The 1030865-nt window shown below is 37.2% G+C and overlaps 1 protein-coding gene and 2 pseudogenes across 9 annotated transcripts; all 3 read right to left on the bottom strand.

The window, feature by feature from the left end:
- Positions 1-29373: 29373 nt before the first annotated feature.
- LOC149126258 (U2 spliceosomal RNA) lies at positions 29374-29463 on the bottom strand (annotated as a pseudogene).
- A 37012-nt stretch (positions 29464-66475) lies between these two features.
- On the bottom strand, positions 66476-903747 carry RALYL (RALY RNA binding protein like). Of its 9 annotated transcripts, XM_089335473.1 has the most exons (11): positions 903190-903326; positions 902331-902423; positions 786311-786414; positions 524138-524416; positions 246023-246098; positions 210691-210723; positions 179880-179927; positions 166360-166520; positions 135164-135277; positions 119442-119614; positions 66476-67446 (listed from the first exon to the last, which is right to left on the bottom strand). In XM_089335473.1, the coding sequence occupies exons 4-11, from the start codon at positions 524391-524393 to the stop codon at positions 67429-67431; spliced, it is 879 nt and encodes a 292-aa protein (XP_089191599.1). In that variant the 5' UTR covers positions 524394-524416; positions 786311-786414; positions 902331-902423; positions 903190-903326; the 3' UTR covers positions 66476-67428. The 9 variants fall into 9 exon arrangements, with proteins under 9 accessions (XP_089191599.1, XP_017196907.1, XP_017196908.1 ...); XM_017341418.4 differs by lacking the exon at positions 786311-786414; XM_017341419.4 differs by lacking the exons at positions 786311-786414; positions 902331-902423 and having other exon boundaries at positions 903190-903747.
- On the bottom strand, positions 683947-684062 carry LOC127490811 (U2 spliceosomal RNA; annotated as a pseudogene).
- Positions 903748-1030865: the final 127118 nt, after the last annotated feature.

Raw genomic sequence — 1030865 nt, 5'->3', positions numbered from 1 at the left:
AATCATTATGTTTTGAAATATTTGTTTATTAATTCACTTAGGCGAAGTTACGGAGAGAGAGGGAGAGGGAGAGATAGACAGATATCTTACATGTGCTAGTTCACTCTCTAAATGATTTCAACAATCGTGGTTGGTCCAAGCTGAGGTGAGGAGCCCATAACTGCATCTGGATTTCCCATGTGGGTGACTGGGTTCCAGTCATCTTGGGTCATCTTCTGATTCTTTTTCAAGTGTAGTAGTAGGGAGCTGGGCCAGAAACAGAACATCCTGGTCTTGAACCAGGGCTTTCATACGCGATATTGGCATTGCAGGTGATGGCTTAGCTCACTACACTACAATGCCAGCCCCAAGATTAATTTCATTCTACTTTTTGAGTGGAAAGTCTAACATCAAAATAAATTCTAACCTTAGTTGCTAATGTAAGTTACAAAGGCAACGTTAATAAGAATGTTTTTACAGGGGTGAAGTCATTTAAAATTTTTGGGTAATCTTGTAGAATAAACAATGTGATAGCTACAGAGTCAAATTTACCAAAAATTTTAAATAAAAGAAGGAGCAGTTATTGAAAACCAGAGACAGGCAATATGGGACCACACATAGTTTGAAATGCTGTTTTTTTAAAATATCTATCTATTTATTTTGAAAGTCAGAGTTACAGAGAAAGAGGGAGAGATAGAGAGATATCTTCCATCTGCTTGTTCACCTTGCAAATGGCCACAACTGCTAGGGCTTGGCCAGGCCAAAGCCAAGAGCCGAGCATTTTATCCGGGTCTCCCACATGGGTACAATGGCTCAAGTGCTTGGGCCATCTTTTGCTGCTTCTCCAGGTGCATTAGCAGGGAACTGGATTAGAAGTGGAGCAGCCAGGACTCAAACTGGTGCCCATATAGGATGCCAGCATTGCAGGTGGCAGCTTAATTTGTTATGCCACAATGCTGGCCTTGAAATGCTGTTTTGATATCACCAGAAGTGCAGAGAACAATAACATGAGCAACAATTGAGAATTTATTAGTTGCAATCTGTATTTTATTTACTTCAAAAAGATTTATTTATTTATTTGAAAGTCAGAGTTAAAGAGAGAAAGAAAGAGAGAGAGAGATCTTCTACTGCTGGTTAATTTCCTAGATGGCCACAATGGCCAGTGCTGGACCAGGCCAAAGCCAGGAGTCTGGACCTCACCAGGTTTCACATGTGACTGGCAAGGACCCAGACACTTTAACCATTTTCCTCCACGTTTCCCAGGCTATTAGCGGGAAGTTGAATTGGGAAAGTGAAGCAGCTGGGGCATGAGCCGGTGCACATGTGGGATGCCAGTGTTGCAGGAGGTATTTTTACCTATGGCACCAAAATGCCTGCCGGTAATATATATTTTAACCAAAAAAATCCTTTAAAATGTGATACCAAGAAGTTCAGTTTCATGTAAGGCCTGATATGTGTGCTTAATGCATATAAGATTCTATTCCCCACACTCCTTCTCTCTCCTATTTCTCACCACCTCTACCTGTACTGCTTTCTCTACCTCTATCATCATGTTGCTGTTGATTTCATTTTCAGAGAGAGCATGAAGTTGGAAAATGGCCAACAGAGGCTTTAGCCTCACAAGATTGTCAATCCTTAAAATCAAAGAGAAAGGGAGCGTCATCTTGACACTCTTGGACAGTACCAGGGAGAACTCTGGTTACATCTGATGGAAGTAACTGCATCTCAACCAAGTGGAATGCATGAGGGATAGCTTCCCAAAGGGGCTGTTGGGAAAATCTTTTTCCTCTCTCTCTCTCAACATAGTGCACCAGGTCTCCTTACAAGCACGCTGCATTTTATTTTAGTTTGTGAGACAATATAAAACTCAAACTCAGCACTATTTTGTAATCATCAAGACAGAAGAGTATAATTAATATTAGATAGTAAATATTTCAATTACTTCTATATTAACTCACAAGTGAGTCAGAATTAAGAAAACAGTATTTTATATAATTTAGGAAAATTACTTTTTGTTAGGTTATTTTCTTTAATTTTTTTGTGTAATAAAATATTTACTTCAGGTCCTTAGAAGAGCTGGATGGGGGCCACCGCTGTGGTACAGTGAGTTAAGCTGCCACTTGCAGGACTGGCATCCCGGATGAATGCTAGTTCAGATCCTGGCTGCTCCACTTCAAATCCAGCGCTCTGCTAATGTGCCTGGGAGGGCAGCAGAGGATGGCCCAAGTCCTTGAGCCCCCACCACCCATGTGGGAGACCCAGAAGAAGCTCCTGGCTTCTGGCTTCAGCCTGGCCCAGTCCTGGCCATTGTGGCCATTTGAGAAGTGAACCAGTGGATGGAAGATCTCTCTCTGTCTCTCCTCAAATAAAATAAATAATAAAATCTTTAAAGGAAAAAAAATAAAAGCTGGATTAATATAAAATTTATTTCAATACTTCTAAAACCATAAAAATATTGCTGGAGTGTTTATTACAAGTTATGTATGCAGATTTCTTCTTAAACTGCCTCCCTTATGAGATATTATTTTGTGCTTGGAATATTTTATGTCCTTGATAAGTTGATTGATTTTTGAGAGAAAACTATAAAACAGATTCTTAAGTAAAATCCAATAAGAAGATTTTTATACAACATCGATCAAATTTTATTGAGGAATTGATATAATTTATTTCGATATGATATCTTATTTCAGTAATAATGAAAATAAGAGTAAACACTATATTCTGATATAAATTACAGTCAGAGCCATGAGTACTATTTCAGAACACATTCATGTGTCAAATTCACTTCACTTTAAACAAACCTGATAAATAATCATCCATAAAACATACACGAGTCCATATTCATTACCATGTTTTTTCCTGCTAACAACTCCAAGAAGTAGATAGAATCAAATCAGCATAAAACTTTCCATAACAAGGTTCTGTGCAGCAGTATGAGGCAGTTGAGAGTGGCAAAGCCTCCATAACGAGTGGGGCATGCATAGGAGGAGCAGGGAAGATTAGAGGGGGGAGCGTAGAAGGTAGTTTCGGAATCTGGAAAAACTCAAGTTTTTTTTTTTGTACAAATTATGGTATATAAAGGGTGAGTCTACTGATGATAGTACACTGTGTTCACTCAGTTCTCATGTGTTTGAAGGGAGTTTACCTGGCAGGAATGTAGGCCGTAGCACTAAGGACAGGAAACAGTGCATTGGAGTGACCTGGAGTACCATTACTGGAAGTGTGCATGAGAATCAGCGGCAGACTGAGGTAAACCATACTGCATGATTTTGTAGGATTGGGATGGGGCTCTGGCATGTTTATTTCAAAAGTTTCAGAAAAGATATCTCTGGCTTATGATGAAAACCACTCGGTAAATCAGTGTCAGGCTGGGTTAGCAGCATTCCTGACGTATCTGTGAGCCACTGCCAGACTATGGAAGAAAACGCAGAGTTCTCAAGTCAAGAAGATGAGGAATAGATCAGAGCATCTTTGCAAAAACTGATGAAAGGAATCAAGGGGAAGGAGAAAGATTGGAGTAGGGAGAGGGGAGTGAGGGAATTGCGGTTGCCTTCTTGGAACTGTACCTATGTAATGCATGAAATCTGTTCTCTTTATATTGATAAAAAAAAAAAAAAAACCTCAAGATAAATGTTGCAGAGCAATTACACTGACATAAATGTAAACAATAGGAAACAATGATGCTGGATGTATATAACAGTAAGGAATCTACCAGAATGTGGGCATAGGCTGAGACATGAAGACACAGCTGCTGTTGAAGAAGTGAGGATTAGTCTGTGGGTTTTATAGAAATACAGTGGTCAGCAATGGGCAATTTATAACCAGTGTCTCTCCATAGTGCAGACAAGTGGCTAGCTTTAGGGATGTTTATCATGAGTAATGGGGCTCAAACAACAAAGAAATGAGTCAAAACAGTTTGTTGAGAAATTGATGGAAAGACCAAATTAAGAAACATATTTCAGAGATAACATCCAATATAAAAATGGACAAAGAGTATGAATGGAATATTCATAGTAAAATACAAACATCAAAAAGATTAGAAAAGATGTCCAAATTTTCTGATAATAGCCAGATAATTAATAGCAAATAAATAATTTTTAAACTGTTAAATTGACAGAAATGAAAGTTATAGGATCCTCATAGGTTTTCTGTGGTGACTGTAATAAACCAGGTGGCTTAAAAAGCACACAGATTTACTTTCTTATCATTCTGGAGGTCACAAGTCCAAAATGAGCTTCACTAAACTGAAGTCATTGTATTATCAGTGCTGGTTCCTTCTGGAAGATCTAGGACACAAGAGAAGAATTTGTTTCTAGCTGAGACCATCTACTTTCCTTGGGTTGGGACTGCTTCCTCAAATTAGTTACTCCAATCTCTTACTCTCATCATCACATCTCCTACTAGATCAAACATCTGTCTTATAGAGACACTTGTATATTTGAGGCCCACATAATAAACATGGCTTTCTTCTTTTAACATGGAACTTTTTACTTGAGGCTACAATAATTTCATGGAAATATAGTACTCACTGTGTGGAATATTTCACAATTTAATCAATTTTACTATATATATATATATATTTTTTTTTTCTGACAGGCAGAGTGGATAGTGAGAGAGAGAGGCAGAGAGAAAGGTCTTCCTTTTGCCATTGGTTCACCCTCCAATGGCCGCCATGGCTGCCGTGCTGTGGCCGGCGCACCGCGCTGATCTGAAGGCAGGATCCAGGTGCTTCTCCTGGTCTCCCATGGGGTGCAGGGCCCAAGCACTTGGGCCATCCTCCACTGTACTCCCTGGCCACAGCAGAGAGCTGGCCTGGAAGAGGGGCAACCAGGACAGAATCCGGCGCCCTGACTGGGACTAGAACCCAGTGTGCCGGCGCCGCTAGGTGGAGGATTAGCCTATTGAGCCGCGGCGCCGGCCTTACTATATGTTTTTTAAGATTTCACTTATTTGAGAGGTAGAGTTATGGTCAGAGAGGGAGAGATAGAAAAGAAGGTCTTCCATCTTTTGGTTCAGTCCCAAATGGCCACAATGGTTGGAGTTGGGCCAAACAGAAGCCAAGAGCTGTCCCATGCAAGCTCAGGGGCCCAAGCACTTGGGGCATCTTCCACTGCCTTCCCAGACCACAGAGAGCTGGATCAGAATAGGAGCAACTAGGACATGAACTGTCACCCATATGGGATTCTGGCACCGCAGGTGGAGGCTTAGCTTACTGTACCACAGAGCCACCCCAATCAATTTTACTATTGAGACAAATGTTCATTGTTTTCATTGTCTGACTATTTTAGGAATCATCATGCTACACTTTCCTTCTAACTGGTGTTTTTACCCCTATTCCCCACCCCCAGTCAATCAAGAAATCCAAAGCACTCTGTATTTTCTCCTGTCTTCTACTCTATTTAAATTCATGTTTTCTTTTTATGTTGAGTCTCAAGACATTTAAAAATTTTTTATATAGACATTAATCATTTATGTACAATCACATGTTTACTATTTTTTTATCTCCTTTCATAGATGGTTATCTTTTTTCATCAAGAGTACCCTTTGAATTCATTTAAAGTGGATCTGCTGCTAAAAGATCATCTTTGTTTCTTCATTTCACTTTAATTCTTGAAGAATAAATGTGTATATATATATATCTTCATTTAATTTTATTTTATTACATGTATTTAAGTTTTACAGCATGATGGTATTTTAAAGTAGACTTCATGTTTTAGAGCAGTTTTAGGTTGAATCCAAAATTAAATAGAAGATGCAGAGATAAGCCATATACCCTCTGCTCCTTGTATCCATGCATAACTTCCCCAATTACAAACACCCCTCACCAGAGTGGTACATTTGTTACAACTGATGAGTTTACATTGACACATCATTATCTTTCAAAGTCCATAGTTTACCTTACGGTTTATTATATCTTGGTGTTCTGCATTTCATAGGTTAGGATAAGGGTATAATGACACATATCTACCTTATGGTATAATACAGAATTTTTTTATGGCTTTAAAAATCCTCTGTACTCTGCTTATCATGTCTCTCTTTCACCAGCCTCTAGCATCCACAGGTCTTTTTGTTGTCTGAATTTTTCAGAATGTCATAGAGTTTTCAAACAATATGTAACCTTTTTAGATTGGTTTCTTTCACATACAGTACCTTGTTATTAAACTATAGTCACCATGTACAACATGATTTTGATATACATAATGAAATGATTACTACAGTCAATTTAATTAATAACTGTTATCTTATATAATTGCTTTTTGTGTGTGTGGTAATAGTTCCAAAAATCTACTGTTTATGTTGATTCCCAGGACACAATATAATACAATTAACTATAATCCTTGTGTTATACATTAGGTCTTTGGAAACTTATTATAGACTTCTAGGACAACAGTTAACTGTCAGAACAATCAAATGTTATGTCCTTGTTTATTGACTTTCACTATTTTTGTTGTAGAAATTAGAAGTCAGTTTTATTTTTGTTCCTCTGAAGATAATCTACTTTTTCTAGATTTTAATAGTTTTTACCTTTTTGTTTGTTTTTGCTAGTCTTACTATGGTGGACTAGATGGAGAAGAAAATGTTGAACTAGATGGGGAAGTAAATTAAGAATAAATGAATTCTTAATTTAACATATTTTAACTCTTTCGGTATATGTGCTACCAAAGTGAGCACTATATTTTCTTGTTTTTTGATATATTTTCAGTCTTTGTTTTTGATTTTATTTATTTATTTGAGAAGCAGAGTTATAGAGAGAGGGAGAGACAGAGAGAAAGGTCTTCCTTCCACTGGTTCACTCCCCAAGTGTCTATAATGGCCGGAGCTGTGCCAAGCCGAAGCCAGGAGCCAGGTGCTTCTTTCTAGTCTCCCATGCGGATGCAGGGGCCCAAGCACTTGGGGCATCTTCTACTGTTTTCCCAGGCCACAGCAGAGAGCTGGATTGGAAGAAGAGCAGCCAGGACTAGAACTGGCACCCATATGGAATGCCGGTGCTGCACCATGGCACCAGCCCCATACTTTTTAAATTTTTTTTAAAATTTTTTATTTAATAAATATAAATTTTCAAAGTACAGTTAATGGATTACAATGGCTTCCCCCCCCATAATTTCCCTCCCACTCACACCCCTCCCATCTCCCGCTCCCTCTCCCATTCCATTCACATCAAGATTCATTTTCAATTCTCTTTATATACAGAAGATCAATTCAGTATATATTAAGTAAAGATTTCATCAGTTCGCACCCACACAGAAACACAAAGTGTAAAATACTGTTTCAGTACTAGTTATAGTATTACTTCACATTGGACAACACACTAAGGACAGATCCCACATGAGAAGTAAGTACACAGTGGCTCCTGTTGTTGACTTAACAATTTGACACTCTTGTTTATGGCGTCAGTAATCTCCCTAGGCTCTAGTCATGAGTTGCCAAGGCTATGGAAGCCTTTTGAGTTCGCCGACTTCGCTCTTATTCCGACAGGGTTATAGTCAAAGTGGAAGTTCTCTCCTCCCTTCAGAGAAAGGTACCTCCTTCTTTGATGGCCCCATTCTTTCCACTGATCTTACTCGCAGAGATCTTCCACATTTAGGTCTTCCTTTTTTTTTTTTTTTTTTTTTTTTTTTTTGCCAGAGTGTCTTGGCTTTCCATGCCTAAAATACTCTCATGACCATCCCCATATTTACAGTGTCTTTGAACATATTGTCCCCTTGAACCTCAGCATAAGTAGTTAAAAGCTTGTGCTTATAATTCCAATATTTGAAACACTTGTTCTCTTTCTATTATCTATGATTGATGCAGGATTTTCTTCATAAACTCTTAAAGCCAGTGTATATTATGTTTGATTATGAGTCAGGCATTATATTTGAAAAAAATATCCAGGAGCTCTGGAAACTATTTGTGTTACATAGTTTTGTTGTTAACCTACTTATAAAATAAGCCAGTCTCAGCAGTACTGAAAACCACCCCTTCCATGAAACTCTTTTCCCATATCACTGAGATATTTCAGGAGCAAATGTTAAATGCTGGTGGGTGGGTGAGGGGAGGAGGTAGAGAAAAGGGGAAAGCCTGCAGTGGTTATGCAGTTTCTATTTGGGGTGATGAGGATGGTTGCACAACTCTCAGAACAAGCTAAACATCACTGGATTGTACATTTTAAATGGTAATATTTTATGATTTGTGAATTATTTTTAAAAATTCTGTAATTTCCTGATCTGCAGAACTGCCTTGTCTGCAATTTTAGCATTTTTATGTGTACCTTCTTTTGAAACATACATGCTAACTAGCACTATCTGAGAAGAGTTTAACTTTTTCCTACATGACCATGCATTTCTTTAGCTTTCAGGGTCACAGCAGTGCTGTCCACTATGCATTCAAAGAATCGATTGCATGAATCTATAAATGTTGTCACTTTTCTGTATTTCCCATAGTTCTGATGCACTCTATGTGCTATGTTAGCACTTTCCTAACTGGCTCCAATGTAGTGCCTTTACCTGAATGAACTATCATGTTAATTCATTAATACTGACCTCACAGCCACCAGCACTAGCATTCTCATGAATAAGGCTTGTTTGATATAAGCATTTCCTCCTTAAGACACATCACAGCCCTTGCATTCTTGGGAAAATTGAAAAGCAATTCAGTACTACAGTTGGGGGTCATTTGAAGCAACAAAATCAACAACAAAAACCACAAAATGTGAAAAACATGTTACCAAATAGACTGAAAAGGGGCACTTCTTCACTGCTTCAGGGATGAAATGAGAAGAATGTTCAGCCTTATATGGGAAAATGCTTGTTGGTCGAATGTGCTTATCTGTGAATGCTTAGGGACACATGTTATTTGTTTTAGGGCTATAAAAGCATTTTCAAAAGGAGGCAAATTTGCAAATACAAAACCCTTGAACAAAGAGGACTCTCTGTATCTGGGATTTCATAAAACCATTTCAGGAATTGAGGTTTTTGGGAGTCACACAGATGGCTTACACTGGGATGTAGTCTTTTGAGGGCTATTACTTCAGGTGCACCCTTGTTCCAGGAATGCAGTCTTTGGAGTTCCAATCAGAAGTCTAGAGGGCCTCAGAATACAATCTCTGCCCCTCCCCTCACCACTCCTGGCTGCCAGTCAAGAACACTGCTTAGCTGGTTCAAGGCCCTGGGGCTGCTTCACTTCTGATCCAGCTCCCTGCTGATGTTCACAGTAGCAATGGAAGATGGCTCAAGTACTTGGACCCCTGCCTCTCATGAGGGAAATCTTCAAGGAATTCTGGGCTCCTGGCTATGGCCTGGCCCAGCCCCAGCCATTGCAGCCATTTGGGGAACAAATCAGCAGATGGAAGACCTTTCTCTCCCTCTCTAATCTCTCCCCCTGTCTCTGTAACTCTGCCTTTCGAATAAATAAATAAATCTTTAAAGAGAGAACACTGCTTGACTGCTCAGTCCATTTTTCTGGAATTGACCACTGACCCAAAGGTAAAAATTTCCAGATATTCTTCTCTTAACTTCTGACCTGTCTTGAATCTTGATTCAGTGATTTTTCACTAATAGCATGATTTTAAAATTTATTACATCATAGCGGTTTGTGAGACTAGATTCCACGGTATTTTTAACCTAATCTGAAAGATGTATGAATTTTTGTTAAGGATACAGAGATAAATGACCTGCTGGGAATGATGGGAATGTGGTTCCTTCCTAAGGGTACAGACATTTTGATTTTCATTCATCCTGGGAGGAGGCCAAAAGGAGGCTCTTCCTCCAAGACTGAAATGGGCTCATTTTGTCCCCAGAATGGACTGTTTCTGAGGACGTTGGTGGCTTAGTTGTAAACTGCTCAGGGTCATGTGAAGATCAAGACTTTGGAAAACATCAGCCTAGTGAGAATTCTGGGACAATTCTGCCCAGGGATTGGTTATAAATTACTCCAGTATTGACTTATCTTTTATTAAACCTTTAGCAAAGTATTATTAAATTCAATAGTGTAGAAACAATTTTGCCATGGGGAATTATGGATGCAATCTTTCCATTCCTAGTAGAAATGAACATAGTTCTCTTCTGAGGTAGAGGCAGTGCATACTGATAAAAATAACTACCCATTACAGGATTGACCTCACAGTAGCCATCTCCAATGAGGACTGCTCAAAAAATGTTTCCTAGGGCCTCCTTAATGAACTACCAAGAACAAAACAGCATAAAACAATAAATTGTTGTTTCTGGATGTTAGAAGTACTAAATCAAGGTGTTGTCTGGACCGTGCCTTCTCTGATGATTCTTAGGTAGAATCCTATGTTGCCATTTTTAGATTTTGGGCAATCCTTTGTGTCTCTTGGCTTGCAGATGCATCTCCTCAGTCCTATGGTGTTCTTTTTCCCTGTGTGTCTTCACATAGTCTTCCTTGTTTGTATATCTGTGTCCAAGTTTCTGCTTTTTGTAAAGGCATCAGAGGTCTTTGTTTAGGGGCCACTCCAACAACCTCATCATAACTTGATTAAATCTGTAAAGTCCTTAAGGTCGCATTTTGAGGTGTTGGGGAGTGAGACTTCAACATAGCTTTTGGGAGTGAATAAAATTCAATAAAGAATCTATGGAAGAAATGTTTCAGGGAACTGATGCTGGACATACAGGAAGCAGTGTCAAAGGAAGATTGTATCATTTATTTGGCTTTAAGACATCATTTTTGTTATTTATGCTGCATTCTAAAATATTGTATAAGATAGGAAGAGTGGATCAGGTATCTGTCAGATTTTGGTCAGGGCAATGGGATTTGTTTTTCAAACAGGATTAAGACCCATATGACAATGAAATGAGTTTGTGAAAAAAGAGCAGTTAGAGACTGAGGAAAAGTGTCACTAACAGGTCCATCTGAGAAAGCAACCAGGGTCTGCCACCAAGACACACTGGAAGGGAGATGCTTATGGAGAGATAAATGGGAAGCTCTTGCTTCTCTTTGGCTACCCCCAGAGTGTGTGTGTGTAGCCATATCTGTATTGGGCTGGAGCTACTGTCAAGCAACAAGGCAAATGAACCAAATGTGAGAAGAAAGATAAACTTGGATCTGCTGGGTCTATTTGCAAGTGTGTGTAAGCCTGTCTAATTATGAAGACTTTGCCTCCAATAGTCTAAAATTTGTCCAAATGCATCTTTTGGCCAGTTCCAACCTTTGACATACAGGAAGGGTTCATGGAAAGATAATTCTCATCTTTAAAAAAATTTTTTGGAAAGGCAGTTACAGAGAGAGAAAGAGAAAGAGATAGAGACGGAGAGAGGGAGAGAGAGAGATTTTATTATGAAGCTTATGGAATTATTAGGAGATATGGGAAAGGATTATAATATCATATTATTTCATAAATAAGAGAAGTTAATATAGCAGTCCATATTCATAAAAACCTTATAGATAGTAAGCATTGTTTGTACCCTTGGTATAAATATTAACATTATTTAGGGACTAAATGACTAACTCAATATAATTCAACATGTATTTGTGTACCAGAATTTTATGTCTGAACAAGGATGCTTAACCAATTCTTCACCTCCCACTCTCTCTCCTTTCAAGACCACTTGTGTTGGTCAAAGTTTTCCAAAGAAACAGAACCAATAGGAAACACACACACAAACATACACACACAGTTTCATTATATAGAATTGACATATTTAGTTATGAAGGCTGATAAGTTACAACATCTGCAGCTGAGTCTTCAAGCTAGGAACATGAGCTACTGATGGTATAGTTCTAATCTGAAGGCTGACAGGCTCAAGACTTAGGAAATTACAATGTTTTAATACTGATGTGAAGGCAGAAAAGGTCAGTATCCCAAACTGAAGGCAGTCTGACCAGAAAGAATTCTCTCTTGCTTGAGAGAGGGTCAGTGTTTTTGTTTCAGTTAGATCTTCAAGTGATTGTATGAAGCCCACCCATATTAGGGAGAACAATGTACTCTACTCAGTCATCTAATTTAAATGTTAATTTATCAATAAATACCCAGATATACACCCAAAATAATATTTGACCAAATATCTAGGCACTCCATGACATAGTCAAGTTGATATGAAATGAAGTATTGCATCACTGTTCTCAGAAGTTTTGCAAGCTGGAGCTTACTTATGCCCAAGGGAGAGCCTCTGCTAACTTCTATTATCAACCTGTTAAATAATTTAATTGTTTTTCTATTTATACATCTAATAGTCTTATTTTTCTTGGTCCACCATTATAAATGTGATTTTAAAAAAAGCAAAGAAAGCACATTGATCAAGGGATTCCCAATGAAAGGAGCCAATTTTGTCTCACAAGGACAGTTGGTGACCCCTGGAGTTGCTTTTGGTTGCTACATTTGCAGGGTTGGGAGTTAGGGGTTGGCCTTGGCATCTACAAGTAGAGGCCAGAGATGTATCTCTTAAAATTCACAAGACAGTCTCATATTAGGAAAGTTTATACAGCCCCAAATAACAAGAATTTCATTGTTGAGAAATCTTGAACTATAATCCAAAGAAGGAATTGATTAGTGAACAATAAAAAAAGAGTTGAGAGAAAATAAATGATTTAAGAGCTAAAAATTAAACAAAAAATTAGAGTGGGTAGGGCATTTTCACCAAGAAAGGATCCCTGTGGAGATGATCGGAGGCAGTCTAATTTTTTAGAGGTCATTTTTCCTTCAGTGTTGACTGACTTCTTTTTCAGGCCTTGTCTTCGCATTTGTTCAATATGAAAGCTGAAAGATATGTCAACCTTGAATAAGAGGTTCTACCAAGGCAGTGAATTCAAGGAAGACAATTCATTCATCAGTTATCAGGTAGCTGGAGAACATAGATGTAACTATTATGAGTGATGGTGCGTCATCTTTCAAGTGACGTTCAAATATCAAGCATGCTCTAGTGATGTTGTGTAACAACTCTGCTTTGTATTCTCTGAATGATTTCATGGGTGATTATATTAGAACAGTCATCACTTCAGAGGATGAAATGATTTTTCTGGTTATGTTTCATGGGGCAAGAATGAGAGGAAAATGTTTTTGGCGGGTGCTGCCACACTTCTCATCCCTATTCCTTCATTTCACCATCCCCTCCACCACCCCATGCATGCAAACACCAAGAGCAGCTATTCCACTGTGAATGTCTAGTTTAGAAACATAAAATAGAAAGGACATTAATTTGTATAGGGAATAGTGGTCATTTTAAAAATAAGATCTTTTAAAACCTTTCTATTCTGACAATGCAAACCAGCTACTCATTCCTCCTAATGCAAGGAACTAGCTTATTAGAAAAACTGAGCAACTTACTTTGTATAGCACAGATGTAATTTGCCCTTATCAATTTGGAGGCTCTAATTATCTAATTTGATACATTGGAAAACTGAAGGTTATCATGTAAGTATGTTATTTATGTGAATAAAGGATTTTTGCTTTTCACTTCATCTAAAATTTAAAGATTTTATACTTGTGTTTTGATAGAACAGTGTCATTTATTTCAGACTTCCTAGTTATGGAAATGTCTATGTAGTATATTTCTATTCTTGGAGTGGGAAATACAGATAGTCAAGTCATAAAAATAGCAAAGCACTTATTTCAGAAAATGCCATGAATACAGTAATTGGTCACTAAAAAGATAGGATTGTAATTATGGATTTTCCAAGAAATGATAACCTGAGTATTTTATAATGAGATCATTTCTTTTAATATCTGACAGGCCTCATTTTCACAAATTCCATTTTAATATACATATGGATTATTTCATTCTAGGTTATTTTATTTCTACTGTCTAGGGGACTATATCCTTTCTTTCATGTAGAAAACTGACTGTATATTATCCTGATAAATTTAATATACTCTTTATATTATGGTGTTAGCCATGCAGAAAAGCACATAAATAATTGAAATATCTACCTTTAAAAAGGAGACATTGTATTATAGTTAGATCATTACCTATGGTGAGCTGGTCATATTTATAGAAGGAAAAATAATAACCTGTTTTTTGTTATAAATCCATGGTTTATATCTAGACAAAAGAAATTGAGCTTCATAAAATCCTTCTGTCTTGGTGAATAGATTGGTCATTGTCTTTTTTCTTATACTGTGAATTGATTCCAATGAATAAATTTTAGTAATTAACTATTTTGTTTGGTTGGAACCTTGTCCCATTTTTCCTCACCCTCCTCTTATCAGTTTGAATCTAAGTTTCAATCTTTTTTACTCATAACTATATACTGATTTTATTACTTGATTTATCAACATCATATTTTTGATGCCTAAATTTGAGGCATTTCATTTTTTTACTCTTGTGTTATTTTTTAATTTCTGCTTTATCAGATCATATGGTATATATCTATCCCCATTTGCTAATTACCTTTTATTGTACAAAAAACTATCCTCAAAACTCAACAGTTTAGAAAAGCAGATATTTATTAACTCACACAGTTTTTAAGAAATAGGAGTCCATGTTAGCTGGGTGGTTTAAGTTTAGGATCCTTTATGAAGTAGCAATATAACTGTTGGTTGGGGTAACAGCTATTTAATAGCTGAACTGGAGCTGGAAGGTTTGTTTCTCAGATCTGGTGACTGGCAGTAGGTCTCAGTTCTTGATCACAGGGGCTTTTCTATAGGCCTGCTTGAGTGTCCTCATGACATGGCATCTGGGTTTTCCCAGAGTGAGTAATGCAAGACACAGACAGGAGCTACAGTGCCTTCTATAAACTAGTGTCTGGGGTCACATACCTTATCTTCTGTTCTTTTGTGTCTCTTTCTTAAAGTTAAACTTTTTTTACCATTTGATACTTTATGTTAGTGTAATATTAATACAAAGAAACTGATTCAATATAGTTCAGAGATAAAATTATAAAGATAGAATGATATTCCTTTCCTCTCTCCCATTCTCTCCCTCCCTCCCTCTCCCCTTCTTTCCTTCCTCTCTTCATCCCTCCCTCCTTCCCTGCCTCTCTCTCTTTCTCTCTCTCTCTCTTTCTTATTTTTGAGCCACCAAATAAAGAGTTCAACAAGCAAAATGTAAAAACACCCTATCAGCAGGAATATAGGCAAAGGCTATAGGCAATAATCAACAAAAAGCTGTCCATTTCACTCATGTACTATGAATTTTAAAGTAATCAAAAATCCTTAAAATTATAGTAGTATAGCACTTTTAATCATATAAAAGATATAAAACAAATATTGACAATACTATATTGAAGCAGCACTAATACATGTGGGCATCTTTTTATGTTTTTGATTTTTTACTTTTTAATTTCAGCTGCAACATATAAGGAAGAACAAGTGATATTTTTCTGTCACTCAAAATTTCATTGAAACTGGTAAAATTTCACTCTTTTTTAATAGTTGAATAGCATTCCTGTGTGTGTATGAGTGTAAGTGTGTGTGTGTGTGTGTGTGTGTGTGTGTCACATTTTCTTTATCTGTTCATCTGATTGTGGACAGCTTGGTTGATTCTGTATTTTGACTATTATGAACAGTGCTGCTATAAACGTGGTGGAATAGATATCTTTTTGATACAATGTGCTCCTGTCTTTTGGGAATATGCCCAGAAGAGGCATTGCTGAATATATGGCAGGTCTATTTCTTGTTTTCTTTTTTTCAGTCTCATACATTTTATTGTATTCATTAACTACTACATATCAGAGAAAATATATTTGTCTTTTTGGGGGTGACTTAGTACACTAAGCAAAATTGTCTCCAGTTGCATCCATATTGCAAAGAACAGGATTTCATTCTTTTTTATGGCTGGTATATATTTCTAGTTTTTGAGGAAATCTCCATAGTGTTTTTCACAGTAGCTGCACTAATTTATATTCAAGTCAACAATGTATAAGTGTTTCCTTTTCTCCATATCCTCACCAGCATTTGTTACTCTCTGCGTATTGGTTATTAGACATTCCAACATATTTGAGGTAATATCTCATTGTGATTTTGATTTGCATTTCTCTGATGGCTAGTGATGTTGAGAATTTTTTTTTATATATATTTACTGGCCATTCACATTTCTTCTTTTGAGAACTGTCTGCTGAAGTCCTTTGCCCACTTCTTAACTCAATTGACTGGTTGGCTGTGGTGGTTGGTTTTTTTAAATAGCTTATATATTCTATATGTTAATCCTTTGTCAGATAGGTAGCTCACAAATATTTATTTTGTTTCACTTAGAAGAAAGTTGCTATGTCTGTCTCACACTGAGGGGAGAATTAGGCTTTTGAAAAGCACAATGTCAGGCATTTTTAGACATATTTATATGAAAAAGTTAATCTTCTGACCACAGAATATTCCTTCCATATAAAATATTATCCCCTACACTCAGGGTTCTTAAATATTTTATACCATTGTAACATCAACTTGAAGTTCAGAATCCTGTACACAGTTTTTAGATTTATTTGAAACATAGAGAAACACACATCTACATGCATACATGGAGGGAGAGAGAGATCTTTCATATGCTGGTTCTCTTCCCAAATGGTGCAACAGCTAGGGCTTACTAGACCAGTTTGGCACTAGGATCTAGAAACCCCATCTGAATCTCCAACATGTGTGGCAGACTGTCCTTACTCCAGGAATTGGTTTTGGATCCTTGATCAAATATAAGTTGGCTGTAGATGTTTGGGTTGATTTCTGGTGTTTCTATTCTGTTCCATTGGTCTATCCATCTGTTTCTGTACCAGTACCATGCTGTTTTGATTACAACTGCCCTGTAGTATGTCCTGAAATCTGGTATTGTGATGCCTCCAGCTTTGTTTCAAGCAATTTATAGATTCAATGCAATACCAATCAAGATACCGAAGACCTTCTTCTCAGATCTAGAAAAAATGATGCTGAAATTTATATGGAGACACAGGAGACCTCGAATAGCTTAAGCAATCTTGTACAACAAAAACAAAGCTGGAGGCATCACAATACCAGATTTCAGGACATACTACAGGGCAGTTGTAATCAAAACAGCATGGTACTGGTACAGAAACAGATGGATAGACCAATGGAACAGAATTGAAACACCAGAAATCAACCCAAACATCTACAGCCAACTCATATTTGATCAAGGATCCAAAACCAATCCCTGGAGTAAGGACAGTCTATTCAATAAATGGTGCTGGGAAAATTGGATTTCCACGTGCAGAATCATGAAGCAAGACCCCCACCTTTCACCTTACACAAAAATTCACTCAACATGGATTAAAGACTTAAATCTACGGCCTGACACCATCAAATTATTAGAGAGCATTGGAAAAACCCTGCAAGATATAGGTACCGGCAATGACTTCTTGGAAAACACCCCAGAAGCACAGGCAGTCAAAGCCAAAATTAACATTTGGGATTTCATCAAATTGAGGTTTCTGTACTGCAAAAGAAACAGTCAGGAAAGTGAAGAGACAACCGACAGAATGGGAAAAAATATTTGCAAACTATGCAACTGATAAAGGGTTGATCACCAGAATCTACAAAGATTTTTATCTCTTGAACACCTCAGCCAACATTTAAGAAAGAATGGAGAAGCCTATTATGAGGAGATTCGTGGGCATGTCTTCTTCTGTCTAATGGAGTGAATCCTGAGTAAAAGAGGAAATCCACAGAGTTTTTAATTATCTCAACTTTGCACAAACACTTCTAACTTGGACTAAAAGGAACAGATGATACATAGTAAAAGGTAGCTATCATTGTGACATAGCAGGTAAAGCTGCTGCCTGTGACTCCAGCATCGCATACGGATGTCTGTTTGAGTCCAGGCTGCTTTACTTCCTATACAGCTCCCTGATGATGTGCCTTGGAAAGCAGAAGAAGTTTTCCCAGGTGCTTGGGCACCTGCCACATACATGGGAGATCTGGATGGAGTTTCTTGCTTCTGGTTTCAGCCTAGCCCAGTCCTAGCTCTTGCAGGCATTTAGAAAGTAAAGCAGTAGATGGAAGGTCTCTCTCCCTCTCTCTCTGTATCTCTGTATTCCAAATAAAATAAATTTAAAAAAAAGAAATACATGGTGAAAGATATCTAAGTTCCCAAAATTCTGGCATAAAACTATGTGAGAAACTATGCAACAGCAAAAATGGGTAACTAATCTTGGAAAAAGAGAATTCAAAGGATGCAACCGTGAGTCCAAGGGTGTTGCTAAGAATCATGGAGAATTATTCCTGAGCAGAAGTAGAAATGAATCCTGATCAAATACCTTGGAATAAAGTTAACCAAGGACGCTAAAGATCTCTACGATGAGAATTACAAAATCTTAAAGAAAGAAATAGAAGAGGATACCAAAAAATGGAAAAAATCTCCCATACTCATGGATTGGAAGAGGCAACATCATCAAAATGTCCATTCTCCCAAAAGCAATTTATAGATTCAATGCAAAACCAATCAAGATACCGAAGACCTTCTTCTCAGATCTGGAAAAAATGGTGCTGAAATTCATATGGAGACACAGGAGACCTCGAATAGCTAAAGCAATCTTGTACAACAAAAACAAAGCTGGAGGCATCACAATACCAGATTTCAGGACATACTACAGGGCATTTATAATCAAAACAGCATGGTACTGGTACAGAAACAGATGGATAGACCAATGGAACGGAATAGAAACACCAGAAATCAACCCAAATATCTACAGCCAACTTATATTTGATCAAGGATCCAAAACCAATTCCTGGAGTAAGGACAGTATATAAATTCTTTACAGGATATATTTTCTGTCTGTAAAATATTTTTGGCATCACCTTAATCTTTATGAGGTGCTGAAAAGAAATTCTAATAAATATTGAAATCATACCTGCTGAGGTATAATTTGAACATGATTTGGTGCCCCAACACATGTAGATGTTTAAATTTTCAATATCTTATGTTAATGGGTTAATATTAATAGTTGAGGGTTAAAGAACTCTTTTATTATGTATTATCTCCAAGTTGGAAGTGTGTATACACAAACATAATTTATTAAAATCTCTTGGGGTTTTCTGTGAATTTTACTTGGAATCCACTCCATTAGGTAGATGGAAAACATTTCCCACAAATAAGGAAAAGCCTCTTTCTTCTTTATGAGACTTCTTTTTCTAATAGTTGAGGGATCAAGGGTTGGGGTTTGATCCAGTTACAGTACCTGTGAGGTTAGACTACGAGAGGTCTTTAGGTTCTTATGGGTGTGCCTTTGGAAGGTAGGTCTTGGGAGAGGGCTCATTATATAAGCCAAATTCTACCCAGCCGTTCTCCTTCTGCTTTCTGGCTTCCTGTGTGATCACTCTTTCCACATGCTTTCTATTATTCACTGCCCTCATTAGAGTCCAGACTAATGGGGCCATTTGATCTCGTACTATGAATCTCCACAGTCATGAGTCAGAATAAAACTCTTTTCTTCCTAAGGAGTTGCCTCATGTTTTTGTTTTAGTAATGAAAAACTAACATACTCTGCTTCATCCCTAGACCAAGTTTTCCATCCAGGGCCCTGTGTTTCAACTTGGCTTGGAAGTCATTTCTTAATTTTTAGCATTCTTCAAGGAAGAGCTTTAAAACATTAATTGTTGGTTTCTTTTAAATTGTTAGCGTCTTTCATTCATTATTACCACTTTCTTGTAAGCAAGAAAGCAAGAAGAAACCAGATGGAGGTTTTAATATTATGGTTAAAAAATTACATTTGCTAGTTCATCCATATCATTAGATTTATTTCTATGTAAGTACAAGTCATAGCCATGCTAAACTTTCTGCCTCCACATGACAAGATTCCCCTTCCTCCAGTTTTCAAAAACATGTTTCTAATTTCTGTTTAAATTCTATCCAGAAATCTGCTTAAAATCTAGACTTCCATTGACAGTCTGTGCAAAGCACTTTAGGCATTCCCTAATGTTCTACTCAAAGTCCTTCCAGATTTTCCTACTGTCCAATCCACATTCCTACTCAGTTACTAGGAGGGCACTCCATTTACAGCTACCAAATTCTATATACATGATCCATTGCTATACATCAAATTACCACAAAAGTTAGCAATTATAATAAACAAAAGTGTATTATCTCATGTAGTTTTTGAAGCTCAGGAATGCCTGACTTGATAATTCTGGCTTGATGTGTCTTATAGGACCACAGTTAACAGGGCTGCAGTCATCTGAAGGCTTGAATGGAGCTCGAGGTTCTGCTTCCAAGGTGGCTCACTCACTTGGCTATTGGCAGGATTACTTAGTGCCTTACTCATTATTGGCAGAAGGCTCAGGTTCTAATTCCCTTTTTAAAGATTTATTTACTTATTTGGAAGGCAAATTTACAGATGGAGAGGGAGAGGCAAAGGAAGGGGGAGGAGGAGGCGGGGAGAGGGAAAGGGGGAGAGGAAGGAAGGGGAGAGAGGGAGAGAGAGAGGCTCGAGAGAGAATGAATCTTCATCTGTTGGCTCATTCCCCAAATGGCTGCAGTTGCTGGGACTAGGCCACGCAGAAACCAGGAGCTTCATCTGGATCTCCCACATGGGTATAGGGGCCTAAGCTCTTGGGCTGTCCTCGGCTGTTTTCCCAGGCACAGTTGCAGGGAACTGGATCTGAAGTGGAACAGCTGAGGTCTGGATAAACATGCTGCCTGTGACCTCAGCAATATGGCTTGTGGGTTTGAGTCCCAGCTGCTCCGCTTCTCTTCCTACTCCCTGCTAACGGCCTGGGAAAAGTATCAAAAGATGGCCCAAGTGCTTGGGTTCCTGTCACCCAAGTGGGAGATGTGGAAGAAGCTCTTGACTTATGTCTTCGGCCTGGTCCAGCCCCAGCTGTTGTGGTCATCTGGGGAGTAAACCAAACGATGGAAGATCTCTCTCTCTCTCTCTCCTTCTCCATCTCTCTCTCTATATCCCCTTCTCTCTCTGTAACTTTTTCAAATAAATACATAAATAAAAATGGAAGACCTGCAACTGGAACCGGCACCCACATGGGATGCTGGTGTTGCAGGTGGCAGCTTAACCAACTATACCACAATGTTGGCCCAAGTAGACTCAATTTTGTACCAGATAGGCCTCTCTCCAGAGATGCCTGGAAGACCTCATGGCATGACAGTTGGCTTCCCCAGAGCAAGTGCTGTGGGATGAATATTTGTGTTGCTCTGAAATACGTAAGTTGAAATCCTAATCTGATGGTACTAGGAAGCGGGGACTTTGAAAAATTAATTAGATGCTGAGGCTGGAGCTTTCATGAATGGAATCAGCCTTTATAAAAGAGACCCCAAAAGCTGTCTGTTCCATCCATGTGAAGATACAATGAGGATCTGGTGGTCTGACTTGGAATAACTATCTCCCAGAGCTATACCTTGTTAGTATTCAGATCCCTCCAGACCATGGGAACTAAACTTCTGCTATGATAAGCAAATAGCTTATCATGCTTTGTTGTAGTAACTCAAACTTATTTAGACTATGAGTGATCTGGAAAAGAGAAGGAAATAGAAGAAGGAGGTGGGGAGTAAGGCAGCATAAATCTTATATCCTTTTTTACTGCTTACTTTTCGAAGTCACACTTTTATTTTGTTCTATTTGGAAGGCATCACTGAGTCTAGCCCACTCTCAATGGGAGGTGTATTAAAAGGAGGTAGATCAAATATACAGACATCTTTAAAATCTACCTATCTCCAACTTTATTTTTATCTTACATTTACAATTATATAAACTAACTGTTTGGCTTTCATCTGTTTTCTGAAGTTTCCCCAGTCATGTGTTGGTTGAGTAGTTTTTCTCTGGTATGTTCTTTAAGAAGTGCTTATGGGGGCTGGTGCTGTGGTGCCAGTTCTAGTCCTGGCTGCTCCTCTTCCGATCCAGCTCTCTGCTAAGGCCTGGGAAAGCAGTAGAAGATGGCCCATGTCCTTGGGCCCCTGCACCAATGTGGGAGACCCGGAGGAAATTCCTGGCTCCCGGCTTCGGATTGGCACAGTTCTGGCTGTTGCAGCCATCTGGGGAGTGAATCAGTGGATGGAAGACCTCTCTCTGTCTCTACCTCTCTCTGTAACTCTATCTTTCAAATAAATAAAATAAATCTTTAAAAAAAAAGAAGTGCTTATGGACACGCCATTTCCTGCATCCTGCATTCGGCACATAGTTTTGATGCAGAGGTCAGCTGAAGAAGCAGAAATTCATGCCCACACTCACTACCATGCATACCTTGTAAATAGTGCTGGCTTACCTCTGGATTTTAATGTTTATGCACAAATTATGACAAGCTATTTTTCTATCCCTTGTGAGTAATGTGAGTTTTGTTTTGTTTTGACCTAGAGACCCAGAACATTTTTCTTCGTATTTAATAATTTTATCAACTTCTACTTCGTTGTTAGCATTCTTGTGTTGTCAGCTGTTCAGTATCAGTCTGCAATATCTATAGGGATCTCTTATTTTTCAAAGAATTATTTCTTTTTAAAAAAGATTTATTTATTTTAAAGTCAGAGTTAGAGAGACAGATAGAGAGAGAGAAAGGGAGAGGTGTTGGTCTTCCATTCTCTGTTTTACTCCCTAGATGGCTGCAATGAGCCAGGGCTGGTCCAGGCTGAAGCCAAGACCCAGGAGCTTCATTCGGGTCTCCCACATGGGTGGCAGGAGTCCATAAACTTGGGCCCACTGCTTCCACTGCTTTTCCCAGGCCATTAGAAGCGAGCTGAATGGGAAGTGGAGCAGCTGGGACACTAACTAGTACCCATATGAGATGCTGGTTTTGCAGCAGTATCTATCCACTATGCCACAATGCTGGCCCACAAAGTTTTATATTTTGAATTCTTCAATACTATTTTTAATATTTGCTGTGTTTTAGTTTTCTTCTTCAGGTGAAATATATATATATAAACATTTATACTTCAAGAAAATATATGTAATCATATTACACACACATGCACACACACATATCCTTGCTGTGTGTTAAACTGTGCTCTGCTACATGTAAAATTCTCTGGAAACCTCTGGAGCCAGCATTGTGGCACAGTTTAAGTCGCTGCCTATGATGCCAGCAACCCGTATGTGTATTGGTTCCAGTCCCAGCTGCTCCATTTCCTATCCAGCTCCCAGCTACTGTGACTTGGAAAGCAGCAGAAGATGGCTCAAGTGGGCCCCTTTTACCCACATGGGAGACCTGGATGGAGCTCCAGGTTCCTGGCTTTGGCCTGGCCCAGCCGTGGCCACTGTGACCATTTGGAGTCAGAAGGAAGACATTTGGAGAGAAGGAAGATTCTCTCTCTCTCTCTCTCTCTCTCTCTCCCCCACTCTCTCTGTAACTCTGCTTTCAAATATATATATATATATATATATATATATATATCTTTAAAAAATTCTAGCCCTTAAATACCTCAGAATATGAATGTGTTTGTATCTAGGGTCATTGAACATATAGTTAGTTAAGATGAAGTCATGTTGGAGTAGAATGGGCCCTTAATTCAACATGGCAGGTGTCCTTAAAAGAAGATGCCCATGTACAGATGAAAACACACTGGTAAAGAATGTCATATGATCACAAAGGTGGAGATTGGGGTTGTGCAGCTGCAAACTAAGGATCAATAAAGATCACTCACAAACCACCAGAAGGTATCTTGTTTCAGTATGACCATGCCATCATTTGCTTTCTTCCTTCTCTTTCCTGAATTAGTAGTTATTACCTCTCAACAGTACCACCCCTACCTTCACAGATTCACTTTCTGAGACCATTCATTATAACTCCCCTTTTCTACTTTATGAGGTATCTGGCATCAGACTCACTTTCAGAAGTGTCTTTTCAGTGTAGAGCTCTCTATTTCAGGAATTCAGCCTTAAGTGCCCTGCATTCCATTGTTGCAAATACTTCCCTATACTCCTTTGTGTATCTCCTGACTAACTCCCAAAACTTCCCTGGTCTGGTGTCTGGATGATATTCCCCCTGACATATAAACTAGGATGTGTGGGGCTTTACTTCCTATTCACACTGTGAGTTGTAGTTATAAAATTTTTATTTGGAAGTCTACTTATATGGAAGACTATAGTCTATTTACATGGAAGACTATATTATGCAGAAAGTTGAAGTAAAACTAAAACACTAGGCCTCCTAACTTAGAGGATATATGTCCTTATGTGCTGGGAGCTTGAAAAATAGCATGGTTTCTTGAAAATATGAATCCTTGATGATGATCTTTAATTTTCTTGTAGAGAATGTGACCTTCACTTCTGTTTCACCAGTTCACAAGTTTCGAATGCCTTAATGGGACTTACATCCTCTGAACAATATGCAGGTGATATGGATTCAGATAAACTTTTGTAGTTGACAGAGTGTAAGATGCTCAGCTTCTCTAAGCCTTCTTTCCGTTATTTATTAAGTTGTTCTTCTATTAGCCATCTTGCATTAATGGTCTCAGTTCTTCATTTGAGAGTTGATATAAACATAATATTTTCCACACAGAATCTGGTATGTTACAGGCATTCAAAAATTGGTAGATGCTATTACACAAAATAACATAGCATTAATATTAATATACTCAGTGAACCAATTAAATACAAGCTAATTTGACTTATTAGTCATTTTAATATATGAAATTGATTTAACCCCAAAAAGCCCTTATGAAACCCTGGGGTACATCCACCTGTCGAAGGAAACTGAGAAGGTGATTAAAAAGCATTGGCCAGTAAAATATACTTGCAAATTCCTTTTCTCACTTGGCTTTGAATGGCACATGCTGATATATTTTATACTTGGCAGTCTCTATTCTTACAAAGCCTTGGATTAAGTGAAAATAATTGAATTGAAAACTGCATCACCCACTTCAGGATTTATTACTACAACTCCTGCTGTGGACTCAAGCTCAGTTAAAGTGAATATATACCCAGATACCTTGTTCTACTTGGAAAATAATACTGTTTTATCCACATCTAGTGTCTAAGATCCACATTTAATTCTTTCATGAAAATTCAATGCTTACAATGAACACTCAGTATAGAAACTGAATGTTTTGTTCTGCAGTAAACAAACACAAGTTTTGTTACTATCCAAGTTCCATGTGAGAATTTGGGTATTCTCATATTTGTTTTGTCTGTAATTCAGGGTTAGTGGTTTCCAAACATACCTTGTCTTTAGAACCTCTGGTAAATATTGTAGACAAATAATTAAGTATCCCCTACATGTGCTGAAATATATTTCTCTGTTGTAAAACTCCTGAAGTCTCTGGCAGGGTCATAATTATAGCATTTCACCTTAAGTTCATATTTCTTAGGATTTAGGTTAAGATACCCAAAAGTAGTCTATGAAGTTCAGAGTGTTAGAAGAGCAACACAGACCCTTGTTATTCAAAGTGTGGTTCCTTGGGTCATTAGCAACAGTGTCATGCAGGAACTTAGGCAGAACATAAGTTTTTCTTCAGACTTGGTATATAAAACATGACTTTCAGCACAATCTCTAAGTGATTCATATGCATATCAAAGTTTGAAAAGCACTGACAAAGACCTTTTATAGAATAGATTTTGACTTTCTTATGCAAAAATTCATGTATCAAACAAAGAGTGAAGATGTAAGATCAAAAGAGACAGTATTTCGGTTTCATGTAGAACTCTTGAGAATACAGTGGTTGTTCTATATACAACATCAACACTTTAGTGAAATTACAAATATAAAAATCTAGTTCATTGTTTTATCTAAAGCTTTAAGAGTGCTCACACAGAACCTACTCATTTTTGTGTATTGTTTATTATACTTCTACAAACACACTAAAGAAATTAAGGTATATAACTCCCAAGACTAGTTGGTAGAAGGCCCTGTGACTTCTTTCTCTGTCTTGGATCACTCACTCTAGGAGAACCCACCTGCCATGACATCAGGATATTTAAGGAATCCTACAGAGTTGCCCCTATGAAGAACTGAGACCTACTGCCAAGTACCAAGAAAGTGAGGCATCCATAGAAAGTTGCCATATGGCTGCTACCCCAACCCACAGCTTGACTGCAAGTTCATGAAAATGATCACATGTTCAAATTTAACTGAAGCAGACCCAGAATATGGCAGTTGTCCCAGAGTAATTGGTAATAGCCTCTCTTTCAAATTAAAAAATGACCTGATCAGCCCTCACCCTGACTGTTGATGAGCAACTTGATATGTTATCCCTCTTAGTATTTTTTTTTTCGTTTGTTCTACTTAATACTTTTGGTTGAATACTGTAATCAATACACAATTCTTCTCAAGTGCTGAAACTTAACTGAAAAGTGATTGCTGTTAAATATAAGAGTGGGAATAACAGAGGGAAGAGATGTGCAATTCGGGACATGCTCAAGCTGACTTACCTCAAACGGTAGAGTTAGAAACATACCAGGGGATTCCAATTCAATCCCATCAAGGTGGCATGTACCAATGCCATCTCACTAGTCCCAGTGATCAATTTCTGTTCACAATTGATCATAATGATAGGACTAAGAACCAAAGGGATCACATAAACAAGACTAGTGTCTGCAAATACTAGCTGATAGAATAAAAAAGGGAGAGAACGATCCAACATGGGAAGTGAGATACACAGCAGACCCATAGAATGGTAGATGTCCTAAACAGCACTCTGGCCTCAGAATCAGCCCTTAAGGCATGCGGATCCGGCTGAAAAGCCCATGAGAGTATTTCAGGCATGGAAAGCCAAGACACTCTGGGGAAAAAAAAAAAAAACACACCTAAATGAAAGATCTCCACGAGTGAGATCCCAGTGGAAAGAACGGGTCATCAAAGAAGGAGGTACCTTTCTCTGAAGGGAGGAGAGAACTTCCACTTTGACCATGGCCTTGTCTAAAAATGATCAGAGTCAGTGAACTCAGGGGGCTTCCATAGCCTTGGCAGCTCATGACAAGAGCCTAGGGTGATTAATGAGGCCATAAACAAGAGTGTCAATTTGTTAAATCAACAACAGGAGTCACTGTGCTCTTACTCCTCATGTAGGATCTTTGTCCTTAATGTGCTGTACATTGAGATTTAACGCTATAACTAGTACTCAAACAGTATTTTTCACTTTATGTTTCTGTGTGGGAGCAAACTGTTGAAATCTTTACTTAATGTATGCTAAACTGATCTTCTGTATATAAAGAGAAATGAAAATGAATCTTGATGTGAATGGAAGGGGAGAGGGAGTAGGAAAGGGGAGGGTTGTGGGTGGGAGAGACGTTATGGGGGGAAGCCATTGTAATCCATAAGCTGTACTTTGGAAATTTATATTCATTAAATAAAAGTTTAAAAAAAATGACTTGACTTTTTCCTGAAGGGAAAATTTACTTCTGATCCAAACTTATACTATCATAGTAACATTGATAGACATTCTGCCTAGGCCTAATAGCATGGATTTTTACTGACCAAGCTCATCTAGGAATTGTCACCTCTCATTGTCCAACCTGTCTGAAACTGAGAACAAAGCTGAATGTCCTTCCCTGCACATGATATTATCTTTGAGGAGATCAACCAGTCACCTGATGGCAAGTTGACCACATTGGGCTCCTTCTACCTTCTTTTGAGTGTAATACCTTTACTTTCCTATCTCAGCCAGCACCATGTTGTGAGGGAGTACCTGATTCACAAGTGTGGAATTCCACACAGCATAGCATCTGATCAAGGGACCCACTTCACAGTGGAGAAAAGGGGTGTGCACACTTCTAGAAGGAGCTGGGCTCATAAAAGCTAACATGACCTTCAAAAGGCAAAGTTGTAGATCATACAATGTAGTTCCTTCCTTCAAGACGTTGTATATACACAAATCAGAAAGTTGAATATGGTAACTGTCCCCAGAGGGAAGGATGCTTGGTGTCCAGGAGATAAGGGCTGGAAGCTCAATGATAATGGGATTTCATGCTTCCTGTCTCTGTAATTCTTCACATTGTGGGTTGGATGTTCTGTTTCCCTAATGGGGCACTGTTGTCAGGGGACACAGCAATGGCTTAGCTGTTGCTGCCAGGCACTCCAGACTCTTGGTGTTGAGGAAGCAGAAGATAAGAAGAGAAGTCACCATTCTGGAAGGATAATTGATTCTAATCAGCAGGATCAGATTGCTTTTATAGAGTGAGTTCATGTGGAACCTCAGGCAATTCAGGTGGATTTCTCCTGGTGCATTTTCCCTCCTTTGCACCTGTGAACACACACACATAGCAATCTTGGACTGAAAGTAGAACTGTAACTCAGGATTAAAATCCTTCAGGGATCCAGGTTAAGCTCATACTTTAGGAAAGCCACCATGAGCCACCAAGGTGACAGCTACAGATGAGGGGAATTTTTTAAATTTTTTATTTTTTTGACAGGCAGAGTTAGTGAGAGAGAGACAGAGAGAAAGGTCTTCCTTTTTCCGTTGGTTCACCCCCCTCAAAATGGCCACCATGGCCAGCGCACTGTGGCCAGTGCACTGCGCTGATCTGAAGCCAGGAGCCAGATGCTTCCTCCTGGTCTCCCATGTGGGTGTAGGGCTCAAGCATTTGGGCCATCCTCCACTGCCTTCCTGGGCCACAGCAGAGACCTGGACAGGAAGAGGAGCAACCAGGACAGAATCCGGCACCCCAACTGGGACTAGAACCCAGGGTGCCAGCGCCATAGGGGGAGGATTAGCCAAGTGAGCTGTGGCGCCGGCCAATGAGGGGAATTTTTAGATGATAGAGGAATGAAGGGTTGGGTGACAGCTGTGGCCCTAAGATCAGCTCCAGTGATAGTGGCTGTAGCTTGTCCCATTGAATTTTCTTTCAAAAATTCCCATCTAGGAGAGAGACCGATGGGAATTATGGAAGGTGCAGAGTAGATTGTGGACTATGAAAATACTCTGCTTAAACTTTTACCTACTCCTCCAGTGCCTTTGCATGGAGGCCACACTTCCCACAGGCTCCTCTCCCCTGGTGACTGAACTGTCAGGAATTCTGAAGCAGTCTTCCTGTGGCACTCCTCTAATGGAAGACCTGGACTCCAGGATTCCTTACTGATCTTGTCAGAAGTTTCTTAGATCTGTGATTTGAGATTCTTACTGCCAGTGCTCCTTCTTTCTGTCTCCATACAGGGATCAGTTCTGCAGCACAGTTTGATGACTTCCTCACATTGTTTCCCACTTCTTTCCCAACATGTGTTTCCCTTGATGCATCTTTTGCATGGCTAACCTTGTCCTGGTGCTTGTTTCTCAGAGGAAGCTAATTAGTACAAATTTTAATTAAATATATTGTATTGAGATTGTTTGAACCCTCAGATGAAAGAGTTAGAAACTGGAGCAATGAGTTTTACTTTGGAGGTGTGGTTCAGCAGACAACAAACTCTCCACAGCAGAATCAGAAAGCATATACTCTTGTGTAACGTTTCTCAAACTATCTGCTATGGACAAGAGGATGCTGTGTTGGAACTAGAGAATTCCTGAGCTGAAATACACTGAAGAAATAGCAGTTTTTTGTTGTTGTGGATGCTCATGTTGCACATTAGTGTGAATGTAAAGTTTTTTAGCAAGACATTTTATTTTATACAGCAATTCCCTGAAGCATTTGTTCATGGGCCCTTCCCTCTTTCCAGTGGGGTATCGCTAATCTACTAGAGAAGAACACACTCTCTGGAAGCTACAGATCTTACACTTGATCTTAGCCAAAAGGCCGAGAAGCGATGCTAGCGACAGATCTTAAAAAATACAGTTTCAAAGCTAATCTTTGACCTTATGTCCTCAATCCAAATTCATACTATCTCTGTAAAGACCTTGCCTTCATAATTATCTTTATCTTGCAACTTTAAATTCCCACTTTCTATTGGTTATTTTTCATCAACAAGACTATCTCTGATTTTGGAAAAAAAAAAGTCCCTTATCCCTAGGATTTTATTTCACTGAAATCCATACATCAAGATTTTCAGAAAGTAGTGTTCACTGCACTTACTTTGTTTCTACTGTTATCTAGTCACTTTATTGGTAATACCCTAAATATCATGTATAATGTTCATTATCCTCTCTTTCCTTTTATGGTGTTATTTGTAGCATCTATGTAACCTGGGGTCAGTTGGACCTCAATCCACATCCTGATCCTACAGCTTGTTAACTGCTGACCTTGGGCAAGTTAGCCAATTTTATTCAACTATAACATAGGAAACAATTGCTTTACAGATTGGTTTTGACGATTATACAAAATAGCACAAAATAAGGCATAGAACATGCGGCTTAGTATACTAGTACTTCCTTATTTGTAGGGAATACATTCCAAGAAAACCCCTCTCTCCCATGGATGCCTGAAACTACAGATAGTGCCAAGTTTTATGTGTTTTATTTTCTTCCTATACATAGGAGTCTTCAGAAAGTTCATGGAAAATATTTATTATGAAAACACTGTATGTGAACTTCACATTTTTTTGCACAAAGAATAAATTAATCTTTTAATGCCATTTTTCGTGTTTTGAAGCATACTGGTACTTATATCATTAAGCTTAATCAAATCAGATTCAGCAGATCCCACAGACACATAGAACTCAACATCTTCAAACTGAGCACTCCATACATCCTCATAGATGACTCATTTTTACATTCCTTTATCTAGCAAATAGTGCCACTATCCACTCAGTGGAGGCTCACCCCACACTCCTCCGTCTCCTGTAACAAGTCACTAACTCTGGTCACCTCTGCCTTCTAAATAATTCTTAAGTTTCTGACAGTAGTAATTCAATTCTCACTTATTTCTTTATTGGTCTTTTCTCAACTTGTTTCTTCTATGACCTGGATAACTGCCACATTATGACCAGAATACTTATTTTTAAATGCAAACCACATCATACTATTCTCTTATGTGTAGGGTTAATTCCAAACTTTTTTGCACAGTAAACAAAGCCTTCAGTGACCTTGCCTTTGTTGACTGATTGAGCCCCATTTCCAGTTTCCGTTCTTACACAAAATCACATGAATGCAGTAACCTTTCTAAAGTCTTTCTCAGGAAGCCACAGAAAATGCATTGCTCTTTTTTTTTTCTGTCACCCTAGCTTTAACTTACCTCCTTCATTACCAAAATAAATGCTTGGGAGAATAAAAACATTCTTTCTGTAAGTTAAAAATGTCTCAAGGTGACTGTTTTGAACAGTGATTCACATTTGAATGCATCCATTCTGATATGCTTTTTAAAAAGTCCATTCTATTATCTCCTATTCACAATAAAAACTGTGAGCCTATTGTGGGATCTGAATATGGAAAATTAACTATTGCAACTTACAGATTTATACTATCTGTGGGAATATATTTGCACCATTAAATCAAAGATCTGAACACAGCAGGTAATTGTGTTTAGTATATAAACTTAATAATGTAGTGAGTACTCTAAAAAACAGAATTCTCTATTTTTTTTGAAAGGCAGAGTTACAGATAGGCAGAGGCAAAAAAGAGAGAAAGAGGTCATCCATATGCTGATTCACTTCCCAAATGGCCACAATGGCATGAGCTGGGCTGATCTGAAGCCAGGAGCCTGGAGCTTCTTCCAGGTATCCCATGTGCAAGGACTTATGCCATCCTCACTGCTCTCCCAGGCATATTAAAAGGGAGCTGGATCATGAGTGGAGCAGCCAGGATTCAAAAAGGTGCCTAGATGGGATGCCAGCACCACTGGCAGCAGCTTTACCTGCTACACCACCATGCTGATCCCTTTAGATTTTGATATCATACTGCCAATTCTAGTTTATGACTTTTTAAAACTTACTATGTGATAAAATGATTATAAAGTGATTAAAATTTGTTAACTTTTTTCTACAATTGCCTACTCAAAAGAATTGGGAGTTCCTGGGGCCGGCGCTGTGACTCAATAGGTTAATCCTCCACCTGTGGCGATGGCATCCCATATGGGCGCCGGTTCTAGTGCAGGTTGCTCCTCTTCCAGTCCAGTTCTCTGCCGTGGCCTGGGAAAGCAGTGGCCCAAGTGCTTGGGCCCCTACGCTCACATGCGAGACCAGGAAGAAGCACCTGGCTCCTGGCTCCTGGCTTTGGATCGGCGCAGCTCCGGCCTTAGCGGCCATTTGGGGAATGAACCAACAGAAGGAAGACCTTTCTCTCTGTCCCTCTTTCTCACTGTCTGTAACCCTATCTGTCAAATAAATAAAAAAATAAAAGAATTGGGAGTTCCAAAAGTGTCTCATAAACCAATTATTTTCTAGATTTCAGTGAAGCAAATGCAAAGAATAAAAAGTCAATGTGTATTATTCCTGTGAGAAATGTAAGTCTCACCAGTTCAGTTTGAAGCATAAGATGTATTTTATTTTTATCAGGCAAAGACATTCCTAAGAAAATGAAATGTATAACTGAAAAGGGATGGCACCTGACCCTTAATCTGGGAACCTTAAAACAACATTTGGTAAATATAAGTGAATGAATGAATGAACAGCCTTTTAATACTATATATGCTGTCAGATTTTTTATGAAATTTTAATATTATTCTAATTTTAATAAGTAATTAAAATGTTGTGGTACTTTGGCCCAAACATTTTTTTTCAGTCAGTTAGCTTCTTTTTTTTTTGCTTCTTAATGAGTTTTGTACTAGGATTCATGTTGAGGGTACATAAAGGAATAAATAAAATAAGATCACAATTATCCAGGAGTTAATGATCTGCTGTAGGAAACACAGCATATACAAATTATTGAAACACAAAATTATTGAAACAATAATATACAAATTATTTAAAAATAGTAATGTAGGAAATATGTTCAAGGAGTGGTGAGGACCCCGTGGACTGATGTTTGGTGCTAGATAAGAGAAGGAAAGGAATGGAGACTTGGAAGACAATTCAGATGACCATCAACCAAGGTTCATCGTGTTTAAGAAGAGATACTATACATATTTGGGTTTATGTTTTAAATTTTCAGATCTATTCCCAACACAAAGTATTGTCTAAAAAGATATATTCTCAATTTCAGAGAAATTAAACACGAAGGAAGCACACAATTTTTTGTGAATAGATGTTATCTAGTTGTTCACTGATTGGCCCCAGGAGCTCCCGTACAAGTTGTGTTATTGCTGTCTCTTCTGTTGTTGCTAGTTCCCCACACTCCAGTGTTGTCAGGGAGAACAGGAGTCTCAGATGTCTGCCACAGAGGCCAGAAGATCCTTTACACACACTCTGGTGGTTTCCTTTCTTCTGAAACTTTTGTGAACAATGAATCATTTTATCCTTAGTTTCTCCTTCAATTTAAAATATATTTAGATGCCTATACTTTGCAGCCAGACGTATTTTACCCATAAATTCTTTCATTTCCTTGCTACATACAGCATATTGGTATAACTGTATAATATAAACAACATATGGCTGAGCTGACTCTTTTCCTTTATTGAAGGTTGGAGAATATTGGAGAAAAGGCAGTTAGGTTTTTTTCCAAGATAATCTTTCCAAAGAACAACAAAAATAACAACAAAGACTAAAAAAAAGATGTCACTGCTAATAGAATAGAAGTTCACAGACAATTGTTATGATACAAAAAGGAAAAAGGAATTATAAGTGAAGTATGAAGAAAATAGTCTGGGAATAAGAAGGAGTGAGTACCAGGGAGAGAGCTTCAGGGACCAAGTGATCTTTGACCTAAGTTTAATGATACAGTTTCTACCTAACAATCTTTAAAATTTGATTTGAGGTCTTTTCACATATTGACTTGAAAAAAATGTATCAATGTAAGGCAATGCACCAGAAAATTTACTAGAAATTCAGATTTTGAAAAGGTTATTCTGCACCCTGACCTGTGTTTATTTAAAGTCTTAGTTCTTCTTGGATATGCTGAGTTGGCAGTTCTACAGAGTTTGGTTGCAGGTTTTATATCTTTCTTAACGGGAGAGTACATGTCTTGATTTGGGTTTAAACAATACAAGAGACATAGTGGTATAGTGGGTAAAAGCTGCCACCTTCAGTGCCTGCATTCCGTATGGGCCCGGTCCAAGTCCTGGCTGCTCTACTTCCAATCTAGCTCACTGCTATGGCCTGGGAAAGCAGCAGAAGATGGCCCAAGTCCTTGGGTTCCTGAACCTTTGTGGGAGACCTGGAAGAACCTCCTGGCTCCTGGCTTTGGATCAGCGCAGCTTGGGCTGTTGTGGTAAACTGGGGAGTGAACCAGCGGATGGAAGACCTCTCTCTCTCTGTCTCTCCTTCTGTCTCTGTGTAATCCTGCCTTTCAAATAAATAAATAAATCTTTAAAAAATAAACAAATAAACATTACAAAGGTAGGCATTGTGGCTCACAATGTTATGCCACTGCCTAGGATGTTTACATCCCAATTGGAATGCCTTGGATCTAGTTCTGTTTCTGCTTTCAATCTAGCTTCCTGCTAATGTTCACCCAGGGAAGCAAATGAGTCAGGCTCAGCTTTTTGGATTCTTGTCACCCATGTTGGGTGACTTGGAGTTCTTGGCTCCTGGCTTTGGCTTGGCCTAGTCTTCGCTGTTGCAAGCATTTGGAGAGTGAACCAGCAGTAGGAAGATGTCTCAGTCTCTGTCTCTCCATCCCTCTTTATTAATATGCCTTTCAAATAAATGAATAAATATTTAAAACAATAGAGATTTATGTGTGGCTATGAATCACACTGAAGATCAAATAATGTGTCATTGAAAATTGAAAAACATCTCTATTCCACTTCCACTCTCATTCTCCATTCAATGTTGTCTACATGCAGGGAGAGATAAACAGTGGGATCGTTAATCATTGTTCCTACAATACCCCTAAGACATAAAGCTCACTTCTTCTTAAGGTACAGTAGATGTTTCTTTAGCCATGATTAGAATCTGTTGAAAAGTCATTTTACCCGGGAGTCAGATACAGTATAAGAAATCTAAGTGTGTGGTTCATTTCTTTTTTTTTTAATTATTATTATTTTTTTTTTACAGGCAGAGTAGACAGTGTGAGAGAGAAAGAGAGAAAGGTCTTCCTTTGCCATTGGTTCACCCTCCAATGGCCGCCGCAGCATTGCGCTGATCCGAAGCCAGTAGCCAGGTGCTTATCCTGGTCTCCCAAGCGGGTGCAGGGCCCAAGCACTTGGGCCATCCTCCATTGCACTCCCGGGCCATAACAGAGGGCTGGCCTGGAAGAGGGGCAACCGGGACAGAATCCGGAGCCCCGACCAGGACTAGAACCCAGTGTGCCGCGCCACAAGGTGGAGGATTAGCTTAGTGAGCCATGGCGCCAGCCAATGTGTGGTTCATTTTCAAAGGTAAAGTATTTAAAGCAATGGGGAGTCATTGCCAAGAAGATGCTAGAAGTCTGAGCATCTCTGTAGTAGTTTTGGCTGCCTCCCTCTCTGGGTTTGGCCTACATTGGTCTTTTATCTCATGCATGCCAATAGGCTTTTTTGAGTTAATTTCTTTAAACTTTATTTTTGAATGAGTAATTTTAATATTATTTTAACTTTTTTCTTCTTTCTTAAAGAATAAAATGTTTAATTCTGAATAGAGAATCACTGACAGATAGCTTGCAAATGTGGTAACAAACACAAGGATCATGCACAAAATAGGATGTTAAAATGCAGCAACTTTGATGTATGCACCATTTCTGAGAAATAAAAATTTGAATGGTGGGAGTGGGGAGACTTAGTTTAACCTTGAGTGCTGCTTCTGCAACCCTGGTCACAGATCCTCTAGCTAGTAACAACTGCCACAGCAAAGACCAATCGTCTTTAGCCACATAAACCAGCCCCTCCTGCTTGCAAAAAAGGCTTTCACCATTCTTGGGAAATCGAAACTTAAAAAGGGAGGGGAAGGAACAAGATACAAAGGAAGTATCTGTCCCATGCCCATGAAATTAAAACAAAGCCCGCTGTCCTGTGCACCCAGAAAGGGAAACCAGGACAACCTTATGTGGTAGTAGGGAAGATTGTGACCTTCTGAGTACTCAGCCCAAGAAGAAAGGAGAGGAGGAACTCTATAAAGTAACAGCAGAAAACCATGAATACTAGGTGGAAGAGTTTGAACATTGATTTTATCCAATGAAAATTTCTTGAAAGCATAGAAAAAGTACAGGGTAGAGTATAATAAAAATGAAATTTTAAGAGGCTTTTGAAGTGCTACACTGTAAAAATTCTAAACATAGTTCCTAAGGAAATTAACAATTGGATTTAGAAAACCCCTGCTCCAAAGTAAAAAGTAGGTTTTAGCTATTCATTAATTCAAGGGGGGAAAATTTGAATTTCACTCTGCTAGCTTTATTTTTCTTTTTTTAAATATTGTGTTGTTTATTCTATATTTTTTGCTTTCCATATGAAAGGTAAAATAATTGTGTCAATAACTACTAAATAACTTCTTGAGATATTGATTGTAATTTTGGGGTTGGCAGTTGGTGCAGTGGTTAAAATGGCACTTGATATGCCAGCATCCCATATTGGAGCACCTGGGTTTTAGTCTTTTATCTCTTTCTACTTCCTGATTCCTATTAATGTCCACCCTGGAAGACAGCTTGTGATGGCTCAAATGATTGCATTCTTGCCATCCATATGAAACACTGGATTAAGTTCCTGGCTCTTGGCTTTGACTTGGCCCAGGACAGGTTGGAGTCGTTTGGGGACTAAATCAATGAATGAAAGATCTATCTGTTGGTCTTTGTCTCTCTCACTGTGTCTTCCTGCCTTGCAAGGAAGGTGGCTGGACAGCCAACACTTTACTGTACCTGGTAGGAGGAAAGAAAGAGTTCAGGTATTATGTTTGTGTTGCTAAAGCCAAGGGATATATTAAGTAGATTTAATAATAGCCACCTCACCTTGTATAGTAGTAAACTTTTTATGCTGCTGGTCAGAGGGGAATTGTCAATGTAACAATAGACAGGGAAAGGTAAGGGGAAATCTTGGGAAAAGATGACAATATAGCAATTCCAAGCTGTGTCACAGGAGGAATTAGTAAATTTTAATTTTCAAAAAGGGAACCTTGCATCTTTACAGTAAAACTTCTTCAAATTAAAAAAAAGTTATTTACTTAGACCTTTTGTGATCTATTTTGTCAGTTTTATAATTTTTCTTTATATATATATTGTTTATTTGTAATGTTCATTTATTTATTTTCATCTACTTGAAAAGAGAGAGAGATATCTTACATTAATGTGTTTCACTTTTTGGTGATAATATAAATAATCCTTTTTAAGAAAAAGAGTTACAGAGAGGGAGGAAGGGAGGGAGAGGGGGAGAGAGAGAGGGAGGGAGAGAGGAAGCTTCCATATGCTAATTTGCTTCCCAAATGGCCACAATGGCCAGGAGTCAGGAGCTTCATCAGGGTCTCTCATGTGGGTGGCAGGGACCCAAGCACTTGGACCATTCTCCACTGCCTTCCCAGGCACATTAGTAGAGAGCCAGATCAGAAGTTGGGCAGCTGGGACTCAAACCAGTAACCATATGGGATGTCGCTCCCCCTCTTCGTGGAGGAACGACACTAAACCCTGCGCTGTTCTTTTGTCTGCTCGGCCCTCCCCGGGTTTGCTGCTGGTTCTTCCCGGGTTGGCTACCGTCCCTTCCACCTCCGTGGAAGGGCAGCTCCCCCTGCCACTTTCCCCACTTCTGCGGGGGAGTGGCACACCACCGGCCGGCTCTCTCGGGGGCTGGTCAGATGTTCCTCAGGTGTTCCTGGTGCATGTTGTCTCTCTCCTCCTTTATAGTCCTCTTCCACCAATCCCAACTCTGCTACCCACACACCGAGTACGCTGCTCTCCTCCAATCAGGAGCAGGGTCAGCTCCTGCAGCTCAGTCAATCAAATTGGCGAGAGGCAGCTGTGTAGAAGCTGTTTGCTCCATTCTCAGCGCCATATTGTGGGAGAGCAGATGCATAGAATAAGTCTTAATTCCAGTAACTTAGTCTAGTCCGAGTTGCTCCCAGTTGGTCCCCACAATGGGACACCAAAGTCACATCCTTAACCTGCTATGCCACTGTACCTGGCCCTAATATTGTATTTTTAATTTAGGATTTTAATTGCTCACTATTGGTATAAGAAAAAAATTGAATAAGTTGTTTTTTTTTTTAAGAGCAGTTTTAGGTTCACAATGAACTTGAGAGGTAGGTAGGTGGCTTTCTCATATTTCAGATTGCTCTTGCCCCTAGGCATGCTTAGCCTCTCTCTTTGTCAAAATCCCCATCAGAGCATCGTATGTGTTACAGCTGACAAGCCTACATTGATGTATCATAACCACTCAAGTCTATAGCTTACTTACGTTGTGGTCCTTGCTAAGTATTATACATTCCACAGGTTTGGACAAATGGATAGCCATGTATCAATATATTACCATACAGAGCATCTTTATTGTCCTAAAAGCCCTCTGTCCTCCTCTACCTCATCACCCCTCCCTTCCCCCATCATTCTATTTACCAATTCCTAATAACTACTAATCTTTTATCTAAAGTTTTGTCTTTTCCAGAATGCCATATAGTTGGGATTATATAGTATGTAGCTTTTTCAGGTGTCTTCTTTCACTTAGTAATGTGTGTTTGAAGTTTTCTCCATATCTTTTCTTCTTTTTAAAATGTATACTTATTAATTTTCATTTTTTTTAAAGTCAGAGCAACAGAGAGAGAGGGAGAGGAATAGGGAGAGGGAGAGGGAGAGGGAGAGGGAAAAATTTGAGAAAGAGTGATATCTTTTTTTCCACTGGTTCATCCCCAAATATCTTCAACAGTTGGGTCTGGGCCAGCCTGAACCAGGAGACAGGAACTCCATCTAGGTCCCCTATGGGAGTAGCAGGGACCCAAATACTAGAGAGCTATCACCTGGCTTCCAGACCATTGGCAGGAAGCTGAATTGGAAGTGGAGACATGATTCGAACCATGTGTTACAATATGAAATGCAGGGATCCCAAGTGGAAGCTTAACTTGACATGCTGTATGTCTACCTGTCTCCTTTAACAATGTGTGTTTATTCAGTTTTACTTATTTTAAAGGGGGAGAGAAAGAGAGGGAGAGAGCTAGAGAGAGAGAGAGAGCAAGAAAGAGAGGATGAGAATTCACATCTTTTGGTAGCTTGATAACTCATCTATTGTCTGGATGCACCACAACTACCGAAGGACATACTGGTGGCTTCCAAGTTTGGGTAGTTATAAATAAGTCTGCTCTATAAACATCCATGTGCAGACATTTCTATGTGTTTAAATCTTCTACTTTGGGTAAATGCTAAGGAGTGTGATTGGAGACCTTTATGGTATCAAGGGTATTTAGATTTTTAAGCAACTGCCAAAGCAGTTCTTGATCTCAGTGGGAAACTTCACATCAAGCATGATGTTAAATGTAAGCTTTAGTAGAGATGCTGTATCAAGCTGAGGAAATTCTCCACAAAGAAACCTGTTGAAGTGAAAGGGACATTATGAGAAACAGTGACTTGATCAGCCCTTGTCCTGACTGCTGATGTACATTTAATACTTTTTCTTTTCTTTTCTTTCTTTTTTTTTTTTGGACAGGAAGAGTGGACAGTGAGAGAGAGAGACAGAGAGAAAGGTCTTCCTTTGCTGTTGGTTCACCCTCCAATGGCCGCGGCAGCCAGCGCACCGTGCTGATCCGATGGCAGGAGCCAGGTGCTTCTCCTGGTCTCCCATGGGGTGCAGGGCCTAAGCTCTTGGGCCATCGTCCACTGCACTCCCTGGCCACAGCAGAGAGCTGGCCTGGAAGAGGGGCAACCGGGACAGAATCTGGCGCCCCAACTGGGACTAGAACCCGGTGTGCCAGCACCGCAAGGTGGAGGATTAGCCTAGTGAGCCGCAGCGCCGGCTTAATACTTTTTCCTTTTTAGTATTTTTTGTTCTACTTAATACTATTGGTTGAACTCTGTAATTATAACATATTTATTCTTAGGTGTTGAAATTTAACTGAAAAGTGATCCCTGTTAAATACAAGAGTGGGACTAAGAGAGGGAGGAGATGTACAATTTGAGACATGCTCAAGCTGACTTGCCCCAAGTGGTGGAGTTAGAAATGTGCCAGGGGATTCCAATACAATACCATCAAGGTGGCATGTACCAATGCCATCTCACTAGTCCCAGTGATCAATTTCAGTTCACAATTGATCACACTGATAGGTCTAAGAGTCAAAGGGATCACACAAACATGACTAGTTTCTGCTAATACTAACTGATAGAATAAAAAAGGGAGAGAATGATCCACCATGGGAAGTGGGATACACAGCAGACTCATAGAATGGCAGATGTCCTAAACAGCACTCTGGCCTCAGAATCAGCCCTTAAGGCATTTGGATATGGCTAAAGAGCCCATGAGAGTATTTCAGGCATGGAAAGCCAAGACACTCTGGCAAAAAAAAACAAAAAAACAAAAAAAAAAACAAAAAACAAAAAAAACAAACAAACAAAAAAAAAAAACAAACACACACAAAAAACAAAAAACAAACAAACAAACAAACAAAAAAACCACCTAAATGAAAGATCTCTGCGAGTGAGATCCCCAGTAGAAAGAATGGGCCATCAAACATCAAAGGAGAAGGTACCTTTTTCTGAAGGGAGGAGAGAACTTCCACTTTGACTATGACCTTGTCTAAGTAAGATCAAAGTCAGTGAACTAAAGAGGCTTCCCTAGCCTTGGCAACTCATGACTAGAGCCTAGGGAGATTTCTGATGCCATAAACAAGAGTGTCAAATTGTTAAGTCAACAACAGGAGTCACTGTGTACTTCTCCTCATGTGGGATCTCTGTCCTTAATATGTTGTGCAATGTGAAGTAATGCTATAACTAGTACTGAAACAGTATTTTACACTTTATGTTCTGTGTGGGTGCAAATTGATGAAATCTTTACTTAATATATACTAAATCCATCTTCTGTATATAAAGAGAATGAAAATGAATCTTGATATGAATGGAATGGGAGAGGGAGCGGGAGATGGGAGGGGTGTGAGTGGGAGGGAAATTATGGGTGGGGGAAGCCATTGTAATCCATAAACTGTACTTTGGAAAATTATATTTACCAAATAAAAGTTAAAAAAAATAAAAATGAATACAGTGCAATGAAAAAAAAGCTGAGGAAATTTTCTTCTATTCCCAGTTTACAAAGAATTTTTGTCATGGATAGATAATGGATTTTATCTAGTGTGATTTTTGGATTTATTAGTATGATCAGATGATTTCAGATGGTGTTTTTCTTGCTTAACTGTTGGTATAATAGATTACTCATTCTTAAATGTTGAGACAGGCTTGCATATGTGAGACAAATCCCTGTTGGTTACGATGAATGATTCTTGTATACCCTATAGGATTTGATTTGCTAATTTAAGAATTAATAATTTTGTACTTAATATTTGTATATATTGGCCTGTAGTTTTAATATCTTTATCGGATTTTCATATTAGATATTTCTGGTCTCATAAAATGAGGAATTTCTCCCTGTTTCTGGGTCTTAAAAGTTTCTTTTCCTTACATGTTTGATAGTATTCACACTAAACCCATCTGAGCCTGGTGCTTTTTGCTTGGGAAGGTAATTAATTACTGGTTCCATTTCATTAATAGTCTTAGCCCATCCAGATTATCTTTTCTTTTTGTGTAAGTTTTGGCAGAATGTGTCCTAAAAAAAAAACTGTTCTATTACATGTAGAACATCAAATGAGTGAGCATGGGCTTTTTTCATACTATTATTATATTTTGCATGTCCATGACTTATGTAGTGATGTCTCCTCTTTTATTTATGATAGCAGTAATTGCAACTCTTTCTGTTTTTCTTTGTCAGGTTGATCTCACCAAAGAATCAGTTTTTGGTTTTATAAATTTTCTTTATTGATTTCCTGTTTTCAATTTCATTGTTTTATGCTCTAATTTTTAAATTTCCTTTCGTCTGTTTACTTTGAATTTTAATTTGCTCTTCTTGTTCTAAAAATAATCCACAACCATCAGCAGAAACTTAGATTATTGAGTTTAGATATTTCTTCCTTTCTGATACATACACTCAATGCTACTAATTTTTCTGTGGCATTGGTTTCCCTGTACCTCGCTAAGTTTTAGAAGTTACGTTTTTAGGCCAGCGCTGTGGCTCAATAGGCTAATCCTCTGCCTGCGGCGCTAGCACACCGGGTTCTAGTCCTAGTCGGGACGCCGGATTCTGTCCCAGTTGCTCCTCTTCCAGTCCAGCTCTCTGCTGTGGCCCGGGAGTGCAGTGGAGGATGGCCCAGGTCCTTGGGCCCTGCACCCGCGTGGGAGACCAGGAGAGGCACCTGGCTGCTGGCTTCGGATCGGTGCGGTCTACCGCAGCGGCCATTGGAGGGTGAACCAATGGTAAGGGAAGACCTTTCTCTGTCTCTCTCTCTCTCACTGTCCACTCTGCCTGTCAAAAATAAATAAAAATAAATAAAAAAAGAAGTTATGTTTTAAATTTTAGTTAAATATTTTTAAGTTTTTCTTGAGGTATCTTTGACATAAATGTTATTTAGAAGTGTGTTGCTTCATTTGCATGCATGTTGAGATTTTCCAGTTATATGTCTGTTATTGATCAAGATTAATTCCGTTGTCTTCTGAGGGCAGATATTGTATGATTTATATTCTTTCATGTTTGGTATGCTTTGCTTTATGGCTCATAATGTGACTTATTTTGGGGAATGCTTTATATGAGTTTGGGAAGACTATGTATCTCATTTTTGTTGGATGAAGTAGCATAAGGAGGCCTGTTATATCCAGGTGATTTTTGGTGTTCTTGAGTTCAACAGTGTCCTTACTGACTTTCTGCCACCTGTAATATAATCTTTTTGATAGAGGCTTGTTGAAGCCTCAAGTGTAATAGTAGATTCATGTATTTTTTACTATCCTATCAGTTTTGTCACATATAATTTGATGCTGTGTTGTTAGGTGCATATGCACTAAGGATTATTGTATGTTCTTAGAGAATTGATGCCTTTATTATTAGATAATGCCCTCCTTTAACCCTTTATGACTTTCCTTTTTTTGAATACTTCTCTGAAACTAATTAAGCTAATAAATCATTCTTCTGATTAATGGTATAATTTTCTCAATTTATTTACTTTTAGTCTACCTGTGCTTTTGTATTTAAAGTAGGTTTCTTTTAGACAACATATAGCTGCATTTTTTATTGATTACACAATGGTGTTTCAAAGTAATTCAATTATTGATATGGTTGGGTCCATATCTACTATTCTAGTATATTTGTTACAGCTTTCTGTTTGTTTTCCTGTTCTTTTTTCCTCCTATTTTTGGCTTTCACTGTTTTTATGCTTTTAGTGACTTGATTGAACATTATATATTATTCCAGTTTCTCTTCTTTTCTAAGGAGTTATACTTTCTTAAATATCAGTTATACTATTTTATTATTTTTATTCTTTTTAAGTGGCGTCCTTAGAGTTTGCATGTAGATTTACTACTAAATCAAGACCACTTTAAAGTAATACTACATTGCTTCAAGGGTAGTATGAGTAACTCATAAGAGCAAAATAATCCTACTTACTCCCTTACATCCCTCATATTATTGCTGTCATTCATTTCTGTTATATATTAGTATACATAAATATACTCACAGAGAAATTTGCCTATTGGTGCAATAAAATATAATTGAATAGATTTTTGCTTTTATTATTTTGAATAAATTGTTACATGTAAGTGTTTCTAGAAGCACGACTTGATGTATTAGGCATTAGGAACTGCAGTAAAGCAAAAAGTAACATGATGATGATGATAAAAATGATTGTTACCAAATACTGAACAATTGTTACACAACATTAATTGTTAATTGGTTGTTAATTAAATGGTGCTCATTGTTTTGCAAAAAATATATTTCTTCCTTGTGAAGTTCTCTGTTATTCCCTGTGGCTTGGAGATGGACTGCTTAATGTTGTCTGTAGTTGTAGGTGGCAGAAGCTTCAATGATCGCTTCCCAATTACCCTGCTGCTTTTCAGTATCTGTCTCAGTCTCTCAACTGGAATGCACTGTTATTCTCAAAGAGCTTGTGAGTCAGGGAAATTCTAGGATCTTGTCAGTAAATCTCAGATTCTTGGTGGGCTGAAGTCTCTCCACTCACATCAGAGCTGTTTATAGTGCTTTTATTTTTCTCCTCTTGAGCCACTGCTGAAGGGATTTTTCTTGGGATCTTCACATTAAGAACATTTTGAGGTTCTTGGAGGTCAATCCAAGAAGGACTGGTGGTCTCCTTAAGACTCAGTCATTGGGAGTTTTTCACTCTCATGCTCCTCTCTTTCAGCTTCCAGAAATTGCTCAAAGTTACCCAACAAGTGCTCCGACAGTTCATGGCCTCTGCAGCTTCTTCGTCACATAAGCTGCTCCTGGTGCGCTCACTTGTTTCTCTCTCTCTCTCTCTCTCCTCTCTCTCTCTGATTTTGGGGTAGTGACTTCCCCTTTGACTCCAGTTCTGTTATGAGGCTAAGAAAATTGATTTTCAGGTTGGTTAGCTGTTTTTCCATTGTAAAAGTGGGAGTGATGACTACTAAATGCTTCACCTTTTTGAGCTGAAACAGAAAGTCTTCAAAGCTCCTAAACTGAATGGTTGTGGATTCTTTTTTTTTTTTTTTTTTTTTGACAGGCAGAGTGGACAGTGAGAGAGAGACAGAGAGAAAGGTCTTCCTTTGCCATTGGTTCACCCTCCAATGGCCGCTGCGGCTGGCGCGCTGCGGCCGGCACACCGTGCTGATCCGATGGCAGGAGCCAGGTACTTATCCTGGTCTCGCATGGGGTGCAGGGCCCAAGGACTTGGGCCATCCTCCACTGCACTTCCTGGCCACAGCAGAGAGCTGGCCTGGAAGAAGGGCAACCGGGACAGAATCCGGCACCCCGACCGGGACTAGAACCTGGTGTGCTGGCGCCGCAAGGCGGAGGATTAGCCTGTTGAGCCATGGCGCCGGCCTGTGGATTCTTCTTAACAATAGGAATACTTGATCAGCCCTCACCCTGACTGTTGATGAGCAACTTGATATGTTATCCCTCTTAGTATTTTTTTTGTTTGTTCTACTTAATACTTTTGGTTGAATACTGTAACCAATACACAATTCTTCTTAAGTGCTGAAACTTAACTGAAAAGTGATCACTGTTAAATATAAGAGTGGGAATAACAGAGGGAAGAGATGTGCAATTCGGGACACGCTCAAGCTGACTTACCTCAAATGGTAGAGTTAGAAACATACCAGGGGATTCCAATTCAATCCCATCAAGGTGGCATGTACCAATGCCATCTCACTAGTCCCAGTGATCAATTTCTGTTCACAATTGATCATAATGATAGGACTAAGAACCAAAAGGATCACATAAACAAGACTAGTGTCTGCAAATACTAGCTGATAGAATAAAAAAGGGAGAGAATGGCCGGCGCCGCGGCTCAGTAGGCTAATCCTCCGCCTAGCGGCGCCGGCACACCGGGTTCTAGTCCCGGTCGGGGCGCCGGATTCTGTCCCGGTTGCCCCTCTTCCAGGCCAGCCCTCTGCTGTGGCCAGGGAGTGCAGTGGAGGATGGCCCAGGTGCTTGGGCCCTGCACCCCATGGGAGACCAGGAAAAGCACCTGGCTCCTGGCTCCTGCCATCGGATCAGCGCGGTGCGCCGGCCGCAGCGCGCCGGCCGCGGCGGCCATTGGAGGGTGAACCAACGGCAAAGGAAGACCTTTCTCTCTGTCTCTCTCTCTCACTGTCCACTCTGCCTGTCAAAAAAAAAAAAAAAAAAAAAAAAAAAAAAAAAAAAAAAAAAAAAAGGGAGAGAATGATCCAACATGGGAAGTGAGATACACAGCAGACCCATAGAATGGCAGATGTCCTAAACAGCACTCTGGCCTCAGAATCAGCCCTTAAGGCATGTGGATCCGGCTGAAAAGCCCATGAGAGTATTTCAGACATGGAAAGCCAAGACACTCTGGAAAAAAAAAAAAAAAACACACCTAAATGAAAGATCTCCGCGAGTGAGATCCCAGTGGAAAGAATGGGTCATCAAAGAAGGAGGTACCTTTCTCTGAAGGGAGGAGAGAACTTCCACTTTGACCATGGCCTTGTCTAAATATGATCAGAGTCAGTGAACTCAGGGGGCTTCCATAGCCTTGGCAGCTCATGACAAGAGCTAGGGTGATTACTGATGCCATAATCAAGAGTGTCAATTTGTTAAGTCAACAACAGGAGTCACTGTGCACTTACTCCTCATGTAGGATCTTTGTCCTTAATGTGCTGTACATTGAGATTTAATGCTATAACTAGTACTCAAACAGTATTTTTCACTTTATATTTCTGTGTGGGAGCAAACTGTTGAAATCTTTACTTAATGTATGCTAAACTGATCTTCTGTATATAAAGAGAACCGAAAATGAATCTTGATGTGAATGGAAGGGGAGAGGGAGTAGGAAAGGGGAGGGTTGTGGGTGGGAGGGACGTTATGGGGGGGAAGCCATTGTAATCCATATTCTGTACTTTGGAAATTTATATTCATTAAATAAATGTTTAAAAAAAAACAATAGGAATATCCTTTTCCAGTATGCCTCCGTGTGATTACTGTCATACATGGATTTTTGTGTAAGTCAGTACATACAGCATGTGTATTTGCATGTTTACTAGCTTCTAGCTTCTACATGCTAAATCATGCATGTCTCTTAACTCAGTAGTTCCAAAAAATGAGCATAAGTGTCCAAAAAAAAAAAAAAGGTGTGAAAGGATCTTCTTTACACAATTATAGTAATTCTTTTTTTTTGGTACTGAAATTGTTCAAACAAAGCCTAATGGCCATATGACAGGTATAGTACAGTGAGTTCATATTGCTTGCTGTGACCAAAATTAATAAAGTTCTTTGTCTCTGATGTAGAAGTCTTGTGTTTTCTGACAATATCAATAAAACAGTAACAAGTTAACTCCCTTCACAGTGCTTGACAAAAATAGCGTGTTTCTTTCCAAATAAATACTATAATAAATTATTTTCTTATTAACTGTAATTAACATTTTCCTTTAATGAAGTATGCTTTGAAGAGAGAGCATGTTAAAATGCAAAGTATACTTACCCCTTTATAGTTGAAATTAAAAAGGTAATATTAAATTTATTGCAAATTTATTAAGAACTTGACATGCACAAGTAAGTACTTGAGCTAGTGAAGCAGGTAGCAGCAACTTATTAGTATTCAGAAACTCTGGGGGTAATATAGTATTATAAATTAATCTGTCTCTTCTCTCTCCTTCTGCAGTCATCCAGAATATAGTAGATGATTCTAACTATAGTTAGTGATTTATAAAGAGATTTATTTTGTCCTGTATGGCTTTGCTTTCCCCAGTGAATTGTTCAATTTTCTTTCTTTATTTGTTCTGTGATATCTTCTATAATTCTGTTCTAAATGTATTTGCTTTTATATTATTTAAGATAAAAATAAGTATTCAATTTATTGAAACATCTATCAATTATCTGAGGCCTGTTGACATAAATTGCTTTTTAAAAATTGATGTTTATTCATAAGAGAATAACTATGTGAAAGTAAAAGGCTTGGAGATAAAATATTTTATTCACTGTAACATAGTTTTCCTTGTTTAATTCTTTTTTTGAATGCTGGTAAATATTTTAGCCAAATCTGAAGGATAATGTTATTAACCAATGAAATTAATAAAATCGAAATATTTTCTCAAGTCCCAATAAACCTGTGAAGAGAAATAAAATCAAATGAACATCACATAACACATGGTGTTTGTTATTTGCCAGAGTTTCTTATACTATAAGGAAGTTAAAATACAGAAAGGTCAAGCAGCTTGCTCAAGGTCACATAGCCAGGAAGTAGACATAGGAAGTCTGACTGTAGAGTTTATATTCATATCCCCTTCACTATATTGCCTTACAATTCATTCTGTCCCCTATCCCCAACAAAATCCAATTCTTTTCCAGCTTTCCTTTCCTTTATCTTAAATGATCATCTTGTTAGTAGATTGATCAGAGTCTACTTCTCCTCAAAATCCTGTGAATTTTCTTGCAACAACAGTTTCATGCAATTCCATAAAACCCATGCAATGTATATTCACTTAAGACTTTAGTAAAGAAAAATGGGCATGGCATATTAGAAGAAAACAACAGTACAGACAAATCTGAGGGGTCCAAAACTTCTGCATGTAACTCACAGAACTCTTTAAAACATTTTGAATTTACATATTTTAAAAATATAAAGCAATTGCCACATGTCTTATAGTGTTCTTATTGCTTCTTTTTGCCACCACTAAAGTATGAGATGCCCAAGAAGTGTTGACTATGTAGCTTTTCCACCCATATTTTAAATTGTTGCACACTTAAGATAAAGTTTTACTATTTTAACCAATTAAAGTATACAGTTCTGTGGTATTAAATACCATAATTCATAATATTGTCAAACGATCATAGGCATCTGTTTCCACAACTCTTTTCATCTTTCAGAAATGAAGTTCTATACCCATTAAAGAATAATTCTCTTCACTTTCTCCCTCTAGCCTCTGACAATTATATTATACTTTCGATATCTGTGAGTGAGTGTTCTAAGTATTTGATACAAGTGAAATCATGGGTGGTATGTGGTGCTGGCTATATATGGTGGATTCTGGAAAATCTACTAATTGTTGGTTCAGCATTTTGATATAAAAGATTCCTTTAAACTTTGGAACCTATTTAGCTCAGACACCAAATGAACTCCTCCCTTAGTGAGTTTGTCTCTTGACCATAAGTTGACTCATACTCACATGTAACATCTACAGCTTTCTCTGAATCTAAGGATGCTGTATTGGTACCTTTTCCATGGTAACAGGTAATCTTAAACCTCAGAGAGAAGACCTCATTGAGGACTATCCCAGTAAAGGGTCAGAGTTTGGCAAGAAAGGGAAAAGAACAAACTACTATGTTCTTATACTTTTTCAGAATCCCCATAAATTTTTACTCCAATTTGCCTTTCCCTTTTAGACTTCCCTTAGTATAAGTTCTATGAGGACACGCATCATTTCACATCTTTTTATTTTACATTTCAACCACATCTCAAACCTGTGTTGCTGTGTATCCACTGGAGAAGTTGTTTCTTTGAGGTAATAAGCAAAAAGAAGTAGTTGGGAACCAATAACTACTCCCAGGCCTAGGCTGAAACAATGATCATAGTTCATGTTGAGGTAGCTGTGAAGAAGGAAAACAAAATATTTTATGAGATGACTTCTGTTATTAATCTAAAAATAAGCACATCACATGTCAGGTTTGCTTCATACGTAGACCTCTCCTCAGTCAGGGCCTCAGAGACCATCTGCCTTTGAATCACCTGCCTCAATGTGCAGTCTCCCAAGAAGTATGTTGCAGCAATATTCCCCAACATTTCTTAAAACCATGTCACTCAAGAATCCCAAGAGGTAACCAAAATCACTTAAGATTATTTAATGAGCAATCCTAAAGCTTTCCAAACTGTGAGTTCTTTTATAGTAGATTTGTTTCTTTCCATAGTGAGGATTCAGACTTGGCCATATCCTTTTTGACTGCTGTTTTACTTTAAAGAAAGTAGGATTTCTTTTCCGACAGATTTATTTCAGGTTGTCAAACATTTATACTCTACTCAGATAGGAGGGGCAGCCCTTTCTCTAGAAGGAAAATAAGGAAAAATCCTTACTTTTTGTTGCTTGAGGCTATCCTTGAGTTATGCTTTGAATTATTATTTCCGTATTCTTTCATTAGCTAAGGATATGCTTGCAAAAGTCAGCTGGTAAATACTCATTGACCTAAGCATACTTGCTCTATTTAAATTACATTTAAAGTAAAAATGATGATTTGGTTCACATATGTGGGAGAAGAAATTCAATTTTTTATGGTTATCCAACCTTTTCTAAAAAGAACTTTGACTGATGATGTAATGAAATACTTGTCACTTTATTTGATCAATGAGCTTTACTAATGACATTAATAAGCCGAAAAATTTATAGTCTGACAGAGTATAGTACTGACAACATTTCTGATAATCACATATTAAGATTATTGAGAGATGTTTATGTATCTCTGCCTTATTCATTGAATATGTATCTTTTTAAGTTGTTTGAATCAGGCATAAAAGGTAACCTTCATCAGTATAGTTACCTATACAGGTTTTGTATAAACAAGGTGTAAATGAGGAAAGTAGAAATGGGCTCCTAATAGAAGAGTTGAAGCAGCATCTCTAGACGTGTTACAAGTCAGTGACTACACACAAAGCCCAGTGAGATGACTATTGATCTTGGGTACCAGGCTGTGTGCAATTTTCCCTCTTACTGATCATTCTGGTTTGTATGAGTTTCTTCTTAGAGTGAGGCCATGAGCTGGTGCAGCCATTTGGGATAAATGCAAAAGTATCATATAGTTTTTTCTTTCAGTAGTTGTTGTTTCTGTCAATTTCCTGAGATTGTGCAGTTTAAACAAACTTGTGTTTTATTTTATTCATCTTTAAGTTCACAGGATGTGTGAAATGAATGCATAGTGGATAAGTGAATGAATTAGCAATAACAGTCTGATAACAGTCTGCCTAAAGTCCCAAGGAAGTGGGTTGAACATAATGCATTAGTTTCATTTACAAATGAGAGAGAGAGGATATGAGCATTGATAGCTCCTGAGCAGGGAGAGATCCTCTTGACAGAATGGTGGATAAGCTATAATGGATATTCTATCAATATTTTAAATATCTGTCTAATTTCACTAAAATGAAAGAGATATAAAATTACTTGTTTTTGTTAACAACATTTTGCCTACATGGAAGGAAATAGGAAAAGAGAAGCCCAGATGTGTATATTAATTCCAGATTATTCTGGACTTTAAATGCTGCATTGAACATTTAGGTCATAACAGGACGTCCATATTATAAAACCTAATGTGTGTTAAGGTGTCTTTTCCCCCACATCCTCAGCAGCATTTATTATTTTTTTGGTTTCTGTATGATAACCATTCCTACTGGAGTGAGGTGAAACTCTGTTGTGGTTTTTATTTGCATTTCCCTGATAGCTAATGAGCCTAAACATTTTTATGTGTGTTTTGGCTATTTGGGGTTCATCTTTTGAAAAATGTCTGGGAATTTAAACTAGGACAGCCATAGTAGAAGACGGTATTGAGATTCCTCAGAAACCTGAAAACCGGTCTACCATATGACCCAGCCATCCCACTCCTGGGAATTTATCCAAACAAAACAAAATTGGCATATGAAAGAGAGTTATCTGTACCCCCATGTTTGCTGCAGCTCAATTCACAATAGCTAAGATATGGAATCAACCCAGATGTCCATCAGTTGATGACTGGTATATATATACACTTTGGAATACTATGCAACCATTAAAAAGAATGGTTTCTTGTCTTTTGCAACAAAATGGATGCAACAGGAAACAACTATACTCATGAAAAAAGTCAGTCTTAAAAAGACAAATACTGTATTTTTCCCCTGGTCTATACTAACTAATAGAGGACAAAAAATGTAATGTGTCAAATTGATATTTTGAGATTTGATTATTATTTACAGCACTTATCTTTACTGTTGAGGAACAGTGTTTTCTTTCTTTTTACTATTTGTTGAATTCTTTACTTAGTGGAAAGTTAAGCTTATGATTATAAAATCAACTGAAAGTATGTCATTGTAAAAATTAAAGAATAAGAAAGGAAGGAGGAGAGCATGAGCAGGAGGGAGGGTAAACTATGTTTCTACTCTGTATATGTGAAATAGATGAAATATGGTCACCTTACATGAGTAAAAAATATAAAAATGTATTTAACTTCAAAGATGGTTCTCAAATGACAAATATGTTTTCTGATATGTGGCAGCTAATGTAGAACACAAAAAATAACAGGACTGAATGGTCAATTTGAGATATGAGTGTCATTTTTAGCTTGTGTTTATACTCCTGTGGAACTGGGTCTTCCTACATTTTACTTGTTGAATATTATGATTAGTGGTGAATTAAACCTGTGAATATAGAGTGGATTAAAATTACATCTTCACAAAAATTGATGAAGAGAAGGGAGGAGAATTTGAGGGGAGCATGGGAGTGAGGGAAGTGTGGTTGTCTTCTGGAACTGTACCTATGGAAAGCATAAAATCTGTTTTCTATAGATTAACAAAATTTTAAAAATTCGAATGGGATTTTCTTAAATATGGAAAATTATGTGACTGAATATGTGTATAGGAGAGATTTACTTGCCAATAATCTGTATTGTACTAATGGAGACGGCCAAAGACAAATAAATTGAAGATGCTATACTGAAACTATAAAAAGTCTTCTTCAATGCCAGGATGCGGTACTTGCACTGTACTTCCAGTGAGTAGAGATAGTAAAAGAATAAAGGTCAGTAAAAATCCATTTTGTTTCCGGGAGTTTTTGAAAATAGTTTTGACACTTTTTAGGGGAAAATGCTCTTTGTATTAACCACAATGAACTAATCTCATTTGAATAGCCTTGAATACTTCAGTTGTCAGAATGAATTTAATGCAATGGCAAAAATAATTGAGAAAAGCTGAATAGAAAGTCAATTTTCTAGATAGACCTAGAATAAATTGTCAAAACACAATGATAATGGCTGCATAATGTTTTACTACATGTTTATAAAGAATAAATACTTTTGGGCTTGAAGGCTAACAGAAATCATAAAATTGTTAATAATACTTTCTCCCAAGCATAAGGCTAAAAGATAAATTTTAAGATATTTAAAAAATAACATAACTAGAACACAATGCAAAGGTGGAAATTATGACTCAGAGAGGATTTTTGCATCAAAGTTTATTTAGGGGCTGGCGCTGTGGCGTAGCGGGTAAAGCAGCCACCTGCAGTACCGGCATCCTATATGGGTGCTGGTTTGAGTCCTGGCTGCTCCACTTCTGATCCAGCTCTCTACTATGGCCTGTGAAAGCAGTGGAGGATGGCCCAAGTCCTTGGGCCCCTGCACCCACATGGGAAGACACGGAGGAAGCTCCTGGCTCTTCTGGCTTCGAATCGGCTCAGCTCTGGCCATTGCAGCCAATTGGAGAGTGAATCAGTGGATGGAAGACCTCTCTCTCTCAGCCGCTCCTCTCTCTGTGTAACTCTGACTTGCAAATAAGTAAAATAAATCTTTACAAAAAAGAGGTAATAAGAAAGGAAGTAAGTGAAAGTGCAGGAACATGGGTGGGAGGGACAGGAGAGTGGGAAGTACAACCATGTTCCCAAATCTGTATAATATGCAAGACATGAAATTTGTTTACCTTAAATGAAATAAAATAATTTTAAAAAAAGTTTATTTAACAGTGAAGCTAATTTCAGAGAGATGCTCTTTTTTATTTTTTTGAGTTGATCAGAGGCAGGTAAGGTTGAGAGAAATGAGGGTTTGTGAATAACACTACTATTCCTAAACTTTGAAAATTAGTATGGCTCAAAGAGTAGCAATAATCTACCACAGATGATTGAAATCCAAAGACTTTCTGCTGAAGGCTTCAGCCTCAACATAAGAATGAGCTATTCAGTAAACAGTGGGGCATGGGACAGACTTGTGGCATGATCATATTTAGAAGACATATATGGTGTAAATTTTGAGTTATATAGCATTTCATTAATGATCAAAACAGAGAGTGAAGGTACGTCTTTCATACTGTTATGAATACCCATAAAATTGATCCTCTAGGTGGTATAGGGTTATACCCTGGATAGGTTAATAGTTTTGGACATTTTCCAATAGATAACTATTAAAGATTTCTTTGGTATAATATGTAAATATGTGTATTTTAATGTGAAGGTGAATGAATAACAGTACCAAGGGCTATCTGGAGATTCAGTCTTTGTTTAAATACCCACAAGTGGAGCAGATTTGAATTAGGATGATTCCATCATGACCCGTCCTCCTTAATTATTGATGCTACTTGAGCCAAGTGGCAGAACTAAATAATCCTTCCAACTGTATACAATCTTCCTTCCAAGAGAAGCTAGGATAATCACAATTTTATCCATATTCTTCTGATTCCAAAATTCCAATTTCACACATTTAATGGATTTTCCTTATTCTCTTGACCTATTCTTCCACACCTTAATTGAGCCCTGATAAGCACTGAATATGATGTTCAGTTTTTCCCTACACATAGAATGGTGTCATCTGCAAATGGGTATAATTTAACTTCCTTCTTTCCAATTTGTATCCCTTTGATTTATTTTTCTTGCCTAATGCCTCAGACTAAAACTTCCAGGACTATATTGAGTAATAATGGTAAAAGTGGGCATCCTTATATGGTTCTGGATCTTAGTGGAAATTCTTCCAGCTTTTCCTCATTCAATATGATGCTGGCTGTGGGTTTGCCACATATTTTTGTGATTGTGTTGAGATGTTCCTTCTATGTACAATTTGCTTAAGGTTTTTATCCTGAAAAGATGTTGCATTTTATCAAATGCTTTCTCTGCATCTGTTGAGATAATATATGTTTTTATTATTCAGTTTGCTAATGTGATGTATCACACTGATTGTTTTTCATACATCAAAGCATCTCTGCCTACCAGGGATAAATTCTACTTGGTGTCTGGGTGAATGTTCTTTCTGATGTGTTGTTAGATTCGATTAGCTACTATTTTGTTGAGGATTTTTATATCTATGTTCATCAGGGTTATTGTTTATAGTTCTCTTTCTTTGTTGTATCCTTTTCTGGGTTTAGAATTAAGGTGATGCTGGCCTCATAGAAGGAGATTGGGAGGATTCCCTCATTTTTAATTTTCTTGATTAGTTTGAAGATAATTGGAATTAATTCTCCTTTAAAAGTGTCCATGAAGAGACTATTGAATTATTGGAAGCTCTTTACAGAGTTTGATAGAGTGACAGGATATAAAATTAACAAAATCAATAGCCTTTGTATACACAGACATTGCCATAGCTGATAATGTATGATCATTACCAATCACAATAGCTACAAAAAACATTTAAATACCTTGGAATAAATTTAACCATGGAGGTGAGTGATCTCTACTATGAAAATTATAAAACATTAAAGAAAGAAACAGAAGAGGGTATGAAAAAATGGAAAAATCTTCCATGTTCGTGGATTGAAAGAACTAATATCATCAAAATGTCCATATTACCAAAAGCAAATTACAGAGTCAAGGCAATCCCAACCAAAATATCAATGACATTTATCTCAGATCTAGAAAAAACAATGCTAAAATTCATATAAAAGCACAAGAGACACTGAATAATTAAAGCAATTTAAAACAACAAAAACAAAGCCAGAGTGCATGGTTTGTTTACCTTAAATAAAGGTTACAAAAAAAATTAAAAAGAAAAAAAACAAAAAGCCAGAGGCATCACAATACCAGATTTCAGGACATACTACATGGTAGTCATAATTAAAACAGCCTGATACTGCTACAAAAATAGACACGAAGGCCATTGGAACAGAATAGAAACTCCAGAAATCAATCCATGCATATATAAGCAACTAATCTTTGACAAGGAACTAAATTCAATCCCTGGAGTAAGAACAGTTTCTTCAACAAGCACTCCTAGGAAAATTGGATCTCCATGAGCAGTAGTATGAAACAAGACCCTTCCCTACATTAAATCTTATAGAAAAGTCAAATGAAAATGGATCAAGAATCTAAATCTATGACCTGATGCCAGCAAATTAGTAGAGGAGAACACTGAGGGAAACTCTGTAAGATATGAGCATAGGCAAACACTTCTTGAAAAGATCCCAGGACCACCAGCACTGTGGCTCACTTGGTTAATTCTCTGCCTGCGGCACTGGCATCCCATATGGGCACCAGATTCTAGTCCTGATTGCTCCTCTTCCAGTTCTGCTCTCTTCTGTAGCCTGGGAGGGCAGTGGAGGACGGCCCCATTGCTTGGGCCCCTGATCCCACATGGGAGACCAAGAAGAAGCATCAGGCTCCTGGCTTCGGATCAGTGTAGCTCCGGCTGTAGCGGCCATTTGGGAGGTGAACCAACGGAAGGGAGATATTTCTCTCTGTCTCTCTCTCTCTCACTGTCTAACTCTGTCAAATAAAAAAAGAGGATCCCAGAACCACACCCAATCAAATAAAAAATAGACAAATTGCATTACATCAAGAAACTCCTGCACTGCCAAGAAAACACTCATCAAAGTGAAGAAACAACTGGCAGAATGGGTTAAAATATTTGCAAATTATAAAAATGATAAAGAATTAATATACAGAATGTATAAAGAGCTCAGAAACTTAGCAACAACAACAAGAAAAACAATCCAGTTCAGAAATGGGCAGGTTTTTTTTCAAAAGAAGAAATTCAAATAGCAAACAGACACATGAAAAAATGCTCAGGATCACTAGCCATTAGGGAATTGAGATTCAAAACCACAGTGAGGTTTCACCTCACCCAAGTTAGAATGACTTTCATATAGAAATCTATAAACAATAAATGCTAAGGAGGTTTTGGAGAAAATAGTACCCTAATATACTGTTGGTGGGAATATAAGATAGCACAGCCACTGTGGAAGACAGAATGGAGATAACTCAGAAAACTGAAAATAGATATACCATATGACTGTTTCATCCCATTCCAAGGAATTTACCTAAATAAAAGGCAATCAGCATATGACAGAGCTAACTGCGCCGGCACACCGGGTTCTAGTCCCGGTCGGGGTGCCGGATTCTGTCCTGGTTGCCCCTCTTCCAGGCCAGCTCTCTGCTGTGGCCAGGGAGTGCAGTGGAGGATGGCCCAAGTGCTTGGGCCCTGCACCCCATGGGAGACCAGGAGAAGCACCTGGCTCCTGCCATCGGATCAGTGCGGTGCGCCAGCCGCGGCGGCCATTGGAGGGTGAACCAACCGAAGGAAGACCTTTCTCCCTGTCTCTCTCTCACTGTCCACTCTGCCTGTCAAAAAAAAAAAAAAAAAAAAAAAAAAAAGAAAGAGCTAACTGTACTTCCATGTTTGTAGCAGCTCAATTCACAACAGCTAAGATTTGGAATCAATCCAGATGTCCATCAACTGATGACAAATATAGACAAATATGCTGCTCTCTGGGTCCTGAGAGAAACTTATTAATAAGGTCATGTTCTTGGGGCTGGCGCCGTGGCTCACTTGGTTAATCCTATACCTTGTGGTGCCAGCATCCCATATGGACACCAGTTTCTAGTCCCGGTTGCTCCTCTTCCAGTCGAGCTCTCTGCTGTGGCCCGGGAGGGCAGTAGAGGATGGCCCAAGTGCTTGGGCCCCGCACCCATACGGGCGACCAGGAAGAAGCTCCTGACTCCTGGCTTCAGATCGGTGCAGTGCCGGCCATAGCAGCCATTTGGGGAGTGAACCAACGGAAGGAAGACCTTTCTCTCTATCTCTCCCACTCACTTTCTATAATTCTACCTCCAAATAAAAAAAAATATCATATTCTCTTCTGGACAGAATCAATGCCAAGTGATCTTAAGCAGTATTCCTGGCTGAAGCTAGTTGAAATTCAAGAAATACAAATCATCAGGCATTGTACATTGTCTATTCATGCCATTTTCACAGGTGTGCTGGAAGGATTTTTTAAATTAATTTTTAACTTTTCAGAAATTAAAGATATTAACCTTAAATTTTCAAAACATGAATCAGTCTGTTTAATATTATTGACTGGCATGTTTAAATTTTTTGTTTTTAAAATCCTTACCTCTTGAGGTGTTATTAATTTTATGCATGGAAAGTTCTCCACTCAGGAGGAGTAATGTTAGTTAAGAACTTAAAAGAAGGTATTTCAAAATTTTGATTAAAATATTAACATTAAAACTTTAATATATTGTGATGTAATTTATAATTAATGTCATGTTTTTCAAAGTGATCAAATTATACCGCAATAGTTATTTATTAAATATTACACAATTTTTGTTGGTCTTTCCAGAATAATCTATTATATTCAAAGACCTTTTGCAGTTTTTTCTTTCAGTATGAAATGAGATAGTGCTTTAAGATGCATATATGTATGAGAAAGAGAGAGAGGGAAAACTTTTTTTCTATATTCCTACCTGGTCATGATGAATATTTAATTTTTGTTATATTCTTATATATATATTATATATATTTTTAAGAGCCATGAACTCTACCTTGTTTTCCCAAATGGATGTTAGGTGTCCAAGTAGTTGGATCATCTTCTGCTGCCTTCCCAGGCGCAGTAGCAGGGAGCTAGATCAGAAGTGGAGTGGCTGGGACTAGAACTGGCACTCAAATATGGGATGCCAGCATCAAAGATTGTGGAATAATCTGTTGTGATGCAATTCCAGCTTCTATTTTGTTACTATATTGATTTATTTCAGAATTTAATATATGTGTTATTGAATTATCAATCTTTAGCTTTTGGATACTATTTTTATAGTCCAGTTTTTATGTGAGAACCATGGTAGTTCCCTGAAATGAGTGCAGAAATTAAAGCCTTTTTTGTGCTCTGAAACGGATAACATGGCAAGCAAATGAACTATTCTTGAATATTTAATATGTATTACATACAAACTTCTGACCATTAAGATTTTGTGAGGGTTCATTTCATGCCTTTTTTAACTTAAAAATTGTATTTATTTATTTGAAAGGCAGAGAGACAGGGAGGGAAAGCTCCCTAACTATCCAGTGGCTGAGTGGGGCTAGGCCAGACCTGAAGCCAGGAGCTAAGAGCCAGGAGGGCAGTTTAAATCATTTTTATTGCTACTTTTGCATTTTTAAATGTGTCTCTGCCTTCATTTCAGTTGTTTTTTAAATGGCTTTGTGTTCCAATTTTACTAAGGTCTCATTATTTTCTACTTTTCTTTGTTTTAATACAATTTTTAAAAATATTCTCCATTTTTGTGTACATATATTCTTATATATGTAATCATTCTCCAAATTTTTATGTCTGTTTTTCATTGATTGGATGTTGGTTGCTTTCCTAAGATTCAGGTCTCAATGTCATAGGTTAATTGCCATATCTTTTGGTTTAATTTCAAGTACATAGGAAAAAAATTGGTAATTTGGCTTTGCTGGTATTAACTGCTATATTTCTCCTGCTTTAATTACTTTGTTCTCTTCCCAGGATAGTTTATAAAATACTCTACAAATATTTTGAGGAGTATATTAATTAAAAAATAAAGCAAAGCATATCTTCTTCAGAATATACTACTTTTTTTCTAAGATTTATTTATTTTTGACAGGGAGAGGCAGAGAGAAATGTCTTCCATCGCTACTTCACTCTCTAAATGGCCACAATGGCTGTACCTGAGCCGATCCGAAACCAGGAACTAAGACCTTCTCCTGGGTCTCCCACACTGAGGCAGGCACCCAAGCACTTGGGCCATCTTCCACTGCTTTCCCAGGAGTCAGCAGCGAGCTGGAGCAGAAGACTAGCCACTGGGACACGAACTGGCACCATATGAGATGCCAGCACTGCAGGCAGAGGCTTAGCTTACTGCGCCACAGTGCCAATCCCATGCACTACTTCTAATTAAATTTACTTTTTTACTTAGGCAACTACAAGAATTACTCAAGATTTTTTTTCCAGTTGCTGTTAACAGAAAATAAACTAAAATACAAAAGTTATCTGAACAATAAGACTATTTGGTAACTCATATAATAAGAAGTCTCGAGGTAGAGTGTTTAAGGGCTTATTAACTTAATGGATAGAAATACTGTAAAAGTCCAGGTATTTTCTCAGTGTTTCCCCTTCCATTTCCAACATTTTGACTACTTTCCTCATTGTTACATGGTAGTTTCAGGAGCTTCAGCCTTAAATCTTCTCTCAGCTTCATCTGCAGGCAGAAAACGACCTAACCCTCAAGTGTGTCTACTTTCCAGAAGATACTCCCTCCTATCTTCTTGAACAGAATTATGTTACATGCTCATTCCCAAATTAGCCAGTTAGAAGAGATGAATTTCCAATAATTAGCTTAGATTACTATGGTCAACCCTGTCTACACATAAGTCACATAGGAAACTTAAAAAAAAAAAAAAAGCAAACAAATAAAAACAAACAAAAATACTCATCACAAAAACAGGCCAATTAAGTCAGAATATCTCAAAGTAGAGTACGGTTATCTGTATTTTGTATTTTTATTTTTTATTTTATTTTATTTTTTTTTGACAGGCAGAGTGGATAGTGAGAGATAGAGACAGAGAGAAAGGTCTTCCTTTGCCGTTGGTTCACTCTCCAATGGCCGCAGCGGCCGGCGCACCGCGCTGATCCGATGGCAGGAGCCAGGTACTTATCCTGGTCTCCCATGGGGTGCAGGGCCCAAGCACCTGGGCCATCCTCCACTGCACTCCCTGTCCATAGCAGAGAGCTGGCCTGGAAGAGGGGCAACTGGGACAGAATCCGGCGCCCCGACCGGGACTAGAACCGGGTGTGCCGGCGCCGCAAGGTGGAGGATTAGCCTAGTGAGCCACAGCGCCGGCCGGTTATCTGTATTATTTAAAGTTCCCACTTATTGTAGGGTAGATGTGGAGAATTATTGGCTTATATTCATCAGAATTCAGAATCTTGGCACTATGGCTAGGTAGGGTCCCAGGCATCTAGATATGTGAACAAAGCATGTTCTTCTAGTCAGAAAGACGAGTGATGAGCTATGAGTTTTGTTCCCTGCAGATGACTGTAGTTTTCTGTGTTGGAAGTTGAAGTCTCCCAGTGGCTGTACAGAAACAAGAGGTTGATGAGTATGCAGGTGTGTCATTGCTGCGGCTGACTCGGAAGAGACTTCTGTCCTGTTTGGGGAAAATCATTACAATTTCTTCAAGGTACAGCTAGTTTATGGAGTCCAGATCAAAAGTGTTGGCACATTCAAGATTTGCTCTTGAAACTTGAGGACACCTGTACGGCTCTGTTCCTGTCAATTGAGCAAAGGTAATTAAAAAAAATGCTTCTCAATCCATTTCCATTAGAGTATAAGATACATGAGTTTGGTATACCGAATTCTTTTCAATTTGCAATACCATTTTACTCTTTTTTACTTTTTGCCATCTTTGTTCAGCCATTTACCCAGATTGTTACCCAGAGTAAGCTGACTGAGAGAAGGATGTGTTTTTGTATTCAACACTGTCTGCCTGTAATTAAATACACACACTGAATAGAGTTAGGTCTCACCAAATATTTGGTGAATAAATGAAGAGGTATCTCTGCTCTGATCTCAACAGTCTAGTTTCGGGCCATTCTCACATAGTCAGTCCAGAATCTAGTGATTTCTAGATTCTTCTCATTCTTTCATCTATTTTTGACTTTGCAGCACCACTGATTGATTTAACCCTTAAGTGAGATCATATTATTCCTCTGCTCAAAATCTTCCATACTTTCTCCACCCAATACAAAGTAAAGGCCAATAAACTGAATCACTTTTCAGATCTGTGATCTGGAATCCTGATTCTGCATTGATCTCCTCTCTTACTTTTCTTCCCCTCATTTATTCCAATCTAAACACATTGCCCTTTTTGCTGTTCCTGAACACGCCAGGTGTATTCTTACCCTGGGACACTTGACATCTTTGGAAAAACATCAGCTTAACAGAGAAAAATCCCTGACCAATCTACTTTTGAGGTAAAATTATTTATAATTTGGTTTTTATTGACCCAACCAGTTCATTTTAAAACAGCATTAAAACCTCATCAATTCTTTTCTTCTCTGCTTTGTTTTCTTCTTTGTATTTATTGCTATTATCATCTGCAATAACATACATTTAGTTATCTGGTGTGTATTGTCCTCCAGAATGGGACAGACTTTTAATGTTATTTAATGTTGAATCCATATTGCCAGGAATACTGATTGCCAGAGTTGATATTCAACAAAGAACTGACTACTGAATCTATGTTTTTCTTTCTTTATCCATGAATTAACTGTAACAATTGCCTACCCTACAGGTTTCTAGTATCCATTAGTAATAAAACAAATAATTAACACAGTGCCCAGAACATAATAGTTGCTCAACAAATTACAGCTTTTGTGCTGTTTTTCATCATAAGGTAAAAGCCCAAAACAAAGCCTGCTTCATTTAATTCTGCAAACTTCTTTGGTGAAATTACCATTCATATACAAATGTAGCAAATAAATATAGGAATTATGTTTCACATTTACGTATCCCAAATTCTCTCACAAAACATATTGAAGGTCCTGGAGAGGTTATAACTATCTCAAGTGTTGTTTTCAAGAGCCAATGTAAATTCACTTGCAGATTCCTCCTCTGTAGGAATGGTTTTGGATGTTACAATACTGCATGTTCTCTTTCTCGAGTTCATGTTCTTTTCTAGGTTCCTGAAATTCTCTAGAAAGGTAGATTACAAACCTAGACTGTTGATGAGACTGAAGATCTAAGCTTCCACCTTCACATTATTGTATCACCCCTTCTGTATATTGTTCATATGTTTGTTTATATCTACCTGTGTATAATTGTTTAAATACAAATCATATACTTTTATTACTGCAAAGTATTTTATGCCTATGCAATCAACATAATGAAAATATGATGAACATCAGTGTAACCTATTGTTGAATTTATCAAATCAATATTTCCATATTTTATTATTTTCCTAATAAATTAAATATGAAAGATGTTGTGAATATCTTTATTTTCTTTCATATAGCTGATTCTCCCTTCTCTTTCTCACCAGAGATAATTCTGACACTGTTGTTTCTGTTTTTGTGAGTTCGTTTAAATTTGACAACTATTAAATCCTAGATATAAATCACAGCTTTACCTTGATTTCCTTATCTTAAGATTAATATTAGACTGAAAAGTGATCCCTGTTAAATATAAGAGTGGGAATAATAAAGGGAGGAGATGTACAATTTGGGACATACTCAATCAGACTTGCCCCAAATGGTAGAGTTAGAAATGTGCCAGGGGATTCCAATACAATCCCATCAAGATTGCATGTACCAATGCCATCTCACTAGTCCAAGTGATCAATTTCAGTTCACAATTGATCACACTGATAGGTCTAAGAGTCAAAGGGATCACATAAACAAGAGTAGTCTCTGCTAATACTAACTGATAGACTAAAAAAGGGAGAACACGATCCACCATGGGAAGTGGGATACACAGCAGACTCATAGAATGGCAGATGTCCTAAACAGCACTCTGGCCTCAGAATCAGCCCTTAAGGCATTTGGATATGGCTAAAGAGCCCATGAGAGTATTTCAGGCATGGAAAGCCAAGACACTCTGGCAAACAAACAAACAAACAAACACTAAATGAAAGATCTCTGGAGTGAGATCCCAGTAGCAAGAACGGGCCATCAAAGGAGAAGGTACTTTTCTCTGAAGGGAGGAGAGAATTTCCACTTTGACTATGACCTTGTCTACATAAGATCAAAGTTGACGAATTCAAAAGGCTTCCCTAGCCTTGGCAACTCATGACTAGAGCCTAGGGAGATTTCTGATGCCATAAACAAGAGTGTCAAATTGTTAAGTCAACAACAGGAGTCACTGTGTACTTACTCCTCATGTGGAATCTCTGTCCTTAATGTGTTGTTCAATGTAAAGTAATGCTATAACTAGTACCGCAACAGTATTTTACACTTTATGTTCTGTGTGGGTGCAAACTGATGAAATCTTTATTTAATATATAGTAAATTGATCTTCTGTATATAAAGAGAATTGAAAATGAATCTTGATGTGAATGGAAGAGGAGAGGGAGTGGGAAAGGGGAGGGTTGTGGGTGGGAAGGACGTTATGGGGGGGAGCCATTGTAATCCATAAACTGTACTTTGGAAATTTATATTTACTAAATAAAAGTTAAAAAACAAAGATTCATGTTAGAACAAAAGAAAGTATATATAATATCTCATTTAAGTCTCTAGATGTCCATTTCTTTTTGAAAAATAGGTCTGTGCTTCTGAATTCAGTGTTGAGCTGTCCCTGAGAGGTGGCTGTCTGCTCATCAGCTCAATTACATTTCTTTATTTATAAACTTACTTCAGGACAGATCCTTTATATTTTTAAGACAGGATTTTATAGACATTTGCATTTATGGCTCCTATTCTCTGACTTTTAATTCATTAAAATTTGGTTCCTCTTTCTCTACTTCCACGTCATTTCTTTCTTAGTTCCAGTGTACATGTCTGCCTTGACAACTCTTCTTTTGTGGAATAAGTACACAAATGTGGTACTTTACCCCTGCTCATGGCTGCCAGTGACTAGTTTCACTAACTTCAAGCATTGGGCTTAGTTTTTCATGTTTTCTTGAATTGTACATGGAGAGGAATATATCTTTGTATTTCTTTTAACATTTTGAAATGTGAGATTGACAGCATTTGAAATTGGAAGAAGTGTACACTCCTTTCTTTGGTCCTTAAAAACTTTCCTTTGATGTTAAGCTAAGCATCCAAGGATTACAATCCTAAGGCATCTACACTTTGTTGATTAGTATATATTTTATACCATATTTTTCACCAAAAATAATTTTTTTCTAATTTTTCCACTAGGAACAGGTAACAAACAAAGATAAAGACCTATATTATCATATTTCAAGGTCTATGTAAAGAAAAATAAGTCTAATTCAATTTCATTTATATTTTGATTATTCATCCTATTTTGAGAGTAATTAGTGATCATCAGGTAAATTATGATACTTGAAATAATTTATGATAATGCTAGGTTATAGATGCTGCATATTTACTGCATGCTTTTAGGGCAGATGAATAGCAGATTGGGAAAAATGTTCACATATGTAATTTGCTAATCCACCGTGCCTCTGACACCCTTTCTGGTGCATCAGATTATTCTCAGCAAATTTATCTATTAGGTAGAAAACAAAGTAATCACTCTGATGATTTTACCCCCTTATAGATCCATATAGATCCATTTTTCCAGTTTCGGAACCCAATCATGGGCAGCCAAACATTCCTCATAACCCATTATGGCTATCAAAAATAGTTTCTAGTGCACCACATTGTGAGTTCTCATTCCCTTAAAAAGGAACTGAATCCCTGATGCAGAACCTAGATTCTTGGTTTTTAAAATTAATTAATTAATTTATTCTTATTTGAAAGTCAGAGTTTAGAGAAGGTGAGGGAGAGAGAGAGAGAGAGAGAGAGAGTGGGAGGGAGGGAGAGAAAGAGATCTTCTTTCCACTGGTTGACTCCCCAGATGGCCATAATGATCAGGGCTGGCCCAGGTCAGAGCCAGGAGATTCCCCTGGGTCTCGCACATGGGTATAGGTACCCAAGGACTTGGGTCATCTTCCACTGCTTTTCCAGGCACATTAGCAAGGATCTGGATCAAAGAAGGAGAAGCTGGTACTTGAACCAGTGCCCAGATGGGATGCCAGCCCTATAGACAGTGGCTTTACTGCTAGGCCACAGTGCTGGCCCCCAAGTCTTAGGTTCTATTGTGCAACTTTCTAAAGACTTTAAGTAATAAAATGTAGAATATTTAATTTTTAATAGCAGAGTTTTAATTCCTGTATTTTGCCCCCAGAATTTGATACCCTTGTTGGATGAAATTGTATCATTTTTCATTTGCTTATATCCAAGTGATAGACCAAAGCTAAATTACCTTAAAATTATAGAAAATTAAGGAAAAACACATCATGGTAATTTTAGATTCTCTTCAGTTTCTTTGAGAAAAGAAGGCCTTCATTCCAGTAATTGTTTTGGTGATGTTTACATGTGGTCTTTCTCTTCTTTTGTGGAGACCTTGTAATCATTAAGCTATAGGCCTTTAGTCTGGCAGAGCTTAATACTTCTTCTTCTTCTTCTTTTTTTTTTTTCGACAGGCAGAGTGGATAGTGAGAGAGAGAGAGACAGAGAGAAAGGTCTTCCTCTGCCGTTGGTTCACCCTCCAATGGCCGCCGCGGCCAGCGTGCTGCGGCCAGCGCACCGCGCTGATCCGAAGGCAGGAGCCAGGTGCTTCTCTTGGTCTCCCATGCGGGTGCAGGGCCCAAGCACTTGGGCCATCCTCCACTGCACTCCCGGGCACAGCAGAGAGCTGGCATGGAAGAGGGGCAACTGGTACAGAATCCGGTGCCCTAACCAGGACTAGAACCCAGTGTGCTGGCGCCGCTAAGCGGAGGATTAGCCTGTTGAGCCGTGGCGCCGACCAGAGCTTAATATATCTTGATGAGATAGTTTTGTCTGATCCTGAAATATTTTTTAAATTCTGTATTTGGAGGAAAAATATAACTTCTTGAAATGTGAACCATAGTGTGGCTTTCTATCAAGGATTGAGAATCATATGATTTTCTTTTACATGGGAAATTAATATGTTCCAGAATGTAGGTCACTGTGGGGAGCAACTGGGAGCAACTCGGACTAGACTGTTACTGGAATTAAGACTTATTCTATGCATCTGCTCTCCCACAATATGGCGCTGGGAGAGGAGGAAACAGCTTCTACATAGCTGCCTCCAGTTCAACCAACAAGCTGCAGGACCTGCTCCTGATTGGAGGAGAGCAGCGTACTCGGCGTGTGGGTAGCAGAGTTGGGATTGGTGGAAGAGGACTATAAAGGAGGAGAAAGACAACATGCACCAGGAACATCTATCTGAAGGAACACCTGTGCAGCCCCCGAGAGAGCCGGCCGGCGGTGTGCTGCTCCCCTGCGGAAGTGGGGAAAGTGGCAGGGGGCCCACCCCTCCACGGAGGTGGAGGGACGGTAGCCAATCCGGGAAGAACCAGCAGCAAACCCGGGGAGGGCCGAGCAGACAAAAGAACAACGCAGGGTCCTGTGTCGTTCCTCCACGAAGACGGGGAGCGACAGGTCACTCAATGTGGAGGGGGCACATAGAACATGCAATATATACTGTAGTAAAGTTATGTGATTTCCATTATTGTGCTGATTCTTTTTTGCATTACAGTGACTGAAAAAAATTTACACTGTATAGTAAAACAAGGATACTGAAAGAAAGAAAACACACACTAGTTTCATTTTTAAAAGAAACAGTATTTATTAAGAAATTATATGCTGAGTTCTCCTAGGATCTGTGAAGATGGTTTCTCCATTTCCACAGCACAAGACAATAGCTAACAGCATCAGAAAACACTTGCAATGCTTGGGAATGGAAAGTTTCTGGAATAAGAGATGACATGAAGTGATGTATGCACTAATTGAGACTTTTGTATCTAAAGACAAGGCTATTTTTTTCCTTGTCAGTCTAGTTCTTTCCTGTATGAGCACTCAAACCTGTCCACGGAATCTTGTACGCAGACTGAAGTATTAGGTAATAACTGGGTCATTTCAGTTCATTAGACTGGAGCATGCTCAATTTAGTCACAGGTCAAACTAACAGTCCTTAACTATTGTATCACATCTGAATGTGCACATTCTTTGTTAATAAAAAGGGTGCTTATAGAAGGCAGAAATATAACTTTTCCAAGTACTTTATCCTTACGATCTGCATACTTTAAACTATAAATTAAAAATAAATTATAAAAACTAGCATACAATGTATTTTTTTTCTTACATGACATCATTGGAAATAAGCTTTTAACATAGAATTGCAGTATCACCTGAATTTGTATATGATCAACAGTGAAACATGCTAATCATAAAAATAGCTTTTACAAATATACATTTGTATACAGTGTCTCCCTTACCACTCATAAATGTCCTTCACACTTTAAGACTAAAAAAAATAATTAGCAAGAGGGAAAAACACATTTACAATTTAAACCATATAAACCTGACAGTTATATAGTGTGGACATAGAATACATGGATTTTCTAAAATTGAACAATACTGTCCATTTTATTAATTTGGGTATTTATATAAATTGAACAAAGATGCTGTCATCCAATAAGAAACCTCCTTTCACATTTCTGGGGGTTGTCACAGTTTCTCTTTTCTGCTTTTGTGTCATCATCCATCACTTCAGATCACTTTATCTGTAGAAACTGAGAAAAGAAAAAAATAGCTTAAAATATAGAAATTCATGTTTCATTATTTATAGTGTACAAACAAATAAGAGACAAAGGCTAAATCAGGAGAAGAGTAAAGGAATAATTAGATTTTCAGGATTAATATTTGTGATGACAGGTTGAATACTTTGTTTTGGATATACAATAACTTCCATTTGTGGCATGCTATTTTTTAAATTTTTATTTTATTTTTAAATTATTAAAATTTTATTTAAGATAAATAAGTTTAATTTGTATTTATCTATAAATATTTAGTAACATAGTGATACAATCCCCCCTCCATGGTCCAACCCTTCCTCCTCCTTTCTCTGTTATTCCTTCTCTTGACTTTTACAATGATTAACTTTCAGTTTACTTTATACTGAAAGGATTCCAGAAGAGCCTAGGGTGATTACTGATGCCATAAACAGAGTGTCAATTTGTTAAGTCAACAACAGGAGTCACTGAGCACTTACTCCTCATGTAGGATCTTTGTCCTTAGTGTGCTGTACATTGAGATTTAATGCTATAACGAGTACTCAAACAGTATATTTCACTTTGTGTTTCTATGGGGGTGCAAACTGTTGAAATCTTTACTTAATGTATACTAAAGTGATCTTCTGTAAAAAAAAATTATCAATTCCCAACTTGACTCTCGCTGGGATTAAACATGACAATAGGTCTGATCTGATTTCATCATCATTTAAAAAATCATCTATTATTTTTCACTTTATGTTTCTATGTGGGAGCAAACTGTTGAAATCTTTACTTAATGTATACTAAACTGATCTTCTGTATATTAAGAAAAAAAAAGAAAAGATTAACCTCACACTAAGTAGGGACTTAAACAAATAGTAGGAAGAAAAAACACTGTTCCTCCACAATTGAAACAATGGCTGTAAGCAATCATCAAATCTCAAAATGTCACTTTCACTCCTCTACATTACATTTTTGGTACTCATTAGTTACCACAGATCAGAGAAAACATATGACATTTGTCTTTTTGGAACTGACCTATTTCTCTAAGTATAATGGTTTCCAGTTACATCCATTTTGTTGCAAAAGACAGGATTTCATTCTTTTTTATGGCTGAGTAGTATTCTAGGAAAAATTATGCTAAAATTTATATGGAAAACAAGAGACCTCAAATAGCTAAAGCAATCTATTTCAATACATGATACATGATAGTTATAATCAAAACAGTCTGGTACTCACACAAAAATAGACATGTATACCAATGGGACAGAAGAGAAATACCAGAAATCAATTTGTACATCCACAACCATCTAATCTTTGACAAAGGAGCTAAAATCAATCCCTAGAGCAAGGACAGCCTCTTCAACAAATGGTGCTTTGTTAATCGAATCTCTGTGCAGAAGAATGAAACAAAATCCCTATCTTCCATCTTATCCAAAAATCAACTCAAAATGGATCAAGGATCTAAATCTATGACCTAATAATATCAAATTAGTAGAGGAGACCATTGGGTAAACTCTTAAAGACTTTGGCATAGGCAAAGACATTTGAGTAGCCCAGAAGCATGATCAAAAGCAATCAAAGCAAAAATAGTCCAATGGGATTACATCAAGCTGTACAAGAAGCTTCTGAACTGTCAAGGAAACACTTAGTAAAGTGAAGACCTGACAGAATGGGATAAAATATTTGAAATCTATAAAACTGATAATGAATTAATATCCAGAATCTATAAAGAGCTCAAGAAACTCACAACAACAAAACAAGCAATCCAGTTAAGAAATGGAGAAGTACTTTTCAAAGGGGGGAATTCAAATAGCAAACAGACACATGAAAAAATGCTCAGGATCACTAGCCATCAGGGAAATGAGAACCAAAACCACAATGAGGTTTCACCTCACCCAAGTTAGAATGGCTTTCATACAGAAATCAACAAACAGTAAATGCTGATGAAGATATGGGGAAAAATGTACCCTAATCCACTGTTGGTGGGACTATAAATTAGTACAGCCATTGTGGAAGGTAGTATGGAGACACCTCAGAAAACTGAAAGTAGATATACGAGATGATGCATCCACCCCATTCCTTGGAATTCACCCAAGGGAAATGAATTCAGCATATGAAAGAGTTATTTGTATCCACATGTTTATTGCAGCTCAATTCATAATAGCTAAAATATGGACTCAAACCAAATGTCCTTCAACTGATGATTGGATAAAGAAATTATGGTATAGACATAGTATGAAATACTACTCAAGTTTTTTTTTTCATCTAGCTAATTTACTGCCTGAGATCATAAATTTTTTTAAGATTTACTCATTTATTTGAAAGGCAGAGTTAAAGAGAGACAGAGGCAGGGAGAGAGAGAGAGGTCTTCCATCCATTGGTTCATTCCCCAAATGGCCGCAATGGCCAGAGCTGTGACAATCCAAAGCTAGGAGCCAGGAGCTTCTTACAGGTCTCCCACGTGTGTTCAGTAGCCCAAGCATTTTTCTATTGCTTTTCCAGGCCATATCAGAGAGCTAGATTGGAAGTGCAGCAGCCATATGGGATGCTGGCACTACAGGCAGTACCTTTAGCCACTATGTCACAGCGCTGGCCCCCAATTGTTTTTCAACATAAGCTTATACCCAGTTTACAAGGGAACTGCATGATGTCATAGGCCAATGAAAGACATTTGAGTAGCCCAAAAGCTCTGTCATTTTCTTTTTGTTTCTTTTTATTTATTTAAAGGGGAAATTTCATGTATTTCATATATAGTTTTAAGAGCATAATGATACTTCCCATTCTAGCCTCTCACTTCCTCATTCACACCCTTCCTTTTCCTTCATTAGTTTTCTTTTAATTTTTATAATGATATACTTTCATTTTACTTTAAAATCACAAGCTTAACCCTCCACTAAATAAAGAATTCAGCAAATACTGAGTAGAAAAAACACTGTTCCTTAAGAGAATAGACAAGGGGCATAAACAATAATCAAATCTCAAAATGTCCATTTCATTCATTACACATTACATTTTTTGTACTCTGTATATTGGTTACCACAAATCAGGAAAACATATCATTCATTACACAATGGGTTCAATTGGAGACCACCATGCTTAGTGAAATAAGCCAATTACTAAAAGACAAATATCAAATGATTTTCATTGTCTTTTTAAAGAATGACCATAAGATAATTTCACTTCTATGAAACTGAATAGTGCATTTCTAAGACTCATGCACCTGGGATGGGAGAGAAAGCACGTTCTGTTCTGTCATCTGAGTAACCCAGTCTTGGTTGCAAAAGAAAACAAGAACTAGGAAAGGCAATGAAAGTATTCATGGTGCTTTCATGAGTCAGAAATACATTATAAGAGAAAAATTTAATTTAGGAAACACTGAATTAAGAAATGTATATGAATATGAAGATAAAATAATGCCAAGATTCCATCACAGGGGAAGATATTTGCTTTTATTAGAATCTTATCAACTTCTAAGTCATTATATTTGGAAATAAAATATAATTACATCTCTTGTTGTCCCACCAATGTCAAAAGTCTTAGAATTAGATGGAGAAATCTATGGGTGGGGCTGGCACTGAGCCGTAGTGGGTAAAGCCGTTGCCTGTAGTGCTGGCATCCCGTATGGGCACCAATTCAAGTTCTGGCTGCTCCACTTCTTTATTATTATTATTATTATTATTATTATTATTATTTTGACAGGCAGAGTTAGTGAGAGAGAGAGAGAGACAGAGACAGAGAGAAAGGTCTTCCTTTTTCGTTTGGTTCACCCCCCAAATGGCTGCTATGGCCAGTGCACTGCGGCCTGTGTGCTGTGCCGATCCGAAGCCAGGAGCCAGGTGCTTCCTCCTGGTCTCCCATATGGGTGCGGGGCCCAAGCACTTGGGCCATCCTCCACTGCCTTCCCGGGCCACAGCAGAGAGCTGGACTGGAAGAGGAGCAACCGGGACAGAATCCGGCACCCCAACTGGGACTAGAACCTGAGGTGCCGGCACTGCAGGCGGAGGATTAGCCAAGTGACGCACCACTGGCTAGGCTGCTGCACTTCTGATCCAGCTGTCTGCTATGGCCTAGGACAGTAGTAGAAGATGGCCCAAGTCCTTGGGCTCCTGCACCCATGTGGGAGGCCAGAAGAAGCTCCTTGCTCCTGGCTTCGGACTGGCACAGCTCCAGCCACTGTGGCCAACTGCAAAGTGAACCAGTGGATGGAAGACCTCTCTTTCTCTCTCTGCCTCTCCTTCTCTCTGTGTGTAACTCTGCCTTTCAAATAAATAAATAAATAAATAAATTTTTTTAAAAAATAAAATCTATGGGTATATCTTAAGAATCAGACATATAATATCAAAGTATATATTTGGATGAGAGCTTCTGATACCTTATTAGTGACCTGGAAATTAGGTAATCTATCCTTGTATTGAAGTTTTCTCCTCAAGTTTCCCTTTAATTTAGCTTAGTTTTTTGAAGCCCATGGCATAGAGATTATTAAAACAATAAGTATGACAGTTGGATGGTGATAATTGCTCTGATGTCTGCAGCCCCAGACCTCATATCTGGCCTGGATCACTAGTGAAAACAAACAAAATCAGTGAAGCTGGGTGGTAATTTCTATTTCTCAGCCTGTGGTTCTTTCATCCTTATAAGTACATATATCTAAATAATTTCAGTATGTCAGTTTCCTGTCTCAGTTGATACATACCTTTTCATTATAGGAAAATTTAAAATTAAATGCAATATATACAAGAATATTGATAATAGAAATAGTATTTTAATAGTAAGAAGAAAAATTTGTGAACATTTGATGCCTTAAGTGTTTGTGTTATTTAAGAGAATTTAGTTTACTAGAGAGCCAGTCTTGTGATTTCTCTTTAGCAGATACAATTTAAAAATTGATTGACACACATTATTTCAAATTTGTAGGTTGAAATCTTATTATGTTTGTCACGATATTGGGAAGTCTTAAGAACGCTTTGCTAAAGCAGACTACTTTGTAAAACAGACAAATGAAACACTTAAAAACATGATATCAAATGTCTTAGTAAATTTGAAAATGCCATTTACAACACTTGAATGCATTTAATTATCTAATCTGAGGCAATCATTATTCAAAGGACTGATAGAAGTATTTTGTAAAACTTGCATATTTATAATCTTAAAAGTCCTAATAATTATGATTTTAAAACTTTAGTAAACCACATTTAAATAAAATTAAGCAAAATACATCCTGTTAATAATCCTTTTTACTGGGGCCTGCGCCAGCATCCCATATGCGTGCCAGTTCTGGTCCTGGCTGCTCCTCTTCCAATCCAGCTTTCTGCTGTGGCCTGGGAAAGCAGAAGATGGCCCAAGTGCTTGGGCCCCTGCACCCACATGGGAGACCATGAAGTAGCATCTGGCTCCTGGCTTTGGATCTGCACAACTCCAGCTGTTGAGAACATTTGGGGAGTGAACCAATAGAAGGAAGACCTTTCTCTCTGTCTCTCCATCTCAATGTCTGTAACTCTACCTCTCAAATAAACAAATCAAATCTTTAAAAACTATAGTCTTTTTTTACTGTTAAGAACATCAAAAACATACATCCGTAGGAAAGAAACTTCCAGAAGTAAGGCAAAGGTACCTTTGAATATTTTGAGACTCTCTGTTTCTCTCCCTTAGTTCTTCTTTCTTTTTCTCCTTCCTCTCTTTCTCTATATTAAATCTAAATATATATTGATTATTCATACATGCATTTTGAAAATTTATGTATTTATGTGTGTTTATTTATTTATCTATTTGAGAGGCAGAGAGACAGACAGACAGTGAACTCCCATGTGCCGGGTCACTCCCTAAATGCCTGCAACAAATGGGTTTAGGCCAAGATAAAGCCAGGAACCTGAAGCTTGATTAAGATCTCCCACATGGATGGCAGGAACTCAATTATTTGAGCCATCACTGCTGCCTCCCAAAGTGCACATCATCAAACAGTTGGATTCAGGGTTCAAACCCAGACACTCCAATATGGAATGTGGGTGTATCAACAGATGTTTTAACTGCAATGCGAAATGCCTACCCAATATGCACTTTTAAGAATGAAAACATTATTTAAATAGGTTCCTTATGCAGTTCTGGATGCACTTATGTGCACAAGAAGTGTCAATCAGCCTTTATACTTCTGGAGCAAAACTTTTTGTGTGTTGTAAAGAATATTTTGTACATAACCTTTATGAACATAAAAAAATTATCAATGAGAAACTCAATAAATAAATTAGCCTAAAGATTAACAGTGGTATGAGAAAATAAGGCACTGTAATTTTTGGGACTTGACTGATAGTACAAAGAAGGAAATAAAGTTATTTATGTGATTGTGATTGCACTGTTTCTGCAAGGCCTTCATTGATTGCCTTCCTTTTGCAAATGGAAAATGCTAAAAGTGCTGCAGAAGCTGTGTGTGCAGTTTACTAATCACTGCATTTCTCCAGGTTAAATCATGACAGATGACATTAATTTACTATATTCTAACCCCATTCTGCATATCTGAAAAGATGGAGTGGCTATTTAGCAATTATGCATTTTATTATAAAGAAAAATACCAAATTTTTGGTTCCTACTCCATCACCCCTGGTATGATTTATTCTTACTCTTTCTTTTGCTCCTCAATTGTAAATGATTACATTGAAATAATTATCTTGGGAAGAGGAAAAGTAGGCTTGGAAATAATTTATTGAAGTCTTACTTCTTGCTATAACGCTTCAAAGAATTTGCCCATCACTGGTATAAAACAAAAGAAGCTTCATTAACTCATTACTGTGAAGTAGGATTTTTAAACTATATTAATACAACAAGTCATGAATATAATTCTTTTTATCTGCAAACACTGTCAGAATATATTCAGAAAGCTTTCATAGAACTTCTAGTCTGAAAAGGGCTTGCTGCTGACTTATAAAGCCCAGGGAGGGAGGGGACAAGCTATGACATTCTCACTGCGTTTTTCTCAAAAAAGACAGTCACTTAAGGAGCTGATTGGTTTAGTATAATGTGAAACTAATTGTGCTCTCCTTGTGAATAGTGGGTAATTTATCTACTGGCTGTACAGCAGCTTGGATGCTTTTAAAACAAATTCTCCTGATGATGAATGCTTTCTCAATTCTCAATCTCTCTCATTTCCAAAATACAACAAAGAAAGCCACTCAGGTGGGACCGGATTGTATTGAACCAAGCAATTTACTTTTATTTGACATGGATGAAAGGATACTATTAATCTACAGAGCAAGCATACTTAATTTTAAACTTCTTGCATGAATATGTTTGAAATAGATACAGCAATATGTGGGATAAATATACCTTATTTACAGCTCTATCAAAAATATTTTAAAGAAGTCTGAAGACTTCATCAGTATCAGAAATGCTTGTTATATATTTTTCTAATAGATGTAACTGTAAAGGAGTAATAGAAATCTAGATATCCTACATTTTAAGGAGTCATCTATAAAAGCAAAAATGGTAAAATAAATTATGTTGCTAATATATGGCACTAAACATTTTATAAAAAATTAGAGTCCTATAAAAAGTTATCTATATTTGTTGTCAACATTGATCACACTCCTTGAATAATTGTTCATTTGTATTTGTATTCATTTGAAAGGTAGTGCAACATACAGATAGGTAGATAGATAGGTAGATCTTCCTTATACTGGTTCACTCCTCAAATGCCTGTAAAAACTAGAATTGGGTCAGGCTGAAGACAGAAACCAAAAACTTCATCCAGGTCTCCCATATGAGTGACAGGGATCCAAATACTTGAGCCATCATCTGCACTCTTCCAGGGTATGCATCGTTAAGAAGCTAGATTGCAAGTAGAGGTGAACTCAATCCTAGGTACTCTGATATGGCATGTGAGTATCCCATGTGGTAGCCTTACCAACTGTGCTATGATACCTGCTCCAGCCATTCACTTTTTACAGAAAATATGAAAATATTTGGCTTTCACAAATTTCTCATTCCAAATAGGATACAACTTTCTAAGCAGCAGAAGGTATTTCTAGCACCTCCTGTTTATGAGAAGTTAAAGTTTGCCTTACAGTAACATGCTCTTGCGGGGCAAAATCATACCCTAAAATACATTTTGATTAAAAGGATCATACTACAGAAAGTAATGGAGGCCGGCGCCGCAGCTCACTAGGCTAATCCTCCGCCTAGCGGCGCCGGCACACTGGGTTCTAGTCCTGGTCAGGGCGCCGGATTCTGTCCCAGTTGCCCCTCTTCCAGGCCAGCTCTCTGCTGTGGCCAGGGAGTGCAGTGGAGGATGGCCCAAGTGCTTGGGCCTTTGAGACTTGGCCAGAATATAACAGAAGCTTACTACATCAGCCAAAGAAAGAATATTCTGAAAGCAACTTGTTTGGCATGAAAGTACAGAAAAAGAGGAGTATCTTGGAGGACAACTTGATTGTGTTCACCCAAGAATTGTATACAGAAGAAAGTGTCTGAACTCTCAAAGTGAGCCTGGCTTGTGAAGGTAAGAATATTCCCAGGCAGCCGTAAATGCCTCAGCAGCTTCAGAACATTCCATCATACAGCCAACCTTATATCCTAAATCCACACTCCCCCTAAAACTTCTGATTAGAATTCCCAGCAGTTTGTTCATAGCAAGAAGATGATAAAGGCAGAAGTCACAGACCAGCCCTTTTTTGTGATAGGACTCACTGTAAGTTGATAAAACAGATCTGTACATTTGGAGTATGTGACTGGTCACTTTACATTTGTCTGAGGACACTTCTACTCTGAGCAGGCTGATAAGTAGCTTCTATGGACCTATAAGGTTAGCCTCAGATTCTGAGCTGTGAGAATCACAATGAATCTTTGCAAGCCTGCCCATTTGCTTACTGATTTCTTCTCGTTTTAGCAATCTACAAATCTCAAAATCATATATATATAGTGTGTGTATATATATATATATATATATGAAACACTTGAAAAGCTATCTGGCAACGCATATAGGATTTCATTGACTCTAAGCAATAAGGAACCAGAAGTCATGGAACTCTGTCCTGCTATAGATGAAGACCCTGAGATCCATACAAGTGGAGAGACAGGCCCCCGAAACTGCCAAAGCCCCAATCGAACCCAGAATCCTGCCTGCTGCCAAGAATCCTTACCATTTCACTGTTGGTTATCAACCTTCCGCAGGCCTCAAAATCACCAAGTAGGCTTCTTAAACTCAGACTGCAGGATTTTTGATTCACAAGATTGCATTTATGGTAAGTTCCCTAGGGATGCTGGGCACCCCACTCTTTGAGAAACGTCTTCATTGTACTATTGGGAGGCAGGCCTGTGGTGGGCTGCTTGTACTCTTATACATCTTGCTGAAGCTGCTAATGTCATAATACACTGACCTTTTCCTGATTCCACTTCTCAGGATTATTTATCTGGCTGGCAATCCTGAGAAATGAGGTTACTCATTTTAAGAATGTGCCACACATGTGGGGACTTCATGACGTTCATGGAAATGGAATTGCAACATATGTGTATTGTGGTTGAAGAAAAAATGAAATCCATGCCTAATTTTTTCACAATTGGCTTTTCTGTGAACATACTGAAGACCTCTGTTGTTTAAAATACATTTTGTCTTCCTGTTGACAAAACCAAACTTGGGACTGGTGTTGGGTACAGCATGTTACACTTCCACATACAACACAGTAATACATACTGTGAGAAAGACAGGGAGAAAGACAGAAGGTTAGTGAGAGAAAAAGAGCTCTTCTCCACACTTGTTCCCTCCCAAAATGCCCACATCAGCCAGGTTTGGGTCAGGCTGAATCCAGGAGCCAAGAACTCATTTCAAGTCTCTCATGTGGGTGGAGGAAACCCAAGTACTTGAGCTATCACCTGCTGCCTCCCAGAGTGTGCATTAGGAGAAAGCTGGATGGGAGGTGGAACAGCAAGGACATTAGCCAGGCAGAAACGGTGATATGGGGAAGACCTAACTGCTGTGTCATACACCCACCCCTAATCATCTGCTTTAGTTCTCCTAAATACTGCCAAGCTTATTTAAGTGAGTTAACTCTTGACATTAATTATAGTGATTCTTGGCAAGACATGAATCTACAGGGTAAACTGGTAGGACTGTAAACTGGTATAGTCACTGTGGAAGACAGTATGGAGATACCTCAGAAATCCAAATATAGACCTATCATATGATCCAGCCATCCCACTCCTGGGAAGTTACCCAAATTAACAGAAATCAGTATAAGAAAGAGTTATCTGTACCCCCATGTTTGCTGCACAATAGCTAAGGTATAGAATCAATCCAGATCAACGAAAGACTGGATAAAGAAATTATGGTATATATAAACCATGGGATACTAAAAAAAAGATGAAATCTTGTATTTTGCAACAAAATGGATGCAACTGGAAGCCATTACACTTAGTGAAATAAGCCTGTCCCCAAAAGACAATTACTATATGTTTTCCCTGATCTGTGCTAACTAACAGAGTACCATAAAGGGAATATATAGGAGTAAAATTGACACTTTGCAATTTGATGTTTCTTAACAGCCTTTATCTTGATGGTTAAGGAATAGTGTTTTTCTCCCTTTATACTATGTGTTGAACTCTTTACTTATTGTAGGGTTAATCTTACGAGTATAAAGTAAACTGAAAATAGATCTTTATAAAAAATAAGGATAGGAATAGGAGAGGGAGGAGGAAGAAGGGTTGGGATGATGGGGAGGAGGGAGGTTAGGGTGGGAAGTCTCACTGTGTTCCTGAATCTGTACATATGAAATATAAGAAATTTGTGCATACCTTAAATAAGAGTGATTGATATCATTTCCTTTAATTACTGATATCCCTAACAAAGACATTAGTGCAGTGATAACTTTTACATTTAGACACAGATCATTTGTATTTATAGAGTGTATTTCATTTGATTGAAATCACAGGAAACTTTCAAATGAGAATCAAATATGTCTTTTCTGTTGGATTTGTTAACAAGAATAACTTCTGTAGTGTGGTCAGATGTAATGATGTCAGGAATTATATATCTGTCATCATAACTTGAGAAGCATTACAGAAACTGAGTAGCAGCTTGGTTAGCATGTGACATAGGTTGTAAAGGGATCTTTTCTCGTCTCCTAGCCAGAGCAGCAGTGCTATGCACAGTATTCATGGCTGACTGGTATCAGCTTTGTCTCTTGCCTCAGGGATACAGGCATCTTACTCTATTTACAGTCAGTCAGGAAATAATTTATTAGGTTTAGTCTAACTCTGCTAAATGACTGAACTACATATTAATTAAAAACATTCAGAATGTGATGATATGCCGTAGTGCCAGGGGGAATTTCAGAGGTGTGGAAGTATCAGGAGGCTCCCAGCTATGGGATTCAGATCAGACATCCTATGATGGCAAGAGAAAACGGGAAAGAGACCATCTTCTGGGGAGCTGGATTGATATTAGAACATTAAAGCAAGAATCTGATGAATAAGTATTTGATTCATTTACTTTTGGGATTCTGTTCTCAGGAAAGAAACAGTATCTAGTTATTAGAATAAGCCTAGGATAATGACAATAAGTCTACAGCAAGAGAAACAGCAAGATATCTTAAAATCTGAGGCATCTGATTTACTTAATTCACTACTTAATTTACTCCAACTCGAGATGGGTTTGGATTCATAGAATTTGGAACTGGGCTAAGTCTGTGGGCATGGGTCATAAACATTTTAGCAGCTGTAATTTAAATAATGTATGGACATGTATAAAGTGTGTGAACATTCTTTTATTCTTATTTGAATTTCATTACAAACCACTGAGGTAAACTGCAGGGCAAGAATTATCCTAACATTAGTCATTAAACCTTCCATTGAGGAATAAGTACCTTGTTAAATCAATTCCCTAATATACTATTCTGTCTAATTGTGGGAATAATACAATGGAATGACAGATTGGGCACATCAATAATTTTAGGACAGGTGTTCTCACCTGGGATGTGAAAATACATGGGTGTCCTGATGACAAGTAGGAAAATGAGCAGAATTACTGGGGACATATGATTTGTACTTAAGCTGTCACCTGACATTCCATTTTTCTTTCAGCTCTGTCTTGAGGAAATTAAGAATCATTTTAATTAAAAACCTGCTTTTGTCTGAAGGAGACCTTTTATGTTGTAAAATACATGAATAAAAATACAATTAACTTTACAAAAAATTATCATACATGGGCTATGTAATTTTATTTTAAATTTGTGTGTAAAAATTAATTAATTTAACACTGAGAAAAAGGTAACCACATGGCTACATTAACTTATTTAACAACACTTTAGTGTTCTGTTACACATAGAAACACACTAATACAATATATTTCTTATTTTGTTTCAAGCTGTACTCTCATGATGCTTGTGATTTGAGTGTTATAGGATCATTGAAAATCATATCTAAGTAGTTGAATTGACAAAGTTATATGGCACATAGCTTTGATTTGATCATGCATTGATACTTGATTTCTAATGGAAAGTTTACAGTGTCTAACAACCAGTAGTTATTCCCAATGCCAGAAGTGATAATGAGAATTTTAGAGAATACTCTTAAGTTGCTTAATTCCAGTGCTAAAAACCAAGTGCCAATTAATGACAAGATTTTATGACCTTTGAAATTTTACATATTTGTTAAATTCCTTAAGGATTTAGTTTTGAGATGACAAACTACAAATATAAATGTTTAATAAATCATAGTTAAAGAAAAATGTGATTTATAATTTATCTATTTTAAAATATAATTTTAAAAGATGTTCAAAGTAGTATAGTTAACTCATTATCATCTCAAATACCTGGGGTGGGTGGGGGAAAGGTTGTCATTGCTATTTTACACATGCCCATTTAATTAAATTTTCTATACTCATTATTAAAAGATAAAAATATAAAAAAGCCTCAGCATTAAGTTGAGTAAACTTAGCTGAGACATCAATTGCAATATTAAAGTGAAGAAATAGTGTATACTATTTTTCTATTAATAAACTCTTGTTTTTTTCAGTATGCTTGTATTTGAGAAATATAGTTGATTTTTAAAAAAAATCTGAAATCTTTAAGCTTTGGAATATTTACAAAATATTTCTACTGGATATATAAATTCCTTGGTGATTCGGAGAATACATCAGTCCTGTAGTGCCTTGGATTATTACTATTACAAAAATTTCCAGGATTATAAAACCTATTATAACAGAATTGAATTATTCTTGTTTTGGTCACTCATAACATAATTTTTACTTGAGCCTCCTGTTTTTAGTATGGAACACATAACTTATTTGTATCAAATGTCTTCCATCCAGAGGTCCTCTTTTTTATATGACTTATTTGTTTATTTTAAAATTTTATTAAAGGTATAAAAATTTCATGCATTTCTCAGATTTAGAAACATAGGGATACTTCCACCCTATCCTCCCACCACCCACGATTCTACCCTCTTCCATCTTCCTTTCGTATTCCTTCTCTTAATTTTTACAATGATCTACTTCTTACTTTATACTCATAAGATTAATCTTACACTAAGTAAAGAGTTCAACAAATAGTAAGAAGAAGAAGAAAAAAACACACTGTTCCTCAACAGAAGAGACAAGGGCTTTTAACAATTATTAATGCTCAAAACGTGAATTTCACTTTTATACATTACATTTTTGGTACTCATTAGTTACAACAGATCAGGAAAAACTTATATTTGTCTTTTTGGGACTGGTTTATTTCACTAAGTATAATGGTTTCCAGTTGCTTCCATTTTGTTGCAAAAGACAAGATTTCATTCTTTTTTTTATGGCTGAGTAGTATTCCATGGTGTACCTGTACCATAGTTTCTTTATGCAGTCATCAGTTGATGGACATCTGGGTTGATTCCATGTCCTAGCTATTGTAAATTGAGCTGCAGTAAACATGGGGTACAGATAACTCTTTCATATGCTGATTTCATTTCCCTTATCATATATATGACTGTGTCATATACTGTGCAGATGACTTTTTGAAATAGATTTTATCAGCTAGCTTATGTGATTTTCTTTATTATTTTAATATATAAAGAGAACAGTTTTCATGTATTTGATAGACCCTATTCCCTTCCTCCCCCCTTCCCTTCCTCTTCTTTCCTTTCATTGATTTTTTCTTTTAATTTTTGGGAGTACATAATTTCAATTTATTTTATTATTATAGGCTTAATTATCAACTAAATATAGTGTTCAATAAGTGAAATGTAGAAAGACCACTGTTCCACAGGGATAAAGATAAGAGCTATAAATAATAATCAAATCATAGTGTGTCAATTTCTCTCTTCTACATTCCGGGTTTTTTTTTTTTTTTTTTTTTTTGACAGGCAGAGTGGACAGTGAGGGAGAGAGACAGAGAGAAAGGTCTTCCTTTTGCTATTGGTTCACCCTCCAGTGGCTGCCACGGCCGGTGCGCTGCGGCTGGCGAACCGCGCTGATCCGATGGCAGGAACCAGGTACTTATCCTGGTCTCCCATGGGGTGCAGGGCCCAAGGACTTGGGCCATCCTCCACTGCACTCCCTGGCCACAGCAGAGAGCTAGCCTGGAAGAGGGGCAACCGGGACAGATCCGGCGCCCCAACTGGTACTAGAACCCGGTGTGCCAGCGCCGCAAGGCAGAGGATTAGCCTATTGAGCTGCGGCGCCGGCCCAGGGTTGTTTTTGTACTCTATGTATTAGCTACTACAAACCAGAGAAAACATATGGTATTTATGTTTTTTGATCTGCTTACTTCACTAAGCATAATAGTCTCCAGTTGCAACCATTTTATTGTAAAAGACAGGATTTAATTCTTTTTTTATGGCTGAGTAACATTCCATCATATGTACAAACCATATTTTCTTTATCCATTCATCAGTTGATGGACATCTAGGTTGATTCCATGTCTTTGCTATTGTGAATTGAGCTGCGGTCAATATGTTGGTACAGATAATTCTTTCATAAGCTGATTTCATTTCCTTTAGGTAAAATTCCAGGAGTTGGATGGCTGTATCATATGGTAGATCTATTTTCAGATTTGTGATGAATCTCCATACTGTCTTCCATAATATTTGCACAAGTTTACATTCCAACCAGTAGTGTATTCTGATACCTTTTTCTCCACAACCTCACCAATTTTTTTTTTTTATTTTAATGATAGCCATTCTAACTGGGATGATTTCAAATATCATTGTATATATCAATTCTATATGGGTTTTCTTCCCTGATGGCTAGTGATCCTGAGTATTTTTTTATATGTTGGTATGCCATTTGTATTTTATCCCTTGAAAAGTTCCTATTCATCTTTTTGCCCATTTCTTAACTGGATTATTTGTTTTGTTTTTGTTGAGTTTCTTGACCTCCTTATATATTCTGGGGATTAATCCTTTAACAGATGCACAGTTTGCAAATATTTTTTCTCATTCCGTTGGTTGCCTCTTCACTTTTTGATTTCCTTTGCTGTTCAGAAGCTTTTTAGCTTGATGTAATCTCATTTGTCTGCTTTTTTTTTTTTAATTGCCTGTGCTTCAGGGATCTTTTTAAAGAAGTCTTTGCCTATGCCAATGTCTAGAATTCAGAAACAGTATAAATTAAACGATCATTCAAATATGGATCAAGATAAATTCAACCTTGGGGAGTTTTAATACATATAAGTTGAATTATCTCTTAGAAACTTTTTGTGGTCAAATCTATTCCCAAATCAGAAAACAATTATTTTATTTAAACAGATTTAACCTTTGTAATCAGATTCCTATAGTAAGTCACACTTTATGAACCTGGAAAGAAAGCTGAAACATCATCTGTTCACTTGGATTTAACCTCAGTAAGGTGAGATATTCGTGGTCACTGGGCTGTGTTGTGTATTAAAGAGGATAAGTACTATGTTTGCCTGGTTTTCTGTTGTATTATCTATACTTGTCATTCTTTGCTGACTGGAAAATGTATCACTTGGCAGAGCATGAATTATAAAAAATATATAATACTTCATCTGTATTATACATCTGTAACTAAAATTATTTCGACTGAACTTCTCAAGTACTCATCTTAAAGAAGAGAAATCCATTGCACAAGGAAACAAAATCACTTCTCCTGGGACTTACTGACAAAAAATCCAAACTGAAATAATATTATTCCGCCTCTACTTGAGGACCACAGTAAGTAAATACTTGACTTAAAAAAAAAAGGCACAGAATCGATACCCCACGTCTGAAGGTTGGCAACAATGTGCTCTTCCAACAATTATTCAGATCTACTAGGAAAATTAGTCGGATCTACTGGGAAAACGTCATCTAGGTGATGTGTTTGCTTGGGTTATGTTTTGATTATTTAATAGGTCTTAGTAGATGAGTTTTGGGAAGGTGATTGGGTAGTCACTTATGGGACTACTTTGGTGATTCTAATTTCTGCTGGCAGTGAATGCAAAGAAAAAAGCAGAAAGTATTAGCTTCTGGGTCACAAAGAGTTACAATGATTTACATATGCATACAACCTTAATAAACTCCTAATGGCACTCAACTTTAATAAACTTTAAATAAACATTATTATCCTTTCTTTGGCAGATGATGGACAATATCTTTTGGAACTAGATTTCTGTCTCATTTCCCCCTTCTGTGTAATAACTGGAAACCATTATACTTAGAGGAATAATCCAGTCCCAAAAAGAAAAATACCATATGTTTTCTCTGATCTGTGGTAACTGATAGAGTACAAAAAAAAGTAATGACTATGAGAAAAATTGATATTTTCAGATTTGATTATTGTTTTTTTCTTCTTCTTCTTACTATTTGTTGAACTCTTTACTTAGCATAGGGTTATCTTATGAGTATAAAGTAAACTGAAAGTAGATCATTGCAAAAATTAAGAGAAGGAATAGGAGAGGAAGGAGGAGGAAGGGTGGAAGCATGGGCAGGAGGGAGAGTGGGGTGGGAAGTATCACTATGTTCCTAAATCTATACACATTAAATACATGAAATTTGAATACCTTAAACAAAATTAAAAAACACATTTTTGCATTAGTCCAAGTTCCTTGCACACAGCCCACATATTGCCATATAATTTCCTGGGTGATAGAGGTGATAGGAACATTTTTTTGTTATAGTATGTTTTTAACAGAGCTCCCTAAAACTCATGGAATTTCCCATTTGTCAGAAGTGTGTTTACTTCTATCATGCTTGAGTACACACTGATAAGATGACTTAGAGTGAACAAAGATGACTTGGTTGCCTAGAGACAGGGCTGATCATTAGAAAGACCAGATGACTAGAGTATTCATCTATGTCCTTTACCACATGGATCAAAATAAATCAATAAATGTAAATAAAGTGTCTCTCTGAGTTCTGTGAGCCATCCTAGAGGAGAGGATATTACAGAGTGAGTCAGAAGCTCAGGTCCAAATCTGGGACCTGTGATTGGTGTCTAAAGTGAGGGCAGTTTTGTGGTACTAGTCCTTAACCCTGGGTTCTGACACTATGTCCAATGTGACTTCAACTGAATAATAGGGCACACAGCTGGTGTCCACTGGAGCACTGTGTGGTGTGTAGGGCCAAATCCACGTATTTCTGGTCACAGAACTGTTCTGTTATGTCTGACTGTCATCAGACATTTTTTATAACTCTACTAATACCTATAAGCCTATGAAACTAAGAGTCATTGAATACTTCAGTATATTTGTCTCATTGATTGAACTCAATGAGATATACAAAGGAATAACCAGTTTTGTCACTTTATACCATAAGAAAATACCACAGCTTATATAGGAAAGAAATTGATTATATGGCTCAATCTCTTCCTACCCAGTTTACTTTCAAATATACTTATACTCTTTATGTTTACAAAGATGGTTCAAAAAATAGAATGCCCTGGGCCAGCATTGTAGCATAGCCAGTAAATCCACCACCTGCAATGCTTGGCATCCATATGAAGACTAGTTTGAGACCTGACTACTCTACTTCTAGTCCAGCCCCCTGCTAATGTTAAGAAAATGTTTGAGTAAACAGCTGGTATTAAATATATTTTTAAAAAATAAATTTAATTTCCCTTGGCACATAATACATTTGAGAGGAATGAGATATAGTGTATTGAAGTGGGAAACTACAAATTTGTTTTTTAAGGGCATTTTAAAGTTATTTTTAGGCAAATCATTAATTTTGTGCAGAATTAATACATATTTCTCACAAAATTTTTGCTGCACAAACTTTCAAACCATTAAAATTTCAAATCATTGATGGTAACAGATATTTTTGTCATGAGATATGAATGGCACCAATAACCATAGTTAATGATGGCATATTTATGTGACTAATTGTGTTTTAGGTACTTTTGTTGATATTAGATGATTCCTCTTAAGCTATATTTACTTACAGCCTAAGAGTTTTACTAATAAAATAGAGAAGTAGATCTTCCTCTCAATAGTCATGTTGCTTATTCCTACTTTCTATTTAAAAATTATTTTTCTACTGTTACAGTAGAAATATGTGATTCCATATCCCATTCTCATTCATGTATGCAATTTCAAGTGTTACCAAAAATGGTTTTCTCTTGATCCAAGGCATTATGTTAATGTGGTAAGTGAATGGCTTGGGTCCCTCTCTCCTTTGTCTCTTCCTCTAAAAATCCTTCCCTACTCATCATTTTCTCACACATTTTAGCTAACTGTTGACTGAAAGAAAACAATGAGCATCTGATTCTGTTGTTTAGAATGAGAGATAAGTACATGTTGGTTAATTGAAGTTGGTTAACTGAAATTAATTAAAATTAGTTAACCAAAATTTTATTATTAATACTAGCTCCTTTAAGCATTTTTGTCACTGAGTTTTTTCTTGACAGTATTAGGTTTGACATCTTTGCTTAAAAACTAACACATATTAATAGCTTATTGTGTGTCAAGCACCCTTTCAATTACTTTAAATTTTTATTCTACTTAATATTCATACAACAACAAGAGGAAAGTGCCAATGCTATTCCCATTTTACAGATAAGAAAACTGAGGTACAGAAAAGCAGATTACTTGTCCAAGTTACATAAATCTTCATAAGTAGCTGATATTAACCTGCAGCTTTGTCTGTGTAGCCTTTATTCTTTAACACTGTGCTATGTACACTCTCCCATTTTATTAAAAGCAATTTAGATCATGCTTAAGCAGTCAATATCATTTTTCCTTAATAGTGATACCATAATATTTATCAGCTAATGTTCAACTACTTCTGTGCTATGCACAAAATACTTATGCACAATTAATCTTGTTATATCTTAATGTTAGCCATCACAAAGCACACCGGACACCGAAGTAAGGGAAAGGGTTTATTGGGGAACACCCTACAGACCGGAGTGAAGGGGCAGCGAAGGAAAAAGAGAGAAAGAGAGTATAAGAGAGAAACAGAGAGGAGAGGAGCTAGCAAGGAGAGAAGATAGAGCAGAGAAGAGGAGAGAGGAGAGCAGAGCCAAGAGACCAGAGGAGGAGGCTGGAGAGAGGAACCGAGAGAGAGCAGGACAGAAGGGTCAAGAGCCCAGATGAGGAGGCTAGAGAGAGGAACCGAGACAGAGCAGGGAGAAGGGGCCAAGAGAGCACGTGTGCAGGAACAGGCCCTTTTAAAACTTTGCCTGAGGGCGGGCAGGGAAGCAGGAGCAGCAAATCCCATTAGGATGGGGGTGGAGCCTGGCTCAGGTAGCTGGGCCATGCGGCCACCTGGCTACAACTGCGCCAGTTTCCTAACAAATCTTATATGAAGGCACTTCAAAACGTTAGTGGAAAAGTGGGATTAGGAGGTAAGTTTATAATGGTGCACTAAAGTTTTGAAATCCCTGCATGCTTTTATTAATAATATGCACTTCCCATGAACTTTTTAAAGGCCTCTTGTGTATTCCAGTATTTCTGGGGCAGTTTTCTCCCACTCCCTTTTGACACTTTTTTATGTTAACTAAAAATGTTGAGACTTTACATCTTTTGCAAGCCAACAGTAGGCCTCCATCGAGGTGTTTATTGAACATACAGAGCATTGGGGTCTTCCCTGTGGACAATCAGCTAGCTCTAGAGAGATGGATTTGTATAAAATATTTGTGTTTTTGAGTGTTCTCTTTGTTGTGTCATAAGTTTTCCCTTTTAAAAAAATTAGGAAGTTTAAGAAGACAATGTACTATTTTGATGGAACTTATTTGGCATATTGTAGAACCAAGCTGAGGACTTCCCAGTGATGGCAGTTGATAGTGATCCAGAGGGTCACTTGCTTCCTGAGATTCTCAGGGCTTTGGGAAAATGTTACCTCATTTTTATCAGTGTGAGATATCATATTCTGTAAAATGTAATGTCTTTTTCTAATGGGGTCTTACAAGTCAATATGCATGTAGACTTCGATCTCAAGTAGAAAACTGTGCAGAAATGATAACCAAAGGAGGTTGATGTCCAATTAGAATGTCATTCCGGGTCATCATCTCATCAGGCATAAAGTGCAGGCTAGCACAATTGAGCTCCATATTTTCTAGAGTGGTGCACAAACTGCTAGAGGTGCTGAAAGTTAGGCAGAAAGAAGCACTAAAAATATTGACTCATATATGAGATTTCTGCACTCCCATTTTCATTGCATGTGAAGTTTTGGGAGCAACCTGTATCCATCAGTGTATGAATGAAAACACATAGGGATGCCATCCAGCCTAAATAATAAGGAAAATTCTGTCTTTTGTGATAACATGGATGAAACTGAAGGACAATATTTCAACTGCACACACACTGCATTTTCTTACTTTAATGTGAAATCTAACACAGCTGAACAAGGACACAGAGTGTAGAATGGTGTTCACCAGAGGCTGCAGGATGGGGATAATGAGGATCTCTTTGTCAAAGAGTATGTAGGGGCCAGCTCTGTGGTGCAGTGGGTTAACGCCCTGACCTGAAGCACCGGCATCCCATATGGGCGCCGGTTCTAGTCCTGGCTGCTCCTCTTCCTATCCAGCTCTCTGCTGTGGCCTGGGAAAGCAGTAGAAGATGGCCCAAATCCTTGGGCCCCTGCACCCACATGGGAAACCTGGAAGAAGCTCCTGGCTCCTGGCTTCGCATCAGCGCAGCTCCGGTCGTTGTGGTCATCTGGGAAGTGAACCATCGGATGGAAGACCTCTCTCTCTCTCTGCCTCTCCTCTCTCTGTGTAACTCTGACTTTCAAATAAATAAATAAATCTTAAAAAAAAAAAAAACAAAGAGTATGTAATTTCAGTTAGACAAGAGAAATAAGTGTTTTGAAATCTCTCACACAGTATAGTGACTAAAGTTATTAACAGTGATATTGTATATTTGAAAATGGCTAAGAGTAAATTTCAAATGCTTTCATAATTAAAGTGGATAAATATTTGAGTTTATGAATATTTTAATTATCTTTATGAAATCATTCCACATTGTGTATAGATAACATAACATTTCTTTATCCCCTATAAATATATATAATTAGAACTTGTCAGTACACAATGAAATTAAAAAAAAAAAAAACCCTTTCGCTTGTAGAGTGAGGAAGGTACCTTCTCAGTTCTCTTTTAGTCCTGATTACATTAATCAGAAGTTTGTGCTGGTTATAACATTTCTCGTCTATTAGTTTTTAATGTGGGAGAGAAAAAGAGAGAGAGAGAGAGAGAGAGAGAGAGAGAGAGGTTTTTGTCACATAAAAGTGCCAATATAAATTTGAAAAATGTTCTCCTTTCATTGTATTTAATTTAAATATATTTTCTCCTTACAAAAAGGGAGCCTTAGTTTTTCATTTTTTGGAATGTACTCAAGCTTAATGTTAAAAACAAGTTTATTTCAATAAGAAACATAGTAAGCCACTTTAATAAAAAAATTAAGCAAAGGATAGTACCAATGTTGTATATATATGGCAAAATTCACAATGTAATACATGAATGGAAATTAATACAGTTTGTGAAATACCAATATAGTGAAAATATCTAGGGCACTGGAATTTACAGATCCTGGCTTAATCTTGAGCTTGCCTTTTATTAGCAGTATGATCTTGGGAAAGATACTTGACCTTTTTAAATTTAGTTATTTTAAAATACCTACTCCCCAAAGTTATTTTAGGCAATAAGTATGATAGCATATAAATATTTAGCATTGTTCTGGAAGGTAGTGAGAAGATAAAATTTATTGTTCCACTTTCCTCTGTTATTCTGAACTTGAATGAGAAAAATCCTTTCTTCTCCTTCCCTCCCACCCTCCCTCCTTCTGTATGTGTGTGTGTGTGTGGGGGGGTGAATATTCACATCCTATTTTCTCAGATTTCTGCATTTTTAAAGATAAGCTATTTTTTCACATTTTGTAATTACTAAAGCTCCAAATTTTTCCACAATATCTTCAATTCACGTAGCTTTAAACAGCAGAGATAAGTATTACTCCCAGCAGACCACAGGCTAGGAAGGGTTATTTTTAGGAAATATTTTTTAACATCATTAAAATGTATTCCTCCAAATGTGGCAAAACAGAAAATATCAAGCTAACATAAGGTACCCTGAATACTTATCAGGTTCCAATTGATAAGAATTCTTATCAGGTTTCTAAAGCCCTGAATTTTCATTTTATCTTAGGCTACCCTGGAGCTTGTGATTTTTCCATATTCAGAAGGATTCTAAAGTCAGAAAAGATTTATAAGGGAAGATCCTTAGGTACAGAAAGGCCAATAGTGCAGCAAGACTTTTAATGAGGAGGGAGTCAGCTGGGCATAGTCTGGTCCCTTTGCAATAAAGGCCAAGGGTGGCTGAACTGAGGGATGCTCCTTGACAACTCAAATTCTGCTTGGATAAAAACTTTGTGTTACTCCAAGTAAATGCATATTTTAGGCATTAACTTCTAAAATATGGGCCAGAATTTTGAAAGGTCAACACAATTTAGAAAAGTCTCTTTTCCACCATGATCTTGTCTTTTGAGCTAAGAATAAAATTGAGGAAAGTAAGTGCCATCTTTTCCTTTCTTTCAATTTCTGATATATGAAAAGCTTTCATACTTGTTCCCATTTCTTCTGTCATAGATTTTTAGATTCAGTGTAGTTTGAGTAGATATAATATTAGTTTCCATAAGAGATACTCTTTTTAATGACTTTCCTGGCTTGTTCAAGCACAAATTTCCTCTGATATATTTCAAAGGAACTTTGTCATTTTACTTTTTTTTTAAGTTTATCATACTCAATTAAAAAAAAACTGATAGAAAAAGCCAGTGAAGTCATATACAGATAATGCACTGAGAAATTGGCCACCTATATTTAAAGCATTACAAGATGAAACAAAAATTTAAATCATTTGACAATAAAATGCACAGGCCACTAAATTCAACAATCTCTGGAAAAACAAAATAATACAAAACAGAGATCAGTATGTATATTTAACTAATTCTTCACTGAAAAGGGTAGTAATATGTTCAACAAATACAATGTCAGAAAACTGGCTTGTGTAATTTGAATGTGCTTTATCTAAAACTTTACATGAATGAATTGCCAGATATACCCAAGAAATTTATTTATTTATTTGAAATGCAGAGTTACAGGGAGAGATAACTTTCTTTTTTTAATTTAAAAAAATTTTTTTTTATTTTTGACAGGCAGAGTGGACAGTGAGAGAGAGAGAGACAGAGAGAAAGGTCCTCCTTTTTGCCATTGGTTCACCCTCCAATGGCCACCGTGGCCGGCACATCATGCTGATCCGAAGCCAGGAGCCAGGTGCTTTCCTGGTCTCCCATGCAGGTGCAGGGCCCAAAGACTTGAGCCATCCTCCACTGCACTCCCAGGCCATAGCAGAGAGCTGGCCTGGAAGAGGGGCAACCGGGACAGAATCCGGCGCCCCAACCAGGACTAAAACCAGGTGTGCTGGCACGGCAAGGCGGAGGATTAGCCTATTGAGGCACAGTGCCGGCTTATCATAGGAAATATTAACATTTTCAGGTCTTGAAGAACAAAATAACAGTTTTTTTTTTTAAATCAGTATTTATATAATGCTAGTCCTAGAAAAAACTCTTGTCCTGACTGTTGATGTACAATGTAATACTTTATCCATTTTAGTATTTTTTTTTGTTCTAGTACTATTGGTTGAACTCAATAATTAAAACACAATTATTCTTAGGTGTTTAAATTTTAACTGAAAAGTCATCCCTGTTAAGAATTTGGAAAGCATTATGCTGAGTGAAATAAGCCAGTCCCAAAGGGACAAATACCATATGTTCTCCCTGATCGGTGACAACCAACTGAGCACCAAAAAGGAAACCTGTTAAAGTGAAATGAACACTATGAGAAACGGGGACTTGATCAGCCCTTACCCTGACTGTTGATGAACAACTTAATACGTTATCCCTCTTAGTATTTTTTTTATTTGTTCTACTTAATACTTTTGGTTGAATACTGTAATCAATACACAGTTATTCTCAAGTGTTGAAACTTAACTGAAAAGTGATTGCTGTTAAATATAAGAGTGGGAATAAGAGAGGGAAGAGATGTGCAATTCGGGACATGCTCAAGCTGACTAACCTCAAATGGTAGTTAGAAACATACCAGGGGATTCCAATTCAATCCCATCAAGGTGGCATGTACCAATGCCATCTCACTAGTCCCAGTGATTAATTTCGTTTCACAATTAATCATAATGATAGGACTAAGAGCCAAAGGGAGCACATAAACAAGAATAGTGTCTGCAAATACTAGCTGATAGAATAAAAAAGGGAGAGAACAATACAACATGGGAAGCGAGATACACAGCAGACCCATAGAATGGCAGATGTCCTAAACAGCACTCTGGCCTCAGAATCACCCCTTAAGGCACGTGGATCTGGCTGAAAAGCCCATGAGAGTATTTCAGGCATGGAAAGCCAAAACACTCTGGCAAACAAACAAACAAAACAAAAACAACAACAACAACAAACAAAACAAAACAAAACCTAAATGAAAGATCTCCGCCAGTGAGATCCCAGTGAAAAGAACAGGTCATCAAAGAAGGAGGTACCTTTCTCTGAAGGGAGGAGAGAACTTCCACTTTGACTACAACCTTGTCTCAATATGATCAGTCGGTGAACTCAAAAGGCTTCCATAGCCGTGGCAACTCGTGACAAGAGCCTAGGGTGATTACTGATGCCATAAACAAGAGTGTCAATTTGTTAAGTCAACAACAGGAGTCACTGTGCACTTACTCCTCATGTAGGATCTCTGTCTTTAATGTGCTGTACATTGAGACTTAATGCTATAACTAGTACTCAAACAGTATTTTTCACTTTGTGTTTCTATGTGGGAGCAAACTGTTGAAATCTTTACTTAATATATACTAAACTGATCTTCTGTATATAAAGAGAAACGAAAATGAATCTTGATGTGAATGGAAGGGGGGGAGGGAGAGGGAAAGGGGAGGGTTGCGGGTGGGAGGGAAGTTATGGGGGGGAAGCCATTGTAATCCATAAGCTGTACTTTGGAAATTTATATTCATTAAATAAAAGTTAAAAAAAAGAAAGCATGTATCATTGTTGTGGCAGGTGTCAAAATTACATTTTTTAATAAGATAAAAAAATTACTTTGTGTGTTTCCTTTGAATATAAAGATAGGATTCTTGCACATTGTTGTCAGGAATGGAAAATGGTGCAGTCACTATGAAATACAAAGATGGAGTTTCCTAAGAAATCACAACAGTACTGTCATAGGATCCAGTGTTCTTACTACTTGCTATTTATCTAGAAGAATTGAAATTTGAGTCTCAAAGAGATATTAGCATTCCAAATTTTCATTGCAGCATTACTCAAAATCTCTAGGACACAGAAACAACATAATTATCAACTATGGTGAACAGTTTAAAAATATGGTTATATACATTCAATAGAAAAATAATAAATTTTGTAATATGGAACAAAATGAATGAACCTTGAGGATATCATGTAACGTAAAATAAACCTGTGGGGAGCAATCCGGACTAGACTGAGTTACTGGAATTAAGACTTATTCTATGCATCTGCTCTCCCACAATATGGCGCTGGGAGAGAAGTAAACAGCTTCCGCACAGCTGCCTCCAGTTCAACCAATAAACTGTAGGACTTGCTCCTGATTGGAGAGCAGCGTACTCGGCGTGTGGGCAGCCGAGTTGGGATTGGCGGAGGAGGACTATAAAGGAGGAGAGAGACGGCATGCACCGGGGGAACATCTATGGGGAACATCTAGCTGAAGGAACACCTGTGCAGCCCCCGAGCGAGCCGGCCGGCGGTGTGCCGCTCCCCTGCGGAAGTGGGGAATGCGGCCAGGGGGAACTGCCCTTCCACGGAGGTGGAAGGGATAGTAGCCAACCCGGGAAGAACCAGCAGCAAACCCGGGGAGGGCCGAGCAGACGAAAGAACAGCGCAGGGTCCTGTGTCATTCCTTCACGAAGAGGGGGAGCGACATAATGGTGCCGTGACTCGGATATGAAGCCTAGGCAGGGTTTTGTGTCGTTCCTCCACGAAGAGGGGGAGCGACAAAACCAGTCACAGAGAGACTAATACTCCATGATTCCACTTGTATGAGATAGCTAAAATGGTCAATTTTGTAGAAAGAAAGTGTGGAATGATGATTGCTGTGGGGTAGTATGAGAAAGAAATGGTAAAATTGCTTGTCAATGTGCATAAAGTTTCAGTTGAAGATTAGTAAGTTCTAGAGATCTATTGTGAAGATGGTATAGTCAACAATACCATATTGCAAATTATTTTGCACAAAAATAAACTTCTATTAACTTGTTAGAAGATGTCGGAACAAGATTTAATTTGAGGCACTATGAAGACCTAAGACATCGGTTTGAAAAGTGCTCCTAACTGAGCAACATGCATTCTTGATAAAATTGAAGCAAGAACAAACATCAGTTGTGAGGAAGTTTGAAAAATGATTAAATCATTGATGTATTATGAAAAGTTCCTAGGGACAATGTCCTAAATAAAAAGGCAGATTACAAATGGATAACTCATCTTAAGAAGGGACAAGACAATGATAAAGCCTATAACAATCGCCAACCACATTAATTTGTGAGGGAAACTAATGTTCTATGTATCTTAACTAAATAGGACTGACAATTAACATCATAAATAACAGCCTCCCCAAAAATCTGAGTTGCTTCAGTATACACTATTCTGATTGAAAAATTAAAGTGGATAAAACTTCCTGCTCAGTTGGTGCCAAAACTATTGTGCCCAGGTTAGTTGCAGAAAATAGCAGATATCTCAATAGAAATTTTAAACAACTAGGATCAAGATCCTAAAGCATTTTATCAAAGAATTGTAGCAGGATATGAAATGTTGATTTACCAGCATGATTCTCAAGACAAAACACAGGAAAAGCAATGGCTAGGGAAAGTGGACTAGTCAAGAGCAAAGGTCACAGTAAGAGTTTTTTTGGATCCTCGAAGCTTTTTACTCTTTGGACTTTTAGAGGGCCAGAGTGAAGTTAATCTGTTTATTCTGAAAGTGTTTGAGCAATTGGCCAAAGCTTTAGGAGAGAAACGCCTGACAAATCTTCACCAAAGAGTCCTTCTCTAGCACGACAATGCTCCTACTCATTCATCTCATCCAACAAAGTTAATTTTCTGAGTTTCTATGGGACATCATTAGGAATCTACCTTCTAAACCTGATCTGACTGCTTTGGCCTTCTTTTTGTTTCCTAATCTTAAGAAGTCATTTAAAGGATGTCCATTTTTCCTTCAATTAATAATATGAAAAAAGAGAGTCCTCATTGTAGTGTAGCGCCTAAAGCCTCTGCCTGTGATGCTGGTATCCCATATAGGCATCAGTTCTGATACCAACTGCTCCACTTCTGATCCAATTCCCTGTTAATGCAAGTGGGAAAGCAATGGAAGATGGCCCAAGTCCTTGGATCCCTGCACCCATGTAGGAGACCCGGAGGAAACTCCTGGTTCCTGGTGTTAGTCTGGCCCAGCTCTATACGTTGCAGCCATTTGGGGAGTGAACCAGTGGATGGAAGATCTCTCTCTCTCTCTCCCCCCTTATGTCACTCTGCCTTTCAAAATAAATCTTTAAAAAAATGTAAAAAATACTGAACTGACATGGTTAAATTCTCAAATCCCTTAGTTCTTTAGGGATGGACCAAATGGCTATATCATTGCTTACTATTATGTTTTGAATTTGATGGAACTTATGTTGATAAATAAAGCTTATACTTTTAAGTCTTAGTTTTAAATTCCACTTTATATGAACTTTTTGAAGTTCATAATTTTACATACTTTCTTAGGTGTGTCTATGTGCTTGATCACTTGGATGGAAATCTCTGCTGACAAGTGACTCAATCTTTCTTTGTTCAGGTCAGTGTGAAGACACAACAGTGTCAAAGCTAAGGTTTGTAGGTGAAGTAAGATTCAAAAGACCAAAATACTTACATCTAGAATTTGTCAAGCCAGATTATGTATTCCTAAATTAGGAATGGACAAGTCCTCCGCCATAAATATGATGTGTCCTCTTTCATGTTCATTCTTTCATAGTGTCCCCACTGACATGAAAATAACTTGCTCTGAATTTGAAATAATTATACATTTTATGGGTTTTCAAAAAAATCTCTATTTCACCACAGCAGAGAATATCCCAGAATGTGTTGATATGAGAGGCAAAATGGTTAGTAAAATAGGCTGATTATTTTAACATGGAGAAAGTTACAAGAGGTGTTATTAACACTCTAACCAATTATTTTTTTTTGACAAGCAGAGTTAGTGAGAGAGAGAGACAGTGAGAAAGGTCTTCCTTCCATTGGTTCACCCCCGAAATGGCCGCTATGGCCAGCGCCCTGTGCTGATTGGAAGCTAGGAGTCAAGTACTTCCTCCTGGTCTCCCATGCATGCGCAAGGGCCTAAGCACCTGGGCCATCCTCCGATGCCTTCCTGGGCCATAGCAGAGCTGGACTAGAAAAGGAGCAACTGGGACTAGAACCCGGCACCCATATGGGATGCGGGCGCCACAGGCGGAGGATTAACTAAGTGAGCTACGGCACTGGCCTCCTAACCAATTATTTTGATTTATCTCCTTTCAACGTGTGGGGACTCCCACAAGAGTCCCAAGAGAGTTACAGAGCACTGCTAACCCAAAAAGAAAGAGAAAAAGCAAAACCAAAATGGAGTTACTTATGCTAAGGCTACGAAACAAAATCAAAGTGGAGATACATAAGCTAAGGCCACTAAGCACCAGGAACTGCCCAGACCATCTGTCAAAACAGACACAGGTGGTGAAGCCTGATAAGGACTGGGGGACATTACATCACAAGAAGAAGCCAACCAGGTAGCTACTGATTGGCCACACCCAAAAGACCCCTAACACACTATTGGTCACACCCAAACACCAACATCTGGTTGGTGACACCCAAAAAGATGAGTCTGTGATTGGTGACACCCTAGGACATACTCATCGCCCATGTACCCTAGAGCAGGGTTAAAAAGGCAAGCCTCACAACTGCTCTTGATCCCTTTGGGGAACATGGGTCAGTGAAAGTGAAAATCTGCCTGAGTCTTCGCTGAATGAAGCTTTGCTCGCCACTCTGCTGGAACCAACCTCACCTGGATGTCCCAGCAATTGCTGGAGCTGACATCAGAGCTGGACTCTACTTCTCATCAGTGATCTCTCCAACTCTTCACCTCACTGTCCGTCTTGGAACTTCGAGTCTATTACCCAGAGCCATAGTCATCCCACAACTCTTGCCTGTAAGTGACTGTTCTGAGATCCGTCTCTCTGAGTGGTCACGGAGACTTTGGACTCTGGATTTGAGACTTTGACTTTTCGTGACCATGATACAAACCTTGAGAGTGCAGCATTCATATTATACCCTTAGCCATGAGTGTTTAGACTGGTTATGCTTTTATGCTTTTTATGTGTTATACTTATTACTATTGCTGGATATTTTTAGAGATTGTCTTACTCCTAGATGTGTGTTAATGACCTGTGGACTAATGACATATTGAATGGTATTGATCTTTAGATGTGTGCATTGAATACATATACTGAGTGGTATTGAACAATAAATTATATTGAAAAGACTATCATGATTCTGTGTGATACTTCCCTGTGCTCTGACATGTTGCATTAGCCTTGTTGAGCTGCATGGCAAGTGGTGTTCATGACACAATGTTATTAAAATTTCCTACACTTGGCATTTCCAGTAAATTTTGTTACTTAAGAGAAGAGATTAAGTTTGCCATACAAGGATACACAGCAGACTCATAGAATGGCATATGTCCTAAACAGCACTCTGGCCTCAGAGTCAGCCCTTAAGGCATTTGGATCTGGCTAAAGAGCCCATGAGAGCTTCACAGGCATGGAAAGCCAAGACATTGTGGCAAAAAATGACTTAAATGAAATATCTCTGAGTGAGATCCCAGCAGAAAGAACAGGCCATCAAAGAAGGAGGTAACTTTCTCTGAAGGGAGGAGAGAACTTCCACTTTGTATATGGCCTTGTCTAAATAAGGTTAGAGTCTGTGAACTCAAGAGGCTTCCATAGCCTTGGCAGCTCATGACAAAAGCCTCGCGTGATTACTAACGTCATAAGTAGAGTGTTAATTGTTAAATCAACAACAGGAGTCACTGTGTACTTACTCCGCATGTAGGACCTCTTTCCTTAATGTTTTATACTATGCAAATTAACGGTTAAAACTAGTATTCAAACAGTACTTTATACTTTGTATGTCTGTGTGGGTGCAATCTATTGAAATCTTTATTTAGAATATACTAAGTTGATTTTCTGTATATAAGAATAATTGAAAATGAATCTTGATGAAGAATGGGATGGGAGAGGGAGTAGATAAGATAGTTCATGGGTGGGTGGGAGGTAATGGGGGAAAACGCTATAATCCAAAAGTTGTACTTTTGAAATTTATATTTATTAAATAAAAGTTTAAAAATTGCTACAACAGGGATTTTTTAAAAAATTGTAAATTTATTCTTTTTTTTTTTTTTTTGACAGGCAGAGTGGACAGTGAGAGAGAGAGACAAAGAGAAAGGTCTTCCTTTTGCCATTGGTTCACCCTCCAATGGCCGCCGCAGCTGGTGCGCTGCAGCCGGCGCATCCCGCTGATCCGATGGCAGGAGCCAGGTGCTTCTCCTGGTCTCCCATGGGGTGCAGGGCCCAAGGACTTGGGCCATCCTCCTCTGCACTCCCGGGCCATAGCAGGGAGCTGGCCTGGAAGAGGGGCAACCGGGACAGAATCCGGCGCCCCGACCAGGACTAGAACCCAGTGTGCTGGCACCACAAGGCGGAGGATTAGCCTAGTGAGCTGTGGCGCCGGCGTAAATTTATTCTTGAGAGAGAGAGAGAGAGAGAGAGAGAGGGAAGAAGAGAGATTTCTCATCCAAAGGCTAAGAGACAGGGCCTCAGTTTGTGTTTCCCATTTGGATGTCAAGGACTACCTGAAGCATCATCTGCTGCCTTCGAGGCTGCTCATTAGCAGGAAGCTCAAACTGGGATGTGAGCCAGGACTCAATTTTAGCCGCTCTGATATGGAGTGTAAACGTCTCAAGCAGTGTCTTTGTTGCTACACCAAAAGCCTACTCCATCTGCCATCGCAGGGATTTTATAAACATGGTTTTATTTAATCCTCTCAATTACTTTAAAAATCTTAGATAAATGAGAAAAGTGAGGTCCAAAGATTTAACTTTTAAGGTCCAATAGCTATTAAAAGTCAGGTAAATCTGAACCTAAAACCCAAATAACCTTCTTAGAAAACAAAATTGATAAACCTATAACTGCGTTTTTAAAGGCTAATGGAAATTATTTTCTTAATTCCTAAAAGGCAAAGAGTCTGATTTCCCCTTGTCCTTCTAGAGTGTCTATTTGCAGGCCTGCTGAATCTGTGTCCTTTCTCTTACTCTTGATGTAGGGATAATATTTATTATGGATTAAATCTATCTTCCAGTGTTTGTACATAGACACACCTCCAAGATTGTGAGCCAAATAACTTCTAGATATATGATAATGTTGGGATTTACTTCAGTCTTGTATCCTAGAAGACTATTAAGTAACGCTTTGTTTCGGGAAATGGGCTACTGCAAAGAACCACCCTCCCCCTTAACACTTAAATGTGACTCACACTTGCCTGTCTACCTTTGATGAGCCCACACACAGGTCCTCCAATCCTCATTCTTTCCCTCACAAATGACTCGCTAGACTATTTTGCTCTTATCAGTCAATGAAAACAAAATGTTTACTAATCGAAATTTGGGGTAGGCCTTTCCTTCCCCTGCGATGCTGAATCTAGCTCACCCTCAGCCTGAGCTGATCTACCTCTTCCTCAACAGCCCTCTTTAAGATAGGCCGGGTGTAGGGTTAAAACATTCTCTGAACCGCTATTCGATATGCCGCGTTTTCATCCCACCTCTCCACACCCTCTTCTTTTTAGTTTTGATTATACTCTTACAAAAGAAAACCCTTTTTGCCTAATTCTTCAGATACTTACAGGGCTTACGGTCAAAGCGTTCTCCCTGTAGCAATAGTCCCTTTCTCCCCTTGCAATAATCCTTTCTAATAAAACTCTCCTTACTAAGTCCGATTTGTTTTAATTTGACAAATGTAAAAGTGTAGCTCTGGAATTAGCTCTGAGGTCTCTTAAGTACTGCACAAGAGACTGACAGGAGCAAAAGCTTTGTTTCTCTTGGGAAGAAGTTGTCTTTTCTTCTGTTTTGCTGCATAAAATGTGAGATTTGTGTCCTAATGAACAAGATGAACTAACCATTTCCCTCACTTGACAAAATTTTAGGTAGGTTTCTTCCTGAGGTGGATCTCAACCGCCCTTATCTTAAAGCATTTACTTTAGAGAACTTGCATTTGTAAATTCCTTCCCTGTGTCCTTAAGTTGTAAATCTTCTCCCAGCTTCTTAACAATCTCAGTAATATCTTTTTAAACACCTGAGAGCCATTGCTTTGAAATGTAATCACCAGGAGAGGGCTTCTCCTTTGTCCCAGCCTCTCTGGGAGCGCAGGAGCCTAACTTAGGTAAGTGCCAATTAGCAGGCACTGATGGCCTCGGCACTCTGACTGACCTCCTCCTCACACTCTCCAGCGGGTTACCATGAGTTCACCTCAGTGCCTCACATCTCCTGCCTTTTGTAGCAGTGGAGTTGAGTTTGGTCTCTCTCCCTTATTGCAGTTGTTTTGACTCCTGTTGAATATAAATAAATCTTCTTTGGCTGTTTAATTTCGTTCTTGTAATTTTTCTTTGATACTTACATTGTCACTTTGGTGCTACCTTTTATTCATGCAAATCTGTTAATGTTTATTCAATTAAAAATTGCTTTTTCCCATATTGGTAAGAACTCTTTCTGTTGGCAAGATTATTTTATTTCTCCAACAGTTTCATAATTAGACTTTTGAAATCTGACCAAATTAATACTTTTGATTGTTCTATTTTCCTCCAGCATATTACATTTCTGGAAAAAAATAGCTATTTTTTCTTGCCTTTGAATATTTATGGCTTGCTTTCAGACTGCTTCTCATTTCCAAAGATCTGAATCTTTCTGTATTCTTTTCCTTGTACAGAAACTCAAGGTTGCCGAAAATATTTGATTTTGTTTGGAGCTGTAGTCTACATTTGAAAATGACATATCCACACAATATTCTTGAATTCTCAAAAACCATTAATGCTAATAACTACATTGTTCTCCTAGCTGCTATTGATATCAGACCATCTATCTCATGTATCTGGGCCTAGTTTAGCTTTGAATAGTTTGAAATTTATTTTCTTATTAACCTGTGATTTTCTGTTTTGTGTGTAGTTTTTGGTTTTGGACCTCCCAGATCAGGAGTGGAACAGGAGGAGTTATTTTTTTGGTTTGTTTATAGCCCAGTGTTCTACCTCTGTTAACAAAATTCAGGTTTGACCTCAAATTTGCATTTTTATCACTCCTGGGAAGTAATAATACTACACCATTGAAAACCAACACAACAGAGTCAATACTGCTGTGTTGACTTCGATGTGTTAGCTTTAAGCCTCCTTCTGCTTGTTCCTCTTCAGTGGCTTTAAGACCAAGGCTGCTGCCTGAAAGACCTAATGAAAAAGTTCTAATGAAAGCTGTTTGCATCTATGCTTTGTATAATAATCCTCTGAATCACAGAGGGAATGTATATAAGAGTAATATTTAGAACAGAATCTGATTACTACAAACAATAAAATATGCTTAAAATGTTCATAATGTGTGTAAGGTAATCTGAGGACATTGTTCCTTTCTCTTCCTTGATCAAATATTAGCATTCACATATGCTAAGCACTAAACTAAGGAACAATACAAAATAAAATAAGCCCCAAGAAATTTACAAATCAGTGATCCAGAAAGAAGGGAAATCATTAATTACAGTATAGTAAATTAAGTATGATGAGCTATCCACAGAGCAAGAGTTTCAGAGAGAAGCCAACCCAAATAAACGTGTCCTTGTTCAAGGAGAGAGTCATGGAAGAAGTCATGGCCTCAAAGAGAAGGATGCTCACCAGGTGGATAAAATAAAAGCAGATGCAGATTATTCAAGGTAGATGGAACACTATATGTAAATGTATGGAGATATGCTTTAGTGTGTCAAACAGTGTCAGCTAATCCAGTACCCTCCTACTTACTCATCCACTCATCCACCCCATACATATACTAGATCATGTGCTATGCATGAAGGCTCTGAAACAAAAAGAGAACACTCAACTATCACAGGTGTTTCTATCTTGTTCCTGACGTCATAAATAAGAGTTCAATTGTTAAATCAACAACAGGAGTCACTGTGCACTTACTCTCCATGTAGGATCTCTGTCCTTAATGTGTTGTACTATGTGAATTAACGGCATAACTAATACTCAAATAGTACTTTATACTTTGTGTTTCTGTGTGGGTGCAAACTGTTGAAATCTTTACTTAATATATACTAAATTGATCTTCTGAATATAAAGATAATTGAAAATGAATTTTGATGTAAATAGAATGGGAGAGGGAGCAGGAAATGGGAGGGTTGTGGGTGGGTGGAGGTTATGGGGGGAAAAAGCCGCTATAATTCAAAAGTTGTACTTTGGAAATTTAAATTTATTAAATAAAAGTTAAAAAAAAGAAAAGAGAGACATTTTTAAAAAGTGGCAACAGCACTGAAGTAAGTATCCAAATCAAGTTCTGTGTGGTTGAGGAGGGTGCCCTTAACTCTAACAGGGCAGAGAAGGAAGACACCCAGATGGTAGGGTCTTAGATCTGAATCATGAAGTAAAAATGTTTGTTCAACAGGGATGTCATTCCCCACCCCTAATCCTCACCCTTCAGGCAACCTCTGTTTGAATGTAATGATATGATTCCTTGACAACATTGTATTAGTCAAGTTTGGCCATTCTGAGGAGTGGAGTACAGTTACCCTATTGTGATTTTAATCTGTATTTTCTTAAAAACTAATGATTTTGAGTTTTTATGTGCTGATATTTTCTTTAATAAGGGATGAATATTTGTTCTTCCTTCTTCATGAACCACACATGTGTTTTTCAACCCTGACTCTATAATAAAAAATCGTCTGCCCTCATTCCCCACAAATCTGATTTAATCATTATGGCTTGTTGTTATGGCCCCTGTAATTTGTTTATTGTAATCATCATCATCATCATTATGAACACTATTGGTGATGCAGTGTGCACCCACATTTGAAAACTCTGCTGCTCTACTCCAGTAATCTCAAACATCTGTAGGCTTCAGAGTCACCTGGAAAACTCATTAATATACACAAAATTGACATTTTGAGATATGATTATTGTTTAAAGCTTTTGTCTATACTCTTGAGGAACAGTGACTTTTCTATTTACTGCTAGTTGAATTCTTTATTTGGTGGAGCTTGTGATTATAAAGAAAATTAAAAATATATCACCATAAAAATTGAAAGAAAAAGAAGAAATGAAGGAGGAGGAAGGTGGGAATGAGTGAGTTAGGAGCAGCATGGTGGGAAGTATCACTGTGTTCTTAAACTGTATATATGAAATGCAAAAAAGTTTTTTACAAAAATTAAAGGAGAAAAATAAAGGAATGATGGAAGGAGGCTTAAGGGAGGGAGGATAGGAAGCAACTATGGTTTCCTTCTTAGAATTGTTTCTATGAAATACATGAACTATGTTCTCTTTATATTAATAAAATTAAAAAAAGATTGTTGGAATCCACCTTCAAAACTTCTGATCAAGTGTGATTGTTACAGCCTGAGAATCTACATTTCTAAAAAGTTGCAACATAATTTGCTGCTGTTGGTCCTGGAACCATCCTCTTGAGTTCTATTGCTTCAGCCAAATTGAACTAGCAACTTCCCAATAGACATTCAAAATTCTCTTAAGCCTTTCTACTTCATGGATGAGGATACTTCTAAAAGCTTGTGGGGATAAACGGAATTAAAAGATAAGAGCAGAACTAAGATGGTGGCTGAGTAAGAAGCTCCAGTGATCACCTCCCCACAGAGACACCAACATGAACAGCTATACAGCTCACCTTCACAAGAGCTGCCAAATGAGACACCCAGTGGGCCTCATCTTGTTATAAGAGATATTGCACTGAAGAAAGGAAGAGAGTTCACCACATCGCCCCTCCTCCAGCTCCACCGAGTGGGGTGTGAGTGATGCCTTCCACTTGGGAGGGGCAGAATGAACTGAATCTTAAACAAAGCCCCGTGAGAAACAATTCAATCAGGCTGAGCCCATCAGCTCCAGTTCCAAAGGCCTTTGACCTGCAGAGTACATATCTGGAACTTCCACAGCCAGGTGGCCTCTGTCACCCCTCTCCCAACTGCTGTCAGAAAGTGAAACTCCATCCTCTTGGAAAGGCCAGGGAGAGGGAGATTATGACTGTGCTTTGGAGTTTAAAGCTGGGCCTTCCATGCTAAGGCCTGGCACCTGATAAAGTCCAAAAGTCTCCTTGAGTCACTGCTCGCAGACTAAGGCTCTAGATTTGCCTGGCATCAAATTATGACCCGGACTCTGGTGGATTGGTCTCATTTTGGTGTGTGTCACTTCCAGCTACTGGTGAGCATGGAGGGCAGTCCCAGGATTTTGGGAGAGCCAGGCACTGTGAGTCCTAGGCATGACCAGGCTGGTACCAATCCCGCTAGGTATGATGCTGCCCTTATCACACTACACCAACCTCAAACAAATATCAAGAGATCAACGGAATGAGTCATGTAAGCCAGAGCTGGACTGGTAAAGCCCAGTACTGACAGATCCTAATGGTGTCCATGCCTAAGCCAGTGCCTATGGACAGTCTCCAGACTTGTTCCAGTATTAGGCATAGACCTGTATCCTGGTAAGACAATTATTTTTTGGCACGTAGCACTGCTGGCTTCTTATGGGCCTAGTATATACATCCGAGATTGCACAGAACCCAGTGACTGTGAAACCCAGGAGTGACACCCTTAGGGCTTTCCTGAGAAGCTGAGAAGTTGTTTTGTTTCACCTCTCCTACAATTTTGAGCAGACTGCAAAGAATTACTGGATTGCTTTGGAACTCAGTGCCAGGAAGCTCATTATAAAATGACGAAGGGTTCAATCCAGCAAGAGGAAATAACAATTATAGGTATATATACACCCTTTACTGGAGTGCAAAAATAGATAAAGCAAATATTAATAGATCTAAATGGAAAGATAAACTCCAATACCATAAAAGTAGTAGATGTTAACTCCCTTATTTCAATAATGGACAGATCATCTAGACAGAAAATCAAAAAGCAGCAGCATAGTTAAATTGCATGTTAGATCAATTGGACCTAACAGACATCTACAGAAACTTCCACCCAACAGCTGCAGAATACACATTGTTCTCAACAGCACATGGAACATTTTCCAGGATAGATCATTTGGCAGATCACAAAACAAATCTCAATTAATTTAAAAGTTTTCATATTAAAAATAAATTGTATCTTTTCTGCCCACAATACAGTGAGACTGAAACTAAAAGAAGAAAAATGTTGTCAACTACACAAATACTTGGAAATTAAACAACTTATTCCTGAAAAATCAACGGATCAAGGAAGGAATCAGTGAAATTTCTTGAAACAACTGGAAATGGAAACACAGCATGTTCAAACCTATGGAATACATCAAAATCAGTACTCAGAGGGAATCTGATAACAATCAATGCCTGGATACAAAAACCAGAACAATCTTAAATAAATAAGTTCTTGCTTCACCTAAAGGAACAAGAAGGACAAGAACAAAGCAAGGGCTGGCACTGTGGCGTAGTGGGCTGGGCCTCTGTCTGTAGCACTGGAATCCTATATAGGCGTCAGTTTGTGTCCTGGCTGCTCTTCCTCCGATCCAGCTCTCTGCTTTGGCCTGGGAAAGCAGTAGAAGATGGCCCAAGTACTTAGGCCTCTACACCCACATGGGAGAATCTGAGGAAGCTCCTGGTTCCTGGCTTCAGATAGGCTCAGCTCTGGCCGCTGCAGCCATTTGGGGAGTGAACCAGTAGATGGAAATCCTTTCTCTCTGTCTCTCCCTCTCTGTGTCTATAACTCTACATCTCAAATAAATAAATAAAATATTTAAAAAAGCAAATCAAATCCAAAATTGGTAAAATGAAAGAAATAATAAAACTCAGAGCATACGTAAATGGCGTAGAAACCAAAACCAAATGAAGCATAGAGCTGGTTCTTGGAAAAGACAAAAATCATCTATTATTTTTCACTTTATGTTTCTGTGTGGGAGCAAACTGTTGAAATCCATACTTAATGTATACTAAGCTGATCTTCTGTATATTAAGATAATCGAAAATGAATCTTGATGTGAATGGAAGGGGAGAGGGAGTGGGAAAGGGGAGGGTTGTGGGTGGGAGGGACGGTATTGGGGGGAAGCCATTGTAATCCATAAGTCGTACTTTGGAAATTTATATGCATTAAATAAAAGTTAAAAAAAAAAAAGAAAAAAGAAAAAAAAATATAGTAAAAACTAAAAAAAAAAAAAATGCAAATGCAAGTTTTTGTGTGAAAATATATCTTCCTTCCTTTTGGTTTACACCCAGGAATGGAATTACTTGATTGTATGGTAGCTTTATGTTTAACTTAGGATTAACTATGTTTCCCAAAGCAGTTGTACCATTTTGACGACCTTGTGATGTGTAAGGTGTCCAATTCTTTCCAGATTGTCCCATCTATTTAATAAAAGAGCCCCAGTAGAGCAAAAAAAAAAAAAAAAAAAAAAAAAAAAAAAAAAAAAGACAAAATACATAAACTCTTAGCTAGATAAACCAAGAAAAAGAGTGATACTTCAAATGAACAGAATTAGAAATGAACATGGAGACACTACCACTGCCATCACAGAAATACACAGGATTGTTAGAGATTACTATGAACTTGATGGCAACAAATTTGATAATCCAGAGGAAATTCTTGGACACACACACGTTACTCAGATTGAATCATGAGGAAATAGAATATCTAAACAGTCCAATAATGCATAGTGAGATTTACTCAGTATTAAAAAAAATTCATAAAAGAAAAGCCCACAACCAGATAGCTACATTGTGAATTCTACCAAACACTTAAAGAGGAATTAGCACCAATCTTTCTTAGATTATTTCAAAACAGATGTGGAAATTCTTCCAAATTCATTCTGTGAGGCCAACATTACCTTAATACCAAAACCAGACAAGGAGGCCAATATTTTTGATGAATATAGATGCAAAAATACTCAACAACATACTAGCAAACTGAATACAACAACACATTAAAAAGACCATTCACCAAAATCAACTGATATTCAACCCTAGGATGCAAAGGTGGTTCAAAACATGCAATTCAGTAAATATAACACACTGCATTAAAAGAATGAAGGACAAAATTGTGTTATTATCCCAATAGATGAAGAAAGCATTGAATGAAAATTCAACATCCTATTATAATAAAAACTTTGAGCAATTAGCTATAGATGGATCATATCTCAATATAACAAAAGGCATATGTAACAAGTCAGCTGCTAGCATATTCTTGAATGGAGAAAAGTTGAAGGCTTCCTCACTAGGATATTGGAGAAGATAAGGATGCCCACTTTCACCATTTTTTATTCAACATAGTAGTGGAGATCCCAGCTAGAGAAAGAAATAAAGGACACATAAAATGGAAAGAAAAAAGTCAAATTGTCGCTGTTTCCAGATGACATGATCTTACATCTGTAAAACTCCAAAGATTCCACCAAAAATATGTTTGAATTAATAAACAAGTTCAGCAAAGTTGCAGGATATAAAATCAATGTACAAAAATGAGTAGTGATGTTATATGCCATAGTGAATTATCTGAAATATCAATCAAGAAAGCAGTCCCATTGCGGATAGGTATAACAAGTATCTGGGAATAAATTTAATCTAGGGAGTGAAGGATTTCTATAATGAAAACTATACATCACTAATGAAAGAAATTAAATAAAACACAAAGAAATGCAATTTATGGATTACAAGAATCACTATTATTAAAATGTGCATGCTGCCAAAAGGGATTTAGAATCATGTGATCTCTATCCAACTCCCAAAGACACTTTCACGGAACTAGAAAAAATATCACTAAAACTTGTATGGAAGCATGGAAGATCCCAAGTAGTTAAAGAGATCTTGAAAAAAAAAGACAAAGCAAGAGATATTATACTATCTGAGTTTAAAATGAATTTCAAAGCGAAAGTGATTAAAACAGCAAAGTGAGGGGCCGGCGCAGTTTAGTAGTGGGTAAAGCTGCCACCTACAGTGCTGGCATCCCATGTGGGTGCCGGTTTGAGTCCTGGCTGCTCCACTTCCAATCCAGCTTTCTGCTGTGGCCTGGGAAAGCAGTAGAAGATGGCCCAAGTGCTTGGGCCCCTGCACCTGCGTGGGAGACCCGGAAGAAGCTCCTGGTACCTGGCTTCGGATCAGCACAGCTCCAGCCATTGTGGCCAGTTGGGGAGTGAACCAGTGGATGGAAGATTTCTCTCTCTCTGCCTCTCCTTCTCTCTCTGTAACTCTAAGTTTCAAATAAATAAATAAATCATTAAAAATTTTTTTTAAAAAACAGCATAGTACTGGCATAGAAACAGATACACAGACCACCAGAACAGAATAGAGATCCTAGAAGTATGCTCATTTTTGAAGGTAACTGCTCTTTGAGATGGGTGCTAGCAACATATATTAGAAGGATAGTCTTGTTAATGAATGGTGCTGGAAAGACTGGATACATGCACACACACACACACACACACAGAATGAAACTAGATTCTGTCTCCAACTGTTTACAAAAAAATCAGCTATAAAAGGATTAAAGACCTAACTGTGAGACCTGAAACTTTGGGGCTGTTAGAAGAAAACATAATGAAAACACTTCAGGTTGTCAAAATGGGCAAAGATATTCTGGGTTAATCCCCAAAAGCATAAGGAATGAAAGCAAAAGTAGACAAATGGAATTTCATCAAACTAGAGTTTCTGCACAGCAAAGGAAATAATCAAAGAGCAGAGAAAACGCATAGAATGAGTGGAAACATTTGTAAGCTGTACATCTGACAAGGGGTTAATATCAAGAATATAATACATCAAGAAATCAAACAACTCAGTATCAAAAAGGATATAATACAATTAATAAATATGCCACAATCTAAACTACATTTATCAAAGGAAGACATATAAATAACCAATAGATGAATGGAAAAATTCTCAACTTCAGTAATCATCAGGGAAATGCAGATCAAAACCATAATGAGACTGGCTGTTATAAAAAAGACAGACTAAAGATAATAAGTTTTGATGAAGAGGAGGAGAAGAGAGAATCCTTGCACACAGTTGGTGGGAATGTAAATTAGTACAACCATTGTGAAAACAGTACAGAGAATCTTCATAAAGCTAAAAACAGAACTATCATTTGATTCAACAACACTACATACCCATGAGAGATGAAATCTATCTGTTGAAGCGACATTCGTACCCCCTTGTTTATTGCAGCACTATTCATAATAGGCATGAAATTAAAACAGCCTGTCCATCAACTGACGAAAGGGTACAGAAAATGTGGTCCGTATATTCAATGGAATATCATTCTGACATGAAAGGCTGAAATCTTATCATTTTTAAAAACATGGATAGAACTTGAGGTTATTAGTTAAGTGAAATAAGCCAAGTGCAGAAAGAAAAATATCATATGATTTCACTTAAATGGAGGATTTAATAAAAACAGAATCTTTTATAACTTAAAATGCAGGTGTGGTTATGAGAGACTGGAGAGGGAAGTGTAGAGGGTGAGACTTGGAAAAGTTGATTGACAAGTACTAAGTTAAAGCTAGATAGGAGAAAGTTCTGGGGTTCTATTTCACAGTAGGTTTAAGATAGATAATATTACTGTATATTTTTCTATAAAAAATAGAAGATAGGATTTTTCGATGTTTTCACTGTAAAGAAATGTTAAATGTTTGAAATGATAATTATATTTACCCCGATTGGACATTACACAATTTATACATGTAACAAAATATCACATAATGTCACATAAATATCTATAAGTTTTATGTTTATTAAAATATTTAAATAAAAAATTAAGAAGTTAATTTTGCATAAAAATTTTTAAATTCATGCTTAGCTTTTTCATAATAACCCTTCCCATGAAACTTAAAAATCTTCGCATTCACTTTTGATGTAATATTGTTTAATCTGTTGTTTATCTTGAACCCATTTTTTTAATTCTTCAAGAACCAGGTAAGATGTGACAACCTTAGTTAAATCTGTTCAGATTAATTTGCTCTGTCAACTTGTTCCCCACTAGTATTGCATAATTCATGCATAATGTCACATTCTCTCCTTATCTTTTTGTTCAAGTTATTGCATTCCTTCTTTTGTAGTGAGAGATGTATAATTCAGAAACTACAATTCCTTATTGTTGAATCTTTAGCAAATAAAATATGTGTAACAGCACTAGACTTAACGTATTTCATTAAAGTACATATTTTTGGCTGTTTTCATTAACAAGTGGCTGCATGGCAAAAGAAAATGTGATATATCAGGCTTCTCACATGCTCAGATTACCAAATTCATGACCAGATCACAAGTCAGAAAACAAATGACACTAAATAGACATTTTTCTAAAGAGGAAATCCAAAAGAAAACAGACACATGAAAAAGTGTTCAGGATCATTAGCCATCAGGGAAATGCAAATCAAAACCACAATGAGGTTTCACCTCACCCCGGGTAGAATGGCTCACATACAAAAATCTACCAACAACAGATGATGGCGAGGATGTGGGGAAAAAGGGACACTAACCCACTGTTGGTGGGAATGCAAACTGATAAAGCCACTATGGAACACAATTTGGAGATTCCTCAGAAACCTGAATATAGCCCTGCCATACAACCCAGCAACCCCACTCCTTGGAATTTACCCAAAGAAAATTAAATTGGCAAACACAAAAGCTGTCTGCACCTCAATGTTTATTGCAGCTCAGTTCACAATAGCTAAGATATGGAATCAACCTAAATGCCCATCAACAGTAGACTGGATAAAGAAATTATGGGATATGTACTCTTTAGAATACTATACCGCAGTAAAAATGAAACCCAGTCATTTGCAACAAAATGGAGGAATCTGGAACACATCATGCTGAGTGAAATAATCCAGTCCCAAAGGGCCAAATATCATATGTTCTCCCTGATCAGTGACAATTAACTGAGCACCTAAAAGAAAACCTGTCGAAGTGAAATGGACACTATGAGAAACAATGTCTTGATCAGCTCCTGTCCTGACTTTCAAGGAACAACTTACTATTTTATTTCTTTTAGTATTTTTTTTTTGTTCTACTTAACTACCATTGGCTGAACTCTTTAACTAACACACAATTATTCTTAAGTGTTTAAATTTAACTGAAAAGTGATCCCTGTTAAATATAAGAGTGGGAATAAAAGAGGGAGGAGATGTACAGTTTGGAACATGCTCACTCGGACTTACCCCAAATGGTAGAGTTAGAAACATGCCAGGGGATTCCAATTCAATCCCATAAAGGTTGCATGTACCGATGCCATCTTACTAGTCAAGGTGATCAATTTAAGTTCATAATTGATCATAATGATAGGATTAAGTGTCAAAGAGATTATATAAACAAGACCAGTGTCTGCAAATAATAATTGACAGAAAAGGAGAGATAGATCCTACATGGGAAGCAGGATACACAGCAGACTCATAGAACGGCAGATGTCCTAAACAGCACTCTGGCCTCAGAATCAGCCCTTAAGGCATTCGGATCTGGCTAAAAAGCCCATGAAAGTTTCACAGTGATGGAAAGCCAAGACACTGTTGTAAAAAAAATGACCTAAATGAAAGATCTCTGTGAGTGAGATCCCAGCAGAAAGAACGGGCCATCAATGAAGGAGGTACCTTTCTCTGAAGGGAGGAGAGAACTTCCACTTTGACTAAGACCTTGTCTAAATAAGGTTGGAGTCTGTGAATTCAAAAGGATTCCATAGCCTTGGCAGTTCATGACAAGAGCCTCAGGTGATTACTGATGTCATAAATAAGAGTGTCAATTGTTAAATCAACAACAGGAATCACTGTGCACCTGCTTCCCATTTAGGATTTCTGTCCTTAATGTGTTGTACTATGTGAATTAATGGTAAAACTACTACTCAAACAGTACTCTATACTTTGTATATGTCTGTGTGGGTGTATACTAAGTTGATTTTCTGTATATAAGAATAATTGAAAATGAATCTTGATGAAGAATGGGATGGGAGAGGGAGTGGGAGATGGATGGTTGTGGGTGGGAGGGAGGTTATGGGGGAAAAGCCACTATAATCCAAAAGTTATACTTTGGAAATTTATATTTATTAAATAAAAGTTGAAAAAAAAAGAAAACAAATGACAACAAATGACAGTAAAAACTATACTAGCATCACAGACTATGGTTGATGTTCTCCTTAAGAAGAGAAATTCCATAAAATGTAGAGTTAAAAAGAATTATTTTTGAATTGACAAAGCAAGCAATGACAAAATCAAAGAAAGATTTAAGAAGATGAAATCAAAGTATTCTCTTCAGAATATTACATTTGTTTCCTGAAGGGTTTCTTATCAAACAAGAAGTGCTTTTTTAAAAAATTGAATACTCTAAGGGCCTTGAAAGAACCTAGTTCCATTTGAAGATTACAATACCAGAAATGTAATGTTTTGTTAAAAGCATCACTTGCAAAATGAGATGATCACGAATACTATTGTTTGAAATTGTCACCCCAAATTTGAGTGTTTGAAATGTAATTCCCAAACTCATTATGTTAAGGGGTTGGAGGTGGGGCCTCTCCAGGCAACTGGAATTCTACTAGGCCATGATAATGGGCTCCTCATGATGGCGTTAGTGATTCTGTAAGAAGAGGAGGAGAGACCTGAAGCTTAAAAAAAAATTGCTCTAAAGGGCTAGGCAACGTCCTTTAATCCTTTAGCTACAATAAAGGTGATTTAATTAGAACAGATGTGAAGCGTGGCCGTCTAAAATGCATTATGAGGAGCGCTTGTTGAGGGATCAGTGATGCTGAAGAGGTGGGATTCCAGAGCAGAAAACCAGAAGCAAACATGTCTGCTTTTCAAGCCCTTTGCCTCACACGGAAAGGCTTAGCCATATCCCATTTATACTGAGAAGAGCTGGCCAATTGGCTGTCATGGCCCTGGCCATTCATGCTTCAGCTGCACATCGGTCTGGCCAGGTTACCTCCAGGACACATGGACTACATTTGTTCATTCTGCCCCTAACTCCATCCAGGTTACTAAATGTCTTTCTTTATGCTGTCTTCATTGTGTTCTCTGGAAGACAGGGAAGATAGTGTACGATGGGTTGATAGTGTTCATGCTGAAGGTCTTTGAACACTACGCTGAAAGTACTTGCCCCGAATAAAACATTAAATAACTACTTTCTTGCTTCCTGGTGATTTATACTTCTAACCAATTCAGTTGGCATTATCTTTGGGGAATTTGTCTCCAGAAAACTCTTGTTTGTTCTCTAGTTAACATTCATGCCAAATGACAATAAAAACAAATAGAAGCACAGTTGATAAGGGAAAGCTTCCACATGAAGGATCTCATTAGGAAAGGAACAAAAAGTTTCAAAAAGAGACAGTGTCAGTCTTGCCAATAAAGAAAATGGAGAATATTGATCTGAATGGTTTATGCGTCCCAGTTTTTCTGTGGTGTATCTGAATGCCTGCTATGAGTCCTCCTCAAAGGCAAGAATGGATTTGTGGTCTGAGAAATTCATAAGCCCATGTGATTTCCTGTTTAGTTGAACATTTTGTTAACTTCTGAAAGATGTATTACAACATAGAACTGAGTTTGCATGCCAAAATATTATATAATCCAGCTAGCTAATTCTATTATGGATTCTTACTAGATTTCCCTGATTTTATTGTGTATAGTAAGCAAAAGCAGAGTAATTACAAGTGGAATCCAAAGAACTCAAATTCTTAATCCATTTAAATGTTTTACCTGTCTGTAGTTTCCTCTGAGAATTGATGGGTTAGCTCTGTAGTTTCAAACCTCAGTCTGAAAAAAGTAAAGATTCCTGGGCTGCTTTCCCAGATAGTCTGTGTCAGCTTTTTTATGTTAACTGCCTTTAATAATAAAATAATATCAGCTGCTGTTTTGTAAAGGATGTTTAAAAACCATACTTAATGTAAAACTTAATATTGTTTATTCATATTTTCTTTTCTAAAATGTGAACCTATTAAATTTTATGGTTTTGAAGTATTACTTAAAATCTTTAACATAAAAACTGTACATATTTATGGAGTACCGTGTGATGTTTTCATATACATATATACAATGTCTAATGTCCAATAAGAGGAAATACATCTGTGTATTCAAACTTTAATGTTTCTTTATGGTGAAAACATTCAAAATCCTACTCTTCAGTTGTCTTTTAAAGAAAAATACAACATCGTCTATAATTGCCCTGCTGTACAATAGAATCCCAGAACTTCTTCTTCTTATCCAACTACAACTTAGGCAACTTCCACCTAACATTTCATTCCCATTTACCTCCCCAGCTTCTGGTATCTACCATTTAGCTTCTGTGAGAAGCTTTGTTTGAATCCACATGAGTGAGAATGTTATACTTGTCTTTCTGTGCTTAGCTTATTTTACATAACATAATGTCCCCCAGTTCCAAATGGCAAGACTAGATCTTTTTTTTTTTTTTTTATAGCTGAGTGGTAGTGTCTTGTGCAAATATACCATATTTTCTTTATACAATTATCAGCAGATGGACACATTGTTTCCATTGTTTGGCTATTGTGAATAGTGCTGCAATAAACATAAAAGTATACATGGCTCTTAGACTGATTTCATTCCCTCTGGAATGAAATGTTAGTTTTCTGAGGAATCTCCACACTGTTTTCCACAATGGTAGTACTAATTTGAATGTCCACCACCAGAGTATGGAGGTTCTCTTTTCTCCACATCCTCACCAACACTTTTAGCAAGCACCTTAGGTCTATGATGAACTTTGCTTTGGAAAATACTGCTTCAGCCTCCCTAAGGCTCCATAATGCAGTTGACAGCTTAGTAATGTCCAAGGTTGTGCACAGAAGCCTTTTCTCATTCACCTGGGAAGAAGAGTTCATTAGCTTTTTTAATTAGCAGAGTACTAAGCACGGACTTTTCCATAGTATTTTCATTACGGTGAGGCCACTTTTACTTTGGATGATGTTATTTTATATAAAGGAAAATGTATACTTGTTGGATATGAAGAGAATAAATGAACTTGAAGGGTAAATATCTCATTTGTGATGTTTCTAATAATTTTATTTAAAGAACTTACCTTTATATGCCTTGCTAGCTACCTACCTAGCACGTAGAATACCTACTGCATTTTGAATTTCAAATTCATTTTTCAAAAAATGAGCCAAGGACAATGAAGGATGATTTGCATATTCTTTCCTCGACTTTAGCATGTATTATTTCTTCAATCTGGCATCTTTCAAGGTAAACTTCCAATCCCACTGTTGCCAGGAAGACTTGATTGAATATGCTAGCCATGCATGATTCCCCACCTGTAAACAGTGCCTCTTATCATTGTATACAACTTTGTATTTTTGATCTATGACCTTTATTTTCAGTTAGTGCACATCCTTCTTAAGGGAAAGAATATGATCTTCCTTCTTTATTCCCATTGTGTAAATCTCAGTACAATTCAATCAGTGGCAATCAGTAAATACTTGCTAATAGATTTATGCAGAAACAGGAGTACAACCGTGGTTTAACAGTGCATGTATAGTGCCTGAAAATAAAATTCAGGGGCCGGTGCCATGCACAGTAGGTTAATTCTCTGCCTGTGGTGCTGGCATCCCATATGGGTGCCAGTTCTAGTCCCAGCTGCTCCTCTTCCAATCCAGCTCTCTCCTGTGGCTGGTGTCTTGCATGGGAGACCAAGAAGAGGCACCTGGAACCTGGCTTCAGATTGGCGCAGCTCTGGTTGTTGCAGTCATTTGGGGAGTGAACCAACAGAACCAACCTTTCTCTCTGTCTCTCCCTCTCATTATCTGTAACTCTACCTCTCAAATAAATACATAAAAATCTTTAAAAAATTCAATATAAAATAAAATAAAATCATGATTTCCATGCACTAACAAATCAAATAAGTACAGAATATTTTAGAATCACAGATTTTTATTTTTGACTAGATTCTTATAAATTATCAAGTCCAAGCCTGATTTTTTTAGACATGAGGAAATAAGTCATCTCTCTACAGGACACCAACTTTCTTGAGACAAGAATCCATTTTATTAAATTTCATTTTATGGGAAAAGCAATAATTTTTATTATTTTTGTATTTTTTGTAGCACTTGGTCATACATGATAGGTTCCTAAATGATAGTTGAATGGATTATTTTATAGAAATCAATTTTGCTAAGTGGAAATTTAGAAATAAATGTTCTATGGACAGCCTTGCTCATGTCTAGCTTCTCACTGTTCTCAAGTGGAGCCACTTGAGCTGTTCCATGAGCTCGTTTTGATGTTTTCCCCTTGCTTCAGACCCAATTTTTATTCCTTGTTCATTCTTTTTGAATATATTTCCACATTAGCCCTAAAGAGTCACCTAAGTATGTGGATAGCAGCTCTAATTTCTTTACTCCTATTGCACATGCTAAAATCTTAATTATACTGTATTCTTGTTCCAATCTATAATAATTCATTATTACAAAAAAATAAATGTTTGCTTTGACTTTTCTTTTTGGGAACCTAATATAATTTGATTCATGTGGCCTGTAAAGGAGAAAACAGCAGAAACTAGACTGGGGAATTCTCTCTTGTCTGATCGCTAGTTTCCATTTAAATTGCAAGATGTAAGTATTAAACTCCTTCTCATTCATTATTTTCCAAGTCATAGAAACCAAATGACATACTAGAGACAATATTTAATTCTTTAGTTTCCTGCAGCTGGTGTTGTGGCATAGCGAGTAACACTGCCACCTTTTTTTTTTTTTTTTGACAGGCAGAGTGGACAGTGAGAGAGACAGACAGAGAGAAAGGTCTTCCTTTGCCGTTGGTTCACCCTCCAATGACTGCTGCGGCTAGCGCGCTGCGGCAGGCACACCGCGCCGATCCGATGGCAGGAGCCAGGTGCTTAGCCTGGTCTCCCATGGGGTGCAGGGCCCAAGCACTTGGGCCATCCTCCACTGCACTCCCTGGCCACAGCAGAGAGCTGGCCTGGAAGAGGGGCAACCGGGACAGAATCCGGCGCCCCGACCGGGACTAGAACCTGGTGTGCTGGCGCCGCAAGGTGGAGGATTAACCTAGTGAGCTGTGGCGCCGGCCAACACTGCCATCTGTGACACTGCTTCACATATGGGTGCCAGTTCAAGTCCTGGCTGCTCCACTTCTGATACTGCTACCTGTTAATGTCCTGGTAAAAGCAGTAGAAGACAGCCCAATGTTTGAGCCCTACCACCTGCATGGGAGACTTGGATGAAGCTCCTGGCTCCTGGCTTCAGCCTGGCCTGGTATTGGCCCTTGGGGCCATCTGGGAAGTGAACCCAGGGATGGAAGATTCCCTATCTCTCTTTCTCAGTTTCTCCTTCCTTCTTTGTAACTCTGACTTTCCAAATAAAGAGATAAATCTTTTTAAAAATCTTTATCTCCTAAAGTCTCCAATTATAACACCAGGGTTGAAGGAGAATATCTGAGCACCTCTAGGCAGCAACAGTTCTAATTAATAAAGAGCTGAAACTGAAACAACAGTTTAGACACTGTCAAAAGTTTGAAAAGAGAAAGATGGTGGCTTCAGTTTGTCCACTTGTAGAGGAGATGCAGTGAGTACTGGACTATTATTTGTAAGTAGAATGAACAGAAGTAGGAATGGAGGTAAAATATAACCCATAATCTTATTTTTTGTGGGTTACTACTGATAGAAATGTTATTTATCAGAATGCACAAGACTTAGAAAGAATAAAAGAGCTAGAAAAAGCTCAAGAATGTTTCTAGAAATGGAAAGTTTCAGTTGTTTATTGGACATCTTTGGTTATAGGCAGCTGAATATTTGAGTCTAGAGATCAAGGGAAAGATTAGGAATAAAATGTCTGTTTAGCAACTCTTTGACTGTAGATAGTGTTTAAAATTCTGCTATTTGATGAAGACAGCTTCAGAAAATGTGGAGAAAGAGGAAGTGGATGATGACAAAGCTCTGAACTAGTCCAATATTAAATTAGGAGTACGGAAGGGAAATTTCTAGCATAGGAAACTGATGTAATCAATTGATAAGATAAGAGAATTTCTCAAAAGCAGGGAGAGGCTAGCTATGCAAAGTCCTGTTGAAGAGTAATTTAAAGTAAGTACAAAGAGGTACCCATGGGAAAAGACTATATGGAGCCCTACAGAAACCTCCACATGAGTAGACACAATGAAAAAGTGAAACAGAAGTCTGATTATAATGGATTCAGCACATCACGCTGTTGAATTAAAAGTCCTGCCTAAGGAAAAGCTGCGAAACATATTTGTCCTTTATTGTAGACCTTGATCAGTCGATTCCTGAAATCAATATATTTCTAAAAACAGATACTTAAGTCCTTCAAACAGCAGCAGAATTTTATAAAAATAGAGGTGGCTGTTAAAAGCTCATGTTTGAAAAGTTTAAATAAAAGTGCCAGGAAATTTAAACAGAGCTGTAATATTAAATGTCAATACAAAACTTTGTAAAAATAAGCTATCTTTAAAGCTAACAATAAAGTGGTTACCATACCGAAATAATAGCTACTACCATGTCAAAATTACTTAAGTAACAATAAGTATTTAAAAATTGTAATCTGATATTGCCTGGAATGAGCCAAGTTTAACAAGTTCAGTCTATAAATATTTAAGAGTTGGTCTCTCTTTCTCACACACACACAGACACACTACATGTCCTTGTACCTTGTTTTAGTAAGTTTTTTTTTTTGATACAGTGTATCTATTTTCATGGTTGATAAAATAAGAGAGATAACATCTTCTTCACTATGTATTTACCAAGTTCCTAGTGTGGTTATGTGGAAAAGAACATCTGGAAATGGGCAGTATAACGATTATATAATTGAGAAAATAAAACACAAATAATCAGGTCTTAGCTAAATTTTCAAATAATAAATACTGATTATCAATAGAACAGGCACTGAAAATGGTGAATTAGTCATACTCCAAGGAGTAATGCTATTTTAGTAAAAGCATGGAGAAAGGACTTTTGGCTGTGCAGTCAGTAATGATAATTACCATCAGTGACTAAAACTAGTAAATAAGAAGGAGAGGTATGTATCTTCTAGTAAATGGTCATTTAGTACTAGTATATTGTATTTATATACAATTATCTTGTACTTTCACAAATGCAAAATTCCTTCTACAATGAAGGATTTGCACAAGAGAATCTTTCATTTGGGACATTAGTTATTCCTACTCTCATATAGCTTATTTCTATGGTTCTTTCCCTTACATCCTGATATTTTGTTAACAAAAAGATTATTGAGCACTTACTATGTGCAAAGCACTAAATTAATGTTCCCTTTAATAGTGCAAATAAGAAAGTAATATTCCCCAAATGAGTTAATCATGTTAGAATGAATGTATTGCTGACACACTAGTGCTCTTACTCAATGGGTGTGGACACCAAATATTTAGTTCCTACCAGCTCATGACCCCCATCTTCATCGAAGTCCTCCTCTATCCCATCAGTCATCTCTTCTCCATCCGCTTCTGGCCCTCCTTCAGCAGGCTCCTCTGTAGAGTGATCTGCATTCTCTGACACACATTCGTCTTGGATCAGCTCTATACTCTCTTCCAATTGCTTCTTCTGAGCTTCTAGGGGGGAAAAAGCAAATGACTACTACCTTGGGTTTCCCACGAGTCATATGGATAAACCATGAAGAAACAGTCCATGATGGGTAAATTCTGTGTATCGTTAAAGGTATGCTAAGAATAGGTAATATTATGTTTTGGCTGAATTTATTCAATCATGTTTATATATATATGTGCATTTACATGAAAGCATATTAATTTTAAAATGGAATTATCAAAAATTAGGGAATTCAGATGGTAGTAGCCCATAAACAAAGCTTTATGTAAGTAGATTTATCTTTCTCATTACTATATTCTGTATGTAGTCCTTTCTTATAAAGATATTCTCTCTGATGAGAAAACAGAGCAAAAATAAAGGGCAAAAAATGAAATGAAACATAAATTGTTCATTCAATGAAGAAGAATGGAAAAAGCTCATTTACAAGTTCAAACCTAAATGAAAAAGACAAAGAAAAACTCAATAAGAAAGTACCAAAGTGAATATGCTTTCATTCAGATGATATATCTCTAAATACAATTCATTGATATTATAAAGTCTAAGTTCTCTTTGCAGATGTGGTTCACTACAGTGAAAAGAACATAAATTCTGGTGTCAGATAACCTAAATTCAAAGTCAAGTTTTATCATTTAGTAGCTATGCAATGCTATTCAAAGAGGAAAGGATCAATCTTCATTGTGCTTCAATTTTCTCCTCAACTCATTGGGATAACTACTTCTTAAACTTATTCATGGTTTGGATTAGTAAATCAAAGTATTAGTAGTGATTTGCAAGTAATAAGTGCTCAACAAATAAAGCTATAATTTACATTAGCAAAATATACTCTGATTGTTAGGGTGTATATATTCCATTTGCAGAAACTCACCAAAATAGAATTTATGCTAGTAGCATAATAGTTCTTTCTTCTAATGGTTGTTTTTCATCCTTGAAAATATCAAGAAGCATTAAATATTTAATAAATTAGGCCATCTTATGTTTCTCTTTCCCCAACTTATTTCCATGTGTTCATCACTTTTACAAAAAACTGAATTGTTTTCACTAATTCTGATTATTATTATTTACCTCTCAATTTTTTTTTTTTTGACAGGCAGAGTTAGACAGTGAGAGACAGAGAGACAGAGAGAAAGGTCTTCTTTCCATTGGTTCACCCCAACAATGGCCGCTACAGCAGGCATGCTGCACCAATCTGAAGCCAGGAGCCAGGTGTTTCTTCCTGGTCTACCATGTGGGGCAGGGCCCAAGCACTTGGGCTATCCTCCACTGCCTTCCTGGGCCACAACAGAGAGCTGGACTGGAAGAGGAGCAACCGGGACAGAATCCGGCGCCCCAACCCGCCCCAACTGGGACTAAAACCCAGGGTGCCAGCGCAGCAGGGAGAGGATTAGCCAAGTGAGCCATGGCGCCGGCCTACCACTCAATTTTTATTGCATCACTCTACTTGAGTTTTACAGGATGCTGCCTCTTGAGTTTATATGTCGATATTTTATGGCAATTAAGATAGTTCATAGAGCCAAAAAGAGTTTACAGTATTAAAAAGGAAATTAAGCATTGACATATTAAAAGGAAAATAAACATTGACATATTTCAACTCAGCATAAAACTTATGGCATTGCAAAAATTAGAAGAATAGGAAAAGGGGGATGGGAGAAAGAAAGAGGGAGTGCAGGTAGAGTGGGGAGTATCATTATGCTCTTAAAACTGTATTTGTGAAATACATGAAATTTGTTCCCTTTACATAAATAACATGCAGGCATTCCAATATGGGACACAGATGTTTCAGCTGCTAACCAAATGCTTGCTCTGAATTTTAAATCCCACCCACACATCTATGACCAGCATGCATTAAGAAAAATCTGTGATGGACAGGTCAGTTTGAGCTCTAAAGAGTATTGAATCCTCTGACATCAATCTCCCTCTTGCTTTTTCTTTTGCCTCTGCTATTGTTGATCTTTTGGCCTACAGAAAAGATTCTCTTACTCTGTTTCTTTTTATGATATATTTATTTATTTGAAAGTCAGAGTTATAGAGAGGGAGGGAGGGAAGGAGAGAGAGAGAGAGAAAGACCTTCCATCATTGGTTCACTCACCAGATGGCCACAGCAGCCGGGTCTAGGCCAGGCTATAGCCAGGAGCCAGGTCTTCCAGGTCTCCCACATGGGTAGCAGGGCCCAAGCACCTGGGTGATCCTCTGCTGCTTTTCCCAGGCCATTAGCAGGGAGCTGGATCAGAAGTGGAGCAGCCGAGACTCTAATGGGTGCCCATTTGGGATGTTGGCATTGCAGGGGGCAGCTTTACCAGCTACACCACAAGACTAGCCTCCTTTCTCTGTTTCTTTATACTTATCCTTCAACTTTTTCATTTCTTGCCACTCTAGGACATCATGCTTATTATTCAAAATGCCCATGATGTCAAGACCTGGTGTTGGTATTTCAAGAAATAGAGAGGACTTACGGCTTAGGATTGAACAATTATTTTCTATGCAGTGAAAAATGTTCTGAATTATTATTGCTTTTCTTGAAGCCAACATTTTCAACATTGGGTTATTGTATTTATCCTTTTGTTATAACACAGAAATGGACTTTTCCTTAAGACTGACATGGTATTGGGAATTTATTTGCTCTAGCATATTCATGTCTTGAATAATTTCAGAAATGCTTGTTCTCTAAGAACCCTTGTATTTTTGTGTTGGAAGTCATATTACTATTTTTTCCTCTAAAAAGATATCTGGCTTAGGAAGCATGGCAGATTTGCACAGAATCTGAGAAAGACTAGGCTTTAAAGATGGGCAGTCCTCACCTGGCTTTATATGTCAATTTATTTCAGTTATCTTTGGAAACATAGCTGACTTTCTTGATCTCCCTAGGTGAATGTGACCTCTCCTCCTCTGATGAACCAAAGCTCTGATAATCAAATGCTGTCTTATGGTTGGTTGTTCTACTAATGTCTTAACCATCTCTCAAATGTGTTTAAGTTTTCTAGAATTTTCAGTTGCCTATTCAGGGGATAATATGAATGTCCATCTTTTTTTTTTTTTTTTTTTTTTTGACAGGCAGAGTTAGACAGAGAGAGAGAGAGAGAGAGACAGAAAGGTCTTCCTTTTCCATTGGTTCAACCCCCAGATGGCTGCTATGGCCAGCACGCTGCACCAATCCGCAGCCAGGAGCCAGGTACTTCCTCCTGGTCTCACATGCAGGTGCAGGGCCCAAGCACTTGGGCCATCCTCCACTGCCTTCTCGGTCCACAGCAGAGAGCTAGCCTGGAAGAGGAGCAACCAGGACAGAATCCGGTGCCCCAAATGGGACTAGAACCCGGGGTGCCAGCACCGCAGGCAGAGGATTAGCCAAGTGAGCCGTGGTACCGGCCATGAGTGTCCATCTTTTGTAAACTAAAATCACAATACAAATTGGTTACCAAGAAACATTTTGATGTGCTCTATACCCTTCACTGAATACCTTACACATACAAAAGATAATAAAAGGTATTAAATAGGATAGAGGAAATGGGATCCATTCCTCTCCTAATTACTAGAGTTATTAACTGTAATTTTCTTCTCTGAAGCATGAACATAAAAGTAATATCTGTTTCAGAAAGCTGCTATGTGCTCATGTGAGGAAAATTATGAGGTGTCTTTAAAAAATTAACAGAAAATGCATACTATGAAAAAAACTGTCAATGGGCTTCAAAATTTTTTACATATAAATAAACTAATTCAGTTTTCCACAATTTTTTGAGATATACTCATAAGTGAATATGTTCTTACACGGAAAAAAAAACATTATAATTACAGGCTCTACAGTTATTAAGTTAAATCTATATTAATTAATTTCTACAGACAAATATCTGTACTAAAATCTCATTACTAGCAATCATGAAGAACCATAATTACAAAGATATTTTGGATTGGCTTTCATACAACCTCTTTATTTCTATGTTTAGACACACATTGTATATTAAATTATACTCTGTTTTTATATTAACATACAACATACATGCAATTTGAGCATATATTACAAAAGCAATGGTGTAATGATATAGTTCAATGCAAAAAACCTATAAATTGTCTTCATTTATTTGATAATTAATGTGAAAATTAAATGTGTAGAAAATATAATCTGGTTTGAGAAAGAAAGCTTTAATTATGATGGCAATTATTTCTTAGTAATCTAACAGAAATATAATCAGTCTGGGTTTTAGTGATAGACTATACTGTCATCACCTCAATAAGAAATGTAAAAATCACTGAACAATGATAGTTTCCTAAACAAAATCACAGAGGAAAGCACATCGTGTTTATTAAACAGCTGGTTCACAGTTTAGGAAATTTTGATCCAGTAATTATCTTACTGAAATAGAAAGAAAGCAAATTGCTGTATTTTTCTGAATAATCATCCAATTTTAATTATTTTAGAAATGAATATTATTCTATTTATTCTCTACTTCAAAATATTTCCTTTATCTGCACAGTTTTTTTCTACTTATCACTTTTGCTTTTTATGGTGAGTATATGTGAGTGAACCTGTATGGTCTCTAAAGCTTCTTCGGAGGTAGAAACATTTTTCTTCACTTTTGTGTCCCATGTGACTAACTGACCTTACAGTCAAATTAAATATTTGCTGAATATATCTACAAATGGTTCTAAAATCAAATAATGAAAATAAATTTCCGTATGCCAAATTCTTTTCATAGTCAAAGTGACAATTGAATTTGGTAACAAAAATATGACTCCGAACAGAAGCTGTACATGACAGCCCCTAAACAAGGAGTCAAAATAAAGTGTTGGTCTGAGATATTCTTGAAGATACTTGTTCTTATTTATAGTGATAAGTCTTCAAGAGAAAAATAAAATGTGAAGTGTTTGAGTGCTTATGGAAGGAGGGCAGCCTCTGGACTTTTGCCTTTTGGAGTCTGTTGGTGTCTCTAAGACAGAGTGATGGATGACCACAACATTTCTTTTGTGAGCAGGTAAGTGATTTAGTAATCTATTTTGCTTTGGAAAGCCAGCAACTTACATCTAACAGAGATCTCTAATACTATCCTCATCATCGATTACAATAGCAAAAAATGTTTATAATGGTTGCCAATTAATAAATGCTTATGAAATGTTAACTGTATAACATTAGTTAGTTTTAGTCTTTGAAATATAGAGCATTGTATCATTTATAGAGCATTTTTCATGTTACACATGAGAAAACAGAGGCATAAGTAAGTTAAATAAGATATCCATGGTCACGGAATAATAAATACCAGAGTTGGAATTTCAGTTTAAGGATTTATGACTCTTTTGACTGGGCTTTTTTAAATGTAACTCTTGAAAAAAAAAGGCCTAATTTGACACAGCAAGAAAATACTCTGAATGTTTTCAATAACCAGACAATCTCTAAATTCAGGAATGAATAAATCTGTTTAGTTAGGGGCAAATTTTCTGGCTAAAAAATGACTATCAAAGGAAAAGAATTAAAAATGACAGATCAGTATTTCTCTGTGAGATAAAAGGCCCAAGGATTTAAAAATCCATGAAATAAGATAATTTGATAGTAACTTTCAATCCTCATATTCAAATAATTTTTCTGCACTTATTTCTACTTCAAAAGCAATATATGATTCAGAACACAAGTTAGAATTGTTGGGATTTATGTTCAAAGCATTTTTATTAAATTGAGTTTGCTGCACAGCTATTATCATTAATATAACTCCGAAAATTAGTTGAGTTTGCAATTAAGTTTTTTGACATGCTGGCTTAATTGCTTGATAATTGCTAGTTGAATTGTGCTTAGCAGATGGTCGGAAATAATGTTGATACAAAAACAGTCACATTATTTATTACAGCCAACTAGTATCCTGGGATCATCGTGCTTGCATATCAGTTTAAATTGTACTTTTGAAAAATCTGCTACAACACCTGTATACAATATGAATTTAACTCAATGATTCCAATAAATGCCATTTAGAAAGATGAAACTCATTACTATCAACTGAACAAATGAACACCAGGAAAATTACATAGAAGGAATGCTTTTAGATTAAAGTATCAGTTACATAAGTATATTTATGGAGAAAATGAATTCAATTTTGTTTACATGAAATACCCTGGATTGTTGAGCTGACCACAAATTGGATAGAAATCATTTTTTTAAGTACTGACATCCTGTATTGGTTTGAACCCCACATTAATTTTAAGGGAGAGATTTATTTTTCCAATTTCATGAATTTTTAAAGTAATTTTCCTAGTTTCAGGCAGCTAGTAAGCTGAACTAGGTCTCCAGTGGGAAGCAAACCTAGTTTTGTTTCATTCCTGCCTGAAGTCTTCAATATTTTAGTAATAAATTTATTTATTGAAGAGGAAAATAGCAACAAGTGAAAGGATCAGCTACAAGGCAGTGTGTAGGGATATGAAAACGTTCTAATTCGTGATGATGGATGCTTCATTCAGTAAAAGTACTGTTATTGAATTACGCCATTGAGATAATTAAATTTTATTCCACATAAAATAGAACTCAAGAAAGTTGTTAAAAAATAAAGTAAGCACAACAGTACATGTGAGAAATGATGTGGGTTTGGGAATTGCAGGAGCCTTGGGGAAAATTAAAGAAGGGATGAAGTAAACAGATCCCAAAGGTAAGGCTTGGGGATACTGACTGTAATAAGAGTAGAAGAGATGCTGAAGTTGGCAATTTGATTGACAGGATCTATTAAATAGTGAGGTGACAGAGACAAGACACAGAGGGAAAAGTATATTTAGATGGGGGCAGTGAGGAGACAGAGTTCAATTTTGAAAGATGTAATTAGGTTATTAACAAAAGATGGCTTTAATGTTCTGCCTAGCTCAATTAAACCATAGACAAACTTCTTCCTGATAATAGGACCTGGCCCTCACTTTTCTTAGAATATTAACTTAGAAAACCTGCAGCTATACATTCTTCCTTGCATGAAAAAGCAGAAATGCTTTTATTAAGATCTGCAAGCAATCCCTTTGACATGTAATCATTAATAAAGATAGTGTCAGAGTGGATGTTTAGTCCAGCAGTTAAGGCACCTCTGTCTAGCACTGGAGGGCTTGTGTTCGATTCCTAGCTCCAGCTCTTGACTCTGGCTTTCTGTTAATATAGACCCTGGGAAGCAGAAGTGATGGCTCAAGTAATTTGGGTTTCTGCCACCTATCTGGGAGATATCTAGACAGCATTCCTCGTTCCTGGCTTTGGTCTTGGTCCCACCCTGGCTGTTTTGAGCATCTGGGAAGTGAACTAGTGGTTGAGGACCTTTTTGATTGTATAAATAAAGAATAAATAAATAAATAAACAAATAAGATAAGGCCACTTTCTCCCACCCTCTGGAGAGGGGAGAAGCCTATAAAATCTTACTAACCAACATCACTCACCACCCCCAGTGCCCTCCAATTCCTTTTCATTAACTCATGTGACATTCAAAAAACCTTCTGTCTTTTGAAAAAATAGGATTAATTTGAATTTCCATCTCTTATTGCAATAATCTTAAATAAAGACTTCTTTGTTATTTTTAACATGTGTCCAGTGCCATTTTACTTTGACTGTTTTCTGAGGAATAGGTACAGAAGCTTTCTAGTGAGTATCTAGGAAAGTTTTGATCCAGTGACAACTATCTTTTTTCACCTTACATTTAGCTTCTTTAAAAAATACTTTAATTTTCATAGTCAAACATTTCTGCAAAATTTGTTATGAAAAACAGCAGCCTTCTCTTTCTACCTACTCACCATTTCTAGCTCCTCAAGGGCTTTCCTCTCAGCTGATTACTTTAAATGTACGCCATGATATCTGTGAATGACATGTTTCTATTGCTGCTTCTAGATCAATTTTATGCATCATAATTGGCATTATTCTTAAGAAGTTGAAGACTTGGTTCTTGCTCATATCGTCTCCATGCGCTTTCTATTTCTCAAAAGAGTCATATTATAAATTTGATTAATTGATTTTCAGTTTTTACATAATTTTAACTATGTAAATACTTGGTGCAGCTAAGCTATTTGCACACAATAAATAATTTTTATGTCCTGAACAGTATTTTATTTTCTTTAGAAATAAAAGCTTTTTAGGTTTTTCTTTTGGAATTAAATTGTCAAATAAAAGAGCTGTTTGCACCTCAATGTTTATTGCAGTTCAGTTCACAATCGCTAAGACATGGAATCAACCTAAATGCCCAACAACAGAGGACTGGATAAAGAAATTATGGGATATGTACTCTTTAGAATACTATACCGCAGTAAAAAACAATGAAATCCGGTCATTTGCAACAAAATGGAGGAATCTGGAACACATCATGCTGAGTGAAATAATCCAGTCCCAAAGGTTCAAATATATGTTCTCCCTGATCAGTGACAATTAACTGAGCACCTAAAAGGAAACCTGTCGAAGTGAAATGGACACTATGAGAAACAACGTCTTGATCAGCCCTTGTCGTAACTGTCAAGGAAAAGCTTACTATTTTATTTCTTTTAGTATTTTTTTTTGTTCTACTTAATACCATTGGCTGAACTCTTTAACTAACACACAATTATTCTTAGGTGTTTAAATTTAATTGAAAAGTGATCCCTGTTAAATAAAGAGTAGGAATAAGAAAGGGAGAAGATGTACAGTTTGGCACATGCTCACTTGGACTTATCCCTAATGATAGAGCTAGAAACATGCCAGGGGATTCCAAATCAATTTCATTAAGGTTGCGTGTACCAATGCCATCTTACTAGTCAAGGTGATCAGTTTAAGTTCATAATTGATCATAATGATAGGATTAAGTGTCAAAGGGATCACATAAACAAGACTAGTGTCTGCTAACACTGATAGAATTAAAAAGGAGAGAAGGATCCAACATGGGAAGCGGGATACACAGCAGACTCATAGAATGGCAGATGTCTTAAACAGTGCTCTGGCCTCAGAATCAGCCCTTAATGCATTCAGATCTGGCTAAAAAGCCCATGAGAGTTTCGCAGGCATGGAAAACCAAGACACTGTGGCAAAAAAATGAACTTGTTAAATCAATAACGGGAGTCACTGTGCACTTACTCCCCATGTAGGATCTCTGTCCTTATTGTGTTGTACTATGTGAATTAACGGTAAAACTAGTACTTAAACAGAACTTTACACTTTATATATCTGTGTGGGTGCAAACTGTTGAAATCTACTTAGTATATACTAAGTTGACCTTCTGTATATAAAGATAATTGAAAATGAATCTTGATGTGAATGGGATGGGATATGGAGTGGGTGAAGGGATGGTTGCGGGTGGGATGCCGGTTATGGGCAGAAAAGCCATTATAATCTAAAAGTTCTACTTTGGAAATTTATATTTATTAAATAAAAGTTAAAAAAAAAAAAAGAAGTAAACCGAAACCCACCTCAGAGGGAATGGACATAGATTAGGAAAAGCAAAATTCAAGTTTAGTCAGAAGATCCCAAATAATTGGTAAGGGCACTTTCTATTTTAACCAATGAAACATTTTTTCTTACTTCTGAGAAAACCTTATAAAAGTTTTCCAGTTTTACCTCTTAATCGAGTGCTGAAACACTTTTTGATCTGGTGTTGCCTAATTTGTGAATTGCTAAATATGCAAATAAATTCATTGACATTTTAATGTTTCTAGGCTTATATTTTAACAAAATAATTTTGAAGGAAATTTTTTGAGACCTTGTACATTTGAGAATATCTTTAATCTATCCTCACATTTAACAATTTGGGAATTAGGTATAGAAGTTTAGATTGTAAATCATCTCCCTTTGCCTTTTTTAGGGCATGTTTTCATCACCTTCTAGGTTTCAGTGTAGCTACTGAGGGACCCTATGGCTTAGGGATTCTTGGTTTTATAAGAAAACATCATTTCCATTCTGTTTCCCTCTCTTTCACTGAGCATTTATAGACTCTTAACTTCATATTCTGAAGTATCAAAATGATATGGTTTTATGTGCATCTATTTTCAGATATTGTTCCAAGTATTTGGTGGATCTTCTCAATCTGGCTAACTACATCTTTCAGATGTGATATTTTTTTCCTGAGGAACACTTCAGATAATCTTTGTCCTCTTTCTTTTTGGAACCCTGTTATTCAGACATTAATCTTGTGATTTTCATACCCTTCCTCCTCTATTTTCCATCTCCATCTTCTCCTATATTTTTCTGGGAGAATTTCTCCAATTTTGCTTCCTATTATATTGACTCCCTTTTCTATACTATTATATGTTAATTTCTTTTTTTAAAGTTTACTTATTTATTTAAAAGAGCTACACAGAGAGAGAGGGACACACACACACACATACAAACATACACTACTGGTTCACTCCCCAGTTGGCTGCAATGGCCAGAGCTGAGCAAGGCTGAAGCCTTGAGTCAGGAGCTTCATCTGGATCTCCCACACGAGTACAGGGGCCCAAACATTTGGGCCATCTTCTGCTGCTTTTCTCAGGCCATTAGCAGGGAACTGGATTTGATGTGGTGCAGCCAGGACATGAACCAGCACCCATATGAGATGCCAGTGTCACAGCTGGCAGCTTTAACAGCTAAGCTTCAATGCAGGCCCCTACAGTTAGTTTCTAAAAGCTCTTTTATACGCCCTTACAACAATTGGTTCATAGTGTTTTTTTATATTTCATGACTACCACATCATCTCTGACCTCTGTGAGGGTATTAATCAGCATTTTTCTTTCTTTTTGAAATTTTATTTTTCTTGTACAATCTGTGTTTCCTGTGATTTCCTTTCCTTTCCTTTCCTTTTTTTGTGGGTGGGGCAATTATTTTTAATGTGAAATTCTTTCTTTTGTATGGTGGTTCATGAATGTTGGTATCAACAGAGAATATTAAAACACTGACTGGCAGCTTTGTAAGTGTAGATGATGTGGGGTGATCTGACTGACCATTTCCTTGGGAGTATCAGGGCAGTATCTTTCCATCTTCCCTCTTGGGTTGCTCATGTTCCCAGATAAACAGTCATACTGTCCTGCCAGTGTTGTGGCAGCTGAGGAGGAGAGGAACACTGTACAGTTTTGTAATGATTGTGTAAACATTTACTCCTCTTCCTGTTCTCAGGGACTCTCAAGCCCTGAGACTCATAGTTTTAGGATCTGTGGAGAAACCTTCTTCAGCCTCCTGCCAAAGCGTGGCAGGGGCAGTTGTGAATGAGGATACAGGACTATGTTTCCTAAGTGGACTTTAATCTATTTATATCCCCTTTTCCAGAGGAGATGACACCCTCAACTCTGAACCTGTAGTGTTACATGATTAAAATTATAATTAAATGTGTAGGATGTGCTAAGGTAGGTATGCTTATCCATTTGTTGTCTAGCTTCTAATTTTTTTTTCCTGTTTTCTTTATGCCTAGAGATTTTAATTATTTTTTAACCCCACCAATATTTTAATGCAGCTTCAGGAAGAGTAGAGCTCAATTCATATATTCAGTACATCTGTAACTAAAAGCATTACCAAATCAGTCCAAAATCTCAGTGATAACAGTGAAGTATTTAGAACAGAAACAGTAGTCACGTCAAATGCTGTAACAGTCAGGTCGTATCTGGAACAATGTTTTCCATTCTGAGTACCATAAACCATGGTTAACAGACTATATACAGACCAGAGAAGAGGTGACAGCAGTTCAAGATGCAAAGCCAAAGTTACATAAGAAGCATGTCTTGTTATTTCTCTAGGCAAAAGAAGGTTTCAAAGATGCTCTGACCAAAATCTGAATGCAATTCAAGTGAATATCCATGGGTCAATTATGTCAACTCTTTGTTCAAAGGTTTTGGAAGGGTGAGAATATTATAGCTCTCTTTAATATTTAATGGACTTTTGTATTCACAAGAAATTCAACATCAAGTTTGGTTTTAGATGGTATAACGAGGATAAATGAACCAAGTGAAAGTAAATTACATCCTGTCTCAGTGTAAGGATAATCTAACACAGGGATCTCAGATACCAACATGAATAGCAATGAAGTAGATGGTATAAATCAGCTGGCTGGAAAAGATATTAACAAACTGAAAATTGTGTGCCGCATAAGTAGAGGGAGTAATAGTATTGAAAAATTCATTTTTTCACAGGAATTCAGACATTTTTCTATTTATTTGTCTTATTACAAGTTTTGGACAATAATTTTTAAAAGTTGATGTCTTATCAGACAAATGGGCAGGGTGAATTTATTCTATGGGACTCCAGTTTGTGACCTTTGTAATGCCTGTGCCTAACATTTCAGTTATCATTGGAGGCATTCAAATAAGACTGGTTGTTAATGTGTCAGGCATGCTATTGGGAATAAAGCTGACAAAGAATGTATAGTTGTCTTTTTTACTTAAGAGAGTCTCTGTTGAGTGTTCACTGTGTGATACCCACTCCTTGCTTTTCCTTCTTAGTCTTTTATCTTTTTTGGTCATTTAATGTCATTGGGTAAACCACATAGTCTATGTTATCATATGTGACAACTTATGTTATCGTATATGACAATTTATATTTATATTATATAAATAATGGGGATATTTTAGAAGAATCATCAAGCATAAAGCACACTTATAAAACAAACTGATGTTAAGGGTTGTTTATTGTTTTCTATAATCTATATAGCTACTGCATCCCCCAAAGAAATTGTATTACTTGGAGTATTTATTGGAGAAAATTATATAGGTATAGTGGATTCACACATAAATTTAAAAAGCTGGGATTCACATTTTGAGCCAAAATTCATTCCTATAGTTCACATTTGAGGATCTTGAGACCTAAAGAAGTTCAATAACTCACCATGTCACTTCCTGTACATAGCATATGGTGTTGGACAGAATAGGAAAGAGAAGATATGACCTTATTCTTAGGAAGTTTACAAATTCAAATGATGAGAGGAAATCATAAAACATGTATTAGATGCAAATTCAGGAATAGGGATCTAATTTTATATCATTGTGATTACTCCTAAGAGATTGAGAATTCACTTCAAAGAATAGAGACAAAATGATACTATGACTATGTAACTCAGGACATGTTCCATGTTGGATGATGTTCCCCATATTTTGTTCCTGGTCTTCCTTCTCCTTCCTAAGCCACAAATTCTATGCTAGAAATCATTTTCATATGTGTAATAGTGAATTGGGAATGAGAGATGAACAACAGGTTAAAAATGAAGAGCGAATGCTAGTGATTAAACAATTAGCTTTCAACCAAGTAAGCATTAAAATGACTTTACCTTTAAATTTAATGAGGCATTAATACTTTTAATGAATTTGAATGCATTTTACCCTTTTACCATAACATAGTATTAATTTGTTCCATACAACTCCGACTTCTTTTCATAAAGAAAATATTAGAAAATAATCATCTTATCTTCATACATATGTATACTATTGAGGCGATAATTATTAAGAGAATGAAGCTACAAATTAAATTAATTCATTTTCTTCATAACATGTCAAAGTAAGAAAGACATAAATATCAAAAGACTAAATCTATCATTTTAAGAATAACTGTCTCATGACTGGGAAAGTTTAAACCGGTGCAAAAATAAGGTTGACAGTCGTTCATGAAAAGAAAATGCAAGCTTTGAGTTTTAGTGTTATGTTTATAGATGATTTTCCAAGAAGATATGTGCAAGGTATTATTCACTGCAGGAAACTGGAAGGTATAATATGATGAAATAAGGATCACATTTTTCTCTTTGAGGTGATTTATATTTAAATGAGTTCTCTATAATCCTTTAAACTGAAGCGCAAATTGGTTATCAAAGTCCTTTGCTGTAAGGGTTGCTTTACATAATAATGAATTTCACAGAAGTTCCTCAAAGCGAAATATTGATTTAGGCAACATCACAGGATATTTCAGTTATAGCAACACTTTAGATTGGTGTCTCAGACAGCATATAAAAACTTTCCAAAGTTTAAATTTCTTTATTAAGAATAGGCAGTGTTCCTTTCTCAGTAGAAAATACATTTGTAATCAAATTTTTAATAAAGAGATTCTACTTAGTCTATCATTTCTCATCTATATTAACTTAACAGTGGTAGGGAGATTGACCACACGCTAGGCACATGCATTTTGTTTCTTAAAAAAAAGCTAAATAAAAGTGGTAGGAAAGGTTCATTTGTCTGTACATATGAGTGCTGCCACTAACCCTTGATAGCTCCCGTTAATAAGACTATAACTTTGTGCTAGTTACCACGCTGTGTAATTTACATGTGCAGTTTTATCCTTTCCTTGCACTGTGAGGTAGCCGTAACTGTTCCTCATGCTGTAGTGAGAATAATTGAGGCTGAGTGATGTATCAGTTCTGGACCACTATGTATGTCTCTCATCCTGGACGCTATGCCACTCCCTCCCCCTCATAGGTGTTTTGTTCTTGAACTCCATGTGGCTCATCACCAGAAGGTAACTTTTAGCTGTCACCCCAGAGCTAACGATCAACAGACAGGTTCCTGTCTATAGTAGGACAGAGGTGCTAGGTCTCAACTGTTTCTTATCTGTGAGGAGTTACCTAGGTAGTCTCATTTCATTGAAATACTGGCACCAGCCCTGGGAAACACTTGAGATTGAGGCTATAAATTAGAAAGGACAGTGAATTCAGTCACAAGACCTAGGTTTGAGACTCAGGTCTATCATTAACTAGATATGTGGTTACAGAAAAATCAGTTTATCTCCTTGAACCTCTTAGTATTTCCATCTACAAAATGAGGTTCAGTTTACTAATAGCTTTCAAAACTTTATTGTTCATTTGCTATTTTTTAAAGTATAATTTTTTTCAGTAAATTAAGTCTTATGTTGAATCTCAATATGAAAAAGCAGATGCGGGTAGAGTTATACATGTTGGAATAAGTCTGGGTGTGCAGGGGACCTGAGTTTATCATTTACCTACTATGTCTCTTCCTAACCTCCAGCTCATCTCCAAGGAGGCCTCCAGGGCATCTAAGGCTTGCAGAACACAATTTCCAAACTATTGACCAGCTCTGAATTCATCTTAGTTCAAATCTTCCATGATTTAAAAAAAATATCTGTAGCCACATGAAAAAGGACATCAAACTTGTATTAGAATGGAGAGAAGCTATTAAATTCTAAAGAATATAATTAAATAACTTGGCCCATGAGTGCCAGGGGCATGCTGTTAGTGTCAAGGTTCTTGAAATTGAGTACAGATGTTTTGCAGACTGTCAGCAAAGGCTGGACTTGGGCATTGTAATAATGATTTTTGAAACTTTAAAAATTTTCCTCCAGCACTGTAACAAAATATGAATATCATTTTAGCTTAATATTAATATCCTATTCATTGATTTTATTTTCTTAAAACTTACTTGATATTAAGATGTAAAGTTTCAAATGTGATTCAACTATTTCTGATTATTTTATCAAAATACTTTTCCTTTTTTTAAAAAAATAAATCAGTAAAATTAGTAGATATTCTCCTAAAGTAATCATATTTCATCATTGCAAACTCTTGGTTTAAAGAATTTGCATATCTGCATACAACTCTAATACTCTGACAGTGTCTTCCTGGCCCTGCACCATTTCTGTGATTGACAGTGTTTTGCTGGTTTAATTCCAACCCTGTCTGTGGCCATAGACTCTTTTCACTTACCTGCTTCTGCCTTCTGCTGTTTTTCAATCTTCTCCAGGCGCCCTAGCAAGGAGTCAATTTTAGTTTTGATCTGGGTTAATTCTTTCTTGATTGTCTGTAACTCGTCTGATTTCACTGGAAGGGAGAAAGGGGAAAGAAAACAACAATATCCAATGCATCATGATTCACTCAGAACACAGCTCACAGATACTCCATGTCACCTCAAGACTGTGTCAAATTGCACAGGATACTTTGAGCAGCTTCTCATTACTTCTAGTGATCCTGGAATAGTAGATGACTGCCAATAACAGGAATGGTTCTCAGTGATATGAAAGTTGACACTACATCTTCTTTTTAGAAAAGATTTATCGATTTATTTACAAGAAACAGTGACTGAGACAGAGGCAGAGGGAAGAGAGAAAAGAGATCGTCTATCTGCTGGTTCACCCCCCAAATGCTAGAAACAGCCAGAGATTGGCCAAGTTGGGACCAGTAGCCTAAAACTCCATCTGGTCACACACATGGGTGGCAAGGGGCCAAGTACTTGGGCCATCATCAGCTGCCTTACCAAGCAGAATAGCAGACAGGTGGATTGGAAACAGAGCAACCAGCATTTGAATGGGCACACAAATGTGAGATGGCAGCACTGCAAGTAGCAGCTTAATGCACTGTGCTACAGCACTGGCCCTGATATGATGTTTTTGGACTGCAAGCTATGCAAAGAGATAAAGGAACCTGGAAATACTTAATTTTATAAAATAACTAACTGGTGTTGGATTTGGTTTCGCAAATAGTATGAGTGACTGTGTTGTAATATGTCCAAGTCAGTGATGTTTTTGGTGCAGCTCCTCGTGGACTGACTGAAAACACAATGCAACATCTTTCTTCTGAAGAAACTGTCTTAGCTTCTAGAGAACTTCCCCAACTTGCTACCTCCCTTTTCCTTTCTAAACAAAATAAGACAATGGGTGTGTAAGCCTCTCTTTAATCTATGGTACTTCAGGGAAAGGAACTCTCTGATATTTTCTACAGTAATGGTTCCCAATCTAGATTTTCATTGTTTAGCATAGCTTCAAGAAAAAGTACTGTGGATTAACAGGATTGACAGCTTTTCATTTTTCCAAGTATGGTAGTTAACAACAATAGACCGGTGCCGCAGCTCACTAGGCTAATCCTCCACCTTGCGGCGCCAGCACACCGGGTTCTAGTCCTGGTCGGGGCGCCGGGCCCTGCACCCCGTGGGAGACCAGGATAAGTACCTGGTTCCTGCCATCGGATCAGCGCGGTGCGCTGGCCGCAGTGCACTGGCCACAGCGGCCATTGGAGGGTGAACCAACGGCAAAGGAAGACCTTTCTCTCTGTCTCTTTCTCACTGTCCACTCTGCCTGTCAAAACAAAACAAAACAAAACAAAACAAAACAAAACAAAACAAAACAAAAAAACAATAATGTCCAATTGTCAACTGCAATAATAACAAACATTATATAATATTTATTTCATTTTAATTTTGCATTTTCTTTTTACACTTGGTCTTAGCCCTAAAAGGCCAAGAAACTATATATTTTTTATTTTATTTTTAAAAAGTTATCACACAGACACACACATACACAGAGTTCTCATCTACTGGGTCACCTCCCAGATATCTGCAAAAGCTAAAGTTGGACTGGGGTCCAAGCCAGGAGCCAGGTACACAATCCAGGTCTCCCATGTGGACAGCAGGAACATAATTACCAAGCCACCATTGCTGCCTCTATGGGTCTGCATTGGAGGGAAGCCAGAGCCAGGAACTAGAACTGCAAAATGAATGTAGGCACTCCAAAGTGGAATGCAGGCACCTTAATGGTTAAAAGCCTGCTCCTATAGTAATAGTTTTGTATAAAAACGGTCTTTTAATTATTTTATATAAAAATGTGGACAGCGTTTTAGTGCAGATGTTAAGTTGCCACTTTGAACACTGATAAGTTTGACGTATCAGTGTGCTGGTTCGAGTTCTGGATACTTCATTTTTCATCCATCTTTCTGCTAACACACCTGGGGATGCAGAAGAAAATGACTAAGGTATTTGTGTCCCTGCAATACATATGGGAAACCCGATGGAGTTCTTGGCTTCAGGCTTCAGTTGGTTCGGTTCTGGCTGTTCTGGTCATTTGGTGGTAAACCAGTGGATAGAAGATATCTCTATCTCTATATCTCTGTCTCTATCATCTCTATCTCTATCTCTATCTCTATCTCTATCTCTAACTCTATCTCTATCTCTATCTCTATCTCTATCTCTATCTCTATCATTTCTATCACTTCTCTCTCCAAATCCCTCCCTCTCTGATGCTTTCCCTCTAGAATAAATAAAATAAATGAGTCTTTTTTTTTTTTTTTAAATAGGCTTAATTGGGGTCGGCGTTGTGGTGCAGTAGGTTACTCCTCCACCTGCGGCACCAGCATCCCATATGGCCGCCGGTTCTCATCCCAGCTGCTCTTCTTATGATCCAACTCTCTGCTACGCCCTGGGAAAGCAGTAGAAGATAGCCCAAGTTCTTGGGCCCCTGCATTCATGTGGGAGACCTGGAAGAAGCTCTCTGGCTCCTGGCTTCAGATCAGCTCAGCTTCTGCCCTTGCAGACATCTGGAGAGTGAACCAGTGGATGGAAGACCTTTCTCTCTCTCTCTCTCTCGCTTTCTCTCTGTAACTCTACCTCTCAAGTAAATAAACAAAATCTTCTAAAGGAATAGGCTTATATTTATGCAAAATTAACTACATTGTTCTTGTTTTATTTTTTTAGAACTGTGAGAAATTTTTTTTGAATCTAAAATAACCAAAGATTAAAGATTTTAAAACTATCACTATATAGCAGCAACAGTTGCTTCTGAGTTTTCATTAAGTGAGCTTTTAGGGTTCCATGCTTTCTTTGGGGATTTCATGAAGCTGTGCATATACAAGATCTGGGGCATATACAAAGATCTTTTAAAAAGTTCATGGAAAATAAAATTAAAATATTATTTTGGTTCAAAACTATTTGAAATTTATGTATAGTTTTTCATATTATGTGCTTCACATAAATGTTTTGAAGACTTCTCTCATATGCATGGATTTAAATTTTTTGTATTCAAATAAATTTTATCAAATACATTTTTAATTTCACACATTTTCATGAAATTTTTTAAATAAACTTGTATCATATTCCAGCCTATTTCATTTCGTTGTTATTTTTCTTTCAACATCATCATGATTTCATGTTATATATTCTCAGAAATATCTGAAGGAATTAGTGTTCACATTGATTCTCTAGTGTTCAGGACTTTCAAAAAATAATAAAAACAGGTCATAAGCAGAGCGACCTCAGGTCTGCACCGGCCCTGAGCCTAGCAGAAAAACCTGACTCTGGGCGGGGCGAATTAACAGGAGATTAGGACCTAGTAAATTTGTGGTGCTACTGAACTGAGACTGTGAAAAAAGAGACGGTGGGGGAGAGAACTCACGGAATTCTCGTGAGCACTCTCCAGAGATGCTACAATTCCATAACTTTGGCAACCCAGTGGGAGACTGAAGGAGAATTTGAGCCCACTCTGAGGGCCGAACAGATTCCCTGTGTGGTTCTTGGGAAAGAGCTTCTGATCTCTGGCTCCTGTGGGTATATCATTTGCCTGCTAACTACCTCCAACTTCATTCAGCTGTGCAGAATAACTTCCCTTTTGAATCAAAAAAAAAAAAAAAAAAAAAAAGAAAGAGAGAGAGAGAGAGAGGTTTACAACGCCTAACCTGGGAGTGTCACCTTTGGCACACCAAACAGAGCTCTCAGGCCACACCCATCTCAAGCCCTAAGGCTCCATCAAAAACAGATAGTCAACTTAATCTAGAGTCATAGTATAACAAGAAAAAGCACCACAGTGAAGAAACCAAATATCTCCAATATGCCAAAAAACAAACGCAAAAACCAAGGTAATAAAAACAAGGAAGTCACCATGAAGCCCTCAAATGAAAAAGACACTCCAATTCAAGATTATGAGGATGATGACATAGAAGAAATGCAAGAAGCAGATCTCAAAAAATTGATAAGAACATTAAGATGTTCTCAAAAACAAATTCTTGAACTACAGAAATCCTTAATGGACAAGATAGAAAATCTTTCTCGTGAAAATGAAATATTAAGGAGGAATCAAAATGAAACGAAACAACTAGTACAACAGGAAACTGGGATAGTGACTGAAGTGAAGAATTCAATAGATCAAATGAAAAACACAATAGAGAGCCTTACAAACAGAATGGGTGAAGCAGAAGAGAGAATATCGGACTTAGAAGACAGAGAACAGGAAAGGATACAGTCAGACCAAAGAAAAGAAGAGGAAATTAGGAATCTAAAACATATTGTTGGGAATCTTCAGGATACTATTAAAAAACCCAACATTCGGGTTCTAGGAGTTCCTGAAGGCATGGAGAGGGAGAAAGGATTAGAAGGCCTTTTTAGTGAGATATTAGCAGAAAATTTCCCAGGTTTGGAGAAGGACAGAGAAATCCTAGTACAGGAAGCCCACAGAACCCCTAATAAACACGACCAAAAGAGATCCTCACCACGACACGTTGTAATTAAACTCTCCACAGTGAAACATAAAGAAAAGATCCTAAAATGTGCAAGAGAGAAACGTCAGATTACTCTCAGAGGATCTCCAATCAGACTCACAGCTGACTTCTCATCAGAAACTCTACAAGCTAGGAGGGAATGGCGAGATATAGCCCAGGTACTAAGAGAGAAAAACTGCCAGCCCAGAATATTATATCCTGCAAAGCTCTCATTTGTGAATGAAGGTGAAATAAAGACTTTTCATAGCAAACAGAAATTGAAAGAATTTGTTGCCACTCGTCCAGCCCTGCAAAAGATGCTTAAAGATGTGTTACACACAGAAACAAAGAAACACGGTAATCAATATGAAAGAAGGTAAAGGAAGGAAACCAAGGAAGGAAAGCTAACAGCAAAAGATCACAGGGAATTCAAATCATATATTAGAACTTATCTTTGGCAAATGGCAGGGCAAAGTTACCACTTATCATTAGTCACATTGAACGTGAATGGCCTGAACTGTCCAGTTAAAAGACACCGATTGGCTGACTGGGTTAAGGAACAAAACCCATCTATTTGCTGCTTACAAGAAACACATCTTTCCAACAAAGATCCATACAGATTGAAAGCGAAAGGCTGGAAAAAGATATACCATGCCAACAGAAATGAAAAAAGAGCGGGCGTAGCCATCTTAATTTCAGACAACATAAACTTTACCACAAAAACCGTTAAGAGAGACAAAGAGGGTCACTACATAATGATTAAGGGATCAATTCAACAGGAAGATATAACAATTATCAATGTATATGCACCTAACTACAGGGCACCGGTTTATCTAAAAGATTTGTTAACGGACTTAAAGGGAGACTTAGACCCCAATACAATAGTACTGGGGGACTTCAATACTCCACTCTCAGAAATAGACAGATCAATAGGACAGAAGATCAACAAGGATACAGTAGATTTAAATGACACTATAGCCCAAATGGATCTAACAGATATATACAGAACTTTCAATCCTACAGCTAAAGATTTTACATTCTTCTCAGCAGTACATGGAACCTTCTCTAGGATTGACCACATACTAGGCCATAAAGCAAGTCTCAGCAAATTCAAAAGAATTAGAATCATACCATGCAGCTTCTCAGACCATAAAGGAATGAAGTTGGAAATTAGCAACTCAGGAATCCCTAGAGCATACGCAAACACATGGAGATTGAACAACATGCTCCTGAATGAACAATGGGTCATAGAAAAAATCAAAAGAGAAATCAAAAACTTTCTGGAAGTAAATGAGGATAACAGCACAACATACCAAAACTTATGGGACGCAGCAAAAGCAGTGTTAAGAGGAAAGTTTATATCAATAGGTGCCTACATCAAGAAATTGGAAAGGCACCAAATAGATGAGCTTTCAATTCACCTCAAGGATCTAGAAAACCTACAGCAAACCAGACCCAAATCTAGTAGGAGAAGAGAAATAATTAAAATCAGAGAAGAAAACAACAGGATTGAATCAAGAAAAACATTCCAAAAAATCAGCCAAACGAGGAGCTGGTTTTTTGAAAAAATAAACAAAATTGACACCCCATTGGCCCAACTAACTAAAAAAAAGAAGAGAAAAGACCCAAATCAATAAAATCAGAGATGAAAAAGGAAACGTAACAACAGACACCACAGAAATAAAAAGAATCATCAGAAATTACTACAAGGACCTGTATGCCAGCAAACAGGGAAACCTATCAGAAATGGATAGATTCCTGGACACATGCAACCTACCTAAATTGAACCAGGAAGACATCGAAAACCTAAACAGACCCATAACTGAGAAAGAAATTGAAACAGTAATAAAGGCCCTCCCAACAAAGAAAAGCCCAGGACCAGATGGATTCACTGCTGAATTCTACCAGACATTTAAAGAAGAACTAACTCCAATTTTTCTCAAACTATTCAGAACAATCGAAGAAGAGGGAATCCTCCCAAATTCTTTCTATGAAGCCAGCATCACCTTAATTCCTAAGCCGGAAAAAGATGCAGCACTGAAAGAGAATTACAGACCAATATCCCTGATGAACATAGATGCAAAAATCCTCAACAAAATTCTCGCCAATAGAATGCAACAACACATCAGAAAGATCATCCACCCAGACCAAGTGGGATTTATCCCTGGTATGCAGGGATGGTTTAATGTGCACAAGACAATCAATGTGATACACCACATTAACAGACTGCAGAAGAAAAACCATATGATTATCTCAATAGATGCCGAGAAAGCATTTGATAAAATACAACATCCGTTCATGATGAAAACTCTAAGCAAACTGGGTTTGGAAGGAACATTCCTCAATACAATCAAAGCAATCTATGAAAAACCCACAGCCAACATCCTATTGAATGGGGAAAAGTTGGAAGCATTTCCACTGAGATCTGGTACCAGACAGGGATGTCCACTCTCACCACTGCTATTCAATATAGTTCTGGAGGTTCTAGCCAGAGCTATTAGGCAAGAAAAAGAAATTAAAGGGATACAAATTGGGAAGGAAGAACTCAAACTATCCCTCTTTGCAGATGACATGATTCTTTATTTAGGGGACCCAAAGAACTCTACTAAGAGACTATTGGAACTCATAGAAGATTTTGGCAAAGTAGCAGGGTATAAAATCAATGCACAAAAATCAACAGCCTTTGTATACACAGACAATGCCATGGCTGAGGAAGAACTTCTAAGATCAATCCCATTCACAATAGCTACAAAAACAATCAAATACCTTGGAATAAACTTAACCAAGGACGTTAAAGATCTCTACGATGAAAATTACAAAACCTTAAAGAAAGAAATAGAAGAGGATACCAAGAAATGGAAAAATCTTCCATGCTCATGGATTGGAAGAATCAATATCATCAAAATGTCCATTCTCCCAAAAGCAATTTATAAATTCAATGCAATACCAATCAAGATACCGAAGACCTTCTTCTCAGATCTGGAAAAATTGGTGCTGAAATTTATATGGAGGCACAAGAGACCTCGAATAGCTAAAGCAATCTTGTACAACAAAAACAAAGCCGGAGGCATCACAATACCAGATTTCAGGACATACTACAGGGCAGTTGTAATCAAAACAGCATGGTACTGGTACAGAAACAGATGGATAGACCAATGGAACTGAATTGAAACACCAGAAATCAACCCAAACATATACAGCCAACTTTTATTTGATCAAGGATCTAAAACTAATTCCTGGAGCAAGGACAGTCTATTCAATAAATGGTGCTGGGAAAACTGGATTTCCACGTGCAGAAGCATGAAGCAAGACCCCTACCTTACACCTTACACAAAAATCCACTCAACATGGATTAAAGACCTAAATCTACGACCTGACACCATCAAGTTACTAGAGAACATTGGAGAAACCCTTCAAGATATTGGCACAATATAGGCCGGCGCCGCGGCTCACTAGGCTAATCCTCCGCCTTGCGGCGCCGGCACACCGGGTTCTAGTCCCGGTCGGGGCGCCGGATTCTGTCCCGGTTGCCCCTCTTCCAGGCCAGCCCTCTGCTGTGGCCAGGGAGTGCAGTGGAGGATGGCCCAGGTGCTTGGGCCCTGCACCCCATGGGAGACCAGGAAAAGCACCTGGCTCCTGGCTCCTGCCATCGGATCAGCGCGGTGCGCCGGCCGCGGCGGCCATTGGAGGGTGAACCAACGGCAAAGGAAGACCTTTCTCTCTGTCTCTCTCTCTCACTGTCCACTCTGCCTGTCAAAAAAAAAAAAAAAAAAAAAAACAAAAAAAAAAAAAAAAAAAAAAAAAAAAAAAAAAAAAAAGATATTGGCACAGGCAAAGAGTTTCTGGAAAAGACCCGGGAGGCACAGGCAGTGAAAGCCACAATTAACTATTGGGATTGCATCAAATTAAGAAGTTTCTGTACTGCAAAAGAAACAGTCAGGAGAGTGAAGAGACAACCGACAGAATGGGAAAAAATATTTGCAAACTATGCAACAGATAAAGGGTTAATAACCAGAATCTACAAAGAGATCAAGAAACTCCACAAAAACAAAACCAACAACCCACTTAAGAGATGGGCCAAGGACCTCAATAGACATTTTTCAAAAGAGGAAATCCAAATGGCCAACAGGCACATGAAAAAATGTTCAAGGTCATTAGCAATCAGGGAAATGCAAATCAAAACCACAATGAGGTTTCACCTCACCCCGGTTAGAATGGCTCACATTCAGAAATCTACCAACAACAGATGCTGGCGAGGATGTGGGGAAAAAGGGACACTAACCCACTGTTGGTGGGAATGCAAACTGGTCAAGCCACTATGGAAGTCAGTCTGGAGATTCCTCAGAAACCTGAAGATAACCCTACCATACAACCCAGCCATACCACTCCTTGGAATTTACCCAAAAGAATTTAAATTGGCAAACAAAAAAGCGGTCTGCAGCCTAATGTTTATTGCAGCTCAATTCACAATAGCTAAGACCTGGAACCAACCTAAATGCCCATCAACGGTAGACTGGATAAAGAAATTATGGGATATGTACTCTTTTTTTTTTTTTAAATGAATCTTTTTTTTTATTTTTATTTATTTATTTTTTTTATTTTTGATAGGCAGAGTGGACAGTGAGAGAGAGAGACAGAGAGAGAAAGGTCTTCCTTTGCCGTTGGTTCACCCTCCAATGGCCGCCGCTGCAGCCGGCGCACCGCACTGATCCGATGGCAGGAGCCAGGATCCAGGTGCTTTTCCTGGTCTCCCATGGGGTGCAGGGCCCAAGCACCTGGGCCATCCTCCACTGCACTCCCTGGCCATAGCAGAGAGCTGGCCTGGAAGAGGGGCAACCGGGACAGAATCCGGCGCCCCGACCAGGACTAGAACCCGGTGTGCCGGCGCCGCAAGGTAGAGGATTAGCCTATTGAGCCACGGCGCCGGCTAGGGACATGTACTCTTTAGAATACTATACTGCAGTAAGAAAAAATGAAATCCAGTCATTTGCAACAAAATGGAGGAATCTGGAACACATCATGCTGAGTGAAATAAGCCAATCCCAAAGGGACAAATACCACTTGTTCTCCCTGATTGGTGACAACTGACTGAACACCAAAAAGGAAACCTCCTGAAGTGAAATGGACACTATGGGAAACGGTGACTTGATCAGCATAGCCCTGACTGTTAATGAACAACTTAATACATTATCCCTCTTAGTAGTTTTTTTTTTTTGTCTGTTCTACTTAATATGACTGGTTTAATTCTGTAATTAATACACAGTTATTCTTAAGTGTTAAAAATTAACTGAAATGTGATCCCTGTTAAACATAAGAGTGGGAATAAGAGAGGGAAGAGATGTATAATTTGGGACATATTCAAGCTGACTTGCCCCAAATGGTAGAGTTAAAAACATACCAGGGGATTCCAATTCAATCCCATCAAGGTGGCATGTACCAATGCCATCTCACTAGTCCAAGTGATCAATTTCAGTTCACAATTGATCATAATGAAAGGACTAAGAGTCAAAGGGAGCACATAAACAAGTCTAGTACCTGCTAACACTAACCGATGGAATAAATAAAGGGGAGAGTGATCCAACATGGGAAGTGAGATACTCAGCAGACTCATAGAATGGCAGATGTCCTAAATAGCACTCTGGCCTCAGAATCAGCCCTAAAGGCATTCGGATCTGGCTGAAAAGCCCATGAGAGTATTTCAGGCATGGAAAGCCAAGACACTCTGGCAAAAGATCTCTGCGAGTGAGATCCCAGTGGAAAGAACAGGTCTTCAAAGAAGGAGGTACCTTTCTCTGAAGGGAGGAGAGAACCTCCACTTTGACTATGACCTTGTCTAAACAATATACGAATCGGAGAACTCAGAGGGCTTCCATAGCCTTGGAAACTCATGACTGGAACATAGGGAGATTACTGATGCCATAGACAGGAGTGTCAATTGGTAAAGTCAACAACAGGAGTCACTGTGCACTTACTCCTCATGTAGGATCTCTGTCCTTAATGTGCTGTGTATTGAGATTTAATGTTATAACGAGTACCCAAACAATATATTTCACTTTGTGTTTCTATGGGGGTGCAAACTGTTGAAATCTTTACTTAATGTATACTAAACTGATCCTCTGTAAAAAAAAAAAAATTATCAACTCCCAACTTGACTCTCACTGGGATTAAACATGACAATAGGTCTGATCTGATTTCATCATCATTAAAAAAAATCATCTATTATTTTTCACTTTATGTTTCTGTGTGGGAGCAAACTGTTGAAATCCTTACTTAATGTATACTAAGCTGATCTTCTGTATATTAAGATAATCGAAAATGAATCTTGATGTGAATGGAAGGGGAGAGGGAGTGGGAAAGGGGAGGGTAGTGGGTGGGAGGGACGGTATGTGGGGGAAGCCATTGTAATCCATAAATCGTACTTTGGAAATTTATATTCATTAAATAAAAGTAAAAAAATAATATAAACAAAATGCAAACTGCTTGCAAAAGAACTATTTGTCAATTAAAATAATATATATATAACAAATAATGCATCACACACATTATATCTCATAGGAAGAACAGAGTTTTTCTCATAAAATAATAAATGCTTTGTATTGTAAAATCAGAATTTTTAAAAAGAACATTATTATCTATGATGTAAGGTTGTTTGCAAGATAAAAATTTCAGGAGCAAGGGCCCACTGGGGTATTCTTACTGTGAAGTCCTAAACTGAAAGTAGAATATAGTTTAAAATAGAGAATCAATCTTCATCTCCATTTGTTCAAAGACATCAAAGTACCATCGTTGAGATGCAGACGGATTTGAAAAACATCATCTGTCACAATTGCAAATTGATTCGGCCTTGAAGAATGATACCCATACCCTTTGATGGAAGCATATTATGTATTTTTACTTAAACCTATCAAATTTAATAGGAAATATGTTATTTTATGATCTTAGATTGCAATGCAGGAGAACTAGAAGTATGGCTGGAAACTGATAGAACATTAGTGAGTGGAACTACTCCTCGGTCCAGGAATGCAGTTAACTAATTTATCTCTTTAGAAAAAAACAAACCAACAAACCACCATGTAATGGGAACTACATTAGAAAATATCTAGAATTGTGGACTCACCTAGAGGGGATTTACAATGTCTAAGAAGTTAAGGTTTCCTTTAAGTCTGGAGTTATGTCTAGCACAGCAGACATGATTTGTAATACCAGAGCTATATTATTATAAAATTAGGGTCTACTTAGTTAATGTTAATCTACCTTAGATACAATGAAATGTGAAGAAGTTTGATTAGTTCTTTTCTGGTCCCTAGCAGAAAATATTGCCATGAGTCTGAAGCCCTGTGTACGTGGGTCCAGCTCTCCTGTTTGACCTGGGGAGCGGCACATGCTCTCCACATTCTGCAAAGTAGAACTTAAAATAGTCCTGGCTGTTGCCCAAGGAATTTTGGAAAGCATATACATGGTATTTCCATACTTTCATGTCATCCGTGCAAGAAAGCCTACCCGTTACATGGTTTAGTTGAGTGAAGTTGCCTTTCTAGTTTTCCTCAGTCAGTCTGAGTCACTATACTTGTACATGGGGTCTCATCTTGTACTGTTACACATGGTTTCTAGGTTGAATGCATGTAACAAATACCTCTATGTCTGTTTTGCTGCTATCTCCTTCTCTGCTTTAGCTATTTATTTATTTATTTTTTGACAGGCAGAGTGGACAGTGAGAAAGAGAGAGAGACAGAGAGAAAGGTCTTCCTTTTTCCGTTAGTTCACACCCCCCCCCCCAATGGCTGCTGCGGCTGGCGTGCTGCAGCCGGCGCACCACGCTGATCCGAAGCCAGGAGCCAGGTGTTTCCCCTGGTCTCCCATGTGGGTGCAGGGCCCAAGCACTTGGGCCATCCTCCACTGCAAGAGGAGCAACTGGGACAGAATCCGGCGCTCTGACTGGCATTAGAACCCGGTGTGCCGACCCCGCAGGCAGAGGATTAGCCTATTGAGCCACAGTGCTGGCCTGCTTTAGTTTTTAACTTGTGTTTTTCTCCTGTTAATAATACTGTGCAGTGGATTACATGAAGCACCAGTCTGTCTTTATTTACTGTGTCCAAATAGATGTATATTTTACAGCTATAAATTTCCAAACAAAATCTTAGAAATCTTTGCAACTTTGGTTTCTAATATTTTACTGGATCCAAAGGAAATGAAATCAGCATATGAAAAAGTTATCTGTACCCCCATATTTATTGTAACTCAATTCACAATAGCTAAGATGTGGAATCAATCCAGCTCTCCATGAATTGAAGACTGGATAAAGAAAATGAAGTATATGTACACTGTGGAATACTACTCAGCTGTAAAAAATGAAATCTTGCCTTCTGCAATAAGATGGATGTAAATGGAAACCATTATGCTGAGTGAAATAAGCCAGTCCCCAAAAGACAAATATCATGTTTTCCTTGATTTTTGAACATACAGAGCATATGAAGTATAATGTATATATGCAAAATTGACATGTTGATATTTGATTTTTTGTTTACAGTCCATGTCTATATTCTCAAGGTACAGTGGTTTTTCTACTTACTACATATTAAATTATTTGTTTAGAGGAGGGTTAAGCTTGTGATTATAAAATAAACTAGGGACTGGCATTGTGGCTTAATGGGGAAAGCTGACACTTTTGATGCCAGCATCTCATATGGGCACCAGTTCGAGACCAGGCTGCTCCACTTCCAATCCAGCTCCTGCCAATGGCCTGGGAAAAGCAGCAGAAGATGGCCCAAGTGCCTGGGCCCCTACTACTCATGTGGAAGACACAGAAGAATCTCCTGGCTCCTGACTTCAGTCTGGCCTAGCCCTAGCCTTTGCAGCCATCTGGGGAGTGAACCAGCAGATGGAAAATCTTTCTGTCTCTGTCTCTCTCTCTCTCTCTCTCTCACACACACACTCTGTAGCTCTGACTTTCAAATAAAAAAAAACCTGAAAGCATGTCAATATAAATTTTTTAAGATTAATTAATTTATTTATTCAAAAGGCAGAGTTACAGAGATGCAAAGAGAGAGAGAGAGAAAGAGAGAGAGAAGAGGTCTTCCATCTGCTGTTTCACTTCCCAGATGGCCGTAACAGCCGGCCTCATCTGTGCCAATCCAAAACTAGGAGCCAGGAGCCTCTTCTGAGTCTCCCATACAGGTGAAGGGGACCAAGGACTTGGGCCACTTCCTACTGCTTTTCCAGGCCATAGCAGAAAGCTGGATTGGAAATGGAGCAGCAGGAACTTGAACTGACACCCATATGGGTGCCTGTACTGCAGGTGGAGGCTTTACCCACTATGCCACAGAGCCGGCCCCCAATATAAAAATTAAAAAAAATAAGAAAGGAAGGAGTAGAGAGTGTAGGAGCATGGGTGGGAATGAAGATTGTGTAGGAAGTATCATTAGACTCTTCAATCTGTGTATATGAAATACATGAAATTTGTTCACCTTATATAAGCAAAAAATTTAAATTAAAATAAGAAAAAAGGTTGTTCAGAATTAAGGAGAGCACTAGGGTCAATGTATATCTCTATATTTTCATTGAGGATATTAGCTGGGGTTCTCCCTTCAGTTTGCCTGGCCTTTGGCACAGTGTTCTCAAAGTATTATTTCTAAGTTAATAAGGCTTCTTTACCAAAGACATCTAGAATGTCCCCATTTTGAAGACCAGAAATACACACATTTGCATAAACCAAAATCTTTGAACTGGTATTCAGGATCTGCTCAAAATAAGCTTTAATTTGTTCCATTTCTTCTCTCAATTTAATGGAACATCTCAGCACTTAATGAAATGGAATAAGGAATCAGTTGAGCTGCTGCTCACATCTGTATAATGCATTTCTTCTCAAAGAGAACTCTTCATTTGAACAGGGTAGCTTAGTATTGATCGAATGATTTATGGCACCAGATAGGCTGTAGCTCACATTTTTGTCCCTTGGAAAAAGTCAACTGCAATCAATAAGGTTTAGTTAAATTTCTTAATCTCTGTGACTTTCATTCTCTTTAGAGGATTATCACAATAATTTCATAAAACAATGAGCATAAAGCAGTTAGTGCCATGCCTAGAACATCTCAAACCCAATAAATGCTAGAAGCAATGCTACTATTGTTGTTGTTACTGTTACCTATTATTATATAAAGTGTCTGTCACAGCAAAGAGCCTTTGTTTCCCCAAATATGTCTATCAACATCATATACACAATTTAGGGTACAGTTTATGTCATCCTGCTTCTAAGAATTTTTCCTTGACTATCTCACTGAAAGATGCATCTCTCATTTGTAATCTTTTAATAGCATTTCAGTTTTCTCACATTTACTAGACACATGCTTTCTGTTGATTTCTCTTTTGTACATCTACTTTTTATTAACTTGTGAGTTCCTTGAGTGAAGGCATTCTGATTAGGCATTCAGGAATTTTAGCAGTCATGCTTCGGAGTATTTCCTGTGCATTTTGAATACCTCCTTCTCTTCTTTTGACTAATTAGATTCTTGATGCTTACCTTGGAGTTCTCTGCATGAAGCTCATCCTCCTTAATTTAAAATAGCACTAGCATGTTTAAGATGAGATGCTACATAAGATTAGGGCCTAACAAAAACCTTAACCGATAATGGGCTCTCTAGAATCAAACTCTCATGAATGGAGAAAGCACATCCAATTCTTTTTTTCCTTTTATTGATAGGAGTTAGTCTGAAGTCTTGAGCACAGAAAGCAATGAAAAAGTATAAGAAGATTTGCAGGTATATGCATGTGCAGGCATGGTCACTCAGGCTATTTTCAACTAGGGCAACATGTTTTACTACAAACTTCATCTGCCAGGCACAAAAAGTTACATAAAACTTCCTCCAAGATGTGAGTAACTAATGGGAATATAGATAAACAAACAGGAAACTTAAGCTAGAGTATGGTAGAAAATTAGGTCTAATAAATGAAGATTATGAGTTTCATAATTTAAAAATTATGAATGTGAGAAATTTTTTCTATTTCTCAGCTTCAAGCTACCTTCCCTTGTCATATATTCTGCTGTTCTTCTCAGTATTCTCAGGCTGGTCAGAACTGTTGATTCCTTAACTGTGCCTTGAGATTCCAGATATTCAATACCTTATTAGTTTGCACTATACTCTCATGTCTTCCTCCTGGTAAATATCACCTAGTCCTTAAATTTTCAGTTCAAGGTTTGCATGCACTGTATGGTCATAGTCAACCTTTGATCTTATGCTTCAACAAACCTCTTTTTAACCCATTCTTCTTTCAGATAATACTTTGAGATAGATTTCCTTAAATATCTCCATGTTACATCATAAACTACTCTTGATTTTTTTAAACTCAAGTGTCTAACATTTATTCCAGGGTCCCTTCTAGGAGCTGGAAGATACAGCACTGAACAAGAAAGAAAAATTTCCTGCATTTATGGGACTCCTGTCCAGGGACAGAAGAATATTGTACCCAAATATCTATGTTATATAAATAATGTAAACAAAGACTTGGGAAAGTCCTGTCTTGAGAGTGATACCTGTGACTTCATATAGGGAGGTCAGGGGAATTCCAGTAGTAAGGCGATATTTAAGCACAAGTCTCAATAAGTAGAGGAAGGAGTAATGGGATGGGAGAGTACGTGAAGCCAAGGAACAGTACAGCCAAGCATCTGCAACACCCCAAGTATGGACTGTTTCAGGCAACAGTGCCATGCCTGGAGTGTTTCAGGGACAGGAAGGAAGCCGCTGTGGCTGGGGAGCAAATGGGAGAAGAGCACAGGAAGTTACCAGGCAAGTTGGAAAAGCTTTCATGAAGTCTTGTTGGCCAAAGTAAATATTTTGGGCTTTACTCCTGAATATATGAAGAGCATCATTTTCACTGCGTTGTGAAAAGATGTGGGAGGAGTACAATCAGTGAGATCACTGAAACAGCTCAAGGGAGAGATGATGGTAGATTGGATTGAATTAGCAGCTGGAGTCAAGAGAAGTAGATAGATTCTGTATATATTTTAAAGATTGAAGGCACAAAATTTATGGAAATGCTGGATATAGAGTGCAGGTGAAAGAGAAGATTCAAAGTGAACTCCAAGGCTTTTGGTTCAGGTATCTGGAAGGATGGAATTGTCATTTGCTAACATGGGGGAGTACTAGAGGCTCAGGTTGTAGGGGGAAGATAAGAAGTTATGTTGATTTTAAGATGTCTATGTGTATCCAAGCACAAGTGAAAAAATGCAATTGCGTATGAGTATGACATTTATGGGAAAGGTCAGAGGCAGCAAAACAAATTTGGGAGTTGCTAGACAAAGATGGCATTACAAATTAATATACAGGATGAGTCTGCCCTAGTACTTTAGTGTGCATAAATTCATCAAAAGTATTTTAGAAGTTGAAAGTAATAGTGTCTTGAAAGAAATGTACCTTTTATGCTTTTTATCTAGATAAATTTTACAACAAAACTATTCTAAAATAGGCAAAAGCAAATGCACTGTCATAAGAAAAGCCTTTGGTTATCCTGTTGAGTGTAACTTATTTTTCTGTGAGTAATTATGGGGCTTCAATACAGAATTATCAAACAAGATAAATAATATTTTAAATAAAAATGCAAAGTACCTCAGATAAATTAATTTGTTTTTAGATAAGAACAAAAATAGAGAAACTTGGAGTCAGGTTGTGTCACAGATAATCTCAAATATTTTTCCTGAACTATCACTGTAGGGTTTTGTTTAAAGAAAGTCATATTAAATCATTTCAGATCTGCTCACTCTAAAGAGTTCATTGATTTGGTGATAAATGTTATTACATTCTGATACAGCCAACAAAATGATACAGCCTTGTGCTGAAACATGAGATGTAATCCGAAAAGGAAATTAAGCACATGGATGATATCATCTGCCTACATAAAAACAATGTGAGCTACTCTGATTTATGTTGCCAAAAATATTTCAATTTACTTTAATCACCTCTGGGTCAACTCTATTCAGGAACAAATAAAGAACCTTCAATTAACTGTCTAGATCAATGGTTCCTAACAGAGAGTGATTTTGCTCTGTGGGGGGCACTGTATAATATTTTGAGACAATTTTGTTTGTTATGTTTGGAGGGGGATCATGCTACTGTCACTGGAGGGTATTTGTTCTGTGGAACAATTTAGAATGCACTAGATAGCCCTCAACACCAAACAACACCATCAAGCTATAGAAACTCTGGCTTTTACAGGGTAGATATCCTCCCTTGCTAACATGATGTTTCCTATCAGCTATGTAGAAATTTTAAAAATGTTTATAACCATGTGGACTTCAATAATAATTCACTTCAATTTATGTTACTCATTTTTCTTAGCCTTTGCACATAATTTAAATATTAAAAATAAAAAATTTAAAAATAACTCATGGGGGCCAGCGCTGTGGTGTAGCAGGTAAAGCTGCCACCTGTGGTGCCGGCATCTCATGTGGGCATTGCTTTGAGACCTGGCTGCTCCAATTCCATTCCAGCTCTCTGCTATGGCCTGGGAAAGCAGTAAAAGGTGGCCAAGTGCTTAGGCCCCTGCACCTGTGTGGGAGACCTGGAAAAAGCTCCTGGCTCATAGCTTCAGATCGGCCCAGCACTGGCCATTGCAACCATTTGGGGAGTGAACCAGTGGACAGATTTCTTTGCCTCTGCCTCTGCCTCGCAAATAAGTAACTCAATAAAAAAAAAAAAAAAAACTCACATAGAACTTAGTTTATAATCATCTTTACATACTGTTGTTCAGTAAGGAATAGAAGAATGTGAAGCTTTACGTGATTTTTCCCAAATCACATAATTTGTATAGATAGAGTTCAGATTAAAATCTAGGTCTCCTGACTATATACTCTTCATTGTGTCATGCTGCTAAGGAAATATGATTGTCAGTTTTAGTTTTTTCTTCACTAAACATTAAGGAATCAAAATATTTAATTCAGTCATGCCCAGAGAACTGTTTATTTCTGTAATGTGAATTTCTGGAAATCTTTATCATTATGATTTCAATTCACAAGTTTCTGCTTTTGTCTTTATCCTGTTATTCACATATTTTAAGCTAAATTTAGGTAGAAATTAACTTAGTAGTTTAGTAAATAGTTTTCAAAAGCCAGACTTTAAAGGCTTTTGCAAAAATAAATTAAGCAATTGATTATTTCTACTTCCTTATGGATAGAATTTTGAGAAAAGGACTTATAGTTATATGCATCTATGTACATTCCTAATACCCCTGCCTACCTCTACTATATCCATTCTGTATGAACTTCCAGAAGCAGAAAAAGAAATGATATCTAACATTTCACCAGGAGTTGCACTTATACCATATCACTTAATCTTTAGGATAAGTACACAAAGCATGTGTTAACGTATTTGCTTTGTGGATTAGAATAGTGGATATTGGAGAAGTTAAGTAATAAGTTTAAGACTGCTTAGCAAAGAGGCAACATTAAGTTTAGGATGGGCTATCTGACTCCAAAAACCATATTTTAATTTTGTTTGTATAATTCTTCCCCCTTCCCCCATCATGACCTTATCGTCACAGTGAACTGTTTCAATGGCCTTATAGAATTTGTAATTAGTAGAGGGAATATATAAAGGAATATAAAATACATAAAATAATTGATGTGTAAGTGTAAATGTCTGTGTGTACTGGCACTGCTTCAAATAAACTTTTGTCAAACCAATGGTTAAGAATAATATACTACTATAGGTTTAATGATTTGTGATTATTTTAAAATTTACTGTACATGAATAAAATGGGCATATTTTAATTGGATTATTATTTATAGTCCATGCCTATATTCCTGCTGAACTATTTTTTTTTACATTTTTAACTTGTTATTTAGCAGAGAATTAAGCTTTTGGCTATAATGTAAATTAAAAAATATGTTATCTGAAAAATTATAAATGAAAGGAAGAAAGAATGGAAGGGGGCTAGCGTTGTGGTGTAGCAGGTAAAGCCACCACTTGCAGTACCAGCATCCCATATGGGCACTAGTTGAAGTCCTGGCTGCTCCACTTCTGATCCAGCTCTCTGCTATGGCCCTGGAAAGCAGTAGAAGATGGCCCAAGTCTTTGGCCCCCTGTACCCATGTGGGAGATCTGGAGGAAGCTCCTGGCTCCCGGCTTTGGATCAGCCCAGCTCCAGCCATTGCCGCCATCTGGGGAATGAACCATCGGATGGAGGTTCTCTCTCTCACTCTGCCTCTGCTTCTCTGTAATTCTACCTTTCAAATAAATAAACCTTTAAGAAAAAAGGAAGAATGGAAGAAATAAAAAAGTAAGGAAGGAAAGAAGGAAGGGAGGAAGAAAGGAAGGAAGGAAGGAAGGAAGGAAGGAAGGAAGGAAGGAAAAAAGCAGGAGGGATGATGTACAGAGGGAGAAAGAACTTCTCATTTATTCTTAGAATTGTATCTATGAACTACATGGAACCTGTTCTTTTTGTATTCATGTCACATTAACATGAAAAAATAAAGAAGATATTCAATGCACCTTGTATAACTGTAACACAAAGCAGAAGATCTGAAGTCTCACAAAAGGCAGATGAATAATGTGCCTGGAGTTAGAGTACAAATAGTGCTTTGTAGGGAAGAAGGGTCTAAGTTTGTTTCAAAAGAAAGGTATTACCTGAGCCAGACTGTGAAAGACAGGGAAAATTATTAATAATTTTTACTGTGTATGTAGAAGACAATGCATCTGATAAAACATTTCTTCAGGTAAAGGAAAAAGTTTTCAGAATAATGTGCATGAACGTGAGTTTGGAAACATAGAAATAATTATTCAAATAAGTTATAATACTAGCCAGGGAGGAACTAGAATTAGAAGTATCAGGTCAGATATGTATTCATAGGAGCAATGAAAAGCTTGGATTCTTATATGTAAATGCAAGTAATTTTGTCTTTTGAGTGAAGAATTGACAAGACATTTGGTTTATAATAGTCCTGCCACTGACAAGGAATAAATGGGACTGGGGCAGAGAAAAAAGTGAAACTAGTGAAGAGGCTCTTAGAATTGTTAAGATTCCACATGATTTAGGAAAAGTGCAAGAGAGAAAGAGACAGAGGTAAAAAATGTTATACTAAGGCTGCTGCCGTGGCTCAATAGGCTAATCCTCCGTCTGCAGCACTGGCCCCCCAAGTTCTAGTCCCAGTTGGGAGGCCGGATCTGTCCCAGTTGCTCCTCTTCCAGGCCAGCTCTCTGCTGTGGCCCGGGAGTGCAGTGGAGGATGGCCCAAGTGCTTGGGCCCTGCACCCACAGGGGAGACCAGGAGAAGCACCCGGTTCCTGGCTCCCGATCAGCGGGGTGCGCCGGCCGCAGCGGCCATTGCGGGGTGAACCAACGGAAAAGGAAGACCTTTCTTTTTTTTTTTTTTTTTTTTTTTTTTTTTTGACAGGCAGAGTGGACAGTGAGAGAGAGAGAGACAGAGAGAGAAAGGTCTTCCTTTGCCGTTGGTTCACCCTCCAATGGCCGCCGCTGCAGCCGGCGCACCGCGCTGATCCTGGCAGGAGCCAGGAGCCAGGTGCTTTTCCTGGTCTCCCATGGGGTGCAGGGCCCAAGCACCTGGGCCATCCTCCACTGCACTCCCTGGCCATAGCAGAGAGCTGGCCTGGAAGAGGGGCAACCGGGACAGAATCCGGCGCCCCGACCGGGACTAGAACCCGGTGTGCCGGCGCCGCAAGGTGGAGGATTAGCCTATTGAGCCACGGCGCCGGCTAGGAAGACCTTTCTTTCTGTCTCTCTCTCACTGTTCACTCTACCTGTCAAAAAAAACTAAAAAAAAAAAAAACAATGTTATACTAAAGTTTGTCAGTAGGATTTGTGCTTACGTGCCTCTATTATCCCACAGTGGAAAGATTGGCTCTTTTTGGAATTATTAGTGGAGCAGATAGAAAAAGTATAAATTCTATAGTAGAACAGAGAAAGCCATCTCAAATGCCTACAAGTCATATTGATATAATGATTTTATGAAAGATTTTGTGTCTTTTTTCTATCATTTATAAATCTGGTTACATTAATGAATCACATTAAGATTAGGGAAGAAAGTCAAGCCAAGACCCTACAAATGTGTTAATTTTTTTTAAACACACTGTCAATGTTTTCATTCGGTTAAATATTAAGTTGTAATTTTGGTGGGGTTTTATCAATTTATTCCTTGTGCTAACCAGTGTTCAGAGAATGAAACCATGTGAATCTAAGAAATGCAGCGTATTTACCAGGATGAGCTAAACGGCCAGAAATTCATCTGGATCAATTAACTGCTTACATAAATAATGGCTAAGAATTTGGCTTTTAAAATAAAATGAACTGAAAGATATGCAAAGTACTCTACACTTTCCATCTTACTTGCACTTGGAACCTCCATGTAAGGTTTGAATTTTATCCCTCATGAAAATTCATTATGCTAAAGGCTTAATCTCTAGTACCTACCAATATGACTGTATTTGAAGATGAGGTCTTTTAATAGGTAACTGAGGAACAATGAAATCATTGGGGGACCCTCATCTATTTGCTTGATGTTCTTAGAAGAACATCCACCTGTCTGTCTGTCTATCTATCTATCTATCTATCTAATCTCTGTCTCTCTGAAAGGCAGAGAAACAGAGAGGAAGACAGAGACAGATGGACAGAGAGAGAATCTCCCATCTGTTGGCTTACTCCCCAAAAGCCTGCAGCAGCCAGTGCTAGAGTCTCCCATGTGGATGGCAAGGAGTGAAGTACTTGAGCCACCACCTACTGTCTTCCAGAGTGTGCATTAGTGGGAAGCTAGAATCAGAAGTGAAGTCAGGACTCAAGCCCAGGCAAACAAATAGTGGCATCTTAATTGCTACACCAAATTCCTGCCCTAGCAGTTTCTTAACTTTCATTCTTAGCACTAAGCATTTGCTTCAGATAATAATCATAATAAAGATGATGACAATGATGATTGATATGATTTATATTTTTTAAAAAAGAGTTATTTATTTATTTATTTGAAATTCAGAGTTACACAGAGAGAGGGAAAGGCAGAGAGAGAGAGAGAAAGAAAGAAAGAGAGAGAGAGAGAGAGAGAGAGAGAGAAGAGAGGTCTTCAATCCGCTGGTTCACTCCTCAGTTGGCCACAACAGCTGGAGCTGCACCAATCCGGAGCCAGGATCCAGGAGCTTCCTCCGGGTCTCCTATGCAGGTGCAGGGGCCCAAGGTCTTGGGTCATCTTCTATTGCTTTCCCAGGCCATAGCAGAAAGCTGGATCAGAAGTGGAACAGCGAGGACTCAAACCGGTGTCCATATGAGATGCCAGCACTGGAGGTGGCGTCTTCACCTGCTCTGCCACAGTGCCAGCCAGAATGATTTATAGTCTTTTAAGACTTTCATAATCCAAATACTTTTCTAAGAACACTACCTGTGTTAACTCATTTAATCCTCACAATACTCTATGGAGAAGATAGTAAGATTATTGTTCTCATTTTACAGATAAGGAAATTAAATAACAGTGTGCAAAGTATCTTGCTCCAAAACACAGTTAATTTATGGTAGAGCCACTGTTGGACTTCAGGAGGGACAATCTCATACTCCATGTTCTTAATTGCCACATTCTGCTGTGGTAATAATAATAGTAATAATACTAATAATAGCCTCATTGAAAACTAAGAGCCTAAGCACTTTATATCTATAAGTAATTTAATTCTTGTTGTATGTTATTCCATTTTTTCAGGCACACAGAGGCTAAAGAATTTCTCAAGACCCTACTGGTGTACTATTGTACCCTGTAGAACACAGACTGCATCTCAGGCAACCTGACAGCAAAGCATTGCCTCCCTGAAATTAAGAGTCTCTCTGATTTCATCTTTCCAAATCTACCTTCTATTTGAAACTCAATTTAAAAGCTTCTATTAAACATTCTCTAACCCCTCTGGCCAGTAGGACTTTCCCTCTGCAAGGCCTCAAGAGCAACATTCAAATTTGCTTTGCCCATGAGTGAATGGATGGAAATGGTTAATGAATTTTTGCCAAATAGTAACATGGTTTGTCTTGTTGAGGGTTTATCTCCATATTTCAGTCACATGCTATTGGTGATGGAGGGAACCTGATACAACACTTTCAAAGTAGATTAAGCCACCGCCTGCAGTGCTGGCATTCCATATGGGCATTGGTTCAAGTCCCAGCTGCTCCACTTCTGTTCCAGCTCCCTGTGGATGGCCTGGGAAAGCAGTTGAAGATGGCTGAAGTCCTTGGACCCCTGCACCCACCTGAGAGACCTGGAATAAGCTTCTGGCTCCTGGCTCTTGGCTTCAGATCAGCCCAGCTCTGGCCATTGGGGCCATCTGGGGAGTGAACCAGCAAGTTGAAGACCTATCATCTCTCTCTCTCTCTGTCTGTAACTCTGCCTCTCCAGTAAATAAAATGAATCATTAAAGAAAAATTTAAAAACCCAAAATGTTGTGGATGAGTTCTCAATAACTATTTGTTAAACCTAACTGAACTGTCATTAATTTCCTGTTACATGCCTTAAGGCCTTCATATTAGTTGTGATCCATTTTTAAAGATTTTATTTATTTATTTGAGAGGTAGAGTTACAGAGAAAGAGAGAGAGGCAGAGAGAAAGGTCTTCCATCCACTGTTTCACTCCCCAAATGGCTGCAGCAGCGGGAGCTGGGCCGACCCAAAGCCAGGAGTCAGGAGCTTCCTCCAGGTCTTCCATGTAGGTGCAGGGCCCAAGGACGTGGGCCATCTTCTACTACATTCCCAGGCCATAGCAGAGAGCTGGATGGGAAGATGAGCAGCCGGGACTCAAACTGGGGCCCTTATGAGATTCTGACGCCACAGGCCACTACCCCACAGTGCCAGCCCAATTATCATCTATCTTGTCATCGATATTAAATTGACAGATCCCCAAAGGCAATCAAATGTACAAGGGTCTTTATTGTTAGAAATTATAATTTAAATGAATTGTTTGAAGAAACTTACTTGTAAAATATATTTTTTAGAAGGCAGCACTTTTGGCACTAAGAAACCACAATGATAGCATGCAAGTTTTCATGATTTTAGAGTGTTTATCTGCAATATTGTCTTATGATTTCATAATGTAGGACAAGACAAGCTGATTATCGTTTTAATTCAAGTCGATCTGAAAAAAGTCAGAAATAACTTGTGATAAACTAATACTTTTCTTTAAAAGTAATCTATTTTAAATGCTTACCATACTAATACACCTTTCTTTTAATGGCTTTTCCTTTCAGCAGAATTCAGCTATATTAAAATTTTGAAGTAAGAAAAGACAAATTATCCAAGTTATAACATTAAGTCCCTCTTTTGACTTGCCAAATCATTATAGTAGGAAATGGCCTTTAATAAAAGAGCAAGATATATATTTCAGTAAATATTCATTCAGATTATACCAATATTAACACAGCACATTTTACACTTCACTCAAATTTTTCATTGTGATTTGAATTTGGAAATTGTTATTTGCAGAAACCATGCTAATTTTAAAAATACTATCAAGGCTGGTGCCGCAACTCACTAGGCTAATCCTCCACCTACGGCACCGGCACCCCGGGTTCTAGTCCCAGTCAGGGCGCCGGATTCTGTCCCAGTTGCCCCTCTTCCAGGCCAGCTCTCTGCTGTGGCCGGGGAGGGCAGTGGAGGATGGCCCAAGTGCTTAGGACCTGCACCCACATGGGAGACCAGGAGGAAGCACCTGGCTCCTGGCTTTGGCTCGACGCAGCGCGCTGGCCATAGTGGCCATCTGGGGGGCGAACCAATGGAAAAGGAAGACCTTTCTCTCTGTCTCTCTCTATCTTACTGCCTAACTCTGCCTGTCAAAAAAAAAAAAAAAAACACCAAAACTATCAAATAATGAATATTTATAAGCAAATATTTTTGCATATGTAAAGCCTGCCAATATGCTCCTAGAGAGGATGTACAATGAGAACTCCACTTATTCTTGCCAGTGAATTATATATAAATCTTACTTACTTTTATGTTTCATTAAAATAATACTAATATGGAGTTAATTTTTGGAAATTGAGCTCTAACTGTGTAGAACTGCACAAAATATACTGCCTGTCTACACTGGACTTAATTAAAATTAATATAGTATGAATATTTATATACACAATAAATTTCAAACAACCATTCTTATGTTGTAATTTATTTTTCTGTTACTTTCCAGAGTAACAAGGGGATTCTGAGGATGCACAGCTCCAAAGAATGAGTGCTGCTGAAAAATAAAACACACCAATTTTTTCCAAAGCACCTCTGGTTTATATTAGTAGTACAATTTTCAGATTAGCCTTCTTTTGATTTTGTCATGTCTTTCACACATAAGCAGTAAGAGAGAGCAAATCAACTTCATATACTATTCACCACTAGACTTAGGATTCTTATGTGGACGTGTAGATCAGCTTGCTTGAAGTACTTCTCAAAGCAGCTGACTTTGGCTATTTGCCTGTCTTTAAAAACATTTCATTATTTATTTATTCCAATGTAAGAAAAAAGTCATCAATGTTTTCAATATTGGAAACATTGTTGAGTGAGGGAAACTCAGGTATACTCCATGTTGTGATTCAACCTACAAAAACTGTTGTAAAACAAAATAAGTTACAGTTGACATGGAAACCACTGGGAAGAGAATCATGTATAGCTGAGATGCAGTGTTCTCTGAAGGATGGTGTAGGTGTGGGGATACAGTTTTATGTGAGGGAGGAGAGAAGATGCACAAGGGCCAGAGGGCGATTCACTTGTGTGGGGACAGCTTGCTTCAATTTATACCTGAGGATAAAGAGGCCTTTTCACATGCCAAAAGCAAGGTCTATAATGATGCATTTTATTACTCAAGAGACAAAATGCAAGCAATTAACAGAGCACAGGTTTATTTTGCAGTAGAAAGATAAGACAAGTAGGATAGAGGGATACTGTGGAGGCACAACCACTGTTAGAGAAAGCTGATTAAAATGTCATAGCAAACTTTAAATGGAAGTAATGACAGATAAACCTGGAATAAGGATGGAAGGAATATGGTCCAATATACTAGTTAATTAGATATAAGTAAATTTGTTAAATTTCCCTAGAAAATTATTTTTGACATTTCCTAGCTATTTCAAAAACCAAATCCAGATGTTACTTGTTGTTTCTAGGAAATACAAAGAATAAAATGACAGAATTATATGAATTAAAATAGATTCCTCACGTACAAAAAAGATAGGTTGAATTCCTACCACCCAGAACCTCTGAATATGGACATATCTGGAAATGCACTTTTTCAGTTATAATCACAATGAAGTCATTAGGATGAGCCCTAATCAAACATGACTAATGTCCCTATAAGAGGAGAAGACACACAGACACAGAGAAGAACATCATGAGACCACGGAGGTCGAGACTGGAGCGATGTGTATATAATACAGAAAACTCCAATGCTTTCCAGCCTCCAAATCTTTGTTGTTGTAAAGCACATTCAGTTTGTGGTACTTTGTCATGGCAGCCCTAGTGAAGTAATACACAAAGAAAGGTGGAAAACAAGTGGATATATAAGAAAAACAGAAACTAAAGGAAAGTCATACCAGCAAAGGATCATAGTGTCAGACAAAAAATGTACAAGGTTAAAAAATGTAATGTATAGGAGTGAAATTGACATTTTGAGATTTGGTGATGTTTATAGCCCTTGTCTCTACTGTTGAGGAACAGTGTTTTTTTTCTTCTTACTATTTGTTGAACTCTTTACTTCGTGTAGGGTTAATCTTATGAGTATAAAGAAAACTGAGAGCAGAACATTGTAAAAATTAAGAGAGGGAATAAGAAAGGAAAAAGGAGGAAGTGTGGGAGCCTGGGTGGGAGGGATGGTAGCGTAGGAACTTTCACTATGTCCTAAATCTGCATATATGGAAAATATGAAATTTGTTTACCTTAAATTTTTTTTAAAAAAAGTTAAGCATAAGTGAGGGCAAGTGTTTAGCCTAGTAGCTAAGACCCAAGTCCCACCCCATAGTGCCAGGGTTCACAATTCGGCTCAGCTCCTTAATCTACTGTACTGCTAATATAAATCCTGGGAGGCAGCAATGATTTTTCAAGTAATTGGGTCCCTGCTGCATGTGTAGGAGACTTGGATTTCATTCTTGGATCCTGGTTTAGCCCTGGTCTAGCCTTGCACCAATCCTGGCTGTTCTGGGAATGTGGGGATTGGATGGGAGTTCTGTCTTTCTGCCTGTTTCCCTACCTCTCAACTAAGTCAAGAAATAATACTAAATGGAATGTTAAAACTGCAAATGTATAATTTCTCAAGAAGTTAGAGAGGCAGTACTGAAAGGTTACAGACACAAGAGCTTACACTCCAAACACAGACCGCCCTGCTGTAGTTCCTCACTCTGTTCTTTAATTGCTCTGTGATTCTAGGGCTATGACTTAACCTTCATATCTGTAAAATGAAAATCATAATAGTACTTCACTTATAGGTTATTTATGAGGACTACATGAATTATTATGTCAGCTTAAAATAACAGCTGCCACAGAGCAAATACTAAAATGGAGCCAGCTATGATTCCTTCTATCATCATCATCATGATCATCATGATTACAAACCTGGAAAAATGAAAGCATCATAGGATATAAAACACTCAAGAGAAAAAAACATAAAATCATGATCATGATACAGGATATCACTTTCAGAATCTGACATGTTAACTTGCCACCAAAGAATCAAGGGTAAAGAGGATTTGGATAATTTTACTGAAAAGCTAAAACAACTCCACAATTTTGTTGCAAAAGTGGACAGCATATTCTGCTTATGTGTCTATTTAGAAAATCGGATTATTACAGGCCCAAGAGAAATTTTTAAGATCCTAAACTGATATTGTTCATAGTCTCCATACTCTCTTCACTATACAACAGAAACAACAAAAACAAGAAATCAAAGAATAAAATGACTAAAACCAATATAGCCATTTAAATATTAGGATATTTACTTCAAAATAACCTCTGGAAATTATTGCTCTTCTTAGCAACACTGGGAAGTATGGCGATTAAGTGGCTGATTCCTATACAGTTGCACCTGCCAGAGGATAGCCACAAAGTAAGTCAAATATTTTTCTAAATCAGTGGTTCTAAGCTATTGTGTATCACCCCTTCAGGGGACATTAAGAAATGTGTAAGACTATGAAATAGTTGTCACAAATATTGAAGAGTGCTACTGGTATTTAGGGGTTGAGGGTCAGGAACACTAAATGCCCTGCAAAGCCCAGAATCTTCTTAAACAATGTAGAACTGTCCTGGCCAACACACCAACTTATCCATTGAGAAGGCCTGCTTAGAAATTGACCACAAAGCAACACAAAGCAAAGAATCCATGATGTTTTAGATATTTCTACTTGAAATTAAGTTTAAGTTGCTAACTACAGCAATAGGTGTTCTATAAACAAACCTAGCAGGCAATTAAATTTTCAGTTTTCCATAGCAATAAACAAATTCAAGAAACTTTGCTTTTCACAACAATCTGAGCATGTACAAGCACGTACAAGTAGAAAAATCATTGGCTTTTATTACTAAGATTAAATAGGGGATTATTTGTATCTATCATCTATCGAATCTTATATCTGTCATCTATTTTGTTAAATGAACATGTAAATAGCATTTAGTTTGCTATTGAGGCTGTATTTGCTAAGTTACATTCTCAGTGAAATTCTGAGCTCACTGAACTTTAGATTTCCAGAAGCATTAGTACCTTCTTGCTTTCATGCAAAACTTTCAAAATACTTCAATAGTTATTTTTTCCTAGTATTTCTGATGGTACAAAGGTAAAAGACATCATTCTATAGTAGATAGCATGTGAGTATGAGAATAAGAGACCTGGGTTCTAGTTCTGGCTCTACCATTTACCAATTGATCTGTGTTTGCTTACTGGTGAAGCTAGGATAACTATATTTGCCTTAGTTGTCTTTTCAAAAGAGTTTAATTTATTTATTTGAAAGGCAGAGCTACAGAGAAGAGAAAGAGAGAAAGAGATAGTCCATCTGCTGGTCCATCCCTGAAATGACAGCAACAGCAGGGGCTGGGCCAGACCTAAGCCACGAAACTGGAACTGTATTCAGGGCTCCCTTGAGGATGCAGGGGCCAAAACACTTGGGCTCTCTTCCACTGTCTTACCAGGCACATTAGCAGGAAGCTGGATAGGAAGTGCAGCAGCAGTCAGGACTCAAACCATCACCCATGTGGTATGTTGGTGTCATTGCTGGTGGCAGCTGAATCTGCTACACCATGACATCAGCTCTAGCCTTGTCTTTTTTTTTTTTTTTTTTTTTTTTTTTGACAGGCAGAGTGGATAGTGAGAGAGAGAGAGAGAGAGAGAAAGGTCTTCCTTTTGCCGTTGGTTCACCCTCCAATGGCCGCCACTGCTGGCGCGCTGCAGCCGGCACACCGCGCTGATCCGAAGGCAGGAGCCAGGTGCTTATCCTGGTCTCCCATGGGGTGCAGGGCCCAAGTACTTGGGCCATCCTCCACTGCCTTCCCGGGCCACAGCAGAGAGTTAGCCTGGAAGGGGGGCAACCGGGACAGAATCCAGCGCCCCGACCGGGACTAGAACCCGGTGTGCCGGCGCCGCTAGGTGGAGGATTAGCCTATTGAGCAGCGGCGCCGGCCTATCTCTAGCCTTGTCTTAAAAGTGTTGAGACAGACAGCAAAAATCAAATCCTGCACTGCTGTACCAACCTGCACTGGAGCTTGTCCTCCCTCTACACTCTTATCTAATGTCCAAGCATATGTACCCTTTCCTCATTTTGCTGCAGTCTTACTATCTTTCTTGTTCCTTGACTTCTCCAACTTAAAGTCTCTGTCCTGACTATTCTCTCCTGTCCAGAACACTCTGCCCCTGATACCTTCAGAGACCACTTCGCTATTCCTTCACTTCCTTCAGGGTTTGGCTCAACAATTGTCACACAGGCTATTATAGACCATACTTTGAAATAGAGTGCTCCCAAAAGTGTCTATTGCTTTATTCTTTAACATATCGATGAGACATCATTTTATTGTTTCTTTCCTCTTGGCTGGAATGTAATACCAAGAAATATAGGAAATTTTGTTGTCATTTCCTTAGGAACAATATTCCGGTAACAAATTGTAGACTTTTCTGAATATATTTGTATATAAAGCTGGCAATGAGTTTAGATGGAAGGTTGCATCTCTAATTTCTACTAATTAATGTGAAAATATGTAAATGTCATTTTATTTTCATGATATTAAATATCTTTTTCAGGCACATATTTCTCATAATGATTTGAATGGCATCTTAAATTATGCTTTTAACATCTCTACGGTGTAGTATGTCTATTTTAACTATCCTAATCCTCGAATATTTAAAAAGGGCACTAATTTCACATAACATTTTCCTCCTTTAATTGTGAAATTGTTTACTCATTTAAAGCAAAATATTCTACTTCAGGACTTTAACATGTTGCAACCTAAGTGACCCAAGAGCACAATGTTAGTTGTGAAAAAATATTTTCAGCATTGGTCTTGGGTTTTTGTTGGTCAAGTTTGTGTCTTTCTCCTCTTCTGCAATGTAGTATTTGGGAAAACAGAAATTTTTTTGTCCACTTTATGTTTCTGTAATACTTGTCAGTCCATAACTTTCTGGTCAATTGATTGAATACAGGCATTGATAGTTCTCCTCACCCTTCTTTAAAGGGAAGTAGCATAAAGAACATTACTTACACTTAGAGCCTGATGAAGACCCACTGACAGCAGATCTTGATCCTCCTTTCATGGAAAAGACTCCTTTTCCCCTGCGAGTTGAGGTGACAGCCACTCTGGGGCGCTTCAGGGGGATGACTGCACGAGGAGGGGGAGGCACACGCCCGTGGTAATCAAACAACCTTCACAAAACACAAAAGGCACAGAGAATTGGTTTGATGCCTAATTGTTTTATCAAATGATTTAAATTAATAAGCTAATGACATGGCAGAAAATTACCCTAAATGCTTTTTGTCACAGTTCTCTAATATTCAGACGCGTGAGTTTATTGGCAGATTGATTTTTTCACTAAGGAAACAGGATGCTTCGTATAGACTATGCTTTCTGATCATTAGAATCTTACCCCCCAATATGATCTCATTTCTAGAGTTTGGTCCAATAGTGCCATAGAATTGTAATTGGGGCCGTTATTGTAGCATAGGGGGTAAAGCTGCTAACTGTGACAGTGGCATCCCATCCGGCCACTGGTTTGTGTCCGAGCTGCTCTACTTCTGAATTAGCTCCTTTTTAATGTGCCCGAGAAAGCAACAGAAGATGCCCCCAGTGGTTTGGCCCTTGTCATCAATCTGGAAGATCCAGAGGAAGTTCCTGGCTCTTGGCTTTGGCCTGGCCCAGCGCTAGCCATTGTGGCCATCTAGGGAGTGAATCCGGTGGATGGAAAGTCTCTCTCTCTGTAATGCAGACTTTCAAATAAATAAATAAATAAATAAATCTTAAAAAAATCTTTTTAAATTGTGTTGACCTTTTCTACCAAATATATTTCTTTACCATTCTTATGAACAGAAATATTCCTCTTACACATCAAATACTTATTACCACACTAGCTTTAGAAAAGGAAAAGAATATGCAATATCAAAGCTAAAAAACTACCATCGAATCAGAAAACAAAGCCCCATGGGAAAGAAAGAAACTCAGCTGACTATAAAGTAAGTTGAAAGAATGTTATTGAAAAACTTCAGAAAAAGAAAGATAGGAGAACAGTGGGAGTGTCTTTGTGGGTTTAAAATTATATGTACGAAATATATGACATCTAGGCCGGTGCCGCGACTCACTAGGCTAATCCTCCACCTTGCGGTGCCGGCACACCGGGTTCTAGTCCCTGTCGGGGCGCCGGATTCTGTCCCGGTTGCCCCTCTTCCAGGCCAGCTCTCTGTTGTGGCCAGGGAGTGCAGTGGAGGATGGCCCAAGTGCTTGGGCCCTGCACCCCATGGGAGACCAGGATAAGCACCTGGCTCCTGCCATCGAATCAGCGCAGTGTGCAGGCTGCAGCGCGCCAGCTGTGGCGGCCATTGGAGGGTGAACCAACAGCAAAGGAAGACCTTTCTCTCTGTCTCTCTCTCTCACTATCCACCCTGCCTGTCAAAAAAAAAAAAAAAATAGAGAGAAAAAAAAGAAATATATGACATCTTTGTTTATATAAACAAATAAAGAAGTAAGTAAATAACAAAAAGAATTATAAAAGAGAAATCAATACAGTGTCTTCCCTCTGTAAGGACTTTTTAAGTAATCAAAAGCTCTGTGACTATAGAGTAAAGGAGACTGAGTTTGGATGCCATGGAGCTGGGATGAGGACAAAAGTTCGCTTATTAGAGTTCCGCCCATACATAATTGTCAGGATGCATTTTATTATTCTACTCACATGTTAGATATGTAAATTGAGACTAGAGAAATTTTATAGTCAGCTAGAGAAAATTTCTCTAACAAAAGAGAATATCAATCGAAGCCCTAAAAAGTGAAAAATGAGACTCACCAAAAGCAATGCATTTTCATTAAACAATGAAAGAAATAAACTGCAGCAGTGTTAGCTCCTTTATGTAATTCATAGGTTCAAACATTTTGTATTATTTATCTTGCATCCACATATATAGCAGACATTTTCATGACAGCCCATTTGAGAAACAAAAAGTCAGAGGAAAAATAATGGAATAATTTACTCATTTATTTCTAAAACTATTTGTCAGTGAACAAGATTGTGATTATGTTATCCACTATAAAGAGAAATTGCATTATTGACTTATAATTGTGATTGTTACGCATTTTGTGACACTGTTACATGAATTATAGCCTTGTAATTGCTTTAAAAGTTTGTAAAAAAAATCTAATGTGAAAGTCAGACATGAGAAAAGTCAAACAGGAAGAAAATAATTTTAAAAATCTATAATAGGCTATTTCATAACATTACATCTCTACACATTTAGAAGAAAATGTTATATTCTCTTTTTAGAAAGTAATATACAAAAATAATAAAATTAGGACAGACTTGCTTCTAAATATTTATTCAAAGACATTGGAGACTATCAAATTTTAGGGGAAAATGATATTTAAACCAAATTTAAAGTATTCTCTAGTACTGGGAATATTGTCTACTTTAGACAGTTAAAGTGCTCAAAAATGATTTAGAAACTTGCTGGGGGGAAACTAAAGATGTCTGGAAAGGAGAATAAATGAAATGAGACATAGTTCAAGAGAGGTGTCATCTGCTGCCAATAAGTGAAGTCTGTTAGAACTGAGGAACTATGGGCATTGAACAGGTCATGAGAGTCAACACATTGTAGTTTACTTCAAACAGCACAGGCAGGAGGAGGCTGGAAAGGGTTATGAATATCATCCTTACCACCAGGGACTTGAAAATCGAAAGGGTCAGCCAAACTTGCCCATCATTTCAATCACAAAACAAGGTCTTCATTAGTTATTTATAAGTTGAATTCACAGAGCACCTCAAGTCAGTGAGCCAAAATACTAAGGCACTTAGTAAGAGCTACAATGCCCAAAACCATCAACAAAAAAGAAAATGTGGCAATTGATCATCTCTTCCAGGGTGGAAGCTGCTGCTTGAGAGGAAAGGCAAGCTTTTCTAGAGGAACCATTTCCTCAGGCTATGACTGTTCAATGTAATAGGTTCATAATGCAAAATAGTATATAAGTTGGGTTAAAAGTATCTGAAGCATATCTGAGGTACAATGATGTAAGAATGCTATTGTGGAAATGCAGGCCTGGCAAAGTTACTGTTATCCATTGCTGCTTCAACTGCAATGTATTGCACTATATTTTATAGGAGACTGGAATTTTTATTAATATTTCTATTGCTTTTTGAAACCAAGGATCACAAAAGCTCCAATGTTGGCCTAGTGTGATCTTACTTCGAGACAAGAGATCTGCATTTGCTCATTATATTTGTGAGATGTTTTCAGCATGACATTTTAGTAATATACCTAGTATGTGTCCTGTCCTTTGGTATAAATATCTATGCAGAGTGTTCCTCATTCTCTGAAGAATTTACCAAAATGCTTCATCAAAGGGAGGTGATTTTTCTCACCAAGGAATCATAAAGTTTCACTAATTCTTTCTGTCACTCCAATGGGAAGAGAAGCATCAGAACTTAACTCTTTTAATGTGATACAGGTTGAGAATGCTTGACAGAAAATATGAAATTCTAGCAAATTTGAAATCTAATAAGCACAGTCATTATGTCACTAAAGGAAATTGCACATCTGACATTATATGATAGTCACAGTCAAAACCAGTTGTATTAAGTATAGATTATCTTCAGCCTTTATGTACAAGGTATACACAAAACATAAATGAATTTTGTGTTTACTCCTACATATCTCATTATGTATAATTAAATATTCCAAAATATGAAAAAAATTTGGAATCCAGAACACTTCTAGTCCCAAGAATTTCAGATAGGAGATATTCAACCAGTATGTAATTCGAGAATAAACAAAACTCAAGAAAGATATGAAAATTCAACATGAGAGCATAATCTAAATATTTACAACAATTAATGTTGATGTGGACTTTGTTAGTTCTCATTGGACACCCTTGAGTTTATCAGAAAATGGGCCAGGCTTTGTGGTACAGAGGGTTAAGCCCCTTGAAGTTTTTCCATCCCATATCGGAGTGCTGGGTCATAGCCGAGCTACTCCACCTCCATTCTGGCTTCCTACTGACGTACCCTGGTAGGATCATATACTTGGACTCCTGTTACCCATGTGAGTGACCCAGATGAACTTCGGATCTGCTCAGCTCTCCGTTGAGGCCAACTGGGGAGTGAATCACTGAATGGAAGACATTCTCTCTCTCTGCCTCTCTTTAACTTTGCCTTACAAATAAATTAAAATAAATCTTAAAAATAAAAGCTCTATAAAAAGGAAGATGAGGTATTGTTTTGATGCATAAAAAAATAAGACAAGGGTGACGAGTAAGGCAGATTTTAGGGATTGCAATATCAAACACGAGGGTACTTCAAACATTATTTGAAAATTGAATTCAAAGTTTATTTTGATGCAACTATTTTGAAATCCATGCATATGAGGGATCTTCAAAAGTTTACAGAAAATGCACATTATAAAAAACATGGATAATTTCATTTTTTTTGCACCAAAACATAAGTTTTCGTCTTTTAAATTCATTTTCCACAAACTTTCTGAAGTACCCTCATATAGGAGTTTTCCTAAACTCTGACAGTGGAAGTAGATGAATGGCAGCCAAGAAGGAAATCAGCATGTCTTTCTCATAAAGATTCTACAGCAAATCAATGAAATTTTTCCTCTGCAGAGTTTTAGATTGGTAAATAGTGTTAAGACTAAGGAAATGGCCCATTTGAAATTATAGGCTGACTATAATGATGGCAAGCCAATAGAACAAAGTGAAAACCAAAATTCAATGGCCCATTATTTTGCTCCCCAAATACCTCCAACTGCCCAGGCTCAGCTGAGGCTCTTCCAGGGCTGAAACTGGGAATCACAGGTCAATCCCTGCCACCCTCAAGGGAGGTATGACCCCAATCGCTTGAGTCATCACTTGTTGCTTCCCAAGATCTACACTAGCAGGAAGCTGCATCAGGAGTGGAAGCCAGAACTCACACCCAGGCATTCCAACTGGGATGTGGGTGTCTTAATCACTAAGCAAATGTTTACCTCTTTGTTTTCTATTTAAAACATTTCTCAAGTTGCTAGTGTTTATTTTAATTGTTATGTTGCATTTTCTGAAGCAGATACACCACATTGTAATGTCATTAACTGATAGCTGGACATTTTAATTTTATTTACATAAAGGGAACAGATTTCAAGTATTTCATTCATATATCTGGTTTTAAGAATGTAATGATTATGCCCCACCCTTCCTCCTGCTTCCTTTTTTATTTTTGTTAATTTTTGTGATGATATACTTTCTTTTTCTTTTTTAAAGATTTATTTATTTTATTTGAAAGTCAGAGTTACACAGAAGAGAAAATGAAAGGCAGGGAAAGAGAGGTCTTTGATCTGCTAGTTCACTTCCCAATTGGCTGCTACGGCCGAAGCTACGCCGGTCCAAAGCCAGGAACTAGGAGGAAGCAGGAGAAAGCACCTGGCTCCTGGCTTTGGATCAGCACAGCGCGCAGGCTGTAGCGACCTTTTCGGGGGTGAACCAACGGAAGGAAGACTTTTCTCTTTGTCTCTCTCTCACTGTCTAACTCTGCCTGTCAAGAAAAAATAGAAGTATATCTGTATCCTACACTGTTTGAACTACTTAAATTCTAAATTTCTACCCTGACTTCAAATAAATTGATAGTTACAGATGAATTATAAAATACTGCTAATGAATGAAGTGATCCCTGCTATGAAAACTTTTTACAAATAAAATTAAAAAGTGGCTGTACCAAAACATTGAGTACAAAGAAAAATGTTAGTACATTAAAGTTCTAATAGAAAAATAAAAAAGAATTCTGAAAAGCACATTTCACCTGAGAACAGTAAATGAATAATTCAGATTGCTCCTTTTGGTCATTAAATTTTTCCAAGGTTTTCTGTGAAGTTTTCCTCCTGGGTCATGTGCATATAGTTTTCAAAAATACATTTAAAGGCTAGTTTATTACAATCATAAATTATCTTTTTTGCAATATTTTGACTTTAACATAATCTTTACATTTTTCTCATCATTTCTGCTATATTTTGTGTGAAATGTTGTATGATTAGAATGTACACCTAGATGACCATTGTGAGGTTATAAATCACTAAAATAAATTTCTTATTTAATTATTCCAATTCTGTAAGAATGGCGTTTACTAAGCCCATTTGCCATAAAGAAAACTAGTAAAAGAGGAGAGGCATGACTTCCCCACTTTTAACCAGTTAACACAGCTGTAACTAGGCTTGACACTTGTGTCTTCTGAATGAAAACTATGCCCTTCGTCAGCCATAGCATGCTATCGCCAAACATTTTAACTGGAATATCATTAAACCTGATCATTATTTAAATTTGTAGGATGAAATAGACATTGCTTCTTTTTTAAAAAAAAATATTTTATTTATTTATTTATTTGAGAGGTAGAGTTACATACAGTGAGAAGGAGAAACAGAGAGAAAGGTCTCCCGTCCGTTGGTTCACTCCCCAATGACTGCAACAGTCAGAGCTGTGCTGATCCGAAGCCAGGAGCCAGGTGCTTTTTCCCGGTCTCCCATGCGGGTGCAGGAGCCCAAGGACTTGGGCCATTTTCTACTGCTTTACCAGCCCAAAGCAGAGAGCTGGATTGGAAGAGGAGCAGCCGGGACTAGAACCGGCGCCCATATGGGATGCCGGCTCCACAGGTGGAGGATTAACCTACTGCGCCACAGCGCTGGTCCCAGATATTGGTTCTTACTAACATATTTTCCAATGTTGTATATCCCATAAAGTATATTACATCCTGTATTTAGTAATCTGAAACACTTGTAACTTAGGGTTATTTTCATTTATTGCACCTCTACTAGGATCTCTTTACTTAACTGACACAAGGTCAAAATGGTTCTAGAATTTTAAAATGTCAACTTTGAATCACTTAAAATGTGTTTTTCTATATGTTAAACATCTCTGGCATTTCTTTTTCTCAATTAACCAAAGTTTATTCATCATTACAGATTATAAACTGCTCAGTGCTCTTCCTACTGAAAAAAAAAGAAGCCAGGTTTAAACTGCTAATATCTGATAAAATGAAAGAGGGTTTGCAGTACAGTTTTAGATATACTTTTCCTTTCATTTTACTTGAAATATATATATTATATATTATAATGTATATATACATTATATATGTGTATATATATATTATATATGCATATATATATAATATATGTAATAATGTTCAAGGCCCTGTATTTAGAGTCAAACTTCACTCTTTAAATGAAAATGTTTTTGAATGTTATAAATTATGGGGCAATGCTTTGTGTAATAAAGAAAAGATAAAAGCTTAGGTTGACCACTCATGTCTATATTTGGAGAGATTCTTTTGTGATCCCTGAAACCATAGATAGACACTTAGAGCATCATAATAAGCCAAAACTTTGTGTACACTGGTTTCTAAGCTAAAACTATCCAAGGGTTGAAAACCCTTAATTACAGTAGACTGCCCAAACTTAGCAGAAATAAGATGGCAATGTGCTGTGTGTGTATGTCAATTATTAAGCTATTATTTCTCAGCTTCAGGCCTTCTTTAGCTTCATAGGGCTGGGGGTGGGCGTGGTACAAAGGGCACAGGTGGTGGCGGTGGAGGTCTGAAGAGGCATGGAGGTAGCTGGCTTCCAGCCAGTCTTGGGCAATGAAGGATCTGAGAGGGAGATACAGGAAAAAGGAACTCGATCCTTCTGGTTGACTTCCTGTTGCTGTTTTTGTTTCTAATTCTTCTCAGCTTACCTCAATCTTTTTTCTGGGCAGCAGCAATTCATTCATTCCATGAGAAGTAGCAGAGCCCAGATTGAGAAATTTTACCAAACTTGCAAAATAGCCGCTTTACACTCAAAATCATCAGCCCTGCATGGTCAGAGTCCTGGCTTCACAGGTTCTCCCTGTGGATTCAGAGCACAACAGCTGAGCGGAACCCTATTCATAGTTTCTGCTCCGCAGGGCCCATTTTCTCCAGTAAATTTTGATAATCCCAATGTCATCCTTTGTTTCTCCAATCCTAGAGGTGGTTAACTCCTTTATACCATCCATAGTCTTTTCTTGTTGGCTTTTTCAGTTCCTTAATACCTAGTTAGAAAATTTTTACAGATAATCATCCTTATTAATCATGACTGTGATTTCTGTTCTCCTGAGCTAAGCAACTGGCATGGGACTAATGTTAGAATCTGACTGCCGTCTCTGCAGGTAAGTGTGTTCTGCTGCAGCTCGAAAGCTCTGGGTAACAGGAAAATGGAAAACAATAAAAACAGAATAATCCAGAGGTATCACTAGGGACAGCTGACCAATCAGTTTATTTCTGCCACATGGATTTTGCTATATGAATATCATATAAAAGACACCTTGCTCATCACTATTAATGGTTACTGTTAACTGTTTTTAGAAGCTAAATTGATTGAGCACTAAAAATATTTCACGCACAGTGGTGATCATTATACCTTTTGTAATTTTTTTTTATTTTTGACAGGCAGAGTGGACAGTGAGAGAGAGACAGAGAGAAAGGTCTTCCTTTTGCCGTTGGTTCACCCTCCAATGGCCGCCGCGGCTGGCGCGCTGCGGCCAGCGCATCCCGTTGATCCGAAGCCAGGAGCCAGGTGCTTCTCTTGGTCTCCCATGTGGGTGCAGGGCCCAAGCACTTGGGCCATCCTCCACTGCACTCCCTGGCCACAGCAGAGAGCTGGACTGGAGGAGGGGCAACCGGGAAAGAATCCGGTGCCCCGAACGGTACTAGAACCCAGTGTGCCAGCGCCGCAAGGTAGAGGATTAGCCTATTGAGCCACGGCGCCGGCCTATACCTTTTGATACCTCGTTTAATTCTCAGAACAACTTTATGAGTTAGGAATTAACTCCATGCTCACTTAACAAATGAGATAACAGGTTATGTAATTTTAAATAACTTAGGATGGTACTGCCAATAAGAAGAGAAAGAAAAACAGCCATAAATATAAGCAAAGTGTAACTTAGAAGGAATTACTATAGATAAGACTGATGGCAATGTCTCTAAGCTGTTTATCTTATCCAGACTCTCCACTCTGTTTTCCTTCAAGGAATCTTCTGTTTACAGGGAATTCTTGACTATATCCACTAGTGGCAGATGCTTAAGCCTTTCTTAGCCAAGTGCAAAAAAATGGAAAATGAACTAATGAGAACACAGACTGCTGAGACATTCTGTTAGCAATACAACCATAATAATCTGTTGCACATTTAGAAGTCAAGCAGATTGTATGTAAAACAAATAAATGGTTTTAAAAATTGTTCAGTTAGCTGTCTTATACAGTGGAGCATCATCTGCAAGCTTCAGACTCTATAATTACTTGACCCTTGGTAAAAGGTTTAGGACTTAACCCCTTGTCAGATAAAGTCTGTCTGTCTGTCCATCAAACTATCTTCTATTGATCTCTGGCTAACTAGCTATCATCTATCTTTCTGATGATTTTAACAAGCTGATTTTTTAAGATTTATTTATTTTTTTTATTTGAGGGGCAGAGTTACAGTCAGAAAGAGTGTGAGACATAGAAAGAGGTCTGCTGGTTCACTCCCCAAGTGGCCACAATGGCTAGAGCTGGGCCAATGGTAAACCAGGAGCCAGGAGCTTCTTCCAGGTCTCCCATATGGGTGCAGGGGTCCAAGCACTTGGGCCATTTTCCACTGCTTTCCCAGGCCAGTAGCAGGGAGCTGGATCGAAAATGGAGCAATGGGGACATGAACCAGCACCCATATGAGATGCTGGCACTGCAGACGGAGGCTCAACCTACTATGCCACAGCACTAGCCACATGAGCTAGCTTTTAAAGACAGTAAAATACAGGTCTTGATTTCCTTCTCAAGATGAGAATGTAAAAAAATTACCTAAACTTGGGTCTACTAATTTCTAGTAAATAATTCTACTACATATTTTTAAAGATTTATTTATTTATTTATTTGAAAGGCAGAGTTTCAGAGAGAGAGAAAGAGAGAATTTCCATCCACTGGTTCACTCCCAAGTAGCTACAACAGCCAGAACAGAGCCAGGCCAAAGACAGGAGCCAAGAGCTTCCTCTGGATCTCCCACGTGGTTGGCAGTGGCCCAAGCACTTGGGCCATCTTCTGCTGTTTTTCTCAGGCCATTAGCATGGAGCTGGATTGGAAGTGGAATAGCAGGAATGGGAACAGGTGCCCATATAGGTTGTCAGCACTGCAGGTGGTGACTTTACTTACTATGCCAAAACACCAGCCCTGATGATTCCATTTTAGATAGAAACTGTTTACATGTGTAAGGAAGCCACGTGATATTAAGCAGTTAAGAGAAGATGCTAAAACAGTTTCATATTTTATAAGATAATGCATATTAATTAATATCTGTTCTTAATAGAGATTTAGATTATTTCAATGCTGCCAAATATTCACATCAGTTTTAGAAAAAGTTATCACAGGGGCTGGCACTGTGACATAGTGGGCTAAGCCTCCGCCTGTAGCACTGGCATCCCATATGGACGCAGGTTCCTGTGCTGGCTGTTTTCCGATCCTATGGCCTGGGAAAGCAGTAGAAGGCCCAGGTGCTTTGGCCCCTTCACCCATGTGGGAGACCCAGAAGAAGCTTTTGGCTCATGGCTTCAGTTGGCCCAGCTCCAGCCTTTGTGGCCATTTGGGGAGAGACCCAGTGGATGGAAGACCTTTCTCTCTGCCTCTCCCTCTCTGTAACTCTACTTCTCAAGTAAATAAAGAAAAAATTATCACAAGGTATTTGATGTTTAAACTATTGTGTTTTATAGAAATTATAGAATGATGTGAGAAAAGCATTCTTAAAATGGATTTTCGTTGTAAAAGGGTAACTTGTGAGATAAGATGCTGAATGCAGTATGTTGAACATAGGATTTATGGAAGCATGGTTGTGAGTCCCATACAGGCAAGGGTGTGTCCTTTCTATGTCTTCAACTGATATTACTCCCTCTGTGTTACATATTCACACAGATGATTATGTAATCAAAATGATTGCCCAAGTTATGATTGTAGCTCTGACACTAATTAACCATATGACCTTGCAACAATGACTACATCTCTAACTCTAAGGAGATGAATTAATACAAACTGATTCTACACTATGTGGGAGGTATACTGTTGGTCCCTGAGGATGTAAACATAAACTAAACTGAACACAGTTTTGCCCTCATGGAGGAAGGAAGTTAGACATATATCAAATGCTACCATAACATAAAGAAATACAGCAATACAACTTAGGAGAAGTGTGGTGAAGGAACAGTGCTGGGTGCCAAGAAAGTGGAACAGGTGAACCTAATTTAGTATGGGAGTAGTGATGGTGCTGAAATCTGATAGATGAAGTCAAATGTATTAAGTGGTGGAGGGAGGAGAGAGGGAATGGAGCAACACTAAGAAAGGACCGAACACAGGAAAAACACGGTGTCTTTCTGGAATTGTAAAGGACCTGTGCTGCTGGAGCAGACAGAGCAAGACCGTTTCAAAGGATCAGAGTTTCCTCCCTCCATCAAGTGTCTACCGAGAACGTTTTTCCAAATTTGCATTTTTATTCTTTGAGGGTTTTTTATTTGACTATTACTTCAAATGATTAAAGGGTTAAGAGATATTTACCTATTTTTCCCCAGTTATCCTCCTATATACAGTAGGTCCTGTCTTTGCAAGTCTGTAATATGCATGTACTCAGGTGTTAGTTACCAATGTTTAGTTAAATTACAACATGAATTTCAGTTAGTGACATAATGAGGAAAGTGGATGTGATATGTTGAAAAGGGATGAAAATATGGCAAGGAAATGGTACAGACAAAAGAATTACACATGGAAAGAGCTCTTACAGATAGTTCACAACATGGATTAAAAGTTGAGGCTGATCCAGACTTAGACAAGGAAAATAACAATTCACCAAGGAAGAAAAAGATAGTTGCTCCGTATCCTAAGACATAAGATGAGAAGAGGGCATACATTGTCCAAGCTATTTATGAAAGTATTTTTTACAAATAAATAAAAAACCTTAATTTCCATTATTTTTATTATTTTAAGTTGTGCTAAACTGTACCAATGGTTGTGCTAAATAATCATTAACTTTACTATAGTTCTGTATGTATTCATAAAGAAGACAGTAAAAGTTTTTAATGTTTTGACAAAAAAAAAAATTTAAAAATCAGGTTACCATCCTCTTTTTTCCTCATTGAATATTGACAACATTTTGTATGATTTGGGTTTGCATGGCCACTCTATGGCCCTGTACTAATGTACAAAACAGGAAAAGTCTGTAAATATCATTAAATCTAAATTATACAGAATATGGATTAAGAAAGGGATATATGAAGAGTCTCAAAAAATGTACTGAAAATGGAAATTTTGAGCACTCAGCAGCCCGCGGTGGCCGGAGCCAGAGCCGGCGGCGTGCCTGCCAGCATGGATGGCCTGCATGGCATAGACAAAGCATCCTCCTCCCGAGAACCTCGACGACCCAGGACCATGTTGACCGCCGGTCAGAGGGACCTGCTGCGCGCTTCCTTTGACGGCAACCCTTATCCTGGCGTTGGGCTCAGAGAAGAGCTGGGCCGGGTGCAGGTGTGGTTTCAAAACAAGAGGAAGCAGCGAAGGCGCGCACAAGACCCACTGGACTTGGGCCCCTTGCGGCAGGAGAGCCGGTGGGACCGGGCGACCGGCGCCAGCGCACGCCCATCTCGGGGCCACAGCCGAGATCCTCCTGCAGGCCTTCGAGCGGAATCGCTTCCCAGGCATGGCGACCAGGGAAGAGCTGGCCAGACGCACGGGCCTCCCCGAGGGCCGAATCCAGTGTTCATGTCATTTGGAAGACCCATTTGGAAGAACATCAATGATAAAATCTGTTGCCTTGAGAGCTCTCCTTTAGTATGCATTGCTCCCTGCTAATGCATCTGGGAAAGAAGTACAAGAGGGCTTGAATGCTTGGCCCCTGCCACCTATGTGGGAAATCCAGGTGGATTTCCAGGTTCCTGGCTTCAGACTGTCCCAGAGATGTCCCTTGCAGCTATCTGAGTAGTGAACCAGCAGATCGAAGATCTTCGTCCCTCTGTCTTTAACGCTTTCAAGTAAATAAATAAATAAATAAAATATTTTATAAAGCAAAAAAAAGAAAATGGAAATTTTGAAAAACTATATATGAACTTCATTTTTTGCACCTAAATAAACCTCTGTTTTAATTCCATTTTCCATTAACTTTTTGGTATGCCCTCATATTTCAGGGATTCAGTTAGTCATTTCCTGAGTTTACAAACTGCTAGCTTTTGAAGAATTTAAGTCAACAACAGACCTGTATAATATTAGTTAGCAGAATCTTTATATTTTTTTCTAAATATTAGGAATATTAATTTTAGGCTTAAATCTATCCAAAGTTTTAAAACTTCACTATCCATTATATTTCATCAAGTATAATCAAAATGGGGAAATGTATCTATTTTTACATTTTATTAGGACTCAGTATTTTATTTTTAACTGCAAAATATCAGTTTGGATATCTCAATCAAGAATACTCAGAAATGAAATGCACAAAATAGTTAAAAGATAATTTAAATAAGAGGGAAACACAACAAGAAAATCACCTACCGATTGTAGAAATCATCTCTGTAGTAATCATAGTCAAAGACATACCCACTAAGGAAGAAAACAAAATAATTAGTTGGCATTTGTTTTAACCACATTAGTTTTGGTATTATTTTATGATGTTAACAGTAAGGAAATTATCTTATTGGTTAAATACTTATTTTTCTTTGTAATTATGTATCTGAAGAACTCCACAAAATAATGTACAATTTGATATAACATCCTGTCAAATTAGTGGTTTGTATGGTTTGGTATGGAAGATGAGAACAGGTAATGAAATAAACACTTTTTACAATTACAAGTATAATTGTTTAATTACAATTATAATTAAACACAAATGAAGACTATTTTTCCCAAGACAAAATACTATTTATAGTTGTCCCTTCTTTTTAAGACCATGGAGTTATCTGTTCTTAGTACAGTATGTACTATAAGACTAAACAAACAAACAAAAAAAGATATTAAAATAAGCTAATGACCCATCCACTACAGGAATGGTAAATAGGAACGTGATTTCATCAGATTTTCAGCATTCATTTTTCATTGCAAAACAGTAGATTCAGGGGACAGCATTGTGGCATAAGAGTTAAACTGCCACCTGTAGTGCCAGCATCCCAAATGAGTGCCAGTTCATGTCCCGGCTGTTCCACTTCTGATCCAGCTCCCTGCTAATGCACCTGGGAAAGCAGTAGAAGATGGTTCAAATTCTTGGGCCACTGCACTCACATGGAAGACCCAGATAAAATTCCTTCCTCCTGGCTTTGGACTGGCTCAGCCCAGGTCATTGTGGCCATTTGGGGAGTGAACCAGTGGATGGAAGACCTCTCTCTCTGTCTCCCCCGCCTCTCATCCCCCACCATGTAACTCTGCCTTTGCCTTTCAAATAAATAAAAAATAAAAAATCTTTTAAAAACACACAAAAACCAGTAGACACATACTTTAAATAGACAAAAAAAAAAAAAGCAACCAAACAAAACCTTTGGATTAGTTATATACACATAACAATATTTTAGGGAATTTAAATAGGAATTAATAAATGTATTTCACTGATAAGATTTTTATTACTAAGCTTCATAAAGGAATATATAACACAAATTGCTGCTGTGCACATACATATTTTTGGGGGCTTATAAAGCATTTTATATGCACTTTAATTCTAGACATTAAAACAATTTTGTTAGTATAACTAGAAAATATTAAGGTGCAAAAGACTTGAACTGATTTGCCAAAATTTGAATTACTAGTAAGTGACAAAGCTGAGATTTCAGGGAAATTTTCTTAATCCATATTCGGAGCTGTTTTCAAATACCTTTGCAAGCTCCCTCCAACCTGGAAGAAATTTCAGTCCTATGATCAATGCAGCATGCTACAAGAAAGTGATGATTTGCAAGTGTTTCTTCATTTTTTACTGTAGAAATAATGTCAAATATGCCATACTAACCATTGTTAAGGAGACTATTCAGTAACATTATGTACATTTAAAAGGTGTGCAAACATCATCACTGTACATTTCATGACCTTTTTGACATGTCAAACAGAAACTTATTCGATGGTACCTTCCCATTCCCCACCCACAGCTACTATAACACCATTCTATTTTTTGTCTCTAAGAACTTGCCTATTCTAGGTAACTTACAAATCATATAATTATTAGTAGAAATATGAATTTTTTTTTTGATAGGCAGAGTGGACAGTGAGAGAGAGAGACAGAAAGAAAGGTCTTCCTTTACCATTGGTTCACCCTCCAATGGCTGCTGCGGCCGGTGCGCTGTGGCCAGCGCACCGCGCTGATCCGAAGCCAGGAACCAGGTGCTCTCCTGTTCTCCCAAGCAAGCGGGTGCAGGGCCCAAGCACTTGGGCCATCCTCCACTGCCCTCCCAGGCCACAGCAGAGAGCTGGACTGGAAGAGAAGCAACTGGGACAGAATCCGGCGCCCCGACCGGGACTAGAACCCACGGTGCTGGCGCCGCAAGCAGAGGATTAGCCTATTGAGCCACAGCGCTGGCCAGAAATACGAATCTTACAATCATATAAATTTTGTCCTATTGTCTCTGGTTTACTTCATTTAACATTTCATCTATGTTGTAGCTCAAGTCAGAATTTCATTTCTTTTAAAGACAGCAAAATACTCTATGCTTGTCATTTAGCTTTGAATCTGTCAAGAGACTTTTGGGCTGTTTTCACACTCCAGCTATGGTAAATAATGATGGCATGAGCATTGGTGTGAAAGTATCTAAGACTGCTACATTAATCTCTTCCAGGTATATACTTGGAAATAAAACAGCTGGTCCATACATTTACCTCTTTTAAGGGAACACAAGATCACAGAGAAGAAATTTAAATTTACATTTCCTAATCAATTTAATAGTCCTTTTCTTTGTAACTACTCTGATATTAGAAAACCTGAAAGAACTGTATCAAGAAGGGCTTGTTAATTCAGTTTTAAGAATAAATATGCCTATAACTCTCCACAGTCATTATACACACGAAAGGATAAGCCTGATGTAGCACACATGGCTGATGCAGGTCAATTCTGCCTCCAGTATTGTCTATCCATCTTATGGGGTCTGGAATACAAAATTAGAACCTACTCCATAGATGTGTTTGGAAATGGAAGACTGAGCATTGTGTGACTATAGCAATGCTGCATCCATTCATGCAAACCAAGGAGGAAAATGAGACAATTGCCTCAAACATCAGACCCAGAATACCTACTTTTGACTGATACTCACAGTTTGTTTAAATAGTAATGGTTTATGTTTTAGTTTATAGTACTGGTATAAAACAACTATGATGTTGAGTTGAGAGATTTTTAAAGACATCCTAAGCATACTTTAGATCTTTGTTTCCCACTTCAATTTTCCTTAACAACAGTCACCATAATAATAGTATAAATTACATTGAACAGTTACTATTGTACTGAATACAGGAGGATACCTCAAAAACTTCATAGGAAGTGGAATTTAAAAGAATATTTTGGTGCAAACAATTTTGAAATCCAAACACAGGCTTTCATCATATGTATTTCCATGCAGTTTTCAAAGTTACTTCATATTTATTAGGTACTAACATGATACTAGACATATTGGGTACTTTGAATAGCTATAGGTAGATGGGACAATCACTTTCATACCATGAAAATTCTCAGTATTTTCAGACATAACTCATTAAGCTTAAAGAGAGAATATGTGTCTAAATTGTTTTCATATTTATTTTCTCAGGTTCTTTTTTACATTGTAATTTCAGATGGCAGAGATTCATTGCAAAAAGAAAATAAGGCATGCCGACCCATTAAATAAGGATGCTATTAATATGGATGACAGTAATGATTCCACTCATGTGTCTTAAACATTTAAGAACTACTTTAATATTCAATAGTCTTCTGGAAATGTAAAAGTTCGTGAGAAAAAAAGAATTCATTTTTATTTTTCTCAGTTGTTGCTTAAATTATCTTGTCCAACCTGCTTTTTTTTTGTTGTTCAATCCTGACTGCTCTGATGTATTTATAAGAGCCAGTTAAAGCTAAATATCCTGATTTCTTTGATCCCCAAATCCTACTGCCTGTCATCATGAACTCAATTTTATCTGTCAATGTTGAAAATGAAATGCACAAATAGACTTGTCTCAGTAATCAAGCCAACACTGCTTTTGTCTTAATGGTTTAGGCTTTTAGCAGAAGTACCATGGCAGTAGTTGGTTCAGGTCATAAGCTCTAAAATCAAGCTGGATTTCCAAGAAAGAAAAAATTACTCAAGGAGATGAAAGGTCACTCGGGGGTGAGTCTGATTCAAGTCTGCTATGCTTTCCTGGCATTCCTGCTGTTCTTCTCAGCACCTGTCCCTCCTTTTAATGTTTTTCCCTCTTCTTCAGATTCTGCAAAAAATACCTATTTTTTTCCCTCTGTGTAAACCTGTATTTGAAATTAACTGTGAAAAGCTGGCATTGCTGAGTCATATTCAGGTGTATAAGGCAGTTAATGTATTCTAGGATTATAAGGTTAGGAAAAAATAAACAATTTGTCTTGCAGTTGAAAAAGGACCACAACCCTCTTATTTGCATCATAAACTGAGAGTGATGCTGGTACGTTTAGGAGCTATTCTATTTTGGCTTTTAAGAGAGAAATCATAGAATTCTTCTTTTTAATAGTTATTTATTACAATCCAGTTGTTAGTTCACTGAAAACAAAATGGTAATGAATTACATGTTTAGGGCACTGTCAAGGAGCAGTCAGCCAGGAAATGGTAATTTCTGTTTTGACATATATTGAATTCTGCTTTGAATCACTGTCATATGGGTATATATCTAATCCTTTATATTTATACTGACATTCTTTGAGGTTAGAGCCATGTTCTACTGATATTGTTATCCACAGCTCCCAGTATTGCACCTGACTTAATAAGTACACAATAATTGATTATTCAATTTAATTTAAGAAGCCAGGTATAGTAATTGAGAAGGCTCTTGTAGTCATTATTATTGGCAGAGTGTCTGTTAAAAAACCATTAAAATCTTCACACTTGTGCTAGGGAATTTATTAATATTCTTCAAATTATATTTTAATGAAGTTCTGCAAAGGAAAGTAAAAGAAATACTTTGTGTATTAGTCTACTCATATGAAATGAGTTTATGAATTCAAAGGAATTAGATAAAATTGATTGCATATATTGTAAAAAACCAATGAGTTGTGATTTCTTCTTCTATAAATGAAAAAATTTAAATGAAATTCTATGAAAGTTACTTGATCTTCATTAAATCTTCAGTAATAAAAGCAAGCATGTGTGTACAACTGTGAACAATTAATCTAGCAATCTGATTTTTCATTACGTTTTGAGGGATTTTGAACAACTAAAATAAAGGTGTGTTGCAAAGCAAACCAAAAGTCATAAAAGTATGCCAGGATGCAAAATAAAATATAATAAATATTTATTTGTGTTAAATATTTAAAATGATGATTTTACTTTCCCAGAAAAGCTAACTGCCTGCTACAGGCCACCAAACAAAATTGAACAACAGTGAAATAATATTCTTAATCTGTTTCATTGAAAAACTCATAACTTGCTCCTGGACCTTTGGAATGGGAGAGAAGGTAAATTGGGGATTTAAAGGATTATGACACATCCATAGACTTCCTAGCTAATTGGGATCAGGACTTGTCATTTTTAGAAGAGAAAGTATATAATAAGTTGAAGACTGAAAGAATCTACTGAATCCATTAAATATTTTGATCTTCTATTTCCTATGATTCTGTCTTATTGTTCCACGCATTAAAAGATGATTATTTCAATTGAAAGATCAGAGATAGGATGTGTGAAGAGTGAATTTCATAAAGAAAGAAGAGAAAAAGAAATAATTATTTTTCTCTCTTCTGGCTAACACAAAGAATCTGATTCTGGAAGCAGCATCTTGAATGGGGCATGCTGATACCTTCTCTAGGCTGTGATCTGTTAGAAGGATATTTAACATGCATTCCAAAAGTTGTTTAGATTCCACGCTATATTCTGGTCTAGAATGAACAGAGATACATTTCCCTTCAACTCGTGATTGCTTTATGAGACTATAATTGGAATGAAGATTTTTATTTCAAGAACATCATGACATACCAGGTAAGAGAACTATAAACATGAAAGCAAGAGAAACAAAAATGCAGCTATGTTGCAGTTCTGGTCTAAAGACATCAATCTCACCTGGACCAGTAAAAATGTATCAAACCAATATTTCTGGTCCCAAATATTTCCACAACTTCTATAAATTATATATGCTGGTAATGGCTAAACAGTATTTCCTTTTACAAATTAATAACAATAATAATAATAATAAGTCAACAGTAAGAGCAACAAAAACCGTTCAGCTACTCCCCAAGGCTTAATAAGGTAATGCTCAGTCTCTTCAGCCCTCAGATCTCTCCCAAAGGTAGCTCCTTCCTGCAACTTTCTTTCTTTCAGTATTCACTCAAATACTCTTTTAATCTTTCTGCAGTTCTCTGCACCTACCCTTTCTCTGGCACTGTTCTGGGGCAGGAAACTTCATACTTTTTGGCCATCATATATCTCCACACAATCTTCGGCATTAGCTCAATTCATTGCTCAACAGCAAGGTTCCTATTTTGTTCTGGAATCATCAGCACATGTTGTATCTTCTTTCTGTTGGAAATGTATCCATTCTTTTTTTTTTTTTTTTTTTTTTTTTTTTTTTTGACAGGCAGAGTGGACAGTGAGAGAGACAGAAAGGTCTTCCTTTGCCGTTGGTTCACCCTCCAATGGCCACCATGGCTGGTGCACCGTGCTGATCCAATGGCAGGAGCCAGGTACTTATACTGGTCTCCCATGGGGTGCAGGGCCCAAGTACTCGGGCCATCCTCCACTGCACTCCCTGGACACAGCAGAGAGCTGGCCTGGAAGAGGGGCAACCGGGACAGAATCCGGCACCCCGACCGGGACTAGAACCTGGTGTGCCGGCGCCACAAGGCGGAGGATTAGCCTAGTGAGCTGCAGCGCCAGCCAGAAAGGTATCCATTCTTAAAGGCCTAACTCAAGCTCCAGATCTTTCCCAATTACGAAGTCTATTGAATTAAACCATATTCCATTTACTGTGCTGTTGTTTAATTATGGCCTTTTTGTATTTATATCTGACTCATGATGTCAACTGTCTGCTTTCCTTGTCTCCTAATCCATACAGATTTATTTCTGTTAGCCTTGTTCCTTCACAAGCCAATCTTTTCATTCCATTAAATATCCCCATCTTTCTTCTTTAAAATAAATCTGAAGTTTTCAAAGTAAAGCACTCATGGGGGACTCACTTCAAAATCTTACAGATTGTTATCTATCTCTTTGTTTTAACTGAATTTAGTGATTAATGTTCAGATCTCATTCTTAAACTGCTTATACATTCTTCTATTTTGACCCTTTATTTGATCATCTATGTGTCTATTTCATTAGATCATGGGGTCTAAGAAGATGGGGTTTTTGTAGCCACCCACTAGATATTTTGTGAATTTAATATAACATTTCTGTAGGAGGAAATTTTCTGTTATAATATTAATTTTTGTAAGAAAACAAAATACTTACATTAGAATTTTTGAATACTTGATTATCATTATCACAATATATAAAGGTATAGAACATTACAATTGCTGTGTTAGGTTAAATCTCTATACTATTTATCAACTTACTGCCTCTCAGTTCTAAATTCATCCTATTTTCCCCTTGCATTTTAATATTAAAGCTTAATCCTGAAAGTGATTCTTTTTTGCAAGTTGGTCCAATATCAAGGACAATCAACAGACAGTACTGGAGTACACCTGCAAGGAGATGTAATTATTAATAATAAGTACTGCTCTTGAATTAGAAGGCTTCCTACTTATCACCCTCAGTTCACAAAATCTCAACACACTTCCTTGCCATTGCATTAACAGTTAAATCTCAGTCTTCTGGTAGAAGGACTCCTCAAGTTTTTTTCCTTCCATAGGTACTTTCCTTACCATAGAGATAATAGTTGAATCCTACATTTTCTCTTCCAATATTCTTTTGCAGTCTCTGATGCTTTTAAAGCACTTAATCATCTTTTACTGGTTAATAATATTTCATATTAAATTTTTACTTCTAAAACTGCTGGTGTGATTTTTTTCTCTACTTTCTTCATTGGAACCTGACTGACACAACCCAACTTAGGCGTTTTTGTATTCTATATATTTGAAAATAGCTACATGTAACATAGAGTAAAAGGGTGTGGGTTGTTCACTCACAAATAAATCTTTTTCATAGCTCAGTTGATGCTTTTATTATTATAATTTATTCTATTATAATGATCTTTCTAAAATTTTTCTTCCAGGGAGAATATATCAATTACACATATTCTTTGTAAACCATGTTTAAGAATGCTGTCAAAAGGGATGACAGTAATAATTAATAATAATAATGTTAACAGTTAACACTTGCTGTTCCCTTAGCATTTATCAGCCACTGTTCTGTGTGCTTTACATAAATGAAATGAAATAATTTCATTATCTTAAACATTTTCTGAGGGGGCCGGTGCTGTGGTGTAGCAGGTAAAGCTGCCGCTTGCAGTACCAGCATCTCATATGTCCACCAGTTCAAGTCCCTGCTGCTCCACTTCCAATCCAGCTCTCTGCTATGGCATGGGAAAGCAGTAGAAGATGGTCCAGTTGTTTGGGCCCCTGCATCCATGTGGGAAATCCAGGAGAAGCTCCTGGCTCCTAGCTTCAGATCGGCCCCGAATCAGCCATTGTGGCCATTTGGGAAGTGAGCCAGTGGTTGAAAGACCTCTCTCTCTCTCTCCCCCTCCCTCTCCCTCCCTCCCTCTCATTTTTCTGTCTGCCTCTGCCTCTCTGTAACTGTCTTTCAAGTAAATAAATGAATCTTTAAAAATATTCTCCAAGTTAATATTTTTCTTGATTTTATAAATGAAACAATGAATGAAAAACATGCAGAACATAAACCACATTGTTAATGCCTACTAGATACTGGTGCAAGAAATACAGGTTTCTGTCAGTTACATGGTTAGTATAAGCCATGTGTGTGAAACAACATCGCAGAGCTAATGAATTCTTAGTTGACATTAACAGAAATGCAGTGTCTTTTCAATAAAGAGGTAATAATTCCAATATACTTTTATATTTGAGACGTCATTGAAAACATTTAGTTTGTGTCAGTGCAGTTTTAGAAGAATTTTGACCAATTGGAATGCATACAAATGAAGGAAATTAGGATGGTAAAAAGTCTCAATAAAATATCCCTATATGAAAAGTGGTTGGAATAAGTAAGGATGTTTGGTCTTGGGAAAAAATCCTTTGGGAAAAAAAGGCAGCTAATTGTTTAAATATTTGAAAGGCTGTCAAGTGAGAGCAGAGTTGAACTCATTCATATGGCTGTAGAAGGCAGAACTAGTACTAAAAGGTAGCAATTATAGGAAGAATGTTGCTAATGTTGCTATCAAATTTAACAAAAATAAAAGAGTGAATTCCAAATACTTTCAGCTTCCAGTAGTTTGGGGCAGTGACAGAATCATACAGTGGAATATACTAACACAAAACATTGTATATGATCTAAAATACCACAAAGCACATACAGTACAGGAGGAGCCTGAAAAATGATCTGTTAGAGATTCAGTAGAGAAGCTAATTAACTGTTACCTAGTTCTGAGATAACTTCAAAGTCCAAATTTCATAAAAATCAAAATATAACATTTAGATGTTCATGTACAGATTTTAGGAAGCTGGTGACTTGAGTCTATCTCCCTTTCTTTTAGTACCAAGTCCAGTTTCTTTGATACTTATCAATCAAATGGATGCAGGATAAAAGAAATGAAACCTGAACTCTCATATTATCTAGAAAAAATAAAAACAAGTCTTCTTCCAAAACCTATGGGGCACAATGAAAGCTTGAGTCAGAAAAATGTATAACTTTAGATGCCTTCATTCTTAAAAAAAGAAAGATGAAAATGAAAGAACTCTCTGTTTTAATCTCATAAGAAAAAGAGCAACTCGATAAACCAAAGTAAACCAGAAACAGGAAATTAATATCAGGTTCGAACCTGGAGCTCTGTCAATAGTTGTGCAGACAATTAAATGAAAGGTGAAAACATGATTTTATCAGTAGGTGCATTTAATAAAATTTTAGAAACATTCCCTACAACATTTTCTTTTTAAGAAAAAAGTTTAAAATTTCAGCAGACATTAAAATTGGGGTATCATATAGTATCTTTGGTATATGTATACATTGTATAATGAATCCACTGGGGAAAACTTACCTCCTCAAACACTGAACTTTCCTTCATAAATATCTAAACATTTTAAAAGTAAAATAGTAATAAAGAACTTATTAAATATGACAGATGGTGTAGCAAAAAGTGAGAAATTTTGTTTTAACATGAAATAATAAAACTATTTGAGTTAAAATTGATGAGAATAGTTTGCCATTATTATTAAAATATATTAAAAGTTTTAACAAACACTCACATACTAAACTTTATTATATCATTGCACTATGTACATGTGTTTGGTAGTTTTTAATCTCCCATTTTCTAAAAATACCTAGTTCTGAATGAATGTCCTCTTTATACTTTTTATTACAAACTCAAATTGTAGTAAACATATATTACTCAAGAAGAGAGATTTCTACAAATACCACAGAAGCAAAAATGGCATATTGAATACCAACTGACATGCTTTGCATTCTTTGACACAATCTTTCAAGTATAAACTTGGCTCACTGTTGTGGTTCTTATCTTGCTCCCCCAATTCAATATGCTGATCTGTATTCTCAAATTACCTATATGGAGAACAGATAGTCTATCTCACGTTATTACTTGTAGAATTTTTATATTTTCATCTTTATTCTGAACTTCAGTGATAAATTTTCCCTTTCATGAAGTTCTCAAAGAACATACCTAAATAATTATTAAATGTATGTTTATAGATTAAGTTAACCCTTAGGATGTTGGCATCCATAGCAACATCTACAAATATACCTTTTTTATAAAAATATATAATTATATCAAAATATACATTTGGAAATGTGTGTTCAGTGGAATATCAGTTTGAAATAAAAATAATTCAAGGCTGGCGCTGTGGCTCATTTAATTAATCCTCTGCCTGCGGCACCAGCATCCCATATGGGTGCCGGGTTCTAGTCCCAGTTGCTCCTCTTCCAGTCCAGCTCTCTGCTGTGGCCCAGGAGGACAGTGGAGGATGGCCCAAGTGCTTGGGCCCCTGAACCCCCATGGGAGATCAGGAAGAAGCACCTGGCTCCTGGCTTCGGATCTGCGCAGTGCCAGCTGTAGCGGCCATTTGAGGGGTGAACCAACGGAAGGAAGACCTTTCTCTCTGTCTCTCTCTCTCACTGTCTATAACTCTACCTGTCAAATAAATTAAAAAAAAATTCAGAGAACAGAGTAATTAGGCATCTTTGAAAATGAACAATTCAAAAAGCTAAGAATATGCGCATAGACAAAAGCAGGTTTATATTAACTCATAAAATTTTGTACAGGTTTGGTACATGGTGCAACATATTTTCTGTTGATGTCTTTCTATACTTAGACATGACTATAAATGGAAAATGACATAGATGAATATGGAATTCTTGTGTTATAATCCTTTCCCTTGAAAACTATCCATTATTAACTCTACACCACTACACATCACAAAGGAAACTGAGTCCAATTTTATTTTTTATGATGTTATTTGTTTTTGTGTGAATGCCTGTAGATTTCTTTACATTCCAAGTTTTATAAACTTTATTTGAAGAAATCAATGAATTCTATTTTGCTTTTTACATTGACGCTTTCTGTTCTGTAAAATTGTTCTCTTTGGGAATATTTACTATTTACAATTTAAAATCACTGATCATTCATCCATTTCTTTGTTCTCATATTTTCCACTTTACTTTTCCCCTATTTTTCTCTGGGAACATTTGTCAAGATTTCCCCTAATGTCACTTATTGACAATTTTTTTCCCCTTGAGCATCAAATCTTCTATTTTTCCTTCAAATGAGGCACTGTATTGATTCTGGGGGTTTTATTAAAGAGTCAACTGATATATTTTAAATTCATCTCTTGTCAGATTTTCTAACGTATTTTAGAGGTGCTTTCTGCCCAAGCATTGTTATGTTTCAGAAACACACATTTTCTGTAACAGTCTTCAGTTCCTATAGCTAAATCTTACTCTGAGGAATCCCCAGAATATTGTTCTGTTTTCTTGTACCAAATAATTTTTTTTCAAAACTTCATTTATTTTTTGCTTCCTAATTCTTTTCTGTTTTAGCTAAGCCAATAGTCAGTGTTTATATTGTTATGGCAGTTTAACTATAATTTACAGTTGAGTAAAATGCAGTGCAATGATTTCATTTCTTTTTTGTTCGAATTATTGTTTACTTGGCACTTATAATTGCCTCATTTGTTTTCATTGTTCCTAGAGCTCTCCTTTGTCTTACTGCCATCCAGGTTGCTCTCTCAAGGCTGCTACAAAGCCACCATTCTGATACCTTTCATCACCACACACCTGCATGTTTGCTTCTACTTTTTGTTAGACTTCTATTTGCTTCATTTAATGATTCTGGTTAAACAATCTGCATTAAATTTCTTTTTAAAAATATTCATCTATTTGAGAGTGAGAGCTACAGAGAGAGAGAGAGAGAGAGAGAGAGAGAGAGATCTTCCCTCTGCTGGCTTACCCCCCAGAAGGCCCCAGTGGCAGGGCAGGGTCAGGCCCAAACAGGGAGCCAAGGAGGTTCATCCGGGTCTCCCACATGGATGGCGCAGGCCCAAGTATTTGGCCATCTTTTGCAGTTTTCCAGGCTGGTTGCAGTGAGCTGAATTGGAAATGCAGCTGGAAGATGAACTGGCATCCATATGGGATGCTGGAGTCACAGGCACTGGCTTTATCTGCTACTTTATAACGTTGGCCCCCTGCCTTAGATGTCTTAGAATTGTTAGGTTTCTGAAAATACAGTTGATGCTTATTATTTGTAGATTCCATATTTGTAAATTTGCAACATTATTTGTAAGGCTAAAATCAATACAGGACTTTCTCAGTCATTCAAACACAAGTAAAGAATAAGAAAATCTTTGAATCATCTGATTTTCCCAGCTGAAGTTGAGCAAGTTAACACTCAGCTTGTTTGTTTTAGCTCTCACACTATAAACAGTGCCATGTTTTTCACACTGGGTGTTTCCTCCTTCCTTCCTTTCTTCCTCCCTCCCTCCCTCCCTTGCTCCCTTCCTTCCTTTCTACCGTTCTTCCTTCCTTCCTCAGGTCTTTTGCAATGTGAAAAGCTCACAAACACAGAGTGAAGTATTACTTAGGGTTCTTAAGTGCAAGAGGCCTGCAATGGGCTTGACAAACCAAATTATGTATTAGTTAAGCTTCATTCAGACATGAAGTACACTGCGGTTCGCTGCAGTTCAATGCTAATGAATCAACAATATTTGTTAGTTTTTTTTTTTTTTTTAAAGGCAAGGCTATGTACTGATTGGTTGGTAAAAATGTTCTGCCCAGAGGTTAACCGAAATCTATCCTTGCTTTCTCTGAAGAATAGTGGTTCAGTATGTGCTACTTCAATATTTGGAGTGATTTTATGGAACATAACTATTGCAAATGATATGAACCAACTGTATCTTTTTAAAAAATATTTATTGGGACTAGCGCCGTGGCACAGTGGGTTAATCCTCTGCCTGCAGTGCTGGCATCCCATGTGGCGCCGGATCTAGTCCTGGCTGCTTCTGTTCCAGTCCAGCTTTCTGCTATGGCCTGGGAAAGCAGTAGAAGATGGCCCAAATCCTTGGGCCCTTGCACCCATGTGGGAGACCAGGAAGAAGCTCCTGGCTCCTGGCTTTGGGTCGGCACAACTCCTACAATTGCAGCCATTTGAGGAGTGAACCAACCAAAGGAAGAACTTTCTCTGTCTCTCCCTCTCACTGTCTGTAACTCTAACTCTCAAATAAAATAAATAAAATCTTTTTAAAAATCATATAAAATATTTATTTATTTATTTGAAAGTCAGAGTTACAGAGAGAGAGAGAGAGAGAGCTTTCATCTGCTGGTCCACTCCCTCAATGGCCACAAAGGCCAGAGCTAAGCTGATCCGAAGCCAGGAGCCAGGGGCTTCTTCTGGGTCTCCCACATGGGTACAAGGGCCCAAGGACTTGGGCCATCTTCCACTGCTTTCTCACACCATAACAGAGAGCTGGATTAGAAGTGGAGTGGCCAGGACTTGAACCGGGTCCCATACTGGATGCTGGTACTGCAGGAGGCGGCTTTACCCCCTATGCCACAGTGCCACCCACCCGGCACATACCCTTTTAAAATATTTATTTATTTATTTATTTGAAAGTCAGAGTTACATAGAGAAAGAGAAGGAGAAAGAGACCAGCTGTATCTTTTCCCAACCTCATGCTTTTTGTAAAAAAAAAAAATAATTATTTATTTGAGAGGCAGAGTTAGAGAGAGAGAGAGAGAGAGAGAGAGAGAAACTCTCTGGTTCTCTCTTGGTTTGCTCCCCAAATGTCCATAAGTCAGGGCTGGGTCAGGATCCTGGAACTCAATCCAGGTCTCCCATGGGGTGTCAGGGATTCAAAGTACTAGAGCCATTACTGCTGCCTCCCATGATGTACAACAGCAAGACGCTGGATTGGGAGAGGAGCCAGGACTGGAACCAGGCATTCTGATATGGGATTTAGGTATGCTATGTGCCATCTTAACTAGTACGCCAAACACCAGCCCCTCTTATCTTTCTTTTAAGAGTCACCAAATAATCCCTTACGTTATAAATTTCTCTTCAATTTTTCCTTTCTATCAGATTAGAGTTTCCCACCAATGCCTTATATAATAGAAACCAGCATATTATATCCTCTTCATTACATTAACTTCCTTGAAGGCAAAGACTTTGTCTTGTCTAAGGATTCTGAATTTATTATGATGAGTGGCCAGACTTTTATTTTTTGTTTAAAGTACTCCCAGTTCCATCACAGTCTGATACTTTTATATAAAACCATACAGTATCAAAATTCTACAGAAATTTTAAAATTCTTACTCCTCAAATTTTGGTCCTCTTCCTAATAGCCAGGACTGAGTTGGGCTGAAGCCAGGAGTCAGGGGCTTTATCCAGATCGCCCATGTGGATGATAGGAACCTCTACTGCTTGAGTAAGAGATCACTGCTACCTCCCAGGGTTCCCATTAGCAGGGAGCTGGAATCAGAGCCAGAGCTGGGAACAGAACTCAATTACTTGGATGTGGGGTATGAACATCCCAATTACTAGGCCAAATGCTTGCCTCTAAATGCTTACTCTTACTTTTTATACTTGTAATGAATTAAAAAAAAAGAAGCATTGACTGGACCTGTTTTATTGAACTCATTATGAGAAGTACTGTTCTAGTACACCTTTGCATTTTGTTTTGTATCTAATATGACATAAACATTATTTAGTACTAAATAAATTCCATCTAATATATCTGAATTAATATCCAGAAATAAAAATAGAAATCCAAGTTAGAAATGTAACATTATGGCATTGTAACATCTACTTCTGGGTTTTAACTTCTGATTTAGATTTTAGAGGGTAAAATTTTAAGCAATTAATAGTACTCTCAAAAGTACTGTGACCTTCAGAGTTTTTTCAATATATTAGATATTTAAGTATAAATAATTTTGGCAACATCACTCATCTGACACTGTCAAAAGTAAATGCCTAAATTACTAAACTATCCAGGAATGATTTGATGCTGTGATCTTTGTAATATGGAAAGAAAGCTCGGTATTTAATAGGAAACTATCCCTGTCTAGTAGGCTAGTTGGGAACAGCAGTTGACATTATCACATAATATTTTACACATGCAGTGCCCTTCACATAATGAATTGATAAAGTTAATGAAATTGGACAGCTGCTCATTGTACAAAGGGCAGAAATACTATTAAATCCTTCCTCAATATCTTCAAATCAAAACACCCAACTTGGCCGGCGCCGCGGCTCACTAGGCTAATCTTCCACCTTGCGGCGCCGGCACACCGGGTTCTAGTCCCGGTCGGGGCGCTGAATTCTGTCCCGGTTGCCCCTCCTCCAGGCCAGCTCTCTGCTGTGGCCAGGGAGTGCAGTGGAGGATGGCCCAAGTGCTTGGGCCCTGCACCCCATGGGAGACCAGGATAAGTACCTGGCTCCTGCCATCGAATCAGCGCGGTGTGCCGGCCGCAGCACGCCAGCCGCGGTGGCCATTGGAGGGTGAACCAACGACAAAGGAAGACCTTTCTCTCTGTCTCTCTCTCTCTCACTGTCCACTCTGCCTGTCAAACACACACACACACACACACACACACACAACTTAAGAAAATGAAGAAAGGGGGCAGGGGTTTGGTCTAGTGTTTAACACACCAGTTGGGAGGTCCACATTCCATATCTATATTCCTGTGATTGATGCTTGCCTCTGGCTCCTGACTCCAGTTTCCTGTTAATGCACACTCTGGGAGGAAGCAGGTGATGGTTCAAGTACTTGAGTCCCTGCCAGCCACATGACTGACTTGGATTGAGTTCTCAGTTCCCAGTTTCTACCTGGCCCAGTCTTGATCACTGTGGGCATTTGGGGAGAGAACCAGTGGCCATGGATGTTCTCTATCTCTGTCTTGCAAATAAATCAATGAATAAAATTAGGAATGAATGTTTTAATTTGTTTGACAGCCCCCTAATAGGTGACCTGGCAGCCCTACATGGGAATTTGGAGTACTTAGCCTGCCACAGCCCACTGAGATTAATGTGGATAATCAAAGGCCTGTGATATACAGAACAAGTCTTTAAAATAGCTTCTCTAGACAGCCTCACTTTTTAAAAAGCTTTCAAAATTTTAGTATCCAATTGGGCTATAATGCACACTTCACTGAAATACTGCCTGCATGATATGATAATTTAGCCATGTCTGGAAGAAATGTCTCGTCAAGTGTTTCATCTTTTATATGCTTTTCATCGAAGCTAAAGGGAAACTGCAGTCGAGGGTTGTCTACCATTACATCAAACCACAGGCAGATTATTTCATTTTGAAGTTGATCGTGGGCTGCAGCTTCTGATGATACGTTTTGAATGGGATCTGGTAAAAATTTCACAGAGGTAAGCATAAGGTTTCTAAAAACATGAAACATTTGAGGGTTGACTTCTTTTAATATCTACCTTAGCTGGCATGCTAAAATAGTCACTTGATGCACTTTTTTCCCTGATAAGCATTTAATGTGTAAGTGATGCCCAGCATTTGCTGATGTTTGGCAGCTATTGATTATACTGTAATAACTGATTTGTTCTGCAGAGTTAAGTAGAAAATCCGTTTGAATAAAAAAGTATTTCTATACTTTGAAAATGTCATTAAGAGTGTTGAAAAGGTCACATTTTGAGATTGATGAAATAAAGATCAACCATTCTTCTCTGGATGAACAGAATGTAATTGGAACATAAGATTTAAAAACTTTTGCTAGCACGTTTATAATGCAAATGTGAGGTTCACAATGCCTCTAAAAGCAATAAATAACGTCTTACACATGTGATCATTTTCCTGAATAATTAATGCTATTGTTTAGATATTTGTGATGATTCATGTGACTATGAAACTGTGAAAAGAGTAAGAAGTGTTAGATGCAGGAAAATCCTGGTGTTTTAAGCAAAAGCCTCAGGGTGGGCTCTGTTCCACTACCAATATTCAGTGTGTTTTTATAGAGATGCCATCATATCTCTGAATCTCAGTTTCTCAGTATCAAAAGAGTGATGACATAGGTTTTGTCTACATGAGAATCAGTAATGGCTCACAAGCCAACACAAAAAAAGGATAATCAATACTTTGAACCCTTTAAGAGGAATGATTTTTATACTATTAGGAATTTATTCTCATAATCAGGTATGATTCATTTGGAAATTCAGCTTAAAGTATGAGAATACTCCAAAAAGTTCATGAAAAATCTGTATGATGAAAAAACTATGTATGGACATGAAAAATTTTTTGTACTAAAATAAATTGTTCTTTTAATTTCACTTTCCAGAAACATTCTGAAATGTGTGCATTATATATATATATATATATATATATATTTAAATATTTATTTATCTGAGAGGAAGAGTTACAGACAGAGAAAGGGAGAGACAGAGTTAGAGAGATCTTCCATTTGCTGGTTCATTCCCCAAGTGGCCACAATGGCTAGAGCTGGGCTGATCATAAGATAGGAACCAGGAGCTTCTTTGGGGTCTCCAAAGTGGATGCTGGGGCCCAAGCACTTAGGCCATCTTTATTGCTTTCCCAGGCCAACAGCAGGGAGCTGGATTGAAAGTGAAGCAGCCAGGACATGAACCCATGTCCATATGGGATGCCAGTGCCACAGACAGAAGCTTAACCTACTGTGCCACAGTACTGGCCACATGAGTTAACTCTTAAAGATAATAAAGAGAGAGAGAGAGAGAGAGAGAGGGAGAGAGAGAGAGAGAGAGAGAAGGAATTTAGGAATTTATTCTTGTTAAGTAAATGTAGACTTCTTTCCTTTGAGGTGAATTGAAGGTATTTAAATGAGTGAAATCGAAGTACTTTATTTTGCATCTTATTTCTTTCTAGTGAGCAAGTGTTTTCTGGACTGATTTCAAAAAACCTTATTTTAAATTGAATCTATAGCATTCTCTTCATGTAGTATTTCTACGTATGGCATTTGTAATTTTAGCCAGCATCTCTACTTTTTCATGTATACATTCAACAAATGTCTTTCATCAGTCAGACTATAGCCATGATTTATACCATGACATTTCAGTCAATGATACACCATATATACAACAATAATTCCATAGCATTACAATGGAACTGAAAAAAAATCCTATCATCTGGTGACATTTAGGCTTTTAATATCACAGTAAAATGCATTACTCACATATTTGTCATGATGTTGCTGTAAATCTATTGTGATGACAATCATATGAAAGTATAGCCTACATAATTAGGTACAGTGAATAATACTTGAAAATAATAAAGGATAGTTATTAGTCCATGTATTTATTATACTACAGCTTTTATCTACTTTTGAAGTTTTCTAATATTTTCCTTTTATTAAAGATTTTATTTATTTATTTATTTGACAGGTAGAGTTACAGACAGTGAGAAAGAGAGACAGAGAGAAAGGTCTTCCTTTGGTTGGTTCACTCCCCAAATGGCCGCAACTATGCCGATCTGAAGCCAGGAACCAGGTGCTTCCTCCTGGTCTCCCATGCAGGTGTAGGGGCCCAAGCACTTGGGCCATCCTCCATTGCCTTCCTGGGCCACAGCAGAGAGCTGGACTGGAAGAGGAGCAACTGGGGCTGGAACCCGCACCCATACAGGATGCCGGTGCTGCAGGCGGAGGATTAACCTAGTATGCCACAGTGCCGGCCCCTGAAGTTTTCCAACATTTTAAAAAGTTTAATGTGAAACAGTATGCTGTATTGCATAGGCAGCATTTACTATGTTCAATTTACAGGTCAAATTGAGTGACTGACCTATACCATTTTGGTTTATGTAAGCACATTCTATGATGTTTACACAGTGTCAACATAGCCTGAAGATGTATTCCATAGAATATGGAGGAGGAGGAGGAGGAGGAGTGTATGAAAGGGGCTTCAAAAGGTATATGAAAAGCACTATTTGTTTATTTGAAAGGCAGAGTGATTAGAGAGAGAAAGAGACAGAGATTTTTCCATCCTCTGGTTCACTCGACAAATTCCCTCAAAAATCCAGGGCTGGGTCAGCCTGAAGCCAGGGGCTGGAGTTGAATCTGGATCACCAATGTGCAAGTCATCCTCCACTGCTTTCCCAAGCGCATTAACAGGGAGCTAGATTGGCAGGAGAGCAGCTGGGACTTGAATCAGCACTGTAATATGGGATACCAGGGTTGCAGGTGACCGCTTAGCTCGCTGTAATACAATGCTGGCCCCAACACACATTATCTTTTAATTCCACTTTTCATGAACATTTTGAGGACTGCTACACATGATTATCTTTTTTTTTTTTTTTTTGACAGGCAGAGTGGACAGTGAGAGAGAGAGACAGAGAGAAAGGTCTTCTTTTTGCCGTTGGTTCACCCTCCAATGGCCGCCGCGGCCGGTGCGCTGTGGTCGGTGCACCATGCTGACCCGAAGGCAGGAGCCAGGTGCTTCTCCTGGTCTCCTATGCGGGTGCAGGGCCCAAGCACTTGGGCCATCCTCCACTGTACTCCCTGGCCACAGCAGAGAGCTGGCCTGGAAGAGGAGCAACCGGGACAGAATCCAGTGCCCCGCCCCAGACTAGAACCTGGTGTGCTGGCACCTCAGGCAGAGGATTAGCCTAGTGAGCCGCGGCGCTGGCCACCTTTTTCAATATAGCTTGACACTAAAGAAATCATGTTCCTTAAAAACATTGCTGGTACCATAAGCAAACAATGGTAGTTGTATAAGTTAATAACACCTCAGGGGCTGGTGCTGTGGCACAACGGGTTAACGCCCTGGCCTGAAGCACCAGCATCCCGTATGGGTGCCAGTTCTAGTCCTCACTGCTCCACTTCCCATCCAGCTCTCTGCTATGGCCCGGGGAAAGCAGTAGAAGATGGCCCAAGTCCTTGGGCCCCTGCATCCATGTGGGAGACCCCGAAGAAGCTCCTGGCTCTTGGCTTCGGATTGGCATAGCTCCGACCATTGCAGGCATCTGGGGAGTGAACCAGCAGATGGAAGACCTCTCTCTCTCTCTCTCTCTCTCTCTCTCTCTGTGTGTGTGTGTGTGTGTAACTCTTTCAAGTAAATTATTAAATAAATTAAAAAAATAAATTAATAACATCTCTAAAGTTTTGATAGTTTATATTTGATTCCATAATATTCTTTAAGGTTACTTCTTATCCTGAGTGAGACCTATATATATCAAATTAACTTATTTATTTATTTATGTCTGTGTGGAATCTTATATTTATAAATTAGTTTGGTTAATTGAGAATTGTGAGATATATAGTGGTCATAAATCATCCATATGTTTCAATTGTTTCTTATAAGAATTGCCTTCTTAAAATAATGAAGTGGTGAACATTGCCATAACCAAGAATTTAGAGAACACAGATTATTAGCTAATACTACTTAACAATGTTTTATCTTAAATAGATACATATTTTGTTTGATTGGATAAGGTCTCTCTCTCCATATGTAAAAATATATATTATATATATTTGTACATGCATAAACATATACATAATATGCTAGATTGATTTAAATGCTTTAAGTTATTATGATTAAAGATCTCATCCAAATTTTTGGGGGGTAAGGTTGCCTATGATATATAATGATACCAATTCTCAAAGTAAAACTGATATGAATTGAGACATTAGGCTTAATGTGACACTTTATTATATGAACAAACTAGATAGTGGTGGAAGTGCTGATAACACTCTTTTGAAATATCATCAGCTATAAAGTACTGCACCAATGCTTTCTTCATAAGCAGAACTTAAATAAATCTATTTAATGATCCTATGCATTTTCTTCCCTCCATGTAACACTATATTCCTGCTTGCTATAATCTGCAATTACTTCCTATTCCCTGAGGAGAACATTTCACTGAAGAAATAAAAGCCATTTTAGTCACAATCAGCTCCTCTATTTCCTAAGACATTTTTTATTTGTAAGGACTGAGGAAGACTCTTTCTGATGACTCCACTGTATTTTATTATTGAAGAGCAATGAGCTCCTGCATTTTAAAAATGCGTCCTGAAGCCCATATGCACTCAGTGGCACTGTCAAAATATGCACATACATGATTGATTACCCAATTTATTTGGTGATATTGTATATGCCATCATAGCACAGTTTAAATGATTTTGACAAGTACAGAAGACTGTCATTGACAGGTGCAGAAATAAATGATGGGTTTAAGCTTTCAAATGTTTTTACAGCATTTCACTGAGTGGCAGGTTGATAAATTAAAATTACAGTTGTAGCATCAGGCCTGAAGGCACAACTGCTTTAGATTACAAAAATAGTCCTGTGGAAACTTTGTATGCCCTCCAGAGATGTAGCTGAAGGGCCTTGGGAAAAAAATGAAGCAAACGTAGTTGTTAAAGAAGTCATTAATTTTGTATAGCATTGTTTGAGTCTAAAAATAATAATAAAAATGGATTTTTAAAAGAGGAAAACTGGTTCATCCCCTTATTGCTTTTTCCACGAGGAGATATAGAGAAAATTGAAACTACACCATCAAAAGGCCCTTACTGAATTGGCCACTAGTTATTCTATGACATCATATGATCATATGAAAAGCTTGGAGATAGTTTCTCATTAACCTTACAATAGTATCTATTCTGAACCTGGATTTTAGCTTGTCATACAGTCACCATGATCCTACTGGGTCCAGTCAACATATCTTTTAAGACATCACTCAATCACTTACTGGTTCTGATAAACCTAAAGAAAATCTATTTCACCAGGCATTTCCTATCCATTCTTATTCTTTCATGTCTTGCCCCTCTTCAAGTCACCTCTGAAGCATTGCAGCAGCTAAGTTGTTCTTCTATGACCTCACTTTGTATAACAACGCTCTTCAGTTGAAAACAAACAAAAAAAGACCACCAGCAGATAAGTATACACTGACCAATGGCTCCACTTCATCCATGAAAGGTAGAGTAAGTTCCTTGCATGAGCACAATTTCTTAATATGTACCTCACTTTGATTTGCCAACCTTGTCTCTCCCAGTCTTTTCAGGAACCTTTCATGCCTGCTGGACTAGGACATCTGATATGCTTGGTACAGTACTTTCTCTCTGCTTCCACTCACCCAACTCTTCAACCAGGAATGCCATTCTTAATACCTCTCTAGTGAAGTCTTAACTTATAGTGAGATGCACTCAGATTTTACTTTTGTCTTGAAAGTTTTTCAGACAATCTGGCCAATTTCTTTAAATTCTTAATTCCTAAATTAAAAGATTCTTTTACTTCCTAAATGAATGATAGACACAGATCACTTGAAAACATTCATATAATTATGCTTTTACCTTTTAAAACTCTATTGCCAGGACTGGCGTGTGGTATAGCAGGTTAAGCTGCTGACTGCAATGACTGCATCCCATATGGGTACCAGTTTTTGTCCCAGCTGCTCCACTTCCGATCCAGTTCCCTGCTAATGTGCCTAATAAGCAGTGGAAAATGGCACAAGTGCTTGGACCCTGCCATCCATGTATGAGACCTGTAAGAAGCTCTCGGCTGCAGCCAGTCCTAGCCCTGGTCTTTGTGCCATTTGGAGAGTGAACCAGTAGATGGAAGACCTCTATGTCTCTCTGAAATTCTGTATCTCACTCTCTCCGCTATTCTGCCTTTCAGCTAAAACAAACAAACAAACAAACAAACAAAAAAACCTACTGCCAACCACTGGTAAACTAGTATTGCTTTTTCTCATACTCCTGTTAATAAAGTTTTTTTGACAGGCAGAGTGGATAGTGAGAGAGAGAGACAGAGAGAAAGGTCTTCCTTTGCTGTTGGTTCACCCTCCAATGCCTGCCACGGACGGCACGCTGCAGTCTGCGCACTGCGCTGATCCGAAGGCAGGAGCCAGGTACTTCTCCTGGTCTCCCATGGGGTACAGGGCCCAAGCACTTGGGCCATCCTCCACTGCACTCCCTGGCCATAGCAGAGAGCTGGCCTGGAAGAGGGCCAACTGGGACAGAATCTGGCGCCCCGACCAGGACTAGAACCCGGTGTGCTGGCGCCTCAAGGCGGAGGATTAGCCTAGTGAGCCGTGGCGCCAGCCCGTTAATAAAGTTTTAATGTTAATCTCGCTATTTTAGTAAATCTGCCTTCATTCTGCTATTTATTTTTTGGGAGGATATTTTCTACAAAGATCTTCCCCAGAAATTCAGTTCTTAACTCCAGTGCTGAATTTCATGTTCTTCCGAAAATTTAATTCTCCTTTGTTTAATTCTATTACCAGCCTTCTAGGATATTTAGGATTTTGGATTCAATTAATTGGAATTTCTGTGTTTCAGTGGAATTTATCTGTTTAGAAAATATTTATAATGAAATTTAATAAATTAATAACTGATATCATATCCTTTTTTACTATGCAGTGGATACTACCATAAGTACTTTGTGATTTTTTTTTAAATTTATTTGACAGGTAGAGTTATGGACAGTGAGAGACAGAGAGAAAGGTCTTCCCTCCATTAGTTCACCCCACAAATGGCTGCCACAGCTGGTGCTGCGCTGATCCGAAGCCAGGAGCCAGGTGCTTCTTCCTGGTCTTCCATGCGGATTCAGGGATCCAAGCACCTGGGCCATCCTCCACTGCCTTCCCGGGCCACAGCAGAGAGCTGGACTGGAAGAGAAGCAACCAGGACTAGAACCCGGTACCCATATGGGATGCTGGTGCTGCAGGGGGAGGATTAACCAAGTGAGCCACAGCGCCGGCCCCACACTATAAGCACTTTGAGTATGATCTCAGCTGAGAAAAGGAAGGCTCAGAGAAAATACCTAAATCGTCCAAGCCACCTAGCTAGGAAGTGACAGAATGGGATTTAAACTAAGGAAATCAAATGATAGAATTTGGGTTCTTATAGCAGGTGGCTAATAGTATAACGTATATAGTATTTGTGTCTAAATATAAAGTCTCCTGATAAAACAGGATAAAAGAAAAGCAATGGGAATCTTAAACCTAATAAGAATTTCAAGATTGTATAAAGTTTCCTTACAGCAAAAATATGCTGAAGATCCAAATTCAGTTTCAATACTGGAAGCATAGGGGGAAAATATTCCCCCAAGAAATGATTTAACCAAATACAGCAGTGAGCTATTATGAGGGTCAGTTTGGAATACAGGGAGTACATTGCCTCCTCAACAGTGTTCACTCCTTCTTGATTGGACATAGAAGAATAAATCTCATTTATCTCAGGGGACTTAAGAGATCCTGGCTAGGCTGGGCTATGATCAGCTCACTTGTAGAGCCAATACCTCAATAAAAACAAACACAATATCAATAATTCCAGTACTTGTAAACCTTTGATATATTCTTGAAGCTCTCCCACCCAATAATGGGAAATAGCATATTCTGAGATTTACCAATATAACACTTAAATTGTTCTGGGCTAGAAACAGTGCTTAGTCTGTTTGTTAAGATGCCCCTATCCTACATCAGAGGGCCTGGGTCTGATTCTCGGCTCTGGCTCTTGACTCCACTTTATTGCCAGTGCAGATCATGGGAGGCAGTGGTGGTAGGTCAAGTGTTTGGATTCTGGTCACCTTCATGGTTATTGAAAAACCTCATATTTATTTATTTTATCTTATTTTCATTTTTAAAGTTTAGATGCTATATTTGTGTCATTTTTCTTTTTTATTTATTTTATATGTGTTACATGCTACAAAATGAGCCACATTGGCCTATCACAAGCTTAATGTCAAACTCAGTATATTATTTTGAAACTATAAGCCTCAATTTTACTGGAGCTAAGCAACACTTATCTAGTATGTGCAGTTATTTAGTGAAGTATGTTTAGTTAAATGTAACTGCTTTGTTAATGTCTGAGTTCTTCAAAATCTATCCACTTTAAAATATAACTGATTGTTGCACTGGCATTGTGTTCCTGGCTCTCAGCTTTGGCCCTAGCCATTGCTATCATTTGGGGAGCTCTCTCTGTGTCTGACTGTCTTTGACTCTCAAATGAATCTTTAAAAGTAAATTGTTCTGAATTATCTAAATTGTCCTGATATGATGAAAAAAACCTGAAAAACATAGCATATAATAATCATCCTTATATTAAAGCTACTCATGAAAAACCTTATCACAGAAAAATTAGTGTACATCAAAGTTTCAATTCTAAAATGCAAGTTTCTCTATGAAAACTCATCTCTTAAAAAAGGTCAAATTCATGCTGAAACACTCAGAAGAAATAAATCACAGGCAAATTTTCATTCCGTGTCTTGAGTGTATTTTGAAAGTGGCTCGGGGTCGGCAAAGTCAACACTCCCTGTGCCTGCCCTTGAGGGGAACTCATGCATTGTCTTGACATGTCCTTTTACAACGGGAATCTCAAACTTCAGATGAAAAGGATCTTCATTTCTCCCTCACTGTATTTTTTATTAAAAAGCCACAAAAGGTTATCCAAGGCAAGGCAAGTTTTAACTTAAGGTTTATATCTTAATTGAGATAAATCAGAATTTATCTGACATTACATAAAAGGAAGTATTTACCACCAGTTTTGTTAACTGTTCTAAGATGTAATGCATAGAGAATCAGAATATCCACCTCGTAGTATTCCTTTAGTGCACAATTCTAGGCCTCACTCTAAAAATTAAGGTGCTCAGCTTATTTTTAACATTTGGTGAGTGATCTAGGCAAGACTTTTAATTTAGTTTATAATATATAATTAATATTTTGACATATTAATAAAAATTTATGTACTTGAGTATATAAATAACATGCTTATATAGGAATACATTTATAACAATTTAAAACAAGATATCTTATTAACAGTGAATAAACAGACATTAAATATTTAATATTTATATTATTTCATATTTCAAATTTTATAATTTAATGTAGTTACAACCTTAGCTTTATGCAGGACATCAGAATGCATTTTTATGCAACTTAGCACAGGCAAATTTTTTACTTCTGTGGCTCACCTTTTGAAATTTTTGCATCTATCCTGGTCACTCACAGATAAACCCTAACAGGACTCTAGATCAATGTAGCCACCCCTGCCGTATGCAACCAAAACAGGAGAGGGCTGTCTGAAATTGCATTTCCAGGATTTTCTGAAGGTATTCTAGAGAACTTACGTGTCTCTGAGAACAATCTGTGTACGTATGCATGGGGAATATGGAGGAGGGAGAAAAAGCAATTTAGACGGTGGTTCCCAGGTCTGGGCAGCATTGGGAATACATTGCTTCTATTGATGTAGGTACATTGTAGGGAAATTACATTGTCAAGCAGAAAGAATTTAATAGTTTTTTAAAATTTTTCCTTATCACATAATTTTTAAATCATTCCCTGATGCAAATGAAGGAAAGTTTTTCTTGTATTATATATATCGCTGAAGATCTAAGATCTGACTTTCCATTCAATTTCTTTTATTATGCTCTTTCTCAGAAAGCAAATATTTTTATGTGATAATTCTGTTTGACAAATATTTGCTGCTGATATATTCTTATAGTGCTTATATTGTAATATTTAAAACATTTTATTTCATCATTAGTGTGGAACATTTTATGAAGTGGAAATTTGGATCCCTAATCATGTATTAAGAAGAAATGTAGGGGACCGGCGCTATGGCATAGTGGGTAAAGCTGCTGCCTGCAGTGCTGGCACCTAATATGAGCCTGGCTGCTCTGCTTCCTATCCAGCTCTCTGCTATGACCTGGAAAAGCAGTGGAAGATGGCCCAAGTCCTTGGACCTCTGCACCCGCGTGGGAGACCTGGAAGAAGCTCCTGGATCCTGGCTTCAGATTGGCTCAGCTCCGGCCATTGTGGCTAACTGTGGAGTGAACCAGCAGATAGAAGTTTCTCTCTGCCTCTCCTTCTCTCTCTGTGTAATTCTGACTTTCAAGTAAATAAATAAATCTTTCAAAAAAATGCACATTAAAATGTATCAATATTTCTATTTAAAAATTTAAATGACAATTATTAGTGTTCATAATTAAATCTAAAATAATATAGGTCTCGTTTTGTTTTATAGCTCTTTCCATCACAATTTTCATTTTTTCTTTCCATTATTATGAAATATTTCAGTTTCCATGTGTAACACATATTATTGCCTGTAAAAAGGCAGCTTTAGTCTCTAAGTGATTTCAGAGCTCTGTGATTGAGTTATTACAGAATTATACATGAATATATCTTTAGAACTTTAATAGTAGCTAATACTTATGAGCAATTCTTATATGCTGAGACAGAACTAAATCCTTGATCTATATAATTTCATATACTCTTTATTTCACAAATAAGAACCTGAAGTTTGGGAGTTTAAGTAATTGCTTAAACTAATAAAGCTAGCTTTTAAGTGCCAGAAGCTATGAGGGTGAACCAACTTATAGAAGCACATATTAACAAATTTTAATTTAAGACACTGGCAGGCAATGTACTGAAGAATGCAATATATAACAGTGACTTACTATGAATATAATTCACACTTTTTTATTGAACATAGAACTGGAATTAATGTAAGTGAGGTATGCAGTGGACAAATGCAATGCTATATATTCAAGTGCCAACTAAGACCAGAGATCATAGACCATGCATTGATTCCCGATGGCATGTTACTAGAAATTAAAAGTTGTAAATGCAAAGTACAGTTCCTTCCACGGAATTCAGTGGTGACTGATGGGCTTTTATGTGTCCACTATGTACACTTCCACCTATCATCTTACTTAACATGGTCAGGAGGCATATTCAGACACAACTTTGGATAATTTTTATTTAAAACAAATTTCTTGAAGGAGAATAGAGACAGCTATAAATTAAAATACCCAGTTAGCACAAACTATTTGAGAAGCATGATTCACCTCACTTTGCTTTTAAGACACATAGAAAGAACAGCAGTATTTTAGTGGTGCCATCCCAATTTTCCCACTTTGAGCATTTGCTGAGTTACACATGATGTTTTTTGATTTTCAGAAAGGTTTTCTCAGGGCTTTAATATTGAGTGCTAAATTCCTAATAGGTTTCAGACAAAGATTACTTGGGATCTGCTCTTGCACAACAGAGGTATGCAATAAAAAGTGGATTCCATAGCAGAGTCGTCTGGAGTACAGAAAAGGATGCAGAGAAACTGGACTAAGCGAGACATGAAAAGAAGCTATTTCAGCTCTTTTGACTCAAGGGCAGAAACATATGTATTGAAAATGAAGGATTATTTATGCTCTGCAAAGGTTTTTGGACCAGACCAACTTGACCTTTCTTTTTTTCATGAGTTCTCCTATGGAGGCATATACTCCATTTTTCTCTTCCACCTTTCCTAACAATTATCATGGTTATGATTCATATGACTTTCTGAAATGCTTTTATGAGGCACAGAAGGGAATTGGAAACCATGTGCTCAATGAGTGAAAGAAGTCTTCAAAGGTCATGGACAAAATAATAAAAGAAAATTGACCTTATCATTTAAAATCTGACCTCATCCCATATTTCTGGTCACGAAGCATGAGTGTGGTGGTTGCCTATATGATTATCTATTTCTCATCAAATGTAACATGATTTCCTCTAAGCTAAAGATCACATCTTTCAATGGTTTTGATTCTTGGTGATATCAACCGTAATGCTAAGAATGCTAAAATCCCTTCATGAAACATTTGAATGTTCGGTAATAGACTGTTTCACCGACCAGACAAAACAATTACTGCCGACTATTAGTTATTTCTGAATGCCTGAAAACAAGTACATAATGTATTGTTATTAGGGCATGAAGTACAATTCAGAACAATAGGCATCAGCAGAGTAATCTTTAGTCTTAGCTCAATATGCCTAGGGCTCCTCAATTTTCACATTCAGAAAAGCAGTTTGAGTGAACTGGAGGAATAAAAGTGAAATGAAAGAAAAGGAAAAGATACATGCAGATTTTGAAGACAACTTTAGAGAGGGAGAAGGAAGAAACACTGGAAAGAATATTTTAAAAAGAAAGAAAATAAAAAAAAAAAATGGGTGGCTGGGGGACAGCAGGGGTTCCCGCACGCTGCTGGGAGTGTGTAAATTGTTACAACCATTTGGAAGGCATTTTGGCCTTATCCAGCAAAGGTAAAGATTTCTGTACAGTAAGACTCAGAAATTCTACTTCTAAATTTATAGCCACCAGAAATATGGGCCCCTGTGCACCTAAAAACATGTACAAAAATATTTTAGCAGCATTTTGAGTCAAATTCGACTCATCTAAATATCCATTAACACAACTTAGACTGGCTGAATAAATTGTGGCTTGTATTCATACAAAGAAATAGTATTTCACAATAGAAGTGAACAAATCACCTCTACCTAAGCAACACGGACTGATTCTTAGAAATATGATTGTGAATGAAAAAGCCCAGGGAGAATATGTACTGTATCAATTCATTCAAAATGAGACCATAATAAACAATATTGCTTGGAGATACATACATAGGTATAATAAGCCTATAAAAATAACAAGTTCTGAGATGAGATTTTCATAAAAATTAAGCATTAGATTTCTATCTGTAAGTGAAGGGGTGGGTTGGAAGTGGTTGTGGGTGCTGACAGCATCAAGGTATACAGTGGCTATTTGTTCCCTTATCAATAAATTGTAAGTTGCTACAGTTACATTTAAGTAATTTATGTTTCTGGACTTGGATGACAGTTACATGTTCCTTTTGTAATAACTTGTTAGGTTCTATTTATGTACATTCCTTTATATGTGTCAAATTTCACAATAGGAGTTAAATTTAAAAAAATGGTTAGAGAGACTAGGAAAAGTGAAACTGTGGCTTAGAGCAATTTTGTAAAAATATTTATTTTGTTTATTTGAAAGGCAGAGTTACAGAGAGAGAGGGAGAAATAGAGAGACCTTTCATCTGCTGGTTCACTCCTCAAACAGCAGCCACAATGGCCAGGGCTAAGTCAGACTGAAGCCAGGAGCCAAGAGCTTCATCCAGATCTCTCATGTGCGTGTAAGGGTCGAAAGACTTGGGCCATCTTTTGATGCTTTCCCAGGATCATTAGCAAGGAGCTGGATTGGAAGCTGAGCAGCTGGGACATGAACCGGCACCCACATGGGATGCTGGCATCACAGGCAACAGCATCACCCATTATGCCACAACACCAGTCCCATCAGAGCAATTTTTAAATTTTTTTTAGGTGAACAAATTTTATGTATTTCATATATACAGATTTAAGAACTTAGTAATACTTTCCACCTTACCCACTTTCCCACCCATGCTCTCACCCTCTCTCCTCCTTCCTTTTCTATTCCTTCCTTTAGTTTTTACAATGATCTACTCTCAGGCTATTTTAGATTAATAAGATTAACTCTACACTAAGTAAAGAATTAAACAAACAGTAAGAAGAAAAAAGCATTTTTTAAAGTCAATTTGAGCATATTTTTACCTAATGAGAATATGGGTAATCATCATTTACCTTGCTTTGCTTTTATAGAAGATGCAAGATTTCATACACATTCATTAGCTGAATTAGAGAGGTGACAAAACACTCCAGAAGACACTTTATTTATAACTTTATAAAACGTAAGATAGCAACAGTGCATGCAATGATATGTTATGATTTTGAATATGGGATTAAATGACTGAAAATATGATCTCAAAGAACCTTCTTAACTTGAATTAAATAATTAATATTTAGAATATTTAGAAATATACTCACCCAACAGACAAGAAAGGCTCCTTTGATTCAAGTCTATAAAAAAATAAAAATTACTTTTAATATGAAAACATTCTATATATTCAAATATTGGCTTCATATAAATCTAAAGGAAGTGTTAAGCTTTTTGGACACAAATGCATAACTTAGCATCAATAAAAAGCTATAAATAATGTATTATAAATGATCTGGACTAATTCAAATTCTGTCTGGATTTATGCCTAGGATAAATAAAGTGAGAGAGCCTTAGGATGGGAATTTACATGATATATAAATATGATTATAGTGTAAATCTAATTCTAATTTGTACTTTCTATATCTACATATTTTAATTACTTATGGTACTTTATAGAAGTTTTGATGTATCGATTTGTGGTTGTTGGACTAGCGAAGACATTTATAATGCATTTGGTTACATATTGGCTGAATAACTGAATCCAAAAGTTGTACATATGAAATTTATATTTATTAAATAAAAGCTTTCTATAAAATAAAAAAAAAAAACTGGATATTTTTGTTTCTCCTAACATATCAAAGGGGAAGTCTGATCCTGAATGCTCTGGTTACTTGTGATATGTTGAGAACATTACTCAAATACACCTGTGGGTGTGAACATTTGGCCTAGATGTGAAGATACTAGCTAAGGGATCAGTGCCGTGGCATAGTAGATTAAGCCTCTGCCTGCAGTGCCTGCATCACATGTAGGTGCTGGTTTGTCTTGGCTTCTCCACTTCCAATACAGCTCCCTGCTAATGGCCTGAGAAAGAAATGGAAGATGGCCCAAGTACTCGGGTCTCTGCACCCATATTGGAGACCTAGAAGAAGCTCCTGGATCCTGACTTTGGATAGGTTCAGCTTCGGGGAGTGAAGCAGCGGATGGAAGATCGCTGTCTGCCTGTCTGCCGTCTCTCTATAATTCTGCCTCTCAAATAAATAAATCTTTTAAAAAATAAAAAAAAGACGCTAGCTAAGAAACCCACATCCCATAGGGGAGTGCCTGGATTCAACCCCAGGCTTTGTTGCAGTTTCCTGTTGATCCACACCCTGGAGTGGCAACAAGTAGAGACTGGGATTGAGTTCTAGGCTCCTGGCCTAAGTCTGGCCCAGGACTAGCTGTTGGGGATTTGGAAAGTGAACCAGTAGAATGAAGATATCTCTCTCTCTCCAACCCCCCACTTCAAATAAAATAAAGGAATTGATCTAGAATGGTTTTCAAAATTTTTAATTTCATAAAACAATTCTGTATTCTCTAGAAATTATACATAAATCATAAGGGATATCCTTAGACATTTTTCAGATATCCAAGAGAAATGTCAAGGTATGCAATAATTCTCCAGGTCAGAGAAGTCTGAGCTGAGAATATACATTGTAAGTCATCTACATATATATATATATATATGTATATATATATATACACACACATATATACATGGTAACTGAAGTCATAGCTGTGAATCTGATAAACTAGCAAGGAAAATATGCGGTAAGAAGAAAAGACAAAATGAGATCAAATGCTCTGTTGGATAGCTAAATGTAAGCTTAAATAGACAAAGATGTAACAGCCAGAAAAAGAAGAGGAAAATCAGAAATATTAAAATAAACAAACAAAAAATTAAGGTCAACACTGGTTGCATGGTACATATTGGCCATGCTATTTTCATTTTAGTGTTTTTAACCTACAATTATGGGTTTGAGGTTTGCAAATGTTGAATCATTTTAAATTAAATTCTGGTGTGTAAGAAGTTTAAGAAGCCTTTATGATTTAAAATATTTTCTTTTCATATAAATATTTGAAAGAAAATGACTGGAAATTCAATTCTGTAACATTACTAAAAAACAGCCAACTACTTTTACATATTAACTTAAACAACTGAAGTAGTTGTCTTAGAATTAGTATAGAAACTTGTTTTATGTGAATATAAACAGTGAACATATAAATGTTTTTTTCTGTTTTACTTTATATATATATAGCAGATAACTTATTGGAAATATGCATTGGTACATTATGGGTACATTATTAGTACTCCTGCGAGGGTTATTATAAAAGAACAGCACTGGCCCTTCCCTTTCTGTTCTCTGTCTGAAGTGATACCTCTCAATCCTGCAGGAGCTCCTGCCCTGGGATGTCATCATCTGTCATCATAATGTGATGCAGTCAAAGAGGGGTTCTTGCTAGGGTGGGAACAATGTTGCTTGGACTTCCACCTTCCAAAAAATGTGAGCTAAATAAACCTCTTCTCTTTACAATGTACCCAACTTCAATTATTTTGTTATAGAAATGGAAAAACAAACTAATACGTATTGTGCTTATTTTTCTTAGACATTTGTAGAAGGGACAAACCAACCAAAGGAAAAAAGTTGAGGATAAACAAGGAAAAATGCTTGGACATGCTTACTTTGTAAGACAAGACCCATGTCAAGTGTTCAAAAGAAAATCCTTTGGAGAAATGAAGGGACTTAAAAAATATAATATGAAATTCTGCTTAATTAGACCATCATGATGATTCTATATCTTTCTTATTTTCCATCCAATAACATTTGAAAAATAGATACCATGTGGGCATTATTGGAATCCCTTTTCTCTGCATTTACCAATCATTTCAGCTTGATGTTTATCAGCCTTTAGAATATGTATGCAAGCTGTCTCCGCAGCTCATTAGGCTAATCCTCCGCCTTGCAGCGCCGGCACACCAGGTTCTAGTCCCAGTCGGGTGCCGGATTCTATCCCGGTTGCCCCTCTTCCAGGCCAGCTCTCTGCTGTGGCCAGGGAGTGCAGTGGAGGATGGCCCAAGTGGGTCCTGCACCCCATGGGAGACCAGGATAAGTACCTGGCTCCTGCCATCGGATCAGCGCGGTGCTCTGGCCACAGCGCGCCGGCCGTGGTGGCCATTGGAGGGTGAACCAACAGCAAAAGGAAGACCTTTCTCTCTGTCTCTCTATCTCACTGTCTACTCTGCCTGTCAAAAAAAAAAAAAAAAGAATATGTATGTAGATTGCTTTTTTCTGTAGCCACTCACTTTATTTGTTTGAGTACTGCATCATACTGCTTTCCTTAAGGGTGTTGTAAACTTGAATAAAAACAGAGCCTACAATTTTTGCCTTTCCTTCTGCCACTATCCAAATGCTAGATTCAGAATATGCTTGGAGTGGTATTTCTTGATGGATTTTTCTTTTCTTGGAAGATTGCAGACAAGCAACTGTTGGGTTGGAGCACACAGGGATGTATGCTCTCTCACTGATCCTACTGTTTAATACGGTTAGTCTGACAAGCAGCTAGTTGTCCCCTTCTTGTAACATTTTATAAATCACTCTAACAATATCCATCCAAGTGCTAACTCAAAAGAAGATTGCAGAGAGGAATTCAAAGTTTTTGAAATGATGTTGAATCGAATGTTCTGTCTGGTGTTCTATAAGCCAGAGTCTTGCAATCCTATAGGCCAAATCTTGCTCACCATCTGAGACTGTATAATCAACAAGGTAAGAATTTTTTTTTACATTTTTAAGTAGTTAAGATGGCAGAATAGGGAGGGAACTCACTGATAGTCCAGGAAAAGATAGTTTAATAAAAGTGGAGATACTGCAGTCTCAGGGAAGGGTTAGGGAAAAAACTGTAGAGGAAACTCTTCCAGAATTAGTGGGACAGGGTAGACCTACGTGGAGGACATGGGCCCCACGGCTTGGGACCCCAGCTGCTGAGTCTATGCACCAGCGCTGGAAAATGCAGTGAGGCAAAACCGCAGTAGCCCAAGACACTGGCAGAAAAGTGGCAGGAAGAGCCTAGAGGGAATGAGGCTTGAAGCCTCGGGGAAAGTACACCAGCCTAACTAGAGGAGGCAAAAAATAAATAAAAGGGACCAGTACAGACATGATTCTCTCTCTCCACTCACCTTACAAAGGCGAGCAAGACAATAGAGCAAGCGCCATTTTGGACATACGTAACCGCTGCGCCAGCTCAGGGCTGTGCCTGCCCTCAGCCAAGCAGAAACCCTGACTCTGGTGAGGAGAAATAACAGGAGACTAAGACCTAGTGAATGTGTGGAGTTTATGAACCGAGACTGTGAAAAAAAAAAAAAAAAACTGAGGGTGTGTGGGAGAACTCACAGTGTGGCTGAGACGTGAGTAGTCTTGGTAGGAGATGCCACAAATTCGGGCAGCTTTGGCTACATGGTGAGAGACATTGCAGGGGAATCTGAGCTTACACTGAGGACTGGAAAGATCCTTTGTGTGGTCCTTGGGACAGAGCGGACAAATATTTTTATACCTACTGGGGCTAGCACTCAGGTACTGATTGCCATTAAGAAGAAGAGCTCAGCTGAGCAGAATTACTTCCCTTCTGAATAAAAGAAAAAAAAAGAGAGAGAGAGAGGGAAAATTTTCCACACCAAACCTAGGTGTGTCACCTTTGGCACACCCTTAACCCTGAAGAACTGAACAGAGCTCTCTGGCCACACCCACCACAAGCCTCTAGAGATTCACGAAACCAGACAGTCCACTTAATCTAGAGTCATAGTATAACTAGAAAAGCCACCACAGCAAGAAAAAAAGAGAAGAAACCAAAGAATATCTCCACAATGCTAAACAAGAAATGCAAAAACTGAGGAAACAAGAACAAGGAAGACATCATGATGCTCCCAAATGAACATGACACTCCAATACAAGATTAAGAAGATGATGAGATAGAAGAAATGCAAGATAAGATTTCAAAAAATTTATGATAAGAACATTTAGAAGTTAACAAAAACAAATGCATGAACTACAGAAATCCATACAGGACAGGACAGAAAATCTCTCTCGTGAAAATGAAATCTTAAGGAGGAATCAAAATGAAATGAGGAATTTAGTAGAACATGAAATTGAGATATTGAAGATTAACCAAAATGAAATGAAGAATTCAATAGAACAAATGAAAAACACATTTGAGAGCCTGAAAAACAGAATCAGTGCAGTAGAAGAAAGAATATCAGACTTAGAAGACAGAGCACAGGAAAGTATACAGTCAAACCAAAGAAAAGAAGAGGAAATTAGAAATCTAAAATATTGTTGGAAATCTGGATGCTGTTAAAAAAAATCCAACATTTGGGTTCTAGGAGTTCCTGAAGGCATGGAGAGAGAGAAAGGATTAGAAGGCCTTTTTAGTGAAATACTAGCAGAAAACTTATGGGGTATGGAGAAGGAAAGAGAAATCCAAGAACAGGAAGCACATAGAACCCCCAAAATCATGACCAAAGGAGATCCTCAGCATGACACATTGTAATTAAACTCAACGAAGTGAAACATAAAGAAAAGATTCTAAAATGTGCAAGAGAGAAATGTCAGATTACTCTCAGAGGATCTGAAATCAGAATCACAGCAGACTTCTCATCAGAAACCCTACAGACTAGGAGGCAATGGCAAGATTTAGCCCAAGTACTAAGAGAAAAAAACTGCCAGCCCAGAATATTATATCCTGCAAAGCTCTCATTTGAGAATGAAGGTGAAATAAAGACCTTTCATAGCAAACAGAAATTGGAAGAATTTGTCACCATTCATACAGCCCTGCAAAAGATGCTTAAAGATGTGTTACACACAGAAACACAGAAACATGGCCATCAATATGAAAAAAGGTAAGGAAGAAAATCTCCCAGTAAAAGATTACAGGAAGTTCAAAGCATATATTAGAAAATATATTTGGGAAAATGGCATGGCAAAATCATTAGTTATTAATAGTCACACTGAATATAAAAGGCCACAATTCTCCAGTTCAAAGGCACAGACTGGCTGAACGGATTAAGGAACAAAACCCATCTATTTGCTGCTTACAAGAAACACATCTTTCCAACAAAGATAAATGCAAACTGAAAGTGAAAAGTTGGAAAATTATATTCCATGCCTACAGAAATCAAAAAAGACCTGGTGTAGCCATCTTAATATCAGATAAAATAATCTTTAACACAAAAAATGTTAAGAGAGACAAAAAGGGGCACTATATAATGATTAAGGGTCCCATTCAATAGGAAAATGTAACTATTATAAACATATATGCAGCTAATTACAGGGCACCGGTTTATTTAAAAGATATGTTAAGGGACTTAAAGGGAGACTTAGACCCCAATACAATAGTACTGGGGGACTTCAATACTCCACTTTCAGAAATAGACAGATCAACTGGACAGAGATCAACAAGGAAACAGCAGATTTAATCGACACTTTAGCTCAAATGGATCTAACAGATATATACAGAACTTTTCATCCTACACTTGAAGAATTCAACTCTTCTCAGCAGTACATGGAACCTACTCTAGGATGGACCACATAATAGGCCATAAAGCAAGTCTAAGCAAATTCAAAAGATGTGAAATCATACCATGCATCTTCTCAGACCACAGTGGAATGAAGCTGGGAATTAGCAACTCAGGAATCCCTAGAATATATTCAAACACAGGGAGACTGAACAACATGCTCCTGAATGAAAAGTGGGTCACAGAAGAAATCAAAAGAGAAATAAAAAATTTTCTGGAAATAAATGAGGATAACAACACAACATATCAAAATTTATGGGAAACGACAAAAGCAGTGTTAAGAGGAAAGTTTTTAGCAATAGGTGCCTACATCAAGAAATTGGAAAGGCACCAAATAAATGAGCTTTCAAGGCATCTCAAGGATCTAGAAAAACTGTAGCAAACAAGAACCAAAAGTAGTAGGGGAAGAGAAATAATGAAAATTAGAGAAGAAATCAACAGAATTGAATCCAAAAACCCATTACAAAAGATAATCAAAAGGAACAGCTGGTTTTTTGAAAAAATAAACAAAATTGACACACAATTGGTCCAATTAACTAAAAAAAAAGAGAAAAGACCCAAATCAATAAAATCAGAGATGAAAAAGGGAATGTAACAAGACACCACAGAAATAAAGATTCATCAGGAATTATTACAAAGATTTGTATGCCAGAAAACAGGGAGATCTATCAGAAATGGATAGATTCCTGGACACATGCAACCTACCTAAATTGAACCATGAAGAAATAGAAAACCTAAACAGACCCATAACCAAGTCAGAAACTGCATCAGTAATAAAGGCCCTCCCAAAAAAGAAAAGCCCAGGACCAGATGGATTCGCTGCTCAATTCTACCAGACATTTAAAGAAGAACTAACTCCAATTCTTCTCAAACTATTCAGAACAATTGAAAAAGAGGGAATCCTCCCAAATTCTTTATCTGAGGCCAGCATCACCTTAATTCCTAAGCCGGAAAAAGATGCAGCATTGAAAGAGAATTACAGGCCAATATCCCTGATGAACATAGATGCAAAAATCCTCAACAAAATTCTCGCCAATAGAATGCAAGAACACATCAGAAAGATCATCCACTCAGACCTTGTGGAATTTATCCCTGGTATGCAGGGATGGTTCAACATTTGCAAATCAATCAATGTGATATACCACATTAACAAACTGCAGAAGAAAAACCATATGATTATCTCCATAGATGCAGAGAAAGCATTTGATAAAATACAACATCTTTCCATGATGAAAACTCTAAGCAAATTGGGTATGGAAGGAACATTCCTCAATACAATCAAAGCAATCTATGAAAAACCCACAGCCAACATCCTATTGAATGGGGAAAAGTTGGAAGCATTTCCACTGAGATCTGGTACCAGAGAGGGATACCCACTCTCACCACTGCTATTCAATATAGTACTGGCAGTTTTAGCCAGAGCTATTAGGCAAGAAAAAGAAATTAAAGGGATACAAATTGGGAAGGAAGAAGTCAAACTATCCCTCTTTGCAGGTGATATTATTCTTTATTTAAGGGATCCAAAGAACTCTACTAAGAGACTATTGGAATTCATAAAAGAGTTTGGCAAAGTAGCAGGATATAAAATCAATGCACAAAATTCAACAGCCTTTGTATACACAGGCAATGCCACGGCTGAGGAAGAACTTCTAAGATCAATCCCATTCACAATAGCTACAAAAACAATCAAATACCTTGGAATAAACTTACCTAGGACGTCAAAGATCTCTACAACGATAATTACTAAATCTTAAAGAAAGAAATAGAAGAAGATACCAAGAAATGGAAAAATCTTCCATGCTCATGGTTGGAAGAATCAACATCAACAAAATGTCCATTCTCCCAAAAGCAATTTATAGATTAAATGAGATACCAAACAAAATACCAAAAACATTCTTCTCAGATCTGAAAAAATGAAGCTGAAATTCATATGGATATGCAGGAGACCTCGAATAGCTAAAGCAATCTTGTACAACAAAAACAAAGTTGGAGGCATCACAATACAAGATTTCAGGACATACTACAGGGCAGTTATAATCAAAATAGCATGGTACTAGTACAGAAACAGATGGATAGACCAATGGAACGGAATAGAAACACCAGAAATCAACCCAAACATCTACAGCAACTTTTATTTGATCAAGGATCTAAAACCAGCTCCTGGAGCAGGGACAGTCTATTCAATAAATGGTGCTGGGAAAATTGGATTTCCACGTGCAGAATCATGAAGCAAGACCCCTACCTTTCACCTTACACATAAATCCACTCAACATGGATTAAGGATTTAAACCTATGACCTGACACCAAAAAGTAGTAAAGAACATTGGAGAAACCCTACAAGATATAAGCACAGGCAAAGACTTCTTGGAAAATACCCCAGAAGCACAGGCAGTCAAAGCCAAAATTAACATTTGGGATTGCATCAAATTGAGAAGTTTCTGTACTGCAAAAGAAACACTCAGGAAAGTGAAGAGGCAACCAACAGAATGGGAAAAAATATTTGCAAACTATGCAACAGATAAAGGGTTAATAACCAGAATCTACAAAGTGATCAAGAAACTTCACAACAACAAAACAAACAATCCACTTAAGAGATGGGCCAAGGACCTCAATAGACATTTTTCAAAAGAGGAAATCCAAATGGCCAACAGACACATGAAAAAATGTTCAGGATCACCAGCCATCAGGGAAATGCAAATCAAAAAGACAATGAGGTTTCACCTCACCCCAGTTAGAATGGCTCACATACAGAAATCTACTAATAACAGATGTGGCAAAGATGTGGGGAAAAAGGACACTAACCCACTGTTGGTGGGAATGCAAACTGGTAAAGGCACTATGGAAGTCAGTTTGGAGATTCCTCAGAAACCTGAATATAACCCTACCATACAACCCAGCCATACCACTCCTTGGAATTTACCCAAAGGAAATTAAATTGGCAAACACAAAAGCTGTCTGCACCTTAATGTTTATTGTAGCTCAATTCACAATAGGCAAGACATGGAATCAACCTACATGCATATCAACAGAAGACTGGATAAAGAAATTATAGGATATGTACTCTATAGAATACCATACAGCAGTAAAAAAACCATGAAATCCAGTAATTTGCAACAAAATGGAGGAATCTGGAACACATCATGCTGAGTGAAATAATCCAATCCCAAAGGGGCAAATATCATATGTTCTCCCTGATCGGCGACAACTTACTGAGCACCTAAAAGGAAAGCTGTAGAACTGAAATGGACACTATCAGAAACAATGACTTGATTAGCCCTTATCCTATTGAGGAACAATTTACTACTTCATTCCTTTTAGATTTTTTGTCCTACTTAATACCATTGGTTGAACTCTTTAATTAACACACAATTATTCTTAGGTGTTTAAATTTTACCTGAAAAGTGATCCCTGTTAAATATAAGAGTGGGAATAAGATAGGGATGAGAGGTACAGTTTGGCACATGCTCACTTGGACTTACCCCTAATGGTAGAGTTAGAAACGTGCCTGGGGATTCCAATTCAGTCCCATCAAGGTGGCATGTACCAATGCCATCTCACTAGTCAAAGTGATCAGTTTCAGTTCATAATTGATCATAATGATAGGAATAAGAGTCAAAGAGATCACATAAACAAGACTAGTTTCTGCTAATACTAACTGATAGAATTAAAAAGGAGGATACACAGCAGACTCAGAATGGCAGATGTCCTAAACAGCACTCTGGCCTCAGAATCAGCCCTTAAGGCATTCGGATCTGGCTAAAAAGCCCATGAGAGCTTCACAGGCATGGAAAGCCAAGACACTGTTGTAAAAAAAAAATGACCTAAATAAAAGATCTCTGTGACTGAGAGCCCAGGAGAAAGAATGGGTCATCAAAGAATGAGGTACCTTTCTCTGAAGGGAGGAGAGAACTTACACTTTGACTATGGCCTTGTCTAAATAAGGTCAGAGTTTGTGAACTCAAGAGGCTTCCATAGCCTTGGCAGCTCATGACAAGAGCCTCAAGTGATTACTGACATCATAAATAAGAGTGTCAATTGTTAAATCAAAAACAGGAGTTATTGTTTACTTACTCCCCATGTAGGATCTCTGTCCTTAATGTGTTGTACTATGTGAATTAATGGTATAACTAGTACTCAAATGGTATTTTCACTTTGTGTTTCTGTGTGGGTGCAAACTGTTGAAATCTTTACTTAGTATATACTAAATTGATATTCTGTATATAAAGATAATTGAAAATGAATCTTGATGTGAATGGGATGGGAGAGGGAGTAGGAGATGGGATGGTTGTGGGTGGGAGGGAGGTTATGGGGGAAAAAGCTGCTATAATCCAAAAGTTGTACTTTGGAAATTTATATTTATTGAATAAAAGTTAAAAAAAGAAAACATCAAAAATGGAATGTTATTTCTGTAACACATGAAAAGTATGCGAAATTTAAATATTATTGTGTATAAATAAAGCTTACTGGACTAGAGCCACACCATTTAATATGTGTGTGTGTGTGTATATATATATATATATATATATATATATGTTAAACTGCTTTTTTGCAATGTCAACAAGCTGAGTATAAGGCAGAGACTATATATCCATAATCCTAAAATATCTACTACATGAGATCTACAGAAAAATTGTATCAACACATAATGTAATTATCTTGTTGAGTGGCACTGGAAACTTCTTAAAATAGGTCCTTTCAACTTTAATACATACCAAGATGCTGCTTCATATTTAGAAATTCAGACTAATTTGAAATTCTTCTCTACACCAGCATTTCAGCTCTGATCCTATTGACAGATTCTCCTAAAATGTTACCTTCATGTCACCAGGTTTTTGACAATCCCAATAGTTATGGGATGATGTGAAAACTTCTCAGCTCTTCATCTTGGTTCCCTTTTATTCCTTATTCTTTCTCTTCCTAAATATCTTATTACAGGAAAATTGAATATTTATTGCCCAGATCTGTTTTAGTTTTGCTTTGATGTCTTTGAGCAACTTATTTCTAATTCCAGAATACTCATTTCCCCTTTCTTTTCCTATGCATGACCAATTATCTTTTAAGTTTATCTTAATATAACTTCTTCTAACACCTTTTTCTTTAGGGACAAGTACATCTCTGATCTTCTAATACTTAGTTTCTCCATCACTATGACGTATTCTTAGGACAATAATCTTGGACTTAAAAGTGAACTTTGAGTTTCATTAAAACTAGTAAGATTATTAAATCAGTATCTGTGCTTAGACAAGATACTCTCCACAGTGCTGGGTTAAACCTCCAATGCAGACGGGCCCAGATGACAGGTAGTTGCTCCATGAGCTAAGAAGAAAGAAAAGAGTATTGCTCTTTAATCACTTGGAGCCACAGAAGACAACTCTTAGGAACCAAGACTCCCAAACATATTCTGTGGTGAAAAGCCAACATCACACAACCACTACGTCTTATCATCAAAATGAAGATAAAAAGGAAAGTGAGAAGTGGCCATGTTGGATGATGCTGTGCTTTGTAACCAAGTGCTCAGTCATGGGTTCATCAACCAAGTCAACTTCCTTAGCCTTGAGATGACTCAGAGAATCTGATTTCATTTCCCTCACTTACTAGGAACTATTGTAGTCCACCCACAGGACTGTTGTGAAAAATAGGTAGAGAACCTAACACAGTTCCTGGCAGAGAGTGGGTCCTGAGGTCACGGCCATGCTAAAGACAATTTTTTAATTCTAAGGGCAGAAATTGCTGAAATGTATGAAAAGCTCATTTTAGTAACTTTAGTCCTGACAACCAAAAAACAATATAAAATAAAAAAATGATTAGGAGAAATAACCCTCTGGAGAAAATTGCTTATCAACTTAGTCCTTAGAAGCAGATGATTATCTCATGATAAGCCCAGAAACAACTTTCTTAAGATTTTTATAAGGTAATCATTTCATAAATAAAGAGGCTGATTTTATCTTTCATAAGATTTACTTTTCACATGAAATAGGTAGTGAATTTAATAACACTTCATTCAAGACCCTCTAGAATTAGGAATAGAATAAGATAAAGAGACCATAGCCTTCAAGAAAATGAGACATAGTAAAAATGAAATGGACTGCAAAATGACGATCAATATTTGGGGGATAAAGGAATTCTAACCTTTATGTTTAATAAAAAGCTAAACTCTGCTTACTAAAGGCAAAGTATACTCAGAATACTTTATAAACATCCTGACACCCTCTCAGCTGATTCCCAATTCACAGTTAAGGAAACTGAAACCACAAACACCTTGTCCAGGGTTACCCAGTTGTTAAAAGCTGAGCTAGGATTTGAACATAGGCATTCTGGCACCAGAGTTCATGCTCTCATGTCTCACATGGTATGTTGCATTTCAGCTCTCCTATTTTGTTTGCTTTGATTTGCTTACATGTGCCTTACAGCACTGTCACATTTTCTCTCTTTATATTTTTGTGTTCTACTAAGAAATTTTATCTGGTTGCAAATGTTGTCTACCTATGGGAGATTCTAAAACTTTCATCTCTATCATCTTTCCATTTATGATACATGACTATAGCTGCTCACCATGCAGATCTGCTTTTAGGTGCCTCTAGCTTAACATGTCTCAAACAAAATTTACTATCTTCCTCCCTTTTTCTGCTCTTTGTTTTTTCCATAACTTGAAACACTCAGCCATTCAAGTGGCCAAATTTATGAAGATTAGTCTTTTACTTAACTCCTTTCTGACAACACTCACTTTGAGGAGATACTCCTAGTTCTGTTGTTTCTGTTGCCAAAAGCCCTCTTCATTCTTTCCTTACTTCTCGGTTCTTCTTTTCACAGTTGAACTGATTAGCAGTTTTTAAACAGGTTTCAGAGTAATTTTCTCTTTGATCTCCCTGCTTCTGTGTTTTTGTTTTTGTTTAGGAACAGCTACTAAAATTATCTTTCTAAGACACAAATCAGAGAAGTCTTCAAAAAGTTTATGGAAATTCATGCTATGAAAAAACTATGCAAAACTCAATTTCTGTTGTATCACAAAAACTTACTTGTAAGCTTCATTTTCCATGAATCTTTTAAAATACATTCATATAACTCACTCACTACAAATCTGAGTGCTTCCTGGAAATAAATAAGACACCCTGGGTTGGTTAGCATTGCTTTATAACAATCCTTACAGCACTTTGTGATACTTAACTATGATGTATTAAAAATTGCAGTACAATTAATTGCTGAGTTACCCACTAAGACTTTGAACTCTCTGAAGATACAAATCCACTCATGCTTACTTCTTTGGGGGCTCTTAATAATGATTTTGTTAGTAAACTTTTCCCGTCTTGCTCCCCATTTGTTTCTCCTATTCCTTTCTTACAGAATAAACTCCAACCCCCTTCATCAACTAAGAGTTCATTCATTATCAGTTTTCTGGGTGTCTTCCCATCCTTTTAACACTTCAGCCCAGAAATTCTCCATTGAGAAAATTGCTCAATATCTTGGTGGCATGTTGGTTTCCAACCACTCCTGTGCATTGGCTTACACTATATTTTCTTTCCTTTCTTTTTTTTTTTTTTTTTTGAAAGGCAGAGTGGACAGTGAGAGAGAGAGACAGAGAGAAAGGTCTTCCTTTGCCGTTGGTTCACTCTCAAATGGCCGCCGTGGCCGGCGCGCTGCGGCTGGCGCACCGCGCTGATCCGATGGCAGGAGCCAGGTACTTACCCTGTTCTCCCATGGGGTGCAGGGCCCAAGGACTTGGGCCATCCTCCACTGTACTCCCTGGCCACAGCAGAGAGCTGGCCTGGAAGAGGGGCAACCAGGACAGAATCCGGCGCCCTGACCGGGACTAGAACCCGGTGTGCCGGCGCTGCAAGGCGGAGGATTAGCCTAGTGAGCCGTGGCACCGGCTGGCTTACACTATATTTTCACAACAGTAATTTCAAAACTTTTTGAAGGACTAGTGTTTTGTCACTATTTACTAATAATTGATCTATTTTTCAAGTAATAACAAGCCAGGCCCTGACATACATTTAAATTTTTATTTATTTATTTTGTACTTTTTGAAAGTCAGGGAAACAGAAGGGCAGAGACAGAGATTGTCTATCCGCTTGTTTGTCCCTTGAATGTCCATAACAGTCAGGGCTGGTCCAAACTGTCAGGAGAGTTAAACTCAATCTGGGTCTCCTAAATGGATGCAGGGACTCAAGTACTTGGGCCATCATCTGCATCCTCACGGATTGCATATTAGCAGGAATTTGAATTGGTGGTGAAGGGGCAGCCAGGACTTGAACCCAGGCACTTTGAAATGCATGTGAGTGTGCCAAGTGGCATCTTAACAGCTCTGCAGAAAATCTCCCTCTCTAATCGTCATTTAAGATGGATGTGCCAAAGGACATAAAGACACACATTTTAGATCACAATTGCTTTATTCTAATCCTGATGTTGTCCATGTGGCCTTAAGAAACCCTTTCATAAAAAAAAAGAAACCCTTTCTTTGTGTCTCAGTATTTCATCTGCAAAATGCAGGCAATAACAGGCCTAATTCATAGTATTTTGTGGGGAATACATACACTTATTCATATGTAATCCACACATTATATAACTGAATAACTTAAATAGTGAGTAAATGAATGATTAACAAATATTAAGTATTATGACTGTACTAACTTTTGTCTTTGAGTCTTTTTTTATAGCCATCTCTTTAATCCTTATTCCTGGGTTCATGGCCCATTAACAATAGCTGGCGCCGTGGCTCAATAGGCTAATCCTCCACCTGTGGCGCCAGCACACTGGGTTCTAGTCCTGGTCGGGGCACCGGATTCTGTCCCGGTGCTCCTCTTCCAGGCCAGCTCTCTGCTATGGCCTGGGAGGATGGCCCAAGTGCTTGGGCCCTGCACCCACAAGGGAGACCAGGAGAAACACCTGGCTCCTGGCTTGGGATCAGCACGGTGCACCGGCTGCAGCGCGCTGGCCGCAGTGGCCACTGTGGGGTGAACCAACGGCAAAAGGAAGACCTTTCTGTGTCTCTCTCTCTCTCTCACTGTCCACTCTGCCTGTAAAAAAAAAAAAAAAAAAACAACAGTAATAGTACAGATTTGGGAATATGTTGGGATAGTGGTAAGATACAAATAATTATGGGATGTATTGGAGAAGCTAAGCAGCAGCCAGCAGAGGTGGCTGGAAATCACAGGATACAGCTGGGTTGGAAATACATTTTCAGGAGTCCCATCATCAATCTAGAGTTAGTATATGAAATCATAGGAGAGAGAGAGGCACCAGAGAGAGAATAAAACAAGAGGAAAAGCATTGAGGAAAGACTACTGTGTATCACAAACAAGTCCCTAGGCACGTAGAAGCAAATTTCAGAAAGAAACTGGCCCTTTGATATGGGATACAGTGGATTAACATGTTGTGCCATAAGATTTTTTTTTTTAGAGATAGACTGAAAATCTTAATCTACCCATGGTCCTTAGTTTCTTGTTATTCTCTTCCTTGCATTGGAAGAAAAAACAACAACATCAGCTCAGGCTTTTGTGCTGCTGGGATGGGTAGATGACTAGGAGATACAATGTTTGGGCACTTGGTCTCGGATGCAAAAGGCTCTGTGGGAAGAAGAAGCATCCCTGGAGCATAGCATGGAAGAAGCACCATGCTGCACAGGCATTGGCATCCTCTGATCATGGCCAAGGATGGCAGAGTAGGCTTTGTCAGTCAGCATCTTTAGTCCGCAAGAAGTACAGGAAGCTGCTGCCCACTGACCATGGGCAGGCACACCCAGAGGGCTCTAGTGCCCTTCTCCATCTGTGACCACCTACAGGGGGTGGTGCTGCGATGAATACACAAGGATTGTCCCACATGCAGCCTTCTGTGGTGTGCTACAACAACATTGGCAAAGCAGGTCTCTGGATGAGCTGTGATGGGCTAGTCTGAGGTGGATGAGAGTGGAAACAGTCATTTCCCTAAAAGCTTGCATGCCGTAAAGCTGAGAGGTCAAGTAAGTTTTAAACTTCATGTCAGTTGTGACTAATTGATGGCGGCTGCTGGAAACAACACCCTGACAGGAATGCTCAAACGTCCTTAGCCTGATGGTTGAAGGCTGTAATTCACTGATGTCTGACACAGGAATTAAAAGGGAAAGGAAGAGTGATGTCCAAACATATATTTACCAACTTTGTGCTAATGGAAGGTACAGAAGTTCACTCAAGGCTACAAAAGGAAAGAAGTATCAAGTCCAAGTAGAACTTAGATTTCTAGATATTCATGTATCTATGTGTCCATATAGTAAAGTATATGGACATAGGATAGTCAATATTTTAAGTTTGATAAACCATTTTTAGCACTTTAAATATCTAATCCTTATAGTCTTCCTGTGGAGTTAGTATCATTATCTCTATTTTATACCTGACAAACCCGAGGCTGAAAGGAACTGATTAACTTCTCCAGGACCTTAAAGCTAGAAAGCCATATAATTTTCAGTGATACAATTCAGGCCATCTGACTAAGACATTGAGTCTTTTCAGTTTTTCCTTAAAGATTTATTTATTATTTGAAAGGCAAGAGTAACAGAGGGAGAGGAAGAGACAGATAAAGAGAACTTCCACTGCTGGTGCACTCCCCAAGTGGCTGCAACAGCCATGGCTGGGCTCGCCTGAAGCCAGGATCCTGGAGCTCTATACTATTTTCCCACATGGGTGGCAGAGGCTAAAGTATTTGGACCATCTTTGATGCTTTCCCATATATAGTAGCCTGGAACTGTATTGGGAGCAGAGCAGCAAGGACTTGAATCGGTCTCTGATGTGGAATACCCTCATTGTGAGCAGCAGTTAAAGCTTCTACACCATACCACCACGCCCCACCTTGAGTCTTAATATTACAGTGTGCTTGTATTATCTTCCTAGATATTACTTGTTGAGCGTTAGAAGAGTATCAAATTCACTTGTTGTACTCCTGTGATGGGATTTTCCTACAGTGGATTCAATCTTTCTGCAGTAAAAGGCGACTTTATCTTCTATTTCCTGTGACACCTTTTTCAAGGGCTTTCATGCCCAATTGAAATCTCTGCTTAGGGCAATCATCAGGCCCCTCAGTAAGTTCCATTTTCAGCTACCACCATCTGTGCTGCCAACTCCAGGGACAGGTTAATAGATGGCAGATATATCATCCAAGAATTTCAGTGCTGTTTTGACACTCATACTCAGGACCTTTGCCATATTGAAAATTGAGACTGCAGGGCTCATCTCTCTCAGACAGGCTGTAATGTTCTTTCATAATTCCACCAGGAGGATTCAACTACAATAAGAGGGATGAGGTGAGGATCAAGAAAACCCTCCTGAGGCCAGCGGTTGTGGCATGGTGGGTTAACGTCCTGGCCTGAAGCACTGGCATCCCATATGGGTGCCGGTTCTAGTCCTGGCTGCTCATCTTCTGATCTAGCTCTCTGCTGTGGCCTGGGATAGCAGTAAAAGATGGTCCAAGTCCTTGAGCTCCTGCACCCATGTGGGAGACCCAGGAGAAGCTCCTTGTTCCTGGCTTCAGATCGGCACAGCTCTGGCCATTGCGGCCATCTGGGGAATGAACCAGCAGATGGAAGACCTCTCTCTCTGTCTCTACCTCTCTCTGTAATTCTGTCTTTCAAATAAATAAAATAAATCCTAAAAAAAAAAAAAAAAAAAGGAATGAGACTCTCCTGTCAATAAAGACCATTGACCATGCAGATTTTCTTGGGAAACCTGAAAGATTTTCCCCAATAGCTTAAGGGCAAAACTGAGGATGTTGGCAGCGTTGACCTCCCGTGGAGTCTCCTCTTTTACACCAATATGATTCCCTCACACTGGGAGTGTGCACAAATCTGCGGATACTTCTATTAAATTATGAGTAATGATCTTCTAAAAGCAACCCTTTGAAACTCAATTTTAATATAGATTTGATCTTCTTAGTTCCAAAATTATATACTGGTGGCAATAAATTTAAGGTAAACCAGCAAGTGATTCTTCAACTGTCTCTTTCTTACTTAGCTGCTTGCTACTGGCTATTAAATCCAAATTCTGTCAAGGGTACAGGTGATGGAAACAGGTAATCAGTCATGGAGTCATGGGTTTGAGATCTTAATTCTCAGTCCTGTTAATCATAAAATTTTGATGCCTTCCTTTTTTTTTTATTCCACATGTAGACAAAGATACCAGGGTTGATACAATTCTGTGCAATATTTTGATTTCTAGTCATAAATTATACAGTGTAATTGACATAGTCAATTACACACCTCTCCCCTGCCTGCATGATAACCATTCTATGTACTTCACTGTGCCCCATACTCTCATATCCACTCATATCCCAGTTCAAGCTCACCCTCTCTCCTTGAAAGTAAGTTGTAGCTAGTGTCTGAAACAAATTAGGTAACAACAATTCATGTTTGCATGTGTTTTGTTAAACTGTGTTTCTGCCCTTGTACCACTGACATATTGGACTGATGGATTAGTCTGTCAGCGCTTCACTGATCCAGCTTCCACCGTTTCTACCTCCACAATTCTCTGAAGAAATTAACTCCTAGCATTTAATTTCAGAATTTGATAATCCTAACTGCCACAGGCTGAAAAAACTGTTTGATGCCAACCAACCCTGGATTATTCAATTTTACCTATTCTTGGATTATGCAGGGCTGTGTTTTGACTACATGATAAAGTCCCTTTTGCCCTGTAGCTGAAGCTATTTTATAAGTATGAGAGTTAATAATTCTAGATCTTGTTCTATTCTGGATGCTTCCTGAGTTAACTCTGCAGGATTAAGCCATAACACAAAATATAGATAAAAAATCGTATTTGTTTTTGTCAGTCTCTAATAGACTCTACCATGCTTAATCCATTGGCAAATTATTAATTAACATAAATTTTAAAGAGGGTTTGACTCAACTGATCACTTCCTATAGAGAATGTTTTCTTCCATGGGTTCCATAGTAAGCAGTCTAGCTACTTAACTAGTTTTATCTTTTCAGTTACATTTGTTCAAATACTAGAGTGTTCTAGAGCTCAGTCCTTGGAATTTTTCTCTTTTCTCTTTACTTACTCTCTTGCTGTTCTCATCTAATCCATGTCCTCGAATGCCTTCTTTCTACTGAAGAGTCAAAAATATGCACATCCTGTCCAGACTTCTCTGAACTCCAGATTTTATATTCAATGTTTGCTTGATATAATTAACATGTCGAATAGTCATCTCAATGCATTGCAAAGCTAAGCTAATCTCCACCATCCACCTTAACCTACTCCAATCTCAAGTATTTCCCGTATCTCTTATTTGCAACTTCATGTGTCCAGCCCTCAGTCCACAAACCCTGAGGACGGCTTTAATAAACAGATCTCAGTTTCTTCTCTCCACCCTGTAAGACGTGGAATCTATGTCTTTGTGACCGCTCTCAAAAAAAGAATGTGACAGATGTGACATTATGGAAATCAAAAGTCAAGTGTTAAGAGGACACAGGCAGCTGCTTCCTTCTTCTTGAACTCAGTCACTATGTTAAAACCCTGTCTACTTTGAAACCACCACAATGTGAAAAGCATAAGCTGACCATATGGAGGTACCAAATAGAAAAGACACTCAGCCTACACAACTCTTCTAGCCATCCCCGGCTGAGGTGCCAGATATGTAATTGAAGAAGTTGTATTGTGTTGGACACATGGGGAGAATATCTGTTCATCTGAACTCAGCCCAGAATTCTGGTATAAGTTAGATCCGTAAGTTTTGTTATCCAGTAGCATATGATGAAAACAACATCCATGATTCAATTTTTTCTCTCACCCCAATATGTCAGTAATCTTTCTGGCTCTATTCTTGTTAACATAACCATTTTCCCCATCTCAGCTGCTACCATGTTATCTGTGTCATTATAATCCCCTTCCTGATGTCCCACGTTCCAGCATTGCTCCTCTACAATCTGTTCTCAACATAAAGCTAATGCATCCTTCCAAAACTGAAGTGCTGCTATGGTAAAACCCTGTTTTAAGACATTCCAAAGGCTTTGTCTTTCACTCAGAGTAAAAGCCAAAGTACTTCAAAGGCCTATAAAGCTTTACATTATTTAGTAGCCACATTATATCTCTAACATCATCCCCTTAGCTTCTCCCGACTCTGCTCCAGAAACACTGGCCTTCTTGCTTTTTCTCCAACTCATGTGCATACTTCAGCTTTATGGCTTTTTGATAACTAGTTCCTCTACTGGAAATGCCTTTCTCCACAAATCACCTACCTGCTTACCACCCTATTCAAAATTGCACATCTTTCCATTTCTCCATCCCAATCCTTCTTCTTTAGCTTTATAAATAATATATATGTATATATACATATAATATACCTATATATATAAGACATGTATTACTTTCCAACATAATCTGTTTTCTTTAAATTTTCTGTTATCTCACTATTGAAGGCAACGTCAAGGATTTCTGTCCATTTTGTTAATTGATGTATTCTCAATGTCCAGTAGGTGCTTAATAATTAATGAACAGATGACTAAATCAGTAAATTTGCATTTTTCCTCTTTCATTTGATCCACTAAAATGTCTAACAGAAGCTAAATTTGGTCAGTCCCTGAGCAAGTCCTGCCAACAGAAGCTAAAAGATAAATGTCTGTTGCAGGCTTGAAATCATGTGTTCTGCTCAAAACTGTTGGGATCAGAAGTTCTGCAAGTCTCCATTGTTCCTAAATAGACTCTTAGGACTAACTCTATATGAAGGACTTATTTTTTCCTTCATCTATGTCTCTATCATTTTTTTAAGATTTATTTTTTTATTTTTTTATTTGAAAGTCAGAGGAGGGAGGGAAGAAGGGAGGGAGGGAAGGAGGAAGGGAGAAAGAGAAGAGAGAGAAGAGAGAGAGAGAGAAATATCTTCCATCCACTGGTTCACTCAAAGTAAGTCACTAAGCAGCTCAATTCACAGGACTATTTTGTGGGTTGTCCTCTAATTCCTTTTAAAATTCAGGTATTGTTTGGTGTATCATTCTTTAAAAGTGCCTTATGATATATTGCTATACTGATCCTCCTTTGGCTATCTCTTGTATTGGCAGATTCTGTTAAGAGTTTAGGACATATTGCCTACCTTCTCTTTTTCCTTCATGTCCCACATTCCACATAACAAGGCTACCACCTGGACTTATTCTGCTGCTACTTGGAGCTCACATACACTATGTTCTTCAATGCAGCAACAACACAGCTGAATTACAGCTTTACATACAATAAGGGGCAGTTATAGCCAGGCAGAAGTCATTGTTTTATTAAGGGCTCACTAATCTGTAGTAGGAAGTGCCATTACCATACATTACCAATTACATAGTGTGTTGCCTCACTTAAAGGACTCAACAATTTTGACTTTTCAGTTTTCAGGATTAGAATCTTTAGATGCTGTCTTTCACTGCATGCTGCTTCTTGCACTTCCCTCTGCATGCCAAGCTCCTCATTCTATCCTGGCATTAACTGGCTGTCAGGCCACTTCCAGCAGTTAGCCCTGGCAATAACTGTGTCTCTACAGGGCTGTTGGACTGTACTGAACTGTGAGACAAATGTTAATGAAGTTGCCCTTTTTAAAAGTAACTTTTCTAATAACCACGGTGATGAGAGGAGTCTAATTCTAAAGATGAAAGGTTGTATCCATTTAACTGGCTTTGCCTAACAACAAGCAAAGAAAAAAATTACATTTTTGCATGAATGAATATTTTGTATGATTTTTAAAAATATATATCTTTTTCTGTTATAAAGTTCTCTTTAAAAATTTCCATTAGGTATTAATGTTACTGGAGAAACATCCACACTCTCAATATTCAAAGGCAATGGCAGTTAATATTTTGCTCCATTCCTTTTGTCTTCATACGTTTTACTTATTAAATAACTTTGGACATAATGCACAGGTATTTTTTCTATAACAAAACACTAAATTTTTTCCATGGCTTTATGAACAACTTTTGAACATTTCATTTAATACATATTCCATAATACTTAGTATTTTGGTGAGTTCATATTATTTTCCATCATAAATAAAATTGAAAGGAACATCTTTTGGGAAGTAATTTCATATTCTTTACATGTTAAATATATGTAGGGGGTGGGCGTTTGCTTTGGTGATTAAGGCACACATATTCCATATTGGAATGTCTGGGTTTTGAGATCCTGTTCCACTTTCAATACAGCTTTCTGCTCATGTACACTGTGTGAGGCAACAGATGATGACTCAAGTACTCAAGTCCTGGCTATCCATGTGGGAGACCTAGATGGAGTTGCAGGCTGCCAACTTTGGTCTGGTCCACACCTAGCTATTGGAGGCATTTAAGGAGTAAAGCAGCAGTTGGAAGATTTCTGTATCTGTTTCTCTCTCTCTCTTTGGCCTTTCAAATGAAGATGTTTGAAAAAGTGACACCATTAAAGATATTTAGGATTATCTCCTTAGATACACTTTAAGAGATGGAATCACTTAGTGAATATATATGACTATTTTAAGATTTTACATAAAATTTGAAAGAAAAAAGGAATAAACTCAATACTGAAGCACAGGTGCTTGATTTCAACCTCTGGATTAGAAAGTAAACAGACGTTTTTCAGAATATTAGAAATGGAAATAAACTAAGAAATAGTTCATCCAACTCTTTCATTTTCCAATGAGAAAACTGGATTTAAAAGACATTGAATCAATTATAGTTACTTGGTGTGATCAGCAAGTAGTAGATAAATGATCTGGTTGCAGGTTTCCTGACTTCCAGTCTAGTGCTACTAACCAGTGAAATCTCTTTAAAATGTGAATAATCCTGACACATAAGGAGAGATTTTGCCAGAAGACAGGATATTTCAAACTATTAAAAACCAAACAATTTAACATGACAGTTTTTGCTTCCAATGTAATATTCTTAATAGAAACAATATCCTTGTCCTTCAATTCTCTCATATAGTAAACATAAACCAAATAGACATCAACACTGACTTGGAGGAAGATCCCTGAATATTCTGAGTGTAAACAATAGCAACAAAATAAATTCTCAATCATCCCACTACAAAGAAACTTGGAAAATGTTATAGTCAATTATTTTTCAAAAGAATAAATATTCATCTGAGGCATTCATCATCCATGGCCAACTGATAATCTAATGACACTATGCAGCTTTTTCACCTCCTTCTGTTTAGACATGGAAAAAGGAGGCTTTTCTAGCTTCATTTCTTGTATTTATAATCAATCAGATGATTACTTTCAGAATGACATCAAATGTTTTATCAGTCTGCCCAGTTTAAGTTTCTGCTTCCTCAGGAAAGCTACTAAACATATTAACACTGTGCTAGCTGGATTGATTCCAAGCCCTTCCAATTAGAACATGCCTTGTCAGTGTTTCCGCATACACCTTCCTCCTATCTAATCCATAATTTTCTTAAAGATTTTTATTTATTTATTTGACAGGTAGAGTTACAGATAGTGAGAGACAGAGACAGAGAGAAAGGTCTTTCTTCTGTTGGTTCACTCCCCAAATGGCCGCAACTACACTGATCTGAAGCCAGGAGCCAGGTGCTTCCTCCTGGTCTCCCACGTGGGTGCACAGTCCCAAGCACTTGGGCCATCTTCCACTGCCTTCCCAGGCCACAGCAGAGATCTGGACTGGAAGAGGAGCGACTGGAACTAGAACCAGGCACCCATATGGGATGCTGGTGCTGCAGGCGGAGGATTAACCCAGGAAACCATGGTGCCAGCCCCTAATCCATAATCTAATAATCTAATCTCTAAAGGTTTTCCCAAAGCCTCCAGGGTTGAGGATGCAAATTTGAGTCATTTTTCCAGTCTCCTTTCTGGTTAATAAGAAAAACTTTGTTCTCTCAAAATTCTGACATCAAAAAGATGAATGGGAGTAGGAGTTTATGTAATTTGAACAAGGAAATTGAGGTCTATTATATATATATAATATATTATTTTTATATATATACTATTTTATTATATATATTTGGCCGAGGAAAGCTAAGAAATTTGCATTTCATTTTTCAATTGTGCAAAATTTAAAAATCCTTTTTATAGTAATCTTTTCTAGCAACTTATAATTTGTGATAAGTATTTTAAGCTTTAATTGGCCAGAAGAAAAGACATTTTTTAAAGATAATAGAATTGGATAATTTCACAAAATGATTTTCTGTGGTTAAAAAAATTACCCACACAGTAAATATAAGACAAAAATGACAGATGGAAAGGGTTCTTCGATTTCTAGTAATCCAACTGCATTTACCTATGTTACAGATATTAATTTCTTCTTTTCTTTTCTCCTGATTTTGTGTGGGCTCATATATTCGTCTCCATTCTGACAAATTTGTTGTGACTACTTGTTTTGGTTGTTAGAAGGTAAATGTTTTGTCTGCTCTCAAAGCATCAGCAAACATGTTAGGAGTGCGTTACTGTCATGTTTACAGGCCAAAGAACAATTAGGACAGTAGGGCAGAGAGTTCAATTGCAGGGCAGAATAAGAGGGACTTTCCATCACCTCTTAAACAGTGCTCTCAATTGTGCTTAGGGGAAATGAGACAAAAGATAAAACTTCAATTTGGAAGAAGAAATATAGAATGATTTTAAGTTGGGAAGAAGGAAACTGGTTCTTAGCACAAGCTTGGAGCCAGGTTGTTCATTATCTCTGAACCTTGACATTCTCCCTTGCACTGCCATTAAGGACAAATACAAATACATAAGAGCTGATTTCTCCCTGTTGAAAATAAGGGAAGAGATTTCCCTCCTTTCTTTTTTCTTTGGACATTTGCTTTAGAAAACTGTTTCCTTAATACTTTCTCCTTCTTTTGAAATGTACATACACCCATTGAAGAGAAGATTGGCAATATGTCAGCTTTGTGTTGCAAGAGTCTTTCCCTGGCACCTGGGGACCATCCTTTTGCAATGCAATTCTCACTAGGAGGGAGGGGAGAGAGTGCATTTATCTCCAGGTTTGGGGGAGTGGAGTGCAGGGGAAAGTGCCTAACATCCTACTTCAGAGAACACCTAACTCCAAGTTGCAAAACTATTTCTGTTATGAGGCTAGGAGAAACTTGGTTTCCCTCTGTATAAAGTCAATTAGCTAACAGAAAGGGTGACAACAGTTACCAGGTGAGAATGAATTATTAGTGACAAATGATGCTGTCAAATCCTGATACATGAAGACTAGTTATTTACTTTGAAAAAAATTATGGAATGGGTAGTATCTGTTTGATTGCTTAGAAAGGTGAGATTTCTTTCTGTCCTCATTCAATCTTATAGCAGGCTGTATTGTGATGTATCCCACATCCACCTCTTTGGAGAGAACTTCTGGCTTGGTAACTGATTTTGTTTTATTTATATTTCTCCAACAATGACAGTAGCAACATAACATTAAAGACTTTTTAGTCATTAACAGGATTCACTTAGACATTGGTCTTGAAATTGGACATGACCTATTTCTAGCCTACCTGGCCTAGAGCACATAGCCCGAAGGCTACCCGCCCTGGAGGCATAGGGCTACAGCAAGCCCCTACAGGCAAGAGGCCAGGGAAAAGAGAAGGGCCAGGACACACCGAGTCCTGGGCTTTTAACCCACTTCCAAAGGGGAGTGGTTAATTAAACTGATTGGCTGGTGGGCACCCAGGTGTGGCGGGTGTGTGTGTGTGTGTGTGTGTGAGAAGTCACACAGCAGGGACGTGGTGAAGGTATCAGGTAGGGGGTGAAGTCACACAGGGGCGTGGCGAAGGCGTGGCCTTCCAGCTCACAAACCTAATTGATTTTAACCTATATGCCTACCTACTTCAGTCTTAGGGCACATTTAAATTTCTTTTATGCTCTCTTCTTTGTAGTCTTGTGATATGGGAAATATCTTGGGATCTTGAATCAATTGGGTAAACTGAGAAAGCAGAGATGATATGAGCCCTTGATGAAAAAAGAATCATGAGAGAACCCTTCAAGACAAAAAGGAACTTACTTGCTAATTTATTTTAGGTTGGAAATTCAAGGCCCTAAATCCTCTACTGAGGACTGTTCTAAAATAAGAAACAGGACACTGGATTTAAACAGAATAAAAAGCTCCAACCAAATGATGGAAGTAAATGAAGTCAGCACTAACAACAAAGACATGCCAACTTATGAGCAAAGCAAGCAAAGGCACTGCTGTTTGCAAGACAAAATTCACAAAATATCTTTATTCCAAATGGAGAGCAATATGAGATGCATACTTTCCTACTACTAAGCTCCAGGAGGGAGCAGTAGTGTGACTTTTTGTGTTGTAACTCCAACATGCTGTCAGGCAAACCAGGAAGAAAATGGAAGGAGATGCAAGGAATCTGTCAGGAAAGACCATAACACAAACCCTGCTGATGAGATCTTTGGGAGAGTAGAAAATCCTGTTTTCATAAATAAAAGACAAGGTACATTATCTAAAATGAAGGAAAATCAACACCTAGAGGAAATCAGCTGCGTGTCTTCATTTGCATCTGCCAACTGAATGAGATGAAATCCACAGGCCCTTCTATCCAATGTAGGTTTACTATTTACTTTCCAATTCTCCCCACCACAAAGGAGAAAAAGTATTAAACAGCAGGTCATATGTCACTGTATGAAATGTGGTAGACATATAAGCACAGTCTTTTCCTTCTAGTCCTTAAGGCTAAGTGTACAATCCAATCACATATTCAACCCATTTTTGCTTTCTGTCTCCTCCATGTGTGAAGTTTTGCAGGTAATTTAAGCAATTCTGTTCTGTAGATAAAGCTATCAGGAACACCACTTTCAAAATCTCATAGGAGGATGAACTTGTCACAAGATGTCACAGGATGGTAAATTGCCTTGGGAGAAGCAGGAAGAAATACAGTGTGGCTTATTCTATTGCAGTTAATCTTTGGCTTTCACCGAGAAGCTTCACAAGAGAAAGTCCATTAGCTTTAAAACATTGTGTGTGTGCATGTGTGTGTGTGTGTGTGTGTATGCTGCTTAAATGCACTTAGGGTGGTACCTGCCATGTATAATGTTCACTGATTTCATATGAAGGCCTACGTAATAAGTATCTGTCAGAGAAGAAAGAGAAAAAATAGTTTTTTTTCACATAGTACAGTACTGTCTTTTACTATATGGCTACATAAATTATCATGCTTGATTTGACTGCCAGGAATCTCATAGCTAAGTTTGTTGCTTACAACACTGTCATTGTTTAAGTATTATTAATATAATTAAACCTCTTTCTTCCCAAATTCTCATCCAGTTCTTGGCTCTTATTACATTCTTGTTCTTCAAATTGGTTATATGATTTTATTTTCTTTGGTTGTATTATAAATATCTCAAATCAAAAGTGTAATCTTCAAACAGCCTGAAGACTATTGACATAAATCACAAAAGCCCTGGAGATGGATTCTCTGCCTTAAGGAATTGCACTATCCAATTGTCCTGAATCCCTACCATGTTTTTTCTAGATGTAAGATGATATTCATGGCTATTTATGTGCTAAAATAATAACAGAAAACTGCAAATAGGCCATTCTTTAACTTTTGCCTGCAGCAGTGCTATTTTAATAGGCACTGTGTCAGCATTTATTTAAACATTTTAAATGTAAAGGTTTTTAAGTTATATGTGCTTAGTGTTACAATACGAGGGACATATAAGTAAAAGTAACTTTTTTATATAAATCTCTTCTTCTTTAGGGAGTCATGGGAAACATTAACCTGTTTACATAACTGCATACATTTTCATAGCTGAAGGCTCATTTAAAATGTCTCCTTAAAGTAGTTTGTTATAGACTTTTTTCTTCAAATAATCATAACAAGTAAAATTTTTAAAAGGTGAAAGATTTATATGATCTGAAGAGAAACCAGAGTACAAATAAAATTTGTAGAGTATCTAATAGTTCCATCTGATGGTTCACTCCCTAGATGGTCGCAACAGCAGGAGCTGTGCCAATCTGAAGCCAGGAGCCAGGAGCTTCTTCTGGGTCGCCCCCATGAGTGCAGGGTCCCAATCACCACATGAGTGCAGGGTCCCAATCACTTGGGCCATCTTTTTACTGCTTTCCCAGGCCATAGCAGAGAGCTGGATCAGAAGTGGAGCAGCCGGGTCTTGAACTGGCGCCCACAGGGGATGCCGACGCTTCAGGCCAGGGCATTAACTCACTGAGCCACAGTGCCGGCCCCTAACATACTATCTTTCAAGAAACTCCTTGATTAAGCCAGTGCTGCGGCTCACTTGGCTAATCTTCACTTGGCTAACCCTCAAGAAACTCCTTGATGTAGCCAACAATCTGAGAAACAGCAGATGAATTTCCAACCACTTGGAATGCTATAGTTGTTTCAGGAGTGAGGCTTATCTATCGCTATTTTCACTGAAGGTGGTAATGTACAACATTCACACAACTGACAATTATCAATAAAGTAAATCTTTGACCATGTCAACATTCATTTGGGAACTTTGAATTACAGAGAACTCAACTTTAATACCCAGATTCAGCGATATTCATTTTGGAGTTTTAGAAATACACATTCTTTTTTTTTTCTTTTTTCTTTTTCTTTCTTTCTTTCTTTTTTTTTTTTTTTTGACAGACAGAGTGGACAGTGAGAGAGAGAGAGAGAGAGAGAGAGAAAGGTCTTCCTTTTTGCCGTTGGTTCACCCTCCAATGGCCGCCGAGGCCAGCGCGCTGCGGCCAGCGCACCGTGCTGATCCGAAGCCAGGAGCCAGGTGCTTCTCCTGGTCTCCCATGCGGGTTCAGGGCCCAAGGACTTGGGCCATCCTCCACTGTACTCCCGGGCCATAGCAGAGGGCTGGCCTGGAAGAGGGGCAACTGGGACAGAATCTGGCGCCCTGACCAGGACTAGACCCAGCAATAACATACTTCCAAAATGAACTTGGTAACCATGATAATTCTTGCTTTTGTGTGCATTTTAGAAAAACAGGACATATTAGCAAGCAGGTAGGAGGGACTATTTCCTTCTATTCCTCACATGCCGTTGTGTAACCCAAGTCATCCATTCTTAGAGGCTTTCTGAGTGGACCCACCTAGCTATCTAGGTAGAAAAGAAGGAATCCTTTGTCAGTGCAAAGGTAGGCATTGCCCCTGGAAGTATTAAGTTTCTGTAAGTGAATATTTACGGCCCTTGATGTTATAAAATGAGATGGAAAATAAAGGCAATGATAATAGCTATAATTATTAAACATCTCAGCAAACTTGAGTAAGTCAATAGAGTGGAGATATCCAGGATGTTTTCTCTCCTTATTGATTCAATTACTTTCATTTCATTTATTTCATTCATTTATATTCAGGTTTTGAAAGAAGGAGTGACAGAGGGCTGGGCAGAGGAAGAGAGTCAGAGAGAGAAAGAGTGGGAGAGAGAGAGAGAGAGAAAGAGAGACTGAGACAGAGACATAGACAGAGACAGAGAGATAGAGAGAATCTTCCATCTTCTGATTTACTCTCCAAACACCCACAACAGCCAGAACTGGGCTAGGCAGGGCAGAAGATAGGAGCTCAAATTCAATCTGGGTCTCTTATATGGGTGGTCGAGAATCAAGTATTTGAGTCATCACCTGTTGCCTCCCAGAGTGTGAATTAGCAGGCAGCTACACTGGAAACAGGAGCAAGGAGTTGATTCAGCCTTAATTTAACCAGCACGGCTTAACTGCTGTGTCAGAAGTCTACCACTTCATTAATTGGATTTCTATTTTCAAGGTTATATGGGAAATTTGATCACTTTGAGGGTCACATTTCTTAGTGATGTGCCAGAGACACAATGAATAGAAGAGGATTATAGAACTCACATGGGCCCAGGGGAAAACAAATCACCAGAGATAATTTGCAGCAGTAATTTAACTTGGCCTGTGGTCTTAAAGTTTTTTTTTTTTTTTTTGAACACTGACATTTTCATGCTATAACTCATGTTTATGGGAACCACCACCAATCTTGGTGATCTCAAACTGGTGATGGTGACAGTTCTGGTTATCCTGTGACAGTCTTAAAAAGAATTGCAGTTATTTGTAGTGATGATCCTGATTCCTAGGGTCATATTTGTAGGGTGAAAAGGTTGCTATGAAAGGCATCTATATAACAATTACAGAACCATATTTGACAATCTCTAAGAAATCTACTAAGCTAGGAAATCAGTGAAATAAAATTTTATGTGTAACATGTCCTACTGAGCTGTGTTCCCTAAAACAAGGAGGGCTGCCCCTAGGTGAATGAAAATTTGTACTTGTTTTGCTATGATAAATGGTGTCTTTGTTCTTTCATGTCTTTGTTGCCTTTGCTCACATCAGAGAAGCGAGATCTGTCTACTTTATAAGCACAAGCAAAACCATCTAACAGTTATTCTCATTTAGCAATTAATTAGCATTAACTGGAACTTGGCATGTTGGAAAACTCAGATTGAATTATTTTAGAGCATTATATATATTATGTAGGGTACATAGCACATTTGGAGAAGTAATTTATTAAATGTTATAGTATTTTCCCAAGAGGATGGATTAGCTATTCACCATTAGGACAAGGTCCAATATTTATGAAATGTTCACAAATGATTAATTACATTTCATTTACAAATAGACTAGCAGGAGACATTTATTGCAAGTGCTATTTTAATGAATTGTCTGTGAATTCATGTCCAAGGTTGCAATAATTTATTTTCTGCTACCTTCACCCAACCTTACAGTTCAACCTGCTACTGCTTGTCAATGCCTCACAAATTGCATCTTGGAATCATTTGCTCATTGTTCCAGGTGCTTGAGCTAGAAAACTTGGGACATCCGTGACTCTTCTCTCACACCCCATTTCCAAACATTAGCAATATCCCAATAGCTCCTTGTTGCCTTTAGAATAAAGCTATCTCTAATCTGATATCCAGAGATAGTCACAGCTTGGGCCACCATAATGTTGTTACCCATTCTCTACCAAGTTGACTAGTGAGATGCTATTCTCCACCTCTGTGGCTTCATCCTTGCACATTTTTTCTTTGTCTGGCATGCCCCTGTTTCCCTTTGATGAATGAATGCCTGCTTGCTCAAAAACCAGCTCACGTATCATCTTCTCTTGTGAGTTCCCCAGACTTTTCACTTCCTCCCCCTTAGGCAGAATCAGTAACTCTGATTTATTTTCTTAATACAGGTGCTTGCATACTTCTGGGTTGTCCTTGTTTACTTATGCATCAAAGTCATGAGAAAGTAAGTTTCTTAAAGCCTCATTGTATTTATTTTTGTATCTTCTAACACATATTAAGCATGTAGTGAAGACTGGTTGGATAAATTGAAAGTCCTCTTAAAAGAGGAAATAAGGCAAAGTTATTCCTCAGTGGATACTCCAGGTGAAGACCCTTTTGTGGTTGGTGATGGAGATAAAGTGGACGTACATGAAGAAGAACTAACAGGAGATCATTTCCAAGCCTCAACAGAGAACAGCCATAAAGACAGAGTAGTTTAAAGCAGGAAGGTAAATTAGACATTACCTTTAATTATACTCTTATGTACAAATAACTTACTTTTATTACATTATACTCTCTTCTCAATCTGTAGCTTGGCATTTTTTGTGCCAGTTGCCTAGAAAAGTAGCTATTATAGTCCCTAGAACATAGTAAACAAACAATAAATGAACGAGTGAACAAATGGAAATATTCTAGTATTTTTTTTTTTTTAGGTAAGGAAACAGACTCAAAGATGCAAAGCATAGGAAAGCAGAAGCCACATCTTTTCTAAGGTGCTACCGTATTTTCTATGTTGAGCTAGATGCTTTCATTTCATTATGTAATTTATACTCTCAAGAAAATTATGCAACTATTATGTTAGATAAACAACTCAAGGCTCACATCTGTGTTCTATGATCACACAAATACTTTGTCATTTTGTTGTTCTTGTCTGGTGCTTGTCACCTGCTGGCATGGTATTCTTGGGCAGTGGTATATTGATAATTGGTTTTGGTGACTAACAAAACTCTGCTTTGAATATTCTGTATTATTAACATGGTAGCATGTGAGTAGATATAGGGAGCTGTGATCTAGTATCAAGATCACTAGACTTGAAGGCTGAAAACTAATGTTCAGTTCCTAATCCTGTTATCTTACTTTAAGCAAATCCTTTAACATCTTAGAAATTTAGTTCTCTCATGTGTAAAGCAAGGCATGTAATTCCAGCTTTGTGGAGTTCTATGATGAACAGAAGAAAGATGACCACAAAAACAGTTTTCCACCTAAAAATAAAGTTTCATTATTCTGAAGCTTATGTAAGAATAAGAATATGTGTATAAAAAGGCTTTCTCAACTCATGCTCATTCCCTTTTATTTCATTTGTTACTGTTTTGCAATTTCACTGTACGCTGGCTTGTATTCATATAAACAGATTAAAATAAAATAAATAAGCTTTTCCCGATTGATGTGATTTGTATTCAATATAGCATATTTAAATGAAATTCTGCTTTTAATTTTTTGAATTCATAATTCAACATGATTTAGTAATAGAGAATTAACAGCTAAAAGACAGTTGTTTCTTTTCATGAGCTTCCATTATCATAACGAAATCAAAAAAGTGCAAGAACAGGGAACATATGAAAATTAACAGCACTGCACAGCCATGACAACTTCATGATTTGATTGCCTGCCTGTTTTGTTAATAATTGAAAATATGACATTTCAAATTTCCATACTCTCTACAGCTCTATGCATCTATTTAAAAATGAATCTGCTAAAATAATTATTACTCAGTTTTGTTTCTTTTCTTTTCTTTTTTTTTTTTTTACAGGCAGAGTGGACAGTGAGAGAGAGACAGAGACAGACAGAAAGGTCTTCCTTTGCCGTTGGTTCACCCTCCAATGGCCACCGCGGCCAGTGTGCTGCGTCTGGCGCACCGTGCTGATCCGAAGGCAGGAGCCAGGTGCTTCTCCTGGTCTCCCGTGGGGTGCAGGGCCCAAGGACTTGGGCCATCCTCCACTGCACTCCCAGGCCACAGCAGAGAGCTGGCCTGGAAGAGGGGCAACCGGGACAGAATCCGGCTCCCCGACCGGGACTAGAACCTGGTGTGCCGGCGCCTCAAGGAGGAGGATTAGCCTAGTGAGCCGCAGCGCCGGCCCATTACTCAGTTTTATAAACATTGCATTTTACCTCAAAAAAGGCACAGAAAGTATTATTTTTCTTGTGTTGACTTCTCTGCTTTTTTTTTTTTTTTTTTTTTTAGAAAAAGATTTCTTTTATTGGAAAGGCAGAGTGGCAGAGAGAGAGGTTACAGACACAGAGAGAAAGAGATCTTCCATCTGCTAGCTCATTTCCTAAGTGGCTGCAATGGCCAGAGTTGGGCAAGAAGGAAGCCTGGAACTCCATTCAGGCTTCCACATGGGTGGCAAGTTTCCAAAAATTTCAGACATCCAAAATTGCTTTCCCATGAGCTTTGGCAGTTAGCGCATTAGAAAGAGAGCAGCTAGAACTCCAATCAGTGCTCCAATGTGGGATACTAGTGTTGCAAGTGGTGGCTTAATGCACTCCGGACGTTCATCTCTGCTCTTATTGCCAATACTAATTTATGACAAATTATCAAAATTTATTTTTTTGTTGCTTTACATTTTTATATAAATTTTTATTAAAACAAAAGAATTTCCAAGTAATAAGATAGTATGATATATTTTTCAATATAACTTTGAAAATCTCTGATGGTCACACAGAAAAAAGCTCTAGGGCCTTAGGCATGAATAGGATCTTAACAGCGATCTGATTCCAATCCTTATGCATATTTTAAGGTTTGAAAAATGAGGCTGTAAGTGGCTGAAAGGAGATATGCCAGTTTTCAGAGGCTAAAACAAAGAAATAGCTTGAGGCCTTCTTATAAGCACTCTTCTTATTCTACTCTATCAGAACATACTTCATTTTAACTTACGAAGGCTCTTCAAAAAGTTCATGAAAAATTCATGTTATAAAAATTATGCATGTATTTCAAAAATTTTTGCTCCAAAATAAAGTTATCTTTTGATTACCTTTTGAAGTTCCTTCATACATAATGTAATTGTCTTTTGTCCGAATTATATCAGGACAAAAGTTATTCTTGCTCAACACTTATGTTAGCTTTTTTGATGTGGATGCTGATTGAAGGATGATATGTATCTAGGTGAGGATCAAATAAATTGGATGATAGGAGATCTCAATAACCTGGAACAACTGGCTAAATCTATCACAAGGGAGCTTAACAGAGAGATGTAAAGTCAGCACTTACAGTACAAAAACCAATAGCAAAAGTGCATGAAGGAGGGCAGTTTAAAAGCAGAATGTGACTTTTTTTTTAATCAAAAGTGGTTGTGTTTAAAGAACTAACATTCATTCTTTGTTTATTCTTGTCCTCTTTTCCAAATCAACTGAATTTTACTTCACCTAATAGAAATATGTTCAGGACAACAAAGGCACTAACTCTAGTCTACTCTACCCACCTGCAATTCTGAATATAGGTAAGACACTGACAAACTAATGCAGTCAGAGTGAAAAGACCAAAAGGTTAAATTGACTCAGAGCAAAGTAATTTAAGTAAGGCCAAGATAATTGGATGTGCCTCTCTCAAAACAGAATAATTATTTTTGTTTGTTTTGGAGAAATAACCATGAAAAAAACATACTCATTGTGACAGAAGAAGCTGATTGAGTGGGAAAAATGTGGACTGTGGCATCAGAAGATGTGAGTTTGAGTACTGGTACCATCATTTACCTGTGGTGTGACCCTGATAATAAAATCCCTTAAGAAACTAAATCTCAGTTCTTAACCTGCAAGATGAGAACAGGAACAACTACATTGTAGTACTGTTATGAAAATTAAATTAAACCATATATGTAAAACACCTATAGTACATAGCATGCAGCTGATAGTCAAAAAACTTTTCCATCCACTTTTCAGGTAAAGTCATTAGAGATTTTCATTAGATTTGAGAGCTGTCATTAGAAAGGTTATATAAGCAGACATGACATGAGAAGGCATCTAAGATGCCTGCCAATGCTGCATGATATGTTTACATGTTGACTCATAGCATGTACTTTATATTCCAGTAAAGATTATTATTATTAAAAATTGTTGATGCCTTCCAAGTCATGGTGCCTTATAAAGTTGCAAGAAAATTTAGCTACCACATATAGTAAAACAATGCTTGTTTACCTGTAAAGCGCAGAAAGGGGCCTCTTGTTTCCAGGTTTTGGTCTGTATGGTTTGGGCTCACCTGCCATGTTGATATCTGAAAACACAAAACAAAATAGTAGTGATTAAGAAAATATTAAAGCATTTCAGAACGATTTTATTTTTCTTCCATTTGCTTATGGAAACTTGTATGCCATTCATTCGCATTCACTTAACACATACCTGTTAAGAACCTACTCCATGCCAGGCACAGTTTGTTGCCACACATAAAATAGATTACATCCCTGCCCTTATTGAACTTTCATTCTAATGGGAGGAGACGGAAACAAACAATAAAAATAAAAATAAGGACATATTAGAAAGTGGTAAGAATGATGAGAAGAGAAAATCTCAAGAAAGAGGAGAATTCAGAATGCTTAATAAAGAGTGAAGAAGCCTTCATATTTTCATTTTTTGAGAAGAATTTCTTAATATGTATAAACTTTGTATGGAATATTGCTTTGTTCATAAGAGGAATTATTAAATTTCCCATAACATTTTTCACCAATATGGACAAGTAAGCTAGAAGGGTATGATCACAAAACATACCATGTTTTTTTTTCTCAAGATTTATTTATTTGAAAGGCAAAATTACAGAGAGACAGAGAGGGAGAGACAGATAGAGAGAAATCTTCCATCTACTGGTTCACTCCCCAAAAGGCTGCAAAGGCTGGAGGAGGGCCAGTCCAAAGCCAGGAACCGGGAGCTTTATCTGGGTTTCCCATATGGGTGCATCAGCCTAAGCTTTTGGGTCATCCCCTGCTAATTTCCCAGGTGCATTATCAGAGAGATGGACTGAAAGTAGAGCTGCTGGTTCTTCAAAGACCCAATAAATAAATTTATGACCTAATATCACCAAATTACTAGAGAACATTGGGGAAACTCATCTTAAAACAGGAAAATACTTCTGGGAAAAGAACCCAGAAGCACAGGCAATCAAAGCCAAAATTGCCAAATGGGATTACATCAAGCTGAGAGCTTTTGCACTGCAAAAGGAACACTCAGCAAAATGAAGAAGCAACAGACAGAATGGGAGAAAACATTTGCAAACTTTGCAACTGATAAAGGGTTAACATCCAGAATCTATGAAGAGCTCAAGAAACTCGACAACAACAAAACAGATAATCCAGTTAAGAAGTGGGTAAAGGACTTGACAGCTATTTTTCAAGAGGAAATTCATATGGCCAGCAGACATTTGAAAAAATTTTCAGGATCACTAGCCATCAGGGAAATGCCAATCAAACGACATTGAGGTTTCACCACACTCCAGTTAGAATAGCTCACATATAGAAATCAACAAATGACAAATGTTGGCAAGAATGTGGGGGAAAAGATAACCTAGTGCACTGTTGGTGGGAATGTAAACTGGTGTAGCCACTGTGGAAGACAGTATGGAGATACCTCAGAAATCTGAATATGGACCTACCATATGACCCAGCCATCTCCACCTCACTTCTGAGAATTTACCCAAACCAAAAGAAATCAGCATCTGAAAGAGTTATCTGTACCCCTATTTTCACTGCAGCACAATTCACAACACCTAAGGTATGGAATCAACCTAAGGATGTCCCTCACCATTGACTGCATAAAGAAATTATGATATGCATACACTATGGAATACTACTCAGATGTAAAAAAAAAAAGTGAAATCCTGTCTCTTGCAAAAAGATGGGTGTAACCAGAAACCATCATACTCAGTGAAATAAGCCTGCCCTCAAACGACAGATATCATATTTTACCTGATCTGGGGTAACTAATACAGTATCAGAAATGTAATATTTAGGAGTTAAATGGACATTTTGAGATTTTATGATTATTTACAGTCTTTGTCTCATCTATAGAGGAACAGTGTTTTTTTTTTTCTTTCTTTATTCATACTATTTGTTGAACTATTTTACTTAGCATAGGGTTAACTTTATAATTATTAAGTAAATTGAAAATAGATATTTGTAAAAATTAAGAGTGTGAATGGGAGATGGAGGAGGAAGAAGTGTTGGGACTTGGGTGGGAAGGAAAGTAGGGAGAAAGTATCACTATATTCCTAAATCTGAATTTATAAAATACATGAAAGTTCTATAACTTAAATAAAATTTAAAAAAAGAAAGTGGAGCAGCTGGGACTGGAACCAGCAGTTGTAGGTGGTGGCTTTACCTGCTATGCCACTGTGCTGGCCACACTTTCCATATCCGAAAAGAGAAAATATGCACTCAGCAATCAGAATGTTAAGTTATAGAATTCAGGGATTATAGGATTCAGTTATAAAGTTCAGAGGGAGACGAATCATATCTTTTGCCTTCAAGAACTGAAAATATGACCAAGGCTACAGATAAACAAGAAGATGATTAAGTACATGACAAAACAATACGTGCATATACTCTGCAAACACCAATCCTAAGGAAACTCTTTTTAAGATTGACTTAAAAAAAAGGGAGAGAGAGAGGGAGAGGGAGAGGGAGAGGAGGTGGGAGGAGGGGAGGGGGAAGGGGAGGAAAGAGGAAGGAGAGGGGGAAGGGAGAGGGAGAGGGGAGGGGCAGGGAGGGGAGAGGGAGGGGGACAGGGAAGGGGCAGGGAAGGGGAGGGGGACAGGGAAGGGGCAGGGAAGGGGGATGGGGAGAGAAGGGAGAGGGGGAGGGAAAGGAAATGGGGAGGGGGAGGGAAGGGGGAGGGAGAGGGAGAGGTTCACTCCCCAAATGGCTGCAATGGCTGGAGCTGGGCCAATCTGAAGCCAGGATTCAGGAGCTTCTTTTGGGTTTCCCACGTGGGTCAGGGGCCCAAGGACTTGGACTATCTTCTACTGCTTTCCCAGGCCATAGCAGAGAATTGGATAAGCAGTGGAGCAGCCAGGACTGGAACTGGCGTCCATAGGGGATGCCGTCACTGCAAGTAGCAGCTTTACCTGATTTGCCACAGCACCGGCCCCTTAAACTTTTCTAACAGTTTATGATTATAAAGCAAATCAAAAATATGTTTTGAGAAAATTGAAAAAGAAAGAAAGTAGAATGGAAGAGGGAGGAGGAAAGTACCACTATATTCTTAGAACTGTATCTATGAATTACATGAAATCTGTTCTCTTTATATTAAATAACTAACTAATGAATGAATGAATAAAAATTAAAAAATAAATAAAAAGAGATTGGGAAGTTGGCTGGAGAAGATTTGAGAAGTGAAATACACAACTAGAGAGAATAAGGTTGAATTTTCCAAAGAATGTTACAAAAACATAAAGAACATAAACTTTATGAAAAGCTTTAAAGAGGTGAGGGACATTCTTTGATAGAAAAGAGAGGGAATACTTCTATTTCTTGCACAGTCAACTAAATACACTGAGCCATTCATGAATGAAAACACTAAAAGTTATTGCTTGGTAATTAGAAGTCCAGGAGTGATCAACATATAGAAAGTGTTGTCCCCTCCCACAAGAGGATACTGTAATTAGTATTATATAAGTAAAAAATTTAGAATGTGTAACTGTATATTTAGATGGTTCAGTGTTTAATAGGATTACTAGCAATTTGAATGACAGTTCATGCAATCAAATAGTAAGCTTATAAATAATCAGCTAAAATATGTTTTTAAGAGAAAGAAATGATAAATATTTAAGAAATAAAAATTTTATATATGATATATATATAAGAAATTCTCGTAAAGCTAGCAAGGAAATAAAAGCTCGAAAAACATTCTACACCTTAGTGAAAAGAAGTCAAATGGGAGTGCAACACTGAACCTAGCTTGTTCTTTCATCTTTCTTATCAAAGAAGAACTCAAGCGTTAGTGTCCACATCCTTGTGGGTTAGAAGGGACAGGAGATCATGCTCAGATTAAAGGATATGAAATATATAGCCATCTAATTCAACAACCTGATATGGTAGCATCCTTAATAACCAGGAGGAGAAGAAAATTCCCTTACTTGATATCTATAAAATATCTATAAGAAAAACTGTACCAAGTAGCAAGACATTGGATGCATGTGCTTTAAAATCCAGGATTTTAGGAGCTGGCACTGTGGCATAGAAGGTAAAGCCTCTGCCTGTGATGCTGCAACCTTATATGGGTACTGGTTTTAGTCCCGGGTGATTCATTTCTTATCCAGCTCCCTGCAATTGTACCTGGGAAAGCAGCAGAGGATCTCCCAAGTCCTTGAGAAACCTGGACGGAGCTCTTGGCATCTGGCTTCAGCCAGGCCCAGCCCTTGCCATTGCAGCCATTTTAGGAATGAACCAGCAAATGGAACATCCATTTCTCTTTCTCTCTCTCTCTCTCTCTCTCTCTCTCTCTCTGATCTTTCTCTTTCTCTAAGTCCAGTTTTGTTTTTTTTTTTTTTTTTTGTCTTCTAGAGAGGTAGAGATAGTGAGAGAGGTTTTCCATCCACTGGTTCACTCCCCAGATAGCCGCAACGACCAGAGCTGTGCTGATCCGAAGCCAGGAGCCAGGAGCTTCATTCGGGTCTCCCACAGGGGGGCAGGGGCCCAAGGACTTGGGCCATCTTCTACTGCTTTCCCAGGCCATAGCAGAGAGCTGGATCGGAAGAGAAGCAGCCAGGACTAGAACCCATATGGTATGCCGGCGCTTCAGGCCAGGGCATTAACCCACTGCACCACAGCACCAGCTCCTCTAACTCCAACTTTTAAGTAAACAAATAAAATCTTTTTAAAAAATCAGGGATTTTATAAAGACATCCATTGTAACCACACTTAATACCTCAGTCACCAAAGTAAGTCAGGAAATAATATTAAAAAACAAAGAAGAAATGAGGCATGATTAATTGTTGGTGATACATGGATTCACATAAAAATCTCCAAAGCACTCACAGACTATTACAAGTTTAGTAAATTTATTGGATGCAAAGTTAATAAATAAAATTCAATTGTATATGTCTACACAGCATTACATGTTTAAAATATAGTTTAAACTGTGTCATTAAATAGTATAAAATGTAAAGAAAGCACTAGTAAATCGATCATAAATTTTAGAAGACCTCAATGAAGAAAATTATAAAACTGTATTAAAAGATTTTACAGTAATTCTACATAAATACTGAGAAATTGGAAGATCCAAGTAATAAACATGTTAATGTTCCCTCAGTTGATCTATGTGTTCTATGTAATTCTAATAAAATCCTCAAAAATTCTTTTTTCCATGTGTATGGAGCCTGAGAAGTTGATTTTAGAATTTGACAGGACTAAAACTAATCATAGCCATGATATTCTTAAAAAAATACACGTAAAGTTTTCTTATCAAGAATTATTTTACAGCTGTGATAAATTTGTAAATTAGTAGAGAAAAGAAACAAATGGAATTGAATAGAGAAACCTCAAATTAACACATGCATGCACACATATACTCCTATGTACAAATTTGTATATGATACAACTAATATATGTGGACACTTGAATTATAGAACTTACATAACAGATCATTGAGGAAAACATGGACTTTTTAAAAAGATTTTTTATTTATTTATTTGAGAGGTAGAGTTATAGAGAGAGAGAGGGAGAGACAGAGAGAGCTCTTGCATTTGTTGGTTCGCTCCTCAGATGGCTGCAATAGCCAGAGCTGAGCCAATCTGAAACCAAGAGTCAGAAGTTTTTTCTAGGTCTCCCACATGGGTAAGAGTCCAAACACTTGGATCATCTTCCACTGCTTTCCCAGGTGCATTAGCAGGGAGCTGGATTGGAAGAAGAACAGCTGGGACATGAACCAGATCTCACATGGAATGCTGGTGCTGCAGGTGGTGGCTTAGCTTCTTGTGGGACAGTGTTGGCCCCAAGATAGAATATTAAATAAAGGGTGTAATAGCAATTAGTTATGCAAAATAACAAATATAAAATTGGACCCCTACCTTACACATACCAAGAAAAGAACTCAATTACAGGCCAAACTCCATAACTTCAAGGAAATAATAAAGTAGAAAATGCTCTCTGAGTATGGAAAGATAATGTCAAACCAGACATAACAATCAGTAGCCTTAAAGAGAAAAAAATGATGAAGTCTACTGCATTAAAATTAAAAATTTTTGCTCATCAAATACCACGTAAAATTTGCAAAAAGAACCACAAACTAGACAAAGAAATCTTTGACAAAGGATGTGAGCTTTTCTGATACTAGTAAACCTCATTCATATCAGAGGAAAAAGAGCCACAATACCAAACAAAAAATTAAGCAATAGCTAGTAAAATCAATTTGCAGAAGAGGTGACATGATTGCTGAAAATCCATATAAAAATATACCCCAAATCATTAATAATGGGAGATACAAATCAAGGCACCATGAGATACAATTGAATCTCACTGAATTTACAACAGTTTACAAAGTCTGACAATATCAATTTTTGGTGGATTTTTTAATCTTTTTATATTTATATAAATGGAACAAATTTCATGTATTTCAAATATACAGTTTTAAGAACATAATGATCTTCCCATCCTACCATCCCTCTTTCCCTCACTCCTACCTTCCCTTCTCTTTCCTATTTTTCTTTGAATTTTTACAGTGACATACTTTCAATTTATTTTATAATCACAAGCTTAACCCTCCAGTGAAAAATTCAAGAAGTACTAAGTAGAAAAAGCACTGTTCCTCGAGAGTATAGACAGGCAGATCTCCTCTACTGCCAGTAGCAGGAGGGGATGATCATGTTGGCTGGTGTGACCACAGCCTCAGCCTCTCTCTGCCAAGGTGAAACAATTGCCTGGGGTGAACCTACAGTGCCTACGCACTTTGGTGTGGATTTGGAGTAACTGGAATGTTTGCACATCACAGATGTAGGTCTAAATTAGTAAAACGGTCTTGGAAAATAGTTTGACAGTTTCTAATAAACTTAAATCTTTTAAAATGCATGACCCAAAAGCATGCACGTAAAGAAACTGTTGCATATGTGTGTCATAAGACATGCTCATTGTAATAAACTCACTTTGAAAATGTTCCTGGGAAAAAAACAGAACTATGTATTGGCGGGTAATGGCAAAAGTCAACTTTGGTATTTTTATAGAAAAGTGTATTATAAAACAGGAGAGGAGAGAGTGAGAAAGAGACAGCCAGCCATATGTAACAACACTGATTGTTTGATGAGCCTCAGAAAGGTAACACTGACCAAAAATATTATTGTGGAAAAACACTGACAGTATGAGTCTTTAATGAAAATTAAGTTTGAGAATTAAACAATATAATATATAGGAATAAACATACATGATAAGCATAATGAAAAGAAAGCAGAGATTATGAATTTAGTATGAAGGAAATGCCCAAAAGGGTAGAGATAGAAAAAAAAAAAAAAACATGAGACTTGTGTGCGACTTTAAAATAAATCATAATGAATCATTTCTTAACGTACTATGCCACTATGCCAGCCCAAAATAATGAGCTATTTCTTAAACTGGGTAATGACACCATGGATGTGCATTATAATATTAATCCTTATAATTGAAAAAAGGTTTTAAATTTTATTTTAAGTGATTAATAAATAATACATTTAAAAGGAACCTGAACTAAAAATGGCAAATGATGTGTTCATAAATACTCAGGTAAGAGGCAGTAGGTTTTGATAAAAATGTATTTATCTGAGATTGTGAGCTGGTTCAGAGTGAGAATGGAGAACAGGCAGGGAAGATTATTGGGTGTTAGAGGGTCATTAGAAACCACAATTGGAACTTCATGTCTGATCTAAGTGGGATATAATTATGGTTGTACTTAGAACACAGGCAAGAACCAAAGACAGTAATTCTTGTGTGATTTGGAATAAGGCACAGGCAAAAATCAAGGCTGTCTGAATATTTCAATGTGACGTAGTTGGCACAAAAAAAAGTAAATGAGGGGGCAGGCATTTGATGAGGGGGTTAAGACACCTGCATCCCATGTAAGAGTGCCTGAGTTTGAGCCCTCTTTTCACACAATAGTGATGACTCAAGTAGTTGAATCTCTACCACCCATACTGGAGACCTGGAGTGTTTATGGCTTCTGGCTTTGGCCTGGCCTAGCCTCGGCAGTTGTGGGCATTTGGATTGTCAACCAGCACATGGCTGATCTCTCTCTCTCTCTTGGTCTGCCTTTTGATTTTTTTTTTTAAAGAAAAGAAAGGGAAATGAAAACAGGTATATATTATTTTTTATCAGCTATATAATCATGATAGAGGGTGCCTGTCTGTGAAAATATTGTTAAGACATCAACTACATATTTCTTAGGCCCCTGACTTATAAAATGGAAATACAAAATGGTTTTCATAAATAAATAAAATGCTTGAGATTTAACATCTATCAACCAAAATAATGTAGCACTCTTTTCTTTTTATGATATAATGTCAGCGGTTCTGAAGGTACACCTAGGAGATTTATAGCACATTTAAACAATTGAAAACCTTTCATAAAAGGCTACTAAGCAGTTCTTCCAGATTCTAGGTACTCAAATGCAGAAGAAACCTCCTTTTTCTAGAAAACATTCAACATTTTAAAAAATGTTATTTATTTATTTTCTTTTATTTGAAGGACAGAAAGGTAGACAGAGGAGATCTTCCATCTGCTTGTTCACTCCCCAAATATCTGCAATGCAATCTTCGGACCAGACAGAAGTCTTGGAACTCCATCTGGGTCTCCCACCTTGGTGACATGGACTCAAGTACTTGAGACATTACTTGCAGCCTCCCATGGTGCACATTAGCAGGAAGCTGGAATCAGAAGCAAGACTGGAACCTGAAAGAGCAGGCACTCTAATGTAGGATGCAGATGTCTCAACAGAGTCTTAACTGCTGTCAAATGCTGGCACGTAAGGTGTTATTTCCCAAGTTCCGAAATTTACAGAGTCATACCAAACACTAAAATTTAGAATAGTTATACTACCCTTGAGAAAAGATATGGATTTAATTAGTTTCTTTCTTTTTTTTTTTTTTTTTTTTTGACAGGCAGAGTGGACAGTGAGAGAGAGAGACAGAGAGAAAGGTCTTCCTTTGCCATTGGTTCACCCTCCAATGGCCACCGCGGCCGGCGCACTGAGGCCGGCGCACGGCGCTGATCCGATGGCAGGAGCCAGGAGCCAGGTGCTTTTCCTGGTCTCCCATGGGGTGCAGGGCCCAAGCACCTGGGCCATCCTCCACTGCACTCCCGGGCCACAGCAGAGAGCTGGCCTGGAAGAGGGGCAACCGGGACAGAATCCGGCGCCCCGACCGGGACTAGAACCCGGTGTGCCGGCGCCGCTAGGCGGAGGATTAGCCTAGTGAGCCGCGGCGCCGGCCGGATTTAATTAGTTTCAACAAATGCTTTTTCAGATTCTACATTAGATAGAAAGAATAAGCACCTAGTGTTATATAGCACAGCGGGGTGATTGTAGTTCGCAATAACCTGTTACATATTGTGTAATAGAAGAGAGCAGTTCTAAGATTCCAGTCATAAAGTAACAGCAGGAGTTGGCATTGTGGTGTAGCAGGTAAAGTCATGGCACTGGTATATGATGGGTGCCTGTTGGAGTCTTGGCAGCTCCACTTCTTCTTCTTTTTTTTTTTTTTTAGAAAAATTTTATTTAATAAATATAAATTTCAAAAGTACAATTGGATTGTAGCAGTTTTTCCCCTGTAACCACCCTCCCACCCGCAAACCATCCCATCTCTTACTCTCTCTCCCATCCCATTCTTCATTAAGATTCATTTTTAATTATCTTTATATACAGAAGATCAACTTAGTATACACTAAGTAAAGATTTCAACAGGTTGCACCCACAGCTCCACTCTTGATCCAGCTCCTTGCTAATGTGCCTGGGAAAGCCATCAAAAATGGTCCAAATCCTTGGGCCCCTGAAGCCACATTGGAAACCCAGAAGAAGCTCTTGACTGCTGGCTTTGGTCTGGCCCAGCTTTGACCATTACGGCCATTTGGGGACTGAATCTGTGGATCTCTCTCTCTTTCTGTCTCTCCTTCTCTCTGTAACTATGCCTTTTAAGTAAATAAATGAATTTTTTTAAAAACAATACTTGCCTCAGAGATGAATTTAAAAAAATAAAATAATGGCGAAGAGAAGGGAAAGTTAGTTACTCTGATTTGATTGGTATAGATTGTATACCCAAATTGAAGTCACATTGTACTCCACAAATATATACAATTACAATTAATAAAAATGTAAATTTACATCAAATAAATAAAGTTTGAAAAAAACATAATCAAATGTCTAGTCAATGTGCATGAGGCTATGAGGCTAGTGGACCTTGTTTCTTGCTCTTAGGATCATACTCTTGTGGTGATGTTGGTAAAACCAGAGAATGACCTCTTTGAAGAAGTCTATTGATGAAGCCTCTTTTTGCCTAGGTGTGCTAGCCTCATATAACAGCTCTTTGGAGGACCTCTCCCCATCCCATCATCACACATATTCAGCCATAGCTTTCCTTGCTGCTGCGAGATGACAAGAACAATGTCTCCACCTAGAGGGAGGAGATGTATTTGCATTTTGTCCTAAAACATGAGCCTCCAGGAGAGCACCTACTGAAGGCATGTTGAACAGACTCAACTGTATTTTAAGGTTTCAGTATTTCAAACTAGCGCGAAAATACATATAAATATTTTAATTCTGCTCCAGAATTATTCTTCAAATATTAAAATTCAAACAATTAAATTTTTTTTGGGTGGGCTACTTTATCTTTTCACAATAAGTTAACTAAAAAGTTTTAACTATTCTTTAATATTTAGCTAATATTCTTTTATTCTTTATTTTAAAACTAAATGAATAAGTGATACTATTATACCATGACAGGAATTATGAAAATTTTACATGACTGAAAATAATCAATGAGCTGAACATATTTCCACCTGAGGCAATTGAGATGTGGCAAATGGAGATAGGTACTCTTCCATAGTGTCACCCCCAGAAATGGTAAACAGCACATGAAGATACATTTATTAGACCAGTCTTTCTAGGATACTACTCAAACTGATGGTAACAGCATTCTATTATTTCAAATTTTTGACACCTGGGAAGATACTCCAGTTCTGTACTCAAAGAGATGTAACTGTCCTCCTTTGCATGACTGTACTTTCATTTCATTTCCATGGCAGTGAAAATCAGTATTTGTGCCCTTTGACTTTGAGCTTTTAACTGGCAGCCATAATTTTACTCAACATCATATGTTTTTCAGTATCCTAGCCAGTGTTATTTATCTAGTAGCTGCTTAATGAGTCTGTTGTCAATTAAAGTCATACAGGCTACAAGGCTTATCCTTGAATGGATTCTAGAGTTTTTAACAAAATTCACTCTGTAAACATATTTCCTAAAGGGAATAATGTTTGGAAGATATTAGAGGTATGTTGCCAAAACATTCATCATAGTAAAATAGTTATATGAAAACGCTATCTGATATCTTATCTTCCATATTTGTCCTGCATAAAGAGAAAAGTATTCAATTGTGTTGAATTCAAATGTTCCGATAAAATTTGTATTTGAATACAGAATACTTTTGGTTATAGTGCAGCTGTTATATTAGAGCTCTGCCAGAACACTGGTTTATCACATTCTTTGAAATATTTAGGGAAATATTTTATATTTTTGACATGGATTCAATTTGGAGCATCCTTATTTTAAATGTTAATGTAATCTTTTTAATTATCTATTATCTACATTTCTACAATACATTATTAAATTATAACATTAAATGATAAAATTATTAATTATTAAATTGAATTATATATTATTTTATTTCTACAATAAACAGACACTTTCTGCTTAATTCCACTGCTAGTAAAACCTCTGGCTTCTGCCACTTTCTAGATAAATTTAACCATGATATGGAAGTAATGTCTAACTCCTAGTATAATAGAGCATTCAACTTATCAATGTTATCTTCAAGGTGAGAAAAAAATGACAAACAGTTTTTCTGAAGGAATTAGTTAAAAGGAAAATCCTTATTCTTTTTTTTTTTTTTTCTTCACCAGGTTTAAATAGAAGTAAATAATTTAGCCATGGCATTAGACTGCCAGGACATTCAAATCTTTTATTCATATTTGGAAGATTTAAGTATTCATTATTGCTCCATTGAATAAAAATTCAAGTGAGAAAGAAAACTGTCTGTTAGATTTGAGAAGTGAATGGATATACCCATCTCATTCCCCAAGGATAAACACCATACATTAAAAAAAGTGTTTTTGCAGTTATTATTAGTTTACATCATCAGAACCACCATGTGAAACAAACAGAGCAGGATCCCTTACTCCCACTTCATGTATGTAGATATTTGGGGGACTGACAAACTAAATGGCTTTCATGTTAATATCATTAGCTCAGTTCACTATAGCAATCTTTATATTGAGAGGGGTACATGTTCTAAGTATTGAGCTAATGGCAGAGCAAATACCTGCCCCTGCAAAGGCAGGGGACAGAGTCAGTCACAGATCTGGACTGGAGATGCATCCAACTACTACCCTAGAAATTTTCCTATTACATCTCATTGTTCTTTCCAGGTTTTGGATATCACACGATCTTGCCACTCAAACCCTTTATGGCTGTACAAATTAGCCTGTAAACAATGCTCTCTTAGTCACCAGGAGCTTTGTCATCATAAGGGAAGATGCAGGATTGAAAGAATGCTGTAGGCAACACTGGGAGAAGCACATTTGACTTCCAGTTGAGCTGCCTGAAGTTTTCTGGCTAGGCAGATTCACAAACTGGTAGTTTGTTGGATCTGTATTACAGTGCTTTTATTTAGGAGAAATGCACCTGACTTAAAAACTCAAGTACAGCCTACTCTGTAAATGTTCATTCTTAAACTGTGAACATTTGAAGCATTTTGAGCCACAGCTGAGAGTGAGGCGGATTTTTGCACTATAAAAGCAAATGGGCTTCTAATCTTGTTGTTTTTCCCTTCACAGACTCAGAGCTAGTTTTAACACTTGAAATATGTCCTTAATGGTATGTTAAAATATTCGCTGTTATGAGACTGAAACTGTAGTCTAATTTTACTGGGCAGTCACTGAGTTGTGACCACTTTAATGAGCCTTTGGACCCAGTTTCATAAATTAGTTCTGACACAACACTATGGCACGTTGGCCTCTGGTTATTAGAATGCTAATGCAAAGATCACTGGTTGGCCAGATTCCCATTTGTTACTAGAAAATACTGTATGCACCCAAACTCTGTTTGCAAGGGCAAATAAAAGTGGGAAATTGAAATTCTTAGGAATTTTCTGGTAAGTCTGTTACTTTTTTGTGACTTTTGTAGATTTAAAATGTTTTTCCCCCAATGGAAATTAAAGTGGAAAAAATGTAGACAAGTATGGTTGAATGTCATTTTATATTTATGGTCTATGTCATGCAAAGGATATAGTAAGAAGGAAATAAAAATGTCCTGGATTGTTCATTTTCATTGATCAAAAGTTACAGAACATACAAAATGTGCCAGGTACTGGGTAAGTGAATGTAAACAATGTGTGCTCCATGATATCACAGAAAAGAAAAATTTACCAAAAACTATAGAAAATGAATAGTGAGAATAAAAATGTAGACTTCATGATTTAAGAACATGGTGCCTGGGACCGGTGTTGTGGCTAGCAGTTTGAGCCACTGCCTGCTACTCTGTCATCCTGTATGGAAGCCAGTTCAAGTCCTGTGTGTTCACTTCTAAGTCAGCTCCCTGCTAATGCTCCTGGGAAAGCAGCAGAAGATGGCCTATCTACGTGGGCCCCTGCACCTAGATTGGAAACCAGAAGGAGTTCCAGGCTCCTGGCTTCAAGCTGGTCCATTCCCACCATTGTAATCATTTAAGGACTGAACCAGCGGAAGTAAGGTCTTGCTCTCTTTTTATCTCTCCTTCTCTTGGTAACTTTGACTTCCAAATAAATCTTAAAAGAAAATAAAGAAAAAAAGAAGACGGTGCCCATTTCTCTATCTCTGAGAATACCCACAAGAATGGTTTTGGTAAATGAGTTGGTTTCCTCCCAAGACAGCAACCTAATGTTAGATGTGTTTTTTTTTTTTTTTTTTAAACCACATCTACTAGAAAAATCTGCAAGTCTCAGCTCTATCAGTTGAGCCAGAGAGACTTGTTTCTGTACTTTTGTTTGATTTTCCTGTTCCCATCAAAATTCCCATTAGCTAATTGTCAAAATAGTTTTGATTTACCTCAAAGCATAAGTGGCATTAAACTTGATGAAATTTTGTGGCTTTAGTATACATTTAATCAATGTCTAGAGTGAAGTTATTAAGAAGAGAACACAAGTACATGCTCAGTTTACAAAGTGAATGCAAAATGGCAATCATTATAATTTGGGTTTACTTAATTCCTAAAACTTTCACCTTGGATCATTTTTCTGTTTTGCTATCTCGGGTTTTCTGAAGAGGTATTTTCTATATTCTGTGAATATATTTATTTCTATAAAGATTAAAAATGAAGGATAAAACATTTTATTAAGAGCTAAAGATTCCAGGAAACAAATTAATCAAACATAAAAATCAGATAACTGCTCACATGCAGTAACCTGAATATATTTAGAACGTTGTATAACAACTTTACAAATACACTGAGTGATCCATTAACATCAATAGTGGAAACAACTGTTATAATAATTAAGACTGAACTCATATGCTGAAAAATAATCTTAGTCATATATTCATCAATAATATCACTACTAATAACTTTGCTTTCCAAGAGCCTATGTAGTTTTATTGCTTGAGCAACTAAGAATTTTCCTTAAAGGACATCAACTACCCCAACAAAGAGTCAAGTTTCCCTGAGAATTCTTTATTTTTACATCAATGACGCAAAGGAGATCCAAAGATTTGGGTATTCCCTCTCTTTGTCCCTGCTTCCTTGTTTCTAACTTCTAAGTTTTCATGTATGTATTTCAGGACTTATTTTCTAAGGTCCTTCTTGTAATGACTTTGTAGTCAGTGTTTAAAATACCAAAGCTACTGCACTAGATATTTTAAGATTTTTAAGTATCATGAAATACCAGAGCCAATGTTAGGAAGCTAAAGGTATTTAAGTGGAGGGTAGCATACAACCCTGAGACTCAAAGCTTGTTTGTCAGACAAACCATAACTCTATCATCTTTCAGCCTGTTCAAAATGCAGACTGCAGGGGCCAGCTATGTATTACAGCATGTTAAGCAGTGGTCTGAGATGCTGCCATCCCTTATTGGAGCAGGTTTGTGTCCCGGATGCTCCATTTCTATCCAGCTCCCTGCTAATGCACCTGGGAAAGCAGTGGAAGATGGCCCAAATATTCAGATCCATGAACCCACATGGGAGACCTGGATAAAGCTCTAGGCTCCAGGCTTCAGCCTGGCCCACTCCTGGTCGTTGTGGCCATTTGGAGAAGAGAGCCAGTAGATGGAGTATTTCTCTCTGCTTCTACCTGGCTACCTCATCTCTGTAACTCTTCCTTTCAAAGAAACAAATAAATCTGAAGTTTGTGATTATAAAGTAAATTGAAAGCATGTTATTGTAAGACTTAAAAGAAAAATAAGAAAGGAAGGAGGAGGAAGGGTGAGAGCAAGGGAAAGAGGTAGGGCAATGTGAGAAGTATTAATATGGCCTTAAAACTGTGTCCAGGCTCCACTCCAGCCCCAGCTGAATCAGACTCTGCATTTTAACTCAACACTCAGGTGACTGCTATGCACACTCAGTGGAAAAGTACTGGAGTATAACACATTTAGCTTAAATCCCTCCCTTCAATGATCTTTTAAGAGTTATATTTTTAAGGTGTTTTGAAAAGGCAGTGTTAAGAATTCTGAGCAGAAATATGAACCTTTCAGGCAAGATATTTGAAAAATGCTTTTCTAAAGGCATAGAATGAAATAATACTATATGTCATCTCTGATAATAATAGTTTCTAGCATTTCTATATCATTTGAGTTGATTAAGTTTTTTCATACATTTAAAGAAATCTCAATAATCCTGTGCTGTGGGTCTAATTGTTGATTATCATTTATAGAAATTATGAACTGAAGTTCAGAAAATATAGTTATTTGCACAAGATAATGTAGCCAATAAGCAGTGGTGCCAAGATTCTGAGTTCAGGAAGTCACATTCCTAAGCCATGTTCTATAGATGACATTTGACTTTTTCATTAAAAATAAAAATCCATCACTATATCAAGCCCTATGTAACTTATTGACAAATAATCAAACTTTTATAATTTGATTTTTATTTATTTATTTATTTATTTTTTGACAGGCAGAGTGGACAGTGAGAGAGAGAGACAGAGAGAAAGGTCTTCCTTTGCTGTTGGTTCACCCTCCAATGGCCGCCGCGGCCAGCGCGCTGCGGCCGGCGCACCAAAGATCATTTTAAACTCCATGAGCAGTTATAATGTAAAATCTATATATTAAAACTCTATATGAGTGAAACAGACATCTTTTTATTTGATTATTTTCTAGCTGAACGAGAAGATTTCACCATCCACACTAATGAAATTTTAAGAAGTTCTTGATATCCAGTCTTTGCAGCAGATGTCCCTGGTCACCTGCTCATTTATAAGATAAATTTCATTTTTATACTTGCCTGCTTTAACTTTGGTTTTACAATTTACTTTGCCTATTTTCTAGCTGAACTATGATCATTTTACTTTTTATTTATTGAATTCTTTATTTAGTGAGGCATTAAATCTTTAACTAAATATAAATTAAAAGTGTTATCTCAAAAATAAAAATGAAGATTAAAAAAAAGAATTCCTTGAGGAAGCAAAATTTCAAAGAGCTGTTTTGACTGAGATTACAAACCTGAAAGTCATAGTCTGGAAGCAAGGGAATACACAAGAACAAGGATCTTTCACCAAAACCATGAGAGAAATGGAATATTTGATATTTAATAACAAAGCCATACTAAGACAAAGAAAAATATAAGCAATAACCAATCACATAAACATGTTGTTTGAGAATAAATGTTTAGAGGATTTTTAATTGCTTGTCCTCTATATACATTTTCTTTCTCACCTTTCCTATCTCAGATCCTACCATGCTCCATATTCTTCCCCTCCAGCTAAGCTGGTCCCTGTGTTGTTTTTTACATAAGTCAGGTTTGTCCCTGCTGCTCACTTTAGCTGACTATTGTTGCCCGGCTTGCTCTCTCCCTTGATATCGCTAACTCCTTCAATCCTTTCAAGTGCTGACTCAGTTAATACTCCCTCATTAAGTTACTATTGCAATATGTCATCTCCCTGTCACTCTTCATACTCATAACTGCCTCCTTTATGTTTTGCTCTGTTTTCTCCACATTCCAATCATTTGTCCATTAGCTTATATATGTGGCTTTCTGGAGACAGGACCATGGTCCTCTATATATCAACTGATCTTCAAATATACCATATTCAAGATTATTGATTGGTTGAAGAAGGAAGGAAGAAAGGATACCTAACTCATATCCATCAAAAACACGAAAAGCACATGTCTAATGATTAATTAAAATAAAATTAACCTGCAAATTGGCTGATAATATCAATAATATCAATAGCTCTATAAAGATTTATATTTATGCTAGTATCTGCCAACTGCAAATGTTTCTGAAGATGTAAAAACATGTAAGTTACAATTCCTGTCCTCAAACGAAGTGCATCCACTTACTAGAAAGAATACACGCACGGGGGTCAAATCACTTCTTGCCAGACACTGCACTGAAAACAACAGGGCACTTCAGTACTCATAATGCTGCTATTATTAGACCTTCTTATATAGGAATTCAAAGCCAGTAGAATATAGGAAATATACCCAAGGCCCCTCAACAGGCAAATGACACAGCTGCATTTATGTCCCAAGCCGGCTGGCTCCAGAGACTGCATGCTTTAATTACCACAAAATTGACATTTCAAAAATACTGTAGGTAGGTTTAAGGAAACAATGTCATTGATCTTTATGCACTGGTATGAAGGAAGAAGGTGTCAGAGCAGAAGCAATCTCCAAGGATGGGTAGAGTCAGATGGGCAAAGAAGAGGTGATGAATGAGAAAATTTGGAGTCAGAGGTGAACAGATATAGCCAAAGTAAAGGACTGAGGTTGCCATAGTGAAAGACAAGACTACCAAAGTAGAAGTGTGGAAGATTTCACCATCCACACTAATGAAATTTTCAGATGTTCTTTTTTTTAAAACTTTTATTTAATGAATATAAATTTCCAAAGTACAGCTTATGGATTACAATGGCTTCCCCCCCATAACGTCCCTCCCACCCGCAACCCTCCCCTTTCCCACTCCCTCTCCCCTTCCATTCACATCAAGATTCATTTTCGATTCTCTTTATATACAGAAGATCAGTTTAGCATACATTAAGTAAAGATTTCAACAGTTTGCTCCCACACAGAAACATAAAGTGAAAACATATGGTTTGAATACTAGTTATAGCAATAATCTCAATGTACAGCACACTAAGGACAAAGATCCTACATGAGGAGTAAGTGCACAGTGACTCCTGTTGTTGACTTAACAAATTGACACTCTTGTTTATGGGATCAGTAATCACCCTAGGCTCTTGTCATGAGCTTCCAAGGCTATGGAAGCCCCCTGAGTTCACCGACTCTGATCATATTTAGACAAGGCCATGGTCAAAGTGGAAGTTCTCTCCTCGCTTCAGAGAAAGGTACCTCCTTCTTTGATGACCCGTTCTTTCCACTGGGATCTCACTCGCGGAGATCTTTCATTTAGGTTTTTTTTTTTCCCCCCCAGAGTGTCTTGGCTTTCCATGTCTGAAATACTCTCATGGGCTTTTCAGCCGGATCCACATGCCTTAAGGGCTGATTCTGAGGCCAGAGTGCTGTTTATAACATTTGCCATGTTGGATCATTCTCTCCCTTTTTGATTCTATCAGCCAGTATTTGCAGACACTATCTTGTTTATGTGATCCCTTTGGTTCTTAGTCCTATCATTATGATCAGTTGTGAACAGAAATTGATCACCGGGACTAGTGAGATGGCATTGGTACATGCCACCTTGATGGGATTGAATTGGAATCCCCTGGTATGTTTCTAACTCTACCGTTTGAGGTAAGTCAGCTTGAGCATGTCCCGAATTGCACATCTCTTCCCTCTCTTATTCCCACTCTTATATTTAACAGTGATCACTTTTCAGTTAAGTTTCAGCACTTGAGAAGAATTGTGTATTGATTACAGTATTCAACCAGAAGTATTAAGTAGAACAAACAAAAAAAAATACTAAGAGGGATAACATATTAAGTTGCTCATCAACAGTAAGGGTGAGGGCTGATCAAGTCACCATTTCTCATAGTGTTCATTTCACTTTAACAGGTTTCCTTTTTGGTGCTCAGTTAGTTGTCACACATCCAGTCTTTGCAGCATATATTTCTGGTCACCTGCTCATTTATAAAATAAATTTCTTTTTTATACTTGCCTGCTTTAACTTGGGTTTTACAAAACATTTATCAGTTCTTAATAAATGCTTATTGCTAGATACCCGCTTCCACCAATATGAGGCCAGGAATCTGGATATATTTTGTTCACAAATACATTCAAAGAATCTAAATAGCATTTTATTCCCAGATGGGGCTGATTAAGAGTTTGTTGAATATGTGAATGAGTTAACCAATTTATAATGACTCTATTATATGAGCTTCTGTAGCTCAATATTGTTTTTGAAGGTAAAAAGTGGAGTCCTGAAAGGTGACCTTGCAATTCAATATCTAAATAGGTCATTTTAGATTGAAAAAGGGCATTAAAATTAGATAATTTTGAAAATTTATTCAACAAATTGAGTACATCACCAGTTCCACAAAATTTGCAATAAAAAAGACTTCCAAATATTGTTTGGGATGAATGGCATTGCAGTTAAGATGCCACTTGGGAGAACAGGACTGCGTTGTAATGGGCTAAGCCTCTGCAGGCAGTGCAGCATCCCATGTAGGCACCAGTTCTAGTCTTGGCTACTCCTCTTCCAATTCAGCTCTCTGTTATGGCCTGGGAATATATTGGAAGATGTCTCAAGTGCTTGGGACCCTGCACCCACAGGGGAGACCCAGGTGAAGCTCCTGGCTCCTGACTCCAGATTGGCCCAACTCAACCCCTTGAGGGCATTTGTGGAGTGAGCCAGCAGATGGAGGTTCACTCTCTGTATCCCCATCTCTGTAACTCTACATATCTAATAATAAATAAATCAAATCTTAAAAAGAAAAGATGCCATTTGGGATTCCTTCAACTTACTCCAGAATGCCTACGGTCAAGTTTAGCCCTGCTTTCTATCCCAGCTTCCTGCTGATGTAGGTACTGGGAAGCAGTGGGTGATGGCTCAAGCAGCTGGGTTCTTGACATTCATGGGGGGAACTTGTATTGAATTCCACTCTCCTGGCTTTGGCCTGTCCCATCCTTATACTTATGTGCATTTCTTTGTATGTATACTATATTTCAATAAGATGTTTAAAAAGGATTCAAAATTTAAAAAATCACTGTATTTGAAAGGCAGAGATCGACAGAGAGATAAAAGGAAAGAAATCTTCCATCTGCTGGTTCTCTCTGCAGGCTCTAACAGTCAGTCTGGGTCAAGCTGAAGACAGGAGCACAGACCTCAATCTGGGTCTCTCACACGAGTGGCAGGGACTCAAGTATTTGCACCTTTATCTGCTGCCACTCAGGAAGCTGTATCAGATCAGTGGAACAGCCCAGACTTTAACTTGGCACTCTGGAACCCAATGCTGGCACCCAAATGACAAAATAATCACTCTGCCATGTGTCTCCTCCCCTTAAAGATAAAATTTTTGAAGAGAAAGTTTTAGAGGTGCTGAGGAAAATGATATGCTCAGAGACAAGGTGGAAGAGAATGCCAATTCTATTTTCATACTAAAATGTGTAAATATTGCAGTCCAAATATTTTAAAGAATATTTATTTTATTTTATTTATATTCTCATCATTGTATTTTTATTTTAGTTTAAATTTTAATTATTTTAACAGATTCAATATAATTTGTAGATACAGGTCTGAGAACACAACGATATTCTCCTCCTCCCTCCATCCTTCCTAACCTCCCTCACATCCTCCTTCCTTCTACTCTACTTTTTGACTTTTTTTTAGTTTTGAGATAACATATTTTAAGTTTACATTACAGTAAAAAAGCTGTAATAAAATGTTTAACAATAAAATGTTTAACAAATAAGAAGTAAAATACCCTAGTTTAGAGGAAATTTTGACAATGACTATAAATACTAATTGAATGTATAAGTGACCATTTTATTCATATACTTTTTTTGGTCAATTAGTCATTCATAATTTCTTTCAATGAATACAACCAATGACAATGTAACATCTAAATATTTTCTATGTGCTTGTCAGATAATAATTAAGTTCATTTAGATGTTAAGTAATTTTCTCATTTCCTCTCAACAATTTATGAACAGGAATAATTTTATTTGAAAGGTAGAGTTACAGAGACAGAGAGAGAGGGAGAGACAGAGAGGTCTTCCATATGCTGGTTCACTCCCTAAATGTCCTGATGGCTGGGTTTAGGAGAGACTGAAGCCAGGTTAGGAGAGACTGGGGGCTTCTTCCAGGTCTCCCATGTGAGCACAGAGGCCCAAGAATCTGCTGCTGCTTTCCCAGATGCATAGCAGAGAGTGGGATCAGAAGTGGAGCAGCCTGGACTTGAACTGGCACCCACAGGGGATGATGGCGTTACAGAAAGCGGTGCAACTCACCACACCACATTGTCAGCCCACAATATTTTCATAGCGCTATCTCTTCTAGATACCTCCATTGACAGAGGACTTTTCTTTGACATATTTCTGTGAGTTAAACTGGTCAAAATGTCTGAATATTCTGAATGTTTCAGCAAATGTAGATGCCATACAATCACAGGCATTCTCAATGTCATTCCACTCTGATATAGAAGATAACTTTCTAACTATAAATAGGAATTCCATTAAAAGGCTTTCCCCTCAAACTGAGATATCTCATAGCATAGTAACAGGCATTAATTTAAAACATATATTTAAAGCTCTCTATGCTTATATAGTACCTCCCAGGTTTGTATAAGAAAAAAATTTGTTTCTATTTATGAGATTTGCTCTCGATAATTGAAATTCTTTTCATAATTCAAAATTATACAATTTTGTTGAACATTTTGATTGTATACTTCCAATTCATTTCTAAAGTAGTACAAATATTGGCCGGTGCCGCGGCTCAATAGGCTAAGCCTCTGCCTTGCAGCGCCGGCACACCGAGTTCTAGTCCCGGTCAGGGTGCCGGATTCTGTCCCGGTTGCCCCTCTTCCAGGCCAGCTCTCTGCTGTGGCCAGGGAGTGCAGTGGAGGATGGCTTGAGTACTTGGGCCCTGTACCCCATGGGAGACCAGGATAAGCACCTGGCTCCTGCCTTTGGATCAGAGTGGTACGCCAGCTGCAGCGCGCTGGCTGCAGCGGCCATTGGAGGGTGAACCAATGGCAAAGGAAGACCTTTCTCTCTCTCTCTCTCACTGTCCACTCTGCCTGTAAAAAAAAAAGTACAAATTAAATTTAAAGCATTTACAAGATAGTCATTTTAATGCTCAAACGACTGAATGTGTGGCAAAGAATCTTAATTTGCTGTTTGTGATACCGGCGTCTAATACCAGCGGAGTGTCTGGTTGAAGCTATGTCTGGTCACCTTCTGATTCAGCTTCTTGCTAATGCATATTCCTTTCCACCCACCCAGGACAGCCAAAGGGAGTTCGAATCCTGACTGCAGCTTGGCTCGGCCCCGGCTGTTGCAATATCTGGGGCATTGGACCAGTGATTGGAAAAAAATCTCTCTTTATCTGACACTCTCAATCTCTTTGTCTCTTTGCCTTTTAAATAAAATGAAAAGGAAAATAACTGCTGAAAAATGTCTAAAATCCATGTGTGATACTAAAGAGAGAGAGAGATTTTGTGTCTGTGTATATACATATATATGTATATATACACATGTTGATGTTTTCTTTTAATTCAATATCAGATTCATCACCAATATTTCTGTATATCTTGCTTCTAAGTGTGCACGCATAAGATATTTATAAATGTGATCTCAGCTTGTATAAATTGGTAGAACATCACAGCTTGCTAGATGCAGTTATGATTTATTTGTACACTGTGACCAACTCCAAGCACATTTCTGTTCCATAGGCTTCTTAATTTAGTAAGAATATTATTTTTACCACCCTGCTGTGCTCCACTGAAATTTGTATTCATATTGTCACTGCAAAAATCACATAATTTTACCTTCATTGTTGAAATTTTAACCTAATTAGTAATAGCATTCACAAACAATGTCATCAATTTCATAGTTTTTAATTTTAGGGTTAGTAACAATACAGGTTTTGGTTTCAAGAAAAATCCAGGGGCCAGGAAAAGCTGCTGAGTATGGCATCAGCATCCCATATGGGCACCAGTTAGAGACCTGGCTGCTCCACTTCCAATCCATCTCTCTGCTATGGCCTGGGAAAGCAGGGGAATTTGGCTCAAGTACTTGGGCCCTGCCACCCTCGTAGGAGACCCGGAGAAACTCTTGGCTCCTGGCTTTGACCTGGCCCAGCTCTCGCCACTGTAGCCATGGAAGTTCTCTCTCTATTTTTTTAAAAGAATTATTTATTTATTTGAAAGTCAGAGTTACACAGAGAGAGGAGAGGCAGAGAGAGGGAGGTCTTCCATCTGCTGGTTCACTCCCCAATTTGCCACAACGGCTGAAACTGCACCGATCTGAAGCCAGGATCCAGGAGCTTCTTCTAGGTCTCCCATGTGGGTTCAGGGGCCCAAGGACTTGGGCCATCTTCTACAGCTTTCCCAGGCCATAGCAGAGAGCTGGATGGGAAGTGGAGCATCCAGGTCTTGAACCGGTACCCATATGGGATGCCGGTGCTTCAGGCCAGGGCATTAGTTAATACACTGCACCACAGTGCTGACCCCAGGTCTCTCCCTTTCTAACTCTGCCTTTCAAATAAATAATCTTTAAAAAATATCTAAAGGTACATGTATAAATTAGCTTATAGGCTCCTAAACACTTATGAATAAGCAATTCATCACTGTTATAAAAGGTTTTGGAAGATTTTCATGGGAAGGAAGTGCCCACAAGATGGGAAAGCAGAAAACAAATCTAATTCCTTAAAAGTGATTCTTGGGGTCCATGGGGTGGACTAGTAGGCTAAGCCTCAGCCTGCGGTACCGGCATCCAATATGGGCACCCATTCGTGTCCAGGCTGCTCCTCTTTTGATCCACCTCTCTGCTAAGGCCTGGGAAAGCAGTAGATGGCCCACAGGCTTGGGCCCCTGCACCTGTGTGAGAGACCCAGAAGAAGCACCTGACTCCGGATTGGCTCAGCTCAGGCCATTGTGGCTATTTGGGAAGTGAACCAAGATGCCTGTCCTGTCACCAGGAACCCTGTGCAGAGTCCACTTGGTACAGAAGTAAGGCCTGCCATCAGCAACATGGCTCAATTTGGAAGAATATCCTCACAGAGTTGAATCTTTACAAGATTGTTGTCCCACTTAGTAACTTCATGGCCTCTTTTTGAGATTCTTCAAAACAGAACCCCTCAAACTACTCTCAGATTCCTGATTCAAAGGACTGATGAAATAATAAGTGTTTGCTGTCTTTAGCTTATGATGCTTTTGGATAAACAGTTATATAGCAACAGCTAACTATAAAAATTACTCCAAGATTTTCATTTGCAAAAAAAAAAAAAGAGAAATTAAGAAAAGGTAGAATTGCTAATTATAGTTCTTTTCTCTATATAAACTGATACAAATGGAAAGTTGTGAGAAAACCATCCAGTATTTTAGTATAACAATGCATACATATAAAATCTGACATTTCTATAAATATAACTTAGTTAGCTTTTTATTAAGTTTATAAATGGAATTAAAACCTCAATGCTGAGAATAAAATTTCTCAAAACATACAGTCTTACTAATAATACATTCATCCACTTTTACCCATATATTAATGGATCAGAGCTGTCAAAACCATGGTGAAATCAACTAAGGCAATTAATCCCTAATTTTTTCCTCTGTTCTTTCTTCTGTTTTGCTTTCCCCTTGAAGTCTATACTTGATTTAACAGAGCATGCTAGAAACAGATTAATTAATGGGGTTTCTAATTTTCCATAAAGAAATATTCTCAGGCTTCAATTTATAAAGTAATTACTTCCAACCTAATCCATTTAATAAAGAAAACAATTCACTCCATAGTACTTTTACATTGAGATTCAATGTTGAAATGCTTGGATTGAATATGACTATTGGAATAAACCATCTTTTTTTTAACTTTTCTGAGCATAATCTGTATTGGCTAATCAAATATATGTACCAGCCACACTATATTCCATGGCAGGCAGTCTACTCCTTTATACAGATCACAAAGTCAGTACTCACAACTTCATTTAAAAGAAGTGTTAGTTCATCAAATCTGCTCCTGCATAGCTAGAATATAATTCCTCAAATTTAGCTTATATTTGACAGGTATATAAATCATCTCCATGTATGAATATCAAGGAGATATACACACAACCTGCAAACTAGAGGTTTTTCCCATGAAATTAAATGAATTTTTGTTTCTAAATGTTGCTGAAAGGAAAACTATACATTATATACATTGGTCTCCATTACTATTTTCTTTTTGAAATCTCAACTAGTTTTGACCTTTTAAAACTAACTCCCTAAGAAATTCCACTGAACAGAGATTATGTACTTCTATTTAGTAATGCATATATTGCATTTGATCTGAGTTTAATTAATGGAAGATAATCCAATATTGACAAGTTATCAAAAACAGAGTAGGTCCATATTTCTACATGGAGGGATATGGGATTCTACTTCTTAGCAGCACTTTTCAAATTACTATCTCTAAGTGTATGTTATCACTTTTTAATTAAGAGAGGAAGCACCATGGGAAATTTAAAATATGGATGGTTGTGTTTAAACTCATAGTCCGCAACTCAAGTAAGACATTAGAGGAAAGAAATAATTTTCTATACCTTTACAAAAAGAACGATAATTGTGCTCATATTCACAGAGTACTCAAAATATGATTGTGTTATGTGATGGAAAATGTGCTCATCTACAAATCAATTAGGTCTGCTAATGAAAAAATAGAGCAGCCTTTTAAAATATGTATATTATAATGACTTGGTATCACATATGAAGTTTAGATAATAAATCATGACAAGAAATCAGCAGCAACAATGTGAATATTAAAATATGAATATGATTAACTATGCATAACTTCTATCCTCAGAGTGGGGCCCTGGATCAGCAGGAGATGCTGCATAGTTGAATAAATTGTTCTGTGAACAGCCCAATTGTTGGTAAGATGGGCTTGTGCTGCCAGTGGGTTCTAAAAATATGCATACAAAGTGGCATTACATCTTCAATATGGGAAAGGTGACAACTGAAAGCCAGCACAACAAACATTTTTCAATTGTGGGTGTGGTGTGTGACTGGGATTTAACTGCTATTAGAATGTTTTAATTTCTATTTATGGGAAAGGAAATAGGACCACCAGTGAGGAGCTGCTAAGCACCTTATATGATTCATTGAAATTTCCTCCAGGGTTTTGTGTGCTGATCCTGTAAATTCTTTCCCTTCATTTTGATTACTGATTTGCTTCAGTTTTTTTTTCTTGTTTAAATAGAAATTAGCATCTGAAAACTTGTTTCCTATTGTTTTTATGAAGTGGAGACAAGTGTAATGAGGCTATAAAATCCATGGTAGAGTATTCCATATATAGTGTGTCCCTCATGATTTTATGGATGTATTACTAATCTTAAAAATTCAGAGAATGTAAGTTGTATATATTTATTCATGGTAATAAATTATAACAAATTTTCCTAAGCCAGGCTTAGCCACAGTTTCACATGACTTAAAACTGTCTTTGCTACTTTTAGCTTAATGGCACTGTCAAATGTCAGGAACACTTGGTAGGAGGTTTTCTTTTTTTACAATATGCCATATTTTACCTTTTAAAATAATAGCTATCAAGTCACAAAATACAATGAAGAATGATTTAACTAAGCGGATTGCAAATTTAGTCATGATATTATAGAGCTAGAATCTTCTTGTCTTTCTACTGTGGCCATATACTTCTATTTCTCTTTCTTTCTTTCTTTCTTTCTTTCTTTCTTTCTTTCTTTCTTTCTTCCTTCCTTCCTTCCTTCCTTCCTTCCTTCCTTCCTTCCTTCCTTCCTTCCATCTAATCTACCTATCATCTATATCTCAACATTCAGAAATAACACAACCTTAACAGATGGTTTCTTGTGTCTTTTCAAAAAATTTTATTTACTTGTTTTCATTTTATTTGAAAGACAGAAGACACAGACATGGAGAGCTATTCCATATACTTATCAATTCATTTGACAGTTGGAGCTGGAGCAGGCTAAAACCAGGAACTGGAAATGCCATCCGGGTATCCCATGTAGGTGGCAGGGACCCAAGGCTGCCCAGGGTACGCATTAACAGGAAGCTGTATTGGAAGCAGAGGAACCAGGAGTTGCACAAGGCACCCAGAGATGGGATGCAGGCATCTCAGCTGGTAACCTAACCATTATGACAAATGCCCATCCTAGTTTCCTATCTCAGATACAACAATGATACACACACACATCAGTTTGATTATGTTGCAAAATCTACTAATTCAGTGAAAATAATTTTCTAATTCTAACTAAAAATGTTTAAACATTTTACTTGATGTCACAAGACTCACTTGAAGTGCAGTTTATTCACATTAACAGTGTTTGCCAGACATGCGGACACAGTGATACAGTAAATATAAATGGAAGGGACTGTTGAGATTTAAAGCACCTGCTATACATCAGCATCCTTGATGCCTTCAGAAAGTGCTTCTGTCTACAGCTTGTTATTCATGTGTTGAGCTGTGACCAAGAAAACTGATGAGGGTTAACAATGATTTTCACACCCATACAAAAGGACTGCTACTTGGTTTGTGAAACACAGCTTCTGTTTGTAGGACATATGACTGCTTCTTTATCCGATGATAGTTCACACAAACAATTTTTCTGACCTATATCCTTCTTGGTAGCTTTACACTATGTTGTTTTGCCATGTTGCAGCAGCTGTTTGAAACTGCACATCTGCACTGCGTCTGTTTTAGTGGCAGTTGCACTTCAATGTCCCATGACACTTAAGCATCAGTATACCCAGGCACAGGAATCATCGCCTGTGTACAAATCTATCTCCACTGCTCACCAGACGAGTAAATTTGGGCATGGTGGCTAACCACAGACCTCATGAAAATGTACTACTTCATAGTGCTTTGGAGAGGAATTAAATGGATTAACACTCCTATGTGTAAAACACTTGAAAGAGAGCCTGCCATGTTATCAGTACTCAGTGGCTAGCTATAATTATTACCATTATTATTGCTTTAAACCTCCTCACAGGACCAACTGGATAGTACCATATATCACTCTTTTGTCCTCAATAATAGAGAAGGAACTGGGATGTGGAGAGTTGCTGTTTTAAACTGTGGAGTAGTTGTAAAGTGTCCTTTCCATTCATCTTAATATTGAGGAAGAAGGGAGTGTGCTACTGAACTAACATATATCTTAGAAACCAAAGGCAGGATATTCCAAGAAAAGAACTGATAAAGTGTGATGATGTCAGCTTGACCGAAAGATTAATATTCAACTTCACAGCTGGGTGTCTGTTTAATTATTCAGCTTATGTGATGCTACTTAGAGAAGAGAAAGGAACTTGGGGAGTGGGTAAAGTAGACAGAGGCCAGAAATAATTCTTTGAGTTCCTAATTACAAAGAGGAATAGAAGGCAGATTCTTCCTAGGTCTACCTACAGAAAGTATGCATTACTTATAAAAGATAATTCTGGTTGGTGGATAATAGTTTGATTAAAATCACTTCAACATGAGGACAGAAAGTTTCACACATCAAAACATTTTTTAGAGATGCCACAAACTGAGTTATAGACCAAAGACCTGTCAAGAGAGCCTGCTGCGGTCATCACTCACATTTGTCATGGTTGTGTGAAATAGACTAAAATGCATAGTGATATTACCACACAAGGACATGTATATAAGAATACAGTGTCTATATGCCTATTTTATCTCCTCTCCTCCCAACAACAGCAAAGCACCTGTAAGAAGCAGAAGGGCATGAGTGACAGTGGCAAGAATGGCTGATTGGTAATCTCAGTGATGACCAAGAGTGCTCCAGTCTGTGATACAATAGGAGCAAGATGGTAAATGCCTGGGTCCCCCACAAGTTACACATCAATCCTAGACAGCTTGTGTTCAGACTACAAAGTGTGAAATTTGCTGTGATTGTATAACTTGTATCTAACAAATTCAGTATTGATCTAACATTTAAAATTGTGCTATTTCTGCTCTTTTAAAACATATTTATTTATTTTTGAAAGGCAGAGAGACAGAGACAGAGAGGCTCACAGAGAGATCTTCCATCCACTGATTCATTCCTCAAATGCCCACAACAGCTAGGGCTGGGCCAGGCTGCAGCCAAGAACCTAGAACTCAATCTGGGTCTCCCATGTAGGTGGTAGAGACCTAACCATCACCTGCTGCCTCTTAGAGTGCACACTAACAGGAAGGTAGAATAAGAAACATAGCTGGAATTTGAAATGAGGCAATCCAATCTGCAGTGAACATGGCAGAAGAGCCACCTATGCCTTTATCAAATGCTATTCCAAGTGCATCTTTTTTTTTTTTTTTTAATTTTTTGACAGGCAGAGTGGACAGTGAGAGAGAGAGACAGAGAGAAAGGTCTTCCTTTTGCTGTTGGTTCACCCTCCAATGGCCGCCACGGCTAGCGCACTGCGCTGATCCGAAGGCAGGAGCCAGGTGCTTCTCCTGGTCTCCCATGGGGTGCAGGGCCCAAGCACTTGGGCCATCCTCCACTGCACTCCCTGGCCATAGTAGAGAGCTGTCCTGGAAGAGGGGCAACCGGGACAGAATCCGGCACCCCGACCAGGACTAGAACCCGGTGTGCCGGCACCGCAAGCGGGAGGATTAGCCTGTTGAGCTGCGGCGCCGGCCCCAAGTGCATCCTTTTTAAAACCCAAATCTGGTCCTAATAAGACTTTACTGTACTGTTAACCCTGAATATAACATGTCCTTTCTCTTACCAAGTTATGCCCAGTGATTTTTTGTCTAGCTAGTTCACAACTCAGTTTAACTATTTCTTTTAGTGAGAAATCTTTTCTTTTTCTAATTCTTTGTCTTTGGCCCTTTTTCTATGCTGTTTGTGCTTACCTCTTTCATATTATATAGGATGTTATATTTATTGGTAACCTCCCCTAAGAGTCAATGTCAAACAGTTTCTCAGTGCATAGTAGGTACTCACAAAAGATTTGCTAAATAAAAAAATTCAAGATTCAAGAGAAGGTTGATATTTAAAATTATATTTAAGCCAAAATGATATGTTCAGAAGACTGTAGGAAAAGTGATATGAGCAAATACAGGGGTCTGCCAAAAATTCATGGAAAATGCATACCAAAAGAAAACTGCATTAATTTCATTTTTTTCACCAAAATAAATTCATTCAACTTTGTTATGACATTTCTGGTCAGGACCCAGTTTGAGACAGTAATACAATTAAGATGCCAGTTTGAATAAGCCCCTACCAGTTTGAATAAAGCCCATACCATACTTTCTGCTAAAGTTGAAGCAAGAACACACATCCAATTTATGGTGAAGTCTGGGTGGAAGAATCACTGCTTGTTAACAAAAAAAGTCTGTGGTGACAATGATCTAAAGAAATAAACAGTTACAAATGGATAACTCATTTTTAAGATGGGATAAGAGAAGGGGCCACGCGGTGGCTCAATGTGTTAAGCCCCTTTCTGTAGTGCCGGCATCTCAAATGGGTGCCTGTTTGAGTCCCGGCTGCTCCACTTCTGATCCAGCTCCCTGATAATGAACTTGGGAAAGCAGTAGAAGATGTCCCAAGTCCTTGGGCCCCTTCCAGCCATGTCGGAGACCGGGAAGAAGTTTTTCGCTCCTGGCTTTGACCTGGCCCAGCCCTGCCATTGTGGCCATTTGGTGAATGAACCAATGGATGGAAAATCTCTCTCTCTCTCTCTCCTTCTCTCTTTCTATCTAACTGCCTTTCAAATAAATCTTTAAAAAAAAAGAACATTAAAAGAAGATGTGATAAGAGGATGCTGAAGTCTTAAGAAGCAAGACCATCCGCATCAACTTGCAGGGAAAAAATCTTGTTTGTGCCCTAAATGAAGAGGGCCAACGATCAACAGCACAAGCAACAGCCAACAGCAGAGCCATCTCAGTTGGCTTAGGTTACATAATTCTTACTAGAAAATTCAAGTTTAGTAAACTTTGATGAGTCCCGACACTGTTGTGTTTAGATCAGCTGCAGAAAATAGCAGAGCTTGAATAAATGGGATCAAGATCCTGAAGCATCCCTTGGAAGAACTGGAAGACTGGACAAAATATGACTTTACCAGGATGATCCTAAAGGTAGATGACAACCAAAGGAATGGCCACCACCATGGGGAATTTGTCCAATCAAGCAAAAGTAGACTGATCAAGAGCAAAATCATGACTACAGGTGTTGTTTTATTTTGTTTTTTTCATAAGGTTTTGCTTGTTGACTTTCTAGAGGGTCAAATAATTATAATATCTGCTTATTTGAGATTGTTTTCAAAAAGTTAGTCAAAGTTTCAACAGAAAAATGACCAGGAAAGTCTCACCAGAAAGTTCTTCATCACCACGACAATGCTACTGCTCACTCCTCTCATCAAAAAGAGTTTCGAGGGGAAATTATTAGGCACCCACCTTACAGTTCTGATTTAACTCATCCTGGCTTATTTTTAAATTTTTTTTATTATTTATTTGAAAGATAGACCTATAGACTGAGAGGGAGAGACAGAGACAGAGACAAAGACAGAGAGAGATCCTCCATCTTCCGGTTCACTCCCCAGATGGCTGCCAGGCCGATGTCAGAAGCCCAGACCTTCTTTTGGATCTCTCACATGGGGCCAGGAGCTCAAGCACTTGGACCATCTTCCACTGCTTTCCCAAGAATATTAGCAGAGGGAAGGATCAGAAGTGGAGCAGCTGAGGCTCAAACCGGCACCCATTTAAGATGCGATTTGCAGGCGGTGGCTTAACCTGCTGTGCCACAACACTGGCCTCTTTTTTCTAATTTCAAAATATCTTTAAAGGGTTTTAATTTTTCCTCAGTTAATAATGTAAAAAAGAATGAAATGACAAGGTTAAATTCCCAGGACCTTAAGCTCCTTAAGGACAGTATAAATGATTGTTATTATCCTTTATAAAAATGTGTTGACCTGGATGGAGTTTATGTTGAGAAATAAAGTTTAGATATTACATTTTTGTCTTTTAATTTTATTTTCTGTGAACATCTTGAAGTCCCCTTGTATATCAGGAAGAGAGATTTAGCTATGATGCTATGAAAATAATGTAGATAAAAAAACAAAAGACTTTAGTCAATGGTTGTTTTAGTAGATTCTATTACTATATCAAACAATTCCTATGTCTAGACTTCAATCTGTATTTCTTTGAACATTTGGGAGACACTTTACTGCTTTACTTAGCTAGCTATGTGACAATGGGGAGGATAATTTATTGCACAATTCTATTTTCAGAGCAGTGCTGCTGCCATTACAGAGAATTCTCTTATTTAGAAAGCAGCAAAAGCAAAATGATCAAGTTAATTGCTTAGATATTAGGGCAACTGAAGACTTCCAAGGAAGTAGAAAGGAGACAAAGGACATAGCAAAAGGTTGGAGAAAATGCTTGGTTATGGATTTTTATTGGATCAAAATCTACATCAAATACAACCAATATGTTACACAGTAGTTTCTTGTGTTATTAACAATCCCCAGGAAATATTTATTATAGTTATTCAATTCTGTTATTAAAATTTTGTGTTCAACAGCATACAACTCCAACATTTTGGTCAAAGGGCTAAATATTAGCAATATCAACGTCAAGATGCAATATCATTCTATTGGAAGAGATCGTTTGAGGTAGAATGGTAACGTGAGAAAGAGCTATTTGGCTGTAAGATGCATCTTTTACTGTAGTAGTTACTGATTTCAAAACCTTTCCAGACAATATATGATTACTTTGTTTTTAAATAACTGAAAGAATTTCAGATTTAAGAAAATGGACAATCATAATAGATGACCTTGTCCTTAAGAGATTTTCCAAAGAAACAGGTCAAGAACTTCGTCTCTTTATAAGAGTAAGGCCAGATCGTGGTCTTTTCCTTTTTCATCTAGGCTTCTCTTTGCCTATCTTAACCATATTTTATCTTTGTTATCCAACTGTTATGATGAAAGAAAACTACATGTTTACCAATTAGATAAATTGTTCTTAATTTTCCACTCCAGACCTACAATTCCTACCCTTACATATGAGGTGTTTTCAAAATCTCATGGAAAATGTGTGTTATATTAAAAAAGGCATGGATTTCATTTTCTTGCCCCAAAAGAAATTTATCTTTTAAAAAATAGTTATTTACTTGAAAGGCAGAGTTTCAGAGAGAGACAGGGAGGTAGGGAGACAGAGAGGGGGGTGAGAGAGAGAGAGAGATATCTTCCATTGCTCGTTCACTTTCCAAATGGCTTTAGTAACCAGGTCTGGGCCAGGCCAAAGTCAGTATTCAGGAACTCCATCTGGGTCTCACACATGGGTGGTAGGGGTCCAGGCATTTGAGCCACTTTCGGCTGCCTTTACAGGTGCATTGGCAATGAGGATGGGAAGTGGAGCAGCCAGGACTCAGATTGGTGCACTGATACGGGATGTTGGTATTGTAAGCTTCAACTGGGGAGGCCTAAACTTCTGTGCCATAACGCCTGCTCTAATAAACTATCTTTTCATTCCATTTTTTGCACATATTTTAAAAGCATCTATGCATATGCTTCCACTAATAACTGAGTTGAATCATGACTAATAACCAGGAGAAAATAATGAGCAAATAATATAGACATTTCTGAGGCAATAATATTTAGTTGAATTCGTTCAGTTGGTGCTGGAAATTAGTTGTGACCTAATGTAGAGTTCTACCTTCCTATTCATTCAGATAACAGAAAAATTTAAAGGAATTAAGATAACAAGTTATAAAGAGTAAGTGGCTCACTAACTTGCAAAACTGATTCTTAGTTGAAATTTGTCGTCTTGGCTTCTGTTTTGACTAAGCAGACATAAATCAACTCTAAGAAAAGTCTAGGGTGCTTAGCTGTAATTTAGAATACAAAGTTTTTCCTTGGGATAAAATATGTGAATTATAATGGATGTCTGCTTCATGTCTTGGATTTTGTCTAAATGATAGTAACCCTGTTTTGCTTATCCTAGTATCTTTAAAACCATGTAAAGATTAAAAAGCAAAGAAGTGATAAGCTAAATTAAGAAATTATCATTTTTATATTAAATTTTAAGATATTTATTTAAATCTCTTTAATTTGTTATTTAGATAATTAAAAATAATATATTTAATTTAATAGTATTTAGAAAGTATTTAAATTCTAAGGAAGACTTTGTATGCTAGATTTATAAGTCTGGCCTTCAAGAAATATAAAATGTTGAAAGTATCAGGGGTACTAAAGTTATGCATATATAATCTCTTAATATTTAAATTAATAGAATTAATTATTTATAAATGGAATTAACAATATAGGAAGTTCAACCTCTTAAGATGGAATTAATTTGAGCATTAATCAAAGGATGCATAAAATTGTTTTTATTTTATCATAAAATTATTTAATACAATTATTAAATGAGTAAATTGATTTTTAAAGTGTGTGAGATGGGGTCACCATTTCTGGCCCCAGGTTTTGCCCTGGCTCCACCTTCACTGATGTGGCCGAGGAGTGAATCAGTGGACAGAGATTTTATCCTCTTTCTCTCTGTTACTCTTTCTCTCTCTCCTTCAAATTAAAAAAAAATTATGAGATGAATATAAAATCATAAAAATTAAATTAAGACCTGAATGTGTATCTCTAAGTCTTAGAGAAAAAAGCTGTGTAATTATCCTTATTTGCATGCAAAACTTACATCAGGCATATCTTATTAAATATTTGTTTATGCAGAGTTACACAGAGAGAGGAGATGCAGAGAGAGAGAGAGAGAGAGAGAGAGAGAGGTTTTTCATCCGATGGTTTACTCCCCAATTGGCCGCAACAGCTGGAGCTGTGCCAATCCAAAGCCAGGAGCCAGGAGCTTCTTCCGGGTCTCCCACGCGGGTACAGAGGCCCAAGGAATCGGGCCGTCCTCTGCTACTTTCTCAGGCCATAGCAGAGAGCTGGATTTTTGGAAGTGGAGCTGCCAGGTCTTGAACTGGAGGCCATATGGGATGCCGGCACTTCAGGCCAGGGCGTTAACCTGCTTTGCCATAGCACTGGCTCCAGGCATATCTTAAACAGTAGCTTCGTATTTGGTTATTAATTAATTTTTACTACTTGAAATGACTACATTGCTTTTGAATGTATGAAATTCAAGAACATTCGAATAAATTTCTCTGCATTTGTTCAACTACTCATGGAGGTAGATTCTTACAGAATACTCTTGGGGGAAGCAATAGATAATTTTTATGTAATTTTTATCAAGGGAATAAATGAAGTTTATTTATTCTTACTGAAAGCTGTGAAAAATGCCTTGAATTAATTGTGGAGGCAAAATTTAATAAAATAAAAAAGGCCACAAGACTGCTCTTCATGGACCAATGTTTCTGAATAAACATTAGAGTAGAATGGCTGCACTTCATGGCTTTAGCATTATCATTTATCCATCCTTTCATGTGGGGATGAAAAGGTGTGAATCAGGACCATTCTCCTAACAACAGTCCTAGATCTCTACTTCTCCATATGGAATTATTTGCTCTGGTATTGGAATCAGCAAAATGGAAGACAATTATGGACTGGAGTTAGTGACTCTCCATTAAAAATTTAGAATAGGAGCAGAGGTTAGGATGCTATTTGGGATGCTGGCATCCCATACTGGAGTGAGTGGATTTAAGTCCTGTCTCCACACTCAATTTTACTTTGCTATTAATGTGCACACCAGGAGGCAGCAGGTGATAGGTCAGGTACTTGGGTCCATTTTCTTGGCTTCATCCTGACTCAGCTCCATTTGTTGCCAGGATTTGGTGAGTGAACTAGAGGATAGAAGATTTCTCTGTTGATTTCTGTCTCTTTCTATCTGCCTTTAAAATAAATAAAAAACAAAACTTCTAAGATAATTTTAAATAATGATGCTTTTTTGTCTATAGTGTAGATTGCTGACTTTCTTTATTTTTTATTTTTTGACAGGCAGAGTGGACAGTGAGAGACACAGAGAGAAAGGTCTTCCTTTGCCGTTGGTTTACCCTCCAATGGCCGGCCCACCGCGCTGATCTGATGGCAGGAGCCAGGTACTTATCTTGGTCTCCCATGGGGTGCAGGGCCCAAGCACTTGGGCCATCCTCCACTGTACTCCCGGGCCACAGCAGAGAGCTGGCCTGGAAGAGGGGCAACGGGGACAGAATCCGGCACCCCGACCGGGACTAGAACCCAGTTTGCCGGCGCCGCAAGGCGGAGGATTAGCCTAGTGAGCTGCTGCGCCGGCCAGATTGCTGACTTTCAAAGTGTGTTCCATAGGCAGTACTTGACTAATACACATGTTGAAGGTTTTTTCTTTTATGAGACTGCTGAACACTTAAATAAATCTAGCTTCCTCCCACAGAGTTAAGTAGTTAGTTCCCTGAGTACACTGGGGTAAGGCTAAATTTCTTTGTCTCTTTATACTGTGGCTCCCTGACTTGCTTGTGTGGAACCAAAAGATAGAAAGGTAGTGACAGAAGAATGTTTGGCTCAACCTTGCAGCCTGTTTGAGGCAAAACAAAGAACTATCAAATTGTGCCTGGGTATCACCCAGTGTATCTCTTATATCAGTGAAAGTGGAGATCATAATTTGTGAGTTTTGTGGTAAATTTATAATTATGAAAATTCTGGAGTGATTAGTAGCTAAGGAAATATCTGCTTCCTATTTTCTATTCCATTACTCTCACAAGTACCCATATCTAGCTCCTCTCTTAATTTCCTTTAATTTTTATTGGAGTATATATATATAAGTGTGCAGCCCAGTATCATTAAGCACTTTCATGTTGTTGTGCAAACATCACCATCATCCACCTTTAGAATGTTTTCATCTTTTCAAACTACAATATCATCTCATTAAATGATACCTTCTCACCCATTCCCTATAAACTTCTATGAACCACTTGGTTCTAATTTCTGTCTCAATGAACTGCCTACTTAGGTGCCTCATATACATGGAATCATACAATGTTTGTTCCTTTGTGACTTGTTGATTTCCTTTAATAAAATGTCTTTAATGCCTATTCATGCATAGCCTTTATCAAAATTCCTTTGCTGCTTTACAGTTAGAGAATATAACTTTAAAATTTCCTTTTGATATTGACTAAAACAGTACACACCGATTTCTAGCATTGTGTCCAGTTTTCATTTACTGTAGCATATAGGAAAAAATGGTTTTAGAGGCTTGTAATTGCCCTGGTTGTCACATGGCTGCCTCGCTGATCTCATGACTGTCTTGGTTGTCTCTGGGTGCTTGGTTGTCTCGTGGATGATTGGTTGTCTCATAGTTTCCATAGTTATCTCATGGTTGCTTGGTTGTATTATGGTGGCCTTGGTTGTCTTATGGTTGCTGTGGTTATCTCTGGGTTGCTTGGTTGTTTCATGATAGCCTTGGTTGTCTTGTGTTTATCTGATTGTCTCACGGCTGTCTTGGTTGTCACATGGTCGCTTGGTGTTTCTCATGGTTGCTGTGGTTTGCTCATAGTTGCCTTAATTGTCTAGTGGTTGCCATGGTAACCTTATTTTTCTCATGGTTGCCTCAGCTGTGTCAACAGGCTTACAGTTACTCAGTTACTACTCGAATTCTCTTTCAAATGAAATAGTCCTATTCAATAACTTTCCAGCTATGAATAAAATTGGTGACCAAAATATGGGAACCTTTTCAAATATGGAGAAGAAATAGACAATATCTCCATCTGAGTCACTTTTAGCCTGGCAAAAATAAGACAATCAGCAAGAAGATTAAATGACATTTAATATTTAGTGTTATTCCCCACCCCCACCCCCACCCCCAGAAACTCATGGCATTCAAATACAGTTTCAAATGAAGGAATGATGAGCATAACTCAATGCAAAATGACCTTTATAGCAGAGGAAAGAACACAGAGCAAAGATATTTCATTTAGCTTCATCCTGCAATAGGGATTCACTATCTTATTTTAGAATATTGTCATTTAAATGCTTTGAAGTTCTTTCTATAGAAATGATTACATTAATCCTGTAGTTAATTTGTCTGAAGTTAGCAAGTGTTACATCTTTCAAAATCGCTACAAAAATAATTGAATCCATTTTAAAAACTAGTAGATACTGTGACTATAATTTATCTTCTTGAGACTGCCAGTGAATACAAGAATAAAAGTAACTCTATCAAACATTGGAAAAAGGATGGATAAATTGAATAATGCCAAGTTTAATGTTAGTCAATGATCTCCCATGGTCAATAAGTAACATTAACTTTTGCTTTCACTTACTGTTCTGCTTAGAAGCACAGAGAATTTAGGACGACTATCCATTCTTTCTTGATTTAAACTGTATGTGCAAAGTCAGTCTGATGGATAACCTAACAGGACTGCTGAAGGACAGCCTGATCCTCTGTAACACTTCACCAAGACCAACCTGCCATGCATTATCCAGGATAGATTTTATTTTCCCTTGGGGGATGTTCCATTAAACCTGCATTTCCTTGCTTTCAATTTCTGGTGCACATCAAAATCATTGACCTGTAGGGGTTAGTGTCCCTTCTCTCAATTTTTTTTACCTTTTTCTACTCCCTGGAGCCACAGCTATGACAAATATGACTAATGGTAGGGAACTGAGAAGATTGAAAATTATCTGGATATATTCCTTTTCTTTCTTGCTTTTTTTTTGTGAATATAGTTAACTTCTTCAGATGAACTTTTCAAAAAGAAATATTTTGACTATATTAACATTTAAAATTTTTTCTTTTACTATTTATTTATCACAGTCAAATTGTTTGCCAACTGTTAAGGACTTTATATCTAGAAAAATTTAACAAGTTTAAAATGCCATATATTTCTAAAAGCACTATTTTATCTGGACACTAACTTCTGTTGGCTGAAACCCTTACCATTATATATTAAAATGATAACCAATTGTCCATGAACATGTTTGATGTTATACTAGACATTTATCTGTTAAATTCCTAAGGCTATAATCTGATACCTATCTAGAACCTTGTCAATGTTTATTTGACTAAACTTATACAAGGTTATCAAAGAAATTAGATTTCCTTAAAAATTAATCCTCTATTTTGTATCTATTTTACATATAAATATTCCTTAATTTCAAACCACCCTTCTATATTCCTATTCCCAGGCCCAAAGGAAAGAGAACCAAAATGAAAAAAAACAAATGGTCCTATTTGGTTTCTAAATCTTGGGTGGTGTGACTTAAATTTTAATCAATTGACCACAAAATAACTTGGAATAAATTTAAGCAACCAGGTAAAAGATATTTGCAAGGAAATTGTAATACAGTTAATAGAGAAATAGAAGACACAAAAAATGGAAAAATTTTGGATTGGAAGAATTAACATCATAAAAATGTCCATACTACCAAGAGAAATATACAGATTCATTGCAATCCTAATCAGTAACAATGATATTTTTCTCAGACCTAGAAAAAATGACGCTAAAATTCATATGGAAACACAAGAGACCCCAAATAGCTAAAGCAATGTTATATAACAAAAACAAAGCCCAAGACACAACAATATCAAATTTCAAGACATACTACAGGGGGCTGGCACTGCAGCTCACTTTATTAATCCCCCACCTGCGGCGCCAGCATCCCATATGGGCGCCAGGTTCTAGTCCCAGTAGCTCCTCTTCCAGTCCAGCTCTCTGCTGTGGCCCAGGAGGACAGTGGAGGATGGCCCAAGTGCTTGGGCCCCTGAACCTGCACCAGGAAGAAGAACCTGGCTCCTGGCTTCAGATCGGCGTAGCTCCAGCTGTAGCAGCCATTTGGGGGGTGAACCAATGGAAGGAAGACCTTTCTCTCTGTCTCTCTTTCTCTCACTGTCTATCTGTCAAAAAAAAGAGACATACTACAGGGCAATTATAATTCAAATAGCCTGGTACTGGCACAAAAATAGACACATATACCAAAAGAACAGAATATAAACTCCAGAAATCAATCCACACATCCTAAAAACAACTAATCTTTGACAAAGGAGCTAAAATCATTCTCTGGAGCAAGGATAGTCTTTTCAATTAATGGTGCTGGGAAAATCGAATTTCTGCATACATAAGCATGAAACAAGAACCCTATTTTACACCTTATACAAAATATAACTGTTAAGAGAGATTACTAGAGGAGAACATTGGGGAAATTCTGCAAGACATTGGCATGGGCAAAGACATCTTGGAAAAGACCCCAGAAATACAGGCAATCAGAGCAAAGATAGACAAATGGGATTACATCAAGCTGAGAGGCTTCAGCGTTTCGAGAGAAACTCTCAGCAAAGTGAAGAGACAACCACAAGAATGGGAGAAAATATTTACAAACTATGGAACTGATAAAGGATTAATATCCAGAATCTACAAAAAGCTCAAGAAACTCAACAATAACAAAACAAACAGTCCAGCTAAGAAATGAGAAAAGGACTTGAACAGGTGTTTTTTGAAAGAGGAAATTCAAATGGCCAACAGGTGCATGAAAAATGCTCAGGATCACTAGCCATCAGGGAAATGCAAATAAAAGCCACAATGAGGTTTCACATCACTCCAGTTAGAATAGCTCTCATACAGAAATCAACAGACAATAAAAGCTGATGAGGATGTGGGAGAAAAGGTACCCTAACCGACTGTTGGCGGGAATGTAAACTAGTACAGCTATTGGGGAAGACAGTACAAAAATGCCTTAGAAAGCTGAAAATAGATATGTCATGTGATCCATCAATCCCATTCCCGCAAATTTAGTCAAATGAAATGACATAAGCAGATTAAGAATTATCTGTATTCCCATATTTACTGCAGCTTAATTCATACAAGCTAAGATATGGAGTCAACACAAATGTCCATCAACTGATGACTGGATAAATACATTGTGGTATATTTGTACAGTATGGAATACTACTCAGTCACAAGAAAGGATGAAATTCTGTCTTTGCAACAAAATAGATACAACTGGAAATTATTACACTCAGTGAAATAACCAGTCTCAGAAAGAGAAATACCATATATTTTCCCTGATCTGTAGTAACTAATAGAATCCCAAAAATAGCATATATATATATAGGAATAAAATTCACATTTTGATATTTGATGATTATTTATAGCTCTTGTTTATTATTGTTGAGGAACAGTGTTTTTTAATTTTTACTACCTGTGGAACTCTTCACTTACTGTTGAGTTAATCTTATGAGTATAAAGTGGATGGAAAGTAGATCATTGTAAAAATTAAGGGACGTTGGATGGTGCTGCGGCTCAATAGGCTAATCCTCTGCTTGCGGCGCCAGCACACCGGGTTCTAGTCCCGGTCGGGGTGCCAGATTCTGTCCCGGTTGCCCCTCTTCCAGGCCAGCTCTCTGCTGTGGCCAGGGCGTGTAGTGGAGGATGGCCCAAGTTCTTGGGCCCTGCACCTGCATGGGAGACCAGGAGAGGCACCTGGCTCCTGGCTTTGGATCAACACGGTGCACCGGCCACAGTGGCCATTGGAGGGTGAACCAACAGCAAAGGAAAACCTTTCTCTCTCTCTCTCTCTCACTGTCCACTCCGCCTGTCAAAAAAAAAATATATTACGGGATGAAATAAGAGTGGAAGAAGGAGAAAGGAGAGGAGAGTGTTTGGAGTGTAGGATGGGAAATATCATTATGTTCTTAAATCTGTCTATATGAATCACACAAAATTTGTTTACCTTAAATAAAATAATGTTAATAAAAAAGAGCAAAGGACTTGAACAGGTATTTTTCTTCCTTCCTTTCTTGTTTCTTTCTTTCTTTTTTTTTTTTTTTAAAGACAGAGTTACAGAGAGAGGTAGAGCCAGAGAGAAAGAGAGGTCTTCCACCTGCTGGTTCACTCCCCAGATGGCCACAACAGCCAGAGATGAGCTGATCCAAAGCCAGGAGCCAGGAGCTTCTTCTGGGACTCCCACATGGGTGCAGGGGCCCAAGGACTTGAGACATCCTCTACTGCTCTCCCAGGCCATAGCAGAGAGCTGGATCGGAAGTGGAACAGCCAGGACTTGAACCGGCGCCCATATGGGATGCCAGCATTGCATGCCGTGGCTTTAACCTGCTGCGCCACAGCGCAGGCCCCAGGTATTTTTTAATCTATGAAATTCAAATGGCCAACAGGCACATGAAACAATGCTCAGGACCATTAGGCTTCAGGAAAACGCAAATAAAAACTACAATGAGGTCTCAGCTCACCCCAGTTAGAATGGATACCCTAAAGAAATCAACAGACAATAAATGCTGGTGAGGATGTGGGAATAAAGGTTCCCTGATCCACTGCTGGTAAGAATAAAAACCAGTATAGCCATTGTGGAAGACAGTATGGAGATACCTCAGGAAGCAGAAAATAGGTATACTATATGACCCAAACATCACACTCCTGGGCATTTGCCCAAACAAAATGAAATCAGCACATGAAAGAGTTATCTGTACCCCCATGTTTATTGCAGCTCAATTCACAACAGCTAAGATATAGAATAAACCCAGAGGTCCATCAATCGATGAATGAATAAAGTGTGGTATATGTATTTTATGGAATATTACAAAGCCATAAAAAATGAAGTCCTGTCTTTCACAACAAGATGTATGCAACTGGAAACCATTATACTTAGTAAAATAAGCCAGTCCAAAAAGCAAATACCAAATTTTCCCTGATTTGTGGTAATTAACAGAGAACAAAAAATGTAATGCATAATTATTTGCATTACAATCTGATACAATTATTTTTGTGCATAAACTTTGAGAGGAAATGGCTTAAAGTCTAAATGAATTCAGTTATTTTATAATAACCACACAGGAACTATTTAGATGTTACATTGTCATTGGTTCTATTTCATTGAAAGAAATCATGAATGACTAATTGACCAAAATAACTATATGGGTGAAATGGTCATTTTTCCATTCAATTATTATTTATAGTCATTGTGTATATTTCCACTAAACTAGGGTCTTTCTGCTTTTTACCTTTAAACTTCATTTCTGGTGAAGTGTTAGGCCTTTTTACTGTAACATAAATTTTTAAATATGTTATCTCAAAAAACTAGTAAAAGGTGCCATCATTGTGCTATAGCGGGTAAAGCTGCCACCTGCAATGTCGGCATCCCATGTGGACACCGGTTCAAGACTCCTCTTTCAATCCAGCTCCCTGCTAATGTACCTGGTAAAAGAGCAGAAGATGGCCCAAGTTCTTGGGCCCCTGTACCCACATGGGAGACCCAGAAGAAGCTTCTGGCTCCTGGCTTCAGACCAGCTCAGCTCTAGCCATTGTAGCCATTTGGGGAGTGAACCAGCAGATGGAAGATCTCTCTCTCTCTTTCTCTCTCTCTCTCTCTTTCTGTCTATTCCTCTCTCTCTATGTAAACTTGCCTCTCAAATAAACAAATAAATATTTAAAAATAAAACTAAAAAAGACGGAAAGAAAGGTAGAAAAAAGGAGGGTAGGGTGAAGTGAGGGAGGAAGGGAATATCATTATGTTCTTAGACTTGTGTATATATAAATCATATTGTGTATGTTGAAGATTAATCAAAATGAAAATGAAATGGACTCTGTAATTAACACACAATTATTCTTAGGTGTTTAAATTTTAACTGAAAAGTGATCCCTGTTAGGAATTTGGAAAACATTCTGTTGAGTGAAATAAGCCAATCCCAAAGGGACAAATACCACTTGTTCTCCTTGATAGGTGACAACTAACTGAGCACCAAAAAGGAAACCTGTTAAAGTGAAATGAACACTATGAGAAATGGTGACTTGATCAGCCCTCACCCTATGAGCAGCTTAATATGTTATCCCTCTTAGTATTTTTTTTTGTTTGTTCTACTTAATACTTTTGGTTGAATACTGTAATCAATACACAGTTATTTTCAAGTGTTGAAACTTAACTGAAAAGTGTTTGCTGTTAAATATGAGTGGGAATAAGAGAGGGAAGAGATGTGCAATTCGGGACATGCTCAAGCTGACTTACCTCAAACAGTAGAGTTAGAAACATACCAGGGGATTCGAATTCAATCCCATCAAGGTGGCATGTACCAATGCCATCTCACTAGTCCCAGTGATCAATTTCTATTCACAATTGATCATAATGATAGGACTAAAAACCAAAGGGATCACATAAACAAGAATAGTGTCTGCAAATACTAGCTGATAGAATCAAAAAGGGAGAGAATGACCCAACATGGGAAGTGAGATACACAGCAGACCCATAGAATGGCAGATGTCCTAAGAGCACTCTGTCCTCAGAATCAGCCCTTAAGGCATGTGGATCCGGCTGAAATGCCCATGAGAGTATTTCAGGCATGGAAAGCCAAGACACTCTGGGGGAAAAAAAACCTAAATGAAAGATCTTCACGAGTGAGATCCCAGTGGAAAGAATGGGTCATCAAAGAAGGAGGTACCTGGCCGGCGCCGCAGCTCACTAGGCTAATCCTCTGCCTAGCGGCGCTGGCACGCCGGGTTCTAGTCCCGGTCGGGGCGCCGGATTCTGTCCCGGTTGCCCCTCTTCCAGGCCAGCTCTCTGCTGTGGCCAGGGAGTGCAGTGGAGGATGGCCCAGGTGCTTGGGCCCTGCACCCCATGGGAGACCAGGAAAAGCACCTGGCTCCTGGCTCCTGCCATCGGATCAGCGCGGTGCACCGGCCGCAGCGCGCCGGCCGTGGCGGCCATTGGAGGGTGAACCAACGGCAAAGGAAGACCTTTCTGTCTCTCTCTCTCACTGTCCACTCTGCCTGTCAAAAAAAATAAAAAAAAAATAAAAAAATAAAAAAAAAAGAAGGAGGTACCTTTCTCTGAAGGGAGGAGAGAACTTCCACTTTGACCATGGCCTTGTCTAAAAATGATCAGAGTCAGTGAACTCAGGGGGCTTCCATAGCCTTGGAAGCTCATGACAAGAGCCTAGGGTGATTACTGAGGCCATAAACAAGAGTGTCAATTTGTTAAGTCAACAACAGGAGTCACTGTGCACTTACTCCTCATGTAGGATCTTTGACCTTAGTGTGCTGTACATTGAGATTTAATGCTATAACTAGTACTCAAACAGTATTTTTCACTTTATGTTTCTGTGTGGGAGCAAACTGTTGAAATCTTTACTTAATGTATGCTAAACTGATCGTCTGTATAGTAAGATAATCGAAAATGAATCTTGATGTGAATGGAAGGGGAGAGGGAGTGAATAAGGGGAGGGTTGTTGGTTGGAGGGACGTTATGGGGGGGAAGCCATTGTAATCAATATTCTGTACTTTGGAAATTTATATTCATTAAATAAAAGTTAAAAAAAAAAACAACCTCTACATTAATACCTTGTTGGCCTGGGGGGGGGGGAGTTCCCTTACCCAAAAATAAGGATGAATATGCAATATGGCAAATTGTAAATACTAAACTAAATATTTTCTTCTATGACAAGGAATGACTATGGGAAGAGTTGTACGCTCTAGAACAAATTCTGTCTCTGTCTCTTTTCAAAATGACATTTTCTTCTATAATTTTGAGGAAATACTGGACAACAACAGTCTTTGAGGAAAACTCAAACAGACAGGGGCATAAAATAATGGGTAGTGATCTTGGAGGAAGTTACATCAAGCAGTGTCCCAGAAATGATGACAGTGTGGTCATCATCTTCTTTTCCATCTATTATATGAAGCCCAGTGCCATTTCTTTTCCATGACTTTTCTGAGTGGCATACAGGGTATGACCCTAAAGTTGTATGTAAGAGAAGAGTCATCTTCCCTTAAATCAATCATTTTGGGGCATGCACTGGTGTATCAATAAAGACTCCAATTAAGATGTTCACCTCTCACATCAGAGTACTTGGGTTTAATACCAGCTCCAGTTTGTTGATTCTAGCTTGTTGTTAATATAACCCTGGGAGGCAGCAGCAATGGCTCAACTGATTTGGTTTCTTCCATCCATGTATGGGTTTGTTTTTGGCCTGGGGTGGTTGTGGTTATTTAGGAAGTGACCTAGTGCATTGGGGATGACTCTCCCCACCTCTGAAGCAAATACATAAATAATTTAGAATATAGTTATTTATTCAAATTTACTCTGGGGACTACAGTTTGACAAACCTTAAATCCTTTTCTGATGGTCCATTAATGAAAGCAATGACAACATCTCCTCTTCTTACTTTCTCTGCTTTTTTCTCCCCTTTCTTCTTTCCTTTATTTTTTCTTGCGAGACTCTCAGGACTCTGAGTATGTAATATATGAAGGTGTATAACTATAATAGAAAAGTACTTTAATTACATTAAGAACACAACCCTCTTCATCACCGAATTGTCTAGCTAAGACTTTGATTTTTTTTTAAGATTTATTTATTTACTTGAAAGTCAGCATTACACAGAGGGAGAAGGAGAGGCAGTGAGAGAGAGAGAGAGAGAGAGGCAGAGAGCATTCTTCCATCCGCTGGTTCACTCCCCAGATGGCTGCATCAGCCGGAGCTGTGCCGACCCAAAGCCAGGAGCCAGGAGCTTCCGCTAGGTCTCCCTCACAGGTGCAGGGGCCCAAGCACTTGGGCCCTCTTCTACTGCTTTCCCAGGCCATAGCGGAGCTGGATCAGAAGTGGAACATCTGGGTCAAACTGATGCCCATATGGGATGCCGGCACTGTTGGTGGCGGCTTTACCCACTATGCCACAGTGCCTGTCCCAAGACCATGAAATCTTTAACTACTAAAAGCTTGTGCAAAAATAATACAGAAACTTCTCAACCATTTTTGAAAAGCCTTTGATCTTACCAACACTACAAAAATCAATTGATGTGATTCATTTTTAATCCCTGGAGTTATAATACAAGGTAAATAGTCTATTATTATGTTGTAAGCACATAAAAGTTGGTGTTCAGTGGGTTATGCAAGATGATTAAGTTCTAGAAATCTGCTGTACAACATCATGCTTATGCTTTTAAATATACTGTACTGTACATTTAAATAATTAAGACAGTAAATCTTATTTTAAGTGGTCTTACCTTAATAAAATGTTTCCTTTAAATTACTGACTTTCTTCTTAGAATAAACTATACTGTCATATAATCTACTCTCTTTTGTTAGTTGCTTTTATTCTGCTTTCTTTGTTCCTCTTTCTTCTCCTGATTGTCAACAAAAACCTTCAATGTTTAATCTGCTGCCTTCATTTCTTGGCATTTTACACTTCAGGGAGTAGCTGACTTGCTCCAAGCTTTGAAATTATCTCTCAATGGATGAATCTAGTATATCTAATTTTTCACACAGTTTGGGAAATCTTCTATTTCCAGAGGGACACATATTATGCTCACCTAAAGTATAATACAGAAAACTAAATTGGTTGTCTTCCCTACCTGAAGAAACCTTTTCCATATGCTACCAGGTCAGTAATAACTAGCACCATCATCTTCCCCAAATGCCTTCTTCATATCATTAGACTTTTTGATTCTTAGACAATCTGCTCTATTTATTTGCTCCATTACTTTGGAATGGATCCATAATGACATGAACCTTTACTATTACTACTCATTGCTGACAAAAAGCTGATCAAAAATATATATACCTGGGCTAATATTCTTGATTTACCCATTATTACCTCTTTGAGCTTCTTAACCACTTTACACAAGTTTTCTTATCTAGGATCACTAATTGCCTAGTACAGACCTATTAAACAAGAACTCAATAAATGTAGTGTTGTTTTAATAGCTCTATTAGGATTTCATTGTATTTCAAAATTTCTAAGTAGGATTTAAGAAGGAAAGCACAAAAGAAATATTTCTTTTAGAGATGTTTTAAAATAGGGATTGGTGAAGGGATAATATATCTATCCTGAAGTATATAACAATAAAGACAATGATTGTTCTAAACTTTGGGTAAACTAATTAAATTACACAGGGGAAGGCGATGTGGACAATGGCATGCAGTAGGAAGTAGTTGAATATTTTCTTAGGGAACATGAAATTCAGAATCAACAATCCAATTCAATTTTGAATTACCCAATAATAGACTTTTCTAAGCATTTCAAATGAAGAAATTCAGGTTAAATGTTCACTTAACATCATTCAGACATGAAAGTATAAAATAATACTTCACAAATCTGATGTTTCAAGTGTCAGACATTCATACATATATTCCATGTCCAATCAATATTTCATCTCTCTGATGAAACCTTTTAACCTTATGACTTTAAAATATAGTAGTGCTAAAGTTTCCCCTGGGTTATATTCTGTCTTATATTGTTTGTTTTTAGCATTTTTCCAATAGACCCCCAAATCATAGTTACTAGTGGAAGAAGGTTTTCTTTTCACTTTTAAAGGAATTTGTTAATACACTGGGTTCTCAGGGTCACAGCAAATACGTGATAATTAATATAACATGATTCTCATCAATGCTCATATTAATGTGATATTAATGCAAAGAAAATAGATTTCATGTAGTTCATAGATATAACACCAAGAATGTAACGATACTTCCTTTCCTCTTTCTCTCCCTCCTTCCCTTCTATCCCCTTGTATCTCCCCTTTACCCCACTTTCCATTCTTCCCTCCTTCCTTCCTCCCTTCCTTTCTTTTCTTTTGCTTCTAGAATTACATATGCATATTGGTTGATATAAACCTTTTGCTCTAGTAGTTGGATATCTCCTTCTGTAAGACCAAAAATGTAACTCCTTTATACTGTGCATTTTTAACAATAAAAACAGTAAATTAAAGACTTTAGAATGTGATATCTTAGATGGCTGCAATGACTGGGGCTGAGCCAGGCCAAAACCAGGAGCCCGGAGCCAGAAGCCTCATTGAGATATCCCACATGATTGGCAGGGGCCCAGCACTTGGGACATATTCCAGTGCTTTTTTCCAGGCATTAGCAGGGAGCTGGATTGGAAGTGAAGCAGCAGGGTTGTGACCCAGAGTCCATATTGGATGTCAGCATTCTTAGCTGCTATGAAACAAGTTGCTATGCCACAATGCTGCCCCACTTTAGCCATCTTCTGATGCCTTCCCAGCATATGAACAGGAAGCTGAATCAGAAGCAGTGCAGTCAGGATTCAAACCAGCACTCTGATATGGGATACTAGCATTGTAAGCCGTGGCTTAATCTGCTGCACCACAATGACTGGCCCCTAGATATTTGAAATTTTTGAAAATGGTAGGGAAAGTTATATCTTTATTCCAAGAATTCCATTTATGAAATTGGGTTGTCAAAGATGTTAATTAAGGGATGAAATGCACAATGTAACTAGAAAGAGGAATTAACAAAGGAGGCTATTCCAAGGTAAGCAGAGATAAATGTAACTGTCTGTGGGGAGCAACTGGGAGCAACTCGGACTAGACTAAGTTACTGGAATTAAGACTTATTCTATGCATCTGCTCTCCCACAATATGGCGCTGGGAGAGGAGGAAACAGCTTCCACGCAGGTGCCTCTTGCCAACTTGAGTGATGACCTCCAGGAGCTGATCCTGCTCCTGATTGGAGGAGAGCAGCGTACTCGGCGTGTGGGCAGCCGAGTTGGGATTGGCAGAAGAGGACTATAAAGGAGGAGAGAGACAACATGCACCAGGAACATCTAAGGGGAACGTCTATCTGAAGGAACACCTGTGCAGCCCCCGAGAGAGCCGGCCGGCGGTGTGCTGCTCCCCCGCGGAAGTGGGGAAAGTGGCAGGGGGAACCGCCCTTCCACGGAGGTGGAAGGGATGGTAGCCAACCCGGGAAGAACCAGCAGCAAACCCGGGGAGGGCCGAGCAGACAAAAGAACAGCGCAGGGTCCTGTGTCGTTCCTCCACAAAGACGGGGAGCGACAACTGTCCACTTGTTGATTCCAAATGGGCTCTGTAGAACAATTTGTAGAACTATTGCATACAAACAGTGAAAGACTTGTTAGCAGCAACAATTTTCCCAAATTAAAAGGTTTTATATATTTTCAAGCAATAGAAAATACTTTGCATACATACAGAACAGACTCATCAATTTTGCAGTAATAGCAAGTATTCTTTATTTTTGGTATCTTTTGTTAATTTCCTTTGAACATTCAACCCAGGAGCATGCATTTGGCCTAGTGGTTAAGCCACAAGTTGAGTCACTTACATTCAACATTGGAGTGCCTGGCTTCCTGATTCCTAGCTGTTTCCTGATTCCAGCTTCCTGGCAGTTCAGTCTTGGGAGGCAGCAGATGATGGCTTAAGCAGTTTGCTTGCTGTTACATATGTTCTCAGTTCCTGACTCCAACCTCAGCCCTGTCCTGGCCATTGCAGACATCTGGGGAGTGAATCAGTAGATAGGATCTCTCTCCCCCCACCTCTCTCTGCCTTAAGTAAGTAAGCAAGTAAGTAAGTAAGTAAATAAATAAATAAAAACTCAATCCAGACCTTTATGACATTTTATACTCATATAGATCATTAGTGTGTCTGGATTTGGCTGATAATGTCAAGTTGCTTCATAGGGTAATAATGCTGACTACCATTCATCAAGTTCTTACTGTGTCCCTTGAACAGGGAGGGGATTTCATGGATTTTTTTCATTTAAAGCTCTCAGTTACTTTCATTAATAGATGAGAAACATATTGGAAGAGGATCAATCTTTTTGTCCGCTTGATTCCTTTTTTTAAAAAAAAGATTTATTTATTTATTTATTTGAAAGGCAGAGTTACAGAGAGGCAAAGGCAGAGGGAGAGGGAGAGAGAGAGAGAGAGAGAGGTCTTCCCTCTGCTGGACCACTCCCTAAATGGCCACAATGGCCAGAACTGGTCTGTTCTGAAGCCAGGAGCCAGGAACTTCCTCTGGGTCTCTCACATGAGTGCAAGGGCCCAAGGACTTGGGCCATCTTCCACTGTTTTCCTAGGCCATAGCAGAGAGCTGGATTTGAAGTGCAGCAGTTGGAACTAGAATTGGCGCCCATATGTGGTGCTGGCACTGCAGGTGGCAGCTTTTCACGGCACCAGCCCCTGTCCATTTAATTCTGACTAGCATTTTAAAGTTCAAGCTCAATTTTAATTCACTTCTTATACATCATGTTATTTTCACCTATTCCCCATGTTTAGGACTTTAATTTCCTGTTTTCAGTATCAGTACTAAAACTATATAATTTTTAACTAAATTCTCTTACATAAAGCATTAACTCATCAACTTTGATGAGGTAGACTCATCAACTTTGATGAGGTAGATAGGTCTGGGGAAAGATTTTGTGCTTACACAATGGAAAGGATCCCTACTGTTCAGTTAGCTTAGTTTTGTGATTTAGTAGCATAATGAAAGTTGAGGAATGGTATCAGTGGATGAGGAACTATATCATAATGGTCTTTGAAACAGATGACAGACATTGTTGAGAGATAACAGATAACAGAACTCAACTAAAGCTGAACATAACAGCAGGCTTATTGTCCTATGTCTGCTTCCAACCATACAATAGTAGTTTATTAGAGTCCTTTACATAATTCCTACCTACTTGATTGCAGTAAATGCCAGCACAACAAGAAGATAATTTAGGAGCACAATTCCATTTTTACTGGCAATCATAACTTTCTCAAAAACTAAGATCTCATTCTGGGCCCAAAGAGAACCATGATAAAATTCATATTTACTTTAAAAATAAGTATTTAATAATCACTATTATATAATAAGTCTTATATAGTAAATTGCTTGTGTTATGTCCCTCTCAGGTACTACTAGAACATGAAAAATTCATTTTATGTTTATTTTACTTCTACTAAAAAGACATTTCTTCTATAAATGCTAGTTTTGTTCTTTGTGATCCTTCATGTTTAAATATCATAATAATAATGGACTTTTTTAGCACTTTCAAAATGTCAAGAACTAAATATGAGTAATTTTTTGACTAGATTGTGACTTTCTTATAGGATGAAAAAAGAAAAGTGCCTGGAATTTAAGAAAATTACTCAAGGTAATGAATTTAGTAAATGAAAGTTCTAGAATTGAAATATGGACAGGGCTAAAATCAATTGTGGTTGTACAGTGACAGTACAAAATATTGAAAAGACATGTAATTCCTTCCTTCAGATGTTTATAGACTAACTGGAGGAAGAGATGATAAGCAAAAATACACTGCAAATACATATTAATTAACCAAGGTAAGAATTACACAGGGAAAACCCAGAGCATAAAAGGAACCTACAAAAAAGATCCTCTTCTCTATTTTGAGTCAGGGCAGACTCTTGATGAGATTACATTTCATTTGAGGTCAAGAACAAGAAATGAGTGTTAAACAGACAAAAGGTGGAGAGTACGGTGGAGGCTAGAAAACATTTTTTTTAAAAAGGCAGAGCACGAATCAATTGCTAATTTGTTCAAGTTCCAGAACCGACAATCATCAGAGCTAAGGTGTAGTTTTGTACTGAGGTCTGTGGAGGACCATCTAGGTTGTTGAAAGGCTTAAAGACTTGGATTTTTTTTTTCAATGCAATAAAGCCCCAATTTTTTCAACATTACTGATTTATTTTTACTTTAGGGAGCAGAATATGAAGACTAGATTTCAGTATTAAAAACATCATCCAGACTAGAGTGTAAGAAACTATAAGCAGGGAAATAATGTATGCAGAGGGTACCATTTAGAAGGCTATTGCAGTGTCTCAGATAGAACATACTAATGCTTACAGCAGCAGGGTATCAGCGAAGGTCAAGAAAAGTGGATGGATTATAGAATAATTTAAGTGATAAAATCAACAATGTCTGGTTAGGGATTAAACATGGAGGGTAAAGGAGAAAATGGATTAAAAGACGATTACCAGATTTATTGCTTGCATAGGCATTATGTATGCTGCTTCATTTTATTCCAAATAGCAGAAGATATTTAAAGCAGAAAATCTTACTCTATGGTTCCTGTTAAAATACAAGAGTACCTCCAAAAGTTCATGGAAAAATGGAATTGTAAGTTAAATTTATTTTGGTGCATATTTTTAAAATATGTTTTTTCATAATAATCATTTCCTTGAATTTACTGAAGACTCCCCATATGCATAGATTAAAACATTGCATCAAGATAAAAATAATTTCTTAAATCATTTTATGTTCTTAGTATTTTAAAGATGTATTTATCTATTTGAAATGCAGAGTTACAGAGAAAGAGGGAGAGAAAGAGAAAGAGAGATCTTTCATCTACTGGTTCACTCCCCAAATGCAGCAACGGCCAGGGATGGGCTAGGCTGAATCCAGTAGTCTGGAGCTCCATCCAGGTTTCCCACGTGGATTTCAGGGGCCCAAGTACCTGGGCTATTTTGCTTTGCTTTCCCAGATGCATTAGTATGGAGCTGGATCCGAAGTAGAGCATCTGAGAATTGAAGCAGCAGCCATTTGTGATACTGGTACTGCATTCAGCAGCTTAATCTGTTGTTCCCCAACACAGGGTCCTGATTAGTTTGTATTTAGTTGAAAGGAAAGACAGCGAAAGAGAGAGAGAGAGAGAGAGAGCGAGAGCAAGAGAGCACAAGAGCACTTCCTTCTGCTAGCTCATCCTCCCAGCCACCAATCCCTGCAATGGCTGAAGCTGGACCAGGCTGAACCTTGGAACCAAGAACTCAATCTAGGTTTCCCACATGAGTGGCAGTGACTCAAGTACTTGAGCCATCACTTGCTGCCTCCCAGAATGCTCATTAGCACGAAGCTGGAATTGGCAGTATAGACAAGATACAAACCCAATCACTCTGATATGGGACCTGGGCACCCCAAACAGCATTTCAACTGCTGTGTCAAACACCAATCTTAGATAAACACCTTTCAGTTCTACTTTCCATGCACTTATTGAAACCCCCTTATGTTTCTCTGAGCCTTATCTTCAAGAGATGGATGGTAATCTCTGCTCATCTCACACAGTTACAGGGAGGGCCACAGGAGCATGGGCTCTGCTGCAATCCACCGGGATGGAGAGCTCAGCTTCTTATCCACAAGCTCTGCAGTCACAGGCAAAGGGGCCCTTCCAAGCCTTCATTTTGCCTTCTATAGATTGGAGATAGTGAGACATCTAACATAAAGGACTGTCAGAAAAAGGAAATAAAGTAATCCATGTGGTTTGATGTTTGCTTTGTCGAATGGAATTGTCAGTAAATCAGTGCTCCTGCTCCTCCTTCTCATGTTCTCTTCTCCAACCCTGGCTTCTTGTGCACCTTCTTGTCGTTCTGCACCATCTCAATCTTCTCCTCACTCTTCTCATTATTACTCATCCACACAAATCTTGATCTCAACATGATTTTCCTCATTCTCACATCTACATTGTCCTTCATGACTACTGACGTCAGTCCTTATTATTTTATTCTACTGAGATGAACTGTGTCATTGCTTCTTGTTGTGAGACTTTCCAAATCATGTGACACACTTCTGTCTGATTAAATCCCCAAACTATGAGTTTGATCATGTTCCACTGTTCAGCCCAGACAGAATCTTTTACAGCTCCTCACTGGTGATAAGTGGCATGAAAATCTGATGAAGGTTAGGCCTCTGGAATCAGAAAGGATTTGTTAATTTTGTTTTGATTCAGCACTCACCACTTTGAGTGTGGGAACTTACAAGCCTTGCTATCCTTTTGGATAAAATGGACATAATAACTCCTTATAGACTTGTTTTTTTTTTTTTTCTTTTTTTATCTTATGGAAAGCTTTTATTTAATGGATATAAATTTCATATGTACAACTTTAGGAATATAGCGGTTCCTCCCCCCATACCCGTACTCCCACCCTCACTCTCATCCCACCTCCTACTCCCTCCCCCATCCCATTCTTCATTAAGATTCATTTTTAAATAACTTATGTACAGAAGACCAACTCTATACAAAATGAAGACCAGTTGAGATACTAATTTCAGATGCTTAGAATCATGCCTCACACAGGGTAGGAGATATTTAATAGCTGATATCATTATTGTCACCAAATGAATCCCACTCACTTAAGTATATCATTGAAGATCTGGATGTGACATTTATTTGTATTACATCTCATAACCCTTTCTGTAGCAAGTCATTCAAGAGGAATTCTAAATTGGTGCTAACTTAAACATTCTTCATTCTCAATATTCTCCAAGCTTCATTTACTACTTCATCCTATACCCTGTTCCCATTTCCATGTATTGACTGCCTATCTACTCTTCAAGTTTTAAACACTTTAGCAGAAATAACCTCATTTTACTGAAGACCGATAGGGAATTTTGATCACTACATTTTCTTGTGTTTGTGTAAACTTCTTGAAGATACAGAACACCTTCATACACATTTACAACCCTCATAAGCCCTAGCAACATACATTTTTAATTAAACAAATGTTTGCTAAATAAGTGAGTAAATTTAATGCTTTTATCACTTAAACATTGAGAATAAATTGAGTTGGAGCCATAAAAAAAGACTTGATAAAACAGAGATCAGCTGGACAACTACAGTAAATTCTTAGAAAGTGACTCTCTTATAACAGGAATAATAAGCACTTTCTACCTTATGTATATGTGTATATATACATAGATATGAATTGTACATAAACATATAAATAATTTTATATTTTATATTTTATGTAGTTGCATGGTTTGTTTTCAGTTGTGAATTTAAGCCAATTCCTACTTTATAAATGTTGTTAGGAATGGTGCAGCACTATTTTATTTTGCCCTTTGGAAAGGCCAAATAGAATTTAAATCATATTAAATTACAGATTATCCTTTAGTTATAACCTACTAACATTAACTGAAGTTTTAGGTAGTAACTAAAATACTGCTTTTATACATTCTGTAAATTTTCAACCCTGAACTCAAAGGAAGATATTACACAGAGCTACACTTGCAAAAAGAAATTTATGAAAATGTAATTGAGTAATTATATTACCACTGAACAGGTTTGTTTTTGTATGGCTATTAAACATGATGACTTTATTTACAGTCATCCTTGATCTGCAGGGAATTGGTCTGAGTACCCCCACCACCACTTATCTCATTGATACAAACTCCAGGGGTACTCAAGTCCCTTCAAGATACTTCCAAAAGTTTGTGGAAAATGAAATTCAAAAACAAATTTATTTTGGTACAAAACAATCTTGGAATTTTCAAAAAGTTCATGAAAAAGTATATGTTGAAAAAAAGGCCCAGATTTAAAGCGATTTTTTTGCACCAAAATATCATTCAGTTCAATTTTGCATGAATTTTTTAAAAAAGTTTTATTTTTATTTATTAGAGGGAGAGGGAGAGAAAGCAAGCACTCTCGCCGATTCATTGGTTCACTCCCCAAATGCCCACAGTCACTCAGACTGGGCAACTGGGACTCAATCTAGGTCTACCATCTGAGGGTCAGGAACCCAGTTACTTCATTCATCATTGATCACTCCTTGGACTAACATTACTGGGAGGCTGTAATGGGGAGCTAGGTATTGAGATGAAGTACTCTGTCTCATCTGCTATGCTAAATGGCCACTCATCTATAAACACTTTGAAGTCTCTTCACACTAGCATAAAATTGTGTAGCTTTTGTAAATAACCTAACCATTTTCTCTTGCAAACTTTAAATCATCTATAGATTAATAATAACATTTAATACAATGTACATGCTATGCAAATAGTTGCTTTAATGATTTAAGAAATAATGACAAAGAAAAGAAAACCTATACACATTCATTACACATCATTGGTCTAACTACCTAAGTTCATGAGTTTTTTGAATTTGTGAGTGCAAAACTCAAGCATATGGAGGGCCAATAGTATTCAAATTGTTTTAATATTATTTCACATATCTGGATTTACTTTTATAATAAAAAATACTTCATTGCCTTAAACTTTTGTGAGGTGCTAATATTTTATTATTTTAGGCAATTAAAATGTAAACATAATTGCTTTAAAATATAATTATTTTCATAATCTTAATTTTAAATTCAAAGAAAACTAGGGATCTTAAACTTAGAGTGTGCAATATGATTAAATTAAATGTGTTTGCTACTCCAATATGCATCCAGGAAAAAACCTCATAAAACATATTTATGTAGGTTGTTTATCAACTAGATTAAGCTTTTAATTATTTTTGGTGTTTATGAGAAGAGTACATATTAATCTATCATTCATTGTGAGTTTTGTGCATCTGAGTTTTGTCAGTTTAATAATCTCTCATAGTAATTCATATTTCTAAACTTAGGGACTCATAGATAAATACTACATAGTATTCATACTCTACTAGAACATGATGAACATAAAATTATTGCTATTAAAGGAACTGAAAATTAAGTTTGTTAGCAAAACATCATTCTTTTGTAAGTGAACAGATATATTATCTCCTAGGATACACACACTGGTTTGATTAAAGCATGTATCAAAACAATTAATCTATTTTAGTAGTCTATTCCAATCTTATCAAAGTTCTTGTTTAATACTGTTCTTTTCTATGGTAAACTGTCTAGATTGATTTTATTCATTGTTCAAAATAATTAACTAACATTATCATAAGTCAAATTTCTACAGTAGTGGGAAAAGAAACAAGTCTGGCTTATATCTATTCCTGGTTGGTCTTTTGTTATAAAAATGTATTTTCATATATTATTGAATGACCTTAGCAATCACATTAAATCTACAAAGATGAGAAAAAATTTATGCTTAAATTATTTCCTGGAAGATAAATATGACAAGTTTTGAAACAATGTATTTCCATAACATTGATACACAATAATTTTTAAAAATAGCATTTATTTAGGTAGATCGTAGGCAGTAGGAAAATTACAAAATAATAATTATATAGAATTGAAGCATATAAAACCACTTACTTGCCATAAAATTTAAACCGGGATAAACAGCACATTGATTGTACCTAAAAAATGATTTAAGCTTTGCTTTATAATTAATAAGTAATAGCAATATAAAATATTTTTAGATCTCATAATTCTATTTCCATGATTAAGATAGCACTGAAGCATCCTGTTGGGAGGATTAATTAAGCATTGTGAAATACACAGAATACCTATATTTAGAGTTTAATTAAGGAATATTGATTTGATGGTTATCTGTTGAACTTCGAAGTACAAATTAGGATCAGTGAGAGACTTGCCTATAAAATCAACAATTTAATGTATATAGTGAATATGTACATAATGATGAAACAAAATTGAGTGAAAGAATTGAGATTTTTGGTTACTACATTGATATAATACGAGGAGAAACTTTTTGGCTCAGTTTTAAAATGACTTGGCAAGTAACAAAGTAGAGGTCAAAAGGAGTTGCTTTAGAATTCCTCAATCAAAGCCTGTGATTCCAGGCCAAAAGAGATCAAGGAGATGGATTGTGAATGAGTGTTAAAGATGGTACTTTCTAAGTTTGCCAGAAATTGGAATAGTAGGTCAAAAGCCTTGGACATATTTCCTCTAACATAGATAAATAGATTCCTTTCTGAATATCTAACAATTGTTCCTCTATGAATACTTTGCATCGTGTAATTTAGCACTCTAAAGGGGAAAATAAATGATGATGAATTATTTATAATTCAGATTTGAAAGCTTCCATTTATATTATTATCTAAAGAAAGGCAATCAACAACAAAGTTTTTACGTTATGAATTTAGAATAGTGATTAAGTTGCCAGCCATTAAGAGGAGCTCAGCATTCACCCTTTGTAGCTATGTATGTTTTAAAAACTTCCAATACAGAAGCAATTTTACTTTAGAAAACGTAAATATATGAATTGATTTCTCTGTTTCATTACTGAATGAACAGAAGTTTAAAATACAATAAAAATAGAAGATAAAAGCCAAAGACTGAACAATGTTATTGAACTCATTCGTTTTTTAATTCCTCGAATACTCATTGATATACTACCATGAATGAATTTCACAGAGAAGCAAGGTGAGGCAAATGGAATTTACCTATAGTATTACAGTTCACTTGAAAAAGCAATGCAAAGAAATATATATAATTAAAAGCATGATAAACACTTTAATGGAGGGTGTCATGGAAGCATATAGGGAGGTTTTGGTGGGGAAATGGTAAGTGTAGAAAATGTTACTATAAAAAGGAACATATAATGTTGCAATAACAAGACAACTCCTTGAAATTAGTGTTAATTATTTAAATAAGAATATTGTCATATGGATATCTATTAAATCTTAGCTTTTTAGTAAAAAATTCTTTTTTAAAAATTTATTTTCATTTTATTTGTAAGGCAGAGAGACTGTAAAAGAGATAGAGATAGTTCTTCCATCCACTGGTTTCTTCCCACATACCCACAACTGCCAGGAAGGGGCTAAGATGAAGTCAGGACCCTAGAACTGAATCCCAATTTCCACATGAGTGACAAGGACCAAGTATTTTAGCTATCATCAGTTGCCTTCAAGGATAGACATTAGCAGGATGCTATAATGGAAGCAGAGAGGCTGGAACTTGAACCAGATCCTCTGATGTGGGATTTGGGCATTCTAGGCAGTGTCTTGACCCATGTGCCTGAAAGAAGAAGATAGGTAGGCATCTTTTTTGGTCACCATTTCTGGGGTGTGATAACCAAATGCATTTCTCCACTAAAACTTTTTGAAGCACTATTTCTCTCTCACACATACACACATGTACACATACACACATAAGCTGATTCAAAAATAAACTGTTTATGACATTCTCAATATATTCATTTTGAAACACTGTAGCTATTCTTGCTGTGTATTTGCTCCGATCAGTCTCCCACCTTTCATCCATGGTTGTATTGGTACTGCTTACTATTTAAAAGTGCATCTGAGCCGGCGCCGTGGCTCAACAGGCTAATCCTTCGCCTAGCAGCGCTGGCACACCAGGTTCTAGTCCCGGTCGGGGCGCTGGATTCTGTCCCGGTTGCCCCTCTTCCAGGCCAGCTCTCTGCTGTGGCCAGGGAGTGCAGTGGAGGATGGCCCAGGTGCTTGGGCCCTGCACCCCATGGGAGACCAGGAAGAAGCACCTGGCTCCTGCCTTTGGATCAGTGCAGCGCGCCAGCCGCGGCGGCCACTGGAGGGTGAACCAACGGCAAAGGAAGACCTTTCTCTCTGTCTCTCTCTCTCTCTCTCTCTCTCTCACTGTCCACTCTGTCAAAAAAAAAAAAAAAGTGCATCTGGGCAGGATAACAGAAATGTTCTATGATCTAGGAAGAGGGTAATCTTACCTAGACCTCAGATGGCTCAAACCTGCGATCCTTCTACTTTAGCTTGGTGCTCTAACCAATACAGGTAATTCATTATTGAATAACTGATTGCTCCAATTTTCTTTTTAAAAATTACTAAATTGTGAGTTAAAATGACTCCTCAGTAAAGATTACTGGAAATATCTATTATACTTAGAGAAAAATGCATAGTAACCTGGAGATCTTTCCAGAGTCACTGCATTATTAGAATATCTTCTTTGAACTTTTATGTTCTATGGTTTTATGTCAGAAATTTGCCAATGCTGAGAATAAAATTTGTGCTGTAACCATTCAGGTCAATTTAATGTGCAGTATTCATTATTGACACAGATTGTATGTTACATATTTGAAACAATGAGAACCCTTGAGAAAACATCCACCTGCTTTAATTTTAAATGTTTTGGAAAGAGGTCACTTTTAGTTACAGAGAGTTTCCAGTTGATACTACTACTGAGTAGAAAGAATAAGAGAAAGGATAATCAAATAAATAAAGGACATCAATATAGGAAAAGAAGAAATAAAATTATCCATGTGTCCAGATGACATGACGTGTACATGGATAAACCTAAACCCTCTATGGAAAGCTGTCAGAACTGATAAACCGATTCAGCAAAGTTGCAGTTTATAAAATAAACATACAAAAAAGCAGCTATTTTGTATGCCAAGGATGAACACACAGAAAGAGAAATCAAAATCAAGAAAGAAATCCCATTAGTGATAGCAAGAAAAAATAAAATATTTAGGAGTAAATTTAACCAAAGAGGTGAAAGATCTCTGCAGTGAATATTATCAAAAACTGATGAAAGAAATCATGAAGGACACTAAAAATGGAAAGATATCCTTTGCTCAAGGATTGGAAGAATCAACATCTTTTGAATGTCTATCCTAACCAAAACAATCTACAGATTCAATGCAATCCCTAAAAATACCAATGACAGATTTTTTTTTACAGAATTAATTAAAAAAGCAATCTTAAAATTCACATATAATCACAAAAGACCCAGAAGAATCAATCCAATCTTCAACAAGAAAAGTCAAGCTGGAGGCATCATAATACCTGACTTCAAAGCATACTACAAAGCTATAGTAATTAAAATTGGCATAAAACTGATAGATCAATGGAACATAATAGAGAGCCCAGAAATTAATCCATAAACATACAACCAGTTGATTTTTGACAAAAGTGTTCTGAGCATACAATGGAGTAAGGATAATCTCTTCAACAAGTGGTGTTGGCAAAATTAGTTGTATACATTTTGAAGAATGAAATTAGATTCTTTACCTCTGACCAGATAAAAAAATCAACTCAAGACCTAAATGTTGCTGGAAGAATATGTAGCAGAAACACTCCAAGATATTCGTGTAGGGGACCACTTCTTGTATAAGTCCTCCCATAGCAAAGGAAATGATCAACTGAGTAAAGAGACATCCAAGAGATTGAGAAAAAAAATTTGCAAACCACCTATTGGACAAAGGGTTAGTATCCTGAATATACCAGCAACTTGAAAAATTCAACAACCAATCCAGTTGAGAAATGTGCAAAGGTCTTCAATGGATAGTTCTCAAAAGAGGAAATAAAATGGACAACCTATATGTGAAAAAAAAATGTTCTATCATTAGGCATCTGAGAAATGCAAATCAAAACCACAATGAAATATCACCTCACCCCTATCAGAATGGCTAAAATCCAAAAAAAAAAAAAAAAAAAAAAGAGAATAACAAATGCTGGGAGGGTGTGGATGACAGGGGACACTTACACACTTTTGGTGGGAATGTAAATTAGTGCAGCCATTATGGAAAATAGCATGGAGATTTCTTAAAAAGTTAGAAAAGACTTGCCATATGATCCAGCTCTGTCACTACTGGGTATATACCCAAAAGACTTGAACACAATGTATCAGAGATATCTACGCCACAATGTTTATATCAGTACTGTTCATTTTAGCCAAAATTTGGAATCAACTAAGGTATCTATCACCAGATGAATGGATAAAGGAAACATGGTATATAAACACAATGGAATAGTGTAGGTAGAATGAAATTTTACCAATTGCAGCAAATGGATGCAACTGGAGGACACCATGTTGAGTGAAATAAGCTGGACCAAGAAAGACAAATACCGCATGTTCTCTCTTATATGTGGGAGCTAAAATTTAAAAAAAAAAAAAAAACACACGTCTGTGTGTATCAGTATTGCATCAAATATAGTTTTGTAAAACTTTTTTAATACCTTTTTCAAATCAATTATTAAGAATGCTACACTTTGGGGAGGGCACTGTGGCGACTGTTTTTGCTCTTTATTTGTTAAACTATTGTAGTTAAAGTATTAAGCCCTTTTACTACAATGTCCATTTAAAATATGTTATCTCAAAAATCAAATCCCAGAGAGGGAGAAGGAAGTAGGGCTGGAGGCAGAGAGGAAGAGAGAAGGGAGAAAGGAATGGAATAGTATTGTGTTCTTAGAATCATATCTACATTTCACAGTGATATAAAATAAAAATTAACAAAAAATAGATTTTAAAAGGGAGGAAATTACCATGTGTGATCATTATATCCACTAATTTAAAAGGGACTAACATATTAGTAACAGATATTTATTATATATGACATGAAATCTTAACTTTCAGATTCACCCAAAATGTCTTTGGATTTGGCTCAAGTTATTCTTTCCCACTTGTATCTTTCTGATGGTGAGGTCTGAAAAAATCGATCACTGAGTTACTGCTGAGATTAATAGCTACAAATCTGTGGAGAAACAAACAATTTGTTCCTCTAACTGATGCAAAAATTGATTTAGGGAATAATGAAAGTTAGCAGCAGGGCCAGCCCTGGATATGTGAAAAAAAATGTAGAGAAACAAGGCTTAATTATGAATGTGTCATCATCCATGAGTTTGCAGCTGTAACACACAATAATACCAGAATCTGGAGACTTTAAATGAATTAGAAAGCAGCATAGTTACTGATTGATTAGCACAAGAAAAGTCCTTGGGAGAAAACTGCCATGTTTACTACATGTCACTTCCAAAGTTTTCTGTAACTTTGGGGTAAATGTTCAGGACATGATATAAGTATTTTTTAAATTTCGCTTAATGTCTCTCATGAAGTAAGGGAATTAGGGTTGTCAGCAGACAACATAATTACAAGAGTAAAAAAAATGGTTTTAGCAGATTGACATCATCCATGGACATTTCCAAATAGAAACGCAAAAGATATTTCATCAACAGATTATATTATAGTGAATTATCAGGGGCAAACAACCATAATATGTACTTGCTGAAACAGTATTTAAGGTTGGCAATATCTTTCATTTATTCTTCATCAAGAACTGATTGAGGGCTTCCTAGTAAAGACCATGCTGAAGACAGAGCAATGAACATAAGGAACTGGTCTCTGTGTTGTAGGGTCACGACAAAATAACTTAATAAATCATAACTTACACAAGACACATAGAGACTAAAAAGGGATACATTAAAAAGATCAACATTATTAGCCACTGCAAGCTTGAGAAAATTTATTCATAGAGGTTGTCTAAGCTGATACCTGAAGGATCAGTAGAAATTAGCTATGATTAGAGAATGTTCTATATAGAAGCAACCAAAGGAGCTAATGATGGAAAGAAGGCCTCAGAGAACAGAAACCATTTTCAGTATCATATATTAAACTGGAATATGCTAGGTGGGGTGGCAGAAAGTGAACCTGCAAAGTAAAATAATGTCAATCAAAAATGGCTTGCCCTTTTAAAGTCATAAAACTAGACAATGTTTCTTAACATATATTTTTACAGAGCAATTGAAAAATATGTTCACTATAACCAATAAGTAATAAAGATTAGATAGGTATATAACATTAAGGCTTTGAGCTAATGCTAATACATAAACTGAGCCAGAATACCTAAAAGAAGCAACTAATAAAATTTTTAATTGATTTCATAAAGTGATGATACTTTAACTGTCAAGTTAAAATGAACTCTACATTTATTTGGTTTTCCAAAAAAATTGATAGTTAAGGTTTATTCAAATTAGGACAGGTAATAGGATATATACATCTGTCCAATAAATATAACCAAATCTCAACAATTTGATAATAACCTAGTTGGAGTTCCTACTAATTTCCTGTTGTAGATGATAGATAATAAAATTTTTCAAGGCATAACAATCAAGGGAATTCTATTATTTTAAATCATTAAAAACAGGTATATGAAAGAATTTTATAATTTTCTTAAGTCATATCACTTTATAATAGTGATAAAAATTCAATAATGACTAAAAGTCATAACCGACTTTATAAAAAAGTACCTTAAACCAGCTTTATTACCACATAAATACAGTATTGGTAAGTATTTTTTCTAAAACTACATAAAATTATACAGTTGTACATAAAAAGCAATAGCAAGGTATAAAAAATGCCCAGCAATAAAACTCATATGAAAAAAAAAATTTAAGTATTTTTTTATTTGAAAGGCAGAGTTACAGGGTGTGGGGAAAAAGGAAAAAGAGAGAGAGAGAGAGAGAGAGAAATCTTCCAACCATTGGTTCACTCTCCAAATTGGTGCAATGGCCTGGGCTGGGATATGCCAAAGCCAGGAGCAAGAAGCCCAATCTGGGTGTCCTACGTGAGTGAAGGGACCTAAGGACTTGGTCATCATCCATTGCTTTCCAGGTGAATTAGCAAGGAGCTGGATCAGAAGCAGAGAATCCATGACAGGAACCGGTGCCCACATGGGTTGCCAACATTACAGGTGGCAGTTTAACCCATTATGCCACAACACTGGCTCCAGGACTAAAACTGTTTGGTAGTCATATTCATGTATCAGTCTGTACTAGTGATCATAATATTGTTACATAAAAAGAATAAAGGAATATTTTCATCACAACACATCATATTTCCAGATTTATTAGATTACCACAACTGATGTGATCACACTGAATTACAATATTTAGAATATATACAAGGGGATTTTCAATATTTTAAGAATGAAGCTGAAGGATAATAGGCCTTTGAAGTCTCTCATATCTGGAAAATTAGCATTACTACACAAATTCCTTACACTTTGCAACCTATTCCTAAATTAACATTGGGAAACAATAATGTGGGCAACTTTCGAAGAACTTCAGGCACCCAAATCCTGGTATCTAGATAAGTAAGGGGCAAGATTTAATGTAACTAGAAGTATATGGCAAATAAATATGAGTATGGATAACTGCTGAAAGTAGTTACTTTGGTGATATGGTATTACTAAAGATTTCTAGCTTTCTCAAAAACTGAACATTTGAGATGGTTGTTTCCATAAGATGTTTGTAGTATCTTTAACTTGATGAATGATTGTTTTTATTATAAGAGAATTGGTGAACTTACCATGCTTCTAATTGCCAGTGACTCATTTTTATAGACATACAGGAGAATCTTGGCAGCAAGCATATTAATGATCTTCATGTCATATTTCTTATTTCTTCTTGTGCTTGTTTATTAACCTCTTTCCAAAATACACAAGGATCAGACTGCTTTAAAAGTAGATTTTAGGTGATTTTTTTCAATATCCGATAAACACTGATGTCCTCTCAAATAAAATCTTCCAAACTTCTAATTTGGGTTCTGGAAAGCTAGTGAGGCAAATAGTCTGAAGGATATTTCTGTCTAGACAGTGAATAAATAAATTTAAAAAAAAACTCTAGAGACCGTCCTAGGGTATTTCTACAGCCTCCTTGGGAGAATCTGTATCCATTGATCAAATTGGAGTGTATCATCTGTCAGGATGCTCATCTGAAAAAAGTCTAGTTTTGTATTAATGCTTCTGGTAGGTCAAATTCAGTGCTGAGAAAAATGTTACAACCACTTAAAAAATACATTGACTAATTTTTCCTCCCTGCCTTGGCAAAGTCAGGTGTATGATAAGAAAACAATTTTCACTTAGACCACAATCAAAAATAAATGCTTTATGATTATGTGTAGGTTTAATTTTATTTCACTGTGGGTCAGCCTCTCATGGATTAGTGACCCTATAATTCAAATAGAATTAAATGCCCATGTGGTATATGTGCATCTATAGGTGTCATCTATTTTTAAAATCTTATGTCATATTAAATCACATGAATAAGATTTCAAAAACAAAATTAACTGATGCTACAGGTAAATGATAAGTTATGATCTATCCTCACATTAAAAAGAAGGTTGAGAGATACTGTTCAAATTTAGGAAGAAAAATGTATGAAATAACTAAACTTATCTATATGGACCCAGCAGAGGTGACTTCAAAGTCAAGATTCCCATTGCTGTGGAGTCTATTAAGAAGACAGATATCAGCAATTTGAAAAACAATGTGTGTTTATTTAAGGAAATATGTCCAGCTGTTCCTCTAAGACAGTTTCAAGTTCAGCAGGGGTCAAAAGAATCATCTAATATAAAGTAAATATATTGTCTGATGATAAGTATCCTAAGGCATGCAACATACTTTGTAAGACGTGTGAGGAAAAGATATGAATTTTATCTTTATTTTAAATATAAATGAAATTTAGAAACAACATATGTTCAGTGATAAAAAACCAATAAAGCCTGAATCAATATTAACACATATATAATGTAGGCATTTAAAACTAACAGTGTCAGAAATTCCATAGTCAGAATGAGTGCAATTCAGTAAATAATGCCAAGAAAATCAATAACTAGAAAAAGGAAAATGAATCAAAATGTTATGCCAAACAATTTAGCTGTTCCAGATGAAGAAGAGCATGACAACTCACAATGAATTACTAAAATCACTACAGGACACTTAACTGTTTTCATTTCTGGAAAGCTCATTCTTTGGCAAAACAAACAGGACTTGATGCGAACACACTGATGTGTGAATATACTGCTTTCAAATAAGCATGCATAACTCTGTTTAGAATTTTTATGCTTTTATATGACTCAAGGAATAAGAAAATGGATTAAATATATTTTCCTTTAACAATAATATTTTATTCCTTGAGGGACATAGAAGCTTGTGTTCTCATCCTAGTCAGTATTGCCATTTTAATTTAATGTGGGGTGTTCAATTTTTCCTAGAGATTAGTAAACAAAATATTTTCAAGTTGAAATGAAAATGAAGTGTCACAGATTACTGGATTTTTCCTCTGTTACATTGATGGTTATTATTTTTGCATAAATTATACTAGTCAAAAAAAAACAATGCATGCATGTGGTGAGAATTTAATATATGGCAAATATTTTGCATTTTTTATTAGTACCAATTCATTTACAATTGTCTCATTTTCCATTCGGTTGCAAAAGAGTTTAACAATAAAATAATGTAAAATTATAATTCAAATTCTTATAATAAACATTTTAAATTAGGGGGAGATAGCTTCTAGAAAAGTTATGAATCTCAAGGCATAGTCATATATGCCACTTGTCAAAAAAAAGTGATTCAATTAACCTATTGTGACAAGATCAGTCTTGTCTATTTTCTATTTCTTTGTAGAAGGGTTAAACTGAGAGGTCCTAAAGACCTGTCAATGTATATATTCCCTCATTTAATTATACTTGTGTTTCCATAACATCACACAATTATCCTCAGATTAACTATAAATGCCCTTGACTTTTTTTTTTATTTATTTGACAGATAGACAGTGAGAGAGACAGACAGAAAGGTCTTCCTTCTGTTGGTTCACCCCCCAAATGGCCTCTATAGCTGGAGCTACACGGATCCAAAGCCAGGAGCCAGGTGCTTCCTCCTGGTCTCCCATGCAGGTGCAGGGCCCAAGCACTTGGGCTATCCTCCACTGCCTTCCCGGGCCACAGCAGAGAGCTGGCCTGGAAGAGGAGCAACCAGGACTAGAACCTGGTGCCCATATGGGATGCCGGTGCCACAGACAGAGGATTAACAGAGTGGGCCTTGATGCCGGCCCCTGCCCTTGACATTTAAAGCTTTTCATATATTTGCTCCCTATTTTACTGCCCAGTTCTGTGACAGCAAGTATTTAGGTTGAACAATGTGAAACTGTCATTTTTCTAAGTCAAAAATGCCAATTTCAAGTGGTTCCACCAAATCTACAGACATTCTCATAGCATAATTACACCAGATAACGGTTTTTAAGAATGTCACTTTCTGACCTTCCAGAGATGAGGCATGTTCAACCATGAAAAGACTATTTACTCTCCATCAATGCACATGAAGGGTGATTTCTTTCATTATATTTTAAATGATTTATTTTATTTATTTGAAAGACAGTTACAGAGAGAAGTAGAGCCAGACAGACAGTGAGATAGAGATAGAGATGAGAGAGAGAGAGAGAAAGAAAGAGAGAGGTCTTCCATCTGCTGGTTTGCTCCCCAGATGACTGCAATGGCCAGAGCTGAGCTAATCCAAAGCTAGGAGCCAGGAACTTCTTCCAGGTCTCCCCAAGGACTTGGGCCATCTTCTACTGCTTTCCCAGGCCATAGCAGAGAGCTGGATTGAACGTGAAGCATCCAGGACTCAAACTGGCACCCATCTGGGATGCTTGTGCTGCAGGCTGGGGCTTTAACCTGCTGAGCTAGAGCACTGGTCCCTCTTTTTTTTATCTAAATGGAACATGGTATTCTCTAAAATCTTTTTTTTTTTTTTTTTTTTTTGGTTCAAGAGTGAGCAGAGAGAGAGAGAGACAGAGAGAGAGACAGAGACAGAGACAGAAAGATTGATTAAGTTTTCCTACAGGCAGACCAGTCATAGACAAGAGCCCACAAAAGTTTGTGATTAAGAATGTTAGGCAGATCAACATGTGTATTCCATTTAAGGCCAATTTGTATCAGGAGCGTTATCAGTCAGCCTTTGTCCATCTCTGCTCAAAAATTGGCATATATAGTTCCACTGTGCATGCTCAATCAGACCATCATGATTCTACCCACACAGGCATAATTCCATGGAGGAATGTACCAAGTTTCAACTTCTTAAACCATACTAGTTATATGTCATATTAGAAGTTGAGAGGAAAAAAAAAGAATTGAGAAATTTCAGATGTCAGACCATAATTCCCAACAATCATCAATATTAGAGAAATCAAAGATTGAATTTAATAGTGTACTTTGGAGAACGATTACCAAAAAAGCCTGAAATCTTTTTTTTTTAGCATTAAACAATAAGTATTTTAAAACCTAGCTTATATCTTCAATGGGTTATATAATAAATAATATCAATATTTGACATGAAATAATTTGGGAATTAGTAGTCAGGGCTTTCTTCTGTCTTCACAGCTACAAAAAGATCATAGTATGAGTACAAACAGTCGTGAATAGCATAATGATATTTTGATCAATGCTGAACCATATATACAATGGTTGTATCATAAGATGATATGAAGTAAAAAATTCTTATTGTTGGGGCTGGCGCTGTGGCACAGTGGGTTAATGCCCTGGCCTGAAGCGCTAGCATCCCATATGGGCACCGGTTCTGGTCCCGGCTGCTCCACTTCCCATCCAGCTTTCTGCTATGGCCTGGGAAAGCAGTAGAAGATGGCTCAAGCCCTTGGGCCCCTGCTCCTGCGTGGGAGAACTGGAAGAAGCTCCTGGCTCCTGGCTTCAGATCGGCGCAGTTCCGGCCATTGTGGCCAATTGGGGAGTGAACCATCGGATGGAAGACCTCTCTCTCTCTCTGCCTCTCCTTCTCTCTCTGTGTAACTCTGACTCAAATAAATAAATAAATCTTTTAAAAAGATCTAAAAAGTTCTTATTGTCTAGTGAAATAAAAAAAATTATTTCCTAGTTACATCACAGTTATGGCTATGTTGTAGTCCAACACATTCCTCACAGGCTTGTGGTGATGCTGGTGTAAACAACTGTGCTGCACTACCAGTTATGTAAAAGTACAGCATAAATACTTACGTATAGCACATAGAATTCTGGATCATAACAGATAACTATATATTGGTTTATATATTGACCATACTATATATTTTATTTTTGTTTTATAGTGGTTATTTAAAACGGTTTACTGTAAAACAGTTTTCTAGGTTAGGCTGACATCAGCCTCATAAATCTCGAGCTTTATTATGGCTCTTGATTACACTATTTTCGTGTGTGTTAGATTTAATCTCATGTTTAAAATGTGCTTTATGTTAGTACAGTGACCAAATGATATAACAACACCATTTTCAGAATATATATCTGCCATTCCTTAATGCACAACTCTATTTGTTTTGGATAATGATCTATCCTTTATCTTGCTATCTAATTTGTAATAAACAATTTCTGTAAGCATTTACAATGAAGCTTTGCATAAAACACAATGTAGTGATAAATTTGTAACTGACAGCTAAGAGAATTCATGTTCTAACAATGACAGGGTACCAACCTATTATCCATGGTGCCCACTAATGCACCAAGTCTGCACTGAAATTGGCAACATCCATGCTTCTCACTGACAATGCCTTAAGAAGCCTGACAACAACTCTATGAAACAATGAATGCATTTTTGCTAGAAAAATTTTAAATACAGTGTGTTATTATATCAAGAATGCAATGACATTTACAAGAAGATAAATCAGAAAGTATTCCTGTTTAAATAATATCTTTCCAACCTCTGAATGATTACTTTATGCTCTGTCAATTGATGATTTTGTTTTTTCAAAAACATGTATCTGTTTATTTGAAAGACAGAGTTATGTATATATATAGGGAGTTATGAATATATATATATATATATATATATATATATATGAGAGAGAGACAGATTCAGAGAGGGAGAGAAAGATCTTCCATCCACTGGTTCACTCTCCATATGGCCACAATGGCCAGAACTGGGCCAGGACAAAGTCAGGAGCTTCATCTGCATCTACCACATGGGCAGAAAGAGCCCAAATACTTGGGCCATCTTCTACTGATATCCCAGGCCATCAGCAGGGGGCTGGAGTGAGTGGAAATAGAGTAGTAGAGACATGGCACCCATATGGTTACAGGTGGCAGTTTAACTTGATCCAGCACAGTGCCAGTCCCAACTGTATTTGTAGACTGGAAGGAAGTGTAATGATTTAAAAAATCATTCTTATAATTGTAACTTATATTGTGTGAATCATAGTGATTATTAAAATTTATAGACATTTAATACATGAATTCAGTTACAAATGAAATTAACTGTTGAATTAAACTCTAGGTTATCCGTCCTACTCTGCCCTCCCAAGGCCCTTGATACTTTTTTTAACCTCATCCATTTTCATTTTTCTACCACCTGGACCCCTTTTTGGTCCTTCAATTATCCCAGGTTCTCCATGGACTTTTCATATATTTTTTCTACCTGAAAAGAAAAGATAAAGGATAATATAACATGGGAACTGGAGAGTCATTTATGAAGAATGTTGCCTTTCAGTGAAAACTTGAAGAGAGAGCATTTCTTTATGTGTGGACATATGTAAAGGTTGCTTATCAACAGATGTGTGGGAAAAAGTACGGATATGAGAGAGAATACAGTGAATTACAAAGACAATCCAATAATGTGATAAAGGCTAGCATTATAGGTGGTCCCAAGGAGGAAGGAGTGAGTGGATGACAATAGTGTCTTTTATAATGTCATGTTTGTAATCACTTTCTAGTTCAGTGATTCTCGATCTTTGGGAATATGAGGATTTTGTTTTAAAACACTGAATCATAATGAAATCTGTGAGTATTACACCATTTTTTGAAATAATATGTATTACATAAATATTCTAAATTTAGTAGCTTTTAGGTGCATTTTATTTTATCAAACATATATTAGAACACAAAATGCATAATTATATGTGTGTGCATATACACACATACATATTGTTCCTCATTATACAGCAGGGTGGAGAACATCTGGACTGTGGGTTATATAAAGCTCATGAAATCATTTGGTCTGATCCTGCCAAGGCAATCACAGGTAGGACGTGAAATTCAGCAAATCTATAGAAGACTAATTTTTCAAGTTGATAATTTTGTATAGCCTGTGAATTATATAAATATCGAAATGGAGTTTGGAAGAAAAAATGTTCTCCACCTCTGTATGGTACTGGTTACTATTAACATGGATTTTGGAGCCCCCTGAAGTAACTCCATGGTCAGCCTGAAACACACAAGCCTAGAGCAGCTTTCTAGTCAGACACCATCAAGTGTCTTTTAGTAGGAGAATGACGTGATGAGGACTCTGCTGTGGAAGCACATCTCAGCAAAGCTTGCTGAAGTTGTAAGAGATTGCATCCTACAGAGATGAGGATTATTGGTCAAGATTATAATAAGAGAACTACTATGGCTAGTACTTGGGTTCCTGAAGTGATTCCCATGATTTACATATATATTCAAAATATCATTAATAATAAAAATGTATACAATTCTAATTCAGCAAAAAAAAGTGAAATGGTATACATATAAAAGTAGATTCACATTGTTTATTAATTTTTTTTGCTGTGGTATGGAAATGGTAGTAATTTTCAAAATCCTGTACTTAATATCACATGTATCCTACTCTAGTTTCCTTATACATCTGTATTCAGGAGCATATTCATTTTAAAAAGGTATTTCTGTATGTCTCTCATGAAAACAAAAAAAAATGTTTTTCTCAAGGTCATCTGTAGTTTCAGCAAGGAAGAGACCAAATACCCTGATTTATACATATTATGAATTTTTGAAAATTTAAACATAAACTGAACATCTGAATGAATATCTTTGATATATATGAAAAGCTTAATGTTTAAATAAACTCAAAAGTAAAAACATTATTTATACTAATGATGATTCTAGAATCAACCTGGTCTATATAAATAGGTTTATATGTATTAGACTTTCTAAAAGTGATATATCTCTGGCTCTGGCAAAATCTACATGTATCATATGTAAACATTTTTCACTATCATTCAACAAATTCTGTATCTAATTGAAAGTCATTATGTAGTTACGAACAGGTAAGATCTCTTATCTGAATGAACAGTGACGCTGTTCATTTCTCAGAGCAATTGCTCTGTCAGAAGCAAGGAAAAAGGTACTTTTCTCTCCCTTTCATCTTTTTGTACTGGGAATTATAAATAACCAAACTAGACATGAGTGAGGAGTGGATTTCAAAGTCCCGCACAAATTTTCAAAGGTTTAGTGCAATTTATAATTTAAAATCTCTTTTACGAGTATTTTTATTCTCTCTTTCTCAAACCCCTCATATACCACATGCACGTTTCCCACTCCTCTTGCTGGGTACTCTATTGGGAAGTTGATTATTTTTAGTAAGGATATTAGGTTAAATCTTTAGGGAATGAGGAAATTAGAAAGTTGATTTATGTAGTGTTTCAATTTTAAAGAAAGTCATAATACTTCTTTGTCATAGTGCAATTTCGTTAAGTGTGCAATTATTGCCTTGATTAGATTACAGTTGTCTCTAGGTGAGTTTATGCCTTTTATATGATCAAAAATGTATGCATAAAAGGTATGTTTGAAAACGGAAATGCCTTGGATTTTGCTGATTGGATAAATTAGATATTTTTATATACCAGTTGGATGGCAAACAATTGTATTACATTCCACTTTTGCAAACCTTATATTGTAGGATAAAATTCATTTAAGGATTCTATTTGCTTTTACCGATAAGCTTCCTAGATACTTTAATTTTATTATTTTCTTGCTCTCTGATATCTTACATTATTAGAATATGGAAATAGTTAATGCAACATAATACGAATAATACAATTAAACGTAAGCAACACATTAGATTTTTTTTTTTAGCTAAGCAATTCCAGTACACCCTACTGTGTTCAAGCCCGTATAATTATACATTTTCTGACTTGTCTCATGTAATTCACAATTTCCTCCTGCTGCTTAATCGCAGACTTCAGCAAGCACATTTCAGTGGGAGAGACTCAGTACAATTTTTTTTTTTGTGAATCTTTTATTTGTCATGTGCATTAAGGCAATGATTACCCACAAGGAAAAAACTGAGGGGGTATATCCAAGATACAGGAGTAAAGGCACAAGATGGTTTTTCAAGTACATGCATAAATTACATTCCTTTTTGTAGGATGAAATTACAAGGAAATTAATCAGCAATATATTTACAGACTTCACATTAGTTGTTTTTATAAGAAAAAAGTAGCAGTTGTCATATGTTAGTTCTTGATTACCAGAAATACCTGGCATCAAAAGGCAACTAGGAAATCAAATCAAATTGGTCATCACAGCCCTTAAAGCTTTGTGTTGTGTATAAAACTTCTTTGAACACCAGAAATGTTAGTTTTTAGGTCTTGGGTGAAATTAGACCAGAGAAAAAAATTATCATGCTAAAAATTACACTCCCTTCACATCATGACTTTTTGTTAGAGTAATTGTTGCTGATGGTATCTATTTTGTCAAATGTTTGATAACATCTGAAAACATCAAAAGAAATAATGAAACAGTGCAGACCTTGGCTATAGAATAAGTTGTTATGTTTCTGTGACGGTAAACAGAGTCCCACAGTCTATTTTCAGCTAAGCACGTAATAATTACTTTAGACAATAGAAAAGATAAAGTGATAAAGAGTTGGACATGGTATAGAGAAAAGTGATTGGAAAGCTTTTCATGAGAAGCATATTGCTTTACCATAAAACAGTTTTACTGCAAGACTTTGATTTTTAGCTAAATCTTGATAGCTTTCAATTCTATAATCATCTTTGTTCTGGACTTTAGGCCAGGGTAATTGTGCTTCTCTTTTTCAGTCAGAATCAGTTTTTTTAGGGGTAGATTGTAAATGACTTCTTTTAACCCTTTGAAATGGTGCTCATAGTTAATTCTGTTACAAATATTCTCTGGACTAAGAAGTTTGGCAATGAATATCCTGCAAAACATTGAGTTTGTCATTCACAATTAACTCTCCCCCCTCTATTCTGAACTGTTCTATTTTCCCAGAGAGTTATAATTGAAATTGGATGAATAAATAGAAGTTTTAGGCTAGCTTCCCAAACCTCTCAGAAGACTTCCAGGAAAGAAAATCTATCACTCCTAGAAAAGCAAAAAAAAAGAACTGTCCAGTGATTATGCTTGAATGAAGATGCTGAGCTAGACTGAAAATGCATTTGATCTGTTTCTCTGTTGATTTTGTAAACCTTTCCAAGGGTTTCCATAGTAACAACAGAATTATCCTCTCTCCCCCCTCTACCCCTCAACATCTTTCAAGCATGTTACAGAGATAAAGATAAAGGTTAGGGTAAAAACACACACACACACACACACACAAAACTACAGTGTCCTTGCTACTTCCAGGGTCTATCTGAAGAACTCATGAATAGTCCTTTAAGAATCAAGTATGTTTTCCTCACCACAGTCATATGGAAAAGTTGGGTCAAGATTTACTTACATCGCTGATGTCTGCGTTTGCTTCTATACATGGTCATTGTGAAAAAATCCGACTTTCTAAGAAGTAATTGGTTTGACCACGGAGACAAAGAGACGGGTTGCGCTCCTGCTTTGCAGTAAGACTGTTGCTCACTGACAGAAGGTAACCAGCAATCACACAGTGAAAGCCAGGGTAATACCATTCTCATACAATTACAGGGGAGATGCGACAGCCTGTAACTACTCTATCTAATGCAAATCTTCCAGAGAAAATTGTATTTTCTTCACTTCCCCCTAACCGATATCAGTTAAGTTCTCTGTGATAAAATCAGCACTATTCAAGCACTGTGCTGGAAGCAATGTTGAATTAAGAAGGAATTCATATATTTAGCAAGATTAGTAAAACTGAAAATCTAAATATGAAATGTCAAAACCCTGCTTGGTATTTACAGAAATTAGAAACTATCATTTGGATTTAGATATCTTTTAGCTACTCTGGAATACTGATATTTCTATTTTATTCCGAAACTGCTAAATTCTTCCCTTCTCTGAGCCCACAATACACTTTGTATATTTGATTATTAAAGCAATTATCACTTTAATTTTGTCTATTTCTCCAAACCAACTGTGCTTCCCAGGCAAAACAGAGATTGCATATGTTCACATTTACATGCCCAGGAGTTAACACAAAAGGGGCACATGATAGGATGTCAGGCTCAGTGAGTGTTTCCATGTGCTAGGTGCTCCATACCTTCTTGCAAAAATCCGTTCCAAGACCTTCTGTGCACCCCAATTCCCTGTGGTCCCATCTTAGTCCCCAAAACTCTCCTTTCACTACAGTTAGAATGGACCATTATATGAAGACACTTTACAATATCACCCCAAGTGGGCAGGGAGAGGGGTGGCCTTCACACATCTGTGCTCAGCTCTGAGAGCAATGGCTGGCACCCAGAAGAAGCTCAGATACACCACCTCACCCAGGCATGGCAAAGAGTGTATGTTTATAAAATCTCCCTCATGTTCTCATTAAGGTGTCCAAAATTCAGTTTTATTTAAAATATTCATGGATCTACTCAAGAACATCTATGTGATGACTTCCTGATTATGTATTGTCACACAAACAGAAGTGATCATTTTCAGCTGTCAAGCCTGTTTTTATAGTGTAAACAAACAGGTTACTAATTAGCACCAGAAAATAGTATCTCCAAGACTCTTCTTAACAGGAGGATTATTTCAGTGTGAGGAATATTTTTATACCTAAATAATTACTATTTAATAATCACAGATCTCAAGAATAATATTTAACATGCATGTTTTAGCAGTTACATATGCGCGCACTTTAAAAAGTTCATGAAAAAATGGAATTGAAAGATAAATTTATTTGAGTGTAAAAATTTTTGAAATCCACGTACAGTTTTTAATAATGTGCCTTACCCATGAACTTTCAAATTTCTTAGGAAGTTGTCGTTTTTTTTTTTTTTTTTGATATCTGATGATTGTTTACAGTCCTTCTTTGTCTCTACTGTTGAGGAAGAGTGTTTATTTTTTTTCTTCATACTATTTGTTGAATTGCTTACTTAGTATAGGGTTAATCTTATGTGTATAAAGTAAACTGAAAATAGGTCTTTGTAAAAATTAAGAGTAGGAACAAGAGGGAGTAGGAGGAAGAAGGGTGGCAGCGTGGGCAGGAGGGAGGGTAGAGTGGGCAGTATCACTATGCTCCTGAATCTGTATATATAAAAGACATGAAATTTGTATACATTCAATAACATAATAAAAAATAAATATATTGTATTTTACCAAAAAATATTTTGTCACAGACTACTGGTGTTATATCTTAATTTAAACTGTGTTATCTGTATTACCCTACATACCCTAAAGGGACTTCCTAATTTTATTTTGCAGTGAATTTGATATATTTCAATAAATGTAATAGGCCTTTTATGAAAAACATAAAGTTCACCTTATATCTCACAATCACTTTATATGCTTACTTTTCGCCACAGGACATAATGACCTGGAATAATCTGTGTTTGCATGCTTGTTTTTCTGTAGTTTCTGGTCTCTGCTATTCTGTTTCTGCTCATTAGAACACAAGCTTTGGGCATAACAGGAAAAGTTGCCACCAGCAACACTGGCATCCTCCATGAGCACTGGTTCCTGTCTTGGCTGCTCTGCTTCTGATCCAGCTCCCTGCTAATGCGCCTGGAAAAGCAATGGAAAATGGCCTAAATGCTTGGGTCCCTGCCACTCCCATGGGAGATCTGGATGAAGCTCTGGGCTCTTAGCTTTAGCCTGGCCCAGCCTTAGCTGTTGTAGACATCTGGGAAGTGAACCAGGAGATGGAAGATCTCTCTCTGTCTCTCCCTCTCTCTCTCTCTCTCTGACTTTAAAATAAATAAAAATTAGCAATAAAATTATTTTTTTAAAAAAGAACATGTTTCTTCAACATAGAGCTTAGTTTTTTCAGAGATGTATTTCTAGAGATCAGATCAGTGACCTGCATGAAGTAGGCTCTCAATAACAATTTCAGAACAGAAAAGTAATAAGCAATTTTAAATTATAAACTTCTTAAAATCACAAATTCATTTTTCAGTGAATTCAGACAACATCAAAAATCATGTGTTCTGACTTAAGTTTGTTTCTTACTTTATGCAAATACTTCTCATTTCACATGTGTCCCCTGATTTGGTTAGAATTATTTATATTGTGAACACGTATTTAGATTTACTGAAACAAAGTTGTATCAATTCTTCTTTTAAAAGTTATTTGCTATTTTCTTAGAATCTAATACACCTGATGTTTTAAGAGTAACAAATTACTATTAGAAGTAGAGGACAAGAGATGAGAGAAAGAGAGAGATATCATACATCACGTCACATAATCTTTATAACAATTCTGGTACTTAGGAATTGCTATCTAAATTTTGGAAATGGGGAAATTTTAGTCAAATAACGACAAGCACAGGTAATGGTCATGGATACTGCACGACTTAAATAGCTATGCTGAGAAAACTTTATTGGGAATGAGGCCAAAATGATTTTGAGGCGGAATTAAGTGACTAGATACTGTGTAGCATCTATGGAGACTTATGTAAAAGGGCTGTTTAATGTCACCAGTTATGTACTAAAATCAAGGAAAGTACATTTGACGGAACTCAACAGGAAGTTAATGCTGTGGGATTTAACAGGAGCTAACATTTACAAAATTCTCACTGGGTGCTAGGCTCTTCTGCCTCATCAAACACTGCATGAGTGTGTATGTGTGTGTAGTACTATTGTCATTGTCTTTATTAATGTTATTGTCATCACTCTCACTTTATGTGTTAGTAAAGTGAAACTGAGAGGTTAATTGTTCAGACTAAAGTTTCATAGGGAGCAAGGGGTCGTACCTTGCTGCAAAGCTGGCTGACGTGTCTCCAGAGCCAGTGCAATAGAACATGCCATCTGAGGTTGAAGGGATGCTTCCTGTGTCTGTGTAGGAAACAACAGATGAGGCTACAGAAGGGACATGTTTCCATAACGATGAGTGATACTAACATACCTTCTAGGAAGGGTGAATGCAAATAATAGCAGGGCTTTTGCTTTGCTTGGTAGGGATGTTCAAGTTCGGAAATAGAACTGACTTGGTTGGGACACCAGTTCTACTCAGCTCTTAAAGAGATAGGAACTTTCCAATATTCCACCTGTCACCTCACCTATCTCTCCTCCCCATGCATTTATCCCAAATAAAACACTACAGAATACCAAAAGTATCAAATTATCACCCCTTCCAGAGTTCTGTCATTCTCATCTGGTTTTCAAATTAAAATACAAGTTGACTTTCATGCAACTTCAAGAATTATATTGAAACACAATATGCAGAGTGTATGGAAATAGTTTGAATTCTGTGGTACCTATTTCAGATAATTATCAGAATAATTAAACATTAGGGATTACTACCTATAGCAAGTCATGCTGTCCGAATTCCTCATTTATGAATGTCTGGTAGAAATGGACAGCTCTCACAAGTGTGCACAGAGCTCTATCACTTCAAGCAACTTGCACCATCTATGTCCAGTAGGGACTTTAATAGAGGAGTTCCTCAAATTAGCTGAGAGCTTTTCCCTATAAAAACAATCTCTCTTAAATTACTTCCTTGGGGCTGGTATTGTAGAGTAGTGAGCAAAGCCTCCATTTGGGATGTCAGTATCCATATGGGTGCCGGTTCGCATTCTGGCTATTCTACTTCCAGTCCAGCTCCTGGCTAATGGCCTGGGAAAGCAGCAGAAGATGGCCCAACTTCTTGGGCCCCTGGACCCACATGGAAGGCATGGATGAAATGCTTGGCTCCTTGCTTCAGTCTGTCCCAGCCCTGGCCATTGCGGCCATTTAGGAAGTAAGTCAGCAGACAGAAAATCTGTCTCTCCTCCTCCCACTGAAACTCTTTCAAATAAATAAATAAATCTTAAAAAGCAGTTACTTCCTTAAGTGATATGTATATCTCGGCTCTCTTTTGGTCAGTTTTTCTCAGGATGGTACAGACAGTTAACCTTTGTTTTATGTCATTTTTACAGTTAATAGTATGAAGTAAATTAGTTATGTGTATATACACAGTTTACCTCTCTTCAACATATTTTTAACAAATGTTGAGTATATTCCACACTAAAGATGTAAAACATTCTTACATTAATAAGAGAGGGAAGAGATGTACAATTTGGGACATGCTCAAGCTGACTTACCTCAAACGGTAGAGTTAGAAACATACCAGGGGATTCCAATTCAATCCCATCAAGGTGGCATGTACCAATGCCATCTCACTAGTCCAAGTGATCAATTTCAGTTCACAATTGATCATAATGAAAGTTCTAAGAGTCAAAGGGATCACATAAACAAGTCTAGTACCTGCTAATACTAACTGATAGAATAAATAAAGGAGAGAGTGATCCAACATGGGAAGTGAGATACTCAGCAGACTCATAGAATGGCGGATGTCCTAAACAGCACTCTGGCCTCAGAATCAGCCCTAAAGGCATTCAGATCTGGCTGAAAAGCCCATGAGAGTATTTCAGGCATGGAAAGCCAAGACACTCTGGCAAAAAAAAAAAAAACAGAAAACAAAACAAAACAAAAAAAACACACAACTAAATGAAAGATCTCTGTGAGTGAGATCTCAGTGGAAAGAACAGGTCTTCAAAGAAGGAGGTACCTTTCTCTGAAGGGAGGAGAGAACCTCCACTTTGACTATGACCTTGTCTGAACAAGATAAGAGTCAGAGAACTCAAGGGGCTTCCATAGCCTTGGAAACTCATGACTGGAGTATAGGGAGATTACTGATGCCATAAACAGGAGTGTCAATTTGTAAAGTCAACAACAGGAGTCACTGTGCACTTACTCCTCATGTAGGATCTCTGTCCTTAATGTGCTCTACATTGAGACTTAATGCTATAACGAGTACTCAAACAGTATATTTCACTTTGTGTTTCTATGGAGGTACAAACTGTTGAAATCTTTACTTAATGCATACTAAACTGATCTTCTGTAAAAAAAAAAAAAAAAAAAAAAAAAAAAAAAGAAGAAATTATCAACTCCCAACTTGACTCTCACTGGGATTAAACATGACAATAGGTCTGATCTGATTTCATCATCATTTAAAAAATCATCTATTATTTTTCACTTTATGTTTCTGTGTGGGAGCAAACTGTTGAAATCTTTACTTAATGTATGCTAAACTGATCTTCTGTATATAAAGAGAATCGAAAATGAATCCTCATGTGAATGGAAGGGGAGAGGGAGAGGGAGAGGGGAGGGTTGCGGGTGGGAGGGACGTTATGGGGGGGAAGCCATTGCAATCCATAAGCTATACTTTGGAAATTTATATTCATTAAATAAAAGTTAAAAAAAATAAAAAAGAAAAAAAAACATTCTTATACCTAAAGGAGCTTAAAGTCTCTTTGGGGTAATAGCCAAATACTAGGTACTAACATCTGTAACAAATTACTTCACAGACATATGAACACAATAATATACTTTATTAGAGATATGCATTGTTATAGTCTGAATGTTTCTGATTCCCACAATTCATGTGTTGAAACAATTCCCAATGTGATGGTCAACTCTCTGAGACATAATTGTGATGGAAGGATCTTCACACATGGCGTTAGGTTCTCTGATTAAAAAGATCCCAGAGAAATCCCTTCCCCTTTCCATCGCATAAATAAAGAGAGCAGGCCCTCACCAGACAGTGAATCTGCTATCACCTTGATCTTGAGCCTCTCAGTCTCTAGAACTCTGAAAAATAAACTCCTGTTGCTTATAAATCACCCATTCTACAGAATTTAGTTATAGCAGCCTGAACGGAGTAGAATGGCATGATACGAGGGAATTGCGGTACCATGTTCCTTGGAGGTATTTTTATTTATGAATAATACTTTTTCAATAGATCATGATTCTTGTTTCATAGATACCATCTCCACTGTGTCCTGAGGTGAAGAGAGAACACTGAGTTTACAGGTAATAATGGTGAGAAATAATATATCTTCAAAATGATATTCATTTTCTGTGATAACAAAAAAGTATATATTCGGGAAGGAGTTTGGCATAGCGGATAAGAACATAAAGTGAGACAACTGCACCACCACCACAGTCCCTGCGTTCCACTCAGTGAGTTTGTTTCCGAATCTTCTTCTGATGAACACTCTGGGAGGCATAAGGTATGGTGGAAATACTTGGATCCTTGCCACCCTTTTGGGAGGGCCAGATTGAGTTCTTGGCTGCTGGCTTCAGGTGTGTCTATTCCTGACTGCTCCAGGCATTTGGGGAGTGAACTAGTGGATTAACCCCCCCCCCCCGCGTGTCTATTCCATTCACATAAAGTAAAAAGAAAATTAAGATATTTTTTTCTTGGAGAGTGAAGTGAGGTAGGAGTCATCACCTAATTTCCTACTTAAGAGAGCAGGGATTCAAACGTAAAGTCCAAAGCTCCACAAAGCAAAGCTGCAGTATATAAACTTGTGAACTGCAAAGGTCACACCCAATGCCACCATCTCATATATTGAACAAATAAATGTCAATGAAACTAAATGCAGAAAACAGCAGTAAACAAAGAACACAATCTGATTTTACTGCAGTTTGAATTACTGAATTTACTGACATTATTTTGGCAGTGTCCATGCTTTTAAAGTGGAGAATAAATTTGATAAACAGGATTTCAACACAGGAAGTTTCTGATACCAGCCGGTCTTACTACTCCAGAGAAAGAACTGTAGAGGTACACATATTACATTTCTAGAGATAATCATGTAATGGCAGAATTGGAACCTAATCAATGTATAAAGTTGTGCTCTTGAGTTGATAATGCCATGATTTATTTGTACTAACTCAACGTCCAATAAGAAAAACCCAGAGAATGTTCTTTCGAGATAAGATCAGTTGGGTTGGGATAAGAATGATCCAGAGACAATTTCCAATAAAAAATATATAAAATTAGATCAGAAAGTTACACCCCTACACACACACACATTACTCATAAACACATACAACCTTGAAAATGTTGGGCTAGACATTATTTGTGTAGAGTTTCAAAACATGCCTGTGTCAGCACCGTGGCACAGTTGTTTAAAATGTCAAAATACAGGCATCCCATATCAGAGTGCCAACTGGAGTCCCAGCTGCTCTGCTTTCAATCCAGCTCCCTACTAATGTGCCCAGAAAAGCAGCAGAGTATAGTTCTAGTACTTGGACCCCTGACCCCCATGTGGGAGATGCAGAGGGAGTTCCTTATTCCTGGCTTCCGCCTGACCCAGTTTTAACTATTGTGACCATTTGGGGAGTGAATTGGTAGATGGAAGGTCTTTTTCTGTCTATGTATCTCCCTCTCTCTGTTACTTTGCCTTTCAAATAAATGCATAACTCTTAAAAAATAATACCCGAAGTATACAAAGAAGAAAACTAAAATGTGTGATTCCTTATGGACTTTAGAAAATACCAGCTAAGGGGCTGATGCTCTGGCATGGTAGGCTAAGCCTCTGCCTGTGGGACTGACATCCAATGTGGGTACCGGTTCGTGTACCAGCCACTTCTCTTCTGATCCAGCTCTCTGCTTATGGCCCGAGAAACAGTGGAAGATGGCCCAAATGCTTGGTCCCCTGCACCAACGTGGAAAATCAGCTCAGCTCCAGCCATTGCTGCCATTTGGGGAGTGAACCAGCGGGTGGAAGACCTTGCTCTCTGTCTCTCCCTCTATCTATCTGTGACTCTCAACTAAATAAATAAATCTTTAAATAATACTAGCTAAATACTAACTTCTTCTTAAAAAGATTTATTTATTTATTTGAAAGTCAAACTTACACAGAGAGAGGAAGAGACAGAGAGGGAGAGCAAGACAGAGATCTTCTGTCTGCTGGTTCACTCCCCAAAAGGCTGCAACAGCCAGGGTTGGGCCAGGCTGAAGGCAGGAGTCAGGAGCTTCTTTTGGGTCTCCCACATGGGTTCAGGGCTTGGGCTATATTCTGCTACTCTTCTAGGAGCATTGGCAAGGAGCTGAATTGGAAGTGACGCAGTCAGGGCGTGAATCAGTACCCATATGGGATGCCAGTGTCACAGGCAGCAGCTTTACACTCTACGTCACAAAGCCGGCCTGAAACATTAATTTCTATATTTGAATTATATTCAGCATATTTTTGTTTCTAATGGTAATGTCAAAAATTTTACTCTAAAATTACTAATCATTTTCAATAAAATGTGCATAAATATCTTAAGTTTATATTAATAGAATTCATTTTAGCATGTCTAAAAAATACAGCACTCCTATCCTCCTAATTCCTTTCCTGCTCATATTTAGTTATAATTATCACATTGATGAGCTACTTCAGCCTGCTGAGTTGAATAGAATGAATTTTCAGGTATAATTTAGCATAACATAGCCCAGAGGTATTTCAAGAATATATCTCCAGTCCTCACATTGTGTGTATTTGTGTCTGCTAAAGGGCTCAGAATCACCTGGATACACTCTGACCTCTCTCGCACAAGTGTTTCAAAGACAACTATTTGAATAAACTCTGCATTTGCCATTACCATCACAGCAGTATGTGAATAGTAAATATGGAAATGAAATCTGTGATTCTGCCACCATTATAAAAACTGTTTTCAGATATATACTTAAATGACTTTATTTTATTTTATTTTTTTGACAGGCAGAGTGGACAGTGAGAGAGAGAGATAGAGAGAAAGGTCTTCCTTTGCCGTTGGTTCACCCTCCAATGGCCGCCGTGGCCTGCGCACCGCGCTGATCCGATGGCAGGAGCCAGGTACTTATCCTGGTCTCCCATGGGGTGCAGGGCCCAAGCACTTGGGCCATCCTCCACTGCACTCCCTGGCCACAGCAGAGGGCTGGCCTGGAAGAGGGGCAACCGGGACAGAATCCGGCGCCCCGACCGGGACTAGAACCTGGTGTGCCGGCGCCGCAAGGTGGAGGATTAGCCTAGTGAGCTGAGGCGCTGGCTTTACTTAAATGAGTTTAGATACAGCAATAGGAACTTTGTGAGGAGGGGAGGGGAGCGAGTCTTACATTTTGTTCTCTAAACTGTCTCCTTAGTTTGGTGAATACTGAATCTCATGTTATATTTACATCAGGTCTTGGAAAGCTTTAGAAAGTCCACCTGGAGTGTGCAGTAAATATTTAAATGAGTCAGGGACTCACAAAATATGAACACAAATACTGAATGTGAAAAGCTGATTATTCAGTTTTTAAAACTTCCGGCTTCCAACTTCTAAGACCATTTAAAAAATGTTTGTGGGGGCTGGCACTGTGGCCCAGTGGGTTAACGCCCTGGCCTGAAGTGCTGGCATCCCATATGGGCGCCGGTTCTAGTCCCAACTGCTCCACTTCCCATCCAGCTCTCTGCTGAGGCCTGGGAATGCAGTAGAAGATGGCCCAAGTCCTTGGGCCCCTGCACCTGTGTGCAAGACCCGGAAGAAGCTCCTGGCTCAGATCTGCACAGCTCCAATCATTGCGGCCAATTTGGTAGTGAACCATTGGATGGAAGACCTCTCTCTCTCTCTCTCTCTCTCTCTCTCTCTCTTTCTCTGCCTTTCCTCTCTCTGTGTAACTCTCACTTGCAAATAAATAAATAAATCTTTAAAAAAAGTTTGTACGAAAATTACATAACAAAAAAGGAACCAGGATTTCAGCTTATAGCTACCTGATTTTGAATGAGAAAAATACTGGTTTTGCTATTGTCATTTTCTTGAATTGATGATGACATGTGTTTCCAGTAGCCTAAACGCCTATATTCCCTCCTGGATCGGATTAACATGCCTTTTTAGTATAAAATATAGGATTCCACAAATGAGTCCTCATTGAAAGATTAACTCATTTTTTTTTTCATATATTCAATATATTTACTTTGAGAACTTAAATTGTGGCATCTGGATAATTCTGTAGTAAGCAAAAACAGAGATGATTGTTCTTGGAGCTAATGGGTATATAGCTATTAATGAAGCCACCACATACCTGTGTGTATTTTGTAAGTTCAAAAGTAGGTACTCTGAAAGATTTGCTCTCCTATGACAATGTATAAAAACAGAGCCTCGACAATGAATGGTCCATTCTGCTCTGAGGCTGACTAGTTGAGTGCTGTGGAAGAAGTGTGGGAAGAACTGAGTCATCCATGATTATTATTACCAGGAGAATTACTGAGATTGCTGGAATGTTCAGAGGAATTTTTTAAGATAGGCTGGTATACAATCTACATTCAATAAGCAGTGCTGATAGAAGTCATTCTTATACTGTTACCAATTTATAATCAGGGTTCAAAGAATTGCTCATTTTCAAATTAGGGCAATAATAATTAGTTAATAGATTTCTATGCCTCATTACTTCATGTAACAAATACTTATATATATGACAACAGAACAGATAAAATAACCATGGTCTTAGTCTTAAAACTTTATTTATAACTGATATTATATGAATCCTAAGGTTTTATAAGAAAAATGTTTAAGAAAACTGCTAATTAAAATATGTTTATAATATAGATGAATGTGTTCAGTGTCTTAATACTTTAAATGACAGTTCTAGTTTCTGCAATTGTGACAGTCAGTGTTAATAGAAGGCCCTATATAAGTGAATAAACATCATGGCTTATTTTAATGTAGATCATTGGATACAAAATTTGGAGAAATTCCACAGAAAGAAGAATTAATTATTTCTAGCTTAGAAGACATTATAAAAATATGAATCAATACGTATTATGTGAATTGATACCTATAACATGGATGGGTTGGTTATTGCTGCCCAAATATGTTGAAATTATGGAGCGGAAATCCTGCTTAAAATATATGCATATTAGTGAGAAATAGTGGTTAATATATATGGCTTTAGGAAATTAGAATAAGAAAGCTTTTTCATAACAATATCACATCAAGGCATTTGTGGTTAATCCCTATTTTACTTGACAGTATAATACCTGACAGAATATTCCTGAATAATCTATCCCTTGGTTTTTCTGCCATTTTTTATTTACCTTTTCTATTAAAAAAATTATATTTACACATCAAGTATATGTTTAAGATTCCAGATACGAATTCTTAGCTGCTACAAAAATAGTGGTTTAACAACTCAGGTTCTGGAGCCAGACTATCTTAGCTTATTTGAACCCCAATTCTGCCACTTGTTAGATGTAAGGTGTTGGTAAAATTGCTTCATATTTCCATGTCACAGTTTCCTCATCTGTTACATACTCACAGGTCTTTTGTAGGAATTATATGTGTTAATTCATAGAAAGTACATAGAACAATTATAAATACACTAGATATTATTTCTAGATATACTCATGCAGATATTCAAAACACATATGAACTCAATATGTACAAAATATGTCTTTATTCCAGTATTTCTGGCTAGGTTAAGGCATGCTATAATAATCTATTGGTCAATGAGACCATTTTTATACCAGTACTATAATATTTTGATTATTAATGTATTGAATTACATTGGCAAAGTCCCCTTTGCTATATGTAACATTCCACATTTTGAGGTTAAGTTGTGAACTTCTTAGGATACCATTATTTCATCTGCATATTCAGCAATCTAGTTTCCAAATATTATTTGTATTCACTAAATACAAAATATATATTCCAAAATCTCAACCCATCAATATATTTCAATATATCAACTCAAAGGCCAAAATCAAATCTTATTTTATTACCTCAAAAGTCTGAAATATTATTATCTAAATAGTGTAAGTCAGATATTGGAGGACACTGAGTATGGTCCATCCTGGACTAAAATTCCTCTTTATATTTTAATCTGTGAAACTAAGAAAGTTATCAGTTTTCCAAATAAAGTAGTACAGAATATTGGTCAAGTACATTATCATCAAATGGGATAAACTGGGAGAAATAAAGACTAAGCATTTCAAAATCCAGCTGGGAACATTTCATGAGATTTTAAATCCAGGAATAACCATTTGTATCTGTTTCCAGGTTCACAGACCTACCTTCTGGACACAGAGTTCTGTCCTCTGAATCTTAGTCCCCACCCTCAGTCATCCTCCCCTTTCCATGAAGAATAGCACGTTTCCACTTATCAGATTATTGCTCTCTGTAGAGTTTTGTGAGTCCTGTAGCCTTCATGCATTTTGTCCTCTCTGACATTCTCATGACAAGCTCACAGCGCTTCTGCTTGTATATCATCCTCAAGAATACTGTGGGTCTGCTATGTAGGACATGTAGCTTTACTCTGTTAGAAGAGATGTCCCTAGATCTGGTGTAGATAGCCAAAGCTCTGTTTCTGGCTTCTGCTGAAACCTAGAGGATCCATGAAAAACATGGCTATCTCTTTAAAGCGCTCTTGATGTGTTGGAGCACTCAATTCTTGATCCGTCCAAGACACTAGAAATAGGTTGTCCGGTCACATAGTCTTCACTTGCAGAGAATACTTTCCTGATAGCAAATTTCCTTACTTTAGCATTTTATAAAATTTGGATAGTCTCTGAATCATCAAATACTGTTTTATTTTAGCTTAATAGTTCTTCCCTGAGTTCATGATTCTGTTATCACATTTTGTTACACGTAGCAAGAATAAACCAGGTAAAAGCTTTAATGCTTTGCTTGGAAATCTACCTATCTAAATATTCATGCTCATCACTTAAAATTTTTACTTTTCATATAACTATAGAACGCAGTTCAGCTAAGCTTTTTACCATCATTTGACAAGGATTCTTACTTGTCGCTCCCCCTCTTCGTGGAGGAACGACACAGGACCCTGCGCTGTTCTTTCGTCTGCTCGGCCCTCCCCGGGTTGGCTGCTGGTCCTTCCCGGGTTGGCTACCATCCCTTCCACCTCCGTGGAAGGGCGGTTCCCCCTGCCACATTCCCCACTTCCACGGGGGAGCGGCACACCGCCGGCCAGCTCTCTCGGGGGCTGCACAGGTGTTCCCCTTAGATGTTCCTCTTAGATGTTCCTGGTGCATGCCGTCTCTCTCCTCCTTTATAGTCCTCCTCCGCCAATCCCAACTCGGCTGCCCACACGCCGAGTACGCTGCTCTCCTCCAATCAGTAGCAAGTCCTACAGTTTATTGGTTGAACTGGAGGCAGCTGTGCGGAAGCTGTTTACTTCTCTCCCAGCGCCATATTGTGGGAGAGCAGATGCATAGAATAAGTCTTAATTCCAGTAACTCAGTCTAGTCCGGTTTGCTCCCCACACTTACTCTAATTTCCAATACCATGGTCCTCATTTTCTTTTGAGCAGTCACCAAAAGCCCTCAACTCAGAGTTAACATTCTTTTTTGCTAACAGTTTACTTATGATGAGTTAAGAATTCTCTGAGACAGAGAATGTTTTCTCTATCACATGCCTTACCTCCTGCTGAGTCCTGCCTAACATCATCTTTAACATCGATATTTTTACTAACAGTCTGTTCAATGCAATGTAGGTTTTATCTATTGTGCTCAAAATTCCTCAAGAATCTAAGCATTAGTCAATACTACAGCCAGCTCCAGATTTTGGGGCCTTTGTTACAGAATACCTCATATTTACCTACCAAAATCTGTCTTAATTTCATGAGGCTGCCATAACATATTACCATAATCTCAATGACATAAAACCCAAATTTATTGTCTTAAATCCTGGAGTTCAAAAAACTAAAGTAAGATTGTAGGCAACGCTTAATTCCATTTTAGTGTTTCAGAATAGAATCTGGAGGATCTACTTTCTTGCCTCTTTTTAGCACGTAGAAGTTATATGAATTCCTTGTCTCATAATCCTTTCCTCCATCTACAAAGTACATTACTCTAACTGCTGGTTCCATGCTATAACTCCTTTTTCTCATGTTACTCCTTCTAAGTCAACTTCATCAGAATTCTTGTGATTAAACTAGGCTCAAGCAGACAATTCAGGATAATAAACCTTATCTCTTTAATTTACTCATGTTTGCAAATTCCCTTTTCCATGTAATGGAAAGTATTATAGGCTCTAGACATAAGGATACACATAGTATAAGGTGGCTTGTATTTTCTGTTTCGAGTGGGTGTTATATAATTCATCAGGTTTTTCCACTTGATTATTTCCTGGAATTCCCCAGTTCTCTCATAACTAGTCTTGTTACTGCTAATTAACCAAAAATCCCTCTTACATGGTTTGCTCCACTTCATTCCTACTATTACTCTCTTTTATCCCTCAAACCTTTTCACTAACAATTACCATCTCTCTCAGCTCCAATCTTTCCATTGGTCAATCAATATGTCACATCATTATATATATAATATTCATAATATTGTTTCTAATATCTTCTCCTTATAGTACTTCTTACTTAAGTGGCTTCCAGATGACTAGAAAATAACATCGAAAATTCTTGTAATGACCCTATGATCTCATATGTTTGCAGCAACCTTTTTTCATAGCCATAGTTTCTCTAACCCTTCATAAACATGGTCATGGCATGCAGATCTAGGTTGTCACATAAATGTTAAATGTACATTAATAATATTTGTTCTGAATATTTCTAAACATAAATATTTCTTTATGCTGTCCCACAAGAGTATAGGTTCTTTAAGGACAGAGTCAATTTCTTAGGTAATGCTATATTCTCACAGTGCCCAACACATTTTGCACATAATAGATGCCCAATAGCATCCTGCATACATTGTGAATCAGTGAAACAATCCATTGAATAAAGAAATGTGAAATATATATATACATATATAAACTCAATGGAATACTATTCAGCTGTGACAAAAGAATGAAATCCTGTCATTTGCTGCAAAATGGATGTAAGTAGAAGATCCGATGTTAAGTGAAATCAACCAGACACAGAAGAACAAATATAGACTATTCTCCCTCTTATGTGGGAGCTAACAACAACAACAAACTCAAAATGCCCACAGAAGGGTGATCAATAGAGGCTGGGAGGACTAGGAAAGAAAGAGGGAGTTTAGGTAAAAATTAGTGGAAACTGGATGCGATTCATTAATTGTGAAAAACACACTAATGTAGAATCTTAATAATAGGGGAATCTGGGTGTGGGGCATATGAGAACTCTTTACACAACATCATAACTTTTTTAAAAAAAGATTGATTTTACTTATTTGAAAGGGAGAGTGACAGACAAATACACACACACACACACACACAGGGATGTTTACATCCACTGGTTCTGTTCCCATATGGTGGCAACCATATTACAAGGTTGTACTAGACAAAGCCAGGAGCCCAGAACTCTATTAGGTCTCCCATATGGGTGATAGCAGCCCAAGTACTTGAGCAATTTTTTTTTTAGTTTTTCCAGGCACATTAACATGACACTGGATTGGAAGCAGAGCAGCTGGGACTCAAACTGGCAATCTGATATGGGATGCCAGCATTGCAAGAAATAGCTTAACACAATGTGCCACAATGTGAGCCTCTAATTAACAACTTTTGGTTGGTAAAACTCTGAAATTAAGAAATTAAGTAAGAAAAGAAGCAATCTATTGAGATTGAACAGTAAAAATTGCTTCAAAGTGAGTGTATTGCAAAACTTGTGCTTTAGTAGGTTGGGCTATAGTTTTGGGTACCTGCCTCTCATATTCAAGTGCCGGTTCAGGTACTATCCTGTCCCTCTGCTTCTGGTTAAGTTTCCTATTAGTGCATCCTAGAAAGCATTGCATGGTGGCTCAAGTGCTTGAGCACTGAACATCTTAGTGGAGACTCAGATGTTTCCGTATGGTCAACCCTTGCTGTTTCAAGTATTTGGGGGGAGTGAACCAGAAAGTGAACTCTCTCTCTCTCTCTCTCTCTCTCTCGCTCTCTTTTTCTGGGTGTGTATGTGTGTACACATCTCTATTTTTAGGTAGATGAATATAAATCAATAAACTTTAAACAACAGTATTAGATGTGGTTTAATGTCATGAAGATAAACTAAGAATTCTGCTAGTGCTCCTTCATTTGAGTTTTAGAGAAAATGACTCTCTACTATTTTGATGAAGGAATCAGCCATGATATATAATACTTTATGCTTTGAATGGACCAGATTCTGTACATGTGTGTGTGTGTGTGTTAACTATTATAACTTTTCAAAGTCTATCCTCTACTTTTTAGAGATTAAATCAGTCTTTAACAAAATCTTTTCGGGACCTGTACCTGTTTATTAAATACAATGTCCTGGCTTCATCTACAAAAAAGATAGAAGATAAAACTACAACTTCAAAGACTAATTTTCAGTGGTACAATGACACATGATGGATGCTTTGTTCATGCAGACCCTGCTAGATGCATAGAAGCTTCTATTGACAATATAAAGGTAGAACATGTAATGTTTTTTAAAGATTTTATTTTATTTATTTGACAGGTAGAGTTACAGACAGTGAGAGAGAGAGACAGAGAGAAAGGTCTTCCTTCTGTTGGTTCACTCCCCAAATGGCCGCTACAGCCAGAGCTGTGCTAATCGGAAGCCAGGAGCCAGGTTCTTCTTCCAGGTCTCCCATGCAGGTGCAGGTGCAGGCGCCCAAGCACCCGGGCCATCCTCCACTGCCCTCCCGGGCCACAGCAGAGAGCTGGACTGGAAGAGGAGCAACTGGGAGCCCGGTACCGCAGGCGGAGGATTAACCTAGTGCGCCACGGTGCCGGCCCAGAATATGTAATTTTTATACTTATAAAAAGTAGTGATGGGATTGCATTGAAAAAATTATTTTCATTTAATTTTTCATGTGATTAGATGGCTAATATTACACTTTAATTATAGAATAGCATACAAGTTGTTCATTCTTTAGTCAAAACTCTTGGTGCTTGCACAGAATGCTGATCATTTTCTATTGTGATCAACTCAGAATTAGTTGCAGAGAACTGATTCACTTCTAGGTACTTTGTACTGAAAGGGATTTACTACAGGGAATTAAATAGCTTACGGGATCATTGAGAGGAATGAAAAAACAGATTTTAAATTAAGCTTTTATCAAAGGTTTTCTGAGCTACAAGTTCAGAATTAAGCAGCCAAATGATCTCCTGCCATTTTTAAGCCCAAGAAGCCACTTTTTGACTGTAAAGTAGACTCCACAAGTACAGCTGCCTATTTTAGGGTAATGCCACCACAGCCACTGCTACAATCAGCAAACTCAAGAATTAGGAAACAACAGTCAGCTCCTGAACCATGCCGCCCGTATTACAACGTCCACTAACAAAGCAGATGCCATATGCCTTGCATTTTCAGCATCTCACTTTCAGCAGCAGCAGAAGGAATAACAAAAGATGTTTAGAAGATGTTGGAATGGATGTTGCATGTGCATTATATTCAATTTACATGGTTCATCAGAAGATAAGAAGTGCTATAATAGATCCACTTAAATTCATTATTTTCCTCAAATTATATTAATCAAGGAAAGTAATGAAACATTTCCAAATAATAATGTTAAGATTTTAAACAAATCCTATCATGCTTCTCTCCATTTAAAAATACAACAACGTGCTGCATAACATTTAATTCCACAACAGACTTCATATAAATTGTGGTTCCATGGTATTAGAATGAACATAAAAAATTCTTATTGCCTGGTGATATCATAACCATTGAAATATCAAGTACAACACACTACAGATGTTTGTACTGCGGCTAGTTAAACAAACCTACAGTCCTGCAAGTTGTATAAAAGTGTAATCATATAATTATGTATAATACATTACACTTGATAACAAATGAATGTGTTACCAATTTATATATTTATAATGCCATGTCATGCTATACTATACTGTGTGATACTATACTATACTTCCTGGTCAAGTGTCATCCTTCTACTAATGAAAAAAGTTAATTGCTAAACAGCCTCATAAAAGTCCTTCAGGAAGTATTCCAAAAGAAGGCATTGCTATTGTAGATGACAGCTCCAAGCCTGTTAACGCCCCTGAACCTTTATAGTTTGGGACAAAATGACCTAGACATTAAGTAGACTTAGGCCAATATGTGTGACTGTATTTTAGGGTTTTTTTTTTAATTGTTTTTATTTAAAAGGCAAAAAGAAAGATTTCCTATATACTGGTTCATTCCTCAAACACCTGCAACAGCTGGTGTTGGCCAAATTGAAGTCAGGAGACAGAAACTCAATGGAGATCTCTCACATGGACTGCAGGGACCCCAGCTACTTAGGTCATTACCTGCTGTCTCCCAGGATCCAGCACTGTCATGAAACTGACATAGGGAATTGAGTGGATCCAGGAGCTTGCCTTATCATAGTTATATGACATTTTTCAAAGTGCCTATATAAATTTAATTTCCACTTCCAATGCATGAGAGTTCCAGCTATTCTACATCTTCAGTAATGATTGTCAGAATGCTTATTTTAATCATTGTGGTGTATGCACTTTTAAATTTGTATTTTTCTAGAGACCAATGAGGTTGAATATCATTATGGTTTTAGCCATTTGTGTTTCCTTTTCTTTAAAGTGTTATTTCCAAATTTTCCCCATTTCTTTGTTGAATTTGCATGTGCATGAAGGAAAGGGTGGGGAGGGAGAAATTTAAGTGGTTTTGTCAGAATTCTTGATAACAGTCCCTTACCAGACACACAGCATATATCTTCACCCATATGGAGATTTCATTTTTACTCTCTGAATGATGCATTGGTGAACAGAAGTTCTCATCTATGAGCTTCAATTTTTCACTTTTTACATCTTGTGATTATTGTTTTCTATGGTTATCTTTAAGAAAGTTTTGCCCTCTCCAAGATAATGAAAATATGTTCTTATCATTACTCTCAGAAGATTTATTATTTTCACAGTTTGATATCTAATCTAGTTGGGATGGATTTTTGTCTGGTGTATAGTGAGGAGTCAAGAGTAGTGCTTGCAGAGCTTCAACTGATCCCACACAGCTAGGAAGGACTATTCTTTTCCTTGCTGCACTGCAGTGCCAGCCTTGCTATCGTTCTGATGACCATATATGTATGGATCTATTTCTGAAACTAAAGAAACGTGTTGTTCCTTTAGTTTCTTGATTTATCCTCACATCATTCGCTGTGTTTTCTTTCTTTTTTTAAGATTTATTTTATTTTCATTTGAAAGAGTTACAAACAGAAGAGAGGAGACAGAGATATTTGATCCACTGATTCATTTCTCAAATGGCTGCAACAGCCAGGGCTGGTTCAGGCTGAAGCCAAGAGCCTGGGAATCTACCCATGTCTCTACCTGCTTTGCAGGGGCCCAATTACATGGACCATCTTCTACTGCTTCTCCAGAGACATTCATAGGGAGCTGGAATGGAAGTGAAACAGCTGAGTCTTGAATTGGCATACATATGGGATGCTGGTATCACAGGTGGCTGCTTAACCCACTGCAGCACACCGCTAACCCGGCCATGTTTTCTTGAGAGAGAGAGAGAGAGAGAGAGAGATCTTCCATCCACTGGTTCACTCCCCTCTAGATGGCCACATGTCCAGAGCTGTGCTGATCTGATCAGGAGCCAGGAGCTTCCTCTGGGTCTCCCACACGGGTGCAGGGGCCCAAGGCCTTGGGCCATCTTCTATTGCTTTCCCAGGCCATAGCAGAGAGCCTGATGGGAAGTGGAGCAGCCAGGTCTCCAACAGGCACCCATATGGAATGCTGACACTGTAGGCAGCAGCTATCTGCTACACCACAGCACTGGCTCCCCATTAGATTTATTTTTAAATATTAGAATTTTTAAAAATTATTAAAAAGTGTTTCATTAAAATTTGATTCCCTATGTTTTATTGATATTGATAATATATATAGAAAGAAGAATGATTTAGTATATTGACCTTTCAGAATTGCTAAATTAATTCAAATTTATTGTCAGTCTACATTATCTAATATATGCATATGTGTGTATATATTCAATCAAGTTATCTGTAATTATAGCTTTAATTCATTTCTATGATGGCTAGGACCTCCAGTATGATATTGGGTATAAGTGGTGAATTTAAACATGCTTTTAGTATTCTTGGTTTCAGGGAAAAGAATTTCCATAATTCATCACTACATTATGATATTGCTCATGTGCTTACATTTTTATTTTCAGAAAAGTCTTATTACATTAAAGACATTCCCTTCTTTTAGAGTTTTCTGAGTTTTTTTAAATCATAATTGGATATGGAAATTTGTCAAATGTACAAGTATTTCCTGCATCTACTGATGAATGATTTTTTCTTACATTGTGAAATATTTTGGTTAATTTTCAAATGTTTCATCAGTTCTTCATTTCTAGAATAAACTCAGTGTGATTAATATGTATAATGCTTTTAAAGGGTCACTGCATTTGGTATGCTAATATTTTGCTCTTGTTTATGCTTTTTGCATTCATGCACATGAGAAAGCTCAGAGTCTGTGTGCTCCAGTGATTTTAGCATCATTTCTGTGCATCACTTCTGTGCATGTGCTTTGTCTCTTTCTGGAATATATTTTGTCTTCTCTTCCTCCATGGGGTCAGACCCACGATTTGTATCCCCTTGTTATAGGCCTCACCACCACCACATAAAATTTTTGGGGAAAAATATTTTGCCATTGTAAATTAGAGGGTGCTCCATTGATCTCTCTTAGGTTAAATGGAACTGTGCTTAGTTTCTTAGAGATATACTCAGAAAAGGATTTATATGCCTGACTCATCATTTTTGAATCCTATTGTATCCTCTCTCAATCCACTCTTGCATCAACTACTTCATGAAGAAAATAAACTATTCTCATTATAATACACAGTGTAATTTGACTTAGAGAACTAAAACATAATCTGTACTTTCACTTTGCCAGAGATACCTAGAGTGTCCTAGATTCAGTCTCAAGAGATGTGTGGAGAAAGATAACCCTCCTTGTAATCAGAAAGCTACATTTTATCTCTGGCAGAAACCAGAGTCCCTTTGGATTTCTTTAGTAGCAGTTAATCACAAGCTCATTTATCATTTCTAGATTCCTTATGAAGTTATCCTGACAAACCATACAAAATATTTGTACTATAATAAAACTGAAGAAAGTAATTTTAACTTTTGGGTTTAACAAATACCAGCCATGTGGAAATTCTCCAAATAGTGCTTTGACTTGCCCATAAAATGTAACTGTAAAAATGCTTACTGATGCTAGATTTCTCTTCCTTTTAACCTCAGAAACCACTTTTACAAAGATAAGGATTTTAGCAATCACATCATTTTAAAGCAGTTATGCCATTTCCTCTCCTGTAGAATCACTTTTCCATGACTTTGCTTCAGTGATAAATCCATAAAAATATGAAATTACAGAGGCTATCTACAATATCTTTTTATTTTCCTAGGTTTAATTATGTTACATTGGACTAATATTGCTTGAAAGACTGATTTCTATGTCCATATTATTTTCATGTGAGAAAGACAGAAAATTTTAAAAATATTTGTACATTTATACTAGGTGTTTACTTTTTTCCTCATCTTTATTTTTTATATTTAAACTTTCCCACATTTATTGAAGTAATTGACAAATAAAAATATAGACAGTTAAGGTGTACAATGTAATTTTAATTATAAACGTAGATTGTGATATACTTACCAAGGTCAAGCAAATTACCATGTCTATCACCTCATAAAATTATCGTTTCTGTGTGGTGAGACTGTTTAAGATCTATTCTCCTGGCACATTTCAATTATACAATATGATTTTTCTTTTTACTTTTTTATTTCTATAAAGGGATCAAATCTCATGTATTTCTTATATATAGTTTTTAAGAGCATCATGATACTTCCTAATCTCCCTCTTCCTTCACTTCTTCTATCACTCTTAATTTTCACAATGACATACTTTAAAACAGTATGATATTATTAACTAGAATCACCATGTAGTGCCTTATTTCTCCATAATATCTCCATCCCACATAACTGAAACTTTGTACACTTTGACCGACATCGCCCATTTCTCCCACCACTCAATCTCTGAAAATCACTATTCTGTTTTTTTCCCATTTTTATTTCTTTTCATACACTTCAAAAAGGGAGATAAAGAGAAACAGAGAGAGAGGGAGAGAGGGAGAGAGAGAGAATCTTCCATTCTCTGGCTCACTCCCCAAATGCTGGCAACAACAAGGATGGGGCTAGGCCAACGCCAGGAAGCAGAAACTCTATCAGGGTCTCCTCTTTGGGTGGTAGAGTTTCACACACTAAGCCATCACCTGCTGCATTCCAGAATGCATTAGCATGAGGCCAGATCAAGGAACAGAACCAGTACTGAAACCAGACACCAAATGCTCTGAAATGGGATGAAGGCACTAAGTTGTGATTTAATACACAGCACCATAACCCCCACCTCTAGAAAACACTATTCTATTCTCTGCCCCTGTGAATGACATTTTTGATCCCATGTATAAGTGAGATCATGCATTTGTTCTTCTGTTCTTGGATTATTTCACATAGCATCATGACCTCTAGGTTCATCCATGCTTTAGCAAATTACAGCATATTTTTATAAGGCTGAATGATATGTTGTTATATGTATACCACATTCTCTTATCTCTCCATCCATCAGTGAACACTCAGGTTGATTCTGTATCTTGGAAACTATGAATAATACTACAACAGAGTAATCTCTTTGACATAGAAATATAATTTCCTTCTTTGCATATATACCAAGTAGTGGGACCACTGGAGCATCGTACAGTGTTCTATTTTTAATTGTTGGAAGAACTCTATACTGTTTTCTAAAATGGCTGTAGTAACAGTCTTCCTTTCCCACCACACTCACCAACATTTATTTTATTTTATCTTTTTGGTAACAGTGATTCTAATAGATATCAGGTGACATTGTGGCCTTTACTTGCATTTTCTTTTTTTTAACAGTGTTTTTTTATTTTTTTAGAAAACTTTTATTTAATAAATATAAATTTTGAAAGTACAACTTCTGGATTAAGGTGGTTTTCCACCCATAACCACCCTCCCACCTACAAACCATCTCCTCTGTACTCCCTCACCTGATTCTGTGAGAAGCAATGACTTGACCATCCCTTGTCCTGACTGTTGAGGAACAGCTTACTATTTTATTCTTTTTAGTATTTTCTTTTTCTACTGAATACCATTGGTTGAACTCTTCAATTAACACGCAATTATTCTTAAGTGTTTAAATTGACCTGCATTTTCGTGGTGATTAGTGATGTTGAAAATTTTCTTCATAAAATTGTTGGACACTTTTATGTCCTATCTTCAGAACTGTCTTTCCAAGTCCTTTGCCCCTATATAAATCAGGTTATTTGTTTTCTTGTTATAGAGTTGTTTGGATTCTTTAATACTTTGGATATTAACCCATTATCATATATATGACTTGCAAATATTTCTTTCCATTCCAAAGGTTGTCCCTTTACTCTGTTGACAGTTTATTCTGTTATACAGAGCTTCTTTGATATAATACCATTTTTTCTCTACATTTGTGATCTACACATTTTGGGTCATATCCCAAAAAGTTATTGTCCAGGTAATGTTAACAAGCTTCTTCTGTATATTTTCTTTCAGTACTGTAATAGTTTCAGGTCTTATATTTTAAGTCTTCAACCAAACTTTTAGTTGATTTTTATACATGGAGGGAAAACAGGACCCAAATTATGTCTTTTGCATGTGAGTTTGCAATTTTCCCAACACCATTTATTGATGAAATGTCCATTCCAATTGTGTGCTTGGCATACTACAATTGACAATATTTGTAGATTTATTTAAGGACTATTTTGCTCCTTTAAGTCTACATATTTGTTTTTTATATTAGTGTCAGGATGTTTTGATTACTCTAACTTCGTAGTACATTTTGAAATCATTCTTATCATTGGGTACTTTATTGCCTTATTTGTATTTTGCTGCCTAATATTCTTAGATGGTAAAATTCCAAAGTCTCTTCCAAAAAAATCTTACACTGATTCACATTACATATTATTTAAAATAGAAGGACAATTTTTATCCAAAACTTTTTATATACATGCAATCTAAATTTAAGAAAAAAAAACATCTATGAGGAACAATAGAGTAGCTCAGTTAACCAATGGCCATTTGATGGGGGAGTTAAAAAATGCAATATTTGAGTTCTCATTTATCCATTTCAATCCTTTTATTTTATTTATCCCAAGGAAGATTAGTAGAATCAACTGATGAGCATTCCCTTTCACACATTGTGCCTAGTTGCAACATACCAAAAACATGAACGAACAAAAAGAAAGATGGGAAAGTGGAAAATAAAAGTAAAAAGTTCAATCTTTTGGATAATAAGAGTCTCCCACGTGGGAGACTCAGAAGAAGCTCCTGGCTCCTGGCTTTGGATGTGGGCATTTGGCAAGTAAACCAGCACATGGACGATTTTTCTGTTTGTCCGTCTCTCTTGCTCTCTCTCTATAACTCTGCTTTCAAATAAATAAATAAATAAATAAATTTTTAAGAAGAATTCAAGATGTCTACTTTACTCATATACTTTTTCTTTTTTAGTACTCTATATATTAGTTACCACAAATCAGAGAAAACACATGGTATTTGTCTTTTGGGGATGTTGCGGAGAGTTCATATGCGATCACTTTTGTGATGCTTTTCACTTCACCTTTTTTTTTTTTTTTTTGACAGGCAGAGTTAGTGAGAGAGAGAGAGAGACGGAGAGAAAGGTCTTCCTTCCGTTGGTTCACCCCCTAAGTGGCTGCTACAGCCAGCATGCTGCGCCAATCCGAAGCCAGGAGCCAGGTGCTTCCTCCTGGTCTCCCATGCGGGTTCAGGGCCCAAGCACTTGGGCCATCCTCCACTGCCCTCCCAGGCCACAGTAGAGAGCTGGCCTGGAAGAGGAGAACTGGGACGGAATCTGGCGCCCTGACCAGGACTAGATCCCGGGGTGCCGGCGCTGCAGGCGGAGGATTAGTCATTCATTTCACCTTTATTCACAAATATGGTCAGTTCTGCTATAATGCTTGTTTCAAAAATGGGGATTTGTTCCAAAGAAATTGATGTCAAGGAAAATTTCAAAAGTGTTTATTCCTGATTTCTGCTGTAAGAAATGTGAGGTGAATATAAAAATCCCTCATCAAATGTATCCCAGCAGGAAGGGAGACATAAACAACTCAGTCTGCCCTGCACTTTACCTCAAACATGTACCAGCTACCTCGTTCACTAGGTGTATTATGAGACAATTGAAAAGAATATTGCTGCGAAAATTTTTTTGAAATCCATGTATAGTACTTTTTTTCATAATATACATTTTCCAGGAACCTTTTAAAGATGCCCTCTTTTTTTTTTTTTTTTTTTTTTTTTTTTTTTTTTTTGACAGGCAGAGTGGACAGTGAGAGAGAGACAGAGAGAAAGGTCTTCCTTTTGCCATTGGTTCACCCTCTAATGGCCGCCACGGCCGGCGCGCTGTGGCTGGCGCACCGCGCTGATCTGATGGCAGGAGCCAGGTACTTATCCTGGTCTCCCATGGGGTGCAGGGCCCAAGTACTTGGGCCATCCTCCACTGCACTCCCTGGCCACAGCAGAGAGCTGGCCTGGAAGAGGGGCAACCGGGACAGAATCCGGTGCCCCGACCGGGACTAGAACCTGGTGTGCCGGCGCCGCAAGGCAGAGGATTAGCCTAGTGAGCCGTGGCGCCAGCCAAAGATGCCTCTTATACATATAATGCTACCATTTTTTATTAAGCCCTTAATATTTAAAAAAAAGTCACTGATTATATTTATGAATGTTGAGCTCCAAGCTCACTTTCTCATTTAACTCTGTGTTGGTGTTTTTATAATTATTGCACAACTTTGTGTAGTGCAGTGATTCTTAGGAACACAGGTCATGGTTAACATAGATACAAATCTAGTCCCAATAGTTGCTTCCTCTATAGTACCCAGCACACTAAATTTCATTTATTTGTACATTTACCCATTTTCTCCATTAGTATTTATGAATGCCCCAAAATGGATGACAAGCATGTACTCGAATGGTGCTGAGGAAGACAGTGGGGTGAGGGGTACCATGCAGAAGATGGTGCAAGCTACTTGAACTGCAGGAAGGAAACCAGGATGAAGCCTGGTATCCTGGAGCAGCCTCACCTACTGGCATGGAATTGGTGTGTGACAAGAGGGCTTGAAAAGAGAGGATTGCTACTACTCCCTCAGCTCCAACCAATCAACTACACAAGCCCACCAATTTCACTTCATAGCTGACTTTCTATAACTTTTCTCTATACATCTAATCACCCCAAGCTGAAAGTCTCAATAAAGATGAGACTGCAGCCTCCTTATATTCTTCTGTGGACTGAATGCTAATGTTCCCCAGAATTCATGTTTAAGCTCCTACTCCCAAGGTTACTGTGTTTGGAGAGGGGGCATTTGACAAGAAATTAGGGGTAGGGGAAAGAATTCATGATAAAATCAGTGCCCCTTTAATTAGACACTCTGGAGAACTTGTTTTCTCTTTCTCACTCTCTCTTTCTCTCAAAGAAGAGGTAATGTCTGGCCAGCTGTGTAACATAATGGGCTAAGCCTCCACCTACATCACTGGCATCCCCTATGGGCGCTGGTTTGTGCTCTGGCTGCTCCTCTTCCTATCCAGCTCTCTGCAATGGCCTGGGAGAGCAGTGGAAGACGGCCCAAGCGCTTGGGCCCTTGTACCAACATAGAACACACAGAAGAACTTCTGGATCCTGGCTTCAGATCAGCCCAGATCTAGCCTGTGGTGGTCATTTGGGGAGTGAACCAGTGGATGGAAGACCTCTCTCTCTGTCTCTCCCTCTCTGTAATTCTACTTCTGAAAGAAATGAAATCTTAAAAAGAGAGAGAGAGAAAGTGAGCACACCATCAGAAAGTGGCTGCTACAGATAAGCGAAGAGGTCTAAAATCACACTACTTTGCTAGCTCCTTGATCTTGGACTTCTGTCTCCAGAGTTGGGTAAAAATAAATCTGCATTGCCTAAGCTCCCTAATCTAAGTCTGTAGTAGTGTTCCTTGGCAGCCCAAGATAATGAATCTCATAAATACAAACTCTGCCTTGGCATGTGTATATAAACCTTTGAAACTCTTGAATGACTTCCCACACATATAGGATAAAGTTCAAGTATCTTAAAATGTCATAAGTGTCACGATTTTAACTGTCTATCTCCCCAGTCAGCTCTTGCTAGTCTCAATCTTCTAAATGTCAAATTCTTTTGTAAAATTTTGTATTTTAACTGACATATAAAATTATAAATATTTATGTTACTATTTGATGTTTGGATATATGTACACATTGTTAAAATGTTAAAATAATGATAATCTTATCCAACTGCTCAAACACTTATCATTTCTGTATGGTTGGAAACAAAATCCTTTTTTCTAGCACTATTTTTAGTAAAAATACACAATACATTATCATTATCTATAGGAATCATACTATGTAATGGAACACTGAAATTCTTTATTATAGCTAATTAAAACTTAGTATTCATTAGTCAATCTTTTTCTATCTCTTCATTACTTCTTTTCTCCCCACTATCAGGTGATGAAACAAAGACATAAGCCTCAGCCATTCTTCCTCATTGCCCAAAGGATATATAAACATTGGAATGTATTCCTTGCCCTGGAATCTCAATTGGATCTCACACCCTATTGCCTTCATACCTCATCCACCATGGTCACCTGAAAGACATTGGGCCAGGAGCTGCCCTAATCCGAGGCCTCTCCCTGCCTCGTATCCCAAGTTTGGACAATGGAGTCACTGGAGTACAGACTTCCCCCAAGGAGGGAACCCCCTCCCCCCGTTTCTGAAACAGCCCTCTGCTCAAAACCCTCTGGCACCAGACATCTCACCTCTGTTAAACGTAACAGAATGAGGAGGCCCGGGTTCACAGCCCCCATCACAGATGAGTTCAGAGACCCCAGGGTAATAGGGACAGTGTCTGGCAAGAGAGTTTCTTTCTTGGTGGACACTGGGGCTAGTTTATCTGTTTTAAATGAATATTGTGGTCCAATCCTTCTTTCCTCAGTCTCTCTTGTTGGCATGAAAGGCCTAATAGAAAGGCCTAATAAGACCCCTTCCTTACATTGCTTCTTCAGGGATGTTACTCTCCTGCATTCCTTTCCTGTTCTTCCTAACTGCCCCACCCTCCTCTTTGGCAGGGACCTTCTCCACCACTTGTGGGCATCTAGCTTCATTCCCACTGGAGAATAAAACACAAACCTTTACACTTCACATTATGGGCCTTCTCCCCCTACGTCTCCACCCCAGACTCCCACCCTTCCCTTGGTTAATCCTGTAATGTGGGATACCTCCCACCCAGTAATTTCCACCTATCATACCCCCATTCATGTCTCTCTAAAAGACCCTACACAAACTATTATTGTTCCCCAATATCCTTTAAGCCCAGAAGGCCATTGAGGTCTAAGACCTATTACAGATTGCCTCCTCCAAGCTAACATACTAGTCCCACTCACTCCCCCCATAACACACCTAAACTTCGGGTTAAAAAACCAGATGGCTCTTATCATTTAGTACAGGACCTCTGATGCATTTATGCCACTGTCCATTCCCTATACCCAGTAGTGCCAAACCCCTACACACTCCTCTCCAAAATACCCTCTATGACTTCTTTCTTTTCTGTCCTGGATGTAAAGGATGCTTTCTTCACAATTCCTCTTGACACTTATTCCCAGCCACTCTTTTCCTTTACCTGGTCTGACCCTTATACTCACCTTACTTGACAGCTCACCTGAACCATATTACCCCAAGGTTTCTGGAACAGCAGGCACATCTTTTGGCAGGCCCTCCAGGCAGATCTAGCCTCTATTAACCTGTCACACAGCACTCTTCTTCCATATGTTGATGATCTTCTCCTTTCTGAGAGACCTGTCTCCAACATAACACTAGTCTTTTAAAATTTCTTGCTGAGAAAGGTTACAGGGTATCTCCAAAGAAGGGTCAACTAATTTCCACTTATGTCACCTTCTTAGGACTTCTTGTGATGCCCAACACTTGCGCAATTCCTCTAGCCCACAAGCAAGCAATACATTCTCTTCTTTTCCCACATACTAAGTGAGACCTCCTCTTTTTTTGGGACTCATGGGATATTTTCACATCTGGATTTCAAACTTCCCTCATATTGTTAAACTTCTCTATTGAAGCTACCAAGAGCAATCTAGATGAGCCATTGCAAGAGACTTCCTCTCTAGAGACCCCATTCCAAACCCTAAAGAAGGGTCTTTACCAGCACCTGCCTTGAGCCTTCCTAACACACTTAAACCATTCCTCATCTATATTAATAGCTTTAAGGAGCAAGCATTCAGTCTCTTGGCCCAAAAGGCTGGAGATTCTATTACACCTGTGGCTTATTTCGCCAAACAATTAAAGGAAGTTTATTAAGGCTGCCCCCAATGCCTAAGGGTCCTGGCCACAACAGCCCTTCTCATACATGAGGCCTGAAGCTAACCCTTTATCAATCCTTACAAATCTGGTCCTTTCATAGGTTGCAAGACCTCCTCAGCCACTGGGCTTTTCAATCTGTATTGCCATCTCATGTCCAAGTTCTTCACTCTACTCTTCTCCCACTGTTATCTTTCATCGCTCTCTTCTCTCAGCTCAGCTACTCTCCTCCCCACCACTGTCTCTGATCCCCTCAAACCCTATTCCTGTCCTGACTTCTTTTATTTTTCCCTGACTACATTTCATCACCTCACAGACACTCCTATTCCCAAAGCCCCGGATTGGTTCACTAATGGTAGTGCTTCTAAAACTTCCCCTTTCCCTGCTGGATACACAATAATTGAGGGGCATTGTGATGACACCTCCTCCTCTTCCCTGCATAGGGTCAGAGAGGCTAGACCCCTACTTCAAGGCACCACCTCCGAACAGGCTGAATCATTAGCCTTTTTTTGTTTGTTTGAAGAGTGCTTTATATTAAAATCGCTTTATGTTTTACATGACCAATGTCCTGATTGTTTTGCAAGGACCGAGGAGTGAGGTGCCCACAAGCGTGTTCTCAGACACGAATGCTGGGCCCTTCCTTCTTGAGCAGGGATGAATCATTAGCCTTGATTCGAGCCTTCACATTAGCCAAAGAAAAGACAGTCAATATATACAGAATCCTGATATGCCTATAATATCATCCATTCTAATGCCCAGATATGGCAAGAAAGGGGCTTTCTGACATTCTGAGGGACCCCTATAATAAATGGCAAGCTGATTAAAGCTCTTCTTGATGTTGCCCAGTTGCCAACAAAAGCTGCTATTTTTCATTGCAAAGGACACCAGAAAGGTAGACAATACCTAAAGCAGCAGTGGCTCATGGGAAGATTATCCCATTTTTTCTCTTCGGTATACTCAGAAATCTCTCAGTTCCAACAACAAGGGTGGTTTCTAGATGAAAAACTAATACTCCCTTCTTTTCTACAAACTACCTTTCTAAAAAAAAAAAACCCATTCTCTCTATCACTCAAACTCAAACTCTCTTCTTCACTTCCTGAGATCACACACATATCTAACTCCTGCCATGTGAGAAATTCTGCATAGCATATCTCAGATGTGTAGCATCTGTCAAACTGCTAACCTCAATTCTAATATCAGGGCCCCCATTCCCCACTCATCAGGCCCATGGATCACCCCCCAGGAGAGGACTGGCAGATTGACTTCACCCATATGCCACCAGTTAGGCGAGCACGTTACCTTCTGGTGATTGTGGACACCTACTCCTGGTGGGTGGAAGCTTTCCCCACTACTGACAAAAGAGTGTCCACCGTTTCCACTCTATTATTAAATGATATTATCCCAAGATTTGGATTAACTGCTTCCATTCAGTCAGACAATGGGCCAGAGTTTTCCTCTCAAATTACTCAACTAGTATCCGCCTCTCTTCATATCTCATGGCATTTTCACATTCCTTATCCTCCCCCTTCTTCAGGAAAAGTAGAAGGGGTGGAAGAATGGAATTTTAAAACAGGCTCTAACTAAACTCTCCACCTACGTCCACTTAGACTGGGTGAAACTCCTCCCTTTAGCTCTGTTAAGAAACAGATCTCTTCCCTGGAAGCCCTTAATGCTTAGCCCAATTGAAATTTTCTGTGGACGGCCTCTCCTTTCACCTAACTTCCCTCCCCTATAGAACTCTGAAGCTATCCCTCCTCCTCCTCCTTTCCCTCTTCTTACTGAAATGCACTCTCACTTATGGACCTATGCGGACACACACCTACCTAAATTGCTACCTCTGCCTCCCTACCTCAAGAACACAGAAAGTGAAAGCAAAAATATACAAATAGAATTTGTATGCAAATTAACGTATTCCAAAGGTTCTTGCAGGAATGAATAACTGCTATATCTCAAGCCATCTTGCAAGAGTAACATAAGACTGCCCTTCTTCTTCAATCTATTTTGAGTATAGATACCCTGCTAAAGTCCTGGCTCAATTTCTATGCCCAGTATCAGCAGGAAGTAGGCAAAAAGAAAATGACGCCTCATCTCCTTATCTATACTCGAGTCAGGATTGATGGAACGAAGACATAAGCCTCAGTCATTCTCACTCACTGCCTAAAAGATAGATAATCATTGGAATTTATTCCTTGTCCTTGAATCTCCGTTAGGTCTCACACCCTATTGCCTTCATACCTGGCCCCTTGGAGCCACTTGAAAGGCCAGTTCCATGAATTCACCTCCGCCTGCTGTCCCCTACCCTCACCCCCATCCAAAGCCCTCCTAAAATATAAAAATGTCCAGTCCCTGGGGGTTGGGCCTTCTTCCACGTGTTACATCATATGCATGCTGGCAGCTGGTCACCTACCTTTATGAATTTATTTTCTCTGAATAAATTCGGTATGGCTATAAATTCATACACTGCCTCCTCTCTATTCTGCACCTCTTTTCCTAACATTTCTGGTACCCCATGTGAGGAGGCACCAATCTGCAACTCTTCCTAACATCAGGTAACCACCATTCTAATCTCAACCTCCATAATGTTAACTGTTTTAGATCCCCCATGAAGGAGATCATGGGGTACTTGTTTACCCATGCTAGACTTATTTCCCTTAAAATATTGGTCTCCATTTTCATCTACGCTCTTGAAAATGACAAGATTTCACCTGTTATGGCTGAATAGTGTATATGAACATTTTCTGTATCCATTCCCCAGTTTAGGGGTACTTAAAATTGTATCCATTTCCTCAATATTATGAATGATACCACAATAAATATAAGAGTGTGGGTTTCTGTTTCAAAGAACCAAATTCATTTCCTTTGAATATATATCCAGTAGTGGGATTTCTGCATTTATTTATTTAATTTTGGTGGAACCTTTATATTGCTTTCAACAATGGCTGTACTAATTGACATTCACAGTTTACAATGTGAAACAACTGCCTTTTCTCCACATCTTCATTAGAACTTTCTGTCTTTTGACATTTTTGATAGTAGACTTCCTAACTTGAATGATGTGTTACTCATTGTGCTTTTGACTGGCATTTCCCTGATGATTACTGATGTTGAACTATTTTTCAGGTACCTGTTGGATATCTGTTTGTCATATTTTGAAAAATGTGTTTAGATATACTATTATTAAATTATCTGGTTTTATGATATATGTATAAATACATATATATGTATTTAGTTATTAGCCACTTTTTAGATGTATAGCTTGGAAATATTTTCTCCCATTATGTGGGCTATCTTTTCACTCTCTTTGTTGCTTCCTGTGCTATTCAGCAGCTTTTGCTTTTGATTCCATTTGCATACAAATTCCATTTGTATATTTTTGCTTTCATTTCCTGTGTTCTTGAGGTTTTATCCAAACAAACAAACAACAACAACAACAACAAAAAACTGTCCATTCTAAAGTCCTGAAGCATTGCTCTCAGTTTTCTTCTAGTAGTTCCATAGTTTCTGGTCTTACATTTAGGTTAGTCTATTTTTATTTGATTTTTACACATGATGGGGTCTACTTTCATTCTTTTCCATATGAATATTCAATTTTTCTCAGCACCATTTATGGAAAACTGTCTTTTTTCAGGCATGTTCTTACTACCCTTATAAAAAATCAATTGGCTTAGATAAGTGGGTTCACTTCTAGGCTATTTATTCTGTTCCATTGGTGTGTGTGTATATATATATATATATATATATATATATATATCTGTTTTAATGGTAACACCATTGTATTTTAATTACTATAACTTCCTAGTGTATTTTAAAATCAGGTAGTTTTATGTCTCTTGCTTTATTCTTTTTGCTCAAGACTGCTTCAGCTTTTTGTACTTTTGTAATTTTGTGCTTACATACAAATTTTTAAAAAGATTTATTTATTTTTTCAAAGGCAGAGTAACAGAGAAGCAGAAGCAGAGAGAGAGAGAGAGAGACAGGCCTTCTATCTGCTGATTCACTATCCAGATGGCCACAATGGCTGGACCTGCACCCACCTGAAGCCAGGAGCCAGGAGCTTCTTCCAGGTCTCGCACGCATGTGTAGAGGTGCAAGGATTGGGCCATTTCTACTGCTTTCCCAAGACATAACAGAGAGCGTGATCGGAAGTGGGGCAGCCGGGTCTCGAACCAGCACCCATATGGGATGCCAACACTGCAGGTAGCAGCTTTTCTTGCTACGCCACAGCACCAGCTCTGATATACAAATTTTATAATGTTTTCCATAATTCTGTGGAAAAAACCCTGTTATTTTAACAGGGATTGTGTGGAATCTGTGTATTGTTTTGGGTATTAAATATGTTTTAATGATACTAATTCTTCCACTACAAGAACATAGGATGGGTTTCCAAATTTTTTGTGTCCTCTTTAACTTCTTTCATCAGTATTTTGTAGTTTTATTGCAGAGATATAACACATTTTGGTGAAATGTATTCCTAGGTCTTATGTGTGTGTGTGTGTGTGTGTGTTTGGCTATTACAAATAGAATTGCTTTCTTGACTTCTTTTTTTTTTTTTTTTGGATAAACCACTATTGGTGTATAACAAATGCTAACTTATTTGTATTCCATTGAACAGATACTCTTTTTTTCCATTAATGCTTCTGTTCATGCAACTTCTTTGTTCAAATGTCACTTTAACTTCAAGTACAAATCTTTTAATTCCTTAAAATGGAGCTCAGCATTCAACTTATCCAGAAAATTTTCTTTCAAGCTAATGCTATGCTTTCAGAATTCTCACTGCATATCTTAATAATTGCCTTTGACACATCTCTTAATATTTGGTTAAATGGTCATTGAGGGTGGTAATCATCTTCCATTTTCAAATTCCTTAAATGCTAACAAATATATAATGGGTGCTCAATATTTAATGACTAAAGAAGCTAATTTTCCCAGCACAGTGAGTTGCACAAATATCATGTATTCAATAAATGACAATTAGATTATTTTTACACACCATTGCTAGTTCAGCATTTTTATTCTGAAGGATATGTGAAAGTTTGAAAGAGACTTAAGAAAGTTCTGCATGTTGAAATACACATAAACAATTTTTCTTATCTTTTGTGGCCTATTAAATTCTTTATGATAAATTAGTTGTTTGTATTAAAAAATGCTACATTGTGCAGGGGAGAGGAGGTCATTTGTAAAGGAAGTAATTCATGATGCTGACAATTTAGCATGCTAACCGAGAGTTGATTGATCTCTTCCAAACAAGGTAAAAAGAAAAGTGGAAAACAAAATTTTCTGGTAATTCATAATATGGTAGAATTCAAATTTGGAACTAATTTTTTTTTGTAGATGGCTGGTAACTTAAGAGAAAAGTGATATCACTTGACTTGACTCTGTGGCACACATCCTGAAAAATCTATAGCTTGAGCAGTCCAAAGATGTTCAATGTTATATAAACAAAGAAACACAAAGTGGCTTTATTTTATCCTTGTGTTATACATATTTATTTCTTGAAAAAGGTGATCCAGTTTGGGTAAGGGAAAATAGTCAAAGCTAATAATTTAGATCAGAAGTACATGTATTGAAGTTACATTGAAAATGTCATAAAAAGTCATCTAAGACAAGAGCTGGGTGACTCATGATTCCAGGTTTTCCTTAAAAACAGATTTTAACTGAGACAGTAGCTGAAGCAATTGCTTCTTTTATTACACAAAATACCAACAGAAACTGCTTGTCTTCAACATTTTCTATTCAGAAGCAATCTTTCTTCTTTTCTATTTCCAGGTTTATCAACAGTTTAAATTATTAGAAATATTGTGGGTAAGCTTTTGTGATTCAAAAAGTCTCTGAAAAGTACATTTAGTTGTGATCATTTGGGAATAAAGTGTTTATTCTTTATTTAATAACATTCAATTTCTTAGTATGCAATATATTCTTATTCTCACTTATCATACTTTCTATTATTTCCTTAAAATACAGTATATTGAGCAGTTTTGACTATTTTTATCATCTTCCATATATATTTGATGATGCCTGAAAATAACTTAGCCAGGTTATTCATAACACATTTTATAATAATAATTTTAATTATTTATTAATATTTTCATATTAAATAGAGAAGAAATAAGACCAAGTTTTATTATATCCAGGATATTGACAGCTGGAGAAAACTATTTCAGCCTTAAAGCAAATGGCTCTAACTTAATGAAATCTTTCTGCTTAATTCCTATATTCCTCATTTCACCCTCTAAAGTGTGAGTCTGCATTATACTTAACCATGTATATGTAATCAAGCCTAAGCAACTGAAAACATTTTCAGAGGATTATAATTTCTGCTTTAATTACTGTGTTTCCCCATAATTCTCACCATAGATGGCCCTCAACAATCATTTTCTAGCTCATAATGATAACATAACTAGGTATTATTTAGCTTTCTGGAGTGTACAATGCTTGCTATTTTAGGTTTGAGTGGGAACTTAAATGGTCATCTGCTTTTAAGAATAATCACACTGAATTCCATGGCAACAGATTTAGATATCTTATGTACTCGTCATAAAATCAGTTCACTCACCTGGTTGTGTGTTATTTGGGGTCATACTGGGAGTGTTAGGACATGGTTTTGCTTGCAGCATTTTCAAAAGAAACCACAGAAGATAAGATACTATACCTACAACCAAGCTTTGAATATTTGCAAGCAAGTCACAAACTCAGATCTATTTATGACATTCAGAATATTGGCTACAAAACCTCAGAGACTATTTGGAGGAATGAGTAAGCAATGTTTCTAGTATGTTGATAGTAAAAGCAATCCTCTATTTCTATAAGAGTGATTCTTATATTTTGGGATTTCTTGGATCAGAGAAATTCCAAAATATTCTCTCAAGTAACTTTAATCAGAACATTTTTAAAAAGAAGAACATGTAATACATACAAACTATGATAAAAATCTAAGATAGCATGGATAGAAAATGGAGTTCCAAAAAAGACAGACTTTTAAAAAGCTGGCATAAACATGAATTCAGAAATCCACTGAGAAGACAACATTGGCTTTCAGAGGAAAAGATACGTTTAAATTTGATAATTTTCTGTGTGTTTGGGTTTGTTTATTACTAGTGGTGAAGGTTTTGATTTATTCTGCTTGTATAATACATTTTTATTAAAGTTTATGTATAAGTCATTTATTGATAGAGTAATTCCAGAGTCATTTATCACAATGATAAGAATTGACATAATAAACAAAAATAGCTGATTATATTTCTTTTAAAAATTTTAAGACATATAAAATTGTACAAATAAATATTGAGTAACATGTGATTTTTTACATGTATAAATGTGTAATATGCAATTTGGGTAATATTCTTTCAACCATTTAGCATTTCCTTTAGTGAAAACATACAAAAATATTTTCTTTTTTTACATGATGTATGAATATCATCAGCTTAGTTCTTTTTTTTTTTTAAAGATTTATTTATTTATTTGAAAGTCAGAGTTACACAGAGAGAGGAGAGGCAGAGAGAGAGAGAGGTCTTTCATCTGATGGTTCACTCCCCAACTGGCCGCAATGGCCGGAGCTGCACCAGTCCGAAGCCAGGAGCCAGGAACCTCTTCCAGGTCTCCCACACGAGGGCAGGGACCCAAGGACTTGGGTAGTACAAAGAGTTTTATTTGTTACAGGTCTTATGTTTTAAAATCCTTCATTTAATTACTTAATTAAACACATTTACATTTTTAAGAATTCAGAATCATTTAAAAGTAGATTGTATTAAATTTAATGTATCCCTTCATTTTGCAAGTAAAATGTTAGCCTGTAACTTCTTATAATCAAATTTTAAATAAAAATAGGTAAGACTAAATATAAGAAACAAAATTCAAACTATGCATAATTTGTAGACAGATATTCTTTTAAAATAAACTTGAATTTCATGCACAAACTAATAAGCAAGCACTGACCATACTAACAGGCAATCAGAGGTCATTTTGTTTAACACAAATTTATTAACTACCTTGTACATGCTAAAGCATGCTGAAGATAAAAGAAAATTTGTCCTTCCCATCAGGATTATATGGCCTTGATGAGCTCAGCATAATAAGACTAGCTTTGCAGAAGTTAGAAAGCGCTGTGCAACCACCCAGACTGCAGGATTTGACCAAGACAAAGTAAGAAGAAGCAGACAGAGAGCTACCAGATAATATGGTATTTGGTGTGTTGCTGAAAATTGGGGAAGAGGAGTAAGAGTTCAGTAGGCAAGGAAATAGAAAATCCAGGCTGTACATCCAAGCCTCCATGGAAACCTTTATAATCTGCTAAGTCTTCACATTTCTGTAAGTCTCAGTTTAATCACCCAAAAAATGAATGAGATCTGAAATGTCAAGCCTCTAAATTCAAATTGTAAAAATGTTACCATTCCTTGTGGTATCTTCAGTAAACTTGGTAAGGCAAGGTCTATGCAAATTTTTCCAGTAGAATTACATGAAGACATTTTCAAAAACCAGAAATTCTTTATGTGAATACAATATAAAAATTCTCAATTTTTACTAATCATCACTATCAGAGAAAGATGAGAATTCTGACTTTCCTCTACTAACGCCCCTTTCCAAGGGACATCAACAGACACTACTAATTGGTATACCAGTATTGTGTTCAAAATGAGCTGAATATCAGGCAGAACGAGTTATGAATTATTCCTTACAGGGAAAAATGTAAAAATCAAATGAAAGAGCATTGAATACTTTCAGGTGTATTTTCAATTGAAAAATATTAAAATTTATTATAGGTAGAAAGTCGATGACCAGGCTAATAGTAACAGTGGGAAATCACTGCAAGAGGAGGCAGATGGTTTATTTATTTATTTATTTTTTGCCAGCAGAATGTTGCCAGAGAACTTGCTTTAAAGTGAAAAAACAAAAACAAAAAACAATTAAACCCTTCTATGGAGGAACAAGCTCTCAGGAATTTTGATGAAAATAAGCAAGGTTCAGTGCAAACTATCTTTGGATGTTTTGAAACTAAGTTAATAGTGAAGAACATAAAACAGTGTGAAAGGACTAAGATATAATTTCAATGCTCATTTCTGGTCTATGAACTGTCTTATTTACAGAGTCATTTTAGAGGGTAAAACATTTGTTATTGTTTGATGAAAAGTAAAATTATACTTATTTAATGAGTAGATAATATTTCTGCAAATTTATCATTCACTGATCCGTGGTACAAAGTTGACATACATTTAAATAATGCTTGAAACACACCCTCTACTTGAGGACTGGACTATGAACGATGACCTGTCATATTAGATGAAAATACTTCAAAAATCCAAGAAAAAATAAAACTAAAAGTTTGCTTTGGCACAAAATTATTTTATTTGTTTGAAAGAAAGAGGAAGAACAAGGAGAGAGAGAGAGAGAAAGGGGGAGAGAGAGAGAGAGTTCGTTCTTATTCTCTGTTTTATTTCTAAAGGCATGTAGCAGCTAGGGCTGGGCTGAATTTGAGCCTGGAGCCAGAAATTCAATCCAAATATCCCATGTGGGTGGCAAGAACTCAACTGCTTGAGCCATCACCTACTGTCTCTCAGGGTCTACATTGGCAGTAAACTGGAACTGTGAGCGGGAACCAGGGCCAGGAATAGAATACAGGCACTCCAATATGAATGAGGAGATTTTAACTGGCATCTTAACTGCTAAGCCAAATCTTGTTCTTAAAAAAAAAAAGTTTTGACATCCATATATAGTGTTTTCATAGTGCTCATTTCCTTGAGCTTTTTGAAGACCTCTTGTATTGAAAGGGTATCATGAATCCTTGGCTTCTGACTTAGAAAGACTTGATCAGAAATATGCTCAGAAGCACAAAGAATATTCCTGTTCAACTATACTGTCAAAGAGGGCAAATGCTGGAATATTTTTGGTTTAGCATTTAAAGTAGACCTAGAGAGATGAAATAGAACAGGGATATTGTGAGCAAAAACAACAGCAACCATAAAACACCAATGCTAGACTGGAAGGTCTGACTTAGCACCCCAGTTTTCTGTCACCATCTTGTAACATCTCAAAGTGACCGATTTTTTGTTGTGTATTTGCATGTGTATTTCTTGGGAGTAACTTAGTGTCATGAACACAATAGGCTTCAATAATCAGAAAGTGGACAATGAATAAAAAAATGAACAAATGAATGTAATGGTGAACAAGTCACTTAATCCCAATCAGCTCTCCACTAAATAACTGCTACTTGTTGGTGAATTTCTCTGATTCTTGACAGTCTACTGCTATGGATTGAACATATAGATTTGATACCACAAACTAATACAGATGTTTAAACCTGAAGTCTTAGTTCAACACTTAATAGATTAATGCTAATGATTGATTGACAGATTACAGTGGAGGCTTGATGAAATCATGAGGCCTGAATGTTGGACCTTTGGGAAGTGGTTAGCATATAACTTTGAGATCAAAGCATGATGGTTTCATATAGATACTTGAAGGTATAGGAGCATGTTCCCTGTGTCTCTCTGCTTCCTGGCTCACCATGTGCTCCTCCCTCTGCATTCATTTCGCCTACATCCAACACACAGACTAATGAGGCTGCCTTATGTTGGGCTGTGAACCTCCAAAACTGTGAGCCAAGATAAACTTTCTTCTTCCCTAAGTGGATACTCTTAGGTATTTTAGTTAAAGTAATGAAAAGCTGAGTAACACACACACACATTTTTTATTTCCATATGTTATTTAATTCTGTAAGTTCTTTAATATCCTATGTATCTTATCATACTATTTGTAAATTATAATCACCCCAGATTGATCTCAGTTCACTATCAATCATGCTGCAACATCAATCATCATAAGTAAAATTACTTTGTCATCTTTAAACTCAACCTCCCATACAGTAACCAAGATGACTGTTTCATCTCTACAGTGTCTCAGCAATCTGCTTCTCTAATTACTCCCTGCTGTAATTACTAGATTTTAGATGATAACTTTATCAGTGACTCACTGCCTTAATAAACTGACCTAATATGCTTTATAAACATAATACTGACATTTACACATAGACACTCTATACTCTAATCCATGGATCAAACACCCTTCAAACTTTCAAATCATTGAGTCTGCTTCTATCACTCTATCTGTTTCAAATAATGCAGTGTACCCTCTTGCCATCAGACACACGCAAGTTTACTCCTTCAAGATCTTTTGTCAAAATTTTCTCCATGAGTGCCTCTCTCTTTCTTTCAAGTAGGATTTAGTAATTTCTTCCTCTTGGTTCTTCCAATAGCAATTATTACTCTATGGAAATGAGCTGAGGAACAGTTTGAAAATAAAGTCTGAATTATATTGAAACCTTATTCTCAGCATGGTGACTATTTAGTAAACATTATTTTATTATCATATAGATAGTCCCCAACTTACAATGATTTCACTTAATGTTTTTTTTCCACTTTAATGTGGTGTTAAAGTGATATACATTCAGTGGAAATGATACTCTGAATTTGAAGTTCTGGTCTTTACCTGGGCTAGAGATATGGGGTACAGTACTCTCTTGTGATGCTGGGCAGTGGCCTGAGCAGCAGTTCATAGTCAGCCATGCATTCACAAGGGTGAGCAACAAATAATCTACAGTGTATTATGTTGCCAGCAATTTTATGAACTTGATGTTTTGTGTTTTTGCATTTCATCATTTCTGCAAAACATCCATCTGTGTTTGTGAGATATTCTGCATATTATTATAAAGCAGACTCCCCCCAACTCTAGTCTAATGTTAAACGTCCTAAACACATTTAAGGTAGGCTTTAGGAAACCATGATGTTTGAAATAATACTAGGAGGGAGGTCATGAGGGGGGTAAAGCCACTATAATTAAAAAGTTGTACTTTGGAAATTTATATTTATTAAATAAGTTAAAAAAAGAAAAAAAAGAAAGTACTCAACACTAACTATGATGTATTTCTGCTAAAATTGTAACCTGAATTTGATCAAGACTCCAGACTTAACTGACAGTTCAGAGAAAACACAGGAAGGAAAACAAATACATATGTGTATATATATATACACATATATATATGTGTGTGTATATATATGTATATATGTGTATATATGTATATATGTGTGTGTATATATATATAAAGAACAGAGAATGAAGTCAACAAAATCCATTTTCAATGTTTTTCTGTCCCACTCAATTTCTGAAACTATCACCTTGCATAATAACATGGTTCCTTAGAATAGCCTCAAATCCTTGTATTCTAGTTATAGTGTTTAAATTTGTCTCTTTGTCAAGTACACACAGTAATGTGCACATGTGTGGCCATTTTCATATGTATATTCTGTTATCTTGAATTCCTATGAAAACCCTGACTGAATAGAGTCTTCACTGTGCTCTCCACAGTAGTGAAACAAGCCATGAAGACACAAGAAAGAAAAATAGGCAAGGATATCGTAGCAATGCCAAACTATGTTATAGTGGTTGGATATATGAGTTAAAACTAATCTCTTGGGGTTGGCACTGTGGCACACTAGGTTAATCCTCCGCCTATGGTGCCAGCATCCCATATGGGTACCAGTTCTAGTCCCAGTTGCTCCTCTTCCAGTCCAGCTCTCTGCTATGGCCTGGGAAAGCAGTAGAAGATGGCCCAAGTACATGGGCCCCTGCACCCGCATGGGAGACCAGGAAGAAGCACCTGGCTCCCACGGCGTAACTCTGGGCATAGCTCTGGATCAGTGTAGCTCCAGCCATTGCGGCCATTTGGGGAGTGAATCAACGGAAGGAAGACCTTTTTCTCTGTCTCTCCCTCTCACTGTCTGTAACTCTACCTGTCAAATAAATTTAAAAAAAGAAAATTAATTTCTCATGCAAGAACAGAACTAGTCGTGGTTGGCAGATCCAAAGGTCTGTTATCTTTGCTTTGCTGCCAACACACATAGAGATCCATAAATCTATCAATGAAGATGCCATTATAGTGATTATTGGCTCTCACTTTGACAAGACAAACACATGTACATTCCATAAAGTGCTAGATTAAGCAAAAGTTCATTCAGTATTGCATTCCATTCTTTGTTGCCAGACGGTTCCTTTCAGTATGATCTCTCAAAAGAGAACTTAAGAAAGCTTAAACCAATGACATAGACAATATCAATGTTTGTCTTTGGTTTTTTTTCCCCTATGGAAAATTTCCAATATAATAATGACAATGTATCCATCATCCAGTTTAAATAATTATCACTCACCGAAACTATGTTTCATTTAGTTTCCAACTATAGATTATTTTGAACCAAATTTTGTACATCACATCATATTTTTCTGGAAGAATGTTATCAAATATGTCTAAAGGATAAAATTTCTTTGTTTAAAAGAACCATAATACTGTCATCACTTCAAAAATATTAACAACTATATTTTATCATTAAAATAGTTAATAGTAAAATTATTAAATTTTGCTTTTATAGGTTGTTCAAATATAGACCCATACATGATCCATAAACTGATTAATGATCTAGCATGCATATTAGCATGGAAGAAAGAAAGTTCTCAGAAGCCAGGTAGGCAGTCAAAACATATTCCTATCACAAAGACCATGAAAAACTCTGTGAAGAGGCTTGGCCATTTTTCTGAGAGCTATGAAAATTCTCTGAATATTTTAAGAATTGAAATATATGAACAAATTTAAGAGACAAAGAAGTTGAATACATGTTTAAGGAAGTAGGAAAAAGATTACATGTAGATTTGCAGGTTTCACAACTAGAAAAATTCTCTTCTGGACTTTTTTTTTATTTTCTAAGAGAACCTATAAGATCACAAAGAATTTGGGTTACTAGAAGGAGTATGTTTTTACAAGAAAAAACAGACAAAAGTAATAGATTGAAATATGATTAAGAAGAATTGATTCTAACTCAAGGTAGAGAGATTTAAAAAATATATTTTGTTGGCTGGCGCTGCAGCTTACTGGGTTAATCTTCTGCCTACAGCGCTGGCACCCCGGGTTCTAGTCCTGGTTGGGGCGCCAGTTCTGTCCTGGTTGTGCCTCTTCCAGTCCAGCTCTCTGCTGTGGCCCGGGAAGGCAGTGGAGGATGGCCCAAGTGCTTGGGTCCTGCATGTGCATGGGAGACCAGGAGGAAGCACCTGGCTCCTGGCTTCGGACCGGCACACTGCGCTGGCCATGGCAGCCATTTGCGGGGGTAAACCAATGGAAGGAAGACTTTTCTCTCTGTCTCTCTCTCACTGTCTAACTCTGCCTGTCAAAAAATATACATATACATAGAGAGCAGAGTTCCTTCTACATAGCCAGGCCAGTTTATCTCTCAGGAAAGAAAAGGATGAAAATCAATGAATAAGTGGTCAAACACTTAGGTGAAGCTCCCATTTGTTTATCAAAAACATGTATATAATGAAAAAAACAAATATTCTGAAGATCTTGACCAAAACCAACTGCATAATAAAGTAATGAAAATAGGAGAAACCACAAAATTAGTAATATTAATGAAATAATCAAATGGCAAATTAAAATAATTCTCCATTTTATGTACATATGTTTAAAAATTTAGAACAAATTTCCTTTCTCCAGAAACAATATTAAGCCTAGGGCTGGTGCTGTGGCATAGTGGGTAAAGCTACTGGCTGCAATGCCGGCATCCAATATGGTTGCAGGTTCATATCTCAGTTGCTCCACTTGTGATACAGCTCCCTGGTAATGTGCCTAGAAAACCAGTGCAAAATGGCCTATGTGCTTGGGTCCCTACACCCAAATGGAAGACTCAGAAGAAGCTCCTCACTCCTGGCTTCAGATCAGCCCAGTTCCAGCCATTGCAGCCATTTGGGGAGTGAACTAGTGGATGGAATATTCTCTTTCTCTCTCTCTCTTTCTCTCTCTCTCCTCTTTCTATGACACTGCCTTTCAAATTTTTTTTTTTTTTGAAGTGGGAGGTAAAATAGCAAAGTTTATTAGGGAAGGGACATCCGTAAGGATGGATGGGCACCTCTCCAGACAGAGCCTGAGATACTGGGGTGGTGGGTGAAGGAGCGTGGTTACATGGTTGAGTGCAGACATTACACCTGGCCAGACCAGGCGGGCGACTCAGCAGAGAGGCAGAGGGCTGAGTGCGCAGTCCGGTTGAGGCCGGGGGGGGGGGGGGGGGGGGGGGGGGGGGGGGGGTTAAGGAGATGGGTCTCACTTCCCCAAGGGCTTTTTGGATGCGATTGTTAAGAAACTTCTCCCTGAGTTTTGCAAATGTTAAGAAGCTTCTCCCTGAGTTTTCTCTTGAAGGTCTGAAACAAAGGACTTTATGGATGCAAATGTTATCAGACAGGAAGAAGGGAGCAGGGTGTTTGAGATGCAGATACTGGGCTGCACCTGGGAGATTGTGGAAGATTTGTCAGGCAGAAGGGGTGGGGACCCCCCTACCTGGCAGGTTATCAGGTGGAAGGGGGCAGGGCAGGGCAGGATGTGAATACCGGGCTGCCCCGAAACACCATCAGGATGACCTTGAGATGCAGCATATGCTGGACATAGATGTCTTCTCTTTAGGCCTTTATGTCGCACACACATAAGCTCATAACTGACTTCCTACCTAACATTCCCCCCTCAAGAGGTAATACCCAAAATTCTTCTTTGGGATTATGGATGGAGTTCCGTTTTCTGTAACTTCTTTAAAGCTCGCATGTGGGTTTGGGTATTTCCTCTTGCTATCTGTCTTATGGTGTGCCAGTGGCCTTGGAAAGACTGTGCTGCTTGGTCCAGAGGGCTGCTCAGGTCATCCAGTGGAATGGGCTGGAAGCCTTGTCTGACCATTTGGAGTTCGACAGCTCTTAGTCTGTTAGAGACAAAACGGAACAAGGGCATTAAAAACACTCGGTGCAAAGAGAAGCATCAAAATTACAGAAGTTATTGGGCCAGAGGCCATCAGGCCAAGTCTGACTAAGGGATAGTACTGAGAACAGGATCCCAAAAGGGAGAGATTTAGAGACGTTTTGAGGCGGTTATGTGGCAGATACCAGATTACTGGGTTCCAGGAACCCCAAGAGTGTTTGCAGGTTACACGGTAATACTAGTTAAGCCCGGCAACCCAGGCCCATAGTCCACTGGCTACACAGCGAGCCAAGGAGTGATTTGGAGGTTTGTGGGGATGCCTACTCCCTCCCTAGCACGGCAGATACCTCTGCCATGATTTCTCCTCTATTCTCTTTCAGATGGGAAACCAGCTCTCCTTACCACCACGTGACTCACCAATAGGAAATCCCTTATGTGCAGGTCTTTATGGCACTCAGGAAAGATCATGAGTTCTGTCAAAGTTGCAAACTGGACTCAGTAATGCTAACTTCATTTGAGTTATTATCAGGAGTCAACTGCAAAGCTAAGCCAAAGGAGCCGCCATCTAGCGCTCCCCTAGATGCCCCAGAGCCACCCTGCCCTCAGCCTCCTGTGGAGCCAACCGCCCCACCTTGCCCAGAGGTTCCGCAGAGCACCAGCCAGAACCCGAGCCCAAGCCCGAGCCTGAGCCCCAGCCTGAGCCCGAGCCCAAGCCTGAGCCCCAGCCCGAGGCCAAGGCCGAGCCAGAGCCCCAGCCCAAGGCCCAGCACTAGCGGGAGCCCGAGCACAGGCGTGAGCTCGGGTGCTAGGGCGGAGGGTGCAGGAATGCTTCCCTTACAGGAAGTGATAGGACCCAATGGCCCCACAAAAATACGGGTCCCCTTTAAAATGTAGGATTTAAATGAGATGAAAGCAACAATGGGAAGCTTCACTGAGGACCCCAACAGGTGGCTAGAGGGATGGTATAAGATTACCGGCATGTTTGAGCTTACTTGGAAGGACTTAGTATTCCTTCTAAACATTACCCTAACTCATGGGGAAAAGCAAAGGATGTCGCAACATGCCAATGATTATGCAAACGCCTTGCATAGGCAGGATGAGGGACACCCAATTTCAGAGGCAGCAATCCCAATTAAAGAACCTTCATGGAACTATAATACCCCTGAGGGAAGAAAAAAGTAGGGACCACATGCTGGCTTGTCTTTTAGCAGGTCTAAGGGCAGCCAGTAAGGCAAGACCAAAGAACTTTAATAAGCTATCAATGATAGAACAGGGACCACAGGAAAATCCAGCTGCCTTTCTAGAAAGGCTCAAAGAGGGTCTTGATAAGTATACTGATTTAGATCCTGATTCAAATAAATTTTTTTAAAAAATGTAAAGGATATTAAACCCAAGCAGACTTATTGTAGTAGAAGAAACGCTATTTTAAAGTGTTATGATTATGAGAATTCTTCAAAATGTTGTTGGAATTTATCTTGCTGCAAAAATTAAATCAGTGAATAGTTTTTTTATAACACATTTTTTATGAATTTTCTGTTAATCTCTATGCCAGTTCCTAATGAATGTCCTGTAAACTAATTTCCACCTCAGTGTCTCCTTCCTGGAGAACGCAATCTGCAGCAATGCTGTTTTTTTCTGATTAGCACCTTGGCTAGTAACCTGGAAATAAGTAAACAGAGCCTGAAACCACCAGCATAAAATAAAAATCCACTGGGTGTGTTTTCTCCCACCACCCTGCTTGTAATAAACTATCGTTCCTGAAAAAAATCAGTTAAGCAAACAATACCTGCATTGACTTTTATTCTAGGAAGCCTTTGTTAACAAAAACCATACCCAGCTGCAAACCAAGACAAACTGCCAATAGGAGAATCTAGTTTAAAATGGATCAGAATGTCCCTCACCAACTCTTCTTTTGAACTTCCCTTCTTCACATCAGGTCTGAAAATCTTAGCCACAGAATATTCGCCAACCTGTTTTCTGTTGACTTCACTCTTACTTCTTATATCTCTTTAGAATTGCTAGGTTAATACATGAAACTTTATCTCCCAGCAGGCGAGACAGTAGCTTGGAGTTATTACTTTCTCTTTAGGCTATCTGTCTGCCCATCACATTACAGCCAACTGTTGGAACCACTTTCTGAGTGATTCTGTGTACTAATGACTCTGTCAATCACTGACATACTTCCTGTTCTTTCTAAAGCTGTAGGCTTATCCACAATTTCTGGTGTACACACCTCCCAAATTATCAATAGTGAGAGAGAGAAGTAATGAAAGAACCATATGCTTTAAAAGAGAAATATAATTCAAAAAAGTAAAAATAGATGTATGCTTAATAAAGTACAGAGAACAGAAATTCTGTCAAACCATGGAATCCATCCCTTTATGAGACATTCTGGTGCTGAAATCCTTCCTCTCCATCTACTCACCTACTTGGTGGTATCTACTCTAACCTCGAGTGGCAGCTTTCTCTCTAGCCCTGTTGCACAATCTCACCTCGAGTCAAGTTGGAGTTAGAATTTCCTGAATGTCATGTCCTGTTTCTTGGAAAGAAGCATCCTCAAGTGAGCCATTGTTCTATTACAGTGTTCTCAGCCTGGGACTCTTTCTGATCTGTTTCTTCACTCAACTTCCTTCCATCCAAGTTGTGTCTTCTAAAAAATGTTTTGAAGACACATGAATGACAGATGCTTTCATATTTTCGTTTAACTTGCTCATGTAAACATTTTAAGCCCTGTTACTAATGCAGCATTGTGAGGAGAAGGATATGCACCTGAGTATCATCTTTCAACTGATAAAGGAGCCATAACCAGATTATTCTGGTCTGAGAAGTAGGCTTGCATGAAGGAGAGACACTCCCCTCTAATTGAAATTCTTTTGAGTTGTTGGAAATATTTACTATAAGAGTATATTCTTTCATTTTAAATAAAATAAAACTAATTTGATAAACAAATATTTAACAAGAAACAATTCCTTGCTTAGACTGTTCCTCAGTGTATAAGAGATTAATGAAAACCTGACACTGATTATACAGTGTGAAAAAGAAACTGCCACTGAAACAGCACAGCAGTTTCTGGATTTGTCACTATTTTCTAAGAAGCCTATAGATTTTTAATCAGCTTTTACAGCACAGTAAAAACCAATTTCTCTACAGCTGAAATTTCGTGAGCTCTCATAATATGGGTTTTGAAATAATTTTAACATTATGTATTATCTGCATCAGCAGCTTAAAATGAGCTCATATTTGCCATTTCAAACATTTTTCTATTGACTCATGCATTTTAGGATGATTTGAGCTATAAAATTAGAATCAGAATCAAGAAAAGTGGAAGAAACAAAAACTTCTAGGCTTCTTTATGTATTTAAAATACTCAACTAATGCATCTCATATGGCTTCTTAACAGGAGGGATGGAGGGTGGAAAGTATTGTTATGTTCCTAAAATTGTATATATGAAATCTGTTCCATTTACATAAATAAATGAAAAGACAAATTTCAGCTTATTATATACATTTAAGTTGTAGTTTAGAAAATATTTAGGTAGGGGCTGGTGCCGTGTTGTAGCAGGTTAAGCTGCTGCTTGCAGCATTAGCATCCCATATGGGGACTGGTTCCCTGCTGCCCTACTATAATTTAGGTCCCTGTTAACGTGGCTGGGAGAGCAGCACAAAATGGCCCCACTGCTTGGGGCCATGCACCCATGTGGGAGACCTGAGGGAAGCTCCCGGCTCTTGGCTTTGGCTTGGCCCAGCTAGGGCCTTTGCAGCCATCTGGGGAGTGAATCAGTGGGTGAAAGATATCTCTCTTGTGCACGTGCTCTCTCTCCCCCTCTCCCTCTGTGTGTGTGTGTGTGTGCGTGTGTGTATGTTTCTCCCTGCCTCTCAAAAATATATAAGCAATACTTTCTTCAATTTTCTTACTTGCACTAATTATAAGAAATTCACAATCCGTTTTGAACGTCTGCATTGCTCATTTTCAAGTGTAATAATAAAATACTGGAGCTGCAGCAGATGCAGAGGAAATAAAGGCAATAATGCTTTTTGAATACTTACTTTTTCCCACCTATTATAATGTTGCTTTCTAGAACTTTGGCTTTCTTGCTTTAAAGTCAAAATATTAATATCACATAAGGTTTGAATGAGGACAGGGTGTGCTTAACACATAATGAATAATTTAATATTATTCTCTTCATATTTCCCTACACTATGATTTTGGTATGGTTTAAATGTATCCACCAAAGGTTCATGTGTTAAAGCTTGATGTTCAGAGTGGTCAAGATACAAGGAGGTGGGACCTTTCAAAATTGGAACTCAGTAGGAGGCCATTAGAACATAGGGGCCGTTGCCCCTGGAAGGAATAAGGTAGTTCTTCCGGGACACCAACTGAGTTTTCCTGAGATAGCTACTATGAAAAGAGCAAGGCAGGACACTCCCCTTTCTCTAGTTTCCTGTCTTATCATGTGAGCTTTCCCTCACCAATGCATCTCTGCCATTGCGACACCATCCATGGTGAGGTCCTTACCAATGCTGAGCTGATGTTCTGGCCACACCTTTGAGTTGCTAAAACCGTAACCCAATAAATCTTTTTTTCCAGCCTCAGCAATTTCTTATACTAACTTAAAACAAGCAAGTACAGCATATTTAAAGATTAATTTAAATAAGTATAGTCATTCCCCTGAGTGGGAAGAACTATTTCAAGACTGCCAGTGGAGATGATAATCAATAATTGCCTATTAAGTAAGAACTTCAATAATATTACTAGGGAAGCTGTTTCGGGCCCTTCAGAATCATCTCTACAAATGCAGTATAACTAAAAGGAAATCAAGCCATGTCCACTATCAAGGGTGAAAACCAGTCTTATACAAACAGTCTTACACAGCTGGAGTCACATTGAAATTATATCCTATTGCATATGAGAAAAACCAAACACACAAAAAATTGAGTTTGGTTAAAACTTGGCCGCCTTTACACTTTTGTAATTGTAAGAAAGGCAAACTATTTTACATCCAATTGTAGCATTATTTGGAAAGATACATATAAATGATGTGTTGACTATTTCTGGTCTCCAGCAATGGCTAGTATCATTAAACTAATCAATACAAGGTCGCTGATCTGGTGGATAAAACTGTAATTTCTGAAACACACTTCAAAGAAATGAGTCAAAGAATCAACTATAAGCTGAAATTCAGAATATTCATAATTTATTTCTTCATTCTGTTGGTCAAAATATGTATTATGTGTTTACAGTCTGCCAGACATCATGCTATACAGTGCTAGAATATCAGTAAAAAATGGATCCAAAACATCTGCCACCAAATCAAAACAAAGTGTACAAACTCTGCTTGTAAAGGCCTTACCATTTAGAGGGACAGAGAGAACAAATAAAATGCATCAAGTAAATGATACTGCATATTAGAAAGTGTAAGTTGTGTGGAGAAGGTTAAAGTAGGGGAAGAAAAATAAGGTGTGTGGTTAATGAAGTATTGCTGTTTTAATTCAATTAATGAAAGGGCTCTCCAATATTGAATAGCGTCCCAGCCAGCAAAGACATGGAAAGGGAAGCTAGCCTTGCAAACATCAGAGGGAAGAGCAGTTCAAGTAGAGCCAAGGAAAAAACCAGAAAGCAAGAAGCTGCTATGGCTGAACAGAGTGAGTAAAAAGATAAAAAAAAAAGAAGTCCAGTGTGTGTGTGTGTGTGTGTGTGTGTGTGTATCTATTGACCATTTAGGAATTTTGCCTTCATCCCCAACTTATGTTTATTTATGTACATAGATAACTGAGCTGATAATATTTTTAGAAATCTGTCGGTGAAAAATCCCATTTTGGGGCTGGCGCTGAGGTATAGTAGGTTAAGCGTCCACCTGTGATGCCAGCATCCCATATAGGTGCAAGTTCCAGTACCAGATGCTCCACCTCCAACCCGGCTCCCTCCTAACAGCCGGGCAAAGCAGCAGAAGATAGCCTGAATGCCTGGGTCCCTGCACCCACATGGGAGAGCAGAAAACAAATAAATAAGTAAATCTTTATGAAAGAACCTATTTTGTTGCATTTCAGTTTTTAAAAAAGTGGCAGGGAATTAAAAGCAAGAGGAGTATACATCCATTTTAAAGGAAGCATGCTAAAAGAAGCATACCAAAACTTCTAACATTAAACTCTGTTACTCACCACTAAGCTTCAAATCTTGTCTGCTTTTAACATGAGACTCATTGTAAACAATGACATTCATGCAAAAGTCCTGTCCATGTCCTCTTTCCATTTTTGTTTCTGCATAAAGTAGATATTACTTGGTAGGTTTTCCAGCGAAACAATGCAATGTCTGAATCTTGATTAAATAATCCTGGTTTTTTATTGTGATCTACAGTGTCCCTGTCACTTACCAAACAGAATAATACAATGTAGTAGAAGACAAATGTTGAACTGGAGGACCTAAATTAGAACTTTTCCAGACAACCAGAATATGTGAGCCCCAGACACAGATCAAACAAAAGTTTTGGAGTAAAGCAGACCTATAATTGAATCATAGCTTTACCTCTTACTCCCTAATGGACTTAAAACATTACACAAGGCTGTGTTAGATCCAAATGTGGAGTTACAAAACACAACTCAAGAGTTGAATCAGTGGATTTATTCAAGTGAAAACACATTCATTTCTAGCACAGAGCCACTTTAGGAATAGGATTCAAGGATGAGGTGAGGAGAATTATGCTCAATTATTGTAGAAGTTATTGAAAGGTCCAAGTTACTCTAAGACTCTAATTATTCAGTGAGTATCCGAATAACTAGTAGGGGTTCTGAGGATACTCTGGGATTAATAATAGTATATATTCCTTATTTCTTTACCTGAAACAATATAAATCAAAGTGATGTAGTTAAAAATGCAATATCCACCACTCTTAAATTTAGAAAATAGAAACTTCTCATATTAAAATAATTCTATGCTTTTAGATATCCAACTGATTGATTTAACATGATACTTTTTATGTTTCATATAAGAAACCTACTTTTAATATTAAAAACTCAAGTTAGAAAAATAAGTATCATGATAATACTAACAAAAAAGGAAGCTAGAGTAATCATATTAATTTCAGAAAAAAGTAGAGCTCAGAACAAGGAAAAGTATCAGGGATAAAGAGGATATTGCATAGTGGTAGATAATTTAACTCTCCAAGAAAACATCACAATCTTTAACATCAATATGCCTTACAATACAGTAAGAAAATACATAAAGCAAAATCTGATAGAACTCCAAAGAGAAATAAACTAATCTACTGTTACAGATGGAGATGTTAATATTCTTCCATCAATAATTGATAGATTGGGTCGGTGCTGTGGCGCAGTAGATTAATCCTCTGCCTGCGGTGCCTGTATCCCATATGGGCGCTGGTTCTGGTCCTGGCTGCTCCTCTTCCAACCCAGCTCTCTGCTATGGCCTGGGAGAGCAGTAGAAGATGGCCCAAGTCCTTGGGCCCCTGCACCCACGTGGGAGACCAGGAAGAAGCCCCTGGCTCCTGGCCTCAGATCAGTGTAGTTCCGGCCACAGTGGTCATTTGGGGAGTAAACCAATGGAAGGAAGACCTTTCTCTCTGTCTCTCCCTCTCACTGTCTGTAACTCTATCTCTCAAATAAAGTAAATAAAATCTTTAAAAGATATAATTGATAGATCAAGGAACCAGAATATAAGGGTATAGTTGACTTGGATAGTGATCATCAATTTGATTGTAATGAACATTTGTAGACTAGTTGAATATCTTATCTTGTTAAAATTGTTGCAATACTTTAGACTGAGTGACTCATAAACAATGGAAATTGAGTTCTGCAGGTTGAGCAATCAAAAATGACTGAAGGTGTTTCCTGGGTTACAGATAGCTGTCTTTTTCAGCGTCCTTACATGGTAAGAAGCGGCAAATGAGCTCATTGGGATCTCTTTTTTTATTTTTTTCAAAACACCAGCTCCTTTTTTGCTGATTTTTGTATTGTTTTTCTTTCCTTTTATTTGTTTAAATTTTGTTTAGTTTAGTTTCTCTAATTTTAATTATTTATTTTCTCCTACTACTTTTGGGTTTTGTTTGTTTTTCTAGGTCTTTGAGATGCATTGATAGTTCATTTATTTGGTGCCTTTCCAATTTCTTGATGTAGGCATGACTTGCTATAAGCTTTCCTCTTAACAATGATGTTGTTGTATTCCAAAATTTTGATATGTGGTATTGTCATTTTCATTCTTTTCCAGAAATTTTTTTATTTCCCTTTTGATTTTTTTTCTACGATCCACTATTCATTCAGGAGCATGTTGTTCAGTCTCCCTATGTTTGAGTTGTTGTTTTCCAGCTTCCTTCCATTGTGGACAGAGAAGATGCATTGTATGATTTTGATTTTTTTTTTATTTTGCTGATGTTTGCTTTATGGCCTAGCATGTGGTCTGTCCATTAGGTCCATTTTGTCTATAATGTCTGTTAACTCTGTTGTTTCCTTGGTAATTTTCTGTCTGGTTGATCTGTCCACTGATGAAAGTGGAGTATTGAAGTCCCCCATTAATATTATAATGTAGTTTATGTCTCCTTTTTGATCCATCAATATTTCTCTTAAATAGCTAGGTGCCCTGTAATTGGGTGCATATATGTTTATTATAGTCACATCTTCCTGTTAAATTGATTCCTTAATCATTACATAGTGCCCTTCTTGGTCTCCTTTAACAATTTTTGTGTTAAAGTCTATTTCTCTGATATTAGGATGGGCTAAACCAGTTTTTTATTTGTTTCTGTTAGCATGGACTATCTTTTTCCATCCTTTCACTTTCAGTCTGTGTGTATTTTTGTTGGTGCTTAGTGATGACCATGTTTCTGTGTTTCTGTGTGTAGCACATCCTGATGCATATTTTGTAAGCTGGACAAGAGGTGACAAATTCTTTCAATTTCTGATTGTTATAGAAGTTCTTTATTTCATCTTCATTCATAAATGAAAGCTTTTCAGGGTTGACAGTTTAATTTTCTTAAGACTTGAAAAATATCTCACCTTTCTCTCCTAGTGTGTAGGATTTCTGATGTGAAGTCAGCTCTGAGTTTAATTGGAGATCCTCTAAAAGTAATCTGGCATTTCTCTCCTGCACATTTTAGAAAATTTTCTATATGTTTTACTGTGGAGAGTGTGACTACTGTGTGTCATGGTAAAGATTTTCTGGTCATTTCTATTAGGAGTTCTATATGATTCCTATAATAGGACGTCCTTTCTTATTCCAAATTGGAAAAGTTTTCTATTATTATTTCACTAAAAAGGCCTTCTAATCCATTCTCTCTTCCCATGCCTTCAGGAAATCCTACCACCTGTATATTGGGTCATTTGATAGTATCCCATAAAACTCCAACACTGCTGTTAAGTCTTCTAATTTCTCGTTCTTCTTCTTCTTCCTCTTCTTCTCTCTCTCTCACTTTTTTTTTTTGGGGGGGGGCTGACTGAAAAATTCCAGAGATTTGTCTTTTAACTCGGATATTCTTTCTTCTGTCTCACCAAGTCTGGTGTTAAGGCTTTCTACCACATTTTTATTTGATCTTTTGAATTCTTCATTTCTAATATTTCATTTTAATTTCTCTCTAAAATCTCAACTTCATAGGAAAAATTTTCATTCATGTCATGTAAGATCTCTTTAGTTCATGGATTTGCTTCTGCCCACTACTAATAACTCTATAATTCTTTTGAATTCCTCTCCTGGCATCTCTTCACTCTCTTCATCTTCACATTCTAGTATTGAAATGTTGTTGTGTTCCTTTAGGGGTGTCATGTTGTCTTCCTTATTCTTGTTACTTGAATTTCTGCATTGATTTTTAGGCATCTTTGGAGATACTTGTTTTTCTCCCCTCTGATGGCTTTTATCTTCGGAGTATTCCTCTGTGGCTTAGTGGAGTATCTGCTCTCTCAGTAAATAACCAGAAGTCTGAACGGGGTGTGCCCTGGGAGCTCTGTTGAATGCTCCAGGGTGAGGGGAATGCCCAAGATGATACCAAAGTTGGACATGGTAAATATTTCATTTTTTTTAATCAGAGGGAAGGGTTTGATCAGCTTTGTTGGCATAGTCTCACACTCATCTCCTCTCCTCCAAGGAGATCAATGCTGTCCTCTGTGGGTGCAATATTCATCCTGGCTACCACAGTAACCACACCAAGTTCTGTGCAGTCCGCACTGTGAGCATGGATCCTGCAGCAACGACCCTCACCAGGCAATCAGGGAGCTCTGAGTGTGTGAAGCTGCTCACAGTGACTGTCCAGAGATCCATCTACACCTATGCCTTCCCATGCAGCCACAGTGTTTTCAAAGTCCCAGCACACAAGGCTTCCACTGTCACAAGCACCCAGCCTCCATCAATTCTCCCAGCGAGACTCAGCATCTCCTCTCAGCTGGTTGCTGGGGTGTGTATACAAACTGGCACAGCTGTTGCATATGTCCAAAGTGGCAGCTGCCCTCTCTACTTGTTACTGGACTCTGGTGCCAGGTTTTGAGGAGAGAGAAATGACCCTCCTTTATTTGTTCCTTTAGGTTGGCAGGTACACTGTCCACCACTGGGTTCCAAGCCAGACTCAGACCAGGCTCTTCCCACATTTTTATCACCAGTGCCCTGGGCTTCTGCAGCCTAGTCTCATCTTACTCTCCAAAGCTGGTTCTGAGGCTCTCAGCTGCTGACATTCTTAGTTGTGCACATCCATACCCTCCATGTAGATCCACAGTGTCCTTCTAATTTGCATGGAGTTTCATATGCACTTTTCTCCTTAACTATTCCCTAACTATTCTCTCCACTTTTTTTAGTATATCTACTGCTGAAGCGAGCACTGTACTTTTTTAAAAACTATCTTCCCTTAGACTAGAGAGGTAAGCTCCCTCCCTATTCCACTATTTTGCAATGTCTTCAACATGATACATTTGATAGGAAAAGTTACTTTGGAAGAAACATTTTAAAATATCCGTTCCTAACAATACTTTATACTTTGTGTGTCTATGTGGGTGCAATCTGTTGAAGTCTTTACTTAGCATATACTAAGTCAATCTTCTATATATAAAGATAATTAAAAATGAATCTTAATGAAGAATGGGATGGGAGAGGGAGTAGGAGATGGGATGGTTTGCAGGTGGGAGGCAGGTTATGGGGGAAAAATTGCTATAAACCAAAAGTTGTACTTTTGAAATTTATTAAATAAAAGTTTTCTAAAAAAAATCCATTCCTTTACAACTATATTCCAATGCTATATATCGACTTGTAAAAACACATTTGACACTAAATTGCCTTACACTTCAGGTTCTTATGGATAATTACAAGAATTCTCATAAGATACTCTAGCCTGTTGGATTTAATATCATGCTCAATTTTCATGTCAAATATAAATTTGAGGATTCTGGCAAAAATTGTCAGACCTATTTTATGTAAAGTTCTACATATTATCATTTTCTGCAGTTCAAGATATTCAAACTCCCCCTTTTTAAAACTTCCTAAACCAATCAACTTGCTTTTCCTTCCCTGATTTAATCTATAGAATTTTCCATTCTGCTCCATTAGCTAATTATATAACCTATTATGTTTTCGAAATACGTTTCAATGATCATCTATATTTCTTCCTCTTTCTCCAAAAAAGGTTTATTTCTGTTTTAACCATTTTCATAAAATACATTATGCTTTATGTAATTATAATTTTTGATAGTTATCTTCATTTTGTCAGTTAATATAGTTAGTAAGCTTTACTAAATAGCAATTTTATGTATTATGTTGCTAATTTTGACACTAAACATTTTCAGATGAAATATTTTCATTCTATTATTGGAAAGAATTTGTTCCTATCGCTAAGTTTAACTGTTACAAAAACCTGGAATTTGAAGTACATTTCAGTGATTCAATAATCATAATTCAGACTTAATTTAATAAAATAAATATTTCACCATTACTATGTCTACAAATAAGTAATCTGGCAGTGTTATGCATGTGTTATTAATCGTATTATTAACATTGATTGTATTAATATTAACTATATCAATACTAGTAATGCCAACATTTATATTATGTTGTCCTTATTTCCAGACATTGTTTTAAATGAATTTTATTGTTTTAAAATTAATATAGTCAATGATCTGAAGGGACTATGTAACAGTGTGTCAGAGACAACATATGTGATGATTAAGTAGATCTAAGGAAAATTAAATGTTGTTATTAAGTTTTTATAAAAATAAGAAATATGATGGGAAGTCTTGAAGACAACTATTTACTGAATGAATGAGCACTGTGTAGTGTAGTGTTCTTAAAGGAGTGATGGATCAATACTTTTGGAGCCTTCTTTCTGTCACCGCAATGAGAAAGGATTTGATGAGGAAGTCTCAGGCAGATGGAATTACCATGTATCATCTGTATAATTTTGGTTAAGATATTCTGATATTGTCAAAATTGCCTGTGTGTATGAATAGTTATAAATACACCTATATATTTGTAATTCATTCAACACATTTAATGATTCATTGAATTCAAAATTCAAATAATATATGTATTCTTTTTTACCAAATTGTCCAAAATGTCATTCTTATGATTATAAAAAATTATAATGAAATACTCCCCCTCTATAATTTGAAGTGTAACGAGTAAATTCTTTCAGAAAAGATTTGTATGTATTACTCTATATATGTAATGTGAATCTAATATAAAGTCTTAGATTTTTCTTATGTTAATCTTACACCAAGTGTGAGAAATATTTCACATGATTAGAGAAAAGAAATCAGAATCTTTGCATAAAAGATCATCCTCACAGAGTAATTTTTGCAGCAAGAAGCAACACTCTGGCACCATCTATTGACTGCATTTTTTTGCTGTTTAATCAAACCACTTGCAAAATACTACTGAATGAATAAAACATAAAATTTTTCCTCCGTTTTTCATTAATGATGGAAAACCTGGGCCATCAATTCTGACAGCAATTGATGCATTCAGATACACTCTTGAAATCTGATTGTGCTAATTACTAATGAAAACGTGCTTTAATGTATCTGTAGGAGGCCACCTCCATCGGTGCAGTCATGCTGAAATGTCTAATCAGAGGAAAAAATAATCTTTACCAGGATTCACTGGCTCTGTCATGTGTCTTTTTTTTTTTTTAAGCATTTAACCTGATGGAAACTCAATGATACAATCTCCTGTGGTACTGACTTTAAACCTGGCCAAAAAGCACCAGACAGATGCCATTACTAAATGTTATACTTTGATATAGACTATTCAATTTAATCATTCCCCAAATTACAGATGAGGAGATTAAGTACACAATCATTGAACACCATGTACTAGGCCCTCACATCTTTAAGGCTTTAAATTCAAATGTTACCTTTTCAATAAGCTCTCTCCTAGCTATACCTCAAGAGATTTTAACATTTCCACAATATTTCTTATCCCCTCCTATGCTCTACTACCATCACACCTATTATATATTTTACTTAAGTATGTTGTTTCTTATCTTTTTCCATGGAATGAAAACTTCATGACACTAGGAGTTTCATCAGTTTTGTTCATGACAGTCATCCTCCCACCAGCATACTCCTGGCACATCGTAGATACTTTATATGTATTTGTTAATGAGTATAAGAGTAAATTAATGAATATTTAGTGAATGGAAAAGCTGGAGTTTGAATCGAGGACTCCTTCAGTGCCCTTTCTACTGCCACAATCCATGGTGCTTTAATCCTGTTCACAAAAACACATGTCCCTGATACCTCCTGTTAAGTCACTGAACAGAACAATGTCTTTTCTTTCAATTTCTTTGAATTAACGAGTAAAGAGCTGCATAAAGTGCTCATTTGTGACACTCATTTCTTAAATATTCAATGCATTTTTGCTGAATGACCTCTGTGTATCAGGCGCACGTGGTAAACACTCCTGCCTGCTCTATGCTTCAGCATTTATGTACATGTGCCACTGGTAAATCCTAGATCCTCAACTGTAACCCATTAAGCCATCTTGGAGAATACATGGAAGGAGATCCACAGACTGATTCCACTAATAGAACAGGAAAAGGACAAGGATCAGTGCTTGCCGGCTGGTCCTCTATGAGCTGAAAAACATGGATCTTCTTGGAGCTCTTTTTACATTCATTTATGACTCACACTACCTATGCTTTACTTACGTCTGTAAATGTATTCATCTATGTAACTCAAATAAATCATTCATTTATTTTAGTTTGTTGCCTAGCTTTGGAAGTGGCCACATTATATAGTGTTTAACAGTGAGGACTTACATGGGGTTCTATATATGGAAAAGTTTCTTTTCTTTCCATTTTAGGTGCTCCTCAAGGCTCCTGATGATAGGACAAATGAGGAGAATTCAAAATGTCTGTGGAGGGGTGAGCATTTGGATGTAGTGGTAAAATGCCACTCAGAGTGCTGTATCTCCTTTGAAGTATCTGGATTTAAGTCCTGGCTCCTCTTCTGATTTCAATTTCTGGGGAACCTGGATTGAGATCCTGGCTTTCAGCATCAGTTTGACTCATACCCAATCACTATGGGCATTTTGGAAATGAACCAGCAGGTGGAAGCTCTCTGTCTGATACATTCTCATTCTCTCATTCTCTCTCTCTCTCCCCCCCACCATCTTCCTCTCTTTCTCTGACTCTCAAGGAAATAGGTAAAACATCTTTTAAATGCTCATAGAAAAATGAAATGAAAAATGTTTATTTTGGTACAAAATTTAAAATTCATCATATTTTTATCATAACATGCATTTTTCATGAACTCTGCAAAGACCCTCTGTATATCTGCTGAACTACATGGCAAAAAAATTATTTTCTGTGAACTTACTGAAGACCCCTTGTATTAAAAAAAGAAAAGAAAAGAAATTCCGAAAACATGAAAGAGAATGTAATTTCCACTAAGTCATTTTAAGGAAACTTACATACTAACCAAAGTTTATCAGTTTATTTCTAAGTAGAAATTATTTCTTTGGGAAGCAAGGAATAGATCCTGTTACTAAGAGTTCGAATCTATGAGGAAGAAGATTGTATCCTTTTGTCAATTGTAAGAGAATGGTGTTAATAGAGTAATAGGAAGCAGGCTGCTGGAAAAGGAGTTCCAGCTCCCTCTAATGGTCCAAGTTTGAAGAGAGAAAATATTTACACTTTCATTTTGATGGAGGTCTGGATTTATGAAGAAGAATCCTGAGTACTGGCAATCTTTTTTTTTTTTTTTTTTTTTTTTTTTTTTTTTTTTTTTGACAGGCAGAGTGGACAGTGAGAGAGAGAGACAGGGAGAAAGGTCTTCCTTTTTTGCCATTGGTTCACCCTCCAATGGCCGCTGCGGCCAGCGCACCGCGCTGATCCGAAGCCAGGAGCCAGGGGCTTCTTCCTGGTCTCCCATGCGGGTGCAGGGCCCAAGCACTTGGGCCATCCTCCACTGAACTCCCGGGCCACAGCAGAGAGCTAGACTGGAAGAGGGGCAACCGGGACAGAATCCGGTGCCCCGACCGGGACTAGAACTCGGTGTGCCGGCGCCGCAAGGCAGAGAATTAGCCTATTGATCCGCGGCGCCAGCCCTGGCAATCTTCATCCTATAAAAAATTATCTAAATTCCTGGGTGGCCTTGGGGAAGCTGCTCAACTGTGCCTCCTTTTCTTATCTGCAAAATGATATTGATATTACATATTGATATGGAACCTAGTTCTTAGGGATGCTGATTTAGTACGTGCAAAACAATTGTAAAACCTCCTAGGACACAATGAGCACTATATAATGTTAGTATTATGTGTTTTTTTTTTTTTATTAATAGTAGAAGTATTTATTTCAACCTATTTCATTTTTACTTATAATACAGCTTTACTGCATTATTCTAGTCACATTCACTACCTTCTAAGAGATATAAAGATATAAGGTCAGGCTGGCGCCGTGGCTCACTTGGTTAGTCCTCTGCCTGCGGCACTGGCATCCCATTTGGGGACCGAGTTCTAGTCCCGGTTGCTCCTCTTCCAGGCCAGCTCTCTGCTGTGGCCCGGGAGGGCAGTGGAGGATGGCCCAGGTGCTTGGGCTCCTGCACCCGCATGGGAGACCAGGAGGAAGCACCTGGCTTCTGGCTTTGGATTGGTGCAGCGGCCATTTTGGGGTTGAACTAGTGGAAAGAATACCTTTCTCTCTCTCTCTCTCTCTCTCTCTCTCTCTCTCGCTCTCACTAACTCTGTCAAATAAAATTTTAAAAAAATTAAAAAAAATTTTAAAAAAGATATAAGGTAAAAGATTGCTTACTTGTTTTGAATTCCATCCTAAGATGGTTCAGTTATTCCCTGGATATTCATATGGGGATGATAGTAGACATGTGTGATAGGCTAGAGAAAAAGATGAATACCAGGGATAAGAAGCACCTACAAATATCCTGACATGCTTTCACACTAGAAGACACTTTGGCAACACCAAAACTGTGAATTCTGAGTTATAGTTCTATTGTGGGTGAATTTAATAAAAAAGTTCTTTATGAATAGAAACAACATTGCACTAAAAACACGAGATCTGACGACATTTATTTTGAAGATCAGCTCCACCAATTGTTATACTCAAGCATGCTGTTCAGTCTTTACAAATACTTCTCTGACTTAAGATTCTACTCTTTTTTCCCCCCTCATATCCACAGCCATATCCATTATCTACTGTAGTCTCTCTCATTTCTGTTCATTCAACATGCTGGACATAGTCACATATCAGGACCTTCATGCTGCTTCCTCTACCTGAATTACTTTTACCATAAGATTCTTCTACATAACTTCCTAATTTCCTTCATGTCTTTGCTATTCCCCGCTCATTGCTATAGCCCTTGCTGAGCCTACTTTGGTTTTAAGTCCAGTGGGTTTGGAAGATAATTGTGGCGGCCTGCATTCGAACGGCCGTGTGAATCTTCTCTCCTAAAAAATATAAAACCAACCAGGAAAGCAAATAAAGTTAAAGCTGACCACACCTTTATCAGTACAAAGAAGCAGAAAATACAATCACCTTAAAATTATCTCTAGGTGGAAGAAATATGTTCCAAAAGGTTTTCTACTGCTTGTCCTAAAAGCTTGTAGGTAGAAGATGGAGGTAAAGGAGGCTAAGCATTCACAACATACAGGGTGGCGTTGTGGTGCAGCGGGTTGAGCCACCACAGTTTCAAATCCTGGGTGTTCCACTTCCAACCCAGCTCCCTGCTAACATGCTTGGGAAAGCAGCAGTAGATGGCCCTAGTGCTTGGGCCCCTGCCTCCCACATGGAAGATCCTGATGGAGTTCCAAGATCCTAGTTTTGGTCTGGCTCAGCCCTGGCCATTGCAGCCATTTGGGCAGTGAACCAGAGATTTCTCTCTCTGTTTCTCTTCCTCTCTCTCAATAACTCTGCCCTTCAAATAAGTAAATAAATCTTTAAAATTAATTTAAGAAGAGTGGATTTATGGAGGTGACTTACATAAAAAAAAAAAAAATCACCAAAGAGAGAAAGCTCAGTACTCAGTGTGGAAATACTGAACACAGGTTTGGACTCCGTAATTTGCAGCCCTGGATTTAGGAAAAGTGGGGCAACTACAGTCACACTTCTTTGCCATAGACAATGCAGAGGTGGGGAGGGACAACTTGGGCTGTGACTGAAAAGGAAAGAAATAAGCCAAAAAGACCAAGAAGACCAAACACACACACACACACACACACACAAAACCCTCCAACACATCCATCCACCACTCTGCCATCAAGACATGTCATAAAAGAAATTGTACAGATTGGGGCAAAACTAAATAAATGAACACTCTCAAACTATGAAATGTGTAGCAACAAAGAAAGGCAGACTACATTCACACAAAGCTACCATGAAAAATCAGTAAAAGTGAATCAAAGTGTCTCAGCTGATGAAAATCTTCCCCATAAAACCAATTGAAGAATTGAATAGAGCTGTAACAAAATACACCAAACTGGATTAAATATCTTCCAGTAAGCACTTGGAAACACTTTAAAATAGACTGAATTGGAAGTATTAAAAATGAGAGCAGCCATGGGCAAAAAGAAGAAATAAAACGAGAAATAACTGAACACAGAAAAGAAATAGAAGAAAAATATTTTTAAAAGATTTATTAATTTGAATGGCAGAGTTACAAAAAGAGAGGGAGAGGCAGACAGAGATCTTCCATCTGCTGGTTCACTCCATAGATGGACGTAACTGCCATGGCTGGGGCAGGTGGAAGCCAGGAGCCTTGAACTCCATCCAGGTCTCCCAAGTGGGATGCCGGGGTCCAAGTACTTGGGCTACACTCCACTACTTTCCCAGATGTGTTAGAAAGGTGCTGGGCCGGTGCTGCGGCTCACTTCGCTAATCTTCTGCCTGTGGTGCCGGCACCCCGGGTTCTAGTCCCGGTTGGGGTGCCGGATTCTGTCCTGGTTGCTCCTCTTCCAGTCCAGCCCGGGAAGGCAGTGGAGGATGGCCCAACTGTTTGGGCCCTGCACCCGCATGGGAGACCAGGAGGAAGCACCTGGCTCCTGGCTTTGGATCGGCACAGCACTGGCTGTAGCGGCCATTTGTGGGGCTGAACCAATGGAAAAGCAAGACCTTTCTCTCTGTCTCTCTCTCTGTGTCTAACTCTGCCTGTCAAAAAAAGGGGGGGGGGCTGGATCAGAAGTGAAGTATATGGGACTCTAACCAGTGCTCTTATGGGATGCAAGGATTTCAGACAGAGTTTTAACCTGCAGAGCTATAATGTTATCCCCAGAAGAAAAATATTAAATATCAAAAATGAAAAAATCTACAAGATGAGCATCATCCAAACAAGTGTGGCAAAGTTATCGAGGTCATTTCATATTTTTTTATCAGTAGGGCTATGTATGACTAAGAATCTTTATCATGATATAAGAACAATATGTAAATGCAGTATATTCTGACAAAAGATGAGAAAAGAAAATGTGGAGGAGAGCAGTAGAATTAGTTTACTGACTACTCCTACACATTTATTAGATAGAACTCAAAAGATGCCAATTAAAAAGTAGAAATAATAAAGGCTTGAAAGTGTAGTAGACATGGAACCAGTATTGTGGTGTAGCATGTTGGGCCACCACCTGAGATGCCAACATCCCACACGAGTACCGGTTCAAATCTCAGCAGCTCCACTTCTCATCCATCTCCTTGCTAACGTACCTGAGAAGACAGCTTGTGCCCCTGCACCCACGTGGAAAACCTGGATGAAGTTCATGGCTACTGGCTTAGGTCTGCCCCAGCCTTGGCTGTGGTGACCATTTGGGCAGTGAACCAGCAAATGGAAGAGTTCCTTTTTTCTGTCTTTTCCTCTCTCTCTCTGTAACTCTGCCTTTCAAATAAAAAAATTTTAAGGGGAAGAGGATAATAAAATTATTACTAATGTTTCTATAAAACTATTAAAAGTATGATGTCAAAAATAGAAATTTTTGTATCAAAGCATGGTAACAAGTGACACAGAATAAAAATAACAAAGAGGACATACAAAGCAGGATAAAACATAATAAAACAAGATAATAAACATAGTAATTCCAAGATAGACCATTATGACAGAAACAAGACCTATAAGTAACAGCAGTAATGTAGGATATATTGATTTAATAAAATATGAATTTTAAAATTTGTTTTATAAAGGAAAAATCGAACTCTGTGTTATGTACGAAAGAAGATTTGGAATACAGTGATCTGGAAGGGTAAAACAAGGGAGTGGGCAAATATTTAACCAACGACATGAATCACAAGAAAGGGGGGACTGGAATCCCAGTATCAGATAAAGAATAATTTAATCCAAAAACAGTAAATGCATATAGAATGCCACTTCATAGTTCTCAGCTTCTTCGGCTACCACTCCAGTGATAAATATATTCCTTTTTACTGAAACATGTATCAATTTCTAATATATAATTACTCATTTATTACATTCAATAATAAATAAGCTTATTATTTGTATGTCAGTTCATGAGCAGAAGTATTTTATCTGTTTCGAAAATTATAGTGAACAAATATTGAGATTAAAATTAGGACATAATAAATAGATGTTCAATAAATATTTGTTAAATGAATGAATAATAAGTTTAATCTGTTTTCTTATCTGTGGAAACGGGAATGATAATGGCTTTGCAAGCTTGATGTTTCTACAGGAGAAAATACCTAAAAATCTATCCAATTTCACCTGACCCTGGGTTGCAGTGAATATTATTACCATTAGGAACTACAGATTTTCCAACCTAACTCCTGATGTTCTTAAATATCTGACAAAGTAAGTTTGAAAGAGAAAATACACCCCAGAAAAGATAAAGATTGAATTGATGAAGATTTTTCCAGTTGATATTGTTTAGAATATATAAATAATATTTTCTGCTCACATGTGAACTTTAAGGATAGTAACTTCTAATATGGTATTCAAGTTTTACCAAGCATCTCTATCCTATATATTTTCTTAAAGGTAAAGAAATTTGACTATATTCCTCATTAATTTCCAGATATGACCTAGAGGTCAAGCTTCCCTAGGTAAATACCAGCCACTGTAAAACAGTTATAACATCAGCATAAGCTGTCATTTTGTTTGAGTGAAGTGGCGAGACATAGGCTGTGAAAGGTTTTTATTCAACGAATATATTACCATATTATCCTTAAATAGACTTGGAAATATACTTTACTACTATTATGCATTCCCCTCCCCCAATATTCAACAAATATACACCACTTCCAGCCATAAATTTTATGGCAATAAAAAGAAACCAATTTGAAAGCAAGAGTGAAATAGCACTGTTTGTCAGCAAGATAAATGCTTGCAAAAGATTCAAAAAGCAGTAGGTAGAAGAGAAGAATATTTGGATGACACGAAAAGAAGGAAGCAAACTATGAGTAGTGTAAGAGTGCATTACAGGCTCTGCAGCTAGACAGAGGGTACAGCGATATTGCCTTAATAATTACCTCCCAGCTGGGGCAATTGAGATGTAGCAAAGAAAGAGCTGGATACTTCTTGTTCGGCTCACATTCTGTGTCTCAAAGGGAGACCTCTTCATGATACTAAAGCCAATTGTTTCTACATAACAAACTCCAGGAGGAAAATATATATTTTTCTATTTTGAATTTATATTATCCTGAAAGGTGTCATTAAGAAGTGCCATAGGGGCCGGCGCTGTGGTGCAGTGAGTTAATGCCCTGGCTGGAAGCACCAGCATTTCATATGGGTGCTGGATCTAGTCCCAGCTATTCCTCTTCTGATCCAGCTCTCTGCTATGGCCTGGGATAGCAGTAGAAGATGGCCCAAGTCTTTGGGCCCCTGCACCCATGTGGGAGACCCGGAAGAAGCTCCTGGCTCCTGGCTTTGGATCAGCTCTGCTCCAGCCATTGTGGCCATTTGGGTACTGAACCAGCAGATAGGAGACCTCTGTCTCTCTCTCTGTCTCTCCTCTCTCTGACTTTTAAATAAATAAATCTTTTTTTTTTTTAAAGAAGCACCATAATTCCAAGTTGCAGGAGAAGAGATTCAAGAAATTTCAGAACAAATGTAAGAATTACAGATTTAGATAGTATTATTTTAGAAGAATGTGGCTTTTTGTGGATGTCTGCAAAACTTATTTCTGGTAATATAATGAAATGTTCCTAATAAGAAAGAAACAGACATTGTAAAGAAAGTGTCTAGAACCACAGGAAATTCAAATGGACCCTTTGTTGGAAGATTGCTTATAAAGTTCTACATTATAGAAGCAGAACAAGGGGCTGGTGTTAAAGCATACTGGGTAAAGTCACTGCCTGCAACACTGGCATTCCAGCTGCTCTACTTCCTATTCAGCTCCCTGCTAATGTCCTGGAAAAAGTAGTGGAATATGGCCCAAATTCTTGGACTCCCGATATCTTTTTGGGATAACCAGATGAAGCTTCTGGCTCCTGGCTTTGGCCTGGCTCAGCCGTGGCTGCTGCAGCCACTTGGCCAGTGAATCTCTGTGTTTCCTTCTCTCAGTAACTCAGACTTTTAAATACATAAATATATCTTTTTTTAAGGAAAGATAGAAAATAAGCAAGAAATCTTGGGAGAAGATGGAAGAGCTGAATAAATGATGTTGGGAGTGCCTCAAGTTAGGAACAGGCAGGGGTTCAAAGAGACAAGCTGGTTTAGAAAACCAAAGATAAAACATATTGGACTAGAAAGCAGAAAGTTATGTGTTGAACATGAAAAAGCTAAAATGTTGTTTCCTTATCTATTTAACAAGAAGCTAGTATTAGGAGGTCACGATACTGAATGAACCCTTACATTCCAGGCACCATTCAAAAAAACTTGTGTAGAATAAGGTCCTTCCTAGATATGTACTTTCACTGTCATTTTATTATATCACCTGGACACAAATAATTAACTCGAAATTACTTATATCTGATAAAAAGTGATGATTTCACTTCACATAAAAAGGACTGGGAGTTTTTGTCACTTTTTTTGTGACTCAACAGCATATGTAACTGCTAAAACATTGAATATAATGTCAGGAGAACTGAAGTTTCCACAATAAGAAATGTAAATACTATATGGCACTTAGAAGATTATATACAAAAATGTCTTTAAAAAGATAGCAATACACATATAGCATGTCCTGGTAAATTCACCCAGCGGTGGTAAAAGCCTGAAAACTCCGCCATAGGGTAAAGGTTAAAGAATCTGTGAGTATCTATTCTGTAGAAGACAGTACTGAGAGGCATTATATCTGTTATAAAAAAAATTGGAAAGGATATAAAGCAGAAGATATTGGGCTTATTCTGTCTTCTCCCAGCATAGTATAGCAATTAAGTATGAGTATTGTTTCATTTTTTCAAGCTTCCATTTTATATTACAAAATGGGAATGATAATAGAACAACCTCCTTATAGAGAATTACATGAGAAATGGGAGAATTAATGAGAAAACCTCAAAGTCCTTAGCATGTTACTAAACTCTTTGTAAATACTCAATAAACACTACTCTCAGTTAGTAGGATATTCATTTCCTAATGACAGGAATTGGGGCCGGCGCCGCGGCTCACTAGGCTAATCCTCCACCTAGCGGTGCCGGCACACCAGGTTCTAGTCCCAGTCAGGGCGCCGGATTCTTTCCCGGTTGCCTCTTTTCCAGGCCAGCTCTCTGCTGTGGCCCGGGAAGGCAGTGGAGGATGGCCCAAGTGCTTGGGCCCTGCACCCCATGGGAGACCAGGCGAAGCACCTGGCTCCTGCCTTCGGATCAGCGCAGTGCGCTGGCAGTGGTGGCCATTGGAGGGTGAACCAACGGCAAAAGGAGGACCTTTCTCTCCATCTCTCTCTCTCACTATCCACTCTGCCTGTCAAAAGAAAAAAAAAAAAGACAGGAATTGGGATTAATAACTATATCACATATTCTTTTACCCCTATTATCTGGCAAACAGCAGGTATCCCCTAACTACATAATGAATACATGTATTGGAATCATGAATGTAATTTACAAGGCTAAGATATCAGCTCAGTAAATGCAATACAGCCAACATAAATGAAACCATTGGCTTGATATCTCCCCATTACTTGAGCATCAATAAAAGGAGTTCAAGAAAGTTGAAGTGATCGTCAATAGAACATGTTGACCTTTCCCAACTCATTAGAGTTCTCTCCTCTCTCTCCGAAATCTGCCATACTATGGTTTCCCTTTCTGTTTGACTTCTTCTCAATTTTCTATTAAGTATTTACCATTTTTTAAACTTGATCCTAGAAAATACCTCATCTTCTCACTCTATCTTTCTATTAGGTGATGTGTACAACTCAATAGTTTAACTGTAATTTATTTATTTTTTAAAGATGTATTTATTTATTTGAAAGTCAGAGTTACACACAGAGAGGAGAGGCAGAAAGAGAGACAGAGAGTCCTTCCATCCGCTGGTTCACTCCACAATTGGTTGCAGTGGCCAGAGCTGCACCAATCTGAAGCCAGGAGCCAGAAGCTTCTTTCAGGTCTTCCACATGAGTGTAAGGGCCTAAGGACTTTGGTCATCTTCTACTGCTTTCCCAGGCCATAGCAGAGAGCTGGATTGGAAGTGGAGTAGTCGGGACTAGGACCAGTGCTCATATGGGATGCTGGCACTGCAGGTGGCGGCTTTACCTGCTACACCATAGCACTGGCCCCTAACTATAATTTATATACTGGCTCCAAAACCTACATGTCAAGTTGCGTTCTAGTTGGTAAGTCCAACAATCTAGTCAAATATGTACTAAATTTACTGAGTAGAATGTCAGTTCTGTCCATTACTAACAAAGTTAATATCCTTTGGGTACTCTAGGCATTTGCATGAAGCTAGGCACATGGCAATTTTCTTCTCATTTAATGTCAAAAATCCAAACTCTAGGCTCAACAATGAATATATATAATCTTGAATTGGACAGAAAATATTTTAGAACTATTATACATGAGTAATGCTTTTCACACTATTCTTGTTAAATGCATGACTGATTTCTATCCATTAGTAATCCAAGTGCTAATTCAATCAGCCTGGATGTTGATTGGCTACATTTTCCTATATGTGGAATATACCTATAAAATCAGCAAAGCTTTTTTTTCATTTACAAATGTCGCTCCCCCTCTTCGTGGAGGAACGACACAGGACCCTGCGCTGTTCTTTTGTCTGCTCGGCCCTCCCCGGGTTTGCTGCTGGTTCTTCCCGGGTTGGCTACCATCCCTTCCACCTCCGTGGAAAGGCGGTTCCCCCTGGCCACATTCCCCACTTCCGCAGGGGAGCGGCACACCGCCGGCCGGCTCTCTCGGGGGCTGCACAAGTGTTCCCCTTAGATGTTCCCCTTAGATGTTCCTGGTGCATGCCGTCTCTCTCCTCCTTTATAGTCCTCCTCCGCCAATCCCAACTCGGCTGCCCACACGCCGAGTACGCTGCTCTCCTCCAATCAGGAGCAAGTCCTACAGTTTATTGGTTGAACTGGAGGCAGCTGTGCAGAAGCTGTTTACTTCTCTCCCAGCGCCATATTGTGGGAGAGCAGATGCACAGAATAAGTCTTAATTCCAGTAACTCAGTCTAGTCCGGATTGCTCCCCACAGATCCCCCTTTCTTTTTATTTTTGGCATTGATACGCGCCTGTCTTTGGTGCCCCGTGGCACACACTCTGCTCTGCTTGCTAGAGTTGCCACAGGTTCTTACAAGTCCTATCAATCAGGCAAACCGAATCCGGGTCCTCTCTTCACCATGTTGTGAAGAGGTTTTTAGGCGCTGATGCGTGCCTGTGTTCGGTGACCTGCGGCTCATACTCTGGTCGAGCCGCCTGCTGGCGCTTACCGCCTTAATCAGGCAGACCGAATCCAAGCTTTCTCATTGCCGTATTGTGGGGGAGACTTATTAGTGTTGGTTCGTGCCTATCTTCGGTGACCTGCAGCTCATACTCTGGTCGAGCTGCTTGCTGGTGCTTACCGCCTTAATCAGGCAGACCGAATCCAAGCTCTCTCATTGCTGTGTTATGGGGAGGCCTTTTTGATGTTAATTCGTGCCTGTCTTCCGTGACCTGTGGCGCATAAGCTGCTAGCTGCCGCAGGTGCTCATCGCCTCACTTAATCGGGGCAGACTGAATCCAAGCTCTCACATTACTGTGTTGTGGGGAGGCCTTTCTCTTTCTCTATTTCTCTATCTCCGGGCATTCCTATTTCTCCCATTTTACTTCTGTCTGCCAACATTCCTATTTCTCTTTTACTTCTAAACTTCTGTTTCTCTTATCCCTGCGGCTTCCCGGCGCCTCGCCCTGCCGGCAGGCTCCGCCCCGAGGCTATTTCTCGGTGGCTTTCCGGCTGAGCCGCTTCAGCCCGCGTCTCTCTCATCTGCGCGGCTCGGCTTTGCGCGCACACTCCGCGGTCTCGCACTTAACCCTTTCGCGTCTGAACCACGGCCTCGCGCCAGCCCCGCGTTCCCTATGTACTTGAGCCCCGCACGCTCTGTCTGCGCGCGGCAGCCTCCGCGAGTCACACAGCGTAGCTTACGTGTCCGCCACTAGCATTCAATCTAAGTTCCCCGGGCTAGCCTGGCGAATTCAACCCAGCTCACGTTTCCGCCCCACGGTTTGGCTTCCCGTCCTTTGCTCCCCGGGCTAATCAGACGGATCCCAACCAGGCTTACGTTTCAGCTTCTGGTTTCAACTTTTCGCCCCTTATTCCCAGGCTAACTTGAGAATCCCAAAGTGGCTTTCGTTTCCGCCTTGGCCTGCCCCCCGCGGCTTCAATTTCCCTAACATTTTTCTCTACCCGGTATGTTTCCCCAAGCTTTCCTCCAACAATACTCCTCCCTCATTTCTCCTGGCCTCTCCCCACAGTCCGCGTCCGAGTCTGTTTGTTCTAGCTTTCACTTTCGCTTTCGACCTTAGAGATTTCTCCCAGCTTCCCCCCGTAGTCCGTATCCGAGTCTATGCCTAGGCTTTCAATAGCTTCTTCCGGCACCTTTTTCGTTCGGCTTTTCCCTAGGCTGTTTGCTAGTCTCTCTCTCCGGTAATTTCCCTAGGCTGTTTGCTAGTCTCTCTCTCCGATATTTTCCCAGTTCTTCCCGTTTCTTCCCTCCTAAGTTTCCTATCCGTCCTAAGTTTCCTATCCGAGTCACGGCACCATTATGTCACTCCCCCTCTTCGTGGAGGAACGACACAGGACCCTGCGCTGTTCTTTTGTCTGCTCGGCCCTCCCCGGGTTTGCTGCTGGTTCTTCCCGGGTTGGCTACCATCCCTTCCACCTCCGTGGAAGGGCGGTTCCCCCTGGCCACATTCCCCACTTCCGCAGGGGAGCGGCACACCGCCGGCCGGCTCTCTCGGGGGCTGCACAAGTGTTCCCCTTAGATGTTCCTGGTGCATGCCGTCTCTCTCCTCCTTTATAGTCCTCCTCCGCCAATCCCAACTCGGCTGCCCACACGCCGAGTACGCTGCTCTCCTCCAATCAGGAGCAAGTCCTACAGTTTATTGGTTGAACTGGAGGCAGCTGTGCAGAAGCTGTTTACTTCTCTCCCAGCGCCATATTGTGGGAGAGCAGATGCATAGAATAAGTCTTAATTCCAGTAACTCAGTCTAGTCCGGATTGCTCCCCACAACAAATAAGTTCTTTCTATATAGTTATAGAATTATGACTTTAGTAAAGTATTATTACTTTATAAAGAATTATTACTTTGGTAAAGATTCCTTGATGTCAGTGACCACCGGAGGCTCTTAAAATGAGCTGCCTAGGCTATGGAAGCCTTTTTAGTCCACAACCTCCATCAGTATTTGGACAAAGCCATAGAAAAGTGGAAGTTCTCTTCCCTTTAGAGAAAAGGACATACTTCTTTGATAGCCACTTCTTTCCACTGGGGTCTCTCTCACAGAGATCCTTCATGTAGAACATTTTTTGCCACAGTGTCTTGGATTTCCATGCATGAAATGCTCTTATGGGCCAATCAGCCAGACCAGGGGGCTTTAAGGGCTGATTCTGAGGTCAGAGTGTTACTTAAAGCGATTGCCATTCTATGAGTTTGCTGTGTGGACTGCTTCCCATGTTGGACATTCTCTCTTTTTTAATTCTATCTATTATTATTGCTGGGTACTTGATCCTATTTATATGATCTCTTTAACACTTAATCCTATCTATATGTTCACTTTAACACTTACTATGATCACTTTAACAATTAAGATGACATTTTTACCACAAATTTTAATGGGATTTGGAGTCTCATGACAAGTTTTTAAACTGTACCTTTAGAAATGAGTCTGTAAGAATATATATAAGAAGTGAGTCTGTAAGAACTATACAGCTTTACAAATTTCCTCCTCCCTGTCATGTTCCCACTCTTATTTTCACTGAGATCTATTTTCAATTGATTTTATACATATATGATTAACTCTATGTTAAGTAAAGAGTTCAACAAATAGTATGAAGAAAATAAAATAGATGAAAAAAACAAAGAAAACAAAACTGCTCCTCGACAGTCAAGACAAGTGCAGCTCAAGTCATCCCTCCTTGAAATGTGATTAACTTTGAGGCCCTGCTATGATTATCAAACCTGTCGATCAATGGCATCATCTGTAGCCTATGGGGTTTGCAAGGCTACTTGCTATGCTAACAGTCAATCTAGCTGCTGCTGAGTAATCTTGTAGCAACAAGGCACCACTGTTTGTGGGTGGCTGGCTCATCCCTTGTGGTATTTATTTTGACTGTGCAGAACTTTCCGAGTATACTGATATCAGTGAAATTGGTTGCTTTCCCACAAAAGGCCCAGATGGCCAGTTTTATTGTTATTTATTTCTGTATCATCCTTAACTACCATCACTTTACAATCTTGTCTTTGATCCTGCTTCTGGTGATTCCCAATCACTCCTGATTATAGGCTATAGTCCCTAGACTTAAGAAAAAAAAATAGCTGCCAATGGAAACTAGGTGATTGATTTATTAAACTCTCTTTTTTTTTTTTTGGACAGGCAGAGTTAGACAGTGAGAGAGAGAGAGAGACAGAGAGAAAGGTCTTCCTTCCATTGGTTCACCCCCAAATGGCCACTACGGCCGGCGTGCTGCACTGATCCAAAGCCAGGAGCCAGGTGCTTCTTTTGGTCTCCCATGGGGTGCAGGGCCCAAGCACTTAGGCCATCCTCCACTGTCCTCCTGGGCCACAGCAGAGAGCTGGCCTGGAAGAGGGGCAACCGGGACAGAACCGGTGCCCTAACCGGAACTAGAACCTGGAGTACTGGCGCCACAGGCGGAGGATTAGCCTAGTGAGCTGTGGCCAGCCAATTTATTAAACTCTTAACATAGGTGTATGCATATACACACAAACACACATATGTACATATACACATCTAAGTCAGCCCACTCTGAATGGAGTACTGAACCTACTACAGAGTCAGGCATTGTCTTTATGATAATTGTTTTTATTAGTATTTAGAGGCATTTTTTTTTTCAGATTCACAGCTGTATTCTTGATAATAGAGATTACTAACAATTTGATTATTAGATAGGTAAAATCTTTAGATTAAATAGGCATTTATTTATTATTATAATTACCCATATTTATTGTTGCATGCTCAATGACTTGCAGAGGGAAAGGGCTAGATCATTTTGTGAAATGAGTGAATATAATGGTTCAGTTGAGTTTCCAACATGCATAAGCCTTTGAAACACAGATAGCAAACAGGGGAAGGATACTGTTGGCAGATGAAGGATGTTCGTCAAAAATAGGAAGGAAAGAAAGAAGCAAAAATAAAGAGATGTTTAGGGTCAACACACAAATCTGTGACAGTAGAACACCTTTATTATGAGTACCCTTATTTGGATATGAAATCATGTACAAAATAGATTTATTAAATTCCAACACAGCATAATATGAAAGTTAACATTATCTGACTATGCTGTTTCACTTTCAGTCCTTCCAATTGCAGCTATAATATCATCTTGTAAATAGTGAAGTATTTTGTTGACAGGAGCTATGCTAAGTTATTTAAAATCATTACAATATTTTATCATTAGTCAGCCTCTCTTAAGGTACAGACCTACAATTCATTTTAAACACAAGGTCTTATAAAGTGAAGCACATTTTGCCAAACTGAAACAATTCTGAGTGGGGGTAGTCTTCAAATCTAGGTTTGGATGACATCAAAGTCTTTGATGGCAGGATGCATGTTCAGTCTCAGTAGTGAAAACATGTGATGCAGACATACCCATTTCATTTTCCCCAATTTAAAAATGCTATGACAAGAAAAGCTTGCATACACCCAAAAACAAAGTAGTTTCAGTTCCCAAATGCTATATGTAATTTAATCTTTAGTTAGTATTCACTCATAGCCTCTTTTTAAATTGTTCTTGTTGGCTTGAGAGCTTGTTTTAAATATGCATTATTTAAAGTTATTCTTACTTAAATGAAAAATAAATAGTTGCTAAAAGAAATTTTTATTTATGAAATTAATCTGCACCTTGATTTGTAAAAAATTTCTCTATTTCAATCAGATAACAAATAAATACAAAAAATGTGATTTTTATGGGAACAGCTATCCTTTGCTATTTCAAACTTGCAAGCAAAAATTTAAAAAAGAAAAAGGAGTCAGGGAGATTCAGTTTCAATTTTACTTACCTGATGTGGTAAGTAGTTATCTTTTACTTTATAAACTCTGTCTGGGTACTATCAGGATGTAATCTCATCCAGCTATAAAGTTGATTGCTTAAACAGGACATTTTGAAATAATAGACATATCATTTATAGCAGTTACTTAGGAAAGTACATTAACTGGAGATTCACTAAAGATGGAGTTTCTACACTCAATGCTAGAAAAAGTCCAATACCATCAGTAAAAAAATTATTTTATGATATATCTAAATCTATGGCTAAACCCTCCAATTTTACGGCCAGAAAAAGTGCGACAAATTGTAGTTGCTTTCACAGATATTTCTGAGATTCTGAGATACGGATTTGAATTAAAATTTATTCCTTTCTGAATAGAAATGTGATACACATGGCATGAAGACATTATAGAGATGTGCTCTGAAAATATAATCATACTGAGTCAGTTACTTACTCAAAGACACAGGAATGTGTGTGTGTGTGCATGTGTGTGTGTGTGTTGTTTGAATTCAATGTTGTTGAAATGAAAATACTGCATGCTTATTTGGGATAAGATATCTTAATTTCCTATTCAAAATAAAGTTGCTAGAAGATATTCATAAGGCTTTCCTAAAACAAACTTCCAAATAGTTCCTATGAGGTACTTTATGAAATAATAAAATTTAGTATTGCTCTCAGCTAGAGTAAGTCAAGGTCACCAATGTACTGTAACATAGCAAATGTAAAGTATACACTCCTCCACCACACACACACACACACACACACACACCTACCTGTCAATATAAAGTTACAACTGGATTTTGGAATTGACAACTGCTTTTTAAAAATTTTTCTCTTGGAATGTGACAAACCAGTTTCCAGATTTCTGATACCTACCACTAATAGAGACGTACTTAATGGGCCGTGGGGCAACATGGCTGTTTCTGGTGCACTCATTTACTCAGAATTTCCAGAATGTACTTCGAATGACATGATTCACTTTTGATATGGTAAGAATGTAGCCTACAAAAATTTCCTTCCCATTTTAAAGATGCAGAAAACAAAAGCTGAAGATATGCAACTCAGTTTGTTTGGATTGCTATAAAAAATCTGTAGACCAGGTAGCTTAAACACAACATAGATTTGTCTCTCACAGCTTTGGATGCTGAAAGTCCATGATCAAGCCAATAGCTGGAGTTGTGGTCTAAATCCAGGTGCTTCACACGTGTTGTAGGAATTCAGTTACTAAAGTCATTACTGGTGCCCCAGCCTTGTCCCCCCAGCCACAGGTTCTGTGTTAGCAGAAAGCCGCCATTAGGACCTGGAGCCGGGCACTGAATCTAGGTTCTCCAGTGTGCGACACAAGTGACTTACCCACTAAGCCCAATGCCCACTCCCAGAAGTTTGCTATTTGAGGTTTCTGCAAGCTTGTGGGCCTCCCCAGCAGTGTTCATGCGTGTGTCTTGGATTATGAGCCCATCTTGTCACACAGTCCAGTTCCATTTCTGACAGGAGTGCTTGGTGCAGCACAGTGGCCATGCTCAGGATGGCTGTCCTCTTACTAATTGGTAGGACGTATGAGTACACAGTTTCTAATTTTTCATTTTCAGAGTTTCTACCCATTCTGAATTCTATTTCCCGTTAGCATTCTTTTTTATTGATAGTTTTTTTTTTTTTTTTGGGAATTTTTGTGCTAATCTTAGCCAGAAACATTCGACATATAATTGTCCCTTTCTCTTACAGTTCTCTTCAAGTAAACAGAGAATTAATCATAATTAAATTCAGAGTACTGTTTCTCAAAGATAATACTCTACAAAGAAAGTTAAGATATTGTATGATATTTACCATTTAACTTTTCTGAACCTCAGCATAATAATTTATAAAATTTCAAAGTTAAAGTTTGTTTCAAAAGTATACATGCTTTTATCTTTCATCCCAAATTCATATTCATTGTAGAACAATAAGACAATGCAGAAAATGGGGAAATTATTACACATAATTCACATAATACTTTCAATACTGTAGTGCAACCTATTAAGCTTTGGGCCTGTGAAATTCTGTGTGTATACACATACAAGCACTATTTGCTTATTTCATATATATGAAATAAATTATTAAATTAATTAAATTAAAAAATCTGTATCATGTTTGCCACTTTCCAAGATGATTATTCAAAATTTAATTATTGTGTGCACTGACATAAAATATACTTATTCACTCTTTCAGTGAATGTTATTAATCATCTAGTATGTAGAAGATAAATACTATGATGAGCCAAAGCAGATCTGTCTGCCTTCAAAGGCAATTGTAGTCAACAAGAAATACACGTAAAATAAATGCCTCCAAATTAGGAAGTATTACTAAGACAACAGACAACGATGACTACTGGGGATCATAATGGATGATCATAATGGCTGTTTAAATGAAATGTTAAGCCGGCGCCGTGGCTCAATAGGCTAATCCTCCACCTTGCGGCGCCGGCACACCGGGTTCTAGTCCCGGTCGGGGCACCAGATTCTGTCCCGGTTGCCCCTCTTCCAGGCCAGCTCTCTGCTATGGCCAGGGAGTGCAGTGGAGGATGGCCCAGGTGCTTGGGCCCTGCACCCCATGGGAGACCAGGAAAAAGCACCTGGATCCTGGCTCCTGCCATCGGATCAGCGCGGTGCGCCGGCTGCAGCGGCAGCCATTGGAGGGTGAACCAACGGCAAAGGAAGACCTTTCTCTCTGTCTCTCTCTCTCTCACTGTCCACTCTGCCTGTAAAAAAAAAATAAATAAATAAATAAAAAATAAATAAATAAATAAATGAAATGTTACTTAACCTGCAACTTGAAAGATGAGACAGAGAGGCAGTCATTTGCTGACTGGTTAGGTTGTCACTTGGAATATCCACATCCCATCTTGGAGGGCTTGGGCTCAAGTCTGGCCTCAAAACCCCATTCCACCTTCTTGCTAATGTGCGCCCTGGGAGGCAGCCAGTTATGGGTCAAGTAATTGGTTCCCTGCCACCAGTGAGAAACCTGGGTTGCATTCCTGACTCCTGGTTTTAATCTGGCCCAGCTCCAGGTATAGACATTTGGGAAATGAATCAGCAGATGAGAGTTTTCTATGTTTGTATGCTTCTCTGCCTCTCAAATTAAAACACATACATAAATAAATAGGTGAGAAGCAGTCACAGGAATTAAGAACTGTTTAGAGAAGATGCACAGAGTTGATGGCTGGGGAACAGAGAGAAGAAGGCAGAGCTACTTGAGAAGAAGGAGAACCATGTCAGTTTGCAATTAGCATTTTTCTGTACCCAATAGTAGGTCACTGAAGAAAATTGCACAATGAGTGATATTATTGTTATTCATATTTTTATAAATTAATTTGAGACTCCTCAGAATGGATTGGAAGGGGGCAGGGACAAGAGAGAAAGAAACAGCACCAATTAGGATAACAGTCCAAATGGGAAATTTATACAGAGGATCAACTTAGATTGTTGGGGATAAAAATAAGTGAACTTAATGGATGTATAATCTGAGGTAGACTTTGTAAGATATGTTGAAGGACTAGGTTTAGATAAGGGAGAGAGAGGGAGAGAGAGGGAGAGAGAGAGAGAGAGATTATGGATGGGTATCAGGTTTCTAACTTGCACAAGTGAGACATTAAGTATGGTAAGAAAGTGGACAACATCAATAATTCTATTTTAGATTTCCTATTTGAACTCATAGAAGAGTTGTGAGCTACAGAAATGATCTTGTATTTACAAGAATTCAAAGTGAGAGGTGAAAAAGATAGGGGAAAGGAAACTGAGAAAGAGTAACCAGAAATGTAGAAAGAAATATAGGGAACACAGTGCTAGAAGAAAGGAATGCTGTGTGTGTCAATGAGAGACCTGGGAGAATATGGAAAACCGTCTATTACTCTGGCAGGCTAGACATGTTGGTGAACTTCAGGTATTTTCCCAGAGAGCCTGGAAAGGGACAGTGGCTAACACTGAGACAAGAATAAATGCATTCCCGTGAGGCTTCCTCCATACAGCACCTTAACATCAAGATGTCATGTCTGCAGGTTCCCAGCTTCTAAACAGAGAACTGGAAACATCCATAGCCTGGGGAGGAATCATTCCACAAGGATTGCAGCTTGTAATGAGAATACTGGGAGGGATCCTTTTATGTGGGGAGAGGAATACTAATTTTTAAGATTTTAGAAGCCCTTCAGTTCTTTCAACAAGGCTCAGAAATGTCAATAATCTTTTTTTATTGTTCCAGTGATTTAAAAACATTGTAACAGATTTAGGATATCAAACTGAAGATTCGTTGTTAAACTTCAAAGATGTACCAAAAGCAGGATAAGCTGTAGGGTGAAGGGAGGAAATGACAGCTGATTTCTCTTTCCCCAATTCTGTCAGTTCTTTATACTTTTCTGTAAACAAGGACTTATTTGATCTTTCAGCATCATATGAAATAAAGTGATAGCACAAGAAACCAAGATGCATCAATGATACCAGTTTTCAGCATTATAATTTTATTGTAAAACATTATCTATCAATAGTTAAAGACAAGCTTTGGTCATATATATATAAAACCGTGGCAGAATCATGCACAACTGAGTGAAATATACAGAAACATAGACTGTGGCTTGATAATGAACTTGCAATTATTCACCTATGTAGATGAATTAGAAACTTGACACAGATTTATGAAATTTATATGAAATCTATCACTGTGATACAACATACTGCTCTCAAGATTTTATATACTTATGCTTTTTCAGTGTTTCTTTTTAAATTGTTAAAAAATTAGTCTTCCTGGTTAATTAACATTTTCCAGCACTCAAAATTCATGTGAAATAATTTGCAGTTCGTCATCAACACACATCAGATTAACTTGTGTGCTCTTCTTAAAGCAGACACTAAATTTTATAGAAGAATATTCTAATAGTGTAAATGTTTTATTTCATCTAATATTTACCTGGATTTTTTTAACCAAGAAAAAAAAAAGTATGAGGAAATGTGAAGAAATGCTGCCATCGTGTGGTCAGAAGCTAATAGTACAACAGAAATCGAGACTGTTCTTTGTGGACTTTAAGGATTTAACTGACCAATCATTCATGCCAGGGCAAAGCTAGGCAGAATCAGCTCAGTGCAGGCACTGGAAGGCAGCCACCCTGTGGTAAGACTAAATTACAGCATGTTCAATATTAGCTCATTTTGTACCCCCCCGGGGTGTTTTGTAACTAAAGAGATTTACAACAGTGAAAAGTCATGCAAACTGTTATCATTTAGGGCTATTGCTTTTTACCTGTCCATTCTAGCACACCTTTATGTATAAAACTCTCATCTCATCCTGTTATTTTAATTCCTAAATATCTCATTTTCAGCACTATTCTACTAACCCTGATTGATCCTGTTGCCATGTCTTATCTGGATCAGTGCCCCCATCAGTGATTTAGCTCCTTGCCTATCTCCTTTGTCATCACTGTGCTCTCCACATTACTACACAAGTGAAATGTAAGGCAGCTTAGCCATTAATGTTCTTCAATTTGACTCCATTAAGGGAACTCCATCTACTGGTTAATGTTTAAGCTCTTTAACACAAGTTCATGTGGATATTTATTGACTTGTCACCCATCAGTCTTCAACACGCACTCTATTCTGTTCAGTGTAATGTTTCTGAATAGAATCTCTGAGCTCAGACTTCCACAATTTCAAATATTGGACTTTCTGTGCACTCTCAGTTGCATAATCTCCTGATGCCTCAGTTTCCTAAACCATCAAATTTGAGTAATATGGTACCTGCTCCACCAGATGACTGTAATGGTTAAAATAATAACACTTAGAACAGCTAGTGGTTAAGTAGTTAACATTAATCTGAATCAAAAACAACAATTACTACTAGTGCTCACATGAGCATTTATCAAATACAGTCTGTACTGTTTAGTACTATAGTGCTCCTTCGTCTCCTGTTACTACTACTTGTAATACTTTCCAATGATTTCACTTTCTTAACTTCTCATTCATTAAAATGTGGCTTAGGTGACTATTCTAGGAACTACTTTCGACTTTGTAAAACTACTCTTACATAGCACCCTATGATTACTCTATCGTTTCATTTACTTTAGTAATTTCATTTCTATTAATATGTGCCCTTCTTTTCAGTTAGCCCCAAATCCTGTAAAGATTGTTTCACAAGGTATTATTAATGATCAATGATGGTGGGATTGAATCAAACTTATATCAACTTACTTGAAAGAGTTTAATCCATTCTCTTTCAACAATTTTCTGTCTGAAATTTTTTTTGCATTTTGAAAAGCATATTTCATGGAATTCTAAGGCTGTAGTATATATTCATTGAAACTGACTTTAATTTCTGTATATACTATGATTTCCAGATGATATCTGAATGCATTCCTCTCTTTAAAATATATATTTTAGTTATTTTCATTTTTTATTAACAGAGGCAAAGAGATAGAGAGGCAGGCAGAGAAATTTACTATCTCCACATAATGCCCATAAAAGCTAGGATGGGGCCAGGTTAAAGACAGGAGCCTGCAACTTAATTCGGCTTTCTCGAATGGGTGGCAGGGATCCAGCCACTTGAGACATCACCTATTGTGTCCCAGGTACACATTAGCATGAAGCGTTTCTCTATACTCATATGTACAAAGAGGTTGGTGTCAAGGATATATGTGTGAATGTGTCTCATGTATGCTTATGGGCACTACATTTAAGAGAAATTTTGGAAAACCTGGCAGATCTCGATAAGTGGTTAGTTTGGGACTACAATTATGGAGAAACAGAGAGATTACAAAATGAGGAAGCAACAAGGCACTTTGAAGGCTGTATTGATACAGGATAACATTATTCTATGGGAAAGGGAAAGATGATTCTTGTATGTGTCACAATTGCAGACAGTAACTTAAGAGTCAACTGCACAAAAGATTTAAACCTAAAGATGTCCACAACCCAATCCCTGGGGCCTGTGATTAAGGTAGCCTACATGCAAAAGGGACCTATGCAGATATGATTAAGATCATGCACAGTGATGGAGAGATTATCTTGGAATATACACAAATGCACTTGTGTATATGGAGAGTATAGTCAGGCAGAGGGAGATGTGACTGCAGAAGAACAGAGCAGGAAGATGCAAGGTTGCTGGCATGGTCAGTGGAAAAGGGGGCTGTGAGTGAGGGAATGCGAGTGGCTTTTAGAAGCTGGAGAAGGGAGGCCGGCGCCGCGGCTCACTAGGCTAATCCTCCGCCTTGCGGCACCGGCACACCGGGTTCTAGTCCCAGTTGGGGCGCCGGATTCTGTCCCGGTTGCTCCTCTTCCAGGCCAGCTCTCTGCTGCAGCCAGGGAGTGCAGTGGAGGATGGCCCAGATGCTTGGGCCCTGCACCCCATGGGAGACCAGGAGAAGCACCTGGCTCCTGCCTTCGGATCAATGCCGTGCACTGGCCGCGGCGGCCATTGGAGGGTGAACCAACAGCAAAGGAAGACCTTTCTCTCTGTCTCTCTCTCTCACTGTCCACTCTGCCTGTCAAAAAAAAAAAAAAAAAAAAAAAAAAAAAGCTGGAGAAGGCAAGGAAAGGCATTCCTTCCTTCTTAGAACCTCCAAGAAGGAACACAGCCCTGCGGGAATCTTGATTTTAGTTCAGTACAGCCAACACTGGACTTCAGACCTACATAACTGCAAGTTAATGCATTTGGGTTGTTTCTAGCCACTAAATGTGTGACAGTAACAGTTTAAAAAGAAAAGAAAATAGCACAATAAGAAGGAATTTCCCGAAAGTTAGTGATGTGTAAACCTGGAAAAGGCTGCTCCTGAAAGGAGCGCTGCTCACTGTTTGATGGCCATACGTAAAACACGCGACTCCACACAACAGACTGCGGTACCAGGGAGGTACAAACATGAGGACAAGGAACACTAACAGCAGCAATGACAGCAACAACAACAAAAATCTTTACATCTTTTCTATGAGGCTTTTATTTCTAATTATGATTTCACACAGAAAAGGAGAGTATTCAAAACAGAAGTACCTCATCTCCCACCAGCACATCTTTCCCTCTAGTGTGTCTAGCACTTGCTCTGCCTTCCCTCCTTTAGGATGGAACCATTGTGTTGAAACAAAACCTTCTCTGCTGGTGCTGTGGCTCACTAGGCTAATCCTCCACCTGTAGCACCGGCACACTGGGTTCTAGTCCCGGTCGGGGCACTGGTTCTGTCCTGGTTGCTCCTCTTCCAGGCCAGCTCTCTGCTGTGGCCCAGGAAGGCAGTGGAGGATGGCCCAAGTCCTTGGGCCCTGCACCCGCATGGGAGACTAGGAGGAAGTACCTGGTTCCTGGCTTCGGATCAGCGCAGCGCCGGCCCTGGAGGCCATTTGGAGGGTGAATCAATGGAAGGAAGACCTTTCTCTCTCTCTCTCTCTTTCTCTCTCCCTCACTGTCTCACTCTGCTTGTCAAAAAAGAAAAAAAAAAAGAAAAAAAAAAGAAAGAAACATAACCTTCTACTTAGGAAGAGAGTCGGTGTTTTAACTTCAGTGTTTTCTTCCATCTCACTATATTTCCCAGAAGCCTATTCATGATGCCCACTGGAGAAAAGCAATCATCACTATTGTGTAGGATAACTATTTGTGCCAAAATTCTTCTCCATTATCAAATCTCCACATGATTTTTTCTGCTCCTACTTAGACTAAATGCTTTTTAAAGAGCTATCTGTAATCCTTGACTCCATGTTTTCATCTCATGCTCTTTGTTAATGCACTCAAATTCAGAATTTACCCTCCTTATTTCTCTAGAATTCTCCTGAGGGCCAGCAATGATCTCAATATTAAGAGGATATAAATTTGATTGTAATTATTGTTGATGACTTACCACTAGAAAATAGGGAGACCTAACAGGTGATTTTTCGTTTTTAAAGATTTATTTATTTATTTTGAAAGTCAGAGTTACACAGAGAAAGGATAGGCAGAGAGAGAGGTCTTCCATCTGCTGGTTCACTCTCCAGGTGGCTGCAAAGACTGGAGCTGCGCTGATCCAAAGTCAGGAGCCAGGAGCCTCTTCTGGGTTTCCCACACGGGTGCAGGGGTCCAAGGACTTGGGCCATCTTCTACTGCTTTTCCAGGCCATGGCAGAGAGCTTGGATCAGAAATGGAGTAGCTGGGACTAGAACCGGTGGCCATATGGAATGCTGGCACTTCAGGCCAGGGCAATAACTCGCTGAGCCACAGCGCTGGCCCCAGGTGATGTTTTTTAGAATACAAATTTTAGACTTATTAATTTTTTTTGACAGGCAGAGTGGACAGTGTGAGAGAGAGAGAGAGAGACAGAGAGAAAGGTCTTCCTTTGCTGTTGGTTCACCCTCCAATGGCCACCGCGGACGGCACGCTGTGGCCAGCGCACCGCGCTGATCCGATGGCAGGAGCCAGGTGCTTCTCCTGGTCTCCCATGTGGGTGCAGGGCCCAAGCACTTGGGCCATCCTCCACTGCACTCCCTGGCCACAGCAGAGAGCTGGCCTGGAAGAGGGGCAGCTGGGACAGAATTCGGCGCCCCGACCGGGACTAGAACCCAGTGTGCCAGTGCCGCAGGCGGAGGATTAGCCTAGTGAGCCATGGCATTGGCTTAGACTTATTAATTTCATAAACATAATTATCCTCTCCATTAACCTTCCTATACTTATCAGTGAAAGTATTTTAAAATGAAAATGAGTTTCAATTATTATTTCACATGGTGAGCTGGATCAAAATAATATTTCATGCTTTTAGAGCTATATGATAATATGACTCATTAATTCTTTATTTAATGAAAAACCTATATAAATAATACAATGAAAGTAGAAATCTAACATCATGCTGTAGCTTTTTTTTTTTTTTTTTTTTTTTTTTTTTGACAGGCAGAGTGGACAGTGAGAGAGAGAGACAGAGAGAGAAAGGTCTTCCTTTGCCGTTGGTTCACCCTCCAATGGCCGCCGCTGCAGCCGGCGCACCGCGCTGATCCTGGCAGGAGCCAGGAGCCAGGTGCTTTTCCTGGTCTCCCATGGGGTGCAGGGCCCAAGCACCTGGGCCATCCTCCACTGCACTCCCTGGCCATAGCAGAGAGCTGGCCTGGAAGAGGGGCAACCGGGACAGAATCCGGCGCCCCAACCGGGACTAGAACCCGGTGTGCCGGCGCCGCAAGGTGGAGGATTAGCCTATTGAGCCACGGCGCCGGCTCAATGCTGTAGCTTTTGAATGGAGAAAAACTTAGAGCAAATTCTTTATTCAGGTCCATAATTAAAATCTATCAGAATTATTAACATAGGAGAAAATTGTACAAGTTAACAACCTTTAGTTAGTCATAAGTAACCTACATTGTAAACTTATATGCACAATATCTTAAGAAGAATCTGGAAAACACCATACTTAATGAAGTAAGCTGGTTTCAAAGGGACAAATATCATATGTTCTCTCTGATCTGTGACAACTGAGCACTTAAAAAGGAAACCTGTAGAAGTGAAATTGACACTATGAAAAACAATGACTTCATCAGCCCTTGTCTTGACTGTGGAGGAACAGTTTATTGTTTTATTTTTTTAAACTATTTTACTTTTCTACTTAATATAATTGGTTGAACTCTTAACACACAATTATTCATAGGAGTTTAAATCCAATTGAAAATTAATCCCAGTAAAAAATAAGAGTGGGAATAAGAGAGGGAGGACATGCACAGTTCAGCACACATTCCCACAGACTTAGCCCCTAAGGGTAAAACTAAAAACTTGCCATGGGACACCAAATCCAATTAAGTTGGGTGGTATTAATACCATCTTACTAAAGTGATCATTTTAAGTGTGTAAGTGATCATATAGATAGGAATAAGTGTCAAATGGATCACATAAATAAGACTTAAGTGTGTGCTAATAACAATAGATAGAATTAAAGAGAAGAGAATGACCTAACATGGGAAGCAGGCCACACAGCAGACTCATAGTGACAAACTCCCTAAACAGCACTGTGACCTCAGAATCATCCCTTAAGGTATTCAGATCTGGCTAAAAAGCCCATGAGAGCATTTCAGGCATGGAAAGCCAAGACACTGTGGCAAAAACTGATCTACATGAAAGATCTCTGTGAGTGAGACCCAAGTGGAAAGAAGGAGCCATCAAAGGAGGTATTTTTCTCTAAAGGGAAGGGAGAACTTCCACTTCGCTTATGGCCTTGTCTAAATAAGATCAGAGTTTGTGGACTCGAGCCTTGAGTGATCATTGACATAAATGAGTGTCACTGTGCACTTACTCCCCATGTAGGACCTCTGTTCTTTTTTTTTTTTTTAAATATATATATTTTTTTTACAGGCAGAGTGTACAGTGAGAGAGAGAGACAGAGAGAAAGGTCTTCCTTTGCCGTTGGTTCACCCTCCAACAGCTGCCATGGCCGGCGCACTGCACTGATCCAAAGGCAGGAGCCAGGTGCTTCTCCTGGTCTCCCATGTGGGTGCAGGGCCCAAGCACTTGGGCCATCCTCCACTGCACTCCCTGGCCACAGCAGAGAGCTGGCCTGGAAGAGGGGCAACCGGGACAGAATCCGGCACCCCGACTGGGACTAGAACCCGGTATGCCGGCGCCGCAAGGTGGAGGATTAGCCTAGTGAGCTGCGGCGCTGGCCAGGACCTCTGTGCTTAATGAGTTGTACTAGGAGAATTAACTGCAAAACTTCTTCTCAAACAGTACTTTATATGTTGTGTGTCTGTGTGGGTGCAAACTGTTGAAATCTTTACTTAGTATAGAGTTGATCTTCCATATACAAAGATAATTAAAAAATGAATCTTAAGAATGGATGGGAGCCGGCACCCGCAGCTCAACAGGCTAATCCTCCGCCTAGCGGTGCCGGCACACCGGGTTCTAGTCCCGGTCGGGGCGCTGGATTCTGTCCCGGTTGCCCTTCTTCTAGGCCAGCTCTCTGCTATGGCCTGGGAGTGCAGTGGAGGATGGCCCAAGTACTTGGGCCCTGTACCCCGAGGGAGACCAGGAGAAGCACCTGGCTCCTGCCTTCGGATCAGCGCGGCGCGCCGGCCACGGCAGCCATTGGAGGGTGAACCAATGGCAAAGGAAGACCTTTCTCTCTGTCTCTCTCTCTCACTGTCCACTCTGTCTGTCAAAAAAAAAAAAAAAAAAATGGATGGGAGGCCAGCGCCGTGGCTCAATAGGCTAATCCTCCACCTTGTGGTGCCAGCACTAGTCCTGGTCGGGCTGCTGGATTCTGTCCCGGTTGCCCCTCTTCCAGGCCAGCTCTCTGCTGTGGCCCAGGAAGGCAGTGGAGGATGGCCCAAGTGCTTGGGCCCTGCACCCCATGGGAGACCAGGAGAAGCACCTGGCTCCTGCCTTTGGATTGGTGTGGTGCGCCGGCCGCTGCGCACCGGCCGCGGCGACCATTGGAGGGTGACCCAATGGCAAAAGGAGGACCTTTCTCTCTGTCTCTCTCTCTCACTGTCCACTCTGCCTGTCAAAAAAAAAAAAAAAAAAAAAAAGAAAGAAAGAATGGGATGGAGAGGGAGTAGGAGAATGGATAGGAGTGGGAGTGGGAGGGTGGGTATGGGCAGAAGAATCACTATATTCCTAAAATTGTTCCTATGAATTTTGTATTTATTTATTTATTATTTTTTGTTTGACAGACAGAGTTAGTGAGAGAGAGACAGAGAGAAAGGTCTTCCTTCTCCGTTGGTTCACCCTCCAAACGGCCTTTACGGCTGGCGCGCTGTGCTAATCCGAAGCCAGGAGCCAGGTGCTTCCTCCTGGCGCTGCAGACAGAGGATTAGCCTAGTGAGCCATGGCACTGGCCTGAAATTTGTATTTATTAAATAAAAGCTTTCAAAGAAAAGAAGTATCCATTTAAAATTTTACATGACTCTCTTAGAAAGGTATAGTCTTTAGTCTTTCCTTAATTTATCACAAAAACACTTCAGGTCTTGTAGTAATACATGTGTCTATCCAAAGTTTTATTTTCCCCATTAAAGCAACAGCTTAGCATATACACTTCAATTCTTGCAAACTAAAAATTAGTTTTCAAATTATAAAGTATTTTTGCAGCCTTTGTTTCCCATTGTTTCATACATGGGTTTTCCATGACCCACAAGACTTTGTGTTGGCAGTCTTTACCCCCTGATGCTTCCTGTTTATAGTAAGGAAATTAGACCAGGGTTAGTTTGACAGCCTCTGAGAGAGATTTCTGAAGAATAATTAGGCTGCCTCCCATGGGACTCTCCTGGGCACCCTAATACTGTAGGCATTCCTTTTGTCTTCACATTTGTTACTGCAAGTTTTCTAGGAAACACCATCACACTGTAAGACCCATCCAAAATTCAATGATCCAGATTAGTTTCTAAAATTTTTAAATGACTGAAACAAAGCCTGGTCAAATAAATAATGAATATTCATGTCTGAGACTGACCTGAGCTCAAAGAAAACCACAGAAGGGATTTCTTTGACTTTCGCAAATAAAGCAAAAGCTACTGTACTCTTTCTTGAGTAAATTTGCAGAAGCCCTTCATGCTGAAATATACAGTGGGATGAGCTTCTCCCTGGCTCCGCTGGTTCATAACCACCCACAACTCTGTCTGCCTTGTGTTGGCAAACACTTCCTTTCTCTTGTTCCCACAGTGATAAAGCCCCAATTTTCTTTTTTTGTTTTAATTTTATTTCAGGTATAAACACTTCTTGCATTTTATATATAGAAATTTAAGAACATAGTGACTCTTTCCACCCTTTCCTCCCTCTCACCCACATTTCCACTATTCTTCATCTTCTCTCTCCTATTCCCATTCTTATTTTTTACAAATATCTATTTTTAGTTAACTGCATACTCTTAAGATTAACCCTACATTAAGTATAAAGTTCAACAAAAGGTATGAAGAAATTAAAAAAAAAAAAGACACTGCTCCTTAACAGCTGAGGTAAGGGCTATTCAAAATCATCACAACTCAAAGTCTTAATCATTATACTTAGTAAAAAAAAAAAAAAAAAAAAAAAGCCAGTCCCCAAAAGACAAATACCATATATTCTCTCTGATCAGCAGTAACTAATAGAGTACCTAACATGTAATCTATGGAAGTGAAATTGACACTTTGAAAGCCCCTGTTTTCACCTAGTACTTCTTTTGTCTCAAATCATTTCCTTTACAGTTCTCTTACTGATGCAATTTTAATTTCCTATGATTTCTCCTGATGAATTCCACATATTTACTGTTTTAATCCAAACATTTAAATTTTTATATTACTATTAGTAATTTTTCAGGTGCAACATCATGTTTAGTAAATACTATGACTAAAGAAGCCTTTATCAGAGGGACATGATTGATTAGTTTACTGGAATGAGTTGAAATTGATGGATACAACTGGAGAATATCATGTTGAAATAAGCCAGACACAGAAAGACAAAAACCAAATTTTATCACTTATATGTGGGAGCTATGCTTAAAAATAGAAAAAAAAAGAAAGAAAAGAAATGCCTATGTTTGGTCCAGCATTGTTGTGTAGTGGATTAGTCCATCACCTGTGATGCTGGCATCTCAAATGGGAGCCAGTTGGAGTCAGGGCTTCCCCACTTCCAATTCAGCTCCCTGATAATGCCCCTGGGAAAGCAGCAGCAGATGGCCCGAGTGTTTGGGCTGCTGCCACCTAAGTGGGAGACCCAGATGAAGCTCCTGGCTCCTGCTTTGGCCTGGTCCAGAACTGGCTGTTGTGACCCTCTGTGGAGTGAATCAGCAGATGGAAGATCCCTCTCTCTGTCTCTTCCTCTCTCCCTGTACTCTTTCAAAAATAAATAAATAAATATTTTTAAATGCCATTGTGTATCAGTATTGCTGCAAATAAAGTTTTTTTTAAAATTTATGTAAGGTAAAAAATTTCATACATTTCATATTTAGGGGTATAGTGACACTTCCCACAATTTCTCATAACATTTATGACTGTCATTGCTCACCACATATGTTTCTGGGTTACTGTGTGCTGGGCTCGGAGCAAGCTGCATTGCTGGGGTCTTGAGGGGCCTGTCTGCTGATCCACCACCTATTTCAAGAAAGAAGTCATGTTCCTGGTTGACACTCGTTGGCATGATCTTCGGCATAGCCTGGCCACTTGCAAGGAAGGATGAGGGGCGGGGGGGGGGGGGGGGGGGGACCTGGCAGGAGGCAAGATCTGTGCCGTGCCCCCAGGCAGGCCCCTTGGCAGGCTCCGCTTGAGAAGCTTCGTGGAGAGACTGGCAAGCAAGCCTTTTTCCCCTTCTAGGCCTTAGTTTCTCACTTGTAAAACAAGGAGGATTTAGATGATCTCCAAGGTCCTTTTAAGACTTATGTCTCCAAGAGAAGACCAATGGGACAGCTTATTTAAAAATGAGAAAGCAGAAAGTGCTGCCCGTTTGCTCTCCATCCAAAGCAGCTAGAACAAGCCTCGGCCCAAGTGCTGCCCGCTGAGATCCGCAGAGCCGTCGAGGTGGGTGTGGCCCACTGAAGGCAGGCTAGGAGCAGGACGCCATGGAACGCTGGCCCCGAGAATCTGGGAGGAAAGGCTAGATGGCCAAGTAAGTGCTTGGATGGGGTTTGATCCCAAGCTTGCTACCCAGAGCTCTGTGAAGAGTCTCTCCTGTCCTGAACATCGTGAGCCCCGTCTAGAGTCGGGATCCGCTCCTCTTTCCTTCTTCAAAACTCCGAAGGGCAAAGAGCTGTGTGGACTGCGTGCCTGCCTCCTTGGCCCAGAGGGCTGGGGAAGGAAGGGGCTGTGTCCACAGTGTGTGCAGATGGCGGGCGGCAGGAGCCCACCTCTGCCTCCTGGTCTGCAGGATCAAGAGGGTCCTGCTTTGCTGAGTCTGGGGGCGGCCTCAGAGGCTGCCGCTTATGTCATCTGCTTCTGCCTCCTCCTCCCAGGAGGGTTTGTCCCCGGGCACGAGGGCTGCATCTGTGCAGGGCCAGCTGGGCAGGAGGCAGCCTGTGCTTGCTCCCTTCTTCCTAGCAGAGACTTTGCCGGGTGGGGCTCGCTCTTTCCCCGCAAAGGAAGACGCCCCGTGCTTTCTGCCCGCCTTCTCCAAGTGAAGACCCAGGAGACCCAGCGTCTGCTCTGTCTCCTGCTGGGCCCCAGGCTGGGACCCACGCTGGGGGCCCCAGGAGAAGAGAAACAGCCCCAGGTGGGGCCTGACCTTTTCCTCCCTTCCTCCCACAATCCCATGCTCCCACTCTCCCTCCTCTTTCTTTTCTTATTCTTTTAATTTTTACAATCCTCCACTAAATAAGAATTCAACATACAGAAAAAATTAAACTTATTGCTCAATAGTAGAGACAACAGCTGTAAACAATCATTTTACAAAATGTAATTTTGCTCATATACATTACATTGTTTTGTACTCTATTAGTTATCACCGATCAAATAGAGTTTTGCCAAACATTGTTTTATAAGTTTGTCAAGCAAATGATTAAGAATGTTATACTATTGTAGTTTTAACAATCTGTAATTAATGTGAAATTTGCTGTATATGTGTGAAATGGTCACCTTTCCATTTGATTTTTGTTTATAGCCCTTGGTTATAGTTATAATATACTAGGGTCTTTTTGCTTTTACTTGTTGAACTCTTTATTAACTGGAGCATTAAGCCATCATCTGTAATGTAAATTAAATATGTGTTATTTAAAAACTGAAAGAAAAAAGTGAAAGAAAGGGAGAGTGAAGGAGGATGAGGGAGGGAGGAGGGAATATAATTGTATTCTTAGAATTGCATCTATGAGCTATATTGCATCTTTAAAAACCTCAAAAACTCTGAAATAAAAAATTAGTTTTAAAAATAAAAAAAGAAAATAACAGCTAATTTAGCATTTAGCATTGCAAGGAACCAGGATCATACATGTGACAGACCGATATTTATATATATTCATAATATACATAATATTTTATGTAAAATATAGATGATAGATGGTGTTATACATAATTTATAGATATATACAGATACGAGGTTGGACAGGTAGAAATGAAAATATCAATGGTTACAGATGACATGATGCACATATAAACACCTAAACGCTCCACCAAGAAGCTATTAGAACTGATTAACCAAATCAGTAAATTCAGAGATTACAAAATAAACATTCAAAAAAGTAGTATTTCATACACCAAGAACAATCTTTCTGACAGAGAAATTAAGAAAGAAATTCCAATGCAAACATCCATAAAAATTCAAATATTTAAGAATAAATGTAATCTTTCATGTAGCTTATCAGAGTTCTCTAACTAAAGTCTCATAGTACTTACCAATTTTGATTTATATTAGTTAGCTGAAACTGATTAATCAAACTTAATTTAAATCTACAAAACTTCTAATGAGAGTTTAAGCAGTTGTCATTTTTTTTCTGGAATAAGTTGGCTATTAAACACATGCCAATATCAGCTGTCTGTTATATATAAAATGACATACTTACTACTTAGACACCACCTGGATTTCCCTTTCATATCTTTTTCTTTTTGCTTCTTAAAAATATTTTTAACATGATAGGAAGAAGGGAGAGTGTTTAAAGTTGACAGTCTTCTGGGACTAGTAAAATAGGTAAACTCAGTTTATTAAAGGAACAGAGACAAGTAGAGTGAACAAGTAACTACCCATTTTAGAAAAATTTCATAACACACAGGGTATCCTGTAGTGTAACTTTATGAGAGCATTCTACATAAAAGGAAAATGTACTTCCTTTTACTTATTAAATATTATTAAAAGAACTATTAGCTGTCAGGCACTATGAAAAAGACTGAAAATCTAATACAAGAACAAGAAAATAGTGGTTTCAGCATCAACACCTCATGTATGGTAATCTGTATCATTCAAAGGCAGGCATTAGGGAGCTGCTATTTTACTGAGTTCAGGAAACACTTCATGCCCTTGTGAAATAGTTCTGTGAGTTCAAAGCTGTCACCATAGTTTACAAACTCTTACCATCTGCAATATATAAATGTTTCCAAAGCAAGACAATAAAGAAAAGGCAGCAAGAGGGAACAATCTGACTGTAGTCCCACTTCTTTCATTAGCCAGCTCCCCCTGACTTCACAGCCCCTGCTGAGACAAGGATTTGAACAAAATGACTTCTAAGGTTTCTTCCAGTCTTCAACACCTAAGAATCTGTAATATTCGACAGGTAACTTCAACAACCTATATTTGAAGAAAATTCAAGAGTTAGGGACAGTGGCTGCCTGGAGAGACAGGACAGACATAAACCAAGTGTAGGGACGTTCCTTCCATACAGGAGACTGATCTCCACGTGTCCTTGCAGTATCTGCAAGCAACCTCAAGCCAGGAAACATCCACATCTCCAACCAGCCTTTCTGATTTTATTAATATAATGTTAGCATAGAATTGTTGTGTAGACATAAGTTTTTCTCTGCTCTGATAAGATTAATTTGAAGAATAACAATTATACTTACTCTGAGAGTCCTACTATTATTAACAGCAACAGCTAAGACTTACTGAGTTCTGATTATGTCAGACACAGAGCTTGAGTTGACTATCTTTGAAAATTAATCCTAACAAACAATAATTCTTACCCTAATTCAACACTGTAGTTACTATTAAAGGATTTCATTTTACAGATGAGGACACAGAGGCTTAACAACACAATTAATTTGCGAATGCTTATAAATTATGGAGTTGGCATTTGAGTCTATATTATGAAGCTCAAAGAGAGAAAGTGCCGGAGATCCTCAAGTTGTATAGCTGTTGAAGTAAGAATTGTAAACTCTATGTATCATATTCCTTAAGAATTCTTGAGAAAATTTTTCAGAGTAAAAACTCTTGGGACATTTCTAACCTTAAGAAATCATTCTGAATAAATGAAGAAAAGATTTGAGAAACTACAAAACCTGTAACAATATTAATATTTCACTTGTGTTGGGGATTGTAATTTTCCTCAAAGCTTCCTTTCCTCTACACTACTATGTGGGATCAACAAAAATCTGTTGGTGGTAAGAATGGATGTTATCAGTTAGTACATTGAACTGCTGTCTACTCCAGTGAATGTGCAACCTCAGATAACTTATCTCACCTCCTTGGACTCAATTTTTCTCATTGAAAATGAAGATGAGAATGGTGATTCTTTAATAATATAATTAAGAATATTCAATTAGTTATTAGTACAAGTTACGTAAGAGTCATTCTCATACATGGGTATTCTGTGAGTTCTAGCTCTTGCAATCATTATGATTATTATCATTACGAGTCAGGGTAATACAACATCAGCTTTCTGTAGCAATTGAGTGACAATGTTTGGAATCAATTGTTTTTGAAATAACAGTAAAAACTCGTGTTTTTTTAGTTTTAAAGTACTATATCATATTGGTTTTTATTATATTTCCAGGTAGAGTTTTATTGGGTTAAACTTGATTTCTTTCTAAAGGGTTTAGTTTTAGTTCTCATAAAATTTTGAAGATTTAGATTTTCAGACAGCAATTCTGTAAGACAGGCATAACCTTGCCAATTTTAAATCTTTTATACTGAAGTTCTGTTTACCTAGATATTTGACTTTTCCAGTATTTGATTAACTTCCTTACCTAAAGCTACTCATAAATCCCTAATCTTTTCAAGAGCTTCTACACTCCATGAACTTGGATCAGGAATAAACACATTTGCAACCATCTTCAAAGGAATGAGTGAACATAATCCATTTTGCACAGTAAAATTTACTACCATAACTTATTAGTATTTACTAGAAGATACAAGTGATTTAAATGCAGTGGCAACTTTTTTCTTTGTAAAATGTCACTCTGAATTCATAAACATACATTTAAAAATTATATTAGCAATTTTGCTACAAGTATATTGAATAGAAGTAATCTCAATCTTTTTATCCCTAGTTTATTCAGAGGACATTTAAACAGTGTTTTGCTTTTGCACCAGCTAACACAAAGCAGTATGTACAAGTAGCAAAGAGGTGTATATTTTCAAAAATTTCTTTCGGCACAAAAGAAAATGTGAAGAAAATTAAATATGCTAATAAAGGAATCATATTCTCTCAAAACAGCCATACCAAAGTCCATGAATTATAGTTGCCCCGTGTCTCCTACATACCCTGCTGGAGTATGCTAATAAGTTATATCTTGTTTCTTCTGCACTGTCACTTTCTGTAGCAGATGCAGCTGCTTATTGGATTCTTAAAACTCACTAGCACAGGTTACGGCTGTGTATTGGATTTATATTCACTTGTAGTCTTGTTCTTATTGAAAGGTAAACACCAGATACATAGTCACAAAGCCTTCAGGTGGGGAGCTTTGTTTTTGTTTTTGCTATGATTTTGTGATATTTCTTGATATGATTTTGTGGTATTTGGTAACAGATAGGATAGACACTTATGACTTGGTAATACACAGCAAACCATATGGGCCACTTTTGACATAGTTCCTGTATCAAAAAATAATTAAGTCTCTCAATTGACATGAGAGCCAAAAATTATAAAGGAATAATGATCTCACTACTAAAGCACACATTAAAAATTCCCAAGTAGAAATCTTCTACACAGCAGAGGACCAACCACAAGCCAGGAGAAAAAGTTTAGTATATATTAGAAAATAGACTAATACTATTATTATAAAAAGACTTCTTACTAATTAGTAGAATTGCAAAAATAGATTTAAAACAATAGAGACAACCCAACACATAGCAAAATGGTTCATGCTCACAAATGTAAATCCTATAGCTTATTTATTGGGATTAGAGTTTGCTTGTACCATACTTTGATTATTTGGGATAGTGCTTTGTGTTTTGGGGGGGATGTGAACTTATTACAGATGGTTATAAAAATAAAACTTCCAAACTATCCCAAACATTTCAACATATCTATAGTGCAGAGAAAATACTAGGAATCACTATGACAGAGAAAGTAGATAGAAATCATTTTGAAAAAAAAAGTAATATGCAAATTACTGGATATTTGGCCCTATATTTATTGTGTTAATCAAACATGTTACAGATTAATTCATATAATAAATCATTTAATTTACAAATATTTATTGAGCACCTGTCAGAATCAGCCACTGAGTTAGTGATACTATGACAAAAAATCAGATATAATCCCAACTTGTATTCATGTGGACACATACACATATAAAAACACTTCTAATTGCGTATCTCTATTTAAGTGTATTTAAGTCTAACAGTAATTATTATAAGTTGCCTGTAGGGTAGAAAACTTAAAAAAAAATCAGGGAAGTGCTGATATGTCTTGGCTTGCCCACTGTTTTTAAAACAGAAAATTCCACATTCTGGGAATCAATTCATTTCCAAAGAAACTATTATATCTTTCATAATAGAAAGTGAAACCTTCTTAAAATGCTGCTCTAAATAACATTTCAGATAAAATAAACTGATAAAAATAACGCCATGCATGTACATCTAAAATCTAAATGTCAAACAGAACAGCACTCCAGTAGCTATAAACTCACTTGGTACCTGGATCTTGGTTTCTAATGCCTTTTCCCACTAGAAAGAATCAGAGACCCTTGGAAGAACACCTGATGGTAGGCCTGGGGCAAGAAATATAAATATGAGCTTGGAGCCTCTTATGCTACCACAAAGTAAGGAAGTGCTAAAACACACAAGGTGCATGTATGTACATAAACATACACACTACAAACTCTGATGGAGATATGGTAAAGAACTCAGGAACCAACTGAAATAACTCCCAAGAGCCAAAGCTGGGATGACTTGAGCAATCTAAAAGTAGCATAGAATTGTAAACCTCAAATAAAATAAATATCCAGGATTTCACAATGGTAAAAATAGATAGTTAAATATAATGCAGTAGAAGAATTCCAAATACACTATGTAGCTGCTCCACCCTACAGGAGGAAGCATTAACCCGTCACTGCTATGGGCTGTGCATAATGACTTTTTCCCAAAGAATTCAGAAATGGGAACAGGGAAAACCAGCTTTAGAGAGAAGATACCTGACAAATAGTACTTTAGCCAGCTGATCAAGATCAGCACCAGCAGTCATAAATAATATTAACCTAGGTACCCGGGATATGATGTGTTGATAATTGCACGGTAGCTGTGTTCCTCAAACTTAAACAAACAGAAGGGCATTTGACAATCTGTTAGACCAGAAGTCTTCAAAACAATCAAGGACATTAAAAATAAGAAAAGTGGCAATTGTAATCCATAAATCGTACTTTGGAAATTTATATTCATTAAATAAAAGTTAAAAAAAATAAAAATAAAAAAATAAAAGAGTATTTAAATGCAAAAAAAAATAAGAAAAGTGGTAAAATGTCATAGTCAAGAGGAACCCTCTAAATTCCAGAAAAACCAACAAAACAAAAATCATATCCCAGAAAATCTCCAACATTTGCAGGGAGTAGAGCAAGAAGGTAAAAGAAAGCCCTGCTGGGCACCTGGGCTCCTCTCATCCCAGATTCAGTCCTGAGGAGGGACCTGTGTCCCTGTATGGGGGTTCCTTTACCCATATGTCTAACCTTACAATCCCTGCCAATGCATAGGCTACCTTTTGGGCTGAGGGTGTTCTTTACTATTTGCTATAGTTTGAATATGGTTTGTCCTCTGGAATTGAAGTAGGAGTTCCATTACTCATATGTTACAGATATTAAGGGGGTGGACATTTAATCTGTCTATGGTGTGTAGAGTTGGGGCCTTTTGAAAATAAATAGGATTAGATAAGCTCATTGTAGGTTATCCATGATTATATCCTAATGTCTTAATAAGAAAAGGGACAAAAATCAGGCAGAAACACAGACGCAGACATGTATACTCCCTGTCTCTTGCCCTGTCTCTTGTCTCTGGGACTCTGTTAGCCAGAAGGCCATTGCCAGATGTGGTCTCTAAACTAAGAACTCAACAACCATGAGCTAAAATAAACCTTTTCTTTATTAAGAGGCCTGCATTAGACATTTCAGTACAGTAATGAAAAACTAATACACCATCCTTGGAAAAATGAAAGTGGAGCAAAGGCTCCAGGCCCAGGAAACTGGCTTGGGGGCCTGGCACAGGGAATCATGGGGCGCCAATTACTGGAACATAATTTAGGACGACGCCACTCAAATTTTGCCCATGCTCAGCTGCTCTCCATAAACTGTTACAGTGTCTCATGGAAATTTTATAAAAACTGAGAGTAAGAGCTTGAAAAATTTTGCTGCAACTTGATAGAGAACTTTTAGTTCTGTTGAAGCTAATAAGAAAAAAAAGGGAAGCCTATAATTCATACTTTCCACTACGTCTTTCTTGAAATTTACTTAAATTGTATTCTTATCAGAATATTAATCCACAACAGAGTGGAGACAAAATAGACCCCCAAAGGGTTCCCTGGCTCCATAGGGTTTAAGAAACTGATGTCATGGGGAACAACGGTGCTGTGTCTGCGTATGCTTTCACCTTTGGAACTATCAATTGCTCACCCTATGAGAAGTAAAACAGTGGGAAGAGGACAAATGGAATTCTCTAAAGGTTAGAGTCCAGGGCAGGTGATTCAGAGCCCAAGCTGACTGAGGACTATTTTCCATAGTTTCACAATGTTTGAGCATGGAGCATGCACACTCGAGTTGTGCACTCTAGTTTGGGTTTGAAAGATGTTGGCAAACCTTGAGAAAAGTTTGGATATCTGATTTAGTTTCAAGTTTACGTGAAGGGGCTGGCACTGTGGCATAGTGGGTAAAGCTGCCTCCTGCAGTGCCAGCATCCCATAGGGGTGCCGGATCGAGTCCTGACTGCTCCTCTTCCAATCCTGCTCTCTGCTCTGGCCTGGAAAAGCAGTGGAATATGGCCCAAGTCCATGGGCTCCTAAACCCACATGGGAGACCTGTAATAAGCTCTTGGCTCCTGGCTTCAGATCAGTCCAGCTCCACTACTGCAACCATTTGGGGAGTGAACCATTGGATGGAAGACCTCTCCCCTACCCCTGCCTCTGCCTCTGCCTCTCTGTAACTCTGACTTTCAAATAAATAAATACGTCTTTAAAAAATTACATGAAAATATTTTTACTAAAATAGTTGTAAATCAGAAAGTTTCTTAGCATAATTATTAGTCAAGTATAGATTGCTGAAACAATGAAAAATTTTCTTTCTGCTAATTGTAAAATAGCATCATGTGAAGGTCTCAAAGTTATATATATTAGGGATAAAAGCGAGTACATTATTCATTTTTCTTAATATATGGAGAAAATCATGTTTTAAATAAATTTAATTATACTTAGATTGTTAGAACACTTCACAGTTTCTTAAGGCCATTCAGATGTTAATCTCACAATACCAGTACCAGATAAGCAGAGCAACAGTACTGTGGTTGGATATATTTCAGAAAAAAAAAAACAAAAAAAACAAAAAAAACAGTCAGCCAGTGTCCTGCCAAGGCAGCCAAGGACCCACCCGGCACCACTCCCAGGCCTGCTGCCTGGGCTGCTTTTCTCCTCTGATGCAGACCCCTTGTTTCTGAATTATCATTTGCTAAATGTTTTGTTGACTTCTCTTTAGCCTAGGATGTAAGAAATATATTTCTGAAACTCAACAATCTCTCTGAATTCATATTTAATAACCCAAAATTCATACTTAATTACTCTCCAAACAAAATTTCCCTACAAATATTCCTAAATCTACTATCAAATTACTATAAATTAGATAAAACCACTGGTTAGAAAGAGTCAAAGGAAATGAGTTGATTCATAAAATGTGAACCAGTGTTCCTAGGATAAAGGAGAGGGGAAACAGAGCAGAGGAGAAGAAAGAAGAAAAACGATGCGATCAGAAAGGAAGATAGAAAAGCTTGAAATCCTGCTTTAGTTTTTCATTGAATTGAGTTAAAAGAGTTACTGAGTTAAAGTTTTATGATGCCACCTAACTGTATCATCTTTAATCACACACACTCACACCTACATATCCAATTTCCAGAAGGAGAATATTAATACACCATTTAAGTAAAATGCTTTCACTAACATAAAATAGTATTAAGTACTTTCAATACAGTAAGATCAGAATCACAACACAATTCTGTGGCTCCAATCTTTCTACTATACCACAGAGGATTTTCCTTATCTAGTGGCCTTAAATATATTTACGTATAGGACATTATTCTTTAATATGAGTCCTTCCTTATACCCTGCTTACATTAAAAACATTGACTATTACAACTGTTCTTAACTTTACAGAACAAAGGGCCATGCATAAGAGATCATGGCCATCCACTTCAGGTTGGATAAACACTTAAAAGCCTGTACCAGGCATATTTGAATTATGTGCATACAATGGAGAGACCCTGCATTTCTTTGTAGAAAAAATTAAAATATATTGATATCTTCAAGGCACAATGAAAATAAACAATATCCAATTAAATTAATAGGACTCCATTTTATCTTCTATAAGCACAGAATAGTTCTAGCTTGTAACATCTAGTACTTGTATTTTCAAATTAAAATAATATAAACAAACACCATTAGTCTTTCCCGATTATAAACACCCATGTCACCATACACTAAATTGAGGAGTTATCTGTATCACTAGTAAGTATGACATTCTCCTGGTCTAAATAGTTGGGGATTTTTGAAGGCAATAATGCTTTCTATTTTCTGTGAATGAGAAAAATATTTAATAAACTCCCCATCACCAATTTTTCAGAGAAAGTCTTGTGAAGTATGGATGAAGTCAGCAGCTTTTTAAAGAAACTGTCACTATTTGAGCATTATTGGAATAGGGAAACACACAAAAATAGGGGAATATCACATAGCAGAGAAAAATCAAAAACTGCACTTATGGCAGTACAAAACCTTCTGCAGAGGTGGGGTTACAATTAGAATGCCGGCTAGCAGAGTGGACACATCTGTGAAGATTGCTTGTATAAAGAATCCATGCAATTATGAATCCTGCAAAAAGCTCTGGATACTTAAGCTTAGGCCTGGCACCTTTAACCTGGCAGCAGAGGCATTTCCATAGAAACATGATGTCAGTGGGCCACAGGCATTGCCGTTCAGCCTTCTAAAGGTAATCAGAAGTCAGTGGTGTGTTCTTCCTCAGTGTGGATGTGGTATGCTCTGTTATGGAGTTCATATTGGCTGACCCCACACAATAGGTAGGGAGTAATCAGACTGAAAGTGAAATTGAGCATTTACAGAGAGTGTGGGTAACAAAAGAATCTGGATTTGGAGGAAAAGGATAATAATGGAACCAATGAACATAATGATATAATGACTGTGGACACAGAACGTGGAACCTACTCAAGTTGGAGTTTACCAAAAATAATGAACAGGGTTGCGCTTATAGAGAGTGAGGACATTAGTATTAAATAAGTAGCTCCTTGGAGGGTACTGGCTGATAGAAATAAGTGACCACTGAGCTTGTATTATGTGTATTGGAGACAGGCTTTTTTTTTATCTGACAGGTAGAGTTATAGAGAGAGAAAGAGAGAGGGAGAGAGAGAGAGAGGTCTTCCTTCCATTGGTTCACTCCCCGGAGACAGGCTTTTACCATTGGAGATGGAGCAGGTCAGAGTGGGTAAGTGCACAACACATTATGATGGAGATGGTGATGATGGTGACCACCACAAAATATTGTCAAGAGAATTAGATGCTGGATTTTGTGGATTACTTAGGGTAGCCACTAGTAAGTCATATTAAAGTTCACAAATAAATATAGAGATTACATTCTTTGGATTAAAATAGAGGTGCACATGGGGAGTATACTAAGATGACAATCCAAGTAAAAGTTATCTGTTTAGCTTAAAGATAGCATTCTTTTAAAAAAATCCTTAAATGAGGCTTGTAAGTCCATATTTATCTTTTTATTTCACAATCAATGGAAACAGAGAGGGAAAAACAGATGTAGTGTGAATGCACATATGTGTACTATGATCAAAAATATAAATATTCTTCATATCAATTCCTGACACTTCCAGTAATTTACTTGATAATAAGAATCTTTTAAAGGGTAATGGGAAAGCCAGATTTTAGGAAGGTGACAGAAAGAAAAAAAATGTTACGTGAAAAAAATAGAATGAACAGATTCCATATTGTCTCAAAAATACCCAATTCTGAACACATGGTGGCACCAAAGTACTTTTCAACACTTTACCACCACTTTTCAGACATTGGTTGCCTTCATTGTTTTCCTACATCTATCACACATAATAAGTAAAAGCCACAGAGCATTCTTCATCCTCTAAGAGGGAGCCTGAAACCTGACAGTTAAGTTTCTCTTGGTAACAAATCCTGAATGTGACACATCAATGGATTTCAAAATGATATGAGGTTAAGGGAAGGAATGAGAATAGATGGAAAACAACCCTATTAAAATGTGCTACAATTTCAGACAGTAACCTCTTTAAGATGATGTGGTAGGTCTTACTCCGTTTACAGAATGTTTACAGAAATATTTTAAATGCTTTACAGAGCTGAAATTAAAAGTTTGTAGGCATATCTGTGGAAAATATATTGCACCCTGCTGGCAGAAGCAGTGGGGAGGTACTTATTTTTGGCACTCAGGGTACAGATGGCCTTCAGTGTATTTCAGATCAATCTCACAGGTAGAGTGAGGGCTAGTGAGGATCTACCATATTGCCTGTGTTGACATGTGTCCTTTTTGTAGAAAGCAAAGGTTTAAGATAAAAGTGATAGAAATAAAAAGGCAGCCAAAATTCACAGACATATTACTTAGCATATTCTCCTACTTCCACTGCTTACATGCAGTCAAAATAAAACACTTAAATAGTTATGACATGGAAACCTGGTATTATTAGAGATTCGAGTAGATTAGTCTAAAGTAGATCTGTCAGAAGGGCATGCTTCTCTGTGATAGGGTAAAAATATTCACCTCATTTATAATTGGCCAGCAAGAACTCTGAAGGAGGAAAGGGCTGCAATTAACTTTCTTTTCTTTTTCAAGTTTTATTTATTTGAAAGGCAGAGCATCAGTGAGAGTGGGAGAAAAAGACAGAGCAAGGGAGAAAGAGAGAGAGAGAGAAATCTTCCTTATGCTGGCTCACTCCCCAGTGGCCACAACAGCCAGGTCTGGGCAGGACTGAAACTCTTGCCAAGAATTCCATCCTGGTCTTCCATGTGGGTTGCAGAGAGACAAAGTGCATGGGCCATCATTCACTGCCTTCCTAGGCACATTAACAGGAAGCTGGACTGGGAATAGAATATCCAGGAATCCAATAAGGATGCCAGCATCATAAGTAGCAGCTTAACTTGTCATACCACCATGCTGGCTCTTAGCTTTTACAATGTGGGATTCATGACAATGGTCATGGAGTGAGGAAAGAGGGATATATTGTCATGTAGACAGTATAAATCCATGAAGACATCCACACCATTTTTATTTTCCCCATATATATAAACTTCCACATATAAAACATGTAATGTTTGTCTTTCCACAATGTTACTGAGTTTCAGGTTTTTGCTTTCCTAAAGTGTAGGCAAATATACAGAAGATTCCAGATGGAGATGAATGCTATTAAAAAAAAGAACAGCTGAAAAGAGGGTAAAGTGAAGGGATGGCGAAGCTTCCTCAGTGTGGGCTTGGGGAAAACATTTCTCAAGAGCTGGCATTTTAGCAGAGACCTGAATAAAGTGACAGTGAACCACACAATTAATCAAACCATAACAAGGACAACAACATATCGCTAGTCCAGAGTGCAAATGTCCATGTATGTCAGAGAAAATGTTATTTGTCATTCAGGTCTGCTTTTCAAATTAAGGACTGCAGTTGCTTTGCAGCCTGCCAGGCTAGGGATCACCTCCAAGCTCCCTCATTTACTTATGTGCCGATTTGGGTGAGTTACTTCACCTGTCTTGCCTCTTTTCCCTCTTATGTTAGAGGGATAGTCCTCAGCCTCCCTGGTCTCACTGTGAAGCCAAGTGAATTCTCCTACCTACATCAAGCCCTCTCTTCCCGTGTCCTTTTCTTCATGAATCTTTTGATATTTTCAAAGCCATATATGCTAGTCATAATATACTATGTCATTCTTCATTCACTCATCCATTTATTTAAAAATAATTTGTTGGATTCTAATTATATGCTAGAGTCTCTGTTAGACACTGTTGATTTAAAGATGAATAAGACCCAATACAAGCCTACAAAGAATCTAAGCTGATAGAGGAAACAAGTAATTACGTTAGAATATGATGATTACAATCAGTTATTCACAGTATGAGATGGAAAGAGAAACGATGTGCTATTTTCCAAAGCGATTGGGAAGAATGGTAATATTTAACCTGAAGATGAAAACAAGGAGGCTTTTCAGGTAACAGTATGATATGAATAATAATTATTAATCACGAAGAGGGAGCAAAACAAAGTGTGTCCTGTTTCAAGGGGAAATACAGAATTACATACAGCTGATTTCAAAACCATCTTGTTACTACTTTCCCGCCACACTGGTCTTTTGACAATTTCTAGGAACTTTCAGACTCTCTTGCTCTTGAGAACATTTAGTATCACTGATTTTTATGCCTGGGGCATTCTTACCTTCACCACATCACATGCACTAGTCTTTGCCATCTTTTGTGCCTTAGTTTCAATGCTATCTTCCTTCCCAGACCACGCTATACACAGCACTCCCTACCACAATTCACAGTGAGAGAAACCTTTTTCCTGGACTTTAATCAACACAGGCTGATTTACTTGGTTGATATTTTTCATTATCTGCCTCTTCCACTTGACTGTAAGCCCAGTGAGGACCAGCACAAAGTCTGGAGCCCCAGCAATCATTCTGATTTTCACAATATCATGTATCTCACTATTTCTTTACTGGTTAAATACAAATGAGTGTGAGAGGTAGGACAGCTAGAGAAGATATCAGATAGGGGATGGTGCTGTGGCAGGTTAAAGCCCCAGCTTGCAGTGCCCGCATCCCTTATGGGAACCAGTTTGAGTCCTGACTGCTCCACTTTCAATCCATCTCCCTGCTAATGTGCCTGGGAAAGCAGTGGAAGGTGGCCTAAGTCCTTGGGACCCTGCTTCTACATAGGAGACCCAAAGGAAGCTCCAGGCTCCTGACCAGATCAGCTCAACTCATGTCATTGTGGTCATTTGAGGAGTCAACCAGCAGACGGAGACTTCTCTCTCACACTCTGTCTCTGCCTCTCTGCAACTCTGTCTTTCAAATAAATAAAATAAATCTTTAAAAAAAGGAAATTAGATAAACGAGCTGAGGTCAAGAAATGCCCTGCTGAAGGTTTGCACTAAATCTTTAAAATCTCTGGAAAATCTTTGAAGGATCTCAGCAGACAAATGGCACCCATGCATTTCTATTAGTGCAAAATCCCTGTGGTCAAAATGTAGGGGATTGACTGGAATGAGGGAGATTGATTGCAGTGAGGGCACTAAGGCTTGCTGCAGTAACTCAAGTGAGAAATGCTGTGTCATCTTAGGTCAACTTTGTGGATGTAAAAATACAAGTTGGAAAGTTAAGTGCATAGGATGCCATGGTTGAGTCAGTTTTATGTTAACACTACATGACTATTTGACAACAAAGAGGTAGATGAGCTCACTTAAGAGAGTATGCAGTAAGAAAATTACAAGACAAGAATCAGTTTGGGGAATAGCATCTGATGCAAGATGTAAAAGAAATGTCAGCAAAAGAAATGAAGTGTGACTAACCAGGCAGATAATGAAAAATCAAGAATAAGTAGAGTCAAACAAACCAAGAAAGCAAAAAACAACACTAGATGGTGACAACAGCTTCAACACATATGTTAAAGGTGGATTTTGTTTTTTTCAAATTTCTGATCGATGCAAATAAGAGACAACCCTGTTCACAACAGCTTAAAACAAAATGCCTTGTTTTTCTCATTTAATGATAAGTATTCAGGGCAAGTGTTTGGCTTAGCAGCTAGGAAATCTGTTGTGACACCCTCATCTCTCATCAAAGGGCATCTCCTCATTCAACTTCCAGTTCTGCTTCCAATTCTAGTATCCTGCTAATGCCCAACCCAGGAGACAACATTGATGGATCAATTAGATGGGTCTCTTTTACCTGGGAAACTTGTATTGTGCCCTACATCTTGGCTATGACTTGGCCTAGCCTTGGTGATCGTAGGCATTCAGGAGGTGAACCAGTGGATGGGACAGCTCGCTCTCTCTCTCTCTCTCTCTCTCTCTCTCTATATATATATATATATTAGATATATCTCCATATATATCCCCACCCCTTCTATCTATGTCTATATCTATGTCTAACTCTCTATGTCTTTCTCTATCATCTTTACCTCAATGTCCTTTAAATAGATAATTGTTTTAAAAGTAAATGACAAAGACATATGCTGGATACATTCATCAACTCATTTGGGTTCAGGTCTTTGGAATTCCCCCTCTTTTTTTCTCACATGTTGCAAGATTGTGGCAGCAGTTTTAGCTACTGTGTGTTTCATGAAGGAAGATTGGGTCAGGTGAGAAGGAGCAAAGTTGACCAAATTGGACCACTGTAAATCTTGTCAGTAACTTGAAATAAAATATCCAGAAGTCTGTCCTAGAAAGCCTGGGAAGTAGATATTTTTACAGCATTCTACTGGAGTCAGGCACAGAATCTGGCACAGAATTGAACATGTTTTTCATTTTCCCATTCCTTGTCTGCTTTCCCTAGGCATCTGTATCTCAATGGTTAATATCACACATGGGGGACAGGACAGCACCTCACTCCTGATGATCCATCAGACCTGAAGCCATGATGATTCCCTTCACTATAAACTGAGAATGATTTGTTAAACGATTAAATTTATATGACATACATTTCAGTGAATCACTAATTTGTAGTACTACAATGTGTTATCAATGTGAGTTTTCTAAAAATTCATAGAAAATGTATAGTATGAAAAAACTGCATAGATTTCAAATTTTTTGCACCCAAATAAACATCTTTTAGTTCAATTTCCATGAATTTTTGAAGAACTCTTTTATTAAATTTATGCTATTTGTATGTGTCTGTTTATGTGTGTGTGTATATACACACACACAATGACATTTATATTATTCTCTGGGTACATCTCCTATCATTCCTACTGTGGAAACTTCTTGAGGAAAAGAACCTATCTGTGATATCTTATCATATCTAAGACTTTATATAAGCCTTGCATTACACATTATAAGCATCCTCTGTTTCTTGAAAATGCTAATGAACTTAATTGTTATTGATGGCAGCCAATGATATCATGATGTAAGTCAGTGAATAGAAACACAGAAATCATTAAATCTAACTTCTTTTAAATATAAATGAGCATTTCTATAGGTATTATTTGATGTTTACTCCTACTATCAGATTGTCAGTTTATTCTGGGTGGCAGAATCATGTTCATCCCCCAGATGCATCTTTGTTTGGTAGGAAAATGATCATAGAGGTTATTTTTCAAAAATCCCTCCCCATTCCTCTTACTCATATCCAAATCAACTTGGCATAAGCCTGTCTCAACAGATGGGCTGTGCACAGAGCCCCAGAGGCCTGCAAATTCAGACTGTGGGAATTGGAAGGAAAGCAAATGTCAGTGATGAGGATCCTCCTAGGAAAACATTTTGCCTCAAATGCCACCCTCTCTTTGCCTACTAAGTTCTTAAAGAGCAGACCTTTCTACACAGTCTGCAAAGGCATACACACACACACAAACACACATATATATATGCACACACACATATATATATATACACACACACATATATATATACTCACACATATAAATACACACATATATACACACACACATATATACACACACACATACACACACACACACATATATACACACAGGAAAATAACAGAAAGTGGATGTAACAAGATAAACTAAGTAAGTTAAGGTGAGAATGAGAGAGAGTTTAGCATGAACCAAAAAATACAGGAAAAGAGCTCACAATCAGTGCATGATTTGCCTGTACACACACACACAAGAAAAGCAAACGCATTAGCTCAGTCATCGGCATGTTTCATAATATCATATGGTTAAAAAAATAAAGATTACACAGGTGAGCTGAGGATGAGTCCAACTGAGGGGATGGAGTACAATGAAAGCTTACACAAGCTATTTTTTTAATAGTGACAAAAAAGCAAAATATTAAAATCAACATGAAAGTGAAAATAATAACAACAAATTTCCAAAGTCAAATAGTGACAGGAAGCATTTTGAAAACCCATATGTATATACACTTAAGGTATTTCTTATTAATTTGGGAGAGACTATAAAAACAAACTGATTCCATCATCAAATTAGATTTAGACATGAGAATTAATGATCTAGTGACGACTTGAGAAAAATTATATACACCCTGCTAAACTTTGAACAAACTTCTTACATTACCATGTAAACACAAAATCAAAAGGTTATCTTTACATCCACTTGTTAAAACAGCTTTATACAAAATCTCATATTTGAGGAAAAGCTTCCTTCGTTTAAGGGGCCCATACTTATATTCACATTCACCTTAATCCATTCAAGTATTTATTTAATTTGTGTGTGTCCCGGGTAGAGGCGGGAGAGTGTGGTGGTGAATAAGATGAATGATAAAATACTTAAATATTATGTATTTTCTTAGTTAGAGCTATCTAAGGAAGTAATTTCCTTTTTTATATCACTAATTAACAGTACATTTAAATCATAGTAGGAAGATCAGTAGTTACATATTTTCATGGATCTCTCTTTTAAAGTATCGTTTTACAAATGTTTAATTGGTGGTATATTTATTGTAGTGATTAACTCCTATCAGAGAAAGCAGACTATTTTGTTATATTGTTTTTTGATTTAGAAAGTAAATACAAAGTGTTATCTATAATTAAAATTTTACTTTAGTGAATACTGACAAATTATAATTATATATATTAAGGGATACAAATGATGCTATGATATATTCATGCTAAATTAAGCCATACAAAATCTTTTCTTCTGGCCAAGATTGAACACATAAACTATTTCAGCTATATGAGGTTTTAATTTTCTCTATTTATAATCATAGCACATTTATGAAATTCTTAATGGTCACTGATACATAATAATAAAGAAAAGTGACAAGCTAATTCATTTAATAGTTACTAAGTATATTGTCCAGCCTTATGAGCTATGTATTTTTTATCTAAAGAAATAATATTAAGGTTATGTATTTCTTGCTGCAAGGTTCTGAAACTGAAAATTCCATATTTTTGCATTTATATACCAAGATTAAGTGTTTAAAAATATTTCAGTGCTATATTTCATTATCAAGTTGTTTGTATCCTTATATTAAGTCGTTTTTTAAATATAAACTATTGTAAATTGACTTACATGCCAGGTATTTTGTTCAATAGATATTGATGGAGCAACTATTAAATGTGAAGCATTCTGAGATTCACTAGGGATAAAAACTAAATAAATGAGATCCTTTTCTAGTTGTCAATGGCCTCTTAATCTGGAACTTTAAAATTACACTTGTGCATAGATAAGTGTTCTCAAAATTATGTGGTGCATGGGGGACACAACATTCTGGGTGGAGATCTAGGAGACTCCTTCTAAAGGGATGAGAAATAGTTATCTGGATAAACCAGGAGCAATGTACTGTCCCAGGCATACAAACACAGAAACCCAAACTGGGCATGATAATACGCAGAAAGGTAAAAGCAAAAAGGAGGCTGGATTTGAAGAGAATGAAGCTCAGGTAATGGCTTATGTTGCAGGTGATGGGGTATGACTAAAAAAAAAAAGAGTAAAGAAATGACAGGGTAACCCTTATAGTTTAGAATGGAGATTGACACATTTCCTCTGCAAAATGTAAAAGGGAAAATATATTCATTTCATGGACTCTATGGTCTCTCAGCTACCAGACTGAACAGCACAAAAACATGCATAGACAGTAGTTAGACAACAGAATGGGCTGCGTTCCCATAAAATTTATCAACACTGATATTTGAACTTCGCCTAATTATTATATCAAAAACATTATTTTTCCTAGACATCTGAAAACATTTGAAAATGAAAAACCTACATTTTGTTTGTTGGCAATACAAAAGTAGACAATGGTTCAGATAAACTTTGCAAGGTATGTTTTGTTGACCAATACTTTAGATTTGCCACGATGGCCAAATTTAAGGAACATGGACTCGAATGAGACAAGAGTTATAGAGGTCTATTAAGAGGCATTATAGTAATTTGTGATACGTCTTATGTAAGCCTGAACAAGGATATTACTAGGAGAGAGCAAATGGAGAAGAAAAAAAAGTAAAAAGTAAGGAATATTTGGGCAGTAAATCAACAGAATTTAGTAATTAAATGGTAAACACAAGGGAGAAACGATGAAAAATATATAGATTTTGGTGGAAGTGAGTGGGTAGATTGTGGTACCAAAAAATACCAAAAAGAATTAGAAGATGAAAGTCCAATTTAGGGTATACCCAGATAGAATCTGAGATTTTGAGAAACCTAAGAGCCATGGAGGTAAAGACTTACAGGAATAGACCAACTACATGATTCATTACATTAGAAAAACTTCTATCTGCTGTTACTTTTATATTTATGAACACACTCCACTGTCTCAGATAACTGGCATTATTTTAGATTTTATTTCAGAAAAGCTATTTAAGTTCATTTTCATATTTTTTATCAAATCTGTAGCTCTTTTGTTTTCATTTTACTACTGTTTTCTATTTTTTCATTTCTCATCTTGCTTCTTTAGGTAATAGGGAAAATCTAGCAATCTTTCTCTTTCTCCTCCATCAAAAGGTTCAATAGCAGGTGTATACAAATCAAGCTCTGGGGAAAAAGGGAGGGAGAGTTAGGGAAGAGTAAACTAAAGAAAATCATTGAAAAAAATCACTTTTCAGTTAAATTTAAACACCTAAGAATAATTGTGTGTTAATTACAGAGTTCAACCAATAGTACTAGAACAAAAAATACTAAAAGGGATAAAGTATTACATTGTGCATCAACCCTCAGGAGAAGGGCTGATCAAGTCACTGTTTCTCATAGTGTCCATTTCACTTCAACAGGTTTCCCCTTTAGTGCTCAGTTAGTTGTCACCGATCAGGGAGAACATATGGTATTTGTCCTTTTGGGACTGGCTTACTTCACTCAGCATGATGTTTTCCAGATTCCTCCATTTTGTTGCAAATGACCGGATTTCATTGTTTTTGACTGCTTTATAGTATTCTATAGAGTACATGTCCCATAATTTCTTTATCCAGTCTACTGTTGATGGGCATTTGGGTTGGTTCCAGGTCTTAGCTATTGTGAATTGAGCTGCAATAAACATTAATGTGCAGACTGCTTTTTTGTTTGCCAATTTAATTTCCTTTGGGTAAATTCCAAGGAGTGGGATGGCTGGGTTGAATGGTAGGGTTATATTCAGGTTTCTGAGGAATCTCCAGACTGACTTCCATAGTGGCTGAACCAGTTTGCATTCCCACCAACAGTGGGTTAGTGTTCCTTTTTCCCCACATCCTCTCCAGCATCTATTGTTGGCAGATTTCTGAATGTGAGCCATTCTAATGGGGGTGAGGTGAAACCTCATTGTGGTTTTGATTTGCATTTCCCTGATGGCTAGTGATGCTGAACATTTTTTCATGTGTCTGTTGGCCATTTGGATTTCCTCTTTTGAAAAATGTCTATTGAGGTCCTTGGCCCATCTCTTAAGTGGGTTGTTTGTTTTGATATTGCGGAGTTTCTTGATTTCTTTGTAGATTCTGGTTATCAACCCTTTATCAGTTGCATAGTTTACAAATATTTTTTCCCATTCTGTTGGTTGCCTCTTCACTTTCCTGACTGTTCCTTTTGCAATACAGAAACTTCTCAATTTCATGCAATCCCAAATGTTAATTTTGGCTTTGACTGCCTGTGCTTCCGGGGTCTTTGCCAAGAAGTCTTTGCCGGTACCTATATCTTGCAGGGTTTCTCCAATGTTCTCTAATAATTTAATGGTGTTGGGTCGTAGATTTAAGTCTTTAATCCATGTTGAGTGGATTATTGTGTAAGGTGAAAGGTAGGGGTCTTGCTTCATGCTTCTGCACATGGAAATCCAAATTTCCCAGCAGCATTTATTGAATAGACTGTTCTTACTCCAGGGATTGGTTTTGGATACTTGATCAAATATAAGTTGGCTGTAGATGTTTGCATTGATTTCTATTCTGTCCCATTGGTCTATCCATCTGTTTCTGTACCAGTACCATGCTGTTTTAATAACAACTGCCCCGTAGTATGTCCTGAAATCTGGTATTGTGATGCTTCTGGCTTTGTTTTTGTTGTACAAGATTGCTTTAGCTATTTGAGGTCTCCTGTGTCTCCATATGAATTATAAGCCCAAAGATACTTTTCTCTGTGTTTACTCGATTAGGTGATTAAGAATTATTCAGAGAATAATTAATAATTAATCAGGGAAGTTAGTGTCTGTAGGTTTCAAGCAGAAGCTTGTAGAGAAACTAACATCATTAGAAGGAGTAACTGGTTTCTGTTTCTGTAATTTAGACTGGTTTGACATTAGTCTTTGTTTACCCCAGATGGCTTGGTGATGGGGAAACCAGGAATATTCAAACATTTAAGGTTGTGTAATTTAGAATTCCTTGGCAAGAAGCATAGTTTAAAAAACAAATTGAAGAAAAAAATAAGGATCAAAGGTATTCTTTTTTGGGCAAGATTTTTCTCCTAATCCTGGACAGCTGATGCCCCCATCTAGTTTCTCCTGGGAATGTGAACCAAGAAAGAAAAGACAAGACTTTCAAATAACTGCAGATACCAAGAAAAATAAAGCTATAGCGAGTGATGTGAACACAAAACAACAGAGACCTTCAGACAGCAATAATGTAGATAAATGGACAATGAGACACACTTATGTTCTGATTGAAGAATGTAGTGACATTATTTGATTTGAACTAAAATATCTGGAGTTTTCTTCAATCTTTAGAGTGAACCCTAGTCACAATCTATGTAGCTGATTTCTTGTCCATTTGACAGTAAACTAATAGAATGTCTAAAGACTGTATCTGTCACGTGAAATGAAGTGCTTAGAAGGAAAGAGGGAGAAATTTGAAGGAAACTGAGTTGATTTAACACACTCCCCTGGAAGAGGCTGCTCTTGCTAAGGATCCTGGTAGCTTAGTTTTTCTGAGTCCTTTTTGATGCTTGTTTTCCATTTTGGAAGTGCATGTCTTAAACATCAGACTCATACTACAAATCCCATTTGCTCTGATTTCTTGGCCATCAAAAAAACCTTATGATTTTAATTTCACTCCTGTTATTTTCTTCAGAGGGAAAACGTTATTTCCAGAAGATGGGATTTTTCTATGGCCCTTGGCAGTTCTGTTTTATTGCCACCATTGCTAGAGTAGCTCCTTTTTAGAAAACATAGTTTCAAGCATTTTTTTCCAACATTCAGATCCTTGAAACTGTGTTACCCATACTTTAAAAGGCTAAAAGAGGCTAAGAAACTTAACCCAAGGACATTCAACTTAAGTGTTGCTGCCAGAATTTAAATCTAGTTCTTTTGGGCTCCAAGCTTACATTGTAGCCACTCCACTAATCAATCAGTTATTTCTTTAGTAAATGTTACAGCACATACTTTGTGAATGGCTTACGTTGAGATAGTGACCTTGTTCCCGTTTAATTTTGTTGACGACACTCTGCATATCAAGGTAAAGCATTTTCCAATAATGCCTTCTGCATGATGACTCAAGAGGCAACACAAATAATTGTTTTCAAGGCTATTTTCATTCTCTATATACATGGTTCAGTAATTTATTTACTTGGAGATAAGATAATGTGGAAAATAAAAGAGATCATTGAGGAATTATTATTTTTATGTAGTTTTGCCCTTTTTCAGAATTGTAAGTTTATTTTTATGTTCTGTTTAACAGCACTCACTGCCCACTCACTGTTCTATATTTTTTGAGCGTGCATATATAAACAGTGCATTGCTTGTTTTATTTGTTTTAGGGGAGTTTATATAACACAAATAAGTTTGCATTAATATCTCTGCTCTAACTTGTCAAGGATGTAAGATGTTATAGGAGATGATCTTTCTCTCGCTCTGTCTTGAAAAGCAGCCATGCTCTAAAAACTCAAGGTTAATAAAAGTGTGAGGGGAAGATCAATTTTCTAAATGGAAGAGGTTCATTCAGGCTGAACCCCCAGCTTGATAGACTTCTCTGGTTTAAATACTTCATTTAATGAAATAAATCAGTTTTCTTTGAAGATTAGGATTTAGGATAAATAGGCTGGAATAATTTAAGTTTTTTAAAAAATCATGTTAACAAGAAAATATGTCTTCTCCTATATCAGCCAAAAGTATCTTGCATTTTAACTGAAGTAATGACTCTGGTGGACCGGAGAACTAATGCTTTGTGCTATAATACTAAATATATTTTCTATTAAAATGATCAGGTTTTATTGTTGTCTGCATATTTTTAAGGAAAAGTACAATGTTTCAACTATTTGCTCCTAGTGTTATTAAAAGTAGCAGAAATACCCTGATTATTAAAACACTTATAATAATAAATTATGTTTAATTTCATGTATTTATGAATTTTGATACAATATAATTTATAATTTAAAAAATCAATTCTTTATAAGTCACTTAGGACCAAAAAAGAGAGAAAAATTTTATATAATTATGAATAACTTAATAACATATAATGTGTTTTCAGTACATTATTAAGTGCTATAAAGCACAATTATATTGTTCAAAATATCTTATTTTTTCCAACTTACTATAGATTGCATCATGATGTTTTGCATTCCCAAAGAAAGTTACAAAATGAAAATAAATATTTCAGAAATTTTAGGTGTTGGAGTTGATTGATAGCTGGTACTTAAAGTGGGCTAGGAAATTAGATGCCGATATATGAGCTGTATGGGGACTGGGGTATAGATAAGCAGGTAAACAGAAAAAGTTGAGATAAAAAAGTTAAGACTGAAAACATGGTGGGGATTAATGTGGGAAAATGCTATAAGAAACATTAAAATGGGAACAAATACTACCATAAATGTGGCAGTGAACAAAAGAACAGTAGGCCATGAGTTTTATCCATATGGAAGAGGAATGTAAAAAGTGGATGAAAAAGTTCTGAGAAGCAGCAGTGCATTGAAGGGCATGTCCAGCATAGAAATATGTAGAGAGACTGGACCTGAATGGGGCAGTAAGGAAAGGAGGTGTTTGTTTTCCAAAAAGAGGAATTATTTCTCAACCAAAAAGATATTCAATGTTCCCTTAGGTCTAAAATGAAGATTGAATAAAATTATTCTGTTTTCTGCTTAAATGAATTAACCTGGAAACAAAAAATACAATTTCCAAAATTGTAAGCGTCCTGTGCACAGAGGTTTACACGCATTCCAAACAAATCTAAGACTTACCCTCTTTATATATCTTCTGCTCTCTTAGCAGTCACATGGCTAAATAGTGTATAATACACTAAGTGTTCACATTCTGTTTCATATGATATCATATTACAGTGAAAATACACAAAGAATGTGCCATTTATTGCAAAAAAAGTCAACTAAGAGGATGCTATATTTTTTTATCAGTTTTGGAAAGACAGTATTTTCTCACACATTATTTTAAATTTTTGTTAAAAATTGCTAATAATTATATACTACTATAGTTTTAATGATCTTGTGATGATTTCAAAATGATATAACTAAAGCTGGACATCTTTTGATTTTTTAAAAAATAGATTTCTTTCTTTATTTGAAAGCAGAGTTACAGAGAGGGAGAGGCAGAAACAGAGAGATAAAGAGAGGGAGAGAGAGAGGGAGAGAGAGAGAACTATCCACTGGTTCACTTCCCAAATGGCCACAACTACTAGAGCTGGACTGACCTGAAGCCAGAAGCCAGGAGCTTCTTCCTGGTCTCCTTCATGGGTACAGGGGCCCAAGGACTTGGAACATCTCTACTTCTTTCCCAGGTGCATTAGTAGGGAGCTGGATTGGAACTAGAGCAGCTGGGACTGGAACTGCTGCCCAAATGGGATGCCAGCACTGCAGGCGGCCGCTTTATCCACTGTGCCATAGTGCTGGCCCCATTTGATTATTGTTTACAATCCTTGTCTATTTTCCTGCTCAACTATGGTCTTTTTACTCTTTTTTTATTGAACTTTTCATTTAGTGGAGCGTTAAGCCTCTGACTATATTGTACATTAAAAATACATTACCTCAAAAATAATAAATAAAATATTGAGTTAAAAAAGTTCACAAAGAAAAAAAATCTGCTATAGATATCTGTGAAAGCTCTGGTACACTAGAGATCATGTTATTTAGTGTGTGCCACATTTAGTACTCTGAATTCGAGGTTTGAGATGCATACATAAAATTTATCAGTTGATGAAACACAGGCCATGAAGTCTCAGAAATTATAAGTGAGCAGAGTTCATAAGACAGATAAGATCAGATACACGGGAGAGGATCTGAATTAGGTTGTTGACACAGCATGAACTACAGAAGCAGAGAATATATTTGGATCTCTACTTCAAAACATAAAAAAATGAACTCAAGTAGATCAAAGACCTAAAAGTAACAGCTCAAGCTATAAAACTTTGGAAGAAAGCATATGTGCAAATCTTTGTGATTTTGGTTCAGGCAATGTTTTCTTATGATATCCAAAGTATAAGCAACCAAATAAACAACAAAATGTATTTCATTGAAAACAAAAAAATTTCTCTGCTTTTAAAGAGATCATGAATAAAAAGGTAAAAGTTAACTGATAAAAATGTGGAAATTATTAGTGAATTATACATCTGATACAAGTAGACATTTCTCCAAAGAATATATGCAAATGGCTAACAAGAATCTGTAGGAGAGCTTAATATCATTTGTTAGCCATTAGGGAAATGCAAATTAAAATCAGAATGAGGAAAAATTAACAATTCTTCATAAGTACATGGAGAAATTGGAACCCCCATATACTGCTGGTAAGAATGTAAAATAGTGCAGGCACTTTGCCAAACAGTCTCACAGTTCCTCCAAAGATTAACAAGAAGTTGTCATATAACTCTGAAATCCCATTCTTGGATAAACGTATTCCAAGACAAATGAAAACAAATGTGCTCTCAAAACTATGTATACAATGTTCACAGCAACATTACTCATAATAGTCATAAAGGACATTACAGAATCCAAATGTACATCGATTCAGGAATGTATAAATACAATCCTATATCATAGATATCTATATCATAGATAAACCATGAATACATTATACTAAGGGAAAAAAATCAGTCACAAGAGATCACATATTTCATTATATCGTTTACTGGAAATGCCCAGAATAAGCAAATAACTAGAGATAGAGAGCAAAATAGTTGTCTATTTTGTTGTTGTTTTTGTTGTTGTCTAGGGTTGTAGGTAGAGGGAAAATGGGGATGGGGAGTACATGGAGTTTCTGTATTTCTGTATTGGGGGTAATGATAATGTTTAATGCTGCTTATGGTAATAACTTCACAACACTGTGAATACATGGACTATCACTGAATTGTACACTTTAAATGGGCCAATTATATATTTTGTGAATTGTATAGCAAAAAGTTGTTATTAACAAAAAAGTCTGGATTCTATTAGTTTCTGATTGACATTCTGTGTCCACAAGTTACAGCAAAATGTCTTTTCCTGTTTGTCCCCCTGGATTCAGCTGTGTGACATATTCCCTATATGCCCCATTTCCAGCTTTTTGCTCTAAGATTCACCTCTTTCATTACATAAAGTAATATGTTTCTATTACATTGAATGCATAAGATATTAATAGGTTTTAAATGATGATGCCTGCAATTTCACAGTCTATACTACTTTAGTCTGTGTTATGAAGTTATATCATTATGTAGCTGGTCTTTAGAAAGGGTTGATGGAAACTCCTAAAAATCTCAGGGGCAGAAACAATTTTTCCTAGGATGTTAGAAGTAGATGTTTGGAGGAAAACTTCTACATTTTCATCTGAAAGAGGTCTTGGTTTACATGGACATTCTCTTATCTTTATTTAATTTCAAATTCTTATTGTGTGTCAATATGTATCATAGGCATCTTTCTGGACTTCTTTCTTAAAGGAAATATTAAAAATCTACAAAATGCATTAAGAAACTAGCCCTAGCTTTGTTTACTCACAAATACACACACACACACACACACACACACACACACACATAGTCAATAATAGCTTGTACTGAAAAAAGAAAAGGTCTATCCTATAATTTATTATTGTACAATGGTGGTCCTATGAACTCATTTATATTCATCTGTGCTTACAGCAAGTGCTATGCTCAATTCTTTTCATAATTTAAGCTGTTTCTATATAACAGATACTGAAATCCACAATGGTGCTTGTTAGTATAGTTGATATGAGTTTCAGTGAACCACTGTCTTTGCTTTTCTGGTGCTGGAATTACTAACTTGAATTCGTTTTTGTACTAGTGCCTACTAGGAGTTGAATAGTGTTCCCCAAATGCCATGTTGAAGTCTTAACATCTTGGACCCTCTAGGAAAAAAGGTCTTTATAGATATAATAAGGTTAAGATGAGACCATTAGTTGTGAGTCCTAATGCAATATGACTGGTGGTCCTTTTAAAAGGAGAGAAAGAGACAAACAGAGGGAACAATGTGCAACAATGGAGGCAGAAATTGGGATAATGTATATCCAAGACAAGGAATGCCAAAGACTTCCAGCCATCTCCAGGATGTGAGGGGTGTAACAGATTATCCCTTAGAGCTCTCAGAAGGAGCCAGTACTGCTGGCACTTTAATTTCAAATGTTTAGCTTCCAGAAGTGTAAGAAAATAAATTTCTGTTGTTGTCAGCCACTCAGTTTCTGTTACTGTGTTTCAAAAGCCCTAGGAAGCCAACATGATGCCAAAAGATGACACATTTGACATATAAACAAATCCATTGTGGACTCCACTTTTTTCAAGGTATTCTATTTCACCTTGGGAAATTTGAGATTTATAGGAACATGTTGGTTTTAAACTATGATACTGAAAACATCACTGGGAATGGGCATTAGATAGTGTAAGTGTATTTTATGTGAATATTTTTAAAGTAACTAACAAATGTAAACTGTTTTATTCTGTCTTTAGTATAAAAAGCTTTTAAGATGTGAGGAGACATTTAAAGGATAAATAATTTTAGAAGTAATATTTTTAAAATAAATATTTTAGAAGTATTTTTTATTTTCACAACTTTATATTGGTAACAATCAGCCAACCTGAAAAGAGAAAAATAGTTATTTTCCTTGAGAATAATATAAGGAAATACTATATAATACAGGAGGAATGCTACAATGGAGCCAGTTCCTTGGAAATAATAGTCTGTAGGTCATATGCTTTAAAGTACTCTATTCTGCTCATTGTCATTCAGGCTGGATGAAAGTGCTCAATGGTGAGCTTACAGTCAATTTGTCCCTTGTACCCCAAGTAATATGTCCATTGTACAATATACAAGGGAAGCATCCTTACTACGACATACACAAGTGATGTGTGTGGCTGGCTGAATGGGGTAATTCATTGTTTAGCAATGGAGTCAGAGTCAAAGGCAATGGATTATAACACTGATTGATCACTTCTATAACAAAGGTGCTTACAAAATAGTGAGCCTAGAAAGGGCTTTTCAACTAATAGCATCTGGGGGATTTCAGGGAGGCTTCCTGGAAGAAGGGACAATTGTGAGGTTCTTGAAGGAGAAAGGTATATTTGTCAGGTTCTGAAAATAGAGAGAGACTGGATCATTTCTAACACAAAATAGAGCTACTGAGATGGAAGAAACTAGGGGTAGATTTACAAAAACAAATATAAAACAGAAACCAAACCAAACACTGATACTGCTCTGACAAGCCCCATAGGTCTCAATGAAGGAAGAAGACTGGAGACCCATGGGAAAAGCCAAAATAATTCTTTAAAATCTTTTTTTAAAATTATTATTTTATAAGCATACATGGAGACAGAGAGAGAGAGAGACAGAGAGAGAGAGAGAAATCTTCCATCCTCTGGTTCACCCCCTAGGTTCCTGCAACGGCCAGGACTGGGCCAGGCTGAATTCAGGAGTCTGGAATTCAGCCTGAGTCTCCTACATGCATGACAGGGACCCAAGTACTTGAGCTGTCACCTGCTGACTCCAGAGTACAGGATGCTAGAATCAGAAGTATGGGACTTGAGCCGAGGTATTCTGATACGAGAATGCAAGCATTCAAAATAGCATTTTTTAAAAAAATATTTATTTACTTCAAGGGAAGAGTTATGGGAGAGAAGGAGACCTGCTACCTGCTGACTCAATTCTCAACAGATGGCAATAGCCAGGGCTGGGCCAAGTTAATGCCAGAGGCCTGGAACTCTATCCAGGTCTCCCACATGGATGGCAGGAACTCAGGAAATTAGGCCCTCTTCCGCTGCTTTCCCAAGCATATTAGCAGGGAGCTGCATGGGAATTGGAGCAGCAGGGCTTTGAACTGGTGTTTTAATAGCTTCACTAAACTCCCACCCCAAGGGCTCTTGTCAACCTTCTTTGAAAAGGGGCAATCTCACTCATTAGAGCAGATTACTCATAGCTTAAATCTTTCCCCACCTGCCCCCACTTAATAGTGATTAAGATGGACACATCCAGACCATAGCAGCTAGGACAGATCCTCACAGGCCATGTCTAGATATTAGATACTTATCACAAAGGGGTGGCACACATTCGTGGTCACAACTATGTAGTCTCAGCCCTAAATTCTGCATAATCTGTGAATTTTACTTAAACAAACTGCATTAGAAAGAACAAAACTGAAATGAAACACAGGCAATGACAAATGAGGAACCTCAGGATAAATCCAATAGAGAGCACAAATTAGCATGTTAACATAAAACTGGAAAGGCTTTGGAGATCATACAGTCTAATCATACTGCTAGAGTTAAGGAAACTGAGACCCAGAAAAACTAAGTGACTTCCTAACTCTTCAAGTTCGGCATGTGTAAGGGACTTCGCTCAAGCTTTGTCCATTCTGTTGCATTTGATGTGCATGACTGATCTGGTAGACATTGTCACCAGTAAACATGAAGAAACTAAGGATTACAGTGGAAAGGTTAAGAAGCTTCTTGTAAGTGGCACAAATAGGTTCGAATTCAGCCCTGTTTTTACCAATGCCTGTGCTTATGACAACCACCTTGTCATACTGAACGGAGAAGGGTAGAGCTGTGCATTTCTGGAATGACAGCCTACCACCCATTACATAATTTCATTCTCCTAAAACTAGTGAGACATTCCTCTATTTTTATTTAAAGAAAAATCATAAAATCAACTACTAAATTATTTAAAAACTTACTGTAAGAGGATGATGTATAAAAGCAATCACATACACACTCTAATGATAGTGCCCTAGTGAAGTTTTGAAATTCATGCAGTGATTCTCAAACAACCTGTAGGCTAACACTTTACCTATTAGATCAAAGAAGTTTATATATTAATGAATGACATTATTCATTTTGTGTGAAAATCTGAATGATGCCATATTTAATTGAAAAATAAGAAATGTAGTTCCTTTAATGAGTTTGGAAACATTTTCAGAAAGTTGTCATTTTACATCTTTGTGCTTGTATTAAATCCCATCTGCTCAGTTCAGCCATAAATCATAGAATGTTTTCTTTTTTCCAGGTACTGTTATGGGACAGTATGCCTCATTATTAACAACATACTTAATTTTCATATGCATCAGTTAGCTTTGTTACTTAGTATTCACAAGCTGGTATCAAATAAGTACTTCATAAAAAGTACTCTCTGTCTCTCTCTCATAGTCTATAACTCTCTCTCTGTCTCTCTTTCTCTCACTGTCTAACTCTCCTAGCCAAAAAAAAAAAAAAAAAAATTGAACAACAAAGAAGAAATGAACTATTGTCCAGATAGAATCTAAGAAACATTTCTTTAAGAAATAAATGTATGTAAGAAACAAAATCCACAAAAATTATGAATGCCAATAGATAGGCACTGCCAGTCCTAGATACAGATTATTGATCTAAAGGTTAATTATCATTTGGAGTTCTCTTCTGACATTAAGTCTGGGAATACCTGTATGCTTTTCCATGTTCTTTCCTTTTCCTCAAGTTCTTCCCTGGCTCAAGTTCTTCCCTCTTTAGTTCACAATAGAAGTAGTTACTGGGTGATCTCAGGCAGCAATTTGCCCCGGGTGTCTCATGTTTCAGCACATCTTGTGAGAGAGGCACTGATTTAGTTTTGTTTTGAACTTTCTTTTTTTAAATTTTTTTTATTTGACAGGTAGAGTTATAGACAGTGAGAGAGAGAGACAAAGGTCTTCCTTCTGGTGGTTCACCACCCAAATGGCTGCTATGGCCGGAGCTGCTCTGATCCGAAGCCAAGAGCCAGGTGCTTCTTTCCGGTCTCCCATGCAGGTGCAGGGCCTATGCACTTGGGCCATCCTCCACTGCCTTCCCGGGCCATAGCAGAGAGCTGGATTGGAAGAGGAGCAACCGGGGCAGAATCCAGCGTCCATATGGGATGCTGGCGCTGCAGGTGGAGGATTAACCAAGTGAGCCACAGCACAGGCCCCTGAACTTTCTTTACAAGGGTATTTATACAGCAAACAGCATAAAATGACAGATGTTTTCTCTCTCCAGAACTGAAGGAATGTGTGGTTACTATCTATGATAAAAAATTCGGGTTCCTTCTACAAGGTCAGGACACACATACACAATCTAGTCCCATCTACCTTATCCTCCAGGGATTTAGTGACAAGGGGAATCTATTCCAAAATATCAGTGCTAATGTTTTTTGTGTGTATTTTGAATAATAAAGTCTTCTGTCTCTAACCCAAGTCTTGGGTCTTTTGTTGGCATCCATGAAACTGTGGTGACCTCAGACCTAGGAGTCTGGAGCGTTTAATCATCATTCTCAAAACTAAGGTAGGTTGAGTTGTTGATATGCAAATGTTCACAGTTCTTAAAAGATATTTCATGAGAATGTTATTTTATTATTATAATAAATATCTCTGACATGCTATTTTTAAAATATTATCACATAAAATATCACAATACACAAATATTTTTGGTATGCTTCTATGTTCAAGAGTTCTCTCTTCTAAGAGAGAATAATGTAAGAAAAATGTAGTTACTGACTGTATGGAATTATATATATATATATATATATATATATATATATATATCCAAAAATGATCTGGCACGTATAAAATACCTACAATTAATAAGGCAGAATATAACCACTGCTGATAGATTGATAAAGTTTACAAATGAAAAAAAAATACAACCAAGGCATCATACAAAGGAGACCCTAGATGTCATATTATCATAACTTTGAGACTTAATTGCAGAAACACTTTTTATGTAACCAGCATTCCTGAAATAGTTAGCTATTTTATGGAAGGATCCAAGGAAGAACATTTACCATAATACAAAGCAGTCACTTCCATTATTTTATGCTCTGGCAATTAGCTTGCAATTTCATATATTTTAAAATGTTCAAAGGTAAGTTCCATAAGTTCATCAGCCTGCAGATCTAGTGCTCCCTCTGTATGAGCAGCCTTCACATGTTGTGCCCTATTCTCACTCTCAACTGTACTCTGATTCATTCGCATCAGAGCATATGCATTTTATGGTATATTTGAATAAAGATCAGTTAAACTCCAAAACACATTTTTTTAAATTTTCTTTATTATATAAAAGGTTTTAAAAATTACAGGGAAAATGTGTATTATGTAAAAACTTTATATGGATTTCAAAACATTTTTACACCAGAATTAACTGTTTTAATTCCATTTTCCACGAGCCTTTTTAAGTACCCTTTTGTTTTACCTTTCTGATTTTGATCTTGAGTTACAGCTTTGAAATAATTTGAATCTTGATTCTTTTTTATGGCTATATTAGCTTTAGCATAATTTTATGAACACAAGATATTTTACTGGGTGTATTTCTTAATTATATTTTAAAACAATGATTATGAATAAGCTTTATGTTTTTTAACCTATGGATGTTTAGTAGGACTGGGTGAAAAAAAGTCAAGTAAAATGGCTCCAATAAGCCACTATACAGATTTCATATTCCTATGATATTTTTCCTTGCTTCTTTTAGGGGGATGATAAATTCATTAACTTATCATTTTATAAAGAAGTGAATTAGGAAGACTGGATCTCTGAAAATACACTGAGTAGAAGGATTAATCCATTCAAGGTCCAGTGCTATTAACGATAATGTATGGCCTTAGAGAACTACAGAGCTTTCATGTGCCCTCTTCATTTCTCTAAGTAATTACATCCTCTCATTAGAACACAATAAATTTATCATGTTCAATGTACAGATAATGTGATGATTGATGTCTTTGCTTCCAGCTACATGATACAGAAATATTATATATGACTTTTTAATAATTTTACAAAACAAAGTGCCTGCACTTATTTCATATCCATGTATCTTTGACCCTTTTGGTATTCTTATTGTTCTCCTAAAATCTGACAGAGTTAAACTGCTATTATCCCTCTAGTTCTGACATTACTAGATATGATAAACTGAATATAATTAATATAATAATTTGCTTTGAGCTGTGAATTAGGGTAATGAAGTATAACATTATATATTTAAAGTTATTTCCAGAGACAATATTTCAAAATATATGTTTTCACAATGAATTATGTTCACTAATATTTGATAAGCTTTTATACATAATTTTTGCACCTGTATATAAATTATACATTGCTTCTGTGTTTCAGGTACAATTAAATTCATCTAAAGTTAATATATTTCTATTATTTTAATCTATTCATGTAAAAATTTGATAAATCAACATAAAATTAATTACTCAAAAATTGAACATAATAACTGCCTTATTGAACAGGCTGAACTCTACAGAAAAAAAAAACAGATAACAGCTTTATTTTTCTCTAGCCCCCATATTTAAGATGCTCTTTGTGAAGTCCCTTTAAGATCCCAGGAAGACAGCTCCATGATATAATACAGCTTTATCATTACAGTCAATGGCCAGAGCGTTCCCTATGTTCAGAGACTACTATAAACTCTCTCTATAGTACTGTATAGTTTGCCTAATTGAATTATGTCATAACATACATGCCATTCTCATCAATCACTGTAGTGGCACAACTTACAGTTTCTTTCTGTCTGATTAGATAGCTCTTGGGGGTGAAGCAGCTTGGGTATTTGAACAACTTGGTCTACCACAAACTCATATAGTCAGCATATTATGGTCGTATAGAAGCCCAGACCTCTTTCCTCATCCTGAAATTTTCTTTTTTGCCTTAAAACCCTTCCATTTGGGAAAGCAAATGCATGTGATGCATGTGAGTCTGACACTAAACTCATGTATATTTATTAACTTAGCAACCTATGTCAAACTCTATCAAGAATTACCTTGCTGACCCTCCTCAAATGTAAATGTTGATACTTCTTGTTTATAGAGCTCAACACTTGACCTGGCGGATATAATGTTGAATGAAATAAGCCAGACACAGAAAGACAAATACTGGATGTTTCCCCTTATAAATGGGAGGTAAAACTAAAACTTAAAAAAAAATTCAAAAATCAAAATCAAAAAAGAAATGCCTGTGTGTTATCAGTTTTGCTGCAAATTGTAAGACTTTGTTTTAAATCTTCGTCAAACAAATTTATAGGAATTATATGCTAGTAGTATACTTTCAATGATTTTGTGACTATGATAATATTTATATTAGTGAAGTTAAACAACTCTTCATTTTATTATTTTTGATAACTCTAGCCTATACTACTGCTGAACTATGGTCTTTTTTATTTCTTGAATTCTTTATTTAGTGGAACATTAAACCTTTGAATATAATGTAAATTAAAAATATGCTATCTCAAATAAATAAATGTTAAGTTGGAAAAAATTTGAAAATGCTTGATCAACTGAGGAGAGTGATGTTATCCTAGATCTTCATGCAGACAGCAAAGTTATATAGGTAGTTCTGTTAGGGAACCATATTCCTCTCTTGTAGGTATGTGGTGGGGCTATGAGATGCCATCACAGATTCTTTTGGAGGCTGACAACTCTATCCATGGTTTCTTGCAAGCATTCTTCTGATTGTCTGGCCTTCTCTAATAGGGGTTGTTGGGGATTAAAACTGCTGAGATGACTGCTGTCTTGTGTTTGGTTACTGTGCTATGTCCAGCCATTCTTAGTAGATTGTGGACCACTCATAAATCTGCTGTTTTTGGTTTTGTAATTTCAGCAATTGTGACATGTGGAAAGTTGCATTCAGCAACTCTTTGCTTTTTCTGTGTTTTAAATACATATTTATACTTAAGTTTAAAAATTCAGTAACTACAAAGTATGATAAAGATTAGTCTAGGAAATCCTAAGTTTTGGCTTTTGATCAAAACAATCCTCCTGATCCATCCCCAGAAAATGAAAAGTTCTAAGAAATATTAAAACGACATACTTACTTTTCCCTCAAATTTTCTAAGAATTCTTTTAAATACAGTTTTTCTTGCTACAGAAACTTTTATAATGTTTTACGGAGTAAGTATTTCAGGAATACAATTAAAGATACATATTTTAGAATAAAATTTTTAAAAGTTGTATAAGACATTTTCAATTGAATCATTCAAAAGGAGGAATTGGTTGTAGGTTAAAGTCAATTATCAGTTCCTCAAATAGTGAATGATTCTCTAAGACTTTTTCTCCTAATTTTACCTCTCCATGGAGCTCACAACCTTAAGAAAATCTAGAAATTCTATTAACATTTAGCTGAAAAATGTCAGATCTTAGTATTGCCATCAGAATGAGTAAAGATAAGGGTATTTTTATTATTACATATTCCTATTATCTATGAATAGATAAAATAAAATACCAAGGAAAAACATTTTTACATTTACTTGGGCTATATACATACTTTTTTTGTTTCTTGAATCTCAAGTTTGAGTACTGCTATTTGAAAGTGATGTTGAAGTTACTGAATGTTGCGTTTAATGATACATTCAATAATAGGCAACATTTTACACTTGAATCAATATTGCCCTATGATTATGAATCACAATAAGTCCTATAATTTTCTTACAGTGATAGAGAAATTACAATGATATGTTGTTTCATCCTCTGATAATATTGAGTCAAAGCAGAAGAAAAGAACCTGTTTTTCAAATAATTTCAGAGTATTATCAGATTCTAAGAAATATTTTTAAAAATTAAGAATAATGTGGAATTTACCTTTAACTTCAGGGGCATGTAGTAATCTAAAATGTACAATGTTGTAAAGAAAAAAAAAAAAAACAAAACATTGGCATGATTTTCCAGCTCAACTGTTTTAGTAGCCATGAGACTAACATGTAAATATTATCTTCCATCTTACATGGATATTAACTCAATACTTCAAAATAGAGATTTATCATATATAAACATTAATAAAGTTGGATTCTTCAGGCTTTATTTAGAGTGTCATTAGAAGTTACAAAGAAGATGGCAGGCCTAGAATCAAATATATGATCTGTGACTTTGAAGAAATCAATCACACATTCCCCTAAAATTCTGTTTTCTGACATGAAATTAGAAACTAAATATTTCCTAATTTATTTTGAAGCTTGACTTTAGCCGGTATGTAACGCTTCCAAAATCAGGAAAGCATCATGAAGATAAAAGTTCTTAAACAATTTTTAGATGAACTTTCCATACCTGACTGTTACCTCAGCATTCAGTACCCTGGAATACAAGTGCCCACTTACTTATATGTGCATTACATGATAGGCGACTTGAGGGCAAGGGGCCACTTTTATTTCTCCTCTTGTCTCAAATATGTAGCAGATTATTTTGGCACAATTGGCATGTTTTTTAATGTATAAATAAAAATATTTTCTAAATTAATTACATATTAATGTAAATACCATTTAGATTTGTGTTGGTTATATTCATTTTTATTGTAGGATGATAATATCAAAGCATATTTATGTGAAAAGTAAAATAGTCATACAAGAAACATGTGGACATAAATAACAAGAATCATCATATATATATGCATGCAAATATTAATTGTACTCTTGAAGTATTTTTAATTATAGACTTTAATTTCTACTTTTTAAATTGTACTTTCAAAATATTTATTCATTTATTTGAAAGGCAGAGTTAAGGAGAAGGAGAGGTGGGAGATGGGGAGAGAGAGAGAGAGACAGAGAGAGAGACAGAGAGAGAGAGACTATCTTCCATCCACTGGTTTAGTCCCCATGCTCCCCAAATGGCTGCAATGGCCAGGGCTGAGCCAAGCTGAAGCAAAGACCCAGGAGCTTCATCTGGGTCTCCTTCATAGGTGCGGTGGTCCAAGCACAGGGGTCATCTTCCACTGCTTTCCAGACCACTAAGCAAGGAGCTGGTTGAAGGTGGAACAGTCAGGTCTCAAACTGGTACCCAAATGGGATACTGGCTCCCCAGGCAGAGGCTTTACCCATTATGCCACAGCACCATCCCCATTAATTGTACTTATTTTCAAATAGACAAAATGAAATGTACCACTAGCTATCTCCTAATAATAATCAATGCATATTATCATTATCACCATGAATCACCAATATCCATTAATAATATTGACATTTATATCAATTTATAAACATATACTGTGCCCATGAAATGACTTCAGAATGAACACACCGCACCAAACTTTTCTCAGAGGGTTTATTCCAAACTAGGCAGGCAAATGATACTTAAATGTAGAGAAAGAAGGTTAATACATTCAGGGAAAGAATGTGTGACAACACAGCATATACATCAATATCACATCAACATCTGATACTTAGAGGGAAATTCGGCAATTGTAAATTGCCTAATCCAGTTCATCAACATTATTTAAAAAACCCATGAAGTCCAGAAAGACACATTCTGGGACAAGGGTGACCAAAAGTCTTAAGTCAAGAAAGGACTCGGAGAATATTTATCATTGAGTAGCAAGTAAGGCAGAAATGAGTTGAATCACCATAGAGACTCAGTACCATGGAATAGAATTGTTCTAGAGCAAGTTGTTTGCAAAAAGCTTTTAGTGGAAGTGAAACATCATCTAGAGCCGGCGCCGCGGCTCAACAGGCTAATCCTCCGCCTAGCGGCACCGGCACACGCCTTGCCTTTGGTTCACCCTCCAATGGCCGCCACGGCCGGCGCATCGCGCTGAGGAGGTGTGTCTTACATCACAAGGTTGTTGCAAGTATTTAAAAATGTGAGATACATTAGCCTCTTAGCAATGCCTATCTTATGATATATAATAAAAGAACATTGCTTTTTAAAGAGTACATTGAATAATTATGCAGGGATGGTTCCTTAATTCTTCCAGAAATATAAAACAATTAAAGTGTATTTACATTTTATGCTTTTTCAACTGATAGATGAAAATTTTGACAAATGATACAGTTAATCTTTCTAATGAAAAGTGTGGCTTTCTTAAGGAAAGAAAAACTCCTAGAAAACCAAAACCAAACCCAAACCAAAAAGCCATCATAATCTTTGAGTAAACAGGAAGACTTCACTGATCAATTACTGTAGCAGTTTATATTATTAATAGCCCAATATAAACTAAATTTTACTGAAAGACTTGCACAAATCTAAGTTATTTATTTTTTCTTTTTTTTTCTTTTTTTTATTTTTGACAGGCAGAGTGGATAGTGAGAGAGAGACAGAGAGAAAGGTCTTCCTTTGCCTTTGGTTCACCCTCTAATGGCCGCCATGGCTGGCGTGCTGCGGCCGGCGCACCGCGCTGATCCAAAGGCAGGACCCAGGTACTTCTCCTGGTCTCCCATGGGGTGCAGGGCCCAAGCACTTGGGCCATCCTCCACTGCACTTCCCTGGCCACAGCAGAGAGCTGGCCTGGAAGAGGGGCAACTGGGAAAGAATCCGGCGCCGTGACCGGGACTAGAATCTGGTGTGCCGGCGCCGCTAGGCGGAGGATTAGCCTAGTGAGCCGCGGCGCCGGCATCTAAGTTATTTATAAAATTCAGGAAATTGATTCTAACATTTGCATTATACTTTGTTAGATTAATTTTAATGTAATAGAAGGCAGGATCTCTGAAAATTATCGAGCAGAGTATATGTGGCTAATCTGAAGCATTTACAAATAAAGTTTTGCACAGCATTATGACTGATCATGTTAGAATATATAGTATCTGGTGCATATCACATCAAATAAAGGGGAAATACTTTTTATAGTCAGAGCTTTCATCAATTAATTTTATTTGTCATTTTCAAGAATTCAGCAATTAATTGTGGAAATGCATAGTTCAAATATTTCAATAAACTCTTAACCTAACCATCTACAATAATGTTTGCAGAAAGTTCAAATTTGAAATGAAGAGCAAGAAGCTTAATTGATTTTATTTCATGAAAAAGGACTGTAATTTGTAGCAAGATCAAGAAAATGCAGGGTAAGTTGTTAAATAGGAAAATGGAACACAGAGTCAAGAAAATCAAATATCCAAATTATTTTTATTTATTTCTGATATTAATAAAGTTCAGTGTCTCTTAGTGAGCACAGAACATCAGAAAATACTTCAAGAATGTCATTGATTACTTAGGAATACAGGGCATTACACAGAATCCCAAATAAAATCTAAAATTTGTTTTTAAAAACTATATACTTAACTTTGATAATTACTTATGAAACATAAATTCATCCCTTGCTTTATGAAATGAACATTGTGGATAAATTTCCTCTGGACCATCTCATAAAGTACATACCAACTACTCTAGGAGGGGTTTGTGACCTACTCAAAATAAGTTACCTAGTTAGAAAGTGGGAAAGGGCTAGAACCTAGCCCTCCTAACTTTCAGCTCAGTGGTGTTTACTACCAACAGCCTGTTTTGACTATCCTCTTGAATAGTTTCTTAGTATCATCTGTGAACCATAAATAGGTTCAATAAATAGGAACCATCAATAGGTAATAATTCTTGAAAATATTACACATGTGCAGCAACATAAATCAAATAGATCATGTAAAAACATGAAGGATGACAGACTCCTCAATAAGGATTAGTTTAAGTGAGACTCCTGGCTCTATGTTGCCTAGTCTGTATTGCACAATAGAGAAACTACCCTGGTATACCATTTCTGATATGATAAGAGCCTTTATGGATTTATGCCTTTGATCTGTACAGAAAGTAAACACAAAATGAAAATAAAAATCAGAGTTACATTGACAATAATAGTAGTAATCATTACAACTTAAGTACTATTCATATAATTATTGATAACATTAACCAATTTTAATTCTGATATTCACTAATGAAACATAAAGTTATGGTTAGAACAGAAAATGCATTATCAATTTGTTAACTTCTTAGGAAGGACAGTGACATACTTAAATGTATAGGTAAGAAAATGGCAATGAATATTTGTATTAACTGGTTGATCTTAATTTTTGTAGGCTAAGGTAAAAATCTATAGTGTAGAAGACAACTAATAAATCTAATTTTATTTAATAAATTATGATTTTTCAACTGTATAGGAGTTATTAACAGAATCAAAATTTACTACGTTAAATTAGTCTTAGAATATTATAAATTGTTTATACAATAAAATACATCAAAATTAAACTTTTCAAGGTTGTCATCTCGCTATTGATTGGAATAGATAACTACCTCTTCCTCTTTATTAATGAAAAATCATTTCTCAGAAAAATCATCAAAGAAATAAGAGACATAGTTAAATCAAATGTGGGTTATAACACTTAAAAATATTATTGCCCTGTAAAACAGACTAATACTCCCTCCAAGTAAACACAGGATTACAGGACAAAAATAACATAATTAAAGTAAAATGTGGCAAGTGGTGGAGACGAAAAACTTGGGAAAGAGTTCCCATTTTTTTAAAGGTTTATTTATTTGAAAGACAGAGTTACAGAGAGAGGTGGAGAGAGTGGGAGAGGTCTTCTATCCAATGGTTCACTCCCCAGATGGCCAGATATGTGCCAATCCAAAGCCAGGAGCCAGAAACCAGGAGCTTCTTCTAGGTCTCCCATGCGGGTGCAGGGGCCCAAATACTTGGGCCATTTTCTACTGCTTTCCCAGACTATAGCAGAGAGCTGAAGAGGAGCAGCCAGGACTAGAACTGGCGCCCATAAGGGATGCCGGCGCTTCAGGCCAGGGCTTTAACCCGTTGCGCCACAGTGCTGGCCCCAAGATTTATCGTTAAAATAATAGTTCTTTAATAGATTTAAAGCTAATATATATTGTTTATCAGTGTATCAAGTCTCTGCAGGATACTTAACATGTATTGGTTAACATAATTCTCAAAATTTTACACATATGTCTATGATAAGGTGACATCATGTCAGAGATAGTAAAAGAGAACTAGAATTATTGATGAATATCTAAGTACAATGTCTAAAATTATAATAGATAAAGACAGGAAAATTATTAGCTGTGGATATAGGGAATATGAATTACAATCTTTATAAAGCAAAATTCTATGATGGTTCTATGGTATTTGGGAAATTATATATCTATTTTTGCAGAAGAATGAAACAAGACCCCTCTCTTACATGTTATAAAAAATCAGCTTACAATGTTTAAAGGATCTAAATATATGACCTGATACCATGAAATTACTAGAGGAAAACATTGGGAAACCCTGCAATACATTGGCTTAGGCAATGAGAAACTCGGCAAGACTTCTTGGAAAATATCCCAGAAGCACAGGAAATTAAAGCCAAAATAGACAAACGGGATTATATCACGTTAAGAAGCTTCTGCACTGCAAAGGAAATACTCAACATTGTGAGAGACAACTGATAGAATGGGAGAAAATATTTGCAAACTATTAAACTGATAAAGGATAAATATCCAAGATCTATGAAAAGCTCAGGAAATGCAACAAAAACAAAACAAAAATCAAGTTAAGAAATAGGCAAAGGACATGAACAGTCATTTTTCAAAGGATGAAATACAAATAGCTAACAGATACATGAAAAAATGCCAAAGATCACTAGCCATCAAGGAAATGCAAATAAAAATCACAATGAATTTTTCCTCAATGCAGGTAGAATGGCTATCATCAAAAAATTTAAAAAAATGTTGGCAAGGATGTAGGGAAAAAGATACCCTAATCCACTGTTGGTGGGCATGTAACTAATACAAACATTATAGAAAACAGTATGTAGATTACTCAAAAATATAAAAAATAGATCTACCATATGACCCAGCCATTCCACTCCCAGGAATTTACCCTAAGGAAATGAAATTAGCACATGAAAGAATTGACTGTACCCCTGTGTTTACTGCAGTTCAATTCGCAATAGTTAAGATATAGAATAAACCCAGATGTCTATTAGCTGATGACTGGATAAAGATTTTTTTATAAATACACTATGGAATACTATTCAGCCATAAAAAGAATGAATTCCTGTTTTTGCAACAAATGGATGCTACTGGAAATCATTATGCTCAATGAAATAAGCCAGTCCCAAAAGACAACTATCATGGGTTTTCTCTGATATGTGGTATTAATACAGAATACAAAAATGTATAGGAATAAAACAGATTTCTCGGGATTTGATTTTTTTTATTTTTAGCCCATGTTAATACTCTTGTGGAACTGTGGTCTTTATATTTTTTACATGTTGTATATTATGGCTAGTGGTACATTAAACTGTGATTACAGTGGAATGAAATTATGTTTTTGTAAAAATTAATGAATAACAAGAAATAAAATTAGGAAGGGTATTGAGGGATGGAAAAGGGAAGGCAGGAAGTATGGTTATCTTAGAATTCTACCTATGAAATACATGAAATCTGTTTTTTATATTAATTAAAATTTAAAAAAATGTTTTCCAATTCATTGACATCTGAAAATATGTATGGTCTATGTCATCTCATTACCCTTTGCATAATAACTGGACAGGAATGGAAATTATCCAGTGTTATTGCTAAGGCTAAGTACTATAAAGTAGAGCAACTTGTGTCCTATATGCTGGAACACATCCTTGCGCTCAGAATCCTGAGTCCCCATGTAGAAAGCTCAATCTGAGAAGCCAAATAGTGAGGCCAAGCTACATGGAGAAGTTGTCTGTAACTATGGTTGACAGTTCTTGTATTTGTGTTTTCCCATACAGGGCAACAGATATGTGAATGACCATGACACCAGACAACCCAGTCCCCACACACTGAGCCACCTCCTTGCCTTCGAGTCCTGCATTCTAGGCTCCAGAACTCATGGAACAGAAACATGCCATCCCTGCTTTACTCTTTCACATCCTGATCACAGAATATGAGCACAATAACATGACTGTCCTACCCTGGTAAAACTTGGGGTGATTGTGCATCAATAGGAATAGGACCAATATTTTGATAATTTTAACAATATTTGTAATGATAAGATTTATCACTAATAGTGAATATTCTTTAGCTTGAAATAATATTATTGAAAATACAGTTTACTATGTAATGCAGACCATAAAAATATGCCTGCCATTAAGTAATGTTTCAAGGGCCGACATTGTGGCGTAGCAGGTGAGGCCACCGCATGCAGTGCCAGCATCCCATATGGGCGCCAATTCGAGACCCGGCTGCTCCACTTCCGATCCAGCTCTCTGCTATGGCCTGGGAAAGCACTAGAAGGTGGCCTAAGTCCTTGGGCCCCTTCACCTGCGCGGGAGACCTGGAAGAAGCTACTGGTTCCTGGCTTTGGATCAGCGCAGCTCCGGCCATTGCGGCCACTTGGGGAGTGAACCAGCAGATGAAAGACCTCTCTTTCTTTCTCTGCCTCCCCTCTCTCTGTGTAACTCTGACTGTCAAGTAAATAAATAACTCTTTAAAAATTAATATTTCATTAGTTGACTAAATGTACATAGTGAATTAATAAATGTGAAAAATATATAAATATGTGCTGTCCATGTGGTAGCCTCTAAGCATTTGTGAGTACTGATTGAATTGAGATCCACTGTAAGTGTAAAATATATATAAAAATTTGAAGATTTATATAATTAACAATTTTATATGATAATATTTTAAATATTATCTCAATAACTTAATACTGCTGAAATGATTTAATAAATTTTGTATAGTGGGTTAAATAAAATGCACTAGAAAGATTAATTTCACCTGTTTCTTTTTACATAATATTTGTTAACAGTTCACAGAAAATTTGAAATTTAAATGTGACTTGAGTTTGACATCAAATTATTGGATGTTACTGGACTGAGCGATTATTGTTCTTGGAAAATTACTAGATACTAAAGAAAGAAAACTGGAGAACACAATCCCATTAACAATTATTATCCTATGACTTTTTGCTCCAAAAATGAACAGTGAGAAGACTGATTTTAATTTAGCCATTGATTTCTATAAGACAGGATTAAAAGTTATTATTTTTGTAAATAGTGCCAATTTTTTAATGTTGATTTAATTATGTAAATCCAAATCAGTATGCATGTTAGTCTTTCTTCCCCTAATCAAATGCTCCCCTGTATTCTGACCACAGGCTGACTCCCTATTTTGCCAGCTGACGCAATCTTCTTTTTACCGCCTGCCATTCCTCTGTCACTCTTAATTCCAGACTTCACTCTACCTGCCAGGCTGCTGCAGAGCTGCCACAGGTTTCATCTTAAAAGCCTGACATTTAGCCCTTCCTCCTCAGCTTTAGTCAATCAACTATTTGAACTTTGTGAATGTACCTTCCAAAAGAGGTGGATAGTGTCAGCCTGACTAGAAACTGTGAGATTGACTGTTTCCTTCCCTTGAGGAAGTGTGTAATTATGCCAAATGCAACTGTTGGCTGGTTTGTCTGATGGCCTTTCTGTCATGCACTCTCCTCAGAAAGACCTGAAAACTGTCAGATAACAGCTGTGTGAAGTAGTCGGTGTCACCTCTGGGAAAACACCTGTCAGCTTCTATGTACAGTCAAAAGTTCAGTGAACAAGTAGACAGTCAAGGTGGGAGAATTACAACAAGAGAAATAGATTCTGCAGATTAGGAAAAGCAGAGTGGCCAGTTCTGCCAAGAACCATCAGTCATTATGTTCTGCAAAGTGTAGAGGTATGATTAAGGTTTCAAATTACAGACACAAACGCAAATGTCTCATACATATCTCTATGTGTGTTTACACATTCATACATAGATGCATGTATATATTTGGATATATATATATATGCATCTATCTATATAATTTTTTTTTGCAAAAATGTGATAAGGTAGATAGTGTGATTCTCTTCATTTTGTAGATAAGTACAAAAGTACATCATAGGGGCTGGTGCTGTGGCGTAGTGGGTAAAGCTGCCACTTACAGTGCTGGCATCCCATATGGGTGCTGGTTCAAGTCCTAGCTGCTCCACTTCTGATGTAGCTCTCAGCTATGGCCTGGGAAAGTAGTAGACGACCTAAGTCCTTGGGCCCCTTCACCTGCGCGGGAGACCTGGAAGAAGCTCCTGGCTCCTGGCTTTGGATCATTGCAGCTCCAGCCATTGCAGCCACTTGGGAAGTGAACCAGCAGATGGAAGACCTCTCTCTCTCTCTCTCTCTCTCTCTCTCTCTCCCTCTCCTCTCTGTAACTGCCTTTCAAATAAATAAATAAATCTTTTTTAAAAAGAGAGTACATCATAAAGCCCATGGAAAAACATAATTAAAAAATAAATTTGAAATAAAAGTGCAGCTTTTTTTCACAATATAGATTTTTTCAAATACTTTTTGAAGACTCTTCATATACTGAGTTTTAAAGTAATGTGCCTAAGGCTACACCACCAGCAAATGTGGGGTTCTGATTTAGACTACCTACTTCTGAAGAATGTGGTCTTCACCTCCCACATTCTGCTAAAGTGAGCCTGTGCCAATCTGAGGAGCAAATTTATTGCTGCAAGGCATTAAATTTTGGCCACAAAATCCAAATGCATCTGTCTTCTCAATTCACTCTCTGATTTGTCTACAGTGTCAGGCAAAAGAAAAGCTGGCACCATTTTTATAAATTCCAGCCATGTGTTCTTTTACATTCTAAAATTAAATATAAAACTTAACTGTGAAACTTGATTTTATTTATTGTTATCAGACACATTTCAAAATCATTTCTATATTTACAACTTTATAGTATCTTTAATACTTAAGTTCATTGCTTCTTTTGTTTATATTTCCAGGGTACAGAAGAAACAAACAAAAATTCTGCAGCACATACAAATCAAAGTTGTTCATTTTCATTTCTCACAATACATATTTTTAATGTGTTTTTTCAAATCAGAAAGCAAATTCTTAAAGAAAAATATACTGATTTTTCTTTATTATAGGTTATTCTATGACTAATTTTATGTTACTTTCCATTTAAATAATAAATATATTATAAGGCATTATATAATATTATTTTTTGTTTTACCATTAATGAAGGGAGTGATGAAATGATCACTTGTTTCATATCCAATGTATTCATTTTTAAAATTGTAAAACTAGAATGTCTTCAATTAGAATTCCAGAAATAGTCATCAGATTGAGGTTTGTTGGAATCACTCTTAGTTTTCAAATATAGACTTTTGGGCATGCTAGTGAGAGAGAAATTACCTGATTAATAAAAAGAATGTAATGTCCTTGTCTGAATCTATCAAGGCACAGAGTTTTCACTGATGCACCTGTGCATTAAGAATGATGTTTTGCTGTGTCAGCAAGCTAAGCCCCTGAAGAATGATCCTTTATTGACTGAACTGTCCGCCTCCATCTTGTGAAGGAGAACACTTTCTATGCTGCACTAAACAATTATTGACCAGAAATAATGCCTAAAATTGTAAAGTAAACTGTTTTCATGGAAAATTTTATTCTCAGACTAAAGCATAACCATTGGGCCACTTCCCAAAATTGTATAGAAGGAAGTAAGACTTTCAAATTATTACCAATTATGCTTAAATGATTTTTAAGAAGAGCTTTTACTGTCGCATATGAAGCATTTATACTTCAAATATAATACTTTGTGTTTATGTTTGACTATGCACTAGCAATAGACATGCACGCTTAACTCTGGCATTAGCAAGCAACAGAATTGCATGAGGCTTTAATGGGAAATTCAGAAGAATTGAAATAAATAGAAAAAACTAACTTGTGCCTACATTGTAGCAGGTAAAGCCAAAGTTGTAACAGCAGCAGGCTCATGTCCCACCTGCTCCTAATCAAGCTCCCTGCTAATGAGCTGTAAAAAGCCGTTGAGGATGGCCCAAAACATGGGAGACTAGATAAAGCTCTTGGCTCCTGGCTTTGGGCTAGCCCAGTGGTCAGTGGTCGTAGCTATTTTTTTCCTTCTGAATGAATGGTCTAAGGTTGCAAACCTCCTCATCAAGGGAATGAAGTGAGAGCAGTATTTTGGACTGTGATAACTGAGGTGAAACTAGCACTAGCCAGAAAGTTTAGCATTCCAGGGACTTTTATCTTGCATGTCACATAAATCAATATGGTTCAATTAGGTATAAAATGAAAAAGGGTATTATGATAATTCTTAATGTTTATATTATGATGACATAAGATTTAGTTTTGTTGATGGCTAAAAATTTGCAAAATGAAATATTATTTACTTCCAACTCACGCCTTGTGAGAGTTACTAAAATTACCTTGTCCTATTGTCAAAGACAACTAAAACCCAGGACAAAAATGTGTAATGCAAAGAGGTTCATATATTCTATAGTAAGCAGCACAAGTCTAAGAACACAGGGAGAAGGAAACATATAAAGTCAGTCCAACTCCAGCATTCTGCCAGCAGGCTACTTTCAAAACAGAGTGCAGGAAAAGGTGGGAAGGAGTGGGGAGCAAAATAAGCAAAGACAACAGCCTTTTGAGTTTAGGAGGGAGATATATGTATTTGGGAAAATTGAGGCAGTTTGAACATATAGGGCAAGGCATTGGAGAACTGGGAGTAAAGAGGTCCAGCAATCTGCACTGGGATGTCTCGGACACTGTTACTGAACATTAAGCTATGTACTCATACAGAAAAACACCAAAAGCCAGCCAAAGAATAACTGAAACATATTAAAAAATCAGTAATTCCTAGAGTTCACAAAGAGCTACAGACAGGACTTCTGATCAGACAGAGGGAAGAATCCTCTTTGAATGACAAGGACACTAAGGAAAGGCAATAGACCAAAACAGCCTATTCAGAGAAAATTCAAAAACTTCCTTTAAAATAAACAAGCTAATGATAAGTAATTTAGCTGCTTGTCAGACAATAGCCTAATACTCTAAAATTGCAACCAAACCAACATGCTACAGTGACTCAATATGTGTACATGAGGTCCAGTATCCAATAAGAGCTTACTAGACTCATGAAGGAACTGAAGGTTATAGGATGCAAAAAGCTCAATAAAGAAAAAATAGACTTAGAAATTAAAGTACAGGCATTGCCAGGCAGTTAAGACACTGGTTAAGATGCCCATATCCCTCATCAGAGTCTGAGTTTGACTTCCTATTCTGGCTCCAGAGTGTTGCTGATGCAGATCCTTAGAGGCAACAATGAAGCTTAAAGTAGTTGGCTTTCTGCAGCCCACATAGAAAACCTAGATTGATTTCCCACCCTCTGCTCCTTCCTTTCTTTTACTATTTTTAATTTTTGCACTGAAGTACTTTCAGTTTCCTTTTAATGACAAGCATAATCCTCCACTCTATAATTAATTCAACAAATAGAAACTAGAAAGACCACTGATCTTCAGGAGTACAGACAAGTGCTATAAACCATGCTCAAACTTCAAGATGTCAATTTCACTCATTTACATTACATTTTTTGTACTTTGCATGTTAGTTATCTCAAATCAAAGAAAGCACATGATATTTGTATTTTGGAACTGTCTTATTTCACTAAGCAAAATGTTCTCCAATTGCATCCATTTTGTTGCAAAAGATAGAATCATTCTTCTTTTATGGTTGGGTAGTACTCCATGGAAAACTTTATGAAAATGTATAAGTTTTTATGCACCAGAATCTTCTAATGAGGCTGTTGAAAACACAGATATTTGATACCAAAGTCAGAGGAAGAAACTTTAGGCTGCTGGAGTCTAATATCTGTTATGCAAATCGATGCAAATTTCCTCAACAAAAAATTTGCAAACAGTTTCAGCAGCATATCTAAAGGATTATACATCCTGGTGAAGTGGGCTTTTATTCCTAGTACAGAAGGATGGGTCAACATTCAAAAATCAATCAATGTAATACATTCGAGTAATTGAATGAGAGAAGAAAACATATATCTATCTCAATTGACATAGAGAAACAAAAATTAACACCTTACACACTAAAAACACACCAAGAAATCAGGAATAAAGGAAACAACCTTAAAACAAGAAAAGTATTGTGCAAAAAGAATAAAAATAATCATCTGTTTTCACAGATGATTTTTTTTTTTTTGACAGGCAGAGTAGACAGTGAGAGAGATACACAGAGAGAAAGGTCTTCCTCTGCCGTTGGTTCACCCTCCAATGGCCACCGCGGCCAGCACGCTGTGGCCGGCACACCACGCTGATCCGATGGCAGGAGCCAGGTACTTATCCTGGTCTCCCATGGGGTGCAGGGCCCAAGCACTTGGGCCATCCACCACTGCCTTCCCGGGCCACAGCAGAGAGCTGGCCTGGAAGAGGGGCAACCGGGACAGAATCTGGCGCCCCGACCGGGACTAGAACCCGGTGTGCCGGCGCCACAAGGAGGAGGATTAGCCTAGTGAGCCGCGATGCTGGCCAGATGATTTTTATACGTAGAAAATTTTTAAAGATTTCCCCAAATTCCTAGAACTATTAAATAAATTAAGCAAATTAGCAGGATACAAATTTAGCTTCCAAGATTCTGTTACATTTCTATTCATTAACAATGAATTTGAAAATTATTAAAGAAATTCTATGTGTAATAGCATCAAAAGAAATGAGATACTTATGATTTAATTTAACAAGGTAGTGAATTTTATTTAATGAAAAGAAAAAAGTTATAGAAGACACAAAAACATGTAAATACATCCAATGTTCATAAATTAGAAGTCTCATTGCTGTCAAGCTGTTAATACCACATAAAACAATCTACAGGTTCAACGCAATCTCTGTTAGAATCCCAATCACATATTTTGAAGAAATAGAAAAACCTACCCTATAATCCATATGGAATCTAACATGGCTCCAAATAGCTAAAATAATCTTGAAAAATAAAAATAGAGTAGAACAGCTCAAACCTCTTAATTTCAAATGATACTATAAATGTACAGTAGTCAAGTAGTGTGATATTGGCCTATTTACCAACAGAATACAGAGTTCAGAATAAGCCTTTGAATGTTGTTCAAATTATTATTGACAAAGATGGCAAGATCACTGAATCCAAAGAAGATAGTTTCTCCAACAAAAGATTCTGGGGAAATAATATCCAAATGCCAGAAAATAAAGTTATACTCTTACCTAACATCATATGCAAAGTTATTGAAAACTGATCAAAGACCTAAATGGAAGATCTAGAGTTATAAAATCTGGAAAAAAACATAGGGCAAAAACTTTATAACATTGTATTTGTCTATGATTTCTTACATATATTACACCAAAGGCATAAGCTTTATAAAAAGTTGACAAATTGTATGTTATGAAGTATTTTTTAAACAGTGCAACAAAATAAAGTATCAATAGTATAAAAAGGCAATTAACAGAATGGTAAGAAATATTTAAAAATAAACCTCAGAAAGGCTTATAGCTCAGAAAATACTGAGTAATACTAAAACTGAATGGCAACAACAGCAAACCCTATTTAAATTCTCCCAAGAAAATATACGAATGGCCAGCAAGCACACAGCATATGCACAACATTATTAATCACTGAGATGATACAAATTAAAACCACAATGAGATACCTGCACTTGTTAGAATCTCTGTTATCACAAAGACGAACAATATTGATAACAGTATGGGGTAAAGGAAACCCCTGCAAACTGTTGGTGGGAAACAGTGTGGAGATTGCTTAAAACATTTAAAGTAGAATTATGATGATACAGAATTCCCATATCTGAATATATATCAAAAGAAGTTAAATCAGTTTGTCAAAGAAATATCTGTACTTCCAAATACTTTATAAAACTATCCACAATAGCCAAGATATGGAAGCAATACTACTGGTGCCCATGAAATGGTGAATGGGTAAGTAAAATATGGTATGTGTACACAATGAAAAATTATTCAGCTTTAAAAAGCAAGAAAATTCGGATACATGCTATAATTTGAATGTACTTTGATTACATGCAACTAAGTAAAATGAGCCATTCACAAAAAGGGAAATACTGTATGATTCTACTTACATAAGTTACTTGAAGTAGTCAGAGTTATACAGACAGAAAATAGAATAGTAGCTGTTAGAGGTTGGAGGGGAAAAGAATAATGATTACAGAGGTTCAGATTCATAAGATAAAAAAAAAAAACAGCTAAGTGAGGAAGGATGGTGTTGGTGGTTTCACAATATTATTAACCTACCATTATTAATAACAGTACATTGTTTACTTCTATATGGTCAAGATGGTGTAAGTCTTATGTTAGGTATATTTTTCCTTATTAGTAATATTGTGTATAAAAAGCAGTGATGGACTACTACCCTAGTAAATCTAGGACAAGGCTTGGGTCTTTATGAGAAAGTTATTTGATACATTCTAGATTTTGAGAAACAGTGATCTACAGATTACAATAAAATTCAATTATTACAGTCACTACAAACATTTTGTCAAATAATGATATATTTTACTATGTCAGGCCTTTTGAGTGATTCGCATGACCTAAGGGTGTTTTTTTTTTTGTTATTTATTTATTTATTTATTTTATCCCTAATATGCTGTGTAGCCTAGACTGACCTTGACAGGGCTTTGAAACTAACTGGTAAACAGGTCTCCTAGTCCTATGGAAATTCTGAAGAAAAATAACAGCAAGTTATGATGCAGTCAATTCTTTATTTTAGAAAGCTTTTATTTGATAAATTATAGATTTCATAAGCACAACATTTGGATTATAGCAGTTCTTCCCCCCATATCCACCCTTCCATCCCCAAACCGTCCCAACTCCTACTCCCTCTCCCATCCTATTCTTCACTAAGATTCATTTTTAATTATCTTTATATACAGAAAATCAACTCTATACTAAGTAAAGATTTCAATGTTTTGCACCCACACAGACACACAAAGTATAAAGTATGTTGCAGTCAATTCTGAGGCTGATAATTTGATCAACTCTGAGAAGTTATTACGTCCATATTTAGTATAAATGAGGATTGAGAAAAAGTTGTTTTAGGAGATAGGATAGGCGACTGGATAAATTTAAGTGGCAACTCTAAATGAAAAACTTGTCCTCAAATTTATGTACACAATCATTTTGATAAACATAATATGATCAGACTCTAAAGTATATTTATTATAGAAAAGAATATAATTCCCTAGTTTTGAAAAGTTGGGGATATTAGGAATGAGCGAATTTCAATAATTTAAGTAACTTACCCATAAGCAATTTCTAGTTGTATAAAAAAAGATTTCTAATGTCTGTCATTTTAGTTTTTCTTAGTACTATATTAGCCAGTACATTTGGACTATGTATTGTCATGATTAGCTGTCTGATTCTTCATTAACTTGGATAATTGAACCATAATGGTCTACAACTTACTGAAAAGATCATGAGGAAGCTGTCTTATTTAGTTGCATTATTTCTGTACATGCATCCAAAGGATCAATATGCATTTGTAGTAAATGAATAAAAATAACTAAAGAATGCAAAAGTGCCCATTGTTATGTAATAATTAGAAGCTAAATTAAACAGAAACACCAATGACTCTGTAGTCAATTATAGGGTTTAGGCAAGAAGTGGTACAGGAACACAGGCAGAGCATCTGAAGCAGTTTATTTGCTTATGTTTGTTTTTTCAGAGGATGCTTTAAGAAAGTTGATTATGAACTACTATCTTCAGAGGGGTCCAGGAGCCCAGATATCCCAAGCAATGAAAGCTGTAATAAACCAGTCTGGGTCAGATTATTTTTAAATCAGATTTCTGTATGTATGTATGTATGTATGTACACAGGCATTTAAAAGATAGAGTTAGAAGGAGGGACTGAGAGGGGTCTTCTATCTGCTGGTTTACTGCTTAAGTGGTTGCAATGGCCAGGACTGGGCCGGGCTGACGTCAGGAGCCAGGAACTTCTTCTGGATCTCCCTCATGGGTGCAGAGATCCCTGAAATTTGGGACAACTTCTGCTGCTTCCCAGGTGCATTAGCAGAGAGGTGAATTGGAAGTGGGGCATCCAGGACACAAAATGGTGCCATTTGGGATGCCGGTGTTGTAGGTGGCAGCTTAACCCACCATGTATATCACTGACCCCTTGGGTCAGACTTTCAAACATAACAATGTATATAGTCATATGCTGACTGAGCAGAAGCTTGGACTTTCCAATGACCTTTGCTATAAAAGCTCTGACAAACTGCTTATCATGGAGGCAGTTTCTTTAGGGAATTACAGCTTCCCATTGCCCCTTTTACTGGTCACAAATAAATAAAGCTTTGTTCTTAAGCAACCCCTCCTTGAGACTGATCATCTTGGCAACACCCCAAGCAAGCTGACCCCTTGTGTGTGCTGATAGCTTATAGCAGTATAAAGAAGAAAAATGAAACTCTTGGTCTTACCATAACTTTTAAAAACTTTTAGTCATTTGGTATTTAATTTGGAATTCAGGAATATAATCCACAAACACCCCCCCCAACTCCCAACTCACCAACTTTTTTATAGTGTGAGTGTTTTTGAGCATTTATCATATTTTGTTGTTGTTGCAGTACAGTGGGACACCATTAGCATATAGTTTAAAAATTCTCTTGTTGCAAAGACTTTCTCTTAAAAAGGCAAAGAGTGAAAGGCAAATGAAAGTAGAAAAATCTCCCATGCAACTCAAAATCACTGTTCCTTCTTTAAAGGCATCCAAATGGCCTGCAGTCTAATGGTCCTATGAAAAAATACACACCATAATGCTTCCATTATTGATAGGTACAAGTAGTCAAATGACTGAATTTTTTTTTTTTTTACCTAATTCAAATGAGTTGGTTTTGTGTTCAATGTACTAAAACCTTTTCATCTTTGGTTCCTATGGGAAGAGATGTGATAAGGAAAAGAAAGAAATGTACTATTGTGTGGTTTATTTACACACATTGTTTAATTTGACCAATCCTCTGCTGTGGGTGGTAATAACAACAATTTTATAGATGAGGAAATTGAGGAAGTTCATAAAGGTTATGTAAATTGTACAAGATTCAGAGTAAGTAAACAGTAAATTTAAAGTTTGACTCTAAATTGATATGGCAATTCTCATCACTGCATTAGTATAGAAGCAAAGTGTTAATGAGCTGGATGTTTATGTCCATTCAAAATCTGTAGCTTGTAATTTTTTTTTTTTTTTTTTTTTTTTTTTTTTTTTTTTTTACAGGCAGAGTTAGACAGTGAGAGAGAGAGAGGTCTTCCTTTCCATTGGTTCACACTCCAAATAGCCGCCACGGCCGGCGCACAGTGCCGATCCGAAGCCAGGAGCCAGGTGCTTCCTCCTGATCTCCCATGTGGGTGCAGGGCCCAAGCACTTGGGCCATCCTCCATTGCCTTCCCGGGCCACAGCAGAGAGCTGGACTGGAAGAGGAGCAACCAGGACAGAACTGGTGCCCCAACTGGGACTAGAACCCAGGGTGCCGGTGCCACAGGCGGAGGATTAGCCAAGTGAGCCATGGCGCCGGCCTGTAGTTTGTAATTCTAACACTTAACGCGATGATATTGATGTAGGCAAACCTCGAGGTAGCTTGCACTATGAGCTGAGGTTGTCAACCCCTCCCTGTAGCCCTGCTTGCACCACCCAACTCCCCGTTTCCATGCAGCATAAAACTATAGCTTCTGCAAAACTCCTCTCAGAACCAGCACTGGTCAAAAATAACCAACATGGCTGTAGGTTGTAGTCTTATGATGACCTTTAGCTAATTACGTTATTATATTCAATTTATAATGGCTGAAGTACTCCTACTCCCATCATGCACTTGATACTGTGATACTTCTGAGATTTCCAAAGAAATGCAAAGGGATGGGCAGTATTCAAAGCTTGTGCCCCAAACTCCACCCCTATGAATATTCAGTAACCGTATCCCAGGCACCATTCTCTCTACTCCAGATGATATCAAGGTCATGCCCCAAATCTCACTGAGTACAGTTCACTCTTGAGCATGCCTGCACTCCCCCTTGAGTGTGCACTTTCACTTTGCATGCAAATAAATCTTGTTTCTCTGCTGACATTTACCAATGTTGCATTTTCAAATTTGTACTTGTATCAAAGGAAAAATCCTGGATCCAACCACCCCATGACACAAGCAGCAAGCCAGACTGAAGGAACCAGGAGTTGAAAGCCCACCCAGAGGGGCCCACACCGTGACTCACTTGGTTAATCCTCCGCCTGCAGTGCCGGCATCCCATGTGGGCGCAGGGTTGTAGTTCTGGTTGCTTCTCTTCCAGTCCAGCTCTCTGCTGTGGCCCAGGAGTGCAGTGGAGGATGGCCCAAGTGCTTGGGCGCCTGCACTCACATGGGAGATCAGGAGGAAGCACCTGGCTCCTGGCTTCGGATCAGCGCTGTGCAACGGCCGTGGCGGCCATTTGGGGGGTGAACCAGCGGAAGGAAGACCTTTCTCTCTGTCTCTCTGTCACTCTCTCCCTGTCTAACTCTATTTGTCAAAAAAAAAAGGCCACCCAGAAATCGGCCATTTACTCTTTCTCTTGAATCTCACCTCCCTTGTGTTTGATTTTGTTCTGCCTTTCTCTCCTCCTTTTCTCAACCATATTGGTTTCCTTAAGTATTGGAGGTGAGAAGGTTGAAAACCAATACAATGCAGATTGGATATCTTTGGGTCATTCATAAACAAGGTTGATAAGACTGGTTGGGACTGGCTCCCAAACCATAGAGTACTTGGTGGGTCTCCTTGTTTCTGTTGTCATTTGGCCATTTATCTTTTACAATGCTTAACCTCTCTTTTGCTTATACCTTCTAAATCTCCACAATTTTTTTCCTTTAGGAAGAGTGTCCCATCAATGTATTTTGTCACCCTTATGAATGAGCTTTTAGTTCCCCTAGAACAAATCTCTGCTTATATATGGCAGATAAATTCAGCAATTCTATCATTTGAGAGCCCTTGCTTTCTCTATGGAGTACCCTTTGGTATCTGACTGCCCAATAGGACTGTGACACCTGTAAGTTTCTTGGGGTTGTTCATAATTTTCACAATATGGTCATCTCCCATATCTGTGACAATGCCTAGAATGAAATATCTGAATATATTCCTGACACATGACCGATAGGAGTTCTAAGGGATATCCCATTAGAGAGTTCCTCTTCTTTGAAAGAAGACTCCCATATCTTCTCTTCAACAGGTAAACATTAACATTATTTTAATGGTAATATCAAACTACTACAGGCTGGATGTGAAGGCCTGCTAAAATATTAAAGATGAAGCCTACGATCTCTCATGGCCAACCCTGTACAAACATATATGAGAAAGCCCCAAGGGCTGTAGATGCCTGGGCAAGTGAAGGGGCCCTGAGCAACAAAACAAATTTGAGGTTTTGGATGCCAGGTATAAACTAGTCCACAAGGGGGGCCTCAGAGGCACCAGAGGCACTGAAACACAGGGTCAAGATCATATCATATCAGATTAGACCCAGTCCACTGACAGGGCTCTCATTAAGCCATGACTCACCCTTTTATCTAGATTGCTTTCTCTCTACCTAGGTCTTCAAGAGGCTTTTTCAACATAGATAAATCCTTATCCATTACCATGAACTCACCTTGGGACTCCCTCCTTAAAAATCAGAAATCTTTGGGGTTGGTGTTGTGGCACAGCAGGTCCAGTCACTACCTGCTATGCCAGCATACAATCTGAACTCTGGTTGTAGTCCCAGCTGCTCTACTTCATTTACAGCTCCCTGCTGATGCACCTGGGAAAGCACTGGATGAAGACAAAAGTAGCTGAACTCCTATCATCCATGCAGGGGACCTGGAGAAGCTCCTGGATCCTGGCTTTGGCCTGGCCTGGCCTGAGCTGTTAAAGCCATTTTGGGAGTAAATCAGCATTTGAGAGTTCTCCCTCATTCATTCTCTCGCTCGCTCTTGCTCTCTCTCTCTCTCCATTTCTAACTTGGCCTTTTAAATAAATATATACATACATAAATAAATCTTTAAAAATCTGGAAGATCTTTAATCTAGATAATCTAACAAGAAAAAGCTTATCTTCTTTTGCAACACTGTCTGATCACAATATAAGTTAGAGAAAAGGGAAACCTGGTCACCACATAGGACTCAGAACTTCAAAACAACTGTCTCATTTGACTTCTTCTGTGAGACAATTAAAATGGTCACAAATTTCTTACATCCAGCCCTTTGTGGCAATTTTTCAAAAGTTCACCCATAGAGGGAGCTGTAGGCTCTGTTATGCTCATACCTTCCTGGAGACACCAGGTTCAGAAGGGCAGCAGGTAGATATAATGATGACCAACTACTGAGTTGTCCTATACCACCCAGAGCTTACAGTCTTAGCTTATCCTATTCCTAGATCCATCCTTATTGGATTCTCAGTTCTTCTCATCTCCCACAAGCTCTGATTCTCTTTCTCTTTCTGTTAGTCCACCGCTCCTGACTTAACATTCCTCTGTTGGAGAATGGCCTAGCTAGTATCATGCACAGTGGGACATGTTACTTCAGGTACAACTAGGCCTTGTCCTCTGACAGAGGTGGCTAAACACAGAAGCTGGTACTAGAGTGCATATCCTTTTTTCCATGACTGATTTAAATCAATGTTATCAAAATCTAGAGAGGTTGTCAGAAAACCTTACCAAATTTACTGAGGAATCTCAGTCCACAACTTTTGACTTTTAACTAGGGTGATCCACACATTGTCCGTTCTACCTCTTGCACCCCAGAATAAAAACAGAGAATCTGAGCTAAAGCCACAACCAATGTTGACTCCTTTGCAGATCAACAACTCAACCAATATGCTGTGGAAGCACAGTCCCACAAATAGTTCCTAATTGAAACTATCTAAGAGGTCATGATGATTAAAAGCACCAAGTCTTGCAGCTGCCTGGTGGCTCGAATTGTAAAATTTATTATTAAGCCCATAAATTATGACAAATTCATTGAGGTAGCAAAAATATAAGGAAGTGAATCTACCTTTTCTCTGGGGACAACTGGTAGAGACCTTAAAATGATATACTACCATTGACTCAAGCACAGCTGAAGGACACACTTTGCCTGGTACCCATTTCAACAGTTAGCCAGAGATATTTGGAGGAATCTCCTGAAAATGGCAATAGGAGCCTAAGCTCCCATTAATCACATGATAAATACATTAATTTGGGTGCTTAATTATAGACACAAGGCTGAGGAGGGGAAGGGGCTCTAGCTTTACTTGATCTTGAGGATCTGAATCAAAGATGATGCTAGAGATGAGAAAGGGCCTCCCATAACAATTAGAAAGTCCATATCCTTACCTGTGACATCCAGGATTACCCAGTACTCTAGGACTGTGGTGATCATATCAGTCAGGGTAATTCCCTGAGTTCTTGAGCCCTGTCAATCCTCAGATGAGGATTTGTAAATGCTAAATGTAAATTGGGTAAAGATAAATGAGATAAATCTGCCTAATTGTAAACTTTGGTACTCTTAGCAACTTAATAGTCTATGGAAAAACTATTTGGGTTTGTTAACAAATATGTTTTCATAAGCTGTCTATGAAAAATAATTCAATACCGCTTGAAAGTACCTAAGTTTGAAATTTGATGTGCTGTCTTATTTAGAGAATGTCTTAATTTGGAGATTTTTAAAGGGTTATTTCATAATGTAAATGAAGGAGATCAGCAGAAATATTTGGAAACAGCCCTAAATCTCTGATTTTGAAATCTTTTTAAAAACTGCAGCATCTCCTTTTAATAGTTTTTAAATTGATGACTCTGTCAGTTTTCTAGCCAGCTCCAATAAGCTATCTTCTCTTCCCTAGTTTTGACTCTGTTAAAATTGTTCCAAGTTATAGAATGATTCCATGTGCTAACTCTTATATTTAAGGTTTTACTTCCAATTTGGGGCATAACCAGGGGCACAGACTTTGTGTTTGTTGAAGTCATCTATTATGTTCTTCACTGTCTCTGTTAATTCCTGATTGTTTAAAACAGCTGGGTTTTTTATTAATAGAGTTATGGTTTGTTTGAAAATATACTTATTCTAAACCTTTTAATGATTACTTTATAACAATGATCAAATTTAGCCTATATTATGTCATGATGTTAAGGGATCCTATTTCAATCAGATGTTTGAAACCTTCTTGGCATTCTTGACAGGCATTCAAAAAATCAAAGTTCTGAATTCCTTGGACTTTAATATTTCCACTTGGTCCCCTGGAAATGCCAAAGTACATATCTCATTTTGAAGAGACACCAACTAATTAGGCTACTTAGATTATAATAAAGGTACTATCAAGATATGAAGTAGTGCTAAATTTTGTTATGATAATATAAAATGCTACTGATATAAATGTCCAAAAGTTATAAAATTCTAATGATCTCATTGGGTTGTTATCAGACATTACAGTTATCTTAATAAAAAAAAAAGGCCCAGAAGTCTAAAAGGGAAAGATATTTTATAAAATCTTACAAGTGATTTCAAAAATAGTGTGTGGACTGTTTGAGAGTTTTTTACAAAGTTAAATATACTTTTACTATATAATCCATCAATCAGCCTCTTAGGGAAGAACCCAAATGAATTAAAAACCTACACACAACTATTAAAGAAGCTTGGTTTGCCAAGACTTAGGAGCAACATAAATGTCTCTTAATAGATAAATAAACTATGAAACATCAGAAAAAATACTGTGTGTAGTGAGCAAGAACCTCTTCTTGCTGGGTAATGAATTTTATAATTTGAAACATGCTATTCAAAGTCTTTTGTCATTCACAGTTTTGTGTTCTCCTTTAAACACTAAAAATCAGATGAAAATTAAAACATTGTTAGTTCCATGTTTAAAAAAAAGAAAATAAAAGAATTAATCATCTACTCCTTGAATATTCACAGAAACATCCAGGAGATAATGCTGTCTACTCTTGTGAATCAGTCGAGGATATCTAGTTTATCCTCAAAAGACTAAACCATATGTAAAATTTTTGCTTTTGCCATAAACTTCTACCTAGAGACAGACAGACATTATGGCTGTCACATTTCCCAGGTAAAATGCTTTTCCTACTTCTGTTATCTTTCTTAGGAAAATGTAATTTGCAGGAAAAATATGATAAACTTTCCCACCATAATCACAAAAGGAGAAAATCTTACTATATTCCATAGTGTTGCTTTGAGAAATCTATTCATTACCTTGGCCAACTTAGCCCAGAATGATGACCAAATCATTCAATCATTCAATCAATCAAATGATAAATCACTTGTTTGACTTTAGAAAAAGGAGATATTTCAAAATCAAATTAAAAAGAAATAATAATAATAGAAATTAAAACAAAGACACCCACAACAACTGAACTAAACTGGCAACTTGATGTTGGACTTCCAGCTTCCCCAAATTTGAAATATATATTCTATTATTTGTAAGCCACTCCACCCATAGTAGCTTGGTACAGCAGCCTGAACCGCAAAAGAAAGAGGGATGCTGCTACAACAAAGATTGAAAAATATGGAAGCAGACTTGAAGGATAATTCTTAAGAGTTTGGGTACTTTTGGTGTTTAGCAGGAGAAACCAAGACTTTTATTAACAGACTACAAAAGGTGATTCTGGTGAGAGTTCAGAAAGAAACGAGAAGCACATTAGAGATAGTCTATGCCTTCTCAGAGAATACCCATGTAACTGTGAACAGAATGTGGTAGAAATATGGACAGTAAAGATGATATTAATGAAGCCTTACATGGAAATGAGCAACATGTTACATTGGACAATGAAGAAAAGGTCAACCTTGCTATAAAATGACACAGAATTTGGCTTAACTGCTTATAGAGAAACATCAGAAACATCATTTAACTCTGGCAGTAGCTAGAATCTAAGGACTCTGTGAAGATCTCCAGGTACCCTTTCAGAGGAAGGGGGAAGAGGACACCAGAATCACTTTCCTCTTTGATGCCACTAAACTTCCCGTCTCTTTTGCCCTTAGTACCAGACAATGTTACTAACTCTTTCCATCCTCCAATGTCTTACATCACTTCCCAGGAGATGAAGTGTATTCTTCACTTGTTTGACTATTGGTAAAGTCCCCAGACTGAACATAAGGTATTCCAAGAAAAATTACAGCCATTGCTCAATGTTTTGGGGCTGCTTAGTTTTGTCTGGAGCAAACCCACCATTTTGCATCTTTGAATGTCAGCTACGACTTTGGGATCAGTGGTTTTGGTGTTGGGGAGGGAGCAGGGAGATGTTTCTTAGCTTGTGTAATCCCATTTGTCTATTTTTTGTCTTAGTGCCTATGACTCTAGGTTCTTATCCAAAAGGTCCTTGCCTATGCTAACATCTTACTGTGTTTCCCCTGTGTTTTCCTCTAGAAATTTGATGGTTTCAGGTCATAGTTTAGATATTAATCCATTTTGAATTGATTTTTGTATAGGGTGTAAGGTAGGGGTCTTGTGTCACACTTCTGCATGCAGAGATCCAATTTTCCGAGAACCATTTTTTTTTTTAAATACTGTGCTTTCTCCAGGGAGAGAGTTTAGCTTGTTTGTCAAAAATAGTTGGTTGTAGATGTATTGATTCATTTCTGAGTCTCTAATCTATTCCATTGGCCCTCATGTCTATTCCAATGTCAATACCAGGCTGTTTTGATTATAACTCTGCTGTAATATATCTTGAAATCTGGTATTGTAATGCCTTCATTTTTGTTTTCATTGTTTAAGACTGCTTTAGCTATTTGAGGTCTCATGTGTTTCATTATGAATTTTAGCATCATTTTCACTAGTTATGAGAAGAATATCTTAGTATTTTGACTGTGATTGCATTGTATCTGTAAATTGCTTTGGGTACTATTGACATTTCCACACCATTAAAATATTTGCAAACTATACACCAGATAGAAGATGGATATCCAGCATATAAAAGGAGTGCAAGAATCTCGACAACAGCAAAACAATCCAATTAAGAAATAGGCTAAGGATATGAACAGGTGCTTTCCAAAGAATGAAATACAAGTGCCCAACAGACACATGAAAAGATGCTCAGGATCACTAACCATTAGGAAAAGTAAATAAAAAACATAATGAGCTTTCATCTCTCCCCAGATAGATTGACTATCATAAAAACTAAAAAAAAAATAAGTGCTGGCAAGGATGGGGGGCAAATGTACCCTAATACTGTTGATGATAATGTAAACTGGTGTAGCCTCTATGGAAGACAGCATGGGGATTCCTCAAAAATCTGAAAATTGATCTACAATATGATCCAGCCATCCCAATCCTCTGAACTTACCCAAAGGAAATGAAATTAGCATATGAAAGACTTAATCTGTACTCCCACATTTATAGCAGCTCAATTCACAATAGCTAAGTTACAGAGTCAACCCAGATGTCCATTAACTGATGACTGGATAAAGTTGTGGTATATATACAAAATGGAATATTACTCTGCCATTTAAAAGAATAAAATCCTATCTTCTGAAACAAAATGGATGCAAATGTAGACCATTATGCTTAGTGAAATAAATAACCCAGTCCCCAAAAGACAAATATATTTTTCAAGAAAAATATATTTTTCCTGATTTATGTTAACTACTTTATAGAGCACAAAAATGTAATGCTTAGGAGGGAAATTGACATTTTGAGATTTGATTATTTTTATAGTCCATTTCTACACTCCTGAGGAATAGTGTTTTTCTACTTACTACCTTTTGAATTCTTCATTTAGTGAAGGATTGAGCTGTGATTATAAAGTAAATTGAAAGTATTCTGTTGCAAAAATTAAAAGAAAAATAAGAAAGGGAAGAAGAAAGAGAATGGGAATGAGTGAGGGAGGAACGGTAGGGTTGGAAAATATCACTATGTTCTTAAAACCTTATCTAACTGGACTGGCCTTGTGCCATAGCAGGCAATGCTGCCACCGGTGGTGCCAGCAACACATATGGGCAATGATTCGATTCCAGGCTGCTCCACTTCCAATCCAGCTCCCTGCTATTGTGCCTGGGAAAACAGCAGAGGGTGACACAAGCGTTTGGGCCCCTGCGCCCAAGTGAAAGACACAAAAGAACCTCTTGGCTTCAGCCAGGCCTATCCCTAGTCATTGTGGTCACTTGAGGTGTGAACCAGTGAATGGAGGATCTCTTTCTCTCTGTCTCTCCCCTTTCTCTCTCTGTACTTCTGCCTTTCAACTAACTAAATAAATCTTTAAAAAAAAAGGAAGGAAAGGAATATCATTATATTCTTAGACATCTATCTACAAATCATATTGAATCTGTTAAAAATTAATTAAAATAAAAATTAAAAAATAAAACTATATATATATAATATGCATGAAATTTGTTGCCTTTATATACATAAGACTTAAAAATTTAAAAATAAAATGCCTGGCTAATTATAAACATTATATGATTCCTGTCAAAAAAGTTTGTGATACTGGCTCATGCTAATTAATAAATTTACATTCCAGAAGTTCCTGGATCCTCCCAAGCTTGATCTCTTACATAACACTTACACTTGATGGACAATTACTGTTGCCCTCACTCAACTTCTGGCTATGTGGGTCAACATGAGTTACTCCATCTTGGGAAGGTGAGGACACATCATGACTTGATGTCCCATGGTTAGATTTTCAGTTTTGTTCTTTTTTTTTTTTTTTTTGTGATTTATTTATTTGAAAGACCAGGTTACAGAAAGGCAGACGCAGAGAAAGAGACATATTCCGTCTGCTGGTTCACCTTCCAAACAGCCAGAGCTGTGCTAATCCGAAGCCAGGAGCCAGCAGATTCTTCCAGGTCTCCCGCGCAGGTTCAGGGGCCCAAGGACTTGGGCCAACTTCTGCTGCTTTCCCAGGCCATAGCAGAGAGAAGGACTGGAAGCGGAGCAGCCAGGTCTCAAACTGGTGCCCGTATGGGATGCAGGCACTGCAGCTGAAGGCTTTACCTGCTATGCCACAGCGCCAGCCCATAAATTTTCAGTTTCTGCCAAGGCTACATAGCAACCAGAAGCTCCTTTTTTAAAAGGATAGTCATTTGCAGGATAGTAGTTTGCAGAATAAGGTACATATGTTTTCTAAAATGCAGAGATCTACTTCTCAGAGGCTCCATATAGCAGCCTTCTTTGCTACAGATATTTCAAGTATTTTCATTGGATCAGACAGGTCATTAGATCTTTGTAGTAGGGAAGTTTGCACTGTAGCCTGATCATGCTGCAGTGTTTTCTCTCTTGTTTTCTGATATCTACTCAAAACTATCAGCCAGATAGGTCATTTTGTAATTGTGTAAAATTACATACTCAGATATGATATATATCATAAATCCAAAAACGCCATCTGCATTTAGACTCTTTATTTTAACTAGAAATTTTGTTAACAGTAATCATACATATTTCTGAGTGACAGTTCTTAGCTTCGGCCTTGCCCAGTCCTGATGTAGGGGCCAGTGCCATGGCGTGGCAGGTAAAGTCACCATCTACAGTGCTGGCATCCCATTTGGATGCTGGTTCAAGTCCCAGACGTTCCACTTCTGATCCAGCTCTCTGCTATGGCATGGGAAAGCTGTGGAAGATGGCCCAAGTCCTTGGGACCCTGCACCCATGTGGGAGATCTTGAAGAACCTCCAGGTTCCTGGTTTCAGATCAGTTCAGTTCCGGCTGCTGTGGCCATTTGGGGAGTGGCCTTTCTCTTTCTGACTCTGCCTTTCTGCAACTCTGGCTTTCAAATAAATAAATATAATCTTTTAAAAGACTGTAATAGAGAGCAGGAGTTTAGAATAGCATGTTTTAAGATACCCAACTCCCACATCAGAGTGCAAGTTTAATTCCTGGCCCTGGCTCCTGACTCCAACCTCTAGCCAGTGTAATGATGATAGCTCAAGTAATTGGATTTCTTGTCCCCATGTAGGGGACTAGGATCAAGACTCTGGCTTTCAATTTAGCCCTAGTTGTGCACGCGCTCTCTCTCTCTTTCCTGAAATTTTTTTGTAAAAATCAATTCTCAAGAATTACTACATTCTCTTGCTACTGGACTCATAACTAGGCTCAAATCTCAGCAAGTTCCAAGACATATTATTGCATAATATCTAGGAAGAAATAGTTTACACAATAAATAATTTCAGGTCTTTGTAAACACTGTATGTTGATGCAAACCTAAGGAATGAATGGGGATGATTTCCACAGGTATGAGGCCAAGGAGAGTTAAATTAACGCAGAGGGGGCTGAATTCGTTGTATGACTGTGACTTTTGGAGATTATGTTTTTAATGTGATAGCTTGTGCAGCAGCAATGGCTCTGGCTGATTATTTGGTTTGTTGACTGAAAATCGATTCCATGGTCATAGCCTACAGTTAACAGTGCTTTCCCAGGTAGGTGGCTGGACTCAAGGAAGCCTGTTGCTTCCCAGGCATATTAGCTGAAAGCTGGATTGGAAGCAGAGCAGCAGGGACTTGAACTGACACTCCATTCCAATATGGGAGGCAGGCATCCCAAGTCAAGTAGCTTAACCTGTTAGGCCACAATGCCCACCCCATATCATGGGATTTTCAAGTGAAGATAGTGAGTCTCTTCAGATACTGGAGGACAAGTTACTTCTAACAATATGCCAATCTAAAGTGATTGGGAGCTCAAGCTGGTCTGTTTCATCTGTGTCCAACAATAGATGTGCATAATCCAGGAATCCGGGTACCACTGTTCACCAATGTCCTAAATTTTGTAAGAAATCTGTCAGGACTGTGAATTCAACTGGCATTGTAATAGTAACCAACATAGTTATATTTTCTTTTTGATTTTCAAGAATATCAACCCTTTAAATACAAGAAATAACTGTTTCATTTTCAGCTGATATGGAAGCTCTGATTCTGTTCAGACAGTGATTTGAACAGAAAGTCACCAGGCCTGAGATTGTCATTTTCTCTATTTCTTCCCTCAAGTGCACTCAGAAGAATTTGTCACGTACCCCAGACTTTTATTGTCACATTGGCCTCTAGTACAGCAGTCACATGGGCTTCTACAGCCTCTACTTTACTTGGTACATCAACCCATTCAAGCACAGACATTCATTCATCCATTAATTACATCAACATCTATTGAGGTTTATGACTATAAATTCCTTTCATAGAAGTTGAAGACTTTAAACACTATGAGAGTTTAATGTTGCTTCAAAAATTATAGAAATACTATTACTAAGTGGATATTTTTTTCAACAAGTAGTAATCATTAATACATAATGCATGATGCTTTTAAAATATAAAAATATTTTTCACATACATTATAATCTTTTTCAATTATAGGAGTTTTCTTTGGAAACTAGCTTGAGTTTTAGTAAGAATAAATGATGCTGAAATATTTCCTGTTTTGATGCTAGCAATGATAGTTATGTTAAATGTTACAGAAATTAAAATCTTGATTTTGCCAAGATCTTTTATAAATTTTCCTGTGCCAGTCAACAGACATCAGAGAAATATTATGAAAACATAGTTTGCTCAGTTTATATGCAGTTGAACTTCTGCACTCAAAATAGCATGTTACTAATTGACTTATTTTATCATAACCTACATATGTAATTTGCAAAGTTCTGGATAGATATTCCTTAGGATATAGTTCAACACTGTACCAGTAAACAGAAGGTAGATGACTCAAGTCTGGCAGAGGATGCTTATACATTAGAAAAGATAATAAACTTTAAAACAGTTTTGAAAAGGGAAATTATGAAACAAAACTAACAAAATGAATGTCAGTTTTGATAACCATAAAGCCTCAATTTTACATTAAGATAAATATGTTGCATGAACAAAAATCTGCTTGTTATACTAACGAGACTTCATTAAAACTTTATTTATGGGCTGGAGCTATGGCATAGTGTGTAAAGCCACCACCTGCAGTGCCAGTATCCCATATAGGCACTAGTTCCAGTCCTGGTTGTTCCACTTCTAATCCAGTTCCCTGCTAATGCACCTGGCAAAGCAGTGGAAGATGCCTAATTAGTTGGGCCCTTGTACCTATGAGACCTGGAAGAAACTCCTGGCTCCTGTCTTTGGCCTGGCCAAGTTCTGACTATAGTGGCCATGTGGGGGTTGAACCAGTGTATGGAAGTTCTCTCTCTCTCTCACTCTTCATCTCTCTCTCTCTCAAGTCTGCCTTTCAAAGAAAGAAAGAAAGAAAGAAAGAAAGAAAGAAAGAAAGAAGTCTTAAAGAAACCACTTTATTTACTTGAGGGGCAGAGCAAGCTTCCATCTGCTGGTTCACTGCCCAAATTTTCTCAAGGACCCAGCTAAAGCCAGGAGCTGAGAAATCAATTCAGTCTCCAACATGGGTGGCAGGAATCCAAGTACTTGAGCCATTAATCCTGCCTTCCAGTGTTTACATTGACAGGAAGCTGGAGTCAGGAGTAGGAGCTGAGAACTGAACCATGTACTTGAAGGATGTATGCTAGGATCTTCACTACTAGGCTAAATGCCTGCTCCTATATGAACATGATTTTAATGTTTTTGTTGACTGAAAATTTACTAAGTACAAAATAAGAGGAAGGCTAAGAAAAAGAGTTAATCTTGTTCTAATTAATCAAAATTTTATAAAGTGTACCTGCAACGAGTTGGACCCTAGTAAACCTTTTCTTTCTAGCATTTCAACAATAATTAACAATCTTCATCTATATAAAATCCCTGCTATTTACAAAATTTATCAACAACTCAGGCATGGACTAAAATTAGGCATAGAGTGGACTGAAACCAGGCATGGATGAGCAGAAAGAAAACAAAAGGCCTAGAAACCAAATACTGGAAGAATATCAAAGAGATTGTCACACAGAGTAAAACATTTTTAAAAGACTTTCACAGTTTGCAAATATTTTTCCCATTCCATCGGTTGCCTCTTCACTTTCCTGACCAATTCTTTTGCAGTGCAGAAACTTTTCAATTTGATGCAATCCCAATTATTAATTTTGGCTTTGACTACCTGTGCCTCCAGGGACTTTTTCAAGAAGTCCTTGCCTGTGCCTATATCTTGCAGGGTTTTCCAATGCTCTCTAATAATTTGATGGTGTCGGTTTGTAGATTAAGATCTTTAATCCATGTTGAGTGGATTTTTGTGTAAGGTGAAAGGTAGGGGTCTTGCTTCGTGCTTCTGCACGTGGAAATCCAGTTTTTCCAGCACCATTTATTGAACAGACTGTCCTTACTTCAGGGATTGGTTTTGGATCCTTGATCTAATATAAGTTGGCTGTAGATGTTTGGGTTGATTTCTGGTGTTTCTATTCTGTTCCATGGGTCTATCCATCTGTTTCTGTACCAGTACCATGCTGTTTTGATTACAACTGCCCTGTAGTAGAGGCAACAAACGTAATGGGAAAAAATATTTGCAAACTATGCGACATATAAAGGATTAACAATCAGAATCTACAAAGAGATCAAGAAACTTCACAACAACAAAACAAACAACCCACTTAAGAGAAGGGCCAAGGACGTCAATAAACATTTTTCAAAAGAGAAAATCCAAATGGCCAACAAACACATGAAAAAAATGTTCAGGATCACTAGCCATCAGGGAAATGCAAATCAAAACCACAATGTTTCACCTCACCCAATTGGAATGGCTCACATACAGGGCCAGCGCTGTGGCTCAATAGGCTAATCCTCTGCCTGCAGCACCGGCACACGGGGTTCTAGCCCCAGTTGGGGCACTGGATTCTGTCCCGGTTGCCCCTCTTCCAGGCCAGCTCTCTGCTATGGCCGGGGAGTGCAGTGGAGGATGGCCCAAGTCCTTGGGCCCTGCACCCACATGGGAGACCAGGAGAAGCATCTGGCTCCTGGCCTCGCATCAGTGCGGTGTGCAGGCCGCAGGGCACCTGCCGCGGCAGCCATTGGAGGGTGAACCAGTGGCAAAAGGAAGACCTTTCTCTCTGTATCTCTCTCTCTCTCTCTCTCACTGTCCACACTGCCTATCAAAAAATAAAAAATAAAAAAAAAAGAACATCTCACATACAGAAATCTACCAATAACAGATACTGGCGAGGATGTGGGGAAAAAGGGACACTAATCCACTGTTGGTTGGAATGCAAACTGGTAAAGCTACTATGGAAGTCGGTTTGGAGATTCCTCAGAAACCTGAATATAACCCTACCATTCAACCCAGCCATCCCACTCCTTGGAATTTACCCAAAGGAGTTTAAATTGGCCAACACAAATGCTGTCTGCACCTTAATGTTTATTGCAGCTCAATTCATATAGATACAACCTGGAATCAACCTAAATGCCCATCAACACTAGACTGGATAAAGAAATTATGGGACATGTACTCTATAGAATACTATACAGCAGTAAAAGAACCACAGTGAAATCCAGTCATTTGCAACAAAATGTAGGAATCTGGAAAACATTATGCTGAGTGAAATAATCCAGTCTCAAAGGGTCAAATATCATATGTTCTCCCTGATTGGTGACAACTAACCGAGCACCAAAAAGGAAACCTGTTGAAGTGAAATGGACACTATGAGAAACAGTGACTTGATCAGCCCTTGTGCTGACTGTTGATGAACAACTTAATACTTTATCCCTTTTAGTATTTTTTTTATCTACTTAATACTATTGGTTGAACTCCTTAACACACAATTCTTCTTCTTTTTTTTTTTTTTTTTTTTTTGACAGGCAGAGTGGACAGTGAGAGAGAGAGACAGAGAGAAAGGTCTTCCTTTTGAGTTGGTTCACCCTCCAATGGCCACTGCCGCCGGCGCGCTGTGGCCGGTGCACCACGCTGATCCAAAGGCAGGAGCCAGGTGCTTCTCCTGGTCTCCCATGGGGTGCAGGGCCCAAGCACTTGGGCCATCCTCCACTGCACTCCCTGGCCACAGCAGAGAGCTGGCCTGGAAGAGGGGCAACAGGGACAGAATCCGGCTCCCCGACCGGGACTAGAACCCGGTATGCCGGCGCCACAAGGCAAGGATTAGCTTAGTGAGCAGCGGCGCCAGCCACAATTATTCTTAAATGTTTAAATTTAACTGAAAAGTGATCTCTGTTAAATATAAGAGTAAGAGTAAGAGAGGGAGAGAATGATGTACAATTTGGGACATGCTCAAGCTGACTTGCCCCAAACGGCAGAGTAAGAAATGTGCCAGAGGATTCCAATTCAATCCTATCAAGGTGGCATGTACCAATGCCATCTCACTAGTTAGTCAAAGTGATCAATTTCAGTTCACAATTGATCATAATGATAGGTTTAAGAGTAAAATGGATCACATAAACAAGACTAGTGTCTGCTAATACTAACTGCTATAATTAAAAAGGAGAGAACAATCCAACATTGGAAGCGGGATACACAGCAGACCCATAGAATGGCAGATGTCCTAATCAGCATTCTGGCTTCAGAATCAGCCCTAAAGGCAGTTGGATCTGGGTGAAGAGCCCATGAGAATATTTTAGGCATGGTAAGCCAAGATACTGTGGCAAAAAAACAAAACAAAACAAAACAAAACAAAAACAAAAAACAAAACCTAAATGAAAGATCTCTGCGAGTGAGATCCCTGTGGAAAAACGGGCCATCAAAGATTGAGGTACCTTTCTCTGAAGGGAGGAGAGAACTTCCACTTTGACTATGACCTTGCCTAAATAAGATCAAAGTCATCGAACTCAAGAGGCTTCCATAGCCTTGGCAACTCATGACTAGAGCCTAGGGAAATTACTGACGCCATAAACAAGAGTGTCAAATTGTTAAGTCAACACAAATGGCACTGTGCACTTACTCCTCATGTAGGATCTCTGTCCTTAATGTGTTGTACAATGTAAATTAATGGTATAACTAGTACTCAAACAATACTTTACACTTTGTGTTTCTGTGTGGGTGCAAACTGTTAAAATCTTTACTTAATTTATACTAAATCGACCTTCTATATATAATGATAATTGAAAATGAATCTTGATGTGAATGGAATGGGAGAGGGAGCGGGAGATGGGAGGGTTGTAGGTGGGAGGGAAGTTATGGGGGGGGGAGCCACTGTAATCCAAAAGCTGTACTTTGGAAATATATGTTTATTAAAGTTAAAAAAGATTTTCACAGGGCAGTGATGGTAGTCTTCAATATCTGTTGACTAATTATTCTAAGATTGAGTGTCAGTCTTCTCTGAAGACACAAATGACTCAGGAATATAGATCAACCTTATAAAAATGCAGATTTAAATTCACTCCTGGGAATACACATTTTGGTACAGAGGGTTAAGCCCCTTCTTGGGATGTCTGCATCCCACATCAGAGTGCCTGGGATTAAGTCCTGCCTCAGCCTCAGATCCAGCTTCCTGCTAACGTGCATCCTGGGAAGCAGTAGATCATTCCTCAGATAGTTAGGTTCCGGACACCCCTGCGGGAGACCTTGAAGTTCCTTGTTCCTGGTTTCTGACTGATTCAGTCTTATCTTGTACACGTATTTTGGGAGTGTACCAGGAACTGGAAGATGAATCTCTCCCCCGCCCCCATGTCTCTGTGAATCTGATTTCAAAATCAAAAACCAATCTTTACAAAGAATTGGTCCAGTATATATATTGGCCAATAGTAGAAGTCATTCTTTTAAGTGTCTAGAAAAGCCAGTGTTTGTAGACTCGGTTATAAAATTGGGCTGGGAAATGCAATGTCCTCTTGCCATCTAAGATTCACTATTTTGAGGAAATAGGAAGAAATATATCAAGAAATGATAGAGGGTCGGCACCGTGGCTCAACAGCCTAATCCTCCACCTAGTGGCGCCGGCACACCGGGTTCTAGTCCCGGTCGGGGAGCCGGATTCTGTCCCGGTTGCCCCTCTTCCAGGCCAGCTCTCTGCTGTGGCCTGGGAGTGCAGTGGAGGATGGCCCAAGTGCTTGGGCCCTGCACCCCATGGGAGACCAGGAGAAGCACCTGGCTCCTGCCTTTGGATCAGCATGGTGCGCCGGCCGCGGCGGTCATTGGAGGGTGAACCAACTCAAAAGGAAGACCTTTCTCTCTGTCTCTCTCTCTCACTGTCCACTCTGCCTGTCAAAAAAAAAAAAAAAAAAAAAGAAAAGAAAAAGAAAAAGAAAAGAAAAGAAAAAGAAAGAAATGATGGAGAAAGTTGAAGATTCTAACAAATTTTGCACCAAATATTTACCAATTATTATAATCTTGAAGTGAGACTGAGAGAGCAAATACAGTCAGAAGGATTAAATCTAAGAGAGTAAACTACCGTATAATAATAACTGCCATTTGAAAGTAATTTATGTGAAAACACTGCTTCTTTTTTATTATAAATATATGTCTTGGATCCCTTTAGTGAAATTCTCAAGAACAGTTTTATGCAAATGAAAAAAATTACACAAATGTAGAAATCTAGAAAATTCTGAATTCATATTCAAATACTTGTATTGTAAAAATAATGTCTTCCAAATGTAAAAATAAAAACAATGAATATGTATACAATTATTAAAAATCTATTATATGTATTTCATATATACAAAATCACATAACAAAGCAAGAAAATTTCTATTTTAAACTTTAAAAGTGAAAAAATAGATAGACATCTCTTTAAAGCACAATGTTTAACTACAGTTTAAGGTAAAGGAGGTTTATTTCTGGTGAAGCAATTTCCTGCACATAAAAACAACACAGAAAAGATCTAAGTTTACTGCACCATATCGAACACTGGGAATTGAAAAAAAAAAGTTACCCAATTTAATCAGTTAGCTTTGCTTACAAGAAAGGCTCTAAATCTGTCCCAGATTACTGGTGTTTGTGAGATAAAGCACAGAATTTTCCCCTAGGTTCTCCTGGATCCTGGAGTTACATTTCTGAAGAAAATTGTTCCAAGGAGGATTAAATACAAAGAGTGCATTTCTACCCATTTGTCAAATAACTATTTAAAAGACATAAAATTAAAGAACAAATAATTATATTAGCAAGATATATGTATTTTCCACTTCTAATATTAACTTCCAAGAGATTTATCTGAATTTTTTAAAGACTAGATTTTATTGATAATCATGTTCAGATGCTGTGATGATTATGGTAGCTGTGAGAGAAATGATTTTTTTTTAATAACCTCACACTCTTCCATCTTATATGTGGTGGATCTTGTGAATACATGTACAAATTTGCCATTTCTGGGTTTTCCCTGCTTATTCTTCCTTTTGAAAGTATTATCTCCTAGTGCTTCCTGTAGTAAACTAGAGTCAGTATTTGAGTTGTGAATTGACTCTCAATTAGTCCTGCTGAAGTGATTTCTTATTTTCTGGCTTCTGTCACCTTGGAGACACTGACTCAGCAGCTGAGGAACCAAGGAGATCAAGAAGTGAGGGATGGCCGGCGCCGCGGCTCACTAGGCTAATCCTCCGCCTTGCAGCGCCGGCACACGGGGTTCTAGTCCCGGTCGGGGCGCCGGATTCTGTCCCGGTTGCCCCTCTTCCAGGCCAGCTCTCTGCTGTGGCCAGAGAGTGCAGTGGAGGATGGCCCAGGTACTTGGGCCCTGCACCCCATGGGAGACCAGGAGAAGCACCTGCACCTGGCTCCTGCCATCGGATCAGCACAGTGCGCCGGCCGCAGCGCGCTGGCCGCAGCGGCCATTGGAGAGTGAACCAACGGCAAAGGAAGACCTTTCTCTCTGTCTCTCTCTCTCTCACTGTCCACTCTGCCTGTAAAAAAAAAAAAAAAAAAAGAAAAAGAAAAAGAAAAAGAAATGAGGGAACAGATGGACTTGGATTGCCCAGGACTATTCAATTAATTGTTCCCATTTTATATCTGGGGAAATTGGGGTTATATACAGTTACATCACATTAGTAATCAAATTCTATTTCCTGAGAGCCTTTATAGTTCTTGAATAATCAAGTTGAACTCTAGTAGATTTACATCTAGAGATTGGTGGTTACGTAGTATAAATAACAGGTTACTATTTGAAAAGAGAAGTTGAACAAATCCATTAAATGTTTGTAACTATTCAGAGGAATTTAAGGTGTGTAATTGGATATATATTCAAAAACCCTTATTATAAATATGAGTAATTACCTCCACGTATTATTCCTCTGATACTTTTAACTTAAAAAAAGTTCATTTTTATTTATTTCTTCATACTAATGATGACTGATGAAAATAGTTATCCCTGAATACAACAACTGAATACAAGCAATTAGAAACCCATAATTATCAGATATTTCTGGATCAATGTAAGAAAAATGAGTAGTGCTCATAGTTAAGAGTTCAGAGTTTTATCATTTGAATATAATTCTTGGATTATTAAATATTAGATGTCACTGACAGCAACATTAATATTAAACATTTGCTTCCTTTGTCAATTGAGGAAACATTTAATTAACTCTAACACAATCCTCTGATTCTTGACATTAAATCCCTATATTTTGTTTTGCAGGCCTTAGCAAAGGTACTGGTCTAAGGATTGAGAATTATCTTATACCGTGTTTCCTTGCCTTTCTAGATATGCATTTCTCAGTTCCACTAGCTAATCAAACATGTATTTTTTCTATTTTATGGAAATAAAATAGCATATTTATCTTAGTTCATCTGCTATGTAACTAATCCCTGTCCCCTCTCTCAGTTTGATTAGACTTAAAAGGCTTTCTCTGGTACATCATTCCCCTTCCCATCTCACCTCAGGGGATAACACTTTCACTTTGCAGACTGTGTTCTTGGTAACCAACTCCTTAGCTTTCTCAGAGCCATTTAAAACACTTGATTCTAAACAATTACTGTGTTTTTCCACGAAGTGCATTTCTTCTGTTACAAACATTTTTGTTTAGCAATTTTAGTGCAAATTCCAAGCCACAATAACATTGTGCATTTAGATTCTCTGAGAGAATCTGTCACTCTGTCACACCACACACACACACACACACACACACAAGGTGTATACAAATAGACCTTGCAAGTTTGAATGCTTGGTATTTTTTCCTTTGCACATCACCTTCTCCTTTCTTAAGGTCTGTTCTGACACTACAAGGGTACTTTTAACAATGTAAGAGTATTTTGGACAAAAGGGATGCATGATAGACATATCTCTGAAATTTCTCTGATTTGAATGCATATGCTCCTCCCTTTCACCCTTTCATGTGTTGAAATTCCAACTCCCAAGGTGACGATCTTGGGATAGGAGGCATTTGAAAAGTGATTAGGTCATGAGGACACAGTCTCCATGACTGAAATCAATGCCATTATAATGGAGGCCAGAGTGAGACCCCATACCATTTTTCTCTTTTGAGGATACAGCAAAAAGGTGCTGTATGTGAACCAAAAATGCGGGGCTTCACTAGACTGTAAATATGCCAGTGCCTGATCTTACTTCCCGGCCTCCAAACTGTGAGAAAAAATTTATTTTGTACATAAGCCATCTAATGCATGGCATTTAGTTATAGTTGCCTTGAACAGAGTAAAATAGCATCCTTGCATTCTTGCAAGGTGTGTTTTTCCCCTCTAAAAGATGAATGCTATTTTGGCTGGTATATACTTCTTGGCTTGTAAACATTTTCCTTTAGAACTCTGGTTATTCTATTGTCTTTTAGCTTCTAATGTTGCAGATGAGAAGTCTGATGCCAGACTATTATTTTTATGTTATTTTTATTTTTTCACAAAAATGAGAAATGTTTATTAGACTTGCATTTTTCAAATTTTAGCAGTATATGTTCAAGTAATTCCTCTTGTACTCAAGCTTTCCTGGAATCCTTTGAATATACCATAAACTCAGGAAAATTATATTTTGCTTATTTATTTTCCTCCCTCTGAAATCAGAAAAGACCCCCTAAAATTTACACTGAAATGTCGCTCCTTAAAGTTCCCTAGAAATGCTCTCCGGGGTGCCACATGTGCTACCGGAATTTGGGGTGCCTTACGATTTCACCACAGGCTTATTACTAAATCCCCAATATTAATAAGACCAAGAGGGTTCTTGCCTAATATTTAGAGGTGAATTCTAAATACCGGCACAGATAAACGAGGCAGCATGGTACGTTTTAAGTTTTATTTAGTAAGAAAGATGCATAGGAGAGTGAGAGCTTTATTTAAGAGAGAGAGGTGAATAGGGGTTCATACCAAGCACCAGGAACCAGCCATGTGGAAGAGCATCTAGGCCAGGAAGCCTGGAGCACATGACCCCAAGGCCATGCACCCTGGAGGTGCAGGGCTACAGCAAGCCCCCTCCTGACAAGAGGCCAGGGAAGAAGAGCAGGCCGGGCCACACCATGTCTGGCTTTTAACTCCTTTCCAAAGTGGAGTGGTTAATTAACCTGATTGGCTGGTAGGCACCCAGGTGTGGCCAGGTAGGGGAATGAGGCCACACAGGGGCGTGGCAAAGGCGTGGTTTTCCAGTTCACAGATCTAACAATTTTAGCCTGTATGCCTGCCTACTTCACCTCTTTAACTTTTCCTTTGTATCTCTTGTAAATTACTGCCTTGGGATGCCATGTTTCCTATCTTCCCACCAAGGTTTTTATCATTTTTCAAAAGTTTTGCTATGTGTTTTTAAATGTTTCTGATCCTCTAGGGTAATGACTCCTAGCAATTACCGTCCTTTGCTTTCATTCATTCACTGAATTTAAAATTCAAATCTGTTTTGTGATCTAAGTATACAAATTTGTATGCAGAAGACGTTATTACTTGTTCTTGTCTTTTTCATTTGTTTGATGATAATAATAGTCTGCCTTCTCCAGTTCTTTTTCGCTAGCAGATGCTTGTGGTGATTTGTTTTCCTGTTCTGTGTAACGTACTGATGCTCCTAAGGACATTTTTTCCTCATTTTTCATTTCCTCATGAGTCTATTTTTTTAATAGAATAAGGCAAGATGCTATGGAATCTTACATAGAATTAACCTGATGTCATCTGTTCCTGTGGGCCTGGGACGTACTAGTTGGCAAGCACCACCAGTCTTCCTCTGAAGGTGTCAGGAAGCCTCCTGCTCTCAGGTACCCTTGCTGCCAAGGCCAGTGCTGTTGCATCCTCAGGACCAGAAGAGATCCAGAGCCCCCGCGCAGTTCATCTGTTATAAAGGAGTCAACAAGCACTCCTAGGAATGCCCAGGTAACAGTGACTGTCATTCTTTCAGGAGCCTCACTTCTCTGCAGGCCAAGCCCCCTCCAGGTATTCAGACTCTCATCCCAAGGACTCTACGCCATAAAGTCACAGGCCACGATGCTGCACATAGGGTGATTAAGTTCTATGCCCACAGCCTTTCGGCATGATACCCCAGCCTCTGATCACCTTAGTAGAATAACATAATGTTTTCCTCATTTCCATGTGCACAGGAATAATTTGGAGATCTTGCTAAAATACAGATTCTGATGAAATAGGTCTCTAGTTGGGCCTGAGTATCTTCCAGAAGAGATAGGACTTTCTGGTCTGCAGACTATACTATTGTATAGCAAGGGGGCAGTTAATGTAATTAGAAGTGATTTGCAAAGAAAAAAGTGGTAAGGAGGTATATTCTTTTCCCCGTTTTCCTAAACTTCCTTTTCTAACTTTGTAAGTTGTCTGCTTTTGCTTATACTCTAGTGCATGACAGAGAGCCAGCTGGGTCACAGGCCCTGCTCTTTGATGGATAGTGGTCACGGCTAAAGCTGGAAGTCCATCTGTTCCATTTATGGGAACCCTTTACATGATTTTTTTGTCATTGTCTTTTGCCTAGTTACTGGAACCCCTGATTGCAACTGGCTGGAGTCCACTTATTTTATACAACTTTTGAATATTGCTCTTGGGTTCTCTGACTCCATTCTCTACTCCAGTTGTCGGTTCTGACCTTTGCCAATCTGCATAATCTGCTCTGATTAATTGGGCTACATCATAAAACACTAAGTGGATTAGCATGCTCATACTGCTGTGACTTGTCAAGTAAGACATTTGAGATGGGTGCCTCAAATATTTACTTATTTATTTACTTACATAAGAGGTGGCACAAAACAAAAGAAATGGGTTGATAATGAGGTGATAAAATGATCGATGCTATCCTGTAAACATTGCTACTTAGCAAAGCCTGAACCAATGGTTTGTTCAATCCACTCAATCAACAAACATATCCTAAAAATCTATTGTGTACCAAGAAATATGCAAAGTTACTATGACTTAACAGTGAGCAAGACAGGCATTATTAGCAAAACAGTGAGCAAGACAGGCATTATTAGCAACTCATAATAGTCATAATTGATCAGAGATATTCAGAAATTTATCCTTACTAAAATACTTCATAGTTGATATAATGTGCATATAAATTGAATTTGGTTTCAGCATTGATAAAGAATTAATTTCATGATTATGCTTGCCTTAAATCATTTGTAGATTATGTTGTTATAAGTTTATAGTAGAAATGTTAAATTCACTGATATGGGAGAATATGTGTTGGTCGTAACCATGTATGGACATTGATGTATTAAGGGAGGAGGAAGAAGGTTTGGGGTGTGGGCGGGAGGGCGGATGGGGGGAAAATGTCACTATGTTCCTAAATCTGTATATATGAAACACGTGAAACTTGTATAACTTAAATAAAAATTTAAAAAATGAAGATTTGCTTCTAAATTTTTGCTTCTGTTAAAAGCAGAGTGCAGGAATGGTGTGGCTGATGTTTACCACAGGGAGGCAGAAGAGACTGTGCAGGTTTTTATATTGCTGGCCAGTCACATGTCTATCCAAACGACTTAGATCAGACACAAATAAAGCAAGTATCAGTCAGAAATGAGTGCACGTAAATAACATATAGCAGGGACACAAATAACAAGTAGTATGGTCAGGATGAAATTCAAGAGTGTTTTGTTACTGAGTTTGGATTTTTACTCATTAGTATAAGCAGAGTAGGTCTGAAAGTTAATCTGAATTATAGTTCCTGAAGGTTGGCAAGGCTTGGTCAGCTGTGAGATGAGAGTGAACAAACCTTCCTACACACTGGAATCAGAGAATGACTGTTGGGGGGAAATCTAAAAGGCCTCACTGAAAATAGTTCATAGAAACAGGGTTTTATAGTGACCTTAACCAAAGTATTTCCTTCAGCCATTAGCTTTACAAAAAGAAACAGAGAATTAAATAGAATTTGTGCTTGCTAATGTTATTTTTTGTGTGTCTACCAGAACCATTACCCACACATTATTCTTTAGATATGATATTATACATAGTAAATAATTTTAATTAGGCCAGTATAATTTAAAAATTAGATTAACTGATTATACATCAACTTTGATATTTGCAATGAGAAATGTTCAGTCTTTTTTAAACAATGCCATTTACAAGGAATCTTTATATTATGATAAGATGTTTTGATAAACATATATAGAGTGAAATGATCATTACAGATAAGTAAATTAACATGTCCATTACTCAAACTACTTTTTTTGTGTGTGGTAACAGCACCAACAATCTACTTTTTAAGCTAATGTTCATTATACTACACAATATGGTATAATGAGTTGATAAGTAATCAGCTGATATTCAGTGCTGTCTTATAAATATTGCTATTACACATGCTGAATTATGCTGTACATTTAAAGGTATTCATCCTACATAACTGAAGCTTTGTATTCTTTTGTCCATGGCCTTTTGGCATGATACCCCAATCCAGCCCTTTCTAATAGTAATCACTATTACACTCTGCTTCAATGTAACAGCACTTAACATTTATTAGATCCCACATATCAATAAGCTAATAATTCTTCTTTATGTATCTAGTCCAACTCACTTATCTCATTATCACTTATTGAAAAAATACAGGAGGCAACATATAGAATTCAAAATACTTCTATATTTAGGTCCTTAGGTTAAGAAGGATTGGATTTCCAGATGTTAGCATAATGCTTCATCTGTTTTAATTATTTAATAATAACTTACTAAATCAGAAAAAGACCTGAAAACACAATACATCTTCTAGATTTCAGAAGACCTTTACTACACCCAACCCAAAAGATGACCTCTGCTGAACAGGCACTAAATATGGCAAAAAAGGAGAAAATTCTCATTTAAAATTAAGAAAATAGCTAACTGACTAAGCCAATAGCTTTTTTTCCTCTTAAGATTTATTTATTTATTTGAAAGGCAGAGTTGAACAGAGAGAGGGAGAGAGAGAGAGAGAGAGAGAGAGATATTCCATCTGCTGGTTCACTACTCAAATGGCCACAAATGTTTGAAGACAGGAGCCAGGAGACTTTTCTAGGTCTCCCATGTGTGTGCAAGGGCCCAAGCACTTGGTCTGTCCTCCACTGTTTTCTCAGGCACATTAGCAGCGAGCTGGAGAGGAATGATGTAGATGGGACTGGAACTGGTACCACATAAGATGCCAGTGGCACAGGTGGTGGCTCTACCCACTACACCACAATGCAGGCATTTTTTTTTTTTGTTTTCAAGTTTATTTATTTTTATTTAAATGCAATGCAGAAGAGAGATAAAGAGCGAGTGAGAGAGAGAGAGGGAGAGAGAGGACCTTCCAATTTTGCATTCACTGGTTCATCCCCTAATTGCCCCAATACCCATAGCTGCACCAAGCTGGAGCCTGGAGCCAAGAACTCCATCTTGGTCTTTCACATAGATGACAGGAACCAACATACTTGAAATGCCATCTGCTGCCTCTCAGAGTGTGCATTAGCAGGAAGCTAGATCATAAATTAAGGTAAGATTTGAATCCAGGCACTCCAATATGGGATGTAGCTGTCCCAAGTAGCAACTTAACCCACTATGCCACTGCAACCCTAGCCAAAGACTTTAAATCTAAAGTTCTCAGATTTGAAAGCCATTTTTCCCCAGGCAGATTAGCGGGTTGATGGGCTGTCTTCCTGTAGTGGTTAGCCTACCTATCCTCTCTTGCTTAACTGATATGTTGCCTCCAATCTCATTTGTCATCAAAACAATGTTTTGCCCTCATCTGCATTATCCTAAAACCAAATCTTTTTGAGTACAGAGTAAGAAGTGAGTTTCTCAACAGAAGATAATTCTCTAATAGAGACCACCTAGATTGTTGGGGTTAGGGGGTGGGAATCATGACTAGATAAAGTAATTAGAAATAAGATACTGAAATATCAGTAAAAAGTATAGTGAATTCCTTAATAAAACCATGATTATATCCCAGGTTATTGTGCATAAATCACTGTTTAGTATCTATAGAATTATCCATAATATGAACATAAAACATTTTTTTTGAAATTGCCTTTTCTAATGTGTATTGCCTAGGGAATTTTACTTAAGGTGTATCATCCTCCCTTAGCCTAGAAGTAAACTGATAACACCATCTAAATATTTGGATACTTTTTCTTTATAGTCTGGATTGCTGCATAAGAAAACTGAAATGTGACCCTATGAATCTAGAAAGCATTTTTTAGTCATTTGAATTTAATATTTTCCAAATCTCGTTCTCAAATCATCTCTTGGGAGCAGAAAGTTCTCACATAGCATTTCGATAATTTCTGGTTTTGTGTAGGTTGGCCAGTCAGTATCTGTTTCAGGCAACTGAGGAAACCCTAGTTCATTGGATGCGATTGTAGGAGTTCACAGCTCTCTCCAGCTATGCCTTTACAGCTCTCTTAGGACTTATCACCCAACACTCAATGTCTCCTCTCACTCCCCTGTCTCCCTTATATCTTCTCTCTTCAGTTGCTTACCTGCATTAGCTCCCTACTATGAGCTGATATTATTTATTTTAAATACTTGACCACAGCATGGCATCATGTTGAGATGTCTAATTTTCCTCACCCGAGTCCACTACATTCTGAAATCAGTTATCTCCATCATTAGCTATAATTTTATTTTTACGAGCCAGATATTTGCCTTGTATACTTTATTTAGTAGTCAAAAGTAAGCTTTCCCATTTTGTTATATTATTTCCAATGTCCCTATTATTAACTAAAGTAGTTTAACTTAGTATAATGGTTTATATGAGAAATGAATCAGCATACGATGCAAATTGAATTCCACTAGTAATCAATATTCCCCAAAGTGTCGATTGATTAATTTTGTTAATGACTTGAGAATTAAAGAAGAAAAGGAAAAAAATGAGTCGCATTTCTTTTGGGAAAGTTCTTGTATATATTTTATGTCGCTTAGGAAGTTAAGTGAAATTTCTATTTGCTTCTAAGAAAATCCTACTCTTACATCACTATCCATACTATTTTTGTCTTCATCTTACTGCATATATTTATGGTTTCAAAATAAGTCTTATATTAAATACTTGTAAACCTGCTACAAAAAATACAAAAATACAAAATACTGTCATTGGCATTTCAGTACAACAGGTTCTTGGGTCTCTGCCATCCACTTGGAAAACTAGATGGAGTTTTTGGTTCTCAGCTTTAGCTTGGACCAGCCCAGGCTGCTGTGGGCATTTCAGCAGTGAACCTGCAGATGCTTTGCTCTTTTCCTTTATCTCTCCCTCTCCCTGTCACATTTTCTTTCAAAAACAACAACAAAAATGAATGTATTAAAAAATGTCCTTGTAGTAATATGAAGAGGAAAAAAGTATACTTTATCATAACCATTTTTTCTCAAATAAGTGGAAAATAGCTAATTTCAACAGTTAATACACTAATTTCAACTGTTAGGTGAAGACTACACAACATGACATTGAAGTAGGCAGGCATACAGGTTAAAATTGATCAGATTTGTGAACTGGAAGACCACGCCCCTGTGTGACCTCATGCCCCTACCTGATGCCTTTGCCATGCCACTGAGTGGCCTCATTCCCCTACCTGGCCACACCTGGGTGCCCACCAGCCAATCAGGTTAATTAACCACTCCCCTTTGAAAGTGAGTTAAAAGTCTAGGGCACATACCTGAAGATAACCCTACCATTCAACCCAGCCATACCACTCCTTGGAATTTACCCAAAGGAAATGAAATTGGCAAACAAACAAGCTGTCTGCACATTAATGTTTATTGCAGCTCAATTCACAATAGCTAAGACCTGGAACCAACCCAAATGCCCATCAACAGTAGACTGGATAAAGAAATTATGGGACATGTACTCTATCGAATACTATACAGCAGTCAAAAACAACGAAACCCGGTCATTTGCAACAAGATGGAGAAATTTGGAAAACATCATGCTGAGTGAATTGAGCCAGTCCCAAAGGGACAAATATCATATGTTCTCCCTGATTGGCGACAACTAACTGAGCACCAAAGGGGAAACTTTTTGAAATGAAATGGACACTATGAGAAACAGTGACTTGATCAGCCCTTCTCCTGACGGTTGATGTACAATGTAATACTTTATCCATTTTAGTATTTTTTTGTTCTAGTACCATTAGTTGAACTCTGTAATTAACACACAATTATTCTTAGGTGTTTAAATTTTAACTTAAAAGTGATCCCTGTTAGGAATTTGGAAAACATTATGCTGAGTGAAATAAGCCAATCCCAAAGAGACAAATACCACTTGTTCTCCTTGATAGGTGACAACTGAGCACCAAAAAGGAAACCTGTTAAAGTGAAATGAACACTATGAGAAACAGTGACTTGATCAGCCCTCACCCTGACTGTTGATGAGCAACTTGATATGTTATCCCTCTTAGTATTTTTTTGTTTGTTCTACTTAATACTTTTGGTTGAATACTGTAATCAATACACAATTCTTCTTAAGTGCTGAAACTTAACTGAAAAGTGATCACTGTTAAATATAAGAGTGGGAATAAGAGAGGGATGAGATGTGCAATTCGGGACATGCTCAAGCTGACTTACCTCAAACGGTAGAGTTAGAAACATACCAGGGGATTCCAATTCAATCCCATCAAGGTGGCATGTACCAATGCCATCTCACTAGTCCCAGTGATCAATTTCTGTTCACAATTGATCGTAATGATAGGACTAAGAACCAAAGGGATCACATAAACAAGACTAGTGTCTGCAAATACTAGCTGATAGAATAAAAAAGGGAGAGAATGATCCAACATGGGAAGTGAGATACACAGCAGACCCATAGAATGGCAGATGTCCTAAACAGCACTCTGGCCTCAGAATCAGCCCTTAAGGCATGCGGATCTGGCTGAACAGCCCATGAGACTATTTCAGGCATGGAAAGCCAAGACACTCTGGGAAAAAAAAAAACAAAAAAAACAAAACCTAAATGAAAGATCTCCGCGAGTGAGATCCCAGTGGAAAGAATGGGTCATCAAAGAAGGAGGTACCTTTCTCTGAAGGGAGGAGAGAACTTCCACTTTGACCATGGCCTTGTCTAAATATGATCAGAGTCAGTGAACTCAACAGGCTTCCATAGCCTTGGCAACTCATGACTAGAGCCTAGGGTGATTACTGATGCCATAAACAAGAGTGTCAATTTGTGAAGTCAACAACAGGAGTCACTGTGCACTTACTCCTCATGTAGGATCTTTGACCTTAGTGTGCTGTCCATTGAGATTTAATGCTATAACTAGTACTCAAACAGTATTTTTCACTTTATGTTTCTGTGTGGGAGCAAACTGTTGAAATCTTTACTTAAAGTATGCTAAACTGATCTTCTGTATATAAAGAGAATCGAACATGAATCTTGATAAAAAAAAAAAAAAAAAGTCTAGGGCACAGTGTGCCTGGGCCTGGGCCTCTTCCCTCGCCTCTTGCCAGGACAGGGCTTTCTGTAGCCCCGGCCTCCAGGGAGCATGGCCTTTGGGCAATGTGCTCCAGGCTTCCTGGCCTAGATGCTCATCCATGTGGCTAGTTTCTGGTGCTTGGTATGAACCCCCATTCACTTCTCTCTCCTAAGTAAAGCTCTCACTCTCTTATGAACCTTTCTTATTAAATAGAAGCATAAAACATACCATGCTGCCTCATTTATCTGTGCCAGTATCTAGAATTCTTCTCTAAATATTAGGCAAGAACCCTCTTAGGCTTATTAATATTGGGGATTTAGTAATAAACCCGTGGTGAAATTGTAAGGCACCCCAAATTCTGGTAGCGCATGTGGTACCCCAGATAACACTTCTATGGAACTTTAAGGGTCCACATTTCAGTGTGAATTTTAGGGGGTCTTTTCAGATTTCAGTATTTTTGGTCTCTGTTAATGAACATTTATTAATTAATATTCAAGAAAAAAAGTGATTCTCATCATTACATGGAAATGGATTGATGCTTAATGAGATAATATTATGCTATTGATTGGTCCAAGTTATTGTTGATTGCTATGTGTTCTTTCACAGTACGGTGCAGTGCAGTGGGCAAAGGCTCCTAACCTTTTCTCAGAAGGAAGAAAATGATGTGTTTCAGGTGTTGCTGAACTCAAAGCACAGTGCCAAGGACAAAATCAGAATGTGCTAAAAGCAATTACAGAGGACAATCCTCCACTGAAATTTACAGCACATGTTGAAAAACGACATCCGAACTGCCTAATTATCTCTGTTGGAGAACTTTCATCTCCTGTGACCAGAAATTTAAAATTCAAATTTCAGTATATATAGGTCAACATAAACCCAGCAAAAAAAAAAAAAAAAAAAACCTGATAATTGCAAAACTGGGAAATAAATTAAACCTACAGAAGTGATTTCACCTAACAAAAATAGTACAGAAGTGAGCTCAGCTAACAGAAATAGCAATGATCATTCTGAAACAATTTTTTTAAAAAAATTTTAAAATGCAATTTCAAGAAATGTTCTAATCTTCTGTAGCTAAAGACAGTTTCTGTCTATGAGTGAAACAGCTAGGCCAGGTCATGAATGGTGATTTCACATCTTTTAATTGTCAATTTTAGGGAGTATGCATATAAAAAAAAGAATCATGGAAAATACAGTAAACGAAGGCCTAATTTGGATACTTCTGTGAGACTCACTTTATTTACAAATGTTTACAATTAGTATTTGGCAAGTTTATGATTTGAAATAGTGTTTTGTATAATGAATAGCGACATTATAAAAGTATAATTCTTGCTAACTTCAGTATTGAATTAAATTCTATTTATTACACTAGATAAAAATAAACATGAAACTACACACACACAATTTATAGTTATAATTTAAGCAAGTATAAAATAAACAGTTACAAATAAAACCATAATATCAATAAATTCAAATCAACATTAATTTAATATGATAAATAATGACGTACCATGACACTAAATCACAGCTAAAAAATGAATCTACTCACCTGTGCAGTACCTACAGATTCTTAAGATTTCTGCATTATCTTAAACCCCAGAGTTATGCTTTATGAGTGCATTATATGGCTTTTCCAGCTAAATTATTGCAAAATCTTCCTTCGAGCAGTATGACTTGAAGTCTCATAACTTTTAGCTTCACTCAAATGTACCACTGCCTGTCACATCAGCATTTGTTCTTTTCTCATTAGCCCTGGAAGTTACAGCAGTAATACTCTATAATAAGTAGATACTCTAAATATTCTATAGTAAATATAATAAATAGCAGCAACTCTTCTGTAAATACCAACTTTATGTGATATATGCAGGTAGAAAGCAGTCGTTTATATCATGCATATTATGCATGTATCATTTTTATTCACATAATAAATGTATTTATATATTCACAGAGAATGCATAAGCTATAAGAATACTTTTGCTGATTTCAGATTGTGATATACAGTGATCTCAGGAAGTCACAACAGTCCTTTAACTCATCATCCATGGCACTTTTTTCTCTGCTTTCAAACTGCTACGCCTTCGTTTCCACACAGAAACTACTGATTGCTCTAGGTCCACCCCAGGACTGTCCAATCATGGAGAAAACTACTTTGATGAACACAGGCACAGTAAGGCATTGCTTTAAAAAATTCACTCATGCTAATTCATAAATACTGCCTACATAGAGAAAGCAAAGCTTAAACAAAGAAAGCAAATTTCTATCATGTGGCGTCATAATGAGAATATATATTTGCATAGAAACTTTTTTCTGGCACCAGGAAAATAAAACTAAGCTGAAAAGCAAGTAAGTGGTCTATGTAGCATGAAAATGCATTTCTAGAGCAACTTTCTGTTTTTCATACACATGAGAAAAGAAATGTGAAAAGTTAGGTATACTATTGCAAAAATGCTACCAATGATCAGCTTAGATCTGAGATTATCTTCTAAATAGTTAGCATCCTCTTAAGTTATCTCCTAAAAAGTCAGTGTTCTATATGTTATGCTATGTATCAACTAACCTCCAAATATCAGTGTTTTTAATATTTACTTACCATTCAAATTATGCCAGCATTGGCAATTCTGTCGGTGTGTCATTGTTTAAGGGTGTGGTTGGGGTTGCAGATGTTCAGATCTATACTGGGTGACTTCCCAACTTCAGGAACTCAGGCTGAAGGAGAAGCCCTGCCCCAAATGTGATGTTGCCACATCAAAGGGCATGAAGAGAGTGGCAAAACTGAGCCACACAGATGTATTTTAAACTTCCGCTCAGATGTGTTTCGTGTTGTGTCCATTTGTGTGATCTGTTATCTAAAACAAGTTTCATGGCCAAACCTGATAGGGTGGAGAACTACTTGGACCCCTATAGTTACAGCAAGAGTGATAAAATTGAGATCAATGTTATAAAAAATGATCACAGTAAGTAATATGTTAGGCATATCCTTAAATGATTAAGATAATTTTCTTGACTTTTAGAAGAACCTCATTGTGTCTAGGAGTTCAGCCTTTGGAGGCAAAGAGCATTAGTAAGACTCCAACTTGAACATTCACTAGCTGTTTGTTATTGAGCTGTTCCCTTTGTGCATTTCTTCATTTTCTCATCTGGAAAAAGATAAATTAATAATACCTGTCTCATAGCTTTATTCTATATATTTTCAACTCTCCCTCATCCATCATCTCTACACATCGCATCATTTTTTAATTTTGAGAAGTACAGGCATATTTAATTTAAATAATCATGTCTAATAATATTTTGCATAAATCACACTTGTCTTTAAACAAATTAAATGACCTTCTTTTGTTTTCATCATTTGTCACATTGTTTCTGCAAATGTATATTATATGAAAGCAATTAACCTAAGAAGAGAATGCAGAAATCTCACTCAAATGTGCTGGACAGGCAGCCCAAATGACCTGGTCATTTTAAGGTCTGATGTTCTTTCAAGTTTTGATGATTTAGGATGAAAGCAGATTGTCCCAGTGAAAATTATGTACAGTTTCCTTAATTTGTTCTTTGCAGTGCAAGTCTCCACAGGTTATTATCCTTGTTTGACTCTAGGCAGCAGTTTTATTGGTGTGTATCTACTGTTGCCATACCTAAACTAATAATAATATATATATATATATATATAGTAATTATCACACACTTTGGAGATTATCTCTATGTTGAGCGCAGGGTATTTTCCAGATGTTGAAATTAATTTTTAGAAGAGAAATCTATTACAAAAACTCAAACAAACAAAAAAATCTTTTAGTCTCTTTTAGGAAATTTTAGGATATATTATTATGTTAAAATATCTAACCAGAAACTTCATATTATTTTTATTCATTGAAATGTTCATTGCTAGGAAAATATTTACCAGAACACAGTTTAACCAGTTCATGAAAGACAAGTAATATGCTTCCTACAGTGGGTCGGTGGCATGGAAACATCCTCATGAGATCCCACAGGAATCTTTGAGAGCCGAGGGAATAAACATGTGTACATTGGACTATTTGCCAGCTGTCAGACAACACAGGTGTACAAAACAGAAATTATTCATACTGTCATTGAAATCACTGTGTAGGTGAGGAAGGCAATGTTGCACAAACACAGAAAAACAAACATATACAATTAAGGTCTTAGGATAATATACGAAGGTGAAAAAATGGTATAGACTCAAAATTATCCTTGAAAATTCCTAAAAATAGACCAAAGGTATAGGACTCATGGAAACTGACCCTACGCTGTACTCAACATTTTGAAAGAAAATAGTTTGTCAAACATTTGATATTGGGATCATAGAATATTTTAGATGTTTACCTTCTATTTACTAAAATTTATTTAGGATTAGCATGTATTTGTTGAAATAGGAGTGAAAATGACTGTGAGTCTGTTTTTTGACATGAAATGAAATTTGTGGTCACTCAAGTAACTCCTCTAATTTTTCTAAAAAATATGTATTTATTAAGAAATAAAGAGAGAGATGGAGAGAAAGAGTGAGAGAAAGAGAATACAGAAGGAGAGGGAGAGTGAGAAGGGTAGGGAAAGAAGGAGGAAAGGGAGAGAAAAGGAGAGGGAGAGGGAGAGAGTGAGGGAGAAGGAGAGAGGGAGAGGGAGAGGGAGGGAGAGAGGGAGAGGGAGGGAGAGAGGGAGAGGGAGAGGGAGGGAGAGAGGGAGAGGGAGAGGGAGGGAGAGAGGGAGGGGGGGAGAGAGGGAGAGGGGGGGAGAGAGGGAGAGTGAGAGGGAGGGAGAGGGGGAGAGAGAGACCTTCTATTCTTTGATTCACTCCTCAAGTGCCCACAATAGCCTGAGCTGGGCCAGGCTGAAATCAGGAGCAAAGAACTCCACCCAGTTCTCCCCATGAGGGGAGCAGGAACTCAGACACTTGGGCCATTATTTGTTGCCTCCCAGGTGCATTAGCAGAAAGCTGAATCAAAAGCAGCAGTAGGATTCAATCCATGACAATCTAATATAGGAGATTTGTGTCCCTAATGTTGGTTTAACCTACTGCGTTAAAACACCTTCCCCTGAAAAGATTCTTCTGAATCAGATGAGCAAGACTCTAAGGGGCTGGAGTCACAGGTGTTATTATTATTGCTACTACGTATAGAATCTCAGACAAGTGTTGGTTGATATGCATAATAACTAATATTACTTAGAATGTTTTGACATTTTTGATGATTTGGAGTATGTTTATTTGATAATTCTCCTTACAAAGACAAAGACACTTATATTTGTAATTTTTATATTTTTGTACAAGAGATACATTGGGCAATAGTTAGCAGTCATGGAGCTCTTTGCTTTTCAAAATATGTACACTCACATTTGAGAGAACATAGTCTGGCTGAAAAACAAAACACAATGACTTGTCATAAACTGTTAAATTTCTCATTTCTTACACATGCAATAATCTAATTAACTTAAAGTGAAAAATACTGAGATGATTAGCGCTAATGATAAAACATTGTTGCCTACAAACATGAATAAATGTCTTTCAGCCATGATTACTTAATTTTGCAAAGAATTTTGTTATTGCAAAACTACTATTGCAACATAATAATCAAGTTTCTTTTAGAAACCTATTAAGTTTCAATTCAGTATGAGAATTAAAGGAATATGAGAAAATAAAACTCTATTAAGGATGTGATTATGTCACATTAATTCTTTGTTTTAAAGGCTTTTTGTATAGTTTAATTTGAGATTCTAGAGTGTTTTAAAACTGTTATGTGTTTGAAAAGATGATTCATCTTATAGCAGATATTTGTATAATATTTTTTCTGCCTCCACAAATTCATATCACTGAGTTAATAATATATAGTACCCACTAATATATTGTATATTATATAGAATATGTATATATTATATAATATATATTATGCATGCATATGCATAAAATAAAATAGCATAAGCCAAATATACAACTTTTCAAAGGTCTGCTATCATTTATGGGGTGGATTTATTTGGAATTTTGTCTTCCTTTTTATTTAATTCTCATTCATTTTTTCCCAGGCACAAAAGTCAGGAAAAGACTAATGCTCATGGTGTTCTGTATACCTCAAGCATATGTTGTGCTAGTTCCTTTTAGAGATTGTTAAATAATTTCTTAAATATTCCCTTAGGAACATTTATAATCTTCAGCTGTGATGTTTTTACCTGGAAACAATTTGAGGTACATATCTTAGTCCTCAAATTATGTCTCGCAATGGGTAGGTGAAGACGACAGACGAGATTTCAATAATGTCCTCAGCGCCAGTTCATGCCATTGGTATTTCCTCCAATCTTGGCAACAGGGAGTATGGCTGTTTTCTTACCAAATTATCTTAGATTTATTTATTTATTACTTTATGTGAATTCAGAATTGTTTAAATATGTATATTTCAACATTTAAATAGTTTTAGAAATAACACTGTAATCTCTTACCTTCTTTCATGCCTATTTTTTCCTTACTCTTACTCTAGAATTTCAACAATGTTATTCCACTAACCACTTTTTGGTTTATTTTAAGACTCTTTAAATATATTAACTTGTTCATTCAAAAGACTACTAACCATAATTCTTTGATGGAAGTATTTTAATCATGAGACTGGTTAACTGAATTGATAACAATATGAGCTCTCTAGTACATGAAGTTGCAACAAGTCTACAGCTGCAATATGAGGAATAAAGTGAATCTAATGATCCAAAATCGGAGTTTACTTGTAACTGCAAAATTGGGCTGGTTTGCTTGTTTTATCATAAAATATGATGTGTATAGGGACCCTCCTGAGAGAAACAAGTATCTAGGTTTCACCAGCAATGACCAGACTGACACAGCTACCTTTTCTGTACCCCTATGCCCAAATTACATCTCAGCATGGTTCCCACAATAGGTAAAACAATAAAAGCTGTTCTAGATTTAATTAGAATGGTAATCATCTTATTTACATTTCTTCAGTACATTTCCGAAATCACGTTATTCCCAACTTTGGAGAAATTTTCTAACTTTTTTTTTTTTTTTTTTACTTTCTGTATATGATAACCAAGTCAAAGAACTTCTGTGTTTCAGTGTTACTGCTTAATATTATTCATGACTCTACTTTTGAACTTATTTAAATGTGTGGGAAATACATATATTCACTGACATTCTGTAGCCTCCAGAAAAATGTGAGGAGTTGTAGAACCAGGAAATATTTTATTCCCTTTGTGAAGGGAATTTAAAGCAGAGTTGAAGATAAATCAACGATTTACTGATTCCTTTTCAGTTATACAATTACCATCTTGGTGCAAACTATGAACAAAATGAAATGACTTTATTTCAAAATATTTTTAAGATGTATTTGTGTATTTGAAAGGCAAAGTGACATAAATAGAGGGAGAGACTGAGGTACAGAGACCATCCATCCACTGGTTCACTCCCCAAATGCCCTGAACAGCCAAGGACTGGGTCAGGTCAAAGCCAGGAGCCCAGAACCCCAATCAAGTCTCATGTGGGTGGCAAGTACCCAAGAACTTGGTCCATCATCCACTGACTTCCCAGGTGTCTCAGAAGGAAGTGGATGGAAGAGAAGCTGGGGCTGTAACTGGAATGCCAATACAGGATGCAAGTCCCAAGCAGTGGTATACTAACTCGCTGAAACAATGCCTACCACTACTTCAATAAATGATTATTCTTTACAATTAGCTTAGGAATACAATTAGCTTAGGAATACAAATATGACAAAGTTATATGTGGCTCTCTGCTACCAATGTATCCCCACTGTGTTTATAGAATTGCCCTTCCTTGCTCTCCAATGTTACAGTCACTGATGTTTAGTACTTCTATGGATTATCTTACACTTCTGGGTTTTTTTTCTTCATTGTTCTTTCCTGCTCAAGTTATTCCTCTTAACATCAATGTCCTTCCCTACCAACTGTACCAATTACTTAATATTTCAACCTAAAATCACTTTTAAAGAGGTAAAGCATTACCTTATTAACTCCATCTCAATTTCCTCTTTCATTTACACTACGGTTTTCTAGTACATATATATGGAAAACCCTATTTATTTCAGGATTATAGCTAAACCTGGTCTTAAATGTTTCTGAGTTAGAAAATTTTTTACCCTTTAATTTATTTATTTTTTTTAACTTTAATGAATATAAATTTCCAAAGTACAGTTTATGGATTACAATGGCTTCCCCCCCATAATGTCCCTCCCACCCACAACCCTCCCCTTTCCCATTCCCTCTCCCCTTCCATTCACATCAAGATTCATTTTCTATTCTCTTTATATACAGAAGATCAGTTTAGCATACATTAAGTAAAGATTTCAACAGTTTGCTTCCACACAGAAACATAAAGTGAAAAATACTGTTTGAGTACTAGTTATAGCATTAAATCTCAATGTACAGCACACTAAGGACAGAGATCCTACATGAGGAGTAAGTGCACAGTGACTCCTGTTGTTGACTTAACAAATTGACACTCTTGTTTATGGCATCAGTAATCACCCTAGGCTCTTGTCATGAGCTGCCAAGGCTATGGAAGCCCCCTGAGTTCACCGAATCTGATCATATTTAGATAAGGCCATTACGCCATGGTATTCCCATCTTCAAACCATTAACAACTATGCAGACTTATACACCATTTTATTTTATTTTAAAAATTTATTTATGTGAAAGCAAGAGTGACACAGAGGGAGAGAGAGGAATGGATGGGTGAATGGAGGGAAGGGAAGGGGAAGGGAGGAAGGGAGAGAGGGAGAGAAAGAGAGAGAGAGAGAGAGAGCACTTTAGTAGGAAGCTGGATCAGAAGTGCAGAATTGCTGGTACTCAATCTCAAGTACTCTGACGTGGGATGTGGTCATCCCAAGTGGTGACTTAACACAGCTGTTGTGGACATTGTGGAATGAACCAGCAGATGGAAGATTCTCTCTCTCTCTCCCTCTCCCCTGCCCCAATCTCTTCCTTTCTATCACTCCTGCTTTCAAGTAAATAAATAAATGATATAACTGTTGTAAAAGTTTAGTTTCATGCACCACTTATATTTTTCTCTGAATTTTATCTAGCAAAAATCTGAATGTTAATAATAAAACAGGAAATTAAAATAAAAAACAAATTAATGAAAATTCTGTTAAAGTAGTCATTCATTGAAAAAACTAGGAAAAGTTGCAATTATTTCCCGAGTGGCTGCCTGATTTTTATGAAAATGTCAGAACCTTCAAAAAATTATGACTGTGCTTCATTTTTGTTGTTGCTGTTCCTTTTAATATAAATTTATTTTTATACCATGGGTAATGGTTATAGACCTAGGATCCTACTGCAAAGAATTATTATTTCCTTAACCTTGAAACTACAGTTTCTGATTCTATGGTGTTTTTATGGTTTTTAAAGCTAATAAATAAAGAGTAAAAATTCACTAAAGATTTGAAAAACCTTTATTTTTTATATTAAACTTTCATTCATTTTATTTTAAATATTGGTGAAAACTGTCAACATAATATTGCCTTTAGAAACTGTGGTTTCATAATTTTTATATATGAAATAATGAAATCTCCTTGAGTGTCTAAATGGTAAGCATATTTCCATTGTAATATAAACTCATTTTGCTACTTTGAGGTAATCTATGAAAGTATATGATAAAACAAACATCATATTTTAGAAAAGAATTATGGCAGTTTTTTAGTTTCACTAATTATTTAGTGGTTATGTAAGGGACATCACAGTACAATTTTGAGATAGGACAGAAGCAGAATTCACTAAATCAAGAAAAGAATGATGAATAACAGGAGGGTTAGATATTTGGGTATATATTGATGAGTCCTGACCATACAAAATAGTAAAAATATGGTGTGTCATAATGCTTAAAATATATACAAAAACTTTGAAAATTTAGCTCTTAGTAAAAAATCTTTGCAATTGTTTTTTAGATCTAACTATAAATAATGTCAAAAACTGATATGGAAACACAAAATCCTAACTATAAAATTAGGAGGAAGATAAGAATGTCCACTACTTCTACTATTATTTACATTTCTTTAGGAGCTATTACTTAAATTTTGCAAGAAAAAGTATGGAAATTGCAAAATAAAACATAAAATGTCTTTATTTGCTGATATAATTATACCCTTAACAACCAGAAAATTTCAATAGAACCACATAATCAAGAGAATTTGTATGGACCATTATAATATTACCAATGAGCAACAACAACAGCAACAAAATCTAAGCAGTATTTTATTTATTTATTTTTATTTTTAAAGATTTTATTTTTATTTGAGAGATAGAGTTACAGACAGTGAGAGGGAGAGACAGAGAGAAACGTCTTCCATCCGCTGGTTCACTCTCCCAATGGCTGCATCGGCTAGAGCTGCGCTGATCTGAAGCCAGGAGCCAGGATCCTCTTCCAAGTCTCCAATGTGGGCACAGGGGCCCAAGGAATTACACCATGTTCCACTGCTTTCCCAGTCCACAGCAGAGAGCTGGATCAGGAGAGGAGCAGCCGGGACTAGAACTAGTGCCCATATGGGATGCTGGTGCCATAGGCCAAGAATTAACCTACTAAGAAAAGGTGCCATAAACATGGAGGTGCAGATAGCTCTTTTATTTGCTGATTTAATTTCCCTTGGGTAAATTCTGAGGAGTGGGATGGCTGGGTCGTAGAGCAGGACTATATTCAGATTCCTAAGGTATTTCCAAACTGTCTTCCATAGTGGCTTTACCCATTTGCATTCCCAGCAACAGTGGATTATGGTACCTTTCCCCCCACATTCTCATCAGCATTTGTTTTTGTTGATTTCTGTATGTGAGCCATTCTAAACAGGGTGAGGTGAAACCTCATTGTGGTTTTGATTTGCATTTCCCTGATGCCTAGTGATCTTTTTATTAATATGTCTGTTGGCCATTTGAATTTCCTCTTTTGAAAAATGTCTGTTTAAGTCCTTGGCCCATCTCTTAATTGGGTTGTTTATTTTATTGCTGTGGAGTTTCTTGATCTCTTTGTAGATTATGTTTATTAATCCTTTATCAGTAGCATAATTTGCAAATAATTTCTCCCGTTCTGTCGGTTGCCTCTTCACTTTCCTGAGTATTTTTTTTTTTTTTTTTTTTTTGCTATACCAAAACTTACCAATTTGATGTAATCCCATTTGTTAATTTTGGCTTTGGCTGCCTGTGCCTCTGGGGTCTTTTCCAAGATGTCTGCCTTTGCCAATATCTTGCAGGGTTTCTCTGATATTCTCTAATAATTTGTGGGTGCCAGATCCTAGATTTAGATCTTTAATCCATGTTGAGTGGACTTTTGTATAAGGTGTAAGGTATGGGTCTTGATTCTTACTTCTGCATGTGGAAATCCAGTTTTTCCAGCACCGTATTTTGAAGAGACTGTCCTTGATCCAGGAATTGGTTTTAGCTCCTTGATCAAATATAAGTTGGTTGTAGATGTTTAATTGATTTCTGGTGTTTCTATTATGTTCCATTGGTCTATCCATCTGTTTTTGAAATAAGAGACCATCAAAGAAGGAGGTGCCTTTCTCTGAAGGGAGGAGAGAACTTCTACTTTGCTTACGGCCCTGTCTAAATACAGAGTTTGTGGACTGAAAAGGCTTCCATAGCCTTGGCATCTCATGACTAGAGCCTTGGTTGATCACTGACATTATAAATAAGAGTTTCAGTTGTTAAATCAACAATGGGAGTCACTGTGCACTTGCTCCCCAGGTAGAACCTCTGTCCTTAATGAGTTTTACTATGAGAATTAATGGTAAAACTTATCTTCAAACAGTACTGTCGCTCCCCCTCTTCATGGAGGAACGACACTAAACCCTGCCTAGGTTTTCTATCCGAGTCACAGCACCATTATGTCGCTCCCCGTCTTCGTGGAGGAACGACACAGGACCCTGCACTGTTCTTTTGTCTGCTCGGCCCTTCCCGGGTTTGCTGCTGGTTCTTCCCGGGTTGGCTGCCGTCCCTTCCACCTCCGTGGAAGAGCGGTTTCCCCTGCCACTTTCCCCACTTCCGCGGGGGAGCGGCACACCGCCGGCCGGCTCTCTCGGGGGCTGCACAGGTGTTCCTTCAAATAGATGTTCCCGGTGCATGTTGTCTCTCTCCTCCTTTATAGTCCTTTTCCACCAATCCCAACTCTGCTACCCACACGCCGAGTACGCTGCTCTCCTCCAATCAGGAGCAGGATCAGCTCCTGCAGGTCATCACTCAAGTTGGCAAGAGGCAGCTGTGTAGAAGTTGTTACTCCCTTCTCAGCGCCATATTGTGGGAGAGCAGATGCATAGAATAAGTCTTAATTCCAGTAACAGTCTAGTCCGAGTTGCTCCCAGTTGCTCCCCACAAGTACTTTATACTTTGTGTATCTGTATGGGTACAAACTGTTGAAATTTTTACTTGGTATAGAGTTGATCTTCTGTATATAAAGATAATTAAAAATGAGCCTTAATGAATAATGAAATGGGAAAGGGAGTAGGAGGTGGAACAAGAGTTGGGGAGGGAGGGTGAGTACAGGGGGAAGAACCGCTATCATCCAAATGCTGTACCTATGAAATTTATATTTATTAAATAAAAGCTTTCTAAAAAAAGAGAAACAGTGTCAAACCCTAAGCAGTATTTTTATATAAAAGCAAAATAAATATTAGTGTTGTGGAAGAAGGGGTTAAACTTCCGCTTGCAACACAGGCATCCCCATTTTAGAATGCAAGTTCAAGTCCTAGGTGCTCTGCTTCTGATCCAGCTTCTTGCTAATGCATCTACGAAGGCAAATGATTGCCCACGTCCTTGGGCTCCTGCCACTTATGTGAAAGACTAGAGAGGCATTCCTTGATCTTGCCTTCGAACTGGGAGTAAACCAGTGGATGGGAGACTTCTCATTCTCTCTCTACTCCTCCCTCACTCTGTGTATGTGTGTGTGTCCCTCTGTTTCTCTGTTTATTTGTCTCTCAAATACATAAACAAGCAATTCCTTTTCAAAAAAAAGAAGAAATCAGCTGCAAAACATAAAGAAAAATACATAATAAATAAAACATCCACTGACAATAGTGAAGTTAAAATAATGTGTTAAAATGAAACGTACCAGGAAATATACATGAGAAACATACATTTAATAAACCATAAAACACTGCTGAAAAACACACAAGTAGATCCGAACAAAAAGTAATACATATTGTACATACTTGGCAACTGATCCCAACTTCAAAAGGATGTCCACATTCCAGATCAATTTACAAATTTAAAGCAAATCCAATAAGCATTTATTATATTTTCTCTGTCTAATAATTTTAAATAAAATGCTCTTCTGAAAGCATTATGCAGTAGGCATAGATTTTGAAAAATAAGACTATTGGAGAGAACTACCATATGTCAAAACAAATATTACTCTAATGAAAATCACTTAGTATTGGCAGGATTTGAATCAGGCAGACTAATGGAACATGAATGAAAATGCAAATTCAGAACCAACTGCTTATGAAAATTCAGAATACCATGGAAGCAGGTTTTAAATTATGGAGGACAAGATGGATTTTTAAATAATCTATGATTATATATCTGGATAGTCATGAGTATGTGATAAAATTGTACTGATACCTTATGGTATAGATCAGGAAAAATTCAAAATGAGTCAGAGACATAATTATAAAAAGCATAAAATTTCATCATCAGAAGAAAATAATAGGTGAATTTCTATGGAATATACGAGTGCCAAAGTTTTTCAGAATATAATTCAGGGAGTAATGGTGAAAATGTTAATTAATTTAATTGTATAATTTAAAAAATTTCCATTACCAGTAAAAAGTAATGTACAATAAAACAGGGGCACTTTTTAACATTTATAAAGAGTAAGACTATCAAATATTAAGATATTGTTTATCATCTGTCACTTGAAGAAAAACTTAGAAAGTCTTACAACACACATTTTTAGTGAGTCTATCGAAAAAGATACATTGCCAAGTATTGCAAGATGTCATTATAATTGAAAAATATTGCAAATATTTTGAAATATCTAACAAAACTATAATGATGCTTTATTATTTGACCCCATAATTTCATTTCTCCAAATCTATTCCCTAATATACTAGATAAATATGAAATTATATATTGGCTAAACTATTTTTGCAGCATAAGTCACATAGGGGAAGACTGGGAACACCCAAAGGCGTATCTCACAGAGAGGACTGAATTAGGTATGGCATATGAAGCATGTACATAAATGATACTATGCAGTTCTAAGAACAAAGAGAATATTTCAAAGTTAGGGAAGATTTAAAGGAGTAGACTGTGAAATAAAGATACTGCACAAGTAAATATGTTTTTGCTACATCATAATTTATCTAAAATGGAGGTTGTGTAGAAAAGTAGATTGAGTAGGTCGGCAGGTAGGACAGGTGAATTTTTTTTATAGTTTATGAGAAGGAGGACAGAGAGAATAACAATAAAAAATATTTTTGAACATACTTTAAAATGTTTTTGTAACTGTCTATTATGTATAGTTGTAAAGGAAAATTATAGTAACTCTAATAATCAAACATAATCTTATTTACCTGGTGATAACCTCATAGAGAAGAGCAACTAGAAATCAATTGAAAAAATGGTTTTCCTAGACTTTCCTACTAGGATATTCATCATGCTAAAAACACAGCACCGGGGCTGGCACTATGGTGCAGTGGGTAAAGCCGCTGCCTGCAGTGTCAGCATCACCTATGGGTGCCAGTTCGAGTCCCAGATGCTCCACTTCTGATCCAGCTCGCTGCTATGGCCTGGGAAATCAGTAGAAGATGGCCCAAGTCCTTGGGCCCCTGCACCCATCTAGGAGACCCAGAAGAACCTCTTGGCTCCTGTCTTCCAGTTGGCGCAGCTGGGACCCTTATGGCCACCTGGGGAGTGAACCAGCGGATGGAAGACTTTGCTCTGTTTCTCTGCCTCTGCCTCTCTGTAACTCTGCCTTTCAAATACAAACAAATATTAAAAAAAAAAAAATAGCACCACTGCCTGCAATAAGAAGCTATCAAACTTTTTTTCTGATATCTTAACGGTGTTGCTGTTTATCGTAGTGTTTTGCTTAAAAATCATAGTAGTGCCATTGCGAAGTGAGATTTCCAGCAATGTTGGAGGAAGACATAGATGTCAGATGAAGGAGGTTAATGAGCATCCTTCGCATCTAAATAACCATTCCCATTAAATCTTACCGGAGTTCTTTGGGAAACGGACTGACTCACAGTATGAGGCAGGGCATTATGATACAAGAATATTTTGTCATATCAGAAATAAAGGAAGCTATCAAAGACTACTAGAATTATGTCAAAATGACCCTGAAACTAATATGAGTATGCTGCCACAAGCCAAAATGAGGGTAATTTTATCATTAATTGAGATAACTGCAAGGAATTGAATTATATCAACTCTGCTTACATCTTGAGCTCATTAAATGATTAGCATTTTTTAGAAACTAGTTTTTAATGTTTTGAGACATCTAGGGAATTATTTCACTATTGTGAATACCTGGAAAGAACCAGTAAATTATCCGCTTTTCTTGTATACAATCCTTCCTCAAGGTAACAAAATACATGATGGGAAAAAAAAAGATTCTCCTTTGAGAATAATTCCAGCAAATCAACAAAGAAATAAAAGATAAAGGTAGATTCAGGGGCTGTTAGCATCACAAAAGGGATAAAATCAAGCATGTACCATCTGATAAAAGTTCACAGTCACAATGAAAAAATTAAAAAAAATCCACCTGAATCTGATTGCGACTTTAGATATAACTAACAATTTCCAAGAAATACAAGGAAGACATAAGCAACTTAAATGACAGCACAAGGATGCAATCATCAAATTGCAGGACTTTGTGAAACTATATAGGACAAATGACCATGTCTTTCAATGGGGTTAAAACAAAATACATTTTTAAGCTGAAAATGCAGAACAGGCATTTGGTACAGAGAGTGAGACAATATTAGGGACATCTGTATGCCATATCAGAGTTCTGGGTATGAATCTCAGCTCCACTTTCACGTCTAGTGTCCTATGAATGCATGCCATGGAAGGCAGCAGGTGATAATCGACGTTCTTGGGTTCCTGCCATTCACATGGGATACTTGCTCTTGGCTTTTCCTGACCAGTCCTGGCCATTGTGGGCATTTGAGAAGTGAACAAGAGAATAGGAGATTCTCGCTATCTCTCAAATGAATATATACATTTAAAAAAAGATTTTTTATTTATTTGAAAGGCAGGAGGAGAGAGGAAGAAAAGGAGAGAGGGAGAGAACCAGAGGGAGAGAGAAAGATTTTTCATTCACTGGTTCACACTCTGAATGGTTACAACAGCCAGGGCTAAACCCAGGAGCCTAAAGCTTCTTCCAGGTGTTCCACGTGCATTCAGGAGCCCAAGGACATGCGCCCTCTTCTGTTGGTTTTTCAGATGCATTGGCAGAGAGCTTGATCAGAAGTGGAGCAACCAGGATTCAAACCAGCACCCATATGGGATATCAGCACTGCAGATGGTGGCTTTACCCATTAAGCCACAACACTGGCCCCATAAAAATGGATAAAAAAGGTTTTTCTTTCTTTTTTTCTTTTTTTAGTGAAGACAGAAATGCAAGAGGAAGTGGGGGAATACATTAGTAGAAACTAAAAATTAAGAGACTTAGGAGATGTATCAATGAATCTCAATCTGTATATCTCCTTTGGATTCCAATTCAAAAGAAGTAATAATAAACTTTAAGAGAGGTAATTATAAAATCAGAGGAATAGATCGATAGTAATGAAACATGAAAACAGTACTCAATGAGTTCATGATAGTGTGGTTATGTTTTCTTTAAAACAGATTCTCTATATATGCAGAAATGCTGAAATATCCCCACATTTATTAACATAATGTTGGATTTCCTCCACAGCACTTTAGGGACTGGGGAGGAAATGGATGAAGCACAGAATAAAATGCTATAGATGTGCACTGTTATAATTGCTAAGATGGGCTTCTGAGTACATGTAGTTCATTACATGCTTCTGTTCAGTTTTGTACATGCTTTTAAATTTTCCAAATATTGGCCGGCGCCGCAGCTCACTAGGCTAATCCTCCGCCTGAGGCGCCGGCACTCCAGGTTCTAGTTCCGGTTGGGGCGCCGGTTCTGTCCCGGTTGCTCCTCTTCCAGACCAGCTCTCTGCTGTGGCCCGGGAGTGTAGTGGAGGATGGCCCAGATGCTTGGGCCCTGCACCCGCATAGGAGACCAGGAGGAAGCACCTGGCTCCTGGCTTCGGATCAGCGCAACGCGCCGGCCATAGCGGACATTTGGGGGGTGAACCAACAGAAGGAAGACCTTTCTCTCTGTCTCTCTTGCTCTCACTGTCTAACTCTGCCTGTCAAATAAATAAATAAAAGTTCTTTAAAAATTTTTTCCAAATATATATTAATAAAGAAAAAAATATAAGTGCAAATTAGTATTCATGGTGACTGCAACACAAAATCTGGGAGAAGGATGCATAAATCAACATTTCTGTGGACATAGGATATATGGGAAATAATATGACATTAATGTTAACAATCAAGTATATGTGTTGCAATCTCTAGGATAATACTACAAGAACAGTAAACTCCATGCAGTTTACAAGCTAACAGTATAAACTGCAAAATAGTAAAAGAAAGGTTAATTGTTAAAAGGCCAGAAAGAAAAAAAATCTAAAATACAGAGTGAAAAACAATAGTAAACCTGTAAATAAAAATTCAAATATATTCATAATTACATATGATTAGATAATCACAATTAAAAAACAAAAACTGTCATGGTGTATTTTAGAGAGATCGTACATTGCATCAAGCATGTTTAAAATATTGACATATAGACCTTTAAAATTAAACTAAATCAAAATTACACCATGCAAATATTAATCAAGAGACCCCGAGTTCAATATTACAATTTGATAATGTTTTTCTTTGACAGAATAATTACTACATATATAGATATACTAATAAAGATGAATGAAGTAGAAAGAAAAATATTTCAATGTTTTTATTTACTTAATACCATTGGTTTTAATATATAAAGCAAAACTTCTCAATAATAACAGGAAAAGCAGACATATTCATAATCATATTTCACCTTCACCTCACTTAATAATGGATGGAAAAGAAGACAAAAATATCACTATAGATGCAGAAATTTCAAGATGTTATCTTGAAATCACCTCTGACTTTCTGGTTCTTTATTCCTAGGAATAAGGGACAACATGAGTATTGCATCTTACCTGTTATTATGTATGGATTTTTCCTAGGGATTAAACACTAGTAGTACTAGTGACCTTCTTGTAAATGTTGTTCGGGAATTTCCAGTGATACTCACTCACAGTCTCCACCACTGCTTTAACTAATTTAGGTTCACTGATCAAGTCAAATAACCAATATTTGAAACATAAAGCAAATCCCTCAGTCTTTCTATCATATGTGCGCTCAGGTGTCTCCTTGGTGATGGACCTTTAGTTCTATCACTCACTTTATCATGGAAGTATGGTAATCAGCATTTGTTTACAGAATTTTTTTTTGACAGGCAGAGTAGACAGTGAGAGAGAGAGAGACAGAGAGAAAGGTCTTCCTTTTGCCATTGGTTCACCCCTCCCAATGGCCGCTGTGGCCGGCGCACTGCGGCCGGCACACTGCGCTGATCCGAAGGCAGGAGCCAGGTGCTTCTCCCGGTCTCCCATGGGGTGCAGGGTCCAAGCACTTGGGCCATCCTCCACTGCACTCCCGGGCCATAGCAGAGAGCTGGACTGGAAGAGGAGCAAGCTGGACAGAATCCCGTGCCCCAACCGGGACTAGAACCCGGGGTGCCACTGCTGCAGGCAGAGGATTAGCCTATTGAGCCACAGCGCTGGCCAAAACCATGTTCTCTTTAATATTCAGTATATTACAATAATTCTTTCTATGATGGTTTTAACCAACTTTTACTGGTATTGTTGAATAATCTGAACATCTGAATAAATGTCTGATTCATTGTTTTTCTTCTAACACAAGTCTCCTTTTCCTTCAAAATTTCTGGGGGTGATCAGTTTTTGAAAAAATGAATTTATTTTAAAAAATCAGAACTCTAAAAGGCAGTGTACTAAAGAAGTAAGGAGAAACAGACATTAGTAATGTTTTTAGATTGTTCATTTTAAATCAGTAAACGCAATAAACACATCAATTACATAGATCAATTTTTTTCTGGCATTCGTTTTCAAGGCTTAAAACAAACCAATATACGAGTATTAAGTTAAGGTGATGAGTACACTATAATGTCTCTGAAATGTACATATTGAGTTTTATCTTCTATACAACTAGAAATGATTGTTTTTATAAATCATGATTTTTAATCAAAATAAGTCAAAACATTGTTTTTCTAGACATTTCTGAAATTCACTGTTTATTTTGTGTAATAATTGCTTTAAAACTGTGATTCTCAATTAGAAGTGATTTTTGACCCACAGAAATACTTTATAATAACCAGATACATTTTTCTTTGGTTATAACTTCTTAAAAGTGGTAGTTTTGTTATCTTGAGGGTATAAGTCAGAGATACTAGTTAACATCCTACATTACACACAGGACAGGACCCAAACTAAAGGAGGAAAAAGTCAACATAGCGAAGGTTGAGAAATTCTGCTGTAAAGATATGTATTGTTACTAGAAACTGCAAGGTAGTCACTATGTTAATTAATGACAGACATCAAATTTCAACAACAAAAGTAATAAAACAGGAAAGATTCATTAAACAGGTTATTCAGATTGGGCAAAATGAGTGTAATATATTACCAGAAGACCTCATCATGGTTATGGTTGATGTTCTGGCTAATAGAAAATTAGTAATTATTTGATGAATAAATATGGGAATGAATCTTTCAACAGTGACAGTAAATCAATGTGTACTTAAAAACTATGTGACATAAGAGTATAACAGCAAATCCAATGATACCTAACAAATACAAATATTTTCTTAAAACCAATCTTCATGATTGAATTCATGAGAGTCAAGATCATCCACAGCTAATTCTTTACCAAATATTATATTCTCCCTATTATGTGGTTACTGATATCAAGGTAAGATCAATGAATGTAAACAGATGAGGGGGCGTGACTTCCTGGCCTGAACTACAACAGAGCATTGCTTCCCTCTCTCCTCACCCATCCTCTGTCTCCATGTCCTGCGTAAGGAGACCATGAGAGCCATGCATCAAAAGAGGTCAGAGCTCCCAACAGCCTGACCCAGGATACATGAGGAGGAAAAGAGCCTGCATCCTACCCTGTATGTTCCTGTGAACTCTATAATTTATTTGATGGAGAAATACACTTCTGTTGTGTTAACTACTGAAATGTCAGAATTTATCAGATACTGAGACTGGCAATTTTAACTAATATTCAGTTTCTGTTCTAGGGGAAGGATCAAATAAGATGACAAATCTCCTTTCAGTATAGCACAATATATAATAAGGGTGGCCACACATTTCACACTTGTTCCAGATAATCCTCATTTAAGCCTGATGTCACAGCATATTCATGGATAGCAACCTTTTTCACTCTCAGAGATATTCTTGTTTGGATAGTAAGGTATATGGACACCCTATGGACATGGGATAAATTATTGGAAAGAATTAAGGGTAAAAATAATTATAGCATGAAAATGTAAGTGTTAAGTACTGTACCGTACCATCACTTGTGTGATAAGGGTAAATTCATTTCTCTGTCCTCAGCTCCTGGCCAGCAGACTGGGCATACTATTCACATTACTTACCTCTCAGTATTACTATGAAAATAAAAAGATTATACATGCAAGAAAGCGCTTTGACAATGGTGAGATACTGTGCAAATATCACACTGTTATTGAAAGAAAATTATGAAAGATGACATTTGCAGGAATCTATAGGAAACTTTCCATGAATAAAAATCTTTTTATAACCAATATATCATTCACTCTAACATTTGAATAAAACATAGAAGAGGTCCTCAAAAAGTTCATGGAAAAATACCTGTTAGGAAAAAACTGCATGATTTCAACTTTTATTTGAAGCAAAATAAGCTTATTTTTAAATTCTATTCTCTGATTTTTTTGTAGTACTCTTGTAAAAGTGTCAACATTTGCTGCATGCTTAAAAATGGGTTATAGTCAATTTATTATATATATTGAGAAACAAAAGTTGGCTTCTCTAGAGTCATGAAAATTGATCTCAGATCTGAAGGATGAACAGACAGGTGAAAGGAATACAAAAGTGGAGAAATAGGTGAAGTGGTATGTAGACTGGTAGCAAAGGACATTTCAGGCAATCAAAAACAGCATGTGCAAAAGCCATATTGCAGGAAAGAACATGTGCTGTTCAGAGAACTGAAAGTCATTAAGGTGGAGAACTGAGCAAGGCTGGGAAGGTCATGATGTAGGCCTATAGAAGCTCAAAAAATCAACTGCATAAAAACCTTGTAGATCACAGCAAAGGTCCCAGTCTTGTTTCTGAGAACAACGAAAAATTCATGAAAGTTTTAATTAGAGGTTCACATGAGTAGATTTGTATTTTCAAAAGAGATCATTCTGGCTGCAAATTGGTATTTATGTCTAAAATTGAATTTCAAACTCATTTCTCCTATTGCTTGCTTGATAGATTGTTGCAAGAATTTGTTTTTTGTTCTCATCTTCGCACTTATTCAGTATATGTGTCTCTCTAGCATCTTATTCTCTATTAATGCATTCCCACTACTTCCTTTTGCATCAGGATTAAATAACATATTTACAAGTTTTACTTTAAAATTAGAAAATCTTATTTACTGTGCTCATATTTTGAATTCCTTCCACATTCAAGACATTTATAATATGGTGAAATTATTTTAATTTTCTATTTTATATGTTCTTTTTTCAAACCACACTTTTTCTCCTTAAAAATAGGGACTTGTATACAGGCTTTAGAACATGAATGATTTCTATAAATAAATTATTTTTAGCATTTTGTTCTTCTTACTATTAATAGCTGATTTCTGAAGTTCATAAATTTTCTTTCGCAAGCATTATTACAGAGAAATAATCAGAAAAAGAAAGACATTAAAACATTTATTAATAGCATGCAAGTAATCAAGACAGTATAATCAGTAGATATATAAAACTGGCACTGATTTAAACTCTAACCTCTTGGTAATATTTTGAAACAAAAGGACACACTTTGTGCGACCTTTTATGTAAATATTGTTTGTATTCAACATTTTTAAGTATGTTTCACCTTTTACACAATGTGTTTGAGAAAAAAAAGTTCAATGGTAACAGTTAGGTTAAAATGCAATCAATATTTCCAATATTAATAAACTCAGACTCCAAATTCAATGAAATATTAATATATCATTTTACTTTCTTAAATGTTCTTAAAACTAATTAGTTAAGAGTGATATATTTTGCAGGAGTTTTTACATTATAGGAATTGTGCTTTTTACAAAAATTTTCAGAATGAATAACTTCATAGCTGGATTCTCACTTTTTTAGGAACACCTAAGTAGTATGTTCAAAATATGTCAATTTTCTTTTTCCTAGAAGGCTTAGCAATCTTCTCTACCTAGTACAGGCTGGAAGCCAGGGATCAAAAGCAACATACTTTTTCCACTGTGGTGCATGTGATGTGTCCAAAAACTGGGAACATATTAGCAATCACATTTAATTATGGTCAGGTTACCATTTTTTTTGTAAAAAATCCACAGATTATGCTGTGATGTGTGGCTGGAAGGCAACAATAACAAAAATCTATCTATGCACTTGGTTTGTTTATTTGGAACCCTTTTATGTATTAAATAATCATATTTCCAAATGCATATTAAAGATTATTTATCAGGTAAAAGTCCTCAAACAGCCATTAGGCCTGGAATTGAGAGGAGATCAGTGACAAAAGGAAAGGGGATTAGTTTGAAGCATACATCACAGGCTATGGACAGAGCCAGACATGGGATCACCAGCCTCCAATAATTGCTTGAATGGACTACACACTGAGAAACAAAGGCATAAACTCTAGAAAATAGCATATAAATGGGCAGTAAGACACCCAAAATAAATATGCCTACTCACACTCGGGTCGAGACATGCCTTGATAATAGAATTAAAAAAGCCAAAAACTGAAAAGAAAAAAGAAAAGAAAGACGGAAGAAAGGAAAGGGAGTGAAAATAGGATAGGAGTTATTGCCTGCAATTTGTGGAAATAAGTTTACTCATTTGTTTGAACTTAATTGTTTTGAAGTAAAAAATATAGATTTCTAAACCTAAGGGGAAATGCTCACTCAGTTAAATTATTAGTTGGTATGTTATGTGACTTCAGGGGAAACAACTTCGTAGAACAAAACTTTGTTTTCAATCAAACATTCCTTTTGTTGATAAAATGTATGAGCCATTTAATTTTTTTGTCTTCACACAATTTCATGAACACATGTTATAAAATCTCTATTTATAGTATTCACATTTAAAGTGATTGGCAGCATAGAAGGGATTAATATATACTATGTTAATAACAGATTTCTAATCATTGCAATTGTTCTTTATTTGTCCCTTTTTCGTTGCCTTTTCTGATTTTATTTTTAACATTTTATTTCAGAATAGTTTTAATGTTACAAAGTGAAAATTGTGATAGAATAATACAGAGTTTTCATATAGCCCTCATGCCACTTCCTCTTTATTAATGTCTTATATTAGTGTATTTGTTAAAGTAATGAACCACACCCAGGTTCCTGTATTTTTTTTTAATCCAAATTCCTTCTATCCTTCCCACCCTTCTCAACATTCTGTGTTCAGATTTTTTTTTTTTTTATTTAATTTTAGCTCTCATACATGAGGGAAAACATGCTGTACTTGTCTTTCTGTGTCTGGCTTATTTCACTGAACAAGATGTCTGCAGTTCCATCCATTTTAGTGCAACTTAGGCGATTTCATTCTTTTTCTGGATGAATAATATTACATTGTATATACACACCAAATTTTCTTTATTAAGTAATCTGAAGATAGACACCTCAATTGTGAGTAGTACTGTGATAATCATAGTAGAACAGGTGTCTCTTTGACAGTGATTTCATGTGGGTTTGTTAGATCACATGGCAGTTCTATCTGTCAGTATTGTAAATACTTCATACTGTTTTCCTCAGTGGCTTCATTAGTTGACATTCCCACTTACAGAGTATGAGTTCTTGCTCCACATTCTCATTTGTATTTGTTACTGTCTGTCTTTTTGATAGTACCATTATGAGAGGGATGAGGTGAGACCTCCATTGTTGTGGTCCATTGTATTAACTAAAGGGGCTTTTTTATGTGCCCTGGTATAGAATGTAGGAATGTCTGTCAATATAGTAAGAACATAAAAACAAGCTAGTCAAGATCTTGGACTGCAACCTACTTTCAAAATCCATTTGAAGGTTTCAAGATGTTATCTCCAGTTTCTGAGCAAGCATAGTTATTATATATAATTTATTTTGTAAGTACGGTTTAGCAACTTTTAAAATAATTTCTCATTTTGTATAAACTTGAAAATATTTTAAAATATGTTATTTAAAATCTCAAATTCAAATTTCATTCAGCATATCTTTATAATACAAATTATTAAATTCTTGGTGTGAAACTTTCAAGTATGTATGGTCAGATAAGTAAAATAATCTTTACACTTGGTCTGGAAATTATTGACTTACAATTGGCCTATGGTAATTCCTGTTGATGCCAAAAGTTTCATTAATGACAGAAAATTAATATTGGCAAAACAATTGACGTTTTCCCTTCTAATAGTGGGAAAGAGATACTGATCTGGAACGAAACTTAGCCCTTCAGGACAATATGCTCAAGCTCTCATAAATGATAATTTCATATATAAGTATCAAAAATAAACAGATGGGTATATGGCTTTGAAGTCTGGATGTCATTAACAGTTAGGGGAAGTGACCTACAGACTCTACAGCTAAGAAAGCAGTCACATTAAAGGATGCTTAGGAAGACCTTGGATTAGCTTAGAGTTGGATAATCAGACAATTGTGAAGGAATAGTTTTGATTCGGATATTTGCAGAGTTTATCAGAAAGGTTCTTTTTAGAGATTCTAAGATTTTTTCGCAGATCCACTTCCATCAATATTCTCTTATATCTCACATATCCTACATATGAGTTAGCCATTTCTACAGCTTTTTCACAAATCTTTGCCCTTGGATGCACTGTTCAGGAGAAGCCTATCGATGAGGTTGGTGGGGGGCAGTTCATTTTGAGGACAGTACTCGATAAAGCAGGGAGCAAATGCTTAGCAGAGCCCAGTCTTCCGAGTAGAAGAAATGACCAAGCCCATAGCCTCTGGAGTAGGAATGATCTTTTGATATCTGAGGCATGTTAGGGTGTCTAGCATGACTAGAGTGGTACAAGAAGGCAGAGAGAATGAGATGAAATGGAAGATGTGACTGTGTAGGGCACTATTAGTAAGGCATAGAATGTAAATCTGATGATGCATGAGAAAGGTTTAGAAGTTAAAATGTAGGTTAATGACTTATACTTTGATTTATGTTTTCCAAGCTAGAGGATTACTCCAGTAGATCACCTGTGATGTAATGGTAACTTATACATGATGGCCTTCACAAAAGGCTTGACAGGTGATTGAGTTTGGGATATACTGTCAAACAAACTTGATGATGGAGAATATTTGGAGTGTAGAGGGAAGGGAAGAATCAGGGTAGACACCAGGGATTTTAGTGGAAAAACTGCGTAACTGGTGATTCTGTTTATTGTGATGGAGAAACTTGGGCAGTGCAGATGGAGATATGAAGATAAGTTTTGTTGTGTACAAATTAAGCAGTGATGCCTGTTAGATAACCAAGAGAAGATGCTATGCAATTAGTTTGATATATAAATATGCATAGGACAAGATAAATATTTAGGTAATCATTAATACATGATGGAAATTTTTAAAAAAATTTATGGAAAAATGGAGTTAGAAGATAAATTTATTTTGGTGCAAAAAAATTGAAATCCATGCAGTTTTTCCATAAGGGATATTTTACATGAACTTTTTGAGTATTTCTTAATTGTGTTTTTTTCTCACATAGGAAAACATCTAAATAATCACTTAATTTTATTTCTCATATTTACATTAATTATAAAATACTTTCTCCTAAATTTTTTAATTTCCCTTCAAGGTACAGTATTCTTCCTTTGAAAAATGTCTATATTATCCCTTGGTCATTAGTCATAAATATCATTGCCCATGATTAGACCAACATGATTCTTAATTATATAACAGAGAGTGGTTTCTATTACTTTTCTATTTGAAAAAAATATGTTCTTTGCTGCTTTCTACATATGGACCCCAAAAACTAGAAACAAGACATGAGGAAAATTCATTACCCTTTCAGAGAAACTGTTACTATATCTGACAAGCAAATTTATTTTTCACTTAGCTTAGTGCTTCCTGGAAGAGACACACCATTTCAGGTCAAAGTTACATGTAATCCATATGTATTATTTGTCTGGCTCTATTAGGATTGGTGGAAGTAATCACTAACACAAAGTGGACTTAATCTCAAGTTTACGAATTTGTAGAAAAACTAAGTTACCAATGTGTAAAATAGTACAAAAACAATAAAATAATAGAAATAATATCCAAATATTATAATTGTTTAAAGAGATAGTTATGATGATGACTCTGTGATTTAGACAATAGAACCATATCCAGATATTTGCAGAGCCTAGAACAATAATGTGAAATCCATAACAGAGAATGACTTACCAAGTGGTTGGCCTGCAATGATCCTGGCATTTTCTCCAGCCACGGCAGCTCTTGCATGTCGCTCACTCATATACTGTACAAATGCATAACCTTTGTGGACGGAGCATCCAACTATTTTTCCATACTTTGAAAAAATGGCTTCAATGTCAACTTTCTTAACAATAGCTGTATTTAGATTGCCGATGAAAACACGAGAATTGATAGACTTGGGGTCATTCTTATTGGTGACATTGCTGGTCTGTGTTTTGCCAGTCATGATTGGCTCACCTTGTATTAATCCTTAAACAAAGAAAGACAGAAACAATCAAAGGGTAAATTATTAGATTGAATGGATATCACTGGCACTTCAAAGTTTTTCAGTATTATAATCAGGAAACATATGGCAAATCCCTAAATATTATTAATTATTTTTAAAAGAAAATTTGATGAAATAAAAATTAAATATTCCATTGCTAAATCACAGAAAAATACTAATTATCACTTAACATATGGTTATAGTAAATTCCTGATTTATGTATACAAAATTCTGCTTTGAATAATGTCTAAATATTTTTTATTGGTTTTGATTGTTAGGTCTCCTTACTTTTCTGAAGGTTTGTGGAGTAAGCTACCTTATTCTATCAATGAAAAAGAAATTCCAAAATGGCTAGTGTCTGATGAATATAGTAAGAATTTAGTAAAGTAACCGCCATTTACTGTTTGAATATGTGCGTTTTATTTATACATTTTCCAAAACAGGTAGATATATTGCCAATATCAACATCTGAACCATACTATTAGACCCTAACAATTCATTTCATTAAAGGCTGTGGAAGAAAAAAATTTATTAAAATCGTAAATTCAATTAGAAAACACCAGACAAGCATAATTTTAAAATAAGAGATTTAACAAAAAGTAATTCTGTGCATGCTATTTATTGGAACCAATAATATATATATATCAGCTTAAAGAAAAAAAGAACAGAATGTTTAGCCATGCTTATCAGTGATTAGCAAATTAGTAGACTGGGTAACTGCTGAAACTTTATTCTTAACTTCATTTTTTAATCCATCTAACTCAAGGCTCATATGCTGCCTAAGAACTGTTCATATTTTTAAAACCTGTTTTCTGAGCTCCGCAGAGTGTTTAATTGTGCTTAATTAAAGCCAATGAAACTTTTATTTCTAAGTGTTCCTGCATTTACAGATTGATTTTAAATCCTTAAAAATCCATTCACTCATGAAATGATATTTTTGAAACACCTGTTGTCATCGTCCATAATTCCTATTAGTTTAAATAAACCATCATGGTGAAACTAAAAGTTCAATGAGGTGACAAACATTAACATTCATGATCATTGCTGGATATTAACTGTCAGTGACTACCTATACTTTTATATGAAGATTCTAGTTAAAGTATCATAACTATCAAAATAGTAAGTACATACATTTGTTAAGATTTGTTTTTAAGCAATTTTCTTAAGAAATCATAAAAACTTGTGAATTAAATATGCTTGAAAATTTGTACACTGCATTTAAAGCAGCTGCTCCTAAAGAAAGATCAATTAAACAGCATTTTTTAAAATTTAACTTGTTCTTTATTACATCTGGGACTAAAAGCCTCCTGTCACAGTGGACCCTCAACATTATATATATATATTTAATTGCAATTTCATAGAGAAACATTAGTTATTTATAAACAAATTAAGAGTGAAACACCATTAGAAACAAAGATTATAATGCTGTTTTGTGTTAAGATTAAGTACATTTAAGTCACTGCATCAATAAAAAAACTTGTAACTGAGCTATTACATACCTCCAATCAATCAAAGCAAGAAAAATAAAGTTACATATATATACATATCTATGTGTGTGTACACACACCCACACAACAAACAGGAATGGGCTTCAAAAAGTTAATGAAAAAATGCATTACTTTCTTTTACATTTAAAAAAAATGCTTGTTTTCATTTAATTTGAAAGGGAGAGAAGAAGAGGTGGGGGGAGACAGAGAGAGAGAGAGAGAGAGAGAGCAAGCGAGAACTACCATTCCTGGTCCATTCCCCAAATGCCTGCAACAATCAAGGCTGGAACCCAATCCAGATCTTCACATGGGTGGCCGAGATCAAAGTAATTAAACTGCTATTTGCTGCCTTCTAGGGTGCACATTAGTAGGACATGGGATATGGGCATACAAGCAGTGTCTTCCACTTTGCCAAACATCCCCACATTATCTTTTAATTCTGTTTTCCCTTCAACTTTTCGAATCACTTTTGAATTTTGTATATATTTTAATTTTATATAGCTCATTTATATATCTCATATATATATATTTCAATAAATCCAGTATAATTTTTTTACTAGTGCAGAATAACATCAGTAATACTTAGTTATACCATAAAAACCATACCATTTACCTTTGTTCTCATGAATTATTTTCAAGGATAAACATATTTCCTTTTAAACATTTATTTTTCCCAGACATGGAAATAGTGGTTAAAATGGAATCATAAGAATTGTTCGATTAGGTCAGCTCCATGATTTTTAGAACAGTCTGCCTCTGATAGTGACCTTCAGTCAAATTTAACATGACAACATAGCTGTACTCCAAATTCTCATTGTAAATCTCAAGTTGGTGTGTTGGCCCTATCCTTTTACTCTACAAGGATAACTCTCATAACTGTAACACCAAAGTGTCAATTGTAAAATTCTGATTAATGACTCAAAATCAACTTAAAATTCGCGTGTCTAATCTCACTTTCAATGAGTGATTTCCAGTTTCTGTTGGTGTTTATAATAACTTTGCCGTAGTGTTGTATATTTCTTTTCAACATACTCTAATGACAAGCTTCAACTCACAGGGTAATACTCTAGTGAAGAGAAGCTTGTACTTCTCTCACATGAGTTCTGAGCTGAAGAAGATTGCCACATTCAGCCACGATGGGGTAATAACCGTTCTGACTCAAACAACTAGAAAATCAGGCAAATGGAGATGAAGAGACTGTTCTTTAGACTTGAAACCACAGGCAGTGCAGAACCATGACATCTGAGAGCAAAGAAATCCAGAACATACAGGGTAGCATGGCCCCAGTCTTCTGCCTGGAAAGCACATTTCAGATCACAGAGTAGTAGACAGGGCTTGAGGGAGTAGTTTAACCAGAAAGAGAACCTTACTGATGAGGAGAAGGAGCTCAGAGCTCTGTTGTAGAACCTGGAATCTGCGAGGCAGATCCCTAGAGAGAAGATACGTGTGCAGAAAGGAACTCCAGAAATTTGCTTAGGGATCCCTTGCATCTCTGCTGATTGCTAAGACATACATGTAAATGGTCACATGTCATGAGGTTGATTAAAACACTGTTGGAAAATCTCATACTGCATGCTCCAGGACCCACAAAAAACTGAATTTCATTCGATTTCCTATCACCAAAAGTATGAGTTTAAAATGACTCCCTGAAGCATTAAGTTTAGTTGTCAGAAGGTAAGACTATACTTCCATGGAAATGACCCCTGGCTTTAGATATACTCTGAGATCACCCATCAAAACTTGAAAACAAGTCTCAAGATAAGCAAAAATAATCCAAATTTCTATCACAGACAATGGTAACACTTCTCCAGAAACACTCCCAAAAAAATAGATCTCAGATCCTGAGCAACATGAAACATATCTTGTTCAGCACCCAAATACTCCTAAAGATCTTAAGAATTAGAAAAATGACTCATGACCAACAAAGAAGTGAAATATATATTTAAAAAAATTTCCAAAGATTTAGTGGATGGATATTACATAAATATAGATTTGTGAATTGAAGTTATAGAAATAGGATATATAACCAAATAGTATAAATCTAACATGCTAATAAAAGAAAAAAGCAGATCTTCAGTGAGCTGAGAGTATCGAATTGCTTAACATGCATATACCTGCAGTCTCAGAGGAGTTAACAGAAAACTACCAAAAAATAATCACCATATATCTTTCAAATTTGATAATCTCTCAGATCAAAGAATTTAAATGATTCCTAAGCAGAATAGATACATAGAAAAGTATGCCAGTCACTTCATAAACAAATTACAGCAAAGCAAGAGAAAAAACAGGTAGGTGTCAGACATTGGAAAAATGCCTATGGTATGACACAAACATGGGGAATAACAAAGAAATGCGATGACAATAACACAAAAGACAATGGAAAAGTGAATTTTCCAGTGAAAACAAACTGCCTCTTTGTTTTTAATATAGAAGTTTGGGTGGGACTAAAGTAAAGTATCCATGAAATCACTGCAAAATAACATAAACTATGTTCCCTAGACTTTTTTGTGATGATGGGAATATTTGATATGTGCACAAGCCAAAAAATATACAATAATTGTATGTATCTTTTGAACCCTTGAAATGTGTCTATTGTCATCAAGGAACTGAATTTTTATTTTATTTAAAATTAAGACCATATTTTAATAAATTTTTATATACAAAAAAGCTAACAGGACTCTGGGCTTCTATACATGCAGGATAAAAAATCAGAAATAACCTGGTTATTTATATTACCTTTGTAGTGGCTATGTTACAGATTCTGAAAACTTAGGAAAGATATGATCATGTTAAAAATATTTCAAAAGAAGCACAAAAAAAAAAAAAAAACCTCAAGTAGCTTCTGTAGAAAAAGTAATTTAAAAGATATAGATTTTTCTACTGGAAAAATCACACCGAGAATGTAAAGGCACTATAAATCTATAAAGAATTTCTTTAGAAAAATAAAGCCATTTTATTTGTATTTGAGGACAATTTCTACATTTTATTCTAATCAGGATACATTAATTACAAATGAAGGTAGATTATAAAATGTGTTTTAGAGAAATTATTCTTAGAGTTGATAAAATTAATAAACAGAAAATTCTACATTTCTATTGATTTGGTTGTCCTGAATTGCAAACCTAAATTTTAGTCTCTCACATACACATACAGAATAAAGAAGCAACAACATAAAGAACAATAAATGACAACTAATCAGGAGAGTCAGCCAAAAATATAAGCAGTAATGTTAATCCATACTATATTCAAGATCCCAGCAAATGATTAAAGGGGTTAAAAATGAATAGGAAAAATGGATTACATGTGAAAAGCTATCATCTGCTGAGGTCTAGAGTTATTACTCAAGTAAATAGTTTAATATAAAACATAAAAAATGCTACAACATATATAACTACATTTTTAATTTCTAAAGAAACCAAGGCATATTATGTTAAGAGATCAGAGACAATTTCTTAAAGTGGTTGATGTTTGAGCTAACTATTCAAGATTAATGTGTGAATTGACTGGGCATACAACCTCCAGCATATACCAGAGAATAGTTGTTTTCCAAATATTAATTCACCTACATGTATTTATTTTGTTAAAAGGGCTATTATATAATTGCTTATATTGGTAATTAAGGAAAGGGAAATTGGAGTAAAAAATTTACTTTTTTAAATGTATCTTCTTGGACAAAATAAAGCAAAAGAATGCCAAGAAAAGTCCGAGTTTATTCCTAAATATTCACAATTTAAAAAGACACAGCTTGTTTCTTCTAGACAAGTACCAATTGTTCAAGAGGACTTAAAATATATTAAAGGCTTTTAAATAAAACTGTTTTTTGAAAAAAAATTCTCTGATGTCCATTTTGTCCTGGAGAAATCACTCTACTTGGCAAACTCTCTACCATTCATAAAGATAAACATGAAAATTATGTTAAAATTTAATTCTTTTTTTTTTTTTTTTGACAGGCAGAGTGGACAGTGAGAGAGAGAGAGAGACAGACAGAAAGGTCTTCTTTTTGCCATTGGTTCACCCTCCAATGGCCGCCGTGGCCGGCGCACTGCGGCTGGCGCACCATGCTGATCTTTAGGCAGGAGCCAGGTGCTTCTCCTGGTCTCCCATGGGGTGCAGGGCCCAAGGACTTGGGCCATCCTCCACTGCACTCCCGGGCCATAGCAGAGAGCTGGCCTGGAAGAGGGGCGACCGGGACAGAATCTGGCACCCCGACCGGGACTAGAACCTGGTGTGCCGGCGCCGCAAGGTGGAGGATTAGCCTATTGAGCCACGGCGCCGGCCTTAAAATTTAATTCTTAACGTGCTGTGCATTGAGATTTAATGCTATAATGAGTACTCAAACAATATATTTCACTTTGTGTTTCTATGGGGGTACAAACTGTTGAAATCTTTACTTAATGTATACTAAACTGATCTTCTGTAAAAAAAAAAAAAAGAAAGAAAAAAAGAAATTATCAATTCCCAACTTGACTCTCACTGGGATTAAACATGACAATAGGTCTGATCTGATTTCATCATCATTTTAAAAAAATCATCTATTATTTTTCACTTTATGTTTCTGTGTGGGAGCAAACTGTTGAAATCCTTACTTAATGTATACTAAGCTGATCTTCTGTATATTAAGATAATCGAAAATGAATCTTGATGTGAAAGGAAGGGGACAGGGAGTGGGAAAGGGGAGGGTTGTGGGTGGGAGGGACGGTATGGGGGGGAAGCCATTGTAATCCATAAGTCGTACTTTGGAAATTTATATTCATTAAATAAAAGTTAAAAAAAAAATTTAATTCTTAAGCCTCAAACATTTTCTTGAAGTAAAGCATAATGTAGTTTTGCAAAAGTAAACATTTGGGGAAGGCTGGGTAGGAAAGGCTGAAGATATTCATAGCTAAAATTTTGATATATTTTTCATCATTCTTCCTAGTACTTAGGAAAAATATAAAAAGGAAAAAAGTCATAATCTATATAATTTTATGACTTATTATTTGAATACTCACTGTTATTTTTATAATAATCTTATCAAGTGTGTTATATATCCAATATTGTTAAATAATCTTATTGAATATAGCCTTCTTGATAGGCATTTAGTTTGTTTCCAATTTTCTTATGTAACAAAAATATCTAAGATGAGTACTGACAAATTTCATAAGCATAAATTCCTATTTCTGAAATTCCTGGGTGATACACACTTGAAAGTGTTAGTTAATCTTCTGTCAGTATCCAGAAAAATTGAATACATTTCTCTTTCACCAGCATGAAATATCTCTTTTAGCATGTGCAAACCAGCTCTTTCTCAGGTCTACACTCAAAAGTGTTTTCTGAGTCCTTAGGATTAGTGGGAGGAATGCATATACTATGAGATAAATAAGAGAGAAATATCCTGATTTATCTGGTGGACAACGTTAAAAGTTTAGCTAGACTGGCACTAACAATAGAAGCAGTATAATGCCCTGTATTCAAGGAAATATGAACTAGTGTTTGAAACTCCCCAGACATAACATCAGTCGAAGTCATTATTATTTAAAAGCGTAAGAAAAATTATTCCGAATTTCTTTGTTAAATGCATATTATTGTTAAGTTTGCAAATTATGATATATTAGTATTATAATGGTATGTGTTAGATATTGTTTTAAAATTCAATAATTATAAATGTAAAACACTGCATATAAATTTCTTGATCTTTTAGTTGTTTCTTGTTTTAGTATTTCAATTCAGATACTACACTTATGAAGGAGTCACAGCCAAAATGAAATTTGCTACTCACAAAGTTTTTGAAGACATTGATTATATTCACATCAAAATCTCCTTTTTACTCTCTTAAACCATGCTCCTTTCCCTAGGCAGAAAGCATAATGGTATTCATATCAACTAGAATATAATAACATGTAGTGTCTTATACAGACATTAATCTCATCACAGATTCCTCAACCTCATTACCTCATCTAACCCAAACTGTCTCCTAAAAGCCCCACATCCAGATGCCATCACATTGTGGAGTTAACGCTAAAACATATGGATTTGTTTTGCCTTTTTTTTTTTTTTTTTTTTCAGGAGGAGCAATTCTGTTCACATTACCAAGTGGAAGTATTCACTTCTCATTTAGGAGTTTTGAATGGATGGAACAAGCTTCCTCTGAGAATTAGAGACTTTGCTACTGGTGTTTTGGCTATTCTAACAGGTATCTTGTAGGACTTCTAAAAATTTATACAGCCACTATGACATTTTGACAAAGAAGAAAAATGAATTTATCAGCTTTAAATTGGGAAATTATACATAAATTTAAATTAAAAACAAAAAATTAAGACATTAAGCATATGGTGGTACAACTCTGAATTACTTGTTTCAAGAGATTATTCTAAAGTATTAGAGGTCTTCACAAAGTTCATAGAAAATATGTATTATAAAAAAAGTAAATAGTCTTATATTTTAATTCAATTTTTCCATGAAGCTTTTGAAGTATCCTTTCTAACTCTGTCAAAAAAAAAAAAAAAAAAAAGACAGTCTATTCAATAAATGGTGCTGGGAAAACTGGATGTCCACATGTTGAAGTATGAAGCAAGACCCCTGCCTTACTCCATATAAAAAAAATCCACTCAACATGGATTAAAGATCTAAATCTACGCCACGACACCATCAAATTAATCGAGAGCATAGAGCAAACCCTTCAAGACGTTGGAACAGGCAAAGAATTCCTGGAAAAGACCCGAGAGGCATAGGTAGTCAAAGCCAAAATTAACAAATAGGATTACTTCAAATTGAGAAGTTTCTGTACAGCAAAAGAAACAGGAAAGTGAAGAGGCAACCGACAGAATGGGAAAAATTATTTGCAAACTACACAACTGAAAAAGGATTAACAACCAGAATCTATAAAATGATCAAACCCCACAACAACAAAACAATAAAACCCAATAAAAAGATGGACCAAGGACCTTAAGTCTCTATGTAACACAGAGTTAATTATATATATTAAGGCAATTGGAAAAAGATCCCAGTTTAAAATAAGGGAGAGAATAAGAGATGGAGGAGGTCATCTAAAACTGTAAAACCGTATAGTTCTGCATACAGGCATACAGACTTACCTCTCAGGGTACAGACCAAGAACTAATCATGGGGCTCCAAACCCATAAGAACCCATAAGATGGTATAAACACCATCTTCACTGTTACAATGATCATATTAAATGTTAACGGCAACAGATAGACCGGTCTAAGTTTAAAAGGGACAATATAAATAACATCAAGTACCTGGTAAAAATAATAAAATTTAAAAAGTCAGGAAGGACCAACATGGGAAGCAGTCCACACAACAGACTCCTAGAATGACTTTTGCAGTAAATAACATTCTGACCTCAGAATCAACACATAAGTCTTCCTGTTTGGGCTGAAAGGTCTGCAAGAGCATTTCAGGCATGGAAAGACAGACTCTGTGGGAGAAAAATCCTAAACGGAAGATCTCTGTGAGACCTCAGAGGAAAGAAAGGGTCATCAAAGGAGACACTCTTTTCTGAAGAGAGATGAGAACATCCACTTTGCTTTTGGCCATGTCCAAATACTGACACAGTCTATGGTCACGAAAAGCTCCCATAGCCTTGGTAGCCCATGACAAGAGCCTTGGATGATCACTGACATCATTAAAAAAAGAGTTTATTTGTTAAAGGAACAACAGTAGTCACTGTGCACTTGCCCCCAAGGTAGGACCTCTGTCCCTATTGAATTGTAATACGAGAACCGACTGCAAATTATCTCCCCAAACTGTACTCTATATGTCATGTGTGGGCGTGGGGGCAAACTGTTGAAATCTATGATTAGCATAGAGTTGGTCCTCTGTATATAAAGTCATACTAAAAATGATCCATAATGAAGAAGGAGATAGGAGAGGGAATGGGAGGTGGGATGGGAGCGGGGTGGGGAGACATGGGGGAAAGAACCACTCTATATTCCTAAGATTGTATCTATGTAAAAATGCATTCATTAAACAAAACAAAAAATAAAAGGGTTTCACTTCTCTTCTCCATTGTTTCCTCTAGAATCTGAAGTTGCGCCAGGAAAGCGTTCCAAGTTACCTACGGAAAACACAAATCATGATAGTATCAAGGACTCTACACTGTGAGGCAATGTCACAATTGTAACGATCCATGTCACACTGAAAGAAAGCCTCAAACTGCCAAGACTTACTTTGAGATTTATATTGATAGAGAATGATAGCAAAGTATTTTGAGAATGCCCAGAGATTATTTGTATATTTTTCCTAAGAAATGGTAAGATCTATCAATCCACAGACTCCAACTAGGGTTTCCATGTAATAATATGGAAAACATATACTTTGTCTTATTCTGTGACTAACCTATAAAAATAGCATGGCATAATTCATGCAAATGAAGTTCAGTAAGGCAAGTATGGAGATTCAAAACAAAAGCAACTGACACCGATTTTCAATTGTTTTTTCTGATGCTAGCAATGCTGAAATACTAGCACAATTGCTCATGTGTATTCACTGGAATATAGCTTTTATCTATATCTCATATTATTCAACTGAATAAAACATCTTTCTATTTTAAAGCTCTTGTAGAACTTAAACTAAATTGCAGGAGATGTAAACATTGTCATGCCCATAGGAGAAACACATCGACTCTTAGTTAACAGGTCCATTCCATTCGTGTCCTCTTTGTTCAAACTGTCAATCATGACAGTTCCCTCCGGAGTTAAATTTATACCACTAAATGATTTCATGTAGGCTATGAAACTGCCTGCAGAGATGAACAACTTTCAATCATTATTGATGCAGCTTTGGAAGACTGGCCCTAGGTGTGAAAGGTCTTAAATCCCACAACCAATCTTCTGAAATTTCTGATACTTTCCAAAATATAAATAAATGTCCTACAATAGGTTCAATGGTGACTTTTCTTCCCCAAATGAATTTTTGGACTTGTATTAAGTAGCAAATAAAAATGATAAAGTGAAAATGTCTATTATATGTCTAGATCAGATAAAGCTCCTATCTACATAAATGTGGATGTGGTGTAATAACTTATAGCATTTAGCATTGCATGTACTGTGAATAACTTAGAACATAATTTCTCTTTGGTGGAATAAATCCTGTAGCTATTGATGTAATACTATAGGATGAATCCAGGACTTACTATTTCTTTGTGAGATATGCCTGAAAACCACGGATTCCTGCTCTAAAAAAGTGAAAAAAATAGAAAAGTATTCATTCTCCTACTTGCCGTTAAGGTATTGGATCCTTCGGTCATTTTAAAGAGACTTAACACTTTTGCTTGGTTTATTGGCATCATTTTGGTCCAATAGTCACTGGAGGCTTTTAAAATGAACTTCACATATAAATTATTTTCAGAGCTTATTGTCATTTAAAACATTGCAAAATGTAGTGTATGTATATATGTGTGTGTGTGCATAAAAAATGCAACTTTAAAATGGAAGAAAATAGCTTCTCCAGACTATAATTTCATTTGAGTAATTTAAATATTTTGTTGATGATTCATATAACATTTTGTAAAAAGAGACAAACTGTATGTTTTATTTCAATATCATTTAAGAAAAAATTTGAGGGGGCCGGCGCCATGGCACAGTAGGATAATCCTCTGCTTGTGTCGCCAGCATCCCATATGGGTGCCAGTTCTGGTCCCGGCTGCTCCTCTTCCAATTCAGCTCTCTGCTGTGGCCTGATAAAGCAGTAGAAGATGGCTCAGGTCTTTGGGCCCCTGAACCTGCATGGGAGACCAGGAAGAAGCTCCTGGCTCCTGGCTTCAGATTGGCACAGCTTCGGCCCTTGCGGCCATTTGGGGAGTGAACCAACAGGAGGAAGACCTTTCTCTCTGTCTCTCCCTCTCACTGTCTGTAACTCTACCTCTCAAATAAATAAATAAATAAAATCTTAACAATAATAAAAAAAATGAGGAAAAAAGTGAACTACTTCTGGTCTATGTCTTTCTATTATGTCTTATTTTCATTTTCTTACTAATTAAATATAGGTATGACATATATTACACATTTTATATCTGTCTTATATAATGTTTTCTCAAGATTCTGAACACATTAAGTGCTTAACATATTTTTAAAGACTTTTTAAAAAATTATTTATTTATTTGAGAGGCAGAGTTATAGACAGAGAGAGGGAGAGGCAGAGAAAGAGTCTTCCATCCATGAGTTCACTCCCCAAAGGGCTGCACTGGCTGGAGCTGGGCCCATCCGAAGCTAGGAACCAGGAGTTTGTTCCATGTCTTCCACAAGGGGGCAGAGCCCAAGCACTTGGGCCATCTTCTACTGCTTCCCCAGGCCATTAGCAGGGAGCTGGATTGGACATGCAACAGCCAGGATGCAAACCAGCACTCATTTGGGATACAGGTTCCATGGGCGAAGGCTTAACCTACTGTGCCACACCACCAGCCCCATTAATATATTTTTATTAACATGCAATACTTGTACATTTTAGTGGAGTAAAGGGTGAAGGAGTGTTAACTATGATTTAATTAAGTGTGTATATAAATATTTTAAAAATGAATGAACAGCATTTTGCTATAGTGGTCAAGTTACCACTTGGAACTCTTTCATTCCAAACTGGAGTGCCTGGGTTTAAGTCTCAGCTCTATGTTTGATTCAAGCTTATTGTTAATGTGTACCCTGGGAGGCAGCAGGTAACGGTTTAAGTACTTGAATCACTGTCATCCTCACTGGACAGCCATTTGGAGTTCTGAGCTTATGACACTGCCCTGGCCCACCTTTGGCTGGTGCAGGCATAAGGATTGTGAACTAGTAGATGGAATATCTGTCTCCTTATTTTCAAATTAAATTAAAAACTGCATTCATATTTTAAGTGAATGACTAGGTGGATAAATGGCTTCTTTTTATTTCTTCTTAGAGTTACTAATTGGACTAGACACATAAATCTCCATCAATACTTTCATAACAGCCTTCCCAACTTCATCAAAACAGGCAAATAGTAACTGGATTATTTTCCTTCCATCATTTTAGAACAAAGTATTCATTACAAATCCGTTGCTTTCAATGACTGCATGATGACTTTAAGCGACAGTTGACAACCCTGACAGAAGCACTCAGATATTTCGCTAGATGAGAAAATTTTTTCAGTAATTTAACATAAAAGGCTCTGTATACCTCATGGACAAGAAATATGTTTTCCCTGATACCTCCACTGAACAGTAATCCCATCCTTATACACTATGTATAGATAATTTTTGAGATGCATAAAATGATAGTGATCACTATTCTTTCTTGCATGACCAACAATATAGATCAAATAGAAAACCCTGTGTACATTAAATAGGTTGAAATACACAATTTTGTAGAGATTTTCATATTTATGGAAAGAACAGCAGTATAACTTTGAGAATCATAGATATACAACAAATACTTTTGACTATTACTATTAGTGTTATGATTTTTAAAACTCTTTATACTTTGGGAAAGCAGTGTTCAAAGAAAAACATGCTCAGTAATGAGTTGAGAGATACACAATTTCTATTTGGAATGGATCTCATTATTTTAACAGTGTATATAAAACCCATTTATCCATATAAAAAATTGGCACCCACTATACACAATAGGTTCAAACAGGAAAGTAGAGCTATTAAGAAAAAATTCGGTAGGGAGGGGTGCCCTCTATTGTATAAAGAAAAAGCTTGTAGTTTACTGAAATAGCCTTAACATAATCACTATCAGTATGTAGCTATTGTTTAGTTGATAGTTGTGAAGCTTATTCAGTAAAATAAAAATGAATATCATTTATAATCATAAATAGAAATAGTAATGATATCAAATTTGAAAAGATTTATACAGGGGAAAAACATGTGAATTACAAACAAAAAGTAGGTTTTATAGGCTTGAGAATCCAGATACCAAAATTATTTTTTAAAGTATGCTGAAAAAAAAAAGTATGCTGATATTCTCTTACCTATTGCATATTCAGCAGGCATTATTTGTAGTGTTACCTGATTATCCCTAAGGTTCTATAAAACACTTTACATATAACAGCCACTTCTATATAACCATCTGTCAGAATCTGAGGGTTCTCTAGAGGACTTCCTTATAATACTAGCACCTGTAAATCTCTTTCTGGAGTGGCCCACACCTGCAGGCTACAATCCATATACAACACAAAGGCTGCTTAGAATTTTGGGCTATGGATGTATCAGGCCTATTCTTAGGAGACCAAGTTGAACTATTGTGATTTGCATGTATGTGTCCTTCCAAAATTCATGTGTTGGAACTTATATTCCAATGTGAGAGCATTAAGAGATGAGGGCCTTTAGGAGGTAAATAAGTGATGCAGGCAGAGCCCTTATGCAAGGGCTTTATAACTTTATAAAAGAGCTGGAGGGAACTATTTAGACCTTCTGTTTTTTATCCCCTGACCCTTGCAAGGAAACATATTTAAGGCACAAATCTTAGATACACAGCCAGGGCCCTCACCGAACACTAAACCTACCAGTGCCTTGATTTTGAACTCCTCAGGTGGCAGTACCATGAGAAATATATTTCTGTTCTTCAGATATTACCCAATCTAAGTTATTTTGTTATAAGCAGCCCAAAAGGACAATTGTAAAAATATTAATACACTAGACACTGCTGGCACCGTGGCTCAATAGGCTAATCCTCCGCCTTGCGGCGCCTGCACACCAGGTTCTAGTCCCGGTCGGGGTGCCAGATTCTGTCCCGGTTGCCCCTCTTCCAGGCCAGCTCTCTGCTATGGCCCGGGAGTGCAGTGGAGGATGGCCCAAGGACCTGCACCCCATGGGAGACCAGGAGAAGCACCTGGCTCCTGCCTTCAGATCAGTGCGATGCACCGGCCGCAGCGCTCAGGCCGCGGCGGCCATTGGAGGGTGAACCAATGGCAAAGGAAGACCTTTCTCTCTGTCTCTCTCTCTCACTGTCCACTCTGCCTGTCAAAAAAAAAAAAAAATACACTAGAGACCAAATAAAATGTAGCATTCAAAAGACCTTAACCCTTTAATATCTCATATGATTCTTCAATGACAATGGATTCTTAAGGAAATTATTATTTTTAGAAGCAGCATTGTACTGTCCTACTTTGTAAAGTTACAGCCCTAGGACAGCCAAATATAATGAAGGTATCAGTACATGAATGTAATGAACTAAGGCAAAATGCTTAACAACTTCGTATTCTTGGTTTCTTCCAAGAATGGGTTGCCCATTGTATAGGATAAAATTCAATCACAGAACAAACTTTGAAAAATTCAACTTTAACAAAACAATTGTAGATATATGTATAAGTGGTTGATATATAGTATTAATATGCTAAATGTGAAGTTCAACATATTTATACGTGTCTCACTACAGTTTAACATTTTCTACCTAAATTGTTTTGTATATTTATATTGTAATTTGAGTATAAAAACACTTCATTATTATTAACTACTTGATCTTGAAAATAATATTACCAACAAATGAGACTTGTTTTATTGGTGCTGTTTTATAAGAAAAGCAACTGAGCACAAAAGCCCAGTGATTTTGATCATATAATTCCAAGGGTAAGACCAAGACCACCTAATGTCTAATCCAACATTTATCCAACACTCCTATTTGTGATGCGTATCAGTGCAAACCATTGTGTTAACTCAATCACCATTTACTTAGTGATGGTCTCAAGTACTAGATTTACCTCGTGCATGGATTTGAGGATCTTACTCTCTTTCCAAGACATGCTAACTTGAACATAACACGGTACTAAGAATTCTACACTGAGGGATAGTAATCTCTAAAAAGCAGTGTTTCTGAAGTACTATAAGACCTTTTTATGTGTCTTCACACCTCTCTTTATATTTACCTCAGAATCATTTCCCTTTACAGTGATAGCAGAAAGAGCACATTGATTCTAATGCTTCGAGTGAACAAGTGTTTATTTAAATTCTGAGATGCAGACTCTCAGAAATGTCAGTCATTAATCTGCTGCCAGATAACAACGCATGAAATATATCCTTAATTTTCAACTTCAGAAAGGATTAGTGACATATATAAAGCCTTTCAGAGAGAAAACCTTGAAAATATTTTTCAGCTCACTATAGTATGTACAATCCTCAGAATATAATAATTGCTATGCAAAATATAAACACAAACTGATTGCAATTGTCCAGCCCAGTTGCACAGCTGTGGTTAGAGCTCACCTGTATGGATGCAGGGTGAGACCTTCACTGTGGCAAACATGTGCTCTGTCATCAGAGGGAAAAAAAATAAACCTCTGTGAGCTATCAAGTCATTCATGCTTATCTCCTGTGTCACAGATCAACAAGGGACAAACAAAAACCCTATGCTTAATGAGACTTGACAATCCACCCTTGATGGCAAATTAATATGCTTTGTACTTAGGTAGACCTTTTTATTTCCTCTTAACTTAAACACACTACCAGATGCCACAGACTGAATTCTAGACTAGAAGCCTAACAGTTTAACCTATCCAGCCACAATTTCTGTGTGTGCCACGTTGCACACTTACACAATCCACTGTCAGACTTTAGAATCTGATAATTAAATAATTAGCTACAGTAAAATGAGTCACATAGGCAAAGCAGAGGCCAAGGATAGGACCTCCTGTACAAGCTGGGGTGGGAGTGAAGTGCTTGGTGTGGGTCAGTTAGGGAAACAGGAAGGCAGCTCCCAGGTAGAGAGTGAGGCTGGCACAGCCTGCGGAGCATGGCTCATTAGTCTCCAAGGAATGGAGTGGGTGGGGGTGGGATGGAGATGCAGAGGGTGGGCCCAGGGAGCTGGCCTGCTGCTGGCCTCAGGACTTTGACCTTCAACTTGGAAACTGAGCCCCTGGAATGCTCCTGAACTTGCTCCTTCCTACTCAGCCTTTAGTTTTAAGATTTATTTTATTTATTTGGAAGCCAGAGTTAGAGAGAGGGAGAGAGAGACCTTCAATCAAAAAAGAAAAAAAATAAGTAAATGAAATTTTTTAAAGATAAAATGTCATGCAAGGGAATACTGTGTTTCACAAACTAAGAATAATTATAATTTTCTTCTGTAAAACTATATTCAATAAGAAAAAATCAGAAACTTCCACTTTTATACTTTATAAAAGTATAAAATATACTTTTATTTCTTATGGATAAATAGACTTTGGGGATAGTATTTCGGCAATTGCAGAATGTGTTGTTCAAGGAAATTGCAAAGCAAAAACGGTGCTGAACAATTCAAACTTCACAGTCATTTAAAAAGTCCTGATTCTATCATGTGTACTATAGATTTTGTCAAAGTACATACATTTCATAGATAAATACCAACTAGATGAAAACTGCACTGTGATTATAAAAATATATACATTTTGGTTAAATAAAATTGTGCTTGTGACAATTTCACATGTACAAACATATTATCTTTATTACCTTCAGAACAGAGAAAAATATGTGTTATTCTGAAATTTTAAAGATCAGATTGATTTAGACTAAAAGTATTCAATCAAAAAATATTTCAGAGTTGGTCATTTGGCTTAATACGTAAGACATGCACATCTCATGAGTTCAATTATCAGCTCTGCTCCTGACTCTGGTTTCTACTAATGCAGACCCTGGGAGGCCTCTGTGATGGCTTGAATAATTGGATTCCTGCTACCCACATGGGATACAAGGAATGATCTCTGTGTTCCAAGCTTCAGAATTGGCAGGAAGCTGTTGCAGGCATTTGGGGAGTGAATTCTCAGAGAGGGGCTCTTTCAAATAAATAAATCTATTAAAATATATCTATCAGATAAAATTTTCTAGTACTGTAGCTCAACTAAGCAATTTTTAAAAATAACAGCATCTAGGAATCTTAGGGATGCAATTTTTTAAAAACCCTGTTAAATAATTTAAACTATGTTTTAGGGGCGGAGCCAAGATGGCGGAATAGTGAGGGCGCGCACCGATAGTCCGGGAAAATTTAGTTTAATAAAAGGGGAGTTACGGTAGCCGCAGAAAAAAGAACCAGGAAAAAATTGCACGGGAATCGTGAATCGGAGGACCTACTGGGAGAACAAGGTCGCCCACCGCGCGGAAGCCAAGTCGCGGGACGGAGCCGCAGAAGCCCCAGTGCTCCAAGGGGAGTGCATGCCACACAGACAACAGCGGGGAGACTTGGGACGCTCCACACATCGGCGCTGGAAGGGGAGGTGAGCTCAATAACCCGAGACATTGGTGGGGAAACGGGGGTCAGAATCTAGAGGGGGGCTGGAAAGTGCAGCAAACTCACTACCGGAAAGAAGGAAAAAAAAAAGCTTCGGGGTTTCTCTTCCCCCTAACCTTGCAAAGGTTACAAGGCTGCAAGGCTAGAATTCCCAAGAGACAAAGAGCAGGCCTGCTCTCTGGATTTACATATCAATGGGGGAGAGCTAAGGAACTGAGTCACTACAATTCAGTAGCCTAGGCAACCCAGTGGGAGTCCAGAGGAGCCAAAGACTGGAAGCTAAATACCATCAATTCTGCACAGCCGTACCCTGCGGTGTTACTTACCCCCTGAATAAATAAAATAAATAAATAAATAAAAAGAGAGAGATTTACCACGCATAACCTGAGGGTGTCACCTTTGCACACCCTTAACCTGGAAGAACCAGGCAGAGCTCTCAGGCCGCACCCATCTCAAGCCTCCAAGGCTCCTCCAACAGCAGGCAGTCCACTTAACACGGACACAGTATAAATAAAAAAAAAAAAGAAAGAAAGAAAAAAAAAACGCACAGTGATGCAAGAAGAATTAACTATGCCGAGTAACAAACACAGAAATAGAGGGAGCAAGATCAACGATGACACTATGATGCCTCCAAATAAGCAAAACACCCCAAGCCAAGAGTATGAAGATGATGAGATAGAAGAAATGCAAGATACGGATTTCAAAAAATTTATGATAAGAACATTTAGAAGTTTTCAAAAGCAAATCCTTGAACTACAGAAATCCTTAATGGACAAGATTGAAAATCTCTCTCGTGAAAACGAAATTTTAAGGAAGAGTCAAAATGAAACTCAGAAACTAGTAGAACAGGAAAGTGTTATAGTGAAGAGAAATCAAAATGAAATGAAGAGCTCAATAGATCAAATGACAAACACATTAGAAAGCCTTAAAAACAGAATGGGTGAAGCAGAAGAGAGAATATCGGACTTAGAAGATAGAGCACAGGAAAACATACAGTCAAACCAAAGAAAAGAAGAGGAAATTAGAAACCTAAAAAATATTGTTGGGAATCTACAGGATACTATCAAAAAAACCAACATTCGAGTTCTAGGAGTTCCTGAAGGCATGGAGAGAGAGAAAGGATTGGAAGGCCTTTTTAGTGAGATACTAGCAGAGAACTTTCCAGGTTTGGAGAAGGACAGAGATATCCTAGTACAGGAAGCTCATAGAACCCCCAATAAACATGACCAAAAGAGATCCTCACCACGACACGTGGTAATTAAACTTACCACAGTGAAACATGAAGAAAAGATCCTAAAATGTGCAAGAGAGAAATGTCAGATTACTCTCAGAGGATCTCCAATCAGACTCACAGCTGACTTCTCATCAGAAACCCTACAAGCTAGGAGGGAATGGCGAGACATAGCACAGGTGCTAAGAGAGAAAAATTGCCAGCCCAGAATATTATATCCTGCCAAGCTCTCATTTGTGAATGAAGGTGAAATAAAGACCTTTCATAGCAAACAGAAATTGAAAGACTTTGTGGCCACTCGTCCGGCACTGCAAAAGATACTTAAAGATGTGCTACACTCAGAAACACAGAAACACGGCCATCAATATGAAAGAAGGGAAGGGAAGAACACCTACCAGTAAAAGAGCATGGGAAGCTCAAAGCATATACTAGAAAATATTTCCGGGAAAATGGCAGGGCAAAGTCACTACGTATCAATAGTCACATTGAACATTAATGGTCTGAATTCTTCAGTTAAAAGACACCGTTTAGCTGACTGGCTCACAGAACACAACCCAACTATTTGTTGCCTACAAGAAACACATCTCTCTAACAAAGAGGCATGCAGACTGAAAGTGAAAGGTTGGAAAAAGATATTCCATGCCAACAGAAACCAAAAAAAAGCAGGTGTAGCCATATTAATATCAGACAAAATAAACTTTAATACAAAAACTGTTAAGAGAGACAAAGAGGGACACTATATAATGATTAAGGGTTCAATTCAACAGGAAGATGTAACTATTATAAATGTATATGCACCTAATTACAGGGCACCGGTCTATTTAAAAGATATGTTAAGGAACTTAAAGGGAGATTTAGATTCCAATACAATAGTACTGGGGGACTTCAATACTCCACTCTCAGAAATAGACAGATCATCCGGACAGAAGATCAACAAGGAAACAGCAGATTTAAATGACACTATAGCCCAAATGGATCTAACAGATATATACAGAACTTTCAACCCTACATCTACAGACTTCACATTCTTCTCAGCAGCGCATGGAACCTTCTCTAGGATTGACCACATACTAGGCCATAAAGCAAGTCTCAGCAAATTTAAAAGAATTAGAATCATACCATGCAGCTTCTCAGACCACAGCGGGATGAAGCTGGAAATTAGCAACTCAGGAAACCCCAGAAAGTATGCAAACACATGGAGACTGAACAACATGCTCCTGAATGAACACTGGGTCATTCAAGAAATCAAAAGAGAAATCAAAAACTTTCTGGAAGTAAATGAAGACAACAACACAACATATCAAAACTTATGGGATACAGCAAAAGCAGTATTGAGAGGCAAATTTATAGCAATAGGTGCCTATACCAAGAAATTGGAAAGGTACCAAATAAATGAGCTTTCAGCGCACCTCAAGGACCTAGAAAAACTGCAGCAAACCAAACCCAAATCTAGTAGGAGAAGAGAAATAATTAAAACCAGAGAAGAAATTAATAGGATTGAATCCAAAAAAACATTACAAAAAATCAGCCAAGCGAGAAGCTGGTTTTTTGAAAAAATAAACAAAATTGACACCCCATTGGCCCAACTAACTAAAAAAAGAAGAGAAAAGACCCAAATCAATAAAATCAGAGATGAAAAAGGAAACGTAACAACAGACACCACAGAAATAAAAAGAATCATCAGAAATTACTACAAGGACCTGTACGCCAGCAAACAGGAAAACCTATCAGAAATGGATAGATTCCTGGACACATGCAACCTACCTAAATTGAACCATGAAGACATCGAAAACCTAAATAGACCCATAACTGAAACAGAAATTGAAACAGTAATAAAGGCCCTCCCAACAAAGAAAAGCCCAGGACCAGATGGATTCACCGCTGAATTCTACCAGACATTTAAAGAAGAACTAATCCCATTTCTTCTCAAACTATTCAGAACAATCGAAAAAGAGGGAATCCTCCCAAATTCTTTCTATGAAGCCAGCATCACCTTAATCCCTAAGCCAGAGAAAGATGCAGCACTGAAAGAAAATTACAGACCAATATCCCTGATGAACATAGACGCAAAAATCCTCAATAAAATTCTGGCCAATAGAATACAACAACACATCAGGAAAATCATCCACCCAGACCAAGTGGGATTCATCCCTGGTATGCAGGGATGGTTCAACATTCGCAAATCAATCAATGTGATTCACCACATTAACAGACTGCAGAAGAAAAACCATATGATTATCTCAATTGATGCAGAGAAAGCATTTGATAAAATTCAACACCCTTTCATGATGAAAACTCTAAGCAAATTGGGTATAGAAGGAACATTCCTCAATATAATCAAAGCAATTTATAAAAAACCCACAGCCAGCATCCTATTGAATGGGGAAAAGTTGGAAGCATTTCCACTGAAATCTGGCACCAGGCAGGGATGCCCACTCTCACCACTGCTATTTAACATAGTTCTGGAAGTTTTAGCCAGAGCCATCAGACAAGAAAAAGAAATCAAAGGAATACAAATCAAGAAGGAAGAAGTCAAACTATCCCTCTTTGCAGACGATATGATTCTGTACTTAGAGGATCCAAAGAACTCTACTAAGAGACTATTGGAACTCATAGAGGAGTTTGGCAAAGTGGCAGGATATAAAATCAATGCACAAAAATCAACAGCCTTTGTATACACAAGCAATGCCATGACTGAGAAAGAGCTGCTAAGGTCAATCCCATTCACAATAGCTACAAAAACAATCAAATACCTTGGAATAAACTTAACCAAGGACGTTAAAGATCTCTACGATGAAAATTACAAAACCTTAAAGAAAGAAATAGAAGAGGATACCAAAAAATGGAAAAATCTTCCATGCTCATGGATTGGAAGAATCAACATCATCAAAATGTCCATTCTCCCAAAAGCAATTTATAGATTCAATGCAATCCCAATCAAGATACCAAAGACATTCTTCGCAGATCTAGAAAAAATGATGCTGAAATTCATATGGAGGCACAAGAGACCTCGAATAGCTAAAGCAATCTTGTACAACAAAAACAAAGCCGGAGGCATCACAATACCAGACTTCAGGACATACTACAGGGCAGTTGTAATCAAAACAGCATGGTACTGGTACAGAAACAGATGGATAGACCAATGGAACAGAATTGAAACACCAGAAATCAACCCAAACATCTACAGCCAACTTATATTTGATCAAGGATCTAAAACTAATTCCTGGAGCAAGGACAGTCTATTCAATAAATGGTGCTGGGAAAACTGGATTTCCATGTGCAGAAGCATGAAGCAAGACCCCTACCTTACACCTTACACAAAAATCCACTCAACGTGGATTAAAGACCTAAATCTTCATCCTGACACCATTAAGTTATTAGAGAACATTGGAGAAACCCTTCAAGATATTGGCACAGGCAAAGAATTTCTGGAAAAGACCCGGGAGGCACAGACAGTCAAAGCCAAAATCAACTATTGGGATTGCATCAAATTGAGAAGTTTCTGTACTGCAAAAGAAACAGTCAGGAGAGTGAAGAGACAACCGACAGAATGGGAAAAAATATTTGCAAACTATGCAACAGATAAAGGGTTAATAACCAGAATCTACAAAGAGATCAAGAAACTCCACAAAAACAAAACCAACAACCCACTTAAGAGATGGGCCAAGGACTTCAATAGACATTTTTCAAAAGAGGAAATCCAAATGGCCAACAGGCACATGAAAAAATGTTCAAGGTCACTAGCAATCAGGGAAATGCAAATCAAAACCACAATGAGGTTTCACCTCACCCCGGTTAGAATGGCTCACATACAGAAATCTACCAACAACAGATGCTGGCGAGGATGTGGGGAAAAAGGGACACTAACCCACTGTTGGTGGGAATGCAAACTGGTCAAGCCACTATGGAAATCAGTCTGGAGATTCCTCAGAAACCTGAATATAACCCTACCATTCGACCCAGCCATCCCACTCCTTGGAATTTACCCAAAGGAGTTTAAATTGATAAACAAAAAAGCGGTCTGCACCCTAATGTTTATTGCAGCACAATTCACAATAGCCAAGACCTGGAACCAACCTAAATGCCCATCAACGGTAGACTGGATAAAGAAATTATGGGATATGTATTCTTTAGAGTACTATACCGCAGTAAGAAACAACGAAATCCAGTCATTTGCAACAAAATGGAGGAATCTGGAACACATCATGCTGAGTGAAGTAAGCCAGTCCCAAAGGGACAAATACCATATGTTCTCCCTGATCGGTGACAACTGACTCAACACCAAAAAGGAAACCTCCTGAAGTGAAATGGACACTATGAGAAATGGTGACTTGATCAGCATAGCTCTGACTGCTAATGGACAACTTAATACATTATCCCTCATAGTATTTTTTTTGTCTGTTCTACTTAATATGACTGGTTTAATTCTGTAATTATCACACAGTTATTCTTAAGTGTTGAAAATTAACTGAAATGTGATCCCTGTTAAACATAAGAGTGGGAATAAGAGAGGGAAGAGATGTATAATTTGGGACATGCTCGGGCTGACTTGGCCCAAATGGTAGAGTTAGAAACATACCAGGGGATTCCAATTCAATCCCATCAAGGTGGCATGTGCCAATGCCATCTCACTACTCCAAGTGATCAATTTCAGTTCACAATTGATCATAATGAAAGGACTAAGAGTCAAAGGGAGCACATAAACAAGTCTAGTATCTGCTAACACCAACCGATAGAATAAATAAAGGGGAGAGTGATCCAACATGGGAAGTGAGATACTCAGCAGACTCATAGAATGGCGGATGTCCTAAATAGCACTCTGGCCTCAGAATCAGCCCTAAAGGCACTCGGATCTGGCTGAAAAGCCCATGAGAGTATTTCAGGCATGGAAAGCCAAGACACTCTGGCAAAAAGATCTCTGTGAGTGAGATCCCAGTGGAAAGAACAGGTCTTCAAAGAGGGAGGTGCCTTTCTCTGAAGGGAGGAGAGAACCTCCACTTTGACTATGACCGTGTCTAAACAAGATAAGAGTCGGAGAACTCAAGGGGCTTCCATAGCCTTGGAAACTCATAACTGGTGCATAGGGAGATTACTGATGCCATAAACAGGAGTGTCAATTGGTAAAGTCAACAACAGGAGTCACTGTGCACTTACTCCTCATGTAGGATCTCGGTCCTTAACGTGCTGTACACTGAGGCTTAATGCTATAACGAGTACTCAAACAGTATATTTCACTTTGTGTTTCTATGGGGGTGCAAACGACTGAAATCTTTACTTAATGTACACTAAACTGATCTTCTGTAAAAAAAAAAAAAAAAAAAAAAAAAAAAAAGGAAAGAAATTTTCAATTCCCAACTTGACTCTCACTGGGATTAAACATGACAATAGGTCTGATCTGATTTCATCATCATTTAAAAAAAATCATCTATTATTTTTCACTTTATGTTTCTGTGTGGGAGCAAACTGTTGAAATACTTACTTAAGGTATACTAAGCTGATCTTCTGTATATTAAGATAATCGAAAATGAATCTTGATGTGAATGGAAGGGGAGAGGGAGTGGGAAAGGGGAGGGTTGTGGGTGGGAGGGACGGTATGGGGGGGGAAGCCATTGTAACCCATGAGTCGTACTTTGGAAATTTATATTCATTAAATAAAAGATAAAAAAAAAAATTTAAACTATGTTTTAGATAAAATACACAGCAACCCAACATTAGTCTCTTGTGAAATGATATATTGTTTTACTTAAAATGTAAAGCAACTTTTTAAATTCTAATGATACTCAGGAAAAAATAAACACCTCAAAACTGTTGAAATCTTTACTTAATATATGCTAAACTGATCTTCTGTATATAAAGAGAATTGAAAATGAATCTTGATGTGAATGGAAGGGGGGAGGGAGAGGGTAAGGAGAGAGTTGCGGGTGGGAGGGAAGTTATGGGGGGGGAAGCCATTGTAATCCATAAGCTGTACTTTGGAAATTTATATTCATTAAATAAAAGTTAAAAAAATGAAAAAAAAGAAAAATCATTACTTCATTTAGCATAACTAAGTATTTTTTCAAATCTAGAAGGCCTAATAATCTTATAATTCCAAAATATCTTGAAAATTAATAATTTGGGGAAAAGTAAATAGAATTATAAACTTTATAATAAGTAATGACAAGGAACAAACTTGGCAAAATAATTTCTGTAAGTTAAATTATAGGCATAGAATAAGTAATAGTATATGGAAAGCAGTCTGGAATCTAGTGATCTTTCTTCAAATAATAACACCATTTTCTATCTGCTGTGTGTTTCTGAGAAACACTAAACTCCTCTGACCTTCATTTACTCCACTTGTAAAATTTGGATAATGGCATTATTGACTTCCTATGCTAGAATCAACATGAGTGGTGATTATTACAAACCCTGGATGTAAGCACTTAAAATATTAGTGAGAGCATGGTGATCTAGTTGGGACAAAATCCTTTATAAAAGAAAAGTAGTTAGGGCCAGCACTGTGGCATAGTCAGTTAAGCCACTGACTGCAGTGCCTGCAAAGCATGTGGGTACTGGTTTATGTCCCGGCTGCTCTACTTCTGATCCAGCTCCCGGCTAACGCACCTGGGAAAGTGCTAGAGGATGGCCCAAGTGCTTGGACCCCTTTGTCAAAGAAGGAGACTCAGATGATTCTCCTGGCTCCTGGCTTCAGGCAGGCCTAGCCCTCACTGTTGTGGCCATTTGGGGAGTAACCAGCAGATGGAAGGTCACTCTCTCTATCTCCCTAATCATGACTTTCAAATGAAAATAAATAATAATACAAAAAGAAAAGTAGTCATGATTCTTAGAAACAAATCAGAATTTCCAGAGAATGGTATTATTCTAATGTCAATTTGATCAGTGTTGAGCCTGTCATTGTAAATACCACATTGTTGTGATGGACTATGGGTCACAATAAGCCAGAAAATATAAAGAAGATACAAAAATAGGGATAAAAACCTTAAAACACCTAGTAATAATAATACATGAGTAAAAATTACAATAAAAATGAATAGCCCTGATAGCCTGTCAAAATGCCAAGATTTTGATGAAATTTATAACTTTAATTCCAGTTCCTAATGATAACTTGAAAGCTTTGATGCAATTCACTTTAATGTTGTTTTTCTATTTTGATATTATCATTTAAAATATTTCCAATCATAAACAATTTTAGACTTTTATTCAATATTAATTCATCTATAATTTTTCATATTATTTTCTACAAGTCTCTTTCTAGACTTGATCTTAGCCAAAAGGCTGAGAAGCGGCCTAATCAGTGATTTCCTTTTCTGAAAAGCTATTTAACTGTCAAAAATATAATCTATTGCTGGTGAATAAAAATGAAACTACAGAAAAAAACAGCTAAATAAAAATTATCCTTTCCTTCTAGTACTAACACATCTCCCCTCTCCTCAGATTAAGATGTGAACTGTTGAATTTATGTTTCTCATCTTCTCTGAAGCACACATAAACATTGACAACCATATATAAAACTATATCAAATTTCTAAGCACAAAAATTTAGGAAAGAGCCAAATTTTTCTGGAGTTGTAGATCGTAGATGAAACTCTATTTCAGAATCCATAATATGGAAATACTGAATCAAGACCAGCTGTAGACTGACGGCCAGTGGGAATCCCAGAATACTGAACAATGGAGGTGGAGACACTGCTCATGGAGCTTGTTATCTAACTGTCTTTTCTTCTCTTAGATGGGAGTCCATGTTGCTGACACTGAATTTCGGTCATGAGACTGAAGAGACCGATATTTTTAACCTTCCCAAACATAACAACACATAGACTAATTGTTTAATTCTTCCCAGTTGGTGATTTGTCTGTTGAGAAACAGTATGGGTACCAGTCAGCTAAAAATGAGTTTTTAGAATAACCTTACTAGTGACCCCAAGGGTGCTGAAGCCTGCTGCCTTGACTTTTCTGACTCTTCTGTGTTGATTTCCTTTTTGTTAAAAAAAAAAAAAAGATTTGTTAATTTTTAATTAATTAAGAACATTAGAGTTACAGAGAGAGAGAGATTCTGAGATTCCATCCACTAGTTCACTCTCCAGATGGTTGCGTGATCAGGGCTGGGAAAGGCCAAAGCCACAAGCCAGGAGCTTCTTCCAGGTCTTCCTGTGGATGGCAGGGGCCCAAAACCTGGGATTATTTTCTCTGCTTTTCCCATGCCATTAGCAGGGAACTGGATCAGAAGTGGGGCAGTCGGAATTGGAACCAGCACCCATATGGGATACAATCAGGCAGTGGCTTTCCCTGCTATACCACAATGTCAGACCCGGGTTTCCTATTCTTAACTAATTAAATAAGAAGCTTATACAACTTGGTATATGTACAAGTATGCATTTATGAGTGTCTACTTCATAGCTTGTCTAAGATACTTAAATATCATATCCCACAATTATTTGTAACTTGCCCAGGTGATATGGACATTCTTTCAAGCCATTTCATGTTAAATGTTACTTCATAAATCATGCATATTTCTTATAACAGATAAAATATAATTTGCTCAATCATTTCCTTGTACAGTGTGCAAGCTGTTCTTGATTAAGTTATTAAATTATTCAATACATGTATGTTTAATAAAGGAATATTTTAAAAATTTTGGTGCTATTTGTACAGCAAACAGTAACTCTTCATGTAAGTACATCCCAGTACTCTCTTTGTCATTAGTACTTATGATAATTGTCCTTATGAAGCATTTTTTAATATTACAAAATCAACCATATTAATTCTTCCATTAAATCACCTGGACATCATGTCTTCATTAATACATATTTTTAAACATCTGTAATCTGATTATTATTTAATTCTAAATTTCTAACATCTTATGGATGGTTTAGGTTTATTTTCTTTTCATTATTCTTTTTTTAAAAAAAGTCATATAAAGGAACATATTCCAAATATTTCATATATATAGTTTTAAGAGCATAATGAAACTCCCCCCCAACACTTTCCCTCCCTCCCTTTTTTAATAGGATTAGAAGAAGAATTGGGGGTTGGCATTGTGGCATAGTGGCTAACACCACTGTCTGTAATGCTGGCATCCCTATGTGTGCCGGTTCAAGTCCTAGCTGTTCCACTTCCAATCTGTCTCCCTAGAAAAGCACCAGAAGATGGCCCAAGTCCCTGAACCCATGCGGAAGACCCAGAAAAAGCTCCTGGTTCCTGGCTTCATGGCCGATGCAGCCATTTGCGAAGTGAATCATTAGATGGAAGATTTCTCTGTTTCTTTCTCCCACTTTCTTTCTCTCTCTTTGTGCTTTTCAAAAAAAAAAAATACATCTTTGAAAAAATAAGAAGTAGAATTAAATACTTACAGATAATTGACCTATTATTTCAATGGTATTTATTAATTTTATTATTATTTCTCCCATTGTAGATAAATTAGGCCCTTTAACATGCTAAATTCTCACATATAATTAGATATTCTTCATAAATATTTAGTCTTGTCAATGCATTTTGCCTATTCCTGTGCCAATATTTATTTTTCTGATATTGAAACTGATGAATGAAAAGATTCTTCAGTATATTTTCTTTACAAATTTTCACTCAAGCATGTTCTATAAAATATCCTCTAAATATTTCCAATTTTTTTTGAATAGTAGGATTTTGATAGGTTTTGAATAATACATACACACACACACACACACACACGCAAAGACACACATACTTTGGGAATAGTGGTTAAGATCCCAACTGGGAAACAGCACTTTGTATCATAGAAGTTCAGCTCAATTCCCATTTCTGGCTGCTGATTCCAGTTTCCTGCTCATGTGGACCTCAGGAAGCAGCAATAATGGCACAGGTAGTCGAATTCCTGTCACTCAATTGGGAAACCTGTGTTGAGTTCCCAGCTCCTGGCTTCTGTCCTGCAACAGTTGTGGTCATTTAGGAAGTGAACTAGCTGATGAGAGCTCACAGTCTCTATTTGCTCCTTTCTGTGTTATCTCTATTTCTATTTCAAAATAAAAATTAAATATATATGTTTGTCTATATATACACGCATATTAATAAAGAAAGAGGGCATTTCAATAAGTCTTCCAATATAGCAAAAATTGTAAATTCATTTATTTTATTTTTTGTACTACTCAATTAAGGAGAATGCTTCCTTGTCATCATTAAAAAAAGAATAAAACATATTTTTGAGGGCAGAAAGACACAATGAGAGAGAGTGACAGAGAGGTAGCTTCCATCTTCTGTTGTATCTCCCCAAATGCCCACAGCAGCCAGAATTGTGGCTGGCTAAAGCTGGGAGCCTGGACCTTAGTCCATGTCTCCACGTGAATGGCAGGATCTCAATTACTTGAAGCCTGACCTCTGCTTCCCATAGACGACATTAGCAAGAATTTGGAATCAGGAGTTGTAACGTGGAATTGAACCCAGGCACTCTGATGTGGAGCACAGGCATCTTAAATTAGGCTAAACACCCTCTCTGATAAGTAAAGTTTTATGAATAACATAATCCCTCAAAAGGTAAATAATATAGTTTTCTGTTTTTGCTTTTGTCTCATAAATGTTTAAGAAAACAGAAACTGAAATATGTAAGCACCCACGAAGAAAAATAAGCCCCCAAAGAATATAATTCTGTCATGTCTTCCTTCTAATTTATTCTACACATTATTTTACAATGGAAAATTTTATATTCTAATTTTTACTTTACATTCTATCATATGCACTAATTATTGAGACTATTAAGAGTTGTATATACAGCCATCCCACTCCTTGGAATTTACCCAAAGGAATTTAAATTGGCAAACAAAAAAGCGGTCTGTACCCTAATGTTTATTGCAGCACAATTCACAATAGCTAAGACCTGGAACCAACCTAAATGCCCATCAACGGTAGACTGGATAAAGAAATTATGGGATATGTACTCTTTAGAATACTATACCGCAGTAAGAAACAATGATATCCAGTCATTTGCAACAAAATGGAGGAATCTGGAACACATCATGCTGAGTGAAATAAGCCAGTCCCAAAGGGACAAATACCATATGTTCTCCCTGATCGGTGACAACTGACTGAACACCAAAAAGGAAACCTCCTGAAGTGAAATGGACACTATGGGAAACGGTGACTTGATCAGCATAGCCCTGTTAATGAACAACTTAATACATTATCCCTCTTAGTAGTTTTTTTTTTCTGTTCTACTTAATATGACTGGTTTAATTCTGTAATTAATACACAGTTATTCTTAAGTGTTGAAAATTAACTGAAATGTGATCCCTGTTAAACATAAGAGTGGGAATAAGAGAGGGAAGAGATGTACAATTTGGGACATGCTCAAGCTGACTTGGCCCAAATGGTAGAGTTAGAAACATACCAGGGGATTCCAATTCAATCCCATCAAGGTGGCATGTACCAATGCCATCTCACTATTCCAAGTGATCAATTTCAGTTCACAATTGATCATAATGAAAGGACTAAGAGTCAAAGGGAGCACATAAACAAGTCTAGTACCTGCTAACACTAACCGATAGAATAAATAAAGGGGAGAGTGATCCAACATGGGAAGTGAGATACTCAGCAGACTCATAGAATGGCAGATGTCCTAACTAGCACTCTGGCCTCAGAATCAGCCCTAAAGGCATTCGGATCTGGCTGAAAAGCCCATGAGAGTATTTCAGGCATGGAAAGCCAAGACACTCTGGCAAAAGATCTCTGTGAGTGAGATCCCAGTGGAAAGAACAGGTCTTCAAAGAAGGAGGTACCTTTCTCTGAAGGGAGGAGAGAACCTCCACTTTGACTATGACCTTGTCTACACAAATAAGAGTCGGAGAACTCAGAGGGCTTCCATAGCCTTGGAAACTCATGACTGGAGCATAGGGAGATTACTGATGCCATAGACAGGAGTGTCAATTGGTAAAGTCAACAACAGGAGTCACTGTGCACTTACTCCTCATGTAGGATCTCTGTCCTTAATGTGCTGTGCATTGAGATTTAATGCTATAACGAGCACTCAAACAATATATTTCACTTTGTGTTTCTATGGGGGTGCAAACGGTTGAAATCTTTACTTAATGCATACTAAACTGATCCTCTGTAAAAAAAAAAAAAAAAAAAAAGAAATTATCAACTCCCAACTTGACTCTCACTGGGATTAAACATGACAATAGGTCCCATCTGATTTCATCATCATTTAAAAAAATCATCTATTATTTTTCACTTTATGTTTCTGTGTGGGAGCAAACTGTTGAAATCTTTACTTAATGTATACTAAGCTGATCTTCTGTATATTAAGATAATCGAAAATGAATTGATGTGAATGGAAGGGGAGAGGGAGTGGGAAAGGGGAGGGTTGTGGGTGGGAGGGACGGTATGTGGGGGAAGCCATTGTAATCCATAAGTCGTACTTTGGAAATTTATATTCATTAAATAAAAGTTAAAAAAAATAGTAATTAAGTGCATTTTTTAATTAAAATTAAGCATCTGCCTTAGTATCTGTTCTAGAACAAAAAGCATGGGTCAAGGGATGTTTGGGCTTTATAGAATTTCATCCTGTTGAGTGAGAATGTATCTGATGCAGTTCATTATTGTGGCACCACTTATTGAGTAGTCATTTGTTTGGTTAACAGTCTGCAATGCAGCTGTAGGCTATGATACATACTTATACGCATTAAGATTAGGTCAATTATTGTATGGACATATGTTTCTGCATAAATAACTAATAGTGTGGATGTTCTCATTAAATCTATTTCAAAATTCTACATAGACATACAACTATTTACTTTTAAATAGCAGCTATAGAATACTTTGCCATTTGCCAATTTGTCAAAAGCATGGTATTTTGATTGGATTGCTTTACAATCTACCAACTAATTTGAAAAAAAAAACTGCATCTTCACAAAAGTCAAAGTTCTGCAGTAAAATTCTATTATCTATTGATATAGATGGATAAGTCCCAACCCTAGATGTACAAAAGAACCACCTGAGGAGTTTTTAAAAACCACCGCCCAGAGATTTTTTTTAAGAGAGACAGGGAGAGAGAGAAAGAAAGCAGGAAATACAAACTTAAATACAGACATGGATCAGTATAATTTAACTTTCTTGAAGTTATTTATTTATTTTTTTGACAGGCAGAGTGGACAGTGAGAGAGAGAGACAGAGAGAAAGGTCTTCCTTTTGCCGTTGGTTCACCCTCCAATGGCCACTGAGGCTGGCGTGCTGCAGCTGGCGCACCAAGCCTATCTGAAGGCAGGAGCCAGGTGCTTCTCCTGGTCTCCCATGGGGTGCAGGGCCCAAGCACTTGGGCCATCCTCCACTGCACTCCCTGGCCACAGCAGAGAGCTGGCCTGGAAGAGGGGCAACCTGGACAGAATCCGGTGCCCCGACCGGGACTAGAACCCGGTGTGCCGGCGCCGCAATGCGGAGGATTAGCCTACTGAGCCGCGGCGCCGGCTTCTTGAAGTTAATTTTGTGTGTATGTTATTAACTTTTTGATTTGTATGTGTCTGTTTTCGTATTAGCCATAATAAATGATCATTGTGAAATATATTATTATGTTTATGCCTCATTACAGTGACTGCAAACTTAAAGAACATTCCAGTTTTTTAGAGAATTACCTTGGGTGTTTATCAAAATAAGCCATAAATGTATTAGAAGTATTGGACTCATGACCCAAATTCAGTATCAATAGCATGTCCTTTCCATCTTAGAACAGGACAGAGTGCTAGATGACAAGTATCCATGAATGATACATCCACTCCACCTTTGCTGTATTTTGGAATTTCCACTGAACATCATCTACACCTTATCTTGACTATTTTCATCTTCTTGGTTCTGAAACACAGACTGAACCAGGATCCACAATTTATATGAGGGTATGTAAAGAGATAATTCCATTTCTCTTAGTGTTCTAGAAAATCTATGTAAAAAATAAAATTGGATATGTGATGACACTTGAAGCTCAAAAAAGTACGCATTTTTAAACAATATCACATAACTTTGGAAAGCAAAAGAAATACACAATTAACATAACTGCACATTCTAATAAGAGTTTCAGAAAATAGTATATTAGTATCTGAATATTTGCTTAGAAAAGCTCCTGGTTAACAGCATTGTTTTGTGAAAACAGTAACATTTCCCATACATACTCTCTCCCACAACATACAAAGCATATTCCATGACTACAATAAATATTCCACATGCAAATGACATTACAGGTGGTGACTTACATGTTATACTCAAGGTTATTAGCATGAATCTCAGAAGTACTAAAATAAATGATCTGATCAAGTTTGACAGCCAGAATTGAAGATTATTGTTTTATATAATCTTGTCATTCCAAATAATTATAATATATGTGTGTGTGGTTGTATATTCTCAATTTAATCCTATCAACAAAATTAATTATTTGACAGAACTAATTATTTTGAGATTCAGAATCTACTCAGTGGGATAGAAATCACACTTTTACATGCAAACCTAGTTCCCAGGCCACACCACCAGAACACCCAGCTTCACATTTAATTTCCATTAGTGAGGCCAGTCATTACTCTAATATGATTACACAGTCTTGTAAAATGTCGGTTTTTTATGAAAAGCAATTAATTTTCATTTAGTAATATTTTGGATGCCAAGTATTTGCAAGTGACTCCTCAGAATGCATTTTTTCCTACAAATATTTGTACTAACCCTCAAATCAGTCTCAGAATGCAGACTAGAATAAAGAAAAAAGAACAAAAAACCCCTGATTTTAAATGCTATAACTAATACCAGATCATATGCACCAGATCATTAATAACAAAAAAGAATATATCTACTTTACAAACTACAGGGTGAGGTCTTAAACTGCAGTACTTAAAAATAGTTCATTTTAAAGATATGTATATATATATATATATATATGAATGTAATAAGCATGTGCAAATGTTTTTCATCAGATTTGATTACATACTGATTGTAGATGTTAAAAGTTATTCAGCCTTGATTATCAGTAAAGTTTACCAGATGTCATGAAGTAAAAGGCCAGAAACAAGGTTGCAAAATAAACACCGCTGCTCTGAAAGACACTGAAAAGCAACCATTTGGAAAATTTTGAAAATCGGTTTTGAAATTACCATATTCAATTCTATAGTTGTATTAAGTATCACACACTTGGTATGAATTTATACTGACATATATAGTAACAGATATGGCAAAAAGAAAATTATTTTAAAATGGAATTACATATCAAAAAAGAACAGCATAGTGTTTCCCATGCCCTCTCTTCATGCCTGACCGGGGCTCTGAGAAATGCCAATAAATTCTATGATCTCTCAATTTACAGGAGTCTAAGATTAGACCTTTTGCCTAGAAGGCCAGGAAACACCATGACTTACTTTGTGCTTGTGTTGCCTTGCCTGGTAACACCCAAGTCACAATGGAGAAATACATTATGGAACAGTTTTCTATTATCTCTGACAAGGCTTAAGACACACAATTGTTCAATAGTTAAAAGATAGGAACTTTGGTAAAGAAAATTTAAGATAGTTCTCAGGTCTTACTGGTGATTTTCAATGTCTCACATTTTGTTTCTTCAAATTATTTTTAACAAACTTCACAGCAGACAAGCATCTTTGAAGAAGTTATTGGAAAAAAAAAAAAAAAAACTACAGGGAGACTGTTTAGCTTAGAAGTTATGATGCCAGTTTGGATGACCACATCCTGTGTCAGAGTATGCGGGCCTGACTCTGCTCTCTTGCTCCCAATCCTAGTTTCCTGCCAACGCTCACCCCATGAGGCACTGCTGATGGCTCAAATAGTTGGGTTTCTGTCACTCTCAAGAGAGACCTGGACTAAGTTCTGGCTTGTGGCTTTCAATGGGGCCTGTCTTAGCTATCACAGGTGTTTGGGGAGTGAATCAATGGAAGGGAGTGCTCTTCCTCTCTGTATTTCTGAATCTTTGTCTTTTTCTCTCTGCCTCTCAAATAAATTAATATTTAAATTTCAAAATCCCAAACTTAAGAAAGTCGTTGCATATTCCCATGTTACATCTACCTTTTAATTATTAGATTGTTCTCCAAGGATATATACAACAAAGTGTCAGGCTGTAAAGCATGCGTTAACAACATAGCAGAGAGATCTGCATGCTCATATTTATAGCAACCCAATTCATAATAAGAAAGATATGGAATCAACCTAAATCCCATCAACTGATACCTACATAAAGAATTGTGGTATCTATCCATCTATATATCACAAGCAATAAAAGACATTCTGAAATTTGCAAACAATGGATGGGATCAAAGATCATTACACCAAATGAAACAACTCAGTCACAGAAAGCCAAATATAACATGTTTTCTTTCATCTGTGGAAGTTAATATCTATAGAGTATAAAATTTTTATTGATGTTGTAGTACTTGATATATACATAGTTACAAATATTTTCTCCTCTGAAGTATACCATCTACATGACAATACACCCCTCTTTCCTGTATTTATGATCATTGCCATTATTCCCACATTAAGTGATATTAATATCCCAATTCTCAAGAAAAATATAGTATATATTTGTATGCACATAAATCTACATATGAAGCACATATATATAAATATATAACAATTTTAAATTACATCAAGATGAGAAGCTTCTTTACTACAAAAAAAAAAAACACTCAGTAAAATGAAGAGGCAACCTACAGAACAGGAGAAAATATTTGTGAACTCTGAAACTGGTAAAGTATTAATATTCAGAATCTATAAAGAGCTCAAGAAATTCAACAAGGAAACAAACAGTCCAGTTAAGAAATAGGCAAAGGGCTTGAGACAGGCATTTTTCAAAAGAGTAAATTCACATAGCCAAAAGACACATGAAAAAATACTCAGGATTACTAGCCATCAGAGAAATGCAAATCAAAACCACATTGAGGTTTCAACCTCACCCCAATTAGAATGATTCTCATATACAAAACAACAAACTATAAAGGCTGGTGAGGATGTGGGGAAAAAACATACCCTAATCTGTTGGTGATGGTGCAGCCATTATGGAAGACAGTAGGGAGATTACTAAGAAATCTGGAATTAATCTACCATATAATACAGCCATCCCACTCCTGGAAATTTACCCAAACAAAATGAAGTCAGCATATGAAAGGGTTATCTGCACCCCCATGTTTATTGCAGCTCAATTACAATAGCTAAGATATAGAATCAACCCAGATGTCCATCAATTTATGACTGGATAAAGAAATTATGGTATATATTCACTCTGGAATACCACTGAGCAGTAAAAAAAAAAAAAAATCCTGCCTTTTGCAACAAAATGGATGCAACTGGAAATTGGACTTAGAAAAATAAGCCAATCCCCAAATAGATATTATATATATTCCCTGATCTGTGGTAACTAATAGAGTTCTAAAGTGTAGTGCATTGGAGTGAAATTGTTATTTGTTATTTTGATACTTGATGCTTGTTTACAGCCCTTGTCTCTACTGTTGAGAAACAGTGTTTTTTTTTTTTTAATACTATTGGTTGAACTCTTTATTTAGTGTAGGGTTAATCTTATGAGTATGAAGTAAAATAGATCTTTGTAAAAATTAGAGTGGGAATAGGAGAGGGAAGAGGAAGAAGAGTAGGAAAACGGACAGCAGGGAGGGAAGGGTGGTAAATATCACTATGTTCCTAGATATGTATATATGAAATACATGAAACTTGTACACTTTGAATAAAATCTTAAAATTCATAAAATTATAATGAACATCAAAATATGAATAAAAACATAAATAAAAACTAAAAATAAATTTTAGATTTAAAATATCCTAAGAGCACAAAGGAAAAAGAAATGTCTCATTTTCTCCATAAATATGTATATTTATTGTAAATAAAATACTTTTAATGAAAACACACAGAAAAAAGAGAGAAAATGTAAGCCAAAAATTGAATCCTTTATTCTCTGAATATATAGGAATTAACTAACTGTAAATAGGAAAAAAAATGTATGACTTATTGTCATGCTTGACATTTGGTAGATTCTTTTTAGGAACAACATAAATTTTCCTGTTTTTCAAGAAATTTAACACTTGTTTTGTAGTAAAATATCACTAATTTACTTCCACCTCTTTGTTACTATCTAAGATTCTGTTGAGTGCCTTTACTGCCTTATCCTTCTTAACAGATTATACTGGGAAAAGGTGGTTTCATCTGAACGTGATTAAGAAAAAAATTCATAGTGCACTATGGAAGCTTTGAGGTCTAAATTAATACATAACAATTCAAACATATATACTTTCTTAACAAGATGTTAAATATGGCATCAATGGGCACATTCAATACTAAGAATTTTAGAAGTGCATTTTATACTCACACATCCAGTATTTTTCTTGAGGTTCCACACTCATAAGCCCTAAAAGAATCCCATTAGTAGCAGCAATGAGGTTTTTTAAAAGTGATTAATGAAATTATGAATAATGACAATTGTTCAATTAAATAAATAGAAAATGATACAGTATAAAAAAGAGGACTTCTTATTGCTCAATAGAATTGTATTTTTTTTTTCTTGACAGGCAGAGTGGACAGTGAGAGAGAGAGACAGAAAGAAAGGTCTTCCTTTTGCTGTTGGTTCACCCTCCAATGGCCACCGCGGCCAGCGCGCTGCGGCCGGCGCACCACGCTGATCCGATGGCAGGAGCCAGGTGCTTCTCCTGGTCTCCCATGTGGTGCAGGGCCCAAGTACTTGGGCCATCCTCCACTGCACTCTCTGACCACAGCAGAGAGCTGGCCTGGAAGAGGGGCAACCGGGACAGAATCCAGCGCCCCAACTGGGACTAGAACCCGGTGCGCCGGCGCTGCAAGGTGGAGGACTAGCCTAGTGAGCCGCGGTGCCGGCTTAGAATTGTATTTTCAAGCACTAATTGGATAATGGCAATAATATCCTAGGATGATGATAGTCTATAATTCAGAAAATGAAGCATATTCATTTAGATCATGAATTTTTTATGATTTTATAATTTATATATATTTATACAGAGTATTATAGTTTTTTCTAGCATATATAGGACACATGATAACCATGTTGCTTTTAATCACTAATAATTATGATGGAGTTACATTGTCTTCCTAAAAACAAACTGAAAAATCAACTTAAGCTTTAAAACAAATTTTTGTATGAAAGAGTACATATGATATAAATGAAAGAAAACATATTGTTAATAACCTATAGATAGTATTCTCATTTATAAATCTTAAAATTCCAGTACATTATAAAAGGTAAACTCCCTTACCCAAACTTTACACATAAATAAAAGGAGTCTTCAAAATGTTAATGGAAAAGCCACACTAGAATTTAATTCAATAGGTGCTTAAAAGCTTTACTCTCTCTTTTTATAAATTTAATTTTATTGATTTGTAAAGCAGAGAGGAGCCAGAGAGAGAGAGAGAGAGAGAGCGCGAGCGAGCAAGCGTGTGGGAGAGCTCCCTATCTGCTGGTTCATTTCACAAATGTCCTTAAAAAGGCAGGACTGGGCCAGACCAAAACGGAAAGCTTGGAACTCAATCTGGGTCTCCCTCATGAGCAGTCGTGACCCAAATACTTGTTATTACCAGGTATCTCCCACGGTGCACATTAGCAAGACTTTGGAATCAAGAGCACAGACAGGACTTGAATCCAGGTGCTTTGATATTGGATGCCGGCCTCCCTAGCAGCAGTTTTCCTCCTCTTGTCTCCAAACATACATGTGAGTGTGTGGAGTATTTATTAGTTCCACAAGGTAGTAGGATTGTAAGACATGAAAGTGGATTGTAGTGGGTAGTCCCATCTCAAACCATGTGACTAAATTGTTTCATGGAGCACTTTCAGAGTTTTGAATATGAGTATTAATCCTCGAGCAATTATTGCTAACATAGGATCTGACCAGTTATTTTTAATGTGTGGAGCTTCTTTGAAAATTCCAAAGAGAATTTTTCTGTTGCTGTTGTTTCTTTTTATGTCTGAGTCACATATCATGAACAAAGTATTAGAAATCCCCTAATACTGTGTCAACTAATTAGAATTAATGATAGAAATGAAGAAAGTTGAATTAAAATTGTAATTATATTACTTTTTTTTTTTTTTTGACAGGCAGAATGGATAGTGAGAGAGAGAGAGAGAGACAGAGAGAAAGGTCTTCCTTTTGCTGTTGGTTTACCCTCCAATGGCTGCTGCGGCTGGAGTGCTGTGGCTGATCCGATGGCAGGAGCCAGGTGCTTCTCCTGGTCTCCCATGCGGGTGCAGGGCCCAAGGACTTGGGCCATCCTCGACTGCACTCCCGGGCCACAGCAGGGAGGTGGACGGGAAGAGGAGCAAGCTGGACAGAATCCGGTGCCCCGACCGGGACTAGAACCCGGTGTGCCGGTGCCGCAAGGCGGAGGATAAGCTTACTGAGCCATGGCGCAGGCCGTAATTATATTACTTTGAATTGGATAACCTATGGTGTTTGAAGGGTTCTTGGAAAGTGTGAAGTTAGGGCTACAACACAAACCTTATATATTATACCTCATATATAAGAGTTCATTATGGATAAAGTCATAAATTTATGTATAAGAATATGTTCATAAATTTTAATGGATATACATAATCTTCTCTTTACATTAGTATGATAATTCATGCTGAAAATAACAATTATGACTCGAAATGATTTAAGTATATACATAGAAGCTTCATTTGCTTCCTTTCAAAAATGTGCCAACCAGAACATATAAGGGGCTCAAACAACTCAATAGCCAAAAAACATATAAAACAAACTGAAAAAAATGCCAGCTTGCAAATGTGAAATTTTTTATGTAACAATTAAAAATAAAATAAAAAAAAACCAAAATCATGTCAACAAAGCTACAGTTATGATCCATCACAAGGCTGCCTAACCAGCATCAGAAGGGAAGGCATCCTGTCAGTCCTATAAATCTTCCTGTGAGGGAATCAGCAGCATTCCAAATGCAATTATCTGACTTGATGATGATACTGGTTTCAAATGCTGAACTATGAAGACTTTTGACATTTCAAATCTGACCAGTTATTCAACTATCTTGCTTGTTCCTTTGGAGAGACCCTTGTCTGATTAAATCTAACAAAAGAAAAAAGTCAAAAACCAATTAATTCAGTGTTATGTTTTGTAGGGTGTTTTTTATAGGTAGTATTATAAACTTGAATCCTTTGATATGCTGCAGCTAGAAAGCAATAATTTTTAGCGGAAAAGACAACAGGCAATCAATAAATACAAGTATTTATGTACATGTGTCAGTGATGGTGCTTTCTCTTTTATACTTAAATATCACCAACTACATAAAATATTTTACAAATAAAAGGAAATTCATAAGTTCACCATTTTTTCTAAATCATTCAGATAGTTTGATGTAGTGGTCTATTTGTATAACTTTAAAGCCAATTATCTTTCCCCTACAAAACATTAAATAGTGACTAATAACTGGAAACTCAATGCTCTGTCCATTCTTGCTACTCCTGCAGAGTAGCAAGAAAAGTCTAAACATTTGCTACCAGTGTTACTGATGAAAACAAGCTAAAAGTCACAGATGGTCAGGAAAGAAACTATGATGTTGCTTATTTTAAGGCTATAAAATGTAATGCCAAAAACAAACAAAAAGAACAAAAAATCTCCAGGTGAATACGTAAGCTTCTCTGAGTGAAGCCAAGTGGACATGAAATGTCAAGGAGGTAATTAAAATGATTTTCAAATATCACAGACCTCATAAGAATAAAATTAGTTACCTGTTCCTAAAAGCTTCTGTGTGCCAGATAAATATGGCAGATTATGAAATCTTCATATTTAATTTCAAGGTATATTTCTTTAAAATATTCCCTTTTACTGGATATTTTCAAAACAATTTAAAAAATAGAGAAGTAAAAATAGAAATTTAAAAATCAATAGCTTTTAATAAATAAAATCAAATTAAGCTTTTCTTTTTTTCTTTTTATTTTTTATAGAGTTAGATGGCGAGAGAAAGAGACAGAGAGAAAGGTCTTCCTTCCGTTGGTTCACTCCCCAAATAGCCGCAGTGACTGGAGCTACGCCGATCTGAAGCCAGGAGCTTCGTCCTGGTCTCCCATGCAGGTGCAGGCTCCCAAGCACTTGGGCCATCCTCCACTTCCTTCCCAGGCCGCATCAGAGAGCTGGACTGGAAGTGGAGCAACCAGGACTAGAACCCGGCACCCATATGGGATGCTGGCACCACGGGTGGAGGATCAAACAAGTTGAGCCACGGTGCCGGCCCCCAAATTATACTTTTCAAGTTGATGTCTTAAAACTGTTTTATACCCCCTAATACTTCCAGTAAACTAGACAGAGGAAAAATCTACTTTAGAATTATCTAACAAAATACATACACCATATAATATTACTAATAAAATATATGCACCATATATTAACTTGAAGGTGAGTTGTTCTTTTTTAAATAAATTTGCTCTTCAAGGAAGATACTAAAAATCTCAGTCTTTATTGTGTACATCAGAGATTAAAATATGTTGTGTGTACTCTAGTAGATGCTCCAATATGAAAAATGAATAATAACAGGACTTTTGAGAGTGCAAAATTTATGAAATGGCAAATATAACCATAATTAGAAATATAACCATACTGCATGTAACAATATAATATAATGCCTTGTTAAAGATGCATTAATTCATTTCTATGAATAATAAATTTTCATTTGTGTTAACGGGTATTCATAAGAAGAAAAGCCACAATCTATGAGATACAGCAGAATCATTGTGAAATACAAATTTCATGGAGATGGTAGTATTCAAATGGTTAGTGAAAGAGAAAGGATTTCAACAGATTAAAAGCATGAGCAGCTTCATAGAATATTCAGTTTGATGAGTGCACTACATACACATAAAGAAACAGTTGGAGATCGGCTGAAAAAGATAAATTAGGATTGGACTGTGGAGACTTTGCATGCTAAGCAAAGACATTTGGATGCAACACATAGAGCATGGAGGATTTATTGAAGTTTTTGTTTGTTTGCTTTTGGGACATGGGTAGAATACATAGCTAAATTTGCAAAAAATATTTTGTAATAGAATATCTTTCAAAAGCTTCACAACAGCTCCACAAGTGAATAATACGTATAGGTAAGGCTTCTGAAGTGTGTTCTGATTTGGGGTTGGAAAGTTACTTCCCGTTATATGAAATTTTTTAAGTCATGGCTGGGACTACTTTAGCAATTAAAAAAAATAAAGTGGAAGACAAAGAAGACAGAGCCTCATTACAAAATATTTTAATTTTATATTTTCTCAAATACTTGACAAATAGTAATGTTAAAAGACTTAACAATTTATTATGGTTCTATATTAAATGCTTGTTCCATAATAGAACTGCTGCATGACTTCTAAAAACATGAATCAATTTCTATGATTTTGCTTCCTTTAAAATTGGGATAATTTCCATTTTATCTACTTTTTTTTCACAATTTTACAAGCAATGAGCTTCTGCTGAGTAAGAACATGGGACTGGATCTAATTCCCCAATAGAAACATAAAGTGGGAAAGAAATCTACAAGTGTTCCAAGATGACTAACTTCTTAATATAGGAACTGATTCTATGGTGTCAATGAGAGACTATCATTAAAAATATTTAAGATGGGTCAGTGCTGTGGTATTGCATGTAAAACTGCTGCCTGTGGCACCAGCATCCCGTCTAGGTGCTGGTTCGAGTCTCAGCTGCTCCACTTCCTATCCATCTCCCTGCTAATGTGCCTGGGAAGACAGTGGAACATGACCCATGTGCTTAGGCCCCCATACCCACATGGGAAAACGGAAAGAAGCTCTTAGCTTCTGGTTCCCATATTTGGACCAACCCAGCCTGACTGTTGCAGCCATTTGGGAGTGAGCCAGTGGATGGAAGACCTCTCTGTCTCTCTGTAATTCAGCCTTTCAAGTAAACAAATAAATCTTTAAAAAAATTGAGAATAACTTGGATATTATGGGATTATTTATTTTTATAGGAAATCCAAATTCATTTTAGACAAAATTTCCTTAGATAGTAGAAAGTTGTATTTTTTTTTCAATATTTGTTTATGTAATTGAAAGGCAGAGTTATAGAGAGGCAAAGTGAGAAAGAGAGAATCTTCCATCCACTGGTTCACTTCCCAGATGGCTGCAATCGCTGAAGCTGCACCAATCCAAAGCCAGGAGCCAGGAGCTTCTTCCGGGTTTCCCACATGGGTGCAGGGGCCCAAGGACTTGGGCCATCCTTCACTGCCATAGCAAAGAGCTGGATTGGAAGTAGAGCAGCTGGGACTCGAACCGGCACCTATATGGGATGCCAGCACTGCAGCGGAGACTTTACCTGCCACACCACAGTGCTGGTCCCTTTTTAAAATTTTTGTTCCCTGAACTTTTGTCTTTGGTTTTTGTTAAAGCAATGTGGGGCACTAAAAAACAATGGTACCTCAGAGTAGTGAGGCCAGAGGTAGTGGCCCCACTATTGCATCTTGAATCTAAACAACACTCTTCTAAGAGGATTCATAGGAGACTAGCACATGGGCAGACTTCTTTGTGGTGTACGTCTACAGGCAGAGTGACTTTCTTACAGGAATGCTGGGAACTGAGGCAGAGAGGCCTGAGGTGAAGATCCATTTCTCCCTGACCCAAAGAAAAGTTACATTGCATTTTTTTAATGCTCCCCAAGTAAAGTGGTACATATCATAGTTGGCCATTGCTGAAACCCGCTCCTTGAAATAAGCACCTTCTGAGTTTGCCTGGCTTGGTAAGAGGTTCTCAAAGCTACAGAAGTAAGTTGAGTTCTCTGCTGTCCCTAAGCCTAAAATTTGTCTTAGCCTTGTGACAAAGCAACCAGAAGCAATAGTCTGTGCAATGGAGGAAGGCAGCTTATGAACTGATACCCTACAGCTAGCAGAAGACACTGCTGCTTCTCCTGCTTCTGTTGGGTTGTTCCTTTTGAAACTTCCTATTAGCTTGACCTGATTCAAGTATCACCAGAGACGTAAGATACATAAGTAAAAAGGCATCTGAGACTCCAGAACTAGAGAATGCAGGAAAAACAAACGAGTGCTAGAATGTTTTTGAACCAAAATAAATTTATCCTTTAATTTTATTGTTCATTAATTTATTTAAAGTGCCCATGTATTCTGAGATTTGTTCATTCTTACTGATTCTGTGTTCATATTGGCAGTTCTCACCTTCAGTGTCCAAAGGAAGCATTAAAACAATAGCTAAAAGATGTTTGATTCCAGGATTTTTTCCAGACAACACCTTCTGTATCTCCCTCAGTAGATTCTTTTTCATTTCATCTTCCATTGACCCATAAGCAGACTTATGGGTCTTCCTTTACTACAGTGCCTTGGAGAGTTTGTTGGCACTTTTGAGTCAGCTTCCACTCTGGTGGCAGTTCTAAAATTACCCCACTAATCAGAGGGGATTATATAAATGCAAATTTAGAAATTTTTTATGGTCAGAGAGAGATGAAAGTCTCAGAACACTCATAAATTAATAAATTCTGCCTAATCACAGCTCATAAATATAGCTCATCCTTTACATTCATATTTATTTTTCCAGAGCTCAGATTTTCAATAGTATTATAATAGTATGATAATCACTTGCTCCCTTATTATCATAGACACATTCACACACAATCTGACTTCTGTGACTCTATCAACACAGTTTTCACAAAAAGTAAATCTCTGTTACTCTCATTAAAAACAACATACTCTTTCATCTTTCAAAAAAAAATCTATTTCTGTGGATAGCCTTTCATGATTTATTACCTTTTTGCTAATTTGGCCAATTTTGCATCACTATAAAACAAAAATACCAATTCTATATGTTTCAAACAACTTTCAGTTCTTTTGACGGTCAATGCTTATTTATTTCTATGCCTTAACATAAAAATTCCAACTCCTTATACTTTCTATCATTTCCTGAATGATTTCTACTTGTCTTTCATGATGAGGCAGTCTAATAACTGGATGGCTGATCAATTGATCTTCTTAATGCTATTTACGACTTAACGATTCCCTCACTTGCTCTTTCAGTGTGCTTCCATACTACTCTGTGTTTACTCCCATCTAATAATAAAAGCATAGTATGAAGTAATTCCTTTTCTGTTTTCCAGTTTTTGCAATTAGGATGGAAACTGCCTGAAGGACTTTTGTCTTCTATGTTTGAGATAACTCACGGAACTCTGCCAAAGTAAGTATTGATTATTTTGCATGATCACGAAGCACTAACTAAATATCAAGAATGTTTTGTATGAAATTCCAAACTTATATGTAAACATTGGCGACAGTATTAAGATCTCCCTTCAGATATTTCATATCTCATGAATTGGTACTAGTCTTGTTAAAGCCAGTATTAACACAAAGCCTTCTGAACTGGATTTCAGGGCTCACAGAGCACTGGGGCAACAACAGGAACTGTAGGCATTTGAAAAGGGACATTAGTGGGCTTGCTAGGCTCTCCAACTATCCATGTGTATGTGCTTTTGACTAAGAAAGCCACAAACACATAGCATTTCTGGATGCTGGGTATGCCTTAAAGTGTTGTAATTAATCTTCTTACTCAAATGTATGGGGGTAACTCATACGACTAATTGGACAAATATAGTATTCAACCACATTTTTACTGCTGAACTTCTGAAGTAGGTCATAAACTTTGCTGAAGTGGAAAAATCACATTTCTTACAATCATTTCCAGAAGTGAAGTTGTTGTAACATGAAAATACCTATCTAAATAAAGTGAAGTTATAAATCATGTCCTGATAAATCTTCCTGTAACTCTACCTTGTATGGGTGCTAACACTTTAATCATTCTTGCCATAAAATACTATTCTGGTCTTAATATTAATTAAAACATGTTAATGTTTCATAATCTCATTCCATAGATATATAAATATCTTTCTAAAACGCAGTTGCCTCAATAACACTTTTCTCAGACAGTAAATCATTGGCCTAATAAACTGGATAAATTTAATTTGCTTTTTTGTTTCCCATTAACAGGTCACTAACTAATATTTTATAAAATGAAATTTAATGCTCAATTCTTTATATACAAAATATAATATTCATAAGAATGTATTTGTAAACACTTTATTTAATTGGACAGATTGCTTAAACTTCAGGTTTCACAGGCCACTTGATATCTGTGTTAATGACTCAATTAATCTCTTGTAATTTATTTATTTATTTATTTTTAAGATTTATTTACTTGAAAGAATTACACAGAGAGAGAAGGAGAAGCAGAAAGAGAGGTCTTCCATCCACTGGTTCACTCTTCCAGTGCTTTCCCGGGTCATAGCAGAGACTGGATCAGAAGTGGAGCAGCAGGGACTAGAACAGGTGCCCATATGCGATGCCGGCACTGCAGGCAGTGGCTTTATCCACTATGCCACAGTGCCAGCCCCATCTCTTATAATTTAAAAGCAGCTTTAACAATATGTAAATGAATGATAGCTGAATTCCAACATAAACTTTATGTATAAAAATCAGTGGCAGACCTGATTTGACCTCTGGACAATAGTTTTTTTTAACCCTGCCAGCAATGAAAAATTAGGGAAATAACAATACGTCAGAGGATTTTTTCCTATTAACACTAGTTCTAGACTACATTTATTATATATCAAATAACCAAGCAAAGGAGCAGTGCAGTGAATCAGAAATGACTTCTACAAATGTAGAACCCCTATGAAATGTACTAACTTTAGATTTCTTATTATTATCTTATAATCCAGTAGCCTACTAACAGTGGAGCAGTAGGAACAGCCTACTGGGATACAGATAGTTCTAAGAAATATCAGTGAAAAACAGTTTTTCCTTAAAAAATTCTTTGTTAGTATGAGTTCTAAACAATTGCTTTTGTCACCTTTGAATTTTAGTACTTATTTGTAAGTCTCATACATCCATATTTTATTTCTTATTCTTAAAATGATAAGAATTGCATTCCAAATCATCATTAACCCAGGTGGCGGCATTATACAATCTTCCAAGAATATTAACAAATTTATGAATTGTTGGGATACTCACTTAAGGCACAGCTCATATCTCCAACCCCTTCTACTACTTATCCCTGAATTTAAACAGTAGATTAGATTAGTGACTCCCCATTGGGCATAAAGTGTCAAGATGACTAAGTTCTGGAGATCTGCTGTATAATATCCCCATAATCAGAAATCCTATATTATCAACTGAAAACTTTCTTAAGAGTGCTGATCTTAGGTTAAGTATTAATGAAATAAAAAAAATTGAGAACAGATATTTAGAGCTAAACATGACTGATACTGTGATCACACAGAATAAGCAACAGAATTTGAGTTACTTCTCTTCTGTCATGGAATGTGCAGTTATGTCTTATGTATTTTCTAGAGTTTATTGTGACATGGGATATCCATGCATCTCTCAAAAAAGCCTCCAGCTAATTTTTTCAAGAGATCTTCAAAAAGTTCATGGAAATGCACATTATGCAAATTATGCATGGATTTCAATTTTTTTGCTCGAGAAAATCATCCATATTCCATGCATTTTTGATGTATCCTTTATATCTCTTCCTTTATGTGAAAGAAACCTTGTGAAGTTGAATGTAGTAAAAAGTGTTCTATAGCGTCCAGCATTGTGGCACAGCAGGTTAAGCTCTCACCTGTGACGCTTGCATCTCATATGAGTACCAGGTCAGGGCCCAGCTGAACTTCCCACCCAGCTCCCTGCTAATGCATCTGGGAAAGTAGTAGAAATCTCTGTCTCTCTCGACTTTTCCCTTTCTTTATAACTCTGCTTCTCAAATAAAGAAATACATCTTGGGAAAAAAAGTGTTCTGTCTTAAATGTAAGCATAGGCTGACGTATCTTTATATTCTCTATTGAATACGAATAAATAAGGCAAATTAATTTGCAAAAAAAGCTGAAAAAGAGAAAGTTACAGTTCATTGTTATAACCAAATAAATGTAAATATGGTTTTCTTTTTATAAATTTTCATATAATTTAAAAGTATTAAACATCTAATTTTACTTTTTTATTATTAACTAATTGTTTTACATTATGTTTACTGATATGATAATATGCACAAAGTTCAATAAAAGATAATTTTACCCCGGCGCGTTTCTAACTCTACTGTTTGTGGCAAGTGAGATGGAGCATGTCCCAAATTGTATAACTCCTCCCTCTCTTATTCCCACTCTTATATTTAACAGAGATCACTTTTCAGTTAAATCTAAACACCTAAGAATAATTGTGTGTTAGAGTTCAACCAATAGTATTAAGTAGGACAAAAAAAATACTAAAAGGGATAAAGTATTAAGTTGTTCATTGATAGTCAGGACAAGGGCTGATCAATCCCATCAAGGTGGCTTGTACCCTTGCCATCTCACTAGTCCAAGTGACCAATTTCAGTTTACAATTGAATATAATGATAGGTCTAAGAATCAAAGAAATCACATAAACAAGACTAGTGTCTGCTAATACTATCTGATAGAATTAAGAAGGAGAGGGCCGGCACCGCAGCTCACTAGGCTAATCCTCCGCCTTGAGGCGCCAGCACACCAGGTTCTAGTCCTGGTTGGGGTGCCGGATTCTGTCCCGGTTGCCCCTCTTCCAGGCCAGCTCTCTGCTGTGGCCAGGGAGTGCAGTGGAGGATGGTCCAAATACTTGGGCCCTGCACCCCATGGGAGACCAGGAGAAGCACCTGGCTCCTGCCATCGGATCAGCGCAATGCGCCGGCTGCAGCGCACCGTCCGCGGCGGCCATTGGAGGGCAAACCAAAGGCAAAGGAAGACCTTTCTTTCTGTCTCTCTCTCTCACTGTCCACTCTGCCTGTCCAAAAAAAAAAAAAAAAAAAAAAAAAAAAAGAATTAAGATTAAGAAGGAGAGAATGATCCAACATGGGAAGTGGGATACACAGCAGACTCATAGAATTGCGGATACCCTAAACAGCACTCTGGCCTCAGAATCAGCCCTTAAAGCATTTGGATGTGGCTGAAGAGCCCATGAGAGTATTTTAGGCATGGAAAACCAAGACACTCTGGCCAAAAAAAAAAAAAAAAAAAAAAAAAAAAAGGAAACCTAAATGAAAGATCTCTGCGAGTGAGATCCCAGTGGAAAGAACAGGTCATCAAAAAAGGAGGTACCTTTCTCTGAACTTCCACTTTGACTATAACCCTGTCAGAATAAGATTGAAGTCGGCGAACTCAACAGGCTTTCATAGCCTTGGCAACTCATGACAAGAGCCTAGGTTGATTACTGACACCATAAACAAGAGTGTCAATTTGCTAAGTCAACAACAGGAGTCACTGTGCACTTACTCTTCATGTAGGATCTCTGTCCTTAATGTGTTGCACAATGTGAATTAATGCTATAACTAGTACTCAAACAGTATTTTACACTTTGTGTTTCTGTGTGGGTGCAAACTGTTGAAATCTTTACTTAATTTATACTAAACTGATCTTCTCTATATAAAGATAATTGAAAATGAATCTTGATGCAAATGGAATGGGAGAGGGAGTGGGAGATGGGAGGGTTGTGGGTGGGAGGGAAGTTATGGGGGAAAAAGCCATTGTAATCCAAAAGCTGTACTTTGGAAATTTATATTTATTAAATAAAAGTTAAAATAAATAAATAAAAAAGATAATTTTCACTATTTGGGTTTCTTTTATAACTATTTCAACAACTTGCTTCATAAATTATTATTACTTATATATTTTTGTTGCATAGAGGAAGAGTCAGAAACAAAAATCTTGGGTGGGCGTTGTGGTGCAGTGGGTTAAACCACCACTTGGCATGTCAGCATGCGACACTGGAGTGCCGGTTTGAGTCCAGACTGCTCTGCTTCTGATCTACCTTTCTGCTATTGCATGTAGGAGACAGCAGATAATAAATCATGTATTTGGGTCCCTGACACCTGCATGAGAGACTGAGATGGAGTTCCAGGTTACTAGCTTCAGCGGGCATTTGGGAAAGGAACCAGCAGATGGAAGACTCTCTCTCTCTGCATCTCTGCATCTCCGCATCTCTCTTTCTCTGTATCTCTCCCCTCCCCCATCTCTATCTCTGTCACTTTGCCTTCTAGAAGATGAAAATAAAGAAAAAGAAACATTAAAAAAAGAAACAGCAATCCAGTATGTGTGTGTGTCAAATACACTTATTGCAATACTGCCATAACCTATAACATTGGGATCTGGGGTAAAATCATGTAGGACCCTGTGGGTCACTGTCAGAATTCTGACTATTAAGAAAAGAAAATATTTTTGACTTTTTCACTAGAGGAATAGCATAATGATATATCTTACACAATAAAATGATCACTGTGTTAGCTTTCTTGATCTCATTGTAATGGATTATAGGAGCATAAGAGCAGAAGCATGTACTTTGGAGTTTCAGTGGTTTGCGTTGCTGTTGTAAAAAAATGCTACATATATAAAAATAATAATAATTTAATTCAAATAAATTAGAATTATGCTCTCTGTGTGCATCTGACTTTCAAATCAATAAATAGCAATTAAAATAGTAATAATTTAAGTCAACAATGCAGAATGGGAAAGTTCTTTTTTTATATTTTTTTCTTCTGAGGTGTTCTGTTCATTATACATTCGAGAGAAATTTCCCTGTGCTAAAGTTCTGTGAAACTACTCCTCGTTCCCTGTACCCACCCTGACATTTCACATCTCCATGGCTTTGCTTTTGTTCTTTTCCCTGCCTGGTATCCTGCTGCTTGATGAGTTCCTTCTCCTCTGAAAAGGACAATGAGAACCATTCACTCCCTTTGATAATCCTGTATCATTTCAGATATATCTGCATTATGCTGCAGTCATAATTTCATAAATCATGGTCCACTAAATTTTTTACATTTTTTAATGTAAGAACTCTAAAGAGATTAAGATCTTTTCTGTTCCTGCTCTGGCTTTCATAGCAACTAGCCTTATCCCTGGCAGAAGAGATACAGTCAATAAATATTTGTAAATGAATGTGTTTATTAAATGTTCCTTTCTTTTTGATTTCTAAGGTACTATTTATCACCAGAAAACCTGTCAACTCTGAGACTGGTGCTGTGATGTAGTGGGTTAGGCTGCCACCTTTGATACAGGCATCCCCATATGCACAGCTTTGAGTCCCATTGCTCCACTTCAGTTCCAGCTCCCTGATAATACGCCTGGGAAAGCAGCATAGGATAGTTCAAGTGCTTGGGCCCCTACACCCATGTGGGAGACCCAAAATAAGTTCCTGGATCTGACTATGGCCTTGCCCAGCCCCAGCTGTTACAGCAATATGGGGAGTAAACCAGCAGATAGAAGATCTTGAGATTCTCTCTCTCTCTCTCTCTCTCTCTCTCTCTGTGTGTGTGTGTGTAATTCTGCCTTTCAAGTGAGTAAAATGAATTTTAGAAAGAAAGAAAACTTACCTACTCAATTGAACTTTTTCAGAAAACAAAAACAGTATTAAGCATGTGCCAGTTTCATTTTAGAAATATTAAATGAAAAAATTATGTATATATATGAATTGATATAATTCAGTAATGTCTATACAAAAAGGAGACCTAACACATTAAAACATGACTAGTGAATGCAACCAATGAGTGAATGAAAGCAAATATGAAAATTTCAAAGTAAATCCATATTCTGTTTGAGAAGATGGCGTTGCATATGAAAACGATGAGATTTTGTTCAGAAAGGGTTTTTTAATTCCACTTAGTATTCTTTGTCTCTTAGTGCTTTGAAAAGCATAATAACTTCTACCTCTGTTCTCTCTCAATGATCACTATCCTCCCAGTTAATCATCTCATCCATTCATCAATTATTACATTCCCCGCCCTTGAGTTGATGATGCCTTTGCTTGGCTGCATATAGACAGAATTAAGTTTAGGACAAAGACACAACACTTTAGTGATTTGCAATCATTCGTGTTATTGTTAAATCCAGAGCAGAAGAGTATTAAGGCAAAGCTGAAATTTCACAAGATTACCATCCTAAGTTACTAATCAGCCACAGCACTGTGGCCTGGTTGACCACAAGTGTTCAGAGTTCTTCAGTGGACTCACAAAGTGTATGCTGCACAGCACATAATACTCTAGATTACCAGAAGATGAAGAGAAAAAGTTACCAACAAATCTAGTGTTAGAAAACTTATGAATGGTCTCCAGGGGTAAAAATCAAGTCTGTTTTTGGAATATTAGCAGAGCACTATATCACACTTTTGTAGCCATGTAAAATGGAGGTACACTGCAATCAGCAATTAGAATATGAAGCAATATTATCTTAATTTTAAATGCTAAATTTCAAGAATACTGAGATATATGAACTGGGGAATTACAGTTTAATTCATTATGATTCTACATCTACAAAATCTTTTCAAATATATATTTTATAGTATAGAATAACAAAATCATTATCTTTTACATAAAGAGGTTAATCTAGACAATTCAGAAAAATTCCAAATAGAGTTTTATAGTAAATTTCATACCAATCAAGGCAGAAAATCAAAAAAATACTACTAGTATTTTCACTTGGACGCTATTTAGAATTTTATCCACAGTGAACCAGTGATCTATAAGGGTGCCAGATGTTTGATAATAGTGCACAACATACCATAACACACCAAATTATTTGGTTTTATTATAATTCATTTAATGATGACTGCATTTGTGGATATCATATTTATCTCTAAGAACAGGAGATGAAACAGTACTGTCATCATGGCAATTTAAAAAATATTAAAGCAATTACTATCAACATGTATGCTTCCTTGTTGTGCATGTCCATATTCTACTTGTATCTTTTCATAATCTTTTCAAGAAATTGAGTGTAGTCAGTTACAGACTGATGAGGATTTCTGAAGTTGCTAAATGTTGAGTGGACTCTGAGTGGCTACTAGCTTGCCGAAGAGTACAGATTACAGTAAAAATACTTGATAGCTTTAAAAAAAAAAAAAACAAAAACCAGGGTTGGTGCTATGGCATAGCGGGTGAAACCGCCGCCTGCAGTGCCAGCATCCTTTATGGGCAGTGGTTTGGGTCCCGGTTGCTCCACTTCTGATCTGGCTCTCTGCTATGACCTGGGAAGGCGGTGAAGATGGCCCAAGTCCTGTACCTATGTGGGAGGCCAGAGGAGGCTCCTCGCTCCTGGCTTTGGATCAGCGCAGCTCTGGCTGTTGCGGCCAATTGGGGAGTAAACCACTGGATGGAGGACCTCTCTCTGTCTCTCCTCTCTCTGTGTAACTCTGACTTTCAATTAAATAAACAATTTTTTAAATAAAAAACCCACAAAATATTTTTGAACATAAATCAGTACACAATAAATATCACATACAAAATAAAATTAATTGTGTTAAATATTCATTATACCCAAAGCAGCAAAACAAATCTCCTACACAACATAGGATTAAATGTGAAAGAACAGGATATTTTCTTGACAAAGCTATCATGGCACACTACATCCATCATCAGTTGAAAAATTAAGACCAGAAAGGAAAGCTGTTATTGCTCTGTTCTCAATAACATAGTCCTATTAACCAATTTATTATTTTTAAAGTTTTCTGAGTATGTAAAGTATTGAAAGTAAAGAAGAAGCAAATTAATTGAATAACATCTAACACTGAATAAATGTATCAATTATCCTTAGAGATAAGCATGCAGAATAATATTAGGATGTGATAGTTCAAAGTTCTTTTATTAATTTTTAGTTTGTTTTCTCCCTTTAAAATTAGATATAATTTACATACTATAATACACACCACATAAGAGTTAATAATTGTATATGTGTGTGTAATACTAACAAAACAACACAAAAGGCATTTCTACCACTTCAAAATATTCTCCTATCAATTTTCAATTCACTTTCAGACAATCATCTTTTCAGTGACAGGGCCTGAGGGGAGAGAAAAAGGATAAGACAGATCCTCCATCCACAGATAAATTTTATTTTTCTAGCTCATCATACAAGTGGACTGTGATCTGAACTCCCCAATGTTTAGCTTCCTATATTTTTCACAAAGTCCATGAGATTTATGCATATTGTTAGCACATTTATTAAAGGAGCTATCACGGGGTAACACTTTTATCATGTGGGAAATGCTTTTCTTTTTGTCCCTAAGTATTTTGTTGTCTGATATATCATTCTTTATGTTTATCCATTCAATGTTTTTCATCCATAATCTTATTTATTTTGCATGTTTCCAGGTTTTGCTAATAAATAAGATTTCTGTCAATATTCATATAGTGTTTTTGATAAAACTCAAAATAAGAAAGACTAGAAATTTCTCAACAGAGTACCTATGAAAAACTAAGGCTAATAACAGCACACTTAATGGTGAAACATCACTTTCATCCAAAATAAAGAACTAGGAAAGGATGTCTGATGTTATACTTCTGTTTCAACACAACTCCTAGCCAGTGCGATATCCCAAAGAAAAATAATAAAAGGAAAAACAATTAAAAGGGGAAGTAAATGGGCATCTTTCATAAGTAGCATCACTATTTATGGGAAAGATCCTATGAACACCACAGAAAATTTATAAAACTAGTATTTTTCAATTTTGTAAAATTGTGGCATAGATGATCAACATACAGGGAACAGGATTAACACAGTAGGTTAAGCTGCCTGCAATGCTGCACATGGGTGCTGGTTCAAGTCCTGGCTGCTCCTCTTCCAAATCAGCTCCCTATACTATTGTGCCTGGGAAAGCAGCAGAGGTTGGCCAGGGTGCTTGGGCCTCTGCACCCAAAGAAGCTCCTGGCTACTGGTTTCAGCCTGGTCTACCCTGGCTGTTGCAGCCATTAGGGGAGAGAACTAATGGATGGAAGATCTCTCTATCTATCCTCTCTCTCATTCTGTCTTTACATAAGTAAGTAAATAAATCTTTTTTAAAAAGATCATAATATAGAAAGAAAAAGATTATCAATATAATCTAGTGAACAATCAAAAAAATAAAATTGAAGAAAAATGAACTACAATGCTACAAATATCATCTTGAAAACTGACCTGTTGTCAAACTCTAATTGTTTTTTTCAGTCTTACTTTGACCAGGAATTCTACACCTCCTATTGCTGGCACACTGAACTCCATTTTGGATGTTCAAAATCATTGGCATGGGTCATTAAACCCAGATAATATAAAAATCCAGTGATTGCAGAAAATTTCTATTTATTTTGAGAATTTTTCTAAGAATTTGTTATGTTACCAGATCCTCATTTTATGAGATCATCCATCAGTTGCAGAGCAAACTAATTATAACAAAGATTTTTAAGTCTACAATGGGTACATTTTCACAACTGCGATTCATTACTTAAAATCAGAAAGGGATAAAAATCACTTCTACTTTCCACTGGGATGTCGAGAAAATGGCTTTTCTTTTCAGTTCAATAAGTACTCCGAAATTCTCCTATCTTTTTTGAACACTACTGGATTATATTTCTTGACATTATTTTTCCCATTTTCTCTTGGATTATTTGTTCGTATCCTCTTAAAACACCTGCTCACCTAATGTTTTCTCTCAGGAAGCATTTTGTTATCGGTTTTCCTTGCTCCATCCCAAGAAGTATGTATAGAGAAGTTTTAATTACAAAACCAAACTAATTCATTGAGGTGTATTCCTTAGTAAAAACAGTAATCTTCCTGAGGGAATCCTATAGACAGCTCTTCAAGTATTTGTTTCCTTATTGAGGTAAGATCACTAGAAGCACATATGTACATTCAAATTCAATATCATTCATTAGATCTTTTCTGATAATGATGATTTGAGTCATAGCCATGAGTTATTCAAAACCAAGTGCACCTCTCCATTTCATATTTTCCACTTATTATTCATAATGTTAAAATTGTAAAGTAGATGTTAGATATACCTCTTGTACATTTCCCAATAATATTATTGTTTACATTCAGCTTCAAATATAATTGACAATCAAAGCTTATTTAGGGGCTGGTGTTCTGTCATGACGGGTTAATCTGCTGCTTTCAATGCTGGCATGACATATCATAATGCCAGTACGAGTCCTGCTTCTGATCCAGGTTCCTGCCAATGTTCCTGGGAAGACAGTGAAAGATGGCTCAAGTACTTGAGTCCCTGCCACCCATGTGAGACCAGAATGGAGTTCCTGCCTCCTGACTCTGACTTGGCCCTGTCTGTTCTGCTCATTTGAGAAATGAATCAGCAGATGGAAGACACTTCTCTCTCTCTCTCTTCCTCTCTCTCTCTCTCTCTACCTCTCACCTTCTGCCTTTAAAATAAATAAATAATTTTTAAAACTACTTATTTGCAATATTATGATCAATGGTTCAAGAATTGGGCCCCAGTGGTATACCAGTTCATATGTGTTTGATATTTAAGTTAAAGCATCATAACAATTTGAACAGGACTTAGTAAAAAAAATTGTGAGATAATTAATAATAATTCCCTCTAGCACTTGGGGTATTATCTCTCTCTTTTTCCAGTAAGATAAGTCTATGACACTCCTATAGATCAATATCCTTTTTCTCAAAGTAGCTTTGCATATTCAATCTAATGATGCAATCTTCAATTTCAATTATATTTCATCTATAATAATTAACAGACTATAAATGATGCCTTGGTGATCTGAAGTGAGGAATATTTACAAATTCTTAGTACATTCAGTAATATGCTCTGGGGAGGCTAGTTTAAATGGACAATAGCTATATTTATATTAAGGGAATAGTTAAGCAATATGAGGGTATGCATTTTAATGTATAATAGTCTGATTCAATTGGGAGAGGCTACAGTGTAAGTGTAAGCTCAATAATCTGAAAAAAGGAGTATGTTTGCTTCTTGTGATATTGTCCTTTCTCTCTTCTATGAGAATGTAAATTAATTACACCAATAGTATACTAGATTGCAGAAGACAGTAGACAACAATAACTCTCAATCTATAGACCTTCTTAAGCAAAATCATTTGAAAAACAACTACATTCTGTTTCCCAAGGTGAAATTGACCCCGATTGTTGGAATATTGGTATTATTTGAATCTTAAACACAAATTCTAATCATTTTAAGAAAATAAATTTGTGCCTTACTGTGGTTAATAAAATGATTGCTCCAAACTCTCCTTTTAATAGGAATGTTTGCTCTGCTTCCCAGCTTTGATTACAGTGTCTATGGGTAGAGGGAAAGGTTGATTTCTGCCTGCAAAACAGGAAACTTATTTAAAGCAATCAGTTCTCATATTTGAAAGCATGGGGCAAATAATTTATGGTGATGTAGGAGTTTAAAACAGGGACTGTTTACAGAAGTGTACAAGATTATGGGGAATACATAAAGTACCTTCGAAGTCCTGTGGCACAGCATGAAGGTAAGTCAAGCAGAACAGAGAATCTAAAGAAAGCCACAAGTAGAAATCCACTTTCTCTGTATGTTTGAAGGGGGAGGAAGGGACACAGAAAGAGAGACAAACAATAGCATGTGGACTGGACTTTCCAGGATAAATATGATCCATGGTCATGCTATTTAGAAAATTTGTGAAAATCATATTTAGATTTTTTTTTTTAATTTCAGAGGATTACTTTGTATCCTCGGGAATTTTGATTTACTTTCCCGAAAATAGTATCAGAGATCTGTAATTTCTAAAAGTTAAAATGCACAGCTTTGATAAGTAGCTAATATTCGTGGACTGCTTAGCATTTTCTTCTTGGAGGGTGACTATTGTAGAAAACTTGATGATGCAGATCTTCATTTAGACATTTTATTACATTTCTTTTTCTAATCTTTCAGGTAGTTCAAATGCCTGCTTCCTTCATCAGAGTGCATGTTAAACTGCTATGTATATTTCAGCTAATTCATCTTTGTCTTTCCTCCACCTGGCAACAAAATATCAACACCTGAAACAACCTTTCCATCTTTAGCAAGAAGTATGTTAGATCTTAGTATTGTTCTATACTCTACTCTCAATGAATATAGGTGGATTATTAAGAAATTAAACATGGAGACAGTGCTGTGGTGCAGTGGGTAAAGCTGCCGCCTGCACTGCCGGCATCCCACGTGGGCACCATTTCGAGACCCAGCTGCTCCACTTTTGATCCAGCTCTATGCTATGGCCTTGGAAAGTAGTAGAAGATGGCCCAGGACTTTGGGCTCCTGCACCCATGTGGGAGACCTGGAAGAAACTCCTGACTCCTGACTTTGGATTGGTGCAGCTCTGGCCATTGCAGCAAATTGGAGCATGAATCAGCAGATGGAAGACCTCTCTCTCTCTCTGTGTTTCTCCTTCTCTCTGTATGTAACTCTGACTTTCAAATAAATAAGTAAATCATTTTTTAAAAAAGAAATTAAACATTACAGATATGAAACACATGTCTGACAATCTTTTCTTTTACTAATTTTAGTCATGCACAAAATTAATACAGATACTGTATCACAGAGACATTGCTAATCCTTCATTGAGATTTTATACTTCAAAAAATGAGAGTTTTAAAATAACAAAAAAATGCTGTTCCCTCTATGCAATTTTAAAATGCCTTTTACATTATTCAACATATATGTCATTTAGCTTTATTAAATTATCAAAACAATTCCTTAGCTATGAATCAAAAGAATTTTCTTTTTTGATAGTTTTACACTTTGGTTGGTTGGTGGGATGATCATAAATAGCCTATGTGACAGGTAGCATATCTTCCTCTGAATCCGAAGGGCATTAAAGTATCATTGGTAGTCATTTTATGAGATATAATAGTAGAAATATTATTGTCATTTCTCTGAAAATCAAGATGAAATGCAAAAAATTACTTTCTGTAAAGATTTAATCCAATTCTTTTTGCTGAAATCCAACTTTTAAAAACTGCTGGTTGTTTTGCCAGTGAAAAAAGCCATTATGACACAGATTGAAGATTATCGTTATTAAATTCATACATACACACAGAATGCTGGTGATGAAAAAGACACAGGATTAGAAGCTAAAGGAGATGCTCTATCTCCCAACACTTACAATTAGGTTAACAAAAATAAGGCATGGATGCATGAATGATATAAATAAGTAAGGACATCCATGTGTTCAAAATGATGAATATAGCCATCATGTGACAATAGGAAAAAAAGAGTAGAAATTCAATCTAAAACTAGGTATGAATCAGATTAGTAATTTACAGGTAAGTAAGTTAGACAGAAACAAAGAAAGTGTCATAGCATGATTCCAAATTTTTAATTGAAAAGTTTTTGCCCTGTGTGAGAAGCAAGGAGTGCTGCTTTGTGTTTCTTTTTTTTCTAGTATCTCTCAGAACCACCATTGCACCATCCAAAACCACAGTTGATTACCATGTAAAAAAATCAATGCTGCAGATACTGTTTTGCCAAAATGTATTTATACTTAAGCTTCAGATGTAGTTATTGTCATCACCTCCTGTACTTCTTCAAACTGAAAATGTTCACGTTTGAATCAAAGCTACTGTTTAATGCTGCAGCGCGTTCTGCATTTGCTGCATTGGATAGCAGCAATATTCCCCACAAATCATGAACACATCAGAAGCTTTGAAGAGCACAGCAAAAGTGCTCACATTCTACAGATATCTTTATAAATACACTAAACAGATCTGAGCAGTCTGGCAATGAGAGTATAAAGGAACTAATAATGAAATGTATTTGGAATGAAATTACAAATGAAATTGGAAGGAATAGTAAATGTAAGTCACACCTTCAGGTATCAAGAGGAATAAGACAATGAGTCAAAATCTTAAAAGCTTAATATCAAATAAACCTTTCTGTTAACCTCTGGGGAAGACAGTAAAAAAAAAAATGAAGTAAGACCAATTTTATATGAAAAGAAGATGAATAATAAAATACTTTGTCTTTTTTGACTTTGGTATTTTAAGAAAGCAAGATAAGTTTTCAACAAAAGAGTCAAATATTTTGTATGAGAATGGGAAGCTTAACGAGTATTTTGAAGGGCAGATTTTCTCTCAGCAAACAAGAAGTTATTTGGGAAGGCCAATTCCATACCTAAGTGCAAGGCTGCAGTCCTGGCTCTGCTCCTGAGTCAGGTTCCAGTTAATACATACCGTGGAAACAGAACATGATGGCTTAAAAGGTCGGGTCCCTGTCACCCACATTGGAGACCTGGATTGTATTGTCAGTTCCACACTTGGGCCTGGCCCCAGCACAGGCCAGGTCATGGCAGTCATTTGGGGAGTGAAGCAGCAGAAAGAAGCTCTGTCTCACTGCCTGTGTCTCTCTCCCCTCCTCTTTCTCTCAAATAATTGTTTGTCTTTTTACTTTAAAGTATTAAAAATAATCCAGAAAAGTATAGGGTGTTTAATGAGAATGCATAGATTTTTAAAAACTTCAACATCATTCCATAATCATTCTATCCATCTATTTAATCTATTATTAAAGCAATAGATATTTTAATATCACATAATTTAGGATACATGACAAACATCATAAAAAAAGACTATATTGTGTAAGGGGTACAATTCAGTGAAGACAACATTTACAATTGTCTGTGTACCAAATAAAACGGCATCTTTATTATATATGTATATTTTTCTGTGTATGAGAAAAATGTGGTATTTATTTTTCTGTGTCTGGCTTATTTCACTTAGCATAATGTCTCCAAAACCATCCATTTTGTTTTACATATCAGGATTTAATTATTTTTTTAGGTTTGGGTAATATTCCATAGTGTTTAAAAAATGTTTGGAATATTTAAGTAGATTGTTTGTGGAAAACAAGTTAGACTCTTCAATGCTAAGTTTCCTGTGATATGCATAACCCACTGGACATATGTAATAGAAATACATTAGTTTCATGTTCAGATTCTCAGATCCCCTGGCTTTTCATTGTATGATAAAAACCTCCACAATTGGCTCCTCTATTCTCATGTGCTTTTCCTTTTTGACAATTTCGCATCCTGAATATTCCATATACTTCTATGCCTTGTTTGCAACCATCTCTATCTCATCTTGTAGGATGCAGGAATTCAAAGGTTAAACCTGGTTTTATTCACTGCTTTATCCCTGTTGTATGGTAACAACTAAAATCTTTGTTGAATGAATGCCATGCCTATTACTAATACAATCTTTCTGATCCTTTAATCCGATTTGCACTTCATCTTGTATCATTTAGTAATCTTATTGACAATTGGAAATCTCCTGCATTGTAATTCCCTTGATTAAATAGTTACTCTTTATATATTATTCATCTTAACTAAGATATGCCTGCCTATAAGCAATTTCTAAAATGCTCTTTTATTAATAAGACAAGTTGACCCACTCCAAGGTAACAAAAAAAGAACAACTAACATTTCTAAAAATTCTGGGGACTGTGTCATGGTGCAGCAGGTTAAGCTCCCATCAGTGAGGCTGACATCCAATATGGATGCCAGTTCGTTTCTCAGCTGCTTTGCTTCCAGTCCCGCTCCCTGTCAACGCGACTGGGAAAGCAGCAGAAGATGGCACAAGTGTTTGGGGCCCTCCCATTCACATCAAAGACCTGAACAGAGTCACAGGATATTGTCTTACGCCTGACACAGCCCTAGATGCTGTGGCCATTTGGAGAGTGAAACGATGATTAGAAGACCTCTCTCCCTCTCTTCCTCCCTCTCTCTCTCTCCCCCCATACCTTCAATAACTTTTTAAAGATTTATTTTTATTTATTTGAAAGACGAGTTAGAGAGAAAGGTAGAGACAGAGACAGAGGTATTCTGTTTGCTGATTCATTCCCCAAAATGGCCGCAATGGCTGGAACTGGGCTGATCCAAAGCCAGGAGCCAGGAGCTTCTTCTGGGTCTCCCATGTCAATGCAGGGCCTCAAGGACTTGGGCCATTCTTTACTGCTTACCCAGGCCATAGCAGAGAGCTGGATCAGGAGACAAGCAGCTAGGACTAGAATCGGTGCCCATATGGGATGCCAGCACTTCAGGCCAGGGCTTTAACCCACTGTGCCACGCACTGGCCCCCATCAACAGCTTCTTTAACATCAAAATTGAAAAACATCTTCTTTGTCACAAATTTCTTTTTTAAATTTTATTTATTTATTCAAAAGTCAGAGTTAGAGTGAGGAGAGGCAGAGATAGAGAGGTCTTCCAACCAATGATTCACTCCCCAGTTGTCCACAACTGCCAGAGCTGTGCTGATCTGAAACAGGAGCCAGGAGTTTCTTCCAGGTCTCCCATGCAGGTGCAGGGCCCAAGGCCATGGGCCATCTTCTACTGCTTTCCCAGGCTATAGCAGAGAGCTAGATTGGAAGTGGAGCAGCCAGGTCTCAAACTGGTGCCCATATGGGATGCCAGTGTGCTTCAGGCCAGGGCGTTAACCACTGTGTCACAGCCCCAGCCCCCGCCCTGACACACACTTTTTAACACTAATTGTCTAGCTTATCAGTTAACAATGTCTCACTTTCACAATCCATATTAAAGAAAATAGGCTATTACAGAATTAAACCAGTCATATTAAGTAGAACAGACAAAAAAAAACTACTAAGAGGGATAATGTATTAAGTTGTTCATTAACAGTCAGGGCTATGCTGATCAAGTCACAGTTATTCTTAAGTGTTGAAAATTAACTGAAATGTGATCCCTGTTAAACATAAGAGTGGGAATAAGAAAGGGAAGAGATGTATAATTTGGGACATGCTCAAGCTGACTTGCCCCAAATGGTAGAGTTAGAAACATACCAGGGGATTCCAATTCAATCCCATCAAGGTGGCATGTACCAATGCCATCTCACTATTCCAAGTGATCAATTTCAGTTCACAATTGATCATAATGAAAGGACTAAGAGTCAAAGGGAGCACATAAACAAGTCTAGTACCTGCTAACACTAACCGATAGAATAAATAAAGGAGAGAGTGATCCAACATGGGAAGTGAGATACTCAGCAGACTCATAGAATGGCAGATGTCCTAAATAGCACTCTGGCCTCAGAATCAGCCCTAAAGGCATTCGGATCTGACTGAAAAGCCCATGAGAGTATTTCAGGCATGGAAAGCCAAGACACTCTGGCAAAAGATCTCTGTGAGTGAGATCCCAGTGGAAAGAACAGGTCATCAAAGAAGGAGGTACCTTTCTCTGAAGGGAGGAGAGAACCTCCACTTTGACTATGACCTTGTCTAAACAAGATAAGAATCGGAGAACTCAGAGGGCTTCCATAGCCTTGGAAACTCATGACCGAAGCATAGGGAGATTACTGATGCCATAGACAGGAGTGTCAATTTGTAAAGTCAACAACAGGAGTCACTGTGCACTTACTCCTCATGTAGGATCTCTGTCCTTAATGTGCTGTGCATTGAGATTTAATGCTATAACGAGTACTCAAACAATATATTTCACTTTGTGTTTCTATGTGGGTGCAAACTGTTGAAATCTTTACTTAATGTATACTAAACTGATCCTCTGTATAAAAAAAAAAAAAAAAAAGAAAGAAATTATCAACTCCCAACTTGACTCTCACGGGGATTAAACATGACAATAAGTCTGATCTGATTTCATCATCATTTAAAAAAATCATCTATTATTTTTCACTTTATGTTTCTGTGTGGGAGCAAACTGTTGAAATCCTTACTTAATGTATACTAAGCTGATCTTCTGTATATTAAGATAATCGAAAATGAATCTTGATGTGAATGGAAGGGGAGAGGGAGTGGGAAAGGGGAGGGTTGTGGGTGGGAGGGACGTTATGGGGGGGAAGCCATTGTAATCCATAAATCGTACTTTGGAAATTTATATTCATTAAATAAAAGTTAAAAAAAAAGAAAGAAAATAGGCTATTATCTCATTTGTTATTTACATTTATATCTTTCTAGGCATTCCCTGATATACAAGTATTTGCCCTCAGAAATTTCATATTAGAGAATTCTCTAATTCATTCAAATTCATTTTATGTATTTTAAAATATCTTTAAAAAGAGGTTTCCATTGAATCCATGATTTTTCTATTTGATTAGTTCAAAGAAAGTGAAATCAGAATACAATGTATATCACAGTCATAACCCAAAACTTAAACTAAATAAAAATAAATAATACTAAGCAGTCTAAATTTCCTAGCAAAAATGCTTGATGGAAATTGATTTGCATGGATGTCTCTTTAGAACATAGTAAGTTCAGAACTTCTGCCTTCAGGAAATCATGAAGATAAAGCCCAAAAGATAAGTGCATTCTAGAATTACAAAGTTATTTCTTAGCTAATAATCTACAGAGCTTGAAATGCCATTGTAGGAACTTATTCCCTGTAGACAGTGCTTTAAAGTGTTAGAAAGTGCACTGGAGTACAATGCAGTTCTCTCATAAATTTGTTCTTCTTCATTTCCTGATTATAACAAAGGTTTATTACTAGTGAGCAGAAATACTTACATATTTACCTTACCCAACATATCCCTACTCCTTGTATTAAAGATATTTTTTTAAACTTGGGAAACTCCAGTGATTTCTACATTTTTGGCAACTGACAATATGACCTTCTACATGCACAGACAAGAAACTACTGAAGTGGTAATCATATATTGTTAAAAATTTTCTCCTAGCTGATGTAAATGTTCTTCTTAGTTACTACTAAATGTCCACTTGTTTCCTCTTTTAATTTCTGTAGTTAAGATGATGTCTATGATGATTAAACTGTTGCAATTGTTGAAACACATGTAAACCAATGGAATAGATTAGACCTTAGAAATTAATCCATGCATCCACAGCCAATTAATCATTGACAAATGGGCTAAAATCACTCTCTGGAGAAAGTAGTCTATGCATAACAAATGGTGTTGGAGAAATTGAATCTCTGCATAAAGAAGTAAGAAACAAGACTCTGTCTTATACCCTATACAAAATTTTACTCACAATGCATCAATGTATTAAATCTAAGCCCTGAATCCATCAAATTACTGGAAGAAAACATAGGGAAAACACTTCAAGATATTGGCACAGGCAACGACTTCTTGGATAAGACCACAGAAGTACTGGCAATAAAGGCAAAAATAGGTAACTGAGAGTACATCAAGTTAAGATGCTTCTGTATTACAAAGTAAACACTCAACAAAGCAAAGAAGCAATTGACAGAATGGGAGAAAATATTTGCAAACTATACATCTGATATATCAAGACATATAAATAGCTCAAGAAACTGAAGAACAACAATTATCAAATTAATATATGAGCAAAATGTAAGAACAAGCATTTTTCAAAGGGTGAGATACAAATGGCCAACAGAGAAAAGAAAAGAAGCCCAGGATCGCTAGCCATCAGAGAAATGCAAATAATAATAATAAAAAAACTCACCCCAGATAGAATGTCTACCCTACAAAATTAAACAAACAAAGAAACAAACAAAAAAAAACAGAAAAAAAGAGAGAATGTGGGGGAAAAAGGTACCCTAGTACACTGTTGGTGGGAATGCAAACTAGTACAACCATTATGGAAGACAGCATGCAGATACCTCAGAAATCTGAAAACAGACCTACCATATGATACAGCCATTCCACTCCTGGGAATTTACCCAAAGGATATGAAACTAGTATATAAAGGAGTGATCTGTAACCCCATATTTATAGCAGATCAACTCACAGTAGCTAAAATATGGAATCAAACCAGATGTACAGCAAATGATGACAGAATAAAGAAATTATGGTATAAATACACAATGGAATACTACTCATGCATACAAAGTATGAAATCTTGTCTTTTTCCATAAAATGGATACAATTGGAAACCACTATGTTTAGTGAAATAAGTCAGTCCCCAAAAAACAAATATCATATGTTTTCTCTGATTTGTGGTAAGCAATATACAGAGTACAAAAATGCATACGAGAGAAATTCATACTTTGAGATCTGATGACGGTTCATAGTGCTTATCTATACTCTTGGAGAATAGTGGTTTTTCTACTTATTACTTATTGAATTATTTATTTAGTGGAGGGTTAAACTTGTGATTATAAAGTAAATTGAAAGTTTGACATTATAAAAATTGAAAGAAAAAAATAAGAAAGGAAGGAGGGAATGGTGCAAGCGAGGGAAGGAGAGAGAATGGGTGGGAATTATCGTTGTGCTCTTAAAACCACATATATAAAATTCATGAACTTTGTTCCATTTTGTATAAATAAAAAAGGAATTAAAACAGTAAGTAAATATTTCATTGACATCGGACCTCATAATAAGGGATATCTTATGGATTTGCTCTTTAATGCTTCAAAGTCAGTAATTCCCTGAATTAGAAATCACTTTAGAAAACCTGAATAAGAATTTCATATTGACAAATCAAATTCATTTCAATCTTCGAATTTTGAAAATTAACCTGATTGTACTTGAAAATAAATATAGCATTTCTTATAATATTAGCACTAGTAATTCAAAAGCTTCATAAAAATTAAGTCCATAATATGTGCCTCACTTGGTAGACAGGGATAATAACCAAAAGATAAATAATTGTAGCTTAAAAATCATAAAGTATAAATTTTTTTATTTTTTGAAAGAACACTTCATATCATGGGTGAAGTAAGTATTCAAAGTAAATTCTAATAGTAAGCCAGTGAAAATCCAAATAATATTGTTAAAAGAAGAAATGGGGGTAAGCAGAGAGCAATGAGATAAAGAATTGTGGAGCGATGTCATGCTAAATGATTATTTCAGTTTGGCCCAGATCTGGCCGTTGCAGGCATTTGGAGAGTGAACCAGCAGATGGAAGACATCTCTCTCTCTCTCTCTCTCTCTCTCTCTGCCTCTGCCTCTTTGTAACTGCCTTTCAAATAAATAAAAAATAAAAGATGAAATCTACAAGGAATGAACACACACAAGAATGCTAAATAGATAGGATGCAATATATTGTGTTGACAATACTTTGTTGTATAAAAACTATTTTATGAGAAAAACAAAAAGTTAAAACAAAGTGAACATACATTGTGCATAACATTCAGAGTTTGAAAAATCATTTAAAGAAGATAAATCAGTGACTGGCATTGTGGCATAGTGGGTAAAGCTGCCACTTGCAATTCTGGCATCTCATGAGTGCACAGGCTCCTATCTCAGCTGTTCCACTTTCAAGCCAGCTCCCTGCTAATGGCTTGCAAAAAGCAGCAGAAGATGGACCAAGTGTTTGGGCCCCTTCCACCCACCTGGGAGACCTGGATGAGGCTCCTATCTTCAGCCTGACACAGTGCTGGACATTGAAGCATTTTGGAAGAGAACCAGTGGATGGAGGATCTCTCTCTCTTTCTCTATGTGTGTGTGTGTGTGTGTGTGTGTGTGTGAGTGTATTATATATGTATATATATACATATATATAGCATCTCTCTGTATATATAATTCTGACTTTCAAAATAAATAATTCTTAATAAATAGTCTTTAAAAATATAAATCATTAAAGCAGTTAACACACTCAATTTATACTTGATTATTTCACATTAAATATTTCTAATTGCATAAATTTTGCTTCTTTCTTTGTTCAGCTCTTTGTAAAAGCATTTTAAGGATTATTATTACAATTAATATTAGATTATTAACTCAAATATATCCCTTTGAGCAGATTATTTACTTACCTGTATTATTTGTTGAATTTAAGACTTTTTTCTCTTTCTTTCTCTCTCTCTCCCCCCTTCTTTCTTTCTTTTTGTCAGGCAGAGATGGACAGTGAGAGAGAGAGACAGAGAGAAAGGTCTTCCTTTTCCGTTGGTTCACTCCCCAAATGGCCGCTCAGCTGGCACACTGCGGCTGGGGCACTGCACCAATCCGAAGCCAGGAGCCAGGTGCTTCTTCCTGGTCTCCCATGCAGGTGCAGGGCCCAAGCACTTGGGCCATCCTCCACTGCCTTCCCTGGTCACAGCAGAGAGCTGGACTGGAAGAGGAGCATCCGGGACAGAATCTGGTGCCTCAACTGAGTCTAGAACCCGGGGTGCTGGTGCCGCAGGCAGAGGATTAGCCAAGTGAGTCACGGTGCCGGCCTCTCTGATATTCTTTTAACTGAATAATCTAAATAAGAATCTTATTAACAGTTTAGTATATATTATATATCAAGAGTTTAATTAATTTTTAATATTTGTCTATTTTATTTGAAATGCTGAGTTAGAGAGAGAGAGAGAGATACAGAGAGAGATGGAGATCTTCCATGTGCTCGTTAACTCTACGTGTCCACATGTAGAAGCTCCATGGCAAGAGGCAGGAGCTTCATCTGGGTCTCCCATGAGGGTGCAGAGCCCAAGGACTTTGGACCATTTTCTGCCGCTTTTCCAGGAGTATTAGCAGGGAGTTGGATGAGAAATAGAGAAGCCAAGAATCGAACTGGCATCATATGGGATGGTGTTGTGGCAGGCAGTTGCTTCACTGGCTATGGCACAGGGCTGGCCCCAAGTTTACTACTTAATAAAAATCTGAGTAAGTCAGATTCAAAAATATAAAGTGGAAAAATAAAATTAATACTATATGTATTACTTAAAAAGAATGTAAGCATTTTCCTCTTTTTTCTTCTGTGGAAGTGCACAAAAATATAAAGTACTATAATAAGTTTGCCTAAAACTTCCTATTTGTTTTCCTGATTTTTGGATGACAAGTACTAAAGCTAAGGCTCACCAAGGTCAAGGTTTTTGATATCAGAGTTTCCGCAAGAAGTACATTTTCAGCAACAATTCCATTAAAATAATTCCTTACAAGGGAGTAAGCTAATGGGTAATCAACTTAGAATAGCTGTAGAATGATGGGGAGATTTGGGACAGGCAAAAATGAGTAATTCAAGAATGTTTTTCTTCTTCATTTAGGCTCTAAATAGTGGGCGGGTTAATTTCACTGAAATACCTGTCCTAATATCCCAACTGCTCTCCACTCCCTTTTTATAAGATGTGATTATATACAGCCCCCATCTAATGAATAATGTAAAATATCTCACTGTCTCCACTTATATTCAAAGCTGTTTGTGATCTGATCTAAACTATACACCCAACCTTATCTCACAGCCCTCCTTTAGGTACTTAATTAGTTTCAGTCTCAAATGGACTATCTTCTCCCAACACTATGACACTTTTCTTGACTTCATATTTCTCAACAATCTGTTTGTCTAGAGTTCTGTCTTCGTAAGTCCATGTTCTATTACTCCTCCATGTTCCATTTAAACCCTTCCGCAATCTCCCCAAGTGAATGATTAGCTCCACTGCTCTGACCTCACTTGAGAGTTTTGTCCACATCTTTCTCCCTGTATTATAAAATGTATCACTGTTAAAAAGAGGAAATGAGAAGGATCATACCTTATACTAAAGAAATGTACAGCCAAGAACACAGAGGTTATGAATGAGTGATGAGTCAATGAATGATCAAATGATAGAATTAAAAGCTTCATTTCCCTAGAGATATATAATTATTGGTCTAGAGGATTAGTAGAAGATGAGAAGTTGGTCATTTGGGATAAACTATTAGAGTATCTGTACAAAAGGAAAAGATTAAAGTATCAACCATGAATATACTTATAAAAGTGTCCATGTAGAAGCCTGCAGTTCCATTTAATAGATAAAGATTGGGTCTCATTGTCCAAAGTATTGTAATTTAGTATAGTTCCAGGATTAGGAAATTTATTTCTTTTATATAAAATTAAACACTGCACAATGGTTTGTTGTTGTTGTTGTTGTTAAAGCACCAAGATGAGTTCCTAAGAATTTTACCAATTTGAGTAAATAATTTTATCCTTATAAAATTCATTGAGAAAAGTCTTACTCATATCCACATACCACGATGCAGGTACACAAAGTTAAGAAACTTGCCCAAAATAGTTAGGATCATTGGGGTCTATGTCATATCTGTGAAATGAAATGTACTTTAAATATGCTCATTGATTTTCATAGAACGTTGACTGTTCTACAATTCTGTATGTTCTAATTCATGACAATGTGACATTTGTGAGACTGAGACACCATAAATTTTTATTGGTGTTTTAAGTCTTATTTAGGAAAAAAATCTATATCAAAAACCGGTTTTAAAAGCACACACTTCTATGTTTAAAAAATAACTTTTCAAAAAACAAATCCAATAGTTTTTCTGCTAAGTGTGATGTGATTTGATTTTTTTGTGTGTACAAACATTAGAAAATCAGCACTTATTTTGTAGAAGGCACCATACTTCTTTTTAAGATGTTTCATATTGTTTTTATTCTAAAAATTTTATTTAGGAATATTTTTACATTTACAAAACAAAAATTGAGGGGCCCCTCAATGTGGCATAGTGGGTAAAGCCTCCACCTTTAGTGCCAGAATCCTATAGGGGTGCTGGGTTGAGTCCTAGCTGCTACACTTCTGATCCAGCTTTCTGCTGTGGCCTGGGAAAGCAGTAGAAGTTGACCCAAGTGCTTTGGACCCTGCATCCACATGGGAGATCTGGAGAAAGATCCTGGCTTCAGATTGACCCAGCTTCGGCAGTTGTGGACATTTGGGGAGTAAACCAGTGGATGGGAGACCCCTCTCCCTCTCTCTGCCTCTGCCTCTCTTTAACTCTGCCTTTCAAATAAATAAATAAATAAATCTTTAAAAAGATCGTGAGGTATTATCCATGTTTAACTATCTCTCCCACCTCTAGTAATCAACATTCTGTGTTCAGACTGAGTTATTAACTCTTTAAAAATCTTTATTTCCACCTATAAGAGAGAACATTAGATACTTGTCTTCCTGTTTCTCAACCTGATGCCCCAAGTTCCATCCAATTTGCTGCAAATGGCAGGATTTTCATTCTTTTTCATAGGTGAATAGTATTCCATTGGGTATATATAACACATTTTCCTTATCTATTCATCTTATGATAGACACCAACTTGGTTGATTCCATATTTTAGCTATTGTGAAGAGCATGACTATACACATGGCAGTGCAGGTATCACTTTGTTACAATGAATTCACAGAAGCAATCATAGTGTTGAAATAAGCTCCTGTACTGACTCAGTTTCAGAAAAGATCTCAGAGTTAAGAGAGTGTTCAAGGTCACAGAAAGTAGATCATGATGAATACATGACTCCAAAGTGATCTCTCTAATACATCAACAGGTTCTTATCTGCAGAACCCTAGCCCAAGTAAGATGGTATCCACATTTGAGAGAGTGTGAGTTTCCGCTTCAATGATTTTGATTAACAACCTAAGCTTTATATAGCAACAAGCCAGGTTTGACTGTAATTCACTTGTGTGTATTCATTCCTCTAACTTATAATTATACACAATGATTGGTGAATTAGAAACAAACAAGGAAAGGACAAGGGATACCGTTCATATTTAAAGAGGCAGGCTCTGGAATACAAGCCGGTATTCTGCTTCACTATAGTAAATCCTAAGAGCTACTCCACAAGACTATTTAGAAGTCACTGGGAAAAATAAGCAGCATTCACATCTGATGTACCTCACAACAGGCCAGCAGGCCACAATGTCAGTAAAACATCAAATTGCCAGCAAGATTTCATGTTGCTACTAAAATTTGAAGTGTGCAATTACTTTAATTTTACACCTTTCTTGTTCAGCTGAAAAAGGCTTTTTTTGGCAACAGAAAAAATGCTCCACACAATCAGTCACATCTCAGCCTTTCAATCCACATATTTCAAGAAAACCCCCTCCTGTTTTTAATTTCACCTCAAACTCTATGACTACACACATTACAAAGTTATATTTCCTGAAAACTATGCCCTTGGGGATTCAGTCTTCATCTGAAAGATAAATATTCCCAAAAACGGTGGTGCAAGGCTTGAAGTAATTATTAAAATGTTGTCCTATTCTATAACATTAGATGTACATCTTTAGCTGATGAAGTCATTTAATAATTATTTTATAAAATAGTGGAAATTTTTTCAAAATATATTAATTGGATTTCAACAAAATTGAAAACTTTTTTTCATGTATCAAGAAAAAAGGTACAGCCTAATGAAATACAATAATGGAGAGGAATTTCAGAGAACAATGAAAATGAGGGAAACCACATAAGTACAATTCCATTTATATGAGGCTACTTCAAAAATGTGTTGGTAGAAAATGAAACTAAATATAAGCTTATTTTAATATCCAGGCATACCTTTTTCACAATATGTATTTTCTATGAGCTTTTTAAGTCTCCTTGTGTAACATTCTTGAAAAAGGATAACTATAGGGACACAAAGCAAATCAGTAGCTCATACAAAGAACTAAGTAGGAATATTCAAGATGTGGGAGTTTTTCCACATCATGATTGTGATCCTGGGCTCATGATTAAATGCATCTATCAAGACTAATAGAACTGTATACTGAAATGGACACTTTTTAGTCTGTGTAAATTATTTTGTAGTAAACTTTACTTAAATCATTATCATATACATTTCCAAAATAATTTCTCAATGCTCATTAGAAGAATGTATTATTATCTCCATTGTTTACCCAATGCACTAAAAAGTAAAATAAGTCACTTGAGAAAAGCCACCTAATACGTATCAGATTTATGCTAAATCAGTTTTTCCAGTTACAAATGCAGCATTTTTCTATTATAATACACTTGTTCTTCGGATATTTAGGAATAATAACCAATTCAATTAAAATTAGTCAATTTAAATTAGTCTACCACTCCTTCATACCCTCAAGGCTTCTCATATCAAGATTTTCTATGCTTAAAAGTACTGAATATGACCATCAGGCAAATGTTAATTTCATAATGAATTTATTATAATAGTACATTATGTCATTTTGGCAGCAAAAATACAGTGATTTAAGGTTTAATTAATACAGACTGTTTCCCATGTCAACGAAAGTAATAGACTTATCTTCCATTACGCCAGATGGCTGATACCAGGGTAATATGTTTATATTTGAGTAAATAATATTTTGAGAGGAGCCTAGACAAGTGAAATTGAACAAAGATAAAAGCATATCAAAATCACATTAGGAATGTTTGGAAGAAAAATAAAGTGTTAAACTAAGACAAATAGTGAAAGATACTCTAACACTATAAAAATAAATGTTTTAGAAGAATAAATAGAATTTTATATATTATTCAAAACAACATAACCAGGAAATACTTGGTTAGATTCAACATAACATATTAAAATTACTCTATGTCATAAGTAGATGTTCAATATATGTTTATGAATGAATGGATATATGAGTTATACAACACAGAGGTAGGTTGCTTTATGAAATTATCAAACAGCACTTAGTGCAGATTTGATAATGAGTTGCACATATGCCATTGAGGAGATTCATCTAGTATGTAGGTATTAAGAAAAATGCGGACAATTCCTACTAAAAATGTAATATGGTGGGAGATAATTTGGAATAGAGAAGTAGAAATGAATTTGAAGCTATGCAAGTTATAAATGGGACTAGATTATCTGTAAATAAAAATACAGGTAAAATAATGTTCACAAAAGAGAATTTTTTTTCAACAAATGGTACTGAAATAGCCAGTGACCACATGCAAAAATATGAGCCTAGATAAAGGCTTTACACTTTTCACAAAAATTAATTTAAAAAGTATATGTGTAAACCTGTTTATAAAATCCAAAACTATTAAAATATAGGTGACCTTACATTTGATAAGACCTTTTGAAATACCAAACCAACAACATATATGAGAAAAAAAGGTAAGTGAACTTCATGGAAATAAAGTGTTCTGCTTTATGAAAGACTATTTAGTACACTGAACAAGAAGCCCCAACTTGGGAGAAAATATTTGCAAAACACCCATCTAAGAAAGAATTGATGTTCAAAATAGAGAATTTTTAAAACTCCACAATGAGAAAACATACAACTGAACTGTAAAATGGGCAAACGATTAGAGTGGACATCTTAGCAAGAAATACAGAGAAGAATATCATATGAAAAGATGCTTAACATCACAGGTCAATAGGAAATTGTAAATTAAAACAGTGAGATATCAGTACACACATGACTGTTGGCTAATATCCAAAACACTGAAAACAAATACTGGTGAGGAAGTATAACAGTAGGAGCTCTCATTCATTGTTGATGCAAACACAGCTATTTTTGTAATCTGAGCAACAATTCTGTATGATACTGTAATGACAGATATGTGTCATTATAGAGTTGTCTAACTCATTGAATATAAAACAAAAAGACTGAACCTAATGTGAATTGTGGGATTTTGTCAATAATAAGATATTGATATTGTAACATCTATTGTGACAAATGTAAAATTAAATAGTAAGATGTTAATATTAAGGGAAGTGGGAGGAAGAGGATAAGGGCTGACAGAATCTTACTCTGGAAGTATTTACAAAAATTTCTAAGTTTCTCCCTTTTCAATATCTCTTTCATAACTGTATATTTAATAATTTAGAAATCTGAAGATAAAAATTTGTAGTTCACTGTTTTAGACACTTGGTAAGCTTCCCAGCTTCCTCAAAATAAGATTTTGTAGATACCATATTCATAGGATAAATTCATTAATCTGAAGGCTTAATGCAGTTATTTCTCTATTGCCAGTTATGTTGGAGATGCAAAATGGTCACTCATGTTAGTTGTGAATTAGGTGGAACTTCTAACAATGTAGCTACTGTTAATTAGATTTTTCCGGCAGCCTCATTCTTGCAATATTTGCTTAATTTAAGTCAGTGAACACATTTGGTTTATGATAACAGGAAAAAGTTATTTGGTATATCTGTCACAAGACTAGTTTTTTTGTTTTGTTTTGTTTTGTTTTCTTTTGTTTTTAATGAAAGGTGTTCTGTGCAGCTCTCTGCTGTGGCCCAGGAAGGCAGTGGAGGATGGCCCAAATTCTTGGGCCCTGCACCCGCATTGGAGACCAGGAGAAGCACCTGGCTCCTGGGTTGGGATCAGTGTGGTGCGCCGGCTGCAGCGGCCATTGGGGGGTTAACCAATGGAAAAGGAAGACCTTTCTCTCTGTCTCTCTCACTGTCCACTCTGCCTGTCAAAAAAAAAAAAAAAAAAGGAAAAAAAAAGAAAAGAAAAGAAAAGAAAAGAAAAGAAAATGAAAGGTGTTCATGTGTCACAATTTTTTTTATTAAAATGAAAGGTATTATAAATGATCTTGCATTTATCTTTATAAGATTATACGGGAAATTACCAAAACATGGTATTCACATATAAAACAGTAGAATTTTAGGGGTTATCTAAAAGTAATGTTAAAAATAACATTTTAATCATGAAATTCATTGTATGCTGTATACATCTGCTCAAATGTAAATGCACTAAAATATATTGAAAAATATATTTTTCACAAGAACAATATTTGCTTAGGAGTGGCTTATTGGTTTAATGGTTAAGATATCTTTTAAATTGACAAGAGTCCCATCTTGTTGTATCTTGGTTCCATATCTGACTTGAGCTCATTATTTTGGCCAGTGCAGATTCAGAGAGGCAGCATATGATGGCTCAGGTACCTGAATTATCGCCCCCTATGAAGGACATCTGGATTGAGTTCTCAGTTCCTGGCTATGGCCTGGGCTGACTCTAGCTATTATAAACATTTGAATGAAGAGTGATCCAGGGGATGGGAGCTCTCAGTCCTTCTCTCAAATAAATAAATAAATAAATGCAATTTAAAGTATACAGATAATATATTTTTAAAAAATTGCTTATACATGAACCACTATTAATTATTTTGCAAAATAATTGCTTATAATTTTTGTTATGCCTATATTATTCAAACATTGTTATTATATAAACACTTTATGTAATTTTCTATCCCTTAATTCAGCTCATTATTTTGAAAATATTTCCAAGTAACTACAAAAGATTTTATAACAATTTTATGCTTATATTTTCGTTAGTTTGAGTTTTTAAAGAAACTATCAGTAGTAATATATTCTTATGATTCAAAATTCATAAATTATTTAAAAATACAACAAAATGACCATGAGGGTTCCTTTTCTACTTTTGTGACCACATCTTCCAAATTCTTTTCTGTATTTCCTTACATATTTGCCTGAAAATAATTTACACACACTCACATCTACACATATAAATTCATATGTAAGGATACATCAAATGTTTCTGGAAAAATTGAATTAAATTATGACCTCATTTTGGTGCCCCAATTTTTTTCAGTTATTCATCTGTTTATTATTATTATTTTTTATTTAGTAAATATAAATTTCCAAAGTACAGTTTATGGAATACAATGGCTTCCCCCCCCCCATAATTTCCCTCCCACTCGCACCACTCCCATCTCCCACTGCCTCTCCCATTCCATTCACATCAAGTTTCATTTTCAATTATCTTTATATACAGAAGATGGATTCAGTATATATTAATTAAAGATTTCATCAGTTTGCACCCACACAGAAACAAAAAGTGTAAATACTGTTTCAGTACTAGTTGTAGCATTACTTCACATTGGACAACACAGTAAGGACAGATCCCTCATGAGAAGTAAGTACACAGTGACTCCTGTTGTTGACTTAACAATTTGACACTCTTGTTTATGGGGTCAGTAATCACCCTAGGCTCTTGTCATGAGTTGCCAAGGCTATGGAAGCCTGTTGAGTTTGCCGACTTCGATCTTATTCCGACAGGGTCATAGTCAAAGTGGAAGTTCTCTCCTCCCTTCAGAGAAAGGTACCTCTTTCTTTGATGGCCCTGTTCTTTCCACTGGGATCTCACTTGCAGAGATCTTTCATTTAGGTCTTCTTTTTTTTTTTTTTTTTTTTTTGCCAGAGTGTCTTGGCTTTCCATGCCTGTAATACTCTCATGGGCTCTTCAGCCAGAGCCGAATGCCTTAAGGGCTGATTCTGAGGCCAGAGTGCTATTTAGGGCATCTGCCATTCTATGAGTCTACTGTGTATCCCACTTCCCATGATGGATCGTTCTCTCCCTTTTTGATTCTATCAGTTAGTATTAGCAGACACTAGTCTTGTTTGTGTGATCCCTTTGACTCTTAGACCTACCAGTGTGATCAATTGTGAACTAAAATTGATGACTTGGACTAGTGAGATGGCATTGGTACATGCCACCTTGATGGGATTGTATTGGAATCCCCTGGCACGATTCTAACTCCACCATTTGGGGCAAGTCCTATTGAGCATGTCCCAAATTGTACATCTCCTCCCTCTCTTATTCCCACTCTTATATTTAACAGGGATCACTTTTCAGTTAAAATTTAAACACCTAAGAATAATTGTGTGTTAATTATAGAATTCAACCAATATGCTAGAACAAAACAAAGAAAACATACTAAAATGGATAAAGTATTACATTGTACATCAACAGTCAGGACAAGAGCTGATCAAGTCACTGTTTCTCATAGTGTCCATTTCACTTCAACAGGTTTCCCCTTTGGTGCTCAGTTAGTTGTCGCCAATCAGGGAGAACATATGATATTTGTCCCTTTGGGACTGGCTTAATTCACTCAGCATAATGTTTGAAATCTACCTTTTCCATCTTATCTTTTCTCCCATCTAAACCTAGCCAAGATCCCACAGTTCATCACTTCAACCCTCCAAAATCCATGAGCCTTGTTCCTGTTTTCTGTATCTGGTAAAACTTTCATTTCAGATCAAACTCTATACACGCAACATTTTCTAGACGGACTTCTAGACTCCTCTGTCTTCATTAGGTGACCTTTGACACTCGCTATGGTCCCTTTTGTTGATTTTAATCATCATATAACTGTTTATACTATATACAGTCACCTGCTACATTGAAATATATTCTTTTAGATTTTTTAAACATAGTATAGAATCTCAATAAATATTTTAGGGAAAGGTGTTTGGTGAAGTGGTTAAATCACTACTTGGCATGCCCAGATCCCATATCCGAGTGCCTGGTTCGAGTTCCAACTCCATCAATGCCAATCAAGCATCCTGCTGGTGTGTACCCCAGGGTGGGGGTGGGAGTGTGAGTAGGCAACTGCTTGAGTATTTGGGTCCCTGCCACCCACATGGGAGACAAGACTGTGTTCCATGCTTTTGTTTCAGAATGGTCCAGCCCTGGCTTTTGCAGACATTTGGGGAGTGATGGAAGATCTCACTTTCTCTTTCTCTTACAATTCAAATGAAAATAAATAAATAAATAAATACATATTTTAAAAGCTTATGATTAACCAATATTATAGATACACAGATAAGACAGCAAATGTTTAAAGTATTTATAAATAAATTGGCTTGTCTTTGTATTTTGCTTAGTATTTTTAACCTCTGAATGCCATTATATTTAAAATGCTTCTAATATAAGATGTTTGATTTGAAAATAGAATATATATTATGAATTTTGTTCCCCTGAGTATTTTGTTTATTCTCATGCTATGTCACTTCATTTTAGGGAAAAAATGCATATGTGTATGTGTAGAGAATGATTATTGGTAAAAAATCTTAGCTCTTATCATGTATTTTTTAAGTATTTATTTATTTGAAAGAGAGAGAGATCTTCAATCAGTTGTTTTTTCCCAAATGGCCACAACAACCAAGGCTGGGCCAAGATTAAGCCAGGAGCCAGGAGCTTCTTCTGGTCTCTTTCCTCTGCTTTTCCAGGTCCATTAGAGGGAACTAGATCAGAAGTGGATAGCCAGGATTCGAACTGGTCTCCATATGGGATGCTGGTGTCTCAGGTGATGGCTTAACCTTTTTCGCCACAATGCTGGCCCCATAAAGGGTATTAAAAATAACCCTTATCAATATAATGTATATGATTTTATATTTTAATGTCATACAAGTAAAATAAACCTATGTTCATTTTTCAAGCTAAAGAAACTACTCATTATGTGATATATCATTCTTCCTATCAACTGTAAACTTAAAGTGGCATGATAAAGACAAGTCCAGCTTGGACCTACATTTTCTTTTCACATGAATATGAATATCTTTCTAAAAGTTTGAAATACTTATTTCTCAAAATACATTTTTCCCTCAAGAAGAAAAAGATGAAAGAGAATGGAGCACCTCTAACTTAAGCGAAAGGTTTCACCCATGTCAGGCAGAGTCAAATTCAGAAAGTGAAATGAATTTCTGTTCCAAATTGGGGATTTGATATAATCAGCAATTAATATAAGACAAATTTCAGATATAGTATAGAATCCTAACAATGTCCTTTATAGTATTTTATATGAAATTTAAATTTTGAGTCACAGTTAGAAATACAGCATTGTATTCTGTGGCCTAATGGTTTTACCTCTATGGAAATTTCTACAACTACTGTATCTTTACTCAACCAGCATATAAAGACGTGTATATAAATATATGCTTGTCATCTTTGCATTTTCCATATTATTTAAATATAAAATTATCCATTGGCTATTAACTATTAGAGACTAGCAGAGATGAAGTTGATTATTTCAAATTTAAACTTTATTCACTGAAAAATGAAATCATTACGTTGAAGACAACAGAATGCTAATTTATTTGACTGTAAAAATTAATTTTTGAGTGGATACCAAAGGTCTTTTAAACAATTTTCTATTCAATAGTTTAACAAAATATTTTTGAGAACGTACGCTATACTCAAAACTATGTATGGCACTAAACTAAAAGTATAACCTATCCTCTATAAATTATGCAGAGTTTGATCTCTTGTAGAAGTCGTAGTGTAATTTAGAGACAAATAACTACCTAAACAAGCTCAATACCATCTGGTTAAGTTGTAATAATAAGAGAAAGCAAAAATAATTACAGAAATACCAAGGTAGTAAATTCTATCTTAATTGACTTAAGGTTCAATTCAAAAGGGTGAATAATGCTGGTTCATCATGCCAAGGTGAGCAGAGAGGAGAACAAATGCAAATATGAGATAGACTTTTTGAGTACAAATTTAGGTAACATAACCATTATAATTCAACATAATACATGATGTATGGATGTATGTACTTGTAAAAGACAAATAAATCTAGGATAAGTTTTAGCTATGATTTATTCTGAATTATCAGACACTGTAATGCGTAACTTAGCTGAATTTGGTAAGTTTATATATACATAAAAGTTTATATATATATATACACACATATATATATAGAGAGAGATAGAGAGACAGAGACAGAGAGAACACCAGTTCTGCTGCAATTCTAGCTTCCTGTCAATGCACACTCTGGGGAGCAACAGGCTATGGCTCAAGTCGATGAGTCCCTACTATGTATGTGGGAGACCTGAATTGAATTCTCAGCTTCTGGAAATTTTTGCAATGAACTAGTGAATGGGAGGTCTCTTCCTGTGTCTCTTAAATAAATAAATGTAACATAAAATATAATATTTATTGTATATAAAGCAACTTCTAATCAATAGCACAGATACATCCATTGATCCCATTTTCAATAGTGAAAATTTGAAAAAGTAGTAAAATTTATTCTTTTTCTAAGTTACCACCTATAGCTGTTTGCCATCACTAATAAGTATCCCTAAATTATTTAAAAGAGTATACTGATGCTTGGGCCCTGTATCCACATGGGAGACCAGGAGGAAGCACCTGGCTCCTGGCTTCGGATTGGTGCAGCACCAGCATGCCGGCTGCAGCTCGCTGGCCGTAGCGGACATTTGGGGGGTGAACCAACGGAAAAGGAAGACCTTTCTCTCTGTCTCTCTCTCTCTCTCTCTCTTACTGTCTAACTCTGCCTGTCCAAAAAAAAAAAAAAATATATTGATACACTCAAGAATCCTTTTCAGCAGATTTTTCTTGAAAGTAATTTTTCTCAAAGAATGTCCAATTAATACTATTGGATAATTATAATTGTACTGTGGCATAAATTGTATTTGTATCAGTAAAAAAAAGAATTGGAATTAATAAAAACATTAATAATAGGTAATACTGTCAATGATTCCCATAACTAGTATAAAGACATAAGACAAGTCTCTGATATAAGAGAATGTTTAGAATACAATTCAACAAAACACAAAGTGCTATAAATCTACAATGATGTCACAAAACACAATTAAAAAGCTACTCTGTTCTTGTCAAAAAATGCTTCTAAATGCAGAAATGTCCTTTTTCTGAAATACTGCAATGTAAAATGTGATATGAAATTATAATTCTTCTGGACATTTGGTAAAGACTAAAACAGCCTACCAAATTAAAGTTAATTATAGAAAGAAAATGGTATCAATAAAAACAAAAATGAAAGTCGCTCCTACAGTTAAGGAGCATTTGAAAATTTAGAAGTGAATGTGCTATTTATATTATCCACAGCGGGGATTAGAAAAGTGACTGTGGAAATGACAACTTGCAGCAGTACTTATCTATGCTGTAAGTTATGGGTACATAATTTAGGGATGGTGCATGAAACAGCTTTTACTCCTTTTATTAATGCAGAGCAAATATAACTTCTGAATCCCACATTCCATTTTTTCTTCCAAATGACAACTGGCAAGAAAATGAAGATTCTAGAAGTGCTACGATTATGCTTGGCTGTGAAAAGGAAATAAAATCAGATTTTTTAAAGATAAGCATTTGCATTGTCAGAACAAAAATAAAGTAGAGTTTCTTAATTTTAGATTAGTCCTTTTATTTTCTTGTAGTTTAAAAAACTCTGTGTATTGCAGAGAAGTGTATAGATGTGCAAGGCAACTCCGGAAACTGAGCATCCATGGAGGGCAATTACGGAAATTCACTACAAAATGTACTAGAATATCTTTGCCAGAGTCCAAGGCCTAAATGACAAGGACAATTTAAAAACTTTCTGACTAATGTAATTATACTTATTCTATGATGATGTAATGTGGACTAAAACTTCCTATGATGCAATGAAAAGAAAACACAGAATATGTTTTGCCCTGTAATTCTCAATTACTTGCAGTCAGAATGCATTTCATTCATTTGCGTGCATGTATTCCCAGTGCCTGGCCCATATTAGGAATTCAGTAATTACTGAGTTGGGGAAGGTGTTTGGTGCAGAGATAAAAATATTACCTAGATGTTCACATCACATATAAGAGTTCTGGGTTTGAGTATCAGATCTGCCATAATTCCACCTTCCTGCCAATGCACACCCTGGGAGACAGTAGGTGATATCAGTGGTTGGGGATCCTTACCACTTAGATGGAAGGCCAGAATTGGGCATTCTCTCTCTCTCTCACTCTCTCTCTCTCTCTCTTTCTCTCTTCCCTCACTCACTCCTCAAAACTCTTTCTCAAATAAATTAAATAAACAAAAAGTATTATCACTGGCTGGCGCCGCGGCTCACTAGGCTAATCCTCCACCTTGCGGCGCCGGCACACCGGGTTCTAGTCCCAGTCGGGGCGCCCGGTTCTGTCCCGGTTGCCCCTCTTCCAGGCCAGCTCTCTGCTGTGGTCAGGGAGTGCAGTGGAGGATGGCCCAAGTACTTGGGCCCTGCACCCCATGGGAGACCAGGATAAGTACCTGGCTCCTGCCATCAGATCAGCGAGGTGCGCTGGCTGCGGCATGCAGGCCACGGTGGCCATTGGAGGGTGAACCAACGGCAAAAGGAAGACCTTTCTCTCAGTCTCTCTCTCTCACTGTCCACTCTGCCTGTCAAAAAAAAAAAAGTATTATCATTTAAAAAAAAAATTGCTTGTTGAATATGGCAACAAAGGCTTTTTGATATGTAGTTAGCGAATGCATAACAGTAAATCATTCACTCACTGTTCCCCTTGAAAACAAATCAAAAATCCAGTATTTTCAAAAACTAATATAGAATACAAAAACATGTATAAGAATGACACTGAGATCTTATGATTTGATTATTGTTTATAGCCCTGTCTTTATTCCTGTGGAACAGTAATCTTTCTACTTTATACTTATTGAACGTCATGGTTAGTGGTGCATTAAGCCTGTGATTATAAAGCAAACTGAAGTATACTGTTGCAAAAACTGAAGAAAAAAAAAAAAAAAAAGAAAGGTAGGAGGGGAGATTGGGACAGGGAGGGATGGAGATATGGTTATCTTCTTAGAATTGCATCTATGAAATACATGATATCTTTTTTGTATATATTAATAAAAATTGTTTAAAAAGAAGAAAAATATATAATCAGGACAGCGACTAGAGCATAAGGGAGCAGCATGTGCACTGGACCAGAAAAGCTCAGGGTTAATAGGTTAATAGGTTAATATTGTGTCTGTGCTTGTATCTAATTGGATGGCCTCAGAAAAGTCACACAAGTTTAGTGAACCTTAGTACTCTAAAGTTGTACTAAATGAATTAACATATAGTACTTTGAAGAGGATATGATTTGAGCTTTCAAAGTCATGCATTAATGTCTTCAGAACTTTTGAGAATCTGCAATGGTCCAACATCTATACTAGGCACAAGGGAGCATTGCCTGACTTGCTGGGCTCTCCATTTTGGGAAACCAAATATTTGTTTTTCTGCTCCACTGGCTCTTTGTCTCATCGGGCTCTAGAATTCCCTACATTTTTTCTTAGGAACCCAGAGAAAAACACCTAAAATTGACTGAAGGAGGAGACATGCTCATTTGAACTAAGTTCCAAAAATTACGTACAAGCTTGGCTAACTGCGCATAAAATTAAAGTTGAAGTTTGGGTTCAAGGCTGAGGAAATAGCATCGAAGAAGGCAAATAAGAAGAACTGAGATATTCTAGAAAGATTTTAGACAATGACACTAGATGAACGCACCATATATAGGCACCTATGAAAATTGTTCAGAGGAGAAACCGATTTCCAAGATAGCAAGCATTTTAATAAAGCACATGGGCATTTACATGGAAACTCGTTAAAGAATCATTTCAGTTTAGTTAACCTAGGATTCCATAGCAACAGATTCATAATTGAACTAATTTTTCAATGTTTATGAAAATAAATAAATATAAGCTTGTACTATTTCATTTATCATGTGGTTTTGTGATGTACTTCATGTACTCTCAGGTCTAGGTTAAATCCAGTTTTTGTTCTTTAAACTCTACATGGCTGGGACTGGCATTGTGGCACAATGGGTTAATATGCCTCTTGCAACTCCAGCATTCCTTATGGGCATCAATTCATATTCCTGCTGCTGCACTTCTGATCCATCTCCCTCCTAATGCGCCTGGGAAAGCAGTGGAAGACAGACCAAGTGCTTGGTCCTGAACTTACATGGGAGACCCAGAAGCAGCTCTTGGCTCCTGGTTATGGTCTGGCCAAGCTCTAGCCATTGCAGTGTGGGAAGTAAACCAATGGATGGAAGATCTCTCTGTGTGTTCCTCTGTCTCTGTAACACAGCCTCTCAAATAAATAAAATAAAAAGAAAACCCTTTACATGGTATAATGATTTAGATGACAAAATGACCCACCATCATTTATAAAATACTGTATTTTCTCTTCAAATATCAATGTAAGCAGTTTAGGATAGACAGTTGAGCAAAATTCAGTACTTTTGGGAGATGGCACAGTCAGAAATTTACTGTTTGAACCTATTTTTCCTCACTCTGATAAAATGCTTCTTCTTCTCTCATAATGAACTCATATTTTTCCTGTTGGAAGAAAATAGCTTTCTTTCTTAGTTTTGTAGTCTATAGTGAATGTCTTATCGTCTTTAACAGACTCAAGGTGTGCCTTATCCGGTTCTGAAACCTTAAACAATTTCAATAAGAAAAAAAGGGTTAACATGAGAAAAGCAGTCTGTTTTGAAATGACATTAGCTGAACAATCAAGGGAAAGGAATGAACTCAGCCAGAGATCTACTCATGTAATAGGCTTCTACTTCAAAACCATTCCCCAATCATTGTTCCCAAATTCTGTGCAATATTGGCTCCTTTCTGTTGTCCTTTGCCTGGCAATGCATTTTATATTACACTATGTATAGCTATCCCATCCCATTCTGTATAAACAACTTGTGTCATAGTATATGAATCTTTTATTCCTTGACTTAGTCTTTCACAGGATGTGAAGATTATCTTCGGCTTCTAATTTCCAGTACATAGCAAAGCTTGCTATATAGAGTAGTTATCTTTTATTCATTCATGAATAAAGATTTCTTGAGTACTCTCACATGCCTGGACAGTTAGAGGGAACAGGGATTTTAAAATGTAGAAGGCAGAGTCCAAATTCTACAGAAGTTGTGGCATTCATATGGGAGAGAATTTCAGGATAACATTGGTAGCTAACTCTGAATGTTAGAGGAATGTCTCCTGAGGGATTAACTGTTGAGGTTATTTCTTAAACTACATGAGAAGAAACACCCCAAATAAAGGATAGCACCAAAGAGATGTCAACGACGACTGAACCAGCACACGTGGCTGAGTCAGCTGAGTGACCTTCAGTCCTAGGCCTCCAGCCATCACTGTGAGTGTACTTTCCATTAGAAGAAAGCTTCTTGTAGATTGAACACAAATCAGAATGATTTGAGGTATGGGGCTATTTATAATCTTTACAGAAAAAGTCCTCCTTCCATTATTGCTTACTGCATTTGAACCACTAATGCTTAACCTGGCAAAGTCCAGCAGACTAGGATACCTACGTTACATGTATGACAACTTGTACGTATATATGATTTACTAAGAAGAGTTTTCAGGCTCATAACACTATTCTTCAAAAAGGTATGCCATAGGTTCTCAAATAAAGAGAACTTCTAGAATTTTAATTTTATGTCTAACCCGATTCTGGCCACCATTGTCCCCACCTGGTATCTCTAGACTATGACTAGTGTGGAATGAATGACATTCTTTGCATATGTCCACTCTTCCAGTAAGATGTGATATTTCCCCTTCCAATGGGGACCCACTTGGTAGATATCCAATATCAATGTATAATTTTATTCTCCCTGCCTTGTGATCAGAGATAACCAACTTCTGACATTGGAATTCTACAATTATTTGTTTGCTTTCTTGTATGCCTATAACATTAGCACAAAAATACACATGTCATAACTTGTGGCAGTTTTTTTTTTTTATGTTTAAAGCTGAGTTACTTGGGTTTTATAAAAAGAAATCAAGGAAGAAATAATTCAATGGACACGATTTTGCAAAGATGATGGCAAAGTTCCATTTCCACTTATGGTTCTAAAAATGTTCTCTTTGATTTAAGTATTTGCTTCTGAAGTAAACAAGATTTTATTTTTGAAGTCAATGAAACATGTTGTTTGAGACAATATTAATGAAACTGGCATGCTTATCTAACTCATTTCTGAATAAGAGATGTTCATGTCATTGACACTGTGTCCCTGAATGCAGACAATATCAGCATCAGTCCAAGACAATTGTTCAAGATTAAATTAATTGTCCTTTCCATTCTCTGCATTGCCTTAGCACTTTGAATATATTTCTCTGATTGCAGTGTCTTGTTTTGACTTGCTTGTAGATTATATGTGTTCTTTTCTCTCTTTTGTTAGATTTTAAACTCGGTGGACATGGACTCTGAATTGGCCTTGACTATATTCTTTGTTATTAAATGGATTCTTGATGTGTAGCTCAATAAATTTAACAGGAAAATAAGTAAATATTATGATAAGATATTGGCTATTTATCTGTTATTATATATATATCCACTCCTCCCAAATGGTATTTCTTTCATAGATATCATGACTGAAACAGGTATATTAAAGATTCTGTAGTTTTGGAAACTCTTCATCACTTACAGATGTAGAATTATATATATCAATAAACTTTTGAATTACTAAGGACACTAATTATACACACACACCTGTGTGTGTTTATGTGTATCATGTAAAACATCTAATATAAAGTAACATACTTACGTGCAATATAATATCACATATAAAGGAAATATGAAGGGAATTATGAATAAAATTATTAACACTCAGAAGTATAAAATTCTTGTTAAAAATTATCTTAAGGGAAGAAAGAGAGAGAGAGAGAGAAAGAGAGAGAAATTCCCATTGGCTGGTTTGCTGGTTGGCTCCCCAAATGCCCTCAATGGCCAGTGCTGGGCTAGGCCAAATCCAAAAGCCATGAATTCACTCCAGGTCCCCAGCATAGGTCGCAAGAATCCAATGATTTCGGCCATTATCTACTTTGTTCCAAAGTGTATATTAGCAGGACACTGGAAGCAGGAGCAGAGCTCAGACTCAAATCCAGGCACTCTAAGATGGGATGCAGGCATCCCAATTGACATCTTAATTGCTAGGTCAAATGCCTGCCCCAAAAATATAAAATTCTATGGCAATCTAATTTATTCTCTAAAAGCTCTGATGAGACCCAGTAGGAAGTACTGTACTGCATCTATTTTAAGCAGTGCACTCAAACAAGACAAAGGCAGCCCCTGAAGATCAAGATTACAAAATCAGGAAATGGACTAAATTTTCCTTTAAGGAAAAATGTTTAAAATATCTTAATTATAGATATACTCATATACACAAATTCAAATAAGGAAGGCTTTACTTTTGTTTTTTGATATTTTTATCTAATTTTCTATTCCATTTTATATTTGGTAAAAAGCAGGTCATGAAAGAATTGTAGAAAAATATGTGAAAAGTTCAACACCAATTACCATAACATTCTGTGAACTATATAATTCTGAGAGCTGTGACAGCATTTCCCTAATTCTCAAAAAATATTCAGCTGGCTGACTTGTAATGTAAATATAGGATTTACTTTTATCCTCCTTTTGAATAGTTTCATCAACAACTAATTTTCCATCTACCATATTTATAATGGTAATCAATGGTTTATTTTTTACTAGTAGGAGAAAAACAAAAAGAGTTTGATAATATAGATAAAAATAATATATTATTAAAACGTAAACTCATGTAAATTTGGACTCCAGTGATTAGTCACATATTCACATACTTTCTGAGAGTTGCAGGTTATAAATGGTATTGAAACTAGTAAAGGAGAATGATTGTTGAATCTGAAGACAACAGACTTCCCTCAGATTCTGGCTGCACAAAACTGTTTGAGCTCTAGTTAGCAACTTAAAAAAAAAAAAAGAAGCACTGACAACAAACCATCACCCTGAACAAAGTGAAAGGTCAATATGATGCTTTGATGGCTAGACAGACTGCCTTATGGGTAAGAAAAAATTTTAAAGCATCTATAGAGAAAAAGAAGAATCACACTGCTTTATCTGTGGGGAACCATTTATTAAATGGGTCAAGGAACACATATTTCAAGTAAGACTGTTGGCAATAAAGGGCATAGATTCAGTCTGTAATAAACACCAGCCTGATGTTCACTGAAATATCACTGTCAGGGCTGCCCTTTAGAACATTGATCCAGCACTGGTAAATATCGGGTATGAGAACAATACAGCAAATACAAGCCATGGGCACTTTGTAATTGGGTTACAGTGAAAAGCAAAGTACCCAGGAGAAAGCAAGGGGGAGTGAAAAGTAATGACAAACATTCTGACTTTTAACATGCTAGTGATAAACTCAGCCATAAGGTATACATGTTCAGTGGTGCCAATTAAGATAACTTATTATAACATATTAGTAATGGAAAAATCAAATTTTTAGTGCAAGCAAGATTTTATTTTTGTTATTGTAAGCATTTTTTTTTTTGCTTTCTCTCATTGTGAAAGCCATCTATCTTAATTACACTGATGCTTAAATGGTATCTTTTTTTTTTTTTTTTTTTTTTTTTTTTTTTTTTTTTTTTTTACAGGCAGAGTGGACAGTGAGAGAGAGAGACAGAGAGAAAGGTCTTCCTTTGCCATTTGTTCACCCTCCAATGGCTGCTGCGGCCGGCGCACAGCACTGATTCAATGGCAGGAGCCAGGTACTTATCTTGGTCTCCCATGGGGTGCAGGGCCCAAGCACTTGGGCCATCCTCCACTGCACTCCCTGGCCACAGCAGAGAGCTGGCCTGGAAGAGGGGCAACCGGGACAGAACCGGGCGCCCCGACTGGGACTAGAACCCGGTGTGCCGGCGCTGCAAGGTGGAGGATTAGCCTAGTGAGCCGCGGCGCCGGCCAAGGTTAAATGGTATCTTATCTCTCAGTAATTCAGCATTCAGGCTTGATAAATACAAAATGTAGACAAAGCATGGTTTTAAACCAAATCCTAATTTATAATATCACTTCACAATTTGGCACACTATGTATACCAATGAAAATAAATATATTATTAAACTCAAATTTTCATGTGAATTTGATTTATCAGTGCTATCTTTACTATATTGGAGTCTTCAGAATTTCAGTATACCATTCTCTCTCTCCAACTCACTATCTCTCTTGCCTCAGATTCACGTTTACATCAGTATCTGACTTTGGGAAGTAACCTAAAGTATATTGGAGATGTTTGCAAGAGATGACAAAATACTTTTGTACTATAACCATATGTCTTTATCTCAGTATGAGACCCAGCAGGGTTAACAGAACCCATAGTCTCTCAATTCCACTGTCTTTATCTGGATTTAACTCCATCTACCCAGGTAGGATTTGGAAATGTTTCATTTGACACTTTCTACACAATCTGATAACTCTTGACTTGCTAATGTGCCAAAACAAACCCCAGTGGGAGTACAGAAAACTTGGACTGTTTAAACCCTTAGGCATGGAAAAAACACATCCAGGCACAAACAGAACCCTACGTATGAAGTAGCAATGTGGAAAAGAGAAGAACTATCAAGTGTTCAACATATTTTTTGGAACATGAAATTTGGCAGCTATTAAAATGAGTCATTTCTTGGATTTTTTTTTTTAAATTCACTCCTTTTGCTCATGAAATTCTAAAATTAAGCATAATAGAACAGGGCTTAATATATATTATTTTCCTTCATTTTAAATAAAAGTCCATAAAGTGCCTAACTTTTGCATGAAATACATGTGAAAAAAATACATGGATATTTGCTATTTTATAGGCCTTCAGTAAAGCAATTTAAAATTGAATAAAAAGAAAGATATTATGTGAACTGTAGGTATTGTGAAAATTGTGCTGCAAAAATTAAAATACTAGTTTGCACTGCAGCCATAAATTACTAAACTAATTATCTAGTAGCAGGCATAACTGAATCATTCAAAGGGGTAATTAGCAATCAGACATAATGAGTACTGCTACTATTTCTTGTCATACTGTATTTAGCTTCCATGCAGGCTGGAAGAACTGAATTATTTCCTATCCTTCTCAGAGGGCATTACTGCTATATTGAGTGCATCAGCCCATATTATTACTCCCAGTAGTTTAATTCTTCACTGGACTGCACATTTCTGATTTCCCCTGTCAAAAGTTTCCCAGTTCTCCTGAGCCCTTTAAACAGTCATCTTTTTAGTAATCATTCCTTCATATATAGATGTAAACTGCATTACAGCCAAATTGTATTTTCCTTTATTAGTTTTACAGAATTCTGAGCCAGTAACATATGCTATTTCCTTTTAAATGGTAGTTTCTGGACCGATATCTGTTGACATTCAATTATTTGTATAAATTAAAACAGTTCTGGAAATTTTCATACATATTTTAAACAGAAATCTGAAGAGTGCTATAAATCATGTTCTTTTTTTTTTCTGAATACTTTCTGTGAGTTCATATCTGAGGACAGAGGTTATAGTAAGATTTCTATCCAGAGGGAGACTGGTACTTAAATATTTGCAATATAATCTTGTAAATGCAATAATGAGATACATTGGAGAAGCTATTTGTATACAACATAAATGCAACTTCCTCTTAGTTATTTCTTCATATTAAGAACAAGTTAAAAAGATGGGATGAGGGAACAGAATTAATAACGCAACTCATTGAAGGGAGACAGTATGTTTCAGGGAAAATAAAAAGATAATTCAGTTCATTTTTTATTTAGTTGAGATTTATTAAATCCCCACTATATGAAATTGCTTCAAGAGGCCAAAGGTCAGAGATTCTGATTAGGAAATCTCAGAGGAAGCAGGACTTTCAAAGAGCTGGCCTGTGTATCCAGGACAGGATACCACAGTGCTAAAGGCACAGAACAGCTAAGTGTAGCAAATCCCTTATTCAGCCCCTTGATTCAGTCAGACTCGACAGTGACGTTTGCAGTGGAAGCCAGAATACAAGCATCAAGGAAAGGGATTTGAGTAATGGAAGACAGCTCTGCCAGCATCACTTGAGAGGATCATGTGCTTCTCCTTTCCAGAGATCATTAATGACCATGTCATCCCTCCTTTCCTGGCTGCAGAAGGTGCTAAGTGCTTCAAGGCTCCTCACTTCTGCATTCGGGAAAGGACTTCATATCCTGCGGCTCTGCTCTGCCGTTTCTTAATAGAGCAATAATTCACAAAAGAAAGATAAATATGCATGTGCATGTGTTTATAGGAGACAAAATTTTGTTTTTAAGGACTTGCTATTTAATCTCCAGAAAGAGATAACTTTGCAATTATCATAGAACTGGCAAGAAAATCCTAACAGCTCACAAGCTCTTGCTAGGACTGAAATACTCTCATTCCATTATCTGGATGAAACTGAACCTCCCATTTGCTGGAGAGTTGCATAATTATAATTATGCCTGAGGATAAAAGTGACCTACTCTCATGTGGCTACAGACTCTAAAAGCAAAGACAAAGGAGAAGCCCTAACATGACCGGAATACCCACTCTATAGCCAGTGTGGTCCTCAGGGTTTACATGGCTGGAGAGTGAGCAGACATCTGTGCTTCCCATGATGTTCAGTCTGTAAGAGGTAAGCGTCAAAACACTCAAAGTATGATCTCTCTAAGGCATGAAAGACATACTAGCTGTTCTCCTCATCTTCATTTTGGGCTCTTTGCCTAACTAGAATCAATGTCTCCTAATTCAGAGACTTGTACAGGCAATACTCCCTAAAGTTAATTCTTCATTACAGAAAAAGACAACCTCGAGAGGTGCAAATTCCACAGAGTGAAAAACCTCATATGAAGATTTTTTATCATCTCTATAATACACTGTGTACAATGTAGGGAGTCAGAAACTGATTTGAGGTTGAAAAATACACTTTTTTAAAAAAAAATAGCTGAACTTTCAATAAGTCATCGAATGGAAATTGTACATGAATTTCTTTTTCATTATTTTGAACGTCAACAATCAAACTGGAAAACCTCTAAATATTCTGCCCATCACATACACACACATACACAAACACATACACATACACATACACACACACACAGCATATGGTAGGTCACTCCTTCCACTTATGGAGCCCCTAAGATAATTTATACTAACAGTTACTACAACAAACTGAGCAGCCAGCATTGTGTTGCAGTAGGTTAAGTGGCTGCCTGAGACACTGGCGTCCCAAATATGTTCCAATCCAGGCTGCTTCACTTCAGATCCAGCTCTCTGCTTGTGTGCCTAGGAAGCAGTAGAAGATGGCCCAAGTACTCAGAGCCTTGCCACTCACATGGGAGACGTGGGATGGAGTTCCTGGCTCTTGGCTTTGGACTGATCCAGGTCTAGTCCCTGTGGTCATTTGGGTAGTGAACCAAATCTTTAAAAATTTGACATTGCCTTGGTGACTGATGTTTGAGTTCAACTATAAGATTAGCCACATAGCCTAATATACAAAATCCTCTGAAGGATTAAATGAGTGCTCTCGTGCTCGCTTTCTCTCTCTCTTTCTCTCTCTCTCTCTCTTCCCTCACTCTCTCTCCTCCCCATGCCTGCATTACTTCTATATAAAATATTATATATTCTTTCCTGACTCCTGCAATCTACAACATAATGTACAGTATATATTATTATAATATACTTATTTTCAATATTTCAGTCTTTCTCACTAAATCCTAAAGCATTCTTCAATGTGGAGAAGACAAGCAATAGAATTTCTTGTATGCACAATTACACAGATGCACATTTATTTATTTATTTATTTGAAAGGGAGAGTGGACAGTGAGAGAGAGAGACAGAGAGAAAGGTCTTCCTTTTCCGTTGGTTCACCCTCCAACGGCTGCCACGGCCAGCGCACTGCGGCTGGCACACCGCGCTGATCCGATGGCAGGAGCCAGGTGCTTCTCCTGGTCTCCCACGCAGGTGTAGGGCCCAAGGACTTGGGCCAAGAGATGCACATTTATCTCTGGTTAGTCACACTAACATACCCAGATAAAATACCATCTTACTTTCTCACATCTCCCTTAGCAATCAGTACCAGTTCTCTGTCCTGAGCTTCCAACAATGTGTCCTCATTCAATTACAAATTTCTTGAGGCAACAAAAATTTAATTAATACACTGTAGTCATTAAATCAATATTTTTAATTTAAATGAGTGGATGGGTGACAGTGTGTTAAGCATGAGGTTTCAGCTGCCCACTGCTGTTGTTCGTTAATAGCCTGATCCACTCTCTCAGATGAACCAGGTCTTGAATAAGGCATGGGTTAAAGTGAGGGTATGGTGTAGAAGCCATAGGCAGAGAAGCCAAAATGCAGCACCGAGAAACAAAAGTACACTCAACGACCAAGCAGGCCATCCATACAGCATCAATCAAAAGGGAGAAAGTCAGGGGGTGGAAATAAAGAGAAAAGCACATACCCAGACATGCAGATTCATAACTGGAATGTGTGCCTAAGTAGATAAACACAGTGGCAGTCGCTCCCGGTAGGAGCCTGCAGCTCATTCAGAGTGTGCCAAGAACACAGGAATTCTTAGCATCAAATGCAAGCCCTGTGGTACAGGTGATAAAAAACAGTCACTGACATGTGAATTAGGGCCACAGACTCAGACACCTCCTGGAGTTAGACAAGTAATACAAGGGACTGAAGCAGTGAAGCAGGTCTGTGGAAGAAAGTGTGTACAGCTGGGATTGATTTGGGAAGGAGAGCACCTGTTCTACATCTTAAGTTTTTAAAATTGTTGGGAAATTTGTAGCCTATAGTTTATGACTCAAGCAAAATACTGGTTGACGTATGAATGACAGAAATGGCAAACATTGGGGCATATACCTGGCCCAAAGTTGTAGTGATTTGAGATGCATGCAGCCTATATCAAAGTGCCAGGGTTCAAGTCCTGCCCACTTCCCTTCTGATCCAGCTTCTTTCTAATTTGTACTCTGAGAGGCAACAGGGGATAGCTCAAGTAATGGGGTCTTTCCCACACACATGGAAGACTCAGAATGAGTTCTGGGCTTCTGGCTTTAGCCTGGCCCAGCCCTAGCTGTTAAGGTCATTTGGGGAATGAACCAACAGATGAAAGATCTCTCTCTCTCTTCATGTTTCAGAACCTCAGTCTCTCCCCGTCTTCTCCCTCCCTCCCTCCCTCTCTCCTCTCTTTCTCCCTGCCTCCATCCCTCCATTTCTCATCTGTGTGAATTTCAAACAAGAATAAATGCATGAAAATAAACAAATAAATAAAATATAAAAACAAATATTAACACTCAGTAGGGAAATATTTTTTTTCCTTTTTTATTAGAGAAAGGTCTTCTTTTGCTGTTGGTTCACCCTCCAATGGCGCACCGTGCCAATCCGAAGGCAGGAGCCAGGTGCTTATCCTGGTCTCCCATGGGGTGCAGGGCCCAAGCACTTGGGCCATCCTCCACTGCACTCCCAGGCCACAGCAGAGAGCTGGCCTGGAAGAGGGGCAACCGGGACAGAATCCAGCGCCCCAACCGGGACTAGAACCCAGTGTGCCAGTGCTGCAGGCGGAGGATTAGTCTATTGAGCCGCGGCACCTGCCAGGGAAATAAAATTTAAGTTCTGATCCTCATACTATCTGCCAAAATTTTTTATCCTTTACAGAATCTTGGATACTAGAACTTGGGATCTGGCTTATTTATTATTAGTCACAGGGAAATGCCCCCTAGATGGCACCTCCTCAGCTCCAGAACCTTATATTGACCTCAGGCTATGCTTTCACATCCCTCACTTTTGACATCTTGATATTCACACCCTGACACCACTGAAACCCCCATCCTGTCACCCCATCATCAGTACTCCAGTGAGCCATGGAAATATGTTATTTCCCACAGATGTGTTTGTATAGAAAATAAGTTGACTGAGTACAATTATTTTATTATACATGTGAGTAAATTGACACCTACAAAGGAAAGTGACTTGCCCAAGGCCATAAAGGCAGTTCCTAAGAGAAACAAGATTTAATTCGGTTCTTTTAATTCACAACCTGATATTGAAATGACCTTAAAAGACCCTTTCAGAGCTTGGTCCCTGAATATAACTACTCCATGTTTTCCCCTCTCTCCTCCCCAACACTATATTCTCATACACACAAACACAAACATATATAGGCACACATAATATAATAATTTCACTTTAAAAAATAATGGTAATTTTTATTCTTTCTTAGCTCTTCTCATTATGACCATTCCCAATAGTTCAGAGTACACACTACTTCCCTGAGGAATACTGAAATAATAACAATGAATAGTTTGTTCAGCAAAATTAAAAAAATACAGTGCATTTCAAAAAGTAAAAGCATGTCTATCAAGCAGAGAATATAATGATTATAAGTGAACTTTATGCATAGATTTAAATGCCAATCAAAATATTACAAAATACAATTTAGTTTCTCTAGAGAGTTTTCAAAAACAGTTAAGAATGCACATTCAGTACAAAGGTAGGGAAATCGAATTTGCCCTTTTCTCTTTCCCTTGATATTTTAATACAATATTGAAATCCAATAGTTGTATTATATAAATTTTTAACACAAATCATATTTAAATATTATCTTCTTCAAAATGAGAAGATTAATTACTCCTGTAAAGGAAAAAACTAAATGATTAAATAATTTTATGTAATATTATTTTCAAAAAATTAAATATCATAGATATATTTAGTTTGAAACAAAAAAATGAAACTTAGAATCACTGATTTTGTCACAAGAGGGAGCCCATGTTTTTCAATTAATGCAAACACAATAAATAAAATGAAAGTAATTTAATCCTGTCTAAATGTGAAGCTATAAATTTTATAATGTAATTCATTATTAATATCAAAATATAAATTAATATTAAACATCAGCAGTCACCTTTCCTTCTTTTCAGTTTGTGTTGAAGATGAGAAAAGTTTTTAATCATTTATTTCCCAAACACAACCAGGACTATGCTATGCAGGAAGTAAATAATAGATGCAATACAGCTCTAATATAAAAATTAAAAATTCAAGTATACTTCTCTGGCAGCATGCAATAATTGCCTACTGGTTTATAATTATATATTAGGAATTCTGAATTAACTCAAATCCTTTCCATATCCAATGAAAGGAAATGAAATACTTATTATAAAGTCATATAACTTCCTACAATGTATATGCACTTCAAAACATCATGTTGTATATACTATCAACATATAGCTCATGAAAATTTAAAATAAATATATCCAATTGATGATGACATGAAAATATAATATAGAAAAACACATTTAACTTCTTGAAAGATTTTTAATTTCTACAAGGTGATTTTCTTACTTCTATAACAGAGAGATGTTTAACTACCTTTAACATGTTGTGAGAATTAATAAGACAATCTAAAAGCTCACTTAGTATATCAGTGTCTGGCCTTTGATAATTGCTAATAAATGATGGTTGGCTTTCCACTTTTTGGGCAAACATTAAAGAACTATCCGTAATAATAAACATTTACAATTTTCCTTCATAAATAAAAACTTTTTCCTAATAATGAATTCCTTTTCTACCAGTGATTTTCAGCACTTACTTTTTCCTTTCTAACCTAACTTTCTCAAGATAATAGCAGGCATTGGCCACTACAATCTTCTACTTATCTGTGTATGATGAGTTTACCAGTCCATATTTGCACTACAAGGAAAACAACCAGCTCTTTTGCTCACTGAGGGATTAAACAGAAGCTTCAGTCTTTGAGCTCTAAATTCCCAAACATTTACTGAAAATGAAAATCCCATTAGCATACAAGGTATTTCCTTTTTTTTCATTTGTAATTTTTAACCTACCAGGATCAATAATTCGGTAACCCACTGAGTCATACAGGCAATACCCACAGACACTCCTTCTTTGTTAAAAATGCTTCAACAGAGCATTCAAGTGATACCATTTATCTGCTATGTGATATGAACTTTGTCACTTAATCACCCTGATAATGAATTGCTCTTTTGAAAAGTAGGTCATTAATATCCAACTCAAAATATTACAGGCAAAATGTAACTGATCAACTGCACATGGCTGTTTTTGCACTCACCAGGTGGACAGGATCTTAGACTTGCATACATGAACATATTCATCACTTACAGAAGTCTTAGAAGGAAGGCATTCTCATGCCTCCTCCTCTTACAGAAGCGGAAACTAAGGGATGAAGGCAGTGGTAACACAGAAGGGAGTTGTGAGAACCAGTGCTGGGAGCTATGGATTTTTTTAAAACTTATTCTTTTATTTGAGTCAGAGATACAGTGAGAAAGAGAGAAACAGAGAGAGAAGGGAGAGAGATCTTCTATCTACTGATTCACTCCCCAAATGGCTGCAACAGCCTGGGCTGGGCCAGGTTGAAGCCAGGAGCCAGGAAACTCAAATAGGTTTCCCATGTGTGTGGCAGGTGTCCAACCATGTGGGCCATCCTCTGCTGCCCTCCCAGGTGCATTAGCAGGGAGCTGGATCAGAAATTGAGCAGCTGGGACTTGAACTGGTACCCACACGGAATGCCGGCCTGCAGACAGTGGCCTAACCTGCTGTGCCACAGCATCACCCCGAAGTTATGCATTTTAACTTCATAAACTAATATACTTTATACTTGATGAATATAGACATGCCTGTAGCATGATACCCAAGTTCTTCCATCAGCAAAACCTAGGTGTTTTCTGTTATTTCCTGCTTTGATCTTTGCAAAACAAAACACCAGAAAATATTTCCTCCGTCCAAGCTTGCAATCAAAACTGCCCAACACTTCCTTCTGCCTTCTCATGCTATCTGCTGTGAGCGTAAAGACTTCCTACTCATCCTTCAAAGTAGCCCTAAAATTGTTGACTCAAACTCTGTCTCTCTCTCCTTTCCAAGGGGCTCCCATGGAAACTTCATTCGACATTCCACAGGAAACACCCATTCACTTCTAACAGAAGCAGAATGTAAAAGTAGAAGAAAAGCAGTTGTTTTATGAGGAGTAATGGAGGAGGCAAAGAATAATGTCCTGCAGCCCGGCGCTGTGGAATTGTTGGTGAAACCACTGCCTGTAGTGCTAGCATCCCATATGGGCACCAGTTCAAGTCTCTGCTGCTCCTCTTCTGATAAAGTTCTCTGCTATGTCCTGGGAAACCAGTAGAAAATGGCCCCAGTGTTTAGGTTCCTGCACCCACATGGGAGACCCAGAGGAAGGCCCTGGCTCCTGGCCATTGTGGCCACTTGGGGAGTAGACCAGTGGATGGAAGACCGACCGACTCTCTCTCTCTCTCTCTCTCTGCCTCTGCCTGTGACTCTACCTCTCAAATAAATAAATAAATCTTTAAAAAAAAATAAATGCCCTGTAAATGCTTCAGTACTGGGGAAAATAAATTCTATATGCAGCATTTAAATTTGAAGTAGAATTATATTGCAAGGGCTGAAATAAACTAATCCTAATTTTAAAACAGAGGATCCATAAAATATTTTGTAACCATCTATATTTAGCTATGTGATCACAACAATGTCTGTTTTAGCCTCCTCATATTTGTGCAAAATGAGTTTTGCAAGAGAACTTAAATTTTAGAATATTTTGAAAAGGAAACACAAATAGGAGGGTAGCAAACACATTTCCATAACTTTTCCTCCATTTCTTTTTTTTGTTTTGCCCTCTTTTTTTATGTGGCTAATATCCAAACATTTATTGATATTCCCTTTTGTTTCAGTAGCATTTTGTAATTCTTGTATTTTCTATCTAATCTTTATATTCTTTTTTACTTTTAAGTGGTAAACAGAGTCACCTGTAACTAGCTATGGACAAATATTGGGTAAAGTAAAACCCAGAGAAGAATTTTCGAAATTAATTGGAAGTTGTTTTTTATGATGGAGCATATCAAGAACATGAATGCAGCACAATTTTAAGTAGAAGGACCAATAGTTTAAGAACAATGAATAGGGGCCAGCGCTGTGGCACAGCGAGTTACAGCCCTGGTCTGAAGTGCCAGCATCCCATATGGGTGCTGGTTCTAGTACTAGCTGCTCCTCTTCTGATCCAGCCCTCTGCTATGGCCTGGGAAAGCACTAGAAGATGGCCCAAGTCCTTGGGCCCCTGCACCCATGTGGGAGACCTGGAGGAAGCTCCTGGCTCCTGGCTTCAGATCGGTGCAGCTCCGACTGTTGTGGCCATCTAGGGAGTGAACCAGCAGATGGAAGACTGCTCTCTCTGTCTCTACCTCTCTCTGAAACTCTTTCAAATAAATAAAAAATAAAATCTTTAAAAAAAAAAAGAACAATGAACAGCTGAAAGTCCATCTATCCTGAATAAAGGCCCCAATGCTTATCACGGGATATGAATTCCAGTCAAGTTGAGAGCAAAATTAGATGTTTAAAGAAAACACAGGCAAACCTTAATTTTTTAATTCAGAGAAACTATCAAAATTTGTATTAATATTAATTATACTTAAAAAAATCATAATATAAGAAAATTTGCCAATTTAATAATGCAGAGCCATAAGGCTTTATTCCCCAGTTATTTCTTCTGCCTCATTAGCTCACTATACCTGCTCCATAGACCTCATGCCTAAGGGTTCTATAATACAGCATAAGAGAATGAATCTTAGTGTCGGTAGCTTGAAAATCAAGGTATTTTTGAATATTCAGTTTCTGACCTTTCAAAGCTTTCTCTACTATTCCATATTGACCATTCAACAAAACCCATCCATTCAGTTGCTGGGCTGAACTCCGGCCTCTCTCCTACTACAGCTATATTCACGGATCCACCTCAGTGTTTCTGATAAATTTGGAGCAACCAGAAAGCAGACACCATTTCTTATTAATTTTGAATCTGTAGAGAACTCATAATCCCCTATGGAAACCACAGAAAATGAAATAAAACCACAAAGTTTGTCTTTATGAAAAGTCTGAAGTAAAGGAGAAAATCAAATTATTTAAATAAAATAAACAAATTTATAATCCCAATTTAGAGGACATTTTTATATTTTAATACATTCTAACAAAATATATTTTCTTTAAAAAAAAAAAAAAAGCAACACACAGTACATCAGGGGTTAGTGCTGCAGTGCAGCAGGTTAAGCTGTTGCCCGCAATGCCGGCATCCCGTATGGGTGCCAGTTCGAGTCCTGGCTCCTCCACTTCTGATACAGCTCCCTGCTAAAGGCCATGGAAAGTAGTGGAAGATGGCCCAGGTGCTTGGGCCTGCCACATAAAGGGAGGCTAGATGAAGCTCCAGGCTCCTGGCTTTACCTTTGTTCAGTCCTGGTCATTGCAGCCATTTGAGGAGTGAACCAGCAGATGGAAGATCTCTCTCTACTCTCTCTCCCTCTGTAACTTTGACTTTCAAAAACATAAATATTTTTTAAAAAGAACACACTACTACATAACCATCATGCTGAAAAAAAGTACAAATAAGCAAAAAATTCTGACAATAGTGACGAAAAGAATGTGGAACAACTGAAAAATCTCATTTATTTCTGGTGGGAATACAAAATAATAAATCTACTTTGCAAAACAGGATTTTGCTTTTCTTACACTATTAATCACACAGATACCCAGAAATCCCACTCCTAGAGATTTAATCAAGTTCAATGAAAACTTTTGTTATTTTAAAAACTATGTGTAGATGTGAAAATCATCCAAACTTGGAAATAGTTCAAATATCCCTCAACTATAAATGGGTAAATAGTGGCACACTTGTGAAATGGAATATTTCTCAGCATAAAAAGAAAACTAGTATTAACACATGGAAAAATAAATGTCCATGGAATGCATTATGAAAATGAAAGGAGACGGTAAACTTAAAAGATTGTTTATGCTTATATGACGTTCTTGCAAAAGTAAAACTTTAAGGACAGAAAACTGATCAGTCACTACCAGGTTGGAGTAAATAGCAGATTAACAATAAGAGCAACTGCATTTTCTGAGTGTTGCTATATACCACTGTTTTATGCAATCCCTCCAGAAAAATTTTAAATGAAATATACAATATTTTATCTCCATTTCTCAGAAGACCTTGGAGTTTACAGAAAAATCAGCAGTTGAACTCAAGCCCTTGCTGTTAATCAAAATTCTGTCTCTCACAGTGATAGGGGCATGTCAAAATTTTAGATGTCACAAGAGATGACCATGACCACTGACAGATACATAGATACATATTTTTTAGTCCCTGAAAAAAGAATACAAAAATGTGAAATGAATATTAAAATTCAGCCATCTGAAAATCTCAAATTATTATTTACCTCAAACTTTAATATCTATAGTCACTTGTATGAAATGAGGGAAACATTTTCTCCCTCATAAAATTTAATAGTTGATTCCAACATTCTGTCTTAATTTAGTGATGTATAAATGTAAAATAACATGCAGACCTTATGAACTAACAACATCTCTATTATAATACTATACTGATTTAAATTTTATTTTTGTAAGTAATTATGACTGCATGTATTATTTTGCATTACATTCATTAAAAATGTTTGAAATAAGCTAAATAGTGAAAATTATTGGTATTGCCTGAGGGATTAGCAAGTATAAATCTGACATAGCCAAGTCAAAGTATTTTTAATTAAAAAGAAATCTACCATTAATATACATGTAAACATTTGTCTTAAATGTGACCATAATAACTTGACAAATTATTAAATTTAGTTGATGATAGTGATAGTATAGTGATATGTGTTTACTTATGAAAATAATGACCATAGATAATGAAAACTATGAACAAAAAAGTGTGCATATATACATACATACACACACACAACACACACACAATATCCTTGAGAATTAAGTTGGCCTCTATGATGCAAGAAAAAAAAATAGACAAAAAAAAATCTACAAATGAGACATGTAGCTTATAGGAACAAGAACTCAAAAAAATACGATATGAAAATCAAAGCAAAAGTATGCTTCTAGTAAAACACATATTGAGAAAAGCTTATACTGAAGTGCAGCTGCTTGCATTATGTATTTCTAGGCTAGGAACTGTCACATAATCAGTTGTTCACCTCAAGATACATCCCACTTGTCACACAAAACACAGATATCCCTAGTAGGACATTTGGGAGTAAAATTCAGGGACAAAGAAGAGCAATGTAGACTAAGAACAATTCTGACTCCTAAAAAGACATTTCTAATCCACAACAGCTATCTCCAGAGAAGAAAGCATCCTTTGTACTCAATTCTGCAGCTCCACCTGAGGACAGTTCTCAGGGAGTGAATCTGGGTGGATAGGACAGGCTGGGTTATGGATGGAAAATGTATGCCTCTCCTTAGGAGTCAAAGAAAAGGCCAGTTCTGGAACTAAGGATTAACAGGATTCAGGGAAGAAAGGCCAGCTTTACTTTCTTTGGTGAGTATGCTAGTGATTACCTGAATACTCCATAACTGAGAAACAATGAAAATGGAAGATCTATGATGTGTTAAGTCATAATGACAAATTTTAAGCAAAGTAGTTCATCAGAACCAGTCTTGCAATGTCACCTCATATGCTTTCAAATATTTCACAGGGTTCTCTAGCTAGGTAGGGCCTCAGCCAAAATGCTGTACATATATATTTTTACTACCCATAGTAAAAAATAATTGCAGCACTTCAGTAATTTAGAGCTACTTATGTTGATGTATGTATCTAGAATCCATTAGAAGGGTTTTTTAAGAGAGTTTTTCTTCCAATGTCCCTAAAAATCTGAAAACTACAAATTATTGTTAAGTAATCTTTTCAGAAAATGTCTGATCTGCACTTTGAGAAAATTTTCATCTAAGATTTTTAATATTTCTACCAATAACAGAATGATAATGCTATGATACAGTAGGTGTTTTTTTTAAGAGAAGAATTTCAGCCTTTCTCACATACAGAAATAAATTTGAATTACATATAGCTATGAATTCTAATAGCTGTGTAGGCAAGTAAGCTCTGTCACAGACAGGAATAATCAGAGTCCTAGAATCACAGAATCTCGCACTTCAAAAAATGTAAATGCTTTCTTTTTTCCACACTAGCTGTTTTTGTGAATTTTTTTTCTTTTCAGATAGAGAAAGAACATCTTTTAATAAATTAATCATACTCATTCTATCTAAAAGCTGATGCAGGCAATGTAAGAGGTTATGTCATATATTTGGAAAGATCATATTAATTTGTGCAAAAATGAGTTTGTCTGCTTCATATTCATTAGTTTTAGATGTTATCACTTGAAATAGATTATTCAAATCAAAGCTTATATTGCTAATTTGAGCAGTTGTTTTGGTAAAATAAATATAAAAAAATCAAATCTCTTTAATTACTAAATATGCATATTTTTCCTACTTTTAGTAAATTACCAGGCTGTAAAATAATACTATAATAATATACTTTAACAATAATATTTATTAACTCTATTGTTTAGATTTATTTTGAAAGGAAATTATTAGCTATTTATGCTCATTATTTTTTATTAAAGTATATCTAACAATAAAAACTGCATGTATTTTAGGCTATAACATGATCATATATACATTCTGAAATGATTAAATCAGATTGATTTACTTTTTAAAATCAGAGTTACAGAGAAAGAAGAAGAGACAAAGAAAGAGAAAGAGAGAGAGACCCCTTCTATCTACTGGTTCACTACCCAAATGGCCGTAATTGTTGGGGCTGGGCCAGGTCGAAGCCAGGAGCCAGGGTTCTTCCAGGTCTCCCAAATAGGAGCCCAAATACTTGTGCCACTGCTTTTCCCAGACCATTAGCAGGGAGCTGGATCAGAAGTGGAGCAGCCAGGACATGAGCCAGCACCCATATTGTATGCTGGTATAGCAGGCAGTGACTACCCAATACACCACAACTCGGGTCCTTTCACAGGACTTTCTAGCAGGTAGGTTCTTGGCTGAAAATCTTCACACAGACAGGTTATGTCACATCTTCTGTTTGCAGGGGAGTTGTGTGCTCTCAATTCATATGTTAAAGTCTTACCCCTAATGATTATATTTGAGATGGGAAGGGATAAATAGTTAAAATGAGGCTGTCAGGATAGGCCTTAATCTAGAGGGCATTAGGTAGAGCCACAGAGGGAAGACCATGTAAAGATACAATGTGAAGAATACTGTCTACACGCAAAGGAGAGAGAACTCGGAAGAAAAAAAAAAACTTGCAGATACCTTGATCTCAAACCTCTAAAATGAGGAGAAAATACACTTTGTACCTGCAGTCCCAGCAAATTAACATTTCTTCCTGGAACTTTCTTAAGCTGACCAATTGAGGTTTTGACATAAAAATTTCTGATATGAATGCCAGAGATTGACAAAACTGTTTTATTCTAAAATAGTTCTAGAGAAAAGCATAGAATAAAATTTGAAACAAATAAATGATCTAAAATGAGCATAGCTGCACACATCCCAGGGCACTTGAGAAAGTTCGTGAAAATGAAATTTAAAAATAATATATTTTTATATGCCAAAAATATGCATGCATACGAAAGGTACTCAAAAAGTTAACAGAAAATGTACAGTATGGAAAAGGGACTATGCATAGATTTAAAATGTCCACACAATGGTAAACATATTCTAAAATTCAGTTTTCCATGAACTTATTGAAATATTCTTGTATGTATATAAGTATATAATTTTATATATTATATACCATGTATGAACATCATCTTGTTTTAGGTGCTATGTATTTTAGAAAAGCATACATTATAATCTCTACCCTCTAATTACTATGTGAGTATGGAAAGAAAATAACATATGAAAGAAAAGTAAATAACACAGAGCAGTGTAGATTGAAGTACTCATTTGAGTGCCATAGATTGTAAGTGCTGTAGCAATTATGAATGATAGGTTCTAGGTACATTTGCTATTTGACTGCAGTGAAAAGAAATACTCATACCAATTCAAGTGTATATTTGTCTCCTGAGGGAGTATACAAGAACCCTATGGTTTTATCAATTTGTACTTTAGAAAATTATATGTAAGAAGAGTTTTAGTTTTTATAGATTTCAATAAGCATGGATACTTATAGAACTTATATAATGAACAAATGTATTTGAGACACTATTATACCTGAAAATTTTATATTATATATATAAATATCTAAATGTATACTTATAAATATTTATATATAAATATGTTTCCTGGAGCTTCTACTACAAAGAGCCACAATGTGGATGACTTAAAGGAATAGACATTTATTGTCTTGCAGTTCTTGTCGGTATAAATCTGAAATTATCAAGTGCAGGGCCATGCTCCCTGTGAGATTCTGTGTACAAGCCTTTCTTCTCCATTCTAGCCTCTGGCAGTGGCCTACAATCTGCTATTCTCTGGCTTGCAACTACATTATCACCTATCCATGCCTCTATCTTTACAAGGCATCTCTCTTCATATTACCACACTGTCACCAGTGACATTGGACTGAGGACACTGCTCATACTGGATTAAAGGCACAGTCTACCCCAATAGTACCTTATCTTAGTTAACTACATTTGCTAGGATCTTGTTTCCAAATAAGGTTGCATTCTTGGCTAGCGACATTAGTTAGACATCATTGGGGAGATACAATTCAATCCATACATGTTTTGTGGTAGGGACATTTAAGATCCTGAAATCTATCTTAACACATTTTTATGTGTAAAATATACTAGTATTCAATAGGCATGATTTTGTACAACAGAACTCTAGAACTCACTAATGTCATGGAATTGAAACTTTATATGCATTGAGTAACAACTTCCTACTTTCTTGCTGCGACCAGGCCCTGGAAACCACTATTTCACTCTACTTCTATCAGTTTGACTATGTTAGATACCTAATATTTATAGAAGTATGCAGTTTGTCCTAATTTATGGTTTATATCACTTAGCATAAGGGCCTTGAGGTATAGTTATGTTGTAGCAAGATTTCCTTCATTTTAAGGGCTGAGCAATACCCCATATTATGGATATACCTTCTTTTCTTTGCACACTCATCATTTTGTAGTATTTTCTTTTTTATTTATCTATATAAAGTGAACAGATTTCATGCATTTTGTATGTACAGTTTAAAGAACAAAATGACCTTTTCTACCCTCTCACCTTCACTCCCTCTATCCTCTTTCCTTCTTATTTCCCTTTTAATATTAATGATGTACTTTATATTTACTTTATAAGCACAAGCTTAATCCTCCACTAAATAAAGAATTCAACAAGTAGGAAAGGAGAAAGACCACTGTTCCTCGTGAGTATAGACAAGAGCTATAAATGATGATCAAATCTTAAGAGATCGACTTCATTCATATACATTACATGTTTGTACTGTATACATTAGCTACCACAAGTCAGAGAAAAAATATGATATTTGTCATTTGGGGACTGGCTTATCTCATCATTAGATGGATATTTAAGTTTTTACCTTGTTTTAGCTATTACAAATAATGCTGTAATAAATATAGGAATGCAAATGTATCTTCAAGATTCTGATTTCAATTCTTTTAAATAAATATTCAAAATGGGATTGCTGGGGACTGGTGCTGAGGGGCAGTAAGTTAAGTCACTGTTGTAACAACTGCATTCCAATATCTGAGTGCCAGTTCAAGCCCTGGCTACTCTGCTTCCTATCCAGTTTCCTGCCTGGAGAAACAATGGATAATAGCTCAAGTTCTTAGATCCCTGCTACATATATGGGAGACTTGGATGGAGTTCCTGTTCATTGCTTTGGTCTGGTTAAACATTGGTTGTTGTGGGCATCTGGGGTGTGAACAGCAAATGGATGATTCTTTCTCTCTGCCTTTCTGTCACTTCTTTAACTCTGCCTTTCAAATAATAACAAAAAGCAAAACTAGGGTTCCTAGATCTTATAGTGGTTCTATTCTTAATTTTTTTGCAGGAACTCCATATTATTTTCCACAGTGACTATATACCGTGTTGCCTTTTCACCAACAGCATACATGGGATCCAATTTCTCCCTGTTGATACCTATTATCTTATGTTGCAATAAGCCTACTTCATTTCATTCAAGGGAAATGAAATCAGTATGTCCAACAGATATCTGCACTCCCATGTTTATCACTACATTATTCACACTTGTAAGATTATGGAAATAGGCTAAGTTCTCATAATGAATCAATGGATATAGACAATTTTAAATACATAAATGTAATGAAATTCAGCCATAGAAAAGAATAAAATTCTGTCATTTGTTACAACTTGGGTAAACCAAGAGAGATCAGATTAAACAAAATCAGCCAGAAAGACAAATATTATATGATTGCATGCATATATAGAAGCTTAAATGTTGACTGACAAATTGAGAATAGAATTGTGATTACCAGAGGCAGGGGAAAGGGTGAAGAAGATTGAGAGATAATGGTCAAAGAATAGGATATTTCAGTTGGGAAGAACAGCTTTTTGTTGTTTGTCTGTTTTGGTGGTTGTTATCCCAACTGGTATAGGGTGGTTTTGATTTGCATTTCCTTCATAATTAGTAATTTTGTGCATCTTTTCATAGACCTGTTGGCCATTAAGAAAAAAGATCCTAACTTTGCGGTGAGTGATAAGAGTTTGCACAGCATATAGTATAGTCCTCAAAAGTACAATTTATGCGGTTAAAATGTCTGGCTCCCAGCATTAGTTTTTAGGTTTCTTTTCTATGTAACCCACCTCCCTTTCTGCCTCTTAATTTTCTTATCTGCAAAGTGAGGAGACATGACAGAACCTACTTAAACTTACCTACCTGAAAACTAAAAGTGTTAAAGCCGACAAAGCTGAGATCTTAGATACATTGCGGGGAGGGGGGTCTAAGTACATTATTACATTGCTACGCTGGTAGGCTAATTTTCTCTGAGCTTTTCAGATGGATGCCTTTGCCCTACTTCACAGAGTAATTCATACTCAGGCATATCAAGCAACAAACATAAACTCACATGGGAAGCACATGGAGCATCACACAGCCCAGCTGACTGGTTTTGGAGTGAGCACTCTGTTAGCCTGTTATGAGGCTTCCATGGGCAGCAGGCACCATTCCAGCCCAAGGCACATTAAAAATCAAAAGAAATTAATCACTGTTGTTAAAGGCTTGGTTTGAGGAACAGTTTCCTCACCACTTTAATCTGCTTTGAAAGTTAATAAATAGTTTACAATTTTTTATTAGATTTATAAGCCAACTCATAAGAAGTATTTTAAAATATAGAAATCATGGGCTTAATATTAAAAACTGAAAATATTATTCATAATTTTTTAAAATACACTTGTGTCTTGTGCTGTGTAATCTTACAAATAATGTAGCATTTTCCATAGCCAAATATTTTTTTATAACTCAAAAATATTTTGATGAAAGAGGTTGAATAAGTATTTTCTTTGAAAAAAGAGAAAATTGTATTGGAAAGTTGGCCTTAAATAGATGATTCTTTAATGCTATTTACCTATGCACTTACACCCTGACTGCAATTACAGTATATAGATAAAATATGAAGCTTCTAATTTATAAAATTTTCTTCCTGAAAATCCTTCTTGGAATAATTTTAAACTTTACACTAGAGTAAACCACTGGCACTTACTGTTTTTTCTCACAGTGGGTCTTATTGTCTCTATAAAGTTAGGTCTCTGATGTGGAATAAGAATACTTCTCCAGTCCTTGCACATTACCACTTTGTAAGTGACTTTCTTTCCTGTCTTTGAACAAAGAGAAGAGTACATTTGCATTTGAACTTAACAACAGAGTAGAGAAATAAAAAAGAATCTTTAGAATGCAACTAATTTTCCCCAAAGACAGTTTCTGAGTCATTTTCAAACATAGTAAATGTTTAAAATAAATGACTATTGATAGAGGGAAAGAAATGCCTTTCAACCAGATAGAATTGCATCAAAATCTTAGGTACAGTGAACTTGAGGACTTCCCACTATCTAGGTTTGCCACTTTTTCACTGTAAAATAGTTTATATATATATATTAATATGTAATTATATTATATTAATTAAATATAAGATTAAGAAAATTAACAAATTATGCTCAATCTATTCAACAAAAGTTCCTTCTCTTTTAAAGATTTATTTATTTATCTGAATGAGAGAAATAGAGAGAGGAAGATTTTCCATCTGCTGGTTTACTCCCCAAATGCCCTCAATGAGTGTGACTGGGCCAGGCTGAAGCCAAGATCCTGTAACTCCATCCTATGTGGGTAGCAAAGGCTCAAGAACTGGGCCAACTTCAGCTGCTTTCATAGGTGCATTAGCAGGGAGTTACATCAGAGGCAGATCAGCTGGTATTAGAAAGGGACACATATGGGATACCAGCATTGTTGGCTGTGGCCTAACCCTTTGCACCACAATGCTGGCTCCTACAAATGTTCGTTCCGTGGCAAATTTAGTAAGGACAGGAAACCTCCATGAAAATTGAAACAGTTTAGCAAACTGTCCTAGAAATCTATTTTCTATGTTTTGTTGCTTCCTTCAACTCTTTTACAGCAAAATGCTAAAATATCGTGTTAGAGAGCCTAGGAGGTTCCAGGGAACAATGCACACAAGTTACTTGAGGGTAATAGCTTTTATCATGTTCATGATGCACATAGATAGTGAACAAGTGCTATCCAAAAGGAAACTAGAGGACATGCCTTGGACCCTCTTTGCTTAGTAAAGAAAACATTTTGTTTAAAATTTACAGGCAGATTTTCAGAGGTTATACCACCAAGAATTCCCTACTCCCTGCCCAGCGCCAACCTGTATACCTCCGGTTGTACACCAAAATAATGTTTGAATGTTTACCTTGCCAGATCCTCTACATGAAAGGTGTGAGGATGTAAACTCTTCCAACATTTTAAAGTTTGTAATTCAACCATCCTCGACAATAAACATGTGAAATAAACTAAAAATAGAGATGTATACTTGTCTATGTCTACATCAGACAAAAGTATAATGTAGACTTTGCGGGGAAAATGGCCTGTCATTGCTTTTTTTTTTTTTTTTTTTTTTTTTGTCACTGAAAGTATTTTAAAGGTCTCATTTATTTCAGCCCTCATTTAATGCATTGGTACAAAATGCATCAGGACTTTATTCTACAAAAGAATAAAGATCAAAACTACAGCTACAATATCAGGTTTTTAAAGATGTCAAATCTTAACAGCACTAAACCAGTTCTTCATTGTTCCTTATGTTATTCTTATTTTGTAAGTACTCAAACAGCCTGTGCAATTCTTCCCTGCTTCTTTTCTGCAATGATTTTCTTTTCAATGACTTAAGCAGTCTATTCTCAAAAGCAAAGCTCAGAAATCCAATTACCATTCCAACACCATGCTTTTGTAAGCCTGGAGCATTAAACCATAGACTATGCTTCCTCTTGCCCCTTCTCTACACCTCTCACTCAGGGACTGCGTGTTTCCCTATCAAAAGGAGTTTGGGCTTTATTTCCCTTTGCTTGGCTTTTGTTGGATAAGGAAAAGTGGTCATAAATTACCTTAAAACAAATAGAGAAAGGAAAAACTATAAATCTTTTTTGTGAGAATAAATCCAAGATTATGTATAAGGGAAAAAATGTGCAATTTCCTCCTTAAAATTGTGTCTGTTCTACCTTAAAGGTAATTCATGAATTTTAAGTCACAATGTATATTAAAAAAATACAACTGATGCTTCATTTATTTATTTATTATCATAAAAATTATTTATTTTATTATTGGAAAAATTTAAAGATTTATAGCTAACAGTGCCCTACTAATTGCAGTAAAAATGTAAGAACCCTGTTTACTGGGTTTTTTGGTGAGTAACTTCACCATCGGGATATAATACATGTGGAATGTCTGTATGCATCTGAATATGTGTATGAACAAGTAAAAAGGATAGGAAATGACAGAGATATTATAGTAAAATTTCTAACATTATTTCTGGAGGCAATAGGCAAAGACAATGACAAAGGGTCAAGGAAAGAGAAAATCTTTAATTGGATTGAGGCTGACTGAATCCATTTATAAGAACTCTGTGTTTAAGGTTTTAACCATGAGTCACCTCTAAACAGCACTGCTCTATCAAAGACAAAAGAATGCAAATTATCTAAGACCTACATCTGAATGGAAACCAATTTTTCATAGCTTGTTTTAGAATGAAGGTAAGATACATGTGGAACTCCTTGGAGGTGATAGGAATTTTAAGATTACAGAGCCAAAAGTCCTCTGGATCAATGACCATCTGACACCTTGATTATCATTTTCGTCTAGCATTAGCTTTGGGAAAGAAAAATGCATTAAAAAAAGCCAGAATTGATAAAGAGTTTATATTTCTAAAGAACTATTCATTTTAAATCATAATCATTTCAACATAAATTATAAATATATTGTACCTGTGTGTGTGTGTGTGTGTGTGTGTGTTTATGTATGTGTTACTGCAATCAATAAAATCTGCTCTGGAGGAAAAAAAAAAAACCCTTTAAGAGTCTTTATTTTACAGATGAGGAATCTGTCACAGATTTTAGGATAGCTCCACTGTTTTGGCAACAATGGATTTAATGCTTACTTGATATAGGCAGAGCAGCAAACACAGAGGATTAAGTGGTACTCAATACACATGTGCTTACTTGAAGGCACCCACAATCAAAACTGGAAGCAAGAGTGCAGAGGAGGGGAGAGATAGATAATTCCAATGCACTGTGAAAACTAGTTTGCAAGAATGTTGAGGAAATTAGAGTGTCAGAGGACAAGCAGTTCTAATAGGGGACTTGGTGAAAGCTTTTTCAGAAAACAGTGGGACAGCAGGGATTACTCTAAGCAAAAGGAACACTGCCAGGTACTTAAAGACACAGAGCCTGCAGAGAACACATACATATGCTAAAACACAGAGGATCTAAGGGCTGGTGGCAAAAAAATAATGCTACTAAAGAATAGACTATAAGAAATCCTTTGTTTGATATGAAATATGTTTGGACATCATTCTATAGGTTATTCTCTTCTCAAAATATGATTTTGAGAGCAGTACTAACAGAGAAACAATGTTTCAATGTTTTCAAATGCACATTGTTGGGGCAAGCTCATAATCTGAATCTGCATGACGTATTCAAGAAACCATCTTACAAGTTCACCAGATGATTCTATTAAGTTAGCTTCAGAACCACTCCTAGAGAGGTAATGAGAAGGCCATATCATTATAAGTAAGCTTTATTCAAGGAAAGGTTTGGAGGCAGTGTGGAGAACAGACTAGAGGGAATGAATTAAGAAGTTGGAAGTATCTAAGGGAAGCTACTCCAAGAGCCAAGGCAAATGATGGTACATGACATCCTTGCAGATTGACTTTTAATATTCTGTGTTTCATATACACATCTGCCTGCTTCTATTTTAAATATCTTGGGTGAAGCCACTCCATCTGACTTCTGTCTTAGAAAATAAGCCTTTGGCTTCTTCCAAGAAAGCCAAATAGGGGGTAGCCATGCTAACTTCAGCTACTCTGGGATATAAAAAGAACAAAAGAAGGACCACACTTCCGTGGATCTGACTCATGGAAATTTTCAGCAAAGAAGTGAAAAAACAATGAAGACTCCATGGGAGAAGAGGAGAGAAGACAGGCACTGTTGCAGCCAGCCACTGGGTGCAACCAGCCGCCAGATGTGAGCTGCCATCTTACCATGTCAAAGTATGAAGAAATTGTTGTGTGCCTCAACACTTGGAGCTTTAGCTGAGATGGAATTCCAGTCAACCATTGATTTTTACTTCAGACTGGGAAGCTGAGTGGGGCCTGAGCAACTGTTGGGTTGCAGCAGGGAAGCTGCCTTGCTTCCTTCTCCTTTCCCACTCCCACAGAGCACCATAATTGGTAGCAAAACGTCAGGCAGTCAGGAAGAGATGCCATCTAAGAATTGAAAGGAATTTGCAGCAACCCATGTCACTGATAAAACTGCCTTGGGGTAAACCTTGTGGACCACACTGATTTGAGTCTGGCCTGGAGTGCTAGTCGGAGGCAGGGTGTCCACCTAATCCCCCTAAGGGAGAGCTCATTGCAGGCTTCCCCTCACATACACACACACAGACAAAGGCTCCCAATGCTGGGAGGAAGCACCATCTTAATAAGGTGGGTATAGTCAGCCACAGCTCATGTATGTTACAAGTGGGATAAAATTCACAGCACCTACTAACTTTGGTTCTGGCAAGGAGGATTGGCAGGGGGTGGGTGACCACTATTCTATCACTGGTGACAGTACTCAAACTGTCAATATTTCCAAATTTCTAACAGGGATCACTTTTCAGTTAAAATTTAAATACTTAAGAGTAATTGTGTGTTAATTACAGAGTTCAACCAATGGTACTCGAACAAAAAAAATACTATAATGGATAAAGTATTACATTGTACATCAACCGTCAGGACAAGAGCTGATCAAGTCACTATTTCTCATAGTGTCCATTTCACTTCAACAAGTTTCCCCTTTGGTGCTCAGTTAGTTGTCGCCGATCAGGGAGAACATATGATATTGGTCCCTTTGGGACTCAGCATCATGCTGAGTGAAATAAGTCAATCCCAAAGGAACAAATACTACTTGTTCTCCTTGATAGGAGACAACTAACTGAACGCCAAAAAGGAAACCTGTTAAAGTGAAATGAACACTAGGAGAAACGGTGACTTGATCAGCCTCACCCTGACTGTTGATGAGCAACTTAATATGTTATCCCTCTTAGTATTTTTTTTGTTTGTTCTACTTAATACTTTTGGTTGAATACTGTAATCAATACACAATTCTTCTTAAGTGCTGAAACTTAACTGAAAAGTGATCACTGTTAAATATAAGAGTGGGAATAAGAGAGGGAAGAGATGTGCAATTCGGGACATGCTCAAGCTGACTTACCTCAAATGGTAGAGTTAGAAACATACCAGGGGATTCCAATTCAATCCCATCAAGGTGGCATGTACCAATGCCATCTCACTAGTCCCAGTGATCAATTTCTGTTCACAATTGATCATAATGATAGGACTAAGAACCAAAGGGATCATATAAACAAGAATAATGTCTGCTAATACTAACGGGTAGAATCAAAAAGGAGAGAATGATCCAACATGGGAAGCGGGATACACAGCAGACCCATAGAATGGCAGATGTCTTAAACAGCACTCTGGCCTCATAATCAGCCCTTAAGGCATGCGGATCTGGCTGAAATGCCCATGAGAGTATTACAGGCATGGAAAGCCAAGACACTCTGGGGAAAAAAAAAAAAAACCTAAATGAAAGATCTCTGCGAGTGAGATCGCAGTGGAAAGAACAGGGCCATCAAAGAAAGAGGTACCTTTCTCTGAAGGGAGGAGAGAACTTCCACTTTAACCATGGCCTTGTCTAAATATGATCAGAGTCGGTGAACTCAGGGGGATTCCATAGCCTTGGCAGCTCATGACAAGAGCCTAGGGTGATTACTGAGGCCATAAACAAGAGTGTCAATTTGTTAAGTCAACAACAGGAGTCACTGTGCACTTACTCTTCATGTAGGATCTCCGTCCTTAATGTGCTATGCATTGAGATTTAATGCTATAACTAGTACTCAAACAGTATTCTTCACTTGGTGTTTCTATGTGGGTGCAAACTGTTGAAATCTTTACTTAATATATGCTAAACTGATCTTCTGTATATAAAGAGAATTGAAAATGAATCTTGATGTGAATGGAAGGGGAGAGGGAGTGGGAAAGGGGAGGGCTGCGGGTGGGAGGGATGTTATGGGGGGGGGAAGCCATTGTAATCCATAAGCTGTACTTTGGAAATTTCTCTAGATTGACCATATTATAGGCCATAAAGCAAATCTCTTCAAATTAAAAAAAAAAGTGAAACCATATTATGCATCTTCTCTGACCACAATAGAATGAATGATCAAATAAGTGATGTAAGAATGCATCTGGTGGACCTAGATAAACAACAACAAACCAAAACCTAAATCAGCAGGAAGAAAGAAATAATTTAAATTGGAGGAGAAATAAACAATATTGAAACAATCAAAACAAGAAACTTAGTGTAGAGTTGTGGTTTTTTTTTTTTTTTTTTTTTTTTTTTTTGACAGGCAGAGTGGACTTGAGAGAGAGAGACAGAGAGAAAGGTCTTCCTTTGCCATTGGTTCACCCTCCAATGGCCTCCACAGCCAGCGCACTGCGGCAGGCGCACCATGACGATCTGATGGCAGGAGCCAGGTGCTTATCCTGGTCTCCCATGGGGTGCAGGGCCCAAGTACCTGGGCCATCCTCCACTGCACTCCTGGCCACAGCAGAGAGCTGGCCTGGAAGAGGGGCAAGCGGGACAGTATCCGGCGCCCCGACCAGGACTAGAACCCGGTGTGCTGGTGCCACAAGGTGGAGGATTAGCCTAGTGAGCCGTGGCTCTGGCCTAGAGTTATTCTTACAAGTATAAAGTTAACTGAAATTAGATCTTCATAAAAATAAGAATGGGAATAAGAGAGAGAGGAAGAAGCAGGATGGGAGAATGCATAGGAGGTATTTAGGGTAGGAAGAACCACTAAGATCTTAAATTTTTATATACGAAATACATGAAGTTTGTATTCCTTAAATAAAATTTTAAAAATACAAAATATCAGTGAAATGAATTTTTTTAATTTGATAACTATTGGCCCAGATAAGCAAAATGGGGAAGTGAAAAGATCCAGATTTGTAAAGTTTGAGATATTACAATGGATACCACAGAAACAAAAAGAATCACTGGAAATTACTACAAAGAGATGTATGCCAACAAATTGGAAAATCTAGAAGAAATGGATACATTTCTGGACACATACAATCTAGTAAAATTGAGTCATGAAGACATAGTAAACCTATGTAGATCAATAAACAAGACAGAGATTGAATCAGTAATAAAGAGCCTCCAAAAAAGAAAAGCCCAGAACTTGGTGGCTTCACTACTGAATTCTGCCAAACTTTTAAAAAAGAACTAATTCCAATTCTCCTCAAACTATTCAAAACAATTGAAATGGAGAGAATACTAAAAATTTAGTTCTATGCATCTCCTTAATTCCAAAATCAGAAAACAATACAACAAAGAAAGAGAACCATATATCCCTGATATACATAGATGCAAAAATCCTCAACAAAAATCTAGCTAATAGACTCCAACAACATATCAGAAACATCATTTACCTGGACCAAGTGAGATTTACACCTGGTAAATCAGCATATGAGTTATCTGTTCCCCTATGTTTACTGCAGCTCAATTCACATTAGCTAAGATATGGAATCAACCTAGATGTCACTAAACTGATTACTGGATAAAAAAAAGTGTGCCTTTCCCCACAGTGTTATTTACTTAGGGTATTTCTTCAGAATGTTCTATCTTGCACTTAATTCTAGTCAAGTACTTTCAGTTTCAGATATCATGCAGATTAAATTGTCATTTGATATTTGTTAATGCTAGCTAATGTTGATTGTGTACCTAAAATGTATAGGCACTTTGCTTTGTGGATTTATCACTATCCCCATAAGCAGTCTATGAGGGAAGCATTATTATTTTTTTTAAAGATTTATTTTTATTTTTATTTATTGACAGGTAGAGATACAGACAGTGAGAGAGAGACAGAGAGAAAGGTCTTCCTTCCATTGGTTCACTCCCCAAATGGCCATTACAGCTGGTGCTGCGCTGATCCGAAACCAGGAGCCAGGTGCTTCTTCCTGGTCTCCCATGCGGGTGCAGGGGCCCAAGCACTTGGGTCATCCTCCACTGCTCTCCTGGGCCACAGCAGAGAGCTGGACTGGCAGAGGAGCAACCGGGGCTAGAACCCAGTGCCCATATGGGATGTCAGCACCACAGGTAATAACCTAGTGTGTCATGGCGCCAGCCCCAGGAAGCATTATTATTACCATCATATTACAGATAAGGTCACAGATACACAGAGATGCTATGTTGAAGGTTGTGTAATCAGTAAATAACAAAATTGCAATTCAAAATCAACCATTCTGACTCCAGGATTCAAATCTTTAACCACTACATGGTTTGAGGATGCCTTCACCAGATACTACAGATCATGTCAAGCATTAGAACTTGGGAGTGTTAAGTAGAGTATGAAGAGGTCAGCAATTAAGTGTGTGTTATCATGAAAACTGGGCAATGAATTAATTCTGCCACATTTCTTTAAAACTGTTTGATCAGCCCTTGTTGGTTGACTTAGGAAGGGAGAAATACCTTTTCTTTTTTTTTTTTTTAACTTTTATTTAATGAATATAAATTTCCAAAGTACAGCTTATGGATTACAATGGCTTCCCCCCCCCTCACCGAAAGACCTTTTCTTATTTAAAGAGTTAGTTATATGAAAGGCACAGCATCAAAGAGAAAGAGAGAGGGAAAGAGGGACAGAGAGAGACAGAAAGAGAGAGAAACCTGCAACAGTATTTTTTTCTGCTCCTTGTCAGAGTACATAACATACTGCAGTTGCTCTCATGCCTCTCAAACAGTTTCTCAAAGTCATCTTGTTTCGTCTTTTTTCTGTTCAACTTTTCAACTTTCTGCCTTTTTTCACTAGTATACACCCATTGCCTAGCATTTAGTGCACATTATGTAGATATTTCATAAATATTGGTTGGCTGAACTTTGAAAAGTACAAAGAAAAGGCAGGAAGCAGGGAAAGAAATGAAAATGTTGGTCACTGGGTAGACCACAGGCCTACATCAAGATATTGCTCAAGGCAATTTGCAAGTTTCTACTTGCCTGGGGCTTGCACTTATTAGAACTACTTTCTCTGTAAGTTGTCCTAAGAATTGAGTAAATAGTATTGACTTTCACTCTAGGTAAAATAATCATAAAATGTGTAATCCAAACAAGAAAATTTGTGAAAGTAACAAGGTCAGTAATAATTATGAGGTCTGGAAGAATGCTACTGGGACTGTAGAAAAAAATGAAATTGTCATTCTAATTTTTGACATATCTCAGAGAACTGAACACTCATAACTTCAGTGCATTATCTATATAGAGGTAAGAATAATTTCATAATAACACATGAAAAATGCTTGAAACACTTGTAAAAAATTTCACTTTTTATTTTTATTCTCTTTCTTTGGATCACTGAAAGCATCGAACCTTTGTATTTTATTTACTCTTCTCTCTTCAATTCTCTTTGATTACATAATTCCTCTTTAATGTATATTATCAATAAAGTCCTACCTATCTTCAGTCCTTCATCCACCTCCACTCCTGCCACAGACTGTTAGTATCCTAAGTAGTCGCATACACTTCTAGTTGAATTCTACATTTAGTTGCCTATTAATCATCATCTTGACAATCTCTTAGCTATAATGAGGACTAATATGAGGATAATTCTGCTTATGTTTGAATTCCCAGTTCAATACAGTTCTATACTGTATTGTACACAGTATAGAATAGATGTTAAATAAATATGGATTAAATATAAAATAGTGGATAAATGAAATTTGTAGAAAAATGAATCTCAAAGAGGGGAAGCAATAGTGTAAGACATTTCCAACTGCCAAATATGCAGAAAACAGTTGCACATAGCATCTATACATTATTTGTAACTCATATGTAAATGATCCTTACTCATTTTCACAGCATTACGAAAGTTTGAAATTCTGATGCAAATCTATGAGTTGGTTCACATCTGAAGGATTGATGGCTAGGTAAGAGGCTGAATACTTGATGATTAGGTGCTGGCTTTTAGCACAACAGATTAAGCTACTGCCTGCAATGATTACATTCCATATGCGTAGTGGTTTGAGTCCTGGCTGATCCACTTCCAATATCCAGTTACTTCATAACGCATCTGAGAAAGCAGAGAAAGATGGCACAAGTGCTTGGGCTCCTGGCATTGAGGAAGACCTGGATGGAATTCCTGACTCCTGGCATTAGCCTGGCCCAGCCCCAGCTATTAGGACCATTTGAGGAGTGAACAAGCAGATAAAAGAACTCTCTTTGTTGCACCTTGTCTTTTTGTCTATAATTCTGCTTTTTAAAAACATAAAATAAATCTTCAACAAAAATGTTTTAAAATACTTGAATAAATGGTCAATACTTATGGTTTTCTCCTCTGATAGATTTTATCTTCAAACTTTTCCTCTTAGTGGAGTGGCTGTCCTTTCAGTGAATACCTAGAGACATTAGCTGAGTGTGTCCAGGGAGGGCTGGTCAGTGCTCCAAGATGGAGCGAGTATCCAGGATGACACCCAAGTTGAGGGTACTAGATGTTCTCTATTGTCAGCAGGGGATAGGATATGATCACCTCTTTCCATATAATCACACTCTCACCTCCTCTGTTCCAAGGTGATTAATGCCCTGGTTTAGCCCACAGTGGGTGCAACACTCAGCTGTGCTGCCTCATGAAGATGCAGAAGGATCTGTGTAGTCCATGTGTAAGCATGGATCCTGCTACACTGACCCAACCCAGCAATCAGGGAGCTCTGAACATATGGCACCACACAGAGTAATCACTCTGTGTTATCCAGAGACCCAACTATATCCTGTGCCCTATAATACAGCCACAATGTTCCCACAGTCTCAACACCCAAGACTTCCACAGTCACAGTGTGCAGAGTAGGTGCTCCACCCCCTAGCCTGTCCATCCATAGAGATGCAGCAACATTCCCAGAGGCAGCTGCCCAAAACACTTTGGCAGTTTGAGCCTGGGAGCCTCTGATATATTGAATGACTGGTATTTCCACAAATGCCTAAAAATAAACACAGAAATTCAAGAAACAAGAATAAGACAAACAAGATGACTCCCCCAAGGGAACACAACAACACTTCAATATCAGAAAGTAAAGAAAAAGAGATTGATGTAATCCCTGAAAAAGAATTCAAAAGATTAATCATATAAATATTCAGAAGCAATGGGAAGCAAATTCATGAAGTAAAGGAATCCATACATGACATGGATGAAAAATTTTCCCATGAAACTGAAATTCTAAAAAGAGATCAAACTGAAATATTAGAAATGAAGAAGTAAACACGTTAAATAAAAAATACAGTGCAAGGCCTTAACAACAGACATGGAAAGGCAAAAAAGATAGTATATGATATGGAAGACCAATCTTTGGAAAATAAAAATATTTATGGAAAGATGGAAGAGAAAGTAATTACTTCTCAGTAATAACCTTGAATGTAAATGGCCTAAATTCTTCAATTCAAAGATACAGACTGGCTGAATGGATTAAAAAACAAGACCCATCTATTTTCTGCCTATAAGAAACACATTTCACAAAGATAGATGCAAAATGAAAATGGAAGGATGGAAAATGAAAATGATATTCCATTCTAATGGAAAGCAAAAATGAACAGGAATAGCCATCCTATATTAGACAAAATAGACTTTATAACAAAAACTGTTAAAAGAGACAGGGAAGGACACTATGTATTAAGGGATCAATTCAACAAGTAGATGTGATTATAATAAAAGTATATGCACCCAACTCTAGGATGTCTGGCTATTTAAAACAAATGTTAATGGATCTAAAGAGAGACATAGATTCCAATACAATAGTAACAGTGAACTTGAACACCCCACTTTCATCAATGGGCAGATCAAGCAGAGAGAAAATCAATAAAGAATAGAGCTAATCAGTACTATGGACCAAATGGACATAACTAATATCTACAGAACTTTTCATACCACAGTTGCAGAATACACATTATCTTCATTAGTGCATGGAAATTTCTCTAAGACAGACCACATCTAAGCCATTAACCAAGTCTTATCAAATTCCAAAATAAATAAATAAATAAACTTTTGTGACCACAATGGAATGAAGCTAGAAATGAACAACCAAAGAGTCTTTAGAACCTATGCAAGCACATGCAGACTGAACAACACACTCCTGAATTAACAGTGGGTCATAGGAGAAGTCAAAAGGGAAAGCAAAAAAATACTGGAAACAAATGAAGTTTTAAATACAACATATCAAAACTTATAGGATACAGCCCTGTTAACAGGGCAGTTTATAGCAATTGGTGCCTACATCAAGAAATTGGAAAGGCTTCAAACAAATGAGCAACCAATGCAAATGCATCTCAATGAAAGAAAAAATAACAATAAACCAAACCCAAAATTAGTAGAAGGAAAAAACAAATTTTTTTAATATTTATTTTATTTATTTGTAAGACAGTTACAGAGAGAGGGGTCTTCTATCCACTGGTTTACTCCCCAGATGGCCTCCATGGCCGTAGCTAAGCCAATCCAAAGCCAGGAGCCAGGAGCCAGGAGCCAGGAGCTTCTTCTGGTTCTCCCATGTAGGTGCAGGGGCTCAAGCACTTGGGCCATCCTCTACTGCTTAGCAAGCCATAGCAGAGGGCTGGATTGGAGAGGAGCAGCCAGGACTAGAACCGGACCCATATGGGATGCTGGCGCTTCAGGCCAGGGCTTTAACCTGCTGCACCACAGCGCTGGCCCAGAAAAAATTAATTAAAATCAGAGAAGAAATAAAAAAATACTGAAGCAAAAATATAAAAGATCAGTGAGACAAAGAGCTGGTTTTCTGAAAAAATAAACAAACTTGATACACGGTTAACCCAACCTACCAAACAAAAATAGGGAGAAGACCTCAATTAATAAAATCAGAGATGCAAAAGGAAATGTAGTGACAGATACCACAAAAATAAAAAGAATCATCAAGGGGCCAGCACTATGATGCAGTGGGTTAAAGCCCTGTCCTAAAGCACTGGCATCCCATATGGGTGCCAGTTCTAGTCCTGGCAGCTCCTCCTCCAATCCAGCTCTCTGCTGTGGTCTGGGATAGCAGTGGAAGACGGCCCAAGTCCTTAGGCCCCTGCACCTGCTTGGGATATCCGGAAAGAGCAGCTGGCTCCTGGTTTCAGGTCAACACAGCTCCTGCCATTGCAGTCATCTGCAGAGTGAACCAGTGTCTCTACCTCTCTAACTCTGTCTTTCAAATAAATAAAATAAATCTTTTAGAAAAAAAGAATCATCAGGAATTCCTACAAAGAGCTATATGCCAATTGGAAAAAGTAGAAGAAATAGATAGATTCCTGGACACATAATATCTACCAAAATTGTGTCATGAAGACATAGAAAACCTAATTAGACCAAATAATGACAGAGATCAAATCAATAATAAAAAGTCTTGCAACAAAGAAAAGCCCAGTACCATATGGCTTCAACTGTTGAATTCTTCCAGAGTTTTAAAGAAATAATTCCTGGCCAGCACTGTTGTGCCATGGGTTAAAGCCCTGACCTGAAGCACCAGCATCCCATATGGGCACCAGTTCTAGTCCCTGCTGCTCCTCTTCTGATCCAGCTCTTTGCTATGGGATAGCAGTAGAAGATGGCCCAAGTCCCTGGACCCCTGTACCCACGTGGGAGACCCAGAAGAAACTCCTGGCTCCTGGCTTCTGATTGGTGCAGCTCCAGTCCTTGTGGCCATCTGGGGAGTGAACAAACGGATGGAAGACCTCTCTGTCACTCTGTATCTACCTCTCTCTGTAACTCTGTCTTTGAAATAAATAAAATAAATCATGAAAAGAGAAATAATTCCAATTATTCACAAGCTATTCCAAAAAATTGGGAATCTCCCAAACTCTATCTATGAGGCCAGTATTACCTTAATTGCTAAACAAACAAACAAAAAAAAGATACAGGCCAATGCTGCGGCTCAATAGGCTAATCCTCTGCTTGTGGCGCCAGCACACAGGGTTCTAGTCCCGTTCGGGGCGCCGGATTCTGTCCTGGTTGCTCCTCTTCCAGTCAGCTCTCTGCTGTGGCCCAGGAGTGCAGTGAAGGATGGCCCAAATCGTTGGGCCCTGCACCCACATGGGAGACCAGGAGAAGCACCTGGCTCCTGGCTTCAGATCAGCACCATGCACCGGCCACAGCACGCCGGCCGCGGAGGCCATTGGGGGGTGAACCAACAGAAATGGAAGACCTTTCTCTCTGAATCTCTCTCTCTCACTGTCCACTCTGCCTTAAAAAAAAAAAAGATACAACAACGGAGTAAAAGAACTACACACACACACACACACACACACACACATATATATATACATACCAGAATATAGATGCAAAATTCCTCAACAAAATACTAGCTAACCAAATCTAACAACACTTCAGGAACCTCATTCACCAAAACCAACTGGGATTTATCCTTAGTACTCAGGGATGGTTCAACATTCACAAATCAATAACTGTGATTCATCACATAACAAATGGAAGAATAAAAATCATATGATTAACTCAATAGATGCAGAAAAACATTTTATAAAATACAACATTCTTTCATAATAAAAACCTTAACCAAATTGGGAATGGAAGGAACTTTCCTCAACAAAATCAAGGCAATTTTATGACAAACCCACTGCCAGTATCTTACTGAATGTAGGAAAGTTGAAGCATTTCTGCTAAATCCAGAACCCAGCAAGGATGCCCATTTTCAACACTGCTTTCAATACAGTCCTGGAAGTTTTATCCAGAGCCATTATGTAAGAAAAAGAAATCAAAGGGATACAAATTGGAAAGGAAGAAATCAAATTATCTGTATTAGCAGATGTCATGATTCCATACATAGAGGAGCCACATTAAAGACACAAATATAAGAAGACACAAAAAAATAAAAAAAAAAACCTTCTATGTGTGGATTAGAAGAAATAATATCAACAAAATAGCCATATTGTTGAAAGAAAATTACAGATTCAATATGATCCCAATCAAAATACCAATGACATTCTCAGATCTAGAAAAAAACAGTGCTAAAGTTATATGGAAAACCAAGATACCTCAAATAGCTAAGGCAACCTTATACAACAAAATATGATGCATCACAATACCAGATTATAATAATTCTACATGGAAGTTCTAAAAAAAACACCCTGGTACTGGTACTGGAGCCAAACTACAGACGTAGACCAGTGGAACAGAACAGAAACTCCAGAAATAAATCCACACATCCGCAATCAATTAATCTTTGACAAAGGAGCTAAAATCAATCCCTGGAGATCAAACAGTCTCTTCAGCAAATGGTACTGGGAAAAATGGTTCTCTATCTAAAGTATGAAACAAAATCAATACCTTACACCATATACAAAAATCAACTCAAAATGGATCAAGGATCTAAATCAATATCCTGATACCATCTTGGCATTAGAGAAGAACATTGGGGATACTCTGCAAGACATTGGAATAGGCAAAGACATCTCGGAAAAGATCCCAGAATCAAAGGCAATCCAATCAAAATAGAAAAACGGGATTAGAAGAAGCTTCTGCACTGCAAGTGAAACACTCATTAAAGTGAAGAAGCAGCCAACAGACTGGGAGAAAATATTTTGAAATTATGAAACTGAAAAGATTATTATCCAGAATCTATAAATAGCTCAAGAAACTTAACAATAAAACAAACAATCCAGTTAAGAAATGGGAAAAGTACTTGAACGGCATTTTTCAAAAGAGGAAATCAAATGGCCAAGAAACACATGAAAAAATGCTCAGGATCATTAGCTATCAAGGAAAAGCAAATCAAAACCAGAATGAGGTTTCACCTCACCCCAGTTACAATGTCTCTCATACAGAAATCAACAAATAATAAATGCTGGTGAGGATGTGGGGAAAAAGGTACCCTAATCCACTTTTTGCGGAAATATAAACTAATACAGTCTTTGTGAAAGACAGTATGGAGATACCTCAGAAAGCTGAAAATAGACCTATCATGTTATAGGTCTACTGGAAATTTACCCATGGGAAATGAAATCAGTATATGAAACAGTTATCTGTACAATGGTGTTTATTGTAGCTCAATACACAATAGCTAGGGTATGGAATCAACCCAGATGGCCATCAACTGATGTATCAATAAATAAATTATGTTATATATACACTCTGGAATACCAGCCAGCCCTAAAAAAAAAATGAAATCCTTTATTTTGAAAAAAAAAAATGGATGCAACTAGAAACCAGTATACTCAGTGAAATAAGCTAGTCCCCTAAATAATAAGAACCGTTATGTTTTCACTGATCTGTGGTACCAAATAGAGTACCAAAAATGTAAAGTATAGGAATTAAATTGACATTTTGAGGTTCAATGCTTGCTTACAGCTCTTGTCTCATCTGTTGAGGAACAATGCTTTCTTTCTTCATAATATTTGTTGAACTCTCTTACTTAGTATAGGGTTAACTTTACAATCATTAAGTAAACTGAAAGTAGATCTTTGTAAAAATTAAAATTGGGAATGGGGGAGGTAGGAAGAATGATTAAAGCGTGGGTGGTAGGGAAGGTAGGATTGAACGTATCACTATGTTCCTAAATCTGTATATATGAAATACATGAATTTTGTAATACCTTAAATAAATAAAATGGTCAAGAGGAAATATGTTACAAACAGAGAACCAGTGCATTTCTTACAAAAAGACAATGTATACACAAAATGCTGCATATATATATACACACACACACACACACACATATCACACATATACACGTTAAGGTTATGTGTTATTGCCTTGGCAACTCAGTAATACACTTTTGTTAATTATCCAACAAAATCAGAAATGATTTGCACATAAGACCACAGTGCCTCCAAGGCACAGAGATTACTAATAATTCAGTCAGAACTGCAGAACTGGTGATTCCAAGCTGGTGGATTCGTGCAAGGAAAATGGTTATCAGGTTTCTGGGTTAACTAAAATGTGTCTAGAAATAGAATTCTTGCATTCTTTCTAAAACAGATACATTATATAATAGGGAAGGAAGTTTCAAATGGCCTAATTCTAATTTCAATTCTGAAGGTAAGAAATCATGTCAATTCTGAAATCCTTTCTGGAAGGCTAACCAATGAGTTGGAGGATTTTAGTCATGACAATGGATCACAATCATTGATGGACTTAAAACTTACTGGTGGCCAGTAACACTGGATTCCAGTGCTGTTGATTGGCAGTGGTCTTATTTTGTGTGTTAAGAATTCTGGAAGTTTGTCACATATATGAAGTGTGAGAATTACTGAAGAAGCAAAACATTCACCTCTTTTGTCCCATATTTCTTGGATGGTATAAATGAGTTCTGTAAGGGCTTTTCTAGATCAAGCTTTGTGAGGGAAAACTAAGCATAATCAGCAACAAGCTATGAAAATCATGGTAGCAGATGCAAACACACAGAAAAATAACAAAAATTATCATTTTCTGATATGATAATTTCATTTATAGCTATAAAATGAGATTGTTTTAAAATTTTTGTGTATCTAATTATAACATAAATGTTGATAGCTGAATCTTACATATATCTGTACATCAACTATGTTCAAAATAATTTATCTGAGAAAGAATAACAAAACAATGGAAGGTAATAAACAGAGGAGTAATAAATAAAATGCCTAGGTATGTTATATACCAATAAATTAAGCCATTTGGTCTACCACTTTTTTTATTTCACTTCACCTGCCATTACAGGAAATAAAGATATTTAGTTATTGGGAGCACAGATGTAAATAAATTTTCTCAAACCCAATTACAGATTATAAAACAGGTGAATTTTAGCATTCCTTCTCCTAGGAAATTTGTATTAGTGAAATATGGATAAGACAGAACATTGACCATGTGGAAGAGATCCAAAATGAATAAAAACAGCAAAAATGTCATTAACTTGTCTTTATTACAAAGAAAGACTGTTGATATGGAAATTTCTGTTAACATAGATGACATGGTTTTCAACAGTGAGATTTTCAACAAGCAGAAAATCTTGTCATTTATGCAATACAAGGAAAAATAAAATTTTAAATAAAAAAATATGCTAGCCAGCAAAATCTAGGCCACAAACTTAATGATGAAATTAACAATTTGATTCATGACTTAAAATAAAACACAAGAAACTGATCTTGATTACACCAAGCACTCCCTATAATAACACTCATTCTTTATGCAAATCATTTTGTAAAATGAAGATCATCTATTCATATGAAACCTCATGCATTTCTTCTTCCGTTTGAGTGAAGCATGAAGCGTAAGGTAATATTTATAACAACTTGCACTTTCACGTTTATTTTAATTGAAGATCAACTATGTTTGACAACTTTAAGTATAAGGTTTTCTACAAAGAATATAATCCAAAGAATCATTTAAAAATGAGTAAAATGATATAATTCGTTCACATGCAAAACGTAGTGAAAGATGTTGAAATTCCATCTAAATTAAGCTGTTCATCCAAAAGTGTATCTAAATATATATAATGTGGGTTTCAATATAACTGTGTCTGATGAGTAGAGAAGGTTTCTTTTCTCCATCAGTAAAAATATAGTATTCAAACTCTTTTTTCAAACTTGAGTTTCTAACATATATTTATAAACTTTATAATTATTTAAAATTAATGAAAATGTTATATGAGTCATAAACATACCCAACAGATTACAAAAACTTTAAGAAGCAAACAATGCAAGAACTTAACCACATGTTCTTAAAATGACCAGTTTTGTTTGCAACATCTAAATAAGTTTGAGAATGCATTTTAAAGAACTAGAAAAATTCAATTTCAAGATACATGTTATTATATATTCAGCCTTCTATAATTAGGCATTTATATAATTAGCATTAAAATAGTAGTGAGAAAGAAATGATAACAAATATTTATTTAGCAAAATTTTGTTTCTTCTCATATTTTCTTTTACTTTTTTTTCTTTTTCAATGAATGAATTTGCTCTCTATTTTCTACAGACTGTAGGGTTTTACTTTCACAACCTATTGGCAAGTTCAATAGTTACCGAGTAGACCTCAGATTTTCAGAGCAAAACGCTTTAATTTGAAATATATGCCCCTACTTGAGTCAAATTCCTGTACCATTAACTGATAGAGAACTGTAGTTACCTGGGTCCTTAGAGACAACATTTTTTTTCTGCACATCTAAATCTACTTTCTATCTAAGTAGCAAAGAAGCTATCTACCTAATTGCTTTTAGCATAAAAGTTATTTGAGAAAGGGTGCAGATTAGTTTATCCTTTATATAAAGGTTGAAATTAATGAAAAAAAGGAATCTATACTCATAGTTATTAAATAAGTAAAAATGAGACCTCAGTATCCCAAACATTAATATCATTTTACTATATGAAGACCATAGGGATTCACAATTCTTGTGTTATATACATGAAAAGTTCCTTAGGGGCCGGCGCCATGGCTCACTTGGTTAATCCTCCACCTGTGGCGCCAACATCCCATATGGGCGCCGGGTTCTAGTCCCAGTTGCTCCTCTTCCAGGCCAGCTCTCTGCTGTGGCCTGGGAGGGCAGTGGAGGATGGCCCAAGTGCTTGGGCTCCTGCACCCATATGGGAGACCAGGAGAAAGCACCTGGCTCCTGGCTTCGGATCGCCATAGCTCCGGCTGTAGCGGCCATTTTGGGGGTGAACCAATGGAAGGAAGACCTCTCTCTCTCACTGCTAACTCTGTCAAATTAAAAAAAAAAACAAAACTGTTTTTAAAAGTTCCTTAGGCCATAAATCATCTATTATTTTTCACTGTATGTTTCTGTGTGGGAGCAAACTGTTGAAATCCTTACTTAATGTATACTAAGCTGATCTTCTGTATATTAAGATAATCGTTATAGCATTAAATCTCAATACACAGCACATTAAGGACAGAGATCCTACATGAGGAGTAAGTGCACAGTGACTCCTGTTGTTGACTTTACCAATTGACACTCCTGTCTATGGCATCAGTAATCTCCCTATGCTCCAGTCATGAGTTTCCAAGGCTATGGAAGCCCTCTGAGTTCTCCGATTCTTATCTTGTTTAGACAAGGTCATAGTCAAAGTGGAGGTTCTCTCCTCCCTTCAGAGAAAGGTACCTCCTTCTTTGATGACCTGTTCTTTCCACTGGGATCTCACTCGCAGAGATCTTTTGCCAGAGTGTCTTGGCTTTCCATGCCTGAAATACTCTCATGGGCTTTTCAGCCAGATCCGAATGCCTTTAGGGCTGCTTCTGAGGCCAGAGTGCTATTTAGGACATCTGCCACTCTATGAGTCTGCTGAGTATCTCACTTCCCATGTTGGATCACTCTCCCCTTTATTTATTCCATCGGTTAGTGTTAGCAGGTACTAGACTTGTTTATGTGCTCCCTTTGACTCTTAGTCCTTTCATTATGATCAATTGTGAACTGAAATTGATCACTTGGAATAGTGAGATGGCATTGGTACTTGCCACCTTGATGGGATTGAATTGGAATCCCCTGGTATGTTTCTAACTCTACCATTTGAGGTTAAGTCAGCTTGAGCATGTCCCAAATTATACATCTCTTCCCTCTCTTACTCCCACTCTTATGTTTAACAGGGATCACATTTCAGTTAATTTTTAACACTTAAGAATAACTGTGTATTAATTACAGAATTAAACCAGTCATATTAAGTAGAACCGACAAAAAAACTACTAAGAGGGATAATGTATTAAGTTGTTCATTAACAGTCAGGGCTATGCTGATCAAGTCACCATTTCCCATAGTGTCCATTTCACTTCAACAGGTTTCCTTTTTGGTGTTCAGTCACCAAATGCTATAACGAGTACTCAAACAATATATTTCACTTTGTGTTTCTATGGGGGTGCAAACTGTTGAAATCTTTACTTAATGTGTACTAAACTGATCCTCTGTAAAAAAAAAAAAAAAAAAAAAAGAAAGAAAGAAAAGAAAAGAAAAGAAAAGAAATTATCAACTCCCAACTTGACTCTCACTGGGATTAAACATGACAATAGTTCAGATCTGATTTCATCATCATTTAAAAAAAATCATCTATTATTTTTCACTTTATGTTTCTGTGTGGGAGCAAACTGTTGAAATCCTTACTTAATGTATACTAAGCTGATCTTCTGTATATTAAGATAATCGAAAATGAATCTTGATGTGAATGGAAGGGGAGAGGGAGTGGGAAAGGGGAGGGTAGTGGGTGGGAGTGACGGTATGTGGGGGAAGCCATTGTAATCCATAAATCGTACTTTGGAAATTTATATTCATTAAATAAAAGTTAAAAAAAAAGATAATCGAAAATGAATCTTGATGTGAATGGAAGGGGAGAGGGAGTGGGAAAGGGGAGGGTTGTGGGTGGGAGGGACGGTATGGGGGGGAAGCCATTGTAATCCATAAGTCGTACTTTGGAAATTTATATTCATTAAATAAAAGTTTTAAAAAAAAAAGTTCCTTAGGCCAATAATATCCTGCTTTCCTTAATAATGGATAATCTAGAGAATATAAGGATGATCTAAGTGAACTTTTAGATAAACAGCATAGATGGCAACTTTATTTTTATTGTCTTAAGAAAACAGGGGCTGGTGCTATGGTGTAGTAGGTTAAGTATCCGCCTGCAGCACAGGCATCCTTTAGAGGCACTAGTTATAGTCCTAGCTTTCCCATTTCTGATCTAGCTCCCTGCTAATGGCCTAGGAAAGCAGTGAAACATGGCCCTGGTGCTTGGTCCCCTGCATTCAAGTGGGAGAACCAGATGAAACTCCTGGCTCCTGGCTTCAGATCAAAAGCAGTTTTGGTTATTGTGGACACTGGGGAGTGAACCAGCTGATAGAAGATATCTCTCTGTCTCTGTCTCTCTCTGTCTCTCAAATAAGTAAGTAAATCTTAAAAAAAAAACAAAACTAAAAACAAATTATTACATCAAGAAAATATGAAATAAAATTATATAGACCCCTTATTCATTCCTAGATTCTCAGAATTGCCATATTTCCTCATTCAATCAGATCCTCCGACCATCTTACATGATTTTATAGTTCTTAATTTAGTGTGTACTTTCATTTGGATTTCAACATATCCTTGTCTGATAAGAACGGCGAAGGTTTGTTTCCTCCATCAGAAAAAATATACTTCCAATCAAAATAATAGCTGCTTTTTCCCAACCAAATGTTTCTAAAATATATTTGTATAATACATATTTAATTTTTTCTCTAGGAAATAGGAAATATATTTTAATTGTCATACTACTCTACAACCAAACATAGTGATTAGCATTTAATAATTTTTTCATAAATATTTGCTAAGATACATAATGAATATTGAATAATGTGAAAATAATAGCTATTTTTTTTTTAGTGTTTTGCAGATGCCAGGCACTTCTATGCTCTTTACATGGTGCTAGAAAAAGTGAATTTGTACTCAAAATGAATGAATTCAGGTATCTATTGTTAATGTGTTCTTATTTAATTCTAGTCTTTTGAATCTTTGCTGAAGTTACAAAGAAGTAATCTTTACTAGTTTATAGAAAGTAGCAATCTTCAGTGCAACACCAGGGCAGTGAATGACCAGGAAAGTGTCACATCATCATTCCTCATTTTAAAATGCTATCAACTCAAATGAGAGACATTAATACACAGAATATATCATTTACTTTTTTACTAGGCCTCCAATTTTAGTTTACAAAAAAAAATTATGTTCAATAGGCCTTATCATGGCTCTTGTCCTGTAAAATTCTACAATCCCAAAGCTTAATATAAGGTAGGTTATTGCAGGAACTATTTCTTCTAGTTTGACTGAAGTCTCATTCCAATTTTTGCCATTGTTCTGGAGTAATTATTAAGAGCATCCCTTTCCCTCTCAGGAGTATCTAGTTTGGATAGTAATTTATACACATCGTAAAGAAACAGAATATATTAGTGCTAATTTTTACTTATTTATCCCATAGTATCCAGTAGACTAGTCAAATAACTTTAATATGTAATGGGTAGATATTATGAATGAGTAATTGAGAACTCAAAGAAGACATAACAATATGTTCTGATTTAATGTAATTTAGAAAGTAAAATTTTAATATTAGAATTAGTTTATGCAATATCATCCAGGATGTAGTGATGGGTGGATAGGACTTCTGATAATATTCACATATCCCTTAGGGAAATTACGCCTACATTTTTTTTTGTTTTTGTTTTTGTTTTTTTTTCTGTCATATAATCAAGTGATGATTACCCAACTACTTTTTCTGCACAAAGATGGCTATAGTTAATTATGCCACATGATAAACATCCAAGGGTGATAGAATTCTAAATACTAATTTAAAAGGTTAATAAATGACCAACAGTGTCTTATTTTTCTTTTTAACACAATAATCCTACATGTAGGATTGCTAGATTTAGCAAAACAACAACAAGAAAACAGGACTCCCAGTCAAGTTGAAACAGTTAAACACAATAGTTTTTTATTTAAAGTATGTCTCAAATATAGCATTGGTGTTCTTTATATGGAAACTTTATCCACATGACTTTCTAGTATATCCCTGGTTTTCTTGACAGATGGCTGCCAGTGTTAAAATACCAGATAATAGTTAGAAGCAAGGCCATACTTTGGTATTGCCTTAGACTGGCTTGGTGACCTTAGGTACTGTATATAACCTTGCTAAGCCTCAGAATACACACCTATAAAGTGTTGATAAAGTGATAAAGCTTTTTCAAGAATTAAGCCAGATGATGTACATGACACATGGTAGACACTGTGTCAAATCAAACTATTTTACTATTCTGATAAAAGATGTTACAAAATTCTTAGTCATTTTGCTAGTAAGAGTTTTAACAAACTGATCGCAGTTAACCAAGATTTCTGTCCTCTTCTTATCATTGGGTTTGCAACTGGATCATACTTCTCTTAATCTCTTGCAACATGGATTAATTTCCAACATGGAATGAACGCTGAAAGAGGTTTATACAGTAACAAAATAAAATGCAGTCCCATAAAATTCTTCCCAGAGTCCTCTTACAGACTTTATTCTTTTTTTTATTACGGAATATGGATGCTTCCCTCTCTCAAAGGGTCACACCCAGAAGCCCTGGCGTATCTAGATTTATCCAATATCTAGCTTTAGTAATAGTTTCTAGAGATGAGTAGTCACTGGGCAAGGCAGAGGAGGGTGAAGTCTAGGACCACGTTAAGATTCTTGCCCAGTTTCTACACGAGACTTCTAAAATTTTTGTACACTCATTAGTTGTATAAAAGAAAATTTTTGGTCACAAAACAACTCTATTTTATAATGTAATGTTAATTTACAACTGAGATCAAGTTGTAAAAGCAATATTTGAAAGAACAACATTTGTCATTATAAAAGTAACAATTAAGGAGTCCTTATTATTTGCCAAGCACTCTTATGTGTGTCACTCATGCAATGCCTGATTTCACACTCAAACTAAACCTATGCTATGCCATCATTTTCATTCCCATTCCATAGTGAAAGAAATTGCAGGATGGACACTTCAAAGATTTCATTGAAAGCCACATTGATTGTATTTTTCCTTTCCTTTAACAATTTTTAAGTATACAATATGTTATTGGTAATTGTGTGGAGCAACCGAGACTAGACTAAATTACTGGAACTGCTAGGACTAATTCTATGCATCTGATCTCCCACAATATGGCGCTGAGAGAGAGCAAACAACTTCCACACAGCTGCCTCACCAATTCAACTAACAAGCTGCAGGAGCTGATCCTGCTCCTGATTGGAGGACAGCAGCATGCTCGGCGTGTGGGCAGCATAGTACGGATTGGTGGAAGAGGACTATAAAGGAGGAGAGAGACAGCGTGCACCAGGAACATCTGAGGAACATCTGAGCAACCCCTGAGAAACCCCAGAGAGCCGGCTGGCGGTGTGCCACTCCTCTACGGAGGCGGGGGGGGGGGGGCAGCAAACCCGGGACGGCATCGTTCCTCCACAAGTGGGGGAGCGGCAGCAAACCCGGGAAGGGCCGGGCAAAGAGAACAGCGCAGGGTCCGGTGTCGTTCCTCCGCGAGTGGGGGAGCGACACTAATTATAACCTCAATACTGTAGAATATTTGCAAAATACCTGTAAAATAAGAGCTTATATGTTTCACCAATCCAACACCTAAACAATGTATTAGCATCTGCAGTGGGTTTACTTAGGATAATGTTGGAAATCCATAATGAACTATTACAACAATAAGAAATATATAAACCAATTAAAATGATCTTAGAGAATCCAGATGCATTGTTGGTGGAACCGTAAAATAATGCAACCACTATGAAAGACAATATAAATGTACTCAAAAGTTAAAAATGGAACTACCATATAATTCAGCAATTGGAATGCTGGTTATATATACAAAAATGAAAACTATCTTAGATATAACACCCTCATGTTCATAGCATATTATTCACAGTATCCAAGAAATGAGAGCAACCTAAATGTTCATTGATGAATAAAGGTATACACAAATGTGATACATGCATACAATGATATATTATTCAGTTTTAAAAGGCGGGAAATTCTGTGACATGCTAGAACATGGATAGAGCTTTACACATTATGCTATGTGTAATATTCAGTTTCAAAAAAAGAATATATAATTCTACTTGTATGAGCTGTCTAAAGCAGTTGTATTTATAGAAATAGAAAATATAACAGTGATTGCCAAGGGCTGGTGAGAGAAAGAAATGGGTATTTAATGCATACAGTGTTTCAATTTTGCAAGAAAAAATCCCTGGAACGCTGAGGCACATTAAAGTGAACATACATAACACTACTGAACTGTACACATTAACATGATTTTTTAAATGATAAATTGTTATAATTTTCTTCCACAACTGAAACTTTAAAAAAATGATCAAGTGATCTAAATAGACATTTCTCATAGGAAGCATAAACATGGGTGTAAGCACATGAAAAGACAATCAACAGGAACATACAAATCAATCAAAAAACCACAATGAGTTATTAAACAGTACCCACTAGGATGGCTATAATCAGAAAGAATGAAAATAGTAAGTGTAGTTGAAGATATGTAGAGAGTTCAGGTGGGAATACAAAATGTTACAGTAACTTTGAAGATAATTCAGAACTGCTACAAAAATTTGAATATGGAGGTATCACATGAGCCACAAATGCCATTCTCAGGGATATCCCAAAGCAATGAAATGAAAATATATGCTTACATAAGGACTTGGACACAAATGTTTTGAGCAATGTAAGCACACACACCCACACCCACACCAACACCCACACATATGTATATAGTTAAAACAATCCAAACAGCCACTAACTGATTCACACAGGTAAACAAAATGTAGAATAGGCTACAATGGAATATTACTTGGTAATAAAGATAAATTAAGTATCAATATATATTACTACAACATGGTCAAACCTTAAGCTTGTTATGCTGTATTAAAAATGTCAGTCACACAAAAAAGATGATATATGCATGCATTTATATGAAATGTCCAGAATAGGCATCTATATAAAGACAGACCATAGATTAATGGTTGTTTAGGGCAAAAAGGTTTGAAGATATTGGACACTGAGTGTTATAATGTAGCAATGCCATTTAGGGCAATAAAAATGCCTTAAATTTGATCATGGGGTAAATGTATAATTTTGTAAAATACTACTTTTTAATCACTGATTATTATACTTAGTGGAGAATTAATCTGTTATTAAGAGGGGATTGATATTTTTGTCTTTACAAAAATTAAAGGAAAAAGAATGGCGGAGAAGGGGCTGAAGGAGGGAGAAAATGAGGGAGGGAAAAATGGTTAATTTCTCAGAACTCTATCTATGGAAATACATAGAATCTGTTCTTTTTATATTAATAAAAATTTCAAAAGAAAAAAAGAAAGAATCTGAAAGTGTGAAACCCCCACATGTCATCACAATTGCCTATCATAAAAAAGTAAATTATACATTTTGAAAGGGTAAATAGTATATGTAAATTATATCTCAATAATATTGCTTAAACAAAAGAAAAATGTGGCTGAGGACACTTCTAATACTCAAATAATAAAATAAAGATTGAAAAGTTCCTTAGTATGACGTAAGAAAATAAAAACAGGGGCTGTCGGGGCTGGCACCATGGATCACTTGGTTAATCCTCGGCCTGAGGCGCCAACATCCCATAAGGGTGCCGGGTTCTAGTCCCATTTGCTCCTCTTCCAGTCCAGTTCTCTGCTGTAGCCCAGGAGGGCAGTGGAGGATGGCCCAAGTGCTTGGGCCCTGCACCCGCATGGGAGACCAGGAGGAAGCACCTGGCTCCTGGCTTCGGATCAGCACAGCGCCAGCCATAGTGGCCATTTGGGGAGTGAACCAATGGAAGGAAGATCTTTCTCTCTGTCTATAACTCTACCTGTCAAAAAATAAATAAATAAATAAATAAATACCAACCGGGTGCTGCAACTGTGGTGCAGTAAGCTAAGCCTCTACCTGAAGGCATCCATATGGGTGCAGGTTCGAGACCTGGCTGCTCCACTTCCGATCCAGCTCTCTGCTGTGGCCTGGGAAAGCACTAGAAGATGGCCCAAGTCCTTGGGCCCCTGTACCCACGTGGGAGACCTGGAGGAAGCTCCTAGCTCCTGGCTTCGGATCGGCCCAGCTCTGGCCATTGCAGCCATTTGGGGAATGAACCAGTGGATGGAAGACCTTTCTGTCTCTCCTTCTCTCTGTCTATAACTCTGCCACTCAAATAAATAAACAAATCTTAAAAAAAAAAAAAGAATGACAACAGTTACATAAAATGATAATTCTCTATTATTTAATTAATCTATCTATCTATATATAAATCCATATATTACAGCACGGATGAGTATGCTTATCTTGAAGGAGACAGAGAAGAAAGAGAGAAACAAAAAAGTCAGCAACATCCTGTGTTGCTACGCAAGTTTTATTCTCTACTTCCTCATGTTTCAAGGTCTATTAAAATTATTCTGCCGATGTCTGCACAGGCACTCCTTTGAAGATTATATTTGAGAACCAGAGGCTTTGACAGATAATCACCCATCATCTCCTTTCAATGCCAGAGAGGACAAATTCCAGCAAATACTGAATGCATGGGGTTCTTTAATGCTTCTAGAAGTGCTGGCATTTTATTCATTTCAACATGCCTTAGACTCTTAGGCCTGTGGAAGTCAAAATGTTTCCCGATTACATAAACTTAATTTAAGTATTCAGTTTTGATGTTCTTGGGTAAGATGTTGTATGCATATGTTTGTGTAAATGGTTTATTCAAAATGGTGATATTATATCAGAAGAAAATGCCCAGAAGTGCCACCTCTTATTTTCCACTTACCCAGCACTTTCTGATTCAGAATATATTTGAATATATTTACCTAATATTATATTCCCAAATGTAATGTAGTAACCCAAGCAGAAGATGGGATTTTTTTTTCACTTATTTTGTTTGCCACTCCCACCTTCACCACCACAGATGGCTTCAAATTGCCAAAATGAATTTCCAGGTGGAGTGTTCCAATCTCAAAAGCAGAGATATAACTGAACTTCCTAAATCCTGTAAATCCACAATCTCTCTGAAAATAAGGAGTAATAAGGACCTAGATACAAACACATACACAACACTGAGATATACATGGTTAATCCTAGGAATGTATATTCAGCAATTAAACATGCACACCCTTTGTGTAGTCATTTGCAAATATTAAAAAATGCCCTGAAAACATTCTTAGAAATGTAAACATACATCCAACAATTTCTCATTTAAACAAAAGATTGTGCCTGTAATTCATAATACAATACACAACACACTTAGCTTAACTTTTTTCTTTGTTTTCTTATTTTTTAATGTTCATTTATTTATTTTCATTTTATTCAAAAAGGAGAGACAGAAAGAAATAAATCTTGCATCCTACTGGTTTACTCCTCAAAGGTCTGCATCAGTTGGAGTTGTGTAAGGCTTAGCCAGAAGCCCATAACTCAGTCTAGGACCCCCAGGTAAGTAACAGGGACCCACATGTTTTTTGTCATCTTGTGTTGCCTTCCAAGGGGTGCATGGGCAGGATGCTTAACTCAGAAGCAGAACTGGGACTTGAACTCAGGTGCCCATATGGGATGTGAGAATCACAAGAAGCATCTTACCCCTTGCATCAAATTTTCATCCCTAACAGTGTCTTTTCTTTCCTTTTTTAGTTTCAGTTATTAAAATGGCATGAAGGTATCATGCTTCTGTAATATTTAGCAAAAATCTGTTGACAATTCCCTTACATTGCTTTTACAGCTTATGCCCATTTCCAGCTTATAAATCAGGGATGAAAATGTATATATCATTAAACTAATTAAATAGAATAAATTTATTGAAAATAGTCACATAATTTTCTCTGGTTTAAATAATGCCCTACAAAAATAGTTCAGTGTATTCAAACGAACAATTTTACTCTCTTACTAAAACATTAAAATCAAGTCATTTCTAAAATGTAACTCAAGAAAAATATGGATTATTCTGAGATGTTAAAAATCTGAAAATGCATGTAGTTACCAGAATTCTTAGAAACAATGTTGACACTAGGGGCTGGTGATATGACGTAGTAGGCTGGATCTCCACCTGTGATGCCAATTCATGTCCCGGCTGCTCCTCTTCTGATCCAGTTCTCTACTAATGGCTTGGTAATGCAGTGGAAGATGGCCCAAATGTTTGGGCTCCTGCACTCATGTGGGAGACCTGGAAGAAGCTCTTGGCTCCTGACTTCGGATTGGCCCAGCTCCAGCCATTGCAGCCATTTGTGGACTGAACCAGTGGATGGAAGACCTTTCTGCCTCTCCCTCTCTCTCTGAAACTCTGCCTCTCAAATAAATAAATAAAATCTGTAAAAAATAATAGTGTTGACATTTTAATGTGGGGGTGAGGTAAGGGGTGGTTTAATAATGTCCTTATCAGCTAGGAGACAAGAACTCAGCACACATCTCCCACATGGGTAGGCAGCAATTCAACTACTTGTGCCATCACCTGCTACCTCAGAGTGTACATTGGCAAGTATCTGAAATCAGGAGCCAAAGCTGGAAATGGAATCTAGGCTTTCTGATTTGGGATACAAGCATCTAAATTGCTGGGACATACTTTCTCTTCAAACTACAATCATCAGGCTGCAGGAAAGGGTGAATTTCTTTATTGGGTTTGGACGAGGACAGTGAGCCAATTAATGGGTAGTTGATCATATATTTAAATTTTTCATTTAAAGAAACTCTAAGGGGTGGGCACTTGCTGCATTGAGATAGATTCCACTGGGACACCCGCATCCCATATGGAATGTCTGGATTCAAGTCCTGGCTCAACTCCTGCTTTTATAACTTCTCAGCTTCAGCCTGGCCCAGCCCCAGCTGTTGCAGGTATTAAGGGAGTGAACTAGCACATGGGGGATGCAAGAAGGAGATATTTCTCTACACCCCTCCCCCACTGCTCTCTCTCACTTTCTCTCTGCTTCTCAGGTAATGAAATTAAAAAAAGAGAATTTACTTACATAAAAAATAAATTCTGAAGACTACATGTATTTCTAGAAGGTCTTTATTACCAATAGGTAGTTTATATATTTGAATTTAAGTCATGGATTCAAGACACATTCAACAAGAAAGGGTAATAAACACCAAATTATACTTTATATAGTGCTCTCAGTGCGGATTTGATAATGAATTAACCACACATGAATTAAGTTTGGTTGAGCTCTTACGCATGTTTCTTAGGTAGCATGTTTACCATGGTTATGTTTTTATGCATAAAGATGATGTTCTATCATTTCATTATTATTACATATTGCTCTATAGGAACAACAATTTAATTTAAATAAAACTAAAGCTGTACATCTTAACAACTTACAAGGTTTTTTACAAACCTGATACAGATAGCAGAAATAGAAAAGCCAGCTACATTTGTCTCAGATTGCTATTTCCTTTGGAGATTATTCAAGCTTACACTCAAGAGAAAGATTACATAAGGGCCATCAGAAAGTAGAAAGATTTCTGAGATTAGAGTAAAATGAGAGGTTTACGAGTGATTTCATAAAGGAGATGAGATCTGAGCTAAGCCTTAAAGAACAAACAGGATTTGGACAGGGTAACTGGAGAGGTGCTTAACGCAGGGAGACTGTGAGCAAACCAAGAAAGTATAAGTTCTGATCAGAAAAAGAATTTATTTACTACCGTGCTTTTCAGACTGCAGGGTCATATCCCATTACATAAGTATCTCTCCAAAAGAGTGCTATTTTCTCATGTACAGAAGAATGTATGACACATCCCTGATCTTGGGCAACTAAATACTAATAGCAAGGCCCCTTCATTCCTTTAATTATGGAGAAAAGCCAAAATGTCCTTGTTTATTTCTGAATGCCTCCTTGTAGTGAGTAAACCTTCCTCAAACTGAGAGTCAAGAACCCAAAAGAATTAGTTTTCAAAAGAAGGTAATAGAATAGGAAAAAAAAAAGAAAGAATAAAAGAAAGTGCACATGCATTATCCAAAAAGATATAACCAGGAAATGAGGGGTCCTATCTTAACTAAATGTAACCTATTGAATTTTAGAACAGAGAGACATGTGACAAGTATAGTCTTAGTGACTTTCAAACCATATATTTTATCAGCATATCCACTGGGAAAAAAGCTTATAAATGATACACCCAGCTTTATGAAAACTAAAGACCAGAGAACTTACGTGACTTCACAAATTACTGACATTGTTATAACTGAAATGAGGAGATATACTAGAAATTCAGAGATGGGAAGACAATGAGATATATCCATAAAAGCTGTGCTCATTCCAAATGCAGTTCCTTTCTGAATAATCATGTATAGGACAACTATTTTCCTACATTTCTCGGTTAGTTTATACCTAGACAGATTTCAAGACCTAAAGAAACATAGGGTACTTACACAGCTTTCCTCAGAGGATTTGAACATTTCACTTTTTACACTTTTAAATTTTTATGTACAACATGAACATGCACTTCAACCCAAGTCCCTTAGATATGACCCATGTCTTCATTGAAGCATGGCAAACATAATCACCTACAAAATATATTTCCTGTTTCAGAAATATGGCTTCAGCTCCCTTCCCTACGAGCAATCATCTCATATTCATGACATAAGACAGCTAGTGCTGCAGGCGAGATTTCCATTTATGTGTCACCCTCAGAACTCAGTTTTTCCCTTCGTTTTGGAGTCTGAACATTTCTCTGATTCCAATATCTCCTCCTGGCTCAGTAGAGAAGTTCCTTCTTCCCTCCTCAGATCAAGTAAACCACATGACTGGGATAATTGGTAAGCTTTTGCCATGAAAAGGGTAATAGGACCTTGTGACACAACGTAATTACAATGTAATTCTGTTCTCTGCAGGTTTACATTCCCTGATAAAACTTCATTAAGTCTGAAATGAATAAAGAAATAGTTATACATATAAATGAGTGCTGGATCTGAGTTAAAAACCAAAGAGTTGAAAGCTGAATATATTCCACAAATATATATTTGTTGCCCAGTGTGTAGCTTAAACTCAATGCACTTAAATTGGCCCTGGCTTCCAGTATCTACCACTCCAGGTTGCATTATACGGGGCTCATTCATAAGTCTATGTTGTTAGATGTGTCCCAGGTTTTCACTCTCTAGCAGATAGTACTGAAGACCATGGACTTTGATGTGCTGCAGGCTGAGTTTGAGACTGTCTTCTCCAACAATTTTCTAGCTATAAAATGAGGATACTAAAAGAAACTATTGCATAAAGTTTGTGGGCATTCACTTAGATAAAGCATGTGAAGTATTACAGCAATGCTGTGTCATATATTAATTAATAAACATTAGTTCTTATTATTCCTTAGTAAATGAAATCCCCAGTAATAACATAATTGTGTCAGAGTAGGAGATAGGACTAGAAGGCTTTGACTAAAAGTAGGACCACATGGGCATAATTTCACAAACATAATTTTATGTAGGCTGTTTTAATAGAAACTGATATTAGGGAAGTGAATTTTAGCAGATGACAGAACTATAATAAGATTTCTTTGGATTGGTTTTTAAATGTGCTACATTGCACTGAACTCATTCTGCCCATTAGTTCCAAAGTAATATAGTTTTCAACCACATGTTCCATATATAATTTTTTTCAGGCATGTGACTCCATGAACTGTTTAGTGAGTTCAAATGAAAACACAGAATCTAAGGGAGAGGTGACTTCTGTGAAATAAGAAAGTGCTCTTTGAATTTCATAAAAATGAAACATTTCTTAGACCCTCTTAGCTTTCATAGATTGTTGAAATAAGAACTCAAAATTCATAATCGCACGTTACTTAGGAAATCCTACTGGCTGAAACAGTTTGTTGTTTGGTATATGTTATCTGAAAAATAATGGGGATTCATAATGCACTGGCCAGGTTAAATTTTTTTAAATGGAAACTTTACCTTGTAAAATCAAAAATAGTTCTGTTAACTGAGAAGTGGATTAGAATGTTCAAAGTGCTTGGGGACTGAGCTCTCTATAAAGTCTGATTTATACTGCAGACATCATAATGCCTACCTACTTCAGAATGACAAATAGTGCCAGGCTGGAGGCACAACGGCAGCCCCAGAGCGTTCACAGCAAATGTCTTCCATCTTAATAGCTGAGTCTGTGTCACTCTGTACACTTAAAATTCTGAGCATTTAACACTTCTTGTTGCATCTAAATCCAGATACAAAAACCTTCCAATCAAACTATTTACCTCAACCAAAACCTGTCTTGAATAATTCATAAGGAAGGAGAAACGAGAGCAGTCTAAAAAGCCAAAGAGAGTTTTAATGAACCCTGGAGTTTCAAAAATAATGGCACAGAAGCTATTGCAGATCTTCTCCTTACCCAATAAGCAGGAGCACTGGTCTCTCTTAACATTAATACTCGTAGGAAACTGAGGAGCAGCACGGAGTTCAGCTCTCTGTCATCTGTGATTGATAGGCGAGCTGCATCACACATTGCCAGGAGATGCTCCTTTCTGAATGTGTGACACCTGAAGAAACATCAAAGCCATCACATGCAAATGTCTTAATCTTATTTTGTTTCCTAAAATTCCAGGGATATCTGGAGATTCAGTAAAAAAGAAACTTGACGATCAATATATGTTGCAGCTCTGACCTAGATTATAATATCACCTGCTTTTTCGTGCCTTGGCTATCCTCTAAGTTTAGTTGAAATAATGGGCAGAGTTCATTACCACTCAAGTGTATATGAAGTTTTCCCTCTCTGCTCTCACAGATAACCAACTCTGCAGAATTTGTCTGGGGAGAAAATTCATGATTTTTATTAAATTTCCACAATGGAAGCCATTTTACAGAGCTATTCCTGGAAAGGTAGGTACTAGTTTTCTTTTCTTTCTATAACAAATTGCCATCAATTTAAAAGACTTTTGAACAACACAGATTTTTCTTCAGTTTTGCAGATCAGAAATTTCAAATGGGTCTTACTAGGCTAAAACTGAGGTATGGGCACTGTTGTGTTGTATCTGGTGAATCCAGAGGAGATTCCCTTGCTTGGTCTTTTCTAAGTTCTGGGTGATGCTCCTGGTCCTTAGTTGGTATCCTCCCTCCAGTTTCTTTTCTTCCTTTTTTTAAAAGATTTTATTTATTTATTTATTTGACAGGTAGAGTAACAGTGAGAGAAAGAAAGAGAGAGAGGTCTTCCTTCCGTTGGCTCACTCCCCAAATGGCTGCAATGGATGGAACTACGTCGATCTGAAGCCAGGAGCCAGGTGCTTCTTCCTGGTCTCCCATGCTGGTGCAGGGGCCCAAGCTCTTGGGCCATCCTCCACTGCACTCCCGGGCCACAGCAGAGAGCTGGACTGGAAGAGGAGCAGCCGGTACTAGAACTGGCACCCATATGGGATGTCGGCACCATGGGCGGAGGATTAACCTAGTGTGCCAAGGGGCTGGCCCCATTCCCTCCATTTTCTTTTTTTGTTTGGTTTTTGTTTGTTTGTTTGTTTGACAGGCAGAGTTAGACAGTGATTGATAGAGAGAGAGAGAGAGAGAGAGAGAGAGAGAGGTCTTCCTTCTGTTGGTTCACCCCCCAAATGGCTGCTACGGCCGGTACACTGAGCCAATCCGAAGCCAGGAGCCAGGTGCTTCCTCCTGGTCTCCCATGCAGATGCAGGGCCCAAGCACTGCCTTCCCAGGCCACAGCAGAGAGCTGGACTGGAAGAGGAGCAACCGAGACAGAACCTGGAGCCCCAACTGGGACTAGAACCCAGGGTACCGGCGCTGCAGGTGGAGGATTAGCTCAGTGAGCCACAGCGCTGGCCCTCTCCATTTTCAAAGCATGTCATTCCACCCTCTGACTTGTCAAAATTATTTAAATTTTTACTTGAAAGAGAAAGAAGAGAGAGAAGGAGAGAGAGAGAGAGAGAGAGAGAGAGAGAGAGAGAGAGAATTTTCTATATATTAGCTTAACTGCCCATATGCCCTTAACACCAGGGCTCGGCCAAGATGAAGCTGGCGGTACAGAACTCCATCCTCATTTCCCACATGGGTGGCAGGGATCCAAGTCCTTGAGCCGTAGCCTTCTGCTTCCCAGAGTGCTCATTAGCTGGAAGCTGGAAGCTGAAGGAGAATAGTAAGGACTTGAACCAGGTGCTCAGATATGGGAGGTGGGCATTACAAGTGATGATATAACAACTACACCACGTGCACCTGCTCCCAGCCTCTGCTGTTGTGGTCTCATTTCTTCTGCCTTTGATCGTCGTGCTTGTCTTGTATAATTATGATTATATTGGGTCCATCTGGGTAATCCAAGATTGTTTTACCTTCTTAAGGTCCTTAATTACATCAGCAAACTTTCTATTTGTCAGAAAAGGTAAGCTATTTACAGACTCCAGGATTTGGAAGTGAATATGTTTGGGGACATTATTCAATCCATAATAGGAGCATAATAATCAACTTAGTTGCTTAATAGAAATATTTATAGATTAGATATTAAGCTATATATGGCTTGATTTTAAAACACAGAAGATAATCTCAATAATTTCAGTGTGAATATATTTTTAAATAAATATTTTATAAAACTGTATTTTACAAAACTTTTTATAGAAAGCTTTTATGTAATAAATATACATTTTGTAGGTACAAGTTTTGGATTATAATGGTTCTTCGCCCATACCCACCCTCCGACCTCAAACCGTCCTACCTCCTACTCCTTCTCCCATACCATCCTTCATTAAGATTGTTTTAATTATCTTTATATACAGAACATCAACTGTATAGTACGTAAAGATTTCAACAGTTTGCACCCACACAGACACACAACATAGAAAGTACTGTTTGAAGACTAGTTTAACCATCAGTTCTCATAGTAGAACACATTAAGGACAGAGATCCTATATGGGGAGCAAGTGCACAGTGACTCCTGTTATTCATTTAACAATGACACTCTTACTTATGACGTCAGTGCTCACCCAAGGTTCTTGTCATGAGCTGCCCAGGCTATGGAAGTTTCTTGAGTCCACAGACTCCGACATTATTTAGACATGGCCATAATCAAAGTGGAAATTCTCTCCTCCCTTCAGAGAAAGGTACCTCCTTCATTGATGGCCCCATCTTTCCACCTGGATCTCACTCACAGAGCTTTCATGTAGGCCATTTTTTTGCCACAGTTTCTTGGCTTTCCATGCCTGACATTCTCTCATGGGCTTTTTAGCCAGATTCAAATTCCTTAAGGGCTGATTCTTAAGCCTGAGTGCTGTTTAGGGCATTTGTCATTCTATGAGTGTGCTGTGTTGCCTGCTTCCCATGTTGGATCATTCTCTCCTTTTTAATTCTATCTATTATTATTAGCAGAGACGTGGGCCTATTTATGTGATCCCTTTGACACTTATTTCTATGTTTATGATAAGTTATGAACTTAAACTGATCACTTTAACTAGTAAGATGGCATTGGTATCTGCCAGCTTAATGGGATTTGGAGTCCTATGGAAAATTTTTAGCTTTATCCTTAGGGGTAAGTCCGAGGGAACATGTGCCAAACTGTACATCTCCTCCCTCTCTTTAAAACTTACTAGAAAACATTTAAAATATGTAAGTTTACGAGTTGCTAATTTCTGTCAACTAACAATAATGGAACATTTCAAATACTGGTAAGACCAAAATATCTGTATCAAACCAATAATCATTTAATTAACACTCATTAAAACTTAAAAAAAGTAAAACTTAGTAATGTGTTATCTTCTTTAAAGAATTTGCAAGTGTGTTTGTGTATGTGTATTTATCTTTCCCCTTTTGGTCTGCTTGCTTAGAACATAAATAAGTTACTTTTTAATGTTTATTGAATAAATGCATGAGTGAATGGATAAACCTATTTTTGGGGTGGGAATCTGGCCCATCAGACTCCTATCCTGCATGCTATATTGGAGTACTTGGGTTCAATTCCTGGCCCTGGTCCCAATTTCTGCCTCTGAGTCTGAGTTAGCCTCTGGTTAATACACAAACAGGGAGACAGCAGATGATGGCTAAATACTTGGATCTCTGTACCCACATGGGAGATCCAAACTAAGTTCCTGGCTCCAAGCTTTGATGTGGACTAGCTGTGACTATTGCAAGCATCTAGGGAATGAACCAACATATGAGAGCTAGCTCGCTCTCTCTGTCTCTTAAATACATTAAAAAAGCTATTTCAGGTGTCTAATTTCTGTAACTCTTCCAGATTTTTTAAAAGCATAGCAACATTGCTGGCTTACAATTAAAAGCAGACTTAATAATCAATACACTCTTAGGAACTATATATATAATTTCTTGTCAAATTTCATTTCAAATACATATCACTAATTTTTAAAGAAGTCCATAATAAAATGGGTCAATCACATGAAGGGAAATTTTTCAAATAAAATGAACCATAGAAATAATTCTTACCTGAAATTAGTTCAAATGTATCTCAATTGGAACCCAATATATATATTTGTATATGACAAACTCATACATGTTTCCAACAACTTACTATGTTTGTAAATAGTTAATATAACTTTTGCATGTCATTTTCAGAGAATAAGAGAAGTATTTAACTCATAATTAATCTATGTAGACAAAACAGTGGTTTAAGGAAGGAATGTATTTAAGAGTCTTAAAAATCACATTGAATTTTAAAGCTGTTTAAAAAATTTCAAATTAAGCTATGACCATATTAAGAATTGCATTATTATCCTAGATGAAAGAGCAGTTTAGCAAGAGACCTATTAATGAAGTTTAAGATACTTAAATTATTTTTCTGGGAAAAGAAGTATGGAGTAACTTTGTTGTAGATATATTTAGTTTGCAATATTTTACTCTCAATATTTCTCACTCTATAAATTTTCACCAAAATAGTTTTATTTCACCATTTATTTCAAGAAGGAAAAGTATGTATTTAAATAAAATACCTATTCTCAAATGAATGTTCTCTGTTACTAGATTCTACCTACTGATGCCATGTGCATGTTAAAATTAGTGATGCTTTTAACAGATTTTGGTGATCATGTTAACATATAGAATGTGCTAAATGTCATTTCTGAGAAAACTAGTAAAATGTCAATGTTTTGAATTTCTATTCTAATCTGAAGGTATGTGTAGATACTTATGCTGAATTAAGTCATTTATAATTTATGTTCAAGATTTTTTAAATTTTATCACAGAAATCCTAAAATATTTTAACTCAAAATTCTAAAGCATTAAAAATAACTTAAAATACATAGAACATTATTATTATTATTATTATTTTACTGGAAATAGAGTAGTGATAGGACACATTGGGATTGTAGTAGAAATATAGCATCCTGAAAGTGTCACCAAACACAGAAAAATAGAAACCCTACATATACTATATACACTTACAAGGTATGTTACTCAGGATTTTTTTTTAACATAATCAAATGCTAATATCCTAATTAAAATGGTTTTACGATAACTTTGTAAAAAATACATTAAGTTCCAATGGTGGTTTTCTGAGCATTGGGGTTGAGTTTTATTTCTTCTTTATATCTTTGTTGTTTCTAAATGTTTTACCAGGAATGTGTTCATGTTAACAGCAGACATAAGAAATATTGATCTTTCCATTAAAAATATGTTTAATCTTTAAGCCAAAATAAATAAATGAACTAGTTATGTTTGTTTCTAATTAGAAAAATAGAATTTTCTATTCTATTCTTCTGTGAATTTGTAAGAATTTCTCATTTGGGAAATCTATTTGGACCTGATTTTATGTTTTTTTTTATTTTTTTTATGGCAATCCATTGCAAATAATGCTGAATTTTAAAAGACAGTGTATCTTATTAATAACCAATTGATCATGTATAGTGTATAGTAAAATATTTATAAATTCATCTTTGATATGTAAAGATGTAATTGTTACTTTGCATACTGGCAACTGAGAGAAAAAAAATATTGGGGGCAGTAGGTGAAGTTTGGGATGTACACATCTGTTTTTTTTCCCCAAGAAACCTTTTACTTAAGGTATACATTCTTGCACTTCATAAATAAAAATTTAGGAACACAGTGATTCTTCCCACTCCCATTCCTATCCTTCCTCTTCCTCCCTCTCCTAGTCCCATTCTTATTTTTTACTAAGATCTCTTTGCAATTAACTTTATATATGTAAGATTAACCCTATAGTAAGTAAAGAGGTCAACGAATAGTATACATAAAAAAAAAAAAAAAACTGTTCCTCAACAGCCAAGACAAGGGCTGTTCAATGTCATTGCATTTCAAAGTGTCAATTTCACTTCTATAGATTACCTCTTAGGTATTCTATTAGTTACCATAGATTAAGGAGAACATATGGTATTTGTCCTTTTGAGACATCTCTTATCAGAATGTAGGAACAAGTCATGGCTACTCGGCTTCTGACCCAGCTCCCTGTTAATGCATTCTGGGAGGCAGCAGATAATAAATCAAGTGTTGGCCTCTGATAGCCACATGGGAGACCTGAATGGCGCTCCATGCTTTTGCCATCAGCTGTTGCAGGCATCTGGGGAGATGGAAGCTCGCTCTCTCCCTCTCTCCCCCCAGCCTGTGTGTGTGTGTGTGTGTGTGTACGTCTGTTGTTCTGTCTTTTAAGTGCAAGAAAAAGCAAACATTTACAAAAAAAGGAAAAAAAATCCGAGTAAGCCATTAAATATTAACCGTGACATGTCCTACTCAACTGTTATGAGATATTTCTTTCATAATAGGAATAAATTCCAATTCAACTTTAAGAATTCCACTCAGGCTTATATTGAGTATTGATTTTTACTGTATGTATCCTGCTATTTTGCTACATCACTGGACTTAGGGTAAATGAAAAACAGATCAAGAAAGCCATGAGGTACCAAAAGTATTCTTGTTTTCAGCCTCACGATTGTTTTGACAAATCTGGAAGTAACCCAAGAGTTTAATAATACCTAACCTCCCCCAGATCACTTGTAAACTATCATTTTCAAGATCAAGAACCATTCATAACACTTTATTACTTAAAAATTAAGTACTTAAAATTACTCGATATAGGGATAGCCACACTATTGAAACTAACCCTGATCCTTTCTACAATACCTGAAATTTATAATTCATGTTTATGTGATGACTCAGAGACACATACATTATAATCAAACAAACATGTCAAGCAGAGAGTAACTTACAGGCATGAAAAAAATGTTATATAAGGAACATCGGTAGAAACAGTAGAGGCCTAGAGTGTGCCAGGGAAGGAACAAAAAGAAGGAAACAGTGTGCTGTTCAGAATGAGGAGGGATGAGCATATGAAACTGAATGTTTGATTCTTAAGTCCCTAGTTTTTCATCTAAGTTTAATAGGAAGACTTTTCAGAGAATTCGATTTCAAGTCAGGAATAATATTTAAACAAACAGAACCAATGATAATTTAACTATGTAAATGCTTACTATTTGCTAGATTCATGCTCTGAGCTGCATATTCATTATCACACTTGATCTTAGCCAAAAGGCTGAGAAGCGATTGTACATTCATTATTGTGTTCCATTTTTAGAATGACTTTATTAGGTGGACATCATTTCATTGTGAGGAATGTATGCTTTATGACTTTAATATAGTCTCAGCTATGTGGATATTAAGTGGTAGACATGGAACTTAAAGAAAAAAGTCTGGTTATAAAGCTCCTACTTTTCCACACTATTCTGTAAGGTAGAAAACATTAAAACACTAAAACACTTGCTGGATGATCTTTTTCTTTTTCTTTTTTTTTTTGATGGAGTAAGTCTGAAGATTTGGTGAATCAACTAGACTTCCTATGGAGGCAGCCTTTAAAATGCCTGCCACAGATTCCTCCCTTCCTGGTATTGATGTCCTTGTTATTTCCCTTCTCTAACTTGCTTATAACCAACAGCACAAGGCAAAGTTGAGACTACGTGATTTCTGGGATTGCATTTAAAAGTCCATGAGGGGCCGGCACTGTGGCATAGCAGGTAGAGCCACCTCCTGCAGTGTTGGCATTCCATATGGGCGCCGGTTCTAGTCCCAGCTGCTCCACTTCCAATCCAGCTCTCTGCTATGGCCTGGGAAAGCAATAGAAGATGGCCCAAGTCCTTGGGCCCCTGCACCCATGTAGGAGACCCAGAAGAAACTCCTGGCTCCTGGCTTCAGATCAGCTCAGCTCCAGCCATTGCGGCCAATTGGAGGGGGAACCAGCAGACGGAAGACCTCTTTCTCTCTCTCTGCTTCTCCTACTCTCTCTGTGTAACTTTAACTTTCAAGTAAATAAATAAATATTTAAAAAAAAAAAAAAGACCATGAGTTCATTTCCTGGCTAACACTCTCCAGCACCTTCCTGGCTCTGATAAAGGGGCCATGTTTGGGAAGGGTGACATGCAGGATTGGAGAGATCAGCTTCTGGTCAACAGCCAGCAAGGGAGTGGAGGCCCTGGGTCAATAGTACTTTAGGTAATGAATTCTCCAAACAACTTTGTAGCTGAGCTTGGAAACAGATTTTTTTACCAGAGGAGCTTTCAGATGAGACCCCAAAGCCTGCCTGATCTTTTGGTTGCGGTTTTGTGAGGAGCCCTGTGAAACAGAGGCACCAGCTAAGCAGCACATGCATTTCTGACTCAGAAACCATAAATGATGAATGTGTTGTTTCAAACCACTTGGCTCCAGGACAATTTCTTACATAGCAACAGATAACTAACAGCACATCAACAAGGCAAAGACTATGTTCTATCTGGTTTCTGAAAGACAGAGGAGAACTCATTAACATCAACTCAGTCAAGAGTGAATGAAGCGAGGATCAGATTAATTATCTTTATGATTATTTGGAATTTGACATTTTATTATTCATGCAGAACATATTTAAAATAATTTGTCTATCACTTTCCTGTCCACTTTATCATAATAAAATATATTGCAAGTAAAATAGCCTAAACTCAATAACAAAGATTTTTTTCTCCCTCTTCCCAATTCCGCTGAGCTTTACTGGGGTACAATGTACATGGGGAGATCCACTCACTGTGCAAAAGGACTATTTGATTCATTTTGGCAACTGAGAAATAATCACATAACCAATACAATAATTCAGACTAACAGCTGAAAATATTGTCTTGTGCTTCTTCCCAGTGAAGCCCCTACCTTATTCTTCCATTCTGATTTGCTTTCTTTCCAAATAGCTTTACATTTTCTAGAACTCCATGTACACAGATATGCTTAGATGTTTTAAATGTTTCATTTGTGCAGCAAATGAACTTGAGTGTAAAGATATCTGCACATAAACTAGGTGTGACAACAATTTTTACATTTCACTCATAGTTTAAACAATTTTTGAAGATTTATTTATTTATTGGAAAGAAGAACAAAAGAAAGAGTGATAGTAAGAGTGAAAGCAAGAGAGAAAGATCTTCTATCTGCTGGTTCACTTCCCATGCACAACAGCCAGGGCTGGGCCAAACCATAGCCAGGAGCCCAGAACTCCATCAGGGTCTCCAACATCGGTCTAAGGGGAGGTAGACCAGAAGTGGAACAGCAGAACACTCCAATGTGGGATGGAGCATTCTATCAGCAGTGAGTTCGCCCACTGCGCCACTGTGCTGGCTCTTCACTCATAATTTTATATGAAAATCTATTTGATGAATTCAACATATGTATGAATACTTTACCTATAAGAAAAGAACTAAATATTCTCATGCTATTTTAACTCATTTAACTTTAGTGGATTAACGTGACAGAACTGTTTGTAAAATTCTTCAAAGATCCCTAAGATTATTTCACCCTTTTTCCCTCTGAACATTAAAAAAATTATATTACACTATATTAAACTATTTTGCATGGCCATTTATCTGCATGTTTCAAATTTAAAAACTGACAGAAAGTTGAGGCTACCATGGAGCAGTAATGGATTTTATATTTAAAGTTAAAATTCTCTAGGTTTTCTACAACTTGGCACTTTTAAATTGGTTCTTGATGATTAAATTTTCAACTCTCAGACAATCAGCCTGCTTTCAAAGTCTGATTTTTCTCCTACTTGGTTGTAAGGAAAATGCAGGCATCCAATAAAAATGCGAGAGACATTTTCTTGAATGTAGGGTTGATGATGGATGGGCGAACATTGGGACCCACACAATGAAAATATCAGACAAAATTCAGCAGTAGTCACTATTTGCCAGGAGTGGTAGCATCAGCTAACTTTGGATTCCTGCAGTCTTTCATTTAACAGCTATGTGTTGGATTATCACAATGAGCTAGTCACTGCCTTACTTATATCAAGTGTTTTCTTCACTTACTGGAGAAAATTCTGATAGTTACTACCACAAAGCAGGAGAGGATTAAAACATATAAGTCAATATGCTCAAAACATCAAAGTTCCAATTGCATGTTGTCAAAATCTAAATAAATCCTGAAGAATTCCACACTGTCTATCTCAACTTACAGATGCCAAAGGTAATCAAAAATGAACAACCATATTTGAAGGTCAATAAAAAGAAAAGTCAGTGTGGAAGCAAATTATTCTTGATACACATTGGATTTGGACTTTAGGTAAGATTTTTAGTCATAAGGAATAATAATTTAACTTTTAAACTCCCTGTTCTTCAGTAATACAGTAGTACTTTAAATATAACAAGATGTGAAATAGGACATTTCCTGTTGCTTCAAACATTTCAACTACAACTCTAAGATAAATAACAATAGGAGAAAAGATTCTGACCCAAGCTGTTAGGCACCTCTCTCAGGGTTTCTGAACAAGTAATCAAATTGGCTATGAATACAGCATTCATCTGGTATCCCAAAAGCAGAATTTGGGAGCACATTGAGAGAAATAAAGTAACTACAGCAATGAGACATTATCCAAGGGGAGAAAACAGGTATGATTTTTCCTCCTTTCACTGATGCTCCTTTAAGATACTCAACAAGGTGAGCTCCACTAGATCTAAGTGAGTGCAAGGCACATAGAGTAGTGTCCCAATACTGACCACAAGATTACTGAGCATCAGAAAGGCGCAGGCCAATCTCAACATGACCAATGTGATGAGAAGATTCTGGAACAAGCTGACATGTGGCTTCTTGAGTTTGGGCAAATGTGAACATTGAGATGCACGTTCCTTTCCTTTCCAGAGAATTCAGAAGGCAGGATGACAAGCAGAGAAGACAGCAGACAGCCTACATACCATCACTTGTCATGACAAGAATACCTGCATTTCCCAGGAGCTCAGTGTAACCGAGTGAAAGCGAGTTGATATCTTTATGAGACCCCACTGAAAAGAGCTATCTTCACAAGTAAGGGAACCCAAGTAGAAGACTATAGAGTTGTCTATTGTAGGCTGGAATTAGGTGGTAGCCTAAATACATATGTGCCTTGTCAGAGGAATCAGGTCCAAATGCTGGCAATGTGGGGGATGGACAGTGCTCTGAACCATCTACGAAAATATCTCACCAGAAATCACAGCCATAGTAATCAACAATAACTCCACCATCTCGCATTTGGTTATTGAACTCATTACTCTATCTTCTTCTAAAATAGGACAATTATACTCTTCATCAAAGCTATCATATAATTCCCCTTCTCGAGCTAAATCACCCTAAGATTTTATAGGAAACTTCTCTATGGAAGCGGTCAACTTTTAAAAAGAGGCACAAAGATGGGGAGAGTTCTCACCCTAGTCATTCGACAAATATTTACTGAGCACCTGCTCAGGAGAATATAAAGGAAGGGAGAGAAATTCCTGCTTTTTGTGTGCTTGCTTTCTAAAAGAGACCACAAAGCAAAATCTCAATAGCCAGAACTGGACCAGGCTGAAGCCAGGAGCCTGGAATTCTATTTGGATTTCCCACGTAGGTGCCAGGAACCTATCATCTTCTGCCTTCCAGGGACATTAGCAGGATGCTGTATTGAAAGCAGGGGAATCAACAGTGCAGGCACTTCAATATGGGGTACAGGCATCCCAAGCAGCAGCCTAACTCTCTGCACCACAATTCTTGCCCCTCAAACTATTTTCTAAAGAATTATTTATTTATTTATTTGAAAGTCAGAGTTACACAGAGAGAGAAGGAGAGGCAGAGAGAGAGAGGGGTCTTTGTCCGCTGGTTCACTCTCCAATTGGCCACAATAGCCAGAGCTGGGCCAATCCGAAGCCAGGAGCCAGGAGCTTCTTCCGGGTCTCCATGTGAGTGCAGGGGCCCAAGGACTTGGGCCATCTTCCACTGCTTTCCCAGGCCATAGCAGAGAGCTGGATCAGAAACGAAGCAGCCAGAACTCGAACCAGCACCCACATGGGATGCTGGCACTGCAGGCGACGGCTTTACCCACTAAGCCACAGCACCAGCCCCACCCCCTCAAACTTTTGAACTTATGAGTCAGTATAGTTTCCAAAAGATTTTAGGGTCTGGCATGAGGTTGCCGAAGTTTTGTTTTGATTACAAAGAACTCTGTTTGTTGCCCTGATTTGTCTCAGTTCACCTCTCTGAGTGAAAAGTCTCTAGTATCAACCACTATACTTTCTTTGGTAGACACAGCCTTCAAGTATTGTTGCAGACCAAGAATTAGAGGTAGGCTTTGAGGGGATAATATTTGTTTGGATAGAGGTAATTAAGAATTGATCATATCCTTCAAAAAATTAATTTGCTGCTTGCAGGCTGACTATACCTGTAATACTCCTATGGCTCAGGTGTCCTGTGAGTTTGTTGAGATCTATACTACCGAAAAGCATGTGATTTTTCAAATCTTCTACCATTTTTCTCTTTGAACTATTAACTTTTCATTTATACAGGAGAGCATAACATGATTACTTTGGATAAATGCCTTTCCATTAGCATATGAAAGTTATGAGTATTCAGTTACAAAGATGGCCATCTAGTTCAGAGGTTGGCAGACTACAGCCTACAGACCAAATCCAGCTGACTATGGTTATTCTATGGCTTGTGACTAAAAATTTGTGGTGTTTATATCTTTTAAAGTTTGGCGGTGAGGGAAAGAGCATTTCCTAATCCATGAAAACTGCAGAAATTCAAGTTTCAGTTTCATAAATAAAATGTCATTAAAATACACACACACACACAAAAGAAAAAGAAAATATCTCACTCACCAAACAGTCAATCTCTGACAACATCATAGGTACAGATGCAGGGGCAGACTAGAAGTCAAATACTATTATGCAATGCAGAGTTAGAAATAAGCATCAGATCTGAATTGATGGAAGGGGAATGATTTTGAATTTATTTGAATTAAGGATAGCTTGGAAATTTCAATATCTGAACATAAGCTTAAATTACTGAAATTAATTTGTTATAGCTGAAGATCTGAGAAACTATGTTCTCTGCCTAACATGTATCAAATTTCAGATTTGATAATGTGGTTGAAGACAAAAGTAAAAGAGCATTTTGGCTTTGATACAGGCCATTCAATAAAATCATTACATAAGGGTTACACATAATACACATTAATCCCCTACCACAGCACCTGGTACACAGAAAATGGTTTTAATAAATATGAGTTATTGTTAGTTTTATTACCATGTCTTTGGCACTGTTAGTTATTTTACTTACATACATTACCTTTAATCCCTCCAATAAATCTACTAGGTAGTTATTACTACACTTTTTTCACAGATGAAGAAAAAGAAGAAACAAAAATGAAACAGGACATCTCTACCCTCAGAAGCTTAACTTAAGGAAATGAGAAAATTAATGGCACTAGTGAATAAAATAGAAATTACTCAAGATGTCATATGAAGCCAACTCAGACCACAATTGGGTTTCCTCAAAAGACCCAACCCAAAAAAAGAAGTTGGTTATTCAGATGAAAAGTGGGGACAGCATTTCCAAATAAAGGCTCTACAAGATTTTTATAATGGCTGGAGAGAGGTGGTAGGATGGAGTGATACAACGAAAGCCTTCTAACCCTCCCTGATAATGCATCCTGAATACCATGTAGAGCCAAGGAATGAATTTCAATAAGAAGATGACGAGATGACACTGGCTCTCAGGATTTACTACACAGGACCCTGAGGTAGAGTACTGAAGACTGACAGCTCCCAGCTGCTGCCAAGGCAAATCTGTGAATGCATCCACTTCCAGCACCCTCATGGGCAATGCCCTTTGCCCTTTAGTATCCTTATCCTTAAAATAGAACAAAGAACACACCTAGTCTGCAAATATACTGACCTACTGACTTACAAAGTGTAACATAAATCTATCAAAATGTCAAAGTAAAATCTTGCCAATTTTTATTAAAATTAACAATTATATTACCACGATTTAAATTTCTTCTGTGCACTTTGAGTCTTTCAAGGAATCAAATTAAATAAAAATATATACAGTGTTAGTCCAAAAGTTGAGCTGGGTTTTAACATCTATATTTCTTATACAAATTCTAACAAAAGAAAAAGTAGAAAAACATGGCAGGAGAATTGGAAATAAGGGCAAAGGCTAACTATGGAGGCTTCACTTCCTGAGAGTGGCAATAGTAATTACAGGTTTGGGGCTGCTGGAAATTATAGCAAATTCTCAAGTGCAGTGTTTTTCTTTCCACTGTAATCTGCAGTGACTTGGTGACCTATGCCAAGTATCAGAAAACACCCAGCTGTGACAGGATGCCCCTCTTCTCTAAATGGATGCTTGGATGTGACAAGCTTTTGTTAATTTCCAGCATTCTGCTTCTTTGAAGTGTCAAGAAAAGCAGAGAAAAGGTAGGGGCAGGACAGGGACAGTATGATCAGGGTAAAATACAGTGAGGTCATCTTGAGAAGCAGCAGAATGAGCTAGAGGGAAGCATATGCTATCTGGGTCCTGGAGTCAGTGGCTCATGTGACATGGTAGAACTGGCCAAGAAATGAAGATGAGAAATGTCAATATTCAAATTAGAGCCAGCCATAGATCAAGTTACTGGGTGCAGTCTGTGGAACGCTTGAGATTTATCTAACATCAAAGGTAGCCCTGACAATTGTTGCTGGGAGAGTCAGGGTCCAGAGGCTATGGGGATTCATAAACTTAAGAACTAATCAGTCAAACCTGGATTCAAGAAAGTCAATTTTGAGGAGAAGGCATGTAGATGATTTCAAGAAAGTGTAACAAGGCATTAAGAGAGAAGTTGTTGGCCGGCACTGCAACTCAATAGGCTAATCCTCCGCCTGCGGCGCCGGCACACCGGGTTCTAGTCCCAGTCGGTGCACCGGATTCTGTCCCGGTCGCTCCTGTTCCTGTCCAGCTCTCTGCTGTGGCCCAGGAGTGCAGTGGGGGATGGCCCAAATCCTTGGGCTCTGCACCCGCATGGGAGACCAGGAGAAGCACCTGGCTCCGGGCTTCGGATCAGCACGGTGTGCCGCAGCAGCCATTGGGGGTGAACCAACGGAAAAAGGAAGACCTTCCTCTCTGTCTCTCTCTCACTGTCCACTCTGCCTGTCAAAAAATTAAAAAAAAAAAAGACAGAAGTTGTGCAATGATCCAGAACAACTTGTGTTCTCCTCTCAGGATGGGAAGCTAGGAAGATGCCCATCAACACTGAGCATGAAGACTATAGGGACAGGGAAGCACACAAGAGCCTGCCTGCTCTGTTTTTTCCCCTGGCTCTCAGACAGAATAATATCCCAGGCTCATTTCTATTCTTTCTCCTCTTTTAAAAGTAATGATACATAACTGAAATTTATATAGTATAGCTTTTAGAAGCTACCTGAAGTTTAATTCTTGTGCTTATTATTCCAATTAGCAGTGAGTTTAGTGAGTTTTGTTTTTTTTTTTTTTAGGGAGATTTTATTTATTTATTTGAAAGAGTTACAGAGAGAGGGGGAGGGACACACACACACAGAGAAAGATCTTCCATCTGCTGGTTCACTCTCCAAATGGCCCCAAAAGCCAGGCCTGGGCAAGGCTGAAGCCAGGAGCCAAGAGCTTCTTTTGGGTCTCTTGTGTTGGTGCAAGGGCCCAAGCACTTGGGCTATCCTCCACTTCTTTCCCAAGTGCTTTAGTAGGTAGCTGGATCTGAAGTGAAGCAGCTTGGAATCAAACTGGCACCCACATGGGATAGCAGTGTGGGAGGGTGTAGCTTAACCTGCTGCATCACAGCACCAGCCCAGTGTTTTTATTTTTTAAGAATCCCAGGAAGTAAAATTAGCCTAGTTTTATACAAATTAAATGTGTTATTTGTTTCCAAAATGTGATTATTCATACGGGTGTAAAGTGTTCTAATATACTGCACACACCCAGAGAAGCTGATGGAACTTATGCACAGGTTGGGGGGTGTCAGGGAGAGTTGGAAGGAGAAGATAATCATGAAACCTGGGATTATGTTGGTCTTGGCGATTGTGTCAAAGCCCAAACAAGCATTGCAAGTATGCAAGTAATACTAAGTTGGTCGAGGATGGAGTAGATGTATAGAAAGCCTTAAGAATTTTCTTTGACAAAACAGCTTCATTTGGCTGGTGTCGAACCCTAAGTTCAAACTCCACTAAACAATGAGTTTGACACCGCTATCTTCTTACAGTATCTTCAATATTCGGTTTGATTGGGGCTTATCAGAGAATTCATACTCACAATGTCAGAAAAGACCAAGTCAGGAGAAAGGAGGATGGCATAAGCAGTTAAGATTTTATGTGGCATGCTACTTGAAATAATTTCATTGCACACATGTAATTTGGGGAAAAGGCAGTTATGAAATGAAAGAGATAGGAAAAACACCTCAAGAATATCTATAATGGAAACAATATTATGCTTTCATAAAAATACATTTCTCGTTGATTAAAACAGGGTCCTATGATAAAAATCTTGTGGGACATTCTCTACAGGAATTAGAAGAGTGACATGATAAATGAAAATTGAAAATTGTTTCAGGTTCACATAGAGGGCACCCAGTAATCATAATGATGATAGCTTGCATTTGTAAAGATCTTAGTTTTCAAAGTGCTTTCATACCCATCATCTCTTCTGATTTTTATGACAACACTGTGAGTAAGGGAGGGCAATAATTGTCACTCCCATCTTAAAGGAAAGAAAACTTTATATCTCTCATATAGGCAATTGTATATCTAAAGTGACTGAATAACATCACACTTTTTGATGTAAATGGCATTATCAAATATTTTTTTAAAAAATAAGAGTGAAAATTAAATAAAATATATGAGAAAAGTTCCTAAAGGAAATGGGTTAAAAAGACTTAGTGTGTGAAGATATGTATACATTTGATAAAGTAAGCAGAATAGGGAAATTAAGTTGCATAATGCAGTTTAAAATGCTTCTTTATTCTTTTAGACATTTCCATTTTTTTTATCTGGCTAACATCTCAAATTTCAGGTGTCAGAAACTAGCCCTCATAATTCAATTTTTCAATGTCTTTCTAATGCATCTCAGTTCATTTTGGTCACCCCTTCTTTTTTAAAAAATAATTATTTACTTATTTTGAAACTCAAAGAGAGAGAGAGAGAGGGAGAAAAACAGATTTTCCATCTGCTGGTTCACTGCCTCGATGGCTGCAACATCCAGGATTGAACCAGGCCAAAGCCAGGAACCAGGAAGTTCATCCAGGTTTCCCACATGGGTGGCAGGAAACACTTCCGTCGTCTTCAACAAGTTCTCCCAGGCCATTAGCAGGGAGTTGGATCGGAAGTGTAGCAACTGGGACACAGTTTGGTGCCCATAAAGGATGCTGCCATTACAGGTGATGGCTTTACCCTCTACACCACAGTGCCACCTCCTGGTCATCACTTCTTAATTTAACTGCCTAAAACTAATTGTCTCTTTCTTCCTTTCATTTCTGGTGTCTTTCCTTCACCCATTTTGTTCCTCACTCAATTCCACACTGCATTTCAATTAATCCTCTTTTCAACCTACCTTGAATAATGTAATATATATACTGGTTGATTCTTTTCTTCACATTGATTCTCTCTCCTCTCTCTCTCTCTCTCTCTCCCCTTGCTCTCTCTCCCCCCCCCATTTTTTTTTTACCAACAAAAGTTAAAAAAAATACTTTGTTTCTCAGAATTCTCTATATCTACATGAAAGTTGAAATATGAAAGTTTCCAAACACATTCTTTTCTCTTTTAATGATTCCTGGATCCTTCTACCCTTTTTAATATTTTATGACTGTGGACAGGTGTTATGATACAGCCAATTCAACTGCATATTTAGATAGAGGAAGAATCAGATACTAAACTGATAAGAACAGATATGAAACTTGATCTTAGTCAAAATGCAGAGAAGCAATCAGCTGCATATTTGGACACCCACATCCCAAATCAGAGTACCTGGGTTTGAGTCCCAGACCCCTGTTTTCTATCTAGCTTCCTGCTAATGTGCTAATGTGCACTCAAGCATCAGGTGATGGATCAAGTACTGGAGTCCCTGCCACCCATATGGGAAACCTGGATGGAGTTCCTATCTCCTGACTTGGGTCCAGCCCAGCCTCAGCTGTTGCGAGCATTTCAGAAGTGAACCAGAGGATGGAAGAACTCTCTCTCTCTCTCTCCTTTTCAAATAAATATATGAATTTGAAAAAACAATATTTTAGAATATCCTATGGCTATCAGTCTTGCTGTACTCATTTGGAAAGCAGTTTCCCCTTATTTGTTATGAATATTTCTTCTTTACTGAACTACAATTTCCACATAGAAGAGTCTCTCTTTGAATACCTACTTGACTTAAAATCTATGATATTCAAGTAGAATTCTAATTATATTCTGTCTCACACAGATTCTGGTGTATATGTATTAAGCTGTGTCTTCACTTGCACAGAAGTCCTCCAATAGGAGGCATCGTTGTTGTTTTTTTTGTTTTTTTTTTTTTTTTTTTTTTTTTTGACAGGCAGAGTGGACAGTGAGAGAGAGAGACAGAGAGAAAGGTCTTCCTTTGCCGTTGGTTCACCCTCCAATGGCTGCTGCGGCCGGCACACCGCGCTGATCCGATGGCAGGAGCCAGGTACTTAACCTGGTCTCCCATGGGGTGTAGGGCCCAAGCACTTGGGCCATCCTCCACTGCACTCCCTGGCCATAGCAGAGAGCTGGCCTGGAAGAGGGGTAACCAGGACAGAATCCAGCGCCCCGACCAGGACTAGAACCTGGTGTGCTGGCGCCGCAAGGCGGAGGATTAGCCTAGTGAGCCGCGGCGCCGGCCTTGGCATCGTGTTTTAATATTCCTCTGGCACACTTGGGCATCAAGCAGTGATAGCAGGGGATGAATATAATTAATAATTCTATCATAAAATGTAAACAAAGTGTTTAAACAAAAGCATTCATTCATACCCACCACACATTAAGGTAAATGCTAAGAATATAATTGCAAAAGAATGACTTGCTGCCTATCATGTCAAAGTTTATGGTCTATTATAGAAAAAACAAACTGATAAACGTACCAATGAGGACTTCTGAATGTCTACCATTACCTAAACTCACAAAGATAAATAAGATCAGAAATTTGATCAGCTTTCATAAAAGAGAAGCTCACAAGTGAAATAACCTTTTTTGCTTCATGAAGCACAAAAGGTTGGTGAGCATTCTTGTCTTACATATGGCAGAACAGAGACCAGAAAGGGCTCAGCGTTACATGAAATATGAAGATGAGTGAAATGCTTCAGAGCTGGAGGCAAGATTTATAATTCATCGATATATACTTTTATATTCAGCAAGCACTGTATGCTTAATATAATTTAATTTTTAAATAAAATGAATAATTACAATTATCCTAATAAGCATATAAAATAGCTTGAGGAACTTTAAAATCTTGGTTATTCACTAACAGAACAAATAAAATATGTTAATTTAAGTTAATTCTTCCAATTTATACAGTGATATTTAAATTAACTTGCAAATGTTTGATAATCCAAGCCACTTTAGAGCAATCTGCCTAGTTGATGTGGTTTCTTTATGCAGTATATATTATGTACAGATTTTTGCAAGTTGAACACTTATTTGGGAGTGTTAAGTCATTTAAAAAAAAACTTTAAGGATAACTAAAGAGTTGTATCAATTATATTTTTTTTAAAATTCACTTCATTTTTTATCATAGTGATGTTTAATGTTGATAAAGACCATTTTTTAGTTCCTATCCTAAATGTAAATATTTTAACCAGCATATAGCTATTTTTGTGCAATTTTCTCAATCATTATAGACAGAAAAGAATAAAAACATCAATGACGCAAAAATGAATTTATAATAATTTGATCATATAATTTATGTATAGATGTTAAAATCAGAATTTATATATCTTAGAATCAACAAAAAATATTTAACAAATAGATCTTTAATGTTTCAAAGATAATTTCTATTTTCCCTGTGGACACATTCATTTTACAGGGATCAAGAATAAGGGGAAAATCACAGGAATAGTTTTAAAGTACCTGGAAAAACATCAAATAAAACTAACATCACAAAACTATTAAAGCAACAGTATCAAGAAAATACTAGGCCACGTCAACTGAATCATGATTAATAAATTGGGTGAGAAATCAACAGGAGGTAACTGACTTAGTAAATAGATCATGGCTAAACTTGCTGCTGTTTGAGTACAAGGCAAGAGTTAAGAGCATGAACACTTCACTCCCACATATTTGATAGGAATAAAGAAAGGAATAAAGATGAGATGTGATAAGAATAAAGAAAATCATGCAGCAGTTTGAGTGTAAATCCTTCCCAGGATGAAGGATACACAAATCAATCACTACGGATTAAAAACCTAACTGTAAACAATAAAAATTTAAAATCAAAGAGTATAGTAACATGAGACTTCTGTGCAGGATGAGGCATAAATGCCCTCACTGAGGATGGAGGAGACAGGGCCTGTTCGTCTTCTTTTACTTTGGGGATTTCTCTTTATTACCTGGTCACTGCAAGTTTTCCTACCTTCCCTGTCAGGAATCTGTTCCTGATGAAGTCGTATTGTCTTTTATTATGAATGTTATGGCTTGATCTCACCTTGACTACATTGGTAGGTCTCTCTAGGAAACCATGGAATGGCTAATTTAGATCTTCTGTTGCTTAAACATTTTGTAACCAGTCTTTTTCCTCTTGGAGGCCTATTATTAATGCCAACCTACCTTGGGCACTGGTATTGTTCTCCCAAGGAGACAGAAGCACCTGTTGCCTTTGGATCTCCACTTTGGGGATTTCAAGCAAGAAGAGACACATGACTAGCTACTTGCTTCTTTTCCCCTAAACCCTAAAAGAGCAAGCTTTTCTATTTATTTTCTCATCAGATCTGGATAAATAATAGATCAACAGAAACATATTATTCATTTATATATGTTTAAAACACACGGAATGCCAAAGTAGTCCATAGTCACTTTTAGAAACGATGTTTGCCTAATGCACAGGCTATCTATATTGAAAAACTTCAATACAGCAATCTACACCCAATATTATTTCAATACTGTGAACTGAAAACCAATGATAGCACCAAAAAGCTGAATCTGCAACTTTATGTATTTTAAAGATAAAATATAACTTTTAAGGAATAAAGAAGATGTAATGTAATACAAACATCAACTTGAGGTAAAACTATTAAGTGGAAATCAATTTTTTAATTTCAGTTGTTTAACAAGAATTAAAAGAAAACACTTTATCTATACAAGCAAATACTTAAAAGAATTTGTGTTCTAGAAAGAGTCAACTATACTAAATATTTCTTAAAAATCACCAAATTGGCAATATCCTTCAGTAAATTATCTATTGCTTTGCTAAATCATTTAAATAAATCACATGAAACCTTCACCAGTCTCACATCTTACTTCTTTAAGATGGTATACATCAACATCTCTCCAATACTATTGGTAATTAGAACTTATTTATATCTTGAAAACTCGGCATTCCTCTAGGCTAAGCTGAAAGCTAACAAACACTGTTTTTGTGGCTTTTGAGTTTTGACATTTGTTTGAAAGGATTTGTTCTGAATTCTCAATAATTCATGTAATGTTAATCCTATTTTCATAGTTCCCAGGATGAGTGGGATATATTTGAGGAGGAGGTAGGTGAAATATTGTGACTTCTTAAAAAGTAATATAGGAAAAGACTCTCACAAGTTCAAGGAAAGTGAAATAAAATTTACTTCTAAGGAAATAACCTTCTACTTGCTCGAGAACAGATAAGTACACATTTCTCATTTATTCAGAATATGAAAGATCAAGTTGTTTACCAAACAAATAAATTAATTAAAAAATAAAAGTCTTCATTGGAAAACACAGTTGCCTTTAGTGATATCACATTCAAGTTAAGGCTGCTTACCAAGGATATATGTAACTCCTTTTAATAACTCGTCATAGGTATAACTTGGCCATCCAATAATTTATTTAAATCCTTCAAGGTTCTACTTACTATTCAGCCTGCACCACATATTGAGGGTCACAAAATCCATAAATTTAAATACGTAAGTTAAATAAATTCTGCAATTCAGTGTGTCTCAAATGTGCCTGCTCATGGAACTAAATTCTCACCACTCATCACACCTAAAATAAGGAATCTGAAATCCTCTGATGTAAGCAGAATCTTCCATAAACTATTCCAGGATTTGAAAAAAAAAAGCACCTGTGTTCAGCCACAATTTCATTTATTTCATCCTTTTCTCATTTGCAGATTAATATTTGATTCATATTAATGGCTCTTCTTTAGTTTCACTGTATTTTAGACACATCTAATACCTAAATTTGCATATAGTATTCTGGATAAAATAAATGACTTGACTGGATGCTCCTCTCTGTTAAATAACTCTTCTCTTCACCAGGGTCAATCATTGAACTACAGAATTCAATTGGGGCTGGGGTCAGAAACTAAAATAATCTTTAATCAGAAAGGTAAGAAGATCTCAATGTGTAAAAAATTAAGAAATTCATGAACTTCAGGGTCAAGAAAATCTGCAGTGAGTTCTGCTCCAACCTTGGCCCATTTCTCCACTGATTTGGCTGTTCTGCTATAACAAACTTTTGGTAATCAAATTTCTTCTATTGTAATTTGGGGCTCTGTCTTGACAACTTGCCAAGTACCCTGCTTCCTCAATGTGAGAATTCATGCATTATATATGCCATCCCCCTACCACTTAGATAACTGCCATATCTCCCTCTATGTGCTATGTACCTCTCATATAGGCAGCTACATAGTAACTTCTAGATTCACACATATTGTCTATTTCCAAGGCAGTATCTTACATTTGTAGACAATAAAACTCACACACAACTTTCTTCACTTTGATCCACTTGAAATACTTATGGCATACTGGAAACCCTTATAATTATTTGCCAAATTATACTTTTTACCAGACTCTTTGTCAAATATTTTGTAAAAGTATAAAATCAAACAGTTTGTTGTACCAAATCATGGTTCAATCTTTTTTTCATGAAACAATTGCCCACTTCATTCGTTGTCTCATAGCTATAAGTCAATTCTCTACCAACACAAGCCATCTTACTGTAGCTTGAGTTTTAAACATTCTTTCTTGCATCACCTTTATAAAGAGCATCTTGAGGTTCAATTGCATTACAAATGGGACATTTTCCTTGTGCATTTACTTATTCCTTCAGAAGCTTTCTTCTTTTTGAGAGTGTTGCATTTTCTAAATCTATTCTGCTTGCTTTAGTTCACCAATTTGCAAGGTAAGAAAATCGAAAGCACTAGTCCTTTTGGGAGCCCTGATCAATGGCAGTCATGTGGCATCATTAGCTGGGGTTCTTGTAAGTTAAGTTGACCAATTATAGAGTGGTAACTAGTCCCTTTGGAGTAAGGTCTTCTCATTTTGCACTTATATATTTCAAGCTCCTTTGTTGGGTGACATTATCTTCTTAAGTTAGTTGGGTCTATTTTGGCAAATCAAGTAGATTTCATTACAAAAATGACATGGAATAATTTTATAGTTCCCTTTTGTGTGTTTTGTAAAACAGCTTTTTGTTTAATTCTGTGAGTATCACTATTTTACCCAGGAGGTATTTATTATACTATACAATGGATTCTATTCTAGACTGTAAACGTCAAAAAACAATATGGTGGTAAATATACCTACCTCTAAACTTTAAAAAGCTCACAATAATAAAGAATCATATAGCTCATTAGGGATTTGGTTCATAGTGGAACTAGGGAAATTTATATCCACCATGGTAGGAGTGCTCTATGTGAGTTTCAAAAAACCTGTTCTGGATAACAAAGAAAAGAAAATGATGCTAGATATCTTGGAACACACATTACCTTAATTAGTAAGTGATGCATGGTTCATGCAATCAGTGGGAAAGCAAGTGATTCAGACTTGAAATGCTTTAAAATCAAAGACTCTGAGTGTTTAGGACCACAGGCAAAATGATGCCACAATGTGTTTTTGAATTGCCACCATTATTTCCACCTCTGCCACTGTGTGCAGGCTGCTGCTACTGCTGCTGCCCCATTCGGAACAGATTTTAAGCAGTTCTCCTTTCTTCATGCTACATCCAGAATAACCCATACCAGGGGGATGCTTCTGATGAGCTCAGCATGGCTAAATGTAAGCCCTTCATCTGCCAGAGTTCTCACAGGGCAAACACCTGACCAGTCCTCTGCCACAATGCTGGATTTCAGTCATGAATGTTCACTAAATTTGATGCTGTCTGATATATAAAGGAATATTGGGCTTTACCCATTTACAACCAAAACATATCATGTATACTGTTGATTCTTATTCCTTTACATCTCCAATGCCCTAGAATGATTTTATCTTACTTTATTTGGAAAGCAGAAAGACAGAGGGGGAGGGAGAGACAGAGAGAAAAAGATGTATTCCATCCACAATTCACTCCCCAAAATGGCTGCAATGGTCAGGACTATGCCAGGCCAAAACCATGGGCTTGGAACTCCAATCTGGTGTCACACATGGGGGGCAGGTGCCTAAGTAAATGGACAGTCTTTTGCTTCTTGCCCAGGTGCATTTAGCAGTAAGCTAAATCAAAAGAAGAGCTGATGGGACTGTCAGTGGCATTCAGATATGGGATGCTGTGTACTTTAACCCTCTGTGTCACAACACCAGCTCTCCTAGAATGATTCTTTATATAAATGAATTCAGTTGCTGCCCAACAGTCTAAAATTTTATACTCTCCTGAAGTGTTTTCCTATACAAATTCAGGCAGAAGACTTTGTAATTTGGTCAGGGTTTTCTACTGCTAATCATTAAGTGTCTTATAAGCTGGCTGCATTCAGAGTCATTATCATCTTCCATAAGACTGCATTCTCACTGACTATGTATATTTCCTGAGTATATCAAGGCGCTCTCTCCACAAAGCAACACCGGCATTTGCCAACTGTAATTACTTTTTTTCCGAAGAATGCTGTCCATAAGGGCAGACACCTTCAAAGAGTTGATCTTTAGAAATAGTTCACCCAAGTGCTAATGAATCTTAGACTTTTATAATCTCTAATGATGAGTGTGTCATGGCACAATATTTCAGGATATAGCCCCCTGAATGTTTGTGTACAGTCTCAGTTAAATAATATGTGAGAAGTTTCTTTTGCACATGACTACTATAAATTCATTCTTCATTTAAATAAATTTGAGATTCACATATTTTATATAGTTTTATTTTTACCTATTATGTTGCTTTCAGAATCATAAAGAATCCAATGTAGAAAAACAATGAGAAAATATTGTTATTAGTTACTTGTGGCTTTTGTGTGTTGGTGCATGTGATTAGGGAAAATAACAATAAATATCACTAAAATATTAAGTATTGTTAAATATATTTCTTCAAGGATATTATCTTTATATATGCTTTATGGTGATGAGTAAAATAATAACACCTATTATCACAAATTAGCTTCATCAGATAATATTAAAGAATTAATGTGTTTAGCCCAGAGGCTGGTACCGTGGTATAGCAGGTTAAGCTTCCACCTGCAGTGCCAGCATCCTATATGGGCACCTGTTCCTGTCCTGGCTACTCCTCTTCTGACCCAGCTCTAAGCTTATGAACTGGAAAAGCAGTGGAAGATGGCCCAAGTACTTGGGCCCCTACACCCACTAAGCAGACCTGGAAGAAGTTCCTTGCTCCTGGCTTTGGATCTGGCCCAGCTCCAGACATTGCAGCCATTTATGGAGTGAACCAGTGGATGGAAGAATTCTCTCCCTCTGTCTGTAACTCTTTTTTTTTTTTAACTAAATAAATAAATCTTTTAAAAAATGTGTTTAGCCCAGATCTTTTTTTTTCTTTTTCTTTTTTTTTTATACAGGCAGAGTGGACAGTGAGAAAGAGAGACAGAAAGAAAGGTCTTCCTTTACTGTTGGTTCACCCTCCAATGGCCGCCGCAGCCGGCGTGCTGCAGCCGGCGCACTGCACTGATCCAAAGCCAGGAGCCAGGTGCTTCTCTGGTCTCCCATGCGGGTGCAGGGCCCAAGCACTTGGGCCATCCTCCACTGCACTCCCGGGCCACAACAGAGAGCTGGCCTGGAAGAGGGGCAACCGGGACTGAATCCGGCACCACAACTGGGACTAGAACCCGGTGTTCCAATGCTGCAGGCGGAGGATCAGCCTAGTGAGCCGTGGCACCAGCTAGCCCAGATCTTGACACACAGTAAACACTGAAAAATGTGGATTGAGAGAGTTTGCTTTAATAGGGGTTATCAGTGGACTTCCGCGAAGAGAAGCAAGAGGAATAACTTCTAAGGATAAGAGAGTAGCTCATTTTATCCCTCCCCTCAACATCATAGACCAGACTGTGTTGACCCAGTTATTTAATCTTCCTATACTACTACTCTTCAAGGATTTTTAACCAGAGATGATAATAATAATAATCTTATTAGAGAAATCCTTTTCTTTCACTTTACTGGAGCAGGGCAATTTGCAAGCTTTGATAATCTGAGACCTCTTTACTAACTGACTCCACAGTAACCCTCACTTTCTATTTCAGTGAAATAACTAAATTTCAATGTCCTCAGCCTTCTTTCAGGCTTCTACAAATTTGCACATTTACAGTACTGGGAACTATTTCTGATCACCTATCCATCTATAGTTTGTATATTTACTTGGATTCTAAATACCCCCATACAGCTACACTGAAGATTTTACATTGGTATTTACCTATTACAGACTTGTACTTCTGTTGCTCTGGAACATTCTTTGGTTCTTCCTTTTGTTCTGGTTTCTGTCCCCTGGCATTTGAACACATAATACTGAACAAATCATATGGCTTCCCATTCACACAATTCATAATCCGCTTACATTCAAAGCCAGGATACAGGGCATGTATGCCCTGTGTAGGTGTGTGTGTGTGAGTGTGTGTGTGTGTGTGTATGTATACAAGGAGATTCTAAACATTCATGGAAAATGGAATGAAAAGTTTATTTTTGTGAAAAATTATTTTGATATTTGCAAGCAGTTTTCTGTAATGTGCATTATCCAAAAACATTTTGAAGGTTCCTTGTATGTGTATTTTTCCATACTAGTTATAACTACTCTGAACTTTCATTTATGTAAAAGTAATAACTCCTTAATCTTAACAATTCTGTTACTTCATCAGTGGACTCAAAAAGGTTAAATAACTCATCATCTTCTTACTCAAACTTGTACTTATAATCAACTTCAATTAGATAAGCAGTTTTTCCTTTAGGAACAATGAAAATATATATAGTCTTTTAAGGCTTAACTCTTCAATGTCACTGATGAATCATTCATCCAGGGAAAATAATTTACATGCATGCTCTTAGGGACAAAAATGGTGCAATAATTAAAATTATTCAAAACTTACAGGTTTTTATAAAGCATCACTGTTAAAATTTTTGTGTTTCACTGCTGTTAATAAAATTTGAAATTGATAGAATTAAAATGAAGAAAGTCCAAATGAGACTCCCTGCTGAAATCATAGCTTGTGTTGAATGTTCAGTGTCTAAATAACTCTAATCATTCTGATTTGAAACTGTGCCACCCAAATGATGTTCTGTATTGATCCATTATATTAATTGATTCAATGCTTAAATAGTTTTCTTTAGGAAGAAAAGGATTTATTAGAATTTTTAATGGCATGATGTAGGCTAATATACTGCAAAAGGAGAGCACATTTCCTAAAACTACTTAAGCTAACGCATTATGTGAGAAATTGGTGCTTTCATTCACTAGTATTATTTGTTTATCTCATTTTGCTAGAACATGTAATTCAACTAGTTCACCTGAAGCTCTGAAAGATTCAAAACAAATATATTCCTGATATTAAAAGTCTAAAGTAACATGTTTGATAGGAAAGTAAAATCAGTTATCAAAGAGGAAAGAAAGAAAGCTTCCTATAAGGTATTCACATTCTACTCCCCTCGTCCTCTCATATTCCCTTCATATATCCTTTAAATCCAGGTTAGGATATCTGTAGGAAACAACTGAACTGGGCTGAAAGGATAACACACCATCAAGAGAAGAGGCAAACCATGAAAACTAGACCTCAGATCTAAAGCACTGATTAACAGAAACTTGGCACACAGCTTCCTACACAGGTTGTTCTGTCCTTTGACTTTCATCAATTACTTTTAAGAGAAAAAAGTTTTGCCCACTATATGAGGAATCTTCACAACACATATTTTGATGAGATGACATGGATCTGAAATCATAACAGCTTTCAATCAATACAGTGTGGCTCTTCAATAAGTTAGTCCGTGGTGGTTTGAGGCCTTTTCATATTACTTATTTCCTTAGATATCTTGTTCATAATTATGAGATAAAGCAAAAAGTCAAGGGAAAATTACACTAATACTCAAATGGTCTAGGATGAAAGGTGCTACAGAGTGTTATTTCCTATCAGAAAAGAGCCTGCAATGATTTGTAACACAATTTGTTAAAAATCAAAAGATTCCGAGAAATTTTAGCATGCTTCTAGTCTTCTCCTAACCTTGGATTTTGTGAGATAACTGAAATATAGTGATGTATTTATTACAGATGTAAACCACTTTGAAAACTATGAAAAATTATAAAACATGTAATGATACCATGAGAAAATGAAGTAAATTTCAAATAAATTACAGTGTAGGTGGTTTTGCCTTCAGGAGGATTTCTATAGTGTTTCCCTCAAAACTTCATAATATGGTATTTGATATTATCGGTTGTAAATAACCTTAATAGGACTATTTTATGTTTATTTCCTACAAATCCCCAATTATCTCATACTTTGCCACTCCTATAAAAATCTGCTTTAAGAGGAAGGACACCCAGCTGTTAAATGTACATGGATGTGTTAAATAGCATATATCACAGAGATGCAGATCTGAGTAATCCCCAAGGTATACCTTTCAAGTCTCCTCTTCCAATTATGAAATCCCTTGTTGTCAGAGAGCTAAAAATATTCCTTCTGTTATATCATTTTTATCTCTACCACTTCAAATCCTCATTAGTCTGCTGTTGTTGCTTGTGTAGAATTGTATTATCTTTCTAACTGAATTCAAAAATCTTTGTTATTTTCAATAGACATTATTTATTTCTAGTTCTAGTTATCTATTTCTAGTTCATTATCTATTTCTAGTTCTTGTTTGAAGAATGGCATCTAGAAAAGTTGAATAATTTGCCCTCTCAGATCTCTTCGGCCATACAACCTTTTAAAAACTTTTAAAAACATAGGAGAGATGATAGTTTCTCTGTGAGAGAGGCTACATCTTCCACCTGCTGGTTCTCTCTCCAAATGCTCACAACAACCAGGGTTGGGCCAGGCAGAAGTCAGGAGCATTAAACTCCAGTTAAGCTTCTCATACCAAGAACCAAGAACCCAAGTCATCATCTACTGCCTCCCAGCATGCACTAGAAGGAAGTTGGCTAGGAAGCAGAGTAGCCAGAACTCAAACCAATACTCTGATATTGGATGAGGATGTCCCAAGGAAAGGCTTAACATGCTACACCACAAAACTCACTCCAGATTATACAGCTTTTTAATGGGTCTGGTGCTTGTCAGTCATCCTGACACACACACACATCCTTTTCAGTGTGGGAATATTACCTTACTACATATTTTAGCAAGAGGTAGGGTCCCCTCTCCCAGAGCAGAAGCTAAAAATACCTATTCATTTCTCACTCTGGCTTCTGACATCAAAGCAGGAATATGTGATCTTAATTCAACAACTAACTGACATCACCTGGGACTGTAAAGAATACAAAGGACAGTTTAAAGCTGATTACTACAGCAACCATGCTGAATTATTCATATATGGCATCCAGTGCAGTGTCAGTGGAATCAGTATGGAGTCCAGTATTAATAACAGGACTTGATTTTGCTAAATAAATATCTTGTGTCTTTGTTTCTAATTCTGGTTTTGTCCAATTTTCCAGTCTTTCCTTTGAATCTGTAAGCTAATCATTCCCTTCAAAAATTATTTTACGTTTAAAACCCATATTTCTTTGTTATTTTCAAATAAGAATTTTGATAAATATAATGTCAGTAGTGAGTCAGCACATAGGTTTACTATCTCTTCAGACTTTATTCTTCCATCATATGTACCCCACTGCAGTGATAAAACATATTGAATTTTCTGGACACTATGAGTGATAGAATTCACTGGCAGTAATTTCTTTTTAATTGGCAAATTTTCTATCCTTTTAGTTGTGACATGAATTGGGTTATAATTACGACCATCTTTTAGTAATAGCATATAGATTGTATGCAATGTATTGACTTTTATGGCCAACATTAGTTTTGCAAAGTAAACCAGACCTAACTACAGATGAGAAATGAGTTATAGATTATTAACACAATTTGAAAATGAAAAACAGTGTCTAGCTGAAAATGAGAAAGACATTGAATAAGTGAAATATTTGTGTCTTCAAAAGGTAAAAAAACCACTGGTACAAATAATGTAGAATATAAAATGTTATCATATATAAACGTCTCAGAATTCCCAAGCAGCAATTTACTTTATATAAATGACTGGTAGATAATTTATTCTTAAAAGAAAGACCAGGTAAATTATTAAAGGGTAAGAACCATTCATATATTTACTCACTCACCCATTTATTTGTTCATCAAGAAGTAGTTCCAAAGCACCAACCATGTGCCAGTTGTCATTCCTGCTTTATCATTTACAAAAGTTTAATAGTGCCTATAATTCCCAGAGGAGATTTGTGCAACAAAATAAATGAAGCACACAACCTGTAAAATAATCTTTCTGAACTACTGAAAATGAGCCATTCTTCTTAAACTATTATATTGCACATAGTTAGAAAAAAATTCCTAAAACTCATATGGAAGCACAAAAGACCTAGAACAGCTAAAGGAATTCAAGCTGGAGCTATCACAATACATGACTTCAAAAATTACTACAAAGAGGGAGACTCCAAGATGGCAGAATAGGGAGGGAGCTTACTGCTCTAGGCTAGGCAAAGATAGTTTAAAAACAAAAGTTGGACAGAGTGCAATCTCAGGGAAAAGTCAGAAAATTGCAGTGAAAATTCCACAGAAGGAAGACAATGCTATGGATCTAAACGGAGGGTGTGGATATGCAGCAGGAGCATGGATACAACAGAGAACACCAACAGTCGAGAGCCTCAGTGCCAGATCTGGAAAGTGAGGTGAGACCAGGCTGCAACAACCTATGGCACTGGTGATACAGCTGCAGGGAGAGCCTGGCATGAGTCCAGCCTGGAGCCCTGTGGGGGCCAGGGTACCTGCCAACCTAGAGGAAAGAAAGGGCATGTTTCTCTCTCCCCATCCCTCTGACAATGGCATCTAGCAACTAACTGAGAGAGTGGATGCCAATTTGGACATATGTAACAGCTGCACCAGCTTGTGTTCATGTGCCCAAGAACCAGCCAAGAGAAGATAGTCTGGCTGGGAGAATGACAAGCAGCTGGGCACCTATGTAAGACTGTGAGATGCCTCCAGCCTCCCAACACATCATAGCCTCTGGGGCTCAAACTCCCACAGGCAGCTGGCTCTGAGAACATGTCTGACTGTCTGTGGATGGGACAGACCAGCAGGACAAGTATATCATTGGCACTCTATGATTATGGTAGCCTTGTGTGCTGAGACTGTGGGAACACCATGACTGCGTGAGAGGGTGCAGGGTGCAGCTGGGTCTCTGGGCAATCACTGTGAGTTGCTCCACAAACTCAGAACTCCCTGATTGCCTGGGATGCATCATTGCAACAGTATCCATGCTCACACTGAGGACTGTACAAATCCTTTGTGTGTTGTTTTGACAGTGCAGATGAGTATTGCACCTACTGTGGGTTAACAACCATCAGTGATCACCTTGGAAGAGAGGAAGTGCCAACAGAGCTGATCAAATCCTCCCCTCTAAAAATATAGATCTATCATGCTCAATTTGGGTATCAACCTGGATACTCACCTGTGGTGGAATGAGAAGGCCATGCCAAGGTGGCCTCTGGCAAGTGAGTGTCAGTTACTCAGGAATGGCTTTGAAACCCACCTGGCAACGGAGCCTGCCTGGCAACAGGCTGTGATTGGGTGGGGCATTGACCGCCCCTTGACCAGATTGGCTGGTCTTGGCTATATAAGATGTTGTTCCAACTGTAATAAACAAGTCTGCGGGCTGCTCGCCTGAAGCCTGCTTTCACCTGACTCCCAGGGTCTGTGTGGTGACTCCGCACCTCTTGCCCCCACCATGCTGCTCCTCTCAGAAACGAATCCACTGCAACATTGTTGAGAAATCAACGGCAACATCTGGCGCGCCAACGTGACTGAGAGAAAGACAGCGTGTTGGACTCACGAGGTCCCCCCTGGATTTCGGCAAGAAGGCCCCTCGGTGTTTTGTGTGTTTTTGGTTCTGTGAGGGTGAGCGCAGAACCCCCTCCTACACCCCTTTCCTTGTCCTTGTCCTCGGTCTAAGTGACCCCAGGTTAGGCACACACCATCCAGAAGCGTACGTCGCTTCTCGGCTCCTCCTTTTACTTTCGGTTCGCCCGGCGAATTCACATAAGGGACTGATCATCCCAGAATTCGGAACCAAGTCATCTTCCCTCACTCGAGAGAGGTGACGCTCCGGAGACACCGTGTGGGCATACGGCCTTGACCTAACGAATCAAGGAAGTCCCCCACTAAGCACAGGACATACTTACTTACGATCTGATACACCACTATCTGTTTGTCTAATGTAGGGAAACCTCCTGCAAAATGCCATCAACAGCTGAGGTGCTAGAAATTTGCTTTGTTATGGCAGCAGTGCTGTATGTGTCTTTCCTTTGGCTAGAGTTGGCGTGCCGTGCCGCTCTTAGCGCTCAGACATGGGAAAGATACCCCCTCTCAGAATCCTGTGCAGATTATCAAAGATAGTGAAATGTGAGTGATAAGAGCCTGACACTCCAGGTCCCTGTCTCACAGACAATGGTTGATGACTTAGGGAGAGAGAGAGCAAACAAGGTAGTAATGCCTAGTCAGCCACCCCCCACATACCCGTGGGATGAACTAAGAGGACCTTTAGACAATAACTCATTCGAGGTCATCCCATCCGCACCCAGTGAGGATCCCCAAATTTGTGGCAGTACTCGGGCACCCCAAGCTCTTAGGGCAGCAGCTGGACCCACCTGCACATTTGCTGTTAATGTAGGAGTGGATGCAGAATTCAGGCCCTGGATTCCAACGCCCATAAATGACCTCACTATGCTAAAAAATACTTCTCAAGAGTCAGGTCCTGACTCTCCCTACTTTGAACAAGTGCTCAAACAATGGGCAGCAAACCTTCAAACTCATTTTGACTGGGTTGCACTGCTCAAGGCATGTTTGTCAAGACCACAGTTTTTACAGTGGAAAGCCTCCTATCAGGAAGAGGCTGAAACTGTGGCAAGGAATAATGCTGCCTATGGAATAGCAGTAACCTTTGATATGCTTAGAAGCCGTGGCACCTACATATATCCTCAAGAACAGGCCCGCATTGGAGTAGTTGCCTATTTTGATCAGGTCAGAGATTTGGCAATTAAAGCCTTAAAAAATGTAAATCCTCCTGATTATAGTCAGCTCTTTTAGAAATCTAGTTCAAGGCCCAGGCGAATGGTTCCCCGATTTCCTTGCCAGAGTCTTGGAGGCAGTAGAGAAAAGACTACTGCCTGGCCCCAATCAAGACAATTTGGTCAAACAATTAGCTTGGGAAGGTGCTACCAAAGAGGCAAAAGCAGCAATCGCCCCAGTCCATAATGAAGACATTTCTAAATGGATAGTAGCTGCAAAGGAGGTAAACCCTGCTGATACACCCATACAAGCCCTGACTGCAGCCATTAACAAATCGAGTACAAAGAAGTCTAATGACCCTCCAGTTTGTTGGGGATGCCAGGAAATAGGACACCTATGGTGAAACTGCCCAAACATTGCAAAATGGGGCAAGCCCAAAACGCTGTGTCCCAGATGTAAAAAAAGGCTTTCTTTGGGCAAAAGATTGCAAGATCAAACCTTAAACTCCCAGTGGGGTGGCCCTCAGGCCAGAAAGTAAGAGGGAGTCCCATCACCATTAACTGGTTGATGCCTATCTTCAATCGGAGGCCGAAATTGACCCTATCATTAGATGACATTGCCTTTGTGGGTTTAATTGATATGGGAGCAGATGTTACTGTCTTAAAAGCTAGAGACACAATAAAAATACAACACTGGAAGACAGCACCTGGAGCTGACCTCCAAGGTGTTGGAGGATTAAAATTGGTTGATCAGGTCATCACACCTGTAACTTGGTGAGATGACAATGGAGATACAGGAACCATCTTTCCACTAATTGCTGGTGTTTCCATGACCTTATGGGGGAGAGATGTGCTCTCACAAATGCAAACGGTCCTTACTATGGATCACAAATCTCCACAAGCCAGCAGCTTTAATGGAGAACCTACAAGTAAGATTCACCCCCAATTCTAGGGGCCACTGCTCACCTCATACAAAAGCCAAGCCCAATCCCCATTGAATGGGAAAAAACAGAAAACATCTGGGTAGAGTAGTGGCCAATAATACAAGCCAAACTTAGCATCCTTAAAGAATTGGTACAGGAACAATTGGAAAAGGGACACATAGAACCATCCACTAGCCCTCATAACACACTCATTTTTGTGATACCAAAACAAAAACAAAAACAAAACAGGGAAAATATAGGCTTCTACAGGATTTGAGAGCCATTAACAAAAATATAAAAAAGATGGGAACATTCCAGGCTGGCATTCCCTATCCAGGGGCCATTCCTAATGGATACCACACAGTTACCACTGATATCAAAGATTGCTTCTTTTCCATTCCCATTGCAGAGCAGGATAAGGCTTACTTTGCCTTTACAGTATGGGAGCCTAATTTCCAGCTCCCTGCAAAAAGATTCCAGTGGACAGTACTCCCACAAGGCATGAAAAATAGCCCTGCCATTTGCCAAAGATACGTTTCTCATGAGACCAGCACACTTAAAGATCAGTGCTTGGTCATACATTATGTGGATGATATCTTACTTGCTCACAAGAATGCAGCAATTCTGAATGCCTAAGTGAGACAGTAAGAAATTTACAATTCCTGGCCGGCGCGGCGGCTCAGTAGGCTAATCCTCCGCCTTGCGGCGCCGACACACTGGGTTCTAGTCCCGGTCGGGGCGCCGGATTCTGTCCCTGTTGCCCCTCTTCAGGGCCAGCTCTCTGCTGTGGCCAGGGAGTGCAGTGGAGGATGACCCAAGTGCTTGGGCCCTGCACCCCATGGGAGACCAGGAGAAGTACCTGGCTCCTGCCATCGGATCAGCACGGTGCGTCAGCCACATCACGCCGGCTGTGGCAGCCATTGGCGGGGGTGAACCAACGGCAAAGGAAGACCTTTCTCTCTGTCTCTCTCTCTCTCACTGTCCACTCTGCCTGTCAAAAAAAAAAAAAAAAAAGAAAGAAAGAAAGAAAGAAATTTACAATTCCTGGCTTTATCTATTGCCACAGAAAAGGTACAACATTTTCCTCCCTTCTATTCTTGGGTTCTCAAGTCTCCTCCTATATATCTCCAATGGGCCCAAACCTAAAAGTCAAGCATAAATACTCACTTAATGAACTTCAGCAACTATGTGGCCAAATCAATTGGCTGAAGCCCTTCCTTCCCCTAACACCTGCAGAACTTAGACCGCTATACGATTTACTAAGGGAAACAGCCCTTCTTCAAAAATCACATTGACACCTGCAGCCAAATCCACTATAGAAAAGATTAACACCCAGTTATCAAATTTAAAAACCTTTAGATATGACCCTCAGGTGCCTCTATTTGCCATAACCATATCTACCCTCAAGGCCCCCTTAGCAGTTATTTGGCAACAACACAGACCACTTTTTTGGGTGCACATATCCTGGAGCAATTGTCGTAAAATAGTAAACAAAGTAGATGCCATCCTTATGATGGGACTTAAATTAAGATATTATACCAATAAAATATTTAACACAGAGCCAGACATAGTGGTCCTACCACTATCACAATTAGAACTGTCGACATTGATGCAGAATAGCACGCTCTTTCAAACTTTAATGATAAATTTTCCAGGACAGATTGACAATCACCTGCCAGCAGATAGGCTACTCCAGACACTACAAACCTTAGAAATAGACTATCCAAAACATGCTTTCCCTGCTAATCAACCTATACCCATGGCACCATGTGTGTTTACGGATGCCAACAAGTCACTCTTTGGAATAGTGATCAAATCTTTTCAGAAAAAGATAAGATCCATGTAGAACCCCACAGGGGATCAGTACAATTGGGAGAAATAAGAGTAATAGTCCAGGTTCTACTCCTTAGCCAAGATGGACCAGTAAATATATTTTCGGACAGCAAATACTCAGTACAGGTAGCAAAGACGACCCCTTTTGCAATCTTTAACCCGACCAATAAGCCAACTGACCAGATGTTCACAACATTTAAACAGCTAACTGAAAACAGAAAATACCCATGGTATATATCACACGTAAGATCACATACTGGATTACCTGGCTTTATTTTCCAAGGCAACAGAAAAGTTGATCATCTTATCTCCTGCAACACAGCTTCCATTGGACACTTAGAACAAGCCCGTATTTTACACCAAAAATTTCATATGTCAGCAAGCAGCATAAAATTGCTTTTCCCAGAGCTAACAATGAGCCAATGCAAACACCTAGTGCACTCTTGCAAGAATTGTGCACCCCTTGCCCCGTTAGGCCCACTGCAACAAGCAGGAGTGAACCTGCGAGGCCTTGCTCCTAATAAGCTCTGGCAAGTGGACATCACCCACATTAACTCCTTTGGTAAACTCCATGTGGTGGTAGATACTTATTCAAAGGCTGTATTTACAACAGCCCAATCTGGAAAAAAAGCTAGTAATGTGATAAAGGCAATTAAATCAACCATGTTGGTCCTTGGTGTCCCCTGGACCATAAAGACTGATAACGGGCCAGCATATACATCACAAGAATTTAATTCCTTCCTGAAATCTTGGAACATACAGTCTGCCACAGTATTCCATACAACCCACAGGGACAGGCAATCATTGAAAGAACTCATAAGACGATTAAAGATCTCTTACAAAGACAAAGAAACAATCATATGCCTTCAGACCCACAGCTTGCTTTGACTGAGGTCCTTTTCACTATCAATTTTCTTACTTTTGATTCCCAAGGGATAAGCCCAGCTTATAAATATGGGATCCTTTCCATCCCAGACCCCAGCCCCTATGGTTAAGTGGAAAGACCCCCTGACAGGAGAATGAAAAGGACCACACCCTCTGCTAACCAAAGGTCGAGAATACGCTTGTGTCTTTCCAGAGAATGCGGAACAGCCCATTTGGGTACCAGCCAGAAACATCAAGCCTGCAACTGACGGCCAACCAGAACCAGCTGAACAAGACCGAGACTCCGCCTTGTTAGCAGATGCATCTGCCCTATCATACTACCCTGAGAAACTGTCCATAGCCATGCCTGTTACTGTTTTATACCCCACTAGCTCTGGTCAGCCACTCAAATGGCCCACAGACTGTGTGCTGTCATGCCATTCCTGATAACCATTATTCCTCATTCCTACCCCTATCAGAGCAAGCAATCCTACGGTCTCTCGATTTGAACACTGGTTAGTCAATGACGGATAAGATCCCCTGGGGAACAACCTAAGATAGGCACAGCTGCGTACGGAGACCACATAGAAACGGGGTCAACAATGGTATGGCCAAGAATCATGCCTCCCGTTGCTCAAAAATAAATGAAAAGGGGGAAATGTGGTGGAATGAGAAGGCCATGCCAAGGTGGTCACTGGCAAGCGAGTGTCACTCAGGAATGGCTTTGAAACCCACCTGGCAATGGAGCCTGCCTGGCAAAAGGCTGTGATTGGGTGGGGCATAGACCGCCCCTTGACCAGATTGGCTGGTCTTGGCTATATAAGATGTTGTTCCAACTGTAATAAACGAGTCTGTGGGCTGCTCGCCTCAAGCCTGCTTTCACCCGACTCCCGGGGTCTGTGTGGTGACTCGGTGCCTCTTGCCCCCACCATGCTGCTCCTCTCAGAAACTAATCCACTGCAACATTGTTGAGAAATCAACGGCAACACTCACCCTACTCTGCAATACTGACTACAGCTCCCACACATGCCTCTGGCTATTCCCTGAAAGAGCAGACACTCCACTAAGCCACAGAAGTATAGTTCAAAGATAAAAGCCATCATAGGAAAAAAAATAACAAGTATCTCCACAAATGCCTAAAAATAAATCCAGAAATACAAGAAACAAGAATAAGGAAGACAACATAACGCCAACAAAGGAACACAACACCTCAATATCAGAATGTGAAGCAGAAGAGATGATGAAATGCCAGAAACAAAATTCAAAAGATTAATCATAGGAATACTCAGAAGGAATCATAAGCAAATCTACAAATTAAAGAAATTAATACATAACATGAATGAAATTCTTCCCATGAAATTGAGAATTTAAGAGAAATCAAAATGAAATATTAGAAATGAGGAATTCAATAGATCAAACAAAAAATGTGGTGTAAGGCCTTACTAACAGACTCAGTAAAGCAAAAGAAAGAACATCTGAGATAGAAGACAAATCTTTGGAAACTTTAGAGTCAGACCAAGTAAAGGAAGAAGTAATTGGGAAAATTAAAAATTGTGTTGGAGATTTATGAGATACTGTTAAACGACCAAACATATGGGTCTTAGGAGTTCCTGAAGGATTTGAAAGAGAGAATGGATTAGAAGGTCTATTCCATGAAATAATTACAAAAAAAAAAAAAGAAAGAAAGAAAACAAAAACAAAAAAACCACTTCCCTAACTCGGAGAAAAAAAGGGAAGAAAGGGACGTCCAAGTACAGGAAGCACATAGGACATCTAATAGGGGCCAGCACTGTGGTGCAGCAGGTTAAAGCCCTGGCCTGAAGTGCTGGCATCCCATATGGACGCTGATTCTAGTCCCAGCAGCTCCTCTTCTGATCCAGCTCTCTGCTATGGCCTGGGAAAGCAGTGGAAGATGGCCCAGGTCCTTGGGCCCCTAAACCCACGTGGGAGAACCGGAGGAAGCTCCTGGCTCCTGGCTTTGGATTGGCATAGCTCTGGCCATTGCGGCCATCTGGGGAGTGAACCAGCGGATGGAAGACCTCTCTCTCTGTCTCTACCTCTCTCTCTGTAACTCTTGTCTTTCAAATAAATAAAATAAAAATAAAAAAAATTTTAAAAAGGACTTCTAATATACATGACTAGAAAAGATGTTTACCATGACACATTGTAGTCAAACTCTCCACAGTAAAAGATAAAGAAAATATTCGAAAATGTGCTAGATTACTTTAAGAGGATCTCCAATTAGACTCACAGCTGCCTTCTTATTGGAAATTCTTCAGGCTAGGAGAGAACTGTGAGACATAGTCCAAGTATTAAGAGAAAAAGCTGTCAAACAAGAATACTGTATTCTGCAAAGTTCTCATTTATAAATAAAGGTGAAATGCAGACCTTCCATAACAAACAGAAATTGAAAGAATCTGTCACACTTGTCCAGCCTTACAAAAGATGCTTAAGGCTGTGTTACCCAGAGAAACACAGAAACACAGTCATCACTATAAAAGAATGTGAAGCCAGAGAATTTCCCAGTAAAAGAACAAGATAATCCCACAGTAAACAATAGAAAATTTATGGGAAAATGGCAGTGCCAAGTCATTAATTATCAATAGTAACCTTTAATTTAAATGGCCGCAACTCTCCAGTTAAAAGATCCAGACTGGCTGAATGGATTAAAAATAAGACCCATTTATTTTCTGCTTACAAGATAACACATCTCACCAACAAAGATATATGCGGATTAAAAGTGAAAGCTTGGGAAAAGGTATTCTATGCTAGTGGAAAGCAAAAACAAGCCGGTGTAGCCATCCTATCAGACAAAATACACTTTATAGACAAAAACAAAATAGACTTTAACACAAAAACTGTTAAAAGAGATAAAGAAGGGCACTATGTAATGATTAAAGGATTAATTCAACAGAAAGATATAACTATTATAAATGTATATGCACCAATTATCGGGCACTTGTTTATTCAGAAGAAATGTCAATAGATCTAAAGGGAGAAACAGACTCCAATACAATAGTATTGGGGACTTCAACACCCCACTCTCAGCAATGTACAGATCAACCAGTCCGAAAATTGGCAAAGAAACAACAGAGTTAATTGACACTATAGACTAAATGGATTTAACTGATATCTACAGAACCACTCATCCCAAAGTTGCAAAATATACATTTTTTTCACCAGTGCATAGAACATGTGGATATACCACATGATAGGCCATAAAGCAAATTAAAAAAAAATTGAAATCATACCATGCATCTTCTCTGATCTGATCACAATGGAATTAAGCTGGGAATCAACAACTCAAAATCTCTAGAATACACGCAAACACATGGAGACGGAGCAACATGTTCCTGAATGAGCAGTTGGTCATAAAAGAAATCAAGATAGAAATCAAAAAATTTCTACAAACGAATAAAGATGCCAATAAGCATATGAAAACTTATGGGATACAGCAAAATTAGTGTTAAGAAGGAAATCTATAGCAATTGTTGCCTACATCAAGAAATTAGAAAGGCATGAAATAAATGAGCTATCAATGTATCTCAATGACCTAGAAAAACAGCAACCAGGTAAACCAAAAATTAGTGGGAGAAAAGAAATAAAATTAAAGAAGATATAAACAACATTGAAACAAAAAAATGATAGAAACATCATTGAAACAAATAACAGGTTTTTTGAACAAATAAACATAATTGATACACCATTGGTCCCACTAACTAAAAAAAAAAATAGAGGGAAAAGACCCAACTCAATAAAATCAGAGATAAAAAAGGATATTTAACCACAGATGTCACAGAAATAAAAAGAATCATCAGAAAATACTACAAAAAGCTGTATGCCATCATATCAGGAAACCTAGAAAAAATGGATAGATTCCTAGACAAAGAAACTACAAAAATTGAGCAATGAAGACACAGAAAACCTAAACAGACTACTAAGCAAGATGGAGACTGAATCAATAATAAAGACCCTCCCATCAAAGAAAAGCCCAGGACCAGAAGGTTTCACTGCTGAATTCTACCATAATTAATTTCAATTCTTCTTAAGCTATTCAAAACAATTAAAAGGGAGGAAGTCCTCCCAACTCCTTCTTTGAAGCCAGCATCCTTAATTCTTACACTAGAAAAAGATACAACAGAGAAAGCGAACTATAGATCAATATCCCCAGTGAACATAGGCACAAAAATCCTCAGAAAATACTAGCTAATCAAATTCAACAACACATCATTCACCCAGGCAAAGTGTGATTTGATTCTACTATGCAGGGATGGTTCAACCATGACAAATCAATAAACTTGATACATCACATTAACAAATGAAGAACAAAAACCATTTGATTATCTCAATAGATGCAGAAAAAGCATTTTATAAAATACAACATCCTTTCATGATGAAAGCTTTGAGAAAATTCGGTATAGAAGGAACATCCCTCAAGACAATAAAAGCAATATATGACAATCACACCAAGCATCTTATCAAATGTGGAAAAGTTGGAAGCTTTCCCACTAAGAACTGGAGCCATACAAAGATGCCCACATACACCACTACTATTCAATATAGTCCTGGAAGTTTTACCCAGAGCCATTAGGCAAATATAAGGAATCTAAGGGATGCTAATTTGGAAGGAGAAAGTCAAATTACCCCTATTTGCAGATGACATGATTCTACATATAGGGAATCCAAAAGACTCCACTAAGAAACAAGAGTTTGGTAAAGTGGCAGAATATAAAATTAACACACAAAAATCAATAGCCTTTGTATACACTGAAAATGCTGTAAGAAGGAACTTCTAAGATCAATCCTATTCAAAGTAGCTACAAAAAAATTCAATACTTTGGAATAAACTAAAGATGCCAAAAAGCTCAGTGATGAAAGTAACAAAATATTAGAGACAATAATAGAAGAATACACAAAAAACTGCAAAAATCTTCCATGTTAATGGATTATAAGAATCAATATCATCAAAATGTCCATACTACTAAAAGCAGTTTAAATTCAATGTGATTCCAATCAAAATACCAAGGACATCATTCTCAGATCTAGAAAAAATGATATTAAAATTCATATGAAAACACAAGAGATCCTAAATAGCTAAAGCAATCTTATACAAGAAAATCCAAGTCGGAGGCATCACAATACCAGATTTCAAGACATGCTCCAGGACAGTTATAATCAATATGCCTGGTACTGTCACAAAAACAGATACATATCTATAACAAACTTATTTTTGACAAAGGAGCTAAAATCAACCCCTGGAGCAAGGATAATGTCTTCAACAAATGATGCTGGATAAACTGGATCTCCTCATGCAGAAGTATGAAGCAGGAACCATACATTACACCTTACACAAAAATTTCCTCAAAATGGATCAATGATTCAATACATTAAAACTAGTAGAGAACATTTGGGAAACCCAACAAGACACTGGATAGGCAAAGACTTCTTAGAAAAAACACCTTTTGGTGTTTTTTGATTGCACATTGAATCAAAGCCAAAATTGATAAATGGGATTACATCAAATTGAGAAGCTTCTGCACTGCAAAAGAAACATCCAGCAAAGTGAATTGGCAACAATTAGAATGAGAGAAAATGTATGTAAACTATGCAAATGATAAAGTATTAATATCCAGAGTACATAAAGAGCTCAAGAAACTCCACAACAACAAAACAAACAATCCAGTCAAGAAATGGGCAAAGGACTTGAACAGGCATTTTTTGAAAAAGGAAATTAAAATGGCTAACAGATTCTTGAAAAAATGTTCAGGTAAATGCAAATCAAAACCACAATGAGTTTTGACCTCACCCCAATCAGAATGGCTCTCATCCAAAAATCAACAAACAACAAATGCTGGCAAGGATGTGAGGGAAAAGGTACCTTAATCTACCATTTGTGTGAATGTAAAATGGTACAGCTACTGCAGAATACAGTATGGAGATACCTAAGAAATGTAAATATAGACTGACCATATGACCCAGCCATCCCACTGCTGGCTATTTACCCAAACAAAATGAAATCAGCATACGAAAGAGTTACCTGTACAGCCATGTTTATTGCAGCACAATTCACAATAACTAAGCCATGGAATCAACCCAGATGTCCATCAATTGAAGACTGGATAAAGAAATTATGGTATATGTACACCATGGACTACTACACAGATGTTAAAAAAATAAAATCCTGCCATTTCCAACAAAATGGATGCAACTAGAAACCATTGTACTTAGTGAAATAAGCCAGTCCATAAAAGACAAATACCATATGTTCTTACTGATCTGTGGTAACTAATAGAGTACCCAAAAGATAATCTATGGGAGTGAAATTGACACTTTGAGATGCTATGATTTTGAACAGCCCTTGTCTCAGCTGTTGAGGAAAAGTGCTTTTTATTTTTTTGTAGTATTTGTTGAACTCTTTATTTAGTAAATGATTAATCTTATGAGTATAAAGTTAACTGAAAAGAGATCTTTGTCAAAAATGAGAATGGGAATAGGAGGAGGAGGAGGAAGAAAAGTAGGAGCTTAGATGAGATGGAGGGTAAAGTGGGAAGAATCACTATGCTTCTAAATTTGTGCATATGAAATGCATGAAGTTTGTATCCCTTAAATGAAAGGTTTCTAAGTAACAAAAAAAAAAGAAATAATGGTGACATTTGCACCAAAATAATTCTTGATTATTTGATTATGTTTAATTTTGTGAAGAACTCTCAGTACTTAGAGTGTACAGCTCTAGTTTTAGAATGCTGGTGGCTATGTGTACAATATAATATGGGAAAAAACATATGACCATTACATCATCAAAGAGGGAATATGGTTGTTTTTATAAAAATGAGAGTAAATAAATTGTTAGCCATGTAAATCCATACAAAAGTGAATAAAATTTCTGAGTCAAGTATCAAAAAATACTACAAAGCTACAGTAATTAAAACTGCATAGTATTGGCATAAAAATGGGCACATAGATTAGTGGAACAAAATTGAGAGCCCATAAATAAATCTATATATATATACAATCAACTTACTTTTCACAAAAGTGTCCAGATCATACACTGGAGAAAGGATAATCCCTTCAATAAATGGTGCTGGCAAATTTGGAGAAAAATAAAATTATATATCTACCTCTCACTACACACAAAAATGAATTCATTAAGGATCAAAGACCTAAATTTAAGACCTGACTATTTAGTTTCTGGAAGAAAATGTAGTGGTAACACTGTAAGACATTTGTGTAGGGGATGACTTCATGGATAAGACCCCTCCAAGCTGAAGAAACCAAAGCAAAACTAAAAAACTTTGATATCAAACTCAGAAGGTTCTGCACAACAAAAGAAACAATCAACAAAGTGAAGGGGCATACAAAGGATGGGAAAAAATATTTGTGAGCTACTCATCTGATAAAGGACTTATATCCAGAATGGATCAACAGCTCAAAAACTCAACAACTCAACAACCAGTCAAGAAGTTGGCAAAGGATCTCAATATAAATTTCTCTAAAGAAGAAATTCCATGGCCAACAAATGTATGAAAGAATGCTGAATATTACTACCTATCAGAGGAATTCAAATAAAAATCACAATGAGATATCCTGCTCCTCTTGTCAGAATGGCTATTATTATCCAAGACAGAAAGTAGCAAATGCTGATGAGAATGTGAAGAAGTTGGAACTCTTACACATTGTTACTGGGAATGTACTTCAGTGCAATCACTATGGAAAACAGTATAGAGATTTCTTTAAGAACTAGAAATAGTCCTGCTATAATATCCAGCAATCCCACTTCAGATTGCATACACAAGAGACATAGACATCATGTATCAATGAGATACCTGCACCACCATGTTTGTATCAACACTGTTCACAATAGCCAAATAAAGAATCCACCAAGGTGTGCATTACAGATGAATGAATAAGGAAAATGATAGATAAATTTCATTCTATCATTTTCAGTAAAATAGATGCAAGTGAAGGGTATCCTGTTGAGTGAAATAAGCCAGACACAGAAAGACAAATATATCATGTTCTTCCTTATATGTAGAAGTCAAAATTTAAAAAAATGAAAAAAGAAATGCCTGTGTGTATCAGTGTTGCTGGAGATATAGTTTTGACAAACTTTGTTTCATAGCTTTGTCAAATCAATGACAGTTTTAATGATCTATGATTGCTTTAAAATTTACTGTATATGAATGAAATGGTCATATTTCCATTTGATTATTATTTATAGCTTGATTATTTTCTTGCTGAACTAGGGTCTTTTTACTTGAACTCTTTATTTAGTGTAGTTAATTAAGTCTTTGTACTGTAATTTTAAAATATGCTATCTCAAATACATGTACATATATAAATATATATATGCCACATTTTCTTTATCCATTCGTCTGACTATGGGCAGCGTGGCTATTGTGAACAGTATTGCTATAAACATGGTGGTGCAGATATCTCTTTGATACAAAGTGTTCATGTTTTTGGATATACACCCATTAGTGGGATTGCTGTTTCTAGTTTTTAAAGAAACCACACTGTTTGCCACAGTGCCCACAATGATTTACATTCCCACCAACAGTGTAAAATTGTTCCACTTTTTCCACACCACAAAATCTGTTATCTGGAAAACTAAAAGTAAGAAAAAAAGGAAGGAAAGGAAGGAAGGGAAGAAGGAAGGAATGGAGGATGGGAGGGAGGGGAAGAGGGAGGAGGAGAGAGGGAATGTTATTATATTCTTAGAGTTGCATCTATGAATCCGTTTTCTTTGTATTAATGGACCTATATAAGCTGAAAACTTGTGTTGGTTACACAAGATTATGTATGCATTTCTGAAGACAGACATGAACTACCACTCTGTGTTTTCACAGGGTTTGTGCAGGGTCCTGGGAGTCACTATGTCTCACTCACATCCTCACTCATCTGACTGTTCATCCCACTGGAATGTGAAGGCAGTCAGGCTGGCTAACCATTCAAACTCATCCTTTTCCCCTCTCCTTCAGTTTCTCTGTGACCTGGGTCAAGTGTTTCTCCTGACCCTTGGTGAAGGGCACCATAGTCTTCAGCAGATGACCAACACCATTGAGGTAAGCCAGGCAAGAGAGACAGACATACCTTCCAGTTTGCCTAGGGGGTTCAAATACATCCTGTTGAGGTCCAGTTTGTCCTTGTAGGTTCAAGCTTATCCTTGTTTTGCCTCCACTTTGCACCCAACAGCCCACAGTACCTGCCAAGCCTTCATGCCCATCACCAGAAGCAGAGGTAACAGATTTCCATGAATTTCTTTACCAGCTCCTCTCCAGGATCCTTAATGAGCATTTTTTTCCCTAGTCTTTCAATGAACCCTTTTCAGACCTTTATTTCCCTCAGTGCTCCCTATAATTGTGTAACTTTAATCCCAATAACACACCCTTTGTGGAAGTTTCCATACTCCAACGCTGATATTTTTAAAAAGTCTTCAATACTTCTAATCCTGTGGGACTGATCAAAGTGCTGTTCCCAAAGATGAAGAAATTCAAGAGGGAATAAATAGGGGCATATCTGATGCTGAGCTGGCTGAAAATATTAACAGCCTCACAGGGACTCTTTTTTCCCATTGAGATTCAGTGCCTCTCAGTACATCACTTCAATCATGGCACCTTTCTCTTATAATACCATGCTGATATTTGTCCTGCTAGGCATCCAAATTCTAAGGCTAGTTTAACAATGATAACACAATTAAAGAATTTATTATTTCTTTATTTGTGCCTGACTGCAGCTTCTGTCTCCATTCCATGGATACTCAATAAATTTTATTGAATTACAGGCCGGTGCTATGTCTTAGTGGGTAAAGCAGCCACTTGCAGTGCCAGCATCCCATATGGGCGCCAGTTCGAGTCCTAGCTGTTCCACTTCCAATCCAGCTCTCTGCTATGGCCTGGGATAGCAGTAGAAGATGGCCCAAGTCCTTGGGCCCCTGCATCCACGTGAGAGACCTGGAAGAAGCTCCTGGTTCCTGGCTTTGGATCAGGCCAGCTCCAGCCATTGCTGTCATTTGGGGAGTGAACCAATGGATGGAAGACCTTTCTCTCTGTCTCTCCCTCTCATTGTCTGTAACTCTATCTCCCAAATAAATAAATAAATACATTTTACTGAATGAGCAAAGTAATGAAACAATGAACGAGTGCTAAAGACACTCCCCTACCTATTGAAAAGTTAATGTAATAAGAGTGGCTACAATTCATGGGCTTTCTACTGCATTTTAGGCACAGTAATTGTACAATGTTGTAATATGGTAATCTGGAAAATAAAAATTATTGGAATTTTACAGCCAATAAGTAGAAATTCAGTATGTTGCTGAACATCACACAGCGTATGAGAACAAACTTGTGTTTGTCTCTTCCCAGAGCAAGGGCTACATCAGGCTGCCTATCACAGGGACTTTATCTCTAGAGAAACTTCACACAGACAATTTATCTTGACTTCCTTATCCACCTGTCTCCCTCTTGAGTGTTCTCCTTCCAGTATTGGTTTTCTTATTTTTCTTTGTTTATTTGTTTGGCTTTGCTCAAACACAGTGCCCTGCAGATTTAGAATGCCCTCTGCTTCTAGTCTTTGATTTCTGTTTTTCTAAATTTTGCTTTGTGATTATGACTCAGCCAGACCTGCTTCTGGTTTCCATTTTAAACATGACTCAGAATTACATCATTGGATTAAAAAAATAGCCATTGGGTTTTCAGACAAGCTATGGCTTTGGATTTCTTCTTTGATGTAAAGTGTATGTGACTAGATTCTCGACAACTGTGATGCAGCCACACCATCCTCCTTGGCAGTTAGCTCAGCTCTGTTGCCCTTGTTTCTGTCTGTCCAATTTCTTGCAATGCCTCCCCAGTGAGTATCCTCGGGCCACTTCCCAACTTCCTGGTTATCTGTAGCTCTGACCTGGGTACTCACTGCCTTATTTCCAGCACAGCTACAGGCTTGAATGTTGGAATATTGGAACAAATTTCAGGTAGCTGGATCACCATAGCTGTCTAATTCTGATGGAGCATTCCTATTCAAAGTGGCAAATGGGGCTTGTCCCAAGTGAAACTAATTGTATCATTTAGATTGAAGACACAAACCATTATCTCATATGCATTTTCAAATCACAAAAAGCACAATTTTCCTTAGAGTCAGTAGCACAATTGGAATTCAAGATTTTCTAATGCTGATGTTTAAGACCTGAATCATTATCATTTCATTCTTACTAAAGAGGAGACATTTCTCAGGACACACTGCTTCTTAAAATGGCAAACAGCCCCCATTTCATAATTTTTTTAGTCTTTTTTTGTCTTCTGTATTTGAAAAGTTGTTGAATGTAAAGTAATATTTTGGCCCTGATTCAGTACTAGGAAAAGCAGTCTGGAAACCTGACTCCCTGAAGAACACAGTCAAAATTATCCAATTTTATTGTCCTCTACAGATTCATAGAATTGTTGGTGTGAAAAAAAACAGGGCAATGAATCTAATTCATCCCCACACTCAATGTCTGCAGGCATATCACATACCTCCCTAGAGAGATCGAAATGTATTCTATTTTTAAAGATTTCCAAAAATCCCACTACCTCACTCAATAAATCTTTCCAAGGTGCAATTACTTTCTACACCAGGAAACATTTCTTTATATCTAACTAAAATCTCTCATTCTACATTATTGTTGTGCCCACTGCTTCCTTTTGTGCAATTATTACACATGATTAAGAATGAGTACTGACCACATTGTCTTATTTATTGTCCTTCAATTTTTATTGGAATGAGTAACCCATTCTTTGAACTTCTTTTTCAACTTCTTTGAACATTTCAATGTTTCTCTCACTAGAAAGAAAATTCCTGAATACTTCAATGTACTTCACAAGTTAAGATGTTTTTAAGAGGATCTGATCTCTGATAAGATTCAGACACATTTATTGGGTCAATATAAAATGTTCCTATTATTGTGGAGCTGCACAAGTTCCTACTTGTCTAATAGTTGACAAGAGTATGGGTTTTTGAAATCCTAGCAATAGCTATAACAAGTAATCTCTCTAAAAAGTTCAAATAATATTCAAATAGTACTTCTGGGCTCTATACCAAAAGATGAACATATACTACTTTAAACTGATTTTAATTTCATTAACTGAAATCTAAATAGCAACGTGTGACAAGCTGCTACTGGATGGCACAGATACACCTATAAAACTGCTTAGGAGGGATGCTTTTGTAAATTATTCAATTTTAGAAAAGTAGAGGACATCTTCTTTCCTCTCCGAGGATATTTGTCACTGTAGGAATTAATTCAGATTCTAAAAGTCCCAGTTTATTATATCCTAACTGGGACAGTCTGATCTTTGTTTCATTCCCTAGCTATTTTAGTGAAATAAGTATTTTCAAAGTGATTAGACAAAATATAAAAATGTATGGGTACAATTATGAGACATAACTTAAATAATTCTATTTTAGTTGAACTTAAAATAAAAATTCCAGATACAGTTAAGGGTATTAAATATTTAAATATTACATCAAAACAATATTATAAACAAAATGCTTTTTACTATCCTGTAGTAAATTTACATTTGAATCTACAAGTAAATCATTAATTCAGTACCTAATATTTTAATCCTTCATTCTGTTCATTTCACAAGGATATATGGTTAATTTAATAACTGTGATTTATGCTGATTCAGTACAAACCTACAAGACAATAGCATTAAATTATATGGACTTTCATCTGGATTTGCTTGACCTTTTAAAATCATGTTTCAAAATAATTATAGTATCTTATAATTCAGAGTGTCTTCTCCTACCTCTAGTATCTTTCTGAAGGAGCCAAAATTGAGATGATATACCATGAAATAGGAAGAGAAATATATTTCCTTTAATTCAAATTTAATAAAATTCAATAACATGATCAAACACTGTGTGTGTCTTTGTAATCTTTCATTACCAGATTCCATTTATATAATCATTCTGCACATCTATCTTTTCCAGCAATCTGGTCACTAGTCCTATGTCACTTAATATCTAGATTACTGACCCATTTCCAGTAAGGAACCATAAAACAATCTACTTCTCTGTAACACTACCCTCCTAACTAAGGAATATTCACAAGATTTTTGCATTTTTGCCTTCCTAATCCAGGACATTAAATCAACAACCTCTTCATTCTATCAGTGTTCATATCTCTAAGTAATTTTCAGTTCTTCATTAACACAGTTTCCCAGAGAAACAAAGCAATTCTTCTCACACATTTAGTCCAGAACTGTCATTTCTCCATATTTTTCTCACCCCGCAATATGACTTCACATATCCATCAGTTCCTTCAAGCTCCTGCTCAAAACCATACTCATCATTTACTACTCCATCAATTACTAATCTCGTTTTTCATCTTTTATCAACCAATCGTACTTCATCATTCTGTTTTCTGAAACCTTTAAGCAACATAGTTTCATGGATTTATAATATGCCTTTGTATTATTTTTGCCACACACACACTTTTTCCTGCCTAAAAGCTAAGATTATGACTGCAAATTCCACTACAAAGTCCTGTTTTCAAAATACTTTATTTGTGCCCTATAAATTAATAAAGTGATTATTTCTGATCCAAATTTATTTTGTAAGGGTGGAGGATAAGAAATTTTTAAACCAATGATTTGATAATCTAATGTCTTCACTAAAGAAATCAAACATTAAATAGTAAAACATGACTCATCATATTTAATACATTCTTCAGTGTCTATTTCTTTCTTCTATCTGACATTGTCTGAAATGGTGAAATAATTCTAGTTTACTTTAAATGCAGAAAGCAATTTGATTACCTCTTGAGAATACTAATATGTCTTTTAAAATTATTTTGCCTTTTTGTATTAGGCTGTCTTGTAAACTGACAACCAGACCATAAACAAAATTGCTTATTTACAACATTATGCAATAAATTTTGAATGCCAAACATAAAATATGTAATGACATAAACCTTTGTTCTATCAGTTAATTTTCCTTTATTTCAGATAAAATAGCTAGGAATTTTCCAGATTAATTACTTTTAACATTTTATTTTTAGAGGGCAAATAGTATTCAACAAAAAAGTGTGACAAGTTTAAGTAGAATAAATACATTTTAAGTTAATGTCTGGCTAGTTCAGTACAGGATGGTAATCTATAGAAGCAAATCATTTAAAAGAAAACACCCTAAAATGATGAGCCAATTTTCTAGATTCCCAAAAAATATAAATTAGGTATTTTGTTGAAAGTCCTGAAAAGATGTACCTAAACATTGTTTTTAAGTAACTTTGGAATCAATGGCATACATTTCCTCATTGCCTAAGGTAGTAGGCATAATTTTCCATGAAAATCTTAATCCTACATATAAAACCCCTTTGTGCTAAACATCTAATGAGAAATTAGTGTTGGATAATCTTTAACAATGTAGTGAATATCTGTAATAGCTATAGGCAGTATGTGGGAATGTATGAGATGTCACTCAAAATCAGGGAAATCAATCTCTCTTTGCATTTGGTTGATTTTGCATACCTACTCTGATCCAAAGTGTGTCAACTATACTTTTTTTGGAAAGCTACCTGTCATACTGATTGGATTCACTATAGGCATTGTTTACTGGTGCCCATAGTGTCTTCCTACAATGTGAAGGTCAAAGGTACCTATAAAAAAAGCTGTTCGGCATTTCACATACTTCCAATATGCACCAGGAATGCAACTAACATATCAATAAGGAAATATTATTGTTACCATTATTCAGAATACCACCAAGAGTTGTTGAATAGGTTGTAGAAGATGATGACAACCTCAATCATTCTGTTTCTGACATCAGCACAGCAATGTATCAGTCTGCATCACAAAGGCTATGTTTGTAGTTGTTCCACTTACAGCTGCAAACCCCACTTATCTAATTTTTCTTTGTATATTTATAAGTGCCTATCCACATAAATTTGCATCTAGCCCAAATATTTTCACAGCATCTTATTTTCCTGTATTATGACAAGTAGAGTATTATGTTTTTCTTTCTTTGTTAGGTTATGTATATAGATAAATGTGTTATTATTGAATTTCATTTCAGATTACTAAAAGGAGATTGGTGTCTACTAAAGTTGAGAACTGTTGTTCTAATACAGTGGTGATGATTCCTTTTTTCAATTGCCAAACACTGAACATTCTTTGTGCTTAGCAGAAGTCATGACTGGGTAGATGTATAAGAGGTAAAAACTCGCTGATTATAAAAGGGAAAAGAGTAGGATGGGAACTTACCACCTTCTTCTTCTATCCTCCTACCTTCAATGAGATCATAATGTCTGTTACAGTCATTTCAAGATAATAAAGAAGGTTCAGTAAAAGAGGAATATGCCATTGAACCAATAGGCCATCCTGGAACTACCCTTTTAATTTTCTTGATATGGGGACTGGCGCTATGGCGCAGTAGGTTAATCCTCCACCTGCAGCACCAGCATCCCACATGGGCGCCGGTTCTAGTCCCAGCTGCTCCTCTTCCAATCCAGCTCTCTGCTGTGGCCTGGGAAAGCAGTAGAAGATGGTCCAAGTCCTTGGGCCCCTGCACCCGCATGGGAGACCAGGTAGAAGCACCTTGCTTCTGGCTTTGGATCAGCGTAGCTCTGGCCATTGCACTCCCATTTGGGAAGTGAACCAACAGAAGGAAGACCTTTCTCTCTATCTCTCCCTCTCACTGTCTGTAACGCTACCTCTCAAATAAGTAAATAAAATCTTAAAAAGATATTTCTTGATATGTAGGTAGTGAGAAAGTTCCTATAGCTTTTTAAAAAATATTTACCCATTTAAAAGACACAGAGCTAGAGACAGGGAGGAGAGAAAGAGAGAGAGAGAGAGAGAGAGAGAGAGAGAGAGAGAGAGAGATTGTTCTATACTGGTTCACTCTGCAAATATCCATGAGAGCCGGAGATGGCCCAGGTTGAATTCTGGAACTCAATTCAGGTCTCCTACATGGGTGCCAGTGACCTAATTACTTGAGCCATCACCTTCTGCCTCCCAAAAGCATGTATTTGCAGGGTGCTAGAGAGGAAGCAGAGCTAGGATTTGAGTCCAGGGGCTCCTATGTAGGATGCAGGACTTAACCACATGCAGCAACTTAACCACAGTGCCAAATGCCCACTCCTCATGGTTTAAGCTACTATTATTTGGATCTTATGCAGCCTACATTAATTGCAACCAATATAAACAATTTAACATCTTACATTCAAATCTAAATATCTCCCTAGGTTCCATACCACCCAACAATTAATGCCAATAACCTTAGACTTACCCTTATCATTACACCCTGACCTCATAAACATGTAAAAATCCATCCTCAATCCTCATTTCCCAATTCCACCATCTTCAGCCAAGTGACCATCACATTCCACATGCCCTTTATGCTACTGCCTCCTAACTGGCCTTACTGAGACAATCCTCTGCTGTATTCTCTAAACTCATAACTAAACTAAACTATTAGAAAACACAAAATTGAGCTTCTTAGTCCCCTCAGGAAGAGACAGAGTCCTCTTCTTCTACAATAAATTCCCAAATCCTTCTCCAGGCGCATATCAATCCCTTGTTCTGTACATGAGCCATACTGTTTCCCTTGCCTCTCTCTGTTTTCTTTTAACTGTCACACCCCCCTCCACATGTAACTCGACACACAAACCCACTTTTCACTTTCTTGAAAAAAATATTTCTTGACTCATATATTTGGTCCACTGAATAACATTTCCCTTTCAAATTACTTTTTATAATTCCTAGTTTAGTCCTAGCTTCTCCACTACAGTGAACAACATGAAGGCAGGTGAAGTGACATATTCATCACCATAACACTAGCTTCCTGCAGAGCCCTTATCTCAGACCAAGTACTCAATTGACATTGGTATAAAGAATGGAAGAATGAATTTTTAAATCTTCTTCCTTTTGATCCTACATATAACAAATTAGTTTCCCAGGAAAAAATTCATCTCTCTCTGCAAGTCTTCCTCAGGAAGAAAATGAAACTAGGCCTATCAACAAAGATACCGCTCCACTCAAAAAGAGTATATTACAATGAAAATTATTATTCTGATTACATATACTTTTCACATATTTGTGATGAGAATGACATAATATTATCAAAAATAATTACAAAGTTGAGATCTTTTCCAAGGAAGGTGGTGCATTTACTCAAGAAGAACCATTTTAGAGGGCCTATTTCTATGGCTTTTCGAAATAACTCATAATCAAAACAAATAAAAATTGCAACCTTAAACTCTCGGCATGATATTGATAAAAAATACCAATAAAGAGACAAAATTTCTCCCAACATCTAAGGAAGAGTCTTCCTTTGTTCAATTTGGCTCTAAAGGATCTGGACTGATTAGGAGTTTAACGTACAGAAAAATTAGAAGCAGCCTTTTAAGGCTAAATTGATTCACATAAGGATGAATTTATGCCATAGACAGTGAGAGCTTCAGAATGTAGAAGATGAGAGATGAACTAGAACGAGAAAGCTCTAGGGCCAGAGCTGGTGTTTTTAAAAGAGTTTGAGGAAAATCATATAGGGATGGCTGAAGAGAAGTGTTTTGGAGTGAAAGAGAAATTGGAAGAGGATTTAGTAAGACATTTGCTTCATGGTATATGGTGTACAATTCCAACCTTAGCACATACCAAAAGTATTCAGTAAAAACTCTTAGGAGCTGTCCAGAGTTGATTTTATAATTTATTTTAAAGGGAAATCATGTTGAGATTGGTCATACAGAAGAAGTATGGCAATACAGAGGTGGGTTACAAATTAGCCCAATAAATTTAGTTCAAGTACCTTTAGTAACTTTTAGAAGTTTCTAGCAAACTATTTTTAATCAAGGTAGCTTTTACTGAGTTGGGTCAAAGGAGAAATTATTATTATGTAAATTATAGTCTTTAACCTTGTTCTGGGAATTTCTTCAAGTAGCCTCAATGAACTCTGTTTTAAATGGTCATCTGAAAAATGTATTTTTTAACCAACAGAGGGAAGACCTTTCTCTCTGTCTCTCTCTCTCACTGTCTACAACTGTACCTGTCAAATAAAAAAAAATAGCAAGTGGTTTAAGCTTGCAACTAAAGACCTACACAAAAGCACTTTGTTTAGTCATTAACAACTACATCATCACACTTTCAAAAAAAAATCCTAGAATGACCAATTACAAACACATCTGTTTTCAAATCAAAAGTCTTATTCAGAATGATTCTTTTGCTTTGAAATAGCTTTCAAAGGGAAACATTTATGACACTATCAAATATAGATGATAATATTTATATCATTTCCAAATAATTTATATAAAACAAATTATTCAGCACCATTAACTCTGCTCAGAGGAACAATTCCCAGTCTTCTATCAAATGTATACAGACTCCTTCCCAAGGTTTTAAGGTCCTTGATATGCTTCTCATGAGTTGGACAAGCAGTCAGTGTTCAGTCTTCTACCTTACAACACATCTCCATATACCCTATATGCTATGACCAAAGAATGATTCACACTTTCTGACTCACTGATTAGGCGCAAATTTGCATTTCCAAAAGTAGAAATTTGTTGACATATTGAAGACACAGTGAAATTATCAATATTATCACAGCCTACACTATTCCCATGAAGGAACAGACTTTATGAAACTGTAATGTACATTCCTGTGATTGATTGCACTGGAAACACAGCTGTGGTAGTTGGTCTGTAGGAGATACAGCAATGAATAAAACAAAGTCCTATGTCACAGGAGAGTCAAATCTAATAGAGAAATCAGATGGACTGTGTATATATGTAATCTAAACAGAAGAGTAAATTACTCACCAGGGTACAGAAAGTGATCAGAGTAAAAACAACGTAAGTTCTATGAAGGCTAGGAATTTGATCTTTATGTATCTTAGCACCAAGAAGGCAATCTGGGATACAATAGGTGCTCAATAACTATTTATTAAATCAATGACAGTCATGTGGGAGGACCATGGATGTTTGTGATGATATGAGTGTGCCTGTGAAATTATTTGTAGTAGTAGATGCAATAAAGTTGAAATGGTTTTTAGTCACATGACAGAATGGGCAAATTCAAACCCCATGAAACTCTGGCAGCGTCTAGGGGTGACTTTGATCAGCACTGTAGCTATTTTGAATTTTTACAAAATAGTTTTTTGAATATTTACCTACTAAAATGAGTTTACAAATCTTTTCCAAAGTAGAAAAAGGCATATATTTTCTAGTTAGACCTCATAGTTCAAAGGTTAGTCCTTCTGTTTACCAGGCAAGGCAACATGGGGAAATGACTTGACCTCTCCAAATCCTGTTTCATTATCTGCAAAACAGAGATGATTATATCTACAGGGATGTAAAGAGAAAAAACATAACAGCAGAGTCCTTGATTTACAGTTTGCATTTAATGGATATCCGTTCCCCTTTCATTTCACTAGCAGGTTTTTTTTTCAAAAGCATCTTAACTTACCTACTTGGTGGTTATGTGTCTGTGAGGAAAGGATTAATGTTGTCTGAACTCAGTTTCCTTATTTATAAATTGAGGATAATAATGGTACCCACTGACAAGGCATCACAAAAATATCCTAACTGGTTCTTCAAAATCTTAATTTTATTTGTATCTTCGCTACTGGAATCTTAATATCTCCTATTTGTTAGCTTTCATTATTAATATCTTACTAACCCTGGCAATATCTATTAATGAGGTGAATATAACAAAAACAGTGACACATGCGAATGGCCTCCATTTTTCAGAGGTTGAAAATTATGTGACAGTATAGCCAGAGACTAAACTGGATAAAAGCAAGAACATAGTGAATCTTTTCCTCTGAATTTAGCACTGGATTTATATTATGTTCACTGGAATAGCAAATTAAAGGTTAAAATGCCTTCCAATAACTGCACTAAGAAAGCAAGAATCAAATTTAAAAGATATTGGTGGATAAAAGTTTCTTAATTGGATAGTTCTCCAAATTCGACTTGCTTTAAGGTCAAGGCATGAACCTCTTGCAACTCCCTCCCCATCATTTGATAAGAGTTGCACTTACATATATATTTCTTAACAATACCACAAACTGTGAAATTAACTTCTCTAGGTCACCTTGCAAATTCTGACTCTCATCCATTCAATTTACATTAACTTAAATTCTTTGTTACTTCTTAAACTGCAAATGTAACCAACATATTAAAAAATGCAAGACATTTTTATTATGATGAATGTATAAGCCCAATGCATATTTCTATGTACTTTGCAGTATCAAGTACTTTATATATCCCTTAATAAAGTTGTAGATCAACCATATTACAGCACTGAGAGCACCACTGTTATCCTTCCCTGCCCCTAAAATGAACTACTCTTAAAGGTACTAACTAGGACACATGAGAAGCAGCTCCCAAGAGAAACATATCATATTAACATGAAAGAGTATCAGAGAGATCTGCCCAAAGATGAAATAGGCCATATCCACAGTAGTTAGTTAGCCACAGTCTAGGAATACTGTAGAGGACAGCTAATAATCAACAGGTTAACAATATAGTACAAAGAAATTCATATAGCCATGAGAACTAGAGTAGTCCCTCTATACGACAAGATTCTCTAAATTCTGAGTAAAATAACAAGGAATTGGTCACTTTCTAAATAAAACTCCACATTCAAAATAAATTACACTTTTGAGAAATATCTTGATGTAGGCATTTCATACTGAAGTTAATGCCCATGTCGCATATGGTAGTGGCCTAAGTTTAATACCTGGCTCTATCTCTTGACTCCAACTTCCTGTTAGCACAGACTCTGGGAGGCAGTATGGATGACTGGAGTAATTGGATTCCCACAACCCATATGAAAGACCTGTATTAAATCCCACAATCCAGCTTTGACGTGTCCTTCCCACAGCCACTGTAGGTGCTTGGGGAGTGAGCCAGCAGATAGCGGCTCCGCCTGTCTCTCAAATTAAAATATAAAAAGTAAAGAAAAAATAAATATCTTGAGGAACAATCATGTGAATATAAATATATAATTTCATAATCAATTCCAGGAACTGAATATGGAGAAGTGAATTTCAATTTTAAATTTCCTCTTAGTCACTGACCACTTTAGAATATTCTTAACAAAATAACTACTAATAAGATTCAACATGACATTAAATTGTTATTCAGTATTGAACTGGTTTTAATTATCATAAATATTTCATATTAATGTAACATTGTATGATATTTAAAGTTCAAAGGAAGAGCAAGCTAGATCAAACAAAAGGAAACACACTATTTCTCATTATCATTTTGGGTAGTTTATTCAATTGATGCCATGGTTTTTTAATGATTTATTTATTTGAAAGGTAGAGTTACAGAAAGAGGGAGAGACAGAGAGAGAGAGGAATTTCTCCAACCACTGGTTCAGCACCCAAAATGGCAGCAATGACCAGGGCTGGGCCAATCCGAAGTCGGAAGCCAGGAGATTCATCTAGTTCTACCACGTGGGAGCAGGGGCATAAGTACTTGGGTTTTTGCTGCCTTTTTCAGGCCATTAGCAGGGAGCTGGATTGGGAGTGAAGCAGCGGGATCCAAACCAGCAACCATATGGGTTGTTGGCATCACAGATGGCAGCTTAACCCGCTATTCCACAAACTTTCAAAAAGCAAGCTCATGTAACAACTCCCACTACTCCTATCATAAGATGGTCCCGGCTACATCTGTCCCTAACAGAGGTCTTTAGAGCCCAAGTTCATTTCCTCTCCCAAAATAACTCCACTTCACCACTGAAGAAAGATGGCTTATAAAGCTGTTCTGAACATAGAAAACAACTCTTCCATTGATCTCTCTCCTTCAAATAGTGCTCCAAAATCCTCCCTTCTCATTAGAGCATTTCAGTCTATACAAACTACTTGCTCCTAATTAGTCTTAGCCATTTCCCAAAGAAGAGTTCTGTTTGTATTTTGCTTATGTGGCAGTATTATCAACATAATGAGAAGGGGCTACTTATCCTTGTAAATAGGGTGGCACTCTGATTAATGTGCCTTTTAAAATTTACCAATGCCCAGATTCTGAAGCAGTATTGCTTTTGTCTACTTACTCATTTACTTACTTGCTCGTTTACTGACTTATTTATTTTATGTCTAGAGGCCTGAGGCAGAGCAGTATAGTATTCGGTCAACTGGGGACAATATAGAACATTACAAAAACAAGAAAAATGAATTTAAAACTTGAATTCACAGACAGATATTAAGGACCAATTTATTCATTCTACAAAAAGCCTTTGAAAATAGCACTCAATAGCAACTGCTTCTGCATCAAATGCTATGAAAGTATGTACTGGAGCCTGAACTGCATCTCAGATTACTGAATTATTTGACTGGAAAACATGACAAGAGGTACAGGGTATGTGGGGAAAATGAAAGCTTAAGGCTGGTCAATTCAGGTGGACACTGGTTAAATATGGGGTCACCTTTCATCTTAAGAGAAGCCCTCTGATGTCTGAACAACTCTTAAAATATGAGGTCTACCTTCCAATTCAGGAGCCCAAATTTAAATTTCCTCACTCCTGTTAAGATGCATATATGCGAATCATGTTCCAGTACTCAACTGCAGAAATGAAGGGACACTTGTATTCAAGCAGAACTAAAATGAATAAAAAGTTTCCACTCTAATGGGCACAGAGGTTCTTCAGTGGCGCCTGCGTACTCCTGGTAACAGCAGCAGAAACAATAATAATCCTAACGCAAGGTAAATTATTGGCTCAGACATAACCTTACTGAGATTGTGAATGATCCTTCAGCCTCATTGCACAGTAGTCACTGGGCTAATGTATTTATAAGGCCAGCCTTATGACATACCTGTAAGCATATCTCCTGACAAGTTAGCCTCAAGCCTGGTTTCCACCAATTCTGTGTCTACTAAATAACTTATAACTATTAGTAACTTAAAACTTTATTTGATCAGTTCCACACGGGCACTTCTGTATATTAAATGGGCAACTGGCTAGGTAATATAACCCTATTCATAAAGTGATGCTTATGGCGATAGAGCTGCAAAGTGGCCTGGGAGGAATGGATGTCAGCAAGACACTCTATGAGCTCTGGCAAGGTTAACTGAAATGGAACAATAGTAAGAAAATGATACGGCAAAAAGTTCAGGCAAAACAACTTCAAACACCGTCATTACTTCAAGCAGCAAACTTTATCTCTAGAAAAGTCATAGCTTTAGACAGCTTAGCCTAGTACAAAATTACCAAATGGCAAATTCTTTTCTCAGAAATTATTTTGGTAAAACAGCCTAGGAGGTTCTGTGGCAGACATGAACCATCTGCAAACAGAAGATGTTGGAGTTGTTAATTCCAGTCACAGTAATGCCATGCAAATAATTAGATGATGAAAATTTTCAGATGCATTGCATAGGTACTGTATTTTGTCTGCATACAACACAGATAAGAGGACATAAGTCCTTGCCTAGAATACAACTAAAGTGAACCAAGCAACAAAAATTACTTTTGGGGCCATAAAGCAAGTCTCAGCAAATTCAAAAGAATTGAAATCATATCATGCATCTTCTCAGACCACAGTGGAATGAAGCTGGAAATTAGCAATTCAGGAATCCCTAGAACATATGCAAACACATGGAGACTGAACAACATGCTCCTGAATGAACACTGGATCATAGAAGAAATCAAAAGAGAAATCAAAAACTTTCTGGAAGTAAATGAGGATAACAACACAACATATCAAAACTTATGGGATACAGCAAAAGCAGTGTTAAGAGGAAAATTCATAGCAATAGTTGCCTACATCAAGAAATTGGAAAGGCCCAAATAAATGAGCTATCAATGCATCTCAAGGAACTAGAAAAACTGCAGGAAACCACACCCAGAACTAGTAGAAGAAAAATAATTAAAGTCAGAGAAGAAATCCACAGGATTGAATTAAAAAAAAATTACAAAAGATCAGCCAAACGAAGAGCTGTTTTTTTGAAAAAATAAACAAAATTGACACACCTTTGGCCCAACTAACTTAAAAAATAAGAGAAAAGAACCAAATCAATGCAATCAGAAATGAAAAAGGTAATGTAACAATAGACACCACAAAAATAAAGAGTCATCAGAAATTACTACAAAGAGTTGTATACCAGCAAACACGGAAATTGATCAGAAATGGATAGATTCCTGGACACATGCAACCCACCTAAATTGAACCAGGAAGACACAGAAACCCAAAACAGACCCATAATTGAGACAGAAATTGAAACAGTAATAAAGGCCCTCCCAACAAAGAAAAGCCCAGGACCAGATGGATTCACTGCTGATTCTACCAAACAATTAAAGAAGAACTAACTCCAATTCTTCTCAAACTATTCAGATCAATTGAAAAAGAGGGAGTCCTCCCAAATTCTTTTTATGAAGCCAGCATCACCTTAATCTCTAAGCCAGAAAAAAATGCAGCATTGAAAGAAAATTACAGACCAATCTCCCTGATGAACATAGACGCAAAAATCCTCAATAAAATTCTGGCCAATAGAATGCAACAACACATTAGAAAGATCATCCACCCAGACCAAGTGGGTGGATGCATCCCTGGTATGCAGGGATGGTTCAATGTTCGCAAATCAATCAATGTATTACACCACATTAACAAACTGCAGAAGAAAAACCATATGATTATCTCAATAGACGCCGAGAAGGCATTTGATAAAATACAACACCCTTTCATGATGAAAACTCCAGCAAGTGGGGTATAGAAGGAACATTCCTCAATACAATCAAAGCAATTTATGAATAACCCACAGCTAGCATTCTGTTGAAAGGGAAAAATTGGAAGCATTTCCACTGAGATCTGGCACCAGACAGGGATGCAACTCTCACCATTGTTATTCAATATAGTATGGGAAGTGTTAGCCAGAGCAATTAGGCAAGAAAAAGAAATTAAAGGGATGCAAATTGGGAAGGAAGAACTCAAACTATCCCTCTGTGCAGATGATATGATTCATTATTTAGGGTACCCAAAGAACTCTACTAAGAGACTATTGGAACTCTAGAAGAGTTTGGCAAAGTAGTAGGATATAAAATCAATGCACAAAAATCAACAGCCTTTGTATACACAGGTGATGCCATGGCTGAGGAAGAACTTCTAAGATCAATCCCATTCACAATACCTACAAAAACAATCAAATACCTTGGAATAAACTTAACCAAGGACATTAAAGATCCCTACGATGAGAATTACAAAACCTTAAATAAAGAAATAGAAGAGGATACCAAAAAATGGAAAAATCTTCCATGCTCATGGATTGCAAAAATCAATATCATCAAAATGTCCATTCTCCCAAAAGCAATTTACAGATTCAATGCGATACCAATCAAAATACCAAAGACATTCTTCTCAGATCTGGAAAAAAATGATGCTGAAATTCATATGGAGGCAGAGAAGACCTCGAATAGCTAAAGCAATCTTGTACAACAAAAACAAAGCTGGAGGCATCACAATACCAGATTTCAGGACATACTACAGGGCAGTTGTAATCAAAACAGCATGGTACTGGTACAGAAACAGATGGATAGACCAATGGAACAGAATTGAAACACCAGAAATCAATCCAAACATCTACAACCAACTTATATTTGATCAAGGATCCAAAAACAATTCCTGGAGTAAGGACAGTCTATTCAACAAATGGTGCTGGGAAAACTGGACTTCCATGTGCCGAAGCATGAAGCAAGACCCCTACCTTACACCTTACACAAAAATCCACTCAACATGGATTAAAGATCTAATCTACAACCCAACACCATAAAATTATTAGAGAACATCGGTGAAACCCTGCAAGATATAGGCAGAGGTAAAGACTTCTTAGAGAAGACCCCAGAGGCACAGGCAGAAAGCAAAATTAACAATTGGAATTACATCAAACTGAGAAGTTTCTGTACTGCAAAAGAAACAGTCAGGAAAGTGAAGAGGCAATCAACAGAATGTGAAAAAAAATATTTGCACACTATTCAACCGATAAAGGATTAATAACCAGAATCTAAAAAGAGATCAAGAAACTCCACAACAACAAAACAAACAACCCACTTAAGAGATGGGCCAAGGACCTCAATAGACTTTTTTCAAAAGAGGAAATCCAAATGGCCAACAGACACATGAAAAAATGTTCAGGATCACTAGCAATCGTTATTTCTTACAACTATTACATAAGTGTCAACTCATTAATAAAATTTCATTTGCTTTCAAGCTATATACTATATTAATTTTCAGTTCATTAAAATCAACATTTTGGCAAAAGAAATTCGTAGACATAAAAGGTACATTAGAACCTTCATTTATCAATTTCTCCTAGAAGACTAGTCATTCGGTCACTCATGTAGTACATACTTAGTAAATCCCTACTATAAATACAAACAGACTCTCAGAATCAACAGTAGCTATTTACACCACAGAAACCAACATAGGTAGTAAAACTGTCCTTTAAAGAAAGGCCAGGGGATCTCTGTCACATTCATAGAAGCCTCTGAGATGAAACAATCATCTGAATTTGGCAAATCTGGTAACGTGTCAGTGTTGATTTCTTTATATATTTTTTTTTTTTTTTGACAGGCAGAGTGGACAGTGAGAGAGAGACAGAGAGAAAGGTCTTCCTTTGCCGTTGGTTCACCCTCGAATGGCCGCCGCGGCCAGCGCGCTGCGGCTGGCGCACCGCGCTGATCCGATGGCAGGAGCCAGGTACTTCTCCTGGTCTCCCATGGGGTGCAGGGCCTAAGGACCTGGGCCATCCTCCTCTGCACTCCCTGGCCACAGCAGAGAGCTGGCCTGGAAGAGGGGCAACCGGGACAGAATCCGGTGCCCCGACTGGGACTAGAACCTGCTGTGCGGGCACCACAAGGCGGAGGATTAGCCTAGTGAGCCGCAGCACCGGCCTCTTTATATGGTTTTAAAAGTTCACTAATTCAATGTCATATTCTTCATACATTCATTGTATACTTCCAGAAGGTCCAGGCAAATCCCCAAGGGCTGTGACTCCAAAAGAAGATAAAATAGAACAATTTCCCTTAACAAGATCACAGTCCAATGTGGAAACATTTGAGCAAGCAAGTCGCTATACTTGGAGTTGTTATGGATAAGAAAAATTATAGCACTGCTTATAGGAAGTGCATTTCCCCAATGATAAGCAGGCAGGTCCTTCAAGCTCAAAGCTCTCTAAGAGTACCCTCCTGCATAGTTACACAGGAGGCCCCAGCTGATGATTGTACCTGGTCTACTGCACCCTGCAGACATGTACTGTTTATCTCCCACATCAGTGAGGATGTGGAGAAAAGGATACTCAGGATGTAAATTATACAGACATTATGGAAACTGAATGGAAACTTTTCAAAAAGCTAAAATTAGAATTATCACATTATAGGCAATCTCAATTCCAAAAATATGTTAAACACTTAAAATCATTACAGCATTATGCACAGTGTCCAAGCTATAGAATCCACCCAAGTGACCATTGACTGGTGAGTAGATAAAGAAAACATGGTGCATAACAAAATGGAGTTTGAATCAGCCATTATAAAGAAGGAAATTCTGTAATTTTATGATAGATCTTGGAAAGGTAGGCATTATGGCACAGCAGGTTAAACTGCTGCTTGTGAAACCATACCACACCAGAGTGCAAGGGTCCAGCAATGTGGTGCAGTGAATTAAGCCATTGCCTGTGACTCCAGCACCACGTATCAGAGTGCTGATTCCAGTCACGGTTGCTCTGCTTCTGCTAATGTACCTGGGAAAGAAGGAGAGGATGGCCCAAGCACATGTGCCCCTTCCACCTTCTTGGAAGACCTGGGTGGAATCCCAGGCTCCTGGCTTCTGCAAGGCCCAGCCCTGGAGACTGAAGCCACTTGGGAAGTGAACCAATGTATGGATCTATTCTCTTTCTGTCTCTGTTATCCTGCCTTTCAAATATTTAAAAACGGAGAACCTGGAAGACATTATGTGAAATAAGCCATGTATAGATAGACAAAACTGCATGCTCCCACACATATATGAAACTTTAAATGAGGCAGAGAATAGAATGGTGGTTACCAGTGACTTAGGAGGGAGGGGGAATGTGGGAAAGGTCTAAGGGTCGAAAGTGCAGTCAGACAAGAAGAATATATGAAGAATACTAAAGTAAAGGATGTGTTAAGTATCTTGATTTATCAGATCAGTGCCATAGACTTTTTATATTGAAACATTACTCTGGGGATCAGTGTTGGGGCATAGTGGGTAAAGCTGCTACCTGCAGTGCTAGCATGGCATATGGGTGCCAGTTCAGGTCCAGCTACTCTTCTTCCAATCCAACTATCTGGTATGGTCTGGAAAAGCAGTGGAAGATGGTCCAAGTCTTTGGTCTCCTGCACCTGCATGTGAGACCCAGAGGGAGCTTCTGGTTCCTGGTTTTAGATCAGTCCAGCTCTGGCCACTGGGGCCATCTGGGGAATGAACAAGTGGATGGAAGACTCTCTCTCTCTCTCTCTCTCTCTCTCTCTCTCTGTGTGTATGTGTGTGTGTGTAACTCTGCTTTTCAAATAAATAAATCTTTAAAAAAATCACTTTGTCCTGCATAATTACATATGACTAAAATTTGTTGAAAAATGAAACGAAATTTTTTAAAATTGCCTCAAAAAAGGTAAATAAAATGAAGCAAGTGCTTTTCTGGTCAAACCACCAGCAGACAAGGGCTATCATCTTAAGGTTTTCCTACTAGAATTATTTTTCACTTAGTCACTCTCTGGCCCAAGAGTATTTAATTTATGTATGTTATCCTACTTGCAAATGAATTAACCTTTCTTTCAAAAGGAAGAAAACAAAATTACAGAAGTTAAATGCATTGTAATTCTCACATTTTTTAAAAGAACAATATAGCTTTTCTACTTTTTGTGTAACAACAAAAATTTATCAATTTTAAGAATTATAAGCATTTCTAAATAGGTTAATATGTATATTATACTTAGTGATATACTGCCCTGTGAGATCATAGGTCACAATTATTATAAAATGTAAACTTAAGATGAAACAATTTTCATTTTAAATTGCTCTCCTATTGTCACTTATAAAAAGTGAAACTCGATTTATAAAAGATCGTATTCTTAATGGTAAAATAAAGTACTAAAAAATTTAATGTGAAGTCGGGCAATTTGGGGATTTTTCTAAGCCTGGTCAGTAAGCAAACTGTTGTATTTCAGTGTGTAACATATAAGACGACCTTTGAATTAAAAACAAACAAATGAAAAAACCTAGTTGCTTCTGTTTTGTTTTCAACTGTAAAAAAAATAAAAAAACCACTCACATTGAAATCAACCTTCTGTTAATATGTGCTTCTTCCAGAACAAAATTTTTAAAAAGAGGCAAATAGTTACATTAAATAGTAGTATATTTATTTAATTATCTTATCCTTTCAAATATTTTAGTTGTAAAATATGTAAGATTGCTTATTGTGTTTGGCCTTCTAGTTTTTAAACTTTGCATTAGTTGGATGAGTCTTTGCTGAGCTAGGTAGAAAGGAATCAGTGTCAAGGTTGATAAATACATGTACTCTATTTGCTTTTCAGAGTGCAAGGAGGATTCATATGATATTCTGAGTGAGCAGAGTATTGCTTATCTGCATTGCTGAAGGTCTATAAAAGTTCCATAAATTGTAAGAAGCTGACAGAACTAATATTTCATACCACTATAATTCGTTAATAGCATAAACAAATTGGCAGTAAATATCCTCTGTGACTTTTTGTAAAAAACAAAAATTCATTTAATTTTCATAAAGAAGTAAACTACAGAACAAAATCTTTAAAATGCACCATTTTTATAGAAATTATTAATACCAGGACTCACAGCTGTCAATGTTGTGATCCACTTCAAATGTAGAGTGATTTAATTCTTCATTTCTGTGACACTTACCAAATGATCAGCAGCTAAGCATTATATTACCTTTCAAACTTTCTGTACACTTGAAAAGAAGAGATTTGCATAATGCTAATGTGACTTTTGAGTCAAATTCCAAATAGTAGAAAATACAACAGGCCTAACTACAGTTCTGCATGTCCTCTTGTTCATTTGTGATTACAAATAGGTCTAAACACCTGCTTCATCAGATTTTTTTCATCCAGACAAAAGAAAGTCAAAGTAAAGCACAACCTGACTAAACAAAATATTACCTGGGCATGCAGAAGTGACATGATATGAATCTGCATTACCTTGGGTAGCTGTATTCCACTGTACCACATCTAGAAGTAATTGGCACATGAGTTCTCAGTCAAATATTTATCTATTCAGTAAGCAATTACAGAAACTCTTGGCTTATCAGTCATCATTTGGAGAGTAGCATCTACTTCAATGATTACTCTTGATGGTGGAAACATGTCCCTTTCAATGCCAAAGATTTTGTTTTGCTTAATTTTATTTTCCATGCAATATATTAATATCCCTTTGTTAATCTCCAGCAATAAAAACTATGGGTATTGACTGGTCTTATTTGCATACAGTGACAGCTTCACAGATGGTTATATATAAAAATGTATATATATAATATTTATATGTTCTGTACACTCATTCACTGACAATGAATTGTCATCAATTTTTGCTACTGTGAATCTGTCTAATACTAGCCGGTTCTCCTGTTTTTGCCTTGCTTACAATTTGAGGAATGGTGTCCTGAGGAAAAGCTTGGTTCTCCTTTAAATGCATTGTATCTACTGTGTATATGTGTGCCTGTGTGTGTCATCTCATAGTATTTCAATTAGTTTGTCAGTATTAATATTTCAGCAACTTTCAAATGATGGTATGAACAATGCCTTACATATAGACTGCAGGATATGTAAAGTGATTCTATAATACGACTATCATAACAACTGGTTCATATTGATATTTTCAAGCCTGATTTTTAAATAAGAAACTTTTATTGGTTCCATGAGCATATTCTTTAGCATGATTTGTATGTTACTAAAGATTTTTTAATATTAAAGAAAAAAGTCCTCAATACTGTGAATTTAAATATATATATATATATATATAGAGAGAGAGAGAGAGAGAGAGAGAGTTGTTGAATCTTTCAGGGGTGATTTAAATTAATTTTGTCTATAAATTGAATATTTTAACAAGATTATAGGTATGTAAATGCATTAATGATGTGTTATAGACACATAAGAATGAAAAAGGAAATTATTATGTAATTACTATAAGCTTTTAAGAGTTGCTTACCTATTAACTTCATTTATATCTCAAGCAGCAGTTGCTTCAGTTTTAAAGTCCAAATAACTTTAATTAAAGAAGTAGAATTCAACACAGTATTTTACATGTGAACCTGCATGTTTAACCACATTAGGAGAAAAGTGAACACGATGTAATACTAAAGGCCATACATGTAAAAACATCTAAAAAATGGTAATGTTTAGTAAAGAAACTCCTAAAACTCAGTAGCAATAAGAGCAACAACAACAAAAACACCCAAATAAAAGAACAGTAAATATCTTGAATGGGCATTTTTCTGTAGATAATATGCACTTTCAAAAAGCATATAAAGATGATTAAATCAACATTCACCAGAAAAATGCAAATGAAAACTAAGTAAGATACCACTTCACTTCTTAATGGTTATTAGCACAAAGTAACACAAAAGATAACAATCATTGGACAAAAATGTGGAAAAATTGGAATTCTTTTACATTTTTGGCAGGAATTTTAAATGATGTAGCTTCTAAAGAAAACAGAATTAAGATCCTTCAAAACTGGCAAAATAGAATTACCAGGTGATTCAGCAATCCCACATCTGGAACATATTTTAAAAACCTGATGGCCATTTGAATTTCCTCCCTTGAAAAATGCCTGTTGAGTCCTGTGCCTGTGGTGGAATGAGAAGGCCATGCCAAGATGACCGCTGGCAATGGAGCCTGCCTGGCAATAGGCTGTGATTGGATGGCTTCAGAAACCATATGACAACGGAGCCTGCCTGGCAATAGGCTGTGACTGGATGGCTTCAGAAACCATATGACAACGGAGACTGCCTGGAAATAGGCTGTGACTGGATGGCTTTGGAAGCTGCCTGGCAACAGGCTGTGATTGGTTAGGGCCTAGATGGCACCTTGACTAGATTGGCTGCCTTGGCTATTTAAGCTGCTCTACCAACTGAAATAAATGACTCTGCAGGCTGTTCGCCTCTGGCCTGCTTTCACCCAGCCCCCGGGGGTCTATGTGGTGACTCCACACCTCTTGCACCCACCATGCTCCTCCTCTCAGATTGAATCCACAGCAACATGTGCCCATTTCTTTATTTTTATTTTTATTTTTAACTATTATTTAGTAAATATAAATTTCCAAAGTACAGCTTATGGATTACAATGGCTTTTTCCCCCATAACTTCCCTCCCACCCAAAGCCCTTCCATCTCCCACTCCCTCTCCCATTCCATTCACATCAAGATTCATTTTCAATTATCTTTATATACAAAAGATCAATTCAGTATATATTAAGTAAAGATTTCATCAGTTTGCACCCACACAGAAACACAATGTAAAATAGTGTTTCAGTATTAGTTATAGCATTACTTCACATTGGACAACACATTAAGGACAGATCCCACATGAGAGGTAAGTACACAGTGACTCCTGTTGTTGACTTAACAATTTGACACTCTTGTTTATGGCGTCAGTAATCTCCCTAGGCTCTTGTCATGAGTTGCCAGGGCTATGGAAGCCTTTTGAGTTCACTGACTTCGATCTTATTCAGACAGGGTCATAGTCAAAGTGGAAGTTCTCTCCTCCCTTCAGAGAAAGGTACCTCCTTCTTTGATGGCCCCATTCTCTCCACTGGGATCTCACTCGCAGAGATCTTTCATTTAGGTCTTCTTTTTTTTCCCCAAAGTGTCTTGGTTTTCCATGCTTAAAATACTCTCATGGGCTCTTCAGCCATATCCAAATGCCTTAAGGACTGATTCTGAGGCCAGAGTGCTGTTTAGGACATCTGCCATTCTATGAGTCTGCTGTGTATCACACTTCCCAGGTTGGATCGTTCTCTCCCTTTTTGATTCTATCAGTTAGTATTAGCAGACACTAGTCTTGTTTGTGTGATCCCTTTGACTCTTAGACCTATCAGTGTGATCAATTGTGAACTGAAATTGATCACTGGACTAGTGAGGTGGCACTGATGCATGCCACCTTGATGGGATTTTATTGAAATCCCCTGGCACATTTCTAACTCCACCATTTGGGTCAATTCTGATTGAGCATGTCCCAAATTGTACATCTCCTCCCTCTCTTATTCCTACTCTTATATTTAACAGGGAACACTTTTCAGTTAAAATTTAAACACCTCCCTGCCTCCCTCCCTCCCGTTCGAATTAGTAAATAATTTTAATGCCTGTGTTTTACACTTAAGCATTGTTAAGCAGGAGGATCAAATGTAAATGTTCTTATAAAAATTTAGTCCAAGAAAACTAAGACTTAGCAGAAACAAGCAAATGTCATCACAGATTGAAGGACAACTTCACAAGGGGCAACAGAACTACACAGGTTATGCAGTGAGCAGAACTAGGAAGAGGCAGAGATTAAGTTCAACTTATAGCAAGATCCCTTGCCACAGTCTTGAACCCTTGGAAGAATTTCTTGCTAGCCCATGTAGCCTACAGTATTTTGGAAATTACAATTTATGCATTAGACTATGTTTCCATTTTGATCCCATGCACAAATGGGAAATCACAGCTTCTGGACTAAGACTCACCACAAATCCATTAGCCTTTATTATTTCTACCTTTGTATCATGTTTGACTCAACAAGACTTTTGATGAACTCTTGATTATGTTTTCAAGGATATCTCTTTATTTTTATGAGCTCATCTTTTTATTAAAGAAAAACTTGTTACACTTTTAGAATTTCAAACTACTGCTTTTGGAAGGAATTTGAGATTACTGATTTTTATATACCGCTAAGAGCCAGCATAATGAAATTCCTTGGAAAAGAAAAATGTCCTATAAAGGCATCTAAATTATTCTAGTAATTCTAAATTATTGTTGATGGAAGTTAGCATGGAGATATAGATGACTAGTGGTCAGTCTATCAGGATTGGAACTGTATCTGTGAAAACATTATATAGAATCCCAAACTAGGAATCAGTTCAAAGAGCTCTTTGATTTGAAGGTTAAAAGCTCCTATATTTATACTAATTCAGCTGTGCTGTTTGAATACAAAATCCCACCTCAATTTAAAGTTTATAGTATCCTGCTTGTTTAACAGAACTGATAATATATAGTATTCCTACAAAGCATGGGTTGCTTAACATTGTTAAAAAACTCAGCTTCAAGTTTTTTTTTTTTTTTTTTCATTCCAGGACAAGAGTCAGCTTTGTCTTTTTAGATTTGCTAAAACTATACTATCCAATTAATTAAACATTTTTTGTTCTCTCTGGATAATTCTTTTTCTATATTCTTCCACATTCCTAGTACAGTTAAGTTGATTTACTTCTATCACTTAGCAAAACTAAGACAATATAGTAGAGCACAGAAGTCTGCACTATGGCCATACTCCAGGGCTTTCATTCACCTCTTTACAACAGCCCTTGCCTAGAACATAAGAATAGTGCATAAACTTCCTGTTTCCAGGATTACCACAAAGATGGGCGTCACAAAAATATTCCCCAAAATTTTATAAAAGATGGGGTAACTAGAGTATCTTTTATAACCCAAAATAACTCATGAAATAACAATAACAAACACAACTATTTCATATTAAAGTATTTTATAAAATCTATAATTTCTTGGTGTACTCATTTACTATTTTAGCCAAAGCATAGCTTCATTTTGTCCTTTGTACTTACTTTAACTGTAATAACTACACAAAGAGTAGTGTAAATATTATACACATATATTTAGAATTTAGTAAGCATTAAGTGAATGTTAGCATTTTTAAAGATATTATCTTCCCTTAGAAGAAATGTTGATGGTGAAACTGAAGGAGAAAAAGAAAAGTCCATGCATTTAAAAGGTGAGTTAAGTACCAGTTTTTACAAGGTGTATCACATGCCTATTTACAAAGGTAAGGAAACTGTCAATTTGATGAAGTACAACTCACAACTCATTAGTGTTGAACACAGAAGAAGTATTCCACATCAAAAATGACTGCTGAAATATTCACAATTACCAGCTGCTCAGAAACCATTTTATATGGATAAAAAACATGTCACATTTAATTTATCAGATGCTTTCTGCTGTCATACTTTTCTTTCGTTCAATGTACTGAAAAGTTATAAAAACAACTTCAGTCTCACTGTAGCCATGTATAGACATTAAGAATAACACAAATCCATTATCCACCACAATATAATTATATCTACATGGATGAATAATCTTCTGCAGCTTCTTTGTACTCAATTCTGAATTAAGTGTTCCTTTAAAGATATCTGAATGCACAGCATTCAGCATCTCTATTTTAAAAACTACCATTTCAATGAAGGCAAAAAAAAAACTCTTACATTCATTTCTAAAGTTATATTCTGTCAATGAGCTGGCATTATTAGCTCCATTACTATAGTAACTACAATGGGAAACAGCATCAGAAAAATAATGCCATTTAAATTTTCTAACAACACTGAAACAAATCAAATAAGCAAAAACTTGTGAAAATAAAATAGTAACAGTCTGGCTATCCTTTATAATTCTGTGATGTAGGCTTCAAGGAAAGATGTAATAATTTGATTGAACCTTTTCAAAGAGTATCACATATAACCAATTGCTTTGATGCAATAACTGCATGGGGAAAAGTCAAGCTATAAGCAGACGAAGATACATGTATAGATGATAGATACATAGATAAATGATACATACCATCTCAAATAAAAGCAAATACATGAACAAACAACAATTTGTGTGTATATTCATTCTTATGAGCCGCCGTAAACTCAGCAACATTCAAACCAATGTCTATGGAGGGCCCTGCTCTGTGAGCTCAGTTAAGTGTGCAACGAGCATCATTTCTGCTCCACTGCACTGCACATCACAGGCTCGGTTCAGTCATGGCCTTCTTAATGGGTGGTCCTCAGATTCTGCTTTCAGAATCAGAGGCAGTTATGGCTATGACTCTACTTAAACTGTCGGCAGAGGCTGTTTAAAATCTTGGAAATGACATAAGGCAATGTTTCTTTCTAGCTTCTCATCTTAAAAAAATGACAGTTTCCTAATAACAAGTTTGACTTATTTCAAATGATTCCCCACTACTGGAAAAGAGAAATATAATAACAATTTTGCTTTTTACATACTTTACAAAGATCCTATCATGTCCCTAAAACACATAGACAGTAGGAATGAGATCCTGCCTTGATATAAAATACAGCATCAATATCTATCCTTTCAGGGCTGGAGCCATAGCTCACTTGGTTAATCCTCTGCTTGTGGCACCGGCATCTCATATGGGCTACGGGTTCTAGTCCTGGCTGCTCCTCTTCCAGTCCAGCTTTCTGCTGTGGCCTGGGATGGCAGTGGAGGATGGCCCTGGTGCTTGGGCTCCTGTACCTGCATGGGAGATGAGGAGGAAGCACCTGGCTTCTGGCTTCAGATTGGCGCAGCACAGGTGTAGCGGCCATTTAGGGAGTGAACCAATGGAAGGAAGACCTTTCTGTCTCTCACTGTCAAAAATAACTCTACCTGTCAAATAAAAAAAATCTATCCTTCCAATACATTATCTATTTATTAATAATTCACTGTTTTCAAAAATGATTTTGTTCAATGCTAGGTCTCAGGTGAGGAAGCAATGAGGAAATCAGAAGAAAAACATTAGAAAAGAAAAAACAGTCTGAAGTGAAGCTATAATCAAAATATGTATCTTACAGTTTTACCTACTTTTCAGAGGTGAAAAACCTGCTTAGCTCCAGTGGATCTAACAGTCACCACAAGTTAAAAAACAACTAGATTGAGTACAGTTTAGAAACCCAGCTTGCTTAAAAGAAGTATAACCATTCCTAGAACCAAAATCTGCAAGAAAATACTCCTTTTGGCGCTGTGGGTTAATGCTCTGGCCCAAAGCGCCGGCATCCCATATGGGTGCCGGTTCTAGACTCAGCTGCTCTGCTTCCACTCCAGCTCTCTGCTATGGCCTGGGAAAGCAGTAGAAGCTGCCCAGATCCTTGGGTCCCTGCACCCGCATGGGAGACTCTCTCTCTCTCTCTGCCTCTCCTCTCTCTGTGTAACTCTGACTTTCAACTAAATAAATAAATCTTTAAAAAAGAAAGAAAAAGAACATACTCCTTTTGTCCATGTAGAGAAGTCACTGTAATACTGAGAGTGCAGTCAATCCATAAAGTTAAATACAGGTTTTATAGGGTGTATTACACTCTCATTAAAAGTCCACATATAAATTGTAAAAAATTTAAAAAAACCCAAGACTGAAAAGTGACTCAATCAGGGACATCTAAAGAGAAAAAAGTAAATACAATGAAATAAACTATTCACATATGCGATACACCAGACTCTTGGGTGCATTTTTCTATCATCTTCTCCCTCATGCCCAAGGATAGCCCATGAAAAATCAAGTGCTCTCTGTATCTGTGTGTGTGTGTGTGTGTGTGTGAGTGGGTGTGTGGGAGAGAGAGAGAGGAAGAGAGAGAGAGGGAGGGAGGGAAAGGGGGAAAGAGAGAGAGGAAGATGGGGAGAGAGAGGGGGACAGGAGAGAGAGAAAGAGGTGGGGAGAGAGTTTTCAGGAGCACAGGAGGTACAAAGTTTACTGACTTTCTCTGGAAGATTTAATCGCTCTCCTGGGTGTTGCTGAAGCCCTCAGAAACAGAGCCAAACAGCAGGGCGCTTACTCCCACCTTCTAAAGTGAAATATTTGATTATCTAGTTAGGATCAGTAAAGTATTTGGCAAAACCAGGTTTTCTTAGACTTCCCTCTTGGGTATCAAAGTCAGAGGTTTTAAACAGTTAGAAAAGATAGAAGCTAAGCAACATCAAACCACTGTTTTCTTTCGAGTAGTTGAAATGTGATGGTGTTTTTTTCTGATCCTCTAGAGGAAGGGATGTGAGATTGCTTCTTATCTCTGGTCACGTGATAGAGAAAGAGACAGAGAATTCAGTGAGAAATTCAGAAAGCTTAATGTGAAACCCCTGCACTTCACACAGTAGGTTTCTGACTCATAACCCTGAAAGATTTTAAGACAAACTTAATGGAACTACCTGCTTGGCCACCGAAGAAAAGAAAGTCTAGAAACCAGCTGTACTTCCAAAGACAGCAAAGCTGAGAAGATTCTTGTCTCTATGGGCCAAGTGATGGGTGGCTGCATAGAGATGATGAACTGAGACAACTTTATTCAGGAGCAAAGAGAGCAGCAATGGAGACAGTGTGCCCATTACATTCAGAGACTGAGAAGATGTGGTGAGTGGCCACAAAGAGCAACTATTTTGTTGCCATCAGAAGCTATCATGAAGAACCTCTGGAGTCTGTGGCTATGGTTCCGATTACAGTATGCTTTCTATGCCGAAAACCCCGAAGAGGAGCAATACCAACCACAGCAATAGCAATCATGTGGCATTTCCTTCCTCTTGCCCTTGCCTGTCTACTGTTAACCACAGGAAGTGAGCACCAAGGGTTAGTCTGGTAAAGAAGTAGTGCAAGAGAAGGGAAAGAACAGAACATTATCTGATATTGTCCCATTTTTCCACTGTAGGTATCCAGTCCAATGCAGGTCTGACCTGGATAAAAGAAAAGGTTCTAGCTTACAAGATATTTGGACATCACATGGGACTGGACTAATGATTGCCATAAAAGAACAAAATGTCAAATATTTCAGAATTTATTCTTCATAAGGCAAAAAAACGTGAAGGGCAAGAAAGACAAAAGTTGAGAACATGTTCTAGGTTAAGATAGAATGAAGAGATGATATCACTAAATGCAATGCATGATCTTGTAATGAATTCTGGATTTTGAAAATAAAAAAACCATAATGCACATTAAAGAGACAGTTGATGAAAATTACATATACATGATGGATTAAACTTGATTTTTATAATTATATGTAACTTTTATACATAATTTAACTCGTATTAAGCTTCAAATTAAAATTTAAAATAAAAATTTTATTTCAATGCATATTTAATTATACATGATATATTATTAGATTTATAACTTACAAGTTATGAAAAAGAACACCTTTGTTCTTAGGAAATGCACATAGAAGCATCTAAAAGAGCACTTCCAGTGGACATTTGGTCTAGTGGCTAAGATACCAGTGAAGGCACTCATGTTCCGTATCAAGTGCCTAGATATATATATGCCACCAGACCCTGCCTACAGTTTCCTGCTCATGTAAACCCTGGAAAGTAGTGGTGACGGCTCAAGTAGCTGGGAGATTGCCGCCCACATGGGATACCTGATTGAGTTCCTAGGTCTTTGTTTAGTCTCAGCCTAGCCCTGGCCATTATGGGCATTTGAAGTGTACAGTGGATGGGAGCTTTGCCAATCTGTATGTTTCTCTTTCTCGTCTCTCAAATAAAAAAAAAAATTGCAAATTTTTATAAATAAAACAAAAATTAAAAAAGTACTTCAAAAAGTTAATGGAAAATGGAATTAAGAAATATTCATTCCGATGCAAAGATTTTGAAATCCGTTCACTTTTTCATAATATGCATTTCCATGGAATTTTGAAGACCTCTTCATACATATAAAAGAGCACACTTGCAATTTAGTCTCAATTCATTAAACAATCACAACCACTACCAAAATATTCACATACATGTTTAGAGAGAAAATGATAAAGCAAATGAGACAAAATATAGAGCTGATAAATCTATGTAAAGGGTACACCAGGAGTTCCTTGTACTTTTTTTCAGCATTTTAGATGTTTGAAGTCATAGCAAAATAAAAAGGCATAATGTAGTGAGAAATAATGCTGTCATCTTCTACCCTGTCTTCAGTTCTACCAGAGTGACCACGGTCAGGCCTGACTGTTCTTTATTCCGCAGGTTGAGTTTCTCCCCAGATGATTCAGGAAGGGTTAAGTTGCCTCAGGAAAGAGGTGTCACCCTAACAAAAATAGATCTGGCTCTAGGGAGAGAGGTGTAAAACGAAGGTGGCCTTGAAGAGAGGAACATGAGCAGGTTGTGACTGGAGTATGGGTTTGAGGAGTTCCTCTGGACTCCCTCGTTTCCGCTCTCTTTCCCTAATGTTTTAGTCTGCCTGGTTGGCTTAACGAAATAACTGTATCATATACTGGGTGGCTCAGAGAGGAAGACAAAGATAAGGCTGATGAATTTAACTTTGCACTTGCTAAAATTATTTTCCCTGCTTATAAAATATACAATGATTTAAATTATTCAGTATCCTGAACACAAATGGTGGAATCCATTTTTTCATGACAAAAAATGAATTCCTTAGAGGTAACTTCCTGGCCAAATTCTTTTTAAGTTTGCTTGAAGATCATCTACATCAGAAAATAAAAACATGGCTTTTTCCTGAGATAGGTATTACAGTCTTCACCTCTCCCACAGGCTGTTTGGCTCCAGTACAGAAATACAAGCTCATCTGCTCTATGCTGGATCATATCAGAACTCCTGGGTTAATAAAGGAGTCATCAGACTTTCTGAATCAAACCACCTGTATTAGAAATGTGAACACTGTTGAAATGACAAAACAGATAGATAAAATTGCCTTTGAATCATTTTTAGGGAACTTGAGGTGTGTAATGAAGGGCATTTCAAAGCCAAAAGACTTTATTAAATCTTTCTTTTGCATTTTTTCCATTTTAACTAGTATTAAAGTTATTACATTATTTTCTCCAATAGATTGAAAATTTCTAAGAAAAGGCTGTGTTTCTTTTTTTTTTTTTTTGACAGGCAGAGTGGACAGTGAGAGACAGAGAGAGAGAGAAAGGTCTTCCTTTTCTGTTGGTTCACCCTCCAATGGCCGCCGTGGCCGGCGCGCTGCAGCCGGTGCACCGCGCTGCTCTGACGGCAGGAGCACTTATCCTGGTCTCCCATGGGGTGCAGGGCCCAAGTACTTGGGCCATCTTCCACTGCACTCCCTGGCCACAGCAGAGAGCTGGCCTGGAAGAGGGGCAACCGGGACAGAATCTGGCACCCCGACCAGGACTAGAACCCGGTGTGCCGGCGCCGCAAGGCGGAGGATTAGCCTAGTGAGCCGGGGCACCGGCCAAGGCTGTGTTTCTAACTCATCCTCATAGTTCCTGTATCTAACTTGCTGTTTTATTTACAGGAAGGTCACCAATATTAAACAGAACAGACTGTGTGTCAGGATTTTCACAGGGTGCTTTCATCATTACCTCACTAATCCTCACAGCAAGATGAAATTAATAAGTAAAATATTATAGCCAGGTGTCCAACATTAGCACAGAGAGACAAGGATGGGTATTTCCTATTGCAAGTGTTAATTCACATTTAGGTTTGAGTCCATTCCCCTGGAAGACATAATTAATTCTGCCTAAATGTGGATAGACTAAATCAAATATTATAATAATAAATAAGATATAATCAATGGAATGCAAAAGTAGCTATAGATATGCTTCTTTCTAATACTCATGCTTAAAAGTATTTCTCTCTGGGGGTTTCAGAAAATTCTTAGTTCAGGAATGCACTATAGAGGGATGTCTGCTCTAAAACATTAAGGAGTTGAGCTAACGGTGAAAGAAAAATAGATTCCTGGTTAGTAAGGGACCAGGACCCACTCTCCACTACCTGGAATACGAAAATTCAAGCAACCAGCTTCTGTGAAAAATGTTGATGGTATTTCTCATAATCACGGCTTTCTGTGTGGTGGTAACTGATCTAGGTAATGAGAATTCCATGGGGGGAGGGGGGGTCATTTGTTTTCTGTTGAGTCTTGAGTGAATCTACCATCCAATTAACCAATGAAAATTGTCCCTTTCTAGGCCTAATCAGGAGAATGCTCCCTTTTTCACCCTATTGATCCCTAGACGATCAGTCTTCAAAATGGCTCCCTCCTTTAGGGACCGTTCTCTGTGCTGCTGGATTCTTTCACTTTGCTTTCTTTACAGATCTATTTTAGGGTTGTTGAGGGTTTTTTTTTTTTTTTCCGTCACTCTTATTTTCTTTCTTAAACCACTTTTGCTTCACGTACTCTTCCTTGTCTGTGCCCCTCATATTTTGTGAACATGAGACGCAAACCTGGGGAGATTAGAGAATTGTAAGAACCACAGACTCCTGCAACAACAAGGCTGCTGATCTATTTTTAGGGAAATTACCAAGGGACCATCTATAAGATTTAGTTGTTTGGGTTCACTTCTGGATCTTAGTTTAGTTTCCAGGTCACCCTTCCTCCTGGCAGTCTTATCTGAAACCAAAATGGTCTCCTGGGACTGATCTTTGTAGCTGATATCTGGGCACATTTCCCTGACTCTTTCTCTGTTCTTGGATATCCTTTTCTAAAAGTCACCTGGAAGACTGGTACTAGAAGAAAGGAATAACAGGGAAATTAAGTATGCAGGAGTTTGAAAACCAATACATTTAGAAATATGAAAAATGTAAGGTGTTAAAATCTAAAACAATATATTATTATCCTTATACAAATAAGAATAGCTAAGATTGCTTCCTATTAGCTTCTTCCTTCATTGACTGTTTTTGGTAACTTCTTTCCTGGTTGACTTCGTGTAAATTCAATCTTACTTATATGTTCCTTTTATTTCTATTTCTCACGGTCATGATTTTTTTTTGTCTCCCTGGTCTTCCATCTTTTCTTTGATCCAGACCTTATATTTAAACACAGTATATAAAAAAGTGATGGAATTGAATTGATGTTTGCCTAATCTTTTTATTTCCCTTTAATCAAGCTGTTACTTTTCCCCCTTCTCCAGTACATTCTTTATTTTCTTGAGAACCAAACCCTATAGAAAGATCTATGTCTACATGACTATGCCCATGTCTCTATCCATATCAGATAGGCAACCAGATGCATAACTTGTCAGATGACATTTCAGACTGACATTTTACTAAAATGTCTTTATGTTTTACACACAAATTGTAGTCTTTTCCTTACAAGGGAAAAACGTATTGTTTGAAAAAGCCACATCACCTACAGCAGTAAGAGAAAGTCAAAATCCCATAAGATGTGGAGGGCAGGAAAATTCTAAGTGTAGAATCAAGAACTCTGAATTATTACCAAGATAGGTTGTTAAATGTCAGGTCAAGTAGCTTCAACTATTTTAAGAATTGCATACATAAATATATAATTGCACATGATTCAAATAATGTATATGTCTCTTTACTATAATGCATTAAACATTTGATATATAATACATTTAAGGAATTACTATGATTTTTTACTGCTACAGTGTTGACTCAGAAGCATCAAGAAAAAGTGGGAGGTATGTGTTTGATTGCAGGATATTGTGCTTACTAAGTCAAGACTTTTTAAATGCATTTTTGAATTTATCTAAACTGTCATTTTTAAGAGAAAATAGTACAATTATATACTGACCAACAGCTTAGACATCACTAAACTTATTTCCATGATAATCTCGGAGTGGGGAAGATTCACAAAGGCTATTCAAATACATTTTTCTTAATCACAAGGCCTTCTTTCATCCTTGTAGTAAAGTCAGGATATGAGCATAGTACTGATCAACACTTCTGAATGCACAATGAACAAAAGCTTGTAAGATTTCAGAAAATAGCTTCAAGAAAGATGCAGAGTCCAAGTTTATAGAATCTAAAGTAGCAGTTATTCTAGGATGTGACATTGGGTTTAACTGGTTCTAAACTATATAATGATTGTTATAAATTGATGCCATGATTCTACAGCTACACATATTATAATTGCATAGATTAGATGACCATTATTTTTCTCTGTCCTCATGCTCTTGGCTATTATCTTTTTTTTTTTTTTTTTTTGACAGGCAGAGTTAGACAGTGAGAGAGAGAGAGAGAGAGAGAGAGAGAGAAAAGTCTTCCTTCCGTTGGTTCATCACCTCCCCCAAATGGCCACTACAGCCGCTGCTCTGCCTGATCCGAAGCCAGGAGCCAGGTGCTTCCTCCTGGTCTCCCATGTAGGTGCAGGGCCCAAGGACTTAGGCCATCCTCCACTGCTCTACCAGGCCACAGCAGAGAGCTCGACTGGAAGAGGAGCAACTGGGACAGAACCGGCGCCCCGACCGGGACTAGAACCCAGGGTGCCGGTGCTGCAGGTAGAGGATTAACCTAGTGAGCCACGGCGCCAGCCCTTGGCTATCATCTTAATAATAAAGACAGGTAGTTGTAATAAATGGAACCCCAAAAGTCCAGTGATTAATATGGTGACTAGCTGTTCAAATGGATCCTAACAGATGATGTTTAAGGTCTGTCTCTGTGGACATATCTGGGGAGCCTGTCTATCCTCCTTCTAGGCCTAGGATATGCTAGAATATCTGAGATTCTATTAGATGGAATATGTAAGCTAGTCTCTTTATAAGCATGAAAAACAAAGTGCATTAAAGTCTAAGTAATAACCCAGCTGAAATTATCAGTGTATCCTCATTTTCAAGATAACAGAATCCATTTTCGACAGCATATCAGGACCTACATTGCTTTTCTCACCACACTCAAGCACTAGTAGTCATCCAAATGAACCTAATGGTATTACTTTCTAGAACTTCATGGAATTCTAAAACTATCTGATTCCTTTTCTTATGCTATTGCCTCTGTCATAATTTTAAAAATATATATGTTACTGCTCGCTCTATTGACTTCATAAATGATGATCAAACCATCACATACAGTTTGAAAAAGTCTGATTGAAGGAAAACATGAGGAGGAAAGTTGGCCTGAAGCAGCAATTAAAGAAATCTAGAATTTAAATGACAGTTATGGAAGGATGAACATTCAAAGAGAAGCAACGTCTAGATACATTAAAAGAAAATTCATAGTATGCTGTGATGAAAGCAAATGGGAGCTAACTTGAAAAAGAAACTATGACTTTTACTGATCATTTACAGTAGTTGAATAACATCAATTTGATGAGTGTGCCATATAATATTTCCCAACTTCCAGCAAATGAAAACTTGGGTTGTTTCTAGTTTATCTTCAAATTCAACATCACTATGATGAATAATTTTTTTTGGTTTGTATTTTTCTGTTTTAAATGTGAATTACGAGTAAATGTTTCTAATGGTCTCTTAGAAGGACAGAATCGAAACAACTTAAGACTTGCTTCTTCACTTGTTAATTAATTTTGTATGACTGCCTATTTCACAAAAATTGTTCATTTCTTTCTACATCTAATTTTATTTTTTATCTTTTCCCTTAATTTTAACTTTCATTTTTAATTAGTTTTTAACAGACTCAATGTAATTTGTAGATACAATTCTAAGGACATAATGATATTCACTTCCTCCCTCCTTTTCTCTCTCCCCCTCTCTCCTTCCCACATTCCTTCTTCTCCCCTTCTCTGTCTTTGGTTTGTTTTTGATATAACATTTAAATTTACATTACAATTAAATGGCTTAATACTTCGCTGAATAATAAGATTAACAAGTAAAAATCAAAAAGATCCTAGTTAAGTGAGAACACAATGGCTGTAAGCTAGAATTGAATGGAAAAATGACCATTTCACCAATATACAGTAAATTTTATAGTAATCACAGATCATTAAAACTATAGTAGCATAATATTCTTAAACCTTGGTTCCACGAAGGTACAAATAAAGGTATATAAAACTATATTTTCAGTAATACTAATCCACATAGACATTTCTTTTTTCTGTTTGCTTTTATAATTTTAGCTCCCACATATAAGGGAGAATATGTTGTATTTGTCATTCTGGGTCTGGATTATTTCACGCAACACAATGTCCTCCAGTTGTGTCCATTTTGTTGAAAATGGTAGAATTCCATTCTGTTTTTTATAGTTGAATAATATTCTGTTCTGTATAGATACCAAATTTTCTTTATACATTCATCTGATGATGGATACCTTGGTTGATTCCAAATTTTGGCTATTGTGAACAGTATCACTGTAAACATGGGAATTCAGGTTTCTCTTTGATACACTGAGCTAAAGTCTTTTGGGTATATAACCAGTAGTGGTAGTGCTGGGTCATATGGCAAGTCTATTTCTAGTTTTTTAAAGAACTAACCACACTGTTTTCTCTCTCTCTGTCTCTCTCTATTTCTCCCTCCTTCTCTCTCTTTCCAGGAAATACATTTTTAAAAAGGAACAAGAGGCCAGTGCTGTGGCGTATGGACGCTGGTTCAATTCCTGGCTGCTCCACTTCCATACCAGCTCTCTCCTATCGTCTGGGAAAGCAGTAGAAGATAGGCCAAGTCCTTGGGCCCCTGCACCTGAGAGGGAGACCCAGAAGAAGCTCCTGGCTCCTGGCTTCTGATTGGCACAGCTCTGGCCATTGCGTTCACCTGAGGAGTAAACCAGCAGATGGAAGACTGATCTCTCTCTCTTTATCTCTGTCTCTCTGCCTCTGCCTCTCTGTAGCTCTGACTTTCAAATAAATATAAATAATTCTTTTTTAAAAAGGAGCAAGATTAATGTGTATCTTCAATATACAAAAGTAGTTCTGTAGCATGGACATTCTGAAATCATTCATACTTTTGATTTCCCCCAATGACTTGATAAGAAATTACTGTAAAGAATACAGATGTCAGCCGGTGCAGTGGCTCACTTGGCTAATCCTCCGCCTGTGGCGCTGGCACCTCGGGTTCTAGTACTGGTCGGGGTGCCAGTTCTGTCCCGGTTGTTCCTCTTCCAGTCCAGCTCTCTGCTGTGGCCCGGGAAGGCAGTGGAGGATGGTCCAACTGCTTGGGCCTTGCACCCGTATGGGAGACCAGGAAGAAGCACCTGGCTCCTGGCTTCAGATTGGCACAGCGCATCAGCCGTAGCAGCCATTTGCGGGGTGAACAAACGGAAGGAAGACCTTTCTCTGCCTCTCTCTCTCTCTCTCTCTTGCTGTCTAACTCTGTCTGTCCAAAAAAAAAAAAAAAGAATACAGGTGTCCTAATAGTATCTGATTGTTCAATAAGTTGCAGTGTTACATTTCCTTAATAAATGAGACAATAATATTATTGACAACAGTGGAACAGAAAAATTATACAAGTGAAAAGTAAATATAATGGGTCTTATTATAAGCAATGGTAACATGGAAAGCAAATACAAGTGTAAGAATTTGTGGCTTAAGGCATTACCTTTCAAGTACATATTTGCCAAGGTAAGACTTTTTCCTACAAATATCACACTCCAAAGTGATTGCTGTTGACAGGTGAAATTGAAGCTTACAAAGGACAAAGGTATTGCAGTAGGCAGTGATTATCTGAAGTATAATGTCTGTCAGATTAATGTAGATTTAATGAATGATGCTTATTGTGCCTTAATCCCATATGACAACTTCATGAAGAGCTTTTAAAAAGCTCCAAATTTAAGATAACCTGGGGTGAGTCGGTTTTGAAAAAAAGTCATTCTGAAAACTGACAAATTTCTAGATTTAGAAATGGTGATATATCCTGGATATTCTCTACAGTTGTTCAGTAGTTGTCAAGGCTCAAACTGCTTTACTGTACAGCTCCCACTGTGTTGGCATGACAATGAACATAGCCAAGATAATTACCAACAAGGGATGTTACTGGGATAAGTTCTAGATGAAAGAAAAACTCAAAGGTTAATTAACATAGCAACAAGAGCCTATCCTTTCTTTCAATGTAGACGTTTTAGTCCTCCTCTTCTCTGTTAATACCTTTTGGTTTGCTTTCCACAGTAGTGGTAACCAAACTATTATAGTGCATATTCTTCCGAATCTTTTGCATTCTAATATCGAAATGTAGTCAGTCTTAAAAATAAAACAAAAAAATAAGACCCAAAAAATATTTGATCAAGATATCCGAAGTAAATAGTTGTTATTTCATACTTTCTTTTTTTATTTATTTTTTGAAAGAGTTACACAGAGAGAAGAAGTGGCAGCGAGGGAGAGAAGTCTTTCATCTGCTGGTTCACTCCCTAATTGGCCGCAATGGCTAGAGCTGCACCGATCCGAAGCAAGGAGCCAGAAGCTTCCTCTAGGTCTTCCCAGGCAGGTGCAGGGGCCCAAGGACTTGGGTCATCTTCTACTGCTTTCCCATGTCACAGTAGAGAGCTGGATTGGAAGTGGAGCAGCTGGGACTTGAACCGGCACCCATATGGGATGGGCAGCCTTATCCTACACGCCACAGCACCGGCCCCAGTTACTTCATACTTTCTAAAAGAGCTCCCACTAATGGGTTCTACTGCTTTAAAACTTCCAAACAGCAATGGCGGTGCAGAGAGGGCACAGAAGAAAGGGCAGAGCAATGTTTTTAATGTGAAGAGCCAGACAGAAAATGCTTGGGGTTTTGTGGGCTATCCAGTTTCTGTCACGGCTACTAGAATCTACCATTTTAGTAGGAAAGCTGTCATATCTATGTGAAGACAAATGCATAGGACTGTGATCTAAGAACTTTTTATTGACAAAAATATCACCGATGGCAGGTCAGATATGGCATCCCAGATTGGTACTGGTTCAAGTCAAGGCTGCCCCACTTCCAGTCTATCCCCCGCTAAAGTGCCTGGGAAAGAGTGGAGGATGGCACAAATGCCTGGGTCCCTTCAACCATGTAGGAGATCCAGATGAAGCTCCTGGCTTCAGGCTTTGGCCTGGCACAGGCCCAGCAATTGCAGCCATTTAGGGAGTGAACCAGAGGATGGAAGACCTCTCTGTCTCTCCTTTTCTCTCTCAGTATCTCTGCCTTTCAAGTAAATTTTTAAAAAGATAAATTTATTTTGGTGCAACAAATCATATCTATAGATGTGAGAAGTCTTCACAAAATTCATTAAATTGTACATTACAAAAAAGCTACGTATGAATAAAAGCATTTCACTATGAGAAAAAAAATTTTAAACCACTTTCATTTTGGTATCAGCCACACACTTTTTATGTTTCTATCTAATTATATAAAGCATACTATATATTTAAGAGGACTGTAATTAATATATTTAATACCAATTTTTTTCATTTTAAAATATCATTAGAGAAATATGAACTATTTATTGGGCTGATATAATTTATTTTTAAATTTTCCATGCCATTAGTATATTTTTTAATGTTTATATTTTTAGTTTCATCTACTTGAAAGAGTGAAAGAGAGAGGGTGGGAGAGAGACAGAAAGAGAGAGAGAGTGAGAAAGAGAGATCTTCCATCTGTTGGTTCACTCCCCAAATGCTCACAAGAGCCAACACTGGTACAGGCCACAGCGCAGGGCGTGGAACTCTGTGTAGATCTCCCACATGGGTGGGAAGGGCCCAACCACTTGAGCCATCATCTGCTGTCTCCAGAATACATGAGTAGGAATCTGGATTATAAGCGTAATAGCTGGGTCTTAAATCATTGCACCACAATGACCACCCGACTATGATATTATTTTAAAATAGAAAAGTTACTATCTTTAAGATATCAACTACATAAGTAAAATGTCAGCTGTTCATCTGTGGCAGAGATTACTTCAGTTAAGGAAAGTGAAGCTGTTAGCTAAATGCAAAGAGAAAACACTCTAATTTTATCTCCTAGAAAAGGAGTGAAGAGTCCATTTAGGACAGTAAGTGGTCATTAACATAAAGCAATCAAGAAAGCCTGGAATTTGATAAAGCTTAAAATGTACCACTTGAGACACATTATTCCAAGGATTAGTTGTGAGTAAGCCAAATTTTCATTGAATTCCTAGCATTGTAATTTATACATATCATAAATGACACTGCAATGTATGTAATAATCTACACATATTAAATTGTTAATGTAGAATAAGTCTAGGAGTTTTTGGTACTTATTATTACTTCTTTAAATAAATAAATAGCTGGTCAACACTATTCAGAGTTTTTTCTCCTCAAAGACCAAATGAATGTTATTGCTACCCACATAGAAAAAAAGTCAGCAAAGTGAAAATTTTGAAGGCTAGGAGACAGGTCATCTTGATGCTAACTGGTCATTGCTAAAACAAATTATCTTCACCTCTCCTAGCAACAGAAGTGGATAAATGAAAAAGAACATACAAGAGGGTCAAATTCAGGTTCAGATTTGTTAGTTGTCAGTTCAGTGTTTGTCAGTTGTCAAGAAAGTGCAAATAGTCCTTGAGACTGTCAACTTGGAGGTGGAGAACTTTCTGAGCAATGACACTGCAAAACTTGGCATGGCCACTGAATTGCAGAAACAAAGGAATGTCAACTGTCAAGGAACCATGAGTTTAAGATATTTCATCAGATGTGAGTCGTGATTTTGTAGTCACTGCAGTGCCTGTCAGGAGAGAGTGCAACAAGAGACTTTACTAATATATTTCATGACTTTTCCTAATGAAAGCATGCTATTATTACATGATAGGTAGGAGGAGTGTATTATGAATTTATGAAATTATGAATTTAACACCTTCATAATCCAATTGTGAGGCGATGGGGGCTAAAGATCTGGTTCGAAAGTTAAAAGTAAGCCGGCGCCGTGGCTCAATAGGCTAATCCTCCACCTTGCGGCGCCGGCACACCGGGTTCTAGTCCCGGTCAGGGTGCCGGATTCTGTCCCGGTTGCCCCTCTTCCAGGCCAGCTCTCTGCTATGGCCAGGGAGTGCAGTGGAGGATGGCCCAGGTGCTTGGGCCCTGCACCCCATGGGAGACCAGGAAAAGCACCTGGCTCCTGGCTCCTGCCAGGATCAGCGCGGTGCGCCGGCTGCAGCGGCGGCCATTGGAGGGTGAACCAACGGCAAAGGAAGACCTTTCTCTCTCTCTCTCTCTCTCTCACTGTCCACTCTGCCTGTCAAAAAAAAAAAAAAAAGAAAGTTAAAAGTATTCCAGAAGTTTTGAAGTAGAAAGAAAGATGTAGATAAGCATTAATAGTTTTCTAATAGACAATAATTATAACAAAAGCATCACATAACAAAAATTCATGTTTTTTAAATAAAACCTTATATAATAATCTACTGAAAAAGCAACCATTTACCAAAAAATAAATAGGGATTTTAAATATTTCAAAAGAAATATAATCTTTGTAATGAAACTCTACTAAATTGGTTTTTAATATATCGAGAATTTTTAATATGTTTCAGGGTATTCTTCAAAAGATCTCAGTGAGATTAGTGTTAAAAGGGGAAACTGAAGAATGGTTAAGACAGATCACTACAAATGACTCTACAGAACTTATCATGAACAATTCCTTTTGTTTGGAGTACAAGCTGTGAGTAACCTTATCCTTTGTGATAGGAAGAAATGAAAGGAGGAAAGAAGGAGGGCAAGAAAGGGATAGAGGGCGGAAATTAATCATTAATTTTATATGACATTAAAATACTTAGTTGAGGAGCAGGCACTGTAGTATAGTAGGCTAAGCTACCGCCTGTGGCACTGCAACACATAGCGGCACATTCTGAGTCCCAACTACTCCTCTTCCAATCCAGCTCTCTGTCTATGGCCTGGGAAAGCAGTAGGAGATGGCCCAACAGATTGGGCCCCTACACCCACGTGGGAGACCTGGAAGGAGCTCCTGGCTCCTATCTTTGGATCAGCCCCACTCTGGCTGTTCCTTGTGGCCATTTGTGGAATGAGCCATTGGATGAAAGACCTTTCTCTCTGTGTCTCTATATATATATCTGTAGCTCTACCTCTCAAATAAATAAATAAATTAAATTTTTAAAACACACACACACTCAGTTAATTCAACAGTAAAACAATAAAGACATATAATAGTCAATAACCAAACTACTTAGTGAAACAGCTCAAACCACCAATATCATTGTTAAATCAATTAGTGAAATAGACTTTCAATTCATTAGAACATTTGTCCTTTAGACAGTGTTTTTATTCACAATCCAACACTATATCTAGCATACACATATGCTTATCTCAAAATTCTCTGAAACCCAGTTTTTTGTTTCACATATACTATCAACTTTATTACTTGATCCAATGCTATAACACAAGGGATTCACAAAAAAAAAAATTAAAGGATGAATTTATAACTGCTGTAGTGACATCCCAATATCTCTTAACATATGCTAGTATCTCAAGCCTATGATTACCAGAATAATTGCTACACTGAGTCATACTGTAACACTCATCTGTTGGAAGATGATATGTTTAACATTTTAACTGACAAAACACTTGCTTGATGATGAATGATGGAAATCAGAAACCAAGAGAAACTTCCTCTCATAGTAAATCCATGGAATTTAGTTTGTGTGGGCATATAGGCAACTCAAAAATGTCCTCCTTTTATTTAATATTTAAAAACAATTAATATAGAACTACATTTCAAGTACCTTTTCCTATTACTCTGCTGTTTTACCAATTTAACACTTTATTGAATTGCATATAGGAAAACAGATTTTTTTAAGAGCTCAGCTCTGGGTCAAGAAATTGTATGAGTTTTTGTTTGTTAAGTGACCTATACTGAGATCAAAGGAAAGAATTATTTGGATTTCCAAGGACAGTTTTTTTTTTTTTTTCCAGAAACCTAGGTCATCTAAATAATTCTAACAAACTCATTTAAATTTAAAGGATCAAGGAAATAAAAAATTCTTTTATAGCTGGCTTGTTAGATTTAGACCAAATTTATGATGCTTTAGAGTTATTTATATGTTTTATTACCATGATATTACATTCCTTTGTATAAAATCTATTTAATTTTGTATGCAATATATTTATAATGTATTCATGAGCTTCTCCTAAAATTTGCGGCATGTTTTACTATTTAAAATAATTATGAAGGATTATAACTCATCCAACATTAGAACAACTTCAATTTGCAAAGCCTCAAGATAAAGGAAGCAAAAAAAGATGAATAAGTTATAGCCCTTCCCCTTAAGAAGCATGCAGTGACCCATGGTAAATCGTTGCTTTGCACAATATTATGCCACAATGCACGGGGGAGAAAGAGGCTTTCTTTTTTTAACCACCTCCTCTGTTTTGCATCGTTCTCAGTCCTGGTCCCATTACCTAGGGACAGTGTAAATAAACATGTGACTTCTGTTTGCAGATGAATTTGCCACCCTTATTATTATAGCCTTTTCACATACTTTAAACTGTAGCAAATGATGGATGTGGGGTAATTGATCAAAGCTTTGTAGCCAGACTAAATAGACCTGCAAAGGAAAACAAGATTTATAGCAAGTGGAAGGATAATCTGAAAGCCAAAATAGTTATCTGGTGGGAGAGAAGCTAGAAACAATTGAGGCAAAGGACCTAAAGAAAGAGAATACATCACTATACACTGGTCACCTTGTAAACCTCTTACTTGTGAGATATTATGTGTACTGAAATATCAAAGTGCCATATTTGTATGTATTTTTTGTATCAGGTAAAAAGTAAAATAAAACGTGAAAAAATGTTCTCACTGACAGGAGAAAATGTTCTTATTGATGAATAAATCCATCTAACCTATCTTTGAAAATGTTGTCTTAATCTCATAAGTACATAGCCAACAGAGTCAAGTCTAGGTCTTTAGATTTAATTCTTGACTGTTTTTCCCAAATTACTGAAATTCTTTTAATCTGTTCCATTATCTGCAAACGATGATAAAAACCTCGATCAGATTTTGATGAAATGACATAATCAACGTACTGCACTTGAAACGGAATGCACATATATACAGTAAAAGTTCAGTAAAGGGTAACTATTATTTATTTTTCTTCTGTAGTTTCCTTTTTATCTCCTGTCTATAATCTTTATTTCTGCCTAAGTCATCATCAGCTATATTTCTTTCTCTACATTGTTCTACCATTGCTTTTAGGGTTTCAGAATGCTTCATGTGATCCTGTTAATGTTTCATGTGAACTTATGTACTCAGCTGACGCTTTATGTAGTATTCTAGAAATGTCAACAAGATCTAGTTGATTGTTCCTGCTGTGCAGATCAATGTTATTTTTAACGAATGTTGTATGTGCATGGAGTATCAGTTACTCCAAAGGGTGCTAAAGACTCAACATAATGGTGAGTTTGTCCATGTCTTCGTGCAGTTCTTTTTATTTTGTGTCATGTATTCTGACATTCTGTGGTTAGGTGCAGGCAGGTTGAGGACTGTTAAGACTTCTCAGAGAACTGACACCTCATTAAACAATATCCCTGATAGTTTTCCTTGTTGTGATGTCTACTTTGTAATAATCATACCTACTTCAGCTTTGTTTTGAGCATGGTATATATTTTTTTCACTCCTTTACTTTTAGATCTGTGTCTTAAAATTTTTTCTGCTATAATCCTGTTATACCAGCATCAGCGGGTGCAGTAGGGAGGTATTGGGGAAAAAGGGCATTGGGAGAATGGAAAGCTCTTATCACCTAATGATTAAATCTCTGTCTTCCAATGGTGTTATGTCCCTGGCTGTGTTCTGCTAAAGTGTTTCAGAACATCATCATCCTTTCATCTGAGGTGACAGAGGGATGCTTAAAGGGGCTTTCCTCTCCCTGTAACTCTGACTGTCAAATAAATGAATAAATCTTTTTTTTTTTTTTCAAAAAAGGGGTGGGGGGTATACCCTTCCCAACTGGGATATAGCTCTGGCAAATTCTTTTCCCTGGATTGGTAGTTCTTTGTTGTGGAAATTCTCTGGGGTATTTCACCACAACTATTCTCCTCCCATTTCCAGAACCACAAGAAGTTCTTTCTCAGCACCTCACGAGGTAAAACCCACGCAAGTACAAAGATGTCTCCACCAAGAGCAGCCCCTAAGAGTTTCTCCCTCCCATATTCTTCCATAGGTTCCAACAATATGTCATAAATACTTTACATGTTTAACCAGCTTATGGCTTTAGTGGAATTCTGCTTCTGGTAAGCAGATCTTGCATTCACTTCTCTGGATTAGCTTGACTCTCAACTTTTCAACAACACAGTTTTCCCTGAGACTTCATTCCTCTAATTTGTCCAAGAAAAGTCATTAATGTTTATTTTAAACACATATATACCATAAATACATATATATATATATTAGTATACACACACAAAAAGAGAAGTATGGGAGTGGAAAATACAATACATAAGGAAAATGTAAAGCTTAGAACACCCAGCATGTTCTACCTATATTTCCTATTCCTCTAGATTACATAGCACCAAACAATGGTATTATGTGCTTCATGAAAAACCTAAGAAAAATTATGCCAAATTTGAATTTGACATTAACTATTCTGACTTTGATAGATGTATATACTTTACAACTACAGAAATTTGTAATTCTAACTACATTCACAGGAATTCATGTGGAAAATGTGTTTACTTATATTTTAAATAAAATTATTTTATTTAAGAACTTATATGCACTGATACAACATATGTATGTTAAGTATAATGCAAGAGTTTTACATCTGTATTTAGGTAAAAAATAAATTGTAGAATAAGATAGGGAACAGAACTAGTTAGATATTTGAATTCCATTTTCACAAATTACCTTAGATAATTTATTTATCTTAAAAATTGTATTGTATGACTAACACAGTTCAAAACATATTTTATTTGAAGTTTAACATAAATATATTCTTTTTCTTTTTTGACAGGCAGAGTGGACAGTGAGAGAGAGACAGAGAGAAAGGTCTTCCTTTTTCCGCTGGTTCACCCCCCAGTGGCTGCTGATGCCGGTGCACTGCGGCCAGTGCACCACTCTGATGGAAGCCAGGAGCCAGGTGCTTCCTCCTGGTCTCCCATGCAGGTGCAAGGCCCAAGCACTTGGGCCATCCTCCACTGCACTCCCAGGCCACAGCAGAGAGCTGGACTGGAAGAGGAGCAACTGGGACAGAATCCGGTGCCCCGACCGGTACTAGAACAGGCGGGGGATTAGCCTATTGAACCGCGGCGTCGGCCAACATAAATATATTCTAATATATTTAAACCCCTTCTGTAAGCTGATGACTCAAAAGTTATAAATAAAGGCCTTGCTTATATTTGGCAAATACTGAGATTTCCTAAAGGATCTGCTTCCTAGTCATTATTTAAAAAATAAGGAGTTAAAACAATGCCCAGCAAAGCATTCATGAGCAGGTCAGTTGGCATCTACAATAACTATAAGAAGAGCTATAGCAATGTCTCTTCCTATACCATCCACAAGAAAAAACAACTGGTTATTCCCTCTTCCCCAGAGAGAAGGGTATACAATTAGTAATTATTTCACCATAATTGAGATTACAGTCCTTCAAATAAATGTATGAAAACTACCTTCAAACAAATGACAAAATCTAGCCCTTTAAGAAAATCAAACAATATTACAAACATAAAACTACCAATTTTCACTTTATAGTCAGAGTACCACCACAAAATATTAACAATTTCCTTAGAGCTGACTTCAAAATGTCTAGCGTCTTGAATAAATACAACTTCTCCACTTTAAACATCAATGGAATCGAGTTATTTTTTCTATGGACATAGAAGGGAGATAAAACTTCTTCAAGATACCCACTGTGTTCCAGCTTCTGATACCACTGTACACGAGGCTGAGACCCAGCCACGTGAACCGTACATACATATATGCTTCAAATGTAGTTAGAGCAATAGCTCTTGACTGAACATTAATGTAAAAAGTGTGTTAAGCCCTTCAGTTCACTTAATTCCCTTAATTATGATTCTTAGGTACAGAGGTTTTAACCACACCAAATCCAACACATGTTGGCAGAACGTTCTGTTCTCCTCAAAAGAAGCTTGTAAGAATTTTACAAGGAGAAAATGCTAAAGAATTACCCATCATTGATTTAATTTCAAACATTTTCAGGTAATGGAATTGACTCGGCTTCCTAGACTTTGCCTCTTGGTGTATCTGTATTGTAAATATTACAGTGATGCTCATGACAATTGCTCTATTCTAGACTCAATTCTTATCACCCAACAGACAAGGTCTTTCTGACCAAACTACCAGTAATTATAAGAGAAAAAATTCTGAAAGTACAAAAAAAATGTAAATTTATTTATAGGTGTTACAATTGCTAAAAAAAAAATATGCAACCATTTGCCATAGTTAGGGAATCGTGAAGGTTTTAAGAGAGTGTGATAAATGCTATAGGCTGAAATAGGAATAGGGAAGGATTAGTCAAAGGGAAATGGATTTTGAGCATGCCCTGTGGCAAGTTGATAAAAAAAAAATCATTGAAAGAAAACTACTATGGGTAAATCTCAGAGATTTAAGAGCAGGGGATAGTGTGTTCTAGATGCAAATATATTACTAGGCTGGTACAATTTAGCTAACAATAAAGATCAAACTATAGAAAACAACTTGTGAGAGACTGGCTGCAGGGCTAATGGTAAGGCAGCGCCCAGCTTCATGCACACGCAGCCTACCCAGTTCTTCAGGACTCTGCACTTGATTTCATGTACTGCTACTGCCACATGGATATTTTTCAAGTTTTTGAATAAAAGGCCCCACAAAGGAAGGTGCCAATCCTGTAGAATGCTCATAGTGAATTAGGATGAACATGTTTTATGGGTACTTTGATAGTTAAAAATAGAAAACGGTGATGGATGAACAGAAAATGGAGGAACATGATATTTAAGAGGAAAAAAAAGCAAGGGTCGTTTATGTAAATATCTAATAATCAGAAAAAGTAATAATTCACTTAAATTATAAGGAACAAAGAAAAGTAAGAAACCTATGTGGGAAAGAGGCATACAACAGTCAATTTCCATTAAACTTAAGACTGTGCTTTTCCAGGCATCCCAATGTACATTTCAATTGACAAGAGAAAAAGCATAGCTTTCATTATGACAAGTTCCTCTGCAGAAATTTTCAATAACATAGGAGACACTACAGGAAAGGGGAGAGGGGGGAGGAAGAGTGGGATTGTGGGCGGGAGGGCAGGTATGATGGGAAGAGTAACTATATTCCTAAAGTTGCACATATGAAATTTGTATTCCTTACAAATAAATTAATATTAAAAAGAATTGCCCAGACAAACCCCATCCATTTCCCCCTTCCTCTTTGCTATCTGAACCCACATTTTTTCAGTGGTAACTGCTCTGGATAGGATCACATGCTCCACTAAGCCAACTTGGGCAAACCCACCCTCTTTGTTGCTTATTAGTTTAGAAATATTGATGGTTGGCACAGTTCTAACAGACGTGATGTTATGGAAAGTCTGTTTGAGGGCTTCTGAGAGATTGTCTCATCAGTAAAGAGGTGCATCTACTCTTTTTTTCCCTTTCCACTTTGACACTTGCCCCCAGAAAAGGCAGCCAGCTTGAGGAAAAATGAGGACAGAAACAAGTTCAGGGTAACAGGATGGCAAGGTGTGAAAAGCATATATACATTCAACAGCTGAATTACCCAGCCTCTAAACATCTACTTCAGCAACTCTAATGTGCAATCATAAAATTTCATTTGTTGAATCTTATTGGATTTAATGTATAGTTGAGGTCAGAGACTGTTTTATTTATCCTTGTTTTGCCCTTAGCATCTAACACACTGCTTTCAATTTCTTAGCTATAACTCCTGTTATAAAAGATGAGCTAATTTAGAAGCAAAGGATTATCTTCAGTTAAAATATTACAAAATAGTATTTGGTATTGATTTAGATGCACTTCATCCCTGAAGCTTTCACTGTATTCCTTTTGACATGGATTCTTTATGCTGAGTAAGAAGTGGGTATTCTTGCTTTTATGAATCATAAAATCTAAGCTTTGGAGTGCTTTTCAGAATACTTAGTCTAATTAAGTAAAGTGTTATTAAATTTTAATTAATACATGCAATTCAAAATTAATCAGATCCATAACTAAGTTCATGCTCAGCAAATGATCACAAATAATAAAAAGGCAGCAATGTTTTTCTAACAACTTTGAACTATATTTTATTTTTTAAATGCTTAGATATTTTTCTACAAAAATAAGGAGCCCACTATCTGTGCATATTTTTTGTAAAAAATAGAGACTAATAAAGATTCTAGATATAAATGAAGGCAGTCTTCCAAATTTCAAATTCTTGAAAACCACTGAGTTGAACGACTGAATTTGTGGGTATATGATGATAATATTTGAACATGGTAAAAATCTTTTAAAAAGTTCCACAAAGAAAACAATTATAGTTTAATTTAATAACATTGAAATAAATAGTAGAAAGCATTTAAAACAAACAATAAATTACTAGGATTCAATCTTCTCTACCAGAATGTACTTGTGACAAAGAAAAAATACTTTCCCAATTTTCTAATTTTTATTTAAACTAATAAAATGTTTTAATGCAAGCATTAATAAGAACTTGTATATATATGATGACTTATATTTCTGACTTTCAAGAAGGATATTATACAAACACTTTTGTGAGCAGTGTAATAAATGATTTAGAATACATTTTTAAAAATTTTAGAAAAGAATACCCCCATATATTTTGCTTCTTTCTCAGACAAAATGTCTGGAAATTAATCTAAGTTGCAAACAAAGAATTTAGCCAGATATTGAACAGTGATGCATAAATGGAAAAGCAAAAAGTAGTTATAGGGTATATTTCTGGGAAATAAGAGTAAAGATGACTTTGCAAAATCATGATAGAAACATGAGCTTTTGAGGACTTTCCAGATGTATGATTCCCTGACTGTATTTTATCAGAAAGTAGAGAAAATTGGTTTTACATGCATTAGTAGTCACATTCAACTCTCCCAAGGGAAAATAATCATACAAAATTAAATATATTTTTAGCATATCATTTAATATAATTGGAAAATTACCCCATATCAGTACATAAAAACTTCCTCAATTATTTTGAAAGCTGTTCATTAGTCTAGTACAGATAAACAAAAATTATTTAGTCACTGTTTGCTTATACATATGGTAATACTTATAGAAAATTATTAAATGGATTGTAATGATAGAATGTATTTTATGTAACTCTCGATGATGGAAGGACATTTATCTTGTTTCCAGTGTTTTGTTAATCACAAATATTACTAAGTATATTTTTATTTATATCATCTTGTATATACAGGAATGTAATAGAGGAAAATTTTTAGATGTGCATGCTAATTTCAATATTAGTTGCCAGACTGCATTCCAGCCACAACGGAATCCATCTTTTCAAAGCTGTAAACTAGACAGAGTGGACCTGTGGCCACTGGATAGGCTTAAGAGGTATTTCTTTTCTATGAGGCATATATTGTCTTTAGCCTATTTTCTATTCAATTTTTCATATTTTTCTCACCAACTTATATATAAAGTACCTCTTTAAATACCAATATATCTTAGGAAAACATGTATCACAATTTGCCATTCTCTTGTATTTTGCTTGTGGTGATTTAATCTGCAGAATTTTTAAATGTGTTTATAAATTATATTTTAAAAATTGCCTTTGCTTTTATATCACCATTGATTGATCACTACTTTTAGAGAAAACACTGTATACCTGGAAAAACATTTTCAATTTTATAGCTATAATTTCAAATTTCTTTTTTAACTGAATTCAGTGAGACTATTTTAGGGTTTTTCCATAAGCATAGATTTAACTTATGAGTTCAAATATATATTTATTTTTATTTACATCAATTGATATGTTTTTATTATTCATTAATATATGGTTCATGAATAGCTGTACATTAGAATTAATCATTTCTTTGTATCAGAAAAAAAATTTATATTTTTATTTATTTATTCGAGAGGTAGAGTTACAGACATAGAGTGAGGTCTTCCATTCAGTGGTTGACTCCCCAATGGCCCCAACAGCCTGAGATGGGCTGATCCAAAGCCAGGAGCCAGGAGTGTAGGGGTGTAGGGGCCCAAGCACTTGAGCTATCTTCTATTGCTTTCCCAGGCCAAACCAGAGAGCTGGATTGGAAGAGGAGCAGCCAGGACACGAATGGGCAACCAAATGGGATTCCTTTATTTCCTTTATTTCTATATTTCCATAAACCTTTCAAATTACCCTTATCAATATAACCATTATGTAAATACATACTTTAGCATTATAATTTTATATTAATTGTATCACTTAGAAATTACTGGCCTTATGTCCATATTTCATATTATATGATAATTGCAATCCTTGATATTTGTTTATTATAATTTTAATTTTACTTTTGATCTTATTATCTTTAAGTTGTCAGTCTTTAATAATGGTCATATTTTAGAAGTATATGTTAAGAAAAATGAGAATTTAATTTTTGATCAAATATAATCTTTCACAAACTTTACTTATCTTTGTTTTATAGATGTTCATCTCAGAGCTAGCAGTATATTTTAATATAGTCTTTCAATTTTAAGGTACACATTTTTTCACATCGTAACATCTTTGACATAGGAATGTATTATTAAAATCTGTGGGATAATACAATAATCAGACTCTTATGACTGCTTTTGGTGAATGGCAGTAGCTATAACTTCCTGCCTGGCAGGTATAAACTATGTGAAAAGCATACTGCTTTGCTATTCTGGGTGGCATGATTGAATCTCTGCAGTCGACCTGACATTTACAGACTATTTGCTCATTTTCTGAAGTCTTTTGTTGAATGCTTTATGACGAGACCTAGAAGGTACCTGTATCCAACAGATCTACAGCACAAAAATACCTGGGAGGGAATGGAGACTGTTCCAGATTTCAGATGACTTAAGATACAATAAGAAAGATGATAACAGTAATATCGATGTTCGTACTACTGCTACTAATAATAATGAGCTTCTTATCTTTCCATATCCTCAATGAGTTCTTGTTTCCCTCTTTAAGGACATGCTTCATAGGGGAACACAATTTTTAAATTTTTGTCAAGATGGTCAATTATTATCTGCTATGTTGTCACTTTCTCTTATTTTTTGCAAGTGTTTGATTTCTGTTTTTTTTCCTTTCCTTTTAATCACTATAAACTATTTTTATAGACCCTTTTGGTTCCTTCTTAATTATTCATCTTTGAATGTACTGGACTTTCTTCTTTGATGATCTATTTTTATGAAAGTACTTCAGAAAGTTCATTGAGGGCCAGGAATGTGACTTACTGGTTCAGATGTCAATTAAGATGTCTGTGTCTCATATCAGAGTACAAAGATTCAATGCCTGGCTTCAGATCCTAGCTAAACCTTCCTGCTAATGCAGACTATGGGAAGCAGTGGTGATGGCTCAAACAACTGAGGTCCTGCCACTCAAATGGAAGACCTGGGTTGACTTCCAAGTTCCTGACACTGATGTAGCCAGCCTTGGTTATTGCAGGCATTTGAAATGTGAACTGGCAGATGGAAATGCTCTCTTGTGGTCTATTTTTTTTTTGTGTGTTTGTAATTCTCTCCATATCTCTGCCTCAAATAATTTTTAAAATTCATAGAAAATATTTGTCATGAAAAAACTGTTGATTTCAAAACTTTTTGCACACAAACACATTTATCTTTGAATTTTATCTTCTATGAACTTTCTGAAGTGCCCACGTACATTGTTTGTATTTAGAAAGAACCAGAGGTATGGTGTAAGGGAATCTCATAACTTATGGTTTTGAGTAGAGACTCAACCAGCTTTAACTTCTTAACAGCTATGGAGATAGGAACCTTTTCACAGCTCAGGGACAAATTCTTCCTGAAAATATGGTTTGGATGCAATATTCCTTGTTTATACTGAATCTTCTCTTGAGTGAGAAACAAATTACCTTCTTGAAAGTTGCTAATTCAAACCAACAACCCCTTTCTGACTTTTGACTGTAAAAGAGGTGATCTTGTGTCTCATAATTTTCCTCAAGGGGCGGTGTTGTGGTGTAGCAGATTAAGCTAAGCCTCTGCCTGAGACGCTGGCATCCCATATGGGTGCTGGCTCGATTCCCGGCTGCTCCACTTCCGACCCAGCTCCCTGCTAATGAGCCTGGGAAAGCAATGGAAGATGATCCAAATCCTTGGGCACTTCACCCTTGTGGGAGACCTGGAAGAAGCTCGTGGTGCCTGGCTTCAGCATGGCCCAGCCTGGGCCATTATAGCTATTTAGGGACTGAATCTATGGATGGAAGATCTCTCTTTGTCTCTCCTCCTCTCTCTCTAACTCTTTCAATATAAATTAAAAAATAAATCTTAAAAAAAGAGAAGAAACAATGTGCCTTGAACCTTAAAAATGCAAACCTGATTGACTTTTTTTTTTTTTTTTTTTGACAGGCAGAGTGGACAGTGAGAGAGAGACAGAGAGAACGATCTTCCTTTTGCTGTTGGTTCACCCTCCAATGGCCGCGCAGCTGCACCGCGCTGATCTGAAGCCAGGAGCCAGGTGCTTCTCCTGGTCTCCCATGGGGTGCAGGGCCCAAGCACTTGGGCCATCCTCCACTGCACTCCCGGGCCACAGCAGAGAGCTGGCCTGGAAGAGGGGCAACCAGGACAGAACCCAGCGCCCCAACTGGGACTAGAACCCAGTGTGCTGGCACCACAGGTGGAGGATTAGCCTATTGAGCCGTGGCGCCAGCTCCTGATTGACTTTCTAAGACAAGTAGCTGTTGAGGCCCTAACTCTTTCTGTATATTCACCACTGCTCCCTCCCTAGGTGTTTAGCAGTCCATTCAACTTATTGTCACTGAAAAAAAGAATTAAAAATCTATTTTCTATTGCACTTCTGATCTTGAGTAATTTTTAGGATGAAAGAGGTAATGTTTTTCTGAATGTCATTTTGAATTGATACTACTTTAATCAATGAAGAAATTTAATTTAAAGAAACTTGGTTAAGCTTTTCAAAAACAAATCTGTCTTTGAAGAGTAAAATATATAAATTGCAATTGAGAAGGTTTGAAGAATTATCTAGTATTTCTTTAATTTTCTGTTTAATAAATGTTAACCCTCAAATTGAGCCCTGAATTTTGATACTCAGAGAAGATCTGCCTGCTCTGGGATGTACAGAGACTGATTTAGGACATTATAGACAAGAAATGAGGTATAGCCATAGATGCATGAATAAAAGGGGAAAAAGGCAAATCTACTCTTATAAATACACAGAGGAATCCTGGAATGGAGTTTATTTGTTCCTCCTACCTCAGGAAGATCACTATTCCTCCCTCTGTACTTGATATGACACAGGAGTCCCCAGTGTGAATCTCCTAACACTGGGGCCTTCAAACTTCAGCTGCTTATTCCGAAGGAGTTGCACAAGTTGACCTTGCTCACGTAGTCACAGTAATAGTGCTTTTCACTCCCTCATCCCACAGAATCCACTAAGGTCGAAAGAACTGGAGTTTTTATCAATAGTTTAGCCCCATGCCCTATATAAAATACATATGCTAAGTCTGTGGAACACTCCCTCAGGGTGGTTTAGGAGACTTTTCTCCAGTTTTCATAATTCTATTCTGAGCACCAAGACACGGAGCTGTAGCAATTCATTGTGCCTCACTCAGTTTCACATTCTGCTTTTGTAGAATGAATCACTTAGAGTTTTGGTGAGGTTTTATCCTTGGTCCTTGTCCAAGGCCATTGGTCCTCACATCATTGGACTGAGAGGCCATTTCTCAATGTTTCTTCATTGTTAAGCAGTGATAGAGCCTTCAGAGTCACCTTGTACTTAAGCAAGGGGACAAGGTCCTACCATCCCTGCATCAGCTTGTCAGTGCCTAAAGGGTGTAGCTAGAGAGGCAGAACCGTGGCACAATTTCCTAAAGTTGAAGTGAGGTCTAACTGGCACTTCAGGAAACTGTGGACATACATACTATCCCTGGAAAAGGCTCATGGAGTAGCTTCAATCAGTCCACTACAAATCCAAAGCCTAATGTAGGCTTGATACAAGGTGGTATAAAAATATTTAGCACAGGTAAACATAGTTTCAAATTCTATTCAGTTGCCAAACACATTCAAAATTTAGCTTTAGAAGCAAACATTTTCCTATTTATCATTCATTAGCACCCCTTCAAAGTGTGGTACAGTCGAAAATAATTCTCGAACATATTCTTCCTTATTTTAAGTAAATGAGGATCTGTCACTGAATAAACATTAGGTAAAGGACAAGATCAATGATTAAAGGAAAGAATCAGTGAGAACTATAAAATTAAAATGAGTCTTATTACTCCATCTTAAGGTTGCTTAAATGAAAATATTTTTCTCTGAAACTAAAAGCTTTTATAATTCAATTTGCACATGAGCAAATATTATATGTTTAATAAATAGTGGTTATATGCCTGGATGAAAGAATGAATAAATGAATGGCTTTTTAACTCAGTAATTCCTATATTTCCTAGGTTTTAAGTTCAATACAGAAAAATTAAAGATCTTTGTAGTTTTATTGACTCAATTTCTTACTCTGTTAGGTACAAGTACTATTGGAAAACCAGCTCTGTAAACTTCTGTTTCCCAAAAGTCATATGAGAAAACTAGTTTTAATTAAAAAAATATGTAATTTGACATTAAAAGCCTTCCTCACCAGTATATAAAAAATGCTAAATAAGAAATTGTTTAATGAGGTCACTGTAAGTGCAGTATCTTGAATTCACTAGAACAAATTGCTCTTATCTCAATGCTCATAGCTCAGACTTCAATATAATCACACATCATTAACAACCAGCTTTATTATTGCACATTCCCATCTATCCTAATTTATTGTGATCAACTTTAACATTAAGAAAAATATAACAGCACATCATCTAAAGAAATATACAGACATGTAAATGGAACAAAATAAACCTATAGTTCTTTATAAGCTTGCGTGATTGTGAATGAGCACAGACACAAACCACTCCTAAAAAATCTTATAATGTCTATAAGCATTCATTCTAACACAGCACAACACAGAACAAAATGCAAAACTGTTAGTGGCTTACAATTGTCTTTTTTATAAAACAAGAAAAGCTTATTTTCTAAAGAAGGTACCAGAAGTAAAGAAATGTTAAAGGATTAATAAAAGTAACAGCAATCAACAAAACAGCAAATATTTGCACTGAAATAGAAAACTGACTTGTATTAAAATACACTTTTAAAACATGGGAAAAAACAGGATGTTTTACATTTTATTAGTAGACTTGTAATAAGAAGAGAAAATGTCAGAATTTAAATGTTAGATATATTTCATATAAATATATAGGTCATAGAAATGTGAATTTCTGTTCATCTATGATCCTGTTAGAAATGGAAATACCCATATAATCATTACTATGTGCATCTTATGTATTTCTCTAACCAATGCATGAAAAAGGAACTACTACTGTTATTCTGAAGGGGAAAATAGAAACCAAACTGTAAGTATTTTACCAATGATAGAGTTCTATATGATATCCATAGTCCTCAAGGGCTCTGCCTTACTGAGCTGTAGTTTCAGGTCACACATTTCTATTTTAAATTTCTTAGCATGGTTTAATGAAAGACTCCTAAATACCTATATCTCTCTCTGATTAGCTATCCTAGAAAACTAATTAAGTAATCAATAAACAGAACGAGTATAAGTCAATAGTACGTCTGATAAGCATGCATGATCTTCAACCTACAACAACACTGTTGTTAGCAATTACAGGGGAAGCTATATCTTAAAGTTCATTAAAGACACACTTGTAAAGCTATTAAATGTTATCAGGAAATGTTTTCTATACTATTTATCATGTGGCTCTTTGTTACCAAATTGAAACACACAATCTATATTTAAACAAGTTAAATCACTGACAGCTTTTACTCCACTCACTCATTCATTCATTCAGCTAAAATATTTACATTCCTTTTAATGTGTTTCAGATACATTGCCATTTACAAAGTCATAAACATTAAGATGTCTGTCTCTCGTCATCAGTCAGACCTCAGTCTAGTAGAAGAGACAGAGAATAATGAGATTAAATTAATTAAATTTAAATTTATTGTGATAAGTGGAAATGTACCTGAATCTTGCCTTAACCTCCACAGTGTGTTGGTAAAAATTAAACATGTTAGTATTAACATTAAAATTCTTTTTTCATAGGCTCCTACCCATGTAGCTACAGGACTTAAGATTCTCCATCTCAAGGTCTCTCCAACGATAGTAGGAGGTCTTCAGGTGTCTGATATGAGTTGTTAACCATCTCATATTATTCTCCTCCAGCATCCTTATCAATACTCACTGGCACCAAGGTACTTGAAGGACTCCCCCAACCAATTCATAATTAACCTCTTCCATACCCTACTGACCCTTCCAAATGAGATTCCTTTCTCTAAAATGCTAAATTGATGCCATCAGGAAATTGCAAAGTTGTTTATTTCACTACTCTGCCTGCATATAACACTGAGATTGCTTTCCATAGACCTGAGAATGAAGACTATATTCCTTCTTCCAAAGTGTACACCTGATCTTCAACACAGTAGCAGTCAAGGTTATCCAAAGGATAAAAATCCAAAATCAATAAACTTTCCTTTTTATATATGAACAATGAAAAGAAAAAAAAAGAGGATGGAACCAATAATGGTATGAGGTTTCAAGAAATTACAAGAGAATAATTTAAGGGGGTAGGAGAGGAACTCTTGGAGGTAAGATGTTCTATTCAATAAATGCACTTAGTCCTTATGTTTTTGAGAAAATAACACAAAGGAGAGAAAACTTGAAGCCTTTGGCTCAAAAACAGGAAGAATTTTTCAGGTGTCACCAGCTTAGATACAATGTGAAGCTCTGTCAAGGAAAAAGTTCAAACATATAAGAATGTATCTGCATAGTCAACACCCAAAAAAAGAAATCTTTTCAGTGACAGAGAGATGAAGTGAATCTACAACCCTTCAGTGCCTCAGTTGTATGGTAACCGTTGATACAGTCCAGGAATTGCTCCAAATTTCAAGCATTTAATCAGATACTATTTGAAATTGCTAAATGATAATTCTGAAAAAAGTTTGTGTGTAGCATGAATATGCTTCCACACTGTGGCATTATTATTAAAGTGTTGGTTTTTAAGTGCCTATTACACAAAATTTCAAGTTTTGAATTTAAACACTGAAAGATCTGTGTATCCCGCTTCCCATGTTAGATCGTTCTCTCCCTTTTTTTATTCTATCAGTATTAGCAGACACTAGTATTGTTTATGTGATCCCTTTGACTCTTAGACCTCTTAGAACAATCCAACATGGGAAGCAGGATTCACAGCAGACTCATAGAATGGCAGATGTCCTAAACAGCACTCTGGCCTCAGAATCAGCCCTTAAGGCATGAGGATCCGGCTGAAAAGCCCATGAGAGTATTTCAGGCATGGAAAGCCAAGACACTCTGGCAAAAAAAAAAAAAAAAGAAAAAAGAAAACCACACCTAAATGAAAGATCTCTGTGAGTGAAATCCCAATAGAAAGAACGGGGCCATCAAAGAAGGAGCTACCTTTCTCTGAAGGGAGGAGAGAACTTCCAATTTGACTATGACCTTGTCCAAATAAGATTGATGTCTATAGGTCTAATCTGATTTCATCATTTAAAAAAAATCATCTATTATTTTTCACTTTATGTTTCTGTGTGGGAGCAAACTGTTGAAATCCTTACTTAATGTATACTAAGCTGATCTTCTGTATATTAAGATAATCGAAAATGAATCTTGATGTGACTGGAAGGGGAGAGGAAGTGGGAAAGGGGAGGGTTGTGGGTGGGAGGGACGGTATGGGGGGGAAGCCATTGTAATCCATAAATCGTGCTTTGGAAATTTATATTCATTAAATAAATGTTAAAAAAATACAAAAAAAATGCAAAAAAAAAAAAAAGATTGATGTCTGCGAACTTAAAAGGCTTCTATAGCTTTGGCAACTCATGACAAGAGCCTAAGATTACTGGTGCCATAAACAAGAGTGTCAAAATGTTAAGTCAACAACAGGAGTCACTGTGCACTTACTCCTCATGTAGGATCTCTGTCCTTAATGTGTTGTTCAATGTGAATTAATGCGATAGCTAGTACTGAAACAGTATTTTACACTTTATGTTCTGTGTGGGTGCAAACTGTTGAAATCTTTACTTAATATATACTAAATTGATCTCCTGTATATAAAGATAATTGAAAATGAATCTTGATGTGAATGGAATGGGAGAGGACACGGGAGATGGGAGGGTTGCGGGTAGGAGGGAAGTTATAGGGGGGAAGCCACTGTAATCCATAAACTGTACTTTGGAAATTTATATTTACTAAATAAAAGTTAAAAAATAAAGATCTGTATTAAAGGGTACATTTCGCAGATTGCTTCACTAGGCTCCTATTTTGTGGCTCTAGTTCTTATAAAGTAGCTAAATAATAATGCTTATGAAAGAAATGTGATTTGACTGCTAGCCATATGACCAGATATAAGAAATGAAGGATACAAAATTTTATGCAATTTGATAACACAAAAATTTCTGGGATTTTTAAAAAATTTGTCTTAACCCTATTTCAAAACCATTATTCTGCTGCTATTGCCTCAATAACATATTCAAAAATCTTCATTAATGTCATTACTTCAGTTGCAAATGACTTCATTAATTTTTCCAGTTCCCTGACCTGTCCAAGCTTTCTATTTATTTATTTATTTATTTATTTTGACAGGCAGAGTGAACAGTGAGAGAGAGACAGAGAGAAAGGTCTTCCTTTGCCATTGGTTCACCCTCCAATGGCTGCCGTGGCCGGAGTGCTGCAGCCGGTGCACCACGCTGATTCGATGGCAGGAGCCAGGTGCTTCTCCTGGTCTCCCATGGGGTGCAGGGCCCAAGCACTTGGGCCATCCTCCACTGCACTCCCGGGCCACAGCAGAGAGCTGGCCTAGAAGATGGGCAACCGGGACAGAATCCGGCGTCCCGACCAGGACTAGAACCCAGTGTGCCGGTGCCACAGGCGGAGGATTAGCCTATTGAGCCACGGAGCCAGCCCCAAGCTTTCTTAAAAAGGATTTATTTATTTATTTATTTGAAAAGTAGAGTGACAAAGAGAGAGGGAGATACACAGACACACACACACACACACATATTTTCATCCTCTGGTTCACTCTCCAGATACCCACAACAACCAGACCTAAGCCAGGTGGAAGCCACAAGCCAGGAACTGCATCCTGGTCTCCCACATGGGTGGCAGGGCCCGAGTATTTGGGCCATTTCCAGCTGCCTTCCCAGGCACATTAGCAAAAACATGGATAAGAAACAGAGTAGTCAGGACTAGTAACACTCTGATATGGAATTCCAGCATTGTAAACAACAGTTTAATCCACTGTACAATACCAGGCCTGATTACCAACAGTGATGCCTTCCTTCCTGAATATATATCTATATCTATATATATACACACACATATGTATATACACATATATATACACACATATATACATATATATTTGAACTATATATTTACATATTTTAAAAGCCACTTTTTTGAAGAAATACTCCAGGAAATATTTTTATCTTTATTACAACTAATCCCCTTTATTTATCTATGGTCCACCAAATTAGCAACACCTTCATCTTCTTTCTAAATTCTATGCTCCTCACTTAATCTAAAATAGCAAAATCTGCACTTGGTCACTAGTGTTTCTTTCAGAAAAACAAGATTCCATGTAAAAGACTTCATTTCATTTGATTACATCACAAAATACAAAGAGGATTCAAAAATTATGGATAAATTTTTTTAAATAGATATTTATTTGAGAGAGAGTGAAAGAAGGGTCACCTATCTGCTGATTCACTTCCCAAATGTCAACAACAGCCAGGCTGAAGTTGGGAGTCTGGAACTCAATCAGGGTCACCACCTGGATGGCAAAGAGCCAGCTACTTGAGCTATCACTACTGGCTCCTCGGGTGCACACTCTGGAATCCAGAAGTGGAGCCAGGACTCAAACATAGGTACTCTGTTATGGGATGCAGAAATCCCAGGTTGTGTCTTAATCACTATGCCAAATTCCTCCTTGTAATATCTTTTATTTCCATTTTTTTCTGTGAACTTTTGAAGCCCCTTCATGGAAATAACTGATACACAAACCTCCCTGTAGCACTTCTGATACGAACAAAAATCAGTTACCATGATTTACTTAAATAACACCAGTCTCCACTAACACTAAATTGTAATTACCATACTATGTTAAGTATGAATAATTGCATACAGTAAAATTTCTACTGCTAGTTCTGCTCCATAAACAACAGATGGGTATCATGATCAGTGACTAATCATGTCATTTCTTAACAATGACTGTTGGCAACTGGTCATTGGTCACTGTGCACCTGTTACTCAGTAGAGACAACAACTCTGTCTCAGTGATAAAATACATGAGATTCTTGAAAAAACATAACCAAAAGAAAGAAATGGCCAACAGAGATGAAAGCTCAACAACAACAAAATGAAATATGTTAGTGTTTGAAGTGAAATTTCCATTGACTGTAAATGGAGTTATGGAAGAAAGAATCAAACATGGGAAGAATGTTGACAATTCCACCATTCAGGAGACTTACATGCATAGACAAAGAAACTTACTGAAGGTGAGATTAATGACAGAAATAAGCCAAGTCATGTGACAAAAAGATGAAAATGTCCAAAGTGACATGGGCAAAAACATAAAACAAAAACTTTACGCAAAGAAATTCTCCTATCTTTCATGATATGGGAAGTAAAATAGATAAAGTATCAGAATCTGATGCATAATTAGAGAGGAATGTGGCAGGCACCAATGCATAAAAAGGATGCCAACTACAAATCATATACACAAGAAGAGGGAGTACTGTCGAACTATTATTGACAAGTTATTTACAAAGGAGCACTTTCACAATGTTTCCAATATTTTAAACTATGGTATACTAAATAAATATTAGTTGTTTTTTTAGAACCTTATAAATTTACATTAAAAGAACTTTTACTCCTTTGACAAAAATTTAAAGATCACATATTTATCATAATTTTCCTGGATGATTACTAAGATCCCATTGAATGGTTTCAGCTGTCATTTTTTTAATTTCATACTACCATCAAAAGAGAAATGCTAACTCTTAATTCTAATGCCATAACAGATTAATCTTCAAAGTCTTTCATTGTCTTCCGTAACTAACTCAGCTGTCATCTGTAGAATTGCAAGAGTTTACTTGAGGATTCCAAAATCACTGAATAGAGAACTGACATGCTGAGTCTGACCAGGGGAAGACAGCAGAAAAAACTAGAGGAAGTGCATTCCCAGGGAAAAGCTGGACAGAAGTTTGCAATGGAAATTCTGCAGAAATAAGAGGAATGCCATAGAGCAGCGTGGGTAGTAAAAACACACAGCAGCAAGTGGGGGATACCATCCAAGACTCCTGCGCTAGAGGCTCGAGTAGATGTCAGGTTCTGAGAGCCAGGTGGGACCAAACTGCGGCACCACTAGTGATACTGCCAGAGGGACAGCTTTGTGGAACACACTGTTTTTCAGTTCTGCCTAGAGTCCCAGCAGGGGACAGAGTATGCACCTAATCTCGCAAAGGAAAAGGATATTTCTTTTGCCCCATATCCCCATAAGGGTTGCAGCCAACTGGCTGGGAGAAGACACTACCTTGACTCAAGTAAAGGCTGCAGTGGCTCTTGCACACACAAGCAGGGGATTTTATCACATTAAAAAAAAAATCCATGTTGCACACTAACTTTAAGTCTGGCTAGATGGGTTGACAGAGGTCTTGGCACCCATTTAAGATTGTGAGGGGCACCCATCCTCTCAGTCTATCACAGGCTCTGGGGCTCAAACTGCAAAGGTGGAGCATCCATGGGCAGCTGGCTCTGGAAACGACTCTGCTCTCTCCATGGATGGGGCAGACTCATAGGATGGAGTAGAGATCCTCTGCACCCTGAAACTGTGTGAACCTTGAGCACTGAGACTGTGGGAACCTTTTGACTTCATTATAGGGCATGGAATGTGGCTGGATCTCTGGGAACTCACTCTATCTGGAGTCAGAGGCTCAATGTTCCCTGACTGGTGTAAATAACCCAGAGGTTCCCTGCTCACACTGAGGAACACAGATTTCCTTTGCCTGATTCATACACTACATGAGAGTGAGGTTTCTACTCACTGTGGGATAACCCCAGGCATTGATCACCTGGCAAAAGAGGAGGTAAGGGTGTGATTACGCCAATAGGCATGATCATACTCTCCCTGTGCTGACAATAGAGGTCTACCATGCCCAACTCAGGTGTCATCCTGGACACTTGCACATCTCAAGCAATGACTGACAATTTCTTGGTATTAACTGATGGAACAGACACTCCACTTAGCCACAAAGACATAATTCAAAGATAAAATCAAACAGTAGAGAAAACCAACAATCATTTCCACCAATGGCTAAAAGTAAATGCTGAAATACAGGAAACAAGAACAAGGAAGACAACATGACTCCCCCAAACAACAACACTTCAATATAAAAATTTGAAGATGAAGACATTGATGAAATGCCTGAAAAAGAATTTAAAAAAATGTGTGGTGGAATGAGAAGGCCATGCCAAAATGGCCATAGGATGGGGAATGGCAGCCTGGAATGTTCCCATCTTTTTTATGATTTTGTTGATGGCTCTCAAATCCTGTATTAGCCTATATTCTCCCTGTTTCTTTGGTATCACAAAAATGGGCATTTTGTGAGGGCTAGTAGAAGGCTCTATGTGTCCCTTTTCCAGTTGTTCCTGTACCATTTCTCTAAGGATGCCAAGTTTGGGTTGTAATATTGGCCACTGCTCTACCCAGATGGTTCCTGTTTTTACCTATTCAATGGGGATTGGGCCTGGCTTTTGTAGGAGGTGATTTGCCCAACTTATATACACTGGGGATCCTTTCCATCTGAGACCCCAGACCCCATAGTTAAGTGGAAAGACCCCCTGACAGGAGAATGGAAGGCACTACACCCTCTGCTAACCAAGGGTTGAGGATACGCTTGTGTCTTTCCAGAGAATGCAGGACAGCTCATTTGGGTACCAGCCAGAAACATCAAGCCTACAACTGACAGTCAACAGAACCAGCTGAACAAGACTGAGAGTCCACCTTGTTAGCAGATGCACCTGCCCTATCATCCTACCCTGAGAAACTGCCCACAGCCACATCCATTACTGTTTTATACCCCACTAGCTCTGGTCAGCCACTCAAGTGGCCCACAGCTTGTGTGCAGTCATGCCATTCCTGATTACCATTGTTCCTCATTCCTATCCCCATCTGAGCAAGCAGTCTCTTGTTTTGAGGGCTGGTTAGTCAACAATGGGCAAGATTCCTTGGGGGACAACAAAATTGAAACCAAAATAACAATACAAAAGATCAGTGAAATGAAGTTTTTTTGGAAAAAAAAATTGATATACCATTGGCCTAACATACCAAAAAAATAGGAAGAAGACCTAAAGCAATAAAATCATATAAAAAAGGAGATGTAACAAAGGATATCTCAGAAATAAAAGAATCATCAGGAATACCTACAAACAGCAATATGCCAACAAATTAGAAAATCTAAAAGTGATAGATTCCTGGACATGTACAATGCACCAATATTGAAACATGAAGACACTGAAAGCCTAAATAGAAAAATAACCAGTAATAAAGACCACTCCAAAACAAAAAAAAAAAGCCTAGAACTGATGGCTTCACTGCTGAATACTACTAGACATATTAAGAACTAATTCCAATTCTCTCAAACTATTCAAAACTATTGAAAGTGAGGAAAGCTTCCTTAACCCCTTATATGATGCCAGAATTACCTCAATTCCAAAACCAGAAAAAGAAACAAGAAAGAAAGAAAACTATACACCAATACCCCCAATAAGCATAGATGCAAAAATACTCAACAAAATACTAGCTAATCAAATCTAACAACACAACAGAAAGATCATTCACCTGGACAAAGTGGGATTTATCCACACAGATGGTTCAACATATGCAAATCAATAAATCTGACACGTCACATTAAATAATTGAAAAATAAAATGCATATTACTTCAATAGATGCAGAGAAAGCATCTGATACAACACATTTTTCATGATAAAAAACTGAAGCAAATTGGGTATAGAAGGAACATTCCTCAACACAATCAAGGTAATTTATGACAAACCCACAGCCAGAGCCCTTATTGACTGGGGAAAAGCTGGAAGCATTTCCACTGAGATATAGAACCACACCAGAATGCCAACTCTCACCAGTGCTTTTCAATAGAGTCCTGGAAGTTTCAGCCAGAGCCAACAGGCAAGAAAAATTAATCAAAGGAATATAAATTGGGAAAGAGGAAGTCAAACTATCCCTATTTGCAGATGACATGTTTGTACATAGAGGGGAACCAAAAGACTCCACTAAAAGACTATTGGAAATCGTAAGAAAATTTGGTAAAACTGCAGGATATAAAATAAAAACTCAAAAATCAATATCATTTGTATGCACAGACAATGTCATGGCTAAGAAACAGCTTGTAAGATCAGTCCCATTCATAACTGCTAAAAAAAATTCAGATAACTCGGAATTAATTTAATGGAGGATATGAAAAATCTCTGATGACTATAAAATATAAAAGAAATAGATGAAGACATCAAAAAATATAAAAATATTCCATGTTCATGAGGAAGAATTAAAATTAAAATGTTCATACTATCAAAAGCAACTTACAGATAAAGTGTCATGCCAAAATATCAATGATATTCTTCTCATATCTAAAACAATAAAAAGATGCTAAAATCCATATGGAAACACAAGAGACACTAAATAGCTAAAGCAATCTTAACAACAAAAAACAAAGCTGGAGGCATCTCAATATCAGATTTTAAGATATATACAGGGAAGTTATAATCAAAACAGCCTGGTACTGGCAAAGAAGTTGATATATAGATCAATGGAACAACAAGGGAATTCTCAGAAATCAATCCATCCATCTACAACCAGCTATTCTTTGATAAAGGAGCTAAAATCATTCACTGGTATTGGGAAATTTTGATCTCTGCATGCAAAAATATGAAACTAGACTCCTACCTCACACTTCATACAAAAATTAACTCAAAATGCATCAAGGATCTAAATCTATGACTTGATACCAACAAATTACTAGATAGAACATTGGAAAAACTCTGCATGGCATTGGAATAGGCAAAGACTTCTTGGAAAAGACCCCCAGAAGCACAGGCAATCAAAGCAAAAATTAACAAATGGTATTATATCAAAGTGAGAAAGTTCTGCACTGCAAAAGAAACACTCAGCAAAATGAAGAGGCAACCAACAAAATGGGAGAAAAATATTTGCAAACTGTGCAACTGATAAAGGATTAATATCCAGAATCTATAAAGATATCAAGAAACTCAGTAACTATGAAACAAACAATCAAGTTAAGAACTGGACAAAGGACTTGAACAGGAATTTTACAAAAGAGGAAATTAAAATGGCCAAAAGACGCATGAAATGATGCTCATAATCACTAGCTATCAGGGAAATGAAAATAAAAAACACAATGAGGTTTCACCTCACCCCAGTTACAATGGCTCTCACACAGAAATTATAAAACAATGAATACTGGTGAGGATGTGGAGGAAAAGGTTCCCTAATCCACTTGGTAAGAATGCAAGCTAGTACACCTATTGTGGAAGCCAGGATGGAGATTTTTCAGAGAGTTGAAAATAGAGCTACCATATAACATAGCCATCCCACTCCTGGGAATTTACCCAAAGGATGTGAAGTCAACATGTGAAATAGTTATCTGTACCCCCATGTTTACTGCAGCTCAATTCACAATAACTAAAATATGGAATCAACCCAGATGCCCATTAACTGATAACTGGATAAAGAAAACATGGTACATATACACTATGGAATATTACTCAGCTACAAAAAATGAAATCCTATCTTTTGCAACAAAATGGATGCAATTGGAAACCATTACACTTAGTGAAATAAAGCATTCCAAATGAAACAAATATCATATATTTTCCCTTACATGTGGTAACAGAGTACAAAAAATGTAATATATAATTATTTGCATTACAATCTACATAAAATTATTCCTGTGCATAAACATTTGGAGGAAATGGCTTAAAGTCTAAATGAACCTGATTGTTATCTTATAACCACACAGGAAATATTTATATGGTACAATGTTATTGGTTCTATTTCATTAAAATAAATTATGAAAGACTAAATGACAAAAAAACTGTATACAGTAGAAATGGTCATTTATACATTAAATTAATGTTTATAGCCATTGTCTGTATCCCCAAACTACAGTCCTTTTGCTTTTTACTTCTTAAACTTATTTGGGGAAGTATTGAGCCTTTTATTCTAAAGTAAATTTAAAATAGGCTATTTCAAAAATTAAAAGCAAATGAAAAGTAGAAGGAAGGAAGGTGGGAGAGAAGAGGGGGGTATCGTTATGGTCTTTTTTTAACATTTTTTTTTATTTAGTAAATATAAATTTCCAAAGTACAGTTTATGGATTACAATGGCTCCCCCCCCCATAATTTCCCTCCCACTCGCACCCCTCCCATCTCCTGCTCCCTCTCCCATTCCATTCACATCAAGATTCATTTTCTTTTTTTATATGTTTTATTTTATTTCATTTTATTTTATTTAATGAACATAAATTTCCAAAGTACAGCTTATGGATTACAATAACTCCCCCCCCATAACACTCCCCTCTCCCACTCCCTCTCCCCTTCTGTTCACATCAAGATTAATTTTCAATTATCTTTATATACAGAAGATCAATTTAGCATATATTAAGTAAAGATTTCCACAGTTTACACCCACACAGAAACACAAAGTGTAAAATACTATTTCAGTACTAGTTATAGCATTAATTAAACACCTAAGAGTAATTGTGTATTAATTACAGAGTTCAACCAATAGTTTTAAGCAGAACATAAAAAATACTAAAAGGATAAAGTATTAAGTTCTTTTTTTTCTTTTTGTTTGTTATATAGTTATATTTTTTTATTTAATAAACGTGAATTTACAAAGTGCAACTTGTGTATTGTTGTGGCTTCCCCCCCAAAACTCCCACCCTCCCGTGGCCCTCCCCTGTCCCACTCCCTCTCCCATCCTGCCCTTCATCGAGTTTCATTTTCAATTACCTTCATATACTGAAGATCAACTTAGTATATACTAAGCAAGGATTTCAACAGGCTGCACTCACATCAAGATTCATTTTCAATTATCTTTATATACAGAAGATTGACTTAGTATATATTAAGTAAAGATTTCATCAGTTTGCACCCACACAGAAACACAGAGTGTAAAATGCTGTTTCAGTACTAGTTATAGCATTGCTTCTCATTGGACAACACAGTAAGGACAGATCCCACATGAGAAGTAAGTACGCAGTGACTCCTGTTGTTGACTTAAGAATTTGACACTGTTGTTTATGGCATCAGTAATCTCCCTAGGCTCTAGTCATGAGTTGCCAGAGCTATGGAAGCCTGTTGAGTTCACCGACTTCGATCTTATTCCAACAGGGTCATAGTCAAAGTGGAAGTTCTCTCCTCCCTTCAGAGAAAGGTACCTCTTTCTTTGATGACCTGTTATTTCCACTGGGATCTCACTCGCAGAGATCTTTCATTTAGGTTTCCTTTTTTTTTTTTTTCTTTTTTTTGCCAGAGTGTCTTGGCTTTCCATGCCTGAAATACTCTCATGGGCTCTTCAGCCATATCTGAATGCCTTTAGGGCTGATTCTGAGGCCAGAGTGCTATTTAGGACATCTGCCATTCTATGAGTCTGCTGTGTATCCCACTTCCCATGATGGATCGTTCTCTCCCTTTTTGATTCTATCAGTTAGTATTAGCAAACACTAGTCTTGTTTGTGTGATCCCTTTGACTCTTAGACCTATCAGTGTGATCAACTGTGAACTGAAACTGATCACTTGGAATAGTGAGATGCATTGGTACATGCCACCTTGATGGGATTTTATTGAAATCCCCTGGCACGATTCTAACTCCACCATTTGGGGCAAGTCCGATTGAGCATGCCCCAAATTGTACATATCCTCCCTCTCTATTCCCACTGTTATGATCTTATACTTCTAATTACAAATAATATTGAATATGTTAAAAATTAATCAAAACTAAAATCAAAAAGGGAAAAAAACTTTTAAAAAGAGGAACAAAAGTAAAATGTGTGCCAGCACAATTTTACAGATGGACATAATTCTAATTTGACATTCTGAATTACAAAGCATTCTTCACAGGATAGATTCTTACTAGGCCAATAGCTGATATTGAACTTTCTAATCATTCCAAGCTAATTGATTCCATTAAGAAAAATAATAAAAATACATAAAGAAAAACAAGTTTATTCAGACTTTCTTCACATGCATATTCATTTACCCACAAAAGAAAATAGTCACTATTTTAAGTTCTTTTGGCAACAAGTCAAAATATATTAACTAAAAAATCAACATTACGTGACGAGTCTTCAAAAATTTCATGAAAAATAAATGTGATGGAAAAATTGCATGACTTTCTTTTTTTGCACCAAAATAAACTTATCTTTAAGTTCCATTTTCCACAAATATCCCAAAAGACCCTTATTCTTTTAAATGTGTAGTAATGAGGTCTCCATACTAGACATCATTACTGATTAACTGATATTAATAAGAATTTATTTGAAAGGCAGAGTTAGGGAGAGAGAAAGATATTTAACTGATCTTTTCTAAGCAACAGCAACAACAAAGTACTATATATTTGTGCAGTCAAGTAAGCTTGGTAAAGTGCAGAATTTCAAATGATGAGCCAAAACACAAACATCATCTGAAGAATGCCACAGGACAGCTCCAGACAGCACTTTCTATTATTTCGTCTAGGATTCACCTAGTAACATAACAATTAGGAATGTACAGCCAGAATATTCATTGTAAAAGAATAACAAGCAGGCATAAGCAAGGGAGCCAAGCATATTGTGACATATTTATGGTGAGAAGCAAAAGTTCAAGTTGCTGCTGGCGGTCATGTTGCTCCTGGCTCATCTTCTATGTCCTTGGAGTATGATAAGGAGTTTTCCTAAAAGCAATATCTAATAATAACCCAAACCTTCTGCTTACTGCAGCCACATAGCATTTAGGAAGATATGCCTTCATAAGGCAAGGTCTGCTTGGGCAGAAGCAGGACCACAGCCATGTACAATATTCAGGAGGCTATGGCCTCACTGTGAACACTCAGGCAGTATCCACCACAGAAAAGATGAAATTTTTCCTATGTATTCCTGTAGTGGGATAGCTCACATTCAAAAAACGCAATGGAAAGGTACCTGCTCCTCTAGGGAATAGTGAAGACAGAACTTTTCTCTGACTCAGCGTGCAAAACTCCGTAAAGTGGATGGAATAATTATCATAAGGAGCCTGGGGCATTTTCAAGAGAAAGGAAAAATGAATATGGTGAATAGGTTGAGGTGTCACAGCCCTAGGAAAGATGTGTCCTGGGAAACATTTATGTGATCTAAAAGTATTGCTCACCAAGATCATTTTCTCCTTGCTTTGAAATCTTTTAGCTTTGGATTTTCTGATCTGAATTTATCATTAGGGAAGCTACCAAACCTTGGATAATTACTATGTCTGTAAGAAACCTCCATTCAGCCAATAAGAGATGCCAAGTTATGGCTATGATGGTAACACACTTTCAAGTCACTTGAAAGACTTTTACCATAATAAAGACTGCATGCTTGTCATGCACACAGTACTTATTGTAAAACCTACTTCATGGACATTCTGAAGTCATCCACCTTTTCCTTTTCCCTCAAAGTAGATATTGCCATTATTCACTGAAGCTTACCTAGTGTAACGTCCTCACCTCGGTAGCATCTCCTAAGTCTCTTGGACACAGTTAGAGAAGAAACCACAGCTCATGCTATCATGTTTCAGAAACTTCATAGACTGATTTTGTCCCAGAGAAAGTGTCCGTCTCACTGCCACCAAGATCAAAATCAAGTCACAAATGACAAAATTCTTAGAGCCATAGATGAGCACTTTTGGTGAACAGACCATACAGGTAGACTTCAAAAGGTTCATGGGAAAGCGAAATTAAAAGGTAAGTTTATTTTGGCACAAAAATTTTAAAATAAATCCATAGTTTCCCTGAAAAATTTGAAGACACCTCATATCTTCAGTGAATACTACTAGGATATGGAAGGTATTTATAATTCTGAAGATTTCTTTCTTTAAATATGATTATGACTTTCACGCAGCTACTTCATATATTTTGCAATATTAGAGAATGATATTCAAGGAAAGCAGAATATTAGACAAGTAAAAATAGATTTAAAAAAAACCTATCTACTTCTACACTCACCCTGTATGTATAGGAAGAATCAAAATCACACCTGGTTTTATGAACATGGACTTGCTTTCCTTTTATCTTCAGTAGCAAGACTTTTTCCAAAGAACTGTTCTGATGATTCATTATGAGACCTTTCTTAAAGATCCCTTGAAAGGCAACATCAATAAGCAATTGAATCACTCACTTGAAAATCCTTGCCCTGCTGCTTCAACCAATTCTGAACTGCTATATCCTTGTCCTGATTGAATTTTCATGAAACCTACTCCCATTTTGGGGAAAAAAAAAAAAAACTGGTTTGGGAACTGTCATTTCCTCAGTCATCCTAGAGAACCCTGGGCCCAGCTCACAGTGCCTGCTGCAAGAGCAGTGTGCATGAGGGGAACAGAAATGCAAAACAATCTCACAAGAGCTGCTGGAGACCAGGCAGCACTACCAGGAGCAGCTGGGGCTGGAGGCCACGAGCTTCCTAGGGATTCTAAAAGCCAAGGAGATCATGGGATCGCCAAGTCCAGGCCCTGTTTGGGCTCTGGGGCTCATCTATACTACTAGCCAAGAGAGGCTTCCTCACCTGGAAGAAGGGCAATGGGAACATGGCCTGCAGGGCTTCTGCCCCCACTTGAAACTCCACACTCAATTTGCTGCCAAGGCAGAGAGGTCTTGGCCACCCTGTAGGAGCAGCTATGGAAAAACAAATGTTTCTGGAGGTTTGTGAAGCTTCAAGAAGGCCATCAAGACTTTAGGGCCTTCAGCCCCCAGACTTGCTTCTTCTGCCCTGAAGAGGCTCCAGCACTGTCCTTCCCCAGCGAGAAGCTACTGCTTTTGTCCACAGACCAGGAGGAGCTATCATCCTGGCACCACAGTCTAACTTTTGGCCTTCAGCAGCCAGAAGAGCTAGAGGAATCTTACAAACTCTGGAACCCAGGATACTTCAGAGATAGGTCTGAACCAAGAGTGCAAAGTAATCTTCAGTGCAGAACAAAACACAAAACTCTTTATGGTTTGACAAAGCTCATTTTACATTTCCTGGGACCAAGCCATTCTGGGTTATTTGACCAGTTTTTTTGTGGTTGTTGTTTTGTTTTTGTTTTTGTTTTTTGTTTTTTTTTGGTTTTTTTTTTTTTTTTGACAGGCAGAGCGGACAGTGAGAGAGAGAGAGACAGAGAGAAAGGTCCTCCTTTTGCCGTTGGTTCACCCTCCAATGGCCACTGTGGCCAGCGCACCGCGCTGATCTGAAGCCAGGAGCCAGGGGCTTCTCCTGGTCTCCCATGCGGGTGCAGGGCCCAAGCACTTGGGCCATCCTCCACTGCACTCCCGGGCCACAGCAGAGAGCTGGACTGGAAGAGGGGCAACCGGGAAAGAATCCGGTGCCCCGACCGGGACTAGAACCTGGGGTGCTGGCGCCACAGGTGGAGGATCAGCCATTGAGCCGCGGCACCGGCCATGACCAGTTCTTATGAATCATGAAACCAGGTCTGAGTCAACTAAACCTCCATTGAACCAGTCTCTCCAACATGGATGAGGGGATTTGGGAATGACAAGCTCAGTGCTATGTCTGTGGCCAACTGTTTATGAAAGTTGCAACTTTGGAAACATGGCTATTTTTACATTACGTATATTTCTACAATTTATTTTCCCATTGAATTTAATAAAGCGTTTTCTGGGGGGAGCAAAAAAAAAAAAACTGCTTTAAATCAAACTTCAATTCTCAACAAACACTGAATTACTGAATTTAACTTCTTCCACTCCAAGACACCATCAGAGCCTACTATGGTAGCCTTCTCCCTTATCCAATAAGGTATACATAGAGGTTGGTCTTATCAACAGCTTCCACTGGTAACATTTGAGGATTGAGAAATTACATGTGACAAAGAGAACTCTGACACACAACTTTTGTAGCAGTAAGTTCAGAGGAATCAGGACTTGGTCAATGACTGCCAGCTTCCCTGAGTTTTGCCCATTTCCAACATAGGACCAACAAAAGAAAACTAATCATGCTCCCCAACTAATCACAAATGATGTTCCCCATTGTAGCTAGCCCACTTCGAGCTTCCTCAAACCAGTAACCCCAAATCAAACAAAACTGAAATCTTTACATACCGATCTTTTTATCTTATAAAGTTTTTCTATGCCCCTAGGGGTTTACCTTTGAGTCTGTATCAAACACAAATGATGGTTGGTGGCCTTGATGCAATCAGCTCTGATTGAGCAGTCTCTACTTGTTCTTGTTTTGATGGTCTTCCTTATATTCTGTGGGAGCAGAGTTTAGACAACAGGATTTGAAATACAGGAGAAACTTTTTAGAAGAATAAATGGGTATCATATTGCTCAGAACTATTAGTTCTCCAGTCAAGGGTTTTTACAAAATCTTTATTTTCATCTACCTGAAAGGCAGAATGAGAGAGAGACAGACGAGGGAGAGAGAGAAATAGAGAAATAGAGAAATAGAGAGAGAGAGAGAGAGAGAGAGAGAGGGAGAGAGGGAGAGAGGGCGAGAGGGAGAGGGGGGGGGGAGAGAGTGAGGGGGAGAGAGGGAGAGAGAATATGAATCTTCTATTTGCCAATTTACTCTCCAAATGCCTATAACAGCCAGGGTTTAGCCATGCCAAGGAGCTCCAATGTGAGTCTTCCACATGGGTAACAGGGACCTAAGACCTTGATCCATCATCTTCTGTTTAACCTGCTGCACTGCAACACCTGCCAGAAACTGGTAAATTTCCTGCCCAGTAAAGAGTTTCAAGGACGGTTCCATTCTGGAAACTAGCAATAGCCTCATATAAAACCGAGAACACAAATAGGCAAGCATTTCTAAACATCATAATCTAATCTACCCCCAAATCCTACCACTTTGTAAAAGATGGCTATCTCCTACATCTCTCTTTTGTTCTTTTTTAAAAATTTTATTTAAGTTACATGTTTTGTGATTTTCATATATACAGATTTAGTAACATAGTGATAATTCCCACTCTACCCTCCTGCTCATTTCCAACCCTTCTTTCTTCTCCCTCTCCCATTTTGACTCTTAATTTTTACAAAAATCTTCTTTCAATTTACTTAATGATCGTAAAGTTGACCCTATGTAAGAGTTCAACAAATAGTAAGAAGGAAAAAAAAATAAAAACACTGTTCCTCAACAGAAGATACAAGGACAATAAACAATTATCGAATCTCAAAATGTCCACTTCACCACAATAAATATTTTAGGAACTCTATTAATTACCTCAGATCAGGGAAAACTTCATCTTTCCTTTTTATCCTTTAGTTCCCCACCCAGCTATGCTGTATATACAAAATCACAATTCACTCTTTCTACTTCAGTGCCATTTACAGTGATGCTGAATTGTCAATTTCATGATCTCTTAAATCCTTCTTAATGGCCAATGACATTTTCTAAGTATTTGTTTTTGAACTAGACACACACACACACACACACACAAAAATTAAACAGTAGGATATAAAGGACTTTGAAAGTTCTCATTTTTCTTATATCAAGCGAAGAGGGAGAAAAAAATCCTGCAATTCCTTTTGCAATGTGGAGAGAAAACAAATAATGTGCCTTCCAAGACAGTCACATAATTTTTCTTCAGGGTGGATGACTACTCAGAAAAATAACATTACAGGTTGTTTTGGTATAAAAAGTCAGGGCTTGCTTCAACAAGAAAATAGAGAGCAGAATTTCATACATAATAAATTGTGAAACCAATAAGAGCAAGTAGAAAGAAAAGTAGGTTCCAGTGCTTGCAGCATGTATCAGATCATGAATCTCAACAATTATCATGGAAGGTGAGAGTTGAAGACATCGGCATCTGATGACAATTGGCTGTCTGTGAAAAATCTCAAGAATGAAAATGACTGACAGACTATTATAAATAATTTTCTAACAATAGTGTACTAATAATATTCTAATTTTCAATTTATTATTTTCTATATTAGGCTACCCAAAATGGTTTCAAAAAACTGCAAAATTCAGGACCCTTGTGATTTACCTAGAGATTCAAAGGAAAAGCTTACGGAGTTGTTTATATCAATGCAGAATGCAGAAGAGATGGGGCCAGCATTGTGCCATAATAGGTAAAGCCACTACATGCAATACAAGCATCCCATATGGTCAATGGTTCATGTTTCACCTGCCCCCTTTCTCGCTCAGCTAACTCTTTCTAACGGCCTGGGAAAAGCAGCGGAAGATGGCCTGAGTGTTTGGGTCCCTGCCACCCATGTGGGAGACCTGGAAGAAGCTCCTGGCTCCTGGCTTCAGTGTGGCCCAGCGCTTGCTGTTGTGGCCAACTGGGGGGTGAATCAGTGGATGAGAGACCTCCTTGTCTCTCCCTCTCTCTCTGCAACTTTGACTTCCAAATAAATAAATAAATCTATGACAAAATATGGGTAGGGGGAGGACACAGAGAAGAGACCAGAAGATTAAGAGTTCAGTGGAAATGTGAAATCAAGATGAGATGACTGGGGAAAATGTAGATTCCACATGTCCCTATATAGTGAAAGGGAAATGTTGGATTTCTATGATAGTAGAGATGAAAACTAACGTAAATAAGAATAACCTCACAAAGCTAGAAGGTTTAAAAATACCCAGGCAACTGACATTTAAGTGACATATCATTCTATAACTGTGGTCACAGGAATGCTTATTAGGGGCCACTATTGGCACAACCCCTTAAGCCCCTGTCTACAGCACCAGCATCCCATGTGGGTGCTTGTTCAAGTCCTGGCTGTTCCACTTAAGATCTCACTCCCTGCTAATGTGCATGGGAAAGCAGCAGAAGATAGACCAGGTGCTTGGGCCCCTGCACCTATCTAGGAGACCCAGAAGAAGCTCCTGGCTCATGACTTCTGCCTGGCCTACCCCTGTCTATTGTGGCCATTTGGGGAGTGAACCAGCAGAAGGAAGATCTCTCCCTCTCTCCCCCTCTCTCTCTGTAATTCTGACTTTCAAATAATAAATAAATGTATTCTTAAAAGTGCTAATTAATAGACTAACACCTCTTCCTTCTTTCTCTTTCTTTCTTCCTATTTTGTTCTTGCTCTATTTTTAAATTTTTCCTTATTCCTCAATATGTTGGCATTTATAATTAATTCTGTCTTGCATTTAAGCTTAGAAGTAAACTTAGAATTACTTTATTATCATTTCTTTTCATTTTTTCTATTAAATATCAAGTAAATATATAATAGTGAAGTAATTTTAAAGATCATACTTTTTAGCACAACCTATATTCAAACAATTTAAGCATGGTTTGAAAAGGTATGTAAGGAGACATCTTGCAAGAGTTTGAGGCCAGATGTTTTACTTGCTTGGTCTCTATTAATGACCCCCTCTTGGTAAGAAAACTCTGTGAGACACAAGTTTTACCTCAGCAACATGATGATAACAGTGGAACTGCAATCATTTGTAACTGGGGGCATGAGGTTGGATCAGACTGCAAGCTGTGAAGAATATACATATGTGTGTAAGTATATATACATATTTACATATACCCCACATATATGCATTTTTCACACATCTGTATATGCCACACACATAAGTACTGCTAACATAGAGTATATTCCTAATATGAATACATATATAAGTCCTATGTATTTAGATTATATACCAGTATCTATTTTTATAATTTTATTTACTTTTTTAAAATTGAACTAAAAGAAATATGAGAGCTCTTTCCAACTAATCAACAGCTCATTAGAGAAAGCATAATTTATTCTTAATTAGTACAACAGCTTTTACAAGGATCATACCATTTGATTGTTTATGAATTAAGACTAAAATTATCTTTTTAACAAAGATAAGCTCCTCCTATTTAAACAATAAATGCTCTTGAAACTACATGCCTATTATATTTAGTTTAAGCAAAATATTAATGCACATAATATTTACTGGTTTTAATTATTTTTCAGTTAGTAATAAACTTGTGCTATTAACCAGTCATTACTATGTCAACTATAGTTCTTCATCAATGATTCTGAATCAAAGTTTTGGTAATTAATTAGATAACAGAAATATTTCAACTTATATTTAATATCTATGAAGTTATGAAGATCACAAACATCATTAAGGAATTTGAAAGTTAAAAGAGGTCCATCTATTCCACACATTCTTTAACACCAGTTCAAATGTCCTTACTTCTCCAACTTCTCTGTACTTCTATTTAGCATTTATTTAATGCCTACTCTATGCCAGATCTCATGTCAAACTATGGGGCAGAACTAAATATAAAACTGCTTTTCAGAGTCTTTCAGTTAATAATGCCCTTCATTTACATGAGATTGGACTTCCTCAGTGCTTGGCAGTTGGATGACACTCAGTAAACTTTAGTCTTCTGCTCTCTCCTTCCCTTACTTCACGCTGTGGGTACTTTTGTTGAAGCCTCGATGTAACACACTACATCAGAAGTATTTGCTGCATGAAGGTTCCCTCTAGAATGAGCCTGTAGGTTTCCTTTCAGAATAGTCATTTCTTAATTATTCAAAAAGAGACAGAAGATAAAAGAGAGAAAAGAGTGATCTGGAAGATATCAAAAATAGAACTACAATTCAATATATTTCTTTCCTCCAATGACATGTGGAGCTTCCTGAGAAAAAGTAAAGCTTTCAGAATTTAATTAACATCTAAAGATGGGAGCTTTAAAAAAGGCCAATCACGGACATGGGAGTGACTGTGGGAGAGTCACAACCAAGGTCACTTAAAACAAGGTAAAACTTGCAAATACAATCGTTTGGTGCTGTGGGTGGGTGGCTGTTGCGGGAGGAGCAGGTGGGCAGCCACATGAGGAAGGGCTATCATTGGATGTATCCTGGACAATGTTTACTCTTTTCTTCCTTCCTCCAACAAACAGTGATTGTCCCTATGCAACCGAAGTATCCATGTCGAGTATTTCAAGAAAACCAGAACACAGCAATTCCTTTTTCCTGAAGCCAAAATTAGAAAAAATATTTTCAAATGAGACACCTCCTCTTATGCCAGTTGTTCTTACTGAAAACTAAAAGAAACCAGTGGAAACTGAGATGTGAAATTTCTGGGGCAAAAACAAACACCTCGGTTTTATTAACTCTTGCCATATCGGGTGGATTTTCTCTCACTTCTGAACCATTAACTTATTGAATAGAACAAGACTAATTTTCTTTAAAAGTAATAACATTGTAAAAGAAAAATGCTTTTATAAACTTCAGAGATTGTCAATTCCCAGGAGAGGAATTACAAAGTGACAATGAACATATTTTTATAGTTTAATCTCATTTGTAATTGAAAGTGTGATAGTCCCTTCTTCATTTACAAATGGGTCCAAATAAAAATAAAAGCTGAAAAAAGTCCTTTTTTTACCAAAACCATGTTGGCAGGCAATAAAAATGAAAAATTTTGTTCTCTTCTAATGAGATTATAAATTAAAAAAAAATTTTGAAGGTAATTTTCCAACATGAATCAACTTTTTGTTTAAGATTTATATATTTATTTGATAGGCAGAGTTACAGAATAGGCAAAGAGAGAGAAATAGAGGTCTTCCATCCTCTGGTTCACTCCCCAAATGGCAGCAATGGCCAGGCCTGGGCCCATCCAATGCAAGGAGCCAGGAGCTCCTTCTGAGTCTCCCACGTGGGTGCAGGAGCCCCAGGACTTGGGCCAACTTTTACTGCTTTCCCAAGCCATAGCAGAGAGCTGGCTCGGAACAGGAAAAGCTGGGACTTGAACTGGCATCTCCCAGTACTGCAGTCAGCAGCTTTAACCACTACGTCACAGTGCTGGCCCCTCAACTGTTTTTTAAGACATTCTTCAGGGCAGCTTTGTGGCATAGTAGGCTAAGCCTTCGCCTGTAGAACCACCATCCCATATCAGCACCAGTTTGTATCCAAGCTGCTCCACTACTGATTATACTCTCTGCTAATGGCCTGGGAAAGCAGTGAAAGATGGCCCAAGTGCATGGACCCCTGAACCCACGTGGGAGACACAGAAGAAGCTTCTGGCTCCTGGCTTTGCATTGGTGCAACTCCAACATTGCAGCCATTTGGGGAGTGAACAAGCAGACCAAAGACCTTTCTTTCCATCTCTCCCTCTCTCTGTTACTCTACCTCTCAAATAAAGAAATGAAATCTTGAAAAAAAAAAAAAAGACATTCTTGCACTCACCCGACAATTTACAACTTTCTTGGAGAAATGCACGTGGACTGAGAGGGCTTTAATGTTCTCCTCTGTGTGACTGAACTTCACACACGCTTCTTCTCCACTCTGGGCCATTCTTAGCATCTGCCTTAGAAAACTTGCAATAGAACTTTCTTGTTCAGCACCTTGAGCTGCAAATCCTTTTAAAAGCCTCTTGGTAGTTTTACAATCCAGGAATAATTTTTTTTTTAATCAAGGACCTAGAATCTATCTCTTTCAAATATAAAAAGTTTCTATGGAGGGATAAAAGCCTAAATTTGTGCTGGAGTCTTGCTTCAAATTATAAAACTACCTCCTGTCAGAAAGAAAAGGAAAGCTTATTTTTCCTTTGCATAAAGGCGATTAACAACACTGGGGGCCTCTGGTCTCACTTTCACCCCAACGTGTAAAAGTCCTTCCAAGTTCGTTTCCGCAGAGCTGAGTGCAGGCAGCATTCTGGTGTCTCTCCAGGCCTGTCATCACTTTAAATAGTGTTCTCTTGAGTCAGGCACTGCATCGAAGCAGGTAAAGTGGCCGCCTCCGGCAGCGCCCCATTCCTAATAGGCATTGGTTTGAGTTCCAGCTGCTCCACTTCCAATTCTGCTCTCTGCTAAGGAGGCTGGAAAAGTGCGGAAGATGACCCAAGTGCTTGGGTCCCTGAACCTGCATAAGAGACTCGGAAGAAATTCCTGGCTCTCAGTTTTGGATTAGCCCAGCTCTGGCTATGGCAGCCATTTGGAGAGTGAACCAGCAAATGGAAGATTTCAGCCCCTCTCTGTCTCTCTCTCTTTCTCTCTCTATAACTCCATCTTTTAAATAAATAAATCTATAAAAAAGTATTTCTCTTAGCATGTTTAACTTTTTTTAAAAAAAGATTTATTTGAAAGTCAGAGTTACACAGAGAGAGGAGAGGCAGAGAGACAGAGAGAGAGGTCTTCCATCAGCTGGTTCACTCCCCAGATGGCCACAATGGCCAGAGCTGTGTTGATCCAAGCCAGGAGCCAGGAGCTTCCTCTAGGTCTCCACGTGAGTGAGGGGCCCAAGCACTTGGGCCATCCTCTACTGCTTTCCCAGGCCATAGCAGAGAGAGCTGGATCAGAAGTAGAGCAGTCGGGACTTGAACCAGCGCCAACGTGAGATGCCGTTACTGCAGGCGGCAGCTTTACCCGCTAAGCCACAGTGCCAGCCCCAAGCATGCTTAACTTTGTCCGGTGCACTTTGCTTTGACAGCATAAAAAAGATCTGTAATACTGTATTACCTAATATATTATTTATGACAGCAGAAAGCAAAATTTTTGGTCAATATTAATTACTTAAATAAATTATAAATATTATAAAACAAAATATGTCAGATAATTGACCCTTTACAAATATGCATACACAGTTTTTTTAGGTAGAGAAAGAAATTGTAAAATAAAAATATCTTGCATCTATTCCCATTTTGGGAGTCAACATTTTGTTAGCTAATTAAGGTTTCAAGTAGGGCAATAAGACAGAATAGAACCATGATCTGCAACTAAAAATACAAAGAGGAGTACAAGGGGACATTACAAATCTTTCAGAGATGCAGAATTCTATGCAATTGATGAACGTGACATTCTGCAACTGTTTATATAACAAGCTAAACCACTGAAAAATGAGGCCCTGCCAGTCTCAACAGATAACAACTGAAGAAGAGAAAATCAGTGACAATGACATGACAGATGCTTTCAATGATTTGAATAGCCCAAGATTAAGAGATACTGTAGCACAAGGGCCCTCAAGCTTGGCTGCCCACTGGAATCAACTTGAGGCATAAAAAAAAAAAAAAAAAAAAAAAAACTGATGTCTTTGGGTGTGGCCTTGATATCAGTGATCTTTAAAGCTCTGGGATGTTTCTAATATGCAGAAAAATTGGGAATTCACTGACATTACCAATATTCCTGGTCTCCTGCATACGTCGCTCAATACTCAGTTCTCTATTTTCATGTGCACATTGTCTTGATTTCTAGATTGAGATGCAGCCTGTGGGTTTTATTTACACACTGCAGCCAGATTAACCTCCTTATTCCCTTTATTTCAAAACACTGCAAGCCTTGCTTTGCAGGATTCTGTGATAACTGAGATTTGTCAGTAACATTATTTGATTCAGTAACTACAGACCCAGGCAAGGTGAATGACCATCATCAAGAGAAGCCCAAGATCCAAGGCCATCCTTCAACCCTAACAAAACTCTCTACAGCCTCCACATTCCCTATCTCCCACTGTTCCCCAATTACTGAAACCACCAGATCTTCTGGAATTTACAGTTAGTTATCAGCAGAATTCTTTATCTGCATAATTCATTTTCGCTTACAGCCCTAATAAGGTGGATTTTGGTCTTTGAAACAATAGGTTGTTTCTCATCTCACTTTAGACCACTAACCTCTAACTTTCCAAAACCTCTTCAGAATCTCCTGTAATCAGATATTACCCAGGACCTCTCTTAATTTCAGTCAATTCCTTCCCTTTCTTGAGAATTTTAGCTCCTAGGTTACTCTCTCTGTCATTAACTTGTAGGGTTTGGTAATTCCAATAATTTTCCCAATAAGCTGGCCTTACAATTTCTTGATCTCTTTTTTCCAGGATGTTTTCTCCACCCTATCACTTCATTTCCACTTTCACCTTTTTGTTTAACCAGATTAAACTGTTTGGCCCACAATAATGGCAGCTATTTGGCATACACTCAACTCCCTACTCATTGTACTTACATGACAAAAGGTCAGTCTCTGTTACAAACAATATACAACACGCATGGTTTCTGCTTGCTTGCACACAATGAAGCATGGCAAGAGAAAAAGACAGCTGTGCCAACTGGGGGAACTCTATCCATATTATAGTATGTTATATTAATTTAAAAACATTGAAATCATCCTTGATTGTACTCTTTCAACTGTAAATTTCATCACCTGTCAATCCCATAAATTAAACTATCAATGTATATACAGAATCTGATTATTTATCACTACCTACCGCTCTCACTGGGGCCTGAACCACTGTTATTTCCCATGGCTATTATTCCTCAGTGGTTTCACTGTTGCTTCCATCAACACAGCACCCAGACCAGCAACAATTATCTCTTTTTCTTCTTGCTTATATCTATATACTTGAATAATATTTTATATTTTACTAATATTATTCATACATGTTATCTGGTTAGATGCTGCACACATTCCACGTTAGGGAAAATGAGGCTCAGAAAAGTGAAGGGCCTTGTGCAATACATAAAACATATAAGATGCGGCCGACACCACGGCTCACTAGGATAATCCTCCGCCTGCGGCGCCAGCACACGAGGTTCTAGTCCCGTTCAGGGCGCCGGATTCTGTCCCGGTTGCCCCTCTTCCAGGCCAGCTCTCTGCTGTGGCCCGGGAGTGCAGTGGAGGATGGCCCAAGTCCTTGGGCCCTGCACCCCATGGGAAACCAGGAGAAGCAGCTGGTTCCTGGTTTCTGATCAGCGTGGTGTGCCGGCCGCAGCGTGCCGGCCGCAGCGGCCATTGGAGGGTGAACCAATAGCAAAAGGAAGACCTTTCTCTCTGTCTCTCTCTCTTACTGTCCACTCTGCCTGTCAAAAAAAAATATATATATATATACATATATATATATATACACACATATAAGATGCAAGGGTGAACTCTGAACCTGTATTTTGCCACTTCAAGTCTAGTGAATTTTTTTTTTTTTTTTTTTTTTTACAAAAAATCCCAGGAAAGTGACTAGTTGAACTCAATTTTTTGGTCAGAGTGTCCCTAAAAGATACAAGTCCACTGTTCCACTCACAAACCTCCAATAGCTTCTATTCTCCAGTAAAAGCCAAAGCTCTCAGTATCGCCTACTACTGTATTTATTACACTCTCTGATCTAACCTCCTATGAATGTTCTCCTTTGTTTCCTGTACATAAGTTACACTAGCCTCCTTGCTGTCCCTCCCACAGCTTACACACACTTTCACCCCATGGTCTTTATTCTTTCTATTCTTGAGGTTAGAATCCTCCTCTCAAAGTACTCATAGAATTCATTCTTTCACCTGCATCAAATGCCGTCTTCTCAGTGACAACCTTAGAATTGTAACTTCTCTTTCCTAGCATTACCGACTCCACATCCATGTTCCATAGCATTTACAATCATTTATCACATCATACAATTTATCTTTGGTTTCTCATTACCCTTCTTCCATTACTATGCTTGTTCCTAAGAATAGTACCTTAAAAAGTGAGGCAATGAGTAGATAATTTTAATTATTACCTAACAATTAGCCCTCCATATATTAGTATTTATTAACAACTCTAAAATCAAGATATATATGTATATATATATTAATTATTCAAAAGGCAGAGTGTCAGAGGGAGAGGAAGACACACACACATACTGCACAATTAGAGAGGGAGAGAAAGACAGAAACAGAGACAGAGACAGAGAGAGATATCTCCCATCTGCTGGTTCATATTCCATATACCCACAAGAGCCAGGGCTGGACCATACCAAAGCCAGGGGCCAGAGACTCCATATGGATCTTCCACACAGGTGGCAGGGGTCCAAGTACTTAGGCATTATTTGCTGCCTTCCCAAATGCATTAACAGAATCTGCACAGCAAGCAGAGAAGCTGGGACTTAATATGGAATGCTGGCATCATGAGAACAAGCTTAAGCCTCTGATCACAATGCTGGCCCCTCACAAGCTTTATCTTCTATTCTCTAGAATGTGTTCATAAAGGGCCTTTTAAACCTTCAAACTCCAGTAAGAATATTTTTGTATTATAGCATTAAAATATACCCTATAGTTATTATAGAAAGCACTTAGCTGGAAGGGTACAAGATAGAACCATATTTTAAATTAGCATAGTATTCAGAATCTCATGAAAGTTGAATTAATGTATTGGAAAAAAATGAAATAAACCCTTGGTTTTTCAATATTATACACATGTATATTTTTCTCTTCTCATTTTTCAGATTTTCTTTCCAGTTCTCACCTCTTTTGTATTTTGTGGTTTATTTTAACAGATAATTGGAATTTCTTTAAATGCTACAATCTAAATACTGATACTCAAGCAGACATGGTGTAGAATATACCATTAACATTAGAAATGACACTAATTTTAGGTTTCTAAGTTATTATATCCTTCACTGCAATCAATATAATTCAAAGTAGATATTTTAAGATAATGAAAAAAATATAGGCTAGAAAAGAAGGGCTTGACCCTAACCATCTTATGCCATTACAGGGTGTAGGTAGGGTCTCTGCTAAATGAGTTTTAACCTGTGCTTCTTTCCACCTAATGACTTCATGAGCTCCTTTAATTCAAAACTCTCTAGAGGATGCCCAGTCTGACAGTGATAAGGTTAAAATACTGCTAATGGTCTATGAATTCTGGCACTGAATTGCTTTGTATTTCTGTAGAGCTCTTCTTGAAAAACCCCATTATGGAGTGACAAAAACATTTTTAAACACGAACAAATTGAAATCTACATAACTGATCCTGAAGTATTTCTAAGTGACTTATTTCAGACTTTAAACATTTCATTATTTAGCTGAAAATGCACTAGTTTGCTTAACAAAATACCCATGTCACTATTATAAGAATAAAAATGAATTTTATATAGGCTAACATCATACATTTCTCTAATACTGAACTACATATTAAATTAAAAACTAAAAAACAATCATTCAAGCAGAGCAATTTTCTGCATTACTGCTTGAATTTCTGAAAATAACCTTTTACATAATGGAAAATTGAAAGAAAATAGTATTACTAAATAAGATATTTTCATATCTGGCAATCTAGGACAAGGAAAGACTGTATGGTTATCATTAAATAAGAAGACTTCTCATTGAAACATTTTCTTTAGACGTATTTTAATGCAGAAATATTCACTCTAAAGGTTACTTTGTCAAAAATTTCCACCTATTTGTTTGACTGTTCTATCTGTTCTTCATTTTTGTTTTTTAAACATTTATTTATTTGAAAGTCAGAGTTACAAAGAGAGGGAGAGACACAGCGATATCTTCCATCCACTGGTTCATTCTCCAGATGCCCACAACAGCCAGGGATGGGCCAGGCTAAAGCCAGGAGCCAGGAGCTTCATTTGGGTCTCCCACATGGGTGGCAGTTGCCCAAGCACTGGGACATCTTCCACCGGTTCTCCCAAGCCATGAGTATGAAGCTAGTTCAGAAGTGGGGCAGACAGGACATAAATCAGTGCCCATATTGGATATCGGACTCATAGGCAAAGGCTTTACCTGCTACACCACAACATCAGCCCCTCTTTATTTATTATAACAAAATTACTACGTCCCCTATATTAAGTATCCTATTTAATTCATTTTTTGTAATTTGCTGTCTTTCAAGCCTTTTTTAAAAACTGGTCAAAAGTAATGCTCTATTTAATAAATATAACTAATCTTTTATTATCTTTCACTAGAATATGTATTCTCTTTTAGTGTCATTTATTTCACTGACTGTGAAAATTATGAGATAGTACATTATGTGCCAGATCTCCATATATAATGGAATATTGAGTTCTTAAAACACTACATGCCTGCACCTGTCTCCTGGGTAAACTCAGTTTATTGGATGATAATAAAGGCAAAAAATATGGAGGGGATGCTTTGGACTACAAGTAACAGAAAATTCAACAACCTGTGTTCTAAATCATAAGAACAGTTTTCATCATTCAAATTATGTATAGTTTATACTTTATTCAGTGATCAAATAAAGAAGTGATCTCTTGATTAACAATAAGATCATGTTGGAATTTCTTCAAGTTAATTTTGTGATACAATACAGATACTATCTCTACAGAATCCATATCCTCAAACCAGCATCCCATGAACAAAAATAGAAAAAGGGAAAAACTATTCCCTTGCCAGACGACCTTTTAATATGACAGAAATATTTTGCCTTTTTCTTCCATGACTCCTAGCTAGTGATTCTGGCAAGCAAAGTAGGAAGAAAACGGATGTGCAAGTACATGATTTTTGCTTACACTCAGAAGATTGACTACAATCATGAGAAAAAGTAACAGGTCACCAACATCCAGGTTAACTCTTTTATATAAAACTCAAATTTTACACATTGCTAACTTACTCCTTGTGGTAAAATTTCTTTCCAAAGCCCTTCCCTAAACTCTTTTGCTACAAAAGGAGCTAGCTAGTTTCTAATTACTGTGGACTAGGTTTCTTTGTGGTTATCTTATTATGATGCCATTAAAAACAAGGAGGAGAAGGGAATTTGCTTTTCTGAAGTTCAACAATGAAGCACACATTCACATTTTGTTGAATGCTTTACTCCATGTTGTCAAGCCTTTAAATACTGGAGGCCTACACAAGTTCAACTGAGATTAGTATGTTTATATATATATATATGTATATATAAAATTTTATATATTTTAATTTTATTTGAAAGATCGAGATACAGACAAAGACAAAGATCTTTACCCAACTGGTTCAAATCCCCAAATGAAACGGTTGCTAAAGCCAAGACTGGGCCACACCAAAGACAAGAGGCTAGAATTCCACCCAATTCTCTCGCATATTTGGCAGCAAACCAAGTACTTGAGCCATCATCTACTGACTACTGGGGTGCACATGAACAGAAAACTGGGATCAGAAGCAGAGCCTCGAATCACAATAAACCAAGCACTCTGACACGGAATGCAGGTATCCCAAGCAACATCTTAACTGCTGTGCCAAATGCCCATCCCACATATTACAGCTTTACCTCTTGCTTTGATATATTAACAACCCTCTTTCATCAATTAAAACAGCATTCTCCTTTATTACCAAGACCTTTAATAAAATGGTCAGAGAAATAAATAAACATAACCTTGGTTGCATCTCTATGAAGCTAAAATACACACATGGGGGCCTTACATTTGGGAGCATCTCCCACATCTACCTCCTATCGTTTTAGTCCCAGAAGGTTCACAGTTGGAAACAAATGACAGTATACAGTAAAAGGGAAGTTAAACAATAAGACTTTCATTTGCTTGCTAATTCATCCAAATATACTTTAGCAGTTACAGTTAGTCATGATGCTAAGCACTGAGTATATACTGGAGAACAAGGTGATAAGCTCTCTGATACCATGCAACTTTCCATCTAGTAAGAATGAGAATCCAGAATTAACTAAACAAGTAAATACATGAGCATGGTGTATGCGCTACTGCTGAGTGTGTCTATGTCATATAGTATACGTAGGGACTTAAGGTGCAGAAGGGAGCCATCTGGATAAAACTCCTGGGAGAGGAAGGTGTCTTTGAGCTTGTACTTCCCAAGACAAGGACTGAAGAAACAAGGACAGACAAACACAGAGTAGAGGGAAGGGATTTCCAAGAAGAACAAATATCATGTGTAAATTCATTAGGCAGCAACAAACATGGCATGCTCAGAGAAGTGGAAAATATCTCAAGGCTGCTGTGTAGGGCAAACAGGGAAGGTAAGGCAGCAAGTACTTCACAGAATGACTCAAGATATGTTCAAAGTAAAATGGAATGTTTTAGAGCTTTCAAAGAAAATGAGGGGAGAAATTTTCTGTATGAAAATACACATATTTTTATTTTTTCCATGAACTTATAAAAATACATCCATATATTTTATGCACACACACACACAGGTTAAAGAAAAACAGTCTGAGGATGGATCTTTGGGAAGCCTAGCCTTTGGTGACTTTTCCAAACATTGGTTGATGATTTAATCTCCCCAGTATGAAGAAGGCAATTCTGGAAAGAAGAGCACTGCAAACATCAGGGCGTGAAGTGAAACAGTGATGTGGGTCAAAGAGTGGTACCTCGGGGCACATTTTTTTAGCTTCTAGCCTTAAGTTTTCTCATTCATTTTATCCATTTTTGAGAAAAAGAATATAGTCCAACAAAGTGTTTATTAAATGAGATACAAAATCCCATCTTTCTTTTCCCTCCAAGAGATGATACTTATGGGGGCCAAACTGACATAATAAAATCAATAAACAATAACCTTATGTTTGTTCATATATCTCTAAATTATCCAGGAATATTTTGTATGTTCCAGTGTGCCAAGGGGTTTCAGGAAATTTCTCCATTTAGATCTCCCACCACAAATTGGATCTTCAATCCAGAATAACACTTAACCAAGCAAGCTAGGATCCTGGCCAAGGAAAACCTCTCTCTAAGCATGCTAACATCCCTTTTCCATGCTAATGAAAACACTGCATAGCTATCAGCTTGGACTTCCCACTCACACAAGCCTTGATCCTTGTGATTATGCACCTCTTCCCCATGCATGCCAAAGTGTGAAAGCACAGGCTCACAGCATCACAGAGAAGCAAAGCTGTAAATAAATCTAAGTGAAAATAATCAGTGTGACTGGGCCCCATGTTTCTACTCATGAAATAACAACAAAAAATATGTCTTCCAGTTAGATGTATTTTCATACAGGCTTACCAATTATTGTAGGGAAGACTCCACTCATAGTTTACAAAAATACATATCAGTGGTCAGGCATTATGGCACATCAGTTTAAGAGGTCATGCGGGATGAGCACGTTCTATATCACAGTTCCTGAGATCCTGCCTCTGCTTTTGATCCAACTTCCTGCTAATCCATCTGGTAGTATGTGAAACAGACTCACCTGTCCACTCAAAGGATGGACTCGGACTCAGGAAGTGCAGTGAAAGGGAGACATGATTAACAATCTCACAAGATCCAGTGCCTAGTGGGCCAGCACAGCTGGGGTGGTTTACAGCAAGCTATTTATTTCCTACCAAGTGGTCCCTCCCCCAGTTCTTCATCGGCTGAGTAACTACAGGGTTACAATCTTCTCAACGTTTGCTTCAGCTGTTTTGGCCACTCCTAACATCCTGTTGGCTTAAGAACTTTCCAGGTGCATTAAGCTTATGCTAGCTAGCTACTTTGAACTTCCACACAACTGCAAGGAATTATGTCTGTCTCTCTTTCTTCGTGTTACTCTGCCTTTCAAACAAATAAGTAAATAGGTAAGAGGGTCAAAATCAATAGTAAAAGACATGATGATGGAAGGATAAAAATTGGGATGAGGCAGAGAAGAGGCTTTTAGCATAGGGATGCAAGGAACTCTAGAAAGCTAAAAAATGAAATAGACACCTCCCAGATTCCCGGAAGTCTACAGAAATAGCAGTGCTGCCCAGACCTGATTTTTATACTTCTGACTGCCAGATTGTAAAATAATAGATTCATGATGGTTTACGTAACTAAAAGTAGTAGAAAGTTAATAAAATTCATTTTCATTTTTTTCATAACATTTTCCCTACCTGTAATTATTTATTTCTTAACTCATTAGTGTGTTTCTTCGAAAGTTTGAAAATAAACTCTCTAGTATGGACACAGAACTTACTTTGTTGGCTGCAGAAACCTCAACCCTTGGAAAAGTGCCCCAGGCATAGCTACACGAACACTGAACAAGTGCTACACAAACACTGAAGAAGTAAGTATAAGGGACAGTAGAAATAGAAAAAGAGCTAAACATCAGACCATGTACTTCTGACAAGTATATGCTTTCTTTACCATTATGTCAGCACTGCCTTTATTTCTTAAAAACAAAAAAAAATCTTTATTTTCCAATTGTCCCTGATACAACATAAAATGATGATAGACATGCATTTTCACATTACATTTTAATATAGTAATTTTACTTGCTTTATGAAAAAATCTAAACTTCACTGGGATACATTAATTTATTTAACTTTCCAATAATTATACTATTATTCCATATCTCTGAAAGATGTATGAGAAAAATTTAACCAAATTCAAATTTTTAATATCATACCTGACTTAGCACTTGTTCCCTCCTTGAACCTAATTATTCCTCTTATAAATTTTTCTTAATTAATTAACTTATTTGTTTTGAAAGGAATAGGTAATACATATACACAGAGAAAGATGGAGAGAGCCAGAAGACAAAAGAGATCTCACATCTACTGGTTCACTCCCCAGATGTACACAATAGTTTGGCCTGGGCGAGGCCAAAGTCAGGAGCTAGGAATTCAATCCGAACCATCATTTTTGCCTCCCCATGTGTCCTTTGGTTGAAATGCAGTGGAGCCAGGACTGATTCTTCCTAAATTCCTTTTCATCCCATATTTGTCTGCTTATAAGGACAGAGCTGAGACAACAGGACAAATGTACTTTGTGAAATGCATAAGTGTAAAGAGTGAGGTAAGGTTGAATGGAGATAGAGAAGGTTTTGATGTAACATTTGTTCTGCGATGTTATGTTTCATGGAGGTACCTTGCATATACATAGCATTTCACCTTCCCAACAGAGCAATTCAATGTATGATAATTTGAGGCTCAGATATAGTCATAGAATCATGCCCCTATTCCCAGTGGCTAATAAGTGACAATTAAAATCAGTCTCCAAAGCTCATCTTCATTCCAGAACACCATATATTATTAGCAAAGAAACAAAAAACAAACCATCATATTACCAATGGATTCAAAGTATATAAGTATATAAGCAATGTGTATAGACATTATCTTATTATGTCTGACAAGTGAAAGAGAGATGATGAAAGCAATAAGAGAGGGAGGAGCTGTATAATTTGGGACATGCTCAATCAGAATTGACCCAAATGGTGGATTTAGAATCGTGCCAGGGATTCCAATACAATCCCATCAAGATTGCATGTACCGATGCCATCTCACTAGTCCAAGTGATCAATTTCTGTTCACAATTGATCACACTGATAGGTCTAAGAGTCAAAGGGATCACACAAATAAGACTAGTGTCTGCTAATACTAACTGATAGAATAAAAAAGGGAGAGAACGATCCAACATGGGAAGTGGGATACACAGCAGACTCATAGAATGGCAGATGTCCTAAATAGCACTCTGGCCTCAGAATCAGCCCCTAAGGCACTCGGATCTGGCTGAAGAGCCCATGAGAGTATTTTAGGCATGGAAAGCCAAGACACTCTGGAAAAAAAAAAAAAAAGGACCTAAATGAAAGATCTTTGCAAGTGAGATCCCAGTAGAAAGAATGGGGCCATCAAAGAAGGAGGTACCTTTCTGTGAAGGGAGGAGAGAACTTCCACTTTGACTATGACTTTGTCTAAATAAGATAGAAGTCAGCAAACTCAAAAGGTTTCCATAGCCTTGGAAACTCATGACTAGAGCCTAGAGAGATTTCTGACACCATAAACAAGAGTGTCAAATTGTTAAGTCAACAACAGGAGTCACTGTGTACTTACTCCTCATGTGGGATCTCCGTCCTTAATGTGTTGTCCAATGTGATTAATGCTATAACTAGTACTGAAATAGTATTTTACACTTTATGTTCTGTGTGGGTGCAAACTGATGAAATCTTTACTTAATATATACTAAATTGATCTTCTGTATATAAAGATAATTGAAAATGAATCGATGTGAATGGAATGGGAGAGAACGCAGGAGATGGGAGGGGTGTGGGTGGGAGGGAAGTTATGGGGGGGGGAGACATTGTAATCCATAAACTGTACTTTGGAAAATTATATTTACTAAATAAAAGTTTAAAAAAAAGAAAGCAAGATCATTTTTATTATGCTGAATATAGACTAGAGTGCCATTAGATGAAAGATACCATTTTTTTAAAATTAGTTTGCTGAAGGAAGCTTAATTTTGTCTTATGGAACCAAAAATCACAAAGACTATCTCAAGTCTATTGTCTCCTAACTAACATTTGCCAAGAAATTAGAAAAACAAAAATCACAAAGACTATCTCAAGTCTATTGTCTCCTAACAAACATTTGCCAAGAAATTAGAAAAACTAGCTAACTTGGGTATTTCACCTCCCCAGAGGCTATCCCTGAAAAAGAAATTAAATCATTTGGTAAAAGTTAGCATTTATTTTGGAAATTCAAGTTGCTTGTAATTTAAATTGAGAATTTAATACTGCTGTCCAATGCATGAACATCTGCCATTTTTCAATGCAATTATGAGGTATTATACTAGTGATTTGGATTGTATTTTAAAAAAATGACAAAATATTTGACAAATAGAAGGTTAATTTTTCAAAAATATGAGAGGATTACAAATGACAACAACATTTTGCTTTACTTTCTTACATTCTACCTTTCTTTGGGGAACTATTCCTCCTTTCTACACTACATTATGTTCCAGTACTGCCTAAGTTAGTGTTTGCTACACTTTAAATAAAATTCTTTATAAAAATATCTAAAAAATATATTAGTCTTAAAGGCTAAAATAAGCTAATGTATAACTTCCTGAATCCATGACAATTTATATCACCCACAGGACTAAAGCTGCAAAAACACCAGGTCCAAATATGGTCAATCATAGAACTTGAGTCTGTAGATGACAAATCCCAGGGTAGACCTGTGACCTACTCCAGAGCAAATGGGGTACATCTCCGGGATTCTTTTCACTCTGACTACAGAGCTCCATCTTGTAGATTTCTGCAATATGGCAAATCCTGCAGTGAGAAGAAAGGACCAAGAGTCCAGACAGTATTCTAGAGCTTTGAACAGCTTTAGCTCCTATCTTCTCTTTAGTAATATAAGAGTCTTTCAATAAAATTGCGATTTTGTCTGTGTTCATTTGAATTGGAGTTTCATGACTTATTGACATAAAACTGAATTAAACAAAAATGCTGGCACTACAGGAACAGTCTAGCATGGGGTCAGCAATAGTTGTATTGATGTCTGTTATGGAAATTCTGAAAAATGTTTTAAAATTTACTTTATTCTTCAAAACAGAAATCTTAGGTAAAAAACAAAGTGTGCTTTTAGTTTAGAGCACGAGGCTTTATTTCTCTTCTTGGCAAAATTATTTAATGGTGTGTAAGTTAGTTTCAGGGCCTGTGTACTGCTTATGCAAGGCTCCATATACTCACAGTACATCACATAGACAATCCCCACAGATGACCAAGATAGAATATTAATGTGATTTCTCTCTTGATTATTATACTTTAAGAAAATCACATTAAAAAGCAAAATAGCATCATGACAACGGTAAATAAATATAATTAAAAGATGCTGTTACAGGGAAAACATAGACATTTTCTATACTTTTAAGATTCATCAGTGTCCTTCCAAACTATGACACATACACTAACCACCACCAATGCTACCTCCACATTTAAGGTGTATGATTTTTAAAATTCACATTGCATTTTCCTAATTGTGCAAAATGTTGTTTTTAGGCTATAATGATGACCTTAGATCTGGGGGCTTCACAGCAGCTTAAATAAAATCAACTGTGTTTCTTATTAACTAATTAATCACAAAGCACATATGGGGCAGGTGTTTGGCCTATAAGTTAATACCCCAACTGAGACACCTGTGTCCTAAATCAGAATGCCTGGGTTCAACATCTGTCACCACTCTGGAATTCGGCTTCTGCTAATGCAGACTCCGGTAGGCAGTACTGATGGCTCAAATAATTGGGTTCCTGATATTCAGCTTTGGTCCCTACAGGGGGTTGTTGGACACATTTGGAGAACGAAACAGCAGATGAGATCTTGATTTTGAATGGGAAAGTACAACTGACTCAACCCAGACACATAGAGCCCCAAAGACAAAATTAAATACATTTAACTGTAATCATGGGAGATCTACAGCAAAAATAGTTTTCTTATAACATTTCAGATAACGGATATTATCGCTTTAAGTGGTATCGTGATCTTATGGCAGTTTGCATTTCATCATCCTAAGACTGGAATGTTCTGTGCTCATTGCATCTTCTAATTAAACTTCCAAAAATAAATAAAGAAAAATAAATGGCATGGAATGAGACATGCTGTCTGGTTATTATCACATTACAATATACAATACACTAGATAATAATCTTTTATACAAAGATATGTTAGAATTAAACATACATATACACACACGTACACCCACCCAGGGAACTCATGTAAAGTACTTAGTTGCAAACTCAAGCCCAAGCGTCCTAATATTACATTCCTTTGACCAAACCTCAGACTCCCTTTAAAGTACTTCAGTGTTAACTTCCTCCCCTTTTTCTTCTCTGAATAATCATTTTGAAGGCCTTTGCTGTCTAATGGATTAGAATCTCTATTCAAATTTCATATAAGATATTAAAAACCTTTCAAAAGCACCTTTAAAGCTTGTGAGTTTAGGATGAGTTTAAAGATCACCACTTCTGATCACTACTTGGACCATTTCTTCCTTCTCACTGAGTGACTGGTTCTTTCTATTTCTGTCCTTGACCACAACTCATGTCTTAGAAGAGGTCTTGGTCTGTTCCGACACAGAAGAAACTCTGCCTCTTTGACTTCTTAAGAACTGGGCTTTTGTGGTTCATTCCCTCATTAGTGAGCACTGATCCCTTCATGCACTGCTACTTTCCCAAACGCCAACCTTCTGAATCCTTGGTGTTTGGTCCACAACAACAATATTAGAAATAATTAAGAGGCATTTGCTATTATAATAATAAAATTATAAAATCAAAATGTATCTTCTGGGGCTGGCATTATGGTACAGAGTTAAAGCTGCCACCAATGACACCAGTATCCCATGTGGGTGCCAGGTTGAGTCCCAGCTGCTCTACTTCCAATCTTTCAATCCAGCTCCCTACTAAAGCATCTGGGAAAGTAATAGAAGATGGCCCAAGTACTTGGATCCTTGTACCACCCAGCGGGAGACCCAAAACAAGCTCCTAGCTCCTGGCTTCGGATTGGCCCCACTCCAGCTACTGAGGCCATTTGGCAAGTGAATCAGTGGATCCCTGCTATTACTCGGGAAAGCAGTAGAAAATGGCCCAAGTCCTTGGGCTTCTGCACCCATGTGGGAGACCCAGAAGAAGCTCCTGGCTCCTGGCTTTGGCCTGGTCCATTCTGGCCATCTGGGAAGTGAACCAGTGGATGAAAGATCTCTCTTTCTGTGTCTCCCTCTCTCTATATATAACTCTAACTTCAAATAAGTTAATAAATCTTTAAAATTACATATTTATAAAAGCATGACCATAGAGGTGGGTGTTTGGCTCAGCACTTAACTTGCCAGTTGGAACACCACATCCTATATTAGAAAGTCTGGGTTCATTCAGTCTTTTTTTTTTTTTTTTTTTTTTTTTTTTTTGACAGGCAGAGTGGACAGTGTTAGAGAGACAGAAAGAAAGGTCTTCCTTCTCTGTTGGTTCACCCCACAGTGGCCGCTGCAGCCAGTGCACTGTGGCTGGCGCACCACGCTGATCCGAAGCCAGGAACCAGCTGCTTCTCCTGGTCTCCCATGTAGGTGCAGGGCCCAAACACTTGGGCCATCCTCCACTGCACTCCATGGCCACAGCAGAGAGCTGGATTGGAAGAGGAGCAACCAAGACAGAACCCGGCTCCCCAACTGGGACTAGAACCCGGGGTGCCAGCGCACAGGTGGAGGATTAGCCTATTGAGCCGCGGTGCTGGCCCATTCAGTCCTTTCTTCACTCCATATTGTAGCTTTCTGCTAAGGTGCAATATAAGAGGCAGAAAGTGGTGGCTCAAGTATTTGGGAATCTACTACCTACGTTGGAGATTTGAATTCAGTTCCCAGCTCTTTGCTTCAGCTTAGCACAGACGTGCAACTGTGGGCATTTGTACAGTGAACAAGCAGATGGGAGAGCTCTCTTCTCTCTCTCTCTCTCTTTCTCTTTCTCTAGCTCCATTTCAAATAAAGTAAATGTTTTTAAAAATATACAGAATATAAATATAGTACTGGATTATAAGCACTCAGTTGGTCTTTCCTAAAAATAGTAATCAAAATTTTTGCATACTAAATACATCACTGAATTTACTTTGATATTACTCAGCCATTGCTAATCAGTATGAAATATTAATTAAACTTAATGGAAGTATTTTCTTTAATTAAATAGTGGACTGCATGCAGTTTACAATGTCTAAAGAACTTAACAGAATTGAAACATAAAGGACAGAAAACCAAAATAAAGTGGATTTAAATCAGATAACACAAGACACAATCATTAAACAAAGAGTGAAGTAAAAATGATACCTCTAACACCATCTGTATGCATAACAGGAGACTTGCCTCCACCCATTTGTCAATCACTTCCACAAAGACTTGTGTTGAATAATGCAATTACTTACTAAAGCAGTCAATGTGTTATGGTGTGAGTGCCCACCAGTCCATAAATTTCAAATTAATTAGTTTTTAATTTATCTGTATTCGTCAACATAATTCTAGTGTCACTATGCAGTAGTCAGTCTTTGCCATACTAATTTTATAACGCCTATAGCATAAAATAAGAGATTGTGCTCTTGAAAGAGTTGAAACACTGAGAGGGAGAATTAGTTATAAACCCACAGTAATCACCGGAAAGGCAACAACAACAGCAGTTTATTATATCTGTAAAGGAAGTGTGATTCCACCATTCACGCTCAGTAGTAATTATTTAGTTCTCCTTCATCTTTTGGATTTATAGAATTTAGAAGTGTGAATGTTAGATTTAAAACATGCTCTTCATTTAACTATGTATGTTGATAAGATTATTGCATATATAAACTTTTTTTTTTTTGATAGGCAGAGTGGACAGTGAGAGAGAGACAGATAGAAAGGTCTTCCTTTTTCCGTTGGTTCACCCTCCAATGGCCGGCACGGCCAGCATGCTGCGGCCGGCGCACCGCGCTGCTCCAATGGCAGGAGCCAGATACTTATCCTGGTCTCCCATGGGGTTCAGGGCCCAAGGACCTGGGCCATCCCCCACTGCACTCCCGGGCCACAGCAGAGAGCTGGCCTGGAAGAGGGGCAACCGAGACAGAATCCAGCGCCCCAACCGGGACTAGAACCTGATGTGCTGGCGCCGCAAAACGGAGGATTAGCCTAGTGAGCCGCAGTGCCGGCGCATATATAAACTTTTTTCCTGCTCCCTGCTAAACCTTGTGCTTCCCTTGCCAAAGAAATCAGAGAACATTCATGAAGACATGAGACAGCAAAGGACTTACACATCTCTCCTATAAATTGAGAAGGCAACAGCACTGACAGTTCTCAGTCCTTTGATATAGAAATGTATTCAATAATCTAGCAAAACAACCACTCTGTAGCCAGGATTGAGTATAACATGATCTCTGTTCAGCTTTTCCACTTCCAACTAACATTGAAGATCGTGGCTATACTGTACTGTACTTCAGTTTTTCTTACTTAACTTGTAAGGGAGATATTCCCATGGTTGAGTGAAACTAACAGGGAATAGACATAACCTACAAAATAATTCAGTAGACTACAAGAACAATGCATATATTACTATTTCTATTATTAATTATTCTATTATTATTAATATTATATTCTCTATTCTCTTTAATTGGAGTTTATTTTACTTGTGATCAAATTTACCTTGATTATTTTCTTATTAACACTAGTATTTGAACTTGCACTTTAAGTACAAGATTGTAGCAAACTCTTAAGGGTGATATCTCTCATGGAAGTGATTATGATACATTAAGTGTGCATGTTTGGCTGAAAAGGGTACAGGACAGCTAATGGCTACTAAAAATATATGAAATGCTCTCACTGGTATAGTGCTGCAACTGTTTGAAGAATCTCTCAAAATTTCTTACTGTATCTTACAGTCTCAGGCTCCTGAAGCATTTGCTAAAAAAGATGTAACCTATTTCAGATACTTTCATGTCACATAGGATTAGTCCTACAGTTCATAGCTGTCACAAATTGTTTAAGTTATTCTCAGGGATCCTCCAAGTAGTTTTCCTCCACTCCTCACTTGAAACAATTCTGATTAGTATCCATGTTCTTAATGGCCTGAGAAAATGGAGCAAGCTTGATATCACTTAACATTGATAGTTGTGTTAGTAACCATTTAGCAAAATAAAATCAAGAATATAGTAGCCTAGACTGCCTGATACTCAATCTAGTATAGTTGAAGTTCTTTGAATTCTCTCTGCTCTGATTTGAATTGCAGCAATGGACTTTAGATAAATTCCCGTGAAATAAATAGCTTTCAATTCTTGAGCCTAAACTTTAAACTATTTGTTCTAATCAGGAATTTTACAAGGTGATCTGAATTCAGTCATCTGATATCTGTGAGCATTCAAGCCACTGGAGATAAACTTATTTTTTTCTTCTTTTTTTAGCTATAGTTCTTGGGTCAGCTGAAAGAGTACAGCCTTCTAGCTAACATATTTTCATATGAAATTCCAGAGAGAGGGAAAAAGAATCTAACAGAGCCAGCATGTGGGTGTCCAGGAGAGTGTTTGACTCACAGTACATGCTCAATAAGCACTATCTGAATAAATGCTCTTGTTAGCACTTGCATGCATAAAACAAAAAACAAAGAGCAGTGGCTACTTGAAGAAACTCCCAGTATACTGCAGAGTTGAAACAAGGGTAGGTTATAGTTAAAACATAATATACAATTTGATTAAGAGTGAAGGGTGGTGAGTATCATCAGTCCCCTTATGATTTATCACCAATGCGTATTATATATACAACAGCTCAGATGTTCAGAAATTAGTGGCATATGTAACAGGGATCAAAGTGTAAAAATAACAACTAGATATTTTGAAGGATTCCTAGGAAAATAATCAGTAAGTCCTAATATTATATATCCACATGATAAAAAAAAATGTTCTTATATGAATGATGAAAAGAATAGGTTAAGATCTTTTAGCAAGACTGCCCAGCAAGATCACTCTGCCATCTCTTCTAAGATTCCTGCAGATCTGCTCTGAGAGTGAGTAATGAGCACATCTGCTGCTTAAGACTCTGTGCTTCTACTCTCTCAGTACTGAATACTGATCAGGGAGAGAGGTATCCCTTTGTTTCCCACATCAACTGAAAGGATTGGCATTTACCTACTGAGATTGTAATTTGATTTCACCAGGAACCCTCTATCTATATCCAGGAAAAGTAATGAAAAACAAAGGGTCAAAATACCCCTTGCCAGGGCATTAGAATGAACTGTCTGACCCAGCTTCAAGTCTAAGATAGTTTGATATTTACAGATTGCCAACTTCAGGACTAACCAGGAAGACAATATTGGAAAAATCCAAATATTACCTGACACTGCCTTTGATAGACAATAAATAAATGTCATCTCATTGGTCTTATTCTCTTGGAGCTCTGAAGATTCTTTTTCATTGTTACTAAGAGAATAGAAGCACAGTCTATTCCAGAGGCAAAGCATTGTCTAATTGGAAAGACATTAAACAAAAAGAGACTAGGATTTGAATAGGCAAAGTGTACCAGGGAGTAAGTACTTTGAAGGTGAGAGGAATGAGCCGGGCAAAAATTACACTGGCAAAAAACCAAGAGGTATATTTAGGGGACTCTGAATGAGCCAAGTTGGCTGGTTAAGATGATTTCTGTACGAATATAATGGGATATGAGGCATAATAAATGGAAGTAAAAACTAGGCTGCAGAATACCTTGAAAGCTATACCGTGGAGGAGCCTATAAATGCCAGAGAATCATTTAAAGTTTTGGATTTAGGAAGCAACAAGATTAAATGAGTTTGAAAAGATCATTGTGGCGTTATGTGTAGAAAGAGATGGAAAAGATGTGAAAAAGTTGGCTCAGCTAGTGGGAACATGACGATGCGATCAGAACAGGAAAAAGACTGTAGGAACAGGAAAGGAAAGAAAGGGAAGCATAGGAGAACTAAAACTACTCAAAGACTGCACCATTCTGGTATTGATAACAATTTCCTACAGTGTAGAAGGCTATGAGTGGTAGATTCCAAGATCAATTAACACGGAAAATGGTGGTACCTATTACAACAAATCAAGGGATTATTATCAGCTGTCTGAACCATGCACATATAAAGCCACTGAGGAACCCAAATCTAATACACTGTTAAACACAGAGAACAGAGATCCATTCCACATTGTGTATTCACTTCCTTGTTTGTTTTACTCCTATGAAACGATCCTGGACTAGGACAGGTTACTCAGTTCTAAAAACTATTTCTCATGAGTGTTTTCATAAATGAAATCCTGAGACTTTTTTTTTATTATTTTGCCATCTTTTTGTTGCCTCTTATTCTTTATCCCAGATTCATCTCTCTGAATTCTCTGTATGATATCATTTAAATTGACTTCGATAAAGTCTTCTCACAGATAATATTCACATTATAGCTTGTCATATTTTAAGTGAAGAAAACTCCCTTAAATTATCTAAAGGAGCAGGTCTATTAGAGGAACATACAGGGACTGAAATGGGAAGTGGAACTTGCAAGTGGCCACTCCCCGCATTTTTAGGACAAGGATTGTAAGGGCTCTACTTTTCTCCGCACACCCTCTTGAATCTCATCTCCTTGCTGACAACTGCCCTCTGATAGCTCTTAATTTCTTCTTTATTATGTTAACGTGCACATGGATTATCACAGACTTTCAATTCTGGCTTATCTCCTGATATTTCAATCACAGTTCATTTCTTTGCATTTTTGTAATGCAACGTCCAGGTTAAGAGAGTGATGATTTGGTTGGCCAATCTTTGATTCAGGACAGAGTTTGTGTATCACTGTCAAACCTAGAGTTCATACACCATTAATTAAGCTGTGGATCAGATGCCTTTGGGTCAGTAACTCACTTCTATTCTGAATAGACCTACAACAATAAGGGAAGTTTCAAAAAATGCATCAGTCTATTAGGATCTATGCTACTAGAATGACTTATTTACAATAAGAATTCAAACAAAATAAATATGTTATTCAGCAGTTCTGAAAATAACAAATCTGACATGGGTCTTCACAGGCTAAAATCCAATGTCCCCTGGCTGCATTCCTTCCTGGTCGCACTAGAGGAGGATGCGTTTCCTGGCTCAACCAGAATTGGCAGATTGGCAGAATTCAGTTCCTCCTGGATACAGGACTAAGATCCTTGTCTTCTTGCTGGCTGTCAGCTGAGAGTTGGTCCCAGCTCTGAGAGATCACTGATAGTTCTTGTTTCAAGGCCTTTTCCTCCATCTTCAAAGCCAGTAATGGCAGATCAAGTGTCTTCCATAATTTGAATCTTTCCTCCTTCTATCAAGGCATCTTTCTAGGACCACAGTCAAAAACGTCTTCTGCATTTAAGCATCTGTATGACTGGTTGGGCCACCTGGATAGCCCAGGATAATTTCCCCATATCAATGCCATATGCTAAGTCATATCTGCACATTATTTGTGTGTGTAAAGTAGTATTGACAGGTAGAGGATTAGGGATTAAACAGTGTTAGAGAACTAGTATTCTACCTACTCCAACAAAAGCATTGGAAAATACTCTTTATCTTTGGAAGAAGAATGCAAGGGCAAGAAGGCTTCACATGCACATCCAGTTCATGATAGCAATTTTGCTTAAGCAATGTCCTAAATGGAGAGCACACCAGACCAATCATTCAGATGCTGCTCCAGACAACTTCCAACACTTTCCAAAATAACTGAAGATCACACTAGTTCTTCCTTTCTCTATCCAAACAACAGGCAATGCCACAGTCTTTTCCACATTATTTCATTCAAAAATCCCTTCATTCAACAATATGGAGTTGATACTGTTAAAAAAAACTACTGAAAGTGTAAGAATTATACATACTCATACACACACATATACATACATACACACACACATACACACACACACACACATCATTGTTGATTTCATTGAGGCCAGTTTGGTGGCACAAAGGGTTAAGCCCGCCTGCGATGCTGACATCCTATACAGATGCTCTCTCATGTCCTGGATGCTCAGCTTGTGATTCATCTAGGTGCTAATGGCCTGGGAAAGCAGCATAAGATGGCCCAAGTAAACTTGGGCCCCAGCATCCATGTGGGAGACCCAGAGAAAGTTGCTGGCTCCTAGCTTCAGCCTGGCCTACCCCCAGCCATTGCAGCCATCTAGGGAGCCAGTAGATAGAAGATTCTCTCTGTTTGTCTCTCCTTCTCTGTAATGCAGCCTTTCAAATAAGTTAATTTATTAATCTCATTTATATTGTGTCCTCAACTAAAATGTTTGCTTCATGAAGAATCACCCCTTTGTTGCTTTTTCAGAATACCAAACCAAAATACAATCATTAAATACAAGACTGATCAATTACTAATAGTAAAAATAACATCAGTTTTCAATACTAATGTAATGTATGAGTATTAATCTTTGATTAACACCTATAGAAATTTAAATAGAAACCAATTATTTAAATTGTGTTCAGAGCAGAAAAATTAACCATTTAAAATATTTCTCACATACTTCATCTCACTTTGAAACTGCATTGTCAGATTATAATAACATACATGGGGCTGGCGTCTATGTGGCCTGGAGCGCCAGCATCTCATATGGGTGCCGGTTCTAGTCCTGGCTGCTCCTCTTCCAATCCAGCTCTCTGCTATGGCCTGGGAAAGCAGTAGAAGATAACCCAAGTCCTTTGGCTCCTGCACCCACATGGGAGACCCAGAAGAAGCTCCTGGCTCCTGGCTTTGGATCGGCGCAGCTCTGGCCGTTGTGGCCAACTGGGGAGTGAACCATCAGATGGAAGACCTCTCTCTCTCTCTGGTTCTCCTCTCTCTAACTCTGACTTTCAAATAAATAAATAAATCTTTAAAAAGAACATACAATAATGGTGTAACTTTTTGTCCTGTAAACCAATACACTTACTTTTACAAATATGAAGTTTCCTGCCAAAATGCTTAAATAATGACTGATAGTTGTTTTATGGTTATGAAAGTAAACTGAGAAATTAGAAGTAAATCAATAGATAAGTCTCAGGCATTTTAATATCAAGATAAGCATTTAATATAGTAGATCAATATTTACTTAAAATTTTTAAGACTAATATCTCATACTTTTTCTGATGCATAATAGCACATCTTTAAAATACTCTGTAGTTCACCAAAATACAATGAGACACTAAACTCAGTTCAACAATGAAGTTTAATCCTGTTATTAAAAAGTTGTTTTATGACAAGTTGAAAACTACTTGATTTGAAAACAAAGCCCTCAGCTACAGCCATATTTTACAGTGACTACACATAAATACACAAAACTGAAACAAAACTTGCATAAAACAATATCTACTCTTTAGTTCACACTTAGATGTTTTGTTATTTTCCACCTTAATCTATGTTATTCTATTTCACTTTTATAAAAAATGCTGAGTTTTTAAAAATTGATGTCATCACCCATTAGAAATATTTGTCTTTATCAATTAAAAATCTGTAAAAGTGACTCATAGTAATCATTTCACAGAGACGGATATAACAATCTGTTATATTATGCTTAAATATACAACCTAGTATTATAAAAATAATCTATTAGGTATAGTTTTGTTCACTTTTTACTTACAGAAATGCTCAAGAAATAGATTAAGATTTAATTGAATATTTATTTGGTGTCTCTAGAAAAACAAACTATAAATATTTTGACAGGAACGTTGAAAGTCTGTCTATTTCAGTTTAGACTTGTAAATATCTTTGCTCATAAGTAAACTTGAAATGTTATTTTGAGTATCCAGTGAGAATCAGAACAAACATTCTTATGTATGTAAAAGCCACAATAAAATATACACTGTATTTTTCCTGTAGTGAAAGCATACAACTGCCAGAATAAAGCTTATAGAACTAAGTTTTTAAAAGTGAAATTAATATAACATCTATTGACAGAAGGTATTATCAAAAATTTCTGTTCTAGAACCATGACTCCTACATTTACTAGTATCATGAAAATTCCTAACAGAAAAGAGCTAATCTTATGTCAGTGAAAATATTCTAGATATGTGGCATTTATTGATGTAGTAGAATAATTTTAAATACATACATATGTAGACATATATACATATATAGCTATGATTTTAATAAATAATAGGACAAAATTTTTTATTTCAACTATCTTTATTATGTAAAATCTAATTAACAGATAATGTAAGTATAATGTATTTTATTTTTTAAAATGACAGAATCTTGAATCGATAAGGTGAACTTCATCTATATATCTTTTTTTTTTTATTTTTTTTGACAATCAGAGTGGACAGTGAGAGAGAGAGACAGAGAGAAAGGTCTTCCTTTTTCCGTTGGTTCACCCTCCAATGGCCGCCGCGGCCGGCGCGCTGCGGCCGGCACATCGCCTGATCCGAAGCCAGGAGCCAGGTGCTTCTCCTGGTCTCCCATGGGGTGCAGGTCCCAAGCACTTGGGCCATCCTCCACTGCACTCCCTGGCCACAGCAGAGAGCTGGCCTGGAAGAGGGGCAACCGGGACAGAATCCGGTGCCCCGACCGGGACTAGAACCTGGTGTGCCGGCACCGCAAGGTGGAGGAGTAGCCTATTGAGCCACGGAGTTGGCCTACCTATATATCTATCTGTAACTTTGAAACAACAAAAGAGCTATTGTAATGCATCACTTGCCTAGAAAATGAATAAGCCCAGAAATAATTAAAACAAGCCCACATGTTTCAGACTAATAATTAAGAGCCATGTTATTGGATTTCAAAATGGCATTATAAATAGAAAATTTTTTTCATAAATGGGTCAATTAATATTAAAAGACAGCAAAGTTCATTCATGATTTTGCTGAGATAACAAGAAATAAGATAATAAATTATCATAAATTAAAAATTATTCCAATTCTATCTGAACAGAATTCAGTAATCAACCAAAATCAAGGAAATGTATTATAATAAAAATATATGAATCTTTGGAAACAACTTACTGTAGTTACACAAAAGCTGAGGGACATGTAACATAATTAAGAATCTTAGCCGGGGCTTGCGCTGTCGCTCACTCGATTAATTCTCCGCCTGCAGCGCTGGCATCCCATAAGGGCTCCGGGTTTTAGTCTCGGTTGCTCCTCTTTCAGTCTAGCTCTCTGCTGTGGCCTGGGAGGGCAGTGGAGGATGGCCCAAGTGCTTGAGCCCCTGCACCTGCATGGGAAACCAGGAAGAAGTACCTGGCTCCTGGCTTCAGATCAGATAGGTGCAGCGCCAGCCGTAGCGGCCACTGGGTAGTGAACCAACGGAAGGAAGACCTTTCTCTCTGTCTCTCTCTCTCTCACTGTCTATAACTCTACCTGTCAAATTATATACATATATATATGTATAAATATATATATATATATATAGTCTTAGGCAACACAGAGCTTAATAATCAATAATGGACAACAGAAATAATAAATCCCCAAAGTACATAGATGTTAAAAACATAAATTTCACAATGAATTAACAGCTGATTGACTAATTCTAAGAAAATTAGAATTGGTAGAGCTTTTAATCAATATATAGAGAAAAATTATTCACGCAGTGTTTCATAAGTGTTTTTATGATCTTGAAAAACTCAGCAACACAGCTCCAGAATTCACATCTTTCTCTCTGTGAGTTAATATCTTTCTCAATGGTTGCTGTAGTAGACTACATGAAACTATGACCACCACGAGTGGCCAGCAACAGTCTCCTTGATCCCTTTCATGCATGCTGCTCCTCCTCCCAAGCAGGGCAGTCAATTTCTCTCCTTTTAATCTGAGCTGGCCTTGTGACTTGACCTGCTGTGATCAACAGGAAGTGGCTGAAGTGACATCTGTGGACTTCAAAGTACTATCTATTTGGACAGAGAGTTGTCGCTTGGTCTTTCTTAGAATGTGCAGGACACCTATGTGAAAACTAAGCTCGCCATGTGAGTAGGTCCCACTCACAGGGAGGAGAACTCCAGCTGAAACCCCAGCCCAGAAATCAGCTGACCATAGCTATATGAATGATCACACCTAAGACCTGTAGAGAACCAGTCAACAGACAGAATCATAGGAACAAAGCTGTACCATTATGTTAAGCCAGGGAACTCTCGGGTGGAAATGATCAGTTAAATTGTCTTATATGGTCAAAACCTCTTTTCAGGACATATCTAACTTGTAAATTCAATCCATCCTAAACAACTGCAAGACCAGAACACAGATAGACCCTAATTAGCTGAAATGCACAATGTGTTTATGCCATCTAAAGCATGACTCCTCTGTGTTTCTTGCCTTTCCAGAGAGAGCTGAAAGCCAGATATCCCTGGTCATGACTGATTTTTGACCTGCAACAGGCTGCACCCCACTGCTGTTGGTGCTGACATGTGCAGCGCACTGCTCACACAGCTGGGCTGCCATCATCCCAGCACACCGCCAGACTGCTGGCACACTGCTGGCACACTGCCATGCCATTGTTTCTTCTCTTTAGGTACTGTGTTTTCTATTAAATGCTTTTTTGTTGTTTTCTTGGCTGCTCTGAGTCATCAGTTACCATGAAAAATAAGACAAATGGATAGTATGATCATTAAAAAATACATTATACATGTCTGAAAGTGTACTTCCATTTAAAAAAAAGCCACATTTCTTGATGGATATCTGGATAAATATGTCCTTCCAAATGTCAAATCCAGATCATTTCAAATATTCCATCTAAAGAAATTATTAAGATACCATGAGGAAGATTATATTCTGGTCTCAAATTTAATGCTGACTGAGTATCTCTGTTCAAGTCGCTTAACTTCTTTATGCCTCATTTTACTGAACAATTAGAATGATAATACCTATCCCTACATACATCACAGGAAATTTGTTCAAATAAATGAGATAATATATTTGAAAGTGCTTTCGACGACTACCTAAGAGAGTAGTTAATGACACAAGAGAAAAATGTAAGGTGTAGAATACAAGAGTTGGAGGGAAATTTGGAGGTCAGGCCATGCAACATTTCTTCTGCATTATCATTCACCTTGTGCTTGACCTACATGGTAAAGGCAGGTCATTTCATTTTCAGACAGCTCTAATTATTAGTAATGAGTTTAAATAATCTGTGTCCTTGTCACTTCTGCCCTTTGGCCCTATTTCTTTCCTCCAGAGCACAACAGAACATTTGTATTCTATCCCCAGTTCAATTCAGTACAAAAGCATATGTTAGGAATTAAACTAAGACTTGGGCAACAGACATGAATACCGCATATTACTAAAATGAGGTATGTGTTCTTCTATTCCTGGCATTCAAGAAGAGACAGACATATGTGTCAATAAACTAAATAGAATAAATAATGCCCTTTAATGTGGTAAGTGCTAAAACAACATACACATGCAAACACACACACACACACACACACACACACAGAGAGAGAGAGGCATTCCTGGAAATATCACAGAAGTCCTCATAGAGAAGGTGTCTATGGCACTGAAACTTGAAAGATTACAGGAATACATTAGAGGAAATGTGAAAAACTGAATTTGTGGGCAAAGTTATAAATAGTAGCAATCCTTTAATTATATTCACTTAATAATCATATACATAACAATTTCTTATATCGTCTTTACATTATCTTTATAGTACGATTTACAGATTCACTCTCTAATCATTCAAATTGTTATCATTTCTCTGAATATGTTATAGATATTAAGAAGAATAAAAAGAAATACAAGCAGTAGTCTACATCCTAGAGAGAAGTCACATCAGGAATACCATGCTTCGGAACAACGCAATATTGTATATTTTTATTGAGCGTGAGAGAAGAGATTTAGAAAGAAAAAGCCTTTTTTGTAACAAACAAACAAATAATAAATATAAAAAATAAGCAGTCAAGCAAATAAAAGAACACTTGGTGTTTCTTAAAAGTAAGCATTTTAAAGTGTGGTTTTGCTCTCCTTTAAAATATATTTAATATTTTCTATATTTAATATTTCAATCTAAATGTAGAATTCAGCATTTATCTCTTTAAATCTTCACTTTGTTGTTTTCTGACACTAATTCTAGTTGAACAAAACTTCCTAATTTTGATTTTTGTCATCAAATATGTTACTTCTGAATATTCATTCTTTTATTTAATATCCTGAAAACTGTCCCACTCTGTATGTGTTCACTTAAACCTCTTTTAAGAAAAGTATATAGCAGAGGAAGATCATAAGCAGATTCCAATATCATGATCCTTATAGAACAAATGATAAACAATGCTCTGTGCTTGTTTGTAGTTACCTGGCTCACACGTTTCAGGCACCAAATAAACTGACAATGTCTACAGACATTAATTTTTCCTTACTTTCCAAATTTTTCATGTGGAAATCCAGCAAGAATTTTAAACACAACATGCCCAAGCACCTTGTTGTTAGTATCTGCCCTCCAAATTTGCTGTTTCTGTTACTATCCAATTTGCTTAAAGATTATTTTATCCTAATAGTCTCATCTAGATATGATGGTCTGGTAATTTTTTTCACAAAATAATTAAATTCCCAAATAATAAGTGGCTTTATAATACCTATAAACTCATATCTTTTTTTATTATTTTATTATTATCCAACAATTTTTTCCTTTACTGGCAAATCAAACCAATGCAAACTTAAGACATGGACCCATCAGTAAGAGCAGCTTATGGAATCATACAGAGAAAAGAAGCTTTCAGCATGAGAGATGTCTATTGTCTGAAGCCCAGGAGTCACTCCTAACCAGCCAGCAACTGACCACAAACCAAGCATGATGTAATTTCTGACCTGATACTCGAAGGCATATGTAAGTATCACCATGATGATGTTGATGAAAATTTATAACACCAAACGCTTTGCCTGCTGTGAACTTTTAGCATTTTATGATCGTACTTGGCATTTTGCAGTCCCATTAAATAATTAAGTGGGTCTTCATTTCTTCGAAGTGTCATTGCTCTAAGTATGACCCTTCAACTCCAGGCATAGCCTGTGGTAATTGGAATTTAAGTAGGTAAAAACAATGAAATTCTGCATAAAATTTCTTCTATAATTCTAAAATTCAATAATCTGTGACCTAATGCTCCATAAAGTAATTCAGGCTGAAAGTCGGGCTCCACCAACCTATTCAACATTTTCCAATTACCTCTGTTGGTCAGATTATTCTCACAATCTTTTTCTTAGTATGTTTTCTTTACTTTATCAAGAATATTTTTGTTATGAATTAACTCTAAAAGAACTCAACTTCTCAAAAGCTTACATTCAAAGATCATTATAATCAAAGATCATTTAACAAACACCTGTGATATTCATAATTATCTCACTCAATCCTCAGTATAATACTCTAAAGTAGATAGTATTAGATACCCATCAAGGAAAGGTGGTAAGGTTATGGCTCCTGGAACAGATATGGTTCAATTCCCAGACTTGCATGTTATCTAGCTGGTAAATTACATAACCACTTTGTACTCCAGTTTCCTAATTTAGAAAGCAGATGTGATTATTATGGTTCTACTTCCTGGAGTTGTCTGAGATTTAAATAAGTTCTTTCTTTTAAGACCTTTAGAATAAGAAAAGTGAACTGAGTCACACAGGTTAAGTCATTTGTTGAAAACTGCATAGTTGATACATAGCATCTTCCTAACTCTGATAAATTTGTTACCCATGTCCAGTTCACTTTCTCTAACACAGCTGCATAAAAACCTGTTATTTTAAGGATGTAGACAAGATGAGGATATAAAGCAGACCCAAGACTACTCTAAAGGTCCTTAAAACAGAAGCATGACGTGCAGAAACAGTTTTAGAGCACAGAATGTATTTTAATATGAGTCACTCCCAGTTATTACACAGGAAGTCCTTTACCTGCTATTTGGCTTAATGAAAACTGTTAGCTAGCAAAACACATATTTCTGCTGGGAAATAATAAAAAAAAAAAAAAAAAAAAAAAAAAAAAAAAAAACCTGCTAAGATACTTGAAATACTACTCTGTGTAAGAACACACATTAAAAGACAAAACTGAATATATTTTTGCACGTAACTCTACTCTCACATAGAATATTTGCAGACTTCACATTAAGGTTAAAACCAGAACAGTAAATATGGTACTAGAAACAGCTGACAGATGTTGGCAAACAAGGCAACACATATAACCCTTCCCAACCTCAGAGATAATTATACTCTTCCCTAGTAATCAGGCATAACCTTTGTAGTTCTGACCTTTGATATACCTATAATTGTAGCAAATTGCTTCTTTGCCATGACATTGAGTATTTCATAATATTCAATGTATGTCTTTCAAAATATTTTTAAATGAAACCTTACTCATAATGATAATAATTTTGCTAAGTGGTATTCTTATCTCTGCTCCTGGTTATGAAAGGGGGGGAAATTTCTAATCTAGTCTGCAGTAAATGCGATACATGTGCTATTGCATTCATTCATTTCCATAAAATTAATTTTGAACACTTAAAATGGAATTTCTGGGGAAAGCTCTATAGAAGTGCATACAAGCACATACATAGTAATTTTAGATGTGCAGATACAATTATATCATTATTAATTCATTTTTGTGAAATACTTTGTTAAATGTTTAGCCTTAGAAATACATTCTGTGGAGAGAAAGATAAACAAGCAGGGAGTGGGTATTTTGCCCAGAGGTAAGGATGCCGCTTGAGACATCTGCATTCTCCATCAGAATGCATGCGTTCAAGTTCCACTTCTGCTTCTAATTCCTGCTTCCTGTTAATGCACACCCTGGAAGGCAACAGATGATGGCTTTCAGAGCTTGGGCCTCTGTCACTCACATGGGACACCTGGATTGAGCTCCTGGCTCCTACCTTTGCCTTGATTCAGCCCCAGGTCTTGTGGGCATTGGAGAGTAAACTAGTAGACAGAGATTATCTCTCTCTCTTTCTCTGTCTCTGTATCTCTCTTTCTCTTTGCCTTTCAAATAAAATGAAAATAAATAAATAAAACATCTTAAAAGCAAAATAAGACAAACTTTCTGTATACAAAAGTTCAAGTGATTGGGGTGGGCATTTGGACTAGTCTGGCTTTTAAGGTTGTATTTTTAAAGCCCTCCATTTCCTGGTCCCACAGAACTTTCCAGAATAACCTATAATAACCTCCATATGAGACTGCCTGGATTTGATTTCTGGATCTGAGTCCCAATTTCTACTTCCTGCATATGCAGACACGTGGCAGTAGTAAGGGATGACTCAGGTAGTTGGGTCACTGACACACATATTAAAGACCAGGATTGAATTCTTAGCTCCTGGCTCTGGCCCATGATGAAGCTGCATGCCATTGCAGGTATTTTGGGGTGGGTGAACCAGCAGATGGGAATTTCTCTTTCTCTCTCTCTCTCTCTCTCCCTCTCCCCTCTTCTTCTCTCTCTTCTTCCCTCTCTCCTTCATCTCCAAAGTAAATGGATAAGGGGCCGACACCATGGCTTACTTGGTTAATCCTCCGCCTGTGGTGCTGGCATCCCATATGGGCGCCGGGTTCTAGTCCCGGTTTCTCCTCTTCCAGTCCAGCTCTCTGCTGTGGCCAGGGAAGGCAGTAAAGGATGGCCCAAGTGCTTGGGCCCCTGCACCCACATGGGAGACCAGGGAGAAGCACCTGGCTCCTGGCTTCAGATCAGCGCAGCACCGGCTGCGGCGGACATTGGGGAGTGAACCAACAGAAGGAAGACCTTTCTCTCTGTCTCTCTCTCTCACTCTCTGTAACCCTACCTGTCAAATAAATAAATAGAATCTTAAAAAAAAGTAAATGAATAAAAAATTAAAGTTCATATGATTAAAAAATAAGTCTAGCTTTTAAGGTTGTATTTTTAAAGCCTTCCATTTCCTGGTCCCACAGAACTTTCCAGAATAACCTACAATAACCTCCACCAGCAATTTGAAACACCAGTTAAATCCAGCTTCTTTTAAATCTCCAGACACATTCTGAACTTGCCCACTCCTGTGTGTGTTTTTTAAGGGTTCTTCTATATCCCCAACAAGGACAATTTAAATAAACTTGTGAATGGTTAAAAGGGTTAATAGACAGTTAGGAAGGGCCCCATGTGAATGAGGAACTAGGTGTTTGTATGAATCCTATCCTCTGCTGATTAGACAAAAGTTATTGCCCCATGAAAATGAAAAATATTGACAGCTAAGGGACCCAATGGGTCCCATACCCTTAGGTAACTCTCCAGAACACACAGCAAAGCAGATTGTTCTCAACTGTCTCAAGTGGCCAGCAAGGTGACATTTATCAACTGGTCAGGAGCCATGATTGCTACCTGAGAGGCATACAGAAAACAAAGCAAACCCCTGATGTATCAAAAATATGTAGAACAATTGGTCAATTGATATATATTCCCTATAAAAGCTCCCAATACCCAGACCTTGAGGGACCCCTTCTGGGTATCAGTTTTCCTTCTCAATTCTCTACAATTACCCATAAAACCTATCAATATTAGTAGTACTTTTTCCCACCCTCATTGTTCACATCATAAGTTTTCATTACCATGAGACAAAGAACAGACTCAAGCTCCTGTAACAAATTCATGTAATTCTTCCATGGTCTTAACCCACCAATAATGTTTCTCAGTCCAACCCTCTGTAATTGCTGTGGTATGAGCACCCAAGCTTTTCAGGCTAGGTTTGGCAACTCTTACTTTATGAGTGATTTGGAGAGGCAGAGTCTATGTTTCAAGTTTTATGTCCTAAATTTTCTCACATAGTATCTTACACATAGAAGATATTCAACAAATATTTGCAGAATTAAGTTTTTAAGTAGGGAATTCAGTCTAATCATGTATCATTTTGTCATATAAAGCTAATTATCCTTTTTTCATTCTGTTTAACAATCCACTTTGAACATACGAATACACACTTATGAATTCTCACAGTGCTGTTCTGCTAGAACCGAGGATATGTTTTCACAAATAAAAGGCAGTTGAGGTCTCACAAAGGCTACACAAGCTAGACCCAGATAAAGGAGAACTTACCCACACCTCCCTTCACCACACTTTCTAATATCAAAGGCAAGCGGATAACAGGACTCACACACATTACACACTCTTATAAAAGTATAGGGTAAGTAAGCCAAATTCAACTTCAGTTCCCTTTTGTTTGTACTTTTCTTGCATCATTTGTAGGCAGGCTAGGTGAAGATGAGTGTGAGATGGAGCCACACTCATAATCTGAACAAGTATATCCCAGTTCAGTCTTACATCTTTAAATGAAATGAAAACATCAGTTTATTTCTTTCAGTATGTACAACAAAAGATCAAATTAACTTGGCTAATGTTGATACTGAAAAGATAAATTTCAGTGGCAGTAAAAGGAATATGGCACACTAATGTAACAGAATCTCTGGGAAGAATAATCTTTATGGTTAAAAATAAACTCATCAAACATTCTCATGTACCCAGAACTGTGCAGGTTCCCAAGACACAGGATTCATCATACCAAAGTCAGTGAAGTCCTGGGAAAAGAGTGGTGAGTTGGTCTACCTCGTTATAAAGAATATTGATTCCCAGAAAACATTATGACTTGGGCTGAAGTGGACAGGAATGCCATGCTGCCTTTTGGGGAGTTGGCAGTCAGTCAACGGGGATGGGACCATCGGAAATCATGAGTGTGCCTTTCTGTATCAATAATTCAAAGGAAGAAAAACTGCTTAAAATTACCCAAGAAAAAAAATCCTACTTTACTTAGCAGAAGAGTAGGTACAAGAGGTATTTCCTAATTGAAGAAACTCAGAATATGCCCACAGGTTCAAGATCCAAAATAATGACTTGGATATTTACAAATCAGCCACTTTTCTACTTAAGATCCTATAAGCACTGTAACAGTAGGGGTCAAGGACAGGACAATCAGGACTTACTTTGGCAGTCAATACCAGGCATGGAAGGACTTCTTCTCATTCAACAATGAACAACAATGAGACTGCACACAATTAGAAACACACATGCACACTTTTTTTAATTAAGGAAAGACACTGGTTGAAAGGTAAGTATATACCCAATAAAGGCATGCACTATTAGGAAAAGTGTTTCATTCAATTAACTACAATAGCAAAACTAAGACAAGAATTTAAAGCAAAAAACAAAACAACAGTGTCCTTATGGACAAAAATAAGTCATAATTTAATCTACAACGTGAGAAGACTCTCCCATAACGCAGATACATTGAGAACATGAAAAATGGGGGATGGGCATTTGATACAGCACATCTCACGTTGGGCTACCTGATTCAAGTCTCGGCTCCTCTGATTCTAATTCAGCTTCCTGCTAATGCACACCTTAGGAGGTAGCATCCCATGGGGCAAGTACTTGAGTCTCTACTACCCAGGAAAACCTGGGTTGAGTTCTGGTCTTCTGGTTTTTTAGCCTGGTCCAGTCCAGGCTATTGTGGACATTTGGGGAGTGAACTAGCAGATGGAATATTTCTCTACATCTGACCCTTTCTCCCTGCCAGGTAAATGGAATGATTTTTTTAAATGAAAAACAGGATATTGATATTCATAAAGAAAATGTCAGAACACAGAAACAACATTCAAAAATAAAACAATTTTGTTGGTGGGAACGTAAGTCAGTGCAGCCACTGTAAAAACAACATAGAGCTTTCTTTAAAAACTAGTAATAGATTTGCCATATGATCCAGCAATCACAATACTGGATATATATATCCAAGAGACATAAACATGTTGCATCAAAGACACCAGCATTTTTATAGCAGCACTGGCCACAACAGTCAAAATATGGAGTCACCAAAGTGTTCATCACCAAGTTAATGGATAAATAAAATCATTATTAATATTAATATACAAACTTACTATATAGAATACTATAAAATTTTTATTAATAACATATATTACTAAGATATAAAAAGAATGACATTCTATAAATATCATTATATATTACTAAGATATAAATATATATTATATAATATATATATTACTAAGATATATATATATTACTAAGATATAAAAAAGAATGACATCAGGTTTAGTGAAATAATCCAAATATAGAAAGACAAATATCACAAGATTTCCTTTACATGTAGGAGCTAAATCTACAGAAATGTCTGTGTGTATCAGTATTGCTGTAAATATAGTGTTTTTAAACTTTGTTTTATTTCTTCATAAAACCAATCATTAAGAATGATATACAACTATATCATATTTTATATATATATACTTTTAATGATCTGTGATTTTTTTTTTTTTTTTTTTTTTTTGACAGGCAGAGTGGACAGTGAGAGAGAGAGACAGAGAGAAAGGTCTTCCTTTGCCTTTGGTTCACCCTCCAATGGCCGCCGCGGCCGGCGCGCTGCAGCCGGCGCACCGCGCTGATCCGATGGCAGGAGCCAGGAGCCAGGTGCTTTTCCTGGTCTCCCATGGGGTGCAGGGCCCAAGCACCTGGGCCATCCTCCACTGCACTCCCTGGCCACAGCAGAGGGCTGGCCTGGAAGAGGGGCAACCGGGACAGAATCCGGCGCCCCGACCGGGACTAGAACCCGGTGTGCCGGCGCCGCTAGGCGGAGGATTAGCCTATTGAGCCGCGGCGCCGGCCATGATCTGTGATTTTTTAAAAATTTACCATAAATGAGTAAAGTGGTCATTTTTCATTTGATTATTGTTTATAGTCCTTCCCTACATTCCTGCTGAACTTTTTTTACTTGTTGAACTCTTAATTTAGTGGAGCATGAACTCTTTGATTGTAATATAAATTAAAAATGTTATCTCAAAAGCAAACGAAGAAAGAGGAAGAGAAGTAGAGGGGGGAAGTAGAAGTTGGGGGTGGGGGAGCCATTGTAATCCATAAGCTGTACTTTGGAAATTTATATTTATTAAATAAAAGTTAAAAAAAAAGGAAAAGCAGAGCAACCAAAAAAAACCAGCAAAATGTAAAAGTTTTCTCAACATTTATGTTTGTCATAAATATGATGCAACATGAAATGTATCTAAGAAAATTTGTAACTCTAAGATAAAAATATAACAAGGCAGTTTATATAATGATATATAAACACCTGTGAAACAGGTGAATGAGACATAGAAGAAGTAAAGAGTTGTGTGACTTCCTTCATTTTTCACATACCGAGTTGACATAATTTTCTTTATAACAGTAGCAGAGAAAGAACAATTTCAAATAATTAAAAGCAAAACTAAAATGGAACTACCAGCAGATTTTGAAATGGAAGCTATTCTCCATAAATCTCTGAAGATTATAACAGAAAGAAAGATCAGGAATAACAATAAATCTCAACAAAATAAACAAATACATAAAGAAATAAAAACAATAAAGCAGGAAAGAAAATAGCAAATATAAAAGTCTATCAACTGTAAGAAAGGGAGAAAAAAAGAGGGTAGGAGAGAAAGAGTGGGAGGAAGGAAATACCATTATATCCTTAGAACTGTATCTACAAATCACAGTGAATCTGTGAAAAATTATTTAAAATTAAAATAAAAGGACACTTTTTTAAAGTCTATCAACTGCGATTGCAAAAATAGTTTAATGCTCTTATGAAATACAAATATGTGAATACTGTCAATAATATGATATTTACAGTTAAAAATAAAACTAAAAACCTTTGAGACTGGTATTGTGGCACGGTGGGATAAGATACTGCCTGAGATGCCATATCAAAGTCCTGATTTGAGTTCTAACTGATTTGAGTTCTAACTGCTCTGCTTGTGATCCAATTCCCTGAAAATGCACCTGGGAAGGCAGCAGAAGATGGCCCAAGTACTTGGGCCCCTGCTACCCATGTAGGAAACTAGGATGTCATTCCTGGCTCCTACCTCTTGGGTTTGGCCTGGCCCTACCCTGGCTATTCCTGCCATTTGAGAGTGGGCCAGCAGATGGAAGATCGATCTTTCCCTTTCTCTCTGTTGCTCTTTCAAATAAATAAATATTTTTTTAAAAATTCATATTTAAAAGAAAATACACAGGGTAGATTAATAAAGGTAGCAGAGATGGGAGGGGGAAAAAGAGTTTGCATTAAAAAATTATAAGGAAAACTGGATGTGGTTAATGAATTAAGGCAAATAGATGAATATGAAATATTCATAATAAGAGAAGTAGGTAAGTGGTATATGGGACCCTGCGTTACCACCTCACAATTTCTGTTTTGTAAATTTAAAACTCTTTTGAAATAAAATGCTTTTTTAAAAAAGAAAATATGTAAGGGTAAGGTTTACTATACACACATAAGAACAAATATATTAATTTCAGGTAAAGTAGAAGTTTAAAGGGATGTGTTTATTTGTTTAAAGCCAGTTTATGGGGCCGGCGCTGTGGTGTAGAAGCTAAAGCCGCCACCTGCAGTGCCAGCATCCCCTATGGGCACCGGTTTGAGTTCTGACTGTCCACTTCTGATCCCGCTCTCTGCTATGGCCTGGGAAAGCACTAGAAGATGGCCCAAGTCCTTGGGCCCTTGCACCTGCGTGGGAGACCTGGAGGAAGCTCTTGGCTCCTGGCTTCGTATTGGCACAGCTCTGGCCATCGCAGCGAACTAGGGAGTGAACCAGCAGATGGAAGACCTGTCTCTCTCTCCCTCTGCCTCTCCTTCTCTCTGGGTAACTCAGACTTTCAAATAAATAAATAAATCATTAAAAAATAAACAGTCTAACTAGACTTTAGATTCCAAAATGGGAGGGACTTTGCTACTTTTAAAATCACAATTTATTACCCTGACCTGAATCATCATGGGAACTCATTAAACATTGAACAGATGGGGGAATGGAAGGATAAGGAGCTGAGTGAGCAAGAGAATGAAGCGTGGCATAGGAGGACGCCATGGTTTCCTGGGCCACACTGGTCTTGAGGAATGTTTCTTTCACTTGTACTACACCTCCCAGTCTATTTCCAGGGGTCCCTTCATGGATCTTTCCCAAAACACTTTTGCCTAGTTCCTTTATAGGCTGGAGTGCTGTCCTTCCAGCTGGCCTATATGCCCGTGAAAGCAGTGATGACATATTTCACACCAGTGTTTTCAGCCTTCATCCCAATGTGTGCTACCTCTTCAGTCACCAAGAAATGCTTACTGAATGGACTCAGCGCAGCTTCTTATTCACCATAGAGAGATTCAATACCAAGCAAAATACAATTAAATGGAAGATAATATGATGAATGCTATTAGAAATTAATGGCTAATACATAAAGCACAACATGCCAGGCTTGGAACATAAAATGCTGAAACATTTTATTTATGTTAACTCACATGTTCATTCTAAGATCCCAGGATGACTGTAGAACAAAGAATTAAACATGGAGGCATAAAATAACTTGCCCAAGGTCACACAGCTAGGGGCAGAAATTAGATGCCAACATGAAGAATGTAACTCTGAGGATATTTTTTAAGATTTATTTATTTTTGCTTCTTTAAAAGGCAGTGACAGCAAGGGAGACAGGAAGAAAGAGATCTTCATCTACTAGTACACTCTCCAAAAGGCCCAAACAGCTGGGGCTAGGCCAGGCTGAAGCCAGAAGCCAGGAACTCCACCCTGGTCTCCCACGTGGGTAGCAGGGGCCCAAGCAGTTGGGCCATCTATAGCTGCTTTCCCAAGTACATTAGCAGGAAGCTGGATCCAAAGCAGAGCAGGCAGGACTCAATCTGGATCTCTGATATGGGATGCTGTCAGCTTAACCTGTGCGTCACAATGTCAACCTCCTGGAATCTCAGCTCCAAATAATCACAGTGCACTGAAAAATAATGACGATAATGCTAAGGTGGTGTCAGATGTGGAAATTTGACTTAGCAGTCAAGACACCCAGGGCCCATATGGTAGTGCCTGGGTTTGCGTCCTAGCTCTGGTTCCTGATTCAAGGGTCAATGTAGACCCAGGAAAGAAGCAAGTTATGGCTCACATATGTGGATCCCTGCCAACTACCTGAGAAAGCTGGGCTGAGATCTAGACTCCTGGCTTCAGTTCTTGCAGGCATTTGGATAGTGAACCATCAAATGGGAGTTTTGTTTCTCTCTCTCTCTCTCTCTCTCTCTCTCTTCCTGCTTCCTTCTCTCCTTCTTTAATAATTAGATAAATCAGAATTTTTAGAAGTTTTTTTTAATTGTGTCAAGTAGATGATTTCATTGTTATTGAAATTGGTATATTTTATACCAAGAAGTTATCACAATTTGACAATGGAAGTAAATTATTACCAAAAGTAAATACATAAATATCTCAAATTTGTTCCTGCATCCTGAAACAATATCTCCATTAGAACAGTACTTGCTTTGGGCAGCAGGGTTTCTGAGTCTCTGTCTAAAGTGTACATTCTACAACCTTGGCAACACAACCATTTGAATGTGCCTCCATCTTTTCAATTGTATAATGAAAACAATAATAACCTTTCCATCCACATTTTCATACAATTATGGAGGAGACAAAAGCACCATCAGGAAAAAAAATTGTAAATATTTCTCAAATTTGCTTATCTGTCATGTTATATATATGAATCACTCTTTAAACATTTTTCTCTTTAAAACTTTAAGAATAGGGGCTGGCCGTGTGGTGTAGCAAGTAAAGTTGCCAGCTGCCACACCAGCATCCCATATAAGCAACAGTTTGAGACCTGGTTGCTCCACTTTCAATTCGACTCCCTGCTAATGCTCCTGGGAAGGCAGCAGAGGATAGCTCAAGTGCTTGAACCCCTGCACCTGCATGGGAGACACAGAAGTTCCTGGCTTCGGTTGTGGCCATTTGAGGTGACCCAGTGGATGGAATATGTCTATGTCTCTCTGTCTCTCTGACTCTCTCTCTCTCTCTCTCTCTCCCCATTTCCCTCTCTCTCTCCCCATCTCCCTCTCTGTCTCTCCATCACTGCCTTTAAAATAATGAAACAAATCTTTTAAAAAAAGAACTTTAAGAATATACTTAATATTGAAGAATCAGGAGCAAATATCTTTACAGAGAATAAAATTCAACTGACATGCTGAAACTCAAGTAGAAGGTCAACCACGAAAAGCACTGTTAAAGTCAGATTTTCAGAATGGGTTGCTTCCTATAGAAGGTGTGGGAGTGGGGACTGTGTTGCTTGGTACTCTATTTCCCACTCATTGCATCTTATTTTCCTTTAACTTACTGATAATCTGTAAGAAGAATCTACAGGAAAGTGCATGGTAGACTCTGAAAAATCTTCTTTTCAGACTATGGAAAATCAACATCTCTGACAAAATTAGATTTTATATGGGATTTTTAAAGCAGTTTAGTCACAGAAGTGTATCATGTGTTTCCATGTTTTCCAAGCAAAAGTCTTTATGAATCATTATTTCTTATATTCCCTATAATTAACACAATATTTTATCAATAATATAAAAATGACTATTATTCCTCTAGTCTAAAAGAAAAAAGTAATTTAAAACTGGAAAATGACATTACCATGCTCAGATTGACTACAAATTAAACAAAATATGTATAAAACAAGAAATTAAGGAAGACTTTTAGTGTTTCTTTGTACCATCTGCTCAATTGCTCATCAAGACTGGAAGTTCAAAAAGATTTTTCTAACCCTAGAATGATATGTGAATTGCAATTTGACTGATGTTATACTAAAATTTTGCATTTTTTCCTAACATTGAGGAATATACACATATAAATCTACTTTTACTTTTGTATCATCTCAGCTATGTAATGACACAGCTCATTGGACAGTGTAACAAATTAACCTGAAACAAGAAAGAAACTTGAAATTTTACATTAATTGTTGAAATATTTTTGTTAAGAAATTTACCAGAAAAATACTTAGCTTATATTTTCAAGTTATTGTTATTAGGACTTTGACTATGTGTATATAGAGAAAAAATTGGAATTGAAAAATGACACTAAATTCATCCCAGGTATTATTTTTATACTTTATCTCCTTGGGAATTTTTGTCAACAGAGTAGATACTAGCAAATTTTCTATAAGATGCAGACAAAATACTTCCTCAACTCATTTTCAGTTCTAATATAAGATTCTACCTTCATCTTTGATTGCTTCCTTGGATCACTGTCTGACTTTTAAAATAGCAGGACTGTAAAATTAAAGTTAAAAGTTTCACTTAGCATCCCAGAAATATTTTGATAATATAATGAATGTTGATAGCATATTAATAAGATGTAAGTCACTGATGTAGCTTAAAGGGAAGCTTTTACATAAGAGTTGTTTTATATATCTTCTACATCTGATGTACATTTTAGTTCACGAGTAAACATTTATGTGAACTTTTGTATGAATTTGATCTAATTGCAAATTTAGAGACATTGTAGTAGGTGTCAAATGACTATATCCAGCTAACTGCAGTGAATTCTAGAAGGCCAAAGGAAAAACTTGAGTACTCTAATTTGTTAAATTCTAGGCAATATTCTTCTAATTCTCTATTCAACTTGGCAATGCTAGTTTTTCTTTAATGTTTCCTTTCTTATATTTTGTATTGAGCTGTGTCAATATTTTCCGTATAGCTGTCTGTTTTATAATATTGTCCCTCTTATCAGAATCAATAACTACTTTTGTTCAAGAAATAGCCTTCTATGACTATGAATTTTTTAAAAATCCTATAAAATAGAAGCATAAATATTCTTTTTGTCTTAGTATAATGAAGTTGGAAAATTTATGTTTGAGGTATACCAAGCTAACTTTAAAATATCAAGTTTTTGTAGATTATATAACTCAAAAAAAAATGTAACACTTTCCATAGAATGAAATGGCTGCTGCTTGTATGCTCCTATTTTGGGAGCACACAAATAAATATGGGCTTGAGTTATGCACAGATTTCAGGCTAACTTTCAGGATGATTGATTCTCAGCCCAAAATGTCCAATAGCATCAGAACAGATAACGAAGAGAGGAAGAATGTTTTCCCCATGCGCAGCATCACAATGCAAATCTAATCAGTAGAGAGAGTTTAGATAGAGAATGTAAGATGACTAAGGATTATGCAAAAGCAAACTACATTAACAACAAAAAAAGGGAGCATCAAATTACTGCTGTTACCATTTTGTGGAAACAATATTAGAACCATCATTAATGATGTATGAATTCTGACAACCAAAATCTTCTAGGTGTATTAGGAAGGACACATCAGGTGTTATCCCCTGGGAGAGGCCATGGCAGAGTTTTCCTATCAGCAGATTTGATACAGTTGCTGAATAGGCCCATTACTGACTACACTTTCCCTCTAATTATTCCCATGAGCCCCCAGAACCATTCCTCAAGCTGTAAGCCTCTATCTGGTCAATTTCTTTATGAGCATCCTGAAATCTCACATCTGCCTGATGCAAGGACCAAATGGAGTCAGATACATTTAGCACATAAATTGACAATCCTCTATTTCCTTCTCTTAGATACCTGAAAGCATTCTTTACTCAAACCAAATGAGGAGGGGCTGGTGATGTGGCATAGCAGGTAAAGCTGCTGTCTGCAGTGCCAACATCCCATATGGGTACCGGTTCAAGTCCCAGCTACTCCACTTCCCATCCAGCTTTCTGCTATGGCCTGGGAAAGCAGTGGAAGATGGTCCCAAGTCCTTGGGCCCCTGCACCTGCGTGAGAGACTTGAAGGAAGCTCCAGGCTCCTGGCTTATGATAGACACAACTCCAGCTATTTGTGGCCATTTGGGGAGTGAACCCATAGATTGAAGATCAGTCTCACTCTTTCTTTCTCTCTCTGTCTAGCTCTCTGGAGCCGCGGCGCAGGTTAATCCTCTATCTGCGGTGCTGGCATCCCATATGGGCACTAGCTCTAGTACCCCTTGTTCCTCTTCCAATCCAGCTCTCTGCTGTGGCCCAGGAAAGCAGTAGAAGATGGCCCAAGTCCTTGGGTCCCTGCACCCATATGGGAGACTGGGAAGAAGCACCTGGCTCCTGGCTTCGGATCCCCACAGCTCCAGACATTGTGGCCATTTGAGGAGTGAACCAACAGATGGAAGACCTTTCTCTCTATCTCTCCCTCTCACTATCTGTAATTCTACCTCTCAAATAAATAAATAGAATCTTAAATTTAAAAAAAAGCCTTAAGCATAAAATGTTGCTCATATTTTTAAATGGCTTTTTACTTCACAATTTGTGTAAAATGTATTCATTTTGGGATAATAAACAAAGGAACTATTTCTTTTGGGGTGTCATTTTCAAGAGCTACAAATTAACATGAAGGATAGCCTGGGTCCCCACGTTTGTTTTATTTGCATAAAACTGAAACCCTAGCAGACTGATTCTGGTGTTATCCCTGCCTAACCAGCAGAACTCTGAGCAGATGGCAAGCTGATTCACTTCTATTACACGTCTGGATTATTACACTTGGAGGGATACTTTACTATAGGCCTTTAGAAAATAGTGAAAGAAATTATTTTTAGGATAGAATTTAGAACAATCAAAACTAGAATACAGATTTATTTAATGATTCACTAATAATTAAAGCTTAACTCCTATCAGGAATATATGGCTTTTCAGGTTTAGACCAAGTGTTTTTTAGAGAAATTCCCTTATTAATCACTGCACAAAGTTTCAGGAATAAAATTCTGATAGATCTAGATGGTAGATTTAACCTGTTAAAGAGCAATACATTTGCTAAACTAAGCTTGATAACAACTCAGTAAAGTGCTGGTAGTGAAACTATCAGTTGCATGGACCTGATGAGCAGTATGCAAATACCGGAGGAAACCAAGGAGTTTAAGATATTCCAGAAGAATGGCAAAGGAACATTCAAAGAAAGTTAATGACAAGGTTAACAACAGGGTACAGTGAAGCACCTGAAGGTGGGAGATACTTGCTTCTTTAATGGGGAAAACCTGGGAGTCTTTGTTTTGTACTCCCATTTCCATCAGGTAAGACAGTATAAGCTTCCTTCAATTAAAGATTCTTATATGTGATATTTTTCCACAAATTACCCTCACCGTTTTGACAATCTCATAAACCCAAAAGAACAGACACTTCTATGTAGCTTATTCCAAAGAGGAGTACCTTAAAGTAGACTGCCCACATTCATGCACATGGCAAATAGTACACCCAAGATTTACACACAATCTCACTGCAGCAGTGTTGTTAACCATTAAGCTTTCTGAGGCCCACAGACAAATGGTAAGAATTACTATCTGATGCTGGGAGATGATCAGTCTGTTTGCTTGAAGAATTGTCAATTTTTCAACTCAGTGATATTGAAAATTGTGCATCCAAATTTCCTTCTCCAATTCCAGTTGTTTAGTATATACCACACCTGGACTGTCACCACAGCCTCCTACAGGTTCCACCCCACATATTCCTACACACCACCAATCAGATCTCCAAGGAGAATCCCAGTTCAATTTTTGCACCCTGTTCAACTTTCCAGCTTCATCCCAAGTCACTTGCTGCAGTGACTAGGTCACAGTCACACTGGCCTTCTGTCAGTTTCTGATCATGCTTAGGTCATCCCCATGAGGTCTTCCGCATTAGCCTCCTCTGTCCTTTCCTGGACAGCTCATACTTTTGCTGAGATCTCGGCTTAAATTTCATTTCCATTGAGAAACTTCTATTCTTCTAATCCAATTTGGCTGCTCCTTGAAAATATTTGACTTGTGATCATCTATTGCTTTGTGTCTTTTGCTAACTTGTAAGTTCCTTGAAGGAAAAGTACAGAATTTCTGTCCACTGCTAAAATCTTAGGTCTGAGCATAGTGCATGACACAAAGAAGATGTTTATATGAGGAAGCACAAAGAAAGGTAGGAGTGAAAGGGAGGGGAGAGCTCTGGGTGGGTGTGAGAGGTGAAGGATGGCAGAGAAGAGAAGTGTGCATTCCTGAGTCTGCTCCACCTGTCTTCCCTAATGCTGCTGTCTGCCCTTCAAGGGTACATCCTTGACAGTTCACTTCAGGGCACTCAGCCTTTTTCATTCTTTCATTGTCAAACATGCACTGAACAAATGCTTAAAGAGAACAGTTCTCCCCCAGGGCCACTGGCCGGTGCTACCACGTCACTCTCTTACTTTGGCTTCTGAATATCACCAATTGATGTTCCAGGATTGAGGGCATGATTCCTCCTTGCTCTCTTTTCTGTGGAGCTCGCTGAATTTCCTTTCAAAGTCACACTTTCTCTGTATCAATTAAGATTCCTCCCAGGCAGTGCCTTAATTATTAAAACGTTCTTCTCTGTAGTGAGAGTAAGTCTGCCTCTCTACACCCTTTATTCATTGATCTTGATTCTGTACTCTGGAGCAGGCTGAACCTCCCTTCCCCCCATCCTGCAGCATTCCTTATCATGCATACCCCTGAGTCCACCCTTCTCCAGGCTAAACATTTACTTTAATATTAATAAATGTTCTTATGAAAATGTGCCATCTGAAACTGTTCAAGCATCTTAGATGTGATAAGTCATATGCATATCCTCAAACACTAATGATGGATAGCAATAAGACCAACAATGGAGTGTGAGATTTCCCCAGCATCTCATTTGCTCCCTTCAAGCATTTTCTGTTTAAAGCTTTCTCTAAATCAAGGTCTCCAGGCGGAATCTGTCACGCTTTTCTTATATCTCCAGCACAAGAGGTTCTTTAGACACAGTGTAGCCTGGTAAAATTATTTGTTCATTTCTAATCTGTCCTAATAGAAAATATATCAGAAGCCTCTAGTTATTCTTCAAAGTCCATTTTCATCTTCTTCCTTTTAGTGGGTCTTTGTGTTAATTCTCATCATGATATCAGCAAAATGATTCTTCCAGATTAACTCTCCAGGATGTTTGTCAAGGAAAGAACCTTAGAAATGTCTGTTCAGGTATCGTTGTTTGCTGACCAGTAAAAGAATAAAGATCAAACCTTCTGCTGCTTTTGGAGCAAAAAGCAGCCATGTTGTTCGGCAGCCTCTTGAAAAGATCAGGCTGTCCTAAGCTCAGAGTTGCTCAGCTGTGAGGCATAATCATTACAAGGGAAGTGTCCAACTAAGTCACTCCATGTTCCACCCAGGGGAGAAGAGCCACGTTGCAAATGTGAACACCATGCTCCCTTCCATGTCTTAATTAATAAAGTGTTCTGTCACTGGCTCTGATGTCTTGTGTCCTCTGTCAACAACCATGACAGCTTACATACAAGGTAAAATATCTGACCCTTTATAGTTCTTCATGGTCCCGACTAGCAGAGAAAATCCATCTTCAGACTTCTGATGATCCCAGCCCCCAACATGTAGTGGTTCCAGGTAGTCTTTAGTTGGCATGATGTCCAACCACAGCTACTGTGCTGTGGGTTCATTTGTGATGCACAGAATGTGAGAGGCAATAAATGGTCATTTGTGTTTGAGTCACATAGATGTTGAAGCAACAGGGATGCAGTAAAAAGAACTAAGAACTGGAAGTGGGGTGCTCTCCTGATTGAAGAAAAAAAAAGTGCAGGAGATTTGAGACTGTATCGTGGACAGACAATGGAAAGCCTTTGAGGGGCCGGCGCTGTGACGCAATGGGTTGAAGCCCTGGCCTGAAGCGCTGGCATCCCATATGGATGCCAGTTCTAGTCCCAGCTGATCCTCTACTGATCCAGCTCTCTGCTGTGGCCTGCGATAGCAGTAGAAGATGGCCTAAGTACTTGGGCCCCTGCACGCACATGGGAGACCTAGAAGAAGCTCCTGACTCCTGGCTTCGGATTCCCAGCTCTGGCCGTTGCAGCCATCTGGGGAGTGAACCAACGGATGGAAGATCTCTCTCTCTCTCTGTCTCTACCTCTCTCTGTAACTCTGTCTTTCAAATAAATAAAATGAATCTTTCTTTAAAAAAAAAGAAGGCCTTTGAAAAAAATCTGTTTGGGGAAGATTGATGGCCTTCAGGTTAACTTAAAGGAAAATGACAAAAATGATACGGAAAACTGGAAGAAAGGACACTACTGTCCTGTGGGACAACTCCGGATACTTCTGCCGATCAGTAACTTTGACCACAGTTTCAGATGAAGTTAAAAGGGAAAACAATGCAGTGGTGGGTTACCTCACACACACAGCTTATTTAGAGGCTATAACTGAAACATAGCAGCACAAGGGTGGAAATATTAAAGAGTTGTTCTCCATTTAGAAGTTTGGAATGCTGTGTTCTCAAGATCCTTTACTCTTCCTGGGAAGCTGTGGTGAAAATACAAAACCTTAAGTCAAACTTAATAGGCAATTTATTTAACCTAAGTTGAATCTTAACACCAGTTTACCGAAATAACTTCAAGGGCTCACTGGATATTTACAGGAAATAATAATCCTATACAGTTGTTTCAATTTTTCTGTGACAGATTGAACATGCATTGTCCTCTTCTATCTGCCCCAGAGTGACTGAGATGGCAGTAAAGGACAAAAAGTCACTAAATCACATAATCAAAATGGAAAGGAGAAAGGCAAAGACAAGGAGGAGACTTGGGTCCATGTAATTTGATGGGAGGCTCTCAGGAGAGCCGAGATAGGCTGGCATAAAAGGGAAATACAAAGAGGTGCATGGCCTACCTGCTCAGGTCCTCCCAGAACCTCTAACTCAGATTGTAGGACTCTAACCCTATGAAGCCAGCTAACAACTCCTCCTACCACTGTGTCCCAACTATGCAGCCTGAAAAGGAGTTATTCTCTTGAAAATATAATTTGAGAGACCAGAGATTGGAAGACATATTGCACATCAAAGGAAGAGAGAAGCCAAAATAATCAGTAGAACAAAAGGAGTTGTTAGCAGAAATAGGGACTGAGAAATAAAGTCTACTATTTTAACCCTGGAGCTGTCATCTAGATGCCAGAATTTGGCATACCTTCCAGACAGAAAACTAGAGGTGCCGACGCCGTGGCTCACTTGGTTAATCCTCCGCCTGTGACACTGGCATCCCATATGGGCGCCGGGTTCTAGTCCAGGTTGCTCCTCTTCCAGTGCAGCTCTCTACTGTGGCCTGGAAAGGCAGTGGAGGATGGCCCAAGTGCCTGGGCCCTGCACCCGCATGGGAGACCAAGAGGAAGCACCTGGCTCCTGGCTTCAGATGGGCACAGTGCTCCGGCCTTAGCGGCCATTTGGCGGGGGGTGGGGTGGGGTGGGGTGGAGAGTGAACCAACGGAAGGAAGACCTTTCTCTCTGTCTCTCTCTCTCACACTGCCTATAACTCTACCTGTCAAATAAATTTTAAAAAAAGAAAAGAAACTTTGATAGACCTCAAAGAAAAAAAATACTGTGGATACTGACATTGGGAAGACCTCCTCCACAGAGATTTCAGTTGAAACCACTGTTGAAACTCATCAAAACTCAGTGGCTGTCAATATCACAGCATTCACTCTTTATTTTTCAACTCCCAGCCCAAGCACACTGGGCTTTTTAGTGCCTTATCAATAAATATGAACATAATCAGGGACCACCACAGTAGGAAAACGTCCATCATGAAACAGAGTCCAACAGAAGCAAGCAGAAAAATCAAACCAGGATGAAACAAAGACCATGACAAGAAAGAAAAAATATCACTTGGAAATGCTAGCAACCATATTGACAACATACTTCACCAGAAACTTACTTGAACATAATGAGAAAATGTGGAGAAAGAAAACACATTTTTGTGTGCACACTTGCACTTGTGTATAAGAAATACACACTATAACATAAAATTAACATATCATTTCTTAAATATATATGTATATATAAATATATATAAGGGCTCTTTTAAAAGTTCATGAATATGCATATTAATAAAACTTTGTGTGGATTTTTAAAATATGTACACAAAAGTAAACTTATCTTTTAATTCCATTTCCCCACAAACTTGTTGAAATATCCATATAGATGTGTCTACAGTAATATATGTAAACTCAGAAATGACAGTATACCTATTATATTTTAATAAATGCAGGTAAATATTAAAAAATGACATAGTGGAAATTTTTCCGTTTTAGTACTTGGAGAGAGACAGATGAAGTAGATCACTTTTCTTATTACAATTATTTTATTTAGTAAGCCATGTACATTTTTTTCGAACACTAATGCTGATCTTTTTTTATTTAAGGAATACAAACAATGCATTTCATATATACGAATTTGGAAACACGGTGATTCTTCCCACCCTACCTCCTTCCCACTCATACTCCCACACTTCCTCCTCAATCTCCCATTCCCATTCTTATTTTTTTATAAAGATCTATTTTCAGTTATCTTCATACTTATAAAAATTAACGTTACACTAAGTAGAGTGTTCAATAAATAGTATGACAAAAAAAAACATTGTTCATCAACATTCTAGACAAGGGCTGTTCAAAGTCATCAATCAAAAAATATCAGTTTCACACCTATAGATTACCTTTTTGGTACTCTATAAGTTACCACAGATCAGAAAGAACATATGGTATTTTTTATGACTGACTTATTTCACAAAATATAATGGTTTCCAGCTGGCGCCGCAACTCAATAGGCTAATCCTCCGCCTGCGGCACCAGCACACCAGGTTCTAGTCCCAGTCGGAGCGCCGGATTCTGTCCCAGTTGCTCCTCTTCCAGTCCAGCACTCTGCTGTGGCCCGGGAGCACAGTGGAGGATGGCCCAAGTCCTTGGGCCCTGCACTCCATGGGAGACAAGGAGAAGCATCTGGCTTCTGGCTTCGGATCAGCGCAGTGTGCCGGTCGCAGTGCGCCAGCTGCAGCGGCCATTGGAGGGTGAACCAATGGTAAAGGAAGACCTTTCTCTCTCTCTCTCTCTCTCTCTCTGTCCACTCTGCATGTCAAAAAAAATATAATGGTTTCCAGAAAAATCTTGGAAGATGGCAGAATAGGGAGGGAACACACTTATAGTACAGGAAAAGATAGTTTAATAAAAGTGGAGATACTGTAGCTTCAGGGAAGAGTTAGGTAAAAAACTGCAGAGCAAACTCTTCCAGATCCAGTGGGACACGGTGAACCTATGTGGAGGGCATGGGCGCCCATGGCTCAGGTCCACAGCCACTGAGTCTACGCACCAGCACTGGAAAGGGAGGTGAAGCGAAACCTCAGTAGCCTGAGACACTGGCAGGAAAGCGGCAGGAAGATCCTAGAGGGAATGAGGCTTGGAGCACCGTGGGGGAAAGTTCAGCAGGCTAACTAGAGGAGAGAAAAAAATAAATAAAAGGGACCAGTATGGTCATGGTTTTCTCTCTCCTCTCACCTTACAAAGGAGAGCAAGACAAAGAACAAGCACCATTTTGGACATATGTAACAGCTGTACTAGCTCAGGGCTGAGCCTTCCCTTAGCCAAGCAGAAAAACCTGACTCTGGTGGGGAGAAATAACAGGAGGTTAAGACCTAGTGAATGTGGGCAACTTATGAACTGAGACTGTGAAAAAAACAATTGAGGGTGTGTGAGAGAACTCACGGAGTGCATGAGACTTGAGTACTGGGTGGGAGATGCCACAAACTCGGTAACCTTGGCAACCCGGTAGGAGATTGCAGGGGAATCTGAGCTTACACTGAGGACTGCACAGATCCTTTGTGTGGTCCTTGGGACAGAGCAGATGAATATTATACCCACAGGGGCCAGCACTCAGACACTAATTGCCTTCAAGGAGAATAGCTCAGCTGTGTGGAACTACTTCCCTTCTGAATCAAAAAAAAAAAAAAAAAAAAAAAAGGAGGGAGGAATGGAGAGAGAGAGAGAGAGAGAGAGAGAGAGAGAATTTACTATGCCAAAACTGGGTGTGTCACATTTGGCACACCCTTAACCCTGAAGAACTGAACAGAGCTCTCTGGTCACACCCAGCAGAAGCCTCTAAAGATCCACTGAAAGCAGACAGTCCACTTAATCTAGAGTTATAGTATAATGAGAAAAGCCACCACAGCAAGGAAAAAAAAGAAGAAACCAAAGAATATCTCCATAATGCCAAGCAACAAATGCAAAAACCGAGGAAACAAGAACAAGGAAGACACTATGACACCCCCAAATAAACATGACACTCCAATTCAAGATTATGAAGATGATGAGATAGAAGAAATGCAAGATACAGATTTCAAAAAATTTATGATAAGAACATTTAGAAGTTCTCAAAAACAAATTCCTCAACTACAGAAATCCTTACTGGACAGGACAGAAAATCTCTCTCATAAAAATGAAATCTTAAGGAGGACTCAAAATGAAATGAAGAATCTAGTAGAACATGAAATTGTGATATTGAAGAGAAATCAAAATGAAATGAAAAATTCAATAGATCAAATGGCAAACATATTTGACAGCCTTAAAAACAAAATCAGTGAGATAGAAGAGAGAATATTGGATTTAGAAGACAGAGAAAAGGAAAGTATACAGTCAAACCAAAGAAAAGAAAAGGAAATTAGAAATCTAAAAAATATTGTTTAATAGTATCTACAAGATACTATTAAAAAGCCCAATATTTGGGTTCTAGGAGTTCCTGAAGGCATGAAGAGAGAGAAAGGATTAGAAGGACTTTTTAGTGAGATACTAGCAGAAAATGTCCTGGGTTTGGAGAAGGACAGAGACATCCTACTACAGGAAGCTCATAGAACCCCCAATAAAAATGACCAGAAGAGATCCTCATCACGACACATTGTAATCAAACTCAGCACAGTGAAACATAAAGAAAAGATTCTAAAATGTGCAAGAGACAAACGTCAGATTACTCTCAGAGGATCTCTAATTAGACTCACAGCAGACTTCTCATCAGAAACCCTATAGGTTAGGAGGGAATGGCGAGATATAGCCCAGGTACTAAGAGAAAAAAAACTGCCAGCCCAGAATATTATATCCTGCAAATATCTCATTTTTTGAATAAAGGTGAAATAAAGATCTTTCATAGCAAACAGAAATTAAAAGAATTCGTCGCTACTCGTCCAACCCTGCAAAAGATGCTTAAAGATGTGTTACACATAGAAACACAGAAACACGACCATCAATATGAAAGAAGGTAAAGGAAGAAAACCTATCAGTAAAAGATCACAGGAAGTTCAAAGCATATATTAGAAATATCTTTGTGAAAATGGCAGGGCAAAGTCACTACATATCAATAGTCACATTGAATGTTAATGGCCTCAACTCTCCAGTTAAAAGACACAGATTGGCTGAATGGATTAAGGAACAAAATCCATCTATTTGCTGCTTGCAAGAAACACATCTTTCCAACAAAGATGCATGCAGACTGAAAGTGAAAGGTTGGAATAATATATTTTAAGCCAACAGAAACCAAAAAAGAGCTGGTGTAGCCATCTTAATAACAGACAAAATAAACTATAACACAAAAACTGTTGAGAGACAAAGACGGACACTATATAATGATTAAGGGATCAATTCAACAGGAAGATGTAACTATTATAAATGCATATGCACCTAATTACAGGGCACCGGTTTATTTAAAAGATATGTTAAGGGTCTTAAAGGGAGACTTAAATTCCAACACAATAGTATTGGGGGACATCAATAGTCCACTTTTAGAAATAGATCAACCGGACAGAAGATCAAGAAGGAAACAGCAGATTTAATCGACACTATAGCCCAAATGGATCTAACAGATATCTACAGAACTTTTAATTCTACACTTAAAGAATACACATTCTTTTCAGCAATACATGGAACCTACTCTAGGATGGACCACATACTAAGCCATAAAGCAAGTCTCAGCAAATTCAAAAGAATTAGAATCATACCAGGCAGCTTCTCAGATGACAGTGGAATGAAGCTAGAAATTAGCAATTCAGGAATCCCTAGAGCATATGCAAACATAGGAGAGTTTGGAAAAGTAGTAGGATATAAAATCAATGCATAAAAATTAACAGCCTTTGTATACACAGACAATGCCATGGCTGAGGAAGAACTTCTAAGATCAATCCCATTCACAATAGCTACAAAAACAATCAAATACCTTGGAATAAACTAAACCAAAGACATTAAAGATCTCTACGGTGAGAATTACAAAATCTTAAAGAAAGAAATAGAAGAGGATACCAAGAAATGGAAAAATCTTCCATGCTCATGGATTGGAAGAATCAACATCATCAAAATATCCATTCTCCCAAAAGAAATTTATAGATTCAATGTGATACCAATCAAAATACCGAAGACATTCTTCTCAGATCTGGAAAAAATGATACTGAAATTCATATGGAGACACAGGAGACCTCGAATACCTTAAGCAATATTGTACAACAGAAACAAAGAAGGAGGCATCACAATACCAGATTTCAGGACATACTACAGGGCAGTTATAATCAAAACAAACGGCATGGTACTGGTACAGAAACAGATGGATAGACCAATGGAACAGAATAGAAACACCAGAAATCAACCCAAACATCTACAGCCAACTCATATTTGATCAAGGATCTAAAACCAAATCCTGGAGTAAGGACAGTCTATTCAACAAATGGTGCTGGGAAAACTGGATTTACACGTGCAGAAGCATGAAGCAAGACCCCTACCTTACACCTTACACAAAAATCCACTTAACATGGATTGAAGATCTAAATCTATGACCCAACACCATCAAATTATTAGAGAACATTGGAGAAACTCTGCAAGATATAGGCACGTGCAAAGACTTCTTGGAAAAGACCCTGGAGGCACAGGCAGTCAAAGCCAAAATTAACATTTGGGATTGCATCAAATTGAGAAGTTTCTGTACTGCAGAAGAAACAGTCAGGAAAGTGAAGAGGAAACCAACAGAATGGGAAAAAGTATTTGCAAACTATGCAACAGATAAAGGTTTGATAACCAGAATCCACAAAGAGATAAAGAAACTCCACAAAAAAAAAAAAAAAAAAAAAAACACAGACAAACCACTGAAGAGATGAGCCGAGGACCTCAATAGACTTTTTCAAAAGAGGAAATCCAAATGGCCAACAGACACATGAAAAAATGTTCAAGATCACTAGCCATCAGGGAAATGCAAATCAAAACCACAATGAGGTTTCACCTCACCCCCGTTAGAATGGCTCACATGCAGAAATCTACCAACAACAGATGCTGGAGAGGATGTGGGGAAAAGGGACACTAACCCACTGTTGGTGGGAATGCAAACTGGTTAAGCCACTATGGAAGTCAGTCTGGAGATTCCTCAGAAACCTGAATATAACCCTACCATACAACCCAGCCATCCCACTCCTTTGAATTTACCCAAAGGAAATTAAATTGGCAAACAAAAAAGCTGTCTGCACCTTAATGTTTATTGCAGCTCGATTCACAATAGCTAACACCTGGATCCAACCCAAATGCCCATCAACAGTAGACTGGATAAAGAAATTATGGGACATGTACTCTATAGAATAATATGCAGCAGGAAAAAAAAAAAAAAAACAATGAAATCTGGTCATTTGCAACAAGATGGAGGAATCTGGTGAACATCATGCTGAGTGAAATAAGCCAGTCCCAAAGGGACAAATATCGTATGTTCTCCCTGACCGGTGACAACTAACCAACTACAAAAAAGAAACCTGTTGAAGTGAAATGGACACTATGAGAAACAGTGACTTGATCAGCCTTTGTCCTTACTGTCAATGAACAACTTAATACTTTATTCCTTTTTAGTATTTTTTTTGTTTTACTTAATACTATTGGTTGAACTCTTTAATTAATACAGGATTATTCTTAGGTTTTAAATTAAACTGAAAAGTGATCTCTGTTAAATATAAGAGTGGGAATAAGAGATAGAGGAGATGTACAGTTTGGCACATGCTCAATTGGACTTGACTCAAAGGATAGAGTAAGAAAAGTGCCAGGGGATTCCAATTCAATCCCATCAAGGTGGCATGTACCAATGCCATCTCACTAGTCCAAGTGATCAGTTTCAGTTCACAATTGATCATAATGATAGGATTAAGAGCCAAAGTGATCACACAAACAAGACTAGTGTATGCTAATACTAACTGAAAGAATTAAAAAGGAGAGAATGATCCAACATGGGAAGCGCAATACACAGCAGACTCATAGAATGGCAGATGCCCTAAACAGCACTCTGGCCTCAGAATCAGCCCTTTAGGCAGTCAGATCTGGCTGAAGAGCCCATGAGAGTATTTTAGGCATGGAAAGCCAAAACACTCTGGGTAAAAACAAACAAACAAAAAAACATAAATGAAAGATCTCTGCGAGTGAGATCCCAGTGGAAAGAAACGGCCATCAAAGAAGGAGGTACCTTTCTCTGAAGGGAGGAGAGAACTTCCACTTTGACTATGACCTTGTCTAAATATGATCAGAGTCAGTGAACTCAAAAGGCTTCCATAGCCTTGGCAACTCCTGACAAGAGCCTAGGGTGATTACTGACACCATAAGCAAGACTGTCCATTGTTAAATCAACAACAGGAGTCACTGTGCACTTACGCCTCATGTAGGATCTCTGCCCTTAATGTGTTGTACAATGTAAATAATGCTATAACTAGTACTCAAACAGTACTTTACACTTTGTGTTTCTGTGTGGGTGAAAACTGTTGAAGTCTTTACTTAATATATACTAAATTGATCTTCTGTATATAAAGAGAATTGAAAATGAATCTTCATGTGAATGGAATGGGAGAGGAAGTTGGAGATGGGATGGCTGTGGGTGGGAGGGAAGTTATGGGAGGGAAAATCCACTGTAATCCAAAAGCTGTACTTTGGAAATTTATATTTATTAAATAAAAGTTAAAAAATATAAAATGGCTTCCAGTTTCATCCATTTTGTTCCAAATGACGATTTCAATTTTTGCTGCTGTGTAGTATTCCACAGTGTGTATATACACCATAATTTCTTTATCTAGTCTTTAGTTGATGGACATCTCGGTTGATTCCATATCTTAGCTCTTGTAAACTATTGCTTAGCTTGAACTTTTTATTATATTACTTCTACTGCTCCTTGTTAAACCAAAAGCCCAAAGCTTAGCTGGAAAGGTTTTTAAAGCAACTGAAGGAAAATTTCCTATAAATGTCTAACCCAAGTCAATCCTACCATTAGAAATTTTTATCCAAGATGGTGAAGTATTAATGACTGTCTTCTCTCTTAGAAATGCAGTAGCATTTGCTGTCTGCTTCACACATGATAATAATTCATATTAGCATATGTGACACTATTTTTATAATCTTGAAGAATTAGATTTGCCTAAATAATGAATGTTCTTTGAGGATAATTATTTCTTTGTAACAGTGTTACACTTAGTAGACACTCAATAAATAACTATTGATTAGAATTGATGGTAGGAAAGAGGCCAGGGCTTTCAATATTTTAGATCTCAAGGAATCCAGAAGTCAAAATCAGTAATACCTCTATAGACAGTAGGTAAAATGTCGGCAGGCATACCAGGTCAAAGCTGAAGAGGAATTCTAGATAGACCACTTTTCTAAAAAATCCAAATTTTGTTTTATTAAATTTTAAATGACAATAATTTATCAAAAACAGAATCATAACCACTGGAGGAGAAAAACATCATGCAATAAAAATATTTATAACAAACTATTTCTCTGGTAATATGCATAGTATTGACCAAAAAGATATATTACAATTATTTCCCAGAATTTATTTATTAATGAATATCACACTGTCTGAAATAAAAGATCATCTCCACTTCGAATAATATATTATAGTTTTATGAAGGAGAAAAGGTGGGCCATACTTCCAAATATTTGAAGCTTACTAAATGATTTACAGGCAATCTCATGTTAACTTTATGATTATGGTTAAATCTCTTTATATCTTCAAGTTTTAATAGCTACTCTCCAATCACATTATTTCCGTAAGAAACAGTGTTCTTTGTTTTTCTCCTGGGATGGTGTTTCTTTCTCTTCCCTTTCCCAATTTAATCAACCCTTGTGTAATATACTCCAGATTTCTGCGCATTTGTATCATGAATTCTTGAATTTTATATTTGATTTGCTTTAGATGGAAATGTTTGCTTAACATTCATTTAATGTTTTTATTTATTTATTTTATTTGACAGGTAGAGTTATAGACAGTGAGAGAGAGAGAGAGAGAGAGAGAGAGAAAGGTCTTCCTTCCGTTGGTTCACTCCCCAAATTGCTGCTACAGTCAGTGCTGCGCTGATCAAAGCCAGGAGCCAGGTGCTTCCTCCTGCTCTCCCGTGAGGTGCAGGGGCCCAAGCACTTGGGCCATCCTCCACTGCCCTCCCGGGCCACAGCAGAGAGCTGGACTGGAAGAGAGACAACTGGGACTAGAACCTGGTGCTTATATGGGATTCTGGTGCCGCAGGCAGAGGATCAACCTAGTGTGCCAAGGCACCAGCCCCACACTAATTTAATGTTATATTTTCTTCTCCTGTGTGAATAATGCTTGAGAATGAGTGATGCTTGGTAAGTGTAATGATCAAATTAAAAAGAAAGATGCTTATTCTGTTTCCTTCTTATACTAATGTGATCTGCATACTATCTGATGCATTTCTACTTATTTTAAATTGTCTTGCGATCTTCTGCACCAATAAGGGACTGGTTTTATACAGGAAGGAGAAATTTAAATTTTTCTGTGGGAGTTGTCAAGAGTATCTTATTCTTTAGGATCATGAAATGCATTTTTAGCAAATAACTATTGACAGAGAGGATGTGATACATCACATGATTGTGTGATACTCCTTCATTGTGCCCCAAATCTCTCCTCACTGCATCTGCCCTTTCTTCCACTCCTTAGGCTTTCAGAGCCTCTGCTTTCTCCTCTGGAGGCAGGGTGTTTCCACCTCTGCTCCTGCAGACATCTTTAGATCCTTACAATTCCTTAGTGACCAGAGCTCTCATCCGCCAGCAATGCACCTGTTCTCCTTTCTTAGTAGTGATCATATCTGCACATGGCCACCACTTGGATCCCACAGAATTCCCATTTATTGTTCTGTCTCAACCTCATTCCAGCATGGGCTTTGAAAGAGCCTCTGCAGGTTTCATGTAATGTATTTCCTATTTAGTAATATCTTGGAGTTTGTAGTATTCTTGTCTCTTAGTTATTCCACAGACTTGGTTATATGCAGTTTTATCTGCTCTTCTTGATTTTGCAGCAGGATGTTCTGAGACATCAAATTTAGACATCCATCATTATCCCACAAGAATAGACTGCTTATCATCTAAGAATAAATAGATATATTTACTAATTAGGAAGTATATTGGTAAATTACATGATGCCATATTATTTCATCAAGATTAAATTTTTTATTATAGCATGTATTTGCTTCCATTTTATTATACTCTCCCTGTGCTTGAAGTTCAAAACCACTTTATTTTGCTCCCAGCTTTTTCTTTTGCATTTGTACTAGATCTTTCAGCATTTTGACATAGTGAAATAAAAATCACTGCAGTTATTGCATGAATATATTGATTGGCTAAGAATGCTGAGTGATGAGAAGGCAGGGTCCTTGTAACACCTGTATCTCGCATATACAGAGCAGCCTTTTGTGAAAAAGTTCCCCAATGGGCCCTCCCTACGTCTCTAGCTTTCTGCACAAACCCTAGTTTCTTGCTTTACTGGAGAGATAAAAGCAGCAACCTATTCACATGAATTAGACCAGGATCACTATTCAATATAAAAGGCACTTATTAGGAGTAGATTCAAACTCTACTCAAACAGCATTGAACAGCAATAAACAAACCCAATAAAACCCTCCCTAGGGACAGGGTCATTTATTCAATGCTGTGATTCCACACACTTGGTATCTATTCTTCCACAATCCTAAGCAAATGCTTAATATAAACTCTGATAACTACAAGGATTTGTGTATGTAGCTTCTTTGTGATCCTAAGTAAATTTTTATTATTGGGCAGATACAAGAACAAAAACCTGGTCATATATATATATATGACTTAAAAAAAATTGGCATTCCAACCCTCCCAAATATGCCTTCTTTTTGTAATTTTTACATATACCTTGCAAAAAACACTGTATTATTCAGGATGACTTAACTGCATATGGTAGCTTTATATTATCTAAAATAATAACAGTATATTATTATATTATAATATATAACATATTATTATATTATAAATAATGAAAGATTGCCACTAGAACAGTGTTGATTACCTTGAACCAGGTTGGTAGTATCTAAGAAATTAATATGAGTACCACATCATATCAATCTAGTATCATGCTATTTGAATTGGTAATTTGATATCTAATGGAAGTGCCATTAATTATCAGATACTATGTTGAAGTATCAGCATTATTGATACAGTAATCTGTTACTAGTGGAGATTCCAGTTCTGGATTTAGCCTATGACTAATATAAATTTCTATCAAACTCTTTTAAGACATTCTGCAGTAATCTTCTGGCCATGCTAACTTCAAGTTATCTTCAAATTATAATGAAAATTGGTTTGATATACTAAAATGATGACTGATTAGAATCCAGAACTGAAAAGTGCCTATCTGGCTACCGTTCAAGAAACCAGTCTGTAATACAACTAGTTTCTGAAGAGAAAATGACATATTTCAGTCTTCTACCATAGAGGTGGAGAGATGGGCAACACACATCTAAAGCAGTTCAGCTGCCCTGAATCAGTTTGCCTAACTGATTTTCTTGCCTTTATTCTAACCACACTGAAATATTTTTATATTAGTGCGAATTGTTAAAATCAAAATAAAATTTCACTGGATTCAACTAAAAATAAATTACACATTATAAGCAATTAATAATGAATGCTGAAGATGCAAATATTGAGTAAATGTCATAAAATATTCAAAATTGACAATATGGAAAAGCTACTTTGGAAAAAAGAAGGAAAATATTTCCACTATTCCTAAAATTTTGCAAGTAAGTAAATGCTTTAACACAGTTTGGTCACATGTCCTCTTAGAAAATTTATTCTGATAATCAGAATGGCTATTATTTAAAAAGACAGCAACAAATGGTGGTGAGGATACAGATAAAGGAGACCTCTTTTTTAAGATTTATTTATTTATTTGAAAGGCAGACTTACAGAGCAGGGTGAGAGAGAAAGAGAGAGATCTTCCAACCACTGGTTCATTTCCCAAATAGCCACAACGGCCAAGACTGAGACAGACTACAGTCAGGAGCCAGGAGCTTCTTCTGGGTTTCCCAAATGAGTAGCAGGACCCAAGCACTTGAGCCATCTTCTGCTGCTTTCACAGCTGCATTAGCAGGAAGCTAGATTGGAAGTGGAGCATCTGGGACATTCCCCTCTCCCCAGTGTGCCCAAATAGGATGTCAGCTTCACAGGCGGTAGCTTATCCCACTACACCATGACACAGGCCCCAATAAATTTTATATACTGTTGATAGGAATATAAATGGGTATAGCTCCTGTGAAAAACAGCATGGAGATTTCTTTAAAAACCATGATTTACATACCGTGATTGGGTATATACACAAAAGACATAAAATCGTTTCATCAAAGTGATAATTGCCCCACCATGTTTATTGCAGCAGTGTTCAAAAGAATCAAGACATGGAACCAATCAATTCATCAGGCGAACAGACAAAGAAAATGTGATATATACACATATCCATGCAATGGAATACAATTCAATTGTAAAAAGAGAACAAAGTCCTGTCATTTATAGCAAAATGGATGGAACAGGAAGATTAAGTCAAATAAGTAAGGTAGAGAAAGACAAATATCACATATTCTCCCTCATATGTGGGAGCTAAGAAAAATCTTAACCTGAAAATAGATTTGATGACCAGAGACTGGAAGGAGTAGGAGGGTTAGAGGGAGTATGGATTATAAAAAGAAAAACTGAGAAGCTGAGTGTGCTTCATTAATTATGACAAATACAATAATATGAAATGTTATCCATAGGGGAATCTGAGTGTGGTACATACATAATGACAAATATAATAACATGTAATAATAGGGGAATCTTGGTGTGGTATATATGGGAGAGTTCATTGCACTATTTTACAATTTTTGTTTTGTAAATTTACAGCTACAAAGTCTTCAAAACTTAAAAATGTTGGCAGAAAGGAAAGAATCTTCCAATGATGGCAAAACACTCAAAAGTGTTCTAGACAAGGAAATGGAGTCTTAAAAAAATTAATGAATTGCCCAAAGTAATCCAGCTGGATTTGTTATGAAACATGTACTTAAAATAAATCCCTGTCTTACTGTTGCTGCTCAAATACTTATTCCCTCTACCATTCTGTATCCTGGTCATTATGTACTCAGGTCTAAGGATCTAGGCTGAAGGAACCGTGTACAATGATGTAATTTATATTGGAAATATGAGAAACATGTCATTTTATCATACAGAATAAGAAAAATATAGAAAAGATGCATTTTCTGGAGCTCCCAGAAAAGTAATAGTACATATTTTAAATGACTCAAAAGACACATGGAGAAAGGGGACAACCTGCCAAAGCTAAAAAATGGTTGAGCAAAGAGAAATAATTAACAAAGACTGGACTCTCAAGAGCAGCTGAGAACTTTAGCTGCACTTTTCTTCCAAAAATCCCTGATGTGCTGAAAATTAATGGAAATATCTAGCTTTTACTTATGATATTTCTGTTTGCAATTTTTTTCTGTAGAGGGGTACCAAAAGATAAATAGGTTAAAGAGCTGCCAAAAAGTGAAAACAAAAAGCAAGGCTGTCAATGATCCAGCAGGATACTGCAGACAATGCCACATGAGAATCCAGCCTATGTCAGTGGAACAATGGTTGGCCAGCTAAAAGTTTCACAGCTGACATATGAAACACCAAAAAAAGGATGCCATCTTCCAACAGTAAGAGAAAGTGACTAAAGGTTTTTATCACCACTGTTAGAACAGATCAGCATGTCGGGCCTCTGAGCCGGGGGTGGGCAGAAAGAAACAAGACCAATTCGAAAAGTACTGCATCACTGACATAGGAGACACCAGACTACCATGGTGTTGGTTCAAGAAGAATAAAAAATGAGTGGAAAAATCAGTGGGCAGTAAGGGTGTCTCAGAGAAAGAGAGAGATATTACAGGAAACTTGAGGGTTCTTTTGTGTGAGTGACTGGAGAATGGAGGTGATATGGTAGTTATGGTTGTGACAGTTTGTGCCCCCAAAGAACTGAGTACTTGAATTTTGTTGCCATTGTAAGAGCATTGACAAAATGATGACTTTGAGGTCAGCGCCGCGGCTCAATAGGCTAATCCTCCACCTGCGGTGCCGGCACACTGGGTTCTAGTTCCGGTCGGGGCACTGGATTCTGTCCCGGTTGCTCCTCTTCCAGGCCAGCTCTCTGCTGTGGCCCAGGAGTGCAGTGGAGGATGGCCCACGTGTTTGGGCCCTGCACCCACATGGTAGACCAGTAGAAGCACTTGGCTCCTGGCTTTGGATCAGCACGGTGCGCCAGTCGCAGCATGCCAGCCTCAGCGGCCATTGGAGGGTGAACCAATGGTAAAGGAAGACCTTTCTCTCTGTCTCTCTCTCTCACTGTCCACTCTGCCTGTCCAAAAAAAAGATGATGACTTTGAGAGATGATTAGATCAAAGGTCACCACTTTTGGAAAGGATTAATGTAGTTATTGCAGGACTTGGTTAGTTGCTGTGAGATGGGCTGTAATAAAAAGAGCAAGCCTCGCCTCTTCCAAGTCTTGTCTTACCACGTGACTTCTTTCACACACACACACACACACACACACACACTCCAGCTATGTGATGCTATCTGCCATGGGCTCTCACCAGAAGCCCAGCACACTCTTGAACCTCTGAGGTCCAACCTAAATAAACCTCTTTATATGGTACTTTGCTTCACATTTTTGTTAGAACAGCAAGTAACAAACTAAGACATGTCATAACAAAGAAACATTGCCAACCTTCATTTCTCTGGTCAGAAATTTCAAATTGTAATTATTAGTTCTAACTCTACACAGCTCCTACATTAAAACAAGCAAAACTAAAAAAGTGTTATATGCTTTGGGTTTGGAATTAATTTAGCTACCTTATAATATTGCTACAGCATCATAGCTATATTCAGACCCCATAACTCCCAGGATTAAAATGTCTAGACTAGTGTCTGGCATTGTGGTGTAGCAGGTAAAGCTGCTAAGTGAAATTACAGCATCTACCAGCTGCTCCAATTCCAATCCAGCTCCCAATTAATGGCCTGGGAAAAGTAAAGTAAGATATTCTAAGTGTTTGGTCCCCTGCCACTCATGGGGGAGACCTGGATGAAAGTCCTGGTTCCTGGCTTCATCCTGGCCCTGCTCTCCCTGTTATGGTCATTTGGGTAGTGAAACAGGGGATGGAAGATCTCTCTCTCTCTCTCTCTTTCTCTCTGTCTCCCCCTCTCTCTGTGTAACTCCAACTTTTAAATAAATAAATAAAAATCTCAAAATCTCAAAAAAGTTTTCACCAAATCTGTCAGTATTTTCCTAGAAAATTTTAACCTTTTCCTAAATATAGAAATATAGCATAAATTAAAATCCAAAATACATATAATAAAGTACAGAAAAGAACCAAAAGTGATCTATAATAAAACAAGGTTTTTCAATGTTCACAAATTTAACACTACTGTTTTTACACATGTATGTCATTATTACAATGGTACATAATTACAATTATATACTAAGCAATGTAATCATATATTATTATCAAAATTACATTATATTATTTTTACTTCTTCCCTTCATGATAGAAATTATAGCTGCTTCTCTGTGTGTTGATCTTACAAATGACACTATATGAAATAAAATGCCTTTGTTGAAAAGTTCTACTAATTTGTATATTTATCCCTTAAGGGTACACTATAATGTATATATGTACTATATGCCTAAGTGCATGTGGTTTTTAAATATTTGCTTATTTATTTATTTTATTTGAAAGTCAGAGAGATACAGAGAAATTTCCCATCCACTGATTCACTTTCAAAATGCCCACAAGAGCCAGGTGGAAACCAGGAGCCAAAAATTCAATAGGCATCTCCAAGGTGAGTGGCTAGAACCCAACTACTTGAGCTATCACTTGCTGCCTCCCAGGTGCACTTTGGCAGGAAGCTGGAATTGGGAGCTGAGTCAGACTCAAACCCAAGCACTCTAAAATGGAATGTCAGTGTGCCAAACAGCAGCTAATTTTCTAGGCCGAAAACTCACCCCTGTGTTATTTTCACAGAATACTTTTAAATTTTTATGTAGTCAAAATTTATTTCTTGTCTTTTGATTTCTCTGGCCTGATTTACTGAAAAATCTCTCTATATTCAGAGTCATGCAAATTTTTAGTTGGTACTTTCACTGTTTTAAGTTTCTTAAAATATTAAAAACATCATTTATTTTCATTTTATTTGAAAGGCAGAGAGACAGAGAAAGATCTTCACTTCCCCAAATGCCTACATCAGCATGGGATGGGCCAGCTCACACTCTTCAGTGTGAAACTCAATCCTGGCTTCTTAGGTGGGTGATAGGTACCCAACTATTGAGCCATCACCTTCTGCCTTGCAGAGTCTGCACCAGCAAGAAGCTAGGTTCATGTACTCTGATATGGGATGTAGACAACCCAAGTGGTGGCCAAACATTTGCCTATTGTTTCAATTTTTACAGTTAATTATCTTATGAGCCTGCAATTAAAATTGGATAAGAAGTACAGAATTGATGCACTCCTCCCCCCCCACAACACACAAATGATTAGCTTGTTTTATCAAGACCTCTTCTGGAGTAATCTGCCTTTTTCTATAATGAACTGAAATGTCACTTTACCATAAACAAAATACCAATATATTGGATATTTTTTACAAAGCACATATTGAAGTATTCTTTTCTCGATTTCCTGATCTAAACTCCAGCTTTCTTAACAGGAGAGGAGACCTATCCAGAATCTTAGAATATTTAGTTTTCTTCTCATGGACAAGGCCTATCATATAGCAGTCATTTAATAAAAATTTACTTAAAAAGAATATAAGGACTACTTTGAGAGAGAGCTTAAGACCATCTTTAGCTCACCTTAAGTCATCGCCATAGTCTCTTTATTGGTATCCCACCCACCATTGTGGGCTTTCTCATTGCACAATCTACCCAGAGTGATCAAATAAAACAAATATGAAAAATCATCAACAATATCCCAACAACCATGGATTATCGTAAACAGAAGCCGCATACGCATAGTGTATATGCATTCATACATATTTTATAATACATTGCCTCACTCAATCTGAAAATCATACTTTTCCTGACTTCTTCTCTCAAATACAGACAATTGCTTCCTTTCTTATCCATCCATCACATTTGCATTTCCTGGCCCCAGCTCAAGAATCTCAAGTAAAACCTTTCTTTCGAATTATTCCTTTAACAGGAATCATTTGATATATTTTACTATGTTTTTACACTTTACTACAGTAGCATCTATAAGATTCCTTTGGAATAGTTTGGTTAAATGTCCTCTTTTCTGGAAAAACTTTGGAAGGGTTGAATTATCATCTAAAAGACTGCTAGAGTATAGAAGTTCAATAAATACGTGGCTACTGAAGAGAAGCAATGTACCATGGAAAGTCAAAAGCATGGGCTTGGGAATTAGAGAGGCTTGGACTTAAACACCACCTGTGTCATTTAATGGATTTTGAGTAATTTCCTTATCCCCCATGAGATTCTGCTTCTTCATCTGTAAAATGCAGATAATAGTAACAAACCTGCAGGAATATAATTAGAATTAAGTGAGATAACATAAGCAGAGGATTTTTTAAAATTGAATTTAAAAATTTACCCAACAATGGTAGCAATAAATAGTAAAGACTAGTAAGTAGTAATAACTAGTGTTTAAAGGAGTATGTAAACTATTACAAAAGTTGGAAAAAAGTTTCCTTTTTTCAGGATTTGTAGATTATTTCTAAGGAGAATAACTACAGATTAAGTTATTATACAGTTTGTTTAAACATATAGGTATGTTTTAAATAATATACCTTATTTTTGTTCACATTTTCATATTATAAATTATGAATTCACTGACATGTAAAAATTTCCAAAAACAACAGTTTTGCATGTTTTTGTTATTGTTTGTGTTATTACCGCCATTTAAATTAAATAAATGGATTTGTATCATCTTCACAAACTTTGCCTGCACAATTATTGTGTTATACGACTGATAATAACTTTCGATTATAAATTAGCTTGTGAATTTTATAACATTCAACCCAATCAAAACCACAAATTTCTTGATTGAATCACCTAACAGGAAGTTATAGTCTATTGTGTATATTCTTAGAAAAAAATCTGAATTTCTGTGTTAATACCGTTGATACTAATAAAGTTTAATGATAAATCCTGTATCTATGAAATATGTTTGTTGATACTAATAGAGCTTAATGATGCTATTATGGAGTTTAAGGATCAATATTATACCTATGATGTATATTAGATTAAATTTTATTTAGTGAAATATAATTTTTGCTGATCATTTATAACCCACCTAACTTTCAAGTTAATCAGGAATGCCATTCAACTAGATCTATGTGTAACTATTATTATATCATCCTCAAGTTCTCAGGCTTTGGCTCTGTGAACCGTCTTCTTGATCGGCATACACATTCAGATTTCCTTATCACGACGAAAGAATCACAAAAAGCCAGGATCCAATAATTCTGTCCAAGTTCTGCCACCACAAGGCACCCAGCCTGATGTCACAAAATTTATATCTTCATCTGTAAAATGAGAAACTCAGACAGTTCCTGTGGACTGCATGGTTTCTCCCAAATTCCACATTGGAAACTTCATCCCCAATGCAACAGTACTGGGAGGCGAGACCCAGGGGGAGGTGTTTGGGTTCCACTTTTCAACACCAAATTATAAATAATGCTATTATAAAAAGGGTTGTGGAAATGAGTTTGCCCTCTTCTGTTCTTACATCATGAGAACACAGCATGAAGGTCTTTACCAGATAGCAGATGACAAGAGTCTTGAACTTGGACGTCCCAGAATTCAAAACTGTGAGGAAACACATTTATGTTTTCAATCTCAGATATTTTATTGTATCAACACAGATGGTCTAAGGCAACAGGAAATAACTCCAGGTTAATTTTCACTGCAATGACTCTTTTTTCTAAAAGATCCGTTTTTTCTTCCTAACTCTAAAATCCCTAATTGTTCTCCTGTTAGTAACATTTTAAATTTCTGTAATCCTAACATTTAGTGAGGGAGATATGAGCAATTACACAAATAGTTATGGTAGGCTGGAAAGAGAAAAGGCCCTGGGAGTTAGTGTGGATTGTTCTTATGGCCTCAAGACTGTAAAAAGAATGTATATATCACAGAATAAATAGTAATTCTCCCCGAGTTGAACCATTACAAGAACTTGGCTACTGTGATTTAACATGCACCTTCTCTCTGTGTATTTAGCACTTGCTCATCTTTTGTTTCGTATTCTAGATGTTGAAATTTTGCTTATTCCTCAAGATTCAGCTCGAGTTCTTCTAATTCCAAGAGATCTAAGATCCTTGTGGAGAGCCAGAGCAATTTATGAATACTTCTGCTATGACTCAATTTACTTCATTTTCTTTTCAAGTACAGAAATTGTTTCAGATTATTGTGACTACCCAAGAAGAAACTGGGAGTATCCCATTCTTTATAAATTTTGCCACCACAAAATGTCTGAATGAATAAATGACTGATCTGCTGAATGCAATTATGTATGTGGGCATGTATGAATGAATAGCATGAGATAAAACTGCAAAAACAGCTGGGGTGTTAGAACAGTAAAAATGTTGAGCTGCTTACATACATCGTGTGTGTGTGTGTCTAGAAATGCAGCCTTAATAAGTCTCATATTTAATATAGCAAATGAGTCACTCGTAGCTCTCATAAGGCATTTGCCCCTGTTTTCCCATGTTTCAGGGATTCTTTTTTAAATGCTGATGCTCTAAACATTTCCAACTGCATATAAAAGTTGCAAGATTTTGACAACTGACACTCTGTGTGTCTGGGAGTCAATCTTACTCTCAAACGTTGAGTGCTAACAGAGTCATCTGTGATCAAATGTGCTTAGATTAACAGAGCTATCAAAATTCTTCTATGGTAGTAATTTTGTATGTGTTCACTCACACACTTGAAAAATCTCCTATATACCCAGGATAGAGTTTAAACTCTTTAACTTGGCTTACTCTTGATACTTTGTTTCATAGCCTCTCTCCATTTTCATCTCCCTGAACCATGCTATTTTCTCTGACTGGAACACTGACTACTACAATCACACATATTTTGCTAAGTTGTATTTGTCTTTTATGCCTCAGTTCAAACTGCGTTTCAGGACAAAGACAATTCAGTGAACACTTGAGATTGGGGGAGTGTCTGTTCAATTCACTCCCTGATAGCTATATATTGTACCTACTGAAGCCCTTACAGCACAGAATAATGAAATCATTTGTTTATCAGTTTGTTTTCTCCACTTAAATGCATCTTCCTTGTGAGCTAGGAAGGTGTCTTTTAAATTGCAATGGCAGGCACAAAGTTGTTCTTGATTAATATTTGACAAATGATATAAAAATTGCATACAAGAGATCAATACCAATTCAAAAAGTCAAAAAAGAAACATTTTCTAAGTCACTATTACATTAATGATACTGGGTTTTAAGACTTGTTTCAACACGACTATAACAACCCATAACTATTATAATCATAATTCATTTTATTAACTTTATGTTATCCCTTAACAATAAAAAGAGTGTTATGAAAAACAATTAGGGGAAAATATCACATAGTAACTGTGATCAGTCAAAAAGTCTTGCAGAAGAATGAAAAACTAAAATTAAAAATATGAAAGAAAAGGATCATGTAATCCTTGTTTGGTTTTAATCGAGTTTGTCATTTTTTGGTAATACCTGCATGCAAATATTTGCAAAGTTCATAAGTCAAGGACAGCAAGAATTACACGCAGTGATTTTAGAATAATTATAACCAAACACAGTGTCTTACAAGTATTTTTTAAACATAACTGAAACCCACCACAGACAGATAATACGAACACAGATAAACCTATAACATAAGTCTGATAGCACAATATCTAACCTATAATGCAAAAATACTCTATTGTCTTTTTTATTTGTTTCTCTTTTTCTGAAAGGCAGAGTTACAAAAAGAGAGGGGGAGAGACAGAGAAAGAGAGAGAAAGAGAGAGAGAAGGAGGAAGGGAGGGGAGGAGGGAGAGAGACAGAAACAGAGACACACAGAGAGAGACAGAGAGAGAGAGAGAGAATGAGAATCTTTCATCTGCTGATCCACTCCCTCAAATGGCTACAACAGCCAAGGCTGTGCCAGGCTAAAACTGGGAGCCCAGAACTTCTTCCAGGTATCCCATGTGGGCACAAGAGCCCAAGTACTTTGCCATCATCTGCCACCCTCCCAGGCAATTCAGCAGGGAGCTGAATCCGAAGTGGAGCAGTCAGGTTCCCAGCTGGTGCTTGTATAGGATGTCAGCTGGATACTCTTTCCTATTGCTTTCTTTCACCAATAATGCCAGCTGAGATCCACTAATATACTGTTGGTATGAATGTAAATTAATATAACCATTAACAATTGTATTAAAACAGTTGAAAACTGTATAGAGGTTACTCAAAATGCTAAAAATAGATCTACCAAATGACCCAGCCGTCTCACTTCTGGGAGTATATCCAAAGGAACTGAAGTTATTATATAAAAGAGATACCTACACTCCTATGATTATTGTTGTACTATTAACAATAGCAAAGATGTGGATTCAACCTAGATTTTCATCAATGGATTACAGAAATGGATGAAGAAATACACAATGGAATATTATCACCATCAAAAGTGAATGAAATCCTGGTATTTATAATAAAATGGATAGAACTGGAGATGACTATGCTAAGTTAAATAGGCAAGACACAGAAAGAAAAATACCACATTTTCTTTCATATTGGAAATTTATCACACACACACACCAATATATATATATATATATATGCATATATATGCCAGAAAATTTTAGATACCATATCATTAGGCATATGGAAAATTCAGAATATCCTTTTACTTTAATATTAATGTTGAATTAAACAAGAGATTCATTAATAGATATCAATACCAACATATTACATTGTGACCAATGCTCTAAAAACTACCCAAGAAAGATATCACTAAACCTTAGTCACAGTCCAACTGAATTTTTAAAATAAAAAATTCTTTTCAAGCACTGTACAGAGATGTTAGAATGTAATGTTACTGATAAAATCTACTTTTCAAACACATTAAATACCAATTTTCATAGAAATGTTTAAAATATTATGAAGAAAATTTAAACTAAATAAAATTGAAGTAATAAAGATATCTTTTCTCCCTCCTAAGCCATGTAGGTCACAGCTTAAGGCCCTCTAAACCTCTGTCTTTCTATATCCTGCAGTACAAGCATCCTTATTCATGCAACTTTGCACATCTAAACCTAAATATGCAGTTCTACCCACCCTTAATCTGCAAATACCATTTGCTGAGTCTGGACATTTGAGATTCCATCTGCCTCTATGAGGATGAACATAGGAAGAGAGCTGTACAGAACCAGAAGTGGGAGACGGATCATTTGAAGAAATAATTATTGGGTCCTGAATATCTGAAGCTTGGTTTTGAAGCAGAGGCATATTAGCTTGAAGTGAGTATTTCCATTTTGCCTCAAAGAGTGAGCACAAGACCCACAAGAAAGCACAAGACCAAGTATAGGAATTCACAGAAATAATAGAAATAAAGGTAAATCTACTCTGGTACAAAAAAATTTTTGAAATCCATGCACAGGTTTTACAAAATATGCATTTGTCATGGGCTTTTTGAAGATCCTTCATATGCAAGGATTTAAACAACTTTCGCACCAAAATAAATTTGTTTCGATGAGCATTTGGAAGTACCTTCATATATGCAAGGTACTAAAAAAGGAAGACTGGAAAGGATGAAAAGTCAAAAGTTCTAACTATAATAGGTTAGTTCACAAATGTTCACTCAAGGGATAATATACGGTAGACTAGTGGACGTAAGAATCTGAGATATCTAAGTAAAGTATGTCTGTTGGATACATAACTTTTTATCAACTCAATTCCTGTTGCTCTTATGGAATAATCCATTGCCCAACACCCCCAACATCTTGTTCTCCTACTTTCTTGAGCATATTGATTTTAATGATTTTTACATATTCATTTGTTCATCAGAACTTATTACTTCGTATGTGATACTTAGCAAATGTAGAAAGTTGTAGAGGACACAATGTTCCCAGTCCCCATGTAGTTTAAAAATCATTCCACTGTAACATCACATGGTCTTATAATTTCACCCTGAAACCTTAAATTTTCTTTAAATCAAATGCCTACTTTGTTCTGAAGTTACTAGAGAAGATTGTTTCATTATGCAGTTTGCAGCAAATAACCATTATTCATAGTACACTATCTTGCTACCTGGCATTCCTTCTACATATCATTTTTAGTTCCTTCTCCCTTGTCTTTTTTTTAATTAAATCTTATTTTTTTTCATCTCCTTAAATGAGAGATCAAAGGAGAAGGTAGGGGAAGAGGAAGCAGGGAGCAAATAAATCCTCATCTGCTGGTTCACTCCACAAAAGTCCACAACAGCCATGGCTGAGTTAGGCCAAAGCCAGGAGCCTGGAACTCCATTAGGGTCTCCCAAGTGGGGCTCCAAACAATTGAGCCATAACCTACTGTCTCCCAGTATGTATTAACATGAAGCTGGGTCAGAAGTGGAGTATCCAGAACTCAAACCTGCAGTTCAATATGGGATACGGGCAGCCCCAGCTGCAGCCTAACCTGCTATGCCGCTATGCCTGCCTCCTCCTCCCTCACAGTGAATATTCTAAACTTGTATTCCCATTCTAGCCTACCCTTAGCTGCCAACCATGAGTGCTATCAAGTGTTTCATCTGACCTTGATCTCATTCTGGGTGACCACCATGAGCTAGTCAGAAGAGATGAAAAGTGCCTGTTTACACACACCCAACATAACCTTTCGTGCAAAAGAGCATTTGATATGAAATTCTAGATTTTTAAACAAAGAAAGGGATTAAGGAGAAAAGGATGTATTAAGGGAGGGAAAATGGAGGGATGGTAAGAAGACTGTTCCACTCTCCCCTGGCTCAAATCCTCACCTCAAGTTTGAAGACATGATAATCTCTCAGTGAAAAAATTTTCCAAGTTGAATGTGGCTAGCTGTGGTACTGTGGTAATGGCTCCTGTGGTATCTGGGTTCCTACAAGTCTCACTTTTCAGAGATTAATTTGAATGGAGTCTATGTGCCAAAGCCAACCACTGCACTGTCACCTCACAAACACTGCATCTTCCTGTAGTATGCTTTTTCATCCCGCACCATTTCCTGTTACTGCAGAAGTTAGGGTTAACTTTCAATGGAATGTGACTCCTCAAACACCTCTCATGCATTAGGAACCAGATTGCAGTCGGCTAAAGTGACTTAACACAGTCTTTCAGTGAGGACTGATGCCCCACAAAACAATGTTATTCATAAATTTCCACAGTACGGGTGGTTATATGTTGACATTTCCTCATCTCCCAAAGTAAGATCAAGTAAAAATGTTTTGCATATGCTCCACTCTAATTAAGCATCATGGTTTTAAGGAAACCCTTCTAAAATCCTCTGATTAATAAGACAGACTCATTTTTAGGCTTTTTTTTTTTCACTTTTTCACTTTGATTATGGCGCTCATCACTCCTCTAATTCAGGGTCAAATTATATCTGGTTTATGTCTATATCACTAGTTTTTCCCATAAAAGTTGCTAAATTTGTGCTGCTGGATATATAAACTTAATCAGCCTGTCAATGCAGCACAAATGTAACATATAGAATTCATCCTGGCAGGTATTCAATAAGAAACTGGAATTTTTATTGATGAATATAGATAAGTTGCAACTTTTATCTGTAATACATTTTTATCTTAAGCATTATAAGGATAGCAATAATTTATTTCTGCATACCATTTATACCTATATGTTATCATGTGTAATTTTAGAAAATAACCTCAAATGTTCTACAAAAATGCAAAAGATAGGCTGATATCAATATTCCAATACACATTACACAGATGATTAAATAATGATCATTATACTTGCCCAATATCATAGACACAGTATCCATTTACCTCAAAATATTAAAAAGAATAAGACTAAGCCTAGACACAAAGAGGATATTTAAAAATATGTACTATAGGGGCCAGCATGGTGGTGTAGCGGGTGAAGCCACTGCCTGCAGTGCCGGCATCCCACATGGGTGCCGGTTAGTGTCCCAGCTGCTCCACTTCCAATGGCCTGGGAGAGCAGTAGAAGATGGCCCAAGCCCTTGGGCCCCTGCACCCATGTGGGAAACCCAGAAGTTCCTGGCTTCAGATCGGCACAGCTCCTGACGTTGTGACCAGCTGGGGAATGAACCAGCAGATGGAAGACCTCTCTCTCTCTCTGCCTCTCCTTCTCTCTCTCTGTAACTCCGACTTTCAAGTAAATAAATTAATCTTTAAAAAATTTAAAAAATTACAAAAATAAATAATTAAGGACATGCATAAATGTAGTGTAGTGCTGAAACAAGAGATGAGTAGACTCTAGGAAGAATGGCCACACCAGAATCCCAAGAAATAGACATTCCTATTCTAATTGTGCTTCCTAGTTGCACTCCAGTGATTCTGCACCCAAGTATATGGATGCTGAAACAGAAGATGTATTAGGATTTTCTCACTTCAACTTAGTATTTCCCTCTATGTCATTATATGACAAAAAAACGCATTTAGATCATTTGGACTTTTGGTACTCAATAACAGGTGAGATTTATTTAGCATTACTATGAACATTTTACATACAATAACTGAATTCTTTAAACGCTCTCTTTTGGGTACTATTTTTATTATACTTTATGTTGATGAAGCCCAGATTTACAGAAGTAATTTGCATAAGATCTCACAGCTAATAATCAATAAAGCAAGTCTCTGAAACCAAGATTTCCCCAGAGTGTTCACAATTAACTGCCGCACCATGCTGACTTCCTCTCTGTCAAAGTCTATCCCCTTTCCCCTCTGTTGCTGTGAAGAATTCCTGAGATACAGGGACTTGTCCCTCCCATGAACATGCAAACAATAGTTACTTGCATTTCTGTTTCTCCTTGTGCAGTTTTGTACATAGTCTAATTTCATTTTCCTATAAGATTAACATACTTTTTTAAAATGCTGTTTATGTTGGTGCCAAAATCTCCCAATGGATTTAATTAACTGATATTTCTCTAATGCAATACAATATGCAAAGTAATAAATGCCTTCTCAGATTAACAGCTGAAGCAAAACTAAGGTGGTTAATGAGTCTCAAAGCCTATTTACTTTGAGGCAATACTGATTATTGTTCTTTCAGAGTCAACCGAATTATCAGAACCTACAAGAAAAATATATTTAACTCATCTGAATATGTTGAAAACTGTTACTGTAGTGTTCAGCAAGATACATTCTAATATCACAAGACAGAAATATGTTGATAGATTTCTGAATGATTAACATTTTGAGGTGGTTTGCTACCATAGTACAGTTTAGATGAATAAAGTGAATACATTTGAGAAAAACTTTAATGAACTGAAAGAAATGAAAAAATTTAGTTGTAATAACATATTCCTAATAACTTATGCTCAAACTCTATTTAATTTTTCCAGACTACGGTTTACAGAAATTGTTCTTGTTTGATTTAATATCATGAGACTCACTGCAAAGAAATTCAGATGAGTGGCTTCTTACACACATCACCTAGTAGAAGTAAAATATTAGCTAATATGGAAATTGTTTCAAATGGCTATTAGGTATGCATAAAAATTATACTCTGATGTAAAAATCAGGAAGACATTTGGAAATGGATTATGTTTTTTCTTCTTTTTCATTATCATTTACCATAATCTTTTGTAAAATTATTATAAAACAATAAGTTCTATGTCAATCATTTCCAGGATAAACCAAGTTTCCAAAAAGAGTATTATAGAACATGAATATTATCTGTTTTCAGATGTGGTCTTATCTGACAGAGCCACACTATATTTCAGTATATGTATAAATATTGTGATTGGATTCATAGCAAAATCATGTATATTGTATCAAACCAAATAATTAAAAAACTTTTATTATACTTATGTAAATATCAAAGCAAATTATTGAATACATACATATGATACAAGCGCATGTCTGTAGTGTTAAAAAACCTAAGATTTAATAATTGCTACAACACTGGCATCGTTTATCTGATAAGACCTTAGTAATATAATATTTGTAAGAAGAGTGATGGATATATTATGGAACATCTACCATGCTACCATATAAAGAAATGGTTGACCATTTCTACAACCTTCCTCTAAGGTGCTCACATTTTCTAAAATACCCCAGTCAAACCTTCATGGACCTAATATAGATTTAGAACGCAAAAAACTGAATTGTTGATGTTGTCATAGCTGAAATAAAAAGGATCCTTTTCTTCTACCTCATGTAGACACAAAAAGAATGTTTAATCTTATATGAATGATTCATTTTTGCCAATTTATGTCTTCTCTTAGATGATTGCTTTTTTGAAAATGATTTATTTATTTGAAAGTCAGAGTTACACAGAGAGAATGAGAGGCAGAGAGAGAGAGAGAGAGGTCTTCCATCCGCTGGTTCGCTCCCCAGTTGGCCACAATGGCCATAGCTGTGTGGTTCCAAAGCCAGGAGCTGGGAGCTTCTTCTGGTTCTCCCACATGGATGCAGAGGCCCAAGCACTTGGGCTATCTTCCACTGCTTTCCCAGGCACATTAGCATGGAGTTGGATCAGAAATAGAGCAACCAGGATTCTAACCAGCGACCAGGAGGGATGCTGATGCTGCCAGCAGCAGCTATACCCACTACAACACAGCAGCAGCCCCAATCATTACTTTTTCTGAAGGGAATAGTAGTAATCTGCTTCACATATCCTTATCTCTTTACTTGTAGATACTTTCTTTCAAGTTAGGTCCAGTTATAGTTACCATTTCTTAGTAATTTCTGATGTTCAAATTCCTTTCTTATTTCCTTTTGTTTAGATATATTATTCAGCTCTGTGCATTCTAATGCATTTCACCTCCGGGTGGAGGGGAGGCGGGACATGCTTTGTTTTCCAAATTGTTAAATATTCATGCACACACATACACACACGCACAAAGAGAGAAATGTCTTACTCATTTTCAAAGACTTGTATTTACCGTAAAGTGTAAGTGAAAATTAGAAAGTGGGTCATTGCACAAAACAAGCAGCAAATCTATAAAGTACACTATCTCAATATTTCTTTCCTATAGCTCTTTAAGTTCACTGTAGTTGACTCTAAGATTTAGCTTGCCTTATTTATCATTATCTATGTTTCAGTATACCTTAAAAATGTCTCTGAAATATGAATCAGATGTGATAAATCATCCAGTTAATTTGCGGAAAGAGTTTAAAATGAAAGACATCGTTTGGTATTGTGGCCAGTATCTGATCACCCTTTTTTGTTTATTATCCATCCATTTGTTCACTCATGAGAGAATCCTCCAGCAACAACCATATACCAGGAACCATGCTACAAATTTGGAAAAGGCCATCAGGTAGCCGCAGGGATCTAGAAATGATTCAGTGGGTAGAGAAGATCAATAAATCTACCATGGAGATAAGCTTCAGTGGAGCTGTGAACTATGCTGTGGGGGCACAAGGAAGGAACTTTGGATCAGACTTCAGAGTGAAAAACTTTCTCCAAGGGAACTGAAACGTCTTTGGAGTTCTAACCTGTAGGGCATCAGGGTCTTCCCTGATATCAGTCTGCAGTATTTACAAGAAACTACAGTACCAAGATGACTATGAGAAAAAAATTACACTCTTTCATAAAATTTAAAACACATATTTTCACATTTTAACAGTTCAATAAGTGTTATGCAATTGAAGACATTTTAGTGTTGACTTGATAGCATTGTTCCCCTGAAGAGAATAACAGTACAGGTGACACTCAATGGAATCATGCTTGATGAAACACAAGAAGCTACTGTTCTGCAAGACACATGGGTAATATTTCTACTGAATAGCATAACTCATCCTGATTAGCGTCTGCCCAATTACATACACCTTTATACTTTCTCTCTACAAAGACTTCAACCCTGTAATTATAGCTATCAACATGGAAAGTAGATTAAATAAACTATGGCTAGTCTAGTGATTTGCAAGGAATGGTTGCAGCACATCATACTTTTCACAAATGACAGGATAAAATAGTCCATGAGTTATTTTTCTAAAGAGTCTATTACTTTCAGAACATACGATAAAACATACTACATGTTTGAAAAGAGATAAAAGGTTTTAAATATTTTCATCATAAATAAGGTAGTATGTGAGTACATAAAGTAATAGAAAATATATTTACTTGATTTAACTGTTTTACAATGTGTATGTGAAAGAGAAATATATAGATAGATATTACACATAATATTTTATACTATATAATAAACTTATTTAATGTGTTTGGTATTTATGTATAAATATTATACATGTAGAGAAAATCATGTTCAAACAACTCTTCAACTATTGAATCAATGATAAGAAATACTTTATGGAGTATCCAATCAGGCCCCTTACATTTACCCTCAATCATAATTTTATAGACTGATTTTACAGACCACATCAATACCAGGCATCTTCATGAAAACTCAGATAGTGAGACAAAGGATTTCCATGGATTACCTACTGCAAAGTATTCCCAAGCACTTTGTTTTGCAAGTGGATTTGAAAATTCCAATTATATAGAGACCAAAAATACATATGATAGAAATAATTGTTAAAACTCAGGTGCTCAACTTTAGCTTGTAATTACTTTCCTCAGTGTAACTTACATGGTCTAGCCTTGAAGTGTTAAATTTCCTCCAGTTCTGTAATACTGCACAATTTGGCATAGTCTTCTATTTTATTTAAGAGTCTTGTGTGCATATATAAATAAAGTGTAATGTATTTCAAATATTTTCAATATTTAGTGTTTGATAAGTGCTTTAAGTTATGCTTACACAATTGATTTTAAAATGCATTTTACAGTCAATTCTTGCTGTGGAAATCATAATAGAGTACTTTTTTCTAATAAAAATATTGACACTTAATGCCTTAGTAGTTTCTAAAAACTAAATTCACACAGCCAATTAAAATGCAAAATATGCTTGTCTGGTAAGATTATTCACTGAGAAACAAGGACACACTAAGTGGATCACAGTTCTGAAAGAGCTTACCTACTGAAGGTAAGATTTACATATTAATGATACAGAAAGTTTGCACAAGCTCAGAAGCTAAGCTGTATTCAGTGATGAACAGGCTTCTATCTAAAAGGGTTGTAGCCCTTTGTAAACCTTTGTGTTGTTATTATGAAAGTTGGTATTTGCTTGCAGCATATATACATAAGCTAGTTTCAGTTTTATCTCAGAATAGGAATAGCGTATACTGGTTCTGAGAACACTCTCATCAGCTGCACCATTTCTATTTGGAATGTGCATTAGTGCATATGGTTCTGTGAATAAGGGAACGATGTTAGTATGATGCCAATATTGGTTGGTTTATACTTGTAATACCCGATTTGGTACCACAGGCCATAGGTAACTACTTAAAGGTAATTAAATTAAAATATATGTAATTTTAAGAATCAGTTTCTCAGTCACTGTAGTCACATTCCAAGTACTCATTAGCATTACCTCATCCTACTGAGCAGTTGGATATATGAAGGGTTCCTCAAAATGCTCAAGTAAAACTTATTTTATGAAAAACTATTCATGAATATCAACTGGCTTTTGCCCCAGAAGAAACTTATCTTTCAGTTCCATTTTTTCCACAGACTTCTTGAAGTACCTTTACAGGACACCTTCCTCACCAAAGAAACTTCTATCAGACAGCATTAATTTGTACTTAATATTGTCCAAGAAGGGAAGTGTGTATTCGGGATCTCCGCTAAATGCATAGATTTAAGCTACTGTTGCCAAAAAATATGAATAAAAATAATTTTAAAAGACAACTATGTGAGATGATAGGTATATTAATTTGCTTTAGTATAGTAACTGCATATATATACATATATAATTACTACAGTAAACCTAAAATGTACACAATAAAATTTATTTTAAAACTTAAAAATATGGCCACCAGGGTGATAGCAGGTGAAAACAGGCTATTAGCACAGCTGAAAGCAGCAAACCTCAGAGGAATTCAGAATGTTGTGTGCCGCTGTTTTCCTCTTGGCGCGCTCTGGCCATCTACAAAGTCTTGCAAGCGCTTATTTCCCTCTTGCCCCTGAACTTTGTTCATGTTTCTCATCCACGTAGTCTCACAATGGTATTCCTTTCTTACTTCCACCTGACACTGCGCTGAGGCACAGCAGGTTAATGGCCTGGCCTGATGCGCCTGCATCCCATATGCGCGCTGGCTCAAGTTCCAGCTGCTCCACTCCTGATCCAGCTCTCTGCTATAGTCTGAGAAAGCAGTAGAAGATGGTCCAAGTCCTTGGGTCCCTGCACCTGTGTGGGAATCCTGGAAGAAGCTCCTGGCTCCTGGCTTCGGATCGACACAGTGATCTGCTGGGGAGTGAACCAGCAGATGGAAGACTTCTCTCTCTCTGCCTCTCCTTCTCTCTCTATGTAACTCTGACTTTCAAATAAATAAAGAAATAAAGACTTAATGTCTCCACCTGTACAATAGGAATAAACATACCCTGGAATCAGAAGACATGAGAAGTCATGTGTCCTACAAAACGTAAGTGTAAAATTGTCATATTATTTACGGAAGCAATTATTTACTTCCAAATGTTAGTCTGGGACTATAAATTGTGAGAATATATATCAATTTTCTCATACAGGGTAAACATTAAGCAAACTAGAATGGGGAGTGAAGCCAAGACTAAAACCTCATGCATTCTGACATGAAATGCACTTGGCCTGAGCAACATCTTAAACACTGCATCCAACACCTACCTCTGAATAAGTATTCTTCTTTTTTGTTGTTTAAAGGTTTTTTTTTAACTTTTATATAATGAATATAAATTTCCAAAGTACATCTTATGGATTACAATGGCTTCCCCCACCCAAAACTACCCTCCCAACCGCAACCCTCCCCTTTCCCAATCCCTCTCCCCTTCCATTCACATCAAGATTCATTTTTCAATTCTCTTTATATACAGAAGATCAGTTTATTAAGTATATTAAGTTTATTAAGTATTATTAAGTTTATTAAGTATATATTAAGTAAAGATTTCAACAGTTTGCACTCACATAGAAACACAAAGTGAAAAATACTGTTTGAGTACTAGTTATAGCATTAAATCACAATGTACAGCACATTAAGGACAGAGATCCTACATGAGGAGTAAGTGTACAGTGACCCCTGTTGTTGACTTAACAAATTCACACTCTTGTTTATGGCATCAGTAATCACCCTAGGCTCTTGTCATGAGCCACCAAGGCTATGGAAGCCTTTTGAGTTCACCGACTCTGATCATATTTAGACAAGGTCATAGTGAAAGTGGAAGTTCTCTCCTCCCTTCAGAGAAAGGTACCTCCTTCTTTGATGACCTGTTCTTTCCACTGAGGTCTCACTCGTGGAGGTCTTTCATTTAGGGTTTTTTTTTTTTTTTTTTTTTTTTTTTTTTTGCCAGAGTGTTTTGGCTTTCCATGCCTAAAATACTCTCATGGGCTTTTCAGCCAGATCCGAATGCCTTAAGGGCTGATTCTGAGGCCAGAGTGCTATTTAGCACATCCGCCATTCTATGAGTCTGCTGTGTATCCTGCTTCCCATGTTGGATAGTTTTCTCCCTTTTTTAATTCTATAGGTTAGTATTTTCAGACACTAGTCTTGTTTATGTGATCCCTTTGGCTCTTAGTCCTATCGTTATGATCAATTGTGAACAGAAATTGATCACTTGGACTAGTGAGATGGCATTGGTACACGCCACCTTGATGGGATTGAATTGGAATCCCCTGGTATGTTTCTAACTCTACCATTTGGGGCAAGTCAGCTTGAGCATGTGCAAAACTGTACATCTCTTCCCTCTCTTATTCCCACTCTTATATTTAACAGGGATCATTTTTTTTCAGTTAAGTATCAACACTTAAGAATAACTGTGTATTAATTACAGAATTCAACCAATAGTATTAAGTAGAACAAACAAACAAAAAATACTAGGAAGGATAAAGTATTAAGTTGTTCATCAACAGTCAGGGCAAGGGCTGAATTTATCTGAGAGGTAGAGTTACAGACAGTGAGAGGGAGAGACAGAAAGAAAATCTTATATCCACTGGTTCACTCCCTAAATGACCGCAATGGCCAGAGCTGTGCAGATCTGAAACCAAGAGCCAGGAGCTTCTTCCTGGTCTCTCACGTGGGTACAGGGGTCCAAGTGCCTGACTATCTTCCACTGTTTTTACAGGCCATAGCAGAGAGCTGGATGGGAAGAGGGGCAGCAGGGACTAGAACCATATGTGCCCATATGGGATGCCAGCACTGCAGGCAGAGGATTAACTTATTGCACCACAGCACTGACCCCTGAATAAGTAGACTTAATGTAAGTTCATTTATATTATTCTGGACAAAAAGGCAAGGTATGAAAAATTTTTCTTTGTGAACAGAAGGAATCCACGTATTACTGATGACCATTTTAACAAAATGTTGTATTATTCACATGGCTTTGCCAGATTTCGCATTTTATATGTCAAAAGTCATTCTGGACATGGCATTTATTCAAATATTACAAATGCTCCAGTAACACTGACAATATTTAAATGTACACCATATTTGATTGTGGTATTGGGCTTTTTTAATCATGAATCAGATAAAGCAGCACTTTTTAAGTTGTGGTAAAGAACAGGTTTTCCTCTCCTTCCTCCCCCAGTTTGTCATGGACTGATCAAATAAAAAAAATGAATTAATAGTAAGGTGAAATATGACACCCAAAAAGGTAAGTCAAAATACTCATCACACTCAACAGGCAGAGTGCCATCTTGCTGGGCATAAATGTTTTCAAATGCTAATCCTCACTCTCTGTCTCCAGAGAGACCTGAAATAAACACGGATGTGTAACGGTGGTCTTGAAAAACACCTCTTCAAGGAAGCTAATACCCAATTCAATGAAAATAATTATTGTCATTAGGTGATTTATTTTATCATGGTTATTATATTAATAATTGTGAATTACATCTCACACTATTTGAAAAAATTAATAACTGAATGACAAAATAAATTATCCCATCTTTTTAGATATTTTAAGTAAATACATTTTGGGGATAAATATGTAGTTGTATGCAAAACACTAAGATTTATACACCTATAGTATACCTTCTTTTTTTTACATAAATTTGATAAAGCACAAAAACTCAATCCATCCCAGTAAATAAAAAGCCGGGAGATAATAAGAAATAAAGTTTTACCATAAAAACACTCACGATTCCACTGCCTGTGATACAAATTCCTTATATGCACTTCATTACTCAAAGTAGATTTACATGCTGCCTAATTACCTTGTCTTATCTTTTCCACCCAAGGGTAACAACTGCAATATGACCTAATTTAGCATATTCTGTAAATGCGTGGCCTAAAGTGTTAGGCACAGGTTGCAGGAAATTGATAACAATGCTGGACGACAACTATAGCAAGGAAAATCAGCTAAAATACAAAAGAAATTGAAGTATTAATGATTTAGAAATAAAAATAGAGGAATTTAATAATGATGATTTTTGCTAAATGGTATTGAACATTAAATGTCCATACTTTTATTTAAAGGAAATCAATCTCACTAATAAGATTTATTAGAGGCTTTTCTGATAAACAGATTTATAATTTTTGTTTATATAACTGCCTATATGGATGTATGTCAATTTTTTATATTTGAATACATATTCTAAGAGAAGACCCCAAATATGAATGTGTATCTATTATATTTCTCCAAGTGTAATTAATTGAAAATATATGAAATGCACTCCAGGGTTTCATTTTGAAAATTACAAATGTAAGATTTATGAAAGTTTAGTTTTTAAAAATGTGTTTATTCTCATCTACTTAAAAGGCAGAGTGACAGGAATCCAAGCACTTAAGCCATCATGCTGCCTCCCAGGATGAATTAGCAGAAAGCTATATGGGACATGGAGTAGCCTGGACTAGAATAGGCATTCTGATAAGAGATGGGGCATTGCAAGTGACAGCTTAAGCTACTGTGGCACAACATCCACCCCAAAAGTTGATTATTGTCACATATTTTGTTTCAGCATCATAAATAATCAGATTTGTATGGAACCAAAAAGAGAGACATTCACACAAAATTCCCTTTTAAGGAAAAAATTTAATCTAGCATCTCCAAATACAATATTTGTATAAATTCAAGAAGTATATTCTAGTGAAAAAATAATTAATTTGGGGGGCTTTTTCTTCTTTAATTTTTTTATTTATTTGAAAGGCAAAGAGACAGAGATCGACAAAAAGAGATTCTCCATCTGCTGGTATTTTTTCTCCAAATGTGCATAATAGCCAGGTCTGAGACAGGCCAAATTAAGTCTAAGTCTCCCATAGAGTCTCAGGGATCCAAACATTTGAGCCATCACCTGCTGCCCCCCAGAGTGCTGCCGGAATCAGGAAGCAAAGAGAGGGCCAGTGCTCTGGCGTAATGGGTAAAGCCACTGCCTGTAGTGCCAGCATCCCATATGGGTGCTGGTTCCAATCCAGGATGCTCCTCTTCTGATCCAGCTCTCTGCTAAGGCCTGGAAAAGCAATAGAAGATGGCCCAAATCCTTGGGCTCCTGCACCCGCATGGGAGACCCAGAAGAAGCTACTGGTTCCTGCCTTTGGATCGGCTCAGCTCCAGCCATTGCGGCCAACTGAGGAGTGAACCAATGGATGGAAAACCTCTCTCTCTCTCTCCCTCTCTCTGCTTCTCCTTCTCTCTGTGTGTAACTCTGACTTTCAAATAAATAAATAAATCTTAAAAAAAAAAAAAAGAAGCAAAAGGATAGTTTAAACCCAGGCACACCCATATGGGATTTGGGTGTCCCAAGTGGTGTCTTAACCATTGCACCAAAAGGTCACTCCTCATTGTTGTTTTGCAATGGGAAGATTCCTGTTCGTACAGCGCTCACATTTGCTTCCCTTCATTTATGCTGTTTGCACTGCAGTTCCAGATACTGCTACCAAAACCTTGTTTCATGAAGCCTGAAACGATTTCATCAAAATTCGGATGATGCGATTGCCTTTACATCTTCAGAGATCAATGTGCTCTCTCATTTCGTCTGATTCGCTTGCTGGTGAGTCTGTGTAGTCATTTCATGTCTCTGTGGTTAATTTTTTTCATCAGAAGTTGAGAAAAGTCACATTTTCCCAGAAAACACAAAGGAGTAATCAGAATTGAATCAAGCATGGGAAATAATTTTGAAATTACAAAAAATAAAGAAATGAAAGATGATTATACCATGCATAGCAAATTGGAAGTCTAGAATAAAATTTCTCATGTTATGAAATACACAAAATATTAAGTAAATTAAATTTCCATTTACTTGTCAGAAAAAATATTTTGATGTGATTATTGGAAAAATAAGTTTTACATAAAATGTAATCCCAGAATTATTAAGCTCCATAAATCCTCATATACATTAAATCTGCACTTTTTACTCAGAATTGCAATTTCATACAGTAAGGCTTTCTAAAAGGTAGAACTCATGATGGTTAAGGACATAGAATCTAGAACAAAGCTGTCTGAATTGCAGGTCAGGATTTTTTACTCTATGACCTTGAATACACCATGATTTAATTTCCTTATTGGTTGTTGTCAATATTTAAGGTGATATAGTGCATGCAATGTACTTAAAATATATCCTTGCTCAGTAGAAGCCCTACATAAGTTTTTGATAATGATGATGATGATGATTATTATTATTCTGTCTCCAAAGATTTTTCCCTAGAAATGGCTTTCCAGCTCTATGTATTTTCTCCCCTATAATTCTAAATATATTTTTCTCTGGTTCTGATTGAATGCAAACATTTATTTATACACAGCCACATCAAATCATAACAGATTTCAGTGTCTGCCCACAAACCAGTTTCCTGAATTTCACAGACTTCATCTCCATTCATCTGTATGTAATTTTGGATCAAGGTACAGGCAGTTAGTGGATTAACCCAGCAGCCATCCTCAAACACAGAACAGAGAGTTTCTTTATGCTTAAAGTGGGGAAATTCTGTATGCTAATCATTGACATTGTAATCTAATCACCAAATGATAAAAAACATCATGGGAAGAAGCAAAATCTAAGTGCCGGATCTAATTACATTACCATTCAGTAGCTTGATGGAGAAGTTGGGCAAGTTGCTGCAGTCATTTACGCAACCCAACACTGAATAGAGCATTCTAGGCCACAGTCCAAGCTATGGCTGCAAAGCTAGTAGCTATGAAATTCAAATCAAAACCAGTGGTTAGAGAATTAAGTACGGGGCTCTAGGAATTCTAACTAGAACTCTAATTCTTATGACCTTTACATAACAGCCATCTGGAAGTGATAGTAATAATGATGTAATATGGTATTCAAGAAAGAGGTCAGATAGAGAATCAGAGAGATAAATTTTCAAATCTGTGCTCTGCCCCATACTGTGTGCCACTAACAAGTACCAAATTTTTCAGTTCCATAATCTATAAAATGAGGATCATAAGACATCCACATTTCAGGGATCATGTAAATATTAGAGACAATGACCACATAATACCCATACATAGTTGGTGTTCAGGGATTGGTGATGGCTTTCATTGGCAATCATAAAATGGTTACATATACATATACATACATATGGAGCAAACCAACATTTAAATATTATACAAAACTGCATTGTTATTCTCCAGAATTATATAAACATCATGTCGATTATGGAAGTACTTCATATACTGTGCCTAACCCAAACTAGGTACACAAAACTAGTGGCTATGATGCTAATATTGATGATGCAATTTGTGGAAACAGAGTGAAAGTGAATAATCCATACACATCTGCCTCTTATGCCAGCCAGAATAGCATGGAGTCTTACTGAAAAAAATAAGCTTGTGAAAATAAGATGTTTGGAAAACCATAAAATAATTTCAGTGGCTCAAGACCTTCAATGTGGATTCTGTGAATGCATAAAGCAAAACACAGGCTATTATGCACATTGCTCAATTTTATGCACTACTAGAGGGAATGATGCAGTACAACAGGTGATCTATGCTTCATTCATACGCGGACTCTTGAGTATGTGCTTTTTTATATCACAGTGGTTTTCTTAATTAACTTTTGGAGGCCACTGAGGTACTGGTTTTGTAAATGACTCACTAATTGAGAAAGGGAAACAATCCAAGCTGGTACTAGCACTACAGGGTCCTACAGTAATGTAAGGAGATAACTTAAAAATATTTATATTTTGAGAAATCTATAATGTATTGAATATATTCAGACTTTACAGAGTTAGCAGTTGTTGATACAGAGACCATAAAAATAATTTAAACTATTCAAAAATAGTTAAGAAAAGGTATACAGGTATACAAGTACTCATATAATGGGACTTCAGAAAGCTCTTGAGACTATGTATTATCATTTTGAGTATCTGATTTATTTGAAAGGCAGAGAGACATTCTCCACCACTGATTTACTCCCTAAATGCCAACTACAGCCAGGGTTGGGCCAACATAAAGAGAGAAATTGGAAACTCAATCTGAATCTCCCACACGACTGGTAGTGAACCAAATCCTTCAGCTATCACCCGATGCCTCACAGGATGCACACTGGCAGGAAGCTAGACTATGGAGTAGATCTTAACCTTCAACTCGGGCACTTTATATGGGATGTGGGTGTCTAAAGCAAAGTCTTAAATGTTATGCCAAATGTTCAGCACTATATATTATCTATTTAAATTAATTCCTATGTTCATTTTATTTCATTAGTGATTACATTTACAGAATCAAGTTTAGAAACAACAAAGACTTGTAACTCACAACCCCCATCATCTTGAAGGTAACAGGTACATTATATTTTAATCCCATTTTCCACAAATTTTTGGAAACCTCTTCCTGAGTACACATATGTGAAAATGGAAATTGTACATACATACATACATATATATATGAATACTTATTACTAAGCTTGTACAATTCTAGTGTTATAAAACTAGCCAAATCATAAATAATATTAATTTTTAAAAACACTTCAGAATATCTACTCTGAGGTGTTCACTGTCAATCCAAAAATTATTGGCTTCAGAGATATACACTTACTCCAATGTTGTCTCCACTTCTCTTTAATAACTGTCTTTGTCTTTGTGGGGTTTTCATATAAGAAAAGTAGCTGCATTAACTTGTAATCACACTATACATGCTACTAACCAAAAAGGAATAATATGAGAAATATGAAGAAGCAATATATTGTGCAAATGATAGCTGCTTATTCAAAAATAGCCATGGTACAGACACATACACATGCACACTTTGTTGAGGGTGGGGAGCTGAAAGAGCACTGCACCAGAATGCTAAATCAATATTGTCATTTTCCAAAATCTATGTGCTGCTATTATATATTGTTTCCCATCCCAATAGCAGCTTAAAATGAACTGGGAGATTTTACATGCAGATTTCCAAGCTCCTTCCTAGGCTCAGATGAATGTGTTGGGGCTGCAGTCAGGCACTGAAATTTCTGGAAACTCCCAGGTGATTCTCAATTTGATATAAGGGCCACGGAGTTCCAAAAAGAAGCTGTCACTTACTGAAAACATTGTGCTATGATGGTTCATAAAAGTGATCCTCATAGCAATCACTCGTGTTATATGGTACCATCCCCGTTTTCCAGATAACAAAGGACGCTTTCAGAAGTTAGACTGCAAAGCCAGCTTTTGAGTCTACATTTCTCTAATTCAAAACCTGCACTTCTTACCACGCTTGAACAAAAAGCTTTCATAGAGTTTATAACTAGGACCAGAAAGTGGTCACTGAGAGGAAGTTCCTGAAAACTCAGCAGTTATGTTTTGTTCAGCACATGGTGGTGGTGTTCTGAAACCTGCAAATGCATCTATTGTTTGTCAGGAAGAATCAGACAGGCAACATCTCCTTATAATATTTTCCATGCATAGTTTTGCATTGGGGAGTGGGAGCCAGAGAGTGGGGTATACTTGTACTATTTGTGTGTTGTATAATTTCAATATTTAATTTAATATTATTACTTAGTGTGGGTGAGAATCTGTGTTTGCCCACACAAACTTTTCCAACTCAAAATTAAAGGATGGGGACAGGGCTTGTGGCACAGATTAAGCCACACTTGGGACAGCTGTATCCCATATCAGATTACATCTTCCAGTTCCAGCTACACCACTTCTGGTCCAAATTCATTTTGATGCATCCTGCAAGACAAGAGGTGATGCCTCAAGTGCTTGTGCCCCTTTCTCCCATGTGGGAGACCTAGATAGATTTCTGGTTCCTAGCTTTGGCCTGACCCAGCCCCAAATGTGCAGGCATTTGGGGAGTGAACTAACAGATGAACTCGCTCCTCTCTGCCCCATCGTTCTCTTTCAATAAGATTAAAATAAATAAATAAGGCTTTTAAAAAACAATGTTAAAGGATAGCATAAAAGATGGAGCTTAATGCAGCCAATACATCTTCAGCTAAGTGGCCTCCTTCCTCCTTATTAATCTATTTTTCTCTGGGTTGCTAGACAGCATAGGATCTACATTTGCACAGAATGGCTCCTTTCGGGTAGCCAAGGTATAAAATTCTCTTATATCAGAAAATAACAATTTCAGCCCTGTTACTGAACTGTAACACTTCCTTACTCCTTTATTGTAAATGTTTTAAACAAGAAATAATAATAATAATAATAAAAACTAGCCAAAGTGTTTCTGTCAACCATTCCATTAATCAGACAGGGATTCCGACAGAGAAACTGCGATTTAAACAAGAAAAGTGCAGTGTGAGCTAGCTCAAAAGCTAGGTCAGGAATTAAGAGCAGGTCTTCCACCTGGCAATTCAAGTCTCTGTCTACAGTCCTTTTCTAAAGGAGGAGAAACATTCTTTTGGAAACCTTACTATATCAGGGGCATGTGTTTGAACTAGTATTTAAGACACAGATTGGGATCCCTACATTTCAAATCAGGGTGACTCGGTTCACGTCCTAGCTCCACTCATGTTCCCAACTTCATACCAAGGTGCATGCTGAGATGCAGTAAGTGAGGGTCAAAGCAATTGGCTCAGTGCCACCCATGTGGGAGACAGAGATGTCGTTTCTGGCTTCTGGCTACAGCCTTGCCCACCCCAGGTGGTGGCAGGCATTTGGGCAAGAACCCACAGGAGGGAGCGCTCTCTCTCTCTCTCTCTCTCCCTTTCTCTTCCTCTCTCTCTCTGCCCTCCTTCCCTCAACTACTCAAATAAATAACTTTTTAATGTAATCATACATTGAAAGAAAAAGGACAACTCATGATAATGTTCCTAATTTGTTAGTATAACTGATTAACTATGATACATAGAAAGTGTTGATTTAAATGAAACAGTTTGTAAACACAATGAAAAAAAGAACAAACTAGGGGCCAGCACTTTTCCATAGCAGGTAAAGCCACCACCTACAGTGCTGATATTCCATATGGGCACTGGTTCGAGACCTGGCTGCTCCACTTCTCATCTAGCTCTCTGCTATGGCCTGGGAAAGCAGAAGAAGATGGCCCAAGTCCTTGGGTCCCTACACACACGATGGAGACCCAGAGGAAGCTCCTGGCTCTGGGCTCCAGATCAGTGCAGCTCCGGCCACTGCAGCCAATTGGGGAGACCTCTCTCACTTTGCCTCTCCATCTCTGTGTAACTCTACCTTTCAAATAAATACATAAATCTTTAAAAAATGAATTTATAATGCTCCCTAATCATGTTTGCAATGAGTTCCGCCCCAATCATACATTTTCACTGAAATTTGTTTCCAGTGTCTCATGTATATAGACTCACTGAAATAATTACATTTTCTAATAGGAAGGTAGAGTAGAAAGTATCACTATGTTCCTGAATCTGTATATATGAAATACATGAAACTTGCATGCCTTAAATAAATGTTTTAAAAAGTTATTTTCCCAGATTAGGCCACTTGACTTTACATTCCCTGAAAGAAGCAAAAATTACCTGCTAGTCACTCACACACTTGTGGCATGACCATTTTACCTGGTTTCAAGCAGAGCTGCAAACTCCTGGAAAGTCAGGACTATGACATACTTTCTTAATATTCTGCACAGTGCTCAGAATAGCTGATGTTTGCTATGGTCTGAATTTTGTCCCTTGAGAAGTCATATGTTGAAGTCCTAACCTCAGTACCTCAGAATACATCTGCATTTGGAGACAGGGTTTTTAAAAAGTACTAAAAGATAAAATGAGATCATATGAGGAGCGGAGTCTAGTCCACCGTGACTGGTGTTCTTGTGTGTTAAGAAGAGGGTATTCAGACACTGAGACACAGAGGAAAGACCAAATGAGACCACAGAAATGTGGCCACCTGCAAGCAGAGGGACAGAGGCCTCAGAAGAACCAAGCTACCAGCACCTTGATCTAGGACTGCTTGCCTCCAGAATAAGGAGCACGTAAGTGCTTTGTTGTTTAAGCCTGCCAGTCTGGGACATTTTGTTATGGCAGCCCTAGTAAGCTACACAATAATCAACATTTATTTGCTGAATTATTTATAACTTTATAATTGGCTACTTCTCTATCCTTCACAGATCAGGTATTTTAAGGCAAATTCACAAAGATAGATGACTTGAAATTATGGAATGCCCTTTGTTCTGTGTATTGCTAACTTAGTACTTTAGAAATTCGCTGTTCAGGAAAGGCTCTAGCCTAATGGTTAAGATGAAAGCATCAAACATCAGAGCACCCGGGTTTGATGACTGGAACTACCTTCCCGCCGATACAGATCCTGGGAGATAATGATTCAAGTAATTGGGTTCCGAACCATGTGAGAAACTTGTATTCCAAGCTCATGGCTCCATCCTGCTCAGCTCCAGCCATTGTGGACTGGGAGTGGACCACTGCCTGGAAGCTATCCATCTCTCCCATCATGCCCTGCTCCCAAATAAATTTAAAAATTTAGAAAATCACTACTACTTCTAGCACTCTGACCCAAATATATATTAAATGTAATCCTTCAGATACCTTACTCCTTCATTTAACATTCTTCAGTTGGAAGAGATGGAACACTAAAAAGCCAAAACTTCCAGGGAAAACAGCGGCACTAGTTTCTTCTTGCAAGAACACACATGTATCTTGGCGGGGGGGGGGGGGGGGGGAGGTTGTGCGATCTTTTTAGGTTATAACACTTCTGTTATTGTTTAACTCCTGAACCATAAAGGTTTCATATGCTCTTCCTTGCCTGATTCACTCAGACAACAAGTTTAAGAGAGTGAATCTAGGAAAGTGATCATGCTGTCACTTCAGCTGGCTGTAGCCAAGGCAGCAAGCGTTCAGTAATGGAATGTGGAACATTACCTGTAGCCAATGGCCTTGGAGACATTTGGGAGTTATCAACATGTGCTTTATTAGGCAGAAGAAATGACAATCAGAACAAATAACAATCAGGGGCCAGCGCTGTTGGGCAATGAACTAAGCTAATGCCTGCAATGCCGGCATCCTATATGAAACTGCCAGTTCGAGTCTCAGATGTTCTGCTTCAGAACCAGCTCCATGCTAATGTACCTGGGAAAGCAGCAGAGGCTGGGCCATGTACCTGGACCCCTCCAACCTATGTGGGAGACTCAAATGGAGTTTCAGGCTCCTGGTTTCAACCTGACCAAGCCCGTTTGGAGAGTGAACCAAGATCTCTATCTGTGTGTGTGTGTGTGTGTGTGAGAGAGAGAGAGAGAGAGAGAGAAAGAGAGAGAGAGAAAGGCTTCTCCCTCAAATAAATAATTGAATCTTTAAAAAAATCAACATAAAATGGGAGGGCATGCTTGTAAATAATCAAATCCTAGTTAACTTAGCATATATAATGAGTGACAGTAATGGTCAGAGTTAGAGGGTGCCAGAGTAAGATTGACCTGGGCATAAATTTTGGCTCATCAGTCCTCTCAATCTGGGCAACTAACTTACCCCTCTGAGCCTTTAATTCATCTTTTCAAAAATAGGACCAAAACTAATGGGCCTCCAAGGATTAACTTGAGAAAAAATAAACACACATTGCACGTTAGCTCAGAGTAAGAATTCAAATAGCTGTTATGTATTCTTTTAAATTATTTATTATTATTATTATTATTCATTAGCAAAGCAGTGACAGAAAGAAAGAAAGAAAGAAAGAAAGAAAGAAAGAAAGAAAGAAAGAAAGAAAGAAAGAAAGGATTTCCTATCTGCTGGTTCACTGTCCAAATGCCTGCAACAGCTGTGGGCTGGGCTAAGCTGAAGGCAGGAGCCCAGAACTCCGCTCAGCTCTCCCACACGGGTGGCAGGAAAAAAGCATGTAAACCATACTCTGCTGACTCCTAAGGTGTGCATTAGCAGGAAGTTGGATCCAAATAAGAAGTGGGACTCCTCCTACCCAGGCACTCCAACATGGGATGCAGACATTCCAAGCAAAGGCTCAACTGCTGCACCACAATGCCTGTCCCTTGGTGTTGAATTAATCATATTAAATTCTGTTTACTGAAATTATGCTTCAGAGCTGATTATTTTTGCAAATTATTATAGTAAAACCTGCTAAAATCTGTAAAGAAATTACAAACAGTAATGGAACTTGTGGCATGCACAAAATAGGATACACTCGGGAATTAACCAAATCTTGAAAAGGATCAAAGTATCACAGTGGAACTTTTGGGAACAAAGTATGAGGAAACAACAGCTTTTTAAAAACAACAAAAAACACAAAAAGATGATCACAAAGCAGACTGATTTAATTTAGGCAAAACTGATGTTGATCTATAATATACAAAAGTATACTGGCAGAACCTGTAGGCAGTATATTATGTGCATGTACAACACAATGTAAGCATTTAACATAAAACAGATTGACTCAAAATGTGTGTAATCTTTGTAAAGAACAAAAAATATCATATTCTCCTACTTTTAAGATAAAAAATTAGCAACAGATTTAAATTTATTAATATTCTTCAGATATGTGAATCCAAAGAGAGTAAAGAAACGTTTTTGTGTTCTTCCTCTTGTGTATTTTCAAGCTAGAGTTCTATCTGTCAAAAGATGATTCTGGGCTGGTGCTGTGGCTCACTAGGCTAATCCTCCGCCTTCTAGTCCCGGTCGGGGCACCGGATTCTGTCCCGGTTGCCCCTCTTCTAGGCCAGCTCTCTGCTGTGGCCAGGGAATGCAGTGGAGGATGGCCCAAGTTTGGGCCCTGCACCCCATGGGAGACCAGGATAAGTGCCTGGCTCCTGCCATCGGATCAGCGCGGTGCGCCAGCCACAGCGCGCCAGCCGCGGCGGCCATTGGAGGGTGAACCAACGGCAAAGGAAGACCTTTCTCTCTGTCTCTCTCTCTCTCATTGTCCACTCTGCCTGTCAAAAAAAAAAAAAAAAAAAAAGATGATTCTGAATCTACTCAGATACTTTAGGGAACTACAAGAATGTAAGTTTCTACACGGTGTTTTATGTTCTTGTTTTTGTGTTCAGAAGTATTAATTATAAGAATAGTTCAGGCCAGCGCCGCGGCTCACTTGGCTAGTCCTCCGCCTGTGGCGCGGGCACCCCAGGTTCTAGTCCCAGTTGGGGTGCCGGTTCTGTCCTGGTTGCTCCTCTTCCAGTCCAGCTCTCTGCTGTGGCCTGGGAAGGCAGTGGAGGATGGGCCAAGTCCTTGGGCCCTGCACCTGCATGGGAGACCAGGAGGAAGCACCTGGCTCCTGGCTTTGGATCGACGCAGCACACAGGCCGTAGCAGCCATTTGGGGGGTGAACCAATGGAAAAGAAAGACCTTTCTCTCTGTCTTTCTCTCTCTCACTAACTCTGTTTGCCCCACCCCCCAAAAAAAGAATAGTTCAATATGATTGCCTCTGATGATTACTTTTGAAATTTTAAGCAATTCACACAGAAATCAGAGGTTTAGAAAATAACATAAAAGTATATACATATGTACATACACTGAACGTGCATGACATATGACATACATTTTATATTTATATACACACATATTCACTTAAATACACACAATTCAATTTTAGCAATGTTTACTGAATCTGTAAGCACTGGGGCAACATCTATCATAGAATGTCCCTGGAGACTGCAAGCCCATCAGCAAGGGCGCACTGTTTTATTCATCCTTTGTATGAGGGACTGACACAGCACCAATAATGTTTATGAGTGAATGGATGGATAAGTGAATTACTGAATAATTGAAATATGCAGTTTAAATTTTTAAGAAGTATATAATCTAGAAAGGACTAAACTTGCAAGAAAGCATGAGCACAATTGCTCTGTTTTGTGCTTTGACTTCTCAAACAATCTGTGTAAAGCAACCTTTTTTTTTTATTTTCTACTAATCCCAAACCAATCGTTCATAGAATAATAAAAATAAATCACTAGAGTAATAATGGAGAAAACACACCAAAAGAGATGAAGCATAAAATAATTATCTAGATATTCCTATAGAAATCTTAATTTTGTTTTTCAAAATAGCCACCAATAAGCCACAGACCACACTTTGAGTGGCATTATTTTTTACTATCACCATGAACAATGTTATGAAAGAAAATCCTGCTTAACTTGTAAGTAAATGAGATAAAAAAATAAATTAAAGAGTTCTAATTTTAAGATTAGTTTAGAATAATCTGCTAAGAAAATTATCATTTTCTTCCTTTAGTCTCCAAAATTCTATGGTAATTCATTCAACAGACCATTAAAAAAAAAAAAAAAAAGCAGAACACCAAATGGTTCTTTTCTGCAATCCCTAGTCATCCTGGCAACTCTGCAAGACTCAAAAGGCAGAACTGCACGTACAACTTTTCTCCAGCAAAGGTTCACAGCATCAGGCACTCTCCTTGTTGAAGGCAGGAAACCCAATTCATCTGAGTGATAAATGGGAAATGTTATAAGTGTACTTTTCATTCCCATTTATTTCTTGTTGCACATAACAAACGTTCTTTTGTTGTGTTGCTGAAAATAATTAATTTACAGCTACAGCAAGTAATGACATCTTTACTCCATTCTTATGTAATACTGCTTTTGTTATATTTTTCAAGTGTTTTCACCTATGAATTGTACATTACCAAGAATGTTATAATTTGCATTCATAAGCTAATGTGCATATACATGGTGAAAATATTGAGAAATCATTACAACATTTTAAACGTACATTAAAAAAGATGTTGGTAATTTAAGTGTTTGAAATGCCAGGTCGATGCAAGAAAACTATTCTACAAAATGAAATTGCACAGTACAATTCCTAATGGTTGGGTTCTAAAGTCATCCTGAAAATTATATAAAAATTGCACCTGAAAAGACCCCCAATAGTTCACGCAATACTTCTACATTATTTTGTATGTTTTAAGTCACCTCTAAGTAAGTAAAACCCAGACAGCTCTTCTACCAATGGTAAGGAAGGAGACAGATTCCTTCACTGAACACTGGATTAAGGATCAGATTTGGGTTTTCACCAAAATATAACTAAAAGTGCATAATTCAATTAAAATGCATATGATGTTAGAATACTAGAATAAAACTAATACAAATAAGTGCAGCAATATACACAGAACAGATTGGATGCTTACACTGATAGGGGATTATGATAATGATCAGCAGACTACAGATTCAAAACTGTGTTCCTCCAAATAAACTTCTTTTAGGTACTGGCTGACTTTATAAGACAGTTTTGCAAGTGAAAATCTGTTCATTTTCTGTAGCGTACTGTTATGTTAAAATTCTTACCAATATAATTAGTTGTATATGGCAGCAATTTAACCACTCACGATAACTATTAAAATCTCAGATATCCTACAACAATACTATAATAGAAACCTGAAAGAGTAAAAGTAGAAAATTTTGGTTTACTTCTTTCCTAAGAATATCTAATATATTGAATTATTTACCATAATAAATATAGGAAGAAGCAACCAAAATTTAAAATAAGCAATAGTATGCCTAAAACTAAGCATAAAATTGCTCAAAAGTCCTCAGAGTAGATTGTTACTTTTCAATGCAATTGGCAGTTTCCTTGACATTTACCAGTTGAGCAGTCTTGGTGAGTCACATCACCTTTGATACCGAGAGTTCAGTATTCAAAAACAATGAGAATAGGATTAAATGTATATGAAATTACGTTCTGAGTTACAGAGATCTCTATTAACATAGTTCTCTTTAGGCGAATTATCACCTAAGAAAAGCATGCATACTCTCCGCAGTTATGTCCTGCTTTTCCTCTTGCAGAGCAATTGTTTCCTTCTGCACATCTATAAAGGTAACTGTGAAGAATGTAATGAAAGACCTTTAAAAACTGTTTTCAGTTGTCACCTAATTCCTGTGAAAAAGAGTTTACACAGAAACTGGAAATATCTAGAAAATAGTTCCAGAGCATTCAACCACCAATGAGGAATTAATCCAGTAATTAATTAATGTGAGATATAGTTCCAGGTATCAACAGACAATTGATAAACCCAAAACATGTTCTATAACTTGGAAGGTAAATCCCATCCACATTAACTCAAAGGATAGAGACCTAGGCAAAGTAGAGAGAAACAAGTCAAGGTTCTAGAAGTTCTGGAAGATAGCGCTGGATGCATGGCAGTGCTCATGGTGGCTGTTGATCTGTTTATTATTATCACTGAAATATAATATTGAAATATATCTGAAATATATATTGAACATTGAAAGTGCTCTAAGCAGGAGCAGAGCCAGGACTTATACCCAGGTGCTCTGATAGAGGATACAGGCATCTCAAGTGGTGACTTGACTGAAACAACTGCCCAGTCAAGGTGTTTTTAATGTCATATTAGAAACCAACTATCAGAGCAATGCAAGGAAAATGCTTTGATAGGAACAGAAGGATATGGGGAAGAAAATAAGTTGAAGTAGTTTGGGAGTTTCATATTATGCAAATCCTCTGGTTTTCTACATTTGTGGACTTCAAAAAGCAGAATACATGTTTTTAGATACAGGATTTGCTATTTATTTTCAAATAATTTCTGAAGCTAAGCTTTTATCCAGTGAGTAATAAATCTGTATGTGAATCATATATTAAGTATATCAATTTGTTTTTAAAATGATTCTGCGAGCCGGGTATATTTCTCACCAAAAAGAAGGGGCCTAATGCAACAGAAAGAAATGCTTGTTCTATGAAAATGCTGTCCATTCTTGACAGTTGTGTATTTCTTTACCTAAAAGGCCAAATAACAAATGAGTATATTGCAAAACCAAATTAAGTAAAAGTACCTATGTTGTTCCTAAAGAACGATAATATCAAGATAAATTTAATAGCTCTGAAATCAACTGACCATATTTTAGGATCCCTTTTTGACCAAAAATAAATGAACTTTAATGGCTTTCAATTTAGATTCTTAATAAAAATTGAAAACTAAAATTCAAACAAGCATACAGTATTTTTTAAAATCTATCTTGTTTAATCTCTGATAAGGACTATCATATCAAAAAGAGCTTAATGGAGCCGGCACTGTTGCGTAGTAGGTAAAGCCGCTGCCTGCAGTGCCGGCATCTCATATGGGTGTCGGTTCCTGTCTTGGCTGCTCCACTCCTGATCCAGCTCTCTGCGATGGCCTGAGAAAACAGTAGAAGATCGCCCAAGTCCTTGTGCCTCTGTGCGAGACCCGGAAGAAGCTCCTGGCTCCTGACTTCAGATCGGCGCAGCTCTGGCCATTGTGGCCAACTGGGGAGTGAACCATTGGTTGGAAGACCTCTCTCTCTATTCCTCTCTTTCTCTCTCTGTGTAACTCTTTCAAATAAATAAATAAATCTTTAAAAAAAAAAAAAAAGAGCTTTAAAAGATGATATAGTCCTGAGACTTTCTGGAACTCTCAGATCTGCACTGGATAACGCAATAAGCATATGAGTTCTGTAAGTGTGGCTAGTTCTGTGCTATGGGAATAAAATGCAACATATTTCAAAGACTTAGTACAAAAAAATTTAGTGTATGTTTAAAATAATTTTATATTGAGTCGAGGTTAACATAATATTTTGAAACAACTTGGTTCCATAAAATACATTATAAAATTAATTCCATCTGTTTCACTTTACTTTTTTAAATTATGTTCTTAAACTTATGTATGTGGAGGTTAGGCATTTGGCACAGCAGTTAAGTTGTTACTTAAAATGTCCATGTTCCTTATCAGATTACCTGGGTTCCAGTTCTGGCTTGGTTACCAATTCCAGATTTCTGCTAATGCTCATCTTGAGAGGCAGCAGATGATGGCTCAAGTACTTGGGCCCTGCCACTCATGTGGGAGATGTGGAGGTGTTCAGGGATCCTGACTCTAACCTGGCCCAGACCTCATTGTTTTGGACATTTGGCATTTGGGGAGTGAATGCGTGGATGAGAGATCTCTTTTAGACACACACACACACTCTCTTTCTCTCTCTCTCTCTCATCTAAAAGGAAAATACATATTTTCTTTTTTTAACCTAGAAACATTTTATTTAAGAGGTATACAAACTTCAAGCAGTTCATAAATACAAATTTAGAAGCACAGTGATTAAAATAATTTACACTGTCTGCTCTCTTGACTTGCATTATCATTCCATTTGGCAGTGCTCATCCACAGAATGTTTTGTCTTGCTCGGGCCCCTGAACCCGCATGGGAGACCAGGAGGAAGCTCCTGGCTCCTGGCTTTGGATCAGTGCAGCTCCGGCCATTGCGGTCATTTGGGGAGTGAACCAACGGAAGTGGAAGGAAGACCTTTCTCTCTGTCTCTCTCACTGTTTGTAACTCTGTCAAATAAATAAATTAAAAAAAATGTTTTCATACTATTAGTTCAATAATATTATGCAAACTGTTAGTACAACTGTATTGTTAGCTATTTACAGCACAAAAGCATAGTTATTTATGAATTCATTTTATACACTTGATAGTACTTAAGGTTTTCTAATAAGATATTTTTATTTGAAATTTGAACCATCTCAATGTATTACAAATAAAAATTTATAATCCCAAACACAAGACTAAATTTTGAAGCATAAAATGTGTATGAATTCAAAGTCCAAGACTCATATAATTATGCATATTTACTCTGACCCCATTTTATTTCCCTCAAATTTTCTTTTTTTTTTTTTTTTAAGATTTATTTATTTATTTGAAAGTCAGAGTCACACAGAGAGAGGAGAGGCAGAGAGAGAGAGAGAGAGAGAGAGAGGTCTTCCATCCGCTGGTTCACTCCCCAGCTGGCCGCAACGGCCAGAGCTGCACAGATACAAAGCCAGGAGCCAGGAGCCTCCTCCAGGTCCTCACGTGGTTGCAGGGGCCCGAGGACCTGGGCCATCCTCCACCGCTATCCAGGTCATAGCAGAGAGCTGGATCAGAAGGGCAGCCGGGACCAGAACCGGCGCCCACACGGGACGCTGATGCCTCAGGCCAGGGCGCCAGCCCACTGTGCCACAGCGCCAGCCCCAAATTTTCTTTTCACCTCCAAATATTCCTTCTAGATTGCTCACACTTAATATTTTTTGTTGTCATTGTTCCTCTCTGTTAGGCCCTCTTTTCTTCCTATGCATCTCCCCTATAAGTTTTCATATGTTCCCTCATTTGTTAGCCCCACATGCAAAGCCAACCAAGACATGGAAAGGAGAAAGAGGTATAGCATTAAAATTTGTCAAGTACTTAAATATTCCAAAGAACAACAATCATTTATACTTTTGCTCATTCCCATAACTGTATGCACTGTCACTTTTCCTATGTACCATTTCCTTCCCCAGATGCATTGCTAATTCATGAAGGTTGCATCCAGTGCCTTTTATTTGGTTTCTGACCTTTTAAAAAAAAAATCTCTGAAAACACAGTGACAAATGGGTTCCTAATAGACACAAGCTGACTAAACAAACACAAGTTCAAGAATCACTGTGTTCCTAAAATTGTGACGTGCATGAAGTTTATATTCCTTAAATAAAAGATTTCTGAAGAAAAAATAAAATAAAGTATTAGCAAATAGGAAAAAAAATCTTACCCATTGTGTCCATGAGCAGACCATTTTGGAAGCTTCTGAAAAGACAGACTAGAATCAGAAACTATAGTCTTCCCTACGGGGAGCTAATGTGAGGGCATTAATTATGTGGCTGTGTCATTTTATTAAACAAATGTCACTGACCTATTGATGTACAAATCAAGGCATCTCCTTTTCTCCAACTTTTAAACCGAGCAAAATGGTCTGCATCCAAGTTGTGGTGCCAACAATTCCTGAGTTCAGGTATTTACTCAGCCATTTAATGGCACTGAGACATTTGACAAGTCACCTGTCTGATCCTCAATTTTCTCCCAGACATCATTATCTAGGAAAATAACATATTCTCACAAGGCGGCATAAAAATGAGGCTCAATATTACTAAGCACTCAGATGTCAGACTAGTCTAGAATGGGTGATCTATAAATGGAATGAGAAGTGGCAGCAGCAGCAATAGTCAAAGCTCCTGCCTTTCTATCTGCTATCTGGACTTCTAATGAAAAGAAATTTGTGCAGCAATACAAAACGTATTGATAAGTAGTCTATTATCTTATTTTCAATCTGAGTCACTTATTATATTTAGAAGTAATTCATTACAGTATTCCATATTAGTTGCCTTGGTTCCAATCCATGAATTCCTTATAAAGGATTGCATTGCCATATCCAAGCAGAATTTATTTCTAGACCACCTGAAAATTCTACTCAAAATCAAGCAAGAATAATACATCATTACATATCTATAGCTCTCTTCATAATGTTCCAAAGAAAGGACCTAACAGTAGCACTGATCTTCTTAAGACTAGGCCACATCTCTTATTTCTTCCATGCAGAACACCCACTTCACGGATTTATTTCCTTAAGATTTAATACAACTGGTTCTTTCCTTCCATTTTTCTGTAAGTTGGAAGGTAAATCCAGACAGGTTTGGTAGACTCGGGTTAAACATTCTAGCAACAACATTTCACAAATGGTATTGTGCGTACCTAGCAGCATTTCACAAATGGACTTCCATGGCATTATAATCAGGAGGTTCATGACATCACATTGTGTTGCAGGTTTGATCATTCAATTAATTAAGATGACTACAAGATGCAATAAAGAAGTAATACTTGAACACCATGAAAACACACTGTGTCTCAAAGTACTTTCCTAAATTTATTTATTTTCCTTTTATTTGAAAGGTACGGTGGGGGGGGGGGGGAGAGACAGAGAGAGAGAGAGCGCGCTCCAAATGCTCACAATATGCAGGCATGGGCCAGGCTGAAGTTAGGGGCCTGGAACTCAACCTTCATCTCCCATGTGGATGGCAGAGACCCAACTACTTGAGCCATCAACTGCTTCCTCATGGGGGCATACCAGCAGGAAGCTGGACCTGAAACACTGGAACCAGGCACTTCAATACGCTATATGGACATCCCAAGTGGCATCTTAATCCTGGCACTAAATTCCTAGGGTTTTAATTTTTATGACTGATGCTTTTATCACTCTTTGATGATCCTTGCCTGATTCATTTATTTCACTGGCAATTACCAACAACAATTTTCTAATCCTAGAAATTTATTACATTTAACTCATATTATTTTGTGAAGTGCTGTCTCTCATGAACTAATGCAAATTCATCCCAAAAGGTAGTTTTACCATATAATTCTTTCAATTATTTATTGTATTGTCTGATTTTTTTCTTTTTTATTTACAGTATCACTGTGGACTCAGGGATTGTAGTTTATTCAATGCTTTACAGTAGGTTACAGTCTCTCTCAATTTTAAACTGATTCAGATTTGCCAGCTGGCATACCCTTGATGTTGGCTCCTGTTTACACTCAAGCAGCCTCATTTGAGTGTTTCCTTTTTTCATGTTTTAATTTTTTAAAATTTTAATTAGTTTTTTAACTAATGCATGTGCTTTGTAGATACAATTCTAAGAGCATAATGATATTCTCCCCCCCCCCCCCCACTTCTCTCTCTCCTACCTTCCCTTCTTTCTCCCTTACTTTCTGGCACAGTGAAATATCCCACGCGCATCATGCATTTTTTCTGACCAAATCTAGAATCAGCCAAATCTAAAGCATTCTGGTCCCACTGAGTGAGGAATGATATACAGATACCATGATTTCTGTACTAGGTATGTTCATTACAGTGTGACAGACATTGTTTTGAAAATTTTTCCATGGACAGGACTAGCAAATATATTTGTTTGCAAAAAAGTTATTATCTTTTAATATCTGACAGATTGAACTACTGTGTTTTCTTTCTAGGAATATCTGGGATATTCATACTTTTAAAATTTTTCTACATGTAATTTAAATTATGTAGTTCCAAAAAAAACTTTCTACTGATCTTCCTATTGGTATTGTGTAATTTATACATGTGCACACACACACACACACACACACCAGGGGATGTATACAGTTTTGGGAACATCAGACTGGTTTATGATGCTGTCATATCACATCTGGAATCATAGATCACTTTTTCCTTTCCTCAAGTCAAACATATTTCATTTGTTGAGTTTCTTCTTAACATTAAAGGATTGTAATCACAGATTCAAAGGTCTGTTTGTCAGGACTCACCCTTCTTTATTCCTATACAGTATTAGCTCTGTGGAACACTTCTTTTTATTTGCACACACACACACACACACACACACACAATGTTCCTGAGCTTCAGTGTCTCTCAATGCTGTTAGCTGTATTTCTGCATTTTATCATTCTTTTTTATCCACTCAGAAAAATAGATATTTTCCAAGTTTCTGCACTAGGAAGACATACCCCCTTCTGGAGTTTCAATGTAGATGATTTCATAATATCTCCTTTCTAGCTTTGACTGTGTTTCCTGGCTTCAGACCTCAATTTCAATTACACATTTGTCATTTCATCCAGAAGTCAATGACAGAACTTCGAATTAGTGATCATTACAAAACTCAAACATTCTCTGAATTCAGCAAAATCAGACTCTCCTCTAGATACTATTTTCTATTGCTTTGCTTGGTACTGCTAGTTTTCAAAATATCCAAATTCCAAAATTAGATGGCAGCTTTTAATCCTTGCCCTCTAAACCCACAGATTTTGTGGACTTGTAGACTGACCACCAAATCTCTTTGAAATACATTTCAGTTTTACTCAATCACACTGCTTTTATTCGAGTGTAGGTTTCCCCTTATTTATTGAAAATAGTCACTTTTCAAGTTCTAATAAAACTATTTAATAATGGAAGACTTTTTTTGCACTTTTGAAGAGGCAATTAAATAGTATCTTAAAATATCCTGCAGTTATGTTTTATGTTATTAACAAACAGATAAAATGAGCTTGAAAAAACATCATGTCATGTCCAAGGCTGCAACAGTGAAATTCTGAGGTGGAGATGATATTAATGGTGTGATGTTGGCAGACAGAGGAGACACCTATATTTATAGACTCTCTGTGTTATGAAAGAATTAGCCATTTGGTTTTCCTTGTGCAAAAACTAATTTTACACGATTTGTTTAAAAACCTTCAAGAGTAGAAATTGCATTTTGCACACAATGAATACTGAATACTGTTCCAAAGGCCTCTACAAAGCCACTGTAGAGAGAAAGAACAATCTATTTTCTCTGATCCACAGAACATCAAGACTAATTCAAAAACAATGCACTGGGCTCTATGCAGAAAACTCAAAGTCCTAGAAAGACAGTGTGTTCATTCGAAGGTTCTTTCAGGACTAACAATCTCTACATAAGTCATAGTATTCTCTGTTAAGCATGGCCAGAGAACTCGCCACGGAAAATCTGCCAAGCTACAGTCATTTTAAATCATGTATCAAGAACAAATATATAGAAGTTGTTCTGTATCAGGGAAAACAAACCAAAAAATCATCTCCACAAATGAAGCATCCTGGTACAAAGGGAGAGACATGAGGTGTCAATTCAGATCCCACCAGCCACTTGCTCCATCATCAACAGTACAGCTCTGAGCAAGGTAAGCATCACTACAAGTCTCAGGTTTCTCCCAGATGTAAAATGATGTTACCAACCTGCGGCAGAGAAGAACAAATGGAAGTGCATTCATCTGGCACATCCATAAATGTTAGTCCTTTTCTCTCCCTTTCTGGATTGAATGAAAAAATACTTTCCCTACTCCCACTTCTTAACAATTCCAGACTGATTGCAAATATGTGTCTCCTGTTATAACGTAGCATACGGCTATGGAAATGTGTATAAACATCTTCTCTAAACGTACAGATGACATATAAATTCAATTAATTTCCACTGTTAAATCTGGGGAAAAGTCACCTGTATTATTTTAAACCAAGTCAAAATAGTATTGATGAGCTACATGGAATTTTACCAAACGTATTTATACTCATAAAATTTTAAGTTTTTCATTAATGAAGGTGCAGTGTCTCATTCCACTTCATATTTCAGAAAAGCAGGATGGGATTCCTACATTCTCCTTCACGATTCTCTTCTGCACTTAAATGGATCCTCAACCCAAGAACTAACCCTTGCAGTCTTGCCCCAGCTGAGGAATCTCTAAGAACAGCCAAGAAGATATGTATGTCACACGCTAGCAAGTTCTCCCACTGCCATCTCTGTGGCTATAAATGGGTGGGAAAAGAGATATCAACATACCCCCTCAGGAAAACTGAGCAGACAAAAAAAAAAAAAAAAAGGCAAGCTAATGAGAAACAAATAAAAACCTTTCTAAATGGGTAGAAGAATTAGAAAGAAAAAAAGCACAACTAAATTTAATACCTAACATAAGTGTAACAAAAGAAAGGACAAAAAAAAAAAGATTCCTAAATATGTTCTTGAAAATTTAAAAGTTTTAAGAATAAACAAAATTACTAAAAGTTGGCAAAATCTAGGTGAGATCTAAGTATTATGCAGTTCAATATTTAACAATAAAAGGGAGGATTATGGCAAACATTAAATTTATACAACACTTTCTTTTTTTTTTTTTTTTTTTTTTTTGACAGGCAGAGTGGACAGTGAGAGAGAGAGAGACAGAGAGAGAAAGGTCTTCCTTTTGCCGTTGGTTCACCCTCCAATGGCCGCCGCTGCAGCCGGCGCACCGCGCTGATCCGATGGCAGGAGCCAGGAGCCAGGTGCTTTTCCTGGTCTCCCATGGGGTGCAGGGCCCAAGCACCTGGGCCATCCTCCACTGCACTCCCTGGCCATAGCAGAGAGCTGGCCTGGAAGAGGGGCAACCGGGACAGAATCCGGCACCCCGACCGGGACTAGAACCCGGCGCCGCAAGGTGGAGGATTAGCCTATTGAGCTACGGCGCCGGCTATACAACACTTTCAAAGGTAAACTCAGCTTTTGGTACACTCAGAAACCACCTACTACTTACATTATATTTAATAATTGTTCTCAAAATCACAGTGCAATAAAAATAAGTGTTCTCACTGACACAAATGTGAAAGTTCACATTGTCACAATACTACTGAAAAGAAATGTATTAAAACAAATTATCTCACCGAATTTTGAAAACAGGATTTTAAAGGCAATTGTACAAATCACTAAAAATAGCAAAAATAATGATATAACCAGTGAATAACAATGCAGTTCAGTGAGGACTTTTTTAAAAAATAAGCTTTTATTTACTTTCAGGAGAACCATAAATAGTTTGAAGAATTAAATTTATCAACTCAGTTTCTCAAAGCACAGCACAGTTTTTTTAATGGTAATGTGATAAAAGAAGGGAAGAAACAACTATTTTTTAAAAGTCACAGCTAATCACTAGTTTAAGTTTTCAAAAATCCAATAGCAGGATAAATTAAATCCTAAATAAACTACTTTCCACAATTTTTCTTATTATGCAAATGACTCTAAATATTCACTTAACTTCGTTTCTGTCTTCATAATGGAGGACTTGCATTGTAGAGTTTTATCTTATTGGATGCACTGTGTAATTAGTTGCTTATAATGTTAGCAAACAGTACACAAAGCATGACCATACCCTTACTAGAAGCTTTTAGAAATGTAACACACATACTTATTACTGGTATTTTCATAGACTTCTTATTGGCTTATTAAACATAACGATTTTATTTTAGAAATAGCTATCTAAATAGCACTCCTTTTAACTAGGAATAGCTATAATTTTGGTATATAAAGCTATTTTATTTCCTTGTTTTTATACTCTGGAGGCATCATTTATACAGTTATAGTAACTCTTCTAACCACTAGACTTTCATAAAAATTAAATAAAATAAATTGGCTATAAGTTTTTAAAAGGTAATCTATCTTTTGTAGTTAAGAATATGAAAGATTGTCTTTGAAAATGTGTGTTTAGACTCTCTTGCCTTTATGTATTACATCATCAAAGTATGGCTACTGGATATGCACTAAGTAAAGCGTTACAATGCTTCATGATCACTTATGACCACATAAATTTTAAGAAACAACTGTTAATCATTAATGATGAAAATTTATTCATTTAAATATTCTTGGACAGATCACACAACCAAGACATAGGTCCAACTAGGACTTCCATTCTGTACAACATTCAAGACTGGGAAGAGCAAGTGCTCAGCTTATTCATTAGGAGGTTTCCATTTCATACCAGAATGTCTGTGTTTGATTTCTGGCCCCAGCTCCTGACTCCAGCTGCTTGCTAATGCAAACCATTGGAGGCAGCAGTGATGACTCAAATAATTGGGTTTCTGCTATGCATGTGACTGATGTGGATTGAATTCACAGCTCCTGGCTTTTGCTCAGCCCAGCCCTGCCATAGCAAGTACACAGTGAGTGAACCAGCAGATAAGAGTTTTCTGTCCATCTTTCTGTGTGTCTATTTCTTTGCTTCTCAAATAAAAGACTGAGACATAAACCAAACAACTAATTAAAAAATCTAGGATTTTTAGCAATTCACCTTTTAGTATATCACAGAAAAGCTCTAAGAAATTTAACAGGTTGTGTTGAGTTTTGATGAGCAATTTAGATAGAAAATGTCTGAGGTTAGTTAGCGATCTAATAAACAATTTGTCTTCTTTCCCTCACCACCCACCCCCTCACCTGGGAAACCCTCTCTGTCTGCAAAATAAATCAGATTTTTATTTTCTCTCAGTAAACAGATAAAAAACATTTCCATGATTACATTGATCAGGCTGGAGTGAGCTGCTCCATAAAAGAACATTTTTTTCCCTAAGAAACCAGTAGGCGGTGCTAACTCTAGGATATTATCTCCAACTATTTTAAACCCCGAAACTCATAAAACAGGTAGCCAGTATAAACAGTTGTAGAATTCCAATATAATTTATGGATAATGAAATGTGAAAAGCAAATATGAATGCCATAGTTACAAATTTAATGTAAATATGTTTATACAGAAAATAAAAAAATAATTGCAAACTTGAGATGAACAAGAGTTCTCTGCATGATTTTCATTTACAGAGTTTGAAGTGCAACTACCTCTCTGTTGCCATATTAAAATCACATGAATGTCTTATTTGGTAACATTATAATTTAAATCTTATTTGGAAACATCCTACAGTAAGCTAGAGCTTTGCTCAAACTTAAGATACAAACTGCCCTGACCTTAGAGCAGCAACTGTTTCTCTTAATTAAAATTCAGGTTTGAGCACACTCAAGTTATTTCTTTCTTGCTTGTTCTGTCTTTTAAAAGAACAAAATGACTTACAATACACACAACCTACGAAAACATTATACACAAAAATTAGCTTGCATTTTCAAATATATGAGCATTTCTACTTATACACATCATTAACGTTTTTAAAAACACATACTATGGCAAATAGCTTTCTAAAATGTTTTATGTTTAACCATTTGAAAGAGTAGGTGAGCTCTTAGCCATGAGTTCTCTAAACAAAACAAGAAAACTCAAATTTAAGGCTTCCTAACATAATACTGGCCTCAGATCTTGAACTAAGCATTTCAAGATATCAAGTGACCAAAATGACCACAGAAAGTATATTAACTATCTTCCTTCTATAAATGCAACAGGACTTCCTTTACATAGAAAAGCTACCTTGCATACAAAAATAACTCACATATCATGCAACTTTCAAAGACCTCGGAGACACCTGAGTACAGTGTGAATTAAAAACAACACATTTTCTAGAAATGAAAATAAATTTAAATTATCTCCAGATCAATGACCTTTTGCACTCCTTACTCCATCACAAAGAGTAAAATATAAGGTGGAAACTTTTCATTCCACAAATTGAAGTTAGAGGCTCAGTGAAATATTTTCTTGCAAAAAGCACAATGCTGTTAACCATTTGGTTATGGGCCCTTGTGAATGCTGGCGTTAGTTTTAACTTCTGTAGATAATCTGTAAGAAAATTTAACCCAAGCAGTAAAAAAGTTATTTAATTCTCTTTATGCTTTTTATAAGAATTCGAAAATATAGACAGGATATGTTTAAGGCTGAACTTTTCATTTGGGGGCTGAGAGGGAGAAAAATTAGAGCGTCAAAGGAAATTCATTTAAATAATAGTTCCTCTCCCGATTTTCAGATTTAAAGTATGACTTTACTAACCATATCCTGACTGTAAATTTTTCAGCAGATTCTGTCGCTGTGTTAAACACAGAAAAGGCATTTCATTGCCAACTGGTACATCTCTGAAAAGTAGCGCTAGACCATAATGAAACCATGTGACAGGACAATCACAAAATATCAGAAAACACGTCCAACACGGAGTCCTTCAAAGCTGCCAACACACCGAAATGGATCACCACCATGGTCAACTTCTCACCCCCACCCTGTTCCCGGTTCTCAGGGGAAACCTTAACAGTTAGGTTAGGGTTTTGACAAGGGGAAAATACTGTTTCTTTACAACTTAAATCAAAGGCGATCTTGTATGTTGGGGTGCAGTCTCATTCACGTAAACGAACAGTTTCGCCCTCAATATTAAACCCAAGTGGCCATGCTTTAAGAGAGTATTTCCCCATCTCCTGAAGACGCCAGCAAGCCCTTAAAACCAACGCCACACAACAGGGAAAGAAAGGCTGCACCAGAACCGCTAAGAAAGCAAAGCCCTAGGAAACAGCAAACCAGGCTGGGAAAGACCTACTGCGTTGTTTACTCATCGCGAAGAGGAGGAGCAGGAGTTGAGCAGGCGGGGACTGGTGCCATCCTCCAGGCTCCGGCGACGTCTGGAGCTCCGGCCCGCGTGGCCAGGAGCCAGCCGCGCCCCCGCCCCGGACCCGGCAGCCCCTCCCCAGCAGCCGGGCGCTCTAAGGAGTCGGCCCGGCCCGCTCGACGGCCACCGGCGCCGCACACGCGGCCCTGGCCCCTGCCGCTCCGCAAGTGGCCCTCGGAGAACTTACAGGGCCCGCGGGCCACCGCGTTCCGGGCCGGCACCGCCCGTGGCGCCCACGCCTCCCGCCGCGGAGACGACCTAGGCGCAACCAGACAGGGGACTGTGTTTTGCGCACATCCAACAACAACAACAACAAAAAAGAGGATCCCGAGGCGGGGAAAGGACTTTGGTGCTCCCTGGCTCCCGGTGCGGATTTCCCCAGCACAGGCACAGGCTCGGCCGCTGCCCGGAGACGCGCGCGTACACACACACACACACACACACACATACACACTCGAACATTTCTTTGCCAGGACCAGCGTTGCCATTGCACACCCGGGAAACGCCTCCAAGGGGACGAAGTACCTGCTCTCTGCAAGCTGCTCAGCTGTTCACTTCATCCTCCGTTGACAAGGAAACCAAACCGCACTTCATTTTTTTTTCCAGAAAAACCTTCCACTGCCATCATTTGAAAATTGATTTACGGAGAGGGGAGGGGGAGGAAGAAGGGATAATATAGATATAGATATCAGGATATCTATCTTCAAATTATCTCGGATTTCTTTTTTAAAAAAAAGTGAAATATGCAAAAGTCATAGTTAATTTAAAGGAGGAAAAAAGTGTTTTGTTTAAAAATGATCCCGATAACCAGCTGCAAGAAAAGTTTCACGTTATCAATGGGTATCAAAAGCAGGAGGGAAAAAAAACGAATGTGTTCTCACCGGCTTCCAAAAAGGGCACAAAAATATAAAATTAATGTATTTGCCCACTGGTTTGCAGCAGTAGTGCAAGCCCACAAACTTGTCAACACTGCCGTAAAATCCCACCTCTACAAAAATGTTATCAGAAAAAGAGTATGCCAAAAAAGAGTTAGAAACATGCTTTTCTCATTTTTTTTTTACAAAGGGGAAAAAATAGGCACCATACTTCACATTGCTTTTTTCCATAAAACCAGTTGCATTTCGTGCTGGACTTGGGAGTCGCTCCCGGCGGGCACGGTCGCCGCGGACTCCCAGCGCCTTGTCTACAGACCGATCGCATGCTAGAAAAACTTGGATTCAGGAAAAGGCTCAAAACCATGCTCCTCCAGCTTTCCCAAATAGAAACAATAATCAAAGAAGTGGAAAAAAAAGAAGAAAAAAAACAAAAACAAAAACCCAAAAAAAAAGAGGGACAAAAAAAAAAAAAAAGAATAGGACAAGAATGCCACTGAGAAGGTACTCACCGAGCGGGAGTAAAATGTTGGAATAAAAATGAGATTTAGTATAAAATACAGTATGGCGGTGGAAGAAGGAATGAAGCGCGTTTTTTTCTCTCAGTCTCTGCCTCAGGCACTGACACGTGACTCGGAGCCAGGCTGACTTGCAGGCAGCGCGGAAGGACCGGGGCCGCGAGGGGGGAAGCCCCACGGAGCCCAACTCCGGCTGGCGAGGCGGCGGCGACTGCGAGCGGCGGCGGCGGCGGCGGCTCACGGTGTGAGCCCGGACGAGCAGGTGCCCCTCACGCTGAGGCTGAGCACACGCACACGCACACGCAAGACGGGCAGGGCGCCGGCGAGAGGGGGAGCGGAGCGGGGCTGGGCCGGAGGCGCGCAGCTGCCGCCGCCTCTGCCGCTGCCGCGGCGGCCGCTGTAGCTGCTGCTGCTGCTGCTGCTGCTGCTCCCGTATCCGACTCGGGGACGGGGTCCTGGGGGCCGCTCCGGGTGGGCAGAAGCAGGGGTGCTGATCCAAAGCCCGAGGGCAGGTGCACAACTTGCTGCTCAGCTCAAAGTTGTTGCTTGCCACTTCTTTATGTAGTCACCTATTTTTCATCTCAGGGTAGTTACCTGGGGGAGCGATCCCACCCCCTTCTCTCTCGAAGTTTCACTATTCAAGCTCTGCTGAGCTCCTCTTGTATTTTTTTTCCCTTCCTGGTCACCCCTTTCCCGTGTCTCCTGAGCTGTCTTTGCCTCTCTTGTTCTTCCTTCCCCCCTCTCTCCCCTACATCTGTGTCCAACCCCCCTCCTTGATTCTCAAGGAATCTGGCTCAGGGCGATACTGGGTTGGGGGCGTTGTCACGGGCAAAGCCACCGTCAATCTTTCCGGCCATCGGAACACACAGCGTCTCTTGGGCGGTCTTAGGGAGGGAGGGAGGTTTGCAGTTTGAAAGAACAACAACAACAAAAATCTTTTATTTAGGAAACCCCGCTCCGGGTTCGTTTCTGCAGGTTGCAGAGCTGCGGGTGGGGGCGCGGGTGTCGTTATTCTCTGCGTTCGCGGACCAGGCATTGTTTGTTTTGTCTGCGTGCGCGCGCGTGCTTCCGAGCTCGTCTGGAAGGCTCCGCGGGGCCATGCTCCCACGACAGACTCCTGCCTGACTCTTGCTCAAGTTGTTGGCGCAGGCTGGAAGTCAAAGGAGAGGTGCACGGGAAACAAGTGAGTCCATTGTGTGAGTGCCCGCCGGGAGGGAGCCAGCACTTGCGGTCGAGAGGGGGAGACGTGCACCAGCGGAGAGGAGGCGGCGCAGCCCGCGGGAGACCAGGTGGCGGAGCGCTGGCTGCGAAGGTGAGGGTGAGAGAGAAGGGTTTCTCCACCCAGCATCTGCCTTAGGATGCCTTTCGCCGGAACAAAGATGCCATCAGCCAATCGCTGGATACCTTGGGATTCTTCCGTCGCTGCCTGTTGAAGAATCCGCTTTCTGAGCGCTGGAACGCATCAATTTTTCTTCATTTTTGTGCGCTACTCACATCAGGACCATTTCCCTGTGCTACTTTGAATCTGGGTTGTGTAGAAATAATTGCCTTCTCTGTGTTTGAAGATGAACAATTAACACAGTCCTGCAGGTCACGGATTCCTGCTCCAGATCTCTATCTCAATGTTTCCAGTGTTGACATTTAAGATCAAATGCCTCCATCAGAGATGATCCAACCTGGATAATTCTGAAAATTAAGTACACATCCATTATGGAGAGTTTCTCAAACATTCTGGTCAGAATTCAATGGCCAAATAAAATTTTAATCTATAATTTAAATAAAACATTTGAAATAGCCATTAAAATATCATTAAATATTTATTTTGGTGAGTCACCAACTGTATCCCCACTTATTATCATATTCTCTCGAGTGAGGCTTGCTAATTAGAAATACTGACTGAGAGACATGAATTCATCAAAGTGGAGCTGGTGAATTTGGAAGCCTACAGTTCCAATCAAAAATCACAGGATTTAAGCTGGATAATGAAGATATTACTCTTTTCATTGAAAAATGTGTTGGACTTCATTTTTTTATAATATTTGTTCAGTGTGACCTTTTTCTTCCGCGACTCATGAATGAATCATAACTTTCATTTAAACCTAGATTTGGCAATTTTTTTTCCGATTTTCCTTTCCATGTCACAAATATATGATTCCAGTAATATTTAAGAAGTTAATCATATATTTTCTCATCAATTGTAGCACAATAATGTGGAGTGTGAGGAACTTCACTTTAAAAATGAGTTTGGAACCTTTCAGCCAGGCTGGGCAATGTCTGGATTTTAAAGAATTATTCAAGAAGAACTTTGAAAAACAAGCTGTTTAGAATTACACTGCAGTAATGGCTGTCAGCCAATCACAGTGATTGTCAGGCTTTTATTATTCAATAAAATGACTCCCCTTTATGTTAAATGCAGTTCTGCCGAGGAAAAGCAAGACATCAATATCCTCCCTGCACTTTTTCCATTTACTTACATAATTGCAGTGTACTTCTGCAAATATTCCACTACCATTTATTTCCAATATCCCATTCTTTTTTTTTAAGTTTCATCATCACATTAAAAATCAAGGTAAACAGAGTAAAAAATAGCTTCTCATTTATTTAATTCTTGTAATGGTTCTATAATGTTGATATACTCATTTTTCAGATTACACAAGTTTATGTCAGAAAGATTAAATAATATTGCAGAGGGCCGTATTACTACTACATGGAAGGAATGGAATAAAGGCAAAGTTATATGTAGTTCTATATCTACTGTTACCGATGTCGATTGACAAAAGCATGACTTTCTGAAATTCAGCACATCTAAAATAATTTTGTGAGAATTAATGTTTCTATATAGCCACAAATCACAATTGTACTTCACATAATTTTATTCAGTGTTTTGATTCCATAAAACACACAGAGAAGAGAATAAATCTCTGAAATACAGAGATGAAGTGGTTAACTTTTTCTTAACAACACAGTCTGTTCAGAAGATGTAGTCACCTCATGTCCTCAGAAGTTAACTACAGAAACTTAGATAAACAAAGATTCAGCTGTAAACTGCTCCTTTAGCTTCGCCTTTTGAAGTCTTGGAGAAACTATAATTGAAAAGTGTTCTAAATTTGAGACACAACATTTATCACTTATCATAATCAATGACATTAATTTATTAATGATGATGACTGAAGAAAATGTAGTTTGAAATATATGCTAGATAATGTCAAAACTTTTCCACTACAAAATGTGAAAGATACATGAACTCGTGTGTGTGTGTGTGTGTGTGTGTGTGTATCTCTATGTATATCTACACATGAATATATACTTAGAAATTATGTGCTATAACATCATGGTGCAGATAGACATGTGTAGAACCAGTATCTTCTAGTCATTTTCTTGTATTTTGTGTAATCATTGCTTTTCATAGCATAGTGGTTTTTAGTTTTAATTCAGTTAAACTTTTTCTTCACTATTTGTCCTATCTCTGTCTTTGAACAAGCTTGTACGTCTAAGTTTTGAAAATTCTTTGTACTTTTTCAATATTCCTGTTGGAAATAACAAACTACATCAAATAATGTGTACCAATTATGAAAGAAATGACTAGAAGATATAAAAATAAATAAAACAAAATAATGTCATGAGTAAAATAAGATAGGAAACACTATCAACATTTCTGGATAATTTTAAAAATATTCTTATCTCCATGTAATATACTTTGTGGAATAAAAATACTTAGGTACATTGAATAAAATGCATATCAAAATTTATTATTTATGTACACTCATTTGTATATAAAATTAGTGATGTAACTATTAAGAAAGAAAATTTAAAGCAAATTCATGTTCTACTATTATTACACCAATGTGTTTATTTTGAATTAAATAAAATATAGCTCCATGATAAAGCAAACCCTCAAAAGTCGTGGAGAGTGTACACAGAAAGCAGCAATGAGTTTCCTAATACACACACTTCAGGCAGAGAGAGAAAACAGCATGACATGTTCAGCGTTCTGCACCATTTGTGATTATTCATTGATTACTGATCTGACAATCATCCATTCTAAAGAGGATATAAGTGTCTGTTTATAAATCTAGAAAGCAATGAGTTTATCCAAGATTTTTTTTTTTTTGATTTAAAGAGTAAAGATGAAAATATGATAATCCTAAGGCCAGAGACAGATATCTGAAAAGATTTTAAAAGTTAAAAACATTAAGTCAATATAAAAATACTTTAGCATATATTAATAGAGCATAAATATGTAAGAAACCTGGAGAGATAAAAAGAAAGGGAATTTATGCAAAATAAAACAAAATGCAGTTGGGAAGCACCATAAAAGGAAAATATCTTGTAGTTAGTAACTATTTACTGTATCATAAAATCCTTGTAATCAGAATTCAAAGTTCTAAAGATTATCAGACTGATAAATAGAGCTTTCATCTCCAGGGAAATATCTAAAGCACAGGTAATGAGAAAGCTAATTTGAAAGTTACATGCTGCCAGGCTGGCATAGTGGCTGGTGTGGTGGGTAGAGCCATGACCTGCAAAGCCAACTGCCCCACTTCCCATCCAGCTCCCCACTAATGGCCTGGGGAAAGCAGAAGAGGCCCCAGGCACTTGGGTCCTATGTGGAAGACGGAGGAAGCTCTTGGCTCCTGGCTTCAGTTTGGCTCAGCCCTGGCCCTTTTGGCTATCTGGGGAGTAAGCCAACAGATGGAAGATTCTCTTTCTTTCTCTCTCTCTCTCTCTCTCTCTCTCTCTCTCTCTCTCTCTTCCTCCTCCTCTTCCTTCTTCCTCTTCTTCTTTCTTGATAACTTTGACTTTCAAGTAAATAAATATATCTAAAAAAATGCCTGCCATCATTACAGCTAAGACTTTGAGAAAATAAACGTGGATAAACAGGGAACGAGAATGAAAGGAATGAAAGGAGATGGATGAGAGCACAAAGGGATTTTTTTTTAAACTGAAAACACTGGGGACCTGGAAAATCTCCAACTCTTGGGAAATGTAAGACAAGTGCAAGCGCTGGACAGATTTGGGTCATACAGATGAGCCCTAAGAGACATGTGACAACAGTACATTAGAAAATTATTGCAGATACAACAATATACTTCTTTAGTGAGACAATATTGTCTGAAAACTCTAGAAAACAATCTTGCTGAGATTAACAAAACTCTACACCAAAGGAAATGGCTTTTTTAAAAAGAGAAAATCCAAAAGAGTTTTATCTTCATTTGTGTCTAAAAAAATTAAGAAAGTTGTTTATCTGTATGATCCAAATTGATTTCATTTGAAAATTAATTTTAAGATGAAGAATCATTAAAATGTATGCCAGAGAGCTGACATTTTACTGACCACTAAAAAGAACTTAAACTCAGGGGTAGGAAAGTGATTTTTTTTATATACCATGATTTAGTTATAAAGTTAAAGATATTTTCCTGGTTTCTTTTTCATACTTATTTACTTGTTTTGATTTTTAAAGCATTGGATTTAGAGACTGCTTGGATTTTAAGTATCAATAATTTAATTAAACTCTGGTATTGTGTTTTCTCTTAATTAAGTGTTGCTTGCTTATTTAAAGATTATAGCATTCAAGAGATGCATGAATGGAACCCCTTGGTTAGTATCAAAGTCTTGGATTCCTGTGACTAAGAGACACTCATGGGCAGAACTTTGGCATATGGCACAGTGGATAAACTACTATTTGGGACACTTCCATCCCCTAAGGGAGTGCTTGGCTTTAAGTCTCAGCTCTGCTTCTGTTTCCAACTTTCCCTTAATGTGCACCCTGGGAGGCAGTAGGGAGTGGCTCAGGGTGGGTCTCTGCCACTCACACAGAAGATCTAGGAGACCAGGAGTGAAATCCTAGCTTCTGGCTTTAGCCTGACCAGCCCCCTACCCCATCCCCACACACTGTTGAGGGCATTTGGGAAGTGAGCCAGCAGATGGAAGACTTCTCTATCTCTGGTTTTCAAATAAAGAAAAGTAAAAGAAGAGACAGTTGAAATTCCATGAAATGTAGTGAATTATTTTTACCAATATAAAACTTATATTTTAAAAATAACATTTCCTTTTCTAGGAATGAAATTAAGAGGTTTTTGTTTTTTGTTCAGTGGGTTAAGCCATTGCTTGGAACACTGGCATGCATTCTGAAACGAATCAGCAACGAATATACTACTCTTGCTCTCTCTCTTTCTCTGTTACTCTACCTTCAAATAAATAAAATACACTTTTTTGAAAAGCCAGATCGGCATAGTTGAAAATTTTATAATGACAAATCATATGACAATATACTTTGCAAACATCTTATGACAGAATTGAAGATTTAAATAATAAATATTTCCATATTTGTGTCTTTCGTACTAACAAATGTATGATGGGACATTTAGAAAAACAATTATAGCATATTAAGTTTAAGCTGTGGTACGTACAAACCTGTATTCCTGGATTCCTTTTTTGATCTCAGTGAAACCATAAGTAAGTTGTTATAATGTTTTATATTCTTAATTTTCTCTGGTAGTCACTGCTCTTCTTTTTACTCTCTCTCAGAGCTCAAATCTCTTTCAATCTTTCTATACATATTCAGAGTATATATCTGGATGAGATAGTAAGTCCTATGATGTATGTATGTCTTTATTCCACAAATTCTTTCCTTTTTCCTCATAGATGTTTCCCTCCTCAGTGTAGGGAGGGGTTAAACTTGTTTAGATCTGAAAATGTCACCGCTCTTGGCTGTTTGGCTTTAGGGTAGTAAATTATTTGTTGTTTTATTCATTTAATGCTCCAGAGAAAACAGGAGCAAAGATCAAACACAGACTTTCTAAATAAAAGTATAATGAACTACTAGTAGGCCACTAGGCAAAATATGAATATTTCAAATTACCAACTTATAAATACACAAACACTGTAGTTAGGCTTCATATCACAGAAAAGTAGCAAATCCTCATCACAGTATCACACACATCTTTGCTTCAGTGCTAGTTTTATAAGCATCTAACTTTTCCAATTACAGAAAATCAAATGAACTTCTCTAACCTCATATAATGTATATTTCTTTAAAATTTCATGAAACATTTACTTTTTACTTTGTTTCAAAAAGAATTAAATACTTTAAAAAATTTAAGCATCATATTTTATTGGTAGTCCCCAAACCGTGTTCAGTGCCGAGGAGTAAAAAAAATGCATAAATGATTGGTAAAATTCTATTTTTAATTTTGAAATGTGATACTTTTTCTTACAAATAAATTTGATCTATAATTTTTGTCATTTTTAACACAAAAAAGATAAAACATTTTATTTTAAGGCCCCATAAGAAGAAACAAGTAAACATTCTTCAAAAATATATTGGAGGTAAAATTAATTTTAAAAATCATGATCAAAATAATCTAGTACACTAAATGAAAATTCATAGTGAAAACAAGAATAAAATAATTAAAATTTAAATGCCTGATATAAGATTTGCTACTTTTGGTGGAATTATTTTGGAGATAAAGTTTTATCAAAAACTTATTTTCTGCCATATCATGTTGGTAAAGACAAAGCACTATTGATTCATGAAAATGTTTTTGGAATTGAATACAGTTATTGAGAAGCTAGAATTTTTTTCCTACTCAGGATAAAGATTTTTATAGAATCTCAAAACATAATGTGTTATAATTTCATGATGATTTAAATGTTACTAATCATGTACTTCTCATCAACAATAAAAGTTTAGTGAATATGAAATGAATTGACAAGTATAACACTCAGATAGATGGATTAAATTAGAAAAAACACATTATTAAAAGATACAATTTACCTGTTTATAGGCTATCCAGTTTGTGCAATTTGAATAATTATTAGCAAGATAATAATTTGCTGACTTGGAAGTATTTATTCTGTTACACAAAAGTGCTACTTTACCCTAAGGTGCTTAAATATTTGACAATTACATATCCAACCTATTAAAAGATGATAGCAGAATGCGTAATAGGTAAAAAGTAGTGAAATGATTTCATAGCTGAAACTTTCTTACTCAAAAATATACTCAAAGGGTCCTTCTGCTTTCATTTGCTTCTCCAGGAATCAACGTTACATACCCCATAAAAGACATGCAAAAACTAAGCCTTGCATGTCTTTATTCAACTATTAAATTTAATTACAATTGAATTTTCACATACCACAAGTAAAGATCCTCAATATCTCAATTCACAATAAAATATAAACAGATTCTTTATTGATCCTATTTCATTCTTTTGTTTTTAAAAAAATAGTTTTAAAAAGCTCTTTTTAAAAAATATGATTTATTTGTTTATTATCTGGAAGGTGAAGTTACAGAGAGAGAGAGAAGATCTTCCACTCATTGGTTTACCCCCAAATGACTACAACAGCCAGAGTTGGGCCAGGCTGAAGTCAGGAGCCTGGAATTCCATCCAGGTCTCCCTCCTGGATGCAGGGGCCAAGCCTTTGGGTTATCTTCCACTGTTTCCCTAGGTGCATTAGCAGGGAGCTGGAACTGGAACTGGTGCCTATATGGGATGCTGGTGTTGAGGGTGGCATCTTATCCTGCTGTGACACAACGCCAAGCCACAAAAACTGCTATTTATAATAAAGTAACAATTTATTTAACAGTTGCAACGAAATCAATATAGTAGGTGTGGGGAGCAATCCGGACTAGACTAAGTTACTCGAATTAGGACTTATTCTATGCATCTGCTCTCCCACAATGTGGCGCTGGGAGAGAGGTAAACAGCTTCCGCACAGCTGCCTCCAGTTCAACTAATAAACTGTAGGACTTGCTCCTGATTGGAGGAGAGCAGCGTACTCGGCGTGTGGGCAGCCGAGTTGGGATTGGCGGAGGAGGACTATAAAGGAGGAGAGAGACGGCATGCACCAGGAACATCTATGGGGAACATCTAAGGGAACCCGTGCAGCCCCCGAGAAAGCCGGCCGGCGGTGTGCCGCTCCCCTGCGGAAGTGGGGAATGCGGCCAGGGGGAACTGCCCTTCCATGGAGGTGGAAGGGATAGTAGCCAACCCGGGAAGAACCAGCAGAAAACCCGGGGAGGGCCGAGCAGACGAAAGAACAGCGCAGGGTCCTGTGTCGTTCCTCCACGAAGAGGGGGAGCGACATAATGGTGCCGTGACTCGGATATGAAGCCTAGGCAGGGTTTAGTGTCGTTCCTCCATGAAGAGGGGGAGCGACAGTAGGCACATGGTATGAGTTAGTTTCCTCAAAAAAAGATTAGATTTACCTGTGAACCTTTTTTTTTTTTTTTTTTTTTTGACAGGCAGAGTTAGTGAGGGAGAGATAGAGAGAATGGTCTTCCTTCCGTTGGTTCACCCCCCAAATGGCCACTATGGCCGATGCACTGCGTCGATCCAAAGCCAGGAGCCAGGTGCTTCCTCTTGGTCTCCCATGCAGATGCAGGGCCCAAGCACTTGGGCCATCCTCCACTGCCCTCCCAGGCCATAGCAGAGAGCTGGACTGGAAGAGGAGCAACCGGGACAAAATCCGGCACCCCAACTGGGACTAGAACCCGGGGTGCCGGCGCTGCAGGTAGAGGATTAGCCAAGTGAGCCACAGCGCCGGCCTGAACCCTTCTTCTTAACTGGTCAGGGAAACATACAAGTTCACTAAGAAATATTACCTTTACTGTTCAGAGCACAAAGGAATTTATTTCTTAGATCTTTGCAATAATTCTTTCATAATCAAAATGGATTACAAAAAGTTTTAAATCATCTTTCTAATAAAATTGAGAAGCTAACATTAAATATCAATACAGTGAAAGCATTCAAGCATGATTTTGGTTTCTTTCTGTGTACTAACTACCCAGGATTCGGTGTTTGAGAACCTGGCATCACAGACAGTTAATGTGTCACCTATATATTTGTAAATATCAGATTTCCAAGCAAGTTTTCCAAAGCATTGGAGCAGAGTCAAATGATGGTTGAATTCTCTGACAAGCTCCCGAAGTGCTGATAGAGGGTGTTGCTGTCTAGACATGCATATGCTTTAGGTGGTAGTCATTCAGGCAGTAGAAATGTTAGTCTTTGTGAAGACTCAGGACCTGGTTTGTATGTATCAATCAGGTGTAGATCCCCGCCAATTCCTCAAGGCAGTGTGATTCAGGGTGGGTATTAACAGCCATATAGAACTCTTTGTATTGAAAACAGTGCTGGGTAATTTGGCTGTGATTTCTATGAATGCATAGAATCCTAATAGGAAAAAAAAGACCAACAAGGACATGAATGATTTTAAGTTCAATTATTTCAATTAGCAGCTCCCAAAATAAAAACAGTTCTGATTTTTGTTTTATTTTTACTTGACAAATAGCAAGTATACATATTTATGGGGTACAATCTCATGTTTTGATACATGTATACATTATAGAATGATCAAATCAGAGAAAATGGTACAGATTTTGGATAGAACTGCTTTCTTAAGGATCTGTTTGGACGTCAAACTTAAAAATACTCTCAAAAGTATTCAAATCCATGTGCCTACTAAATGAAATCATTGTCCTCTTAAAAGTGCAAGAATCCTACCTCAAATAATAATTCAATCATATTGTAAAACTTTGTTTAAAGATTTACTTATTTAGCTGAAAAGCAAAGCATCATGGGGAGAGAGAGAGACAGAGAAGGGGGGGGTAGAAATTTTTCCATCCACTGGTTCACTCCTAGAATGGCCACAACAGCCAGGAGCTTGGAACTCCATCATAGTCTCCCATATGTGTAACAGAAGCCCATACTCTTAGGCCACTCCAGATTCATTAGCAAGAAGCTGAATCAGAAATGCAGCACTTGGGACTTGAATTGGTACTGGGAAATCGGATGGCAACATTGTAAACAGTGTCTTAGCCTGCTACACCGCAACACCATCTTATATTTTATATCTGATAATAGTTACCCAAGACTAGATGTCTTTATTGTTGTCACTCATTTTTGCTGCCTCTGAAATGCCAGTGAGCAAATCTTTTCAAGGATCATAGTTATCATCATGTATTTACTTATTTGTTTGCTCATCTAAGTGCTTTGGTTTCTTTTGTTTTTTTTTTTTTACTCATGGAAGTGAACTTTATTTCAAATGTGCATTATCCCCTAGGCTACTCAATGGATGCTGGGAAAGAAAAATAAGGAAACCAGTTGCTAAATTTCAGATCCTGCCTGTAGATAAATGATCTCCAATAGTAGCTGTGCGACCTTATACAAATCATGCCTATTCCCTACGCCATTTTCCATATAAAAAACTGCTTTGTTCATTCCTTTATACATCCATTGTTCTCTTCTCTCTTAGCACATAATCTTATATTCTACCTTTTGACTTCAGCCAATGTCAGGTTTAGAGGATAATTTGAATTTTAAAAGCAAACAGGAAGTATAGGAGAAAAGAGGTGAGGGTGTAAACAACAGAATGGAAATTGAAGCAAAAATAAAGCTATGAAGAATCCTAAGGGAGGTGTCCATTGGATAAATGGAAATACTTATCTGGAGTTCCAGAGAGTGGTCTAGACTAGCGCTAATGAATATGGATAAAATCAGTTCACGTTATAACAACCATATGGCATAGATGCTATTCTTATCCTCATTCTACAGATGAGGAGAGTGATGCACCAAGAGGTGAGATGATTTGCATGTGATTGCACACCATCTGCAGTGAGACTCTGCGTTCCTAACAAGCTCCCCAGGAACCCAACATTAAGAAGACTGCAAAGGAGCTGTCAGAATATAATAGGAACTAGGAGAATTTCCAGAAGGCAGGAGCGGTCAAGAAAGGAAATGTTGCTGAGTTCAAGGGAGAAGCAGATGATACAGAAGAAAACTGTTAGGAAGATTCTAAAAATATCTCACTGGTGAGAGCTGTGTAATCCCAATACCCTTCAGTGCAGAGGAGTTTGTTACCTCTATTCACACTTAAGAGGAAAATGTCAGCAGTGTGGAGACAAGGTGCCAAAAAGGTGTTAAGGGAGACCTGAAATTGCTTTGGGAGTAGAGTTTTTAATATTGAGAAGATAATTTGGTATCACCTGTTTCCTGGAAGGATGATGGTATCCTTGTTAAAAGAGAGAAAAGGGAGTTGGGGATATATTGGTGTTGGAATCTGGGAAAAGTTAAGACAGTTTGGGGAAACAATGACAGTAAGGTACACAAACAGAATTACCTAGAAGCTAATAAGAAAAAAAGAAACAACGTGTTTCTTGTAACTTAAATTTCCCAGTTGTCTCTACAGAGTCTTGAAATCTATAGTCATAGATTTTGAAAGTTGAAACTCTTTTAATGGAGGAGCTTTGCCAAAGGAAATACTTGGAGAGATCACAAATGCTAAAGTTACAAGAGTTTAAAAGACAAAATTGAGAGAAGGAAGCAAATGGAAAAAAAGAGCTATCAGGTAGTTTAAGTAAAAAGCATAGATATGCTAAAAATGTTTTTCATATGTTACAAAGATGCTATTACCATTCTCTTTGATTGTAAAGAGTATGTTTTCATATATTAACATATTGTAATTGTATTATATTTCACACCAGATGTGGATACTTATAATATTTTCCCCATTCTTGAGAAGCTTTTGCAAAATAGACGTTGCATCTTTATTTGATGTTAAAAATCCTTTACTGGCACTTATAGACTTTTCATTTATGATTTGTACATATTTTATGACTGTAAAGAAGTGAGAACATTTATTATCCTTTATGTTAACTCAGTTTATGTCAGGGATAAGAGGAGGTAATATACTTTGGAGTGTAAGATAGATGCTGAGGGTCAGAGGAATAAGCTTATTCTTTTAATGCCCCCAATTTCCTGCTCTACAAATATCTAGGGGCATTAAAAGATGACACACCGATAACTACTACATATACTGTTAATACTGTCTACATTTATAATGTGGGCAAGTGATGAGGAATAATAATTATAATGAAGCATTTTAAACAGGTTCAGGAAGAATTAGCCATAAGGAAGATACTGCTGAGATGCTCATGAAAGCTACGGAGTTGTCCCTTGTGATGTGCTTTGTCAGGCAGAACTAATTATCTGTGGATGATAAGAGAAAATATGGTGAAAAACAGCAGCCATTTCCCTTAGCGGGAGTATCCATTTAAAACCCAACATCTCCCTGAACCATGAGTTAATTGAAACAGTACCAAAGCTGGCATGAATAACAAGCCTCGTACAGTCTTTCTTGGAAAGTGGTGGGGATGGACAATAGAGATAGCTCCAAAAGCATCTTAGAAAAATTAAATTTTATTTCAGCTGGTTGACATTATTCAATTAGAATAAGAAGGTAATTATTAAATATACCCAAACTAAGAATTATGTACCCAAATTAGCCAGAAAAAATTAACTTAGCTTACCAAAGTTTGCACACTGTATAATCTGTGTCTCTCTGATGTTTTATTTAGCAGTTTTAATGTGAAATAGCATTTAAACATTTTTTTTAAGTATCAATCATGTATATGCTCAATGATCAATTAAGATCTGAAGATGTGGGGCTGAGTGTTTGGCACAGCACTTTAGACACTGCTTGGGATGCCCACATCTCATATCAGAGTGGATGGGTTCAAGTCTCAGCCCCACTCCCAATTCCAGCTGGTGGCTGGGAGAAATTAACAACGGCTCTAATCGTTGAGTCCTTACCTCCCATGAGGAATACTCTGATTCCATTTCCAGATCCTAGCTTTGGTCTGTCCCACCTTGGGCTGTTGCAGGCATTCGAGGAGTGAATCAGCAGAAGGGAGATATCTCTGTCAGTCTGCCTACCTACCTACCTCTACCTCTCTGCTTTACACAGAAATGAAATAAAATAAACATGAAGTTAAAAAATATTGAAGACTCCAATGAATGTAGAAAGACTACTTAAGAGAACTTAAATATTCTTCAAAATGTTCAGTATCTCTATCAAAAAACAAGTTATTTTTATTTCCATATTTAGCTAGTAGCAACAAGAATGATTTGTACTTTTAAAAATATATTAAATAAAGAGAACGGGCTTCACGTATTGATTTGTTTTCAGCCAATTCCCTCTCACACTATCCTGCCCCTGAATCCTGATATCCTGGACTGGGGTATTTTCTAAAGTTATCAAGGACCAATTCTCTTCTATGTTTTTTTTCTGTTATGCTCGACTCTATAATTCACTATCCTAATACCAAAATTTCTGCTTCTGCTCAGGAAGGAGAAGAACCAGTTAAAAGGTGAAGGAAACCAGGAAAATGATTATGGGTAGCTATCACTTTAATTAAATTAGAATTTGATTAACAAAAAGGAAGGGAATAATAAGAATTAAAGCAACTAGGAGTGTTTGCCGGATATGCACATCAGTTATCTGATATTAAGAGAAATAAAAGAGGGGTTGGCACTGTGGCTTAGTAGGCTAAGTCACCACCCGCAACACTGGCTCGCTCCTGTATGAGCGTTGGTTCAAGTCCTGGATGCTCCTCTTCTGCTCCAGCTCTGTGCTTGTGGCCTAGGAAAGCAGGAGAAGATGGCCCAAATGTTTAGGCCTCGGCTCCTATAGGGGAGACCCGGAAGATACTTTGGGCTTCAGATCAGATCACCTCTGGCAGTTACAGCCATCTGGGGAGTGAACCAGTGCGTGGAAGACCTTTCTCTCTTTCTCTCCCTGTTACTGTCTGTAACTCTACCTCCCAAATAAATAAATGAAATCTTTAAAAAAGAGAGAGAGAAATGAAAGAACAAGGATAGGGTGAGTTTATGGTGCTGGGAGTTAGTCCCCCTTTTGGGATGCACACATGGCATATTGGAGTACCAATTCTAGTCCTGGCTACTCTGCTTCCATTCTAGCTCCTATGCATACATCCTAGGAGGTAGTGGATGATGGCTCAAGTACTTGGACCCCTGTCACCCACATGGGAGACCTGTCAGGTTCTTGGCTTCAACCTGGTCCAGCCCTGGCTATTGTAGGCATCTGAAGATTGACCCAGTAGATGGAAGATTTATCTTTGTCTCTCCCTCTCTTTCTCTCACTCTGCCTTTTAAGTAGATAAAAATAAATGAATAAACATTAAAAAGAAAAAGCAGAGTTTCCTTTTAGAATTCTAAATTATGGTGTGTAACACAGAAACTATAATATTAGCACTTGATAATTGTTTTTTCTTTTTTTAAAAGATTTATTTGTTTATTTGAAAGGGAGATATACAGAGGTAGAGAGAGAAAGAAGTCTTCCATCTGCTGGTTCATTCCCCAGATGGCTGCAATGGCCGGAGCTGGGCTGATCCAAAGCCAGGAGCCAGAAGCTTCTTTCAGGTCTCCCTCACGGATGCCAGGGCCCAAGGACTTGGGCCATCTTCTACTGCTTTCCCAGGCCACAGCAGAGAGCTGGATCAGAAGACCCGCTGGGACCTGAACCAGCTTTCATACGGGATGTCGGCACTGCAGGCAGCATGTGGGTGATACTGTATCTGGGAGGTGACTGCCTACTTGGCCTATGCAGAAGGTAAGTAGGGCATGGTGCATTATGCCCACAGGGAAAAACCCTGGTTGGTGACTCTGCACACTGAGACCCACATATGACCTAACTGTTGGCAGATAGTAGGGGCCCCAAGTGCACTTCCCCCACCTCCAGCTCCTGCTGAGGGACCTTGCAAGTAAACAAGTCCTGGATGTGGTTAGGTTAGATAGAAGGCTAAGTTACCTTCAAAATGATAAGAGGAACGCAAGGCATCAGGGTTGTTTTTACCCAATAGAATCAATGTGACTATCCCATGCTATTTTTTCCCTTTGCCTACCCTATGAAAGCTTATGCCTGATTGCTAATAAATGGACATGTTCACCGAAACTGTTTCTGGTGCTTGTGGAAGACCAGGATCGCCCCACCATCCCAACAGGTTGGGTGCCTCACAGGTCAAGCCCTACAACAATGGCTTTACCCACTACGCCACAGTGCCGGCCCCAATAATTATTTTTCAATAAAGAAAGGATTTGAATGTGAAGAAAATTTGAAAAGAAGATATACATATATAAAAAGTGCTTAGCAGGGTGGGCATTTGGCATGCATGGCAGTTAAGATGCTGGATGGAACATCCACACCTGATATTGGAGTGCCTGGGTTTGAGTCCTGGCTCTGCTTCCTGCTGATACATGTTCTGGAGGCAGCAAGTTAGGGCTCAAGTAGTTGAGTCTCTGCCACTCACCCAGAAGAGCCTGGTTGTGTTTAAGGCTCTTGGCTTCAGGCTGGCTCAGCCCTGGATGTCGTGAGTATTTGGGCTATGAACCAGTGGAGGAAGAGCTCTGTATCTATAATTAGGCAGGTGTACTCTAGTAGACCAGACCTACGAGATGAGCCCCTGAAAAATCCAGATGCTGAATGGTTTACTGATGGCAGCAGCTATCTGAAGGAAGGAGTTAGAAAGGCAGACGATAGAAGCCCAAGCACTACCACACAATACTTTAGCCCAAAAAGACAGAGCTTATTGCATTGACTAAGGCTTTACAACTGGGAAAAGGTCAGCGAGTTTATATATATATATATATATATATATATATATATATATATTATATAGATATCATATATATTATATATATATTCCAGATATGCTTTCCTTGTGTTACATGCACACGCAGCAATCTGGAAAGAGAGGGGCTTAGTGACTGCAAAGAGTTACCCTGTTAAATATGGTAAAGAGATACTGGCTCTCCTTCAGGCAGTACTGGAGCCTTTAGAAGTGGCCATATCCACTGCAAGGGATATCAAAAGGGAGATAATTATATTAACCAGGGAAATGCGTTAGCAGATAGAGCAGGTACACAGGAAGGTTTGGAAATGGCCCTTATATGTCAATCTGTGGAAGTAGCTAAGGAATCTCACTATACGGAGCCTGAAAATGAATGGGACCATCAGTGAGGCCATACTAAAAACCCAAGTGGATAGTGGATGCTAAACCACAGGATTATGCTACCAATGGCCACTTGATGGAAAATTACACAACTCTACCCACTTGGGAAGAGATGCCTTAGCACAACTGGTCTCCCGAGCTTTTTTGGAGGAAAGGGACCAAATATGGTCATAAAGGAAGTGACTCACTCTTGCCCACTATGTTTACAGAATAACCCTCACCATGTAAGGCCACCTCCCCCGTTGACTCCTGTGCAGAGGAGGGGAACATAAACATGTATAGATTGGCAGGTTGATTTTACCAATATGCTCCCAACAAGCAATTATAGGTGCCTTCTAGTCTTTACTGATACTTTTACAGGATGTTACAGGATGGATAGAGGCCTTTCCGACCCGAATGGAGAAAGCACATGAGGTGTTTAAAGCCATGTTGAAAGACATCGCGCCATGCTTTGGACTCCCACGGTCACTCCAGAGTGACAATGGACATTCATTTATATCTAAAACAACCCAGCAGAACCCAGCAGCTTCTGAGAATAATGATGACCATGCAGGAGACACTGAGGATGGCGGTGACTGAACGAGATCCAGCTCGTGAAACAAACTCATTAGATGAGATAGACAGAGACTTCTAGACCGAGAACAGGCAGGGTCTGTGCCCCTAATAAGCAGGAAGTAGCTACAGAAGATGGAGACTCGACGCCCATCAACATCCCCTTAAGATTAAGGTCTGGAGTCTCTGAGGGGGGGATGAAGTAGGCAGGCATACAGGTTAAAATTGATCAGATTTGTGAACTGGAAAACCACGCCTTCACCACGCCCCTGTGTGGCCTCATTCCCCTACCTGGCCACACCTGGGTGCCCACCAGCCAATCAGGTTAATTAACCACTCCCCTTTGGAAGTGGGTTAAAAGCCAGACACAGTGTGGCCCGGCCTGCTGTTCTTCCCTGGCCTCTTGTCAGGAGGGGGCGTGGCAAAGGCGTGGTCTTCCAGTTCACAAATCTGATCAATTTTAACCTGTATGCCTTTCTACTTCATCTATCCCTCTATCATTTAAATAAAAATGAAAATAAATAATAAATTAAAACATTTTCCAGAAATGTTTTTCAGAGATGTTTATTTTCAGAAATAAAAAGAGTGAATAAATTGGATATTTGAAGTTTCTCTGTTTTCTCTATGCTTTATATTAATTCATATTTTAAGGATAATTATAAGTTAATTATAATTTGAAGTATGTAATTATGATATTTTTCTTGTCAATTTAAAATAATGGTGACAACTGAGCAAAGTGGCTTTGTTTTTTAATGCTCATTTTTTGTTCTCATTGGATTCCTTTTTAAAGAAAAGATTTACTATTTATTTGAAAGACAGAGTCACAGAGAGGGAAGAGAAGAGAGAGAGAGATACCATCTGTTGGTTCACTCTCCAAATCATTACAATGGCCAAGGCTGTGCCAAGCCAAAGCTTCCTCCTGGTTTCCCATGTGGGTGCAGGAGCCCAACCACTTGAATTGTTTTCTGCTGCTTTCCCAAGTGCATTAGCAGGGAGCTGAATGGAATGTGGAGCAGCCAGATCTGGAACCAAGGCTCATATGGGACGCCAGGATCCCTCGTTGAATTCTTTAAGAGGAATATAAGATGTGAACTGCAATGCTGTTCAGGAATTCTTACTTTTGGATCTCCAATCTCCTCATCTCTTCAAAAAAGCAGCATATTCTGAGATTAGAGTAATATAGGTAGTTTAAATGCCACCTTCAGGAAACAACATAAAAATCAATTTAAAATCCGTAGGTTTCAGGGGCCGGCACAATGCTGTAGCAGGTTAAGCCTCTGCCTTTGGTGCCAGCATCCCATATGAGTGCCAGTTTGTGTCTTGGCTGCTTTACTTCCAATCTGGTTCTCTGCTTATGGCCTGGGAAGGCAGTGCAGGATGGCCCAAGTGCTTGAGTCCCTAGGGAGAACTGGCAAAAGTTCCTGGCACCTGGCTTGGTATTGATTCAGCTCCAGCTCTTGTGGCTGTTTGGGGAGTGAACCAGTGGGATGGAAGACATTTCTCTCTGCCTCTCCCTCTCTTTATAACTCAGCCTCTCAAATAAATAAATAAATCTCAAGGAAATCAGTAGATTTCATGAATTACTTCTTTAAATTGAGTTTTGAAAAAGAATGTGCATGTTATGGGAAGATCGAGCCTAGAATATTTACAAAAAGTAATAATATTGACATATTAAGAAAGTATAGAAAAGTATAAAATGGTTGATGCTAATTAGAATATAACTGCTCACATAATTTTCTACTGAAACATTTTCTGAAACAAATAAATGTGTTTATTGTAAATATGATGTCTATGTATCAAAAGGGAAAAATATTCTCATCCTCTGTCAGCAGAAACTATTTGTCAACACACATAAGGTGAAATATATGAATGTAAAAAGATAATTACAAATTATCCTGTAAAATCATTTTCTAAATCAAGTAAAAGTTTCAGCCAGTCATGAAAAATAGCATCAGTTTTATCACTTAAATATTGTAAATTATAATGGCCAGTTTGTAGCTGTAAATGAAATGTGTTTATATTACAATAGGCTAATATTTATAATTTACATTTGTTATGGCATTTTCATTTTGATGCTCAAAATTAGTGAGTAAAAAGTTACAAAAATTTGTGGCATATGTAAAACTGACACAATGTAAAAAATAGCTTACGCTCAAATTGGGCCTGTAAGGGCATTACAAAACAGTAATAATAAGGAATCATTTTTGTGTGTGTGCTGGCCTACATTAGAGCTAGGGTATTACTGTGAAAAGAGGTACGTCAGGTGAACTGAAGACTGAAACTTACTGAGTAGTTAAAAAGAAAGTGAGAATAGCAAGAAAGGGTTCCTTCCTGTGAGGCTAGGAAAGAGTTTAAAGTTAAAGAAAGAAAGTTCCTACATGAGGGGAAGAACAGCTACTGAAATGAGATAGCTATTTCACTTTGATTGTTGAATTGATTGATGATCCATTCATTCAGTTAGTGTGCCTGATTAGAAAAATAGTGTGATATAGAATGGATTTGGAGTGACCTGGGCTGGCGCTGTGGCTCACTAGGCTAATCCTCCGCGTGCGGCGCTGTCACCCCAGGTTCTAGTCCCAGTTGGGGCTCCGGATTCTGTCCCCGTTGCTCCTCTTCAGTCCAGCTCTCTGCTGTGGCTCGGGAGTGCAGTGGAGGATGGCCCAAGTCCTTGGGCCCTGCACCCTCATGGGAGACCAGGAGGAAGCACCTGGCTCCTGGCTTTGGATCCGCGCAGTGCACCGGCCACAACACGCCAACCGTAACTGCCACTTGTGGGGTGAACCAACGGAAAATGGAAGACCTTTCTCTGTCTCTGTCACTATCTAACTCTGCCTGTCAAAAAAGAAAAAAAAAAAAAGACATGAAAGACATGGCTGGATTTGGAGTGACTTGAGAAAAAAAAAATTGTCTGCCATGATCTTATTGAAACAGTTAAGTACATTTTGTGCTTTTGTAGAGAAGAATGTGGCAGAGTTCTTAGAGAAATTACCTCTAGGAAGCTGCTTGGCTGACAGTTGGGAGGAGAAGAGAACTGGAGTATGGCCAAAGATGTCACAGACGTGGCAGTGTAGAAACTCAACAAGATGGGCTCACTTGGAAGTTGCACTTAAACAGCTTACTTCTTACTTCCCTAAGTATCTTTCCTTAAGAAGCTCTACTCATTGTTTCTAATATGAAATGTAGGCATTTATAAAGAGTAAAATTCAATTAAAACAACGCTCTAAACAGTCCCTCTTATCGTTAGAAAATACCACTTTTTCCATACACTGAATCCCCTGCTCTTAGAGTCTAATTGATTTTCAAGGTATTGTTTTGAAACACATAAATAAACAACTATAATTGTAAATATGCATATAAATAAATCCCTGTTTCTCTTTAGTTTGGAGCATGTCTCATAGAATTTCCTACATAAAGTGCAAATTAATTACCGATTAGCGTTTATGAAGTGAAGCACCTGCATTTGTGACTTTTTATCTGGGCCTCCTGTTTCAAAACAGTGTTGTCTGTGTCCAGATTGGCTAATCACTGTGCTATGTCTGTTACAGTTAGCATAAGCATCGATGCATGACTAAAGTTTCAGCTACTTTTGGCATTATTGTGATCTCGTTAAGTTGCCATCTAGCACTGCAAATATGAATTCCAAGAATGTCACATGATTGGAACTCTGAAACTTGAAATTTCAAATCCATTAGTGCATTTTCACATGATATAAAGAGGCATTCACAAAGTTTTATTTTATGTGTCTCAGTTACTTAAATATCCACTGTGTTGTTTTGCTTCCATATCTGTGTGTGTGTGTGTGTGTGTGTGTGTGGAGGTGAAGAGTTTAGCTTTTTAACTAAATTATTTCTAACTAGATTGTAAAGTTGTCAATCATTGTACACCCTCCATAAAAATATCTGAATATAATAAAACAATTCAGTATGTTAGCTGATAATAAGCTAAGTAATGGGACTGGGAACAGATCATGGGATACCGGAACTATTACATGGTGTTGTCATTTCTGTACTCTTTAAACTTTTGTCAAACATACACTTGTGCAAACACACAGGCATACACATACACACTTTAGACACAGAACAACTTGCTAAGGCATAATTCATACTCACTGTTGGAAAGCACTGTTGAGTCACACGTGTATATGTCCACCTTTTTTTTTTATCTTTTATTTAATGAATATAAATTTCCAAAGTACGACTCATGTGTTACAATGGCTTCCCCCCCCATACCGTCCCTCCCACCCACAACCCTCCCCTTTCCCACTCCCTCTCCCCTTCCATTCACATCAAGATTCATTTTCGATTATCTTAATATACAGAAGATCAGCTTAGTATACCTTAAGTAAGTATTTCAACAGTTTGCTCCCACACAGAAACATAAAGTGAAAAATAATAGATGATTTTTTTTAAATGATGATGAAATCAGATCAGACCTATTGTCATGTTTAATCCCAGTGAGAGTCAAGTTGGGAATTGATAATTTCTTTTTTTTTTTTTTTTTTTTTACAGAAGATCAGTTTAGTGTACATTAAGTAAAGATTTCAGTCGTTTGCACCCCCATAGAAACACAAAGTGAAATATACTGTTTGAGTACTCATTATAGCATTAAGCCTCAGTGTACAGCACGTTAAGGACAGAGATCCTACATGAGGAGTAAGTGCACAGTGACTCCTGTTGTTGACTTTACCAATTGACACTCCTGTTTATGGCATCAGTAATCTCCCTATGCACCAGTTATGAGTTTCCAAGGCTATGGAAGCCCCTTGAGTTCTCCGACTCTTATCTTGTTTAGACACAGTCATAGTCAAAGTGGAGGTTCTCTCCTCCCTTCAGAGAAAGGCACCTCCCTCTTTGAAGACCTGTTCTTTCCACTGGGATCTCACTCACAGAGATCTTTTTGCCAGAGTGTCTTGGCTTTCCATGCCTGAAATACTCTCATGGGCTTTTCAGCCAGATCCGAGTGCCTTTAGGGCTGATTCTGAGGCCAGAGTGCTGTTTAGGACATCCGCCATTCTATGAGTCTGCTGAGTATCTCACTTCCCATGTTGGATCACTCTCCCCTTTATTTATTCTATCGGTTGGTGTTAGCAGATACTAGACTTGTTTATGTGCTCCCTTTGACTCTTAGTCCTTTCATTATGATCAATTGTGAACTGAAATTGATCACTTGGAGTAGTGAGATGGCATTGGCACATGCCACCTTGATGGGATTGAATTGGAATCCCCTGGTATGTTTCCAACTCTACCAATTGGGGCAAGTCAGCCCGAGCATGTCCCAAATTATACATCTCTTCCCTCTCTTATTCCCACTCTTATGTTTAACAGGGATCACATTTCAGTTAATTTTCAACACTTAAGAATAACTGTGTGATAATTACAGAATTAAACCAGTCATATTAAGTAGAACAGACAAAAAAAGATACTATGAGGGATAATGTATTAAGTTGTCCATTAGCAGTCAGGGCTATGCTGATATGTCCACCTTTAAATAGGATGGCTTTATGTTGGCTACCAGCATTGCAATTCTGTCAGTCTTGTGCTTTGCACATCAGTACATGCTTTTTAGATAAATATTTTGCATAGGTGAATGGTAACTTCAAGGAAAGGTGTGAGTCATCACGTTGAATTGACCTAGTGTTGGTGAAGCCATTCAGAATTGTAAAGACATTAGCAGCAGATAAGCTTTGATGAGAAGAAGGCCTTCTCATTTTTGACTTCCATTGGATAGATCTGTTCAAATGTATGCGACACTCCCCAGTGTTACCACATTACTAGATGTAAGCACAGCCTTACCCTTCCTACCAAAAAACACATTGCCATACAAATAAATGAAACAGCATATAAATAACTTACATATTTAAAGTCTTTATTGGTAGTTGCAAATAATCTGTAATCTTAAAAAATGAATGCATTTTATTACATAAATTGCTATTTATTTTTTCCCAAGAAATCTTTTATTTAAGGAATATAAACTTCATGCATTTCATAAGTACAACTGTAAGAGTATAGTGATTCCTCCCACTATACCTGCCTTCACACCCACTCTCCCACCCCTCCCCCTCCTCCCTCTACCATTCCCAGTCCCAGTTTCCAATAAGATCCATTTTCCACTAACTTTATACACAGAAGACCAACTCTATACTAAATAAAGAGTTTAAAAAGGCTGTTCAAAGTCATTGCATCTTGTAGCAATTTCACTTTTTTTTTTTTTTTAAGAAACTGAATTAACTTTAAGAAGCACCCAAGAATAATACATCTTTTGCCAGCACTTAGAACGAATTATATTACAACTCTGAAGACAGAAGTCCTGTATGGGAAGTTAGTGCACAGTGATTCCTGTTGTTAGTTTAACAATTAACACTTTTACACATGATGTCAGTGATCACCTGAGGCTCTTCACATGAGCTCCCTAGTATATGGAAGTCTTTTGAATTCACAGACTCAGTCAATAAAACGAATATATTACATCAAATCCTGACTATACAGCAATTAAGGACAACTACATAAATAAAACATATTGCATTTTGATTTTTAGTTTTCCTTAAACTGCTACTCTATTGATTCTATGATCATTCTTCTCTCGTGATAATCATGATGCTTTCTAATTAATGATTACTTTGGAATTCATTTTTTAATAGTTTCAGTAGATCTTGCGAAGTCTTTTTTGGGTGTTTTTGTGGTTCTAGCACTTGCCACTGTGCTAATAAAATTTAGAATGTTGGTATTCTCAAGATGTATTATTTGGATACATTTTTACTCTGTTTTAAACTTGTATCAAGTGCTCAAACTATGCTAATGTAAAAAGAAGACTTTTTTTCCTTCTATTTCTTTTACTATTTGATAGGACAATGTGTTTGTGTTTTGTAGAGTATTTATAGCTCTTAAGAGCATTTATAACCAATCTTTAGGACGTTAGATTACAGGATAGTTTTGATGAGCCAAATATGAAAACAGTAAGATTTTGTATAGTTAGAGTGAGAGCTAATTAAAGCTGGAATTAGCCTAGAGGTAAGGGAGGTAAAAGAGAAAAAAGTAGGGAGATGATTTGATAATCTCTTAGGAGTTAAAATGAACAAGACTTCATTACTGAGTGGGAGGCAGAATGAGAGACATAAAAGAGATTAGATGGGCTGGTGCTGTGGCGTAGCTGGTTAAGCCACTGTCTGCAGTGCTAGCATCCCATATGGGTGCTGATTCAAGTCCTGGCTGTTACACTTCAGATCCAGCTTCCTGCTAATGCTCCTGGGAAAGCAGCAGAGGATGGCCCAATGTACAATTTGGGATATGCTCCATCTGACTTGTCCCAAATGGTAGAGTTAGAAACATACCAGGAGATTCCAATTCAATCCCATCAAGGTGGCATGTACCAATGCCATCTCACTAGTCCAAGTGATCAATTTCAATTCACAATTGATCATAATGATAGGTCTAAGAGTCAAAGAGATCACATAAACAAGACTAGTATCTGCTAATACCAACTGATGGAATTAAAAAGGGAGAGAACGATCCACCATGGGAAGCGGGATACACAGCAGACTTACAGAATGGCAGATGTCCTAAACAGAACTCTGGCCTCAGAATCAGCCCGTACGGCATTCAGATCTGGCTGAAGAGCCCATGAGAGTATTTTAGGCATGGAAAGCCAAGATACTCTGGCAAAACAAACAAACAAAAAAACAAAAAAACCTAAATGAAAGATCTCTGTGAGTGAGATCCCAGTTGAAAGAATGGGCCATCAAAGAAGGAGGTACCTTTCTTTGAAGGGAGGAGAGAACTTCCACTTTGACTATGACCTTGTCTAAATAAGATCAGAGTTGGTGAACTCAAAAGGCTTTCATAGCCTTGGCAACTCATGACAAGAGCCTAGGGAGATTACTGGTGCCATAAACAAGAGTGTCAAATTGTTAAGTCAACAACAGGCGTCACTGTGCACTTACTCCTCATGTAGGATCTCTGTCCTTAATGTGTTGTTCAATGCGAATTAATGCTATAACTAGTATTCAAACAGTACTTTGCACTTTGTGTTTCTGTGTGGGTGCAAACTGTTGAAATCTTAATATATATTAAATTGATCTTCTGTATATAAAGATAATTGAAAAAGAATTTTGATGTGAATGGAATGGAGAGGGAGCAGGAGCTGGGAGGGTTATGGGTGGGAGGGAAGTTATGGGGAGAAAAAAACCATTGTAATTCATAAGCTGTACTTTGGAAATTTATATTTATTAAATAAAAGTTAAAAAAAAAAACAAAAATAACAAAGTGGCACTGTACCTGCAACCATCACTCCATAAACCTTTATCTGTTGTCTGACACAAGATAAACCACAATCGAGTCTGCATTCTGTATACTTCTGATGATATTCCTCAAAATTCTTAAAACCATCGAATTCAAGATAGCAACAAAGAAAGATTTAACAATGCTTATACATTTAATGGAATTTAAAGGGTACACGGCAAGAAAACACTCAGTAAATGTATTTTATCTCTCCTCTCCATGATTTTCTCTCTTCTGCTTACAAAATAATAATAATAATAACAATAATAATAGTAGTAGCCGATGTAGTGGCACAGCGGCTAAAGCTACCAGTTCATGTCCAGGCTGCTCCACTTCTGATCCAGCTCCTTGCTAATGTCCTGGGAAAAGCAGCAGAAATAGCCCAAGTGCTATATCGGAGACCACATGGGAGACCGGAAAGAACCTCCTGACTCAGCCCCAGCCTCTTTCTGTCTCTCTCTCACTCAATCTATCTTTCCTTCTTTCTCTGTAACTCTTTCAAATAAATAAGTAAATAAATATTAAAAAAAAAACAATAAAAACCTCTCTTGTGTAATTAGTATTTTCTCATTTACTTGTTTGATGATTTACATCTGATGTCTTCCAAAATATTTTTCTAGCTTCATCTTTATATAGTATTCTCCTGGGATATTCTGATATATTCTTTACTTATTCAGGAATGCTAGAAAATTAGATCTCATCTATAACAAGTCTGAAATCCTAATAGAATAATTTCTTATAACTTTCAAGGAGCAGAGATAAATCAAAGAGGTTGAGAATGGTTATAACCTTAGAATTCGTCAACCCATGAGAATTGGTATGCAGCAAAGATTAACTATGAACCTTATATAGAGAATTATTCTTCCTGAATTTCCTGGCCAAGATCTTTTTAGCTATAATCTCTCTCTAAGATCACCCCCCCCCCACTTTGAAGAAGTGATTAATCCACACCAATAAATGCAGGGAGCTGAGGTCAGCTACATAGCTTGCAAGATACTTGTACAAATCAAAGAGCTTGGTTTAATGTGATGTGGAAACCTTGAGAAGCAGGAAAACTGTAATTTGAGCATCCCTTTACCTCCTTGATTTTCCTTCCTTGTGATTTTGAAGAGCAATTTCTGTTCATGTCTATAATCAAAGCCTTTCATTGTATCTTAGCACTCAGATCTGCTTTTTTCAGCTGGCCCAATATATTCTATCCTCTTAACTTGTCAACAACAAAAGTATCTTTCTTTGGTCCTGTTCCTTCATGAATTTCACTTTTCTATTGTGTTGCTAGTTCTCCTGCATCATAATCTAAAAGGATACTTCTAAATGCAGTAATTTGGATGGGTGATAATTAGCCATTGGTTAAGAATGATAATTTCAAGTATAAGTCTTATTTTCAACTCTAAGAGCAAAAAAAAAAAAAAAAAAAGAAAAGAAAAGAAAAGAAAAGGCAAAAAGGCTTCTAGGTAGGTTTCTGGGATGCCCATGTAGACCATGCACATAAAACATACATTGTGAAAAATTCTGTCTAGAGTATCTACCATCTATAGCTTCTACCAATCAGCTATCTATCTATGTATCTCTCTACCTATAATTTATCTATCTCTATGCGAGTGTGTGAAAAATTCCTACTTGCTAAACAAACTTTTTTTTTTTTTTTTTTTTTTTTTTGACAGGCAGAGTGGACAGTGAGAGAGAGAGACAGAGAGAAAGGTCTTCCTTTGCCGTTGGTTCACCCTCCAATGGCCGCCGCGGCCGGCGCACCGCGCTGATCCGATGGCAGGAGCCAGGAGCCAGGTGCTTTTTCCTGGTCTCCCATGGGGTGCAGGGCCCAAGCACCTGGGCCATCCTCCACTGCACTCCCGGGCCACAGCAGAGGGCTGGCCTGGAAGAGGGGCAACCGGGACAGAATCCGGCGCCCCGACCGGGACTAGAACCCGGTGTGCCGGCGCCGCTAGGCGGAGGATTAGCCTAGTGAGCCGCGGCGCCGGCTCTAAACAAACTTTTTAAATGACTTAAAGAAGAATGTCAAAAAAACAAAAGAAATGGGGCTCAAATCTTAGCATGTTTATGATCATACACAAATGCCTTGATGCTTTTGGTAATGGTTTCTATAAATTATATAGATCACTTAAATAATTTATGATGATGATTCCTTCTATTCTCAAGGTTTCCTCATGTATTATAAATCAACAAAATAAGATATGCAGCATGTTATGGACATAAAATCCAACTTGTAGATTATTTAGTCAAACAAAGCACAAACAATAAGCATAAAATACATACTATATCCTGTGTATTTGAACTCACAAGTGCAAAATTAACTTCAGTTGACTAGGTGATTGATGATGAAAGGCAATTGTATTAATTAGCAAGTTAAAAGATAAATGGCTGTAACAAAGTCTGATAAAATACAGTGCATTGTGATGGATCAGGTTAAGCTGCTGCTTGGGCACCCACATCCCATTTTGGAGTTCCTGGCTGGAGTCCCGATTACTCTGTTTCTGATCCTGCTTCCTGCTAATGTACCTGGAAGGCAGTGGATGACAGTCAAAGTACGAGAATTTCTTTCTTCCAAGTGGAAGACCTACATATAGTTCTGGACTCCTGGCCTCAGCTTGGCCCAGAGCTGACTGCTGTGGGCCATTGGATGGAAGATCTCTACCTATCTCTTCCTGTCTCTCCATCACTCTGTCTTTAAATAAGTAAATAAATCTTAAAAACAATAAAATGTTTTAAATAAGATGAAAGTTTGCTCTCCTTTCATATAAGTGTCAGATTTACCTGGGCTGGTGTGCATGTATATATTAGGAGGTGATTGTGAGAACCAAATAATCTTTCTCCATTTGATCTGCCCTTTTATTGGCATTGTCTGTCCCCTGGGTCTCAGGTCCATCTCTGACACATTGTGTTCCCATGATCCAGCTCAGAAGAGAAAGAGACAGGGAGATGTCTTGGGAAGGCAGTTTCCTTTTAAGTACATACAGTAGAAATCCCACACATGCCTTGTGCTCATATCCGTTTTGTGACAATATCATCACATGGCTATAGTATAGGTGCTGATTTTATTTTGCTTTATGAAATGAAAAGCTGAGACACAGCCTTGGGCTTCAGGAATTGAATGTAATAAGTATTTATTATACCTAATTCATTACAGTGTTTGAGAGCTGAATTGAACAAAAGCATTTTTTCTTATTTCAGGACTATAGTGGTCGTTCGCTAAATACCAGGTTTCTTCCTGTCTCCGTGACATGGTCAGAACTTCTGACCTAAAATTTGTTTGGCAAATTGATAATCAGTGATAGCTGCTGGAGATAAGAAAAAGAAAAGCACTCAAACTCTCTTTTCAGCACCAAGACAACAATGTTGGTTAAGTCAGTCAAGACTGATAAGTGGTCTTGATCAGTACTATCATTTTCTAGTTTTAGAAAATCACTCCAATCTATGTGGGACTCAGTTCTTGTCAGTAAATTGGGATTTGAACATCATGGATTGTGACAGATTACTGATAGATGATATCTTCCACAAGGCATGATGCTAATACTTAGTAAATATATTTGCACAGAATTCAGGCAAAACACGACAGTTAGGGAGTGCCCTTTCTGCCCAGGTGGAATGGCTAGGCTGATTTCTTATAGAGCCTCTTAGACCAAAACTAACATAGCATTTTTACAAGCATCAGTTGTACTTAAGGCTTTGTAAAAATATCTGGTGCTTTTCTTTGAGGTATTTTACATACCTGTGATGATATGCAAGAATATTCTTTATTGAATTGCTGAAGAACATTCATTTTCTGGTCTTATTTTCCCTTTTATATGCTAAATTGTTAAGCCAGGGAATCAGAGACTGATTATTCAAAATATGAATCTGTCTGCACAGGAATCTGCAATATCTAAATATTTTCACATTTTGTCCAAAGTATAATTCAGTATAAAAGGCGTATTCAATGCACAGATGGAATCCTGACAAGAATTTATCTACTATCACATCATCATGGTATTTCTCTTTTATTCTTTAACTCTGGCACAAATCTTTTCCTATATCATTCATGTGAAAGGTATCACATATAACCATGGTCCTACAGAATTTATTTATGACTTCTCTCCTCATCTAAATGATGGACTAGTTGACAAACAGGTATGTTTCTTTAAAAAATTATTTATTTATTTGAAAGGCAGTCACAGAGGCAGAGAGATAGAGAGAGGCCTTATATCTGCTGGTTCATTCTCCAGATGGGCCCAATGGCTGGAACTGCAACGATCCGAAGCCAGGAGCCAGGAGCCAGGAGCCAGGAGCCTCTTCTGGGTCTCCCATATAAGTGCAGGGGCCCAAGGACTTGGGCCATCTTCTGCTGCTTTCCCAGGCCATAGCGGAGAGCTGGATCAGAAGTTGAACAGCTAGAACTCGATCTGCCACCCATATGGGATGCCAGCACTACAGGTGGTAGCTTTACCCCTTACGCCACAGCACCAGCTCCAGGTACATTTCTTATATTCCTTTCCAGGACAGCATGTGGGGATTGTCAAGGCCTCAATATCATATAAATCATGAATAAAATTTTCAAACTGTTTTAATTTCCATGCTATAATTTTTCTACTCTTAGACAGATACACATTACTATGTATTTAGTGAAATAAACTACCTAAAAAGCATAATATTAATAATGTTTATATTTAGACATAAAATGAGTTAAATTACTTAGGAGTTAAAATATCTACCTGCAGAAGCCACCCATCCAGAAATGTTCTAAAAAGTGTTGATAGGGCTGGCGCCATAGCTCACTTGGTTAATCCTCCACCTGCGGCGCCAGCATCCCACGTGGGCACCGAGTTCTAGTCCTGGTTGCATGGACTGGAAGGCAGTGGAGGATGGCCCAAGTGCTTGGGACCCTGCACCCGCAAGGGAGACCAGGAAGAAGCACCCGGCTCCTGGCTTCAGATTGGTGCAGCGCTGGCTGTGGCGGCCATTTGGGGAGTGAACCAATGGAAGGAAGATGTTTCTCTCTGTCTCTCTCTCTCTCACTGTCTATAACTCTACCTGTCAAATAAAAAAAAATAAAAAAATAAAAAGTGTTGATAATCACGCAATGGACTCCATCAACCTCTTTAAAGTATAATCAAATGGAAAGCAGGGAAGGGTAAGTGATATCTGTCATTATGTTTTTAACAATGGAAACAAGAAAAATAATAAACATTAATATTTACCATATATTGATGATGAACAGCATTAATGTAATGCTTTCTATGTCTAAGTACTGCCCCTAAAATATATATCAAAATGCTATGCTAAATAGACCCACTTTGGAGATGAGGAAATAGAGGTATAGGAAAGTCAAATCACTTCTCCAAGTTATAAAACCAAAGTTGGAACTCAGTCATTCAGGCTCCAGACTTTGTTGATAACTTTTATGCTAGCCTACTTTTCGTTTAAATTCTAACTGTGCTACGATTAGTCAAGAATCTATTCTGGCCAGCCTCCGTATATGACATGTATAATGTTTTGGTATTAGCGCTAACTACTATTTGCTGAGCCCTGTTATCCTGTGACAGGAACACTGAAGTCATACTTGAGGATTCTTGGCTTCAGTCCATTTATCATGTTTCTGGGGCTTCCCCTAACTACAAGAACTTTCATTGTGTAGACAGGGTTAAACAATGAAGTTGGCAATAGGACAAAAAATGAAAAAAAAAAAAAAGGATAAAGTAAAACTGATTAATTTGACAAGGCTGAGAGTAACTCCAAGGTGGGAAGAATAAATCCAGAAAGCAAGGAAGAGAAGTGGGAGGTTGTGTAGGGCAAGGAGCCAGGAGAAGCTAGAAAGCAGTTTGTAACTGAAATCTGAGATTATTCCATGAGTAAGATGAAAGGCAAAGCTACCACACTCTTCTTCTAAGGCTCCAAGATCCAAAAACGACCTCTGCTCCTAAACTCCATATCTCAGGAAACCCTGTAATTCATTTTTTTGAAGATTTACTTATTTATTTGAAAGGCAGAGTTTACAAAGAGGCAGAGGCAGACAGAGAAAGAGAGGCCTTCCATCCATTGGTTCACTTCCCAAATGGCCACAATGGCTAGAGCTGGGCTGATCTGAAGACAGGAGTCAGGAGCTTCCTCTGGGTCTCCAATATCTGTGCATGGGCCTAAGGGCTTGCGCCATCTTCTACTGGTTTCCCAAAGTATAAGAGAGAGCTGGAATGGAGGTGGAGCAGCTGGGATTCAAGCCATTGTTCATATGGGATGCCAGAACTGCAGGTGGCGACTTTACTTGCTATGCCACAGTACTGGTCCCCAAAACCTGTAATTTGAAAAATTCCACTCATCAGAGCCCCAAAATATCATTGAGATAAAGTGAAGTATATAGAATAAAACGGAATACTTATGTGCTGCCTATGCAACAACCTAACTTTTCCTTGTTGGTGTGGGAACTATTGTATAGGATGTTGTAAAGATTGACTGTATTCATATTATTTCAGCTGATCATTTTCTGTTAGGATAGTTTCAGAATCCAAGAGCAGAGATCAGCATATGGTAAAACGTCCTGGAAACTGTTACACATTCTCCTGGTACTTGCCTGACATTTTCCTCTAATATTAATGTATCGCTGATCATACATAAAAGAAATGATCTGTTTCCTAACTCAAATTTCAGTCTCACTTATTTCATGTTTTATATCTTTGCATTTGTTTCAGTGTGACATATTACAATAAGCTCATTGCAAATAAAATAGATACTTTTCCACTATGATTCTGCAAACGTGGAAAATCCCCTCTTTTCCACATTTGTTTCATTGTTGAATATGATTGAAGATGCCTGTGGATCTGGATCATATGTAAATCTTTAGGGGATCATGTTCATCATAGAAAGAGATCAAATTCTATAAATACAATTATTGCTGCTTAAAGATTTAAAAAGAAGTGACTGGAAGATATGTTCTATGTTTAGTCAATAAAATTATAAATTTTCACAGTATCAGGAAATGAATTACCTCTCACATCCATTTTTATTTTGTAGTTAAGAGTTGCATTTGGGGACCTGAATCACAATAATGACCTCTGAGAGACTCATTAGAAGCCAATATGCTTAGACACCATGATGGATGATGCAGAATCATGAGTAAAGATACAAGCAGCATTCTGTGAATGGTGTCAGGGAGTTGTAGAGAAAAGATCTGTACCATTTCAGTATGAGTAGGTTCCAAAGAGCCATGGCATTGTGTGTGATAATAGCATTGCCATCTCTTTCCCATGACAGGAATAAATATAATATCCTCCAGTGATAACACATTTTAGAATAAAGAATAGGAAGAGATGGCTTCTGGATGTAACCAAGTATCTGGACAACACAAAGGATCGTCACATGCGCTGACTGAACGGAGGCAAATGTAAGATCTCCTCTTGTGTATCAACCCATTTAAATTGTCATAGAGGTGTAGTGATGCCTCAGATGCATACCTTTGGCATGACAGACTTTAATTAAAATCTGTCTATTGTCAGAGACTCACAAGAAGTTTTTTCTAGGTCCCTTCACACCCCTTGTGAGGCATTGCACTGTGAAATATTGCGAAAGATAAAGGATTTTAAGTAGCTTGTAGTGTATAAGAAAGAAGTTCCCATTTGGTACTTCTTCAAGAAACTTCAGTCATTATTTGAATTATTTTCTGCATGTCAGATTGACACTAATATTTCTCATACAAACACTGATTTCACAAATAAGAAAATGCAGAGAATTTTGAAATATGATTTTCCAGTGATTGCTCAGTAGTAAATAATGGAACCGAGGTGTGGATTAAGAAGTGAATGACTTACAAGTCATTCTCTCCATCATCATTACATCACTCAGTTTGCTCCTCTTCTGCCAGGGGAGCCCTTCTGCCCTCCAGTTTTGGAGCTGGCAGTCTTTGTTTTATCATGAGATCAAAACAACGTCACATAAAGCTTGTTGCTTTAGTATTCCTCACTAATAAAGAATGAAATCATCGGGATAATTAGATCACCTATTCTGAGCAGTTATTCTTGTCAATAAGCATTTGCTTTTTGTAGGTTTAATTGTGTACACATGTTCTCTAGAATTGGTGCATCTCTTTGCGATGGCACAACTGCGTTCTCCATGTGGATATTGAGAACTAGACACATTTTTCTTCTGTTAGGTTTCTTTTTAAAGTTGTGAGTCATTTATTTCTGTGTAGAGAAACAAGGAGATGGAGAGACAGAGAAAGGGAAGGATTGCTCCCATTCACTGGCTCACTTTCCAAATGCCTTTGGTAGCCAGATCTGAACGGGAACCAAGGACTGGAGCTGGCAACTCTATGCAAGTCTCTCATGTGGGTGGCAACAACCCAATTATTTGAGTCATCACCCATTTCCTCCCAGGGTCAACCTTAGCAGGAGACTGGAGTCAGGAACCAGAGCTGTGAATGCAGTACTGTAATGTCTGCAGGTGAAAAGCTCTGCCCTTGTTAGGATGCTGATTGCTCACACAACTCTGACCATAAAGGAATATATCATCTTTTTTATCACCTTAATTTCAACATAGGCAGGAGCTGCCAGTCTCACGCCCCCATGTAATAATCAATCGACTTTGAATGAGTGAATGAATAGATTGATCAATCAAGCTACTTTACTTTATGAATAATTTTAGATCAATAATCTGATGAAAGATGTGGTGAAACTGAGTGATTTTCATATCCTAAACATATGTATTAGATATTATTATATAAAAAGTTAAATATGTTTTTGAAGTTAATATTCTTATAGAGCTGCAAAGAGTTCATCAAAAATAAGTTAGTAAAAGATATTATTATGGCATATAAAATCACAAAAACATTACTCATAAGGAAATATAAAGCTTAGACATATGGAAAAATTTTATGAGGCAGAAATATTCAGAATCCTCGGATATAACTATAACACTACTCAAGGGTAAAATAAAAATTTATTCTGAGGAGAAACATAACAAAAGAATATCTCATAGATTGGTAGTATCTTTCATTTATGAAAATATCTACATTTTTTCCTCATCCTGATCAACATTTAAAGATTGATAAAATAGAGCAAAAAAAAAATCCTGCACTCTATTAGTAATTCTACTAGAAAAATATAGAATTTCTTTAAATCAAATTGGGTTTATTCCAGAACTATCAGATTTGGGGAGTCATGGGATCTAACTCTCATATGTTAATGAATCATTTTACTTTTCAAAGATGTTAATGGGTAAACATGGAAGCACAGCAAAAGCCATAGTTAATCCAGTGAAGGCTGATCAATGAGAAAACAAAATGAGCTTTCAGCAATGCGCACCTTGTTTTTAGTGGTATTGATGATCTAATTTGTAATTAAACATATTTTGCTATTATGAAAGATTACATTTATCCTATAAGGAGGAAGGGAGAGGAGTAAATGTTTGATCTAGCCATTAAGATGTGACTTGGTACGCCTCCATCCCATATGGGTCTGCCTAGTTTTGCATACTTGCTCTGCTTCCAATTCCATCTTCCTCCTAATGTGCACACTGGGAGGCAGCTGCTGCTGATTCAAATAATTGGGTCGCTGCCTTCCACAGGAGAGAGTCAGATTGAGCTCCAGAACCCTCAATTTGTCTTGACATAGCCCTGGTTGTTGCAGAAATTTGGAGAGCCAATGAATGGAAGGTCTCTCTCTCTCTCTCTCTCTTTCTCTCTCTTTTCTGCTTTTCAAATAAAATGAAACTAAATACATAAATACTTAATTTAAAAAGAAATGAGGGTTGCAGTGGGGGTATAATGAGTCAGCTCTATACAACAAGTTTATACATAGAAGTTATTTTAATTTGGATTTCTGTAAATCTATTCCTACTCATCCTGGTGAAGTTGAGAGGAAACTCAACTGAGTTAATATTCCATTTGTTCCAACATATGTTAATATTTCAGAACAACTGCCCAAACCAGTAATGAGGTGTTCCTATAGACCCTCTAAACTTGTTCACCTGACACTCAGAAAGCCCATCACTGACATTAGGATGATGCAAGGAAGTAGGTATTTATTGCAAAGCACAGAGCAAGGAGAAGGGCAGCTACTGTTTAATTTCCAGACTCCCTGAGGCGATAAGGATTGAAAATTTTTATAGATTGAATTTGGGGCTGAGAGGTGCATGTTCAGCTCATGTCCAAGTTTCTGATTGGTCAGTGGGGCTGAGTGATTTTCTTTTGGCCAGCAATGCCATGACCTTTAGTTTTTGGATGGCCAAGTGAAATTCATTTGTTGTTGATGGTGGTGGCGGTGGTGGTGATGGTGGGTGTTTACATGTAAGTGGTGGCTACTTTCTGCCCCACACCTGGAATTTGCCTTCCTGGATCTAGAATTCCCCTAAACAAAACCCTCTGGACCATACTGGCCAACAGAGATTCATCTACTGGAGAAGCAAATGACTTCTTGAGTCATTTAGAACTTTATAGTACCAGCTGTATCTCAAGCCATTGAATTCCTTTTGATAAAAGACAGGCAAGGACATCTTGGTCTGAGAGACAAATTAGAGAGAGGCTGGATCCTGCCTTTATAATATAGGGGTTCAGTTTCACTATAGAGTATTCATCATTGTGATTATTATTCATGAATCATCATATAAGTATATTCAATTAATGAATTAAGTGATATATATAATGCATTTCACAACAGACTTCGTAATCATCACTTTATTGCGTTTTTGTATTATACAACCTTTAGAATATTAATTATCTAGGATGCTTAGGTAAGTGCCTAATTGAAATGGAGAAAATAGTCTATCATTTTGCTTTTTAATTACTTGAAATTATTTTTGTATACTTCTGATCTCACTTGGTATTTTTCTTCATAATTTTTGAAGTTTAATTATTTTCTAGTTGAAAATAATTTCTGACTGATAACTAGAGAAAGTCTTCCTGTTACGCCAAATATGTTTCAAATGAATTAATTCTATCATCTTATTTAATGACATTTTGATAACAGATATGTGTTTCTCAATTAACTGGTGTTGGGAAAATATAATTAAAAACAAAATTTTTCCCAACCTAGAAAAGTTCTCTTCAAAAGTAGTGGAGGAAAAACATAGTTTATTATTAAATAATTAAACACAAATGTGGTGCATATTACAGTCTAATAAGAGGCCGTGAAGACAGAAAGAAATCTTACCCTTCTATCTATAGATGCAACCATTCCATATATATTTTCAAGATAAACAATAACTAGTCCTCGTGTAAAAGGACCTGAAAGCATCCTTTGTCACATATAGCTCATCCTAGATTCACCTGATAATTTTGTTGATCATCTGTTTTCTAATTAGCTTTATCCTGGGGAAAAGCAAACTTCTCAAACTTCTCAAATCTCAGAGCAATGTGTCCACTGAAGTCACATTCCTATCTTTCCTTGGAAACTGGAAAGATAGGGATGCCATCTGCCTTGATGTATACATTTTAAAGCAATGGCTCTCAGGTCCTTGAAAAAGACATTCCTGGGTCATAAAGCTGAGAAAAGGCCTATCTGGTTTCAAAAGGATTTATGCACATTTCAAAGAGAGGAGAAGGTACTTACAAGTTCTGTAAAGTAAATGCTCTAAGAAAAAAGAGGGGAGAGAATATCCACCCTTGGTTTCAATAGGGAAAAAAAACAGCTGAGTATATTTTAAAATAATCAGCTTTATTGAGTTATCATTTGCATCCAACAAAGTTCATTGATTTGAAATGCATGGTTCAATACGTTTTGACAATGCGTATTGTTGTCTAAAGCTTACCAAAACCAAGATGTTGACTATTTCTGACATTCCAAAAATTCCCTTTGCAGTTAGCCCTGCCCAGCACCTCCCACCTATCATCCCTGATGGTTTTACCTATTTGAAATCTTTTTTGTCAACTTAATGAGATATAATTGACAAAAAAGTTTTATGTTAGGTGTTCAATTCATGTTCTGATATATGTTTCAATTGTGAAATCACTCTCACAATCAAATTAATATATTCATCAGCTCACAATGCTAACTTAGTCAGCATTAAGTTTTTTATGCTTTAAGTTTTATATTTAGAATTTTTGAATGACAGATAATATGTGTATGTATTCATTGGGCACATTGCAGTATTTCCACACATGTATACAATATATACCAATCAAATCAACCTCCTTACCTCCCTATCTTTCCTCCATGTTTGAGAATCTACCAGTTCCTCTCCTAGAGTTCTTATACTCAAAATTAGTTGAAGTAAAGAAATCACAAATGTCTTATTTTTAAAAAATTAATCATTTTTTTGCAAATTGTGTTTGTCCTTATACTAGCATATGTTGATTTCTTTCAGAATTATTTCACTGATGACAATACTTTTAGACAATAATGAGCACTGCCATCTTGTTTTTGGAATTTTGTCATTTCTGTGTTTTTTTCCTTACTCAATATCATACTAGTGAGATGGGAAAGAGAGTAAGAGAGCAATTGAAGCATCTGGGAACAGTTCCTGCTATCTCAAAGCTCACACGGATGTTGGCCTGGTTCTTCTTATGCATAAAGAGATAAGCAGACCCCTCTACCTGGTCCAGGTTATAGTGGTTCAGAGAGCCAAGGCTGACCTAGTTTGATTTACAGTTCATCATAAACTCACTGTATTATATTAGCAAGCTAGATGACACACCTACTAGCCTCTGTGACAGTGAAAGTCAGATCATACAAAAAACATAAAGAGCAGTAGCTAGATTCCAGGAATTTTCACCTACTTAAAAGAAAAAAAAAAAGAGTTTTCCTCTCCTTTATCAGAATATACCTCCTCTTATATTTAACAACCCATGTAAAGTTGAACACAGTTCAGAAGCATGGCCACTCTCCTCTGAGGCCACACTTTGAATGTGGAGGATATACTTTCACTTTCTCAATAAAACTCTTGCTACTTTCTGTTTGCTGTAATCCAAATTGCTCCAGAATGCTTTCTTGGGGCAAAGTCAGAGCACTGTGCAGCATGACTAGTATTGAATTGGAATGACTTCTAGCTTTGATGCCATTAAGCTACTGATTTGGGGGCAACTTGACAACTCTCTTAATGACATTTTTAAAGCTTAGTATAGTTATGCTATACTAAGTGAGAATATTTGTGTGTATATGTGTATGTGTATATGAGTGTGTATACAGTTTCCTTAGATAACGATTAAGTAAGCTAATGCTAGAAGCTGTCACTACTTTAGGGTCTGTGGTATGGATTGTCTTAATCACCACGGTAGTCAGTATCTTTACTCCCAGTATTATTTCTGATAAATGGTAGTATTTTACAATATAATTGGTGATAACATCCAAAGCCTAGAATAGGGACAGCTGACTGAGCCTCAATTTCTTTAATATTAAAATATTAATTTGCTGTATTTTATTTATTTTTATTATTTTAATAGTTTAAATTATATGTTTTATGGAGTACAAAATTATATTTTAAATTAGGTAACCAACTCAAGCTAATTTACATATGCATATTTATGTCTTTTTTGTGGAGAGAAGAAACAATTGTAAACTATATCTCTTGGACTTGTTATTTTAATATTTTATACCCTTTGATCAATATCTTCTCAACCCATCCACCTCATCTATTCCAGCTCCTGATAAAAATCACTGTACTCTCAACACCTTTTACATCCCATATATAGGTGAGATCATGTGGTATTTTTGTCTGTCAGTTTTATTTCATTTTTCCTTAATGTTCTCCAGGTTCATCCATGTTGTCACAGATGACAGGATTTCCTTCATTTTTATGACAGAATGTCATTCCATTGTGTATAAGTACCATATATTTTCTATTCAGTCATCATTGATTCCATGTCAGGCTAATGTGAATAATGTGTTAATACAAATGGGAGTCCAGATAATTCTTTGACATACTGATTTCATTTCTTTTGGATACCCAGTAGTGGGCATGCTGGGTCATATGGTAATTCTCTTTTCAATTTTTTTGAGGAACTTACATACTGTTTTCCATAATGACTAAGCTAGTTTATGTTCCCATCAACTTTGTGCAATGGTTCCCTTTTCTCCACATCCATACCAACATTGACTATCTTTTGTTTTTCTTTTTTTTTTTTTAACTTTTATTTAGTAAATATAAATTTCCAAAGTACAGTTTATGGATTACAATGGCTTTCCCCCCCATAACTTCCCTCTTGCTTGCACCCCTCCCATCTCCCGCTCCCTCTCCCATTCCATTCACATCAAGATTTATTTTCTTTTTTTTACAGGCAGAGTGGACAGTGAGAGAGAGAGACAGAGAGAAAGGTCTTCCTTTTGCTGTTGGTTCACCCTCCAATGGCCACCGCGGCTGGCGCGCTGCGGCGGGCGTACCACGCTGATCCAATGGCAGGAGCCAGGTACTTATCCTGGTCTCCCATGGGGTGCAGGGCCCAAGCACTTGGGCCATCCTCCACTGCACTCCCTGGCCACAGCAGAGAGCTGGCCTGGAAGAGGGGCAACCGGGACAGAATCCGGTGCCCCGACCGGGACTAGAACCTGGTGTGCCGGCGCCGCAAGGCGGAGGATTAGCCTAGTGAGCTGCAGCACCGGCCTGTTTCCTCACTATTGAATTAAATGAGTCCCTTATTTATTCTATATATTGACCTCTTCACAAATGCGTAGTTTATATTTTTACCTTTCTATAGGTAGTATCTTCTCTCTATTGATTATGTCTGCAATGCAGTAATTTGTAAATTTGATGTATCTCGTGTATTTGTCATGCTTGTTTCCTGTGATTTAGTGTCATCAAAAAAAATCATTGCCCATACCAATGTCAATCATAGAGACAGACATTTAAATAACTAATATGAAGACTGTTTAGGCACAATTTTAAGCACATTACATTACTAACATATCTACTATATAAAGTAAACACTACTATTGTTCTATTTTACAGAAAGGAAACAGACACAGGATTTAATCCACTTTTTCAAACACACCTAGCTAAGTAGAAGCAACACTTGAAATTTTACTCTGAGCCTCATTCTTTATCAGTTACTATAGCTACCTTATAGTGTAGTGAACAAGAGGTATATCAGATCATCCATTCAGTACAATTCTCAGCATATAGAAAGCATTCAAGGAATATTGTTGTTTTGTGGTTGTTACTCTCAGTGTCATTTTAAAGTTCCTTCTTCAGGCTGCCAGAGTGATCATCAACATTTTTGCCTACACATTTTAAAAAGATTTCTATTGAATCTACTGAATAGGTAATATCAACACGGAAATATGAAATTTTAGTGTTTTCGGGAATTATGATTGGAAGAAAATTTTAAAAGGATTGTATATCAAACCTCTTTCTCATGTGGATACTGAGCATAGATGAGAATTTTCTGATTCTAATAGCATATTTGTTCATTGATTAATAGTTAATTAATTATGTCAACTCTTATCTAATGACTGTCTCCTAAAGGCTACATTCTATTTTATGTGTAATATATAGGCCACGCTTAGAATATTTGAGGGAATTTATGAGTACTAATGGTTCAAGGCCTAATGAGACCAAAATCTATTATCAGAGCTTAATTTTTAAACAAAATTGTTGTGAACTACACAGAAGACTCACAGCCTTATGATTCGATTCCTGTCATCTTCTCTAAGTGATTTATCCAAAGATCTTTTGCTACTTCCTTGGGGCAAAATAGAGTTGAATGATTCCAGGTTTTCACTAATGGCTTTTTAAATCTCACCTAATTGCTTTAGAATTCCTCTCCACCTGTAATCCTCTTATACCTGTAGTTAGCATTTCAAGACTCTGATAAAAACTTCCTCTTAGGAAACTCAAGTGCAGAATCCAAAGAGTGGCATAGTAAAAATGTCAACATTTTGCATTGCTAGTCAAAAACATGATGGTGCCTAGCAATGATATTCTTCCAGTTTCTCATAATACTGCTCACCAAACCATCAATTTTTGTAGTGGAGACTGGCTGTGTGGGTGAGTTGTTGAGTAATAGGATTTGGATGGTATGGTTTCTGATTCTAACTCTGTCTTTTAGTTATGCTGTGATTTCGGAGAATGGACCCATCCTCTCTTAACCTTCATTTCCAAGACTGGATATGGGGTGATATTTTTATGTATTTCAAAATTTAGTTTCATTAGAAGTATAATAAATATAAATAAATAAATAAACATAAACTATTAAACAAGACAATTAATTTGCCAGTATTAAGTAAATCCCAAGTTCAAGTAAATTCAGCTGAAATTCTGTAAGCCAACACTTTTGTCTGTTTACTTACTTCCATGTAGTGAGCAGAAACATCCTGTTGAATTAAGTCAGACCCAAACAAACACTCCCTCATAATCTGGTGTTCACAGCCTTACCTGGTCTGTGAGGCTTTTTTTCTGATTCTAACCTTATTTCTTACCACTCTCCTGATTTCTTCACTCGGCACACATGAACTTGGGATTTTCCTTGAATAAGAGAGGCACACTCCTCCCCCCAATATCTCTCTTGATATTGTTTTTATGGACCTATTCTCTGTGTAGCTTGCTCCTCATGTTCTTGAAATCTTTATTCCTGCATATTCTCTTTGATAACCATTCTATTAAAAATGAGGTTTTACGGAGGCCAGCATTTTGCATATCAGGTCAAGATACTGCCTGCAGCGCCAGCATCCCATATGGGCACAGGTTCCAGTCCAGGGTGCTTCACTTCCAATTCAGCTCCCTGTTAATGCTCCTGGGAAAGCAGCAGAATATGGCCTAAGTCCTTGAACTCCTGCACCCAGGTGGGAGACTCAGATGAAGCTCCTGATTCCTGTCTTGGCCTGGCCCAGCCCCTGCTGTTGCAGCCATTTGGTGAGTGAAACAGTAGGTGGAAGATCTCTGTCTCCCTATCTCTCCCTCTCTCTCTCTATAGCTCTACCTTTCAAATAAATAAAATAAATCTTTTAAAAATATAAAGTTTTGTTTCCTAACATTTCCTAGTCCTCTTGAAGCCTTTGATTTTTCTCTATTACACGACTGTCAATTAATATATGTTATAGATAAAGCACTTGATTGTTTATTGTTTGTCTCTCCCACTAGAACATAAATATCATAAGGCCAGGAGTTGTGTCTGTTTTGCTCAGTCCTGTGACTCTTCTTCCAAGGAGAGTCCCTTATACAAAGGTATTCAGTAAATGCATAACAACATAAATTATCTATGCAAAAAAATCCATAGTTACTGGAGTGCAGTAAAAAGAAGTATGGTGAGTCAGTGTATAGAGAGAGGCACTGTGGTGAAGGAGATACGAATTGGCCCTTAAGAAGATTAGTGCAAGTCAAACAATAGGAGAGAAACCACTTGGCAAGAATATGAAGTTATTTTATATCATACTCGGCTATCTTAGTAATTTACCACTTAATACAGGTGATCAATAACTAGCAAACCCAATACTATTCTTGGTCTCAGCTAGTTTACAATATCATGCTTATTATCCCACATTTCATACTTTCTATATCCCATGATTTACTAAGTTAATAATAAATTATAAGCTAATAGTATTCTCAAAAGCTGAAGGGATGGCTCAATCTGAAAAACATTTCAAGAAACTGTTTGTCCTTAAAGATGAGTTTTAATTTTGAATTAAGTAGAGACTACATGATTTCAAAATCCTATAGATTGTCTCTACATCTATTGATATCCAAAACAATAAACATTTAATTATATTTATCTTAAAAGTCCATGTTTCTCTTTGTTCCATATTTGGATGCTCAAAAACTTTACAGGAAGTAAAATTCAAAGACAAGTTTATGTTAGTATAAAATATTTTAAGCCGGCGCCGCTGCTCACTAGGCTAATCCTTTGCCTGCAGCGCCGCACCCCGTGTTCTAGTCCCGCTTGGGGCTCCTGTTCTGTCCTGGTTGCTCCTCTTCCAGTCCAGTTCTCTGCTGTGGCCCAGGAGTGCAGTGGAGGATGGCCCAGGGCCTCGGGCCCTGCACCTGCATGGGAGACCAGGAGGAAGCACCTGGCTCCTGGCCACTTTGGGGGTGAGCCAACGGAAAAAGGAAGACCTTTCTCTCTGTCTCTCTCTCTCTCACTGTCTAACTCTGCCTGTCAAAAAAAAATTAAAAAAAAATTTTAAATCCATGCATATAACGGGTCTTCAAAAAGTTTGTGCTGAACATATATTATGGTCTAAAAAAAGAATTACATCAAAGCAAATTTACCTTTTAATTCAATTTTTCACCAACTTTTTGAAGTACCCTTATAAAATTTGAATCTAATTGAGTAACAGAAGTGTATTTTAATTTGTGATGCCTCAATTGATTAAAACATTGCTTGAGTGCCATTCTGTTCTGCACTGTACTACATGGTAGAATTATCAGTTTGTGCCATCCCCCATCTCACTCTCAAAAGTGTTTCTCTAAAGGAAAATTATGGCCTATAAAAATGATCTTCCTTGAACAAATGCATGGTGCAGCATAGGTAAAAAAAAAAAAAAAGCACTGCACATTTTACTTGACTTAATTTCATTCTCTTGCTTACATCTTAGGTATTGGATGCATCAAATGAAATACTGTTATTGGTCTTTGACAGTTTCATTGCTGTTAGCTATACTCTGAATATTTAGTGATATGTTTTCTGTGACATTGCCAACTGATTTCTTATCTTTGATAAAGTGTATTATGTATTATAGTCTTCTTAAATTAAAACTAATTGCAAATATTTAAATTACTGAAGCTACATTTTCAATCATTTGTGTTTTGTTTTTATTGTAAACTCAAGATTTTAGCTAATTAAATTAGTGATAAGTCAAGAAATGTTTATAAAGAGTTTATACCATTAAATAGATTTAAAGGGCGATTAACAAATTAGTTTTGATGCTAGTTTTTTGCAATTTTTCATATTAACATGCAACCTGAAAAATTGATCATTTTGTGAATTAATCAGCTTTATGGAGTGCCCCAAAATTGCATATTCTTAATCTAAAATGCATTAAATTCTTCTTCTTTATAGAACTAATTACACTTTTTTGCCCTTGTCTGTTCAGACAGGAATTATACCTAACTCATTCTGTCATTACAGATAACATTTGGCAATGCTAAGCCTACAGTATGCTTTCAGTAAATATTTTTAAGATCTATTGATCTATTTGAAATGCAGTACTGTATATATATAGAGGGAAACACACACATACACACACATATATATATTATATATTACATATATATTTTATATATATATACATATATATATATATATATAGAGAGAGAGAGAGAGAGAGAGAGAGAAAGAATCTCCCACTCTCTGGTTCACTCCCTAAATGCCCACAATGGCTAGGGCTGGGCCAGACTGAAGCCAGAAGCCAGGAGCTTCATCATCTCCCATGTGGGTGAGGCCCCAAATCTTCTGTTGCTTTCCCGGGTTCTTTAGTAGGGAGTTGGATAGGAAATGGAGCAGATGGGACTCTATCTGGTTTCCTTATGGGAGACTGGTATCACAGAAAACAGCTTTACTCACTACACCACAATACTAGCCCCAATACATACCTTTAATTAAATAATTACTAATTGACAACCAAAATTTTCTCTAATTGCAATTTTTAAAGAAATTGCAGTATTTCACAATACATAAAAATCATGATAAGGACTGAAAATATCTTTGAAATCTATTAATGCTTTTTGAAGGTGCAAAATGGTTGAAGAGTGAGTCAGAGATCATGTTCCCTAAAGACTAAGGGATAAATGGTCCATGACAAACCCAGTGTAAGACTGTCTAATGTGGAGTGGGCATTGTGGTGCAGTGGGTTATGCTACCACTGTAATCTTTTTTTTTTTTTTTTTGACAGGCAGAGTTAGACAGTGAGAGAGAGAGAGAGAGAGAGAGAGAGAAAGGTCTTCCTTTTTCCATTGGTTCACCCCCCAAGTGGCCGCTACAGCTGGTGTGTTGTGGCCTGCGCGCTGCACGGATCCGAAGCCAGGAGCCAGGTGCTTACTCCTGGCCTCCCATGCGGGTGCAGGACCCAAGGACCTGGGCCATCCTCCACTGCACTCCTGGGCCACAGCAGAGAACTGGACTGGAAGAGGAGCAACCGGGACAGAATCCAGCGCCCCGACTGGAACTAGAACCCGGGGTGCTGGCACCGCAGGCAGAGGATTAGCCTAGTGAGCCGTGGCACTGGCCTATGCTATCACTCTAGATGCGTGCAGCATCTTACCCTGCCATGCCACAACATGGGCCTATGGCAAGCATTTTAAATGCAAATGAAGTAAATAAATTTTTGAAAAAAAAATGACAAGAAAGTTGATTCAATAAAGAATAGAATATTAACCAGAAGCTTATAATATCTTATCCAACAGTCTTGGCTGTACAGTTTCTGTTTTGAAATTATAGAACTGAAGCTAAAAAAATACAGAAGATCAACAGAAGGGCTTTCATATTTCAGTAGATAAGGCTCTGTATACATTTTACAATATATAAAATGACAACATGGAAACATTTTACATTCTGAATTTCAAGATTTCAGTTCCGTACATTTGGACTATGTAATCATTAAGGAAATCAAATCAATATTTCAAAATTATCCACAAAGAAAACAGTAGGATGAGTTTAAGACCAGCTTTAAACGCATATTGCAGAAACAAGTGCTACCTTGTACCTGCTCATGAAAGAATTAAAAAGAAACTTAGCACTGAAGTAACAGAACTTCATTAATGTAAAAAATTGGAGAAAAAAATAACATTTATTGGAATATTAAATGCATCTATCTTTTAAATAAAAAATGAGAAAAGAACACTCACAGTCCTAACATCTATCCAATATTGTTCTAAAGAGATTAGCAACACAAGAGGAAAGGAAAAGATGTATAGTTTTTAAAAGGAAACAAAGCTATCAGCATACACAGATGTGTTATTTCCAACACAGAGGTCCCCAAAGAAGACTATTCAGGCAGAATTAATGAGAGACTAGCATGGCTGATAGATATCATTTGAATTTTATAGCATTTATTTAAACCAGAAAAAAGAGACATGTACTTAAAAATATATTATCTATGAGTGTAGCCAAAAAACATTAGTATCCCCATAAGATATATAAAGGATGTTTTTCAGAAAATCATAACCTTTATTGAAAAACATTAAAAGACCTAAATAACTTGCATTATATACAAGGATAGGAAGATTCAGGAATGTAAAGATGTAAATTCTCCAGAAAAATAATGTAAAATTTCAATTCTTTTCTAATTAAAATTTCTACCAGTTATTTTCACTGCACTTGACAAGAAAAGTCTTAGATAGATATGAACAATTAAAGAGCAATATTAGGGCCTAAGCTGTGGCATGGTGGGTAAAGCTACTGCCTGCAGTGCCAGCATCCCATAGGGCCACCAGTTCAAGTTCTGGCTGCTCCACTTCTGATCCAGCTCTCTGCTATGGCCTGGGAAAGCAGTAGAAGATGGCCCAAGTTGTTGGGCCCCTGCACCCACATGAGAGCCCCGGAAAAAGCTCCTGGCTCCTGGCTTCAGATCTGCTTATGCTCTGGATATTGCGGTCATTTGGGGAGTAAACCAGCGGAAGGAAGACCTCTCTCTCCCCCTTTCTCTCGCCCCCTGCCTCTCTGTAACTCTACCTTTCAAACAAACAAATAAATAAAAGATCAGTATTAGACAATCAATTGTGAAGAGCAAGTGTGACACTTCATCTAAATCTCTGGAAATGAAGGCACTGTGATATTGTCACCAGCAGCAAAATATGCAAATCACATACATGGGAACTTAACATGGGACAAATGAGAAATGAAAAATCAGTTTTCAATAATGAAGGTAGAAAAATTAGTTCACAATATGAACAACCATAACAAAAAAATTAAATGAAGAGGGAGTGAGAGCCAAGAATGAGAGACATAGAACAGAAAAGAAAAATGGAGAATAATAGAAAGGAAAGGGGAGGAAAGAAAGGCAAGGAGAAATCAGATTTTTACTTTTCGTTGCTTCTGAAAATATAAAACAGATAAATTAAGTAGTTAAGTGTGAAAGAGAAACTTTACACTTTTTAAAAAATATTAGGAAAACATTCTAAATTGCTAATAAACAAGCATTTCCTAAACAATACATAAAAAATTCAAACCATTGAAGTGTAATGTAATCAAAAACTTGTATTCATCAACATGCATTAAAAGAGGGCATGGAAAACCCTAGAAAGGATAAAAAATATCTGCAACAAATGGAAAAATGAGATTTCTTGTGATAATGCTGTGTAAAAAATAATGATTAGATGATTGAGATGTATAGGCAATTGAAAAATTTCCGTAGGGTCACATGAAGCCTTTGCAAAATCTTGGAAAAAACTGCTTAATCCCACAAAAAAAATTAACACATAAATAACAAAGATCTTTATATTGAGTTGGTAAAAAAAAAATCTTACTAGTAAATTACTAAAATAAGTTTGGTAGTTTCCTGTAGCAAGTATTAATTCGCACTCATATTTCTTAGACTGGCTAAGGGATGTGGGATGGCTGAGCTGAGCTGGACTGAGAATGGTTTAGATCAGCTTCCTATGTCTTCTCATTCTGTGAGACACAGGCAAAGGATTATGGCAGATGATGAGATTGCAAGCACTCTTTTAGCTATTTAGTATGCCTCCTACAGCTTTAGTTTAGAATAGAGACATTGCGACTTCTATTCGCATTCCAAAGCAAGACAAAGGGCCAAACCCAACATATGTTGTTCCAAAAGAGTGAGGAGAGTAAGTATTTGTTAAACAATGATGCAATCTATCACAGACATAGCCAACAACAAGTCCCATTTTCAACGCATATAAACAATTACAGCAAAATGATAAGGGGAAAAAGAGAGTAATTGGCATAAGACATGAATAGACAATTCACAGACAAGGAAACAAAAATGTTCCAATCTCATTGGTAAGTAAGAAAATGCAAACTAAAGCTAGAAAGGAATACCATTTTAATATTATATTCACAAAAATGAAAAAAAAAGTTTGACAAAATTGTGTTTACATGGGAAAGAGAAACATTTCTAGTGTATGAACATATATAATCTCTTTGAAAGTTACTTTGGCTTAAAATAACAAAGATTTTTAAAAAAGATTATTTATTTATTTGAAAGTGAGAATTACAGAAAGAGGGAGAGACACAAAGAGAGAGGTTTTCCAGCCACTGGTTTACTCCCCCGATGCTGCAATGGCCAGGGCTGGGCCAGGGTAGAGCTAGGAGCCAGGAGCTTCATCCAGGTCTCCCACGTGGGTGGCAGGGACCCAAACACTTGGGTCATCTTCAGATGCTTTTCCCAGGCCATTAGCAGGAACTAGATCTGTAGTGGAACAGCCGGGATATAAACCACCACCCATATGGGATGCTGACATTGCAGATGGTGGCTTTACCTACTATGCCACAATGCTGGCCTCGAACTTATGATGTTTTTATTCCAGGACCTTTTAATATACACCATAGAAATTTTTGTGCATTTATAATAGAAGACTTGCAAGAATGTTGATAACTATATATAATTATAATAAGTGAAATAAAATATCCATAACTCTAACGTGATTTGAGACCAAAAAATATTGAAGTTCCAGAAAAATAAATATAGCTAGTATGGTTTATTTAATATAAAAATAGATATATTATACAAGTTAAATTAAATACTATGCTTTCAAGGTCATGAGCAGGCAATAAAATCTTGTTTGAAGATAGGAATTGGGGCCAGCACTGCGGCATAGCAGGTAAAGCTGCTGCCTGCAGTGCCGGATCCCATATGGGCACCAGATCAAGACCTGGCTGCTCCATTTCTAATCCAGCTCTCTGCTATGGCCTGGAAAAGCAGTAGAAGATGGCTCAAGTCCTGGGGCCCCTGCAGCCATGTGGGAGACCTAGAAGTAGCTCCTGGCTTAAAATTGGCGCAGCTGTGGCCATTGCAGCCATTTGGGAAGTGAACCAGCGGATGGAAGACCTCTCTCTCTCTGCCTCTGCTTCTGTGTAACTCTCTGCCTTTAAAAAAAAAGAAAAAAAAAAAAAGAAAAGATAGGAATTATCTTTAGGTCACTAGGGAAATGTGACATGTGAGGAGCACATGAAGATTCAATGCTCTACTTTTCAAGGGGATTTGTAAACACGTGTGGGTACGATTACTTGTTAAACTACTTTACATGTACAATGTATAAAGTGTAAAAAAGTTGTCTTAATAAATCCTGGTTAAAAGTCAGGATACTTCAAAAGGTTCATGGAAAATGTGTACTATGAAGAAACTACACATGGATCTCAAAAACGTTTTTCCACCAAAACAAACTTACCTTTTAACTCCATTTCTCTACAAACTTTTAAAAGTCCCTTCTCATGATGTTTTATTCCAGCATCTCAGAATCCTGAGTTCATGGGATTTAGTAAACCAACACCATTGTTGGTATTAATCACTCAATCAAAACATCTTCTAAAATTTTGTAATTGGAGAAGGAAGAAGAGAAAAAACAGCAGTTGGATCCTGAAACAGATGTCATCAGGTGAAAGGAAAGGAATCCTTGGAGTAGCAGCCTTAGAGTCACCTCTAAATATATAGAATTCACTACTTCGATGACCCTTTTTTAAAAAAAATTTATTTGATAGGTAGAGTTATAGACAGTGAGAGAGAGAGAGAGACAGAGAGAAAGGTCTTCCTTCCATTGGTTCACTCCCCAAATGGCCGCTATGGACTGTGCCATGCCAATCCGAAGCCAGGAGCCAGGTGCTTCCTCCTGGTCTCCCATGTGGGTGCAGGGGCCCAAGCACTCGGGCCATCCTCCACTGCACTCCCGGGCCATAGCAGAGAGCTGGACTGGAAGAGGAGCAACCAGGACTAGAACCCGGCGCCCACATGGGATGCCGGTGCCGCAGGCGGAGGATTAACCAAGTGAACCACGGCACCGGCCCCTACTTCGATGACTCTTAAAAATTTATATTTTGATCAATTAGATCTGTATATATTTATGGGGTACAAAGTTATGATTGTGTGATATAATGTAGAATGATAAAATCAAATCAGGGATCTAGCCATAACCTAAAACCTTTGCCATATTGTGTGATGTGAATATTGATTCACTTTACCATTATATGTATAATATAGATTATATGGATGACAGAGAGACTTTATTTGTTGATTTATTTATTTATTTTAAATATTTTATTTTATTTGAGAGGTAGAGTTACAGAGACAGATAGAGAGAGAGAGAGAGGTCTTCCATCCGCAGGTTCACTCTTCAGATGACGGCAATGGCTGGGGCTGAGCTGATCTGAAGCCAGGAGCCAGGAGCTTCCTCTGGGTCTCTCATGCAGATGTAGGGACCCAGCACCTGGATCATCCTTCACTGCTTTCCTAGGCCACAGCAGAGAGCTGGTCTAGAAGAGGAGCAGCCAGGACTTCAACTGGCTCTCATATGGGATTCCAGTGCCACAGGTAGAGGCCCAGCCCACTATGCCACATTGTGCCCCCTGCCCCCAAACTTTATTTATTAACACTTGAGCCAATATATCTCTTCATGGTGGACTAAAGCTAAACAAGAGGAAAATTGAACAAAACTAAATATTGTATATTAAGTGAGAGTAATGGTTAGGAAGTAAAATAAATAACAAGGGATTATAGAGTGATGAGGGCACATTTTAGATAAGGTAATTGGGGACTGCTTCTCTGAGCAGCAAACTAAAATCAGCAATGAGTCTTGTGAAAATCTCAGGAAAAGTCAAGTGTGGAGGATTGAAGGGAGAACCATTTTTGAGGAGTTCAAACAAAGGTGGGGAAAAGTGGTAGAATGAGACAGACTACATAGTACAAGATGAAGTAAGAAATGTGTAGTTCACAGTGGGGGGCTTTGTGCAGATTGTATAAGGCCTCGTAGGTTCTGCAAAGATTTCTAAACTTTATTCTAAGAGACAAGAAAAGGTATGGGTGGGCTTAAAGATCAGTCTTTTTTTTTTTTTTTTTGACTCCAAAAATAGTGTTCTTTTTTTTTAAACTTTTATTTAATGAATATAAATTTCCAAAGTACAGCTTATGCATTAAAATGGCTTCCCCCCCATAACTTCCCTCCCACCCGCAACCCTCCCCCTTTTGTGAACAGAAATTGATCACTGGGAGTAGTGAGATGGCACTGGTACATGCCACCTTGATGGGATTGAATTGCAATCCCCTGGTATGTTTCTAACTCTACTGTTTGAGGTAAGTCAGCTTGAGCATGTCCCGAATTGCACATCTCTTCCCTCTCTTATTCCCACTCTTATATTTAACAGTGATCACTTTTCAGTTAAGTTTCAGCACTTAAGAATAGCTGTGTATTGATTACAGTGTTCAACCAAAAGTACTAAGTGGAACAAACAAACAAACAAAATACTAAGAGGGATAACATATTAAGTTGTTCATCAACAGGGCAAGGGCTGATCAAGTCACTGTTTCTCATAGTGTTCATTTCACTTTAACAGGTTTCCTTTTTGGTGCTCAGTTAGTTGTCTCTGATCGGGGAGAACAAGTGGTATTTGTCTCTTTGGGACTGGCTTATTTCACTCAGCATAATGTTTTCCAAATTCCTAACAGGGATCACTTTTCAGTTAAAATTTAAAAACCTAAGAATAACTGTGCGTTAATTACAGAGTTCAACCAATAGTACTAGAACAAAAAAAAATACTAAAATGGATAAAGTGTTACATTGTACATCAACAGTCAGGACAAGAGCTGATCAAGTCACTGTTTCTCATAGTCTCCATTTCACTTCTTGTTTGAGACCCTGCCACCCACATGGGAGACCTGGATAAAGCTACAGACTCCTGGCTTTGGCCCGGCCCAGCCCTGGCCATTGCAGTTCTCTGGGGAGTGGACCAATGGATGGAAGATTCTCTCTCTCTCCTCTCTCTGCAACTCTTTCAAAATAAATAAATCTTTAAAAAAAGAAATAGAAAAGGCGTGCCTAATGACTCTAAGGAGTTTGACATTAGCAGATTTAGGAAAGGAAACCGGATGATGGAGTATAATAAATGAGGCTCACTTTAAGGTGTAGTGGTCATCAAGAGTATGGTTTAATAGTGAAGTGGACATATCAAATGGTTGGCTGTGTATTTTATAAAATTTAGGGAAAAGTCGGCATGTAATCATATAAATCTGAGCATTATCGTCAGTACATGGACGGTATTTTAAACCATGAGACTAGATGAAATTCACTATTGAGCAAGTACAGATGAAGAAGGAAAATGTTCAAAGACTGGGCCCTGGAGCTCCTTGACATTTAGACATTGAGAGAAGAAGAATAATATTGCATAGGGATGAGAGAGAAAAGGGCACTGGGAGGAGATGGGCCGGGTGAGTTGTGTCCTGGGAATCAAATGCAGAATATTTTATTGAAGAGATAGTGACCAGATGTTTCAAAAGCTGATGACATCAAAGATAGTTAACAAAGAAAGAAATAAAAAGATGGTCTTTAAGCACTTGAAAACAGGTTAATTGTGCTTGATTGAAATAAATGAAAATTCAAACTCTGTTAAGACATCACTCAATATCAGTTTGGAAAGCAGGTGAAATTTTGACAAAATGTCATGGTAGGGAAGCTGTGGAGGAAATAAATGCTCTCATGTATTGCTGGCAGGAATTGAAAAATATAACTACTGTGGAGAGAATTTGAATAATAATATGAAAAAATGTATTATCTCTGACCTAGTCTTTTGGAATCATTCCAAAAACATTCTAGGAGAAAAAGTACAGAAAATGCATGATGACTCATTAAAAGTCAATGCTGGAAAAGCAAAATTGAACAAAATAAAAGCACCAGCATCACCACCAACAAAAAACCTAGACGTAGCTAGTCTAGAGACATAAAATTATGACTGTCTAGGTATAGCAGGTTCAGGTGCCCCTTGGGACACCTGCTTAACATATCTGAGTGCTTGGTTCAAATCCTGGCTATTACATCCTTCCAATCCAGCTTCCTGCTAATAATGCACCTGGGAGGCAGCAGATGATGGATGGTCCAGACATTTGGGTCCCTGCCATCCATGTGGGAGCAGGCTGGAGTTCTTGGCTCCTGGGTTTAGCCTGGTCTAACCCTGGCTGCCTGGCTGTTGTGGACATTTGGGTAGTAAACTATAGAATGAAAGTTTTCTCTCTCTCTCTCTCTCTCTCTCTCTGTCTCTCTCTCTTGCTCTGCCTTTCAAATAAATAAGTAAATTTGAAAAATAAAAAGAGACCTAAAAATAACTTTTTCTGGGCTGTACTTTTTGTTTCTGGGATGGTCTTTATAATAAATCAGTGATGTAAGCGTAATTTTGAGGCAATATGAGAAATTTGGTTAGAGCCTAGGTATTATTTTATTTTATTGTTAATTTTGTATTTGTTCCGCTAGTTGTGATACTGTCTTTTTAAATTGCTGTAGGAAACATTTACATTAAAAAAAAATGTATATTGAAATGTATATAGATATGTATATTGTGTAATACCAACATATTGTGGATTTTCTTTAAAATATTTCAGCCTCAAGAACTTTAAATAATTCAACAAAGGAAATAGTGACAAGATTTTGATAGTGATCGAATCAAAGTGGTAGGTGAGGGAGAGGTGTTGTTTGAATATATAAGGACTTAGCATAACATGGCCTAGAGTCATCCACGCTGTTGCATAAAATAAGATTTTTTAAAAGAATGAATTTCTATTGCTTGCATAAACTTCACAATATCGTTATCCAATCATCCCTGATGGACATTTTGGTTGTTTCTGTACCTTGCTTATTGTGACTAGTACTACAATAAGCATGGGAGTGCAAATATTCTCTTCACCATAGTGACCTCATTCATTTGGGTATAGTCTCAGAAGTGGCATTGTTGGATCGTATGGTAGTTAATTGTATTTTTACTTTTTTTTTGAGGAAAATCCATAGTGTTTTCTGTAACGGCTATTCTATTTTGTATTCCCACCAACAGTGTACAAGGTACAGAAGGATAAATACTGTCCTATTCCATTTATATGAAATACCCGATATAGCCATACTTACAGAAACAGAGTAGAATGGTTTTTGGCAGGGCTGAGGGAAGAGGAAATGGGCAGTTGCTCTCTTCAATGGATATACAGTTTCAGTTATACAAGATGAACCAATTTTTGAGATCTGGTATACAACACAGTGTCGGTAGGTAGGTGACAATTCTATCCTGTGCTCTCAAAAATTTTGGAGTAGATCTGATGATAATGTTTTTACCATAATAATAGAAGACTACATAGAGTTTCCTTGTGTGTTTTTTTTTTTTTTCTTTTTTGGACAGACAGAGTTAGACAGTGAGAGAGACAGACAGAGAGAGAAGTCAGTAAGATCTTCCTTCCATTGGTTCACCCCCCAAAGTGGCCGTTATGGCTGACGTGCTGCACTGATCCAAAGCCAGGAACCAGGTGTGTCCTCCTAGTCTCCCATGCAAGTACAGGCCCCAAGCACTTGGGCCATCCTCCACTGCTGTCCTGGGCCACAGCAGAGAGCTGGACTGGAAGAGGAGCAACCAAGACAGAACCGGCGCCCCAACCAGGACTAGAACCTGGAGTACCGGCGCCACAGGCAGAGGATTAGCATAATGAGCCACAGCACCAACCAGTTTCCTTGTTTTAATCTTTATGGATTTTTAATCTTTTTTTTTTATTCTTTCTGTATCCCTGCCCCTCCTTCAGAAACTGCAGTTACACACATATTAGAGAATTAAATGTTGACTCTTGCTTTTATAATTCTTTTTTTTTGTTATTTTTTAAACTTTTATTTAGTAAATATAAATTTCCAAAGTACAGTTTATGGATTACAATGGCTCCCCCCCATAATTTCCCTCCCACTCCCACCCCTCCATCTCCCGCTCCCTCTCCCATTCCATTCCGATTGAGCATGTCCCAAATTGTACATCTCCTCCCTCTCTTATTCCCACTCTTATATTTAACAGGGATCAATTTTCAGTTTAAATTTAAACACCTAGGAATAATTGTGTGTTAATTACAGAGTTCAACCAATAGTACTAGAAGAAAAAAATACTATAAGGGTAAAGTATTACATTGTACATCAACAGTCAGGACAAGGGCTGATCAAGTCACTGTTTCTCATAGTGTCCATTTCACTTCAACAGGTTTCCCCTTTGGTGCTCAGTTAGTTGTCACCGATCAGGGAGAACATACCATATTTGTCCCTTTGGATCTGGCTTAATTCACTCAGCCTAATGTTTTCCAGATTCCTCTACCTGGTTGCAAATGACTGGATTTCATTGTTTTTGACTGCTGTATAGTATTCTATAGAGTACATGTCCCATAATTTCTTTATCCAGTCTACTGTTGATGGCATTTGCATTGGTTCCAGGTCTTAGTTATTGTGAATTGAGCTGCAATAAACATTAAGGTGCAGACAGATTTTTTGTTTGCCAATTTAAGTTACTTTGGGTAAATTCCAAGGAGTGGGATGGCTGGGTTGTATGGTAGGGTTATATTCAGGTTTCTGAGGAATCTCCAGACTGACTTCCATAGTGGCTTAACCAGTTTGCATTCCCACCAACAGTGGGTTAGTGTCCCATTTTCCCCACATCCTCTCCAGCATCTATTGTTGGTAGATTTCTGAATGTGAGCCATTCTAACTGGGGTATGGTGAAACCTCATTGTGGTTTTGATTTGCATTTCCCTGATTGCTAGTGATCTTGAACATTTTTTCATGTGTCTGTTGGCCATCTGGATTTCCTCTTTTAAAAAATGTCTATTGAGGTCCTTGGCCCATCACTTAAGTGGATTGTTTGTTTTGATGTGTGGAGTTTCTTGATTTCTTTGTAGTTTCTGGTTATCAACCCTTTATCAGTTGCATAGTTTGCAAATATTTTTTCCCATTCTGTTGGTTGCCTCTTCCCTTTCCTGACTGTTTCTTTTACAGTACAGAAACTTCTCAATTTGATGCAATCCCAAATGTTAATTTTTGCTTTGACTGCCTATGCTTCTGGGGTCTTTTCCAAGAAGTCTTTGCTGGTACCTATATGTTGCAGGGTTTCTCCAATGCTCTCTAATAATTTGATGGTGTCGGGTCATAGATTTAAGACTTCAATCCATGTTGAGTGAATTTTTGTGTAAGGTGAAAGGTAGGGGTCTTGCTTCATGATTCTGCACATGGAAATCCAATTTTTCCAGCACCATTTATTGAATAGACTGTCCTTACTCCAGGGATTGGTTTTGGATCCTTGATCAAATATAAGTTGGCTGTAGATGTTTGGATTGATTTCTGGTGTTTCTATTCTGTTCCATTGGTCTACCCATCTGTTTCTGTACCAGTACCATGCTGTTTTGATAACAACTGCCCTGTAGTATGTCCTGAAATCTGGTATTGTGATGCTTCTGGCCTTGTTTTTGTTGTACAAGATTGCTTTAACTATTCGAGGTCTCCTATGTCTCCATATCAATTTCAGCATCATTTTTTCCAGATCTGAGAAGAATGTCTTCGGTATTTTGATTGGTATTGCATTGAATGTATAAATTGCTTTTGGGAGAATGGACATTTTGATTATGTTGATTCTTCCAATCCATTTCTTGGTATCCTCTTCTATTTCTTTCTTTAAGTTTTTGTAATTTTCATCGTAGAGATCTTGAACATCCTTGGTTAAATTTATTCCAAGGTATTTGATTGTTTTTGTAGCTATTGTGAATGGGATTGATCTTAGCAGTTGTTTCTCATCTGTGGCATTGTCTGTGTATACAAAGGCTGTTGATTTTTTGTGTATTGATTTTATATCCTGCTACTTTACCAAAGTCTTCTATGAGTTCCAATGATCTCTTAGTAGAGTTCTTTGGGTACCCTAAATTAAGAATCATATCATCTGCAAAGAGGGATAGTTTGAGTTCTTCCTTCCCAATTTGTAGCCCTTTAATATCTTTTTCTTCCCTGATAGCTTTAGCTAAAACTTCCAGAACTATATTGAATAGCAGTGGCGTGAGTGGGCATCCCTGTCTGGTACCAGATCTCAGTGGAAATGCTTCCAATTTTTCCCCATTCAATAGGATGTTGGCCGTGGTTTTTCATAAATTGCTTTGATTGTATTGAGGAATGTTCCTTCCATACCCAGTTTGCTTAGAGTTTTCATCATGAAAGGGTGTTGTATTTTATCAAATGCATTCACTGCGTCTATTGAGATAATCATATGGTTTTTCTTCTGCAGTCTGACAAATGGGTATCAAATACTAAGAGGGAAATCTGACTTTGCGTATTGACATAATACCTGCCACCTCAAGAAGCTTTTCAGTGGCCAGACTTGAATTCAAGCCTGGTTTGAGTTTTTTCTGTTTTTTTTTTTTTTTTTTAATTGTGTTCTTGGTTATTTCAACATATTTTGCCAAATCGAGCTTATTCTTACCCCATAAGAAACCATAATTAGAAATTCTCTTGAAAAATACATTGCAAGGATGAATGGCACTATATAAAAGAAAGACAATGCTTTCCATTTTATTTCATAATAGGCTTATTTTATCAAAATAATATACTGAAGCCCTTTATATAAAATCCTTTCTCCTTGGACAGGAGGCTATGGCCAGTGCCTCTACTGCTATTTTTTCTTAATTTTCCATAAGTTGGCAATCCCTTTTTGTTCCACACATCTTTTCTTTAACTACATTAATCCATTCAATTTTGTCACAGAATATCTTGAACTCATCAGTATTGTTCAAAGTGAGACTTTACAAAACTCTACTTTTTTTTCTTTATTTATTTGACAGGTAGAATTACAGATAGCGAGAGAGAGAGAGAGAGAGAGAGAGAGAAAGCCACAATGGCTTGAGCTTCCCCGATCCGAAGCCAGGAGCCAGGTGCTTCCTCCTGGTTTCCCATGTCGGTGCAGGGGCCCAAGCACTTGGACCATCTTCCACTGCCCTCCTGGGCCACAGCAGAGAGTTGGACTGGAAGAGGAGCAACTGGGACTAGAACCAGGGCCCCATATGGGAAGCTGGCGCCACAAGTGGAGGATTTGCCTAGTGCTCCAGGGCACCAGCCCCCACATAGCTCTACTTTTGAACATTATGAGTTAATTTCAAAGTTTGCTCTTTAATAAAGATATTTACTTCTTTAAAAATAATGACTGCTACTTTATCCACTGCATACTTATACTGTGTGACAGTTGGGAACACTCTTGATGAAGCAACTAGTTCAAAAAGTACATGAGTAGGAAATGAATGTTACCAGACTATTAATTTTTATTAACTTGTTAAAAATAACTGCTATTTAAACTTGCATTAAATATAGTATTTTTTATGATACTTGCCTTGTCAAGAAAGTGTTATTAACTGGATTAGATTTGGTAGTTTTTAAATATCGTTTCCCTATTTGTTATAAAGATAGTTATCTACCTTATTTATAGTTATTTACTGGTTGTAAATATAATTATCTTCCTGAAATTCCAGTTTAATAAAAAAGCTTAAATATTTTATTAGTAACTTAGGAAAGCGGTAATGAATTTACAGACTGAAATATGCAAAGATTTTTAAAACATCTGGGTCAGAAAATAATGGTTGGTTTTTGAGTGTATATCACTTGGCTTTTTTTTACTTTCTCTCCAAAAATGTATCATTCTGAAAATATTATGATTACTTTTAAAAAGCTTATTTCATTTATTTGAAAGTCAGAGTAACAGAGAGAGGTATCGTCCATCTGCTAGTTCACTCCTCAGATGGCCCCAATGGCCAGGGCTGGGCCAGGCCGAAACCAAGAGCCAACAGATTTATCTGAGACTTTTATGCAGGTGGCAGCAGCCCAAACACTGGGGCCATCTTCCTCTGCTTTTCCCAGGTAATTAGCAGGGAGATGGATCAGAAGTGGAGCTGCCAGAACAAAAACTGGTGCCATATAGCATGCTGGCATCGTAGGTGGCAGGTTTACATGCTATGCCACAACACTATTCCCTATTCTGGAAATAGAACAGATTTGCAGGCTTGTTCTTATAATAATTCTTATATTAAAAGATATTTCCATAATAATTTTACTTTAAACATGAGAATACTGTTTTTGTAAGACACTTTCTTCTAAATGACCTCAATCAGAATCAGCTTTCATTTTGAGTGATATCATCAGTTTCAATCAGATAGTAACAAGGGCATGAAAAATATGAATAATTTTTAAAAAAGTCAATATCTCGGCCGGTGCTGCGGCTCACTAGGCTAATCCTCCACCTAGCGGCGCCGGCACACCGGGTTCTAGTCCCGGTTGGGGCGCTGGATTCTGTCCCGGTTGCCCCTCTTCCAGGCCAGCTCTCTGCTGTGGCCCGGGAGTGCAGTGGAGGATGGCCCAGGTGCTTGGGCCCTGCACCCCATGGGAGACCAGGAAAAGCACCTGGCTCCTGGCTCCTGCCATCGGATCAGCGCCGGCCGCGGCGGCCATTGGAGGGTGAACCAACGGCAAAGGAAGACCTTTCTCTCTGTCTCTCTCTCTCACTGTCCACTCTGCCTGTCAAAAAAAAAAAAAAAAAAAAAAAAGTCAATATCTCCATTACAAATAATGTGTGGCATTTTAATCCAGTACTTTAAGGAACATTTTGTGGACTCTATAGGAATTTATTATGGTATAATAAATGTTTTATATTTTGAGGTCACATATTCCCACTTACACGATTTTTTTAAAGACTCAATATTATGCAAATGTATCAACTCTCTAGGGACAATATCACATTTAACTTGAAAAGGCACTCTTTGCCCCCACAACTCAGATGGAAGTGAAAATGTTGCACTCTTAAAACAGTGTTAAATAGGCGGGTGCCACGGCTCACGAGGCTAATCCTCCGCCTGCGGTGCCGGCAACCCAGGTTCTAGTCCCTGTTTGGGGCTTGGGTTCTGTCCTGGTTGCTCCTCTTCCGATCCAGCTCTCTGCTGTGGCCCAGGAGGGCAGTGGAGGACGGCCCAAGTGCTTGGGCCCTACACCCGCATGGGAGACCAGGAGGAGGCACTGGCACTGGCTCCTGGCTTCGGATTGGCGCGGTGCGCAGCGGCCATTTGGTGGGTGAACCAACAGAAGGAAAACCTTTCTCTCTGTTGTGTCTGTCTCTCACTGTCCAACTCTGCCTGCCAAAAAAAAAAAAAAAAAAAAGCCTGTGCCATGGCTCACTAGGCTAATCCTCCACCTGTGGCACCAGTACTCTCTGTTCTGTGTTCTGTGTTCTAGTCCCAGTTGGGGCACCGGTTCTGTCCTGGTTGCTCCTCTTCCAGTACAGCTCTCTGCTGTGGCCCAGGAAGGCAGTGGAGGATGGCCCAAGTGCTTGGGCCCTACACCCACGTGGGAGACCAGGAGGAGGCACCTGGCTCCTGGCTTCAGATCTGCTGCTGTCCATAGCGGCCATTTGGGGGGTGAACCAACAGAAGGAAGACCTTTCTCTCTGTCTCTCTCACACTAACTCTGCATGTCAAAAAAAAAAAAAAAAAAAAAAGAAAGAAAGAAAGAAAGAAAGCTGTGTTAAATGACCAAAAATTGCCCTTAATTTGACAAAGCTTCTGACATCACAGATTGATTTGCAAATATCGACAATAATTGCTAATGTAGTGCATCAGTGGGAAAGAAGCAATATATTTAAAGGGTACCTTTTACACAGTTTTAGTAGTCACACAATGGGGGACAACTAGTAAATATTGCTGGGCCAGTACTGTGTGGTAGAGGGTGAAGCTGGTTGCTTGCAATGTTGGCATCTCACAGGAGAGCATGGGTTCGAGCTCTGGTATCTCCATTTCTGATCTAGCTTCCTGATAATGTGCATGGGATAAAAGAGAGGATAGCCCAAGTGCTTGGGCTGCTGCCACCCTTGAGGGAGACCTGGACAGAGTTCCAGGCTCCTGCATTTTGCCTGGGCCAGCCCTGGCCATTGCAAACATTTGAGGAGTGAACCAATAGATGGAAGATCTCTTTCTCTCTGTGTCTTTCCCTCTTTATGTCACTCTTTTAAATAGATAAAATAAATATTCAGAAAAAATTCAGGTATGAGTTTGACTTCTCCTCTCAAAATTTATATGTTTTAAAGTCCTTATTGTCTCAGGAAATACTTAACTCAGATCTGAGATTTTGGTATTGCCTTCAATTTTCACTTTCTTTCACACCTTACATCCAACTGTTGCCTGACTCCACTGATTTTAACTTCAACTGGTCCTGTAATTCCAGTACTTTTTCTCACCACCACTCTCTCATGCCAGTCTATGCCTCCAAAAAGGCTTTATCAGACAACTCCAATATCTTCTCAACTGGTCTACTATCACAATTATTTCATAGCATCTAAAATAATTCTTTTGAAACAGGAGGCAGATCATGCTAGTTATTTGCTCAAAATACTCTATGAACTATTTCCCTCAGTGCTTAATACTCTTGCAAGGCCCTTAAATTTCTGTGCACCTCCAAATCACCAGCCCCTTTGACAACCGTGCTTTTTCTCACCTAGTTAGTATGGCCAAGGAAATCTCCGTACTTTTTTTGGGTACAAAACACACAATTCCACATATTGATTTATTGCTTCTGCCTATAAGGGGCTTTCACAAAAATGTTATTCTTGCTGTTGTCAATTATATTTCTAGTCTGATGTCTTGATGACAGAATAAGTTTCTTTCCCAAAGTTTTAGGAAACTGGGGCATTGTATATTACAGACCTGGTTTTAGTCAATTATCCAAGTATCCCAGGATCCTTTTGGTGGTGGATGCTATTGAGAGACCACAGTATGGATAAAGTAGTATCATTCATAGAAGGTTTCTCATTATTTCTAGGATTTGTATTTTTTTAAATTCTGTTTATCTGTCTATCATGTATTTATTTATTTCACCTAGGTAAACATAGATACACAAGAAATACAAGTTTTATGTAAAATGAATTTTGATTGTACATGACATTTGTACTTTTGTGTAGTTATAATTAGCCCCCTCATTTTTACATGTGAGTCTATTTTAATCAAATGAATATCTTGAACTATAAGAATATTACGGATTGCAACAAGATGGAGGAATTTGGAAAACATCATGCTGAGTGAATTAAGCCAGTCCCAAAGGGACAAATATCATATGTTCTCCCTGATCGGCGACAACTAACTGAGCACCAAAGGGGAAATTTGTTGAAGTGAAATGGACACTATGAGAAACAGTGACTTGATCAGTTCTTGTCCTGACGGTTGATGTACAATGTAATACTTTATCCATTTTAGTATTTTTTTTCTTCTAGCACTATTGGTTGAACTCCGTAATTAACACACAATTATTCTTAGGTGTTTAAATTTTAACTGAAAAGTGATCCCTGTTAGGAATTTGGAAAACATTATGCTGAGTAAAATAAGCCAATCCCAAAGGGACAAATACCATATGTTCTCCCTGATAGGTGACAACTAACTGAGCACCAAAAAGGAAACCTGTTAAAGTGAAATGAACACTATGAGAAACAGTGACTTGATCAGCCCTTGCCCTGACTGTTGATGAACAACTTCATATGTTATCCCTCTTAGTATTTTTTTTGTTTGTTTGTTCCACTTAGTACTTTTGGTTGAACACTGTAATCAATACACAGTTATTCTTAAGTGTTGAAACTTAACTGAAAAGTGATCACTGTTAAATATAAGAGTGGGAATAAGAGAGGGAAGAGATGTGCAATTCGGGACATGCTCAAGCTGACTTACCTCAAACAGTAGAGTTAGAAACATACCAGGGGATTCCAATTCAATCCCATCAAGGTGGCATGTACCAATGCCATCTCACTAGTCCAGGTGATCAATTTCTGTTCACAATTGATCATAATGATAGGACTAAGAACCAAAGGGATCGCATAAACAAGACTAGTGTCTGCAAATACTAGCTGATAGAATCAAAAAAGGAGAGAACGATATAACATGGGAAGTGAGATACACAGCAGACCCATAGAATGGCAGATGTCCTAAACAGCACTCTGGCCTCAGAATCAGCCCTTTAGGCACGCAGATCCGGCTGAAAAGCCCATGAGAGTATTTCAGGCATGGAAAGCCAAGACACTCTGAAAAAAAAAAAAAAAAAACCTAAATGAAAGATCTCTCTGATCTCTCTGTGAGTGAGATCCCAGTGGAAAGAACGGGTCATCAAAGGAGGTACCTTTCTCTGAAGGGAGGAGAGAACTTCCACTTTACCATGGCCTTGTCTAAATATGATCAGAGTCAGTGAACTCAGGGGGCTTCTATAGCCTTGGCAGCTCATGACAAGAGCCTAGGGAGATTGCTGATGCCATAAACAAGAGTGTCAATTTGTTAAGTCAACAACAGGAGTCACTTGCACTTACTCCTCATGTAGGATCTTTGTCCTTAGTGTGCTGTACATTGAGATTTAATGCTATAACTAGTACTCAAACAGTATTTTTCACTTTATGTGTCTGTGTGGGAGCAAACTGTTGAAATCTTTACTTAATGTATGCTAAACTGATCTTCTGTATATAAAGAGAATTGAAAATGAATCTTGATGCGAATGGAAGAGGAGAGGGAGTGGATAAGTGGAGGGTTGCGGGTGGAGGGACGTTATGGTGGGGAAGCCATTGTAATCCATAAGCTGTACTTTGGAAATTTATATTCATTAAATAAAAGTTAAAAATAAAAAAATACATTAATAGAAAAAAAAACCAACATGGGGACTAGGAAGGGGGGGATGTTGAATTCAGTTCATATACTGTGCTTAAAAACTCTGCTGGAACCCTGTTTTCAAATGTCTTGCAGGCTATTGTTGAATTCATTCATTTATATGTGAACTATTTTTTGAAAGCATCTTTATATTAGAACTGAATACAAAATCGTTTGTGCCCTCAAAAATAATACCGTGTAATAAAAGAGGCAAGCAATTGAAAGAATGGAAGAGAATATTACGGATTATGAAGTTATAATTAATTTTTTACTTTAGACTACATACACATGATCTTTATAGTAATAATTCCAATATTACCACTAATTTAATTTATAATTTTTAACAAATGTTCTATACATTCTCTCCTATCAAAACCATCATCAGAACCTATAGCCATTACAAATTTTACCTTATCCTTTATATCTTCCATTAAGTTTAATTCTTTAGAAAAGTGACTCTACATGTAATGTGCATCAGTTTTATATGTCATTTTTTCTTATCAAGTTGGTTGTCAGAAGCTGTTTCTATGGCAGATTATAAGGAAATACTCTCATTGGAACAAAATTCCTTGAGAACTTGCATATAGATGACACATTTTCTGCAACCTTTAAATTTAAAAGTAATGTTCAATACATATAAAATCCTTATTTTTGGTCTACTTTCATTGTCTGTATGGATACCATTCGTTTTGTTTCTTAGTCTCTCTCTTCCCTCTCTTGTAATAATAACTTTGTATGAGAATCATCCTATTACTTTTATTTTGTAAAATAATTTTGTTTTGTTTAAAATAGAATTTCTAATGTCATGGATCTAAATTTATCTCATCTGTTGCTTCTGTGAAGAATTAGAAAATATAGTAATTTACTTATAAAAACTCCTAGCTGTTTCTTTCTATTAATTTTTTAAAACTTTTTTCTTTGTTTTCATTGTTTATATTTTATAGAAGTTCCAGCCACCAAATTTTTTTCCTCCATAAGTAATGTTATTACGGTGAGAGGCAAGGGTGATTCTATGAGTACAAAAGATGCAGAAACTTTACATTTTTGGATATTATCATAGACCCCTTGTTGTCATCCTCTACTGGTGTGCATATTCTGATTTCACCTATCGGTTTCTTCTTTTTAAAGATTTATTTATTTATTTGAATGTCAGAGTTACACACAGAGAGAAGGAGAGGCAGAGACAGAAAAGAGAGGTCTTCCATCTGCTGGTTCACTCCCCAGTTGGCTGCAATGCCCAGAGCTGCACTGACCCAAAACCAGGAGCCAGGAGCTTCCTCTGGATCTCACACGAGCGTTCAGGGGTCCAAGGACTTGGGCCGTCTTGTACTGCTTTCCCAGGCCATAGCAGAGAGCTGGATCAGAAGTGGGGCAGCTGGGCCTCAAACCGGCACCCACTTGGGATGCTAGCACTGCAGGTGGCGGCCCAACTAGCTATGCCACAGCACCGGCCCCTTACCTGTCATTTTAAAAATAAATTTCTGAGTTTTCGATTAAGTTCATGTAGGTTATATTGGGGATAGATTTATCAGGTTCCATTTTGCTTACTTCTAATCTCACACAAAGATTCTGTCAAAATTCTGTCCCTACTTGATTGTATGTATATGTTAACTTTTTTTTTCTGTAGATTTTGTTCATATCTCTTTATTTTACTATCCTAGTTGCTCTCTATATATTAACTAGTCTATTTACAGAATCCTTTTCTCAGTTTAATAAGTTGAAATGACTTTACATGGTATAAAAACATGTGATGAAACTAAAGACAATAAAAATTTAGGAAAAAATATGATGACCTCTTCAAAAGTTGTCAAATTATGTATAATTTTGTCTTGCTTATTGTTTAGTAAGACAAGGAGTTGTTTTCATCCTAACTTAGTTGACCTACAGTCTCCAGAAAAATTATGGTACAGTGGGATTTCATGAAAGGAATGCAGGAACTGATATGAAATAATACAGTTACTCTATTCCTCTCACTTTAGAAAAAGCTGTGGCAAAAACAAATGGTACTAGGGCCTGCCCTATGGTATTGTGGGTAAAGCTGCTGCCTGTGGCAATGGAATCCCATACTGGGGCTGGTTTTAGTCCTAGTTGCTCCACTTCCAATCCAGCTCCCTACTAATGCATCTGGAAAAGCAGTGGAATGTGGCCCAAGTACATGGAAACCTGTACCCAAGTGGGAGACTGGGAGGAAGCTCCTGGCTTCTGGCTGTGGATCATCCTAGCTCCTGCTGTTGAGGTCATCTGGGGAGTGAGGCAGTGGTTGGAAGATACTCTCTCTCTTCCTCTCTCTCTCTCTTTTTTTCTCACTGTAAATTTGACTTTCAAACAAATTTTTTAAAAGAAGTACATGGCTATGTTCCTGCTCTGGTTTAAATGTTATTCAGATCCTGTACTCCTACAGGGGTTTAAACCCCAAAGTCATAATGACACTTAAAGTGTGGAGACGTAATCCAATTATACTGTTTACAGATGGAGCCTTTGAGAAATGATTAAGTCTAGAATAGGTCGTTTGGGTGCAGCCTGGTGATTAAGTTCTTAAGGAGAGGCCCTACAAACACTCACGCTCCCTGTGTCTTGATATGTGATGTCCTGTATATCTCTGCCAACAGAAGCTGACACAATAGGGCTGTCAAATCTTGGACTAGGAATCACCACAAATATTAGCAAAAACAGATTTCTTTAAAGAGTTAGGCTACAAAGGATATCTTACTGTAGTAATGAATAGTTGAATAATACAGTGTATCCTAGGATTCTACATGCACTGGATTCTGATTGAAAAAAGCAACCTCAGATCAAGACTCTTTAGCGAAGATGACTGTCCAAAGAAAATACTTGGGAAGAGAGATGTAAAATCACCTTCAAAGCTGCAGAGTGCCAACAAATAGGAAATGATTTTAACTCCTATAGCACAAGAATAAAAATGGCCACAGTGACAGTTCCTTGCTGCTACCTTTCATGTAGTGCAAGGGATCCATGAACACGAGGTTCAGAGGGCAAATGATTGAAAGTTTTTATTGCAAGACTGGTACAATAAAGAAGACAAGCCTGGGGCTAGTGTCCTGGTGCAGTGGATTAAGCAGTTGCTTGGCACTCTGCCATCCTGTACAAGCACGGGTTTAAGTCTCCTTTGCTCCACTTCAAATTCAGCTTCCTGATAATGTGCCTGGGAAAGCAGATGAAGGTGGCCTGAGTACTTAGATCCCTGCAACCCTCATGGAAACTAGGATGGAGTTCTAGGTTCCTTGCTAAACCAGGCCTAGTCCTGTAAATTTCATTTGGCCATCGCAATCATTTAGGGTGTGAACCAGCAGATGGAAGATCTCTCTTCTTCACTCTTTATCTCTCTCACCTTACCTTTCAAAGAAAATAAATAAATCCATTTTTTTAAAGATTTATTTTCTTTGAAAGGAAGAGTTGCAGAGAGGCAGAGGCAGAGAGAAGTTTTCCATCTACTGGTTCACTCCCCAAATGGCTGCAGTGGCTGAATCTGCACCAATCCAAAGCCGGGGGCCAGAAGCTTCCTCTAGGTCTCCCATGAGGGTGCAAGGCCTCAAGCACTTAGGCTGTCTTCTACTGCTTTCCCAGTTCATAGCACAAAGCTGGATCAGAAGTGGAGCAGCCAGGTCTCAAACCAGCACCCTTATGGGATGCTGGCATTGCAGGTGGGTGGTAGCTTCCCCTGCCACTATGCCACAGTGCCAGCCCCAATAAAAAAAAAATCTGAGGTAGAGGGAGGGAGGGAGAGAGAGAGAGAGAATGAGTGAGAGAGACCATTGAGGTGCATTGACTGAAATTTCAGAAGTACCAGGTAGAAGGCTTGTTTCAAATACCTTGACCCGGAGACCCTGAGTCAGTTTCAGACAGCTTCACTCTCCTACTTTTCCAGCTTCTATTTACTTCTTTCTCCTCTGATAAAGATAAGAGACTTAGAGATTTTTTTGGGAGATAAACCTACATTCTTCCCAGCTCTTTTCTCTTCTACTTTGTTAGTTGACTGACTGTAGGAAGTATATGTTCTAAATACTCTACCTCTCCATATTTGTGTGTGTGCGTGTGTGCGTGTGTGATACAGTCCCAGGCTTCTGCATGGAAAGAATCTTTTGGACACAAGGCTGCTTATGACTGGGTAGTATCACAAAGCTCCCTTATCTGAAGACATGGGTCACATATCCTATCATCTGCTTTGCCAATAATCAATACACTCTATTTTGCCTTTAGCTATATTACATTTGTATCTTGTTTAAGCTGAATCTAAATTAACAACTAAAAGAGGGGCAGTAAATATTTACCTCATCAAAATTCCAGCCTTTACATTTCCTATTCTATCGTACATTATGCACTTCTTCATTGTCTGCTCTTACTCTTTGCCCCTTGCGTACATGCATCGCACAGAGTCGTCACCACTAGTGAGCTGTAATCGACCTCCCTCAGCATGTAGTTCTTATTTTGTGCCCTTATTCAAATTCATCTAATTGGATGAGTCATCCCATTGAAGAATCACCCCTTCTTTAAGACTCAATACCAAGGCATCTTTTTTCTTCCAAACTGTCACAAAGTCAGAATTAATATCTCCCAGACATGTGGGACTTTTGGTTTTATAATGTAACAATGAATATATTACTTCAGGAAGAAAAGAAGTAACATTTTTCTTCAAAGTACTAATGCTTCCTAGCTAAGTCTATAAAGGCATTTCAATATGTTCAGTTGATTTCCAAAATTAATTTCTTTGTATATTCTCCTCTGAGATCTTACTACTACTTAGAGACAGCATTCATGGTAATTTTAATACTTCAAGACATTTAAAATGATGCAAGTAAAAATTTTTTATGAAATCTGATGTGAAAATGTGTGGTTGGCTTCACATTTTAACAAGCAAACATTGCCAGATATCTTTGGTATTTAGCTTTGGTAGAGTTCATTAGTTATTTTAATTACTTTGATCTATTGTAATATAAACGTCTGGGTAACTTTTCTTCCTTCTTCCTTCCATCAAATCTGCATATCCAGCAAGTACTTCTATGTTAATTGTTGTAGTGTCTCAGGTAACTCAGGAAATTTGGAAGTGGAGTCATTCTTGAGCCCTCATTTTCCTCATATATTATGTTCAATCAATAGATAAAAACAGCATTGTGGAACTTTCAAATAATATGTGTTTTGATTTTTCTCACTATCCTCATAGCCATTGTGTACATTCATGAACATTGTATTTTATCTGAATTACCAAAAGGAATTTGCATTATTCTCACCAGTTTTTCTACTCTATATTTTTCCTCAATCCATTCTCCTCCCATCCTGTTGATAGAGTAATCGTTTAAAAATATAAATGACATGTTAATACTTTAAGTGACCAGTGGATCCTCTTCACTGGTAACATGAAATTGTATTCATCAGCACGACATAAAATGCTCTCCAAAATACACATCCATTTATCTTTTTCTTCTCTTCCATTCCCTCCAAATGCACTTTATTAATAATACACTTGACTGCACTTTTTTCCTTATATTGCATTTACATCCATTCACATTTTAATATTGATATCAAACATTTTCTTAATAGACTTGCCCTACCATCCCAACCAGTGCTGGATAGTTTGTAGTATTATTCATATAGTTTGGTTGTTTTATTCCCATTCTTCTGAGTTCCACCCAGTCATGCGTTATTTCTGTTGTCTTGCTGTATTACCTCAGGATTCTTGGATCTCTACTGCAGTATGCTGCTTTATCAGTCTAACTATGTAAAAATATTTATTATGTATTTGAAAGGCAGAGCTACAGAAATGGGGGGGGGGGAGAGAGATCTTCTACCCCTCCTCTTCCCCCTCCCTTTCCCTCTCCTCCTCCTCCTTCTTCTTTTTCTCCTCTTCTTCCTCCTCCTCCTTCAGGTTATTTTATTTATTTTGAGAGAGTTACAGAAACAAAGATATTCCATCTGCTGGTTCTCTATCCAGATGACCACAGCAGTCAGCGCTGGACCGGGCTAAAGCCAGGAGCCAGGAGCCAGGAGCCAGGAGCCTCATCTGGGTCTCCCATCTGGTAGAAGAGATCTAAACACTTGGGTCACCTTTTGTTACTTTTCCCGGGTCGTTAGGGAGCTGGATTAGAAGTAGAGCAGCATGGACATGAATCAGGGCCCATATGGGGCAATGGTGTTGAAAGGGGTGGCCTCACCTGTTATGCTACAATGCTGGCCTCTTCATTTTTAAATTTTGATTATTCCTGTGGTTTGGAAATATAGATATCTGTTAATTTCATAGAAGGTATTTGAGTTTTTCATTCTTTTTTTTTTTTTTTTTTTGGCAGGCAGAGTTAGACAGTGAGAGAGAGAGACAGAGAGAAAAGTCTTCCTTCTGTTGGTTCACTCCCCAAATGGCTGCTACGGACGGCACTGCACTGATCCGAATCCAGGAGCCAGGCCATTCCCGCTCATCTCCCACACAGGTGCAGGGCCCAAGCACTTGGGCCATCCTCCACTGCACTCCCGGACCACAGCAGAGAGCTGGACTGGAAGAGGAGCAATCGGGACAGAATCCAGCACCCCAATTGGGACTAGAACCCTGCGGTGCCGGTGCCACAGGCAAAGGATTAGCCTAATGAGCTGCGGCACCTGCATTTTTCATTCTTAATCTTCTAATCATTTAAGTGATTTCTGAGAAGAGAAGAATGTCACCTTTCTTCTGCTATATTAAAACTGATTATACTATATTCAAATTATTAAAATGTATTTGATTTTACAGATTGAGAACATCTTGAGGATAGGAAATGATATTATGTAGTTTTAAAACCACATTCACAGTCTAGACCTTGCTGCTTTGCAAATATTTAATGTATCCTAAGTGATGAAGCTTAGATGAGTTAAATAGCGAGCATGGTAGCACTGTAAGTTCCAGTCATTGCAAGAGGCAAATTGCTCCAGTGCAGGCATAAATGAAAATATGCATGGCATCTGGGAAATGGTTTATTTTGTGGAAGCTATTCAACAATAAATTTGGATTTTTTAACATGATCAACTTTTGTAATTACTGTTTCTTGTTTCAAGTTATTAGCCTTTTTTTTTTTTTTTAAGAATAGCTTTTAAGGCATGTTTCCTTTGCTAGGTAGACTCCCTTAAGTAAAGACTCGGGGAAACACTTGCCAGGTGTTGGCGACAGTCCTATCCAGAGCTTTAGGAGCAAAATGTAGTTTTTCACCTGCAATTTGCGATATACAAATTCCTCTGTTGTGCTGAGTTTTAGCAACCATTTAATGAACTGATAAGAAATGATATTTTTAGGTTCGAAAGTGTCTTTAACACATCTTTCAAATTGGCTGTTATGATTTTTTGCAGGCAGTATAGCTTGGTGACTAAAAACAGAGGCTCTAAAAATAGACTCTTTTTAACTCAGACTTCTCCATATTCCACTCATCTTAAATGCAATAGCTAATCATTCATTTTCTTAGTTATTTTATTTTTAAAATGATAATACTTACTTCATAAGATTATCTATATTATTCTTACATGTAAATATTAAGTGCCAGGTAAAATTATGTTTTCTGAACATAATTACTTGAAATTTATTTTACTTTTGACGCTGTAATGTTTCATTCAGTAGTAATTTTTAAAATCCAGGTTCAGTTAATTATAGGACATATAATCAAGTCCGAAGATATCTGATGGTTGGAATAATGCTTCATTTTTTCCTCCTCAAAATCTTTGAGGGTTGTATTCACTCCAACCTTCTGTCACAGCTTCTCAGTTCCAAAGTTTCTGGGCTACACCAACCTCACTTTGGGCCATTTCACTGAAGAACAAAGTAGTTTTTATATTTGAGTTTGAATTATGTAGATGAGAAAGATGGAATAAGTGAATATATAATTAAAAACAGAGTTCTGTTTTCATAATCAGACATCTTTCAAACTTTAAAGGGTGAACCTTGAATCTTATTAAAAATAAATGAAAGAGGTTAAGTACTTCATGTAATAAGTTTACTTAAATATAATTTTATTTTCTTGGGGCTGGCATGTGGAGCAGTGCTTTAAGCCACTTTCTATGATGCCAGCATCCCAGATGAGTGCCAGTTCCAGTCTTGGCTGCTCCACTTCCAATCCAGCTCCCTGCTAATGCCCCTGGGAAAACAGCAGAGGATGAATCAAATGCTTGGGCCCCTGCCACTCATGTGGGAGACCAAAATGGAGTTCCAAGCTCTGGCTTAGGCCTCTCCCAGTCCTGGCCATTGTAGCCATTTGGGGAGTGAAGCAGCAGATGGTGGATCTCTCTTTTTCTTTCCTTCTCATTTTTTTTCCCTCTCTGTAACTCTGCCTTTCAAATAAATAAATAAATCTTTAAAAATTGTTTATCTTGCTTTTAGTAAAGAGTAATTATATCTGAGAAATAAATATACATTTTATTTAATAAACTTTCAAAAACATTTAATATTATACATATGTACACATAACATATATGAACACCTTTTGTATTCAGATGATCTGTGACTTATGCTTTCTAAATTATATTATTTCTAACAAATTATATGTAAATTTAAAAATGCATATAACTGCATAATACCCTTATCCATTTGAAATCACTTCACAATGTTATATTTTATAATTTTATATTAAATTATGACAAACACACAATTCATATGCATCATAACTATATGGCTAAAGGAATTTTTACAAACTCTATCATACCATGTATCTAGCACCCAGACCAAGAAAAGGAGCATGAATAGCATGCCTGAAATCTCCTTTATGCCTCCCTCTAGCTGTTAACCCCACTCACGGTTTATTGTATACCAATATGTAACCACATAGATCAGATAAAATTCTTTTTGAAATTTGAGTGCAAAGATTTCTTGTAGTATAGATTATTTTGTTCTTAGTTTTATTCATTCAATATTATGTGTTTTGTGAGACTAACCATATTTTGCATATAATTGCTCATTTTCATTGCCATGAATATACTGTTTATAGACATTTGGGTGGTTTCCATCTAAGAATATTACAAATTGGGTTGCTGTGAATATTTTAGCACAAGTGTTTTGGCTACCATATGAATCAACATCTCTTTGAATATAAACTAGAAGTGAAATTGCAAAATTATAAGGAAAACACATATCCAGCCTTAGTAGACATTACCAGATAGCATTTCCTATGTGGATGTACCACAAAAATGTTCCTCAGTGGGTTCTTATACCCTCTGAATTAAGAAGTTAGTGCCATGACAAAGAGGATTTGATATCATTGAACTTTAAAGGGAAAAAGTTGGTTTCTTGTCATTTCTCTCCTGTGCTTATGCAAAATTTTCTTCCATCCATGTCTAAAAATATATCACAGGGATTACTGGAAAGGAAATCTTTTGCTGTAAATACCTTTGTTTTATATTTCCAGATTTTTTAAAATATTTATTTGAAAGGCAGAGCTACATAGAGAAAGAGGAGACACACACACACACACGCACAGATAGAGAGAGAGAGAGAGAGAGAGAAAGAGAATGAGAGATCTCCCATTCACTGGTTCACTCCCCAAATGGCTGCAAGGGCCAGAACTAGGCGGGTCCAAAGTCAGGAGCCAGGAACTTCTTCTGGGTCTCCAACATGGGAGCAGGGGCTCCACTGCTCTCCTAGGCATGTTAGCAGGGGCCTGGATCAGAAGTGGAGAAGCCAGGACTCGAACCAGCACCCATATGTATACTGGAGCCAAAGGTGACGACTTTACCCGCTATGCCATAGTGCTGGCATTCTTGAAAGGGGTCATAATCTGTTTCCTTATATTTTTCTTCAAGTCAATAGATGCATCCTTTATTTGCATCTTCACATTACCTAGAAGATATGATTACTGATAACTGTATGTACATATATATCAAAGTATGTAAAGAAGCATCTGATAACTTTTCGTTGGCATCATTACAAAAGTTCTGCCTAGCCAGGCACCCAGATGTAGCTGAAAACATCTGATATGGTGGAATCTTCCATGTGTATTTATGCTTGCCACATTCAGCAGATATCCAGGAACAGTATTCAATGTGTCTCCATAGAATGTGCCAGTTTGACATATTTATTAATTTCAAAAGTTCAAAACAATGATATGGCCAAAGCAAAAAAAAAATGCTTAAAAGTTTCCATGCACAAATGCCCCAAATTGCTGCAGGCACAAATTACTGTTATTCTATGCCAATAAAATACTTGCTCTCCAGTAAAGTTTCCTCAAAGCTAAATTACATCCTGTTTTATTTAAAAATATAAGCAGAAGAGAAAGAAGAGTGAACAATACAAAATGTTCATAGATTTATAACAATTATTTATATTTGAGTTTAGAAGATTTTTTGTTCTTTCACTGGCAGATAGATGTGTTTCTGCTTTGACATTTCAGCTCACACTAAGCAAGAGAATTATACTCCCATTTCTCAGAAGGGATTAATGAGATTTTCAACTTCCTTTATGTACTTCAATATGACATTCATTCTGTAATAAAAACACCCTTTCTTCCTCTCTATCCTGCCCCTGTTGGTCATCTTTAGAAACACTGAGTAGTTAAGAGGTTGGACTTTCTGGCTGTTTCCAAGTAAAGACTTATGGTTTCATGCTATTTAAATGAATGTCTCTATGGACAATCTTTTTTCATATTTTTGATAAATATATGAATACACTAACATTGACTACATGCTCAGGTGTAGAACTGCTCAGTCATAAGGAATTGATTTTTGTGTATGGCATGGGCATGAATTGAGATTCATTGGTTTCTGTACCTACCTGCAACTGACAGCATTGGTAACGAAATGAGCATGCTTTTCCCAATACACTTTAGTCTTGCTTTTTTCCTGAATTAAATGACTATATGTTTGCTGGTCTGTTTCAAGGTTTCATTTTGTTTTTATTATGCCTTTTTATTTTACATTTTATTTAAGGTATGCAAATTTCATGCATTTCATATAAACCAATTTAGGAACATAGTGATTCTTCCCACCATACCCTTCCTCCAGCCTGCGCTCCCACCCTTCTTCTTCCTCTCTAGTTTATTCCCACTCTCAATTTTTACAAAGATCTATTTTCAGTTTAGTTTATTCTTAACCTTATAGTATGTAAAGAGTTCAATAGTATGAAGAAAAAAAATACACTGTTCCTCAATAATAGAGACAAGAGCTGTAAACAATCATCAAATCTGAAAATGTCAATATCGCAACTACACATTACATTCTAGATACTCTATTAGTTACCACAGATCAGGGAAAACATATGGTTTTGTCTTTTTGGGAAGTGTTACTCCTCTATTAATGGATCCATGGTTTGTAGTAGCCATTAATGCAATTTCTCAGACAGTTTACAGCACTTGTTAGAATTATATTTCAAGTCTGCTACATTATAAACTCCCCACTAGAGTAGCTTGCCACTACCATTATTAAGTTGCCATTATTAACTTGCCATTGTTAACCATTATACCTCTTTTATCCCAAACACTTATTGGTTGAAGATCACAGTCTCTTTGTAACAGTGGTTAGGTTCCTCTCAAGGATAAGAAACAGATGGTTGGACTTAACAAAATTACTCTGCAATTATTGATATCTGTTACCAAATTGCTGGAGCATTTTATCAGGACTGCTAATTACTTTCTAGAAGGGGCAATAGATTATATCAGCTCTAAAATACTATCAAAGACTGACTTTAGAATGATTTTTTTACATCTAGGTATTTTTCAGCAAGTATCTATAAATGCTCAATTCTCAACCCCTGGATAGAAATGTTCTCCTATGTGCTGACATTGAAGACAGGCTACCTTCTTCACTCATTTTATTCTAACTTTAGCCTTTGGCTCAACCATATAAAATAGGCTTTAAAAAGATTTCTGTTGCTTTTGCTTCTCATAGAAGTAACTGCAAAACTCAGCAAAAGCAGTAAGAATGATATTGAAGGATTCCAAATTATCCATATGCTGAAAAGCACTACTTTGTCAAAGAAAAAGTAACAATTGGCATCTGAATTTTCAAAATTGAAACTAATTTATATGTGGAAAATAATTATTAATTTGAAATTATTTTGCCTATTTCACTTTTTATTTCGTGGTCCCATCAATAAAAGATATTTTATGAAACTAAAACAATTCAGAAGGAATGGAGGAAAATGATTCATGAATATACTTTCTCTACTTGTTCAATGAAAACTATATTGTGAATATTGAAAATTTTTATTCTACATAAGGATTATTTTAAGATGCTACTGAAAACAATTGTTTTAAGATGCTATGAGAAAATAATTGTTCATATATTCATTTATTTTAAAAGCTACATTTTATGGAGGAGTTATATTCTCTATCTCTCTCAAATATAAAGTAAAAGCACATTAAACAAAGTCATGAGTTAACCTTCAAGTCTTCCAGAAAATTTGCCATGATAGAATAGGTGAAATTTGATATACAGTACATTTCTTCCATAATTCAGAAGTCACGATACACGTGCTATTAGTATGATTTTTATAAAAAGAACTAGTGCAAGCAGAGAGTAAATCATTCCTATAATCTTCAAACATGCTCCCCAGGCCTTGCATCTAAAACCATCTGGACACTATGACAGTGTTCAATTTATTACATACAAAAGCCTGGATCCTGCCAATGCATAAACAGTAATTAAACATACAAGCCAGCCATGCATGTCAGATCTGCAAGAACTATCCTTTGAGTATCTTACAGTTTCCATGTCAATGAGCTTATTGAGAAATTGGCTGGTGATTAAAGATTAATGATTTATTGTTTCAAGTGAGGTTCATTTGCTGCTTACTGAAATATGTTTGACAGCAGCTTTGTGATTTTTCTAGAATCCAGTCATAGAGTTAATTATTTTTAAAACAATATTTCATTTAAGTTAAAATATAAGTCGAAAATTACCACATACAGCATCTTTAGTCTTTTAATAACTAGGTATTATAGAATATTCCTTTTTCCTATGCTTTCTTTGATAATCAAATTCTACATTCTTAAGTATAACTAATAAATTTTACATAGTGGAAGGAACAGCCAGTAAAGATGTTTTTCTTTGTTTCTGTAACTCATATCTTCTCTTATTGGTCACAGCCTGTGCTTAGAGCCAGGACACATGATGGATGATAAAGAAAAATAATGGAGGCACTTACACAGAAGCTTGTCACACATTTGGTTAATCAGTCTTTTATTTTTAAAGGTGTTTAGATTTTTCAGAATTTATGGGTTCCCATGAGAAGCCAGGTGTTGGGAACAATTACTCAGTTAAGTGCAAAAATCAACCAATAGCTGGAGGTGGGAGTGAGGGTAACATGCTATGATTCAGAATTCTTTCTTGAGTGTTTTGTTCTTAGAACTACTGGATCTGTAAATTAACTCTTCTCAACATAACACACACTTTCCTTTACAAATGTAGTAAAGTATAACTGAAAATATGGCTGACCCTTTCATAACCTTAATGGTTCCATAAATACAGAACTAAAGTAATTTATAAAGCTGTTAAAATTAATTCTACCATTAAAATAAACTCCATAGTACATTACATTATTGCTGTAGTAACCTAACTATGAACTTCTCTGAGTCAGCAAAGTGAATCCATGGTGATGAATGATGATTACTGCTGAGCAGTGCATGGATTAAATGCTTGCCTGGGCAGGAACACACTTTCTCTGAGGGAAGCAGGCTTGTCTTCATTGGTTGATGACTCCTAGCCTATGGTCCTCTTCCATGAAGTTCTTTGACTTGGGGAGTGAAGCCTTGACAGACATATATTTAGTTAAAATTGCCTGTCTTATTAAATTCTTAAATTTCTCACATTAACTTTCTATTATGATTATATGTTATACAGAGCTTTATGATAATGTTTTTAACAAGTTCCTGAGTTTCCACCTAGTTGAGTTTTTTTGCAAGAAGTATTTGCTGAGAATGTCCTCAATAAACATGTCAATCTGTTTTAAACTTTCTTTAGTTTTACCTCTTTTTGGATGCAACATTTTGTAAAGGACCTTGCTAAAATGCGGCAAGAATTGCTTTGGTCTCTACTCAGCATGAAATAAATGTAAAAATAGCTTAGATAAGATTCACAACGAAATTAGAATTTCTGCCAAGACTTTCATTTTCTGAACAATATCTATAACCTTTGAAACTTCATTGTTTTTTCTATTGTTTCTGCTCCAACTCTATTAGGCAATTTTTTTCTGAGCTCCATTTCTCACAGTAAGAAAGAATTAATGCCTCCCTAGAGATAGCAAGGAGAAATCTGCCGGCAAATAAAATGTGCAGAGACGTAGACGCATTAACTAAATGACTCACTCCCCATTCAAACTCAACATTGCCATTATCCAAATATCTGCTTTGGCAAAATAATCAATAATTACGTGACCTGGACCTGCATGGTTACTGTCCAATTGTTAAAAGCATAAATACTAAATATCAGAATCACAGGCATGCTGTGCATTGTGTAATAGTAATTGAAAGCTTTTCCAGAAGAAAAGAGAGAAAAATGTACAAAGAAAGCAGTGACAAATACAAAAGGGCATGATGTTTTCCCTAACAGTGGGAACTACTTAAGCTGCTGAATTTAACTATTTCAGACAGTTTTACATTAAGAATCAATAAAATGAAAAATGGGCAACAACGACCTATTGTCCACATTGAGAATTAACTACTAGAAACTGTACAATGGACTGTGTCAGTCCATGATCAAGCTAACAATTTGGGTGGAAAGAACTGAGAAATAAGAAGTAAAAATATTTTAGTAAGCAAGAAAATAAAAATAAACAAATGTTTCAGAAGTGTTCAGTAATATTTGCTGATACTTTCTTAAAATTGCTCATGTACTTTGACCCAAAATTTATTTTATAATTGTAAAATAATTTTTCATGAGTAATAATGAGTTATAAAGTAATTTATATCAAAGTTGTAGACAACACAAATGCTGAGATAATAATTTCAATGACATTATTGTAAAATATTTAATAACATGAGAAAATAACAATTGAAAAATGTGTTAAAATATGAATTGCGTGATTTTTTTCCTGTTAACCGTGAGTGATGGGGCAAAACACTAAGTCATAAGAATGAAGCACTCTGAAATAATTGGTTGGAAACAGAATTAAAATAAATTTTGGTATAAAAAATTTTGAGATCCACAAATATTATCTTGTAATACACATTTTTATGAACTCTTCAAAGACTCTTCATATGCATATATTCAAAAGTTTTACACCAAAATAAAAGTATTTTTATTCCATTTCCACAAACTTTTTGAAATATCCACCTATTATTAATTATTTCCGCCATCATCATTCGTAAAGGTGAATCCATAGAAGGGTGGTTTAAATTTTGCAGACTTGCCCAGGAGTGGAAGTGGAAGATAATGAAGGAATAGGGAGATCAAGTTCCTTTAAAAGGTGATGTATTTACCTTGAGCAAGTGTGTGCATATTGTTAGGTGTTTTAAGGAGAGGAAGGGAAGTCTTATATGTTAAGATAAGGAAAGAGATAAATAGGCTTGATGGCAGTTATGTGGTATGAAGAAAAAGGAAGAATAAAATTAAACAGAATAAAACTTTATTGATAAGAAAAGATAAGTAAAGGCCTCTAGGAAAGGCCCAAAGTTATTTGATTTGAACTTCATTTTTCAGCAGCTGTAGCAAAATGCTGAACTTAGTCATGGATTACCCAGCTTTATTTAAAGCAATCAACTATTTCTACGTACGTTATGAATGTTGGTAAATCCCTGGATGATATTTTATTGTCTACTTGTGTAGTTTGTGTTCTTAAATATACAATGCAAGATCTTCTTAGAACTGTTAATTGTGTTAATCTTTAAGACGTAGCTAAAGAAAATGATATTGAATGATCATAATATAAGATTAAAATAAAGTGCTTAGTGGATTCCTGAAAAGTCAGATTCATTCTCTATGTTAGCTTTCTATTTATGAATTAAATATGCTCTATATTCTTATACAACTTTATGCACTCTGAGGTGGGTATTGGGATACAGGGTTAATAACACATACTAGAAAATTATATTTTCTTATTGACACTTTGTATACTTATTTTAATATAAAATATGACATAAAATTGAACTGCTTGAAGAACTGTTTGAAATATTTTGTTATTTATTCATTATAATCTTGACAATTTGACATGAAATCAATGAGAAAGAGATATATTTTTTGATATCTCGAGTGGCATATTTTTTAAAGATATATTTATTTATTTGAAAGTCAGAGCTACAGAGAAAGAGAGACAGAAGCAGAGAGAGAGGGAGAGGGAGAGGGAGAGGGAGAGGGAGAAGGAGAAGGAGGCAGGATAGGGAGAAAGAGAAAAAGGAAGATAGAGAAGGGGAGAGGGAGAGAGAGAGGTGGAGAGGAGAGGAGAGGAATGGAAAGGAGAGGAGAGGAGAAGAGAGGAGAGAGGAGAGGAGGAGAGATAAATAGAAATATTCCACCCTCTGATTCACTCCCCAGATGACAGCAATGACTGGGGCTGAGCCCAGCAGAAACCAGGAGCCAGGAGCTTCATCTGGGTCTCCTATGTGGGTACAGGGGCCCCAATACTTGGACTGTCTTATATTGCTTTCCCAGGTGCATTAGCAGGAAGCTGGATCAGCAGTGGAGCAGCCGGGAGTCCGTATGGGATGCTGGAGCTGCAGGCAGCATCTGTACAAGCTATATCACAGTGCTGACCCCAAGAGACATGTACTTATAGAACACATGGACTGACTTACTGAACTGACGTCCCAGTGCTTGGCCCAGATTTCCTTTACTAGGTGGTGGTGACAAAAACATTTAGAACAGACTAATTTATTCAGAATATGGAATAAAAAAAAGAATCAAGTTCAGCAGTGTCCCTAACTTTATCATTATTGTTTCATTTCTGACTTTATTCTCTTAACCCATGATCCACTGTGAGAAAAGTATAAAACTCAACACACACATCTTTTGAATTAAAGTATCCATTTTCTGGGTATAAACGATAGCTGCAAGATTAGAGAGAGCTTCATACTCTCCTGAACACTGACTATCCCTGTTGATGCATCAAAGATTAGTACACAGGCAAGGATTTGAAGCAATTTGGATTTCTGCTCCCAACATCCAGCTTTAAGCAAATGAGTTTTTTTAATATCTGAGTATTTCTCTTCCTAGTAGGATATTGCTTGCTCAATGGATCCAATGACTTAAAATTTAAATCCAAAACAAAAGCAAAACCCCAAGTACTGTGTTCCTGCACCAACATTGGAATTAATAACTTAGCACAGTGGGTGAGAAGTTTTATTGCATGAATTAGTCTTGCAATATGGATTCTTGCAGAGTTTAATAATTTTTAATTTTTGTACATACTGTACAGTTTTGTATTTTTCCAGTCTCTGTAATATGTGTGTATATTTATAATCATACTATTAAACTTTTTAAAAGTTCCTCAATTTGAGAAGTATAAAAATATTTCCTGTTTGTAAGGAAAACATTATGAAAGGGGCTACAAATGTTTTTTTCTTGGTTCTTCTACTCCCTACTACATTGATATAATATGGATTTTCCTGTACCCTCACTCTTTGTTTTCCCCCATGTAGTCGGACTAGTGTACCTGTTTTTACGTCCAAACTGGTTTTCTTCCCTCTATATTTTGACATCACACTCTATTCGTCACTCAGCGTCAAGACTGATCTTCTTAAACAAGAAATCAGGTTATGACAGTCAATTCTACTAAAATGCCAATAGTTCCCCTCTTAATCTTTATAATATCTAAAGTCTACATAACATTTTCCTTTCACCCCATACAAGGTTTCTTTTAAAAATTTGTGGAAAATGAAACTAAAAGATAAATTTGTTTTGGTGTAGGAAAAATTTGAAACCTATAATCAGTTTTTTTCATAATAGACATTTTGTGCTTTTTTTGGAAGATCTTTTATATTCAAGGATGTCAAAATTATAAATTTCTTTTCATTTCCTTTTCCATTGGCATTTTGAAATATCCTTGTAATTACAGGCTCATAGTCTTCATCATACTGGGGATGCTCCCACAGGAGTACTTAACTTTTGAAAAATGATTTTATTTTTGGGGCCGGCGCTGTGGCTCACTTTGTTAATCCTCTGCCTGTGGCGCCATCATCCAATATGGGTGCCAGGTTCTAGTCCCGGTTGCTCCTCTTCCAATCCAGCTCTCTGCTGTGGCCCGGGAGGACAGTGGAAGATGGCCCAAGTACTTGGGCCCCTGCACCTGCGTGGGAGACCAGGGGGAACAGCCTGGCTCCTGGCTTCAGATTAGTGCTGTACCGTCCGTAGCGGCCATTTGGGAAGTGAACCAACAGAAGGAAGACTTGTCTCTCTCTCTCTCACTGTCTAACTCTGTCAAATAAATAATAAAAAAAAAGATTTTATTTGAAAAGCGTAGAGATGGAGGAGCGGAGGAAGGGAGGCAGGGAAGGAAGAAAGGAAAGAGAGACAGAGTGGGAGAGAGAGAGAGAGAGAAACTTTCCTTTTCACTGATTCACTCCACAGATGCAAACAACAGCCAGGGCTGGGAGGAAATATTGTTAACTTAGGAAAAAAAAAAAAAAAAACCTTCAATTTAGGTATCCCATGGGGATGGCAGTGACCCAAGTATTTGAGACATTGTCTGCTATCTCCCATTGGGTGCATGAACAGAAAGCTGAATCAGAAGTGGTGCCAAGACTCTAATGCCTGAACTCTGATTGGGATGCAGATGTCCCAAGAAGCAAATTAATCTCTTTACCAAATGCTTGCCCATCTCTGGAGGACTTTTGACCATACTGTTTCCTGCTTTGAGTAGTTTTCCTGCAAATTCCCATGACTGATTCCCTCACTTCCTCCAAATATATTTTTTTTTCAAATATCACTTCTATACAGAGACCATGTCTTAACAGTCTATTTCAATTTCAATTTCTACTCCTATTTCTTGTCTCAGTTTCTCACCTTATTTCCATATACAATCATTGTCAAATTCTAACATTCTTTCTTGTCATACAGATATATATATATATATAGAGAGAGAGAGATAGAGAGATAGATAGATATATTTTTCGGTATTGTTTCTATCCCACCATAGTATAACTTAGAAATCCACAAAGTTTAACTATTTTGCTCACTAACCCATAATTATTCCAAACTAAAATGATTGCAGTATGGCATTGAATTAATATATATTTAAGATTTATCACCATCTTTAATGAGTGGACCATCAAGGTGGCAAAACTTGTAAAATACTTTGAGAAACTGAGTATATTTGGCATTAAAGAAGGAATCATATTGACAGCTTAGATGAAAAGTTATTAATGCCTTATAGAGTGACAAAATAATAAATTTGGAGTTAACATCTCAGTCAATTGAAAAAACTTTGAATCTCTTCTAGAAAAAATTCAGCTAATAAACAACTAATTTCAAGAGATCTGAGCATTAGACAATAGTAAATAGCAAGTGCTATGATTTGGAAAATAGTTTGGTTGTTGGATGACCCCAGAGATTCATGTGTTGGAGGTTTGGTCTGCAATGTCTTATATTAATACCACCATGAGGTTAGGACTTTCATCGAATTATGCTGTTGGGAAGTGATAGGGTGGCACCAATGACTAAATCCCAGTAGCATTATAAGATATTATGTAAGCACAGACATTGACACAACCCTCTTGCAAGTTATGCATTGTGACACCTCAGGATTCTGTCAGCAAAAGCACCATTACCAAAGGCCAAACCACTGGGACTCATCTCACTGTGGACTATGAACCTCTGAAAATGTGAGCCAAAATAAGTCTCTTCCTGATATACAGTTAAACTTCCTCAGGTATTTCATTATGATGATGAAAATTTGGGGCTGGCAATAGCTCAGCAGTTCCTTTGGCACAGCAGCTATCTGATAATGAAAATTTGACTCATGCAGCAAGTCAAACAGTGGCACATTCACTCAAAGATAGGAACTGGTCGTTTAAGTCCTGTGAAATCATTCGGTCTGGCCTGGCCAATGCAACCATAGGCAAGATTCAAAATGCAATAAATCTGTAGAAGCCTAATTTTTAAGTTGATAATTTTGTATGGCCCATGAATGATGTCATCCAAATGGCCCTTGACAGAAGAAATTTTCTACTCCCCTCGCTGGATGTGCCTATTGAACAATGCTCTGACATCACCTTGAAAAGACAGGTAATTTTTTTCTGAAAACTCAAATATCTAGAAGAGTAACTCATATAACTATAACTCAATAAATGTATGTGTTTTTGTGGATTATAGAAGTGAATGTTATTATGTTCAGTTAAATTGCAAAAAAAATTCATGTGTACTTGTGTTTTGAAGAAATTCTACTGTATTATATTTAAGTTCATTTTTTTTCAGTCACCAATGTTTCTTCTACATTCCTGGCAATACTAGTATCATTCTATATGTGCTAATAATATAGTTTGATTGATGGAACATGGTCATTGGGAAAATTTATCTTGGCAAGGGAAATCCCATGCCCAATATATGCAGCATGTTTCTAAAAGTATAAACTTGAAATATCCTTCCAGTTATTTATGACAAATTGATACATGGTTTGGAAAATATGCTGGCTTTTATATTACCTATAAAAGAAACGGGCACTCACTTACGGCAAGATAAAATGTAAATTGGTACAGTCTTTCTGAAAGCCTTCTTGAATAAAAAGATTTATAAATGTACATAGTTAATGACCAGGCAATTACAATTGTCTGTATTTAAATCCTAAAAAATTTAAATAAACTATATGTTTCCTTAATATCCTGCTGTTTTATAGGTGTTAATAAATGATACTCAATTCAAGAAAAAATTTAAAGGCTATTTTTAAATATTTGGATAAATTGTAAGTATATTCAGCTCTTAAGATCATATACATACTGCCAAAGAACTGTCAAATGTTAGAATTCATGCATTTGTAAATGTATTCTATTTCCTCTCAATTTACCTTGGTGTTATGTCATGTACATACACTAATCAATAAAAGGGCAAAAATTTTTGGACTGGAACATCATGAAAAGCTGCAAGGATTTACTTTGTTTGCTCTCAAAATATGATACAGATAAACTTACATATTTTGTACTCTGTGGAAGAATAAGATACAAGATTGCTCCAAAGGACAAATAAGCAATTTAGAATGTTTGTGTCCCTCACTTCTGAGTGTTGGCTATCCTTAGTGACTTGCTCCCAATGAGTGGAATGTGAAAAGAGAAAAATGAAATTAATTTACAGTGGAGCAATCTGGCAAATACTTTCATGGCAAGGTGATCAAGGTTGACATTATTAGTGGTAGATCAGGATGGGAACATGTTCTATTGTAATGCTTTGAGAAAAACACTAACTCCTTGATGTGCCTTCTAAAAACCTATAACCGTGGCAGAACCATAAGGAAAATGGCAGACAAACCCAAATGAGTAGTCATTGTACAAAACACATACTGGTACTCAAAATTTATTAAGATCATGAAAAAATGAAAAAGAACAACATCTGAAGAACTGTCATGGACTAAAGAAGACTGAGAAGACAGGATGAGCATTTATCATACATTGTCCTGGATGGGTCACGTAATACCAAAAAAAAAAAAAAAATAGTGGAAAATCTAACAAAAATCGAAGTTGAGTGAATACTAATATGCAAGTGTCCACTTTTTATTTGTTTTAAACTGAGTGATGGATACAGAGGAACTACTATTCACCTTTTATGGAAATCTAAAAGTATTTTAAAATTTGTTTAAAAATGTATTTAAAAATATGTCCCAATATTCTTGTATGTTTACATCAACTCATTAAAAACGAAGGAAGGAATAAGAGAGGGAGGGATGGAGGCAGCAGAGAGGGATGGAGGAAAACTGGGAGGGAGGGAAGAAATAAAAAAAAAACATTGGTAGGAAAAAATAAGAAAATTTATAAAAATTCAAAAATTAAGAAAATTATGAATATCTTTGCACTGTCAAGTAGTAAAGCAGACATTACGTTTTCCTTGTCTTCAGCTACTTCCAGTGGACTTCACCTCTTTTCGCCTGTGTTCATCAGTGTTTCTCCCTGCTGGAAGAGATCTGCCTTTGATCATGATATATTAAAACATAAAGTTAAATCTCTCCCCACCCCCCAGAGAGTGACAGATATCTTTGTTTCTCTTGCCAAAACTGAATACTTCATTGCCAAACAGAGGGCTGTTTTGAGATGACTTCTCTCTCTAGACACTCTCAATTCACAGCCTCTAATTGTTATAATCTGGATATTTTAGGGATTATTTCTGCAAATTAGGCATGAATGCTCAAGATAATTATTTCAATTATCCACTTCACTTTTGTTTCTATACATATATTGCGTTTGCTTTTGTTTTACTGTAGTATCCTAAGCGCCAAAGGCATTATAAAACCTTTAGAAACACCTGCTCTAATCTACTTACAAGTCACCAGAAAAAATGATCAGCTTAATCAGTGCACTGCATGTGATCTATTATGGGTATCAAATTAACATTATGATTCAATTTGTGGAAGACAAATGCTTAACTTAATTTTTTTTTTCCATTTGTATTAATTGGCTTGTGTGGAAAGTGTAAATAAGATACTACCAATTATTATACCAGGATCATATGTATGAATATAGTCACTCTTGAATATGAGGGATAGATTAGTCCAAATCAGAGTTTTATCTATTCTTTTTTTCTTTTTTAATTGATTTTTAAATTTTTTTAAAGAATACAAATTTCTTTTTTTTTTTTTTTTTAGGATTTATTTTATTTTTTGAAAGAGTTACAGAGACAGGTAGAGACAGAAAGAGAGAAGTCCTCCATCTGCTGGTTCACTTCCCAGATGGCTGCAACAGCGCTGATCTGAAGCCAGGAGTCAGGAGCTTATTCCAGGTCTTCCACATAGGTGCAGGGACCACAGTAGAGAGCTGGATTGGAAGTGGAGCGGCTGGGACTAGAACCAGCGCCCCTATGGGATGCTTGTGCTTCAGGCCATGCTTTGATCTGCTGTGCCACACTGCCAGCCCCAAGCATACTGTCCCCTTGTAAGTCTCATTCTTCATTAAGATTCATTTTAAATTAATTTTGTACACAGAAGACCAACTCAATACTAGTAAAGATTTCAACAGTTTATACACACACACACACACACACACACACAACTCTGAGAACTGGTTTTACAGTTAACTTTCAATACAACTCATTGAGGACAGAGGTCCTGCATGGGGAGTTAGTGCACAGTGGCTCCTGTTGCTAGTTTAACAATTAATACTCTAGGTATGACGTCAGTGCCCATCTGAGGCTGTTGAAATGAACTGCCTAGGCAATGGAAGCCTTTTGAGTTCACAAACTGTCAGTATTTGGATAAGGCCATAAGCAAAGTGGAAGTTCTCTCCTTACTTTAGAAAAAAGTACATCCTTCAAGCATAGGGAGATTACTGATGCCATAAACAGGAGTGTCAATTTGTAAAGTCAACAACAGGAGTCACTGTGCACTTACTCCTCATGTAGGATCTCTGTCCTTAATGTGCTGTTCATTGAGATTTAATGCTATAACGAGTATTCAAATAGTATTTTTCACTTTGTGTTTCTATGGGGGTGCAAACTGTTGAAATCTTTACTTAATGTATACTAAACTGATCTTCTGTATATAAAGAAAATTGAAAATGAATCATGATAAGAATGGAAGGGGAGAGAGAGCTGGAAAGGGGAGGGTTGCGGGTGGGAGGGAAGTCATGGGGGTGGGGAGCCAATGTAATCCATAAGCTGTACTTTGGAAATCTATATTCATTAAATAAAAGTTAAAAAAATGTTAAAAAAAAAAGTACATCCTTCTCTGATGACCACTTCTTTCCACTGGGGTCTCACTCACAGATCCTTCATGTAGAACATTTTTGCCACAGTGTCTTGGCTTTTCATGCCTGAAATGCTCTCATGGGCATTTTGGCCATACCAGGAAGACTTAAGACTGATTCTGAGGTCAAAATGTTACTTAAAGCAATTGTCATAATATGAGTCTGCTGTGTGGACTGCTTTCCATGTTGGAACATTCTCTCCTTTTTAATTCTATCTATTGCTATTACCAGGCACTTGATCTTATTTATGTGATCTCTCTTTCTCTTTTTTTTTTTTTTTTTTTTGACAGGCAGAGTGGACAGTGAGAGAGAGAGAGACAGAGAGAAAGGTCTTCCTTTTGCCGTTGGTTCACCCTCCAATGGTCGCCAAGGTCAGCGCGCTGCGGCCGGCGCACTGTGCTGATCCGATGGCAGGAGCCAGGTGCTTCTCCTGGTCTCCTATGGGGTGCAGGGCCCAAGCACCTGGGCCATCCTCCACTGTACTCCCTTGGCCACAGCAGAGAGCTGGCCTGGAAGAGGGGCAACCGGGACAGAATCCGGTGCCCCGACCGGGACTAGAACCCGGTATGCCGGCGCCGCAAGGCAGAGGATTAGCCTAGTGAGCCACAGAGCCGGCCTTATGTGATCTCTTTAACAATTATATCCATATGTTCACTTTACACTTAAAATGATCACTTTAACAATTTAGATGACATTTTTACCACCAAATTTAATGGGATTTGGAGTCCCACGACAAGTTTTTAAACTGTACCCTTAGAAATGTCTGAAGTAATGTATGCAGAACTATACAGCTTTACAGTTACAAACTTCCTCCTCCCTCTCTTATTTCCACTCTTATTTTTTACTAAGATCTACTTTGACAGGGAGAGTTAGACAGTGAGAGAGAGAGAGATAGAGAGAAAGGTCTTCCTTCCATTGGTTCACCCCCCAAATGGCCGCTACAGCCGGCGCACTGCGGCCAGTGCTCAGCGGCTGGTGCACCGTGTTGATCCAAAGCCAGGAGCCAGGTGCATCTCCTGGTCTCCCATGTGGGTGCAGGGCCCAAGCACTTGGGCTATCCTCCACTGCCCTCCCAGGCCACAGCAGAGAGCTGGACTGGAAGAGGAGCAACTAGAACAGTACCGGTGCCCCAACTGGGACTAGAGCCTGGGGTGCCAGTGCTGCAGGCGGAGGATTAGCCTCGTGAGCCGCAGCGCTGGCCTTTACTAAGATCTATTTTCAATTTACTTTATACACATATGATTAACTCTATGTTAAGTAAAGAGATCAACAGCTAGTATGAAAAAAAAAAAAAGAAAGAAAAAGTGAAGAAAACAAAAGTCTTCCTGGACAGCCAGGACAAGAGCAGCTCAAGTTATCTTTTCAAAGTGTCAATTTCACTTCTACAGATTTTCTTTTAGGTTCTCATGGATCAGGGAGAACATATGGTTATTTCACTGGCTTGTTTCACTAAGTATAATGTTTTCTAGATTCATTGATTTTGTTGCAAATGACTGGATTACTTGTTTTTAACTGCTTTGTAGTATTCAATAGTGTGCATATCCCATAATTTCCTTGTCCAGTGTTAGGTTGATGGGCATTTAAGCTGACTCCATGTCAAAACTATTGTGAATTGAGCTGCAATAAACATGGAGGTGCAGATAATTCTTTTTTTTACTGATTTCATTTTTCTTGGGTAAATTCCCAGGAGTGAGATGGCTGGGTCATATGGTAGGTGTATATTCAAATTTTTGAGGTATCTCCATACTGTCTTCCATAGTGGCTTAACCAGTTTACATTTCCACCAACAGTGGATTAGAGTACCTTTTTCCCAGCATCCTCTCCAGCATTTGTTGTTTGTTGATTTCTGTATGAAAGTATTTCAAACTGGGGTGAGGTGAAACCGCATTGTGGTTTTGATTTGCAATTCTCTGACAGCTAGTGATCCTGAACATTTTTTCATGTGTCTGTTAGACATTCAAATTTCCTCTTTTGAAAAATGACTGTTTAAGTCTTTGCCTATCTCTTAACTGGGTGGTTTGTTTTATTGTGGAGTCTTGATTCTTTGCAGATTCTGGTTATTAATCTTTATGATTTGCATAGTTTGCAAATAATTTCTCCCATTCTGTTGGTTGCCTCTTCACTTTCCTGAATGTTTCTTTTGCAGTATAGAAACTTCTCAATTTGAAGTAATCCCATTTGTTGACTTTGGCTTTGACTGCTTATACTTCTGGGGTCTTTTCCAAGAATTATTTGCCTGTGCCAATGTCTTGCAGGGTTTCCCCAATATTCTCTATACATTTGATGGTTTCAGGTCATACATTTAGATCTTTAATCCATGTTGAGTGGATTTTTGAGTAAGGTGTAAGGTAGGGGTCTTGATTCATACTTCTGCATGTGAAAATCCAGTTTTCCCAGAACCATTTGTTGAAAAGATTGTCCTTGTTCCAGGGATTTGGTCAAATGTAAGTTGGTTATAGATGTTTGGATTGATTTCTGGGCTTTCTATTCTTTTCCACTGGTATATCCAGCTATTTTTGTACCAGTACCAGGGTGTTTTGAATATAACTGCCCTGTAGTATGTCTTGAAATCTGGTATTGTGAAACCTCCAGCTTGGTTTTTGTTGTATTAGATTGCATTAGCTTTTGATGTCTCCTGTGCTTCCGTATGAATGAAGTCCCGCAGTACTATTGTATTGGAGTCTAAGTCTCCCTTTAAATCCATTAAAATTTATTTTAAATAGCCAGGTGCAGTGTTATTAGGTGCATATATATTTATAATAGTTACATCTTCCTGTTGAATTGATCCCTTAATCATTACTTAGTGCCAAGAAGAAAGGATATTGGACTTACAAGACAAAGCACAGGAAATTATACAATCAAACAAATATAAGAAGAGGAAATTAGAAAACTGAAAAACACTGTTGGGGATTGACAGGATACTATCAAATGAGTTCCTCAAGGAGTGGAGTTCCTCGAGGAGTGGAGTTCCTCGAGGTGTGGAAATAGAGAAAGGATTAGAAGACATTTTAGTGCAATAATAACAGAAAACTTCCTTAATTTGGAGAAAGAAAGGGACATCTGAGTACAGGAAGCACAGTGAGCTCCTAACAGACATGACCAGATAAGATTTTCACCATGACACATTGTAATCAAACTCACCACTGTAAAACATAAAGAAAAGATTCTAAAATGTGCACTAGCCAGATTACTTTCATAGGATCTCCCATTCGACTCATAGCAGACTTCTCATCAGAAACCCTGCAGGCGAGGAGAGAATGGCAAGATAGATTCCAAGTTTTAAGAGAAAAGTACTGTGGGCCGGCGCCGGGGCTCACTAGGCTAATCCTAATCCTCCTCCTTGTGGTGCCGGCACACCGGGTTCTAGTCCCGGTCGGGGCGCTGGATTCTGTCCCGGTTGCCTCTCTTCCAGGCCAGCTCTCGGCTGTGGCCAGGGAGTGCAGTGGAGGATGGCCCAAGTGCTTGGGCCCTGCACCCCATGGGAGACCAGGAGAAGCACCTGACTCCTGCCATCAGATCAGTGTGGTGTGCCAGCTGCAGCGCGCCGGCTGCGGCAGCCATTAGAGGGTGAACCAACGGCAAAAGGAAGACCTTTCTCTGTCTCTCTCTCTCTCACTATCCACTCTGCCTGGCAAAAAAAAAAAAAAAAAAAAAAAAAAAAAAGTATTGTCACCCAGAATACTATGCCCTGCAAAGCTCTCATTTATGAATGAAGGTGAAATAAAGACTTTCCAGAACAAAGAGAAATTGAAAGAATTTGTCACCACCTGTTTAGCCCTATAGAAGATGCTTAAGGATGTGCTACACACAGAAATACAGAAACATGATCATCACTACAAAAGAAGGTAAAGGAAGGAAATCTCCAAGTAAATTTCAAAGGAAATTCAAAGTAAAAAATAGGAATATATTTGGAAAGATGTCAGGACAAAGTCGTTACTTATCCATAATCACCTTGATTGTAAATGGCCTTAATTCTCCAGTTAAAAGACAGACTGGCTGAATGGATTAAAAAAAAAAAAGTCATCTATTTGCTGTCTACAAGAATCATATCTCACCAATAATGATGCACACTGATTGAAAGTGAGAGGATGAAAAAAGATATCTCATTCCAACAGAAACCAAAGAAGAGCTGGTATTACCATCCTAATATCGGATAAATCGACTTTAACACAAAAATCATTAAAAGTTTTCCTGTTGTTATATCTGGTTTTAATTTCAGTAAGGTTCCTGGCACCGCTGAGAGAGTTGTATTTCATGTACACAAAAACAAAATCATCACTGGCCTATTAGTTTTTATTATAGGATGTCAAAATGGTGCTATTTTTGTTTTTCTTTTTTGTTGAAGTTCAAAGAACAAATACGAAACTAAGGTGATAAGTATTTCCAGAATGCAAATCAAGGTATAGAACCTGTGGAGGGACACAAGAAGGCTGGTTTTGCAGACATTCATCCACTTGAACTACTGAAGAATTGGAAGTAAAGTGGCCTGAAGATTAGGGAGGAGATTTCTGTAGCTGAGTTGAGGAGTGTGGTGAGATGATCCCTGCTGCTCTTGTGGGGAAGAGTAGAGTTTGCTTAATAATTACCCAAGCCTTCAGGAGTGGGGCCTTAAGAACACTTGTAAAATAGTAGACTTCTTGAAGTTTGGGAGACACAATGGAAAAATGCCTGACTTATCGACTATAAACATCCCTAACTTGATGTGAGAGCACACACTGAGCCAAGGCAGCAGAGAACATGCTTTGTAGGGGTATGAACCTACTCTTACTGATGGTGAGTCCAAGGCATATGACTCCTGGGAGCCAGATGTACATCGGTGGGTTGATCAGACAATGTGACAGATGCAGTCCCTGGTGGTGGTGGAGGCGATTTTCCGTACCAAGCCAAAGACAGGACCATCTCTTCTTTTGGCTGCTGCAATCAGAATGATCAAGAAAACAAAGGCACTAAGAGAAAAGGAGTTTATTTTAAAGATTTGCAATGGTCACCTGAAGTGGCAATCAGGTCAGATTAACATTTTCAAATATGGCACTTCCTTTACTTGTACCCCTCCCCAATTTCTCCTATTCCTATTTATCCTTGGGGAACCCAGAAAAAACCTGCTGAATAGCTAGCCAATGTGAAATACAGACGATTCTAAGGGTGCCCATTCCCAACCCACCAGCCAGAAGCAGGTCCTGAGTGAGTTGGTGGGAACTTTACCTTTAAATAAAATTCAAACTTTGCTTCTCTCTTCTTATCTGAAAATAAGTGGAACAGTTGTTAGACTTGCACTAGGTCTCATCTAGAGGAAGAAGAACTCATTGCACAAAATGTATTTGAATGGGCAAAGAGAGAGGCATTAAGTTTTCTAAATCTGATCCTGTTCATTCAGCACACTCTTTACTTCAAAGTGTGGCATGTTCTATCTGGGGTATGTTATTAGGCATGAGTTTTATCCCTCTCCAATGTTTTATAGAAATGTGATGCTTACTTTTGATCTTGTGGTCCAAATGCTTGTGTATGTGGGTATATTGTATTTTCTGTACATAATGCCATTTCCAGAGAAAGAACTAATCTTTACTGACTTATAAACCTATTGTGCCTTTCTTGTGCTTTATGCACATCATGGTTATATTATCAAATTGTGTATTCAAAATCAGAGGATTTTTTTTACTGTAAGGTGGTGATTATAAAAATATGTTCTTTTTTTCTTTACTTGCAATGCAGCATTGTTAGTCTTTTCATTTACTGCTGCCAACACAAATCTGTGCCCTTTAGCCAGAGTAAGCTTCTGGGCTTTAGACACTTTCTTTTGATTCCTCCCCACACCCAACTTCCTTTCTGTCTTTGTTCCCTGACTCATCTCAAGGCTTTGAGATATTTTAGTATCCGTGGAATTAAATTATCCTTGTATACACTTGGGCCTACTTGTTATTAATATTCACAGTTCTGATTTTATTTTCTATACTTCAGAAAAGTGACTTGTTGACTGTGTGCCAGGGGAATCACGGGAGGGGTGGTCAGCAAAGGGTCACCCCATATTCCACACGCCCGCTCATTTTTCATCTGTTTTACATTTTGGGTCTCCAGGCAGGATTCTCTTGAAGGAAGAGGTCCATGACTAAATAGGTTTTGAAAATGATTGCTTTAGAATAGCAGCCTGCGCACTTCATTGACTCATGTTTCCTTCTGCATTTCCAAAGTTTACTAATTGTAAAATCTGTTTCTTTAGTTTCCCTTCCTTCAAGATGCTTTATATCAAAACTATGCTCTTCTTTTATATTTTTCCAGGTAGCTATTAAATGACTAAATCAGCCTTTTCATTTCATGGAAGAAGAAATCCTTTTTCCTCATTTTAAATATAATGTGCTAATGACTCTTTCAAGTACCTTAATAGTATTTAAAATAAATCACCAAGTTGACTTAATTATATTCCTTTATTATGCAATTTTTGGATATCATTTAACATTTTTCTTATAAGAATAATACATTCTTATTATTGGAAAAGTGGCAAGGAGAAAACTATGAAAAAGAAAAGTCACTCACAATATTACAACTACAAAAACAGTATTAACATTTCAATATATATCTATTTAAAGTTCCATTTGAACAATTTATTATTTAAAAAACTTTATTATACTTCTCATATTGAATACTGATTCTTTTAATTTAGCATTTAAAAACTTCATTGAAATTCTTGTTGGAAACAATTGTTCTCATTTTTTACACTTTCATGCATTCGCCCATGTAAGAAAACTGTCATTCAAAGTTATTTTACAAATGCTACTATTTTTTAAAATAAAAGAATTCTCACACAATATTGGATAATAATTAAAATTTTGTTGTATTTTTATTATGTTATAAATAATGTTATAATTTGAAAAATTATAATTGAAATTTCTACATTATCCTACTACTTGAAAAATCTGTCATGTAGAGTAAAATAGAAAATAAATATACTTTTTACATAAATATAAGACTCTATAATAGGTATAGTGTACTATGCACTTGTGTATGTTGATATTTATATCTGTAACTCCTTAAGACTTTGTTGTGGCTTGAATGGCCCCTCCAAAACTCATGTTGAAATTAAATACCAAGGGGGTGTTTCCATAGTGTAATGGTTATTACTCTGGACTCTGAAATGTAACTGTCATCATAATATTGAGTTGGGACTTTTAGGAGTCTACCCTCATGAATGAATGAGTGGCACCTGATGATGCAATAGGAAATGCACAGCAATGACTGATGTCTTTATTTTATTTTTGTCTAAGGAAGTCAATTTCAATCTGTCAAACCTTTAGATCTTACTTTTTGCTTATAGGAGTTACCAGCTGTGATAGAGGAACAAATTAAATGATGCATACAATACAGAACAATAAACCAAACCCAGTGTGTGGAATAATCTGTAGCTTGAATTTGTATGTAGTTTTGGTTTCACCCCAAACTGAGTAGACTAAAAATACAAAGTGCTAATAGCTAAATAGTATTTTAGAATGAGAAAATGTTATACACATGACAAATAATAAAATGTGTGGACTTTGGTTCTTCAGTCAAATAAATCAGTTGCCAAAAGGAATCTTTAAGTCACTAAGAGAAATTGTGACTATGACCTAGGATGATGATACTTAAGCTATATGGTTGTCTAATATGAAGGTAAGTATGTGGAAGAAATGAGATAATATCTTTAATAGCATATTCATAATTACAAACATAATTACCTCATAGGTTGAGATAAAGACAAGAAACCAAGAAGATCCAAATAAATATAAACATGGAAAATTTGTAATAATAGTCTAAATATAGGTAAAGCATCTTGAAAATAAGTTAGAAAATTGAATTTGGGTTGATTAGAGGATCAATTTCAATAGATAGACATGTTTGGATTGGTTGCTAAGAAAACCAACACAATATTATTCTGCATTAATAAATGCATCTTCTTTCAATAACATATTTAGTATTTATTCCAAAATACTCTTGTCAGATCATACCAGCAAGTCCTCCCTAAACAAAAATATTTGCATCTGGCCATATTGATATTCTCACTATCTGCTAAAACTATGTTCAGTTTTTTAAAAAGCAAGATCTATTGATGTAGGACTATACAATAAAGTTTTTTGTCATGTAAAGTTCTATAAGTTTTGGTAAATGCATCTAACAGTGTTGTCATCATCACTATCAATAAAATAAAGTGTTACATTAAAAAATTTCCCACAAATCTGTTTTAGCCTATTCCAGCCTCTGGAAATTGGTGACCTATTTCTTATTCCTAAATATAATATTATAAAGTTTATAGCCCTTTCAATCTGGACTCTTCACTTAGTATAATGTGTTATTCAATCTTTTATGCATATATCATTGGTTTATTCCTTTTTATTTCTGAATAGTATTCCACTGCATGAATGAAGTTCAGTTTGTTTAGTCATTCATAACTAAAGGGGATTTGGATATTTTCCAGTTTGTGGCTATTATGAAGAAAGTCACAATAAAAACTCAGGTATATGTTTCCTGTGAATGAATATATATAATATGTATATATATTTATATTTCTTTGTATTTATTTATTTATTTGGCAGAGTTAAAGAGAGAGAGAGAAAGAGAGATACAGAGAGAGCAGAAAGATCAACCATTACCTGATTTACTCCCTAAATGGCCACAATGGTCAGGGCTTGGTTAGGATAAAGCCAGGAGCCTGGAATTCCATCTGGGTCTCCTACATGGGTACAGGGGCAAGGTCTTGAGCTATCCTCTACTGTTTTCCCAGGCACAACATCAAGGAGCTGGATTGGAAGCAGAGCAGCCAGGACTCAAATCTTTGCTCACATGGGATGGCAGCATACCAGCAGGTGGCTCAATTCACTGTGGCACATCAGTCTCATCATGATTATTTTAAAAAACATTTACTTGTCTACTTGAAAGACAGAATGACAGAGAGGTAGAGACAAAGAAAGAGACCCTTCATGTATGGTTCCCTCTTCAAATGTCAGCAGCAGCCATGGCTAGTAACCAGGAACACCGTTTGAATATTCCATGTCAGTTACTGGGACATATGTATGTGGACATCTTCTGCTATCTCCCAGGCTCCTTAGCAGGAAGGTGAATTAGAAGCAGAGCAGCCAGGACTTGAAACAGGCACTCCAATATGGTATGTGAGTGTCCCAAGTGGAAGCTTGAACTGCTGCTCCACAATACCCACCCCTAAACCTAAATTTCAATTCTCCTGATATAAATACCTAAGAGTAAGATTACTAGATCTAAGAATAAGTATATATTCAACTTTACAAATAACTGTCAAACTCTATTGCAAAGTAGATTGACCATTTTGGATTCCCACTAACAAAGTATGGAAATTCAAATTGTTCTACATCATTGTCAGTACTTGGCATTATCAGTTTCTTTGATTTTAGTCATTCTGCTAGAAGTGTAGAACTGATTGTGGTTAATTAGTCAAAAGATTAATAATGTTGAGACTATTTTAGTTGTCTATTTGCCATCTGTATATCTTATTTTGTGATGCATTTATTCAAATATTTTGTGCAATTATATATTGACTTGCATTATTCTTTAACTTTGAGAATTCTTCCAATATTCTGAATTAAACTTCATTATCAGATTATTCACACGAATCTTTTTTACTAAACAAAAAAGAAAAAAGCTTTGAGAACCTACTATATGAAAATAGTTGAAAATTTCCCAGGTCTTGAGAGAGATGTGGATATCCAGATACATGAAAGTGAAAGAACTCCAAGAACACTCGAAAGGCATCTCACCCAAGGCACACTGAGGTAAAATTGCCAAAATTTAAGGACAAGGAGAGAACCCTAAAGACAGTAAGCAAAGAATGTCAAGTTACGTAGAAAGAAAAACCAATTAGATTAACATCAGACTTAAAAAAAAAAAAAAAAAGAAAAATTCCAACCAAGGGTATTTTGTCTAGCAAAACTTTCTTTCTACAGTGAAGTAGAAATATGGTGTTTCCCAGATACGCAAAATCTGAGAGAATTCAACAGCACCAGACCAGTGTTCCAAGAAATTCTGAAGGGAGGCCTTTGTTAGAAGTAAGCATCATGAAAACACATGACATTGTCCATTTCACTAACAAAGCAGGTATAATCAGTAACCAATCAACAAAATGATAGCTGTTAGTTCTTATCTGTCAATACTAACTTTGAATGTACGTGGGTAGATTCTCCAACTCAAAGACTTAGGTTGGCTGAACTGATAAAAAACCAAGACCCCATTTTATGCTGTCTATGGAAAACTCCTTTCAAAAATAGAGATACACATAGCCTGAACTTGAAGAACAGGAAAAAGACATGTTACGCAAATGAAAACAAAAATAAGCAACAGCGGCTATCCTGATAGCAGATAAACTGACTTTAAATCAAAATATGTAAAAAGAGTTAAAGGACATTATATTTTTCATAAAAAGATTTGATTCAGCAATAGCAATTATAAATGTATATGCATCTAACATAAGAAAACTAAGATAAATACAGCAAATACTGCTAGACTTTTAGAGATAGATAGACTACAATACAATTATAAAGAATTGATTTCAATACTTCACTCTCAAATATGAGCAGAATATCCAGAAAGAAAATCAATAAAGATACATCAGAGTTGGCTGGCACCACAGCTCAATAGGCTAATCCACCTTGCGGCACCGGCATACCAGGTTCTAGTCCTGGTCGGGGCACCAGATTCTGTCCCAGTTGTCCCTCTTCCAGGCCAGCTCTCTGCTGTGGCCAGGGAGTGCAGTGGAGGATGGCCCTTGTGCTTGGGCCCTGCACCCCATGGGAGACCAGGAGAAGCACCTGGCTCCTGGCTTCAGATTAGCGAGGTGCGCTGGCCACAGCGCACTGGTTGCGGTGGCCATTGGAGTGTGAACCAACGGAAAAGGAAAACCTCTCTGTCTCCCTCTCTCACTGTCCACTCTGCCTGTCAAAAAAAAAAAAAAAAAAAAAAAAAAAGGACCTAAAAGATATTTACAGAGCATGACAGAGCATTTCACCCAACAGCTACAGAATGCAGATTTTCTCATCAGCACGTGGAGTATTTTCTAAGATAGACCACAGACCTAATATAGGTCACAAATCAATAAATTCAAAAGATTGTAATTATACCATGTATCTTCCCAGACCACAAAGAAATGCAACTAATAATCATGAACAAGAACAATAGAACACTCATAAATAATTAGAAATTACACAACATGCTATTGAATATTCAAAGGGTCACTGAAGAAATTAAAAAGGAAATCAAAACTTCTTTGAAATAAATGAAAACACAACATACCAAAATCTGTGGGATACAGCAAAAGGAGTATTAAAAGGGAATTTTATAGCATTAAGTGCTCATATTAAAAAAGAGAAATATTTCAAGGTAAAGCCTTAATGATGTATCTTGAAAACAAGAGTAAACCAATCCTGAATAGGCAGAATATGAGAAATAATAAGGATCAGAGCAGAAATAAGTGAAATTGAAACTAAAAACTTAAAAAAGTTTAACAAAACAAAAAGATGGTTTTCTGAAAAGATAAAATAGACAAAGCTCTAGCCAGACTAACAAAAAAGAAAATAAACTCAAATAAATAAAATCAAATAAGAAAAATAACAACTGACACCATTGAAATGCAAAGATCATATGAAACAACTATGAAAAACTATATGCTAATGAACTGGAAATACTTAAAGAAATATGTAAATTCTTAGATAAATAAACTAACCAAGATTAAATCAAGAAGATATAGACAACCTAAACAGACCCATAGCAAGCAATGAGATTGAAGCAGTAATCAAAAGTATTCTACCAAGGAAAAGTCCAGGACCTGATGGCTTTACTACTGCATTCCACAAAGCATTTAAAGGAAAACTGTTTTCAATACGTTTCAAAGTATTGCAAAATACTGAACAGCTTGGAACACTGCTAATCTCTTGTGTCAGTCAGCATGAGTTTGATACTGAGACCAAAGACACAACATGAAAAGAAAACTATAGGCCTATATCATTCATAAACTCAAAGATTCTCAACAAAATCTTGGCGAACTGAATTCAAAAACCACATCAATAAGATCATACAGCACAATCAAGTGTGTTTTATCCCCAAAATGCAAGGGTTGCTCAACATTTGCAAATCAGTCATCAATCACATCACAGGAATGAAGAACAAATACACTACGGTCATCTTGATAGATACCTAGAAAGCATTTGATAGGATTCAATACCCCTTCATAGAAAAAAAAACTCTCTACAAATTATGTATTGCAGAAACATATCTCAATATGTTTTATATATGAAATATATGTATTTATGTTTATATATATATATTTATATATATGTTTATATATGAAAACTGCTTTCATGCTAAATGGGAAAAAGTTGAAAGCATTTCATCTTAGATCTGGAACAAGAAATGGATGTCCATTTTCAACATTCTTTTTTTAAGGCTTTTTTAAAAATTTATTTTAAAGTCAGAGTTACACAGAGAGAAGGATAAGCAGGGAGAGAGGTCTTCTATCCACTGCTTCACTCTCCAATTGGCCACAATGTCCGGAGATGTGCTGATTTGAAGCCAGAAGCCAGGAGCCTCCTCCCGGTCTTCCCACGTGGGTGCAGGGGTCCAAGGACTTGGGCCATCTTCTACTGCTTTCCCATGCCATATCACAGAGCTGGATCAGAAGTAGAACAGACAGAACTTGAACCGGCACCCATATGGGATATTGGCACTGCAGGTGGTGGTTTTACCAGCTATGCCACAGCACCAGCCCCAACATTCTTATTCAGTATAGTATTAGAAGTTTTAGTAAGAGTAATTGGCGAGGGGCCAGCATTGTGGCACAGAAGGTTTCATCCCATATGGACTTTGGTTCAAGTCCTCACTGTTCCATTTCCAATCCAGCTTCCTCTTAATGCACCTGGGAAAGCAGCAGAGGATAGCCTAAATGTTTCAGTCCCTGCACACACATGGGAGACCTGAAGGAGCACTTGGCTTCTGGGTTTCAGCCTGTCCCAGTCCTGGCCTTTGTAGACATTTGGGGGGTGAACCAGTGGATGGAAGACCTGTCTCTCTTTCCCTCTCTTTATTTCCCACTCTTCTCCCAACTCTATCTTCCAAATAAATAAAATAAATCTTCAAAAAAAGTAATTAGAAGATGAAATAAAGGTCATCAAAATTAGAAAAGAGGAATCAAATTATTCATGTTTGCAGATGACATGATGTTATACATTGATTAAAGAAGTCACAGGATATACACACAGAATTGTTAAGATATTCCTTGCTTATGGATGAGAAAAATCAACATCATTAAAATGTCTATACTACCTAAAGCAATAAATATTCAATGCATTCCTATCAAAATACCAGTGACATTCTTTATAGAATTAGAAAAAAAAATTCTGTAATTCACATGGAACCAGAAAAGACCCAGAATAGCCAAGGTAATCCTAAGGAAAATAATCAAAATAATTGCAATACCTGAATTCAAATCATAATACAATGCTATATTAGTTAAACAGCACGATAGTGGTATAAAAGCCAACACATAGACTAATGGAACAGAGCAGAGAGCCAAAAAATTAATTCACATAAATATACCCAACTGAGTTTTGACAAAAGAGCTGAGACCATTAATTGGAGTAAAGATAATCTCTTCAACAAATGGTGCTGGCAAAACTTGGTGTATACATAGGAGAATAAAATTAGATTCCTACCTCTCACCATATACCAAAATCAACTCAAATTTACGACACGAAACTATAAAGTTACTAGCATAAAACGTAGGGGAAACATTCCAAGACATTGGTGTAGGAGATCACTTCTTGGACAAGACCCCCAAAGCAGAGGTAACAAAAGCAAAACTAACAAATTGGATTATATCAAACACAGAAGCTTCTATATGATGAAAAATTAAAAATAGAATGAAGAGACATCCAACAGAATGACAAAAAAAAATAAACTTGTGAGCTACTTATTTTGAAAAGGGATTAATATCCAGAAAATACGAGAAATTTTAAAAATTCAACAAGAAAAAAACAATGAATTTAATAAAGAAATGTGCAAAAGACTTCCATAGACAGTTCTCAAAATAAGAAAGACTAATGGTATTTTTAAAAAATGTTCAACATCACTAGTCATTAGGGAAACACAAATCGGAACAACAATGTGATATCACCTCACTCCTGTCAGAATGGGTAAAATCCAAAAGGCAGACAGGAACAAATGCTGAGAACGATGTGGAGAAAGGGAAACCCTTAAACAATGCTGATGGGAGTGTAAATCAGTGCAACCACCAGTGTGGAGATTTCTTTAAAAGCTAGAAACAGACTTGCCGTATGATACAGAAATCCCACTGACCCAAAAGACATGAACACAATGTAGCAAAGAGACACCTGCATCACCACATTTATAGCAACACTGTTAGTAATAATCAAAATATGGAATCAACATGTCCATCATCAGATGAATGAATAAATAAAATGTGATATCTATACACAATGGGATATTATTCAGCTATAAAAAAGAATGAAATTCTAACATTTGCAGCAAATGAACCCAACTGGAAGGCATCATGTTGAGTGAACTAATTCAGACACAGCAAGACATATACATACAGCATGTTCTCCCTTATATCGCGGGGCTAAAGTTAAAGAAAAGAAACAAAAGAAGTGCCTGTGTATTAGTATTGATTCAAATATTGTTTTGTGAAACTTTGATTTATACCTTTGTCAAACCAATGGTTAAAAATGTTGTACTAGTAGATTAACCATCTGTGATTACTTTAAAATTTACTGTATATGGATGAAATGGTCACTTTTCCATTCAAATATTATTTATAGCTATTGTCTATGTTCCCACTAATCTAGGGAATTTGTGTTTTTTATTTGCTAAGCTTCTTATTTCATGAAGCATTGTCTGTTTAAACTTTAATATAAGTTTAAAATATGTTATCTCAAAAACTAAAACAAATAAGGCAGAGGGAGGGAGGGTGTAACAGAGAGAAGGGAATGGAGTAAAGGAGGAAGGGGATATAATTATCGTTTTAGGATTGAATTTGTTAACTATCTAAAATTTTTAAAAATTAAAATTTAAAGATCTCAAAAAATAAAAGAATTAAATTGGATATATGAAGAAGCAAACAAACAAAAAGTATTTTCTACCAGACTGGTGTCTCTTTTTATTTTTCTTTTTAAACATTTACTTACTTGTTTAATTGAGAGGCTGAATGAGAGAGACAGAGAAAGAAAGAAATCTTATACCTTATCTTATTCAGTTCACTCCCTGAATGCCTAGAAGAGACAGATCTGGGCTAGGCTTAAGCTGGGAGCCCAAACTCCATGAAGATTTCTCTAATTAGTGCCAGAAAATCAAGTACTTGGTCTATCCTATGTTGCCTTCCAGGCACATTAGTAGAAAACTTATTAGAAGCAGAGAAACTGGAAATCAAAGCACTGTGATACAAAATGTAGGTGTCCCAAGCTGCAGCTTGATCAACTGTGCCACAGCACCTACCTCTTTTTTCATTTTCTTACCAATGCTCTTTGCAGATGAAAAGTTGTTCATTTTTGTAAAGTCTACGTTATACACTGTTTTCTACAAAGTATGCATTAGGTGTTGTATCTAAGTAATCTTACCTACCTTGAGGTTTAATTTTTCCTTGATCTTTCTAGAAATTTTGTAGTTTTATGATTTATATTTATGTCTATGATTAATTTTGTCTTAATAATTTTACATAGAGATATGAACTGATTCAAATATTTGAAATATTTGAAAGTAAGAGAGAGACGGGGTGGCACTGTGGTGCAGCAGGTTAAAGCCCCAGCCTGTAACACCAGCATCCCATTTGGGCGCAGGTTTGAGTTCAGGCTGCTCCATTTCCAATCCAGCTCTCTGCTATGGCCTAGGAAATCAATGGAAGATGACCCAAGTGCTTGGATCCCTGCACCCACATGGGAGATCTGTAAGAAGCTCCTGGATCCTGGCTTCGGATCAGCTCAGCTCTGGCCCTTGTGGCCATTTAGGGAATGAACCAGTGGATGAAAGATCTCTCTCTGCCTCTACCTCTCTCTGTAACTCTGTCTTTCAAATAAATAGAATCGAGAGAGAGAGAGAGGGAGAGGGAGAGATATCTTGTCTTCTAGTTCACTCCTCAAATGCCTGCAACATCCAGGGCTGGGTAAAGCTAGGCCAGGAGGTTTAACTCATTTCAGGTCTCCTATGAGGGTGGCACAGATACAACCACTCGCACCATCTGCTTCTGCGTCCCCTCGTATGCATTAGCAGGAAGCTGGAATCAGAAGCACATCTGGGACCCAAATCCACTTAGTCTGATATGAGATGTGGACATCCTCTGCAGTGTCCTAAATGCTAAACTAAATGGCTCCCTCCGAGTTGAATTTTCTTATTCTACTCATGGATGCCTAATTATTTCACACCATTTGTTGAAAGTTCACTTTTTCTTTATAGAATTCCCTTTGGATTCTCATTGAAAATTAATTGTGTGTGTGTGTGTGTGTGTGTGTACATTTCTGGACTCTATTTCATTGATTTGTATGTCTGTGTTTTCACCAATATCACATACTATGGATCACTGTAGTTTGTATAGTAAGTTTTGAAATTGGATAACCTGAATCTTGTAACTTTATTTTTCTTATTTATAACTTGCTATACTAGTTTTTCCAGCTTCCTTTCTTTATTTCCTGTTCTTTTAAAAAAATTTAGTTGACTGTATTGAAAGTAATTTTCTGAGATAGTAATTCTTAAAAAAATACAAGTGTAACTCTAGAGCAGTTATAAAATCTTTGCCAGTGACATAAAACTAATAAATATAATATATAAATTATGTGTTAATTATATATATGTGTGTATATATATATATACATATATATATATATATATTTGTTTTTTTCCCTCTCACTTGATACATTCCTATCAACCAGCAAGGAACTAATCTGTATCAGTCATAGTTCCAGAGAGAAAGGCATAGTCTGATGGAATTCCCAGGAGGAAAGAAGTGAAAGCAAGGTTAGAGGAATCAACAGCGGCCTCTTCCAAAGTGGTAGTACCTCGAGTGCCAAGGGGAGGAGGAGAGTGTTATCAGAGACCAGGGAGAATTCAAGTCAAGGGGGAGGACTTTCCAGTTATCATCATAGAAGGTGTCAGCTATTGTCAGAAACTTGCATTCTCTTTCTTCTTTTGTTCTATCATCTCCTGGCTCTACCTCTTATTGGCTTAAATATACCAGAAAGAAATTTGCATATTGTACTTCAAGAAGTAAGTACCCAAGGCACCCATCACTGTGGAGAAGGGCAGTCTATGGATTGAGAGAACACACGGGGAAAAGCCTCCCAGCCATCCACCCCATTCAGGATTCTGACTGCAGTTCAAGTGTGGTTCCACAGCTCACAAATTTTAAGTTCAAAACTATAAAACCTTATAATTGCATCATTTTAGAGATGGCAGAGGAAACCAATCATCCAGTTAAATAGGAATCACTTAGATCATTCTCAATCAAAAAACTGTTTTTTGTTTTCATTTTAATTTAATTTTCCCCAGCCTTTTAAAGGTATAATTGACATACAAAATGCATACATATATGGTGGACTGCATATATATATTTATAAAGTGTATAATTTATATATAAAATGAAAGAGAGAAATGATTAAATCAAGCTCATGTGTCCATTCCTTCATATCCTTAACACTTTTTTGTGATAATATTTAAGATCATTCTCCTTAGCAATTTTCAAGCATACAGTAGCACATCAATATTAACTAAAGCTACTATGCTGTACAATAGATTCCAGAATTCATTCATTCTATCTATCTGAAATATTATGTCCTTTGTCCAAAATCTTTGTCCTTCTCACTCCTAGCCTCCAATAAACACCATTCTACTCTCTGCTTCTATGTGAGTTCACTTTCTTTAGATTCCACACATACATGAAATTATGTGGTATTTGCTTTTTCTGTCTCAGACTGCAAAAACTCTATTTTTAAAATATATGTGCATTAAAATATGATCCATATTATTGCTATATTAAAATGATAAGCAGAAATTTAAGCACAAGTTTGATATTACTTTCCTATTCATATTTCTAATTTTACACATATACAATAGTTACTCTTTGCATTACTTCCATTTTTAAGTCCAGATTTGTTCTCCTTCTCAGCAAATCATTCTACAGTGATTGTTGCCCAGCTGACTTGTAGTCACCTCTCTGAATGCTAATGTGCACTTCTGGGTCTTTTTTTTTTTTTTCCTGTGATTCAGCACCACCATCATATGAGCATTTCTCCCTTTTCCTTCATATACTTCAGGATGCCAGAAGAGAAAGGGTCACTGAAAATATTTTGTTTTCAATGTGGGGTAAAAGGCCCTTTCCTCATGAAGCTTCTATTTTATAAAATCTGTTAAGATATTTTAAGTATCACACGATATCTAGTGCCTCAGATATCAAAATGTGGGTATTCAGCATGAAGGTACTTCAAAAAGTTCATAGAAAAATGAAATCAAGAGACAGGTTTATTGGTGCAAAGTTTTTTGCAATCTGTACATAGTTTTTTCATACTATGCATTTTCCATGACATTTTTGAAGACCCCTTGCAAATGTTGTACTTTGCCCTACGCCATTCATCCTCACAGTTCCTTGATCTGGGGTTGTGGCACTACCTATGTATGAATGAAGGAATCATGGTGGTGAAAAAGAGGGGAAAAGGAGAGGCAGAGGAGAATATTTTATAACTGATGCTACATTTTATTAAAAGGGAAGGAGGTGTGGAGTAAGGGTGCAAGTCATGTTTGCTTACTGGAAAAATTTAAAGATAGACTTAAAAATAAAATTTATTTATTTTTTGTAAAGATTTAATTTTATTTACTTAAAGGCAGAATTACAGAGAGAGAAAGAGAGATCTTCCATCCACTGGTTTACTCCCCAAATAGCTGCAATGGCCAGGCCAAACCCAGGAGCCAAGAGCTTCATCCAGATCTCCTACACGGAGGCAGAGGTCCAAGCACTTGGACTATCTTTCACTGGTTTCTCAGGTGTATTAGTAGGGAGCTGGATAGGAAGTGAAGCTGGGACTGGAACCTGAGCCCACATGCAATGCTGGCGTCCCAGGTGGTGGCTTTACCATCTAAGCCACAATACTGGCCTAAAAATAAGATTATAAAGTCATCTCTATTTGTGAATTTCTGCTTTTAAATTTTACCAAATGATGTCTGGTACTTATAACAACCAAATCTTTTGACATGAATTGTGGGGAGCAAACCGGACTAGACTGAGTTACTGGAATTAAGACTTATTCTATGCATCTGCTCTCCCACAATATGGCGCTGGGAGAGAAGTAAACAGCTTCCGCACAGCTGCCTCCAGTTCAGCTAATAAACTGTAGGACTTGCTCCTGATTGGAGGAGAGCAGCGTACTCGGCGTGTGGGCAGCCGAGTTAGGATTGGCGGAGGAGGACTATAAAGGAGGAGAGAGACGGCATGCACCAGGAACATCTATGGGGAACATCTAAGCGGAATGCCTAAGGGGAACGCCTGTGCAGCCCCCGAGAGAGCCGGCCGGCGGTGTGCCGCTCCCCTGCGGAAGTGGGGAATGTGGCCAGGGGGAACTGCCCTTCCACGGAGGTGGAGGGGATAGTAGCCAACCCGGGAAGAACCAGCAGCAAACCCGGGGAGGGCCGAGCAGACGAAAGAACAGCGCAGGGTCCTGTGTCGTTCCTCCACGAAGAGGGGGAGCGACAATGAATGAGCATTATTTAGGCTCTTGTGAGTAAAATCTTCGTGCACATTAATGTTATAAAATGCCCATGATCACTGCAAAGTGCAACAGTACCGATAAGTTATTATTATATTTACAGAACCAATGGGGTTTCCTTCTTCAAATTATTTTTAGTAGGAAATCGTGTAAAATTATATTAAAATTTATATTTTGTGGGCTAACCATGTAAGAACTGAGCTAGTATGTAAAGCAAGGCAATTCATCTTGTTTTAGCAGTGCTGCAACTTACTTTGTGTTCAAGAGATATTGTATTCATAAAGGCTTTATCTGTGTTTCCATGCACATGGAAGCATTGATGATGATATCATTTTGAAAATGTAACAACAAAATTAAGATTCCCTAGATGTATTATATGACCTGGGCTACATTCAACACTTTTACTTTCTTCATTGCCTAGTTTTGCAATCTGTAATTGTAAGAAAATTTTCATATTGAATATACATGGATGAACTTATGGGATGATTACCAACCAGAAAGAGTAGAAAGGAAAAAAAACAAAGAAACATGGTTCTGATTTTTAATTGATGGTTAGTTGATAATATCAATGTGAAAGAATTCATTAGGTATAACATAAATGTTTTTTTAACAAATTCTATTTTTAGCACATGTTTCATGGAAATCACATAAAAAGCTCATTTTTACTATTATTTAATTTGACATTAAAAATATATAATCCATTGTTTAACATATATGCATAGATATGGTTATTAATTTTAAGCCTTTATATTAGTCACTAAATGCATAATATTAATTCTCACATTGACAGGTAAAAATTATATTGCTATTGATTTCTGGTATGCTGCCCTAATAAATTTTTATTGCTTCCCTATGTCCATTCATGCATAACATCATTTTATTTATTACTTGGCTGGTTCTCTGTTGAGATTCTCCTTTACTCTTATCCAATAATTCATTTTAAAAACTTGCCCTTCTCTACCTGTTCTGAAATTTCACAGAGAAACAGCCACTCACTCTTATTACAATATAATTAAAGCTCTAATTATTTTCAACAGGAATTCTTGAGCAGTCATCTTGGATCTTACATCCAAGATTGTATTTCTGCCATACAGTTTTATAAGACTGAAATACTCAATATGCAACTATGTAAAAATTTCAGAATAGTTCTTTATAATTACTGCAGTTTTTACATTTTTATAAATTACAGGTAATTTTTTGATTACTTGAATAAAGCCAATAGCTGAAGTATTATTAGAAGTACTAAATAAAAGGAAAGATAGAGGAAAAGGAAAAATGAGAAAAAAGAATGATTCAAATCTGGGAAAATATAACCTGAAAATCTATTTTAAAAATCATATAACAATATTAATTTAATTAAGTTATGTGTTTAAATTTATTTCATTTGAAAAACACAGTGATGAGAGAGAGATATCTTCCATCACAGGTTCACTCCCCAAAGCCCCTGAAGTCATGTTCATTCCCCCAAAAGATCTTCAAGTCAGGATCCTGGAACTCCATTTGGGTCTCCTACAAGGGTGGCAGGAACCCAAGTACCTGAGCCATTATCTGTGGCTCCCAGTGTGTGTATCAGCAAGAAGTTGAAAGTGAGACTAGAGACAGATCTTGATCTCTGGTACTCTTATATGGGATGCCAGCATCCCAAGCAGAGTTTTAATCACTATGTTAAGTACCTAACACCAAGATATTTTTAAAATTAATATATATTTGAATGTATTTGTAACCACTGTGGATCAGATCATGTAATTAATATAAACATAGATAAATTTGAAAATCACTGTACATTCCTGTTTTCCATGTTCACATAAACACTTCAAAGTCAAACTAAAAGCATGACTTCAAGCAATTCTTCAAGCAATTAATGCTTTGGTAAATTTGTTTTATGTGATGTTTTATTCACTTACTAGTTTTTTGTTGAATACTATAGCAGAAACATTAGCTTATACATTTTTTGCTACATTTGCTTTATTTCAATCACCTGCAACTATCTGATATCTGTAACAGTTTTCTGTTACTACATGTAAAATACTACCACAAATTTAGTGACTGAAAAACAGCAATTGCAAACCACCTTTATTTCCTCCTAGTTGTGCAATTCAGAAGTGCTGGCACAATTCAGCCTAGTCAGTTCTCTGTTCTGGGTTATATAATCCCAAATTAAAATTTAGGCAGCCTGAGATCTTTTCTGGAAACTCTGGGGACGAATCCCTTTTCAAACTCGTGCTGCATACTGGCAGAATTCAGTGCCTGGAATTTAGGTTTCTGTTTCCTTGCTGCCAGTTTATTGAGACCATTTGCGTTCCTTGGCCCCTGGCCACTTTTTCCATTCTCAAGGGGAGTAATGGTGTGTTGAATCTTTCTCACATTTCAAATCTCTTTAATCTCCTTTATCGGACTCATTTTTGCTCTCTTCCAGCAGGAGAAATTCTCTGATTTCAATGCTTCATTTGATTAGGTTGCTCCAAACCATATAATCCAAGGTAATCCCTGCCCCATCTCAAGATCTCTAATCTTATTCATATCTGAAAAAAATCCCTTTTCCTTGTAGGATAACATATTCACAGATTTCAAGGATTATGGGGTAGACATCCAATAAATGGGAATTATTTTCATTATCATACCATGTTGTTCTCCAAGAAATGTCTAACTCAGTCTTACAGACTTCAGAACCATTACTTACGCTCAAGAAAAATGAAAATTCATTTCAAGTTCATAACCTCCCTTCAGCTTGAGTTCATAACCTCCCTTCAGCTTGAAGTTTCTCATTATACCCTACCCATTCTTCTATAGTTTAACTGTTTGTATCTGCTCAAAAATTAAAGTTGATACTTAATTTCCAATGCAACTATATTAAGTGATGGAGACTTTTGAAGAGGTCTAATCTCATAGATAGGATTAATCCCTTAGAAGAATTCAGAGAAAACTAGGTAAACCTCTTCCATCCTTTTCTATCATGTGAGGACACGGAGTGGAAGGCATACTTTTGGAAAAAATGACCCCTCACTAGATAGCAAATCTATTAACACCAAGAACTTTGACTTTTTAGCCTCTAGAACTGAGAACCAAATTTTTGTTGTTTATAAATTACACAGGATTAGGCATGTTGTTATGGCATCATGAATGGACTGAGACATCACTTTGTAACTTTCAAATTCAACTTCTTCCATGAGCTCTTTCCTGTTTTCAGACTTAAAAATTTTATACCTTTAAAAATATTTAGAACTAATTAAACTTCTGAATCTTTCATAGGAATACATAGACTTCTTAGGAGCTAGCATAATTTAAGCCATAAAGTCATGTTTGTGAGTTAAATTACTGATTCTGTGACTATGTTTAAGTAAAAGTACTAATTTATCTGCTTTTGAAATATGGTCAAAGTAATGATTACCTCTTACCTTTTTTGTGTTTGTGGGAGGATTATTGAAATAACAGATTTCAAGTATTTCAAACTTTGCCTGAAAAATGAAGAACCCTCAAAAACATTAATATTACTTTTATTTTATGCGTATGTTTAAATTCTCAAGAGTTAATAAAGCTATACGAACATCAGTTTGTTTCAACAGAAAATAACTATAAAATATCCAACATATTGGCTTAATTAATAAAAAGCATATTTCCTATGCAGCAGGAAATCCTGACATATGTATGGGGTAGATGGAAGGTGACTTAAAGATCAGTTTATATAGTGATTTAAGGAGAACACCTATATTAACCACCATTTCCCTTTGGCTTCCTCCCTTCCTTCCTTCCTTGTCTTTCTCTTTCCTCCTTTCTCTCTTTCTTCTTTGTTTAATTTATTCTTTGTTTCTTTGTTCCTTTCTTCTCTCTCTCTTTCCTTCTTTTCATGCTTTTAAATTTTTGAAAGAAAATGCTTTTAATTTAAATGACAGTTAAAGGCTTAATGCTCCAATAAAGAGCTCAACTCATACAAAATAAAAAACAGGAATACAGCCAAGTGTAATAAGCAAATGAAAAGATGTTCATTTTATTCATGTACAGTAAATTTTAAAATAATCACATATCCTTAAATCTATAGCAGTGTATAATTATTAAACATTGGTTTGACAGAGATATTAAACAAAGTTTGACAAAACTAAATTTTCAGCAATATTGATACATACAGGATTTTTTCTTTTTAAGGTTTGTTTTTTAATTTGTTTCTTTTTTTAATTTTAAGAGGTGAGAACATGTCAAGTTTCTTTCTGTATCTGATTTATTTCACTTGATGTGATGTCCTCCAGTTGAATCCATGCTGAATGCAAATGGTGGAATTTCATTCATTTTTTAAAAACTGAATAATATTCCAATTGTATTTATTTAGACAGACATGCACATTATCCATTTCTTTATCCAATCATCTGATGATGGACGCCTTGATTGATGCCATATTTTGTCAATTATGAACAGTTTTGCTATAAATATGGTAGTATAGATATCACTTTGACACATTGTATTCATGTTTTTTGGATTTATATCCAGGAGTGAGATTGTCGGATCAAGTGGTGTTGCTGTGGATTCGTTCTGAGAGGAGGAGCGTGGTGGGGGCAAGAGGCGCGGAGTCACCACACAGACGCCGGGAGTCTGATGAAAGTGGGCCAGAGGCGAGCAACCAGCAAACTCATTTATTTCAGGTGGTACAGAAGCTTAAATAGCCAAGGCAGCCAATCCGGTCAAGGGGCGGTTTATGCTCTAACCAATCACAGCCTCTTGCCAGGCAGTATCCGAAGCCATCCAATCACAGCCTGTTGCCAGGCAGGCTCCGTTGCCAGGTGGGTTTCGAAGCCATTCCTGAGTAACTGATGCTCTCTTGCCAGTGGCAATCTTGGCATGGCCTTCTCATTCCACTGCAAAATGGCAACTCTATTTTTACTTTCTTGAAGAAATATCCATATTTTTTCCACAGTGACTGCAATAATTTACATTGTTAACAAAAATATATTAGAGTTCTGCTTTCCCCCATTCAATGTTATTGGCTATTGGCTTGTCATATATAGCCTTTGTAATTTTGAGGTACGTTCCTTTTACTTCTAATTTGTAGACGGTTTTATCATGTAATGATGTTGGATCTTGTCAAGTGCTTTGTCCACATGTATTGAGATGACTATAGGGATTTGTTCTTCATTTCTTTGATGTGATTTATGACACTTATGGATTTGTGGATGTTGAATCACTCTTACATCTCTGGATTAAATCCCAATTGATCATTACATGTGATCTTTTTTTGACATGGTTTTAAATTCAGTTTACTAGTGTTTTGTTGAATATTTTTGCATCTGTTTGTCAAGGCTATAGGTCTTTAATTTTCTTTTTGTGCTGTATCTTTGATTTTGTTATCAGAATGATGCTAACTTCATAAAAACAGTTTGGCAGAGTTCCCTCCTTTTCAATGTTTTGACTTAATTTGAAAAGTATTAGAGATAGTTCCTCTTGCAATGTCTTGTAAAATTTCGATGTAAAGCCATCAGGTCCTGGACTTTTCTGGAAGACTTGATTGCTACTTCAATCTCATTGCTTGTTACTTTTTGTTTCAATTTTCCATATCTTCTGGGTTAAACTTGGTAGCTTATATGCATAAAGAATTTATCCATTTTTAAAGATTTATTTATTTATTTGAAAAGCAGAGAGAGAAAGTGAGAAAGAGAGAGACAGAAATATGAAGAGACAAAGGGAAAGAGAGAGAGATAGCTTCTCTCCAATGGTTCACTCCAAAAATGACTATAAGAGCTGGAGCTTGGCGGTTCAGAAGCTAGGAGCCAATAGCCCATTCTGGAGTTCCCATGTAAATGCAGGGAAGATATACTTGGGCAACCTTGTGCTGCTTTCTCAGACACATTAGCAGGGAGCTGGATATAACTTTTCATAGTGGTCCTTTATGATCCTTTGTAATTCAGTGATGTCAATTGAAATGTCTCCTCTTTTATCTCTAATTTTGTGCATTTGAGTTTTTCTTTTTTTTCCTTTGTTAGTCTCACTAAAGGTTTGTTTATTTTTTCCATCTTCTCAAAAAATCAGCTTTTTGTTTTGTTGATTTTTTTTTTTAGATTTAGTTTCAGTTATTTCTGCTCTGATATTATTTCTTGCCTCCTGATAATTCCAGGTTTGGCTTGTTCTTCTTTTTGTTAAGTCTTCAAGATGCATAATTAGATAATTTATTTGAGACCTTTCCTTTTTAAATGTAAGCATGCAATGCTGTAAACCTCTCTCTTAAAAAAAAGGTTTTTTTGTATCTCACAGGTTTTATATGTTGTGTTTTCATTTTCATTTATTTCAAAAAAATTTTATTCCTTTTTTTTAACTTTTATTTAATGAATATAAATTTCCAAAGTACAGCTTATGGATTACAATGGCTTCCCCCCCCCATAACGTCCCTCCCACCCGCAACCCTCCCCTTTCCCACTCCCTCTCCCCTTCCATTCACATCAAGATTCATTTTCGATTCTCTTTATATACAGAAGATCAGGTTAGCATACATTAAGTAAAGATTTCAACAGTTTGCTCCCACACAGACACATAAAGTGAAAATACTGTTTGAGTACTAGTTATAGCATTAAATCTCAATGTCCAGCACACTAAGGACAAAGATCCTACATGAGGAATAAGTGCACAGTGACTCCTGTTGTTGACTTAACAAATTGACACTCTTGTTTATGGCATCAGTAATCACCCTAGGCTCTTGTCATGAGCCACCAAGGCTATGGAAGCCCCCTGAGTTCACCGACTCTGATCATATTTAGACAAGGCCCTGGTCAAAGTGGAAGTTCTCTCCTCCCTTCAGAGAAAGGTACCTCCTTCTTTGATGACCCATTCTTTCCACTGGGATCTCACTCACGGAGATCTTTCATTTAGTTTTTTTTTTTTTTTTTTTTTTTTTCCCCAGAGTGTCTTGGCTTTCCATGCCTGAAATACTCTCATGGGCTTTTCAGCCGGATCTGCATGCCTTAAGGGCTGATTCTGAGGCCAGAGTGCTGTTTAGAGCATCTGCCATTCTATGAGTCTGCTGTGTATCTCACTTCCCATGTTGGATCGTTCTCTCCCTTTTATTCTATCAGTTAGTATTTGCAGACACTATTCTTGTTTATGTGCTCCCTTTGGTTCTTAGTCCTACCATTATGATCAATTGTGAACAGAAATTGATCACTGGGACTAGAGAGATGGCATTGGTACATGCCACCTTGATGGGATTGAATTGGAATCCCCTGGTATGTTTCTAACTCTACTGTTTGAGGTAAGTCAGCTTGAGCATGTCCCGAATTGCACATCTCTTCCCTCTCTTATTCCCACTCTTATATTTAACAGCGATCACTTTTCAGTTAAGTTTCAGCACTTAAGAAGAATTGTGTATTGATTGCAGTATTCAAGCAAAAGTATTAAGTAGAACAAACAAAAAAATACTAAGAGGGACAACATATTAACTTGTTCATCAAAAGTCAGGGCAAGGACTGATCAACTCACCATTTCTCATAGTGTTCATTTCACTTTAATAGGTTTCCTTTTTGGTGCTCAGTTAGTTGTCACCTATCAGGGAAATTGTATATTTGGCTGGCGCCACGGCTCACTAGGGTAATCCTCCACCTGTGGCGCCAGCACACTGGGTTCTAGTCCTTGTTAGGGCGCTGGATTCTGTCCCGGTTGCCCCTCTTCCAGGCCAGCTCTCTGCTGTGGCCCCGGAGTGCAGTGGAGGATGTCCCAAGTGCTTGGGCCCTGCACCGCATGGGGGACCAGGGTAAGTATCCGGCTCCTGCCATCGGATCAGCACAGTGCGCCGGCCACTGCGCGCCGGCCGCAGTGTGCCAGCCGCGCTGGCCATTGGAGGGTGAACCAACGGCAAAGGAAGACCTTTCTCTCTGTCTCTCTCTCTCTTACTGTCCACTCTGCTTGTCAAAAAATAAAAATAAAATAAAAAAAATTATTCCTTTTTAACTTCCTCAATGTCTCTTTGGTTGTTCAGTACCATTTTACTTAATTTCTATGTGTTTGTAAATGTTTTATTGTTCTCCTTATTGGTGAATTATAGTTTTATTCCTTTGTGATTTAAGAAGATATTTAGGCCGGTTCTTCCCTAGGTCCCGCGAAGTGGATTCCAGTGGGTTTGAAGAAATAAATACTGGTTGTTACAGGATACAGTGGGGTCATTTCTCATATCTTCTAGGGTAGAAGCCAGGTGTTGGAAGAATGGCGGTAGCCACCTGAGTGACAGAGCAATGCATATCAGGTAATGTGAACAATTGCAAATTGCTCTAAAGGTTATCATACACACACCCAGGGGGCTGCTGGGATTTGTGCAGAGGTCTCCCAGTAGCAGGAGGTAGAGGTGCAGAAGTAGCTTCCTCAGATTGGGTCCAGATTTTTATGGACTGCTGTTGGTGCTAGTCTCAATAACCTGAGGGGAACTGCCTTGGACTGAGTGGAATGGGTAATCTCAGCTCGGAGGCTTATTGTCGCTCCCCGTCTTCATGGAGGAACGACACAGGACCCTGCGCTGTTCTTTTGTCTGCTCGGCCCTCCCCGGGTTTGCTGCTGGTTCTTCCCGGGTTGGCTACCATCCCTTCCACCTCCGTGGAAGGGCGGTTCCCCCTGCCACCTTCCCCACTTCCGCGGGGGAGCGGCACACTGCCGGCCGGCTCTCTCGGGGGCTGCTCAGGTGTTCCCCTTAGATGTTCCTGGTGCATGTTGTCTCTCTCCTCCTTTATAGTCCTTTTCCACCAATCCCAACTCTGCTACCCACACGCCGAGTATGCTGCTCTCCTCCAATCAGGAGCAGGTCCCACAGTTTATTGGTTGAACTGGAGGCAGCTGTGTAGAATCTGCTTCTCCCTTCTCAGCGCCATATTGTGGGAGAGCAGATGCATAGAATAAGTCTTAATTCCAGTAACTTAGTCTAGTCCGAGTTGCTCCCCACACTTATGCCCCAAACTCCCGCAGTTCCTGGATGCAGGCGGTCTGCTCTCTAATCCGCAAGCTGGCCTGAGTCTGCCTCTGGTTGCTTGTGCTAGGAACGGAAGAGAGATCAACTGCACACCTCTACATAGCCAATTGTGTCTGGGAATTTGCTAAGGTCAGGCAGGGGTGGGAGGCAATGTGCCTTCCCTTCTCAGAGTCAAGCACTCAGACCCCTTTCAGTTCCCTACACTGGAGTTAAAGTTAGTGGGAGACTGTGGAATTCTCCCACAACTAAAGCTGCGTGTGGCAGGGTGGACCACTTCCTGTCTTGATTTGGGAAGACAGCAGCTCCCAGCAGCTGTCCACGCAATACAGCCAACTGCAGCAGTGTGGCCATCCTCATTCCTCACTATCCCATGGAGTCTGTTCTATTTTCCATGGAAAATTTCTGACAATCAGTCCCCTGAAACATGATTCTTCCTTTGTTGTGTTTTAAATTCTTCTGTGGCTGAAATCAGTGCATCCTCTCAAAATTCAAGTGTCTAGGGTTTCTCACCAAAACACTATTGTTTTCTGTTTCTTCCTGTTTAAATGAGGAAAGTTTTTCTGATGCTACTAAGCATACTTCTGAGACTCTTGTACTATGCACGTGTTCTTTATTTAATTCCTAGCCGGGAAGGTGGTGCTAGCACTTCTAAAGCATGAGTGAGATTACTGGTTGGGAAGTGGAATTGGGATTGAATTTTAACATTAATCTATTACATATTAACTTTATAACTTAATTGTATTAAACTCCTTAAATCTTTAGAGAGCTTACTTCTTACAAGTTTATTCATTTTGCTTTAAATATTTTATTTGAAATGAGGTCACATAAAATGCATAGTAGCAAAGACTCAAGATTGTTGTTTATGGTACTGGCCCCAAGTCAATATAATTTCTTTGTGTCTGTCTTTGTCTACACATTAACAGCAAAACACATACTCTACAATCCATTGCAATACATTAATATAACTGTATTGATTTTATACCCAGACTTTGAAGTTGAATGGAGAAAATTCTTTAAGCCAACACATTCTTTTCCTTTCACATCCTAATCCAAACAAAAATGGTTGGCCCCAACTTCTTCCTTCATTTCTGTTAATGAGAAACTATCACTACTTGGGCTCAGGTAGTATCTGCTCCACCTGTTTTCCAGTGATTTCACTGTTTCAAAAGGGAAAGGTTGGGGCTGGAGCTGTGGCGCAGTGGGTTAAGCCTCCACCTGTAGTGCTGGCATCCCATATGGACACCAGTTCGAGTCCCAGTTGCTCCGCTTCTAATCCCGCTCTCTGCTATTGCCTGGGAAAGCAGTAGAAGATGGCCCAAGTGCTTGAGTCCCTGCACCCACGTGGGATACCTGGAAAGAGCTTCTGGCTCCTGTCTTCGGATCTCCGCAGCTCTAGCTGTTGCAGTCAATTGGAGAATGAACCCGCAGATGGAAGACCTCTCTTTCTCTGCTTCTCTTTCTCTCTATGCACAACTCTTGACTTCCAAGTAAAATAAATAAATCTTTAAAAAAAAAGGAAAAGGTCAGGGTGGAGTTTTCTGCCTTTTATTTATTATTTCTGGCTGAAATTTCTTGAAACTATTATGTGCCATAAAAAAAAGTGCCATTTTTTTGTGAGAAATATTAAGATGGTGTGACATATACCCTGATCACTAAGCAGATTAAAATATTTTTATGGAAGCATCATTAGTACACATATCCATAATTCTGAAATTGTTTACAACTTGTAAAAATAGTGTAAACTTTTATATTAAGTATAATGAAACTTAATGTGTATTTCATAAATTTTCAGGAAAGGTTGTATGTATTATGGTTCATGTGAATTGGAAGACTTGGGAATCAAAAATGCAGCTTTAATAATTTTATTTTGTTAATCATTTGATAAGAACTAACAAATTCTAGAATAAATTTATAATAAAATTTTACAATTTTCATAATGTATTGTTATGTAAAGGATCATATATTATATGCTAATTTCAAAAAAACAAGTGTTGTGTTTGATAGTCCAGTCTCTCATTAAATGAATAAAACTTTACAATACTTTAAAGGATGAATTCCTATGTGTTCAAGTTAAGTGATTAACAATTATCTATACAAATTAGACTTGAGGATAACATAATGCAAAAATTGAAATCAAAGTTAAATATAGACATTACTTTGAAATCATAAAATGCAGTGAAATCATCAATTATCTTTATTTGGCAAAGAGAAGGCAATAACAGTAAAATGCGTATCAGCACCAACTGTGATGTGAAATTTAAAGCTCTAAAACTCCATTAAAATCAGCCTGGTAATGATGCACCATATGCACCCATCTATGGTTGCTGGAGGATCCCAACCTGTGGCGTTTTTTCCTGTCACATCACCTTGTTAAATAAGGATTAGTTGAGAATGTTTAAGTATTCATAAGATTGTAGATAATAAAAAAGGTTGATAATTTTGGCAATGTATATTTTTCTTCTGCCTTATGATACACCCTGTATATCTGTTTTGATTTGCCATGTGTGTTTGTTTTCAAAGTAAATTTTGAATACCCCATAACAAAAGATAGTCATTTGAAATAAAATTAGTTACTCTGACTACAAATTTATATGTGCATTCTGGTAAGGAACTCCTTTAATCTGATGTTTATGAGGTCTATGAATCAAAACACCGATCAGAAGTCATAAAAAAAAGAATCCATATTTCATCACCAATTTCCCAGGTACCCAGTTCCTTCATACTGCTCCATTGCTCATCTGTATAAATAATTCAGAGCCTATTCTGTTTTCCATATAGTTACATCTCTTTCATTAACACTTGTGAAAATTGAAATATTATACTGCAGTTAGAAAAGTGTCAGCTCTAGGTGAGCTTTTTTTTAGATCAGAAGAATTATTGTTTGTAAATATTTATTTATTTGAAAGGCAGAGCAAGTTAGTGAGATGGATATGTTACATCTGCTGCTTTATTCCACAAATACCCATGACAGCCAGGACAAGACCAGGCTGAAATCAAGAGCCAGGAGCTCCAAAAGGGTGTCCAACATGGGTGGCAGTGGCCCAAGTACTTGAGCCATCATCTCCTCCTTTAAGGGTGCACGTTAACTGGAAGTTGGATTAGAATCAGAGATGCTAGGTACTCCAATATAGAATGCACACATACCATAGCTTAGCCCACTGTGCAACAATGCCTGTTCCCAGAGAAATTATTAGCAAATAAGTTCTAGTCTGTAAAATAAATAAAATGTACTTTTACATTGTTTCATGACCTTGACAATTTGATTATTTACATTATTTTCCTTCTCAATGCCTATAATTTGCCTTTGCAATATATATTTCTTGCCACTAGGATTTTTACCAAAGGATGACTATCTTTGAAATAGCTACCTAGCTGTACATGAAATATTTAAGGCTGCATGTATGAAATTTTATCTTCTACTAATCAATTGACTCATTATGTGTGTTATGAAATACATTGCATGGTGTTAGAAGTAAGTCACTACTTAGTTTAAAAACTAATTCATTTAAATGCTTTGCTATCAGGTAATAAAATCATAGAAACCTAATTTGCAATTGTTTAAAATACTTAAAATTCAAATATTTTATTTGCAAGTGACATTTCTTTTTTTAGCTTCTTTTTCTTAGATGATTTTTTTCCAGAAAACTCTAACGCATTTTGAAAGAGGGAAAGGAATTCGAATCAATACTGGCTTCCTACCACATTATATATATCCGCTGGCTTCCTTCCCCAGGTTATTTTTTACAGTGGTAAAAGGCCAAAAATATTAAGTAAACGTGTCTTCCATCTAAAATCCTGGTTGTTCGATAGTTTTTTTCAATATTAACTTAATTTTAAGCTCCACCCAAATTCTCTTTCCTTAATTTGTTTCATGAGAAACTTGTTTATTGCAATAAAATACTTCTTAAAAAAGTTGGTGGGCCATTACTTCATTGCTATTAAGTCAACAATAGACATTAAACAAGGCATCTTTAAGCATAAATGCATATAAAACAAGTTTATAAAGAAGAGAGTTCTTCAAAAATTTCATGGATAATGCACATTGTCTTTTAATTCTATTTCTCCACAAACAACTTGAAACTCATTCATATATTGACTGGTTGCCAAACATTGTGAGCAGAGGATCACAAAAGCCTATCCTTCTTTTCTTATGAACAATTGTTCCATATTTTCTAATCTAGTATTCAAACCTATTTAACATAACAAAAATCAATGGTACATGTAAAATTGGGACCGATATTAATTCTTGGGCTACATAAAAATAGTGTGCTGACATTACTGTTATAATCTGGGACTTAAATAGGAACAGACAGGAAAATGTCACAGTATATGACTTTTCAGTTTCCTTTCTTTCTTTCATTTTTATTTTTCTTTGTAAGATTGTCTTTATTTCTGTAAAGGGTAAAAGTGGCAGAGGAAACTCCACATTTTTTTTTTTACTTTTAAACATTTATACACAGGGAATGAATATCATGTGTTTCATATATATGGTTTTAAGAGCATAATACTTCCCACTCCCGTCTTCTTCCCCCTTATTTCCTTATTTTCTTTTACTTTTACAATGACATGCTTTCAGTTTACTTTATAATCACAAGCTTAACCATCCCCTAAATAAAGAATTCAACAAGCAGGGAGTAGAAAAATCACTATTCCTCAAGACTATAGACAAGGGCTGTAAACAATAATCAAATCTCAAAATGTCATTTCTCTCATATGCATTACCTTGTTTTGTACTCTGTATATTTAACAGAAAGTAAAATAATTATTTTAGCTCTGCAAGAGTCACATTTCTTCTCTTTTCAATGACTGTTTCATTAACACTAAACTTTTACTAGAATGTTTACAAATGTTCATTTAGAAACCACATATACGAAAAAAAATTTTACATGTGATTCAAATACTTGAAAGTGAAACATCTGTGCATTTTCTTTCCAGCATTATTTCCACACAGTTCTTTACCCAAACAACCTGGAGATTCCGCTCAGCTTGATTCAGCTTCTTAGTTCCTCCTCACTCTTGCCCCTTAACTTCACTATTTTTAGAACATTTACTTTAGAAAGATTGTAATTGTATATTCTTTCTGCTTTGAGATGTGAAACTTCTCCCAGTCTCTTTCCAGTTTTACAATTCCTGGAGGGTCTTTTTTTTCCTCAGGGACCCATAAATCATACCTTTCGAATGTAATCATCAAGTTAAGAGTGCCTCCATCTCCCAGTCTGCCTGAGAAGGTAGGAACCTAACTTTCTCAACACCAGTTAACAAATACTGATGGCCATATTATGCTGACCAGTCCCCTCACCAAGATCCTCCAGTACTTTTCTAAGAGCTTACTCCTACCATAAATTTCTCCTGCCTTTTGTTTCTGGAGATTTGAGTTCAGTCTTTCTCCCTTATTCAGATGGCTTTGAAGAAAGCCATCAATTTTGCTTGAAGTAATCACGAATGTTTCTGCTGGCAGACTACACACACACACACACACACACACACACACTGGAAGGAGTTATGGCACCAATGAATCATTTCAAATTAGGGGCATGGGTTCTCTATTGGAAAGAACCAATAGTATAAACAGATGGACAGATGGATGATAGATAAAAGCATAAATAAGCAAAGATATTATGAGAAGGGTAATTTGCTGAGATTTATTTCTGGAGGCTGAAAATTCCCACAAAATGCTATCTACAAGCTAGAGAACTTGGGAAGATTTTGCCACAGCTCAGTCCAAATTCAAGGGCCTGAGAACCTGGTGAGAGATGCTTGGGAAAATCCCAGAACCCACCCACCAGAACCTGGAGTTCTGATGCCCAAAGGCACCAGACAATGGATGTCCCAACACCAGAATAAAATTTGCCTTTCCCAAACCTTTTTATTTTAAGGAGGCCTTCAATCAGTTGAAGGTCTTCTCACATTGCATCAACAGCTCTTTGCTTAGTCAACTTACTCAAACGTCATTCCTTTTTGTAATAACCTCACTGCTATTTACCAGTTCTCGAGGTGTTCCTTAGCCCAGTTGAACTGACAGCTAGAAAGAACCACCACAGGTGCTGATAAAACTATTCTTTCCCTCATTTATTTATTCTTCCCCCATAGAGAACATCAATGGTTTCAAAAAACAAAGTGGATTTAAGGAATCAATCTACTATATTGGAGATATGATCTTGTGCCTATTTCTGCCTCTACCTTAAGATGCACAGCTCCTCTTTTATCTCTTGTGCTTACAGGAAAACCAGCTAGCTTCTTGAAAATATACTTACACATATGATTTCAGTCTAAATGCTACAATCCAAATGTCATCTGCTATATTATGTGGTAAAATATTGTATATTTCAAAATATTTAACAATCCTAGATTTGGAATAGTAAGTTAATTTTTGTTTGAGATGTTTTCAGTGTGTTAGAGAATCTTCCAAAAAGAAGGATGTAAAATGTTAATAAAGTTCTCCTTTCAAAGCATTTTAATTAAATTGTGAGTTGTTTTACACTTCACTTTATCCTTTTCTATTATCTCACATTTTTGGGAAGAATTCATGAAAAGGGCACATAGCATTCATGTTTTATTAAAAGGTGGAGGAAAACTCATTTGAAATACATGCTAAACTTTTTGTACTGCTATTATGTGAGCACAATAGAACAAATCCTTGAAGCAAGGTCTCCACTTTTGGTAAACTCACCCTCTCGTCTTAGGGTAGGCAGGATTCTGTGTCTTTTCTGAATTCACAAACAAAAACACTGCAGCTCTATTGTTTGTGTTGCAGCTGAAATGATGCAGATGTTTGAGTCATTGTAGTCCATGGTTTTCTTTATCATCTTGTATTCTTGTGGGGCCAGATAGAGTGTCATTCTTCTTAATTGCAATCTTCCTAGTCAGCCACCAGCAGCTGGTGAAAAAAAAATAAAAAGTGTAGCCTTTGTCTTCCCCACTTTTTTACTTTAATATTCTCAAATAATAGTAGCAGTCATGCTAATAGGAAAACTTGCATTAAACAGGCAGCTTCTCAAAGAACTTCTAATATATGAATAAAAAGAAAAAATTTACAGATTCTGAAGTTCAGAATATATAATAAATAATCCATATTTTCCTTCTCTTTAAGAGAAGGATTTACAAAACCATAATTTGCATGTTATCAAATGAAGGCTTACGTAATCATTATTCATAATTTTCAAATAATTTTAAGTTTTGGCTAAATTAGCCTTTTGGTATAATGGTTCAATAGCAATGAGTATTAAGAAGCACACAGGGAAAATAATTGCCATATCTGTTCCCTTTTGATTACAGCATTGAATTTGAGAATTAAAAACTAGTTTTCTATGTATTCTCTATAATTTACTAATTGTATGTTTTGGTGTAAGGACTAATCATCTCTGAGTCTCAGCTATTTATTTTTATCTTTTTTATTTTTTTTATTTTATTTGAAAGGCAGAGTTACAGAGAGGCAGAGGCAGAGAGAGGTTTTCCATCTGCTGGTTCACTTCCCTGAAGGCCACAACAGCAGAGCTCTGCCAATGTGAGGCCAGGGGCTAGAAGCCTCTTCTGGGTCTTCCATGTGGGAGCAGAGGACCAAGGACTTGGGCCATCTTCCACTGATTTCCTGGGCCATAGCAGAGAGCTCGATCGGAAGTGGAGCAGTTGGGACTCTTATCAGTGCCCATATGGGATGCCAGTACTACAGGCGAAAGCTTTACCTGCTATGCCACAGCACTGGTCCCAGTTATTTATCTTTGATAGGAGCTTGATATAATGTACCCTCAAGATATTATAAGAGTTATAGGCAAAGCATACACAGGCCCTACCCAGTCCAGTGTCAGGAAGACTGTTATCATAATCACCATAATTGTTAGATTCTTTGGAAATCAAGAAGATCCACACAACATTAAAATATAATTCATTTTTATAATTTATGAAGCCCTAGGTAACCTGTGTACTGGTCACCCCCAGCAGTTCTACTCCTGTTGTGAGTGTAGTTTTCTGTGTATTTTCATTAATTTGTTAACAACATGTTTTAGAAAAATAAAAAGCTAATCCTAATTAAATGCCAATTGAAAATTGATAGCTTTGACTAAAATCACTAAAATCAACAGAGACTGGCTTTGGGATGCTCCATGGAAAGGATTCTGCTGAAACTTAGTTCTCTATTGGAAAGTCCCTTAACCCCTGGAGTTTTGGCTAAGGCAATTTTGGTTACTATCAAAGTAAGGTTTCAAGATATATGAAGTTTTTATATACTCTAGTTGACTGAAAATGGCATGTTCTATTGAAAATGGAAAACACTAAATCATATTCTCTAGTCATAAATTTATTGTTCATAAGGAAAACTCTATTAAATTATATGGAATAGTGACAGAACAATCCTGGCTTCAGTTGTATTTACTGAAATGGAGGCACTGTGAGAAAATACATTTCTTATATGCATGTCTGTGGGGTATTTACAAAATCTTGTGTAATGTGGAGTTTTGTGAAATTACAGTAATATGCCAGATACAGATATAATATAATCTCTTCTATTCAGGCCGTATTATGAAACACACATCCATGTATATTATTATCTTTGATAGGTTAGCAAAGCTACTCTTTTTATTTACCAAAAACTGCTTCTATAGATAATATCTGTTGAATAGCAAGATTTTTTTGAATCAGCATGGTAGAGTAGCATACTTGCTGGGTGCATTTGTTATTATCATACAATGTAAGATGCAGCAAGTAGGAATAATTTATGCTAAATAATGAAATAGCAAAATTTGCTCTTTATTTTTAATGTATACACAATAAAATGTTAATATTACAGAAATGTAATGCTAATGCTTCTTTTTAAAAATAACAAATATAACACACATATTCATGAAATAATATTCTTTGTTGAATGTCCTAGTGAATCATTTCTTATATGTATAAAGACAATTGTAAAGCAACAAATGTAGACACAAACACTGCTGACTACCACAGAGTGAAATAGCATAAGAAAGCCCTTTAATCTCAATGAGAAGGTAAATAATAAAATAAATAATATTACAAATTACATATAATATTTGAGTAGCTTGAGTTGACTATTCCAGCTCAGTCTCCTTCATTAGATCATGGCTCTCTGCTCCCAAAATTTTGTACATGATATTTTATTCAGTTCTCATTTTACACATTCTCACTTTGATCACATTGACTCTGCTTGTGGCTGAAACTGATGGCTTTGAAATTTAGAATTTCAGTTCCAAATTCCTTGTCTAACCCATAAATCTTCATGCTTCATGATTTAAACAATTTACTCAAAATCTCTATTTCACTTTTTTCTACAAGCAACTCCAACTGATAATATTCCAGAAACTTACCAACCTTTTATATTCCCTATTTTAATTAGCAGCTTAATCAGTTACCCAATGTTGAATTCCCTTAGAAGTCCATCTGAATGCTCAAATATTAACTCTTAAGCGCCTCTATTTTTTCTCTATATATGACTAATTTCATCCTGATTTAAATCATCATCATTCTTGTAAGTTCAATACACTAAATAGTACTGAAATTCATGATGGAAGGTCATTAGTCAACTGTACTGTTTGAATCACTATATCTTTAAAATTGGATAGTAATTTGGAGAAATTGCCACAAGATGGTGTTTTCTTCACTTTAACCTATTAATTTCATAGATTTTAAACTTGAAAAAGCTTCATAAGACAGGCATTGTGTATCAATTTTATTTTCATTATTAAAAGCATCATCACGAAGTGCCCAATAAGCCAACATATTAACTATGAGAGAATATACCATTGAAGTGAAACAAAGAATATCAGATCCAGGTCTAAGCCAGAGTTCTCAATATTTTGTTATCCAACTTGTCTGGTTGGCAACCGTGAGCATGATTGATCAGATTTACTACTGAGCTTCAGAGAGATTCTGCATTCCGATAGGTGTAAAGCAATCAGTAAAAATCAGAATCTTACCTGTAGGGAGAAAGCAAAAGTGACAGATGGCAAATCAGGATAATTTTTCAATAAATTGTTTACTTTATTGAGTCCATGACCCCAAAGTTCATGGGTCTTTTGTACTAAATATGTTCATCTCATCTGTTGAAAACTCATCAATTTCCAGGCCTGTGGTTTCTGTGAAGATGACCTCAATCCAAACCTCTGGGTTGACTTTAATTTCTAGAGCCTTATACATATTAATATATACTAACCAGCTTTTCAAAACTCAATAGCTTTCTTTTTTCTTTAGTTTTAGTTTGTTTTGTTTGACATATATTAATTGTATGTATTTATGGGATATGGTATGATGTTTCAATACAAATAAACATTTTGGATGATACAATAAGGATAATTAGCACATATGTCACTTGTAGGAAGAGCATTCAAAATCTCCTTTTCTTGCCATTTTAAAATATGTAATATAATATTTTAACTACAGTAACCCTAATGTAATAGTGGACACCAAAACTTATTATTCATCTCTAACTGTAATTGAATAACCATTGATCATCCTGTCATTATTATGCCCTTACCTCCATACTTCCTAGACTCTGGTACTCTGGTAACCACTCTGTAATTCATGAGATCAGCTTTTTTAGATCTTTCTGTGCTTGGTTTATTTTTCTTAACACGATGTCCTCCAGTTTCTTCTATATTGCTGCAAATGGCAGAATTACACCCTTTGAATGGCTGAATAGTATCCTATTATGTGTGTGTGTGTATATATATATATATATATATAGCACATAAATCCATTTGTCTCTTGATGGACACTTAGGTTAAATCCAAAACTTGGCCACTGTGAATCGTGCTGAAATTAACACATGCATGCGCATATCTTTTTTTGATATACTGATTTTTTTTTAAATTTTTGACAGGCAGAGTGGACAGTGAGAAAGAGACAGAGAGAAAGGTCTTCCTTTTTGCCGTTGGTTCACCCTCCAACAGCCACCGCGGCTGGCACGCTGCGGCCGGCGCATGGCACTGATCCGAAGCCAGGAGCCAGGTGCTTCTCCTGGTCTCCCATGTGGGTGCAGGGCCCAAGGACTTGGGCAATCCTCCACTACACTCCCGGGCCATAGCAGAGGGCTGGCCTGGAAGAGGGGCAACTGGGACAGAATCCGGCGCCCCGACAGGGACTAGAACCCGGTGTGCCGGTGCTGCAAGGTGGATGATTAGCC

The sequence above is a fragment of the Oryctolagus cuniculus genome, chromosome 6 (assembly GCF_051225735.1).
Source record: "Oryctolagus cuniculus isolate XC-2025 breed Fujian yellow rabbit chromosome 6, ASM5122573v1, whole genome shotgun sequence".
Classification (NCBI taxonomy): Eukaryota; Metazoa; Chordata; class Mammalia; order Lagomorpha; family Leporidae; genus Oryctolagus; species Oryctolagus cuniculus.
Note: the sequence above shows the minus strand (reverse complement) of the source record. Positions and strands in the feature narration are given on the sequence as shown.

Coding starts and splice junctions, on each gene's coding strand:
- RALYL (XM_051844582.3), bottom strand. Junction 246,099..524,137: donor CATTGCAGGCCAACCACTTG/GTAAGTCATTCT, acceptor TTGTGTTTTCAG/ATATCAACATGGCAGGTGAG. Junction 210,724..246,022: donor CCCCTTTCTGCGCTTTACAG/GTAAACAAGCAT, acceptor ATTTTTTTATAG/ACTTGAATCAAAGGAGCCTT.